General features: G+C 39.2%; 8 protein-coding genes and 7 long non-coding RNA genes across 31 annotated transcripts; 4 read left to right on the top strand and 11 right to left on the bottom strand.

Annotated features, from left to right (window-relative positions):
- The first annotated feature begins 6635 nt into the window (after positions 1 to 6635).
- WWC1 (WW and C2 domain containing 1) lies at positions 6636 to 77204 on the top strand. Of its 4 annotated transcripts, none has more exons than XM_040573398.1 (23): positions 6636 to 6888; positions 37211 to 37320; positions 42607 to 42810; positions 44079 to 44155; positions 45077 to 45156; positions 46090 to 46219; positions 46801 to 46947; positions 48002 to 48075; positions 53202 to 53444; positions 54870 to 54959; positions 57209 to 57747; positions 62868 to 62976; positions 64741 to 64821; positions 66316 to 66402; positions 67190 to 67382; positions 68748 to 68900; positions 69494 to 69594; positions 70390 to 70537; positions 72047 to 72211; positions 72528 to 72620; positions 73465 to 73695; positions 75925 to 76046; positions 76565 to 77204. In XM_040573398.1, exons 1-23 carry the CDS (start codon positions 6770 to 6772, stop codon positions 76629 to 76631), a joined length of 3363 nt encoding a protein of 1120 aa, XP_040429332.1. In that variant the 5' UTR covers positions 6636 to 6769; the 3' UTR covers positions 76632 to 77204. The 4 variants fall into 4 exon arrangements, with proteins under 4 accessions (XP_040429332.1, XP_040429335.1, XP_040429333.1 ...); XM_040573401.1 differs by lacking the exon at positions 6636 to 6888 and adding an exon at positions 14882 to 14913; XM_040573399.1 differs by lacking the exon at positions 6636 to 6888 and adding an exon at positions 18244 to 18341.
- On the bottom strand, positions 16115 to 20617 carry LOC121077832. The gene is made up of 3 exons (XR_005824331.1): positions 19895 to 20617; positions 18479 to 18616; positions 16115 to 18331 (listed from the first exon to the last, which is right to left on the bottom strand). It is a non-coding gene; the product is annotated as an uncharacterized LOC121077832 (long non-coding RNA).
- Positions 77205 to 77583: 379 nt separating the features above from the next.
- On the top strand, positions 77584 to 92656 carry RARS1 (arginyl-tRNA synthetase 1). The gene is given in 18 exon segments (XM_040573381.1): positions 77584 to 77721; positions 81245 to 81379; positions 81720 to 81765; positions 81768 to 81848; positions 81851 to 81906; positions 84485 to 84542; positions 84545 to 84592; positions 85541 to 85641; positions 85956 to 86077; positions 86405 to 86525; positions 86811 to 86940; positions 87279 to 87383; positions 88330 to 88508; positions 89035 to 89144; positions 89982 to 90087; positions 91197 to 91369; positions 91886 to 92133; positions 92509 to 92656. Coding segments are annotated over 18 exon segments (1974 nt in total). The 5' UTR covers positions 77584 to 77676; the 3' UTR covers positions 92619 to 92656.
- LOC121077826 lies at positions 92511 to 94937 on the bottom strand. The gene is made up of 3 exons (XR_005824329.1): positions 94484 to 94937; positions 93019 to 93202; positions 92511 to 92625 (listed from the first exon to the last, which is right to left on the bottom strand). It is a non-coding gene; the product is annotated as an uncharacterized LOC121077826 (long non-coding RNA).
- Positions 94938 to 95017: 80 nt separating this feature from the next.
- Positions 95018 to 142216, bottom strand: LOC121077824 (rho GTPase-activating protein 7-like). The gene is given in 15 exon segments (XM_040573380.1): positions 95018 to 95596; positions 95894 to 96008; positions 97697 to 97916; positions 98945 to 99143; positions 99721 to 99877; positions 100592 to 100762; positions 101223 to 101504; positions 101506 to 101611; positions 101614 to 101985; positions 101988 to 102564; positions 103182 to 103245; positions 103748 to 103829; positions 104807 to 104854; positions 104857 to 104877; positions 141916 to 142216. Coding segments are annotated over 15 exon segments (2547 nt in total). The 5' UTR covers positions 142031 to 142216; the 3' UTR covers positions 95018 to 95578.
- A 3394-nt stretch (positions 142217 to 145610) lies between these two features.
- LOC121077753 lies at positions 145611 to 152154 on the bottom strand. 2 transcript variants are annotated; one of them, XR_005824285.1, is made up of 3 exons: positions 151593 to 152154; positions 146919 to 147030; positions 145611 to 146782 (listed from the first exon to the last, which is right to left on the bottom strand). It is a non-coding gene; the product is annotated as an uncharacterized LOC121077753 (long non-coding RNA). The 2 variants fall into 2 exon arrangements; XR_005824284.1 differs by lacking the exon at positions 151593 to 152154 and adding an exon at positions 147161 to 148102.
- Positions 152155 to 159133: 6979 nt separating this feature from the next.
- Positions 159134 to 178536, bottom strand: PANK3 (pantothenate kinase 3). 2 transcript variants are annotated; one of them, XM_040573222.1, is made up of 7 exons: positions 178398 to 178536; positions 175260 to 175612; positions 173190 to 173443; positions 172368 to 172544; positions 170597 to 170720; positions 166882 to 167007; positions 159134 to 165499 (listed from the first exon to the last, which is right to left on the bottom strand). In XM_040573222.1, exons 1-7 carry the CDS (start codon positions 178423 to 178425, stop codon positions 165449 to 165451), a joined length of 1113 nt encoding a protein of 370 aa, XP_040429156.1. In that variant the 5' UTR covers positions 178426 to 178536; the 3' UTR covers positions 159134 to 165448. The 2 variants fall into 2 exon arrangements, with proteins under 2 accessions (XP_040429156.1, XP_040429157.1); XM_040573223.1 differs by lacking the exon at positions 166882 to 167007.
- A 13962-nt stretch (positions 178537 to 192498) lies between these two features.
- SLIT3 (slit guidance ligand 3) lies at positions 192499 to 705996 on the bottom strand. 6 transcript variants are annotated; one of them, XM_040573726.1, is made up of 38 exons: positions 705520 to 705996; positions 705179 to 705433; positions 703071 to 703138; positions 678767 to 678838; positions 675677 to 675748; positions 650173 to 650244; positions 442638 to 442709; positions 416911 to 416982; positions 396946 to 397017; positions 391613 to 391776; positions 377008 to 377149; positions 360854 to 360925; positions 355086 to 355157; positions 344684 to 344755; positions 332914 to 333057; positions 329618 to 329781; positions 315818 to 315968; positions 314559 to 314633; positions 306088 to 306231; positions 302858 to 303001; positions 297461 to 297624; positions 295128 to 295260; positions 286082 to 286150; positions 284771 to 284842; positions 284520 to 284591; positions 278671 to 278742; positions 274438 to 274601; positions 269845 to 269969; positions 253510 to 253607; positions 246669 to 246808; positions 233365 to 233458; positions 227884 to 228021; positions 220796 to 221036; positions 219622 to 219752; positions 201460 to 201614; positions 199091 to 199376; positions 196674 to 196882; positions 192499 to 195906 (listed from the first exon to the last, which is right to left on the bottom strand). In XM_040573726.1, exons 2-38 carry the CDS (start codon positions 705263 to 705265, stop codon positions 195668 to 195670), a joined length of 4533 nt encoding a protein of 1510 aa, XP_040429660.1. In that variant the 5' UTR covers positions 705266 to 705433; positions 705520 to 705996; the 3' UTR covers positions 192499 to 195667. The 6 variants fall into 6 exon arrangements, with proteins under 6 accessions (XP_040429660.1, XP_040429659.1, XP_040429661.1 ...); XM_040573730.1 differs by having other exon boundaries at positions 195536 to 195906; positions 196648 to 196882; XM_040573725.1 differs by lacking the exon at positions 703071 to 703138 and having other exon boundaries at positions 705520 to 705995.
- Positions 519180 to 522889, bottom strand: LOC121078034. Its single transcript, XR_005824422.1, has 2 exons — positions 521114 to 522889; positions 519180 to 519991 (listed from the first exon to the last, which is right to left on the bottom strand). It is a non-coding gene; the product is annotated as an uncharacterized LOC121078034 (long non-coding RNA).
- On the bottom strand, positions 528567 to 532593 carry LOC121078035. The gene is made up of 3 exons (XR_005824423.1): positions 531925 to 532593; positions 530344 to 531075; positions 528567 to 529516 (listed from the first exon to the last, which is right to left on the bottom strand). It is a non-coding gene; the product is annotated as an uncharacterized LOC121078035 (long non-coding RNA).
- LOC121078036 lies at positions 576247 to 579608 on the bottom strand. Its single transcript, XR_005824424.1, has 2 exons — positions 579265 to 579608; positions 576247 to 578036 (listed from the first exon to the last, which is right to left on the bottom strand). It is a non-coding gene; the product is annotated as an uncharacterized LOC121078036 (long non-coding RNA).
- Positions 705997 to 757369: 51373 nt separating the features above from the next.
- Positions 757370 to 764215, bottom strand: LOC121077882. Its single transcript, XR_005824348.1, has 3 exons — positions 763947 to 764215; positions 763332 to 763475; positions 757370 to 757558 (listed from the first exon to the last, which is right to left on the bottom strand). It is a non-coding gene; the product is annotated as an uncharacterized LOC121077882 (long non-coding RNA).
- A 751-nt stretch (positions 764216 to 764966) lies between these two features.
- Positions 764967 to 796490, top strand: SPDL1 (spindle apparatus coiled-coil protein 1). Of its 7 annotated transcripts, none has more exons than XM_040573499.1 (13): positions 768888 to 769068; positions 770079 to 770126; positions 771353 to 771535; positions 777173 to 777349; positions 777916 to 778110; positions 778377 to 778526; positions 779178 to 779276; positions 780115 to 780225; positions 782955 to 783095; positions 784459 to 784565; positions 785920 to 786107; positions 787085 to 787430; positions 787536 to 795692. In XM_040573499.1, exons 3-13 carry the CDS (start codon positions 771377 to 771379, stop codon positions 787633 to 787635), a joined length of 1773 nt encoding a protein of 590 aa, XP_040429433.1. In that variant the 5' UTR covers positions 768888 to 769068; positions 770079 to 770126; positions 771353 to 771376; the 3' UTR covers positions 787636 to 795692. The 7 variants fall into 7 exon arrangements, with proteins under 7 accessions (XP_040429429.1, XP_040429427.1, XP_040429433.1 ...); XM_040573498.1 differs by having other exon boundaries at positions 768890 to 769068; positions 795609 to 796490; XM_040573495.1 differs by lacking the exon at positions 768888 to 769068 and adding an exon at positions 764967 to 765052 and having other exon boundaries at positions 787085 to 795692.
- A 2484-nt stretch (positions 796491 to 798974) lies between these two features.
- DOCK2 (dedicator of cytokinesis 2) lies at positions 798975 to 986085 on the top strand. The gene is made up of 52 exons (XM_040573039.1): positions 798975 to 799543; positions 807966 to 808049; positions 811131 to 811171; positions 812525 to 812580; positions 812735 to 812831; positions 813895 to 814043; positions 816063 to 816198; positions 818438 to 818592; positions 820046 to 820127; positions 820572 to 820707; positions 821304 to 821379; positions 822404 to 822480; positions 822870 to 822995; positions 823862 to 823986; positions 827063 to 827161; positions 828254 to 828326; positions 828402 to 828505; positions 830497 to 830680; positions 830787 to 830884; positions 832478 to 832567; positions 832822 to 832922; positions 836326 to 836460; positions 838583 to 838691; positions 846440 to 846510; positions 847113 to 847219; positions 863875 to 864017; positions 871954 to 872049; positions 915105 to 915203; positions 916945 to 917039; positions 931740 to 931818; positions 939586 to 939686; positions 939784 to 939842; positions 942408 to 942556; positions 950824 to 950909; positions 955241 to 955397; positions 956519 to 956559; positions 958562 to 958652; positions 959768 to 959887; positions 961670 to 961759; positions 963060 to 963164; positions 963858 to 963999; positions 965464 to 965545; positions 968267 to 968351; positions 969890 to 969976; positions 971521 to 971697; positions 973017 to 973100; positions 976657 to 976794; positions 978268 to 978395; positions 980224 to 980404; positions 982630 to 982750; positions 983794 to 983936; positions 985265 to 986085. Exons 1-52 carry the CDS (start codon positions 799501 to 799503, stop codon positions 985337 to 985339), a joined length of 5508 nt encoding a protein of 1835 aa, XP_040428973.1. The 5' UTR covers positions 798975 to 799500; the 3' UTR covers positions 985340 to 986085.
- Positions 878581 to 914104, bottom strand: INSYN2B (inhibitory synaptic factor family member 2B). Its single transcript, XM_040573041.1, has 4 exons — positions 913785 to 914104; positions 885133 to 887319; positions 882486 to 882560; positions 878581 to 879005 (listed from the first exon to the last, which is right to left on the bottom strand). Exons 2-4 carry the CDS (start codon positions 886518 to 886520, stop codon positions 878825 to 878827), a joined length of 1644 nt encoding a protein of 547 aa, XP_040428975.1. The 5' UTR covers positions 886521 to 887319; positions 913785 to 914104; the 3' UTR covers positions 878581 to 878824.
- Positions 986086 to 986448: the final 363 nt, after the last annotated feature.

Here is a 986448-nt window from a genome sequence, read left to right as displayed (position 1 = left end):
CTGTGCTGTTAACACCTGTAGTACTCCAAGAGTGCATCTGATTTTTGCTGAGCAAACAAACCCCATCCTATTCTGTGCTTGCCCTATGCAGTGCATGCACTAGAACCCCAAGCACTGTTCCCTCGGAAGGACAAGTCAGGGTATATTTTCAGGTAAGTCCTGTATGTCCATCACTGCAGAGGTTTTTCTGTGCTGATGGGCTTGAAGTGCTGTTACGTTATCAGACTTATAAACAAGTGAAACTTCTTCAAGAAGGGAAGTATTAGGCAGGTAGTCATAAAAATTACTTTTGTCATCAGTTGCTTTTGGTGTAAAAAATAAAACATGAAATCACAAAGTCGAAACACTTTCACTGTCACTGTTTTCTGGAATACCTTCGTCTGTGCTGGTAAGCTTCTTAGGAATTTTCTTGTAGTTGAGAGACTGCAAATGATAACCCACTGCACAGTCCTGTATGTCCTTTGTTCTGTTACCAACCTCCTAAAGCTGAAACTGGTCAGAATTAGAGATTCTGCTACTTCACTTTATCCTTCTGCAAAAGGAAACTTAAACTAAAAACGGTGTACCATTTTCAATATTAATTATTTTGGGACAGATTTGCAGGGGATGAACTCAGAAAGAAAAGGCTCCCTACCCAGCTCTTTTGCAAATAATACATGCATCATCAGGGTATTCTTAAACAACTTTTGAAAGTGGACCAGTCATGTAGCTAAATACTCAACAGGGACAATTTATCCAGGTCTGTTGATGGTTTCCAAAGCATATGTGTGACAGCACAGGTCCCGTGGAAAGCCCCTGCAATATACTTAATTCCTAGATCCAACTGCCCTGTGCTGGACTCCACTGAGGTTATTCCCTGCCTTACTTCTGCATGCAGCCTGCAGCTCAGCGCCCGGGGCCAGTTCCAGCACTCAGGGACAGTGGTGCCACCAGCCCTGCCCAGCCTCCCTGCGCTGCTGGCAGAAGAGGTGGGTGAGCAGGGAACTGCAGGGGGGTCACCTGCTGGGGACAGTCCAGTTTCCATCGGTCCTTTTCTAGAAGTTCTGCAGCAGCTCTTCAAAACACATACTGAATATAAGAGATCAGGCTTTTCCTTATTTTCTCCTTGGTTAAAATATGGGCGGTGTCTTAGCCTGTGCTGAGGATTTAATTGTTCTGGGGTTAAAGTCAGGCTTCTGCTGCAGAGCTTCTGAGCTGAGAACTCAAAAAGCAGTATTGAAGTGGTAAAAACACCATAGGAGAGAGGCGTGTGCCAGCTTTCGGAGTGAGACAAGTAAATGCAGCCAATTTATAAATCCTTGACAAATAGGATTTACAATGGAAGTGGCAGTTAAGCCATCATGAATACGGAAGGTAGCAGATAGTATGCCGTAATGCTGTCTGTGCTGTGTTACAGCAGCTCAACAGCGTTGCTACTGGAGAAACTATATTTACAGAAGTTTTACATCTTTAGATGACAGCTTCTGGCAGGTTTTAGTCTAATTTTGTAATTGCATATAAAAAGAAAATCTGCTAGGAGAATTGTGCTGGCTGTACTATTGCATATTCTGCTACAGCCCAGGTCTCATAATTGTTGCAAATAGCTTCCCCCCTGCCAACTTCATTAAGTGAAGAAATCATGTAAATGGAAGTAAAATATTAACAAGCGTTACTTAATGCTATAAATCAGTACTATCAGATAAATCAGGTTTTTTCACCTGTCAAAAATTGGTAATAGGGGAAGAAAGCAGATACCTGTTTGCCTCTGTGGGCCATTCCCATCTTAACTCTTGGTCTCTGCCCAGGCAGGCCATTAAAAAGCTGGTGACACGGCTCCTGGGAGGAGGCCAGAGATATCGCTGTGAGACCCGCAGGGATCTGGTGCCCCGTTGTCTCAACAGGTTGAGCCTCCCCAGCAGTCCAGTCCGTGGGGGCACCCTTGTAGATCTGGTCTGCAGTAACTAGAGGCTGAATTACCTTCACTGACCCACACCACCACAAAGGCACCTGTGTTTCTGGGGACATCCTGCAGCGACTGTTCTGTCCCCAGAGCACCTGCTGCCTCCCAGGGCACTTAGCAGCGCCGGGGTGTGGCTGGGTGCAGGCAGTTTGTGTCTTTCAGTCTGTGAAAGCGGTCTGTGGGCAGTGCAGGTCCGAGAGGGAGGGACAAGGTATGGCCACGCACTCCCCTCTGCAGTGGGTGTCACAGCTGCCCTGGCCTACAACCTGGCTCCAGCAGCAGAGGATTGCAGTGCCACATATCCAAAAATTCCTTTCCATGCAAGAAGGTGCGTTAGCAGGGTGGCACAGGGCCCAGGCAGGGATCTCTGTCCTGGGGAGCTTGCAGCAGCTTGCTTGTCTCCAGCCCCCATAGTGGCACCACACGCCCCTGCCCACGCCAGCTGGTGCCCCGCATTTGAGCACAGCATCGCCCCTTTGGGGGTGGCCAGCCCCTGCTGTGCCCCAGCTGTGGCAGCCGCCTGCTCCATGCACCCGCAGGGCACAACAGGCAGCGGGGCTCCCTCCTGGTGCCTCGAGGAGCTAAGTAGGGCTGCTCCTGCGGCCACAGATCTCACCCCACTGGAGAGCAAAGTGCTGGGGGCCCTCGAGACGTGGGTGGGTGGCCACGCCACTGGCAAAGCTGGGGACTGCACGGCCACTTGGGTGGGGGCGAGCAGCAGCCATACAGTGGCTATTGGATTACTAAAGCATGAAGTGATCCCTAGCGTCCCAGCCAATTGTTATTTTCCCAGTGAAACTAAGCCACTTCAAATGGACACTTGTTTCTCAATTGTCTCTGATTTGTGCTGTAAAGTAACTAGGTGGGGTTTGTTGGATTTTTTTATTATTATTATTTTTTTCTGCTGCAGCAGTGAGGCTGCCCCGGGTGCTGCCTGACCCCAGAGGGCTGTGCCCCCATGCCCATCCAGCACCACCACTGCTGCTGCACAGTGGTCAGCCTCTTGCTCCCACCACTGTAGGGGGGTTCAGATCCTCCCTAAGTGCAGGAAATGGCACCATTGCACCAGCCAAGGTCAAGCCTGTGTCTGGATGAAGCTGAGTGCTTCTGCAAGCCATCTGTAGATGTGTGGTGATGGGGAACCCTGGAGAACTTTGTCCATCGCTGGTACAAGTGGCTTCTCCCCTTGGGGAACCTGTGGTGGGCACGTCCCTGCTCTGCTCCTGCAGAACTGCTGCTGGACAGACAGACGGGCCCTGCCCTGCTGCTGCTTGCACAGACACGCACAATGGCTCAGGGCCCTTGCCCATGTTGTGCCCTGTGCCAGCACTGAGAAGGGTTTGGATCCATCATCTGGAGACCTGTAGAATCATAGAGAATGGGTTGGGTTGGAAGGGACCTTAAAGGCTATCCAGTTCCAACCCCCTGCCATAGGCAGGGACAACTCCCACCACACCAGGTTGCTCAAAGCCCCATCCAGCCTGGCTTTCATAGACTCATTAAGGTTGGGAAAGCCCTTCGTGATATCTGGTCCAACCATCCCCCTACCACCAATGTCACCCACTAAACCATGTCCCTCAGCACCAGATCCAATCTTTCCTTAAACATCCCCAGGGACGGTGATGCCACCACCTCCCTGGGCAACCCGTTCCAGTGCCTGACTAGTCTTTCTGAGAAGAAATGTCTCCTCATTTCCAACCTAAACCTCCCCTGGCACAATTTGAGGCCATTCCCTCTAGTCCTGCCACTAGTTACCTGTGAGAAGAGGCCGATCCCCAGCTCCCCACAATTTCCTTTCAGGTAGTTGTAGAGAGCAATAAGGTCTCCCCTGAGCCTCCTCTTCTCCAGACTAAACAAACCCTGCTCCCTCAGCTGCTCCCCATAGATAGGACTTGTGTTCCAGGCCCTTCACCAGCTTTGTAGCCCTGCTCTGGACGTGCTCCAGGGCCTCAATGTCCTTCTCACAGTGAAGGACCCAAAACTGAACACAGTACTCAAGGTATGGCCTCAACAAAGCCAAGTACAGAGTACAAATCATCAATAAAGATATTAAAGAGGATGGGCCCTGACACCAAGCCCTGGGGAACACCACTCATGACCAGTTGCCAGCTGGATCTCATTCCATTCACCACTGCTCTCTGGACCTGGCCATCCAGCCAGTTTTTACTTTAAACACCTCCAGGGATAGGGCATCCACAGCTTCTCTGGGCAGCCTGTGACAGGGCCTCTTCACCAGTGAAGAGTTTCTTCCTAATATCTAATCTAAATCTACCCTCTTTCAGTTTAAAGCCATTACCCCTTTTCCTATCTCTGTACCCCCCTGACAAAGAGTCCCTCCTCAGCTTTCCTGTAGGCCCCCTTTAGGCACTGGCAGGCCACTGTAAGGTCTCTATGGGGCCTCCTCTTCTTCAGGTTGAACAACCCAAACTCCCTCAGCCTCTCTTCACAGGAGAGGTGCTCCAGCCCCTTGATCATCTGTGTGGCCCCCTCTGGACCTGCTCTAATAGGTCTATGTCTTAGGCTGAGGGCCCCAGAGCTGAAAGCAGAGCTCCAGGTGGGGTGTCACGTGAGCAGAGTAGAATAGTCCTAGTAGGTAGGACAGACTTACAGCTACTGCAGTGCCTCAAGCCCTGCTATGAGCACACAGTACACCAGAGCCAACTCAGTGTCCCTCACCCGGCCACTTCCCAAGACACCGGCACCTGTCCCTTCACAGTTCTTCTCCACCAGCTGATGTTCCCAGCCCCGCTGCTGGAGCTGGTGGCTGCCACCAGTGGGGCCGTGTTTTACTCCCCTGGCCCTGGGTTGGGTGCACACTGCCACTATGGGAGTGTCTGTGTAGTGTCTGCAGCAGGGTTTGGCAAGCCTGTTGTGGTCTGAGTGTCACACAGGTGTTTTACAGCCCCGGAACTGACACCTGGGCAGGTTTCGCTTTCCAAGGCCATGCACAGTGGCTGTTCCCTGCCTGCACATACCACAGGGTGCTTGCCAGGCGGAATAAGGCCCAGCCGCCCCAGCAATCCCAACAGAAGGTTGCAGTGCCATGGGGGGCACGTGGCTCTCCTGCACAGACGGGGGGGCATGTGTTTTGGGAAAAAAAAATAAAAACAAACAAATAAATAAATAAATAAGATTCTGATTTGGTTTAGTTGAAAAAAGTGTTGCAGGACATGGAGGTCACTGATAGGGATTTATTCTCTCGCTGGAAGCTTGTTTGCTGAAAGACAGAGATCTTGGTACGGGCACACAAATTGCTGGTGATGGTGCATGCGGTGGGGAGCAGCCAGGCAGCCAGTGGTCCCCCCCCCCAAGGCCTTGCCCCAACGCATCCAACCCGCACTGGTCCCACGGCCCCGAGGCAAGGTGCAGGCCAGCCAGGCAGCACTGGCTGCTTGGGGGGCAGCCTCCCCGTTGGGAGTCACACATGGGTTTCCTGCCTTTTTCAACCTTGTCTTACTATGCTTTCTTGATTTTTTCCCTTACATGCACAATTTTATTCCATGAGCTCATTAAAAACTAGTAATATTGCTTAATAAGCTAATGGGGAGATGCGACTCTTTTTTTTTTCAGTGCTTAGGATAGCATGAAGAACGTGTTATGTTTACTAATGCTGTTGATGATGAATAGCATGGCAAAGGTAGCTTGAAATTTAACATCTGACTCAAATTCAGAATCACCTGCACAAGGTTTTGACAGAAGGTGGCTGAATTTAACTTTCTTCTATGTCAGAAACCTTTTTTCAGTTTGACTACTGAAGTTCCCTGACATTTGATCAGCACCACAGCTCCCAGCCCTGTTCCTCAGGAATGTAGGTTGGGAAACAGGAGAAAAATAAAAACTCTGTGGTACTGCAAGAGTGAAACAGTCCATTCTTCCAAGCTCAATTTCAACATATTTTTTTTTAAACTGTCCTTTGGAAACCAATAAAAACTGATGTACAGTATTGGGTGTGGGCAAGGGGCAAGAGCTTTTTTTCCTGGAAGGATACGGTAACCCCTCACAGAAATATGGTTCCTTCAGGTTGAACAATGCCCGAGTTTTTAACCAAAATGAGGTATTTCAGAAAAAAATGCTTTTATTTTCTGTCAATTAAATTTAAATGCATTTTTCCTCCTGTTTCAGTTCAGACACCTGAAAAAACCTGTTGGGGGCCGACAGACTGGTACTACATTATCGCAGCTTTTGACATTGACGTTTCGGTGTTTGGTAGCCCACCAAGACTGGCGTGTTGAGCGTTCGGTACCAAAACGCAGACTTTGGATGATATTCCTCAGCAAGAGCCAAGCCGTGTCCAGCCCTCAGAAAACGGCCGCCCTTGGTTCGAGTGGCTCCGCGTGGCCACCGCGAGGTTGTGGCCTGGGGAAAGGAAGGGTCGGGATCCCTCCGGCCACCCAGAGCCACCCGCACGCGTTCATTTCACACCGACACAACCCTGCCTCGCACCGGCCGCTGTGACCGAGGCCGCCCCGCGGTCCCCGAGGCGCCGCCGGGGCCTCCCCCGCGTCCTCCCCCGGTGCCTTCGCCGCCATGCGGCCGCCCCCGGCGCTGCCCCGCCGGCAGGGGGCGCTGCGGCCGCCCTCCGCCCGCCTCCGGGGCGGTGCAGGAAGCGGCGGGGCGAGGGGCCGGGCGCCCCCCGGCTCAGCGTTCGCCCGCCCGGGTCCGCCTCCGCCTCGCCCCGGCCCGCCCCCGCCGCGGGGCCGGCGTGCGAGCGCCCGCGGCGCCTCCCTGCGCGGCTGGGCCGGCCGCGGCCCCGCTCCGCACCGCCGCCGGTAGCAGCAGCAGCCCCCGGAGTGCTGCGTGCATGGGGCGGCGCGGCCCGCGCTGGGGACGATGCCGCGGAAGGAGCTGCCGCTGCCCGCGGGCTGGGAGGAGGCGCGGGACTACGACGGGAAGGTGTACTACATCGACCACGGCAGCCGCACCACCAGCTGGGTCGACCCCCGCGACAGGTGGGCTGCGGGGAAGGGGCGGGGGGCCGGGGCGCGTCCCCTCCGGGCTGGGGCAGGGCGCGGAGCTGGGCACCTGCGGGGCCGGGTGGCCGGAGCTGCCCCCGGGCCGCGGCTCCAGCCCCGGGGTCCGAAGGGTCCGGGGGGGCCGCGCTCCGCGGCCTCGGAGCGCGGGGGTCGGCGAGGTCCCCGCGGAGCGCGCTGCGTGCCGCCCCCCGGGGGATCCCCCGGGTCCCGCTGGGTGCAGGTGGGCGCTTTCCCTCGGTGTCTGGCTTTAAAAAGTGGGTGAAGGCACCGAGCGAGGCGTGCTGCCCCGAGCCGGGCTGGTTTCCCAGCAGCACTTTGTCTCGGCGCGTCCCGGTTGCGTGCTGGAGGCAGCCGCAGTGAGGAGGCGCGCAGGTAACTCGGCCCGGTGCTAGCTCCCTGCCCAAATCAGAGGCTTCCGAACCTGACATGCAGCGCGCTGCCGGCTGAAGGTCCCGGTGACGTTCCCGGACACACCACTCAGAAGTCCACCGCGGTGAGCTGGAAGTTCCAAGCGCTGAACACCCAGTTCCGTGTGGGTAAATATTAGAGAGTTCCCCCACCTGACAGCGAGCGTTTTCCTTGTTACAGGGTATTTAGCCTGGTTTTTGGATTGTTTATGCTTTCTTCCCTCTGCCTCGACACTTGGCTCTTTACGGGCTTCCATTGTTTGGGGGTGTCCAACTCTTTGGGATGCCAGTCCTTTGCCCTCTCTCCAGACCTACGGGGGAAGGCTCTTTGTTGAGCAAGGAAGTGAATGATTGTCCGATTTTACAGGATTTTAAGGAGTGTTCTGCATTCCAGGAATAATCCTTGTGTATCTTGTACACAAATGTAACCTGTTGGACTGCTGGAGGTTTGGAACGCATTTTAAACTGGTGTTTCAGTACTGTGGTTGAAAGCTGAGAACATGTTTCAAGGTGTGTTTTTTAACCTTGATAAAAGTCAATACAAGCTTAAATTAGGAATGCTTTCTTCACATCTCTCTTTTGTTAAAGAGCATGAAGACGAGAGAAATTTATTAGGGCTAATAGTGGCTTATAAAAATTGTGCTGTGTCCTTGGTTAGTGAGTCAAAGATGACAGAATCAGCTGAATGGATGCCTTCTGCATGTGTGTGTGCTGAGCTATCGCAGAAATGTTGACTGCTCACCACCGTTAAAGGAGAATATTCAAGCATACTTTGATAAGTCCTATCACATGACATATTTGTTGTGCACATAGTAATACACCTGAATACACATGGCCCTGACGAGCTTTGCATCTGAGTCATCTTCCAGGAGTGCTACCGAGAACACAGGCTGAATTACATTCCCCAGCCTCTCTGAAAATCCTCAAGGTTTGAAGAGTTCATTGGTCCAGCACTGGAAGAACTGTGTCAGAGTTTTCCCCCATCACCTGTGGGACCGTGTCCTTGTATCAGTTACAGAGATGCTCTGCTCTACTTGCAGGAAAAAAAAGTTTCTCTTTCAACTAATTAGTACTGTCTGTGAAAATCAGGTGATAAGAATTTCTGAGCAGCTCGAGTCATAGTTGCAGTAGTGAGCTTGGGTTTATGTACTGATCATCCAAGAGTGTATTGTGAGTTTCAGTATTCTGAAGCCTGGAAGAATCTGTAAAGTTGCTGCAGCGGAGAGGTTGTTTTGTGCGTTTCCTGCTATGCTATATACGGTGTCTTTGTCCCAGCACAAAGCAATAGATACCAGGAAACGCAGTTGTAAATCTGCAGACTTCGGGGATGTGGAGGAAGATATATGGTTTTGGACTTGCTCTGCACCCCATTGCTTCTCAGTGGCAAGGTTTCAGTGTGAGTGTACCTTTACAACACCTGATGGGTTTAGCGAGCAACAACTGGTAGCTAAAGACAGGGCATGCAGGTTTTCAACCTTCTCTAAATCTTTCATTCTAGCTTAATTTAGTGGAAAAAAACACGAGCAGGGATAACACCTAGCTTGAGGGCATAGGCTTGCCCATTGTTTTTGCGACAACAGCTGGTGTTGGGTTTGCAGGTGGAGTGGCACCGCTCGCTGAGGGCTGCGTGGCAGGGTACTGCAGCAGCGGCCTGGACGCGGTCGTGCTCACGGGTGTCAAAGTGGGGCTGTGGGCTGTGTGAAGTGAGTGGTGAAATCGATGGGTTGGGTGGTTTTCCAGCTCTCCTGTAGCTCATTTCACCACCTTGGTGGATAGGCTGTTGTTAAAAGGGGCTGTTAGACTTAGCCAGGTACAAAGTGGCCGCCACCCAGGAGCACCTTGCTCTCTCACAGCACTGAGATGAGTGATGCTTGTGCTCCTGAAAGCCTGGCTGAAGCCACTGCGTGCGGGAGCACTTGTTCCTTCTGCCACCTAAGGGTTTGCCAGACTTGCAGGCAGACCTGGGAAGCATGTGGATTTTACAGCATTTTTGGAAACCATCTAAAGATAAAGCATAAGAAGAATTTTGTAACTTAAGCAGTACTGTACCTGTGTTATGGTGTAACACAAGAATCAAGAAGGTGTCCTGTAAGGAAGGATTTGGGTTTATAAGGTGTAAGGTAGTTCTAGTGACCAGGTGGGAAAAAACACTGTTTTTTCTTCATGTCAAAGGAAGCTGGAGTAGATTACTTTTTTTTTTTTTCTGAGTTTGTTTTAAATTAGATAATTCAGGACTTGGATACAGTGTACTAGGGGGCCAAGCCTTACCGAGCTAGGGGAAGAAATTCATCATTCCTAGTTTTAAAGGCAAGCCTGATCTTTCAGGCATTCACCAGCACATGTCATTTGGTAAAATGCAGCAGAGCGCTGTCCCAGCTGCTTCCTTGTCACTGAGGATGTGCTGGGGTTGTAGGGTGCTGTACTGGTTACCAAATAGGAAGTAAGAATGGTGTCTCAGAAACATGAGCAGCAGCTGCTGGCTGTGCTTAAACATTGCAGTGAATCAGGAATTGCACCAACAGAGCGCCCCAAATGAGGTTTCTGCTTTCATCAGATGTCGGGGTTAGAGATGGGTATCTGGATGCCTGTGGGTGCTCTGTCCTTGGGTTCTTTACACTGTTTAAGGGAATCCGATCTGCCCCAAGCTGTCTTGGAAGAGGATTGCTTTTTCTGTCTTCTCCTTGCCTTTCCACCCTGAGGCTTCCTGAAGATGCCTGATAACCCACCCCATTCTCCAGTTCTTATGTTCTCAAGCTCTTCCTCCTGGCATGGTGGTATAAGCAAGTTTTCCTAGGTTGTTTTAGATGGAGCTGACTGAACTCATTTTACCCCAATCACCGGACTCCTGTTGAGGGTGAGAGATAGCAAAAAAGGAGCACTGTCAGTTAAGCCTGATGAAGCTACTAAGCAGCAGCAGGTGTTTTCAGTTCTGGGAAGTAGTAGTGCCTCAGTTGGTGTCCCTTCATTTTTCAAAGGCTCTTGTTGATAAAGGGTTGGAGCTATTTATTAAATGAAAGCCCAGATTCTGCAGTTGCTCCCTGAGACATCTTCCTACTCCATATGGAGTTTTTTTTCCCACTCCGAACCCACAAAGCAGAACTTTGGTAAAGAGGAGAAGGGGGGAGAGGTTTGCCAGGGTTTGGGGCCAATATGTGTCAATGTATGTGTTGTCACATATAGAATACTTTGTGCTCCTAAAAAAGTTAGGGCCACCTGTTTACTCATGAATATGCAAGCTTGTTGAGCCTGGGGATCTGACTGAAGAAAAGCTGGGCCTGTTATATATAGAGAGAACAAAATCATCTAGTTGTGCCCTGCTAAGTCTGCCTTCCAGGCTTGATGTGAAACACTGCAGAATGGTTTGTCTCTTCTGCATTATTCTGGTGTTGAAGCTTTCCATGCCCAGTCTGCTCTGTGCGCTTGGTCTCTGAACTTCCTGTATTAAGGAATTAAAAATGTGAGCATCATGCTAACATTTCCTATGTAGATGTCTACTATTTGGATTATGTCCCTATAGCATAACTACAGTCATTAGAATAAAGCTAAATTTAGCCAAGTGTGGGAGTTCTCGAGAATAAAAGGACTTGAAGGGAGAGCGCTGAAAAGCATCAAGAATAAAAGGAGCCGTACTTTTCTGCAGGTGGAAATCAGTAAGTGTAAGGAGAAGAAGAAAAAAATCTCGAAGCATTCTGTGGGTTTGTCTTTCATCATGGGCAGCAGCATGGGTCACACAGCTGAAGGTTGCTGCCTTGCCTGCTGTTACCTTTCTTTACTGATAGCTAGCCCAACACCCTGTCAGATGTATGTGATCCTGCATCTTTCTCATGTTTACCTTCCCCAAAATAGAAGATCCTTTATTATAAGGAACAGGCAGTTCAATGTATATCCAAAAGCCAGCGATAACCGTTTTCCCTGAGCACAGGACCGAGTGACAGAAATGCAGCCTTTGTAGTCATTCTGAGTGCCATCTCTGGGAGCGGATGTCTTGATGTGTGGGACTGGTGCTGTTCTTAGGACGTTTTTCCACAATAAGTGGAAATTAATGGGTTTATATAAGTGCTAGTATGTAGGGAGATGAAGGAAGGAAGGAGGATTATTGTGACCATTTGGTTTAACTCACTAGTTCCAAAAGTCTTCCAAGGTGAATCAATTCTGGCTGCACCTGTAACTGGTAAAAGCGGTTTGCAGACAAAATCATTGAGACCTCTTCAGTTATGAGAAATACTTTGGATTTTCTTGTAAGATTTACAAGAGAAAGCTTGTGGTAGAATTCAGCTTAGCATGGGGCGTTAGCAGCTCCTCGTGCTGGTGCCTGGAGAGGCTGCAGCAGCCAGAGGCGCTGTGCTTCCTCTCCTCGTGGCGTGAACTCGCGTCAGGCTCCGCAGGGTGGCTGGGGGCAGCAGGAATGATGCTTCTCAATAAGATCATTACCGCTGAAGGCGTGGTATGCACTGCTACAGGTGTGGTACATACACAGGTATGTTGTGTGAGAGGATGTCGGCAGTGACTTCAGAACTACCGAAAGACCCATTTGATCTTACTTCCCTATGGAATGTGAAAAAAATGAAAAATGGATAGCTTTGTTCAGCTCAGCAGCTTTTTAATGTATCTTGGGGAATTCTGAGTTTTAAAGGACTAGATTTGTTTTTGAAGAAATCTCTGTAAATCACACTGTTTAGAAATTTGTAGGTTGAGCTTCATCTTCTACTCTGGCACAGTCATTTTGCTCACGAGAGGAGTCCTCAACAAGCTGTCAGTCTTTCTGATGCAAAATTAAAGTTAGTGATGCTGCCTCAGACTGGAAACTTCCTTGACAAGGGGATCAACAATTTCATCTCCATGTAGGTCATCTATTTTCATGCCAAAGTAGTCATCTGTACAGACATGGCAGAGAATCGGTTGTTGCTGTGTTGTCCACCTGGGGCTGGGGCTCAGCAGCAGTGCTGATGGGGACTGCTTGAGCTGCTGCTGTTGGAGTAAAATTCTGTGTCTGCAAGGGGTGAAACTTCTCTGGCTGGAAAATGTTGTGTTATTGTCTGGATTTGTTTTATAGAAACAGCTGATCCCGACTCTGGTGGTGCAGAAGGCTTGCTGGCATGGCTGGGGCCGAGTGGCAGGGCAGGAGGTAATGGTGGTACGGTGGCTGTGGCCGTCACCTGGGGGTGCTGCCAAGGATGTGCGTGTGCAGTGGCCCCACGTTTGTCACCTGGCCAGGCTGTCCCTCAGCTGAGGTAAACACCTGGGGAGGTGTTGCCAGCGCTGGAGGTGCTTGGCTTTGCTGTGATTTCTGACCAGGTTCTACAGGCAGGGGGCCTTTTCACCTGCCGCAGCCCCGCACGGTGTCCTCAAGTTGTCATTTGCAGTGGTTTCTTCATAGTTAGTGCAGCTGTGGAAAGATGAGTTTGCTACAAACTTTGTGGTACCCAAATCTGGTTTTAATTCTTCTAGCTTGTGCCAGAAATTGTACTGGAAGACATGGAGAGACTTGTCAGAAAAAAAACAACCCACAACCTGTTTAATGAAGTAACTTGTACGTGAGGAAGTGACCTGTGCTAGGTAGCTGGGGGCAGTCCTGTCACTGACCTGCCGCAGGGGTTCTTATCTCGGTGCCCGAGGAGCCCATTAGTAAATGATTGATTTGCAGTCTGCACTCCCGAGGGTGCCTACTTCACGGTGTGGTTTCTGCGTGCGTGGCGAGACGCAGCCGATGTCCCTGCCAGGGTCGACACCTCCTGGGCTTGATGTGGCACGTGGCTGTGTCGAGCATGGGAGAGCATCACACGTTCTAAAAAGAGGGTGAGAGATCCTAAAGATGGTTTGCAAGTATTGCTGGTGCTCTCCTGTGCAGTGGCTGGTGGCCTCAGCCTGGTGGCATGGACCATGCCACCAGCAGGCCGAGTTGGCTGAACAATAAATGAGCAGAGGCTCATTTGGTGGGTGACAGCAGCCAGGCAGAGTCAGGTGAAGGTGTGTAAGTGCTGCCACATACACAGATCTGAAAGCTACGTAGATCAGCCACTTCCTTAGAGAGGAATACCTTTTCTGCTGGCTGGCTGCCATTCAGGAGACCTGCTCAGTAAGGTTACGTGCTTTGCTTGTGGTAATGAAGGCTTAGCTTTAACTGCTCAAATAAAACCCAGAGTTCTTGTTCACAGAGCCTAAGGTTACTGCTCCCCCCACTTTTAAGCTGCATGCATAGATAATTGGCTGAACAAACAACAGACAAAACTGCTCCCAATAGAATAATAACTGCTTTTCACTGCCACTCATCCAGTCAAGTGACATCTGGAAGACTCTTTGGGTATTCACAGGAGGTTTGGTGTGTAACAGGAAGATGTAAAGAAGCCAAATCCTGCAGCTGTCAGTGTTCTCTGGCTTTTTCATGCTTTTGGATGTGTTCTGCTGGCTTGGGTTGTTCTGTTTGTTCTAGTACTTATGGCTTCCACCCCAGCCACTACGTTCTGTAACGTAAATACCCAACACATTTAAAAACAAAACAAAAAAAAAAAAAGATGAATTGCGCTCTCAGTCTTACAGAGATGCTGTGGGGATTAATTAGTTCTGGTAAAGTGCTTTCTGGCTGAGATGCTAAACTGATGTTTTGGGACTAATGGTATTGTTTGGTGAAACTACTTAGTTCTCCTCCAATGTCTAATCACTGCTGTAGAAGAATTTACTCTGTGGAGGAAAGCTATTGATTTAAAGCATGCAATAAACAGTATTGATTTGCACGAAGCAGTCATTCATACCAGTTCTATGCAGAGTTGAGGCGGACAGTGGTCACAACAATTTTGAACTCAAGTCAAAGTGAAACTATTGCTTAAACGGCCCCCTGGCTGCTGGCAGATCTCTCCTATGTGACTGCTAACTGGCTTAATGCTTTTGTGCTCGGCCCGGAGCCATCCCCGCTGGGGAAGGGGCTGTCAGCTGCCTCCCCCTCATGCAGCCCGTGGGGCCAGCAGTAGCGGCCGTGGTGATCTGGTCCATGCGAGCAGCATGGGACAGCTTTGGTAGCCCCCAAGCTGCCCTACAAAGCTGTGCTTATGGGCAGATAACCACGGTTAGCTTTGCTCCTGTCAGGTGCAACTTCTGATTCCATGAGGCGACGGGGCCGCTGCCAGCGGGCATGCTGCTGGCCTGGTGCGGGGCCTGTCCTGCACCCCTGGGTGCTCGAAGCCCTGGTGGTGGGACTGTTCGGAGGATTGGTGAAATTCCCTCCCGTGGGAGGCAGAGCACGTGGCACTTGGCCAGCTGCAGTTGGCACCGTGCAAGGGAGGAGACGCGCAGGTGAGGGCAGGGCTGGGGACCGGCACCCAGGAGCGAGATGGCCGCTGCCCTGTGTGGCAGGTGTGCCAGGTGGCAGCGGGCTCCTTGCTGCCCATGTCACAGCAGTGCACATGAGTGAAGCTGAAACCGCTGCTTACCTTGCTGCCGCTTTTACGCAGGGGGAAACCTTCAGCCAATTTCGCCTGTATAGCTCCGAGGGTTCACTTCAAGTCAATAAGGATTTCTAAGGCCACGTGCGTGTTGTGCTTCTGCAGTTTGTCGTCGATCTAGAAGAGGATTTGAGTGCTACTTTAACTGTGCGCACAGGGTAAGGTCCACACTTAGTGATGCTGCTCTAGTTTTTAACAGCTACAGGATGGTTGCAGTGCTCTTTAGACGGGCTTTGGCTGTTCCGGTCCAACCTTTGTGCACGGTGGTGCTGTTGCGGTTCTTCAACATCTGATATCTCCATCTTTAGGTTACTATGTAGGACATCTGTTTTGGTGGGAATGCAGTGCCTCAGCTTGCCATGGTGCTCCCACAGCAATGGCATCAGTGTTCTTTAGGATTTCTCCCAATGCTCTCTAGGTCTGGTGGACAGTACTAGAGGTAGCGATGCAGCTCCATGGGATGCTGTTGCTCTGACCAAATTCCTGCATAGCAAAGAGGGAAACTTTTCCCAAGGGAGAACTTGGCATGAAAAATAAGCCTTTTAAAGGCAAAATTGTAAGACGTACCTAATTTAGGATCACCTGTACTGTATATAGCATTCCAGATGAGGCTGTCATAACGAAGTGTGTTTTTTAAATTAAAAAAAAAATAAAAAAAACTTAACGTGAATAACACTTTTGTATTGCAGAGTTTGGCAAGGTTAAACTTAAAATCAAATGAGTACTTTGAACAAAGGTTTTTTTGTGGGAGCATTCTATGTGGTGATGCTCAGGTGTATTTGATTAGCAGCATGTGTTAACCCTGCAGAGGATAAGAAGGCTCAACTCTTCTGTTCAGTATGATGGTCATCATTTTTCAAGATCTGATCTCTCCAGTCCAGCTGTCATTTCAGCCACTTGTTTAGATTTTTCTGAAATTCTGTGAAGTTCTCTCTACATCCAGCTACCCTAAATATCTTCTCAGTCAGCAAGGCAGTAAGCCAGGCTTGCAATTTGTCCTTTCTTATGTCATTGGTATTTCACGCTATGCAAGATCTAAGCATCAAAGGTAGATGTTCTGTTGCTTTGACAGGGCATTGACTATTTAGTTCTCATATGGAAGCTTAAGTAGCAGGCTTTAGGCTGCTTAATAGGCAGTTCTCCAGAAGGAATTTTTCCAGTTTTATAGAAGAGTGCAAATTGATATGCTAAAGAGATCACCTTGCTATCCTAAATCTTCTCCATGAGTGTTATTCTGTCTTTATTTTAACCTACATATGCAGGAAGAAGAAACATTGTGGCTGTTACTATATCCTTGCTTCTTGTGGCACTGAGGTTCTGCAAGATACCTTAAACTTCCTAACTTTATCTTTTTTTTTCGCTTTTAAACGATGAATATAAGAGATTCTGGATTTATCTTGAACCTACTGTGTAAGATACTGGTGTGATATCTTTTCGTCTGTTACGGTTGTCATTCCCCTGTTTTAGTTCACGCTTGAGCTCAAGCTGCTGCTGTGGCACTGTGTGATTTCTGTGATCTATGTCTCCTCAACGCTTGTTAGTTTTCCTCTAATGTGCTACACTGAGTGTTGGAACATCCTTCCTTTCATGCTGTTTTGAAGTGGTGCCTATCCCCCTTGTTCCTGCCGTCTTTCTCCAAAGTCTCCCTTGAAGTCTAATAAACTGCAATTCCTTGTGGAAGTTCAACCTATGAAGCTGGGCCAGAATATAATGCTGGAAAGACTTGAGTGATAACAAAGCTGGCATTAGAGCTGTAAACCTCCCTGACCTTCTCAGAAGAAAATGTCAGACTCGGTGCTCACCTGCATCTTTGTCACTGCTGCTCTGCCATACTGAGCAGTCTTCGTCTGCTCCTCCCCTCCTCTGTCCCCCCTGTCTTTGATAGCAAAGGGGGACAGGACCCAGCTGAGACTGCCGGTGACACCTCTTGCAAGCTGTTTGTTGCATGAAGAAGCTCCTTCTTTACTGTCTTGGTGAGAGGCAGCATTGGATCCAAGGAGCTGTCCAAGCGGGTGTTTCGTGGTGAAACACTAAAGGGTGGGAAGTCAGTTCTGGTGGCAAGTCAGCTCGTCAACGCCCTGCTCAGCGTGCTCCATCTTTTGAAGAAACGTCTGTCCTCTTCCACCTTAATGTTTTGCTACTGGATTTGGGCAGCTACTTTTACTGAAGAGCAGCTGCACCTGGTGTGCTCTGCAATAAACTGCAGCTCTCAGCTTGGTTAGAGTGGTGAGGGCTTGCTCTGCAGGCAGTTGGGATGGTCTGTAATTCTGCATAAAGGCAGGTGTCCTGTCATATGCCATCTGGTAATTCTTCAGAGAAGATCTGATAGCATTGCTAGTTCCTCATGCAACTGGCTCACTAATAATTAAATTTAGAAGGTTTCTGCCGTCGTGGTCTCTCATTGCTTGATGCTAAGAAAAGCATAAGCTGAATCTAAATACTTTCTTAAGGCACAGAAACTATCTTGCTTGCTGGTTTGATCTTTTATAGTCCTTGGGCATAACTTCCCACTTCTTAAGCTTTCCTTCTCTCTTAGGAGAAGAATCTGTGGGAGGACAGGGAAGAGTGTGTGGCCTAGGAACCTGGCTCGACTGTTTGCAGGAGGGTTGTATATATAACAATCTCAGTTTGCCAAGACAGATTTTCAGCAGAACAGATCGCGCACAGTTACGTCCTCCACTCAAACTTGCTTTCACACATCTTTGTAAATGCCACTCTTATCCGTAGAGCAAACGTTCTGTGTTGTATTTTCTCATCTTGATTTCTCTGTTTGCCCAGTAGTCTGTAGCTAATACCCCAACTGCACCATCTTTTATTTTCTAGTTGCCTCCCAGATGCAGGCTCCTGCTTTGGGTGGTAGTTCTGATGAACTTGGTGGCATCTTCAGCAACTTAGATGGGATGATGATCCTTGCTAGGTACAGTCGCTATGGTTTTTCATTCAGGGACTAGTCATGATTCTTCCTTTCCAAGGATCTTCTCCCTGAGCTTATTACCAGAGGAAGACGTGACAGCAGCCGAGCATGCTGCAGCTTACAGTCTGGTTTAGGCGTGCGAACAGGCAGTGATTATTTGGGGGTAGGAGGAATTTCTCGTATCAGATCATGTTCTGTCGTGTTCCTGCAGGAGCCCTTGTGCTCTCTGCTGCGACTCAGCGGCTGCTCCCGTTTTCCAAGCAGAGCCAAGTGACACCAAATCCTTGTAAGAGGAAGGCAGCTGGTGCTCTTAACTCAGTGCAAAGAGGTTTGCTGTGTAGTAACAGGAATGAAAAGAGTGCAAGTGGTTGTAATGCACACCTGTAATCATTCTGCATGAAAGTCTGCTTGTGACGCTTGCTTCTGATTGAGTGCTGTATGTTGGTAAGTGCTTCTTTGCCATCAGGTTTATTGCAGAATAGATTTGCAATGAAATAGCCTAAATTAAACCATTTTAACAAAGATCTTTAAAGGCGTTGTTTTAATTATTTCCCTGAAGTAGTTAGGTAGATGTGTGGCAACACCCTCCTGAATGACAGTCGTGCACCTTATCAGGCTGAAGTGCTGTTCCGATCCTGCTGCTTCATGGCCAGTCCAGACACCTGATGACAGGTATAGAAATAATGGAGTTACATCAGAACTAAGGGTTTTGCAATAGCAGGTTTAGTATTTGTGTTGCTTCCTAGATGCTTATGGAGGGTTTACGTTCCCTTAGCTAGTATTTTTGCATTCAGAGGCAGGATAGTAACCTGTCACATCATGCCTCTGCTCACCACTCCGATGCATGTTGCTTACTGCACCCGTCCCTGGTGTTCCTGATGGCTCGTTTTGGAATTGCTCCTCCTCGTAGGTGTTTGAGCTCTTTCTCTTTCACCCTTCAGTTTTTCCTTGGGAAGAACATATAAATAAAGTACGTCCATGGTGGCTGCAAAAAGCCTGCAGAGAGCTGCAGAGTTCCTTTCTCCCCACTTAATACTTTTTTTCTCCACAGTGGTTGCCATTCCTGTTTTCTCTCTCACAAGTTGTGTAACACTGTTGATTTGTTCTCTTATGGCCGTGCTTAAAGGCTGCTTAAAGCCTTTCATAAAGCATGCATTCTGCCTTATGGAAGAAGGAGATTTACAGAGGTTTAAAAAAAGCAAGAAATACGTTGTAGATAATAGATTCCGAAAATGCAAATTTGTTCAAGCACCTCCTTAAAAAGAAGGGAGGGAGGAAGGGAAGATTAAAACCTGTGTTTATATACATATAGAAGCTAGAGGCAAAGCAATCCATTCATAAATATACAATGGGATTTATGTCATGGTGAGAAGTGCTGCATGCATATTCATGTGTAATTTGCAAATCCTTTAGCGATTAAATACTTTACTGCAAACTCTCTAGAACTAAACCTTCTTGTTGAAATGATGTCCAAAGGCTCTAATGCTTCTCCAGTGGAGGGGAAAGGCCGGGTGGTGTAATAGATCTGATGCTCTAATTTTCACTCTATTAATAGGGTTTTTTTTAGTGTGCTTTTGGGTGTTATTTTATTAGAATAATCAGTAAGCCATGAACAAAATGTGAAGCAGAGACCTGCAAGAAGCATTGTGAACCTTAACATGGTAAGAAAACCATGGAAACTTGGTAAGATGCTTTTCTCAACTGATTTTCATGTCAAATATTATTGTCTAAACTTTCATGTCCTGTATATAAGGTCAGAGGCAGATGAGTAATATAGCTTGGGGAGTGCTGTTGTTGGAAAGAAGTAGCCTTTGTCTAAGTGAAGTGAATCACCTTTAAAGGATGGAGCCTTGGATCTTCACATAACACACAAAAAAAGCTTACTGTTGCTGATGCTTTTGGTTTTTCAAAGCCTTGAAGTGTTACAGACTGTGCTCAACTTCTGACATGAGGGGAAGAACAACACTGCTGTAGGAAAGCTGTTTCCTGTGACTTGGGCTCTTAGGGCCAATGAGCCATGCTGGGTTAGGGGTGCTATGGCTGGCTCACCTTGCCCTTCAGCCCCACCGAATGACACCATCGAGGGGAACAGCAGCAGGCACCAACCAGCAGGCTTGGTGCAAGAAAAACAGAGACCAGCACAGGCCTCTAATACCGGTGTGGTAGGTGAGAGGGGTTGGGGACCTGTCATGTGGTTTTGATGCATGCTGCACGCCTGCCCTCACCTTCCTCAGGGTCCTGCACCGCTGGAAGTACCAGGGCTGTGTCCTGGGTAGGGTCCTCAGCTGCTTTGGCTGCACAGCCAGAGAGCACTGGATTGCCATGATGACACGTGTTCATATTGCTACAGCCAGTTCCCAGAGCACCATGACTTTTATCTGGAACAGCAGTGTGTGTTGCTTACTGCACCCGTCCCTGGTGGTCTTCATGGCTCATCCTGGAAATGCTCCTCCCTGTAGGTGTTTGAGCTCTTTCTCTTTCACTCTTCAGTTTTTAATTGGGAGGCACATATAAATAAAACACGTCCATGGTGGCTGGAAGAAGCCAGCAAAGTTCCAGTGCTCTTTCCAACCCACTGAGGTTAGTCCCTTGAAAGTCAGGTCTGATTTAGCTTTCCTGCTTCTGTTTTGTTACAGCCTGCTTCTGGGATGCCTTGATTCAAAGGAATGAGAAAGCAGGGCAGTGCACTCAATTCACTAAGGACTATATATGCATTTTTTCTGGCTTGCACAGGTGTAACCAGGTGCCCTTTCAGTCTATTTGCTTGTTTTCTCAGTCGGTCCTAGGCAGATTCTGCTCCTTGGTGAGGAGAGCCAAGACCCGGGTTCGCCTTGCTGTCTCACATAGTGAGCAGGGAGGCCGCCAGCAGAGGTGATGTCCTGTTGGTGCCTGGGGGCTCTGCTCTACAAAGCTGTACTGGAGTTGATTTGCAGGAGCGTTTCTAGGTAACTGGAAAGTTGTTGCTTTTACAATGAGCACTGAGAATTCCTTGCCGTCTGCTGTGTCAGAGCATCGTAACGTCTGAGCTGGTGACTAGTCATGTAAGGAGGCCAAAATGCAGCACTCGGTACTTGAAGGATGTAAATTACTACTTTAGCTTCATAGAAAGGACAAAATTGGGGTAAATGAACCTAGTCCTTCTTTAACAGGACCTTGAGCGGGTGAGTCTTTGACTTCCCAAGGTGGATGCAGACAGGGAAGTGGCTGATGTGTGAAACATGCTGCTGCTCGTTACGGTGAGGCTGCAGAGTTGTTGTTGTGACTATTTCTATTGTATGTAAGTGAGGAAGAATAAAGGGATTAATTTATCAATAAATCTCACTAGTTTTGTAGTGAGCACTGCTGCTTGTTTTACTCCTGACATTGCTTGCTAGACTCGCTGTCTGCATAATTCTGTTGAGTAAGGCTGGGTGGGATGTGTTTTTTATTATTTTAATAACCATAAGTGGCTGCCTCTGGATCTATCTCCAGAGCACAGCAGACCAGCAGACACTGCATACGATTTCGTAGCCACTTGTCCATGTGCTGGCAGAAGAGCTTGCTCCTGGCTGCGGGGCACTGCTTGCCCTGGCAGGTGAGTTCCTCGCAGCAAGCAGGGTTTGTCGGGGCAGCGGTGCCGCTTCTGGTTTGTCTTTCAGAGCAGACAGCCTAAATATCAGACTGATGTGTTCTTGGTGCTGTGGGTTGTAATTCCATCTGCTCCCACACTGTGAAGGTGACACCTGACGGGGTGTTTGCTGCTTGCTGGATGTCCTTCCCGGATCTGCAGTGTGCAGGTCTGGAGGGCGCCGTTTTGCCGACGTGTTGGCCTTGCTCAGCATGTGGCTGCCCAGGAACCCAGCAAAGCACTTAGTGCGTCAGGAAAAAAAAGTTGTTGGGATTTCAGTGCGATTTCATTCATCCCAGGCACTGCAGTCTCTGCAATATCACTGCCCTTTGTCTTCTCTGGTCTGGAACAGTGGAAGCTTGTGTTTCTGCCATTGATTTGGCAATTACTAGAAGGACGTGGAATAAAAGGGCACGATTAATGGAAGAAGGGAGGAGTGTTCAAAGACCTCTGCTGGTAAGGTCTGTGTTTTTTATAGTTCTGCAGATCCATCACTGACTTGGGAACTTGATAGCGAGCTGGTTCTCTGGGTCGTCAGGCTGTAGGTTCGCTTAGACTAGACAAGGTCAACAGGAATATTTGGTTTGCCAGAGGATTTCAACTTGGGCTTTGCAGACTAACTGAACTATGAATGATGATTTATTTAGGTAATTGATCAGTAAATGTAGGTAATTGATCAGTAAATTAATAGACGTATTGAGAATTATGTTTATGTAGATCAATGTTTGGTGATGGTTACAACTATTTGCTGAAATAATTTCTGGCACAGGAGGTGCATGTCAGTCTGGTGCTTGTGGTGAGGTACTGGGCTGAGCAGCAAATCCCGAGCTGTGAGCTCGCAGGGTGGCTTTGCAAGCCCAGATCTGGGTGTTGTAAGTGCCATGTAGGATTGGTTAAACACAGCTTGGATTTAAAAAGCAAGGTGGAGACTAATAGCTGGGATGCGTTAGGTCATGGGCCTTGAGGAGGGCGAGGGCTGTGTTCTGACAGCCCTGGTTATGAAGAGGCTGCGGCTGGGTCAGGCAGGACACGGCTGTGTGGTGCCGGGGGTTGAGAAGAGCGAGCGCTGGGAGCCCTGTCTGTGGCTCGGGGCTGCGTCCATCCCTTTCCTCTTGGGACTGTGCATGCTGCTTGGGGAGGCGCTGGTGGTGGCCTGGGACATTGCACCCCGAGGGAGGGAAGGGAGACGTCTGGTGCCTCAGACCACCACCGGGCTCTGTGGCTTCTGTGCCAGCAGGGCTCATGCTGTGGGAGAGCATGGGGTTATCAGCACCGGTGTCTCCTGGATACATCCCCTGGATTAACTGAGGAAGCTGACAGGAAGGAAGTACATCTGTTGTAGACAAGCAGGTGCTGCGGCTTGATGTGGCTTAAAGGAAGATCCTACTATAGCCCACTAGGTTTGTGGGGTCTCGGCTTCATTCTAGGAGCTTGTCTTGACCAGCTCGTATCTTCCATAAGAAACTTGAAATTCTTTAAGATTTGGTGCCTTCTGCTGCTTCCCCTGACTTGTGGGGAAGGGAAGCTTGTGGAAATGGATGTGGTTTAGCTTGGCTATTTCTAAGCCCCTGGACAGTGTTTTATGCCTTGTGCACCAAAAGCTTCAAGTCCTGATTTGGAGTTCACTTTAAATGATAATTAGGCTAAATTGCAAAGCATAGGAGGTAAAAACAGAGAAGTCCAGTGCTCAGCACATCCCTTTGGAAGTGTGATGTCAAGGTATAGGTGTATGATCCCTTAAGAAAGGGGTTGCCATAGGATGGAGCGATGCTATGGGGATGAAGCCAGTCGGATTAGGGGGACAGAACTCGCTGCAGGTAGTATCAGATACTTGGAGATCTGAGAGGCTCAAGTGAAATCCTCAGCAGAAGAAATTCTTAAAAAAAAAAAAAAAAAAAAAGAGAGAAATGTCAGAAACGTCATAGAATCCACAGAAAACATAGCTATTGCTGTCAATTTTCATATAAAAACCACCCAGGTGCTTGAGCCCAGTAAAACGACACCCAAGCGGAGTGCTGAGCACAGGTGGGTTCCTGCCTGTGCCTGGGGGCTTTGTGCCTTTCTCATTGACCTCGGCCATTGGTGTGGGATCGGGCACCTGCACGGCGCTGCTGGAGACAGCTTTGGCCCTACAGGAACCTGTGGGAGCAGGGTTGAGTGCTGGCAAGCGAAGACGAAATGACCCAAGGGGAGACACGGCCCCTCGGGAGGCTGCCGTGCCGCGCGTTGTCCATCTGGCAAGCGCTGGACGAGGACCAGCCCGAGCGGCGAGGAGCGGCTGCTGCCATAGGAACGGGGACCCCACGGGGGGGCCTCGGGTGGGATTAAACCCTTGGGAAGCCGCGCTGAGGCGGGCAGAGCTGCTGGCTCGGGTGTCGAGCTCTTTGTCTTCAGGATCACCTGCACCGCCTGTTTTTCCCCCTCACTAAAGTCGTTTTTATAACGTACGGCTGAAACACTGCGCTGTACCCTATTCTCAGATGCTGGGAGTGGGGGGAGGAAGGGGAGAAGGGGTTTTGAGCACGGTTGGGAAAGCTCGATGTGCAACCGGGGTCACACGCAGCCAGTCAGGCTCTCGAACGGCCCAGCTTTGTATTCAGATAGGCTGGCCAGCGAGCTGCAGACATTCCAGATACTTGTGTTCGTTTCGGCTGTATCTAGGCACACGGTCACAAAGAGCAAGATGCGTGCAGTGAAGTATAAATCCCGTGCTCTAATGACTCAGAGCGCCGTGGTGCGTGCATGCACGCCGAACAGATGGTGTAATTAGCTCGCCTTGTGCGCGGGCACCGCGTGCGGTTCTCCAGGAGGTGCCCAGAAATGCGGGGTGAGGAGGAGCACCTGCAGGTCCTGGCCTTGCTGGGCGAGGGGCAGTGCCCTGTCCAGGGCAGCCTGCAGGCGGCAGCGCCGAAAATGGGCCCACTGTCAGTGCACGACTAAAGCCCTTGTCTTGGTCCCTCGAGCTTGGCTGGGTTTTGGCCCAGCTGCGGCCTTGCTCCCAGGAGTAAGGTGTTTCTGCACCCGGGGAGCCGGGGCTTGGCTGCTGTGGAGGAAGGTGACAGGTTGTGCTGGTATCCAGCAGGCGTGCGGGGTGGGAACACGTGCCAGAGCCTCAGGCTGCGTGCTTGGGATTTCACCGGGGCCGGGGAGGAGCCGGGAGGGAAGGGAACGTGACCTTGAAAATCCATATTGAGATGACCAAGTGCAGCCAGTGAGCATGTTCTTGTGCGCAGTGGGCTGCATGGCCGCCACAAGCGGCTCCTGGTCATCCTGCAGGAGGTGGCTGCAGGGTGCCCGGCTCTCCTCGCAGCACAGCGAGGTGCTGCTGTTGCGTGGAAGTCTGGGGGACCTGCTTCTAAAGCTGGCCACTGTTGTGCTCCTCGTTTATAAGTCATAATGAGCCTAGAGGTGTTAGCAAGGCCGAGCCTGGCAGCTGGAGGAGCTGGGCCACTTGAGAAGACCAGCTTTAATCAGATGCTGTGCAGATGAAGCACACCCAGGAGCTGGGTGCCCAGAAACCTGGGGAGCAGCCAGACAGCTCAGCATGACCAGCAAGGGGGCTGTGCTTTCCTCCCCGGTGCTTTTGCTGTTCCTGACCCTCTCCTTGTTGCTGGTGGCTATTGAGTGCTGACAGTCCTGGTAACACGGCTGTGAATTAGCTCCCATTAAAGTCTGGGTACTCCTCTGTGTTACTGAGTGGGAGAGATTTGGCGGGTATGATAGGAGAGAGGAGCTGCAGAGAGAGGACCAAGGGCAGGCTGTGTAGGGTGGAAGGTGGGAGAGCTGCTTTTTATGGGAGCAAGAAGCTATTCCCCTGGCTCAGCTGCCAATGTGTTGATGCTGTAGGGCTGACACAATTCTCCCTCCCTCCCCTGTACCAGCACGTGTTCTGATACAGTCACATGGGGGCTCAGGTTAAGGCATTGCACTCCCTGCAAACAGATTCCTTTTACTAAAACCTTTTTTTTTTTTTTTCATTTAATCCTGAAGCACGTCCCAGAAAAGCATATAGCTTCAGAGTACAGATAAAACAAGCCTTGTAGTATGGAAAAGAAATCAGCACTTACTACTACTATGAATATGTGCTGTGAAGTGATAAATGCTGCGTTCTTGAGGCAACGAGCATCGTGACAGCCTGACTGTGACCGTGGCACTTTCAGAGCTAAGACTGCCCTACATTTTTGGGAACAGATACTTAAAATTCAGTTTGTTTCCTCTACAGGGATAGAATAGCAATCTCTCTCTGTGGCTGTGCGAGCTTCTGTGGTATATTCTGTTAAAGGAATTCAGATGTTTGCTAGTGTTTTTGCTAGATGGCTTCGTTGTAAATGCTTCCCTTACAGCACTCAGGTGGAAATGTCTTCTCACTTATCAGACTTACCAGTTTTTTTACTTGAGATGTGTGCTAGGAATTTGGACACGTGCTAATGATCTTTGGAAGTTTGTTTTCAGCTGGTACTGAATAGTGTGGCCTCTGCTCAGGGAGATGGAAATGGGCTTGCTCCTGCTGGTTAGCCACCAGTTACCAAGCAGGAACTTGGTAATTATGATAGGAAGCCAGCCAACACTAGGCCGAAATATTACCCTTTAGTGTGAAATAAGGTGTCAGCCCTGTTCAGTGTTTGCGGTACTGCCTTCCTTTTAGGAGGTCAGCTGAAACAGATAGAAAGAAATGGAAATAGCACCAAGTTGTGTGTGATCCCACAAATATCTTCAATACAGCAAGGCAGCTGGGTGGCAGGGAAAAATACTGCTGGATGCCACCTGCATTTTGGGTGCAGCTGCACTGTATCTGAACTCCAGTGTGTCTCAGTTTCTGGTAATGTCCTTTACCAGCCTCATAGCTTGCAGTCACACACTGGGTCACCAGCACTGCTGTTTGCTGTGGTGTGTAGTAAGCGAGGTGCTCGTGTGGAGACGTGGATGTGCTCTCAGCGCAGAGCTAGAACTGAAACGTGAGCAGCGGTAATGAAGCTTTTATGCTGAGTCCACACTTACTGGTAAGAAATGCTGTGCACTTCTGAGGAATAGCTAAAAAGCCTTTGATACTTGGTAGCTTTGTAGGGTCCTACAGGAGACCAGGCACTTCAAAAAATAAAAATTTATATGCTTCATTAGGTAGCAACTTGGTTAACTGCCTTGGGCCAAAGCATGCAGCAGTCTCTTCTGCACAACGCCTCTACAAGAAAATGTGTCGGTTCCTCCATTTGGAACAGATGACAATTTAACACCCACATGCACACACACTTAAAGATGCACCTTGCTTTTTTGGCAGCCGGTTACAATTTGTGATCAGGGTATGGTTCGTTTTTCATACTTAACTACTGGACCTTTCTATTCCCATCTTCTTGGAACAATTGATACTGATTGAATCCATAAGCTTGTGCTCATAAGGAGCCTTGGATAATGCTCCTCACAACAATATTTGGATTGTGAATGGTTTGGGGAAATTAATTTTCTTAAGGAGTCTTCCCTCAAATTCTGAAAAATGGCAAATGTTGCTTCTGTGATTTGTCTTAAAATGCTTTAAATACTGAGTGTGACTGCTCATCCTGGTCAGGAGACAAGGTAAAACTCAAAATGTGGTGTGACTTGTAGTAAATTCATGAATACTGTCCCCTTTCTCAGTCTTCTAGAAAGCTGTGGCAGTGTTGCAGAGTCTTGAATGTATGCTGACCCAACCCCATATCCCTGCTCCTTCTCGGTCTGAGCTGTGGTCCCTGGATGTCTGTCCCATGCTTCTGTGCACCAGGACTGTGGTCTTTCTCCCTGTGCCGGGTACTCGGGCCTCCAGCAGGCTGCCTGTGCCTCTTCGGACCCGGCAGAAGGACAGCAAGTGGATTTTAAGCTGGATGAGATGGGCAGGCAAGGGCAGTGCAAAGGGTTCTACAGCTTCCACCTGAACACAGATTTACTCTGTTGGCAAAATATATTGATTGTGGATCATTCAAAATAAATTAAATTATGTTTATAAGAGCAAATCAATTAAACTCATCTGGTAATGTGAATCTCACTCTTGCTGCCCTCAAACGAGCAAGCAAACTTCAACAGCTGTTGGTTTGTATTGACTCCATGCCGCGGGTGGAACAGGGCTGTTCTGGGCTTTGTGCGGTTCTGTCTGCACGCGCAGCCTGGAGCTGCTGCTTTCCATAGCCTTACTGCTGGGTAAATCGAGGCTTTGTTCCTCAGGATGATAGAGGTGATAAACCTCTTCTTAGCCTCGTGCTTTTATCTTATGCTTTTTATTTATCCCCTAAAGCTTTACTCTCCCGTGGTAGTGTTAGATAGCTGCTCTTGCTCTGACATTTCTGTTTATTATTTAAATCCAGTATGGCTTTTCAGGAATCAAGGAGGAATTGCATCAACACTAATAACGACGGTAGTAGGTAGGAAAGCTGATACTGCGAATTCCAGCCGCTTTATGTGCTCCAGCAGTCATTGCATGTGTCGGCCAGGTGCTATGTAACTGCTTCTCTGCTCCTTGGTGCAAAAGCCAGCTGCATGCATTTGCTTCAGGAGGGTGGGTGTGCTGGGTGAGAGATTATGGAAGCTGAGACGGAGTGCTTCATCTGTGGTATGGCAGGCAATGCTGAAAGGGTTGTTTTCCCTGGAAGTTTCTTCCAGTCCTGATCTAGCCATATCAGTGCATTTCCTTTATGCTGACACAATTAATTGTGTTAATGGTAACTTCCTTAATTTAAAAACTAACTTCTTGGAAAACATACACCACAAAACTCTGTGGTGATGCTCTTAGGAGTTGTTTATATGGGTTTGAAATAATTTTGATTTGCCCCTCTTGAAAGGTGTAGTTTGCAGGGCAATGCTTAGCTGTTGTGTTCTTTATCTTCTGATTGGAAAGCCATCATGAATTATTTTTGTTCTTCTGTATTCTCTGCTGCTCCAAGATCATCCTCACTGGTGTCTCTGATTCCTAGATGCAGATGGAAATATTCCTGCTCATACCTGGTAGTGCTGAGTTCATGTAAGCATTAAGGGAGCCCCTGTCCGCCTCCAAATGTGCCCAGCCTCTTTGGGGTTCCCTTGATTGTCAGTATCCTCTGTGTAGCTGGACTCGGTCCTGGACAAGGTTTCAGAGCTAACAAGCTGCTGTTGAGTGAGGGAGCAGAGAAGTAATGTTTCCAGAACTGCTTTCACACAATGCCTTGAACAAAGTGGCTGCAGCAGATCCGCCTGTGGGCGAAGAACAGACGAGGCTGTGGTGATGCCCTGCTGCTTGCCTAGGCTGCATTTTGTGGGTGATACAGAACAAAGAGCCTGCTAGCATTGCCGTTGGGATGGGGAATGTGAAGGAGCTACATAAGTCAATAAGGAAGTTTATACTGCTAAAAAAAAAAAAAAAGGCAGACATTCCTACGAAAGCTGCTGTACTGAGGCAGCAATTAGCCTGGTGCTGGTAGGAGGAAAACTAGGGAGCAGTGTACAACCTATGTGCATGTAAAAACAGCTTCCTGTGCTTCCTTGCCCCTCTCCAAACATGCTTCCATCCTAGTAGTGCTTGGTTTGTGCATTGGGTGCACTGGGTAGTCTAGATGCGTCCTGTGATGCCATCCTGAAGTTACCTTTTGTTTTTTCCCCCTGCAAACAGCATGTGAGTAAAGGGAGCAGGAGCTGGCAATGCTGCTCAGGCTATTTTTGTCATTGTGTTTTCTTTTCCACAGTAGGGATAGAATGTGCTGGTAGAAATATGTCAATGTGCACTGCTTCTTGAAGACTTAAGGCTTTTAATCACCATCTAGACCCTGTATGAAGTGAAAATTCACAATGCCTGCTGAGTTCAGATTGCGGGTTGAACCACAAACCGCTTCCAGATGGGCAGCCCTGTGCCTGCTCTGCTGCTGAGCTCTGAGTGCTTGCTGCCATCCGTGGGTAATGTGTTCCTGAATGTTGAGGTAGAGCAATTGTTCAATACTTCCATGTTGTCAAAATCTCAAATATTTATCTTTTTCTGTCAGTAGCTATTGGTTCCCTAGTATAGGAGCTGTCTGTACTGGGGGGAAAAGGCTGTCCTATACACCTCTTTATCTTGAGGCATCTTGCCAATGTAAACTGTTGCCACCCACACTGTATAGGCAGCCTTTCAGAGAAGTAGGAGTGCAGGCTGTGAGAACAGAGACAAACCTTCCAGTTCCTAATCTCCAAAATATGTCAAGAAACTAGTCTAACTACTTGGTCTGGATGTTTGGTAGCCAATTTACCCCTTGCTGTGAAGTGAAGGGTCCCCTTCTTCCAGAGTAGTCAAACTTTGGAGTGAAAGAGAAACCTGACTTGATTTTAATTAATCTATTCAGGCTGTGCAGGTGGCAAGACTGCTTCTGATCCTGGAAGAACTGAAGGCAGACTTCAATAAAGAAAAAAAAGGCCTCAGCTGTTTAAAGCCAGAGGCATTTGAATGACTTGCATGGTTAAATTCCAACTCTTGCATGCTTTTAGTTCAGTAGTACTGCACTGTTCTCAAGTTGTACCTTACTCTTTTATATCTTTTTCTGCTTAATCAGTTCTGGAAAGCATGCAGGATACACAGGCTGGCAGGCAAATTAATGTTGTGAGAAGCCTTAACTCCCATTTCCTGACTTTTAACCTTGAACTATCTCAGGAATTTTGCATTTGAGTGATTAAGAGGGTATGACTGACCTCCTGCCTCTCTCCTGCTAGCAGAGCCAGTTTGCTAATCTCTAGGAATGATCTAAAATCTGTAAGTGGTTTTTGATAGTCTTCTCTGCGCAAATAACTTAGTAGTTCTTTGCTTCCAAAGGTAAATGATCTCTACGGAAAAGAAATGCATGGGTAAATAGACTGTCATTGTGTGCACAGCAGAGCTTGTAAACATGCAAGCCTTTTCAAAAGTGGGTAGAACAAGAAAGCAGATGCTCAACAGTAGGCTGATACATACTAGATAGCTTGTTGTGGCTGGTGGGGTGTTAAATTGTGTACTGTACAGCTCAATGCTTCCATGAATCTGTTTGAGTAATGTAAATCTATTATTGCTATTAAATGCATAAGTGTATTTGTGTTTCAAGTGCTTGAAACACAGGCTATTGCCTGATTTTTTGAGCCCTTGCTAAGTCCTAAATTTTTTGTTAGCATCTATCTTGGCAGCAAATGCCTAAGTTCTGTAGAGAAAGAAGAATTTGGAAGTTAGCTGCTTGTGCAAAAGAGAAGTAGAGGGTCAAAACTGACACACAACATACAGTTCAAGATAAACCTTAATGAGCTGCTTGGGTTATTCTCATGTCTTGGTCAAGAGTGGAAGAGACCATCAGTGAGTTCCTGGGTGTCAATAAAACCACTTAAAGAGATGACAGTTTAGAAAAGAAGATTTGAAAGATGGCTTTGGGGCTTGCTTCTCCATGAGGTGGCCCCATATGTGGAGCCTCTGGGGCCAGAGGAGGAAAGAAATCTTTGGGAGGTTGAGAAGATGCTCGATAACCATGGCAACAAAGGAAACCACTTCTGAGAAGATCAGAGCTCGGCAGTCTGAGTTGCATGAGGTGTTGTGTTGTCTGGTTTACGACTTTTTGTGTGTGTTGTGTTATTGGTGGTATTTAGGTTGTGGCTTGAGCAAATTTGTTTGGTTTAGAGCAACAACTTTATAATAGGATGCTTTTCTCAGGTGACTCTGGTTTTACTGCAAGCACACTTCCACTTGTAATTCCTGTGAGCTCGTGGTGGCTCTGAGTTGCTCCTTTCCACTCCCCTGGACAGGGAGGACTCCCCTTCTCCAAGCATTGCAGCTGCTGAGGTCTTGGTGCTGTTGCGGGTACCGGTGGGCCAGCCCTGCCTGCTGTGCTGCTCCTCTGCCTGTTCTCATCACCTATTCTCATCCACCTCATCAGCTGGAGGGGGAATCCAAGGGGACGTTTCACGGGGCTCAGGTGCAGGGTGCCGGCTGGGGAGAGCTTTGACAGCGAGATGACTGTGCCGCACCCCGGGCCTCCACAGGTAATTGTCTGCGGTGAGAGAAGATGCTCCGAGGGAAAACAGAGTTACTATAGGGACGGATTGCCTGGTGTGCTTGGGGGCTGGATCGCAGAGTTGAGTAATAAATGTGTGGGAGTCTATTTTTGAAAGCTCTTGAGTAGTAGACTGCTCTAGTCCTAGAAAACTTGTCTGAAATGTGACAGTTTTTTTTTTTGCTGGAGTTTAAAAATAATCATCGTCTGTCTTGAGAATGGAATGACCTCATTAAAAACAAAGGCGCCTGTATGTCACTGTGGCGAGGCTCCTGGCAGCAGTTCTTGTGGCAGCCTCCTGGGTTACAGCAGCGTTTCCCCCTCGGCAGGTTCCTCACAGCCCAGGCCTGTCAGGCCTGTAAAGGTCTCCCTCAGCTGCCCCAGCCTCCATGCTGGAGCCTTCAGGTGCTTTCAGCCCCTTCTGCTCCCACGTGCAGGCATGCTGCGAGCCCCCTGATGAGACACACAGAAATGCTGTGTGAAGAGCTTGTCGGTGCAGTGCAAAGCACTGACAGCCCGACTGCAAGCTGCTCCCACAAAACACTGGGTTCAAAAACTCTTTGATTCCCTGAGAGAAACGCTATGAGCGGAGATACCTGCCAGAACCTGCAGTTTTCTTCTCTTGCTTGACTTGTTGCCCATGCAACCCATGTGCCTTGCAGTCGCTGTGTGAGTGTAGGAGGAAAGGAGAAACACCACGGAGGTGGTGGAGCCCCTGGTGCGGTGGCTGTGGCGCAGGACCCACAGCACCTGCACGATCCAGGTGTTGCCCCTGCCCGTTCTGCAGTGAGCTGCCGCTATCGGTGCGGTGAGCTGTGGAAATCCCCTCGTTTGTGGTTCCACCCGTACAGAGTGATGAAGGGTTTTTCTATAAGGCCATGTGATCTGCACTGACCTGATGAAAATAAGGCTCCACTGTTTGCATGGCTTTACTTTGTCTTGGTGGTGTGAGGAGCCCTGCAAATACGGGGATTAAGTGGGTTTAAGTAATGCACAGAAACTTGTCAGTCCATTGGTGTTTGGTGAATGCTCAACGTCTTTGTGACCTAAGCATGTATATGTGTGTATATAGGAGGTATATATATATATATATATATATATATATATATACACACACACACAGCCATGAGCCTAACTGAAAAGCTGTGTGCTTCTGTTAAATTGCTTTAGGTCACCAGTTGGCAGTGAAATCCACTAATTAAAGCTAACGTAACATTATTTTTCTAAGAAATTCAGAATTGATTTGTTACCTTAGTAGTATTAACTTCAAATTTGTAAGCGGCACAGTTCACCCATTTACAGCTTCAGTCAGAAGCCTTTGTGATGTTATGGCCGTGTTTAACAAATCTGCCAATCAAAAACTTGTTATACAAGAATTATTTGCCTTCAGTTTGCTGCGTAATGGGTTTTTTTGATTGACAACAGTAGAGTTAAAGACTATAGAAAGGCTTTCTGAATATGAGATGAGCAAGTTTTGATTTAACAATGTTTGTGCATGATAACATTGGCTTCCAGCTTGATCCGTGCAAGAAGCTGAAGGTGGTAGATCAAAAATCGTAAGAAATATAGAAACCTCTCATTAAAAATGGCATGGCTTATTAAATTAGAGCTAGGAAACTGTCTGTTTGCTGCTGTGGAAGAAGGATTTGAAAAACATTTGATGTAAAAATACTTGAGCTATTTGGGCCAGATGTTTCACAGAGCTGGAAGCTTCTCAGTGCTTTTATGGGGTGCTGGGTGCGGGCATGGACTATGGCTTCCCCTCTCCTGCCTCTGCCTCAAGGCCTAAAGATACTCCTCGGGTTAGCATGCCACGTGAGGCTGTTATCTCCTAGCTCTGTTATCAAGATTCATTCTGAAGCTGTGCCCTTGGCTCACTGGGTGATGGTTGCTAAGGGTACCTGGTTTCCAGGGATCTTAAGGATTGATTACACTTGCCTCAAGTAAGTCTGAATTTCTTGAACAAAATTGCATGAAAAAATAACGTATTGAAAACCAAGAGAAGTTAACGTGAGGTGTGGTAAAGCCAAGTTGATGTGCTGTGTTTCAGGACACTACGTTTTCCTAAAACATGAGATACAGAGGAGTTGGTGTGCGAGAGGAATGGCTGGGTTACGTTTTCGTGAGCTAGAAGGCCAGAGTTAGGCTAGGATTTGTAAATCTCCTCTAGCTCAAGCTGGTTTCTCCTTAAGGAATTTCACACACTGTTTACTTTTCCAGCTTTAAAGCTCCTGAATCGTTTCAGTGGTAGTTCTGGTCAAACTTCTGCTCTAAAGGTTGTTAGGGCATGCCTAGTATGGCTGGAAGATGCAGACAGTTTCATGTGCCTGCAAGTGTCATCTCTTAACTACGCTAGCTGGGCTTTCATAAATACTGATATACCTACCAACTTGTTCCCCGAACCCACACACACTTGGTCCACTCTTTGGAGGCAGAATTCATACCCAGTCAGGATTTTCTGGACATCCAGGTGTGCTGATTTCTCTTGAAAGCTCAGACGAATGCATCTGGAGGTTTCCTTACCCAAGGAGGGTAAGTATGCGTAAATAGTTTAGTAGACTCCTTTCCTTAGAGTGCACGCACAGTGGGCGAAAGGAGCCCATTCTTCCAGGCAGTTGCAGCTTTGAGTCTTGGTACAGTGAGGGCCATTTAAATGATAACATGATCGGGCTGCGTTGATGAGACTTTTCCAAGGCTGCAAGGAAGCTTTGTGAATTGTAAATGAGATGTTTCAAAAGAAATAGTTCTGCAGATGTGTCCTGGCTTTAACTTCCTAAATGCAGAAACTCCGCTGTGTTATGCAGAAGTGATACACTAACTGAATGTGACTTGCTGTGAGAAAAACCTTTACCTCTTACTCGTTTAATCTATTGTGCTACATCGTGAATGTGCTCAGGGAGATGCTTGATTTTTGGACCCCTTTTAGAAAATTGGTTTATTTCCGTCTTCATAACAAAAGCAAAAGTCACTCTATCTTGAAAAAAGGAGGATAATGTCTCCTTTTTCTTGTTATGGTTTATTCATTAATCTGGCTACACAACATATTGCATGTCTTTAATCTGTCATTGTAGCACTGCCTCTTTGATTTGTGCCAGTTTTCTGCAGCAGCAAGGGAAAGGAGTTGAGAAGAGTGCTTTGGTTATGAAGCTGCAGTTATTTGGGGAAACAGCTATATGACATATGTTGTCTGTAATAAATGGAATTACTTTGTTAATTCTGAAAACTAATTACTTTTCTGTTTGCTGGTTGAATGACAGGTTTCTCCTTTAATGAGTACTTCATCTGTACAAATGGGATAGCTGCAGGCTTGCATTCAGCCAGGGAGGACAGCACAAATCAGGGGTGACTGGTGGTGGGTGCTCCTTAAAGATGTTCTGAATGCCTGAACCTTAAAGGTGATGCTCTGTTTCTGAGCCCTAGGAACTGCTGGCAAGCCTCCCAGCAGAAATGAGTTGCCTTCTGTCACACTGCTCCTACCTTTCTGCCCTTCTCCAAAATACCAGCTGACAGAAGTGAGTGGCTGGAGTTCACGCACTGCATTTGGTAGGAAAACATCCCGAAGCTGCTTGGGCCTGGCTCCCTGCTGAGCCTGGCAGCTCCTGGGCATGCCTAGAAGCAATTCAGCTGCCTCTAGCAAAAGAGGTCTGGGCAAAAGCCAGGCCGAAACTTTGTGGGCTCGGTATTGAACTTGGGAGCTCTTAAGTTGGCATTATGGTGCTGCTCCCTGATTAAAGCAGTCCTGGATTCTGGCTCTGGTGCAGAAGCTCAGCACAGGGCAGGGGGCTGGGAGTTTGATTGTAATCCTAGGCCTGATTCTTGAGCAGAATTCTGCTCGGTGTGTGGTACAAATTGAGCTACCAAGGTACGTTTTATACCTGCAGCATGCCTTCACCAGTGAGCTTGGTGCAGTTGTGTTGATTTGATTACTGCCCTGTGCTGAGAGCTGCTTGGATCACTCGCTGCGGGCACTCCCCGTCTCCAGCCTCGGTGTCCCTGTGTGCCCGTACCCCGCCTGGGTGCAGGGCTCAGAGCTGCTGCTTCCCGTGCCGGCACCTGTGGTGCTTCTGCTTGAACTGCTGAGATTAAATAAAAGCGATGCGTTTTCAGAGAGGTGAAAGCGATAACCTTAATGTTCAAACGGAAATTGCCAACATGTTTTGCCACAGCACTTTCTTCTGTGTTATCTCCTGGGATCCTTGCTCACATCTGACCTTGCTTTGCATTTTTATCCCTGTGCATCTTTGACTTGGTCAGCTCAGAGCAGCACATAGCTTGATCTTCAGGCAGAGACTGGGGATAGCAAACCCCGCAAAGATAAGGGATAACAATCAGTAATACTGAGATTCTGCTTTATTTCTTGAGTAATCTGTTTTCTGTACAAACATCTTATTGGTACAGTCTAGATTACAAAGGGTAAAAATAATAAACCTTTCAGTGAAAATTCATTGATAAAGGAACTTTTTTTTTAGCAGTTCTGTGCTGGGAAGGTCCGAATCTGTTGTGTGTGCTGCAGAGCTTTAAATTTACAGTTCGAGAGAGCAGTGATTCAGGTAGTGCTTTAGATGGCAAAGGGTTTAAAGAGGAGTGCAACAGCAGGTAGATTTAGAGATTACTGGCTTGCTCCTACCTCCCTCTTTCTGTGTAGCAGATTTCTGGGTTACAGTTGGGGGAAGTCCCTTCGTCTTCCTAAACGTTGACTTCATATTGAGCCTCTTGCGAGTATCTTGTAAGATACTCGTGTGGGTCTCCCAGCTCAGTGCCTCTAGGTAAGGTATGCTCAAGTGTGCTCAAAACTTCATAAGACATTTTATCGAGCTCTCAGCCCTGCTGAATTATCTTTGGATCCATAGGATTTCTGCAGACCTGTTTGGTGTCTTACTGTGGGTTGGAAACTTGCTCTTTCAGCCCTCTTACATTCCTGAGCAGCACTGCTTGCAGGCAGCCCAGTACAGCTCCATGGCTGCTTTCTGGCTGCATGGCTTGTAGTACGTGCAGCGTAACAGGTAGAGGTGCTGGGGGGCGCCGTGTCCGCCACTTGCTGCTCAAAGGGCCCTTCTGGCCAGCCTGGCTCACTGGCCCCAGCACCAAGTCGTGGCCCTAATGCCAGGAGCACCCCGTGTCATGCACTGAGCTTGTGCGTGGCTGCCTGGGCCTGTGGCATCTTTTGGCAGCTGGGTGCTCTGAGGTGTCTGCAAGCTTCATTCTTCCTGGCTTGTGCCTCCCAGCAGTAACACAGTCGGTTGGTGCAGGCTGAACCTAGTGAGCTGCTGAGTCCCAGGGAGGAGAGGAGCACAGCCTCAGTAACTGGCAGCTGCAGGATGCGCTCAAGGAGCTGGCTTTGTAGCTACACAAGCCTTCAGAGTGTTGCTGGATGTGGTATCTAGTAGAAAAACTCATCAGAGCAATTCCACGAAAATACTTCCTCGTTTGCACTGAGTGGATTGCGTGTTTTTATGGCACTGAGAAACCAGTCTAGTTTGCCATTAATGAAACGGAACGTATTGCCATGCAGATGACTGGAGTTGCATGACAAGTGGTCCTGCAGTCCTCATCACTTGCTATTGATTGTGTCGCCTTAATTATTCATGCTATGCAAATTGCATTTCTCATGTTGTCTACATATTTTTGATACAGGATCTGCCTGCAAACAATCTCTCTCTTTCAGCGGAGAGACTAGGGTTGTTCCTGGCAAAGTTCTTAAAGTTCCTTTGTTGAACAAGTACTGGCTGAGTTACACCAGGCTTGGGAGCTCTGTCACAATGAATTCATCCTGCTGCAACTGTAGCTGAAGAAGGGGAAGAGTTTGCAGGGTATCATTCAATAAGAGCAAAAGCTTTAAAATAGTTTCCAAGTTTCTCAGTGTTTTATAGGAAGTCTCTTGTGCTACTTGTTTTCTGCTCTGTTACTTGGAATGGACATGTGGGAGTGTTCTTTTATTAATCCTGTATTATTTTGCATTTCAGGTATACTAAACCACTCACCTTTGCAGACTGCATTAGCGATGAATTGCCATTAGGATGGGAAGAAGCTTATGATCCTCAGGTTGGAGTTTATTACATAGACCACAACACCAGTAAGTAACACGTTAGTGTGTTTTGCAGAGTGATTGTTTTGTACCAGTGTTAAAATGTACTGAACACAAAATTGCTGAACAGCATGTCTTGGAGCAGGTGCAGTTCAAATCCTGTCCTGCATCACAGGAGTTCATTCCCCCTCTCTAGCAGGGATATGAGACCTTTTTGTTTGTAGTCTTCAGATCAGTAGTCATGTTCAAGCTTATACTGTGAGCACACCTCTCTAAGATTTGGCTCTGCTGAAGAGTCCGACTAGGCAGCAATGATTTGGAGTTTGTTCTTAGCCTGGAATTTGTCCTTGTGGCAAGACCATCAGAAACAGTACAAAGGTCTTGTGTTGATTTCCCTGGCAGGGATAAGCTGAATGACTGCTTGCATGGTTAATGGAGCTCCTGGAGCTGCAAGAGTTCACATTCTCTTTACTAGAGAGGAAACTCTCAATTAAGCTTGGGGTATCCTGAAAAAAGTAGGAAAAGTGTTAAATTTGTGACATTTTTATGCTGTATGCTCAAACTAAGCCACTGCTTACTGCCTTTGCTTGATAGAACAGAAGTGTTGTGCTTTATAAGCTCATTTGAATTATATGCAAGAAAATTTGTAACTGGATATGTCGTTGCAGTTGTCGTTAGAAAATAAGTTGTGCTAGAGCAAATTCCCTGAAAAACAAGGCATAAACAAAATAAATCAGTGACTTTTGTTCTCTTTAGAGAACCACTGTGATTGCATTCCAGAAGTTCACAGCAGAGGCATGTCCAGGTCCTTTCAGAGCTAGCTTTTGTAGCTAATGCAAAGAGCAAAAAATTCTGAAGGACAAAAGTACCTTGACAAATTTTTAAAAAATGAAAAACAAAACTGCTTTTGTGACTTCAACTGAGAACTTCAGCAATTTTTTTCAGCAAGTTACAAGATTTTTAAACTGTAACTATGGAAGTCAACTTTATATGTCTTAGCTATCTTCATATTGCTTCCCTTCCTTTCAGAGAGGCCACATTTTCAACTGGCCTGAGATTGCATGTTCCTGGTTTTACCAACTTCTGAGTATTAAAATGGGAGAACAAAAAAAGACTATTCTCAAAAAGCACTAACTGCCCTCTGCAATACAAAGATTGTGTCTGCAGATCTGCAGATGACAACAGTATTTGTATTTAGATATTGTCTTCCCAATATCACAGTATTTACATACTTTTAAATACTTGTTGGACCTCTTGAGTGTCGCAGCTAGCAGAAGTTCCAGCACGTAGTTGGGACAAGCAAAATAAGACCTTAGCTGTGCATTTGAGTTGACCCCTCTGTGAATGCACAAAGATCTGGTTTTAGGCCTGAGATGTGTGTGGTGCAGGGCAGTTTTCCCTAGTCCATGCCACTCGAAAGCACCACAGGCTTCAAGGGAGTGCAGTTACAGCTTTGAACCGTGCTGACACCTCCTTAACAGCAGTTGCTTTTCAAGCTTACCTTCTGTAAGATGGCAGAGGCTACAATACTTGAGCTAGAATTTCAATTAAGAGGTTAAAAAGAAGAGAAACTAAATCATGACCGTATTTCTTAAGCCAGCTCTAACGCAAATCATGATAAAGCAAACCATATCCACTTACCATCAGCTAATCAAGAGGCTCATCTTTGTGGTTCGTGTGAAGTGTTCTCTGGAGTGTGTCCAAACCCACCTCCTCTCCAAGGTCTCCTGCAGATCCCTGTGCAGGAAGGAACCATCAGCAGAAGGGATGGAGGCACGTTGGTTCTTGTTGCAGACTTGAAGAATTTGAGCCTAGTTATCAGAAACGACAGACCTAAATTTCAGTCTAAGGCCAGGAGCCATTTAAAAACAAGTGAGATGGAGAATACTTCTAACCTTCTCTCTGAGGCAAAATAAATAAAATTAAATTGAATTAGGTACTGAGAATATTTCTAATACAGTATTCATGCATAGCCCTGAGTGCCTCAGACTCTGGTGGAACTTCTTTGGAATGTGATTTGCCCCAAGAAACCATGATTTTCTTTCTAGGTGCTGATGCAAGCGTGGTAAGGCTACATTCTTCAGATATGAAGATTTATTTATGACAAGCACAGCATTTAAAAAAAAAAAAAATACAGAACGACAAATGATGTAATAACCCGTAGGCCTTGGATCTGACTTAAGAATGTATTTTGCATTTTTTAGTAGCTGTGGGCAAATTGAGAGCCCTTTGGCCAACATTTTCCTAGATTATGATTGCATGTTTGAAAAGCAAAGCCTGATGCTGCAATCAAGGGGATACAGTTAGTGATTACTAAGAAGGAAGAGGTGAATGCTTTGTTCCCCTTTTTTAAGTAGTTTCAGGATGTAACAGTGCTTCCATCCTGTCTGTGAGCTGGCTGCTGCCAAGCATTTGCTTTGCAAGGTGGTGTGTGCATATGGGGCAGTGTTCTCCCTTGGACTAGAGGTTTTTGAGGTGCCTCCTCTCACTGCACACATGAGCGTGGTGGTGGGAAGGGTGGGCTGCCAGTGCCCTCCTCTAAGAGATGCACAGGATCTGCAGGTAGAACAGAACAGGAGATTAGGGAAACGCCGTTCCATCTCTCATTATTCTACCTATTGCCAAGAGTCAAGGGGGACCCGGAAGAATGAATTCCCAAATTCCTAGCAAGGGCGAAAAACGTCTAACAGTCTGTGGAAGTACGTCAGATCTCTTAGTGTTGACTTCCCTTACCAGAGAAGTTGATGACTTATTCCCCCCGCCATATCCTCAGACGGACACTCAGCTTGTGTTTTGTGGGTCAGGTGTGCGTGTGGGCTGTGAATGGTGCATTTGCTCAGGGGTGAAGAACTTCACCTGTCCCTGGTTTTGTAGCGTTGATGTAAAGAGCTGTTGTGGATGAACAGTACAGCATTTATTGCTCTGTGCTGTGCATGCTGTTTATCAGATAAGCTGCATCATAGCCTGAATTAAATGCCAGGTAAGCTGCTGGATCTCTGAGAGATGAAGGGGTAAGAGAGATACTCTGGGGGTACGGAGGTAAGACGGTTTTAATTGGGGCGGGTCTTTGAGAGCAAACATCTCCTTGGATTTGTTGTCGACATACACAATACTGAATTATTAGAATTATATTACAATGCTGAATTATTAAAACTTCTCATTTTTCTGCACAAGTTTTTGGTTGTATGTTTAAAAACGTAGCAGCTGCTGGCTTAAAAAACTTCACTCAGTTGTTCTGAGTGTGTTTGTGTTACTGATTTTTCAAAAAGCTGGTTAAGGTTTTCTCTTGCATGGGTTTAATGTTACCTGGACTGTGTCTCAGCTCCTGTAACAGAGGTGTTCAGGATGATGAAGCAGACTTTATAGTCTTTCTCCTGGTGGTTTATAACAGAGATGTCCCTGTAGCAGCCTCCACTGCCTTTCTTGCAGTTACAGTAAGAATGGGCTGCTAGTTGAAGGAAAAAAATGGAAGCTTGAAGAAGCCACAGGTATCAGGAGCATCTCTCTGGGGAATTTGTGGCAGACTTCCCTCTCTGGCTCAACTATGGAGTAAAGAGAGTTACATGCTTTGGATGTAGATAGTGGGTATCTGGAAAATGGGATTTAGGGGACAAGAATAGAGACGGGAGCCTGGGATTTTCAGACTTGGAGTTGATATGCTGCTCTGTCTTGCTGAGTTTTCCTTTGCTCCCCGTAAGCAAGACCACGGTGTTTGTCTTGGGAGTGCATCAACACCTACAACTGACACAAGTGGCTGTTTTTGCCCTTCCAGTTATTTTGGGACAATTTTTCAGGGTTAATTTCAGTATTCACAACAGCTGAAATCCTGTTTCTGCTAGCAGGATCTATAAAAACTTGCTGCTGAAACAGTTCTGCGAACTATACTGTTAGTCTCTTAAAGTTTTTTCTCTAATCATCTTACTTCTGCAGCTTTGTTCAGGTTGTGCTATGTAAGTTGAAGTGCCTGGTGTTCTTTTGGGTCTTGAGATACTGTTGAAACAAGTTATTATTGGAGTCTCCTGTTAATTTTCTCCTCAGCATGATCACGGGCAGCTTGTGAAAACGTGGCTGAGTGTCCATCCCGTGGGTAAAATTATTTATTTCGATTTCTGCTTCTAGGATTGTTGCTAGTGCTCCTTCCCAGATGCTGCATGTTGCTATGTTCGTCTTATTCCTGACTCACCGAGAGCTGCTCTTACCTTCCTCCATGGCAGCTCTTCCTAAATATTTAAAGAGGCTCATAAGATATGCAGATTAGATTCCTACTGATAGTTTCAAGCAGCTCCTTTTTATTAATTATTCATTATGTGGTGACTAGGCATGCTTATTCAGGCATGGTAGTTTGGACAGTTCAGAGCACTTAGTCAACTGAATGTTGGAACCTGTTCCAAGCAAGAACATGAAATAACCTTGAAAGAGAAAAGTATTTTGGACACTTCATCACAAAAAAGACAAATACAAATCTGCCTAATTAGCATTAGGACCATCTGCATGTTTGTACCCCTATGGCTTTTCCTTGATTAGAAACCCCAAAAGCCACGTATCAGTTGTGTTGGGGTAACGGAGCTGAAGGTGATGTAGCCGCTCACAACTGTGTTGCCTACGTTACCACAAAAATATTTTCCTTTAACTCCACCTCCTGTATTCTGCAGTGATTTACTGCTGAGTTTTCTTTCAGTGAGGGAAATGTTTACTCCCCTCCGGAGATGCTGTTTATATAATGCAATTGAAGGCACTTTACAGATGCACTCTGTGATTTAGCAATTCTTTGTATTTACGTATGGACTCTGAATGAGTTAATTTTCTTCCCCTTGCTAATAACAGATGCTTTGCAGCCAAAGAGGACAGGCAGAGTTGTAATTGCTTTCACATTTTTGAATGCAGTCATGTGGCAATGAAGTTTTCTGAAAGTTGTTTTATCAGTGAAATAGCAGAGCTATTTTATTAGAAATGTTATAAACCAGGTACAATAAAGATAAGCCTGACACTCGGTGTCACTTCTCCAGTGCTTGTGTGTGCATACGCTTGTGTGAATGTTTTAAGAGGCAGAACCACATTGGCTTCAGCATCAGAGGAATTGGAGAGTTGTACATTGATTTGGGCATGTATTCTATAGAATGAGTCAGAATATAAGAGCTTGATGGAGTTTGTTGCAGATCAATGATCACTTCGTAAGGAGGCAGAAAAAAAATGGGACATGTCCTTATTCCACTTGTTAATGGGAGAAGGGGCACAGGGCAAATTCAAAATATTGTCATAAATGGTGGAGCTTCTCCAGGCAGTGATACAAGCCTGCATTTTATTGATCTTCCCTCCTTTTGTTTTCTCTTTAAGAAACTACACAGATAGAAGATCCTCGTGTGCAATGGCGACGGGAGCAGGAACATATGCTGAAAGACTATCTTGTCCTAGCCCAAGAGGCAATTGCTGCACAGAAGGAGATCTATCAAGTGAAACAGCAGAGGCTTGAATTGGCCCAGCAAGAATATCGGCAGCTTCATGATGTGTGGGAGCACAAACTGGGCTCTCAGACCAGCTGTGAGTATTATGAAGTGACTTTCTCAGTCGTGATCCCTCTAGGACAGTAATATGCTTGAAGCTGGTCATCTGATAGAGCACCGGGGTATGTTATGCCACATCAAATACTCTGCACATTTCATTTGCTATTGAGACAAAATGAGCAATCGTTGTTTAATGCCTATTTTATAAAGGATAGCTATTATGAACATTATTACTATTTTCCTCAGTCGCTGGAGTCGGTGTGCAGATTTTCAACATGGGCTTCAAGAAATGTTGGGGGGGGTGAGGGGGGGAGGAGATTCTGTGTTGTGTTCCTTGGTTCACCTGTCCAAAGTACAGAAACAAGGCAAGAAGGTTAATCCTGAGCGGCATTCCCAGACCTCTTGCCAGTGGAAGATGTCCAGAGGAAAATGTATTTCCTGCAAGTCTTCCAGAAGGTTTTTTTTATATAATCCTTACAACTGTAAACTTTGTTCTTGATAGCAACATCAAAGGACTGACACACCCGCACAGCCATCTTTTTACTCTTTCTGGGTTATATCTAGTGGTAGTGAACTCAAGTGGCTCATTCTGTGCCCGATATCGAAGGGTTCTTAAAAATTTGAATAGGGTCCCATCCGTTATCTCTGAAGTAAGCAAGCAGTGCTCTACTTAAGTACTGGTATAATAAAACAATATGTTATGAATGTGAATTGCGTTGGTGTGATGCTGTCTATCCGTTAAAAAAGAAAAAGGAAAAAAAAGCAACCAAACAGAAAGAGAAATGTTTTCCCGTGTTTTATAGGGCATAAACTGATGGCTGCAAGGATCAAAATAACTCCCTTGCCTACAGCTACCTCTAACAATATTGCACGTTGGGGAGCTTCTGTACCTTCTGAAGCATAAGAGTTTTAACTGCTGCTGAGAAGAGTTCTGCTGTTAATGGGACATTGATTTAATACGATGTGACACACTGGATGATCGGTCATGTTCTCAAGGCTGTGAGAAGGCTTGAATCACGTTTTTCAGTTTCTTATTCTTTGCTTTGTTTCTAAACATTCAGTGGATTGTTTACACAATAACCAAGTCTAAAAAATAAAGTAAACCTTTATGCAGTGTTTTTTCCTTCAGTTGTGCTGAATGCTTTTGGAGATGCAGGAGGTGAGAAGAGATTCTGGCAAATGGATAAAAAGCCCATGGCAGCCATGTGTGGAGGGAGTGATGGGAGGCCTTAATTCCTGGTGGGGCTGGTAGAGGAGATGGGGATGGTGGTAAAGCCGCTAAATGCAGTGTTTGTTTTGCTCTAGTGCTGTCTGGCTCATCGTCAAGTTCCAAGTATGACCCGGAGATTCTCAAAGCAGAGATTGCTACTACAAAATCAAGGGTAAGAAGTATGACTGGACTTCTGCTTGCCACAAGTAATCCTCAGATATTTTCCAAGCTTCATGATAAATATTAAGAGATGTCAAAGCAGTCGAAAGAGTTAATGTTGCCATTCTTTATTTAAGAGAGAAAGTAGCAGAATTCTCAAATGCTATGGTCTTAGTTTGAAACTATTGTTTTCCTAATAGGCCTTAGACTCTTGAATGCTGATAGTATGTTTCGCTCCACAGTGGGATATTTAACTGTGTGCTGGCTCCCTGGTGCACTGCAGCACCAGGGAGCTGCGAGCTCTCTCCAGAGACTGGCAGCTGTTTTGTCGTGAGCTCAGCACATGCTGCTAGGAGCGGCAGTGTGCTCTCTCATGCAGAGCTCACTTTGGGAAGAAGAAAGGACTGAAGTAAAGTAGGTCAGTCTGGCCTCTGCAGAGGAATATAAAACAGCGAGCTGTAGGGTCAGTGGATTTACAATATGTATTATCATCCTGCTGTGTTACTCGTGCAGTGGGGCCTTTTAATTTGGTATGTTGGAGGATGGCTTGTATCACTGCGGTCTAACTCCAGTCCTCATACCTAACATTTTTTAATGACTGGAAGGATTTTAAACATCAGTGGGTAAAATCAGCATGTGCTTTCATAGCTGTCCTTTGAATTTTTCTCATCTTTCCTGCTTATGAGGTTGGAACTTCCCTTGAGCCCCCGATTAAATGATGTGACATCCAAGTACTAGATAAATCTCTAGCCATTGATAATGTGCTGATGAAGATGCAGTCAGGGCTGGTAGCTGCTGTTGAGATGGAGTGAATATTTGGAAACTTTGTCTAGAGAGTACTGTCTACACTGAGTAAGTTCTGAATTGAGTGGGTAGTTCTGTACCTAAATACTCATGTAAAGTATTGCTCCAAAAATGTAACACCTTCCTACAGGTCAATAAACTCAAGAGAGAGGTAGCTCACATGAAGCAAGAACTCCAGTACAAAGAGCATGGATTTCAGACACTGAAGAAGTAAGTCTGTTCTGAAGATCTTATTTTCAGTGCAGAACATCTCTGGCTTGTAATGCATCCCCCTCTACGCTTATCAATAGCTGCCTAAAGAACATTAAGCTGAAATACATTGCTGCTGAGATCTTTGGGCACGTGCAAGTCAAAGCCATGGGGGTTAGTTTGCTCGAATGTTTACCTGTATGCAACTGGCTACATCAGAACTGACTTCATGGTGAAAAGATTTTGAACCAAGTTCTATCATTTAAATGGTATTCCGTTTTGCTCAGTATTGCCCAATACTGATGACACAATATGCCTATTGCCTTAATTATAAGAGTCCTTGTTTTAGGTCACTGAGGAAAAAATCAGGGTGGAAGGGAAGGGGAGAAAAAATGTTGGGTACTTACCTTTGTATGGATATGCAACTGGCATGTTTTCAGTAATGTCACTGATAAGTATCCTACCAATTTTTTCTAAGTGATAACTTCAGTAAGTAGTCATTTGAGAAGAGAGGAGGATGAGGTGGTTTGTAATTTAGGTTGTGCATGCAGATACATTCGTGTGAGAGAGATCTGCCAGGTTTTCAAAATCTTTACTTAAACTAACAATACGTAGTGGCTAACAATACTAACAATAAACTAACAATACGTGGCTAACTTGATGATCTCTGGGGTAGAAATGAGGTAATGAGCATCAGTCTGTCTAAACACTTTCTCCACCTTTCATCTTCTCCCTTCCTAAGGAGTCAAAGCAATTGTACGGCTAAAATCAGAGTTTCTAAGTTTAATATTCTTCTAACAGAGAGAACGAAGAATCCGTCATCACTGCTTTTCTTTATTATACTTAGTGTGATTTCTTATCAGTGAATGTCAAGATGGTGCATCTAGGATGATATGATTAATTGCATTACATAAAGAGTTTGCTTACTGTATGTTTTTTTTAATTTCCATGCAGAATTGACATGAAAATGTCTGATACTCAAGGTGGCTACAAACTTGATGAGGCACAAGCCATTTTAAGTGAAATGAAAGCTCTCAAGAAGGCCATCACATCAGGGGAGAAAGAAAAGCAAGACCTCATTCAGGTATTGAAACAACGTGACTTTATAGTACTTTTTCTCCATTCATATAAAGTTGAACTTAAGAAGTAATTTAAGTATTTCGTTTTTCAGATCTGTGATTTATTTTTTACTAAAGTAGCTCCATATCGTGGTTGAACTGTAGCCTGTTTGTTCGTCAGTTTTGGAAATAATTATAAAATATAACTAACAGCAGTAAGCACTTGGTTAGAGATGGACATTTGTCTCTTGGTTTAATGGTCAAGTATGAACCAGTGTGACTGTCTGTCTGTTCTGCTGTCAAAGAGCAAATCTGCAGAAGTTGTGAAAAAATTGGCCCATTTGGTGTGCCTCCTCCTTCAGGCTCCCAGCAGAGAGCCTGTCTACGTGTGGGCATGAGTGTGTGCTCATACCTTGTGTGCTCAGACAGGCGGGCTGCTTCGTGCTGTGGGAGGCACAGACCAGCCATGCCTGCCCTCACATTGGCAGGCTCTGAGGGCACACATGGAACAGCTAGACATTAATCATGTCCTTTTGGCTACAGCTGTGTAGCTGCTAAGGTATTTTGTGTGAAAGTGAGCTCATATGATGAATTTCTGTGGTTTCAGAGTTTAGCCAGGCTAAAAGACAGCTTCGTGAATGACAGAGGATCACAGTCAGACCTGTGGGCCAGCAACATGTCCTTGGAAAGCTCCAGCCCTTCGTTACCAAGGCAGTACCTGGATGTCAGCTCCCAGACAGATGTTTCAGGAAACGTAAGTAAAGTGTGGGAAACCTATTGCATCTGGAAACATTCCTCTGAAACTAGAACAGCACTGCCTTATTACAAGGTTTCAGGTGTGGGCAAGTATCTATGAAATGATACCATCTCCTGTTTTAAACTTGGGTGACCTTCATTTTTGTTTAATGCAAAAGTTAATGCATCTCTGAAATCAGCCTGCTGTTACCCCATGCTCTGTGTCTGTCAGAGCAACCCAGGTGGGAATAAAAAGAAAGGAAGTTTTACTTTGTATGTAGGTGTAGCTTCTTGAGACGTGAATATTCCCATAGCTCTTTATAAAACTGATATGCTACTAGACCAGAAACATTCAGCAGCTACATATGGGCTGAGCTCTCATGAGGCCTCTTCCCTTAAGAGTGCATTTTGCTTTCAGCTTGTGAATGTTAAGGAGTGAGAATGATAGCATATGTGCGGATATTTTGATGCCATTAAACATGTGTAGTGCTCCGTAAGTCTTCAGTCCCACTTGTGCAGCAAGATCATAATTGGCAGGCTTGTGCCAGCCTCAGCAAGGAATCAAGCGATGCTGTGGGTACCTTGTGTGCCTCTCAGGACATCGCAGAAGCCTCTCCTTTGAACCTTTACTTAAGTGTTCGTGGCCATTTGCAGTCAGGGCCATACATGTGATTAAAGATCTGCAGATTAGGCCTTGATAGAATGTCCCTTGTCCTTAAGACTTGACAGCCAAAGCAAGATGTAACACAAACCAAAACGTGATTGCAATCAGCAGTTAAGAAGAAATATTGCAAAACTACTTGTGTGTGCGTGAAAATGAAAGCCTGACTACATGTGGTAGGTTCTCCTGTATGGTGAGCAAGGCCAAAGAGCTTCTGAATCCTCTGAATTTTTTAAGCATTTGAAACAATCATGAAAAATTTAATCAAGGGAAATATTTCTCATTATGCGACTGGTTTAACTAGGTAAAGTAGTTTGTCAAGAGCAAATGTAACTTGTAACACCATCAGTTTCAAGAAGGAATGTCAAAATAGGAGCAGTTACTAAGTTGCTGACTTCATATTTTGTCTCAGTTTATTACCAGCAGCAATAACCAGTTGGCTGAGAAAGTGAGATTACGCCTTCGATATGAAGAAGCAAAAAGAAGGTAATTCTCTGGTCTGTTTTACCTTTTGGCTGTCATACAGTTTATTCTGAAGATGCAACTCAGATTGAAATCCAGAGCTACTGCTACATAAACATGCTAATTTCTGAGCTAGTGAGGCAACAAGCTTTCTGGGCCAACGTTATCATCTAAGAAATAAATAACCATCCTAGAAACTGCTAAGGAGTGACTAACACATCAAGAACTCAATCTAGCCACACCTGCAGGAACATAAGTGGTTTTCCTGCGTGTTGCCAATGCTTCCCCATTCCAAATAAGAAGACTGTACCGAAAGGCATGTCCTTACCTTACTCTAAATGCAGTGAATGTTTGCATGGCTTCAAGTCAGATAAGGAGAAATGTATATTGCGTTAACACCTAGCATACTGAGACATGGTCAAAAGGCTGCAGTTTTAGTGCCTGTCTGCTTACCTGTAAGAATGTAAGCTTTTACATTTGCCCTCTGATATGAGATGAATGAAGAATAAATTCTTTAAAAATCACATCTATTTAGAAAACTTTTGCTTAAATTAGGTTGGGAGATGTATTTTTAATTGATAATAGCTAACTCACTTGTTGAGGAGGTCCCTATATTTATATGGATTGATACTACAGTTAGATGAAAAACCATGAAGCAATGTTCTTTCCATGTACTTTGGTGGCCCTAGTCCTTGTTCAGAGGTGTGGCCGTCAGTGGTGGTGATTTTGTTTTTAACTATTCTAAAGGGACTTGCCTATTCCAGAAAAGCAAACTTCAGATGTATGGTACAGTCTGTACCTGGAATACATACAAGGAAGAAAGGATTGTCTCTGGTTGGAAATAAGGCTTAAGGCTGTGGTTACTCAGTGTTCTCATTTGAGTATACTGGTATGGTCAGCAGGCCATGTTTTTCTGTGGCATAAATTTTTATCAGCATCTGTGGCAATTGTCACAGAAGAATGTCACACAAAGAATGTGTGTGCCCAGCTACTTTGGACAGGAGCTTGCACATTTCTGAGTAGAGAAGGTTTATCAGAACTGTTTTGGCAATCTAAGATTAACAGCTACAGTAATATTCAGATCATCCTTTTTTTTTTTAAAAAAAAAAGTATATATATTCTTAATCCCTTAGATGCAGTAGTTAATGTTTCAGTGTTAAAATTGTTCTTTACTTTTAAGTTTTGCTCGGGGCTGCAATTTAATTTACCCTGACTTTACATTTTCGGTTTGAGATGAAGCACTCTTACTTTAGCCTGTATCTTTTCCAAGGGGCAAGTGAATAAAGATAAACCTGAAGAGAAAATATATACTCTTTAAAAAAAAAAAGAGACAAAACTTTATAAAGGCAAGCTAATACTTCATTTGAAGTGATGAAGAAGTGCATACAACACAGTCTTGCAGTTAAGATTTGATACCTCGTGTCAGTCTTAAATAATTTATGGATTTTCTCATAGTTTAAAAAACATTGAGAGAAGGTGGATCTGAATGGGCATGAATAATTGATAGTGAAATGAAAAGATCTCCAGCTATCAGAGCGCTGTGGTTTTGGCATAGCCTTCAGTAGGAGCTGCAGAAACAAATACATTAACTGGTTTTAAGCTGGAACAATACTGTGGATTTGGTGACTCACAAGGAACCTTATGTTGCTGTGAAAATTCCTCCTGGTGTTGTGTGTTAGAAGCGCTTTCTGTCCCCACAGTGGAATATTAAAATGCTCCAAGAACAATAGGTAAGTGAGTACTTTGCTCATGCATGTATTATGGAGTCAAACAGTAGGGATGCATCTGTCCTATTAGCTCAGCGTTGTCAGGAAAGGTAAAACTTGAGACTTTGAAATCAAGGTGATTTCCTATTAGGTAGGGTAGAGCTACTAGTTTTACAAAGAATGATGATTTTGAAAGTGGACAGTAGCAGACACAGTTACATCACTGTTGTGGACCAGACTAAAGCCACCGATGTAGGTGAATATTTTGCGGAACTTTTTCAGGTCAGAACTGCTAGAGGGCAGTTTTGTGTGTTCCCTCATCTAACAGTAAGTCCTTTTGTTTTACGTCTCAGTGAAACAATGGGAGCCCTGGAGCAGAGTCCTTTCAAATCTATACAAAAAGAGCAGAGGATGACTGCAGTGACAAATTTTAGGTTAATTGGTTTGGAAACTGATGATAGGTATCTTGTCAAAAGAGATGGCACTGCTACATCTCTACAAGGAGAGCACTACTGCAGCAGAGCCTGAAGCATGGGTGTTGTCTGATGCAACTAACTATGCTGTACAACTTCAGACAAAGTAGTAACGCAGTTATGTAGCAGTTGTGCTCCATGCTCTGCTTTACTTCCTTCAGCAGCTGATCTTTCAGCTTGGGTTTTGTATGACTGGATAACTCTGGGCTTTTAAAGGTAGGCTTTAGAATCTTCTGAGCTGGAATATTTTAGTGTCACTTAGCAGCTGTGGAACAATGGTGGGTATTTGGTGAGTTTTTAGAGAACACCTTCCTTTTTGAATTTTCTGACAAACAGGCTGATCTCTTAGTATCACCCACTGATGACTGGTTGTGGAGGCAGATATTTGAAGTACACTTCTCTGGAGATGCATGTACTCTGCATTAGGTCCAAAAAGACTAAAAATTTTTACAAGTTATGCCTATATCACAAAAAATAACAGCTTTTCCAAGTGGTGAAAAAAAACAGTAAGTCATATAATTACCTTTTCTAGTTAAGAATACAGTTAAATAAAACTTAAGCTTCCCGTTCCCTATTTTGTTTGGTCTTGCAAGCTAGTAGCCATTCAGAAAGGGTCTGTGTGATTTGAGCCCAGTATTGCTGATGGTTTTTGCAATGCAAACCTAGCATGGCACTTCAGTGATGTAGCTTAAACTCAGTTGGTGAATGCTGAAGGGTGGATTTTTCAGCCACGTGTCAGTCGGCAAACCATTTCTGTTGTAGTGATACCGTTTCATTGGACTAGGAGAAACAGAATATGTAAACCTACTTTTAACTGAAAAGGGGAAAAATAATGATCATTTAGAGAGCAAGGCAAAAGCTGGAGTTGCTTTAAAAAAGCTATTAGACTTGGAAATGCATAGAGAAAATTCCATTGGAAAAGCCATATCCATGCAAATGTATGCCAGAAGTGATCAGATTAATGCCAACCAATCCTCTTAAACTCATATCCCTTCAAAATACACAGAGGAATTCTTGGATTTTGAATTAATGCCATTGTTAATTCTTTGTTGGAGCACAGTGTTGCACTTGATCAGGCACTCAACAACAAAATAGCTCAGAAGAAAACCTAAAAATAGCTGAGTTGAATCTCTAACAATTATGGAACTTGAATTAGAGTAAGCAACCTGCTGTGAGGAATTGGTTACAGAAAAAATGAGGCTCGACTTCAAACAGGTGATCTAGTCTGTGTCCTGTGATGGAGGAGGCAGGTCGGTGTGTGTAAGCCTGATTTTGTACCTCTGTTTCGCAGGCTGTCTTGGGGCTTGAGTTACTCTTGGCATGTGGGGATTGGAAGACAAAGATTTATTCTTTGAGGCCATTCAGCAGTTGTATAGCTGCTGCTACCCAGATCTGCGTTTTATTTCTGTAATCACTTCACGATGGGTTAGTTGGGTAGTATAGCATAAACCAGGCTCTGGAAGAATCCAGAGTAGTAGCCACGACTGTTCATTGTGCACAACTGAAGTCTGGTAACTCCGTCAGATCCCCAAAACCCTTTTCAAAGGGGGGTGAGCACTGGGCTTTGATTTCACATACAGCAAATCACTTTTTCTCATGTGTTTACTAAAACCTCAATGAGATGAGTAGTTAATCACATGAAGGGGCGTGCATGCCTCAGCTGTCTGGCGTTCAGTCAGGTGAATTATTTCCTACAAGATACCTTGCCTTTCTCATTGTTTGAATTCTAAGCTTTCATAATTTCTCCTCCCCAGCCCACTCAGCCTTCCCCATTCCATGTTCCCCACTCTGTCACTTCTAAATGTGCAAGTTCCAGAAATGCAAGTCAATTGTAACTCTTACTCAGCTTTATTTTTACTGTTTCTCACTGAACTCCAGTAATTATCCTTGCAGGTCATGAAGAGTTGTAGGTCAACAATTATTACTAAGGAGACTGCTTCCCCTGGGTTGACTGACATTTCTGCCCTCACTTCTGTACTGTGACCCACCACAGGTTTTTTTGGCTCGCCTCTCTATATTGTAGTGTGAAGCAGATCATTTTTGGAGCTGACACAGCAGTTCAGACACTTGGGAAATAGGAAATGGGCGGATAGGTGGTGTGAGCAGCCTCCTTAACAGCCACAAGCTGTGTTACCCTCTTCTGTCTGTCAAAGCTCTTGTGAAGTGCTGGATCTGTATTGCTGTTGACTTCTTTGTAATCTTCCTGCTTGAGATAGTGTGGTGTGACGCTGACTTTAAACTGCACTCTGGGATGATACCTCAAATCAACATAGACTTTACGTTCATGCAAACAAGTGACGCTGGATTTAGGTAGGATTGTAATCCCTCTAACTTCTCACGTCCTTAGGTCCCTGCTGTGCCAGAAGTAGCCTAACTCTTTAATATGTCCAGGAAGCTCAGCCTATGGTTGGATTCTTCTAGTAGTAGCATGCATGTGGTGAACTTCCTCATTGTAAAGACAGAATTTGTTTCTAATTTTTTGAGTGACCAGTGGTCTTTCTCAGCTTATCTGAATTCTGTGCAGGGAGTGTAGAATTCTCTTCCATAAACCTGATTAAAGATCAGATACATACTGTGTGATACTCTCCACAATAGGTAGTATGAGGTCATTAAGGCATATGAAACATCACTTTAGTGTGTCTGACAGATTTTTTTTTTAGATCCAGAATTTCTATTTTGCTATTCCTTGACTGGTAGAAACTGCAGGTTAACTAGGGACTTGGCTTTCCATTGGCAGCAAACCTGAGTTAAAATCCCATTTTTGCATGTCAGCCTCCTGGCAGTGCCATACTTGACTGCGCCCTCATAAAGATGACATAGAGGGTGAGATTAGTTGTCCTTGAGCTGAAGATTCTTCTTCAGGGCTGTGGAAGGTGTGGTTGGTCATGGTACATCTTCATGTGTATGTTGAGCAGTAGCTAGGACACTCCTCGTGAAATAACTGCTTGCCTTTTTTTCCTTCTTGCTGCAGAATAGCAAACCTGAAAATACAACTGGCTAAGCTTGACAGTGAGGCCTGGCCTGGAGTGCTGGATTCTGAGCGGGATCGTCTAATATTAATTAATGAGAAGGAGGAGCTCTTGAAAGAAATGCGATTTATTAGCCCCAGAAAATGGACTCGAGGAGAGGTGGAGAGATTGGAGACAGAGAGAAGACGCTTAGAGGAAGACCTTCAAGCTGCTAGAGACACTCAAAGCAAAGCACTAACTGAGAGGTAGGTTACTGGGTATAGGACTGAGTTTGCATCATTGGGCAAGAGATGATGAGGAGCAAGCAGCATCGTCTCCTGCCTGAATGCTAATAGCAGTGCACTCTGACTTCTGTGAGGCTGGTTCTGTAACCATCTCCCAAAAGAAACTGACTGCAGTCGGTAATCCCCAAGAGGGGAAGGGTTGTTGGGGCACCTTTCCTACAAATGGATCCTGTATGAAAATAAGAAATGTTCAAAATAGCTCAGGTTACTATGCTATTCCTCTATTCATCCAGCTCCTCACAGCAGCTTCTATGGTTGCTTTGCAGTCTGGAGCTTGGTAAATGTTAACAGATGGAATTTTAAATTTAGAAAAAACTTTGTTTGTTCTAAGCATCCTTGTACGTGACTCCTGTAGGAACTGATATTTGACAGGCCTGTGGGTGTTGCGTGGACTATCCTGTAAATCTGAACTAGCTGAAAGAAACACAACTATTCTCCCTAATTTTGCTTGTTGCAGTAGGAGGTCTCCTGGGAACATACACTGAGGTTGAATACTGTATTGGGCATTGTCTGCTGCTGCTTTACAATCTGTGTATGTTAATGTCGGTGGCTATGGCAATGCTACTTTTAGCTGGAGGCTCTTCAATTTATATGGGATAAATGTGTTGCATTCGCTTTCTGCGTCTCTGTATTCATTTATTCTACATGCTCAGTATCCAAACTACACATTTCCTATGTGGATTTTTCATGGTTTTATCATACTGGAAAAATTCTAGGTGTCTCAGAAGTCTCAACTACAAGATTTTTATCAGCCTGAAAAATCTATGCTTCAAAAAATGTGTTCTATATTGCTGTAAGATGAACACTGTCATTTGATTTTTAGGAATATGGTCTTGTACAAGTGTACCCAAGAAACAGGTTGCTTCTGTGGAAGGATTTCTTTCCTGAAGGCCTGGTTAGAGAGCCAGCACCTAACTGCACATGTTTTGTCTTAAACCAGTCCAGGTGTAAAATAAAACTGAGATGTTGTTGAAGTCCTTTAAATCACATAAAGCCATAATGAGATGGTTATAAACTAAATCATACAAACCTTAGTCATTTATGGACCTTACTGAAAGCAAATGAAAGCACTTACGCCTTTATTAGCAGAGTAAATATAAGAACACAATAGTGCACATCAAGCAGCATCCCTCAGACCTCAGTGAAGCCTGATCCTAGAAACATCAACCTCCACAGTAGTACCTGTAATTCTCTTCACTGTTGTGAATGTTTTCAGGATTGAGTTACATGATAAACAAATGTGCATCTTGTCTGAATTCTGTTCCGCTTTGTACTGTGTGTTCTCGTTGACTTTAGTAGCATTTCATGGAAGGAATAGTACTTGCCTTTGCTCTTCATTTTAAATTGTAAATGGTACTTTAGATCTCTTCTTTTCTTTCCTCTTAGATTGAAGTTGAATAGCAAAAGAAATCAGCTAGTCCGAGAACTGGAAGAAACAACGCGGTTAGTTGCAATGTTACACACCCAGCTGAAAAGGTACATAACCTCCTACAGAAGTTACGGGTTCTTTAACTGCACATAACGTAACTGCCATTTCTCTAACAGCTTCATCTCCCAGATGACTGATGTAAAAGGCCCTTTGTTTATAGTAGTCACACAAGATCCCCAGGTAGTTAGTAGAAAGAGAAACCTTGAGGGTAATATGTCCCACCCCATTTAGATAGGTTGTTTAGAATGGGATAAGGAACATTGTGCCTCTGACAACAGAATGAGTTTCAGCAATCCCTTTTGTTTTGGATGTGTAACAGTTCAGTGGCTAAGGTGTGATATTTTTTTTTCTGAATGTTTGAAGTACTGTAGTACTTTATTAATAAAGTATGATAAAGACAGCTTAGTACTCGTACAGCAAATGAAATGACTCTTAGTAATACGTGTTAATATGTCACAATATTTCTCTGAATTAATTCCGAGTATACTGATGCTTGCCATGTAGACAATGTATTGTGATATCTATGAATCTTTTGTGATTCACGTGGTATATGGAAATGTTTTTGCAGTCATAATGTGGTCTGATTATTCAGGCTGTAGTTTTTGGAAGAGCATAGAGTTGCTGTTTTTAAAGATAAATACATGACTGTAAACAGTAAGGCCAAACCTTTTTCAGCTGCAGCCATATCTTCAGCCTTTAGATTAGGAAGTGTTTGGTGTGGTTTTGGTTTGGTTGAGGTCTTTCCTATCTGTACTGAACTTATTCTGTTTATAGCTTCTGTTCCACTTGGACTGTTTCATTTTATGAAGATGATACCGAAAAGATTGGAAAAAAAAATCAGTGCAAGACTGATATGTAAATAAGCCACCATGGAGAACAGCTATCTGTGATGTTCTTGTGCAGTAGAACTGCATCATATTTTGGTGTCTTCTAGCTGATCAGGGATCTTTTGAGGTGACCGAGAAGCATGTGAAACTAATTTTCTTCCTAACTATGTGCCCAGCATTCTTGGCATGCACCTTCATAAAATAAGCCTTTGCTATTAACCCCATAATGCCAAATGTCTGCCATTCAAAGGTATGCACAAAATGAAGTTGAGACCAGTGGGCTGGGGAAAAGGTTATGTTAAAAACAAATCAACAACAACAACGAAACACTCCCTTTCAGTAGTGAAGCATTTAAGAGTTTTAAGTTTGTTGGTTCTGGACAGATTTATGTATACTGCCAAGATGCAAAAACCTTTATCGTGTTTCAACTGTCATGTTTCACCCAAAGTTTTTTTTAACAAACATGATGCGCTACACATCTGTCATACAAATGAAGGCCTTTTGTGCCCAAATTGTACTGAATTCTTGTAAGGCCGTAGGCATAATTTTTTGATAAAGCTTCTAGCTTTTTCCCATAAATAATGTATTATTAGGCTTATTAACGTCCTCACTATTTTTCAGTGAGGCAACTTAAACCACTTGTACATATGCAGAATTGTTTTAATAGCTAATCTATATGTGAAGTGAGCATTAAGGATCTTTAACCAGTCAATGAGCAAAATATTTAATATCTGGAACAATAGAATTGGTTTAAATGGAATTTCTAAGGATGATATATGTAGTCAGTGCTAGGGCACTAAGCACTTGCTTAAAACTAATTTCACTGTCAGATCTCTAAACTAGATCTCTAGGGATAAATAATTTGTGAGAACTGATTTCACAGTCTAGCCCAAACTTGTTCCCTTGTTCTTGTGGCCGTAAATGCCAAGAAGCAGCTTCTCACATGGGTAAATCCTTTGAATTTTCTTGTAACTGCTGTCTGTTGTGAAGGCTAGTTCCAAGCAGTTGTGATATTACCCTTTTGAGTTGGGGTCTGAGATTGAGATAAATACAAGCTTTCTTCTGTAGAGTTGCAATAACTCGATCTGCTCGCATGAACCTTCCTGTTTTTTGTGGTCTGCTTTGGAGATTAATGGCAACCACTGATTTTTCCAGACAGAAGTGGGAGGAGAATGTTACCACTAATTTTTGATTGCTTTAAAACTGTTTTAATGTTGCTTTCGCTAAACAAAGGTTCTTGGGAGATTGATAATGGTGAGCTGAAAAATGTGGATAAAGTCTATTTTTATTAAAAAGTGGTCTAACTTTTCCACTGGATAGAATTTGAGTCTGGACTGTTATGGGGACTAATACACACAGCCTGAGCTGACAAAGCACAATGTACTGTGTGGGCTTGGAGACTTGGTGATACTGCAGTGTCTTAAATATCAAGAGAGAGGTGTAACTGTTTTTTGACTTGTCTCCTTCAGTCTCTCCACCAGCATGCTTTCCCTCTCCTCGAGTAGCAGCCCTGGTTCCCTTGCATCTAGCAGAGGATCTCTTGCGACTTCCAGCCAGGATTCATCCACTTCTGCCAGTTTCACTGACCTCTACTACGAGCACCTGGAGCAGTTGGAGCAACTGGACTCAGACTATCAAAACAAGATTGACTTGTTCTTGGAAGGAGCCACTGGATTTAGGCCATCGGGCTGTATCACCACTATTCATGAAAATGAAGTAGCAAAAACTCACAAAGCAGATGCCACCAGCCGCATACAGGCTCTGAGGTCGTTGTCTGGTACTCCAAAATCCATGACATCACTATCTCCAAGGTCATCCCTCTCTTCTCCATCTCCACCTTGTTCTCCGCTGGTGATAGACCCACTCCTTACGGGTGATGCCTTTTCAAGCCATATGGATTTTGATGATACAGAGATAAGTACAAACCTTTCAGAACTCACCCTACACAGTGGGAGTGGCAACTGTAGACTGGAAGAGCCTAGAGCAGGAGATAAACATCTAGGTCAAGGTATGATAACAAAATATTTGCATGCACGATTTATTTTTAATATAGTTTATAAAGCATTAAGAAGCAAGTATTGCTAAAGCTGACTCATTTTGATATGTGTTATAAAGTGTATTCAATTGCACATCCTACCCTACCTGGGAGGAAGGGTTGGTATTTTAACTTGCACACAAAGTACTGCTGATCCGATGAGTTATTCAGAAGACCATGTTGTTTTTAGCGTACTTGTGTACGCAAATTACAGGGGTTTTGTGTGAAAATATAAATGGTTGTAGTGGGAAGTGTGTATTAAGTAGGCACTTAACTATTCAGAATGTCGTGTGGTGTCTTGGGTCTGCAATTGAGATGCGCATAATGCCATATTGACAAAAACTTTTGGGCCAAGGCTCTGAGCAAGACCGTGAAAACCATTCAGCTTAACAGTTAACAAAAGCAAATAAAAATCCTTCCTTGCCACCTCAGCATACGTGACATCTCGCTCTGGTTCCCAGTAAATCAGTGGCAATGAATTCATTAACTTCAGATGAGCAGACATGTCAAGGCTGTGTTGAATTTCTGCTGGTTTGAGGGGGATGGTCTCTTAGCAACAAAAGCGTGTTTAGATTGTAAGCATGATAAAATAAGACATTTAGAGAGAGTGGATGTTCTGATGCATGCATATGGCTTATTGGTGGGTGGGAAATGTTTATCCAGTTTTAGTGTGATGGCCCTGCTGAAGTGGATGGAAAGCAGGAGAAGGCAGTTGATGCCATCGTGCCAGGGCCCGTCAGAAGCCTGTGTGACTGCAGTTAGGTTAAACCCAACGGAGGCGATTGAAATGGCTCGAGTTGTAACTAGTGAGGAAGTGTGGAATGTGAACTTGCATGCTACAGAAGTATGAAATGGCAGTTCAGCTTTTTCGTTTTTTCACGGGATTATAAAATAGCCCATGTGAATAAATGGAACTAGCACCATGTTATCACTTCTTTCTGTAAGGGTTGTTAGAAAAGCTGATGCTATTCAAACTACGATAAAAGACATGACTGCAGAGCTTCCCCCTTAAGTTACCATTTTCCTATAAGCAAGAGATATTACAGATATGAGCAGGAAACAGTAATCATTCCTATTAGAATTGGATGCTGATTAGTTTTAACCTTTTTAGCTCTTCAAGATTTGTCAAGGCTGTTAAAGTGAAAGCTAAGGTGTTAAGCAGATTAAGTGATTATTACTGTTACCCAGTCAGCAGACAAAATAATCACCATAAGTGGTTTATTTCAGGGCAATAATGAGATGAGATTTTATTTCTCAGTCATTTTGTACGCAGTTCAGCAGTGTAACACCCGAAATGAGGTGGCTGGATCTGGTGTGGTTAGTCATTGGCCTCATGGCAAAAGCATGCTCACGTGTTCTTGTAAGTAGAGCTGAACAGTATAGATCTGAAGGATTTGCTTTTTGTTTAAAAAAAAAAAAACAATCCTGCTACTTCTGAGGCTAAAGTAAGGTTTACTCTCTTACTTGAGTGATATAGGTGAAGCTACTAGCAAAATTTGGAGTCTGATGATATCTGATATTCTTGAGGAAATGGCACAGATATTAGGACAGTCCACAGCGTGTATTTTCAAGTCCACGTCATGGTGTATCAGTGAGAGTCCATGGAAGGGAAGTGGCAGGAAATGAAATCTTGAAATTCTTCATATGAATGAAAAAAAAGTGGTGGAACAATGTAGCAAGAATTACCACCCCGCTTGGGAATATAGAATAGAGTTGAATCAGTTCGGAACTCTTCCATAAACTTGCTTTTTAGTATAACAGTCTTTAGAGACATAAGGCTTAAAGCAGGAAACCCACATTTTTGCATTTATTAGCCACACAAAATAGTTCCAGGTTTAGTGTGTATGTTTAAGCCTTCCAGTGCTGAGCTTCAAGTCCCATGCAAAAATGTAAGGAGGAAAACAGATGGATGTGTGTTGAGTCATTTTCAGGGAACCCATTAATCTTTTTTCAGGTTACACTTTGACAGTGTAATGTGTATATCCCCATGGTATTTCTGCTGTTTTGTGCATCCATGGTATTTCCAGTTTTTGACTGGGGTAAGGATGTGTCAAAATACTGCCAGCAGCTTTCTCAGCGTGACTGGCCAAACCAGAAGCAGCAGGTTCCAGTTGTCTTCTGGAGCCTTTTCTTGCAGGATTTCCCATATCTCAGAGCTGAGGGCTGGAGCTGAACCTCCACATAACGAAGCTCTCTGCTTCTGTGATGCCCCAGCAGACATCTCCGTACCCATCAGCTTCTTCCTGCAGTTTGTTACCATTTTAGCGCCTGCATAAAACAGCAGGCCCTTTCGCTGTGACGCTTCCTGCTCTGCTTCTGGTGCCACCCAGGATGTCACCAGTACGGCCTGAGCAGAACGGGTTTGGCTCGGTGCCTGCAGGTGGTGCTTTCCCCTCCCCAGCAGCTCTCCCCCTTCTCCCCTGAAGACTTGTCCTGCCCGTGACCACCCCTGAGCTTCCAGCCCTTGGAAGCTGACATGGCCGGGCTGGGTTCGCTGGGCAGCGAGCAGGCCTGCGCTGGGGGCTCCCGCCACCCGGGCCAAGTTGTCACGGAAAAGGTAACAGAAAACAGCCAAAAACGAAAAGGGAGCCCTCTGGTAGCGTTATGCTTAAGCTTCTTTAATTGCAAAGCTATTAAGTAAGAAAGAGGCTGGAAAAGGAGCGATGGCAACTCCATTACAGATGTGAAACTGGTCCAAGGAGCAGCAGCCTGTACCGGGGAGCTGAGAGGATTCATTTGCTCTCCTTGGCCGCAAGGTACTTGAAGTGACCAAAAACGAAGACTTTCTGGGTTGAAGTGATTAAACAGCATTGGTAATCGAAGGAGAAAAAGAGCTTAAGTGTATGGAGACTGATTTGCAGCGTTCTCCTTAATAAAGGAGCTTAATATGAAAAGTTTCCTGGATTGGCATTTCTGGGAGCAGTACATAAACCTCAAACAACCAGACAGCCAGCCAGCAGGGAAGAAATGCTTTTCATGTTGGAACCAGGGAATAAGGGGTACAAAGCAGTGCTGATGAAAGAAGAAACGTTCAGAGCCTGCTCATGTGTCTCCAGCATGGTCCAGGGTGTGGGTAGTGTGGGCTCGGCCCTTGCACACAAGCACAGGAAGAACAGATTAAATGGAGTGCCAGTATGAAATGTATCCATTACTTTCAATTAACAACTGATCTATTGTGTTACGAATGGTAAGTTTTGTTCATTGTGGTTTGACCTATGGGGAGAAGGTCTGGGTATTTGTTTCTGTCCAGCAGCTCCACGGGCATTCGGAGGGAGAAACATCCTTCAATACGGCTGTCCACAGAAAAGGGTAAACTGGCCCAAACTGCTTGCACATGTGAGCAGCGTGTATTGGTGTTACATGCAGCACCCCCTACTGTTAACTGGAGAACAAGTCCTTGTGTCATTCTCCAATCCTGTATGGAGCTTGCACACTTCCTGCATCAGTGCTTTTCAAATCTGTTTTTTGCGGAATGTAACTGTGTGCAAAAAGAAAATCTGCTTTGTAATAAAGAAAACGTAGGATGGAAACCATATATCAATTCAGGGGCACGTGGTTCCCTAAGGCTACAGAAAAGAGGGACCTCTTTTAAAAGGTGAAAAACCCTTGGAGAGGAGTGCATTGCTACATTTCTGCTGTGGGGCTAGGGTCACTCCCAGTGTGACAGCACGACAGGTCCTCTCCTGCAGAGCAGGCATCCCAAAGCCCTGCTGGTGAGGGCAAGGGAAGAGCTGGGTATGCCCCAGTGCTTGCTTGGCACTCGAGTCCTCCAGGCTCATGGCTGAAGCATCTATCCGCAGAAATATGATGGTTCAAGTGATAAGATGCAAAATTTGCAAAAGTTCCTAGTGCACATCTTTCCCTATTTTGTATCACAAGACATAAAATAGAATAGTTCAGTTGGAAGAGACCTTCCAAGATCATCTAGTCCAATTGCCTGACCTCGCCAGGGCTAACCAAAAGGTAAATCATATTAATGAGGGCATTGTCCAAATGTCTCTTGAACACTGATGGACATGGGGCATCAACCACCACTCTAGGAAGCCTGTTCCAGTGTTTGACCACCCTCACAGTAAAGAAGTTTTTCCTAATGTCCAGTCTGAACCTCCCCTGGTGCAGCTTTATGCCATTCCTGTATGCCCTGTCCTCAGCTACCAGGGAGAAGAGACAGGTCCCTCCTCCTTAATGTCCCTGTGCAAAACTCTTCTTCAGCTTCCTCCATTCCTCTTCCCTATCTTCTTCCCCATACATTTCTGTGTGTGGCTGCTACTTGGAATCCTGTGATCTTTCTCTCCATGTTTATGTAGTTAACCCGGTCTTTCCAGACCTATGTTGTGGCCTTTGTATGCTAACCTTTTTGGTTCATGGGTAGAGGGGCGTATTTCTTCCTTGTTCCCCCTCCTTGAAGCTGACCTTGGTGTACGCTCTCCAGGTGGGTTATACCCCTCACATAATTCCTTTCTGGCCAGGGCTCAGTCGCTACTATTTGCCTTCCTTGCTTTTGTCTGTGGTAGTAGGACCAGAAGAACTAGTACCTGCTTAAGGCTGGCTAGCAATAGAAACTGTTTTATTGGTTAATAATTTATAACTTTATTGGAGTTCAGAAGCTCTGTTTCTTCTACACCTTGCCCTTTTTGTCCTGGGTACCTCCCTGCCCTTTGAATGCTTTGCAGCCTCTCCTGCAAGGACCTGGAGAGGTGCCTGGGGCACCAGGGGTAACGCAGCCAGCGCAGCGTAGCTTCCATCGTGGGCACTCTGCTGCACGACCCAGGTACTAAATGGGCATTGGCTGTGCGGTGAAACCCTGCTCCCCCCACTGCCACGTGCACTGCTCCTCTCGTTGTCTCAGAGCCGTGTGTTCTCCAGGGCAGCCTGGCGTTCTCCTTCAGCACTAACTCAGCGCTGGCTGATGAGCACAGTTCACCCTGCCTTTGTCTGCTCTGCGTTCAGAAATGTGCTGTTGCTTAACAATACTGGGGCGGGGAAAGAAATGCAATTGAAGGGGAGGATGAGAAGAAAGCTGCTTCTGATCCATGCTGTTCATTTTCATTAACACCTGTTTTTTTTGGTTTTCCTCTGTGCTTTTCTGATAGGTGTAAATACAGCTGGAGGGACGGCACTGAAGGTGGCGTGTGTGTCAGCTGCAGTGTCTGATGAATCTGTCGCTGGAGATAGCGGGGTGTATGAGGCATCTGTGCAAAGGTAGACATCAGATCTTTCTCTAGAAAGAAGCTAATTCAGCTTTGCATGCAGGAGTCAGCTGGAATAATGCTGGATTTGTTGTTTGTTTTTTTTTTCGGGAGGAGGGATTGGTGGCTAAGGTTCTCAATCTCAGACTTTGTAATATTAAAAAAAAAAAACTATAAGCAGGTTGAATTTGATGATGAAAATGACCCATTCGTACCATTGTACAAGTAGCTGAGAACAAGGTTGTCACTTCTCTCTTCATGGGGAACTGTTTGAACAGTCAATCTGTTTCTGAAGGTGCTGGTAAGCTGCGACTGTATTAGCAGAGAGCCATCTGGCAGGTGTAACGTTCCCCTCCTGCCAGCCAGCCATGCTGGTGTCAGTGACAGCCTTCAGTCAGTATAACAGGGCTTTGGGATGTTTGTTAAGGAAGAAAGCAGAAGCACCTTGAACCACCTCACGGCTGCACCTGCACCGCAATGCTTGGATCCAATACATGATTTCTGTAGGGTTTTCTCTCTCGGTGCCTAGATTAAGAATGATCCGTGCATTATTGCTCCTCCTGGGGCTCTGGATCCCCTTACTACTTGCTGAAGCTTTCCAGAGTGGTTTGACAAAAAGTTAACTGGAAGGTACTGTTCTTATTGGTACCTGTTTTGACTGCATCTGCAGTTTGTTTTCCTACCGTTTTTATTGGCATTGAGGTAAATTATGGGTCCTTTTATTGCACGACGTGACTGTAGAGGTGAAAAACAGGTCATCTTGTCCCCCCTGCCCATTAGCTTTGTGAATTCTCCAGAGAGAGAGATAACATTTTATATTTACAGGACCGTTCCCTTATACAAGAATGCGCAGCTCTTTGTAAATCAGACCTCATGGCCTCGAGTCAGACAATCGCACAATGAGGTGTCTTAGGGCCCTTGTGTCCCCTCGATGGGATGGGGAGCTCTGCAGCAGGGGGAGGGAGGGATAATGTGTGACACAAGGGGAGAATGCATCCCATGCACCCTCACGTCTTACGTTGCTTAATGTTTGGGTTGTTGACTTGGCAACCTTTGTAAAGGGCTGTAGTATCATTTTGATGCCTATGATAAATAGCGAGGGTAGGATGAGCAACACGTTTGTCCTCTGTAGATGTAACGTAATGAAATGCAGAAGAGTGCCAAGTAATATGGGAAATACTTAGAAAGAAATGCTAATCCCATTTTAACATGCTACAGCATAGTCTGAGTCAATTAGATGATGAATGTAGTTGTTGGGACTTTCAGTGTGTAAAACTTCGGAGGAGGAATTGGGAGGAAAAATTAGGGCTGTTTTAAAGACGAGCGATCAGTGTATTCTGTTGCTTTTCATGTGCTTAGGGAAGTTTGATTTGTTAAAGAAACAAAGGAATGACTTAAATCTAATAAAGCTGAGAATTTTGCTGTCACAGTGCAAGACAGGATTGTAGCTGTTAAGTCTTATTTTTGTTTCTGGGCAGTCAGCTGTCTTAACTAAAATCCAGTCAAGGGAACCCTTTAAAAGTCCTCCCTACCTTATTCTGCACAACCTGTCATGTGGCTTTTTTTTGGCAGTGAAAGGGGAAGGCATATGACTTTCTGCTGATAAGGACTGCAATACATACCTCTAAGGATGATTGAACTTATTAAATGGGCTTTCTTTTAGCTGCTAATTTTACAAAATCTGTATGCCTGAATCCTGAATGGAAGGGAAAAGATCTTGTATTGCCTAAATGCTAGCGCTTCAATCAAGTCCTTAATTGTCTTTCTTTTCTTTCAGACCATGTGTGTCAGAAGTGGTGGTGTTTGACAGTGATGATACAGAAGGAGTTGGGACAGCTAAAGTGCAAATTGCAATGAGGTAAACACTACACATTTTTTATTGTATTTTCCTTCCAATGGAAAGAATGATTTAAGACTGCTTTATTCTGTTTTCTTATCCTATTTAGCATATCCCATTGGTATTTGCTAACTGATGCCCCCTTTACACTGCAATTGGGAATTGCACTCATCTCTGGGAGGTCTTTGGCCCCGTTATCCTCTTACATGTCAGTGGAAGTCAATTGGTGATAGTGTGTTATGACACTGCAAACCAGCAAGTGCAGCACTGGCACTGCTGGGCTGGAGAAAGCATTTTTCTGGCTTTGACTCCTTGAGCGTGCAGCTTGTGGGGGAAAAGCTGGTGGTGATAACTGGTACTCCTTGACACACCTGAATCCCACAAGTAGCCTATAAGGCATAGGAAGGTAGGTACGGAGACATTGTTCTTAAATGACTCAATAGGAGATGTATGAATTGAGAAAAACTGTAGAGTCATAGAAAGAATGGGGTTGGAAGGGACCCTTAAGGATCACCTAGTTCCAGCCCCCTGCTATGGGCAGGGACACCTCCCACCAGCCCAGGCTGCCCAAGGCCCTGTCCAGTCTGGCCTCGAACACCTCCAGGGACGGGGCATCCACAGCTTCTCTGGGCAACCTCTTTCAGTGCCTCACCACCCTCTGAGTGAAGAATTTCTTCCCTATACCTAATCTAAATTTACCCTCTTACAGTTTAAAACCATTACTCTGTACTATCGCTCTACTCCCTGATCAAGTCCCTCCCTGGCTTTCCTGTAGCCCCCTTCAGGCACTGGCAGGCTGCTGTAAGGTCTTCCTGGAGCCTTCTCTTCTTTGGGCACAACAACCCCAAATGCCTTTGCATGACTTCACGGGAAAGGTGCTCCAGCCCTCTGATCATCTTGATGGCCTCCTCTGGACTCGCTGTACTATGCCCACGTCCTTGTGCTGGGCCCCAGAGCTGAGCGCAGGCTGCAGGTGGGGTCCCACAAGAGCAGAGTAGAGGGGCACAGTCCCCTTCCTCGCCTGCTGCCCACGCTGCTGTTGGTGCAGCCCAGGGTATGGGTGGCTTTCAGAGATGCTCTCAAAAAATTAGTGCAAAAGTGTTTTGTCATGGCCGTCAATTCAATGGTAAAACAGTGCTTACCCATAACATCTTTGCTGTACTTCAAGTATTTGTACATGCAACTTTTTTATATTACAGTTATTATATAAGGCCTTTGAAAAGGTTTTAGTTAACAATTTAACTAGATTCCAGAAAAAGCCATCTGTATTAGGTCAAATCTGTAGTCCATTGTTTATGTAAATTCCTAAGTTCTGTATACTCTGGTAGCAAAATGTCGTCATGTAATATGAAACTGCTTTTGTTTTAAGCTATAGGTGAGCTATATTTCCATTATAGCTTTGTTTGTATATACTTAATGCTATTTGCCTGGACTAATGAAATAAGTGGAATACTCATTCATGGAGTCTGTGACAGATCTCTCTAATACTAATGTTTTTTTGTCTTTTCAATTCAGATATGATGACAAAAATAAACAATTTGCAATACTGGTCATCCAGCTGAGTAATGTTCAAGCACTGCTGTCACAACAGGATCAAAAAGTGTAAGTGGGTGAAATAAACATGCTTGAAACATTTATTAGATTCTTGTGGGAGCTAAACAGATGTTGATTTTTTTCACACACTAAATAAAAAAAAATACCTCTTCTGAAATGCTTCTAAATTTTATTGTGTCACTTCATTTATGAGCTCATACATTCAAACTGAAATAAGATGCATGTTTTTCCTCCAAGGCATGTATTTTCGAATTGGAAATTAGGCTTGTTGGAATTAGCACCAACAAAGTTACTTAGCTCCAGCAGTGTCCAAAACAACTGTGTCAAGTGGAGAGAGGGCACTCGTTCTGCTGCAGAACTCATCCTTGGACATGGGCACAAACGCATGCACGTGTAGGGAAATGCGTAGTACAATTTCTACTAGACTCATTCCAGGCAGTTTTTAAATTCAGCTGTGTGCTGAGTAAACTGATATAAGCTTGATGGATTTTTGCATTGTTGTTTTTACCTGCGAAAAGGTATTGTTAGCACATAAGTTGCTTGTTAGTGACAAGTTATGCAGACGTAAGCAACTACGCAAAACAATCCCATGATGTTCCATTACAAGATTCAGAGGGATGAAGCCTACAGCAACTGATACCTCCATACGTCTCTGATTTTTGTGAGTAGATACACCTTTTTCCTCAGTTGACTGCTATTCCAAAGAGTAGGATAGGACAGTCATGTTCAGAGTGCTTAGGATGAATTTCCCTTTCAGATGTATGGAGCTCTTGCAGTGGAAGTAACAGTGGACTTGTACAGTAGTACTGACTGCAGTATATTGGTTTTTCCATAGGAACATTCGTGTGGCTGTCCTGCCCTGTTCAGAAAGCACAAGCTGCTTGTTTCGCACAAGACCAGTGGAAGCTTCAGACAATCTTACGTACAATGAAGCTTTTTGGGTTTCTATCTCTTACCCGGCTTTACGCCAGAAGACTTTAAGAGTCGACGTTTGCACTGTAGATAAGTCTCACCTTGAAGAATGTTTGGTTAGTATTAATCTCTATTTTAGTATCTTTGGTCCATTTGTTTTCTCTTTTGAATTGGACAACATTTTAAACTACGAGGTGTGCCAATTTCTCTGAATTTTTTCTTGATAATCCTTAGCTATACGATCTTTCCTCAGACAGGTTTTTTCTACTAAAATCATTATTGCAAAGAATAGTCATTAGATACATGTTTTGTTACAGAACTTTGTAACTTTGTCACCGGCTACTAGATTTCCCTTCTCTCATGATATAATGTGAAACCCTTGCCTATTTTTCCTCCTTTTGAAAACATTTTTTGTACTGTAATTGAGAATGGACTTCTTATAGGATTTTTGAAGCTACTGTAGAATATAAATTAATATATATATATTTAAAGCTTTTATTAAACTGCGCTATTAAAATCCACAGAAGTACAGTTTTATGAGTGCTAGTATTTCCATAGACACCTGAACCCCTATTGTTAGAACAGCTTTTTTGTTCAGTGCTGACTGGAAACTTGATATAAATGAATTTGTTTCTGGAATAATGTACTCCAGAACATGAGTAGGGTGTGTTGAACTGGGGTATAAGTAAACCTTAAACTTTTCTGTAAAAGTTCATATTTTCTCCTGCATGTGTTCTATAGCATCTCCCTTGGCTGGAGGAGGTACATGCTTCATGATGCTTCTGCATTTCTTCCTTCACCTACCTTGCAAAGCACATCTGGGTTCAAGGAAGCACCTGTTTTCCAAATGGGGCTTCCCTGTCTGGCAGCCTGTACTGTCCCACAGTACCTGAGCTCCTGAAAGGAGTGCTCAGCATGCTGTCCACCAGGTTGATGCTGGTGAGATGAAGTCCGCTCAAGACATTAAGCAAATTGCAAAACGGCTTTATTTATGTTGTTGATCTGTCAGGATGTGTATAGTAAACGTAAGGCAGTAAAAGCTGAGAAGGCAGATGAAGAGGAATCAATATAAAAAGCTAAAGCATCTCAGTCTGAAACAGTCATTTTTTTTTGTCAGCATTGCAGGTTTCTTGAAAGGGAGTCTTTCTGTTCTTTTCTCTTTTTTCTTTTAAGCTGTGGCTGTAAGTTGTCCCAGCTGCAGCAGGACTTTTCATACTTCTTCATACTTGAACACAGGACCTGTAATGAATCACTTGATACTTGGATTGGAAGCCCTAGACAATGTTAAAAATAATTAATCATAAAGCTTTACTAGCATAACTTCTCACATGCTGTTGAAATGGGGATAAACAGGACAACTTTTCTTTTGATGAACTTGCCAAACTCAGGTAGTCCTCGCTTTTTGCTCTCATCTCTTATTACTGTTGTGGTACTGGTTCATTTTAATATTGTACTAAAATTGTTTTTTCCCCTCTCAATAGGGTGGAGCACAAATTAGCCTTGCTGAAATATGTAGATCCGGAGAGAAATCAACCCGTTGGTATAACCTCCTTAGTTATAAGTATCTGCAAAAGCAAAATAGGAAAAGTAAACAAGGAAACATTCATTCTGAAATACTCTGCACTGACAAAACAGTAAGAACAACTGGTTAAACCTGAGAAATCTCTTACAAACCTTCTCATTAGTACTGTTTAAGTGGGTGAAGGACTGATGCAGTAGACAAGAAGTGAAGTCTGTTTAGTTTATATTTATAACTGGGAGGATGTTGAGTGCAGCAAAATAATATATTGATTACAGATATGCCCTTGTCCTGGGCTAAATACATATTGAAATCTGCTCCTCACTGAAGCTGAGGGATATGGTATGTGGTCTGCTCTAAGTGATGTGGGAGCTCTTGCCTTCCTTCCCACTAGATAGTTCACCTTGCTGCAGTAAACTTGCTGAACAAGTCAAAATACAGACTTAACCTGTATATGTGCATGGCATGCAGTATTCTCAGGCTAGTATGTCCACGCATGCTGTACTGCTAGCATAACTGGGGGGAGTTGGACTCACACAGGCTTGACTATGCACTGTACATGTAACAAGCTGCTTGAGCAATGTGGGTGTAGAGATTTCAGCTCTGACACCAGAATAAGGCTGGCAGGGGCTGTTGTGACCAGGAAGGCTGGGTATTTTGCAGTTTGAGTGAGTAGTATCTTTAAAAGAAGCCTCTTGTTCTCCTCAGGACTCCGTATCAGCGCTCTTAGAGCAGACAGCTGTCGAACTGGAAGCTGTGGAGAAGAAACTGGAGGAAAGCAGAAGCACTTTAACTAGTGGAGAGAGCTGGTAGGTAGTATTCCACTGCCTTAGTGTCATGGGATCATCCGAGCATTTGGGGATTCAAGACTTGACAGTTGATGTGTGGAGAAAGAAGTAGGTAATAGAGCTATGGGAATCTGCTTCTTTCTACTTCAATTAAATTTGTGTCTTCTTTTCTAAAGGTTGTACTTCGGAAATGGGACCAAAGCTGATAAATTCTAAAAGTAGAGACAATAGCACTATGCTCATTCTGTTATTTTTACAATGTTCTATGGACCTTGTGAAAGTTCCACTGTACGGTGCAAGGCTTTGCTTCACTGTTAGTTTTGGTTCTTGTTTATGTGGGTCAGATTCAGATTTTAGTAATGGAGCTTAACATTTGAAATGAAAAGCAGTCCTGACTGATAGATTTGACAGAGAAGCAAGCAGTGAAATCAAAGGAGGTGGAAAGGATTTTAAAACAATGTGTCAGTTTTGTCCAGTATCACTTTTTAAACTAAGATTAATTGTATCCTGAGAGGTGTACCCATCTTATGCTCAGACCGCATGGCTGAACTCTGAACTTCCTTCATTTAAAGCAAGATTCTCTATGAAGGTTTTGGCTGCGATGGTTGTCTTCCGGTGCAGCTCCCCTCCAGTTTTCTTTATTTCCGTCTAAAACTGTGTGTGTGCAATCTCAGTGGCTACAGGACATGTTGGGTACAACTGGCTGCCTTGGGGATGAGTTTCTGTTCAGCAGCTTACAGGAAGTAACTCCCTGCCGGAACACCTGAGTTTTTGTACAAAACAGGCCAGTTCAGTAACAGAAGCTGTTCTTAACAGGCAAGATGAAGAGGTTCCTGAGCAGGAAGAGCAGGATGAGATCAGTGATAATGAAGCAGAAGAGGAAGAAGAATTCTCTGCTGGAAAATTGCAGTGGGAAACAGAAGAAAGTCTGAATTCCCAGCTGCATATGGAAATAGCAGTAAAGGTAAAATCAAGGGCCTTTTGAACAGAAAGCTGAGTTAAACTTCCTATTGCTTGCTGCAGTATTCCAGGCAGCCTCTGTTTAATTGCACCATCCAAAGATTCCAGGATGAAATCTTCCTTTTGCCTTTCTCATAAGCAGTTTTATGTGCAGTGTTCACTCTTCACTCTAGTATTAAAGTTTCAAAAGGAATACACCCTTAGGAAAAAAGAAAAAAACAAGCCTTGGTGAGGCAGTAATTGAGAACTGACTGTGAAAACTGAAGAGACAGACCACTGCAGTAAGGAAGTATTTGCACCTACTTGATTTTTATTCTGTTCATGGTCAAATCTCAGAGCATAGTGGAAAACTGACTCTGTCTTCGCAGGTATCAGTTCATGGGACTACAGCTTGACGGTGCAGACTTTCTCTTGCCAAAAGCTCTCACGGATTGGTATAAGAAAATAATTGCTCTCATATTTCTCTGGGCACTGACCTGATTTGCTTATGCAACCACAAGGCATTGCTAGCATAACTGGTTCATGCCTTTGCACCAGACACTTCTTTGAAGGGGAAAGCGCAATACCACCCCCAAGTCTTTTGTCGTGCTGAACCAATATTGTCTAGTCCTGTGATGCTGTACATCAGGCTTTGTGTATTTTGTTGGCTGTGCTTTTTTCCTCCTCCTAAAAAGATTTTCTGATTTTTCAGGAAGTCAGAAAAACTCATTTTTGTTTTCATTAAAATATTTCCTGTTGTCTGATGTCAACACTTTTCTCCTTTTATTTTCTCCTTTTAGTTCATCTCCTGCTAAGGGAGCTCCTGTTTTAAGGTTTTAGTTTAAAGGGAGAAGTTGTTGTTGCTTAGACTGGGTTGCTGGGTTGCTGTTGAGCTAAGCAGGGCTACAGCCATGCTTTTTCATTTGAAAGCTCGTAATTGATTTTTAAATGTTTGCCTACCTGAAATCTTTTTAAGTAACTCTACATGACCATTTTTTTTCCCCATGGCTAATATAGCATCGTTTCATGCCTCCTTTTGTTACTCATGGAAATTGTGACTGTGGCTTTTACCTTGCATAATTCTGAATGTAGTTGTATTCTGACAAACATAATTAATGTGCTCTAGATGTGCTCTCTGTGCATGTGCATATGGTGATTTGCATCTCTGTTTGCTGTAGATGCACAACAAGTAAGGGAAGGGTCTTTAAAATCCTACTTCTGTCTCTGCGTGTGAGATTGCAGGTCACACTGATGTACTGGATCAACAGGCAGCGCTCATTGGATTCAGTCGTTGCACAGCAATCAATGGACATGGAGCCTTTAGGGAGCAGTACAGTTAATGTAGCAGCTCCTGAGTTGAGAGTCAACTGTCAGGACACCCTGAATAAAAAGGGCTAAAGAGTATCTCGTTTTGAATGCAAAGCCTCTGGAACTGGAAGTGGAGATGGGTCACGGGTGGCTGCCAGGCAGCCCTGGATGTGTGTCATTGGTGCGACGGCAAGCTGGCGTTTACACTGCAGTATCTGTCTTTCAGGTGGATAAAGAGACAAACACAGACAGCCTTGCACAGTCTTCTACTGTGGTTCGTCCAAAAGACAAAAGAGCAGCAAATCCACCCCAAGCTCAGTTTGTCAGAGGCAGCACTATCATCCGCTCCAAAACGTTTTCACCAGGACCACAAAGTCAGTACGTGTGTCGGGTAAGGAAAAATGTAATCTTGGATTTATAAGTACTGTTCTTCATTAATGAAAGCGTGGTATCCGTGTTCACTCAGTGTTAGGTCACACTGAAAAATTCAGACTGCTTTCTTCCCATTTGACTTCAGAAGTTTTTCCCTTGTCTGGCAGTGCGACTGGCTTCTCGCGAAGTGTCCGCTGCAGTCTTTCACAAAGCTTAATAGTTCTGCTTACATCACTGTTCATACTTACGTACACAACCCTGTGATCTTGCTACTAATGTAAGTACGTACTTTTTGTATGTTTCACGAAGTATTTGGTGTTTGCTTCCATTTTCAGCTGAATCGCAGTGATAGCGACAGTTCGACGCTATCCAAAAAGCCCCCCTTCGTTCGAAATGCAATGGAGCGGCGCAGTGTCAGAGTGAAACGGGTAAAAAACATCACTGCTTGTTTTTGTCTAGCACAGACATTCATAAAAAAATGAAAACTGTTTTAAAGGAAGAATTTGCAAATGTAAATCAGTTGCCAAGTGCTTCCGTTCACAATCTTTTCTGTTTGGGCTGTTAAGGCTACTTTTCCTTGATACATCAGAATATGACAAGAATATTTAACTTAGAGCTCACTCAGAAAAATCACTTCAGGAAGATGGTTCCTGGTATCTTCCAGCATATCAGAGTAGGAGTAGCATAAATGTTTCCATATTTATTGTTGTAAGAGTCTTTAGTGCTTACACTGATGAATTGGGGAAGAGGGTGAGGAGAATGCTTCTTTAGATGCTCAGGTGACCTTGTGCTAATCAGTCAGTGGCACAGTCAACCCCTGTGCCTGTTGTGATGGTAATCAGTGAAATTCCCCTGGGATACTTGAGATATGTCTGTCTTCCTCAGGAGATGGTTTTCTTCAGAATGCTTGTGTTTGAAACTGACAGAAGACAACAGGATGTATGTTGGCAAAAAAAATAAAGTTTGTGTTGCATTGTTGATTATTCTGAAGATGAAACACTAGGAAACTTATAAGCATAGTGTGTAAGCAAGACCTCTTTTATTTGGAGAAGATGTCAAGGAAGAAATCTAGTGGAAACACAAGAATCAAAAGGCCCATTTGTAAGACTTGCTTGAGTTTGTGCTTTCTGTCTTGAGATAGAAAAACAGGATAGAGATGCTTTGCACTCAGAAGTGTTGGAAGAATGGGTCACATGAAGTACTAGGCCTTTGATGAGGGGAGTGCTCTGGGCAGTTCTCACCGTTGTCTCCGTAAACCCTTTTCTTTTTCAGCCTTCAGTTAAGTCCTTTGGTACAGAGCGTCTAATCCGCACTTCACTAGACCTGGAGCTGGACCTGCAAGCTTCAAAAACCTGGCACGATCGCTTAGTTCAGGAGATCTCTGTGCTGAGAGAACTCAAGGAACAGTTAGAACAAGCTCAAAGTCAGGGTGAAAAAGAGTTACCGCAGTGGGTGAAGGATGATGAGAGATTTCGACTACTGCTGAGGCTGGTGGAAAAACGAGTAAGTAATACCAATAATACCAGCCTTTGGATTTTATTTAACATTTGAGCAATGTGATTTGAGAAACAAGACTTAAGATGGTCTGGAAATGAAACCTTAGCACTATAGTCACTTGTCTTCCACTTATGGCTACATCAAGCTAGCTACTGATGATGAAAGTTGAGTCCTTGAGTCTCTTGCTGTTCTCAGATAGGCACAGACTCTGCAGTCCGCAAATAGCACACCTTCCCACAGATACAAAGGTTAGGAAGGTAGCATTTAAGTCCTTCTCTTAAGAGAAATAATGGCTCAATAAAACTTGTGCATGGATGATCCTGTTTTGTTTTTTTTTTAGAATAGGAAACCTTTCTAGTTAGTGTACATGGTGTAGTTGCAGATGTCTGATCTTCCCTGAACTTGCTGGAGTTTGTTGCCTCTTCTTGTAGTCCTGATCCCATGCACAGTTGTTTTCTGCCTTAGCACAAGTATGGGAAGTCACAAACGGCATCTGTTTTGTGAAGTTCAGCCTCCCAGTCCATAGCAGGTGTGGTGTGGAAAGCCTCAGGGGCACCTCTGCTGTCATCAGACAGAAACTTTTAAATTCTGTTGCCACAAAGGTGTACGAGTGAGTTGGTATAAGATGCCTGTTGGGGTGGAGCTTGAAAATGGATCGCAATGTCTAGCCACATAGCCCAAGCCCCAGAGGGCCAAAGCAGGGACTGGGAGAATGATCAACCGCCCACTGTAGGAGAGGACCGGCTAAGGAACCTAAAGGTGCGCGAGTCCATGGACCTGATGAGATGCATCCATGGGTCCTGAGGGGACTGGTGGATGAACTGGCCACAATCCATCATATTTGAGAGCTCATGGCAGTCCAGTGAGGTTCCCACTGACTGGAAGAGGGGAAACGTAACCCCTGTATTTAAAGAGGGAAAAAAGGAAGACCTGGGGAACTGCAGGACAATCAGTCTCACCTCTGTGCCTGGCAAGATCATGGAGCAGATCCTCCTGGAAACTGTGCTAAGGCACATGGAAAATTAGGAGGTGATTGGTGACAGGCGATATGGCCTCATTAGGGGCGGATCATGCCTGACAAATCTCTAAGCCTTCTATGATGAGGTTCTGGCATTGGTGGATAGAGCAACTGACGTCATCAGACTTGTGCAAAGCATTTGACACTGTCCCCTATGATAACCTTCTCTCTAAACTGGTGAGACATGGATTTGATGGATGGACTGTCAACCAAAATGTGTTGAATGCTTACATTCAAGGAGTTGCAGTCAACAGCTCAATGTCCAGGTGGAGATCAGTGACAAGTGGTGGTCCTCGGGGGTCAGAATTGGGACTCGCACTGTTTAACATCTCTGTTGGTGACACAGACAGTGGGATCGAGCACACCCTCAGCAAGTTTGCCGTTGGCACTGAGCTGTGTGGTGTGGTTGGCACACTGGAGGGAAGGGATGGCATCCATAGGGACCTGGGCAGGCCTGAGAGGTGGGGCTGTGCGAACCTCATGGGGTTCAGTAGGGCCAAGTGCCAGGTCCTGCAGCTGGCCGGGGCAGTCCCAAGCACAGACACAGGCTGGGCCGAGGCTGGATCGAGAGCAGCCCTGAGGAGACGGACCTGGGGTGTTGGTTGATGAGAAACTTGACACTAGCCAGCAGTGCGCACTTGCAGCCAAGAAAGCCATACAAGTGTGATAGGAGAAGGAGTAACAGCTTTAAACTTTTCTTTTTTTAAAAAAAAAAAGTAGATCTAAGGAAGAAATTGTTCACTCATATGGTGGTGAGGCCCTGGCCCAAAGAAGCTGTGAGAGCTCCATCCTTGCAGTGCTCAAAGCCAGGCTGGACGTGGCTTTGGGCAACCTGGTGTGATGGGAGGTGTCCCTGCCCACGACAGGGGGTTGGAACTGGATCATCTTTAATGTCCCTTCCAACTCAAACCCCTCTATGATTCTGTGTTCTTCAATGAGCTGATCAACTGGCTTAAAAATAAAGATGATACAAAGAAGACAGATACCAGCCATGATTCATACCAAAGGGCTGGAAGAAGACCTTACAAAAAGCTCTCTTCATTACAGTGGTTAGCTGACAAACCTTCAGTTTTTAGCTTCTGTGGTTTCTGATTCCAGAGTTAGCAGTTTCCAAACGCTGCAGGTCTGCAGCTAAAATGCTGCTGTATTTAGATATTTGTTTGGATAAAGTGATTCCTCCTGGAAGCAAAAACAGATTTTTTTCCATTATTTTTGAGGTGGAAAAAACAGAACACAAGTGTGAGCTCAAAGCCGATAAAATGATGAGAGCTGCTGCCAAGGATGTTCACAGGCTACGAGGGCAGAGTCGGAAGGAGCCTTTGGAAGTACAGTCATTCAGGTATTAACATATCAATAATAAAGGGGAGGAAAATTTGACTACCTTGACTTTTTTTGTGGAGTCCTAAGGTACTGATAAAGTTCATCTTTGTAGTAGTTAACTGTTCTGCTTCAACAAATTTCTGTATTTTCATATCAGAGTCTAAGATCTGAGAGTCAGAAATTAGCTGCAGCACTGCAAGTGATCACAAGGCATCCAGAACTACTCCAAATCATTCCTCACCTGGTACCAAATTTGCAAATCCTCTGCTTAATGCAGAAGCAGCCCTTTGCTTCTGTAAGTAACATGCTCATAATGCTAAAAAATGAGCCTTTCTGAAATGGCTCTTTTGATAAGGTCAGTGTCGTGAGCTTAACTGTAACAGTACCTCATGTATGCTATGTAAATAAAAGGTGTAGCTTGTGCGAGCCTGTGCTGCTGTTCTTCGTGCTGACAGCTGGTGGGATAAATTCTCATGTAGATGATAGACATTGCTGGCAGGACTTCTGTTGCACTAACACCTGATCATCTCTTTCTAGAGAGAAAATGGCATTTTTCACACGGCCGAGGATCAACATTCCAACGCTCTCTGCGGATGACGTGTGATCACCATAAAGTATTTGCTTTCTGGACAGTTCTACAATGCAGTTTGGTTTTTGAAGGTTATTTATGTGGTATATGAAGGCACCAAGGCATTTGTACATTTGAGCTTTCGTCAGTATGTGGATATTTTAAAGACTTCTAGGTTGAGTTGCATCATCACAAAAACCAGCATTAAAGTGACAAGATTGTATAGTTTGTATATTTAGGAATGTATTTTTGGGAAATAGAATTTTAAATAAGAACAAATCCAGCATCAGGTGCTGTTATTCTTCAATAACTCTCTTTAGAATTTTTGTACAGCTCATCCTGTTTGAGGCTTGACTGCAATAAACTGACTTTGGAGCATCCTCACTCCTGCCTTCTGCCGCCTGGCAGGGCCTCCCTACGGTGCTGTGACCGAGGCCCCGTGTGCAGTGTGACGGAGGCCCTGTGAGCTGTGTTGTGTGGGGGGGGGTCCCTGGGGATCCTGGCTTGCCCTTGGGATGCAGGGGGCGCCTGTTGATCCCCTGCTGTGGGTGGAGGGCCGCAGCCTTGCTGCCTGCCTGCCTTTCCCAATAAAGCAGCCTTCCTGCACCACCAGCCTCCTGGCCTCCTCGTGCTTTGCTACGCCGTGCGTCACCCACAGAGCCGAGCCTCTGTCACCTCACCCCCCTCCCTGTGACATCCTGGGGGAATGGCCTCAAGTTGTGCCGGGGCGGTTCAGGTTGGAAATGAGGAGACATTTCTTCTCAGAAAGAGCAGTCAGGCACTGGGAGGGGTTGCCCAGGGAGGTGGTGGCATCTGTCCTGGGGGTGTTCAAGGAGAGGTTGGGCCTGGTGCTTAGGGACATGGCTCAGTGGTGGCTCAGTGCTGGTGGGGGGGTGGTTGGACCAGGTGATCCTGGAGAGCTTTTCGATCCCGGAGGGCTTTCCCAACGCTAAGGGCTCTAGGATCCTGTGATCACCCCCAGCGGGGCCTCCGGCGCACCAGGGGGCGCTGCGGCCGGGCCCGGCCTCCCCTTTCCGTCCCGTCCCGTCCCGTCCCCTCCCTTCCCTTTCCGCAGCCCGGGATGGAGCCGCGCATGGCGCAGGCAGCGGCACGGCTGGCGCGGCAGGTGCGGGCAGGGGGAGGCGGGCAGAGCCCGGGGGTCCGGGGGCGGCCGAGGGAGAAGCCCCGGGGAGGAGCAGGGGGAGGGAGGGAGGCGCCCCGACGCCATCTGCCTTCCCCGGCCGCTTTGTGGTGTGATGGAGCGGGGCTCCCTGCCAGGCGGCTTTGTGCGAGAGCCCTGCGAATTCGGCGGGGCCTGGCTCACATCCTGACGGGCCTTAGGGTCTTACCGGGAGAGCCGTCGCTGTCTTGTACTCGCAGACAAGGGCAGCTTCCTGGCGCTGGGCTGACCAAAGAGCACTCGAGGTGCCCCCGTAATCCCAGCGGCCTCCCGTGAGGTGCTCCCCGGGTCTTGCCCTTTGCTGAGGAGCTGTGGTGCACGCAGGGGCTGGGCGGGAGGATTAATGTGAAGTTTTATTTCCCAGGCAGCAGCTCTTTCCTGTTCTCAGTTACAGCTTTTGCAGGGTGAGGGTGTAGTGGCCACTGTCACAGAGGCACTGTCTGCCCCCTCACTTGGACGGTACTGGGAGGAATACGAGGGGTGCCTGTAGTTTAACGCAGTAACTTCTTTTTCAGAAAGATTACAGAATTGGTATCTCTTTAACAATACCCAGCATTCACAGGTGATTTGCTAGAGAAGCAGGTTTATTGCAGGTTCCTGTGACAAGGGGCATTTACAACGTGTGAGTGCCTGAAGGCCTTTCTCCTGGAGAGCCCAGATGTGGTTATGGGCGTGGGACAGGGGAGCGCTGCTCCCTCCCGCCGGGCCCTGCACGAGGGCTCCCTGCCTGCCAGGGCCGAGCAGGCCACGGTACCACCCCAGCCCTCCTAGCCTTTACCCATCACTGTTGGAACTCGGTGTAATCCCTGCTGGAAGTAAAGAGTGATGCTGAAACTTTCAGGAAGAAAACACGATGGGGAAATGCAGCAGTGTGGGCTGACACCCTGGGCTTGGTCAAGCCTGAAATGGTGGTGTCCTGAACACCTCGTGTCTGCAGGTGTCTGGGCTGTGGATTTGCTGTTTTTGTGCAGTCATGGTAAAGAAGTAGATGAGAGCCTGGTTTTTGGCACTGTTTTAAGGTATTTTTTCCCTCTTGGCCAATTCCAGCCATTTGGGATACTTGTCAGCTTTTAGTGGTGTGAGAGAAGCTGTTCAGGCCAGATGTCAGCCCCGGGGCTGGCGATTCCTGAGAACCGTCGAGTTTGGGGTTCAGGCCATGCACATGGATAAACCTTTTCTCATCCTCTCTTGTAGCGTGACCATGTGGAAGAAAGCTTGGTAAGATACTGCTCGTTTCATCTCCTGCAAGCCTTAACTTGGGTGACTGGGAGCAATTTTGGTTGTGGAGGACAATCAGAAATGAATTTCGTTCTGAAAGGCTTGCCGGGGTGCTGAAAGATCTCCAGTGGCTGTAGCTGGGGGGTATTTTTTTAATGCAGGACGAGTACATGAGAGCTGCTCATGGGCTGGGATGTGTAGGGATGTCATTTATTTCAAAAGGAGAAAACAAAAAAACTTTCTGGATCTGTGCAATATTTGTCATCACGTGCAAAACTCTCCCAAGGGTCTGACTCGCTAACCTGTCCTGCAGCTGGGGGCTTTGCTAGCAGCAGGTAATCCTGCGTGGAACAGAGCTTACAGGTAGTGTGATATTAAGAGTAGGACAGAATGTTTGTGCTTTTTTAAAGCACATCAGTTGTTTGGGTTTTTTTTCAGACGGAGGGGGAATTAGGTGGTTTAAACTTCAGTTATTTGTGTTGCTGCTCCGATATTGCCTTAAGTCAGTTTGTTGCAATAGTGCTTACTTAAATTTACAGTGAAACAACTGTTCATTAATGCAATGAAATCCCTCTTCCACTATTTTAAATCTGAAGTTGTCTGAAAATTTTTTAAACAGATCTGTGAGTTCTACCAAATGCTACCAGGTCAGGCCAATAAGAAAGTATAAAATAAGAAAACATTTTCTGTCAAGGGGAAGGTAGGCGTATGTATGTGAGAGCAAAGCAGCTGATTGAGGGATGCGGGGGGATGTCTGCCTTTGTTTAAAAAAAAAAGTAATAAGCTGCAAAGGAACAGCTCAAATGGGGATTTGAAGTGAGTTATTTTTAAGATTATAGCATTGCTTTTAGATGATTTGGGTTTGATAAGTGCCAAAACAGAGGTTTTGATCAAGTTTTTTAATTCCAAAGTCCTGTTTCTTCATGCTTGAACCTGCAGGAAGCATCCTGTTCTCCTGTAGCGGAGGCCTTGAGGTTATAAAAGAAGTGCACTGGAAATGTTGAAGCCCAAGCGCAAATGAAGAATGACCTCAAAGTACTGATTTTCAGCTTGCTCCGTAAATAGGGCAGTCTTAAGATGTTTTGGCCCAGCTCAGGAATTTTGAGCATCTGCAGTCGGTTCTGCTTGGCACCTGTGGGAGCTGCTGTGGTCGGTGGTAACACTGGGCCAGGGGATTTGATGACCCCAGTTTTTCCTTAATTAAATATTCCAGGTATTTCAAGTAAGCAAGCCCTTTTGATAAGGTTCTTGGTGGCCTATTTGCCTCTGATGCTAGCCAGCACCTGCTTCCTGCTGTGAGAACCCCTGACGAGCGCAGCAGGGACATGAGCGCCGTTGGGACGGTTTCTACAGCCTCCAGGCGTGTTTGTGGACCAGGTTAAGTGGCTGATGGGCTGGGGGAGGAAAAGAGGCGGACTTCAGAGACGAAGTTTCAGATTCCTCGTTTCACTGGGGGGCTGCGTGAGGAGAGTTCCTGCTACTCGCAGCAGCTTCTCCCTGGTTATAAAAGTGCCCGTGGGCGAGGGGAGGCTCTGGGTCAGCACCCACAGCTCTGCTGTGCTGCCGCTCCCGGCTTCACTAGAGAGGGCAGAGGGGCACACACCTGCAAGACAGCTGAAAGCTGAAGTTCATTTATTTGGAGAATAAAATGAAATTCCCGTTTCTCCTAAACACCTTAACCCCAAGGTAAGGAAGGACTGAGTGGTGAGGTGGGAGCACGTGCTGCCGACACGGCCTCACGCTCTCCTGTGAGGCAGCACGCCGACTTCTGGGCACCTCTGTCACGCGGCGTTGGAGCTTGCTGGGGTTGTGTGAGCGGTTGTGGTTTCACCCTTTGAAGGAGGAAAACGTGGCCTAGCTAGAGAGAGTGGAACTGGCCAAAGCTTGAAGGAGGCTGCAGGGAGTTTGAAATCAAAACTTTGGCATCTTTATTAGATAAAAAAGCTGGAGGAAAATGCCCCTTTTTTTGAGCCTAAATTTCATTAGCCTGACCTGTTGTCTTTCTTGTGCATTCTGTCTTGAGATCAGTAAGATTATTTACTGCACTGACCGCTTTTAAGAATGTGTCAGAATCCATGTTTTTGACACAAATAGAACCATCTTAAACAAAGATTGTTTGGAATTATCTACTTACACGTCGTTGTTGTTACCTTTAGAGACACAACTAGAAGTGTATCAAGATCCTTCCGCTCCTCACCTTCTGTTCCCCTTCTCCAGGAATCACAGTGTGTCCATTTAATTTGCTTTTCAGGAAAACGAGATTAAGTTGCTAACAGCTGAAATCGAAGCGCTGAAGAATTTTGGATGCTTGGGAATCTCCCCGAGTTTTGAAGGGTTGCGAGACGAAAACGCAAAACTTAAATATCGGTTAAATTTCCTTCGAAAGGTAAGGGAATGAGGAATTAATGCTGTGTACGTGCTTTTGTTCTCATTAAGACAAGGTAAATAATTATGTCCGTTTGTTACAGCTAGTAAGGTGTGACAGCATGCTCTCTCTGCATTCTCATGTCTTAAGTGTCGGTGGCACTTCAGAGGTTTCTTGGTTCTTTAAACAAAACGCTGCTTTATGAAAAATGTCAGTGGGTTAATAAGCCCACGCTGCTCTGTGTTGAGGTGGTCATGTGACAGGCAGCCAGCTGAGATCTGCCAGGATTACTGACAGAAGAGTGAGAAGCAAAGCAGGATGTAACTGCTCCTCACACGCCTTTTGTGTTTTGCTTTTTCAGAGCCTTCAAGAGGAAAGAAGTAAAACAGTGAAAAGCATGATTAATATCAAAGCTGTCTTCAGGAGATCTTTGGAGCTGCTATCCAGGCTGCGTACCCAGATTTAGAAAACCCTCCACTAGTGGTGACCCCAAGCAGCAGCCCAAATTTGGGGATTATCAGTGCAACAGCGCCATGGGCATAAACAGGTAAATCTGAAAGACCTTCCAAAGGGAAGCAAAGTGGGATGTTGCCTGCTGGAAGCGAAGTGGTTAGAGAGCCCCGTGAGAGTTGCAATATTTGGACCTGTTTTAGGCTCATTGCAGGCCTCTGGGCTGAGAATTCACTGAATATTTAGTGGTACTTTAGGAGGCGTTGGCCTTCGCGGGCAGGTCCTTTCAATCTCAGTTTAGATTGCTGTTATGAGGCAGGAGAGTGGTCTGAGTTACACGTGTGTGCCACAGAAAAAATGGCCCAGTCTGGGGGATTTTAAGTCATTGTATTCATTTACTTAGGACATACTTAATTACCAAGTAGTGAGCTATATGTTTTGGAGTAATAGCAGGAGGAAACAACTAAAGGCCAGTAACAGAATGCTGATAAAGACCTACAGGTCTCTGAAGAAGGAAGCGCTGGGAAGTCAGAGTGCCCCCCGTGCGCACAGCCTACCTGCACACATGCGCTCGCTCGAGGCCGGCAGGTTCCAGGCACGGGGCGCAGTGCTGCAGATTCCTGCCACCCCCTGGCACGGGTGCTGCTGAGAAGGGCCCTGGGCAGTCCCCCCATGGCCCCAGGGGGACAGGGCGGCTGCACGCAGCGCCCGATGGCGGACCCGGGTGAGGGGTCCGACCCGCGCATTGAGGCCGCTGGTGTGTGCCAGGCACCTTCCTGCAGGCCTCAGCCAGGCGTTGGCTACTGCTCAGGTACCCTCCTTTGTACTGCTTTTCTAGCAGCGCTCCTTTGGTTCAAAAGTGTTGCTAATTGCCTTGTTAGAGCTAAATTTGATGGGTTGTCTTCCTTAGGTATTTTCAATTTTGTGACTCTCTCAGGCAGTTTGCATGCACAGTTTTTCCTGCTGTGCCCACTTGATGCTCGTGTTCCTCTCTGGCTGCCGTTACCCAGCCGTTACCAAGGGGCTGCTGTGTGGGCATCTGTGGTTAGTGGGCATCGGTATTTTCTGTTAACCGATCAAAATTCAGGAAGTGTGTTTGTTTTGTTATGATGTTCTGGTCTTGGAGGTTTTCAGGTCAGCTGTAACACAGCTCTGCTTTGCAGAACACTTCTGATGTATGTGCAAAGGAAGGAGTGTTTTTTTTTTTAATCCTGGCAAGTATCAAACCTCAGAAATTATGGCATTGCTGCTTTGTAGGAGATACTTGGCCAAAGAAAGCCCGGACAGAATAGGAGACATTTCAGGCGTTGCTCAGTGGGATGGGACTGTGATGGAGTACAAGCAGGAGGTGAGGGAGAAAGGTGCTGCGTTCTGTCTGAGGTGTTAGGTGTCCCTGCTTCCAACGCATTGATGCCTTTGAGTGAAGACAGACTCTTTGTAATTACAGATCTTTTATTTTACAGTGTATGTTCACAACAGAAGCAACTTTTATTTTTAAGTGTTCTGTTATTAATTCACCTTTTTATTGTTAGACTACTCTTGACCTTGAACTTGCCCTGACACGGGCGCAGTTCCTGGCCCAGGTTGTCACCTGCGGTCGCCATGTCTGTTGTCCTGTCCCAGTGAGTTTAGCTCGCGGGCAGCACCGATACGTGCCAGCCAGCAGGCTCTTGGCCTGAAGTGCCAAGGCGGAAACAGCCCGCACAGCTACGAGTCGTCTTCCTCAGTCTTGTTAGCACTGTTCGCATGCTGTGGCTGGGCTCTGGCCAGAGGAGCACGCTGGGTGACTGCCCTGCCACACGCTTTCAGGGCTTTGCCATTTTTCTGACCGCTGCTTTACCCCAATTAAGTCTCTGTTAGGATTCTTGAGCAGTCCTGGCTTCTCAGTGTCAGCGTTGTTCGCATAACTCTGTGTCCGAACAGTCCTCGTCAAGCCACGGCTTCAAGTTCCCAGTTGTCAGCAGTGCCGAGGGGTAGAGGCTCCTCGTGCTGGGCTTGGCTGGGGAGTTTGTTCCTTGGAGAGGCACACAGGCTATGCAGGGCCTCAGCTTGGGGACACTGACACGTCACAGCATAATCAGCACAGCAGAGGCAGGGGATGCAGCAGTCCTTTCTCTGAGAGCAGCAGGTTACGTCCTTCCCATCAGCCGAAGTTTCGGGGACGTGGTGCATGTCTCCCCGAGGAGCCCTGCTCCCGCAGGGTGTCCCCTGAGAGGAGCAGTACGCCTCCTGACTGGGCAGCACCGCTACGTGCCAGGCAGCCACGTCTCCCTTCAGTGCGCTGGTGTGGAAACAGCCCTCACAAATGTGTATTGTGTTCTGGGAGCTTGTTAGCATATTAATGCCTGGGGCTTGAGCCAGGAGCTCTGCTTGCTCCTTAGAGTAAGAGGAGTGCAGGGACTGTTCCTGGAATGATTCAGAGGACATGCCAATAAGCTGGTACAACATGCTTATTATCTGGTTTTGCATGTTTTTTTCCTGTAGTCTGGGTAGCATTGAAGTTGATCCCTACAGAAGGTTTCTTTTCTTGCCCTTTCCAAGCCTTTACCGTTTTGCAAGGCTGCTGTAGCGATCAGCAGTATGACAGGTATGCACAGTAGTGTCTGTGCTTTCTGTTTTTTGTGGAATGCTTTGGAGGATTGAATTTTACTGGATTTTCTTGTTGCATTTCAGATCCTGCTCAAAACCAAGGAACAGAAGGTTAGTCCGAGAGAAATTGCTGAGAAAATAACAAAAATATTCCTGCGAATGAGTGCATTGAGAAGGTTGAAATTGCTGGGCCTGGTACGGTACTTTCATGTTCTACCCCTTGTATGTTTTAAAACTGTTAGGGCAATTTTATACTGGATGGGGATCAGAGAAGCTGAGCTGAGTTCAACTGTTCTGTTATTTAAAACCGGTGTTACGGGATGAATGAGCTGCTTCTATCGTGGTGAGCTCTGTAGCCCCCAGACGTGTGCAGCAGCAGCAATCTGCCTCTGTTTTAAATTGGCTGGTGCAGTCCTCAGCCCTTTATTTACAAATGTTTCCACTGATCCTTAAGGGATCAGCCTTGCACTTTGAACATTAGTGATGGGTGTGGGGTCACAGTCATACAAAATCACTGGAGAAATAGGTATGCCCTTCTCAGCTGAGACCGGGAGTGCTTGCTGTTGGTTGGGTGGCGAGGAGGCCTTGCCCTCTCAGCACTGAGAGGCTGGAGTAGCACGGAGGTTGTTAACTGCTGCGTCTGCCTTGTCCCTGTGACCCAGGCAGAAATAGGAGGGCTCCTATTCCTTAGGGCTGCAGTGTAAAGGCAAGGATCACAGGGCCCAGGCCTTCGGGGTGCTTGGGCAGTTCATTCATTAGCTCTTAGAAGGAGAAGTAAAAGAAGGCTAGAAAGCAGGATTTGGTTTTGTATTCTGCAAACCCTGGCAAGATTATTTACTTTCTCATAAAGAATGGTTTTGTAGATTCAGCTTTGAGTGACAGTGTGCAAAAAGGGAGTTGTCAGTGGTCTTGCTTGCAGAATCTGACTCCTGCGGTTGTGTGAAACACAAATAGAAGGCTCTTTTAATGTGGGAGCAGAAATTGTCTTCTAGTGACAGCTTTGTTGTCCTGTTGCTGAAAAAATTTTGTTTAGTCAAGCTAACTTCATATGCTCTTGTCCTTGATGCGAGGAAACAGAAATCAAAAAAGCCCTTAAAGCACTTCTGCAGCCCCAACACTCATTGCTGGTTTTCTCCTCCACAGGTTTTATCAATGTCCACTTGAGAAAGGATTTTGTGTCGAAGCAGCTGAGCAGTTTATTGATGAACGGAGTTCAACCACCGGCTGTTGGCAAAAGGAAAAAGGTATGGCAGTAAGGAGATGGGCATCTTGCACCCATGCAGCTGAAGTGTGTGCTCGACTGCAGGTAGCTTCGAAATCCCCCTCCAGAGAGATTTGTTGAGTAGATGGCCATGTCAGCTGGTTGTCAGGGTGGCATTTTTGTGACTTGAGGCCTGGGCGCCATCAGTTGGCCCATGTGTACCAGCTGTAGTTGCTGGGGTGCTGGGGGATGAGGGACAGGGGTATCCAAGGGCTCCCAGCAACCCCCCGTGAAACACATGGGATATGGCGATGGCTGTTGCCTTTATTCATTTCTTTCTTTTGTACTGTGTCTAAGGTGGTGGTGGATTTCTCTTCCCCCAATATTGCCAAGGAGATGCACGTTGGTCACCTGCGGTCCACCATCATTGGAGAAAGCATGTGCCGCCTGTTCGAGTTCGCAGGTTATGATGTTCTGAGGTGAGAGCTGATTTTGGGATGACATGGGCTGCTTTGGCTAAATGTCTGCAGTACCTCTGTACGCTTTGGTCGGTATTGGTCTTTTTTATAAGCACTTCATAAATAATCCTCTCTGCAGTAAGCTACTAAACTGAGCAAGTGTAGCAGGGTTAGGAATCCAGATGGGCAACAGCTTCGTTGCGTTGAAATTGGGGAGGGGGCAGCTTCTCTATTTTTGGTTTCTTGTATTATGTATGTTTGGTTTTTAGAATATACATATTTAAAATGTGCAATTTTAAAAGATATGTTTGAGAAATCATTTTTATTGTGCTCTTTAATTGCTTCAAGGTTAAACCATTTAGGAGATTGGGGCACCCAGTTCGGAATGCTCATTGCTCACCTCCAAGACAAATTTCCAGATTACTTAACTGTTTCTCCTCCCATTGGGGATCTCCAAGCTTTTTACAAGGTATTTGTAGCAAATAAACGTGATATTTATGTCAACACCTAAAAAGCAGGTTTAGGAGGTTTACAAACTTGCAGCGCAGTTTTAGAGAAACAAAGGGAATCATGTTAATAGATTATTGCAATTATCTGCCAATAGATAATGAATCTGGTCTCGAGTTGCCATGTGGGGCGTGATTAAAGGACTTGTCTTTTGAGACGAGTGTGCTTTGAGAACCTGTTATGAAAGTCCCCCCCGTTGTTTCGGGGGAAAACAGGTGCTTCGTTCATGTAGTGTGTTTTACCATAGGAATCCAAGAGGAGATTTGACACAGAGGAGGAGTTTAAGAAACGAGCCTACCAATGTGTGGTGCTGCTGCAGAGCAAAAACCCAGACTTCATTAAAGCGTGGGAACTGATCTGTGACGTGTCGCGGAAAGGTGACTTTGCCAGGTTCAGAAACATGTCTCAGCAGTTGAACAGTGTGGTTTTCCTCACCTTTATGTCCGAGTCCATCCTCTAGTTTTCTTAAAGAAATCGCTGCCGCCCTGCTATAAGAAGCTTAAAGTAAAAGGATGATAGAGCCAAAGTACTGGGCTGTCTGTGGAGGGTTTCAGCTAAAACTTTTGTCTCCTCAGTCTAGTCTGAGTCCTAGTCTGATAGCTTGACCCAGAGACAGAAAACATTTAGGGATTTGCTGTACCCATTGGTAAACATATGCCAGTGAATTCCCACTGTGTACGTTTAATGGAAATTTTGATCTGTTTCCCTCCTCAAGAGTTCCAGAAAATCTACAACTGCCTGGACATCACACTCATCGAGAGAGGGGAGTCATTCTACCATGAGATGATGAAAGATATTGTCAAAGAATTTGAAGATAAAGGTAAGGCTTTTGGTCTTGGAATCAGAAATTCTGCAGATGTCAGCATGAGCGAGGTAACCTCACTCCTATCTGATGAGGTGTAGGACTGATTTTTGCAAAGTTGCATTTTTCACACCCTTGCTCTTTTTCTCAGCAACATTTCCTGAGTGGATCTTTGGTGGAATTTCCTCCCAAAGAAGCATTAGCAGAACTGATTCTTATGTGTATCGTTCCAGAAAGTGTGAATCTTCCCTGCTGACACCAAGAGCAGTTTGTGTGTGATGTTTGTAGGAAATAGTGTGAGGTACCACTGGAATCACTGCATCTTCAGTAGATAGTCAAGGAGCAGTGTATGAGAGACTTCTCAGTCTTGGTGTTGGGAGTAGAGGACAACTTGAATCTGAGAAGTCTCTCTGAAGACAGTGGCACATTTGGATTATGTTGACTTTGAGACTCACAAGAAGCCAAATGGACCATAACGAGTCTCTGGTTTTATGTGGTCCTGTTTAGATTTAGAAATTCTTGAGACTCACCATCTGTAGTGGTGACTAGTGGTGACTGGTCAGACTAGTCTTACCTCCTAGATATATTGTGCTAGTCCTCACTGCATCTCCATAGAGTTTCCATTGTCTTTAATGCCCTCCATTGTGATGTTCTTGTGGCTCTAAAGGTGGATCTGAATGCCAGCAACATGAGTTTTTAAATCCAACTAGGTCCCTTTTGGAAAGGCCAGATCTGAACAGATCTGCTTTCTTGTGCGTGGTGCTTTGTTCTAGAAGTGCAGTACAAAATATGACACAGCTGGTGAGGGAATTCTCTTTTTATTTTTATTTTAGACATTAGTTTTTAATGTGAGTGCATGGTGTTTTCTTTCTGGTAGCATCTGGAATGGGAAGTGTTTGTCTCTGTCCTGCCCCCAAACCTCCCCATGTGATATGACACATGATGTGTTCCGTTGCTTTCCTAGGATTTGTCCAGGTGGATGATGGGCGGAAGATTGTCTTTGTCCCAGGTTTCCCTGTCCCGCTGACAATCATGAAATCAGATGGAGGTTACACATATGACACATCTGACTTAGCTGCTCTTAGACACAGGCTGTGTGAAGAGAAGGCTGATATCCTTATCTATGTTGTTGACAGTGGCCAGGTGAGTACGTCAGCCTCTTCTGTCATTCCTGGTACAGATCAGAAAGTATTTAAATGACAGATACAACAATATTGTAGGTAGAATGCTGCAGGTGTGGTGTATTGCCTTTTGTCCTCATTAGTGTGATGGTGGATCTAATTTGGTGACTGGTGATCTCCATGGACAGCCCTGGAGATCCCAAATGATTATGGATACCCAGTCACCACTGGAGGTCGGTTAAACCTAACTCTCAGTAGAACAGTCTGAAATGAGATTTGTACTGCTTATACATTGGCCTCTTCTTACCCGAGGAAATGCAAGGTTGTCAGCAGCGTCTGAGCAGTGATGTGAATTTGCTGGTTGCTGCTTCTGTAAGCCAGGCAAACTCTCTGAAAGGTTAAGCTTTCTGAGGTGGAACTCTTCTGTGGAGCTAGAAACATTTACAGTCTCATTGTGAAAGCAGCATTGTGAAGGAGATGAAGCTGGCAAGAAAACTCTACCTGGAAGTGTGGGTTGAGACCTGGTTGTTGGTGTTTGTTCCTTGCAGTCGGTGCATTTGCAGACAGTGTTTGCAGCTGGACAGATGATCGGCTGGTATGATCCCAAAGTAACCAGAGTGACCCACGCTGCATTCGGAGTGGTGCTGGGAGAAGACAAGTAAGTCTTTGGAGGTAGTTTTTCCTCTGTGTGTGCTCTGGAGGGGATGTTTGAGTGACTTGTCCATTCCTTGACAAGTACGCATGCGGCATGCCAAGCAAAACACATCACGTGCTGCGCAGTTATTTGTAACTGCGTCACTGCGCTGGGTGTCAGGGCCCTCTGATGCACATAGTTTTGGTGCTGAACTCTGGTTCCCTCTGGGGCCTGGCCTCTGCTGCCTGCCGTTTGGGGAGAGGACCGGGAGTCGGCACGGGGCGGTGCCGAGGTGATGTGAATACTGGAGTGGCAATGGTAAAGGCCATGCTTTCCTTATTCCCTGCCTGCCCTGTGGTAGATGGAATGAAAGTTGGGAAAAGAACCTCTGGGGTCTGGTCTGCAGGCCAGGCCCTTGTGCTCCAGAGTTGTTCGTGCGTCTCTGTGAAGTGACGCAACCAGTGCACTCCTACAGCCACGTAACGCTGCAGAGCGAGTGCTTTTGCTGGAGGTTTGTTACAAAAGTAAAGGTGCCTTGCTGGACTGGAGCCTTGTGCTGGTGTTGTGTCCTTCCTAATGCCTGGGACAGCTCTGAGTGTTGGAGCCTTCCTACCCCCCAGGTCCCCACCTGTGTTCTGGCAGGTTCCTGCACTTCCTGCTAGGTGTAGCTGCCTGGTGTCAATTTCTTCAATACAGAGCAATTTGTGGGCATGTGGTTTTTTATCAGCCAAAGGTTTGAGCAGTGGAAATTCCTGCAAGAAGCTCAGGGGCATGTCCTGGATCTGCCTGGGCACACACTAGGCAGAGGGTGGGAGTGTTTTGCCTCTTACACAGGTGGTCATTTTGGCTGTGTGTTTTCAGGAAGAAGTTCAAAACTCGTTCAGGGGACACCGTGCGTCTCATAGATCTGCTGGAAGAAGGGCTGAAACGAGCCATGGACAAGCTGAAAGACAAGGAACGGGACAAGGTAGCTCATCTTTCCTGAGAACTTCCCAAATTTGTTCACAAACTTACAATTTCCACATTCTGAGTGTGAGCTGAGAATATGGATGCAGCCAAACTGCCCGGGAGGTGCTGTGGGATGTGTACAGAATCAGTGGTGTTATCTGGGAGCAGCTGGGGCAAGGGTGTTGTCGTGGGGAAAGGAGAATCCCTGGGTACGTAGCCGTGTGGAGATGGAAGCTGCAGGCAGCGAGCTGGCCTCCGGCTGGTGCTGCAGAGCTTTTTGGGGAGCTGGGAGGGGAGCTGGGCCTGGCGGGATGTGAAGTTGCAGCCTCGGCCTGCTGGGCTGGTGGTGACTTCTGGTGATGGGCTGCTGGGGATGTGCAGGGCACTTTGGTGTCAGGCTTCACCCTTTCCCTCAGACACTGCGGCTGAGCTGGCTGGAAGCCCTTTGCTTAAAGAGGTTCTGCCGTGGGTGCTGATCGCCTGGAGAGAGCTGCACGGCGTGGGCCACAGCATGGAGCAGAAGGACCAAGCTGCCCGAGCACTGTGCGAGGCAGTGGAATTAGGAAGTGGAGCTCCTGGGTGCTGTGCAGTACAGGCTGAAAGCTCCTCTTTTAAATGGAAATAGCAGGAAGCACGGGAAAAAAATAACACCATAAAGATCTCCCAAGGACACATATGATTCAGACACACAGTGCTTTGCCCTGCCGACAGGGTGTTGCTGTACCACAGAGGTGTTTTATGGGCATTTGGACTGTCCAAAATGCTCTGTAGGGGTTGCAGGGGCAAGTGTTTGTTTGTGAGAAGCAAGAGCACAGGGTGAATGTCAAACTTGCATGGTAGAGAGAACGTGATGGGTCCTTGGGCCTTCAGGAGCAGGGAGAGTGGAGTCAGCCTTAGCCTGGGCAGGTTGGCCGCGCCACCTGAACACGAGAGAAGTGAGGGGCAGAGATGGGGTCTGGTCCCTGGGGTGGGTGTGAGCCTGTGCCACGTACCGTGTGGGTGAACTCCTCTCAGCTGCCTGCACTCTCCTCCTGAGCCGCGCTGAGTGCCCAAGGCTGCGTGGTGTGGCTCCTGATGCCAGCAGGGTGTTCCTCCTCCTGACTGTTACCTGTTCTGAAATCGTAACAGGTCCTCACAGCAGAAGAGCTGAGAGCTGCCCAGACGTCAGTCGCGTTTGGATGTATTAAATACGCAGACCTCTCCCACAACAGACTAAATGACTACGTGTTCTCCTTCGACAAGATGCTGGATGACCGAGGAAATACAGCTGCTTATTTGCTGTATGCCTTCACGCGGATCAGGTGGGTTGAGTGTGTTGGGAGTCACTTGGAGCTAGCCTCTGATGCTCTCTGAATCTTTATGCAAAGGAGATGTGGGGGAAGGAGTGAGGTAGCTGCATCAGTGCTGGTGGGGTTAGTTGGTATGAGAAGCGAGCTCTGTAGGCAAGTTTTTATTTGTCTTTAGAGACTGTGTCCTGTGTTACCTGACACAGGGCCCTGCTGTGTGCCATGCATCCCGGGCCTTTTAGCTACCAGGGAGGGAGCTGTGAGGTTCTAGGTAATTCCTTTTGAGGATTTGGGTGGCCAGAGAGGGGTGAGTCTGTGTTCCAGCAGCTGCTCACTGTTGCCATACCCCACAGAGCTTTTCTGGCACCCTGAGCGCTGCTTGGCTTGGCAGCACGGGCAGTTGTGCCGACACCTACACGGAGCACGGCCCTGCCTTCTCCCCTGCAGTGCCCCGTGGGCTCGCTGCGAGAGCGGCGCAGGCTGGGCCTTGTTGGGACCCTTACAAGCAGACAAAGTTTTGGAACATTGCAGGGCTATTGCTCGCCTGGCCAATATTGATGAGGAGATGCTGCGGAAGGCAGCCAGGGAGGAGGTGCTCGTCCTGGACCACGAGAAGGAGTGGAAGCTGGGCAAGTGCATCCTGAGGTTCCCCGAGATCCTGCAGAAAATCCTGGAGGATCTGTTGCTGCACACGCTCTGTGACTACCTTTATGAGCTGGCCACCACCTTCACTGAGTTCTACGACAACTGCTACTGCGTTGAGAAGGACAGGCAGAGTGGTGAGTTTTGGCCTATGGGGCTGCACGTGCCTTGGCACGCACCAGAACAGAGGTGACGCACGGGGTTTTCCTGGTCCCGGGAGGGCTGGTGTTGCATTACTAGCTGCTGCAGAGCAAGTGCTGCCAGGTGGGAGGATGGAAGGCGGCTGGCACAACTGTGCCATCTTCTGTCCGTGAGCAGGAAGGTTCTGCAGGAGCTGTGAGCAGCCAGGCGGCTGGAAACTCGGTGGCTGGTCAGTCTGCCTGGCTCGGGGAGTAGGGGAGGGAGCTCGCCGTGCCCAGCCCCAGGGCAGGTTGTGGGTGGATGGGTCCCCCGAGGGAGGGCGGTGTTGGTTCTGAGCAGCTGCTCCATCTCCTGCGTTGATGTTTTTGCAGGCCAGATCGTGAAGGTGAACATGTGGAGGCTGCTGCTGTGCGAGGCCACTGCCGTGATCATGGCCAAGGGCTTTGACATCCTGGGGATTAAGCCGGTGCAGAGGATGTAGCTGTTCCCTGTGGGGTGACAATAAAAGGATTGAACATCTGGAGGTGTCTGTGTCTGTCGGGGTGGGGTTCTGGTATGGGAAGGTGCTCTAGGGGAGCAGCACCCTGAGGGAGGAAGGAAAGTAAGAAAGGGAGGGCACAGGAGCATGACTTCAGAAGCTGCAGGTACAGAGGCAGACAAGAGAGGCTGTGGACACAGCTCAGAGCATTTCTGTGCGCAGGAACTGAACCCTACAGGCCCATGCCCACCCCCAGGGCTGCTCTGCTGTAGCCCACAGATTGTTGGAGGGCTGAGGCCTATCGGAACACCCAAGTGTCCTTCTGGGAAACCGCCCAACCACGTACAGTCACTCACAATCCCAGAGCTGACCTTGCTCTGATGATATCCAGCATCATCTTTACCTTATTTGCCAAGTCCAGTGCGAGCAGGTCACCCAGCTTGTGATGTTATCTCTGGCATCCCTCAGTTAAGCATGGAGCTCTCACGAGAGCCGAGCAGTTTCATCCCAGCCCAGCAGTGCAAGGCCCTGGTGATGCTCATTTCATGGACGTTGTCAGTGAGCTGATCGAGGCAGCAAGCAGGTACCTGCAGAAGAGAGCAAACACTGCACTCAAGAACCGAACTTAATGTAAAACACCGGGGGGCTGTGAAACAACACAGTCTGAACTCTGTTGTCCTGTTGGGGTGTGCCACCTACAAGAACCCACATTCCCATCACTGCATGTGCAGGTGGGGCACCAGCACCCCAAAAGGGGTGGCTTCCTGTGTGCCTCTCAGAGGCCAGCAGTTAGGCTGCAAGCATGCAGCTGCACAGCACTGCAGAACACCTGCACAGCAGCACCACACCCAGTCCTCACTGCTGGCAGCTTGTCCGCCATCAGGTTTCGAAGGAGGGAAGAGTGAATGACTTTCTCCTTCCACTCTCAGTCACCAGTCTCTTGTACCTGCCCCTTTCCCCTGCTTGGCCAGCCTCTCCCTGAGCAGCCCGCTGCTCGCCCGGTGAGTCGATATCCGTCTCGATGTCCGTCTGTGGCTCGCCCCAGCGAGGAGGCAGCCGAAGGACAGCAAGCCCTGCCCCGCACAGCTGGCCTCCCTCAGCACGGTGTGGCTGGGCCTGCCCTGATGCGCTGCCAGGGCCAGTCTGCTCCCAGGTGCCACCCCTGGCACCGCTGCCAGGAGCTGGGACAGCCGGTGCTCCCGCAGCCCCAGCAGCTGCCAGCACTGCTGCCGGATGGCAGGCAGGCGGCAGCTCTCCCTGGAGGAGCAGGAAACCCAGGGGAAGAGCAGACCGATGACTACGCTCCCTCAAGAGGATGGCACAGGGGAAAAGCCTTTCCCTGCAGCAGCATGCTCTAAATCCCTACAGAGCCACCGAGCCTCTCTGCTCATCTATCCCAACCTGCGCACCAGGCTGCCTAACAGTTGGCCGTGGCTCCTGAAAGCTGCCTTTGCTTTGGGATTTGTTGGAGCTCTGCTGTGCAAGGGAAAGCAGCGCAGAGCTGAGGCTGTGTGACTATCAGAGGAGGTGTTGGGCTTGATGTAGCTGCTTGCTGCATGTGTGCACGTGTATCTTTGTGTATGGACATACACAGCAATATAGGTATACAGAGAGATGTAAACAAGCTACACATGTATGTATGTGACACACGGCCCCAGCCTCGCCATACGTCAGCTGGGGGGGGAGCTCACCTATGACAGCCAGACAGCACTGATCCGGCAGTTACATGCGCGCACACACACACGCCTGGTGACTCTGACCCCACCAGCAAGCCAAACATGACCTAGCTCTGGTGCTAGCTGCCCAGCTCCTGCAGATGCCCCGTACCCCTGCCGTGCCCTCCCAAGGCTGTACCTGCCCCACGGTACCTGAGCAGCGCTGGGCACGCAGTGGCAGCCAGGCACCGGTTCCAGCCATCGGGGGAATCCGCTGGTGACGAGGCCAAGCCAGGCAGGGTCAGGTTTGGTGCCAGCAGCTGGGTCAGCCACGATCCAGCGATGGCCAGGAACAGCTGCAGTGACGGGTCTGGGGCTGGGTGTGTGGGGCTGGGGCCGGGCATGGCCACGGCTGAGGCCTCTCCCCACAGTCACCAGCAGGAAGGGGACAGCCTGGCTGGGCTGTCCCTGAGTCCCGGCACCAGACCCCTCCCCCGGTGGAGTTGGGGGGCACAGTTGTGGCCCCCCTCGCAGTGCCCTGGTTATAGCAGGAGGGTGCAGGATGTCCGCTGGCCAAGGCCAGCCCAGGTGGCGCACAAGTGACTGCGGGGACAGGCAGCAGGTGTCAGGGCACCCCGGGGGGGGGGGGGGGGGGGGGGGGGGGGGGGGGGGGGGGGGGGGGTGGGGGGGGGGGGGGGGGGGGGGGGGGGGGGGGGGGGGGGTGGGGGGGGGGGGGGGGGGGGGTGGGTGGGCAAGGGGCTGGGGCTGGGCATTCAGGCCACCACTGACGAAATCGGGACCTGCAGTGGGGCTGGGATGGACAGCAGGTCACTGGCCAGTTTGGGACCTGGGGGCAGGGGTGCAGTGTCACTCATGGGGCATGGGGCTTGGCTGGGGGTCAGTACTGGCGGGAGCCATGGGGCAGGGATGTTCTCAGCCCGGGGGAGCCAAGGGGAGGCAGCTCCCTGCTGCTCGGGGCAGTGTGAGACCTGAGCTGAGAGCTGGGGGGCACCAAGGGCTGTGGCTCCCCAAGGGAAGGGACCGGGGGCTGGGTGTGACAGCAAGGACACAGGACAGCCACCCAGTCCCATGCCACCTGAGCCAGGCCAGCAGGGCTACTGGGGGTGGCAGCCAGGGCCAGCTGAGTCCAATCATCAGACACATATCTGGGGTGAGGAGGGCCGAGGTCGAGCCAGGAGGGTGGGTCAGCAGCAAGCCAGGTCAGGATGGGGTCCGGTGACAGCAACCAGGGTGAGCCACAGTCCAGTGATGGCCAGGAATGTCCATAGCGACGAGGAAGGGCCGAGGTCAAGCCGGGAAGTCAGTCTGTGGGTCAAGGGCCAGGTGCAGATTAATGGGGTCCATGGCCAGGCACAGGCATGGCTGGCGGCAGTCCAGCCAGGCCCCAGCAGCCAACCCTCACCTTCTGCCAGCGCCCCCAGGACAGGAGGGTCAGCCCTGGCTGGGGCTCCCCACAGAGCATAATACAGCAGCCTCTGCCCCACGGCACCACCATGGAAGGGGGCAGCCTTCGGCAGCATTAGTGCTGAGCTGGCCCCAAGCCCAGGGTGGCAACGCCCCTGCCGTGCCCCACGCTTTGCTCTGTGACAGCAGGCAGCATACCTGGAAGAGCCTGTTGCACTCCATTATCATGTGGGCCAAGCCCTGCGTCGCTGCCAGGTTCTCGCTCAGCTCCCTCTGGTCCGGCTTCCCCAGGCTGTACTTCCTCTGGCTCAATCTGTGGGGGGGAAGGCGAAAGGCAGGCTGTGAACAAGAGGCTGGGCCGTACAGGCACAATGTGGGGGCTGGAAACCAGCAGCTTCAGCAGGAGGCGCTGCATGAGGCTCACGTCGCCTCACATAGTAAGATACATCACGGCCATCGTTCTTGCCCAGCATACCCTGAATGTGCCCAAGGCAGAACTGACCAGGAGCAAGGTCTACCCTTGCAAGGCAAGGTATTTTATTCCCGAAAACATCATCACATCTGGCCAAAGACAGCAATCACCCCAAATTGCTTTGTGTGGAGCCTTCAATATCAGGCTCCACGCAAAGTCCACGCAGAACCTTTTGGCTCAAACCACACTGAACAGATTTCAAAAACAGTCCCCTCTTTTAATTCATAATCATTATATGACATCATTAATCCTGGCTTCTGATGTGTCTAGCTATGTGCATTCCTGCCAAACAGCTTGAAAATGCGTCAGGAGATAAGAGGCGTCCTCAGCTGTGCGCCTCCGAGCCAGACCTGTCAGCCTCCCCTTTGAAGTCTGAAACCTGCACTGCGGCTTAATGCCCGGTTACAAAAAAAAAAGCAAATGGTTCAAAGCAACCTGCCTCCTGCACAGTGACAGCAAAGAGAAACCTCAGCTTCCCTTTGTGATCCCAACAGTTCTACTCTGAAGTAAACGCAGGCGGTACGGATCTCAAAGCCCGCTCCCCAGGTGCTCAGAGGGGGCTGCAGGCGGGGACAGAGCAGCTGCCCCGACCTCGCGGCTCCTCTGCCCTGCGCTGCCTCAGCCCAGGGGCACCTGGGCAGCCCCAGGCTCCAGCTGCACTCAGGCTGAGGTCCTGCGTGCTTTCTCTGCCCTCTCTGTGCTCTCCAGAGCCTGCGTTATCACGCTGATGGGTGCCAACAGCACATCTGACAGCTTCTGCAGCTCTCTGGAAGCAGTCCTCAGCTTCAGAGCGCCATGTGGGGTGATTAATTGGCTACGCTGATGGGTGCACAGCGCTGCCATCAAAGCCAGCTGTCCTTTTCTGCTCTGATACGTGTCTGCCCATACACAGGAGCACGGCATAAAGCAAACAAACAGCACTGCCTCAGGAGACCAGATAAGGCACGAATGCTCTCTGAGATACTACTTGTCTGCTTTGGCCCAAGGGCACCTTCCTCCCTGCACGTACAAGCGGGCAATGTTATGCAACCCAGATACTTCTAGTTATTGAGATAAATGTACAGCATCCCCGTGGCTCGGTTTGGCAGGCACAAGCCCCTTATCACCCAGCAGCACGCGTGCCAGCAGCTGCTACAATCTGCCAGGTATCTGCAGGGCCTTCGGGCTGCACCAGGCTCAGGTCCCCAGTGCAGGAGCTGCACGTCCCGTGGCAGCACCACCTTCATGCAGGCAGTGGGCACAGGCGGGGCGCTGGACCTGTGGGCAGCCATAAAGAGACCAAGAGGCAGGCTGGCTCGCGTGGAAGCTCGTCAGGAGCAGGACACGAGGGCCTTCCCATAGCTGCCAGAGCTCTGCGTGTGCTGTGGTCAGCTCCTGCTGGACCTCAACAACTGTACTTGAGACAAACCCTGTGACACACACTTTGTCCCCATTAAAAGCAAACACTTGTCCTAGGCCAGCTACAGAAAGCATTGATCTAGCAGAGAACACTACTGACAGCAGCAATGCCAGCACTAGGATGACAATACCGAGTGGAGGAGGAGGAGCTATCCCGTCTCAGGGTGTTGAGGTGAAACAACGACGGTGCGAGACAGACAGCGATGTTGGTTGGGGTCATCTGGTTTTCTTCAACAAAAGCAACCACATCTCGTAGAAAGAACAGGAGGATTTTCAGAGCTTCTTGGTTTTCCTTTGGGAGAAGGAGAATGGCAGCCTGGACAGCCTGAAGCTGCTGGTCCTTTGGCACGTCTGAAAACAGAAAAACTATGGAAATCACACGTGATTTGCAAAGGAAGTATCTGTCAAAGGAGTGCCAGGCAAGGCTTTGAAACGACAAGAACTGAAGCTCTAGCTCACAACAAGAAGGCCATTGTCACCTTCACACCACACAAGTACAGTTTTCACCAACTGCCTGTCAATATGCACACATATCCAGTGATGCTGGTGCTTGAGTGCTTGTATTTATTTTTTCTTGAATGCCTTACTAATGAGCTCATGTTGAACTGGCTCTGATTACAATCTAAAGAGGGGCTTTTCTCCACACAAAATGTTACTCTGCAATGATAGTTTGGAGTAGATACCTATGGTACCTTTTCCTTTCAGCCTCAGGCATGCAGAGAATAGATGCTCTCACTGAAGCCCGGTGAGACCCTGTGCCTGACAGCTCCTGCAGGAGGGTGGGTGAGGCTCACCCTGCCAGGAATCCCCATCATGAGAATGGTTTCTCCAGTTTTGACCACGGCAAAGGGTAGACCATTGCCGCTCTTTCCCTTCAGCAGATGCACACACGCAGGAAACACAAAACGTGCTTCTTGGTGAAAGCACCACCTTCCCTATCTACCTCCAAAATCTAGTATAGTAATCTGGGCACCTGCGCAAGTCACACATGGCACAGGAATGGGGAGCAGAGTTCAGCCATTTGCTGTTTCTATCCCAGTACAAAAGACAGGAGGTGGACAGTGGCCAGGTGTAAAATAAATGGAAGGAAATGGTTCCACATCCTTTGGACAAAGGAACTGTAGCGCTCCTCACAAATGTTTGTAGATGCAAAAAGAAAAACTAGCGTCAAACAAACCTCATGCAAGATGCAGATCTCAAGTGTTTAAATCCAGATCCACACTGAGGTCATCTTTTCAGACAGGTCCTGCCTGATTTGTGTCCTCAGATTATTAAGGGACACAGCACCAGTCCCAGTCTGGACACTGCCTTGTACAGCCGAATAGTGAGGTATCATAAGATATTCAAGGAACTGGAAAACTATAGCTTTTGTTACCTACATTGGTAGATGTGGAGGAAGGATTCACAAAGCCTGCTAGTAAATATAGGCTCGGGAAGGTCTCGGAAATACTGCTTCACCATATCTGCCACGTCAAATGCTGACTGCCCTTCGTAACATACGTTGTTTGGGCTGGCTTCATTCATTTCTCTTAAAGACAAGATCCTGGATTTAACACCAGATTTTCGGAACAGGCCAACCTACAAGGAAAAACGAAAATATTAAAGACACAGAGGAGTTACCAGGATGCAAGTATCTGACAAATAATAATTGATCCTTCACTTCCCTTTTGACAGTTAAGACCCTATGCTAGCAGGACGCAATACTGATGTATTTTTGTATCAATAGCAGCAGCAAGGATATTCCTCCCCAGCAGACCATGAGTGAGTATGTTTTATCTCTGCGTAGTGGCACATTCCAGCTGAAGCAAGACTCCTCATCACATCGGCTCTGGCACTACTGGCAACCACAGAACAAAGGGAACCACAACACTGTGTGACCTCCTGAGGGAGCAGAGACGTGCCACCATACCAGGAAAAGGCACCAAGAGAACTGACTGCAGATGAGTTCAGCAAGGCAAGGCAAAGAACACGGTACAGGACTAAAGGTATTCCCAGAAGGCAGCAGCATGTATTCCCTGCAGGCCACCTGCTCAGACCTATCACACCTTTCTGCCCGTGGTGGCAAGGAAGTCCCCCCAAAAGCTGAAAGCAGAGACTGGTTCTGGAGCAGATCCCTTTTGGGAACAGAGCTGCTCTGGCTGCTTTGAGCTCATACCTGGTCAAGGAAGTGGCTTCTTAAATAGTCCAGTGCTTGCAGGATGCCGTTGGGCAGTGGGTGGCTTGTTCGCTGAACATTCAGAATCAAGGGGACCCCAAACACATTTTTGCCCTTGTAGTCGGAGGCTTTTATTTTTTTAAACTTTGGTATAGTCCTGAAAACAAAAAGCAGTACATCCACCTTATTAGCCCTCCAGCACAGTTCTGCTTGCTACTTTAGTTACATGTGTGGAAAAGGACTTAGCTTGTACGTGCCACATCCCCAAATTCTGCCTCACACCTGTACACATGGCATCATAAGAGAGAGAGAAAATCATAAAGACCCATGACAGGAGTGACCTCCTCATGTCAAAACTGAAATTAGCTTGAAAAAAAACTCTCACGAGAAATCTGTTCCCTCCCTTTGGGGCAATGCAGTTTTTTTTCACTTCTTTCTAGACTTTCTTCACTTCCTTCAAGCACCAACCCCTATCCCAAGATGCTAACTGGCATTGCCAAGTCTCACAAGTGACTGACTGTGTCATTGCTTTAGTTGAAACTGGGTCTTGATGCTTTGATGGATTCTCCACCTGGTCAGCTCCCACCTCAGGTCCTGTGAAGCACCTCTGCCAAAGTCCTGCAGATTCAGAGAGAACTACAAAGTGCTTTGAAACCAGTAACAGTAACGATCTGTGACCACCAGTGAGGAGCAGAAGTGCCCTCCGTAACAGGAAATCCTGGAGCCACTGAAATAACCACGGAACTGCCAAAGATTTAATGGGATGGAATTCCTCACCATGGACACGTAAGCTAGACAGACAGGGGAATTCACCTGCTTACATCAAATTCTCTCTTTCCAACCCGGTTTGCTTTAATGTTAGACAACTTACCAGTTCCAGCCCTGCTTACTGGATGGGGAGTATCTGTCCATTAGAGTAGTGAGTTTCAACAAAGCCAGCTTTTGTGTCCGGGCTAGCTGCGCAGCTGCCTGACTGTCACCCTGGATGGAAAGGCTGTCCAGGTTCTCGCTCTCTTCCACAGACCAGTGTTGCTTCCTGTGCCTAGGGGATAAATGTTGTTCAAACTGAAGGACTATTCCCATTGTCCCTGTTAATTTTCTGCCTACATTTGCAAAACCCCTAAGACTCTACACAACCCACAGTTCCCTGAAGAGCCCATTAGCTGCATTTAAACAAGCTGCTCTCTTCCAGGAGGTGCTATGGCCGTACCAAAAGTTTCAATAAGAAACACAGTAAGCGAGCTAGCTGATTCCAAATGCCTAACAGTGCTGATACGGATCATGAGAGCCCTACTTTCAACAGAGATCAGAGCAGATGTAGATATCGCGCTGCCTACGGAACAGAAGTGCCTGGCACTACCAGTGCAGACTCTGCTACCCAGAACAGACTCAGTCAGGGATTTTTGATGGAATAGCTATTACAGGTTTTTTTTCAGTGGAGAGAATCAATGGGGAATGCTACCAGAGGGGCAGTCTCCTAGGGAAACCCAAGGATGGCTGACCTGTTGGTCTTTTTAGGGTCTGTTATGTACATCAGCTCTGTAGAACTGAGCTCCTTGTCCAGTTCACAGCTGCTCTCTCCCTCAGTGGCTGGGACATCTGATGTCTTATCTTCCAAGTGCTCTGTGTCAAGACGGATTTCTTTAGGGGAGGATGGACACAGAGAGGTCAAGTCACTGGCAAAGTCCAAATCCCCATCATCTGAGAACTTCTGTGTCCACTGATCGACCAACTTTTTGAGACCATTGACATCTTCTATAACATTGTTCAGTTCTGAAAAACACATCATCACCAACATCCGTTGCCTCCAACTTATCAAACTGAAAATCGGGCAGGTTGTCGTATACACTCAGCCTGTTATCTGTGCATGAAAGGGGGCTGCTGGGGCTTGGGAGTCCTTGGAACTGCTTCTGCTCCGGCTCCTTCTGCACCCATGAAAACTCCCAGTTCTCCAGTTGACAGAAGAGTTGTCCATTGAAGACAGGGAACTGTTTGTAAGTGCTGTAGGGAAAGTGCCAGGCTTATGGCCTTGTGGTACTTGAAACATCTGGTTCATCTGTAACTTGACTTCGTTTTTGAGGTTTTGCTGAGATACATTGTTCCATAGGAAGAGCTTGCCAGACTCCAAGTCTTCTGCATACATTCCCTTTCTTTCACAGTGTCTTTGTGGTTTTATAAGAGGACCTGGAGTGCTCACTGTGCTGCTGATTTCAGAATGATTGCTGCTACTGCAGCTCTCGGGAGAACAGGAGGAATTGTTCTTTTTTGGGTGCCAGAGAGGTCAGCAATATTTACACAGTTAAGCAGCTTCATTTTTTCTTCATTAAATCCTTCCAGAAGAACAGGCTCGCTTATTATGGGTTTGGCCTTTGACTGACCACTCCTTAAGTTGCAGCTCCTTAAGTGCAACTTCTCCATTTTCTTTAGAAGGCTCGTCCTCTTTTTGAATGGTGACCTATCCAAAAGCTTCTCTTCACTGGTGATATTTAAAAATTCACTAGGGGGAGGTGAACAACTAAAAGCAGAGTCCAGTGAAGCAACTTTACTCATGAAACTCGTGCTGGTTTCCACATCTTCAAAAGCTTTGGGGAAGCTAACAACATCACTGTCACCACTGCTAGTACTGTGGATTGAGGACACATCATGTTTCTCACTATGAACCAAAAGGACTGTGTCTTCATTGCTGATGCTCTTCAGTATTGGACTGCCTGGGACCGATGCACCAGCACCTTCTTGTCCTGCGAAACTTTCCAGGCTGTCAAGACGAGACCACTTCTGACTGCACCGCTCATAAGCCCATTTGTTGCTTATTGCACAAGGTTCATCATCATCAGAGTCATCGCTCTTAGAAAGAGAAAAAAAGGTATAGTTCAAGGGCAAAGTTTTGAAACTTTAAATTATCAAAAATGTAACAAAAATGAGACCAACTGCCTTCAAAGCCCCCAGGACCCACATACGGAAATGTAAACATTCAGTTACTGAAGGTCTGCCCTGGGGTCTGTTCTGTTAGCTGAAAATTTGTCACCTAATTTGTTAGGTGACACATTACATCTCAGCATGCTGACAAACCTGGTGAGTTTACCATGGGAAAGATGACAGATTTGATCTGAGGATGAAAACTTCAGTTTTGTTGCAAATCCAGAGATTTGAAAAATATTTTTTTTCCTAAAGACAAAGAAATCAAACACTTTATGCTTCTACAACTAAAACTCATCCATTTTCAGGTAGAGAAGCACTTGGCTGTGGGACTATGGCAGCATCAGCATCTGGCACACCCTCTTGGAGACCTCAGCCTCACCTACTGTTTGTACCAGGTGCTCCATTTGCTGTACTGTTCCCACAACAAGTGAGCACCAGGCAACAAGCAATCTATACACCTTTTAAATCAGTTTTTTTTTCTTTCTTTCTTTGATATAGCAAGTAATCACATTTTTACTGAGAAAATTAACTATATTTCATACCTGTTTCCTCTGATGGCTTATTTCCACTTTCATTGATGCACACTTGTTCAGTGTGTTCAGTCGTCTAGGGAGTAAGAACAAAGATGAAAGTTTTAAATTTAAACTATTTTTTTCTCTTGAAAACATACTTGTTACAAAGTAGTAGCAAAGTTCTAAACTGTGCCTGCATTATTGGTGTCAAAGACTGCATACTGATGTTCTCCATGCATATTACCATAACCAGTGCCCACTATGATGTCCAGTTTTCTGCCATCTTAAAGCTAAGGAAGACTGCACCTAATCAGTTACAGTCACATTAAAATCATATAATGAGCTTTAATGATTGATTCTGAAAAATTGGGTGGAGAGGAATCTCATGAAGTTCAACAAAGGCAAGTGCAGGGTCCTGCACCTAGGAACCCATGCACCATCACAGGCTGGGGGCTGACCTGCTGGGCTGCAGCTCTGTGGAGAAGGTCAGTCTCTGATGAAAGCTAAGTTATGAAAAGATGAAACACCTTCTGGAGCCTATTAAAGGTGAAACACCTTCTGGAAACTATTAAAGGTGATTCATAATTAACATTTACCTGAATAGTGATTCAATTGCATCTGCATCTAAAAAGTCGTGATCTTTCCTCACAGTTTTTACGTCAATAGGAAACTGCATATCTGTGAACAAAAGAGTTGAATCTGAAGTCTGAGTCATGATGGCAAAGACTCTGAATTTTCCACATGTTTAGCAAAGTTTAAACAAATCAAAAACCTACTTCTATAGCTATATATTCACACAAATGTCCTTTACGCAAGCGAGACATCAAGGTTCATGGTATACTGCTTTCAAATTTAGCTCTATCATTCAACTTCCAATTTTTAATTTTGCACTGAACAGGGAAGGTGGATATAAAGCAGGCAGAAGTTTCTGTCAATTCTTTGAACTGTAGACCTTTGATAAAATCTCTCTTAAAAATACATTAGTTTTGTTAACATTCAGTGACGTTTATAACAACAAACATATTTCAAAGAACATTTTTAAGTTATAAGCACAAAAGTTGTAGAAAATTATACAAGTTCACAACAAATCCATATTTCCCCCACAAATAATAAGCACTCTTTGCAGCTTCAGCAACATGAAAACATGCAGAAATCTTGTTGTTTGACTGTGTTTGGCTGCTTCTGAGTGGCTGTTTGAAAAACTTATGATTGCAAGACAATTTTTCCAACATCCTTTTTCAAAAATGCCATTGAGACTGTATCTTGCTCAAGACCACAGTTCACACAGCTTTGGATGAGTTTTGGCTGCAGTCAGTGCATCATAATACTCTAATAGATATACTCTAAGGAAAAGAGATCAAGTAAAGTATAAGCAACTAAAAATCACAAAAGCAGTAATTTGACTGAGTCGCAGTCTAACAATAACCAGGAAAGATCTAGTCCTTTGTGGCATTCTCTGGTGTCCATGCCAGCTTCATTAAGGTGTCACTTCTGCAACAACACACACCATGTTGCATACTATCTATAGGTCCGCATGAAGATACTGCAGAATTTGGAAGTGCTCCTGTAAAACTGCCAGGTTCTGAAAGATTATTTATGTAAGCAGTTCTACTTAAATTCAGTGTCAGCTGCTGGACAACGCTTTGGGATCCTACCTTCAAATAACTGAGCATACTGGGGAAAGCCGGCAGCCCTCAGCCATCGCAGGCTTCTCTGGCTTCAATTTCTGCAATGAGAACATAAATTGCTCACTTACAGGCTCACAAGAGTAGTGCCTTTGGAATATGTGCACGCTAGTTTTATCTGGTGGATTCTCAAAGGATCTTGAGTGTTTTGTCAGTGTGTTACTGAAAGGAAAGAACTTCTTGTATCCAACATCCTTAACCGGCACACACCTCTGGAGCAGTTGTTCTGACATAGGATAGACGTGAAACACGTGAGAGCCTAGGTATGAAGGTGTACTTGAGGTGCCATACATCAGTGTATATCAGCTGCCCCGAAGTCTGGACAGAGAAGCATCTGTTACATGTTGAAAGGAGTCGTCAGGGCCGGGTGTGTGATACGTGTGCCCATACCCATTCATGCACTCCAGTTCTGAGACGCTGATAAGACGCAAACAATCCTATAAATAGTCTTTAAATGCTATCACATTAATTACACGGACACTGCCTAAGCATTCCCAGAACAAGGGTTCTCAGGAGTACCTGTTGCTAGGGTCTGTCAATATTTATTTCCTTGCCAACTACCAGCTCAACTTGGCAGCCACTTCAGCATAGCAGATGTCAAGAACTCACTGCTCACTTTGTGACAATTCATAAAGCCCTGTGGCCAACGCTGCAACATTCCCACAGGAGCAGAAGCCGAATACAAGTTCACAGAATCACACAACACTCACCAGATGCCTAAAAAACATAAACATGTTTAGCATGAGAACATGCCAGCAGGCTCTAAGGTCTGGGTCTGTTGAAGAGGAGAGGATCCCACATGGCATGCTTTCCACATCTGAGTGTAATCCAGCACACATCACAAGAGACACTGACCAAAAGGCAACGACTCCTTTGAAAGAAATGCTGTAAATGCACCTTCATCCAGCATGCTCATTGGAGAGCAATGTTTCTAAGCACCTTAACATTTAGCACGCTAGACTGGAGGAACACGCCTGTTTCTTGAGTCTATTTTCTTTGCCCATTCACTCAAAGATCAGGACTCTGAGACATTTCCTCCACGTGCTGAAATTCCCACATTCCCTGCCTGCGTTGTTGAGACCTCTTAGTTGTAAGTCACCAGTGTGTCAACCTAAAGAGACTTACCAGGTACTGCCAGACCTTCCCTGTGGTTATTACTCTACTGCTAAACTCAGCATTACTTCCAGTAGCCCTTGATTTTTTCGGACAATGGTACCCATAACAAAGGCTTCCCTGCACAGAGCTGCGGCTTCTCCCTCCGAGCACACAGCGATAACCCAGCACAATAAGGATGCACGCCTCCTTTTTTCAAACTGCAGAACAGAAATTAATTATTTCTTCCACAACGCCGATATCCACCGTGCTTACATTTTACTACACTCAGCACCACAATTTATCACAATCCTTATCATAACACAGCATTTACTGAGCACTGAGGCAGGGGACTGATAAAACATGAGCATTGTACTCACAGAGCAGAACAGAGAAAGATCTGCAGGGCAGAGCCACGAGGAGGACCAGTCTGACACTATGAGTCTTCACAACAGCAAAGCACGCTGAGGTTTGCACTTGGGTCAGCCCATGAAGGAAAAACCCAGCGCTCTTCTGCCGGGGGGAACCCTGGGGGTGCTCATCTGGGCGTTCACCTCCCTCAGCCCGAGCCTGGGCACGGCGCTCCCAAGCTCCCGCAGGAGCGTGGCTGGCTCAGTGTCGACACTTCCCCAGCTCCCAACACGCTGAAAATACAACTCTATTTTTAGAGCAAACCACACCGTGGACAGTGATGCAAATAAGAAGAGGCCGGACAGTGTTTCACAGCTAGCAATGACCTTAGCCATGAAGATGACAGAAAATACAATGACATTCTCACACTTACAGGTGGCCCCTTCCATAGGAGAAAGTTTCTCTGCTAATGTAGATCCTTAAATCCCCAGGCCCTTTAAGGTGCCTTTGCACAGTCCCATGTTGCAATGCCACAGCTGTGTTAGCAGCCTTACAAACAAGGCACACTAATAGCCTGTATCCCTACAGCTATTTAGATTTACTACAATTCCTTCACTGCTGAAATAACTACCAAAAGGGACCTGCTGATACCGCTGCACTCTGGGGATGTCTCTGCTGCCTCCTCCCAGTCCCGCTGGAAATTGAAATCATAAACAGAAAGGATGCCGAGGAATTTTACTCCGACCAAAGGAAATTCCCAGACCAGCCTTGAAGACTCTTGAGGCTATTAAAGGGCTCTCACACTGTGGGTTTTTTTGAAAAACAAATAGAGAGATGAGCCATTTGTGCAGAAGACCCTTTCCCACCTTCTGACCGTAGCTTGGCTCCACAGCCTGCCTGCTCCGCCTCGCCACGAGCTGCCGACATGCACCTTCCCAGGCAGCCTCGTTGGCTGAGCGGTGTTTCCCTTCCACTTCTGTATCTGCACGCTCACTACAAAAGAATATTTCAGGTTCATTGACCTGCTTTTAAAACAGATGTAACAATAAACACAGGCTGACAGCAATTGCTTAGTTCTTCTCAATGCTAGAGGGGCTCAGGTGCTTGTTAGAGAGATGTGAGTTCTTCCTAAACAGAAACTGGAAACGGGGCAGCCTTCAGAAAGCTGGCAAGGACAGAACCCCAAATACTATCGCAGCATCTCTGCCTGCAAGCTAGATGTCGTACAAGAGGATGACAATTTTCTTTTACAGATTTTTCTGGTGCTACCTGCACACATGCAATAGCATGAATAGCACAACGACTCCAGCATGGCACCTCTTTCTCATGCAACTGATTTCATAATTAGGCGGATGGAAAAAAACGTTTCCTCTGCAACCCCCAATATCCCTATGGTAGATCAGGGGCCGCCAGCAACATTCCCAAGCCAAGTCAGCTGTTTCCCCACGGGTAAAGGTTACTACCATGTGTTGATGAGAACCAGTACCAAAAACACGTGACCTGTGTGATCCTTTGGCTGTGCTATTTCAGGCAGGTCGGCTTTGAGCTGGAGCTGGTTCCCTCCAGTCCCGCTGGCACCAGCAAGCAAGCGACGGCTGTACCGGATCGCCTGCCCCAACAGCCCCAAGCTAACCCTGCTCACCACGGCTGCTGCCTGTGCTCCTCTGCCCTCCTCTCTGCAGACCCCAGCATCTACCTCAGCCTGGCTGGTGCCCCCTCTCCTTCACCCACTTGGGCTCCAGGCCTAACACACAGCATTCCCCCGGCTGAGCGCCATCCTGTTGGCAAACTGGAGAGCAAACCCGGACTCATCACGCACTTAGAAACCAGATGCTACGCCACCTATTGAATCCCTCGCTGAATGACCACGGGTAACACGGTGTGCTGCTTGCACACTTAGCTCAGGCAGCAGTGAAGACACATCTGTGCTGAGGTTCGGATGCTCTCTCACAAGAAGCCCTCTCCTAACAGCAAGGGAGAGGCAGCACCTGAAGCCAGCCAGAAGCAGGTGATGAAAGAGGCCAGCCGTCTGCTACAAGATGCTCATGAGCTTCAACTAACAAAGAAAGTGGCAAATTGTACTTCAGTTTTTAAAAAAGATGTCCTTTAAACAAAAGGGGAGGGTGCAGATTTCTGCTTGGAAGCATATGTGCAGTGACTCACTCTCAAGATGCAGCATGACATTTTACTTGCACAGATCTGCTGCCAGAAGAGGAATGGTCTTTCCTTCCTTTTTCTCAGCTTCATGTTCCTCTCCTCTGCTTGCCCTGACACCTCCAAGCCTGTGAGAGCAAGCCCAGCCAGCCAAACTTGCAGAAAACTCTTCACTTTTCTTGGCAAGATCAGTTTGGTGGCAATTCAGCTTTCTGGCATCGCCAACCACGTGTCCAGTGCCCAGCCGCGGCACAGGCAGGGCGAGGTGTCGGGACGGCAGCTGGTGGCCAGCAGCCCCCAGCCCAGTCGGAAACCTGGCCAACACGTCCTGCTTTCCACACTGAGTCTCATTGCTGCTCTCCTACCTTCGGAGCAGTTTTTCAGGAGATTTTAAAAGTCATGGCAGATGCACTACTTCTGCTTCCACCTTCGGACAATGCGGTGTGCCAGTGCTGACAGGTAGGAACCACTTGGTGGCCAGGTCTTAATCTGTTAGAGGGGTTTGTGTGTAACTCTTGATCTCTTCCAAAACATGTCAGCGAGTAAACAGTTGGAGAGGCTTTAGGACACTACTTTCCAACTTTTCTGTAAGGTCCAAGGGTAGTGCTTATGAAAAGGAACAGATTTTTTCAACAAAGCCAGCTCACGAGGCACTCCTGTAGCCTCTCCTCCCCGTGCCATGCAAGTGCAGACAGGCGAACAGAAAAGAGGCTACGACTGATTCTGGCTTTATTTGGTTACATATTACACCAACCTGGAAGGCAACTGGAAAAAAATCCAGAGAATTTTGCTCTTTCCCAGTCTTGGTGATTGCATAGGAAGATTTTTTCCACCTGGTGCTAATCCTGCTACAGCAACAGACAATGGATGCCCACAGCCTGTGCTCTGAAACCTGTTTTATTTGGCATGGCAGAACTCACTGCTCCAGCCCAGGCAGGTGCTGCTGCCCTCCTCTCATCGCTGGCAGTCCTAAACTATCGTCCCCCTCAGCCTCCTCCAGAAAATGAGCCAACAAGACCTGGGCACACTTGGCAGCCACATGCCAAATTCCACAATCCGTTTTTTCCCATAGCTCATGAGTCGCCGGTTCTTTCTGCAGTGATTTAGGTGCTGCTGTTACTGGTTGAGCTGGCAGTGGTGGAGATGAAGAGGCTTTTTCAGGGTCCATTTGAAGATAAAATGATGAGTTTCCAGTTGCATCTTTTTATAGCCTGGGGTTACAAAAAATTGTAGGCTCCTCTCTGACTTATAGCTGCTAATGAGGTATTGCACTTTACAGGCACTCTATGAAAAATGCATTTGCTGCACTAGCACTATGATTTCCTGAGGATGTCCAGAACCTAATAGTAACCTATGACGGGATCTTCAAAAATTGTCTTTTCTTGAGGTATCGCCTCTTGAAGAGTCTGAAAGTGTTGTCTGCTCAGTAATGTTGACAGCTTAAGTGTTATGCTTTCAGAGCAGGGTGTTTGCACTGACCAGGGTAAGCAGTCGGGGCTTGTAAAACCACCAAACTCTCCAAAAGTGGAGACAGATCACAAATAAGAGGAAATGTTTATTCTTTTGTCCTGTGTGCAATGCAAAATAGCAAAGCTAATTCTATTTTATCAACCTAATGGAGGGGAAAAAAAAAAAAGGATTCTTGCTTGGAATTTTGCCAGGATAAATTAGGCTCCATACAGATAATTGAATATGAATGTCTAGAAAAAGAAAATGCCAAGATATTTGGCCTTTCTTTCCTTCTTTACTATCATGCTGGTATTTTGGAATCGCAGCCAACTCTTCAGTTATCACAGCTGGGAACTGCAATATATCCCTGTACTTTGTGGCAAGCTTAATTGCATCTTTATCCGCTCTTTGGCATTAGCTTCCCAGGATGATTACTGGGACTCCCAAGCTGCCATTAAGATCTTTACTCAGGTCCTTGTCCTTGTCCTTAGCCTCCCTTGTCAGTTACTGGGACCTGGACAAGTTTAAAGGTATTTTCTTTGCAGATCACATTAACTAGCTCGTCAGTGTTTGATGATCTTTTAATTGTTTCTGTGTAAGTTAGAAGAGGTAGTGTTTGCTCTACAGAAATTTCAAAGGGCTCAGGGGAATTAGGTGTCTTACTCCCATTGACCTTAGAAGTGAGAGTGTAACTCTCTAATTTCTAGACCCGCACTTGAGAAGCCTTCTCCAAGGTGACAGCAGATGCAGCTCCCTGCAGTCTAATCTCAGGCCCGTTGCTTCTCTGTGCTTTGGTTCTCCTGCTGTTCAACAGCAGCAGATACAACATTCCTCTGCCGTAGCAGCTCCTTATCACTGATCTTTTACAGCACCCTTGTACATGACTGAGACACACTTGCAAAATTCCTAGGAGGAACTGTAGGTAACAGGACGGGTAACTGCTTGCTTCCAGTGGAGCCAACATCAATAAACCCATGGCACAGAATTAACTAGTGCCAAACAAGGATACTGTCCATGCTCTTTCAGGGTGTAGCACTAGGTTTTCCGTAAATCTGCAAAATGCCAAAGATAGCACTTCATGTGCGACAAGTTCAACCTACGTGTTATGAACTATTTAGCCCAACAGAGGCAGGTCAGTAAGTGATATTTCAGAGAAAGGTATTTTATCAGCCCCTCTGAGGTGCACTGAGCCAGCCTGCAGCTGCAGAGCTCAGGTCAATGCAGTCTTTACCTGGTCAATACACTTGAAAGACATTTGCTGGTATTCAAAGATATGCAGCAGAGTCAGAAAAACCACTGAGAATTTCCTAAAAGCATCAAACTGTGAAACAAAAGCACGAGTGATTAGAAGAACATGATCTGAAGCATAGAAAGCCCAGGAGTTATTTAACACTAATACTCTTGAAGAGGAACAGAAAGCTGCTGTAGTGTCCCCCCAGATTGTTACCAGAGGCTGTACGGTGCCCCAGCACAGGACTGAGCTCGCTGCCTGGGGCTGTGACACTCGGGGCACCACCTCTGCCCTGGCCCGGCCCGCGGGGCACTGCGGTGGGGACACGCATGGGAGCAGGGCTGTGCGGTGCCGAAACCAGGACAGCTGTCCGTACCACAGGGCAGACGTCCACACAGGCCACGTGTAGACAGATCCATCCCATCAGACAGCGTAGCTACCCGTACAGAATAGATGTCTCATTCCTATTACCTGCATTCATTTAGAGGGAAGGAATAACTGCAGGCAAATCCACACTTCACGGCTATTGAAGTTGCTGGTTTACCTCCATATTTTACCATTGTGCCAGTGTCATTTTGATGGATTACTGATTTTTTTACTAAATTAGCTACTGTTTCATTTTTTCCTTCCCAACAAATGCCTGGAATGATGTTGCCTCTACCCTGCACACAACAAATTAAGGCTCTGATGTTGCATCATGCAATGGAGATACTATGTCTCATAGACAGATTTTTTTTTTCCTATTTGACTTAGATGGAACACAATTTGGGATCCATGATTAAAATCAATGTCAGATGCCAGCTACAGAATGTGAGCCAGCCATAGGACATGGTTACTGTGTTGTAATTAGGCCCCTTGCCACAGTGGTTTTCGTGGAACTGTGAGAACTTTTACTTTTATTTTGTTTATAGAGACTTAGTTGAGACAAAAATAGTTCGTGATCTGAAAAAATCATATGCAGTTAAGCAATGAATCTGTGTACTAAAAACATTAGCACAATTTCTGACCTTTCTGACTATTCAGATTTGTCTGTATTTGATGCAGTTCATTGCTATTCTGATTTTATTTTTTCCTTCTAATAACAGTTTTACTAACCTAACCTAACATAGGAGGAAAAAAAGCTCTAAATGTAGACGGTCTGTTTTATCACCTCAAATTAAACAAAAAGAAAGAAAGGAAAACTTTTGAGATGTTTTTTAAGCCATGAGCAATACAAAATTATAAATTTCTAATAAAAATACATGGTCAGCCTTTCTAACCTGAACAAGCCTTCTGCAGAAATAATTCAACAATGCACAGAGCATCACATCAAGTAGGCAGGTCTCAGAAGAACATATCAAACATACTAATATATCTAACATTATTTCCCTGGAAGTTAACTTTAAATCACTAATGATTTTATAGCTCCTGGACTGTTAGTTATATAGGGCAGACATGAGGATAGGATGCTGCATTAATGTAAAGAGGTCAAAAGATAACTCAAGCTCTATGAACCACTCCAGTGTCTCTAAATCTTTGTAGCACAACTTGAAATGTTCTGGCTTTTGCTGTGTGGAACTCAAAGACACAGCAGAAAAGAAATGGAGATTGAGCACAATGGATAAGCAAGAATTTTCTATTTAAAACAAGAATTCTTCTGGTTGTGGATGGATTTTTCTAAACGAGGATTCAAGAAGTGAAGTCAAGCATTTTGCTGTTCATTTCTTTTAACCCAAGCTCATTTAACCCAAGGATCATTATGATGAAATTGGAATTTATGGGTGTGTTTCATTAGAATTAATTCAATTTTCCATATAGTAATCAAATGCAAAATTTGCACAGACCTACTATTTATTTTTAGTTCAATTGGTTCCTAAGCTGGCAAATTTTATGGCACAATAAAAAAGACATTTGATATTAGTACTGGGCTGCACAATACAAAAGAAATTATGGAGTTGTGATATATGGTTTTTAGCTGTGATTAGCTAAGAAAATGCTTTTTGCCAGGCCCACCCAAAGCAATATAAAAAGTACACACCCTGTACTGATCAAATCCTCAGCTGTGTGCTTGGGTTAGGAAGATGGAATGTATCATTTAAATCTGGGAATAACATTGGTAGACGGCTTGCATATGATATTAGTGCTCCAATTAAACCATGCAGTTGTTTTCCCACTCATTTTCCTTTGGGCATTTGCCATGAAATGATGATACACAACCCTAAAACGCTATTTTCTCTGTCTTTTAGGTAGTTAAATTAGTTTAACAAGTCAACTTAACGGCAAAATTCCTGGTGTTGATTGGCACCTAATCACGTAAAGGCTTACATTCACGTAAAGGCTTACATTGGGGGAGCTAATTCAGGATGATATAGCATGATAGCAATAGCTAGTGAAGAAATGATGAAGGCTTTTCAGGAAGGAATGACAATCCTGGCTCATTTTATCCATACCTCAGTACAATGAACCTGGGGGATCCTTGCATCAGCCTCTGCCTCAATGGAGCTCAGACTACACACAGTAAGCTCACACCCTACAGAAGCCGGTCCTTGGCACCTATACCTGAAGCAGGAATCAGAGTTTTCACACAGTCTGGAATAACCAGGACTCGGTTTCAGAAAAGGTGTTAAGGTATTGTCACAGGATGTCAAAAGACTCCACACCCACTGCTTGAGAAGGGGTTTGAGGGGCTGCTGATGGAGATTTCCATACCACAGGGAAAGGTGGCAAGAAAATCAGCATCCTGCTCACCTGGGCTTTTCATTTCCCAGCTCTGCAGCTTGCCAAGGACCACAGAATAACTTTACCAACACCCCAAAGCTTAGACCATTGTTAGGGACCAAATCCTGGAAAACATGATATTTTCGCAAAGCTGTCATTAAGGGTTTGATCACCTTGTTTCTCAAGCAACTTACCCATGCTGAGGACTCTCCAGAGCTTTTCTGATGTGTGGTGTTATGGGCTGACCTAACTTCACCAAAAAACGTCTGTCAGACTGTTGTAGGTCAGCACATGGAAGGATCCTGCACACAGCATCTCCAAACCAGCTGCATTCTCCCTGGCTTCGCACCGAGGTCACAGCTCCAGTGAAAGCCAGTCCCAGAGTGGGTCGCTTTAAACAAATTTGCAAACCACTGCATGAGCAAGACAAATCATTTCATAAATGAGCCTGCCACTTCTAGAACTCTCACTCATACTTAAGCAAAAAAAAAATAAAAAAAGCCTACATTACTAAAGCTATTTCAGAAAGGCATTTTGCCAGGGAATGGAGGCACCTCTCACTAAAGGCAAGTTTATTGCATATTTTAATTCTGACATCACTGGAATACTTCCCGTGCAAACACATCTACCAGAGGTCACCTCACTCTCTTCTTCCCGTCGCCCCTTTTGCTGCCTCCCACAACAGGCACCTTTCAGGAACCAAAGCTGAATGGTATTTCACTTGTGACTTCTCCTACCAGAGACATTTTGTGCAGAGGGCTTGCTTCACAGGAATGCCCCACTCCAGTTTATCTCTTGTTTAGAAATACACAGTTCTGTGGCTGCAGTGCCCAGAGGCTGCCATCCTTTTTTTCCGGGAGGCTGGGCTCCCGCTGGAGCCTCCCCTGAAGCAGCGTGGCACTGTGCCATGCCGTGCCTCGTCCTCTCCAACCAGCCTTGGCTGGAAACCACAGAGCACTGTGCTGCCTACTGGCCACATCCATACGCTGACATTTTTTGAGAGAGGGGTTCCTCAGCTCTCAGCAGCAGGTATCTTCAAGGTACGCATGCGCAGTGCAGGTGTGGTGTTGGCGCTTAGAGACTCTCCACGGAGGGCTGAGAGCGCTGAAAGCTGCCTCGTCCTTGCCCTGCTGCCCGGGCTGTCCACCACGAGGCCTGAGGCCAGACGTCCATCATGGAGTGGACAAAGCCACTGCTATGGGTGCAGCCATGGCCCCTGTTTGCCATTGCCAGTCCTTGCCAGCTCTGACCAGCTGATTGCTGCCATGAGGCAGGCCCTGGTCTCCCATTTCTAGGCTTTGTTCAGATCAGTCTGGTCCCAGACATGGGAAGGGATATATCCTGGGCTTGGGGCCGGACACAAAGAATGCATATCCCCTCCAGTAACGGGGAATAAACCCCACTGTTGAGCAGTAATAGAGTTCACATGAAGACCTGCTGACAAAGGTAAGCACGATCCTCCCCACTTCAGGGACTGCAACGCAGGCCTTGCACCTCCCCTCACACAGCGGCCCTGTGTGCCCGCCTCAGCCTGCCAGCATAAACCTGCTCCTGGCCCAGCATGGCAGAGGGGCTCCAAACCTTGTACAGGGTTAGATATCTAGAACTGGTGCTGTGAAAACCTTCTGCATGGACAACCACAAGATATGCAAATATTAAAAATACTATTTATATGCATTCCCTTAATTTATGGTTGCCTAGAACATTCACTTCCAGTTTTTCCACCATAAATAAGGGAATTGAAGCCTCCAAGGTTCCCTCTACTATTTCACTGGCAAGGAAATATTCTTGTGAGGGAAGAAGATCAAAGCCATTTTGTCAAGTAAGCATCTTCCACTGCCAAGGAGATGGGAATATAAAAGCCAGTGGCAGCCCCAATATATGTTCAAAATCACAGTAATACATGACAACAAATGCAAAAGGAGCTAGAGCTTGGTGCCACAGTCACCACCTCTACAGGACAGCAACACCAGGAGACAGAAGATTATGTTTGCCTGTGTAGATACATATGTGTATAAGCATACATTTAGAGGAATGACCTCATTACAACAAAAACAAACCTTGGGAAATTAAACCTTGTATTTTGAAGATTCCTTTAACGGAGGGAATGTTGAGAGACCAGGGTCTCGTTTTTGCAGCTCAAAGATCCCATATGCTTTCTCTTCCTTCTCAGAAGGAAGGATGATGTTCACATGAGATACTCCTGCTATGGATTTTAGTCCATGACAAGGGCAGGTAGTCATTAATTCCTACTTTTGATTCTTCCTGTCCAAAGTCAGCCTTCAACAATTAGGTCACTACAACCCCTTTGCCTCTTTTAGAAACATCTGCAAGATACAAAACAAGGGAGAATTCTCTTTTGAACACAACATACAAGAACTAATACAGAATAAAACACAACCCACTTTTTTAAAGGGAATAGTAAAGTATCCTTTTTGTTCCTGCATCCTTTAGAAGAAGCTGGTCCTTTTATATGGCTGTTTACCTGGTGCTACAATAGCCACAACTGCTATAAATTGTTGTGAAAGGAGCTATCATAGAATTGCAGATCCTGGGAAACAGCATGGGGTATTGGGGTATTGCCTTGTCCAGCAGGTGACTTAATGATTTGGTTTGATCTCCATTCCTTCGCAAAATCTCTGTGCCCTATTTCAGTGGAAACTCTGCAATCTGCTTGTAATTAGAGCAGTCAAATCTCAAGCTGGAAGCTTTTGCCTTCTATTCTAAGTTTAGCTTTTTTTTTTTTTTTAAGAGGAAAGCACTGCGCTATCACAATGAATTTCAGGAATTTTCTCAAGGAACTTTTATTGTTAGACTAAACAAGTTGAAGAAATGTTCCAGAGCTAGTGGAGTTCCTAAAATGTGGATGAGATAATGTAGGAACAGAGAACATGACACCTTGTTTCATAGCTTCACAGAGAATATTTGACCTGAAAAAGCTCCGGAGAAGTGTGCTTGTAGTGGGTGCATGGAGTTCCCTGAGCAGTCTCCCCTTCAGGGATGTATTTCCATGCCACACATCCCTGCCTGTGATCACTGCCTGGAAGAACTGGTACAGAGAAAAGATTACACAGAGTGAAATCACAGCTTTGCTCCTCACTGCCAACTGAGAAAAAAGAGTAAAAGCCTTGATTTTCACAATTATTTGTCTATCTCAAGAGCCAATTACAAACTCACCAACACATCTGCAGCTATTTAAACAAATAAAACCAGATTGTTCACTCTATACTTGTTACCAACGTGCCTCCAAAATGGCTGTGACTTGAGTGAAACTGGCTGTGACTTGAGTGGGAATGGATGATCCATTCTAGAACAAACACTGACACTTGGGAAATACAACTTCTTTCACTAAGTAACTAATAAAAATCACAGTTATGCCAGTGCTTTCTCACATAGTCCAAGACTGAAAGTGTAAAGTCATTCAACAATCCATTTCATACTGTTACTTCCTTGTGATATTGCTGTGAACCAAGCTCAAGTTAAATAGGATCTGTATCCAATCTCCAGATCCTCTTTCAGTCACAGTCTTGAAAAACAGCTGTTTCTTGCCTGACGGAAAAGCAGAAAAGTACCTTTTGCTTATTTTGCTTCCTATCTTTATCACATCTAAGCTGTTGAACAGAATATGCCTCAAAGATCCGACAGATGCTCTTTCCAGCAACAAATCAAAGCAGCTGGACAGGTCTTTTTTTTCAGTTTTTTTTTTATTTTTTCCCAGTCATACAAAAACAGTAGCTTCTAATTTTACCAGGTTGACATTATACATGAAACACCCAATTCTTCTAAAAACTCAGCTTACGAAAAGACAGTTGCTATTTCTAAAAATGTGTCTTAGCAGCTCAGGAAGCAGCAATAGGCAACTGTCACACTGGATCAAAGACTATTCCAAACTTATCTATCTGTACATGGAGCCAGATCTGTTTGGTCAGAAATCTCCTGAGAACTGGTTTTCTTGTGAGGTGTCCCAGAACTTCTCCATTTTGATCTAAATAAATGTCACAGAATTGACAAGACACCTAAATATCAGTGTTTTGGAACTGGTAGTCCATTGTTAATACCATGGTATGGCACTGCTGTCAATGGAAGCAATGTGGTGCAACGGGATGTGTAATTGTTCATTACAGGAGAGCTAGGTACAATGGCTCGCATGAATAAGAAGCACTAGAATAGAGAAACTTCGGGAATAAGCAATTGGTAAAATTGCTTATTAAAATAGTAAAACCTGAATGAGGTTCTGATAGGATGCTAATTGAACAGATTTAACAAATATTTGCTTGAATTCTCCACGGTAGTTCACTTGGCCATATTCACATCCTTAGTTTATTATTTGCAAGCATTTGTGAAACCGTAATTTTGCTCAGAGAAATAACTGGGAACCAGTAGCTCTTACAGCTAGCAAGTCTGCTGGTCTGTATGAACACCTAATGTCACAGTGGCTTTGATCACTTTGCATTCTTCCCATGAAACCATTTTCAATGATATTTGATGCTTGTTTGTAGATCTACTTCCAGGAATGTGTCAACAAGAAAAAAAGAAAGAAAAAAAGTGTGGTGGTTAACTTAAGCCAAAACTATGATTATAGATCAGGAACTGATTTTATGATATAATTCATGTCATTTGCTATTTTCCTGGCTCAAGCTTATCATCAACAGATAAATCTTTGAATCCTTTGAGACTTTTCCAGAAAACAGCAATTTTTCTCCGTGCGCTTTTTTCTGTGACATATACTTAAACTTTTCTTTTGGATCACTTATGTTAGAACTAGAGTAAACTGCTGAAAATATAAGTGCTGTTTGGGTGAAATAATAGCCAGAACACTCAAAAATAGCCTCTAATTCCTTTAGTAGATGCAGCATTTTTATCTGAAAGGCAAAGCAGCTTATAAGGGTAAATAATTATTTTCTGGGCATTAGAGAAGCTAAGATTCATTTTGGCTTTCCAGTTTGGCACTTTAAATGAGAAACAGGTGTCAAAGAGAGCAAAAATAAGGCAACCAATGTGCACAATAACAACAAAAAATAAAGAGAAAGAGAGAAAGAAAGAAAGAGAGAAAGAGAGAAAGAAAGAGAGAAAGAGAGAAAGAGAGAAAGAAAAGAAAATGAACAAATCAGAATCTGAAAAGCAAACTGCAAAATAGCACTAATAACTTGTAAATCCATTTTCCAAATGTACATTTTCCTGGTACAAAAAAGACAGGGATCTCCTGGAAAGAGTCCAGCGGAGGGCCACAATGTTGATACGGGGCCTGGAGCATCTCCCCTATGAGGAAAGGCTGAGAGACCTGGGTCTGTTCAGCCTTGAGAAAAGAAGACTGAGAGGGGATCTCATCAATGTTTATAAATACCTGAAGTGTGGGAGATAGAGGAATATGGCCAACTTCTTTTCAGTGGTCTGTGGGGACAGGACAAGGGGCAATGGCCACAGAATGGAGCACAGGAAGTTCCGCACCAACATGCGAAAGAACTTCTTCACAGTGAGGGTGACGGAGCACTGGAACAGGCTGCCCAGGGAGGTTGTGGAGTCTCCTCTGGAGATATTCAAGACCTGTCTGGATGCCTACCTGGGCAACCTGCTCTAGGGAACCTGCTTTGGCAGGGGCGTTGGACCCAATGATCTCTTGATGTCCATTCCAACCCCTATAATTCTGTGATTCTGTGAAAATGTGCTGTCTAGAAAGAGGTTCTCCAGCTGCAGCCATTATATGGATCATGACAAGAGCAACCCTAAAAAGTGATAAGCCTTGGCAAAATGACGCTGGTGCCCTAATCATGTAACTCATTTTTACAGTAGGTCTGGAATTGGCTTCAAATTAATTTAAAGGCAACATAAAGCTAGATTCAGATGCGGTGGTAGGCCCAGTCTCTTTTACAGACTATAAACCTCATGCTATAATCCCTCTAGCGAGGTGGGGATTGGGCTCTTCTCCCAAGCACCAAGTGATAAGACGAGGGGAAATGGCCTCAAGTTGCACTAGGGGAGGTTTAGGTTGGATATTAGGAGAAATTTCTTTACTGAAAGAGTTGTGCGGCATTGGAATAGGATGCCCAGGGAAGTGGTTGAGTCACCGTCCCTGCACGTCTTCAAGAAACAAGTAGATGTAGAACTTAGTAGCATGGTTTAGAGGTGGACTTTAGTATTAGGTTGAAGGTTAGACCAGATGATCTTAGAGGTCTTTTCCAACCTGAATGATTTTATGATTCTATGATTCTATGATAATGTATCTCAGCAATGCCTGGTGGCCGATTTTAATCTGTACACAATAGGCATTTACTCAAAGAAGATAATACAGTTCACATATGAAAGCAACTTTTAAAACAATTTATGAACGTTTTAAAACTCAGAAAATAAGTATTTAATATGATTAATGAATAATGTCTATTTCTCACATTTATCACAGGGATTCCATTTTCCCCCTCTGTCCAGCACCCACAAATCCTGACTTAAAATACTTCTAATACTACTGAGAAGAAACAGCTGAAAAGCCTTAATCATTGTTGGATTGTAAACTCATTCCCTTGAGCTTCCTAAAATTTAGCTTCCTAAAAATGCAGATGGGTGCCAAGTCGGGGAAAACATTAAGAGTGCCTAAATAGCTCAAAACTGGGACAGGGACAATTGGCAGCCGCAGCATAACGTGCCTGTCCAGTGCCTCTCCAGCCAGCGCTTCTGCCTGCACAGCCATGCGGTGCGGAGCACCGGGGCACACTGCTTCCAGCATGGGACTCGTTTTGCTCTGTGTTTCATGGATCCAACATGTCTCTTGTCAGACGTTAAGTTGTATACATAACCCATGGTGACCTCTTCCTTCTTCTCCAAAGCACTCGTCTTATCCAGATATCTGTCGGGCGTCACAAGGCTGCTTATTTGACGCAGTGTTTTTAAATAACCCACAAATATTTAAACAACATTTCTATAAGCATTACATGTTTAGAAGACATCCAGAAATGTCAAGAGTGCCCAAGCCGGTTGGCCCAAAGTGAGCTCAGCACTGAAGCAGCTCACAGAGTGGCTGCAGCACACAACAGCTTATGCAAAGCTCTTGGCAAGCATCTTAGAGGTTCTTAGCACCACAGGCAAAACCCTGTGAGATGAGCTAAATACTTACAGAGCAAGTGTCTGAGACACCAAACCTTTAGTTGTGATTTGTATTTTAGGAGATAGCAAAGAACCTGAAGTCAGTACTGAAGCCACCAACATTCTCTTCTATCTTCTGGCTCTATCTTCTATAACACCTCCGATCATGAGGTGCCCACTACCAGGTGACAGGTGTAAAAGGCGTCCACTACCCAGGTGCTATTGCACATCAACTTGGGCCTGTAAGGCCTGGTTTGAAGACCTTGTAGCCTTTGGTTTTGGTTATCGAACTCCTTTGTCATTACAGACTTCCAAAACTCAAAAGAACAGTATTTCACACATTTTGGATTTGAAGAAGATGTTCAGAGAAAAAATACTGACACTAAAACACCCAGACCACTAACAACCATTAATAAAAGCATTTCAGATCAAAAGGTCGACGTTTGCCTCAGCTCACTTCAGATTTAAGTACTATCCAGTCCTTGCTTAAGACTGAAGTAAAGGTTGGTGCCAACCTACTTATGATGGGAGGTTTATGTTCTTATTTGTATCCAGGCATAACACAATTCCTTGTTTCTTGAGCCAAATAATTTTCCCTTGGATGGGTTGGCTGTGTAGGCTAGTATGAGACATGGTATTGGCAGGTTACAATAGTATGTGTTTTCCTGGGAGAAGGCTGGCAAGAAATAAGAAGTGGACTTCAGTTCTTCAGTTTCTTTTTTAAGCAATGGGGCAGATAAAGCTGGTTAAGTCAGAATATTAGAAAATAAACATGCCATTCCCTCTGCCAAATATATACAAGATTACTTGAGTCAAATGTCATAGGCAGGTACAGAGTAAAATTTAGAAGCTATATGGTACACCTTAGATACCTAGTCAATGTACCAAGTATACATTCTGTACATAAAAGGCTTTAGAAGGATCAAGAAAAACATCACCCTGCCAATACTAGTATGTCAGCACATGCCCTGTAAGGTGTGCCCTGCCAAAGAGCTAAGTTTCTCACTTTGTACAAAACCTATTCATAGAATCATAGAATATCCTGGGTTGGAAGGGACCCCCAGGGATCATTGAGTCCAACTCCTGAGTCCACACAGGACCACCCAAAAATCAGGCTGTGTGTCTGAGAGCATTGTCCAAACACTCCTTGAACTCCGGCAGCCTCGGGGCCATGACCACTGCCCTGGGGAGCCTGTCCCAGGGCCCAACACCTCTGGGTGCAGAACCTTTCCCTAACCCCCAGCCTGACCCTCCCCTGTCCCAGCTCCACGCCGTTCCCTCGAGTCCTGTCACTGTCCCCAGAGAGCAGAGCTCAGCGCCTGCCCCTCCGCTCCCCTCGTGAGGGAGCTGCAGGCCGCCATGAGGCCTCCCCTCAGCCTGCTCTGCTCTGGGCTGAACAAACCAAGGGACCTCAGCTGCTCCTCATGTCTTGCCCTCCAGACCCTTCACCACCTTCAAAGCCCTCCTTTGGATGCTCTCTAATAATTTTATGGCCTCCTTGTGCTGGGGCACCCAAAACTGCCCACAGTACGGGACTGGAGGTGAGGCCGCGCCAGCGCAGTGCAGAGCAGAGCGGGACAATCCCTTCCCTCAACTGTCCGGCAGCGCCGTGCCTGATGCACCCCAGGACAAGGTTGGCCCTCGTGGCTGCTGGGGCCTGCTGCTGGCTCATGTTCAACTTGCCATCGACTAGAACCCCCAGTTCCTGCCCTGTGGGGCTGCTCTCCCACCTCTCATCCTCCCAGTCTGTACATACAGCCAGGGTTGCCCCATCCCCAGGTGCAGAATTCAGCACTTGCTTTTGTAAAACTTCATATTGTTGTGAAACTAAAAATATTGATCTAATATTTTGGATAATACAAACCCTTAATATATTTCTCAGTAAATCTGTTTTGCGAAGAAGATTCCATCTCTATGTCTACCACTAGTGGTGAAGTAAAAGGATTCAGACCTTCTGATTCCAGTCAAATGCCCTTTCCAACACACACAACGTATACATGCGAAGTAGGAACACAGATTTCAGCCAAGGTCACTTGTTAGATGTGTCATTTTCTGTTGGAGTAAACCTCACAAGCATGAATTGGTAGACAAGTGCTGCAGTTCATGTGTTGCCAAAAGTTTAGTACCATTTACCTTTGCCGAAAAAGCGCTGCCACATATTTCAATGACAAAAGGATTCATCTTGTCTTCCCACTTTTAGGAATGGCTACTGCTTCCAGCTGGACCCAGGAAATGCTGTGCAACTTCTAGCTGTGGCATTCAGATAGTCCTTACCTCTGGTAACAGTGAGGGAGTGTCCAGGCTGGTAGGAGCTGATGGGTTGGTTTACATCAGTATCACTTTCTCAACTTTACTATAACTTTTTGCTGTTCTTATGAAGGGAAGTACAGAAAGGAAATACAAAGTATTCATACACTCCTTCTTTTCTCCTCCCCAGAAATGCCCCACTTCATATTTGGGTAGTATAAACAGCAAAGGAAAAAAAAAAAAAAAAAAGGGCACTGCTTCCTTGCAATATCAAGCCAGCAAAAGCAGGGACAGCATGCACATGAAATATTTTACCATTAATGGCTCCAACAGAAAGCTTTCTGGATGATCTATGAAAACCCTGCAATCAGAAATATTACAAGCTTTGCCCAGCCCCCTTTCCAATTGCAGGTTTTCTGATGAGAGGGGAGCTGCCCTCACTTGTAACATCACATTTAGAAATCCATTTAAGTCCCTTTGATATTATTTGAATGATCACTTCTGAAAGGTTTAAAAAATGCAGCTAAGCCGTATTTGTTATTGCTGCAATGCTTAGAAAGTGTAAACACTTAAATCATCAACCAAGTGCATAGCACTCATATTCACCATACCTTTTAAAAGCATGCTTAGCATACCACTGAGAAAGATTACTCTGCTGACGGAAGTCAAGCGTCTGGATTAATTTAAAGGAGTGCATTTCACAATCCATCATTCCAGAATAGGAGAAGAAGGAATCGCTCGGTTAAATTAAATGGTGAGTTACTCGGGAACAAATCAAAGGAAATTTGTCTCTGCACTGTGTCTAGTTCAGATGTGAAATTTGGGGCAGAGGCTATTAGAAGCCAAGCAGTCTGGTTGGATTTAACAAAGACCAAATGATTTTACAACCAGTATTTATTTACTTGCACTCTTGCACAACATGCAAAGTAACAGGATATGTTGCATGTGACACAAGGGGGCAGTTTCAGGCCAGCACCCTTCAAGGACTTTTTGAAGAAAGGTATGGAAAAAACAGCCTGGGAATGGTGGGCCAGAAGCAAATCCTTCCCAAGGCAAGTGGAGAGCAAATGCAAGGGATGCTTGCTGCTCCTGCCACGCTGTGTCTGAAACGGCAGCGGGACCTTCTTACAACGGGTTCCTTTTCTGGGGCACTTTGGTGGCCATCACAGGCTGTATTTGGTCCATGTCTGTCTGCTAAAGGACTCCTGATTAGACCCTGCCCAGGCCATGTCCAGCTGGTTAGGTGGGGGTGTTCTGGACTGAAGGGTTGTATCTTTTGAAAAAAGGATTTACCTGAAAATCCACCTGGAGAGACAGGCTTGCAGAACCTATCTTCTACTGAGAACATTTTACAGACAGTAGAAGGGCTGAAGGAACTTAATAGAAGAGTATAATAAGGGATGTGCACCTGTTTAAAATGTCTTATCACACCAATTGGCTGCAGCTTTGCAGGTATTACCCAAAGCCTAAAGTTCTCAAAGAGTACTTTTAACTTTTTTTTTTTATTGTATCTTTAAATAACCTCTGCCTGTTCCATTTTCCATCAGCTCTTCTCCTTAATTTTCACTTTAAATTTTGAACTTTTTCTCCCTAGACCTATACAGCTATATTTAACCTTCTCATAGCAGAAGAAATGATAGTTTGGAAAAGAACTGCAGTGAAATGCAGGCTTCTTTATAACCGTTCACTCTTTAAATCACAATATTATCCTCATAATGCAATACCTGACAACATTCCAGGCAAAAAATTAGCACATTTCATTTACATTCATTTCCCTAACTAGGTCTCATTTATGCAGTGAACAGCAGGGGCCACTCCACCAGCAGTGGCTCTGTCCCCGCTCCCCCAGGGACGAGTCCTCCTGTTTTCCCAGCTGCTTTGCTCTCTTGCTTCCTCTTTCTCACTGCGCCAGCCCAAGAAGCCATAGCGAGAGCAAGCAAGAAAACAAACCATTCCCTCACACACCCTGGTGTGGAGGAAATGTCCTTCACCCCTAACACTTTCCACGTCATCCTGCAGGCAAAGAGTGGTTGTGGCCAAAGGAGAGTGCTGAGGAGCATGGACACACATTTCTACCCATTTGTGACCTTTAGGGCATAATGAGGGCGAGCAAGAGCTCAGCCAGATTGAAGTGTTAGCAAAACTGTCACAACATAAAGCTCCCTTTTTCCAGGTGGCACGTACGCAGAGAGGACAGTGAAGCTCTCCTTTGCCAGTAGACCAGCGAAGGTACAAGTGTGAGGGAATGGCCACAGATGAAGTGACTTGCTCAAAAGGAACCTGCAGGAAAGTCATGAGCACCACTCTGATGTCTCTCCCTGTAGACCGAGGTTGTGTAACTATTCGCCACGGAAAAGTGTCCCTCCAGGCCAGTGAGCTTTTGAGAGGCTGTACCTCCAAGCTGGGAAGTGAGGCTGTGAGTCAGTCCTTCTGCAACCTTGCAAACACGATCAAACAGCCTCCAGCTACAACCTGAAGCTTGCCGAGGCACTGCAGTTAGCAAACACGCCAAGCTGATTTCATATTTGGGAGCAATACTATTCCTTCTTATCCGCTTCCAACCGGATGCATGTAGGCATATCCCGTAAATCTCGTGCACTAACTAGCATGCTGTAAAAAGACCCAAAATACTGGAGGAAGGTGTTGCTCTGGAGAGCTGTGCTGAATCAAAGAGGACAAAGTGAGAGCAGATACGCTGCTGTTGGCCAAGGTCACAAAGCTGAAGCAAAAGCTGGGCAAAGCTGAACGCAAAACCTCCTTCCAAAACTCGCCCTTCAGGGCCATCCTGCTGCGGCGCAATCTTCTCTGAAACCAGTGTGGAATATCATTTCCATCATTAGTATGATTAATCCTTCTCTACTGCAAATGGCAGCTTCGGCTGAAATACCAGCCATTTGTTTTTATATGTTTGGCCAAACATCTTTTCCTTTTATAGGCTTGGCCAAAACCAGCCCAATTTTTCAGGGTGATTGGGCATTTGGCAGTAATGCACCGAAATGGCTTTCTATAGCCGTATGATAGCTGAGCGTTGCCACAGGAAGATTTATGGCAGTGAGCCCCAGGTAAGGATGCTCCATTTTCCTGCAGACCGATTAGCACTGTCTATTTCAGTGATTTAAGTGTTTTTTCAAAGAATGCATTTGAAGAGCTGAAATGGATACATATTGTCAGCTTCTGGCAGTTTAAGTGCAAACAGCTGCCTTGAAAGCTCTGTGCGGTATCACAAAGAGATGAGCCTCTGTGAAAGCGAGTCAATCAAAGGAGATAAATCTTTGTGTCAGTTCCAATTATTGAGATACTCCAGTTAACTCAGGGAATCACAGACATTAGCCTGGCTTTAAATGCCCACATGGCTGGGACTATACCATTGCTCTTGGGAGGCAATTTCACTGTCTGACAGATCAAGAGGCTTTTCTCAGCTAGTTAATTCCAATTAAGTTTTTCCTCTCAATTTCATCCTACTATCCATTATCCTCAGTCAGCTACCCTTAGTAATTCCTCTCCTGCCATGCTGCCCGTGTTAAGAGTCCTGGAACTAGTGACATAATTACACGTACCTGGTGATGGCACCCTTGAGACCTCCTAGCACTACAGCCTCAGAGCAAAGATGGTCTCTATCTTAAAGAGCTTCTTCCAACCACTAACGCCTTTTAATCAAGCTATACACCTTAATTTAGCTGTACAAGTAACCTCCCCTCCTTGTGTTTTGCCTCTTTTTTCTCCTCTGATAAGTTTTGTTCCTTCTGACTAGCCTGATTTCAGATGGTACCGAAGAGCAGATATCTATCTGGAAGGCTGCAAGCACCAGTGTCCTGGAAGTCTTTGCAAGTACAGATAACATAATATAAAAGATGATTTTTTTTTTTCCCGCCATGAACTTCATATAAAGGGTATTCCATTAAAAAATTCCTTGCCCTTCCAAAAATTACTGGGATAGATGGACTTTGTGGCCCATCCTAAGGCTGGTACTAGATTGTCTTCAGAAAAAAAAAAAAAAACAGTTTTGAAGGCCAGGAGTAGAACCATTCACCATAAGTGAAATTAATTTAAACCAAAACATTTTCAGCCAACTTTCTGTTTTTCCTTTGGATTTGTTTTCTAATAATAGAATTACACACACCAGAGCCGAAATGGGCTCCTGAGTCCATTTACAACCTGGCTGCACAGAGCAAAGTGGATGGGACTCATCAGGGTCTTATCTATGTCCTTGGGATGCGCTGGTCACGCAGCTCCCCTCCCCTTACCCACGCTGCCAGCTCTCTCACAGCCTCAGGAAGACAAATGGAATGAAAAAATGTGTAAACATATTCCTCCAGCACAGGAAGTTCAAGGGGTTTGCAAGTTTATTTCGAGAAACGAGAGGAATTTGGCCCTTTTTTCAACCCAGCAGTGAGCATCAAAGGGTGGCATACCCCTCTGAGGAAACCAACCCCCTTACAGGAGGGTGGGAGGAGGAAGCACAGGAACACGGGGCTCAGGGCGCGTTTGAAGGTACGAATGCTCCTTCGGTTGGGGCGACGAACAAGGTTGTGTTCTTTGCCTACCTGGGAGAACACCGGATTGTGTCAACCGATTTGAACACGCACACATCAACCGTCTCTCTTAATTTGTTTTGATTTGCATCCAAAAAAAAAATTAAGAGAGAACTTTTCAAAATCAGAGTCAGCCTTTTAGCATTTCACATAAGGCGTCCAAACCTTAGAAAAAAGTCTCAGGAAAATCTCTGAAAACTGGTTTCCTCTGACTGCACAAAGGGGAAAGCCTGGTGGGCTGCCCAACATTGAGCATCTAAGACAATGGTCCGTGTCCACAGCCCTGACGGGATGAACCCACGAGTGCGGAGGGAGCTGGCCGATGTCATTGCGTGGCCACTCTCAGTAACCTTTGACTGATCACAATCGAAGCCCCTTCAAGCCTCAACCATTCTGTGATTCTCTAAAGAAAAGTTAACTTGGATCAGACACGCAGGAAGTGAGTGCAGACCTTAAACCAGTGTCTGTCCTGCTGCCAGCCTTCTGAACCAGCCAGTCCTCTTTCAATTGCATTTTAGCACCTTCACGTAGCCATGGGTAGAATTTTAAACTGGCCACTGTATGATGATATTTCATATCCAGCAAGCTCCCGCCACATCTTAATTATTCACTGGTCTTGCTTTGAATCATGGGGGCATGGCCTTGGAGAAAGGAGTTACCAGAAGGTGGAGATATCTGCACAAAGAACATCTACTTTAGCCCTTCTAACCGCATTACCAGTTCAGCAGCAGAATAAACTGATTATAAAACCTGTAGGTATTTTCTCTGGCAGGACAGAGAAACGTATCGCTAAAAAAAAAAGAGAAAAATGGAAGAATTTCCAAACGATCAGTTTGTAACCAAACAGCTGCTCTTGGCCAGTATCGTGGGTACAGCAGAAAGTACTCAGCCAAATTCTGCCTGGGTTGCACAAGCTAAGATCCAGAGGAACTGCTCTGAGGTCGCCTGAAGTCAAATTCGCAGAACTGGGCAGAAGTCCTGCATAGATTTACACCCATGATTAATTTTATACCGCATGCTGTCTTGCTGAGATCCCAGGGATAAAATGTGTGCATGTTCAAGTCAAGGTTTAAGCGCTAACCTAGATTTACACCAGTGTAAAGGAAAGCACTACACAGCCCAGTATTTACATTATTCAGGCCAAGGAAAAAATGCAGTGGCAGCTGTGAACAGTCTAAAACTCAAAACCCTGATGGGAAGACCTTCATCCAGAGGTTTGGGTTGTTGTTGCAGCTGACTCTCTGCATATCCTTTAACTTTTTTTTCTGCTTTCAGAGATGGTTGACCTTAAATGCAAAAGGATAACATGGGTCAGGAGAAGCATTTATTATGGATGAGCTATTTTTCTTTCATGTTAGCAAAATCCTTTTGTAAAAATTGGCAGAAGTCCTTGTTACAGCTAAATTTCAGACCCAGGGGTGATCTGGAATTTAACATTATTTATGTCTCTGTATTAAACAAAAAAAGCAATGAGAAGGAAGCAAATTAAAAGAAAATAATCAGAACACAGCTGAGGTCTGATGGCTTTTCTTTTTGGAACCACTTGATTCTATTTCCACCCTTGTCTCCACTGAAGTCAGATCACTATGTCAGTGGTTTAAGGGCTTGCTATGTAGAAGTTAGAGTATCTGTGGAAATTGCACGGCGGCGCCTAACTCTATGTTTTTTCACTGGCAAGGAGCACGGAAGACTTCACCAATTCAGAGAACTAACTGGCATGGCAGAGCTCCTGATTGCAGGTGTGCAGACTCCGTCTGCTCACAGCGCTGATGTGTTAACAGCAGCGCACAGATTTTGCAGTTTAAATCCTTTGCAACACGGGTACAGAGAGGGGGCCTCTGTATCCTGCACATGTACAGAGAGGAGCTCTGGGTGGGGATAAAACCCTGCAGTCACGGAGGCCACACGCCAGCCTCTTGTCCCCCAGCCCCCAGCTTTTAATTGGGTCGCAGGGACAAGCAGCCAGATGCTGCAATCCTCGTCCACTCTGGGCAGTACGTGGCCTCTTGGCAATTCACCCCCTGACTCCAGGGAGCTCTTGGTACCATAAAAGTAACTGCTGTGCATGGACGAGAGCTAAAGTTCAGCCCTCGACTGCCAATGCTGGCCAGACTTCCATCGTTCCAGAGAAGATCGTTTCTCAAGGGCGGGGTTGCAAAGAACATTTTTAGGAAAGGGTTATTTGTGTTTGCTTGTTCCCGGAATGGTCTGAGGGTCAAAGCCGGACTGACTGCTTTTCCAAGCTGTGCTCACTACCAAATAACACACACAGAAACCTAAGCAGCAAGTTTGTAAAATATTCAGAAAACAGGTTTGCTTCTTGCCCGTGTTATTTCACAGTAATCTTCTAATAAAGCTGAACACGATTGTTCATTACACAGACATGCCCAAGAGAAAACTCTCTCAAAAATCTTGTCACAACCAGGGGCCAACCCTAGTGATGTAACAAGCTCTGCCCACACTTCTCCCTTGGCCACTCATTCTTCAGGAGATCTCTCTTCAAAAGGATACAGCTCCCTGATGAAGTGTCTCGTCTCTGCCCTGCACAGAACATGGAGGGGACTACGGGAAAGCAAGCAGCACCACACAGCCCCTCCAAAACCGCTCCCTGGGAGCTCAGGAAAAGCTGCCATTGTGAAGCTTAGGGTAGAGATGAACTATCTAAGTTTTGAAGAACACATTTAAATGCACGATGGTTTTCACTTTGAGGCATTCTCCCTCTCCAGCATTAGCATACATTCCGTATGTGCATACTTAATGCTCTGCAAGCTTCACAGCAAGCAGGTTGGCTCGGTGGCACAGGGAACTTGCCTTAGCAATTCAGGTGGCTGGGTAATGTCAGACCCTGCAGGTACGGCTAGGGTGACATTTTCAGAAGTATCTACATTTCTTAGACTCTCTAAGCTCCATTGAAACTTGCTTGAGGTGAATTTGAATGGAATTTAGGCTCCCAAATCTCTTTTGTGTTTTAGAAAAAAGTAGCTTCTGTCTTCAAATTTAGCAATAAATAATCGCAAGCAGACCATGCTTGGAAAGTTTGTGAAGTTGGGGATAGAGGAGTCGTTTGGATGGCATGAACATGAGCATAAATTTGCTGAAAGGGAGAAAGACCCAAGAGCAGGGCTGACGTTAGGTATGAACAGCTAATTTCATCACATAACTAATCTGGCGCTGGAAAGTCTGCTACTAACTTACACTCCATAAAACTTGTCATAGTTTTCACTGTCCACCAGTGGAAATACTAAAAGTTCAAGGCTTGAAGGACACATCTGAACATTGGTGCCGTGTTTGTAGGACCTGAGATGAAGGAAGCCCAGCACCTTGGCTCAGATGTCCAGGCTGGCACAAGGCTGCTGATCCCTGCTGGTCAGCACGTCCTTGTGTGCAGCACCGACAACAAGCCCCGGGAGCTGCTGGCCCAGCAGCGTGCTTACCAGCCCTACCTGACATCTTGCCTCTCCTTTCAGCTGTCACAACTGTAGCGATGGCATTGCAATATTTCCAGTTTCCTAATCTGAATGGTTCCCTCAGTCATTTTTCCACTAAAATGCTGAAGCATTTTTGCAAAACATCTAAACAGGAAGAGAGCTGACCTCTCCTCCCTGAACATCGCGAACTCGCTTCTCCTGGCACCGGGACATCACTCGTGTGCCAGCTCCTGCAGTGACTTCAGGACAACCCGAGGGGTGGATCCCATACCTTGCGATTGCCTTGTGTGCTCTGAAGATTATGCCTAAGTTGTGTTGAACTGTTCAGCAGCCCTTTAAGGATGTTTTAGGATTTCAAAGTCCTTCCAGTTCCTTGCCAGCACGCCCCCATTATTCCCGCTTACAGCTGTGCCTGCACAGGGATCCCTGGTCCGGCCACCGGGTGGTGGAGGAACCACCCCACAGCCAGGGAGCCGAACGGAAGAATTCCTCATCGAGGAACCACTCCTCCACTGAGACCATAGACTCCCAGATACTTATTTCTAGTAGATGTCAGGCGGCTCCTCTCCCGGGCACTTTCACAAGGCACAATGCTGGTTTTTAGGGGTTTGTTTCCTCTTGGAGACCTTCTGGCTCTGGGGCATCATCACAGCCTCCTCATCCGGCAAGGAACGGCCCCTAGAACAGAGCCATCACGTTCCCCACCATCCAACTGCTTACCGTAAAGGCCCCAGAGAGGAATTTCTCTTCCCTCAGGTGGGTGAGCTCTGCCCACCAGGAGCCTGACCCGTGCTAGAAGTCCCTTGCCATTGGAAAGGACGGACACAGCAGGCGCAGAAGCCCTGTGAGCTTTGCATGCACCAAACCCAGCCCAGCCAGGCCAGAGGGCGCTGCGAGAGCATGCGAGGTGCCAGGAGGGATTTGCTTGGTGAGTTTTCCTTGCCAAGCTCAGGATTCAGCACTTCCGCTGGTGTAAATCAAATGCTGACACGTCTCTGGTTGCCAGAACAGCGCAAGAATGAAAAAATACACGTACAAAAGGAAAGGCAGGGATCTGCATGTTTCTGCACTCACATATTCCCCCTGCAGAGCACCCAGAGTTGTTATCTGCACTTTCCTTAAGAAGCCCTAATGTGCCTGGAAATTATGTTTAATATATATGCCAGTATATACGCTAGTATATATTAAACATGCCAGTGTGAGGTCCTTGCAGCAGTTTTGTCATGCTGCAGAATTAATCTGAGATAGGTAATAACTGCAGAAAATTAGATTTATGTTAATTGCAAGTTGGTGGTTCTTTTTTTTTTTTTTTTTTCCCCCCAAAGACTTCTAAGTCCCAGCACCATCCCAAAGAATCAAACCCGTTAGGAAATACCACCCTCCCACGCCACCACTTTCACCTCCACGCAGGAGAAGACCTCATTCCTCTCCTCCTGGCCGCGACGCGAGGCTGGGGCAGAAAGTCCCACCTGCATTCACTGGTGAGCCTTCATGCGGACACCCCAGCCACCAGCTCCAGCCTCTGCTCTGTCCCAGTGCAGGGGAGCTGTGCTCTTGATTACCTCGAATTATTTGGGGTATTTATTCCAGGGAAGGGCAACATGGGCAGGGCCCAGGGCAGCCCCTGAGAGCCACCAACAAACTGGACGTGAAGACACACCGCTGTCTCCTCCACGAGGACCTTGTTAAGGCTTAGCAAACTCAGGGGACAGCCCAGAAAGCTGTGTCTCCTGGTGTTTACATGCTGTTCACCTTGCCTCCTCTCTCTGCATGCTTCCTGAGCACCCACCTTCCCAGCCCCTCCGAACAGAGAAGCTATGCCTCTCTGAAACCCAGAGAGGGCACGCCGTTTCCCCAGAGCTGAAACCAGGCAATCTGAGACACAGCAAAATGCTAACGTGTTACTGCTCAGAAAGACTCATGGTGAAAATTAATAGAAGGGCATGGTTTGCAGCTGTCCCCCATCCATCGTGTCTGTTGCAGAGGGGTGAGGCCCTCAGTACGCTTGCAGCACGGTGTCTGACATGCCCGTCACAAGCTGTCATTTAAATTTCTCCGAGTTCTTTGTTTAATGTCCGACCAGGTTGGAAACAGTTCAAGGCAAATCCCTGCAATTTCTCCTTCCAGCTGCGTCAAACAACTCTCTTAGCCTCAGTAATTAGTAGCTTAATCAGCTAAAGCACCGAACATATAGAGCCCTCAACTACGTTGCTCTGATGAGGGACACTGGGTCCACAGCATCATCAGGGCTGCAAGTGCAAGAACAAATCTGCTGTGGATTGAAGGACATTTGAAATTCAAAATGAGTTTTCTTTCTGGGTAGCTTCAGAAATGTACAGGCTTGTTAGGAATCTTTCTTTGTATTAAATTATGGATCCTTTTGAAAAAAAACCTTACACCCTATCACAGCATCTTTGTCATGAAGCAATGCACATGCTTACAGAGCAGGCAGAAACAGCACGGGAGGAGCCTTGTTGGCTGGACATGGGGAGAAAGAAGCAGCACTGGGGTGGGGCGGGTGGCAGCTCCCATCCTCTCACATGCAGTGCATGGTCCTGCCTCCTGCACAACGCGCCCACCTCTGCCAGATGTCCCCACATGCAAGGAAGGAGTTGGGTCCTGTCCCAGAGCTGCCTTCTGGGCTGAACACCAGTGTTCAGAGGGGACGTCCCTGCTCAGGCTGGGCTGGTCCTGGAATCAAGATGAGCAATGCTACGTAGTACGAGACAGGAGAAATGAATACCAGCCCAGGTAACACCAGAATGTACTGTTTGTTCAGTTTGAGATTGTCAAAAACATTTCATTTCTGATGGAGAACGACTCCTGTATTTACTTCCACAGGTGTACTTCACTGAAAAACTGCATGATTATTGGTGGTGGGGTGGCCTTGGGTCTGCATGTAAATCGCTTCCACCAGGGAGTTTTAAGCACTGTAATTCACTTATTTATTCAGCAAACACATCTCACTGCACTTTGCTTCTACTCTTTTAACAATATACCCACTTTTAATAAAACTTTAAGAGGTTTTCCATACAACTTGCATACTCCAGCACCAGCCAGCCCGGCCCTGACCACTTGTATATTCTACCGTTGTTCAGTACAATGTTCAACCAAGACGCATGCAGAATTAACATTCCCTGTGCTGTCAAACTGATTAGAGATTCAGCTCAGACGAGAGAGGAAGTGCACAGTCAGGGTAGGTTCCTGTGCACCTATAAATAGCTGTTTGACATGGCTAACACAGAGTCCAGCACCAGACATCTGCCCGGGCTCTGCCCCCCTTTTGCCTCTTGCCTATACAAGTGGGACTGACAATGAAACGCGTCCCTTTCGACAAGGAGCTTTTGAAAAACACATAGGGTGCTCTGCTAAGTTACCTGAAGCTGATGGAGGTTGCCATTTGCTGCAGCAGAAGGAGGGCAGCTGGAAGCCTGCCAGTAGCTGGGTCCCATGGGGCTGGCAGCAAGGGGACTTCTGTTCACCTGGTGGCATCACTGACTTTGCCAAATGACACGTGTAATCTGAGAACGTTTCCAAAATGCTCCAAAAAAAAAACTAGGAGCCATAAAGCTCCTCTTTGTTCACTTCACTTCAACAGAACAACTTTAGGAACAGCTTTGCTGCCTGCTCTGGGTGAGGGTCCCCAGCGCTGGTGACACTTCTGGTCCCCTGCTGCAAACCCAAGCAGGCTGTGACACCTAGTGGCAAGGACCCTGACAACCCAGAGGAGGCTGTACGTGACAGGTGCTTGGCACCATCCCTGGACAATCAGCCACAGCTCACGTTACAGACTCTTCAGACTCCTCTTTACGCATAATTTCGTATTTATGTGTAAAGTTGAACACGATGTCTATTTCTATTCAGGCTGAGAGGAGCTGGTGATGGGATGGTATATCCACCACAACAGACAGCTCTCATGTGCTTCGCAGTAGGTGGGGAATGTCCTGTCCCAGGTAACCATCGAGGGAACCACACTGCCGGTGTCGCCTCCAGAGCCACATCTGTGCAGTGGCACGAGAGTGAGGTGGGCTTGAGACAAGCTTGGCCATTCGCTGTCTGACGTGGCTTCCAGCCTGTGTCCCCCTACCAGCCATCGCTGCTGGTGTGTGACCAGCTCAGGTGTCCCTGTCAGTGCTGCCCGAAACCCCGCCTGCAGCCAGTGAGGTGGAGCAGTGACTGTGGCACCACAGGGCATTTCACGTTCACCTCCACCCCCTGCCCATCCTTTACAAGGGTTTACTTCATGTGTCAGCTTTTTTTTTTTCCACACTATTCAATTTCATGCACCACCTTCAGTGGCCTATTCAATATTAGCCTGAATAATGATACAGAAATTAAACCAATAGGCTTTGCCTAACAAATGGAAAGGCCCCATCATACAAGGCTAGGCTGCATAAGTCAAGGATATCATCTGGTAACCGTGCTGCTCACTGACAGAGGAGAGGAGCAATTACTAAATACAATGTGTAAAACTGAGAAAAGAAGGTCAGGTTTCAGAGGGTCCTGGCTCTTGTTGGAGAGGATCCATGAAGGAAAGCTGGCAGCTGTCATGCAGCACATGAGCAGCAGCCCCTTTGTGGAGCTCCCTGCCACCCGACCGCAGCCCCTGTACCCAGTGGGGCCTGTCCCTGCCGACAGGCAAGGCCAGCAGCCGTGAGCAGCATGGTGCTGAGGCTTCCCTGGCACCCAGGCAGCTGAAATCAGGCCTGCTTAGGGTGCTTCGGGTCGCTGGACTGCACCAAGGTGCTCAGGTCATCCCAACTCCAGCAGCCATGAGACATCAGGCACCACAGGAAGAACCTTACTGAGGTGTCAGTAGGACCTGTCTTTCGTCTTCCACCTGTCAGAAAACTTTGTTTTAATGCCTGAAACGGCTGCTTATTCAACACAATTTACCCGTGGGGGAGCCACAATCCCCTGCCCACACAAACCAGGCCCTCCTGCCCCATGCTGCTCTGCCCTGCGTTCATTGTGTCAGCGCTCAAGTGCAAAGCGTTCTTGTAGTGAATTCCTCTCAGTGCAGTCTAGGAACACTGCCCATTCTTGTCATGATTTATAGCTTTTGCCATCAGTTGACTCCTTTCTGAAAGATAAGTGGTTTTCCCCCTAACAACATGCACGTTTTCCACTGCCTGGAGGACCCGTGTGGAGCGAGATGCTCCGTCCTGGAGCCGATCGGGTTCCTCTCATGCTCGGCACGCTGCCAGGGTGACGCCAGACAACGAGAAATAAATCGACTCGAAACTTGGCCGGAGAGTGCCTTCAAACAGAGGGCTGAAAACCCATCTTGATTTATTTTACAGAGGGGCGAAGGGCGAGAAACGCGATTCCACTCCCCGCGGTGGCCCAGCCGAAAGGGCCCCCTCGAGGCGGCGGGCAGGGGCGGCGGGGAGCAGCCTCGGCTGCCGGGGCACCCAGCTCCTGCCGGGGGCACCCACCGTCGGCCTCCCCGGGCCTGGGCCGCTTGCCGAGATCGCCCCGAGCCGCCCCAGCCCCGGGCCCGGCCGTGTGGGCGCCGCGCAGGCGGCTGCTGCCCCCCAGAGGCGAAGCCGGCCCGGCTCGGGCAGGTCGGGCTGAGGAGCGGCGTGAGGGGCCCTGGCCCTGACTTGGGAACGCTCAGGGTTTCAGTTTCCGATAACTGCATTTTATTTTCGAAATTCCGAATAAAATCTGTCAGTGGAAAAATTTCCCACTTTTTGTCTAACCCTGCAGGAGCACAAGAGCTGCAACCAAGAGGGAGCAGCTGGACCCACACCTTTGTCACGCCAGCCCCCAAGCAGCTCTCACCCTATTTTCTGGTTAATAAAACTGGAGGTGCAGAATAAGCAAGAGAAGAAAAGAAACCTTTTCCTACCTTCCATGGGTAGAGTGAACCGAGCCGTGTCACTGCCCTGCACAGAAGTTATTCCCGTGTCCCTGCAAGCCAGCAAACCCTGCCTGGGGCGACCGGGCTCCAAGCCCGCCTGCTTGGCTTTAAGCAGGATCATGGAGATCCCACCCAGGACGGGGTGGAGAAACCTCGCTGGGAAGAGGGCGAGCGCAGTGCAGTCACAGCCTCTTCCAGTCCCTCTTCACATCTCAGCAACCTTCACTGTGCCATTTCCTTTCCTTTTTCCTCAGCATTCACCCGCGGTTCCTTTGACTGCCATCCCGCAGCAGGCTCAGCAAACACGCTTGCAATGGGGATTGAAAGTGACAGTGCCAAACGTGTGGGTGGTGCGGGCCCTGGCAAGAAATACTGTCAGGAAATAAGTACAGGAAACGTATAGTTTAAATCAGATGCAGGATGGAGAGTCATGAAACGCAAAGAGGTACTTGAAGCACTAGAGTTATGACAGTGAGAAATCCTCAATTAACTGGAGAACTGCCCAACTGAATGAGCTCAGTGCAAAGCGCATTGCTGAGTGCTATTAATGTAGGCATGACCCCGGATACTCAGCTGTATTTTTACCATAGGCAATGGGAAAAATATGCTAAATGTAGTGCTCTTATGCTGAAACTGTTTCAAGCAGCAAAAATATATTTTCTTATAGACAACCTCCACACCAAATTTATTCTGGATAGAGAGCAGGCAGCTGATCATGGTTTGAATTTATTTTGCAATAAAACATCTAGCTGCCTGGTGTATTTGAGCAGGCACTGTTGCACGCCTGCAGAGAGGGCTTGTGGCAAGGCTGGCTGCAGAGACATGGACACAAAGTGGCCAGAATGCAGGGCTGGGTCCCACAGCAGCCCACCTGGAGTGCTGGCTGGTTTGGGCTTCATTGGATTTTTTTTGGGGGGGGAGAGACCAGAGGATGCTAGGAGGACATTTGGGCTTTAATGAGATTATTGCCATCCACGTGCATTTACTCACAATTTTGGACCTATTCCCTCTTCCTTTGAGATTTTCTATGTTAAGCCCTAGACCAGGCATGATTTTCATTAAAAATCAATTTAAAGAAACATAATATCAAAGTATGATAACTCAGCCATTTTTTGAACTATGAGAGAAAGATAAGAGACAAAATGAAGCTGACTCCCTGCCTCGATGTCCTCCCTCAGACTGTTTAAGCCTCCAGCTCTCATGCTCTGTGGTGCTCAGATTTTTGTCTCACCTTCCAGGGCACTTAGCACCCAGAAAAACCCAGCCCAGCTGCCCCGCATCTCCTGCAGCCCTTCAGAGGGTATTGCCTGCAGGACCCCAGTTAACAATGACTTCAGCTTCTAACATTCCTATGCTGGGCAATATCACTCTTCTAAAAGCAGGAAAATGCTGCCAACAGCTGGGGCTGCTGCTAGTTCTGGGTCCTCCCTGGGCTCAACACTCAGCTCCCCTCTCCTCACACTTCTGCTAGCTCAGAAGTACCCAAAGAGTTGTTTTAAAACCCAAATCCTCAGCTTTTTCTCGCAGTGTCAGGGCAGGCTGGGAGGCATGGGCACAGTGCACGCTGCTGGGCCGTGCTCACACTCAACGTCCTGAGCTGTGCCCCCAAATGCTGGTCCAGTTGGCCAGAACACAGCATGAGCTAGCATCTGGCTGGGCCGAAGCCCTGGGACTCTTCCCACCCGTCCCCACAGAGCCCAGGGGGAGACCGTCCCCATGCACCCTGCCTGCATCTCGTCCCCAGAGGCTGCCTGACCCCAGGCTCCTTCCCAGCCTCTCTGAGCTCTGGGCCCTCACAGGAACAGCAGCGGGATATTTTTAGCCTGTTTACAGAGACAGAGCAGTAAATTTTGGTGCAGCTCGCAGCCAGCAGTGCTAGCACGAGTGGCCACAGGCAGGGGAGAAGCCACCAGTGCCTGGGCAGCAATGTCACAACAGTGTGCCTGGGGAGGTGCTGGCGCTGGGGGAGGAAAGGGAATCAAGATGGCACCAGAGCTGGGAGAGGACATCAGGTAGGTGCCTCCTTGCCTGCGTTGGTACCAACATACCAAAGCTCACATAGGAACACTAGTCAATGCTATCTGCTTTTCTCACTACACTTAGGGTTTGGTGACTAAAAAGTTCCAGACAGCAGGTTCTGGTGTGGACAACGTTATAGTTTCTTCCCCAAATGCCACTTCAGCCCCATGACACCTGCTCTGTTGCATGGCAGAGCAGTAGCTGGTGTTCAGCACACTTCCCTGCTGCCTGCAGCCTCCCAGCCTGACCCTGTCTTTCTCCCTAAAGCTAATGAAGGTGTCTTCAGGCTTTCCAGCCATGTACACACCAGACCTGCTCCACTCTGCAGCCAGGCCCCCTCAGGCCATTGCTTGCTCTTCTTCACGGAGCCCAGGGCAAGAGGAGAAGCAGCTGTACTGGAGTCCTTACATGTGGTGCAGAGTAATAAGTACTATCTGTGGATCTGCTCCTTATATTTAGCAAAAATATGTCCATGCTGTCTTCTCACAGCCCAGCACAGCTTGGGTGCAACTCAGTTCTGGAAGGTCACCCAGGTCAGGAGCCAACACAAAATGGATAGTTCATCCCAAAGCAGACCCAGCACAGAGCTGAGCACTCAGATACAAGCCCAGCAGGGGCCGATATGTACAGGCAGGGAAAAGGTGTCTCAGAAGGGGCTTTGAGGCAAGAGAAATCCAGCTCAAACCATGAGCTGTACCCCTCCAGCTCAGAACAAGACTCATGTTAGTTCCACAAGCCATGGTTCAGGCCCAAACCCCCTGGGTGAAACCAAGACCATCTGCTGGTGGCAGATGAGCAGTTCCTGCTGGCCGTCTCGCAGCAGAGGCAACTCGAGGGCAACGTCACAAGTGGGACTTGTGGCAGCAGCCTAGCTCCGAGGGATGGAGGAGCTCAGAGGGGCTGGGGCTCAGAAAGGACAGAGACAGCTTCGGCAGCCAAGAAGCCCTCACTGTTGTGTCACACGAGAAGGGAAACATGAAGCTGGGGATCAGTCATGAGCTGTCACAGACCAAGGAAATGGCTGTGAGTGACCACCAGCTGCCCAGCTGCACTGGCACGTCCCCACAGGCCGGGTCTCACCCTGCCACCCCCCTCTCGCACCATGCTGAGGAGGCCCCAGCAAGCTGCTGCCCCCGGGAACGGCTGGGGATGCCCAGGGCTCTGCTTGCCCCATCACTTGTGCCTGTCAAGGTCAAGTTCTCAGTTCCAGCCAAAGAAAACATGTTTTTTTAGGGTCACCTGTTTCCGTATGATTTTATGAGGCGGTGCATCAGAAGGCTTCCTGCAAAGCAATCCCTGGCACCCATCCCGCCTGCCCATTCCTGCTAGGATGTGCCCTCTTCCCAGCAGCTGATGGAGCATGGCTGCACGTACCGGGGCCGAGCCGCCGCCCACAGCGCTGCTCCTGCTCTGCACGCAGCTAACACCTGCCCTGTGAGGCACACAGTCAGCCCTAGCGGGCATCACAGGGTGCAAAGTCCATGCACGTTGGAATCACAAAGGTTAGGCCTTGATCTAGCTCTTTGTGGTGCGATCAGAGCAGCTGCGGATTTTGTGCAAGCAGACAGAATGGTGGCTAAGTGCAGACCTACAGTTGAAAGATGACCTTTCTCAAAAAGGGGTTGGCTTGCCCCAAGCTTTGGTTTAGCCTCTTGGTTATAATAAATCCACTAATACTCCGTAGGGAACATCAGCAGAACGAGCCTGGTCACAGCTTTGCTCTGCCTTCACACCCATCCTTGGGCCCTCCTGCATCCTGCAGTTGTCCTTTTTTAACCTGGTATTGCTCTTACAACTATGAATTGCCTCTAAAAGCTTCAGAGTTCAACTTAAAGATAACCTAAGCATTGCCTTCCAACGCTGGGCTGCCTGCAGTAACGGCTTGCAGGACACAACAGTACTCCTCACACCCAGAGATGCTCTAGAAAGGTTTTGCTCCATTGTATCTGGGTTTCTCCAGAACTTCTGAACTGACTCCACTCTGAAACTCTGCCACATCTGAAAGCAAAGCTCTGCAAGAAGCTTCATGCATTCACCTACCACATGTTCTTCATTGCTCCCAAGAGCATATGTATTTTTGCCACAATTACTAGGTTTAAAGTCCCCAGAGCAACACGGGCTTCCAGCAACACAGCTGTTCCCTACAGAGGTTTTGTTTAGCATGCACTGACTTCGTCCTGCCGCACAACTCTCACACTTCCCTCCCCAAGCAACAGGCTAGCAGAGTGTTTGTCTGCACGCTGACGACTAATTTCTCAGAATGTGAATTACTGCTCTGTTCTCCTGAGCTTTTTATGTATCATTATCCAAAAGTTGCTACCTCAGAGAATATTCCTTCCTTTACTCAGGCTTCCTTCTAGGCTTCTCTTTGCAACTGCTCGTGGTCATACGGCTTCAATAATTACTCGTGCACCTTGAGAAGAGGCTGCAGGGCACTGCGAAGCTTCTCTTGTTGCACACATGCCCGACATACGGACATGCGAAGTGTCATGTATGGGGCTGGGACTGCTCCAAATGAGGGTCACTGCACAGATCACTGCTAAGCAGTTATACTCGCGATATAACAGTCTGAATTTGCTGTAGGGTACAGACACCTTCATATTTTAAGAGTCTACAAAACTTCAGCCAAAGCACAAACTTAAATACTGAAAGCTAGAAATCAAATTCTAGATAGACGTGAACATTTGCAGCTCTGTGTACAAACCATCAGTCCAAAACTCCTCCTTGTTCCCACGTTAAAAAATGACAGGCAAAGGCAAACGCTCTAATGCAACACACCAGCAGAACACTCAAGGTAGCAGCATTTAAGAGGAGCACCCTTGCCAAAAAAGTAGACCTATTTCCATTCCTACGGAAAAGGAAATTCCTGTGGTTCTATGAAGACCACAGCCCAGATGCTTCGTTCCACCAGCACAGGATTCAAACCCCTTCAGACTGACCTGCGAGGCGTTTTTCTCTGGTGCTCCTCCAGAAGACGTCCCACGCTCTGCTGGTGGAGTCCCTGGCGTGGTCGCTGAGGGCTCGCCGCAGGCGGTGCCTCCCCGGCTCCGCCATGCCTGGGGGGCTCCAACCTGCACAGATCAGCAGACTCGAGAAGAAATTGCAGCGGGTTAGGACCGAAGCCCAGCCGTTCTCCTGGCTTTTGCCTCTTCAGCTGGCCTGGAAACGTTTCCTTGCAGGAGAAGCCTGCAGTTAACGTGATGAACGTCCCTCCTGTGGGGAGGGGGACAAGCACCCCCTGCCACCCTGGGCTGGCTGCACTGGGGGGCTATGGCACCCACCCCGGAGCACTTCATGGCTCCGCAGCTCCACCCCTGTGCCTTATAAACAGCCAGCTCCCTGCCACGCAGGGCAGTAAACACAGAGTGAGGCTACGCAGCATCTCCTGGAGCAGGGACAGGATTTCAGACAAGGCTGTAACTCTGCATTCCCCGCTGAGTGGGTAACAGCTTCCTCACCGCCGTGTCCTCTCGGAGCTCTGCGTGCTCAGGCGCGTGCCTGCCATCTCCTTTACTAGCATGCAGTTGCTTATTTTATTTGGGATGTCTTTTGTTTGTTTGTTTGTTTTTGTAATTATTTTCACGAAGCAGCCTGGTCTAGAAGTGGAGTTGGATGCTTCTCCTGTGGCATGGGATTAACCTGAAGGAAGTTTTTATGTAGAGCCTGTTCAAAGAAAGAGGTCCCCAGGCTGTCCTGCGTTACCCACTCACCGATGCACTTGCTGCCTCTATAAAGGGGGGGATTGGTTAATGCTGGGGCCTTGCAGCTGTATTTTGTTTACACAAGCACAGGCTGGATCAGAAGCAGCAAGACATGGGAAACCCATCTTCCCAGAAACCACAGCTCCCTGCCAGCTCCCCCCGGCAGGGTGCCCTGGTCTCTGCCTTCAGGACAAACTCCAGACCAGGGCTGACACGGCCGGGCACCAACACGGGGCTGGGAAGCTGTGGGGGCGGGGGGGGCGCATGAAAACTTCTGTCACCTGCTCTGTCAGGTATGTGCCTCGCAATGGTGCTCACAGAAATATTTTCATACAAGCAGGGGCCTATTTAGGTTTGCTTCCCATCTGGGCAGGGAGACTGAAGCAGCTTTGTAACAGACGCAAACACCTGGCGCATAGCTCAGTACCAATGGAGCTCCTTGGCAAAATCCAACCTGAACAAGAAAATAAATTAATGGGGAAAGAACACAACTTGCCTACAAGTGATTGCTGGTGTTACACGTGTGCTTTACACCTCCCCACTTCTCTGTCTGACAGCAGGTTTCGGTCTGGTGTCCTAGAGGAATAAGCTGCGATGGTATCTGTTGGTGAGACAACTGATTGAGATAACGTAATTAACGTCCCTCAGCAGATGGGAACCTGAGGACTGGAGACACAGCTGATGACGGGCACAGCCACCACTTGGAAGCTGTGGACCGGGGCTGTTCCTGCTGCCTTGCAGCCCTGCACTTTCCAGCTTCCATCTCCTGCACAAAGCCGGGGCCACGCCGTGACGGCCTCTTCCCCGGAGCACTGCTTCCCTGGATAATGAACCACGTGGAAGCACAGAGCAGCAACACTTCCTGGCTGGGAGGCACAAGCACCTGCCTGGCAAATCATCCCAGGTGTTTTCCTGCCTTGATTCTTACAAACTGAACCCATGGATTAACGCTTCCACCTCGCTCTGGGAGTGACCTCGAGCTCACATCGACCGGTTCCTGCAGCCTGCAAAAGCAGCAGTTTGCACCAGGAATCCTGCAGCAGTTATAACCACACAAACTAAACACTCATTGCCAGCGTGCTCCCAGATACTGCTCAGCAGGAAGAATTGCTAGTTCCTTTGTGTCCTGTCCAGAATTAAATTGGGCCTATCAAGGGTGATGCTGTACTTTTCTTTCCCTAAAGAAATTTGGATAGGGCTCAGAGAATAGGAGACCACAGAGGCTAAGGGAGAGGAAGTTTGGGGTTGGAGCAGAGAGGAAACACAGATGGAAGTCACCTATGAGAAAGTGGCTCCACAAAAACGATTGAGTCTGTTGCAGTCACCTGCAATTTCATGGTGATGTAAAGAAAATGTGTTCAATAAAATGAAAAAATGAAGAATGAACAGTGAGGCTATTCACATAAAGGAACTAAAGTGCTTCCTGTTATCTCAGATGTGACCCTAGGCTAAAACAGGATGCATGCTAAAAATAAAGCTACAGCCAGGAAAAAGCAAAGTTGATCCACTTTCCTAGAAGCTGCTCACATTCACATCTGTCTTGGGACTGCTGCAAGGGCTGAAACATTTCTGGAAGCACCAGACCATCTCGAGATGAAGCAAACATCCTTTGTCAGCAGACACAGTTAGGAAATTTTGGCCCTTTTACATTTTCCAGAACGTTAAAATATCAGATTTGAACAACAACAGAAAGCCAGGAACTAGTCATTACAGCCACTGCAAAAATAATCTGAACGTGGCCGTGGTACTAAAGGCCAACGCACAGCTATTCTCACGTACCATTTAGCATTTCCCTCGTGGAGAGCTTGAGCATTTGTGCACCTGGATTTCATCTGTGTCCAAGCAAGACTGTGGGTGGGTGATTTTTTTAAGCTTGAGCTGGCTGCAGCTGGTAATGATGTATTGTGATACTGCTGGTCTGCATTATCTCTCAAATATTTTCAGGGGTGTGTGAGCATGTGCATACTGTTAAAAAAGATAATTAATGACGTAACAGTGAAGTTTAAACTTGAGTGATTTTTTTTTTTTGCCCAAAGAGACAGCTTTATTAGCCAGCACTGAAGAGTATTTATTCACTGTTGAATAAAAAATACACAGGTTGAAGATAAGCAGCTTATCGTTCAGCCAGCAGCCTCTTGCAGCACTCAAGGCATGCTGTCAGAGCCAGCCAAGAAACGTCCGGTGCCTGCACCGCCAGCACCTGCACCTGCAGCCAGACCAGCCCCCGCTCCCTCCAGACAGCTGATGCCGTTTTGCTGCCTGGAGAAGCCTCAAAGCCAGGTGAGAACATCCCACCTGGCCACCCATCTGCCACAAGGGTCCCAGAGACCCTCCGTGTCCCTCCTGAAGCTGAGCAGGGCCTCAGCCCCTCTGTGCCCTCCCATCAGCAGAGAGCTACCCCCAGGGCAGTGGCTGCCATCCTGGGGATAGTCTCAGGGAGCAGAGAGGCCGTGGTCCACGTGGGATTCATTTCTGCACGTGTGTTTGAACAAGTACTGCAGAATCGCTGACATATCTCTTAGGTTCATGCTTGTTGAGTTTTAAAATTTAGGCTAATATTTCAGACCTCTAAATGAAAATCTCAGAAAGAGCAGCCCAGTTTCTGACAAAAAGTTTCCAACAGAAGAGAGGAGCTGAATATTGCTGAAAGTCCCCTGTACTCCAAGAAAGCAAGTACATCCTCGATCTCAAATCCTGGATCTTAAAAATAACAAATTTCCCAGCTTGTACTAATTTCAATCATTAGTGTATTTTCAGTAAGCCCATTTCAGTGTCTGGTTTAAGCAGTATTTCTTCTTCCCAACTTATTTCCGACTTAGAAGCCCTTAATGCAGTTAAAGTCTTCTGGGTTTTGTTTAGAGATATGCTTGAAATGGGATTTTCTCACCCTTTCCCCTTTCTTCATGCCAGAAGAATCTGTTCCCCATGGAGGTCTTCTAAGCTGAGGTCATCCAAGCAGATTTTCAAGCTTGTCAGATACTGTTCATTACCAACAAACATCTTTATTTTTTCACAATGGACTATAAACTGCTATGGGGTGTCACATAACACTGGCAGAACTCAGCGCTTCGTAGCTGTAGAGAGGTTTTGAACCCGGAGATCTGTGCACACCCTTGTGTTCCCAGAAGTGGCCTGGGGGCACTCGCAGCGGGGCGAGACACGGGCACAACGGGGACCTCGGGTGCCCCCGCCAGCGGGGAGGGGGCTGAGCAGCACCGAGCATCAGGACCTGAGCAGGGTGGCAGTTTCGAGGAATTGGGATGTTTAATTCTTCCTTGCCTGCTAAATTCAGCTCTCTCGAACACTGAATGTCGTGGTAGATTTTCCATCCCTGGCCTGCGTCTAACAGCTAAGGCTGTCGTTTACCACAACAGAGCATGCCAAGGGAGCGGTCTCCCTCCCAGAGGGAGTTTCTAACCCGGTCAGATATCCCTGGTCAATATTCAGGCTCACAGAGCAAACCCCCCATCTGTAGCCCATATCATTAGCAAATAGCGTGGTGGTGGGAGAGCCTGCACCCCTCTTACCACAGTCCTGTTCCTCTGTCCCAGACAGCAACACGGACATCCCTGCTTTCCTCCTCGAGAAGAGAGTTCAACCAAGATTTTAGGATTAATTACATAAGGAACCAGGTGCAAAGCATACCTGGGTTTGGTAAAAAAAAAAAAAAAAAAAAAAAAATCCCTCTTAATGAAACTGGGCTTCCAGGAATACCAGCCTCAGCCTCTCCTTCCTTCCTACAGGACCCGACCCCAGGAAAGAGGCCAGAAGGTCGCAGCATTTCCCTGCCCGAGTTACTCGCTCCGTTTCTGCAGAAGGCTAACGAGCTCTTGGAGGATTTCAGCACTGAGGCTGCCTCTTTTAACCCAGCAGACCTCCCATGCATGCAGCACATCAAAGGAGGAAAACAGACACCGAGAATCCCCGCAGCAGGAGGGGACAGACGAACCGGTTCCATTGTATGCTGCTGCTGCAGAAGCCATCAGTCGAAAGCCCAGGTAAATCATATCTTTGGAGGTGGTGTTTGTTCCCAGCTGCCGACGGGTTGACAGGACCATGCCACGTTAGGCATTAGGCTTTCATCTTGCTGTTTAATCTCCTGCTTCTGGAAAACAAAGACACTTCCTTTGGTTTGCAGTGCTCCAGGTTCAGATCTCAGGATAGGATGACCCCCGGCTCAGCTGGGGCCAGCTGGACTCCCTTGTCCCTTATCATGGGAGCTTTCCCCCCTCAGGTAACACGTTCTGCCAAGCAGGTAACAAGGCACCTTGACCATGAGACATGCTGCTAGCCACTGGCAAGCTGGGGTGATCTGCCTCTGTGCCCCCATCACCACGCACGATTCAAAGGACCCTGAGAAAAAGATGAAAACGAGCATTTAAATAATTTGTGGTGTGTATTACACTGCTGCACATGAAATCCCTGAGTGAGTATATTCAAATCAGCTGGAGTCCCAGCCACAGTTCGGTTTGTGATTCCTCACCCTGTACAGCAATAGTCAGTCTGAGAAAAATGAGAGCAAGGCAGGGACTGCGGGCGTGCTTTGCCATGCACCCCAGGGACAGCCCAGGTAGGACCCGAGCCGTGCTCTGGTCACCCCTCACATTGTCACCATAGCTGCTGTTCCCCCTGCAAAAATCAGGAGAAGCAACAGACAGGGCACCACACCCTCCTTTTCTTCTCAGAGCTTGCTGAAAGGCACAGGGCTATTTATCTTTCTGTTTCACTGCTTCCACCTACAAACAACCAGAGATTAAGCACTTCACCTGGGGGGAAGAGTCGCACTTCTGTACAGCATCTCACCGCTCTCTGAACCTGCTGGAAAAGGGCTGTCAGGTTTGACTGGAGCATGCTATAAGTTATCTCCAGCGAACAGGGCACGGTGGCAAGGTAGCAGTTATCTATTAACGTGCACCAGATGGCACGACAGAAGTGGCCTGTCCCTCCATTGGGACATATGCGTTGAGACTCTTGGGAGTCTTTGCTGCACTTGTAATTACTGATTTAAAAAAATAATCAATTAGCGTTTTCAAATTTACAGCCACTGATTTGTCCCCATATCCACGTTACTTTCAATTTAGCTTTATTTAAGCATCTATTTGCACTCAGAGTACTGGAAGACAAAAAAGCCCAAGTCAGCAGAGGTGCTAGGGGTCCTTCTGGCTCTTGCTGACCAAAGCAGGGCTGTGGACACCTCACAGCATCTACCCCGACACCCCAGAAGCTGCACACAGTATGAATTAGAGAGGGGCTTCAAGTATTAAGCTCAAAGCAAGGCTCATGCATTTGAAGAACACTTTCACAGACTTGTACCTCCTTCAGGAACACCCTCCACATTTTCAGATTGCTCCTTCAGCCATGAAGCTACAAGTATTTCTGTACAGCACCAACCATTAAAACTGCACAAGGATGTGCCCACAAAATGGCACAGCAAGAAATTACAATTCAGGTGAGGCTGCTGACTATGTGGCTTAAAGAGTATCTCAAATTATCATATCTACTAGTCCTGGGGAAAAAATACAGTCCTCTTATGGATGAAAGTCTCCAGGCAGTCAGCTGATAGGATATGGCTACAGGAGGAAACAAAAAATCAAAGTCACAGTAGTTTCTAAAATGCTGAAAGAACTGGAGAGCTGGAGCATTTCTTTGGATCAGACATGGGCCCAGTGAAGTGTCTGCCACGCAGGAGACTTCAGGATGCCCATTGGCAAGGATGAACAGAGAGAAAACATCACTAGAGTACATGAGAGAGGTGACAACGCAGAGGTTACAGCTCTCACTAAGAGCCAAACCAAGACAGGCTCCTGTTAGAAAAGCTAACCCAGATATTAAATATAGGCAAGATGCATTTTTCCCTCTCTGGCAGCTGGAGTAGGAGAGCAAGGCAGCAAGCATCTGGCCCATTTCAAGGGAGTGTTTATTAATTACCAGATTATCCAATTAGTATCAGATAGAAATCTCTTCGCAATGGCTGCATGCCTACGGTAAGGGATTTGTACCTGGCCCCGGTAAATAGCTTTATCCCATTCATTCTTCTCCAGGTGGCCCTGCCTCCAGGCGGTGCCTAGGCACAACTTTAATTGCTGCTCAGAGGCTCCTTACAGGGCCTGGTACGCCCAAGGGAGCTGGGGCACAGCCCCCACGTGCTGGGGGAAGCGGGCACCTCCTGCTGCAGCTCTGTTGCTTCCAGGAGCCAGAAGAGCACACGTTGTCTGTCATCCGTCCTCCAGGCCAGGAGGGGCTGCGGACACCAGCGGAGCTGTGCAGAGCTGTACGCTGTAACGTCGCAGCACAAAAAGGGCAGAAACAGGCAAACTGTTACAACACAGAGGCTAAAATTGTCACTTCTTTCCACAGAAATGCTTCCTTTAGTGTTAGCAAAGTTGAGAGACCTTCAGGGAGCAAGAAGCAGAACCGAGCCCCCGAGCACAGCAGTCAAAACCCTTCCAGCTTTGCTTCTCCACACGAAGACACCGCACGGCAGGCTCGCATCAGCTGAGCTCCAGCGAGTGCACAGCCTGAAGCACGCACATCTGGAAAACCAGGGTCCTGAAAAGGCCCCAGCCAGAGCTGTGAGACGAGGAGCAGCCTCAGCTCGTCCGTGAGAAGGGAGCCGGCAGCACTGGGCCCGCACGGGTCTGTGCCCACATCAGCATGAGCTGCTGCCGGTGCTGGGCTGCGCTCCCAGGCAGCACCCGCTGCTCCCTTCTCCTCACTGCCTTAAAATAACTTTCTCAACTCAGTACGTATTACATTCCAAATGTACAGACCCCTGCAAGAGCTTAACTGTTTGTTGTTTGTATTACAAAGCTCCATTTAACAACCTTTGTGAGAAGTTGTTGAAATCGATGGAATTAGAGTAGCTCATTGAAGCCACGGTCCTCGCTTGATGGACAACTGATTACTCATTTTTTAATCAACTTGTTATTTTGTCACTCAGGCTAGGGGGTTATTTTTAAACAATAACTTGTCGTATAGGTTGTTTAACCTTTTACTTTACCGTACTTGTTCTGTGGAACATATGAAAGCTTTACATCAGGATAAGAGCAGACAGTCTTCCCGTAAGGCTGGGAGCCTGTGCCAGCACAGGGATTTTTCATGCTATTTTAAGCATTTACAAGTTGTCTCAAGCCTTAAATGATAAAAACATCAAGCAGTGAGAGTGCACTGAACTCAACATTTTGCTGTTAAGCCAGTCTAGCGGGAACACAATAGTGCAAATATTTAAATATAACCACCAGCTGGAGGCATTTCCTTCAGCTGCTGCCACGAGGCATTAACTGGGTGTTAACCAGAACCACTGTATTTGTACGAAGGCGAGACCAAAGAGCTGCTGCCCTAGAAGGAAAGGTATTAGCTGCAGACAGGGTGTCTTTATGATGAAGGAATGCAGATCTGCTTCAGTAACAGAACCAAGACCGAAGGTGACAACAGATAACTCTGAGGAACCAATGACAGGTTTTACTGGAACAATTTAGAGGGTTAAGGAAGGTTTTGTTTGGCCTAAATCATTAAAAAACGATTCTTCAAGCAGTTTTACTTCAATAATTCACTTCATCACTCTGCCAAGGACCAAGACCGCAGGGAGGAGAAATACGTGCTGCCCAGGGTTACGGCAGAGCCCTTTGCATCACTGCAACACCTCCCAGCCACAATTTCAGCCTACGCACACGCATCAGAACAGGCTAGCAAGTGCTTTTATGGGCACTGTTAGACAAATAAGTAGTACAGGATGCTCTGAAACGCAGCCACACCAATCACAGAGGGCACTGAAGGGCGTTTAGTCCCTGTGCTGGCCCTGGATGGTACCGCTCGCCCCCTACAAAATACGCTCCCACCTCAGCCCCTCATCCCACCCGTGCCTGGCTGTAGCCCGGGACCACAAGAAGCAGCGAGCTCAGGCTGGGCAAGACCAAACCCAGAGAAATGCTCAGGGGCCTGATGGGTGCCGGCTTGTGCTAACGGCCAGGGCCGAGTGGAAAAAATGCAGTGCTGCAGGCACTAAATCCACCTGACGGCTAGCGCGGCTTTGCAGCAGAGGCACGGGACTCCTGCAACACAGCGTTGCCCCAGCAGCGTCACACAGATGTGGCTTGGAAGGAATTTCTTGGTGCTGCCTGCTAGCAGCAGGGACCAGCAACAAGGCTAGAAAGCCTTCACGTGCTTGTGATGGGTTTCAAGCACGCGCCGCACAAACCACGTCTCAGCAGCCAGCGACTCTTGCACAGCTGTCCACTCCGGTCAGAGGCATAGAAAACCGGTAAGAACTTCAAAAAGGGGGGAGAAAAGCTGAGTAATTTTGTTCTGATAATTCTAGAAAAATGTCTTAAGGGCAGTGTTTCCCTAGAAATTAGCTGGCCTGGAGAAAGCCACCCCCTCCTTCCCCTACCCAAAGTGTTTTGACAGGAAAATAGAAGATAATTTGGCTGTACCAGTTACATACCCCAATACCCATTAACCCTGGGAACATCCCCAGTCACAGCTACAAAACCATCCACACAGGAATGCAGCCTGTTTCCCATCAGGAACCAGGATCCAGGTACTTCTACTCATAACAAATAAAGGGGACAAGATTCAGAATTTTCGGTAAAGTGTAAACTTTGTGGATTTGTGTATTAGTGAACATACAGTGAAGCCAAATATCAGGTTACTGTAATAAATCTCAACTTTAAATCAACAATGACAAGGTCTAAGCATTAAGTGATTCTAGTCTGAAGAATAAAGCTTATAATTTTTCTAAACTCAATTGCCAGCAGAATTTCATTTAATTACAGAAAAATGTCCCATTTAACTCAGAATGCAGAAGGCCATTTATGACTTTGTACAGCAGCAGCTGAGTATGAAGCAGTGCGGCTGCTAAGAGCCTCAGCTCTTTCTGATGTTGTAGCTATTTGGAGAAGTTGTGTTAAACCCACCTGATACATGTCAACACCATTAAAGTCACATCTTCAAAGGCTGCACGTTAAGAGATTGCAGCAAAGGACTGTGGGGTTTTACTCGGGTGGGCGGCCGAGCTCCACCACAACCGCTCTCTCACTCCCCCTCCTGAAAGAGGAACGGGGAGAAGATACGATGAAAAGGGCTCAAGGGTTGAGATAAGAATGATAGTTGAGAGAAGTAACGGGCAAAACATGGACTGGATGATCGTTATGAATGTAATAATTGTAAAGAATTTAAGAAAGCAGTAATTGTGAAGGAATATGTTTCATGTTAGTGTGGTGAAGGAACGAGGGGTGGTGTGTGTATAAATTGTCCACCTCATCAGTGTTGTGATGATGTTATGTTTATTTTGGTGTGGGGAATTCTTTTTCTTTTTTGATGTAAGTGAAGTTTGTGAAGATTATGATAATTGTAAAGTGAGAGTATATTGTGATTATTCTTAAATATGCTTTTCACATGCTTTTTTATGCTTTTTTACAAGCCCAAACTAACTTCCTGTTGAAAAGCTAAACAAACAAGATAAAATAGAGTGGTTTAAAAAGGTGTTAAGTAACCCTGGAGACTACAGAGCTCATGCTATCAGTCTGGGGCTCCCACCTCAGGTCAGACCTTTGCTGTTGCTGGATGAGGGCAGACTGATGTTTTGGATGACAATGGGACAAATTCATTGTAAGATTTCCACAACTATTTCAGAGATAAGCAGCAATCCAAGCTGAGCTGTCTTAGAGCTGGATGATCTTTGCACGTTTGTTGTTTCCCATGGGGTAGAAGGAACCCAGGGCACCGTGATGTACAAGGTTGGGGAAAGTCTTTCTGATCCGCAGAGCTGCTCCACGGGGGTACGAGGGAGGCTGAGCTCTCATGGCGCTGACCTGGGAAAACAGAAGCAGTTACAGCAGAAGCTCATAGCTTGGCTACCCGGGCTGCCCAGCCACCTGTAGCGTGCTGCAGCCTCCTGAGTAACGGGAAAAGCAAAGCTTTGTGAAGCATCTCAGCCCACTTCTGTGTGGAGATCTCTGAATGACATCTCAAAGCTTCAACAAACTGAGCATCATGAGCAGGCCATTGCCTCACGAAAGCTAAAAAAAATAACAAAGCAGAACGCTACCAGGTAGGTCATCCAGAGCAGGCTGCAAGTTACCTGATTAAAATAGACACTTTATTTTCCAATCCCTATTTATTAAAAAAAAAGTTTAAAAACTGAAGGCACGTTTTCCAGCAAGGTATCCAAAGATTCTCCATAGCTAAGTAGCAGGGAAAGCAGAGTCCAGAGCTGAAGTAATGATTTATTTGAATAAGACACTCTCAGTTTCCCAAGAGACTGTAAGACAAGGACAATATTGTACCAAAATACAGCTTTAGTTTTCATAGTCAAATAAGTGATCTGAAATCTTATATCAGGCTAAAAATGACAGCTCAGGAGGACCACCACATCTCTGAAAACAGAATGAAAAGCCAAGAAGAATGTTCTTGGGGCCTGAAAAAAGATACGGACTTTGATCACAGTGCTGTTGTTGTACATGTGGGAGCAGGACAGGGGAAGACATCAAACTCGTATTTCTTCAAACAAGGCAGATATTTGAATGAAATCATGAATGATACTATGTTTATTTGAAATACGATTCTAGTTAAGTGGCAAGTGTTATTTCAACATGCCTGTTTTCAGACCTGTTGAAAGAACTATTAAGAAGTCTATTCAAGAGTGCTGGATTTTTTTTTGCTCCAGTAACTTTTCAGGGCCAGCCACAGTGTCTAAGCAAGAGGCTTTCTGGGTGCAATTCGTTTTTGATATATTGTTACACCTTCTGATTCAGAAAAGTCTGTTCCAAATCCCCAAATCTAGTAACTAAAGGTAGTAGTAGTAGAGTGTTAATCAAATATCACCCCAAGTGACCAAAAGCCTTACTGTGCCATCAGAGGGCTTTCTAACACAACAAGTTTTTTGTTGAGCAGCATGTCCTAAACACAGAGCCCCCGAACTGAAACACAACTTTACCTGCAGCATTGGCTCTGCTAGTTAAGGTAATCTCTGCTTCAGTACTTCACCTTCCAAGAAGCAGAGATGTAACCTTTCCTTCGGAGCGGCCCCACCAGCTTGTGCTCACTTCTTGCAGTACTCGCTGGTAGCAGGAACACGAGGAGCCCTACAAACCGCTCTGACAAGTTCCGCAGCAGCTGTACGAGCCTGCCAGCACTAAAGAGAAATGAAACACATTTAAGTCGCTTCACATTTCAGATCTGATGCTCATGAGTAGGCTCATTAACGAGCACACGCTGCCATCCCCACAAGCGAGGTCACAGCACCCCGTGCACCCACCTGCCCCGAGCCCCAGTGCCTGCAGAAGCACTCCCGGAGGTTGGATGAACTGTGGTTTAACGGAACTTCACCAGCCTGTTTGGAAATGAGCTTAGAACCAAGCTGAGATGGTTTCACTTCGGTGGGGTCAGAACCCTAAGCAAGCCCACCTGGAAGCAGCCGCCTCTGCCGAAGGAGCTGAACTGCATCTAACCGGTGGCAAGGGGAGAGCCCCAGAAGCCAGCACAAAGCAATAGATCCCACCTACGGCGGCTGGAGCAGGTTTGGATTTCCTTGCTCAGGAACAGCTGGATCTACCTCTACCACTAGAGATAAGAGACGAGCAAATTTTCACGGAGAAGCTCTAAAACTAGGGCTGTAGCTGTGACCTCAATTGCAAATGTGTTGCTTGGGAGTAGAAAAAAAATCTGTTCACTGAGTTGTTTGGTAACTTCTGGAGAGAACTATTAGATCTGCCAAGAGGCCTGCAACCAAGCAGCGTGGGCTCCAGGAGACATCTCCATACACAAACAGCACCCAGGGCTGACCCCACCTGGATTTGCCATTCCTGTTCTAGAATCTCACAGCTTCAGTTCCGGACATCAGTATTAGTCGCCACCTGCACAGATGATGAAAATTCAAAGAAAAAACAAAAAAAAAAGCTCTCAAACTCAAACCAACAGGCTTGCACCAAAAGCTCTGCATTTCATGACAGAGGCGGTCGCTGTTTGACCAAGCTTCTCCCTCTGGGATCCAGCTCTAAACAAGTGTCATCACCGGGGCTGTGGTAGCAGCTTCTGCAGATGTTCTGCCAGCAGCTAACGTACACGAGATGGGTGTTGCTATGAACACCGGGGCAGCTGCGCAGGTCTCACAGCGGTCAGCTCATGTCCAACAGCCCCTGAGTTACTGAGGTGGGGCGACATATTCAGAGCACAGCAAGTAGCAACTTCCCTTAAAAACTGGTTGCCAAATACCCCAGATGAAAGATGAATCAATTGCAATTTTAAAATAAATAAATTTAATGGCCAAAAGAAGAGACCAGGTTATTAGATGTTGAACACTTGCAAATCCCCTGGTACCAACAAACACAGCATGGAGCCTTACAGCTCGTGATGGTTTTGTTTGTTTGTTGTTTTTCCTTATCCTTCCCCATAAGAGCAGGCACACTCTACTCTTGGAATATTTTTGCACACAATTAGCTCAATGGCATGCCTTTCATGAAAAGTAAATCCTATACTGGAGCTTCTCTTTAACCTGGGACAAATGGTAACAGCAATGTACTTGGTAGAAATGGGCAGGTTTGTGTAGCCCAGCACTGGCCACGTCAGAAGTCCAAGGGCTCTCTTCAGAACAGCAGTTCAGCATTCCCCACGCCTCGCCTGCAACACTCCAGCAGTGACCTGAGAAGTCTTTGTTCCGGAGTCAGCAAGATCAGAAACACCTTTCCCTCTTAACTGTAAGTTACTGATGTAAACACTTGTATTTACTGGTATAAACACTTCCTACACGTTCCCTGGGAAATCTTATCTAATAAGAAATGACATCAGTAACTCCCCACAGACAGCAAACCAGAAAAAAAGCCTGCTATACAAGCACAGAAATAGATTACAGCAGGGACAACTGGATAGTTGCGTATCTGGGCACGGCTGGGTTCTGAGACGGGCAGCCTTCCCTGCACTGCCTGGGGCCCGTGCAGGAAGGCGAGGAGAGCCTCGTACTACTCACAGACAGCAGGCTGATCTCCAAGCTAATCAGCCATAAAACTGTAGATCTTGGTTAAGATTTTAAATGAGATTGTTCCTTATGTGAAACGTAACTTTGTGAAAATCAAATGCAGAACTGAGCAAAGCCTCTGAATGCTCCCCCCCGAAAATGTTACACTTCTCCGGTGAATCCCTCAGCCTGAGATCCTGAAACAAAATACTCTTTCTAGTAAGCAAAGTTACAGACATGCGATTGTCCCAGAAAAAGATCTATCCCCCCAAAATGAGAAGACGCTAGATGCTATGGTTCCTGCTCTCATGAGCCGGGTGACTGCTAGGGAAGCACGAACCCTGGCAGGACCTTGCTGGGAAATTCATGCAAAATGCCTGCCTATCGTTGATTGTGATATAAAACCGATAAGGGACCATAAACTCAAAACAAAGTCAAATACTACACGTGACATCAGATCTAGTGTTAACAGCCAGCACTGGGTCCAGGTCAGGGAGACAGACCTAAGGTATATTTTCAAAAACAGCAAGCAATTTGCTGCAACCAGTTTCCGTGGTAACGCCTCTCTCCTACATCTTTAACGCCACAGAGTTTGGTACTAGGTTTGCACACTCAGTGCAGAGCTCTTCTCCTTCTGCTTCCATGCCAACAACACCTGCTCCCCTGCTGCTTCCCACCTTGTATTCCTCTACTGCCACCCGTTCCTGAAAGCCAGCCTCTGGCCAAAGCTCAGGGCCATTCGCCCTGACACCGCTCACCCCAGTACACGGGTCTTCAGCAGGACCTCACAGGAGCGAGCCGCTCCCCACAGCCCAGGGAGGCAGCTGAGGGTCACCGAGCTGGCCGGGTATGTGTGAAGCATGGGAGCAGACAGGCTCTGAGGGTAAGGACGGAGCTGACCACGGCTGCTGGCAGGTCACGGCCAAAAAGGAAGGTATCCTGGTGATGGAAGAAAGGCAGATGTCACGGCCAACCTCACGAAGGTGCATGTGGGGCACTACAGGTTGGTCAGCCTCAGCACTGACCCGGGAAGGCTGTGGAATAAATCCTCCTGGAGGCGGCATCCCCGCACACAAAGGACACAGGAGCGATGAGGAACAGCACGCCTTTACCAGGGGCAAACTCTGCCTGACCAACCTCGGAGCCTACACTGGCTCTGTAGGCAAAAAAGAGCAGTGCCTGTTGTTTACCTTGACTTTCAAAAGGCCTTTGACATCATCTCTGGTCTGCTTATAACCAAACTGGTGAAATACAGAGTGAATAGGTGCACAACAGGGAGGAGAACTGGCAGAACCACCACTCAAACAGCTGTGACTTGCAGTACAGAAACAAGTTTGATTTTCAAGTATGAATCTTAAGTGCTTACTCTGCCTCAATACCACACAGGCCACAGGCCATTTACCTTCCAGGTCTTGCAGAGTCTGGAGTATGGCTATCAAGCTTCACTCAGTATTTCTTTCCTGTCAGTAGATGAACTTATTTCATCAGCTGCTTGAAACATGCCCTTTGTCAGCTTGGATCCTCTTTCACTGGGGTCTCATTGTGCAAAGGCAGGCTGGAACACTTCCTCTGGTCATTGCATAAGCTATTTTAGGGCAGAGAAGTGATACGTCTCCTTTATCATTACGCAAAGAGAAAAAAAAAGCAAAGCCACCTAGTGCAGAATCCTGCAATAAGCCATGGCCATAAGTTTTTCTCAGCCAACACTGCTTGCACCAGAATCTAAAGGGTAGAGAGGGTGAGGCGCTCGTATACCAGAGGCATCTGCCCCACACATCAAAACTTGAGGAGCTGGGACCTCTCAGAGCACTGCTTCCTTTCTACATGGCATAACATTCACGTCCTTCACAGGAAAGGCACCTTCAGTGCTGTGTCCTTTAAAAAGGGATTTTTACCTACAGAAAGCTCATAGTGCTGCTTCTGCAACAGCTTACGGCTTGCTGTAACAGAGATTCTCATCAGTCCACTTCCTGTGGCCAGCTTACAGGACCCACGTTAGGAGTGCGGGCCAGCCCCTGCAGCCTCCTGCAAGTAGTCCCTCCTGAGACCCTGTAAGGCCAGAAGGGAGCCACCACTGCCAAACGAACTCTCACAACCACATACTTGGAGGTTGCATACATGCTCTCCCCTGCCATGCCTGCAGACACGGTGCAGCAGTGGCGGTGCTGTAGCCCCGACGATGCTCCTGCCTGGGGCACGAGGAGATGCTCGCCGTGCGGAAGACGCTGCGCTGCTGCCCTGGAGCAGTGCTCTGTCTGCTCCCGACCAGGAACTGGAGATGCCGTCACCGCTCCTGTACTATGCACAAGGTGACTGCTATGATTTCTCATGCTGTAGCCTGAAATACTTATCAAAGACCTGGTGATGGACAGACATGTCTTCAGAGGGGGCTTTCACTCCAAGACAAATGTGAACTTCGTTTTTAATCCATGCTTCTAAAAAGACAGAGAAATTGCAAGGATTCTTAAAAAAAACAAAACACAAGGCTGGGATTTCTGAGTCCAAGAGAAATTAAAGTACAGCTAGCTGAGTTGTCTTACCATAAAAGGAAGTAACTTTTTAAATAGAAACAAAAACCTTTTCTTTAAACTTATCTGCAGATAAGATGGAACTAAATGCAGCTGACACAGTTTACCTGGAAAATTGTGCTGAGTTCTCACACAACTGCACCAGGAAGCAGTTTAGGAGCCCAGCTGAAATGCAAGCTAGCTCCCAGTAAAAGCTAGCATACTACACTCAAAGAAACAAGTCACATTTCTGCATTAAACAATTGCAATCCAAACTAATCGTCACCCCACAAACTTTTAAAAGAACCTGTGTATTTCTTGCATGCTTCTGTGTGCACCACTTTGGTGACGAGTTCTTTGCCAGACTTGATGGAGATATGCCTCAATGGCATTGTCAGGTTTCACTTTTGGTAATTTAAAACTAAAACCCGTAGTTTGGATAGCCAAAATATTTGTAAAGTGAATCCTGAAGCCCAGTCCTTGACACAGCAAGATCATCACAAGATGAGTTACTAATGTGCTACTGTGGCCAGACTTCATTCCTGAAAACTTACCTGTTACACTCACAACAACTACAGGACAATGAAATTTGGCTTTACTAAAACCTATGCAAAGGGCAATTCCAAAAGAGGATAAATTGCAATTCATAAATACACAGTGTAATTTATTCAATAGGAAAATATAGGTGAGTCATCTGAGTGCATGAATCAGTACACATTCCCAAGTTAGCCTGGAAGACAGAGCTAAAATTTAGGACAAAGTGTTTTTAAAAACAAGCTGAATCTAAGAAATATGAAGTGAATTCTTCTTCTTCTGTATTAAAAGAGAAGAGCATGAAAACTATACCAGTCATGCTTCCTTACTGTAAAATGTTAATTAATACTGTGAGGTTATTATATATCAGCAAAACTATTCTGTATCAACAACTTATGGTGCTAGAGGAAAAAACCACCACCTCCCAGAAACCTGACCCCAAAGCCTACAAAACCAGGCAATGAACAATCTCAAATTATTTATTAGGAAAAGACAAAGTACTGTTTGAACATTCATACAGAACAAATGCTAATAAAACCAGGAAAATAAACTGTAAAAAGTAGGCCCATTACAGAGGAGTTGGCTTATGACAAAGTAAATGAAATGCAAACTTCATTCATGCAAACAAGCAATAAAGTATTATTTACAGTTTTGATGGGACGAGTTACAGCATCGGCCACATTTAGGCCCCAATGAAATGAGTGAGATAATAAAGGGATCTAATCTGTACATTCAATAACGAGGTTATAAAAAGAAAAATAATTTAAACAATTTACAAGAGCTGTATTAGAGATGGCATAAAGGTATCATTTACAAGAGTTGTATTAACAGGTGACACAAAGGTATTAATCAGGAATTTATGAGTAAAAATTTGTAGCACATATTTTTACATCACATCTTCAGTGTCAGAACAGTAAACAAGGAAGTGGAGACGTAACATGAGTGCAATGTAATAGAATAAGGCAACTTAACCAAATGGCTCTTAAGAGAACTTCCATCCTACAAGGGTTTACAATTTATTAATTTGCCTGTTCATTTTACTAAGCATCTAAAACATCTGAAGACAGGAGTTGGTGATTAGCAGGCCTGCACATGACAAGTCAGTAGATGGAAAAATCAAATACTCATTTGTTAAAATTTGCCGAAACTCAGAAACATAGAAAAGTGCAGATGATAAAAAGCCCTCTATAACCTATAACATCAAAACACTGATTTTCATGTTCTAGATGCTGTCATTAAGTACTTCTCAAAATATTTCACTAGTCTTATAATTATCTTCTGTGATGCACAATCTGAAATTAATATACCTCCTCCTAAAGCATGTATTTACAGTGTTCTTAAATTGATGCTAGAATTGTGAAATGCTAGCAGTTTATAGCACAGATTAGCAATTGATACACCTTATTCCAGTTTATTTTGTAGACTAATTAACATATTTCCTTTAAAAAGAATTTTAAATGGTATTTTTCCATATTTTTTTTTCAACAGCTTCCCCACATGCTAAAAGGAATGTCTGATTTCTTGAAGTTTTAGCAAAGAACAAATGCTGATCTTGTTCTAGCTGACGCTAACTGCTTTGAGCAGCTACAATGACAAAACAAGCCTAAGGATAACACTGAAAGCCTGCGATGAGAAGTGATCCGTCTCATAGCGTACAACCGGAATGTCACGGGCCTTACAGAAAGCAGCACAGGAAGCTAAAACCTGTCAATGACTTGCCACGCTAACAAACAGTCCACGTATGTTAAAAAAAGGAAAAGGGAAACTCAAAACATGGCAAGAAGTTATTTGCAAATAATAGATTTTAAATCTGTCAGAAGGACCAGGCTATAAATATTTTATTTACAATTTCTGTTTAGAATGTTTATTCTCGACAAATGATTTAGCACCAGCAGGAATATGCAACGTAGCATTACTGTGTTCCCCAGGCAGAAGGTCTTGAGGTCAAACCTTGCTCCCATTTAAGAGATCTACTCAACTAGCTGAAGTGAGCAGGATTTGGCACTCAGTTATGCAGACCTGGACTGCTCAAACATACTTCTGTTAGCACATTAATAATTACAAACATTACAAACAGCCTCTTTTTAGATGTTTTCACAAAGCGTGAAAAAATGCTTTTAAAAAGTTTAATATTTTGCACGTGTGAATTAAACAAAAGTAACAAAAGCCTCTTTACAGACTTTAACTCAAAGAATTAGTAATATTCTATCTCAGATGACAGAATACTGGCAATGTACTTTGGAATACATCAATAAAACTTCAATAACAGAAGTGGACAATTACCCCTCTGTCTGTATGACAAGGCATTTTTTGTCTCCCATGGTCATGTCAGATGATTTAAAATAATTCATCCATTTTACCCACAATGAGATTAACCATACTCCCTCTCACTGTGCATTAAGGGGAAATAGAAAGATCAGTAAAACCAAAACAGTAACTGCACATGCCAAGTACCTTCCTAGCTCTGCACGGTAATCTACAGGTCCTGGTCAAACACTCCCAGTCTGACCCACAACAGTTTTGTTTGCTTTTTAACCTAAAAGGTCTATTACATACTGCATATATTTTAAGCCCATGTACTCGAAAAAAAAAAAAAAAAGGAAACTACCAACACGGGAAAGAACTAACCTCGTGACACGTGGAAAATGAACTCATGATAAAAGGATGACCACATGTAGCTGATCTGAACTGCACTGATCTTGATCTGTTCTCAACTCAAGCAAACTCTTCCCTTGGGATTATACCTGTCCAGTTTCCAGAATGTGAATAGTGAAAGTGATGTTTAAAACATAGTTTGAATGTGAATTTAGGCATTAATGTTAGTTACAGACTGAATGCATAAGACACCATCTAGTCTTTAGGAAGCACTGACTTACTCCAGAAAAAAAAGACACTAACTAGTTTCAAATGCTAAGATCTGTTATACTGAAACATTTAGGAATGAGAAGTTATTGTGACTTATCTGAAAGTAGGTATTTCCTGAAGACCTATACTGGATAGAGAAAAAGACTTAATATTTCAGTCTTTAAAGGCAGTATCATCAGCTTGCATATACACTACCAACAACTCATATGCAAGCAGGAATCTCACAGTACTACTGAAGGAATATTTAATCTATTACAAGAAGCCAGAACTTAACTTTTGTTCTTAACATGCAGGCTGAGAATAGGGGGGGACAGCAGGATCTCATATTCTTTCTAGGCCAAAACTCCCAGTCTACAAAAGGAAGCATTCTGTGATGTGCTGAGAGAATCACACAGGTGCTTGCTTGCAGAACACTAGAGAAAGAGAGGCAAAGATCTTCAAAAGGTACAGTAGAGATCTGAACACTGTTTTAAAATCTGGACCAAACTAAGACAAAAATAAATTATACCAATGTTGCTTCTCTCTGAACTGTTATCTTTATTCAAGTTTTGTTAAAAAATTCAAGTGTTTAACCTTAACCTCTGCAAGCCTCAGTAAAGAACACTGAAGATGTGTTCACCTCATATTGCTAAATGTTCAAAACATATTATAGAAAAGGTTCTCTTCCTGTTAAAAATGCTGTTACCCTATGTAGAAGTAGAAAGGTGGTAAAGTTTAACAGCTGTAACAACTTGGGAGAGCTTCATATAAAATGAACTTCTTTGGCCAGAAATAATCTGTGCTCACCTGAATAAGAACTAGTAGGATTTTTAGGGAGATAATGTTAGAATAAAACTGTGCATCATGCTTAAGAAGATCGAGCTGGAGAGAGACAAAAGTGCAAAGGCATTACCTCCAAAGGTAAGGGCTATGGGGATGGGCAGCCCAAACCTTGTGCTGTTCTCCTGGCGTCTCTAACTAAACTGGATGGAAAGGATCATCTCCACAGCCAATAAAGTTATCTGATAAGCAACACTGGTCAAGAAGTCTCATGAATCAAGTCCCAGTACCATTAAAACTGGCATTACATGAAAAACTTAAAAGGCACTCGCATGGCTGACTGAGCTGAAAGCAATTACACATTCAAAATGAGCTTTATGTTTTACTTTACAAGTACCAGACAACTTTCCTTTAAAGCGGTCCTACTTGAGAAGACAAGAGTAGCCCTGAGAAAACCCCTAATGCCCTCTACTGTAGTACACTGAATCAGTTCACTATAAAGCAGCTTCAACCAGTTACCTTTGGGGAATAGGAACAGCAAGTGTGAAAATGAAAATAGAGAGCAGGAAAAATGCAAGTTACTTCAGTTATGCGTATAAGAGACGCAAGCCTGTTCAAATTATTTAGAAGAGAATTTAGATTAGAAGACTTCAAGGCTTATCCTGCTACTATTTGTGATGCCTAGTATTTCTAGGGGTGGTAGAGCCAATCTTTGAAGACTCTAGGAACGAGTTCTAATTTGAGAGAAAATGAGACAAAATGAAAGATCTGGCTTTAAAGCCAGGCTTAAAAACTTCTTTTTTCCTGTAATGAAGTTACAATTGTGCTGATAAAACAAGTGAAAGGAAGCCTTTTTTCTGCAAGCTCAAGGAAGGAAAAATAGAGGTAGGGCATACTTTGATTCTCACAGTAGTTTCTATCTATACAGTACAGCTATTCAAGAATTACTGCATTACTTTATTCTGTAACTGTACAATTTACCTTAAAAATGTCTTTTAGGTCATATCAACTTCAAATGGTTTAAATTAACCATGGTCACGGTCATTAGGTAACCATCTCCTATGTGCGCTTCTGTTTAAATACATACGACACCTCCAACTACTGCTTCAAAAGCAGCTCTTTCAGTAACACAATGAGAAATGAAGTAGCAATAAATACGGACTAAAGGAACTGTTTCTAATTAGGCTGTAGTGTCTTAAAATACTTCACTTTGCAAGAAAAACATACAGTTGGTTCACAAAATTTTCAGGAAGCTGTCAAAACATTCAGAAAATGTTTCTTGAAGTTTTATAACCAAATACAGATTACTTCCTATAGTCAATCTTGAAAGGAACAGTGCACAGTACTTGTAAGACACTATAAAAGCCATATTCACCTATTTTCTGAAGTGCTCTGATTAGCATTACATCAGTTGAACTGTGAGTTCATTTTTTAATGTCTAGACTGAAACATCAAAGCAAGCACAGAAAATTCAGTAGGAGTACTAGGAAAAGCACTGGTAGATGAACTGTATTTGAGATTGGCATTGGGCTCAGTGAAGTGGCTACTCTAAGTTACTGCATTCTTAAAGGATCACAAATTTATTTATTTATTTTTTTAAACCGTAAGATGTTAATATGGGGCTTTGAATTTAAATAAAGGAAAAAAATTGCACACAGCTTTCCAACGTACCAGGTAGACGTGTCTGAATACAATGCAGCCATGCTGTGGAATCATCAGTTGTAAAGCACATTAAAACCCAACACTAACATGTTCTAGCTTGGTGGTTCTTCGTGCACTTATAGGAAATAACATTAAAATAAATTATCATAAAAATGGCTGTTTCTTTAGTCTACAAAGATTCATATAGCTAACAACTGTATAATGTCCTTATAAATTTAAGATCTCATGCCCTGCTTCAGGACTAAACTTATTACAATAATCCCAACTGCAAATTTCTAAAGTAGATAGGAAAAAACGATCAGTTCCCGAGTACGGATTTTATCCCAAGGCCACAGTTTGATAAATGGTTCCATATTGCAAGTGCACTGCATATTGGTCCTTTTAGTACTGCAATACAAACTCTGATGCTGTCCTCAACTTCCAGAAATCAAACTTACAAATCCAAAAGCAAGCTAGCCATCTTCCACTTTCAACATTTAATTAGAGTCTGATTACCTCACATAAAATTAGTTCTCTAATTTCTATCAGATTTTCAAAAGAGTAGGATGGAACAAAAATTTTCTAAGCCTCCATATAAGTCAGCCAAAGCATCAGAATTTCAGTGTTCCATTTTTAGTTTGTTAGGAAGAGGATTTCTTCAACTCTCACAGGCTTTGTGGTGTCTTCACAAATAATGATTTATGATGTCAGAATTTGAGGACCCCCCCCCAACCTGAAGGCATTTTTGGAAGTCACATCCTCAAATTAAAAAAGAAAAGTTTTCAATAAATCCTTTTCTAAATCTAACCAAAGAGAGAGGGTCTTCCCAAAATCACAGGTGGATGTTCAAGTAAGCGAAGAGGGCAAGTAGAGTTATTCACAAAACCTTCACGACATCAACTGCTTATTCTTCTGCTTTGGCTGATTTTTTGTGTTTTTATTCTTTCCACTGAAAACTAAAGCATTAGTAGTATTTCCACTACACAGGAAAATAATTACTATTGTTACCATGGAAAACCACTGCCTATGGTTTCCTCATCTTGTTGATAGTACCTTATTGTTTTTACAGTTGCGTGCATGAGGGAAATTGTGCTCGTACTGTAGTATAACCAAATAAAAATAATGTTTAATTCATCAGTTATATACAAACCCAATAGGCCTAAAGCCTCAGGAATTAACTTGCAATATTTTAGTGCTGAGCACTTAAAGGACTGGCATTCCTTCTCCCAGAAGCTCGTTTTCAGAGGATGTATTGCATATTAAAAGTTCAATATTGGCTACATGTATTAAAGAACATAAATGGTATCCCCAAACATTTTGCTTTTGAATGCCCAGAGGAAAAAAAAAAAACACCTTCCTTATAATAGCAATATTCAGTAGCTCATCACTTCTTATATTTAAAAAGTTACAGAAAATCTACCATTTTCTTTTCCCATCCCCAGACTTAGTTCCCATTGCCATAAACGGGTGTCATCCAGGTGGAAAACAGTTCAGTGCAGTGACATCTCGCATCTCAACTGAAGTTTGGCAGCCCAAGAAGAGCACCAACAGCTCCAAAGTATCCCTGTTCAAAAGAAATGAGTATTTCAGGTTCAAGTAGGACATGAATTTCTTTGAATCATATATTTCAATAACAACAAAGCATCTGGCAGACCAATGCTACAGAAAGAACATGCACTTAATACATCATCTTTCATATTAATTTTTTTAAAGCTTTATGAAACAAAAAAAATTATCTTTACTATTGAGCTTAACTCTAGATTCTACCCTAAGCCTCCCCATACACTGCAGGACTTCTAAGACACAGCACTGACTTAAAGCACAGATTTTTTTGATTTTGTTAAATAGAGGAGCTGCATATTTTGGTTGCCAATGATCTTCAATATCCACAGCTACATTATTCCCATGGTACAAGTATGAAATTTATTTAACTAACTGCACCTCACATTTGTAAAACAGTTAAAGCAGCATCTCCAAGCTTCAAAACGCTTTTTTGGACTACATACTTGGCCAGACACAAAAAACAGTGTTCTCCTGTTGGATTACTTTTCCCCCATGGAAATTAAGAGGTTCTCCCTTCCTACCGCTACAAAACATAGAAGCATTTTGAATCTTCACTTGACAAAATGCAAGAATTTTAAACAGATTGAAGAAAAATCTGAAGGGGTAGGACTAACAAGGAACTGTTCTCCTATTATTGCAGACACTTGCACGAAGACAGACTACTGTCAGTCTCCAATAAAACTATAAATGAAAAAAAATGTGAGAATTGACTGAAGGGTAAGAGATCTAATACTGGAATATTTGCAGACCAGCAAACTGAGGACAAAGATTGCCAGCCCCTTCCCAAGAAGCCACGTGTCTCCCAGCTGTGAGACCTGTCACTAACACTGATTACCTGTATTTTAACCAACACAGGTCAACTCTGTCAGGATTACATACTGACCTAGATGACAGAAGCTACCCTAAGGCAGGCTAGTCACAGAGTATAAAAATCACTCCAAAAAAGTGTAACGAGTATCTGTGGTGGCACAAGATCAGACCTGATCAAAAGCAGTATCAACTTTCAGGCTGGTGCTCAAGTTCAGTATTTCAAAGGCCTGTGCTATAGATCCCACTGCAATCTTTGGAAATCTAACACTTAGTATCGTTTCCAACCAAAAACCAAGGAAGGGCTGTTGAACCCTAGCACGAAGCCTAACATTTCCTGTACCTCTCCAACAAAATCCATAGCTTGATCTAAGATACTCCAAACAGGCTGAAGTACTTCATTCCCTCCCTGACAGAACTGTCCCCAGAGAACCAGTGCAGCATGAGAAACACCTCTGACTTCCAACACCTACTGAGTACTCAGTGTCTGAGGATATCACGCTTAGGACAACTACTCAGGACATGCACTTTTATCAGTGGTAAAACAATACATCACATAAAGGCACCACAGCATACCTCATGTTCTAGGAACAATGCCTTCAGCTGGCCTTTGGACCAGTAATCCAGTGCATACGCAAGAAGCTTCATTGACAAAGTATTCACACGCAAAAAATTGCCAACAAACACAACTCTATTTATTTTCTAAAAAAAACAAAACAGAAAAATAGTAAAGAATTAAGTCTTTTCACTGCTTAACACAGCTTTGACAAATTAAGCTATGAAACACCACCATCTCAAGCAAAAAAAATAATTAAAATATAATCCCAATATTTAAAACACCTGTGGGAGAGGAAGAATACTCCAACACTCAAGAATTAAAGCTCTTAAGTTTACAGAGTAGCATTTGCATTTCAAATTAAGTGAGTGTTTTCTATAACTACGCCAAAGAACCAGCCATGCTAAAAGCAAAATTAAATGGAAAACAAAAACTTGTGTTTGGTAGAGAAGACTCAGTGCCTTCATAGCCCTGTACAATGCTGCTTGATCCATATGCAACAAGGCAGCACTGTAAAGAAGCCGAAGACAGTAAGAGAGATGTTCGTTTCATCTTCAGACCTCAATATACATCAGTGTAAGGTCAGACTAAGACTTAAGTACAGACTGAAACTGAGCTGTGAATTTTAATCAAGTTAAATGCAAGGAATTAAAAACCATCACATTTTCCCAATTCACTGAAATAAATCCGACATTAAATGGAAGCAACATTGAACACCGATTTAATGATACGAGAGCAAGAACCAAAGGAGATTTAATTGCGTTAAGGGTGTTAAATGAATGCTTGTATAGATGTTGTTACAAAAACTAGTATGACAATTCAACCTGTAGTTAAAGGACTAACATGCAACCATTTTTTGCTATCCTTATTCATAAGGAAGACAAAACAAACCTCCTGTGAGGGCACCCGAACACAATTCTGCTTATTGCTGGAATTGAAGTAATTAAATCCATCTTAATCTTTATAGATCTATTCAAGATATCAGTTTGTGGATTTGCATTAATCAGTTCTTATGACTTGCAGTTTGGTGATATAGTTGGAATGAAGCCAAAGAAACCTTGGACTAAAGCTTTGTGCAGTTTATGATTTCTGATTTGTACTCATTTACCCCCATCCTTGAATATAAGTTGCATACATTTGGCTCACATTCAGACCATGTGTTTTCAACTTCACTCTTATTTTAGCTCTTTTGTTACCAGATTTCACCATAAAAGGACAAAAAAAACTTCCAAACCATAATTAACTCAATACCTACAAGATTAACTTTCTTCTTCAAGATGGACATGAAAGAACAGAAAAGGAAATTGAGGGAGAAGTTACAACATTAAAACCAGAAATATGTATTATTAGTCCAGCTCCTATGTAAAATGGTTACAGCAGCTAACAAGGCCGTTGAGATACAAGACTATCACTTCCACAGATTTAACTAGAGCTTTAAATGCAGTTGCCCTTGGACTTCTCAAAGAAAGCTGTTACTAAACCTCATTTCATACAAAATTTGTTGATACTTAGTGAGGAAATCCCTGGTGCTTAGCCATCCTACGTACGTTGTATGCTTAAATTCAGTATTCCACAGGACCTTGACCGTCCACGCCAGTTACGCTGAAACTGAATGCATACTGATTTTGTTCAGCGGAGCTGTGAGAAACTGAAGATGGCAGGAAACCATCTCTGTACTAAGATGACAGTAATGACAGATGACAGTCAAAGTAATCCAAAAATCACAAATTAGTAAAAATTAAAAACAACATTTAAGAAGAAGCAACGCTTTCTATCAGAGAATGATTTCAGCTTGAAGCAACCACTGGAGGTCATCAGCTACTATTCACTGCTTAAAGCAGGACTAACTTCAAACTTACTTCAAACTTCCAACCTGCTCAAGGCACATTTTGAAACTCTCCTTGGACTCCAGTCTCTCCAGGTCCGTATTCAACCAATACGTGGTCATCTTTTTTGCCTTACACCAATCAGATTTTCCTTTGCTGCAAACTCCATCCATTTCTTCCCACCCTCCTACTGTGCTTGGCTGTACCTTGCCCTATCCTTCCCATAACCCTCTCTACATGGTGACAACCATCACAGGCTCTTCTTCAGGCTTGCCCCACATTCCTTAGCATCTGATCATCTGTTAGGTGCTCTAGGGCAAAGCTCTGTTTTAGGAGCCCTCTGTCCAACCTGTTCCTGTTTGTCCAGACTTCTCTGTCAGTGATGGAGGCGGTGGCTGGGGCAGGACAGGAGGTCATGCCTGACGCATCACCTCCACAACCTGCTGGCAATGCTCCCGCAAACCCATCTCGGTACAAGGGCAGCCTAGGCAGCTGCAGGGGTACATGGGTGCCTCATGGTCAGGTCAGCTTGTCTGCCAGTACACTTCTCTCTTTGGCTACCTTCTAGCCAGTCTGTACCTCAGCTTTGCTTTTGCTTTGAGGATGTTATCCTGGAAAATTAATGAGCTATTCTGAGCTTTTTTTCCCCATCAGAGCAACCTCCCACATGATCTTGCGTCCTAATTCCTCCCCCAGAAACAGAATCTTGTCCTACTCAAGTCCATCTAGAGTCTGTATTCTGCTCCTTGCCTTCTTCACTTTCACAGTATTTTAAACTCTGCTATTTCTGGGCTGTTACTGACATCCCCAGCTGGTTCTTTTTCACTCACGACTAGCAGGTCCACCACCACACTTGCCTAGTCATCCTGCCAGGCATGTGTGTCAGAAAATCATTCCCAATACACTGATAAGTAAGGCAGTTCCTCCTGAGAACTGGGACCTGCAACCACCACACATATGGCAGCTAGCTAAAGGACAGTCTGCCTTCTCCTGCCACCAGGGCAGTCTGCAGCAGACTCACACCACCTCCGTTGCTAGCCTCCCCCCGATCCTCACTTGTAAGCTTCTGCCCAAATGCTGCTGTCCCCCATCAAGGCTTGGTGCACTGAGCCACTCCCACGCAGTGTGACCTCCCTGCTTCTCCTTCCTGCCCGTTCCTCCTGGAGAGCCCCTACCGCTGCAGCTACCCCATTACAGAAGCTATCCCACCGCGTCTCTGCGATCCCACTGGTATCACTTCAAATCTACACACCTGTTTCCAGATCCTCTCGTATCCCATGCTGCATGTGCTTGTGTACAGAGGGTTGAGGGGCCCGCAATCATCCTCTTTTCACGAGGGCACTGCAAGTCCTTTCAGCACAAGACTCTGTGCTCCCCTGGTCCTTCAGTTATCTGCAGGCTTTGGGCTCCACTCCCTAACAGAGCTAGCTTAAAGCCCTCCTCAGCAGGTTACGTTCCCCACTGGCAAAGATACCCTTACCCCTGTTTATCAGGTGGATCTCAATTCTCCTCTGCGGTCTGTGTTTCCCCAAAACGTCCAGAGTTTTAAGATGCCAAATCCCTGCTGGTGGCACCAGTCGTGCACCCAGGCATTGTCTGTAGCACACATTTACCTGTCCCTCCAGCCTCTTACCTAGCTATCAAGGGGGAGAAAATCATGAGTGCTTTCACAGGCCTGCAGTCACCTTTGCTACTTTAAGGTGTATAAGCTTTTCAACTGCTCCTAAATGTCAGTTTAAGTCATGTAAGCCTCCAGAGGCAGTCAAGACATTATACACCAATTCTTAGTTCTTTATTACTACGTGAGCTTGTTTCATTTGAGAACACACTAAAAGATGCATCATTTTTGCAGTCATGTAATCCAAAACCAAATAATCAAACTATGTAATAAATCTTTAGAAGTTTTTACCTCATTTACTGCACACATCCGGGCAATAGACCCGATGTTATTTGTGATGGTGACCAAGATGGCTCTTGCAAGATCTTCTTTACTAACAGACTCTCTCTTCTCTTTGTAAATCATATTTCCAAAACTAGAACAGGAAAAAAAAAATCCAGTAAGTATCAAGTGGCCCACGTGCATTTGAAATAACTTCAGAATGTAGCTTTTATGCTGTAACAGAACTTGTCACGTACTTGTTCATAAGGCGCTGCCTTTTCAAGTCCATACTAAATACAGTTTAATTTATGACCTCACAACTAATACTACACCATGTGCATTTCTCTATTTACACGAAAGGGTTGATCCTGCTACAATAAAGACTCCCAATAAAATCTTGTTGTTTAGATTGCTGATTTTCATGAAGAAGCACCTATGACAAAAAGTAGTCTTATTCTTAGGCAAGACTACTTACAAACCCAGTCACTGTAAATGAAGTCAGTGCCTAAGTAACTGGTGGATCCTACAACTCCTCATGCTCATTTCCTCACTCACAATATTTATCCTATCCTCTCTTCTAAAAGCAGCAGAAGAAAAACAGATGAAGTTAATTATTTTATGATGGGACACAAAGCTCTGAAACAAAATAAACAGCTGACAGAATGCTATTTAGGTTGTATAAACAGAGTTCTAGATTAGAAGGACATGCTCATTACTATCCACAGTAAATCATTTCTCATGAATCACAAAAAAAAAGAAACAAGACATCCTCCATAGCTACGCGCCATTTTTTACAACTAAGGACTCTGTCAGATCTAAGACACTTCAGAATAATCAGGGTTCTGGCTCTAAGACTCAAGAAGTCACAGAGGCTTCTAAAGGCCTTAAAAACCAAATGAGAACAGAAAGCACCGATATAAAGAGGTAGTTAAGATGAATTGACTAGAAGTGTAAAGTTTGCGTATTTTAAAACCTCTCTGTAGAGGCTTGTACTGAGCTGGCTAGAGAGGGAGAAGAAATGAGCTACTGTGAATTAAGACCTCCTTACTACCAAATAAAAGCAAAGATTGAATGAATTGTTGTGTATACATTAGTTTCATTCCCAAAGTTTTTTATTCTTACATTTAAGGGTAGAGAAGCTGTAACATCATGAGTAATCTTCCCCAGTGGAAATAAAACCAGCAGCTGTGACAAAAACCCTCTGTCAAATACATTAACTCCCATGGTGCAAACTGCTTATGTTCAACAGCCTTCGCAAGTGAGTCGAATAGTTAAAATAATATGCCAGGTGCCTGTACTGACCACTATACATCAAAAAAGTGCACCATATATTGAAAAAAAGACACGAGGAGATACCACTACTGAAAGAGCAACAAAAAAATGCCTTCCTCCTCTTCCACTCACCTTCTCCCTGGACAACAGCTGCACTAAAACATTCTAGGAAGTCAGAAAGTAATTGGCACTAGTTTTTCCTCTGCACTTTGTTCTTGCCACTCCTACGATCAGCTCACGTTCTTCCAACTGATGTAAAGAAAAACGCTCAGCTACATATGACATACCACATCAGATTTCTTCGGTATCTAGCTAGCAAGGCACATGTGGTTGCATGTGGCTTTAGAACTTTAGGATAACCCAGCACATACACTTCTAGAACAAAACTGTAACTTGATTACAGTAACACAAAGAGAATTTCTTTTTGCAAGTTCTAATAGTTTAGGTCTTGTTTTTGAAGCCATACTACCTCAGTCTTACAAAGAGAAAAAAACAGAAGAAAACACAGCAACGAAGAATTCTTGCTTACCTGGATGCTACAGCCCATCCTGGCAAGCCAAATCTTTCATAGTCTCCTCCATAAATATCTCGAACCAGCTTGTCAGCATGTGTGCTGTCTCCTTTAGATGCCATTTCCAAAGCTTCTTCAAAACTTTCACATCCCGTCAACAAACTGCATAAACCAAGAAAGGTTCCTCCACCTAGACTAATAAAGAAAAACAGCTCCTTTTAAACACTGTTTCTTCATCAGAGATTCTTATGTCTGACTTAGGAAAGCCAATAAAGCCATCTGAGTAAGACATCAAGATGTCTGCTTTCTTAGTCAAGGTTCACTACAATAATCATTGATTAACAACTATTACAAGTAATTTCAAAGAAGCTAACTGTACAATCAGAGGTAATAAATAGCTAATAAATTACCAACATGTCAACTGGAAGACTTAATCAGAGACTGAAATACCCTGAAATGACACTGTGCCACTGACTCTGATCCTTGATGATTTTCAGCAAAACACACGTGGACATATTTATGCTGGCAGAGCAACAGAAGCACAGGTTCACTGGACACATTATCAAAACTTAACACAAATCTATAAAACTCACTACGGAGCACTGCTAGCTTCTACCTATTGATAAATAAAATATTTGCTACATCTCAATAACAACAACATGGGGATGGGCTTCAATAAATGCAGCTGTAATTTAAAGGTTAAAAAAAAAAAAAAAAACTTTTCCATACTACAGAGAGGGAGAGAATACGTGGGCTGAGCCAGGGAGAGAAGAAACACTGCAAAAGCTGAAGGTTCCCCATTCCATAGGATAATAACCCCAACGTAGGTTTTCAAGTTACCTTGTTCCAGTTACTCTCTTATAGTTGTCTTTGGAATGGACTGACAAAATACTGACTCCTGAACCAATGTTAACAACCAGCAGTGGGTACGGGTCATCCAGGTTAAAAGGCATCTTTTGGCATCTCTCAGGTTCTGAGGCATTTCCAAAATAGTAGCACTCTGCCTGGCCGTTGAAGCTGACAGAGTCTATATACAATAAGCCTTTGACAAGGCAGTCAAGCTCATCCAGTTTGTGCAGCTGGAGGTTTCCAATCTGTGTTAAAAAATAAAACAAAGACAGTGTCCGTGTGTTCTAACGCTGCTTAAACATGCTTCAAATTCGTGAGTATATCTATCCTGCCTAACTCCCAGAAGCTACCTCAGATTTCCAATTCAGCAGCTTCAATCCCACTACAGTGCGAGTGAAGAGCTCAGAGCTCAGTTCTCAATACCTCCATTAGCAAATCAGACTGTCTATAAACGCAGATATCAGTCATATCACAGACAGGCATTATAAATAGCTGCTTTAGGAAGCGCAGAGATATCTTTTGAGATACTCAGACATTAATCCACTGAAAAATCAGTAGCATTTTCATCAAAGAAAAAAGACAGCAAATACCCTAGAGGCCCCCTCATGTGATGTTGGTCAAACTCACAAATGTGCACAACCTCAAGGTCTGTGGGTTCCCTCCCACCTCAGAAGGGAAAGAGTTACTTCTACAATAGCAGCAGATGAAAACCTAAGATAAACACCTAAATAGCATCCCATCAGTGCTGCAGTTATTAGCACCCCAAGGATTACAAGAAAGCCACAGGTCAGAAATTCTGTAGGACACTAGGCTCCTTACACGCCAGGCTCTTCCTTGGTCTTGCACGTGACACTTAAGCTGTTGTTTCCTCATAAAGCACCAAGACAATTTAACAGGTTCTGTGGATTTCAGGAAGGCTCTAATCTCCTATTTTACTTAATCCAATTTCACTCCGGACTCTCCAAAGAATGATCACACACTCTCCCTTACCTGCAGCAGGGCGTTCCAACAGTTATAATGAGTCCAATTGAGCAGCTAATCCAAGAAAAAAGCCATAAAGCATCTCTCTGAATCACACGAGCTCACTTTTAAAGAGCAGCCGGGGTTTAGATCATGAAGCTGCACAAACCAGACTGGGTCACATGCTACTGACCAACCTCATTACCGGATCACAACACTGCCAGTTCCCTCCCCTTCCCCCAGCTCATTTCAGCATCTCTTGCCCTGTTCACAGCTGTTTGCGAAGCACAGAGTGGCCGAGGTTGGAAGGGACCTCTGAAGATCATCTAGTCCAACCCCCCTGCTGGGCAGGGGAGGTGAAACTTCACTGCTGAGCAGACCAGGGAACCGGTCCAACACAAAACATTTTTGTGGGGTTTTAGATAATGAAGCTGTACAGACTGTTACCCTACCCCATAAACAGTTGTTGTACCAGCTCAACGCAAGACTGGCACACGAATGGAAACAGGAGCAGATTTTTTGTGCTATTGCTAATCTTGTCTCTAGAAGCAGATCTGCAGCCACTTCGAAGCTAGACTGTGCACGCACTGGATACAGTGACGAGATTCTCAGCTATTAACCTTCTGACAGAAACCGCACCTAAACAAATGATCCATTTTGAACACCAAGGGAAGAGTCAAAACACCTCAGGAAAGTCCCAAACCCCTCTGCTGTTGAGAAAGACTGCCTTAGAGATACCCGTTCTGTCACACATCTAGAAACAATGTACTGGACCAAATCCAACAAAAACCACCACAAACACTGAACACCTGTCATCAAGGACTGCAAAAGAAAGAAAATCCAAAGCAAGTCAAGCCCCTCAGCACTTCAAGTACATTCTCCCACTGGGGAAAAGACAGATTAGAAGACAGTTATTCTCCATAACGCCATCCCGCATCTTTACATCAGAAAGCATGTTTCTAGATTATCACGCTTATGACTGCAAAAGAAGTTAATAGCTAAGAACCTTTGAGCATTCTGCAATTTTTCTAAATACTGCTCGTTTCAACCTGTCAACAGCAATGCTTCAAGCATCAGCACGAGGAAAGGTGGGCTACCTACTGTGCGAAAGTCTTCTTCAAACTTATAAGCGCCACCTCCCGTGGCGCAGAGCACCGTGTGTAGTGTTGAAAAGTTTTTATTTCTTCCCATTTGGATAAAAGTAGGCAAATCGTGAGTTGGAAATCTAATAAAGTGCAAGTTTCCTCTGCGACCAAAAATGGTTAAGTCTTTCAGCTCAAGGTGGACATCTCGAATGCCAGTGGATCCATAGGCTACGTTGGATGTCAGATATTTGCGGATGCTCTTCAAGCTTTCAACTTCCTCCTGCTCCTCCTCCGCAGTGATATCGATAGGTTCAAAATATGCGAGTTTCACCAAAGTTCCCCCAATGTCCATGCCAAACCATGGGAAAGCTGTGGAGATAAGAAGCGCTTGATTAGCTTTGTGAAACAGCAAAAGCAATACACCTAAACTTAAGACTAAACCAATGCTATACCTTTCAGAAGGTAGACATTGAATGGAATCCTCCCAAGAACAAAGAATGAGCACTCGTTTCTATTAAATTGTCTGAAATACACCTCTGACCAAAGGTAAAAATGGAACAACAAGCAACTATTTACACCTTGAAACGCTGTCACATGCTCAGAAAACTCAGCTAAACCCCTCCCAAGCCACACTCTATCTTTCTATAAGAAATTCAACTACCTTTTTTTTTTTTTTTTTTTTTTTGAGACCAAAGCATTAAGGTAAGCTTCCTTCCTCAAGTTATAGTTCTGACACAGTTTAGCAAAAGACTGCAGGGCACACTGGTGAAAAAACAAGTTGCACGTCGTAGCTGACGACAGCAGCAGGACAAGTAGTCATCCTCCAACAATTATTTTGTCTTGCTCATGCAACACGTTAATTTGTTTGATAGGAAAGTGTTAACTTATTCACATGTATTTTAAAAATTGACACAGGAAGTCCAATTTAAGAAAATGAAGAGAACTGTTCATATACCCCACTGCAGTTACAAATGGCTTATAATTTAGAAATTACTATTGATTATATAAATAATGCAAAAAGCATTACTAAGAAGTGCAAGCAAGACAGAGTTACTGAATCTAAGTTCCACTCCCCTTTTGTACATCTCAGGTAGGAAGGGGGAATTTCTGTAAGACAAAAATACTAGCATTCTGCCTGCATCACTTTCGTGGATGACTCCCCTCATCTTCTCTCTAGACAGACCTTACGCAACGGCAGCTCCACAAGACACTTTGCTCACATTTGTCAATCTCACCCCAAATAACCCTTGGAAGTTTCTCTTACAGGCCCCGGCCATTCTTCCCCATAAGGATTTTCTTGGAAGAGCTCACGCAACTGTTTGTTGGAAAGGACCTCTAGAGGTCATCTCGTCCAGCCTCTGCTTCGTGCTAGCAGGAATGCTGCCTGTGCTAGACAAAGTGAACTACAGCTCTGGCTAGCCAAGATCTGACAGCCTCCGCAGGTTTTCAAGGATGGAGCTCTCATAACCTCTCCTGCCTCCCCTGTTACACCAACCACTTGGTGTAAGTTCTTCCCAATCTGAATTTGTTACCTCCGTTAAAATGCCTGTCACTTCTCATCACATCCAAGGAAATTTAAACGGCCCTTCCAGGGGAGGATCACACCACTACGCCCAGGCTCCGGACCCGCATCAGAAACCGTAAATTCAGCAGGTGCCTCCAGCCTCACCCTCACCTATCTTATGACAGAGACGGCGCTCAGTCATTGCGGTCGCGCTTGCTTTCTTGATGCTAAACGTCACGGATAAAAGTGGTGGCAGGCTAATCTTCTCAACTCGACTTTGTAGGCTCTTATCAACAGGCTAATGGCCTCTTCTTGTACAATGGTTAACCACTTTCCCCCCCTGAAATTTGGCTCCAACACCGATGATTAAATACTCACTTCCTCTGAGAACTTTGCACTGACTCAACAACAATTCTCCTGAAAAATGTCTGTCTTATACCTAGCTACAAACCATTTGGCTAAAAGTGGTATGAGGAGCCCAGCCCAGTTTTACGGTTCCACTTGGGCATATAAGCCGAATTCACTGCAATATCTGTCATTTGGAGGCACAAAACCCCAATTATCAACGGACCTTTCCGATCTCTTCCAAAGCCTTGTGGACCTCCTCCTTTTCAACCATCCAGCTGTTCTGCCACTTCACTCAGTGTGACTGATCAGAAGCAAAAATCTGCAGAATAAGTCTAACGTCCACTGCCTAATAAATTGCTATTATAAAAAACCACCAGCTTTAAAATATGCAACATTAAGATGACAATGAAATAAACAACCGCTTTGACACTGTATTCTTTCCTGCACTGCTCTTCAGCCCAATTGTTTCCAATTTCCATCACACAAAACCAACGTCGAAGTTCACTTTCAAGAGCCAGAAGCTTGCAACTACAAACCCGCTACTAGTTTTAAGAGATTAAAATTTCTTGTTGACATTTGGCATTGTTGTTTGGACAGGAGGTTTCATCCACTACTAGAGAAAACAACCGAGGCCCAGCAGACATCCCTGAAATTAGCAGTTTTTGCATTAGAAGCAACCTCCGACTGCTTTAAATTACCAAACCACTATAAAATCTTACGGACAGTTCCTGCTTCAAAAGGCACGATACTGTTCATTAATATTCATTAAATATTACACCAGGAGGAAAAAAGAAAATCCATCTGAGCTGTACTTGTTGTAAACACGACTACAGTCAGCTCAGCGATTTCCACACGCTGGCATTAATAAGAGGCGATAGCTAATTACGTGCTACAAGATGGGTAATTACTTTCCTTGACATAACACGAGAAATGAAGTATTTACAAATCAGAGTGAGTGCCCTGTTTCGGGCCGGTATCCGCAGAGCCACACCAACACCCGGTGCGCGGTGCCCAGCCCGCAGAGCCACACGGCCGCTCGCGGTGTCAAACACCCGGCCCGCGGCCCCTGCCTCGGCCGAGGCACCGCACGCAGGCCCCGCGGGCCGCTTTCTCTGCCCCTGCCCCCGGATAACGGCGCTGCACCGCCCCGGGGCCAGGCGTGCAGCCCGAGCCCTCCTCCCCTTCCCGAGGGCAGCCTCCGGCGGCTCGGAGCAGCCCCGGGGCCCCGGCCCGGCACCCGGCGGCCCTACAGACCCCCCCCCACCCCAGCCCCCCGGCCGTGCCGGGCCGGGCAGCCCTTACACGGCTTCTTGGCGTCCTTGATCTTCATGGCGCGGCAACGGCGGCCGGCTGCGCTGCGGGCCGGGGCGGGCGACGCTGGGGGCGGCGGGGCCCGGCCCCTCGGCCGATGGGGCGGGAAGGAAGGCGGCAGGCAGGCAGGAGGGAGGCGGCGGCCGGCCCTCGCTCGCCTGATCCGGGGGCGGCCGCTGGCTCAGGGGCGGCCGGGCCGGGCCCCGCGCAGCCGCTCGCCCGGCGGCGCCATCGGCTGGGGCGCCGCTCACGGCCGGCGGCAGCGCACCAGCGGCGGGAAGCCCGGCCCTGGGCGCGCCGGCGGCCGCTCGGGGCGGAGGCGCTCGGGGGCTGCCCCCTGAGGCGGCCCCGGCGGAGGCGGCGGCGCGGCGCGGGCGCCTCGGGCACAAGATGGCGGCTGGCGCCGGGGAGCCGCGGCCGCGCCACACAATGGGGCCCGGGCAGCGCGCGGCCCCGCCCCGCCCCGCGCTGCGCGCCGGGAGCCGCAGTCCGCGGGGAGCCGCGCTCCGCCTACAGCTCCCGGCAGCCCCCGCGGCAGCCCCGCCCCGCCCCGTCACCCCACGGCCCCGCCGCCAATCGGGAGGCGCCACCGCCGCGCGGGGGGGCGGGGCGCGAGTCGCCTGAGGGAAGGCGCCGGCGACGGGGGCGGGGCCGGCCTGCGGGGGGCGGTGCCTGGAGTGAGCTCGGGGGGCGGGGCCGGGGCGGGGCGGGGCCGGGACCGCTGAGGCGGCTGCGGGGCACCGAGCCGTTAGGGCTGGGAAAGCCCCCCGGGACCACCTGGTCCAGCCGCCCCTCCACCAGTGTCATCCGCTGAGCCACGTCCCTAAGCACGGCGTCCGCTCTCCTTGACCACCCCCAGGGACTGAAAGACGAATCGCTCAGCCGCACTGAGCAAGGCGTTGCTGCGCAGCCCTGCGCGTACCGGCCGAACGCGCAAAAGGGACGCGGCAATACTTGCTTAAGCAAAAAGACTTCCCCGTTGTTACAAACATTATTTGAGCATCTCCCTTGTCTACCTAAGGAACTCATCTGGATAAAGCTGGTTCTGTGGTTACCAGCTCGGCACAACGTGACATTGCGAGCCAAAGGTGTGAGTAGCGAGGAAGACACGCAGCCGTCATCCCCACCGCCCTCAAGAGCCCACCACCACCAAACCCTGCTCATGCGCACAGGCCGGACCGCAGGGCGGTGCAAACCCCGGAACTATTTGTAATATGCCCTCCCTCCCGTTCTTTTATGTCTATATGTTTATCCCTAACGGTGCTGAGCGCGCAAGCTAGGTGGAGCTATCCTCATGGCGCCCGGCGTGTGTGCGCAGCGCTGGATAAACATTCCTGGTTTATAACCGTCCCGAGGCTATAGGGGCTGATTTCCCCAACTCGATTGGCACCCCAGCTGGGACCTTCCTTACAGGTCCATCGGGGTCGGTTAGGGTAGGGACCCTCCTTGGCGAGCCCCGGGGATTTCCCGGCGGAGGCCCCGTCCCTGAGCGACCACTGTGGGCTAAGACAAGGAGAAGGCTGGTAGTGGCCCAGGTACGTATATGGGAAGGGAGACCTGTAAGTCCTAAAGGAGACGTCCTATGCAAGGTAGCAGTGTTTAGTGCTTACTCCTAAGGACTGGGGTTTGACTCCCCAGGAAGTTGTGGTAAAAGGTTTATGTGGCTACTTGGGAGCTCCTGGCCATAGTGACCAGAATGGGTTGTGTGCTAGCCATACTCTTTGCCATCTGTTGTAAGAAGTCGGTGCTGTGTATATTGTGCTAATTCTGAATATTTGTGACTACTTACTATGTTGTGTGACTGAGAGGCAGCACAGCTGCAAAGCCAGTGTGGAGGCCTCAATCTGCAGTCCCACATACTCTGCGAGGAGGCCGGCCGGAGATGGATGAAGAGAAAGTTAATTCTATGTTATTTTTATTACTGTTGTTACTTGGTATATTGTTATAATTTTTGGAAAATTGTATAAGTCCTCACTCGTCAAAACTTATTCCAGACTGACACAGACAGGTGAAGGCCAAGGTCTCCCGCTGAGACTCATGGTGACTGTCACCGTGACATTTGCAGTAAAACTTGTCCACTTCAAGAGGGACCACGTGAAGTAAAGTGGGAGCTAAGTCCAGTAAGGAGATTCCCGCAAGATCTCCCTTGGGGTGCATTTTGTCACATTGGCGGGAAATAGTGGGGGAACCAGGGGGAACAGTAAACAAGAAAAGTCTGGTTAAGTATTGTAATCGGTGGCCCCCGTACAAATTAGAGGACAGGGAAAAGTGGCCACCAACAGGGGGAACAGCTAAGGTAACAACAGCATATTACAGCTAATGTTATTTTTGAGGTGGGAAGTATCGTATGCTGACATGTTTTTCACTCTCCGAAACCATCCTGAATGGCAACAAGAATGTGGGACAGGAGTGCCCCAAGATCCCATGGTCCTAGCCCTAGAGAAGGAAAATAAGGGAGGGCTCAGATGTTGTTGTTCAGGTTGCAGTATAGGACAACGCTGCACTAATCAGAAAAAGATGAGGAGTTGACTTTGAGGAGTTTACTGATTTTTACGCCCCCTCCCTAAGCCAGAGAACCGGGAGATGAGCCTGAAAGGGAGGGATGCTCCCCAACACCTCCTGGCAGTCCCGGCAGTCCCACGGCACCAAGAACCAGAAAACAACAAGGGGTAATTCAAGCTCTGCTAAGGGAAGCGGTAGGACCGGAAGGGGGACCGGTTCTTATCAAAGTACCGTTTTCCTCTTTTGACTTAGAAACTTAGAAAGGGGTGGCGAAAGGGTATCGTAATGACCCTCTGGGAGTGGCCTGCCATGTCCAATTTCTAATCAAACAGCACGAGCCCGACTGGGGTGACATCCAATTACTATTGGACCATATGACCGAAACAGAAAAACAGTTAATTCTTAAAACGTCTCTGGATTTGGCCCAAGATAAGATGGGAGGGGGTGATGTTAAGGAACATTTTCCCTTACAGGACACCCATTGGGATCCAAACAGAATGGCTGAGCGAGGAACGTTAGATGATTATAGGGATTGGGTTGCGAAAGCAATGGAGAAGGCAATTCCGAAAGCTATAAATTGGTCAGCCCTGTATGCTGTACGGCAGGGACATAAGGAATCACCATCAGAATTCCTGGATAAATTGCGGGATACTATGAGGAGACATACTCCTCTAGACCCCAGATCCAAAGTGGGAATACAGCAGTTGGTTTCATTCTTCATAGGTCAGTCAGCAACAGATATCCTTCAGAAATTGTAGAAGATGTGACTGACAGATAGTAGGAACCTAGAGACACTTAGACACTGTTACATCCCTAACCCCCCTTGATGATGATTTTGTTACTGGAAAAGGGGCAGCTAGCCAGAGTGAAAAGGCATATTTCCTTAAACCCCTAAAATATACATCGGGAAAACAAGTGAGAATACACAAATTCTTGTACATGCTGAACTCTCCAAAACCTCTGCTGAGATGGGACTTGCTAGAGCAATTGGGGGCAGAAATAAAATTTGAATCAGGAAAAAATGAGTTTAAGGTAAACGATGACCAATTAATATAGATATTAAGTTTAGCTCTTGTCAGCGTCCCAGCTCAGACAGGGGTACCAAAGGGGATTAAAAACCAGGTTTATCCAAGGGTGTGGGCTACTGAAACGCCCAGACAAGCCAAAACCACCACCCCCTGTAGTAATTAGGTTAAAGTCAGGGGTTCAACCTGTAAGGATAAAGCACTATCCCTTAAGGATTGAAGACAGAAAGGGAATTCAACCGAGAATTGATCGATTTATCAAAACCGGGCTGCTAAAAGAATGTGAATCAGAATATAATACCCCTATCCTGCCTGTAAAGAAACCAGATGGGAACTATCGGATTGTACAAGGTTTGAGGGATGTAAATAAAATAGCTGAAGATTTGCACCCATTGGTGAGAAATCCGTACACTTTGCTCTTAAAATTAATTGATGAATTGGCTTGGTTTACCGTGTTGGATCTAAAGGATGCCTTCTTCTGCCTATCCCTTGCCTCAGACAGTCAGCCTATTTTTGCATTTGAATGGGAAAACTCTGATTCAGGAAGAAAAACACAACTAACATGGACTGTACTCTCCCAGGGGTTTAAAAATAGTCCCACTCTTCTTGGAAATCAGCTTGCAAAAGATCTTGAACAATGGGAGCACCCACCCAGGAAAGGAGTGCTACTACAATATGTAGACGACTTACTGATAGCCACTAGTGAAAAGGAACAATGAGAAAATTGGACAGTTAGTTTGTTGAACTTCCTCAGTCTTAATGGATATCGAGTCTCTCCACAGAAAGCCCAGATTGCCTTGCAACCGGTGACCTATTTGGGATATGAAATCACTGCTGGGCTGTGAACCCTGGGAACGGCAAGGAAAGGAGCCATTTGCCAGACTCCTGAGCCATGAACAGTTAAGGAGCTCCACACGTTCTTGGTGGAAAATTTTGGAGAACCAGTATCATATGGCTGCTTGGAAATGATGGAGGCTGTGTATTTGAGCCATCTAGACCTGAAAGAAGAACTGTTGGAGGATGCTGAGGACACCTGGTACACTGATGGTAGCAGCTTCATGCAACAGGGCACACGTAGAGCAGGATATGCGGTAGCAACTACTGACCAGGTAATCGAGTCAGGAAGCCTTGGCTCCAACACCTCAGCACAAAAGGCAGAAATAATAGCCTTAACCCAAGCTTTGGAACTAGCAAAAGGAAAGAAAATTAACATATGGACAGACTCAAAATATGCTTTTGGAGTAGTGCATGCCCATGGGGCTACATGGAAAGAAAGAGGAAGTTGGCACTGCTCTGGCAGACAAAGAGGCCAAAAGGGTGGCGGAAGGAAGGGGAGGCAGACATAAGTCCTGATCCCAGACGGTAAAATCCAAACAGAATGCGAGCCTAAATATTCTAAGGAGGATCTGAAATTGATAGAGTATTTAGAAGGGAAGGTAGAAAAAGGGAAATGGGCCACCACACAGAATAAAACTGTGGTTCCCTTAGCTCTTCTGTGGTCAGTAGTAATGTCTGAACATAGAAAGACCCATTGGGTTGCAGAAGTCTTGTAAATACCTAAACCAACGGATAGTTGCACGGAATTTGTACACCACTGTTAGACAAGTAATGCAACAGTGCGAGATCTGCTTACAAAATAACCCTAAGACAGGTGTTAGGGCTCCGTTAGGCCAGATAGGGAGAGGAAATTACTCTGGGCAGCAATGGCAGATTGATTTTTCAGAACTGCCAAGAAAAGGAGGGTTTTGGTATCTGTTGGTTTTGACAGACACCTTTTCAGGCTGGCCAGAAGCATTCCCTTGCAGAACAAGTAAAGCCAAGGGAGTAACTAAAATATTACTGCAGGAGATTGTACCACGGTTTGTAGTCCCAGCAGTAATATCATCGGATAGAGGAGCCCACTTTATCGCCAAGATAGTGCAACAGATAACAAGATTGCTGGGGATAGATAGGCAATTACATACACCATATTGACCTCAATCAAGTGGTCAGCTGGAAAAGATGAACCATTTAATCAAGCTCCAAGTTGTTAAGTTAGGACAAGAGGCTGGGATGCCTTGGTCACAGGCCCTGCCATTGGTGCTTTTAAGAATCTGCACAAAACCTAGAGCAAAGGAAGGGGTAAGTCCATTTGAAGTTTTATACGGGAGACCATATCCGGTGCAGAAGGGGTTTCTAGTCAAGTGGGATGTGAAGTATTAACAGGGTACTTGATAAGTTTACAGAAACAACTATGAGAAGCTGAGAAGCTGGTCCTAGGGAGTAGGGCAAGGGGGCTAGATGGTCCTATACATAACATATTGCCTGCAGATTATGTGTATGTTAAATCCCTCTCAGATTCACCATTGGAACCTAAGTGGGAGGGCCTGTTCCAAGTGCTGCTGACTTCTCACACTGCTATCAAGATAAAAGAACAAGCTCCCTGGATTCATCACACCCGGGTTAAGAAGGCACAGAAGCCACCCTGGACAATTAAGCAAACAGGACCGCTCTGACTATCGCTCAAGAAACAGAATGATTAATGTTTTATTTGTAGTATGGGGCTTAGGGGTTGCCAGGGCATGGGAGGGAAATTTACATTTTAATAACACAGAGGGAATGGTGAATGCCTTAAATCTATCCTCTTGCTGGACATGCACAGCCCTTCCCAGAGGGAATATGGAATCTCCCTTTTTCGGAGTTCCAGTGTCCTATGCAAATTGGAGTTGGCCATATGACAATCTAAAAAATTCTACTCTGCCTACCGGGGAAAGCCTGCTCTGGAGGGTGGGGGAATCCTGCCCTCCAGGACAGCAACTAAGCAAACTTCCAAATGGGGAGACCCTTTGTTGGGGCTTCTCATCCCCCTTACCAGCTAGAGGAACCCCGGTGCCATCTTACACTTGCGGAAACAATAGCATTCACTCTCTTAAATTTGAGTTACAGGAACTGGGGAAAACAATATTTATACAAAGGAAGAATGACACTGCCCCAAGAGTGGGACACTTTAAATTAAGTGCTCTTAATGGAGCAACCATATGCAGCAAGGATACCCAGTCAAACTCTTCAGGATGTCCGGCACCAATCATGGCAGGACTACTACTCAATTACTCCTATAGTTGTGTACCGGATGGATTATGGTGGTTATGTGGGGATGGCCATGCCAGAAAATCCTTGCCAGACCACTGGGATGGGACCTGTACCTTGGGGTATGTTATTCCTCAGAGCATAGTGTTTAATCAGACAAGGCCACCAGCAGGATTATTAAGGACATTGTGGAAAAGGACTAAACGACGCCTTCCAACCCACTAGTCGATAGGCCAACGGGTTATCACAGCTTTGTGCGTTGGCTCATTCCGTCTCCGGGAGTGAGTGTATTAGAAAAGGCATTAGTAAATATTTCTGCCACATTGGAGAAAAAAGACAATTTTACCATAGACGCACTGAGAGCATTACAGGTTGAAGTGAGCTCTCTAAGTACTGTAGTACTGCAAAATCAAATGGCATTAGACTTGCTGATGGCCAAAGAAGCCATTAGACTTGCATTAGACTTGCTGATGGCCAAAGAAGGCAGAGTGTGCACTGTAATCAAAGTTGCTGCTCATACATAAAACAAGACAAAAGAATCGAGACAGACCTTGAGAAAGTTTGGGGACAATCAAAACACTTCCATCTAGCATCGATGGATGATACCATGTGGGGTTTTACAGAAATTTGGGATAAGCTTACCAGGTAGTTACCTAATTTTAGGATCAAGCAGCTTTCCCTCGCTTGCATTGCTATGTTATTTCTTGGGATTTTTATATTCTGTATTTTATGCTGTTTCCTTTTCCTATGTCATCAAACCGGGTGTAGCTACAAGGAATGGAAGAAGCACAGGCTGAGGCAAAGGATAGAAGAAGGGAAGTATTTTCTAGATAGAAACGGGATAATCTGTCAAGGAGCTGCTAGATTAAAAAGAAAAGGGGGAATTGAGAGAAAGAAAGACTAATTGATGTCCTTGTAATGAGGGGCCCAGAACTGAACACAGCACTCGAGGTGCAGCCTCACCAGAGCAGAGCACAGGGGAACCATCACCTCCCTGCTCCTGCTGGCCGCACTACTCCTGATGCAAGCCAGGATGCCACTGGCCTAAGAAGCCTCCCACGTGGGGAGGGCACGGGGGTGTGCTTTATTAGTAAATAAAGATGGGAGCTCAAAAATGTTGTGCTGTCTTTTCCTGAGAGGGGCTGGAAGTGCACACACAACTTTAGGATGTTGTTCCACTTGTTTGCTGGGGCCTGGACCCCAAAAGCTCCTGCTCATCATGAGGAAGGTTTTGTGCCAAGGCTGCCACTGCGTGCCCCGCTGCCAGCAGTGGACCTGGCTAGGACTTGCCTGCTGCTCACAACTTAAAAGTTTTACATCAAAAACTCGGAGCATGCATCCATTTCCTCCTTGTGTGATAGAATGCCACACAGTTACATCAGTTACTCAGATCTAAGATGGCTCTAAGAGCTGTGGTCCAGAAGGAGGATTTGGCTATCGGCTCCTTCTTGAAAGCTGAAGTTTCCCCATCAATGTGCCTGGAGCTGCACCAGCAGAACCGTTCGCTGAAGCAACCCTTGGCAAAACGATCTGAGACTAGATCAGCTTCCTGGACAAGAGCTGTGCTCGCTGTTACTGTGTGGCAACAGGAACTACCACCTCCTCATCCTCTGCTCTCCACACATACCAAAAAACCCTTTTACCACCTTAGCTCAGTCCTGGTCACAAGAAACTTCTGCAGGGGAGGATTTTTTTTTTTTTTTTTTTTTTTACAGCCCTACTAAAGGAAGATTGCAGATATAGACCTGCCCTCAGTTCCTGCGCTAGGGCCAGGCAGAGCTTCGTTCCACATGCTGACCACCTCTTTGTGCACTATAAGGAAGCCCAGTTGCCTTGCTAAGGGTTCTGCGATCTGCTTTGAGCACCTGGTATTTTGTTAGGTCTCATCTAAAACATGTCATAGAAGGATATGTATCTCTCTATATGTATTTACACACACACACATATATACACACATATATATATGTGAAATGAAGCTAAAGTTCTCCTGTGGATACAATTGCCCATTTATCACGTTTCATTTCTCAAATGTCTGCATCTGAAAAAATTACTCAAGCCTTTTTAATGCTTACTTCTTGCTCTTTAGAGGAAGTTACAAATGTATAAACAAAGCTGCATACTTCGTGTCTTCCTGTAAATTGTATGTAATTGTGGAAAGTCCACTGGGGTGTTCTGGGGAAATTTTGATGTGGCTTCGTAGCTTTCCGTTGCGCTATAACTTGCAACTGAAACGTTAAACACAGACATTTACATATGTTAGGGAATACAAAAATTTAGCTGCTACCTGGAAGCAAATTGTGCCCTTTCAGAAATACACACTCTGATTGTAAGATACAGGCTTTAATTTCCTGCCTGTACCAGACCATGCAGTGTGGAATGTTTTGTGTAAAGTGATCTATGCAGTGTCTCACTGGCATCTCTGGAAGGGTTGGGAAAAACAGATCTGCAATGAGATTTTTCAGTACCTTAGTCCTGAGATATTTTTTTTTTCCAGGGCTTGCACTCTTGACTATGTTTCCTACATACCTTTTAACTTTAACAGAAATGATCTACTGTCTCTGGGATGTGTCAGTAATAAACATACACATACCACCTCGAACATCAAAAAAAGGAAAGTCTACAGACTGACAGATGCCCAATTCCTGCTGTCTTGTAACAGGCAGAAAACACCCAGAACCAGCCTTGTGCTGAGGAAATGAACATTTATAATTCTCTATTTCCAGCACTGCAGACTCAGTGATTGATTTCCTAGTTTTTGTCTCTGACTTCAAAGAAAAAAAAAAATTCTGCATAGGTTTCTGAGGAGCAAGTTCTGAATATATATGCATAGGAATATCATGGGTGACCACTTTAAGCTATTTTATGTAGCAAACCCTCTTAATTTGTTTTCCCGTGTAAAAAATAGGAATAAGTAAAGGGCTCTGTGATAATTAATAAACTGAGAGCTGTTCAATTAAAAACAAGATCAACAAATCTGAAAGTTTGGTTTAAGAATTGCTTCACAAGAACACAAAATACTTTGTCTAAACATCATCAACTGTGACAGGATATATGAAAAAACAAGCCAAGCTCCACTCGCAGCTATCTTTGTCTGTCTCAGAGTAGAGGTTTAGCTCAAACTGGAAGTTTAACACAGCCTGTGACAGGCTCCAAACATTTATTAATTTGCAAGTCAAATCGATCTGTAGGTTATGAGCACTTTTAGACTGGAGTTACCTGTACATTAGTCACTACATTGCCTTGACTAGCTCATAAGTAATAATAAATACATCTGAAAGTGAATTGATGGTCATCCGGAAATACAAGAAATATAGTTCTTGCATGTGTATATATAATATATGTGCATTTGTATAGCCAATTCCAAGTGTTTGTTGTTTACAACTATGCTAAAACATTATACAGTGCCCAGGTGGGATGAAACCACTTGAGAGGATTTTATATGAAAGACACCCGAAGTCAAGGACTTTTTTTTTTAAACAAGCATTACTTACATAGATGTTTCAGGGCTAGACAAAAATTGTTTCATCACTGTATTATATTAGAATCTCATTTTATCTTGCTATGACCAACTTGATACATCTGGATCTTTGTGACTTAAACCATATTTTGGCTTTTATCTCAGCACAGTAAAATATAAATTTAAATAAACAAAAACACCATCCCAGTAATTCAATGAGTGCTTTACCCAGAATAAACTATGACAGTTTAAGAGATCGGTGTGATTAAGGAAGCTTAAGCTCCTCATAGGTACCGCCTGTTGTGCATGCTCTTATCTCACGGTAAGCGAAAGCACGATAGCATCTCGCATGCTTCAAAGTCCCAATGCAAATTACTTTGTGGTATGTGGTTCCTGTAACCTGGCTCTGCATGCAAAGTATCTGAGGCAGGGCTAAGTAATTTGCCTGCCATTAATGGCACTTCCCAGTGGAGGACCATGGTTTCGGTTGCTTGTCACCTAACAAAATTTCAGGTTTCTTAAGTTTCATGTCTATTATCTGCTTTGTGATATTTCTTCCAAGTTTTTAAGTTCAGATCAGTTTCCAAGGATGAATCTAGGGAAGAACAGACCTGCTCTGGACTAGCACCTCCTGGCATTTTGCCAGGGTGATTGAATATGTACCTAAATTCTGCCTTTGCCTGTCTTTGGAGAAATTCCTCTGTCTAGCTAGGCCAGGATCAGCAGGCTCTGGGTCTCTACACTGGAGACAAGGCGGTGGCAAAGGCTGAGGGTGCCAAGTGCAGGAGCAGGGTGGGGATGGCAGCACACGGCCTTGGGTGGCATGCTGGTGCAGGCTCCCCTGTCCTACACAGTGGCGTAGGTGAGGGGAGCTGCCTGGGTCAATGCTGCTGAAAAACTGTGAGGACCACTGAAAATGTAATGGCCTGATTCTCCCTGAGTTTTGAGCTTTCCCCTGAACACAAAAGCCATTGATCTTGTGGGACTCATATAACCCTCTTTCCTCCCTTCCACGTGTCTCAGCCATAGGATTTGTACTCTTCCTCCCCACATAAATGTGCATTTGTAAAGGATTATTCTTAGGGAAAAGGAGTGGTCCTTGTGCCATGGGGACAAGTCAGAAACAGTAGGATAAGGCGGTGTCATCCACAGACCTACCCTGAGGATCACTTTACTTTGAAAGCAGAAAAGCCCTGAGAAAGGAAAAGGTCAAGAGATCATGTAGGAACAAGATGCGAAGCTATGCAAATCTTGCAGCAACGTCTGTTCCCCCTGCCCGTGAGATTATGGGATGTCCCTATCTGCAATGGTGTACGTTAAACTTCCCCATACTACTAAATACTGCTTGTACAGCGTGTGTGCTCAGCTCCTAGCCTGAGGAGTTACTCACCGCCTGCAGGGCCCTCTGAGGGCTGGAGGTGCTCAGAGGAACAGCTGGGCTTTCTTGCACAGAAAACAGGTAGCACTTGTGCTGCTGCTGGCTCAGAGTACAACACTGCTGGGTAAGAAACTCTACAGACACACAGCAGTTATGTCTAAACATGTGTGAGTAAACTACATAAGAATTAGGGTAGAAATAGCAGAATTAGTTGGTATTCCATAAGGTGCTAGCACATAAATAAGCGTGGTACCTTCAACAGCAGCAGCCTTGGTGACACTGCCGTCATGACATGGTCCAGAGGCCCCTGCGGTGCGCAGGCAGCAGCCAGCACAGGAAGCCATCCATCCATCCTGCTGTAGGAGCGATGGTGCCAGGCGAGCACTGTGGGAAGCCACTGGACATCCCGGGTCCCACACATGCCCTTCCAGGGCTGGCAGGTCATGCTGCACTGCTGGTTCCTTCCAGTTCCCGGGATGAAACTGCAATCTCCTGGTCACAGTGACCGCAAGGCCTGTCGTAGTCAGTGGGAACTGTGGGTGCTTCTTCTTCATGGGACCAATATGAACAACACTAGCCAGCTCATGGCACAGGATCAATGCCTATTTTATTATTTAAACAATTTACATTACATTAAAACAATAATCGTTGTTAAAACGATTTAACAAAACCAGATCAGGTGCTGAGCCCCACTTCTTGCCTGTTGTCCCAGCCCGGACAGAACGGGCCGTGCTGGGCACCGCTGCCATGGCCTTGGCCTCCCAGCAGTCGGCTCTGCTCCCTGCAGCTGGGCTGGGCCAGGCTGGGCACAGTGGCCCTGCAGCGCCCATGTTTGAAGTAGGCACACAGACCTACAAATGAGGAAATGAACAGCCACAAGCCCCTCAGCAGGGTGCAGGGAAACACACAGAGCCACCTAAGTGGGGTGCTCCTGGGCTACTACTTGCCTGCAGGCCCGCGGCCTACCCAGGGACCCCAGCAGGGCCCCATGCTCCAGTGGTCCCAGGGCATTAGAGCCAGGCCCCAGCACGGGGCAGAGATGTGTGGAGGTGGTGTGAGGTGAATCAGGGCTAGGGCTTGGCTCACAAAGCTGAAGCGTGCACCGTAAGGCCTGAAGGCCTCTACCAATGGCTGGCAGTACAGTCTCTTGGCACCCCTCCAGTTTCAAGGGTGGGGCCCAAGTGCTGTTTTGGAACATCTTGTTTTCAGGTTCTCTTCAGTTGCACTCAAAAGCTATATGGCGTGTTCTGGAAAAGCACTCTGGCTTGGCTAACACACGCAATGATACTGGACTTGCAAGTCACTTCATCCAGTTTAACATCTTAGTTGGCCTTAAGCCAACGGGATTTCTCAAGACCACCCTAAGCTTAGCAAAACCTAGCCAATTCCTGCTGCCTAGCCCACAAAGTAAGAGGCTGTCTTGCAGAAGCCTCATAGCCTTATGCAGATAATTGGGAGCTAACTTGAAAAATTACAGACCAGAAGCCATAGGACCCACAGAGACTAATGCAAAAGCCGCAGCAAAACACCCTACAAGCAGGAACACAATCTGACTAGTCCCTGCCAAGTAAACAAACAAGCAACAACAAAAAACAAGGATAAAGGAAGATAAGATAAACTTTCTCTCTGCATTATTTGCCACAGACCAATAGATAAAAAGTGATACCTAGAGGCACTGCAAGCAGGAGCATTCTGTCCTTAGGCCACAGTTGCCTGCATGCTGTATGAGGAACCTGCACACCACAAAGCCATGAGCAACCCCAAATAATTATGGCGTAAACCAGTTACTTCAGCCAGTACCTGGACGTTTTTGAATAGTCCCAGCTAGCTTTTTTAGTAGGCTCAGCTAGGTTTGCTTTAGGTGAAAATGCTACCATCTGCTACAATTACATAATAACCTTCACAGTTCAGGCTTAATGATACTCATTAAGCTGGAGTGTTTTTACTGGCTGAATGCTGTCACCAGTTTTTCATGGAGTGGCAAAGACAACCATAAATGCTGTAGTTTGAAGCATAATTGGCAATATGCAAGTGTTAAGTAGGGATACAGGCCAGGGAAGGCTGAGTGCTGGGTGGGAGATTCATTTTATTCTATCCTGAGGTTGGAATGTAATGAACAGAAGTGGTCTGTTACATCTGGGGCACTAATAATAGTCAGCTACAGAAAATGTAGCAGCAAATTGGAATTTAAGTATGTCAGGACATCACAAGATCCTGTCATCCTCTGTGGCTGAGTGACTTCCTTTTCCTCAGTCAGACCTCCCGTGACCCTGAATTCCCAATATTTCTCCATTTATTCTATCATTAGTTAATGAGTGCACTTTTGCTGCAGGCCTTTTTTTAAAAGAGTTTTTAAAAAGCAGCAAAGAAAAGCATTTCATTGAAGAAAATGCCTAGGGTCAAAAACTATGTGGCTTTATTCATCTGTGCATGTAAGACTACTAAAGAATTAAGTTTGGATGCCATCAAAGTACATTACCCCTGTTAAGAGTGTGTTTGAGTTAACTGCAGCCATTCTCAGACAGGAGCTGCCCCAGATGAACTTGTGTTGTCCCCCAGCACTTTCTCTGAGCTACTGCACTGGTGCTAAACTCAGATACTGTAAATGATTACTCAACACCTTAAATACACGTAGAGAGAAATAATCTGCATCACAACGTAAGGTATGTTACAATCTTCCATAACCCAACAATTTATTTAAACTTATATCACAACGAGAATCTATTAATAAAATACATCAGTTCACACCAGTCTGCATTGCCATTTTTTAAGGGTTAGCATCTTTCTTCACTTTATATTAAAACTTTATAGAGGTAAAAACTACTGCATTGTACCCACAGTAGTTGAAATCTATTGTAACATTAGGCAGGTTACAGAGAAGCTTTCAGAGCTAATTACACTTTAGTTAACCTCACATTTTTTTGGCACATCTGAATGCTTTTTATTTTCTTCTTAACGTAAAATAATTCTATAGCAAGTCATAGAATCGTTGACATAAAGCATCCACTATCCAATGGCAAGTGCTGCCTAAAGCATACAAAAATTGCATCATTTGGTTACAAAATAGATATTATTTCTTTGTCCCAGCACTTAGCATTGAAATACCAGGACAGAAAGGGTCCAGGAACAAGGCCAGCCTTGCCGAGTTGTTGCTGGTCACTTTGCTGCAAGGCCTTGGTTAAATAAATCCCAGAGTGATCTGTTAACGAGATGTTGATGGCTTTGCCTTGCCAGTCAAGGTTATTCCTTTTAAAGCACCTCAAGCAGGTGTGAGGCCACAAGTAAACGTTACTTCCTTCTCGTGCATGTTGCTGCTCAAGGGACAAAGGGAATGCGATTTGGTTAGTGTTCAAGAGGGGCAGCATTTCTGCAGGCCTTGGCAGTTCAGTGGCCATGAGTTGGGCAGTAGAGCACCGGGCTTGTAAGTTGGTGCTTACTCTGGATTTCTTCTGCCTGGCGTAACAGCAGCTGCTTCTTTAGGAATTAAAATGCATTAAGCAGGAATGAAACGTTAATTGTAGTGGTGTGCAGGCACATCTTTGTGCAGGTGCCTACAGTTACTTGCATGAATTTTTAATCTGTGGGTTTGGGTGATTTTTGTTGTACACACAAACTCCAGCTGCTCTGAGATTCTGATGCTATATTCAAAATAAAAAGAAGTCCATAGCATTTGCAACCAGGGTTAGTTTTCCCCTGGCTCTTGAACTCTCCTGTTTCAATCAGATTTCAGCACTAACTAGAGATTGGTTTTTCTTTCACCGATTGCGGGCTCCACGTACTGATACTTATTTTGAGAGAAGGCTGTGCTATTGATTATGTCCCTTCTACTCAAGTTGCTCTGGTAGTAGCAAAGAATATGAATGAACTGCTGCAGTTAAGGAGAGATTTAAGTAATAGAAGAACAACAAGCATGTTGGAGCTTTTTTTGGTTGTGCAATGGCTACATGACCACTTTTCTTTAGCGGGAAAAAAGTACAAATGAGGATCATTTGTACTTTTTATGGCAGGATTCCAGTCTGTGGATCTTTCTGAAGCCTCATTCAAACAAAATGTATGCATTTACTTGATTCAGCTTTCCTACTTGTCCTGTGCTGGAGCCCGTGATCTCTTTGGTGAGACCAGTGAGCATTCCCGAAGGGGGCTTTTGGCTGCTAGAAATAATATCTGATTTCATTAATCTCTCTTGGAGAAATTGAAGAAAGGACTGTAGTACTTATTATACGTGGAAATGAAGGAAATTACACTGATAATGGAACAGTATTGATAGGGATGTTTAAAATTTATAGTAAGAGAACTTCAAGGTATTTGTGTTACTCTTTGCACATATTACTGACCCTGAAACACAGCCCTGCCAAAAACCTTCAAAAAATCAAACTCACTCCCAAAGAGTCAATTTTTGTCTCACGTTCACAGTGAGAATTTATCCCTGCAATGACTTCTGCTTCCTATTCAGCATTTGTTCTGAACACACCTAAAGGTAATGGGAGCCCTTTGGGAGAAACAAGTGCAGGATATAAAATAGTGCAGATGGAAAAGCTTTGGCTGAATTGGTCAGTCTGCACCAAATGTGAGAACGGAAAGGGATGTAGCTGTAAATGTCTCTCCCTGTGCAGAGAAGAGAGTGCTGCTAAGATCAGCAAATATTGGCTGAATACCTTCTCATGGCTATAGTGCAACTTCTGCTCGTTAAAAAAGCTGTGGAAAGGCAGCCAACTGCTTGGCACCTGTGTTGATGAACAGGCAGCAACAGCCCAGCTTACATCCATGGCTGAAGTGACAGCGAGGGCAAAAGCCATTACGTTGCAGGGGCATTCTGGCACCTGCAATATTTTCATGCTCTTTATGACCTTTGCAAGTTAAAGTGTCAAGGCGTGACAAATTATGTAGCAGTGCATTCCTTATATTTCATATACAAAAAAAAGGGCTCAAGGCCAGGAGCAAGAAGGCACAAACCTGGGAAATAACATAGCTTAGGAGTTAACACAAAACTACTATGTCATTTATTAGGCATTACTTAGCACTTATTTCACATTTTGCCCCCAAATTCCCAAAGCAACATATATTTCCCCACTTTCTTTCTCTTTGTCCCCATCTTTTGGATAAAGCTGCCTGTGCTCTATAGATACAATTGTTGAAGAATATATTGTGAACACAGATAAATACAACATACACAGCAAAATGTATTACAGTATTACAATAGTCAAATAATGTAGTTAGCCTTAAGCTACGGCAGTGCCTATGTGCTATAGGGAACCAGTTCAAGAATATCGAGCGGAGCCACTGTACAGGAACAAAACAGCATCGGCAGTGTTAGGCAGAGCAAGGGACCAAGGGGGAGGCTTTTTCAGGGTGCCTGGGTAGGCGAAATGGCTGTCACTTAAGGGGATCCACTTTCTTACAAGACCCAACCCAGAACCTTAGAGATTTCTTCAGCCCATATCAATGCCGTGGCAGGTCCTTGGAACACCTTTACATTTGTCCATTGTGCATACATATAAAGTCCCCCCCCCACATTTCTCCTGTTAGGCTATGTTTTCTTTATATATAGTTTTTTAAAATTTTAACTTTTTATTTTTTTTTCTTACAACCATTAAAAAAGTTTCATGGTAAAAATAACTCACTATATGATACATATACCCAAAGTGGTGTGATACTTTATATAATAAAAGATGAAAATAGTCACTTTCCATAATAAAAATAAGTTCTATTTTTTGTTTATTTTACAATATACTTAATAATTCTTTTTCTTCTTCTTCTTCACTCTGAAAGTAAATAGGTCCCATTTTGATAGCGCTTCTGAGCTGATTAAAGTGGCAAGAGACTGAAGAAGGGCTTATGAGCATTTTGAGCAGCCGCATTCCACATGTCTCTCCAGTTCTTCTGTGAAGGTGGAGCCATCCACGCACTGGAAGAAGTATTTCCGCCGTTTGCTTCGGAGGGGAACGCAGCACTGCCCATTGCTGCAGCTGCCACGGCATTCCATGCGGGGTACTTTGGAGGCAGTGACGCACGACGTGTAGCCCTGCTGCTTACGGACTACTTCTCGAATTATCTCTCCTTGGCAGAGATTCTCTGATAAGACAACAGAGATGTCAAGGAAAAATGTGTAACTATTTTGCCAGATATTCCCCGCACATCAGCAAGCAGCCCTGCGCACGTAATGATACTCAAGGCAAACAGATGCTAGGAGCAGGACTAATCTTTTACTGCTTTGTACCTGCTATCAAACAGAGCTTGCGTTACACAAATGTGCAATATCCGGCACAAGGCAGAGGCCACGCGGGCCTGCTGGCTTTGATCAGCAGTTCTGGAAATGCCTTAATGAATGCTGAGTGTTGAATCCTGCAACATTCCTGCAAAATATGAATTAGTTTTACATCTGCTTCTCAGGATCAAAGGTCAGCCTGCTCTGCATGACATCAGCAATCTGGGATACCTGAAAACGTGTGTGCTGTTGTGCAGGTACTTAGTCACAGCCAGATACATTCGGGTGAGACTGTACATTATAATTTGGAAAGTCTGATTTGTTCACAGAAAAGGCACAGCCTAAATAGCAATAATACAAACCAGCTCCTTCCTTCTGTACAGGAAGATACGAGGGCAGAAGGGATGAAGTTAGAACTCACTGAGTTCCACTGAACCTTTGCAGGTCAGGGCAGAAGGGGTGAGCCCCAGCCCTAGAAGGAAAGTGCAGCGTGATCTGTGGGATGCCCCATGAAACCTGCCCAGCTGCATCAGAGGGAGGAAGCTGGGAATCTTTACAGGGGAGAGAGGTGAAAACAAAGATGTAAACCAGAAATACAGCAGACCAACCTCCTGGTCCCTGTGGCCAAGCATACCTCTGTCACAATGTTCTCCACTATAGTTAGGGTCGCATTCGCAGTAGGGTTCCCCGTGCTCAGAAATTTTACATTGCCCATGGTTGCATTTCAAAATCCTGCAGGGGTTTGAGGAATTGTTCTTCTTGTCACAGTACATGCCTGTGTAGCCCTCCATGCACTTACAGGTGTAAGCAACATTGGCCACCATGCACTTACCATGCAGACACCTGGAGAAAGAGAAGTATTTAGAGCTGGCCTGTGCTAGATGTGGAAGTTCCTTCTCCCAGGGATATTTAATTTTGGATTTTGGCATTTCTGCCCATTTAATACCAGGACAGGGATCCAAGAAACAGCAGTTGTGTCAAACACAGTGAAGGAATTGTGAGTTTTCAGTGAATACTGGATAATATTCAGAGAATGGAATTTGTGATCCTAAGTGATCTCTTGGAAAACATCAGGCTCCTCTGTGAGCATGGGCCAATACTTGGCATCCACACAAGACAGCTCAGGTTTACAGGATCACCACGTGGAACAACGTGCCAACAATCAAGCTGCATGCCCAGGCTTCCTTAGCAGGATTACTCTACAAATATTATCAGGTGATGAAAAACAGTGCGATAAATAAAGGCCCTCATGGAAAAGCTAAGCACAGACTTAATCAGGCAGTTCTAGCTGAAGGGCTCCCTGGCTCATGGGATTTGCAATGAGCTGTGGTATATCTGAGCAGTACCACAGGGAGGGGTGCTGATTCTCAGCAGGCTCTTTGACACCATCCCCACTTCTGGGAGAAGGACAGACTTGGAACAGGCTGAGGACAGGAAGAAGGAAACACCATCCATTTAAGGGAAAACTGCTCAGGGCTTATAAGCCATCAGGTCCTACTGGACATTAACCAACGCTTGTCTTTTATTTATTTTGTTCTTGGTCCTTTAAAATTCTCTCCTGTTTATGTTGAACCCTTGTACCTTTCATTTTTAATCTTTGCAGCTAGAAAGCACAAATAGTAAAAGCTACATCAGGTCGACAGTAAAAGCAAAAGCAGGTCAAGACATGCAAAATACTGGAATAAAGGGGGTCACGGTCTGTGAAGCAGTGTTTTCTGCCCCACTAACTAAAGATGTGCTTGGAAACTAACTCGTGTTACCATCAGCTACCTGTTCCTTACGGCTGCATTACCTCACTGAGATGAATCTGTGAATGTTGGAGCAGACATCTGTCAGTGGGGTAACGTACTGCCCTGGACACAAAGGGCTTGTCTCTAAGGAGACAACTCCAAAGGTGACTTAATGAAAGGTAGGACAGTAAGACTGTATTACAAATATGCACAGCTACTTTCTTTAGCAAGGGGGCTACATTCATTATTGCATAACCCTCCTTGGATCACAGGAGAAGCGATTTCTTATCGTGTAAACATCTGGAACTCCCTCATTTTTCTCTGTCCAACCAGAACTGCTTCACGTTGAGGTTGGCAGTTCAAGGAATTATTTGGGTCTCTGAGTGTTTCTTTATTTGGGTGTTCATACCTTTGGTCTGTAATCTGTCAGGTGCTTCTCAACACCTTCCAGGGTTCAGTGCTTTGCAGAATTAGACCCAGAAGCAAGTTTAAAATGGTACTTCTGAAAGTTAAATTTGTTCCCTCACTGACCAGAGAGATTATTTATTACGTCAATTTACCTGTCGAAAGTATGTGCTTGTGAAAAGCCCCTTCCAAAGATAGTGCAACCAAAGTAGCATCTAAAACCAAAGTACTTCCATCTGCTTATGAAACAGCACTGAACTATGCAGACTGCTGGTCTGGGACTGTTTCCTTGCGTACTTGCCATAAGCAAGCTATTCATCCAGCGTTTCTGATGGAGATGTGGTTATTGAGCCTTTGAACTATGAATGCTTTATATTCCCTTTGCATGTGACTCCATGCTATCCTTTAAACTTGCGCTTTAGAGGGAGTTTCAGAGTGCAATATTAAAGTCAGCTATTTGAGAAATTTAAAACTGTTCACACTGGACTGCATAGTGGTCTTCAGGGAGTTAATCTGAATACTGTGTCCAGTGTTGTTACAAGCGTTTCACTAAAATGTGTACCTCCATCTCATAGCTAGCTCTCCTCTGGATAAATGCGCACACCCCCTACCTCAGAGGTAATACACAGCTATTAACAGAAGCTTTCCTATTTTAATGTGTAAAGTATACACCCTCTGAAAGTATAACCAGCAGTATTAACTCCTCCAGGAGCAAGAGGCCATTCAGAGAGTGAACAGCATCAAAACAAGAAATGTAAATTGAAAGTTGCCATGGATGCTGATTCACAACTATCAATAATATATGTAGGAACCCAGCACCTCCAAAAATAGTCACGCGTGTTTTTACAAGATGAGATGTGAAATATGCATTAGGTGTAAAGCTTCTGCCTTTCCATCAGCATTCATTCAAGCTTACTTGTGGTTAAGACACGGATCTCCAATTTCCTGGTCGCACAGGGGGCCTGTCCAGCCTGGGTGACATTCACAAATCACACTTGTTTTCTCTAGGGACCGGCAAATGCCATGCTTGCAGATGTTACAGGATTTGCAGCCAGGAAGGACTCCTAGTGACTGCTGCGGTAAATCCTTGAAATCCTGCAGCTCATTATTGATGCGGACATCATGAATACATCCATGGAAACCATTTGGTGTCTTATCTGCACCCTGGCGCAGTGAAGATAATCCAGTAGAGGTCGGGATCCCTTGAGATAAAAAAGAAAAAAAATGGACAACTTGCTCACAGTTACAATGATAAGTTATAATAGCTAACATTTCTTTTGCCACAGCCCCTTGTAATCTTTAAAGAATTGATTTGCATGGGACCTTTGGAGGTAGCACAGCTGTACTGTCATCATTCTGGAAATGCAGAGGAAGAAAAATAAAATCACTTGCCCACCTTATGTAAGAAGTATATTACAAAAAGAGGGAAAAAAAAAAGCCTAGATTTTTGGGTAACAGACACGTGTTCATGTCCTTAGATAATGCTCATTCTGCCTATAGTTCAATAGAAATTATCCTTCAGAAAGATTTAAGAGTGTTTTTACTTGCCAGGAAGTAGCTACTGCCTTTGTGGTACAGCAAGACGGTTACCCTTACTCAATCATCAAGTTAAGGCAAGGAGTGAAAACCATCAAAACTAGCATAGGAGAAATCTAGAGACAGAGAACAGCACCTCAGGAGGCCAGGCCACATCTTTGGGGTGAGTACTTCTGTCTTGCTCAAGCTCTTGGAAATGTTCACAAGCTCAGATGGCCAGCAGATTCTTTTGCATGTCATGTCTGCTTGAGCTGCTTTCACAGGCAAGTGTGCAACTGTATACTGCCTCCATATGTTATCCATAAGTAACTCCACTGTTGAAGTCTTAAAACCAAAACAGCATTTTTGGTTTAAGTGTGCTTTAGGAGGAAGGTTGCTAGACCAGGTGGAGAGGTGGGCCAGATTCTGGGCACATGAAGCCTCAGATCTGTTTTAAAGGTTAGTGTAAGTGTAGTTTAGCAACAATTGCTCTGGGGGCAATTTAATGACTTAAATTAAATGGTCTGAAGTGGAAGGGCAGCTGGCATTCGTAGCAATGCAGGATGCAGAGAGGTGGCACATGCAGAAGAGTGGGGGTTTAAAAAGACTCGAGAAGAATTGTAACGGGCAATAAAAATGTCTCATCTGAGCCCCACGACTTCTGGTATCAAATAAAGTCCTTCATTTCAAGTCTTAGATTTGTCCTTAGTAGGTAGTTTGTCCTTTTGATTAATAATAACCAATTAATATTGATCCACAATGCTCATCCATTAACAAAACTTTTTCCACAAGATTAATTCCTATGTTCCCTGTGTATAATTTGCCACAGGGTTGGTATCTTTTTTTTTGCTGAGTTAGAAGGACAAATTGTCATGGCCTCACCAGCAGATTATCATCGATGCACAGTGCTCTTTAATAGCCTGTGACATTCTTAACAGAAGCCAGTTATAAAAATTCCACTCTGTACAAAGCAAGATTAGCCACTTTTCTCATTTACGAGGGCAATATTCAGGGTTCTTTTAGAAAAGGGTTATTAAAAGGACTTGTTTATGAAAGACTTGACCAGCTCCAAATGGTCAAGTGGTTTCTACTATTGGCTTTGTTGATCTGGTTAGAAAAAAGCTTACAGAATAGACTTTCTGAGTCTATTTTTGCGCTGCTGAGTTTTGTGTTTAGAATAGGCTGTCTAGAGAAAAAACAAAACAACACAACACAAGAACTCCATATCACATAAATGGAGAGATTTCAACATTCAGTCCAGAATGGAATTGGCGGGGGTCTGGCAAAAACAAAATCAATCAGGCAGAGCACAGACTTCATCCTGTCTTTCATTTCCAGACACCTAATCAGTGGGATACTCATTATTCTGGGCATCTGCTCCCTGCCCCACTTGGCTCCTTCCTCCCCAGAAATTCCCCTGAATGTAAAAAAAATTATTAAAAGAAGTTTAGTCAATTCCAAAATCTTTCAAGCATTGTTCTGGCTTCAGTTTCCAATGAGAAAACTATTAGCCAACAAGTGTTTAGTCAGCTGGTGTGCTACTACTGTTTGGAGGATTTAATCTTTTTTTTTCCCCCCAACTTTTAAACCTCTATAAAATTTCCAGAAGAAATATACCTCATTTATAGTATATTTAAACCTACTGACAATTGATTTGCTTTTCTGCAGTGACTGTTTGAAATACTTCCATTTTTTAAAAAAAGAATCTCCATGGTTTTTGTTTTTAAAGATTATAAACAACATCTCAAAGTCCAGAGCAACTCACTGTACCTCCAATGTAGAGGGGTGTATTGAGGCTGACAGAAGACTGTTTCTGGAGTTTTCCTAGACTCTTGGGAGTCCCCTTGTCCACCACCAAGTTCAGAGTTTGATTCAGCATCACGAGTTCCACACTATGAAATTGCCCATCATTTACTGTTTCCACACTAAAAATAAAAGAAAGAGAGAAATGGATGATGTTAACAATGAACTGCCTGTGCTTCTGTGACATCCTATCTCCTTATGTTACGGCTTGCAAAGTATAACTCCTATTCCATGCTCCTTTATGGCCACTGTGTTCCCAACATTTCTTCCAGCATGAGCTTCCAAGGTACAAATTTAAACATCACTGGTGCCTGACTTGAGGAGACAGTACCTATAGATATGTAACACTGGAAAGAATAGCTCCTCACTGCAATTGAGGGTTGTATCTGTCCATGAAACTGATTAAAAGCTTGTGCTTACGCACATGTTCAACTTGCTTTGCAGTCTGCCAGTTAATCCTCACAACTGTTCCACAAAGTCAGAATAGTAACTATTGTAGTTGTGTTTCCAAAGGCATAAGAACAGAGATTTAGCCACATGATCTACTGGCTTTGGTGACAAAGCTAATGAAAACATCCCGTTTTCTGCTCTTAGATTGCTACTCCTGTGTCACTCTGCTTGGTGCCCATGTTGCAAGCCCAATCACTTAAAAGATTTAGTTTTGTATGGTTAGTTTAAACTCAATTTTTTTTTTCACAGAGCCTGTGAGAGATGGCAGTGTAGGGCAAGAGACAGCAGGGGCTTCTGAAACCAGTGTTTCCTTATGAAGCCAAAGTGTCTTGTAACTAAAATCTCAGGCAGAAGGACAGGATCAGTTACTTAAAGCCAGAGAAGGAATTCAGGACTTTTGGGCTTGTAAAGGACTGGGATGCTTTGTTCAATACAATACAGTCCTACCTGAATGCAAGGAAAACTGACAAATTGCTCCTGCTCTTTGAGAAACATTTAGGTGTAGACTGAGGCTTGAGAATAAGCAGGAAATCTGGGGCAGGGGGGAGGCAGGGACCAGGCAGTCATCTGAGCAGGCAAGATATTAAAGGTACTGCGTGTTTATTGCTCAGGTATTTTGAACACTGATTTTTAAATGCATTAGGTTTGCAATGAGTCAGGTAACTCAACAGCTGTTTGCTAGTCTGTGCCACAAACAATCCTCATCTTCCGTTCAGTCTCACAGAAGTTAACAGGTGCAGTGGTACAATTCAGTTTGTATTGCTCTATCTTTTTTTATTTTCTGGGCAGCTTCAGCTCTAAAGCATGCTAAAATTCTCTGAAACAACTTGATAGCTTCATTGTACTCCTAAAAACAGGGTGAGAGGTTGTGATTACCTGCTCGAGTAAAAGAGGGTTTCAAATTAAGCTGGTAGTTACAGAAGCAATGCGACTTTTCCACTGCTCTACATGTGATTAAATGGTTCAGCCTCTGTTTCACACACACACAAACACTAGTGCATAAAGAGACTATAACAGCAGTAGTGGTTACAGCAGAAATTAAATTATGAGCTATGTAAACTGCCCACATGCACAGTGTTGCCAACCGGCCTTATGCTTGGCCTGTGAGCCTCTTGCCCAGACTCCCCCTGGCAGCTCACTTGCTGGTTCTGTCGCCTAAGGATGGAGACACAACACACCAGCTGTAGGATTTAGACATCCTGAGACACTGCTGAGCTGACAGCCAGGGTTTGGGATTGCGACATAAGTGGTAAATACCATTTCAAAATGTAAAAGGTAGGTTTAAAGGATGGGTTTTGCTCATTCAAATGGCCCATATGCTCTGCATCCTCCCTCAGTAAGTTACAAGTTCAAAGGTCAGATTCCTTTCAGGTATTTTGTAAACCTGCAATGCAGATGTCGAGGTCTGAGAGCTATTTAGCCAGATTTTCTTTACTATCACTGGAAAATAACAGGCACACTTAGGAGTAACTCATCTCTAAAGAGGAATCACCTTTTAGATGGACCCACCTCTCAAACTACGTGACATGCTGCCCATGTGTAGTACCCGGTCCTGCCTAACCGATACATTAAGGAGCTGTGGCATGGAAATATGCTCTCAACTTCAGAAACAAATTAAATGGCTTGGAAATTACCAGAATTATTTTTTTTTCCCCTGGAATAAATTTAATTTTGCAGTGTTTCTTACAGGGGACCTAACATAACCAATTATACGTAAGTAACATCAGGCAGAAGGTCAGCAGTGCGGCATTTCTGAGGACCTGCTTGTTTGAGAAGAGAGCACTGCTGTTTCAGAACTGGAGTAACATCCCATGACAGTGCTGGGGTCTTCACAGGTTTTGGGGATGAATCACAAACATATGCCATTAAAAGTTTACATATTATTACACAGATTACAAAATGACAGCAGTATATATGAGCATCTTTACTGACTGGGTTTACATAAACTTAAGGTAAGTTAGTTCTGCCACAAAATGGCTAGCGGGGAGCTCTGCTGACTGAGCTGCCTGTCTGTGACCCACACGAAATCGCCTGGGCCACAGCTGCTGTCCATCCTCAGACTTGTGAGAGCATCCTGGAGAGGCAGGGCTCAAGAACCTGGAGCTCATAATACTGATCTAAGTACTTTTTAGGGGTGAAAAAAAAAAAGGCTAGACATTGTACAAAAATCCAGCTGCGGTTGATCCAGTAGACAGTCTGGCTCACAATACAGTTATATCAGGACTAATGCAAGGGCAGTGAATTGCATGGGCAGAGATAAGAAACAAGGACTTACACAAGATTTATTGCCCAAGGTTGCATACACTTCAGAAAAACAAGCCTGAGTTTGCCTGTACTGGGGCCCACACCTCTAGCAGACTACTTTATGGATTGACAACTCTAATAAGTTCGAAAACAGCTGGTCCAAGCTTGCTGTTTAGATATTCTTGAATTCTGCTAAGTATCTGCCACATTACGAGAAACAGCTGTGTAAAAGCAATGTACCAACTGGATGATCCCGATGTACTCCCCACATATCTAACTGCTGTGTTGCAATGCTTAATTCATATGTAGAAAGTACTTAGACTTTCAGCTGAAAGGTGCTAGACAAACGGAAATGCACATTTGTAATGGTTAGTCTATGCAGAAGTGCCAATGAAAGGAAAAAGAATAGCCAAAACCCATTGGCTCTGACAGCTGAGCACTGAGGAGGTGGGATGGATGGCTGCACAACAGAGAACCCTTCCCTGGTGGGATTAATATCCAAAGCTAGCACACAAAACTACACTGTTATCTGAGGAAGGCCAAGCTATGGCTATTTGTCAGAGAACAACATTATCACATCTGGCAGCGCTGGCTCTTCCCTGGGCCAGGATTTCACAGGCATTAATCACCTACTCCTCCACAGCGTGTGCTTTTTCTAGATTATGCAGGAGAGCCTTGACTAAGAGGCAAACAAAAGTCTGTGTGTCCTGGCAATGGAAGCAGCCACCCCATGCGGTGCTCGTGCCTGTCAGCATACCCAGGCCTGGTATTTTCACTGGAAAGGGAGTGAGGTGTCCCCATCTGTGCGTATATGTGGATGAAAATTACTCAGTTCCGACTTTTTCACTTTTTAACTCTAAATAAAAATAGTCTGTGCCTGGACCGTGAGAAACTGTGCAACTTACCGCCATCATTCAACACTGCAATTTTGTAAAGCTGATGAAGTCAAAACAGGCAAAGCACTGGTTTGCTTTTTGCAAAGATGCTAACACATGATAGAAAAGCTGGATGTGGACAGCCAGGATGGTAGAAAATCCCACCAGGGGATATTTGTGTTAAAACACATCTCTGTTGCTGACAGAAAGATGTTATGAAGTCTTTGGATTTTGAGAGAGACAGAGACAACACTGGGGGAGAAACCAGTGGTGAGGAAAATGCTATGAGAACTCTCCTCAGAGCCTCTTATATAGCTGGGCCTTTAGGAGACTGAGCAATCGTCTGAGACAGTTGGAGACAGTGGCTTGGCTGGAGATGAAGGGAAGAAAGCCACAGACGCTGAACAGTGCATCACGACGCAACTCCCAGCACAGACTTGCTGTGCTCGGCCTTTTTTTTTTTTTCAAGGGGCCTCTTCCTGACCCAGCTCTCTGCAAGGGTTTTATTAAAATCTTAATTGAATTCTTACTGGGGATCAGGTGGGCTCGGGGCACGCACCCTGTGGTACGTAAATCCCCGCCCCGGAGCCCGCCATTTGCTGAGCTTCCTCAGCCCTCGCGGTGCCGGGGGCTGCGCGCTCCCGGGCCCGCCGGCTCGGGGCCGGCAGCGGGTGGCGAGCACGGGGCTGCGGAGGGGACACGGGGGGGAGAAACAGGCCGGGGCTTTGCCGAGCCCCGCGGCGAGGACTAAACCGGCGGCCAGGGCGGCCCGCGACCGCCAGAGGGAGCCGCGGTACCGCGCAACGGGCCCAGGGCCCGGGCTGGGGCGGCCGCGCTGAGGGGCTCGCGCTGAGGCGGCCGGGGCTGAGGGGGCCGTCGCTGCTTCCCCTCTCCCCCGAAGTCGTCCCTCACAGCTTCAGTCACAGCTCAGCACCGCACTCACACCGGGTACCGAGTCGGAGGAACTTTCACAGGCTGATACATACTGCAGCTTAACCTTGGCTCCCTGCTCAGAGTGTATTTACTGAGATCTCGCAACATCACATACCTGGCAGCTGACTTGATGTTACCCAACTCCTTCCCTTTTGCAAGGGTTTTTGTGCTTTATGATTAAATTAAAATGTCTGAGCAAAGCAAGGGAGAGGGGAAAGGGCCCACAGGAAGAACGCCAAACAACTGCTAGACTTGAGCCAGCTGCTTTTTTTGGGGGCACTAACAAACCAAGTCCTAGCTTTTGAGATTTTCCAAGCTATTAAAGACGACAGTCATGAATTTCTAGCCGACTTCCAACTGCAGCATTCTGGGCCACCACTACTGGATATTAGTTTATAATACATTATAATACATTACTGTTGAAAAAAGGAAGGGATTACATTTTAAGTGTAAGCATTTGAAGGGTCAGCAAGGATTTCCAGTAATTTAACAATGAAACTTGCTAAAAAATAATAAAATAAAATAAATAAATAAATAATATTAAAAAAGGAACCAAATGACTAGTTCTATGTACAATGAAAAGATTTTTCAGGACCCAGGAATTGCTTCTCTTACCGCAGTAAAGTCTGGTGAGGGGCCCATCTTGTCACATTTTCTAGACCATACTCCCAGTTTTTACAGGACTTCACTCAAGTCTTGTTACAAAACTGACAGTGAGAAACCATTTCAGTTCCCTTCCAAACGTGACCGCTTCCAGTGCCTTAAAATACCTACCTTGAGGATAAACAATTAACATGCAGCCAAATGCTGAGGGCTGGCGGGCAGACTTCCCTGATCAGTGGTGCATAGAGCAGATGCTGGTCGAAGCTGGCTGCCCCCGGAGCTGACATGCGGCAGCCATGTCCCGCCATGTCCCACCGCCCAGGCTGACCCCCAGCACCCCAAACCTCTCTCTTCTTTGGCATTCTCCTCTCATAACCCTGGTCATGTCTTGTACAATCCCTTGTGCTGCTTTTGTTAAGGTTATCCTAACCTTTTGTTACCCTCACTAACTGACACTGGCCATGACATCTGATTGGATTTGGCCAAAAGAAGAGGAAAATACTGACAGGATCAGCTTGTTACTCCTTGACAAAAGCACCACAGAAGCAGCAACAGTATACTCAGGAATGGGTTTCAGTGTTACTACAATCTTTGAGCAACAAATAGCATTTCTTCACATTGCAGTGAAGTCCGCATATTGAATTAATATGAAAATCGTGCCTTTTATTACCCATCATTGCTGAACCTCATATGAGAAAGTCCTGGAAACTATCACTTTCAACTGCTTATTGATCCTGATGGCTTAACTCATAAGGCTATAGAAATAACAGCTTTTCCTGTTACAGGCTCAGGCTGTATGCTGTGATGTCCTGTTCAGATCTGTGTAGCCTGTTACTTTCTCTGAGGACCCCTGATTTCTTCTTTTCCTCATGGGCACCGAATCACCTGGTTCAGCTGCTGTCCCACAGCATTTCAGATATGTGGTCAGGTATAGATAAGCACTATGCAGGTGCCTGTGCCTAGTCACTGGAGGGAAGCAAACACTTCCAAAAACCTCTGAAAATGGATTCAGATGGTCTAAATCCTGTACTGAGAAAAGAATCAGTGAGAAAGAGCACACGAGAAAGCTAGACACATGGACCTCTGTGAAATTTCAACCACCTGGATATTGCTTTTAGTTTTTGTTATCTGGGTAAGATTCCTGCAAATGGTCGACAACTAAAGCAATCCAAATGAGCAATGCAGCTAAACTGAGCATGCAGGGAGAGCACGGCTTCCAAAACTCACGAGAACACCTCTGGGTCCAGCACCTCCTGCTCCCTCTGTGCCCAGGCACGAAGCTTGGAGCTGCCCTTGTGGGGAGGGGGGGCACTAGAGAGGGGTATATAAAAGAGCCGTTAACATTTTATATTGCTGGGAGCTGGCCTCATTTGTCAGAGCAATTCCAGCAAGATGAGCAAAAGGACCCATCATAAGGGCACTGCAAACACAGGCCATGGACATGGCCTCCACCAGGGCTTAGACTCTGGAATATGAAGAAATGAAGGGAAAAGGATGTGTATTAAACAAAAATCCCCAAGGAATGTATGAAAGACCTGACTTCCACTCTCATTTTTGATCTCTTACTCTTCTTCCTCTTGTATTTTCTTTCCCCTCTACTCCAGCCTCAAGCACACACAGATGTTATAAACACTGACTCCCCTTGCTCTAACACACGTGGGAGATTTAGAGCTGAGCCACTGTAAATAAGCTAGTGAACAGAAATGCATTGAAGGATTAAAGCATTCAATTTTAACTTGTAAAATTTGGGCTTTGGGGTTAGGTTTTTTCACTGACATGTAATATGCCTTTAGTGTAGGCAGCAGGAAGCAGCAGGGCAGAGAAGTCAAAAACAAAAATAGCTTTAACTATCACAGCAAACCATGTCACTGCGGAAATGCATAACCATCAATTATGCAAATGAGGACATCAATTCATTAGCTACAGTCCCAGATTTTCCTGACCTCAGTCTTAATGGGGACATGCCTCATTTGAAGCACATAACAAAGCAAACACAAAGAAGGTATGTGACTGGGGACACTGAACTTACAGAGTCTTTGAAAGCATTCAGAGTAGAAGGGAATAACCAGAAATACCCGTCCAAAAGAGCTTAATGAGCATACAACACATAGGAAGAGCAGGCACTAGAGAAGAGGTACTAAAATCAAGAAACACAAGGTAGAGCTGCAGGGAAATGCAGTGAGATGTTAGCGATTTGGGAGTTGCAAAACTTCTTCATGTATCAGTGGCGATGATTTTTTACCTTTTCAAGCTATGGTTACCTCCTGCCCTTAGTTCCAGTTGTAATCAGTCCTCGGCCTAAAACAGATTTAAACTCCATGGCAACAAAGGCAAAATCATAACTGGAGTAGTGTTTGTGCTACTTTTACAATAACACATCACTTCAAGCACTATCATCTTCAGAAGCCAAATAAAAACCACATGTTGAGGAAAAAAAGCATGAAAAATGCTAATGAAACACAAGACTAGGGAAATAAGAGGTGAAAAAGATGTATTAAAGTACTCAAGTTCACTTTCAGCTTAAAATACACTCTCTTGTTATGTTCAGTCCTGTTTTACATGACTTGCGTGGTAGGTCTCCTAGGCTGAGCGCACTCAATGTTAAGATTTTTCTTCCTTGCTACCTGCATTTTCATTTGCTTGGTTTTTATACCTTTTCTCTTACTACTCTGTAGACCACCCAAATAAGCCATCTTTCTCTTCTTGGTGTTTACAGCCCTTAAACACTGGCAGCTGATTACCGTATCTCCCTTAATGATCGTTTGGCAGGGCTATGCATATCTAATTCCCAGTCATAATTCAATTCCTGCAGCACCCCTGCCAACTGTGAAAGTTATTGTATTACAGACCTTCTAACGGAAAAGCAAGGACCTTTTTTATACCCCTGCAACATGCAATTAACACAATCCTGACCCCTTTCTGTAGATTATTCATAAAAGGGGCAGATTCATGGCCAGTGTAAACACTCACTGTTTGCAGTAAATTCTCACAGTGCCCCTGATATGGACAAAAGGGCTGACACATCCCTCCAGTCCTTCTGCTGGGGAGCTGAAGCCTGTGCCAGTCCCCTGCAGTATCACTATGTCCCTGCAGAGCTGAATACTTCATTCTGCTAACCAAGAATTTGTTAAACGCAAGCGTAATAGCAATAAAAATAGCCTGAGCTCTTCAAGTCTGAGGCCCTCCTGAATGAGGGGTCACAGTACTGATGCTTTCTCATCTGACTTCACCAGAAGTTTGCACATCATGGCACACAGTGTACTGCAGTGCAATGAGCTATTGTTTCATGATATATTCACTGTAACATGCAATATATAAAATAACAAATCCAGTAAATACAGAGTGTAAAAATGATCACATACAGATTCTGCAATGCTAGTGGGACTCATTAAACCATATACCCTTCCAATAAATAAATAAATAAATAAAAAGACTGCAGACAGCACAGAGGAGGGCAGGTGCTAGCACAGCAGCAGGGCCAGTCACAGCACCGAGTGCTACATCCTCTGCAGCGAGAGCCATCACTGCACATTTATGGTTGTGGCACACGCCAGGATGTGCTGCAGCACAGCTCCAGCTGCTCTGCCAGGACTCGGAACAAAACAGGGTGCTTGGGGTTGCTCCTTAGAGCCAGGAGCACACACTAGTGAAAACAGCTCTTATGTTCGGCTGGGTATCAAGTGTCAGTTTCTGATGAGGAAAGCCATCAAGTGTCTTCACAAAGTCAGTTTGTCAGAAAGGACACTTTACACCATCTATCCTCTTTTTAGCTCTGGAAAATATCTAAGTACCTGTCATTTAACATCAGGGAACAGGGCTGATACAGAATACAGGTAAAAATGTGCTTCAAATTTGAATTATAATCTTTTTTTTTTCTTTAAAAAACAAAACAAAACCTGCAATTGGAGGCTAAGCCCCAAGTAAAAAAAATCTGTGTCTATTCAGAAACTTGACATGTGCTCAGGAAATGAAATTGTTACCACCTTATCTGTGGCAGTGTACCTACAGTTGTATGCCTCTCCTTCCACAAAACCAAAATGTATTGCTATCCGACAACCAAAATAGCAGTTGCCTTACCTACCTTTTCTAGCAGCATTGGAGCATGCTGGCAAATGCAGAGCTGTGGGCCACATTTCTACATTGGGAAGAAGCACAGAAATCATTGTGCACAGAACTCTGCTGCACCTCCATGATCAACCTCAGTGCCAGTTCTGCATGCACGTCCTCCAGCAGAGAGTGTGTCTATTGAATCCAGAGCCTGGCACTTGGTGTAAACAGGCTATATACATCTATCACACATGGTACACATCTATACTTTGTGTTAGTCATCATGCTTTCAAGAAATTTATAGGCAGAAAAAGCCAAACTTCTTGTACTGGTTTGCTACATTTTTGTTGTAAGGCAAAAACCTCACAATTCAAGACACAAGCCAGCTATTAGCAGATAGGAAATTTCTAAAGTTACTATGTCTAGGCTTATTCCAGCATTGTCTATTATGGGTATTCTTCAGCCTTCCTCTGAAGTAATAAATATTAACCAATTTTGGCAATATACTACTGGACTAACAGCTCGTGGTACAGTAAGAAAACACCTTCCTGCTCTACTCTGCACTGCTGCGGCCTCAGCTCCAGTACTATGGGCAGCTTTGGGCACCACAATATAAGAATTTAAAACTATCAGAGAGTGTCCAAAGGAGGGCTAAGAAGGTAGTGAAGGGTCTGGAGGGCAAGACGTATGAGGAGCGGCTGAGGTCTCTTGGTTTGTTTGGCCCAGAGCAGAGCAGGCCGAGGGGAGGCCTCATGGCAGCCTGCAGCTCCCTCACGAGGGGAGCGGAGGGGCAGGCGCTGAGCTCTGCTCTCTGGGGACAGTGACAGGACTCGAGGGAACGGCGTGGAGCTGGGACAGGGGAGGGTCAGGCTTGGGGTTAGGGAAAGGTTCTGCACCCAGAGGTGGTCGGGCACTGGGACAGGCTCCCCAGGGCAGTCGTCACGGCCCGGGCCTGTTGGAGCTCAAGAAGCGTTTGGACAACGCTCTCAGACCTACGGTCTGATTTTTGGGTGGTCCTGTGTGGACTCAGGAGTTGGACTCGATGATCCTTGTGGGTCCCTTCCAACTCGGGATATTCTCTGATTCTATGACTCTTTTAAAATACCTTTGCATGCCTTTCTCCTACTGGCTACTTACTACTGCAAACAGTTCAGCACAAGAGCAGGTTTCCAACATGCGGAAAACAAAGTGGCTGCTCAGAAGGTGGACTGATATCAGCATTGGTTTGTAAGGGCTTAGGAGTTGCCAAGACCACTGTCATGGTTTCTCTGATGCTCTTACTAGAAGATATATGTTACAGACAGACCACTGGCTAAATGAAGTTATCTACTGAGGTGGAAGAACTAGTTCACAATTACCTTTAATTTGGCTGGACAGTTTTAATGCTTGAATAGAACTGACTAAACTCAACCCAGCTACTCACTTTAACAGGGAAAATCTACATTTGTAATGTGGATTTCCACATTTTCAGCAGCAGTTTTCTTTTGGTTATAAGCTATGCTGTTATTTTTAGACACATTCAAATCACTGTAGAGAACAACTTTTAGCATCACTGTTCATTTTTAAATAAACCAGAACTCTTCCAGTATGAAAACCAAGTACCTCCAAGGCACTGAGCTCCTCATAGAGCTCAGCATGATTCCAAGAGCAAACGCCTTCCTTCTTGATGCTCTTGAAAGTACTTTGGAATGACCAACTCTCTACTGCTGAGTAAAATGTCATAACCGGGAAGAATTTACTTTCCATCTTCAGGCCCAATCCTCTGAAGTGTCCATTACAGTGAGGTGAGAGAGGCTGTATGAGGCCAGTCTGCTGTAGAGTTACACTCTAACTAGAGGGTATTTTAACACTTTGATTCCTTTTGGATCTTTCCCCCTACTTTTTGCTTAGTTCTGAACTATCTTTATCCTGTCACTCTCATTTCTTCCTGGGATTAATACTGGTATCCTCCTGACTTCATTACATTATTATTATTATTATTATTATTATTATTATTATTATTTGCTGAAAGAAATCAGCATTATAATGGCAAACTTTTATGTACACGTGTGTGCTGCAGTCCTGTTTTGCACAGACCTTCCTAAAAGGCTGCTGATCAGTGAAGCAGCCAGTGGGGATGAACATGGCTCGCCAGCTCCTGCTTCCCTCCTGTCCCCTTCAGCTGAGTGAGAGCTCCTGGGAGATACAGGTGGAGCGGTGCAGAGGACAGGTAAATGGTGACTAAAGCAGCTGGACACAGAGCAGCTTATGAACGCCTCTTTTAGAAAAAAAAATCAAATTGCTTAATGAAATACACAGACTACTGACAATTTGCTTATATGTAATCTATGCATTACAGCCAGCCAGTTAGTAGAGCTGCTGAAAAAGTACATGACTGGGGAGGAGGAGGAGGACTGCTTCCTGACAGCTGTTTTAAGTAGATTTGGGCCTGCAGCAGAATTTTTAAAAAACTTTGATAAAGTAGACAGCACTGGTGTAGATGAGCATATTCCTAATCACAAGGATACAACTAACATCTCTGCTTTGACTTCAATTAGTTGTAATATGAGTGAACTAAAATTATTAGATATAATGGCATGAAGGCCTGTGTGTTCATTGCCTTCAGAAACTGTGGCTTAAGTTCTCCAGAGTTCAACAGTGAGTGCTGAGGGGAAGACAAAAACACCCGTGGCTCTGCCTCAGGCACGGCTCTGGCAGATCAGCAGCCCCGGTGCGGCCCGGCCTATGGGTGTGACTCAGACCAACAGGCCCAAGCTCGGGGCCCTGCCGAAGGCGGCCTGGGTTTTGGTGCAGCTTCCATTTGTCGCCAGCACAGGGCAAGTGGTTTTAGGCAACCTATTCCTAATTTCCCATATCTGGTACGTGGACATGCTAACACTGACTTGCTTTGTGAAAGGTTTTGCCACCTTCTCATAAAGCATCCCCCTGCCCATATGTATACAGTTAGAAATGAAGCTGTGGGTCCACAGCACACTGTTTCTGGGTAATCAGGTACTACACTGAAGAGAATGATCTCGAGGGAGACAGGAGGAGAGAGAGAAGAGAAATGCTATCATTCTTGCAAGAGATACTAAAGAGACTTACAAGGAAAAAAAATAATTCAGCTTAAAGAGATTTTGTCTGCTAAGTCATCAGGCAGCCTGAAGGACAAAACTTTACTCTTTCTGAGCTTCATGTCTGCAGAAGAAAGTTTCTGAATTTCATGAAAGCAAATATTTGATTCTGAACCAAATGACAAAAGTTGGATGATATTTAAAGGTCATGGCCTTACATTTTCATTGTCCTACTACAAAAAAAAAATCTGTGGAAAACTACAGAAATCCACTAGGAAAAACACTTGTCTTTTTTTGTCCTCTTCAAATACACCAGAGCCCTTTATAAAGGCAAAAAATAATTCATCTGTCCTTTGCCTTGTCTCATACAAGATGTATATGTACATTCAAATTTTACAACATTTGCTGTGCAGGTCAGAAATTAATGCTGGTTTTGCTCATTATATTTGATGAAAAATCCCTAAGGATTACCTGAGTAAAATAAGGCGTGGGATAGAAAGAATAAAATGAATTGCAAATACCTAGAATTATTAAGAGCTCAGTGATGTCTCACAGAAATCTGTGAAAAACAGTCTATTTAGAGACCATCCAGAAGTATCAAAAAGGAATCCCGTGAGGGAAAGGCACAGCACAAGCTGCAGAAGGTATAATCTGAAGGTTTTAGAAAGAAAAGGATCAGCATGCAGTGAGATCTGCAAAGAAACTTTTGGTAAAAACTGGATTTGACAAGCTCTAATAATGATCCTAAGAATTAATGCTTTCACTCCTCCAGCACATTCCTCCCTAGAAGGCACTGTATTAATGAGGAAACCTCCCAGGCTTCTTTACAGATAAGTGACTGCAGCTAGGGAGAGGTGATTACAGAAGAATCCCATCTCCACTCTTTGGCAGATGTAGAAGTTCTTCGATCACCGAAGTAACTGGTCAACCTCAGCACCAAAAGAGTGGAGAAGTCTATGAAAACTGAATAGAGAGTCAAAATCCTTGAGTTAAAACCTAAATTCAGCTCTTCAGAGTGGCATGCTGTGGGCAGAGGCCAAGCAACAGAGAACAATGCAGGCAGCTGTCGAATGCCACTGGGGTAGGAGCCTTGTCCTGCTCCACAGCCTGGTGGAAGAAGGAACCTCATCTCCTGGAGACATGGATTTGTGCATTTCTGTACTTTTTGTGCATAAAGAGACAGATTTAATTTGTCATGCCACAGTTATCACAAATGAGGCAGATACAGGAAGGCCTTAAGCTCTTCTGACTTAAGGCTTTGTGCTTTAACCACAAGAACATCCATCTATGCTATGTAAGAATTAGGCAGACTGCAAGAACTGCATGATACAATCTGTAAGAAGTATTTTTAATGACGTAGCATTTTTGAAAATGGATTACACAAGGATACTTTTATAGAGAACTATAACGTAATTTGGGCGTAGGCTCTGCAGAAGGACAAACACAATTAATTCTGGTATTTTCCTGACTGCCTCCTTTTCACTGCTGTCAGGAAGCCTGCATGAAAACATATGATTTTACACCAATGACGTCTGCATATCACCCTTTACCATTTATGACAGTCTGTACGCAACAGAACAATCCAGGAACTCTGGAGGAAATTACACCAGTAGTTTGTGTCAGATTTCTATTTTCTATTTCTACTGCAAAGGATTAATTTAGCATTCAAATCAATATGGCTGTGTAGTAGCATAAAATCTATCAGGAAAAAAAAAAAGAACAGATGTAGGAAAAGAGACTGAAAGTAGGAATCTCTCCTGATAGAAAACAGTTAAAAAGATACTAATTCCAATGACTGAGACCTAAATTATTATTATTATTATTTTTCTTTTTTTTTGTGTTAATTCAAGCTTTTAACAATTGGAGCATGGTCGTAAATAAAAGCAGTGAACTCCTCATCAGTTGGTATCTCTAAGTTAAGGTAGGGTATCTGTGTAAAAGATTTACTTTATTTCAGCAACTAACTGTTGGCTGAATGCTAGGCACTGTCACAGTATGGAAGAGTAACTTTCACCAGTGTAGAAGCCAGGAGGTTGATAAAGCGCTCAGAACAGGTTCCTGTTCTCATTTGTACATATATAGCATAATTAAATTGAATAAAAGAACCAAGTGGGAATCTTACTTTAAAAATATATCTTCTATAGCATAGTTGTTATGAGCTTCAGGAAGCCTTTATCATGCAGCTTACAAGTGAAGATTTCCTGTAACAAACCAGTCAGGTCTTCTTTCAAAAGGACAATTTTAATCACTTCATAGTTGTGAATTAACTTGTATTCCTTTCTAATTTGATGATAAATGAAAACGTACTTCATGTAATCCTTTCCATTGGACTTTTGCTGACCCTTCTTTTGACTAGAATGAAAGAATGACTGCTGATGACAGGATGCCCAGGAATGGCACAAAGCTGTGCCAGGGCAGGTTCAGACTAGATTATTAGGAAAAATATCCTTACCATGAAGGTGGTCAAACACTGGGACAGGCTTCCTAGAGAGGTGGTTGATGCCCCGTGCCTGTCAGTGTTCAGGAGGCATTTGGACAAGGCTCTCGTGAATATGTTTAACTTCTGGTTGGCCCTGAAGAGGTCAGACAGCTGCACTAGATGACCTTTGAAGGTCTCTTCCAAATGAAGTACTCTGTTCTTTATACTTCTACACTAAAAGTCCAACATCAACTTGAACCTTTCCATGCAAACATAGCATGGGAATGAATATATGAAGTAAAGCTGAATGAACAAATTGATCTTGGGCTTTTCCAGACTAACTTTGTCCTTAGATCTACTTAGATCTGTTCAAAATTGCTACTGAGATACAGGAACAGGTCTGCTTCAAAAGCCAGAGACAACTTGCCCTCGCAGAGCAGATAAAATGATCTGCTGTATCCCGGCATGCCTGCAATCCAATATTATGTCACATCCCTGTCCTCAAACAATTTGTGACAGTAAGTTTGCAAGGCAAGGCCATCCGCAGAATATGCTACAACTGGTAACTCCAGAGTGCACACGCAATTTGTCTGGTACAAACCTTCACCCTGGCTAAATCCTAAGGGCCCGGGGGAAGAGTTTTACAACATAACATGTTGCATACCTCGTTCTTCCAGCACTCTTTGCCTAATACTACTGAAAACTACCACCACGTATGCCATACTTTCTGCTAGCTTCAAAACTTGTCTGGTAACAGGCTTTTATCTTATCCCTACAGGACATTACATATATTAGCCAAGTACTTTGCTAATTTTACTGTTCTTAAACACTATTAATAAAACCCGTTGTGGAGACCCTGATGAAGAATTACAGATAATGTGGCTTGCCAGGGACTTTCCACATCCCATCAGGGGAGTACCTGAAATAGTCAGTAAAACATCTCAGTTACAGCACAGGACACGGTCAGTTATAGATTTCCTGCAGCTGTAACTGGTGCAGTACCCACCAGGCAGTATTTTAGGGCCTCCTCCTCTTTTGGCACACGCTTCTGAGCCAAAGCAAGAGCCAAAGCATTGCTCATCTATTCTGAGAAGTGGAACGCTTTGGAGGACAGCAGCTCCTGATACTGCCTGTGAAAATGAATCTGTCTTATAGCAGAGCCCCTCCAAGTCAATCAGTCCACTTTTGCTAAGGATGACATTTAAATAAGGCATCCAAACAAGAGAGCAAGGAGGAAGTAATTGAGATGGTGAACAGTTTTTCCAATGGTGGCACTATCATTTGAATGTTTCGGGTTCTCCTAGTAACCTTATTTTTAATGAAAAATGAAAAATAGTATAAGTTGCACAGAAGTCACCCAATTCTAAAGGTTTAGATAAATTACACCACACTGAATCAACTACTCTTTTCAATACAATGCAACGTCGGGTACAATGCAATTGAAAGTACAGATAAACTCATGGGAGCCAGTACCAGATGTTTTAGTCTCTAAAACATCCAGAAGGTACTAGCAAAACTCAACTTAGGAATGATGGCCAATGCCTGAATAATGGAAATGATTGACCATTGTCCAAGCTACTAAAGGAAATAGGGGATTTTCCGTTATTTGGTGTTTTCCTGTGAAAACTTGGGGCCTAGCTGGAAGTCATATGTTAGCCAATCACAGCCTTAGCTGAAAGTCAAACAGGATATACAGGGAGGTCAGACCAGACCCACTCATGCCTCCTACCCTTAAATCCTATGGTTGTAAGGGGAGAAGCAGGTTTCCTCCCCCTTACTCAGCCCTTAAGGAAAACAAGTCTCTTAATCTATTTAGAGGCCCTTTTTGACATTCTTTAGCTGTAGTTTTTCTCAATCAACCTAATCTTTTCCCATCAAGCTCCACGCTAATCCCATTTTGCTCCGCTCCTTAAACTAATAAAAGATTAGAGTGACATTTCAGAAAGGGCATCGTATTAAGCAGCTACTTTCCCATCTCAACAGGTCACACAGTACAAAATATAGTGAACAGACCATTAATCTTATGTTAATGAGGTGTCAGTCTGAATGGAGACCTCCTCCTTGATCAATATGAAGGGCGCAGGAATAATGAGGACACTGCTGCTTGCCATCTCTGGCAGCTTCACCAGAAGGCAGCAGATCTATAAAGTGTTGTTGATCATGGCAACAGCTCATCACCACACCACTCTGCCCTCGACAACAGAAAGCAAGCATCCACGCCGATCTGTCACCTCGTGTGCTGCCTACACATAATAAGCTTCCCAATGTTATAATTAGCGGTGTAAAAATGTTTAACAACTTCAGCTTTGCTCTAACATGAAATCAATTAGGATTAGCAGCCACACACAGGGGAATTTTTCACACCTACCCAGCTGGTCAAAGTCACTAACAAACCACTTTCTTCACTCCTACAGTGGACAAGCTATTTTTCTTTCTGGGGACATCTCTGCATTGATATTATCCAATTTGCCTTTATACAGAAATAATTTTCTCATTTTCTTAAATATATCATTGTTCCCCTTAAAGAAAACTCTGCAGAACTACCACACTTTTGGAAGACTGTGGTTTTACCAAGTGCTGAGAGAACTCTCCAGCACAAGTACAGGGCACATCATGGTTAGTGATAGTTAGTGGCATCCTTGTACTTAAAGGGAAGGCTCTTCCTAAAAGAGTGAGGTGGACTGGAAATCCACCTCTTCTGCATATACAACGCAATGAAACTGCACTGAACCCAGAAGGGCTCCATGTGGACACAACTGCATGCTTACAAAGAACAAACTGGAGCATCACAGCTTAAAAATAATCAGAGAATTCCTCTCCCAGGGGAGAGGGTGGCTGAAAGGCAGTGGAAGACATGAGCAGCATGCCTCTCTTTCCCAAGTAAATTCCCTTATGCATGGACTTCACTTCTACATTTTCCATTGCTTTTCTTTCTTGTGACTAATAAAAAAAAATGGGTTTGGTATCCCCAAAAGTCAGGTGTCTGAAGGTCAAATTGCCCTACAATCTATCTATGTAATTTGTGTTTTCTCATGGTTTGTGTAGTTACTACTGATATATGTACAAGATGTTCGAAAAACATTCACCCTATAGAGGAATTCAACCCTTCTCCTCCTATTTTGGAAACGGTCTAATCCTGCACTTGTACAGTCACTGTTCTGTCCCAGTACCGTAAGTTAATGCTCAATATCAACATCAAAGAAACTGATTGCTTGGAACTATTTCAAGGACAACATTCACTTAAATCTCTACAGTAAATGAGAAAGCACAACATTTTTTCTGCAACCACCATAGGACAAAGTATCATTGGCATTACCTGTAAATGACAACTTTTAATCATGCAGCCTCCAACTAAGACTTTATTCTGATTTTCTTACCTAATTGCATACATAAAAGATGCAGTGATGTGAAATAAAAGTTTCTTCTTCCATGCTAATTTCTTAGGAAAATCCTACCTCTCCATCTTTTTTTGAAATAAACTGTCTTGTAAAGCTTAGATATTTACCTATATACTGTGGTAGGTGGAGAATTCAGTGTGTCATAGATGAGCCTCACGTGTCCTTGGTATAACTCCAGAGCCAAAGGATCATTGTCTCCTTTGTACAACAAGATGCCATTGTCCTTGTCTGTTGCTACCTGTGAAACATTAATAACCAAGTAAGGTTGCTTGAGAACGATTAAAATGGAAGCAATACATTTATATTAAAAATCATGCAAAAATCATATATGAAATTGAAATATGAATTAATAAATCATATATATGAGCAACAATGAGAGCAAGAGCCATGAGACACAAAAAGGTCTCGGTGACATTGAGTAGGTTCATACAGAAACACGTTAGCTTTGTGCTAACATGGCTCTCTTGTTTCAAGTGAGAACTAGTCTTCAGGAGGAGAAAGCTGCAATATATTTGGTTCCTGTAAATATACTGTGAATATATTTTTGGCGACTCATGAATATATTTCTCAATAAACTGGAGTTTTTGAAAATCAACTCTGGCAGTGGAAGAAGCATGCCACAATTACAAGCAAATGAATTTCAGCAAGCGCTGATCTGTTCACATACTTTCTGTGAACATGAAGATGGAAAGAAGGACCCACATCTGGTTTAACCATGAGTTATCCACTCAAGTCAAGTTAATTAGCAAGTTATGCTGACATTTAGAGAGTCAGGAGAAAATAGAGTTGCCCTCCTCCCTCTGGCTTTCATATACATCAAGAAAAAAAATATCTTGAAGACAATCAAAAAACAAGGACTCCACTTTCAGTATCCAGCTCTCAAATACTGCTATAATACAAAAGAAAAAAATAAAAGTGACTTTTTTTTTTTTAGATGCAACTTGCTTACTTTCCACAGGATGAAAAACAGTGCTGTAAATCAGTAAGAAGACAGGGAAGTTTGCTGAATCATCTCTAGTTATACTGCCAGTCCTGGGAAAAAAAGAGTGGTGAGATGCTGGAGGCAGGATGTATGTCCACAAAGGCACAGCGGTACCTTAGCTGCTCCTAAATGTTTCAATACTTTTAGAGGAGCCAACTGGCTCTAAAGTTGACTCTCTGTCAGCATCTTGGCTGACAGGCCCTGTTCCTTCAGGATGAAAATACATATGTATGTGTAGATGTAGAGGTAGTATTGTTTAGAAAAGTACAGGTTGGCAATGGATGTTCTGCATGACATACCTGGAGGGAAATGTTTGCCTGAGGGCGAATTTTGGCTGACGGCAGCTCCACGTAGGAATCCTTCCCTACGAAGTTGACTGTGATGAGCTTCTCGCACTTCTGTCCAGCAAAGCCGGCGAGGCAGCGGCAGACGGGCTCCTGGTGTGCCACGATGCACTGGGCGCCGTTCTGGCACTCGTAGTTATCGCAGGGGCTCGTCTGGAGCAGAACCATCGGTGGAGGAGTTTCACAGAAAAGTCCACTGTAGAAAGTAAAGAAAAAAGCAGCCTCATTTATCACAGTTTTTGTAAGGAAGGAAGCATTTTTAGATGCTGATGTTGTACTACTACTGCGGTACAGTCACTCTGAGATTCATCTACCATGTGCCAGCTTTGCTGCGTGAAAGCTATACAGCATAATGCTGTACAGAAATCCTCACGCTGTGTTTGAATGAGCCAATTAAAATACTGAAAACAATTTGTTCTGCACTTTGCAGTGGTTATTTAGCTCTGCAAGGTACGGCAGTCTGTCTAAAACAGCTTCCATCCCACACCCTGCCGTGCAGACGTTCCCAGCAAAAACTGGGAGCCATTTAAGCCCAAACAGTTTCGGCCACCTGCTCTCCCTGCCATCCAGAAATGTGCAGCACCCCACAGCCAAAAATCTCCATCCTAGGCTTTGTGACCTGAGTCTACCTCTGGTACCGCACATGGGGGAAAAAACCTCAATTTTTAGTGTCTCTTACAGTCTCCTCACTTGCTGTACTGCAGATCAGAGAGCACATAATCAATAGATGGGCAACTGCTAAAAATTCTCAGAAGCAATGCACTAACACCATGCAGCTTCCCTGCCTTGGTTGTTTCTGATGGTAATGGGACCATCAACTTTATTTTAGCTGAGTTTGTGGTTGGCTATGTCACAGAGCAGAAGCATGCAAAGGAGAGGAAGACCTCCCAGAGTCTGAGGTAGCTGCAAAGCAAATTCTTGATCTGAGTACTTGTGAACCCAAGTTATATTTGGATCTGGAGGAAAGTGCTATGGTTTGGTCTCAATGATATAAGAGGCTGAGAAAAACCAACATTGTAGGAGCTTCTGAGCTCTGAGGCTTGGGCCACGGCTCCCGGGAGCAGCAACGGCTCAGTCCCCAGGCTGCCATCCCGGGTGCAGCAGGGCTGCACACCTCCCAGGCTTTTTGCTTTGTACAACAGACCAGAATGACTCAGCGACACTGAAATATCGACACCGGCATTGAAGGAGCTGAGGAAAGGGAGAAAGTGCAAAAAGCTGCAGTCATCTTTCACAGTGATACCATGTGTCAGACTAAACTGCAAGAAGTAAATGGAAAAATCTCTGCCCTGTGCACCCCCTGAGCTGCTGCAGTCTGTGGGTGCTGCAAAGGGCCGGGCCAGGCTCTGGGTCCTGCTGGCTGCATACAGCAAGCCCTGCACCATACCTCAAATTTCTCAGTGCAAGGCACTGTCCAAACCCAACAAACGCATGCTGGGACTGCTTGAAAATGTGTAGACAGCAAAATGGTGAAAAATGGGTGGCTGGGGAGTAGGGAGTGTGTGTCAGGTGGGGTGGCTGCGGGTTCAGGCTCTCCTGCACTGCCCCTTGGCGTCGGCACGGGGGCAGAGGGCTTTACGGAAGAGGATTGCAGCAGAGCCAATCATGCAGTGAATAACCCCTCAGCACAGCCTTGCAGCAGTGAAATCCCACTTGTCCCACTAGGAATTTTCTGCCATTTGGGGAGTGCTTTGTGGAATAACAGTGCTAATATAAAAACAAAGCAAAAAATGCCCCAAACCTCACTCCTCTCCGGTAACACAGGTGAGACTTGGAAGCTCAATGAATTTCTAGGCAATCTTCCTAGATACAATTAGAACTGGAAACGAAGCCATTACCCTGCAGCAAATAGTACCAATAGTAGACGTGCAGGAATAGCAAATAAAAGAGTCACAGCATAGTCAGGAACAATCTTGTTCAACCATAGGGACCTGCTGCTTCTGAAAGAGAAGGAACTGGGGATGACTGCTTTCCTTTTCACGTTTTCTGATATGCAGTTTTGCACAGATTCCCATGGCCCTGCCCTAAGAGCTGTGTGGCACAGCGTGAGAGCCCAAACCTCTCCCTGCCCCTGTTCTCACAACGCATGCTGCTCCCTGGTCTGCCTCTGGGAAACTCTTTATATCAGACAAAAGACAGACAAATTCACAATGAAATATGGGTGGGATGAATCCTGGACTGCATCAACACCAGCGGAGCTGCTCTGCATTTATATCATGTCTGACAGAAAAGACCCAGGGCATTACATTACTGTTTTTTTACAAACAGAGGAAACACCAGGAGGGCAGAGTAAAGCATGAATTGCTTTTGGTTTCTTCATCTCAACTTGTTTCACAATGCTCTGTAGTTGTCATGGTATCCCTGCTTTGGGACAGCCACATGTTACAGAGGAACAAGGGATTTCCTTTCTGTTTTGTAGAGGAAGTTTTCATCCTTTTCCTCAGGCAAACAAACCTGAAGAAAGCCTTGAAAGATGAAAACAGTTGGTCTTGGCACCTGGGAGAAGAAGAGAAAAGCTCTCCTTTCCCCACAGCCTCTGTAAAGCAAGGAACATTCTAACCAGCTCCCTATCATCACCCAAATCTCTTGGCCTCGCCTGTAGTGACATGTGTAGGGCAAATAAAAACCTGTTACAGAGGAACAGCATGAGGAGGGCAAAAACCCCTGCAGGAGGATTTCCTGAGGCACAGCACCGTGCTGGCAGGTTGCTCAGTGCTGTGACACTTGGTGCTGTGAGTGCGCACAGTTTTAAGTTGCTAATGCTCTCGGGAAGGGAGTGGGGAAAAAAAACAAAAAACACCACAAAACCATACCCCTCCTCATCAGCCAGCGGTAAATATCCTCTACCAGAAAAACATAATCTTGCACAGGAACAAGCCAATCTATTAATTTAGACAAACATATCTCCAAAGGGTAATTTGGCAGGCAATACTGTTGGCAATCAATAAACACCCCACTCGCTTTGCTCCAAGGAGTATTCGGAGAGGTTCACGGGGTCGGTGCAGAGCTCAGCCTGCTGGGGGCAGTGGTGGAAACGAGCATGGAAGGCAGTGCGGATTGGGGGAATGACTGCACGCGGGACTGACTCTTTGCTTAGTCTTAGGAACACTTCTTTGTGAACACACCTAAACTATGAATTATTTATAGACTGGGAGCCTTTCCCTTCCTGATTGGACCCCTTGGCCACAGCAGCTTGGCAGAGCCCCATGGCCACCCTGCTCCTGGAGGGCACTGCAACACCTCAGGGGCACAGCACCACTCACCAAGGTGTGGTTCACATTCTACTTCCTGAGAAAACAAGGGAACGTGAAAAAAATAGCAACAGCCTCATGGGAAGATAGATGCACAGAAAGCAGTTCCTGCCAATTTAAGCTGGTTCCTGTAGTAGCTGCCTATCAGCACGGCAGCCAGAGTGGATGAGCTTGGGACACGTCAGTGCTGCGTCCCCAGTGCTAGCCAGGCACTGAAGTTCACAGGTTGGAGCACTTTCCTCTCCAAAGCCTGGTTTCGTTAAGCGTGTGATGTCTCTCTCCAGTGCAGGACTTTGCAGCTAGTCGGCAAGCAGGTCAGGAGAGCCAGCAACAGGAACAAGCTTGGGCTGATCCCACAAATGGGCCACCACCGACCTGATGTCAGGCGTGATTTGTTTTACCGAGATGCCCAGTGGAAGGGAGCACTGCTACACCAGCCCATTAGCTTTGCTCTACCTAACGCCAACCATTTTGTTTTGTCTGTGAGAAACAACCAGAAAGCAGAAGGGAAGACAGTATATATAACTCTTGTTTCATGGAAGTTAAAAATAATAATAAAAAAATACATGCAGCCCACAACAGCCTTCACTAACAGAAAGCAAATGTTTCGAGAAGCCACTGTGTCTCTGCGTGGTGTTACTCGGAAAGATTTCCCAAGCCCTCCATCTAGCTTCTCTGCAACATTTCCTTGCCATGAAACCCTTCCAGTGGGCGGCCCCACAAATGGGGCTGTTGTGTTGTCGGCATCTAGACATTACATTTGCAACAAGCATCCGTCAAGGCGTTTACTTTTTTATTTTAACTTTAAAAAATATAGTTTTAGAAATCATTAATACAACTTATTTCCTTAGCAGAGGAATCTGGAGCACAGCCTGAGAGGCATAGCTTGGCCAACTCCTTCCTGCCTGGTACAATTTCATTTATTTAAATAATCATTGTTGAGTTTCTTGCAGCAAACTATCCTAGTGGGGAACTCATTCTACACAATGAAGGAATAGTGCTATGTACCAAGCTCCGCAGCCCTAATATGTGATTCCCTACTAGAGCAACATTTGTCAGGACAACACTACTGTGAGGCTGATTGCTGGAGGGAAGGTTTGATAAGTTAGCTTTCATCCAGCAGGGCGGTCACAAATTCTTGAAAATGTTTTCATCTCCAGGAGGTTAAAAAAAAAATAATACTTTGGATAGAAAACAGAAAACTTTACAGAAAGAAAATGTATTACGTAATTGCAAAAGGCTGCTGAATGATAAGCTAAGGTATGGAGCACAGCTACAAATGAACAGTGAACAGCAAATGCCAAAATGGAAAACCAGGTGTGTGCATGTTGGTACTACTGCTTTTCTGGGGCTGTAATCAGAGGTGTGTAATTGTGCATGCGAAGCTCACCACTGTTAAGAATTACCAGAGACTGCCATTTGTTCAACTGTATGAGGATGTTAAGTTTTAACAACCTTATTACTTGGTGAGTGCAAGTGGCTTTGATGTACAGCACAGCGACAGCCATAAAATTGTTAGAGGTCTATGCATTTATTACAACAGCATAAGCTCCAGATGACTGGGAGGTCACTGTAAACTCACTGCTGGGAAATGATTCCTGAAATTTAGCCAAAAAAACTTTATTAATCATAATAATAGGTCTCCTAGTTACCTTTTTCAGACCACCCACTTGTGTTCTCTCCTCCTCATCAACACTTGCAGCCTTCAAATACTTACAAAGTTATCTCCTCGCTGTACAGTCAGCAGCTGAAGCACACTTCGTGAACTGAATCTATAACCCTGCACATCAGAAGCCTGAATTCTGTCAATCACTACCTTGGCAATTGCAATCTTAAAAAAAAATAAATAAAAAAATCAGAAACCCCTTCAGAGCAGCAGGCCTTTAAACTATAAAAGGCTAGAGTCATGGAAAGAATAATGAACAAATGAGCAGACCATATTCTATTAGCAGAATTTTAAACCTGAAATCAAGAAAGACCAGGAACTGCTTTTTGTGGAGAACTCTAGGGACTTCAGCTTGCTGTCTGCTTTGGCAGATCCTGTTACTGCCCACTGTGATGTTTTTCTCCTAAAACACCTGCACTCTCTTGTGCCTTGCACAGGAAATTTAGAGCGATGGCATGGAGCAGTGCAAAAAAATGAAAACAAGCACGATACCTCATGTTATTCCTGGCTCTGCAGTTATCAGGCAGTGGGATTACTTTGCTCGTGTAAGTCTACCTCAGGCTGTGAAGTGCTGTCTGAGCTAGTAGGAGAGTTTTGGAGCTGCTTGAAGTACTTGTATTTTAATGAAAACCCCTCATTTAAGAGAATTAACAGATGGTTGCTCCAGATCCTCCTCCTGAACTCCCTGTTGTGAGAACAGCCAACCAGGGACACTGCCCAAACTGCCCGAAGGGCTGCATGGGCACAGGCAGGGACCCAGACCAGTCCCCCACCTACCCCTGCTGTTCAGCTTGGCTGTGTCACAACTCAAAATATCCCTATCAAACACTGTGATCCTGTCTTAACGGAGAGAAAAAAACAAAACCCAACCTAACCCAACCAACCAACAACAAAAACAACCACAAAACCAAACACTACAAAAAAAACCCTTGTGTTCATCACTGCCTAGTCCTGACATGCCTCAAAAATCAAGGCACCTGCAGCAGAGATCTCCCGGTCACTACTGTCTGATGACAGGCTTGAGTTAGCCTTGCCTCGTGGTATGACTTTGCAATCCCATTTCTCAGCACTCTAACAATTAGATAACACTGAGCATTTACAATTCCTCTGTGGGGCAGCCACTTGTTACGTAGCCAGTCAGCAACTTGGAAGATCCCGTAAGCCATCAAAAGGATTGAAGCAGAGAATGAAATGTACTGAAAATTGTATGAATTTGAAATTGAAAGGATATCTGATATCCTGTAAATAACAAGTCTGATTCCGTGAAACCATGGGTTGACATCACGTTATATATCAATGCCTATTCAGGGAAGTCTGTCTTCTTTGCAATAAAAACATGTGTTGATAAGGGGAAAAAAACACCCAGCAAGGATGAAAGCAAGAAGAATGAAAACAACTGCAGATACAAGGCAGGGAAAAGGATCTGTAAGTGTTCATGCAATTTCTGCTTTGTCAAGACTGATCTTTTCAGGTATTCCTCTTTGTCTCATGTGTGTATTTCAAACAGAGAAAAGATTTAGCTGGAAGGAAGCCAGTATCCAGCCTCAGGCAACGATTAGTGAATCCATTTGGAGTAGCATACTTATCTTTGACAGACAGCGAGATTTCCAGGAGTCAGATTTATTGGCATATGTCAGAATCGGAGACTGAAAATTTACAGCCCAAACTGTACTGAGCCTGTCCACCAGCAGGTACAGAGACATGGGCACAAAATCTTCGGAATCTTATTTTCTTACAGCCAGGTCTGAGGGTTCATATATATAATTTTATTACCCTTTGCTCTCTCTCACATATGTAGAGCTTATCTCCATATAATTAATGTGAGTGTATTACCACCTAGTGTTTCACCAGGAAAGGCTGGGGCAGGCGGGCAGGCAAATTGTCGCAGCACTGCACAAAGGCCAAACCATTTTCAAAGCAAGAATCCTCAACCCTCTGTATTCAGTTCAGCCTTTAAGACCTACGTCAGCTACAAGATAGGAAGCACTGAGCCATCCACCCACATAGGAATGACAGATCAATACCATATCCAGAGGGTGATCAGCTCTGAGGGTGAAGGTAAGTAAAGAAAGTGCCCCAACAACATGTATGGAAGAGTTTGTAGGTGGGAGCTGACTGTCACATACCTGAAACCCTGAGGACAGACGCAGGTGTAGCCATTGACTGCATCTACGCAGACGGCTCCATGGCGACACTTATGGCCCGCACAGTCATCGTCATCTATTTCACAGTGTTTGCCGCTGTAACCAGGCAAGCACTCACATCTGAAATACAAGAAGACTGCTGTTAATAGCTTGTTTCAACGATGACAGAACACACGGGCAACGTAGCACCAATCTGATCTGAGATGGAAAGGTGTTAACTGTTGTTCCTGGAAGCATCAAACACAGTTCCTGCGCTCAGAAACACTCAGGGGCTTCCTGTCTGTCTCCTTCTGAACTTCTGCAAGCTGCTTAAATTCAAGCCAAGCAAAGTAATTGCACACTACTGTTTTTTTTTTTTTTAATTTTATTTCACATCCAGGTGGAGAAGGGTGATCAGATAGTGGTCTTCCTATGATATTAAAGATGACATCTTCCCTAACCTTACAGACTCAAGGGCAGTTGCTCTGATGCCTCCGACTATGCAAGAGCACAGAAAGCTTTTGCCTGTGTCTCCGCGCTGCTGAATGTGTGAGGTTGGCTCTGTGCAGCCACACGGAGCACAGTAAACTTCCACCTCCCAAATGGAAGCAATCTGCAAGCAAACCATAAAACTCAGCAAATGTAAAGAAAAACACCATTAGTTTGGAGCCCACCACCTGTTTGTCATTCACTTTCAAGGCATGGTAAATGTTGCTTCAGCTAGGGAAAGTTATCTCTGAAGCCTGTCCCTTCCCATGGGGACGCTCAGGTAAGGCACGTACCTGCTCCTATGGGGTAATGCCACTCTCAGGAGCAACACAATGGGATGCACCCAAACCTGAAAACATTGCCTTTTTTTAAAATCCGGTTTGTTGTATGAAGGTAGCATCAATATTTCTGTTATAAGCCCTGCAGATATTTATAACCTAACAATAAAAAATGTGTCCCAAAGTCTCTGACTTGGAACAGACTTTGGGGATTGCTGAACAGCCTCTTTTTGAGCCTACAGCGTAGACAATATTTAGTCATGATTTAGTCCATAAAGCACATTTCACTCCTCCCAGCTGGATTTTACTGCACATCTGGAAAACAAACGGCATATCGCTTAAACCAAAACAAGGGAAGAGCTACTCTTCGCCAATAAAAGAGAGGTCTGTGCTCTTGCCAGAGCCCCTTGTTTGGATCTGTGTGCTTGCCACTGAGAGCTGGAAGAGGACAGACCTCATAAAGTCAAGGGAGGTGGCATCAGGAGAGAAACTGCCCCACTGCCCTCTTCTGCTGCCCTTCTCCACCTTGCCAGCAGCCTGGCAGGGTAGGGACAGCAGACAGCTCCTCGTGGAAAACCTCTTCAAAGGACTTGAACGCATGGGAGCTGACAAAGAAAAGGATACTTCCACTTTCCAGGCAACCATCTCGGTGTTGAGGCTGGTTCTGAGTGCTGGTGTGTTTTGGCTCCCAGCCTTCCCCAGCCCCCAGGACACGCAGTCAGTGAGCTCCACGTGGCTAATGACGGACGAACGGCTGCCGCAGCATCGGGCTTCAGCAGCCATCTACCTCCAGCACTGAGAGCAATGTGCCCCCCAGGCTCCATTCTGAACCACGGCTCATAATGACTGGTTAAAACAGGGGGAAATAAGGTGAAGCCTATTAACTCGCGGGCTGTAGGAGGGATAAAGCTATGTAGATGCATAGACTTTCTTTCTCCATCCTTCCTCTGGGAGGTGCCCCCATCATGACCCTCCACAGACACAAGGTGGTTGATGTTCCAGCTCCGCATGTCTGAATTGCTTTCTTTACACTGTGGTGGCTCAGGGAATACTGTGATTAACTTAACGGAGATGACAAAACAAAGAAAGAAGTAAAAAGTGTTCCTTCCCCAAACCATAAGAGGTGTGCAGTACTTTTCGGCACCACTTCGGTCACACCTGCAAGCAAATAATGTCAATCAAAAGACTTTTGGGGTGGGAGTGGGGGGGAACTGGCAGCATTTAATCCTGTTGCTTTTTATTGATCCCTGCAGTCCTAATATAAAGTGATGTAATAATGAACGATGTGCAGTGCCTTATTCAGAGCTGCCATGCATCAATTTTATGATGTGTATTGGCTATCTCAGTAATGACAGAACCACCACTTTTCTCTGCAGGGCTGCATTAAATCAGCATTTTAAGCTGTCAGGTAATAATTCCAAGCTTTAGAAAAATAAAGTATATTTATACCGTGCTCCAACATCACTACAGTGAATGGAAAAACATGCTCCTTCGCTGAAGTTATTTTTTTAGAAGTCATTTCATTGTGTTAAATGTTTTGCCTTTTTTTTTTTTTTAAAAACTTTTCTGGCACAGAGGAAGCTCCTCTTCTTCTCTAGTAACAGCACAGTGAATATGTGGAGGCTGGAAGTGAGGAAAGCCACCTGCAATTTTAGCTTAAAAAGCAAAGAGCTCTGTGCAGCTAAACACGCACTGAAATAGCCCAGTTTGCTTCCAGCCTTGGCTTTCCCTTTAGAAACATAAAATTCATTTTGGGTCTGTCATCGTTGAGCTCTCATGGTGTCAAATCTAGACTGAAGCTACCAAAAAATGCATGCCTGGCACAGAGCAGGTGAGACACTCAGCCACATGAATGCCTCACCCCGCATCACTGTGGAAACTCAAGGCCCTGCCCTCAGGGAATGGTGGCACTTGGGCTCCTTCCCTCTCCCACACAGCACTAGCAAGTGACTCAGTATCAGTAAAAGTCAGATGCAGTAAAGATGGAGGCAAAGAAATTTTGTATTGAAGCCCTGGTAAGAGAGTAATCTACACGAGTAGACCAGTTATCTGATTTCCCAATGACCGTATGACACCAGTACAGTTGAAATCCTGTTTTCTGCTACAGCCCTGTAGTGATGGCAACATTCCCAGTACTGGATAGCCTAAAAACATGTCTTGTGGTATTCAAAACGTTGGCCTATCCAAGGGGATTTGCATCTGCATGCACTCAATGTCTATTGTATTAAAGCCGTGATTCATGGCTACTATTGCAGGGCCAGAACAGAATTTCCTTCTCCATATGAATATGTAACTTGGCTTTCTATTTTTTCCTCTCTTTATCATCTTTTCCTCCCTCTGCAGACTTGCAGGCTGACTAAAGCTGAAGGCAGGACAGACAGAGAGACTGGAGTCCGTGCTGCTACGATTCTCTTCAGTGGTGCATCCCACTTGCGTGCCTGTGGCCCGAGGCTGCCAAGTGGACAGTCTGCTCAGGAACAAGCCGGAATCCTGCCTTTAACATCCCCTGCCTCTGAAAACTGAGCAGGGGAATGATGCCTGAGCCTGACTCATTGTGCACGCGGCTTTACACTGCCCCATTACATGCTAAGGACATGGTGCATCACAGGTCAGGGCACCAAACTGCTCAAGGGATCCGTGACGGCACAGGACTGGCCCTTGTTTTGCATGAGACCCAACAGCAACCACACATCACTGCAAGACCTGTTGAAGGCTCTTAGCCTATTTCTGAATGGTTTGGTACAATTCAGGTATGCAAGAGAAAGCAATAGTGGGACAAGTCTACTTTCAGGACTGGAAAGGCTCCTTCACGTTTCAAGTCTGGTCTGCGAGAAAGCAAAATGGGATGGAACCAGTAAAGAAATTTGGTTTATCATTCTCTGAATAGTAGGAAGATTAACTCAACAATAGTGGGAAGAATAACTCAACAAACAGTAGTAGAAAATACTTATGAGTATTTATTTAGGCTCCTCCCGAGGGTTAATGGCCTCACTGCGAAGAACACTTTTCTGGAAAGCAAGCGTCAGATTTACTCAAAGTGTTTGGGTGGCAGGTATGAAAATGCTTCCAGAAAGAGTAAAACCATTCCGGACCACTGTTGTCTGCATCCTGTCATATATCTAATGACATAAGGCAATCCGAGTTACAAACCTTTGCCTTGTAACATGCTGTAGCTACTGGATTAGCTGAATGATGGATTAACTGAGAATGATAGCTAGAAAGAGCATCAGGACTATCTATGTATCAAGCACACGCCACCTTTTCCAGCCCCTATGCATCATTTCAAGAACCATCCTAATCATTTGACAGTTTCATCTTCCTTGATAGTTGGAAATGTGTCTGTCTGGAGGTTTTTCACCCAAAAGCAAGGTTTGAGTGGTACAGACTGTCTAGCACAGATTCAGCTGCCCTCTAGATAGTCAGCATCACTAAAACTTTATTTTGCTTCCTTCAACTACACTGCAGTGTTCCGTGTATTAGTTTACATTATTCTGGTGTGCTAGTTGCTTCACAGAACATAGTCTGTCTGACCCAAACTGCAGGTTACCAAGAGGACCAAAGAGTGCTCCTGTCTCTCCCCAAACAAATTGGGTGTGCTGGGTGAGGGCATCCCTCACCAAAACCCGTGCCTCCTCCCCAGGAGGGAATGGGTAAGCCACCAGGAGAGCATCGCGGCTGTGAAAACAGCCTTAGTAGAAAGCACACAACACAGCTCACAGCTGCACTGAGCCCTCCTGAATTTGTTCTCTTTTCTTACTGCTTTGATTCAAAGATCTTTCCTCAGAAAGCTCTCCACAGAGAGAAAGTCAATCGAAAAGTTGAGCTATTTGCTAAATTACTCTGAAATTCCCTCTTCAGAGAAGTGATGAGTGCCACTAACTATGCACCTCTTAAAACATCCAAACACCCAAATCTACAGATGTTTTGTTGCTGTGAAGCAGTCAGTGTCATTCCTGCTGTGCAAATACAAACACAGGAGATGTTAAAAAATCTAACGAGCCAAGCAAAGCTCACTTCCCTACAGCCAGTAGAAGAAGGTGGCTCCCACGTGTGAGCCATCCCATTCAGCTGTTTTCTGCTGTCGCCCAGGTGAGGGAGTGCATGGAGCTGAGCCCCACTGCAGTCCAGGCCAGCTTTTGCTAGTGCACCCCAAGACCACCGGCCGTACCAGAAGTCAATAGCTGAAATGGGAATACAACAGAAAACTTCTGCCTCCCACAACATTATGCTCTACCCATCCATTTCTCTCTCCCTTCTCAGTACCATTGGAACTGGATTTTAAGCACTGAGCCAGTACGGCCTGAGGAGAGCTGAGTTACCTCTGTTAAAGCTCCTCAAACTTACGCTGCTTGAACTGATGGATAGCCTAAGGAACACATAAGGAAACTGTCCTCCGTTTCTGATGCAGTGTAAGATACTTTGCAGTAACTATTCCAGAAGTGCATCTTTTGTCATGCTCCATTCCAGAATAATTTCTTTGCTTTGGGGTTACATCCGTTATTTGCAAGCAAACCACAGAAAGATAAAACAAAACAAAACAAAAAAACCCAAGTATGTAAGGTTGCACTAAAAGGTGATATGATCTGAAGTATATATAGTATTGCATTATTTATTTCAATATTTTTTACCCATTAACCCAAGCTCACAGACAGTTCAACCCTAGTCAAGCCAATGGATGTCAACCCAGTGTTTGGAGACCAATAGGACACATGCTCACCTGGATCCTTTGTCAAGTGGAAGACATTTGGACTCATGTTGGCATGGATTTAGCTCAGGAACGCAGTGGTTAATCACCTCATCACACAGCTCACCTAAGGCAAAAGAAAAGCAATACAACTGTAACACAACTTGGATGATCCTGAAGAGCTCCAACCACGATGTTCAGGAATGGTGGATCTCCCTAAACAGAGACAGCTCAGTAGTTCAGCAGTGACAATATTACTTGTGAGGGCCTGTGGGACTTCGTTAAATTGGGTTCCTTTGACCTATTATGACTGTACTGTTTGTATCACACAAATTTGAGAGACTGGTATGAAAAGTACTGACATCAGAACTCTGCTTGGAGACCGAGTAAGGACAGAATGGTCAGATCCTGACACAGGACCTCCTACATTAAAGCAGGAAAGTGAGACAAAAGTGAAGTTACTCTTTGGACTGTAACATTTTTCACACCAAAGCATACTTTAGCCATAGTCAATACTCTGCCAAAGAGGCTGATTGGACATCTTTCTGGAAAAGAACAACAACCCACAAACCCTTCCCCCCAAACTCTGTGACTCTCAATAATAGGAACCAGCTTTAGGACTGCATATAATTATAAAACATTCACTATTTATAAGAAAAGTACTAGCTCTATTGTGCTCAGAGGAGATGATGTCTTTTTAGAAAAAAACATCACGTGTAAGCTCAGCTCAGCTGTTTCTAGGTATTGTGTGTTACATGCCACACCCTGGATTTGTTTAAATTTTAATAATTAATAGCTCTAGAATGTTCAAAGCCAGATAGTTTATTTAAACACCACCCTTCTCTGAGTCCTAAATTATTAGGTCACACTTCAGTACCTCAGGATTTGAGATCCAGCCAAAGACTACAGAAATCTTTGGCTTCCCATGAAACCAACAGAAACCTACCCCGCATCTCCCAAAGCCTTGCAGGAAAAGCAAAGGTCAGGTACTCTCAACATAGAAACCCTCAAAACCATAGTTCCAAAGTCCCCTGTGCAGCTATATCAAAGACCACATCTGCAGGGTTTCAAGGTTACGCATATTTTGTGTGCCTATACACAATACGTATCATTATGTGAGCAACAAGTCATGTGGATAGTGTGGGAAAAAAGATAGCATGGGAGGCACGGGTGGGCTGGCAACGTTTTAGCAGAACTGTCATGAAGCAGCAGCTCCACCTGTCTTAGGAGAATCTCTGTTTTCAAAAATAATTACATTTCTAACTGTAGTGGCTACAGAGAAATACGTGAAAATACAACCCAAGAGAAGCACAAAAATCAAAATTCAGATGGCAAACACAAATCAAAAACATCTTTTATCAGTCCTGTGATCTGGCAGGGATGACTGAGAATACAATTTTGAGGCGGGCTCCGGTGGTGACAGGAATGGTTTGAGCTGTTAACACCCCCAGCTCCCTCCTTCAGGTTATTTCTCCCACATATCCAGCCTCCCTACAGTACAACCTACACAGCTCTTCATTTGATTCTTCCTATTAGGATGGAGGAATAATGCATATTTGCAAAAATTACTTTATAAAAATTTGTTTCAAACATAGAACATCCAAGATATCTGCTTTTGAGAGTGGTCAAGCATAAATGAGAAAGAGAAGTGGTAATAAAAGCCCTGGAGGCATGAGAAGGGGTACCAGCAGTGTAAGCCCTGTATTCATGTCCCATAAATACCCTCATGACTTTTAGTGGGTTGGCTTTGGTAGCGCTGGAGAGGTCTAGCATGGCAATTCACAGTGGACACTTTGTTGTTTGTAATAACAGTTGCAAGACAAACAATTCCTTCTGGAGCCAGGGAATCCCAGGAAGCCACCATTATTAAACACTACCAAGTCTTTTAGCAGTTCTGGACAAATCTTGGGCAAATGTAATGAATGTATGCAGCTCAGGAAGGGGGACATGCCAATAAACTGAACACCGCAAATCCATGGGAACCAGGGAAACAGATCATTCCCTGGACTCGAGGTTTGCCATTGTACTTTGTTACTCCTTAACGGCAACTAGGGATGTACAATTCTTATCAATCTGAACATTATTGCCATTTGGGGACACCCATTAACACATTTTTGAGGTCCCAAGACTGGAGATAGGTCTGTTTACTTAGCAATCCCAAAGCTCACAGCCCACAGACCCTCCCAAATACTAACACCAAAGTGATGGCCTCAGCCTTCCAGCAGACATGAACATGAGCTGGGCAGAACCTACTGTGATGTCTGGACAATTGCCAGTTTGCCTTCTTGGTGTATCTCCTGTCCCTTACCAGCGTACTACAAATCTTATGTGAAAATAAACATGAATAAAATGTAACTGGCTGGTGACATTAAAAGAATGCGATGATCTAAAGCTGGAAATATTTTCTGAAGACCATTTAATAACTGAATACAGTGTGTACAGATGCCTTCAACTATCCTTTCACTAAAAATGTTCAGTACAGACTTTTCAAGTTTCTATTTCTCTTTTTGCTTTGAAGAAGAGGAAACAGGCTTTAACAAATAAGAACAGTTTCATAAACTCTCAAAGGAAAACATAATTCTTCTTAAAATATTCTTCTCAATAGTTTTGACAAGTACTTAGAGATTCAGTAAAAATCTCCCCAAATGTCAAATATTATGACTCACCGTGTCATTCTGAAGGCTCCACTATCAAAATTTAGGAGAATTCCAGGCTTAGTACCAAACACCGCATCCAAAAAAATTATCATTTTTCATGCAAAACTTGGAATGTTTAAGGATCCTTCCTGTTATTTTTCCCATTTATCAGTCATTAGAGAGCTCACTTGGGAATGCCTTGCAACTAGAGCAGCCTCATTTCAGGAAGAAAATTCTTGATACTTTATTTCAGGCTCCACCAATGTTCATTAGATGTTGCAGAAAACATGCCAGGGAAATAAAACATTCTCTGAAAAGCAAAACCCAAGGCACCAGCTATGCAAGGACTTTCTCGTATTTCATTCACTCATAAAATATTTGAGTCAAAAATCTGCCATCAGACCTGAGAGTGCAATATTCACTGACCACATGACTGTCAGTATCAGAGGAAAATTCTTATCATCTCCCTTCTTTGGAGTAACACAGGACTGCTTCTCTGTGCAGCAACTGAAGGTCTAGTCCAAGTTTCTCACTAGATAGCTATGTGAACTGAAAATGAACAATCTTAGGAAAACAATCTTAGGCAAACTTCTAGCATCATTAACTCTACTTGTGGAAGGTAGTTGATCATGCTTAAACAACAGAAAACTTCAGTGTAACACTTTCCCAAATGTAGCAAACCCACCCACCTATCTCTATTCAATGTCTTCTCAAATCAGAACTCTGATCTGGATACACAAGTGTTTCTAAAGTGCTCATATAAAAGATAAGAAAACAAAACAACATATTTCTTTTCTAATCAGCTAAGCAATTTTTTTTTTTTATCCCCAAACATGTTTTTTTGTTTCATCAAGGCATACTCACATTCTTCCATCACAGCCTAAGAATATAGGTCAACATGCAGTACACTACAATGAAGAGCAGGTTAAGACTACATCAAACGTACAAGAAAACCACTTTGATGTTGCTTATCATGGTAGCTAAAGGTATGAATTCAATGATCTGTGGTCAGCAGAACTGAGGCATGATAATGAAGAGAGTATCTTTATAAAGATAGGCCCATCAGCTCTGTGGGCACTGCATTTCGAACTTCTGAAGGCCAGTGGTAACGTGCTGGTAATTAGTGCTTGTTTAGGAGAAGCAAGCATTAGACAGATGAAGCAAGCAATGTGATCTGCCACAAAACTGCAACTTTCAGATTCAAACCAAGTAGTACTGACAAGTGGAATACTAGCAGGTGCATATCCCACTGCTGCTGTTCCAGGCATTAAAAAAAATAAAAAGGAAGGAAAAAAAAATCCCCACACAATAGAAAAGGTATTTTGCCCCTTTGAAACTATTTCCCTTGTCTTCTTCACTGGCATTGCTCATTGCTTTTTAAAAAGCCACATCAAAACATTTATTATCTCATACAACATTTCTCTGTTTTTCAGCAAAATCCTGTTTTTCATGGGGCTTTCTACATTCACTTTTCACAGGGCTCACTGCTTATGAAGAACTGCCAAGAAACATGCTTATGCTTTTCTGTAGCCTTTCACATGTCTCAGAACGAAGCCAAGGCAACAATAGAGCAATAAAGAAGACTTCTACACGCAGTTTAATAATCTTTTTTTTTCCTTCTTCTTCTTCTCCCTCCATTCTGAGCTGTCAAGACAGCTATTTATTTCATGCCACACTGGACTTTTAAAACTAGAATCCAAGTTACACTCTTCTCCTTAACCAGTAAGAGAGATTTGGATGGCAATAGTATTTTGTTTGTTTATCTATAAGTAAAACAGCAGTTCTGAAGAGACCATTGAAACCTCCAATTTGCAACTGATGAGTTCTATGATTTTCTTTTGCCTTCTGTGTCATTTGGATGATCCTCTGTTCCCTCATTCCTGATATTCAAGAAATAATTAACAAAGCAACCCAGAACATATTCTCACCATCACACGAGAGGAGCTTTTGTAGGGCCCGGAGGACTGAGAGCAAAAAAGCTGTTGAGAATTTCACAATAGTATTTGAGAAAAGGAAAGAACTTGCAGTGAAGAAACAATGGAGAAAACCTGGCCTTTATCCACACAGACCAAACTTTTACAGCCTGCACAGGGAGACAATATATATTTGAATCATTAAATAATATGTTGCAATTTTCTGAACATTGCCAGGTAAGTTGGGATGGAACTCTTCCCTTTATTGGTAATAAAACACACTGCACTGTTATTCTCATAAGAGACTACTCATTTGGTATCTAATAACTTGTATCGCTAGAAATGTTTTTTGCATTTTGTTTTTTCCCTTCTCTCTTTTTAGTTATTAAAAAGAGGTCAGTGCCAACTGGAAATTTCGGAACACAGAACCTAAAAATGGTTGGGTGGACCAGCTGTCGGATGTCCACACAATATGCTAGTAGAGGTATTGCCACCAAAATAATTTGGCTAGGAATGTTAATATTTGATGCAAAAAATTTGAAGCTTATCTTAGATTCTTTTTTCCTTCCAAACTGTTTAAACATGCAATGAAGAAAATAGAAACACTGTCAAAATTCTTCAGTTGTAAATACACTTGTCTGCTATGTTAGAGACCAACAATCTGCTAAACACAAAAGAAATTACCTGTAAAGCACTGTAACCGAGTTCTCTGGATTATTAACGAAGAAGTTTGCTCTGGCTTGAGGTACACTGCCCACAATACTTAGCAGACAAAGAATTAAAAGCTTATTTATGCTTCTTATTCTATGCCAATGCTGTAAAAACATTAAAGCATTAGCTTTAATCTGAATGTTCACATATCAGGTTTTGGCCTATTAAATAGTAGCTTGAAATTGGACTCCACATTGAGATTTCAAGAAAATGGCTTGTTCTGAATTAAAGAGCAATTACCTCTAACCTTAAGGTTAAACAAAGGGGTAACTGATTAAGTAGCAAGATCTGGATAGGGAACTAATGATCTTTTCACCAGTTCTGAATCTTGAACAAAGAACGTGCTCCAGTTCTATGCACAGCCAAAGAAAGAAAAAACACATTCAACATCACAAAGGCCACAGCAATGCAGCAAGCAAAACATTAACTAAAACAGAAAAATTTCCAGTGCTCTCATAAGGTGGTAACCTGCATATAGTGTTACCCCTCAGAACCACTACGTCTGGAATATATCCTAATTTTGCTAGACCCCCTATATTTTGGAGCTGGACTACCTTATAGGAATGCTTTCCAATGACATGATTAGTCTGGAATCTGTTAAGGATCAATGCAGTTGTTTACACAATCTAGTTCACCTAGTGGCATCCTTTCTATCGTGATTTTTATCAAAAAACAAACAAACCCAAAACCAACCAACCAACCAAAAAAAAAACCAAAACAACAGCAACCACCACCACCATCACCAAACAAAAACAAACCAACCAACCAAAAAAACCCCAAAACAAAGCAAAAACCAAACCCCAAACAGTTAACCGAGCCCTGCTCTAACTAATAAGCATAAGTCATAGAGACATTGAAGTCACACATTTTTGTTTCTAATCTGAACTCCAACAGGCCTAACAAAAAGATAACGAACTGCAGATGGTCTTTCAGAATGCAACTTTAAATACAGAGGTCTTTGAAGAATACTTTACATGCAGAAACATCTACTTACTTCCTACTGGCAAATCTAACATGGCCGTCTTTTCAGTGTCAGAGTGCTGAATTCACTGACTATCCATAGGTGGACTCTGCTCCTCCCAGCTTTTTTAACTACACAGTACGCACCACCTGCAGGTAAGCAGGTAAGCAACGGACGGGTGGTTAACTTCTAGTCCTCTGCTGTTTCCTCACAGATTGGATTTAATGAATCATGAATCCCATTTGTGGATGGTATTCACTTCATCCTTCCTTTAAGAAAGCAGTAGCTAAATGTAAGGGTAGTTGAATATATGGAAGCTGAGAATACATTTTCTTAGAGACATACTGAGGTCCTGATTAACAAGGAAATTCTCCAGCATACCTGGCTCCCAAAACATTACACATTACATTTTACAGCAAGGAATCTCACCAGTAGAAATCCTGGAGCTGAGAGCTCCAACATGGCAGGACACCCATACTGAGACCAACAACTAAGGCTGCAGCACTGCTTCTTACTCTTTGGTCACAGTACAGTGAAGTAAGGGGGGTTCAAACTCATAGCAGAGACATAGCTCTCCTCTAATAAAACAAGGCTGGAAGTGCACATAGGCTTTTGTACAATGCAAAGAATCACAGAATAACTGAGGTTGGAAGGGACCTCTGCAGGTCATCTGGTCCAACCCCCCTCCTCAAGCAGGGCCACCTACAGCAGGTTACCCAGGACTACATCCAGATGGCTTCTGAGTATCTCCAAGGAGGGAGAACTTCCAGCTTTCCAACTCTTCTCATTTATTATACACATAGTAAGTGTAGGTGCCTTTTTATTTTCTGCACTGTAAGCAACACACCACGTTTGCCAAGCAACTAATGTTGAGAAACTTCCACGTAAGACAGAACTCCTTCAGGAACAAGGAAAATACACCAAACTTTGACCATAATTTTCTGTTTGTCTCAAGGAAATTTTAAAAGAGGCTGATCATTAGATACTTGTTTAAGGCCTTCAGTGTTCATTAGGCAGTCTGTATCCTTGCAGAACCACATCAGGCTATCTAAAAACCTTCTGCTGTTTATGTCCAACACATAGTTAAAGACATAAAAGAGGGCAAAACCAACCTACAGTGCAATGCTTCACTTCAGCTGCCTCTGATGCCCACCTCAGGGAGTCTTTCAAATCAGGCTAAGCTATGGGAAACAAGCTGGAGAGCTCCAGCAGTGAGTGTCAGCCACAAGTCACCCACAAAACTTCTTTCTTCCAGAGTCGTTTGGCTTGACTAAGTGCTTGGCTTTGGCCGCGTAACATTACCACAATAAGATATGCCAGAAAAAGGGACCATAATCACTAACAGTGAATAGCGTTCTGTCTAAAAGTAGCATAACTGCAAAAATCTCAGATACCATCTACCGCAGGACACCGCAAGGTCCCCTAAGGTAAAATACATCTTGGTCTTGTCTTCCAAACACATAAAACCAAAAATAGTTTCTAGCTTCATTTTTGAGACTTTTTTTTTTTTCCTGTGATACAAACTGCTTGCAGTTGATTTGATTTTATTTTTTTTTCCCAGGGAAACAAACTATTTTAAAACATTTGCTTTTTTTTTTTTTTTTTTTTTTTTTTTTATCATCTCCAGGGGATGCCATGTATTTTAGGAAAAAACCTACATTCTGTATTAGAAGCTACTGTTAGGTTTCAGAACAAAGAGGTGTGTCCGTTTGCTGAGGCTTTTTAGGATTCTTAGCAAAAAATTGAAATATTTCCTGATTTTTATTCTTGTATGAGAACTACATATTTCTGCTTCTGACAGATAGGAGAAAGGAAAAGCCATGGCAATCACAAACAAAACTAAGTAAAGTAGCAAGTTAAGCATAAAACAACTTGAAGTACATAGTACCTGTTTGGTACAGATCCATCAGTCCTTTATGCAGGTGTGAATACCTCTTCAAGTGAGAGTGCAGAGGACAGTGGGACTGAGGAAAGGAGCTATTTTTGGAGGTATAAAATGCTATATTTGGATCGAAAGCTATGAGGAAATCAGTGATGTCTCTCAAGAAGGTCTACGACAGCAATGAACAGAAAAATGGAATGGAAGGGACAAAGATGTATGAATTTTGTCCTACATTTCTAAAACACAAAGCTAGGGAGATAGTGTTAATATTAGTCAGAGATGAGGCATGTTACAGCAACAGATTCAGAAATAGATAAGGAAGCTAAGAGATCAGGAGAATGATGAAGATTTAAGAGATCAGGATGATGATGAAAAAGGACAAACATTAGGGGAAGGGAAGGGAAGGGAAGGGAAGGGAAGGGAAGGGAAGGGAAGGGAAGGGAAGGGAAGGGAAGGGAAGGGAAGGGAAGGGAAGGGAAGGGAAGGGAAGGGAAGGGAAGGGAAGGGAAGGGAAGGGAAGGGAAGGGAAGGGAAGGGAAGGGAAGGGAAGGGAAGGGAAGGGAAGGGAAGGGAAGGGAAGGGAAGGGAAGGGAAGGGAAGGGAAGGGAAGGGAAGGGAAGGGAAGGGACGGGACGGGACGGGACGGGACAAATCCATAGCTGCTTCTTTTGATGTTCTTATATATATTTTTTGAAGAGGAGGAAACACTACAAAAAAGTAAGACGGAGCTGTAATCCATCAAGTGGTCAGATCAGGTTATAAAACATCCCATGAACTGCTCAAGCATTAGAGCTGGCAGGACATCGGCTACATGATTATCCTGGAGCAAGTACATGTTTTTAATTTAGCTTCAGGAATAAAATAACAAGCTGGGGAGAGGAAAAACAAGATATCAGCTGACAAGCAAAGGCCATCAGGACTCAGCTACACAGCACAAATATTGGTTCAGTTACATAAATACAAACAAACGTCGGAAATGTTGACTTGGAAGAACGGTGAGGGAACAGGGTGGTTCAGGTAAGGGCTTGACTAAGGAGAATTGAGTCTACTGTTTCTGCCACTGATTTTTTTTTTTTATTATTATTATTTTTTTATGGCAATCAGCTATCTGCCTACCTTCCCTCTCAGTCTTGCTGTCTTTAACTTATGTTTTCCTCTTTCATACAACCCATTTGTATTTGCACATTTTTAAAGTGATTTGATGGAAAGGAAATAGGAAGGTTATTGCATGAGTTTTTTTTTTTTTTTTTTTTTTTTGATGAAAGTGAAATGGGCCTGGAGTGCGGGAAATTCCTTCCCTCAGCTGTCACTTAACAAATTGGTCATTTTTTTGTCTACAACCTACTTTGAGTGGGGGGGGGGAAAAAAGTCACAGAATTTTAAAGGAAAACACTGTAAAAAGCTATTAATTGAAGAAAGATTTCTGGCCTTCATTATTTCAACCAATGAAATCAAAATTTATGCATCATCATTTGGGATATTTTTTCCTAAAAAGGCTATAACAAGTAAAACTAGATAGACAGAAGATAAAGCAGGAAAATATTAAGGTATGGAAAAAAATAAACCCTGGATACTGTGAATCTGTCATTAGTCAACATTTCCAAAACATGCATTTTTAATTTGTGTTTCACTTCAGAACATAAGATTTACTATTGTTATTTAACCATTAGTCTGCCAAACCAGGGGGAGATCCCAAATATTTCTTCCAAAACAACACACATGTTCTTGGATCTTCTTTCTCTCGCTATTGACACTATTCTTTATAATACAACATGCATTTATTTCATACTTGCAGTGTTTACTGTAGTATGGTTAGTCTTAGCAGTATTATGGTGTCCAAGACCACAGGAGCGATGAAGGATTCAGACTACCTGCTATGCAGTGCAACCAGAGCTTGCCTCCCTCTACAGCCAAGAAAAGAAGACATCTGCAATAGCTGAGCTGGGCATCTGTAACAAACAGCCTGAATGCTACTGAAAACATCACAGATTATCAAAACAGAAACATCTAGTCTGAACTTCAGTGTAATTTAGACTGTTCTTAATTTGACTCATGTTTTTATTACAGTGTGTGCTGAGAAATCCATTTTCTATCTAGAATCAACAACTCTTGGATAAAATTGTATGGTCTGGATTTGTTCAGCCACAAAGACCAGCCACTCAATCTCTTAAAAAAAATTATGTTCTCCATAGAAGCATTTGTAAAGTATGAAAATCTTTCTTTGCCTACTTTGTTAAGCTAATTAAGATTTTTCTTGAGATCTTCAAGACATGATCTCAATCCCCCAATGATTTTCATGCTTCGTCTCTAATCTTTCTCATCTCTCAATTTGCTCCTTGAATTCTGAACAACAAGATTAAGTATAATATTTGGTCACAACAAAAAGAGATATCAGAATATCCTGAGTTGGAAGGGACCTATAAGGATCATCGAGTCCAACTCCTGATATAACCTACGTTTTCCTGTCCTACTAGATACACCCTACCTATGGGTATTGCTGTTCCTTTTGGCAAAGCATCACATTGAGAGTTCATTATAACCCAAACTACTTCACAGAAAAACTACTTTTGTCATGGAAAGTATCCTCCACCATTCAATCTTTGTTCATATAAATATAGACAAATTCCACACACTTAGCTCTGAAGCACATACAGTTTTCTATCTCAATGGTTAACAAAGTCAGCACCTGAGAGAGAGGCAGGAAGCTCAAAGCACAATTCTGAGCACAGGAATAAGTATTCCTGACTCCTTCAGTCACCTGCTTTCTATCTGAAATATTAACATTCTCTATTCTTAGCATATTCAACCACAATATTAAAGTTGTCTGCATCTATACATACATATTCAAAGATACTGCCATAGTAGCTTCAGATATTGCTTCACTACACAATGGTTTATTTAAAGAGAATATACACAGAGATGTCCTGGCTGTCACAGGATACTTCAGCAGTCAAACTCTGTGGTTATAGATCCTTCTCCCTTCAGGTCACACACTCAAGTCATTTTAAAGTGTTTCTCCATGACTTGCCTGGGTGCTTCCATGGCATTTCCCCAGCTGCTGTTCATTTGATCAAGCAACTTTAGATGATGCCCAGTTTCTTGTGTTTGAATTCAGCTCTCAGAGAACCCTTAAAACCATGGCTCAGATTCACTTGGCTCATCTGTAACTTTGTTTGGCTGATGGTTTCAGTTCTTGCAGCCACTTTATGCTGTTCTTTGCCTTTCTGCTCGGAGAGGGCCAGGTGTATCTCCGAGGGATATTTCAGCCCAGCCAGCTGCACTGCAGTGAGTCCTTCCAGGTGACTGATCACGTTTGATGAAATACCCACCTCCAAAATGGAGGTGAAGCCGGTTAAGGCAATTCTTTTACTGTGCTTCACTAAATTCTTCCTATTTTTAACTAGCGTGAACTATTGTAAACTCTTCAGATTTCTAATTTAAGCTAACCCCCATTTTTGCAGCCCTCTTCACTTACTATCTATACTATATTTTTCCAGAGGTATTTCCTGCTATTCTTTAAATCTCAGTCTGTTTCCATTGCAGTCGAAGTTACTGCCTGTACTCCAACAACAAACGCTTACTGTGTCGTATATGCAATTGTGTGTGTATTACATCCAAGACTGGGATCTAGCGCATGGTGTTAAAACGCTCAAGTATTTGACAAACTCCTGTGAAGAACCATAGGCACAGCACAGACAATATGCAGGTAAAAAAACACTAAGCTGGAAGTTGACTAGAAATGTTTCAAAACTGGTTCTGAAGTATCTGTGAGCTCTCTGACCCCTAGCCAGACTGCCATTTGAGAAGAAATCCCAATCTAGTTCTTTCTTGCCTTTCTTTGAAAACTAAAAAAAACCTAATCTGCAATAAGCCTGTGAAAAGGAAACAGCATTTACATATATACTGGATTCAGTTGTTACTTGATAGATCTTTCCTTGGCTAGGCAAATATATTTCCTCTTGTAAATGTACAGGCTCTGCCGCCTTGTATAGAGTTTTGTTTGAAACCACCCAAGAATAGCTCACATAAATAGTGCACAAGTAAGCACAATGGGCTCAACATGCTATAAGCAAAACTCTTTACTCTGCTAAGCTGAAGTTTTTCAGTTTTTGGCAGAAAGATCATTTTAGAACTCCAATAAACGTACATTCAAGTCATAAGGCTTTTCTCAGCTAAAGATTTACATGGGCCTCCTTTGTATCAGCCACAAAAGTATTTTAAGAGTTTGGAAATTCTAGAAGCTTTCCCCCTGCCTTACTCAGCCACTCAAGCTTGATCCTCATTAAATCCCTTGACATGTAATATATTCCAGTGTACAAGAAGCCCTTCATTACTTCTCCATGCTTAGAAGGTAATAAACCCATTTCAAAGGATGGAACTAGGAACTGTTGCAGGTGTTTCCTTACCACTCCATGCTGAGCCAGGAAGGTCATGCTAACACAGTTTGAATGAGTCAACAGTATACTCCAGTAATGACTTGAGAAAAAGCGTTTTTAGATTGCAGTTAGGAAGGTTTCTGCCCTTGCAGAAGTTTTAGGAAGGAATTTATCTGAAATGCAACATGGGTGCTAGAGGCAGTCATTCTGCTGCAAACTCAGTTACCAACTCCTGTCACCGTGGGCTTCGCAAATGGCTGCGCATCTGCTAACTGGGCTAGCTTTCATGGGTGCTTTCTTAAAACTATGAGTCTACAGTTTCTCAGTCTTTGCTTTGCCACCTGTGAAATCGTGATAACGAATTTAAACAGCAAATTGTCAGGCTCAGCTTATTTAATATATGCAGACCTTTAAGATCCCAGGTGAAAGCCATGCCCCAAAAGCTACCATAATTTAAACCGGAACTATTTTAATTTTCCAAGATTCATATCAGATGTGTATCAGACTCATCTCAGTACTGAGAATATTTCTGAAGTAAATGTAGAGAATGCGTGTGAAGAAGTACAAATTTTCTGACACCTTAAACTTTAGTATTTTTTAAGTGTATTTTATAATGAAGTATCAAAATTTTGACTCAGAATAGTGGTCGTGTTTGTGACTACAAGTGTATTGCAATATTAGCAGAACTGACATCTCTCCAGTAACTCACCAGTTGGACATCCAGGTTGCTTGAAAATGGAACTATTTTTTTGGTTAATTATGCACTTATGGACAAAATAAATGTGTATTTAGACACTTCCCTCAGGCGCTACAGAGACTCTTCACGGATTCCTGTTCTTCTTTAATTGCACACCTCACCTGTGTAATTAGGAGGGCACAGACAGACATAGTTGTTGATCCCATCCACACATGTAGAGTTATTCTCGCAGTCATTATCTTCGCAGTCGTCCGGGTTTATTTCACACCTCTCTCCCTCATACCCAAGGAGACAAGAACAGCTTTGGAGAAAGACAAAACATAATACAAGTTAGCATGGATCTGAAGAGGCAGGAGGTTTTGGGTATAAAACTGAAATTAAAATATATACAAGAGAGTTGCTGGAGCCAAAATCATGTCTACTGTGAAGCACTTTAACCCTACGTGTTTGGTGAAGGATGCAATCTGATGGATCATGAGGTCATGTAATTATTTACATGAGACATAAAAGCATCAGCTGTAGACACCCTTTGTTGTGTTGCCCTTTGCTTTCTTTGTTGATAAACCTAGAACTGAAGGAAATGGCCTCAGGGCAGGAGAGTGAACACCCATCAGAATATTCAAATCCTTGGCTCCTCTGCTAATGATTTTGTGAATACTTGCATACTTGCTTATTGAGGACTGCATAATTGTAGGGCAACTTGGCAGCTTTCAGATGGCTCGCTCTCTTGAAAGAACAACAGCTTGAACTGAATTTACAGACATGAACATTTTCTTCTCATTACCACTTTGTCACTTGTCCAAACAAGAAATGTTTGGGAATGGTTGCTTTTATGAGTACAATGAGGTTTCAGTACTTCCACAGCTCCTCCAACGTCTATTTGTAGAAGAGCCGATGATGTCTAGATGATTTAACTAAAGCTAAACACAAACAAACAATAGCAGAGCTAGTAATGGTTCTGTGAGGATGTGGACATTATTGAAGAATAATTGCAGTAAATATTTTATCTCACAAAACTGTGATGTATGGTCCCTGGAGGGAGTGTAAGAAGCTAAGTGGCTGACGAATGACTTTAATTTTTTTTCACTCTCAGTTTCTTCTCTAGATCTAAAAGTTGGGGTTGCTAAGAGAACCTTTATATTTTAAACTAACTGTAAGTGGTGGCCACAGTTTCCTAAGAGAGAGTCTAAAAACATGTGTTAAGTGCTTCAGTCATTTCAGTGGCTTCTAAGAAGCCAGCAATGATATTTAAGTGTCAGTATTGCTGTTTGCGAATCACAGAAAGCATGTATGCAGAAGGGAAGGGTTGTTTCAAGTCCCAGTCCAAACTACACATTTACTGAGCTGTTCATTTCCGTTCCCATGTGAGTTCTGGTGGCAGAAAAGGAACTGAATAAATGTAAAACACTGCTGATTGATGAGGATGAAAAACAGAAAGCACCAGAGCAGTCACACTAATTGCCAGCCACTGCTTCCTGAAAGCAGGAGAGTTTCCAATGCAGAGATGACTGCAATGTACTTTTTCAATTCAGATGGCCAGAGTGCTCATGGGGTGGTTATTCTGTCGCATGTGAGCGCCAGGGAGCTGAGTTGGGGAATGCCCTGGAGCAATAGGAAGCTTCAGAGTCTGTGAAGAAAACCTGCAGCACTGTTGTGCTGGTTGCTCTCAGCACAGCATTTGTTTCTCTTCCTGCTGAGTGCCACAGACTGAATGGAGTGCAGGGGCTCCAAGGGTAGGGATGGTACAGAGCTCATTGCCCTTCGGAAAGATGGTAGGCTGGGCTTTGAGGATGAGCCTGGATCCTGGGCAACCTCAGAAAATAAGGGAATAACAAAGAGGAAGAAAAAAAGAGTAGGGAATGTGTCCTGAGTAACCACAACAGTAGGACCTCCTAGAGGGGTAGAGGACAGGCCAACCTTCCTTCAGTTCTGCCGTGATCATTCACAGGTCATGAGACTTAGAAACTCCTCACCATGAATACCCAAAACCAAACGGCTCAAATTGGTCCAACTTAGGACCCAACAAATCAAGAAATATTTTCTTTTCCCGTTTCTATCACATTGTTGCCAATAAAATATCTCCTCTTGCTGACCCTGCAATGACGCTGAGGATCATAAGAAGCAGATAAGAAAGAAGAGCTGGCACAGCATCTTTTGTGGGAACAGGACTGTAGGGGAAGGGGTAAAGACATCTAATTAAATACAGTGGCACATTCATCATGTCACCCTTTTCGATTACAAAACCCCATTTTCAGGGTCTTATAACTCAGCCATAAAAATATGCTCCAGGCTGCATCTTGGCATCCAAGGTCTCAGTTTGGGAGCACAATTTTTTTCTCTCCATTTAAAGAAAAGCAACAAGAGTGGCTTTGTGCTGGTTATTTTTATGTGACTATAACACCATTTTCCTTCCACAAAAGGACTGGGATAGCTTGCATGTATGCAATTAAAAATGACATTATTAAATACTATCACAGTAATGACTCAACTCAGTAGAGTTACCATTAGTAATAATACATATGGGATTGTTAGCATACAATTGCTCAGTATTAGGACACATTCCATACTGAAGGAAATGTCAGCATAATTAATGACATTTGGCTACTGGTCCCTATGTATTATAGAGAGTCTTTACATTATTGCTTATGTATAATTCTTTATTTTGATTTGCATTCAAATGTGCCAAATATGAGGACTGAAATTAAATGATAAAACATACAATGTGGGACCTGGATTGAACCATATGTTGAAAGAGTTGCAGTTTGGGACTGTTTGTATGTATTTTTCCAGAAAGAGCTTAGAAGAAAAATGAAGTTTGCAGAGTGACTGGAAGGTCATCAAACTTTTGGGTTCCAGCTGACCGAGAGGGAAAATTAATTCCAGAGACAATGATGAAAACTGTGTACTGACTAAATAGTGAGGCAGCGAGAGACAGCTTTTCATTTGGACCTTGGAAACAATGGAGCCATGCAGGAAAGAACCATTTCCTAAGACACTGTGATCTAAGCTAATACAGGTCCAATTCCTTATTCTCGTTTAGGGATTTTGCATTAGTGTTGGACTTTCCTATAAATAAATAAATAAATGATGCTCAAAATCATCATTATTCTCATGAAGGTAGGATGGAACACAGAATTTAATTACAACATTTTGGGGGAAAACTTTTGGAGCTGCAGTGTACTAACAATTTTGTAAGTTCACTATATTCACTTTTTTTTTTCCAAAGTGCAATGAAACAGTTAAAAATCTGTTTATTAAAATAGGCATACATACAGTGCATTATGTTTCAAAAAAACAACTTTTAAATACTGATGATAAATTCTTTCAAGAATATTACTTTTTCTTGGTAGAGGAGCTTTTTACATCTGTATTCCAACAGAGTAGCCTGTAAGCCTGGAAGTGCAACACTTCTCCTTAAACTAGGCTGAATTAACACTAGGGAGTCCAGAGTTTTTCATTTATGAAGGAACTTAAAGTTTGTGGAAAATGCTAAAGAAAATGCTCTGGACAATGGAGTTCTTTGTATATGGGGAAAAGTTAAAGTAATGTGCAAACTTCGTTTCCCGACACCATAGGCTATCAAAGATAAGCTGGTTGCCTGTGGCTAACTCTGAAGCAGAGCTGACAGCTCTGCCTCTTTCATCAAAGTCTCACTTACAGGCATGCTAAATGAGCAAGACATGTCTGATTGACCATCTCGTTTTATCAGTTTCAATAAGCACCTTTTTTTGGCAACCTTTTGTCACAGCAGACACAGATTAGATTAGAACGAGCAATGTAACAGGAGGAAGAACTTCACGTTTCTAATCCTCTGAGTCACACAGTGACACTTAACTATTCTGTAATTCAGAAAAAGTCCCTCCCTAGAAAAAAAGAAAAAAAAAGAAAAAAGAGAGAATGTGAAAATAATTCAGATTTAAAAAAAAAACTGCAAGAATAAAGAAAGACTGAAGAACTCCAGCTGAACCTGTGCCCTTCGGATGCCCCTCCAGGACTTACTGCTATAACAAATCTGAGCGATTCAGTCCCCTGCTGCTGCGAACCCTTGCAGGTACCAGACACAGCAGGCAAGTCAGGCTGGAATCTCAGTCATAACTCTGAATTTCCTGTCTTTGCCTGGTGAACATCACCACCTTAGCATTATTTAAAAGGTAATTTTCTTGTCTAAGGCTACAGAAACTTGAGAGTTAAACTGCTTGGCATTTCATACGCAGAGAGCTTTGGCTTAAGTTTCTTTTTTTAAAAGAGTAAAGATTTGACAAGTTTGGCAGCAGAGTTTGTATATGAATATATTTCCCTTGGGAAGAGAATATACAGAAGATATAATTTCTTTTACAGGCCACACAACAGAAAAATCTAAGGAGGCCTCTCATGAAAATGTTTTTGACATCTACTTCCTTGCAGCCTATAATCTAATGCAACGTTTTCCCATCTTGAGGAGCACAACTTACATGCATGCAAGAGATTTCCCACCGTAAAAAAAAAATCTCAAAATCCTTTTTTTTATTTTCCCCTTCATGGACTGTTCCATCCCCACTCCACACTTCTCTAAAACATGCTAAAGCCCCACACTCCTGTTCTGCAGAGCAGGAAGGGACAAGGATGCCTTAGTGGACTGGCTGTATTGAAACATGGTGAGGAACTAGAGCAGTGCATAAGCTGAACATTCAATTTTATGAATAAAGATTTTGACGAGATATGGTTTTAAGGGTCTTTTATTAGACCAACCCAAGCTATATAAATAACTATAAAAGCAGAAATCTTCCCTAAAAAGCCCCAAACGTTGTTAAGCAACATAACCACTCCTGCTGTTTTGTAAAGGATCTCAAAAACTGCGTCCATTTGGAACCAAAATAAAGCCCCTGAAAATGTGAGCTTCATGAGAAAAATTCAACAGTAGCTTTTATTTCAGCTCATTCAAAGCATTTTTTTTTTTTTTTTACTTTCTACCATGGAAGAAAACACAAATGCTGAATAAAAACCTGAACCAAAATAAAAACTGAAGCCTTTTATTCCAGTATTACAGATATTATGAAATGTTTTACTAGCACATTTTTAGTGTCAGCCGGGTTTTGCAAAATGAATACTGAGTGACAGATAACACAATACAGTTTTGCTTTGGTACAAGCTGGCCAAAGCCATTTAACCAGTATTACATGAGGGTGACCTGAAGGGAAACTGAACTATAGAGCAACAGTCCATTATTTCTCTTGAACAAAACCTGAACTTTTACTCCAAAAATTGCTGGGCTTGTTAAGACCTGAATCAAGAAGAGGACTATCAGATCACCAGTGCTGAGTAGTGGTCTCACAAAAATCTAGAGTGCCGTTCTGTCAAGCACCGTGACCATTTGCACATGCTACGGTCTGCAGAACCTCTGCATCCCACCCTCATGCACTAACGTGACCCATGCACATGTCTGTACCCGGAGGACATCCTCTGCTGCTCTGCTCTGGGTCTCATTGCAGCTGCTCAAACAGAGCTCCAGATGGCCTCATGGAAACATGCGGCCACGTCTTGTGTTCCAGTGGTATGGTGGAAAGCCTTGGGCTGTTATTTGTAACAGAGCCCAACAGTGTCCCTTTCACCACTATCAATGCACACTTTTCCATTGTAATATCATCAGTTTGCTTCTGCTTCCAGTGTGTGCTGGAGCTGTTTCTGGAGTGGGGCAGAGGAGGAATTTTCTTGAGGGTTGGCAAGCCCAGAGACAGAGAAGCTTTGGGGTACTTCTCCCTTTTTCTTCTTCACCATTCATCCCACCCCCACCCACAGGGCAAGAGGGAAGCTATTCTGTGCCTCATTCCCAGATGAGGGGTTTGGGGAATCAAGAAGCCACAGTGCTCTGCTGGAAATATGAAGGTGTTGTGCCTTTGGCTGGGGAGGAGGATGGGGTTAGTAGTATCTGACTGCACTGAAGTCCTGTCAGTCACCCAAACTTTCACCTGGCCCTTTCTATTTTGAAGAAATTGTATTTTCTGACATAAGATGATATGGGTTTGCTGACCTGGTTAACAAACAGTCAACCTCAGCTGGAATAGTCCTAATCACAGCTGAAACCAAACTGGAACTGAACTACAAAAATGTACTGGTTTGACTCCCTGCTTACCCCATTTATAAACCATGCACTTGTGTGTCTCCCTCCAGCTGTCCCTCCCTCCGTCCTTCACTGAGAGAAGCTATATATAGGAGAATACACAGCAGCAGCCTGAGTAATGCACACATGCTCTTAGAAGTGAGGCTTTCATATGTGCAACTGAAACAACATCATGGTGTGCTCTTGCACATATTTTGTGCAAGAAATAGCATGAATTCTGAGGACCTAATCAGTGAAAATTTGAGGAACGATTTTCTAAAAAAATTTCTAGCAACTTTAATGATAACTAGTAGCCAAAGCCTCAAACTCATACTTAGTTGTAAAAAAAAATAGGACTTGTAGGAGCACTTATCTCCCAACAGCTGCATGAAAAAAAATCTAAATTCCTCTTGGAGTCTCCCCATCTATGTTACATCTTTCTTATGTGGGAAAACTGAAACCCATAATATCCAGCTGTAAAGGTTATTCTCTTTGCAAGCATTATGCCTAAAAAGATGTGGCAATCTCTCCACATTTTTTAATTGTTTCTTTAAAGCCTGTTTGTCTACAAGATTCAGTATGAAAACATTTTGCATCTGGTTGTCAAGCAACAGATGCTTATTTTACAAATACAAAAAAGGGTATGCGTGCGTTTGAAATGCCCCAAGGAAAATTAGCATACAGATAACACAATGCAGATCAGGGAGACCGCTCAAAATAACTCAGAGTATGTCCCATTATGAGAAAATAAGGAGGCCTGTTTCAAAGAAAACAATATGTCACCAATGAAACCAGATTAAATTTTTTGTCTGGCAGATAGAACTGTCATGTGCAGCAGCTTTTACAAAGTAGTCATTACAGTTCGTTAATGTAAAGTAGAAACATTTATTTTATCATCTCATTTTAAATGAACTTTGTGTTATTACCTGAATCCATCCTTATTTGCCTCGGTGAGGTGGCAGGTCCCTCCATTCTGACATGGATTTTGAATGCAAGAATTAATGGGCACACTGCAGTCCCGACCCTATTTGGGAAAATTCAAAAGAAAGAAAGGTTAGTAAGATTCATGCCATCTGAATCAATACCTATAGCTCCCTCACCCTATTTGTGAGGCTACTTACAGTACGGCTATGGTCTTCAGAAGCATCACATCACCTAATGTTTTTTATTGATGGCAGATACCTTCATCACTTAAATGAGAATTTGGACAGGGCGATTATTCTAATCAATGGGACGGGTGGGTATCTTGGTGTCATTTGAGTTTCAAGATATTGGTTAACTCTCTCATTTTATTGTTTTAAGGAAACAGCTGGTTTTATCGATACTCTAGCACACTTTAATCCCCACTGATAGTTACACTGGAAAGAATGAATCATGACCAAAGGTAGGCAGAAGGCCATGCACAGTCAGCTAAGACCACAGAGTCAGCACTCATTCAACTGCATTTACCAGGTACTCAGTTAAAAAAAACGTAACAGTGCACCATACTCATTACTGGACATTGTCAAAACTTAAAGGAGAAAATCCATTTTATCCTGGGAGCTGAGTTTGAGTTTCTCTATGGAACACACCGAATCCTGTTTGATATCATTTTTCAATCAGTTCCTTCTTAAAGATTGCCCTAAAATATACATCAGTTCCAACTGAACTTCACTAGCTTGGACAACCTTCACTGTTACCAACTGAATTTTTATTGACTCTTCAAGGCATAGACATCTTTCTCTGATCATTATATTCTACTGATTAGAAAAAGCTATTTGTAAAATTGGCAAAAACACCAAAGAGGGTGTTCTCTCCCTTCAGTTACTGTCTCAGTAAGGTGGAATAAAGACAACTGAAAGTCTGACAGTAGTCAAGGGATCTGTGCAATCAAAACAAGTTCAAGAGATTTCTCTATTCTTCTTATCGAAGATCCTATTAGCAGTGGCCTTCTGCCAGCTCATCTACTGGAAAGCTGATACATGACTGCAATCAAGATGAGAAAAATATCTCAGGAGAAACATTAATTCAGTCAAAGTTGCTGGGATTTTTGGCTTTGGTTTAAAAAACATTATTATTGTACTTGAGAAGAATAACAACAGTGCATCTATTTGGAAATCTCTAAACAAAGAGGGCAGATTCCAGCCCATGACACCAATTCATAACAGCTGTAACCTTTGTGTATTAGTTTTAAACATCGTCCTACCTCTGCCAACTCTCCTTGCTGACAACACTCATCAGAAGTCATTCCTTTCTCCACTGGCTTTGCAACACTTTAGATAGCTGGTGTGATGTACCAGGGTGGGGAACACTCAACAGACATTTATGTAGCCTCATTTTTTTAAGATTGCTGTGTTGTGGAAATGGAGCATCTTGATGCTTCAGCTATATACTGCACCTGAGAGCATCACCTGTTACTTGTTTTTCCATCTAGCTTTGAGGCTTTGCTGCTCTCACTTAAGATATGTTACATTAGAATTAAGAATGGGCTTTGAGAAGCCTAACACTGTACTTGGCAGATACCTGACAGTGATTAGCTTGTCTCAGGATGGCTACAGTGGGGTCTCAGGACGGTTATACAGTGGGGTATAGAAAAGGACTACTAAAATGTCCAAGGAGATGGAGCAACTACTTTAGAAGAATAGACTAAGACTTCGTAGTCTGGAGAAAAGAGAGCTAATGGGGGTGATATAATTGGTGTTTACAAAATCATGGAGGTGGTAAATGCAGAATTTGTTACTCATCATTTCCCTCAGCAGAAGAGGAACAGTTACTGATACTAGAAGATGAGCTTAATACAGATAAAAGAAAATACTTTTGCCAAAGTATAAGCTTCTGGGACTTTTTTCTTCCCAGAGGAGGTTGTGAAGTCATATAGTTTAGGAGCCATTAGGCAAATTCATGGACAACAGAGTCAAGACAGATATGAAAGGCAATAGGCAGACATCAGCATTCCTAGTTGGATGATGGTGGGTGCTGGGAGAACCAGAGAGGAGTGCTGACCAGGCTTGTGTCCTTTCCTTTAAAAGTAAACGCTGCTGCCTGCAGTACAGACAGAGTGCTGTGGTAGATGCACTACAGACCTCGCATGGCTTTTCTCATGCTTTTATGTCAAAGTTACTTGAAAGGCTTACTTGGCTCTCAACAAGGAAAATGTTCCTTAGCTTCTTTCAGAAGTCCCTGAACCAAAAGTACTTGATTTTGTGCATTATCAGGGAATAGATCTCTCATGAAAACCACACTAGGATAAATTTGATCAATTTGTCAATGGCTGCATATCTGTTTGGGAAATCTTGCCTACTTCTTTGTAGAAGTTTTGCCTACTTCTTTGTAGAACAAATAGGCTGGTCACATCGTTCAAATGGTTCATCACTGACCACTTCTCGCTTACATCCTACATTGACCAGAAGAAATTCTTGCGCAGCTCTTCACAGGTGTCCCCATTTCCGATGACGTGCCCAGCCCAGAGGTGGCAAGCCAGTAGGAAAGGGACTGTGCTGGTTCTGCGACTGCTCAAGCTCCGCACATGCTTTTAGTACTGTATAAATAATTGTAGCAATCTTAATTTGTCTCTGGAGTGTTCATCTTGAAATTGGTGCAGTCTCAATAAGCCTTATTAAATGCAACAACAACAACAAAAACCCCACCACCCCTCAGCAGCCTATAAGTGGGATCTTCCTACAGAGTTCATTTGACCAGGTCTGCCCACTCATGGTGCTAGGCTCTCACCTTCACATCATACATTTCAGTCCGCCAAATACTACCAAAGTCTTCAGTATTTTGTTGGACAGGATATACTGCCATCGTACTGTGAGAAATACTGAGACACACAGTAATTATACGTTCATCCAATATCGCAGAGGAGCTTTATTACAGGAATAGGAGATGAAATGCTATTTCCTGAGGCTGTGGCAGTCACCACTGCCTCCCAGCACTCCCCAGAGAGAGGCAGATGCTTTGTATTTTTAGATTTGTGCAAATACAAGGCAACACGGACATCCTTCTTCCCTGGTCCAATAAGAAGGGAAACATTTCCAAACAACAACAGAAATACCTGGCTCACTGTGAGTTCATTCCCCCAGCACAGCAGTGCAGGCAGCATGCAAGGTCCTCACCCAAGACCTGGCGGAGAGAGTTTGTGCTTCATCCATACTGCGTTTGCCAAACAGCCCGTGCTTCTCCACTTGAAATCCTGAGCCCCCTAATGTCTCTGGGAAGAGCTGGGAAACTGCCGAGGGAAGCTCATGCAGGTTTTATTTTGGCACCATGCGGTCTGCAGCACTTTGCAGACGCAAGTTACACAGCATTAACTCTAATCTGCCTACCCTTCTGCAACGCTGCCTGGGCTCTGTCCATCTGTGTTGTGAATCCTGTGTGCCTACCATGTTATCCTAGCGGAGCTGGAAGATGCCACCTCTTATACTTCTCAGATCACAAGTGCTTTTCCCGTGTCCCTGAAGAACAACCATTTTATAGATACTTCACTAACATCAGTTACTTCTGTTTCATACGAACTCCTCATCCCTGTATCATTACCATATAAAATTCTTTGAAGCCAAGCAGAGCAAGATACAAAGCAGAAACCACAGCATTTTTTTTCCCCGAAGGTTTTTATCACAGTTGAACACTATAAACAGTCCCATCACTTCTATGCTAATTATTCAGATTATCTTGAATGTTCTTGTAAAAATTTAATAAAGATAAATGTTCAAATGAGAGCAAGGCATTTTCAGTCTCTCATTGGCACATGCAATTGCTCATGACTTAGACTTTGCTTTCATTTCTTTGCTGAACGTGGCTGAATTATTGGCTTCTTGGGCCTCAGGCACCATGGAAACCAAAGAGTACGTGCTGCTGAATCAGACAATTACAACACTAAGTTGCTATGTGGCTTTAGGAAAACCAGAGTCTCTCTGACTCAGTTTACTCATTTTAATAAATGGGCAACCACCACCTATTCCCTCTCTAAGGATTATCTTCTCTTAGTTGACGTTATTGGTAGCACATGGAGAGTCCACACAACACGTACAATTTCTCTAGCACAGAAGACTGAAAACCAAAGAATTCTGAGAGCAGAGAAGCTGCAGAAAATATTGCTACTAATAAATCTATAGCAAAGCAAGGCCATTTTATTCCCGTATAAGAATGCCACTACCCAGAAAAGCCTAAAGACATTCTAGAAACATCTTTCAAATGAATAATGCAATTCTCTAGTCTCAATTTACAGAAAGACTATTCTTACTGGAAAAATGGAATTGCTGTCAACATCAGTAAAATTAATTTATCTGTGCATTGGGAAAAAAAATCTTTGAATTGCATTCCCCAGAAAGAACTATTCTTACAAAGGAGAATATTGTATATTTGCTTCAAGACTAAAGAGCCTTTTAATGAAGTCTGAATCAGGAGAAGAGGTGCAGACTTTGTTTCAAGGACAGGCAAGAAAACACGACTGTCTCAGCAATTCACAGAAAGAGGATGAAGGTCCCTCTGTGTACGATATTTTATTTCTATTAAGCTGTAATAAATTTTTCTTTAGTCTGATAGGAAAGCATCAGATCCAAAATATGTTTATATAATTTCTCTCATTTTCTGGAGAAGAGGAAAGGATTAGGTGTTGAAACACAGAATTTCTGCAACTAATCAGGAGACATATAAGTTCAGATTCCAGCTGACTCTTTAAATCTGAAGTACCTCAACTGGTCCAGATTTTAGCTGAGCTAATCCAACTCCAGATTTTCAGTCAATGAGAACAGAGACTGTCCGCCATGCTTGGAAAGTGTCAGTTCTTCCTTTATACTCAACAGCAATTAACCACACTGGGCACTAGTGCATATACAAGCTGTTGCTCACTACTGCTGTGCCAAATGCTGGCCTTTACAAGTATCCAGCACTGGAAAACATGACATCATGATTAGCAAAACACACAAGAACAAGCAACAAAAACTAATATTGACCTCAGCAGAAAGAACAAAGGATAATGTGATTAAAAAGCATCCATTTGCTTTGATACTATTTCAGCCACCACAATGTTTTTTTTTTTTTTTTAATTAATTTTCACAAATAACAACATTGTCTGTGGAGACTGAAATCTTCATTCAGGATCACATGGCAGAGAGCTGACCTGCGTTCACTTTATTGTGATCCTTCCCTGGTTTCTAGCGGCTGCAGGCACAGCTAAGAGATGGCAGCATGGAGCATACCACAGCCACAGGGCAGCAACCTGGAACAGAAAGCTCTCACCTCTGGCTGCAGCGCAAACACGATGCAGCCACTGATGGAGACACCTGCAAACAGCAGAAATCTCTCTGACTTCAGTGGTCTGCAAACAGGGAGACCTTCCAGCTGATTACAGCCTTGTTCAATGACTTCAGTGTTTTAAATCATGCTGGAAAATGAACTATAGAAGAAAAAAACACTAATGTTTATTTAAGTTGTTAACGATATGTAATGTGTTCACAATAAATTTTATTTAGATGATATATGCAGAGAACAGATGGTAGTGTTCGTGTGTTTAGTAAAAATACTAGACCAAGACAAATAAAGCTGATAGAGATTTTAAATTAAGAAGTAGGAAATTTTCATAAACAACTTAATTACCATGCTCTAAATACAGCTAAATATTTTAGGAAAATCAGAAAAAAGTTACCGGCTACAAAGATACCGTATTGCAAACCTAGTCCTTTACATTCCTAATAGTGGAAGTAATGCATCCACACCCAACATGAATATACTAGTCTTATTAGTGTCCTGGACAGGAGATAATAAACAATCATTAATTGAAGGGAAAAGACAGAGTAAATGTACTTCATGAGATGCATGAAAGAAAATTCACAGAAAGATAAACAGATGTACACTGTTTTCTATGACTGCACTCAGGAATGCTATTCAAGCTTAACGTATCTGCCAGCTTTACATTTTTAAACTCCTAATATTGTGAAATTAAGAAACACTTACAAACACAGACGTAGCTTCATTCTGCTTCCACAGAGCTTTAGAAGTGTTTTATTAAACAATTTATTGACTTAGATTGATTGCTTGAGTGTTAAAACTACATCTGCATGTGCCAGTGGGATTTGTTCATACATTCAGACCTACAAAGGTTTAATAAGTAGAGTAAGGAACTAAATGTGGTGTGTAAACAAGTCATGATTCCTGGTGCTTCATATAAAAGAATGAGAAAAGATGGGATGAGAGGAGAGGGGAAAAAACAACCAGAAACAACAGAATACACAGAAACAACAGAATTCAGTTTAAAATCTTGAATGGCTTTTTGACGTGAGTTTTGCTTCTTTCGTGCTTAGGAAAGTGAGAACTATGATCCAAGGTTTTCCTCAAGTTACGGCATTCAGCTGTATAATAAGGTATAAACTGATGCTACAGTCTTTTACCTAGTGGTATTTTTAACAGCACCTTCTTTCTCCATTTGAGACCTTTATCCCCCTGTCATAAATGGTCAGAATTGGACAGTAAACTGAAATATTCCCAGGGCAGGAAGGGAAAGAGATGTTTTACACAAAGTTCGATCTTGTAAATCTCAATTCCACTAGAAAATTAAGCTAGGAAATAAGACTAAGTACTCAGCAGTTTCCCTGTAATAAATATATTGACAAACTATAAATGCAAAGGAGAAACAGAATGAATTGTGTAATTAACCAAGGAAACATGATGCCATGAATTCAGCTACACAGCAAATACGCCCTGCTACGAGCTTCATAAGAAAAATTCTCTCATTAAGTTCTGTTCATGATTGTGTAGTTCAGAGCCTTTCATTGTAAAGAAACTCAGTATTTGGTACGTCAAGATTTTTAAAAGGAAAAGTTTTAAGTGTACTGCAAATCGTAAAGCAAGTCATGAATGCTAACGTGCCATCTTACACTAATTGCAGCACGAAGGACTTGGACACCTTAGCGATCGTTGTAAACAAAGCTACTCAGCTCTGTGAAGGGAATACTTAGATATCAAATAATTAGAGATGCTGCAAACTGAGTGAAGGATTAAGCTAACTTTAAAAAATAAAAATTAATCTAAAATCTCTTACAGGAAGGACTAAGAAATATATTACTGGGAATCAGCCTACCGTCATTTTACCAATGAAACCATTTACAACTGATTTCCTAATTGATTGCACTGGTACAAAGATATAAGTAGACAACTTACAACTGGTATCTATACAGTGGTCTAAAGCTCTTCAGTAGATACAGGTGGTACTGTTTCCTTATTTATGCTCTTTCTAGCCATGGATGCAATGGCTAAGCCTCAGTCTGGAAAAGATGCAGATGACGCTCGTTGACAAGGTCAAACAAATACAAGAACTGGCAGGGTGTATGTTAGATCCATCTGCTTAGGCATATATACAAATTATTTGGCAAGGCAAGGATAATATCACAGTAATTTTGGATCAGACCACTTTTAGATTGCCAGGTGGAAGCAGAAAGATTTTGATCATCTGTTGTTTGCAAAGCGGTCGTGACTCCCTCTTCTAACACACACCTTGCTACAGACATCCATGCCTTGGATGCCTCTAGGTGAGGATACTCACAGTGGTTAGGTTATGAATTAACTACTTCTCTTTAGTCATCTGTCCCAACAGAGTAATAAAAGTGCACCTTCTGATGACTGCTGCTTACAAGCCAGTTAATTTAACTTGAAAAAATAATTCATTTAATGCATTTCTGGTTTTGAAAAAAAGATTTAAAATAAATATGAATTTACTTAGACAATTTTTTGTTGTTGTTGTTGTTGTTGTTCAGTATTGCTTTTATACAGCTGTACTTACACTTTGACACCGAAGCAGAACAAGAAAATCCACCCACTGCTCACAAACATCATGAGAAATACTATTTGCTAAATGGCATTGATGTTGGATTATGAAAAGAAGATAAACTGTTATTGATTTTGTTGCTGCACCTCTCCCCCCTACCATTTGGCTGATTTAACTGTCTCTGAAAACTTTCACAGCATTAGTGTCTGAAGTAAAAACACAGATAACAGTTATTTATATCCCATCATCTTCGGCACTGTATAGCTAGTTGTCTTCTGTGTCAGTCTAGCTACATCTGGCACCTGATTAAACAATAATTGGGCATGGCAGGAGCACTTCTTAGTGACTTCCTTGTCCTTGTTAATAAATCACAATTGTCAATTTACAGCAAATTAGGAGAACTCTGCTCTCTTAAGCCTCATTTTATTTAAATCACAAAGATTTATGATCCTCCAGAGTATAATATACCTTCCATTACCTCCGTAGCTAGTAATCAAGAATATGCCTGTCAAAGTCAAAATGCAAGGATTCATCATATTATTTTTTAAAAACCCTGGTTCTTCTCTGATGACTACAAATTTTAATTCTCTATGGATATCAGAGGTTTATTTTGCAATTATATTCATTATGTTGTAAATTCTGATTGTCCTTCTAAACCTCTCCTTACATGAGCACTTTGGGTTTCAATGGTCTTTTGGGCTTTTAATCGATGACAAAAGATATGTCAGTAATCTATCACAGAGTTGATTCGCATTGTACATAAGTGAACCTAGTCCAGAGGTGTAAAACTGGATGAGGCACATGCTCTAAAGTTTCCAAGGACACTAGATCAACTGGCTGATGCAGATCACTGTGTGAATGCGTTGGAGATGGAGAAGAAAATGAGTGACATTGAAAATAGTTGATTTTGCCCAGGGTTGTGCCCCGTACATAAAATCCAATCAAAAATATTTGATATAAAAAAAGACATTGAATGTTTTATATTTAGTCTCTAATTCAGCCAATGCTCATGAACAAGAACAATGTTTTGAGTACCCTCCAAACACTAAGGGGCCTATGTCTTTTAAAATACATGCTGCAATGACAACAAAATCTTCCCCCTCAGGCTATCAAAAGCTAGTGACTCTTTTATTAACATGAACATTGCAGAGAGAGTTATAAAGACTGGATGTTGGTACAGAAAACACAATTCCTAATAATAAGAAATAGGAAATAAAAGCAAATATAGTAATTGTATTTTAAACTTATTACTTCAAGCTATGGATCTATTCTTAACACTTAAGTAATTGAACAGAGTCCGCATGAGAGAGGAGGGACACATCACATGCAAGACCTAATAAAAGCTGCAATGAAGCAGGGCTTACATGATAAGAAAACCTCTCCAAAGCACACATTACATTTCTGAAATAAATAGAGTTAAAGATGCTGGAAGAATCTCTCAGAATAAGCCTTTGCTGGCACATGCCTGTCTGTTAAAGATGCAGGGTTTTGGTGTGGGACAGTTCTGTACTGTTAAGAGGTCTCTTACTGAAATTTATGCTATATCAACAAAAATGCCTTTGTAATCTGTTTTGCTCGGGGAAGCTGTGTGAAGCTTCCCGTACAGGGCTTGCCCATTCAGAGATACCAGCAATTCTTTCTGGCATAAGCCAAGCCTAATTTGATAGTGGATTGAACTGTGACAGGTAACACAGGGAAGGCAGTTTTGTTTTCTGATGCAAACAAACAAGCACATTAATTTTTCAGACTACTACAGAAATCAAACATGCCCATCATGATAATGAGCAAGAGCACTACATTTATTTCAGAGGCTCTCAGAAGTACAAGGAAGGGATTCCCAGGGGGCTGTGGAGGACGGCATCTGCCCTGCACCAGCTGTGTTGGAGCCTGACACCGGCAGAAGCCGAGAGCAGACAGCTTTGGTACAACTTTACCAGCAGTGTACGTGCACTTACACAGTGATCTACTCATTCTGTAGCTCATCTATTGTTTCTATTAATAGGAGAGAGTTTACTCTTACGCTATAAAGCGACTTTTCAGCTTAGCCTGCTTACAGCAACTTCTATTCCATCATCCCCAAAGAAGGGGGGAAAATAAGGCAACCAACCTCCCAGGACAACCTCTATTCATGTTCTTGGACAACCAAAGAAACCCAAAGGCCATATCCTTAGTACAGTCAGTGCCAAGAAAGCCTCAAGGATAACAGATGACAGACAATCACTAGAAAATCTTAACAATAAGGATTTTCAGCTGTGACCAACAACTTCAACTGATTCAATTATGTGGAAATTGTGGGATGCTGAAAATTAAAAGCTGGTTAAAGAGAACTTGATTAAGCAGAGTTATAGCAACCAGTAATCACCTGAAAGACAGATAAACCACAGAGGAAGAGGAATTATTATTTAGTGTAATAGGACTAGGCAAACATACGAACAAGAGCCTGAAATTCAGACTAAAAGCCAATAAAAACTTCTCCCGTACCCTGGGAAAAGAATGATTGGAAGCCTTGTCTCTTATGGCATTTTGCATTAGACCAGAAAAACAGAAGTAAAAAAATAAAAATAAAAATGGGAGGAATGATCCACCCTAACAAGAGAGTGAAGATGGTGGCGCCCACCAGTGGGTATGGCTCACTATTCACCTTAACCTTGCTGCTTAGCTCCTCCTGATGCAGCTCTGAACAAACATAGCAAATGCCTGAAGCTGCTCAACATCTGCTTTCTTGCTGCCCTAGCACAAATGGAAATACTTCTTCAGAGCTGGCTTTATTGTTAAGAGCCCTCATTAGGGCATGCCACAATACATTACTATGTTTTTTACAGGGCTTGTGGTGGGTGCATGCATGCCTCACCACCTTCAGCCAGCAACTGTGGCAGTAATCCCTCCTTAAGCCTTTCATTTTTATGCTCTTCTGGATGTAAATCTCCATTTTCTTTAAACCCACCATAATAGAAAGGGCAAAAAGAACGAAACACAAGTCTGACTGATGCACGGTAAGTTTTAAGGAATAAGCACACAGGAAAATACTGTGCTTTCTGCTGTTTTCTTTTGCCCTAGGAACATTATATGAAATTATAACCACCCACTGCTGACACTGGTCTTTGCCCTAAAAATCCATATATAAATACAGGTCTACTCATTTTACATGGCCACCCATTGCCTTGCATCCCTAAGGGCTTTCTGCATTATTTTACTAAGAGTGAAAAATGCTTCTTCAACACTCATTAATAAGTATTTTAAGTACAGTTAGAACAAACAAACACAAAGTAAAACACCCCAGATCACATAAACACACACTCCAAGAGAAATTATCACAGTGAGAGTTCAAGGCAAAATCACCTCACACAAGCAGCATTTTGCTGTACTGATTTCTTCATGTGAAAACTTGGCATTGCGCTCACATTCCACTGTCTTCCCAACCCTGACACTGGGAAAGGAGAGAGGCCAGGACTGTGTAACATGTGAAGACAGAGATGTTTGCTCTCCCGTCCCACGTGGATGAAGGCAGGCTGGCTTATGAGTGCCTTCCAATTTTTCCTCCTCCTGCAATTGCAACTCATGGTTTTATTGGTGCAGTGAGTGATGTATTTGGGGACTTAAATGCGTATGTTAACAGATCCAAAGAAACAAAAGCAAGGAGTTGCATTTCCAAACAGGATTAGCCTAATAAACTAGAGCCAACATGGACTCTCCTACAGCTGGCATGCATCAGTAGCCAAACCCTACACTTGGTTAGACTCATAACCCCTCCCAAATCAGCATAACAGAAACTGCCCCGCTGGAAAACACTTGCATGGCCTCAGTCTCAGAGCTGTCCAGAATAGCTGTACATGAGCAAACACTACGATATCTACATTTAAACTTGTTCTATGTTAATATTCCTAAAACAACCATTATTCTAGGGCTCCAACAGATTATTCATGTAACACTACAGAATTACATCAACAGGGTAAAATGCAAGTGCAACAAACTTTGTTTGCCCATGCTCCAAGCAAATGCAGGACCTGGTGCACCCTCATGAGTGAATGATATAGTCAGTGCAGCACCGAGTACATCTAATGGTGTTGGGTCTGTACCGATGTATCCTGCCTGTCAAGCCTGTGCTGAGCAGTCCCAGCTTCTGCTCCGCTACATCCGTGGGCACATTAGTCGTACCCATGTACAACACGTGATAGACACGAATCTCCTATATCCCACAGACACTCCTCTGCTCTGAGATTCTCCGTTTCTAACCCTGCTTCCAGGGACAAAAACCTGGCACAGGAGGTAGGGGTGAAGAAGAGCCAAATTCCTAGCAGAAGTTTGGAGCCAGCTTCCTCACTGAGTATCCTTCTGGCTTCACTATAGTGCCTCCCACCACAAGAGCCTGGCTGCAAAGCATACCGTCTCTCCAAAGCCCAAGAGCTTTACTCAGGATTTTTCCAATTGTATTTGTTCTTCTGGATGACTGGTGAAATTGCTTGAACCCTCAGGATACTGTAGCGCTCCTAGAAAAGTCAGGACACTGGCTGAACTCAATAGGGAAATGAGGAGAACTGGATAAAATTTACAGAGCAACTCCACCACAGACACATCAGCATGTATTGCCTAAAGTGTGGACCACGTGCAATACTGATTCTACCCATCTTCACTTTCCATTTCAGACAGCCGTTGGTAATACCCAAACCCAGAGATGACAAACTTACCTGCACCCCAACAGCTCAGGCTCCCATTTATCTGAGCAGCCGAAGAGGCTGTGGCAATGCCTGGGCAGGTAATGTATTTCCTATTCCAGGCTGGCAATGCTCTTTCATTTCAGACAGAACACAGAAGTATTTTTAACCCTCCTTCCCCAGTTCTCCAAACAACTGTATTTTGGAGAATGAAAATAATTCTCCTTCGTTTGTTGTTACCTCAGTTTTAAGGAAAGAGTATGAAACACACAAAAATCAGCAAAACAGAAGTATTTCCCAAAGGACATTTTCTGAATAGAGCAGTGGCAAAATACAGCATTTGTTTCACTCACTTTAGTTTTTCCTGTAGCTATTCAAGTAAATCCTTTCTCAATGGCTTATCGATTGCAAGTTTGATTGCTCTGTTGAATTCTGACACCCACAGACTTGATTTTACAGTATCAATGGGACTACACACACTGTAGGATAAATGAATTAGCACGGTACCGTTCCGTTATCTATTCAGCAGCCACCAGCTGCACACATACACACTCAGAGTGCAGGTGGCCAGCAGCATTCAAACCAGAAGAAAGCTTCATTTCTCTACTTGTAATCATACGACACTATCTAAACCACACATGTTATTCAAATAATCTTTCAAAGAATGCTATGGAGAAGAAAAAAAATTGCAGGATAATTACACCTATGTCTGTGTTTTATATGAAAACACAAGTTTCATAACATTACCAGACATTTCTTGCCAGCATTGGCGGCACCCTGGAGCTCTTGGTGTCACTGCTTTCCAGCTGCCTTAGGTGGCACTCTCACACCATCTCCCACTGTCTTTGGGGCTTTGTCCCCAAAGAAGAAGCCCAAAAGAACTGCTTCCACCATGACTTACCTATAGCAAACACATTCAACACTCATCTTAAGGAAACAGCTACAGCAAGGATAAGCTATCAGCACCTAGCCATCCCCACTCCTAAGTGAGCAAACTATTATTTCTGTCCTCATCAAACACAACCACCTGGCCCACTGGCCTTTCAGCTCAGGTGGCCCATCAGTTTACTCAAATCCATGATAAGCAGCATTACACAGTGCTAAAAGCCCATTAAGTATGGATTCAATAGGAAAAATATTTTTGTGATCACAAAAAAATAAGAGATTGGACCATCTTCAATGCAGTAATAAAAAATAAGACTATACACTTTTGCTGTCACAGTTATTGGTAGAAGTTCCTGATTCCATCAAGCACCAATCTGGCAACTGGTCACTTAAGCAGCTTTCTGCTAGCTGGCCTACTGTTTTTTTTCTGAAGGCTGAGCAATAGCAACCCCAGAGAATGGCCAGTAACTGTCTATCCCTTTTCAGGGAACATTATAAAGACTTTATCTCATTTGAATGAGCTTACATTTGGGAAAAAAAAAAGGCGGGTTTTTCACATTATTGATACACTCCTCTACACAGGATTTAAAAAAATCTACATCAAACAAGGAAAAACAAATGCTGAGAGGGCAGATTTAGGGCAATTTATCAAGGTCTGGGAAATGGCTTCCAGATGGATAGAGTTGTTTGCTGCTGGCTGGTGAGAAGGAAGCAAGGTATTGTTATTGAATTAGCATGAATCTCTGGTGGAGAACTGCGTGGTAGATAGAGTGCTCCTTTCATATGGTTTGCATTTGGACCTGTCAAATTTCATTTTTACTCAAAAACCTGTGGTAAAGATGCAGAGTTCTTTTTTTCTTATTAAATTTCCCCCAATTCTCCCCATACTGTTATCCAGTCAGTATTTTTAAACTCTGCTTTAAGTGCTATGCCTGGGTCTGTTTGCTCTTTGCCATGCTTGGATGACATCTTGGTGCTTAGAAGCATACAAGTGGTTTTGGGTTTTGCATTCACTGAATGTTACCTAAAAAAGTTTGTGAGAGAGCAGAAAGTCTGGATGCCCTATGAGATATTTAAACTGAGTCAGTTCAAGCGTTTATCAAAACCTTTCTAAGTAAAAAGATGCACACTGAGGTCTAACATATATTCGAAAGTGAGTACTAATCTAACTAGAGGATTATTGTTGATTATTCTTGATTATTCTCCCTTTGTAAACATGTCTTCTAGTAGTATAAATGCATCTGATATATGAATATTGTAGAAAAAGAAAATAAAAGGCAAAAGAAAGATATGCTCAATAACTACCATATTTCTACTCTGAATATAACCTGGATATCTCTTCCAGCAAGCATGCCTTATAGACAAAGACATACAAAGACTTATGTATTTTCCTGCTAGTTCAGAAAGCTTTTACTTTTGAGGTTATCCTAACAGTCACCCAAACCCATATGAAAAATTCAATCTAGGTTATGTTAAATATCAAATTAAAATGACCATTAGTCTATTAACCTGAGGAAATAAATAGACACAGCTTCCCTTGTCATAAAGACAAATCAGTAGTTACCAAGAAGTTAGTTTCAGTAGAATGCATTTTTGACAATGTGGTCTTTTAACATCCTGGAAGTTTCAGGTTGATATATCAATAGGTAGAAGGATTTTTAATGAGAGGAAATTACCAATGATTTTTTTCAATGATTTTCAATGATTTAAGAGAATTGCTACTATTCCTGTATTATTCCCGAGTAAGGGGGCACAAGGGTGAAACAGCAATGAGCTTTACATCTTCCCTCTTCCAGTCTTTCAGGGATCCACCACAATTACTCTCTTACCATCTGGGATGTACCCCAGGTAAATACAGAAGCGAAATCGTGATACCATCTTCTCCAACTAATTCCTAAATCCTACTTGGAATGTAAGACATGGATATTTGTGCTTACGTTCCACATGTATGTCTGGCTATGACTTTTTTTTCTGTCTATAGCTCTCATTACTCTGTTTTATGAGCATCTGCTTTAACTGACCAAGACTCTGTAAGAAATATCCAATGAGGCAAATAAAACCACAGTTTACAAGATGCAACCTACTTCTTCTTTGGTCCTAACATCTCTCCACCAGCCTGTGAACAGATCATATGCCTCATTTATTACTTATATTTGATCCCTCAGCTACTGACTACTGAGCTAGGTTTCCAGTTATATCAACTCTGAAAAAAAGTCTTGGTAGCCTTAAGCTCTAATGATGCAATATTTACCAAGGTATTTATACATCACTAATGAAGAAATTGCATTACTCAATGACACAATTTTCCAGTTTTCCAATCTGTTATCTAGAAACTGCCATTGCATGCTCACAACACTTAGCATCTACAGAATTTCATTTTCAGATCACTCTACAGACAGTACTCAGAAGTCAGAGACAGCTGAGCTAGTGGTTATCAATTATCACCTTTTTGCTAATCAGTCTATGTGAGATGGATGAAAGCTAGCAGGTAGCACATTCTGTGACAGTAGAAGAGACAGGTACTTAATTCTCATCTGAACTGCCTTTCCTTTGGCATGGCAGCCTATGAAATGGTTATCTTGATGTTGGCAGAAGAAAAGAAATGAAAACGAAGATAAAATCAACTCGCCATTTCATATAGATGTCTATGTCTATATCACAGAATCAGAGAATGCGCAAGGTTGGAGGCAACCTCTGGAAATCGCCTAGTCCAGCCCCCCTCCTCAAAGCAGGGTCAATGAGAGCAGATTGCTCAGGACGCATCTGTATAGTCATGGCACAGAGGGAAAGAAATACCTTTCCTGTTACACAGGATAAAATTTTGCAGTAGAGCACAGTTGAAAGGTCACATACAATCTGCTTGAGGAAGTGATCTGTTGAGCTCAGTTGCCTGTAAAATTGACTTCTCATGGTACAACAATTAAGAAAACAGAAGGGATGGAGAATACTTTATTGTTTTTCATGTAGTTCATTTGTAGGCATACCTTGAAGCCAAAAGGGCAAGTGCATTGATAAAACTCCACTGGATCATTGTTGCATGTCCCATTGTTCTTACACGGATTGGAGAGGCAGGGGTAACACTTGGACACAACACTGATATCTACTGGCTCTGGAAAGGCAAAACACAGTGTATTAATAGAGAACTGCATTATGAAATTAATACTTCCTGTACTCTCATATACATTTTTTTTCTTAATGCAGTATTTACCCTGTGTTGGCAAAAATGCACATGCTGTGGGTGCAACTTTACACAACACTGAGGGATTCCCAGGGATTATGGAGATTTTAAGTACTTAAATCAAGTGCTGGGCAAGTCTCAGTGATGCTTATATTCTCCTGCACATGCGAACATCAGCTCTGAAAAAAATATGTTGGGATCTCCAGAGAATGGGCTTATATATAGATATACTTATATATGGCTTATAGCAATTTGTCCTCTCAGTGCTGGAAATTCTGCAACAGCAACCCCGTGGGAACTATAACATGACATTTCTATGGCTGGTAACAAGAATGAAAGTGCAGATGCAACACCAGAAATGAAAAACATGCGTAAGAAAGATTTAGTTAGAGGCTTATGGGAATGTTTAGGTGCAAAGTGTTCTACCATCCTTAGTTTTACCAGAGTTTAAAACTTATTTTCCTCCTGTTCTGCCCAGACAAAAGACCATCAACATTCAGCTATCTTGGCAAAACGTAACAAAGATAAACATGCAAATATGTAAATATATGCAGGTAAATATGCACATCTGTATTTAAATAACATTTAATAAATGACATTTTTGAACATGACCCATCCAGAAAAGCAGTGAAATTTGTGGGTAAGTAAGAAACAGAACAAAACCAAAATCAATACCAAGTATATTTCATGTATTGAATCAATCAGTATTTAATTATTGAGACGTTATAGAAAGCTAATTAAGACAACTCTATCGACAGTTAAGAAAATGGTGATTGTGAAGTGGCCAAATTTCAAATATTAATGCATTGACAGCTTTTACATGTAAAAATTAAAGCATAACACTTCAAAAAGTCTTAAATTATATCAAGCAGTAATGAATCTAAAATATTTTTATCTCATTTTTAAGGTAATGCATTTTAAAATATCTTAAAGTTGATACTGTGATGATCAGAAGTGGGAACTGACCTTTTGTTACTGAATGATAAATGATAAGCAAGAATAAATTGTGATACATCCTGAAAGCGAAGAATAGCTCATACTAGAGAGCAGGTGGAGCTGTAGAGTGTTACAAAAACTAGAGATGAAAGATCCCTTGTAGTCAAGAATTTGCTTTGAAGCGTCCTCTATGAGATATAAACCCTCATTATTAACTTTGAATACTTGCACAGCACTAGCGGGGGGTAAAGAACATCACGGAAACAGGTACCAAGGAATCTGAGCTGAAAAGTGCTTACAATATAAAGGCTTTATCCTGATCCTGTACTGATGCTAGTGTTAACATGGCTGATAAGTGCAGCACAGTTGATTGCAGAATGAGACAAACAATAATGATGAAAAATACACAAGAAGTAACAAATCCAAAAAATTAAATAAAAGACTGTTGTTTCCTCTTCTACCTTTGGGTTTTATGTCTGTCTAAATACCAGACATGTTTTTAACTTAGAGTTAGGATGGCAAGAGGAAATAACATTTGAATTTCTGGCACTGGCAGGGGTGGAGTGCAACACATCTGAGCTGCTTTTCGCTTGCTCCTCTCAGAACAGGCAAAGGTGGCTGCTTGGCGAGCTCACAAGACATACAGCAGTGCTGCTCTTCTATTTGATTTTGAGGTCACTAAACCAAAATTAATTATTTATTTTATAATATACAAACATACATTTTCCATTTATTCCTATGGCACAAATCAAAGCTAATCAATGTAGGAGCTAATAAGAACAGTGTTAGTTCCTAGCACTTAAGTAGTTCATTAGTTGGCCCATGGGGATTTGATTTATAAATCCATACAGCAAAATGCCCTCAGTCCAGCACATTCCTTTCCTCTACTGCATAACTAGGAGGGCAATTTAATAAAAAGCAGATCTGAGTTTGCATGACTTGCACATTACATACTTTTATTTTCTTGGCTCTGCTGAGACATAACCTTCTGCTCAGACACACACTAAAAACATAATTTTAACAAGAGTAAGTTAAAATACTATTTTTTTTTTTAATTGTAAAAGTTACGGGAGGCCACAGAGGATATCTGCACAACCTTTATACAAGCATCTCGAGGTCCTGAGCTCAGCGTGGGCTGACATCTGTCCAGGCTTTTTTGGGGCAGGGGGCACTTCAGCACACCCTGAGCTCTATGTGAGCAATACTGGAGAAAGGGTTGAACCTACACAAGCAGAAGTTGTGACATATCCCTGGTCACTGTGTCATCCCACAGACAATGTCGTTCTGCTGCCACAGGCTCATGGCACAGCCACAACGCTCCCCTGACACAGGCCACGCAGGTGGCTCCATCCCAAAGGTAAACCTGCGCTTGGCACGGTAAAAAATTCTGTCACTCTGCCATTAAAGAGTATCACTGATGTCCTGGTGAAACAGCACAATGCACTGGATTTTAAATGTGCACATGGGAATTGGGTTCAGTTACTATTAGATTACCAGATCATGCACTGTTTTTCAATATATATACGTTGTGATGAGAAAGGGTGAATTTCACTAGGGTCTGGAGCTTCTTGGAGTGTACTGATGCTTGTTCAGACCATCAACAACTTCTGCTTGTCCAAAGACTTTGAATCAATGCTTTTCTCCTTTTCCATTCAGATAAAGACAGCCACAGGGACAGCTAGGACAACAGAAAGCCCACCAGCTTCCTAGTGGACCTAACTGATACCTACATAAAAACATACACTTTTTTTCAATAGTCAGAATCACAGGCTTACTTAACTCTTGACTGAGAGATGCTTGTTTAGTTTTGAAAGTGAGCTTAGTCATTGATACAAAACAGCTTCAAAACAAAAAGTCATCTGGCTTCTCCTCTTGGATTAATTTTCAGACCCTGTTTAATACATAAGAATGATCACTTTCCTTATTTCACTTACTGTGAACAAATGAATTCTTCAGTATTTTTAGTATTTAGGGAATATTTGCACTTCACATTTGAGACTATTATAACATCTGTAGTTCTGATAACTATAGTCGAAGTTCCGACAGTTTTGAGACTGACATTTCAAAGCCATTAAATTATAAGGTTACAGTTATTAAAAATATATTTGAAAGGCCATAAAATTCACCTCAGGCTTGGAAACTTGTGCTCTAAACCTACCTCAACACCATCATTTGTTTGTTCAGCAGTTTAATCTCGGCCTCTATAAAATCATGCTGCCAAGCAGTATTGTAAGTGTTCATGGCACTGAGAGAGACATAAAAACAGACTTTCTGCCCTCATTTTCAAAACAGACTACTGATCCATCTTTTCTACTATAAATATAGCTCTATCTCCAGCTGAGGGAAGGCCTCATGGCAGCCTGCAGCTCCCTCACGAGGGGGGCGGAGGGGCAGGCGCTGAGCTCTGCTCTCTGGGGACAGCGACAGGACTCGAGGGAACGGCATGGAGCTGGGACAGAGGAGGGTCAGGCTTGGGGTTAGGGAAAGGTTCTGCACCCAGAGGTGGTCGGGCACTGGGACAGGCTCCCCAGGGCGGTTGTCATGGCCTGGGCCTGTTGGAGCTCATGAAGCATTGGGACAATGCTCTCACACAGTCTGGTTTTTGGGTGGTCCTTTGTGAAGCCAGGAATTGGACTTGATGATCCTTGATGATCCTTGTGGGTCCCTTCCAACTTGGGATATTCTCTGATTCTATGATCTGCATATACTTACTGGCAATCTGAGCAAACCTCCAAAACTCCTTTTCCAATAAGAATATATGGGTATAACCTAAGCTACATTCAACAACATACTACTTACTTTATCCACAAGAAGATGTGCTCCGTATCTTTTGTCTGATTGCTCTCTAGCGTAGCATATTCCTGTCCATGACTGTACCTAACTGTTAACAGCTGCACCTCAACCCTCGCCTGAATGCAGACTATATTCAGACATGAAAGATGTTCCTTAACACATAGTTTCTGATACAGAGCTGATGAGGGCATGAAGTTGTTTGTGGATCTCCAAATAAAAATGTAATGTTGGTAAGTATCTGTTTTCCACAAGAATTCTCAGTTTATTGGTTTTCAAGAATACATAAAAAATAGCTAGATAACTATATTTTAAAATAACTCTTATTTTACCAAAGTTATCTGGGGTGGGTAGAAGGCCAAAAACAATTTATTTGCTCAACTAAATTATAACAACATCCTATATGCTAACTTGCTATTACATAATCTGGCGCAAACTTCATGAATTCTAATTCTTCTGAGGTCTGCTGTTTCTCATTCCAGTGGTAGAGGTAACTGCACTTTGTGGTAGAACAGTTGAAAACGCAACTTGAATGCAATCTGATGTTCAGAAAATGAAAGCCAAATCCAACTCCTCCTATTCTCACTTTAAACCAGCTTGCAAGAGTATAGAAAGAAAATGGTGCAGATGAAGAAAAGCAATAGGAAAGAACAGTCTCCCAGCTTGCTCCTACCTTTGCACTGGAAGTGGTGAGTCGGTGTTGTAAGCAGCAGCCTGTCCACCATGGTGTCGGGCCCGCTGCAGCGCGCTATTCCTGGCTCTTTGTACCCTGCTTTCACCCACTCAGAAAGCCAGCGGAGGTTGCAATCACAGTGCAAAGGGTTGGTACCTAGAGCCCTAGTAATATATAAAAAAATTAACAGCAGTTATTTTGGCTTGCAAGCAAAGATAACATCCCTGAATCTCATTAAGGCACATTTTACTCCCATATAGTAAAGCTTTATTTCAAAATGTGGGAAAAAAAATCTTCTGAATATTCAGAAAGTCTTCTAGAATTATCTCCTCCAGTATTCCTGCTCCTTTTTGTCCTATCATTAGTTACAGAGGTTGCATAAATACCTAACAACCAAACATTTGTGCTTCAGGAATGTCAACAGACATACATACATTGCTCACATTAAATAAAAGAAACCAACTTGGAAAATTCAAGTCTTGAATGCTATCATGGTGAGCATATTCTAACAGTGAATTGTGTTATTTAGTTTGGATCTTATGACTCACATTAATGTTGCCTCACTGGATGAATCATGCACTAAAAGGATACTCCTATTTTCAAAACTGCAACCTGGTATAAAGTTTGTTTACGGCTTTGAAAACACATTTGAAGGTTAACCCATCCCTTGAATGAGGTCACATGGTTGAAGTAGATGCGTTCAAATAGTGTAATTATAATTCACCTAATAGTGTAATTCACCAAATAGTGTAATTATAATTCACCTAACTTTTTCATTATTAATGCAGATCTATCTGTGGAAAAAAAAAAAAACCAACACAAAAACCAAAAAACTTTTTACCCTAAATTCAGGTGCTGTCTTGACTCTTTCTTTTTCCTCATTAAAAAGTGTGTTTTTAGGCAATGATTCAAATATAGACAAAGCTCAGACTTCAGAAAAGTAAGTCTATAAACAATTAACTTTTGGAAGTGTAAAGAAATGCATGCTGGATGTCTGTATTTATTTTGCTGAAAGTAAATGTAAGGCTTTAGCTGTGCAACACCTCAACTGCAATGGGAAGAAAATTAACCAAATAGTTACAGATAGGGAAGAGATCACTACCTATGTTGAAAACTATTTTTAAGATGGTATTTTAAACTCAATCTTCTTTCAAATAAAAATATCAGACAGGATATTACAACAGAAATCTCAGTAAATTTGTTGATACATTTCTATTGGAGTGACTAATGAACCCACTGTGCCCTAGACAGATTCATAATGAGGGTTCATAGGTTCAAATCCCGTCTAGAGCTCATTCATCAAAATTATATGTGTACTGCAGCACAGCATTAAAAAATATCCATCCATTCCTTCTGTAAATCCATTGCTTACAATAGAAAAAAACCTATTCAGTTGACTTTTTAACCCTGTAACTGTGATCAACTGGCTCACTTGTCCAAGGTCAAACAAAATGCAGCAGTGAAATTTGGACCCAGAAATTAACTTTAGCATTGAGGAACTGCAATATATAAAATGGGAGTGGGAGGACAACAGAAGGCCAGTTACCCATGTTAATTAATCTTCGTAAAGTACATTGGAAATGAAGTTGCCCCATAGTCACTAGAAATGATTACCGATTACCGATGACAGTGTTGTATAACTACAGAAATTATAACACATATTTCTGTATCTTTCCGTGTTTTTTTTTTTCCCTTCCCCCCTCCCCCCCCCCATTTCCCCATTTCTAGGAACTACTGTGAATTCTTGTGTTTTCATTCACGTGCTCTAACATATTCTATTTCTTTGTCCATTATAGCAAACTATTTCAAGAAGGTACAAATATCTTCTGCTATAATGAAATACCACCAGCAGCATTTCCAAAACATGTTGCAGATATTTCTGTTAAGCCTTTCTTTTTTTTTTTTTTAATTAATATATTTTTTAGGTAACTCTTAGAATAAGGACAATTAAACTGACCAGCTACAGTCAGACAATATATTTACAACGTAAAGGAAATTCAGTATCTTCTCCTAAGCTTTAAACAATGCTGGAAAAAGTGATTAAAGTATATAGATGTCAGTTTTGTTCCTCCAAATGCAAGCCATTTTAAATCTGTTATAAAAGACTTGACTAAAAACAGTAGTTTTGTCTATACTAGAAACATATTTCTTTGCAATTCTGGTAGTTCATTTGACCCCTGCAAATTGTACTGAAGCAGAAGGCTGATCATACTCCTCAGCACCTTGGTAGTCAGCTTCCTCCAGCCCTAATATCTATCCTACCCAAAGCCACGCAGAGCTTGTAAATTCAACACAAAGTTTTGTTCCCCTTGAGTTATGAGTTTGATGAGTAGCAACCTCTTGTACCATTTTCAAATTTACTTAAAGCACATGCTTTCTTATCAAAGATCTATGTATTAGGGCAACACAAAATGAATTTATTTTCAATTATGTATGACTGTGTTTGAATCAGCCCAGCTTTTTCTGGCTTGTGAAGAGCTTAAAAACTAGCAAAATCATTGTGTTTGCTAAAAGTTTCAGATGATCACGCTGCATCCTCTTTAAGAAACTGGAGACCACAACTGTACTGTAAAATTCAATTGTTCAGCATTGCAAATTATACCCCAGACAGGTCTTATTTATTTTATGGATCCTATTTATTACTGTTCATTTGAGCTTTGTATATTTTACATTTCTGGCAGCACATACATCTAAACAGATAGACTGCAGTGACTGTATTGGGCCAAAGGGGTTTTTATCACTCCCTAAGGCGAACAGTTTACCCAGGAAAATTGTGTCTGCACTTCATTTAAAGTGAACCCTGAGGAAAATCCAAACAAATGGGGCATGATATGTTTATCTCTTGTGTTCTAAAAATACCCTCAGAAGCCAGATTCCCAGTATGGAAGGTGCACTTCCAAAAGGAGATACAGGACTTCAGCTCTGTCAGTTTCACTCCAAAACAAAACAGTAAATGAGTTTTCTATGTTGGGAACATGATGATGAAATATATTCTGTGCAAGACAAATATTTTCTTTGACTTAGATATGAAAGTGTAAGCTTAAAACTGAGAGAAGGTTATTTCTCAGTTGAAGTTAAAATTGCCTATGTTGTTCATATATGATTTGTGTGTACCGATCTATCTGTATTCTTCACGGTCTACAAAAAAATGAGGCAGAAAGGTGTTGCACAGAAATCATAGTCCAAAGACATATTTGCTATCCAGAAAACATTTACATTTTGCATATTTTCCAGATAACAGTGCGTTTGTGTTCAGATACGTGTTCCAGAGAGCATGTTTAAGGTTGTAAAGACAGAAACAGAGATATAAAAGCTATGTTAAATGTGCATATGCACACACATCCATTTTTATGTCTTGATGTGTGTATACACCATCGTCAACTCATATGCATGAGGGCAGCATTACAGCAGAAAATCTCCATATAAACTTGTGAAACTAATCATATCACAAAACAACCAAGACACACACAACCTTTTGATTACTTAAGGACAGTAACCAAGAAACACGGCATGCAAAATTACTTTTCCTTTACATCTATTGTCTTATAATGTGCAATATCACACATTATTTCAGTGAACAAGGATTTTCTGTTTGCTGTTTTGGCACTAACAGACTTTGTTTTGTAAGAATTTCAGCTATTTGTCTTTACAGTTCTTTCACTAACTGCATTGCATTTTAAAAATATCCTGGATCCCCACCAATACGACAGTCATTTCTTGAAATACCTGAAACTTTTAGGAACTTTTTAAAAATTATGAAGAATTAATACTGCAGTATAACCGATTTTGCTATGATTAAAAATACATAGTCTGAAGCAGCAATTCATCAAGTTCATATACTGACAACATTTCTGTATGAAAAACATATGACATTTATTAAGCACAGAATTCACATTTGCTTAATATTTATTCTTTGTGGGAGGTTTCCTGTCTCCCTCTCACACCATAACACACTCTGCATTTCACATAGAAAATGCTGAAAGAAAGCATTAAACACAAAGTGCTCAGAAGAGGAAACCATCACATTTGCTCATTTGGTTTTCCTTAAGAAAATATTTTGGTAACTAATAACAACAGGTTCTAGTATTTATTTTATTTCCTTTGAACTGTGAATATCCACAGCAGAATACGGAAAGTAAGCAGGAAAAACAGAAGAGATATACAATCTTAAATTTGCAATAATCTGTACTGTTTTATAAATCTGAAACTGATGAACCAGACAGAAGTACTTACAGATGGGACAGGGATACCAGGTCGTTGAATGAACCTTCGGGAACACTGGAAATATCATTTCCATGGAGCGTCCTAGAAGAGCGGGGAAGTAGGAAGGTATCAAACCATGGTATTGCCAGCTGCTCAAAAGTGAGGGAATTAGTGCTGAAGAATGATATTTAATTTTCCTTCTTTGTGAGTTTCTACAAGCTTCACAACTCACAAGCTTCCATGCTACTTCTAGATGTTGACATTTAAAATAATGATACAATCAGAATTGTTGGTGACTAATGTTTTAAATTAAAAAGGTGACATACTATTTATGCTATTAAAAGTGTATTGATGACAAGCAGACCCTCACATACAGACCTGTAATTCTTTTACAGAATCCCATTAGCTGAAAACACAAAGAAAACAGAAGAGGGAAAATAAGAAATGTGAGAGTTAAATTAAATATTGACTTCAGAGAGACCCTAGGAGAGAGCAAGGGTCCATGAAGGCAAATATATCTGCACTTTCACATTCTAGTTTTCCATTCTTACAGTATGAAATAACTCTTTGTGTGGTATTTTAAAAATCTGTTTGACGAATAAATTTCTGTTACCAGTGAAAATACTTGTTTTAGGGTATTGTTAATCCTGAACAACATACAGCAGCAAATGAGTGTGATGGCCTGCAGGAGGGGACATGATGTTGGAGGTGTCAACTACATAAAAACTATCTAGAAAGTGCACCAGAGAAGATATACAATCACGTAAAATTTTATTTTTCATATAAATAAAATAAACTATCCATCTGCTGCATCCTCTGCCTCATTGGATAACTATCTAGCAAAATATGGCATAGAGAAAAATATTTATGTAACTTTTCTAGCTTCCGTGTCACTGCCTGCCAGCTTAATACTTCACACAGTAACAGATAGAAAGAACTCTTAAGAGTCAATTCCATTGGACCCCACTAACCCTTTCTCAAACACAAGTTTATAGAGAAGTTGTAAAGGAAAAGGATATAATTTAATGTTATTTTGTTTTGCACTTCTCCCCTGAGCTGCTTCAGTTATAGCAAAATCCTGTAGTGTTTATGTCCACTTTCCCAGGTCCATCAAGTACTGTAAGGGCTCTAGATGGGGCAGAGGAGGGTGCAAAACAGAAGCCCACTGTGTATCAGGTTTGTAGCAGCAATTTCCCTCGAGTCATTTATTTTCTAATTCACCTGGTGATTTATGGAACAAAGCAATCACATTTTTTTGAGCTTTGTGACCGTAAAGGTGCTTGAAATGGTGAAAAAGTCAAATATCTGGGCGGATGGAAATATAAAACAGCCCCAAATGAAAATAAAAGCATCTCTTTTTCCATCCTTTCTCCACCCTAACACCACTCTCAGCCTCACCAGGATCTCTGTGATGCCTTATACCTCTTACGAATTTAACCTTTACACAGCACCTTACACCAACAAACACACAACGAGGAAAGCCAAGGTCCCCAAGGGAAGATGCCCCTTATCCTGTATCCTGGAAGCCTGGGATCTGCTGTGGGGCTGTGAGATATGTGAGCGTAAGCAACATTACCATGATCACGTTTCCCAGTGTCTCATGGCAAGTACAGTTTCTATCTTACTATAAAGCAAAATTCTTCTACAGAGTATGAAACACCAAAAACTACAGCAGAACTGTCCTGATGGGATTGTTCTTAGAGTTCTTCTCACTGTGAACCAAAAACTTCCCTTTGTATCATCCAGACTCTGATATTTTCTTTTAAGCATACCTAAGTTTGGGCTATTAACATTTGTCATGTATAAGTAAGGATGGGATCTCCAAGTGATTAATCCGAACAGGAACAGGAAGGATGTGAAGTCCAACATGGTAACTCCAGATAAAGCACACTGATTCTATACGGAATGACCAACTGAAAGGGCCATACCAAAACAGCTCTAAGATAAGGAATCCTTATATTGGTGACAGGATGCAAGATCATGCCTGATCAAGAAATTTATCAGCAAAATATTCCCTCCTTTAATTAAGTGAACATACTTAAATGAACAGAAACTCAGAATGAGCCTATGAGCTGATATTTTAAACTACTTAAAGATGTATGAGATGATCTCTCTTTCAACAGGCAGCAGAACTTGTATTTATCATCATATCAGTTCTCTATTTTGTGAAGGTGTGCAATTGCTTTCCTAAAGAAAATGTCTTGGAAACTTTTTCCAAGAGAAACTGAGAATAACAAAGCCATTCACCTCTAAGAAGGTAAGAAACACCAAAAAAATAAACACATATTTAATTAATGGCTTCACTACATATCTCAAGCACTGAGATATATTTCATGGATGCAAGCGACTGCATTTTAATGAAAAGATTATGTTAGCAATATCTCCACCCATGCAACTAAAATTAAATGATAAATGCTAAAACAGAAGAATTACAGTATAAAACAGCGATAGAAGAATTCAGCAGTGCAATGAAATCTTTTTCCTCTTGGAACAACAATAAGAACACATTTTTATAACAAAAAACTTTGAGAGCAAGTGCTCGGTTTAAATCTTGAGCATTCAGACAGATAATGCCTATGCATGCTCTTTTTTTCTCCCTCAAAAGCACAACTTCCGGGTATCTCCTTGTCCAAATATTAGTAAACAGCAAGAGGCTGAATTTAAGGTGATGGGGATCTCTGCTTTGAGCCCATAATAGAACATTCGAATTCCTCAATCAAAAACTTTCTTCCTCATGTAATCTTACTTTTACTTTGTCTTCACATAAAGACACGAACTAAACCTAAATGTTCCCAAATCCTGCCTCCTAACCTGTTGTCTCCTAACAGTAGGTAACTATGAACACAAAGTGGGGGCTTTTCCAGTAAAGAGCAATCTTCTCTGTAAAGACAGAAACGTGGCTAAAAGCTTGGCTGAGCTTGCAGGATAACTACATGGAGTCATTCTGTGATGCAAACAAAAAGAAAAGAAACTAAGGCAACTAATATTTCTCTTAGGTCAATTCAGTGCACATATAACAATGAAAATATATTGCAAAAAGTGGTTCCAAGGTGGTGTCTGTAGAGTATATGCAGCAGTTTTATTATCACACATATTACTCTGTTTGTGTGAGCTCTAAATCACCACTGCACTTCTCTACATAAATGTGAGCTCCTGAACTGCAGTTAAACATCCACTGGTTTTTAGTATAACTAGAATATCCCATGGCAGTAGAATATTCTGTAGCTCATTTAGCAGTTTTTCCATGAATATAACATGGAAAATTGTTTAGTGATCTGAGAAAATATTTTTATTTCTGGACTTTCCCTCCTAATTAAATCAGGATGAAATGTCATAAGTTATAACACTGTCACACAATAAAAATAATATTTAAAATAATCAGTTCAGGTCAACCGGAGAGTTCTAACATTTTTAATTACTTTGTCTCAATCTCTGAGCTTTTTAAAACTATATTTAGCTTCTAAAAACACTAGCTTTGAATAAGAAAATCATAATATTTCATTGCAATATTTTTGGTGGAAAAAACTACTGATATAGACTTTTGCTTGTTGAAAAAAAATCTTATGTTTTTATGTTGAAATTGTTCCAAAGCACACTTTGGTTACCATTATGGATAAGCCATGCAAAGATTAAAGGGCTGATTATGTAAACATTGATATATATTCAGACTTAAACATTTTGACTCAGCCTTTCCTCAGTTGGGCTTGTGCTGAAGTACAAAAAAAGCGTAAGAGACAGAGGACAGAACCAGATATCTGTCAGAGATCAATTTCATCATACATCTATGATTATTCTGATTTTAAAATGCATATTTATTTTATTTACTGCACAGAGACAAAAAGAAAAGAAAACAGAATTTGGAAGACACGGAAGTCTGTATGAGAAGAGTCTGTTACTTTCAAAGGCAAGCACTGCCAAAGGTAATGAGATAGCTATATTCTTTTACTAAAAAAAAAAATAAAGTGGAAATTGTTTTGCTGACGCTTTCCCTTTTAAATTCTCCTGAGAATACGGAAAATACATAACTGACAATAACAGATTGCATGCTGTCACTCGGAAGCCCATTTTCCCCCTGGAGAATTGATTTTTAATAACAACGTAGATGACATGTGGCAAAAGTTGTAGCTGATACCAGAGTTTTGTGGGCCATAATAAATCAAATCAATCTGGAGGTTTCCAAATGCACAGAGCAGAGAAAGAGATTCCCATTCAGGCTTCATTTCACTCATGCTGCTCTGCACAAGACAGGGAAGGCTTCTCCCTTGAAGAAGGAAGATATTTTCCAATTTGATTAACAGATCATTTAATAAAGCCAAAAGATTACAACTGATACTCAAAATACTGCCCTTTCTTTCTGTACATGTGGTTCCGCAAGAATAGGAGTGAGAAGAAAAATTGTAGCTATTGGAAAGAGTGAGACAGGGTGCATCTACCCTATAATTCAGGGTAGAGAGTCCCAAACTAGCTTTAATCAAGCTATCTTGCATATTAGAAGCAGGCCAGAAGACAGCTCCACATGGAATAATTTATTTGGCTATGAAACCGAATATATTCATCTGTGGCTGAATTTCAGGACTCATGTAACAGCTCAAATGTGACCATCCTAGTGCACTACAAATCAGAATCCCAAGCCAAACTTCAAAAAACAAATCCAAATCACGTATCTTCCTTGTTTTTAATAATGAAAACTGGGGATCTAAATCTGCCTTGTAAGTTAGAAGGTTGAAATGTAGATTATCTATTTTACCACCCATACTGCAGTGTAACAGCTCGGCCGAATAGCATTGCCCTATAGCTTCCACTGTTGCCCATGTTGACAACTGGATTCCACACTTTGGTAGTCAGTACACAGTAACCACTGCTCTTTATATTCACAGAAACTTTTGAATGAAAATGACACCTAACTTCTTAAAAAATAGCAAAAATGAATTTGAAGTTTCAAAGCACTCAAGGCATATTACTCAACTCCTCTGTTCTGGCCATGTGCACCAAACTAAATAATCTCATCACAGATGAGCTATTTAATTTGTTTGCTTTCAGGTTACCGTACAAGTAATGATTGTCCAAACAACTGCTCATGGGGTCACACATCCACACAAAGAACCAAGCAAAGTGAACTCAGGGTCAGCTTCTGATGGTCAGATGGAGAATGCAGTAAAAATGAGACTGAAGCAGGAGTCATTCTAGCAGATGTGTAAGAAAAGCATGTGGAGAGGGGAGGCTGCTTGCTTCTGAGTGTGCCCACACTCCTGTCACTGCGAGGAGAAATTTCCTTCACAGCATAAGGAAATTTAAGATGGGCACTTCAGCATCACTGCTGCCCAGCCAGCCGCTGGCTTGACTTAATCATTGGTTTAGTGGGGGGACTTCTAACTTACCCTGTTTAGACTGCAGTCTCTTACATAAAAACTTGCCTATAGAAATCTAAGCAAACTGAAAATATCCTAAAGTTCAAGTTTTCAGTAAAGACACACTCTTGCTGAAGCATCCAATGGAAACTTACACTCTAAAACATGAACAGTTTTCACAGGCAAAAAGTCCTTTCCTGTGGGATACCCAAACATTTTTCAAGGAGGAGAGACAGGCCCTATGCAGACTCTTGGAGGCCTGTTTTCATGGTAGTTCTTGTCCCTGAACTATCAAAGAAAAAGTCATTCATCCTGCAAATATATAATTGCTTCTTTTCAAAGTTTAGTGTTCACCTGCTCTAGTCATTACTGGACATATTGCACCTAAGTACAAGTACATTGAAGCTAATTGTGTGAAAATATTTATGACTACTGAATCAAGCGAAAGCCATCTGCTCATTAAAAACCTCCCTGCCATCAACAGCATTCTAATAAGCTGCAACTCAGCTGCACTGAAAAAGCGGTACTTACAGCACTCGAAGAGACCTGAGCCCATTGAACGCGTGGACTGGAATGCACCGAAGTCTATTGTAACTCAAGATGCTGGGAGAATATGAGAACACAGTTACAACACTATTTTCTTTGATCATTTCACTACTAATTCAACCATGAAGAAGCACTGAAAGCCATACGCTTAAGTAACAAGATATATACTAACTGTTTAACACCTAAGATAGTGTCTGAAAAGCAATTAAAACTCACCAAAACTTTGGACTACTTACAGTGTTGATAATTGAGTCATGTTGCTGAAGGTATAATTGGCCAATACACTTATGCTGTTGTTGCTCAAATCACTGAAGAAATACACAAATAAAATATCATTTATATGTATGACTTCAGAAAAAAGTCTTTTTTAAAGGTTTCATAATGTCTGCACAGTAAAATGATTGAGGCTATTCAAAAGTCAAACATTATCAATTGATATAATGTTTTCTAACCAACTCTAAAAAAGCTCTAACAGCAAACCACATGAGGTTATTTTCTCAAAAATAAGCCTTGGACTTTTCAGCAAGGCAAATTTCCAGCACATAGCATTTCAAAAAATGAGTGAATACAAGCAAAAATTTCAGAGGAGAAAGGTAAATAAATAGATGGGTGTAAGTATGGGTGAATATTTGCTGTACCAGCTTGCTTTCCGATTTATTACAGGTATGCCATTTCTGTATGTTCTTCACATTGACTGGAACTATAAAAAGAATGGTCACTGGCATAAATTGAATAAATAAAAGACAGGAAAGGCATTTATTTGCTTTGGTTCATCTAGAAATAAAAGATATTTCTTTTTTTTTTTTTATTTCAAAAGAGTCTTTTAGGCTCAAACAGAACTTTTTACTTTGTTGTTGCTCTCCCTTGAAAAATAAAATTAGAGATTTTTCCAAAAAAACATTGCTTTAAAATAGAGGATTCCAGTTTTCCCCCCATATATATATATATATATACATACTTTTTTTTTTTTTTTACCTGTTGTTGTTCTGCCCATTTAACTTGAGCATCTACAGCTGATTCAAAGAGCATTTGAAAATTTCTGCTAAACATTTCAGCCAAGAAATTTCACTCTGGTGTATTTCAGGGACCAATTTACTGAACAAAGTCTAGCTGTGTCTCTGTATGTATGACTGCTCATAGCAGAAACAGCTATGCAAATTTTCATTACCTTAGCATTATAAATGCTGCTTCAACAAGAACAAATTAATGCTGTCTCCTCTGTTAATGACCTTTACAGTGTTGTACAGATAAATCTGCCAAGTGAAACAGTAGCAACCTGCATGAGAGGTTAGTCCTCTCACAGATGCTGGAAGCTCCTGCAGAGGAAGTGTTTTTGGTGCTCTTAGTCACCTCGCTCTTTCTCCACTGTTTAGGAACACTACTGGCAGCAGTGGCTACTATGAAATTCTTTCCAAATTCAAATTACAGAAGGTTTTTGTTTTGTGTGCTGAGTTTTTCCCCAAATACTAATTATTTATGTTCCACCTACAACACAGTGCAGAAAGAGTCATCTAATTTTCTTGGCATTGAAACCATGTGTTTCTTACATCAGAGTCAGGTGCTTGAAGGTGGAGAGCCCCTTTGGCACAGCAGTCAGATGGTTTCCTTCCAGGTATCTGAAAAAAGGCACATTTGACAATTACATAAACATGTTAACAGGAACTCCTGTCACTCAATCTGCATCATGAAGAAAATACAAATTAAATTCAGTCACTAAGGAAATTGTCTTTGATTCATTGCTTTGAAACTGCAAGAGTTTCTCCTTTGTAAATGAATTATCCCACATGCAAAGCATGACAGTAGCTTACTGATGGTTTTGTTCAAGACTTGGAAGTGAATAAAGAATCTCTGGCCTACAGCGAAGGGAGACCACCACCATTTGGTTCTTCTAAGACTGCAGCTGAAGAAGTAAGGGGAGAAGCACTTGTAGGAGTTGTTTCCCTTACTTGAAGTTACCTTTAACAAGTTTCTCAAGAACACGGACTGCTGACCAAAACTATTGGAAAAGGTTTTGTCTTGTGCCTGTAAATCCCTTGTACAGCCAGAAGGAGCTGTACTGCAGGTCTCTGTGCTCTAAGAAGTTTCACTTATTCCAGTGTCAACACAAACATTGTGGCTTTGAAGCCACATTTATTACGGCAGTTCCTACCCTGGCATATACATCCTCCTCACCTTGCCTTTTCAAAGTACACTAGTACAGGAGGAAAACTTGGGACAAATTGAAGATGAAAGACCAAGTTTTTTTTTGAATAAAGGCTTCTCCCAGAAGAACTAAGTGTATTTAATAAAAACTTGTGTTTCCAGGATGGCAGTAGTTTGAGGCACCATTATACGTGTCTCTGTCCAGACACATGTACAGTAGGGCTGAAGCTTTTTAGGATAATCCTATGTCCTCAAGTTCCTGGAATACAGTGCCTGGATTTGGCAGGTTTGCTCCACTGAAGACATGTAAACATTGAGTAAGGAAGGTAAAAACCCTGACCAAATACAATACTTTCCAAAAGTTTGCCCTGAAGAGAGCGTGGATACTGAAGACTTCACATTGCTACCTGTGGTAGCAATGGGGCATGGGCCTTTTCCTGTTTATTACCAAATGATAGAGACAGAGCTGGAGTTTTATCCTTAACCTTGTTTTTTGGGGGGCTGAACCTGCACCCTTGGAAGATATCAAAGTAATGAGGCTCCAACAGAAACATGCCACTGCAGTGCCATGGCACTGGCTGGGTGGTCCATCAGATGTCAGCCAGAGGGCACATCGACCTGGGAAACAAATCCAAGGCGTTTCTCCCCCCACAAGTGAGGATAAAAGATGAAAAAACATTTGCCATTTTTGGCCACTTTGGCCATTTCTCTCCTCACAGGCCTCCTTGTGAGGGATTTTTCCTAAGGTAGATAGGCCACTGCAATTGATGTGGTATGTTCGGAAAGGTTATCAAGTGTCAGGAAATGCAGCCCATAGACACCGGAACACGTGGTGTGCTGCCTCTGATGCTGAGGATATAATCCAATAATCATGGTAAGAATTTGTATCCCACACATACAATTTCCTTTTCTTTGGCAACAGATCTCCTTATTCTGCATTTACTATAGTAAACAACAATAATAATAGATTATTGCTGTGCTATATGTTCCCCCTCTACACCAACTGTAACAACACTGAGATACTTGGGTAAACAAAATCCAAGAATTTTTTCCCACAAGTTTTATTTTTATTTTTACTTCATTTAAAAATAAAAACTGTAAACACTAACAAAATTTCTTACATAATACGTAACTGTCACATTTTATTCTTTTTTTTTTCCTTCCTCTTCTATTTCTATATAATGGCCTCTCATCATTTTCTGCTGCTTGAGCACTCTTCAACTGAACTACTTCAAGAAGAATTTCTTGTAACTTGTTAGATACTGGAGCCTAGTAGTGATAAAAGGGAAAATCCTCACTAAGGGATGAGTAAAGAGAAATACTTACTTTCCTCCTCCCCAGCCTCATGGTTATCTGTTCTGCCTGTGTACATGATCCTGTGAAGTAAGAGCTGTCTGGGAGCATGTGGTGGAGCTGACCTCGCTCCTGCTAGGATTAGGCTAGACAAGCAGAACTACGGGCTTTTGAATTTTTAACCAAAAGCACAATCCTTCCTTCATGAAAACCTGTTGAACAGATTAATCTCTCCATTCACAAGGATCACAAGCATCAGCTGATGGTATTATACAGTAAACAGTTAACCCTTGAAAGGAGTGAGGGCTGCTCTGCTGATAGAGGTTATAGACGAACCAGGATATGGATTAGTTATGCCACATTCACAGTCACTTGCTTCATTTTGTCTAAATTTGGTGAAAATTATTTTGAAAATTGAGTGCCTTGGTATACTGCAAATTCACAGCATAAATTGTAGAAGATCCTCAGAATTCAACTGCATATGTTACTATTTAAATAGGGCAAATCATGTCTCATTTCCCCAGTTGTGGTCTGATATGGATGCAGCAAGCTGCTGAGAGTCTGTGCCTTCTCTTTCATCCCACAAAGTCTGCAAATCCTAAAGTCGTGCACGAGGGTAGGTTAAGGCTCCAGTGTTTATTCCACATGTAAAATCCAAAGGATTTCCAAAGGAAATCAAAAGCAGGTCATGTATTATATATTTGCAGGCAATATGTGATTTTCATTTAGGAAGAGACTCAGCTCTTGCAATGTGTTGAAATCCTCAGAAACAGGTTTTCAGGATATTCTCTTGTTGATCCCAGTATGAAATGGCCTGCAATTTGAACAAACTGATGATAGCTAGCAAAGTTTTTTTTTTTCCCCTGTTTTACTTTTTGGTGCAATCAAAAGTCGAGGGAGTACATTTCCATCCAGTGCTTCACTACTCAGGCTAATATAGACACGCAGGCTCCTAGAGTTAAACTCCTACAGAAGATCTGCTTTGAATAGCATTGGATTTGTACTGCAAACGATTTACTGGTTATATAAATGGGCATGCAAAAAGCTGCAGCATTTATTCTAGTGGTATAACTTCTGAACAAACACAATTTTACACTGAAAAATTACTGATCATATACTTTTCATGCACGCAGGAACAATTCACCACTGTTAAACCATTCACCACATTATACAAAGAACAGCAATATTTTCTAAGCAATAGGCATTAATTTTGAACGTTTAATGAATTTGAAATAACCAGAGCCTTTAGGACATAAGAACATGCCAAGAATGAGGAGGATCTGAGTTGAATTTGAAGTACACAACTGCAGCAGGTGAGCTGTTGCCCACCATGGGCCAGGCCTCCGTCCAAACAGAGGGGACACAGGAGCAGCAGTTCTGCACCTTGCTGGGCTGGAGATGATGTACAGGGGCTGCAAGAGGGCTGTAAACTGGACCCAGTGCATAACAGAATTAGTCCTGAGGTTGTAGGGGCAGAACCCAGTTACAACTGTGTATACACATCTAACCATGGAGGAAGTTACCCCACAAAAAAACCAAACCCACAACAAAACCCTACAGAAGAATGTGGAGGGAAGACTGTATTTTTAATTCTTTACAATGCTTAGCCAAAGTGAGATGATGTATATGGCATCTGGTACGCAAAGAAATTCTGGCATGAATGAAAAAATACATATCTAATTTTAATGTTCAGAGTCAAGTTATTAATACACAGACAGTCAGAGTCAAGAGTGGGTGTCAGCTGCCTTAATATAGACATGCTGAGTAGTATTCAAAACAAACTCCTTTGCTTCCTAAAGTCTCATGACTCTGTAGTTTAATATATCAGACTGGAAATTGTTTTCTACCCCATGAATGCTGCTGGGAATCCTGAAGTCTGAATAATGACTTGTAGGCAAAAAGTAATTACCAGAGTCAAAATAGGGGGAAAAAAAAAGTGCTCATGTTCTCACAAAATGCCACCAATCCTGTGCCAGAAAAGACTCTGTCTGAAAACCTGAAGGAGCTTTGGAGATGGATGTCTGCTTGGCCAGGATGGCTGGTGCTGTAGGGCATGGCCAAACCTCGCTCTGCACCTGCACCAACCACGCCAGCCCTTGGAGCCCAGTGCCTGCAGCACCCCAGGGGCTCACCAAGCACCTTCCACATGCACTGACATCACACACACAAAATTTAAAACTATGCATAAAAGATGACAGCTGTTCTTTATCCAACTTGTCTATTTTTATACTGAAACTACTTGGATTTGAGGTGATACAACCAGCACAAGATGCCAAAGCATTATATAACCACGTGAATTACTTGGAGCCTTCTTTGTACTGAAATGTCTATTCAGCCATAAAGTCAAGCTCATAGCTACAATCTGTGCTAAGAGAAGAAACTGGAGAGAAACATCAGTTCTCATGCAGAAAATGGAAAAGCACAAAGCCTTTTCTTTAATTTCTTTGAATATTTCATATAGAACGTTACATTAAAAAAAAAGATGATACTTGCCAATTTTATGCAGCTTTAAAATTAAGTTATAATCAAAACTTTTTAATGCGGATATTCGATATCCTAACATTCTGATGCAAGTTTTGGTTCCTGAAAAAGGTGGTCTAGAAGAACATTGATGTGAAAGATGAACCATATCCACAAAACATGAATTTTTGAGCTTCAATTACTGTTTCTTGAGAAGACACAAAATTCAAGCATAGATCCATGTACAAATCTGGAACTTGAACTTAAGAAAGCTCTGGCAGATGTGGAGCCTGGATTTTGTGCACTCGTATGTCAGACCACAACCTACTGGCTTGACACACTGAAACGTGACTGGGAGATTAGTGAACACCCTGAAGTTTAACTCACCCTTATTCTCAATTAGTGTTAAAATCACTTTCTGATACGTACTCAAACCTCCTCAGTCATCACACATCCGATCTATTTAACTTTTCTTATCTATCATATTTGAAATGCAGATTTAAGTCCTCTATTTCAGCTGTAACTAGAATATCCTGTAGAACTATCCTTTCTCTCAAAGGGGAGAGCTCTCCTTCGCTGCAACAGGCAGCACCCCAGGGGCAGGGAATTAACAGCTGGAAGGCAGCTGGACAGGATTCCTCTGCTGGTAAGCAGGTCAGCCACTTGTGAAAACTGCTGTACAGAAAAGGACTGAACAAGCTTGGAGGCTAAAAGAACAAAACACGCAGAGCAAAAAACACAACAAGGAGAAAGGAGGCTTGTGAGGAGAGGAATGGCCAAAGCAAATTCAAATATTAATATGCATTAATAAAAATGGAAAGAAAACCCATCACTAACAATGATGTACAGTTGGTGTCTAACAACCCCATCACTGCTATCATATAGGTCAGTGTCATGACAACATTTGAGTCTAGAGATTACATGGCTAGTACATATTAGTACCTGGACAAGCTAGAAAAGGGGACCCATGAGAACCTAATGAGGTTCAGTGAGTCTAAGTGCAAGGCTCTGCATTTCGGTTGTGGCAACCCCAGACACGAGCACAGGCTGGGAGAAGGACTCATTGAGAGCAGCCCTGCAGAGAGGGACTTGGGGGTTCTGGTGGACAAAAAGCTTGACGTGAGCCAGCAGTGCTGGTGTGGTGGGAGGTGTCCCTGCCCATGGCAGGGGGGTTGGAATGAGATGATCTGTAAGGACCCTTCCAACCCAAGCTGTTCTGTGATTCCACGGTTCTACGATTTATTCTGAAACACACCATGCTCATTATGTTGCAGCTTATGCATGCAGTGCCCACATAATTGCCTTCAGCTTTTTCCCTCAGTGCAAATTATTATTTGCTGTAGGTCCATAACAGCAGCTGGATTTTGTCAGATAAGACTTTTAGAAATAGACTATATTTTTGTGGAAAAAAAAAAAACCCACTAGCACTCATACACTGAGGTAATATATAAAAGGAAAAAGAGCATGGGAAGCTTGGTTCAGATGTACATTAAGAAAAGAAGAAAGGGAGGAAGAAGAAGAAGAAAAGGAAACCTAAAACACAAAGCGGGAGTCAGGTGAAGTTCCAAACTAGCTCATTGCATGAACATTTTACTTCTGAATTTCTGGACTAGATAAATGACTGTGTTCAAAGAACCAAGGCTTCTCTTCAGAGCAAGTAAACAGTGGGGAAAAATGTGGGCAGTATATTAATATACAGCAAAGGAATTTGCAAGAAACAACATAGTATTTCCCTGTTCACAGGAAGCTGAAAGAAGGCTTGCCCATGATGATAGGGTTCTGTGAAAGAACTGCTGGGAAACAGAAATTGCTTGTGTTATCATCCCTCTGAAAAGCAGCAGACTTAGTGATCTTTTCAACTCTATTCTATGTGGAAGCATTCCCTGCCAAGGTAATTCCTCCTTCCAGGGGTGGTGCAAACCAAACATGGGTATGTCTCCTGTCTTTCCCAGCTTTAAATGTGAAGGATGTCACGGATTTCCCACTTGTTGTTCAGAACAGAAACTCAGGAAGAAAGTTGGAAGGAGTGAGCCTAAGTGTCTGGTACACCATATAATAAAATATAGCCGGTGATCTTTTGGCTGAGCTTAGGCACAGTGAAATTTGACCCAACAAAGGTTAACCTTATCCCTACATGCCTGTGTAAGATGGTCAATTTTTCACATTGATATTTAATACCTGCTACAATGAAAGAATTCCCATTTCAAGGCTATTTTAATACCTCTAAAAGAATTTAAAAGAATTTCTGAGAAAACTATATGCAGCCCTAACAGACTGGTTTACCCAGATACATGGCAGTGCTTTTTCTTAAACCATATTATATAAAAACACACTGCAATTTAATAAAAAGCTTTGTAGCTAATGTGCCTTGTAAATAAATGCATCAATAATGGAAGTTTATGAACGCAGACTGGCACATTAATAAAAATCCCACTAAAACGCCCCCCTGCATCACAGCACCTTTCGGGCCTCCCCGGGAGGGGGTTGCAGGCTGTTTATGCCCTTGGTCCCTCCCGTGGCACAACCTCTGCCCTCAGTGACTGTGGCTTTCTGCAAGTGCCTGGTGTGGGGGTGGCAAGGAGACCCCTGTGCACCACCTGGGGGTTACTGACGTGGAGGTGAGGGTGGGGAAAGGGAGAAGAGCTGCATGGGTTGCAGGAACACAGACTAAAGATTTTCCCTGAGCACCTTTGGCTGCTGTACTGGTGATAAAGGTGAAGGATCCCTGCCCTGCAGACTGCTGGGGCTCTGTCTAGCCATATAAAAGCTGTGATGTCTTCTGCAGCAGGTAATTTACATGCTTTCCAGTTCCAAGAGCTAAAAGACATCCGCTGCTACAACAGAGACTAAGCAGCTTTGACAAGATACTCCATCCAGGAGATGCTGTTTGCCACAACAGTGGTAAGAATTATCAAATACAGCACAGTAAAAATACATTTCACAATAGATGTAGATGGTATAGGGTCTTCTAAATCATGGGCAATGTTTGTCTCAGTTTGGAAGCAGAAGAAAAGGCAAGTAAGACTGATTTTTTTTTTTTCTTTTTAATTTCCTTCTTTTCACTGTTTTCAGAAACACTTTTTATGTTTTTTTTTCCTTCAGTACCTGCAGCTCATCTTTTGGTATAGATACATATAAGGAGCTAGTTTATATTGGTTGAGAGGAAAGTGAGATCAGAACTGAGTTTTGAGACAGTTGGGACAGACTCAAGGTTATATTTGCAGAACATGAAAAATTCAGAGCCAGCCAGTCCATGGCTGACAGTATTCTCCTGACACATTTCTGGATTGAAAGCAGAAAACTGAACTAGAAGCTTGCACAGCCAAGAGGCTCCTACTGGAGAAGACAGTCACGTAAACTCCTATGAACTCAAACTGCTCAGTTCCAGGCTACCGCCTCATTTGCCAAGAAATAGCTTAAGAAATGTAGCAGTTTTCAAAAATGTGAGATTAATTTCACTCTCTTTGTGAAAGCTATGTCGTCAGTGTATCGGATAGTATCAGTAAAACTCGATATGCAAAATCTAAAGATAAAAATTCCTCAGTGTGGCAGTGGAAATAGGAGTAACATCTGTGATATCTTGCTGTTGGCAAGTCATATTTGAATTCAATGGGACTTGAACAAGAACAGAGCAGAAACCACCTTACAGACTCTTTATCACTGATGGCAATATATAAGGTAATACACAGGCTTGGACTTGACTTTTGCTTCAAACCACTATTAAATATGCCCAGCGTCCATACGGATGTATTAATTAATGCAAAATATCCATGTTAATTTGTGTTCTCACATACACTCTCAGTCCATTCCTCATTTAAGCAATGAGGCCTTGTATAAAACAACACAAACTCCCTTCCACTGCAAAGGGAGTAAAAGGATGTGCATCTCATTCATCAGTTGCCTCGTTACTAAATAGGGTAAAGCAGAAGCAGATTTTCATTCATTAGAAAATTCAATGAACACACCAACTAGCTCAACCAACTACTTTCATACAGAAATTGTAATAAGTTTCAGGAAAAATTCACCTGGGATAGATTTGAATAAGGATCTAAAGAGGAAAAGCTCTGTATTTCTATTGCCAATTGTTTAAGCCAAGCAGTTCCACCAAGCAGTGTATTTTCTTTCCAAGCAAAGAACCAAAATCCAGTATAAATTCATAAAAAGGGGTAGATGAAAAGAAGACTAGGAAGGCAGTTATCAACTAGGATGAATTTACTTTACCATTTAATCTAATTATCTGTTATTTTAGACATTTCATGAAGCCTGGAGAAAATTCATTGTTTGTTTCCACCACTGGCATTTTTTTTTTCCTCTTCTCAATCTCCTTAGAGGATAATTAGCTCACAGCTGCCTAAGTCAGGAACGTATTTTCATCGTCCTTACAAACTGGCTATTATGAGCTCAGGCTGTTCAGAAGCTCTACAGGATCATTTGATACCAATACATGCATTTGTTCCCCACAAAGAACTAATGGGTGCAAGGACAGATAAACTCTGTTCCCACTGCAGAGCAACACGTTCAGTCAAGGGACAAATAAGTTTAAAAATAACAACAGTCAAAACATACAGAAAGCACCAAAGCACAGAATACCAGTCAGTCACTGAAGTCAAAGGTAAAACCCCAAAGGACTCACAAAGCCTCCCCACAATGTAATGTCATGAACTTCTCATGAAAGGAGCTATGTAAAATGTAACTTACAGCTCAGTCACATCTTTCGGAATTCCTTTGGGCATTATCCGCAGACCTTTGTTGCTGCAACGTACCACCGAGTCCACACAGGTACACTGGGAAGGACAAGGAGGAGAAAGCAAGCAGCTGCTTTCATCGTTACCTGCAGAGGAGGAGAAATGGAGTATTCAGAAGGGAAATCAGCTTTCAGCCCAGACTGATGCACTTTGAAGGCAACTTCTTACAAGGACCAAGGAGGGACATCACTGAATCCTGGGTAACCGTCACAGAATTTTAAAATAGCTCTCCAAGCTTTTGGAGCAACTGTTAGGAGGAAATTCTTTACTACGAGGGTGGTGGAACACTGGAATGGGTTGCCCAGAGAAGCTGTCCATGCCTGGCAGTGCTCATGGCCAGGCTGGATGGGGCTTTGGGCAACCTGGTGTGGTGGGAGGTATCCATGCCCACAGCAGAGGGATGGAATTAGATGAGCTTTAAGGACCTTTCCAATCCAAACCATTCTAAGATTCACTATGTACAATCTGCTTTAGGAGTTTTTTTTTTTTAATTCAACTTTTAGATGTTAATTTTGTATTTTTTAATGTCAGCCTGGCATTTCATTAATCATTTGAATTAAAAAAGCTCATTGTTTTTGACAAGGATAACAAGGCAAACAACAAACTGAGCAGCATACTTCCAACTGCTGGCAATCCATCTGTGCGCACATAAAAATATCTACTTTTTCCAAAAATGAATTCAAAGTTCCATAAACAGCAGATTAAATCTCATAATTGAAGAACAATAGAGTTTGCAGAACAAACTAACTCTTTGAAGTTAAGAACATTAAGGCATGGATTTTCCCCAAAACCAACAGGCTTTGCAAAACATAAGGCAAAAGCACACTAAGGTATCACAATGTATATGAAAAGAAACAATTAGTGGCACATTCTCTGGATGACAGCTAGAGGAACCATGCAACTGTTTGTGAGTACAAGCAGCCTGAGTGGACCAGCACTGACACACAGGGCTGCAATCCAAGAGAACGCAGCCAGCCATCATTATTTGCCTTCCTTTTTTTTTTTTTTTAAAAAAAAAAAAAAAGAGATGCAAGGACTAATTGAGACTGATCTGTTTCTTCCTTCTCTCTGTTGGATGTACCCATGAGCATTGAGATTAAAGAATAAAACTGAAATACCTGCTACAAGATAACAAAATTACTCATAAATGCATGGGTAGGGAATTATTCGTATTCAAAGGGATGGAGAAACCTGACTGGCCTACAAAAAACAGGAAATATTTTTCCCTTTTTCTTTCCAACTGAGTTTTACAGTTGGAAGCAAAATTCAAAGCCTTTCACAAACCAGCAGAAAAGGTATGTTTCTGCAGCATATTCAGTTTTTCCCAATGTTCTTTTTTTTTTTTTTTTTGCATCCTGCCACCACATACTTGTCATTCACCATGGCTGTCTGACTGACTCTATGATAGAGAAAGCTCTGAAGTATGCAATGTCATTTTCTTGACCAAGATTTTTTCTTTCCAAACTAAAAGCCAGTTATTCTTTAAAGACTAAACTCATTTCCCTTGACTTCAGAGCCCAAAACACGTTGCCTTGCTGCCACATAGCTTGACTAGGACAGAGTTCATTTCTTCTCCAAACAGGCAACTCCTGTGACTCTTACAGCTTCTTTAGAGGTATGACTACCTGCAGCTCCAGCATATCTGGGCTTGACAGACAACCACAGCCTCCAAGTCAAGTTAGCAGTGCATTCATCAATCAGTTTTTCTCCTCGTTATTTTCTCTAAAATCTGCTTGATCAGAAGACAGAGAAAAAGAACTATCTGAAAAATTAATTAAATTTAAGGATTTTTATTTATTTAATTATTTATAACCTATATTGACCCCGCAAAGCATTAAGCATCACTGAGTCATTTCAAGTAGCATCTAAGTTTTTTTTTTCTTTTTCCCTATATTCATCTCTTCTATTGGTAAAACTGAACAGTTCCCAAATATAAAAGACCTTCCAAGCAAAGCCCATTCCCACAAGCTTCAATGAGTTTTAACTAGCTGTATGAATAAGGAATTGGGTGGAAGAGCCAGGATTATACCAGTATTATACAAAGCAGAGCATCTGTCTATCATAAATTTATTCTTATATTTAGGTGCAGATGGTAGAATTGCAGAAAGTGGAAAATGAGAACAACAATAAATTCCTGATAGGGAACAATAATCTTCATCTCTAAATGGCTGTCTTCCTTATCTCTAAACTGAAATGTTCACCATGAATCATTGCTCGATAGGCAGGGTGGCTCTCACACAGATGTCAACATTACCATAAATGACAAATTGAACTGGATTTTCTTACCATCACAGGTGAAATCCTGGGCATCCACATCTTGAATTGGAATATCCTTTAAAAAAAAGGGCTTCAAGCATCGGGGATTTCCACTGACGATTCTCTTCTTTCTCAACCATTTTCCCAGCCAGGCCAAATGGCAGTTACAATTAAAGGAGTTAGCCAGCAAATTACTGAAATGGAACAAGACATAATTGCATCAAATAAGAACATACAGAAATACTTAAATAACTGCAGAAAGAAGACAGGTTCCAAGTTGAAGCTCTTTCCTGCCATCTGTGTCTTTGAGATCCTGTTCTGTTCTACACATCGGGCATGTTCTACGCAGGTTTTATAGTAGGTCTAGGGTTGTAATTGTAAAATGCATTTATGTACACATATGTATGTATATAAACCAAAGTACTTACTGCTATAGCTATTATTTAGACATACTTGCATCGCTAACAGGGCTTTATTTACAGTGTATTTCAACCCAAGCGACAGCTGACATCCAGGTCTAAACTCATGTCACACACTGACACACGTATGGGTGATCTTCAGTCTGATTACTTCAGGCAATAACATGGAAAAGCTTAGCACGGCTAGCCATTAACAAAGACCTACGTGTACTACTTCGTATGTGTACAGCCACGCTAGCTTAGCACATTGTTCCTGGCCACAGCGCACCCGTCTTTCCACCTGCCTGTGTTACAGATCTGTGCCAGGTGGGAGCTTCTGGCAACCTGGATTTGGGTTGCCTACAGAAATACAGGAATAACAAGGACAGTATTCTGCACATACATACATATATACACACATACATAAACTATGCAGCACTGTCAGCTGGAGCCACTCCTTATCAAGCTTTCTTTCTAAGGTCAGTATTATCTGTAGTGAAAAGCATGTGCTTTTCTGCCTTGTAAAGTTTGTGAGGTCTGCATCAAATCTTGCTACAGCTCCCAGAATACATTTAAAATACTGCTGCAGCCTAGCTGCAGCACTGTGGTGCATGGTACCCAAAGCAACCACTTGACAGCCTTCTAAGAGGAAAGGATTCTTAGTGTAGCTTGTGTTAGCAACATTTAAAAAAAGAAAGCCTTATCCATTCTCTTGTCAAGCCATGAAAACATAAACACTACGGCAATTTCTCAGTTGAACACTTCTAACACAGACATCTATATAAAATAAAGGTATTACCCATCTGTATTTTTAATAGCTTGTGATTCTTTAAATGAAAGGAGTATAAGGTGATGTTTGTTTTAAGCAACAATCTTTCTAACTTAGCTCGAATTAGAGCTGAGAATCTTCGAAAAATCTTTTTTACTGGAGTCCTGTACTGAAACTCCTATACATTATTTGTATGTAAGAGTTTTATGAATAAATTTCAAATGAAAGCAAGAGGCTGATATTCCTGGTAAAAAAAAAGTTGACTATCTTTTGTACAAATACAGAAAGAATAATAGCCTCTAGTGTTGCTCCATTGAAGAAAATGAACTGTCAGAGCCCCACACATGGAAAACGAAGTATCCAAATTAACACTGATGGAATTCCCACATCATATGTAAATATGTCCAAGGATTATTAATATGGTAGTACAGAAAAAAAAAAAGATGATAACGAAATTCCTCTAAAGCACAGTGTATCTTAAAAATGAAAAAGTTTCCTAAAGAAACACATGCTTCAAATACAGGTGTAGTAGCTGAAGACCTTGGAAATCTTCACTTGCAACATACTTTTACAAACCTAACCACGTAGTCAATATCACAAAGTTTTCAGCCAAGCAATTCCTTCAGAACACAACAGTGCTGGAGATGAAAACATCTGGCACAGTTAAGGTGTGGCAGCAAGAAAACAAACCCAAAAGAATTTCTAAATTATATAGGTTCTAGGTCAACACTACATAACCACAATATGATTTACAGCTGCTCTCCATGTAGTAAAAAGGCTTACTTCAGTCACTGCACCCTTTAATCACTGCACTAGCCAGGAGCTCTGGGTGTGTAATTACACGTAGATCTTGTAGAGACTATTGTATTGGTGTAGAGGGAGAAATGGGGAGGAGTAGAAAACTCAGCGTAATGCTCCATAATAAAAAATACTCTACCTACTTTATGCTGACTAGGTTTCAGTGGCAAGACTAATTTTGCTGTATAAAGGTGAATAAGTGAACAGGTTACATAGGAGCTTTCAGTCAGAAGAAGCAGAAAAGTACTGAAAGTATTACTCTGCTTTTGGGGACTTCATTTCTGAATTGTTTTCCATTTTCTTTAATCCATAATGGGAGCACATGCAGAATGCCTTGTATATTTTCCATACTGACATACTTTGGCATGAATGTTTAAACCAAGCATTTAAATCTCCAAAGCTTAGTGAACCAATGCTCCAAAGGTCATTTGTTCCACTGATGGAAGGGAGTGAGATCATATTTGCAAAACAACTTCCATGAAACAAATCCTTACAAGGAAGTAATCCACTATTAGAAACAAACAGCAGGTGTATATAATCAGGTTTCTGGAGAACCAGCAGCTCTGAACATAAGGAAAAACTTTCAGAAACATTCATATGGTCAATCTGCAGAATGCTCCCATCAAAATTAATAAGTATGCCCATTCTACAGAGGTTGCTTTAACTTAATGTGCTACTCCTCATTAGCTGACAAAGGGTAAAATATCAATAAAAAATATTTAACCCTTGGATTACATTTGGTTTATACTTTTCCTAAGAACTAAGTGAGAAGTTGTTACATATAAATGCAATAGAGAAATAAATCTGTTGTTATGAAACTTAAATAACTCTGGGAAAAAAAAAAAAGAAAAAAAAAGAAAAATTCATCTTGTCACAATTTACACGTCCTCCTACCACTTCAGTGGCACCTAAATTTAATTCTTGGTCCAGCTGAAGAGAATCCACTTTCTATTTTAATTTCATATGAAGGTGACATGCCCACATACATACTCTTTCCATGGCAATGCTGTGATGCAGCTTTTGGAAAAATTTTAAGATAGAGGGTCTCTAGAGTGCCATGTGGGACAAGAGATCCCCTACAAAAACCAGTTGAAAATCTAGAACAGCCAATAATTTTCAGAAGCTTTATCTTGGAAACCGGCTGTTCAAGTGGAGCTCTCAAACCACAAACAGAAATATTGGACAGGCAGATTGTTTTAAAAATTCATAATTAGTAATCAGAGTTCCTACATGTAAGATAGTGATTTAACCACTCAAACAGAAACAAAGCAATCAAGCTTTTAGCAAAGATGTCTTACTAACATTAAATTCATAAGTGCTTCCTCAAGGACATAGACATATTTTTAAAATCAAGGGTGAATAGAAGTCTTGAGGGATGAAATATTCATATCCTGTTAGAAACATCTCTGTTAAAAATTGCAAAGTAGCTATGGAATATTAACTATTTAAATGAATTCTAGTGACCTGTTAGAAAAACATGCTGAAACGCATCTGGATATTGTTGAAATTAGGCTGAAAATACATCCTGGAATTCAGGGTAAGTTTATATGAGAATAGCTGCATGTTTAATTCATGGAAAACCAGTTCTGCTTACAAATCTGCCCAGTTGACTGTGTGAGGACTGAAAGACATCATTGAATACCATGTATGCAGAAGTACAAGTACATTTCAAATTAGCATGCTAAATACTTATTTTGACTAGTAACACATAATAAAAACTGATATTTTTTCACCAATAACTTATAAAATAAATGTTCTTCGTCTATTGAAAACCATTAGTGCACTATTTTCAGAGCTGTCCATGTTTTGATAATATCAGTGAGGCTGACTCAATGAGCAATAACAAAAGGAGCAATATTTTTTTTAAAGTGCTGTAAATATGCCAAGATAAAAAAGGAAAGAAATGTTAAATTTTGTATTAATTTCTGGCTCACAGTAATAGATGCAAAAGTGAGTCATTGCAAACCCTGATTAACTCGCAAAGTGTGGGTTGAAAAGGAAAAGCAGGCATAGTATGTATCTTCAGCTGTGTTGTCATTTCATATAACAACCTACAGTGGAGTGCTGCTAGGAAATTAACACATTTGCATTTTGCATTTATATGTGAAATATCACTATGGCTTGTCTAGACCACAATGTCTGAAGAAGTCAAAAGCAAACCTCCTCCTGCCTTAACTGTCCATGGATCAAACACGAAGTGAAAATGTGTCAAAGAACATAATTTTTCTTCAAAAAACAGGTAGAAACCTGCCATGAGATGTGGTTTTAAGTCCATGCCAAAGCAGTGCAGTCTTACTAGCAGCAGCTTTAACTGCTGATCCTCTAAATTGTAATATTCTATATCTGCAGCTGAAACAAGGAAGAAAATTGGGCATCTTCTAATAAAATATGACAAAAATGCTTCCATTCAAACAAGACAGGGACTTTATAGACTGATTCAGAGAGTCACAGCTATTAAGGGATGCACAAAAGGAAGTACAGAAGTACTGTGCAAGAAGCAGGTAGGCACTGCTTGCAGCACAGTGAGAACAAGATTTCAGCAAGTACCACTTGATTTGTCCCGTGACTTGAAAATGGTCAATAGAAATAATCTGGTTGTTTTTGTTTCTTGTCCATCAGTTTCATGGGGCTTTGGGGGTTACAGAAAGTAATGGAAGAAAAGTCCAGGTTCAAAACCTGAAATGCAATATCTACAATAGTTTGTTTTGGTTGGACAATTAAAGTGTATTTTCAGGGCAGCGTGAAGGGAATTAATCAGACAACTTACACTAACAGCAACATCAGGGTCCATATTCACAGCTGGAAACAAAGAGCAGACTTTCTCTCCATATTTATCAGTCTGTATTTTATTAAAATGGACACCTCACAAAAGGTATGTACAAATACTTGAAAAGCAAAGGAACTACTTCAAAGAAGTACACAGAAATATAAGAGAATTACCAGAAAAGCTTAGATTGGAATTTTTAAATTCATGTTCAGTAGGACTGGAGTGTTTTGTCCTCTTAAGTTCGTCTGAAAATCTAAGCATTAGCTACTAGATTTCTTCTGATATTTAACTAATTTAAATGAAATCCAAGAATGAATGCTATCCTTACAAAACTAGACTCTAGTGAAATTAATGCAATTCTGAATCTGAAGAGGTTGTTTTCCTTGAACTCCTCCTGCGTACTGCACTAGGTTATAACATAGCAAAACACGCAGTCATCCTGCCTGAGGCTGGCAACATCTGAGCTTTTTCAGCCACTCTAGCTGAAGCAGTTCAAATGTTTTTCTGAATCATACCCTGAATCTTTCAAAGACAACCTGTGATTTCAGTAGGATAGGGTTTTCTTTCTCTAAATGAGGTTTTCCAAATATGAATAAGTAAGCATTTTGATTTTGAAACTCAAACGCTGTCTCCTCAGAAAGAAAGCATGGAATAAAGGCATCACGATGTGTTCGTATTGTAAGAAGATAACTTACATTGTAGACAAAGAGACTAATGTGCTGAAGGCTCCAGGGGTGATGGTGCTGATATGATTGTCATACAGAGAAAGAAGTCTCACTGAGCTCAGTCCAGCAAAGGTGTCATTGTTTATACAGCTGATAGAGTTGCTCCTCAGCATCCTGTGAAGATTAAAACAAGGAATTAGGAAATATTGGGAGGGGATATAATTTCAGGTGAGGAGGCCCCATTTCTAGGGCATCAACAGATGGTTTGGCAAGTACTGTGCTCTATTTTTATTGATTGCTGAAGTACAACACAGCTAAAAGAGGGCTAAACTCAAACAAACATTGTCTTGTGAATTTAAAATGCGTTTCTTCCACACAGCATTAGAGGCTGATGGGAACTCCACATCTGAAAATAGTATGCAATCAAAATTACAACTAGTGGCAAACTTGAAAAAAACACTCAAGTCTGTCCATTTAGTAAGTATCTGAGAGCAAGTCTATATGTATTTCAGAGACCAACTGAGAAAGACTGTCAGAGGTTATGTGACAATAATACTAACTGCATTATTTCTGCTTCTATCATGGATGTTTTTTGTAATCCACATTGCAGAAGTACGGAAGGAAACAGCGCCCTTAGCAGAAATCAAGGAGTAGCTTAGGAAAGATTTCCAGACCTAAAGCAAGCTCTGAAATCTCATTATAATAATTAATTGACAAGACAGAAAGCAGTAACCATTCTATAAATTGTTCTTTGCTCAGTGTTTGTACTAGATGAATCAATGCTGTGTTTTGGAAGATACATCTCTCTGAGTTGTTATGGTAACAATGAACTCGATGATACAGCCTAATTAATTTGAAAGACTGCAGTATTTTGTATCTCTGCACAGCAAAAAGAGTATGTTACAATTCATGCCAATCAACATCTGGATCTGTAAACATAACCACACAGTTGTAATATTTCTACTTAGGTGAAAAATTGTTCCATGATTAAAGCATACTACCAGAAATCCAGACAATATATGCAGCTGATGCTGCCGTTCCAGTGAATTGATCCTCTCAATTAAGGAGCGTTCATTCTTTGGTATCAAATTCATGCAGTGAACAAGGACAATTCAGACTCCCTTAGAAGTCTGGATTTATATCTATTTGAATCCACCAGTCGGGCATTTACATACTTAAAAAACACCAAAGAGAGATTAACTGTGCAATCAAACACTCAGCGTTTAAGACCTGGACATTATGCTGCTTTAGCGTTACTGGTCTCTACACAGAGTTATCACCACAGCCACTACAGGTGCAATGGTTTTGGTGTTGCAACTAGAGTGAAACTATGTCAGAAAAGAGTCAGGAGGCAGAGAGGCGCATGCCTTACATGTGGAGTACAAAGCTGCTTGAAAGCCAGGTCATGACCACGAACTCTAAAAGGTAAGAGTAAATAAAAGAAATAATGCCTTTAGTGGCTCAGGTCACTCTTGGAAATTCATATATAGAAGCATTTTCTCTATTCTGTACGTATCAGGCAGTCGTTCTGCAAGGTGGGATGACTGAACTGGTATGTCAATACATCAATTCCATGGTGATCTACTGCCTTTTAGAAAACAAAGTCTTTTAAGAATGACTGTCCAGCGTGACTTCTTCATAAAAGGCCACAATTTTGGTGCTCAAAGTCAGTTAATGGAGATATATATGTCCTTCAAGCCAAAACCTTTGGTTTTATACCACAGCATACTATGCACTGTGTGCCCTTCCTGAAGGAAAACTTATACTTACAGAACATCATTTCATGCTGTGTATATTTAGACTGCTTTATCAGCTAGGGAGAAATTTAGGTCAGGTCAGTAGGATAGCTTGAATGTTAAGTATCTTTTTATTAAAAAAATGCTGAATACTGCTTAGGAGCACTGCCACAGGCTGCTTTACATTATGAAAATTAATTTAGTATCTATGGATGGTATTTTAAATTCCCTTAGTAAAATGCATACATTAAAGAACAGATGGCTGTAACCACAGAAAAATAATGCTAAGGAATAGCAAGGGAAAAGTTCCCCATTTGTCATTACAGGGCAAAGGCCTCCAAGTGAAGCCTGGATTTTATTTTATTTTTTTGTACTTGAGTAAGGGCTGAAAGGATTATGTGATGATTTTGTGCAACATAAGAAGCATTTGCTGCTAATGAATCAATTGCGGATTTTAAATTTCATTTTGATTCCTATAGTCTATTTACTGACAGCAGCCGCCTAGTCAAGTGCTTTCTTTCTACAGCAGGGAGACTGTGCAAAAGTGGAAATTCTTCACATACAGATCATACACATCATCTGGCATGAGTCTTTGCTGTCATCAGAAACCTGACCGTTTTTCAGGATGGGGAAAAGGAATAGATTAGATGCCATCTTGAAATCCTCTCTGTGATCCTTCTTTCAATACATTTTTTAACTTGAAAATAAATTAGTGCTACTTGCTGTGAGTTTATGTACAAGTGTTAGTTCTAAGAAGTAAATTACAAAGTTGTTCTAAGAGCTCAAGTAATGCCAAACCAATTTCTTATGCGTTTATGTTCTATGTCTCATACATGCTCTCCCCAACCACAACCACATTAATACTATATCCACAGGTAATTTCTATGGCAATCAAGGCTGCAGCTAGCCCAAAGTCATGCATGTGCTCATGGGCTGATACACCTGGTACAGAGTGAATGGTCAGCTACCTTCTGCCAGCAGGACTACAACATTACGGTTGTGCCTGCCTTAAAGTTGCTTAGCTACATCTGTATTTGGTGGTAGTGATAACTTGAGCCTTCTTTTGCTAGCGGGTGATTTCATATGGTTTGTAGGACATTAAAATCTTTTATGTTCCTATCCTCCTCTGAGGTTTGGTTTGAGCAGACCAACAATTCCAACTTAGGTAGAGGACAGGGGTGTGAGGATGGACTAATAGGTAGCAAATATGTTCCTAAACACCTTGTTTCCATAGGAAATAATAGAAGTATGCCAAAAAATGCCCAAATTTGACCGATGACATGTTCACCATCAAGTTGCTCCTGAAACTTTTGAAAATCGGTTTTCTGGTTTTCTTCCACAGAGGTAGAAGATAAATCTCACATCCTACCCAAGACTAGAAATTTACTGAAGGTTTCATAACACTGAAACAAGGCACTGCTTTAGAGTTTGCTGTCTAGTAACAGATTTTAACAAGTGCTGCTGAACTTGAGCACTACCACTCCAGTTACAGAGGAACAGAGAAAGACAGATCTTTGCACTTACAATGTCTTCAGCCCTGTGAGGCCTCTAAACATTCGTCCGTGTACTGATTCCAGTTGATTCTCTGTCAGAATCAGTTCCTGCACTCCTGAAGCTCCATCAAATGTGCCTTCTCGAATCTCCTTGATCTTATTATTGCTCAGATTTCTGGAAGGAGACAACCAGAAACAGTAAGAAAAGCATTAGTGTTTTATTCAAAACACACATCATCACACTGGAAGGACGATGGAAGGACGGACAGAAGGGAGGTAGGTTACATGCATCTTAGTGGTTATCTAGGAAAACATTCAGTCAGTAAGGAGAGAATACAGAAGTTCAGAAGTACAACTAATCTTCTTACAAACAGCTCTCCTTCACTCTGCTCACAAAAAACACAGAACACATAATCAAGAGTATTTAAATCCACAGATTTACCAGCTCTCATACCTCATCTCATTGTTGCTTATAAGGGTCTCAGACCTACAATAAATGGTTTTCTAACATCAGATTTATGTTCTTGAACTTATGGAGACTGCTGAGACTAGGTGCTCTGCAATTAAATCAGCTACCATTAAAACAGCTACCACCACACATTGAAATATGGAGCCCATTCATTTAGTGTACCAGGACCTTTACTCTTTTTAAACCCAGTGCTTCTGTAAGATAAATAACTGCGTGACTGCATGTATCTGATAAAAAAATTTTATATGTACAATCATGAACTCCCAGGCATTTAAATTTAACACCATCATTCAAAATGAAATGCCTATCACTTAATTCTCAGTTCACATCTACCGCAATATACAACATTATTTTCTAAATATTTACTCTGCCTATACAGTCTCAAGATGTTTGCTTATAGATCAACATTGGAGAACTTCAATCTAGAAAGTTAAATGAAGTTCTGATGAAATGCAAAGTGAATCTTCTGAATATTTCATATTTGTGAAAAACCCAGTGAACAGAAAACTTCTGAATGATAAAATGACCTTAGAGATGCATAAAAATAAATGGTTTTTAATTATTTAAAACACTTATATAAAAGGCCTTAAGCACTGTAAGACCTTGGGCCTCAGTCCTTCAAGCATGTCCTTATGAAGCCCTGTAGAGATTACAGTATGTAATCCTATTTGTGTAGGCCTTTGACAGGAAAAACTATTTATTGTTTTACTGTCTACAATAAAAAAGAGAAAGTAAAAGATACTCTCTTGTTCCCAAGAAGATGCCAAATTCCAACACTATTACTCATACTGAATAGCATCTCATTCCAGGAATGATCCCACTACACAGGCAGAATGAGTAATAGTTTCAAAACCCAATGCCAGGTGATATAAAACAAATGACAAAGTATCAGATTAGCACCTGGGCTACAGTGCTCATAAGAACAGGCAATCTTGTTGGGATAAAAGCTGACAGAAGACATGGCAACAGGACAGCCTGGCCTCAGACACAAATAATGTGGGTCTTGCTCTTTGCAGCAGTCATCACTTAATAAAAAAAATGTTGAGTCTTGGAGATATGCTTCATGTGGGATATGAGTATGCTGGTTTATGTCTGCTGAACAACTGTCAGACTTTGGGTCCTACAGCATGTGGTCCATCACCTCTTGTGCTTTCTGTGATCAGAAAGAGTAGCAGTATGCCAGCAATCAGCCAAAAATGATATAAAAGTATACAGAAATACTCACAGGTTTTGCTTTCCAGGGGTTTTGTACTTTGTCTAACGCTCGCATGAAGAGCTTATGTGAGTTAAAGCAAGTCAAAGACGGATATGCTGACATATGCATTTAATTTGGGTGCTCAGCTATTTCTCTAATGGAAATGTTTATACCTCAGCATCTCTTTTGAATGCTGGCATAAGTAATTGCTCCCAATAATCCCTTTCCTGGTAAAGATCACCCCATGATGCTTATTTGCACAAAAATAAATGAATAAATAAGTAAATGTTTGTGGTAGGAAGGGAGGGTGAGTTACTATAATACAAAGACTTTAACTTTCAATTCACAGATTGCAAACTGACCTATACTTGTTGTTAAAAAGTTTTATTAGTTTTTACCATCTAAAAGATATTTAGTCACATTTACTAAAAACGGGTGCAATTTTAATGGATGATTGGATACTCCAGGCAAAAAAGCAAATATTGGAGAGGAAGGCTGGCCATAATTTGCCAAGGAACTGGCACCTTTAAACAATCCAAATCATCTGACTTTTCTTTGCTGCCAAAGAACTTCTGTAGATAGGCAACTTCACTCATTTGAGTTAAGAATGCCCAATCGTTTCAACAACATAAAATTATCCAAAAATATGCTAGCAGTTGCAGAAAAAGCCAATTATATGTACCTTTCCCATGCACGAGTCTTGAAAATCCAAGATTAAATGCTATGACAAAATCAAAGTTGCAAGGCAGCGAAAAGACAAGCTTAACAATAACAAAAAGGTAAGGAAAATACTGTCCTGCAATCCCACTTGGAGTACTGTCAAAGCAGATGTTGTGACAATCCAGATTTCTTAATTTGTCTTCCTAAATTAAGGTTTCCCTTATCAGAATGCAACAAAAAAAAATGGTAGATGACAGCAATTATTCACTCAGAAGATGTATCATCCTGAATGTCTGACCCTCTAGAATAACAGACATGAGAAATTACATACTTTTCAGTCTAGAATTACCAGAAAAATAGTCAACTGTTGATACAAACCTTAAAAAATAAAACCAGTAAAACTTTGCCTGCTTTCCAACTCAGAGAGCTTTAGTCTGTCCTTCCCAGCATGAAAATAATCTTTCATATATAATGACCACAGCACTTGACAAGAAACATTTTTTTCTATCAGAAAACTTCTGACAGAGTTTATAGCAAACTCCCATTACAGAAATGCCTCATCCTCTCACAGTGTTAAGTTTCTATCAGGAAGTGTTCTTGAAATACTGGAAGACAGTGGAAAAGAAAATGAACCTTGAGTATTTACCAAGAGACCTATGGCCTCTGGCACGACCCAGATGGGAACCTATAGTCAACCTGGTCACTCAAGAGGGCTATTGTTTCCAGAAGGACCCTGATCTACCACGGTGATAAATTTTAATCCTATTTCCAGACTTGTATTTTGGGTAAGAGGTCAAAAGAAATTTTCAGAAAGCCTGGGTTTACTTTATGTGTGGCTGTGAATAGGAAATGAACAGATTTAGGAAGCTCTCAAGGTGAGATTGTTCACACAGCTCACTTTTCAGTCAGATTTTATTTACCTTATGGCTAAAGTTTATGATAATATTATTTCTGTTGATCTTCTAACTTCAACACAGAACAAGCTGGATTCTATTCAGTCTTAACAGAACCATTCATCCTGCTGTACCTGCTGGGTCAGTTTCAACATTTCATCGTGGTATTCACCACTGAATTACCAGCACACGCTGCTGAACTACGACGAGCACAACCACCAGAGTGCAGTCCAACTGCAAAGACTCTGCTTGGTCTCAACTTGCATTTTATTGTTTTAACATACAAACAGCCTGTTCTGAATGGGGTTTTCCCGAGAATATTTCAGGCTGTTGGTGGTGTGTGTGGAGTCTTTAAGTATATTTTGGGAGGAAAACCCCAGAGCAATTGCATTCTTGTGGAGGAAGGATGTTTGCTGAGAATATTTTACAGCTCTTACCAACAGTCTGGCTGTCTTTTACAGAGTGAGTTGTTCTCAGGAGCAGGATGGCACTGAAAGTCTTAAATACTACAGACAGACACAGAAATATACTCAGTGACATTCATACATTTCATGCAACAGAGCAGATTGATGGTATCACTGAAAAAAAAGGAGGCATGTGATAAGCCCAAATGCCACATATCACAACACTCTCCACAATTTCATTTCCACAAAATAAAATCTGTTTCTGTATAAAAAGTGACAGATGACTGTGACCTCAATTGCCATGGTAAAATTTATGCTTAGGGGAAAGAACAGCAGGTAACAGCTGTTTCTAAAGCCAGAAACTACTTTTACCTCTCCAAGAAACTTAAGTTTATGTTTATTAAACTGACTTCTCGTCTGCAAACTTTATCATGATTCAGTTTTATTTTGCACGTAAAGTGTATTAAATCCTGGGCTGACATGTCATACAGTAAGATTTAATGTAAGAGAAATACCTACAGACAAATTAAGCCTCCAAAGTTAATTATATACTAAAGGTGGGGTTGGCAGTACTAGCTATGGCCAAGACAGTCTGACATTTCCTGTTATAAGACTGTATTTTATATTCACTTTGTAACTTTGGCAAGAAATACCAGAGTGAACTGTCAGATGTTCCTTCCAGGTTTTGAGGTAAGTATTTTTTTATTGTTCTTGTTCTTCAACAGAATAAAAGAGGTCAGCGCCCTTTCTCCGCAGCAGTGCATGAAATATGGCAGTTAACCTTTTTGTTTTGAATGTGAGCTTGGTGCCAATTCTTCCTCTGCAGAAACAGCTTCTGGGCCCCCATTTGGGACAGCTGGTCCCACTGATTTCCAGAGAGAGGGCTGGGGCTGATACCAAGGAGCTGCAGCCTCTCCCTGCAGGTCAGTATCCCATATCTACAACTGAGTGCATCTCCTTGCTCCCACTGAGTTGGGTACTGAGAGGGGATTTGATGCTTGAACCTGTCTCCCATGGCCAGAAGACAACTCCACACTCCTGCTGTCATGGGAGTCCTCAAGCTCTGGAGTTTTTCTTTCACTGATTAACACCTTGAGGTGACCCCAGTGCAAAACACTAGCAATGCAGTTCTTGGAGCTGGAAGCCAATGCAATGTGACTTTTGCTTTGAAGTCATGCCTTTAAACTTGCAAAAGCAAGTGAGGTGCTATGGTAAGAAGTCACTGACAGCAAAAGAGAGTTCAGGGCATTCAGCAAAAGCCACTGAAGAACCCAGTAAATTACATCTGGGTGGGGTTGGATCTACTTACAGTAATCTACATCAACCTTTTTATTGCACTGTAAAAAGCATTAAACATAAAGATAGATTCAAATTTTGGCTATGAAAATAGTACTATGTATACAGGATTTTGCAGCTAATTATTAAAGTTGATTTTTTTTAAAAGACATATGCAGACATGTTAACCTTTTAAAGAACAACACAGTAATCTTAGCAATTTAAATCCTAGAAAAATGGGGCATAACTTAGCATTATGGTTCTCCGACCTTTAAATTTCTATATCAAGAATTCAATTCTGTTTTGCATTAACATGTATTAAATCCTGGGCTGATACAACATACAATAAGATTCAGCTTAGGAGGAATATTTACTGACAAATTAAATCCTAAAAAAAAACAGAATGAACTGTCAAATATCCTTTTCAGGATTAGAGATAGATGATTTCAGTTTCCTTTTTCAAAAAAAAAAAAAAAAAAAAAAAAAAAAAGGAACTTCACCTATGCCAGGAAATAAAGCTAGCCAAAATACTGAAATACTGTCATTTCATGGAAAGACCCTCATACTCCAATAAAATCTGATTTCAAATTTGCGAATTTGTGAATTCAACGTAGTTGTCTTATTCAAATGATACATCTTCCCTGTGGAAATCTTTTAAGAATTAGCTGAACTCTAAGTCTTGAACAAAGAGATTTAAGATTCCTGCTACAATCCAAGGAGAGTATAAGACACAGTTTAAAGAAAATTAAAGACCATTGCCACACATAATCACTGGAGAAACCCTAATATGCCAACACCAGATCTGTGTGTACACCCCTTCGGAATCTTATTAAAAAAGACCAAGAGATTGTGATAAGCAACTGGACACATATAGACATGCACAACTGACAGAGCTTAAGTGACAAAAGAACAATCATGAACATATACCTAGAATATATAATATATATAATATATAATAATAAAATATAATTTGAATCCTCCTTAAGGTCCAATTTGCAGTCAACCTCAAAGTGTGCATGTTATAAACCAAAGTTACACATCAGTATAATATAAATTGAGGAGGCACCAAGAAGGAACACTAGTCAAGAGGAAGCAAGGGCTAATTCCTCTGTCTCTGGAATCACACTGGAGCTCTCCTAGCCAGAGCAGAACTGTTAGAGTAGCTTCTCTGCAAATTTCCTTGACACACCTCTGTCACTGAGTCATAAACTGAGGTGAAGAAAAAACAGAGGGCAATCATTCAAATGTCCCTTTAAAAATCTATCCTCTCAACTTAGGCTAACCATGAAAAGGCAATTAAATTGGCTATCTCAGCACTTTTCATTTCAGAAAAAAAAAGAATTGCAGAGATGAATTAAAAAAAAAAAAAAGTAAAATAAAGGGTGGCATATTGATACCTGCTGACCAAAGGTGATTTTGGCCAATGGCTTGCCAGGTGCAAAGCTTTGAACTCTTTCCTTAAGCCTAGGAAGCAATACAATTTCTAGGCACATTCCTCTACCTGCTGTTCTTTAACACTTGAACGGACAAGGAATATGATGAGACCAAGTCAATATTGCCAAATTAAATAACTGTAAAAATTCTTGTTCCTTATACACAATGAAAAACGAATATTTGATCAATACTCTTCTTCCTTAAATTAATAGCAGCAATAAGCAGTAAGGCTTAATGAAGAGTTTTTCCAACCTGCCACACACACAGAGCTGGTGCATTAGTACCATTAACAGCTGCAATCCTATCCACCAATATTTCCCTATACGGTCACTAAATCCTTCTTACCTGATGGAAAGAGGACTACGAATTAGCTGAAGGATACTTAGTAAAGGCCAAACAATAACACAGAAGTAAAGGGATGTATGTTTTTCCTGGTTACCCAGTCCCTTCACAAAATATAATTAGGAGAATTAGAAAAAAGATGACTAATCTGGTTTATTAAGAATCAAGCTACTAAGTAAGGCCATGGTTGACATGTTGCTTCTTTGATGGAGCAATATCCTTTTCAGAAAATCTGTGTATTCAAATCGAGATGTTTCTTCACAACATCCAGTAGAAGAAATCAGCTCAACTATAAAGAGTATCTTAAACAGGCTGTGCTTATGGGCTGCCACTAAAAAATGCATGAGACAGACCTTTTATAAAGTATGGGGCACAACTACTGCTCTTTGCCATCCATGTGAACTGCACCTGTACCCCTTTGTTTGCATTGTCTGTCAAGAACAGACTAGAAGGATGTTTTGTTTCACAGGAAACACTCTTAAAAAACCCTCTCAAAGCCAATTCATGCTGCTGTTATGCATAACGACACAGCCCTGTTGAGGCATCCCTCCACCTGAGTGATTAATGGGAACATGAAGGACAGCACTGTAACTGACCTACAGTAAGTTTTAAATAAAAGCAAAGAAATTACTCCAGCTATGCCATCTTACCAACTTTCAAAACAAATCCTGAAGGTCTGATGGGGACAGATTCTGTCCTATTGATGTGTACTTTTATATACTGTGCATTTTTTTTCCCTATTTCCTATCTGCTTATATAGAAAACAGAACAGTTCAACAATATCAACAAGTTAGTTTCTAAGTACACTTTAGCTACAACTTAGAGATCATTCATAAAATACTAGGCTAATGCTTATGATTGATTCCCCAAGTCTGGTGGCCTGTACTTGCACAAGCATACCCCACACTCTCAAATCTGCACTGCTGCATCTGACATTCTTCAAGAAATAATACTGATGTAAGAATCACACTACAGTTGTCTCCAAAGCCCCTACGACCTCACACATCTTCAAATGGCTAGGAATCTCCAGGTGACTGAAACCACATGAAAGAAACACCAAACAGAAAGTCAATTGCTTGGTTTTCCACAATTACCTTGAATCTAACAACAAAATCTTACTAAAAGTAAACAAAGAAGATATTAGCAATGTCATCATAGAGTTAAAACTTTGAAAAACATCAGGAAGATCCATTTAGAAGATCAGAAGTTATCTAATATATTTTTCTCTTTACAAAACACACACTATTCTTATTAAATATATATCCTGAATAGTGATGATACTCTGATTGCTACCAGAATTATACAGATCTCTTTGAATCACTGATCTCTAAATAGCTACTTGATTCTCTTCTCTAAAACCATAGTGATCAAAAGAAACTGTCACCACCTATTTCTTGTAATACTACTTCCCTTTGACTGTTTGACAAAATCACACTATTTGGAGTTATACTTGAAACGTAATGGTTGCCTCAGTTGTCGTGAAAGATAACACATTCAAAAGAAAAAAAGAAAAGCTAAAATGGGTGGCCATCTCTAACAATAGGCATATATCTAAATAAATTCTGGAATGGAATTACCTTCAGTCTCTAAGAGTCGAAGACTTTAAGAAATATAGCGTAAAGAATACTGAGAGGTCAGCATAGGGGTCTTCACCTGTCACTGTGCTTTAACTGGGCCTGTCCATCCAACACGTAAGTCATTCAGTTTCCTTAAATTAACATTACAAATAATGAATCCTGCTACTGCAGTACTGAACTATAAAAACTTTATCCCCTCCTCCTTCCTTATAATCCAAGCATGTATTCTAACAAGCAAATAACTTGAACTTACATTTTTCTGAGGTTGGGTAATTTCTTGAAGAGTCCAATAGCTTCCAAAACAGAAATATCATTGTCATTCAAACGCCTGAGAGGAACAAACAAAAAGACATTTAATGCTTCAAAGATCTCTGTAGATATATCTCTGTGACATACAGGACTGCCACACAGAGAATTATGACCTTTGTTAAACAAGATACTATCTGCCACGTGTCTCAGACTCCTAGAGTGAAAAGTTAAAAAGCTTAGGATGCCTTAAGAGCGTAATGCCAAAAGGCAATGTCAGAATGCCTTCTTTCAATGCGAAGGATAAGAGATTATTAACTATAACCATCACAAAGCCCTGTTTTTGCTTGACTAAACGTCCCTCTTGCATACAGGAGTCATGCAGCTGGAGATCTGATCCACATAAATTGAAGGGATTTGATTTCAAGTTCTTCCTCATCAAAATCTATTGGTCTTTGCAAATAATGCAAAAGCTACCATCTTGGCATGCTTTGGATGCAAATTCTCTCTCTGATTACATGTAGCTCAAATTTTCTACATAGATAACTTGCTGTGTTTCTCTCTCCTGTATTCTTCTATCTTAACTTCAGAACAACAATTACTGCGGTTCGCATAGAGTGTCTTAAGTACAATGAAGAACATACTACCAAAAAAACCAGAATTGTGTTTGAAGGGACTGCTAACAAAACAAGAGAAACAGATTCTTAAGTTACTAAGTCATAAATATTTTTATATACTCCTTAGCTGTATATTACATTTATAGTTCCTAAGAATCTCTAAAAGCAGATATATTTCATAAAATTGCATACAGCTTAACAATATATTGGTTTTAGACAGAGCCATTTCACCCAGGTAACAAGCACCGCTGAGATGGAATGAATTCCTGATCAGAGATTTAACTCAAAAGAGTTAATTCACTTTTTAAATAAAAATATCCAGGTGCAAAGGCAAAGGCCTCAAAGGTCAAAGGAAGAGGAACCATACAAATAATTCCTGCTTAAGCCACGTGACAGGACAGCATTGCAAGACACACGCAGGCAGTTGATGTACAGGGCCATGTCTCCTTTCTCATACCCGCACTTGGCACAAGAGCTGAGAAAGTAAGAGAGCTGTGGTGCTCCTTTGAAATAAAATCAACTCACCCTGTGTTTCCCATGGGGATCAAAAATTCAAGGTGCCTTGAATTGCTGAGTATCTTATACAACCTTTAAAAACTAGGAAAACCAACATGCTCTTCTGAGCACATCTTGGAGAGGCAGCACTTACAGATCAGTAGTATATTCAGGAAGGTGGCTGGGTAAGCGGGTGAGTTTTTGGTTTGAGCAGTCTACAACTGTTCCCTCGCAGCGACACTTCTCAGGACAGACAAGATCCATGAAACACTTCCCGGTGAATTTACTTCTGTAATCCTCGGACCCTGCAATAAAGAGAAAATATATTCCAGCAAACAGCTCCTGATAACTGCAGCAATCAGAGATTTTATGGAATCAGTTTTCAACACTGCCTCCTATCAGCTACCAGCTCCTGCACACAATTTCAATACTTGCTGAAGCTTTTTTTTTTTTTTCTTTCCCCCCAGCAGTTTTTTTAATTATTCCCAAGACTAGCCTCTGTTTTGTCAGTTTTCCCTTGCTAGGTTAATTCCTTATCTTATTCCTGTTAAGGCATCTTTTTTTTAAGCCGGGGTCTGCTTCAAAGAAGCTCCAGCAAAGTCACTTTTTCATGCTTTGCACTTATACCAACAAGTAGGAATAAGAATCTCATGAAAGCAGGCATTATCTTGATGCATTCAAATGATATATTAAAAAAAAAATCATTAAAAAGCAAAATTTTCAGACCTCAGCTATTAGAGCTATTTTTGAGAGTAACCGTGTATAAGAGAACCTTGCCAATTTTCCAACAATTAGATACCTTTATTAACTATGTTAAACAAACAGCGGAGGAAAGTAATAGTACTTTAAATCATTTTCATTTTAATTAAGGAACAGGTAGACCGTACTTAGTGAGAAGCACTCCCTCATGTACCATTATACCATGAATGCCAGACCTCTTTGACTAGGTTTTTGACCCATTCTAATGAAATGCTTTTCCAATTAGGCTCAGTGAACTAATCTGTCCTTTTCTGGTTTGGTTTTTCTCTTTTAATAACAGCAGGTTTGAAACTTGATCTCTGTGTTTCAAGGAACCAGGAGCATTAATAAATGTGTATGTAATCAAAGTGTTGCCAAGACAGGCCCTGCCATGCGTTACCTGTCCGCTCACTTCATATTTCACAATGGAAACACCAGAATTGTCTCAGGAACTTTGTGCTATGTCCAGTGATCATAACTACCAAAAAGTATTTTTAATTTTTCCAGAGTCTTAAAAGTCAATTTCAGGGCTTTCTCAGGAATGATCTGAGCAAGTTCAGATTTTAAATAGAACCTGAAAACATCAAAAAAAACTTAAACTTGAGCTGAAATTTGGTTTTAGAGACTTGACGACATTCTTCACCTGCTTCCCTCTTCTAGACTGATAAATACACCACTGCTCGTTTTATGGCCGCATACTATTTTTTTTTTAGATCACTATTATTTTAATTTATGTTGCACATCACCTCCACAGGGTGATGCAGTGAAAGCAAGCAATTCTGCAGGCAATCTAATGTTTTGATTCCACAGACACACTTGGGTTTAGTTTTGTAATTCCAAACTAGATTATGAGAAACTTTACACACAGCTTTGTACACAGAAACTCTGTACACAGCAGCACTGCTTCTGTGCTGCTAAATAATTGCAATTTATCATGGTTCTCGTAAATTACATATCTAAAGTGAAACTTGACTACTGTTTTTTTAGCTTGATGGCACAGCACTTAAATATTAGGACCACTGGGCATTTTAAAGTATTTCAAAACTACTAAGCCTTCTTCATACCACCATCATTCAAACTCTATCTTTTTTGGGGAAAAACAAAAACAAAAACCAAGCATCTGATTTCTGGTCCTAAAAATTCCTGGCTTGGCAGCCAGGATAAAATGTCAAGTGATGAACATATCATGCTTTGATTACAAGAACATACTGCTATTTTTCCTTAGGTCCATGGAACAGTTGTTTTGGTTGTTTATCATTCCCAGAAATAACGCCAAAGTGAACAGCTATCAGGATGAGAATTTATTAAAACTGCTACAATTACGGTACAACTTGAAAAATAAAAGCAAAATTTTTCAGTGAAAAGTGTCTTGGAAATCCTCAAATTAACCCCTGAACAAGTAATCTAATTTTCATTGTAAAAACATTATTTGAAAGAATAATCACAAACATCATGAAGTTTCACAGGGTAAGATTTTATTAAGTATAATTTTTTGTCAACTTATGGATACAGGATTCATTTTCCTACGGAAAAAAGAAGGATGGGAAAGTAAGTGGAAAGTTTTCTGAAGGATAAAATGGAGTATCATCATCAGAGAGTGAAAATTGGCTTTTTTTTTTTTTCCCTGAAGCTTTCTGGCAGAGTAAATAAAGAATATTTACCACATTTTGACTTAGCAGATTCAGTCTCCTGATGGTGTACAACTTCCCACACAGCATCAGCCATGAGAAGCTGTTCTGATGTGGGCGCCTGTCCACGACCTCCACGCTTGTGGTAGGGTAAAGCCCTCCCAGCTCAGCAGGAGAGGAAGCCACCAAACAACACCTTCCTACATATTATTTTTTAGTTTATTAAAATAAAATGAATTTTTACTTTTTAATAAAACAAAATAAGGGTTCAAATAAGAATTACCTGGATAAGCACAGTCAAAAGCAATCAAAAGCATGCATATGCTCAGCCAGCGCTCAGTCATCCATTAGAAAAAGATAAATAGATAAAATTTACTGTTTGACCTAAGCCTTGAGATCACTTGGACTGGTGGCTGCTCTATGAAGATATTCCCATCTGTGATACTAATGTGAAATTGAGCCATCTACTTGCAGAACTAGTTACGTACATATCCCCATTTCTACACACAGGGCTTTATCACTGCACTACTACATGGCTCTGAGTGGATATAACATGATTCAGGAAGCGCAATTAGACATCACAAGCATGCAGTACTTCTTGTACTTCCAAAATCACCTGTAGAAAGAGACGTCAAACACGCACAGAACACACACCTGACTTCATTTTACTATTTCAGACCAGCCATTTGGTCATTTTAGTATACCTGAAGGCACGTGTGCATTGTAGATGAGAACTCCGTGAAGCTTGGCTGAATGCAAAACACAACCTGGGAGTTTCCAGAAATTTCCAAAACTAAAGAGTTCTTTAACATGAGTAACATGATTAGCCAAGGCAACAGCAAGGCTTGTTTAACTGAATGTGTTTATCTGAATTGCTAGTTACACTGACAACATTTTCATTTCACAATCTATGTGACACCACTACGAGGTACCAGTGCATTGTAATTCCTAAGTATCATAAAGCAAGACCACATGCCTTTTTATAGAACAGCAGTATTGTGATAAAGAAATACCACATTTCCAAGTGCTTGCAAATTTTAGGTGCTTTTCTAGTACTCACACGAAGAAATAAAGCAGCAAAGACGAATAGCTTTTTGTCCTATTTTAATACTTAGTAAACCTGATTTCAGTTTTTAAAACGAACAATTCCCAAAGAACTCAAAAGGAGTGCTGGATGATCTCTTCTGGAAAAAAATAAGCTATTTTTTTGGGTCTTGAAGATTGACCTGATATTTTCCTTCTAGAAAAAATGGATCCAACTGTCTGAAATTTGGCAAAAATAGTATCATGGACGTCACTGGGTTTAACACTTGGCCAAAACCCCAGGAATCCTGACACTCACTTCATCACTTAACCACTAGATCACAATTCTCATAGGTTTTTAGGAAAAAAAAAACAAAAAACAAACACAAAACAACAACAACACAAGACATACATTATTTTACATAATTTCCCATCAGTAGTATTAATTCTTATCAGTAGTTACAGAGAAAATCTAACAAATCACAGATATCCTCCATTTGATGGCTCCACAACAGATATGTAGCAGCTCCACAAGATGAGACAATATTTCCATATACGAAAATTTCTGCGTGAGGCCCTCAAAGTACTTTAAGAAATAGCCGTAATTATCTCTACTTTACATGGTGGAAAAGTTATGCAGACGTACATTAAAGATCTTACCTATGCTGTCTGATCCAAAAAGGCTTATTTGAGAATGTTGACTCAGCTTTGTGCTATGTAACTATTGGATAACACTGCTTTCACACAGGCCACATTACTGGTGTCATTTCACGGGACAGAAGATAATGCTTTGCAGACTCTTCTGAAGTTCTTTTGCAGTATACTTCTTCATAATGAAATGCCAGCACATTAAGATTACTCAAATCAGATCCAAAGTTACGTTAAGCATCAGGCATCTCATTACACAAAATGGCATCCAAACGTACCTCAAGCTGTAGGACTCAAAGGGCAGCTCAAACAGAGAGATGTATTTACATTATTTATAAGGTAAGTAGACAAAAATATTTTTCATCTCTGTAGGTATGGCTGGAATCACCTTTGAATCAAATCCATTAACAGGATGCCTAACTTTTTCTTTCTAAGAGCAATTAAACAGATGAATTACTTGGAAATGGTTATTCTGCATGCAAGCCCTTTGGAAAGTCTGACCCAATTGTCACTAGGGTTCCCCCTCGCAGTCCAACAGGTGCCTGGGAGTTTGGTTAAGCAACACACATCACCTTTTTGACTTTTCCTGTGAGAAAAGGGGAGTCTCTCACCTTTTGATGCTTCTGAAAACAGCAGAAGTATCCCAGCATGCCATGCGGCAGGGAGTATGCAGCCTTCCATGGTGCTTGACAGAACCATGTTCAATTTGTATTGTTCTACCACATGGTTAGATCAAGCACAAAGGAAAACCGCATGAACAGCCAGAGTCAGAGTTAGGCAGCGCCAAAGAGAGAAGAGCGTTGAGAGGAAGCAGCATGGAGAAGCACAAGCTGAAGGTTCACTGAGAGCTGCTCTCCACTCCACCCATGCAAAAAGGTGCTGGATACAAGAGGTCATCCTTTACGCTACCACTGCAGGAACACCCTGGAGCACAATTGGGGTTAGTGTACAAGAACAGAGCCCGGGCAAATTCAGAGACAGAACTAGTATGATAGAAAACACTGCCAAAGGACTGCAAATAGCTCCCTCCAGGAAGGATGTGCAACTTCCACCACATACTGAATGCCTGATGTATGCTGCTATTTATTAGCTACTTACACTCTCATGGTGTCTCCTTTCAGAATAAATTCCATTTTGGTTTGTCCCATTTATTTAAATCCAATCTTAGAAATACCACAGCTCATATTAGTAACAGTGGATTCTGAGCTGATGGCCAACCTCTGGCACTAAACGCTCCCCAAGCTCCCCGTGAGCTCCCCAGCTTTCAGTTCCCAGCAGCCTTTCGTGCCAGTGGCGCTTACACTGACAATCTGTAATGCCACCGCTTTGCTCTGTTGTTGTTTTTTCAACTGTACTTTCTAACATTGTGGCACACACATGCGACTCAAGACATGTTCTGTGATATGAAGGCAAACAGGAGTATTTTGTTGTTTTGTTTCTTGGCATAAAATTCGTTCTTTCTTTCCTGATTATTTCACACAGCTTTGCTTACTATAACTCATTCCTGAAGCTCTGACATATAAAGTAGGGCGTTCTGTTTTGGCTTGACTGCTCCCACTGAAATAACACTCCCAGTGACTTTAATGTCTGCAGAGCTATGCTGGTGGAGAGTGCTTTTGAAAGTCACATCTCAAATGTTCTTGCATGCTTCACGAACGAGAGGAAAAGACTGTCCTCTGCAACTGCTCAGAACATTTTGCTGGACTTCAGTGAAGGTCAATGCTTGTGCCTTAAAAAAAATAATAAAACACTGCTATCCTTAGTAAGGGGTTTGCGTTGCACAAAGAACAAAGTCAGCATCAAGTAGATTATTCATTGCCTACATAGAGAACAATGTGAGTACTCGGGCAGAGATGACAGATAATAGAGCAAAGGGCTCTGCTTCATTTTGTACATTTTGCTATGAACCAGCATTACTGTGCAGAAAGCCAACACACGATTACTTGCAAACTCCAAAAACTATGCACAGCGTTATCTTAGTCAGCTTCTGCTGGGTTTGTTTCCTTAACTGTACTCAAGGTAAGACAAGCAGCTTTTGGGGGAACACAACACAATAAACCTTCATTCCCCACAAGCTGCTAAACTAGCCACAGTCCTAAATGATACAAAAATTAGATTACTAATTTTCTTTTGTTACTCATGCAAAATGGCACAATAGGCATTATTAATTTTTTCCCATGATTCATTCTAAGTATCCATAACCCTGGAAAATCCATACCTCATTTATTCACAAATTACACATAACTAGCATTTCTGCCAGTAATTTTGTGGGGCTTTAGCAAAGGAGGGTTCAGAGTTTCATATCCTTATTCCTACACCTGTTTAATAATGCAGCAATTCTGGCATTCTTCAAGTAAATTTATCCATGGAATTCTGTTAAGCGACGGTTCACATCTTCCAAAGACTTGTGTATCATATGCAGATTTTCAGTATTAAGAGGAATATTTGTAATAAACTCAGTAATTTCAGTGTCCATGAACTCTTTCAGTCCTACCGGAAAAAAATGTGGTCAGAGCCCTGCAAACATCTTCCTGAGAACCCCCTAGAGGATATTTTGAACAAGTCTCTGTTCCTCTGCTGCACTAATTAAACACTGCTCTCAATAACTGCCTAAGCTAATCATCAAGTGCAATGAACAAGAGGTACCAGCACATAAAGAAACCTGACAAAACCCTAATTTATGTCCCAAAATACATCAGAGGCAAAATAATCCACAAGCATATTTTGGCTTTTCTGCTCTTTGCAGGCTATTGCAAAAAATGCATAGGAATTAATAATCTAATGCTTTTCACCTCTTTCTTTCTTTGGCAAATAGAGTAGAAAGCAGGAAGGCACACTATTTTGTGTTAGGCACAGTAAATTGTGTTTAAAAAAAAATAAATCCATAAGCCCTTGGAAGTGCATAAGGTCATTCTGCATACAGGTTTGCAACAAAAATGTTGAAAAAGGAATGACTGTATCCCCAGATATTTGCCATTTCTCATTAAAACAAATAAACAAACCAAACACAAACAACAACAACAACAAACAAAGACAGACCCACAAAGATCCAAGTAGAAGTGCTCTACATCCAAGCAAGATCGTATGGTTTGTTCTTAATGTTAATTGAGCTCTAGTAGTCTGAGATGTGCTTATCAGTCATTGAATCCTCAGTTTGCAAAGAAATTGCGTCTAGGACCCTATTTTACAGTCCCATCAAGCTGTAATACTTCAGGAGCCTGCTGTAGTCTCCAAACAGTCAGAGAAAATTGTATTGTCCAATTGCAGGCTTGAATATTACACCAGTTTTAGCTGACTGGCTACCTTCATGCCAAAGACACCACCATAATTTTCTTTATGCAATTCAAGTCACCACAATGCGTACAAAAAGGTGCTAAACTTGCATCTTTGGTGAGTGTTGTGCAGCTTAATCTCAAAACACGCGATGGCGATATGATTTCAGCCCCACCCCTGGCTACCCAAAGCCACTAGAAGGGATCACCTCTATGAGGAAGAAGAGAACAAGCTGTGCACCACCTTAGCTCGTGAGGTGCCTGAGTTACAGAAGCAACCATCCATCTCTCTGCTAATAATGACACCTCCAGAGGACAACTCAAATCTCAAATGAAGAACCTATATCGCTCTGCATGCCACATGCACAGGGAACCTAGGACGATTGTATTATCTGCATGCCTCAGCGATATGGATGCATCTGTGACTTTACATTAATTCTCCCTCCCTTTATCGCCTCTTTACTATAATTGCAAATAAGGATGTTGGTTGGTAACAAAGTAGTTCAGATTTTTTTTTTTTGAAGACTACTCCAACTTAAAAATAAAATGAGGAAGATCCTTAAAATACACTTTTTATCTAAGACCTTTCATTTTACCCACTAGGAATCACGCTCTCTGCCAAACAGACCCATCTACTGTGTACTAAACTTACACTTCCCCAAGTAAAACACCTTCCACTCTGCCTGCTTCCCCCTTTACTGCAGTCAGGAAGCCTTCACCATATTGTTCATCAGAAGCTAGTGAAGGGTTAGGATGACTGGCACAAATAATATTATAAAGATCTGAATTGCTATCAAAGGTTTACAGAAAATGGAGGGCTATAATCAGCATACAGTACAGACATTACTTTTTCAACAAGAACATTTCTACAGTACAAGGGAATTCAGCTCCATTACCATTAGTCATAGCAGTTGTGTTGTACTCCCTAATGACTTTAACTTCAGAAAAATGTCATGCAAAGCAAAGCTCAGATATACTCACAGCGTACAGTGAAGACTTCATGTTCATAATTATGAAATCAATCTAGGATTCAATCTGCAGGTAATTTGTTGCTGCTAAACAACCTTTCATTCAGATAGAATTATTAGGCACAACAAAGACATCCTCAGTTTTGCTATAGTCAGTTTCTGAAGATAGTTCTGTTGAGTCTTTGTGGCTTTCCAGAAAAAAAAAGACAAAAAAAAAAGACAAAAAAAAAAACCACAACCACACAGCATTTAACTGAATTAAAACAAATATTAAAAAAGTAAAATCTGAATGCTGTTAATTTTCCAGTTGTCCAGATCAGAGGCAAGTGCTTCATATTCCTTTCACTCATGCTCAAGCAAAAGCCCAGGAGAGGAAGAGTGCTGGAGCCTGGCCTCAGACAAGATTTCCTGCGAACATGCCCAGGCCTAGAGCATCCTGTGTAGGACTGCCAGTGCCCACCACAGTCACCTCCAGCATGGACACACCAGAGAGCTGTCACGTTTGGTGCGTGCTCAGGCAGGAGCTGCTGGAGACCAGTATGCTAGGGGCAGGCCAAATTGTGAATCCCTGAGCATGTGTCACTGCAGCACTGCAGCAAAGCAGACAAGCAAGTGGATATCAGTGCTTTTCATCAGACAGAAAATACTAAGGACAGCAATATGACTACAGAGTCTGTAAATGACTATTTGCTTACTAAAAATGGAAGGAATTTGCAAATCTGTCATTGGAGTGATTGGCAAATTATGGGAACAACTGAGAGTGTTTAAATCAGACACATTATTTTTGTAAGAACTCACTTGCCTTTCATGACTCTTAAACACTGGTTGAGGACTGATGATATATTACACCTTTCATTTTGAAAGTCCAAAGAGCTTAAATGTTTACATATTGCTAACCATAGGGAACGGGATAACCTAGGGAGAACAAGGGACAGAAAACATGTGAACTGCTGTAGGGACTGGACAAAACACCCTGACGTGCAGCCTGTTTTCTTCTGACTGGGAAATCTCTGTCCACTGTAGTTCTATACTTCTAAGGCTGAAACAATGCAGAAAAAAGAGAATGAAATTCCAGGTGATTGCAAGGAATAAGAACTTTGTTCCAATGTTGACAGGTAACTCAAGAAATATGAATATGTATGAACACAGAGACTGAAAAAGACACATAAGGAACTAGCAGGAAAACTACAATTTCTAAGAGAGTTTATCAAACACCTTTGAAAATTATGAGTGAACAAATAGCAACTACATACTGCTTTCTAGTAACAGAGGATAACACAGGATGACACTAGCCCTAAACATGCAAGCTGTAGATCCATATGTATGGCAGAGGCTGACTTTGATTTAACAAGAGGCAGCACCAAAAGAAAAGAGAATTGTGCTAGCAGATGGTTCATTGTCCTCTTCCTATTATTCCCTGTGCTTTTGACTTGTACAGCACTATCTGGAACTGAAGTAATTAATTAAAGTCAGTTAGATACAATGTATGTCCCAATGCAAGAGGAAGCAGCAAGACAGGTTTACTTCTTAGTATTTCTGAAAGGAACCTTATTTCTAATATTTCTAATAATTAGAAGATGAAAGCTTTGGTGATGTTATGCTTGTAGATATGCATGTTCTTTGATCATTATCAGAAATGGTCTGTGTAGGTACAGCAGGTGGAACTTTAATCACTTTTTAAATACACAATACACCGATAAACACAAACATTATCGCAGGGCAAAAAAGACATACAGCTGAATACAAGAGCTGCCCTCTGCGAAATCTATTTCGTACAGTGTCACACAGCAATCGAGAATCCTGCCAACTCTTGAAGTGACAAGAAGCTACCACAGAGACAACACAATCTGCTCATAGATTAATCTCCCTTCCTCCTAAAGCCCAGTGCTGCTTTAGGAAACAAAACTGCTGTGTAGTGAACTCAATCAAATCCTACTGGGCAGAAGATTTTTGTTGTTCTTTCCCCCCTATTCTGACTAAAAATGGGAGCCTCCAGTGACCTAAGGCTGGCAAGTCCCGTTGGATTTTTAAGTCATAGGGGGCAGATGCAGCCAAAAAGAAAACGATCAGAATTTTATTGCTGCCACTGAAAAATGACAGCATTTCCTTTTTCCAAATAGAAGACAGAATTTGTTTCAGACCATTTCTCTGATATCTCTTTCATAAAAACTCCTTTCTTTTAGTCTCAGATTCTATAACTGTGGGGAAAGAGCTGAGCGAGGGGGAGGTTTATTATATTTTGGTGCATTACATTAAATGGAAGGCAGAAAAACACAAGACATAGTATCAATTGCCATTTGAGGCTTAAACTTATTAGATAGTGTATCCAACAGCTTTGCCTGTCTCACAGCCCTCGGCAAAAACATGTCCCTTTCCCTGCTGTTCCTCCATTTCATGCTATAATGCTTCCAATTCTCATTTTAAAAGGAATTATGTACATTATCTACCTGTTGCACAGAATCTACTTCCTATGGCTACCCATAACCTTTGCAGATGTTGCTCCATCATTATCAGTAAAAGCTTGAGACATTTTGTTCAGGAAGGAAATAGCATCTGGGAAAAGTGCCTTGATGATGAATTAAAAAAGAAGGCATGTTCTTCTTGCTGAAGACTATCTAAAAGGATAATGGGGAGATGGAATAAATCCTAGAGGAACCAATATGCAGAACAAAGTTCTCTTGATTTTTTTTTTTCTGTGCTGCATAGTTTTGTCCTCACAGTTACATTTAATTAATGGAATACAGTTCTGTTTAGCCTGTCTGCACTGCTGAATGTGTTCTCCTGACACTACCTTCTTAATGTCTCTACCATTTCAAACTGATGAAACTTCAAACATCTCAGCTTTTCTTCCCCATTCCTCTAACCACTCCTCTCTCCTATTCGTGTACAAAAAGGACTTCCTGTCTTCTCTTAATTTACTCAACAAACACATTTTTTTCGCATTCCAGGTTCTTCCTGACAGTGTCCTTCAAGATATCTTGCAGAATCCAAACAGACATGGAAAACACAGAGTGCTTCAGGAAAACCTCAGACAGAATGTGATGACTTCAGAGCTGGTCCTTGCCCTAATGTCGAAGTATTAAGCATGGGTATGATCCTGACTCTGGCTGAGTACCTCTACAAAGCTCATACTTTCTGTGCATCATCACCACCTCTCAAAGGTCAAAGACCAGTTTGGGATAACACCCTTCACATTGCTTCCTACGCCAACCCCCGTATTCACTGTTTTTTTCCCCACAAGACTAACTTCTAACTATTGGTGTTTATTAAATGTATTAAACTACATGAAAATATCAGAACCCTGAAGCGTGAGCCCTCTGAGCAAAGAGATGAACATTGACAAAAGGATTTAAAATAAAAATTCTTTTCCTATACACTAAGCTAAAGACGTAAAAATGACATGGAGAATCCCACACTCAGCAAGGTCACTGACAAGTTACTAAGCGTTGCCATCCCAGTAGGATCATGGAGACTCATTCCTGGGTAACACAAAGCACTGCTCAAGAGCCTGTCTTTGAATACCAAGATTCATACATCATGGACTTTTCTGCACAAAGACATGCTGTGTTAAATCCTGGGATCAAACATATTCCTCAAAAAGAATACATGGAAAATTCCTGCTAAACGCCAAGTCTGAAACAGCCATGATTCAAAGGGACAACTTGAGCAGAACAGGTGCCAAGGATGTCTGTTCTCTGGATTGATTTACAAACTAAGATTCTTCTAAACCATAAGATGTTGCCCCTGCTCAATGTGAGTAGAGAGTGAGTCGAGTTCAGTGAATCTCAACACCATCTGGAAAGTCTACAGGCAAGGATAGCTCCTCTGTTGAGCTTTTCAATAGAATTAGTTTTCATCCAGCTGAAATCTTTGTTCTGAAGCTGTACATTCCCTGCCCTCCTCCTTCATAAGTCAGGTTTATGCCTTTTCCATGTGGTTTTGATGTTCTCATAGAACTGGAGAGCAAGGAAAAAAACAGCCTAATGCCTTAAGGAAAAGACCCCCAAGATAAGAACTCATACAAAATATTATTCTCAACATCACCAGCCACAGCGTTCTGCATTGTTGCTCTTCTTAGCTATGACCTTTCATAAATGATATCAGACGGTGTTTGCCTTATCCAATAGCCTGTACCATTGTTCAAGGCATGCATGCACATACATAACGTTAATTTCTCTAGCCTATTAATAAAAGCAGAAGAAAGTAACCATGGCAAATAGGGTACAGATTTATTCATATCTGTTTCTGCAGTCTACTTCCTTTTCTGAATCATATTTATGCATTTTAATTTCAAGTTTCTTTAAAGATGAATATTACTGGCTAATTAACTTGTTACTATGATGGACACAACCCAAAAACCTAGAGGAAACTATGTCATAATTTCAATTCTAGTTATAAATTTTGTGGCTTGAGTCACAAATGATGGAAGACTTTAACATGCATACCCAAGACAACCTGACTGCAAATGAAGTTATCTTTATTTTATTTTCCCCATAAAGAGACAGTTTAGCTCAGCATATTGCTTGCAGAGATGCACAAAACACCATGGCTTGTTTTGGGCTGCTGCCATTCAGTTTCGTGCTGCATCCCCATCTACAGTCATTAATGTTTTACCACCAGGAGCACAATTAATCATGGCCTTTTTTTTTTTTTTTCATAGGGAAAAGACAAAAATCATAGTAATTTTTAATAGAAAACACTGCAAGGTACTTCATCAAATAACAGTCATTTTCCTTCTCAGTACACACTAATATATTATCTCACTGAAACCTGCTTGCCTTTACTGTATACATAAAAAAAAAAAGAAGAAAAAGCAGTGATCTAAAATACATATATATCAAAACATAAAAAGGCAGTCTGCTCAGTTGTGCTGCATTAGGCAATACTTTTACTGACAGCTGTACCATAAATAAAGGATAGCTAGGGTTGAGTAGAAGGTGTTTATGTTACTTTGGACTTTATTTTCAGGTGGAAAAAATTCTCCATCTAGCTCACAATACAAAATCTTTGTCCAAACTATGATACAAACTGATTCAAAGCTTACTGAACACAAAAATCTTACCAACTTTGATGAGTTTTACTCAAATTAATGCATGTTACTTGTGGATATAAAATATCTATAGAGGTATATGAATTGACGCCACCCCCTCACCTCCAGCTTCACTCACATCCTAGGTCAGCAGAGCCCACTGCCAGTTATATAAAAATTTCACCCATAATGTTCTCAGCCTTTCAGGTCTGAGAACTCACTTGAGCTCAGTTATAATTAAGGTCATTGAGAGTTCTGCCTGAATAGAAATGAAAATCTACACAGCTTCCACCCCTCCAAAATATGTAGTTTGCCACAAATTCATATACATCTTCATTGTTTTCCTTAGAAATTTTATAACTTAGCAATTTTTTTTAAATTAAATGCCACAAGCTTTTCTTTTGTTTTTTCTTTTCTTTGTTTTTTTTAGGCAGCTATAGACTACCTTTTTTTTTTTTTTTTTCTTTTTTTAAATCCATAAGGTAATTGGCTTTTTGAAGAACTAACTGAATTTTCCAAATTTAATTTTAAAAGATGCTCCATAATATCCATTATAGCAAACACTGTCCTGCAGATTCGATTAGTAGGCTCTCTGGACCTGCTTATTTCTGAATTGAAAGTGCAGTACAGCCTGGATAAATGAATTACCTGAGCAGCGGAACTTCTTGCTCTTGATCTGGCTGATTCGTTTGTTGGCAAGGCGACGCGGATTGCTGCATCGAGCGCCACTGGTTTCTATCGGATTATCCTGCAGGTAATCAGCCAGCCACTTCAAATGGCAGTCGCACACAAATGGATTCTGAGCTAAATGTCTGAGAGAAGGATGGGATGTTTAATCAGAAGTGACCTGTGACACTGTACTCCATCACTGTTTTTCACAAATGCAAACCTGAAAAGTAGAGTAATTGAATAAGCTTCCAAAAACCCAGGCCTGGCGGAAACCACAGAGCTTCACATGAATGGAAGAATTCTGCGAGCTATCACATTTTGTAGCTCATTAAGGCTGTTGCAAGTTCTTTCATGGAGGAAACAAAAATTAATACAGCAAAGCCTGCTTTAAAGGACACAGACCTACTGTCTACAGTGGCCAGCGTTTTTTCCTGAAAGCTTGAAATGATGCATTATGAGAGAAATGCTGCCTTCTCGATGCACCTGACCCAAGATCATTTTTACCCTGGTTTAAAAGAAATTTTATTGGCAGCTCAGTTTCCTGGGATCAAAATATGAGTAAGTGAAGTGCCTGAGATCAGTGGGCAAAGCCAGAAGCGATCCAGGGGCCTTTTCTCAAGAGTGAAATTGACACTTGCACATAATCAACATGCCTAATAGTATTCCCCTTACATCTATTTCTTCCTGAAACAAAAAAAATTTAGTTTTGAGACTGAACTGTTTATGCAAAGTAAAACTTGACTCTATCCTTCACCAAAATTTGCACAACACATTTCCCACGCAGCTGGAGATAGGCACTATAGCATACTTTTTAACTGGAGAGTTAGACTTTGTTAATAGAAATCCCCTTGTCCTGGTTTCAGTTAGGACAGAGTTAATTTTCCTCCTAGTAGCTGGCAGGGTGCTATGTTTTGGATTAGGATGAGAAAAGCGCTGATAACATGCTGATGTTTTAATTGTTGTAGAGCAGTGCTTACACCAAGCCAAGGACTTTTCAGCCTCTCTCTGTCCTGCTAGCGAGCAGGCTAGGGATGCAGCAGAAGCTGGGAGGGGACAGACCCAGGACAGCTGACCCAAACTGGCCAAAGGGGTATTCCATACCATCTGATGTCATGCTGAACAATATATAGGGGTGGCTAGCCGGGGTGGAGGTGTGGCCGGCTGCTCGGGGATAGGCTGGGCATCGGTCAACGGGTGGTGAGCAATTGCATTGTGCATCACTTATTTCGTACACATTATTACTATTAATACTATTATTATTATTATTATTGTTGTTATTCTTTTCCCTGTCTTAATAAACTGTCTTTATCTCAACTCACAGGCTTCACTTTCCCGTTTCTCTCCCCCATCCCGGAGAGGGAGGGGGGAGGGTGAGCGAACGGCTGTGTGGTGTTTGACTGCCAGCCGGGCTAAACCACAACACCCCTGAAGTTCCTTGTAGAGAAAGAGCTTTTCTCTGCTTTTGTTATGATCCTTTTCACTTATCGAAGTTGAGCAGTATCTCAGGAGTTTGTCAGGTCTTAGAGCTTGATTGTGATGTCCGTTAAATTAACTCACACCCACCCCTCTAATTTCCAAGGGAGCAGAACAGGACACTCCAATAACAGGGAAAACAGTAAAAGACATGCTTAAATTTGGATTTGGACAGAGGTGTCAAGTTATATCCTCACAAGAACGCTGCTCTGTTATTGCTAGTGTATTTTTCCCACCTGCAGAAACTACTTTTCTTTTCTGTCTGGATTTATATTTATGAACTGACACTTAACAGAATAAGTGCAAAATACAACAGGGCAATGGCTGTCAAGAAGTGGGAAATGAAAGCAAGCATAGCAGAAAGTGCCTAAAGAAACTAAAGATTGCTGTTGTAGTAAAACCATGCCATTCCTGGTGTGAAAGGTCCAGAGAGCAAACAAGTAAGCATATGACACAGGACATGGCCTAATTTTGTTGTTCTACAAAAAAGGCAGAAAATGGCAATCACTGGGAGTAACAAAAATGGGGGAATGAATCAAAAGATTTCTTGAAAAAGCATCCTTATGGGATGCAGCAAGGCCATTCTAAGTAGTGGCCAACAGCAGTGCTAATAAAAACTCATGGAAACCAAAGAGATTTTTTTTTTTACATCTTAGAGGGTGTTGCCTGTTTAAATTGACAAATCACATGTACCCTTGTAATTGAATCTTCTCTGCCACACTTGTTTACATATGTATCTACGCTCACACATACATAGTCTGAAAACTACTGTTGTAGCAGATGGTGTGTGCGGATGAGGTGGGCTGGGGTTTCTACCTGATTATTCTAATGTCTTAATGGATCACAACGATACGTACTGGCCAGATATCTGTTGGAAATTAAGGTTGTGCTTCTGGCTGACTGAGGAGGTAGCAGATACCCTGCAGCTAGGAATCAACCATATTAATTCATTTATATGGGAATTAAAACAATTATAAAATTAATTTGTGTAATGCATTTCCAGTATTAAAAATATACGTGTATATATTTATATACACAAATATACAGAGGCTTATACCTATAATGCACATACAAATGTATATATATAAACACACAATATTGTGTATGAGGGGGTTGTTTCTTATTTTTCATTTATATCAGGCTGCCAACTCCAGTTCTGAAGAAGTCCTATTACCTTATTATCTTCCTACTCACAGCTTTAGGATGAAACCTTCTTCTGTAAAGTATCAAGTCATTTCCATACTTTCACTCCCAATTTTGCTTCTGAAGGTAATGCTTCTCCTAATGCCTCCAATTCAAAGACATTCAAAAAATGTTTAGTGGATTTTCTTAATGGATTAAATAATACAATGCATCATTTCACTCAAAGTGGAATGTTAGCTGAAATATGATTTCAGAAGCAATGACTGGTACAGCATATCTCAGCCCCAGTGAGGAGCTACACCATCTCACTAGCTCGTTAAAAACTGTTAGGCAATTTTTTAAACAGAATCCCCTCTTCATATATTCTGCAGAGTCAAATTTGTGTGTATTATCTTCCAACTAACAGTATAAATTAATTAATTGGGTAGCTTAATTCACTTACGATGTTTACATAACTACATTACTATAGGTAGCTGTGCTGAATTTATGCAACAGTTCTCTTTATCTTGCTCCTTTTGTTTCTTTCAGAAAAGGAGGGGCTGCTACCTTGGTGTCTCTTTCAAATTTTCTTAATGTCAGATGCACAGCCTTTGCAAAGACAGGCGACATCTTTTGGGAAAAAAGGAGAGCTGTCATTTCTGATATGCCTGCATACTCACAGAGTCTGGATCGATCGAAGTGGTGCAAAGAGCCCCTTGCTGATGGTCTGCAGTTTGTTGTCATAAAGAGATAGCAGTTTGAGATTATGCAGACCTTGGAACGTGTTTACCCTCAGGCAGTTGATCTTATTGGCATTGAGAAGCCTGAAAATAGAGGAAAGGTTTATAACTCATTAATCTTATAATAATCAAATAAAGATAGACTGAACTTTGGGGTTAAATCTAAAACATATTAACCCAGTCACCAAAGCCACTCCATATTTACATGTCTCCATTTGCTTGTTACATTAAAAAGGTGAAAAAAACACAGACAATATTAGTACTCTCATAGCTAGAGAAACATACAGACATATAACAGTGCTAGCTAGCTTCAAATACTTAGATTTTTTTTTTAATGCCTCACCTTCCCCATTTGTTCAAAATTCCAAACAAATATTTAAAGACTTCAGCTTAATATACATGGAAATGGCAAACACTTCCCACCCTGCTATTCCATACACACACTCACACGCAAAGTCCACAATGACAAAACCTTTTTTTTTTTTTTTTTTCAGTTTTGTATAGTTGGCAGCTGTCTTAAGTCTAACTGAAATTTCTGAAGGTTGACATCTTGTGATAAGCAATGCAGGGTAAATTTGATCATGGAAGAACAGAAAATGTGGTTCGCCTCAGAGACAAGAAGAGAGAAATGTAGGGTCTGGACTAAAACTTACTGAAACCCAACTCACTCCATGCATAAGGATAGCCAAGAAGTGGGACAGGTTACTCAAAGAAGTTGCACCGTCTCCATCATTGGAGATTTCAAGACGAGACCAGATAACATCATTAGCAACCTTCTCCAACCTAGTAAGCTGACTGCTTTGAGTAAAGGTTCTTAAGTCTTGTTGGCTAGTAACCACCTGATGTTCCCTCCAACTTCAATTGTCCTACAATTCTATGAAGATATTTCATTCCATTTATGTCAGATTCCTGTGCAGCTTTGGAAAAGCAGCACAAAGACATTTTGTCATGCTTTTATTTATTTGTTTATACTTTAGTTTGCACATCTACACAGCAACCAGTTGGTAAAAACTAATCAGTTCAGCCAGAAAATCTATGACAGGGCTTGTGCAAGTTCTCTTATGTTATCTAGCCAGAGTCCTGGCAACTATATAGTATATACCATCTCAACAACAAGCTGGATTGCCTTATGAGACAAACAAACAGGAGATCACTTAAATCACCGTTGTCATCTACATATGGGATATTTCACACATAGAAGGAAAATAGACAAGAAATGACCTACCCTTACACGAGCTAAAATCCACATCTTTCAATTACCGTTAAGTATTAGAAAAATGGTACATTGCAAACGGTATGGTATTAATCCATCTCTCTTCATCACAAAGTTCTCGCTACTTTGCCGTTGAGTTTGAAAGGTTTAATATTACGTTAACGTGACTCTCCATGAGATTTCACACTAATATCAAATCAGAAGGCAAATGCATTTATAGGTAGAAAGGAAAAGTCATTTTCCATTAAACACACTTAAAAACGCACAGGGAACTTCAATTTTTGATAAACTGCACATAGAGCACTCTAGACAACAGGCCAACCTAACAGGCAACAAATGCATGCTTGTTAGCTGCACATAATGCTTTTCTTTTGCTCCAAAATATAAGTTCAGAAAGCGCTTCTTCTGCACAGCACCATGCCTTTCCATTGCTGAAACCTTTGGAACATTGTGCACTCTACAGCTCTGTGCTCCCACCATCAATTTGGCAGAGCCTCATTACTGTACTAACAGGATACAGTAACTGTGCTATGCAGAAGATGGATATATACTTGGGCAGAGTCCTTTTCTCAAGGAGAACAGGAATGTAGTGAGAGGGTGTTAGAGCAGAACTCACCACTCTAGCCAACAGAAAAATCAATACCAATTCACCTGAATTTTCTTCTCCATGAGTCTTGGAAAAAGAACTTTGATGTAAGGTAAGAGAAAGTCCCACTGAAGGCAACAACAGACAAATGAGGTCATATTTTTGCATGAACTAATAACTAAAATCATTTTATGAAATCATGAGCAGCATTACTATGACCCCTCTGTTACCAGTATTTATGTCTGATAATTACGTGACACCTAATCCATATTTCAGTTGACTCCATTAGAAATAACAGTGTTTTCACAAGAGTTCCAGAATAGTTCCTCCTGTGTATTAGACTTCTGAGATTTTGCTTCGACAGCAAACGTCAATGTCATCTCTTACTACTTGCTTCTAATAGCCATTCATATGTCCAAGCCAAAGCAGTCTTCTACAGCTCAGTTCTCATGCATTACACATTTCTCTTTTATGCTTGTACATTATCTTTTATATAAAGAACAGGTTAACAAGTCATTAGAAGGCAGAACCATCTACTGAGTTTTGAACAATAGCCCCAGACATACACTAAATGTTGCAAACCCTCCCTTATCTACTCCCCATCCTTGGGTATTGGTCTCACATTGTTTTTAGGTAATGCACATAAACTTAGATTAGTTGCTCCATGGCTTGGTACCTTGTTATAACTTGGCTTGGTACCTAGTTATACAGGAAGGAAACAGAAAGGAAGAAAAAAGAATGTACTTTGATATATTTTACTAGATGTTATTTTCTTCTATTATTATACTTCTAGTTTATATTGCAAGTAGTGCTTTTAATAAAGCATTAAGCAAATTGAAGATAATCTCAGGAATAAGAGAATTTACAACTGAACTACTCTTGGATTCTTATATGCGGACAACCATTGTGTCTGTTTTAAGAAGTGCACACATAGCAGTGCAAAGCACTACATATGCTGCTTACCCCCTGTGAAGAACGAGCTGGAAGTTTAACAGTCATTGATCCCACTTAATAAGCCCTCAGAGCACAGCTGACCTGGAACTGCAGTCGAACACAGGATTCAAATTCATTCTGTCTTTCAACAAAACATGAATAAACCCAATGCTGGCAATTAGAATTTACAATGTGACAAGGTTTCCTAGCATAAATGTTTGGTGACTAGATTCATGGTGATATAATCAGTGACATTTCTGTATGAGCCAAACACCAAAAATGAGCAAAACTTATCCTATACATAGTCACAAATACAGAGTACAGAGGCACACCCTCTGCTTTAAGCATCAGAGAAAGCAATTTGTAAAAGGAAAGTGCTTCTGCAGACTGTTTAGAAGTGGGAATTCAGGTACTACAAAGCTCTTCCAAGGTGACAACACCTATTCCTTATATCATCTACACAATATATGTGCAGTACCTAAATCTAAAGAGGACAGATGGTGTGCTTAATAGTAATCCAGATGTAGCCATACCGGGTAAATCATAACATAGATTAATGTCCTATTTCTGACCAAAATCAGTGAGAAAGGGAAACAAAAGTGGAAAACTATGAGAAAACAAAATAAATCACACACCCCCCCCCATTTTTTTTTTTTTTACCTCCTACTTGCTGTGAGTTAGAGGATGACTTTTGGCTGTAAGCATTAAGGTTTATATATCTTCTTTCAAAACACTCAACCATTTTAAAATATCCATTATGGGTATTATTCCAATTCTTTGTTGATTCCTTCTTAAACGTCACAGCCCCCCAGGCTTTTAATTATTAATTAGGTAAATGTGACTGGCCTCACATACAGTTAAATATCAGATTTTTTTTTTTTAAACACAAAGGCAAACTACAAAAATGGATATATTGTAGCAAGCAGAAATGCTGATCTTGCCTAAACACTGAACTATGATGTAAAACAGACTATGGGTTTATTTTCATTGGACTTGAACCAAAAGAAGGGACAATATTAAAAGCTGAGTCACCTTTTATCAAGAATTGCATGCTATTTGTTTTGCACCTATTTATTGTGAAAGTAAACTTCACTAATTTTCCCGTTTTGTTATCAGCTTGATTGGGTTGAGATTTACACATGGCTTCCAGATGTGGTGCACCACTCAAAAGTAGGTTAAAAATTAAAGTAGAAATAAAAGTGCATGCTACCCAGAGGAATGAAAGATTATTAACTCAAGTCTCCATTTGCATCCCACTGGATACGTTAAAAACATGAACAAATCCTCTTGCAAGTCTAAGACCACCCCAGAATACGGGACGATGGTTAAGGACATTGTGCTCTGCACACCACTGAAACAGTGAGCAGTATCACAATTCCATGATCCCCTTTCCTGAAAGAGGGATGTGTGTCCACACTCATTGAAATAATAACGTGTTTCAGCTAAGCCCTTTGAACAAATGTGTACTGAATTGGCACTGTAATTGTATCAGATGCTCATAAGAACCATCTGCATAATTAAGATGGTCTCATAATTGAATTATATGCCCAAGCACAGTTTCAAGTGATTAACATTTAAATAACATTTTGAACTCCAAAACCAAAATGATTGAAGAAATTGCTTTTTAAGAGCAAATGGGGATGTTGATATGGCTTTTACCCTTAGCAGTGTTTGCATTCTCAGCTCAGTGAAGTCAAGTAATCAAACTATCAACAAATAACTACATAACTCAGAGACCGTAATAGCATCCTAGCAACCTTAACACACGCTGGAGACTGCAAGTTGATTTCTGTTGCTATAGGATGGACCAGAAATCATCCTAGGTAGAGTAATGAGCCAAAGGAAAGTAGTACGGGAAAAAAAGCTGTGCAGAACGACTACAAAAATTCTTATCTTTCCTTTTACTATCGTTTTGTTTTAACAATGATGACAACACAATGAAAAAGAATCCCATGAAGTGTATGGCACATCCCACATGCCAGACTCTGCTGGGGAAATGAGAACTCACCAGAAAAAGGCAGATGCAAAATGCATAGGAGAGGAGAAATGAAGTTATTTGCACAAGTAAAAGCAGCATACAAACTGAATACACGTGCCTTTTATAGAATATCAATAGTCAAAGGCTTCACCTACTTTCAAAGGCACTACGTGGCAGCAAGGAAAGGACTCCTGGCAGAAAGCACTCCTTAGTATATAAAATACCTGTTGCCAAAAGTCAAAATATTTTTTTCAGCAAGGTTTTTCCAGCATTTTGTTTTGAAATCTGTAGGGTATCAAGCATCATCTTTACATTTAAGACAGTTTATTATGGGAGAACAGCTGAAGTGCCAATATGCAAGTATCTAGTCAAGGGCTGTGTCGTACGATGAGCTACAGAGCCACCTGAGCAGTCACTGACGAGCTGCGCCTAATGATGTAGTTGTGTGTCCCTGCTTACTTATTGGCAAAATAATCTCATTAGGTTCCAGAAATGTTTCAGAATGGCCTGGAGCATAGAGGAGTAATCCGACTGCCTCCCTTTGTAAAGATATGTTTACATCTACTAAAATTTACATTTTCTAATGTGATGACTGACCACCAGAGTCTGTCAGTGCCTCAATTGATAATACTTAGTGTCAACTCATCATCACGCTTGCTTGAACCAGCTTGAAGTGTTTCTCCATATTCAGGAAGCTGGATGATGGTGATGACAAATTTATTCAAAGTAAATGAAAATGGAAAATGAGCTTATAATGAGTCAAAAAGGAAGTGCAGAGCATAGTCTGATAGTCCTATTTTGGAGAGATTTTAAAGGCCTCATTTCATTCCTCATCCAACAGACAGCAACTCTATTTGAAGTTGCAAACAACTTCTTGTTTTGAAGAACAAAATCCATAAAACAATTGTGTCATATTCATGTTACTACCTGGAGTATTATAAGCGCGTGTCATCATAGCATCTACACATCTGCTATTCAAAATTTGATATTGTCCAGTTTACACCTACAGATAACCACATGACAATTCAGATGCACAGGGGAATAAACACATTTTCTCAACTTCCTGAACTATCAGGGAGTTAGTTTCTTGTATAATAATCGCTAGGAGAGTTTCTGTCAGGTGAGTCCAGCTTGGAGCACTGGCGTCAGAAGAGCTAATAAATTACAAGCTGACGTATGAACTAGCGGTTGTTTTGGGAAGCTGCATGCAGACAGATTACAGAAGTGACACAGAAAAAGCAGATGCTGTTGCAGTCTTTCATTAGTGCTTGACTGTAATTGTATTTCTGTGTCTGGCAGATGCTGCTCCCTCACTTTAACAGCAGTTATTGAGTTTAGTAATATTATCACAACAGCAGCCTAAATGCAGAAATCTAAAGAAAAAAAGCTTGAGGCAAAAGGCTTGAAAACAATTCTAAAGCTATTAAACAGGTCTGTGCAGAGAGCATTTTGTCCTGGACTAGAAGGATGACGGCTGCACAGTAGCTCTGCTGTAGCTAGTGATATTCTGAGTAATCAAGGAAAAAGTCCCCATGCCATTTTGCTAAGAACTTAGAATCACAAAATCCAGAAATGACATAGGTTGCAAAGGACCTTGGGAGGTCATCTGGTCTGAACCCCACTGAAAGCAGGACCAATTTAGAGGTATTTAATTCAACTAGCTTTATCTGAGAAATAATTATTTTGTTGGCCCACAAGGTAATTCGTGATGGCAGTAAGCTCAAGAGGTTTCTTGTCCTGGTAGACTGCCCAAAACAGGGTGAGCTGTGAGGTCAGACCAGTTTGCTCAGAGTTTTTTTCAGTCTGGTCTTTAAAATCTTCAGGAACAGAGATGCACAACTTCTGCTCCACTGCTTGACTCATCATTGTGAAAATGTTTTCCCTTATATCCAGTCAGAAGCTCTCATTTTATGCCTGTTCTCTCTTTGCCATGAGAAAAATGAAGAAATCTTATTTACTCACATTACTTATAGCTCAGAATATTGTTATGAGAAGGAGAGACTACTGTGTTACAAAGGACTTGGAAATGGAAAACTGTCATTCCTTTATTCTGGCATTTATATGCTGTTTGCATCACCATTTAATGATACAACAGTTTAATGTATACAATACAAAGTATTAGAACTGATAAGCATTCTTTAGTTTTTTTTTTTATTTATTTTTTTTTTAATACTTCATATGGGTTTGTGCTTCACTGGATTTTCTTTGAGCGTCTAACAAGCTCTAAAAGTGCACAATAGATATTTGGTAGATCATAGATCCTATTTTAAGCTCTTAAGTACTGGGATTCTCTTTACAATTACAAACAAGGCAAGTACTTTAGACTTGGCAAATTTACTATGGAGCTATTTTCCAAGCAACCTCACCGGAAAAGCTACGACAGTACCAAATATCATACTATGCATCTGAGGAGAAACAGCATAAAAAGCACAGTAAGAGGTACAATAACTCAAAGAAAGTATGACTTGTTGAGTTTGGGGAAGGTTGATAGTAGCAGTTTCTAAAAGCACATAAACAACTTGCCACCTCGAACAAACTTGTTCTAAATAAAGGTCAATCTGAGTTGTACCAACCAGATCTAGTTCCAAATTTAACCCAGGTTAGATGATTGGATCTGGAAGATTAATTTTTCACCACTTTTGAATTTATTTTATCTGTCAATATGTCAAAATCTAGGTATCATCAACAAACCTCTGCTTTCAATGTATATGTACGTCAGGAGTGTATCTGCTTGAACCGACATCAATACAGAGTTGACTACGGGATTTCTTCTTGCCCATAAAGCTTGTCCAGCAAACCATGGGGATTTCAGCCATGAGATTTAGGAACAACACACCTGAGCACTTGTATGATTAGTAACTATGCGAAGTAAGCTTCCTGAAGAAGGAGGATTTATTGAAAACTGATACTTGCCAGACATGTGAAAAATGAGATTTCATCCCCTCATATTATTTTGCTATATAATCTCTTTAAACAGTAGAGATTTTATATCTTTTGGTTCCAGGAAACAGAGCACTCTGAAGCATAAAATGTAAAACTAATAAAAAGGCTCCCAGAATGTTTGTTTTAATATGGCTGGAGAAAAAAAGCGTATTACTTAGGTATGAAAAATACTGGTTAACAAACTTGGTGCCCATTATCCACAGGTCACTGCCTTGAGCCACTTGACTCTGTTTCACTGCAGGCTGGCTCTGCACGTTTGCTCGTTTGAGAGCAAGCAGAGCAACCGTCAGGTTTATCTGTCACAGCGCTGCTGAAAAAGAAAGAGCTGCACAGTATTATGTTGTGCCCCCTGTGCAGTGACTGGCAGACAGCTTGGCAAATTCAAGGGCTCATGAAAGAGCTTGTCCACATTCCAGGAAAGCTGGAAGACAGGTGAGAAGGACATTCAAATGTATTCCACTTTCTAGACAGACTCAGTTCAGCTTAAGGCCTCCTGGACAGGCATTCAAATTGCCCATACCTATCACTTACTTGAAAACTTAAGCTGAAACCACCTTAAGCTGAAACCCTTTCCACCTTTCTGATATTCAACAAGTTACACAAGCATTGATAATTAAGCAAATGCTATTCCACACTTTGGGCTGATTAATGGCCCAGTGAAATGAAAGTTAAAGTTTACTATAAAAAAATTAAAAAATCAGATTCCAGTTGCCCCCCTTTCCCAAATCCAGATTGAGCTAAAACTCTCAGAAGACATTTGATCCAGCCTACTGAAAAGAAGCATGTATGAAGGACAGGCTACAGTAGCTTTCTAGCATCCTCTCTCCTGGAAACTTCAAACAGGCTAAGGAAAACGGCGTGGTCCAAGAAAAGCTTCTGTTCCACAGAACAGATGTATAGTTGGACTTGTACAGTAACCTTTGCTCTTGAGTTGGTTAAAATTGCATATTTAGGAAAACATTAAGATTTGTGAAATCAGCAATTTAACAGAAATCCAATCATGTGATTATTTACATGGGGACTGTTAACTATCTAAGATAGCTAACAATGAAGATTTCAGAAACAATATTTAAATTAACCCAATAGGGTTCAAACTAAAAAATACTACTAAAAACAAAAAATAATATCTAGCTGTGCCTGGTTTCTTTTCTGCTAAATTGACTTACCTCTGTCTTGTGTGACAGAAATATGGAATTCTAATGCTAGCCAGGTCATCTAAAACTTGTTCTGAATTCTACTTTTTCCACACACCAAAGACAGATGGGACAGTTTAAGATGCTGACATGCCTGAGTTGAGTATTACTTTACCCAGCTACAGCATTTCTGACATTAGTGGTAGTGCCTGTATGTGTACAGCACTTACACAAAACAATTCTGCCTGAATAAAGGTGGAGTAATCTGGGCCTGTAGTGTCATAGTATATTTAAACAGAAGGATAAGGACATTTCTGAGAAGTCATGATGAGTCTTATCCAAAACAGTAAACAACAATACTATCTGCTCTGCAATTTCACAGTATTTTTTCCTTCTAAATAAAATCTCAACACTTTTACACAGGACCCACCACCACTCCCCTTTTTCTGAGGGTATGCTGCCTTACCATAAGACCAATATATTTTCAAAAATGTTCCAGCTCAAGCTTAGGAAATTATACTGGCTACCAGGATACTTTAATCATAGCCTTCTTATCAGTATGTCTCCAGACTAATAGGAAGAAATCCAATCTAGTGCCCACTGAACACTAAATTAGATATAATCATAGGGCACTTTTCCAACTGTTCAACAGCAGGTCTAAAAACAGCAAATGCTGTTTATTTTTTAGGTATCCATTAAAATACTACAAGCAATCCCACAATACTTGCTTCAAAGTCACGATCAGAATAGTGTGCATAATCACCCAATGCTCGCCTTGCCAACAGCTACTTTACATTTAAATTCTTTCGAAAGTCCCTAAAAACCTCCGGAGTCACAGCACCCTGGGAATCCCATAAACAGGGCAACCTCTCAAGACTTACCTACTTACATCTTCTCAGCTTGAGAATATTTAAATGGTTAAACCTTTTAACTGTTCTCTGGCATATAGATTTTGCCCCCATAACAGAAAGCTGTCAGCTAATTCACACTGGAAAATTACTGCATCTGGGCTCCAGTAAGTAACTCACTGAAAGCCTGCACTACACGCACAAAAGGACTATAGGAAAAAGGCGCTGAAACATGTTTAATGCTTTATTCAAGAGCTCTAGACCCCCATTTTTATAGGGCAACGTGTGAGCCATGTGTTGAGTGATATTTTTTTTTTTTCTGCTGGGAGAAATGGCATCTGTAAAGAGCCCTGGGTTAGAAAGAGCAACCATGTATTTCTTCAAACTAGTAACCGTAATATACTTTCCAGGTAGAAAAAAAAAAAACAAAAACACAAACAACCAAACAACAACAACAACAACAAAAACCACAAGAGTTTGATAAAGCTTGGATTTTAATAGTTTCTTTTGCAGTGATCAAAATAACGGGTAAAGTTTTACCTTTCCTTTTGCCCACAGCATCTTTGTTGTACCAAACACAACATGAGTTTAACAGTGACAAACACGCCAGCTCTATCAACATGCACCAGGTCCCAGCTTCTAAGCACTTTCATGCTTATTATTCTCACTGATGTTAAACTACCTCCCTCTTAAATATGCAGTCTTCTCCTAGTGCACAGACTGATCGCGAAGGCACTGAAGTACTAACAAACTTGGGAGGTATGGGAGAGGAAAGGAGCTGCCAGAAAAAATATGTGCAAAAGGCCAAGACAAAATAATTGGCTGTCTGCAGTAGGAGATAAACAGCTTGCTATCATCGCAGCTCAAGGTTTGTCATAGCCAAACCATATGTGCTCTTGCTTGTCCTTCTCTAGAATAAGATGGCCTATGTTTGCAATTAAGATCTTATGGCTAAATTACACACCTGAATAGTCCTCTGCTTAACATATAGAGCAATTTTGAACTATTTTACGAATTAGCTCTTTCTCTTTGCTCATGGATTTATAATCAAAATCTACACCTATTTTTGTATAGCATATAGCTACTTCAAAGACAATGGCACACATTAAAGATTAATCATGAAATTTTGGACTTTCATTTCTAGTTGTGTCAAGAGCAAAAGGCTTACAATAACATGTTAAAAAGCTACATTTTTTATTTTACATTTTATTTCATTTATTATTTGGGAGTTTTGTGGAGTGGAGTGGGGGGACATGGGATATGAGCCAGAATCACTTAGTTTTATATATCACATTCTCTGAGTACATAACCCAAGATGATATTCAGAATGCTAGGAATAGAAGTTCTTCACATCTGCTCCCTCTGCTGACTGGCTGAAATAGTAACTGATTTCCTTCTCTGAAGGAGTTAAGGGTTCCCAATGTCATTACAGAGATGAGTGAGTGGAATTTGGAATTTCACATTTGGCTTAGGAAATATTTTTATGGTACATTAATAAATACTGAAGAGTATATCTTATCCCTGATCATGACAGTGTATTAAATCACACATGGCATAAAATACTTGAATACACAATAGATTCTGAAATGGCTTCTCCCTCCAACTAAACCACACTTGGCATGAAAAGAATACAATACTGAGCATGGCTGGTAACAATAAGATAGATCTTTCATATTGCCATTTTGCTTGCATGTGCAGATACTTGCAACACAGTAGCCCTGAAGGATCTAGATATTCAACCACAAATGCTAAATGTGTAAAAACAATCATATGGCAACTCCACCCTCACATCAGTCACTGACCAAATTTCCTTTCTTGGACTTTGCTGAGTCTCTCATTTCCTCCGCACACTTAAATCCTCTGTGTCTATTATCTGTTACATGCACTGCGCTATAAAACTGTTGGCATCTTACCTTTTTTCAGCCCTTGCCTCCCTCTTGCCTGACACAGAAACAACAGACAAGCACATCTCAGTGAGTTTTCAGTGGAAAAGATGATTATATTAATGTCAGAAGCTGAAAAATCAGTAAATCTAGTTAGTATGTAAAATAAAGAGGAGGAAAGGATCATACTTACAGCAGCTGCAGAGACACAAGATCATCAAAAAGTCCCTGGGGAATCTCTGTGATCTTGTTTCCATAGAGCACTCTGAAAGATATGGGAACACAAAATAAATCTTAAATAACAGACCAGTTTAGTGTCCTCCCCTGTCTCTGCATTATCACCTTTATTGATCTTGTGCACCATGCCCAGGATCTGTGGGCATTTCATTTAACTACTGATCTCATTTTCTTTTCAGAGAGCACATGGTATTAAATGAGTCGTTATGATTCAGGCTTCGTCTGGTGTTGGAAAGCATTTCTAATGTAGAAACTGGACATCATCCAAAAATTGTATCTAAAATATTTTTCATTCTGTCAAGGTTTTTTTTTTTCACCCTTTTTAGAAGTATTTTAACCATTGAAAGGCACATTGCCTGATGCAAAAACAGCTCAGTGATAGTGAATTTAAAAGCCAAGAAGCACAAGCTAGTTGTAGATAAAATTTCATATAACTGTCCCTCTTAAGATACAACAATTGGCATGAAATGTGACAGAGGCATCACTGGATAAAATATTATGGCTTCACCAGCTGCTACTACAACTTCAGCTAGCTAATATACATAAAAAATAAAAATAGCCTGAACTGGGAATAATGATAGATTTTGGAAACTCAAAAATAATTTAGGTATAGCTTACTTATAAAAAAATTAATAAAGAACTAATAACACAAGAAGGAGTCACTGTATAAGCTTCCATTTATTCAACCATAAATATATACTGATACCTACAATTCAGTTTTAAAATTCAAAATATTTCCTTTTTTTAAATGGAAAATAGCAGATATACTATCATCAGAAACTGAACTCAAAGTAAAACAGACAAAACTGGCAGTACAATAAAATGTGCTACCTAGGGATCAAAAAAAATAATGTATGACCGGAACACTTGAATTTCAATCATGGCTAAAGCATTTACTCGTGTGATTTCTGTAAGCTGTTAAAATTTGTCAAAACCGGAATTTGAGTTAGGAGCCGGTAAGAGAGAAGATGACTAGGCTCCCTCTGAAAATTTTACCCCTTACCTAAACATTTTAATAGACTTCAAACTGGGGAAAACAATATTTATGTAATTTCTGAACTCTGCATTGGACATGGTAAATGGTTATAAACCAGCCTAGTTATAAACCAAAGCTGTGCTGCTCGTGTGCTAAAGTGGTTCATTCCCTGACTTTTTAATGTGGAATAACATGCAATGAATCAAACAGCCATGTGTCTTGGATGCTGGCTGAAATCCTGTTTCATCCTGTCTTTCAACATTTAAATTATTATGGTGAGTTGAACACACTGAAAAACAAACACTTAGCATGACGGGCCATTTACAATACTCTCTGGCCTTCCCAGAATACGGCCACTTCAGTTTGCTCTTCATCAGTCATCGGAAGTATATCACCTCTGTGGGAGAGTTCCCAGATCAGCTCATTTCTGAGCCTAAATACAATGAATCTAAATAAAACAACACAACTTAGATATGAAATTCTAAACTTGAAACTTCATTTTTCATGGCTTTTGTAGTTTAGAAGGATCTGAACTTCTACCCAAGAAACTAACGATCATAGCATTGTATTTTCTCTAAACAAACATAATTTCTGTCTGTTGCAGAATCAGGAAGCTGCTTTTAATGTACTGTTACAGTTAGTGGGTTTTGTGAGTAATGAATGCCAGTACCATTAAATTATTTTTTCCTAATTTCATTTGCAAATAAAGTATGTTTAGAAAGTTAAAACATGAAGTTAGTGCCTACAGAATCTAGCATACTTCTATTTCAGTTTCCATTTTTTACAAACAGTATTTGTTTAGCAAGTGCATCACCTATACAAAAAGTTTAGATGATAAGCTTCCTGAGGATAGGTGAACATTTTAGTTCTGTGAAGTAGCAGGATAATCACAGCTGATCAGTAATGCATAATACTACAGAATATAAGGAAGATTTCCGAACCTAACCTTTACAAATGCCTGTGGAAAGAAGGAAAAAATCCCCATTCCACACTAAGAGTTATTATGGCTGTAGAGGTAGTAAACACTGATGTAAAATAAAACCTTAGAGAAATCTCAATATTTGCACCTAGTTGTTAGTTACGGTACTACTAAATGGAAATACCAAACTCTGACTCTGGTTGGTGCAATTTTTCATTTACTTATTTAAAAGTAGGGAGGTCACATAGTGCTGAGTTCCACTGAATTTGAAACCTTGGATGTGTTTATACAACCTGTTTATTATTTTGAACTAAATAAAACTCATTAAAATATCTTCTAAAATGAAACAAAGCTTCAAATTTTAGAAGCTATGAAAAGAAAATAAGCAGTTTCAAACCTAATTGGGCTTCTGTGCTTGTGGCACATTAGCATTCAAACAAATTAACAGCTAAACAAAAGTCAGTATGAGAGCTCAGGCACTTGTCTCTAATTCAAATTCATGTTCAGCACTACACAAAGCCAAATTAGCTAGTGCCACTGTCTGCCTGCCATGCCAGAGCTGAAGTCAAACGGTCCTACAGAAAGAAGCAAAGAGGAGGGGAGGGGAGATGCATAATAGCTTGCATCTCAGTTCTTGAGTTACTTATTTCCATTTACTCTAATAGAAAGCATAGAAACTTTTACTCTACTCGGAGCTCTCGTTATTTCTATTTAAGACAGGAAAACATACTCATACCCACAGATGTGAACAACCAGCAGGTCCTTGATTCAAGATGCTTTTGTTCTGAATGTACCAACTGCAGCACTCCAAAATTGTACTATGCAGTGAGTCAGCCTACCAAAAAGATCGGCCAGGTTAGGTACACCCCATTAGTGCAGCCACTGTCCTCCGTGTGTTGTCCTTCTGCCTATCTCAGAGGGAAACACTGCAATGTTTCTGGAACAGCGGCTTTGGGAGGGGACACGAGAGGGAAAGGAGGGGGACTGCAAAAAAAAAAAAAAAAAACACAAACCAAACCAAACAAACCAAACCAAACCAGACAAAATACTAACTTGATAAGGGCATATAGCAGGAAACTAATCCAGTCAGTTAAGAACTTCTATTTAAATCTCCAGTGCTCTTACCAACAGAGATAAATTTTAGAAGATTTGTTTAGGTTATTATGGGTTCTGAAAATGCATGTACACTTGCATTCTTCGTGTATTTTGGTTATATTTAGCAGGATATGCAGGTTTATCTGCTATTGTGCAAGCTTGGCATAGAAACATAACTCTCCTATCCTCGAGCATCTGAAATTTAGACCCCAAATATTTTTATTAAAGTTGCATGAATAAAGTTAATATGTAACAGAAATCAGTTTAGTAACTGCTGTCAACAGACAATCAGTGAATCAGAATGACATTTATCAGAATGTTAAAAAACGACTAAAATGTTCATTCTGTGCTCCTGATTTTTCATTGCCTTCTCAACTTTGGTGGGAGACCAAATTAGCCACAGCTCTGACAAATGTCATTTACTATCAGGTGGAGAAGACAAAGCTCTAAACATGATGTGCTCTTTGGGGGAAAAAGTCAGCTATTCCTTAATTCTATATTCACAATGCTAAACTTGAAAGTAGTAAATAAAGGCTAAGCCAAAATTAATTGAGAGACCATTAGATCTCCTTTTTCTTATCATTCCTTTCTATCTTTTCGCACTCCACATGGAAGCCTCCTTTACAATGGTGGAAACCAGTCTGAAGGGGGAAAACAGTCACAAAAATGTGTAAACACATCAGACTTGCCAGTGCATAAATGTTATCGTTGTCTTTTCCACAAGGCAGGTACATCTAATACTTAATGACCAGCGTGAGGGATCCCTCACTGCACATTTAACTCAAGCAAACTTCGCTCAGGTTTTTTGCAGGTGGCTTTTCTAACATCAGCAGGTTGCCGTTACGGCATAGGTGTAGCTGAGCCACGAGGGGGTCGTATTCTCAGTAGCATGCAGAGCCATCAGCTTGTCACTTCACAGCTAAATGCTTTCAGCATGGCCCCAAACCACAAACTGCTGTTCTTCAAAAGCACCTGGTAGATTGGCTCACAATTTACAGCAGTTTTCAGGCTGCCATCAACCTTCCAAACCCTGGGAAGGCCAAAGCACATGGAGCACAGCCCCCTGGCTGGACTGCAAGCATCAGAGTGGGTGCCTGGAAGAAGCACCCTAGTTAGCTGAAGAGGCAGTGTTTGCTGAAAATCCAGTTATATTCAGCTTTTTACAAAAAGTGCTCTAAAAATGGGACATTTTTTTTCCGGTTCAACTAGTTGCTTTCAATTAAGAGAACTGGGACAGGGAATGACTTGTAAACCTTTCTTTTACCCCTCATTAAATTAAAATGTGCAGTCCTGTGTGTAAGATAAGTTATGATGCTTGAGCTCCTATCTGGAATCTGTAGTGCCCAAACACGCACAGCTTCCCCACGGATTACATTAAGACTTTTCCTCCCCCAGCTGCCTACTTGGACGGAGCCTGTGGGAGTTTATCATCACTGAGAGCTCCTCTGCAACAATTTCAGCTGCAATTGGCCAAAAGGCTCAAATTTTATGCCAGGAAAGAGGAGGGGAGATTAGGATTTGGTAGGAAATTGTGCTGGCAGATACATGTTTACTCAGAAAGCTGAAGTACAACACCTACCGCATTTTCAAAAAACTCACCCATCCCCTCTATAGAGTTACTATGGATTTGCAGTAAGAAAGGATATAAACATATTAAAACCATAACAAGCCGTTATGATTATTCACCCCAATTCTGGCATTGTACTTTTATATCCCAATATAAAATGTATCTATTCCAAGACACCATTAACTATGAAATTTCCAATTAAAAATTAATTGTTACAATTAAATTTCAAGTTTTGCAGATTAATCCAACTGATGTTCTAAGTAGTTAAATATGAAGATTAAACAGTAGAAACTGTCACTGCATTGCTTCATCTAAAAGCTTGGACAACATCAGACAAAGGAGGCATTGCTTCATACCTAGCAACAAGTACGTTATCTCCTGTGAGAAAGTATCTGAGAGCCCTTCAGCCTCAGGGTCTTGAAACGTAAAAGTCTCAGTGATTCTTCACAGTCTCTAGACATTCTGACCTCTTGGACAATTTAGAACTTAAGGAATTTGCAGGCTTTACAAACACACAGCCTTTCATATGCACTGAAGCTTAGCATACCTTCTTCTAAGTCTGAAACAGTTATTGCTGTGCTGCCCTTATTTTACAGTTCCTTGGCATATCATACTTGCAAGGGTAGTTGTGACTTAGCTGCTTGGTTAAGTCCGACTCCAGAATACAGAGCTCTTTCCCTGGAAGTTAACTCAGAGCTGTTTTGGGGTATGAAAGCCCAAGATAGAATCCCTTACTCTAAACCATATGGTTTCCAGCTAACTGTTCCTTTATTTTGGCTTGGCTCAAACATTCTTACTGAAGTGTCAAATTTTGACTTTATGCAATGTCTTTTTCAGTCCTCAAAATGCTTTTAACTTTCCTTCAGACTGTGAAAACAATCCTTGCTAGGAAGAATTATATTTCCCAAGCTGCATCCAATGGCACAGGCTCAATAAGAATTCAAGTTTTCAAAAGAGGAGGAATTGATAGGGGTAAAAAACAGCAATAAATTTCTAATATCTGAAAGAAACTTAGACGTGATTTTTTTCCTGCACTATTTCATATTTCTTCATAACAAGTTAGGCTAAATAAATCACAGTAAAACTATCCAAAGCAATTTGTTACCTTAAACTAAGTTTGGCAGTTATCGCAATAGACAGTATTTTATTGCAGATTTCAAATCACCATGAATGACACCACATACATCACCCAGGAGATGATGGTCTAAACGGGGCTGCTGTGTCAAAATCTAAGCGGTCTCTTGTCTTTGTGCCCAGGCTGATCTCAGCTTTTAAATCGTTCACAAGCTTAATTCAGTACATGAACTAAAGCAAAGGAATTCTCCCTCTGCGGTGATCTGAAATTTATTCATTCACAGTTTAACACACCGAAGGCTTAGACTATTTTGCCATATCACATAAAATGTCCCCAGATAGTCTGGATATGGCCTTCCAAATGTATACTTGTGGGAAGTTTACTGACCCCGAGAATAACGTTTATCTTTGATACCATTAACAATAACCAAATGCAGATACTGTCCTCTTGCTGATATTGCAGGCTGATTTGGAGTTGATTAAATGAAAAATTAGTTTACTTCATGCAGCAGTCTTGAAACATGAAACTATCTATAACTCAGCTCCACGTCCTGCACTGAGTTATTAACCACCTCCACTCCAGCAAAGTGGAATTCTTACCATGTAACCTGCAAATCAAATGCAATACAAATAGAACATTTCTCAAACTTTTCCTTAAAATTAAGATAATGCAGTCTTTTGCAATTGATCGATTCTGCCATGCTCCTCAATGCAAGGATACTATTTGCTCTCATGTTTGTATGGAAAGGAGTATTAGACAGCAACACACAAGTCTTACAACACAAAAGCTGTGGCTATATTAGCATGGCTCACTTGCAGCTGTGCTGCTTACGGTTTTTAAGATTTGAATTTTTCCAATTATTTGTTTCTCATCTTGGATATTTGATATGGTTCAAAATACTGCAGTATCACTACAGCTTACAACCTTCAATGTATACCTCCTTGTATCTTCTCTTTGAGATGGAGAAATATTTTCACTTTTTCAAGAGGGGAGACTTTGGTATAGAAAAAACAAAGGATATTTTTATAACAGCTGCCATAGGAGCCACGCAACAGACATTTTTTCTCCTGAATCACACAGTAGCATCTTTAAGATGGAAGACACTCTTTTCTATGTCTGGATCTCAATAGCCTTACAGCAAGCACCACAGCTCTGTTCTCTCAAACCTAGACCCCATCAGAGTCTGGATCTTCCTGTGCCTTTGGTTTTGTCCAGAAACAGGTTTGAAGTTTAGTTCATACCAAAAATATGCTAAGGATCCAAGCCCTAGTGCCTAAATATTGAAAGAGAACTTCAGACATGGTAACAGAATTAAATCTGCAGAAGAGATGCATGGCTGACCAGTGACTCACAGAGCACAGCCAGCATGGGACACAACGGCGGGGGGGAGAAGGAAAAGCCAGAAAACTCTAGGAAGAATTAAAACATTGTTAAAGAAGAAGAAGAAAAAAAAATACATCCCCAAATGTTTCTAAGAAGAAAAATGGAGTAGAAATTTATAATTCCAGAGAACTGTTGTACATATAAGGGAACAAAACCTCACTGAAAAGCAGACACAGAGAGGTCCTGGTTCCTTACAAGAACAAGCTTGACTTTCTTATGTTAAGTGCAGAGAAAACCCAAGGTAGAAATGTTTTTTTAAAAATGTTAACATTCTGTGACCTGTTTGACTCCCATAGGTGGACTTCCTGATGGAGAAAATACATGGATTTAAAATAAGAACTTATGACCTTCTAGGACTTACTAGAATATGGATCATTTAGCATTTTTAAAAGATTTAAGTTATATATATATATTTTAGAGGAAACCACTTCTGTAATAATATATTACAATTATTGAAACTATAATATGCCATTTTTTTTCTTTCATCTCTACCTAAGTACAATAGGCAGAGTGCCCTGAGAAACAATTCTGCTTGGAAACACTAACCTAAGTTAACTTCAGAAGAAAGTAGAATAAAAACTCACTATATACAAGCCTCCACTAGCCAGCTAGACTAAAAATTTTGGCTGTCTTCCAGACAAGCACTTTCACTCTCCTGGACCCATAGGGACCATTGCAATTGCACGCAAGCAGGGACTAAAGGGAGGAGCTGGTAATGGGAATAATGCAGGGAAAAAAAGCAAGGATTATAGGCAGTACAGCATTACTTTATTTTTAATGTAACAAAGCTTGTTACTTTCATTTGTCAATTAATATTTTCCCCTCCTTTACTTTTGCTTTAACTCAGCAAGCTGAAAAATCCAGCTGCTCTGAGCATGAATAAAACCTCAATGGTGTCTCATCAAAATGTATGCCACCAATCACATTTGATTTACATACACAAAAAAAGCAAAAAAGTTACTCTCAGCTGAGCTGAAGCACTGTATGGAGAGCATCGTTCCTTCAGGGCATGCAGCTGTCTAAAGTTATTGGGGCCTCAGGCTCAAAAACACCACTTAAAAGAGAAAACTCTAGTAAGCAAACTGTCTTTCTTCACTTCTACCTCCTTGTTCTTTCCCCTTTGGCAGTTTCACTTGGAGGGCTGGCACTTCAAAGGAGTCATCTACTCTTGCACTTGTCTTCCTGTAGCTGACAGAACTGGACTGGTGGCTATAGCAGTGATCAGATGAAAATGCAACTAGATCCTTTAGTTCTGTGAAGGGCTAAGACAGACTTAGGGGAACTTTCTCCAGAGAAGCCCAGATCCTGCAGAACAGCAGATTACCTTCCTCCAAGAACATATCTACAGCTCAGAAACTGAAACAACTAGAAAAGTGACTGTCGGGGAAGAACCTGCTGGAAGCCTGCGTGAAAGAGCAGGGAACTAAACTACCTCTTGCCTATCAGCCACAAGGAAAACATTTGTAAGACCTACCTGCAATGAACAGCAAGAGTAAAGCCTTTAAAAAGAAAGTAAAAGCCAATGGCAAGCACAATGTCAGCATGCCTACAGCATCCCTACAGAAAGAGGCTGACAAATTCAAGGCTGGAGTTAATACTGTCCTAGAAACCAGCCTGCCAAAGAGAATAGAAATGGACTGCTTGTTACAACAGCTCTGTTTTGCTGTGGTAGAAGGAAACTGAAGCAGAGACGAACACTGAACAAAGGCAAGACTATTCAGATGCAGCTTCCTTACTTTAGTCCTTACTCTGCTGCATCTCATCTCTCTGCCCTCCTTCTTCCTCCTTGTAACCTCCTTGTAATTGACTTCAGCACTCCTCTACCCACTAGGGTATAAACACTTAAACCAGTTTGGCCTCATTTACTGAAAACACAGTTTTGGATGACCTAAAAGAGAATATAGTCATTTCACTTGCTTCTGTGTGCAAGTTTATAACTTCCTGCCCAGTTTATACTCTCATTTCCTCTCTCTCCAATCTAATGTGTTCTGTCCCACTCCTAGGGCCACCTGGGGGTATCTGAATTACTTGTAGCTAAACCTGAAGAACTTCTGATTTGGGAAGTCAACCCCAGTGGAAACGTCTTGCCTGTCCAGCTTGCTCCTACCCGGCTTTGCCAATATGAGAAAGCTGTAGCATTGCAGCACCAGCAGTAGTTTCATCTGATGCCAAAACTGTAGTGTTCAGTAAATGTCATTCTCTTACTGAATCATTTCCAGACAGCATTGAGGGATTTGATCATTTCCACAGTAGGTTGAATAAAAGTGCTCTAACTCTTTGACAAAGTATAGCAACACTTAATATATATTTCTGGCATTCTCCCAGCTGGATTCCGGGCACAAAGAAACGCCCATCCTTCTGCATCCTGCCTCAAAGTTTCCTGCAATACAAGTTTAATACCGAGCAGCCTTCTAATATTAGATCTAGACAACAAGTTATATAGGTTGTCAGAACTACCCAGCATTCAGAGAATAATACTATGGTAGCTTTTAGAAACAAACTACAGCCTTAAAAATGATGGTCTGTTATATGAATATCAATGAGCTAAACATCTTAAAACTGTCTTTAAAATTAATGGAGTTAAATATCAGCACAATTGAGTTTACCCTCTTGTCTCCACCTAGGCCTCTTTTCCAACACCCTGTTCTTGTTCATTCTCCACATGCAGCTTCTGACCTTGTATTGCTCTCTTTCACCAACTAAAAGCTTCACTGTTTTAATAGTGCTGTGAATAGCTAGGCTGAAATATCACTGCATTTGAATTCAGCTTGGTATTACAAGCAGTTTCTGTGCTCTATAAAGAGAAACGAGTGGTTGTCAAGAGATCCTACCTTCATCCTAGCTTCTGTATGAAGTAATATTTTAGTCCCTTTCCAGCTTTGTAAAGTAGTAATTACAGCTAAGAAATATAACCTTTTTCTTAAGAGCTCAGGTTTTTCCCTAGCTAGTTTGAAAAAAACAATAACAACAGAAAAAACACAAAAGTGCAATCTCAGTTCTGTACCCTGATTAATATCATCAAACACATTTGAGCTGTGATGTGTTTTTTTCTGTGCCATGATGAGTTGGAGGGCATGGATTAGCCTGCAGGTGCACAAGTACAGTAGATGAACTAATGCACCTTGGAGGTGTTCAACTATTAAAAAAAAATCTTAGAGATGTGCAAACAGTTCCTTCTCTTAGCCTTCACAACCAATTTTTCATTTACAAAAGATTAGATTCTTCATGCAAGTTGGCATTTGCTCACAGAAACATAAGTTCTCCCAGACAGCACATTATCATTTTTATTTCTCTTACATGCAAGCTCTCCCCAAATACTCATTCAGCTCTATTTTCTACTTACAATGAAATGAGAGATTTCAAGCCTTTGAATGCATCAGGTGCAATGTCAGATATTTGATTCTTGCTGATGTCTCTGTAAAGAGAAGAGGGGATTAAAAGAATATTTGTAAATTCAAATGTGATGGAAACAGTTTAGCTTGAATACTTTTATAACTGTGGTGTTTTGAAAGAATATACTTGGTACAAAAATGGAACTAAAAGATTATACTACCTCAGAGAAATTACAAACCACGTAAGAACACAGATATGCAAGTTCCAGGAACAATCAGAAAACATCAGTCAGTATGACAGGCTGAAGCCTCAACATGTTGCAGCTCTCCTGTTGATAATGTTATGGACATTCAAACAAATAAAAGTTTTATGAAAAGCTTTGAACAACAACAGTGAGGTAGCCCGTTGAATAAAAACTGTTGGTAAAACCATCTTAAGAACTATTAATAATGGAGGTGGCATTGCGACTCTTTGCAAGCTCTCCCTCAGGCATGAGGGGCAGCCTGTACCAAAGTTCAAAGAACGTTTGAACGTTTAAATGTGGGGATGAAAGGCTAACTTAAGAACATAGATGACTGTATTTTGATTTTAAATGAAATCATAGATAAGATGAGGAGAGGCACAGACACCCAAAGCAGGTGCCCGTGTCACAGAGCTCAGCCCTGTACCAGTGATGTTTGGGTTGTAATGGCCTGGAGAAAACAAGCAGTGCAAAAATCTGCCATGACCATGATCTGGTGCAGTAGGCGATAAGAGGACTGACGCAGCAATGGCAGTGCTGCCCAGATTTTCAGATGCAAAGGAAAACATTAGAGCATTTGAATGGACCCATGAACCTCTGAAGCCAGTGGCATTGTGGGGGGTACTTGACATGTTACAGCCTGCCGCTGGGAGCCCCAGCGAGACTCCACCAATATTCTTGCTATGATGCAAGTGGAATTCAGTTATACAATGCTGTCATTTGCTAGGGAAAGTGAGTTCCTGGTTTGAAAAAACAAAACAAATCAAAACAACTTTCAATTTTAATCACAACCAATCATGTATATAGAGATCAAATATGGACTGCACATTTTTTTTTTATATGGAGCCAAATTTACTATGGTTGGGACACTGCTCAGAATTGGGTGCCTTATCACGACTGTCACTGCAAACCAATCGCTCTGTCAATAGTACAGCTAGGTGCTTAGCTAGCATAACTTTCAGCCACCTGGCTGCATTCACTGACAGTTGGTATCAGTAGTATCAAATCTTTTCACTGATGGCTGAGGCTGTAGTAATGCAGTATTTCATACTATACATCTTTTTTTTTTTTTTTTTCCGTCTGCTGGGTCAAATGCTGACAATCCCAGATTGACACTAAATAAACATTACTCAAAGAACTTAGGAATCAGAAAGTCAGTAGACTTTACACATGTTTTGAGGCATAAATTCTGCTGGATAAAATTTTAATTAATTCCTCTAGCTGTTTTCAAATCTAGCTGCATAAAGGGGGATTTTCTTTGGTTCTTTAAAAAGGCTCATGAAACAACTGTTCTGCAACTTACTGGTGTTTTCTGTCTGAGCATCCTGCCTACAAGGAGAACATTCGGTGAAGGTTGCTTGTTCTTCAGCTCAACTCACAGCAGACAAGTTTGTGACAGTGAAAATAGGTATGTGTATTTTTATACCTTTTGTTAAATCTGTTTAGACTGTCTGCTAGCATTTGATGGTTTTGGTCTAGTAATTCATACGTAAGCAGAAGTCTGGTGGGAATTTGTGCTATTTGTGTATTAGGGAATAGTAAAACCTATCACAAAGAAATGAAATCATGAGCTTGCTGAACAATGACGATCTGAAAGGGGTCGTCTAGTTTTTGGAAACAAATATTTCAGCACTATTTTATTGATTTGCTACATTTCAACATTTCCATCTTTTCTCTCTCCTGTGTCTGGATGCTAATGAGCGTATAACTAATGGTGTCTGAACATGCATAAATGCCATGCTGGGTGATGACTCTTACCTACTTCATGCAGATGCACTACAATCAGCATTAGAAGATAATTAGACACATTATTTCCTTTCCATTAGAGCCCAAGCTCCACTGCTGTTGGAAAAGGAGGCTCCATCTCCTTCTGACTTGACCGAGGCAAAGGGATTCAATTATGTCATTGTACTTTTGTTCCCTTCCTTTGGTCTGCTGCTGGCCGGTAAGATCATCCTAGTCTCTGCTTGATTTACATCAAGACAAAGAGATACGGGTTTTTCTAACCTGCACAACTAAGTCAATTTAAGCCTTACAAGGCTCATTTCCATAGTTTACGGTATTACTGAATCACTCAGAGGAATTGTGGCTCTTTAGCTGGAAATGTAATGAACTTATCAGGATTCCACCCAGGCAGGGAATACATTAGTCACATCACACTTGTCTCCCTGCAGCTCTGACAGCGCAGTGGAGATGATCTTCTTTCAAAAGGTTGTTTAACACACCTTGGAGCATGGCTGTGCTCAGTTACCAGTTAGGGATATAAACTGCTTTTTAACTTTGCAGCAAGGAAGAAGGGATACCCTATGAGTCACTGTATAACATATGACTGTATGGCAAAAGACATTGGTTTAAATGTCTGTACTTTAAAAGGTTTTGAAACAAAACATTTATTTTTAGATGCAGCCAAATGCAAAACTATTAATAACACTGGATGAACAACCTCTTTGTTGACTAGCATTATTAGAAACACATTAGTTGATAATCTTTAATATTTTAAAGTGGACTATTCTCATTTGACAAGAGTACTCAGTAAAAATCCATGTCGTGTAATGTTTTAGTTTTTAAAAGCTGTTTAACAGAAGTATCAACATCACAGAGCTACTGAGAAGACTGAAATCTCAGTGTGTTTTCGGCTAAGATACAGTAAAATGAATGTGACAACATGAAATGTCATTACAAGCACTAGAGTTAGAGAGGTACAAACACATCTTTCAAAGTGTCCTAGTCTTGTGCTACAAACTTGTTTGTTTAAAGCCTCAGAAAAGCAAAGACAAAATGTGAGGGAATGACATAAACTTTGGTACTGTTAGGTTAGAAGTTACAGAACTACAGTACAAGCACAACAGGTGATATGCAAATATATTTTAAAAGGAATGTCTGGGCTAGGGTGAGATGTACCTCATTCAAGCCCACAAAACCTCCACTAGAGGCCCTGGGTTATTGATCAGAGAGCAGGAGCTGTAACATTCCCTTCAAATCAGGGGAGCCATCATTCTGGATTATGCAATTCAACTGTGTGTTTGAATCCTACAGGTGCCACATCTGCATTCTGAGACTGATACATTTAGCTTCATTAAATTTATTGTGTGAGAAGATATGAGAAATTATGAGAAGTCCAGGACACACAAAAGATTTCAACTCTTCACCCTGGAAGTTCCTGAAGAGACGTTCTAAATATATATAATCTATCTAATCTATCTAATCTATAGCTAGATGCAAATATAAAGTTAAATTACTATACACACATCTACAACCATCTCGATTTATTAAGTCATGTGAAGATTATCCTGGACAAGCAGCTCTTACCTATAAACCAGTGCCAGTTATCTAATTATTTAAGAAAAAGAAATGGCATTATCTTGCAGGAAATACTCAGTGAATAATAAAATACTGAGAGTGCTGCAAGTGAACAGTCTGTATCCCTACCATTCTACCATATGTACTCACAAGAAGGAGTAGAACACAATAATATGATTCACAATGTTGTGCTAATATTACCCTCTGAGTTCTATCAAATTATTATCTATAATAAGAAGAATAATAAAGTTCTTCATTTGCACCCTGGGTACAAATGAAATCAGTAATGTTCTTGCTATTACACCACTCATTGAAATTACTGTGAAAGAAAGAAAGTATAAAGACTTCAGTGATATCAGTATAAAGACTTCAGTGATATCGAGCATGTCTTGCTATTACCTAAATGGGAAAAAATGAATAATTCTTTTCTTTTAAGGGGTAATTTCTTGACCAAAGAGTATTTTTGTGTTAATAATGCTGGGATTCTTGCACATAGAAAAGGTAATGTCTGTTATCTCTTCAAATCATTGAACAACTGTATTTAACTAAACTTCATGTACAATGTAATGCCTGGTTTAGAGCCTGTGTCCAGCAGCAATAAAACTTCAACAAGGAGACAGGTCAATAACCAAGTGGCAAAACACCATGTCTGTTATGGGACATTCTGTAGCCTAACTATCTATCCCAAGTTCTTCCAGAAAACACTGTTATGTTAATCAAGCTTTGACAGAGATCATCTGGAATGATCTATGAGTTTGGATCTCATTGATTATGCCAATAATAATCCAGAAAGCTGTTAACACAACTTGCTAACAGAATCCTACTCTTCTATTGCAATATTAATCATTTCACGTAATAACTGGCACACCGGTTTGGAGCAGCGAGTAAAGTTAAAAAACTTTTTTTTTTTTTCTGTCAAGTCCCATAAAGCTAGAGTCCACAAATCATGAAAAATGAAAGGACAGTAAAACATTGCTGAAATCTAAAATTAGTTATACCTCTGAAAGAACTCAAATAGTGACTTTAATTATGGAAAAATTACAAGTTAGGTCACTGAAAAGGGATCCATCATTTTTCAATGAAATTACTATCTTGCTATCTAATACAGTACTTCTTTAAAAATACATACAGCTATATTGAAAGTGAGACAGAAGAATGGAGACTCTAAGATTGATGATTTGACCAGTTAAATATTAAGATCCATTTTTACAGCTCTTCAGCTTTAGGAATTTGATAACTCTGGACTGGCAAACACAGTAATTTCACTCTCAAATCCAATGAGCGCAGGCTCATTTCAGTTTCCAAAAGCATTACCTATCTGATAATTCAGTAGCCTTTTGTCAAATGAGCTGACAGTTTCTTAATTCCAGTAAATACTGTTCACATTGGAAAACAACAACTGTAAAAGGCACCATTTTTTTTACAGCCTTAGCACTGAGTACACAGTCTGAATGACTTCTGGAAGTTAATGGTCCAGTGGTGCCCATCAAAATCTTGATAGGATGGTGAAGCAGGAGTAACTTGTTTTACCATTGTCTCTATTATAGTTCTGCTGTCACAATATCTCTCATGTTATAGTTCTACTGTCACAATGTTTCTTATATATCACTTAAAAACAAAAAGCAAGAAAGACCAGAGAGAATACCCAGGTCATCTGCATGAGAGTGCTGCTACAAATCAAGATTATCTTTTTTTTTTTTTTTTTTTTTAAATCCAAGCAGACAACACAAGAACTAATAAGGGAAGAATTGTCTGTGTATCTACTGGTAATTAAGAAATGAAAAAAACGAGCTCCAGAAGGCTTCTTTGTTTTCTTGTAAACAATCAAGCAATTGAATGCACTACAAATGTCCTAACCACTCTGCAAGAACACGTACTCCTGCTAAAACCTGGGTCAGCTAAATGGAGTGTTCTGAACAGAAACCAGAATGAATGAGAGAAAAATAAGGAACTTAAAATCTTTTCTGAGGAAACAGATTTGTTTGAACAGACTAACAGCTAATCAGCTCACATCATTTATAATAGAAAGTGAATTTAACCATTATAAAGGATTTCATGCACTGGTAGGCATCCTGAACCAAATCCCATTGTTGCTTACACTTTGAAGAGATTATTTGTGCAATCCCCAGTGATTTCAACATAGCAATTGCCAATATGTTTCTAAAATAAAGATGCTGAAATTGAAGCTAGAAGATTCAAGATTGCTCTTGCACGTTGGTCTTATCAGTAAGACTTACATTCTTTTAAGTTTCTTGTACTGGGTAAAAGCTCCAGGGGGGATGATTTTGATGAGGTTTTGTTCCAAACGTCTGAAAACAAAAAAAGTAACGTACATGTTAAATACACAATTGTAGGACAGGAATTACATTAAACATTACAACTTTTTTTTTTTTTTTTTATACAAGTATAAAGTTATTTTACAGAGGTTTATATGTGAAAGAGATTTTTCTTTTGAAAGGCACTAAATGGAAAAAATACCGAGGAAATAACTTTCCTTAGAAAAGAAATTCACCTCATTGATTACATTAAACCTGTATATAAAAAAAAAAGCCACAAGCTATAGAAATTACATCTTTAAAGTTCATGGAATTAAAAAAAAAATAAACAAACTTAGGTGTATTGTATTACTACTTAGTCAAAATTAAGGTAGAAAATACAGAAGCTTCCCCTGACCAGCTACTGCAAATAGTAGGCAGCTATCCAAACTGCAAGCTATGCTATTTGTGACAGCTTAATGAGATTAATAATACTACCAGAGTGACTCAGGAGCAACAATCTGTGGGAACATGCTGAAATTCCCTCCCTGTATCCACCACTTGCATTAATAATACTTCTTCAAAACAACGTGGAATGCACAGCAGTATAAATGCAGATTTTTAATTTTGGGAGGGACAGGGGGAGAGAGATTTAAAACAGATGAAAAAGGACTGTGTCTTCTGATTTTAACTAACAAATACTGAAAGTGTTCTAAAATATGGCCCAGACTAAATGAAAATGCTACTGTTCTCATTTCTGAGATCTGGTTTGAAAGAAACATTCTTTACAGAGTAGCATACATGCTGGTATCAGTAACATAACGTAAGCAGCTTTAAGATACCACATCCAGTAACCACTGAGATTCATTTCTATGCCTTCACAAAAACATTTTCAAGCCTTTGACAGCAAGATCCCCAAATACCTGCTCAAAAGACTGTCTTCTCCTCAAATGAACCCTAAATATTCATCTCAATTAGAAATGTAAAACTGGACCCGCATACAACAAATTCTAATGTCCATGGCAGCTAAAATTCTACAATCACACTTGGAATTGAAAGCAAAATTTGACCTTACCTAGCTCTTACTAAAAGTTGTGTATTTTTCTTTTCCAAAAATGTGATACAAACAAACGATTACAATAACAAAAATCTGTCGTTAGAAATGGTTTAGAATTGAAATGCAAAAACAGACTGGAATGAAGGAATGAATCACTCTAGCCATTTAGAGCTGCTGCAGCAGTGCAGAGGAGAGAAAAATGTTAAAAACCAGGAATGGAGATAAAATCAGATGCAGAGAGCAGTAAATCATGGTTTTTAAAGGACTTTGGAAGAATGCAGGGGAAATGTGTACAGCCCATCAGCCCTCTACTGCATAGCGTATCCTTCAGTTGATCTGTGCTTTCAATAGGCAAAAGAAAAGTCCCGTTGAAAATAAGATACTTCACCAGCTCAGTTATACTCCAAGAAGCTACTTAAATCATAAATATAGTGATACTCATACAGTCAATTTGCACAGCCTTTTTTTTTTTTTTTTTTTCTGTAGTACTCTATTGCAAAGGTTGTGAGCAGGGTTAATTCTCTTCCTTGTTTTGTGATTCGAATAAGTTTCTGAGATTTCCCTACCAGTTGGTCTAAATATAACATGCATCATTCCTGGCAAGTCCACAGTGAAATGCAAATTGCTGAAAGCTTCAGCACACTACTATTGTTGGGTGTTTGTCACCAGAATTAGCAGTACACATACTCTTCCCATAAAGGTTTTTTGTCAGCCTGCCAGTTTGGTGTTTAACTCCTCCCAAGCGTTTCTCCGTAGACACTTCTAGGAACAAAAGAGGGCCCTGCTCATCAGATTCCTTGCCTCATGGATGGAAACTGGGGGTTCACACACTGCACACAGATGCAGAGCAGTCCTTGCAGTGACAAAGTACAGTGGCAGAGGGAAACGCGGCTCCATTTTATCACTGCTCAAAATTCCAAGGAAATTTCAGTCACTCAGAAGCGGAAATACACACAGAAATAACCCCACAATGGGCAAAAAAGTCAAAATTGGAATAGTCACAGCCCAAGTAATAAAGGAGATTTCTAGAAAAAGTGGAGAGGAATACTGAAGAAGTGCTGTTTCACAGAGCTCCCTGGATGACTTCTTCATCCTTTCCTACACAATTTGCAGCAGATGGCCTGTACACAAATAGATGGACAAGGCTCTTGTCTTCTGCTGCTAGATTTTCACCTTATCACCTTATTTTTTTTTTATTGTATGAAGTTCTTCATAAAAGAAGGACTAAAGACTCCACATAATACAGGATTTTAGCACACTACATTTTGCAGCTGCTACCACAGGGGCAACAAGAAGTATCATGGACAGAGCTTCTGTCATCAGGGCATGTTCTCAGGTGGATTCCCACTGGGAACAAAATGCAGCTGACCCTGAAGCATTAAATAAAGTGCAGCATTACAGAAACAGGTGTTTAAAAAGTATGAATTACTAGTCTGACTTCAGTTTATTTTTTCATAAATGTATGTATAGACTGAAATGCATAAGCTGAAAAACATGATGGAGTTACACAAATAATACAGTAGAAAACACATTTTTTGTATTAATACTTGGAGCTGTCTGTGCTCATAAATGACATGTGAAGGCCAGTACAGGATTAACAACCTCTAGGAAACACTAGGTTTTGCCTGAAGGGGTGTTGGCAATTTCAAGTTGATGAAGACTTAATTATAAACCAACGTTATTCATGCTGTAATGGGTAACATTGCTGCTAGAGGTGCCATCTTTCAAATAAAGTAAAAACAGACTTCTTACCAAGTCTTGTCTTGTGTTTTTTTTTTTGTTTTTTTTTTTTTTTTAAGTGAAAGGCTAGGCCAAATTTCACAGCCACATTTTATTTCAGAGAGAACTATCTAGTTTACCTAGAACAAGAGCTGTGTAAAACTTCATTTTTCATTGTCTATGCCTAGATGTTATGAAGTACTGACATACAAAAACAACCTGTGCTAGTGCATAGCAGCAAGCTGATTTTTCGTGTGTATCACTGGAATATACTATAAATTAGGTTTACAACACATTTGAAAGCTTCGTACAAGAGATAAAGCCTTAAAAGTGTAAACTTTGATCATTTGAACTACTGTCTGCTACATTAAAGATTTCTTACAACTCAATAAAATTTTTCCTTGATTTTCCTCTGGTATTTCATAATAAGATCCATTTAAAAGACTCCACAAGTAGAATTCACAAAACTGATAAAATAAATTGGCCATGTTCAAACCTCTTGGGCTTTTGTTTCTCCTTCCAGTTACCCATTCCACTGTGCCATGTTGCCTGCTGGCAGCTGTATCGTTTCAGTGAATTGAAGCATATCTCCCCCCTTCTGACATGCAGCAATGATCTGTCTGCCTCTCGATGCTTTATTTTATTGGCTTCGACAACAACGTCAAAGGACAAGAACAATTTCCTTTCTCCTCTCTAATATATTATCAGAGATTGGAAAGTATGCGGACCCAGTGGATTCAGATACATTTTTCTTGTAATAACATGATGCTAGACAGGATAAAGTATTCCTTCTTCCCACTCTTTTTAAATAACTTTGCAGCAATGAGAGCAAAAAGTAAACACATCGGAGAAAAAAGGGGGGGAGAGGGGGAACTATGCAGTTAAATATGACAAATGATCCCAGAGCAAAGAATAAGCACTCAAATTCCCATGCTAATCCATCTCAGAGTTCACTAAGGTGCAAATCTTTTCATCACCTCCTCATCTGGCGCCTGTACTGCTCACACCCAGGATGGCAAAACACAAAGGTTAAAAAATTCTCCCTAGGCAGCCTTTGCAGAGCTGGCTCATGCTCTGGGGAGTGACGGAGCCATTTGTCTTGAAGAGTGATTCCCCCTGCAGAGTGGGGGAGACAGCCGTATTAATTTGGGCCTTAACTATCTCTCTTTCAATGAGGGAAAGAAAGAATTTGTTACTTGGGTCTCTAATGGAGCAGTTTGCTAGCAATTTTCCCATTTCAAACACCGTCTCAGCTGCTAATGTGTAATGTTTTGTCAAGCTTGCCTACCCATAACATAGACAAATCACTAGCTTGGAGAAAAAGAGAGAGGGAGTGAAGCATCAGTACTGATAATTCTTAGCTGTCACATGAATAGAGCCTACAAATGAGACATCCATGCTCTATTAACAGTGCCACCGAGCTCTTGCCTGAGATGTGTCAGAAACGTCCCTCTGCACTGGGCAGTCATGAGCTTCCCTGCTGGGAGACAGAGCATGAGTGAATGAGCCAGACTGCTCCCTGGATCACGTCGCTCTGCTCCCCGTGCTGGGGCTCTTCGGGCTGGCATCACTCAGGCAGCCAATAACCAAAAGCAGTCGCCAGGAGAGAGAAAGCCTAAGGTCAGGTTAGTGCAGCAGTAACCTGTAGCACACACGTCTGGCAGCATGCACGCAACCTCTGGGAAGGATGGGACACTTGCTTTGCTCCTGCCCTATAAGCAGGGATTTTCAGGGAGCCAGTAAAGGACCACTGGGGGGAAGTAAGCCGCATGTACGTCACAGCCCAAGGATGGGCTTTCTTTAGGAAGGATGAAACTTCTCGAGCATGCAACGACCAGGAGAGAGCCTGTTTGTCCTTGCCAGGGAGGGAGAACAACTGGATTATAAAAGCTGCTTGGACCATTACTTTACATTTATCTCATATTTTTGACTTACATATCTTATCATATATTTTGCACTCCAACGAGGAAAAATTCACAGCTATATTTTCAGTATTTAAGAGGAAAAGATCACTCTTAAATCCGGTTGTCTTGGGGCTAGAGCCAAATTGTGCCCTGAATCTTTTCTTGCCTCTCCATCCACAGCAGGTTCAGGTAGCTGCACTGTGGTATTTACCCAGAGGCAGCACTGCACAGGAGAGATCCTCGCTGGGTAGGGAGGAATCCTGTACTGCAGTGGCACTGTCAGCACCTGTGGCTTATCCTGCAATGAAGAATGCAGAAGTCACACAGTCACTGCCCTTTACACTGCAGCACTGTGCAGGGCACTTCCCTGCAAAGCAGGAGGCAAAAGGCCTGTAGACCCATTGCTTTACAAAGTGTTTATGGACCTACACTACCAAGAAACAGCTTTTTTTTGTGACTCTGTCTCACCCCTCAGCTCTCTGACAGGTAGAAGACATAGTGCTTTGGGATGGAAGGACATTCAGCATTTTAAATATCTCAACACTTACTGCTTGTTTTAACTAACAGACAGTTAAAGCCTTTAGTCTGTACCCTAGCCAAAGACTCTACCACCACTATAAAAACCCTAAACACATGTGGTTCTCCAAGACTTTTACACTGCTACCTTTCATCACAGTGCCTGAATGACTTCCAAGTAAAATTAATAATATGTATTATAACTCCCTCTCTCATTGAGCCTGCCTCTCTGCCTTAGGAACTGGAGAACTGAGAGCAAGTAAACTGTTTGCCTATATTAACACAAGGTGACAACTAGAGTTTCCCTTCACTTTCTGATATTTGGTGTTGATTTTCAGGGCCTAGCTGTCAAGCTCATCCTGTAGTTTTAAAAGGACTGCTTCTTAACTATTCACCTAACTCAGGGCAGATCTGCAAAGGACAAAATCCTATTAAGAATGAAGTGACTTCTCAAAATAAATCTATCTAGAAAGTTATATTGATAACGCTCACCAAAAGACGTCTTTCAGAGTGAAACCGGATGTTTTGATGTGTTCCCTGATACCATTTAAAAGTGGTGCTGGTCATATTGGATTTTCTCTCATACTACAGCTAATTTAGTATATGCTGACACCAGTCACTAGTTGAGCAGTTGGTCACACTAACAAATGCTGGATTTATAAGTGGCAGTCACACTACAAATCCACCAACTTTGTTGTATTTTATTTTTTTGCCAAGCACTGTACAGACAAACAGGACGACATCAGATAAATCTGTGGTCTGGTATTCTGCAAAACAGTTTTTGACATAACACCAACATCCATATCTATGTAGCCACAGAATGCAGTAATATATTATCAAATCTCAGGGCCCCTCCACCTACCACTGCAATACTCCACGTTCCCAGGTGGAATTTTTGTCCCTTCTCATCACATTTCATTCTTACTTTCTCCCGCCAGTCTCACTGACTTCTTTTCCCTGCTTCATCCTTGGAGTTAGTGCGCAGGCATCCACTGAGCATGCTACCAGTACCTGAGCTCCCTCTCACTGCAACACCACATCTGCGTGACCTCTTTGCAGAGCCTTCAAGTGAGCGTTCCTCCCCTGAGAGCCACCATGTACCACTGTGGGTACAATCAGTGAGGATGTTAAAGGTACAACAGAAGCTCTTTTGGGGCAGAACACAGAATAACGCCTTCTCACTCTTCTTTTGCTGCTTCTCTCATCTGATGTTTAGGATCACCCCTGTACACCAGGAGGATCTGAACTGGGATTAGGAGGAAAGAATTTCCCTTCTCAGCAGACTTCACTGGCTCCCATGGATTTGGGATTAGAGTTTGCAGGAAGGTGTCTGCCTCTGTGGGATCTGTCCATGGGCACGTGGCTGTGAGTAGAAATCTGGGAAAGAAAGAGTCCCTAGCCTGGAGAGATTCGGCAATTTCCAACTGCCTACTACTGAAACACAGCCTAGTCACATACTTCATTCAACCACCATGCAAGTGTTCATTCAGGTTTGTGTTTCCAAGATGTTTTGGCATAGCAAACACAGCAGAAACATGGGTCCCACTTCTCGACTTTTGTGACACCCAGTGACTGCAGCTCAGACCCACTGACTGTTCAGAGAGCTCCAGGGAGACTGGCCCATGGGGTATTACACAGAGGATGAGGTTCTTGCAGTCACTTCTTTTCAACAATGCAGCATCTGCTCTGAGGCTCAGATCTCTGCTGAACATGTTTGCTGTGTTTGTTGTTGTTGTTGCTTGTTTTGATTTTAAATCTGAAGCTTCAAGCTCATACTTGGGAGACACCTGGTTTCTACAGTGCCTCCTAGCAATCAATCCCTGGCCTACAGATACATGTCATAAATGTAAACAAGTTGTAATGTTTTTTAACGAACCAGACTCATAATGCTTGCTTTACTGAAAGTGCTTTTGTTCCATTAGGTCCCAGAAAGACTAAATTCTTAAACAAGTCACGTTGCTGTATCATCATTAATTCTGTAGGTTGATCCAGCCTATCCTCTATCAACTTCCAATTACCTAAAGATATTTCCAGCACAGATCACTTTCTAAATTTTCTAACAATGGTATAACTAGTTCAGGATTCTGAGGATTCCTTCAAGTTGGCTTCTATTACATTTGTTAAGTTGTAACTTAAAATTATATTTTCACACTTAAGGTGTAAATGGAAACAATAAACTGATGGAAAAAAAAAGCCATAATTTAATCCATAATCTAATGTTTTGTGAAACCTCCATACGCTCAGTAACATCTAATTTTACTACACATTTGTAAATCATGGTAGTTGAAAGGCTGTCACCTGCAATATTTTGTCAACAAACCAGATTCTAACATTTGCAAATAAACATTCCTCATACCCTTTGTTCTTTACCCAATGTTTTTTAACAAAATAAACAGGAGACCACATGTAAACCAAAGAATCATTAGCACTTTTTACAGTAAAAATTGGATTAGTACGTTATATTTCAGTGTGATTTTATGCTCCCTATTTTGTTTTCTGTGATTTCTTCCACACTTTCATAATCAGATGTCAGGACGTATGTGCTCATTATGCAGTTCAATTTCCCCACTTTGCTTGGCAAAACAGAAGGTTTTGAGTGACATTTGTATTAGATAAAAAAGACCTAGGGCTTTTTGTTGATGTAAATCTCCTACTCTTTGTTGGGTGATACTCAATTAACAAATTTGATTACTTGGTGTAACTATTTATGACCCTTGCTAGGGCCCCATACATATTTGTTAACAAGGCTAACCATGTCTTCCTGCTGAAGTGAAGTCTCTGGAGGAAAAAAAAAATCAACAAAAATACCAACAAACCCAAACCTACAAGCCTTGTAAGAATACTAACTCCTACAGGGCATGCCTGCATAAATTTCACCTGCACATAACTTTTTTGTTTTATTTTTTCTTTCAGAAATCTATCTCACAATAGTAAGAAGAGAGAACAAGGTAAAAAATGATTCAGCCAAAAGAATGAATATTATTATCAGTGTAAAAAACTGTATTTATCAAACCAAAACCACCTTATTATGCCTAGAGATGACATTAGTTACACTTACTTTTACAAATAAAAGCAAACATAAGAAGTAAATCCTGTCTTGGTCTTACAGCAGAAACTCCCTGCAGTTACTGCTTGTTTCTAAAACTCAGAGCTTCCTCAATCTGTCTCAGCAAACAATACACCTTTGTTCTTGACATTTCACATATGTATTTTCTCTACTGACTCTCAATCTCAAATATTTTCTTTATTATTCCATCATTATTTTTTTTTGTCTTGCTCTCATTGAATAGAAGATCTTCAACATATTCTTGTCCTGTCAGTAGAAACCTCATTTTGATGTTGAAAATAAGGAGCCACTGACACAGTTTGCCTAGTGAGATCCAGAAAACAGTAGTCAAATTTGACATGTGAAGCTGTCCAGAGCCAATTTACAGCAGTGAATGAAAATCATATTATATGATTCAACTACAGGAGCCAACCTGATTCCCTAGCCAGAGAACTTGCCACCAGAGGCAATTATGGAACATTTATTACAGTGTTCAAAAATACTGTGCTGGCTTCAGCTGCAGTATTTACTGGAAGCCTGGGAAAATTATTGTAATTTTCATTTAGGAGGAAGAATAATTTTAAATGCAGAACTGTCTTTCCTCTACCCCCAAATTTATAGTCTCCATACACCTATATTCTTGAGAAAAGAAAAAAATCTCATCTTTCTGAAGCTGAGAACTTGAAAAGGAACCGTTAATTCACATGACATTGTTATGGTGCAGTTAATTTATAATTTATACAACAACAACATTAATTTTATTAGAATAAATAAATAGAAGATCTTCAATCAATCTTTTTATAGCTTTTCCAACTTTAATTGGTGGAAAATTGATTTTGAATATACCAGTAATTTACTCTTAAAAGACCATCCAAAGAGTATTTTGTACACCACCTTCCTCACAATCACAAACATTTCATCAAGATTCATGACTAAGTCCCAGCTCTGCTGTAATACATAACCATATGGGTACTGAAGAACAGAGAGGGTAATTTCTTCCCAACACAATCACTGAAGTAACAAAACCATCCGACTCGTTTATATACAGGTCTGTCTGCCCATCCACCAGCACTGCCCAACACTGTGGTACTATCATTGCAGAAATTCTCTAAATATTAAATTTGTTGGAAAAGTGTTAATTAAAGGTGGAACAAGTACCGCATCACATTTCAAAGTGATTCTCTCACAGAAAAGTAGGTTCGTTTTCATTTTTACAGAACCATGCAAATAACAGCTAAATGCATTAGATTTTTCCTTAGAGCTCAAATTCTATCATTCTTCCTAAGAGTAGAAATCAGGCAGCAAAATCAAACACTACCCATACCTACAAAAATCTTACTCATCAATTCAGCTATCAATAGTGAGAATGATAAACGAAACCAACACAGAGAAGTGACTCAAAACTGACCTTAAGCCAAAGCTAGATGCTGGTACAAGGGCTACCATCCTATTTTACTCTCTGCTCGGAAGCTGGACTGGAAGCTGTGGTTATAACCTCACCAGATACGGGGGCCTAAGCAGGCCCTCTCCTTGAGGGACTGTCAGTCTCTTTACTCTGTCTGGAGCAATTACACCAACATTTAAACAAAATGTCCTCATTTTTAATTTAGATACATCTCATCCAGCATTACTTTTGGTTTACGCAATTATATTTTTCTTAATTGCACCAGACAAGAGAGCATTGTAAAGGTTAAGCAAGAGTGATACAGCAAGCTCAATATGGAAAAGAACAGGTTTAAAATCTAAGAAGAGTTTGAATATCTAAAGATATATATTTTAGATTCAGGATTTTGCAGACTCAAGTCTGCAGGTGATTGGGACTTGGCTTTTCAAAGTACTCAGCATTGCACAGCACTGTATGTTCAAAGCACGGGTCCTATTGACTTTTACTGTACCTGTGAGTCCTCAAAACTGCTTCTGAATATCTCAGCTGAGTCAGCCAGAAAAGGAGAATCACATCATTAGTGACCACCCATGACAAGTTTGTGCAAGTCACTTGCTCAGAATCATTTAATAAAACCAGTGATAAAAAGAGATACAAGCCAGTTTTCTGAAGATCATTCATGAGTTCATCTCCCTCAATGTCCCTATTTTCAAATTTTCCTGTTTCTGCAACAAACGCAGATCCTATATATGCAGGCTCCCTGACTGTACAGCACACTGATCCATTCCTAGACAGTAAGAAATGAGTCCAAACTTGCAACAGAAACATGAGACTATACTGCAATTAAGGTGCATACCACAACAAACAGATATGAAAGCACTGCAGGAAGACGGCAACAACATTAACTTGGCATTTTTTATTTTCTTTACTGATTCAATTTGAATTCTTTAATATTTTAATATCTTTATCTATTTAGCGGATTCAAAACCGGAAGCTGACATAACCAGTTCCATCTCAAGGAAACTCAGGCACAACAGAAGTACGGCACCCAGACCTCGGAATTAATGTCTGACTGGAAGAAATAACAGCGGGTAAAATGGTCAGTGCCTGTGTACTCTAATAGTTAAGCTCTGTGTGGATGGTTACCAGTGCACAGGGACAACGATAGGTAAATTGGCGTTGGGTCTCAGAAGTGCATGCTGACATGTCAGGAGGGCTCTGAAGTTGCGTGGTTTCTGGTGAGAGTGCTTGGCTCCATCCTCACTGTGCTGCCCTGCCCTGGCCCTGTCTGTGCCGCCCAGCATCCCAGCCCTCCTGCCACATCCCCACAGCCAGTCCCGCAGTGTTTGTGTCCCAGGCTCACTGCCAGCAACCCCACACATTCCTCACTTTTTCAGTCTCAACACTTTTATCAAACTATTTCAATTTCCTTTGTTCCTGGCCTTTCTCATCATATGCTTTGCTGTTTCTTCGCTTGAGTTCAGTCTCCTCTATCCAACAATTTCCATATCGGGCCCAGCTAGTCTTTGTTCTCTCAAGTGTCTGTCCCAACCCACAAGGCAGTCCTTGGCTCTATCAATAAATCAATTCCTTCTTTGGAGAGCCAACACTTGGAGGGTCATGTAATTGGCTTTCACTCAGGAAGGTGTTGCACAACAAGCTTTTGAGAAACAAAAAGGTAGCAGTAGTAGTCCCTGCACAACTGCTTTAAGGTGTATGAAATTCCCAGACAGAACCTGTCTGGAACTAATATCCTAAAATGTAGCCTGGGTCACAGCAAATGTTGACCCTAAAATACAAATTGAAGGAGACTGGTCTGAGACAGACAATCAGCAGGAAAACTTCAGACTAAAGAAGGGACAGTGAAAAGTGTAGTGAGGTGGGGAGTTACTGATCACTCTCCAGTACTGGCGGACATGAAACAAACCTGGCAGGCAACTTGTTGAAGCAAGCTTACTGTTTGAAATGCTACAGACAGGGCTGACAATGCCCTTGCTCCCAGTGCTTCATATTTGAATGTGCAGGACAGCTGCCCTTTCCCATGCATAAAACAAGCCAAACACTATCAGGTGAGAGCAGGCAGACAGGGCCAGAGCTCAGGTCCCTCCAGCCCCACGTCCTGGGCCAACAAGAGCCTAAACTGCCCTGACCCAAATCTGCTGCTGTGACAAGTGTTTTTCTGACGATGTGCTTCCAAGATCCCACAAGCCGCAGGGCAGTGACTCTCGGAGGTGTGGCTGGTAGCTTTGGATTTAAACTCCTCCCCGGTTTCTAGGTCATCCCTTGCCTCCAGGGTCAAGTCCATTCTGCACGTTCCCTGTCCATTACGCTCTGTTCTCTGCTTTATCTTGCAAGCATTTGCTTTTACCCTTTCTAGATACATGCAAACTTCTTTCATTGCATATGCTGTGCTAATGCAGTGAAATGATTATATCATTCACTTACCAGCAAACCATGAAGTCATATGTTTTGGTATTTCTTTTTAGTAAATGCCTCCTGGTACTTAATGACTTGTTTTCACGAAGGTATATGTGCAAAACTTGTCTGTGCTTATTCTCCCCTGCTTCTCTATAACATACACTGCTCTTTTTTTCTTTTTTCTTTTTTTTTTTTTTTTTCCTCAGAAAAACACAAGAGAATCACTTTGTAAGCGGGGAATCTTTTGTATCATACGACACACAGTCTCTGATCCTTATCTTTTGTTTCTTGTAACTCATTTTTCCTCAGTCAATTTGGCTGCTGCCGTCAGCTCCCGAATGAACACGAAGCTTTACAAAAAAGGAATTGCATTTTGTACATTCTGACTACCTATTTTATGAAATTATGAAAAATCATGCATGGTATACAGCTTTCTAGCTTTCCTACTTTCCTTTATTTAATAATAAACATGCTTGTAATGAGGGCCTTGAGGATAATGCACCTCAGGGGAAAGCTGGAATAGTGTAATGCAACAAGCTTCAGAGTCACGTGTGGCAGAGGTCAGCAGCAAGGGAAGATTAGTGTTATATGATGCTTGCTTTATGTCCCATGACAAGTGGGCTGCCTGTTTTGTGATTGCTTTTTGAAAACAAAAACAAATTTAGGACTTGGCAGCTTTGCTGGAGAAGGCTCTGCCTACCCATATTAATGAAAAAAGAAAGGAAGAAGGCAGAGTAAAAGATCTTTAATTAATATTGAAACAGAGTAAAACGTATGTCATTGTTAATAACCATGTTAGAGTAACAGCTGTGTGTTTCAATTTTGTGGGGCAGTTTGTCAGTCAAGGGTGCTTATCTGAAACAGTTTGGCTTGCAAAGAAATACTGAGTTATGTGGAAATACAAGTAGAAAGCTGTAACTGAATGTAACTAACAAGCAAGGGAACTTGGAAAGGCCCCATGGGGAGCAGAGTAGGCACAGCACTTTAATACTAACATAAATATTCTGGATGGACTATGGTCTATAGGGGAAATGTTTCTTATGTGGAATGACTATTTGCAATGCTAGAAAGAAACAGATAAATGAAAAATATACCATCTCAAATAATATCCCATAGGACTTCTGAGGTGTGATCTATGCAATAGCAACCCAGCAACAGTTTGTCAGTACCACACATACACCAAAAGAGGAATCTCGTCTCTAGTAAGAGTCAGATCTCTAAAAGATGATTGGGATCGGATCATGGGATTACAGGGTCCAGAAAGAACTGTTCAGGCAGCACCACTACACAGCCACCTTTTACACAGAGGGTCTGACTGAAAATCAATCATAGGGGATAAATCCCAAGGGAAAAACACACAAGCCACAACCCCTCAACTCCCTGTCTGAGAGTAAGAGATATGAGTTGCAGCATATAGGGAAAATTTACTTGGCCTCACAGCTATAACATTACAGTGAGAGAGTATTATCCTGCCTATCACATCAAACCAAAAGACAGTCATTTTTCCATGTGTAGCTGGAACCTGACCTCTGAATGCATTATGTGTTGAATAAGCACAGGGAAGACTCAGACAAACTGAATTTCTAAGTGGTATGACAGATGTCTGCATAAAACAGAACAGCTTTCTTGGTCAAAGGAATTTATGCCAGGATTCTTCTGAGAAAACACTGTGGCAGCATCTTCCATCTTTCCAGAAACTTTTTTCTCTGTGAGAATATCCTTTACTCAAACTAGATGCAAGGATGAGTAATACCCTGCCCTTGGATTTAAGGTTAATTGATTGCCTTTTTTTTTTTTTTTTTTTACCAATACTTTTACAAAATGAATTAACTGTTTTACCGGTAGAAAAAAACTGGTATGTGATCAATGTCACTGATGTCACTCATTCTGATAGAACTACTTGAATTTCTTAACATATATTTCATAAAAATGAAATCTTCTCATGATTGACTCCATCAGAAAGTAAGCAATAGAAGTTTACATGAGGGTTAGCTCTCATTACACTCTGAACATAGCAGTCACCAATATTCCTTCTGCAGGACTACTCCCACCTGAAATGCTATGTATTTGTAAAGGATATGTGCAGGATTAGAGTGATATAAGAGGTTTACATATTGGCAGAGACTCAAATAAGTACTACCTAAAATGCAAGAAATCTGCCAGATCTAAATCTTTAAAGAACTTCATGCGATGTTCTTATGGAACTAGAAGATTCGTAACCTCCAGGTTATGAAAGTTTCTCAGAATGTTATATGCATCTTGACTAGCTGTCTCACCATCTACCTTAAAGGCTCTCTGAGCCTTCCTTCACTTTCTGTTCTCCTAAGGAGCTCTCCTAAGTTGTTTTCACAAGTTACAGGGTTTAGAGGAAACTAGAGAAACTAGAAAGGAGACAGGATGGGGATACTCGTTGCTATTGTAACCACAATACAGACTGCCATTTTCACCTGCTTTCTCACACAGAGGAGTGTTGCTGACAGCAGACTGCTGGAGCACACCAATTTCACTCCTCCTGCAGATACTTCTCTTCATGTGATTCTGGCACGGAGCCACAAAGATTATCTGATTTCTGCTATCATTTTTAATACTACCAAATAAAATCTTACAGTTCTTCTAAATCAGCACTAATTTGGGAGCAAGTCTAAAACCAATCTCTTCTCTGCCTCTTATTATGAACCAATGCAGCCACTCCTGCAAACTTGTACCTTGTCTGACTTGAACTGAAAACAGGACTGCACACTGAATGTTCTTAGCATGTCAAATACAGTTTATATTTATATTTTTAGGATAATTTTAATCTAACTTTCATGGACAGAAAATCAAGTATTACATGCACATGAACATTTTATTCACAACCATATACTGGACACCAACACAACCAATACGTTCTGAACTTCGTCAGAAGGCAAGTAAATGGGCATTCGGAACAGCTTGTGTATGAGTTTATACTTCCTATAAATGTTTTACATGCTCTAGATACATCCTCAACAATATGAATTTTAAGATGCTATTTGTTCCCTGCATTACTGTGCTAATATTTAATCTGTATTTTCTATTGAAGTACACGGTCAAGCATAATAAGTTACCTCTGTTACACTGAGATAAAAATCCAAACAATTTTGAGGAGAATCTTAAATGATAAAAGCAATTGATGAAGTCACTTAGAGGAGTGGTGGTGCAGAGCAGATCACCAGCAGCGAACATAGCATATTGCCTTCATTGTCCACAACCCTTACATTCCTGTCGTAACATAGTGGGCCAGGCAGCACATAAGCAATTCAACTTGTGCTTTATCTCACTGAATTTTGCAATATAGCAGTATTTCTACCACAACTAAAAGCTGAATGAGTGCAGTGACTATAAACATATTTGAATCCATACTATATAGCCTGTAAAAGCATGCTGGATGTTGGTAACCTCTGCACTACAAGCACCTAAACAGAAAAAGAATTGATCTACATTCCTTATGGACTAACCAAAAGCAATTTGGTTACAGGTAACAGTACTTCAGAACCACCATAGTATGATGCTATGGACACAAAAATAGATTATTGCAATTCCTAAAGGCACTAAAAAGAAACAAGTCTGTAAAACAAGCTTCACATCTTTCGACACATAAAAAAGTCAGAAAAACGTTAAAGAATTGGAAATAAAATATGGCATACAAGAAATCAAAGATAAAATCAGCAGGGACAATCTGCTCCAATGTCATACTTCATTACAAATGAGAACTGCCAATTCACCAACAAAAGATAAAACAATCCCACTTCACAAAAACAAAAAGGGGACTGTCTATTTCTCTTTCCTGAGTATAGAACTGTAATCCCAGACTTGTGAGATATAAACACTATCTGTACATAATATGCCAAAAGCTTCATCTTGTTTTGAGGTAGGACAACTTTCAACAGTATCTTAATATACATTAAATACTGATTTGAGCCCTTTAATCAAAAAAGTGAAGGCAAAGAGGACAACTACAATATATCTGATAACTGGTTAGAACACAGTTCTCAAAACATATGCGTTTCTTTCACATCATGGACTAAAAATGGAAAGACATGACAAAGAATGGTGCATTACACTGGCACTTACATTTCCCAAATGTCCTCTGGTAGGTTAGCTGGAATTTCTGTTAAGCCCCTTCCTCGACAATCCACTACATTGTTGCTGCAGGTGCAGGCAGATGGGCAAGTGATGGAACTGGCACTGCATGATGGAGGTTCAGCCTGGGAACCTGAGACATAATGAAAACATTAAATGTTAGTTTTGAAAAATGATCGCCTGAAATTTTAACAATAAAATACATCAGGCTCCTAGTTTTCCAGATCTTTCCACTATAGTGAGTAATAATTTATTTGGATTCAGTGAATATAATGTGCTATAAATCAACTGCAGAGAAAATGTATAAAAGATTACTGTGTTCTTATTCTTCCTCAGTCTCCACTCTATCAGTATTTCTCCATCATGGACACTTCCTTGGTCCCCTCCATGATCAACCATATCAATTTATTCAAAGATTTACAAAATAAGCCTAATGATCAAGGGGTGTTTCCAAAAGTTGTTTTTGCCTTGAAGTTGCCATTACACTAATACTCCTTGAGTACTTTTACATACTGAGAGAAGACTGTCATCTTGACAGTCTTGACTAATGACTTCTGTTTTTGAAATGATGCAACCTGTTATGGTAATAAGAGCTGGAAATAGAAAGCTACTTCTTTCAAGATTAGACAATGCAGTTAATGGAAACAAAACAAAATATTATACAAAATTAAGTTCAACCCTTCATATCCTTGTTTAACCTAGTAACTCTACTGAAAGACAAGAAACTAGAGAAAAAGCAAAGGCTTAGCATGAGAATGTTGCTCTATATACCTTCTAATCCATCCATTAGATCAAAGTTTAATTGTCAATAAGTTTTTCAAAACTGTAGCACTTTTATCAATTTTACTTATGGTTTACTTAAATGGTTATGACTCTTACGTTTAAAATTTTGATATACATACCCACTTACACGCAAAGAGAAGGGTTTTGTCACACTGGTTAATGCTATTGAGATGTGGAAGTTATTGACCTATTTATGGTGAATCACACTTCCAAATTATGTAAGACAAGAAACCTTAAGCATGTTTTTGAGCTATGACCAGACACAGAGGACTGAGTATGAATGCTTGTGTTGGAAAGAAGTAGCCTAAAAACCTAACAGAAACAGGAAAAAAAAATGGTTCTTTTCTGGATCACATAGATTATAATCACAAAACATACTTGGTCTTTTGGCTAGAAGAACAAAATTATTTCAGTTGTCAAATAACAAATACATGTGAAAACATGGGAAGCTAAGCATAAAGCCTGGGCTTTGTCTTGGAAAAGACCCACAATTGATACTTTCATAAATTATAACTGCAGGTGGCAAAGTCAAAAAATATCTGTTTACATTGATTAACAATCCAATATCATTATGACAATTAAAATATTATATATATACACACTGTTTTAGCCCTTAACTGTGCACATCAAAGTCAACTCATTATACAGCAAACCCACATATGCATATATTCATAAAAAATCTGAATATAATGCAAACAACTGATAGGTAGCAAAGATATTTGGGAAATATTTTGGGCAGAATAAGATCTTAACATAGCTGGTTCAAATGTTGCTGGCAGACTGTCCAGCATTTTATGGAACACCAGAAGTCCAGCAAAGTTAGTTCCAATGTGTGTTGCTGGAAGAAGCTTAAACTAGTACCTGGAAGACTGTGCTACTTAAATGTTCCTATTTGTCAACATCAGAAGTCAACATCAGAATGTCATTTAGTCGCACTTATAGCTATCATGACTTTGAAATGTAGACACAGTTTGAAAAGATGTCAGCTGAAAACTTCTAAAGGCTGACATTATACTTGCAGAGGGAGCCCTCCTGGAAAGCAAAAGACTATTACTGCAAAATCATGCCTTCTGCTTGAAACAGAACAAATTCTTTTGTGAATTTATTTCCATTTGTCTGTCTGCATTTCCCTTAGTTCAAGCAAGTGATTACCCCTTTAAATATTATTTTGCAGCCAGGGATGACAGGGTTGTTTTATATTAAAATATGCTACTGAGTTTCAGTATAAGATAACCATTTTTAACTGTGAGGGTGGTCAGGCCCTGGCACAGGCTGCCCAGAGAAGCTGTGGATGCCCCATCCCTGGAAGAGCTCAAGGCCAGGCTGGATGGGGCTTCGGGCAACCTGGTGTGGTAGGAAGTGTCCCCTGGCAGGGGGTTGGGACTGGGTGGGCTTTAGGGTCCCTCCCAACCCCAACCATTGTGTGATTTCAACTATGTATGAAATGTTGACAACTTATAGTACTGGGTTTGATTTTTTTTTATTTGGTCATCATCAGACTTGCTGTCAGGACAGCAAAAGAAAAATGTGGGTTTCAAAGCACTGTATGTTTTAAATATAGCTTTTATTATTGCTAATCAGAGCCATGAGTGACTCTGTATTTTGGCAGACCAGACCTCAGAACTCCGATTCAGGTTCTAGAAATTCTATTTCCAAAGGTAGCAACCATCTTCAAAAAAAAAAAAAAAAAAAAGAAAAAAAAATGGATCTCAGAGGACATTTGTGGCATGGGTACGAGTCCAATTCATCTGTCATGAAAGACTGCAGCTGCTTTCATCATGAGTCTTCAGTCTGTCTTCTGGCCATAAAATGCAGGGCAGACATACCATCATCATGAATTAACAGAATTCCTTTAAAATTAGCAGAGCTCTACTGCATATCACCAAAAGCACTGCCAGCTCTGCCTTTCACTCAGACCAAGGTTTCTACAAGATTTTAAATGTGAATGCTTCCAGAAATAGTTTATATTGCCTCCAAATGAGCACAGGCCTCTGTTATCTTCGCGTAAGAACAAAAGATTTGTTTTTACAACATGATTACACATGTTTTACTTATCCTCTCTGTCTGCACTGCAGTGTGCAGTATGCAGAAATAATGAGGGAAGTGCAAACTAGCTCTTGCAAGCTTTCATGGACTGGGCCAAACGCTCCAAGTGGGAAGGAACTCTTCAGAGCAATCCTTGAGCCCTGGCAGGCAAAAAGAAAGTTGGCACCCAACCTTTAACATACATGATAGATACGCTTTCTGAGGAGGCTTTGTAACGAGGGTAAAATGCATTTTGCAGTTAGACCACTACAACATATCACTGTGGGTTAACGTAGTAATATACTACCTTTTCATTAGGGCACAACATCAAAAACAAACAAAATCTCCTGAAATACTGCCAGCTGGAGTTTTAAGAGTCTGTTCCTGACTCTACTGTATCTAAATCAACATCTAATAGGAAATCCAGTGGAGCTCAGCTCATCACCTCCACAGTTCATGTGACACAGTGTTGCAGAGTGCTCTATATTAATGGAACACTTTGAAAGGAGATCATATTAGGCATTCTAAAAAGCACGACAGAAGACAGAAGCACCAGTCTTCCTTTCACAGAAAACACATACTAACAATGACAAGGTGCTAATTAATGTCCTTCTACCGTTAAGTATCATGGAACTTTCCTGCAATTTTTTGAATAGAAAGGTCAGAAGTTAGGTCAGAACATTATTTGTGCTGGCCACTAAACTTTTCACATCCTCTCCAAACACACATCTGATATATAATTGAATAAAGCCAATAGGTGTCCTTCTATTTACCCTGAATTTGGAGCCAAGACCATTTACCTCTGCTTTTCCACTATGAAAGAGGAACTTTCTTGTGAACAGAATTCTGATTTATGGCTACTGAGTAAAAATAAAACAAAACAAATCAAATCAAACCAAAAAAAGAAAATCACCGATTAGTTAACCATGGAGGTACATAGAGTCAAAACAGAGACAAAAAGCTGTGTATGTATATATATATATATATATATTTAGTGCAGGTGGAACTAAAATGGGATGAAAAAATAGCATTGAAGATGTGTAATGTTATAGGATCTAACCTTCTGCTGAAGGAAAAACTAAGGCAAAAAGTAAAGAAAGAGGCTGTCCTTATGTGGACCCTCTACTTCCACACATAATGAGTGATTTATTTTTTTTTCATTTCACTTAAATTAGCATGGAAAAAGGAATATTTTTATAAAATTAATCTGCCATTATAAGCTTGAATTCTCGGAGTGCTCCAAAATATCCAGTACTCCTGTCACTGTTGACTGACATTTTATGTTTAGTGTAAAAATACTTCTGATTCCATACTGAATGCAGCCCTATATATTTGGTGAAACTCTTTCTTCTTCATGAACAAAAGACGATGTAGACCGTAAATTTCCAAAAACTTTAGTGGAATAAAAAGACTTTGTAAATAAATTGCCAATCATTACCATCAAATGGTATTGTTAATGTTTTTCTTTTGCAAACGACAAAACACGTATTACAGATGAACACTTCAGCAGGCATCTAGCCCCTATTCCATCAGATCTTACAAAAACAGTAAATGGTTAAGGTAAAGATTTCTTGAATAATGCTGTAAACAGTATTCAAATTTTGATTTGGGTTTAACTGCTTCCATTAAATTAGGATCTAGGCTTAGTTCCATAGCAGATCTACAGAATTAAAGCACCAAAAACTCCAAGAGAGTGTTATCAGTTTTATGTTTGTATAGATGTGGAGAGATGGTCAAAAAACAAGTCTATGTAGGCTATGGAATTTGAAGTAGAGAAAATTAAACTTTGGATATGGTTTCCATAATTATACAGAGGATAAGAATAATGACAGACCAAGGGCCCCAGTAAGAATATCTGAAATCTAAAAATGCACTTTACTTTTGCTGCCAATACTTCCTTAAAAGAAAAGGCCTGGGAAAAGAATATTTTAGGATTCCTGTTGGTGTCCCTCACAATTGTAGTAAACTCCCTACTGTGTGGATGCAATGAAAAGAAACAGTGATGGACAAGCCAGCTGCATTTATACACTTTCCTTTCTGAAGTTCTTACTATCTGTCATCTTACAATTTCAGATTTTTTCTCAGTTACACAGTTCACCATGCTAATTATATTTTTCTCTAATACTTAACAATCACCAACTCAATTACACCTTTTGTTAAAAGAAAAAAAACACTAACAGAATGTGGAAGCTAGGATAAGATCCCCATTAAAAAAAATTACTATGTTCTTTGAGCCTGATGTAATGGAATGACAGCTTCAATGATTATGGTAGTTAATATCTGGCATGCCATTAGCCTGCACCATTTTACATTACAGTTTCAGACTGTGGGTTAGGGGGAGAGAGGGATGGGGGAGACACTTAGAACCCAGCAGTTTACAGAGGAATTAAGTGCTCTTTTCAAGTAAGCATCTCATTGGCCTCTAGCCTTTTAAGAGCAGAAAATAGATTGATATTACAATTAGAATAGAATGGTTATGGAGCATAAATAAAGCAACTTTAAATGTCACAACCATTTAAAATAAATTTTGTGATGACTAAATAAACTAGATAATCTCATTTGCACTGACACCCAATTATGGCACACTAAGTAGTGTGCTTCATTACCTCCACACCTATCCAATTGCCTTTGCAGCACTTCCCTTCTATTTGAAAAATGCTAGTTATTTGTAAAAAAGTATTGATGGATTTCAAGAAAAATAGGCTGATAGGTCTGATAGGATTTACTGGTTAGAAGTCTGTGGTGACTTTAAATCCTTTTAAGTATGGCAGACATGAAATTATTGATCAATAAACAAAACAGTACAAGTACTGCAGCTCCATGGATATATTATGACCTTTTGTGGTTTAATTAAATAACCCACTGAAACTTCTTACAATGCTGGGACATTTGAAATCAATTACTACTACATGAGCTTTTACTAGACTCTAGTAATACAACCTTAAAAAGATACCTAAAACAGATATATTGCTCCTGAATAGTACTTGCATCCCAGCATTAAAATACAATTTAATGTCCTGCAGAGAGATATTGTGAAGTCAATCACAACTAACTATCTGTAAATTTAACATTCATAGTATTGCTTCATCGCAAATACTCCAATAACAGAGAAAAAAATAAATGTACAAATGTGTTTATTCTACAGGAATGTGCAGCAAATGGTTTATGCAGCTATTTCCATCCGTGGTTGTTCAACAGCTTTTCACTGAGCATAGCGTTAAGTATTTATGATTAGTGACTTAGGCCCCTGATTGACGATGTTAATACTGTCAAGTTCATGGTATGCAAAAATGCACTTGTCATGAATATTCATCATCTGATTCAAGTTCACTGTTTTGCTGAACATTCCCAAAGAGTAAATTTATCTGTTAAAAATTCATAGCACATAAACAGCAACTGTTCTGTAGGCGCAGTTAACGCCAATTGGTTTACAAATACTGAAGAATACAAAAGAAAATATCCAACTGTTGCAAAAGGAAGGCCTAGTGTAATGAATGAAGTCTATTTTATTCTACCAAAAAAACTCACAACCAAACCTATTTTGCATGTTTCAAGATGCATTGGTAAATTAACACCACTGAAAATCAGACCTTACATCATATTATCTTACCCCACACCACTAATATTTGCAATTATTTCATTAACATTGATGGCCCCAGGATTGCATCAATTATTTCTAAATGAAATGGAAAAATGTAGGACAAAGAAGTAGCCTGACCTGTAACAACTGAGGTCTAAAATGGGATTTGTTCTTCTGAAGAATTAATAAAACTGCAACAGAATCTGTGAGACAACTTAAGTAATTTCCTAACTACGACAAAAGTTATTTTTTTCCCAGGAAAGTTTATTCTGTTTAAGTTTTCTACAGGGGAGACTCAAAAGTTGAAGTCCTAAATGTCTCCTATGCACTGAGCCCCTCTGAGCCTTTCTTTGAATATCCTTCTCCAGTCAGGTAACGCAGGTATTTTTTCCTAAAAGCAGCCATTACTCAACTTTCTGACTCTTGCACCCTGAAGAAAGCTGCTAGCATGTATTTGGCTCTCTGGGTTTATATACATACTATTTGGTCTTCCAAAGTAAACTAAAGGCAAAAGAAATACTGGTACTACAAAGTCTTAAAAGATGTAGTGCTTCTGCAGTCCAAAAGGCATACATGCACAGTAATCTCATTTAAACGAATTCCACAACTTGTGTCAGCAGTCTGGAAGGTGCATACAAAGTGACTTTTAAAAATAGGTCCGGAAATGATACAGTGACCTTATAAATATATTCAGGCATAAAAAGGAAGAGGACGAGAAATTATTTAAGCAAAAGGATAATAGCAAGGTCAAATGATAAATAATGGTCATGATCAAATGTAAGTCTATAAAGGGAATACTGTTCTTGAATAGCCTTCAAATGCTGATAGGTTATCAGCATTAGAGAACCTGAACTACTTCGTGATGAAGTTTGACAAAGTTATTGAGGGGATAGGAAGAGTTTAAGACTGCATTTTGAGGCCCTGTGGCTTGATTTGCTGGTATTTGAAAAGGAGTTTAAAACAAGACTTGATTTTGTTTGATCATGTATTTGTCTTTGCTTCCTGGGCCCCAGTGTCCTGCCACAGGTAATACTGCACTTTCCCTGCCTCCACACTAAAACTGTTCTCTTCAGGAACAGGAGAAAGATGGGATTCACTTTCATCACGAGCATGACAGACTGACACAGCTACACTGGGGACATCAGGCTGAATGTGACACTGCTCCTAAAAATGACATCTGAGCAGTCCAGCGGTACCCATCCGTGGGTACATCGCTCAGCACATGATGCATTTCCACTGTATAGCAAAATACTATTATCACACTGGTAATAAATCAAGCCACTGGTTTTGGACATTAACATTCACGTTTTTATTTTTAGAGCAACAGTGCAAAAGCCAAATGAATGAGTAACTATACCCAAATCTGCTATCTTTAAACAAGTATCTAAGAACTACACGTACTGCTCTGGGGAAAGAGAATTCCAGATCAAAGGTCATCATACTTACAAGATGGACACACAATTGTGTGGCAGTAAAACTAAATTTAATGTAAACATAAAGCCAATTTTCAGCTTGGCTCTTCAAAGCAATTTTAAGTGCGTGAATAAATGTTTTTTTAACCCTTAGATTTGCAGGATGGTCCCCCAAGTAAATAATACCATATGTAGCATCTTGCATATGAAACAATCCAAGTAGATTTCTAAAGTACAAGACCATTTAACTGCTAATGCTACAGTAAATTTAAATCGGTAATAAGAAACTTAATAGAAACAAGACATCAAATTCAGGTAAATAGCAATGAGTATATCAGCAAAACCCCTAGAATACTTCATTTCAGGAGCAAGTAACAAATGCACAGTATTGAAATGTTTCCTTAGATTAGGTCTCAATGTTAGTTTGTGGTACAAAATTATAAGAGCAGATAAAAATTCTGTCAGAGTTCCACAAAAAGGTTCTATGAACAGATTCAAAGCACTTCCCCCCCCCCCCCCCCCCCCCCCCCGAAGTCTTTAAAAGTCAAACAATACTGAAAGTCCTGCATAGACTGCACTATAAAAGCCCTTATTGGATCTTCTGATGGCCACAAAAAGCATGAAAAAGAGCGAGAAAAAAGATGTCAGTTGCCTATTATGACTCATGGGTCACTCTTTGGGAATGAGGTCAAAGCTAGACAAAATGCTTAAGCTCGTTTCTAAAAGCAATAAAATAAACTGTACAATGAGGATGTCCCACACGGCAAAGGTGACCGTTCGCGCACACAGAGAGAAAAGGCCTCCTCTTCCCACTTTGCTTATCCAGCCTCCTGTGACCACCACGACTAAGGGCCATTAGCAGCCCGTCTCTGCATGAGCTGAGGCAGGCTGCACGGAGAGAAACCACCCGGTTCCCTCCGGGGCAATCACCTCTGGCCAGCACTTGCAAAATCTGCATCATTAGGAAGTATTCCTCCCCCCTTTTTAGTTTCCAGAGAGCACCAGTCTTCCAGAGGCACACCAGCCAGCAGTGCCTCTGTGTCCCATGTTGAAAGGAGCAGACCCGCTGCCAATTATGCAGATACACCAATGCACAGTCTTTTAAATAGGAACAGATGGAGGGGAGTTCCCCTCTCCACACACTTTTCCTTTGGCATTTTCTGAATGTTCTCATTAAGATACTAAGCTTGAGGAGTGCTACTTTATTAGTTGCTCATTGTTGGTTTTCTCCTCAACAATCTGCTATGAAGTTATTAAGAGAAAACCGGAGCAAGACAAGCTACTGGGTTCTGTTGTTCGGGCCAGAGAGTAACAGCTATATTTTAAGACTTTTTGACCTCACCTAAACAAATAAATCTGCTTCCTCATTACAGCTTCCAGTCTGCATTAAGCAGCAGGAAGCTAACATATTTTCCTCTTTTTTATACCTCAGCTGCAGTTCCACTGTACGAATCAGAAACACCAGATCTTCAACTGAGATTTCAATCAATCCAGGATTTTCTTAAATTCAGTATCAGAAATCACCATACACTTGGCTCTGGTAATTATTTCTCTCTTGCACCAGCTTCAGACTGTAATTCTTAATGAACTTGAACTGATTTAATTCAGAATTAAGAATCTTGATTTTCGTCAGGTTATTTTAGATTCTCTGAATGGGAACTAAGGTTCAAGAACCACATAAAATGATTTACAATGAAAAAGAGAATGGTGTACGGATTCAATTTCCTTCTCTGCAATGTTTGCTTCATTAATAAAGAAAACTATATTAGAAAAATACTTGAAATTATATATTTTAAACATAATTTTTTGCTAAATTCCATACTGCAAGATATATAGGACAAATCACTTCCCCATTAATTTCAAAATTTTAGAACCTGATGATAACCTGGTGATTTCTATACCAGAAAAGCATGAATTCATTAATTGTTGGAAATAAACATTTCTGGTCTGTTCTAAGAAATCTTATCCAGTCTTCATTGTAAATGCTGCCCACTGTAAAATACCTCAAGGTACTGGCAGAAGTAAAACAAATCTGTACCAACATGCTCTTTCAGGGCCGACACCAACACCAACACCAACACACTGCCTCAGAACTGGCAGTAACAGTATGGTGGGAAAATCAGCTTCCCAACAGCCACCGAATCAACCCACAATCTTCCTGCTTATCTACCAGATAATCCCTCCTGCAAGCAACCAGTTGAGTACTGACTCCATTCAAATGAGCTACTCTGGACGCATCTAGCCGAGGAGAGCAGTGGTTGAAACATGCTACCCATCTACAGGGTGAGTTATAATGCTTTTTGAACACATCTGCTTTATTCTTGGATATGCAGTTCGGGTGCATATTTATTTTCTCATGCATATACTCAAGAAAACCAAAGTGATTGAACACTGTAAGAAAATACAGATGGGTCAATCAGTTGGTCCTGCACAGAGCACTGAAAAGATCAAGGTGCTGCTGATGTTGTAACTTCATGAACCCACCACTTCAGTTTGCAAAGCTTTACAGATGCACAAATGCAAGTGAGAAAACACTTCATCACTTGACATAACTGATCAATATGTAGATTAATTTCAACATCAATAAGTAAAGAGCAGGTGAAAGAAAAATCAGGGAGCCATAATTTGCTTGGCTCCTTGATTGTGCCAAACTCATGAGAGAGGAAAGTGAAATAAAATGACTATCCTAAGGGGGCTGGGAGAGAGGAAGCAGAATAGAACAAATAGACAGAGAGGCCAGTTCAGCAGTGAAACATCTGAACATGGTAAGGAACCATGGTTTTCATCTGAGCAAAAAACTGGAAGGCTCTAAGAGGTACTAAGAATAAGCCAGCATGCTCAGATGCTTCTCTGCTAATTAAGGGAATATAAAAGCAAACAGTTCTCAGGCATCACAATGCAGTAAGTATTCTGACTGGCATCAATCTTTGCCTAGCATACCCTTTTTGTTGCAACAGCAATGATGCAATTGCAATGTTAGGGCAGCGAAAGAGAACAGAAATATACCATGCTATCTGCAGCTCATCAGCTGGGGCATTCATCATATGGTGCCACATGCATCACAAATTGCCACTTGTAGGAGACTGGCTCACCAACACTTCCCAGAGTTCAATAACCACCTGCACGGGGGGAAGCATATGTGTGGAGATTTCTTTGGGAGCAGATGGCTTTAAGGCAAAGGCCCAGGAAGGCTGCTCAGTCTGGGGTGGCTCTGGAGGACAGAGACTCCTATGAGGAGGGGCAGCTTGCTGAAAAAGCCAGCCAGCGGCTTTGGCACTGCCAGAAGCACCCAGTGCTCTCTCCAGTGGTGAGGGGCCACCCAGTCCCAACCCTACTCAGTTCTGTTAATGACCTTTTCCCTGCCTCCTATGCAACACAAATCCAATTAGCCATATTTGCAAACCTTTCTCCAGGCAACTGCACACTATTTAATCCTACGCATTTACCTACAGTTCTGAGCCAAATGCTCACGGGCATGACCAAAGGAATAGCTTTTCCACTGCTCACAATTTGCCTACAAGTGCCATTTGAATTAACATTTCTATAATTTATGTGCAGAAGCTGAAGAATATTATTTGAAAAAAAAATAAAAGAAAAGATAAGACTTTGAATTCACACAGTGTATTGGCACATAACCCTGATTTCAGCAATGTTCTCTCTCACCTAGTGCTTATAAATATCTCCATACAGGACCAGTAGCATTGTGTCCAGAAGGAATCAAAAAACTTGGTTTCTAGTTGTAGCACAACTCTATCAGTGTTTCACATTTTCTTTTCCAACTTAAATTATTCTTTGGTATGTAGCATTCAAACTTTTTTTTTTTGAAGCAACATTTGTTGTAAAGGTATATAAAAAAAGTATTTTTACATAGTGTTCAAAGAACAATCACAAATCAGCTTTTAAAGGATATATATATATCCTTTATATATATATATGTGTGTGTGTGTGTATATATATATATATATATATATATATATATATATATAATTTCCTTCCCTACATTATTTCATTCTCCTCTTTCTTCTTTGAAGTTTGCAACAGTACAAGCTTTGAACTGGAATACTCTGATGAACCCCATTTTACAATGGAGGAAAAATTGAGATTTTTCTTTTGCTGTGATGATATTTCCACTGCCATAAAAAATACAGGCACTTGAAATGCAGAGCCTGTACTAAAACAGAGTAGTTCACTACACTGTATTTCAGCACTTCATAAGTATGATGCAAAGAAGCTTTCACTGCCAGCTTGAGGCTAGTTATGGTGATTCATATAATCTTAAATTGTATAAAAATCCTTTGCAAAGGACAAGTTCAGTTCACCATTCACCTCCTGTCCTAGTCTGACTTCATAATCAAACACGAACAAATTAAGCTGTAAAATCAGGAATAAGACCCATAATAAGGAGCAGGAAAGATTTATATCCTCTTTAAACTGGTTATCCATGTAGGATTTTGTGCAAGTAGCAGTTACTAAGCTGAGTTCCCTCCTAAATCCTACACTGAAATGAGCTCTTCAAATGCATTGCTTTTTCAGTATATGTAATTTCCCAGATGAAGGCTAAGGGATACAGCTGATGAACTGTCTCACTGGAAGCTTCTTTCTTTTAATTTTTATTAATTTATGTTTTAATAAAAAAGCAGGGCAATTTTGAGAGTTCTTTTTTACATTCCTGGTTGAACAGGCAACTGTTAAACAACCTCTTCTCTTTTGGAAGTCATAGTCTGCATAGAAAAGTCCATTTAGATCAGTTCTGTCCATGTTAAATTTCTCATTCAGCAGTTATTATCTCCTCCTGATTTAAACCACTTTTTTTCTTTCAGATCACTATATCATAAATCCAAATAACTGAACGCATGCCCCATCTGAAACTTCATTTCGTAAGACAGACATGCTGTGGTTACCTCTTTGGTAAAATGAGATTCTACTAATAGCTCAATTCATTTATCCATTTATTTTTATCCTTCCTCTCCCCAGATTGCTAACTTTCTAAACTTTTCTTTTAGTTCAGCTCTCAATGTGTTTTTTTTTTTGTTTGGTTGGTTGGTTTTGGTTTTTAATATATTTTTCAGATATTCTGGGCATCTTCAAATGTCCACAAATACACAGAAGTTGCTCAGCACTCTTGAAAATCATGCCACAAAAATCACTGGTGCACAACTTGATTTTCCACATGCCCATAACACTTCCTGCAAATGTCCAGGGCTGGACATTAATTTAGCATCTATGATATAATTAAGCTTGAGATCAAACACTTCTCAAAGTGCCACCAATTCTCTCTTTCTTTGTCACACATAAGTGAAACTATTCACAAAAGACAGCCAACCTATGCATCAAGAGGATACTGCTTCAGGGAGCAGACACTTAGATGGCGACAGACAAGTAAACAAAAACAAGCATACAAGAGCAAAACAAATTAAGAAACCTGTCACATAGTTCTTATATTTATTAACTTTTGAAAGAGTTACATGTTTACAGATATACCTAAAAAATTGGTAAGTCAAGTCAGTCAGTATATATTTTTGTAGGTTCTTTAATGTCAGGTATAGTACATTTAAGTACAAAAAAACTTCCCTACAAACTAAATTTTTTTGTCTTTAACTCAAGTATCTAAGATGAGCCGAGGGGTTTTCAGGCTTATTATGCCAAGGCTTACAACTTGCTAAGTTGCTTTTATTTATTTTGATTGACTAATCTATAGGGAATTATTTTAAAATATACCTTAGGAGGTACCTATCCTCTACAGACGCTTACACAGGCTTGGCACCAATACAGCTGCTGAGTGTTCATGTGGTAAACCTCCATGCTCATCTTCTGTTTGATCCAGGTCAGTGTTTGCAGTTGTAATTTTTAGTGACAGAAGTGACCATAACTGTATCTCTTTCTTCCCTATTTCATACTGCTTTTGTGCATTAGGCTTATCTCTTAAGCCCACAAAGTGCTTGGCTAGCCTGACTGCTGTCACCACCAGTAGCTCTGGATAGCATACAAATGGTGTATGCTTCTGTGCATCTTGTAATGTCTCTATCTCACTCACAGGCTGTAGGCCTGCAAATTTTACCCTTTTGCCTGCAAAACTGTCTCTAAGCTTGTGTCCAATATCTTCCCTTCTTTGTCGCAGCATATATACTGCCATGCCTTTCCTCTGCCAGATCTCTTCCTTTCAGCCAAATTTCAGTATTTCTTTTTCCAGTTTTATATTTTCTTGTCCTTATTTAAGAAAATGCATTTCTATCACAAAAGCCAAGTGCAGATCCGGAGACTTGATGAATATGCCCAATATATAGACACATGGTTTGTGAGTTGGCCATGTATCCTCAAGCCTCGTTTATCTACAAGGAAACTTGTAGGACAGTGAAATGCTTTGGTTGCTGAAGAACCCTCCTTCAGCCCCTGGTATAAAATCTGCCCCTGCTACTCCACAATGCAATCATACATCAACAGACTCAGATTAGAATTTTCTATTTCCTTTCCTTTTTGATTCAGCCGTAGAGCTCTTCCCTTGAGAAATACCAAATTATCTCCACTTAACTGATTTCTTATGTTGATATTATTGCCAATACAGAAGTAAAAAATAATTTGAGAAATGAATTATTAACTGGATACCAATAATTCACATAAAGCTGAAAAAAATAACAACTTGATCTATTATCATACAGTTTAGCTATGATAAAAACAAAACAGCATTACTACAGAATGGCATTCAAATGCAACATAATAATTTTCCATTCACTGTTTTTATGTGAATATGAATATAAAAGCATCAGCTGATAGATAAATGAATAATTGGTATCATTACCAGAGCAGACAAATTCCTTTTTCTGAACCTCCGCCACAAGAAAACCCCGCAGGTTGACAGGTGCCAAGCAGAATGTGAACTGCCCGATGGTGCGCCGCTGCCGCAGCCAGTCGGACAGCCAAGCCAGGTGGCAATCGCAGTGCAGGAAGTTGGAATGGAGCCGCCTGCAACAGAGGGAAGCACCCCAAAGTTACCAGCAGTGCTTTAACAGAAGGCACAAAACACAAGAAACAAGTAGAAATCTGTCTGCTCTTCTCTACAGTGTAAGAAAGATCATTGCAGGTTACTGGTTCCAGCTCAGTCAGGTGTCCAATGTCGACTTTGCCATGTAATATAAAAGAAAATGCCCACATAAAAATTGGAACTATTTTTTATAATCATATAATCATGACCATTCTGGAGAAAAGAACAAACTGAGTTTAGTAAGCTTAGAAGTAATCACTTTGCCTGTGATTTCGTATCTGAAATAACTGCATGAATGAGATAGATCTGGGTGAATTAAAAGGATGACTTGAATAAACAAGAAGGCCAGGCTGAAAAACAGGATGATAGGTAATTCTTCTGTCTTCTCCCTCCTTTTAAAATAAATAAGAAATAATAATTAATCAAAAACAAACCAAAAAGTCCCCAGAGGCTATTGTGACATTGCATGATCTTGTGTTGCCTGTAGAAATTCACCGATGCCCCTTCTAGTGTGGCAATTTAAGTCAGGTATTCAGGTTCCAGACAGGAACTTTCAACTCCTGATGAAGAAGGGGCCCATGACAGGGTCACGGCACACGGATGTGCATGGCCCTGCGGTTCCCTTCCCAGCCTCACACCTGGCACTGGAGACTTCCAGAAGCCTTGTCACATTTGAAAAAAAAAAATAAAAAAAATCTGCAAAATCATGAGTGAATCTGGTATTTTTAATAGCTACCAAACTTTAGGTCAAAACAAAAGCCCAGGACATTAATTATTTCATTGCTTGTAATGAGTCATGCATTTGTACTGTTATAGCAAAGCTGAAATGATAAAACAGATTGAAAATCCTGTCAGAAATGGTTAGACAAAGCACTATTCACTCGTATTACAGGCATTACATTAAAAACAGTACACAATTGGTGTGCACAGGATTGAGCCTTGTCCATCCACCAAAGAAATTTGCTGTCTATCTGTGATATCTTCATATGGCAAGGCCTCAGCACAGGTTGCCATGGCGTCCAGGCTGACAGGCCCCAGATTTGTGTGGCTGGGGTGGCAGCTGCCGCAGAAGGCTGCAAATCTAGAACTGAGCTTATTCTGTGGAGATGGAAAGCTCTAGACTCCTGGGAGCACTGTGAAATGTAATTGTTTTAGAAGGATGGCTAATTTTTTTTTTTTTCTTTTTAGAGATTCTAAAGCTATTTAATTGACACTGCAGTAAGTTAGATTTCTAGCGAAATGCTTTGTTATTATGACTCATTAAGCTGCCTGGAACACTTTGTGTCAAATGAAAGCAAATAAATACATTTACAAAGAAAGGACAAGTATCATCTAGCCAGAGATCATCTAGGCAGTGATGTTGTTCTAACTTGCTCGTAAGCAATTCATTTAAATCCTCAAATTATTATCCCATCCCATCCCAGCAGTCAACAATGACATTCAGAGTCATCTTCCTTCCGGAACTGAAACCGTGCTCATCCCATGCCGCTCCCTGCATCCCAGGCATGGATATAGGCAGGCAGCAGTAATAAAATTGCAATTTTGCAAAAGGGGAATTTTTCCAGTTCTGTGAGGCTTCCCCCCTTCATTAAATTCATATAACTAGATTCTGTTTTTTTCCCATTTTAGTAGTGTGAACTGTTATCTCTTCGCCAGCTCATCTGCCTCAGCAGACCCCTACTTTTTCATTCGTTCAATTTTTTTTGTGCTGGTATTCTAGTCTGCTTTAGAGAGGAGACCATTTAGCCTGTCCAGCTTAACAAGGCAGCTTACTAGAATTTGTTTCTGATAATTATATTAATGAATACTGCCACAAAAACACTTTTCACAGTACTTTGAAAGCATGATACGCCAACTCTCTATGAGCATGAAAAGCACTGAAGTGATTCACTATATTTTCAGTTTACCCTTAAATAAAAATAATAATAATAAAAAAATAAATTATGCAATTACTTATCTCAGCAGTCACTCACAAGTGCAGAGACAACAGGACACTTACCATTAAGCAAATAAGTATGAGGGACATGTTTTAACATAAATAAAGCTGTTTCAAGAAAGGAAAGCAGATCAATGAAAACTAATTCCTGTCACTTCCAATCAAGGTTAAAAGATCAATGAAACTCAGCACCAGAAAAGACAGTTAAATAAAGAAGGTTACCACAGAAGGGCTGATTCTTTTAAAGAATTCTTAAAGTGCTTCAAATCTTACTAGCACTTCCACCCGCAAGAGGTCATGTTCAAGTTGAATGTGCTTTTTATTTTTGCTTTTCTGTTCTTCTTAAACAAGCAGATTGTTTTGAGAGCCATGACGAAAAAGCTATTTATCCACAGAGCCAACACAGCAGAGGCAGCTGCAGCACAGGCAGCCCCAAATGTCCCGCTAATGGATCTTGATAGTGTGTAAAGAGGGAAAACACTGTCCACACAGTGCTGAGCCTCAGCTAGATGCGAAAACTCAACCCTGCTTGAGTAACATTCAGACTAGGGATTCCCTACAAGACCTTCTAAAAGCACGTCTAAACGTGAAGCTTTCTGAGAAGGTAGACAAACTGATGATCATTTTTAACGAAAATTGTGGAGTCACCAAACTGTAATGAACGTTACTGATTATCAGTTTGACCTGAATTTGCATCAACAACCAATAAATTAAATAGTAGATGTTATTCAGCCACTGTGCCTCAGAGAGCTTTCTCCTTTCATGAAAACTTTTCACTGAGGTTGGGTATTAATGCAAGTGTAACAGGTTAACATGTGAAATAAAGCCCAGAGAGGAAACAGAATTCTCTAGAATACTAGAGAAAGTATTACAGTATCACCCCAAAAATATCTTCATATAAGTACTTTACATGGGTAAACAAAAGCTCATCAGTTTTACGTCTGCTCAGATCTATGCTAGCTGTTCTGGTGTTACTATCCATTTCAACAAAACATGGTTAAATCTAAACATTATTAGCATAACTCTGAACAGAAGATATTCAGGAAGTACTAATATGTAGCTATCCAAACTTGCTTTATTAATAATTATAATTAATAAATTATTATTTGTGAGAAATGATAAGATGATTCAGGGAGAAAGAATTTTAAATATGAAGAAGCTGAAGAAATTAGGAAATACTATTTGACTCCATTGTTTATCTTATATTAATTGCTATTTTGATGACTTTTCTGCCTCTATTGAAGCAGATGGAAGAAAATACAGAAAGGAGGGAAATAATAAAACATTTTACTGCATTTCCACCTGCCTATGTAGGTTTTTTAATCCTTATATTGCACTGCTAAAGAGGGTACTGCATGTTATTTGGGAATCTTTGGAGACGAAAACATGCCACTTAATATTGATGAAACTACCTTTACAGAACATAAGGTGAATGAATACAGATGCAGGTTTGTAAAGGTGCCCTTTTAGCCACAGACCCTAAATTAAATTTTCAGCAAATCCTTTTAGAGTCAGTCAGCATTCATGTCCTATAAAATGTGGCTCTCAGAATTCGATATAAAAGCTTCCCTTTATAAATCCTATTTATGACTTCCTTCCTTTTTATTTTTTATTTTTATTTTTTATTATTATTTTTTAAATTTTCTTCCCTTAATTACAGCAGAGGGGGATTAGTCAGTGTAAGCCTCTAGGGAGCTATATACAAAGCCATCTCCGAAATTAAACTAAAAGGAAAATGGCAGAACGCATTGAGCTCTGGTAACAGACATGACTGATTGATCTGAAGAGGCCAAGCAAATTTTCTGGACTACTGTGGCTGAATGAGAAAAAGCAAAACTCCAGGAACCGTAACCCTACCTTTAGCTCCATTATCCATTCTCTTTTAAAAGAAAAACATCTAGTTTTCATTTAATTTGTTACATCGAGATTTATGAATGTCACCATTTAATCAAGAAAGTAAATATAAATCAGTGGTATCTTACATAGACTGACATGAGTAAGAGGCATTTTCTTCAGTTCAGCTAATTTACCTAATATGATTTTACATGTACATATGCAGTATCCCTGCCTCATTTTATATTTTGGCATGAAAAAAAAAAATAAAGCAGGCTGGTTACTATTTCCCTTTCTTTGCTTGTAAGAGTAAATATATCTTGGTTGGTTTCAGATTTTGGAAGACAAAACAGAGACTTTCTTTACACATGACTTGTTCTGAAGCTGTATATATCCTAAAAGAAATGATGGGAATATTTTATGTAAAGAAAATCCTTTTGGTAGGCTATGGCTAAACTCCACAGATGCACAGTCTAATTTCATGGTCTTTGTATTTTGTTCTATTAAAGCCAATCAGAGCTTTTCCAATGGAATGATGTCCAGCTGTAGAAAAATTGATTTGATATAAGAGAAGTTTTTATTAAAAACAAAAAAAAAGTATCAGAAACAGTGACATTTTGTTTCAGAATGCATCTGAAAAGAAACTTTTTTCAAGTTCTTTCAAAAATTTTCTTGTTTCAGAAATTACTATTTAAATTTGAAAAGAAGAAATAGGATTTAAACACAGGATATTAACACAATTAAGCAATTTGATCCCTCTGATCAGTTTTCACAGTTTTGATGGTGTTCCAGCTTGGAACACATTTTTACACTACAGATTTTCCCTTGGGAAAAGAAAAAAAAATCCAGTTTAATTTCCCGGTGAATTCAAAATATCGATAAAAAACAAATCTTACTTAACCCTGAGTAGATTGGCGAACTTGCCATCAGGGTCCTGAGGGCATTAAGAGGCCCACAAAGCCCTGCCTGGCCACACTGGGGATCCTCTCATGCCCTCCCCAGCCATGCCACGGCCTAGGGCCCCATTTTGGCCAGCCTGGAGCTGCACCAGGGCCCTTGCCTCAGCCCACCCTGCCCAGCCATGGGCCTGGTTTGAGCTTGTCCCCAGCCACAGGGTGATGGCCTGGCCTGGCCTAGCCTCAGCCCGGCCCTGTCCCTGAGGTGGTTGAGGCTGCCCCACTGAGGCGTCCCCTTGGGATGGCCCAGCCTGCCCGGCCTACCCCAGCTCTCACAGGGTCAGGTTTGTTCAGCGAACTTGCTCCTCAAAAGTACACTGAATTGCTCAAATCTAGAAGGGACTGAAATAAGATTATCACAAGATGACAAAAATTCAAAGAGTTGGCATACCCCCATTATTACTATATTCAAAGATAATACTCACAGAGTCCTGATCTTTGGCATATGATTGAAACTGGTAACAGGAATGCGGGTGATGTTGTTATTGTTGAGAGTACTGTTAGGAAAAAAAAAAAGAGAGAAAAGAATAACAGCAATCAATTATTTACATTTCTTCACCAACACAACATTTACAGAAACAAGCTGCTTCAACTCTTATAATAAATCTGCCAGGCTGCCAGCAGTAACACATGCTGACCAGTATCTAAGACAATTTGTGACATGTCAGGAAAGATATTTTCAGGGCAAATAACAAATAGCTGCATAAAAACAGAGGAGAGTTACTGTTTACCATGTCCAACTACCAAGGAGCGCGAGAAATGAATTTTTACCCACTATGAAAAAAGATCCAGACTTATTGGTTAAGCTGCCACTTTGCTTGAAAACGTGGTGCAACTTGAGTGCAGAAACATTAGACTTGTATGCTACAAAATGAAAGCTTTGGACTCAAAGTACTCTCTGACTCCACATGAGAGCTGTTGACTCCCACAGGCTTGTTAACACAGCCAGCTCAAACAGACTTTTTGAAAACACACAGACGGATGTATTCTATTTCTTTGGTTTCCTTATGAAAAAAAATATCTGGGTAGTGTGATGGACCATAATAAAGTATGTCATGACCCAGGCATGTAAGGATTTCTGCTACTCTATCAAAGCAGAGCTTAAGGAGAAAGAGCTTAAAAAAAAGTGATCTCAGCTGCTGGTAGGGGTAGCCCCCCTCCTCTTAATGCTTCTTATGAAAAATGAACTGACTAGATTATCATCAGCTGTGTGTGCTGCTCCCATTTATGTAGCTCCTAATTATATCAATGACTCTCTAGCAAATTAGGAGCTATAAAGTTGATCAAGATGGCACAGGAAATGGAAAGCACTCCAACAGGGCGTAATTGCCATGCTCAGAGTGCTCCAAATCTGTAAATACAGTAGCCCAATTTGTCATGAGAACTGATCGGGCTGATGGTGGACTCCCTCCCTGTCCTGGCATGGCAGCTCCTGCTGCTGACTGCAGCTGCCTATTTAAAATGTGTGGTGCCCATAGCACCGCTGCACTGAGCAAACCCTGCTTTACAGAAGGGGCACAGCACTCTACAGGACCACTTTGGTAGAAGACAGTCCTTCCGTGTCTGTGTATGAGGTGAAGAAAGTATCTGCTGAAGGCACATTACCCTTCCCTGAACTATTTAGTTGTTTTGATGTTACACATTTTCAAAGGACATTTAGTCGAAAACACTTGAAATGTTTTACAGAAGGTAACTAGCCTTTCTGGTCATCTACGAATCTAAAAACATTTTACAGTTCTGCCTAAAAATCACTTGGCAAAACCATCATCTACAACAGTAGCGGATTAAAGTTAAATTAGATTATATCATACTACCTTTGCTACTACCTGATTACCTTAATGATGCAAGACCAAAGTCTTCTGTCAACAGTCAGCCAAAACAACCATGTACAACGGAATTTTAAAAAGTGAACAAAACCTCTTATAAGGGCACGTTTCTGTACACATCAACACACCCACAGCTCAGTAGGTATATTTATTTGCTATTTGTATCACATGCATGAATGTTTGGAAGTTCAAATGGGACTCAGAAATTGATTTTCTAATTGCACCAGTATTTTTTCGGCAAACATACCAATGTAATTCACCCCCTGCCTCAGTTACCTGCTACATAAATAGGAGCTATGCACCTGGTCAGAAGATTTTAGGTACACTGATAAACAGCAGCTGCGTGTAAAGTCAGCTCACAAAAATTAAATCACATACACATAGCTGATGTCTGAATAGGTCACACAGGGCACTACAGGATTCAATGGAAGCCAAAGAAATTCAAAGGAGACTTTCTATTAATTTCAGAAGGGTGCGGGTTGGATTCAGGCAGAACAGGATATGGCAGCAAGCTTCCCTCTGCGCTGAGGGTAGAGAACATATCCCTGTCCTCCAGTGCACTTCTTCATCTGTATGTGGAAAGGTCAGCCTTTACTGTGTTTTGATGAATTAAAAATATTTTTACATTTCTTAAAATATTTCTGTTTAATAGACAAAATGTTATTCTAATCACACACAGTATTTCTACTTGCAAAATATGAGATGATGGCAGCTTAGCTTTTGCTCCCAGCAAACAAAAGCTTCCTGTAATTCATTAACAAATAAATAACCCTCCTTCTAAGAATCCTATTTCCAAGCTGAATTAATATATTACTTAAACAAAAATTTCAGGGATAACTCTAACAGGTAACTATGACACAGGTGGCTTAGTAATATATTATTTCATCGATATTTAAATGTTAACCATAATGAAGGCAATAAAACATCTATGATAACAGCAATTATTGCAGGACAAAGAAGGCCAAATGCTGCAAAGGGCACTAATTGGCAGTGAGCTGCCTGCATACAGCCTGATAGTAGCTGAAGCAATTTAACCCGGATGCTCTGTGTGCAGCACGCACAGCTCCAGTGCAGGGAGAAATCTTTAGTTTTTGAATAGTGACATTTCAGGTAGGGGACCGCCCTAGAAGCACTTTGCAAAGCTTTCTGTTACGCACATGAAGCGATCCCAGCAATGATTTTTAAGGGTGTGAGTCCTGACGGGGGAAGGCACACAACACAATAGCATTTTTAACATGTGAAAGTAAGAATAAATTGTGCTCCAGTCACTCCCTGGCAGCTGCAGTGCCATTCTCATTTCTATCCCTCTACGACTCAAATCCATTGAAAAAGATGTACAAACATCAGGAAGCTGTGAGAAACAGAAAACTTGCAGAATCTCCGGACTCCTTCAATGTCGTATGGGGGAAACTTGTCTGCTGCTGCTTTCTCCCCAGCCTTACGCCTTCCAACTCTTCCAGAGCCCTGTCCCTTGAAAAAGCACTACATTTAGAAGTCCTCTCCCTGTAAACTATTCACATCCAAAATGTTGAATCAGGAAATTGAGGTTATAGACAATATTATTTATGCCAGCAAACTTCCCACCTTGGGCCATGATCCTTGTAAGATCTTGCAAGCTAAGCAGAAGCAGACTGCAGGAGTCCTAAGGATCCTCAAAGGACTACTTGGAAGAAGCATAACGTGGGATCAGCAACCTTCAAGGTGGTATATCCTCCACCAGTATGAACTGTCACGGTCCTACTGACTTCAATTTACAACCCCTACAACCCCAGAGGAACTGCTCTACTTCTCTGCCAGTAGCCCAAACTGGCTAGAAGCACGCATGGTGCCTCATTCTTCCATTTGAAGAAAAATGCTGATTTATAGCCCCGACTTATCAGATTTTTGTAAAGGAAAAAATGTTCACTCTGCAATCCTGCCACAACTTGGAAACAATTATTTGCCTCCTTCCTCAAAGTTGTTGTGCAAATTTAACTGCATACAGTTGCATTTGTTCTCTTCTGCCTTGCTCCAAATTCACCACTGCAGTTCACTGAGAGAGTTGTTAATTCTACACTAAATGTAATTAAATTAAAATCATTAACCTGCAGAAATCACTCTTGTGTATGGTTTATTTTATTTTTTATTTTTTTTTTGCTTTTAAATAATATTTATGCATTAGTTTTTACTCCTTCACACTCTTGAACAGAAATACAGGTGTTCAGGTCTACATTAGAGAAAAAAATGTAATCCTAATACTAGAAGAAATCACACAGTTTTTATGGAAGATACTTTGGGGAAAAAAAAAAAAAGGAATGGATTTAAATTTTGAATCCCACTAATTATACGAGTACTATATTTAAAAAGTTCAGGAAGTGTAAGCATCCCTTCATGTTCCTTGGAGTAATTCGAAGAAGCTGTCAGATCAATAGTTAAACACTCTCAATTCTTTAAATTACAGAGTACACGGAGATTTTGTTTCTCTTACTTGGAATTAAATTAGTGATATAATTAAGAGCATATAATGAATATCAGAATGACTTCTGACTTATTCATCTGGAATAATAATACTTTCATTACAATACATCTACCCGCTCTGTTCCAGTTAAATACTAGAAAAGGATCTTCTGGCAATGATGTCAGAAAAAAGTTAAACAACATAACAGAATTATCTAAAATATTAACTATTTGATTTCTTCAATTAGTACTTCGGTAAGTACAATGTAAGTTAGCAACCGTCTTAACGTTTTCCAGTCACATTTCATGTGGGAAAACACGTAGGAGGGTTGTTTGTTTTTGTTAAGTATATAACACTGATGACAGTAAAAATACCTACTACATCCCAAACTAAATAAATAAATAAATAAATTTTATCACTGGCAAAAGGTGAAACCACTATATGAATATCCATTTTCCTAAGTAGAAGACATATTTGTAATGGACATACATCATGAGCTGTACATCAGTACAATACCTACAGTGATGATTCTTGTTTACAGTCTGAATGGATTCAGGTTAAAAGAGATGGGGAAAACCTGTCGTTTTAGGGCACAGCTAAAGACATCCTATATTTTTTGACTGTAACAGGGACTGAATTTCTTTCACATTCCATTTCTGCAGCTGATTAGCACAAACAGCTAATTAAATTGAGAAATTATATGGTAGATTAAATTTCTGATTAACACTTTCGTCCAAGCCTTAATAGGCATCTTCCACCATTACCAGAGGTCTGCTGTGCTGGCCATGCAGGTTTTTGATATGCACCAGGCTTCTTTTGCGTCACATTTTGCAGCATTTGCAAAATTTTCAGCCACAAATATTGAGACCCACACACATTCATACCCATCAGAGAAAGAAAATCTGAATGTACACAAAAAAATAAGCATACAAACAAGTTTAACATTGTGCTATATACTGTCAACTACTGATAAGTAAAAGGAAAGAGATCTGAAAAAGAGCCAGATATATTTTTGGTTTTGAGTGTCTTCTACCCTTAGAAACTGGAGATTCTTTAGCGGCATCTAAAATACATCATTTAATATCGGGAATCCTGCAAACATTTCATTTGGCAGCACATACTTCAGTGTGTCTTTGGACTTCACTCTAAGTTAACAACGTTTATGTTTTTGTTTGTTTGTTTGTTTGTTTGTTTCCTGCTCAAAACTCTCTCAACGCGCTGCAGAAAGAACAAGGTGCTGAGTTCCCTCATGGTGTGATAAACCCGTATTTTGAAAGTGAGACTTTGAAATGCACGGCCTTAGCGTGCAGCAGAGAAGCAAAGCAGCGCGGCTGCTTGGGAACAGCCATCTCAGGCCCTGCAGCGCCGGTAGCGCTAACAAGTCTAACATTTCCTTCTGTCTCCTTCAATTACACCGCTGCTTTATCACAGTATGCTCATTGGCTGTATATGTAATCCATGTGTTGTGTGTCCATAACACCATGTAATTGGGCGTAATGCAAGATTATTATCTATGTGCATGCAATGGATAGCTACAAATGGTGTATCTGCAGGCTGGTAACATTCCCAAGAGTGAATTGCTGTTATAATCTCCGATTACTGCTTCTCCCCTAACTGCCATGGTTTCCCTGCTTCCTATCCCCAGTGCAACTATACATTCAGTAAATGAGACTGGAAAATTTATTAGGACTTAACCAAGGCATCTCCAAGCATAATTAAACCTCTCATGTAAATAGTTTTCTTGAGAATGTTATTTCTGTTTGAAAGTGGGTGAATTGATGCAAAAATCCCCTCTGAGCAGCTCACCCCAGATGGCCAGTGGAGCTAGAAGGGAGCCCAGCAGCCTGGCTGTGACAAAAGGACAACTTCTCAGAGCCCAGAGCCTTGGGGGGGGGGGGGTGGAGCTGGACCGGCATGGAGATAGATGCTCCTGCCAGGGGTGGGACAGGAGATGACAACTGTAGACCCCTTCCAGCCCTGAAGCACCACCTAATATAACTAACATCATGGGCAGTGTACCAGTTCCAAAGACTGATTCTAAAGCTATTTTTAGTAATAAAACCAAGACTTGATTAATGTTTGTACTTAACTTAGAGATTGTAGAGAGAAAGGAGCTGTATTTTCAACAGCTGTAAAGTGCTATTTTTCACACAGGTCAGAGAGAATTTGCATTAAATTAAATATTTACTACTTCACATGGCCTCTGATGAAAAAGCAAAATGGCTTTGGCACTCACTCGATCCCTCAGCACCGAGCAGTTGTCCTCACCCTTGACTTTCAAGGCATCCAAGATTTGCTCTTTTTAGGCAAGGTGCAAAACCTGACCAGATCTCTGAATTCTGGTGAGTCCTGAGTCCCTCTTTTACTCAATCCTCTGATCTCCCCACGGCCTGTTTAAATTAAAGCCCACAACTACTGTGCGGGCATGTAATGAAAGCAACTGATGCTGCACTGATGAATCCATTACTCTCAACTGTTAGAAAACATAATGATCTCACAAGGGGCCTTATTCACTGACATACAGCAGTAGAGCTCTGATCTGACACCTCAAATTAGCAGCAAAAGCAATAACAGCTGGGATTTTGTCTCAATATTTGTACCCAGCTCTAAAATGAGTTGGTGCTATGCAAGTGTTATTTTTAAACACAATGTTATCCCAGGCAAATAATCTTCTAAATAGTCTCCAGGTGACATGTAAGATCCACAGAAATAAATAAAAATAACTAGTTGCCAATTTGTGGTTTCTGTTCTAGTATTAGTCTTTGCTGATATGCTCACAAATGTTTTCATCACCGCAACATGAGAAGCTCTAGCATCATTAGCTTGGGAAGCTGTCAGACATCTGACGAGTCTTGAGGATACAGAGAAAATAAAATGTTCTCTTTAGAAATGTATGAAAAAATAAAATAAATAAGCTTAGTACGGAATTACAGACAAAACAGCCAGAAACATTTACTGCTACAACTCCCTGATTCTTCCCATTCTATGACTGATTTTAATTTGCATTTAACTTTCAGATTTTAGCTATTTGAGCTTATTATAAAGGCCAGATGTTTGAGGCATATCGATTTTTTTTTTTTCCCTTGAAGGAATGATATTACTTCTAAACACATCAGGCTTTGGGGCAATTGGGTTGTTGTAATAGGAAGTTCTTTTTCTTTCCTTTTTTTTTTTTTAAAAAAAAATCCTGTTGCACCCCAAGCAATGAACGTCCCTCTGTCGTCCCCAGAGACTTGGCTGTGCCTTGGCTGGAGTCTCTGCGACTGGCAATGTCAGGAACCACGGTTACGAGCAGTGGAGAAGGAGAGGAGAAGCAGAGGAGAAGCTGCAGCTGAACAACCGGTGGGCAAACTGTCTGGGTAAGGAGCCTGGGACCAGGAATCAGTGTGAACGGATAAAAGAAGCGAGAAACAAATCGTCTGGGTCTGTACAATTAAAGATCCTATTGCTGTACAAACACAACTGGGAGCAAAATTGAGGATTCTCGTAACTGATGTCTGGTCACTAATGCTGAAACCTTTCTCATATTACTTTAAGTTCTGCATTTGTGTTGCATGTGCACACATCATTATGCTGGAATTTACTCGCTTACACCAACAAGGAAATTAATAAAATGTGCTAAAACAAGATAAAGTAGAAAATACAATAATAGAATAGAATACGGTAAAATAAGCTGAGCTAAACCACAATAAGTTAAAGTGAAATATAACAAAGGTTATATAGAGGATAACTGTACACTGTTCATTTGATTGTGGACTTTGCTAGATGTCAAGTCAAGAACTGTCACTCACATGGTCTTACATGAGACATCTTCCCACTTCCCCTTAATGAGGTCTCTCTTTCTATACATAGGACAAATCCATTTTCCCAAATAATCAAATCACCTCTATTAGCTGTACAAAATGCAGATACCAGTTGAATCTTCTGTTTCCATCTAATTTCCATGCCTGGTGAGGGTTAAAAAAGCTTTTCAAAGAAATTTCAATCAGCTTTTCAATCTTTTACAAGATCTTATAATTCTAGGCAGAAAATACATATTCAATAGGGTCTGAATGGAAATTTAGTTATAAAAACATCAAGACAAAATCAAAAGAACATGGGTCAAAATTCCTCTGCCACTGTTTTATTTTAAAATTAAGGATACTCAAATGGGCTGTTTTTCTAAAGTCAAAAATGGCATAAGAAGTACTGCCTTTACTTATTTTCAAACCAAAAACATTTTCTCAAGTGTTTGCCCAAAGCCTACACATTTTTTGCTACACCATATTGGGAATGACTGCTGTGGCTCTACGCCCCAATCACATCTACAATTTTTTTTATAAGTATTTGGACTCAGAGAATAAAAAAATACTTATGCAAACACTGAGTAAATGTTCTACAGCATCAGGGTGGTTTTGATTTCCACAACTGATGTTACAGCCTAGAACCATGGGAAACAAGTACAACTATCATAATACCGAGATCAGTGACCACTGAAGTCAGTGCAAATACTGCTGCTGATTTTAACAGGCAGTGAATATAGTTCCTGCAGTCTGCTTGTTTAGGCGCAGATTTTCAGTGGAGGCAGAGGGATCAAAAATATAATTGTGTTCAATTTTAACTCAATTTTACAACTGAGAATTTTCAGATTCATTTGAAAGTCCCTTCTGTGATGAATTAGTATACTTAAAATAATATTAGAAATATATGTCTTTAATATAATTCATTTGTTAAATAGATACACTTTTTTGGGTTATATAGAGATCTCTTTTAGTAAATATGGATCTCGCTGCTACACAACTGGCTGCTTCTCAGATACTATAGTTCGTAGATTCTGTGTCAAAATCGATGGAAACTGGATTGGGTTTTCTATGCATACAGAGGTTTGAAAGCCCACTGGAGTGTATTTATGGAAAGGATGAAAAAGAATCAACAAGGCAGAATTTGATGCATCAGCACTTTAGCAAAATAAAATGGATTTTGTAGCTTCCTGCCTGAACAGTTGCTTCTGTTTAGTCCTTTCTGATGCTAGAGCAGCCTTGTAGACATAGTCTAATTCAAACTAACACTGTTCAACCCTTAATTTGAAAGGAGCAAGCAACTTCTGCCATTTGCTCAAGATGAAGTGCCTTTCATGATGCAGATTTCCAAGACCAAAGTAAAAGGTTTCAGCATTGAGTCAGCTGAGTGCTGTGGTTTCCTTTCAGGACCTCCACCAAAATAAATTCTAAATAAACTTATTAAATTTGAATTGGAAGGGAACAGTATCATTCTTCAAAACTGTGTTTTAACTGAAATTAAATAAAGACCTTATGAACTACTATAATTAACATATCATTTTCATGCTTTATGGCATACCCAGACCCGAAAACACATTCCAAGTGATGCACCTAAGTTGGCTGTCTTTTCAGATGTAGAGAAAATGACAAAAAATAAGAATAACAAAATAAAAAGGGACTTCTATATTCATTGAAAGGGGCTATGTTACAACATTGAATGAAGTGGCACTCACCCTGTGCCAGCCCGGTGTCACTTCATCGACTACCGCAATGCGACACTGCCTGCAGGACTGCGGATTCCTGCAAGTCCCGTGGTGACCGCTAGGACCAAAGGAGGGACGAGCTGGCAAACTCAGGTGTGCAGCATGGCAGCTGCTCGGGAGGCAGACACATAACAATAATCAGAAACGGCAGCAGTTTAGCCAGTGTCTGGGTGTCAGTGCAAAAGGCTTTACAGAAGCCTTTTAGAAAGCAGGTGACTGGAATACGTGGAGTGTGGGCTGCCAGAACCCCTTGTTTCTGTTTCCCTCCAATGGCAAACCTAACAGATCCTGCAGGCAAAATTACACCCATCATTCCCCTTGCCAGAGCAGCCCCCTTAATTTCAGGAGCCCAGCACCTTGGCTGCCCCTCAGTTCCCAATACCACTGGGATTCCCACTGGGAGTGCAGCAGGAGGAGATTTTTAATAGCACTGGTAACGTGGCAAAGGGCATGGCACAGCAAGGATCTGCAAAGGCAATCTCCACTTTGGACAGCAGACAGAGGAAGAAAAGAAGCAAACCTTGTAAAGAGGGAAGTTGCACTTCTGTTACCAAAAACCCCTCCCCAAAACACAAGAGATGCGGACAAATAGTTGCAAAATAATTTCAGATCCTAACAGTACGTGATGCCCCTACTTGCAATTCATACATGTTCTAAGTTAAGGTTAATGCACAGTCTAATATAAATCTGCATGAATGATAGGGAACGTGTGATATACACATTCTGTGAACTTAGACCGGCATGTATGAACATTTTTCAGGAAAAATTACCTTTTATAGAAAAAAGAAATATTTTGAAAAAAATAAAAGCCAACACATAGTTCCTAGACAAGGACAATTACATGTTTCTTGCTGAAGCTGGAAAGGGATCTGCTTTCCATCAGGAATTAAACATCAAGTTTTCTTTTAGTAATACATTAGACAGCGCTTGCGTGGATCGCACAAGAAAATAGTCAATATTTTTAAAAACACCTGCCTTTCCCATTTTTAATTTTCTCCCAAACACCACCTGCCCATGAGAAGCAGCGATACCTACTTATATTCATGCATGCATATGCAATAAAGCTAAAAAATCATAACCATTTGAATATCAAATACTCACAGTGTTTCATTTGTGTTCAGTCCAGAGTGAAAACGTGCCAGATAAAATATACACGAAGGAAAATTTGAAGTGCTCACGATTTGTTCAGGAATATTCTACAAGCGCAAGAAGCAGCTACATAAAAGGAGTCAATTGTTCTCCATATTTGACTGTTCACCTGTAATATCTGTACCCCTAGCAAATAAAATATAACTGCCATTGCGGATGGTCTGTCCTAACTGCTTCAGCCTAAGTATTAGCTGAAGCACCTCACCTGCTTTCTAACGCCCTAGCCGTGGACGGGAAGACAGGGTGTCTTGCAGATGAAATGGACCCAACCCTTTTAAGACATCGCTGAAATTGCCCAAGGAGCCAGTCAGAAGCTCGGGTGTGCGGAGCGGACTACCCCCTCCCAGAGCCCGCCCAGCCTACAGCCTCCTCTTGCACCAACGGGGGCTTCTCAACGGCCTTCAGGCGTCGTCGCAGAGATGCTGCAATGCGGCAATTTATCGATCGCAGTAGCCAAGTCCAAAGCTGAAAGCCACAAACAAGATCAGCCTTCCCACCCTCCTTTTTCCCTAGACCACCACCAAAAAAGTACTCTTGGTGACACACACAATCTAAGATTCTAATGGCAAAAGAGGCGAAAACAAATCTAAATTACCAATCTGGTGAACAAAGACCTGGTTCAGTGCGTGCTCTTATATCCCGTCATCGCAGCCATCAACCTGTCTTCCACAACGTTCTCTTTTGTTTTACCCTCAAGCAAATCCCCATCTCAGCCTGTCTGGCATTTGCAAACCACAGATATCTCCCACCCGCTACCACCATGAAGATGAGGTATATGTGCAATTTTTTAAAAATTACTGGCAGTAGTGTTCTTTATTTCCTTCAGTGGCTTTATTTGCCCACTTCATTTGATGCTCTTTCAAGCTATTTTCTGTGATATCTCTAACATACTCAAGAGCAACATGTTATATTACAACAAAGGTTTCTGGATAACCAAACATAGAACGTTTTAAAATATCTTGCTACTAAGGATCTGCAGATGACCACAGCATGGCCAGCCATCATCCGTGCATACTGAAACAAAGCCTTCAGCCTATTCACCCCAAAACAGAAACTCAAGAAATACAATTCAGCTTTAAAAGCATCAGACCAGTTAACATGAAATTGCTTCACTTATGATAACAAAATTAACATAGAAATTGTGATTATTTGACTTCAAATTACTTTGAAATCATTTCACATTTCTATCCTTAATGCAGCTCTTAAATTTTCTTGTTTGTTAAACAGAACTGGATATGCTATGTAAAGAAAGTGTAATTTACATTAATCATATACCTTTCTTTTTAAACTCTTTATAATTATTTTTCATGTATTTCATCATAACATAAAGGTCTAATTAAAACATATGTTCTTTTAACATGTCTATGTTAGGCACCCAAAATATATTCTTGTATTTTATGCATAACCTTGTGAATAGCAGAAAAAATACACTATTGGATTTTAGATAAGAAGCTTCTACGTATGCATTTGCTTAGGTGTAAATGTAATTATCTACTTCATTTTCAAGCCAAATATCTACATCATACTGTTTTGATTTCAAATTTATCACAGATACAATATTATTGTCCAAGCTAAAAATGTTGGAAAATACTAATAATAGTACCCTGATCCCAGCAACTACAGATCAAGGTTAAATATCTGACACAATGCTTGATGTGGCACACCAACAATTCTCGTACACAGAGCTCTCATGGCAATTGTAACCTCTATTTCCAAAGAAACCAGGCGTTTGAGCTCTCTCTTCTGTAAGGATTGACTACAGCTCCGAGCCTCTCTGTTGTTCTACCAGCACAACGGAGAAGCGAATGCAGCCTCTGAAAAAGGCAGACTATTGATACACCTATAGACCACAAACAATACCTTTAACTGCATGCAGAGAAAAAGCGACAACCTTTATATGCTTTGAATTTTTGTTTTAAATTGGCATTGTGGTGATTGACCCCAGAGTCAGCAGCAGTTGCTGCATTCACCGCCAGCTTTGGACTTGGTGTCACAGAAGGGCTGAGGACATCCTGGTGTACTGGGTGTTGATAACACCAAAGCCTCGGCCACACGGGCATGCAGCCTCCTCTCCCAACCAAAAAAGACCTTATTAATGCCAGTGGGATTACATCCAGCTTGTTTGGGGAGTCACACAAACAGTGAATTGTGAATCATGGCATAAAGTGACTACTCATCTACTTTGAACGTATTACTTCCCCTCATAACTCCATCATCAGCTCAACTTCATCTGCAAGGAGCTTTATTCCCATCTCAGCCTTCAGCTTAGCTTTTGGATAAGGTGTTCAGCTGTATGTCTGCATTAAATATACAGTTGAGTGTCCCCAGGATCAAGTCATTCACATTCATCTGACTTTCAACAGGCAAAATACTTGTTCTACACCTTCTATATTACTGACGAAGAAACTATATTAGTCAAAGGGGAGGTAGGGCAGGTCACAAGATGAGCAGAGCATACAAATGAAACAATTAATACCATGGAAAAAAGGTTTGCCAGAAATCCCTGTGTCTCAGGGATTTTTGACTTCAGAGTCTCTCAGCGCAGTGATTGCAGCACCAGTAAAGGATTTACACTATGCGAGCTGTAAACCTGGGCTTTCTCAAAAAGCACATTGGTCAGTGATTCATGAAACTAATAATTCTAACCTGGCGCTGCTCTTATCTTGATAAGTTCTGCAGCCTGCAGGGCTCCAGGCTATTCTTAAAGGAAAAAAAAAAAAAACCTCCAACCTAATGGGAGCAGGAAAGGAAAATGAGCACAGCATTCAAATACTGCATATGTTCCAGGAGAGAAAAACATATTTTCTCAATATATAATATAATATGGCACCCACACTGAGGACTGATAAAAATGTTCATCAATTTGCTGAGACATGTCTGGAACACTACAGGATTAGAAAAATCACTGATCAATGAATTTATGCAAATATATTCCCCCCCTAAAGAGAGAGTTACATTACATCTGTAACAGGCATCACTGATTTTCAGAGGGCCTCAATTGCCTGCTCTTATTTTATCTCAGCTGGTCTTTGATATAAAGCCTGTCACCATGGTGCCATCTGGATAGTGTTCCTTTCACCATGCTGTACTTCCAACCTCACATTTTGTAATAAGTTGTAGAACAGAGGTTATCTCGGATTTCATTTCCATATCTTGAGCAGTGATGCCAGATCTCCCACAGAAATATATCAGCAAATAAAAACATTCCTTATCAAGCAACTGTGTGAGTACCCCATCTTTCCTCTGTCTATTCATGCTAACTATTTATCTCATTTCACCAGGGTCCATTGGGGTTCAGTAGCTCTCTAAAAAGTTCTCCAGAAAAAAGCCTTTCTGTAGTTAATCTCATTGCCAACTGATTTATATAACAGAAAACTTAAAAGAGTAACAGCAGTATTCGGGAGCATTTCTCATTCCCTTAAAGATTATTAATGATACAGGAGCCAGGAAAAATGGGAAGGATGTAAACTACTGGACAGTTGAATGAGGAATGGAGTAAAGAAAAAAAGAAAATTATCATTTGTCCACTGATACCTCTATGCTCGGGGTGCACCCTTTCTCAATTGTCAAACTGACTTATTCTTCCTCTGACATAACCTGACATTCTGCAATACAACCTGTGCACAGAAAATGGGGATAATCTTAGAAAATCCAAGCTCTGTTCCGTGTTTTGGGGATTTCAACTAATGGGTAGACAATTCAATTACTCATACGCTGCCAATAACTACTCCAGTTTTGTTTTTATCACACACACACTATGCACATGCTGACTGATGAAATAACTAAAGATTTTTAATTAATTTTTATTAATTTACATGCATTTAAAATAACATATATCCTCAAGTTTAAAAAAAAAGGCTAATCATGCCAATTTTAATGTACTCAAGTATTAATATGTAAAGCAGCTATGCACAATTTTTTTAGTAGAAATATCATTTTCGTTATTGTATTTAGGTATTTTGGTATCAGTTATAGGAATTTACGGAGTTCAGATTTGATCCTGATTGCCTCAACCTATCATAATTTCCAGCAAAATAGAGGAGGAAATCACATTTGTGTGGCATTTTCAGGCTTTCATTAAGCAATGGCATCTCATATATTTAGAATTATGTCATGACTTTAGCTCCCTGACTCTCCAGGTTGGGAAGGCAAATAAAAATCTTCTATCTAGTGAAGACATGCCCAGAATAACATTTTGCAAATAAGCAAAACTGATCATATAACTGGATGTTCAGTGTACAGATGACAGCCATAGGAAACAATTAAATCCTGGCTGTAACAGAAAATAACAATTAATTTTCATAAAAGTTCTTAAAAGTTTGTTAGGACAAAAAAGCGGTGTTTTATAAGCTCATGCATCCATAGCAACTCTATGTGAAATTTCAAATATTACTAAATTTTTTATGAAACTCAATCCTTTATAACAGGAATGCATGGGATTGAAAAATGAAAGCATGAGTAACCATAGTGCATTTGTAAAATACTTGCTAGGAATGGATGCTTTACCCAACATACAGAAGAACTGGGGGATGCAGACCGCCAGTCTGGATGGCAGAACGGATGTGTCCCGCGCAACACAACTCGGTGCTGAATTAGAGTTTGAAAGAAAACAGCACGTAGCACTGCGTGCTCCTGGGCATTTATCACGGAGGCATTCAACAAGCAAGACAGAAGCACTTTGTGGAAAAAAGGATATACTCAAATGCTGATATAGCAATTGCAGTTTCTAGGTTCAACTATTATTAGTTTTATGTTAAGATTTCAGAGATGGAAGGGTGGGTGGAGTGTTTTCATTTATTCTTACCTTTTTTTTTTAAGATAAAATATTTAGGGCTCATTTGGAATTAAAGTTATGGTTTCAAACTGTCGTGGATATTTGGGTGACTGTGCTTGTACTTCTTCAGTATTACTTGTGCATGAATTATCACGATTTTTCGCACTAGACTGCTCAGAGTTGAATGGTGGATTCCTGCATGCATATTTTGTTGCTAGACTCTTAATGGCAGTCAGTGCTCATTCATATCAAAAAGCAGGTGAAGCTCAGGAAAGAGGATTTTTTAAGGCTGTGAGATGTGTAAGACCTACAACTAACACAACTAACAACAAGCAAAACCCTAAGTTATTCAATACTAGATCTGTAAAGTCAGAACACATTTACCTTCTTTAATAAAATTATATCAACAATCCTCTTCATATTAGCTCTTGATTCGATAATATCTTTTGGTTTAGGATTATTTATTTATTTTTTTCCCCAGAAAAAAATGCAATGAATAAAACATGTTCAAGCTTCCGTCTCTATTAGCTATCATCTTAAAGTAGGAGGAAAAGCAGCTTTTACAATGTAAAACAAGGAAAATGCTCCAGGTAAGTTGCCAACAATGACTCATAATTCTTTCTATCCTGTCCACATGGCACTACTACCATGTCACCACACAGTTTCCAACCTATTCCATTAGAAATAAATAAATAAATAAAAAGTTTTTTTTTGGCTACATTGAGTTCTGTATCTTGCTGAGAAATGGATCCTAAGAATGAAGTATTGTTCAGCACTTACAGACTAACGACAGCAGCATGATCATTTGCTCCATCATAATGGTTTATCCCGTTTGACTGGGCTTTTCAAATCATCTTGAAATTAATTCCTTTTATTTATATATCCAATGAGACTGAAGGTGAAATTCTGAACTCTGAAATAGTTTTATCTCCTATGCATTGTATGGTTGAACATTTGGATATGAAGCTATGGTGTAACACATTTGTAATCTATAAAGGGTATGTCTTATTGCCACACCCCATAGGGAATAGTGGACAATTATTTTGAAGGTTTTTTCTTTTTTTTTTTTGGTAAATAATCGTAACTCGCTTACAGCTACAGTAATAAATATTTCTCAATAACACTGTTATTGCCAGGTATTGCCAGAGGACACAACTAAAAATTAAACAGAGCAGAAAACCTTCTACTAAAAACAACGGTTAGTGAAAGTTTCTCACCAATTTTCTTCAACTTTTGTGCACATTGCTATTCCAACAGGTCATAAGTTAATCAATAACTTGCATCACTCCTTTAAAAATACATGACACTGCCATATGTTATTGCTATATTAGCGGTTGCACACACCTTCCTATCTCTTGGAATGCAAGAACAAACCCAAGGAAGTATGTTTTACTATCTTACAAAAAGGGAGAAAGGAGGGATGTCAACAAGAAAAACCCTACCTTGTCAACAGAAACAAAATCTTTAGGGGAAGCAGTAGAGAAAGTCTGATGCAAAAATGAACAAAAGCAGCCTCAATCCAAAGCTACAAAGAAACAATGCTTAAGTAAGCTGTCAGTTGTGTGTCATTTCTCAGACATTATCTTCACCTTGCTGCAGGGGCAAAGACAATCAACAGAAGGCACCAAAGCACTGAGTTCGCAACATTTTCACAGCTTTTTAATCCAAACTCGCAGTCACCAGCAGCACTGTGCATCTGTATTATGGTCTAAAGATGTCAGATCACAGGATCAGGGGCACTTTTTGGGGCCCCTGAAACACTGAAGCTCATACACAGAGACGTGATCAAAAGACTGCTGGTACTGGGAGCCACAGTCAGTGCCGGGGTCTGATCCAAGCTCCATATGAAGTTAGCAGCACAGTGCGCTGTTTAAAGGACTGGCATTAGTAATGAATTTCAGTAATGTTTTCATCTCTGCCTCAGTGCTGTTTGTTGGGATAGAAACTTATCACTTTTAAAAAGAAAATAAAAGCAGTACATGAAGACAGCTTGCTTGACAAGCAGAAATAAATAACACGGACCATGGAGTGCTCTGTGATTTGGAGGATAATTGCACAATTTCTTTCCATTCCTACATCTACCAAATCACCAAACTCCTTACAGTCATATTTTTTGATGAATTCAAGTTGAATGAAGAATGCAATCCAGAAACCAAAATGTTTTTAAGGTTAAGTGTTAATTTAATTTCTGGGTACCACTAAGCATTTTGTCTCTGCCCCAAGTAATCTACAGAAATTTAGAATTCTGTAGACAGACGGGTAGGTAGAGAAAAGATGCAGAAATGTAAATGTTTGATATCAAAAAGGTCACAAGATTTCAGTAAGTTAAAGAAGTAAATAATTTGGTACCTTTGCAAGCTGTTCAAACAGATAATTACTTTTTTTTTTTCAGAATAATTAAATATTTTCTACATATTGCATTATGAGTTAAAATATATAAATATATTTGCATAAAATATACAGTGGCAAACTCTGCTCTGAAATGTTATCTTGAAGTCCTTTGGTTTCACTTGATAATATTCTTTGATGGTTAAAATTGATTTAACTTTTTTCTTTTCCCCCCCCTTTTTTTTTTTTTTTTTACATTTATGACTGTTTTATAACTAAAGATATGATATCCCAGGAGGCATTAAGCAAATGTATTTTGTTAGATATTTAAATGCTAAAACTTTATTTGAAGAAAAAAAAAATCAAATGAAGTTTGAAGTATACAACTCAAATTACGTGACTGAGAGAAAACTAACTTTAGAAATAGATATTATCAATCCTATTTTCTAATTTTTTAGAATTAGGATTGATCTGTCTTGTAGCAGTATGCCTGTGATGAAAATTAAAAATGCATTAAAGAATTGAATATGATGTACTTTATATAGTGGAAAGAAATCTTCCTTTTCTCCCACCCACAAATACCTGGTGTAGAATTAACCACTAAACTAATTCAACATCCTGGGGAAAAGCAATGCATTTTCAGCAGCTTTTTCAGAACCTGCAGAACTTGGTATACTACAAAAAAAAAAAAAAGATTCCATTTATGTCCAGTCTACTGTAGCAGAAGTTATAGCACAGTCTAGTGTCAGTGGAGGACTGATTCTCCCACTGCAGAGAACATATAGTTTTTTTTTTTTCTCCTTTCTTCCTTTTTTTCCACCACACAGTGGACTCTTTTACCACACAGACAAGTAAAACTTTATAATGGCAACTCACTGCTTTTCCTTGAAAGGGCTATTAATATAGAATTCAAACAATACTCGATAATGTAAGCTCCCATGTAAGAAACTCTTCAGATACCTCTGTTAGCTCAATGTGAGCAACACACAGTATATGATCAATAACAACGTCCCAGCTTGGGAGGGAGAGGGACCACGGCTGTCTCGGATGATTACGACAGACAGACAGGCACAGACACCACTCCTACGTCTCTCAGCAAACTGAACTTGCTTCTGCTGCTGCCGATGGCAAAAATCCTTTGAGCATCAGTCCAAGGTGGCTACAGCCCTTGGGGAAGACTTCACAGTATTATCACATGCATGTTAAAAAAAACACAACTTTGGTTTATGGCACATTGCCATTCCTAAAGCCTGTTGTATCGCCTGTTCTCAGACGCCAAAGGTGATGCATTGAGTCTGATGAATCTGCAGCTGCCAGGGCTGCACGAAGCAGGTGCAGCCTTTAACCACCTACCATTTGCTGTTTCATACCACTGAACTTGAGGGCAACCTTGTCAGCAGTCTGAGCGGGCCTTGCCTACTGTATTTAAGTGTAGGCCATTTCAGTGCTGCACCAGCATTAACTTCACTCCAGATGTGAAGAGCCTGAATTCAGGAGTGTTCCTGTCCCCTAGACCCACTGCCACCATTCCTTTCTGGCATAGGACTCAGTGCTTTCAGATGTATTAATGCTTGCAGCTCTGCAGTGTTAACTTTCAGGTAACAGGAAAAGCTTTATATCAGTTCATATGGTCCAACTATGTCCCAGAAGTGGTCTCTTTATGTGAACAAGTACCTGTTAGTAATAAGGAAATTATCTGCTCTGATACTGAGTTCTGGGTAATATTGGATTTTACATTACAACAGCAGTGCTCTATATCTAAAGCAGTTTTTCTCGGTTACAGTCAGATTCCACTGTCTTTTTTTTTTTTTTTTTAATCAACTGTGCTGCAGCTTTAACAGCCAATGTGTAAAGTTTGTGGCACTGGAAGAGTACAACGTGGTGTTATTTCAGCCCTCGGAGCAGGATCCTCCCCAAAAGCCAATGACTGCACTGAACAATCCTGCCAAGCCCCAGTCTCTCCTCCCTCTTAAATACCAAACACCTTTTAAACAGCTTTTTGTCTAGGTCAGTTGTCAGATACCTCATAACATTGCTCCCTCCAAACCTGCTACCCGTCTGCTACCCAACATTATGCAGACCTGGGCTGGTGTTGGCTGCAGAGTGCACATCGCACGCACTTTGCATACTGCTGAACCCCATCTGCTCCATGCAGCAACGAGAGCAGCGATTTCCCCGCTCCTCGGGAGCGGTAACAGACAAGTCATCTACTGTGGTTTAATTAGCGTGACATTTCACTCCGCTACCTATCCCACCAGTGGGAGGGCAGTGGATTAAGCCCCTGGATTCCCCCTGGCACCGCAGCCCAGGGAGAGGCACCCCCCGCCGCCCCAGCAAAGCGCCAAGTCAACTCACAGGATCTCCAGGTCGCGCAGGGCTCGGAAGGCTCCATCTTCGATGCAGCTGATCTGGTTGTTGTCCAGTTGCCTGCAGAAAGGAAGGGAGAGGATGAAGGCTGGCCGGTGCGGGCAGAGCTGCCTTGGAGAGCCGGGTGGGGGGCTTCCCCGGCCCCGAGGGGTCCCTCCACCTCCTCACAGCGCCTGCTCGCCGCCCCGGCGCAGGGCTGCTCAGCCTGCCACGCTGCTCCGGCTCTGGCACTGCTGGCTGACAGCGCTGCACGCTACCGCACACTGAAGCCTGTCAGGTCTCAGTAAATATTAATTGCGCCTTTTTTTTTTTTTTTTTAAAGGCAGAAGGGAGTAATTTCATTACATTAGGGCATCCAATCCATTATGAGCTTTTACCGTCATGTCACTGAAACAATTTCATTAAGCTAAAGGCCTGTAAATCATTGGAGGTCACTGTGTTGCCCTCCGTGACCTCCCAGAATGCCTTTTCTTCTTTTACTGGAAGTTGGAGTCCTCTGTCCTGACAGTACTAAATCTCCAGGCTTTATCTGCCTGAGAGCTGTGAGAGTGCATAGGGAATATACCAATTCCAAATTAGACTCAACTAATCTAATTTTATAGTCTTTTTATTATTCTAAGCACCAAATGTCTGTGGTGGTTCGATGCCTCTCTGCATTGTTACTGGTCCCATCTGGTAGCCCATTCTATTGAAAGATTTCTGACTAAATGCAGGGTCTGTCTAACTCCATCAGGGAGAGCAGCCCAGCAACAGGAAGCATTATACGCACATACACTTAAAACACTATTCTGCTTCAAAATGTGTAATTTAATATTTGGAATGTGAAGTTCTCTCATTTGTTTCCCTACATACGCACAATTTAAATATATTTTACAATATACGTGGATACAGCAGTACAGCTACATCTGCCTTTCTTGCTTAGAAAATTAAAATTGTAAGTTGTAATTTAAAATTCAGTGATTACATTTTTTAACATCTGATCCCTTAAATTTTACACTTAAAGAAATACAATTATGTACCTACTCATGTGTAAGTACAATGTCTGCACTTCATAAAATAAATTAAAAATAAATAAATAAATAAATATATATATATAATGCAAGCTCCTGATTCTGTAGCTGTGATTTGCTTAGTATAAACTTCAGATTGGTGAGGCTGGGATCATTTGTCCTGTTTGTGTAAAGTATCATGAACAAAGTTACAGAGATTGCACTGCAGTTTCTAGTTGCTGTTACAAAATAATAACTATACATACGCAGGTAGCAAATATATTACACGTATACATAATATATTTCCATAGTTTTGCCAACTTCTTCCAATTTGCTGTACCTTAACTTTGGACTAAATAAACATTCGTCACAACAACTTTCTTGCTACACAACAGCAAAGCACAGGCAGAGCACTACAGTATAATTACAAAACAATGAAAACAAACAGAAATCTCTTTTGGGGTAAAAAGCACAAGGCAATCCAAAGGTTTAAAAATAGCCACGTTGGATATAATCTTTACATATCCCTATACAGACTGAATTTAATCCACTAACACTGAGTATATAGGATATGGTTGTGTCTGAAGACTATAGGAAAGTTATCCTTGGTCTGCTGTCAATGAACATCATTTTCTTTATCATTTTAAGTACATGAAATACCATACAGACTACAAGGTCTACTAAAAAGCTTAGCAAGCATAAAGGCAGCTAAGGTTTCTCATAGCTCTCATAACTTCAGAGAACATGCTGAATTTAGAAAAACTTTCAGCAATGTCGCCTACACTGACCAATACCAGAATTTAAAATCCCCCAAAGGGATATTTTTCAGCGTGACAGCTCATGTGTATTGTATATATGTATCTATACAACTATATAAACACTTATTTCTTTATGTCCTCTCTGCCTCTCCCACCACCCTGCAAAGATGCTACTATCTATATAATTTTGACTGCTGGCAAAACAAAGTGGCTGTAGAGTGACTTTTTATGCGATCAATGTTTAATTGTGTGGGTTGTTAAAAATTTGTTGCTCAAATGGAAAAGATGGTGGATTCAGGAATAAGCTTCAAATGAGTTAAATATAATGCTGGTTGCATGACTAAGTACTGTACACTTCAGTTGGCTTTATTAAGCATACTTTATTAAGCATAAAGTTGGCACATACTAGCAAGATGAAGAGAAAGCAGGAGCAACTTGAGAACCACCTCTCTCTTTTCTTCTATGGGAAGTACTATATATTGCCTATTTTTATCTGAGTTACACTGTAATATTGATTTTTCTGCCAGATACACTAAAGCAAGCAAATAAACCCAGCATGCTAGTCACAAAGCCTTCTATTAAAAAGCTTCATATGTGGTGTGTTGCTTTCTTTAAAAAAATGCTACTCTTATAGATTGATTTTTGTTGAAAATGCATAATGACAATCTTAATCATATTTCTATAGGTCCCTTCATGCTAACACTAACAACGAAGTTTAGCCCATGTGATTAATGCACAGGACCACTGTAAGGGAAACCTCCAGACACGACAGAAGACATGCACTTAGGATGTTCAGTAAATTTGGAAAATATTCATTAGAGACGTCACTTTACATTCAACGCAGTCTAATTCTGTGTGCCCCATAAACTAAATCTGCGCAGTCTCTGGGAGGCCTCCACATGCTTAGCACTTCTTGATAGCAGACAGCTTCTGTCTCCTGATATCTATCATGCCCTGACATTCACATCTGTGTTTAACTCTAAGCATGAGAATTTCTTCCCAAAAGGAACGCAACTATTAGCTGTCTTAAAATTAAGCATGACAGTGTTTAAGACCCTTCACCTCCCCATTATTTCTCTATGTGCAAAAATGGAAATTCTATTTCTTTGCATTCACATAGCAGCCCAGTGAGTGGTTAAGCAGAGACTGGGGATTTGAGAATTCAAAGTCTAAACAATGTCTTCCTTGCAAGACAATGTATTAGTTTAAAGTTGGGAAACTTCAGGTACAGCCTTACAGAAAGCCATAGATAGGTGTTGAACAGATCCTTTTGTATCTCTGAAGACAAAATAAAAAGCCCATGACGTGGGCTAGCAGACAGACCATATACTCAAAGCAGACATGCTCTGCGTGCAGCTCTTCAATACAGAACAGACATGCCCACCACCCCTCGGAGAACATCTTATCTGAGTAACACTAATCATATACAGAGAGTGTAAAAATTCAACTTTAGAAAAATTAAAAAATCGGTATTCAAGAACAGCTAGCACGTACATTTCCTTGAAGAACATGTTACACTCCTCTGGTTTCTTTTCCTTGCTGCCTTCTGCACGGGGCATCCACACCCCGTGAGCACCATTACCTGAGATCAGGTCAGCTACGCCGGTCTCAGGTTGATTTCAAAACTGGCCTCAGCCAACAGAAGCATTTATTCAGATTTAAACATCACCTCTATTTCTCAGTGTTCATCCTTTTTCTAAAAGATCTTTTTCTCCTCAACACTACAATCTGTTATGCATTTAATGGTGTAATGCAATTGTTAAAAAGAAAAAAAAAAGTTAAGATGACACTCGCTCAGATTTTAGACACAATTTTGCAATGGACAAAGTCACCTTTTATTCCTCTGCTTGCTCCTGCCTTTTGCAAGAATAAAGCACTGATCTCAGGCTTTATCTATAACTATCAAATGATTCAATTGCCTCTGAAGAAAATACATGTTCTCATGCTGAAAAAGTTTGAAGAGGCTTCTACAATGAATGAAACTGCAAAGATGGAGCTGTGTGATAGCCACAGAGTAGGAATGACATATTATAAGAGCTATAAGAAAGGTGTGAACAAGAAAATGCCACCAAACTTTGAATTTCAAAGTTTTTGCCAGGTTAGATGGACACTGGCTTTTATTTGGGTGACAGCACGTGTTTGGATTTCAATGCTGAATCCCTCATGTGTTAGACACAAAGCACCAGACTTGGGCTCAGTGACGTTGTCAAAAGGGCTCTTGCTCCAACATCAGTGAGCTGAGATCCCCGCTTGGGAAAGCCAGCAGCACACGCGTGATTGAATTACCTCCTCTGACCTCACCCAGGAGGCTCCAAGGATCCGAGATCTCCGTGACAGGCAATTAGCAACTAGACAATGCTAACAGCTACAAAGAGCAACACCAGAAAACCTCGGAGAGCAGAGCAAAACACATGAGCAAGGAAAATATTTAGTGGGTATATGGGATTTAGGTGAAGTGTGACAAATGCTTGCAAATAATGTTAGAATGTACCAAACTGTTTGGAGAAAAAGGCATCTTTTATATGATAGAGTTATAATACATAATGCCATATGTATGGCCCCGTGACTCCATTGCCAGTCTCAGTTTTTATTAAAAACATGAAGATTATGTGATTAAATTGCATGCAACAGATCATCATCTGTCTTTAAAATTTATGTTATAAAGAAAAAAAAAATAAAGCTAAAAATGGAGACATCACCTTTCTATGAAATGAAAACTAATGCTGCATCGTAACCGATTTACATCACAAGAAATTCTATGGCTTAGTCAAGACACTACATTAACTGTTTAAAAGACAGTTCCCTCTGACAGACTATAACTCTGGCTTATCCTTTTAGATTTCTATGTTATCTATCATACTGGAGAGTTAAATTTCAAAGAACATTTGGAAGGAATAAGATTTTAAAATGTTGATATGGGTTTGCCATTTCAAATAAGCCTTTAAATGAAATGATTTGGATTTTTTTTTTTCACAACGATACTTCTGTTTTCAATTACATTTGAGAGAGAAAAATCAATAATAAAACTAATGTAACTTTTATCATGATACTGGACTTAAGATTAAAACCAAAACTGTTATAAAATATTATAATGAACAAATTGAATTCATTCAGAATGAGAATTTCCAAACCTGAAATTATCTGTTACTAACATTAAAAGTTAGCAACTGTTTAGAAACCTATATTTATGTATTACTGGCAATCGTTATTCATATAACACTAAGTAACCTGATGCCATATGTAAGAGCTTACACTGCCTTTTCTGCAATTTGCCACACACAGATACATGAAGACATCCTCCAAGTATCGAACACTGAGCACTTCACAACACCGAGCTTTATGAACAGTGGTTTGTACTTTGCTTCAGAGAGCGTTGTATTCTTGTTTTTCTTGCTTTCAGTTACAAACAATACTGAGGCCACTGCAGAGATCAAATGTTAAGCTAGTTTTTAATTACACAGTGATATTAGTTTAATTAGTATAACTTCTTTATATATTTTGTTCAAAATCTAGTTAAATATTTAAATAAAAGCCTGCCTTAACAGGTAGTATGATAAATATTTGTCAGATTTCTCATATTTTAGACGTTTAACATAAGTGCTCATCAATTACTTGTGTATTTAAGAAAGTTCCACTGTTACAGATCAGAGATTACTACCGTTATAGATCTGAGACTGAGCGTTTCCTGGTTAATAAAATCTTCTACCGCATATTTAAGTGTCCGTGTTAAATGCATTGCCTTACAAAAATATTTAAAACAGATGATTTTTCAATAGCCAATACAAAGGAAGGTAAATACTTATTGAACTGTAGTTAGAAGAAAATGGATTTTTTTAATTACGTATCCAAAGGAACCTCAATTTCCTTTGGAAATAACATTTTCCTTAAACCTTCTCCATTTTTTTTCCCAATAAAAACTGCTGGGTCTGTGCAATCACTGTCCCATAATATTTGTACCCTAGTATTAAAGAGGCTGTTCAATAAATTGTAAGAATTAGATGGGCACTCTACAACATTTATTATCCAGTCTCCAAGCCATTCCTTACATACCCTTGAAAATGTTAAAAATAAAAATAATAATAAAAAAGCCACTTGATACATCTCTGTAGAATTTCTCACAAACCAAGCTAAAGAACTTATCCTTAAGTCGATAATGAATGCACTGTAAGTGGTAATAGATGGTACTCTGTACTAATACTAAATTCAATTAAACTGAAATAATATAAAGTTATTTCAAAGTAGCTTTTAATGCGTTTTCCATTTACAATTTGTACTCTTTACTGAAGCATTACTAAAAACATTTTATAAAAGCTTTCTTGTATTATAAAATTTGAGGAATTGATACATTAAATTCAATGTTAAAATAATTCCCAAGTGGAGTAAATTGGTGGTGTGAAACACAGATAACAGAGCTGCAGTGATCCAGCTGAAATCTCCCTCTGGGATTTTAATAAGTGTTCCAAAATTCCATTAAAAAAAAAAAAAAAAAGAAAAGAAAAAAAGAAAGAAAAAAAAGAAAAAAAAGAGATGTGGTTTTACCAAAAGCTGTGGTGGAAGCATTGGGCAAAAACAACTTGTCTGCATGAAATAATCGGGCACAGTCATGTTCCCAGTCTTCGGTCATACCCAGAGCCATGCTGCCAGGCTGTTAAATAAGGAGGGAGGAATATCGGGGAGGGGAATTCCTTATAAACATTTACTCTGCAGACTGTTTGAAAGTATGAAGCACTTGGTCTAAGTTTAATTATTTAACTCAATTCAAAATGTTGCTGTCAAAAAAACAGAGATGATATTAATGTAAAATTGAGGTAACAAATGAACAGGTTGAGTCCTGCCTCTTGCCACAAGTATAAATACACACAGAACCAAGATTTCCTTTCAATATCAGGGGCTTTAGAACAATTAAAACAAAAAACCCTATTTCTGGTTGCTGATGTAACAAATAGTGCATACCAAGCACATAAATGGCTGTCTCCATAGCAATTGGGGCAGGTTTTGTGGTTTCCCTAGTTACTCTTGACTGATAACCATCTGTTGTTCTCCTCTGCCATCGCCCCAAAGGGGAAAAGGGGAAGAAATGAGGAAGATAAAATGGGTGTTAGAGAATATGAAAGTTATTTACTGTAGTAACTGTAGTAGTTTTTACATTATTGAAAGGTTTCCACTTACTTACATCTTTGTTTTATTCATTGTTATTTTCAGGTTCACGAGGATCAAATACCACACATAAAGAAAAGCTCTAATCCCAAGGTGTTACTAATCATTCACCCTATTGATAACAAACCAAACTAGGGAATTGTATTAGGAATATTAATAGGGAATCACACCATTAAAATTTTAATATGAAACTGTGGAAAATCTGAAACCAAGGCATTTATAGAGAAAAAAATACGGGGAAATTTTATTTAAATAATCAGAACTTTGAAACGTAAGAGCACGGCGTAGAGGGGATGCAGAAGGTGAGCATCCACCTAAATGCTGCAGGTGAAACAGGATCAATAAGTAGCTGCTGCCTTCTGTCCCTGGCCTGCAATAAGGGCCGGAAGTTACCTCTGATGGTGGCCATCACTCATGACCAGACCTCAAACCTCTTCCCTTCTGTGAGCCGGCAGTGCTGGGGGGACACAGAGGCTGCTGTGCCTCCTTCCCGGAGGACAGGGACACCACCACGGTGCCACCATGGGCAGCCCCGATGGCCCTGCTGCCTGGGGCACCTGCCACGATGGGCATTATACGCAGGACCGAGCTTTACATAGGCTCACATACGTCGTGGTTTTACTTCTATGGAGCTAATACTGCGTGAGTCATGCTCATTTCGAAGGAAAAACAAATAAGCCTCCACAGGCTAGTTGTTAGAGCAGATCAATATAGCAGCATGCAGCTGGGGTTTGGGGTTTATTTCCTTGAAAAAGACTCTGTGCGTGTGTTCCATATAGCAACAAATCCATTACAGAACCAAAACTTTTAAAAATGAGAGACACAGGGTGCTTCATCCCTTAATGCGATATCAGCTGTCATTTGTCAGAGACACAAAACTTGTTTGGGGCTATCAATATTTCTAAAAACTCAGCTTCAGCAGGACTCAGCTTCAGAGGACTGCAGGAAATTCTAGAAAGTGAAGCACCAAGGGAGGGTCACTGCCCTGCTGGTTCTCCACGGTGCAGGAGAGGGGATGTCCTGGATGCAAGGGACAAGGCTGCTGCTCACCGTGCTCCAGACACCACTGAGGGCTTCCCAGCCTCCTGCCCGGCTGCCTTCTGCGAGAGCTACAGCAGCACCGGGAGGGGGGCTAAAAATGCCCACATATGTCATACATTGCTAGAATAACGGGTGGGTGTAACAGCAAGGTGCTATTTGACAGGAGTGCTTAGCAAAAATCTTGTTAAATCTGATGTTTGAGTGTTTACACATCCTCATCGTTAATAATTTACTAAATGCAGCTTTGAGAGGAAAACTAGGGCTCTCGTGTCTTTAAGAGGCTCGGACTTTTTTTTTTAGCAAACATGAAAATTACATGATGAGACAGAAGCTATGGCAGAGAGCAAATGCGATAGACCTTAGCAATTAAGAGAAGGTAAACTCACTCAAGGGCCAGACACCAGAAGCACCTCTTGTACACAGTTAGGGAGATGTAAGAGCAAAAAGGAATCTTGACATTTGATCTCCAGACAACCGGCCCCTTTAATATCACATATTACGTTAGATTAATTCTATCACCTGCGGTCATAGAATAACTTGAAAAATGTTTTCCAGATCTTCAGACAAAAATTAGGAGTAAATAATAGTAAGAGATGTGAATGAAGTCACAGCAATGTGTTGACCTTGTCACATGGCTGCTAAATTTGGGCAAAACGGTAGAGATTCTTGTGTTTTAATTTAAATTTGGAAATGAATATTAACAGCTCGATGAATACCCAAACAATGAACATCTTGCGTTTATGAACTGTAGTACCTTAGAATAATACACCAACAAAGCTTTAAATCAGATCTTTTGTAATAAAACCTCTAGACTGTTATTACAAAATATTTTGGTAAGAGATGTTGGTTCATCACAATGCTTTAAAACAAAAATGGCCATTTAATCCTGGAGGGGGATGAACAGCTTTGAGTGTCTCAGTGCCTTATTTCGAGTTTTAGGTGTCTTTTTATCTATTTATTAATTTAGTCATGGTTGCGCTCAGTTCTTCAGCATTTAAGAAGTGCCGGAATAAGAACTAACCTCATACTCACTGGAGCATGGTCAATGAACACTACATATTTCAAGATGCTGCATTAGTTTTAAAACACTCTGGTAGAGGCTTCCAGTACTGATCCTGCTTAGCATAGGCTCAGAACCTTTCCTACAGAGCTACAAAGGGCAGGCCATTTCACCTTTAATACAGTTGTAGGCTTTGATTTTAGGATAAGTAAGTGGTACTTCAGACGATGAAGAGCATGTGGGGTGGTCTGCTTCCAGGTTGTTTTTTACCCCTTTTTTATGCCTCCACCAGTCTTCCCTTTTATATTGACCAGACAGCAGCATGTCTGCTTTTGAGACATGAACTTTATTCTAATAAATATAGGCCACTAAAAATAACCAATGTTGTAGGCCACTAAAAGTAACCAATGAAAAATAAGTTTTCAATTACATTAAGACAAGCAGCCACCTGGCTTAGCTACAGCTTTCTCTTGTTCACTGCCTACCTGTCTGGGCATTAGCAAAGTCAGAGATTTGGGTTGCTACTTGCAAATGCTCCTAAATGGCTGAGGTCCACATGGAGCTCCAAATTCTGACTCCTTACTCTGATTACAGCTTACTCTGGGACATCTCATGCCTGCTGAAAAAGAGGAAGAAGATCCAAGTACATCATATAACTGTACTCTTAAATCTTAAGGTATAAAGCACTGCCGGCAATGGATACTACAAAAATATTTGAGATTTTTTCTCTGGCATTTGCTTTGCTGCACATGCAACTTCCTTATCCTTGGTTTTTAAGTGCCTTCCTCACTGTCATTTCTTCTTATCCTTGGTTTTTAAGTGCCTTCCTCACTGTCATTTCTTAGCAAAGTACCTCATTTCGCAAGTCAGACCTGCAGCTGACTTGTAATCAATACTGGATAAACATATGGGCAAGTTTAGGTGAGAAATTCTAATTCACTCAGCTCTAACTGCTGAACTTTCTTCTCCAAATGCAGAACTTTTTGATTCAGATGTGAGCAATGTGTTGTCTTGCCCTGTCTGTTACATGGTGAAGTCTGTGGGGGAGGAAACCTCATTTCTATCTGCATGAGTCCTGACCAGGCTAGCCTAAAGGTGACTCCTCCTTAACAGCACTGACCAAGCTCACCCACAGAAATGAAATGTTCATTGGGCAGTTACATGTGCATTTGAAGATCCATCCACCTTCCTCTGGTAGTTTATCCAGGCTCAAGTTAATCATCCCATGACACTTTTTAAGAAGGTGTCACACAACCTATTCCTCTGTGGCTTGTGTCCTCTTCTGCCACCCACCCCTCTGCCTAAATCTACACCAAATTTGGAGCACTTGTGAAACTCACCTACACAGTCACCACAATGCCTTTGCCTGCACATTACAATAGCCTCAAAGAGTTAACAGGGCATATACAGAACAAGAAGAGTTCGGAAAAAATAACTAATTTCTAGAAAGAAAAAAAAAGAATTTTAAAGAAAAGTCAATCAAAAGGAAACCCAGAGAAGATGTTAGGAAAGGAAAACAAATAAAGGACCTGATATATTAAATGGAAACCAAAAATATTGTTGCTCTTGCTCATCTCGGGACCTAGCAATCACATCAAGTTTGAAATACTTTGAAAAGTGCTACGGAAATACACAGCAAACTGTATCACAGTTGCCAAAAATAAAGCCATTTTGTTTTATTGTTTTCAAGCCAGCCAAATTTATGTCATCTTTGAAATGTGTATCACCCAGGGTAAGGACAGCAATCCATCCTGCAGATTTATGTTTACAAGCATTTTGGAACAAATGTTCCTATTTGAATATCCATACAAACCATAAGCATCCAATATGTTTGGATCACTACGTGCAGTTTTGCAGTTTTTGTAAGCAGATCTTTAACTTTCTGAACAATGTTTTACCAAATTAGTGTGGAACTACCATATATCCTGCAGGAACAGGGCACAGAGCATATGTGACAAGTCTTCCACATATTCACCACGGAGCATTTCTTTCCTCCTATGTGAAACTGTAGGACTATTTTATTTAATTCACAAAAGCAAATGGTATTCATCTATTTTTGGCATTTATATGATCGCTGTAGTACTGGAGTGCCTCACTCTTTAATACATTTATTCATCCGCCCTGCAGATGCACAGCTGTCAGCAGCACAATGAGGTTTTATAAAATTTCAGGAACTGAATGTGCTGCTTCCAGTTCCACTTACCTACATAATTTCTAAATTAAAATATGCCTCTCTGGCCTCAGGACATGTAAAGTACTAACACAAAGGATAGAATAGAGTGAGTTTATACCAGACATGCTGAATGTCACTTACTGCAATGGATAATTATTGATAACGTGCCTACTGTCACACAGTAAATTTATAAACATATAGGTAAAATGTATAACAGCAGTAATGCTTTACTGAATTGCACTACTTGGAAGTAAAAATATCATCAAAAACCCTACTGGTACCCAATATCAACATGTAAGCTTGGTTCTTGGATAGAACTTAAAAATAGCTGGGTAACGAAGTCTTTCTTTTATCTTTCCTTCTGGATCATTATTAGCTAGGTGAGATTAACTGTTGGAATAGCTTGACCCTGGATCTGAAACTTTGTGGTTTTGAAATCCCAGTACCAAGGGATAACCACAATCTCCAAGACAGCATGCACTGCCAAAACAGGACGATAGGTTGCCTCCAAAGGGCTTTATTCTGACTTGCCAGAGGCTCTAGTAAGTTAACTTAAAAGTTATCATTTAAATATAAAAGCAGGATTTTTAATGAGCACAAAGAATTATTCCATTCGATTCAAAACAGGTAAAAACAGCATCATGAAATAACTAACTATATTCCTAATTTAAGAGGGAAAAAAAGAGAGAAAGAGAGAGATGGTTTATTATTAGAAATATGGTCAGCTAATTTTTATAGCTTACTTATACCTTACTTCAACAGGAAATATTGCAGATGCAGGCTTTTATATAGAATCCCTAGAAGATATAGACTTCAATATTTTTGTCTGCAGATATCTTAGTTTTTATTTTCTGAAGAAAAATATGTCTATTCAAAAATAATAACAACAACCTCCAGGTCATTTCAGACATTGTGATTTCTTAAAAATAAATGGCTACATGTCTAAACTGTTCATTCACATTTACTTATTAGCCTCTGAATAATGATTCTACAATCCTAACAAAACTGAAGCCATTAACAGAGACTCTTAAAACTCAACTTAATCCATATGGCTTTGAAACTTTCTTGCTAAGTGGTGGTTTTCTATTATTATTTTTTTCCTGACATTAATCCATAAATCTATTCATAGCATAGACAGCTGCTTCCTCTGCCAGGATTGCCATAACAAAAAGGAAGTCTTGTGCAAGAAAACTTTTACTCCCAAGTAAGATTAGGCAGCAATTTTGGATGAAAAGAGCATACCAGTTACCTTAGCTGACCCTTTAAACAAAATCTCAAATGTCTAACTCATATTGAAATGTGAAAGCACTTAAATAAAATGGGCAGAGAAAAGCCCAAGTTTTCTCCCTTGCAATCAAAGCAACAAGTCTTTTGTAAGTAGGCAAAGAGGATACCTGTGCAACCTTGGCTTCACAGCACATTTCTCCCATCCTTCTCAGTCATTCTGCTGAGAGTGCAGCTTGCCTAACTCATTGACAAGAGCTCGCTGCTTACCCCCCCACCTCCCCGTGCCTGAGCATTAACCCTTAATTATGCTTTCCAGCTGCTCCACGAGAAGCATGAGAGCCACATCTTTGAAAAGCCAAGAGTTCAGAGCAAAGAGCTAAAAAGCAAACAGAAAACAAACAAACAACCCAACCCAACACCCCACCACCAGCAAACCCCCAGCAAAACAGTTCGGACAACTGCTAGCCCTATTCTTCAGGCAACCAACTCAACCTCCTTGCTGCAGTCATCTTCCTTGCAAGTCCAGTTTTAAAAGCAGGACGTAACCCATAGGTGCTGCTGCATAAGAGCTGAGCTTAACCATATCAATTAAATACAAAGTAAAGCAGGTTTGACGGTAAAACTTGCGTATGGGGCTACTAAGAGGCCACAAAAGAAAGCAGAAAGAAGAATTCAACTTTGTTCAAATACAAATGTTCAAAAGCAGAAGGGTCCCTTTCCCATGTCAGGGCAAGCAGTTTTTAACGTTACCAAAAAGCAATGTTTTGCTGTGCTGAGCAGTAGATTGGATGTATCATACACCTGGAAATGCAGCAAGAACTGCTTACAGGAATCTCTGCAAACCATTTGCTTTAGCAAGTCTTGGGCACCACGTCACAGCTCTATCCAGGCACGTCAGGTTAGCTGTTTAAACGAGAATTAATTTATGGCTTCTTTTTTAGGGGAAAGTAATAATTTCATATTCTAGTATCATCATATCACAAATGTCTTATAAGCAACTTCTGACTCACAGGATATTGAGCCAAAATTATACAGTGAAATAATCTTGACCACTAGTGAAAGTCATGTTCCTTCAAAAGAAGGATTAAGAAATCCTCGCCTTTTCTGGTAAAACAAGAGAAAGGAAGAAAAATTCTAAGTGTGAAAATAGCACCTGGGACAAGTTGTGCACGAATATTATCACAGCGTTACTGTACCTTTGTTCAATGACTTGGAAAAAATACCTCAAAAAAGAGCTTTAAAAAAATACAAAGGACTGGAGCAGAGTTTACTTCCACACGAAGATAGAATTCTCTCATTTGTTTCTGTGACATTTATGGGACTACCAAAGGGTAAACAAAAGCAAAATTAGATCCCACAGGCTTTTGGTAGGAAAAAAAGTGGAGGAAAATGATATTCTGTAGCAGAAATCAGCTGTACAAATGAGACCGTCATCTAACAGCCCTTTCCAATGCCACTATCTTGCTTTCACCTTATGTTATCTGGTCTTAAACAAAAGGATTTTTATCATTGCCAACCTCAGATGTATTTTGTTAATGCTACTATCAGATTTACACCTAGATCATCACCATTACATTATTTTTATTAATCTCATAACAAATATTTGAGTGTCTGAGGATTTCCTCTGTGCTTCACTTAGAATTAGATCCTCCTTTTACATTGGAAGTAAACATTGCAGATCCCAAACACAAACATTACTTTTTTAAATAAAAGAAAAGAAGAATCCTTCACTGGATCTTCTTAATATTCTTGTGTGATTTACATGTTCTCGGCTTCTTTAGAGGAAATTTTTGAGTGATGCAGCAAGTTAGTTGCATAAAAGAACTGTATAATACCACTTGCTGTATAAACATGGTGAACATATGTTCATATAAAACCCATTTATGATTAAAAGACTGTAAAATACAATTATGCCGTTACATTTTTTTTCTCCTCCAAAATGTTTTCAGGACATAACAATTTCAGATTGAACTGAATAGCAAGTAGTTTGTTTTCCTGTGGTCACTTTATCTCATGGAGCCATCCAACTGCACTACAGTGAAGCCATACAACAGACGGAATCACTGAATGAGAAACATAATCTTTCCCTCCTGGGCTTTGAACGTGGCAAGAAACTAGACATGCTTTGCTGTTGTTTTGAATGTCCAGTTCTGCTCTCACACAGAAAGCTGCGGCTGAACTGAGTGCTGACAACAGGCAAGGAGCAGCCTTTCTAAGGTGGGGTCAGGAAGGGGGGAACATCCATCTTATTCTGTGGTCAAGGAAGAACAAGGCAAGAAATCTAGTTCCCCAATCAATTACTGAAATTAACTTTTGCACCTAAGTCATCGCCTCATGGAAAAAAACTCCTACTAATTCATCCTACCTGTTTTGGACTGTTTTATTCATCACTTTTTTTTTTTTTTAAAGAAATAAATTTAAAAAATAACAATTGTGCTATCCAGAAAAGTGATGCAGCATTAACAATTAAAGGAGTTTTATTCACCCTAAAAGGTGAATAAAATCCAACAACAAATCCAAAAACACTGCTGCCTATTTACAAGATGAAAAAATCAAAACTTAATCCCAATGAAATGGTAAAACAGCTTGAGATGGCAGAAACCTGTGGTATCTCAGCCTTGAAACCCAAAAAGCACACTGGCTCTTCAAAACTTCTTGGAGGCAGCAGGTCAGCACTCCCTGTAGGCCCCTTTGCTGGAGGCAAATTCCCCATTTTGCACAGGGCTGCTCATGCCAGACAAGTCCCAGCAGACGGCGGCACTGTAGGGGCTGCGTGGTGCCCGCACCCTGCCACAAGCCCCCCTGCGGACCCTCAGCACTGGGGACATGCCCTGCGCTGCTGCAGAGTCCTGCTGAAACCCAGCGGGGTGTGTGGAGGGGAAAGATGCCTCATGTTCTGGTTTAACTTTGTCCAACTGGAAAGGTCGAGGGGAGAAGGCAAACTTTATTCTGCTGGTATTTACAACCTGTATTTATTCGTGGAGTCTGCCCTGAAATGATATTGCTATGCTGTTTTGGCTAGAGACTACACACGCTGACCCCTCCGTGCACAGCTCAGCACCAGAATAATTCCATACAAAAGGTTTGCATTAAATGTAATGAAGCAAATGACAAAATCAATAAACCTGGAATGGTGTGGCTATCATAAAAATGATGTAAATTCAGAGTTCACAGTGGTTATGAAGCTATTTAGAATTATAATTAAAACCAGTACTATTTTTTTTTTTCAGAATAAAAGCTCCTTTGACAATCCTAGATGAATGCAACAGGAAATTTTCAACAAATGTATTCAAAATTAAGGTATGGCACAAAGACAGCATAAATTATCCAAAGATAAACTGTAGGCGTAGGTTTGCCTAAAAAAGTACAAAATAAAGAAAATTTGATTTTCATACTTTTTTCAGCTGATGTCACATCCCATTTTAATCAGGTTTTTTATCAAAAGGACAGTAAGAATACCACATAGCCCGTTTTTAAATCATGGTATTTTCTGGAACACGTTTCTGTCAAAGAGACTTTTGTTAAGACTATTAAATCAGAAAAGGGCCAAATATGCTATTCATTATTCTCCATACAAAAGCATTGCTGCAGCATGGGTGCTGTATCAAAATTTATCTGTGCTTCATTAGGATAACAAATAATGAGCCCAGAAAGCACTGAGCAGAGCTCAGCAAAATATGTAAGCAGGTAAGTAATCCCTGGAAATATCAGCGGTCACAGTAACTTTTCATAGTTGATCTCAAACACCAGATAAGGGACCTCACTCAAACCCAGTGGTGAGGTCTTCCCTCGCCAAGCTGGGGACATGGAGCTTGTGGCCTCATTTAAAAATTCACGCAGATGTGACATTTAAGCAAAATAATTGCATACAATTTCAATCTCTAGATTCCTGAAATATTTTTTTTAAACTGTTCTCCCCTTAATCAAAAAGAAAACTCACTACAAATTTTAAAAGTCACTGTCAAGCCTGGGCTTCTCAGACACAAGTGCTAAACCTTTCCAGCCTCCTTTGCGATCTGCTCCCATCACTGGGCAGAGGCGCTGGTTTCCTGGCGGGTCTCTGAATCCCTCTGAAGCCCCCACCAATGGCCACCTGAGCTGCATTACTAATCTGCAGAAGAAGCCCTCTTAGGCAGGAGAAGGAAATAAATTATGCGAAATAAAAAGCATAGGAAAGATCAGAACAGAATACGAAGGAGATGGAAGGGGCAGCTTAGGTTTTTATCATATGAACAAGGAAAGTGCAGCCTTCAAATGACATTTAAAATGCATTTCCTGAAAATAAGAATATAAAATAAAATTGGTATTTATGCTTGTCTCAAGTCTGCAATAAATATTTTTAAATCTATGGTTTCTCTGAAAATTGATACTGAAAATTACAGTGGACATACTGAATGCAAAAGTTGAGTGAATCAAAATTATGTATAGCCTTATCGTGGATGTATTCAGCTCTGATTCTCATCAAAATATTAAAGATTTGAAAAATATTAAATGTCACCATACTAAATGCTACCAACACACATATCCTAGACTACTACATACTGTTGGATTATGTACTTCTATTTTATTGGTAGAGCATACTTAAGAGCTATTTCAGCTTTTATTTATCTGACATTTTACTCAGGGGAAAGCAACCTTTACAGTGAGGAAATGTGTTTCTCAGGAGTGATGGTTTGGCTTTTAATGAGTTGTTGGTGACAGGTCCCTCGTGGCTGGCCGAGCCCACAACCACGGGCATCCACAAAACAAATACGCCCTGAAATGCAATGGGACAGGAGAATAGAGCAGACAGCCACTCTACTTAATGCAGGTGTTTTAATTTAAAACACATCAGTGGTGTGTTTTCAAATCTGTGAAATCAATCTCAAGTGAGGTACAAATGGTAGTTTAGCACATTCAACAGATTTAAGATCATTCTGTGCTGGCTAGTCCATCTGGTGTTTTATTTATTAGCTAGGGACATGGGAAAGGGGATTACATAAACTAAGATGTGTTTTAAAGAATGTGAGTATGGTCTAATCGTACTAGCAAATACAGCAAACATTTAAATACTTCATGAAATAGTTCTGGAGTTTTCCAGTATTTATCACGTGTTGCAGAATTTGCAGCTTATTAGTCCGTGTACAGTTTAGCTATTTTGCCCTTATGCACTTGGGACCATCCCAGGTTGTTTGGGAACACAGAAAGCCAGCAGTGTTCTCTTTGGCAACCCCTCTCATAAAACACAGGACGATCCTGCAGGTTGGGACCAATCCCTGCAGCTCGCCAGGTGAAGAGCTGACACAACAGTGCTGCAGAGCATTCATAAAAATGTTCTATCAAGTTTGAAAGTAGCTCACCAGCTAGCAAGATTACTGCTGAACTGGCACCTTTTAGCACCAGCAGACAGTGCAAAAATCCCACAAAACTGTATTCCCAAGAGGAAATTTGAATAACGATGGCTCCTTACAATGCAAAAAGAGATGCATGCAGAAGTGTCAGGATTGTAATGACACTTGGAAAACGTAACATTGCTTGACCATCATGATAATCTGGTAGAGAGCATGGCTGTTCAGGAGGCACTATTCCGAGGCAGCTATGATGCTCAGGCTGTAAAACGGACAGGGCAAGCAGTAATACACCTTCAGCTGGGGACCAATGCAAAAAATGCAATTCCTCCCTACATCTCCCTGCCTGCCAGAAGTCGGGCTGCACAGCCTTCAGATTTTCTTGCATTTTGCCTCCAACTTTTACCAAAAGATAGGAGAAGAGAGGTTATTTAGAAAGGTAGATTTTAAAGGTTAATGATTCAGAACTGAATAAACTAGAAAAGAGGAAAGAAAGCATCATCTGTGCCAAACTGTCCTCAGGCTGTATAGCTAGCAGCAGTTCCCCAAGCAAAATTATGATATGCAGCCATAGTCAGTCTCTGCAACAGCGGGGCATGACTCTTCAGAGGCCAATAAGGCAACGAACTTCTGTGTGCTTGGCGTGCTGGCACTCTGCATGAAACCAAGTGAACATATAAGGAAATAAACACCGCTATTGCAAATTGTCCACTTATAACTCAGACTTTGTGCTTGGTTTTGTGTATCTCACCTTAGATGCATTCTGCATTGTGTCGGGAACATGCATGTGCATTTCAATCAATCATATCTTTTTAATGAGGTAATTGTGGAATACACGCAGTTTGCGTTTATATGAGGTAGAACAGATGGCAAAAGCTCAAACTAATAAATTTATAAAATTAACTTACACCACAGGTGATGTTTCTCCATAGAAAGCGGAAAGTTGGTAACACGTTAAAGTTATAATAATACTGCATTACAATAGAATTTCCAGGAAAGCAAACGTGAAGGCCACAGAGATATCTCTTGAATTCTTTACAGTTACTATCACAGTGAATACTAATTACAGGAGATAGAAAGGAGTACACCGTGAAGGAGCACAGTGTGAATTTACAAACAGGGAGGGGGAAAATTATTAACAAACTTTTAATTATTAACATATTTTTTCTTCATCTTTTCACCTGCTAAAGACTGCAAGATGTTTGTCTCTAGCAAGTATTTCCAAATATCTGACTTGGCTTCATTACCTCTGAACTCTTTTGCCAGCTCTGAAAACACTTTAAAACACCAGCTGAGATCAAAGCAATGTGAAATCTGTTCCATAATACAAATTTATGCTTTTAAAATTTGAATTTATTGATATTAAAAATATACTGTGCCTTTTATGCACATCATCATGTACTGACACCTATTGTTCAGGCTACTGAAAGACACATAAGCAAATGCACAAGCCACCATGCAGTAACTGATTTTCCTCCAGCCATTCATTGCTTTTATTTAAGGTCAAGCATGGACTTCAGTAGATTTATTCCAGATTTTACACCAAACGAGTGGAAAATCTCACCAACTTTTTGTCTTCCTACTTTTTTTTTTTTTTTTTTTTTTTTGTTATTGCAAAAGCAACAGTAAAACTGAAGACTGTACGCAAATGTCAAGAAATCTAAGCCAGGAATTTCAAAGGGCTCAGGATAATAGTTTCCTTTGAGAACCCAGCCTAAGTAGTTTCTATTACAAGTTTCTAGTACAACCTTTCACTGAGATATACTAAATATTTGCATACAGTAAATAATTCACAGCCATTTTGTTTCTGCTAGTGAAATGGCTGCACACATATCAATCATCATTTCCTTGGGCTTATTCATCATTTTAATTAATTTGACAGGTGTATTTTATTATTCCTATTCTATAGCTGAATGTTGAATATTAAATATATGCTCTCCAGTGATGAGTTGCAATGGATAAAAAAATGACATAGGAACATTTTTGTTTTGTGTAGGTGAATGCAAAATACCTTTCAATATAAAGGGCAAAATCAGCTTTTTCCAAAACCTGAATGTGCAATCTAGATGTTTAATTTCTGTAAAACTCATGTGGATCAATGCTAATAGTAGGTGCATGCAGAAAAAGTGAGGGTATCTTACAAGAAAAGCCATTTAGCAAATAAGAAACTGAAACCAATAGTCACAAATATACTTTGTACTACTTATATAACTCTAATTTTTTTATGTTGGACAGACAATGTAACTACTCAGAAGATAAACATGTACCGACTTACAGAAGCGGTAAATGTTACATATATACTGACATATACCTGCATATTTTAAACACACTAAATGTTGAATTTCTTCCTCCAAGGGAACCTTTAGGGCTATAGAGCAGAACATTACCCACAATTTCCCAAGTGGCCCCAGGATATGTGGAAAGTGGCATATGGGTGCAGTAATATGAGCTATTATCCTATGTATGGCTGCAAAATATTTGGACACATGCAATGGGCCCGTATTATCAGGGCAGATAAACCTGTCAGCTTGTGTTTTTCTGCATCCTAATGCTACAGAATTCTATCTTTCAGTAAAAGCCTATAATAGGAAAAAGACAGAAGACATATATACGCAGCACTGAGTTCTAGAGTCTCAAGAACAAGAAATGACACAAACAAACCCCAACCCATATGTATCAGTAACTGTGTAACTGAAGGTGGCTCTAGTTCTGTGTGGCATTTACCAGCAGCCTGACTCCCCCTTCACCCAGCTGCACCGTTGCTCTCCAAGCAACCACACCGCACACCTATGTGTGTTTTCCTTTCACTCAATCACTCCGTTTCCGTGGCAGGGAGACACTGATGTGAAGGAGAGGACCTTGCGCAACACAGGGTGAGCCCTGTACCCGTACAGATACGGGCCAGCTCTTACCACCCGGCCCCGCCATCAGCATTTGCTCCTTGGTGTGGTTCTTGGAGGCTGCACAGACAGAGGTGCTGACAGCATGTCAGGGCACTCTGCCTGTCCAAGATGTTTGCCTGCACTCGCACTGTTTATGGAAGTAGCTTTTCCTCCAGTCTGAAAGGTGCAAGATCAGAATGAGGGGCAAAGGAGCAAAGGCTTAGGGAAACACAGCCAGAGTGTTGCCATTTTAATTCAGACAGTTCTCTGCTTGCTGGTAAACCTTCCTTACTTAAATACGTAAATTTTCCTTACTGCAATGCTGCAGAAGAAAGGACCAAAATTCTGCCAGGAGACAGCAAAAGGACACAGGGCAGCAAGGTGCCCAGATCTTTTAAATCTGTCATGCGCATTTCTTATGGAGGAGTGATCCCCGACATCATCATGGCTGCAAGAACCATGTTTCTGCAATGCTTTGTGATCCCCATGCAGCTCGACTGCTTACGGTCAGCTTCACAGCGCTGAAGAGAGCACAGTGAGAGGAAAACCTGGGAGCTCACTGCCAGTATGCACAGTAAGCATCTTCACAGAATGGCTTCTGCTAGTACAGGATCTTTGTTTGACTCACCCTCTGCATATCCCTATTCTAGAAATTGGCCTGCCCTCAGCAAAGTGGACTGGGCAGGCCAAATTCAACACAAATTTCAGGAATGCCTCAGCAGAGAAACACTCAGCTGGATGCCAAGACGTGAAACAAGCAGGGGAAATGTGCAGAAATCCAAGCAGCGACTCTATATATTTTTATGATGGAAGACCACTGCTGACAGTGCTGAGTTCGCCCAAAGCTCAACAAGACCCAAATCTATATTCTTTAATTCTTGAAATAAGTGTTTTTACTTGGGGCTAGATTCCTGCAAGAAACATTTCCTGTTCTGTAAGAGAAATTGAGTACAGGTGTGCACTGCAAGCTGGCTCTCTCTTGCCCTTGCTTGTTCAACCCTTTATCCGACCAGTGAGCAGCATTTCGGCATCTATTCTGCAATACTTGCAAAGTGTCAATTCATGCCAGATTCCTATATAAATGCACTATTCATAATGGACATTTCCTGAGACTTTCTAAAAGCCATATAATTGTTTCTACATTTTAATTAGAAATAAACTCACTAGATTTTTCTTTCTCTGAGCAGAAGAGCATTTCTCTGCATTTCACAGTCAAACAGCAGAAAACACTCCATATGAAAATAATTCACACAACTAAACGTCTCCCCCTTGGGAGTTTTAAATCCCCATTTCACCAGCCTCAGCTTTGTCTCTGTCTTGTGCAAAACATTGGCCTCCATGACATTTAAAAGCTCTTCTTTAGCATAGCCCTAATGTGAGACCATTTTCCTGAGCTCCCTGCTCTGCTAAGAGAGTAACAGATAAAAAGCTTTCACCATTCAAAAAGAAAGGCGTGGTGAAAAATACCCCAAAACACTGCTTTCTCTAACTCTTACTTTTTTCCTTTCCTATCATCTTAATGTTTCATTTTTCTAAATGGCCAAAAGTGTATTGGCCAGTTCTGCAGTCCTGGTGCTAGACAGTGATCCCCAACATCTTGCTGTCTTTCCCCAGCAATGCAGCAGCACGTAGCCAGTCAGTTTACACCACTATACTCCTTTTGTGGTGCTTGCTGCTATGGCCATGCCGAGGTAGGGTTGTTCTCACTGAGTTTGCCCACAGCACCTGCTCTAATTCTTACTAAGCCCTTGCACTGCGTATTTCCGAGCCTGTATCCAAAGGGAATTTGTGCCCTGCCTTAGTCTCCTGCATCAACTGTTCTACAGTTTTTCATGAAGGGAACCTTTCCAAGCTGATGTTAAAAACAGTGTTAATTGGGAGTCCTTAATGTGATCTATCAACTGCGTGTTCCTATCATAAAACCTACAGAGGTATTATTTTTTTCCATGAAACTTAGAGTTGGTTTTTTTTTTTAACTGGAAGAATTTGAGGCCATTGTAAATGTTATGCCATGAAAACAGAGATAATTCAATGCCAGCCTTTTCCTACATGAGTTCTAAAGATAAATTAGAAAAGGTTGAGGAGTATGGGGGAATATATAACTGTTTCTTGTGTCTAAGTCTCAAAGATCCCTCAAAAACGTGCTTTATAGGCTGAAAGAACTCTAAACCAGTACAATAAATCTGCAAATTGATAACCACAGAAACAGCCAAGCCTGCTGCTATCACATTAGTGCATGTAAGACAGAGAGCCACCAGGAGATTAGCAGTGCAGGTGTTCGAACAGCTGAATGGCACTGAAAAGCAGAGACTCATTCTCTTCCTCTAGGTGCTCAAACACTCGTGCTCATTGGCATGGTCATTTCTGTGACTCTGAAGGGAGCGTGTTGGCTGCCGAAGCCAGGCTGAGAATGGGAACTGGCATGTTTAAGCTTTCTGCTTAAGGCTTTAAATACTAACTTTGTTCAACTTGCATCACACCCTCAGTTATCGCTGTAGAAATTTTAATGTGTTTCCAACAGCAAGACTTTGTCCCATTTTTTCTCAGCAACTCGTAGGCCACTGGTCTTTGACTGGAAGTAACAGTCATCATAATGAACCACCCTGGACATAAAATTCATGCGTTCATTAGCAAGGAGTGACCACAGATCTTAGTGGAAAGTCTGCTTCTCCTGCTATGTGCCTAAACAATAATCAGGACTCGTGCCTGAAATAAGCAGATCTGTTAATTAGAGCACTGGGCTCTGTGCTCCTACGGAGCTTGAGGTTGAACTAGATGACCTCCAGAGGTGACTTTTAGCCAGAATTATTTTGTCTCTGGGATAACATCGGTATTCCTGAAAGGTGGAAAGAGTGACTGCAAGGAAGCCCTTCTGATACCATGCCTTTTACAGCAAAATAATAGGTACTGCCTAACTTGACAGTCACAATTTTTATTAAAGCTTTAGATCCTGACATTTATAGAGTCTGTGTAAGTACTCCAGCCAGCCATCCCTTGATATCAGCTCACGCAAAGGTGAGACCCCGATTCCTTCTGTGTTGAGGCTGGCTGCATAAATCAAAGAACACCTGTGATTTTTCTGACAGCTCACCAGAGAGGCGTAAATCAACTCTGAATGCAAACTTTGCTATTTTAAATGAAGTTAGAAAACTAACAGTGAATTATGGCTGGGAAAGTTAGATTTTCTGAAACAAAACACCATCTATTGTTCCTCTAGATTACACAGAGTAAGTAAAGTTCACTCTAACATGACAAAAGCATTGTGCTTTTGTCTAAAATCCACAAACTTCTCCCCTCTATAAGCTATATTCTCCAGAGTTTTCACTCTTTTTTCCTGTCTTAAGAACTAGACCTGTTCACACAGGTCCTCTAACAGTCTTCCACTTAAGAGGAACATAAAAGCCCAGGTTTAGATGAATGTAATGTACTTCCTTAAGAGGTGCTTTCTCAGTATGGCATTCAGGAAAAAAAGCCTCCATGCCTGAAAAGCTAAACTCACTGTTGAATAGAAGGAAGTAACAAACCGTTGAAGAATCACAAGCTTAGCGTGCCAAATGCCTGCAGAAACAGCTGTTAATGCTACATGACATGTAGAAGTCTTCACATTCTCCTTATGCCAAAGTGTCCAAGGGAACCTTGCAGAGGGCTCAGAGAATGCAGGGAGCATCTCACAGCATTGCTCCTGTGCCTATTTTTCCCAGCCTGGGGGAGGTATGGTGCATCTTTTGTCTTGTAGCACCGTTTCCCTTGCACTACTCAGTGATGTGACAACTCTTGCAATAAAGCATTGGTGCATTATTACAGAGAAAGTGCAAGAATTGTGCTTGGTGCTGGGATGCAGATGTGGTGATGCTCTGACTCATGCTGACCACCCTTAACAGTTTCCGTCCTGCCTGTAGAAAACGTTTAGTGAAAGGAAAGGAAAGGAAAGGAAAGGAAAGGAAAGGAAAGGAAAGGAAAGGAAAAGGAAAGGAAAGGAAAGGAAAGGAAAGGAAGGAAAGGAATGGAAAGGTACTGAAACAGGATAGGAAAGGAAAGGTAATGATAGGAAAGGAAAGTAAAGGGAAGGAAGGAAAGGAAAGGAAAGGAAAGGAAAGGAAAGGAAGGAAAGGAAAGGAAAGGAAAGGAAAGGAAAGGAAAGGAAAGGAAAGGAAAGGAAGGAAAGGAAAGGAAAGGAAAGGAAAGGAAAGGAAAGGAAAGGAAAGGAAAGGAGCGGAAAGGAAAGGAAAGGAAAGGAAAGGAAGGAAAGGAAGGAAAGGAAAGGAAGGAAAGGAAAGAAGTGGAAAGGAAAGGAAAGGAGAGTATGTTGCAAGGCTGTTCATAGACGTCTTTCTTTTTACATCCCCTTCAGCTGATTTTTATGCTAAGTAAAGTAAAAAAATCCACACTATTTACACTACCCTTACTGTATTTTATGTTTGAGATTCCACCTGAGCTATTGGTGAGGTAACTCTGCTAATACCAATGGCTCTGAGCATGGCTGACAGCTTGCTCAGGAAATTCCGTTTTTTTTCTGCCAGCTTGCTGGCTGTTATCTCCTTTTGCAATCCACATTGTATTCACTGGTGAAATGCAATGGTGTGTTTGTGCATGGATGTGCACAAATGCATTTCTGTTACATAAAATAAACAGCCCTGGAAATACAGAACCAAGTGTCTTTTTATACACATTTTTATAACTAGATTTTATAAAATGGCAAAGGCCAATCTAAGACAGACAAGCCTCATTAACACAAACAGCAAAACCCATTTTTCTTCCTTTAGTTGCTTTTAAAAAACATTAATTTTCAAAAGACTGTCAAATTTTAGCTAAGCGAAATATCTCAATTTCATCCCGCAAAAGGCTATGCTTCAAGGTTTGGATCATGATTTCACTGGATTTTGAAGCAACACTGCAGGGAGAGGTAAAGCCTTTAAGTGTACTTTTTATTTGTTCAAAACTTCTCCAGGTGTGTTGCACAGTGTACATGTGGACCAAAGTAGTGCATGGGGCCCTTGATGACAGCCTGCTGTTCACAGCAGGGTCCACTGCTCCCTTTTGTGTTGCAGAGTTGACCACATTGTACTTGAATAGTAACTGCCAGAGGTAACCTAGGGATGATTTTCTTCACCACAAAGGGATAATTTTCTTTACCACATATATTAATGAAGTGGTTACTTACAAGTTCTTCACATCTATGATTCCTCGAAAGGCCTTTCTAGGAATTCCTTTTATCTGGTTTTCACTGAGGTCTCTGGATAAGGGAAGAGAAAAAAAATGTATTATGTTAACAAAAAGAACACATTTCTCAAATGTACATGATGTAATGGAACAAAACATTCTTAGAAAAGTAGATGTTTCTGAATTTGTTACACCACACATATGTTAAATTTTCGTTGTCTCCTTAGAGGTCTGTGGCATGAGCTGAAATGACTGTCCAAACAAAACTACCAGAGTCTGAGATACAAATGCCAGAGCTTTCAGAAAACATCACTGAAATGTGGGCATGACACAGGCATAATGCCGTGACACACTGTCACAGTACCTGCAGATAAATGTTATGCCTCAAAACTGCAACCCCATAGTGTAAATGTAAATGTTTCTCACCACACTACTGTTTATGAGCTGTAAAAACACTGGGTTACACATTCTCAGATTATATCCTCTTATTTGAAATTAATATTCAAGAAAACCATGACAATTATTACCCAGATTGTTTTGTAAATTTATGGGAAAAAAAAAAGATCTAGGTACAATGCATTAAAAACGAACAAACACTGCATTGTGTGAGTGGGAAGAGCAGAATTTTAAACCTTGTTTAAAAAACAGCAATTCAGAATGTCTTTGTGGTACTTTAAATGCTACAAAACGTTTCAGGTTCAACCATTACATCCACACGGTGAGTGCAGGTGGAGCAAGAAGCCCTGCAGGTTGTGGCGTTCTGTTACTTAAGCTGCATTCAGTTGCTTTTCCCTTTCTTTGATGCACTATAAATATTTCATCCGCAATTTTCCCGTCGTGCAACCCCTACCAGAGACAACAGGGGGAGGGGAGCAGGCACTGGGAGTGGGAAGGAACCAGGCACAAAAACAGAGAGCTGGGATGTCGTCACGCTAAGGAAAAGGAGTGCTCCCAGTGATCTCTCTGCTGGAGCACCATCGGCATGGAAGACAAGGAGAGAGTTCACTTTGGTTCTCGGTACGAAGTGGGGGGAAGCACTAAGGGTAGAAAGATGAAAGGAAGGCAGAAGGTGAGGAGTGAAAAATGGAAGAAATAAGCAAAAGGAGGAAACGGAGGGCACAGGGATGGCTGGAGGAAAGGAGAGAGAAAGGTGATACCCCAGTACAGGGTGTTACAGAGCACATTAATTGGTGTGATTGTGTCACTTTGTCATACAAACCCAAGACTTTGCCCCTGTTTCAGAAAGAAAGCCTGGCTTTCTAATGGTTATTAAGACTGAAAGGCAGTCATCTGTACTGGCCACCAGATACTCTTTGCTGTAAGTACATTTTGTGTTGCAGCAAGCCTCCTTTCTAGCCTCCACCAAATTGGCTTGATCAAATGAAAGGCCAGAAATCAGAGCCTGTCACAAAAGCCCACATTGACACTGCAGGTCAAGACCTGTCACGCAGGGCTTTCTTCTGTTTTCCATCAGGCAGATAGAAAAAAAGGAGACTATGTCCTTGTCATGAGACTAATTCAATTTATACCAGTCATGCAGTCTACACCAAATTCTCAAAGTAGCCACAATTGTTCATTCAGACTATCACAAACAAAAATGTGCTGCTGGATACAAGTCTCTTTTTCAAGCCAGATTAAAATTCTTTGTGACCTTCACAATTTGTTTAACACTGATCCACACCCTGACCCTTCCTTCACCTCCCCTTTCTTTTGCCAGCAACAAAATATTAGTTCTTTAAAGACAGACCTTCAACCCAGACAAATGATCAGGCAACCCAAAGGCAGAGGAGTAGAAAGAAAAGTGCCTTTCAGACCTGTAAGAAGGAAATCTTATGCTGAAGATGGATTTCGGGACAAGGAGTCACTTAGGTGTGACAGTGAGGCACAGCAGAACTTGAGCCAATGGTGAAAGTGTGACAAAATTGCTCAGGGGGGCAAAAAATTAGCAAGAACTGATGGCAAAAAAGCCACGCGACCTCAAGGAGAAAGGGATTGAAAAAGTAGAAGCGCAAGATGAAATAAAATAAATCAAACCCACCAACACCTCAAGTTACATTTGTCCAGTATTTATTGTGCATTATTTCAAATCAGGTTTAAAAATAAATTTAAAAAATAAAAGTAAAGTATTTTTTCTAATATTATTATGGTCTGAAAGGGCCAATTTATATCACTGCTTTCTGCTTTCTCCTTATGCTCTGATCTCCCCTGCAGTAAGGCAAAAACAGGAGATTGTAGGAAATTGATTTATTTTCTCTGACAATCTTCTCATAAATTGCATTAATTTTATTTTCCATTTAGGCACTCTCTATCTAACAATACTGCCTCTCTAAATCTCCAGTATCGTGTACCGATTTCATAAATATCTCTAGCGGTCTGAACAACTGACAACCTGCATGGTATTAGTGCTGCAGCATGGAATAAAATTCACAGCTGCATGCTTCATTTTCCATAACTGCCTTCTCACCATTACGATCACGCCTTTTTGGGATAGTTAAGGAAATTGTTCCTCGCTTCCTAGCCATGTGCCGAACTCTTGTTGAGCATTTTTCATAAGCAAGCAAACTCCACCAGGCTCAGCCCATGCACTTCACAAAATTTGCTGGGAGTAGAGGGCTGTAATGAGCAACTTGTCCACACAGGTTATCAGAGAGCTCCAGGTTTTCATTCCCTGCTTCTCATAACAGACATAATGGGAAGCTGTCCCTGACAGTATGTAAAATAAACATTGGTTATTAATAGTAACTGCAGAAAAACAGATAAACTAACATGAGGCCACAAAACCCAAAGCAAAACAAAACAAAACACTAAACAAACAGACAATAAAGAATTGTGATATTCTAGAAAAAATAAACAATGAATCTGTAAGAAAAATAAATGATAGCTGATGTATTTCGTATTTCTTAGACAAAGGTTTTAAGCCACTTGTATTCATAACAGAAGATGAATTCCATGCCCTGATGCATGAGGATCCTTGAGGAGGAAATGTGTTGAAAAAATCCAGCTTTAGAGAAACATTCAATTCCCCAAATCCTTGTTTTAATAGACAATAATAGAGAGAGCACTGAACAAAAGCAGTCGACCAAAGCACAAGCTGTGTTAGCATGTCTTTGTTCGTAAAGGCCCTGCTTATACAGGAAGCAGCAAGCCCAACACCTTGTGATGCATTTGTAGGTAACCAAGGGGAAAAAAGATAGAGCTATTTAGTGATGTATGGTTACTGTCCTCAGCTAAAGACTTGTCTGAGTGTGCACAGTTCTCCAAAAGTGTCGATGATCAGGTGGTTAGGGAAAGAAAACTTGCCCTTGACTCATAAAAATCTCTCCTTGGGCATTGGTACTTCCCTTCAGCCACAACAGAAACACCTGCATTTGCTTCCTGGTAAGTATAGACAACGTTGAGCCAAACAAATGTGTTCAAATTTAATTATTCTTCTGGGGATTTTAATAACCAGAGGCAAGTTTCATCCAGTTCAACCTGCCACACAACTGTCAAGAGGTGTGGATGGCCGAGAGGTTCTGGAAGCAGCCACTCCTCACTAAGGCCCCGGCTCTTTTGGGAAGCAGCCCCTGCTCCCTCCTACAGCTGTCCTGTCCGATGGAAACTCTGGCCAAGGCCGCGGTAACAGATCACGGAGGAAGCCACTGGGTGAGAACCCAGCAGGGGATAACGCTGGTCTGGTGCAGCCAACAGCTTGCACAGCCAGCAGGGTGCCGGGATGGCTCCCAACGAACAGCGCTCGCAGCACACAGGTGGGCAAATGGGGCCATGGAGACTTTCATGATCTGACTGCAAGAGTCCATAGCCCAGAGGTGGGGAGCTAACAGCTGCAGCAGCTGTTGCTCTCCTGCCCTCGCTGCACGGCACACCACATGTTAGTCTAACCCAGACTCAGGCAGGAGTTGGCGCAAGTCAACGGATTTTTTAGTTTTTATTTTAATTCAACTAAAATGCTTTGGACAGAGATTAACTCCCTCTGCAAGTATAATGTTGTTTTGCTGATCTTCAGATGTGACTTGCAAGAGCCTTATCGATAAAAGGATTGGAAAGGAAAAACACCCAAACTGCTGACGTTTTCTAAGTGCTTCTGTAGTCTTTGCTACAGATGTTTTTTAGCTTCCTGCTTTACTGCTAGCTGTTGCATCCTAAGTGAAACGTCAACTGTTTAACGCAACCATACAATACATTACACCCCCCTCCCCTTTGCTTTTTAATTTGCCAGTGACAGAACTTAAATCAGTTAATTGGAACACGGAGTCTTCACTGGGACTACTGATCTAAAACATTAAAATAGCTACTTCAACACAACTTCCAAAGCTACAATGGTACTGAAAATTAGATGTAGCATATGGAAATCAAAATCGATAGCATTTTGCTTAGGTTGTCTACCTTTTCAAGGACGAAAAATATATATATATCCGTCCGTGTATTTACCAGTTATTTTCCACATCTTTTTTGGTGTACAGATTCTGAAGTTCAAAACACTTTTTTAAATGAAGGACAGCCTGAAAAGCAGCTTGTCTGGGAAATACTTCTTGTGCTTGAACACCACTCTTATTATTTCTCCTGCTCAAACAGGTTGAAGGAGAAATCATTGTTCACCGTTACCCATTCAAGAACGGAACTTCCCTTGAATGTCATAGGAGTTGAATGAGAAGACGTAAAAAAACCTGTGACCAAATGGCTCACAGCCTAGTGTGTATCTTTCCCAGCATATCATTGTATGTTGATTGCAGAATAAAACAGGAAACTCACAGAATTAACCATTACATGTGGAACCAAAGTTCACTAAAAAGAAGGGAAAATCTGGTCTAACTAACACGATTCCTTCAAATACCTTCTAGCTTATCCACAATTCTACTGTGCCTCTGGAATAACCACAGAGAACTCTCACACAACTCTCTTACAGTGGCTGATAGAAAAACATATGACAAGCAGTGATTGATTCAACTGTATACAGCCGGAGACTGCAAATTAACCGGTTGCTTCCCTCAATCACTTCCTGACATGGTACTACTGGGAAGTTTATGTTGTTTAGTTTTATTTTGCTAAGCAAACAATGGAAAGGTCTGGGTGCTGGTTTTAAGAAAGTGCGATGGCTACCACCAGTGCTAAGAAATAAATACTTTGCACACTAGGTTCACTCCAGTTACAGCACACGCGGCTGAGAAGAATGAGAATTAGTTAATTCATACTGGTACCTTGCTCACATCCTGCCACCAAACAGCATTTCTGGGCTAAAAGCATTTCAGTCATATGCATTTACCAAAATAAAATAAAATAGATGCTCTTGAGATTTTTTGCAGTATTAAAGGTTAGGGACTATTCTTCAACCTACCTTCAACCAGGCTAAAGGCAGGCAGAATTACTCTGCAAAAGGACACGTTCTTAATACAAACTGGTGACTGCAATTTGTCTCGTTAGAAATAATTTTAATTCATACAGCATGTTATACGCCAAGTCTATCCTACGTTTTTCTGATTTAAATAACCCAATTACAGAGTTAAAGAGCCACAGACAGGGAAAAATTAGAGATCATAATCTAAAGAGAATAGGTATCTCTTCAATAACACATAATAAGAGATAAGCAAGTCAGCTTTTTCATATAGCAAGAGACAGATGGACAGATGGAAGATAACTTCCAGAGGGTGAAAAGAGAGGGCAAAGGGACCAATGCATACTAAGGCAAGAGTCTGCAAGACAAAACGGGGTAACACATGAAATCAAAGGGGAAATCCATAGGGGAAACAACGTTGCTGTAACAACGCCAGCACAGAACATGAATATGGGCAGAGACTTATTCTTTTGGCTAAAGGTGCACCATTCCCAGGGAAGCTTTGTCTTCTCCCAAAGTTTCTATTACAATCCACAACAACCTGCAATGTCTCAAGCCCTGCTCAGCCTCTAGCTCAGCATGACCAGCACCATAAAACCAGCAGTAGAATGGCTGTAGTACAGATGCCCTTCTAATTGCTAGTTTCTTCTTGCCCATTGATAAAATGTCCCTTCAAAGATGCGAGCAATCTTACAGCTAATCTGGTCACATCCTCCTACCCAGCTCCAGTCACTCATTCTCAGGAAACAGTGGAAAAGGATGCAGATTTGTCTTCTTTGTAATAAGCATGCACTTGCAAGGCTGCTGTGCTTTAAAAGTGTGTGTTAAGAAGACAGAGTCACAAAAGCGATCACCAGGTACACAAGAAATGGGTGCGAACTCCTTGTGTGGCAAATGTGCTTAGAGGTATAAGTACCAGTATGCATGAGCTCAAGGGTGCAGACTTGGAAATCAGATCAGCACAGACTCTGCACATCTGTTCAACCACAACTTTTAATAAGCCTCTGTCTGTATCGTGTTAAATCGGTATTTCACTTACAGTGAAAAAAAGATTTTTTTCTGCTCTGCCAAAGTTGTGTGGCAGCTTTTTAATGGTTAAGATACTATCTAATACTTTCAACAGCTAACTGTTATTCCTGTCTTGGAGCTATTGTCCTAGTATTTGCAAAGCTGTTCAATATTAGGGTTTTTCCTGTTCTATAGCTGGATTAACAAATAACTGACTCCATTGCTAAGGACAATTGAATTACTTTGAGCCTTGTAAATATGCAAGACATATTCAAGATATTTATCATCTTCCAGGTGGGAAAAGCATAGACAAAATGCCTCCCTCCAACAGCAACAGGAACAAGCTGCGGCAAGCCTGACACAACAGCACCTCCATACTCAGGAGGGGCCTCATGCACTCTGTGAAGCCACAACTTCTCTCATTCAGGATGTTCACTGTAAAAGATGGTATTTACCTATCATAAAGTAGCAGTTATAGCTCTCTGTCTAAAAGGAAAAATGGATAAGCTTTGTTGCCGATGGGCTACAAGGCAAGAGCTTAAGAACAGCAGTATCGTACAGCAGTATTGTACAGCATTACTCGCTGGAAACGTGGCATCGCTGCTGATTTTCTAAAGGGAAAAAAATATCTTCCTGCTACTACTGCAGTAAAAGTGTAGATGTTGACAGCATCCGAGTTCTGCAAAACAAGAGCGGGTCCTACAGATGTTTTGCAGCCTGAGCAAGACAAGGTGATTGTGCTTTTGCTACACAATACAGCTAAATATCAATTCATGCTCTGGGAAACTGTTGAGGAACTCTTTCTGGCTTAGTTTTGTTTGTTTTAAGAGAAGGACTTTAGCTCAAAGACTCCAATTAAACCAGTACTCAGCGCTTTCACACAGTCATGCACTATTGCTAAGCTTGCAGAAGACAAACACCAAGATTTCTTTGTTGATCAGGTTTTACTGAGAGGTGATAGATGGTAACTCTACCCTTCGGTAATGCAATGTGCACTCAGAGCTTCACGAAGTCTCATTAACCCAAGTCACATAGACGTGCACAGACATTTAGAGCAGGACACTGAATATGGGCTGAGCCTGAAGACAGGGAAAGGGTGTTAGATAAGCAATCAAGGAAGAAAAAGACCTCAGTGGTAGATAATTATTTTAGCAAAACCTTTCTCCTTCTCCAAGACCAAATTAAAAGCCATCTGTTAATAAAAACTCTCCAACAGATCCAACCTGCATGGACTTGGACAGGTTCATGACTACTGTCCTAATGATATTACAGGAGTCTCTCAGTAAAGTGTGTTTTTTTTTTTCTAAATGCTTATGAGAACAGAGAACACACATTTGTGTACTCTTTGCAAGAGGTTTAAAAAAAGCCCAGTCACTTCAGATGAACAAAAGCCCTCAGTTTCACTAAATTAGACACAGTGCTACATTTGGCAGTCAACGCACCCAAAACAAACCCAGAAAATTAAATCTACCAGATTATTCCTTATAAAGTTAGCAAATACTTTTATAATTTTAAATGAACAATAATCTATGTCTCAGTTATCTCTTAAGGGCAAATATTTTCTCCTTCCTCCTGCCATTTCCAAAATACTGATTAAATACTGATCAGACAGTATTTAGGAGACCTTTATTTTAAAACCACACATCTTGAGACAAATCAAATTTTTGTTTTAGAAAGCAGCATCTATTTTATCCTTTGGAACGTAAGCAGAAAAATCAAACCGTACCTCAGTGTCTTTACATTCAACTTTCAATATGCTCAGGAGCAGGAACTGGCAAATGATAGCCAGCGGACTCAGAGGAAACACTTGAGGAAGAGAAGCACTCCTCTAGAAATACGATAAAGCTTCTGACAAATAAATGACAATAACACTTCTTTTTTAGTGGCATTTAATGTAGGTCTTTAGTGCTTTACCAAGCATTATCAAGAAAATTAATTCTTCGTTTTAATAGATGAGACAGTAAGACCCAGAGACAGTGACTGGAGCAAGGTACTCTAGCAGGGTGTGGGAAGAGACAGGGAAAAAGCTGCAAGTCACTGGGTGATACACTGGGTATTCCATTCTATGCAATTTGTACCCTGAGGCTTATCACAGGTGGCAAGGTTGGCCTGCCAGCAAACCAGAAATGTTGACTGACAATGAATTTAAGAAGGATTCTGTTTGAAAGATAATTTTATTTTTAATGTGGAATTATCCAGTACCACTACACATTTGCAACTGGATCCCAGACACTACAGTGACCCACTGTGATGATGTTCCTACGCAATACCAAATTCTACCGAGGCACTACTATTACACCGCCCTCCACCCCAGTGAGATTACAACACGGAGACACTAAAATGATTTAGCAGGAACATCATGCACCTCAAAGAGTTAGCAGCAAGCACTGACATCAGCAGAAGGCAATGATTCTAAGTGATCCTCCATTTTTGTAAATATTCACTTGCTGTTAAAAGAGTATGAATGCAAACACTTCTTTTGCTGCTTTTTAATGTTATTACTTTTGAAAGTAGAAATCCAGAAATATGGAGGCTTCTCTCTTTCAAGCTAGTTCAAAACATAGCTTTTGCACTGTTGACCTGTTGTGTTTTACACTTTCATTAGTTATGCTGTGCTGGAAAGACATCCTGTATATTTGTAAATAGTAAATAAAAATCAGAGGCAATATGACCTTCTTCTGATCTCCACAGATTAGATCCTTAGCTTTGGTTAAGCACAGTATGATTGCTTAGCAAAAAGGTATCTGCAGTTTATTGGTCATGTCTTCTTAAAAATATGGTGAGTCTTTACTTTTAGGTGATAAGTATATGAAATCATAAATATAAAACATGAGCTAATAAGCTGTGCCATCACTGAATAACTGATCAGCATCTGGAGGGAGACTTGCTCTTCAATGGTCTTTCTTGACCTAGTCCTGTATTTGTTAAATGATGAGCATTTTTATAGCAAATAACTTTTTGCACTTTACTGATACCTTGAGCAAAATACCTCCCTGACCAGTTATAATCTGGTTCACTGAAACAACACACAGAATAAAAATCACAGTCATAATAGTATTTGTTTAATCCAGGCTGTGATCCTGTGTTTCAGCTATAAAAATAGACTATTTTAATAGGAGTAGAGAGCAATTACATATGTAAAAGTCTAGGCTTTATTTTTAATGAACTTCTCCAGAAAGAGGCCAATAATTTGTTTGCACAATCACCATAAGCATTTCTGTGACTACAGAGGTAATAGAAATTATACAGAATCCATGGATAGTAAAACCAACTACAGTGACATTTCATTCACATTGGTGAGGTAGAAATGAATTGCAAACTATCTGAACACACTTCAGTAAGGAAAGCAACATTTTGGTTATAGCTAAGCCCTGGTTATCACGAGGTTATTATTTTGGGGTAGAAAGTATAACAATGTAAAAGGGACACGCTAATGCTTTAGCTGTAAGTGAGCTTTTAAAAATAAATTATAATTTTGTAGCAGGAAAATCTGTGGTGGAAACACTGAGCGGTCTGTACTCCATTAACAACTACAGAAGCTCTAGACAATGGACAAAACAGTTTTATGCATCCTGTCCCTTCTTTCACAATATTTTAGCTTCTATTTTGACTTTATGACTTCACATTTATATATCTTTCCTACCATGAATAGTTTAATCCCTGAAAGCCTCTGTGAAACACTGCAGTTGTAAGAAGATACTCTTCAGACTGGTCTGTATCCTTAATTCATTTTTCTATGTGGGTATGATATTTAGATTTATTAGACCAATATGTAATACCATAAAGTAGTTAACTCTATTGGGGATATTCATGTAAGACGCAACTGTTTAAGTAATACTATCATCCCCTTTTACAGTAAGTTCCACAAACCCACAGGCTATTCAATTATTTCAGAGCAGGTCAGCCCTGACCATTACAGCTGAATGATACCTCCAAACCTCATTCCACTACTTGATCCACACATACAAGAAAAGATTCACTGAAGCATAACCAAATCATTTATTTTCTTAAATGACCATCTAAGAAGCTAAACTCCGTGCACAGAAATTGTATCATTCAATACTGCTAGGTTTAAAAAAAAAAATAATCTAAATAAAAGCTGTTTTAAATACAGAAAATAAAATCAAAGTTTACTAGTAGAATGAACATGCTAATTAACATAACAGAGAAATTAATACAAACTATTTTTCTGCTAACATGTACATGTAAAAGAATAAATTCCTCCAAAAGAAAACTCAACTTCTAATCACGTCACTCATCCTATTGAATGTTTTGTCACTTCAAAGTTTTGGTAGAACACCTACCAAGGAGCTAAAGCTTTTTTAAAGATGAAGTTAAAACCAAGACAATTCACAAGAATTAACAGTCTCCCTAGAACTTCGTTGCCACTTACAAGCAAGTCTGGCCTGAATAAGTTACAAGGTAAGTTCTCCAAGTCTGCTTTCTGAAAACCTCCAGATTCTACTTGGGACACAGATTCACTTCATACCCCCAAAGACACAAAAATACTCATAAGGAGATGTGAGCACACATGAACTCTTTAAAATAAGTCAGAAAGATCCTTGTGGCACATTGTGAGCTTTATTCCTGAAGAAGACAAGAAACAAGGGCACTACTCTGATTGATCAGCAAATGCCTTGCTTCAGTGATCTGCAAAAGGATTTATTTGCATAAAGCCACTTCCAAAAATGAACTTGGCTTTCCTCTGAGTCACTGTCAAGCATGTTACTGAATTTCAGATTGACAATGTCAGCTCAGAAAATTAAATTAAATGGGGAAAAAAAAAGCTGATAGACTGGGGAGAGGGAGGAGGGCCTCCTGCATAACAGACTCCAAAGAGAAGCAACAAGAAGTCTACACATCACTGTTCTACCTTTGAAGTACTCTCAAATCAAAGAACATCAAATTCAAGAGTGATTTGACTTCATCCCTGCTGGGAAGTATGACAACTTTCTCTAAAGTCCACTGCAGCTACGTGAGTCTGCAGAAGAAACTCTACCTGACAATAACACTTGGCTTTTAATTAACCCAAACTAAAGTTTCTTCAATTTGCGACACGGCTGTTGTGTTATAAACTACTTCAAAAAGCTTTTGGAAAAACAGTTAGCTAAAGGGCATCACGTATACGCTAACACTAAGTACAAAGTGATTGCCAGGAATGTTTTTGATGGTAAAGGTGTTTTACTTTACTTTCAAAGCAGAGCTTTGCACTTGGAAAAAATCACACTCAAACACAGACAGAACTCACATCGCCTAGACAGCGGAAGCCCCTTTACTTGCTGCTTTAGATGACGCATTCAGATTGTTGCCAAAAGACAATCAATGCAAGTGATAATGAGAGCTTGGGGCATTTTTACGTTATTTTTACTTTTCTTTTTATTATTTCTTGAAGGGATCCGTCTAAGCTTCTGACCAGGAGGAGGGCATCCTCAATTATTATTGTTCTGAATAACATTAATGCATACTGCCAAAATGAAAACAAAAATAAGAAAATCAATTAACAACTCAGAAATAAACTGATTACCCAAGAAACACTAAAATTAAATACCACAGCTGTAACTAACACTGAACATGGAGGCATGTTGTCTTGCAAAATGTTTGTTCCACATTAAATATACATATTTTAAAGAACTCATATCTCCTTAAGTCTTGTATTTGATACTATAATACTTGAAACGTTTTCACATGACACTAATAGTTCTATCTTATTAAAAAAAACACTACATTATAAAGCTCAGAAAGTTTACATCCTGATATTTTTTTATTTGCATCATTACTTTCAGACACCTAGATAAAATAAATAAATAAATAAATAAAACAAGAGGCAGAATCTAAAAGTCAGACAAAAAATACAATCATTTCTGCATTGCAGTTCCATATGCAAAGGTTTTTGTTTGGTTCATAGTAGAATCTGCTTTTTACCCACGCTCAGATGCAATCGCTCACCCTTTCTTTGAAAAGCTGATTTCTGGAAAGACAACCCTAAATACCAGGGAACTACGTCTAACCCAGAAAGTGGTTTTCTACCTAAACCTATCCCACCCTGTTAAATTTATATGATTATGATATAGATTATATCCAACTATAGTACATATGGTTCCAATATGGCTTCTAGCTTGCACTCTTTGTTCAGTCTTTCTAAATCATATAACATAAGAATGATATGAAAAAAGAAAGGCAAACCAACATTAAATGGTTGGGTTGGGATGTATTACCAACACTTGACCAAAAACGATAATATAGCAAAAGCACAGTCAAATAATTTGAATTTTCACATGTAACATGCATGCTTTGATTAGCAATATTACACAAGAGCCAGAAATTTTCTCCATATATGAAGCACAGTTTGAAGTATTAACCACACGAAATATATATGTTTTCTTCTGAGGGTTCCATATCAATATAAGAATAGAAACAAAGTCAAATATTTTCAGGAAAAGCTGAAATTAGCTACTGGAAGACAATATTCACTGTAAGAGAGAGGAGACTATTCCTTCAGCTTTTCCACTGTGACCAAGTGAGAAATCATACATGACAGGAAATCTTCAGTGCCATTTTCTGCTCTACCAGAACTACTCTTACTGATTATTTCAATAATTTCTGTACGTTAATCCGTGTTACCCCCCTCTGGGTTTACATGATGATTTTGTACAGTTCACACAGCAGACAGCATCTCTCAGAGAAGTCAAGGCAAGGTGTCTCACTGACATCTTCCAGTCAGATGCTGGCCCCACGTTACAGCTGTGCGACATGCAGAAAACGCTGCCTGCTCAGCAGGGACTGCTTGTCAGTTTGGCTCCTCTAGGTTTTTAAAATTGAGAAGGGAGGCCTGAAGGAACTTGTAGGGATATATTCTAACTCCCTCAGTTCAACTCATTACCTTCCAAATGATTCCAAGATGCATGAGGAGAGCGAGAAGGAGCCCAGCACTGGCGAGGATCGTGCACTGCTGGCCAAGTTCATGGAGGGCTGGGGCATGCAGCTGCTCCCCTCTGGACCAGGGGTGACTGCTTGTGGCAATGCCATGGTGCCCCTGACCAAAAAGATGCTAACATTTTTACTCAGAACAAAATCCAAGCTGATTACTAACCTATTAACATGGAATTGAGATTTTTCCCTACCACTCACATATTTCTTTTGGTTGTCAAATTCAGACATTCTTTTAAAGCAGCAGAGTTAGTTACATTTTTCACTTTATTGTACTGAATTGAAACCCTAAAGTATAGATAAAAGGCAGGATGAAGTAGTATCAGCGCATTACAATGGTACCTGAGGAGACCTGCTTCCTTCAAAGGCCACCAGCATGAAATTACATCAATACCACAAGAACAGCAGAGTTTGTCTTTTCAGAACAAAATAATGATGTGAATCTGGGACTGAGGCTTCTGATTACATTTTGAGCAGGGGTACATTTCCATAGTGCTCAGGAGAGACCCACTCATGCAGAAATTTCTCCCCCAGCTGCGTCTGAGAGGGTTTCAGCACAAGCACAAGAGCACAGTCCCCGCTCCACACTTACACTACACGTACTCACGAGTGGCCAGCAAATTTAAAGGCATTTTTTTCAAGTTTCCTTAGGGTATTTCATTCAAAACTGAAACAGATGGCCTGTGACCCTCACTGATAAAACAAACTTGAAGTGGCAGTTTCGCATGCACGCTGCTTCTCCAGCAGGGCTGCAATAGTTCAGGCAACTGGGAAAACACCTACGTGACTGTGTCCAGTCCAACACCCCCCCCCCCCCAAAAGGATGTCCAATGGGTTTGTAGGAATAAAGAGGGCGGTTTAGTAGTTTTGCCATGCAGATAAAAGTTTTTTTTGCTTGTTTGTTTTTCTTTAACTCGATAAGCAAATCCTGCACAGGATGCTTCGGAGCTTTCTGCATTGGGAGTTTCTGTGTATTTGAGACTTCTACACTGCAAGCATCTTTGATAAGATAACATAAAATTTCAGAGCACATAGTTAATGTTCAAATGGCAGAATATATTGATTCTCTGCCCATCCCCTAGTATCTTAAGTTTACCCAGAAGACTATTTTATTTAATTAACTTGGTGCTTTATTAATATAAATATTCCACTATTGATCATAAGAGAAGCTGACGCATGTTTGAGTCAGGCATACATCAGATCCATTTAATGGAGCTCCACTTAGAGGAGTAGTTGGCTCTAAATCAAGGTAAATGGTAGCAAGTGCTCCTTTGGGATGACAGGGCTTAGCTGAATCTATAACATTTTTACGGAGCTAGTTTTTTTAAAAGCAGAAAGCATATGGAAATTAGATATGAAAATGGTCTCTCCCTGCACGTATCAATTAAGCATGTCAATACCTTAATTAAATTGCTCAACTTAATGAGATTTATACCAATGAATATGTTTTATAGTTATAATAGCTTTTCTGGCTACTGTTCAAGATGTCAAATAAATTGTGAAAAGAGGATTAAAAAAGTAGTAATTGACATTCTGAAGTGAAGCCAGTATTTTTTTCTCTCATTTTTTTCCTTCATTCATGTGATTTTGGAGAACATATAAATAAAGTAATGAACCCTGTAATAGCTTTGCTTTTAAAAATGTCTTTCTTTTCCAGTTCTAATCCTTCTTATCAAATTCTCTAAGCAGCACACCATTTGAATTAAGAAGCACTTCAACCTAAACGATCGTAGGCTTTTTTCTCCTTTGAGGCTCACAATTATTCTTTTCCTCCAAGTTAAAAATAAGTAAAACTTTTCTATCCAGACTTGCAGTTACTGTAAAGACTTCTTTATCAGGCTATGGTAGTATAATGCCTGGAGGTGCATGGATCCTACCCCACAAGCAATAGGGACCTCTACTTTACCCTGGGCTTGCTTTAATTTTGTACCCACCTTCTCTGACCAAACATAACTTTCTAAAATCACATCCATACCTGAAGAAGTGGTGCTGAAGTGTCAGAAAATTCATTTTGGAGAAGCTCTTCCAGTCCTTTGACTTTTCACAATGCTCTAATTTATGATTGCAAGTATTAATAAAATACATATTAAAAAAATTATATATATATATACACACATGTGTGTATATATATATATATATATATATATATATATATATACGTATAAACCCTCTGCTGTTAAAACATACCTCCAGAAAGAAAATGTTGCTTAGTTTTCACGCTGCTTCCTCAGGTCTCACTGGTCTCATTGGTTACCCAGTTGAATGGAACCATAAATAACACTGATCAGAAATATTTGTTTTATTGGAAACTCTAAAATAATGAACTCCAGTCTTGCAGGTTACCAGCTCAGAAGTGCAAAAACATACAACATGACCTTAGAAAAAGACATAACCAAAGCAAAGGTCTTCTGCAGTCAGAAAGGTGGACAATTCTCATCTAGGGAACAAACGAAAGTGTAGGATGCTACATTTCCTGGAATAATTCCTGGCTCTGTCCTAAAAGCATTTTTGCAACCTTGACAAAGTCATCGTATGTCTCCATGACACAGATCTTTAATATATAACAAGGGACACAAGCCTTTACCTTTACAGGGAGACATGCTTAACTCGCATGTAAAATTATTTGTGTGCTTTCAAGTGAAGTGCTATAAAAATGCCGTGCTTGGAATTACTAGCAGACTCCTCCAGCAGGACTGCAGGTGACCAGACAACACCAAGCGCCCCTTCCTTTGCTAAGAACAGACTAAGGAAAAAGTCCTGTTTGTGCATGATTCAGTCAATGCCTCATAACTGCAGAAAAACTGCAGAAAAACTGAAGATAACAAAAATCATCTCTGGGGAGCTACATGTACAAAACACCATGTAAAATAGCTGCATTTATCATTCCTTCATCTTTACTTTCAGTTAAATAATAAGCTGAATTTTATAATAATTCCAATTTCAGGTTTTTGTATGTTACACTCCAACTAGCTGATTCTGCCTGTAAATACTTTTTAAAAGTATTTATTTAAAATATTCCATCACCTGTGCTGGGCTTTGCAAACACCTGTACAGAACTACAATCACAAGTCAAGTATGACTTGATAATTTTGATTCAGAACTAAGAAATGTAGCATTTTTTTTAAACGTCAATCAACACTTTGCTTATGGCTGACTTCCCCAGTCTTTCCCCACTCCGCAGTTACCAACAGTATTTTAAATGATACACTTGAACAACAGTAAGAGACATGCATTACAAGTGCTTTGACTTTATTTCTTATCCTTATTAAATGTCTCTCTGTAATGCCAATCTAATTTTTCTCCTTTGTCAAACCATTAAATCAATTTCTTTAGCTGAATTCCATGGTATCATCTTCTGTGACAGTGAAGGATAAACTCCTTGATATAAATCAATTTTTAGGCTAAAAAAAGTCTGAAGAATGATGGCTAAAATGTCAAGAAAGGAGAAGAGGACTAATTTGTACAGGCCTCATCCTACCTCTCTCCAGTATTCTTACAAATATTTACAATGTAAACTGATTTTCTGCTGGTTAACAAAAGCTAATTTTCTGTCTTTACAGTGACAGTTCTGACATTCTGCAGTACCATTATTTAAGTAAAATAGAAAATAATTTCTTATTTAATTAGGGTACCCACTGTTTTCTTTATATAGTTGAACTACAAACAATTGTTTTGTGTTTAAATTGCATTATTCCAGTTAGATTGTTCTGCTACATTCTGAACATAACAGCTAACCATTTTGTTGTAGCTTTTTATCCTCTTATTGCAGTAGTCAACAGTCAAAGCTAAAGAAATACTAAACATCAGTTCAGAATACATTTCCAATTTTATATCAAATACATTTAATTTCAGGAAAAAAATAATACAGTCGGCTAGTGGCCTAAACAAGATGTTAGAACAGAAAAAAAGCCAAAGCTTTTACATTTATCTGCTGGGACTTCTCCATAAGTAGTGTTTCTTCATAACAGAATGTGTGTGTAAATACGTCCATAAGTGTTTTACACCTTACCAGAAATCAGAGCCCACAGTTAGAACTGCTGTCGTACACCTTTGCTTACTTTTAAGGTGACTGTTTTCTCTATAAATGAGGAGCAGCTTCCTGATACTCTATTTAAATGTAAAATTTGACAGATGAATAAAATGCCATAAAATCCGTCAACAGCAGCTAGAATTTGCGTGTTATGCTATTGCTGGAGGTTTGGGGCTAGGAATGAAAAAAAAAAGGGCAAAACTCTCTCCACGCTCTCACATACCATTTGTTGTATGTATTGCAATTCTTGCTTTATAAATTAAAAAAAGAAGTTCATTCTTTTATGTAATGGTTGACTTTAAGCCCTAACGTATCATTCTAAAAACTGACCATGATGAATGTGTTCTTTTCTCAATATTCAGAAGTTTATTTTTTTTTCTTCATCTGCACTGATGACATTGAATTGGTTTGTTATCCCATGGCATATTCTTGAAATCTCTCTCATTTATGCATCAATTTTATTCTCATAGTCATTCTTGAAACTGCAGATACAAGGGTAGAATTTTTAACTTAAATAAAAACTAAATATTTCATGTAAAGATGGCTGATAGGTATGACACCTCGATATATTTCTATTAGGAGACAACAGAATCTATATGATTATCAGAACTTGCTTTAATTTTTAGCTTTACTTGAGAAAGTCTGAACTAAGGAAACAGGAAAACAGAAAATAACAAAGTGACATAGGCTATATATAACTTTTAAACAAGCATTTATTTCCCAGGTTTTCAATCCACTAAAAATGAAAAATAGCACTGTTTTCAGCTTAAACAGTAATATGATGTAAAGCTGAACTCCCCTGTGTTCCACATTTAGAGGATAAGGGGAGGATTTGATATGTTATTAAAGACTAAAATTCCTTTTTTCTTCCTGGTATTTGGTCCAAGCCAACTCTACTACTTTGTTTTAAAATATGCTGTGTTCTTGGAAAAGGATGAACAAACAGGTACATGTTTTCAAACAGAGCAAACCATCTAATCAAAAGACCTTATGCAGAACCAAACCATCAGTTATCCTTAATAAGAAAGTCACATTAGACTATTTTAGTGTTTTACTGATTATACTTACTCACAGAGAAAGATATATTTATTTATTTTACCCTCAATACTAATGAGACCCAAGATCTGGGTAGCTAACTTCAAATCACAGAAACCACACAGTCAAAGCTGGAATGCCCTAACAGGCAGATTTTCCCATTACTAAACAAGTTGCTTTGGATTTTACTTTTTTAAATGAAGGAGGAGTTTATAGCTTTTGAGGGGCAATTCAAGTGGTGGACATGGCTGTGCCATGAAACTCAATTACTTAGATTTCATAATAGTTTATGCCGGTATCTCAAAGACAGTTTTGTCTACAAATGGCAAGTTGCAGGGAAACCAGTTTTGCTGTAACACTAAAATACTCTACTGTCCTTATTGCAAAAATGCCTAAAAATATTGTTTGGAGAAAAGCTCCTCCAGTCTTTCAACACTTCACAGCACTCTAGCTTGCAATTGCAAGCATAAGCAATAGATTAAAAAGTACTAATCCACTGCTGTTAAAACATATCTGGAAAAAGAAGATGATACTCAGTTTGAAAGCTTCCTCGCCAGGTCTCACTGGCTTCCCAGTAAACCAGTGCTTATGTCTCTCAACAACTCTGCTGCAGTAAACTCTAAATTAAGACTTCAGAAAGAAGTATTTTAATTTTATAACCGAAGGCCAATGAAAGTTTACTTCAAAATTAGGCTTACAATGCACTCAAACAGACAAACAAAAAAACCAACCCTGGTTTTCAAATGAAATGGAATCACTGTTTTAGTTATTACTTTCAGTTTAACAAGATGAAGATGTGTATTTTAGTTAAATGCCAAAATATTTTTAAAAACATACTTGGCAAGGGAGAATGATTAGAGAATATGTATCTCGTGAATGTATATCTATTTAAAATAAAGGCGTTTCTTCAAAGCTGTGTTATTATACAGAAGCAAAGCCTCTAATATATGGCATGTTAGCATATAACACTATTATTCTTTCATTTTAACCAAAGATCTTTAGGCTGAAAGAGAAAACATTACAAATATTGTTGAGAACCAAGAAAATATCCTTAATGCGTAAGAGTAATACTAAATATGTTATTTTTAATCAGATTAGATAATGCTAAATGAGTCAAGGATGCATACAGTCAATGTGTATCAGGTAAGGGATTGACTTAATGCTTACTAATGTAAGAAGGAAGACGATGATTATACAATAAGCTTCACCTTTCTGGTGGGTCTGGTCACAGTATTTGTCAAAGATTTTCTCTGTCTACAACACCAGTATAATTCTTGCCCACCTGTGCCAAAATGAATAAAAATGTTTAAAGAGAAGTCTGTCCCGTCTTACTGTCGCACCATTAGCACGGCATACCTAAAACCTGGATAGCAGTTCTTATTTCCCACTTCAAACAGGACCTTTGAGCATTTACACCAGAGTCAGTAGTGTAAGCACACTATCAATCAACTTGTGCACTGAGTATACTTAACTTAGTATATATCAACATGCCTTAAATTTCCACTTGTCAATTTTTCAAAAGAACTTACAAAAGAAGTTGCAAAACAATAGACAGATACATCTAGTGGTTACCAGAGTCATTCTTTCATGAACTCCTACAAATAAGAAGAAAATAACCCCAGCAGGCCTTCTGAAATAGAAAAGGTTCCACTCCTTTCATGAGAGAGGGCATAAAAACATGCACCTCAGTAAGGAGCCGCCTTCATAGCAGCTTGGCCTGCCACCTTCCATTTTGGTGGGAAGATGAGGTCAGCATTTGTACCCCTTTGTCTCCTCACTCTTTCCTTCACAATGCTTATTTATTAACTCTAAAGCAAGCTGAACATTTTCTATACGCAAGGCTGTCTCCTGCACCTTGGCCATAACATTAGAAACCTCCACATGCTAGCTTAAAGATGATATTCTTGAAAGTCTTGAGCTTTACTGTCTTACAGGCAGTTTAGGCTTAGCAGCTTCAGGAGCTGCTGCTGCACATGAGCGGTGTGCTTTAAGCAGAAGCACATCACATCAGGAATGCTACAAAGCATCCCAAATAAAGCAGGAATGATCCCCATGTCTCAGGAGAAGGCCATGAAGGTGGTTGCTGCAGGGAACAGAAAGTAAAGTTTGCTGCTTGGGTGGGGACAGCTTCTCTTTTCTCTCTCCCTTTTGTTTTGAAAGAAAATCACGTGTATGTAGGGGGTTCAAAATTGCTTTTTCAGCTTGATATAATGACAAAAGATATCAAGCCTCATTTCCAAAAGCAAACTTGCTATTCTCACGGAAATGAATGATTTTCAGGTGAATTTATATTTAAAAATAAGATTTATCCAAAATAACCCTTAAAACCTCCATCCTTTTACCAAGACTGCTAGTGCTCAAAGAAATCTAAGTGGTCACTGTTTTTTCTTTTTATTATTATTTATTTGCTACCTATTGAGCAGCAGCTCCACATTTTCTTAAAAATTCTTTTTGCTGCTGCTTCATCTGTAAAATATCTTCTTGTCCTTCCAGGGTGGGCCCTCGCTCTCTTACTCCCATTCCTGCACACTCAGACAGTACCTCTAAATTCCTCACAGGTCACCTTTCCCTGCTTCCAACTCTTATATGCTTTTCTCTCACATTTAAGCTGTGTCACAAGCAACATGTTCCTACTCACTCCTTTTGCTTGCATCCCAGCTCACTGGGAAGGGCCACCTGAGCTTGGAGAAGATGATTCTGGAGTCAACACATTGTGCTCCTGGGTACACTAAATGTCACCCAAGGCCAGTCTGAAATCTTTTGATTAATTTGTGTTGAAAACATTTTCATGTAAGGGCTCTCCGGAAACATTTTATTGTATTTTATTTCTTGGTGATACCTCCTTAGGACAGTAGTCAGCTGAACTCCTTATGCAATTAGGCAAGCAAATTTTGTCCTCTTTTCTATAGAGGATTATAAATTTTGGCTTGCATCGTACCAATAAGAAGAGAGGAAAAAGAGGAAGGAAGAAGGGAAGTGGAGAAAGAAGTGGAACTCCAACACACTGTAAACTAAAAATATTTCCAAAGCAGTCTCACTGCTGTTAGTATCACTCCTTCCTTTCATGCTACGGGAACTACAACTGCAGTGACAGTGCCGTGGCACATCCCAACACAGCATGGAGCAGTGGACCTGTTCTCTTCTGTGTACATGCCTCATTTACTGTACTCTGCAAAAGCGTTACTGCCTGCCCTTCATTACTGCTAATGGAATCTCAAGGTCAACGACCAGTCATAAACGTCCATTCTAAATAAAATGTATTGAAGACACCCTGCCCAATGTCTTTTACGCAGGTTTCTGGTGAGACTATGAGTGTCAAAAACCCAGTTGACCTTTCAAGATTAAAAAAATAAAATAAAATAAAATAAAAAAATCAGCTAATCAGCTGCATAGATTTATATTTTAATCTGTTTCAATTAAGTGTACCCACTGAAATTATGTATTTCCTCTGCACTATTCATAATATGTGACGTGTTTTATCAATATTCATTTTCTCTCTCCCATGTTCATAGTACTTCTCCCATGTACTGGTCTCCTATCATGCATATGTATGAAGACTCTGGCAGGAGTACTGGTATTATAACAGTGCTCTAACACTCTTTAGCATTTTATTATTAATAAAAATGTATTTTGTATGTTTGTATGTTGCATTTCTTGTGCTTCTCACACAGAAGAGTTTTAAGTCATTAAGAATAAACCCCACAGTCCTCCTCAAGCAGAATTAATAATGTTTGAATTCAGATAGAAGGAAAAGGACAGACTGACATAGAAAGTAAAAAGGAAACAAAACAGAACAAAACAAAATCCCTAATATTTCTGCTCAGCTGCTGCACTGGACAGACTAAGGGTAACAGGTCTTCTGCTCTAACATGGGAACTCAACCCAAGGTCCTAGCGAGCGCTGATTTTGATGATATATAAAATGAACCACTGTCTTAGATATTTCATAACTTCTTGTTACCATAGAGAGGAACTGATTTTCTGGAAGATGGAGAAGAGGAAAAACTGAACAAAACTACAGGTTGCAAGAACAGAACACTATATGCTGACTTTCTCCATGGCAAATAAGTAATATGAAAATAAATTTTGGTTCCAAATAAAAAGTGATATTGAGTAGCTATGAGAAGCAATTAACTAGAGTGATATTTTCTTCAAAAGGAAGTGACTTTTAATAACAACTTCACTTTAAATGATTGAAAAGGGAAGCAGAGGAGTAGGAAAGCACTAAGACAATTCTCTATGGAGCACAAGGCCACTACAGCAGACACTGGCGGTTCAAGAACAAATCTTGAAGGGAAATCTTACCAATGGCAGAAAAACAGATCAGGAAAAAGACTGGACTACAAAAGAAAATAAGGCAGGTCCTAAAATTGGGTGGGGAAAAAAATCAATATTATCTGCATTTCTGACTGGTTGGTCAGCCTAGCTGTAGACCATTCACATGCCAATGTGTTATTTAAAATATTCATCAAGCGGGCATCAGATGGCACATGTAGTACTTTCTATGATCTGGCCATAGGATACTTCTGGCATAGTTCTTTTTGCCCATTTGAAGGCCAAATAGCAATCTGCAAGCAGAGATTACAACACAAGGTGTGATAACTCAATGGGCATTGAATTAAATTATAATCTAGAGTTATTCCTGACTGCTCATGTGTTAAAATCCAGCCCTTCTGAAGGAAGCTATAACCAAATAAAATTATCTTTACTATCCATACTTTTTTACCCCAAAGTCTGTTAATTCAGAGAGAATAATGAAGGTTCAGTTCCAGAAGATAGAGCAATTGGGAAATAGAGGGCCTAGCACATTTGTGCTCCTGGCCTTTGATCACAGCAATAAATACTTAATTTCTGCATGAACATATTACTTTCCTCTACATTATATTCAGGAGTTTGACCTGTTTGGGCTATACTTAGAGCGTCAGCAATTGCATAAGGATTTATAACTTCCCCTAGAACATAAGTTATAGCACAGGGATTTACAACTTCCACAACACAGAAGACTGAAACTGCTTTATTTATTTTGCAGATCTGCAAAGTTCTTTATAGTGTTTTGTTTTTTTTTTCCATATAAGAGAGAAACTTCTTTCAACAGCAGCATGTATTGGAGAATGTAAAAATACTGCTATTAAAAATGTTTTGAAAATGGTGTTTAATATTTCATACATTTGATGGGAATAGATTAACAGAAGAACAGGGAAATATGTTTTCAGCTGGCTAAATAATTTTTACAGAGCAAGAACCACAAGCATACTGTATATGTACAAGTCTATTTAGACCATAAGGGTTAATTTTACAGGGGTTTGTTCAAGCATATTGTTTTCTTCAAATGAGCTACATTAGCCAGATGCTAAGCTGATACAATAAGCAGCCATGCCAAATCTAATGAATTAAGGATAAGAGAACCACGTGAAGAAATTTTCACATGAAATCAGGTAATGAGAGGAAAGAAAAATTAAGATACGTTAAAATACATGAAATAGTTCAATACTCAAGTCAGAGAGAGATTCTAAACATGAGAGCTGGTGTACTGCTACCTATGCATTTTAGCCTAGTAAGTCAAAAATTCTTCACTTTCCCATGTAAGCACTGGGTCTTTAATAAATCCATACACCAGTAAATATTACAGACAAGGGATTCTATTTCTGCTGAGGGATCGCAATGAACGACAAGATTAATGAAAATTTTATCATACCATTTCTTAGAACAAAATTTTGCATTTAACGACATTGCTGTGTGGTTAATGCTTGTACCCAACTGGCCTACAGAGGCTTCTTGATTACAGGAAAGAAAAGAGCAGAAAAGGGATGCCTGGGCTCATTATGGATGCAAATGCACTTTAATGACCAATTTATTTATTTTTTATAACAAGACAAGTGATGTAGCAGTCCAACTGTGCTGCTAACAGAAGCTAAATGAACCACAGAATGATAGAAGTGATGTGCATTATTAACCCTATGCAAGATAAGCCTATACCAAGAAAAGTACCAATGGTTCAGGAAAACTTATTATTTATCAGCTTGTGCTATCAGAAATTATTTGTATTTTCAATCCCTTTTCATACAGATTAGTTAGAAATGACTAAGTACCTGAAGGAAAACACTATTGAAACTACATATACTGCATGCACTGCAAGGCGCAACATACATTTTTTCAAACATTGAACGTACAGTTACAGCTGTGCTTCACTTTACATATAGAGAGATGGCTCTCCTGAATGTTACATGGATGCTTCTAGCTTGGGCTGCTCCTGTGTGGGGTCTCTTGAGTCAACAGCCCCACTGACAGGGTTGCAAATCTAAACGGGACAATCATTACCACTGCACAAACCAATGCTTAGAATAAAATGCTCAGCAGCAGCATAGATCATACCATTAACACATTGCTTGCTCCAGCTCTACAAGATAGAAGGAGAATTTAAACTGCCCCAAAATCGCCAAATGCAGCAATATGAGCCCTCTCCTGTATGTTATAAAATTATTGGATGGTGGCTAGATGATTAAAATTCAGGTCAGGACTGGATCAACTCAGTAACACTCGCTCCTACATCTTCCCTCTCTACCTGTAACATATACACATGTGTAAGTATATATAAACATACTATTGACTATGAAATTATATGTATAAATTATATACATTTCAAATGCTATCGCTAAAATACAGACCACATTTGATTAATCAGTTGCAGAAGCTCTAAAATACACATATATCGCACAGAAACAAACCTGGAACAGCTACATTTTGTGAAGGACTACTAATTATTTAGAAAAGAGAACAGGTTGTTACTAGCCATGGGTCCAAACCCAAAGATGCTATGAAAGTTTACATTACTAATATCATCAGGGAATAATTATTTAAATTAAGAACAATCATACCACATGATTATAATATTTCAGAATAGACATGACTAAATGGATTCAGTAAAAATTATACAGGAAGCACTGTGTTATTCAGATTGTTGGTTCCTGATTCATCCTTTTGTAACTGGGCTTCATGCATAAGAATCATGAATCATTCATGCTTTTCTGGATTTCTCTTGGATTGTATAATACTAAGCAACTAAAATAACATGGGTTGTGAAGATATCTGCAGTTGTAGTGGGACAAAATGCATATCAGTTTGGCCTAGGTATTGTACAAGTATATCCAAAACTGCAAAAGCTTTTAAAATGTATATGCATTTTGTAACTTGCAAACTTAGAAAGCTATTAATATATATATATATATATATCAGAAAGAGGCTTCTTTTCCATCAAGGAGCTGATCTCACAGCCTCTGACATGACCATAAAAGCCCTATGAAGTTAAGCTGTGGCACCGCAGTGCTGTCATTTGAAGAAACCATATCTCTAAGTTCACTTAAACACAGGCAAGAGAACTCAGCGACAATGTAAAGCTCACACCTCAGTATTAACCACTTGGAGTCTTTTGCAATAATTGTTTTTAAAAATATGCTTTAAAAGCTAATATGGGGTGTGTAGGAAGTTTCTCTATTAAAGATTACATAATTTAGCAACATAAACAGCTTTGTCCTACATATCAGCACGGTACAGATGGTTTAGAAGATTCATTTGAAAATTCCAGTGGAGTAACTCTTTTCAGCCCTAGTAAATCCATATCACAAATGTCAGCCAACAATCTTACCGTAAAACATTACTTGGTTTTCTCTGATAGAGGCAGCCAAGTTACTAATATAACATTCAGAACCCACTGCACTGAAAATACCTCCTTAATCTGCAGTACCACTATACTGATAATGAGTTATTTCATTTGCGGTTTTGATATTAGATGGAAGATAATAAAAAGTAAATTGCTGCACACAGAAGGAAGAAAGATATCTTCCCCAGGAGTAGATGATATTTAAATTCAATACAGTAATAAAGGATGCTTGTGTAGCAAGCAGACAAATCCCTAGTAAATATAACAAATGAATCCTGACACAAGTCCATTTAATATATTCTCTCACATATCTCCTTATGTATGCTTCTTCCACTAAAAACCCATTACGCCAATCTACTTTAATATTACCTTGTATTGAAACTACTGCCCCCAGCTCTGCCTTCAAGACAACTTAGCAACTGGACTCTTCACTCACCTGCCTCTTTTCTACCAAAGAAAAAAACATATAAAACATTTTTGAAAGGTGAAATACTAAGGCTTAAGCATAATCAGAACTGTACCCTTTGGTGTTTGAGAACTCCACCTAAGATAGCCATGAGGGGAAAGATGGTCACATCTTGTAGACCAAAGATGTGCGGGAGATGAACGTTTTAGAAAAAGAAGGAGCAAAGTTCCTAAAAGAAATGCCCACTCTTCCTCTATAAAAGAATACACAAGTATTATATAGAAGCAACATTACAAAGAAATCTACTGAAATAGAAACCGCTACCTTGCAAAACCCATGATCTTTACCCACACCGACATGCTTGCCCTAGTACCTTTTGCTCAGAGGGATCGTGAAGAAGCTACTGAGTGCGGATGAGATGGATAGAACAAAGTGACCCCAAGTTCAAACCCTATAAAATACCTCTAGCTACATTTTTACAATCTCTTCTTAGAGATGTTTTAATTAAGCAAAAGGGTGACATATGCCACTGTACAAAACTATTCTGATAACCAGAGTAGCTAAGATATAAGGACATAAAAGTTCCCTTAAGAGAGTTATTGTAGAAAGGCACACAGATTACTGCATCTGCAGCTTGTGGCCAATTTATCATGTGCCTACCAATTTTTCCAGTGCTTCAAGCATGTTTCAGGAAGAGTTTATGGAAAAAGAAAGATAGGACTTTTTTCTAATCTCTGCTTCACTGAGAGAGAGAAAAGAAGTATTACTGATATGTTTTTGTTCTAATGAAAATTTTAAAAGGAGAATCAGTAGTTGAGCCTACTGGACTTTAGCTGATGTTCAATATGATAGAAAATGCACATTTCTTATTTTCTTGTTGAAAGTCTGCCTGGACAGGCTTGAAATGAAAAACAACTTCTTTGATAAAAATACCGTTTGCAGAGGGCTATTATATGCCACACCAGATGTAGCAGTACCTGCTCCTAAATCAAACGCTGTGACAGATACAAAGCCCCCAGGAGAAAGGGAGGATCCTCGGCCTCCTTGTGGTGATTGCGATGTATTTCACTGCCTGGATCCTGAAAACTGCAAGCAATACCAACCTTTAATTAATTTTATTGGGAGGGCAATGGAAGAAGATACATTATATTGTCTGAGTCCTTACATAAGTGCTATTTTTGTAGACAGAAAATATGTTGAAAACCAAATCACTGAAACACTTGGACTTGGTAACACATTACTTCAGGACGGTAAGCTATTCGGTAAGTTTACGTAAGCTAACAGTAAGTTTATTCTTTGCTGCTCCGTATGCCATCTGATTATTCAAGCCTCCTTATCTTCAGCATGCCTTCAAGAAATCAGACTGTAAATAACAACCCCTTCACAAACACCGCAAGAAGAATTGCTTTACGAGACAATTATGGATTGCCAACTATTAGACATAGCTTTCCAAACACGGGTGGCCCCTGACCCTGACGGCTCTGGCCGCACAACAACCTTGCAGGGCTGTCACCACCTCCCGCCTGTAAGTAATGTGCTGAAGTCACAGCTGGAGTTCACAGGTTTAGCAGCCTCCTTTGCACAGCATAATGATGTCCCAGAGAAACCGTAGTGATGCATTTTTTAGAGCAATGTCTTTTAATCATATGAAAGATCACTGCAAAGGCATGGGTCTGAATAACTCCCACTGAAACAACAAATACAGACGTATCAATTAATAGCATGCACAATGCAGCCCTACTGCCATCCTCAGCATTACAATCTTTTCTTTGCTGTTGCCAACATTTTCAACTTGATTTACCACAATTCGGACCTTCATAAATTTACCATCACCAGCATGGCTTGTTCTGAGACAGGCAAGCATATGTTGTGCTGCAGTGACTTACAGGTGTGCTAAAGATGGACCCAGAGCAAGGTTTGTTTTTGACAGCAGCTGTGCTGCTCGCCATTGCCCTCCCATCAGAGATTACTGCTCCCGGCATTAACCGAATGGCACCTGGCCGCTTCAGGTAAGCTCTCCCAGACCTGCATCCATTGAAAAGAGCCAAGTAAGCACTGCTGTTATTTATCCAGGTTATGCTAATGCTGCTGCAACAGACAAGCCCCATGGGCAACTTAACCAGTGGACCGAGTGCACCCTAATGGGCATCTGGTAAAAGACATTAAAGTGAAGACTAAGCAAGGGGCATAAAATTGCTACAGAATTAAGATTTATATTTTGCAGAAATCTTAGCAGTCAGCTGTAGTTACACAGCTGGTGGCTGTCTGAGTACAGAAGGACTGTTCCTGAACTGTCAGGCCAAGCTTTCCCACTCTCGATCAAGGCCAGAACGCAATGCAAACACTTAGAGAAGGACTCCTTTGAAAAACAAACCTCCAAGGCAGAAGATGTGAATGAACTCTGACTAGCACCATGTTACTATAGCCTTAGGCCAGAACATGACTTCAACACATTTTTCTGCCTAAAAATAGGACTGTAAAATGAAGCTTTCCAAACAGTTGAGTTTGGAAGAGACTTCTGAAGATTATCTAGTACTACCTCCCTCCTCAAAGTAGGGTCAGCAAGAATAGCTTGTTGAGTTTCAAGATAGCTATATATTCTTTATTTCCATTTGTGCCCATTGCCTCTTGTCCTTTCACTGGGCACCACTACAAAGAACCTTGCTTTACTCTCCTGCATTGGTTATTCATACACACTGATAAAATCCACTCCTGCCCCCATGCTCCCCAGGTTTCTGTTTACCAAGCTGAGCAGTCCCAGCTCCCTCAGCCTTTCCTCCAATGCCAGACGCTCCAAATCCCTTCATCATCTTGGTGGCCCCTTTGCTGAACTCTCTCCAGAGTAGCCCAGAATCAGACCCAGCACTCCTGATGCGTTACACCAGTGTTTGCAACACCTGCAGATGTGCTGAGGGTACACCCTGTCCTAACTTCTAGGTCATTAACAGGGATGCGTAACAGCACTAGATCCAGTACCAACCACAGGCTGACTGACTGGCCACTGCTGGTCACAACCCTCTGAGAGCTTGGCAGTTTTGTGAGTTTTCAAACCACCTCAGTGTCCACCTCTCTAGCCCATACTTTATTAGATGAAGTATGGCATGGGAGAAAGTTTTCTCCTGCTACTGGTAGGAGTGTCACTTAATTTTCCTGTGCTAGGACCTTGGGGAAAAGGACAAGGGAACTACTAGGAACTTGGGGCACAGTTTCACAAGCCCTGAGAAAGGAAAGGGCCAGCTCTCTGAACCAATCCTGTACGTGGATGCGCATTCCTAAATGGAGCTGGAGGTTCCAGTTTCCAAGCAACTATGGGCCAAGATAACTTTACTGTCCTCTAATCACATTTCCTACATGGATGGACATAGAAATCCAACCCTATAGAAAGCAACAGAGTACTGACACTCAGAAACGTTCCGTCAGAGACTCTGGCTCTTCTTAGAATCACAGAATATCCTGAGTTGGAATGGACCCACAATGATCATTGAGTCCAACTCCTGGCTCCACACAGGACTACCCAAAAATCAGACCCTGTGTGTGAGGGCATTGTCCAAATGCTTCTTGAACTCTGACAGGCTTGGGGCCATGACCACTACTGTGTGGAGCCTGTTCTTTGGGAATCCTATTCTCAAAAAGCCAGATACATTTCAGACCCAAATTTCTACTTTGCATGGCCTAAGGAAACATACTCTCTTCAAACCACGTCATGCACAACACACCACATTACACAAGCACAGTCTGTGTATGGTATTGCGTGCTATTAAACTTGCTCAAGGCTGTACTTAAATAAACATCTGCAGTAATTCAGAGATGCTGAATCTGAGGCAAGATGTCAGATTTTTCATTTTAGCCTGATTTTGTCTTAGTAAGATTTTTGTCTCAGTAATTTGAAATCCCCAAATCTGCCAATGCTTCTACAAAAGGGACTTTGGAAAGTCACCCACATTGCTAAATTATCAATAACAATTATGTAATATCAATATATATTTGTACTTCAATAAAATGATATAATGGCTTGATTACATCAATTAATGTAAAACAGAAATGTCTTCAAAAGCACCAACTATTCTTACGGAAACAGAACCTTTTAATACCGGTTATCTAATACTGTTAATTTCAAAGCCTGACAGATTATTGATATAAACTGCATGTAATTAGCCTTACTAAAACCTACAGTACAATAAAGCTGTTATATGGGGGAACTTACTATATTGTCTTTAGCACTTAAGTCATAACCCATGTTTTGCAGATAACTTCCAGGTCTAATACAACAATTTGACCATGTACAGTGCTCGTTTTGCAAGAAAAGACAAGATTCTGTCCACAGAGACAGTCTGTCATCAGTTGTATACCAGCTCCTTCCTGATGTAAGGCAAAACACATGTACTGGACAGGATGCAAAGACTACTGCTGCAAAATAAAGTTAGGCTTTAAGCATCATCTTCCATGCTTTAAGGTATCTCAGAGCAGCCAGAAGCATAAAGAATTAAAATGAGTTAATATGCACTGGATAATTTGTGTATACATTATCAGAAATTAAGATAAAAAAGACATTTAGTGAATAAAGGAATGCTGTTTGTCCCTCCCACATTTTGACAAATAGGGATCATTAACCAGGAAACAAATAAGAGAAATCTCTGTTGCTACAACTATTTTCTTTCCTCCCATGGGTATGTTAGTGTCATGCTATATTAAATGTAGGAGTCACTTTTCCATTCCTTGATATCTAAATGTAACACCATTTCAAAAATCACTCCAGAACTTATCTATAACCAACCCAAGGCATTTTATAGTTTCTTGCTAACGTTTGAATAAAGAGATGTGAATAATGAAGCCTGGTTAAAAATTGCAGTTGGTCACCACCTTTCCTGTCTTTTCCTTCTACATTTACCCTACATGTCTTCCCCTTCAAATAGGAGCAAGCATGTTTTCAGCCAAAGGAAAATGAAGAAGTTTTGTACTCTCCTATAAAACAGCTTGGAAGGCAGACTGCTAACATCAGACACTATCTTCTGTTTAAGTGGGTTCAAAACCCTTCCTCCTGCACTAGGAGAGGGCCAGTGGCATCAATCTAGGGGCTCTGCTGGTGCAGTTTGTCCCTTTTAGCCTCCATCTTGAAGCCATGCTATTGACAGAAAGAAAAATAAACTTTCCATAAAGATAGAATCAGAAAGAAGCAGGGCTAGAGTGCAGCATGAAAACAAACAAACAAACAAACAAAAAACAGGAGAAGCTGGGTTGTCAATCCCGGCTGTAAAGCTATTATATACTTTATCCAATTACATACACACAAAAGTGGGCTCTAGGAGCAGAGCAGCAGCCGGTGGTCTCACGGGCACTGCGTTTAGCCTTCATCTCCCACTACCAGTATAATGATTTCATACAACTGACTTTCAAGATGAATTACTCTGATGCATGCCTGCGTGAAGTCAGAGTAAACCACTTAATTAGATTAACTGATCTAATAAGCTGGGAGCTACACAAAGATCTTAAAGCTCCAGTTTTCTTCCCCCAGGGAAATCTTTCAAATGTTTTCCCAAAGGGACTTGTTACTAATCATGACAAACAACAACTCTGCAAGATGCACCCAAATCACCTCAGCAATAACTTCTCTAGAAGTCTTAAAATCCTTTAGCATCAATTTTCAGGGGGAAAGAATAAAAAACCCAGCCAGTTACATGCATTAAAACATCAGATGTGTTTCATTGTAGGTGAAGTACATAGTCCATTCCTTTAAATTAAAGCAAAAGACATTTCCTTCCCCTCCTTTGTCAGTTCCCTCTCCCTTTAAAGAGTGGCATAGGGCATGCTGCTTTTTCCTTAAGAAGCACACCAGATTTCCTGTCTTAAACACACTCTATAATTAACAACCAGCAAATAATGAGTACCCAGGATATATAAGTCTATTAGAGTGCTGGCAGTGCTAAAGACTCATGCTGTTTCACTGTGGGCTCCACTTGAAGAGGTGATTTATGGAGGACATTTTTTCATTAAGTAATAGCAAATGGTTTCCACCCTCACAGTACCCAGCAATCTTCTGGGAACAGAACAGCAATATTGAGTCCTCTTCTGGAGAGGAACGTTTCAAGGACTTTGGCTAGAACATAAAATGACAATCATTTACTCAAGGTCATTAAAAAATAAGGGCAAATACAGCCAGAGGTTAAGCTTAAGGTACTTGACTGCATAAAATGCGTCTCTTAGAGAAATAATACAGTTGCTTTCAAAACTAGCAAGGGCTGTAACTATAACATTGTAGAAATAAAGAAAGGGCCAGATTGTCACCAGTTGTCTCAAATTATCATTGCTGTTGCTACTTATTCTACATTTAATATTAGTCCTAAACAGCTAAGCTCTTATTTCCCTAAATTACTCCAGATACTTCTACCTTGAGTGAATCACATAGAAAGCTCCACTATAAAGTGACAAAGCTTTGAGTTCTGCCCATGTGCCAGCTAACACCACAATAATATTGGTAGCTAATCATTTCAATTACCGACTTCCTTCTCCCCTAGGAGTAACCGTACAGAAGAACAAAATATAATTACACTGGCACTCCTGCTATTGCATCTGCTTTTTCTGCAGTTCTCCGGTGCTATTTACTACAAGGCTGTGCCTGCTAATAGGGATTTTTCCAGTGTATGGACATGCAGGAATCAAAATATCATAATTATAATGCCTTGCCTTCCTAGGCAACTCATTTAAGGAGTTCAAATACTGTAATAATATGAAAATAAACTTTATGAAATTCATGGGAATTCTTTCTCATATTATCAGTGACAGCACATCAATATGCTGGCATATAAAAGTACATGTAAAATAAATGGCAGTCTTGGCTCCCCAAAATCCAACACCGATTTTCTCAGCTGCTTTTCCCCTTCACATGAATAAAAAGAAAATGCCTACATTGAAAGATCTCACTTCAGCAGTCCATATACGTACATACAGCTACTAGAACAGCTTCGTTTTCTGGGATGCCAAGAACAGATTTTGCAGTGACCTGTTCCCACAAGGCAGGAATACCAGGCAAAAAATCTCCTCTGTATGTTAAAATCATTTAATATCCCTTTGCAATGCAATGCAGGTTTTTTTCCTGTGATTCACTACAGTCTTACTATAAAGTATGACAACAGGATAGAAAAGCTTAAGTCTATACAGTACTGATGTAATCCAAAGAGTGAGCTGAAATGAACACTGGAAAAATAATTAATTTCACATACACCCCACTACCTTGAACGAGCCTCCATCCCTGCAATACCACTGTGCCATGGCAAAAGGGGGAAGGAAAATGGCGTGCAAGCAGCACCAGCACACAGAAGTATAGTTATTTTCTCTCAACAAAATATTAGTTGGATATGTGCTTACTTTTCCATTTAAACTGAGTTTGCAATAGTCTGAGCATGTGAGAAAAATATGTACAGGGCCCAACAATTAGTTCAGTCATCATCACTTTACTACTTCTCTTAATTTCTTTTCTGCAGTGCCTCGTATAGTGGAGATGTTGCACAAACTACAGCTCCCCTTGGAGGAAATGCTCCACTCTGGAACAAAAACTGTTTTCCCGGAGCTTTAAAACGCACGAACGCTTGGTTATAATAAAGAGGGGCTCTGCTTTCTGAGCTTGGTGAAGAGAGTGAGCCTGGAGGTGTCTCACCACCACGCTGCGTTTGGGGCCTGACAAGCAGTTTCTCGGGGGCTCTCTGAAACATGTGGCAGACAGGGCTCCTCACCAGGGGGTGCCTGGGAGATGTGATGAGTACAACAAACACATGTTTTATGAGTGTACTGGTCCCAACAGCTCTCTGACCAGTTCTGCACACTCCAAGTATCACCTGCCACCTTCTGGATACCAGAACATAACCCTTGGAGCAGACAAGCTGTCTGCCTGCCACTACAGTTGGGATTTGCTGTTAAAACCCAGCTGGGCAAATCATATGCAACACTTAGATGGTTATTTTAAATCTTATGTGGCAAAACATCCTTCATATAACACTGTGAAAACATTCCCAAACTCTTCTGTGAGAATAATCATTATTTTATGCTCACCTCTCTTAAAAACACAGAGACACCTCTCTTAAAAACACATGTTTATAGTTGTCTTCTGCTCTTTTTTTCACTTCCACTAACTTGAAAGGAGCCCTATTTTCAAAAATCCAGGAGCCCGAATGTTCACTAGCTGCCGTTGCTACTTGGGCCCTCTTACACCATGTGCTACCTGCTGGGCTCTGCCAAGCACAGCACAACTTCCCTCCCAGGAGGACCAGCACCAGGAACCAGATGTAACCACACCAGAGCAACTTGAACACTAGCATTAACATGCACATACAGTATACACAGAAGTGTTTCAAAAATAACATTGCTTTCATAAATAACTTAGCATTTATTAACTAAAAATTCCATTTAATACCACCATGCTTTTCTGTCATCTTCTTTTCACTCTACTTGTGACATTTCCTAGAAATTTAACGTCACAACCTGCGAAGTTTTCAGATCATGGTAAGGGATATATTTTAGTTAAAAAGTGAAGAATAAACCTTGGACCTGCCCAAATTTCTGCTCTCCCTAACACTACAAAGGACTCTTTATTAAGAGACATTTGATAGCTTGCTAAAGAGAAGAGGACGTGTTTTTAAAGATAGAAAAACTGCCCTTTAAAAGAATCAAGTTTGCATAAGCAGTTCCTTTGCTTTTAATACCCTGGTTAATAGCCTGCCCTTCACAGTCATTTCTGTTATCTAAAGGGGTCAGTGCTGCTCAGGAAACCAAAGACACGCAGAATTGTCCTTACTACAACTACACACATTTATTGCAGTGGAATCCCTGCAGTACACTTAACGTTCCTTAACCTGGACAACTGGGGATACAAGTAAGAGTTCAGATTCTGCATTCTTTGTCTTACTCAGAACTGAAATCTATTAGTCTTCATTAATTTAATTGATGATGTTGAATGTTAACGTGTGCACTGGAAGGAAAGCTCAGATGTTTCAGGAATGCTATATTGTAGTGCTCTCCTTGGGCTATTAAGCAGAAGAAATGATTTGGAGAATTGACTTTCAGCCTAAGTTTTCGTTTGCACAAGAAACCTACGTATCATTCTACCAGAAGAGTCCCCAAATATATACATAAAAATATATTTTTTTTCACTTAAATAAACAGGGAAACCTCTGCTTGCAAAACATGTCACCTTTCAACATGAACATTTTCATTTATACTTTTACCATAATATAAATACAATTATTTTGTACTACTTAGTATAAATACTGTAACTATTGGCCAGAGTTGATAAGTGTTATTTTCTGTTTTAATTGTTCAAAAAATGCAGTTTAACAAAAGTCTGGTGAAGACTATTTCTACTATATTGATATTCAACATTCCATATTGAAAGGAAGCTGTTGATATAAAAAATAAAAATGAAAAAGAAGTAAGCCTTGGTCTTGACCAAATACATCAACTTTTCTTTGTTATATTAAGCAAAATAAAGATGTATCTCCTAAAGTAACTAGAAGCTTCCGGGATACTTGTAAATTTGTGATTTTGAAGGTGAATCTCTACAATCAAGGTAAATAGATTGCCAATCCCACTGACATCTCACAATCAATAGTTTTCTTCTTCCAAAAATATACCAGAAATCCCTCATATAGAAAAATCATGGAATGCCTTAATCCAGTGTTCAACAATAAAGGAAAAGCTTTATGAAAATGAAACACTGCTGAGACACCAAAAGGATTAAGTAAAATTCTTGCTAAGAAGAGATTACTTGATCCATTTCTCTGCTTTCAGCATTTCAAGTTAAAAGCCTTTGCTCTTCCAAAAAGTTTTGTTTTCCTATAAAGAGTACGTTGTTAAATTACCCTTTCCCTTCATTTATTTATATCATCTGCTAATTTCCAATGAAACTCTATTAGAGATGGATTTTCCAGCAGTACAATTCAGTTCAAACATTCAGCCATGAATTGTATTTAATACAAGAGCCACCCTATTAAAATAGATTATTAAAACATGTACCTACCCACCAGATTTTATGGCTAGTCTGCTTTAAGACCTGCAGCAAAATCAGCAATGGAGTGAACCTTAGAACAAGTTAGGATATTTTTCCTTTGTAATGCCACCTTTAGTGACTGCTAGGACAGTAACCTTCTCCATACCACCGGCTGAGGCTGGGCAGCACGAGAGGATACCTGCTGGCAGGGCTCTGACACCAATGTCAGTGAAACAGAAGACAGTGATACCTGTTCTGGGAACAGGCATCTTCTTACCTGTTACTTGGAAATTTGGGTAAATTAGGGGTTAAATACAAAATGACTGCATTGTCAGAATGCAATGAAAGAATAAAAATAAAAAAAAAAATCAAGTGCACACAATTATACTCCTGTGTCAGACACACAGAAGTTGAAAGAAAAGTTAACAGAAAGAGCATATACAATAGCAGTGGAAAATACTGCAGTAACATTATGTTAGGAACTGGCAAGGTCAAGCGTCACGTTAGACAAAGGGGCCTGTTCACTGGAGCCTTCCTGGTGGAACAAGTGTTTTCTGTACATTAACGGAACACACAGCAAACTGATAGCAGCAAAATGCTGCCATCCAGCTTGTCCATCTAACAACTTTAAAAAAGACCAGTTTCCTCAAAGAAATGAAAATTCCTTGTGGAAATGGAAGATTTTCCCCAAAGTAGAAAGGAAACAGACCAATACATAGCAGTGGAAATTCTGCACCCGTATTTACCAAAGATGACCCTGTCCCTCACCAAGTCCTGTTGGCCTGGGGAAAGCCACGTGAGCAGGTTTCCCACCAGCCTGAAATCTTTACCCACCACCTCCTCAGCCCAGCTGCAAGGCTGCCACATTCCCCTCGGCTGTCCTGTAACACTGGTGCGAGATGATAGCAGCAAGATGACACTGCACAAAACAGCCAGAAAATTAGGCGACTGGGGCAGGGATGGAGGAGGCCTTTATCAAACACCTGGCCCTGGAGCCAGAACAACAGCCATCCTGCAGCTGCCTCATCACAACAGCCCATTTCTTAAACAAGCACAATACCATGTGCTACTATTAAGGTGAAAAGATCCTGCTCTAATTGGTTTGTAATCCACAGCCTTGAAGCATCCAAATACTGTTATCCAAGACAGCATTTTATAATTTATTTTAGGAACAATAAAAACTATTATCTACTTTTCAGAAGAGAGGATTATCAAAAAAATCACATTTTACATTCAGGACATAACAAATAGAATTCAGACTTTCAGCTGCCTGGGTAAGTAGCAAGATGTAGTGACTATTAAATAAAATCCATTAAGTATATCCTCAAACAAAAACATCCCTGGAAACACTGCTCTCAAATAAGCAAAGGGCAATAATTTCTGTTCATATGCAGAAAAGAGGTATTTTTCTATTGCTACCTAAGTTACTGTAAAGTTTTTAAATGATTTTTTAATGGACTATCAGTGTTTTTTTTTTTTTAATTATTTTCTAAAAGCCAAAGGTGGTGTTTGTTTCTATTTAAAAGAAAATTAAGTCAAAATAAATGAGACAAAATATGAAGACTAAAGGATGGAATTAATTCATTCTACTTCCGATTACTTTTTGTGATACAGCTAACATTTAATTTGGCAGGCAATATGATTTGCACTTCAGAATCAAGAAGCTCCTTTTAACATGATAAGCTACATTCATCAGAAGTTTAAAACAAAATTCATTCTCTGTATCAACTATAATGATTGACAACATAAATATGTGCATCAATGAACCGAGACAGTTCTCACAATAACAAAAATTCCCTGAAAAAGGCATATGCATCCAGACTGTATTTTTGATTTTGCAGCTATCCGTAGATTTGATTATTAAGCAACAATAACACTATCCAACATCTCGTATATTCTGTGATCAAGTATCTTTGAACATAATGCAAATTAAGGGATGCCAGTGGAAGACTCTTACTTTTTCCCACTCTAGTGGATCATTCCAAAAAGTTCTTGTATATTTTAAAAACAAACAAAAAAAACCCCACACTATTATTCATGATATTGTATCTATTGAAACAATATTATATATACTGAAAACTGCAGTCACATACAAATAGAAGAAAATATATTTTTATACCACTACAGTAAGTTTAATACAGCTAATTTTGAATCTTGCTTTCCAATGCTATTGTAAACTTAAAAAGCATTATGGCTTTTAAGAAATAACCGTACTGCACATGGAAGATAAGAAACGTCCACATGGGCTTGGACTCTGCAGTGTAGCTCTTCAGGACTGAAAGTACGAAGAAGGAAATCAACCACTTTCCAGCAAGTTGTTCTCAACTTGAAAGCAAACATAACATTGAATAAAAACAGAAAAGGACAAATAAGAGAGAATGGCCGTTAAAACAGGTTACAAAGGCAGACATCCTACTTGTACAATTTCAACATCTTCATACATTTCAGAAAAATATATACAAGGAATCCTAAAATATGTCCATAATGACAGGTTTTTCCCATTATGTACAAAAATAGGAAACTTAATGCGTAAACTGCATCTATATACGTCTTAATAATAAGGTTTTCATGTAGTGTCTTTGGGGAAACTGCAAATCAATCATGCTGCAAGACTACACTGCCTGAGTCTTAATAATCCAACAGCCTGGGAATGCTATAAGCACCCTGCCTGATGCAGTTTGTTGTTGCTCTGTACTGAAAATTATATATGAAGGGAAAAAGGTCACATCCATTAATTTGCTAGCATTAGTCACACTGCAGATGAAATCACCAACACCCAGTTGGGCTCACTAGCCTACAGAGCTCTCATGTCATTTTTTAATTCTTAATATAATTTCTAGGAAGTGAATACTGTCTTCTAATGTTTTTGTTTTGTGAATATTCAGTATTAGTTCATTTGAGAAAGACTAGAGCTTAATGGTGTGAAATCAGAAGATATGGTACTCATACCACAAATTAAATCAGCCCTGGAATGCTGCTTCTGAGTTTTACTAGAAATTAACTTTTAGAGCAAAGACAGCGAGTAAATCCAATTAATTTCAAAATATTAACATAAAAAAAAAATGGTTCAGAATAAGCATCCAACACAGGAGCAACTAAAAATACTACACAAGGTAATTGCAGCATCTTCCCATCCTCAAAAATATTGTATCATCAAATCAATACAGCTGGAAAGTTGAAGCTAAGAAGACTGAACACAAGAATGAGATCTGGCCTTACTCTTAAATCCTTTTTTTTTTTTTTTTTTAAATATTGTCTTGGAGAAACAATGATCCACCTATGCCTTTTTAATTATTTTATAATAATAATAATGTATGTTGATCAAGAATACTGTATGTTATATATATAAATACTATAAACACAGAATAACAACTGTCATACTTCAAGAAAAAAGTTATCAGTAGCTTATGTAAAAAATTAATGCTATAGCAGTATGGTAGTAAAATACACTATTTTTTAATAAAACTAGAAAATAGTTTGGAGATGAAAAATGTTCATTGTAAACATACAAAAATTGAGGATAGGTGCAAAAGTACCTGGAATTCTGAGACCTCACAAATACTGTTTTACTTTGATTCACTCACATTTGCATATACCTATGCTAACCCTTCTCAGCTTCAGTTAATAATTGTGCTTCAAGTTTTCCTTCATTGCAAAAAGACTTGCAGAACTGAATTACAACCCCCTGAAAACAGAGATTTAATAGAACCACAAAAGGACCACAGCTGCACTATTGGATACTACCCTAATTAATATTACATAATCCATACAACACATGTGATCAATTTAGAGGTCCCAGGCGGTTCTTAAGTGAATGAATGCAATTTGTAAGCTCTGATCTGTCACTTCCACTTAGAGTAGAAGTGTCTACATTTCATATTACATTGTAATGCATGCTGTAAGCCTCTATCAGAACTCCAATTGCTCATATAATGATCAAGTTCCAGAGACATAATTAGGAAATAGGGAAGACAAGACCCGTAAAATCATGAGATGATGGCAGAGAAAAGGTAGAAAGAAAGGGAGGAATGCAGTTACAAAAGGGTCAAGTGTAACCTGCTCAAGAAGGCTACAGTTGTTGGCCATTGGTTGGCAGTGTGGGGAGGAATTCAGGAAAACCTGATTTACTTCAGGGTTATTTTGCATGAAGTGGAAAAAATGTAGCAGATTATGCTGTGTACTTTAAAATTGTGTTCCATATCTAGGAGAACATCAGCTGAAAGCTTTCTGCATGTCTTATTTCCTATACCTAATCTATTAGTGTGGTAAAAAGGAAATAAACTTCTAGTCCTTCAGCAGTTCACCTGGTATAAAAAGGTGACGACTGGTTTTGGTCAGGAAATGAACTCACTTAACTAAGTTGTAAGCAAGAGCTGCAGTTTTCACAGTAAATTTTATAAATTCTCAAATTTGAACTAAGCTCCATTTCGAAAGACAAAAGGGTTATGTACACAGTTAAGTTTGAAACCTGTTTCCATTGAAGAAATGGGAAAACCGAAATGTAGATCTGAGATCTTCCTTATAGTATAAGCTTCCTAATTAAAATACAAAAAGAATGGCTTCATTTTGGCTTTAAATATATATATAAAAGAATAAAATAAGTGTTGAGACACTGTTAAAACCCATTTAGGATTTTTCCCAGAAGATTATATGCAATGAAGAAAGATTTCGATATATCTAGATTCCATACAAAGCAAAGCTTACAAGCCATTTTTGCTAGTGAGTCAAAGCCAAATAACACCATCAGGGAAACCCGTGCAACAATTACATTTCGTCCCCACCCAGACTTCACATTTAAGTAACAGTGTTTTGAAATAATGCCAGTTAGAGCACAGGTCTGGGAAGGAGGGTTGCGGGCTGGCAAGCCAGGCTCTGATATAGATAATGCATATATAATATATATAAATATATATATTTATATATATTATATATAAATATATAATGCATATATAATATATATAATAATAATATAATAATATAATAACATAATAATATAATAATATATATAATAATATATATATAATATATAATATATAATATATAATATATAATAATAATATAATAATATAGATATGCATATAGATATGCATAAGACTCTTATGCAGCTATAAACTTTTCTTTTACAAAGTACAATACTTTATAAGATGCTGAAACAACTAATGTAATTAAAATCATCCAGTATTTCCTACACAATGGTAAATCTTGACCAGAACTAAAATAAATCAAATTTAACGGTTTAGAATAAATAACCCGAAACATGAAAAAAGATACTATAATTGCAGTCGCTAAATATGGCTCCAGATAATTATTATGCTGGCTTTCATTGGGAAAAAGTTGTGTTTAAATGAGAAAAAAAAAAAAAAAAAGAAAACAAAAGAAAACCTAACCCACCCAACAAAAACAGAAGAAAAAAAAAGGCGGGGAAGGGGAGGGGGGCAAGGGAAGAAAAGCATTTTAGGAAGGGGAGGGGAAAAGCCAGGAGAGTGGTGTTTGCAATGCTCCATTATGCCCTTATTTAATTCTGTAGTGAAGATCCCATTGACTTCAATGAGAATACAGGTTGGCAGGAAAGAAACAAGCAGAATTAAATATTTTCCAGACAATATTAATACACTGCTTTCATTTCTCAACTCTGACAACCTATTTCCCCCTTTTGTTGTTGTTGTTGTTGTTGCTATTGCAGTTCCTTTACTTCAGCAGAGACAAGGTTTCTTCAGCAGCTCCTGAATCACTGGATTCTGTGCAGAGCGCGTGCATCAAGACCCATCACATGTGGAAGACCACAGAAATCCAAGTAAAAAGGTGTTCAGTAACAGGGTGGTTACTGTGAGAGAAGTGCAAAACAGGGAATGGAAATCTGCACTGCCTGACTGGCTCATCACAGCCATTACGTGTAACATTTATGCCCATCCAAATCGGAAAGAAAGAACAGAGACAGGAAAAATCCAGTAGAAGAAGTGCATTACAGAAGTTTCAAACCTGCTCTGAGGTAAAACTAAAACAATTCCTAACCAGCCTAATATTTTTTGAACCACAGATCTTTCAGAACGACATAGCATTGCAGCAACTATTAGAGGTAAAAAGAACTTGAACACTGCAAATACTGGAAGATTCAGGGTATCTTGTTGCTCTAAAAATGGACATTAACTATGGTGACAACATAGACTGCAACACGCAGTACTTATGAAGAGAAAATGATCAAACACTTCTCTTTTCCACTACCATGAATTACTTACTAGAAAAACCTACCCTGAGAATGTGCAAGAGCTCCATAGCACTGACACATGTTTTAAATACTTTGTGTTATTCTGTGCAATGCATTACTTCACCAGCCAGTCACAGGGGGCCACACACCGCTGTCCCCACCAGCCCTCACGGCACAGACGCCTTGCTCTGTTACGCTCAGCCCTATTCCACGACTAATCTTTTGACAATGAACTTAATCCAGTTAACGACAAAGAATGGTAAAACATCAGAGTAATTGGATAACGGCCTCCAATTCTGTAATTATTTCATTAGGGCAGCAGGCAAGGTTTAAGCAGGGGACGCCCACAAGCACTGAGGGGATTCACCAGCCCTCAGCCACTCCTGAGGGGGTGGGGCTTAATGGCACTGGCAACCTGACAGAAATTAGAACGGGATTTAGGACAAACTTAACTCATGTTATGTTTTTTGTCAACTACAAACCAAGTGGCTGCCTTACCAGCACTGAGATTCCAGAAAATATCCCAATAGGGCTATCTTTCCCTCATGTTTTCTGCAGTCTCCTCCAGCTCCTGCTCCTTGACTGACAGCTGTGGGACGCACAGGGATCCTTCCCTCCTTTTTGACCCCAGTTCCTCAGCGGGGAGGCTGGCTGATGCCTGGAGGTGAGGAGCAGCCCTGTCACCTATGGGGATGCTGCCACAACAGCAGGGACACCCTTGGGGGCTCCACTTTACCTCACCCGGCCACTTACAGAGGGCAGCACGCTGTTAGCGTGGTACTGCTACCAGGCCTCTGACGAGCTCAGAGAACAAACATAATGGCAGCCTCAGCAGAGCCATGTAACGAGGGTCCCACCTCAGGCTTGTACGCTTTCCTATGGTTCCTTGATCTTCCTACCAGTATTGTCAACAAGATCAGCTCTAGCGTAGACAGATAGTAGGAGTAATTCAGAACAGAAAACATTTTATTGAGAAGGAGGATGTTGTTTCAAATGTAGAACAAAATAGACCACAGTATTTCCACAGAAATCACTTAATATTGACCAAAATATTTAAACACAAAGTGTCCTAAAATCTCTATAAACACCTGTATCCATGCCACATGCACAGGTACACCAGAGAAGATAAAGCCAGATGAGTAGTCGCTGATCCTCAGTCGTGTGGACCAACAGTGACATCTGGGGGAGAGGCAGGATGAGCAGAGGTTGTTGTATTCCTCAAGCAATCAGAAACAGCAGAGAGATCAGCTGTAACCAGCTCCCCACCCTACGCACCTGGCCTTTTACCCTTGGATGAATTCTAATTCACTCTTCAAAAATAACTCACTTCTTAAAATTGAAGTTCTGGCTATCCATTTATTGCCAGTGGACCTGAGCATCTTGTGCTCAACTGAGGAGTGGTGCTGTCTTGCCTTAAGGAGCCACTGAGGTCACCCAGCACTGTTTTACACCCAGAAGAAGAAAAGCATGTGGATATTTATATTCTTATGATTGGTACATGAAAAATTGGTATATGAAAATTTCAAACATTGCTTCTTGCAGGTGCAATTATTTTCACAAAAACACTTATATTTGCTTAAAAAGAAATACAGTGCCACAAGAAGAAATTAAAGTATCATTTTGACTAAAATAATAAGATGTTATGAAAAAAAGTCTTTCAAAAAGTTTTTTCTATTTGATTAAAAACTCTCCTTACAGATCTCTCTATTTTGTGTTAACTACAGAGTGAAAAAGCAAACTTAGTTTTGCACTCAGCAAAGGAAGAAATGACCTCCCACACATTCTCCTTGCCTCCTCCCCATCTGCACGGGCTTCTCAACTCCCACATTCGACTTCTCGCTCCCTTCTGAACAACCTGCCTCCCAGACCACAGTGTCACTATTTATTTATTCATTCTTATCTTCAGGGCAAAGTGCTTGAGGGTGTTCCTGCCAGCCCTGAATTATCCTTCCTTTCCTCTGCTGTGATGGAGGAAGCGAAGCTGCTTCACCAGACATGGAGATGGGCATCTCTGCAGCCTCCTCTCCCTGTGGGGTTTTGTAATTGGGACAGGCCCAGCTGGGTGGCAGCAGCTTCCACAGCCTTCCACACATTAGAAATAAGAGTGGATGAGCAGTTAGTCACAGGAGGTGCTTTGCTCAGTGGGTGACCCTAATGATAATGTCTAATTTTCTGAAAATAAACTGTAGATATTGAACAAGTATTTTGGCATTTCAATGAGCTGCTGAAATACCTGCAATAACACATTGTCATCTCAAATGTTTATCCTGAGTTACTGTTAATCTGATTAACAAATAAACAGACTTGCTCAGTACTAAGCTAACTTGACAACAGCAGTTTCCTTCTCTCTGACTTCATTTGCAGTCAATAGCTCAAAGCCATGTTGTTTCTGGTACTCTGCATAAAGAATTTATTTTTTTTCTTCTATTTTCAACTGAGTACAAAATGGATCTCAGGAGCCATTACTTCTTTCAACTCATAAACTGTTCTGGAAATTTATTTATTTATTTATTGTAAAAGCACTTGAGAGTGCTGTATCTGATAATCCTGTATCTTTTTTTTTTTTTCTCCAACCCTTACTTCCTCTCCCGTATATAATTATTCTACTATTCTGTCTCTATAGAAATACACTATTCTACAACTTCAGACTACTGGCTTTTTCTAGAAGAACCCATGTAATCAACATTTTAGGCCACTTCTGTGTTGCTGCTTTACATGACTGTAGATGGGATTTGAGCAGAGCACCCCACCCAAGAGCACCAAAAAGCAACTACTGGACAGTGCTGCAGCTCTCACCCTTCACAAAGTAAGTGTGCTGTGGATGATACTGAAAGATTGATGCTTACAAACAGCAGGAACTACATGACAGATTGTACTTATTGCTGTAGCAGCAATGTGCAAAAGCCTTGGTTTCTCCGGAAGATCATCATCTTGCTTGTTTTAAGGCTGCCTCTCCTATATACTTTGGGAACCAGAAACCAATACAGGTGGTTGGAAAGTTTCCCAGGCAGAATTGGTGTTTTTATTATGCGTGAAGGAGTAATAGTAAGGAATCTCAAATCACTTGTAAGAAAAGCAACTGTTTCTGAAGCGTGATTCAAAAATGTGAATAATTGAATGTGTTTCATGTAATCAATGTAGAGAAGTTAGAAAGAAACCTACTTGAACTAACATACCTGTGAAAGTCACACATTTCAGATCTTATTTCATCTTCAGGGAAGAGCACACCTTAGAAATGGTGACCGCATGGTGACTTGTAACAGCAAATCAAATTGTCACTGGCAAAAGACCTAACAGATGCACACACCCCTATGTAAGCAGACAACTTTGCTGCTATGTGTATCTCTTCTTGATGACAACAATTCTCTTGTACAGCAAGGATGCAATCCACAGTCATGCTAACAGTATACTGCCATCTCAGCTAATTTAGCGAGAAGTAAATCTCAATTCTTTCTGATGGAAATAATTATAATATTTTGCCTGTACATTAAGATATTTCCCACTTGAATGCAAATAAAGAATACAGTCAATAAATCAGACCAAGAGAAGATAGGAAGTATTTATGGCATGATAAGGACTGGAAGAATACGTATGAATGAAACATTGAAGCTGACTGGAATAAGGTTGTTATCTGACAGAAGTTATGAGCTTCCTTACTAAAAAAGGGAAGGACTGAACAACACAATATAATAATTGGGACTGGAAATTCCATGCACTATTGCAATGTACCCACTCTCTGTATGTTCATAGTATAGTTTTACAAAACATCTGATTACAAGATATTTCCCTTTAATCATATATAAAAGAGCCCATAAAGTAGGAGACACATGATGTAAACTTACTGAATCAAGCCCCCAAAACAGAAAAGAGAGTACTTTTTTTCCCCCCACAGTTGCATACACAATTTACAGATTTTACAACAGCCAAATAAATGACTTTTCAGTCATTCACATTCCAGATGTATTAGATTGCACTAACTCACTAGGCTTGATACGTTGAAATTATCACAGAGTCCTGAAAAGCTGTTGGTCAGGGAACAACTGCTCCTGAAAATTTTCATCGCTAATAATAAACAGTCTAGGTGTTTTTGTATAAATAAAGCGAGGAAGAGCCATGGGATCATTAAAAACCAAATATGAACAACCAATTACAGAATAACTAAATTTACAACCAGTATAACCACCACAGCTTTCTGCATGCATGGACCACTCCATTAACTGTAGGAATACACTATTCCAATGACCTTTTGAAAAATTGCAATTGTAAGGTAGAACCGCATATAAAAAAAGAAAAACATAGATGTATAAGGGGGCTCCTCATTCCTACAGCTGATCAGAGAATAAAGTTTGCCCTTCATTTTATACCACTGTCAGGGCAGAGTACTGCATATCTTGAATAGAAGACAAGAGGTTTAAAGTCTTGGCCAGGTAGACCACGGGAGCCACAAATCCACTAGATTCATCGGCAGACACGAGGCCTCCTGGGTGGCCTGCATATACTTCACCAGCATCAGTGGACACTGCAGAAGAAATTGTTATACGGTGGAGGAGAGACAGCACTTGCATGCACATGTGTTTGCAGTGGTGCATGAGACGACAGGTTTAGTCTTAAGCCTTACATTTTCTTTAATTAAATGGGATGAATTACTTCCATGCGCTTAGAAATTTAATTGGTTGTGAAATATGTTGAAGAGTTCAAAAGTGCTTTTTGTTATAAATAAAATCATTTATTGTGAAAGATGTTGGCAGAATTATATTTTATTTTTATACAAAATGTTGGAAATGGTCTCCAGCAAATTTTATGGAAGATGGATCACTATTCTAAAAGGATGAAATGGACAAGGAGAAAAATAAATATAAGCAGAGGCCAGAGCCTGATATAGCTTAAGTTAAAAAGAGAGACCTCATTTTTCTTTCCATCCTGAACATTACAGCTGTAACAGCTTTATTACTACAGCTTTATATATGTTTACATTTTTTGCTGATTGTTGGCATTACAGCCACATCTGGTATCATTTTTCTTAACTTGCCTTATTACCATTTGTAAAGTGTTTCCCCCCACTCCCTGAGCCTCTCAAGGATCAATCTTCCCTTGCCATTTCGCCCTGTCTTGCCCTCCTACTTTCTCCTCTAAGTGTCATACTTTCTAAGACCTTTTTTCAAGAGGTAATGACAACATGAACAGATCCTTTTCATTCTTTTCAAATAAGGAAGAATGCAAATAGAAGGGCTGATTTGACAGCCTGACTGTTTGGCTGTGCTAGCTCCACTCTCATAAACCTAATTCCAACTCCCACTCTGATATGCTAGCAAACAATATATTTAATTATATCATGCTGGTAGTACCAGGCCCAGATAACTGTTTTCCTGGCAACGTTTTCCTAAACTGACCTTATGGTCAATATCTCAGCTTCCACAGCTTAAAATAAATTTCAGGCTGCAGAATACAAATTTATCACCTGGGAGACACCCCCACCTCCATTCAGCACTGAGTTATGGGAAGCTGCCTTGCTCTGAAGCACAGTTGACATCAAAGAAAAGTAACATGGGCTCCTTTCTTTCTTCCATGTTTCTAGCTTTGAGTAATTAACTACCTGTGACACTTGCACATTTTCACACTAATTGAGAACATACAAAATATTTTATCTTAAATGCAGTTTTAAAACCTGTGGGAATCTTCCACTCCTGTTATTAATGAAAACCAAAGTTCAAGATATTTTTAGGGTTGGAAGAGTCAAATTTGTCATTAAATAGAATACAGCTCACTTACTGACTAAAAATAAATAAAATGCTTTAAACTGTCTCAGTGAATTAGAAAATAATTGTATCACTCTAGCGTTTAAACAGCAAAATGAAATGAAATATTAGAGAGCAAAAGGAAAAGTACATAACTGGAATAAATCAATAGGATGTTCTTAAGAGGCCAAAAAAGAAAGTCAGGGACAGAGCATGGGGAATGCTACCCTATCAAGAAGGCAACAAATCTAAATTTGGAAATTTTTATTCTTCTACATTGGACGTATCTAATATATATTTATTCTTTTAAGAAAAAATACATCTATTTAAATGTACTACATAGGAGAAAACTGTTCTCTAGCAAAACTACAGCAAGCAGGACGCTTTATTCTGGACTGGCTGTGTTAGCGTCTAAAGAGAACTATCACTTTGGGGTGGACTTGTGACTGCTGAAGAAGGCTGGGTTTGGTGGCAATAACAGATGAAATCATAGCATCAGCACACGAAATCAGCAATCCCATCACCAAACTACATATTTATATCATGGTGGCATTTTTGAGCCTCGGTAAAGGGGAAAGACTCTGCTGTGCTATAAATACCAAGTAAAAGGGCCCTGATCCAAAACCATCCTCACATAAAGATATACCCTGGTAAGGTAACAATTATTTAGCCCACGAATATTTTTGAGGACTTGAGTTCACTGGCAACCTCCCACATGAACCACCCATTACAGAAAATATGTTGAACGGAGAGTAAGACCATAAATTAAGAAACATTTTAACACCTGAAAGGTTAATAGTTTTTCTAATAGATTTTGCTTCAATCTATCAGAGAGTTTAAAGGTCGAATTATCTGAATATTTATACAGATATGATTCCTTACACAGACTTGCTAAAAAACGGCAAAGTTTGAGGGAGTCTTGAAATACAGAGGGTCAACAAGACTCCACCTGCAGAAGCTGCAGCATCTCCTTGTGTTCATGTCACTGCCAATGTTCACATTTATTTACTTTTTAATCCAAAACGTGGTAACTCCAATGCAGTAAATTACAAATGGAGAGATCTTTTCAGCGCAGACTTTTAAAGTTTAGTCCCATTTGGAGTGCACTAGATGAAGTTTTAGCTCTGACACTTTGTTTACTCCTGCCACTTAGAGGCACTCATGGTCTTTGAAAAGAGATGTCAAGACATGCAGGTGTTTTCTATTTCACTTTGACATGCAGATTTAACGAAGAAGAAATGACAAGAATGTCATGGTCTCTGGTGGAAGGTATGGCTTCAAAAGCTGTATTTGTGCTGCCAAAACAGCAGATTTTGGAGAATGTCGATTCTTCTTTATATACAATATAATTATGCTTATTTGCTGAGAACTCAGCTCCAACCATTTTTTTTTTCTCTCTGCAAAATTATTATGTCTCTTTTTGTTATCTATGAAGAAACAGCATTTTTGATGCAATATATTGAAAAAGAAGCTATAAAAAGCATAGTGGCCACTTCACTTTCTATCATCAATGTTAAATATATATATATATATACACATTTGAAGAAAATGGCAACAGTGCAACCATTAAAAAATTACAATGGAACAGGATGCTCAGCTTTTTGCTTTCTGGATCAACAATGTTTGCAAGCTCCTGTAACATCTTCAGCTCCCCATTTTCCTCCTTGCACCCACATACCTTCCAGTTTGACAGCAGCATAATGGGTGCATGCTCAGGCGGCGTGGAACTCACCTCATGTATAGCTGTACTCCTTTTTAAGGAGTTTTTACTCCTTTTAACTCCTTTAACTCCTTTTTACTTGACCAGAAAATTGGACATCCAAAGGTCTGTTCAATAGATTTTTTTAAAAATAATATATACTTGTAGATAGATATAACATACACACTATATACACAATATAATGTATGTAAAGGTAAGACAAGGTTTCTAGACAAAGTATTATTATTTAAAACAAGCAGTATAGTCAGGAATGGATGATAATTTGTCCAACATGAAGGAGGTTCTAGGTTCTCAAAAGCCTGTCTACTTCTTCCACCTCTACCACTTACTCTAAAAGTAACAAACTTAGGCATGCCCCCCAAAAAATCATTTAAGAGATTTACTGCCAAGATCACACGTAAGGAAGCACAGCTGTACCTGGCTGTTGAGCTCCATACAGTCAGTGCAATCTCAACACACCAAAGACCAGATGCCTCAAAATACTGGGGAAGGAGCCACTGGCTCATTACTGTGAGGCACTCCAGGCTCTCCTGAGCTGCCTTCATGCAAACACTGAGCACACAGCTCCGCTTGGTTTGGAATGTCAAAAAATCTCAGCTTAAATTGATAATATATGGCTTCACAAGGCAGAAATTAAGAAATCAGCTGAAACTGTTCAAATAGCTGAGGAAATAGGAAGACAGGCATTTTTATTTACATATATGAACACTACATGTAGAAAAATAAGAAAGAAAATCCAGGTGTATTTAAAGAGAATTGCAGTGAGCACACAGATCAGTGAGAGAGAAGAATAAAGAGAAGGAGGACAGCTAGGACAGTTCTATGAGGTGTTTAATGTCCCCTACCTTGGCACAGGCATCAGCAGAGTTGAGGAAACTTGAGCATTGCATTTGAATGCAATCATTCAACTTGCAACATCAAAATGTTCACAGTTCTGACCTCGTCAAACCCACCTCCCCACTCTCTGCTTTGTAGTTGATAAACGGTGATGTTTTTTTGGTTTACTTTTAGCCTTTTAATGAAAGTAAGAAGAATTACCCCCAAAAAATGCAAAGACACTTTCTGAAAAGTGTCCAGTTATCAAGAAATCGAGAAAACCATTGTGGCTTGGACTAACCGAGCCAAACCTATAAAAGGCAACAGGTGTTGAGAATAAAAAAAAAAGCTTGGCCTCAGTTCCACATGCCTTGATTATTTATTCTTATTTTCTGAATTAGTGTCTGGAGTTGGACAGATAAAGAACCGGGACAGCAGAAAATATAACTGGTTAGTGGTAATGACAGCTGTTATCCATATGCTGACAAAAGGAGGACTTAGTTTCTAGCAACTGGGACCAAAAATGTTTTTTTTTTTTTTTTTTTTCTTTTCTGTGAGTACCTAAGGATAGACAGGCAATAATTAGTGGCCCACTGAATAAAAAGTTTCTTACAGACCCCATAGCAAAAGGAAGTTAAACTTAAATTATATGCTATATATATTTATTCAGGGATATAAAGGCTGTTTTTGTTGTTGTTGTTGTTTTTAATAAGAAAAAAAACTTTCATATTATGGATTAGATGTTTTAAATATCTTAATATTTTTGCACCCAGGGGAACATGAATATTGTACTGCCACAGTCACAACCAATCATGCAATCTAAAGAGCATGCCAAGTCTGGAAGGCATATTGAGCATGTTCTCCGGCAATGATATCATAAAGGTTCCCACAATGGAAAACACATGGCCCCAATTCCTTACATTCCCTAACCGGTACACATGAAGCTTCATTCAACTCTGATCACTTCAGTGACAAAATCAGAAAGAGTCAGAATCTAAAATTAAGAAAACAAGAACTCCAGGTGCCTGAATTTTACACACTAATCCTGCACTTTGATAGATGTATTTAAAAAAAAAAAACACAGGTGTATTCTCAACCTCTAAATAGTGCTAGTCTGAAACTCAGCATAGGATTTGGAGTTCACTGCTGACACAAAAATATAATACATGATATAGAGTTGTTTATTACCAAGCATGCCTCGGAAGGGATGACATTAAAACAAACTCCTTTCTCCAATATAAATATACGTGTTCACTGAAACAAAGAAAAATCTGGCAAATCATTCTCTAAAAGTGAAGTTACCAGATGTAAGTGCTATTGTAGCTGCTACAGATCCATGGAAGCACTTAATCATGCTGAGAAATGATGCCTCTTCCCAGTGAGCTGAAGTGCTATCTCCTTTGTCTTCCTGTGTGTTGTACACCCTCAGGAGCTATTCATCGTGTCTTCTGCTACTCGTATTTGTTGCAGTTCATATGGTTTCACATTCATCTTTGACAGAGTTTACTGGAATTGTGCTGTCAGTAGGGAGCCATATGAGATGGAAATGGAGACGTACTTGAAATTCCAGAGAATGAATTCATAACGCCAAACTTTCTGTACCAAGAGTTTGCTTCATCATGTTTTGGAAAAGCTTATTCTAAGAAAACCAACCATGTTTATGAGATATAGGGTTAGGGGACATGGGAAAAAACAAGTTCTTGCTGGCAAAATCTTTATTATGTATAGCAAAAAACTTCAGCAAATGTGGTCAAGCAATATAATTCTTTCTTCCCCTCCTACTGAGAGAAATCACAAGCCTCTCAGAAAGCTTGTAAAGACAATTTTTGTCTATGAAATTTACAAAATCCTTTCAGTTCAGACAGCATTGTTTACTATCTTGACAACAAGAGATCTGATACTTCCACAGGCATTTTATCCAAGTTAAGAAGAAACTTCTCAAGACAACTTATTTAGAGAAAGAAATCAGGGAACACACATAGTTCACTAACATATAGATTTTATGTATTGATTTTCATGAAGAAATTTTTACTTTCTTTAAATGGAAGTCACAGAATCTTTATTCCCACTTTACACGAGACAAACAGAAATGTGGACAGATGAAATGACTTATTTAGGATAAACACAGAAAAAGATGGACTAAGAATTAAAACCAAGCTGTCAGAGTATTGGTTCAGTGTGCTGCCCCCAGATCCAACACCTTATTGATTACAAGGAAGAAAGAAAGAAACATGATTGAAAAAAGAAGCAAGGCTAAACTCTCCACACTATTTCAGCTTTTCTTTAACAAACAAGGAAAAACTATAAGTTTTACTTGTAGCTTATCTGCAAGTTGTTAGACTTGTATTAAGTACTTGCATATGAAGTGTCATACTACATCATATTAAATGAAAGCTCTCTTTATTAAAAACTTGCAAACAAAATGAAAGTCAAAACCCTAAAAGTCACACGGCCAGTGTATCTCAGAATAGTCACTCTAATTTAAAAAATGTGTTATGAAATTTTGGCTGCCCATATGTCACCTTCTATAGAAGGTCCAGACATGCTGAGAACACAGCCACTATTTCCCAATTGCTAAACATGCTTTGCAGATACACATATTTTCATGTCATGAAATAAAGGCCTCTTCTTCAGTGACTACAGTGATCCCGAATACCAAATTTATTTTCAGTGCCAGAAATGTACAGCACAAGAGAGGACTAAACCAGAACTAACTGGCATGGTGAGCTAATCTGCAGTATAAGCAGCCTGCAATGAAAAACCTGGTATCTGCAACAAATTAAAATCAAATAGGTGATCTCATGAAAACCTTTAAAACATTCTCAGATCACTCAGAAACCTTTTAGATATGTATCAAAGCTGTACCTTTTACATATTGAGATGTGTATATATGGAGTCACTTTGGTCCATCTGGCAGCCTCTGCTCAAAGGATGTGGAGGACCGGGCAAGAATGTGCGTGTGTCTAGACAGAGGTACAGTGTAAAAGCTCGCATTGTGTCTGCCTCCAATTGTGTGGCTCCTGCCAGTTCCATAAGACACTTAGATGGAAATATGTATACATATATACACAAACCAAAAAGTACGTATACATGTCTTGAAGAGATTTATGGAAAAAGATGGCTTTAAAAGTGAAATTTTATTAAAAAAAACCAACTTTGTTCTTCCTTGTTATTAAGGAATACACAAGAAAAAAGTTTTCCTTGAACTCCAACAGCTCCCCTCTTTTTTTTTTTTTCCTCTTTTCTGTTTCTTTCAATGGTTTATAATATATAGTTATCCATAAGAAAGAAATTGGTATGAAACAGATGCTCACCTTGATATATGGAAACACATTAACAGGACACTTCTCATAGCTGTGCCCCATTGGTGGATGCTGCAGCTTCAAGTATGTTATCACATGTATCACAGTATTAATCCCTACAAGGAGCTTTCTTACTGGTGAATCAAAATGGTGTGTAAATAATAAATGGCAGAGATTTCATCTTCTAGAGACAGAGATTTGTGACCTGTTTTCTCACTTAGCTTTCACTTCTGAAAAAATGGGCACGTGGTTTTATATAACCTGACATTTTTCAAGGAATGTTTGACCCTTGCTTTGGTTGGTCATATCTGACAACAAACACAAGAAAAAACATACTTCAGGGCTTTCTACTCTTAGCAGTCATAGAAAATCAAGTAAAATATATACTTCAGTCATCACAAATCTCTAACAGCAAGATAAAAATACCGACTCAGAGCAAATCCCTATTCTTCAGCTGAGTTTGATAAGACGAGGTGGCTTTGAGAAAACATTTTTTTTTTTTGAATGAGAAAGACTAAGATCATTCTTAGTTCCTAAATATCTGGGAAAGATAATTAGACCACATGAATTTCTTATTTTATCAGACAGTTTCACAGAAGAAAAGAGGAATCCAACTTTTGAAGATACTGCGGATGCAAACACAGAAATGCATCATTAACTCTGATGCATGAGGCAAACATTAGTGCATCAGCCATATCAGAAGCCAATGACTGTGGATACTCTTCCTGAACCGATTGACATTGGTTCCTAATGGACAGAAAGAGGTGTAAGATCTGCTCAATTTCTCTTAAAAATTTCTTTATGACAGATGGTATAGCCCTGGTTAACCATTAGTCAATAAAGCATTGAGGAGCCTCTTTTTTATACAGTAACTATTTATCAAAATTGCCAGGTCATTTTAACTTATTAATAACACCCTAGACATATTCTAGCAAGCTCATTTATACAAAGCATGAGAGTTTCCTTTCTGTTGTTCAGACACAAAATTACATGCATCTCAAGGCAAGGGAGTTTTCTGATTTAAATTAAGGATTCTAACTTTTTCGGTCAATCACCAAGGAAATTCCACCTGAAAAAAAAAATTCAAACAAAAGTAACTTATTAGGACTGAAAGGGTTTTTCCTTTTCCTGCATGTGATTCGTAAGTCAGAGACACACAGGCTAGGACTGGAATGTCCAAATATGAGCTTCTTCAAAAGAGGACTGCAGCTTGCTATTGTTGCTGAACAAGCTCAGATGACAAAGCTATGTTGTGAAATAAAAATAGGACTTCTACTGCTTCACAGACTCTTCTCGCACCCAGTAGTAATAAATTGCAAAGTTTAAGGAAGCTAGTTGATGCACTAGACAACACAGTATTTAGGAGACAAATGACATCTCGAAGTCAAATATTTTTTAATGTGAGTCTATGGAATAATCTCAATGTAAAGTTTTAAAAATAATCATGTTTGTTTGTTTGATCCAGCACAATTAAGAGTTAGCTAAAGAAATCACGTAACATATGAAGTAGGAGAATAGAATCGAAACAACAAAAAATATTGGTATTAGACACCTTTTCTGTTGAATGAAACATTATGCAAGTTCTGAATCTACGTTCACCAAATCAATGTACAAGAATACGATGGCTGACACGAGACCTTGTAAAGCGTGACCTCATTAAGCAAGTACTTTAGGCACTAGTAGAGCTCTATATCAACACAAACAGGACCAAATGTATTTCTCCAGTGGTCTTAAGGTGACCACATCAGGGCAACATACGTTGCCCTGATTCAAAGCTATTCAGACATGGACAAGACATTATAATCATGAGCTTCGGATACATAATACAACAGAAATATTCACGATCAGGATCTAGAAAGGCTGGTCAATATGCAAACATCTCTCACAGGGTCTTGCTAGCAGCTTGGTGAAAGTTCCTACATCTAAGCATCCGCAGGAAAAAAAAAAATTGTATTTGGCTGTCAACATGTTACGTCTAAAATGTTTCAATCTATTCCAGTTCCAAGATAAAATGGAATTAAACCAGTGGCTAATTTTCATAGTGACCTGTCTAGATTTAACTTTATAAATTATGTGACTTGTTCATGCTAAATAGATCTAGTCAACCCAACAGCTTTCCTTGGCAAATTAAAGCTTGTTTCAAGATCCATATTCACACCTTGACATTCACGCTATCTCTTCAGAGCATGTTTGATGAAAATGTCTGTATCGTAAGATTTAGTATGAAAGTTTTTCTTTAAGGATTCAATTTATGTGTTTCTATGAAAGACTGCATTTTATATTAAATTCAGTCCTTGAAATACTGTAAGTACTGTACAGCCGATAGTTTCCACTCTGCAACTTCTAATGTTAAATTAATATTTGTTTAACAAAATGTCTTAAAGGTGTAAGAATTCTCAACTCTACAGTTTAAGTCAGTGATGTAAAGAAAGAGTAGATTTGCAGTATAGTAGTAGGTAAATTACTTTACTAACACAATTTTAATCCCCTGTCTAGCCTATTGCTCTCATGACAGTCATCAGTGGATGTAATATAAAGAAAGTAAGTTTGTTTCAACTGTACACTTTACAGCATTAACTTTTAAATTAAACCAAGAGTAAGAATATTTTTGTTTTCCCCTTAAATTTGCTGATGTCTTGAACTGAGACTTGTACTTTTCAAAGTGACACTAATGATTTATAAAAGATACTGATGCAGTAAAACATCTGTATGCATTAGTTATAGTTACCTGATTTATCAAGATTGTCTCTGTACTACAGAGCAGTCTATAAACGTGAACTGGATTTAGCATCAAACAATTAACTGAATTTAGCATTTCAATAGTTTAAAAACATAATTTGAAGGGAACCATTTACATGGACTTACAAGACTAAGAGACAACTAATTATAACTAATACTAACAGAGGACAAACAGGACTTACACCCTCTTAAAATGGTTCATTATATTAGTAAGCAAACGAGCATTTACTGATGTCAAAAATAAACTGCTTGCTAATCAGAATTCTGTTCGAAAAAGCAGAATATTCATAGCATGTTTTGCAGATAATATATCTATGAGAATGAAAAAAGCTTAGTAACATGGACAAGTTTACAATTCAGTAATAAAAATCAAAGAGCATGTAACTGTTTTAGGAGGTTAGACCAAAACATCTAAGAATACATCAAACTGATGGGAGTTGCAAGTCTGCAGGAAACAAATCACATAAATCACTAACATTATCCACATACTGAATAGGCTTAAAAAGATGCAGTACACAGGGGATGCAATGTCCACATAATCACTGTCCAATTTATTACTTCAGTAAAGAAGGAGATCAGAAAATGTAAATGTGACCAATACCGCTATTCAAACATGGCTTTCCTCCTACTGAAAACACCATCTAGAATTTATGGGAAACTGTTCTAACAGCTTCAGAAGAACTTTTTCCTTAGATATGGCTAAATTGAGCCACACCATACTAATGGTATTACAGAATATCTGTAGGAAAGACTAACCTCAGCCATCTTAACGTTTGTGGAGAAAAAACAAGATCCTAAAATCACAAACTGGAAGCATTCTGACTGGTATTTTGCAGAGACACAAGGATATTTAGTCCTTCAGATTCCTGTGGGAACAACTGTTTTGGAAATTTATGAAGGAACTCGAACGGATGAAAAAAATCTAGAGCCAGAGAAGGAGTACAAAAAACAGCGAGGGAAGTACTTAATTGGAAAAAGCTTTAGGTAGTTGAAACACCTGTCCCACAGGTGTGATAGTGGCCCACAGTAGATGTCTAGAGAAGACTGTGAACAGGGCATGTATGCAGTGATACATACCCAGCTAATACACAGTTGCCGGTAAGAAACAAGCACAATGTTACTGCCCATGAATGTCAACATGATGTAATTAGACTGAAGAATAAAATGGAATTGGGGGAAACAAAGTGGATTTATTTGGAAAGGATTCTGAAGAGGAAGCTCTTGTGAATACATCTGAACACTCTTATTCACATCTTTCCCATGTTCTTAGCACAGTCCCTACAATCCTAAAAACAAGCAGTAAAAATCAGTATGTGTGAAGCACAGCAAAAATTCTTTAAAAGGCACTGAAAAGCTTTAAGAGTTGGAGGTACAGCTCATTTTAAGGTGGATTTTGGATTTATTCTCTGTATCATCTTCAGTTTATTCAGAACTAACTTAGGTCAGTGAAATAACACCACTGCTAATAGAAAATGGCTAGAACCTCAGCTTTGAAACATTTATGGCAATATGCAGTAACTAAAGCCATGCCAAAAGGTGTATCTTTTGCTTAGATAGTTCTGTTTACCACCCAGTCATAATAAATTACCATATATTCGTCCAGTGTAGAATACGTTGTTCTCCCTTCTTTGCACTGGTACAAATCATAAATTTATTTTGAAAGGGATCCAGATGTAAACCTTCAACATTTCTGTAGGCAAAATAAACTACGACGTATGTTCTTCTTGGCAAATATAACATACAAAAGGTGCCTGGAGATATGCTATACTGATTATGAGATATTATTGTGAGGTTTTATTATCCTTCTAAACAATAAAACAAGAAAAGAAACCAACATAAAAGCAAGCAGTTCTGCACCAGATGTAAGAGTTTAATGCTATCCATCCCTGACTAGCATTTGGAACATGTGCTTCAAATATGAAACTTTTCTAAGTCTCCCCAGGTGAGCAGTTGATCTTATCTTGCATTTTCTGCTTATTTTCAAACAGTGCACAGCACAATCTAGCAGCTGAATGATCTTAAGAACATTAAAATAAATAGCATGGGGGGAGGAGGAGGGAGGCTTTTTCTTCAACACCACCTTCCTCAAGTAAACATTATATTCAGAAGAGGAATTTCATTGCAGTATCAATCAATCAAACTCAATCTTGACATGGGACAAAAGCATGTGGAAGCGTTTGGAGTTTGTCTTCCCCACTCCCTCTTTCATTTTTAAGAGATCTTTCCATGACCGTTCTTGCAGGTAGAAGAAAATCTTCACTCAGTCTTAAAATAGCAGAATTTAAAACTACTTTTTGGTCACACGTGATGGAAAAGGCCTTCAATGATGCAGTAAAACAGTTGATCTAAAAGATTGGTGCCAAACTCCACCTCTTCAATAGGTCTGAATAAATTTCTTGCACACATCTAGTTCTAAAATAGAGGTTCTGGAATCTCTGAAGAAGTTTACAACCATAACTTCCTACTGTATTTTTTGTAACTAACAAAATGATGTGCCAGTTAATGAAAAAGTGAGTATTTCCAGGAAAACCTGGTAAGATGGACACTGTCTTTACTTTCTTCCACAAAGTCTACCTTCAAGGAGGAAAAGCATCTGTGAAAAAATGTTATTTCAGAGTCTTGAATTATTGTTTTCTTTGAAGTGGACATAATGGAGAGTTAAATAAAAATAATGCACATGTGAACAAGTAGTGAATCAACTTTCACTTTTGATAAATTACAAAGATGTTTGTTCTCCTCAGCTGACATCTGTAAAAGCTTGACTGTTAAAAGGAGCATTTAGCTAACTTCAGAAAAATGTGAAGTAAATGTGAAGTATACTGCTACTAAATTCTGCTTTCCAAATGTTTCTTATTTACATTCAAGCTATTAAATATTTATTATAGCAGAAAGCAAGTATTTTAAGTTGTCCTAATTCGGTGTCTTTCAGACTAATGAAAAAATGAAATAATAGGTTGCTTAGATTTTTTTTTTTTTATAGGAACCTACAGCGTCATTGACAAGAAACAAATGGGCCTCCACCACTTGACAAGGCCTATATACAAAAATATATTTGCCTGATCTTCTGACAACTTGTTGTTTGACAGCTTGCTAAATAAGGAAGAGCAACACTACAATAATAGTTGACAGATGCTGTTTCCACTAACTCTCAAATTCCTTAAACCTTTCCAAAAACACATGCAGAAACTGATCTGCTTGTCTGTCGATTTCGGATTCCAAGCAGTGATGTTCTAATAATGGCCCATCAATTTACACAGGATATTTTTACGTTATTCAAATGCTCAAGAATCACAAATGAGGAAAAAAAAACATTTAGCAGAACTACTTGTAGTTTTACTTACAAAACACACTACTTACAAGCAACACCTGTGTGAAGTTTCTAGCATGTAAATTTAAAATTTGAACACAGTGTTAAGTTACACTTGCCAAATAATCAAGTCTCTTCCATTTTCTGGCACCTGGTTATGAGGAAAACCACACCATCCTGTTTATCATTCTGTGCTCACCAGCATCTAATTCACATGTTTTTTTCATTTTATGTGGGCTAGCCATAACAGAGTGAAGGGTAGAAATGCTATTGCTGAAGAACACCTAAACTAGCCAACACATCTGAAACACTGGCGTTGATTTCTTATAAAACTAAGTTCTGCGTCTATTAGTTTTCAAGTTCATAAATTCCATAAAACATATCAAAGTCATGCTCTTCTTAATAATTAATGCAATTTGTTCAAGCTTGCTGACAAAATCTAAAATGTTTGCCTTTAGCAAAGAGTTTTCACCACTCCTATGTAATCTGCCCTTTGAACTGGAGTGCTAGTAGATTTTTTGCTATTTATTGGGAAGCAAAAGCAAGAACAGATCCTAAACTGTATGTTCATGCTTGTAAGCTGTCAATGAGATTTCTTTCTAAGTGAGTCATTGGACTTCAGTAGAGAGAGATATGACTAATCTCATCTCAGCTACCTACATTATGGGCATTTAGTAAATAATACCAGTTTGGGGGATCCCAAGAAAAAAAAAAACAAAAACCAAAAAAACCCTCCTTTTTGTACCACTTTTTTTTTTACCACAACACTGAAGTACCTGCTATTTTTGAGCGTCTAAATCTGTAAAGATCTGAATACCCTAATACAAAGATAGAAAGAAAAGACTGAAAGAAAGACAGTGAAGTTGTAATGTCATGGTGAGGTTTGTGCCACTCAATGCAGCCCATTATTGAAAGAGAGCACAAGCAGCAGCTGAAGACATGGAGTGGATGATCTTCGTGAAAACCTCTCCACTCAAGCAACAGTGGTGTGAATTAGTATTACACGAAATAGAGGAGGTTTGAAGTATAATTGCCTTCTCCTCAAGTCTAGGACATACACACCTACACTACATGAATGTCTCCGAACAAATGATTTTCTCCACCTCACTCACTGATTTGAGTTTTCTTTCTGTATTACCACCATACAGAAAAGCTCAGCAGTACCATACATAAAATTCAGTCCCACTTCCTGCCAGGACAGACAACTGTATTCTATGAGAATAAAATAATAACAACAACAACAACTTATAGGAAAAAATATATTATGAGTGCTCTGACATTCAAAGAAAGCCTGAATTCTACATAGATTTTCCCTGCTGGCACATGAACCAGGACATGGGTTAACTAAAGTAAAGATATGCTATGTATTTCCTTTCCAGGCTATCAGAAATACTTTCTTCTGGGGGAAATGTTAATCGTAGCCCAAAGGTAAACAAGGTTTATAGGTAACACGGGGCCTTTGGGAAGGCAGGAAGTCATTCTTAATTTGATCTCTGGCATTCAGAGGTGGTGTGCAGACTACAGCAGAAAATATCTCAGTGCTTACTTAAACCACTAGTTCATAAAATAACGTCTGCAAGACTTAATGCTCTATAGCTGCTCCACAGAACGCTTTTGAAGAGTAACATTTACCACCTCATCTGCTCATCTGCTCCACGTGGCTCTACTGATATTTCATGAGAAAGCCTGAAGGATATTGTGGTCCACCAGTTACTTGAATCATTAATTTCATTGGGCAAGACTTCAATAGCCTGGCTGTCATAGGTAGGCAAATACTATTTTTAAAAGTTATTTATATAAATCTGTGTATCCGGGGGTGGGGGTGTTATGTACCTGTACCTTAAACAGTTTTCTTATTTCAGCCACTGACTTATTTCTGCTCCCATCAGCCAGGGAAGAATGAATAAAATTGTTTCTGGATAAATCTAGAAACTCTACTGACACAAAGTTCTTGGTGGCTTCCTGACCAGCATTATACAATATAAGATTCTGCAGTCTACAGCTTGCCATAAAATTCCCACTCCAATGTCAGAAGCACAAGCTTTTCATCTTAAGAATGCCCTGCAAAGCCGCGAGTCAGCTGGCTCTTCAGTTTTCTCCAGCAGCATTACGAAACATGATGCTCAACAAAGCAGGTATCAGCCCATGCCTCTCTGCTGAAAAATATTTCCTGAAGTGGCAGTAGTGAAGGAAGGGAAGCTGACAATGTGTACTTCCCACAACTGAACACAAAAGTTATTTAAAAACTCATAGTTAACACAGGGATTTTTAAATTCCTGAAGCTTTAACCTTCTCAAAATCTTTTGTGAGGAATAAAAGGCAGACCAGATAATGAAGACAACCTATAACCAAAAGAGGACAGAAAACAGATTTTCATATTCACTGCAAGTGACAGCTGGATAAATTACACAAATCATCTGTCTCTCTCCATTTCCTTTTACCCATAATACTGTATTTATCCATCTCTTCTACCTATCTTCAGCTTTACAAAAGGCTAACAGTGCAGCTTAAATTATTAATTTTCTGTTCTAACACCAGTTTCAGTTCACTGATCTGTGTAACTCTATGATTTACCTACTGTATTATCTACAACGTTATGTATTATTAATTAAGTTTGGTCTCTCATAACATTTCCATGACAACATATCAAAATAAAACACATTTGTCTGGCATATAAAATAATTTCTTCCTTCCTTCCTTTTTTTCCCCTCATCCTCAGAAAAAGTGAATTAAATACAGATTGCTCTGTTCCTGTAGCAGTAGCCAGATTACCAACCGATACCCTAATCTTGCTCTCCCAGAATGAGCTGCAAATCTCCCAGAGCCACTATTCCCTCCATCACAGGTATTATTAATCAAAGTTTTCTGCCATGTTGACATATACTAGCTAAAAATATAAAGTCTCCAAAGATATAAAGTGCTCTCAAATTTCACCTATTACAAAAAGAAAAAGAAAAGGTGTTTCATGCAAAGACCAAATAAAAAGGCTTTTTTTTTTCTTCTTCTTCTTTTTCCTCCTTTTTTTTTTTTTTTTTTCTTTTCTTCAGAGTCACAACAAATGTAAAAACGCACTGAACTGCTGCCAGGAAAAACTGCAAACTGCTTGCCCTCTCTCACCTAACTCAAATGTCTTGTACCTCCAGGGAAGGGAATCCCAGCCAACATTATATTTTATGTTTTCTGCAATGTCATCATTGAATGTAATGTGTAGGACTGCAACAGATTATAAAAGAAAGGAGAGCATCATTAGTAAAGCTATAAAAAGCTTGAGAAATTATGCGGGGTGATACACTCTGGTATTAACGTTAATGCCAACTTTTATAGCTTAAAAAATAGTATATCCATAGCTTCACTGCCTACTTATCCTTTCCTTCTTTCGCATTAAAAAAATCAGCATTTTGTTCCACCAAAACAATCATTTATTTCAATTAAGCACCTGTATGGACAACAGGGGTAAGAAGCTGAGGATGTTTTGCTACAAGGTGGGAGGAAATGAAGAGCCATGCCACTGCAGGGCTGACACAGCCCAGTAAAACCTGTTGGCATTTCTCCATTTAAAAACTTTCTTCTGTATCAAACCACTCGCTTTCATTCGTATTTTCTTCTGGCCTTTTCAGAGATAATGTCAATAAATACATTCCTTTTCACTTAATATAGAAAAGCAAGCCAGATGTTGGTGTTTTAGAAAAGTTGCTCATTAATTTTCTGATATCTTTCTCCATGCAACAACTCTGGCAATATGAAATGAATACCACTTGCACCATTGAAACAATCATCTCCTGTTGATCTATTTTGGCCTTTCTCTGTGAGAGCAGGAGCGACGGAAAAGAGGAGTGGTTTTTTTCCTTGGAGTTAGGATTTTAAGTCATAATGGAATAATCTCATTCCCTCTGAAAGCACAGAGCAGGCCACCTGAGCTTTCAAGTGCTATAAATACAGAGCTAGGAATCCCACAGAAATTGAAAAGGAAACATTTCACCTGATATATTCATTTTAACAATATAGTGAAAGATCAAAATTATTTCCCTTTACTGTCCCAAAGCCTTAAAGGAAAGCATGCAGAAAACATTAACATTACTGAACTTCAATCTCTGCTGAAGACGAAAGGGGTAAAGCAATTCTTAAAATGTGGCAAGGCAAACATTAATTCCTCCTCGCTTTCACACAGGTAGCTGTGCTGGTGGGTTTTGGTGCCCTCTGCTGCTCACAGAGTATCTCAGCCTGGTAGTATCGCAACGGTGCCCACTCCAGGAATTGTCATTCTGCTTGCTCCAAGCACGAAGGCCATGAGCTGGTGCTCTTCATAAGCCAATCTGGGATGCTCCAGAGCCATGCCACTGCATCAGCTGGCAGCTATGGAGCCTTCTGCATGCTGCTGCTTTCGTAGCAAGAAAACAAGAACGCCAGTCACCCTGCCCTCACTTTTGCATGCTGCTGAGCAAGAGCAGATTAAAGCAGCCTACGTCCAACCACTGGGTCAGCGCAGCCTAGTCCTGGAGCAGCACCAGCCTCCTGCAGCTACTGACAGACAGACAAACAGCCCCCTCACTTGCTGTTGCACTGTCACTTCCCTTCTGCCAACAAAATGGTGGGACTCCTACCCTGCTAATGACATAGAGTAAAGTCTCGTTAAAGTAGAGCCCTGCAGGCTACTGAGGAAAGCTCAAGTGCAGGTCTCACAGTTCTCATTCACTGCCGAAATCTGGCCAGACTCATGACTCACAGCCACTACCGGCAACCACAGTGTGAATTAAAGCTAACACAATCTGAAAGCCATGAAACAACTTATTTTAAGCTCTTATTCTACTCCACAGATAATTCTGCTTCCTGAGGTTGAACAACCCAAAGCCACTGTACTCACGCTAGTTCTTCAGACCTCCCGATCTACAACGACTGGACTCCTCCAACCTCACAAATAAGAGGTTCCATTGCAGTTCATTATAAAGGTTCCCATCAGCACTGACGACATAAATTTTCTGCTATATTTCAATTTATATGCCCAGACTATTGAACAGAAAAAAACACAACACTGTTTATGTTCCATAAATAATGAATTTGACCCTGACAGTATTAAATGTTGGAAGTATTTCATCAAGAGATTCAAATATTAAAAAACTGATCCATATATAGTTCTGGCTGGAGCCTAAGGACAGATAATTGCTCCATGGCATTAAAAAAAAAAAAGTGAACACCTCCTTTAGACTTAGGTTCTGAGTATGAATAACCACTTTTATAAATTCTGTAGTATTTGTCTGGGAGCTTTTTCTAATTTGGATTAACAGCTGCTCTTCACACAAATATTCACAGTAAAAATTTTAGTCTAAGAATATTTGCATAAATAGGCAAATTCTTTTTCTAACTGCTAAATAGAGGCTTCTACACCATCTTGGTTATGGTTAAGAGAGGTATTCACAGAATCACAGAATGGCTTGGGTTGAAAGGGTCCCTTAAGTCCACCCAGTCGCAACCCCCTGCCACAGACACAACACGTCCCCCAGCCCAGGCTGCCCAAAGCCCCATCCAGCCTGCCCTTGAGCCCTTCCAGGGATGTGGCATCCACAGCTTCTCTGGGCAGCCTGGGCCAGGGCCTCACCACCCTCAGAGTGAAGAATTTCCTTCTAACACCTCTAAATCGCCCCTCTTTTAGTTTAAAACCATTCCCCTTTGCCCTATCACCATCTGCCAAAGCAAAAGATTGCTATCCATCTTTTTTATAAGTCACCTTGCAGTATTAAAAAGCTGCAATAAGGTCACCGCAGAGCTTTCTCTTCTGACTGAACAACCCTAACTCCCTCATTCCATCTTTATAGGAGAGCTGCTCCAGCCCCTTGATCATCCTCATGGCCTCCTCTGGACCCGCCCTAACCGCCCCACATCCTTCTTGTGCTGGGGGCTCTAGTCCTGGATGCAGCACTGCAGGTGGAGCCTTACGAGGACAGATCAAAGGGGAACAATCCCTTTCCCTCCCCTGCTGGCCACAGTATATCCTTTGTCATGTCAACTATTAAAAAAAAAAAAAAAAAAAAAGTCCAACACTGACAGAGACTAAGCCTCTACGTACCTGTTCGGACATCAACACTGAGAAGACACTACACAGCTCATGCCAAACAACATCTCTACTTACTTTATGAGTCAGTGCACACAAACTTCCATTTTTTATGTCCCGCATTTCGGAGAAAGCTGGGTCCAATGTACCTTCATTCGAAGGTAACATGATACTTTCACCACCCGGTTTCTGCAAGAAAGGCTCTGGGATAAATGAAAGCTAAAATCCCTGGAAAAATAAACTCAAGCCTGTAAAATATTACCCAATGTTTTCATAACTTTTTCAGCATCCATAGTTTTTAATAGATCATCTGTGACTGTATAAAGCTACATAGAGAAGTCTGAGTTAAAAGGATAGACATATTGCAACTTTCCCTATGACACACAGATATGACATCCTCCAAACTTGCTGAAAAGTACCACTTTGGTCATAATTTGTATTTCATATAATTGAAGGTGAACTACAACATGAAACTTTATATCAGGTTTTTCAGCTGTGTTATTTCAGGGCAGTTTATCAACTTCAGTAGCTGTTAAGATATGAAACAAATGCATATTTTCCCCTTGTTAAAACAACTTAGAACATCTTTTTCATGCTAGTAACTAAAATGCACATTAAAATTGAAATATTTTTCAGATAATTCTTACAGAAAACATAGATTCACTGTTCAATACATGATCACTGTTGAATAATGTAAGATCTACAGCAACTAATTTAAGTTACATGCTACTTGTGTTTATGTCTCTGTTTCTCTAATTCTATTTTTTTTTTTTAACCAAGATGATGATTATTCTCTGCCTGCCAGGCACTCTTGGCCATAACTTTTTCACGCATTTTCATTCCCTTACCTAGGTTGTTACTTACAGCCTGCAGTATTTTTCCCACTATTAGTATAAACTTGGAATAGTGTCTTAATAACAGTAACTTAAATCAATTCCACACAGAAGTCCCATGTAGGATTTGAAAGATAAATTCAATGAAGAAAGCTAAGACTGATTAGATAAATAAATAAATAAAAGCTGAGGTTGATTAGCCAGCTAAGAGTACTAGCAAAAAGTAAGGTTGGTCTCCCTGTACATTAAAAACTTGCAGTTACCTTCTTCCCTCCCAGCTCTCAAGAAGGCTTTTCAGCTTGGGATGAGAAACACAAGAAAGATGGGGAAGAGCATGAGGATTAGAAAGCCTGTTGCAGGTAACACTTATTTGCTCACAAAACTGATGGTCCCTATTCATCTGTTGAACAAAGCCACAACACATTTATTCTACAATTTAAAAAAATAAGTTACACACTAAATATTGTGCTTTGAATTTAATCATGTTTACAGCACTCAAGATGTGACAGGCACTATAAATACTCCATTTTAATAATCTGAATTTTAACTACGTCTGTCACAAACACATGTGAACTGACACAAAGCAAATTAACCAAGCATTTAATGTATTTTCAGATCATGCACTACACATTGCCCTGATGAAGATGAAAGACCCTCAAAAGGTGACCAGCTTTTCTCTAAAATGTTATGAACAAGTACTTTGACACTTAGAGACTTGTTGAAAAAAGGCATTTCTGTAGAAGAGATTATCACCTTCTCTTTTTTTCTTTGATTTCTAGAAAGTGAATAATCAGCAGCTGTCTGTTCAAATTTGGCAATTTCATACGGTGTAAAAAAAAAAAAAAAAAAAAAAAAAAACACACACCCTAATTTGGACAACTAATTTAATATTAGTCCACATTGCCAGAGAATAAGAAAAGGGGCTTGGTGGGAAAACTCTTCCTTCTCAGTAACTGTCAGGTACAAGACACAAAGGTCATTAGGAGCTTTTGTTCTGCAGATACTATTTTGCATCATGTGGATCTCAAATACTGCAAGAAAAATCCTTTCCAAATGGCACTAGTGAAATGAGTAACAATATTTTCCAGGGTTTTAGATTTATTTAAAACTCTGGATTTAGAGATCAAAATGTTAAAACCTCTTCAGCTGTAACACACCGAAAATGCAACAAATATAAACTTTGGAAGGAAAATATTTGTAAATATATTCAAAATAGTTTACCATTCCAGTACTTGCAGTTTAGCCTCTTTTAATTCTGGCCAGGCTTAGAAATGATTTATTTCTATTTAAACAGTTTTGCTAACTTGAAAATTTAGAAAAAAATAGCCTAAAAATGTCTCTTGCAGAGGAAACGTTTACAGCAAACTGATTTCTAGCATCAGGAAGACATCAGAATACCCCAGTTCTACTTCCTAGCAAAGGGAAAACCATAAATCATAAGCCACTTTGGTTGGCTCCATAAGCCACTCCTGCTTTAAAATCAGTCAAATAAACCCTCTTAATGCTAAAATTACATCCTCACTTCTGAAAATACACTACAAACTTCAGCCCTTCATAGTATTTGTAGGATACATCAGGAATGCTGAGTCACTTGCATTTGTTTCTTAAAACAAAATGTGTGCTTCAGTGTGGTACCCAAATTATTTACAGAAGACCAAACAGGAGAGTGGAATAAAAACTGCTTGAAACTTTTAAGGTTTTAGGCAATCTAGCTAGACTTTAGACTTTTTTTTTTTCATTTTAAAGAAGAAAGAAAAAAAAAAAGGAAACAACCAAACAACCCCCCTGCTCTTTTATCAGAAATAGATTTTGATTGTGTCTGGGTAATAAGCACTTATGGTGGTGGTGAAAGGCACTGCAGACAGTCCTGGTGACTGAAGTCATATTTACTCATACAACAAGTGTAAGACACCCTGGTCCTGACCAGTAGAGACAAGTCACAGAGGGTGCTTCATTTTCCATCCCCATTCCACCTATGAATTTTAATATAAAATAAGAGAGAGAGAGCACACATGGGAATAAAGTAAGTTTACCATATAGCATCAGTTAGCAGTTCAAAGAACTCTTCAGAAATGGAATTTGAAAGTCTGTCCATTTTCAATGGACTATCAGATGTCCATGAGGTTGCTGATGAGGCTTTAGGTCTTTATTACTAAGCAAACAGATAACAGCTTAGTAACCTTTAAAAAAATTAAAAAATAAAACATAAATTCACACACAGAGACAGCAATCCCAGAAATAATAGCTACATTCATGAGAACAGTAGTTAATATTTAGATTTATGGAGTGTGATGTATTAATGCATATAATGAAGCAGACAATTTAATGACTCGGAGTGCTAAAATGGGGGAAAAATAAATCCACAGAAGTCACAAGATTGACTTTCAAGATTAATGTGGATAAGCCAAACATTCCAGATGTTCTAAGCCAGTGTTCCTGTCTCCACGCTACAGAAAATCACCTCTCCCAATGAAAACAACTCCATCTTCCTTTCAATCTGCACTTTTGTTCCCATTACCACTCATGAATAGCCCATTTTCATCTATCCTTTTTTCTTCCACTTAAACAACCAAAATGAAGGACCAAACATATTCAGTATATAAAATATTTAATAGAAGTCTCTCTGAAGCCAAAAACTATAAAGTAGAGTAACGTAATGCAATTTATCAAGATGAAGCAAAGCAATATTTGTTTCATAATTGCTGTTTACTTTTTAAGAAGATATTCTATCAGACTCAGTTCTAAAACTGCCATTGTCACCATTTTTCTTCTGCTGTAAAAACAGCTAAGTACATGCTCTGTTTACCAGAAAAAAATTTACTGTTCTAATTACTGGACCTGTTACAGCTAATGGAAAATAAGAGTTACTGGGTTTTGTTCTGAAGAGAAAAGCTGTTCAACAAGGTAACAGTAGGGTGTACAAGAGACTGGGGAATCTGATGAGGCTGACTGGCTGTTACTATGGAAATGAATGATCCTAACAAAATATTCATGTTTTAACCGTGTTTTCTTGAGGACTGACATCCCTAAATTAGTTCTATTTTTAAATTCAAGATTTTATTACCCTACTAATCCAACATTCACCACAAAGTCACCAAGTCACTGAGAGGCACACTTGCTCGTGCATGTCCAATGTACAAAACTCTGACTGAGTGGCCAGTGGCAAGCAGCACAATTCTGCTTCAGCTGCTTGCACAACACCTCCACTGGCTTTGCTGAGTGTGTGAACTCTAGCGTACAAGTAGGTCACACTTTCACTTCCATCTTCTCAAAGAGAAAGGACTGCCCTCTATGTTAATACTAGTAATTGTCCCTCACGTTACTTACGTACTCTATCAGCTACACGCGAGTTTTCTAAAGAACCTCTTTCAAATCGACTAAATAACATACTGCATAAACTGTGACAGAAGAGTCTTGTGCAATCACACCACAGGCTACTCCAATTCCCGTACCTCAGTATTATCCGCAAAACGAGCATAAGTGACCAGAACAGGAATTGAACATTAGATACAGCAACCTAGACGACTGAATGGAAAGTAACCACAGATGTCTGCTTAGAGTTGAGTTTCAGGGAGGTGTGAAAATTCCTTAATCACTGTCAAGATTACAGTTTTTTTTCACAGGTATCTAAGAATATGATTGCATGGTTATTTACAACCCTGTATTACTGCTTGTAATTGCGTCTGTAAAATTCATTTCTGCAGTTCTGAAGTTCACCCCTGGTCATATTTGGTCCTTTTGTGATGAAAAAGTAAAAAACTCTGAAGCTAAAATAAATTATATTAAAAGGCTATTTAAAGAAAGTGCATGGTAAACAGGCTTATGTGCATAGCAGGATCTCAAAGATGCTTTGAATATTACAGATAACACATCTGAGATGCTCAGAGACTGGTCAGTTTGCACTGAAGGAGCTGGACTACCACTGCAGATGTCAGTCCCTAAAACTGCTTTATCACGGACCTAAATTTCAGACCGAGTTTAAGGAAAGAAGGGCTTTGTTGTTGTTGTTTTGTTGTTGTTTTTCTGGATGCATGTTTTTGGTTCTTAATTTTGCAGTCAGAAGCCCAGCCTTGTATTTTGCTCTACCTCACTGACTCTTCCTTAATTGGGTACAGCAAGAAGAGAGATCTCAGCATGACCTGCCATGATTTTCCTTGGGAGTAAGCACTTTTCACACTGATGTTCAGGCCCACAGTCAAAGCATGTTTAGGACTCCCGAGAGCTGAGGAAGGCTTTTTCCAATGAATTGCAAAGAACTGTGTGGTTTGGCAAAGTCAGCGTGTCAAGCCAGTGGTACTGCTCTTCCATGGCTGCCGTAATCACTGCCACATGAGAAGCAGTAAGTTGGAGGGAGGAGGACAACTTTTGTGATTTTAGACCTAATTATGCATGTGGTTACCACATTTCAAACCCCACTCAGCTTCCCACATAACAATCATTCCCTGCTACAGAAAGTCACACACCAGCTTTAGGTCTCCCGCCTCTGTCTACCCCAGTCAGATGGAATCTGGTGATGATGCACAGCCAAGAATGTGCAAACAGCGTGCCTGACTCTGCTTCTCATCTCTGTTTCAACAGAGATGCTGAGATAAACAACTGTGCTCTGAAAATGAGGAATACAACAAATAGTCTGCAAGTACATTGTCAGCCCTAATTAAATAAAAATCCAATTCCATTTTTAAAAACTTAACAATGCAAAATCCTGAATTGTGCTTTAAGAATAGAAATAAGAGACAGTTCAATACCAGTTACTTTCCAAATATGATAAAGAAGCCAGCCTTTATTAAATTATATGGAAGGGGGTCAGAGATTAAAAATCCTCTGCCTCTCATTATTAGACTTGAGATGACAGATTCATTCCAGAGCACAGAAGGAAATATATGACCCCAAAACAGGATATGAAGTTCAGTCCCAGTAGATTAGTCTCTGTTAAGTAAATTTATTGTCTAATCTTTTAACTCTCCCCCAAACCGCTGCCCAAGATCCTCTTCCCTATCAATATAAAGCCCCCTTCCCTTCCCTCCACTACCCTACTCCCAGAGCCCCCGACAACATTGAGCTCTGGTCTCATTCCCACTAGGACTTTGATGGTGCATGAACCTCATAGAAAAACAAGAAGTGATGGGAGTAGAAGGGAAAGGACTTACAACTGCAGTCAACCAACTAATAAAACCATGATGTGCTCTGAACTGTTAGGCAGAAGAGAAAAAAAAAAGTATAAACGTTTTGCTTACTTTAAACAACAGCAGAAAGTCTGGTGTTGAGCTCCTTTTGTGCGTTTGTGTGCCTAGTAACCACTTTGTAATTTGGATACAGACATTGAAGGAAACCTTCAAATGAGCTGTATTAGTAAGAGTAATTTCTAGGAAGAATTAAATGTACTATGTGAAGCTAGAAGGCACATCAAACAAAGAGCAACTTCATGCCCTTTTTGTTTACCAAGGCAGAAGCAATCTTCCATATGACACATTTCTAATACACTGTTTAGTCTAACTTTAGACTCCATGAAATTATTTGCAAAGACAGGGATTCCTGAAAAACGTCATTAGAAAATGGCAGTCCTGGCCTCACCTTCCCTTTACCATTCCTTTAATTGTAGGAAATTTACTTGTATGATATAAAGAGAGCTGATGTCAAAACCAAAATACTAACGAGAGTGGTGCAGCTATCAATATTTCTTTCTGTATGAGCTCTAAGATGGTTCTATAGCCAACGAGGACAAATATTTCACAAAGATCACAAATTCAATATGCAATAACCCTAAAATCACTGACCAATTCACAAGATTGCTTGTGCTTTCTTAATCTAATATAAAAGTTATAAAATATCCCCACCTGGTAGTGCATCCCAGCCCTTTGCGTGTTTTCATGTAGCAGAGCTGTGATGTACCGTCTTTATGTACAGATAAATTGCAAAGAGCTTGGTTTCACCAACAGAGTGTGCTGTCCATTCGTTATTAAATTGAGGGCAACATCATTAAGAGATTTTTGCATTGTTTTATCTGGAGATCTTCTGATACAAATACTCGATTCTAAACTAAGATGTTTAAACAGCTATCTACACTGAAAGCAGTTATTTCCAACACATCTGCTACAGAATGCCATTCTTGGCTACAGCATGCATTGCTGATGTCCTGAGCTGCATTTTTTTTTCTTCCCAAACCCTCTACTAATTTACGTTGGGGTTTTTATGTTTCTTTTTAGACTCTGGGTGGAGAAGGCATGGGAATAGCAAACAACGCATTTGGCAAGACTTCACTCCAGCAATGGTTAAGATTACCATTCCTATCAATAACATGATGCTTTGCCTAGACTTTTTTACTCTATTTGATTAATTCTAGGATTTTTACTCCCTCAACTTGCCCCTCTCTCATTTAAATTCACTGTATTTTCACAATGTATAATATCCTAATTTTTATTACTGGAATTTATTTTTGAAAAATCACTGTGGAATAAGTTCAGTTAAAAATATTTTTTCATTCAAGGAAGGAAACCCTCTGATTTTTCTTTATAGCTTTATTTTTGTTTTGATCCATAACTTTTTAATGTTTGCACTGATCTATGATAGATTTCATATCATCTCAGTGGCAGACATAGAAAGTGTTACTCAGATTCATTTCCAATTAACTCCTTACAGCACTCTCCAGAAAAAGAAATGCATAAAATAAAGCTCTGCATTCGTCTCATTGCACCTGAATGAAAAGAAGAATACATACAGATAGCAACGCCTAAAGGTCTCCAGCCAGAAGCCTGCATAACCCATTACACCCATACACAACTTGCCTTTCCTTGTAAATTCTCTCTTCAAATAGTTATGCATTTGTAAGTAACCAAAAAGACATTTGTTTCTTTCTATTGATACAAGCCACGCAGCAAGCAGTTTCCCTGTTTTGTGTACTCAAGCATCACTTTGAAAACAGGCTTTAAGTCATGTGGTGAAAGAGTATATGGGGCTACGAAGTAAATGGATCTACCAGACATCTGTAAATTACTCCCAATGAAATATACGTGAGACGCTTACATCTGCATAGAAATATTTACGGGGACATACAAATACACATGCACACACACAGCAAGACTGCCAAGGTGACTAGCCAAGCAACTTCATCAAGATCCTCTTAGCACATTTCTAATTTCCTCCGATAAGCCTCATGCTCAGTGGAACAAACCAGAGGTCCTCCATCCAAAGAAATTCAGGGGTAATCAGAGCACAGGAAGAACTCGACACTTTTAATGTAAATAAGATGACATTAATACAAATCTAAATCAAGCTACCCAACTGAGACTTCTGGTGGAAGCATGCTAAGGACTTGGTCTATCCCTATCCAGATGTATCCCTCAGCCCCACATAGTTCTGACTGAATAGAAAAAGGCCAAATTATTGACTTTTAACTTTTTTTTAAAATGAATATTTTAAGAAGCATCTACAAAATAATATCAGTTTGTAGTCAAAGCACAACATAAAACACTACATAATTCAGGAGTTTGTGTTGGAAAAAAAATCAAATTCTAATTGAAAAGTTTTAAATGTGCAGCTTTGAAAAGCAACTCCGAAACTGATAAACTTCATCCACCACGTCCCTGTAGCACGGTAGCAGCCACTGCACAGCCTCTGGCCCAGGGATGCAAAACTGTCCAATTTCACAGAATCATCTAGGTTGGAAGAGACCTCCAAGATTATCCAGTCCAACCTCTGACCTAACACTAACAAGCCCTCCGCTAAACCACATCACTAAGCTCTACATCTAAACGTCTTTTAAAGACCTCCAGGGATGGTGACTCAACCACTTCCCTGGGCAGCCCATTCCAATGCCTAGCAACCCTTTCGGTAAAGAAGTTTTTCCTAATATCCAACCTAAACCTCCCCTGGCGCAACTTTAGCCCATTCCCCCTCGTCCTGTCAAGTCAATGTAGACAACAGGTTTTTTCAGGTCAGGATAGAAGAGACTTTAAAGTTGTAGCAAGAAGACAGAAAAGAAAGGGAAGAGAAGAAATCTTGAGTACTGAACAGACTACTAATCAGTCCATTTGCAATATGACATGCCTTTCCAGCCTCAGTTGAAAATGCTCCTTCAAGCCAAAGGACAAATGAAAGGACACATCAGGACAGCTGTCCTCCTGCCCGCCTGACTCCCTCTGCAGCTCTCAAACTCAAGTCCCCCTGTCCTTCATGGCAGGATCTGCGAAATGAATGATTGTTTCCATTAGACATGAGGAAATGAAACTAATTTTTCCCTATATTATAAATAGTTGGCTAAGCTGAATACTAAATGCAAGAATTCTCCGGTCACAAGGGGCAGGAGAAAGGAGAACAAATGCTAATGCTACTTAAGTCAAAATTCAGATGCCTGACACAAAACAAAAAAATGACAGAAACCAAATGACAGTCTCTCCGTAGATTTTCAGATCAGAATGGACTACCATGGTCATGAAGTCTGATCCCTTGTTGAACAGACTAGATTTATCTACTGTTAATTTATACTACTATGATGTATCTATTCCGAGCCCTTTAAATCGGTATACATTCTATATTAAATGGTCATTCACACATGCAGCATACACAGTACCTGATCGCTGATATTTTTAATGCCATATTAAATTCCACCTTCAAATGAGCATTCCACCATGGTTCAGAGGGGGACAGAAATCTAACTACATCTGCACTATGGAAAGCTTGAGTCTACACAGCTTGAAAGGACTTGCTCATGGTGACTGCTTGCTTTCACAGTTGATATTTATAGCAGTAGTATAACACTATCATTCAACCTTGCAGCTTGAAAGAAAGCCAAAACCTTGATGGCTTGTGAACATTAATAAAACTCAAAGAAGAGTTTCTGCAGATCTACCTGCATCATTCTGAGAAGAAAAAAGAAAAAAAACCCTCCACCAGCCAAACCTCTTTTCATTTTTAAATCTTTCCTTTCCGTTACAAAAAAAAAATTGTACTGTTTCATCTTGATCTTCACCTAATGTAACAGATTGCAGCATATTGAATAACAAAAATACTTTAAAAGTGAGTGCAATTACAGAAGAAATTTTTAAGCTGACTCATTAACATGCAAGAATTTGACCTGAATATGACAAATTCACACATCTCTCTTCCATTAAATCCCACTGGAAAATATGAGTGTATGAACAAGAAATTCGTCAACATTGTAATTCCTGCAGTTGTTTCCCTATACTTAAACACAATCTATCACTAAATTAGATACTTGTTTGAATTCCAAATGACTGATATGTTTTATATGATACATACTGTACCGCTGTGGATAATGATCATAGTATTAAGAACAAAGTTTGCATGCTATATGTGAGCATTCAAACATGCCATTCAGTTGTTGTAATCTCAAGCTTCTAACTGTGTGCCTGTGCTTTTGATATACTGACTCAATCAGTCATAATAGATAATCATCATGTACTTGAGTAATTTCTTTAAACTACGTTTCACAAAACAGATGTAGACAACTCATGGAAGCAATGAAATTTATTTTGGAAAGTATATGTCAAAAAAATGAAGTTATCATCCTACTAGGTTTAGATTAAAAAATTAGAGCTCTAGTTTCATAATGAAAGCCAAACGTACTGGGAAAGCAAGACAGAAATCCTTACTATTGAGATGGATTTCTTTAAAAATTAGTATCTGAGTTCAGAAACTACTTTGAAAAACGTTGCATTATAAAAACAAATTCACTGGCCATTTCCATGTTTCTCTCACAATGAATCTGTGTCATTTCTGGAGAGTCACAACAAAATAAGCCACGGAAAATGTACGGAAGTCTTTTCATAGAATAAAAACAGAGTGACTAACGCGGATGACTCAGTTAATTGCATGACTTTCTACTAAGAGTATTCACTGAGAGAGAAATAACACTAAATGACAAGGAGAATAAGGGAAATTATTTTGAACCAGTAAAAACATTATACCAGAACAAATGCCTCGGTCTGAAGAGTATTATCTTCTTGTGCATACTGGAGCCAACAAAAATAGAAATAAGATATCTATCTCCTCCTGATCTTCACCCAAGACCTTACAGTCACAGAATAATTCAGCTTGGAAAGGAAGCATGGATGTCCATAGTCCAACACTGGGTCAGCTCTGAGGTCAGACTTGTTTTTTCATGGCTTTATCCAGTCCAGTCTTCAAAACCTCCACGGATGAAGACTGCACAACCTCTGTGGGCACACTGGAGCCCACTGCTCAGCTGTCCACATGGAGAAGAAGCTTTTTCTTAATTCAGATATCCAGATACACACAGAGCAACAGAAATATCCTGAAGATGAGCCTATTTTTGTAGCAAAATTCAGAATTAGATTTTAAATTCAAGACCTCTTCTTAACATCTGACTGTACCTATGCTATGTTGCTTACAGAAAGTTATTATCTGTCACTTGAAGACAACTAAGAAAAGCTTCAGGTGCCATATCTGAGTACAAGCAATTTGGGTCTGTTTAACCTCTTCACATGACTTTATGAAGACAAAAAGACCAGAACTGTTACCTCTGTCCCTAATCAAGTGAACAAGAAATATCCACCAAGTACTCAAGAGATTTTAATGACATTAGGAACAGCAGTTCCCTTATGAGTGTCATATCCTTATCAGTGGTTCTGCCAAAGAATACACTCTGTACTAGCACTGAGGGGAAGGAAGGGAAAGGAAATTCGTAAGTATACAGTTACTGCCATCCTATTATAAATATATTTTACACATTTATTTACAGACCCATATACAATATATTCATAGATATTATCAGTATGATTAAACAGCATTCCAGCTTCCTTTCAAGCTTTTTAGAGATACCCAAAGAACTATAAAGCAGATTCTTTTTTTCCCATATATAGCTAACAAAAGTCTGAAAACATTCACCATTTTAGAATGAATAAATAAAATAATTAAAATACAGCAAGACTTTATGAAGCCATGACCATAAATTCACAGTTCTCATAGCTGTATCATTTGGCTGCATGCACTGCAATGTAAAGTAACGAAACAATGTTATCATGAATTTGGTACCAAATATAATTACTATTCCAGTAGGAAGCTATTAGAATGATAACTTGATTTTCTTGTCATCCCAGTTCTGCATTAAGCAAAAGCAAAAAAAAAAAAAAAAAAAAAAAAGCAATTGATATAATCATTTTTGTAACAAGCATCTAATTGATTTTTCTGCCACTACTATAATTTACAAATAGTCGTACAGTAATTGTTTGGTTTAACTTCAAATATCACATAAATGTTCCAGTAATGATATTTACTGTGTACGTTTGAAACAAAGAGAAATTATTTAAAGTTAGACAATGTATGCTACAGATCAAAAAGCATACAACAGAAAAACTAAAATGCACTAATAATACATGTAGCAAAATGGTGCTAAATCATCTTTCTAAATTTTAGATGTCACTCCTACCTCACCAAAATTTCTACAAGCAGTAGAAATCAAATAGTGGATAGGTTCAAAACACTTTCTGGATATGCACTTTCATTTTGGTTTCAAGAGATATTTTTTCTTGATGATGCAGGCATGTTTAGTATGACCCTCCATCCATTTTCTTTCTCTTCCAAGAAAAGCCAACTGGTGGTACAATCATTCATTCCTAACTGAGATTTCTGCACTGAAAGCCTCATCTTTACCCAACTCTACAGGAGCCTAAGTGTTCGTGACAAGTTAATAAAACACTGAAGCCGCCAGCTCCTGCGTTCAGCCCTTTCAAGCCAGCAGCACCCACCCAGCTGCCAGCTGCACTGCCCTGCTCCGCGGCCATGCCAAGGGGAGCGCCCTGCTGCTCCAGAGCCCTGGTGTCCTGAGGAGAATGCTTCAGTCCTTCCCCCCCCACACCATCTGTCATATTCTGAAGGAGATACTTGTCTTGAGCCTGGAAATGAGTAACTTCCACAAACAATGGAAATTTCTGGTCAGTGACTGTGATATAGATCTATGGAGAAACTTCCATCACAAACACGTGAAATAATTACTTTTCAAAGCTGATCAAGAATTATTTATTAGCTGAACTGAACCAACAGAACATTAGTTTTTGGTCTCTATGCAGAGAAGTATTGGTGTCTAGTTTCTTTCAATATTTATTTAGTGAGTCTATTACCATCACTGGAAAAAAAATAAATATATGTATCTGTTGGTTTTACCTCCTTGTTCTAGCACACAGTGGTCCATGACACAACGTGGGCAATATACCATCTGATCAGCAAGGACTACAAATGTTGGAGGCCACCTGTTAATTAGTAACATTTATTATTTGACAGCTCTGGATCTCTCTCTACTGGAGCCCCTCTGCAAAGAGCAAGCTTGCTCCAGATACATGCAATGTTTTGCAGGGCAAACACAGATGGTGTCTTTTCTATCAGAATCAGAAACTGATGAATCTTTAGTTCTGCTTATTCTGTATTTCAAACACTGTGTTACTAACTTACCACTAGGACCTGATGACACCTAATTCCAAGGCTTACACCGTGTGTGTAGCGAGAGTATACACATTTGAAAGAATAATTTCTACAGAGAATTCTTCTCCAAAAATTCTGGAAACAGCAGTAGTGAGGCATTGAAACTCAGACACAAACAGCTGTAAAACTGAACACAGCACTGGACACTGGCTTGTGAAAGTACCAAGTAACTACTTGCTGATCCGGCAGAGAGCTATTAGTAATTACATGTGCAGACTTGCCACCTACGCTTGGCTTGGACTTAGAGATGTAGCATTTACTATGTCAAGAACATCAACATCGTACTAGTTTCACATTTCTCATTGTTTCAATTGAGCCAATAACATGAAAGAACATTAAATTTACCAAACCACTGAGGCAATCCTGCGGAAAAGCGATGACTCCAAGCCACAAGCTAACCTCAGAGATTCGTTTTTGTTTGTTTACCTTAAAGGCATCTAAGATCCTTCTCGTGATACTGCCATAAACAAATTCTTTTTCCAATTGCAGTGTTTACAACAGAATCTTGACCCCTTATAGCCTATAATAATTACTGTACTCAATAATAATTTCAAAACTATAATAATTACAGTTCTCCATCTTAACTTATCAAAGGGATAAGAAAAGAGCATCCAAGTGTGGACCATATTTATAGAAAATACCTGATATAAACCTCGCTCAGCTCTTGGTTCCACGAGTGTTGTATGAGAACAAAACCTCTGGTTTTATTTTGCATGCCAGATGCATCCCTTGATACACACCAGTATGTTGTTACACAAACAGCGCCACACCGAGCAAAACGAGTCACAAGCACCAATGCCACTGAATGTGAAATCACAGGGTCAGAATAACTTTTGTGGTTTATGAGAACCACTTCATATACTCAGACCCACAATTTGTTTTTCCTTTAGGAAAAAATAAATAAATAAGTAAATATATATAAAAACGTATTCTTCAGACAAACCATTATGGCAAAACAGCTTTTTTGATCCTTTTTTTTTTTTTTTTTAAAGCCAAAGCACTGATCTTAAATCTTTTTAACGTAGTAATTTTTGTTTTACAAAATACTGCCTTTAATCAAAAGTCTTTTTCTTTTGTATAGGTGCAACTTTACTTAATTAGCTCACTAGAAAGCAAGCACTACTGACACCTTGCAGTGTTTGACAACTGAAATAGAGCAAATAGGCACATCAGTAGAGGACAATCAATGTAAATTAGGTTTTCCCAACATGGTTTCTTGAGAGTATAACCCAGGGTGTAAAGAGACTTTGTTATTACAGAGAAGAAGGATTAGTTAGTTATTGGACAAACAACTGTTCTAGTTTACTAAGCTAAATAACTACTTCACATATGTTAGCAGCATCTAGTTGCATGCTAATTATACCCATCTGTTTTGCATTACCCATTTAACATTTTCATCATTCACATCAGCTTAGCAGGCCATAGATTTGTAATACTTCATCCAAGACCAAGATGACATTCAAAAAGCTTTACTGAAATTATCTGACAGTTATCATTTCACTCTTCACTGAATCTCTAGGTTACTGCCCTCATCTCTCTACTGGATTAACTGCTGAACCAGCCATGTCTAGACACACACTCAGTAGTTCTAGTGGTAGTGCTGAGAAGCTGCCCTACAGCTATGCTCTGGTGGCTTGCTACTTCTGATAGTAGCATGGCACCACAAGCCATCCCAACACAGATCAACTTATTGTATTTTTATAGTCTTCCCCTTTCCAAGCCAAAGTTAAATGAAGTTGAAGGCAGCATCTACAGGACAAACCATAGTCACACAGCCTTAAAGGATTAGAAGAAGCCATTGTTTTCATGTCAGACATGTTTTTATAATATAGACCATGTCAATTCTTGTTATTTCATTTTGATCATCACACCAGCTTTTCAGCAGTCAGCCGACCCTTTCCCACACCACAGTTTTAAAGAATCATAAACTTTATCTTTATTATATTAAGAGAGATTCAAAAATTTTAAAACAGATGTGAAGTTGCTCCTGCCAAGAGCCTACACACAGTGTGATTCAATAGGATGTGGGTGCTGTAATGTACTCAAGACAAGTTATTCTAAAGCTCTGAGCTCAACTCACTGAACACTTATTTTAAGCTTTTGTTTTCCTAAACAAAAATAATTTAAGAGCTCCGATCTGCCTGGGACTATGAGTGACCGGGCATGAGTGATCTGATGACACTTCCCATAAAGACATGCTGATTTTTGTATTTGCTTCTTAAAGCCCCAGAAGACAAACAGCTTCCACCACAGATCTCCTGGTGGAAAGAGACAGCAGAAACCTGTGCGTAGCTACAGGTTGGCCAAGTTTTTCCTTCGCACCACTAGCAGGCTCCTGGAGGCTTGAATTACTGTCCCATACCTAAAAGCCATGAGCCCAGCTACAGCAGATGAGCTGCTCCTGTGCCGTGCGCTGCTCAGATTTCCCTGGCCCCTCTCCCTGGGGTTGTTGTAAGCTCCTTCCTTTGGCACCACAGCTCCTGCAGTGCTCACAACTTTTTCTCCTCACAATTTGGGGCTAAAACAACATTTTTCCCACATAGTAGAGATGATCCATGTGGCATCTGTATTTCTTTTTCCATTTCCTCTCAGCAGCCAGTAGCATTAGTTTTCTAACATATTGGGTAAAATCTCTGTGTGGTGGTATCTGCAAGAGCTCTTTGGGGTCTCCTGCAATTTACCACTTTCATCTGGAGGCAGTCAGCTGATTTTCTGAAACAGCTGAAAACTTTATATAAAACAAATAGAGGGTAGTCTCAAGAAAACAGCCTTTCCTCACAGAAGGACAAAGCTGGTCTTGGTTGTTATGTTTGTTTGTCTGAGCTTTACTCCAATACAGTTCTGTGCCTCATGAATAGAGGGAAAAAGAACGTCTTTTGGTGGGTGTCCAGGAAATGGGACCTCCTGCTGCTGATACATCAGGAGGGCCCTGGAGATAGAAGTGCCACAGCTCTGCGTCACCTCACTTGCAAATGCAGTGGCACAAAGGCAAAGCTAAGAACAAGAAGTTAATGAATGTCTTAGGATATATAGTGTCCCGCATCAGGCACCATGATTCACGTGGACTGTCTTCAATAGGCTCCCCAGGAGCTGTGCCAAGACCCCACACCAGACCAGGACAAGCTGAGAACTAAAAGGGTGAGTATAGCCCTGGATTTTGTTCGTTACTTCAAGGTATTAAGCTCACAGTTCATCTTTTTAATCACTTATCTCTACTCTTTGTCACTTTCCCCAGCTGTCCTCTTACCACTGCAGTCTGCAGCTGCATTTAGGCAGTTATGACCACAACTAAAGGAAACAAAAAAAGGAATGATTTTGTAATTTCCACTATTTGTTTGATAGATAACACAGACAGAATAATTAATGATGTATTAAGATGTGAAATTGTATAAAGTATTCCAGATATTCAGCTCTTAAATACTTTGAATGTCACTGAGCACAAGCAATCAAGTACTATGTGGCAGGAAAACAAGCTACAGCTCAGCAACATTTACCATACACACAGATAAAGTGAGGTAGTTAAGAGTCTGCAGGATGTTTAGGTTGGCAGTGACATGCCAACACGAACCTTCCTGTTTGCTGGGAGGAGGCAGACATTTCCACAACCTTTTCTTTTGGAAGATAGTTCTGGAGGAAATAACATGATTTGCACAACTGCATGGACAGCTGAACATACTATGCCAGAAGTGACCAGAAATTCAATTACAAAACAAGATTTGCATTTGTAAATACAAGATAGTAAATTAGAAAGAAAATCCTGTCTAAAAATGCACTGTAAACAACGCATTCCACACAGCAGTATACGTGCAGTAAATGCAAGGAAAGAGAGAGCAGGAATTATTCTGGGCTGTGAATGGCTGTGTCCCCAGGCCAAGCACTCCCAGCTGTGGGTAGCCCCAGATCCCAGCTAACACCAAGTACAATGCTCGGTCAGCGAGGGCTTTTACACAAGTTACAATAAAAAGGAACATGCAACATCAGTCCAGCATACTAACCAGGATTCAAGTTATTTACTTGAATCAGACAAAACATCCACTCATTTCCGTAAAATTACCAAGTCCTCAGGTAGATCTTGCCCTTGAAAGGGTTTTATTTGTGCTAAAAGAAAGAACTGCTAGGCTTCTGTTTCCACTTGCATGTCATGGACACAACCCTACAAAGACCTCTCCTGTAGGCGGAGGGCAGCACAGGCTCTGGGACTCAGACGCCACGCCACGTGGGTAGCGCTGGAAGGTGCCCAGAGATGCTGTACACGACACGACTGCCCTCTCCTGCAAGCACCTCAACTGCACATCCTTGTATTCCCACCATCGGCCTTCAGTAATTTTTCTCCTTGATGTAGCTAATCATTTCAATTTTCCAAGCAAATTTACACAAACATGATAGCAGAAAATCAAATGTCTAACATTAACCAATGTTATTTTGTATTTCAGAAACAGCCAAAGAAATGACAATACGAGGAAGCTGATACAAACTTAGGCCAAAACCAGCCAAAGTACCTCCTGGTCCTTAGACCATGCAACCTAACTTGAAACACTTATCTGCAAAACTTAAATACATACGAAACAATAAAGCAGATGGTTTAGTCTATGGAGCACCCTCCAGATATCAAGCAGCATTAGAAAGCAGTGTTTGTTTTGCATTTAAAACTAAAGTAAACAGTAATATAAAATCCCAATATAACAAACTCACTGTTCAAGTTGGGACGTGCCTGGAGCAAAATTTCCTAATTTTCCTGAAAACACACATTTTGCTCTTTGGACCATTGCCATCTCTTTTTCTTTTGGCTCTGCCCCCTCAGGGCCACGCACTATTCAGCTGAATAACTGTGAGGCTCTCGCTTGCAGGCAAATAGGAAGGAGCTTAATGAATCACAACATTTTGTTCATATTTTGCTTGGAGGAAGCATTTTCCACATTTTCTCCCTCGTAGTGAAGTTCACAGAAATTCCACCCAAACCCTGTATAACTGCTTTATTGAGACCAAAAGTTCACTGTCAGATCTTAGGGGTTTCCCTACCAACCAGAGGGAGAGAAGGGGGCAGGGAAAATAAATGGTAGTATGGAGAGAATTAACTAATGAGGTTGCTGAGGTTTACTTATATTCCTTCAGGGACCTATGAAGACCAAGGCTGCAAACAGTGCTTACGCATACATACAATCATAGTTCACATGCTGAGGAATGCTCTTTCAACTATTAAAAAAAATATTCTTTTGAAATTCCTTCTCAGTGATACAGGATTCACTGGAACTCAAATTCCCACTGCTGTTCAATGTCAAATAAAGAGAAAGACAGGTGGGAGACAACAGAAAAGATGTGTGATTGAAAATCTGACTTGAGCTGGCCCAGTAGAGTAAATGAGACAGATATTGCCAATTGCTTTTATCATTTCAAGTAAAGGCTGGCAAAAGGGAAATCAATGCAGGGTTACTAAGTGTTGTTGATTGGATTCATACGTTGCTCTGTCTTGGGTCCAAAGAAGTGTAAGAGTTTGAGGGAACAGCTAGCATTTTTGGTTCTCTCAAATGGCCCTCTGAGATAAGCATGGAGGTCAATGAGGACAACGTGAAGCAAAACTACGGCGTAAAACTTTTAAACTGGGAACTGTACTTACAGAAAGATATCCACAAAACAAGACAAACATTTCAACACTAAGATAAAAGGTCCCTTCTTTTGACTCCAGGGAGTTAAAAGAAAAGCCAGATGCAGCATAAATTCACTAAAGAACAAGCAGATTAACTCTGCTAAAATGGGATGGTCAAGGTACAGAGTCTACAGTTTCATATTTAGATATTTTGTCATGAAGACATTCATTTGCTTATTTTACTTATTTCAAACTTTTAATTAGAAGTTCAGCATTGTGGGACTTAAAGCAGAGGAAATTAGCTTGAAGGCACATTAATTTGTAATATAAAAGGGCCTTTCATTAATCCCTAATTAAATACTTCTCACTCTAAAATCAGACATTCAAATAAGATTGAAAACACGAATTATTTCCAAGGAATAGCTACATGCACCTCAAGAAAAAGTCATGTTTAATTCTACCTCTCCTTTTTTCTCCTCTGATACCTTTCCCTCCAGCCAACTGCTCCTCTATGCCCTCATGAACAATTTGCTCCCATTTCCAAAACCCATTAAAAATAAAATAAGAGAATACTGCTCTTTTAGAAATCGCACTTCTCTTCAAATTTACCAATATCTTTTCAGAAAAAGGTCTCAGATGGGGAGGGAAGAAAGAGCTGTTATACATGTAAGTGGGGAGAAAAAAAAAAGTAATACAAAGCTCCAGATGGGTGGGACAAAAGTGCTGAAGTTTACACATAATTCATGAATTAACTGTTAAAAAATAAAAAGTAATTAGAATAAAGAAGCTTAAAGAACTAGAAGAGCTTCCAGGAACTGTGTGTTACTAGGATTTTTATTTATTTAGTTTTTCCAAGCATAGCATTTCTGGAGGTGTTCTTAATAAAAACACAGGGCAAATTGCATTTAGCAGCAAAGAAGATTAAAATACCAACTCTTCTTTCACATTTTTCATCTTGCTTTTACCCTCAGCAGATCAAATAAATTATATTACCAGCATTATGAAGTTACCCAACAAAAAAAGCCCAAAAAAACACATCACAAAGAAAAATATTTTACATTTAGAGAACAGCTTAGCAGTTCCCCATACTATTGGGGTTAAGAAAAATAATTTCTGCAACAAATTTGATGCAAAGAAATCACGAATATAAAACAAACGATTGCATCTTATAAAAACTAATGAGATGTACAGACATCTTCAGCATGAGTTTCATTTCTTACGCTTCTTTCTTGTTTATCTTTTATTTTATTTTTCCCCTTACACAACTTTGATCTTGTACTTGAGATTCATGATATGGATTTTATTAATCAGCAAAGCAATCTAAGAGTTCTGCTCCCTCCCATTCATATTGTTACTGAAGACAGGCAAGTGCAATGGTAGTAACCAGTCAGGTTGTCCAGGCTACACCACAGGACTGAAGTGTCTGCCTCTAAAATCAGTTAAAATAAATTAATTCTATAAGAAAATATAATTGTAGATTTTCTTCTTCTTTTTCAGGAAACATTTCAAAACAAAATACAAACTGAGCTCATAACGAACATCAAGTACAAATTTGTTTTGGTTTTAATTGCAAATTACATTCCTCAGTTCCTTGATCTGTCCATGGAAGAAAACGTGTTCAGATTCTGTGTTGCCTAGTTTGTCCCTCTTGAAGTTTCTCCAACTTTAGGAAGAGTTGGAGACAGCAGAGAAAAATAAAACAAGTAAATTACCATTCCTCTCTTCTTAATGGGAAAGAAAAGGAAAAGTGGAATCAAAGGCAGCACATTTCTGTAACAGAAGCAAACACACCTCTTTGCCATCAACGTTTCTCTCCTGACTGTTTTCGTCATGTTAGAAATAATGTCTTCAAATAACCTTTTTTTTCAGCAAGGTATAACATTTATAAAGTTGATCCTCTTAAGATCATGGTTTTCTTTGCTTAAGAAAACCATGCTCTTTATATAGATAGACTTATTCTTATCTGACTAGTCCTGAAGCCTGTTTTCCAGCTATTGATGTATTCTCAGGACTTTTTTTTTTCCTATTTTTATTTACTTATTTTTTAAATACTGGAGGTATCGGTTCCTCTGGGAGCTGATCTGAGTGAAGCACTGCTCTCCCACATGAGTGAGAATATGGCACCACAAAAACTGGGCTTTCATTAAAAATATATATGTTACCAAAGCAAAAGCAAAATCCATACACAGCATTACACATATGTAATATTTTCATTAATTACCAGGGGAAATATCAACTTTATTAAATAATGTGCCAATTAAACAATATTGTGTGGTGGACTATCATCTCTGCCTCCCCAGCGCTGGGGATGAGCTCCACTGTGCGCAATGCACACATGGGACACTGCAGACCACAGACAGCCCTACACTGGGAAAATTATCCCCCCCTCCATTCATCTCCCTCCCCATCCTCATTTTTTCCACATTACTCTTCTATTGCTTTATCTGTAGTGTTCTTACACATCCTAATGGCTCACACCCAGCCTGCCGCCACATGACCCGCAGCCCACAAGACCTAAAAGGAAGGAGACACGATGCCCCCAAACCCTCCTGTGCTCTGGGACACCGCTGAGGAGTACTGTTACAGGAAACACTTACAGGCAGTTGCAGTGTTGGATAATGCTGATTGACGAGCAATGACAGCACTTTTCAAAGTTTGGCATACATGGACATGTAACAAAAGTAGAATTAGATTGGAGAAGCACAGCAGCAATCACTATTCAGAAACGAATTATATATATCTGCTATTTCCTGTGTTAGGGAGAGGAGAAAATAGATACTGTTGAATAAATACTGTACAGATTACAAAGTAGCCATCTATGAACATGTCCTATAATTTAACTTCAATTAATATGCAGAATATCTTAATCTTTCAAAAGCTCCTCAATATGCAACCAGAGGTTGCAGCTGAGGTTCATCTTATATGGCTTTCTCTGGATACTTAAAAAACACACACACACAAAAAAAAAAGTAAATAAATTTGACAGTGCTGAACCAGTGGCAGCAACAGCAGGCACATAAATAGAAGCATGTAAGTAGGTACAGGAAGAAATCAGAAATGTTTCAAAGGATAAAAACACAACAGTAATGGGAGCCTTCCATTACCTCCATGGAAACTAGATAACGTCATGTCAGGAGGCGTTGCAAAGCCTACATCTAAGGGTAGGATTAGCAACAGCTTCACAGAGCAGACAGTCAAACAGAAAAACGGCACTTCACTTAATGCTGAGCAGCATGTGGTACCTGCTGAAGGGCTAGCATCAAACAACTGCTCTGAAATACTGACCGCAGCATACTCAAATCCCTTCTTCATGTAGGAACAGCGAGAACCTAGAACAGTGGATTTTTGGTTTAACTTCAAAACCAAACTGAAAGGAAGTAAGAAAACTTGTTAAAAACATTTCAAAGAGGCAGTCAAAAGACTAAGGGGCAGCATGGAAACTATTTAAAGACACCACACTGAGGATTCAGAGAAAATGTCACTTAAGTTAGAAGGACCAAAGCAAAGCCTTCACAGCTGAAAAATATGGTGAAGGACACCACAAATAATAATAATAAAAAAGCAAGCATCTTACAAAAACATCAAAAAGTTCAAATGACATCAGAAGGATCATGAACTCCAACAGGTTAAGTGTGAAAACATGATTAGGTGAGTTAAAAAAGAAGTAACAAGAACTCAAAAAAATACTTAAAGCTAGTAATGCACTCATGTATCAGAAGTAAGTACACTGCCAGAAAGCCTAAAGGACCACAGGAAGATCAAAGCATACAAGGAACATTTAGAGATAAAGCCAAAACTACTACAGGGAAAAAAGAACTTTCTGTGCATCCGTGCTCCCCCTGCAGGGAAGGTATCAGGCCAGCACCCCTCTGCTGGGTGAATGTTCAAGACCTTTCTAAAATCGAAGCAGTATTAGACTATGGAAAACATCAAGTGAAGTGAACAGCAAGATACTGACAAGATGGGCGGTTATCTACCCAAAATTCTAGAGGGTTTCTAGGATTAAACAGTCAAAGCCATGGAAACATCAGCTCAATAGCACTTCAAAAAAAGGGTAAAAAAATCGTTGGATTTTATTAGGAGTAAAACAGAACACAAGCAACAAGTCATTATATTAATCTTGAGATCCAAAACATGCTCTCCATTTTCAATGCAGCCTTCAGTATTGGTATACTCACCTAGAAAGAGCTGAAGAACAAGCAGAAAAGAACCTACTGGTAGAACTGGGAAAGGTTCAGAGAAGGGCAACGGGGAAGAAAGAGCTTCTGCAATGAATGATGAAGACAGCCAGGACTATTCTAGATGAAAAAGAAGATGGAGATAAGACAGAGGTCTATAAACTCATGTGTGACACAGAGACTTAGGGGGTGTGAACATCTATTGTTTCCTATTCATAAAGTAGCTGCCATGGGATGAGCTAAATGCAGCCAGAGCAAAAATGAACACTGCAGAAAGTTCCTCAAACACGGTGAAGCTGTGAGAACTTCTTGCTGAAAGGTATAGATGCCACAAGTTCACATGAATTCAAACAAACACCAGTCAAACTAATGGAACAAAATTCTCTTGGAACTACTCACAGCTATAAAAACACTTGCTGTCTCTGGGAGCCTGGCATGCAAGGGGCTGGAGACAGGCAGGGTATGGCCACGACTGTAGGCTCTACATTCTTGCTCTCCCCTTATGTTTATCTCCAGGCATCTGCCACGACCACAACCAGAATCACGGTATTGGGCTTGACAAACCACTGCTCTGATCTGATCTATTCTTGCATAACAGTCATTAAAATTTGAGTGGAGTGGTTGCTGCTGCTTTACATATTTCACCGGGCGCACTCTGAAAGGGATAAACAAAAAATCTTAAAGCATCTGACAGCTTACCTTTCCACTCTGAAACATGTTTCACGCTGGAGACCTAGTTAGAGAAGCAGTATTAGCAACAACTGCCCTACATTAACTACTCCATCAGAACTGGACAGAAACCCATCAGAGCTGGACAGACCCATCAGTTCAATGCTCCTGTGGTCTGGTAGCATTACACAGGAAGTAAATGGGAAAAAAAAGGCTAGAGAAAGTTAATTTTTATTTACAGAGACACGTGATCTTATTCTCTAGCTCTTAAAAACAAACAAAAAAAAAAAATGCTAACCAAATACTGAAAGGAGATTCAGATTAAAGAGGACCCAAAAATCAAGTTTCACTCAGAATTCCAGGCATTGTCACATAATATCCTCACCGTCACTACAGTTTTAGACACGGTGGTACAGGTCAGAGTTCACACATATTACATTAATGATAAGAAACCTCAGCATAGCTAAGATAGTACAAAACGGACTTGCATTTGCAGTCCCTCCAATACTCTCAGCAGTCTGTTCACACCACTTTTAAAGGGAGGGAACAGGGAGGTCCATACAAAGTGACAGTAGATGAAGAACGATTCACTAAGTTGCAGAGAAGTGCAGTATAGAGGAGAATACATCCAAATGCAGTGAACACATGATGGCAGGACTGGCGAAGACCCTTGTATGATTTGATAGCCAAGTCCCATTATTTTTTAATGTCATCTGTGTTCCTATGTTACTTCTGAAACTCCCATCCAGGAAGAATATGCAAGACAGGAACATAGATGAAGCTGGGAGATTCTGGGGGAAGAAGAAACCAAAAGTCATGGTGGCAGCAACTTGAGCCAAGTAAAACAGATTTGAAGCTCAAGTGAAAGAAATTCAGCTTGGCTGCACTTAATTAAAACAACTGGCACTTTACACAAGAATTAACTGAAAAGTGTCGGTTTTTGGCTTGAGAAAATAGTTGCCCCCCCCCAAAATTCTAAGAATGAGGTAAAAACTGAATTAAAAGCTTAATGAACACATTTTACCTTACTGAAGAAAAGAAGAAAAAGAGAATTTTGTTCTTACATAGAGAAATTGACCTCAGTCAACTCATCTGGCTGGATTTTGACTGATAATACTCTTTGAAGGACACAGATTTTATAACCCAGGTTTGCAAAATTACTTTACTTCCCAACCTAAACTAGTAATAGCTGAGTTTCACTGCCCAAAAATCAATGGAAAAATGAAGTGACACCACAGGAATATTTTCCCATCATGAGTGAGTTTTGGATCATTTCTTCCCCTACATTAACCAGCCCTGTGTTCCTACTCACTTCCCTGCAACCAGTCTCTTCTCAAGCCATAACATACAGTAGAGATGACACCAGTTCTTTGCAAACATTCTTGCAGCCAGTGATTCTGGTGCAAATCAATCAGCAATGCTTTAAAAATCAATATGCACAAAAAGTGACTCCTGGGTGACAGCATTAGCTTAGTACTGTGAAGTAGACACGAAAATACAGAGCTGCCAACTGAACTGGGCCATAAGTTTTCAATCCTCTCTTCTTCTGCAATTTAATTTCCTAAATTGTATGAAATGCTTGAAAAGAAATGCTGGAAACCTTACCCACCTTCTAGGCAAGGGAGATGGAAAAATAATGATAACATATATTTTTCTACAGAAATTATTAAATGTCCAAACCATAATCCAATATTTTCTACAGATCATCTTGAAACCATTTCATTCCATAGCAAAGGTGTAATTTTTGTTCCACTTTACAATGATTTAGGAAATTTTGAAAAAGATCACTTCTTGAATTTACATTCAGTGGGGACTTACAACATCATTGTGTGTATAGTGCGTGCTAATTTACACACGAACATACAGTGACTAGAAAAAAAAGCAAGCAACTGAAAGGCTGACTGTACCCTTTTTTTTTTTTTTTTTCCCTAGTCTTGTGTTTTGCTGCTGGCTTTAGGCCTGTGGCTTATGAACTCTCTGTCAAATCAATCAAAAGATCCATAAAGATACTGGAATCGAGCAGCATCAACAGGGGACTTCTTAAGGCTTCTAGCCAGATATAACAAGGGTAAATACAAAAATCTTACTTTTCCAGGAACAAACTAGTGTCAGATTTGCAACCTGCAAACGCCCAGTACCTCAGCCTTTCTGCAGGGCCCCCAGAGCCTTCCCTGTCCTTGCTTCTCTTGGAGTTACCACATCTTGCTCTTGGGGAAAGGTTTCTCAATCAAAAAGTCATTGCAGCCCATAACTACTCCGTGCTTTAACTAGGTTTGTAACCTAGTATTGTTAAGGACGGACTTGCTTTTGTACTGTGGAATTCCATTTCTTTATATGTTTTTCTTTTTCTCACTGCGGCTATTGTTCTACTTCAGGCCTAATCTTGGTATTGAGACTGTCACCGATACAAGAAAGAACAGGGAAACCGGGCTGGTCCCAATGACCTCCCCACAGTTGTCTCCAATGTGAATGACTGTGATCTCTTTGTTTTTGGCAATGACATCTATATTTTGTTACCTCATTCCAGTTAACAAATGATTTATTTTTCAGCTGCCCTTCAGAGTCCCTTGAACACCTATGTTTACTTGCTTTCACACCAATCCAGTCATCTCACTGTTACTTCTGTAAATTATAGACAGGGAACATTACCAGGTTAAACCTATATGTAACAAAGAGTTTAGTGGATATCACATGATAATTTCTTCGTTTTTAAGCTTTTGCCTGTAATAATGCTCCAAGTATGAGCTTTGACAACTGGAAATATATATATATATATACACATACATATTATGAGAAAGAAACAGAATAAAGCTTTAGGAAAACACAGTTTGGAAAAATATAACTCTGATGTAGTTCTACAAAAAAAAGCAAAAGGACTCAAGCCAGGTAGAGGGTAAGGTAAAAGCAGAATGATAGCGGTATAGGGACAGAAGTACTATGTATCTGGGCAGTTGTAAGACAGTCTTCCCTCCTTGTTCATAGCCTATTCTTACAATCTAAAATCTGAACTTCTCTTTCATTTGAATTGAGTTACAGTCTCTTTCAAATACTCAAGTCCCAAATAAAGACCTTAGAGTAAGTAGTTGTTTAATGATTTTAATCACTCAACATCAAAGACCTAGGAAGATTTTCTTAACAGTGAAGCCATTTACCATTCAACCACAAATGACACACTGTATCAGTCCACAACCTATTCCCAGCACCTCTGCTACAGTTTTCAATGAAAGAACAGATAATATTGTAGGGATAATAGTCGCTAGACGAGGGCGAAGGATATGTCATAACTTAATTCATACAAAAGAGCAGAATGAGCTGGCAGAAGTGACAGCAGTTTATCACCAAAGTATAAGAAAATTGCAATTTTATCTATTTAGAAAAATAAACTGTTTCATAGTTATTTCTTCATAATATACATTCTAGTTCAGCCGCTTATATAAGCGCTGCATCTCCTAAAAAAACAAGGTTTTATATATTTTACATATATTTTATTTATTTTACATATATCTTATTTTTAAACATATTTTACTTTTTTTTTTTTTTTTTTTTTTTTTTTTTTTTTTTTTTGATTGCTCTGCCCTACCTTTAATTCAGAAAATGCACATTTCTTTCCCTTCCTCCAAACAGACCTTCCCTGGCTGGGAACGAGCTACCCAAACCCCCGCCTGCTGTCTCTCACAAGGCTTCCTACATATCACATGTTGCGCTGTGCAGTGACTACCCTGCAAGCTCCTGCTCGTTACATTTTAGGTTTAATTATAGTCTATAACAACATTTCATTGAGTTCACGTCTGCAGGAAAATACAATATTTCACTTAGTAACTGACACAAATGGAGGAAAAAAAAAAAAAAAACACTTTTATCCTTCGAAATATCTGAAGCCTGAAACTGCTATTCCCAGCTGTACTAGCTTCCCTGCCTGCATTTTTAGACTATGACAGTTATAACAATTCTTAACTAGGAAAACATATATATTTTTTAATACATGAGAAAAATTATTAATTTTTTCATTACTTTTCTGGTAGGAATACAAAACATTGTATATAACTCTGGAAGAAAATTCTTAATACGTTATACAGTCAGTGGTGCAGAAACCCAAATAATAATACAAGAACAGCAGGGATCGGTCTCTTTCCATGCAGACTTTAAGCATTCCAGCTTCAGGAAGTGCCCTAATCATAACCCATATAATATTGTATGAGTACAAAAGTGAGATTAGAAAGGATGTATACAGACTAGCATTAAATTTTGGTTTAAAATATGTTGAGATATCTACCATAAAAATGGTAACAATCAATTGGATTTACCACAAATGTCAAACATATGCTTTAGCCAAACCAAATCCTATCATAACTGTATAAAACATGGGAGCCAACCAGTCCAATTTTATATAAAACTGTTAATTCACAAGACTTGTGATGCTGTCTAAAGGAGCTCTCTAAAGCAACATCTATATTTTGCAGAAAATTAAATGAAAATATAGCACATTCCCCCCAATGCAGCTTTAAAGTAGCTGATCCTTACAGGATAGGATCTTGCCAAAAACTATGCTGAAGCCTAGAAGAGTTGTCTGGTGCTCTCGTTACAAAAAGCTGAGCCTTCCACGGAGCCTCCTCTGCTTGAATTTAGGGACTTCAGTTTTCTCAGATAGATCCCTAAGGTCTGGGGGTGCTGCTGCATTGCTCTGGGCAGGTTTTTGCACTGAGACCTGTATGCACGTTACGGCGATGCTCAGCCATAGGGGAAGAGCAGCAGCTGTGAATTCAGAGCATAACGCGGCATCATAGGTTTACACAGACACGCTGCTGTCGTTATACCCACTCATGATCGTGAGGCAACATATTGCCCAATTTTGTCTGTGCTTTAATTGCCTGACAAACTCTGTTTTCTCTGCAATCACTAATCTGGTGATGTGCTATAGCAGTAATAGCCCAAATTATGGCAAAATGGCTGACAAGAATACATAAGCACTTTTATTAAGTTATTTATGATAAAAATTTGAAAGTTAAGTTGCAAGTCATCAGCATCAGCTGCTCATTTTTCTTCTCTTAGGAAGCATTAGAAGTATTTGGTTTCCATACCATTCCCACTGCAAACCAACTATTTTTCTTTCTCGGTGCCAGATCCAACATTCCTTGAAGCCTTTGAGGATTAAGTCACTTTCAGACTTGATCCCACACAGGAAAAATAAAACCAAAATTAGCACAGAAAGCCAAGCAATCAATATTTTAGAGAAAGCTTTATGAATGAAATAGAGAAGAAAAAGCGCAAAAGAAATTTCAATAATGCATTAAAAACACATTTGAATGTTCTGATAACTGTGTGTTCATGGCTAGCAAACATTTCTCCTAGATGCTCTTCCAATTCCATCTTGCCAATGGTATGACATCGTGGTCTAGGAATCTCCAAATTCCCACAAAGGGGGACTTGCTTTGTGCATTGTTTATCAGAAATAATAATAATCACCTCATAGTTGTACAGTATCACACCCAGGACCGAGAAGTTATTAGCTAGACCTCTCAGAAAAAGCCTTAGTATTGATTTTCAATGCGTATCTTATTCACCAAATTATTTTTCAATCTTGGCACATGTAAGCCTCTAGGTTTTTGAAGTTCTCACATCCATTAGAGCTTTAAAGCGAAAACTTTATTCATAAGTAATGATTTGATTCCAGCAACAATAATTTTATGAAAACCACTTCTGTGAGATTAGAAGATCACCAAATGGCTTTCAGCATTAACTTTTCTTCTCCACTTTATCTAAAGCAGACATCAGAGTTCTGTGAGAATCTCCTTGAGCTGAAACATGTCTCATGGCCATGGCCAGCGGCAGGATGGGCTTGGGACGCTAAGAGACAGTGACCCCCTTGGCAACACAATCAAGCACCTGGCTGGCTTTTGCTCTTTCTTCCTTCTTTGGCCTGGAGTGGAAACTGACCTGTTTTATAGCTGCATTCCTGGCAAAATAGCGGGGATTGTTTCTGAAATCAGGGATATGGGACCGAGATAACCCTGTCACGTCTGCCTTAACTGTGGGAGTCTTCACTTTAGGAGCTTTCTGCTGACTCTGGCTTTGTTACCCAGTATCACAGATAGTCTTCTTTATTTTTACTTGGAAATAATTACAACTTTACAACTCTAAGTAAAAGACTGTTTCAACTGCACACAAACACATGATGTTAACTTTGGATGCTGCAATTCTAAAGGCTCAGTAATGGGATTATCAGAGCACAAACCATGTCTTGCAGCTTAGCACTTATGGCTTACCATTAAAAGCTGCGATAAGTGTTTATAAAAACAATAACAAAAAAAAAAAAGGAGTACTTCAGTTCAGAGGGACTACATATTGCTAGTGATACTTAAATTATTTAATAAAAAGCTTTTCTGCTATTACTCCAAAATCCATATTCTAGAAACAAAATTAAACTGCTGTTTTACATAAATAGCATTTGCCAGCTGACGACCTAAAGAGCAGGCTGCACAGGAGATGATGAGGCTGATGCACTGTTGCAAAAACAAACCAAATGAACTATAAATGTGGCAGCTTGGAGGCTGAAAGACATCTCTGCTTCAGCTATGATAGTGTAACACAGTTACTGAGCAATGCATATTCACTGCTGCGATAACAATATCAGGAGGTACCTGCATCACAGGCACTGCTCACCCCTGTTCATCGGACTGAGTTAACAAACAATTTGGGCGGGCTGACTTCAAAAGAAAATTATAAACAGATTGTTGCTTGTCTTGAATTTGAAGGAGCAAGGCTGCCTGTCTTTCCCACCACCCAAGGGAGCGACCTGCTCAGGAAATAGGAAGGAAAAAAGCCTCGGACCGAGGAGGAGCAGGTACACAAGCAGCTCAACACCATTCCTGACCTTTGGCTACTGTGGGTGATAACAGGTTTCCACTGGAACAAATGTCCAAAATGGGAACTTATCACCCATCTACAAGCAAAGCACACGTTCCCAGAGTTGATTTCTGTTAAATATATTGCCCTAGCACTGCACAGAGACAGACTCAGAACGTTGCAGACGAGGTGAAGCATTCTTGTACAGATACAGTTTGATATCTGGAGAAAGGGAAAAGCTTTTCTCCTAAATCACCACCTAACTTTTGGAAATTGACACTGCTTTAACACAGATTACCAATTCAACAGATTTGTTGCCATATGCTGAGTGAATCACTGATCTCTTTGATAAGGCAAAAGACCTACTGGAAGCAGGAAAGGAAGGAAAGAGGAAATGTACTTGTAAACGGTTTCTCTCTAAATTCATATTCCAAGCACTTATTTTGTGTGTGTGTGCATAAACCTGTGGTTTCAGATTGAAAAATGAGTGTCTTCTGCTAGAACTAAACAGAAGTATAACTTCCTCATAATAATTCTATTTTTCTTTGAATTTGATAACTGAAAAGACTAATGCTGTACAAACTCACAAAGGCCCTTACATAACAAGTAGCATATGGTCCAAATCTAACCTACCATCAGCTATAAGCTTTCAGCCTTCAAGCCTCATAAAAAATAAATAAAAAACGGTCTGTAAAGCTGCCCTCTCCAGAAGTGTGTAACAAAGCTACCAGAAGTTTGCAAGTCCCACATTATTCTATAGGCAGACATTCAACTATGGGCTACTGCACTGCATAGTATCGAAATCTTTACAGATACTGCTGGGAGCACGGCCTTCACACTCGAGCTGGGTAAGGTGCTCTGCAGGCCAAATTAGGTAGAAAAAAATATATTTTAAAAATACAATGGCACAACACGTAGAATGAGATGCTGAAAAATTAGATCTTCACAAAGCTGTGACAGCTGGCAAAATAGGAGGAACAGGGTCAGTCCCAACCCACCCAGGACTAGGTGCTACCCCTCACAGGCAGATCCCGAGGCTGCAACACGAAACCACATTGCTGGGCCCAAGTGTGCTCTGCCTCTTGGAAGCCACAGAGCACAAAAGCAGGCCCATAAATCACAACCTGCCCATTAACTCAGAGGGAATATTCTGGCACTGAACTGTTTTAATGGCATAAGAGCTAAGGCGTTACTCGCCATTACAGCAATTTCAGGCATTCCTTCCTGAATTCATTTAAGGCAGAATACAAATTTGTTTCTAACCACTTTACGGTGCATATCCTCATTTAAGCTCTGAAAGCTTCACTTATTTCCCAGAACTTCTGCGTAACAATTCTGAAAACGATTGTCTTTTTTGCCTCAGCAGATTATTTTTTTTTGAGGTGACTTAAAAATCTTGTAAGTTAAAAAAAATGCTTTGCCCACTAACTGCCATTCCCCTTGTTTGTTCTATATGTACATCCACTGAACCATCTGAATTGCCTGGCTGTGGCAACCAACTCTAAGGAAATATTTAGAAAAATATTTCCCTGCAGGCACAGGTGCAAATGGCCAAAACAAAGGTCTCTAGTCTAAATATTTAATAAATACAAAACCATAATAAACATGACTTCATTCACCATAATTTTTTTTCCTGTTGCTTTGACAAGGGAGAAAAATAAGTCTTCAGATTTCAGTGTCAAACTGAATTATCCAGAAAATGAACTACAGTTTACAGGATACATTCGTAAATGAAATCACAGATATCAACGATTTTCCATCAAATAAAACAATGACTGCTTTAGGTAACAATGTACATGGATTTCTACCATGATTTCCCTTTCCACTTAGCATTCCCTTTTCCTAATCACCTCCAATGCATTTATACATACAGAAAATTACTAAATTGATTTTCAATCCAAAATAATATTTACCTTTAAAGCTGGAGAGAGATCAATATAGCTCACCTATTCCCATAAGTGGAAGGATGTAAAAAAATGAACATTCACCACTTAGAGAAATAACACTCCTTTATTATTAAATATTTATCATTGGTCTTCTAAGAGACTTGAAAGCTGAATCACAGTGAAAGGCATTTTTATTAGTGACTAGATAAGAAACGTTTTCATTGACAGATCCAATACTTGCCATTAGATATTTACGTCACAATAAAAAATGAGTTTCACTGTTTTCTACAGGTGTATTATTGCTGGGGCTTTTGTCCTTTGTTTAGTTATGTTTCCCTTAGTTCTGTTCATTTGTTGGTTTTGGGGGTATTGTTTTTAGTTTTGTTTTACTGTGCAGTAGGTCCCTTGTCTCCTCCCATATATAAACTGTGAAACCTTCAATTTGTGACCATTGCATCTCATTCCCCTCACATGCCCCTCCACAAAGCCCCTGGCTCTGGCCCACAGAGAGCCAGCAGGCTGCTGTTTGGCCCTAAAGTTGTCTCTTCTCCAGGGTGGACAAACTCAGCTCCCTCAGCATCTCCTTCCTGGGCGAGTGCTCCAGCCCCAGCCATCCTGGGGGCCTCCACTGGCCTCGCTCCGCTTTAGTAATGCCTTCCTTGGAGTGGGAGGGCAAAACGAGGCCCACTTTCACACGTGGTCTAACAAGTGCAAAATACAGGTGAAGAACCACCTCAGTTTAGTGATTATGTTCCTGTTAATGCTGTTCGGCACAGTGTTAACCTCTGTCATTGGCAGCGCACACAAGTGACCCATATCCAGCCTTGTGACCACTGGGATTCCCAGGTACTCTGCATCAGAACTCCCCTGAGCAGTCAGCCCAAGCCCGTGCAGGCTGTTATGCTATCCGGGGGCAGGGGTGGGGGAACTTGCTAAAAATCCAGGTGGACAGTGTCTACTGCCCTCTTCTCAGCCACAGATCCAGTAACTTCACCACAGTAGGCGGTCAGGTTGGTCAAGAGTGATTTACCCTTGGAGAACACATTCTAGCTGCTGCCGATCACCCTTTCCTCATTCACACACCCAGAAATGGCTTTCAAGAGAAGTGACCTCTCCCATGACCCAGACCAGCACACTCTCAGTGAGTCTCTCACCCAGTCCGTGGAGGTGCTCCAGACACCTGAGCTGTCCCTTCACACAAAAAGCAGCCTCTCCACCTCCTCTTCCTCCCCTATCTTTACAGAGAACCCTCTTTCCATCCCTCTGGACACAGGTATGACCACATGAGCTATCCCACATCTTAGTTACTCCAGTGGTGTTAGAGTTCTGCCTCCACTGACAGACTTCATTCTGAAGCAGAAAGCAATACTAATCTTACATCCCACACAGGCTGAGAATAATTGAGTTCCTGTATCCATTTAAAATCTTCTTGGTAAGTCATGTTGCACATGTAAACTTGAAACCAGTACATTTATAAATTACTTACCAAACCTGAACTATCGAGGGATGCTACACAAGGCTTAACATTCTACCAGTGTTCTACTGTGCAAGTTTGGTGAATCAACCAGAAACATAAATAAACCTCAAAGTCCTAAAATCCCTAGAAAATCTTAATCGCTTGTGGTTTCTGGAAAAAGCATAACTTGTTGGACTACTACTTTTTTTTGGTTCATCAACTTTTCTGTACCTTGGACACCCGCGAAGAGACAATGAGCTCACTTGGTTGCTGAGCCCGAGTTAAAATTCTGACTGTGATTTATGAAGCAGCAAGCTGTGCAAAGAGGCTGTCCCCTTGTGAATTTTCTCTTAAGCCATGGAAAAATATAATTATAAGGAATAGATGTTAGTAGGAAACTGTGGTCTGATGGTTCAATTATTGCTTTTACTATGGCATGCTACCTTAGCACATCATCATATGTTAGAATTTCAGCAAGAGAATCAAAGTTAAATGGCAAGTTTTATTTATACATTCTAATTATGCAATTAATAATCTCAGTGCAACTGTTATAGTAATCATGGCAGACATTTGCTGTACGCACACAAGGGGATCACACAGAAAAATCTGTAATCCTATGAGAAGCAGAAAACACCTTTCCTCTCCATAACGAAAACAGAAATCTGTGTTAAGGCCATTTCAGGTGCTCTGTGCAGGAGATAACCACTGTAAAAACAATACAACAGTTTCACGTCCCATTACAGCCAGGCGCCCACCTGAGACTGGAGGGAAAAGACTATTGTTCTTAGACATCTCCAGCTTTTGATACTTGAGTTACCAGTCAACAGAAACATGAAAGTACAGGAGGACATGGGCTTCTGTTTTCAAATGTTGCCTGCAGATAGTTAGAGCATCAGATGGAAGAACACACCAAGCTCAGTTAGTAAAAAAGAAAACAGTAAGTATGTTATTTGCGAAACTCAGCTGTTGACCTTATTTATCTGATAGGTAAACTACTTTTTTCTTAGTTGAAAATAAGTGTTGACACAGCAATGAAATCTTACCTGAGCTAGAATGTATTACACAAGCATAACCCTCCAGCCTAGGGGTTATAAAGATCAAACTAATCTGACCTTAGCAAAGGTCAACAGGTAATAACATAGCATTCAAATGAGAGAAGCTGTAGCTAGAAGATGAGGGAACAACAACTAACTTTTAAATGAAGAGCCATTACTAAACGAATACTTGGGTTTCATGAAGAGTTTAATTAAAATTTACATCAGCTACTTAAAGAGGAAGTTAAAAACAGCTGAAAATGTTTTTCTCCAGTTTATTCTGCAATATCTACAGAACGTACTAAACCAAGCAGTGGCACTTGCTTCAAATTTACTGTAGAACAGTTTAACTTGGTCAGCAGCAATATAGCCCAAAGCCCAAATGTCCTTACAGACATTTTCCGGAAGCTTTGAACATTACACATAGCATGGTCTACTCACGTGCACACGAGCCTCAAATCTGCATGTACTATACTGATAGAGCCCATATAGGTATTTATTTATGCACACCATTAGAATGCATGATGATATTTTAAAGATAATTCTGTTTAGGGAAATAACGATAACAAAATGATCTAAACAAGTAACTATACACTCTTCAATTGACACTAAATATCTAGTATTGCTACAGCAGTAATGCTGCACCATCCTAATTTAATGTATAGCCAAAATGAAGAAGCAACAGAGGAGACCGGAGGCAAGCACTGGTTAATCATTCATTTAAAAGCAAGTTTACCACACGCAACCAGACCCAAATCAAAAGCACGTTCATATTTCTATTTATTGTAGAAACCACCCTAATATAGAACAGTCACATTTTGTGATGCTAAATTTTTTTAGATATCAAATTAACAAAAATGATTTTTCAAATAATAAAAGGATTAAGATAAAAATCTCAAAGAAAATAAATAATATCTTTTCAATAATACCTAAAAAATGAGAAAGGCCAATACAGACTGAGGAGCAACTTGTGAAAGATATACAAAGCAGTATTATATCTATTTTCATAGCCTTTGAAAGCAGGAATTACCAATGACAACTAAGCTCAGAAAGATAATAAAGATGCCATAGATGCAGTGCTGCTAAGACTTAAGGCCACAGCAGAAAAGTTAAGTTAAATGATTACACTGGAGCTGAGGAAGTTCCCACTCCAGACCCTTTGCTTAAAGTAGGTGAGAACCAGAGGAACTGCCAGGAATGACAGGCAGAGGAAGAGGCCTCAAAACAATTCATAAAATTCACAGAGAAAACACCTGGAACAGCTGTCATCCAAAGAACTGCTCTGACACAAGGTGACAAATATCATCCCTTTTTCTTAAGCTGCCTTAGGATAAGATTCACACATGAATCTTCCCAGCTGTGTTCATTTCTTTATAACTGGCATAACATTTCTCCATTAACACCTGCAGAGCAAAACTGACTACAATAGGAACCAAACAGAAGACAACAAATGTGGATGCAATACTCAAAAGCACCTTAGAGAACAAAAGATGGACTCCTAAAATCTTTGTGTTTATTTGAGACTGGTATTATCAATTGGGATGAACAGACTCATATACATCCAATACACTGCAGACCTTCTACTGTGGTTTCTATCAAGTTCAGTGTTATCTCAAACTATAAGAATTATTTGAAGGAGCCAACAAGCATATTATTCAGGGTGACCTTGCTGTCATGACACATTTTAATTTCTGAAAAGCTTTTTGCAAGGTCCTTCACCAAAGGCACTTACAAGGACTAAGTTGCCATGGGATAAAAGGAAAGGTTCTCTGTATGGATGAGGAATATTAAAAAGGCAGGACACAGAAGATGGGAACAAATGGGCAATTTTCATAACAGGGAGTTCACAATGTGGTTCCAAATGGAGGGTGCTTGGACCTGTGCAAGCTAAACTACTCATAAAATGATTTGAAATAAAAAAAAGGTATATTAAGCAACAATGTTTGTAGAGTCAGGTTTTTTGATGTTGTAAAAGCAAAAGTTCCTATATCATACAGTAACATGCAACTTCTTGCCAGAGAACCTTGTGAAAATTGCAATATATAATACTTCTCAAAAACAGGAAGGCAAACATTTCTGGGAAAAATCCTAATAATAATTAAAACAAAACAACCTGCAGGTACTACCTGCATGGAATCTCTTCAGTATGGGGATGCCAGAAAAGCTACCGGCCACGTAAACACATTGCTCACTTGCCCCATTTGACACACAGCTCGCTGGATCAGAACGATCTCTGGTCTGACTGCTTGGACAATTCTTACAGTTTTGTTTGCTCAATACTTAGCCACACAAATCATCCCTGATAGCAATATACTAATGGGCCAATTAAGCAAAACAAAATAATGTTTGAATCACTTGCTGATTGTGGCATACTTTGAAGTATTAACCACAATTATCTTTCAAAGTCAGCACTTGTAAAAGATGTTGTAAGTTTAAGAAAATATGTTTGAATCCTTTATTCATTGAAACAGGCATTCTTGATATGCCCTAATATTTTTATTAAGAACCCAAAAGATGGAGAGATTTCACCAACCAAACTTATTTGCAAATCACCTACACACTGGGCGTGGGAAGAAACACATAGCAAACGGAACGTTGCTTTAAAAATTAGTGGTTTTTTTGTTTGTTTGTTTTGTTTTTCTTAAGTACTCTAGAATAGAATTAAAATTCTGGTTCGAGGTTGAACTGTGAACCAAAAGAGACTCACTTTCCACTTGAAGGTCATAGGGGACAGATGCTGTAAACCTTAGCAATGCCCATAAATCTCATGATGTGAGGGAAAATGGGAATAAATGATTTTCCTATCAGTCTTTATTACGGCACCATTCTGATCTCTTGGATCTGCAAAGCTATCCATCATCACCATAACTTAAGAATTGTAAATTACACACCAAGCAGCTAAAGATAAAAAGAGAGATGGAGGCACTATCCAAACCGCAAAAGGCTTGCCATGCAAGTGAACAAGAAGACAGATCAAATGCGTACATGAAGTTAATGGACTTAAGGAAGCAACAAATACAGGTCAGTGTGACAGGAAGTGTTTTTAGCATATTAACTGATAGCCGCAGAGATACTGTTGTCAGGAAACACTGCAAGAAAGAATTTAAAGGACGGATACGGAGGAACAAAATGAAGGGGCTCTGCTGGTATTTTTGGGGATTCCTTCCCCAATACAAGATTCCTTCCAATTCCTTCCCAATACAAGAGCAGTGTGTTAAAAAACAGGGGTGTTAAAACTTCTCAGAAATGCAGGAGATGAAATCTTGTATCACCACAAGCTAAGCGGATGGGGGGGGGGGATTGTTCCCTCAGGTCTGAGGATGGGATCTGAAGCTGAAAACAAACAGCTTTGGCATCGCACGCTTCCAGGGACTCCATCTCCCTGTCTCAGCAAATAAATTGTCACATGTGAAGCAAAAGATCTTGAAAATGACCTTTGCAGTGGCGTTCTGAATCACCACCAGAAAGCAAGACTGCATCCTTCAACCCCAGAAAAATGAATGCCGCAATAATAAAGACAGGAAATGATCAGTCCTAACCAGTATTTATCAATGTGAACCTAAATAAAAGGTTGAATTTACAAATAGCATACAGAAATAAGCAGACAAAGATAAGCCATGCATGGTGCAAGTCTTGTTTGCTCGTTTCTTTTGGCTTGGTAATGAACAGAGTCTACAAATCCTGAACGTGCACTACTTACACTGCATGCTTTTTACAGAAGTAGGTCAGTGGCCTCCAAAACAGCATGTTTCATATATATATATATATATATATATATATATAGATACTTGTCTTTTTAATCTGTACCTGAAGGATATTCTCACGTACAGAATCAAAGCTGAACACAGCTCATTATACCTTCCTACAGTGTGCAAAACTCTAGGATAGAGGTCTCTTTGGTTTCGTAATTAAAACTGAAAGACGAAACCTTCTTTGTGGAGTCTCGACTCCCAGCTCCAATTTCAAACCATTTACCTTGATGTTTATTAAAATCTCAACATGTCCGAAGTATTGAATTACTCAACACTCAGCAGCTGCTTGACCTCTCTCATTTAATCTCCTCCCTAGGTGAATACCCAAATTGAATTAAATGTTTACTAAATATGTGACTCAGGGCAAAAATCTACGCCAGTTCTGAGTCTCATGTTATGAAGGCAGTTGTTGGTGACTGGCAAATAAGGAATTCAGTTTTCTTTATACAGCAGGTAGTTTGGCTGTAAGAAATATAAACCGATATGCCAAATTCATGGCAGAATAAACTGAAGTGAAACTACTTCTGAGAAGATTAACAGCTTCTCTTAGACCTCAGTTAAGTGGCTTGCTAAGCATTGTTATTTTCAAGTTATATTAGCAGTTTTCAATACAGAAGTTTCTACAACTTCAATAGCAAACCTCCCTGAATGTATCAGCATCTTTACTTAGCCTGTTCCTATTAAAATGGCTTTGACCACGTACTAGCATTTTATATGGTTAAGACTTAAGTCTCGAGTCCACTGCTACAGGCATTCTGCTCTCCTTTCAAGCTTTCAAATGACGAAATACCAGCTCTGAGAAATCTCAATTCTTAAGTTCACCAGCTAATTTGCCTCATTCCATCTATATCTACACCTTTAAATAATAATAAATAAATAAATCAGAGAGAATATCAGCTACACTTCCTTCCCACAGGCTGAATTAACTCACAGTAGTATGAGTAAGGTGAAGAGATGCTTTCTGTGACAGTGTTCGCTGCTCAGCAAAACTGAAGTCCAGAGAGCTTCCTTTTGCTTGGATTCATTTTGCTGTTTGTAAGATCCGCACTAGTTGCTGTATTCAGGAATGATTGAGCCATACCTTTAGTTACCCTTTGCTGTTCTCCGTTATACATAACAGGGAACACGAGTTCTCCTACAAATCTATGTGCTTCTGGCAAAGCTTACCAAACAATGTGGGACACTGCTCTATATCCAGGCCCACCTGTAGCAGACCTCTAAAGCTGTACCAGGAGTACATTTTGGGAGCATTCTTCCTTTATTGTTTTATGCACATTGTCATTTCTTCTTTATTCTGTACATCATCAAATGAAATGTGTTACTTCAGTCACTCCTTTTTACTCCCAGACTGGCACTTGTCTCAAGTGCAAATGCTCACAGTCAGCCTACCATACCCATATCCATTCCCGAATTGTCACTGAAATGCACCAGCAGCTACATCAAAGATGGTGTTTCAGAAGCGGACCAAAATCCCAGACCACAGCATCTATTCGGGCAGCTGACAATGAGCTATGTGCTGACATAAGTTAGGTCCTCTATTCTCCGTGCAGGCCAAGAGCCTACTGATAGTCATGGTACTACATAATTGTATACCCTCAGATCAAAGTAAACAACTATTCTGTCTTTTGGTTTGTAAGCATTTCAACCTCATGAGTAGGAAAGCTTTACTTGAAGTTGTTTGCCAAGTTAACATGCCTAGTTCCTTTCTCCAAATCAAATTTCAAGCTAGCTTGCACTCATCAGAGGCTTTACTTATAACGTAGACACATATATCATGGCAAAAACAAGGTATAGAACACACTAAAAGATAATAAAAAAAAGTGCATGCATGCTAACCAAATGAACTGAAAATGGATCACCAGCATCAGGTAACTCATGTGACAGCACCTCCCAGAAAACCATTAAGAATCTACTTGGTACAGTGTCCCATATCTCTTTAAGAAATTTCCCAGCTCCAGTCAGAGACCTGCTGAGTTCTGTGCTCCTGATGCATCACATTTTATATTGACTAAATTTAATTAACCAAGCAATGCCCTTTACCCAACATTTGACTTTCCAAGGAAGTCACATGCCATGTGAATTCTGAAACAAGATTAGGAATATAACAAACCATACTAACAAGAAATCCAGTAAACATGGACAAGGGGAAAAAACTTGAAACTATCAAAGACTCAATGGTTTGGGTTGGAAAACCCAAAAGAATACCTCAAAAGAATACATATATATATATATAGAACATTTATCTACCCATTTGCTAGCTTTACTATTTATTGAACTTTTATTCCTTTCACTAGTCAGGTGCCTGCAGCCGCCGGATGGATGAGCAAGCATAGGCACCAAGGAAAGCCCAGCTGCCTCCCTGAGCAACCCCAGCTGGGGTACTCTGGCGTGGGCACCGCTCTGCGAGTCTCCGTGGGGTGTCTGCTCCTGCAGGCCCCATCTGTCCTATGACCTCTTTAAGTGCAGAAACCCTTATCCTTTCTCTCACTCTCCCTGTGTCTGGAAAACAAAATATTTAAATCCGAGGCAAAGCTGGTCACGAACTTGAAGGAAACCAGGACTATTAAATGTAAAGTTGAACAAACACATCTGTATTATTTAAATGAAAACTTCGTTCTTTGAACTACATTGACAAGTCTGTCAAAATGGTGTGAGAAATAATAAAACACACTGAATTTCAGACGCTTCTATTCGGAGAAAGCAGTAATTTAACGTGCAGGGAATAAGCAGATTCATAAACTGGGAAACTAAATCCCCATGTATCACACTAGCAATTTATCTTAACATAAATCACCACAACAGCAACTCTATGTTTAATATATTACAACGCTATTAATAGGACAGCAATAACCCATGGAATGAGATTTCAATATTGTAAACTGGGCTAATGTAGAGGTCAACAGCTCTCGGCAGCAGCGATCACTAAGGAGATGCAAACACATTTGATTTTCCTCTCCGACTGTAAGAAAGGAACAACTGGGGCAAAGCCCCTCCGGTTCCCCGCCAGCAGTCAGCAGCCACATGAGGCTGACCCTGCGCATCACTGCAAGGATGCCAAGTGTACAGATCGCAGTGAGACGGGGCAAGGACACAGAGCAGGCCTGAAGACAGGCAAGAAACACAAGGACACTCAGAGGAGGAGACAGAGCTGCTGTCTCCTGCAGTGGTGCTGGTCTCTGACCCGTAGCTGGGGGCTCCTCTGGCTGCAGGGCCAGAGGCAGCCGCACAGCAAAAAGCCGGGCACCCAGCATATGCAGGCGGGACCCAGGCCAAGCATTGAACCACCCCAGCCTTGGTTTTGCTGGAGCAGAAAGGAGTGGGGCCCAGGACACTGTAGTGCATGAGCCCTACCATGCCCAGCCTGCTCCATCGGCCCACAGCAACCAAAACGCCATGCAGGGGACAGGACCAAATGCCACCCCTGCACGTATTTCCAAGAAAACCAACCAACCTACGTTTGACAGCAAAAAATTACCAGCCATGGCAAATGTAAGCACACACCACACCTCTCACATGGCCACATTATCTAATCGGCCTGCAAAAGACATTAGGTATCAAAGTTAACATACTTGTATGTTTTGAAGCAGTTACTAACTACACATATGCTAGATTATCCCACAATGCTTAAAACAGAGCAACAGACAGGGAGGCTTTAGACTTGCTAAATCCTCTGCTTTCTTCATCATAAATTATGCTCCAGGACACAGGCTGTTACTAATTGCCATTACCAGCGGTCGTTTTTCAGGCTTAAACTTTTACATCTAGGGGAGAATGGGCAGGAAGAAATCTCACATACTTAACTAAAGTATACATCCCAGATAATCCCACAAAACATTTCAGAATTGTAGAAGGCTTCCTTCTAGCAGTTTTCTGAAGTACATTTAAAAATAACAAGGCTAAGAAGGAAGTGAGAGCCAAAGGAAAACCAAACAGCAGCACTTCAAGTATTCTTTCAAAGACAAGCAGCAGGCACAGTAGTTAAAAGCACCCTGCGATCTAACAGATAAACATAACCCAGCCCAGGTTCGGAGCACACATGCTATCTGAGGTAAGAGGCACTGAAAAGTCCCAGGGTTGCCCAAATGACAGTCTTCATTTGTCTAAGATGGGAAAACACTTCTTCATCAAAAGCGCGTACAAACATTTCACTGCAGAGGAGCAGAGCACAACCCCGCATGCCACACCAGGGTCTCACTGCAAACACATCATTTGTTACTGTGACTGCACTAAATAACACGGTGGGATACATTCCCCAATCTGAATGAATAGCCGGAAAGCTTTACAAAGAAAACAGCTTTTAAGACTTGGGCTACTAGCGATATTTAACAGCACTTCCATCTGGCCTTACTTCAGTTTTCGTCGAGGCTTCATTTCACTGTAAGAGTACATGTGTAATCCTTTCCAACACTTCTCTCCCTTGATGCACAAAAAATGACTAATCCAGTATCTGCCACAACTGTGGTTTAAGTCAGAGGAAGCTGCTGTGCAAAGAGATTCAGAATTAAGCAGAAAACCCACATGGAACTAAGAGGAGGAGAGTAACCATTAGGGGCTGAAGAACAGGGTTTGTCACAGGGAAAAGGTGATACAACACAGATGTAACATGTGCCTTGATTCACTCAGGTGCCTTGCTGCGGTGGACATCCTTGCTACTTCTGTTAATCTTATAGACTAGGAACACTGGGGACCAGAGCTTTCTCTGTATATATGGCTGGAAAGTGACTACTGCACAGTAAAGACAGTTTCTATATAGAAAGGTACATAGGGTCAGCTGCACTGGCAGACCAAAAGGGCATCTTACGAAACGTTTACACTGGCCACACACACTCATCAGGAAAAGACAAAAGTGGAGCAAAGTAAGTTAGAACAAAGTCAAAGACTAGAGAACTGGTATGAAAAAAACTAACATACACAAAGTGGTACAAAGACTGCAGAGATCAGAGAGTCACAAAGCCAACAACAGTATTTTAACTTAACAGAAAGTGGCATGGCACCAAAGCATTAGTAATCATGAAATAATTACAGAATAAATTACTTTAACAAATTGCCAAGTAAATATGCAAGGCTATCAATGCCTGAAATCTGTACACAATATAAATAAAATGTTAGAAATTACAGGCCTTTAATTACATTTATTCTGTAAATTTAATAAAGTACTACTCAAAAAAAAAAAAAAAAAACAACAAAAAAAACACCTCTGCAAACACAGCAGTTGGCTGGAATTCTTTAACACTGTTGAGCAGTATAACCATACCAAATTCAACACCTTAGTCAAAGCTAAGCAACATTTCTTGAAAGCAAAAAGCACCACCTTCAACTTCAATAGACCCAGGAAAAGTTAAAACCCATATACCTCGGTGTCAGACCACCCACATTATACAACGCCCTATTTTGAGGAAGTGCTTTCATAAAATCCCATGAATACTAATATGAAGAATAAAGCAAACAGGTCTTTATGAATTAATTCTGATGGCAACAGATCAGGAATGATTTTCCCAGGTATGTGCTAAGAAGAGGACACAAGCAGCCCATGGCTGTTATGGCCATGAGGGAATCCATGCAGGTTAACATTCCCCCCCATCATGATTTGGTCACCTCCAACAGCCACAGAATAACCTGGCTCCTTCCTAACAAGTGTAAAGCCACCCCAAAACAGGACCTACCAACACTCCCTATAATGGGGTCTATTTACCAAGGATTTTTCCACACAGGCATGCTCCAAAGCTGCCCAGAGGGTTTTGTTTGCTTGGAGGAGGGGGTCAGGAATCAAGCACAACCCAAGACATGAGTTCAGGTGCACAGGTGATGTAATCTGCCATCTCTGCCACACAGCAGTACAGCCTCCAGCACACCATATCTCCAGCTGTGAGTGCGCTGTTGAGCATCCTGGGGACCTTCTCGCGGCTGCAGCAGCCTCTGCGCATTGCCATGACAGCTCAGCAGCACATGAGGATGTTGAGGATGCAATGCATGCACCCACCATACGGCCCTGGGCTGGCAAAGAGGGAGGGATAACTTGTTCGCAAACATGATGCTTCTCATTTCCATTATGGCACTTGAGCTTTGAGCTTGCACAATGCAGCCCAAGTTCAACAGTATTTGATATCCACATCTGGACACATCATTATTTCTATGCCAGATTATAAATTCATTTGGCAATCGACATGGCAAAAATATGAATGCTCTTTATAGTCAAACACTTTATAGGAAAATGTATATTCCAAAATCCAGCGAAAACAAGACCCAAATATTTAAGCTGTTCCATAAGTTCAAATACCTAGAGTAGATGAAACAGAATTCAGAGGCAGTTGTAAATTCCTAGAGGCATATCTAGGTACATCAAAGCTGAATTGCTTGCTATTTACTCAATTCAATTCCTGTGCTATGTAGTGTTGGCTTCATAACGTATCTTGAAGCTGTTTGCTTTTTAACAGTTCAAATGAATTAGGATTGATTCATCTGGAGTAGGAACAGCACTCAGCTAGACTGCATGCACTGAGACCTCCTGGTTACATACCGCAATTCTACTGCAATCTCACAGTGTTTGATGGCTTAAAATTTCAGTTTCGGGAGTTGTGCATTGACACAAAATTGTTGGCTTTTATTTTCAGAGAAATTCTTGGTCGTGTGTGTGTTTGGTTTTTTTTTTTTTTAACATAGTAAAGCTGAAAATTGAACTAAATCATAAAAAATGAATAAGAAAGAAAAGAAAAACACATTTTATTTTCAGTACTTAATGAGCCAATTTTATGTCACTTCAATGAAATGGTAATTTTTCATTTTAAAAAGAGTGCACATACACAACTTGCTAGGAAATTCTGCAGCTGTTTTTCCTATCATTCTCCTTGGGATTCAGAATTTAGTTCCTTGCTTAGTTTGCCTCTGAAGAGCTTTGAAATCCACCAGCACTTTGGTCATGAGTGCTCTCCCTCTTCTTAAACCTTCCGTGTCATGTAACCATACCTGCTACAAAGGCAGCTGCTATGCGGATCAGCAGTGCAGCTGCAAACACCAAGCCCCAGAAGCAAGTTTCGAGAGAGCTTTTTCTGTGGCAGTTATTCATCTGAGAGGGAAAAGCATTGCAACACAGAGCTGGCAAGAAGAGAAATTTCTAAACAAATGCATTAACAAAAAAAATAGTAAAAATAAAAAACAACTAATCAGGGCATGCAGCAATTATTTCATTTCAACAGAAACCCAGTAGCAGCCTAGTTCCTGAGAAACCTTACTGATACCCCGTAATTCAAAGGGGTTTTGTTTATTTGTTTTGCAGATGCACCGAATAGCAATTTTGTTCTAAACATTTACAGATAGAGATTAGGACTTCTTTCCAGGCACACAGGGAAAGGTAACACAGAAGACAGCTGCTGAATAACAAGCTACTAATGCAACACTATCAAGAATGTGAAGGAATTGCTCCTGTAATTATTTGGTGTTTAACTTCGTAGTTGTGAACTTCTTGGATGTTGCCGGGGTATTTAAACCAGAAGACCCCTGTGACACCTCCCTGGGACCTTCCTTTGCTTTCATGTTTTTTTACGCCCATGTGAAGTGAATTTATCTCCCCCCCCCATCCATCACACAAACATACCATCACAGTCGTGTCTAATTGGCACCTCCTGGCGATGTGCAGGCGTGTACACAGGTGCAAACCCCAATTTCTTTCTTATCAGTTTGCAGCACAGTGATGGGGCAGAAATGGGAAAGTAAACAGTCATTGCTTCCTCACAAGTACCCAAAGCACAATGGTATAATTCAACTTGCTGCTGAAAACCTGCTCAGCTGAACACTGTTTCTGTATACTTAAGAAAAAGCAAAAAGACAGAAAAAAGTAATTATTCAGCATTTAATTTTGACATAAATTGCTATACATGCTATCCAGGAAAGAATGAAGTTTTCCTGCTATGGACATTTTGTCAGTAGCAAACTTGATTAAAGACTGCATTCTAAAGGGAATGAAATCATTAAGAGACAGTGTCTAATGATTTCCAATAATTAAAAATTTGTTTTAAAGTTCAAAAGTTTTGTTTTTCATAGGAAAAAGGCTTTAAAGCCCTAACTTATGACCTTAAATAGAGGTTACAAAATGAAAAAATAGCCCTCTCATAATGTCAAATTCTACTAGTTATGCTGAAAAAATCCATATTTCTAAATTCAGGAATGTTTTAAAAATTGTGTGGCACAAGCAATGCCCAAGAGCCATCAGCAAAAATAGAGAATAGACTGCAGAAATTCCCAGCTCCAAATTGCTGGGTTTCTGGTTTTCTTTTCTTTTCACTACCAGTCATTTCAATCCCCATTTATAAATTCAACAGGCAATCAAGAAATAAAAATCCTTCTACAAATGCCAGCAGCTGTTCCTGACACAGGTTGGTATACTCAAACAAGAGGACAAACTGCAGAGCACGGCAAGAACTTTCTTCACCATCATCAAGACTTTCCAATACAGAGACCAAGGGGAAGAAATGAAACACAGACATTTTTTACTATGCGTTTAAGTCCTCCTGATCTTTCCAAGTTAAGTGGAGTTTAATATTTTCTCTGGACTGCCAAGTAACTCCTGTCAGAAAACCACATGCACTTCGACATAATAAGCAGTCTCTGCTCAGGATCTTTGCTCTGAGAAAGAATTACACACCTCACCCACGGGCAGGGTGGTCTGTCACATGAACGCTGAAGCCTTTTTGGCAGGGCAGAGAGCATGGACGAGTGCCTGGCACTCAGATAAAAATAAAAATTAAAACAAAAAATTCTGCAGCACTTCCAGCACTTGATAGCCTGAAGCTAAAAACATTTTAAAACCCCTCCCTAAAAAACCTCTCTCATCTTTTGTGTCTGAAAACCCCACTCACACTGGTGACCATCTCAGAAACGAAACGTGCCATTAACTGAGCTACATAAACCTGTGAGAACACCAAACTCCTGATATTATTACTAATAGCCACTGCTGCCTTCAGCCTTCACTGCCAGCCCAGCTAGCACCACAATAGTCATACACATTCAAAATGGCCCTTCCTGGATGTGTGCTACTGTACCACACTACTGTTTCCCTTGCAAACGGGCTCCAAGTGAATAATTTATCTTCATTTCATTACGAGTGCTCTGACTGAGGGCCAGTAAGAAATACTGCTGGATATCCTGTGCTTTCTGAACAGAAGGCGTTCAAGTAAGGTTCAATTTCAGAAGCTTACTTTTTCTTCTGAAACAAATGGAATCTAGATAATACTACTTTGTTACTTTTCTTTAAAAAAAAAATCTTGCTTGCTTAAAGATAAAATCAGCATAACATCTAGTAATCAAGAGCAATAATATGGTTAAGGGTACTGAAACAACTCAGACCTACAATATTAGACTGCTTCAGAAGAGAATTGCTGTTTACAGACTCTCGCTAATAAGCAGTGTAATTTGGATTTCAGATTGCTTCAACACTTCAGCAGAAGTTTCAACCAAAGTGTGGTTGTTGATATTCCTGTATCCCACCACAGAAACTGTGTGAACCCATCCAGTTCTCTGTAGCTGGTGACTCCAGCGTCAGCATTGATCCTCCCAAGCGGGGGCAAGAGCTTGAGTGCTGTTGTACAGACGCTGATGAGACCTCCTACGAAACACCGCTTACAATCCTTGTCACCACTGCTCACTAAAGGGTGGACATGGTCTGTTAGAGAATGCAGAGTGTGTTAAAGAATGGAAAACAAAAACAGATTGCCTTGACTGAATGACTGGGGTTACGTGAATTAAACAGCCATTTAATGCAACGCAAAAACAGCAAAGGGTTTCTGTCTTGAGATCAGAATATGGATCCCAAATTCCAGGGAATGATCAAAGGAAAAAAGCAAGGAAAGAAAAGGCAGAACTCATTTCAAAGCCCACTGAAATAGTGAGCATGCCCTAATACTACTGCCTTGCAAACTGCAGCTACACCAGCTCTGCCAAATCGTCCTCCTCTGTCATCTTCTGGTGACCGACTGCCCGCAGCTTTACTTTGCTCTGAATGCCCATGCTTCCAGTCTCCTGCCTTGGATTTAGAGAGATACAATAATTCACAGCATTATCTGAATGATCAGAAAATTTCTCTTAAAAACAAACAAACAAAAAATAAATAAATAAAGATCTTATAATCCTCTGTTACACTTCTCCAGGTAACGACATTAGGAGCCTTGAGCATCTTACACTTACGTCTCTTAACTCAGACTCAGCAATTACTTCCTTCATTTCTATCAAAAACATAAAATTACATATTCCATTACATCATTCAAAAGTAATATTTGGAGGAAGGAGAAGCATGCAATTACGTTGTGGAGCGAGGAGCTAACATCAGACCATGCTACTCCATTTGACTACAAGGGCAAAGCTCTCCAGAGGACGTCTGCAGGACGACCACAGAGAATGAGCCAGGGAAGCAGGGCTTCTTGTTTTGAAAAAAACATCTCACAGAAAGACTTCCTACTTAAACACAGTACCTCATATGTATATCCCCTACTCATTCCATTCAAACCATGATACCAGGAAGAGGTCAGAAAAATAATTTAAAAAAAGCACTGTGATAATTTCAATCAGTATTTGTCACAAGAGTACTTCTGCACTGCACAGATATTTTCATCTGTGCTAAGACACCACTGCTATTCAGTTAGAGTCCTGGATATTATACACATAAGATTTTTAAAAATAATATTTAAATGTGAATATTTATATATATCGGACAAGAAGACATTGATCTGGCCAAACACAACTGAAATAAGCCAAAGAAGTCCACATCCACCAAACAGGTGCTTTTTCAGCTGCTCTTTGACTGCTCTAAGTATAAGCAGTTTACAGCTGTTTTGATGTTAAGTGTATTTGGGCATCTCCTCCCAGTCCTTCCAGATTTTCCAATAAGCTCTGAAAAACAGAACAGTTCAGCTGCTTGGCCTTAAGCTTGTTATATTACACTTTTGTTTCTCTGTTGCACTGAGGACTCTGTCCAAAGACTAGCACTAACATTTCATTTTCTGTTCTTGTATTTCTGCATGTGAGGTCTATAAAAATGCATGACTGCATGAACTTTCACCATGAAAACAGGACCCACATCATATAATCCCTCCTACTGCGTAAAAATACTGATTCATTGAAGGAAATCAATTTATTGTACTTGACAATGGTATCAGCATATTTTAGTTTACGCAAATTAATACAAAGGGATGGATTGTTATAGTCTAACTAAAACAAATGAACACAAAGGAAGACATTTTGTACTCAATTCTCAATACAGTTTACAGCATCTAACTTCACGAAACGTAAAAAGTACCACCGCTCTTCTAGAGTGTGAATACTGGTTTTCAGATCTATTCCTTCCTTTTTATGCTTCTATTAAAATCTCCTCAAATTTAGCCTCTTCATGTAATTTCTAAGAATAGGACAAATGTAATTTTCTGTCAGAGGAAAAGAAAAAACACTATTAAATGATTCTGCAATGATGAATTATTTACTCTACGTGAAGTTTCTCCAGAGAGGCTAAGAACATTGTGGCCCTGGTTCACCAGGGGAAACAACAATAAAATGTTCTGAAATCACCCAAGCTCAGTTATGGGAACAGCTTGCTGAAGCCCCTGCGATGATGGTAGGCATGAAGATTAAATCAGTCAGAAGCAAGGAAGCCTCCTCCTTAAATAGGTTTTATGAAATAACAACAACAAGCTTCTATCCAAATTCCAGGATTGGTACGTCAGTAGGGATAGAATAAAGTTGCTTAAAGTTGGCCTCTCTGGCTACGGTGTTGTTCTGCTTCGTGCTGCTGAGAACCCTCCATGCTCATTTATGTCAACAGGCATTAACAGTTCTTAGAGTAGGATTAAGGGCTTTCACTTCTGGCATCTTTACCATTCAAATATCAAATTAAGGATCTTGCAGATGGTATATTTGGTACACCCTAAGAACTAACACGCTCATCTGATGTTCAGCAGTATACTATTTCACACACACAAAAAAAAAGAAAAACCCTCCGATGAAGACAATTTTGGCAGTGTACTGTCGTGCCTGCCCCAGTTCTGACAATTGCGAGCTGCAACAGTAGGTGAAAGATCCCCACAACGTAAGAACTTACTGAAAACACTTCCTTGGAGCGGAAGAAAAAAAGCTAAAAAGAATTGGGTGGGGTTTCCCATCCCAAAATGCAGTTGCCTCCCAGATTCTGATGCTGTAAACGCTGAACTGGACTCCAAACTATTTCAAAACTGCATTGCAGACCTCTCAGAAACCTTGCCTGGATCACCACTAACAAACCTCTTGGCATGATAGAGACCGAAGTGCTTTAGAACATCTGCTTATGATCGCTTTGTGCTCTGATAATTTTAAAATGGCAGTTTTAATCTCTCAACTCCATTCAATGTGCAGTTTTGACACAAGATTCTATGAAAGTACCACCTCACAAAAAAAATAAAAAAGCTTGTCTGAAGAATCTGTAAAGCAAAAAAATCCACCACCAACAACAAACAAAAAACAGATATTAAAAAGTAAATAAAAAAACACCACCACTACCACCCCCCTTGGCTGAAGATCCAAGGGAAGCAACAGGTTTCAAACATGCAAGGGAAAACAAATCTCTTTTTATTATGGAAAATACAACTCCAGAGTTGATTAAAGAGTGTGAAATCAAATGTCAGTCAAGCAAAAGAGAATGCAGTGGAATGACTTCATTCATTCTCATTTGCTAAAGAAAATGTAAATATAGAGCATTTAATTTCTCAATAGGGCAATGTTCTTTTTATTGAAATGTTAAGCAGGGATTAAAGGCACAATAGGTTATAACTCAATTCTTAGTTACGTTTCATTTTCTTGAAGAATCATGGGATATTTTGGCATCAGCTTCCCCCCCCCCCCTCCCCCCCCCTTGGTTACCTCCTTCAAATAAGATTCCTTTACTTATTCAGAGTTTTTATCATTCAAAATAAATTCATTTTATTACTATCTTTTTAATGTTACTTCAAGTACAGTTGAACAAGGCTCAGGAACAGCAAAAAGTCTGAGCAGTGAATTGCTAACTGGCACGTTCTCACAAAAGATCCGAGGGTGCCAGAGGCCACGCTTTCAAAGTCCTAATATTAAAGATAGGTATCCTAGACCTGTGAGTGTTTGCATGGTTTCCTTTCGAGAGTAATTTCTTAGAGAAAGGAGAGTTATACACAACATCAAATATAAAATGAGCCTTTTCCATAAAAAAACACTGTGCATCTGAGTAGGAATTAATGACTGCATTGAGCATGCATTGGTCTTCTGGCTGATCCCAACAAGTGGTACTGCAAACCATCTGTATGCCTCCAACCCAAGCAACCACATTAACACCCTGAGCAGAAAATGGTTGCAGCGAGTGTGCTGGTACCACAGAACATCAAACAAAATACTGCTAACTGCAAGCGGCAAGCTGCCGGAGCAACCTTTTTCCCCCCATTAAAGTGGTCATGTAAAACAGACTGTGCAACATTTCATGAGCATATTCAGGCCAGGCAAAAGACTGGAGCAGGAATTTGAGTAGGACACTTCAATTAACTTGCTACACTAAGAATAAAAGCGCTGTTCTGAGACATGGCAGTGTACTGCGTCCCAGGCTCAGGCTCCCATCCTCAATCCTTGTGCTATCAGCTCTGCACACAGCCCGCAGAGAGACACTCCGCAGGCAGCTTTATCTGGGCTCCACACAAGTGGATGAAGGCATTTCCATGCCTCCATGCATCCCACTCGGAGGTGGGCTGGCAATTTACTGAGCTTCCCCGTTGCAGTGCCCAGGGCAAAACATGATTTGGAAGGCCAAACTGCTCTTGACCCCAATCAGGATTGGACACTGGCTCCCCCAAGTCTCTGCCACAGTTGGATCCTTGTGGTGAGTGTGTATGCATCTGCATGTAGGTGTGTTTTTATTTCACCACCTCGTCAACAACCCTTTAAATTGGCACCTGGAAAACCTCTACCCATAAGGGAATTTTCCACCTCTCTGAAACTGGAACTCACACTACTGCATCATGGTTCAATGAGAAACGTAGACTAGAGAAAGGCTCTAGATTAGTGATGGCAACCCAGAGTCAATGAAGGCAAAGCTATTCTTTTTTCCCCTCAAACCAAGCACCCTCTGTTCAGTGGCAGGACATGGCAAACACCATTTCTGTTAAGAATGGCAGCTTCACAAAAGCTCCATCAGTCCAGCGAACAAGACAAGTTCAGGATCTTCAACATCGTCCACCAACAACCTGCCACCATCTCTTCCTGTAAGAAGAGGCTCTTTGGAGCACTGAGATATGTTTCCCTGGAGGAGAGGAACTATCAGGCAGGTGAAGGGGCCCCCAGCATCCCTCACACAGACCTCTGCAGATCTCCTCTGCCTCCTGTATCACACGCCAGCCTTAAGGAGATACAGAAAAACCATGGTAAGACATTGCTGACCTGAAAGCGGCTGCACCAGGGCACTGAGAGCGCTTCTCTGGGCAAGCTTACACCTTCTTTTGCTGAGCCCAATGCCACAAAGTAGACTTGCTGTATGCAAAAGAAGGACAGTCCTAACCTAGGAGTCAGCACGGTGGCCCACCTTGCCCTGCCTGCCCCTGCACACAGCAGCTTTCTAATAGCTTCCACAGTTAATCTTAAAGACTTCTGCTTACCATTGGCTTCCTTAAGCAGCCGTCTTCAACTCAGATTAAAAAAAACAAACAAACAAAAAAAAACCTGAATTGTCCCAACCTCAGCATCATCTGCTCCCAAATGCGACACATTTGTGAACAAGTTGTGAATTAAATGGTTTCCTAAAGCCAAGGCTCGCAGTTACTGCTGCTTGGCTTAAAAGCCCTGTCAGCAAATCAAAAGCATTCTCTGTCAAAAATACCTTGTACCATTCCTGTTTTCTGATGCTTCAGTTATTGTGGTGGCTAAAATTGAGCAAGTCTCCTGTAAAATCCTACAAAAGGATTGGAGCTGTTTGGCAGCATATGCTTCTACATGGTGGCTTCATAATTACATTCCATTATTTGCAGATACTTTTCACTGGAAATGCATCTTAAACCATCAACCTAGACAGAGATCCAGCCCAAAAGTTTTTCCAGTGTCAGCTCTGGCATTTGGTGTGATAATCAGTGCTGGTCTTATGCAACAAAAAATTAAATACAGAGAAAAACTCTTTTTAGATGCAAAGTACTCAAAGCCAAGCCAGTCACAATTTTGAAGATCTGTTTTGCATAATGAAGTGTCTGTTCTCTCCTTTCAAACACTTCTTTTCACTATCAAGTCTTTCTTTCCTCCGAGGATGTGGAAACAAAAATTAAGAATACTCTGAAACTGATCTAACACCACAAATAAAGGGCTTACCCAAGTAAAAGACAAATCATAACAGCAGGAGTGGTGGTAATTAGGTTGTTTTGTATTAGCAAAACTTAGTTTACTTTCAGCTAAAAGCCAAGTTTTTTTTTTTTTTTTTGTTTTTGTTTTTGTTTTTGTTTTGTTTTTTCCCCACAAAAGTCTGGGTGTAGCTTCAGCTTGGTTCCCTTTTTTCTCAGAACTGTTGTATCTGGAAGACTTGTCTTGTTTCCTTACCTTGCAATGCCCATGGCTCACTGCTTTGTGCAGTTGTAAGACATCGACTGTGGAAACGCTTAAGAGCAAATTACAGCCACAGTGACATCACCACGAACACACTATTTTGTAACCAAAAGTCAGGCAGTTCTTCAAGCGTTAACCGACCGATTTCACTCTACAGAGTGAAAGACGGGATATGTCAGAAGGACACAGAAGCAGTTAATCTGAGCAAAGGCTAAGTAACGAACCAGAAAACCTAGACATCCCAAAATTGTAAATGGATATACAAAAGGGAAAGTCAACGCAAACAAGAAATGGGTCACAACAGTTCTCTGAATGCATTTCTATCAGACATATATACCTAGAAGAAACTAAACAAAACAGAACAAAGCTCTGTTTCCTCCAGTAATGTCTTCTCTAATGGCCAGGAGCTCTTGCCTCTGTTCCTCTGCAAGTAAGGAAAATATGGAACAATTGTGTCTCTGTGATAAAGTTTAAACTGCTATGATTAATTGCCCCTCATAAAGAGAACAAAAGAACCAAACTAGCATTTAAAAGGTAATAAATAGAGGCCTACAAATAGTTGAGTAGCATATGACCAACTATAACACATATTAAAGACACACAACTAAATATCCCAAGAGAAAAGGAAGGTCAACTAAGTAGGCACATTTCAGGTGCTGAAAATCCCAAGTAATCCTTTGGGCTGTAAGCACAGTACTCCTGATATGCTGTTCTAAGGACAATATTAAAAATACCCTTCTGATTTACTAGTCATGGCTTTTGAAATACTGGAAATCATAGATGATGTTGACAATGCAGATAAGGGACAACGTCCAATATTTTGAATAAGATAATCCTACTTTCAGTTGCTTATCTTTTTGCAACATAAGCTAAAAGCTTCAGCAGAAGTGATTGTACAGTTTCACAGAAGGCTGTTACAGAGAAATATTTTGTCTGTATGACGCATTCCCCTGCAAGTTTTTTGCCATGAACCAGTTGGACCCGTGCAGGCAGAAGACCTGTGCATCTCCAGCAGTAACAGAACCACATGAAGAAAGAACACATACTCCATCAGTTGTATGAATAGGGCACATTTGCATCCCATCCCACATCCATCTTATGCCTTGTGTTGGAATCCAGAGCACAAAGTCTAAGAGAATCCCTGCCTCAGCGCTGTCTTCTCTCAGCAAACACAAGAAATAGCTGAGCTCAAAAAGATGCCAGCATACACATGTTTACACATCTCTTTGGAGTTTGCCAGAGGAATCCTCTGAAGGCTCTGTTTGCACTGGACAGCCTTTAACCAAAGGCTGCTAAAATGAATAAAATGTCTCGTGTGACTGATATTTAGTGACTGGGCCCCTGGTCCTTCTGCTGCAGCAGCACTGGCTGGACAGGTGATGTCTGCAAACAGGGAACAATCTTCAGCTGCTCTTGCTCCACTGATGGCCATGCCACTACAGCGGATTACCTCTTAAAGCAGTTTGCAACCACATTGAATTCAAAAGAAATTTAAAGAAAAAAATGCCGTGCATCAAGAAAGTTTATGCATCTGTGGCAGAAATATTCAAACCTGCCTTTTTGCATATGTGACAAAGTAGAGTTTCCTAATTAGGCCACTCATTTTAATATGTTTTCACATACCTAACACTAACCAGAAATTATGTAAAGCTCAGCTCTTCTGAATGCACGTAACATCAAAAAATGTGTCAGGTATCTCAACAACAATCTGTTAGGAATAGCAAAATCTATATATAGTTTAATATCTCCTGAGCTCAGATGCATATTAGCAGCCTGTTTTAGCTGTAACTACTAGAGAACGCATCATGCTGTTGTCAAAGAGTTTGCCCACTCTTTACATATTTGGAAGGAATTTTATCTGTTATCTGATATGATGTTCAGGGAACACTTTTATACGCAGTGTAGAGTGTATCACATTCGCAATTAACACAAGCTTCTGTAGTATTCTCTTTCATATGAAAGCATAGAGAAGACCAAAATGTAACACTTTCAGAAGCGAATACTGACTTGACTTGGACCATTTTCACAGGACATCACTGAATAAATCTTGAATCAGATTTACAGAGATTCCCCTTCACAAAGCTATCAAAAACAAGCAAAACATAAGCCTGGTTTGGTCCACACTGTTTATATTAATTTCCAGTTTGCATCACAAAAATAGATGATCTGTAATCATGGCCTGTCAGCTTGGTTTAACAAAATAGACATTTCTTTTAGTTTGTGTATACCACCACCATCTCTGTATATTGGTTTAATAAAACGGTAGTTAATCTAAATCAGAAAGTTAGCCTTCCATCCCAAAGTAACACACCCAAATTTCAGGAACACTTAATTTTGGAACCTATACACATGATGAATGGCACAAATATTTACAAGTTTAAAAATAAATTAAACTGGAAAAAATACTTTGCAGCTGAGCTACTTGATCATTCTCATGTAGCTACAGTCTGTTTTGGTAGGCATACGCAGTCTCTCCACGCCAAGCCTCCCTTCCCTTAACGCTGTCATTCCTGCACACTTAGAGACAGAAGATGAATATTTAGGGTAGAACATGACTGCGATTAAGTTCCCAGCACATTCTTCATCTGTACTGCAGCTGGTAGAGCATCTCCACCACTCCTCTCTCCCTTATGGGAGAAGTCTCTAATTGATGTATAGAGCTTTACACAAAGGTGTTGGATTTAAAAAGAAAATCTCCAAAGACTCTTCAAAACCTCCGTAAGTTCTCTTTGAAGTGAAAAAGGTTACGGTTCTGCCCAACCTCGAGTGTTATATATTACAGAAAAATACATTAAAAGTGAATTGAGTTTTAACTTCTTAAGTTTTGATATTGAATTCATAAAAGAGAACTGTTTCCTCTGAACTTTACGAAACAGTAGAATATGTGGGTTTTGTTGTTACTATTGTGGTTTTTTTTGTTGTTGTTTTTAATGAAGATAATAATGCCCATGTTTTCACTGCTTCTTACTAAAATCCTCTAAGCCTGGCACCACAGGCACACCTGCTCACCCCCCAAGTACTCAGCAGTAACACAGCAAAGCACAAGGAAGCTCTGCTGTGTTTCATGGCGGTATTTGTACTACCACACCACAAATGGGAGAATGACTTTCATGAACTAGCAGCACTTGCTGCCCCCATCTACCCATCACAGGGTGGCAGTAAGGAGTACTGAAGATGGTGAACCTATTTCAATTATCTCAAGAAGCACAGTCTCATTTAAAGCTCTCAACCAGAAATTAGCTCATCCTAACTCCCAGAACTACAAGCCTTTTACGCTCATATGTAATTAGGAATTACATTAAAGCAAAAGCTTTAATTTTCAAAAGCTGTACGTTTTTTAACTTGGCCTGCCCAAATTGCATGTTCCACAGACAAGTTACCAAGCATCTACACAGCTGTCCACGCTGATGGCAAAGGGTACCCAAATGCAAAGCAGCTCTTCTGTCTCTGCATGCCAAGGCAAAATTGAAGTCCTTTCTCAAAAACATCCCCCAAATATCTGCAGATTGCCAACTTTTAACCAATGGTTTCCTTCTGGCAGCTGTGCTTGTCACATGCTCCTCCTTCTCTTGTCAGTGCAGTATCCTTGCAAATTTCCAGACTCACAGGGTGGGTGACACTGGAAGGTACCCGTCCCTTCCCCCTGCCTCAAGCAAGGGAAGCAGCAGCACGTGGCTCAGGACCATTTCCAGTCAGGTTTTTAACATCGCCATCACCTCTCTGGGCAGTCTGCTCCAGTGGTCCACCACTCTTGTAGGTAGGAATGGCTTGTACATTTAAATGGATTTCCCTGTGATTCAATTTGTGCCCATCACCTCTTGCTCTGTCACTGGGCACCACTGAGAGGAGCCTGGCGCTATCTTCTTTACTCCATTTCATCACATAGAAGATCACACACTGATAAAATACCACAAGCTTTCTCTGGATGGTGTGAGGTCTCTTAACCTCCCCATATGTACTCCAAGCCTTCTGTCATCTTCACGGCTCTTTGCTGGACTTGATCCAGTAAGTTCATGTCTCTCTTGTATTGGGATGCTCGGCACTGGACACAGCACTCCAGCTGTGTCTCACCACAGCTTGAGAGAGAGGGAGGCCACCTGCCTCAAACTGCTGGCCGTGCTCTGCCTGCTGCAGCCTAAGAGGCCGGTGGCTGCAAGGGCACACTGTCTTAAGGGTATCTTTCCCCCCAAGGGCCCCCAGGTTCTTCTCTGCAAAGCTGCCTTCCAGCTGCTCAGCCCCCAGTGTGCACTGGTGCAGGGGTTATTCCTCCCCAGGTGCAAGACGTTGCTGAGCTTCATGAGTATGAACACATTTGCTGCTATCGAGGTCCCTCTGAACAGCATCAAAACCATCTGGTGTATCAACCACTCCTCTCAGTTCTGTAGCTCAAAATTTTCACCTTCTGAATTTGGAGACTAGAGCAAAATTAGATGCACAAAGTAGGGGGAAATTCTGTTAAAGAAAAGCAAATCTGTAGTCTACAGCTCAACATATTTCCCTTCCACACCACCAGAGAGTCTTTCACAGAAATGAAAGATTTCCTTAATCATATATTCACTCATATCCACTCAACTTCAGTGTAATCACTTGAATAAGATTATGCCGAGATGCCTCACTTTGGGTCCAGCTTCTATCTGGGATTTTTGTTTTACATTTTCCAGTTGTCTGCAGAGGGAATATCTGTTACAGACACAGAAGAACTACATCTAGAAACACACAGTTATTCAACTAACAGACTTCTGCTTTGCAGGGAAAAAAGGTTAGTGGTAATCTAGATAACATTTATTGCATCACTGACCACAGTTTATTCTTTGCAGAACACAAAGACTGTCAGACACACATTTCTATTCACCAGTTAAGCTCTACAAACCACCCATTCCCTTAAAAAAAAGCAACCTACAACTGCACCCATCCTGTCTTATTTTTCCCTCCCCCTTGCTTTTTCTCAATCTATTGCATTTATTAAAGCTGACAAATATTCCCTTTTCCTGATGCGTCCTAACTTCATAAACTCCTACTGTGTAATCTCCAGCCATTTCCCTAGCGTTCATAGCTCTGCATTGCTATACATATACAGAACTTTATACATTTTTTTTTTCCCCACTTGCTCCTGTCTGCTAAAGGGTCTACAATTCACAAGCTGGAAGTTTTCTTCCTTTAATAAGCATGTGTCCAAAACTGCAGTACAGCAATATTGCAGCCCCACCTAAGTTCAGTAATGGAGATTAGCACAGCCTAAATTCCACTATGTAGCAGAGAATGGCCTTAGTTAATAAGGCACAGAAAAATTTTCCTTTTTTTTTTTTTTAATTTTTATTTTAGGCAATCCTTAACAGAGACAGCAGGATCACTGAATCACAAGTGCCTCGAGCAATACTCTGTAACTTGCAGCAGTACACTACTGTGCTAGAATGCAGTCAACTTTTCAAAATATTATTGCCTACGAAGTTTGTTCTTTTTTTTTTTTTCTTCACACTGTCTTGTGTGGTTGCACAAAATCCTTCTGTGAAACTGAATCTAACACCCCTTCCATCCACCCGTTAATTAAGGAAAATGTGGAAAGATTGCATTATGTTAAAGCAGAATGTATGAGTTGTATAAGGGTCTTTGGACATTTTCCAATCCTATTGAAACTTCCCTCTTCAGAGAAAGGGGGAAAAAAAGGGTCAGAAAAGGCCCGAATTACCTTTCTGATTATGGAAAGACTTTACACAATTCAGTCCCCCCACACACATACAAAAACCCTCAGAAGCCAAGGGAGGTTTCACAGGAGCCGTAGGCACTGTGAATTCATGAAAAATGAATTTAATCGTCAAAGTTAAGACCAGGAAGAACTGTTCTACATAACAAAAAAAGTTTTCAGTTGCATTATTAAAATCATTGCTTGAAAGATCAATTTATTTCACAAGGTTGACTCCCTACATTAGAAATTATCAAAGGCACATGAGCTAAAAGATTTCCTATCATGCACAGTGCCCATCTGCTATAAGTGCAACTGTTATAATCGTAAGGCTTATGATCATTTTAGGTATTTTCCATTTTATTTTTATCCAAATGTAGACATAAGATGGCTGCAAAAAGCTTGTTGAAGATAGAAAATGGCACCACACATAATACCAACTAATGATTTGCCTAACTGTAACTATGTTCCCATTACTTTAAATTTTAGATACAAACCATTACATCCTATTCAGTTCCCATTCCAAGCCAATAGCCTGAACACACCATATAAACTTTACATTCCCAACAGAATTAATCAATACACTCTTCAATGGTTTTGGATCAATTCCAGAAGACGAATACTGAACACAAAGGTAACTCTGAAAAAGCAAATACACCTCCCCCACTGCCAGCACTGATTTCTCCCCTCACTATGCTACGTATGCTATGCACCCTGCATGATGCTCATGTAAGAATGAGAATAATTAAGGAATACAGCTGATCCCGAAGCCCCTACTCAGAAAGCACAGAGAGAATCAAAGAAGATGCAAGAGCCTTGTGTCTCCAAACCACATTTCTTTCCACACCTGCTTCTCATGTTCAGCTGATAAGAGGTCAAATTTTTAAAAAATAAACCAAATTTAAACAAATATACCCACGTGTAGGAAGAAATACAGGAATCACAAAAGGAAATAGTCTTCAATTTTTTTTTTTTTTTCCTGGCTGGACCATAAGTTTAACTAAGACATCTGGCCTATGGATTCTCCTTAAATGTAATTGATATGACCAAATAATGCAGCCTTGCTTTAAAAGCCCATACAGACTCACGCTATCAACTACACTGACTCCCCTCAAAAAGTTCATTGCTCACATTGATTTATGACTCTCCTCAGTTTTCTCTCTTCTTTTAAAATCACATCTAACTATTAAGGCATGGGACAACAGATAGCCCAGCTCCTTCAATGTCCCACCTTGTTTATTTGCCTCTTTTTAAAGGCTGTAATTCTCAAAGTCTACTCATTGTAAAATTCTCTGATATAAAGCTTTAATATGAGGCTTTGGACCTATAAATAACACAAGACCCAACCTCGCTGTTTCACTTCCTGCACTACTGCTTCCCAGTAACTATGGGAAACCAGATGAAACCTGAACCCATTCATCAAAAAACAGAAAATATCTTTTAAATTAGAGAGATTATCCTTGTGGTATCTAAGTCAGTATCCAACATCCTTACCCAGTGCCACAATGTTATATCATTTATTATACCTGCTGACAATGTATCAAAAAGTAGTAGAAAAAAAAGCTGGCCAAACAATGACAATAATAATACAGGTATTTTTACCTGTCCATTTAGGAAACACTGAGATCTCTGAAACAGAACAATTGTTCACCATGACAATTCCTGCTATATATATGTTGTTTAATGGCAAGCAACTATTAAGCTGAAGTTTCCAATACGATACAATGAGTTAGTACCAAGCAATAATCTGACTTTAAAAAAGAACAGGCATATACTCAGATTGACAACTCATTTGACAAATTATTATTAGACTTACTAATTTGAAGATGTGTGCACAAATCTGTTTACTTAGGTGATTCCATTTCCTAATAATTAACCACAAAAGTAATGCTAGGAATGCAACATAATGACGGAAGACTGAAGAGTTCTTACGGAATATGGTTTTAATTTAAATACAGGCCTTCTATAAGTACACAGAGACAAAGGTGTAAGTGACAAGTGTACAAATATTCACTATCTACTCATTTAGAGATAATTTTTTAATGTTTGTACTAAACAAGAGCACAAAATCCCAGTTTTCCCAGACTATTTCTCTGGGAGCTACTGTCTGAACTGGAAATCTCCAATAAAGGCTGACTTCATTTTAACATCTGTTATCAAAGTCTGCTAACCATCATACCTGCAGGCATGTTCCAAAAATAACAAGGATAAGAGAAATTAAAGGCTAACTCTCCACCCTCATTTTGCTACTACAACGAAATACATTGCTTGGATAAGCTACTACAGACAGTGCAGTCCCTTATGTTATATTGTGAAATACCAGGACACAAGCTAAAAACCAAAATAAGCAGCTGGACTATAAGGATTTTGAGTTAAGCATACAGAGTGCTTGCATCCTTCATGATTCACGCCTTCACCTCTCAGTCGCTAAGAGCAACAATTGCAACCACAGTGCCAGTAATATTTTCAGCAGGATTGTATGTGAATAGTCAGGTATCGAGTTCAACATTCAGGAAGAGCAAAGCCTTTTATCTCCGAACACAGCATTTAATTCATAAATGTTGATGCAACAACTATTAAAGGTTAGACATAAATTTGATTTCAAGGTAAATGAGGTCTTTGTTCAATTTAACTTCAGTTCTAAACTGGGACTAACAAAATCTAAAATTTACGCGAGACTGCACTTAGTTCAAGTAAACAATTCACCTTTAATTTTAGCAGGTCTTGAAACACAAGTGACCATTCCATAGCCCTTCTATTTTGCAGCCAGAAGTTTTCACATGGAAGTCAGAAACAAATGGCCTTGTAGGTAATAAATCTTTTGTAATTTATAGCAAATTTGTAAGCAGCTGTGAGACAGAACAGAGGAACTGGTTAGCAAGACTCGGTTGGAGTTTGGAGACAGATTGTGTAAAGTGGTTCAGATATTACTTGAACAATACCTCATTGTATACCTGTTATGCTCAGTGTGGTCAAGAAAGTAAAACAAGAACAAGCACAATTACTACTCCCATTGATGCTGTGGATATCATGATGCAGTAGAAACACAAAAAAGTAGCAGACGTGGCAAACTAAAAAGCGTAAAGTCACAGCAATGGTAAGAAGGCTGTGAGTACATTCTGGGTTTGTTTTCCACACAACGCCTCTCAACTCAAGATTTATGGAAGTAGTCAAGTAAGGTAAAGGAAAATCACTTGAAAACAGCATTTCTGTTGACAGAGCAGGTCCTACACTAGTGACCATCTTTCCTACATGAGTACACTGGAGCTATGCAGTTAGAAAAGCAGTGCAGATGCACCGTTTATACAAGGAGCTTAGCTTCATAAGCTACCTAGGAAACTATTAAAACGCGATGATTTTAACCTCCAGAGGGGAGTAACAGCCTTATCTGGGGGCTCAGTAGTGTCTTCTCTTTATTTGCTGCTTGTCACAATTACAAACTTTCAGTAAAGAACTGTACAGGTCACAGTAATTTAGTATGAGATAAAGATCTATGAAGCCAGATGGTAGCTCACATTCTAACAGCTACAAATTGCTGAATTGGCATGGGAAATCAAGATAGTTATCAATTCGGTATTATTATTCCAGCTCTCCTATTCCTTCTCTATTTTTATCTTAACTATTTAAGCCAACCTAGCCAGACATTTTAGCCCATGGTTGCTAATTTTTATAGCTAAAGCTAGGGTCAAATGTTGTAACCTAAGGGATAGCTGAGGTTTCAGATAATCTGATCAGGCGCTCAATGTGCAACTGCTGCCAGAAGTAACTATTTTGTACTCAATAGGATATTCATTTCAATTACAATCACCAACTACAGATGATAAACACAAACATTTTGTCTATTATACTTACTAATTACTTAGGAAATTCTCCATTCAGGTAATCTTTACATTTCTACTACTCTAAAAATATTTTTCTAAGAAATCCATGCTTCACATCCAAACCACAAAAACAAAAAGGGATGCCACCATCGCTAACAAAACACCCCATTGTTTCATATGAGTTATTTCTTAGCTGAAAAATATCTTTGCTGAAATTTGAAGTTTGATGACCTCTTCCAGCAGTCAGTAATCAAGGTAGAAGGAAAAGGTAGTTTGCTTGACCTTTGAAAAGTGTATCAACATAGCTTGGCCAGGACTGCTTGTAAAAAGCTACTTGTGTTTCCAAGGCATTGGGCTTAGACTTGCTGTACAGATTGGACATGCCTGTGCAGTGTCTGTGTTAGTCTCTTTAAATGCTCAACTGAGCAGGACAAGCTCAGAGGAGGAAATGAATTCACAACAGGGGATCCTCAAGTTGATTAACTTCACCCTCAGCAGTGGATGTCAGTCATGTTAATTGGAATCAATACACAGCAGTTAAGAGGGCACAGGGATAATCAGGCAGGGCAGGGTGACAGGTCCATCAGTTCTTAAAATAAGCTATCTGTTAACAACTTACAGTGGCATGTCACAAACCTTCCCTGCAAAGGAATGCAAAGCATCTCTAAAATTCCAATTTAACACACAAATGAAGATAATTGGTCAACACTTAGCCTACAATCCAGCAATAAAGAAAACAGCCATTACAAATTAAATCAACGTTAAACTGATCAAAGTAGTAAAATGAGAAAATAGGCTTCCACCATAGCTTATACGAAATCCTTGATCCGACTATTACACAGAATAAAAAGAAAAAGTAAGTCCTAAAATCCTGCCAGAGATAACTTTAATTATGCCCAGCTGCAATTTTATTGTACACCTAAGGCTGAAATCCAACGCACAGTTTCGAAAGTAGTAATACACTATAAGATGAAAAAAGAATAATGCCACAAAGATTTCCTACTCTTTAAATGAGAAATCACTTGGGGCACCAATTAGAATCCCTTAAGCACCCCTTTCTCTTAGATCTACAGTCTAGCACCATGGCCTCTTCCTCCCACTTCACAACCCAGCAGGCTATCTTGATCTGTGAGGCCAAGATTTGCAGTCTCGTGGAATAATGTATTGGAACAAGAGACATCTAGGCATTACGCTGTACACAGAAATGTCTCTTGGATAGATCCCACCAAAAAAATCCTGAAGAAAAAGTCAGCCCTGTCCTTAGCACTGTTATCCTTTCTGGTAACATTGCCCGTATTGGCACATAGATATGATATACCAGATACCAATCCCTTCTGCATAACCTTATATATGAAGTTGAGAAATCTGTTCCAATACAATAGGAAGAGAATAATGCACCTATAAGAGCAGGTACCTTAGCTTCTTTAAGAATACAAAATACCGATGAATTTGAGCCTCACAAAACATTTTTTTCCTTAGCCTTTTAAACCCAATACAATACAAAAGGGATTAAATTAACCTTTGGCCAAAGGCTTTTGGATCTTTCCTACAGTCTTTTAGGGAGTGAAATGAACGCCAGATGTTTTATTGCAATGTCTTCATATTCTGAACTACAGCAAATATCTTTAAGACAGCACCACTGTTTTTCTTTCTTTTTACAAAGGGGTCAAAACAGATTTAACGGATTGTGGTGCAATTGCCTAAAGTAACTAGGAAAATAAAACTAACATTCACATTTTAAAGAAAATGTACAGCATTGAAGAGACTTTCAGGGTAGGGCATAGCTGCATTACCTGAGCGTTCCCTAGGCTTCCAACCTTAGATGCTATCGCGCTGGGGGAACCTGGTGTGCTAGCTCTAAGGAACAGTATGGAGCGTAGAGCGGAGTGGAGACACCACGGCTAGGCTCTGTGACCAGGTGGGGACTTGATTGTTCTTGTGCACACCGAGACTGATAAGCCGCACTTTTTGCTACCCTGAGCCAACGACCTGTCATGTTTTGACAAATGCTGTACTCTAGTGTACTTTTGCTCATTATAGTATCATTATAATACCAAAATACACCTCCATCCCAAAAGCTACCCACCTCCAAGGTGCGACCACCCCTCACTGAGCATGCGCTCTGAATTTCTCGGAGCCTATTACTTTAAACGGAGACGGGCAAACTTTTCACCAATTATAACTAAGATATGCTTGACTAGAGTCACTCATGCTCCACCTAAAAGATAGAAAATAATATCAATTGGCCTAAGAGAGAGGGGATGTTGGGGAAGATACCTTCCTGAGGATCTCCTGACTCCTGGGATCAGTCGATGGGCTGAGCCTCTATTCCCCCCCCATTGGGACGCCTTTGGGTGAGATTTGAACATTTGGTTATACTGTGTGTCTCCATGGAAACTTAGAAATCTCTGTAGAGTCTTTGTGCCTTTTAACGCATTAATTTCCAGGCTGTGCACCTGCGTATTTCATGCATGCTAGCTTGCTTTTGCAGACAGTAACTATCGCCAGCAATCCAAAGAACCTGTGTACCTGTTGCTGTAATAAATTGCACTTAACTGCATTGTTCCTAGCCATGATAGTTCTCTTTGAACGCAACTAGAGTAAGGGCGGTTATACGTTACTGGTGAATCTGTGACTGTGGTAGTTCAGTGCTCTGAATCCGACCAGACCCATATCGCTTAATGCGTTATTGGTGAATCTGTGATTGTGATAGTTCAGTACCCTGAATCCGACCGGACCCACAATGGTTAATCGGCTACACCCCTTAACGCGACACAGATTTATATAAAATCTGTAGTCATCTACAAACTATCATTCTTCCCTTTAAACTTAACCTAAGCAATTAAATGGACAGACGAAAATCATTGTTTTTTTCCATCTCAGATCAACACAGAAACTTTGTGAAATCTGGTTAAGCCCTTTAAGGTGGGAAGCTTTCTGTTAACCTCTTTAGTCACAGAAATAAAAGTCACAGGGTAACAAAAGGAAAGGAAATAAAGGCATCCTATTCATGATTGTCAATATCAACTGGTCACCCCTTCTACGAACAAACATATCTTACAGAGCCCGCAGTTGCTAAAAGAACTTTTAAATGAAGAGAAAGCAACAATTTCCTCTTCAAAACCACAGCTCTGCTTTCTGACATTTGTCCACCTGCCAGTGCTAAAACACCAACCCCGTCATCGAGCAGGTCAGCTCGATGGACACATGATAGCATCATTCCATCCACCAAAAGCTTGCCTGGATATCAAGGTTAAGGAGCAGCATTCGGTTAGCCAAGGCAGAGGAAGTGGCTTTTTCCAGCTAACAGGATCAGAGCCACATGCCCACTGCAATGAAACCTTAAAATTAATTTAAAGAAAGATTACTGGTGTTACTCTGCACTTTGAGAATTCTCTTTAAAAGTATAATTTCCCAGTTTGCAGGGGTTATGTATCAACAGACATATCTTCTGTTTCTCTACATCTATGTATTAGAATAGTTGCCTTAGGAGGTAAGTCCAGTGCAAATATTGGGCTGGTTAGGGTTCTTGAAGCTTTTCTTAGGAATCCATCTTTCCTTACCACTTCATTCAACAGATCTGTTATTAAGCTTTTTTTTTTTTTAAACTATTTTCTTAATTTAATGTGATAGTGAACCATTTTGCAAATGGTTCTATTTTCAATAACATCATGAACATGAAGGGTGGCAGAGCTTACACAGTCCCAGAACACGAGGAGTTACAGTACATCTTTCTTAGAAAGGGGGTTCCACTCCTGTATTACATGGTGTCTGGCCTGATGTCAAACTTCTGAGTGCTCCGGCCAGAATAACCCATTAGATGGTCTAGTAAAAGTCCATACCCTCTCTTGACTTTCAGTTTCTTTGTATATAAAATACTAAAATTACCACACCCATCTGAATGCTTTTTTAAAGACTATGATCTTCAAAAGAGGTGCTGTACTTAACGCATATCTTTAAAAAAAAAAGTCAGTCTACATAACAGTAATATCTGAATGCGAACCAGACATTACAGCATTGTTTTTCTTTGGGCATCTAGTTTAATTTTGTTCACGTTCCCACATCAACTACTTCAACAACACACAGAATTATCACTTGCCAAGAGAAGACTCAGATGTCAAACCAAGAGACTTGCCTATACAGGATATATAATAGCACTGAATGTGCAAGGTATGTAATAACACTGAATGGATTTCATCACCTCACTAGGCTTAAACTTCCAGCCAACGAAGCAGATAGTTGGACACTTCTCAAGATTATTGTTAAGCACTGGCGTAGCTTCTATGATTTCTTGGTTGTTATTCATACACACTGGTCACGCTGATTGATGCTCACTCACTTCCAAAGAGCAACCACTGCAAGCATAAGTCACACCAACTTAACATAAACTGAGAAAGTTGAGACTATCTATGATAGTGGATTAAACCAGCAGTTCAAGCTCTAGGTTAACAAAAAAATATATAAGAAAATAGTTTGTTTGTTTTTTCAATGATTTTACGTTAACAGTTTCAAACCATATAAGCTTAACTAGTAATAGGAGAGAGATGAAGGTCGTCTTGAGGTAGCAGATTAGTATAAATATATTGAATGTGATACACTGTCAATTTAATAGCTTCCAAAAAAAATATTGCTTCTAAATAAGGAATAAACTACTCTCTTACACCAAATCAAGACTAAGGGAGTGTTCTGTCATTTTAGTCCTCAACTTGGAATCATTTATTAAAAGTACAGGTGCATTAAAATAAAAACACAAACATAACATTTCTATGTTATGAGTATAGGACACTTCTTTTTTTATACTCTAATAATCCAAAAAGCTTTCTAGAAGAGATATTTCTAAAAGAGATATTTGAACTTAATGGATACAAGTCAACTTATAAAAACAGTAAGGCCATTTTACTATTACAAATGGTTTCAATCAAAACTAGCATCTTAACAGCATAGACATTTTTGAATTAGCTGTATCATACCTACTGTTTTGGATAGAAAACTTAGAACTATTTCTATAGTTGGTTTCCATTAACTGCAAAGGATTAATATGAAGTGTTTTATTATTACAGCAAGTGGAAGCATGAACGTTTTACGCACAATGAAGACAAGCTAGTTCCAACAAAGTATAGTTTAACTATAACAGAATACATCTTGGCATAGAACTGCAACTGCCTAGGTCAGCATTATGGGTCTTGACCACCTGGAGAGATGTGAAGAGACTTACAGGGTAAGCAGTACCATAGCTCCTTCAGACTGAAAGAGTGAGAATTAGCTGTCATTACTGGCTGCAAACATTTAAATTACCTTGGGAACCGTTAAATGCCTCTAATTGATGGACGAAGCCTGTTTCTCCCAAGGCAAGGGGCATTTGCACCTCTGGCCTATAATTGCATTGGTGTTTCATTCTGGAGGAACTGAGCTGTTACTGACATAAGGAATCACACAAAAGCAGTTAACTGAGAAATTCCTGTTTTCAAGAAAAACCTCGAAAAACACCCAATTAGATGAGCCATGTTTCTTATTAAAAGAATCCACAGTATGAGCAATCACTAATGTAAAGTATGTTAAACACTTCAAAATTGGAACAAGTGCTTAAGTCACTTCATATAATCAAAAACTTTGTAAACATGAATATGTGCAGAATCTCCTAGAAGGATATACCTGAATGTGGTATTTCCTGCAAGGGCATTAAGAAGGCTGGTACTAGCACCATGCGAGCAAAACACCAAACACAATTTAGTCAAAGCGCTGCAGCTAACACTATTACCAGGTAGAGTTTCTTCAGGGTTTCCACCTAAAAGACGATTACTTTGAATTGAAGCTCTACAGATTGAAAAATCATTATGTTACCATTTTAATCAACAGGATAAATGCAGGAGTCACGTCTAAATATGAAGATCTTTCTCATTGAAGCAGCTGGCAGGAGAGCTTATGTGAGAACTTTGGGCTTTTTTCCTAAGTTATTTACTTGAGACACAACCCTTATTTTTATTGAATACATACGGTATGCCATACTTCATTGCAGTCTCTAAATATTATGTTTTGGTTTAGTTGTATTATTTGTATTAAGATTATTTTTGCAGTTCTTCTGAAATATATGAGAAATCATCTCAAGAACGAAGAGTTGCACACTACATGATTACATGGGATTCAAGCATATACAATTTACATTCTTACAGATTAGAGTGTATCAACTTTACAAAGATCACATGCCCTAAATTGCTCCTCTTAAACATTCTTTTTATCTCATTGTTAATATGTCAGCTATGTGTTTTTGAAACATACAAAGTAAATCAATCAACATTTAAGTACTGTCAGGATTTCAGGGCTTGTCTGTTGTCTTCTCATTAAACCCCATCCTTATTTCTTCTTTTGGGATAAAGTTTCTCTCAAGTATATTTGCCTTCTCCCATATTAACTGAAGCTAAACAGAAACAACAGTAACTGACAGTCCAGGATATACCAGACTCAGCAACACCACACCAGTATCAGTCTCCCTATATCCTCATGTCTTCTGTCAAGATTAAAAACAAAGCTTCGCAGAAAGATAACTGCAAGGGACGGTGGCCTAGATAGAGTATATAGCAATTTCCTCAGTCAGGTAGGTAAATACAAGCATGAGACAATACAGTCTTCAGGGAAGGGTAACATACCTCTGAAATTAAAGTTAGACACATTCCTCACACAGGGAGTCCAGCAGGAAGACGTGATGAGCAACAGCAGTACCACATGTAAAAAGCTAGCTGGGGTTGCATTAAGAACTGGCAGGCGGGAGACGAACTGCAAAGAAAAGCACTGAAGAAGCAGTTCACTCTGATCTTACTAAAAGAATCCACAAATTCAAGGCATAAACATTTAGTATGCCAATCCTAAACTCATAGAACAATTCTTACTGAGGACAGAAAAACTAAGAAAATCTGCTTGCATGATAACACGAGTCAATCACCTTCCTGCACCCTCTACATGTTGCAGGCTGGCTTCTTCATGCCTGCAGTACAGCATGGCTTCACCACACATCATGTGGTTTCAGCATCCACAACGATACTGGGCCAACATGAAGAGTGTGGAGCTGCAGTCTCTACCAAACCTGAGGTTTTCCTACTGACACTGGGAGGGTTTGTGCAGAGAATGCCTGGTATGAAAGAAAGAAGCCAACTTCTGGAAACAGACTGAAGAACCATCAGGAAAAGAAGAATCCCATTCATTTGGCAAATCTAATTTCTACATGCTTTTGGTCTGACAAATCCTGGCCTAGATGTTGTTTTTTCTCCTCTGGATTAGCAAATCAGACACGTTTACCCTACGCACAATGAGATCTGGTTTTGTTATCTCTAAATATTCCCCAAGTCCAGTCAGCCTGAAATTAAATACATAAGGGCTGCATTCCCTTTAACATGAACATTTTCTCCGTGAAAGAGATTGATGGCAAAACCTGGGACCTAGACTAGCATCCTGGGACTACTGCTAAACAGTGTTTAACTCTGATATTGGATTAAGATCCCTTACAGCCAAGATATGAATGTCATGTAGAAAGAAGCTGCTTGGCCAAAGCCACAATAATTGCACTTTGTGCTTAAACAGGGAACTAAAAGAGAAAAGTGATGCTATTGGGTTACTGACACACTCATCAGCCAGATGCCTTCTCCTTACCTATACGAAAAGGCTTGAAAGAAGGTTAAAAAAAAAGTTTTCACAGTGCGGCTTAAGTAATCACAGAATTCTTGTGTGCACACCGTGTTATTTTATTAGCTACAGCTCAACCACAGTGTTAACTATTCATGTCTCTACCCGATTATTCATGGCAACACACAACTAATTATTTACTCATAGCCAACTTTCATTTTTGTAGTCAGCTCCTGCCAATTTAACAAGGACAAGTTAAAAAACAAGATGCAGCAGGCTGAGCTGGACACAGAACAGCAATTTACACCACTTGGAAATCGTAACGTGGGAATATTTCTTAACTAACAGAAGATAACGGTCAGATTACAGCTCAAAGTAGAGAAATTTGTCTGAAAAATATGTAATATAAATCCTCGCTCTTAAAACTAGCAAATTCGGCTCTATTAAATAGAGACAATGCTCAACAGCTAAATTCATAAAAGTCTCCAGTAGCTAGACTCTTGAAAAAGTGTCACTCACTGCACAAGTAAGTATGCATCACAAATGACATTAAACCACAGTTGTATCCAAGAGACTACTGACAAAGATTGTTGTTAACCCCTGTACTTTGAAGCTTTATATAACCTTAACATCAAGCAAATATTTTGAATCAGTTGAATTTTTTATTTTTTGCTTCAGTCTGCATTGAATTTTTATTCCAGTACCTCACGTATTTGATGGTTTTGTAAGTTAAAACTAATAACATTCAGAATATATCTGCTTAAGAGTAACAAGCACTTCATTGTGGAAAAAAAAAAAACACAACAACACAGTATTAGCTGACAAGTTCAGGAGACAATTCAAGTTGGAAAAACTAAGTCTCAGCACCACTTGACGTTCTTGGGATAGCTTTCTTGCTCCTACAAACACTTTCCTAGGCAGCGGGGTAAGGGGTGGATTTCCTCCTGCTTTGTAAGTATTGATGACTTCAGAAGGATCGTTACTGTCTGCTCCATTTGATGTCCAATCCTGTTACACACTGTCTTGGACATTCCATTTTACACTAAAGTCCACTGAAAGCCAAACCGGACACATAGAGCATGCAAGAACTAGTAAGAGCATGGCACTGAAAGTTTTGCATGTGATGTCCTGCATTGTAAATCTGAATCCCTGACAGAGTTTAAACCTGTGAAAAGCAAAGGGAATTTAAATAACGATTCAGTTATGGGAGCAGGTGGTTGTTCAACTTGAATGTTCATCCTGCTGTTAACAGCTTACACATTTATACTACAGTACACCAAACAGTAAAGCGCCAGAAAGAATATAAGGTGTTAACAACCACTACAAAATATTTCTGTAAGGGTACATTTCCTCCATTTCCCATCAACATAAATTCTGACAACAAAAAAACAATATTAATCCATGCATTCATTCATCTATAGCATCTGCTTTTAATCTACACATTAAAAGACGACAATTTCATTTTTAATTTTTTCTTATTAGTGATTGAATCAATATTTCTACCCCATTTTATACAGTCAACTCATTAGTTTCCTGAAGCTGATTAAGTTTATTCAGATATGTCAAAAGGAGACTAATTTCTATTTAAACAAACATACAACGTCGAGTGTTCTGCTTCACAGAGACTTCACTGCACATCTGCATCTCTTTAAGTGGAATCACTTTGTTAGCAGGAAAGCCTTCAGTTCCCATCTACCAGGCTGAACCAAATTTGTTCCACAGCAATTCACCATACTGTTGGGTAAAGTACACCCATGTAACTGAAGGCCATTTATTAGCAAAAAAACACACAGTGCCAATGGCAATGCAATGAAAAAATTTTTTTCTGATTTTTTTTTTTTTTCTGAAAAACTCTACACTTACTAGAGATGCAAATTTTCCATGGTTGTGAGGTCTTTGGTAACATTAAGTAGCAGATGAATTTGCAAGCCTCTCAGATAACACATCAAAACATACAACTTCACACTTCATGACAGCGTAACTGCAGGGCTGTTGTTAAAACATTTTTCATCCAAATCCAAAATTATCAAAATTACCATGACTGGGAGGGCAAGGGACAAGGGACTGGCAGCAGCGTTCCTTACCAGCATTCAATTGTTATCATTCAAAAATAACAGGGACATTTTGCAGACAGAAAGCCTCTGAGTAGCAGCTTTACTGTCATGGGCATGCAGAACTGGGCTTACAGATATGTTTCATTGACAAAGGAGACTTCCAGGCTACCCCAAAATTCCTCTGCAGTTCTATAAGTTAAGAAAGGAACTGCAATGCAAATTCACAATGACAGGAGGGATTGAGCACCCGATCTCTTTGGTGAGTTAGATAGACTGCCCTTTTTCCCCTGCCAGAGATTACAGCCCTGACAGCAAACACAATCACATGAGCTCTCCATAATCCCTGCTGCTACAAAGACAACTGGGTTTGTTCAAGCCTGACCTATTGGCTGACTTTCCACTGAAGCATGGTAGGGATCACACAAAGTCCTGCTTCTGCTAAGCCTGGCATGGAAAGCAAATGACAATGTCTTAATCATGGTGGCTACATTTTTTTTTTTTTTTTTTGGGGGGGGGGGTATGGGGACAACAATACCACAACTCTCTCACTATGCTGTATCTGAAGAACAGGAACTAGTGTTGGCAAGCAGTCGTCTTTTCCCTTTACTCACAAGATTTACTACCAGCAACCTCCCAGCAAAAGCAATAGGACACATACTGCATTGCTTTGGGGAACGTGTAGATAGTATGGAGTATTATATCGTGCTTATTCATTCATTCCCTTGCAGATTTGATTTGTAAAAATTTCAAAGGCAATTTTTCACCTAGAATTTTGTGCTTGGTATTTCTGAGGTTTGTGGGTTTTTGTTTGCTTGTTTTTTAAGTATTTTCATACATATTTAAATGAAAGAAACTAACTGAATTATTTTCAATAATTATTTTCAATATCTCAGTTGTCAGGCAAAAAACGAGTGCAAACCACAAACAATATTCTTTAGTAACTCTGAAACCCTGGAAATGCGTGAAAAGCGGTTTATACAAACAACAGCTTCTGTAGCTGCATAAAGGGAGTGAAATAGCTGACGAAAACATATCATTTTTGTACCTTCAAATAATCTGTTTTGACAGTGTCAGAGTAGAACACATACATTAGTGATTCCTCATTTGTATCAGCTCCACTGATGGAGAATCAGAGTTAATTTCCTAACTAAAGAAAACCACATGCATGTTTTACCACTTCCTGCCTTTTGGAAAAGCCTAAATCTACCTATGATTCCAAGTTTATGAACCAACTTCACTATTTCCTTTGGAAGATGACAGGAATCCACTAATGATGTTAATGACTACAAAGTTTTAAAAATTGAGACAATTACCTCTTTCAGTCTCTAAACAGGTAATCAGTTGTGACCAACTTTTCTCAATTTGCTAACAATCAGTAAGTCTTAACTAAACATTTAAAAGCATAAGGACTTCATTTAGAAGTTTAAGTAGAATCAGTATAAAACTTAAATGACACCATCTGTTCCTAGCAGACCACATTCTTCAAGTGCTGTAAGTGGAACAGGGATATATAGCTCAACCAAAAATAGAAAATTGCATGCTAAAATTAAGGAAATCTCTTGAAATTCAGCTCCAGAAACACTCTGAGACACCTTCTTAATTGTTATCTACCACCAAAAGGTAACACATTTATTCTTTTAGTGCCTGATGTATATGCCGCTGAAGGGCATAGAAAAAATCCCACTGTGACTGTACAGTGTGAAAAAGAACTATAAATAATGATGTATAGTAATAAAAGATCAAGGTTTAATTTCAACTTGTTCTGTTAAATCAGAAAAGGTGTACAAGGATTTAAATATTTGAAGACTTAGACAATGTTTTAATAAGCTAGCAAGGTTTTTAGTTTTTTGAAAAGCTACAAGGAAAAGTGTTAAAACAGAGTATTACCCTAAAAGAAAACACTATGAATTCAGTAAGTTAGGCATAACTTATCCAAGTCTCACGAACAATTGCCTTCATTCTTAAAAAAAATACTGAACGAGTTTCAAGATGACATTCTCAAGATGACCCCTGCTGACGTCACAAGGAGTAAAGGAGTTACGTTTTGCACACAATGAAAACAAACTACAACCGCAGCCATGTTAGAAAAGCATACACTACAGATCAAAGATGTGCACATTTGTACTACGATTGCAACCCACAATGGCATATTCTATAGCATTACAATTTGGCGTTTTGAAAAACAGTCCTCTATCAACCACAGTGAAAATACACTGCAGCATATGTCCCACCTGAAGAAGTCAGGAACTCACATGCCTCCTATTACAGTGAAAACTCATGTGCAAACACTGTAAAACATTCTACTGCTACTCACTGAGATTTTACTGAAATGAATATAAAAGTTCAAGTTATAATACTTGCTATACGCTTGTTTTTTACCACTCTAATCAGGCTAAGTCCTCCACTATCCTGAGCACTTGCAGTGGAATACTTCAATTCCTTTTCCCTCCAGTATCTCTTACTCACCAGCTCTGTTAGAGCATGCTTTTGAGGGGGAAAAACAACAGCCAATCTTTGCTGGAAGCTTATTAGGAGGATTGACGACCAGGGAACCCAAACCACTCATCCCTTACCTGAAATCATCACACTACATGCTTGAACTGAAGGGAGAATTTGCAGCTGATGATAGCAAGCAATGTTTTTCTCGAAAACAAAAACCTGTCCTGTTCCTTCTGTGTTTTACTTAGAGTTTCTAAACATGGAGTAAACCATGTAAATCACGACTTAGAAGGCTGGGGTGAGAGGGGTGAGGATCACACCACTCCCACTGGAGCACCGACACATTCCTGGGCAGCGTGGGGGGACAGCAGGGGCAACAGGCTGCAGGTGCGGACTAATTCTAGCAACCCAGGGGACAAGGCACTTTATAAACCTGTGCTATCACTCTGTCATCCATAAAATTTGTACAAAAACCTAAGTGATTTTCAGTACAGTGTTAGGATACACACCATATCCCAGTTACAACAACTGTTATTTCTTCAGAAATTGAAAATGATCTGAAGACACATTTGCAACCTACAAGTGGTTTAAGATTTACGAACCTACTTTACACCACTAAGGCAATACTGCAGTCAGTATGGCTTCTCAGGAGCATAGCCTTAAACTAATGGAACAAAAAGTTGTACTGTAAATGAGTATTTAATGTTACAGTTCTGATATTAACTGACCCAAATCACAGTTTGCAATAGTTTCGGTTTTTCCAAGTTAGGCCTTCTGAGTTTTCCCCTTACATGTGTGCTGGAGAAGTTCCCATACCAAAATTACAGCAAATACAAAATAGACTTGAGACAGTCTATTTTAATTCACTATATCTCCTATTATAAAGACTTATGCGCTTAAAAAAATATGTCAACACCAGCATTCAATATCCACCAGATAATGCTATCTCTAGGCACATCGAGGAAGCTGGAACAGGGAGGGGTTTATTAACCTCAATTAACCAGCATTGTATTTCCATCCAACTAGATCTTGAAACTACACAAACTCACAAGGCAATTATTCTCAGAAAATCTGCAGACTACACAAATTCAGCAGCTACGTGTATACGAGCCTCAGCCTCCAGGTAGCAAGTCTGCACACGGGCACGCACACACAGCCCCAGAGGAACAACGCTTATAGGAGGGTGGGGAAACTGCAGGAGCAACGCTTCCACAACTGAGATCACAGCCTTTTTCCTTCTATGCAATTTACCTGTGAAAGATTGGTTTCCTCCCCATACCAAGAAAACTTCCCTGCAACTTCACACTTCTCTTTTCCTCCGGCCAACAAATGATTCCTTGCTCAGTTACCACGTTTCTTTTACAGCCATGCCAACCTATTACTTAACTTGGTGTGAGTAACAACCACAGCAAGAAAAAACACTGTCAGCTCCACTTTTGAAATAACGCTGATTAATTTATGGCATGTTATATGAAAATGCAGCCATTTAATCTCTGCCTTGATTGGCCATTCTGTAACAGATAGACTTCGGGAGATGAGAAACTAACATTCTACCAAATAATTTTGTTTCTTGGTTTTCATTTCAGTAAATCCAGAGATTTAAATTGCCATGGAAAACTGTTACATTGTCATTCAGAAACAGACAAGAACAAATTTCATATTCATTACATCATTCTCGGCGCCGGTACACTTATATTCTTTATCAATGACATTATTGATTTTTCACTTCTGTTTTATAGAGAAGATGACATTTCAGTTACTATCACCTCATATGTAAAAAGGCTATGAAGGAGAAACAAGTGAGAGGTCTTGTCGGGAAACTGCTCGTATGAGAAGCAAAACGTGCTGAAATAGCTGAAGGTGATTTTCTAACTATGATCATGATTAGCTGCTTTTAAATCATGGTAATGAGCTAATGGAGTAGTACTCATGCAGAGGAAGTCAATGGGAATCCATTTTAAAGCTAATCAAAAGACAGTCCTCAAGAAGAGTCATGGTTTATTTCTCTGTTAGGTCAGACCAACCAGTGAACTGTGCACTTGAAAAATTTCTGCCAGCAAAGCTGGGAAGCCCTGTTCCCCTTGTGCCTGTAAAACCACAATAAATTTTGCTTTAAGGGAACCTTCTACTACAACAAGGGACAGAAAAATGTTTTGTGTGTGAAGAGAATAAAAATAGGAGAGGTGTAATTAAGAGCAAGTAAAAACACACACTGCACTCATGCTTACTTGCTGAGCATCTAATCCTGTCCTAGCAATGAAGAAAAAAAAGGCTGAACAAGTGGCTAAGTTAGAAGCTTGCCAACACTTTCACCATTTCAGTGCAGCTCTTCTTCTAGCCCCAGTGGCCCATTCATGCTGCTTTAGCATCAAAAAGGAAAATTTCAAGACAAACAATGTACAGTTCACAATTTAACAATATTAAACTTACTGAAGCATATAATGAATTACTTCAGTAATGACTTGTAATTGACCTGGCAGATAAAGATTTATGAAAGATTCAACAAGAAAAGTAGAAGCAAATACCTGAGCAAAGCTGCATTTCTATTTTTGGTTAGAGGAAGAAGAAGAAAAAAAAAAAAAAAAAGATGCCTTGAAGGAAAACACAGCTCCTAACACATTGGCTACAGCAATGAGCAGAGTGATGAATGACTATGCTGTGCTGAAAGGGCACATGACAAGAGGATATTGTTCTCACCTGTGGACCTCTACTTCACTCAGATTTTAATGAATCATAGTCCTTTCAGTTCACTTACAACTCTCAGCTTCTTTACTCTCTGTACAAGACTTTAACATTTCTGTTCCCAGCATTCGTAGAATTACTGTTGACTGAAGAATTTATTACTCAATCCAGTCGACAGCATGCTGGAAACAGAAAAGATTTAGGCTGTCTTTTCTATACATTCCCAACATCTCATTTTTACTCAGGAAATATTCATCATATTCTAAAACATTCCCCCCTGCTCCTTTAGCTACAACATGGCCAAGGAGCTGAAGAATACAACTGTGCTACTCAAAAACACACACTTACTGAAAGGATTTATTTAAAGATTTTATTACAACTGTAGTCACAGAGTGAAAAGTAAGTTCAGTATAGCATCACTAACACAAAAAATCAGTTTTGGGATGCAATAAACACTTTACGCGCCCCTTCTTTAAAGTGAATTAAATAGACATCTTTCTGCACTTATCAAAGTTATAATATCCAGCTGGAATGTTCAACGTTTTGCCATTCTATTGCACTTGACAAATAAGTAACTGTCAGATATGCTCAAAAAAACTACGTGTTTAATCACCTCAAATGTTAATTACACTACATTATAAACTGTAATGCAGAAGTTAATTTAGCTTTTCCTTAACTCCTAATAAAAAAGAATTGAGTAAGCACTGCATCTTTGCAACAAAGACATCAACATTTTATTTTAAATTCTAGGCAGCATTGTACAGCCAATTCTGTGCTATTCACACAAGCAAATATTTGCTTCCAGTTATGCCCCCATATTCCAACAAAAAAGCTGCACCTTTCAGCAACTTGCAGTATTTCATACTCAGAATTTGCTGCCAGTGGTCACAATTGTTATACCAACAGTAGACGTTGCAACAGAAATTTGTGTTAACCAAAGAGATGCTCTATGTTGAAGTATTCAACAGAAGAAAAGAAAATAATGAGGCAACAATGATTTAGTAATAAATGTTTGCCTGTCAACATACAACTAAACACCAGAAAATCCTTAAGCAAAGCAAGTTTTCTGAATACCAGTACTGTGCCTTGTACTGATTCAAGTTGTTTCCTACTTTGTATTTTAAGATCCATGACTAAACACTTCTGACATTGTTACTGGAAGTTGTAGTACTGATGGTACCAGGCATTCCCCATGATAATACCCTGCTTTTAGAAGGCTAGAACTTCATTAAAACTAAAAGGTTACATTCAGAATACAGAAGTTAAGCTTTACCAGCTTTACTCAAAAAAAAAAAAGAGCGAAACATTTTAGATGTTCCTGAGTACTGATACAGCATGCGCAATTATGGTGTAGGCACTATTGTGCAACTTCAAGTGATTAGTTGAATATTATGGATTTTACTTTTTGAATACAAATACAGATCATCAAGTCACGAGATGAGTCATCTTTCCTCTTATTTGGAAACAACAGAGTGACATTTGAAAAGATCAGTTTTTTGGACACACACGGGTTCTTAGGAGTCCAAATCCTTGAAACAAAATCTGATAATAACAACTAATTTCCATTATTTTTAACTGGTATTCACAAACACTCCTAGTTACAAACTGATGGACTTTTAAATTCTGTGATAGTTTGCCCGTCACAAAAATAATGCAACTCAAAGACTATAGATGTCAGTTCACACATTAAACAAGCAATGTACTCTTATACTGCTACTGACCCCTTAAATCAATAACCTGAATTTAAGTCAATTTGAATCACTGCTTTATCTGTTTGACAAAGCATCTGGAATAGCTTTAGTGTTTTAAAATAAACCACAAGACAAAAAACATCAGAAGCAAGATCATGCTTAAGACGAATACATCACTTAAGCACATTTAATGGCAGGATCAGATATAATTTTTCTTAACTGAGATTCATCTCCCTTTTTCTTCAGAGCACACTTTATCTGCATGTAAGTCTACTTTGATCCAAATCAGACAGACTGATAATGCCAAGGCAGTGTTTGTAATTCCTTTTATGTAATTAAATGCCAAAAGCTGAAATGCAATTATATACACAATTTTTACATGTCCTAGAACTTCTACACACTTGTATGCACCAAAGGAAATGTGACAGGACATTACCCATTTTTAGCTTCTAGCTCCACTGAAAAATTCATTAGAGCATGGGAAAACTCAAGATTGTGTTCTTAATCTTACTACACGAGAAGTCATATATCCGAAGTCAAATTCCTGTGGATCTATTGAAAACTACTGGAAAATATTAATATTTGCAAGAAGTATTTCTGCAATTAGAACCCCAGCCCCCTTCCTCCCCCCACCCAAGACCAAGAATCAAAACCTACATTTTGAAATTATCATCATCGTCTCTGAATTAAAATTCACATGATTAGATATTCACCTACAACAGCCATCATACTGGTGTCTTCCCAATTCATCACGTGCTCTTAAGCATAGCAAAGATTTTCACGTTCTGAACAACCAACAACTCAATCCTGTAAACTGACTCAATGCTTTCAGTAGTTTATATACTCCACAGGATTGAGTTTCAACATCATTCAAATTGGCATTTGCCGTAGTCAAGTTACTACCAACAGTAAAGCTAATGAAGCTATCAATATGAGCAATCCAAAACAAGCTTTGTGAACAGGCAGGAACTTACCCATGCATGACTGTTATTTTTCCTAACAGAAAATCATTTCAGAGCCCTTGAGCAGTTTCAGAGATTTAATCACTGAAACAACTGACTGCACTTTTATTTCAGAAGGTTGCTGTTTAGAAAAAAATGTTGTATCTGTCTATCAATCTGGTATTCCAAATGAATTTTTTGAGAACACTCTCAAAAGTAATTATATATGCCTTCCTAGCATAATTTGGAAATACTTCCTCATACTCAACCTCATAAAACTCTTTTCATGTTACTAAACCTGAATAACTGCTCTGTTCTGAAACCGCAGAGTTATAGTTCACTACAAAGCACTTAAGTAGCTGAACAGCTCAAAAATATTCTGACCTTTATATTCAACTCAATGAAATAATCAGCACATTTCTTTTGGATCTCTCCATATTATGTAGTGTATCTAAAAGGATAATGCTTTGGTCTACTTAATCAAAAGGTGAGCAATGAACACTTATCTGCAAGGGTCATATTTCCTCTTTTGGCCAAAAGAAAAACATGGAAGGACAATTCCGCAGTACACTTGCATCTCCAACATATAGTTAGTTATTAAAAGTAAAATTCCTTTTGCCATCCTCAAATAGTTAGTGCGTGACAAAAGGCTATGTCCTTTTATTTATTTACTTGTGTAATAATAAGTAGGGAGGGGAAAACTGGGCCTGGCCAGCAGAAAACACAAGCTCTTGTCTACCTCGTCTTGGCTGCCATATTGTGGTTCAGCTGGACCCCTCCAGGATGGGCAGGGAAATAGCCGAGCCTTCTGCAGGCAAAGAATAGCACAGCAAGGAGGCAAGCTGGAGCACAAGTACAGAGCCAAACAATCCTGAAAGGGCTTTCTAAATCCTTTCTAACAGACTGCAAAGAGTAAGCTGAATATCAACTACTAAAGCAGATAAAGAGGAGGAAACTTTTTTAAATAAGAGCAAGTTTCTTGACATTTGGTAGAAACCAGGAGCTGTCTAAGAGTACATCTGAGAAGGAGCACTCAGCTAGTCCCAAGCAGAGAGCACAGGTCTGAGTTCAGTTTTCCTGTGCATGCTTTACACTCCAGAACCACCTTCTGATTTACAGAGACGCCTCGCCTAGCACTGCCATTCTCTTCTCAACACCCAGCTCATGGTCATGGACAGAAGACCTCCCACAGCTTGGGGGCACGCTCACACTGAGGCAAGTTCCAACCAACCTGAGCTTCTGACAAAGATATTAAGGTACACTTTAAATATGTACCAGTATTACTCTGACCTGTGCAGCAGATATTCTGAAGTGCTTTCAGAGGTTCTCTGTGCTGCTGAGACCCCAGTTGGCTCTTTCCATCTCTAGCCAACCTGAAACATCTGAAGACATAGGACTAACCCTTGGTCATACACAGAAGAGTAACAAGAGTGACAGTTGGAAAATGCCTTAGCTTCCAAGTTAAATAAAGCTCTGGAAATAAGATTCCAGGATATATAACTGGTTATGTCAGTGAATCTTGGTGTGACCTTTACAACATTTCAGACCAAACATGCAGATCTCCTGAGCAGCTGACACTACCATTATCATCAAGTGCAGAGGGGCAAAGAGTAGATCTGAAATCAGATTTCAATTTCTATTAACTCAAGGGCTTAAATTTACCTTAAGTATTTTCTACCTGTAACTCAGTGTTGGAAATAGCACTACAAAAAAAAGGATAATTTATTATCCTTTTGTCTACTACAGTTTTTGGATGTCTCAATATTGGCTTGTTTGTTGTTGTTTTTTTTTTTTAATTTTTTTTCTATTGAACACATTCCTCAGTTCTCAAAATGCACCCATGTGTTAAAACAAAAGAATAAAATTTCTGCATTTAACAGTAAGCATGGTCAACATTACTATGCTTGGGTTCAAAAGGAGGCCTATGTTATAGTGAAGCATGGTAACATACGCGCACATCCAAAGAACTTGGTCGGAATTTCATACCATCCTTTCTCATCTGTTACAGCTCACAAAATAAATCCTTCAAATTTGTGCACCAACACAGTGGCTCCTGCCAGGGTACAGCACTCCAGGGTCTTACAGTCCTGGCACTGCAATCACCAGGCTTACAGCAGTGCAACATCCCAGCCGCTCACAAAGGCGAGCAGGGATACCTGCGGGAGGAGTGGGTGCCCGCCCTGCTACTGGAAAAACACACAGAGTTTTACAAGCTACAAGAGCTAGTTATGCACAGACTGCACATTGTAAATTCTTTTACTGTTATGGAAATACCTAATTCTGTGTGGCCTTGAGAACTAACCAGATCCACTTTCAAAGGCCTTTCTTCAGAGTTTCCAGCTCTGGCTTTTTCCTACCATCTTTCCCAGCTTTGCTCAGTTCACCTCTGAAGAGCTGCAGCTTAGCCAGGACTGGAGAACGAGGTGGGGGCAAGAAGGAAGGAGTCTCCCCAAGTAATGCATTTCATACGTTTTACTTCTGTAATGGCACTATAGTTTGGATTTCATGCCCCTTTGCCTCATTTAAAGTATCAATTCTTAGCTATATCCCTGCAGAAAACTCGCAATGTCTCATTGTCAACTCCCTCAAATCCCGTTTCTCCTGAGTACCAAAGGGAAAAACCCTGACTGGTTCCAGTCAAATCTTTAATGTTTTGTGAATTCCTTCAGCTGTGCAATACAAACCTAATATTTTATAAATAGCTTGGGAGAGGAAGGTTTTCAAGTAGTAAAAACCACTGAGTGAAATTTAAATTTCTTTCTTCTCTCCCATCACCATGCTATTCTTGCTCTGTTTTTAAAATGTGATTAGTCATTAAAAAGACCTGTTATTTCATTAATATCTTCATACACCCTTCTTGTGCACCAAAGATGATTTCAAATTACTTTGAAGAACAAAAGCCAAGAATAGAATAGATAGATGAGGTAAGGCCCTAGGAAGAGGGGCAAATTCTGTGTCTTACAAATTTTGTCCCTGATTTTAAGCTATTAAACAGATGATGTTAAAAAGATAAGAGGATGCCTCTCTAAATCCCTATGTTCTGACTCACAAAATGGTTTTCCTTCTAGGACAATCTTCTTATACCCAGAGCAAGCTGGAGAGTAATATGTTAGTGCTTCTGAGGACTCAGTACCAGCCTCTTAAAATCTTACATTTTAGATGTTTAGTGATTCACTTTTTTGCATTTCTGATCCTTGGCAACTACCAGTATTTTTGTCTTCCATTCATATTATGAAAGAAACTGACTTTACAGTAACAAGCCGTCTCTGGAAAATTACAGAGGAATTGTAACTGAAGCCACATACTGACCATGTAAACAAAAATCTAAAGAACTCCAAACCTTCATCTGAGTGCCCACTGCATCTCAACAGAACAACATTGTATTAACAAAAACTCCAAAACGTCTAAGCATCCAAGATCCTGTTGCTGTATTAAGTGAGCTTTCTCAAATAGATCCTTGAAAATATTGTTTTAAAGTAAGCCTGCTGATTTTTTCCTACTGGTATTTTCAAATACTGTTGATGACACCTCTGCAGTATTCATAATTTGGCCAATATATTGAGATACAGTGAAACTTAAGGATGCTGTTTCTCTTCAGGTTAATTACTGTTTGCAAATAAATTGCCTTTTATTCTGAAAAAATGCTCCGTGAGATTGAAAACCTGTTCAGACATTAAGAGGTCATATTGTGCTTTTAAGTTAAAAAGAGAAAAGAAATAAGTCACTCAGTTGGCCCATTAAATTCTCCCACTCAGGTTTCAGACAATTATCTCCACCCCGCAGTAAGCAAACGGTATTTGCAGCTGAAGCAATCATTTCAGTGAACCATTCAGGAGGTGCAGTATGCCACGGGGTCACCACTGCAGTTACTGGGAGCACAACACTTTCCGCACTGCTATCTTCAGCCTGCTAGTCCTGTCACTCTGATCTGCTTGACATTGCCAGTCTGCTCCTTCCCAGACGGATACTACTACGGACATGTGCAGTCAGCACCACCCTCTTGCTCATTTTCTGAAATAAAAAATCTCAAGCTCCGTGCTGACTTGCTAATTGCCCAAGGACATAGGTTTTACACTCAAACCGCAAAGAATTTCAGGCCACATTCAAACAACAAAGGGTCAGCCAGGTGTTGTCCCATACAAGAAAACAATTTTTTGGTTCTGAACTCTACCTTCTACTCTGGAGTCCTCTCCAGGGATACAGTTTCTTTTTGATTCAATGAAAAAAAAATCACTGGAAGGTAGGAGAGAAAAGAATACAAGCCAATAGAACTTTGTTAAAAGAAAGAAATTCTTGGTGATACACAGTAAACGTGAGCCAGGAAACTATTAATTCTTAATAAAAGTTTACTATGTACCTTCATATTGCTTTACAAAGTCAGCAGGAAGCATGTGTTAATCTATAAAAAGGCATTTCTTTCTATAATATATTTCTAAGGGAGATGAAAAAATTCTGACAGGTCTATTTATTATTTGGAGAACTACTTTCCCAATATTGAATAATATAAAACCTTAGAATTACCTCAAACTTCACCATAGTAAACAAAAAAAAAAACTCCATTTGGATCCAAAAATAATTTTGACTGAACACAGACTAACTTTCAATATTGGTATTTTCAGTTCAGAGTTATCACAAAGTGCGTACATATATTTGTGCATGTATATATGTATAGATATACATATGCATACAGAATATGTATGCGTTTGTTTACAAATGTACTTTACTGCCTATACAGAGAATTACTTGGGAATAATTACTCTGCTAACATTACAATATTGGAGAAATATACTGAAAGTAATGAGCTTTGGATGGTAGACCATCTACTTTGACATAGGTCATGATGTTACCTGCTAAGTGACTGTCAGGCAACATTTTCATACATAAAACTTCATTTGTATGATTTAAATTAGTGATACAGGTATCAAAAAGACTCATTGCAATGTTTTATTCCAATTTGCTCCCAATTTTATCCAAAGATAAGACAGTGAAAGGACATGCATTCCACTAAGTGAACTTCGAGGCATTAATCATGATGACATAACAGACCGAATTCTTTCCTGAATCTTTACTAAAACACAAAAAATCTCAAGATCTCATTACTGGGATTGAAAAGAAAGTACACTATTGTAGTGGAAATCACCCCATTCTTTAATAAATTATACCCTAGTTAAAAATAGGGATAAATCTATATTTTTACGTTATATTTGCCCATCACACATTAACCAAGGTTCTGAGGTGCTGCTGCTGGATAAAAGGAGGGGGGTTAGTCTTACTTAACACAGAGATCTGTTGCACCTTCACATTAAGTTGTATCTGAGCAAAGCAACTAACAGGAAATTGTTCTTGTGATCTCCTGTTCTTCAAAGCAGCAGACTCTCAAATCTGTTTACTGGTTCAAAGTTTAATTACCCAGCTATACGCACTCAACCTGGGCACAGCAGAGAAGACAAAACACTGTCAAGACTGCATTGAAATATCACAGGCGATCAGAGAGCACAAAGCCCGTCTGGGGGATCTGCTCCTCAGCTGGGCAGGCTCACACCACTCCGTGGACACATACATACTCCTCCAATCCATATACCATGCTCCTTGTCATAATGCTGTAAGATGTCCATTAGAATTCCATCAGAATTCTTACTGATGGTGTAACAAACGTACACCAAAGGAAAACAACACGAGGCATCTCTACCTGGAAGATTTTGTAAAGCTGTGAATCAGATTTCTTTTCTCAGCAGTGGAATGAGACCTTCAGTTCAAAACTAGTTGATAAAGTAACAGCATAATTTCATGTCACTAAGAGAAATTATGAGCTTAAAATAATTGTGCTGGTCTAGCAAAAAAAAATGGTTACATATTAATTTAGTAGTATGACAACATCACTCCAATACCACAAATGTGTTTTAGGGGATAAAAATATACAAAAGCCTGGGGGAATGGGAATAGAGTACAGTCCTGAAAGTTTTTCCCAAGCTTTTGGGAAGTCAAAAACCAAACATGTTACAAATGAGAAATAAATGTTTTCAAATCCATAGAGGAATTAATCTGAAATGTAGCAGCAAAAATAAACAAACATACTAATAATACTTCAGAATGTATTTACTGCATACAAATGGCTGAGGGTGAAAGATGACAAAAAAATGTCCAGACTCAGGTTCCATAGAATTAGCCGAGAGAAAAGCAATTACTATTTTGATGGCGTCACTTCAGATGAATAAAAAAATCAAGACATGCATGTCCTGTATCTTATCAGCTGCCATTTTTATGATTTGGATGGATATGTAGACAACTACCCAGAGCAAAGATGATGACTCCAAACCAAGCCCATATTATGTGGTGATATATATATATATAATTTTTTTTTTTTTTTTCAGATCACGATTTGTGAGTTAATTCATTCTAAAACTGCAGAAGGACATCAAGACTACCAGCAGTTTCTTCATAGTGATACTTCCCTCTCTTACACTCATTACCTGCCTTCTGTAAAAATCAGTAGAGGACTGCAGAAATCATTTGCTGGTTCAGACATATAATTGGCGAAAGCTTCATTTGGTACTGAGTCTCACTACTGACAGCAAAGTGATTGCTATCTAGTTGCCTTAGTCAACCAAGAAGTAAAACAACTGAACTACAGAGTTCTGAAGGCACTTAGCACACTCCTAGCATAGCCAAAGACCATTCATAAAGCACTTATGCACATCATTGTGCACAACAAAGCAAGGATTTTTTCAATGGCTACTAGGACTTTAACACCCAAGTCATCGATTCTGGAGTTGGGTAACAGCTCCTTGGACAAACAGGAAAAAACAAAACTTGCGAGTAGGGCAGGAAGCTTTCTTACCAGAGAGTGTCTGCACACTTGGCTATGCATCAAGGACCAGATGTAGCATGTCCTCTCACCCTACCCACAAGGTGGTGTCAGGCTTTGGGATGCCCTACCTGAGGAGCTGCTTAAATCCTGAGTCAGCATGGTGCCCGTTAGCTACCCAGTGGAAAGAAAAGCCAGTTTCTGCAGTCATGTGCAAACCCCAAGATGTGACGACACACACTGGGCATTGATATACATCATATAAAAGGGAATGGATCAGTTTCAAAGGAAGAAAAGGGAAGCGTTAGGTCTGATGCAGCAGGAGAGATGACTTCTCATCTAATTTCTCCTTCCAGTGAACTCCAATTTTAAGATTAAAGACCATGGAAATATTTTATTTCCTGTTTTACTTATATTTAATCAATTATGAAACAGTCCACTGATACATCCAATTTGCATAACCCACAGATGAATACCACCTCACAGGTCTGATAACCACTGATGATCACAAGGTAAATTAACTATTATTATTCAACTGCCATTGAACTGCCCTTAGGATATAAGTTTGGGAGGTCTAGAGAGCAATGCATAGCAAATATGCACCAGACTCATAATTTATACCCTGCTTTACTACCCTGTTGAACTGCACTGATTATGCACAAGTTGAAACAAATCTAGTATACTTTCAGTCATGTTTAAACAAATGTTATTGCCTATTAACAAACAGTATTTACATTAAAAAGAATATACACAAAAAATCACAACCATACCAATATTCTTTTTTTTTTTTTCAGTCTGCAGATGGTATTTTAAGGTTTATCAAGTGCATAAGCTCTCAGGTCTAAAAGAATCTTTGTGAATAAGAATAAAATATCAGTAATTCATACTTCTGAATGCAAAGGGATGAAAAGCAGGAGAATTGCAAAAAATCATATCCTTGACAGCCTGCATTCCTGCCTGAATGTGCACACCTGTGCCACTGCTCTGCAGCTCCAGAGAAACTCAGTGCAGAAAAGGTCAAGAGGTGAGCTTGACATGCATACAAACACTGGAGGTAAACCAGAAAGCAATTTGCCACTTTCACAGGGTTGTAGATTTTCTAAATTCATAGCATACTTTGTCATCAATAAGGCCTGGAATAAAGACCAGACACCAGAGTGAGTCAGTGCAGATAGCATTCTTTCTTCGCAGATCTCCAATTTATAAACTAAACTTAGCACCTTTGGAAAAAATAAAAACCCTGCTACTACCCAGGCAAAGCAGAAAAAGAGATGGAAGATTATAAAGTATAACTTACGATTTCACTTTATCACCACTACATTTATACCTGGCAATTTCTAAGCACATTTACATATCTTTCATAATATATTGTAACTATTAACTGATTTGCTAAAGAATTGTCACTCAATGTATGGCTAACTTTTCATTGTTGTTTCTGAAGGAGAAAAGCATTTTACAGCATCACCTTATTTACTTAATCCAGGTATAAAAAACTCCTGTGGCAATATGGCAACTTAAATTTTGCCAAGCTGAAACAATTCTGTTATACACACAAGCAACTTAAGAAATGGTGAAATTGCAGGAGGAATATTGGCATTACAGAGTAATTTTTAGAAAAAAAAAAAAGGCAAAATTCTCTAGGGTGATCCATCATCTAGATTAGTAACTGAATTGACACAACAGCAAAGCATCAGGGTTATAAAGGGAGCACTTGGAATAAAGCTCCTCCGTGGAAACAGCTACCTACACAGTGCAAGCAGACCAAATAGCAGCATGGAGAGATCCTAGACTCCATTACTCCATTTCCCATCAAGACCTTGTAATTTTGTTCAAAAGAAAAAATGTAGGGTGGTGTTTTGTTTTGTTTTGTGTTTTTTTTTTTTTTTTTTTTTTTTAACTGGGGGTGGGGGTAGGGTGGTTGGCTTGGTTTTGATCCATTATAAAACTACAGGCTTCTGACAGCAGGAAGTTCAAAATCCTTCCTTGTGAATCCAACAGAAACCAAAGACCCTCACAATTCATCAGCACGTTCCCCAGACCAGTCTCTTGGGTTTCTGGTTCACTACTAAAGAGTACATTGCCAATGAACTGCTAATTTTTAGAGATAACTATTCCTTGATTTTGTAGTAAATAAACCTTTCTAGGGTCCACAGCTGTGAAAATAAAAATATATAAATACATCTGAAATACAGATGAAATCTGTTCTTCTCTCCCTATTACACCTAACAAAAAATGGAGAGGAAGATTGCAATGTACTTAGCGGCACGGTACCCTTCTTTATCCCGTTTTTCGAGGAAAAATAAACACACGCATGCCATCTCACTTGCGTCTTTTTCTTTCTAAACCTCTGAAGCTATTTGCACGATGTAGAGTGGCTGTTGTATTTTGCTTTCCTCTTCAGATGGAAGACTTGAAAGCAAATCATGCAATTCAAGCACAACCCAGGTGCACACATACTTCCTCCTTTTCTGTAGGAGACAAACTCTGTTCAGATTTATTTTAGAAGAGTGCTCAGTTACACCAATGAAAGACATTCCATGTATTTTTGCTGAACCAGTTTAGTTCTGACAGATGTAAACAGAAAAAGAAAGTTGAGGGAAAAGGCAGTGTTCTTCTACAAACCCATGTACACAGCCTTCAAAACAGGACACAACCAAAAGTTGAGTATTTTTATGATATTCCAGAGTTTAGTCTGAATTTTGAAATGACAGACTTTGATATCTTGTCACGTATCCCGTTTCTCCCGGATCCTTTTCCAAAAATACTATCAGTCTTACTATATAACACTGTATTGTGCTTAATTCAGATATGTGTTGCTTTTCACTCAAATCATTGATTTTGCAGCCTTTAACATCCAATCTGTTGATTTACTGTTTTATACATAAGAGTTTGTCTTTAGCACTGAACACAATATGAGGGAAACAATATATAATGAACAAGAGTTTTTGCAATTATTTTATTCATTTTCATTTTTTTTCATCCTTAACGTGAAATCAGGTATTTTTAATAGCAGTAGGTATTTTACAAATTCAGAGAAGTTACCCATCAAAACATTTTTTTTTTGGGGGGGGGGGGTAACTTGCCATCTGTGGTTCTAGAGGAAGACTTGCTTCATCAAATGCATATAAACAGCTGTCCGAAAGTCCATAAATTATTTTGCTCAACTGAATTTGGGGGATTAGATCTAAATCCATATGATTAGATATACTACCAAAGTCAGCCACTTGCTGCTGGTACTTCTGTCTTTGAAGCATATTTCATTCTAGCTTAGAGCAACCAACTTGAAGCAACAGAACTCATTTGGCCTCTTCCTGTTCAGTCTGCTTTATAGCTATTTCTCTGTAATCGTTTTATTTTTTAATGTTTTAACCTGTGGGCTAAATTTATCGTTCGTTTCCACAGGTGGTCCATAAAACTGGAATACTCATTCCCAACAGAATTTTTACACACAGGTATTTTACCTGGTTTTACATTCAATTGAATATAATAGTTTTCAAAACTAAATTTTAACTTTCACTCCACTTGCAGTCTACAAAAGGGAAATGAAGAAAAATAAGAAAAAGCTGAACAGAGATGGAAAGGTAAGAGAGATTGAGAAAAAAAAACTTCAGCTGCTATGAAATATATCTCAGAAATTTGTGCTAGCACATCTATAAAATCTCCCTCCTTCTTCTTCTGTTCCATCAGAAAAAGTTCTCTGGAGTACCATGAGCAATCTGTCCCTCATAATGATACATTTTCTTCTTAGCAAAGTAGAACCACACTACTGAATACCCATATAGTGCCGTGCCTCATTTGACCTACACAAAATGACAATTTCTTCTTTTGCTTTGCATCTTTTGCTGAGTTGCTACTGCACAGAATATAGTAATTTACAACAGTGAAACAACCACAAGGAAAACAAAATGTAGAGAAAATAAATCGCTTAAATTTAATACTATAAAACTAGAAATAACTACCATTATGAAACAGTCTGTCTGTTCTGCAGCATATTTTCAATATACTCACTATATTCTGGGCAATTACAGAAGCTACAAATAAGGAGATTGATAAACTGTGAAACCATCTGTATTCTCACTTCACTTTTAAGTATTTATTTCATTTATTTTTCTATTTTAAATGTATATTCATAGTCACAAATACATCTCTGGCCTCATCTTGCAATGCTATCTTCTTAGGCCTTTTTTTTCACGGCAACGTATAAAAGTTTTTTTTTTTCCTTTTGGTTTTTTAAATGTATATACCTGTAAGTTTAAGCATCACTGACTTAAAGGTTGGCTACAGTATGAGCAAAAAATGCACCAAATGAAGATCATTCCTTTTTTTTTTTTGCAGTAGTAGCAAAAAAGATATCAGGAATCTTTCACTGGAAGATATTTTCACTTCCTACTCTGTACACTGGCTTGCTAAGAAGAAATTTTTGGGAGGAAATCTGAGTCTTACCACATCCGGGGATGCATATGTATCTGCAGTTGTTTAGAAGAGTACAGTATTCATCTTCTGCCAGAGCTTAAGATCTCATGTCGTATTTAAGGGAACTGTCAAATTGCATTTTAAAAAATGGCTAGAACACACAGTGAAAGTTTATTCCTCCAAATTATACCCTTGATATGCCAGAAATAGACTTTGCTTCTAACTACACTTGCTTGGTGACTGAACAATAAAGGGAACAAACTATCAATGTTTGCAGCCATTTTTGTATGTGCGGTTTCTGATCACAGGCAGCTTGGTTCATTGCCTAACCACCTGGAAAGAAGACTAAAAACAAATGAACGTCTCCCAGATGTACAGAGATGCAAAGCCCTGATTAAGCCACCAACATGACAACTGGCAACCATGGCTCCTGGCACTCTTTTAAAGAGCGATATGGCAATTTTCCAGTCCAATTCTCCCAATTAAGCAGTCAGGCGAATTTCATCCACCCTAAAACACCAGTGCTAAAATAAGTACAGAGGTTATTAGCTTAGGAGTGTCTTAGGCCTGTCCAAAGCAGCTTCAAGTAGACATTTAGCTACTTATCTACTCCCTATCTGTGCAACAGGCTGGACAGCAGAACAGGCTCATTGGAAGGGGATATGAAGCCTGTAACAGCACTTGAGGGTTGTATTGCAAATACCCTCATCATTCTCTCGGAGATAATGGTGTCAAGTATAAGAGCTATTTTGTTTTGTTTTCTTCTTCCTAAAATCAGATGCAGAATTTGTTCATTTTTGATTTGCAACTCATGATTCACTATTCCCACATTTTCCAGGACAATATAATTACATGCAGGGGGCACACGGGGAATAATTAATATTACTTTGCTACACAATAGCGTAGCCAAGGTGGCATTTCAAAATCCTTTGGCATGTTCTTCAGGACACACTGTAGGTGTTCCTAACAGCACTGTGCTAACTTCTGAGCAACACTCACAGTGACAAGATGATCTATTTCTTGATTTTCTCAATGAAGAGTCCAAGCAACTGATAAAGTAACCAGAGCACATAAAGTTATACCGAGAATGACTGGTCATGGATTACAGTACTAAGTAACATAGTGTTTTTACTTTACATAGCACTGAGAAAAGTTCTTACAAGAAACATCTGTCTCCTTCCTCTTAATAAACAAAATCCATTTACAAAAGCCTGGGTCGCATAATGGTTACACAAACTGAAGAATCATTTTATCAAAAGCAGAAGGAGGAAACACTCAAAGAATCCTTACATTAAGGGAAAAAAGCACAAAGACTCCAGGTTTTGACATAGCCTGCACAAGCTTTTTACTTAACAAGCTGGCACAGAACTGAAGCGTGCTCAGTACAAGTAAGTCAGGCTGCATGCTGGGGGCTCCGTCATCTTGTAATATCCCACCACGGCATTTTAGATGGCATGCTTGACGTCATGCACCATCCTACTAGGATACTTTGACCAACACATACTGACTCAGGCAACATATTATGTTAATGCATAATACATGGTATTTTACATCTTTTAAATAAAACTTCTAAAAATAATACAAGTAATCCACAACATTGGATACAATGAGCTAGTTAACATCATGTGGCTAACTCATGAAGAGAAAGTACCTCTGACTTCTAATGTCAGGGAACACAGCACGAGTGGAATAAAAAGGAACAAGTAAAAAGCCTAGAAGAGGCTTATGTTAAGCCAGTTTCTTCTCCTCCTAGAGTTGAAGGACCATAGAATTATCCATTTTCAAAAATAAGTCATGTTTTTATATGTCACATTTTAGATTGCTACACTTGTGTCCACCAGCAGAATCTGTCTAATTCAAGGAACAATGATTCTGTTCAAGTAAAATGTTTAATAACCTTATCAATGCAATAGACAATGGGATCAAATGCACCCTCAGCAAGTTTGCAGATGACACCACACTGAGTGGTGTGGTTGACAGAATAGAAGGAAAGGAAGCCATCTATATGCACCTGGACAAGTTTGAAGTGGGCCCACATGAACTTAATGAAATTCAACAAGTGCAAGTGCAAGGTGCTGCATCTGGGTCAGGGCAATCCCAGACAGGAACATAGATGGGGAGAAGAACTCATTGAGAGCAGCCCTGCAGAGAATGACTTCGGGGGTTCTTGGTAGACGAAAAGGTGCGAGCCTGCAGCCCAGAAGCGCAACTGCATCCTGGGCTGCATCAACAGAGGAGTGGGCAGCAGGTTGAAGGAGGGGATTGTGCCCCTCTGCTCTGCCCTCATGAGGCCCCACCTGCAGTACTGCATCTGGGGCTGGGGCCACCAGCAAAAGAAGGAGATAGGTCTGTTAGAGTGGGTCCAGAGGTGACCATGAGGAAGACCAAGGGGCTGGAGCAGCTCTCCTATGAAGATGGGCTGAGAGGGTTGGGGGTTTTTCAGCCTGGAGAAGAGAAGGCTTCAAGGAGAACTCCTTGTGGCCTTTCAATACTTAAAGAGGGGGGTTATAAAAAAGATGGAGAGTGACTTTTTTTACACAGACAGTGATAGGGCAGGGGTGAATGTTTTTTAAATCAAGTGTGGAGATTTAAATTAGATATAAGGAAAAACTTCCTCACTCAGAGGGTGGGGAGGCACTCAAACAGTTTGCCCAGAGAAGCTGTGAATGCCCCATCCCTAGAGGTGTTCAAGGCCAGGCTGGACAGGGCTTTGGGCAACCTGATCTAGTGGGTGGCATCCCTGCCCAAAGCAGGGGGTTGGAATGAGATGATCTCTAAGGTTCCTTCCAACCTAAGCCATTCTATGATTCCATGAAAATACAATACTTACTGAATCACACCTTTGTCCCTGAATAAGCCCCCTGATCCAAGAGGCAGGTAACATTTTCTGTGTCAGTAAATTGACCAAACTGCCCATGGCAGTCAGTACTGCATTCACTATTTGCTGAAGCGCACAGGCCAGAAAAAACTTCTGGAAGTAACAGCATACTTAGACATGGGACAGAGATTCTGGCAAGTGAAGTGCTTTCACTAATCACATGCAGACACAGTATTGAAGAAATTGCTCTCTCACTAAAGGATCTCTGAAAAATTATAAGCTCCCTGGAGATGGGAACTCTGTGACTACAACAGACCAATACTCATCTACAGCTTTTCACCAACCACTCACAAAAGAGCTCAGGCTCATCACCCTTTGATGAGAGAGGCAGAAAGAAGAGAAATGGCATAATCACAGATTTTTAGATGAAACTTCTGCTCAGTTAGTTGAAAAGGCAGAGTTAAAATTCTGTATTTTATTAGAACATTATTGTGCTCAAGGCTTTCTACACTGCAGCCTGAACTTGACATTTCTCAGGTCAGAAACTCTTCAGACTGCTTTTAACATCTGTGTAATTATGAATGCACCAATTCAGCTAAATCCTCGGAGGACTTAAGTGCCCTATGCATCTTCCACTGGGATACAGCACATATTCAGCATCAGTAAGGAAAAAACTCAGCTTCAGACATGTCCACTGTATCACATGGTGTTGCCATCTTACCAAAACAAGTACGGATGCAATGTCCCCTTTCTTCCAAACACAAAAATCCACCAGTACAGTGTAAAAGAAGAATATATGAGATGTTCATACTTGAACTTAAAAGTAAATTAGAGAAGTACACTCCAAAAATTAAGTCACAACAGCTCACTGAACTTTGTACTTCTACTCATAGGGCTTGCTCTTTTTACAGAGAAATCATTCATTTAGCGGATTCTTTTCACTTCCCTTATTTAGATTACATGTATTAGTTCTTGTGGAACAACCTCAAAGACTTATGAAGCAACTCAGCAAGAATGTAGATCAGAATAGCAGTTTATATGCAAATATCTAAACTGGGAAGACATAAATTGTGTTTAGAAAGTGAAAAGACTTGAAAATATTTTCTTCAAGGGATCATCCCTGCAGCAGTGCACGTCAAAAGTCCTAATTAACAGCTGGATGTAGATACTAAAACACCACAAAAAAACAGACTTAAATTACATACTAGTTAGGAAATAAAATGCAGGTTTACTTTGTAGCTTCTTCAATATTAGATTTATATTTGGCAATTAATAAGCCCATTAATGCTTTCAGGCATAAAACTAAAGCAGGTACTTGGGACTCCATCCTACATACTACATAGCTGAACTCTAGGTGGCATTTCAATTCTCATAGAACTTGGTAATCATGAATTAAAATATGGTTACTTCATAAAAGGTAATATGCATTAAAGAATTCACACATATGCATGAAATATGGACTGGAGTTGGTTTAAGCCATGACATGCATAATTGAACCTTCTGCCAAATATCATTTACCAAGAACACTGCTTGTTTGATTGCCTTGGCTACAACATGAGCTAAGTATGATTTTGGCAATGGGAACTGATTTGACAGCCATTAAATTGCAAAACAAATCAATTAATAGAAATCAGACTGGATTAGATTTATCCCAGAGACACTTTTACAAACATTTGATTTCAGTTAGTGATACGTCAGTTTACTCAAGTTAGAAACAAATTTCATACATTTACATAAATTTTCTTCTTAAAAACAGATCTGTCTTTTAAACATTGAAGTTGAAAAGATGCCTTCAACAAGTTTGGGATTTTCTGTCATAGGTCTGTGCTGATTGGTAGAATTTTTGACTAACTAATTAGTGGCGTATCCTATTTTCCTGTTGATTTATAGTTCCTGATTAGGCTGGTTGTGGAATTCACTGTAAACAACACTACATCTGATGTTTGTTTTTTGGGGGGCTAGACTGTTACTCATTTTCAGATACAGAGATTCTCTTAAATAGAATGTAAAATGAAGGCTGTCATAAATATAAATTTGTGTACACTTGAGTTCTATTACATGCTTTGATTACAGAAGTGAATGTCTAACCCCACAATCGCCCCTGTTCAAGTCAGACTGCCTGTTTTATGCTCTTTACTTGGTTATTATTCCAACCACTGAAATTAAAACAAGACTGCTTTGGAATTTGGTGTAGTATTTTTGGAAACTTTTTTTTCAGACTCAAATCTTAAGCGCACAAAACCCGCCTTCTTCTGTTTGATAAGTAATCTTTGCAAAATACAATAGCACTGAGTAATGGTTCATTGTCCATTGTTGCAAATATACTAGAATTTCTAGAGATTCCTCTAGATTTTGGATATTCCGATGAAATTTTGTTAATTATTGTACCTTAAGAGGAACAAGACAAAACGAGAAAGTTAAGGCTAAATTCTAATTAAGTTAAGGTAAATTCTAATGAATTTACATGGGCATGCAATTAACACAGCAAGCCACATACATCAGGCATCAAGTAACACAGCCATTGTGCCAAAAAAAAAGAACAAATAAGTGCAAGTAAATAACTTTTCTGGGTATTAATCATAAAGCCAAATGAGAAGAGCACAAAAGAAAGGGAGCAAGGGAAAAAAAAAAAAGGAAAGGGAACAAGGGGGAAAGACAGGAAAAGGAACAAGGGGGAAAAAAGGGGGGAGGGGGGGAGGGAGAGAAAATTAAAAAAAAAAAAAAACAAAAAAAAACAAAAAAGAAAGCATCCTCTAACTGTATAATCCTCATGAGTCTTCCAGGCCACAGAATGTAGGATAACTGCATTCCTTCCATACCAATCCCTTGCTTGAAGAAATCAGGCCTGGAATCAGTTTCTGCAACTCATTTAATAGACCTGCTTTCCCCTTAGTTGAGAGAATAGACTAAAATTGAAAGAAACTTGCACGTGACAAACAGTGGATGCTTCTAATTAATCAATCACTCCCTCAAAAAGTTTTAATCTCTTCCTATTTGTAAAAAAGTTCCTAAGCCTTTGTAGATGTTAAACCATGATAATTTCACATGGAGAATACTAAAAGAACTTATTTTTAGAAGTCATTAACTATAAAAGGGTTCATAGTGATTTAGATTGAAAAGCATAAATGTGCACAAATAAAATGCATCTCAAAGACAGGAATTACAATTCTAGGACACATTTTACCCATAACCACATGCAGTATGCTGTTATCAGTTACAGAGGAAAAGCATAGTGGCTAACCATATTATATGGGGAAAAAACGTATTGTAACATTTTGTGGCAAAAGGAAATTCAATGATAGCAAATGATTTCAATATTTTGAAATGAACCTCTGTTTAAACGTAAGTGAAACCTGTACTTTGAGATCTTCCAAATTCCCTACAAACCAAAATTTTAAAACACTAGTACATTTAAATGAAACAACCCTTCAAGAGCAGCACCACTTAAAAACAACCAACCATCCAAACAGCATTTAGCTGATAAGAATGTCAAAACATGGGCATGTGGTGATACTGAAGTGTCCATCAACATTCTTTTCTGAAGGAGAAAAATGTTGGTGAGATAAATCCCATTTCATCAAATATTTCATTTTGTCATATCTGACAAATGTTTTTTTATTACCCATCCATTCATAGCAGTCATTTTCAAATCTAGTTGAGGCCCAAGCTTAAAAGTGTCCTGCATTTTGCCACATGCTCTCTTCTCAAAAATCAAAAGCAGCTCATCATATCTGGGAGCGATTTAGATGCGTGTGTGCGTGGCCTGATGTCTTGACTCCCGTTTTTCAAGTGTCTGCATTCACTTAAGGAAGACAACATATCATACTTTGTAATATACATACAAAAATGCATGGTGGTGTTGCAGATGCACAAGACTTGTTTAGTCATTTGAGGTTAAAGGCTGTAGATGAGCAAAGCATTGGCCATCTTGGGCCTGTCCTGATGCCTATATTAAATAGCAGCTGCTATTTAGATATTACAATTTCGTCTCAAGAGAATATAGAATTTAGTTTGCCCAATTAAGCACAGTTAATAGACCTATCCCTCTTGCATCTGTTTCTTAAAGTTGCCATAGATCATGTTTGTTTCTTCATATGCATCCACATATTACTCCTCAGCGTCAGAGTTCACTGATGAAGCACTTACTTCACATCGAATCACGACTGATCCTTCAGTTAATACTACCCAACACTGCTTTTGCCTTCATACATCTGAAAGTCTGCATTTCCAACTTCTTTCAATTTAAAGTATGCCGTTTAAAGTTTCAGGAAAAAAAAACAACACACACATTTCTTGAAATATTAGTTAATATAGACAGCATGTCAAGTTTTTCATAAATGTATTTTAGAAGTTCCCTACAACTTCGTTTCTTCAATATATTTTATTCAATTGGCCAAAACTACAGAAGCTGTTGCTCCTATGTTCTTACTTCTCTTTCTTGTTCTGTTGCTTGTTTTAGACCTTGTAGCATGGCATAGAGCTCTGCACTTGTACCAGCATGGCCATTTGTGGAACTGCTCTGCAAACTACATCATGTGTATAGTAGATTATTTATTATTTTTAAGAAACATATGAAGTCAGTTTCCTACTACAATGCATCATGTACTCCTGCAGATATTGCACTGGCACAGTAGAGGTAGGGTAGTGGCCCTATTGTCAAAAAGTTATATAGCCAAACCATGGCGTAAGCACACAATTCAGGAAACCCTGATGACTTCCTTGCCTTCTTCCTGCCAGTGTGTCACAACTCAGCACTGCCTTCACTGCACCAGTATGACTGGGGGAGGAAGGCAGGATTCAGCTTGAATTCAGATAAACAGTGATAAGAAAATCCACTTTCCAGAACCAAAAAAACTCTCAATAATGCAGATCACTTTGGTGAGGCACACAAACAAGTGTATCTATAAAAATTGACAAAGCACCAACGTACCAGAAATGAGAAATCTAAAGGAAGGGTGACGATGCGTGAAAGCATGTTTTTAACTTTTCAGCCAGTATCTCAAGAAATCATAGCATCCTTGGACACAAGTCAGTCACCAAGTAAACCTGAAGGAAATCACTACTCTTGCTCCTGCTGCTCACTGAATGACTTAAAATCTCAAGAATCTAATCTCTGACCTTCTCCTGTACAGCTTGCGTGCTTCCCATCTGCGCTATGCACGGACCCATTCCACAAGGATTTCCCACACAAGTACGCCAAAGATTTGTTTTGAAGGTAGTTTTATATTACAGGATGTAAAACTCCCTGGAAGAAAACATTTTCTTATGTAACGATGTGAATCACATGTCCACGTACAGAAAACTCAGTCTGAATGTATACTCCTTGAAATGTAAAAACACTTGACAGTAGACACCAGCTAGCTGCAGAGATTGAGGCAACTGAAAAGAAACGAGGTGATAGTCAGCAGAACTTCCTTGTCAAGTCACACACAAGGGGCACAGCTGTGCACACAGATCCACAATTTGAAGGCACCACACTCAAGCCCTACAGGAAGAAACCTAAACACCCAAAATCAGACTTAAAAATTTTCACCTCAGAGCCCAAATAAAGAATTGATCCATCTGATACTGTCTTCCTGGTTTTTATCATAAAACATTATTCCTATATATTTGTTGGTAAACACTGCTTGTTTTCTGTAAAACAGCATCAGTTTACCTTATGTGACAAAAATACTTATATTCTTCAAAAAGACAAACAAACAAAAACACATTTAGGTGTTTGTAGTAATACCACTTTTTACCCTAAACAGGAACTAAGCCATCTTTTTCTTTAGGCTTTGGCTTCATGAAAAATGTCAGCCACACCTCACCTAACCAGAGGCAACTTGACTGAAGTCAACTTTCCCACCGCCTCATCACTGATGACATCCAAAACTGTGCCTATCACCACAGTGTCTGTGAATACCTTAAATATATCACTAACAGATTCAAAGAAAGGTGTAATATCTGCAAAAGCAGATGGTGTAATAGGTCTGGCCAGTTGGATAAAAGCCCAGGTTTTCATACCTTAAAATCAATTGAAAGTTTCAGCAAAATGAATCCAGCAGCTTTCTGAATATGTCCAGATTTGCACTTCAACATACTTTTTGCATGAGCAACCTTTCCTCACAGTCTGGAACAGTCCTTAGCAAGATAAATGGAGAAAGCATGTTGCCATGTAATGAAAGTAAAACCAGAATCTAGAATATGACCTGATGACTGGTATATAAAATGCCAAAAAAAAAAAAAAAAAGACATACAGCTACAAAGGATGAAATATTCCCTAAGATTGTCACAGTTAAATCCATGGCAGAGGAAGAATATTTATCAATGTCTGCCCAATATCTGTCCTCCTACAAACTGAATTTGGATATGTACGTTTTCCTCCACCCCTTCACACTCTGAAGCCTCAAATGAGCATCCAGAGAAAACATTTAAAAAGCCTCTCAACCTTAAATATTACGAAGAACGTTAATGTTCATCATTTTAGATGCAATCATACAGCAAGTTTCCTTAATGTACATCAGCGCACCAATACATCTTAGTAGGAAAAGACTCTGAATAGCATGAAAGAACTTAACGTAGAAATTGAATTTATTCTTATGTTTTTCCTTAACAATTGCACAGGAAGTGCTATCTAAAGTTACTTATTTCAATAAAAACACTCGTGTTTTCAAGGAATAATAAAAAATAAAAAAGGAGCTTTGAGATGGATTCATACAAGCAAATTGCATCCAAGGTGACTTGTAGCATTGATTTCTCCCACCGCAAAAATCAGCCAAAGATTTGATGTTAATTCTTCCATTTGGCCAAAAAGAGAAACAGGTATATGATCTTGTCATACAAACAATAAAAGATTGCTAAAGAACTTTTTATGAATATAAGTTTGTTTGAAGCACCCAGAGACAACTACTTAACATAAAACAGCCCTGTGGGGATGCATGATATAATTAAGCGCTCAACGTTATTGTTAATTGTCAACATTTGCTCACAAGCATTCACATAATGGCTATAAACAAATTGCATGGTCTAAGGCTTTGGTGGGTCATCTGGAAGAGAAGCGATATCTTTTTCCTCCTCTTGAAGCCCGATTAGATGCAAATTCTTTTTTCTTAACAATTATATATTAACCGCCACTGTTGACAGGATACCAGATGATATAGATCATTACTTTGAGATAATGTGAGCAATACTGGTTTTTCATCAGGTGATCAGAGTAAACTTCCTCCCATAAAGAGAGCGGACATGGTTTTGGGGAAAGAAAAACAAACAAACAAACAAACTCCACAACTGTCTGTAAAATAAGGATTGGACTATTCTTCATTCTAGCTTTCTGTAACTAAAGACGTAACTGATTCAAGGACCATGTAGCACTTTTCATGGAAGTCTCCACAAACATACAAACTGGTAGTGCGCTCATCTCTGCCAGTGTCATAAAGCTACTTTCCCTGGTTGCTAAAACATTTAGCTAAACCTGAGAAAGATGAAGGTTTGGTTAAGTAGGATCTAAGAGAACTGTAATGGTATGTATGGCATGCACATAAATTGAAATAAATATAGTTAAATAGTACCTGAGGGTCTATTTAACCATAAAACTACAAAGCATTCAGACACAGAAGGATATCTCTTAAGAGATGATCATTGTCATGGAAGGTTAGATTTGTACCATTACATTTAATATCTCCTACTTAGTATCATCTGAGCTCTTAAAAGTCAGCCTGAAACTTGTTCTCTCTTCTTTACAAGTTACTGCCTATGGACAAAGGTGTCCTCTAAATTCTGTACCTATGTTTTGATGATGTTACCTTCAGTTGTCAAATACATTTGTCAGACACTCTGGCACGTTTTAATAACAATCTTAACCACCTAAAGTAAGATCTACTTCAGCACAAAGTATCACTGTTTGTTTTCATAATTAAAATTTCTTTCCAACATCATTTGAAACCACATTTTCTCATTCAGTGCAGTATTCTTAAGTTTCTGAAACTCAAGAAATGATAAAAATGCACATAAAGGACATATCTTGCATTTAATCAAAATACTTTAGAAATTGGATATTTTAAAGATACCAAATTGAATGAGTTGACAGTTTCAGTTGACTAAAGATAGAGTTGTAGACTTTTTGAAGTGGAAGCTAGAAAAGCACTAGAGTGCCTTGCAGTTTATGTATTCTCCAAATCAACCTGAGCTGTATGCATGTCATTTACAATTCCAACTAACTAACAGAAAAATAAACACCATTTGGTTCACAAAAATGATTTTGTAGCCAGGAAAAAAGATGGATGACATTACATTGCAAATCTCCAAACTAAACAACAACAAAAAAAAAGAGAGATCTTCAGCTTCTTTATTCCTGCATGCTTTCTATTTTGTCTCACCACTTAACTTTAAATCCAGCCACTGGACAAGGTGTGTTCTAACAAATGGCTAAGGAAAACAAGGTGTGCCATTCTGCCTTGGATTACAGCAAATCTCTAGACATTGAACATAACATTTGAAAAAGTTGTAAGCAAGTGAAGCACAAAAATAGCTTAAATAGAGAATTTTTTTTCCTTTTAGTTTTTAAATTGAGTTACTTGGTTCTAAACAGACTTAGCTGACACACTATCTCTGCCTCCCCAGCTTATGCATTTTTTTTCCTAACCATCAGTTGCTACCAACAGCCTTAATTATTTACACCTAGGCATCCATCACCTTTTCTGACCTTCCAACTAACTTCTCTCTAGACTACAGTATCAAGAACTTGGTTCCTTTAACTTCTGCCTCTCTCTCACCTGCCATTCAAATTGAGCACAGGATTTGTTATTCATGCCTAGTACTACATCACATCACGCACTTTTAAATTTAAGCAACAGGTTCTTCTACTAAAATATTTAGCCTACATGTTCTTGATGTTATAGTCATGTGTATAGATACTTGCTTGAAATCCTTCTGCTGAAAGAAGTTTTTTTTCTTCTAGCCAAACTATACTTGGGATTTCTCACTATGGTTGGAAATATGCAAAGATTCCTATTAACTTGAACATATACGAAGAACCTGATTTCATTTTTGAATTAAGGAACAGTCATTGCCAAAGCATATCTATAGTATCTTTGTAAATTCTACCAAATTGCTTGAAAAACCTGTCACAGGAAAAAAAAAAAAACAAAAACAAACAACTATATATTTCAAAAACTTCCTTTCCTTTGAAATTGCTGGAAATATTTAAAATAAGGCCTTCTGGCAGAACCTTCCAAAAATATTAACTTCAGAACTGAGATATGCTGTGCATAAAAGGAACATTCTACATTATATTAAACAGAAACCCTTTTCCTCTACTTCAACAACCTCAGTGCTCTGCCATAACTTCAATCTCTCTTTTCAGTACCATAGCATCTTTGTGAGCAGTTTCTAGCATCTTTCATTGATTTTGTAATATTAATTGAAGTCTCTGACATAAGAAGGTTATGATACTCGCAGGTCAAGATTCAGAGCTGAGAACTGTGTAGGTACTTTTTTCTTATAAACAAATACTGTGTAACTATCTTATCTCTACAGTAAACTTAATTCTCTGCTAGCCCCCACGAGGCACAGAATTGCTATGTTTTAAGGATATTGGTTTTCAAGAGTACTTCTCATTCTACACCAACCTCTTTGTTGACTGAAGACTGCAGCTCCAGGAAATGTAATTATCGAACAGACTTGTATGTTTTGTAACTTGAACTGAAGAGCTCTAGTCTTCTATATTTCGCCTAACCAATCTTCAGAACAAGAAAACCCTCTAATTGGAGCCACTAAAAAAAGGAAGAGTCTCTTATTAAAAGGTAGACCACACAACAGAAACAGGACAGCATAGATGCTGAATTTGATTATAGTTACAGCGCATTGTTTTCAAATTTTGTGGGTTTTGGTTTTGTTGTTGTTCATTTTTAATAGGCCTCAGAAATTTATAATCCTTCAAAGGAGAACCATACTAGCTCATTGAACTTCTACTATTTCCCTGCTGGTTAATATTTCTCTCATTATTTACCATTCTCTCTGATGTAAGAAGATGGTCCATACTTGGATCGCCAAAAAACAGGCATACTGAGAATCAGGCACAGGAAGAAAATAAACTGGAGACAACATCAGCAAGGTTTTCCTAGCAATATGATAAGAAAGGACACTAAGCTTCAACTAAACGTTAACTAGTTACCGTAAAGGGGATTAATCAGCAAGCACATAATACTTAGTAGAGAGCATTATAAAGGCACATGCTGTTTGAAACCAGACGCAATTACACCTCAGTAAAGAATGGTCATCACTTATACAAGAGGTCCATTACAAATTGTGCAGCCAGTGTGATGCTCAGGACAATCAAAATGCCACACTTAGAACATGGGCAACTCAAATGCATACTTGCCTGTGAAATATCACCTAAATAGATAGTCAGCTTTGACTTGGTCTTAGCAGGTATGACCTCCGGCCTTTCAGCAGCCACAGGAAACAGGCCTTTGTAACATCTAAAAGAAATAGGGCTATGAAGTCAAGTTTCATGCCAGCAAGTACCTTGCTGACTGTACAAATTCCTTAATAGCCAAATGGGTACTTTCAAAGAAGGTATATTTCAGTTTAAAGTCCAGCTCCTCAGGAAAACACATCACCATTTTTTTCATTTTTTTCCTACAGTTCAACAAGATACACCTGCAATAGACTATGTTAGTCTACTACTCTCCAAGCACTCTACAACTGGCCTTCTGTAACCATCAAGTTATTCTGCTGGGTGGCTAACTATATTCAAGTTTCCCCTTAGCAAACTTCCCCTTGCTTTAGCTGCCTTTCTCAACACATTCAATACATAATGCAAACACATCTATTCAAACATTATCACCTTTTGACATTCCACTTTCACAAACACATCCCAGTACCTCAAGGACCTCTTGTTGTTTTCTGTTGCAAATTTTGTGTTGCACAACAAATTACTGTCAAAAGAACTTCAATCCAGTCAAAGTACAAAAAGGTTTCATGGTCATTTACACCTATGTCAAGCCAATGGAAAATATAGAAGAGAGCAACTCAGCTGAAAGATCACAGTGCATCACATTCAGATGTTGCAGTCAATGTATGTTACAAATTAAACTCATCACACCCATAATTACTTGACTCTGCTTTTGCTGTCACTCTACATTTCAGGTTATTCTCTAACTTGCTAAAGCCTAATGACAACAGACTTTTGGCATTAGTCCTTTCCAGGCTTCTTGCTTTTGAGAGCAAAATCTTCCTTCCAAAAAGTAAAAGATCTTGAGTCTACAAAAAGATAAGGCTTAACAAACACTAAACTACTTTATACACACAGGGTTTTGACACAATATGGTACAGTCTTTTAAAACTATGATTGTCTTAAGTACTCAGTAACATGATAGAGATTTTTTTTTTCTAATTGGCAATAGAATATGTGAAGTCATGGAATACTTCATTTTCTTCTTGTCTAACTGTGGACTTTGAAGAAAAAATTGTTATCCTACAGAACCATTTAAAAAATCTTGTTCCCCTCTACCCTCTAAGCCAGCAACCTTAATTAGAATGATTTTGAATAGAAGAGTTTGTGTGTCAAAAGCTTCTCTCCAAAATAAAAGAACACTTAAAGAGACTAAAATGCTTCAGCCTTTATCCCAATGGCAGGTACTGTTTTCATTTCTTTGCAACCAATAGCTAATGCCCTATAGCAGCAGCTATAATGTGAGCACCTCTGCTTTGGGGCATCATTTTGTAACTAATGATGTGCTGATATGTTGACTGACAAACAAAAAGCTCACGATGCTGTGACAATTTTACTACCTCTTTATGCACAAACGAACAGGCTGGTCAATCAGACCACGTCTTGGTCCTTGTTCTACATGTTTTTCACTCTGCAATGACTACCACTTAGAAAAAAAATCTCTTCATCTCCCTCTAAGCTCAAACAGCAGAAACCTAGAGCAGGGCTAGCTTCTTGTGAACACCTGTTTTAGGATTCCTTAGACATTGATCCAAAATAATCACTACAAAGAAGAAAACATATACTCTTTAAATGGCAGAGTAACAGACCAAAGGAAAATCAGACATTTGAGTTACCTAATTTGCATGGCACTTCAACAGTTAGCTCATCTGTAGCCATTAAGGGAGAGTTACATTGGAAAAATATATATACCCTCTCATCAATCGCCATTCATAACTTCAGCACAAAGCTAGAGAACATCAGTAGGTTTTTAAGCATCAGTACCTAGTAGAAATCATATTTATAATCTAGCTAGCTTTACAATCATGCAACAACAAATAATCTTTTTCACATAATTATACATGGAAGCAGTTGAATGAATGCAAGAGAGTCTGCGACAGCTCCAAAAAGTACACACCAACCAGAAAAACGAAGTGAGGTCAGGTAAGACCTCCCTGACAAGGGTAAGATCATACTGTAAAATGTTTCCAGGCAGAAACAGAGGACATGGTCACATGCTGCACAGATCTCCAGATAAACTTTGCAGTTTCATTCTAGCTAAAATATTTAATCTAGAATTTAATAGCACAAAGGAAAATGAAGCATAAAAGCAAAGATTAAGAGCTTTAATCTTCTGAGAGATTTTAGAGTAGATAGATTACCACAGTTGAAATTATATGTAACTAGTAATATTATAAATGCCTAAACTTGTCTTCTGCTGATCTGGTTATATTTCATCACTCTTAAGAGTGTTATGTATTTCATTTTGTAAATTTTCTACGCTGTGCCAATCTGAAGCTTTAAAAATATTGTATTTAACTCTTAAGGAAAAAGACTAAGAAATAAAACCTGTCTCGTGTTAGAATCGCATAAAGGTGCCTTTCAGCAGAGCCTCTGCCCTGCCTCCCCTTGCAGACCCAGGTAAGCTGTGCTCTCAGCAGGGGTAGTAAACCCTACAAGCGTGTCACGAACCAGACCCAGAGATATTTTGAACACACCAGCTACCTGGACAAATGATAAATTTCTCAGCAATACCTTCTATTTTAACCTTAAGAAAAAAACATAATCAAAACAATGTATACACAGTTGTGGCTTAAGTCTGACTGCAGGGATGTCCAGCAGAATTCACCCCTTGACTGCCTCCCCCAGGTGCCAGTCAGGCCGAGAGCCACTATTTGCACATGAACCTGTGCCAGGGCAAGATCCAACAAACACCACCAGAGCTACCAGTGTCAAGTTGTAAGAAACCATGCCTTGCAACATTTAGTTCAAGCAGTTGGTGCTCAAACTACTTTATTCAATATAGCACATTGCATCTCACAGCTTTAGATGCCAAAGCCCTGGCAAGTTTTACAGGTGCAGCAATCCTTTGCTAGCTGACTGCTCCAGTCTATCATAGCCTGTTCATGCTTTAGACAAGGGCTTCAGCTCACATATTGACCATTTAATCAAATGATTCATTCAGATATTTCAAACTTGAAAACACAATTTAGAACAGAAGATATAAATGATACTCTTTTGAGGGGAAGGGAGTGTTTCGTGGTTTTAATCTGATATCTCCTCATAGATTCAGAAACATTGCTAATAGCTGCTGGAAAACAGTAGTGTTAGTAAAATGATGGTTTCCATGGAGAACAAAAAAGGTCAAATCGAAATTTATTGAAAAGAATTAAACTCTGCATCAGTCAAGACTGACATACACACTTTTAAAAATAATAAAAACCTGGCATCCATGTTAATTGTTTACATTGCTTATCAGCTGCAACTTGAAGGCAACATCTCAGGTAAAAGCTGTCATGGAAATACATTTTCACTGCAAATGAGAAGTTGGCAAGAAGATAAAGCAGGTGAAAAATAGCTAAAGGAAACAGAGCTACATGTCATGTAATCACAGGGCGAGGTGTGCACGCAGAATTTAATTTCTGTAATTAAATGTCAGATTACAAAAAGCAAGAATATAATTAGTTCAGCATAATTTAATGCCATTCAGATGGAACTGGAGCCTTGTGTACTCACCAAACAATTTGTACTGAAACAACACAAGCTGTTCAAACAAATTGACATTTTATTTCCTACTTATAACAGACCTTTATCATCAGATTCCGAGATACAATGTTTATTACGAATACAAAAATCATTGAAAATACTTTGTGAAGGAAGAATATAGAAAATGTCTGAGTGGTTTACCAAAAAAATAATCATGTCAAGATAACACTACAATGTATATCCACTTATTAGGAATTAACAGACCACTTAAAGAGAGCCAACATTGTATGAAAAAAAATAAAAAATAAAAAATAATTCTGAAATTAGTCATTTAATTAGATTACATCACAATGCTCTGCACCGAAATGAGATTTGCGTATCACTGTATATGGGAGTGGAAAATATAAGGTATATCTGCTGGTCTTGATACTGTTCCAGATAAACCCCTTCTGCATTATTAAACTATCCTATCCTTCAAGCCACTCAAGGACTGAACATATTTAAAATATCTAAGTCTAAAGTATTTCACACCAATACCTGCAATCAATGGGAAGTAAATCTATAAACATCTTTATGTTCACATAATAGTAATTATGATCTTCAAATTTGTTGATACCTTACTCAAGAACAAAAAAGGCTTCAGGGGCAAGGATTCAGAGAAGTAAACCCCCACACTGAAAACTGAAGATCCATCCCTTTCCAAACAGAAATGAAAACGTAGCTAATTATTGCAAAAGGTGATCAAGTTAGCACTCACTTGGTCCTAACTATACTCAGAACATTTCTGCATCAGAATACATTCCAAAATTTGCATTGATTTTAGTTTAAAAAATAAAATCTTACTCTTCTCACTCAAAGCAAGTATTCCTGCATTTTGTGCATTTACCGCTAATTATGTTCAGAAACTGAATCACATTACTGCCTAGTCTTAATCTCATTTAAGGAAAGATTAACCTTTCTTGACTTTTCACCACAGAATCAACTCTTGAGAATTACATTGTGAAGATGGACATGTGATGTTCATGCATCCTGTGTCGCTAAAGCACAATTCCAATTATTCTCATATCATCTGTATTAGACTATATAAACTATTTACAAGAAAAATTTCCCATATCTCATGATTTTCTAATTAGAAAATATCAAAGGATCTGTCAGAACAGTGTCTAACACATAAAATGTTTTTGATGGCAAATCACAAAGGAATTTTTTAAACTTTCCAGTGATGGAAGATGCATAAGCACTGTTGTAGCTAACTAAGAAAGTAAAACCTGGTTAAAATATTGGAACAACAAAAACCACATCTATAAAAAATGAGCAATGCTGACAGTGGACATGGCTTAGCTGAATCAAGAAGAATCCTGTTCCCCTCCAGAATGATATTCCCAAAGGTAACATTTGAAATTAGGCTTTCTATCTAACAAATACTTCGGTCCCACATATATACATATATATATATATTATTTGAATAACCCTCAAAGTTTCTTAAGCTTTCTACTTCAAGATTGAGGGTGTTGATGCTGTTGTTTTGTTTTATTGATATCCACATGGTGGGGAGGGGAGATGAGCATTGGTAGTTTGAAACTGGTTACACCACCATCTTAACAAAAGTGAAGGAATTCTTCCAGAAATGAAACAAGGGTTCACACACAGAAGTCATAGCCTTGAATTTACAAGAAACCTGCAATCACTGAAGAGGAGCATTACAAAGAGACACCAATGGTCAGGATCTGAAACTGTATACCACCAGCAATATTGCTTGCTCAGATGACTTCATATTACAGGAAGGAACTGGTAAACCACGTACTGTTAATGCACGGGAGTCAGCTTCCTCCTTGTGCACCGAGCTTCTCCTGTAAACCAATCGCTGCAGCAGCACAAAACTATTCATTCTAGCTCTGTAAAATCTGGATTGTGAACAGCAGAGCTATGCAAAAATAATGGTCAAGAGACCTCTTCTTCAGAGCTGCACATAATACTTGCAGGCTGAAGAGGTTAAAATAGATATCCATATGTTTAAAAGTGACTTTGTGATGACCAGTGAAAAATGCCTGAACACACACACGCAAAGTAAAGTAACCATTTGTGTTTTGGATCCTCTCTCTGCCAAATGCTTTCTTAAGCTAATATTGATATTCTAACCACAGCTCAAATTCTCTGAATGAAGTAAATATGCCTTTATAGTGGATTGCTTTTTCTGGACATTTGCCACTCTAGATATTATCCTTTGTTAATGACAGAAATGGGACTAGCCCTTGTCAAGACACTGCTTAAGAACACACATTATGTTTTCTTTGCCTTTTTTTTTTTTTTTTTTAACACAGGACATGGAAAACATTAACTTATTGAACTATACACAGAAAATACTCATCTACAAATTAAACATTTGAATTTACTTTACGAAAATTACTTCTCATCTCCAGGGATTTTTAAAATTTAATTTTTATTTTAAGTATTTTTCTTACATATCCTTGAGTTTAGACTTCATTTCATCTCTACAGAATTACTAAGAAGCTGATCATGTCAGGTAATTATTTGATGTCATACTTCAGTGAGTGAAATGCATCATGCCACTGATTTTTACAACACTGAATGAAGTGACTTGTTTCTTGTATATTATGAAGCTTTATATCAAGATTATGTTACCATTTATAAATAATTTCATTATTTCCTTACCCTAATTTCAAGAATAAAGATATGCCCTTCTGCCAACGTCATCCAATTGCTGGGGGCTGGACCAGACCATCTGGGGGTTGAACCTGGATGATCTTTAAAGGTCCCTTCCAACCCAAACCATTCCAGGATTCTATGTTTAGCCTGTATGGTACCCTCCTACACAGGCAGCCTCTGGGATTCTTTCTAGTATCTTACTTCCCAACTCAAATGTTTCCTTTAAAAGCTGACAAATTAAATCTGATTAGCCTATACTATGAATACAGCTGGATTAGAAATAAAAGATGCATTGTCCATTTTTGAAAACACAGCTTGCATTCCATTTTCTGTGAACAAGAGTATGCCAGTTTTACTCGCTGTACGCAAACTGTGATGCCAACGTAATCATTTCATCTCCAATGATTCGGATTTTAAGAAAACTTTCAAATACAATCAGAACTCCTCTGAAGTGACATCTTAGCATTGCATCAGCAAAGATATCAAGGAGGTCAGGGCTAGAAGCAAGTCGTGGTGATGCCAAGACAATCACAACAGCTGTTAGTAAAACCTTGAAGGGCCATTTTTCTTCTGTAGCTGTTATTACACATTAACATTAGAATGCCTGAAAGTGAGTATCATTTTTTCCTTTGGATAACCTAATACAGTACCTCATATTTAAATTTTATAAGTACTTGAAAGTTAAGGAGTTTGATATTATTACTTTAAAGACGATTTGTAACATGTTTCAGATGTTCTTTTACTCTGTTTATTAGTGTTAGAATTGGCTGACAAAGATATGTCTGAAGTAATTCCTATGGCAAACATTACAAATAACCAGCATCCTGAAGAGCAGACTGAACTCTGGATAGGAGAGTAATTATTCTTGCAGTTCGGCTATGTCTCTGATACAGATGCAAGACTTGCATTCACTCACTTGCATCCATTCTAATTACTCAGTATTCATCTTTTTCTATTTATCTTTTTATTTTTATTTTATTTATCTATTTATTTCATCTTTTTCCATAGGACGGTACCTTTTGAGGAGCACATGTAATACCTGGCAAGAAAGCTGTACCATCATGTACTGTACAATACAGCTTAAGAGAGACCAAGGGAGATCTCAGAACTGTCAACATGTTAATAGAACACCTTGTTTTAGGGACAACTTATTCTAGAACAACTGGTATATTGAGGGCCCGGTGTGTAGGTATTCTTAGGTTTCCCAATTCCAATGCATGTATAAGCAATGCAAAAGGGACATCATATTCCTGCATTCTGTTCACTTACTGTTACCATCTCCTCTTCCCTTTTCTCTCTATCCTCTACTGAGGAAGAAATCACAGAAGTTTCAGTCAGCCATAGAAAAGATAAGAAAAACACATCCTTTTGAAGAATTCCATGACTGCTACAAAGTCTTTTTTTGTGTGTGTGTGGTTTTTTTTAAAGGTTTATATTAGAATAAGTTTATAACGTTCTAAGTAGTTGAGTTCAAGTAAATTGCTAATGGGAATTTGCAGTTGGCAAAATCCACATGCAGAAATTTCACGTCTGTGAGATTCGTTTACAAGAAGTCATAAACACTGAATTTCCAGTCAGTTTAAAACCTCATCAAGAATCAGAATCTTTGTTGTTAATTGTGTGACTCTTTGAAAAGGGAGGAGAATAAAGAAAGATAAAACTTGGCAATGCATACATCCTCTCTTGTAGCTCAGAGTTCACTTTGAAAATCTTGGGTTTTTTGGATATTTAAAAACAAACTAGTGCACAGATTCTTAAAAGTGTTCATAAATTGCAGTATCCATAACTATAATAGATGAGAAAAAATATTAGGAACATGTATGCAGCATGGGGCTTAAATGAGAGAGTCATGCAGACTTTATTTTCCATTGTGGGTCTTTTTTGTTGTTTTTAATTTGATTGTTGTAAACAGAACTGGATAAGAGTAGTCACTTTGTAAGTCACTTCTGTTCCTGTTCCATTACTTCCAATGATTATTTAAGAACAGCCTTTTGCAAATTACTAAGTCTCATTTCAGAAGGATGGAAATAACCTAAGTCATCTATGTATCATTTTCTCCTACTCTTTTTGCTCCCCTGTACTCTCACCCATAACCTATAGAGAAACGACAAAGTTCCTGCTACTTCTGTATTTTCATTCATTCCATTAGAATTTAAATTTCAAAGATATCAATTGACAGTATTATATTCACAGTACTCTGAGCAAAGAAAAGGATGTTATTGAAATTAGTCATGCACAAGTGCAGAATATCACTTAAATCAGCAAGAAGCTGAGCAATAGTTCGAAACACAGAAATGACTTAAATTCAAGTCCTATTCTGAACATCATTACGTTATCTGCCGTCATAGCAAAGCACCACTTCTGCATATCCAAACTTCCTAAATTTTATGCTGTATTTCTATACTTCATTACCTGAAAAGGCGAGTCTGTATCTTAGAGATCTAAAATATTCAGTCATGACTGATATTAAAAAAAAAAAGAGATTTGGTTTATCTACAGAGTTAAAACCAACCTTCTGATTTACATGGTAGTTTCAATAAGGATTCTATAAGGCAACGTAACAACAAAAAAAAAAAGGTAGGATTAACAAATGATTCTATTTCCAAAATGTGAAAAAAAAAATTAATTACAAACAATAACAACAGCCTAATGGCCACTCCCACCTACATCCTTACATTCAAGAATTAGTATCACTGACAGCCAAATTCTCACTGCAAGAAGACTTTCAACTCTTACCTGTATATGGATTCCTCTTGGAATTATTGTCAATTCTTGAATTTCACTAATAACTTGTATGAAAAGACGATGTTTCACTATGGCTGAACTAACTCTGCAAAATCTTTTGGAATATCTGAAAATAAATTTTCTGATTGCATTTATGAAACTGTACCTACAGAAACAAAGACAGTTGGCTTCATATAAATATTAAAAACATTTTCAAATGGAAAAATTAGTTATGTTCTATTTAAAATGTATATCTGACTTTACAATTCAGATCTGTCAATACAGAAACAGTTTTTGAAATATTTGCAATACCCTGGCCAAGAAAAGAATAATAATAATAATAATAATAAAATGGTAACAAACAGTAAATTGAGAAGATATACCCATTACCTGATAATAGTAAATAATGTTTGCTGACGCAGTTATACACTGCAGATTGTTCTTCCCGCACCAGTGATTTATCCAAGGGCAAGGAGGTTTACACATCAATGCTTCAGGTGTTATTTATCCCAAGAACTAATGTACATTGAACACAATCAACTGAAGTGGCTGGTTTTCATTTCATCTTCTCTGAGGTCATACAGAAAGGTCCCCATCTTCTTAATGGGACTTGGATGCATAGCTAAGTGCATCAGCAACTAAAATGCTGGCTAGAATCTGTTAGACAGCAAATAATAAAGTGAATTCCTCTAAGCAAAAAAAAATAAACACAGACATGGGGAGAGGGAAAGGAGGCAGAGGAACTAGCTGTTTATTATAGCAAATTATATAATGAATTATGATGTCCCAAAATTCACCATTAAAACTATGCTTGCCTCCATTTGTGCAGGTAATGCAAGTTTTGAAGATTCAGAGGAAGCCCCAGAATTAGAGCAGTTAAACATACCACAAGTTTGTAACTCTGCTATTAGAAAACAAACAAGCAGACCACTTTTTCCATGCAACCCACTCCATCCTCTCCATGTATTCATTTCATTTGTTAGGAGATTTACAATCTTCTCAAGTCTTGAATGTCAAAAGTCACATGCAGCTTCTCTCCTGCTTGCTATAGAGGAGAGCTGACACTACTAAGCTGGTGCTGTTTCTGCTAATTGATTAAGGAACTTTGCAATTTTCTCACAACTGTGATATACCCATAAAAGTCCAAACAAGCAGCAGGAGAAATCCTCCATAGCAAAAGAGATTTAACTATTTAAATAATAGCACCTCCTGCTGACAACCAAAACTGCTCTTTATTTGGAGAAATTGACTATATCTACGCCAAGAATATTTAGCTTAACAGGTATTAATTTACAAACTCTTTTCAACTACTTTCCTGTTCACCTAATGCATCTTTGAGAATTAAGATCTATTGCATTTGTTGTTTACCTATTCTATATTCTGTTATTTCTCCTATTCAAAACAATGTTTCTGACGTTTCTGTAATTTGCAGTTTATAAAAGGCAGAGCATTCTTGACTACATGGTTACAGGTAAGTACCCTGTGGAACAGAAATTAAGCAGGCAGCAGTAGTTACTGCCTGCTATTTGGCAGCCGAAAGTACAACTTCACTGCATCTGATCAGTTACCCTTGTTCTAGCAAATGTGTTAAGATGGAAACATCAGGACAGCTTGTCAAATGCCAAGTCAAGCTTCAAGACTTCCCCCCCACATCCCCTCCAAAATGTAAAGGACAGGAACAAAACAGATCCTGTCCTTAAGCAGACTCCGCAGCACACAGAAATAACCAATGTGAGCACCACATGACCACCCAAACAAATAACTCTGTGTTTGTATTTGGGAAAGATTTGTATGAAGTCAAAAGGTGGCAGAAGTGGGAGCTTTTGTACAAGAGAGGAAGATGCATGGAACTAACAGCTTCTAAGAAATACTCTAGGCCCTACTATTTTTTTCTATTATCAGCAAGAGTTTATGCATCTTCACACACAAAATAATTACATTTCATCAGACAATTCTGTCCTAAGGTTACCATTATCACTGATTTGCTCTAAGCTGCTAAATTAATGTCCTGTGATGAGGCAGTTTTTCAATTAGAAATTGTCAATCTGTAGACAAAAGTAAGGCCAATTTAGCAGTTACAGAGAATTAGTTTTTAACATAATTTGTACTTCAAAAGGAAAGTATGTAGAATATTTATTCTTCTAAATTCTCAGATAGTTAATACAGACAGATGTAACAGATGGCTTCCTGCCTAAATAAGTACAGAAAGCTGGTTGGGTTATTTGGCTAACAGGATTTTTAAAAACCCTGAAGAAAAACATACGTAGGTTTCCAACTGCAAGTATTCAGAATATTTACAATACATGGCTCCATGTCTCTAGTCACCTTTCAGAAATGGTCATTAACTTACCGTGCTCCACTTTACCCCTGGATGCCACTATTTAACACTCATCTCTGCACTTTGCTGGCTTTGAACACTAGTCATTTTTCTGCACAACTGTAAGCACTTGTTCTACACTTAATAGGACAAGCTAATTTATCCTCATTGTTCAGCTTACACAGGTTTCATTGCCTATAGGCACTTGCAGAAATATTTTTTATTTTATACAGCTTGTATACTTTTACTGGAATAATTACAATTTTAATTTTAGTTCAAGTACAATTGATTAGCTATTTAAAAAGGGCATAAAACAGAAGTGAGAGTCACTGATAGCTTGCATAGACAACACCAGTTCTTATCTGTCCCTCTCATACTTCTGCAAACAAGAAAGATGAAGAACCAGGCTTTAAAGTCTGTCTGCTTTTGAGGATAAGTAAAAAGAGACAGCTGTATGCTCTTTTCTATTTCAAGACCAGATGAAGCTTTCTGCATCACAAGTTCACTTATAGTACAAATCCATTCTGAGGTATGAGGTAAACCTGATGAGCAGTCTTCCATCTAAAATGACTAAGCATAAGACAGTTGTAACCCCATCTCCTTCTTATGCTTGTTTTACTTGTCTCTCCGTTATGTCTTTTTGCAGCAAGCTAACAGTTAATTTTGTCACTGCAGTCTGCATCTAAAACTGCAGTTATTTCCAACATATTCTTCTGTTGGATGCAGTTACAGTAAAAACACATTTGAAAAAAGAAAAATCAGACAAAGCAAGTAACATTCTATATAGAATCTTCAGTATAGATCTATATATATTCTGTAGAATTAATGTAGCATATACATGTTATACACATATGAAGGAAAAGGGTAATTTTATGTGGCTACAGATTACCTCAAAATTGAGCAGTTAAAATAAAAGTTGCAAACCCCCCAAGCAAGAAGCGAGATACTACAGTAACAAATGTCAGCAGTAGACCACCGTACAGCCACCTGGAGGAGTTCACAGTACTATGGTCTGTATGGTGTGGATGCAAGTATAGCATGTTTGGCTCAAAAAGTGAGTCTAACTTGCAATAATATATGTTTATAAAAACATGGAAAGCACGACTGTAAAATGAACTTGTTTTTAAACCAAGCATGCTTTTTGTTTTGTTGTTTAACTTACGCTCTATTGTACTTGAATTGTATGCATCCTACTGCAAGAAATGTACCCCATAAAGACCAAGATGACTTTGAACTCCTGCCTGAAGACAAATGTGATTTTCAAAGAATAAAACATTTAAAACAAATCAACATAAGAGTTAGCAGGCTACATCAATAAAATCAAACCTAGAATTAATAGAGAGGCTACTCTATTTCCCAATACCAGCTGAACAACCTTATTAAAAATGTATTTCAAACCTTTCCTACAGAAACCAGATCACTTGATGCAATTTAATATTATTCTATTCAGTTCTCTGCAAGTGCTTATTATTGTTACTAAATTCCCTGCTTCTCTGAAAACAAGACTAAAACCTTAAGTACTTTTCACCACAAGGCCTAAGTAATGCTTTACATCAAAGGAAGATTCAAATGTAGTCCGCTGAAAATTCCTGCCTGGATCAGTATAGTCTGATTCGCTCTCTAGCCCAGGTGCCACTCAATATTTAATTCACACGTATATTTTCTATGTTCAGTTTATGTCTTGTTATAAAAGCATGCAGACTTCTCTCTGAATTCAACGCTCACAGTCCTCATTCTTGGGAGAGGTTTTAATCACCAGAGAGAAAGCTCTGCTTAGAACATCTTGGAAAAGCTTAAAGCCATCTGAGTGCTAAATTCTCCTGATTTTGTCTGTCAAAGTCTTCCCTGAACTTTTATGAGCACCTTGGAGTAAAGCTCCATCTGTTTCATGGTGGATCAAAAGCTCGAGTGAGTCAGCAGAGCATGCTTAAATACCATAAGGGCAACTGCATCCTGAGCTGCATCACCAGAGGTGAGGCCAGCAGGGGAAGGAGGGTATTGTGCCCCTCTGCTCTGCTCTCGTGAGCCCCCACCTGCAGTGCTGCATCCAGGGCTGGGGCCCACAGCATAAGGACGTGGGGCTGTTAGAGCAGGTCCAGAGGTGGCCACAAAGACGATCAGAGGGCTGGAGCAGCTCTCCTGTGGAGATGGGCTGAGAGAGCTGGGATTGTTCAAGCCTGGAGAACAGAAGGCTCTGGGAAGACCTTATTTCAGCTTTTCAGTACGTAAAGGGGACTTATAAAAGAGATGGAGAAAAACTTTTTACGTGAGCAGGTAATGATAGAACAAGGGGGAACAGTTTAAAATTAAAAGAGGAGAGATTTAGATGAGAAGTGAGGAGGAAATTCTTCACTCAGAGGCACTGGCACAGGCTATCCAGAGAAGCTGTGGATGCCCCATCCCTGGAGGTATTCAAGGTCAGGCTGGACGGGGCCCAGGGCAACCATGGAAGTGTCCCTGCCCATGGCAGGGAGTTGGTATGAATTAATCTTTAAGGTTCTTTCCAACCTAAGCCATTCTAGGAGTACGAACTCTACCAGAAGCACTTGAACTAACTACCATTCTGGCTGTAACCTGCATGACCAACACCTGACGTTCTTGTTGAATACAACCACTGAAAACCAGTACGACTACCTTGTAGTTCGTGATATACAGGTGTGGGCAAATGCACTTAGATATGAAAGCCACATAGTTTACTGCTTACCATTGGCTCACCCTGTGTGTGGGCTGCCTTCACTTGGCTGGCAGCTCAGATTTGTCAACCTTAGCTGCCCTGCTCTAGTAACAGTGCAGAAACCATACACAGCAATCAAAACAATTGTGCCCTAAAGAATAAGGTGAAAAACACAAACAGCAACAAACCAGTCCCAGAAAAAAAAATCAAAAGAAGGTTAGAAAATAATTAAAGGTATGAAAAATATATCTATTTTGTTTAAAGAAGCACACTCAATTCCTTGTCTAACAATTTAATTTGTCCAGAACTTTAGAAAAACAGCCCAGTGCATACCACAGTCATCCTTACTTGGGTCTCCATGCTCGTTCAACAGTCGTGTTCCACTAATATCAAAATGGAAGCTGACTCTAGCTACTCTCTTTTTAAGACCCTTCTATAATGTTGTTGGTTTGTGGTGTTTTTTTTTTTGGTTTTGTTTGGTTTGGAGGTGGGGGTTGTGGAATCATCTTCTTTTCATCTAACAGTGCTTATGTACTTCCTTGAAGCTCTACATGCAAAGAAGTTCCCATGGTTTGCAGCAGCAGCAGCTGCTATTGAAAATTATTTATCTTTATCACATCTGATGTGGAAGTAGATCATGAACTGCAAGAAGATGCTGCATATATTTCCAGAACTGCAGATTAGAAATTCTGTGTATTTGGAATGAATATACCATAGAACTGCAGGGTTTCCATGAAGAGTCTCCAACATGCACACACAACAAGCCTCCTGAGAAGACAGCCTGGACAGTACTGCATGGCATAGCTGCAATTACCTCAAGGTAGCTACGCTGAAGATTTAAGTGGAACACTCTCTGTTTCCTGTAGGTCTAGCTCTGAGCCCAGCATGCAGTTTCATTAAAGGTGCAATTTATAGCCTATCTCCCTCTGTGAACAACAGTCTCTCCTTCCGATTCTTCCTTTTTAAATTTTCCATTGGTTTCGAGCCATTTTCACATCAAATAGTTCCTAAAGCACACCTCTCCCTCTAGCAACTGAATTTCAGTAATCTCATTACTTTGAAGACATTAATCTGAAAGTTCGGTCTCACTTAAAAAAGGCAGCCAATAGTAAAAACATGCATGCTTTGCTGTTGGTAAAACATGATCCAATTGCAGACAACACGAGCCTTACACATCAGGATTCAAGAGAGTTCTTTACGGGTACGTTGCTGGAACATTAGCTTCTGCACTTCCAGTATGTTAGTTGCCAGAAAACAGACCACACAGATCACAAAATGCAATTGGACAGAGTTTAATAACTGCACTACATTTTGACAGAGACAATAAGTTACCATATTTATGCATTTGCTTTGTGAATTGTTTTGTGCTGTTAAGCTGGTGCCAAATACGTGTCTGCTGCATACATCTTCTCATTCCTCCTAAATACCTTCAGGGATTCTGAGAACTAAGTCATCTCCAAAACATGCACATGAGTATTTTACATATGGAGGTCTTCAAAGACAGAAGATTTCCTATCATATTCTTCGCACAACTTTCAGGAGTTGTATGTTTCCTTTTCTCATCTGAGTTGATGACAGGGTACATGCCAGTTTCTCCAGGCACAGAAATAAAAAAATAAAGCGCTCCCACACTATTAACTCAGCTATTATAGACCTAACTCTTCTTCCTATGTGAGATCAAAATATTCCAAACACTGTAAAAACAGTGTAATTAAAAACATACTTCAAAGTCATTATGTGCCAATCATGGTATTCATACATTTAAACTATAAATCTCTTCCATACATCTGGGTATTTTTAGGCTTTCATCTTGTTTTAAGAACGCAGAAAACTTGGAGCTATTACTATATATTTCCAGGTGGCTCTGTTACCTCCCTACCCTTTGAAGGTTGGCTTGCAGTTCCTACCTGTTCTTCCCTTCACCTCCCAAACATTTGCCAGAAGCACCAGTATGTTCTGTCATTGGTATAAAACGCAGACTCCAGTATCATGTGGCTAGGTCTTGTGGTGACCTCTTAGTCCCTCCACAAAGATACTAAGATACCTCCTGAACATCTCAGATCCTGCTACACACCACTCTATGCAAGCACAGTCTGCAGTGGAGAATGCTGCTGAGAGCACAGAACAGATCTGTCTTTTATGCTTACCAATTTAACTCATCCTTTAGGAAAGAGACATGCCCGAATCCAAGCAAGGGAAAGTCACCTTCAAAGCAGAGAGACATGTCACTACAGCTGAACAGCTTTATTTCTCTGCAGCTGCAGACCACCCGAAAATATTTCTTAGTTTAAAAATTCTCCTTTTTGAAATAGATTTTACAAGAGAATTTCAACCTTTAACAAAGCTGCCTTGGCCAAACTACTACTACACTGCTGCCATTACTTCATCCCAACCCTGCAAAAAACATAGAATAAAGATCAACATGGATTTAGTCAGAATACTTTTTATATGTTACTTACATTATGTTTTTGCTTTTTTTTTTTTTTCCAAGCAACGCAAGTATAAAAGTATTATTACTGTGTAGACTTTTCAAGGATATCCTCCAGCAAAGTGCTTCCTGTTTCATGAAAGCAGGTGTTCAGCATTCTCTTGTTTAAAAGTGGGGCTGTGGCAAACAAATTGTGAGCTTCCACAGCAGGTATCAAACTCAGTGTAGCAAGTCAGGTACGGTACTGCAGCTTCCCATCGCTCCATACAGAGAAGCAGGGAGGGACTGCTCCATGCAGGGAAGAACTCCAAGATCTAAACACTTTGCACAGAAGCCTACAAACCCCTGCTAATTTAAAGTATTATTCCTGAAACAGTAAGAGCTCTGCAATTACTAAATGAATAGGCTGGATAGATTAATTCATACAAACAGATTAATACAACAAAACAACTACCAATTGGTAAAATGGCAAGGGCTTGCTTTCAGGTTAGGTTTTCTATAACTTTCACATGAGTAAAGAATGTGGAATTACATGTACTGAAATATACAAGTTGAAATGTGGAAGGAAATGAAAAATCAGGAAGATCAACTGGAAATATCATTAGTATTGTGAGGGGAGGAAGCAAGAAATAAATAAAAGCAGTCCTGCCAAAAGAAAATAAATCCCAGTGCTATGTAAGGCCCAGTGCACAGGCTCTCTGTGCAGTTAGATAGCTATGTCTTTCAGTTGCAGTTCTGGCTTAACCAGCCCTCACCATTTCAACTGCCCCTGCCTTGGCTGTGATGGTAGAAGTGCACATGTACTTGAACAGGAACAATACTGGATGACTTAAGAGCTCACCCAGGTAAAAGGGCATTTTTTATTTCTTGAATTTATTTTTTACCCCAGTCAATTCCCTCCAGTTGTCATGCTGAGGAGCAAGTTCCATCACCAGATACTGGCATCACAGCACCCAGTACACAGCCACTGAGATACCGCATAACACAGCAGGCTCACTGAGAATAAGGGCAGCATGAACCTTGGCATTTACACTACAATTTCAGATAGCAAAGAACACCAGCCAGTCCAGAGCTCTGCATCACTTTAGGATTGCTCAACAGAAAGGACCCACATGTCATCATTTTTCAGGAAAGTGATCCAGAAAGGGCCTAACTCAGACTGGGGGCTCTTATGGTGAAACAGGCTGGTACAATTAATCTAACCTACAGCCTGCTACCAGAGTAATTCAGAAGCATCAGAGAAGCGGCGTGTTTTGATTGTAGCAAGGACCTGGCTGCAGGATCTCCTCTTAGAGACCAGTAACACAACCCCACTCTACTTGTGATTTGCAAAAGAGCTGTGCCAAGGCACTGGGCCCTGTGAGCTGAGAAGCAACCACACACGTGCAAAACAAAATGCCTCTTTACTTAACTGATGTGAATGAATAAAGAGGTTGGACTTGGAAAACTTCAAGTTGAGTACACTCACAAATCACATCCACAAGCAGGTCTGACTAATACAGCCAGTAGATTGCACAAAAGATTGCTTCACAGGAGGGGAAAAAAAAAAGGTTAAAAAAACATTAAAAAAGGTATTTTAGTGTATTGACATATTCACTTTTCTATTTTGTTTTTACCTAGTTATAGCCTGTGCCCATGCAATATACTGTTTTGATATGTCAAAATATATTTTTTCCTTCTGCCCTCAACATGCCACATTTCTTTTACTTTATGATTCAGAAAAAAAAAATTTAAACCGTATCAGAATCACTTGCACATGAAAGCTCCCCTTGCTGTAGGTAAATTCTATAAAGCAGCAATCAAGACAGATCCATGGGAGAATTCTTTTAATCTGAAGAAAATGAAGCTGAGTAGTAACTAACTTTTCAGATTTCCTCTATGTCTTGAGTATTTAAATACACTTATTCAAGTCCCTATTTGTCCCTGCACATTGTTTGGGATGCGTACATTCACAGCATTAAACTGGTAGTATGCTTGATACCAAAAAAGAAAAGCACACCGAAGTATGGCAACAATTGGATAGCCCGGCAGCGCTTTGCCCTCCTGAACCCTGGCAATGACCCAGAGGATTTGCACTCTACTGCTAATCTCAAGTCTGGCTGTGGCCATTTCCCATGACATTGCTGAAATTCTCCAAAACTCGCCGAGCCATGCTGAAACTATTTGCTGTATCCTCGGGCTGTCAGTCACAGCATCCACAGGCCAGACCCTCTGCTGCAGCTCAGCCTCCTACAGCCCGCAGCAGCCCGGCTGTGAACCCTCACACTTCTTGTTGACCCCAATGAGAAGTCAAAACTCCCTCGGGGAAGCAGCTCCTTCTGCAGAGCTGCTTCTCAAACAGCAACATCACAGCAGAAGCAGCAGGTGCTCCTATCCGATGCACATTCTAAAAGGAAATCACTGATTTAATACTGAAGATTAAATATGAAAAATATACTATTGGTTCACACACTTCGATTATATTTTTATATCTCTATCTCAAGTCAATAAACTAAAGGCCTGTTTCTGTTCTGCATGCTGGCTGCTGCTCCAGGCTCACCTAACACACATTCTCTTCAGCAGTGTATAATAATAGCTCTGATTTATTTTATTCTTCCCTATTAGCATCAGGAAGCACGGGAAAGACAATCCAATTTCCAATCTGTCCATGTCTTTCTATTACACTGCAAAAAGTCAGCAGAACTAGTAGCTTTGAAGAAAATGTCAACAAAAATGAATGTCAGTTAGAGCACTCATTCATGTTGGACCATTTTAAGTTCACAAAGTTCAGCCAAGAAATTCTGTGACTTTCAAGGCAAGGCACAGCTAAACCGTGTTTCCTGTCTATATACCAAGAGAGTATTTAAGCACTGTATAAAATTAAGATTTACAACTAATGAAAAAACATCTGTACTTCAGGAACAGGAATGGTAAGAAATGAATCTTTTAAAAAATTTACTTATTTTTCAAAAATTTAAGACAAATCAAAGTGTCTGATTTTCTACATGTTCTCATTAAAAAACAGAAAAAGCAAGTCTGAAGCTTGTGAAAGTTTTCATTAAAAACTCCAAGCATCTCAGCAGTTAGCTATTTATGTAACATCCCCAAAATACAATCATTCCAAAATGAATGGTGACATTATTGTAATATTTTTAAAAAATCCACAGTAGTGTGCATATTTATAATGTGCTTTGGCTGTTGCACTACACACTGTTTTCATTAGGAACTACATTTTCTTGAGCAAGTCAGAAAGTCCATACTAAGAAATCCTTCTTAAGAGCGACTCAATCAGTGCAATATCAGTGATGAAAACAAGTAACTACTAAGTCACTATTTTACTGGCATACGTGAAACCATCAAAGATGTTTGGCCATCTTTAAAACAAACAAACTCTTAGCACCAGTACACACACAGTCGCTCAATTAAAAATATCCTCCAGTTCTTCAGCAGCTAAAAGTTCCTATCACAACACTGAGTCTTGCTCACCACATTCATAACTTCTTTGTCCCTCTCCATGCCTGATAATTAGTATTTGCCTACATGACTTCAAAAATCTGTCTGAGCCACTCAGCTGTCACTGGTAGTTTATGAAAAAAGATTTTCCACGTAAGACTTCTGTTTTTCACAAGCTCTGACATAGGGTAGTGAGAAATGCTGAGCAGAACAATGTGCAGATTTACAGTAGATGAACTGTGCAGACACCTAAATCAAATTCAGTGCAATGACATGTAACCTAATAAACACGTATAAATGCACCTCTGCACAATGGCAGCCTTCAGGTCCCAGTTAGTCTTCGTAACTACGGATATTTAGAACGTGGACTGCAGGCTGTGAGAAACAACAACATATATGACAATTTTTTTTTTAATGGTCTCTTAGTAAAAGTTTCAAAAGTTTTACAGTGTCACCACTTACTGCTATTTCTGATTTCAGGTATTTAAGTAATGCATGCTTACATGTTAGCTTACAGCATGACCCACATATGTGGAACTGCAGTAAATCAGCAGGTACTACCCCAGAGCAGTAATCACGCAAATTTGCACTACAGGGAGCCTCCTATGCAGAAACCCAGTGGGCCTGGCTCCTGCTAGCTATTATTTAGTTTGAAGACACCAGAACAGCAAAACTGGAATAAAACCTCTGCTGTAAGAGCTTCCTACGACTGTCTCTTCCACGCTGCCAGAAAGCGCAGAGATCCCTCAGCCTCCCTCTTCTTCCCTCCTCTCAGAGTTTTATGTCCAGGCACAAGTGAACTAAAAGCAACCAATTACTTGATACCAGCATAAAATCATGAGGAGGGGCGTTAAAAAATAATTTTAAAAAACTTCAATTCCCAAAAGTAGTTTCTAGCTGTATTTTTATTAAGTGATGATAGTTGACAATAAGCCAGAATAAATTTCCTGTTTTTTTATTCACATACTGAAGAGCACTGAGAATAACTCAAAGGAAAGAAAAGCATTGCACCTCAAAAGTGGTTTCTACATTTTCCCTTAAGAATTATAAAAGTATAACCCTATGAGCTGCGTTGACTGCAATGCAAGTAAACAAGTTCCTTCGTTAGCATGTTAAGTGATGCTTAAATATAATATTTCCATTAAGCATCATAGCTACATGCTTAAAACTGGAATGCACAGAATCATGAAAAAGAGTTGCTTGATAAAATAAAGACTCCAGGAATTATTTGGAACACCTTCAAAGTAACCAAATAAGGAGCAATTTAAGAATTAAAGGTAATTATTATCTGGAATTATTTAATATAAAATTAGCATTGTCTCAAGGTTCTAAAATAAGCAACATTTATTTTCTATAGTTAGCACCTCACGTACTGACTAAAAACACTGCCCTAAGTTCCAATCCATGCCTTTAACAGAAACATAAAGTTCTGTTACAGGTTGATACAAGGAGAAGGCAAAAATTTTGTCAATGCAGTAGACCAGTTCAAATGTCTTTTTTTTTTTTTTTTTAATTAAACAAAACAAATCACACACATGCCCTGAAGAAAAGCCAAGTAACACAGTGCTCAACCATCTCAACCATTAACCATTATTCTTTGTTGGGAGGAAACTCAAACTGACTTCGTCTTCTAATACTTCTTTTATATATATATATATATATATACACACACACACACACACGCGTGCACACGCATAAAGAACATCATTTCAGATGTTCTTTTCTTCAAAGATAAGTCTTCCTAAAATTCAAGTGCTTCTAGCATTTACATAATTAACAGTTACTTCACGCATTACCTATTATTGACATACCAGTCTAAGCAATATACCCCATTTCTGTGCTGGCTATGTGAAAACTCTGAACTCATTAGTTAATCTGCATGTCAGAACAAAATGTTAGGATTTTGGAATATGTTAGATGATTTTATACACACACAGCTCCAATATATACTCCCAGAACTTGAGGGGGAGAAAAGACAATACTTCCTGAAAAAAAAAAAAAGTTTTGATGTACACATCTAAGTCAAAGTAATTCAGTGATTGTGGTGAAAAATATGTATCACAGGAAACACACACAGGAAAATTAAACTGGGCAAATGTAGTTCCAACATATTCAAGTATTCAGAAATGATGCATATCAAATAACAATGTCATGCATCATCTTTAAATATCTTCTCTTTGGCAAGACAAATCTTTCTATCACTTGCTCAGTTACTTATTTTTTTCCCTTGGTCTCTATTTAAAGTTGCTTGATGTGTAAAAGAATCTACCTTAATTGCAGAACCTAAACCCAACAAAATGAAAATAACAGAATATTCTCTCATATACATGATCATGAAATTCATACTTTCTATCACAGAAGAGAAATCTACAGTGATTGAAAATATTACAGTTAAAGATAGGTATACCCCTCCCCAAAATCCACCATCCAAAAAACAAATGCAACAATAAAGAAATCTGAAAGAAGGTTAGAAAAAGAAAATGAAATCCACAATTCTCAAAACACATAGACACACTGGAAATAACGTGCATATCTCCAAAACACCAAAGAATACATGCTTATATTTTTAAATAAACCCATACAGTAAAAAAGAATAAAGATTCAGCAGTTGCCTCCACAGGGTCACACCAGCTCTGCCACTTCACCATCCCATTTTATATATTGCTTGGGCCCATCTTTCACTTCACTTAGCAATTCCACTTCTGACATGAGCTCAACTTTGGAGAAGCTTAAACCATGCCTGACTTTCAGCATACATTCCAGTCAACTTTATCTTAAAGACTTTTTTAATCATTCTTTTAAAATAGCTGGGAATTTTATGGAATTGAAACAGATTGCTGACACGATAATACAATTACATTAGAGGCGATTTGGAAATAAGTTTAAAAATTAAATCAAATTCAACAGATGGATAATCAGAATTAGAACAAGTGCATTTCTATAGTTGCAACCTGCAGCAAAGGTAGAATCATTTAAATTCAAAAGCTACGTTCTTTGATACTGCAAGATTCAGACCAATTTGCCCTTCTTCCAAATTTTAACCATTCAACACTTGCACAAAAACACCACAGAGCAGAGATGAAAATCTTGGCAGATTCAGAAATGTGTGTGTGTAGAAATATTGAAACTATTCTACTTTCAATAATGAAAATCTTATGTTATTAGAAAAACTCTATACTCGCATTATTGATATAGCCATGATTGCCATGTGGCCAAAAAATTAAAGTGGGCTGGTAGCTAACTCGCAGCTGTCATCATTGCTGCAGCACCCACAAGAGGCTACAAATTGTATGAACAGTACTTGACCATAGCACATGTCCCAAATAGCATCTTTGTGGGGATCTCATGACTCATCCTCCTGTACAATGTAGGAAAACATGGGTCCTCCAGGGAAAAAAAAAAAAGATGGAAGCCCTCTCTGGAAAGGCTTATGGGAAGGAAACCTCCAAGGCCAAGAGGACGTTTGTTATTTTATTTTCTAGAATAGACAAGGAAGCAACTGTAAGTACATAATAATCTTATCAAGACCTACTATGCAAGTCATTCTGCTTTCACAAGGCGGTTTTAAGTAAAGAAGAATTGGGTCACATTCAGGAAAGGGATGGAACAAGTAACTTTCTTCCACAATGAGTTGTAACAACATGGAAAGTAAAAACGCTCGACACCAAGGCACATCTACTTCTGAATAGGATACTAAAATCAACATTACAAGCAGATCTGAACAGCACGATCTAGGGCAGCAAACAGATAAAAATGATTTGCTTTAGCAGCAGCTCCTCAAACTTTGCTAACTTTCAAATTTTGTGGGAGTTGAGAACCTTCATCTCACACTCAAGTAAGATACTGGTGATAAGCACAATCTTGCACCTCTTAGGCACAGCATCTTCCAGCACCCACAAAAATCCTGTCTACTACATCTAATCTTTTATATGGAATCATAAAAATATAGAAAAAGAAAAAGGAAAAAATGCATAATCTAGTATCCGATCCACAAGAAGTGCCAAACCTTAAACCAGCTAAAAGCTTCCAAACTGTTGCATTAACTACTGCAAGTAATATATTTAACCACATAACAGCTCAGGTTGTAGAGGTCCTGTGGAGGCCATCTGGTTCAAATTCCCACTCAAAGCACGGCCAGCCTCAGTCAGATGAGGTTACGATGCTCCATTCTTCCCTAAGTGACAAGAAGAAAACCAGAAGAGTCTCTTTCTTCTGTAGAAAAGGACAAATGACTTTGACAACATAATACTAAATATGATACCCCAAAAGTGAGACACATTAGTTGGGGAAAAAAATGAAAAAAATCCCCACATAACCTGTACAGAGGAAACCAGTTGAAACAGGTGAAATGGTGGAAAGTTACTCTAACTTTAGTTTCTAAGTTATTTACTCAACTTTAGTTTCTCAAGTATCTAACTGTTGCATAATTCAAAAAGTGCAGTTTAAAGTTACACAGAAAAAGTGTCACTGGGTATCCAACTCCGCGGAAATTCAGTGTAGACATCAATACCTCCAGCATCTGTAGCATATATCTAGCATTTAATATCCACTGATAGCTGAAGGAGCTTGTTTCAGTATGAATATCTGAAACTTCAACTCTGAAGTTGAAAAGAAAATCTAGCTCATGATTTTTTTTCAATTTCCTTTTTAAAATAATATTATTATTTTGCAAAGTTTGACATCAGATCCAATGTCTTTTGTAAGCCACTACTATCCACAGACCAATCTGATGATGGGTTCTCTGTACACATACACAATGAAATTGGATCATCTAATTAAATAGGAGCCACAATAAATTGCAGCTGCAAGAGAGTGAGGTAGTCCTCATTTCTAAAAAGTAGTAATGCCATTTGGGAAAAAAACTAATAAGCAGTGAAGGAAAATAATTCCTTTCAAGCAACTGAAATACCAGTTTTGAAGATAAAACAGTGAAAACCCCAAGGCCAATAAAAAAGCAACATAAATTGTTTTCTTTTGAAGTTCACCACCAACTGGCTCAAGTGGCATGCTGCATTCCCCAGGCTTATGGGAAATTTGCTTGCTCTCACGTCAGGAACAATGCCACTATTGCTGTGGTCCCTCTGGAGCATGTGGTCCCTATTGATGCCTATGAAGTACACTTTATCAAAATACTTGACAAATGTTGCCTTAAAAGTCAAAACTAAGCAGACTAACTGAGCAATGGTAGTCTAATTCTGTCCTCATTACATGAAGGACTGATAGAAATAGCAACACTGTACCAAGCACTTCCCACTACTATAGCTAATAGAAGAAAACACAACAAAATGCGTGGAGCTTCAGTAGATAACTCCGTTAGGTGAGTCACTGCCTTCTGGAGCAATACCCTTGCTCAGGTGAGGATGTGCCACCACATCTTCTGTGTATCAAATTGACAGACAGACATGTTTTATGGCAGCTAATCTTATCACATTGCAAAATCCTGGGACTGGTCTTTCAAGTGTAGTCTTTTGCAGCAATAGAAATACTTCATATAGCAGAAGAAATATCAGGCCTCTAGAGTAAAGGAAGGCAAGTTAAGTGAAGTACCTCCTACTGACCAACAAGTACCCAAATAGACTAAGCCCAAAATACACTAAGATCAGACATCAGAACAGCTGCCAGTTCTGCAGAAAAAGCTCGGGTGCTAACAGAAACTAAGCACAAGGTTAAGTCAACTCTGCTCCCAGGAAAGGAATGTCAAGTATGGGATTAATCAAGCAATTTTTGGGAAAGAGCGGAACAGAAAAGCGTGAATACAAGTGAATCAAGGAAAAAAGCAAATATTCTATTCATAGTACTTTCAAAGATATGGTTACTGTGTGCATGCACATCAGTCATAGAAAAATCAGCCTAGCTCTTGGAGACTGATAATGTTCTAGTCCACTCAGCAACCTTCTGCACTTGCAGTGGTACAGGAACCGTGCAGCAAGCAGGACTGGCACAGTGATATTATCAGAACTGACAAAATAATGAGTTCTCTTCACATGACTGTATGATAGGGCACAAGATTATACACTCCACACAAGACACTAAGTATGGAAACATAAAATTTGGATGCTGTGATATTGGCTACCTTATTTTTCAACATTTTCTCCATACACAGTTCAGTAAGAACTGTCATCGCATTTTTCATGTAAGCCACTCCAAAATATAACTTAACATCCCTCCATATAACAATAGCAATTAAGTAAATCCTTATCAGCTGTTTCCTGAAAAAAACCCACAACTTCTCATGGATGTGTCTGTCCCTATTAGCAGCCCATCAGCAAGTTTTAAAAAAGCAAATCAAAAGATGTGTATTTAATTCCAAAAATGCTTAATGACATTTCTGAATAGTATTTGCATTTTTATTGTAAAAATCTCAAACTTCAACAGTGGAATTACTGTATCTTTGAATTATCTACTTTCCAAAGCATTATATAAGAAGAAACATGCTAAAAAAACAGCTCTTAGAATCTTTTTACACAAGGTGTCATAAGCCTTGGCTTTCAGTATGTTACAGGGAGCTAAGAAATAAGAGCAGCTCTAAGGCACACCTTGTATCACATCCTCCTCTTAGTCATAAGACTGAAAAGTTAATAAACCTCCCTTGCTGATCTATTTCTGTAGTAATATAACATTGCATGACTTGCACAGGTTATTTAAATTTTGTTTCATAAATAGTTGCTACTCTTACAAATTTTACAACGCAGACTACACTTGGGACATAAAACCACCCCAGTCCTGATCCCATCCCTCCCAGCACAGCTCCACACTGACCCTTGTGAAGGGCAGCATCACGCAGACACATGCCTCAGGCTCCAATCCCATCGTTTCTCTCAGCTGACAGAGATTTGAATTACAATGATATCCTGGAACATTTATGATTTTATTTCAAATGCAACCATGGTGCATTTACAAGGTATAGCAGTATTCATTTTGATGACCTCTAAGTGTCTGAAATACTTTAAATAGGCATGGCCTATTGCTCCCACATTGAAACATATTGAAAAGTTCCAGAAAGCCTGACTTAAGCTTCCTATTGTACACATTACAGCTTTCTAGAATGAAATCAAATGAGAATTAAAACAAGGAAGCGTTTTCGTCTTGCATCATTTTACCCACAATAACCTTTACACTCAGGGCACTCTGAATACACAATGAATCTCTGCAGACAAAGCTGCGTTCTGCTGCTGCAAAACAGCAAACAGTAGAGGTGGGTGCCAGAAAGCCAGTGATGGAAAATGGCCTTTCATTTTTGAAGTCACTGATTAAAATCCAGACTTGCTGTGCAAGAAGAATAGAACCCTCTCTTTGCCACCTCAACAATGACTGCATCACCTGCTTCTACTATCCCTATGCACACTAAAACTAACTCTCATTATTTGCAAAGTATGTCCAGAGCATTTCAAAGGACTTTACAAGACACTGGATATAAATTCATCTTGAACCTCAGGATGACAACCTATTATGGCAAGCAATGCAAATATTTACATTATCACTATTATATCTTTCCCTGTTAAGCAGATGAGATGTCTGTGCTTCAAGTCACCCATTCAATCTGTTCCTACATTCACCTCACTTACGGAAATAGCCTCAAATACAAAAATAATGTTAAGCACTCCTATTCTAATCTCCTGTTAACCAACAAAGCTGTAACTATTCTGCACTTTCTCCTAGTTGCAATCATGAAAATTTAAAAGTAAATTTGCAACTGCTCATTTAAACTATGGGCAGGAACCACTAGCAGAGCATTCAGGAAAATGCTTTTCAGCTGCTCTCAATGTAAAATCAATAGGGAAAGCACTAAAGATATTCATACATGAATTAACTAAAAGGAAATTTTTAAACAAGAGAATCAATGTCCCTATAGCAGTTAATTATGTGCAAGGACACCACAATGTGCTGACATTTGCAGACTAACTCTAGTAAAGGGACCAAAACAACAAGTTAACAAAGCAAATGCAATAAGTCTGACTGCAACAAACTTCCTCCAGCATGCAGTCAGGCCAACATGGTTAGTCAACTTCTGGAAAAGAAGTGGCCTACAAACCATCAGGTCAGAATACCTGCAGAAATAATATACTTGCAGATAGGACCTAACTGTTCTCTGACCACCCAGCAACCTCCACAGCTATTCAATCCCCTTGAATTGAGCAAAGCCACCTATGACTTCAACAGAGGCACCCACTCTGACAACTGCCTCCCCAAGCTTACCCCTACTTCAAAGCAAGCTACACTTGAACTGGTGTTAACAAGAGCAAAAGACTGAAGTTCCAAACGTTAATGTAAGAAAATGGTAAGCCAATATGCCCACACACAACTACTGTATGTCAAGAACTCTGCAATAGCTGTTAGTCATGTGAAACCATCATAACAAGAAGCTGAGTCACTGTGTTTTCCCCCCAGTTCTAACTTGTCACTCCAAAACCAGAAGCTGAAGCCTGTTAAAAAGAATGCATTTCAAAATTGGCAGAGCATACATGACCACCTTCACAAACCATGTCTCCATCTACCCAGGTGATGAGTAACCAAGGAGTTCTGATCGAGCTGTCTTTGTAGCAACTCACATAAAAGCAGCAAAACAGTCTGTTTCACCAACAGCTCTTAAGAAGAGTTTATCAATATGAATTCCCATCTATCATTTTCGCGTGAAATTACTGCAAGACAACACCTTTGACACCGCTTATAAAAGGGCCTTGTAATACTGGTTAGCTGAGCAGGATACAGAAATCGTAAATTTCCCCATTTTACAAATCATGCAGGATATTCACCCAGATCAACTCAATGCAGTCGGTGCATCTACAAAGCTTTAGAAGTGATGGAACTTGCTTTCTGCACTGATCACATTTTGGTCTCTACCACTTGACAAAGAAGCCATACTCCGAGAGATGCACTGAGTAAGAAAGTGGAATAATACACTGGATGAAAAGCAGGGGAAAAAAAAAAAAAAGAAGAAGAAATAGCTGAATTAACAGACTGATTTTGCAATTTTTCTCAGAAACTCCTCTAACAAGCCTATTTCCATGGTTGCAGGATTCATTTCACTCATGACACAGAAATTGAAACTTAGGGATCTCTCTTTAAAAACAAAATCTAGTTATCCACAAAGTTTGATCATTTCACATTAAAATGTGAACACAAGCACCCTCTTCATCTGCTTAAAAAAAACATATATCCAATATACATATTTTGGCACTAATCACTTCTATGATATTCCATGCAACTGCGTATCTATAAAGCCAGTGGATATTTTCACATGAGATTTCATAAAGACTTAAAGCTTGCTCCTCTCCGCCCTGTCAGGAAGAGGCTCTTCCTTACACCCTGTGCTACAATCTGCCTTCTTGAGACATTCAATCCCACCTTCACACACAGTTCCACAACTGAATCAGCAGTTACTCAGTGCCAGAAGTTGTTGACATCACGATTTCCACGCTAACACAAAAGTCCCATTCTCTCTAGAAGCAAAAGTCATCTATCAGATTCCTGAACTTAGAAAGACAATGGGTTTGCAATTGTTAAAAAAAAAGACCTCCAAAGCGAGGAAAACAAATATCGATAGCCTGCAGAAGTTCAGAAAAGATATGTTTGGCTGAGCAACATAGGATATTAAATATTCTGGAGATAAGAAATAATTCTGATGGGAATTAATGTCTAATTGGATAAAGTGACTAAATACTATATTTTATTAATATTTCTTCTTCTTGATATTAAGAATAAGAAGGAATTTTAGAATGCATCAGAAACTACTTACAATAGCCCTGTTAGCATAAAGTTTCTGGGCTGGACTTAGGAAGTTTACAAGGCTACTCTGGGTGTTAGTAAAATAACACAATCCTAAACTGTAAAATGCTTAAGTGGGCAATAACTGTATAATTCTATTGAATGTTATTTCTCTTACTTAATGTTATCATATGTCTACATAATACGCAACTAGAACACACTGGTAAGACTGCTTTTAAAAAAATATACATTTAGGAAAACAGACACCCAGCAACATGTTTAAAGCTACCAAATAAGTTAGTGTCAAATTTATCTTACAAATTGTAAGCCTCCTGAATTCTTTGACTGAACACCAACCAAAATAGTATGTCTCATTTTTAAAAGCATAGAAAAATATATTATTTCTAGTAAATACTGAAAATGAAAGGTAATATTTCAGTTACTCAGCTAACAGAGTACTACAGCTTATTTCCAATGCAGACTTGCACTTAATCGGCATATGTGATATTTATTCTGGAAATGTATAAACCTTTGCCACAAACTACCTTAAATAGCTATGTAATAGAATAACCAATCACAGAAGTTGGCAATAGATGTCTTCTTAGCAAAAAGATGCCACTAAAACCCATAAGTAAATTCCACCAAGAGCACCCTTTCTACTCCAGTCATGTCTATTTGCCCTAGGAAGGAAAACAAGACTTTTGCTCAGTATCATTTTGAATAACCAGTTTCACAGAAGGGAAAAAGCAACACTGAAGCCAAAGTCTTTTGAAATGTCCTCACTTATTTTATACTTTTAATTTTCTTTTTAAAAAACAAATCCTATTCTTGAAAATTCAAGTTATCTTCTGCATTAATTTAAACAGGAAAAAGAATCCTTAGACTTCCCATATAAAACTGGTGTATTTATATAAAAATTGCTAAATATATTATTTGCAACCAGAGCCAAAAAGAAGATATAAAATGACTTCAGCTTGATAAATGGTGTAAATGTCATCCAGCTATCTGCAGCACAAACCTCTGACCTAATGCACATCTTTCTCAAGCAGAAGTGCACCCTGGAGACCAGCAAACACTTACTATAATTATTTACTGTCTTCTAAAAAGACCTGCTGCGATCTATGCACAGTAAAACTACAGTTATTGGATGTGGAAAAACCACAAAACCATGCTGTTACAGCCCTTGCTATTTTGTCATGGCAACACCGTAACTCAAACTCGTGTAATATCTAAATTGTCAGGATCCTGCTTTAATATGAAATGATAATGGAGCTGTAAGCCAGATCTGCAAGATCTCTCTTTCTAGGAAGAGAACAAAAAGAAAAATAAAGGGGACACTAATAAAAATTATGAACTGTCCCTTTTCCAAACAGGCCTTCTGATGACATTTGTTAGATAAAAGCTTCAGAATTTGATCAGAAGGCATGATTTCATGCTTACAGCTTGCTAAAGATCAGGCTGGAAAGGAGGGTTTACAAATGACAGCTCTAGAAAATCACGAACAAATTTTTGGTGAAGCAAACATATGCATTTCCAAGCTACATTAAAGATCTTAGCCATAAAAGCCCTCAAAAGAAAGCGGGAATTGGTAAAATCTAATTCACACTAGACTTGTCAAAATCATGATTGTAAGTAACACATCAGGTTCATATTGTTGTTTTAAAATAATTGTAAAGAGAACAATCATTACACATTTATCTTATTTCAGGAAGAAAACATTTTGAAAGTAAATGGCACACAGAAGCAATCAGATAAAATACCTTAAGTTTCATTACAAATGACGGGATGACTGCAGGTTAATGAAGTTCCACATATCCTCTTTCATTCTTCTAAGAGCAGCTGATCCACAGCAAGACTCAGAGCACTTAGGAGTTATTTTCATCTGAACTAAGGAATGTTGCTTTCCTTTGACAATTCAGGAGCTGGCTTGAGTTTTTTTGTTTGTTTTTAAATATTTAAATATCTCATCATGGACCATTAGCACACCTGGCCTTCAGTGAAAAAACAGATACAGTATGATCATTTTATAAACCAGCTGTGCATAGGAAAGAAACTCATTATTTCAGTACACACAAAGCTTTGTTTATAAACTTCATAAGTAAATTTCACAATTTATTTTAAATATTAAAAAATACTAACCCCGGAATCAAAGCCTGTTTTTATAACTTCTATATTGCATGTTTTCATTGACTATAATTCTTTTGCACTTTTACCATGTGTATTATGTTAATTATTTTTTTCCTCAATGGCTAATTATTAATAAGTATCTGTAACTATACAACATTTTTTTCTTGTTTCCATTTCTGGAAATATTAAAAATGTCTTTTTCACGATTCAGTTTTCTCATTAAAAGTGCCTGCAGTTTGAATTATTAGATACTCAATTATTTATCCTAGATAAAACATTCAAGAAGCTGAAAGCCTAGGAAGTCAAGGCATCAGAGCAATGGCAAACATTTCCACCAGAGAATCCAATCTGAAGGGCTCATTCACCAGCTAACTAACTTAAAAGTCTCATTTAAACTAAAGCAAACAAAATCCACGAGTCTCAAAACTGTTCTTTCTAGAAGAAAAGGCTTAAAACCTTATGAGAAACTGATTTGGTTGGATGTTTCACATTCCACCTAAGGTTTATTCCCCCTATAGATATTTTTTTCCTGCTTCTAATATTCACCAGATGTGACAACGAAGCCTAAGCAACGCTGTAAAAGATGCAAGATATCCTGTAGCTCAGCACTCTGGGAGAAAGTTGGAGAAAAAAAAAAGGTACCTGGAGTTAAGTGGTTCATTTAGAAGGCTTCTCAGATAGTATCTATTTCCTCACTCAAATTCGTTAATTTCCTTAAAGATGAAATTTTAGTGAAAGCACACAATGCCCTGACACAAGTACGCTACGGAGACAAACAAGGAAAGCACCTGGGACAACTGGACAGCTGTCCCAAACTACACAGACTGTGCGTATGCAGAACAAGAGAAGAACACATCACCAAACAAGTTTCTCCTCTAGATTTTCAAGCACATCACTGACAGAGAAACATAGTGATCTGTACCTCCATTTCCAGCAGCGAGACATAAGATACACTGCTGATACGGAACTACATCAAGGCTACTCCTTCACTAAACTCACAGGCACATTTCAGTCTAGCTGACAAAAGAGTGAGAGAAATCTTGGTATTTGTTTTAAAACTTTTAACTATTCCTGAAGCATTAACAGGTCTTCCTGAAACCCTCCGGCAGGCAGAATTTCTGCATATTAAAGCAGGTCTCTCACCCCATCTACACAAAAATCTACTAATGCTAATAAATATGCTTAACTTTCATGCTACTATCAAGTTATCAAACTTAAAATGTTATCTTGGTTTTTATTTTTTTAAAAATCAAGTCTGGACTTTTATTAACACAGTTGTAGTCTGTTATGGTTCCCTGTATGCCTGCTAAAGAGAACAGCTGTAAGAATCACTGCTGATTTCATGTGCATTTGCTATGTGGCCATCACTACAAGCTCCTCATTTCCACCCAATATGATCAATTTTTTCCATGCTGGGCATAATGCATGGCAATAATTACTTCTTCACACTTGGCACCATTTGAGCTGTATTGAGCTCAACTATTAAAAACTCCATTTTGCACTTACAAGCTTATCAGAAGCATAACCATTTAAAAAGAATAAACTAACTGGTACATAACTTACTAGTCCAGAGTTAACGTAGTTTGAAAGTATGTCTGTAAAAGCAATATACCACTATTATGGAAAAAAAAATATTAGCTACACCTTTTTATCTCCATTTTAATTCTCTTATCATAAATTCCACAGGATCTGCATCACCCATGTATCATTCACTCACACATTTTTGCTTCGCTTTTTACTCCCTTTCATCACGTTCTCAGCTATGCTTTCTTCTTGAAAGGCTAGGTCAGAGCAGCTGCAGGAGAGGAACGCACGCATCATGCTTCTTCATTGATGTGATTTACCCAGAAAGCCAGTTGTGAACTAAGTAGACTGGCACTGTTATATTTAAGAGTAGTTTTAAGAGAAGTGAGAAAGAACAACTCTGAAATCTACCAGCAGTAGGAACAAAAGAGTAATACAAACCACAAAGTAATTATCTTTGATGTATACTTCTACTTTTCTTCAAAATTTAACTATATACAGATATGTACGTATATCCCAATAGGTAACAAAGTTCTTATTCTTACCCCATCATTGAAAAACATAAAAGCCAACTGCATTTGGAACCATAACTGCTCACTTCGCTAAGATTTATTTTACTTAAAATATACAGTATGTATAATACTTGTATCCTCAAAAGAAAAAGCACATTTTTACTGATAAACAGTGCTACAGTGATCCATCTAAATCACTATTAAACAGTAATGAGACTTTGAATGAATGTCAGTGAATAAAGACAAATATTTCGACGGCATCCATTGGGAGGCATTAGAGAATACAGCACTCATATTAATCAGTGTATTTAATGTAATTTTGTTACAATCTTTATATTCTAAAAGCAAAATTATTACCCTTGCTATTAAGGACTATAATGCATCGTGATTATATGATCTACTAAAAGAAAAAAAAAAAAAAAACCACCACTCTGGTATTGAAAAATCTCAATTACTTTCATAAAGCTTCTTTGTGCAAGGTTCCTTAAGATAAACACACACAAGTGATCAACAACCAACCTTCCTTTGAAATCACAAATGACCAGAAAGCTTATTTCAAACCTATAACAGTACATGTACAGTGCTACCACACACAGAGGAAGCTACAGCATGCTCTATAGGAATTGATGTAAACTCTATAATTCTTCTTTATTTATTTTTAATCTTAAAGGCATCACCATCACTTTAGGAAATCTCCATGAAGCAAGTCTTCTATGAAATAAATACAACTAGCATCTTCTGGAGAGCAGATAATGGTATCCACAAGTACCTGCTCAAGCTTTATACTCAAGAGAAGTTTCAAGATACAGAATTTCAGAAATAAGCAAACAACATTAGGAAACACAAACAAATCACTAAGCCCTAACAAACCCATTAAGCAAATATTTTCCAGTGCACTTAAAAGCTATGAAAAAGCTGAATTAGCCAAAAACAAGTCCTAAGATGTTTCAAGTGCATTTTGAGACCGAAGAACAGCTATGGTTCATCATTTTTTGTTTATTTATTATCTCCAGAACAATGTGGTTCCTTTACTTGCACACTAAGTTTTTCATGGGCAAGTTCTGACACCAACTTCAAAGAGACTATTTTTTTTTTAAATATTCAACCGATTCCAAAATTAATCTTCATCATCACCATGTGTTTTGCATTTCCACAGGAAGTAAAATTTACTGTACTGCCTCACTGCTTTGTTTGGTTACATACAGAGGTATTAAAACAATTACAAAACTTCCACATGGATTGAAGCAACTTCTCAGCCATCCTACAGTAACTTTTCAATATCTCTAACCAAATCATAAATCCTATAAAAAATCTTCTACAAATGAAGTCAAGCTTAAAAAAAAAAAAAAAAGTTCAACCGTACGGTATATCCTTCAAAAATACAGACTGGATCATGAGCTAAACTTTGGCAGGACTTGTTTTTGATGAGTTCAGCTTTCTCATAGCTTCCCTCCCCCCCAAGAAAAACATGATTTGAAGCTCATGTTAGCTGGATGTTAATGCTGGTTGGGATGCCTTCTAAACATCTAACTTTTTTGTTTGTTTGTTTGTTTTTGTTTTCTATTTCAATACAATGAGGAAATAAGGGAAGAAATAGAATTTTTCATCTTCCTGACTGAAGAGGCAACAGCCATAACCACACTGGTCTGCCTGGCAATGATTTGGCTTAGTTTAAAATAAATAAATAAAAAATAAATTAAAAATCTGTGTTATGTCAATATGGTAATTTTTCAATACTGAGAGTACGCAATCTCTTTAAGGACATCTAGACTATAAGGGATGAGATGTTGCCATTTTTAGTGATTTCTATATCTGTACTTAGAGAGTTGAGAATAATTCACCTTGAAGTCATCATGGCGAAGATAAGAACAACAGGAGCATTTCGCAGTTTATCTTCTCTTTCCTATTTATGCTCTATGTCATTACCAGTACACAAAAAGACAACACATCACCTTAAAAACCCTTATTATCTAGCAGTTCTAATATCATGAAAATTAAAGCTCTCACCTCAGTCAAAACCCACACATGCAAATCCATATAACAATAAGGAACTTACAATAGAAACATAAATCACATTGTACTTACAATCTGGTTAACTTCTGGGTGTTCTGAAAAAGCAGCTCTGGAAGAACTTGCAATTTATTCTTGTTCAGACGCCTAAACAGTTAAATGAAAAACAAAAATTAGATTGTCTTGCAATGTAAAAAGCTTATTATATTATGCATCAACACATGAAACTCCTCTTCCTATGAACTCAGCATAGACTGCATTGTGTACGTTACTCACAGACAAGCCAAACAGACCATGCCATCTGTAGACCACCTGCCCACATTCTTGAGGTAGGGGAGTCAAGTGACAGTCACCAGAAATTTTGAATGTTTTAATATGGATGAGTACACATTTATTTATCTTGAATTTTGCTCTAGATGCCTACTAACAGTGAATCATATGGCACCCATATTCAGCTTTCACTGCTCTGAGAAACAGTTACCAGGATGTATCTGGATTTTCTCTTTCACTTTCTAAACATCTAGGCACAGAAAATTAAATAACCTGACCAACTGAGATTATTTCCAGATTAGCTATTATTTCTACAGTACACACACTATATATATATATTTATATATATCAAGAATTTTCTTAAATTTCTGCTTTGAAAATATGCGCAGTGTTGTAGAACATATGAAAATACAGATAACCAAATATATGGTGCTTTGAAATACTATCTTTAAAATGTTCTATAAACTATCTGCAAGAATCTTTATGTTTGTATGTTAGTCCATTTTACCTACCTTAAAAAAAATTATACTGATGACCACAAGTTATCAATTAAAAAAAAATCTATTGTGCTACAAGTTACTCCAGCCTAGTGGCTAAAAAAAAAAAAAAACCAACAAAAAAAACCACTACAACCCCTCTCTCCTTGGTAAAATGCATAAAACAGCCCTGCAATACTGAAAAACAGATCTATTGATAAGAAACTTCTTTTCCCTCTAAGTCTTTTTCACTGACAATAAAAAGTCACCAGCTTTCAGAGTCCTAATTAATGTAACTTACGTATTGAAGTTGACCTAAACTAATTCTATACAGCTACACTGCTCTAAATAGGAAGATACTTCTTATGTATGCTTATATATGACTGTATTTTTGCCTCCCTTCTTCTAGTCTACCTTAAATTTCACTTCGATAATGGATGCATATTTCCTAGAGTCTGGATCAAAGACACTAGGAGTTTGTAGAAACCTACTGATGTTTAGCACTCAATATCTGTTTTCCAGTTTCCTTACACACTGAGTTATTTCACTACCAGAATTCAAAATTATTTTTGAATTGAAAAGCCTTTTCAAAGATCACACTTAGACTGTGGAGTGAGAAATGCAGAGTTTTCACATGGCTACCATATGAACATGTTTTGTGGGAAAAAAAAAGGGGCGGGGGGGAAGAAGGAAATATTTGCTTCTCTTTCCGACACCTATAATAGGTCAAAGGCTGGATTTCCAACCTTGCTTACAGAGCCTAAATATTACACATTAGGCATGCTACTTGCTAGCTGAAGCAGATATTAAAATTAGTTATTTCACAGTACTTTTACCAACTACTCTATTCCATTTCTGAAATTAATGAATAAACCAGAAAATGAAACACTCAGTAAGAACATGGGAAATACTAAGCACTAGTTTGCATTTAGGAAAGTATATAGGAGCTTTTAAACTGGATTCTTTTTCCCCATGTGAAATCTCACACTTTTATATTGAATTAAGCTAGCCTTACTATTGTTTTTTTTAAGATTGGTAGTGTGCAACTGAATTAATCCTCATTAATTTCATATTTTCAGTTAAGCATGAATACATTTTAGAAAAATATCTTAACAGGATGAAATACAATGAAAAAAGTGTGATGAGTCTAGAATGTAAGCTTCCCAAAATTACTGACAATTTTCATTACATTTCTCGGTTTAACTCCCGCTCAACACTATTGCTAGCTCTTGACTAATATTAATTGTGTTGAAATTATTTAATCTATCACAATGAAAAAGACTGCCAGAGAAGTGCACAGATGCATTTCTAATGGTTATTACTCTAATTGTAATTTCAGCTCTCATCATGTATACAATTATCCTCTGTCAATCCCAAGTCATCTGACTTCTCAAAGCCACGTCCAAGAAATATGTTTTCTGAATATTCTTAACTCTACTTGCAAGGATTTCAACTTGTGCTTGCAGTTTTCAGCAACAGAAACTAAGCAAAATGAGATTAAATTTCTAGAATAGGATGTGCTACACCAGCAAACACAAGAATATATATATAGTAACAAAAATCATATTTTCAAAAGTTTGCAACCTGTGAAGTCAAATGTGATTTTTTTTTTCCCCTTATCAATAAAATCTGGACAATCAAGTAAATCAAGTATGTTAAACGATAGCTCTGTATAAGCCAACACTGCCCTACCTGCAATGGCTGAAGGATCAAAAACAGACAATGAAGGGGAATTGAAAGAGGATACAGAGCAGATAGGGCATGCATTGGTAAATTGTCACGTTCACTTGGGAAATGATTGCAGCACTAAACAGTTTTTAAAGATGCTCATTTGTATACTTGCTCTTCTCACACATGCCTAAGTCATCTTCTGTCACACCTATGCAAAGTTAAGGTTACCGTATGTTCTGATTTTCTCCCAGAATGCTCTTCTGGTATTCTCCCAGAACTGCAGGATTTCATGAAATCCGTGGAAATTTATTAATTCAAAAGCAAAATTGATGGTATTGAAGGTTAAAAGAAGAACAGATGATGGTTTTTTGAACAAAGAAAAAAATATCTAAATGAAAAATTACTTAGAAAATTTAACAATATTTTTCTCCACTTGTTTTTCCAAAACCACTAAGTTCTAAGCTGCTTTTGCATGTTGTCCTCTTCCTAAGCATTTTAAGATTCCAGCCTGATAGTCTTAGTATTGATTTTACTTAAAAAGAAAAATCATATTAAGTGAGGTCCACAAAATAATTAATTAATTAAAAGTCTAAAAGCTCACATTATGATCCACAGCTCACCGGCAGTAAACATAGCATATTGGTCTAAATTTATCATAAAATTTTACCATGGTATTGTTATAAATTAAGTGTTGGTCTTTTTCTACAGCAGCAGTAAGCTAGCTGAATCCTCCTGTCAAGACCAATACTACAATGCCATTGTCCTTTTGCCTCAGCTCATGCATAAGCTTAATTTTTAAAATAACCCATCAGTACGTGTTAGTGCTTCTGCACTGTATGGCATGTGATACTGTCCTCAACACACTGCAAGAGTACAGCACTTCTGTCAAACAGGGCTTGCAGTTAGTAAGACAACGCGACACAAGTAATTGATTATGAAGAGAACCTGAGGTAACAACAAACATTTTCAAAGTCCATGGCTACAGATGACTTGGTTCAAGCTATGGGACTCTCCAAACATTTCCATCACTTCAAGTTGCAATTTCCACCCGAAGTCATTTTATTCATGGTTTGATTCTCAGGGGATCTCAGGGAATTACCAGGGTATTGTTTGTCTTGAACACCACCTACTGTATGTAAATAGCTCCTAGTGCAATAGTCATCTCAGTATAAGACTGAGAGAGAGCTTGAGAGATCATTCTTAATAGAGAAGTATCAAACTGCAAAACAGGATGTTTCTAAATCCTGTAAAAGAAAAACAGAAGTGCTTGAAAACTTTTTGATGAAAATAGCAAATGCTTTGCATGGTCATTAATAAGAGTTGTTTCCTCCGGTTTGAAAGAGAAGTGCCAAACATGAATGAAATGTAATGGAATAGTTCCTAACACACCATTGTGTGCGAGCTTGACTTTATCCTCATCTATCAGCAAGCCGTATGACAATGAAAGCAACTTCAAGCACAGGGTGAACCAAACATTAGGAATGCCAGCACAGGGCAGGGCAAGCTCTAACGTAGCTGTTCCTAAGCGGACCTTCAAAGCACGGCTGAGCACGCTTTAAGGAACCAGTTGGGCAGCAGCACCTTCACAAAAAAAGAAAACAAAAGAGCAGTACAGAAATTCCCGATGTTCACCTGGGCCTTTTACCTAGGACAGTCTGTCATCACCATGTCGCTGTAAATCTCAGTCCTGTCAGATGGTTAATTCTAATTATAACAGCATTTCTAATTTTGTAACAAATACGCTGGAAAACATGAAGCCATTTATTATTATGGCAAAATAAAAATGGATAGCAAAAAAAAGATTATAAAGAAAATGTGCTAAATTCTTTTTAAAAGATTTCGTGGGCACTGTTCTTGGGACTGCACTATTAAAAAACAGAATTACCTACATTTGTTAATCTGCTGTTCATTTAAAATAGAAATAATGTGAAGATATGATATCTGGAATTTGGATTTTAAAGCCAAGCCATTTTTGCAGCTGCGCTTAACTATCTACATCATGAGGTAATGACATGTCAGCTTTGTCAGTCTGAACAGTAGACCTGAATTAACAAAAAAATTAACATTTTCTGAGCAAAATTAGTCAAATTCTGACTGTCACACCAACACCTTTGCATCGTTCCAAGTAAGAGCAACACATAGCACACTACAAATAAAATCTTGGATCTGTCCTCTTGTCTCATGTTAGAAACACAGCCGCCACACAACCAGCACATGGGCACATACGTGCCACCAACTGTCACCACATCCAGAGGGAGGAAGTAATCAGGGGTGCCAAGCCTGACAAGATCTGGTCCGGTTTATTTCACCTAATACTGCTGTATGAGAATGCAACTGCTCAGTCTCTGAAGTATTTTGAACTGGATGTCTTAGAGCTAATAAGACCTGAAAAGTATTCCGGGAATCCTGAGCACTGGGGAGAATGGTGTATAATCATCTAATGCCACAGAATAGATTAGCTCCAGTGCTGGACCAGAAACAACTTTGTGGATGTGCACAGCATGGAGCCCAGACTAATAAAATCTCCTGGAAGCTGAAGAACTGTGCAGAGAGGCTCTCCAGGAGTCTTACCAGCTCTGGCAATACCTGCACTGAGTCAAACCATAAATCTGATTAAACACATGCTGACTGTATAGTCAGCAACCTCTGTACACTGCAACTCCCTCCACCATCCAAGTTACCTTAACCACTGCTGCACATGGGAAATTGAACTTTGCACATATTGTTCTGTTATTCTGCTCCTCAAGTCCCCATAAAAGCCAACCAATCACCAACTTCACACAACAGTTCTCAACATGTAATCACTGGGCCTCCAGGAGTCCATACATCACCTCCAATGCATTCATCTAAGACCACCACATTAGCACAACATCCTCTCACTAGGCTCAAATGTACGTTCACCTATGTTTCTGCTGGAATATGTTTGGGGAGTTGTAAATAGTAAAGGTTAAACCTATATTTCTTTATGCAGCTGCTTGCTACAGAAGTGATCTATTGTTTCTTATGAAATGATTCTAAGGCATCAGCACTTTTATTTTTTTAATTAGAAAAAAAAATAGAATTTTAATTAGAGAAAAAATAATTAAAAAAAAGGATTAGTTACTAAACTGGAAAACTCGGTCCAAGGAACAAAGTTACCTGAAGTTCAACTATGTTTGGATGTGGTTTTTTTCTCTTAAAATCCCTCACATACTGCCAGGCACATAAGCCATCAACTCTTCTAATCACCTTACATAGGAATACAGACTTAAGCTTTCAGTGTATGCAGTACTGGGATATTTCAGGAGCACCTATTTATATAAAATGCATAACACCTGACATATGATAATGTTCACAGCACATGATATATGCATATCTCAGTCCACCACAATAGTTTTGAATGATAGCTTTATGTAATAAAACTTCAGCCTCTTATTAGATGTGCCCATGCATTTTTAATACAAGAAGAAAAACTCCTTCTTTCAGCCAGCAAGACATGTTGCTGTTACTTCCTAACATATATACCTCAGGTTACTTGTTGACTTTTTCTGGATATTGCAAGAAATTATTTTCAAGGCAGATATAAAATAACACAGGCAAGAAGCAAACCAATTACAATGATAGTGTGCCTCCAATGACATAACTAAATAAACCTTTAGAAGAAGAAACTGGTGAACTAATGCTCTGAGAAAGACTCACTCTTAGCAGTCTAGAAAATAAATCTACTTTTCTTACACAGAGTACTAAGTTACTTAATAATAGGCGAACAACACAATATGCTTAGAGAGAAAAGCTGCACAACCTACAAATCCGGAAACATAATGAAATAATAAAGAAATTTCAGAAAGACTTGTCTATTCTTCCCCACAGCCAGCCAGTCATCCACTGCATTGTCAGGGACCGTTTGCTGCAGCTGAAGTCATTCAAGCTTTTCACAGGTGCTGGGCTCCAAGTTGCACTCAGGCATATAACTACCAATCATTTTTAACCCTTCCTCAGCTTTTTAACTTCTTAACTGTACTTGATAGAAGCTATCTGAGCTTGTTACGCAGTCAATAATGACATATGTCAAAGACTACGTTACAGAGATCAGCTACAAATAGAGCTACAGTGATACACTGAGTTGTGTAGGTATATGAAAATTGAAAATGTTAGGCTTTCCTCAGAAGCAGTCACAGACCTTGTCAACACAGTCAGGCAAATAGGTATCAAAATAGGCTTATCCTCCATAAACTCTGTCTGACAGTGGCAGCAGTTTGGTGATCCTGATTCAACCATAGCTACCAAGAAGGTATCCATCTCAGAAAACAAACAAACAAAAAAGGATAATTGGGAAGAACTCAGGTCCAACTGCTTGAGCCATCACTTGTTACACTGTTAATTGAAAACAGGTGTGATGCTTAAGGGGAAACAATACCAACAAACACAAAGAAAAAAACAGTACCATGGTGTTTTTTCCACAGCTTTCCTCCCAGAATATCATACTTAATTTTAGATAGCTTTTCAAGTTCTTAAAATAAAACTTTTCATGCTTTAAAGTCAGGTATCACAAGGCTGAAGTTTATTCCTGACGGAAAACCTGTCTTATCTTTAAAGTTAAAAGAAAATTATATCATGCTTGTAAGCACGACATAAAAATAAATTTACAAACAAATATTGTGTCTTTAGTGCATTGCAACCCACTTCCATTGAGATGTAAAATGTTTGTCTCATCAGGATATGGTGCCAAGACTGAACATAAAGATACCAGAAATGACTGCTTTGCAGAGCCATAATAAAGGAATCCACAAAAAATAACTATCAAAAAGTGCAAAGGATCTGATTCTCAAATTATACATTTTAACCAAGACTATGAGAACAGAAACGCAACTGTATTGGATTTCTTGTTTTAACTTTGATAAACAGACCTCAACGTATAACAGAAAGAAAAAAATAAAGTATTTAAAAGATTAAAATATTTGGAGGCACCATAGAATGAATATATTTCAATACACCACTGTGAAATAATCCTTGTTTTATCCAAATATTTATCTGTGCAAAAGTAAGGGTAATAAGGTCACCACTGGAGCAGAAGAAGAACCTCCGTGAGGACTGAAACAGTTCAGCATACTCATATGTGACCCAAAAATGTGAGAATGGCAGGCTGTGTGTGTGTGACAATGTATTAATGACACACAGTGAAAGCTGATTACCAACTCCAGAAAGAACTAACACTTTTTAATGCCTGAATGGCAAAATAACATGTAATTCATTGCAGGTGAAATTTAATAAACATGTAAGGAAGCAGAATTTTAAGTTGACACACACAAAAACAGTCTCCAACCCAAAAAACACTTCTTGGGAAGTAGACCCATGAAAACACCAACTTATTGCTGTGTCACAATTCCTAAGACAAGCATTACAAATTTTCAGAAGACTACTAGATAACATATTCATTCTTTGCATAAATTCATGGTGTATCCAGATATTGAAGAGCAAAAACTTTTGGAATTTCCACTTCAAAAAGGATCCCATAAGGTTTGGAGAAAGATAACAAAGATGATCAGTGACAGAGCAGATTCATATTGAAATGACTCATAAGCCAGAGACTTCCCACAAGGAAAACAGCTGAGTAAGGTATGGTAAGGATCTGTACAATTATGAATCAAGGGAAGGTGATAAACAGTTGTCCTCATATTTTTTAATTAAAAAAAAATGCTTGGAAGTATCCAATACTGTTTATAGTAGCTTCAAAAAACAAATGGAATTAATTTTTCCATTCAACAAGCAGTTAAATTGCCTAACAATTGATTGTATATCATTAGTTGTAAGTTTACGTGAGTATAAAGTGACTATACAAACAACTAAGAGAAAAATAAATAATAATAACAAAGCCCAACTGATGATTCACAGGCCACTTGAGGCTTAGAGTGTTTTCTATAGAAATATCATTTATGTATTTGCTTTTCCTTCCATTTGTTCTTCCTTAAAGTTTCAACTGGAGACAGGATACTGCCCTACTGGCACATTGGGTCTGAGCTGGTATAGCCATTATCTTCTGGCTTTTGGTACATTTTCTGTTTTCTGTTCAGTTTATCGGGAAAGAATTAAAACTCAACACAAAAAATTGTGAATGTATACTAAGCATTACAAATGTAGGTTTTAAATCTCTACGTTCAAAGCACTTCTGCAAGGCAAAGTTTGCCTCCTTAGACAAACTTTGTCTGCTACACAAATTGAACCATGTTTCCAACATGAGACCTAAAAACTTTTTGAACAGCAAGAAGCCAAGTAAAGGATTCATAGTTCGAATTGCAATTGAGAGAGAGGTATGACTGTACATGCATACCTAGGCATATGTACGTACACCCATTTATCTATGCATGTATTTCTGTGAACAGTATTTTCTTTTCATTTTGATTTACTTCAGCCAAATTTCTTCTGTCCAAACAATGGACATCCTCACATGCCTCCAAGTAAGCACTTTTGCTCCTCCTAGACATATTGGATACAGACTTCCGTTCTCAAATAATGCAAATGCATAAATGTCTATACTTCACAGCTTGCTTATGTTACAAGCTGCATGTTCCTGTTTTATGATTCAGATATACTAAAGCAAACATTTACAGAATTTGTGACTTTTAAAAGTGACCCATATACATCTGTTATCCTTCAGCGTGTTTGTTTATTTGTTTTGTTTTTGGAGGGGCCACATCCAGCAACACAGTGTTTCAACAACAGGCAAACATTCTCTCCCCGCTCAAGAATGTTTTGGTTATATACTTAACGAGTGCCAGTTACTCCCCTTCCTCCCTCAGCCTACTGCCCATTTGGGGGTTCCCATGTCCTGAAGGCAAGGGAAAGGAGGGAAACAATGGTAGTGTCAACGTCAATCACAGAGTATCAAGGGCCCTCAAAAAAAACCAAAGGAGAAGTTATTAACTGAGAAATTTCTACCTTCCTGGCTCCAACCAGGCTAATAATATTTCTTCCTCTGTCTGAAGCTGGGATAGGAGAGAAACTTAACTATTAAGATTCCCCTGACTATTAAAAAAGAAACAGCCAGTGGAGCTTGGAAACAGAGAACGCTACCAGCCCTGAGGTAAGATAGAAAATGTTTATCAGGACCATTCCATGAAATAAACGTAGAAGAAAAGACCTACACTTTACATGGGTTGTTTTTAACCTATATTATCTTTTTTTTCTTTTATTCCTTTTATTAGCTTCTAGATAAATTCTGAATGAATACAGAACCTCAATCTTGATAAGACAATTTTCCAATTGTTTTCAAGCTAGAGGTCATGTTTTCTTGGAGGAGAAGGCTTCTTTGGGCTACTGACTTAGCTGGGTCTCTCATGCTTACAAAATTGGAAGGGTCACTTCCAGATCAGGCACTGCTGTCTCATGGAGATCCTTTCACAACTAAAGCAAACAGCAGCTACATCCAATGTAAATGAAAGGCATGATAGCGGCAACGGAAGAAAAGAAGTTGAATATGGAAACACACCTATAGAGATCAAGAAGACAGCTAACAAATTCCTAGGTCTGCAACCTTTCCATCACGGGAAACAGTTTTCAATATGGTAAAATGACTATTTTAATCTGCCACTTCCACCACGCATTACAACTTTTAACTTGCTCAGTTTGCTACCATTCCAGTCTTTTTTTCCAAGAAGAATCTAAACCACATCCTTCCCTATTAAAAATTCTGAAGAAGATTCCAATTTCAACATTCTTTTTATTGCCATTTGCTTGTTGAATATTCTTTCCTTCTCAAAACCTGTACAACCAAAGATGTCAGAAAGTTCAGAAAGAATTTCAAGGTTCAGAAGTCAAAGAAAAGGGTAAAAGAACATTTTAAATCTCAGAGGGCTGTGCGTTCCTTATACAAAATACAATTAATTTGCAAAGTTCAAAATTAAAAGGGTCTTTGCCAGTCAGCAAAAGTTTCTTGATAAACAGTGAACAAATCACTAGAAAGTTAGTGTACTGTCAATAACATACTGCCAAGATGGAGTGGAAACTCCATCCTTGAAATGGACAGAGGCCTGAGCTGCTTGCTCTAGTTGATCCTTCTTTGAGGAGGAGAGTTGGACTCTTATTAATGAGTGTATTCTGCAGCTATCAAGTTTAATGTAATGACAATCCTTTTTATTATTTTATGTATTTAACATTCATGCACCATTATTTCTCTGTAGGTGATAAAACTTTATGTAAATCTGCAGCATCACAAAGCTGGGTTTTTATATTTACTTTCACTATCTTTATAGTGACCTCTCATTTATTTACTCACGAGGTGTACAAACATACACTTCATGTAGGTCTGAGCAGTGTCAGTCAGATCATACTGCAAACAACTGTATTCAGTAGTTTGAGAAGGAGCACTTTCAGCTTCATGCTCAGAGTAAAATTGTTCTGCTGTGAACTGAGTAAAAAGCAAAGCCTTTTCTGCAAACATACAGTGAGAGGACACCCACTATCTACGTGAGAAATTTCCTCCATGCTCTCTCCATAGCACCCAACAGACACTCACATCCTTCCCATGGAGAATACTGTTTGCATAAAAGCCTGATGTTAAAGAGGCAAGTGTTACTCAAATTTAGGAGATTGTGCATTTTTCCATGGCAATTTTATTTCTCATTAAGCTACTGAAATTCTGTGAAGACTGAGAATATTATCAGTAAAACATGCTTTACACGAACTGCAAATACTCGAAGTATGAGCAGAAATCACCAAGCTTACATGGCTATGGTTTCCCTCTCCTAGAAGATCTAATAGTATAAAGCTCTTATACACACCTTTGTTTGCCATTCAAAATGTCTTGCAGAATTATTTTTACTAATACCATTTTTTTGGATATTACTGAATACATTCTACTTAGAAACTGAAGCTGACACAGAAACTATGAAATAAACTGTCAGCTTTATTATTGTCTCATTGAACACAATAATTGCCTAGGTATTTTGAGTATAATCGCATTTTTTTTTTTTAATATAACAATTACCTATTTTTAACCCATGGAAGAGTATGATACCTACTGGCCTCTGAATTACACGTCTGCTTTTCTACTGAGCATTGATGGCTTTACTGCCAAATCAAACAACTGCACATTTGTCATGAAATTAGTGGTACTGCATTCTTTTCCTCACAAGTTCAACATCTTTCAAACTTGATTCAACATCTACACACACAATGCTATCTATTCTACAATTCGTTCTCCAAAAGAAAGTCAAAATTACAGTGCTTTTGAATTTTTAAAATGGGTATTTTTTCAAGGGAGCAGTCTTGGTAGTCCAGCCTTTAACACCCATTAATTATTCAAGTAACTTTGGGTTCACTCCCCAGCTTGATCATTTATTCTATTTCACACTCAAAACATCTGGATCTCATTTTGGTAATAAACAAGCTAACTTTTTCTCCTTTGTTATTAAGAGCTCTATGGCATTGTCCTTGGAGAACAGCCTCAGGGAACATGATGCAGTTGAAGTAGTTTCTGAGAGTTACTTTAAGAGAGAATCGGTTACATCACAAGCTTGGGTGTAACCAAGAAGCAATAAAAATGAAATAATGCATAACAGCAGACTCAGACAGAAAGACAGGAGTTATTGAACTCTAAGGAGTTACTAAGTTTTCTCTTTCAAGCAGTACTGACTCAGGAAACAGTAAAGTCAGAGCATAGTCAATTTCATTCAATGGTTTCATCAGAAAAACCTATCATCATCAAGAAATATGCTGTGGTCATTAATGTAACTTCTTCCCTTGCTTTGTTATCAGTTCTTCTCATATGGGAAAACAGTAAAGATGCAGCTTCCACAGGAAAAAAAAAAAAAAAGTCAACTTCACTTTCTGTCAGCATCTTGTTATATTACTAAACTAGGAAATAAAGCAAGATGATATATAACGCAATTTCAATAAGGTTGCTATGAGGAAGTCCAGTGCAACCATTTTACAAGGTTATGGTGTGAAATAAATGAATGTTATTTACATGACATGTTAGTACAGAAGCTTTTCCAAAAACTGTGAAAGATAGCACTGTATGTCACTAAGGAATGGTTTTTTGAAAGAAAACTGTTTACAACAGTTACAAGTCTGAGATCCCTTATTACAAACATAGCAGACTGGGTGGTCCTGGTTCACATTTTCAAAGCTGTCAGAAGTAATAACCTCTACTAGTAACTTTTCATTAGACTGGAAAAGATTATCTACCCTCTATCAGAAGCAGACTACATTTCTCTTTGCATGAAGAAGCAGCATACAAACTGGTAGCAACACAACAGTTTTCAGATCTCAGTATAAGAATCACTCTTTTTCTTCAGGATCTTTTTATACGGAAAAATCTGTTATCAAGATGGAGGATAGAGCTATTGTGTAAACATTATACACAGACTTCCCCTAACTGGGAACAAACTAGTAACACAGGCAAAAATAAGTAGGAACAGGTTTAAATTTCAACATTTCACAAAGCCAACATGAATAAACAAAAAAGGTCTAACACCTTTCACATATGCATTAAGGACTTCAGTCAACAATTTACATCATACAGAAAGGGACAGAAGTGTTAGTACCAACTGAACTGAAGTAAGGAATAGAGAATCTTAAGTAATAAAGAACACTTACTAATGACAATGTCAACAGCAAGAAAATCCCCTAAACCCAGAAAAAGGGCAACAGTTTATGCACAACCTCTTAACTCACTACCATGTATTTATAAAAGCAACCAACTACATGCATTCAGGCTGGTAGTTTATATCTGCCTGTCCCAGCCCTTAATATATAACAATTCACATTTTAATTATCATTCAAATAAATCAAAAAAAACTTGATCAATACACTCTGAAGCAAGATGTTTCTCAGTTTCTGCTATGCTTTAAGTTTAATAGCAATGCTCTCTTATTTCAAATTTAAAAAAAAGAGAATTCACACAGAACGTTTGAATTTTTGTCTTCCAAACTCTAACACTGAATGAAAAAAAAAAAAAGTAGTTACTTCCTAATTATTCTTCCATAGCCTACGTGAAGATAATTGGACTTCATCCAAAGAACCTAAAGAATCTATTGAAATATCCCTAAACATCCACCACTGTAGACAGTCCACCAATTTCTGTGAAGCCAGTAAGATAAACACGGTGAAGCTATTTCTTACATCAGAGTGTAATCTCTCCAGGTCAGGGCTGAAACTCTATGAAGAAAGCAAAAAGTAAATTTTAACATGAACATCTCCAAGCTGTGTTGCCCCTGCTGACAGGTCCTAAAAGTTTATATTAATCAAACTAATCATTTCCAGAAGTCAGAAATAGCTGTGAATAATTAGCAAAACTTGCAAGTAGAACTACTGTTGCAATTTTTACCAGAAGAAATAGAACAGTGTTCCTAATTGATCTGTTTTAATAACTCGATACCAGCCCAGCTCACCACGCCTCTCCATATATAGTAAAGAATGCTTCTGCGGCAATGTGTTGCTCCTTCCTCCCTGGGGCTATATGCCAAGCAGTACTATTAAAATAGGAAGACAAACAGAATCATCTTTTGCCTGAAATCAAACTGGATGCTTAACAAAGGATACTTCTTCCAAAGCTAACAGAATGAAGACAAGGAAATAATTAAGTGGAACAAAGAACACACTGTACACTGGACATAAATTTGAGAACCAAAAACCAGCTTTTGACTGCTTTATCACAAGCCTATGGGAATCACTTATCACAATTCATTCAAAGGACATTTTCAGCACTACCAAGCCGTAAGGGGTAACCAGCCACAAAAATCTGCTATAGTTACCGAAGCTCTTATCTAAAAACTGAGAACACCCCCTTTCTCTGATAATTACCTCTGATCCACTTTCATTTTCCCAGCAAGTTATCAAATGTAAGGGGTCAGTTTTTCCTGACATGCCTCATTACCTAGAGAAGTTTGCATTTATCTCTTGTATTCCTAATGTATTGCATCACATCTATCCCACTCAATGATCAAAGACAAAAATTAAATGTATACGTAATATCCAGAACATCTGCATGAACCCTAGAACTTTCTCTTCTCCATGTGATCCTCATACTCTAACTATAGATAAAGAGGAAAATCTGGACAAGAGATTGCCTCTAAACAACTGAACACATAACATGAACATAAAAGATAACAATAGTTAACTATAACCAATACTAATTTGTTCTGTTCTATACGGAATGCTGCAGCTTCAGGTGAGCTCCAGCTTAGTGAATATGGATAACTTGGAGTTGTGCCAGAGGAAAAGCAAGACTGATGACAGAATGGCTGCAAGACCTACATATTCATATATTTTTCAATGGTGAGTGGGGGGAAGGGGGAAAGTTAAGTACTTTGAATTCATCAGCAGCATTTCACCCACAAACAGGATTATTTAAGGGCTACTGTGCTTGACAGCAGGAAGTTCAGCCTGTAGCATTGAGGGAGTTTCTAAGATTGCAAGCGGTATAATCATTCAAATATGAGGAAGCTCACAGAAGTAAAACCTTTCTGATAAAATTATTAAAGCTAAACAAAGTTCATCCAAATTATTACAGACCACTGATGCAGCAGTTCTTACCCTACAGTAACACAAACCCTGAAGTATTTCCTACAGTCCCTGGAGAAATGACTTCTAAATCCCTAAGTGTTTTCCTTAAGCAAATACTTCCATAAATCTTCATCAAGAATTTTAAAAAAGTGCTAAAATCAAACAAACAAGCCACAGAAAACAATAATGTTTAAAACCTCTGATGTAATGTTAAACACTAATCATCTATTCCAACCAAATGTTGGTTACACTGTAGTGGAAACGTCATGATTCCATTTGATTTTTAACCATTGCTTTCAGAAGCTTAAGAATTCTGTGGTTACAGAACCTCCTGTATACATAAATGAGACCCAAATTTGTTTTTCCATGAGTTCTTATGGGTCAGTGACCTACTATGAAAATGTTTTTAATGAAACCAGGCTCATTTATTATCATATTATTAAAATAAACCTCTTTGTTTTGCAACCCTGGTCAGATGTACTAATTCAAACCAAGCCCAATTCACTGAAGCATGCATCCTGCTTTCTTGGTAGCTGCCCTTTGCCTCTCTTGCACTTTTCCTATGTTTGGATTCCTCCTGTGCAGATCTGTTGACAGAGCTGCTAATAGCTTCCTTCAGAGAAGAGGCATCTTTCTTTTTTTTTTTTTCTTAAATAGATATATATTTTTTAATGTTTACAAAAGAAAAAAAAAAAGGTCAGTCTCACATCCGCAATAACAACAAAAAGTTTGCCTGCCCAGTAATGACTGAGTAGCATGTAATTATGCAATTATGTGCTACAGACAGACATACAACACTGAAATTTGAGGATATTAGTGCCCTCTAAGACCCTACAGTAGATAGTTATTGGGCACAATCATTTTCCCAAATGCATATACCCAATTAAAAGATAAAACTGCTAAGGAGGCAAATCTACATTTCTTCAAAGAATAAGTGGTTTCTCATAAGATTTATCGGTTCAAAGAAATGTATTTTATTCAGTGAATAGTCCCCACCAATAGCCCAGGGTAGGAAAGTGAAACCTACCATATTATTTAAAAGATACCAACAGCAAAAAAGATGTTTTTCTGATGTTCAAGGAAGCACACATTACTAAACCTACCATTGATTGATAGATAGGAGCAAGTTCTGCCAAGATTTTTGCTTCTTTCCTCAATTAATCTGCAACTACTTTTTCAGTCCCAGAACTTTAAGCACAGCAATCACAGGATCTTGTGGCAAAGTGACATCTTGTCATCTTTTTGATAGGGTAGTAGGAAAGGGCAGGGCAATTTTTACTTCTCTCAAATGACCATGAGAAATCTAAATTACTTCCAAACATATAACCTGTATGCATGTCAAACACTGTTCGTGTACAGACAACTACAAATACCATTGGTTGAAATTACGCTTGACTAATTTCAAGAAAAGCTAATATAAATTATATGCTTTAAAATTAGAAAAATATTACAAGCATCAAGATCCAAATCACAGAAGCCTCTTATCCCTGAGGTAACATCAGGGTCAGAGTACTTTACGTGGCTAAGAAATACTGTGGTTTTTCAAGCGTGCCTCCAAAAAAGCCCCAGACAAAGTTTTTTTCACGCTAAAACCTTTCTTACATTTTTTTATACTTTCCCAGTGACATTTCTAAAATTACCTGACCTTTTCAGAATGTGGTTTAAACTACTTAAATACTTTGAAATACAAATGCTGCCAGCTGTACTAAGACACTGAGCAGGATGCTGACCTTCTGTATAAGCAAGATGTAGACTGGGTACATCTCAGAATTACCAGGTTTGTCTTCTACAGGTTACTTCATACTTAGTGGTTTGTTTGTTGGTTTGTTTTTTTCCCCAGCACAGTCTTCCTATACTAGAGATCTGTGCTTACATTGTGTCACTGAAAAAAAAGACATGACAAAAGTGCATGTATAGTGTGCTCACTATGTTGTAAAATTATGTAATATCAAGTTCTATCCTTGAACCTTATGTATATCTAGGATTTTACTAGCTTACCCCAAAAACGTCTTCTGTTTTGCCTTTTGGAAATTTACTTTGATTCCTTCAGTTTCTAAGTTTTAGCAATACTTCATCTCTATGGTACATCTTCTGAAGAAAATCAAGGAGTTTTTATGAAACTTTAGCTACTGGCCAAATTTATGTCTCCATTGCTGCTACACAAATGAATTTTTTTGAACATGCATTGTCCTGTCTTGCATTTAGGATCAGATACCTTTTCAGAGTTGCAAGGAATGGCACTGGCATTTAGAGGGGCTAACTACTGGTTATCAGAAAGCTTTAATGGAATAGGACCATAATAACCAACACCATGCACAGCTGGACTTAAAACATGATTAACAGCTGAAGATTCTCAAGGAAAGGCTAAAATTAGAAGTTGTGCTAAATATCAAGTCATCAAAATTCAAAAGGAAATCATGAGAAGTCATCATAAAATAAAAGGAAATTGTGTTTTGGACTTCCAAATTTTTAAGATGTTTCAAAAAGCTCTACATACTCTTAATTTTGGGATGTGCATTTACTATTCAGGTTACAAATCAAAAGTTATTTATCATTTCTGGAGAGTATCATTCTACTCTAGTCAAAATAAGGTGCTTGTAAACTTAATATAAATAATAGTTTGTTACGTTATTACTATATGAACCGAGTATCTGCATTAAATAGGCTATACTTAAGTATTTCCTGCAGCATTTAACTGTTGTGAGAAACTTGACTGTATATGGAAATGTATGTACTGAAGATCTTATAACATTCCTTTCCTACAAGAACAACTTTTGGACTAACAGTTGCAAATTCCCCTGCCCCCACCATAATTTTAATATTGACTGTATATTTGAATTGTGGGAACAGCAAAGAGAAAGTTCTTTTAAAAAACAACAATAATGTAAATAAATAAATTAATAACTTTCCTGACCATATCTGGTATTTCATTTACACAAATGACTAGCATTTCTCTAAATTATCACTTGAGTACTGTAAAAAAAATACATTGCAGTGAAATCTTCCAGAGTACCCAGCATACAGTATTGACAGATAAATGAAGTATGTGAGCTATATCTTGGGAACATTTATTTTGCCTGTTGAGCCAAGACTAGCACATAAAGCTGAATCAAAAGCAATACAAAAGTAATCAATTTCCTTCTTTCATCCCAAGAGTTAATAAAGGTATGTTATCAACATGAGCCAAGATGTCATCTGATTAAAAAAAAAAAAACAGTACTTATATTTCCCCCTGCAAATATTTACTGAAGTGTACGAATCACACTTCAGCTGCCAATATCTACCTATTTTGTTTTTTTATTTATTCACACACTCCATAGATATACCAATAACTACCAAGTTTTTGTCTTGTGTGATGCTATGTGTCAAGTGAAGAATGAACTACACAGGTATTTCACCACTTGCATCGTGTAAGTCAGTTCCTGTCACTTTATGAACAAAATTTATACCTATTATTTTTATCTTCTACTAACACATTTCTCAGGGAAACTACCAATTCTGCCCATGTTTTTGTTAAGCAAGTCTTATAGGAAACAGGATTTCCTTACCGGTGACTTTACGGCATTCCTTTAAAGTCAGATATCCAATATGAACTTATTGGTGGGGATGAGGGGCAGCTGTTAAATATCCCTGCGCTAGACATGAAAAAACAGTGGAACTTTCTGGACTATCTCAAATCTCACCACTGAAAGAACTGAACATCCCTAATATCTCAGTTGTAGGCAGCTAGTTCAGTAGAAGCAAAATAAAATTTTGGAAAAGATGACGACCGGTTCAGTTTGTTGCAATAGATGAAAATCAGAAAACACACAGTAATGGAACAGCTTGGCTGAGTCTGACATAGTCCATCCAGATCCGTATCCTGTTTCCAACAGTGGTAATATGTAGAAGCATGCAGAGGTATAAACAGAGGTTGTCTATTATACTAATCCCCCAACAGCTTTGCAAGCTTTCAATCTTTTTTCATCTACAGTTAGCTGATAAAGGTTTTGCATATTTAGGACACCTCAATGGATCGCTGTTGCACAAACCTAGCCAGCCTTCTGATGACCATCTGTGAACTTCTATTTTATTCTTTCACAAGCTTCAACATTTTGGGATGTTTTTTTCCCTCCAGTTCCCTGTTCTTCAACCCTGAATTACATCTACTATATCATTGCACAGTCAGTCAACCTCATAAGGTCCTTCTACAATTTCTCAGTGTGGGCACTTTGATTAAAACTGCCCATGAAGCAGTTTTCAGGAAGACTATATAAATGTGATGGAGATACATGTCTGGGTCTCAGCAACTCTGCTAACCAAGTTCCTCTTGAAAGTATTGGTAAAAACAACCTGCACTGTAAACAGTATGAGTGGCAAACTGATAAAAGTTTAAGAGGGACAGGACAAGTCTTGAGGACTTGGCTCCTAGTTCAGCCAGTCAAATTAGTCAAGCCAGTTCCAGAAAGTTTTGTCTGGCTGGAAATAATACCTGTGGTTTAGGGAACTGATGAAATCTACCAGTAGATATAGAAAGATTCCATGGAGGCTCCAATATTACATTTAGAGAAGTGACCATTAGCTCCAAGAATGAGTCATAATCATCCCTAGTTTAAACTGAGGGTGTTACTCACCCCACAAGCACACAGAAACAACTCTTTCCCCTTAGAAGAAAGGAAAAGTATTGCTGAAGATCGAATATGATTTAGCTACACACAAAAGATGCAGAACAGCTGTGAGGAACTGTAATTCACACTCAGTGAGGAAAAGCAAATCACTCTTTTTACACTACAAGAAAAGATGGCACAAGGTAGGAGATTGTAGCATACAGACCAGCACCACGTGGTGCAATAAGCATGGTGGAATTATGAGAGAGAGATAATGACAAAGACAAGTAAAACCTGTAGTAATCCAAGCCCAGAAAAGAAAACCAAGGCACCTCACCTGCAGTTGCTCAAAGAACTTCATGGTGCCATGCGAGGAGATAGCATGTCACTGATGAACTTGCATGCAGCCTCCATGGCTGTGCCAAGGGAATCCAAGAATATGACCAACAACGTCCTCTCAGATACTGGCACCCGAAGCATTCTATCTAATCACTTTGGACTACTCGCAGTGTCAACTGTCACAATGATACTCCTTTAAAAGACAGTAACAGACTTCTCTTGAAAACATGAGGTAAAAGTGACTGCCTTTTCAGATGTCAGTTACAAGATTATTTTTTTTTTCCCAAACCAGAATAATTTTTTTCAAAACTCATGGACCAAATCATGATCAAACATCAAAAACTGTTTCTTGAACTTGCAGTCAGGAGCCAATGCAGCCAAGGAGATACACGTTACTAACTCACAAATGCAGGCAACACAAAACTTAAGTACTAGATATTCTTCAAATCAGGAGAACAGGAACATGTTTGAATATACCAGAAACTGAATTTCATTTTTTGTATTCTTTGCTGGCTCCATCAAGCAGTGGTTAAGCTTGCAACTGGTCTCAGAAATTGATTTCTGCCATTTACTAAAGATTACTTCACTGACACACAGCCTGTGACCTGGGATTAGACAATATAGTTTCATTTCACCCAACTGATGATGCATTGTTGCAGCAGTAGTTCTGCCCAGTGTGACAGATTAGCTCAGGTTTTGACATTTGCTGCACATACTCCCTCACAAAACAGGAGGAAACTACCATCTTGGGCATTACACATACATGACAAGAACAAAATCCATCCCTCCCAAATACAAAGACCGTAAGTTCCAGATGGCTCTACTCTACAATTTACCATTCACATCCTCCTCTGAGGGGAAAGGCCCAGAGTAAAGGGCTGTCCTGGGAGCAGGATACAGACAGAAGGGCTCGCTCCTGAAGTGCCACAAGCTCCTGAGGAGTTTGCTAGCGAGCCAGGTACTACCCTAACTGAGGCATGGCAGTTTGAGAAGGAAGAGGGAAGTATGCAAGCAATAAAATGGTTGAAATACCAGACTGCAGAGCTAAGTTTATTTGAGTGTCTTTATTCTCCTGCATTTCCAAATGAGCATTTTATGATCACTGATCTCAAACTAGATATTATCCATAATGTCATATGGAAATGGAGACATTAAACAACAAAGCTTCATTCTGAAAGGTTACATTCAAACTGTCTTCCATATTTGCAAATCCATATTGCTTCATAAACGAAATAAGTGTAACGCATGCAGTTCCAGAAATACCTCTAAACTGCACACACTGCAAACCCTGTATAAACACTATGGATTTGTCCATGCTGCCAAAGATTCGCAATAAGCTTTTGTTTACAATAGCAGAGAACTGCTTTTATTGTTTTGCCCACTACTCTGAAGCACTTAGCAATCCTTCCACTTAGCCTGTTAATTATTGAAGATGCTTTTTGTATTACATGATTTATTTAAAGCCTGTTCAATCTCAATTTATGAAATCCGGATTGTGAAGCATCTCATAATTTCTTCTCCTTAGCATCTTTGGTCACTAATACAGATTTTACAGTACACTATGCCAAATAAATATACTTTAATACCTTAATCAAGCATTTAGGAAGCAGCTTACAAAGATCCATGCACAGTAGCATCTCTACAGTTAAAGGTCTGCCAATTTCCATTTGGACCTCTGTCTTAACACATAGAAAACCAAAACCATACATGTATATGCTAGGGTTAAACTTTTGGATTTAAGAAAAAAAAAAAAAAAAGCTAATTATTTTTCCCAACTTTGAAAAGATATTTGATTTGGCCATGCTCATACATTCTCTCCCCCCCACACCCCCCGCCCTTCTTTAAACAACAAAAACACATTTTGAGTGTTTTCAGATGTTGAAAGCCTTTATGCTAGCTAAAGACGCTAATTTGAGTAGAAAGAACCAGCCACCAGCCAAAGTCCGGCCTTTTGAAGATAATACAGCTACATGACAATTTCTGGCAGTAGGCCGTGGAAAAGTCAGAATCAGCTGGTGTCTTATATCCTGCCTCATTTTTCACATAAATGTGTGACATCTGGCTCTGGAAGAAATTTCAGTTCATCTTTTTGGTCCACTAGTATGCATCTTTACTCTTGATCCTCTTTCTATACGAAATTTTGTAATAATTTTATCTTGAAATCCTACATCATGTTAACAGCAAAGCATATAGCTGAAATGTCAAAATTCAGTATAAATTTGTGTAAATGCACTCTCCGTGTGTGTATAGACACAGCTCACAACTTCAAACCACAGAACACAAAAACAGAAAGAAAAATCCAAGTCGGAACTTTAACAGTTAACTTTTAGGACAAAAATGCAGAATGGAACTAGAAAAAAGGATTAATTTCTGAAACCTTCCCTACAACAACAGACACAGGTGTTGCTCTAAAACTGTCTACTGGCAAGGAGGGCACACTCAAGATTTACAGATGGCACTTCCAATTTTGAACAACTTATCTCCATCATTTAAATGCTTATTGAACATATGCAAAGTATATCAGTCAACATTAGTTAGTAATATTTCTCGTAAAGTAGCACTTTGGAGCCAAAGAAAAGCTGATAGCTAGAAAAGCAACTAACAAGCCTGGGAGGAGGCGTCCTGAAATCATTCTAGCACCTCATACATACAAGCTTACATTGGCACATAGGCTCTACAAGCTTTAGAGTTTCTCTGCATCGGCATTACATTGCACAAGAACGGCTTGACATTTGACAACAGCACAACAAGTAGAAAGTAGTAAGCTGTATGGACCAATTAAACATTAATATTGCATCTCGACTGATCAACTTTTTATGGTCAGCTACTTCACTGCTCATCTGTGGATTTTCGAGTAAAATCATAGAAACTTCTTTGAATAAAGCATTCCTGGTTTCCCACTGAATTGAGTACCATTGGATATTCTCAAGAACTCTGAATTTTAGGACTCAACAGAACAACTTACACACACACACAAAAAGAAAAAAAAAAAAACAACAATTTTTATAAGAGAGGCAATGGTTAAAATCCCATGTATTACTCAGCTTTATCTAGTAAAGCTAAGAAAAAATATGTCAAAGAATGAAGTGGCACACCTTCCACCCATCACTTCATTTCTCAACTTCATATTTTCTGGCCTTTTGTCATACCCTGCATTATGTGCTTCCTTCAACTGATATTGACAGACTTTATTAAGCTTTTGACAATACCTTGACCTCTATTTAAATAATGTCTTTAAGATGCTCCATTGGTATTGTAAGCATTAATGTCCCGTAAAGAAACAAAAATAAAAAATAATTTAAAAAACAGTTGTAAACAGTAAAATCCCAGTAACTGGAGAGCCATCATTATGGTGTTTTTGGGAGCAATAGCAAACAGCTGTAGAGACATTTTATACAAAATTTACTTACTGTTATGCAGGACAGTACGAAAAAAAACATTTCACAATGAAAATTCTGCTAATTCACTTAGATAATACGATGAGTTTGTTTTGATGTCCACACAAGTGAGACTATAGTAAGCTAAAATAGTATTTACCTAAGGTTATGGTCCATGCCCTTTGAAGGATTACTGTGTGGGAGTGGAAGAACAATATACTTCCACTGTTTTTTAAAGTCTGGCCCAATACAGCTGCTTTGTTTTTTTTTAAAAAAAGTTAGTGATTACTTTTGCATCCACTTCAACAGATCAAAAACGAATGTTATTCCAAAATCGAAGCAATATATGCAATTTTTATTTGTTATTTGAAAGAAATTAAATGGAAAAAAGCCAGTTTTTTTATTCAACCATCATACTTTCTTCATTAATGTTTTGCAATGTTTGACAATACTTAATAAAATAGCTTTAATGTTACCTAAAATGTTGCAATTTAGCTGTTATAAGTTATGCCAAACTTTCCACAGTTCATTCTCCAAAGCCTACTGACTCATAGCAAAAAAATAAACAACAAAAAAAACCACACAGATTTATAGTTATGTCCTAAAAATGATTTAAGCTAAAATACCAAAAAGTTGTATGTTTCCAGCCCTCCCTTTCATACTACATTCATTTAGGAAATATTTTAATGACAGGCAATCCAAAAAGAGAAGCAGAGATGCAGTATGTTTAACTGGCCAAGTTAAGAGTTTGCACAGGAAAAAAAGAAAAAAAAAGAGAGAGACTTTCAAACATCACATACTTGAGCAGATGCTGTTAAAGGTATCATATTTCCTAACTTCTGGTTTCACAAGATACATTATGCTCATTTGCTAACAGAGAAGGCTCAACAGAAAAGCAACACATTAAAAGAAGTCTTGAGTATTCATCATTTCTGGTTACAGATAGCTAGTCAGTCTCCCAGATTTTTTTCAAAACACATTTTTTAGTTTAACTAAATCTATCTTTATCTAAGATGAGCTATAATCTGAAAAAAAATGTTTTCTACAGCATCAGGAAATGCTTAATTTGGGAAAACTATGACGTGGGTTTTGTTTTATTGTTCCCAAGAATTGTGAAATAAATCACCCATGGCATAACTCTTGACTTGAAAGTGCTTTCTAAATGGAATGTAGGTATCAGAAACTGGATGAGTAGCTTATAATCAGAATTTAAAACTCAGCCCCCTTATTTGTATAAAGTGGGCTTTTTAATTCAAGAAAAAAAATCCTGAATAAATCCATTTTAAAAGATCAGAACACTAGTTGATCAACAACTTAAATGCAAGTCTAATCTTGAGATCATCTGAAACAGTTTTAGTACAACATATGCACCATACTCCAAAGTTGTCTTGCACAATTGTTAATGGGAACTTCACTCTTAAAAGCTACTTCAGAAAAAAAAAGAAAAGTTAAAAAATGCCAAGTTCTACAATAAATGCTTTGCAGATAATCAAGCATAAAACCAAATCTGCTTCTCTGTTTTAACAAAAAAGCATTCCAAACCAGCATGTGATTTCTTTCTAGTCACCTACATCTAACAAAGAATAATTCCCCAAAGTATTTCAGCATTACGAAAACATTGTTCAGCTCTCACCATAAGCTGACAAAATTAACCTAGCTTCATGACAATGCTGAACAGTACACTCCAACAAAGAGTAGCAATTTGATATAGCATTACTTTTGCACTTACTGATATTAGTGATTGCACTCTTACAAGGCTAGTAGTTTTCTATGAGTTGGATTTTGCATTAAGAGAGCTTTTATATTCACTAGTGTTTACTTTTGATTGCTATCAAAAGTAGAAGAAATCAACAGTCTAATTTTCTCAGTCTAGCGTGATACCCTGGAACCTACTGGTATCAGTGGCATTGTGCAACTTGAAATGAAATCAAGATAATAAAAAAATTAAGTTCAAAGGCAATTCTAGAAATACTCTGGTTCTTAAACCTTGAGGACAATTGTAACTTTCATTAGTGATGATTTTTATATTTTAATTAACTGTACAAATAATAATTATTATAAACAAACTTTTCTTCTTCATCTATATATCAGTTATAAAAGTTGCCCAAATAATGTTCTTTTAATAGTGTTGTTAAGATTCTAGTATCAATGATGGTTCTATTTTCTTGGTGAGCAGTTGCACATTTTATTTCAAGCATGAGCTATGATTCAGTATAAAGCCAACTGTGTTTAAGAGCATATTCAAATTCAGGTAAGTACCCCCCCCTTTTTTTCTTTTGCCTTTTTTTTTAAGCAAGTTCAGTTTTTAATCATGAAATATAATAATCATTTAAAGCAAAGTAGAAAAACATGGCATTTTTGTTTAAGTATTACTTACAGTCGCTCAAGTTGTTTTAAATCTTGAAATGCTCCACGTTCTATCACACTGATCTGATTTTCTTCCAAGTGTCTGCAATTCCAGAAACACAAGTAAATTTTAAGACAAGAGAGTAAAAGTTTCCCCACTTCACACATGTTATAAAAGTGGTTTTCACAGATGCAATAGTAAAACTTTTAATTAGAGATTATGAAAATTCTAGACCAAAAAGCACTCTCTCTTGATCACTAACAGCAAGCTGATTAAAAATTGCCTCCTGACTCCCAGATTTGATAACCATTTTGTTCAAAAACTTTTGTAACCATAATGCTCAGAAAGATGTTGGTTTAGGGACTGATTGTTACATCCTCAGTCCCTTACTCTTGGCTTTTGTAATTGAGGAGAAATGGCTGACTCCCTACAGTCAATAGCAGAAAAATCAACGTAAACATTTTTTGTCCAGTCTTTATGTTCTGCCAAGACTTCAGGCCTGCTTTAGAGTAAACCACTTGTAAACATACCAAAGCAGTTCAGCCTCACCAGCTATGTGTGACAGCTGTATACAGTCCCACTGTACAACAGGTGTAATAATGTAAGGGAAAGCTCCCAGGCTTCCACTGTGTGGGACTCTGCTTTTCTTCACCATCTAAGGCTGAGGCAAGGATAAGTAATAAACAATGGCGACTGACTTCTCTTTGATTTACACTGTGGAGGAAATGACTACTCATTCACACAGCAGAAGCGCTCTTTATAGGTAAAAGGGAGCAGATACACCAATATTTCCATTTAAGCCATCTTTTTTCTCTCTCAGTGCTGCCTTCCAGCACACACCCATTCTCTGCTTCTGTGAGAGCACTCAGATAACAGAATAGACTAAATCTCTTAGCCTTCTGAATATTTTAGGTAGTTTTAGCTAAAAACACATGAATAACTTAATATACAATAAGTCTGGTTTAAGCGATGACTAGTGAAAAAGCACTCCTCTCCAGCAGCCACTCCTCTGCATCCAATCCTATGAGGATTCTCAGAGTCATTCAACTGGGTTGCAGTTGTGAGGACAGACAGCAAGAATCTACAACTACGAAAACCCAAAAATAAAAGTAAAAAAACATGCAAACAAACTGTGTTCCTCAAAGTAAGAGGGGGAAAAATATGCAGTTATAAGGTATGAAAGAATAAGGTATGCAATGGAGTACTTTGCATTTATGTTCTCAGTTTGAGATGGGAAGCTTTGTTCTGTTGGACCACTCTGCCAGCTTCTAGTTCATTCATCATACAAATAGTTCTCCTCACTGTGATGTCTGAAGACAAGACCAGATCACCTGTTTTGGAGCTCTGGTACAGGTTACACATTTCTGCTCCTTCCACTACACCCCCATCACACATGGGGGGAAAATATGGAGGGGAAAAAGGAGAGGGTGAGTAACGTAGAATAGCCAGAGTTACTAGGGGACCATACAGAAAGTTCAGAAAAATGATTAAAAATCTGAAGGACTTATGGAGACCAGATGTTAAGCTGCACAAACTGCAAGAAAAACAAACAAACAAACAAACAAAAAACCTTTCCAGATACAACAGGAACATGGAAAAGGAAAATACATTGACAATGATCAAAAATATTTATGTAAGCAAATGCTGAAATGGCATATCTTAGGTTTCAGGTAGTCTTAATATATCACAAGACAAAAACAATATAAATTACAGATTTTCTAATAGATACGTTCTGCTTTTATTCCTAATGACTTGTGTGGCAAACACCAGACACCATTCATAATGGTTGAACATGCTACATAAATCTGAAATGAGCACAGAGCAAAAAAAAATCAAATAACTGCAGTTGCATAGTTCGCTTATTGTTAAGGACATCTAGGGTAAGTGACTGCAGTGACATTAGGTAATGTCTGACACTATAGACAGTAGAAAAAACACTACCAAACCAACTACTGTACTGACATTAATGATAGTATAGTACTTGTAAACAGAATTATAATACAGACTTCTAAAATGGTATTGGCAGCTGGGATTGGAGCCAAAGAAATCTAAATGACTCCACTGATAGAGGTGAGGGAAATGCTATAGGAAAGAAGAATCTTCCAATAGAAGATTAGAAAAGATGCAAGACCAGAAGATTAGAATAGAAGGTTAGAAATGTTTTCTTGGTTCAAAAGTGCTTAGGTAGCAGCAGAAAAGACTTGTCTTCTCCTTGGCAGGATTCAGTTAATTTATTAATTGAATTTTCACTAAATTAATGTAACAGTTCATCATTACAGTTTTAAGGACTTATTTTACAAGAAGATACTTAAAGGAAAATACTAGCTGCAGAAGGCAAATCTCAAGAAACAAAGAGAAATTTTCAGGGAGTGCAGGCAGATTTGTGTCTTGATCTTCTGATAGCTGTTTCAGTAAAGGGGTCAATAGAACAATAAAACCAACCTGTCTCTAACAGTGCTGGGACCAACTCAAGATTAGGTTTTTGCCTTGATTACTACAATTTGGAATTTGCAACAGTTTAGTAAAATACTTCCAGTGAACTAGATAACAAGTGCACAGAATGCAGTCACTACTAGGTAAGGGGCAATATGTAGATTGATGTTTTCCCCTTTTGATTTTCAAGGCCTATTTAGAAGCACAGTTGAGCTCTTGACTGATAATTCTAGAACAACAGACAGGACTACCTAAATTTTTTGCATTTGTTACTTCATACTGGACTAAAAGAATTCATAAGTTTCCTCGTGTACAACTTTTACAGCTATCAAATATTTTATACTTGATCTTCTGCAAAAGCACCATTAAAGTCGACAAAATCTGCAAGTCCTACTTGCTAGTGTTCCAATATAATTTATTCATACATAAGTGGACTGTGGTAAGAATTTTAGTCCACCTCACAGTGCTTATTAAAAGCTAGTAAGAAACACAATTAAACAGCTCTGAAATGGCATTTGGACTTCAACATGGAACTAAAATTTTTTTCACATCACAAACTGTTCCAGTTGCCTGGTTTAAAATACCACTAACTGAATAATGTACAGAAATTACTAACATATGATCATCCTTAGTACTAACAACCCAAAATAGTCTTTTCAAGAAAGATAAGTTTTCTCTTATACTCACAAGACACGGAGATTCTTCAGCCCTGCGAAGTCCATCTTTGTGATTCTTGTGATATTATTTTTTTCTAGATCACTGGAGGGGGAAAAAAACAAACACAGCATTCAGGCACTATAACCAACATCCAAAATTCTGTTAGGAGAAATTATCTCCATCAGTGCACCATCTATCAGCTGTTCAAATTGTACAAACTCATGTTTCCATTATAAGTATATGATCTGCTCATCATCTACTTATTCCTCAAGACTACAATCTTTTAAGAGGCTAAAGTACATTCAAGACCCAATCTGTACAACACAGCTGAAATGCAGTACTCTGCCCCAAAAATTAAAATTGGGCTCTGGAGTTGTACTAAGCCCGCTTGAGTCTAGCCTGCTTCAGAAGCTGCTGTAGAGCCTGAGCACAGAACTACCAGCTTTGGTTAGTGGAGGCATGGTGTCACCCAAATGACTGGAAGATTTGTCAAGTTTTAGAACAGCTCCCTGCCAAATGCAGCATCCTATTTATGCAGCTCTTCACCCCATTTTTTTGGGGAATGCTGGTTATCAGAAGATAACCAGTGAAGTGTTATCACTGTTTGAAAAAGTGTTAATCACACTGACCTGTTTCCTATGTTAATCAGAACTTGCCAATTTGTGTCTTCTGTCTTTACTTGAACTTTCAATTTTATAGCACACATGCTATGCGACAACACATTTTCCTCATGTAGTCACATACCCAAGTATTACCTCCTGTACTGTTTCAATTTGTGCTAATTTATGCTCTAGATTCCAAATTAATAAGTAACCGGTATTTTTTCCACAACAGGAAAAACCATTGTAAGCAGATCTTGAGCTGTCCACTTTTCTTTGGAGTGAGCGCACCAAAAATACAAAAGAATTTCACATTTAAACTTGTATCTTGATAGACTAGACATCCAAATAAAATAGCGTTTGCTTATGAGACAAATTCTATTTAAGTCAAAATTGAATCAAAGTGAAGATAAAGGAATTCATAAATCAATCCTTCTTGCAAGATTAGTTCTGTGCTTAAGGCTAAGTCTCACTACACTAGCAGCCATTTTTTTTGACAGTCATAAGAACTGAGTCTAACTCCTCATTTCCCAATATAAAGTCTTCCTGTCATTTCAGAGGTCTGGTTAGGTGTCTTCTTTTTCTTCAAAATAGCACCTGCCCATATTGGTGCACTATAGAGGTCCTGCGTTGTCTTGACTCTTGGATTTGCCTTGACCAGGAACCTACTCCATCCCCCCCCCCCCCCAAAAAACAAACAAACAAAAAAACCGTTCAGTTGTTTTGCCTTTTTTTTTTCCCTGTACAGATTGATTTACTCAACCTAGTGATAACCACCAGACAAACAGCTAGCCTTTTTTCCTCACATTCAACCACACTTATTTTAAAATAAGCGATATTCAGCAAACTTACAACTAAAACAGGTATACTTCTCCAGCATAACACCACAAATATATTGTCAGATTTTCCTAGATAAAAGAATCGTTCTTAAAAAGTATTTTTTTTTTAATACTGGAGTATTTTTTTTCTTCTTCTGAGTCACATTTTACGCCTAGTAAAAAACTGCTAGATATATTTAAAAAAGCAAGCCTTTGGGTTAACACTTCTCAGGCCAATAAAGCACTGAGTAGCTTTCTAAAGACCATGAGATGGTAAACAATAACATTCCAACAAATTTTCTTGTCTAGTGCCACTGGATGAAAATAGTCTAAGATGAAAAACTAGTCATGAGACTAGATGTTGATTTGCTAAAAGAGAATGACATCACAAATTCACAACAGGAAGTAGAGACTTGTCTTAAGAAATTCAATTTTACCATAGTTCCTGCATTAATGTGCATTATTTCTTCTCGAATTTTTAAATTTCTTACATATAACTTCTTTTCAATTTCTAATAAGATTCAACAAGACAAGGGAAGGTAACAGTACTATTTTTAAGTACATTTCGCAATCATCTCAAACCTTGACCATGAAATAATTTCTGAAAGATAGGTAGATGTTCCTAAGTACTGTTTCAAGTTAATAGTTCCGTAGGTACAAAAAAGAGTCCAAGGAAGGGGCAGAACTCAGAACTCCCAGGAATGCCTCAACTGTCACCTTTGTATTCTGAAAGATGCTGCCTAGATGGCTGTCCTTGGATGGCTTTTAAGTGCCTGACAAGAAATACTACAAACAGAATATTAAAGCTCTCAAAGTGTTGAGGAGAGCTAAATGATTTGCAATCTTTCATATACCCTCCTACAGGGAGAAAAAAAAAAAAAAAGTTTTCCTGCCTCCTGCCTGGCACAACGTCCAGTAATTTTCCAGCACACATACAATTCCATACAAGCCCTCCAACATGGCTGCTACCTAAGCCAGTCCTCTTTCACCTCACATCAGACCCTATTAGCAGGATAGATGCAATACTAATAAGAAATATGTGAGTGCTCAAGATAAAAAATTAAAATTATATACCTTGAATCAATTTTTTTTTTTTCTGCTGACATTAAGCATATTCCTCTAAGGCATTAAATGAAAGGTAATTGTCATGGTAACTAATGCCATTTTTTTCTACTGTGAATCTCAAAGAAAAGGCAGTTACAAATTTGGAAGTTTAAGCTCATTGAAAGGTACATTTTCAACATTCAGAGAAGAAACGGAACTGATTTCTTAGCATACCTACCACGTTTCCCAACTCCTTCTAACCATGAAAATAAAGTTTCTTCTAATATGAACACTATCCTTCATTTATCAAAAACTTAAATATTTAGATGAGCAGAAGTAATTGTATTCACTTGTCAGAGAAAATAACGCCTCATATTTGTAAACATACATAATTGTTTTCCTCATGTGTTCCCTAAATCTCAGATGCAAACCAATGTGGGTGTGGGGAGAATCCCTGTATTTTAACTACAAGAAAAAAATAAAAGAAACACTATCTTTGACAGACCTAGGTCAATCATATTTAAGAAAATATCTGTTATGGGGAAAAAAAAAAAAAAAAAAACACAAAACAACTACAGGACACTTTCACTGTATGTAAGAACCACTGAATCACTCTTTTCACAGGTAATACCTTTCAGTCACTGCCTACATTTTTCAGATTTTCCAGCTTGATTTCCTCTGGACTCTCAGTTCAATTCCTCTACCCTGGTGCATCATTAACTACTCACCGGTGCACCAGGGTGACCTGACAGCAAAAATTACTGGGAGGAATTAATTCTGGAGTAAGCAACACATAAATAGCTTCGTGGTTTATTTGCGTGTTGTTTCCCCTCTGCTTTTTATGCCATTCCCTCAGAAGTTTTCCCTTGCCTGTGTCTCAGAAACATTCTACCAAAACACAGCATGCAGCTGCTCAGAATTCTCCAATTGGCAGCTCAGAGGTACACACATCAACAGGGTCAGAGACCCATCTTTTTGCCTATTTTGGTAAGCCTTAAATCTCAGCACAGCACATTTACTCAGCCTGAACACCTGTACGCAGAGCGTCATTCCTGTCACACATACAAAGCAGTTTTTTCCCCTTCAAGTCTGAGCCCGATACCCCACAAGAGCTCCATCCCTCTCTTTTTTCAGCCCCGAGAGCACTCCTGCTACTCAGCACGCTCCTCCCGGTGAGTTCTGCACCCCTCTATGCTGAGAAAGACTTTTTTAAACATTCTTTGATCAATATACATATTGAGATTGCTGTTTACTCCACTCCTGCAGACTGACACAGCCATACACATAAAATCAAGCATTCTATTAAAGCCTTCTGAACATCAGCACCTAAGATAAAGTATCCATTTCTGTAAGTAAAGTTACTTGGACAATTTTCTAATTTTAACAGAATGCTTCTTCATGAAGTTCACTTTCCTAAAGCCAATTTGGATTTTATTGATACCTGCCTCCTCTGCTTTAAAAAGCAGTATTTGCCATCTGAGCATTTACCTGTTCCAGCAAGCTCTCCCTCGAGGCTTGTCTGCCATTTGAGGGAAAAAAGACTAAAACCCTGATGTACTACTATGTAACACTTCCTCCTCCTGTTCAGAGTAGGTCTAGCACTGCTGCTGCTGCTGCAGCAAAAAAAAGCCCATTGCCACAAGTTACCCTATTAGCCAATTAAACTTTGTTACTGTGAAGTTATTGAACTATTGCAGACTTCAGTGGTTTACAGCTGGTATTTGTGGGCAACTTAATATTTTATATTTCCTTTAATAAAAGTTTGCCAGCTGATTATGAGACCACTAGTGGGTTTCAACTACAAAAAGCTAAACCTTAACATCTAATCTTGGTTGACTTTCAAATACATCATGGTTCATAGGAATTATTGGAAGCAAACACACAACCAGCTTTGAAAAGAAATTGTTTGGATCAAAGACATGGAAAAAATTATAATGCAGAGGCAAATTTGATTTATATTTAGCTTAAACAAGTACCTATCTGCAAATACATTCATTCTAAATTAAATGCTTATTGTGCAAAATTCCTGAATTTTGCATATTCTGTGGGGCCAAGTGGATCTTAGATCTTACTCAAAATCTCGATCTTGCCCCATGCATATACCAGCCCAGCTGCAACTCTTTGTCATTTCACATTCATATAATATTGTTCCAAACAAATCTAAGAAAACACCATTATGGAAGATAGATCTCTTCTGGTCTGGCATCAGATCAGTTGACGGCACCCATTAAAATGAAAAGAGCCTGGAGCTTCTGATATTAAGTCTCTGATGTCAAACTATTTTTCTTTTTAGCATAAAGTATGCTAAAGACAATGCAGGTGTAGTGGCAGCTTTAAGAAAACAGATATGGAAGCAATTACTTCAGTGGGAGTAGAAATATGAATTGGACTAGAATTGTACAAGACTTCACTTACTGAAAGTGAGTTCAGACTGAACTATTAAAGGGAGCCTTACTCATAAACATGTCCTGCTATGTTCTAATAACAATTTAATTCAATACATATTTTGTAGATGATGAAGAATAAGTTACACAATGTACACACTTATTACAAACAGGGACATTTGGAGCAACTGGAGCAAATCCCTCTTCATAGCAGGAATTCCTCTGAATTGCTTCATCTTTCATTCTTCTCTCAAGACAATCTGATGAACTTAACCAGATATTTAAATGTTTTCAAGTCTCCAAAACTCTCTGGAGCGTGCCATTATGTGGCTTCCAACAGCACCAGAAGTGCTAGATAGACTTCCTCTTGTTACATCACTTCAATTTCAGTTGACAACTATTCTTCCGAGCCACCCAACACTTCCAAAATGCCTGGACATTTGTCTTCCCAATGCCTACCCTTGTCCTTGGACTTCATGAAGTTATGACTTTGGGACTAACTCCGGTTGCTATACATACATTGTCCTAAGTACTGTGCACTTCTGTCTTCTGGACTCACATACCTTAGCAAATATACACACTCATCTTAGACACATCTGAGCTTATAATTCTTTAATATGCAAGGTCAGAATCGAGTTTGACATCAGCAACATAAACATCGGAATTCTTATAAAAAAGCCAATAACCAAAGGCAATCAGATGCTGAAGTCTTGCAACAATTTTAAATTCAAATCACTTACTTAATATTTACATATAAATACAAAATCCTTATATACACAAGGATGCAAAACTTCAATAAACACTTCCATATTTTAGCAAGTTTCTATTACTCAACTGTCAATTTGCTTCTTGATTTTAGTCTCTGAAGTAATCCAAAATTTCATCTCTCATCATAGTTGTATATCTTGAATGTAGCCAGGTGAATCCCCAACTTAATTCCTTCTCAACTCTTCTGAGACTATGTTTATGTAGTATATATATAATATTATTTTTTTTTAATTAAGTTGCTGATTTTGAAGCTAGTTCTGGTTGCTGACCTATGCCTTCTAGGTACACAGAATAAAAAAAAAGAGATCCCAGTGCCAAAATCAAGTCTTATTAAATGGTAAGAAATGGTTTGTTCTCAGTGCAACTCCTAACCATTTTTTATTATTGTTGTTGTTGTTTTTCTCTTGTTTTTATTAAGCCTGTGAGCTACAGCTATGGGCACCGTACAAGTTCACAGGTGTGGCAAGCTTCTGGTAGAGGTGGGGCCACAGGGGTGGCTTCCACAAGAAGAATCCAGAAGCTGCTCCATGTTAAATAAGGGCCCCGCTCCTGACCAGAGCTGGGCCAATAAGTGATATTGTTTGCATATTTAAGATATTGTTATTGTTAAGCATATTTAAGACAGGGGAAAAAAAAAACTTTGCTACACAGCAGCTGGGAGAGAGAGAGGGGTAAGAAACAGCCTTGCAGGTGCCAAGATCAGTGAAAAAGGAGGGGGAGAGGTGCTCCAGGCACCGGAGCAGAAGTCCCCTGCTGCCTGTGGTGAGGACCATGGTGAAGCAGGCTATTCCCCTGCAGCCCATGGAGTACCACGGTGGAGCAGGTGGACCTGCACTGACAGACGCTGCAGCCTGTGGAGGACCCCCGCCGGAGCAGATTCCAGGCCGGACCTGCAGCCCGTGGAGAGGAGACCACGCAGGAGCAGGTGACCTGGCAGGAGCCGCTGTCCGTGGAGGACACAGGTTGAAGCAGTTTGCTCCTGAGGGATGGACCCTGAGGTACAGACCCATATCTGGAGCAGCTCTTGAAGAGCTTCTGCCTGTGGGAAGCCCATGCAGGATCAGTTCAGGAAGAATGGCATCCTGTGGGAGGGACCCCACAGCACAGGGAAAGAGAGTGACCGAGAAGAAGCAGCAGAGATGAAGTATTATAGACTGACCACAGTCCCCATTCCCCCGTTTTCCCTTTGAGAAGGGGGAGTTAGAGAGCTGCCATGGTGGAACTCGGCTGCCCAACTAAGTAAAACTACCACAACAGGTACATGAAAGCCTCCTGGCCTGATGGTCTTGCTGCAAGTGGAGCATTTGCTTTAAGACTAGCTTCTACTTAAAGAATTTTTCTAAGGTACTGTTTCTTCTGATCTGGAAAACAACCAATTGCCAGGCCTAATCCTGTTCACTCTTGGTCAGAAAAGAAGTTGCTTAAATTTAATTCTCGTTCCAGAAGAAACCCAATTATTTCATTTAATGAAAGCTATTCATTGTCCATAAAGTTACCAGCAAAACAGAGTTATCCCCTCTTTCAGAAAACTCTGAGGTACCAGACTGGCAAACACAGTGACGTTCTTAATAACAAAACTGAAGATCATCTCTGATATCAGATAACTTCATGTCAATACCTGATTTTGCATCTTAGTGTTAAATACTACAAGTCCTAGATGGACATTTTTTTTTTTAAATATTTATTAATCCATTTGCCTTTAACCTCAGAAGACTTGGCATAAAATAAAAATATATAACAAAGTGAAAATAACTTGCTATCCAAAGAGAAGGGAAGCTAGAGCAAGAGCTGCAACTTCATTCAAGCTCTCAGATGTTTTCCTGTTTATATTAATAAAGAATTCAATAAAAGCAGTAGAGATACTGCATACTGTATTTAAGAAAAATTGCCACACACTTCAAAAGACCGTTCTTAACCAAGTTACACAGCGCTAGGATTCATTGCTATCCAGCTTCTTCAAATATAGGTAAGTAATTTCTAGTCATAGAACCTCTAATCCAAAATCTAGTTCTGTTCCTGAAAAGTATTCAATGTGGCTTCCACATATCAGCTCAAATATATAGATACTTGTGTCACATTTGTGATAAACAAATCACCAGGAAACCCAATACTCTCAAAAGAAATTTCATTAAACCAATGCCCCATGTGATCCAAAAAGCAAAAAATGAATTTTCCTAAGAACCAGAAAGGAAAGGAGTTAACACGCCATCTAGAACTCACATCAAAACAAATTTCAACTAGAACATAATTCACAGAAGTTCCAAAAGTTCATGAACAGAAGAAAAATAATTTATCTTTGAATTTAAGAATGACACTATTAAGGGTATAGCCCATATTCCTTCTTCTTCTTTTTTTTTTTTTCCCATTTGTAATGTAGTCCAAGGGATACACTTCAAATGATAAGTCAACTTGGCAGTAACATATTCAAAATGTGGAAGGTAAAATTCTAGTGATAACAATTCAATCCAGATTCCTGAATCTCAAGAGTTACTGATATCTTACATTAGCCCAATACTTCCAAATAACTCAAGCATCACACAATCTAGGGAAACAAGGCCTTGATTGTTTTGCCATTACATTGCCGAAGGACTTGGTCAATCCAAAACACCTGCTAGAATGACAGCTGAGTCATCCCTTGAAAATTTTCCTGTTTGATTTGTTTTCCCAACCCCCATTCACTTTGCAAGGTAACTGTGAACGCAAACACACACCACCTGAACTAGAGGAAACTTGCATTTTCACAGGTAAGTTAACCATTCACTTGGATGCCTGCTGCACTCTAGAAGCTTAAAACCAGGAGGAGTTCATGATTTTTTTTTTTTTAATCAAGGCTACCTGTGGGGTTGGAGGCAAAAGGCTCTTCAGTAAAGCCCTTCTCTCTCTGTGAATACTTTTGTTCTTAATTTGGGAACACACTAACACCGTACTCAATAACAAGAGAAAAATCCTTTCCCGTGTACGGATGTATCCATTTCTGCTATGTGTGTTTCCGGCTATCCTTTGCAGTCTTTACACACCCGATATCTGTTTTGTTATTTTTAACTGTTTTCCAGAATTCCTGCTATGGAGTTAATTTGTCTTTAATGGATATGGACTGCCACTAGCCTCTTAACCTTAAATGACTACAATTCCCTATGGAAAGCACTTGGCAATTTTCTTGTGCCTTCAGTCCAAGAACTTCAAAGTTACTATGATAAACTACTCAATTATAACATTACCCTGAAGCCCTCTGGCAGCAAAATCTGCATATCTTCAGATTTAACATATTTCCATCTCAACTTATGCAATGCAGGAAATAAAGACCTAGGACCAGATTTTATGAAATCTACAAAATCCATTAGTTCCCAAAACACTTGGGCAAGTATGAACTTCGCTTGTGAAGAGAAAGACAAAAAATTTCAAAATCCTATTCAGCTGCTATCTTTTCTTGTTGTTACTAAAGAGAAGATAATATGCTCCACCTCTACATAAATAGACTTAAGCTATTTTTTCTTCCTAAAACAAAAACAGTTGACTTCTTAAATGTGCATGAGAAAAATATTTCTTGACTGACTTCTGGGAAGATTGATATATTCTCTAAATATTTCCCTTTACAATTAAGTTTAAAGGCATTCTACACTTCTAAACTAATTGTAGACTAAGCATGATACACATACTTATTTTCATTTTACTTAAGAAATATCCTGCAAAGCTGAAACAGCTAGAGATAGCTAGCTCTCTTGCTAACTGTTTCCACTGTACAAATTCAAGAAGCATAAGAGCTCCATTTTATGTCACCAACTGTTCCCTTCATATTTTTCATACTCAAAGACATGAAGAACAAGGTCATGGGCAAGATCCAGCACAGATTCTCAGAGCCATCTAAAACATGCCCAATTGCCTTATGTGATGAGATGACTAGCTCCACAGACTAGGATTGAACAGAGGATGTTTTTACCTTGATTTCAGTGACACCGTCTCCCATACTCTCTTTAGATCCAAACTGATCAGATAAATGAATAATAAACTGCATGTAAATTGGCTAGACCATTGGGTGTAAAAGACTTTTAACAGCTGGTTCCTAGTAGTGTCCCTTTGAAATCAATAGTAGGGCCAATGTTGTTTAGTAATCTTTATTAAAGACATTATGTGGAACAGAGTACAGACAAGTTCACAGACAGCATCAAATAAAGGGGAGCAGTCAGGGCACTGAAAGACAGGCCTTCAATTCAGGTGTACCATAAAAAGGTCAGAAAGTTAGGCTGACAGAAACCTCATGAAGTTCATAAGGGGGAAAAAAAGTCATGTACATAGGAGGAAACAAGTCCCTGCAACACTTAGAGGCTAGTCACTGACTGACCAGGGAGCTGCTTTGCAAAAAAAAAGCATCTCAAAGTCTCAGTGGGCCACACAAGTGTATGCAGTGTGCCATTGCAGTAATGAAGGCCACCCTACACCAGACTGTCATAGTACGATCATAGCCAGCAGGGTGAAATAGTTGACTAACCTCTTGTATTCAGGATTTATGGAAGTTAATCTGCCATACTGTGTGCAGTTGCAGGCTCTCCAGCACAAGAAAGGCATTAACACATTGGAGAGAGTAAAGCAAAGGGCCATTGCGATGATCATGAGGCAGTAGTATAATGGCATATGAACACATGCTGAGGGAGCTGCACTTGTTAAACTTCAATAAAGGGTTATGGGGAGATCTTACAGCAGTCTGAAACCACAAAGAAAGTAATAGGATAGGAGAATAGAGACCCTCTTCTCTGCTCCACAGTAAGAGCAGGTAATACGTGGATGAACATTAGCAGAGAAAAAACAAGTCCTGCCAGAACCACCAGTTCCTGAAAGGATTCAGAAACATTCCACATAGCTTCAGTAACAGGAGTATCATGCAGAGTGCGTTAACACAGCAGTAGTGAGGTCCAGTCACTTTGATAGTCTTGTAAAGTCAGAGTAACAGTAATTTTACAATCCAACATTTAATAATTTTATTGCTCTTGTTGGGTAGTACCACAGGTATGATATTGAATAGTTTCAGTCTCCACAAAGTTTTAAATGTTAATTGAGTAGCCACACAACAGCTGGGAAGTACAAATTCTGCTGCAGCTCACCCTACTTTAACACACCTACACAATACAGCTTTTAATTCAGAAAAAAATAGATGATTCCTTCAGATTAGAGAAAGCTCTCAGGTATGACTCAAACAGTGTTTTCTTTCTGTCTGAAGGAATGAGAAAACTGATCTTAGAGGTTAAGTGCTCTGATCTTGGGCATAAACTATCCATTATCAAACTCTTTACAGTAGTGCTTGGTTAAAAGCCCACATTAAGAGTCCAAATGATCTGGAACTGCTTGCAGGCAACACACTTCTGTCCTCATCTTTATAAAAATAAACAAATGGACTTGGCAAACTATAGGTGCTAAAAAACACTCAGGAGTAATTCCTTTTTGAAACTCCTGCAGTGGCTAAATTCCCCATTGAGTAGATTACTATTTAAAGTCATAACTGAGACCTGCATAAAGCACCACAATGGACTAAGTTCAGTAGTTTCTTCAAGAAAATACATGTTTGTTCCACACTGCAGGAACTCCTGACTGATTATAATAGCTTGCAGATTTTATTATATAAAAAGGAAATATTATGCTGGCAGAATCACGTTCTAAGTTTTATACTCCCATGCCCTTCGCCTTTGCCCCCGAAGTTCTGTAGTTACTCTTTCCAGTCCAGACCTCACATGGTCACATCATCTGCACAAGACAGTCTGCAGGAAGGATGAAACAGGTTGAAAGTGGCCCAACCTCAAGCAGCAGTACACAAGTACAAACCTTGTGAAACAAGCAGGAAGAGCTAAAGTTTTTGTCACAGATGCAGATATACATCATCAGAATAACCAGCATGTGGTGGGATAGCTAATGCCATCACGCCTGTGTTTGATCATAAAGGGTTCTCAAAGAGAAGCAAGAAAGAGCAGAAGGAGAGGTTTCTCTTTGTGAGAAGGATCAGCTCAAATGTCTGGAGGTGCTCTATAGACTTGTTGAGAAGCTCACTGAGATGTGCCAGCCTGGATCAGGGGAGAGGTCAGTGAGAGAGATATCATGGTGGAACTTCATTACCAACCACCCACACAGGGTGAATAAGAGAACGCTCTTCTTTAAGCAATGACAGGGAGCCTCCAGGTCGCACACCTTGGTTCTTATAAGGGACTTGAATCTCTGTGACATGTGCTGGAAAGGCAGCACAGGGTAGGCGAACAAGTCAGGATGTTTTCTTGATAGTGTCAGACAATTTCTCAACATGGATGCTAGATGGGCCAACCAGGGGTGAAGCTTTCCTGATCTACCACTCACAAATGATGAGGTGTTTGGGGGTGTGATAAATCTGTAGCATCTCTGGCTTGAGTGACCACAGAAAATGATGTTCAAAACACCAAGGTGTGTGAAGAAGATAAGTAGAAGTGCATAGGCACTGGCACTCAGAAGAGCAGAAATCAGTTTTTCAGAGTTCAAGGGACTTGCAGGGGACATGCCGTGCAAACCAGCCTGAAATAGCACAACACTCCATCCAGCTACTGGGGAAAAATGAGCAGGTGTATCAGAAGCCAACCTTGGCTTAACACATTTCACAACCGAGCTCCAGTGTAAATGAGATGGTATAGGACAGTCTTCATGGACACAGACTCTCAAGTCTTAGTGACGAAACACAAGTTTCAAGAAGGAGTGGAATAACCAGTCGTGGCAGAGGATTGAGTTCAGCCTCTCCTCAGAAATCCTGACCAGTGGGAACAGATAGAAACAGATAGAATCTATCTGGGTGTGCAGAGAGATTTGTCTCAAAGTGCCACCTTGCAGTGGCATCTTTAATACAGGCAAACACTCAATTTGTCTTCAAAAAGGGCAAAAAAGAACAATATGGTGAAGTACAGGATGGTCAGCATCAGCCTCTCTTTGGTCCCTGAAAAAATAATAGAGCAAATACTATTGAAAGCAACTTCTGGGTACAGGGAAGGTGACTGAAAATAGCCAACAGATTTACCAAGGTTAAATCAGATTTGAACAACCTGACTGCCTTCTATGCTGAAGCATTGAGGGAAAACAGTGGATATTGTCTGTCTTAAGTGCATCTGGAATACTGTGTCCATTTTGGAGCCCCTCAGTCCAAGAAAGATGCTAATAAACTTCACCCAGCCCAACAGAAGACCACTGAAATGATCAAGACTTGACTACACACGATGAGTCTAAGGAAGCTTAACTTGTTTATCTTGAAGAAGGGCAGGCTTTGGGGTGACTGAATACCAGTCTTCCAATAACTAAGGAGAGGTTTCTCAGAAGATGGAGCAAGGGTCTTTATGAAGGTACAGGATGAGGAAGACACAATGATCATAGATTGAAACAAGGGAAATTCCACCTGTTTATATAAAAAATAAATAAAAATCTGTTACTATAAGGACAGTTAAGCTGGGGAATGAGTTGCACTAAGGCCCTGTGGTTTTTAAGACTCAGCTGGGCAAAGCCCTGAGAAGCCTAGCTGAATTTCATGGAGACCTTGCTTTGAGTGGAGGCTGGACTAGGAGATCTCCTAAAGTGCCTTCAAACCCTTATGATTTTATGAGTCTATCTTTTCCACACAGAAGGGAGTAAAACACTGGTTTGTTGATTTACCATTGGGGTGAGAAGGGGTTTGGCAGAAAGCTTTAAACGTAAAGCACAAAATAAAATATGGAAAATACTTCAAAACAGTTGGTACAGAAACATGATTTAATAAGCAGAAAACAGGATGTGCACACATTATAAAAAGCAAAAGTACTGTGTCATTTTAGCTCAAGTATTATTTTCATTTACCTAAAGAAAAAAACACCACACAATTAAGGTTAACAGTCACAGACACAAAAACATTTTTTCATGTTATTTCTTTTCAGTTCTTGAATTCATTTAACTAACCATTCCTATTTAACTCCTGTAACTGTCTCATCTTTCATAACCAACACATACCAGCTGGTTGGATATCAAAGGTTGTTACATCAGTCCTTTGCTATTGCAAAGACTAAACAGTTACACAGCTAGAAGCCAGAGAATGTCAAACTTTGCCCATTTGATAGTTAAATAAAAGCATGGCCCAAATGGTCTTATCAGAACATAAATAGATAAGTGCTTGCACTTCAATCTTCATCCCATTTGGGCTTCAGAGGTATCTCTCTCTCTGAGACACAAATTAATTCACATTATCATCTCAAAACAGGGATATTTTATTAGACAATGTAAAATACAACCTGTGATAAGTGAACTTCAGAAAAATATTGCAAGAATAATCATGCTTTAGCATCAAAATCTTCACTACAACTTATGGCAAACTTGAATACTTTTCCAAATTTTTAAGAATTTCTCCAGTGCGTTTAATGCTACTTTAATGTTAATTAAGGGGCTTCAAGAATGGAAAGCTAAGCGAGAAACCAGGATTGACAAAGGTGATTATTCTTCACAAGATTGTTCTTCTCCGTGACTCTTTTATGCTCTTGGCCTTTTCATTCATTTTATTTTCTAAAATCTATATACTGTCAAGCATTGCATGCTCATTTGGGAAGAAAAAAAAACACACTGCATGTAAATTTCAGGAAAGCTCACATTAATTTATTTCAGAGGCAATACCTCATGTTTGTATACAAGTACGTATTTCATTTAACTACATTGTATATTACTGAATATAACTCAGTAAAGAAACTGATCATCTGTTTAGTTGCTCTTCACCGATACAGTTAGACATTTAGGACTTCAGGTATTTCACACCTGTATCTATTATGATGGCTACTGTAACATTTGATGGCCTGAGAAAAAAGTTCAACCAACAAACATCAGTGATTTTAGTGAAGTCTGAAAATAAAACAGAACTGACTTCAACTCCTTGTTCACTTTCAGATATGCACAGATCAGAAACTCTTCTTAGGAGATCTTTTCATGGAAATGTAAAAGAGGTTGGATTTTTTTTCCTTTCTTTTTAAATTAAGAAATAACCTGTTTCACTAACTCTACCCCTTCTAAGAAGTACCATGCCGAATATACACATCTCCTGTAGCCATTAAGGAGAAGATTAAGCCAAGGAGTAGCAGTAGAAGATGTAGAACAGTTTTAGTAAATAAAATGCAATTTTGAAGGACGTTATGCATGCACTTCACAGAGTTAGCATTCAGATGTTACAACCACAAACAATTTTCTTCATTTTCAAGTATATTCCCCCTTTCCCTATCCCCCATCCTCATCCAACTATATTTTCTGGAGTGAAGTGAAATAGATTTTACCGTGTTTGCTAAATGGACACAAAATTCATTTGTTTCTGAAAAAGACCAAGCACATGTATTTGACATTTTGACTTGCTGAAACTACTCATGATTATGAAAACCATTTTGCACTAAGCCTCTTACATACTTAAGAACAATGAAAGAACAACCTTGGAAAACAATTATCTTATAAAATGAAGTTAACATCAACTGGGAATAATTCATTTCCAACTTCTAACAATCTTCATGAGCAATTAAACTAGAGAACTTCCCAGGAAAAATACACACGACTACTCCTCATCTTTTGCTGCCTTTTCATACATTAGCTATTACGAATCACTACTCCAAAGGATTGCAGGCCTGTTTCTTATACTTTCACATTCTTATCTGAGAAACTTATATCCAGATGTGTTTCTCAGCCTCAAGAACCAGCCCCTGCCCTATGGCTTTACTTCACAATATCCACTGCCATTTCTGGAAAACAAACTTCCTTTGCTCAAGAGCTTGACTTCTGGGACTTGTGTCACCACTGTATTCTTGTCTCCAGCTTACCACCCTACTGCAGTTAGGCATTTCAGAAATGCACAATTACTTCCCTGTACTATTTCCTTCTATTGAGTTCTTTTCCTCCCCAGCTATATTATTAAAAGACCATCTCTAACCAGCTCTACCACTTCAAGAGGAGGAGACTGCTAGCCTCTTCTCATCACTCTACAGCTATTTCAGAGAAGCCTGTAACCCAGTTCTCACTTCAATAAGTGATGTTGTAACCACTACCACACCATCACCAAGCCAACACGTTTCATCCAGCATTTTCTGAAATCAGCATTTCAAAACACTTTTAATATAATGCCTGTTCCAATCAAAACAATACCACTATACAGACAAAATAAATTTGAGGGGAAAAATCCCTAAATGAAAACTCTATTAAGGTCCACACAAAGCATGTCTCATGACTAACAGAAAAATACAATACATTTGAACTGCTTTCAGGATGCACCTTTTCCTTGCTAAAAAGTGATTTAAGTGATCCTTGAACAACACAACTGTATTAAACTTTAGTGTCTTCATATCTGTGGATGACCAACACATAAGCAGCGATAATTTTAATGGGCTTGATGTCATGTGACTACATCTGCTATGTGAGATTTCTGTTGCAGATTATACTCTAAAACAAACAGATTGGGCAATGAAATCTTTGGCAGAAAAGTATCCTGTGCTCTCTACTATTCCCTTACTGTAAGAGAAAAAATACTAATATAAAGTGAAATTATGTTCTTACAGACACCTCTGTGTAACAGTTGGAAGTTTCTGGTCATTCATCCTCAAAAGAACTGCATGTTCCAAGGAACTCAACTACTAAATTTCAGGGTAATTTCTTCCACTTTCAAATAACCTTTTTCGAATCTCTGAAGAAAAACTGAAAGTAGGAATTAGAATCTATTCTACTTTGGGGAAAGTTGTTTGTGGAAAAGACCTTTCCAAGTTTTTGCATTAGGCTGATATTACATACTATGCAAAACTAGCTACTCTATCTGCTGCTAATAGCCATTTTGCCAAACAAAACTTTTTACTTCTCCAAGTTTAAAAGCTGTTAAAATACCGAAAGTGCTCATCATTCACCAGTGCATACCCAAAGAAAAATTTCAATGAAAACATTAATAGAGTAGGATACTTTGGTTCAACTGCCTTAAAGCATTTATTTTTACTATGACCTGCAACAGTCAGTAAGGCTCACAAGATCACCCTTTGTATCTTTTGTAACTGTTAAGGTTATTTATTAGTGTCCCTATAGAAACATATGGCAGTAATGCCTTGCAATCTAGTAATCCGTTTATTTTATACAGGTTAACAAACACATTCCTTACCAGACACAGGAACAAAGGAAAAGACCAACTGAAAGAACAGAGATTGAGAAATACTTCCCTAACTATTAACATGCACAAGAATGCACCTATGCCTCTGCTTTCGGCATACTATTTCCATAGTAGTTAAGTGCCTATCTTTTGAAACATTTCATTAGAATGTTCATTCACAGGACAGCATACTTTCCCCTTTCCTCCCTGCAAATCAAGCAGCCACCAGCCTTGACAGAATGCAGCTCTTGGTAAAGCAGTTTGGAGCCAGCTATTAAACCCTGCATTTTACAGTGCTGTGATTTTGGATATGGGAACCTTAAATTCAGTAATATGAAATTTATTACAGTTGCCATTTTTATCATGCCTAGAAGGACCCTTATGACCATTCAAGATTTCTTCACATTAAGCATTGTACAAACAAAGGTGGACCCAAAAGGCTTTCCGCAAAGACAAAAAAAAAAAAAAGGTAAAGAGATGGAGACAAAGAAATTAAACAGTATTGATCAGGACAGTAGGTATTGACCTCAACTCTACAGTAGCCCAACTTGCATTAAAATTTTTCATTTGCCATCACAAAAATTAGAGAAAAAAATTGCAAAACTACCTTTTATTTATTGATTTATTTTTTAAAGGGGGCAGTTCCTCTAATGGGAGAGCATGAAAATGGAAAACCAAAAAAAGAAACATCTAGAAAGAGTTCATCAACAGCCAACAACACCCACCACCTTCTACAACCGCATTCACAGACTATTAAAATAAGTTACTGATTTTCAATGAGTTAACTTCCAGAGCAGTTTCTCCCTCCCTCTCACATGGAGCCCTGATTAAGACAGAAGAGATGATCTGTCTGCACAGACAGGTATGACTGTGACAGTACAGAGAAAACATTCTGAAAAAATTACAGGCAGCTGATTTGTCTTGTTCTTTTGGGTGATTGCCTACAGGTACAGTCATACCGTAAGGTGACTAGAGTACCCCCACACAGCAGAAGAGGTTTGAAGCGTCTCCATTGAACTCCTAAAGATAGCATCACTGCTAACAGCCTTGTACCTCAAACGCAAGTGAGCAGAGGTACATGTAGCAGCCAGTAAGGTACTGGCCTAATGAGAATGCTATCTGCCGAAATTGTCTGAATTACTCAGGCTTTAAATACATTAATTAGGTGTTTGAGGAACTTCATTAGTAACCTGATACTACTTCCACAAGGCTGATCATTCACCATACAGTTCAATAGGAAGGTAATCTTACTGACCTCTCTCTGTAGGAGGCACTGACGATTCTTCAAAAAAGTACCACTTACATAAGTTAAGAATTGCTTCTGCAGTATCACAAATTTTCAGGAAAACATAGGAAAATGTGTGTTTGCAAGCAAGGCCAATTCTGAAATCAATTTAGAAGTTTCAGATAGTTTTTGCAGATTTATCTTAAAAATGCGATGGAAATGTGATGGAAAAATCAAGTCAAAACCAGCTTTAAAACAGCAAGGTATTTTCTTCATTTTAGCATAACTGTTTTTTATTGAAAATGCTTCCTTCATCAGCGACAGGGAAGGAAAGAATATAAACATCAGTTCAAATGATTTCCCCCTGTGAGGGACAAAATTAGATTAAGGTCTCAGAAAAAGAAGCAATCCCAGATAGAAAGGTAAAAATCTAATTAAAAGCTCCAGAAATCTATCAATCACAGGATTAAAAACACATATTGCAGCCACCAAACAGATGGTATAAAACTGAAATACAAGACAAATTTATTCTGACAGAGACAACTGACAGACCAGATTCAGTTGGGGTAAAAAAAAAAAAAAAAGCTGAAATAACTGGCAGAGAGGTAACAATCAGCCTCTTAAACCCTATTTATTTTCAGTCTTAGTTAGATATGGCTCTCAGAACTCACCCAAAACTTACTCTGCTAGTACAAGACAACAGACCTCTCCCCCTTATATAAATAGGCAGAGAGTAGATCTGTTATGTATTTAGTGCCATTACAAAAAATGCCAGTTGCTTACAAGGCCATTTCCCAGTGGAAAAGGACAAGTTCTTTCCATTTCTGAGAGCCATTCAACATATTAAATGATACATCTGACTGGACAACACTGAAAGAAGATCTGGAAATAAAACATTATGGGTCTCTTGAGTAAAGACTTGAAAGATATTGAAAACAAAACTTCTTGGTCCATGTCACAAACAGAATATTACTAGAGCCCAGCCCTTCCTTATCCTGAGAATTACTTAAAAAAAATAAACAAAAAAGTCAAATTGATACAGCCATACACTGTCAAAAAAAATCTGTTACTGAACCTAAAAGGGATAGGAATGATAACAGCAGACCCTAAGCCTAAATCCATAGTAAACTATAATAACATAGCTGAATCGACAAGAATGACGAGGAACTTCCCGTTATCCAAGGAGCAGAAAGGAGACAAGGCATGTTCTACAGACTTATCAAAGACTTCACAAGACCATGGGGCACAAAATTTACCTTTACCACAACTTTTTCTGAACAAGACTGCTTGCTCATCTACACGTCCTTGGAACATGAACAGATAGACAACCACCTAAATGAATGTCACATATTTATACTAGTGCCATTGCCAATAATTTTTCTTCAAGTAGCTTTGTCATTTGATGTTCACATGAGTTTTTCCCCACAGTTATCTTGACAGCTTCCTTCCACACTTGAAGCTAGAAGCTTGCTTTGTCTCTACTCGATGAGGATAAAACATTGTTTTGTCTTTGCGGGGGTGGAAAAAAAACCTAAAGAGGAAAAGAGAGCTCCCCTTCAGGGAGCTGTGGAACAGCAAGACAAAGGATGCACGTTTGTTCCTACAGCTGTCATCTTCAAGACAAAAGTTGCCTCTACTTAAATTTAATACAAGCTCTGCTAGCATTGGAGAAGCATACTGGCACGTGGGCTCACTTTCTCCCCAGCTGCTGAAAGGTGTTTCAACTTTGTGCCACAGAAATTCTTGACCTGATCCAGTATCTGTACTTGCAGAGAGCAAACAGGTAAAAGAACTAAGAGGCATTAGGTTACTTATGAAGAACATTCCACAACCTCTTCCAAAGGTTAACACAACATCTGAGATAATTCAGTAGTTGCAGTATTACAAGACACAGTGAAGTTTATGTCAGAATTGAAGTCCAATATCAGATGTGTTCTTCCTAACTCCTTTGAGTGTTTCAGGGTTACTCAGAAAAGAGGAATTATCTCTTTAATCACAGAATTTCTTAAAACTTACTATCTCATGAGGCTGCAGGCACTTTTGAAGATAAGTGGCTGCACAACTTGCAGTTCACATTCATTCTGAATTACATTTAGTTACGCTACTTCAATAGAAAGATTTAGTTAGATTTTGTAGGTTCAAATTTAGAGAAAGAGGTAAATAAGAAAACAATTTAAAAAAAAGATTCAGAATTTACTGAGGGGGAAGAGTGATTTACTTTTTAATTACATTAAACACAAATGAAATTACTTTCTTTGCTTGAAACATTACTTGAATGGTCACTGCAACCCTCAGCCATGGTGAAAGAAAGCTCACTTCAAGCTCAGTCTTCAGAAAATTTATTAGAAATTTACACTGACTTTAGCAGACGATACATGAGAAAAACAAACAGATGCACAGCTGTGAGTAAGAAAGAATCCTGACAGCCTTTAACTTTGAACCCAGAGCAAAACCGTTTTCTATTCATTCCTAGTGGATCAAGTGTAAGCCAACATAACTGCAATATTTAAGGAATGGCTTCCATTCTCCATAGTTCTTCAGGGATGATTCAATCTTCTAATCAAGGACAAATGGATCCCACTAGACCACCACCAGGCTAAAAGCTATTCATTTTTAAAGATTAGCTGCAGCAACAGGCAGCCAAAGGAAAAAAGAAAAAAGAAAAAAAAAAAAAAAAAACAAGCACTGTGGGCACCGCAGGAACAATATCAAAAAGTTCTATAACAATGAAGTTTTGAGTCATTTGAGTTATTAGCTCATGGTTTAGAACGTATCCTGATTTAAGTCTCCTGAACTGTCTTCCCAGTAAACAAGCTCAATTCTTAATGTAGAATTGCTTCAACTTGTTCACTGCATATCCTTATTAAAATTGAGATCTGTTGTGCTACATCCACATGGCTACCCCAAGCATCTTGTGAGATTCTGTGGGGAAATCTTCTTTCTGATCTATGGAAGCTAAAGAGTAGCTTAAATATTACTAAGACAGACAGCAAGTCATATCACATGTTAATGTCCACGAAGAAAAGGTTATCTTTGTTTTAAACATAACTGGAAATGCTTGAGCTATAAAGAAACATACATAAAACAGGCATGGCAGTTATGTTCCAAAAGACTATTGACAGTACTCCCTATGAAGGTCAAATGACTTCAAAACAATCAACTAAAATCAAGGGATTTTTTATACAGATACCTGTAAGAATACAAGAGTATTAGGATTTATTTATTTTTTGCATCATTATCCATCTATCCAGGTGAGTTACGCTGACTTTGGTACACACTCCCCTGCCAAAAACACACACAAATTCCAGAAAGAAAAAAAAATACATCTTGTCTGTACTTTAGGATTACATAAAACAATATAGCTATTCTTTAGAGGGGTTATTTGCCATTCCTCTAATTCTTTTGCATGAATTAATAACTCAGCCACAAAGGTAAGATCATAAAAAAGTGAGTAGCCTCATTCATTAAGAAATGTGCAGTAAACAATCTGAGTCCTTGGATTTCAGAATCCTAGCCAAATCTCTGCGAACTACAGACAGCATGACAATGGCCATTATTTCCTTATGTAGCTACCAGAATTATAATAGCTAATTTCATCCTCCTTCCTGTTTCGATCACTTCAAAACAAGGTAACAAATTTAATAGCGCAAGACTCTGATCCCCTGTAAATTCATTTCCACATTCAGCGAAGCACAAGCAGTCAGCATTAAGTTAGTAAAGGGAAATTAGCCAAATTAAATTAAGCAACTCAGTCAAGTTTTCCCAAGATCATTACCTTTGACAGCAAGCTCTTCGAAGCCAAAGCCATGCATGTCTACTCATTGACACATTCCCTAGAGGAAGGAAAAAAAGGCCCCATGCAGGGTTTTGGAGATGGTTACTACACAAACAAGTGCTACTCCCTAGTGGGAAGAATCCTAGAAAAACAAAGTCAATGTACGAGTCAATATAATATTTGCATGTGTTTAACACTGTATTCCACAATAATATGGAAGCATCCAAGACAGTTTAGATTTAATTCAAAGAAAAAAATGAGGAAGTTGAAGACATTATAAGACAGTGCAATTTCAGCAGCTACATGCAAGGCCAAAACCACCATAATAATATATTTGTATAACAAACCCCAGACCACATGAAAACTCCAGAGTAAGCAGATGACTAAGCTTCTAAATTGCACCTAAATGTGGACATACTCAATTTAGCTACTCAGGCAAAGCGTAGAACAGATTAGTCCTGCAAGCTCTATCAATTTAGAAAGGTAAAGAATCCTCCAAAGTAAAAGACAAAACAAACAAAACCAAAATTAATACAAGAGCTATCAATTAAACCAGATTCCAAGCCAGAAGTATAAATTGATGAAGAACTCAACGTGGCTAAATTCTTCAAAGACACATATGTATATACGTATACTCTTACATACACACACACAATGTGCTTATAATAGACAAAGAACTAGACATGAGTGGGAGGAAAAATGCAGAGACTCGTCCTTCATACTCAACCAGAAAACACACACTGACCCAACACCCCTGAGCAGTTTGTCCATTTCACTTGTTCCTTTCAGGGCTGTTGAACACAGCAATCATCAGTCAAGTGGCTTTGATCTGCTCATTACATTTACACCATTTCAAACTAAACTTGACTATCAGCACTAAGTGTTATAAAAAGCCACATGTATAATACTTTACATATATAGAAAACATCTACAGAAGAAAATTATACAAATACAGAGCACATATAAGAACTGAAGCACTGCGAAACAAACTCTGATGACAGAAGTCTGAGGAAGCAGTCCTAAGGAACGTTTCAGAAAGGTAAAACATTCAAGATGTTTATGGATCCATTTACATAATCTTAATTTCAAAACTGTCATTTCTGCCTCCATTATTTGTGCAGAACACTTTCTCCGTTGCAGAACTTGGATGTAACAATCATTGCATGCACCCCTGAAAGTTAACTCTAACCCTACTGGTAGGATTTTAAGTTACTCAGCAAATGTGGAATGGATCAGTAACTACTAACAAACTGGAAGGTCAGCTGTATTACTCTTGCACTTACACATATGCATCTTGGACCTACTTTCATGCCTATCTCTTTCTGTGTGAGACATGAGTTATTCCAGGGATTCCTTCTCTAGCATAAAGGTAAATGGAATTTGCTCACATTTGTTCCCCCACTCATTTGTTTTCTCCAGACTGAATCATCTCTGAACAAGTAGCATGCAACATTCATAGCTCTTTTTAGGTCTTCATGAGACCTAACTTCTTAAAAACTACAGTCTACACCAGACAAATAGAATACTGCCATAGAATGTAATAACAAGGTAAACTGCAGCACAAACCTAATACTACTTGCTATATTTGTAAAGCTACTATTAAAGATGAAACCGTATAAAGAAAATTTTAGGCTAGTTGTATGATCTGTGATCATTGGTTAATCTGTGAATTCCCCTCAAGATATAAATCATAGGTGCAACTATTTATAAAAACTACATCTTCAAAGCACTGGAAAAAAAAAAAGAAAAAAGAAAAACATGCATCTCATTTATTATGAAGAACAAGTAATCAAAGCTCTGGTGATGTTCATTTCTTGCAATATCAGATGTTCACTAATTTATTTAATAGAACTTCTCAAAAAGACATGTTTCCCCCCTTAAGACTTTTATCGTTTTTTCATGTTACACTTTCAGCTTTCCTTGGGTTTCATATTAATGCAAATTTAAATAATATTTAACTTGGCTCCTGTAGCCAAAACATTCTGTAACATTTGTACAAACATAACTCTAAAAGTTTGGTGGCAAAATATTTTAAGTGGTGCTGTTAGATCTCTTATTAATTAAAGCCAAGTTTCCAACATGAACTGGTAGGTGTATTTTTTTAGCTCAAAAGAGTGCAGACAGAAGACAACATGAGTCTAAGAAGTCACTTGCTGTGTGGCCCTCAAGAAACTTGTCTGAATTATTTTCCCAGCATTCAAACATTTTTCTGAGATCAAAAGTATCTTTGCCATTTCAGATGCAATCAATTTGTTTTCATTTAAGTTAAACTAGCTAAGACTGCATACCAACCCACTGTCATGTCACAGGTAGAGGAGTCCATGGACCACAGAGAAAATGAGATACTTGGATATATCCAGTGGCTGACTGATGTTTTACCTAAGAGCAGAACTTAGACTCAAGGGAATATAAGGTCTTTCCCTCTAACGATCACAGCAGAAAATTCAAGTTAGTGCAATTAGTAGCAATCTAGATTTAAAAGAATTTATACAAGCTTTAAACCAGTGCTGTATTGAAGACGACAGTGAACTTTACAAAAACAATGAAACGCTCATGGCAGACTAAGAGAATAAAAAGTAAAGATAGTAACACATTCTATATTTTTAAATACTGTATGATCCTCTGTATGCTATTTCCACAAGGCTTCAGCCCCTGAATGCTCCAATAATACACTATTTCCTAAAAAAGAAAAAAAAACAAAAACAAAAAAAAAAACAACAGCACAGATATATATATCACTCATCAATAGATTATCTCTGAGGTTAAAGATTTAAACTGAATATTGTGAAATAGCGTTGTTCATCATGCAGACATTAATCTAAAACTTAAATCTGTAAACTATACCAAAAATTATCAGGACCAAGAGCACAGTGATTACACGCTCTTCCATTCTTTTTAACACTTAACATGCCAAGGCCAAGAAACTTCCTCTCTCAGCTTGGCTTCTCACAAAAGGCAAGGAAAGTTAACATCTCTATTAAGTACATTCTCACAAAGAAAACCTAGTAACACAGTGAATTCAGCCTTGCTAAAACATAGGCAACTACAAATTACTGTATTGCTCTTTAAACTCTTCTCAGGTGGCCAGCTAACCTTGTATTGTGGATTATTCTAACCTGAAATCTAAATGTTTTATCCCAGCCCTTGACTCTTAAGCAAAACAAACACACCCCGCCAATGAAGCATACAAAATGTTTGTGTTATCACACAGCTACACTTACTCTCACTGGCTTGGTATACGACCAGCTTGGGAGGGGTGGTGTTTGTTTGTCTTTGGGGTTTTGTTTGTTGGTCTCCGAACCACCAAGTTGCTACCCATCAGTTTTAGAAAGTACAGAGTTTTGTGCACAGAAGTTAAGCTTTCTGTAACAGTTATCTGAAAGCTATTGTTCACACAGCTGGGGTGGAAAAGAAGGCTGATATGGCCACAAAACATTAAATACGGTGGAATAGCCTAGTAAGAAATCTGCATATTGCTATCATTTAAGATCTCTCAGCACTATAAAAGTAATTTAGAAACCTTCAAGGATGCTATAAAATTTCCCTCTGGAACAGAACTTAGCCTTTAAAAGGCATCTACATATGAAAGCTTTGTTTCCTTTGTAACCTAGTTTAGCTTTCTTACTTCAGGAAAATACACTTGAAGTTCCCCCATATCTATGGCTCAGAAGGAAATAAAACAGGAAATCAGGCCATAGAATAAGCAGTTGTTGCCAGCAAGTTTTAAAACATTTTAAGTTATCCATTAATCTACATAAGGCACAACTAACTGCACTTCTCTTAGGCCATCAGTGGAGCCCAGCGCAGAGCCACGCTGAAGCTCTGTTTAACATTCCACTTTAGACATCTTCATATCTAGCACTGGGCATTCTCTGAAATATGCCATATGCTGTGCATTAAGCAAAGCCAGAGATGCTGTCCTCTGCGCCAAGTGAGTGCCAGAACTGTATCAGGGATCTCAAAAGTTTGCTTTCAGTTTTTCTCTTAAAACCTTTTTAAGTAAAGAGAGTCCACTAAAAAAAAAAAATTATAATACAAATTTAGTCTGCACACACTGATTACATTCTCCTGTGCTGAGGTCTGAAGCACCCCACAATATTACACTGCTAGCATAAACTCCGAAGTAGATTAAAAATTAAATTACCAGCTTCCTCGTAACAGTGACTCTGGCAGTTTAAGACAGAAACTAGAGACTGCTTTAATGTGACCTCTTATCCATCTGAATTAGTTTATAGCAGTAGTCGATTTTTCCATGGTGATGAAGTCACCATGCTGCAAAAGTATGCAAGGAGAAACTGCTACCAGCCACCAGGTGAAAACATCCAGGTTTCTAATTGCATATGAAATTGCTGTTTGCATTGACAATGATTATTGCTGGGAGCATTCCAGGTAGAGGTCTAAGCTCTATTACAAGCAAGTCACTGCAAAACCCAATCAACAAGATCCCAATCAGCGGTTATTAAACACAGGAGAAAAAAAAAATACTAAGAAGCTCCAAAAATGCTGGGTTTAGCGTTTAGTTTTGTTTTAAAGCAAGAGCAGCAGCAGGATACCTGTAACTTCTGAAAAGCTCCTCCCCTTCCCTCCTGAAAACATTAATCCGTGTTTCATTAGTTAAACTGCTGTAACTATGTACTCCGCGCTGATAGGCAGGTGTTGAGAAATTCATCCCAGGTGTTTGAACAAGTACTCAAGGAGCCCCTAACGTTTATTACTTACAGTCTCTCTGCATTCCTGGGAATATCCCTCGGTACAGTTTTGAGTCCTAGTCCGTGGCAATCCACGTTGGAAGCAATGCACGTACATTTATGTGGGCATCCTCCAACAGGCATCCAACTCGCGGAGCTCCAAAAGCTCAAGATCGTTCCAAGGCACAAAAACGCGCTTCTTCCACCAGCCAACATGGTTTCTTGAGCACTTCAGCGGGTACAAAAGTGTGCGCGAGCAGCCGGCCCCTAAAGATGAAATGCCTCTCTGAAGGAAGGGAAAAGAAAACAAGAGGCTCTTAGTACAGCCCAAGGGAACCCACCACTGCCATCATCGCCGGAGCACCAGCAGACCTTCAAAGGCGGCTGCGAGGGTTACGTTAGGTGGAAGAAGGTGGGGAACCGCCTGCCGGGCTCAGGTTTCCTCCTGTTATTTACGAGCGGTACAAGAAGGCAGCGACTTGAACCCAGCTGGAGCCAGACGCGTCCTCGGATGAAGGGGAACCGGCGGTGCCCACCCGCCGACCATCCCTCAGCAGCGGCGGCGGCGTGCCGGGCAGCCTCCCCCGCTCCGCATCGCCGGGGGCAGCAGGTACGAGCCGGGCAGCAGGCAGGTGAGAGCCGGGCACAGCAGGTAAAAGCCCCCGGGGCGCTGCCTGCCGCGCTCGCTGCTGCCGCCGCCGCTCCCCCGCAGCCCCGCGCTGGCGGAGCCGGGACCGGGAGGCGGCGAGGGGCGGCCGGGGGGCGGAGGGGGCGGCGCTCGCTGCCTGCCTCCCGCCCGCCCGCTCCCCTGCACCGGGCACGGACGGCAGCCGGGCGAGCGCCCGCGGCGAGGGGGGGCCCCCCTTGCACACACGCACCCCCCCTCCCAAAATCGCACCCGCGGCGCCCATTGGCTGCGGGACCTTGACGTCAGGCGGCGGGTGAAGTTTCGGAGGGGAAGGAGGGGGGAGTGCGGGGCTGCGCTGGAGGCGGGGGGTCCAACCACTGGGTGGGTGACCCCCCTCGCCCCTTATTCCCCCCAAGAAGCTCCGTGTTTGGGGCCGGAGCCCGAGGCCCCGAGCCGGCCCCCACGCCGCGGCCCCGAGTTGGGCTGCGGGGGGCTCGGGGCTTCCTCCGCCTTTTGTTCGCCCCGTCCGCACTCCCCGAGTTCCCTCTGGCGGCCGCGGACGAACGCTCACCGCCAGGCCACGCGCTGCCCCCGCGCAGGTGGCCCCCTTCACCCCTCCACACCTTCATCCCTTCATCAGAGGCTGAACGCAAGCGAGGTTTTGGGAAAGAAGGGCAGGCGGAACGCAGTCACCCCATAGGTCCCGCTGGGGTTTTACCGACGGCACTGCTCATCACCTTGTAGCCAAAGTGTGTTAAAAACCACACAAACACAGGGTGCCCTGAAAGTCTGTAGATATTTTGAGATTGCTTGGAAGAGCAGGAGTCCTGGGAGACACGCAAATCAGCATTTTCCCAAGCCAAGTCGTAAGACCATTAACAGGATGAAAAAAGTAAAGCTGCTGTATACAAGTCACAAAATCCCTCTCAAAATACTCAGTTCCTTACTTTGCACACCTAAAGACAGTTCCAAAGGCAAACTTACGCATAACACATTGCTAATAAAGATACTGCACGGAGAACAGTTGTTCTGCCTCTACATCACCAAAGAGTGGCCCATGACAGTGGAGGCGAGGCTTTGCTCCTGTGGATAGGGACAGCTCGCCTTTCCCCAGTCCCACGAGGAGCCAGACCAGCAGTCCCTTGAAGCTCCCACAACCACCTCCAACAAAGATGTTACAGGGTTCAGTTACGTTTGGATTCAAGTTCTCAGGCTCTGCTAAAAATGTGTTTTTCTATGAACACAGAAGTTTAGTATTCTAAGTGAGGACTTCTAGGAAAAAAACACAAAGATGTTCACCAAAAGATATGGATGTGGCATTCCAATGTGCAGTAGCACACTTTAAATACCTGTTCATTTCTGGCTCCATTTGCCTCACTTTGATGACTGACATTTGTAATCATCTAAGGCATTCCTGCCTACCTTGAGAGTTGGCTTTGCCCCAAACAATGCTATGTCCACCAGTACAGCCAGCTGGGCAGCCACTTGCTACTGCCCTCTCCAGCGAGGAAAGATCTGACGCTACGGAGCATTTCCCAGTGAAAAGGAGTTGGCCAAACAGCACATGTAAGACCACTGATTAACCTTCACCTCTCCTGTTCTGTCTTTGAAAAAGCAGTTCAAAAAAGTCATTAAGTGATTTTCTCATTTTATAGGGAATTATTTCCATGACAATTTTTATTTTTTATATAGAAGCCATTTGGATCAAGGCTTAAGATTGAACTGCTTACATGCCTAGACTCAAAGCTCATTTAAGTGGCCCTTAGACTGCATCCAATGCAAAAAGGCTTGGTGACAAGTCCCACAAGGTCTGAAAGTGTACGGAGAGACTCAACTGTCACCCCTTTAAGCAGTCGCTTTACGCTGCTTCAGAAAAGATTAAAACGTACTCTTATCCCACCTCTCCCCAATCTCCAGGAGGCTGAGGTTGGAGAAGGTGGGCGTAATTCTGTCTGGATCCCCAGATAAACCTCTCCTTTTCTGGAGCAAAGGGCCAAGGAAGATCACTTCAAGCTCCTGCATTAACAAACTGAGGGGCAGAGCCATAACAAACCGCACTCTGCTCTTACAGTACCCAAGGCAGCGCTGCTAACTGCAGCAGCCTGATCCATATCCCGCCCCTTTACCCTCTTGAGAGGACAAAAGCACAGCTAGCCCCAAGCATGTCACTGACACTCATCGCTATCTATTCTGAGGCAAGCGCCCTCAGTCAAGTGTTAGTCTACAAGAGATTGGCTCTTGAACAAGGAACAGCTGGTTCAGCCAGACGACAGAAATTACACTGCTTAGCGAGACAAAGTACTCTGAAAGCTCTGAAGTCACCTCCACACAGACCAAAGGTAGACATCCTTAGTCCATTCAAGCAGTGAAAATACTTTTGTTGGAACTTAACTTGCCTTGGCAGCCAGGTGACGACAGTCCAAAGAAAGATCTCTTCTGGTTCTGGTCTACTAGCAAGCCTCCTCCTGCTATAAAGATGGCCCTACGGAGAGACACGCATCCCCCACTTCAGGACAGAGATACAGAAATTGTTGGATACTAAGCAAATTAGACTATAGGTAATGCATATGTGACCACCCTATGCTATAATTATTTTTGAAGTTACTAATATTCAGCTCTGCAGAACTTCCAATTCTAAGAAAAGCTGAAAAGATTCCCTCAACCTCTTGACATGATCATCCACAGCAGCCCCCACGTGCCATGTTTCCGTTTCTCTCCCAGAAAAAATTGCCCCAAAGAGGACAGGTGAATCAGACAAAATGGCAGAAAGAAAGCTGAGCCAAAAGTCAAGCCTACCCTTTGAACACTCTTCAACATTATAAAAACTGAGGCATGTTGTCCTATATTCCAGTTAAAACAGCGCTTAACGGAGCTGGTCATGTTTTATCAAGGCACGCCACAGAGAAGCAGCATTGGCTCTGCTGTTTTCCTTTCAGATACCCACTATGGCTTCCTGCTCCTGGCAATTGCTAGAAGCTGGCAAACCAGTCCCTGTTCGTCTCATAGTATATGGTTGGCACAGGGTACAGTATGTGTCACACAAAACCACAAAATGACACAGATCATGCAATATCTATGGAATACGAATCTATAAAAGGCTTCTTATTTGACAGTGTTTTGTATTTATACTCAGTTAAACACATTTAAGTTATTTTACGAAGCTATTTCAAGATGAACAGCTTTTATCCACACTGTCTCCTCAAGTATTAGAAGTGACCAACATTTCTATATATGTTACACTCCTTACAGACAAGATTATCAACGGTGTACTGTCTACCTAGCAGGAATTTAAATCTTGCCTGCCGCTTCTGCGATAAGAAACACGGTCCTTTCTCATAGAAAATGACTGGTTCCGTGCATTTAGAACATCTTTGCATCAATTTGGAAATTGTCTATTTAACACATGAAAACAAACAGATTCAATAAAAATATTTACTAAATACTGGAAGAACACCGAGTCCAGGGATCAGTGGAAAGATGGGGTGAACAAAAACAGAAGATCATGACAATGACTTGGGGAGAAGGAAATAAAATCACTTTTCTAAACAATTTTTACCTTCCAACAGCTTCTTCACAAAACATGCCAGCACTAAAAGTGTTTTAGAGTTAATTTCAAGACACATTACGTGGTGTATTATGCATAACGTCACCGTATTTCTTGTCAGGTGCTTTCTGGGTGGATATGCAAGTGCACATGCTATGTAGCAAGTGTGAAATTTCTGAGAAACATGGCACTCACTACACTTACGTTGTACATGTGGCTTGCACGTGTGCAGTAAATCCAATGGCTCCCAAATGCTCCCATTTTTTTGTATGGACAATAGTGAGTTGTCTAGAGGTCTGATGGGAACTGTAGCAGGGTCTGATCAGCTGGATGAAGTCCTGAAATCTGAGAATTTATGGGCAAAAAAAATAAGACTGGTTTAAGAAATCCAAATATACAGTGCCCTGGTCCAGGCAACAAGAGACCATCACAGAGCCTCATCCTGCAGGACTGTTTGCATGACAGAGAAGAGTCTCTACCATCACCAGCAGTAAACTAGGAGGGTGGGGAGGAAATGACTCATTTTGATCACTTCAAAAGAATCAAGGCCTGAACCTTATCACTTAACTGACAAGGCTCCCTGAACAGCTCTAAGAGGAGCTCTTAAGCACATCCACCACAGAGGTTAATGCTTTGCCACATGACTGAGTTGATGTGTGCATTTTAAAGCTAAGTTCAAATTCCACTTAATTTTCAAGTCACTGATGCAATCATTTGGGAAGCAGTGACATATACGAAGTTATATAAAGTATCTCAGTACATTACCTAAAAAGGACATAAAGCTAACACTTGACAACCCTGTCAATGCTGAGGAATTTGAACTTGATTTTTACTAGAAGCTAGAAATAGAGCATAGGTTTAACATGACAGATGTCAATACTGCCACATTATTTCAGAGCACATAACATCTAAGCACTCGGTTATGCTTTCCATAACCACCGCACGAACAAGATGCCTATTTTAAAGGCAAGAGCAGGATTTGAGCGCTGCTATCCCAAAGTCGGAGCCTAAATTGTGCCACGACGCCCTCTTGTGGCTGCTGAGCTCCCCCAGGGTCCCGAACAGGTACTCTGCCGCCTTGTAAAGGTGTGCTGCACAAATCTTAACCTGAAGGCTTCCTCGCCTACTGCATGCCGCCCATTTCACGAGGTTAAATCCTTTTCGAACCTGCGATGTTTTAAAATGCATATGCAAAAGATGTCAAACTACAGTCAACAACGATAGCAAGATCTCACCACAGAGAAGATAGATTCAGTTGATGCCAAATCATACTGGTTTTCACTATAAGTTATCTGAGCCCTGAGGGGTTTCATGCCTGAAGTTCCGTAAATATAGTAGGATTTTCAATGCCCATTTCAGGGGGAAAGTTCATCACCAATTAAATACTAAACATTGGCTTTGAGATAGATAGATATAGATATATGTAAGTTCACTTTTTTTTTTTTTTTTTTTTTTTTTTTAATAACTACAAAAACAAAGTTTCACTTACCTTGTTAAAAACATGTCGGGCTGAGCAAAACATGTTTTTACCTGTGCTTTTATTTTTAAATATCATGCTTGTTGAATAAATATTAGCTGCTTTTAAAATGGTCGAACTACAAAATAAAAGCAACCACTGGGTTTATAGAAACCAACTACTACTAGGTATGAAACAAAAGATGGATTAGGAAGTCCTGCAACTGAAGCCAGCCTTGCGTTCCCCTCAGACAGAATAAAAACCTCAAGATTATCAATCTGCATGACTTTCCTCACAAACCTATTCCCATTTTGAGATGTGGGAATAAGGAAGATCACTCCATGCAAGAAAGCTTATGTCACTATTTCACCTGTCATAGCGTAATTCACTGCAAATATGCAAAAAGAGCAGCAACTCTGAACAGCAAAGAACTTAAACAGGATTTCTACCACCTACGTTGGGGCTCCCATTCATAGTAATTATGCAGAAGATTGTGAATGAAACTTAATAAGCCATATATTTGCTCTCCTGCTAAGATTCAGAGATGGCATTGCAATTGTCCCTGAAATTTAGAATTAGTTTATTCTGTTAATTTAATCCTAATAATGGACGGTATAGAATTTCCCTGATCCTTAGTCTGGTTCCTAATACCCCATTGCTCTGCTAGATGAAGTCCAACTGGGAAGTAGCAGAAAGCTAAATGACTAACATTGAGAATGGATCATGCCCTTCACCATTCTAAATGTGTTAAAGCATTTTAAATTATAGCTTATGAAGAAACCAAAAAATAGTTTCACTAAAAGCTCTGAAAATTAAATTAAATTTTGCTGTATTAGATTTTTTCATACAACAGAAATAATCTAGAAATCATCCACATTATATTCACTCTGCTATTGTGCCATATATTCCACCAACTATCAAGTATTAATTAAGTTACTTTTGTGTTACATAGTTCACATCCACATACAGCTTTCTACAGGTTTTTCTGCTTCACACTATTTAAGTAAATACTAGAGAAAAGGAGGGAAAAATGCAAAGCAATGCCTATTATTATATACTTTTAGTGCATAAAAGCTACCTAAAAGAGCACTTCGTTCTTAAATTGAGATCTATAATCAATACAAACACAGCTTGCACATAGCAGCAATCTTTAATACATTTCATTCTGTTTCCAATGTATATATGCTTATGTGAGAATCCTGAACTAGTTAGAAAATCTGAATAATTTAAATAAATTGTAGAATATGTGAAAACCTAAGGAAGCAACAGCTGAGCATCCTTTCAGAGTGTTACTTTTGATGCAAGGCACAGCAGATATCAGTGTGGGTTACCAGGACAGATTAGAGCGTCAAAACATATAATCCATGGCTTTCACTGGTTTATAAAACAATTAAACGATATTTCTTTAGCTTGCATTTGGTTTGCTTCAGCCAGAATCTGCCACTAAGCAATTTTAAGAGATTGTGCATTAGAGGAAATTTGGCCTTCTTTTATTCAAAGCATAATCATTCATAATTCATGTCTGTCTACACCAGCAGTGCAGACAGTGCTGCAAAGAATAAATAAATATTTTAAAAACATCAGTTAGTAGGTACATGGCTACACCTTACCTTCAAGAGTTAAGACAGTCTAGACAAACTGGTTTCGTACACTAGGCATTGCGAGTTTCTGGCATAAGCATACTTTCTTTATACTTAAGCATACAGGAAAACTAAGAGTCTCTACACACATGAAATGACACACAGTGTCAGTGGTGGAACAGAATAAAAAAACAGTACAACTTACAGGAGAGGTTATTGGATGAATAAGCTGAGAGTGCACTGTTCATAACAGTAAAAACTCACCACATTAAAAACAAACAATCAAACAAAAACAAAAAAACACAATCATTTCTTATATTTAGAAGCTACTTGCACATAGAACCAAAATAACAACAACAATAAAAACCCTCCTGTTGAAAAATTTTCATTTGGAAATAAGTCATGTCCATTTTCTCACCCCAGAAAGTATTTCAGAAGTAAAGAAAAGGTGCCTGGAAAAAAAAAAAAAAAAAAAAGAAAAGAAAAAAGAAATCCAAACACAGGCTTCTTAGCTCAGCCTTTGGAGAGTATGAAATGCAAAGGTTTTCAGAGCAATAGGCTCACAGTTGAATACTTCTCTTGCACAAGAGGTAACAACTCCATACTTTGAGACAAAGCTATCCTTTGGAGAGACCATCAACTTCATAACCTAAAAGAGATATTTCAAGTCTCCTTATTTTGACTAGTTCCGCACTGTGGAACCCAAATCCGAAAGATGATGCAATATATACCTATTAACTAAAATAAGGCATTTTCACATGGAAAAAAACACAAATTAGCTTACATTGTCTTGGGAGAAGAAGCTAATCTCAAAGTCTTTGCAGCAGAGAGAAAATAAAGCATTCAAAGCTGCTATTAATAATCTTTAGATTTTGAGATTTTGTTTAAGCTCTGTTGACATTGCCATGTCGAATGAGCCACAATGCAAAACATTTCATTATCTCAGTTCTGGATGGTTAACATAGCTCAACACACCAAAACAGAACTCTCTTGTTTTGAAGCCTACATAGCTTCCTAGACCTTTTCCTTCAAAGATGCAGCCATAGAAGTGAAGTATCATTTAGCACATGCTGACATCATGGGTCATATCTCCATCTATAGATTGCATAGTAGTTCCCCACCTTTGACGATGAAAAGCTTTCAACAACATTTCCAAAGCTTAAAAATGTTCAATGCATAGCTTAGGCAGCTAAATCCCCATTATGGCAACATACTAACATGACAAAATTCTTTTGACTACAGAAAGGAAATATCTAGTGCTTAAAGCAGGAATCAGAAAACCTGAGTTTTGTTTCTGTGTTACTTATGGGCTCTGACCTTGGCAAGTCAGCCTTCTGGCCTCCACTTACTCGTTCATAAAGATTTATAACACACACAAGGTTATACCACAATCTGAGCTTTACAAAGCATGTTTCAAGCATTATTTTTAGTCTAAGTCTACATTAAATATGAGGTACGAGAAGTATTTTGTAAATAGGAAGTATTTTTCCTAATGTGAACCTTCTGACATCTTGGACATTCTATTTTTATTTTTTTTTCCGCCTTTTGGATGTTTTTAGTGGGTGTGGTATTTGAAAGGAAAGAACTAGAGAAAATAATTTTGAATTTTCCATAGTGGATGTACACTATTCTACAGTCATCTAGGTCAGTATTTGTAACAGTACTCCTCAATATCTACTCTGCATAGTGAGTAGAAAAGGGACAGCAAGTCAAAGAATGAGGGATTTGAACATCTTCCATACAAAGTGTTTGAAGTGGAAGATTAAATATCTATTTAATCCAAGTAAATTCCCAGTCATTTTCTGGGTTCATTATAAGGTTGTTTAGCACACTGCAGACAATGCTTCCACTGAGGGCAACCTTGATACTATGGAATCATTTAAGCATTAACTGCATTGTATCCTACATATATGTATCTATATATGTTCTTCTTGTGCTGGTCAGTGAAGTATTGAATTTATAGTTTCTTTTGATTGTAATTGCTGAATGTCTGGCAACAGCCTTACTCCTCTATAATCACTGTCAAATGTAAGCCAATATTCACAACTTTATCAGCCATTATTTTCTTTTGCATTATTAGTCTGATTTTTAATTATTCTTCTTTCTCATTTTCTCTCAGCAAATAGGAATTTTGATTACACATTGCAGGAATCATTGCACATGCCTCCCATACTGTTATCCACAACTGTTCCATGTTCTAAAAGCCATAGCTCAATGCTGATGAACAGCCATGAAATAAAAGTTCTCTTAAAAAATTAGGATATTAAGCATCTCCAGGTTTAGGGTTGTTTGTGCCATAATAGCTTTGCCTGTATTCTGTACCAGGTGGTGAGTACAAAATACCAGCTGGTCCACTTTTTCTTGATATTTAACTATCTGAAGTAGGTTGAGCAGGGAAGAGTGATCAAGACAAGAAGTGGCTAAACCATCATTAACCAGTTTAATATTTGAAGAAAAAATAATAAGCTAGTGTCTCATCTGCGTAGAAACATCAAAAGATGGTGTAAGACCACAAAAAGAAAGCAATAAATTATTCTGCTACTAGACTATAGGGTCAACTGAGGAAAAAGAAAATGCAGTAAGAAGCCTGGATTCCTACTCATCCTCATCAGATTGAGTTTATGATTAAGATTTATCCACCATTTAGTTGAAACAACTGTTTTCTTGTGCCACAAAAAAGTGGTATCAGAAATTAGTACAGAATTCGTTTTCTGCAAATATGCACCTTTGACTGCCAAGGCCATCAAATGCAATTTTAGCTGACTTCTGTGAAATTTTCTGACAAGCTAATTAAAGTAGCATTTTATAAATCAAAACAGTGAAGTGACAGATTTAGCCAATTGCCAGATAAAAGCTTTAAAGCATCGGTTGGAATCAAAATTTTCACTTCTCATTTTCACATGAACATAATAGCTTGTTGTTGTGGTTTTTGACATAGCATTTTGAATTTGAATTTTATTTTTTACCATACTTAATCTGAATAAACATGCAGGAGAAAAGGCTAAGTCACAGAACAGAAGTGTTTTTTTTGTTTGTTTTCCCAAAGTAACTTAGCCTGCTAGAATATTTATCTTTACTGTAGTTATGATTGACATTACTGGCTATATACACCTTACTCTGTTCTTTAAAACTTAAGTCATTAGTGCCCAACTATAAAAGGCCAAGAACTGTGGCTATTATTTTTCAATGTCATGTATCAACTTCTATTATTAAATCTTAACATCATCTTCACTTACCTATCCCATGTTACTTTTCAAGTTATCAGCTAACAAACTCTCACTTGAAATATGTGCAAAATACATGGCAATTTCAGAATTACACGCTTTAGGCTAGACATGTTCAAATCACATCACAATCTGGTCTTCAGTATTATGGCAACAGCTTTCTCTTAAGCATGCTGTTAGTCACAAGCAAACCTGTGATCCATTAAGGTAACAAACCTTACTGTAGGACTTAACATCCACTACTATATTTTAATACTATCACATTTTTACTGTGTCAAATTTGCCACATTCATATAGAGACAACAGGAAACGTGCCCTTTGTAGGCACGTATCCTTGCAGGCAGTGCTCGGCCAAGTCTCACAGCAAGGTTTCCCTCCTGGTTTCCCATAGTGTCACTGCTGCTGGAAGGTGCTTGCTGTGGTGCTGTTTCAGAAGGGCACTCCCAGCAATGCTCATTTACCAGTTACCTGGTCAACTGTCATGTAGCTGGGTCAACCAGCATTATCACTGCTAGTATCTGCTTTTCAAGCCGTATATTTAAAGCCAATATCAAGTAAAAGATTCAGCCTAGATAGTCAGGGGCTTATCTGCAGTTTCCCTTAACAGATATTTATGAGTGTCTGACGAAAACAGCTGGTCTTTAATTCTGTGTTTCCACCAATGCATTGTTTCATTCCATAATTTGCAGTTGGATTGATTATACAATAAAAATTAAAAAAAAAAAAAAAAAGGCTGGACTAAGTGGAGAAAAAAAGACTTCTGAAAACTCAAATGAGAGGAACACTGTGAGAAGTATTCTGAAGAGATGTATTATGAACATAATGCCCTGCTCCACTTTCCACTTCATGCTTTTCCTTTCAAGACATCAAATCTCTCAAAATAGAGAGCAAAATATTGGTGTACTTAAGGTACACATGCAGGTAGAAATAAAGGAAAGCTCACAGCAGTAATTCTCGTGCCTGTTTAAACATCTACGTTAACTAGAACTATTGTCTTCCTTAAGAATTTTCAAAAATGTTTCCATGCTGACAAGAATCAAGAAGCATTGCTACCCCAAAGCCATTTTTACATATTTGAAAATCAGTTTTCCCTAAACTATTCAGCATAGTACAGTTGGTAATCTTTTCATCTGACCTCCAGAACAGGCTGTAAATGTCTTAACATCTGAGTCATTTTCACACTTTGCCAACTGCAACCTAGATAGAGAAGTTATTGAAAATAATGACTCACAATAGATCAAAGAACCACTAGGAATTTTTAACATCAATAAGGGTTGCTGCTCTGAACGCATCTTTGCAGCTTTTTCAACATCTTCCTGATAGCCATCTTGAGATGCCAACTTCCAAGACATAAGCAAGATAGAATTCAATGTTAAAGAAAAACTACAACTTCGACCTCTAAAGGTAACTTCTGTGTCTTACTCTATGTTGTTGAAAAAAAATAAACACTAAGTGATCCATGATCTCTAATTAACTTGTTTTCTGTAATAACTGTATGAACCATTTCTCATCAGGAACAAAAATATGAAATAAACTACAGGTTTCTCAGTAATCTTAAGGTCAAACAACAGTTTCAGGAACAAATCTATGCCCTGGCAATGGATATCTTACTAATTTAGGTCAGGGCAAAAGAAAATACAATTTTTTATTTTTTTTTCTGTTATTTATAGTGTACAGACACAGAGGTTTTAGAAGGCTTATGACACAAGGTAACCGCCAAAACATTCCCATAAGGAAAAATCAAATTAGTGTTCATTGCATGAATTGCTAAGTTTTACAAGGAAGAGCATGGCCACATGGAAAGAATGATCTTTTCTGCTGATTCTGAGAAGATACCTCATTCCCCATCAGACGACAAGAGCAAAAAAGCTGAGCACACAAGCACACAAGTAACATGATAGAACCAAGTTCAATAGAAACTTAGAAAAAAAATATTATGACAAGTGTCAGATACAAGATGATATCAACAAATCCAGTAAGGCCACATTCCCAGAGTAGGAAAGGCAAAACAGTGGTAGTGAGCTATGACAATGCAAGTCCCTTCCACCAACAAAGAGTCCAAATATTTGTTTGCACTGCAAAATCACAGAATCACAGAATTGAAGGGGTTGGAAGGGACCTTGAAAGATCATCGGGTCCAACCCCCCTTCCAAAGCAGGTTCCTTAGAGCAGGAATGTTTTATATTAGGACCTATAGTGCTTATATGTTTGTTTCCAGCTGATACCAGAAAACCCCTATGGTGGCATACTGAATTCACTTCAGTGGGTGAAATTAATATAGTTTCGACTTTTTCTCCCACTGTAATAAATGAGCACAAGGGCCTGGCAAATTCATTCATGTAGCAAGAACTTGCTAACATCTTTTTTACAAGTTGTGCACAATACAACGAGGAAACAAACTAAAAATATTGACTGGTTTCTGAATTTAGGTAGCATATATGCACTCACTGCAATGATAATTTTCATCTATTTTGTTATGTTCAGTACTGACTATGGGTAGTGTTTATCAACAATAATACAATATAAAAAGATCAGGATTATTTTTCTTCAAACTAGAAGACCCAAAACATTCAGTAAATTGGATGGACTAAAAGCAGATTGTAGTTGGCTTCTCAGGGCTTATGGAAAGCAGTGACAAGACACTAACATCACCATACTTCTCCACAGATATCAGCAATCACAGGTTATTAATGTATACTGAACTTAAGAAAAAATAATTCCTCAAAGCCTCTATCAAATCCCGAGTTGATCAGCTCTTCTCACCATCACAGAGGTCCCCTCCCCCCAGCTCAATCTCATTCCCTTTTTAGCATTTTATTAGCACAAACCCCAGGAATAAGTGTATCATTTGCTATGCTACTAAAAGTGTTATTTCTCTTCTCTGCCTAACTTTGTTAACGCTTTAGATTTACTATCACAAGCCTTTTTGAGACTCAGTTCACTATACGTGACTCTCCATTCAGAATTCAGAAATTACAAAGTTAGTCATCATCCACTAAAGCACTGTCACTAACAGTTCATGGTACACTATGCACCTATTGCTGCTCATGGAGTGTGAGGATGTGCACACATGCCCATCTGTGTCTCAAAGCTCTTTAATCACTAAACATTTGCAGCTTATCCACATCTGCACAAGCACTAATGCAGTTTGGACCCAAAGTGCTTAGGCAATGTCATGAATTCAGATTTTAAAAATCTGCTTTTGGAAAAGAAAATTTATGTAAGTTAGCTATCACAGCTCAATATGCTGAAATGTACAGGCAAAGTACCTTCCAGATGTAACCAACTCAACATCCTACTATCACCAAGCAAAGACAAATTGTTTGTGCCACTGTGAGCATCCATAAAGCTTTGACCCATTGTCAGAAGAATGTTACAACTCCACAAGCGCAAGCTGTTTGACTGGTGTCGACTGGTGTCTTGTTATATCACTGCAGCGTCTCCTTGAAGAGCAACACATGCTTCAATAACAAAGCTCTTTTAAATAGCCTTGCATGCTTTCATGCTCAGGATACAACTGGAACAGGTAAAAAAAAAAAAGGCTAAACTACTTTACTGTGTAAATGGCATGTAAACCAAAACGAAATCTCTCCTGATAAAAATTGTACAACAAATACTCATTCAAGTCTTACCTGGGTAGTACACCAAAAACATTAGAAGACTCCTAGAATGGACAGAGATGCCTTCAGATAAAGAAGTGGAGTTATAGCATGTGGAATGATACAATCAAGAGAAACACACAACAGGAATTTTGTACATTGGTTCTACCATTGAATGACTATGACTAACATTGAAAGAAAAAACATTATACACAGAAAGATCTTCTGAATGGCATGATTCTTTCAGTAAATAACTAAAAACAGTTACAGAAGGGCTCAGCTTTAAATCTAAAACTCGACTCTGAATGAAATTAACTACATATACTAATAAAGACTGTGTCTTCTCTAATAACTCTACCAAAATCTAATCATGGTAAAATCATTCTGAAAGAGAACATCTGTACTGGCTGACTGTTGCTGATAGGTAACCCATCTTAGGGAAAATAAACATGTACAGTAAGGTGTGGGTTGGTGGTTTATGTTTTGTTTCTTTTCTCTCCTCCAAAATGCTTAATTCAAAATAGATTAGATACATGCTACACATTCATTATTCAAGCATATCTTTCAGCCTAGGCTCTGATGACTACAGATGTATTTACTTATCCCTACAAGACAAAGTGTACCAGAAGTAGCTAGATATTCACAGACCTTCATTTAATGACATTAAACTTGGCAGATTAGGTGTTAGAAATTTCAAGGTAACAAAAGCTCTTTATCTTGTGATTATTAGTAGTCCATTTACACTCCTGCCAAACTAAGACATGATTGTTTGAATATTTGCTTGAATGCATTATGATGACTTTAAGAATATATATAATAAAGTCTCCAGAGACATGCAGATAGAGCTTTGCTTTCTTCATTTAGAACTGGCCTTGTCACCCTGAATTTAACTGCAAGTAAAGATAATAAGGTTACTCACATTGAACTCCAAAGACATAGGACAGCTTAAGCTAGCTAGCATGAAAGGATACCAAGCATAGAATTTATCCACTTGTACTTACTTATTTGTCAGTGGTTATCACACCTGAAAAAACTATCCCAACAGCTCACTGTCTGCCATTGTTTTCAGTGGCTGCCAAGCGATACATATAGGAAGTGGGTATATTGAAGATCCTTACAAGTCAGATGCCAAAGTTGAATGCTAATAGAAATATACCAAAAGTTGCTTATCCACTTACCTTTCAAGAACTAGAGAGAAAAGGAGAAAAACACATCCTACTTACACAGCACGGAAGCCATTTTCCAGGCACATGTAATGCTTTACTTCAACTTCAAAAATATTGGGTTTACATTTAACATTTTGTGTAAGAACAACAAAGCTAAGACAAGACTACATTTCTCAGTGAAACAGCTATATGCCATAACTGTTCCTGAGCTCCTCCCTTAAAATGTTCAACACTGCTTGTTAAAAACACTTCTCAAGTGTTCCTCTAGAAATTATTGTGAAAGCAGAGCTACCAGTGAAGTGACAAGTTCTTCCAGAGCTGTATGTCTACCAAGTTGTATTCCTTTCCATCTTACAGCCAGAATTTGGTAAGCCCAGTATAATCAAAATATAGGTCATTTCAGAATAAATATTTAATAATAAAAAAAACAACTATGTATTTCTCTCTACTATGAAAGTTTCAACTGCATGCTGTTCATGGTTTGGCATCAGCAACTAAAGCACACAGATTTGCATTCAAAGGAGAGCGTTTGATTGCCCTGGAAAAATTTCACCTTTGTTTTGGATCAAAGGCATTAGCAGATCTCCTGCACAGTCACTGGAACATCAACATCAACTTAAAAGCTGGACTCTGCCCTCCTCCCCCATCTTTGTTCACTTATTAGGAATTTGATCAAATTGTTGGATTTGAGGAATCCTTCAGAGCAGATGTAATAGCTCACTCAAGTACAGTCCATGAGGTACAAGTGGTAGCACAAAGCTAAAGTTTTAGTTACAGCACAGCTAAATATTCCACCAGAAGTTACGTGCTAGACCATCGAGAACCTTTCTGCACAGAGCCATGAGTAATGTGCAAATGTGGAAAATATCCTGAATATTCACTGACACTTGAATTAAAAACTGATTTTTATACAGGAAGAAAAATTAATACCAAAGGGGGGGGAGGGGGGGGAGGATCTCATCTTTTTTTTTTTTTTTTTAACCCCTCTGTCTATCTGACGTCAAGTTCATTTAACCAAAGAGAGCACTGAAAGCTCCTGTGATTCTTTGTGTTGCTCTGGATACTGTATTAACAAATCTCTACAAAACTCTAATTTGTATTCTGCAAGCAGAAAAAAGACTTCCAGGTGTGATAAGCCCACAAGAGGCTTTTTTGGTTCAACAATGCGTAAGCTTGTGCACTTTTACAGGAAAGAACTTTGTATTTTCAAAACACTTTATAGCAACCTGTCACCTTTTTATGAGACAGTGTTATTGCCATTAAAGCAGCCAGTATTAGGAGGAATACCAGTTCTGGTTTTGACTTAGATCAAAGCTGCTAGCTGGAGCTGCAAGAGTCCTGCTTCTCTTAGCTCTGCTGGTACACAGGACCCTTTCACACTGATTTTGGCAACCAGAAATTGGACCTGCTAAATCACTGTTATATTGGCCAGCAGCTGGCCACCAAGTATCAGTTCTGTCATTACTGTACTTCATGAGCTTCCTGACTTACCATTTTTTCCATTCCTCTTTTCTCTAGTTTCAGATGTGATTTTTTTTCTTTGTAGTCATAAATGAACGTTTGACATAATCAAAACAAGACTTGCAATTCTGATGAGACTTAACTACATACATGAAATCTAAAACAATTGTTACTGACAACCCACAGACATATCAGAAAGACAAGACTGGGAAGCATTCCAGGAACATCCCCATGAAGTAGACAGAAAATATACGTTGACAGGAAGAACAGGGTACACACATTTGCTACAGAGAGGACAAACTTGTCAGAATATTTTGACTTTCCTTTTGAAGCCAGTTCTTAAGCCACTAAGGTATCAGACTTCATCACTTAAAACAGCTCATTCAAAACCAGTCATCATTAAGTATGTTTAAATAGGAAGTGTGCTTGCATTGTCTTTGGTTTTGTTATTAAAGAGCTAAGGAATGGGAAACATTTCTTATCTTGCATGTCCTGGCTTAAACTACTTACACAATCACACCAAGTCAAAATAATTATCTGAAACTCTTTGCAACATACACTTAAGTGGTAATTGATCATTCTCATTTTGAAGAAAAACACAATGCTGCTCTCATGCTTTCTTGTTAACACAACACTTCTTGTGTTACTGAAAAAATACCAGAATGTTTGCTAACAACACCACTGGGAACATGCTTAATGTAAGATTGTGCTAGGTGCTCACTAGAAATTTGTCCCTTCCTGCACCAAAAAAGAGACTCGGTATGCTTAACAAATAGTAGTATCTCTGATATCATATTCATGGAGACATATATATTGCTTATGGAAATACACCTACACGAATTGTGAAGTACCTCTTTATGAGGCCTTCATTATATTTTCGAGGGTTAATATATTGAAATTTCAGCTTCAAATTAAAAGCAACTGGATTATTCTAGACTGGAAAATGCTTGCAGTGTTAGTAATAGCCACACTGCAGGACATGCATCAATCTTAATAAACCTCCAGTGTTTTAAGATTTAAATAGATTCTAATTAATTAGTAGCGAAAACAGCTACTTTTTTTTTTTCTCTAAATGTCTAGTAATACCTAAATAAGTGATCAGTTATGGGTATTTTCATCAAGAACGTTTATACAATAATCTGACTAAGAGAAATTATCCCAAAAGATTGTAGAGGAAATTGACAGCAAGAACTATTACTCCAAGACCATGAACAGTCATTCAGCTCTTACTAGTAACATAACTAATTACTAGCTATTCCATCTGTAAGCAATGCCTGCAAATATGTACCTGTAATGAAAGTACAGTGTGAAAGAAGCCCCAGAAATTGTGGGCCTGAACTTCCTTTGGTTTCACACCAGAGATGCTGGAACTAAGAGTCAGGGATTACAGCAGCTGGCGACAGTGGTACAAACATGAAACCTAGGTGCTGATATGTTTTGCATGTAATAAAGATATAAAGTATCATATATATGTATTTTATATCTTTATTATGTCTGTACCTAATTCAGACACTTGACAACCTGCTTCATAAATAAGTCCCACTTCTGTGCATTTGTATGCCTGGAAGTCTTTAATTTGTAATTAAAAAAAAAAAAAAAAAATGAGTTTTACTCAGCAGAATCCAAACTTGGTGTTAACAAAATACATCCAAACAACGTCCTGCCTGTGAAGTTGATTGCTGACTGGCACAGTCACTCCAGAGGTATGTCTCCACTTGTCACTTGACTCAGACTTTATTCTGTTTCCAGACTAAGCCTGTATAGCTTAGCAGCTGCCAGAGGGACAAATTCCTGCTTCACATCATGTCCAACAGGTCTGCAAATAGCTTCATGGACTGGCTAACTTCCCAGAACCATGACTCTTGTAAAACGGCTCCTGAATTAGAAGCAATGGCCATATAGGTGTTGCACTTACATCTTAGGCTAGTATTTCACACCTGTTAATACCGACATGAAGAAGCAGCCACTGCCTGCTTCTCCCCTTTTTCTACAGTTGAAACAGAACTACATTTGAATTTCCTAAAAGGAATTCCAAGAAAAAATAAGTTAAATTCCCTGTACCCCTATCCTTACTGTCATGGAATGATCATTCCTCTTTAACGCTACTATAAGAGAGACTAAGATGTACTTGCCAGATTACTGTTTAGGTTTGCCCCTACATTGCCCCCAACAATCACAGTTTGATGTTGGGACTGTACGTCAGTCTCACATCATGCAGTCTGTTAGAGAAAATCGGAGCACCTTCTTTAACAACGCATGCCCTAAGCAAGTTTTTGCAAGGCAGGGCAAAGCATGGTTTTAGCTCATCATTCATGACATAGGTTTTAAGTGCACTCATGCTCTTATTTGCTTTTTGTGGCCTATCAGCTTCATGGTGTTTACAGTAGAGTGTAAGTTCCCTCATTTTTAGTATGAAATAACAATCTGCACAAAGGAAAAGAGGAGGAAAAAAAAAAAGATGAACTGATTTTACTTTATTACCAGAAATAAACACAGAAGGTAGTAAAAATTCAGAACCTATAGGTGGCATTAGGTATTGATAGCCCCTCCAAACCCCTCTTCTACCCCACTTAGCACTAATTCCTGAGTGTGTTCATTTGGTAACAGCTTGGTCAATAATCCCAAACAGTTAACTCTGGAGTTTTCATTAGACTGAGCACTTCTTGGACCCCCTACTTTCACAATGTGTTGTTAGTATTCCATTCGTTGTTTTTCTTGTTTCTCAAGTACATTTAAATATAACTGGTCAATACACTAGCTCTTTCATAAACAGGAAATAACTTCAACATACCTAGCATTCTCAGCACCTTCAGTGATAATGGGATGTAGTGAAGTTTGCAGATCATTACATCCCTCTTATTACTGGTACTTCTTGGATTAAAAATAATAATAATAATAAAATCGTCTTGTTTCTTTTAAGTTTCCTTTCCTTTTTGAGGAACTCCCAGAAGAGCCAGATGGCATTCACAAACTCTCGCTAGTTGTTTCAAGACAAATGTTTACTTCCTTTATGGAGTGCTAAAGTAGCACATCAATGACAGCTTAATATAAGGACCAAAAGCAATTTCCTATGGAAATCACAAAAGTAACCTTGATTAAAACAGTCAGTACCCAATTTTGAAACACAAAGTTATCAGACAAGTTAAGAAAGTCTACAATGGAGCTGTTATTTATTTTTTCTTTGTTAGCATCTTAGATTTCACTGAGCAAAAAAAATGAAATTTCCATGTTAATTGCTTAAGAAATCAATGGCTATATCACAGCTAGATAACACCCAGTACTGATTCTGAGGTCAGTGTGGGATCTAGCATTGTGAACAATCAGCTTCTCATTCTAACGGATGTAGGCTTTTGGTTTTTCGTAATAAGCACAAAGTAACCATCACCTAAGGTTGTAAAGATTTGTACTACCCTATCTTTTACTATAACTGGGAGTTTAATTTTGAGACTCATCTCTCATTCAGCTCTAAACTGAGAAGCTGATAAACTCGCAAGCCACCTGCAGGAAGCCTATGTTCCATAGGGATGAAAAAACAATCACTTTTTTAAACATAAGATGTTAACAAAATATATTTTTCTACTAAGGTATACCCAGCTCAAATACAGCATATTTTAACTGATATACACCCATACTCCAGGACATTTTCACAACTCTGGGAGACTTCTTCCAGTAACAAAAATAGAGCAAGTCCAAAAATAGCTGCCAAACAGAATACACATATTCCAGGATAATAATTTCACACGGTTGAGAAAAACAAAATATTAAATCCTGACACTATTCACACGCATTATTTCTTCTGTGGCTCTGTGAGTTTAAGGCTAACAGTTTCTCAGAAACTTTGATCCCTTGGCAATTGTTCCCTTTGCCCTTGACAGCTTTCTGCAGCAGTTTTCTTGGTCTCCCAATGCTTCCTCTTAACTTCCTCCCCTTTTTAGTTTAATACTTGCTTTGAGACGAACATATGCATGCACACACACACATATCTTTGCTTATATTCTCGCTCTATGACAAAACTATCTAGCCACATTTTATTTAGTTAGTCTATTCTTTCATTCATTTTGGACTTATAACTTTGCCATTTCTTCTTCTTTTCATCCTGAAAATTACTTGCTTTTGATATACAGAGCATAACCAGGTGTCTTTTTACTGCATTGAGCAACACCATCCTATGGAGTCACAGGTTGACTTGGAAATAATTAAGAGATCTGAAAATATTAAATTATACCAGAAAATATTAAATTAACATACTGTCACTAACTAAAAAAAATAAGATTAGGGCAGTCATGAGTTACCTTTCCCTGTATTGGCTCTCTTAGGATATAGGATTTCTATCAATTGGTATAATTAAATATGAAAGATTAAGAGAATTTATTTTTTTCAATAAACAATTGAAGGTTTGCCTAGATAGCGCTCTCTTATGGTCTCTGCTCCAGGCAGTGAGAACTACATAAAAATTTTTTGCTCAGCTGATCTAAACTCACCAGTTACTAATTGCCTCAGTAGCCAATTCCATTCCACTCCAGACAGGCTGGAACTCCCAGGAACTCCAAACTGACAGGATGTTTATTCTTACACTCATAGACTGTTTCAGATACTTAGAATTTTGGAGTAAAAATCCATCAGGGAGAGTTTAAGGTTTCAAAACACAGCTGAATTAAAAATTTATTTATTTTATGTCTGTCTTGCCAAGTCATCTTGTCAGTGTATCACTTCCTATCATGATGTTTAATTACTGGAAAACTTTAAAAGCTATTTTGTCTATATAGAACACACTGCCGATACGTCACTATCCACAGAAATTTGGACTAGGTTACTAGTTGTGTCAGTAACTATCAAAACAAGACAGCAGGACATGGTTGGTGGCAAACATTTTAAGAGCCAGCCACTGATTTTCAGTGAACATTGTAAACCTTAATAAGGGAACTAATAAGAAAAAATAAACAAGGTAACAACAACAACAAAACGAGTAATTCTAAAGTGCAAATCTTGACCAAAGTTGAGGAGGAAGTGTCCATTCTTTCAAAAGGCATCTGAATAGGATTGCAAACAAATACAGGATTCTGTTCTGAGAACTTAACTATCAGGAAGATAACACAAGTGAACTCATCTAAATCCTCAAGTAGCAACAGAAACAGTGACAGGAATAATAAGTTATCCCCCAAACAGTCATTACCAAGCTGACAGATAAATAAATAGGTAAACTTCCTTGTACTTGGGGGTGTAGGCTAACCAGCAACCAATAAATTCATTTGCAAGCACTTCTGCCTGTGTCTGAATTAGCTCAATGAACTCATTAGCTTGAAGTTAAAATTGGTAAATCTTCCCTCATCACAAACAGCTCACAACAAAACAAGCATACATATTTCACTAGAACTCTACAAATTCAGCCAGTGGGCAGAGATTTCTGATAACCAAGCCTGTTAACTCAAACCCATACTTCTGCCCTCCAACTATCACACTTTATGGTGACAATTCACCTTTCACAGATTGCAGATAACTTAGAAAAAGACTGAGATCACTGCTTAATACTGGGGAATGTCTATTACCCATCCTTTAGCAAGACTACGTGGACTAGACCTTCAGAAACAAAACTCTAAGCCGAAGAATTTAGCTTTCTTACAATTCTATTTCATCCCTAGAGAGAATATTTTAGAGATAAAGGAATTAAATGAAAGTAGGAGAGGATCTACTTCATTGCAGCACAGACCTCAGACTGCAGACCACAAAGGCACAAAATATCCCTCCATTAAAATTTTCTGGGACATTGATTCCTATGGATTCTTTTTCCAGTTTCAGGATTTGATCTTCTGTGATTAAATCTGTAGTCCGTAAAACTCACTTAGCTACCTATTGCTTGACTAACATTGTTAATTATTTCATTTTTTAAAGCTCCATATAATTCCAATATTATTCAATGTATTAATTATTTTCTTTCAACCAATTATGTAACCAAACATACATCACAAGAATGCAGCTGGCAGATGCAGATGTTTCTGGGATGAAGTGAAAGAATGCTGGAGAATAGAACTCAAAATTAATCATACAACCTAGAAAAATATAATAGCTGTTCAGAAATTAGTCCAGATTCCTGCCAACCATTAATCAGGAACTATTTAGGCAAAGTAGAGGCACAATAGTTAGAGGTAACAGGGAATATTATAGCCCTGAGGGAGAACCACAGCCCTAGAGAAAACAGCAAAGAAACTAGGCTGTTGCCAGCATTGACAGTTGGCTCCACAGAAAGTGACTTCATGTCAGACCATGAAAATGCCCACATGAAAACAAGCTTGATATCTCATAAGGAAGATGCAGAAAAGTGATCATGAAGCACAGACCTTTTCTGAACTGCAGCCGTCCAAAATCACTTGGAGACATTTTCTTTAGGGAGCCCCTATCAGATTTGCACTGTCAGATTGATACATCAGACAGCACTTCTTTAGTCACAGTAGGCAGCTTAATAAAGCTAACACCACAGCACTGTCCTTTCAACCAAAAAACTCATTAGCTTATACCTGGCTGATCTAGATAGCAAAAATAACACTACAGCATCCTAGATAGACAACTCTTTGCACTGGTTGCAAAGAGCAGCCAAAAGATGCAGTAGGAAAACAGATCATTTCTGAACAGGCTTGCAGAAAAGCATCAGTTACTTGAGATGGACTATATTTGCTATTCTGAAGACCCAGTATCTGTTTTTTTCCCTGTCTTGAAGAACACATAGCTGAACAGGTCATGCTAATGAAAAACAGAAGAGCACTAAGACTGCAGTGTCATGGGAAACAGATACAGCAAGGGGGAAAAATTGTAAGCAAGCTAGTACTCTAAGCATGATAAAAGGATTAACAATTATTTGTCATCCTTGTCACCAGGAAGATCTAAAAATGTGTTAGGCCATCCATTTGATGTTTACTGCGAGAGGTTGCTGGCTTTTTTTTTTTTTTTTAACATGAAATTAATGATTAAATGTTAGATAGTACCAATAATGAATCTAATTTACTTATGATTAATTTTCACAAAATGGCAATGACAACATCCTAGCTTGTGGTTATTATTTCTGTATTACTACAACCTTTAAATACTTTTTTTAAATGTACCTTATTTCTTCCTAGACATTATGATGTCACTAAAAGCTATTTGGAAATTAAAGATCACAGGTTTAAAGGTTTAATTCTTACAAGTATGAATTTACTAAAGAATTTTCTAAACATACCCATTTCAGCTTACTTAAACTATCTACTACTTGAAATACTGATTTGCCTAGCTTGACAACACATTTTTATTTACTATTAATGTGGTAATTAATGTTCAGTTCATTCTTTATCCTCCTCTAGCATCCGGAATATAACATCAAAGAGAGAAAATGAGAAAGGTTGGCTGGCATTTGAAGTAGCCAAGTATTTTTTTAACGATTTTTTTTTTGTGTTTGCATTTTAAGTTCAAAAAAACCTACCAATTCTTTGAGATAAAAGGTGAAACCAGACCTCCCAGGTGGTATCATGTGCATTTATGCACAGCTGAATAATTAGAATCAAAGCTGAATAAAGCAAAATCCAAAACCACAGCTGCCCCATGTAGTTTTTACCTATAGAATCCATGTGTTATACAAACTAGTTTTGAATTTTCTTGGCATGGTTTCAAAGTAATTTTTCATCTGTGGCAGATAGCAACAACTTAGACATGTAGTTTGTTCCTCCTGGAGTCATATTTTACATTGAAATTATGGTAGATGAAAAAAACATCTGCTGTCTCTTAAGTGGGGCCTGGTTTTGCCATCAGAAATAGTTGGGTTTGCTTATTCTTTAGAGATGCTTTAATTTTTTTATTGCAACATTCATTCCAAAGTCTTAGTGTACCATTAATATCAATGTTAATTACACTAAAATCTTTTTGATATGGAAGGCATAGAGGAAAAAAATAAATAAACTTTAAAAATCCCCCACAGAAAGTGAAAAATGGAAGCTTGGCTCAGCATTTGTTCAAAGTTTCAAGGCTCAGAATTTCAGGGAGTATTGCCATAATGCTCTGTCAATACCCAGGGGCAAGATTTCCTTTTTTTTTGCATGAGCAAAATAAGTAAATAAGTAATTGAATAATTTGGATAAAGAATACAGACTTATTTTAATGCATTTTTAGAAATGAACTTTTTTTTTTTTTTTTTTTAGTACTTCATTGCACTCAGTGAAATTGCTAGCTGCTTACTCACTTTGCCTACCAAATCCCAATATAAGAATTTTGGTAATATTTTGAAATTTTCATGTATACTACACTTTGTAATTTATTTTACTACCCTAATAACTAACTTGAGGTCATTTTGTGCTGCCAAAAGGAATTGAACTGACAGATTTCAAGTATCATATTTACATCTTTGCTGGAATGACACAACACCTCAAACAAGTACAGAAATCTTTATTGATAGCTACCACTGTGTTGAACAGGAGACCTTGAAGAGACAGCCTTTCACAGGGGTATTATCAACAGGATAATTGTTCAGAATATTGGACCCATGAAGAAAAGGTTCAGTATCTTTTATCAAGTGTTATTTATAAAAGGGCCAGAAGAAAATGCAGTTATATTACGAGGGCCAAATGAGAATGCAGTCAAAGGAAGAGACTATCATAACTCAATTCTTCGTGATTTCTGCACAATTTCTATAGGCAAGTGTACAGAAAATCTCATAATGCAGATGAGCAAAGCTCTTTTCCTGTATATACTGCAGCAATTCTGACATAGCAGAATGAAATAGTGAATGTAAGTTAGGGAACTGATTTTTTTTTTTCCGTAAAAATGAGAAAATAAAAGCTAGAACATTATACACATCAGAAAAAATAAACATAAAAACTGTCAGTCTACAAAAATCATGTTGGCTTCTTAGCAGTTTATAAGGCTTAGATATTTAATAAGAAGAAATGAAAAACCCATTAGAATAGTACAGCACTGCCAATTAAACTCTGTTTCTGTTAGTCTCTGTTTTTTACTCTAACTTCATGACATTTACAAAGGCATCATATTCCTCTCAGGTATTTCCGCTCGTCTTTAGCGTGGCACTCATACTTTTACAATTCTGTTGCACAATGATCTGAGAGCTCGAACAAATAATATTTAAGTTGAAATAAGCTACTCATGAACCAAACAAATTACTCCAAATTACTTAGGTATATAAAAGTTTAAAAGAAAAAAAGGCAGATAAATTTTTGTGACAAAAGCAAAAGCAACAACAAAATGAAGAATGCAGGGAAAAGCAGTTTTTTCCCTTCAGTTCCTGCATGAAGATATCCAGGTACTTCTAAGGAAATTCAGTTCATGTTAGTTTAAAAAAGTGTCACCATACCAAACATCTCTTAGTAATGTGGGCTTCATTTAGTTTATTCACCAAGGGTACTTTTCAATTCTCAACTTCGGAGTGACCTGAGTGCTGGGAAGCTTTTTAGCACTACATACTGTGCCTACTAAAAGCCTCTTCCAGCAGTACTGCCCCAGATGGTTTAGTACTAGATGGTCACCCAGAACACAGCACTGGCATTTCCTCCATGTGCTCCCTGGAAACTGTTGGAAGGAATGGGGTGGAGTAAAATCCCGAATCCACACCAACTGCAGCTCCCCCTCTCCCCAGTTCAATTCTCCTTTCTTAGATATGATGAAATTTTCTTTTGAGTTGGAAAAAACACATCATTCTTCCTTGCTCCAGGAAATTCCTTTGGTTCAATCACCCCATTGCATAGTTACTCTGCTTGACATGATTTATGGCACAGTTTTTGCCTTCTGTATGTGGACTTTTCAAGGTGATCTCTATTGAAAGCTGTAGTGACCTGCAACACTCATTTTTCCCTCAGCCTGAACACTTAAGGCCATTTACATACAGAAAATTTTCAAGAACCAAATCACTTAAACCTGCTCATTTAGAAATCCAAGAACCACCAGTGTAAAACTCACATTTCTTCTTGTGACTTGAATGAAGTATATCCACACGGGGCTAGTCACTGTAGGAGAGGTACTGCTCGGATTTCCCCACTAGATGGCCTTATTTAAGTAATAACCAGGCACCAGCAGTTCCAGAGGTACATGCAGCAGCAGCAGACAGCACTTACGTGCTACCTGAAATTCCTTTTTCTCAGCCCACAGGATGATTTGACGTTGATTTAAGGAGAGTTGCAACAGTACCACTGCTCAAAGGCATCAAAAACAGACATCCTTTTTAACCAACTCAACTAGCAGGAAATCCAAGGAATTAATAGCTTAATCTGAGGTCTTAAACAGATGCTAATCACAGCCATGATAAGAAATCTCAACTGTGATGATGTCTGAACAGCAGCCTTCCTCTTTCAGACTTTGGCTGTGCGTTCAGACACACAGTTAACATGTTACTATCATGTTATTACAACTATTGTCAGTTATAATACAGCAAGACCTCAACAAACCTGAGGTAGATCTGTTTATATGCTGATATAAATAATCCTGATCAGGATTTCTGATCCTACAAACATTTCAGACTGTTCTTGACATCTAGGTTATCTTGCAGTAATTTCTTAACCTATCTATGTTTCTCTGTTTCACTTAAGTCACTGTTTCCATGCTTTTCTATTTATTGGCAATATTATTTCTCAAAGGATAAAATAAAGATGAACTTCAACCTTACCATGTAGAACCACAGAGCCTTTACCTTTATAATAGTACCATTGCTCAGATGAATGTAAGCAAGTATGCTTAAGAGCTCTGATACAGATTAAAGCCTGATAATGCTGGATTCACTCAACAACATGAAGATTTCTACTCAAGTATTTATAAGGGTGGGAGAGAAATCTAAGAATGCACCTCACTAAAAGAAATACCCATGACAGAAGTGTTGCTTAGAAACTCAGCTACCAAAAAAGATTAGGCATTGTGATAGCTGGTATCTTAACTCACATTTAAAAAACACAGCTACACTTGTTTGCTTCAACCTGTCCTCAGCAGTGATCCTCTATCACTAAGTCCCAAGTCTTTTTATTGATGTTTATTATTGAAAGTTATTTTCCCCATTTACTATAAAATCATAATACACTTAATTGCTAACATACTTCCTAAACCCTTTAACCCAATTATTTGGTTACTCTTGCAGAACCCTGTGTAACAGCGTGAATACTGAAGAGACAAGAGAATTGTTCCCTCAGAAGCTACACAGGCTACTTGGAGAGCTAGTGAGAGCTAGTACCTAATACCTCCAAAAAAAAAAAAAAAAAAAAAAAAAGATGGAGTTAATGTAAAAAAAAAAGATGATCCCCAACAGAAGCAAATTATCTTTGTTTGCACAAAAATAACATAAACACTATAATGACTTGCACCTCCTAGTGAGTTTGCAAATTCATTTGTAATTATAATGATACAAATTAGCACAAATTGCACCAGTGAAGTATAACCCCTGTAGGAAATCTAACAAATTAACCTACCAGGAAAAAAACATGGATCTGTAGAAAACACTAGCTTACCCTGAAAGTTGTTGATCTTTAATTAGTATGGTAGAATTCATTCTGGTTTGTATTAAATTTGAAACAGTCTTGAGTTTTTCTTAAAATTTCAAGTGATTTCATTTGGAGCAAATACTTCAAAAATTATTACAATCAGAAAAAAAAAAAAGTGATTTTCATTAATTTTGTCATTTGATAAGCACAAAAATTAAGAACTGTGCTGTAAATCAGAGGCAATCCATTCATTATCTGGTAGAAATTTCAAGATGTCAAAAAAACAAACTAATCTTCTGAAAACCCGAAGTCATAAACAGCTTAAATAAAAACTGTGATACTACAATTGTGATGTTATTAAGACCTCTGTGTATGGCAATATGGCATAACCAAAACCAGCTTTTTCATTGCCTAGCTAACAGTGATATCTTGCAGATAGTATTAACCACAAACAAGCAAGCAAGCAAGCAAACAAACAAACAAAAATTGTTCTGCTGTAGTCTTAATGTTATACAGAAAGCTTTAACTCCACCCCATTCTTATTTAAAATAAGAAAACACGATCTCTCAAGGTATGAATAAGGAGCATATGGTTGTTTTACTGTTTTGATGTTCTTGCAAAGTGAAGTACGATAAGGATTATCTATGAAAAACTCAAATAAGCAATATTATAATTTCCATTATCTTACAACTCTGTTTCAAGAGCTACAAAATCTGTGAAGTTTAACAGATAGAAGATGCCTATAATTTTTACATCAAACTAGAGCAAAGTTGCTTAAAGCATTTCTTTGTTTTGTTCATATGCTTTAATATGCGGCAAATGTGATTTAAACTTGCTAAAAATGGTGTATTAAATGAAAATCTCCCTGCTAAGTACTCAAATCTGCAAAGATTCATCTCTTCCTTCATCTGTAAGGAACCATAGCATATACAGAGTTCATTAAAAATTAAGATCTTCACAGCTTTCTTGATTGCCTTGATGTTGCAGCAACACCCACATGTGGGCTGGAGAAAGAGAATGCCTCTGTTTGCATCTCATGTGACCATGCTTCAAAAACACTTTCTAAATATTGTCCAAAGAGAAAGTTCAGCTAGCAATAATAGCCAGATTCCCTCATATTTGTTCAATTCACTGCTGGCCATTATATATGTTTGTTTTAGAATCTGCCCAAGTTAGTTTTTCAATTTTTGCTAAGTCTACCTACCCCTCATACAGTATTTTTCTTCCTGACAATTTCATTAATTTATTAAGTGCTATGCATTTAAGTAGCACATTGCAATAATAATAATAATAATAATAAAAACAAACAAACAAATAGACACAACCATGAAGTGCAGCCAGAATTCTGGAACACTGACAAGTTTGTCGAAGGTGATGAAGGAGGACAGGACTGAAAACAACCCTTCTTCCACAGAGCAGCATAGTTGGAGCTCAGTGCTGGAATTCATGGATGCTGCCAGGAGCCAGCAGCAGCAGACTCCTTGGAGGATCACTTTATCAGAAACTTCTATTAAATAGGAGTTGCCAACACTGTAATCCTCATTACAAAACATTTGGTAGACAGTTCATAAATACTTTGAAAACTGACTGAACTGTTTGGGTTCTGGTCAGTGAGAGAAAAATCGATTTCAGGAAAATGTATTTGAGGGATATATGGTGATAATTTGCCCACAGAGTGTGCATTAAAAATAATCTTTTACATTTCACATGACTGTTTAAATGCAGCTGCTGTTGAGATTTCAAGTTTCTCATTCCTTTCAATATGAAAAGCTAGGCTTAGTAGTTCATAAATTATACTGCTAGTTACACACAAGAACTTCCTGTGATAACATTTTTTAAAGCTCCAGTTCACATCAACTAAACCTAAAATGCTCCTAGGTCTGCATCTTTTTCACAGATTTATTTTATTATTATTTTTTAATTATGGGACACATAGGTAAACAAAGTTCCAGTGTTAAATAGCTTGTGAATGTCTAAAAGTATAACAAAGGCATATGCAGATAGTGTTTAGGTTGAAAGGAAGAAAGGGAAAGGAACATCTGCCAGCACACATGACAAGAAGGTAGGTTATGAGAGATTGACATCTCTCCCTGTGCCTCCCATAAAGAAGCTTCAATGATGTGAACACAATGGAAGTAGTCAATAAAGCTCCATTTTTATTGCAGTTAACATCAGAAATTAACTGCACTATAATTCTATAGATTAATTTTTTTAACAGTGCAAAAAGATGCACTGTTTAAAGCAAAGATATCCTCTCTCATCAGTGACAAATTCTTTCCGCCATGGCTGAAAGCTAACTTTGCAAGTATAGAATAGGGAAGCATCAGGAACTTTTAATATAGTGGCTTTCAAAATAAAACCAAAAATAAGCAAAATCTCCACCTGACTTTTCTGCAAGTTGATGACTGGGGTAATTCAAGCCTGTTCTCCCTATCCAAAATCTCATACGTCCCTCTACTACAACAGGTTTCATCAGAAACCAAAAACTCCAGGAACTGAGTAAATCAACATTTAATAATAAGCCAACGTGTGTTGGAGATGCCAGCTGTTACAGGAAAATCCATTCAGCTATAAATCTGTCCAACCAGTTGTTGATAGTTTTTAGATCAATATTGATTTTAAATGCAATAAAAGCCCCAGAATAGCCATCGGATTTACTCTAGATTATAAAAAGAAGAAAAAAAAAAAAGAAAAAAAAGAAAAAAGAAAAAAAAAGAAAGAAAGAAAAAGAAAAAGCAGATGCTTTAACAGGTGTACTATTTCTTTTGCTCACTGGATAAATCTTTCGGACAGTTAGCCTGCTAAAAGATCCTCATTAATCTAAAACCATGACGACCTTTCTACAAGCCCAAGCCAACTTGTTTCATCTTGCAATGGAACATGCAATATGCTCCTATTCAATTAGAGTCAGTTACAGGAGTGGTAAATCAAATAAATCTCTTTGTTTTTCATCAGTTTTCAGAGATTTGAGTTAATTAAATAACTGATTATCAGAATGAACAAGCCTCCTAAGGCTAAGATTTCATATGAGTCATCCCACTTTCAATCCACTAAGCCAAAAAACTGTGGGGCCTATACATCGTTCCAACTCTGAAAATAATGGAGTCTGGCATCTTTGATGCCACCCTCTTTCTTTATAATTATAGTGTACTATTGTATTTCCCTCAACAGAGCAGAAATCAAAAGGGCAATCTTTGTTTATAATTCCAAACCAATTCTAATAAGGCCAGAAAACTCTTACTTTTATTTTTGGCAGCAAAGATTGGTGAGAGGGTGGGGATGGAAGGTCACATTGAAAAGCTTTGCTTGAGGTGTGATTTTGGGTTGCTTGATCCATCCTTGGGGCCCTTTTCTGCAGCAGTTCTTCCTGTTTATCTCATATCTCTTTTGTTGACATAGTACCTCCCAGAAGGAAGTTCCTTGAGGGCTCCACTGTTGCAGTTACATTCTCCTAATTGAAGCATATTAATTCTGTTTTCTTCAGGGAGAGAAGGACACTAACTGCTTTTTGATTTGTTATGTATTAATTTGTACAAAAACCTAAAGTATCAGTTTCCCCATTACTCAGGATAAAAACAGTTCAAGTTTTGTTGTTGTGGTGTTTTGTTGTTTTTTTTTTTTGGGGGGGGAGGGGGAAGGGTGGATACATGCACACATTTATACACTGATGAAGCTCCTGTTGCTGTACTTTCTGGCATGTTGTACAGACCCTATGGAAAGGGAGACAAAAAATGCACTTGTGTTGCTCCCGTAAAACAGCACCTAAGCCAGCAGTCACTTTCAAAGGGAAGTAACCCGAGGAGCCACGCATCTAAATTAGCTAAACAACCTGATTCATTTCCTAGAAATGTAATTACCCTAGAAGCAATACAGGTGAGAACATCTTAGACATTCCTTACAAGCGTGAATGAGTGGTGGCTTAAATAGGATCTTAACAATAGATATGTAGGACAAAAGGCAAAGCCCTTCCACCCCACCCCTTACCCACTCTTCCCCCAAAAAAACAAACATCAACACCACAGGTGGTCCAAGGGAAGAAACAGTGTCAATTCTGTCAATTTCCAAAACTACAAAGGTGAAGAAATCCCTACAAGACATCTGCAATTAGTTACTAAAAAAATTATCTGCAAAGGAAGAGACCTAAGCTCTCATGGATGATGGCCATGAAGCAGTCACATACTATTTTCCATGACTACCCATCTGACCAAATAGGATAGTATGCTGCAACTACACATGGAGTACAGGTTAAAGAGAACTTTAATACATCATTGGTTTGCTAAATGTTTTCTGTCTAGTTCATGAAAGAGAGATATCCAATAAACAAGGAAACAAAACATGTTGATCCAACAGACCTACTTTCTAGTTATTGATATAATCCATATATCTATAGCGCTTAAGTTACAGGTCATTTCTGTATTTTTCGCAGTTTGTGTTACTGAACAGCAAATTAGTAAGCACCTAAAGAACTAGAATAGTTACTCAGATTTTTTCATGGCACAATTCTTATAGATCAAAAGAGTTCTATATACAAGGGATCAACACCTAGCAAGGTTAACGAACAAACATCAGTTTTTCAACATTGCTGGAAGGCAAGGCACAAAATTTCACTTACATTTGCTTTTGCCCTAAATAGTGCAGACTTTTTATTAGCATTTCACCTGCTCAACTGTCCTGATAGCTAGTATATGGCACTTTATAACCCAAGATGGGTGATGGTCTGACACATTGTTTTCTGCAATAGCTTGTGCTTGTAGAATGCTTCATAGCTCTGAAGAGAAATCTCCATATAGATGAAAACTGTGAAGCATAAAGCAGACAAGCCCATTCAGAGCATGGTCTAATCTGGCTCACTGCAGAGTAATTCAGTCAGCGATCAGCTTTCTGCCAACCTCCTGCTCTAAGATTGCTACAGGCAAATAAATTGTTCCGGTGGCCGGGAGCCTGATGTGATCTGAGACATTCTCTTTCCTGGAAACTATTTCTCTTTATATGACCAGCCACTCCCGCTAAGTAAGTAAAACTAAGTATTAGGAAGCAACGTACATATCAGGTCAAAGCTTGATTTGCAAGCACATTCATGTGATATGAAGTAGCCAAAACATGTCCCCCAAGTACTCCACAAAACAGAAGGCTTCTTCATAGCAGGTCAAGACAGAAAGATTACAATCACTGGCAGTGATTCCAATTACTACTGGGGCTGAAAACTAAATGGGATTCCTGAAGCTGTCACTGCAGTGTGAAGAATGCTCATGTGCATTAGAGCCTTTCAAGAAAGTAGATTGGGAAGAGAAGCAATCACCTCATCCCTTTAGTTCCCTCTCTCCTGTTTTATTAGAGAAGGCTTTCAAGTATTTGGGGAACTTCATGTTTGTTTAAGCTTAGTTTCTATCAAGCAAATGTTAAGAATCTATTCGTAAACTCAGTGTTACTATGTCCAACCTCTATTTGTATTTGTTTTTTCAGTGTTTTCCCTACCCCTGTGTTTATTTCTGCACTGACACATCAAGCAAGGAGGGCCTACTTCTGGCACACACACTTGCCAAAACAAATTGTTACGTGCACAAGTTCCTTTCATCAGAACTTCAACATATTAACAGTTTACTGTATTACATGTAAGAGTATATCAGGGTTACAAAAACTGATGGCAGGAATGGGGGCGAAGAGAATGAGGCACATGTTGAGGCAAGAAAGATTAAAGAAAAACATTCCTCTGAATCGCAAAGTCCCCTTAGCAATGCAGTTGAAACACTATGCCCTAAGTTTTGTTTTGACCTTAAGCAAGCTCAACCTTTGATTAAGTCATGTTTACAAATAATTTGGGATCAATCCTCCTCTTCTGGAAATAATCAACAAGCAGCTTAAAGTGCTATACATTTTTTGGCAGGAGAGACACATGTAGTGGGAGGGGTGACAGGTGGTTAAAAATTAAAGTTAAAAGAGCAGAACCAAAGCAATTAGCTGTTGACTATGCCAGGTTTGCCTATGAAGTGGGGAGTAAAATATATGACAGTTTCAGCTAAGGTACTTTGTATATTAGATAACATTGATCCATATCAAAACTCTTCACAGAGTCTAGTTAAATGTGTACATGAACTTTTATGATTATTTTCCAGATATAGATTTGGAGATGTTAACTACAACAAACAACAACAATAAAAGAGAGTTCAGCACTTCATATTTGAAATTCATATCTAGTATTTTGTATTAAATAGTCTGGATTGTCCAATTTAGTTGGTATTTGGCAAAAACTTCTTTCATAAAGGATAACTCAAAAACAGTTCCTTGCAGATCCCAATCTGAGGTAGCCCATGCTTTAAAATCTCATTCATTGTCAACATGTTCTGCACAGTAAAGATGACAGGCTTTATGCCAGCTTCATTATTTTGAAAAACATGTTTCTTCAGTAGTAATGTGATGTCATTATGACCCTGACTCTCATTATGAAACCAATGCTGTCATAAAAGGTTCGAGTAGGTGGGAACTGCCTTCACTAAACATGTTTAAACATGTTTTATTGTTTTATTATTCCAAAGGCATTCACTTCGAAATATCAGCCAGTGCACACCAAATTGCCATGGAGAAGTAGGAACGTCATATGTGACAAGCTCACCTTGCACATTATTGACACTTCTTACAATATTGATACTTACTAACTTGCACCATCAGGATTATCCTTTCAGGACAAGATATCTTGGAGAGAAATTGCAGCACATCATTCAGATTATAGCACTAGCATTTCCCAGCTGTATGTCAAATACATGTAGTATGCCTTTCATTGTGACACTGGTAAGTTTTCCAAATGTATTTAAGTTGCACAGAGAAAAAGGATCATGGAAGCAAGGGGATAATATGTTGACTGCAAAGATGAGATGTAGGAGACTCAAGATCAGCTCAAACGCTATTCTTTTGGTAAGTGGTAAATTGGTGGATTATCATCTGCAGATGAGTTTGTAGAAATGTTTGTAGGTGGATATGGGCTCTGCTTTTCCCCTCACATTTTGTTTTGAAATTATTAGGCAAAACTTCAGTGGGAAGTTGCTTTCAGAGTCTCATCACTGCTGACTTTCAATGAGAAAAAAATAACAATAAAAACAGCAATAAAGAAACAAGTCCCATGTCAATGAGATCTTGAAAGCAAAAACATATTCAAATTCAAATGAGAGGAGTTAGTGATATAAGAACCTAATCTGTAAATGACTTAGGCTGTGATGGGATTAGCCTCCTCTATAAAAAAGCCAACAACACACCAAGAAGTTATTCTCTGTCTCTTCATATGAATGTTTGAAGCCTGATCATTTTTAAGCGATCATGATCAGACTTGAAAATATCATTAAGTGGTGGCATTTGTTATGAACAGGTTCATTAAACTGATTTGCCTGGATATCTCTGGAGGGAATTTTGGTTTTGTGTATGCGTCCCCTTCTTTAAACCTAAGCTATTAGCTGACTATTAAGTTCAGTTGAACATTCTTATGTATTGATTACACTTCAGTCAAACCACTGCATGGTTATTCATAAAGCAGTTCTAATTTTTCCAGACTTCTGTGTGACCTCCCAGTTTTATTCTTAAATGACTTTTGAATGATGTTCACACCAGTGTGCCAGGATAAGAGGAAAGCACAAGTTATTGAGATCAGCAACATGTATGGCAAAAGGCTATAAGCACTGCTCCCCATCACCCATGACTGAACTTTCTCTTTTAAATGAGAAATCTACCTCTTTATAAAAAAAAAAAAGCAATAAAGACGATACATCACCCTGTGTTTAACAAAGCGTCTTCATAAAGCCATTTCATTTAGAAATATGACCATTTAGAAATATGGCTTATCTTTAGATCAAAGTAACACTACAAATTTTAACAAAGCAACTTAATCATTTGGCTGATACGACTCACTGCCAGTGACTCACCCATCCCCTCCTCAGCGCCAAGAGCACAGTGTAGACATGCTGCAAGAAGAGTCCAATCCATCCAATATAAACTGAGCTTTTGTCATGATTCAGTCATAGGTATTTAAGCCACAACACTCAGTTTATATCTATACCCAATGCAGGAAAAGTTGGCAGAACTAGAAAAAAACCTTTGAAATATAAAAGCAAACTCATAAACAGCTGATCATTACAGCTGAAAGAAGGTTTTGTGAAACAACCATAGTAAAGAAACTAGCCACAAAGCTGAGTTTAAATGAAATTCCATCATTTTTCTTTAGATACAGTAATTTATTCTAAGATTGAAGATAACCAACAAAGCATAGAGATATTTCAATTTCATTCATCCCTTGTCTGGCCTCCAACAGTCTTACTGAAGGATGTTCAAAGAATTGCCTAGTCCAAATCTTCTTTTAATGTTATGTCCAGGTTTATCTATGGATAGTTTATATTCATGTGATGTAAAATTAATACACCTCTTCCTTCGTTCCCCTCAAGTACTTGTAGACAGCAGCATTTGGCTCTTACTGATCAGGCTTCAGTTTATTCTGCTTATAAAAACAGTAACAAGCTTTTGTGGCAATGGGTTACCTCACCTGCAAAACACACCTAGAAAGTACAAGGGGAAAGAACACGTGAAGCTAAAGAGGAGGTTTTGAATGGAAGCAAGATGTTAATGAAAGCAACCAGTTTTAGCACTTCCATCCTTCAAAAAAGGTTAATTTCTCCAGTCCCTCACCACCAGTTTTCTCACTACAAATAAACATGAATAACTAGTGGGTCACAGACAGGTCATGAAACATGTCAATTTGAAAGAAAGAGAGGACTTACGTAGTGCCTTCACATCTGTAACAGAGAAGAATTGTTAAGTACTTGGCTTGAACTCTGCATACATTGGCAGTTCTCATTAGTCCTAACACGAGGACAAATTTTTGCAAGGAAATGTAAGAACAATGCAATCAGCTTTAATCATAATGGTACCATACATATCAATAATTCATCTTTGATAATATCCAGTGGAAAACAAAATGTCTTTGTTTTCTTTCCCTCATTTCTGAATCATCTGCTGTTTCTTATAATATATTCCTACACTATGTTCAAATTACTGACTCTTAACAACATGACAAGATTCTAACTGATTATCTTAACAGTAAGCCTTTACAAATTCAACCTATGTATGTTAACCTCATCCATCATGCTAATGATCTACACCTGTTAAAAGAGCTATACATAGTAGCTGAGAGCCTGAACATCTTCAAAACTGGCAGATTAAATACTAGCAAGATTTCAAACTTATGATACAGGTAAAGAGTGGTTATTGTTCCCTCATGAGGTTCAATATTTGCAAAAGAACTACAGATAGCCAGTTCATTGCCTGAAACAAGAGAACTGGGGAAAAAGAAAATTTGACAGATTACGTTGCTTTTTATATTTTCCTGAAGAAGCTATCCTTAAAGGTCTTGTCACACTAGCAAAACTTTCCATTCTTATGAGGACAGCTACAATGCACTGAATTATTCCCTCATCCAATTGCCTATTTGTAGCTACTTTCGCTGTACACAGATCTACTCCTGATAAACACAGAACACAAAACAAAAAGCTTGCCATTAATAAACATGATCAGAAGATAAGGGGGTTTTGTTTGTTTGTTTGTTTGTTTTTTAAGTAATTGCTTTGAGGTACACAGTGTTTTTGACACAGAGTTGCATGTGCCCAGTTTGGAACAGCAGAAATTGAAGTATTGAAGATAAATTCCTAGTACAGCTCTGAAACAAAGGACTTGTTATCATGTTAACACAGGTGATCTTGTTATTTTTAATCCTCATAGTCAGGAGAGGCTACCTCTCCATATTCTATCTGTTATCTCTTGCTATCTCTGCTTCATGTCACTGTCCTGCCCATAAGTATGGCACTAATTTTGCACATGGTCGAGGCTTCAGTCTCGCACAACATAACTGGGAGCTACCAACCTAGATGGGAGCATCATTCCACAGACATAAAACAACAACTGGATTTGGACCCCCCACTAACAGTAAAGGGAAAAGTGGATGATTGAAAATTCAGGAGATGACAGACCTAACTGCGTTTTCATAACACGGATAAAGATCTTAAAAACTTCATAAGCACTGGAACATATCTACATTGTGTTCAAGACCCCAGTCTCATTTGCTATGATTAAAGAGTCTGAAAGAAAACAAAACAAAGTATAAAAAAACAAACTCTTAAGCCCCTGGAGGATGAAGAGGCATCTGCCAGTCACTGCATCTCTGGCATTAAAAAAAAAAAAAAAAAAAAAAGATTTTATCTTGCCTAATCAAAATTAGTCAAGATAAACCTTCAAAAGCATAAGTATCACCATCTATCAGGCCTTGCTTTAAAACAACAGTTCAGATGCACCCTGTGTCTCTATCTTGCCTTAACCTACTACACAAGAATTGTTTCAATCACATTGGAGTTGATTGCCTTACAAAGGGATCAGCAAGCAAGGATACTATGTGAAAAGAAAAGAAGCAGAACTTGCCAGAATTGCTAAAGATCTCCTTTCAACAGTTGCAGGTGGTCTAACATTTTGACTTTGCCAACTGAAAAATAATACTTGAGTATAACAGCAGCATAAACTCTGACTTGTTAACTAGTATACTACTTTCCCTGAATTTCACTTGAATGAAAAAAGACCCATTTGTAAAAATTAAAATAGAAGCAGGACAAATGTAGGGATATTTGCTGATGAAACACCACAAATTCTTAATTTGACCTTAGCTTTTCTTTAAAAATACAGATACTTATTTGGTATCCCATACAAATACATCAGATGAACAGTTATAAGGAATTTTGCTGATAGCAAAGTTGCCTTCATGTTTTTCTACCCTAACCTCTTCTCTGTTATTGTACATGCTTGCAAACAGGACAACTGAAACAGCTGACATGAAGATTTTTATTCCATTCAGGATGTGGTAAACTGCTTGATCAGTTATTCCACCTTAATTTTGCAGTGACAGCTTTCCAGTAACTCAGCAGCATGCTATTGAGTACTGCTTTCAGAACCTGGAAGAGGTAAGTTTTGCCAGAGGATAATACTATGACTTCATTGTTGGAAGATAAGCTATCATTGTTTAAAAGTCACTGGCAGAATTTCATAGTATAGAAGGAAAAAGATAAGCTTTCAGTAAAGTTTTCCATTCAGGCACATATCCATATCTTTATCTGTCTTTTTCTTAGAAATTGCAGCTTGTCTGTGATTCACCTATCAGATTTTCTAGTATGGATCGCTTGAAAAAAATCCAGCCCATTAAGCACTCAAATAATTGAAAAACCCCTAGGTGAAAAGACTTCAACCCCCTTAAGATCTACACAAGATCTGTATCAGAGTCAGAAAAGGATACCAAAAATAACAAAGTGAACTGTCAGGAACAGACAGCAAGTCTATTGGGTCATATCAGGACTGTTGTATCCTTAGAAGATGTGTAATGATTCTAGAAAGAAGATTCACAGGAACTGGTACATATACCTGGCCCACGAACAGCTATGCAAACATAATAACTTCAGTCTTCATTGTGTGCTAGCTAATTACCCTTCACAGGAGTACTAGGGCTAGCCTGGGTAATTGAGGCCCAGAAATGTGTCCAGAGCAGGGCTAAGAAGCTAGTGAAGGGCCTGGAACACAAGTCCTACAAGGAGCAGCTAAAGGAACTGGGGTTGTTTAGTCTGGAGAAGAGAAGGCTCAGGGGAGACCTTATTGCTCTCTACAGCTACCTTAAAAGAAGGTGTGGGGAGCTGGGTGTTGGCCTCTTCTCACAGGTAACTAGCAATAGGACTAGAGGGAATGACCTCATGTTGTGCCGGGGAGGTTTAGGTGGGAAATTAGCAGAAATTTCTTCACTGAAAGGGTGGTCAGGCATTGGAACGGGTTGCCCAGGGAAGTCACCGTTCCTGGGGATGTTCAAGGAAAAGTTGAAAACTTCCTAGACAGTCTGTTCATGATAAAACTTTAGAAACTACCACGTTTGATAATCTCAAACCACTGCCTTTACTCCTCCGATTGTTTTAATGACTCAGTCTGTTTGTTGTTGTTGTTTTTGTTTTTTTTTTGTTTGTTTGTTTTTGGCAAAAGGTCTTATACGTTTTTAAGTGCCAACACAAATAAACATTCTATCTGTACACAGAGGAAAAATTGTGCAGATGGCCCTCAAACAAGTAGTTATTCAGAAAAAAAAAATTAAAAAAATGTACTTGAGAAGGGCACAGATTTTTTTTTTTTGCCTTTGTGTTTGCGCTTCTTCATTGCCAAAATAAAGTTAATGGGCTTCACAAAGATACAACTATTTCTTTAAATGGTATTTGTTACAAGATTCAGCTCTACTAGCAGGAACTGAGATGAGAAACCCTCAACTTACAGCACATATATATTGATGCTTCATAATGACTACTAGTCATAACACATTGATTTCTAGACAGCTCATTAAAGAGTGCAATATTTTAATATAACATACCCACTTATATAGAAGTTAAACAGTCTGTTGAGGAGCATTAGCTGTAACACGCTCAAATACATTTGACTAAAACTCAGTTTTGAAAAAAATAAAATTCTCAGGTGCAGCAAGTCTCAAGAAAAACTCACCTAAACAGGACAAGCTATGGGTGAGTTAACTTTGATCACTACTTTGCAAAGGGGAGGTAATACACTACGTAGAGTGAAGCAATTTTTTTTTTCACAGATTAACAGAAAACTCCTAATTGTTGTTTTGCTGGGTAACTTGAAAAACCTGAGATTGAATGGTGTTTTTTTTTCTTTCTTTCTCAAGAAATGCATTAAGCAGCCCCTGTATATAAAAACTCAACAGAGGTTGAAGATTTCCTTATACTTGACTTACTTATCCCATTACACCAGGAAACATTCCAAACCATCAGCATCTACAACATGGATTCAATACCAAGACACAGCCAGTTTTCTAGCTTCAAGCAGCATCACCCTTAGAGAAAGCCCACCACATACCTTGAAATCTAAAACCATAGTTAACCGAGGCATAAAAACCTTATAAAAGGTTTCAGGCCTGACAATTTCTATAAACACATGGTGTAGCAATGATGTCACTACTACAGCTGTCCAAAGCAAATATAAATGCATCCCTCAGAAGTGACCAGATGATACCATAAAACTAACATAACTCTATAATAATAAGTCCAAACAGTAAAAGCCTCACAAATGTACAACCACCAATAAATTTTATCTAAGTCTTTGGTCTCAAAGTCCAGCTGCCTTCTTTAAGCAAAATTGTGTCATTTCATCACTCAGCCTTGATGATTCAGAGCACTACTTTGTCTCACTTTCAGTATTGTTGCTAACTGACTCGCAACCAAGAGCATTCAGAATAGTGCATATGTTGCACAGATCAGGCCCACCATGCAGCTAGTTCTGAAGAAAGGATATAAGAAAGTTTATGAGAAACTTTCTCTTAGAACTCACTGTAGAAGACAAATCAGAAAAGTTACATGGCAGCACTATCTTTCTACAATGAAAACCAAACAGAATATAGACAGTGATCACCATTTAATCACTGACATTGGAACTACAGAGTTCATGGTCTACAGGAGAGAAATTAAATTAAAGGTAAAGGAATAATCATATTTCCTTTTAAGAGTATTCCCAGACAGTAATGTTGGGAAGTTATAACTAAGACTAAAAAAAATAATAATAAAATTAATTACTTATTGGTCAATACCACAAATGGCAAACTGCTTATGTTCCTATTATTAGGGTTAATTTTACCACAACTCTTCCTCTTCCTACAACTCTTCCATTTATCACAGATATTCTTATTACTTCAGTAAACAACTGCAGCTTGAAGTGTTGCCTTTTTCATTGCAAAATACATCTACTCAAGTGATATCAAAAATAAATACTTGATTTAGAGATGCCTTTCTTATTACAGAAAGTTCAAACCGTGCACAAGCTTGTACATGCATCTGTTTTAGTGCAAAATACTTAACCCACTGTATAGTGTAACCATCCAAGAGTAGCTACAAGTGGCTAGATTTCATAAATACAGCTAGGTGCAAGTATTTGCATTTATTGACAACAGTTTTTTTGGGTGGCTGATTTGGTGAGCAAATATAATCAAAAGTGGTCAATGCCTTAACAAGAAAAACTTAAAAACAATTCCCTTCAGTAAACAGCTGTGTCAAATCTCCCCAAATTAGTAAGCAACAACTACAGATGTACTGTCTAAAAATCTGTATTCATTTTCCAAGACACTTCTCGATTAGCAAGAGGAGCAATCACAACCTTTGGATACAGTAAGGTCATACTGCATGCATATAGTCAATGCTGGCAAAGGTACACAAAATTTATAAATTCCACTGTGGCTTAGACAATACAGATCATAAATTGCTAACTGCTATCAAGACTCCAAAGGCCCCATCCATGTATGCTACTAGACAGACACTCACTCCACTAGCAATTTTTACTGTTAGAGACCTTAACATTTAGAAAACTTAGGTAATTTAAGAGCTTTATATTTGGGGAAACCCGAAGTCTGTACTTTATGTCCTTAGGTGGCAACTATGAGCTCTCTTTACTCTTGTTACAGTAGTCTCCTGCTACAATGAGGAAGTTTTAGGGAAATTTTTTTCACAAATGTGATGTTCTCCTAGACTCTACAACAGGTTTATCCAAGGAGAGGAGAATTTTCTTCTCAGAATTAGCATGTAAGATGATCTCTCTCTAACAGGAGTCTTGGAGTCTAAATATTTATAGTAAACATGGATTTAAAATACCCATTTAATAATCAAGCTTTACAGGGCAAAGTAACTCAGTGTTGATCAGTTAATAGTATTTCAACACACTTGTTGAAATTAACTCAACTGCTTTAGGACTAAATTTTCACTTGTTTGCTCCCATCATACCAAAACTATGTTCTTTTACACCTCAGGATATAACCAAGTCCTGTTGCTAAGTTATGCTCCACTTGCTAGAACTATTATTTATAGCAAAACAACTAAGTAGTTATAAAGTATTCAGGAAGATTCGCAAACTAGACAAGGTAAATAGTTTAACAGTAATAAGCAGAGTTTTTGCCTGCACAGAAAATAGAGTAGAAATTGTTTAAGCTATTTACTGACTGGATTTGGCACACAGCTTATGTCCCAGCCAAAAAGAGTAATTACTTCACCTGTTAATGAAGTAAATAAAAAGAAAAAATAAGATATAGAAACCACATCATGACAATACATTTCCACTAAAATTAAAGAAAATGAATACTACATTTCAACTTCCAAAGGAAGAAGTCAAAGGGTTTTCAACACAAATACAAGTTCAATAGACATAATTTCATAATGGTGCTTCTTATCAGAGGGAAAAATACAACAAGGTATCAGTTCTACTTTTCACTGGAACCAAGTTACAATCCATGCTCTCTAGGAAAGATCTATGAATCAGTGGAATTAACTCATCTACAACTATTTGACAACAGCTATGAAGCATATTACAAAAGGCAAGGTTTTCCAAATGAAACAGTCCTCTAATTAGACATAGAGTGTTTTTTTGTTTCTTTTTCAGAAGAGACTGCTGTGAGGCAAGACAATAGAAATGGCACCATCTGCTAATAATCCAATTAGAGAATTTCAAAGTGACAGCTAAAAACACTAGCTGCTAGTGATTTATTCTCCTTCTACTCCCAACTTCCCTCTCATTATGTAATAGTTAAACATATTTCAGAAATCACTTTAACCAGAATGTTGTCAGGAATGATCTAGGATACTCTCTTCCTTCTTGGTTTATGATCAATATTTTATCAGATGCACAAAGATGATGTCAACCTGCCTATTGTGACAACTGTATCCCATATATTTGATCGTATGTCTTATCCACTAGGAATTTCAATAAATAGAGCATATAAATGCCTAATATGAATGTCCTAGATTAAATTTTATTCTAAAAAGAAAAGAAATAAGCTTTACATTTAACTTTTCGGAGAAAAAAAAAGCTTAGATTGCAAATTGGTTGATGAGCAAAGTCACTTCATATAGAAAATTATCACAGTCAAATGAAAATGATTATTTTGTTTTAAGTGAGCACTAGAATTGATGGCCTGTTGAGAACTGTCCAAGCGAAAACAAGCTAAACTGAACAGAGTTTCTGAAAACATAGTTTTCACTTAGAATTTATTTGAATGAATACATAATTCAAAGTTATCTGCTAACTGTAAGTAAAAAGATCTATCACAGGGAATTAAGACCAGCAATCATAATAATAACCTACAACACTCGAGTAAGAACACTAAGCCTCACTGTTGCCCCATCCCTTGTTCAAGTCAGCTTGCAGATGCTGGTAACCAGGATTCTCATCCAAAGAATTTTTGTCAGAATGTCAATATAATACTACAAAAAGTGTGAAATAATTAAGATCTGGCTTTCGGTTACACTGGCTCCAAAATAACAACTCATCCAAGAACGTGAAGCAGCATCTTGTTTAAATCAAGGAGGTGGTCTTCTAAACTGTAGAGTTTTTGATCCAAAGATGATTTTATGAAGAAAAAAAAAAAATCTGTTAAAGGAATTATGTCTGGAAAAAGTTTGATAGCTACATATTTTCCTGTGGCCAACAGCTGCCAAGCCATAAACCATGTCCACCATTAATGGGGTAGGCCCAATTCTTTATTTGTTCCTCTCACTTTCCTTCCCCCAGATTAACCTCCAGACAAAAGCATAAAACATTAACAAGTCTCAGCTAATGACATTAACATTGCTTTATCAGGCATTTGGAAGATATAACCTACTAGTGGATCGATGTGTTGGATACCTCAATTGTGATATTATATAACCATTTGGGGAAAAAAAAAAAGTAGCACCGGTACATTTGTAAAATAATGTATCACATATGCACACAACAGGTCTGAATATTTTTATTTTTCCTCAGAAATGTAATAAGTGAAAACAGCTCAGTTCTCCATAATCAGCAGCACATTTTTCCAGGCACCAAGTTACCCATTCACGAACATTATTGATGTGTATTCTCATGTCTAAATAGACTGCAATAGGTCAGCTGCACCCAGCAATGTCAGAAATTCAGATAAGTCACTTTACTGATACTGAACTTAAGATTGTGCTGTAAAAGAAGCCACTGACAGACAAAAGTAACCATTCTCTAAATGCCTCATTTGACTTGCAAAGCCATTTAAGTGTGATGAGTTCAGAAGAAATCTAATTACCCTGAATTTTATAAATATAAGACCAATACTTCATTGTACAGTAGCAGACCTGTGGAAATACAGGCCAGTCAGTCTTACTTCGTGCCGATCAAGATCACGGTGCAGATCCCCCTGGAAGCTGTGCAAAGGCATATGGAAAACACTGGTAATTGGTGACAGCCAAGATGGCTTCTTCACTCATTGCAAGTCATGCCTGGCAAATCTGGTGGCCTTCTATGAGGGGGTTATAGCACTGGTGAGGGAAGAACAACTGACATCATCTACATGGAGTTATGCAAAGCATTTGACACTGTCCCCCATGATAACCTTGTCACTAAATTGGAGAGACATGGATTTCATGGATGGACCGCTCAGTGGGTAAGGAATGGGCTGGATAGTTGTGCTCAAAGAGTTACAGTCAATGGCTTGATGTCCAAGTGGAGACCAGTGACAAGTAGCATTCCTCAGTGATTGGTACTGGGACTGGCGCTGTTTAACGTCTTTGTTCATGACATGGACAGTAAAATTAAGCACACGCTCAGCACGTTTGCCAATGACACAGAGCTGTGCAGTCGGCACACTGGAAGAAAGGGATGGCATCCAGAAAGGCCCGGGCAGGCCTGAGAGGTGGGCCTGTGCGAACCTCACGGGGTTCAGCAAGGCCAAGTAGAAGGTCCTGCAGCTGGGCCGGGGCAATCCCAAGCACAGACACAGGCTGGGCCGAGAACGGATCGAGAGCAGCCCTGAGGAGAAGAATCTGAGTGTGTTAGTTGACGAGAAGTTCGACACAAGCCAGCAATGTGTACTCGCAGCCCACAAAGCCAACCGTACCCTGGGCTGCCCTAAAAGCAGTGTGGGCAGCAGGCAAGGGAGGCGATTCTGCCCCTCTGCTCTTCTCTTGTAGGACCCCACCTGCAGCCTGCACTCAGCTCTAGGGCCCCCAGCACAAGAAGGATGTGAGAATATTAGAGTGAGTCCACAAGAGGGCCACAAAAATGATTAAGGTGCTGGAGCACCTCTCCTGTGAAAAGAGGCTGAGGGAGCTGGGGCTGTTCAGCCTGGAGAAGAGAAGGCTCCAATGAGACCTTACAGTGGCCTGCCAGTACCTAAATGGGGCCCACAGGAAAGCTGGGGAGGGACTCTTTGTCAGGGAATGGACTGATAGGACACAAGGTAATTTAACTAAAAAAGGGTAGATTTAGATTAGGTACAAGGAAGAAATTCTTTACTATGAGGGGGGTGAGGCCCTGGCCCAGGCTCTGCAGCAAAGCTGTGGACGCACCACCCCTGGAAGTGCTCAAGGCCTGCCTGGGTGGGGCCTTGGGCAGCCTGGACAAGGTGTTGTGCCCATGGCAAGGGGGGGTTGGAAGTTTGTGGTCTTTAAGCTAGCATCTAACTTAAACCATTCTAGGATTCTTGAAATGTCAAAGGCTAGATGTTGGTCAGTGTTGCACAAATCCCCAAATCCATCAGGACAACAGAAAAACAGCATTTGCTGCTCTCACTGCAAGGACAAACACAATGTTTTTCTCTGAAGTTTTTAGACTTCAAGACTTAAAAAACTGAAAGTCTTTTAGGGTTGATTAGAACTCCAGCATGGCCCACTTTACAGAAAGTATGACAAACACTGCTTGCTTTTTCTGTCAACTCTAGTAATCCCACATTATGGTGGAGTGCAAGCTTTGCTGCTAAAGAAACATCAGCATGGAACCATGGGGGGTAGGAGGGTGTTGTTTTTTTTATTTTTTTAAAAAGAAAAAAGAAAAGTGCCTCATTCAGGCCTAGCAACAGCTTACAGCTGTGCCATATCAAACCAAAATATATCAAACCCTGTATCTTCTAACCATAGACAACAGCAGAAAACTAGAATACATCAAATGAGACTATTCATGTATTTAAGCAAGTGCAGATATTTCCAAGACAGCTTTAAATTGGTTCATTTAAAGTAGCAGCAGCATAAAGCTCAGTGTATGCTAGTCAACTGTGCAACGATAGGCAATAAAAGATGTCAACATACCCTGAGTTTCATCACCTCCTTTCCTGACAGTATTCCTTCGTTGGATATAATTGTTGCTTCTTATTCAAGAATATTTTTGTTCCTTCTTATTCAAGTATTTCTGAGTTGATAAGTATGTTTATTAGGTCAAAATTACAATCAACATATTTACTTAATGAGCCATCTGACCCTAAGGTATTTCCTGTTTCTTTCTTACTCAGATGCTTTGGGCCAGAGACTAATATACAGCTTCTTGCTTCTACTACTTGCTGAACAATCAAGGCTTGTCTAGATAGCATCAAGGCTACTAAGATATTATCAAGACTTGAGGTGAAATGACTTGGGCTGCTTTCTCATGTACTTCTGAACTCCTGTCAACTTGTTCTGAGTAGGAACTAACACTGCAATTATAAGTCTTAGATTCTATGTCCCTTCACTTTTTAAAAAGGAGATTTCTTTTAAAACATGATTGCCATTATGAATATACATAAACCAAGTATTCAACTGTGACGTGTGAAGGGTTAATAAATTAGGAGTAAATTTCAAAGTAGTAAAAACAAAACTTGGGCTCAGTACTTTCGCATGTATGCATCATTGTATTAAGCTTGTCATCCCAGCATCTCTAAGATGGATTGTTGTGATTCTTTCCCAGGATCAAAGTACAGGAAGCATTTCCAATTCATCCTAAAGATGAATTATATGACACACATTCATTCAGAACATGAATTGTTAACCTTCATTACCTGCCACAGCAAATTTAACAGTATCCACTTCTAATATGTTCCAGTGCATCAAATAAGCAATGAGGAAAAACCACAAGCTGAGGATGGCAGAGAAGTCTATGAAATTAACTGTACAAATAAGTGGCTTACAGAGTGGGCAGCTACACACAGTCAAGCTTGCGTTACTTATAACCTTATAAGTAAGATTCAACTAGGATGCACCTAGTTTGCACCTGGTATTAATAATAATAAATCATTGAGAAACAGCAGTACTCTAACAAGCATCAGTGAACTGCCTTTTTTGGTTTTGTTTTCCTTAACTTGATCACAAAGGTTAAAGCAGAACATGAGCCTGGGGTAAACAGACTTGATTACCACATTTGGAGATATTTAGGACTGAGCAGATATTCAAGGAAGGCTGTCCAAACATAATGAACTGCAGATGAAACCTGTATGGATGAGAAAGTTTAATACCCAAGCCAAGTCCAACTCCTCACAAAATGCTAAATTAATGTTAGATATACATGAGAGATACTGAATGTTAAAAATATTTTCATTTCAAGCCAGCTAAATGGATTGAGCTTATTTTTGCATTAGAGTGCTACTGTCAGTCTTAGGCCATATGCATTCAGTTCCTCATTGTTCCTGTTCTGAGTTAAAGCTTAAGCCAAAAATAGCTTCATAGACTGGAGTTTAAGAAACCCTGCTCCAATGTGATCCATCGCCAGTTGTCTGTTTACTTGGCCTTCTATTAAAATAAAGGGGAAAAAAAGAGTCCTTTTCAAGCAGTTTATCTGTAATAACATCACACCTACCCACACTATAGTAAATAAAACACCTCAGTAGTTTTCTTCATTGCCAGATTCTTTTTTTTTTTTTTTTTGTATGAACAGCCTTAGCTTTAACATTTAAGTGGCATGGTTCCAATATATAACCACTGAGAGGAATATTTGACCTTATTTATTAGCAATTAGTGGAAGAATAACAGAGGATTAACTGACAGTAAGCTGCTCCATATAGAAGTGGAAGTACATTGCTGAAGGATTAAGAATTACACTGTAAATCATACCAGTTACATTCAATGCAGCCCTTTTCTCCTAACAGCAGTCAGCTAACTCCATACTATTACACTGTCCAAGATGAAAGACAGCTTTAACTCCTTCCAAGTTATATTAAAAGATCAACTGAAACAATCTGTAAAAAAGTTATCTTTCCATAACCAGTGGACAGAAAGACACCTCCAGAGACTTATTTGGAGAACAAGTGTTACTTATAAACTGAAACCATCACATAAATTTAGGATATTTCTCTAGATCAGTCTCTGGAGGAGCTCTTTTACACATTATTCTTAGGTGGAACCTAGAGAGACTAACATCCCTAATGAACACTCCATCCTAGGAGCTTCCTTTGACAAAGCTAGCTACCTTCTGTGCACATCCCAAAAGGATGAGAGGATCAAGCCATAGAAATATTTAGAACATTTACTAGTGAAACATTTTATTCCTGTTTATCTCAGAAAAAAATATTGAATTAAAAATATCAAACAGCACCTTTATGGGATGGTTCCCTAAATCCCTAATGATCATCCATTCTTCATAACACGTTCTAAATCTCTGTGGGTTTACACTTGTGGGACAGGACATGATCTGCAAATTAGTTGAATGCATTGTGAAAGAATGGCTGAAAAACAGCAAGTCAAGAATGATTTTATATATTTAACAAAAACATCTCAATAGCAAAAAACTTTGGTGGAATAGTGAAAATCTGCAGCCACTGTGCTGCATATGAGAGCACGGGGTGTGTAAGGATACTGTGGGTTCACAGCACAGAAGTGAGCTGGTTCATGGCACAGCATGAACCAATGCCACAGACTGAGCACTGCTCTTGTGCACCCCGAAAGCTAACAAAGTTAGATGGCAGTGTATTTATAATACAAAGTTCAGCTTACATTATGCTCATGGTTTAAAAGGCACAGGCCAAGAAGTCAAGTCATATGTCAAGTCAAAACATTTGTGAATCCACCTTTGACAGTACTGGAGAAGACATACCTCAGTGCAGCGCACTGGAGTAACACCACAACACACTGCTACAAACTTAATTTCTGTATGCCCCCCAAAATGTTTTACCTAGAATCATCCTTCTGAAATCTGCTGCATTCAGAAGTGCTCGGCAAAACATAAACTTGCAAGAAAACAAGGCAAGCCTAATTTGAGTTAACGCATTTTTGCACAGCAACTCTACCCCCATGACTCACTTGAGCACACGCTATCCTGATGTGAGGTCATAGCAGAGTTTTGAGATCAAGAAGTACCTTGATGACATGACACTAAGATCACAGTTGGCACGCAGCCACCATTTCATAACATGCAGTTCAAATCTTTCTGAACAGTTGAATTGCATTTTTATTCAGCTCATTTACCAAGAAAAATTAATTCGTACACTAAAAATACTTTAGTACAATCTGTATATTCAGTATGTGATGAGCAAATGAGATCACATATCACAGAAGATCTGATATTCACTTCAAGATTTAGTTTTCTACTTTCCTTAGCTATATATTGTATATATTGATATAACTGTATATCTACTTTCCTTAACTATATATACTATATATTTCCTTAACTTTCTGGACAGATTGGAGAGTGAGGCGATCACCAACCACATGAAGTTTAACAAAAGCAAGTGCCGGGTCCTGCACCTGGGACGGGGCAACCCTGGCCATACGTACAGACTGGGCGACGAGACGCTGGAGAGCAGCCCTACAGAGAGGGATCTGGGGGTTGTGGTTGACAGCAAGTTGAATATGAGCCAGCAGTGTGCCCTGGCAGCCAGGAAGGCCAACCGTATCCTGGGGTGCATCAAGCACGGCATTGCTAGTCGGTCGAGGGAAGGGATTGTCCTGCTCTACTCTGCGCTGGTGCGGCCTCACCTCAGGTACTGTGTGCAGTTCTGGGCACCACAGTGCAGAAAGGACATTAAACTGTTGGAGAGTGTCTAGAGGAGGGCGACGAAGATGGTGAAGGGCCTAGAGGGGAAGATATATGAGGAACGGCTGAGGTCACTTGGCCTGTTCAGCCTGGAGAAGAGGAGGCTGAGGGGGGACCTCATCGCAGCCTACAACTTCCTCGCAAGGGGGAGCAGAGAGGCAGGTCACCTATTCTCCGTTATCACCAGTGATAGGACCCGCGGGAACGGTGTTAAGCTGAGGCAGGGGAAGTTTAGGCTAGACATCAGGAAGAGGTTCTTCACCGAGAGGGTGGTCGCACACTGGAACAGGCTCCCCAGTGAAGTAGTTACTGCACCAAGCCTGTCTGAATTTAAGAAGCGATTGGACTGTGCACTTAGTCACATGGTCTAAACTTTGGGCAGACCTGTGCGGTGCCAGGAGCTGGACTTGATGATCCTTATGGGACCCTTCCAACTCGGGATATTCTATGATTCTATGATATAATAAAAGCAAGGAGAGAACACAAACGACAGACATATGTCAACCAGAGGTAAAGAATTCAACAATAAACAAAGGCAAAAAACAGTAGCACAGTGCTACCAGCTACAAAGTTGTTTCTTCTGTCTACTTAGAAAAATTGCCTTGCTTGCACATTTGGTGTTGATAAATGTTTTAAAATGAAATATTTGTGAACATCTGATCAAAATATCAAGTTCCATAGGAATTTCAATTTAATATTAGTAGTTAGAACAACAGCACTTTCTGCAGAATAGACAGTCAATTACAGACTGACTGAAGGTAGTTGGGGTGCTGATTCAGGTGTTAACTATTTCCTTGTTCACTGGGAAACATATGTATTTCACTTTCCATTGTGGAAACCATTGTCTGAACCCTCATCAGAGCAGAGTAAACCCTTCAACTAGATTGTATACAAATCCTGGCTTTTGTTGGTAATCCTTCAATAACACTACTTGAATATTACAAGCTTCATTTCCCACTATTAGTGCTTACATTCAATCAATTATTGTCCTGAAATCTGGACTGGACACAGACTGCCACTACAAACTGATACCTAATATTTGGGTAGTTGTATAAATAGCTTGTTAAAAATTAACATAATGGAGGACTCCAGCAAACTTTAAGAAATTCATGCTAAAGCCAAACACTTCAGACCCCAGTTTGAAAAGCAGATAGCACCACCATAGGTAAATAATGCTGTGCATATATCTACACTTTCCTTTTTAACTACAGCTATCCATTATGTTTTGGTAACATAACATGCTAGAGAAAAGACACAGAAATACCAAACAAAAATATCACTATTAAAAATATCATTAAGATCTAGATTTGCCAATGCAGGCTTTATACACAGTTTCAACACATTGTTTCCCAGCTTGCTATTCTATTAAAGTTACACCACATCTATATATGCATTCTGATCATTCTGAGTAATATCCCAAATGCCTACAAAATAAAGCAGATCTGGGTTATTTCATACAACTTTCTCTTGAAATTCATATTAATGCAACCAAAATTTCTGTACCTGAAAAAACAATATAGCAAATTATGAATGGTAATTTAAAAACAAATTATCTTCTCCTTCATTCTCAACTATAAATTATGTTAATAATCAAAATGCCTTTTACAAGACTACTATATTAAAGATAATCAAAATAACTCTCTTCAACAGTTCTATTCCAAAGAAAGAATATATCTGTTTCTAATAAAGCTAGACTACTACAAATGACTGCTTTCCACATTGTATTTTTTAAATTTTCTTCACTCACCTGTAATTCCAGAAACAAGATGCCTAAATAAAAAGAAGTTAAAAAAGGAGGAAGCAGCTCTGAGAGCTAATGAGCTCTAGGGTCTGGATTATTTGCACGTAACAGGCTAAAGATCAGAAAAAAAAAATATCTAGAAACCAAAATATGTGAGGACCTGTAAAGTCTACACTGAAGGCCAGGATCTTCAGAACTCTTGAGGAGAGGCATGTGCTCAACATTTAAGTATCTCAAACACTACTTGTTTGAAGATGCCAGCCAAAAATATTAAACGGAATGTGCTCCAATTCTTTTAACTCATATTCTATTGGAAGGAGTATTAATTACACAACCTTTTGCCAGTTTTGTGCCTAAAAATTAAACACGTTTGATTCTATTCCCCCTGAAGGAAAAGTAGGAGTAAAGAAGCTATTACAAAGGTGCATAAGAAGTCAGCATAAGCTCTCTCAAAATAAAACCTGTGGTAAACAACTGAGTCAGTGGATGATTCTTCCTACTCCTCCCATCACATTTAAAGTTTGCCTAAGGAAAAGCCTTAATTGGGACTTGCATTCTCTAACTGGGAAGTGACTGCCAAAACAGTTCGTGCTAGATTTTATTTTATTTTTTAAATAAATTCAAAAGTACTTTCTGGAAGCAACCTGAGATAATGCAATCTGTTAAATTTAAGGTAGGGCTTAAGTGATACTTAAAAGTTATGTAATTAATGTTTTTCTTCTATTTGGTAGTGTATTGCACTTGTGTGACACAACAGGACAGAAGAAGGAATAACACATCCAATATCAACTTGGTTCAAGTTTTACACCAGGCTGTCTGGCTTCAGAGAAAACTGTTTTGTGTTGAGCAAACCTCTAAAAATGTTAGAAAACAAATTCACAGAAGATGCATACTAAAGACCCATCCTGAGGTCTGTCAGGATCATCTTGGAGGAAGCTGCACTCAATGAGGTGAAGCCAGCCCAATTGTATGGTGCAAGTATGAGTTATTTAGTGAAGGTACTGCATGTACATAAAAGTAGAAATACCTTCCTTGTTGTAGTCACTCTAAAACTAATCATACTTGCAGACAAAGTTTAAAGCAAAAATCTATTAGCTTTTATGAGACAAGATAAAGGCCCCAAGGCAACTTAACATTATGCTTTAAAAGAGAAGACTGTAGAACTTGTTATCCTATATATGGAAGAAAACTTATGTAGTGTTCATTTCCTTTTTTGACAAAGTTTATAGTAGTTATTTCCATCTCTACTATAACACATTGCTGGATGGAACCAAGCAATATTCAATGGTTTGACTTAGGCAAGCACCTTATACTAGATGTCTAATACTCTTCCCCTGGAAGATATGGAGAAATCTCACTGAATAATGTGTTATACTCATCAGCTAAACCAAACTTTTAAGATAGACCAGTGGTATCAGTCTACTTGATTGGTTGGACACATCAAATTTGACATGGAACTTAGTTATAATATAGGTGGCTTGCTTATAAAAGTGCCTCCTAATGAGTAAAGGATATTTGAAAAGTGCTTAAGAGCATGACTACACTTCCTGTTGTATTTTTTTTCTCCACTCTGCGGATGCCTGCCTTTATAGGGAAAGTGAAGTTATCTTCCCAAAACTGTGAACAACGTGGAGCTCCATACAGCTCAACGAATTAATCTCACCCAAATTTAAAGGGTCTGGTCTATAGAGAAATTTACTCATGCAAAAACCAGTTCAACTTTGGTTGAGTTAAACCCTCTTCCACATCTGTTTGCTCTTTGAATGAGTGAGCAAGTATATTGGAATGGCAAAAACTTAAACGTGAACGAATCTCCTCAACTGATAAGATGTAGTTTGATTTCATAACAACTTCAAGGTCATAGCACGGCGTAGCTTTCTACTATGCCACACTAAATATAACGTTACTCAGCTCACACAAAATACTTGCAAGTCAATTCACAAAACACAGCATAACGGCTCAGAGAAGTTATTCCACACATCATGGATTAACAGAGAATACAAACCCTATATGAAAGCCCTTTAAGCTTCCATTGCTGAAGCCTGAATTCACTCAAAACATGATTAGAATATAAAAAAATCAAAGTAAAATTGTCCAATAAATTAATAAGGAAATATTTCATGTGAAGTACCACCATCTGCACTATGCTGTCCTAAATTCCTATGAGTCAATTAATTAAGTCTAAATGATAGAGCAGTGAAGGTAGAGTTTAAAAAGGCCTTAACAAGGCCTGTTACCTTTGCAATGAGTCATTTAACCAGAAAGCAGGAGTCATTAGAGTTGCACAGAACATGACACTTAAGATTATCACTTCACGCAGGATTAGTTTTAAAATCATTGTAAATCATTTCACTGAAAAGTTACAGAAATGCTTTTATTAGTATTGTCAAAGAATCAAGCAGTCAGGGACAGGAAAAAAAGTGACCAAGTACTTCAACTGCAGCACTGATTTATGCCCAATTACATAGTTCACAGAACCACAGCACTAGCATCTGTACTTCCCTCACCAAACCTATTGACTATAACTATGGACTATAACCACAGCTGGCAGAGCAGCGAGAAAAAGTCTGCACGTACCATGATAACAAGCCAAGCATTGGAAGAGAAAGTACCTGGCATTCCTGGAGAAAACCAGCAGTTAGCTCAAGAGCTGAACAAGAGCATAGCCCAAGAGAGAAAACTTATAAGACACCGTAAAATAAAGATAGAGGAAATGCAGGTTGATGAATTTTGTTGCACATGTAAATCACATGACTTTGTATCTGTGGCTGTCAGCATTTAAAAGCATCCAAAAGAAAAATCAAAAACCAACCCTGTGGACAGATGGAACATCTTGGCTGTAGACCAGAGAATATGAACATAATCTGAAGTGCCTTTATCAAACATTTTTTCTTAAATATATGCATTCAAAATGCAGGTTAAAAGCTGGTTAGGTGCTAAGGGGGGTTTCAAGAAAGCTTACAAGATTAAAGAGCTACAAAGAAGGGAAACTACAACTAAAACAATTGTGAAATCTATTAGAGAGTCAAATGGAATTAAGTGGGTTCAAGAAATGGTACCAGTTCTACTAATTCACGTTGTTGTATTTTCATAGCTGAGGAGCATGGGAGGACAAACTATCTTCTGCTTGAAGTCCCAAGTCCCAGCTTCACTGTAAGTTGAGGAAAGCACATCTGTTTCGGCATCTATCACAGATAATACACTGTGCAGCAAAATAACAGCACTTTCGATGCTTCCTTCATGATTACTTCTGTTTCTATAACATTTAAACTGGACTTCAGGTGGCAATTCTTTCTTATGACCCAGTAAGCTACGTATTTGAATTAACAGAACAACAAACAAGATTTAACTTCAATTCTATTCATAAGCTGTCTATGCAGGATTTTACTAAGATAAACTTTCCTCTGAAGTTACAGAAAACTGAGCAGCACAACAGCACATGGGCAGAAAACAGTCTTTCCACCATTCAACCTTGAATAACAGAATAAAATTAATTGTAGAGGCAGACCTGCCATAAAAACAGCTTATTTAAATAGTCTGAAACAGGTGATGAATAAGAAGATACTAAGAGATACTAAAATTTTAGGTAAACAGGATGAATGCAAACCTCACTGTAAACTCAACATATGCAAAAATATATTCATGATAAAACACAAATAATTTTTCAGCAGACATTGAAACCAAGTGGTACTCACATTCTAGCTAAATTACCCATATAAGAAATGGAGACAGGTAAGCTCCAGTTCAGGAGCCTGGCTTATCCAAAGAGTCAAAACCAGTAACTGCCTACCTTAGTACTTTATCATAGTATTAACAAAAAAAAAAAAGGCAAAAAAAAAAAAAAGAAAAAAAAAGCTTTGCACTTGGAGAAAGACAGTGACATCCAGTGGTACATTCGTTAATCAGGACCACCTTCTTAAACAGCTATTTTCGGAGATATTGTTAAAGTCCTATTAGATAGTATCATTTAAAACAAAGCCGGATCCCAGCTGCTAAGGTCAGCACACAACTTAAAAGGTCCCAACACATTACATAGACATATAACACATATAACCACAGGTTAAAAAAAAAAAAAAAAAAAAAACATTGTTTACTGCACAGTTTACTATTCTTTGATATGATCAGTGTGAAAAAAAAAAATCTGTTAACACTTAAAAACAGATCACTTTACCTCAAATTCTTAACAGAGGTTAGCTGTTTCCACTGCTACAATCATGAAGAAATGGCTATTTAATGAACACATACATAACAATATCTACTAATTCATACTTTATGTTAAATATATGTATATATTATATGAATAACATATGAATATAGTTTAGCTACACAAAGTACAATATCCTGATAAAGATTACAGGAGAACCCAGGTGAATGACTAAGTTAAATGATGCAATAGGGGAAAAAAAAGCTGATCTAAGTTATGTTTTAGCTTCCCTGCCACCTTAATCTTCATTACGGAGAGTCTTTCAAGTAGAACTCCTTTCCATCATACTGAACTGACAGCGAATAGCACCCTCACAGTTTGTATTATGTAGTTATATCTTACGACATTCTACAATGGGGCAGACTCATTGGTACTGATTGAGGGCTGAATAATGTGACCATTTTCCTCCTTTCCTAATACTGAGGTAATCCCCAAAAGGAAGGCTACATAGTTGGAGTAAAAAGTGTCTCAGTGCTGAGAAATGCGTGCATTTCTACTTTTAGCTGAAGGAAGCATTTGTGTCATTACTGCTGAGATATTCTATCTTCTTCCGCCCAATTTTAAGCTAGTACTTTTAGGAAACAGAGCCTGAGTTGTGACTTGTGCCAAAAACATGTATATATATATACAAAATTGGTATTTTAGCACGTCATTGTAATTGCTACATAAAGTGATATTAGTTTTCTGAAGAGCTATGTTTGGCCCTAAAAAACAACATGAATTTACCTGAGTTTGAATAGCACATCTAGACTAATTTTGGCTGAAGTAAAACTTCATGAAACCAGATGCACTGCTTCACACTACATGACACAGGAAGTTTTTCCATTTGTGCTAACCTTTCAAGCTATTCATCAATGGAATTTGGGTAAGAAGATTTATTATATTGTTCAAGACACTATAATCATAAACACAAAGCAGAAAATATTATTGCAGTCCATCTTCACTGAAACATTTTGTGAAATTTTGCACTCTAAACTTGTAAGATTAAGCAGTTCTGTATATTAAGGTAGAGCACAAATATTATTTAGGATTTTGGAATTAAAACTAGGGTTATGCTATTGATTTTCCATTAAAGCTATCAATTACTGTAACTACATAGTAAAGAAATTAGGACTAAAAGTCCCAGAATTTTACTGGGCTACGCAAGTATACAAAGGACACATTCAAGTGATTAGAATCTTCCGTTTCATCTTTCTAAATTATCACATTTTGTTCAATACTACTCATTCCTCTACTTCTACTTCTCCTCTGTTTTCAAAAGCAAATAAACTGGGAAAACAATTCTGGGGGTGGGGATGGGTGGGGTGTTGGATCACAAAAAATTTACAAACCTTCAGAAGTCTTAAAAGCATCTTTTAGCTGTTTGCTGTCAAGACTTTTACAGGTCAAGTCATTTTCAGCCTGCCAGTCACAGAATGAAGCTATTGAGTTGCTGTGGTTGATGACATGCTTGTAAACTGGTACAGAGCAGGCAGCTGAAAAGAAATTTAGATACTGTATGGCATGCCTTAAAGCCCCTTAAAACTAGTAACTTTTCAGTCTGATAATTCTCAATGTGAGCTGTCAGGTATCAGATGCTATTAGAGTGGTTAACTTTAAGAACATCAGGTTTTGTCCAGTTCATGCGGTCTCACATAACATTATACACTTCCGCACTGAGAACAAGACCACTTGATCCTAAACAGTATACAAACACATCCGTTAGTTTCACCTTAAAGTGTTTAACTGCTTTTACTTTTTAAGAGGGGCAGACACAGGAATAAGCACTGAAAGTAAAATCACAAGAAATTACTCTAAATCAAAAGTTGGTTAAAAGCAATCTTAAAAATGGGAAAAATAAAAGTGAAATAAAGTACAGCTCAATTCATTTGTCTTCCCTGTTACAGCCTAGGATAAACACACTTAAGCTTACTGAAATAGGAATGTTTAACAGTGCTGATACTAACTTAGTATTCTGGAATTTCAAGTTTTAGTTGGTTATAGAGCAATGAAACTCAATCACCGACAACATTACTGATTGTGGTTTGTGCATTCCTATGTAAAATGACCACAAACTGTTCCTATATCATGTTGTGTATAACACCACTTTTATGCATAATATGTGGTTGTGTTTTTAACTTTAATGAATTCCTTCAAGAAACAACTCAGTTTGAGTTTTTCATGATAATACCTTTAAGCATTGAATTATAGCTCTTAAAGCTTACCATTACCATTATTTTTACCATGTTTGTCAGTCATATATCTCTTAATTAGCACTTTCAGAAAGCACACACTAAACGATAAATGGATGTATAGTATACCTTAACAAGAAACTCAATATAATCTTCTAAAATTTTCAAATATTACCTAACAATGAAAAATTTTATCAAAAAAGAAAATTAAAACAATGAATTATAGTTAAAGATTAACCTAAATTAACATTATCCATAATTAACAAGAATAGTTAAATAAATATGAAAAAACAAACAAACAAACAAAACACCAACAACAATTTCATTAGTGTATGCTTGTTTTCCCCATTCACTTATACAAAACTCCTAGTCTGACATGCATTTGGGGAAAAATGAAGGTGTTTTATAGTAAGCCTGAAAAGGGGTTCAGGTGAAAGCTAAATTGGTTTTGACAGCAAAAAAGCTAATGATTTTCAGCTTAGAAAGCTGATTAAATGTTATATTCCATTTCATTCGAAATGCACAGTAACAGTGCTATAAATCCTGTCCAAAATGTATTGAAAACATTTAATCATGTAATTTAATTTGAATTAAATTCATTTTAATTAAATTGAAGTTTCATTACATAAAATTTTCTTAACATTTAATAGTTATTACCTGTTTCTCATTATACTTGGTCTTTGATTATCACAAAGAAGACTTCTAAGTAGCAACAACTGAGTGCTGTCCCACCTGCGCGGGGACTGCAAGCTGTACAAGCAAACAGTAATTAAGTGAGATACCCACAAGGTGGTGCTGGTGATACGCAACAGCTGGGTAACAACCCAAGGGGATATGCATCTTCTGTTTCTTGTGAATTCTGAAAGACATTGCAAAGATATGTAAACTATAATTTTGGCTAGATTAGAAATACATGATTAATAATGCTAATGATGATACATGTGTATTCTTATATGTGAAATGTGAATTTTGATGCTTACGATGCTGTTATCAAACTGCATTTCTCGTGATGAGCAGAATAATACCTAAATACTGAGTTAGCTAAATATCAGTGTAATGATTTAAACACGAAATTATATCAACTAATGTTAATAACATGGAAAAAATAATGAAGATTTTGGATCAGTGTTAAATTACGTATTGATCATAATGGGTATCTAAACTGATACTGGATGTGAAGTTTAAGAGACCTCTTTAGATACCACTTCAAAAAGAAAGTTTAAAATTCATTTGAGTTGCAATGCACCCCATTTTCTGTTAAATATGGTTTTGGAAAACAATTTCAGGTTAGAAATTAGGAGAAATTTTTTCTTGGGTAGAGTAGTTAGATATTAGAAGGGGTTGCCCAGGGAGGTGGTGGAGTCACCAGTAGTGGGGGTGTTCAAGGAAAGGTTGGACCTAGTGCTTAAGGAAACGGTTTCGTGGGTGATATTGACGATAGGGGGACAGTTGGACGAGATGATCGTAGAGGGCTTTTCCAACCTTAATGATTCTATGAATTTAATATATTTGTTATGAGACTCATTTCTAGAGCTCCTAGGTTTAAACAAACACTCACGTTGCAAAACTTATTTTATCTTTTACAAATTTTAACAGTTTTGTGATTCAATATTTTACAACTGTTATTTTAACCATAAATGTTTAGAAAGCTTTGAATAAACATCTAATTTGGCCTTGTATTTTACAAAAGGATGAAAAGCATAAAACAGTTAAGTAGAGTATAAGGTGCTAGTCTAGTTATAATGTAAATTTCCACCACAGCTTGGCTCTGAATTTGTCCACTGAAGTATATATCGGTTGAAGTGCACACACTTCCATAATTGGACCCCTGTCTACTACATACATCTAAGAAGTTTATTAGTAAGGCCCCTAGCCCATTCAAGCAATGGCAGAAAACATGACAAATTTATAATGGAAAAAAAAAAAAAGGCAAACTTTTTTTATAGCAGAGTAGCTGAAAGTCTGTATTTAAAAGAGACTCTTACCCCAGATAGATTTTTTTTTTCCCCTAAGCAATCATGTGAAGTTTCAGAAGGCTAGTTAATATGAAATTAGCAAGAAAAATGCAAAAGACCTTTTTGTTTAGCTAACATGCTTAAAACAGTGAGATGAAGTGATTTGGATGAGGTCAACCACTAATAGGTTAGAGAGGATTAGAAACAGTATGTTACTGGCCCTCAATCTGTTGCTGTAATTACTGAACTGAGTGAGTTCTTTGCAAGAGAACTTAAGTATTAGCGTACTTGGAATTCACAGTAATAATCTACAGATCATGAATTCTGTTTAGTTGAAGGTGAAAGTGCCTCCTGTCAAAGAAAGCAGAACAGTTTTGTGATATACCAACTTAAAAATGTGGAAGGGATTAAAATTTGGCTTTTAAAGGTTGCACTAGCAAGTATATTAACATGGCTTTAGTACAAATTTGAGTTCTGAAACAATGAAGAATAGGAAAATGTCAACAAATAAACAAAAATCAACTGTAGTGTTCCAACAAGTTACTTAACCCTTGATCTGTTTAGCCAAAATGACTTAAGCAGCAAGTAATCAGCTTGTCAGTAGGCTGCTGTAACTCGCTTGCTTCCTGTAGCATTTGGACGGTAAGTACAGTAGCAAAACAATCGTCAGCTCCCATGTTACACTGTTGAGATTCACTGAGCAATTAGCAGGTAAAGATTAAGAGTTGTTTTGAATGTGATTTGTTTTAATGTAGATAAAAGCAACAAGCCTCCTCTACAGAATAAAGCCATGTAATTGTTGTAAATACTCCATTGCTTAACACAGAATGCTTGCCTGCTAACAGAGATAAGACTTAGAAGGCATGCATTTACATTTCATACAGTCACCAGTGTACAGATTTAATTAAATTCATCTATCCAATTGTCAATGAACAAAACCATATAAGCTCCTTGCTCACAAAACATTAATGCATTAGTAACCCCTGGATTTGTAGAATCTCTATGGGAAAACAGCTGCAATTGCAGTCATAAGCAGGAGAAAAGTTTCTACAAGCAAATATGTAGTTCCACTGGCAAGCTGGGGACTAAAAACAACCTAAGCTGATGTGAAACATGGAAACTGTCTTTTCAGAGCTAAGTGGGGGAAAAGCATTTTTCTCTATAAAGCCAAATTTACTACAGAAGATTAACTCAATGACCTTGCCTTTCTACGCTCGTCTGCAACCACTTGAATTGAAATATACTTTCCTACAAGCTAAGTACATTTCAATGAATCCTGGTATATAGCTGAGCTGCAAATACTAGTATTATGTAGCTATTAAATATTTTATCACACTGGTGAATAATCTCGTAGCATTCTGACAAAACAGTCATGCTACTTGACAAATGTGCGTAGCAAGTAACTTATGAGCAACTAAAAGATGCATGTATTTTATATTCAAAAGTAATATATGTGATCTGTAAAACAGTGTCCTAGTTGGGGCCAATTCAGGAAGGAAAAGAGAACAATATCTGAAAATAATTGAATGGTTTAAATAATGATTTTGTTATTTTGTACCTAGGCTCCTAAGTCTGAAAAGCATAAATGAAAAATCATGGAGCTTGTTAATGCATTTCATGTATTAAATATCAGCTACGATACACAATGGTGGAACTGAAGTGGTGGAGAAGCAAGCAGCTATTTTACCTGGTCTGTGGGTTAGCATGAAGTGACGGATAACCGATTTGGTGGAGTCATCATGTTAATATAAAGTATTCACAATGCATTTTACTTTTTTTGAAGCTGTACTCAGTAACTGTCAGGAGAACTACATGGATGTGTTAATTAAGTCACTGTTATCTGTGTTTTTAAACCAGGGGGTTGAGCTGTGGGTATTTGGCGTGGCTAATCACCCAGGGAATGCAGCAGAATCAGGATTAGAACAGAGGATTCTCTTGTTTCCTGCCCGTGTTTTAATCAACTTGGCTTTCTTGCCTGTCTAGACCACTCTGTATAATTATTAATCCCATTTCTATTGACAAAAGCTAGACCCACACATCTCGATTAAATAGTATTGTATATAATAACCTATGGTTTGGGCTATTTTGTTTTTGTTGGCTTCCTCTATATTATTTCATGCCATGTGCTCATTTTCCAAGCCCCGGTTATCTTAAGACATCTATTTCTGTCCTAGTTGCTGCAAATAGGATTGTTACCCATGCATCCACTTAAAGCCCATTGCTTGAATATAACTTTGCATTAAAAGGGTTATACTTCTGTCATGGCAGAATTTGTATTAGTATGTTTCTATGCAGTGACTTTTGGCATGGATGTTATGTCAGATGCGAGAATAAGCCTACCATAGTCACTGATCTGATTGAAGGTGCAAACATAGGTGAATAAATTAACCTTTGAAGCAGTGGTTAAATTTAAGAATACTCAAGCTTCCTTTTAGGGTGGGGAAGTACAGCAGAGAGAAGCTTGCTTCCCTGTCAGTGTGCGGGTCCCAAGAAACCCTCAGGACTGCACATCAACAAGTGGTTACTTGTTGTTGAAGTTTGCTCAGGGTGGGTATTATTCACATCTATGCATTTTGGAGTACCTAACACTAGGAGATACCTCCCTGGTGGAGAAAACCAAACTGAGCAGGTACTGAACAACATCGGGAGGCAGCCAGCCGGTGGAAGAAGTTCAGGAATCAGCTGTGCTACCAGCACTGCATTACCCTTGGAGAGGTTTTAGGGAAGCTCCCCAGAGCTGAAGGGAACGCTGCGCAAAACGGGAAGGCTGGCATGCGCCCCCTCAGCGCGTTTTCTCAGAGGTTCCGCCCCGCCCGCCTCACGTAATGGTCGTGGCGGGCGCGCGCACCGCCCTCCTCAGCGGGCAGGCGGCAGCGGCTCTCGCGAGAGTTGGGGCGGCGGCGCGGAGGCGAGTTTGAACCCGGGAGCGGCGCGGGGCGGAGGTAATGGGGGGGCGGCGGCCGCTGGCGGCCTCCTTCTGTTGCTGCTGCTGCTGCTGCCGCTGCCGCTGCCCGTCAGGGCACGGCGTCTGGGCGGGGGGCGGCTCCTCTGTCCTCGGGGGGCTCCTTCCTGCACGGGGGGCGCAGCAGCCTGGGCGCGGCTTTAGTTTTTTGTGTGAAGCGGCGGTTAGGCGGTGGGGTAGGCGAGGTCTGGAGCCTTCCGTGCGCAGTCTGACAGCAGGTGTGGGAGGGTGCCTAGCCCCAAGTAAGTAACTCGTGAAACTCGCTGTAGGATGAAAGGAGACAGGTTATTTTATTGTTATTCCCTCTTATCTGCCCACCTTGTTAGCTATTAATTCCCCTTAAAGCCCTGTTTTCAGAGGATTTGACTTAACCTCGGTAGGATTGGAAGTGGGAGGCTGTGCCCTGTGTAGCTGCGTAGCCCTAAGACCAAAGCTGCCTGGTCTCAGTGAGCTGATCCCAAATGGACAATGGAGAGCAGAGGTTCTTCGTGATCCTAAAAGCACGTTTCAGCTTCTCCCTAACAAGCAGTGTGTCAATAAGGAAATTATTTCTTTTTTTTTTCCTCTATGCTTCTATCATAAAATTGAAAGCCTAAAATTCTCTTGGTTTTATCCAGTGAATGATTTATTAAGAGATAAATGATCTTGTCTGTGGAACTGGAGCAGAGCGTGCAGAAGAGCCTGGAGAAGCAGGATGAGACCCCAGACAACTCTCAGCACCCCTGCAGTGCTGGTGCAGCACCCTCCCTGCTCCCTAGGCCCCCCGCACTGCAGCCCTCCTTGGCAGCGCTGCTTGGTCTGGCTGTTCCTCAACTATCTGACAGCTGCCTCCAGAGATTTGAATAAGATTTGCATTTCTGTGGGGTTTTAGCTGGTGATCTGCATTTTCATGAGACAGCCTCAGGCATGGAGGCTGTACAGAAAAGGATTGCCATGAAGGACAGCAGCTTGTACTCATCTGGACTAGACAACTGTTGCTTTCTTTTATAGGTGGGGTGAGAGAATAAGATCAAGCGAGATTTAAATGGACTTCTGAAGGTGAGTTAAAAATATTACTCAAATTTAATTTAGTAAGCTAGGAGCAATCAAATTACTGTATCTTAAATATTAGCATGTTACTGGTTTGATCAAAAAATAAGTTTTATTTCTGTTTATGAACTGAGGATGAAGTAATCCCCTTTGATGCAAAGTCATACCAGAAGTTGTAGCTTAGTTTTGTTTATATTACTGTCTTGCTATTAAATGTTTCAATATTAAATTCTTATAGTGTAGGTGTACTTGTAGTACTAGTAATGTTACTGATTATTCTTAGAGATTATAGGCATACCGACTTTGTGTCTTTCACTGGTTTCTTTTAGTTTAAAGTTGCAAAACTAGTGTTTCAAGCACTTCGCTAGGTAGATGTGGAAAAAAAGTTTCAGAGCATGTCAAGGTAAAGTACTTGTATGTGTTAAACTTTAACAACAAGAACAAATGATAAATGATGTGGAAAATCACATTTTCTAATTTCCATCTCCTTTATGGGAAAGGAATTAGCATAGTTATGATATGATGTCATTTTGTATGTTAAAATAACTTTATATACATGAAGCTGGTAAACTCTAAGTGGGGTTACCTTTGTTACATAAAACTTAACAAAAAAAAAAGAAATGAAGGCATTGCGCTTAGAATCATGACTCTTAGCAATACTCTTTTCTGAATCCAAGAGTCAGATTTACTTATGATTAAGACAAGCATCTTGGTAATGTTCAGAAGGATATGTTCAGATGTGCTAGTAAGAAGTGGCAACAACTAATTTATATGTATAAAAACAGGATATTGAATGAAAAATGACTTGGATATTTAAGTAATAGGAATGTTGGCTTTGGATGAATTTGCATGAATTAAGTGTAATTTGTGTGCACAAGTAATGTTATATATAGTTCGTGTGGTTTTGATTTAATAACACAGAAAACATCGGTCACATGCATAATAGTGTTTTTAGAAGGTTGTTTCCTGGCCTTCACTTCAGTTACGCATGTCAAGATAGCTCTATGTAGGAGTTGTCCACTGCATGCTATTCATACTGTATAGTCAGGAATCAGCTGACCAAACTTACAGAGAAGCAACTATTCACAGGGTGGCATCTTAGAGAGCTCTCTTTTCTGTCTTGTATTGATGAAAAATAAACTCCTCTATTCTGTTTAAGCAAGGAAATTCAGTAACTTCTTTGAGATTAATTACTGTAACTTACTGCAATACCTTCTTTAATAATTTGTTTTCCATCTTGAAGTAAAAAGGGAGGAAGAATGGAGACAGAGACTGTGTTAAGTCTTAGACAACAACTCAAGGAAGCAGAGAACGAGCGAAGGAAGGCAGCACAATATGGCTTACATTTATTGGAGTCTCAAAGTGAAGTTCAAAATCAGTTGGATCAAACACGTCGTGAATTGACGGAGAAAACCGAGGTGATGTTTTAAACTTGAAAAAAATCAAGAAATTTCTTCTGTTTTCTGAAAGTCACAAAAGGTTTAAATGCCTTTTAGAGTCCAGATTAATTTTAATGAACCTTTTTACTTTAAGTATTTGTTGAGAGGGCTTTTTGTCAGTTCTGTAAGATGTTGAGTACACTCTTTTTCTAGTTGGTCAGGGTTTCATATTTTATTCTGCATCAAATGCTCAGCGCCACATAGGATTAATTGTCTCTATTGTGGAATTAATAATAGTTGCTAAAGTCAATTTGCTTTAGAATATGTGTATTGAATATGTTTAACAATTTGTTATGCTCTGCCTGTAAACTTGGTGTCACTTAAAGCTGTAAAAAAGCATGTTACCAGCAAGACTACAAAATGGGTTTCATGGGCTGTATACTCTTTAAATTTTTAAATACCAAGGGACTCTGAAATCATTAGTACATTTCTTTACAGTTTAGAAAAGAAGGTAGTGTAGTGTTACAGTATAGAGATATTACTTAGTCTTCCAGTCGTCTTCTTGATAGTTGCACAAGAAAATTCCAGCCTAGGACATCTCTTCCACTTTTCCTAAACAATTTAATTTTGACTTGTTTGTTCTCAGTCAGCCCATCTTTCAGATTTTCTGTTTCTCTTAATCTGGTCTTTTCCTGGCAGTGCATTGCTATCCATTCCTTTGTGATAAAGCTAAAATGTGTTTTCTTGTGGCCAGCTGGAGTGTTGTAGCACCCTGCTGTTTTGAATGAACACTAATAACTTATTTGATTGGTGTGCCATTACTAGGCTTAGTGCAAGAGGGGGGCAGTTGGAAAGCACAAGTAGTGAAGAATGCAGAGCAGGATCATCCTTCTCTGCAGGCAGCCTGACATGTTAGTTACTGTGGTGCGAACCTGCACGCACAAGTTATGTTCCACCACTGTAGACTGGAGCAAAGTTATGAGTTAAACTTGTGTGAACCAGTCCAATTAGTAACTTAGATTTCAAGAGCTGGGGGAAGAAATTGTGTGCTTTCATCTAGTAGAATAACAGCCTTTGTGAGAACTGCAGTTATCCAACAGCTTCTTTAGAACTTGATTTCCGTACTTCTCGTTGGAATCTGAGTTCCAGAGCAGTTATTGTGGACACATTAATTCCAACAGTAGTTGTCAGAACCCTTCAAAACACAGAAGTCTCCGTGCGCTTCTGTAAAAGTCCGCGTAGGTATTTGATGGTAGACTTTCTTTACGTAGGTATGGCCAACAGTGCATTGCCAAGTCTTTATCATTGTTAAAGCTCATTCTGTATATTTGAGTTAAGCCTGTCCCTAATAAGCTAGTGTCTAGGCAGCAGAGGTGGATTTCCTACTCGACAGATCTTACTTTTGTTGTTTCTCCTGTTGTCTTCTGGTTTGTCTTCTAAGATTGATTTTAAAGAAAAATACTCCTACAACTTTAGAGTAACTACGTTTTGGCATTTTTTTGCATTAGCTTCCTTTTTGTTTTCTTGCTTTTCCTTAATTGCTGGCTGAATGGAAAAGTAAAATGATGCTCCCCTCTATTGGTAGCGTATGTGTATGATCTGGCATACAGGGAAACAGATTAAAGAGCCTTTCTTAAGTCTGGAAAGGCTGACAGGTTTTATAACAGAACACTAGGCAAGTTTGTCTTTACCAGGCTGTTGTGGTTTAGCCCGGCTGGCAGCCAAACACCACACAGCCGTTCACTCATCCTCCCCCCTCCCTCTCCGGGATGGGGGAGAGAAACGGGAAAGTGAAGTCTGTGAGTTGAGATAAAGACAGTTTATTAAGACAGGGAAAAGAATAACAACAACAATAATAATAATAATAGTATTAATAGTAATAATGTGTACGAAATAAGTGATGCACAATGCAATTGCTCACCACCCGTTGACTGATGCCCAGCCTATCCCCGAGCAGCCGGCCCCCCACCCCGGCTAGCCACCCCTATATATTGTTCAGCATGACGTCAGATGGTATGGAATACCCCTTTGGCCAGTTTGGGTCAGCTGTCCTGGGTCTGTCCCCTCCCAGCTCCTGCTGCATCCCTAGCCTGCTCGCTAGCAGGACAGAGAGAGGCTGAAAAGTCCTTGGTTTGGTGTAAGCACTGCTCTACAACAATTAAAACATCAGCATGTTATCAGCGCTCTTCTCATTCTAATCCAAAACATAGCACCCTGCCAGCTACTAGGAGGAAAATTAACTCTGTCCTAACTGAAACCAGGACAGATATCCACCCCTTATTCCATACCATTTATGTCATGCTCAGGTTACACTCTTTCCAATACCTTCTAATTAATCACCATTTTCATCTATGATATATAGCAACCATGGTAGCGATGACATACAGTGTTATATGATAATTAACATACTATAATTCAACTCATGGGCTGTTCTCACCCAGTATTAGGTCCCCTTGAGGTACACACCGGACCTCCCCATTCTCTTGCGTTACCCACCAAGCGCATCCAGGTCCCTGAGCAAAAGCAATCCCACGAATGGGCTCGCCTTTTCCTGAGGCGGGAGTAGCCCAGACTGTCTTACCCAGCATGTTTCTTACGTGCACTACAGGAACTTTATCCCCTTCTACAGTGCGTAACAGGTTTGATTGGGCAGGTCCAGCTCGGTTGGCAGATCCTCTAGTATTGACTAACCAGGTGGCCTTTGCCAAATGTGTTTCCCAATTTTTGAATGTCCCAGCACCCATTGCTTTCAGTGTAGTCTTTAACAGTCCATTGTATCGTTCAACTTTCCTGGAGGCTGGTGCATGATAAGAGATGTGATACACCCACTCAATACCATGTTCTTTGGCCCAAGTGTCTATAAGGTTGTTTCGGAAATGAGTCCCATTGTCTGACTCAATTCTTTCTGGGGTGCCATGTCGCCATAGGACTTGCTTTTCAAGGCCCAGGATAGTGTTCCGGGCAGTGGCATGGGGCACAGGATATGTTTCCAGCCATCCGGTGGTTGCTTCCACCATTGTAAGTACGTGGCGCTTGCCGTTGCGGGTTTGGGGGAGTGTGATGTAATCAATCTGCCAGGCCTCTCCATATTTGTATTTCAGCCATCGTCCTCCATACCAGAGAGGCTTTGACCGTTTGGCTTGTTTAATTGCAGCACATGTTTCACAATCATGAATAACCTGTGCTATAGTGTCCATGGTCAGGTCCACCCCTCGGTCACGAGCCCATCTGTATGTTGCATCTCTACCTTGATGGCCTGAGGTGTCATGGGCCCATCGGGCTATAAATAATTCACCTTTATGTTGCCAGTCCAGGTCCACCTGAGCCACTTCAATCTTAGCAGCCTGATCCACCTGCTGGTTGTTTTGATGTTCTTCAGTAGCCCGATTCTTGGGCACATGAGCATCTACACGGCGTACCTTTACAACCAGGTTCTCTACCCGGGCAGCAATATCTTGCCACAATGCAGCAGCCCAGATGGGTTTGCCCCGGCGTTCCCAGTTGTTCTGCTTCCATTGTTGTAGCCACCCCCACAGGGCATTTGCTACCATCCATGAATCAGTATAGAGATAGAGAACTGGCCACTTTTCTCGTTCAGCAATATCTAAGGCCAGCTGAACGGCTTTCACTTCGGCAAACTGACTCGATTCACCTTCTCCCTCAGCAGCTTCTGCAACTCGTCGTGTAGGACTCCATACAGCAGCTTTCCATCTCCGATGCTTTCCCACAATACGACAGGACCCATCAGTGAACAGGGCATATTTCTTCTCATTTTCTGGTAGCTTGTTGTACAGTGGGGCTTCTTCAGCACGGACCACCTCCTCCTCTGACGATATCCCAAAGTACTTGCCTTCTGGCCAGTCCATAATCACTTCCAGGATTCCTGGGCGACTGGGGTTTCCTATTCGAGCCCGCTGAGTAATCAGTGCAACCCACTTGCTCCATGTAGCATCAGTTGCATGATGTGTAGAGGGGACCCTTCCTTTGAACATCCAACCCAGTACCGGCAGTCGGGGTGCCAGGAGGAGCTGCGCTTCAGTACCGACCACTTCCGAAGCAGATCGAACTCCCTCATATGCTGCCAATATCTCCTTTTCGGTTGGAGTATAGCGGGCCTCAGATCCTCTGTATCCCCGACTCCAAAACCCCACGGGTCGACCTCGAGTTTCCCCAGGTTCTTTCTGCCAGAGGCTCCAGGTGGGACCATTCTCCCTGGCTGCGGTGTAGAGCACATTCTTTACATCTGGTCCTGTTCGGACTGGCCCAAGGGCTACTGCATGAACTATTTCCTGTTTAATTTGTTCAAAGGCTTGTCGTTGCTCAGGGCCCCATTCAAAAGCATTCTTCTTATGAGTTACTTGGTAGAGCGGGTTTACAATCAGACTGTAATTTGGAATATGCATTCTCCAAAACCCCACGACACCTAGGAAAGTTTGTGTTTCCTTTTTGCTAGTTGGTGGAGACATAGCTGTTATTTTGTTGATCACATCCATTGGGATTTGATGACGTCCATCTTGCCATTTTATTCCTAAAAACTGGATCTCTCGTGCAGGTCCTTTAACTTTATTTTGTTTTATGGCAAAACCGGCCTTCAGAAGGATTTGGACTATTTTCTTCCCTTTCTCGAAAACTTCCTCTGCAGTGTCACCCCACATAATGATGTCATCGATGTACTGCAGGTGTTCAGGAGCCTCCCCCTGCTCCAGCGCAGACTGGATCAGTCCATGGCAAATGGTAGGGCTATGTTTCCACCCCTGGGGCAGCCGATTCCAAGTATATTGGACTCCCCTCCAAGTGAAAGCAAACTGTGGCCTGCCCTCTGCTGCTAGAGGGATGGAGAAAAATGCATTAGCAATATCAATTGTGGCATACCACTTGGCTGCCTTTGATTCCAGTTCGTACTGGAGTTCTAGCATGTCCGGCACTGCAGCACTCAGTGGTGGCGTGACTTCGTTCAGGCCACGATAGTCCACTGTTAGTCTCCACTCACCATTAAACTTTCGCACTGGCCATATGGGACTATTAAAAGGTGAATGGGTCTTGCTGATCACTCCTTGGCTCTCCAGTTGACGAATTAGCTCGTGGATGGGAATCAGGGAGTCTCGGTTGGTGCGATATTGCCGCCGGTGCACAGTTGTGGTAGCGATTGGCACTTGCTGTTCTTCAACCCTCAGCAACCCCACAACAGAAGGGTCCTCTGAGAGACCGGGCAAGGTAGACAACTGTTTAATGTCCTCTGTCTCTAAGGCAGCTATGCCAAAAGCCCATAGAACCCAGCTGTTCTGTGGTAGAGGAACACTCAATACGCTGTTACGAACTCTTAATACGATTGAGTTCCATCTGTGGTAGAAATGACACAAAAGCTCTCACCGAAGTTTTCTGTTAAACTTACAAAAAAAAAAAAAAATTGGTGCCAACACTTTATTTTGAATGGGAAGATGCCATTTCGATGGAGGACAGAATACTACACAACCCGCAATCAACTCATTCATAAAAAATTGAGAGCAATGGTATAGGTTTTTTTGTTCTTTGCTTGGGTATGACAATTCCCTAATTGGAACATCAACAAAAGGTTGAGTGAGCTACAGGCTTTAAGCAGTTGGTGCCTTGGTGCAGAGCCTTTATTCAGTGCAATGACCATTATGTCTAGACTTATCACTATGTTATTTCTTGCAGAAATTTGAACAAGAGAAATACTCTCTTCAGAGAGAAATTGAACTTAAAAATAGAATGTTGGAAAGCTTGAGCTTTGAATGTGATGCCCTTAAGCAACAGCAGAACATGCAACTGGAAAAACAGAAAGAACAACTTGCCAGAGTTCATGGACAAGAAATCAGTGACCTTAAAAACAAGGTTTGCACCTAATATACAGCTAGAACGTTACTAATAGCATTTGAAAATGTTTTGAACTTATAACTGCATAGTTGTAACCAAAACAAATCTAATGAATAGCTGTAGTATGTAGTCTTATCTTTCTTTGCCATATTCAGCAGTTTGATTTGGAACTGGGCTCACTTTTTTTCCAACTACTGTTACGAAAGTATTAAAACTATCATGGTGGTTTTTATTAAAACAAGAACTAGAGTAAAAAGGTCAAGACAATAAGGCCAGATTTGGTGATTAAAAAAAGCCAAGTAAATATTCTACAAGTTGCCAACAAGAAATGAATTACTGAGATCATAAAAGATGTCACAGGCCTAAATTATTGTTGTTAGAAAGGGAGCTTGTTTGGTTGATGTTTAACAAAAATCTGCATAGCTACACTGTAAATTGCATCCAATTCCAAAGCTTATTTTTAAAAGGTTACTATTATTTAATATTTCTGAGACACTTCCTTGATTTGAACATGAGTCTGAAATATTGTGCTTTTAATAATTTATTTTAAAGTGGTACTACTTAATTGTCAAATGTCTTTTAAGTTGGAGAACCTGAAAGCAGAACTAGATGAAACCCGACTCTCAGAAAAACAATTGAGACACAAAGTGGATCATCAGAAAGAAATAATTGCTGCTAAATCAGAAGAGCTACACATGATGTCTGAACGTGTACATGAAACCATGTCTTCAGAAATGCTCAATCTTCAGATGGAGCTCACTGAACTAGAAAGTGTGAAGGTGTGTGGTTAGCACTTGAGTATTGTGCTTTTTTTGCTCGCTGCAGTTTTAGGTGCTTTGGGTGTTTTGCTAGTTTGGCTTAGTAGAAAAAATAATCACAGGAAAAAATACAGCAATAGCCTTAACAACTAGATTTTAATTCAACCCCTTCAAGATGATATTTTGTCTTAAAAAGTCATTGTTAGTAACAAGCGTGTTTGTCTCATTTGGGCCTGCTTTTCTTGAATTTGCTTCATAAGCTTTTTATTTCATGCTTCTGTATTTAGGCCAATGTTGAAGAAAAGCTGAATGAACTGCAGTACAGTAAAGAACAATTAGAACTCATAAACAGCAACTTACGTAATCAGCTGGAGCGTCTACAGGGAGAGAAAGAAGAGAGGGAAAAAGAAGTTGTTTCTTACTGTAACGCATTAGAGGTATTCTCTTAATTTTATGCAACAGTGCTAGCTAATCCCTGAATTTCACAAGTGGTTGGTGCTAGATTTTCACTGAAATAAGGAGAAGAGCTTTGAGAGGAGTTTGTTTTGAGGAGAGAGGGAGGAAGAGAATGCAAAGGAAATAAAGGCTAAATCGTATTTAGTAGATCTGCGTTAGCTGTTGACAGTTTGTATTGGCATTCTCTTGTGGAAGGCTGCACGTGGATATCCTTTGCATTGCAATATCCTGCTTCATAGCAGGAACTTGTAACAGGTCACTTACCCAATTCCCATTTTTATTTCAAGTTCCTTTTGAATGCCTTGCAAAACACTGTTGGGGAGTAGAGTGCCTGTGACTACCACCACAGCAAGGATGATAGCATCAGTGTCATCAATCCAACTGATAAATGTCAATATTTTTCTTTAAAGGGTTTAGTTATGGTATTATCTATAAGAGCAAGTGGGATACTGGGCCTCCTAGCAAAATGATTTTCATTGTCTTTCTGGCTAGTACTGAATGTACGGTTAAATACTGCTGTACAAGGTAATTTGTGCTAAATGTATGAGGAATGAAATTGATAAAACTGTTTGATTAAATGAATATGCAATACATCACATTTTTAAACTATCTTTCTCTTCGCTTAAATCTAGAAAGCTCGTGAAGCTAATCAAGAGCTTCAGGTTCAGCTGGATCATGCAGTGCAGCAATCTTTGGACCCTACAAGTAAAGGCAATTCTCTCTTCGCTGAGGTACAACTACACAACAGATGTCTGAGAATATGCAGAGAAGAGATGTTTTATCATAAGAAATCAGACTTACATTGTATTGAAAACGTAGAAGTACCTGATCTACCTGGCACTAACCTCTATTCCTCAAATTCCTCTGTTCCTTCGGTGTTGAACTGTCAAGGGTCACCTCAGGAAAACAGTTTGCATGCACAGTCTAAAGCTGGGGAGATAATGACCTTGATGAAATGACTTAAAGTCGCCTGGTTATCCAGATGAAAGATGAGACTGAGGGTTCATAATAACAGTTCTGTCTGAAACTTTGCTCTAAGGAGTCTTGTTCAGCTGGTGACCTTTCTTTAATGCAGAAGATAATAAATGAAATATTGAAAGATAATGCTAAATGCTACTTTTAAAGAGCATGTTGAAAAATGGTTGGATGTTTGAACATTCAGGAGGGTTTTTGAATAAGAGTTTAGGTGGTATTAAATGCCAGCCTATATGCTGGCATTTTGTTTTCTGACCACCCTCAGTGAATGGCTTCATTTGATATGCAGTTCATATTTATTTTAAACTATTTGTTCTGATACAGATAGACAAAACTATTCTGGACCAATACTGATTCTTACTGTTAATTATTTCGATATCAAAAGAAATCTCTTGTACTTTATTGACTAGGGTTCAGCTGCTTACAGGACTGCCTACTCAGTATTTATCTCGGAAGTTTTGACAGTAGCGCACTGTTGTTGGAAAAGCAGTGTTTTCAGAAGCAACATCAATTGCCAGTTAACTTCTTTTAACACTCAGAATCCAAGCGACAAGTGTTATTTTCATAGTAATAATTGTTAAAAATGTTCTATAGGTGGAGGACCGTAGGGCAGAAATGGAACGACAGCTGATCAGTGTGAAAATAAAATATCAGTCACTACAAAAACAGCACGCATTCACTAGAGAACAGTTGCAAAGAATGAAGGTATGACTGTTATTGTAATACTCCAGGGTTTCCTTGGGGTCTGATAAAGCAGTGCTGTAAAACACAGGGTAGGGGATCTGATTCGCTTTGAACTGTGGTACAGTAATGTCATTGGGTGGGTGGGGAGGAATGGGAGAGAAGACAAGTGACATGTCATTGTGCTACTTAGCTTCAGTAGTATATCAACACTTTTTCTAGCGCTACTATTTAATTCTAGAATGCTAAGTTAAGCTGAAGGCACTGTCTGCTTACATTGATAGTAGTTCTTAAATGGGTAAAACAGCTTCTGCCAGTCAAACTAGATTTTTTTTGACAGTTGCTTTTTCTTTTTCTAATTCTCATACGTAAATAATTTGTTTTTTAACAGAGGTTCTCAGGAGTTAATGCCTTTGTAAGCAACAGAGAAAGCTTTCACTCTGTCATTTGATCACACTGTTTTTCCTCCTCTGAGTTGCTTTCTTTTTTTTTTTGTTGTTGTTCATATTTTTCTTCCTTCTCCCTATATTTAATGCAAGAATACAAGTTATAAATGAACTGTAGTTAATACCTCTACTGGAGGGTGTCCCTGCCCCTGGCAGGGGGTTTGGAATTAGATGGTTGTTAAGGTCCCTTCCAACCGAAAGCATTCTATGATCATAAATATTTCATCTAGACTATGCTTCCTTAGGTTGGCAGCTTGTAGGTTAGTGAATACTGTTGAGAAACCTAGTTGGCCGAAGCTGTTCTGGAAGACAATGTCAAGGGCTTGCTGCAAAATTGTCAACTGTTCTCATGTTGGCCTTGTGATTGCTGTATATGAGAAGGGATCGTTCCAGTTGGATCATGTAGCTTGTCTGAGACCAGTACTGAAACATAAGTGGTGACAAAGAGTAGCACTGAATATATAGAGCTGTGACTTAGCTTTTGTGGAGAAGCAAGTTGAAAAATAACTAAAACACCACAAAGGACAATGGAAGAAGTACTATATAGCCAAGGAATGTTCATTGGAATTTCTCATTGAGAGCTAAAGATGAGTAAGTAAAATGGTTGAATAGGATCAGTTTCTTAGATTCTTTCTATCTCCTTGTAATACCAGTGCAAGTCAGTGATTATATTGGCCGAATGGTTACATTTAAAGTTTTCATCCAGGACTAAGGCAAGTTGGTATCCCTTTTTTTAAAGTTGGTATTTGGAATTCCAATTTGTGCTACTTTATCCTAATAAAATATCTGCTAGTACCAATGTTAGAGAGAAGTCATTTGTTATGACAGCTGTTTTGTTCAAGTCGGTATCTTAAATCTCTGGTAGGATCTCTTCTGTTTTGCCTTGTATTGTGTTGCTGTGTTAAAACTCTGTGTGTAGTGAACTGATGGCTACTCGGTCAGTACCTGACTCCAATAGTGTAGTTCACCACATTGTTACAACATCAGTTGTCAGGATACTTGAATGGGGTATTGACTGAGGACTTCTGAGGATCTGACTTCTGGACACAGTGTAAACAGTACTGCTGTAAAGGCTTTGCCATGGCTGGAGTATTTACCACAGCTTGTAGTAGCCCTTCCTGTTTCTTCTTTTTTATTGCTGTTGTTTTTATGTACTTGCACTGCGCTTTGCAATTTTGACAGTTAGCAAGTAGGCTCTTAAGTGAGGGGGAAAGGCTACATGTCTACACCACTGGGGAATGCAAGTATAGTTCTAGTCGGCCATTGGCAGATAAGTTTTATTTCCCCCTACATCCATTGGAAGTTAGGAGGAGGAGATGACTGAATCTGTTTTAGATCTGGTTTGGGTACAAAATCATCAATCTCTTCTATTTGACATACAGGATGAGATAGGGCAAATGCTCTTCTCTAGCTTGCTCTGTTAATATGTAGTCTTAGTTTGTTTTAGTTGATCGTTTCTCTGGGACTTCTCCAAGTGTCTTACGGTGTTACTTCATCCATGCTGTCTTAACTGTGAAACTTTCACCAGACATTGTTAACACTCCATTACGTGTTTACATAACTGCATTTTATATTCTTTCTTTAGTTGTTTGAATATCTGTTGTGTCCCTTGTAAATGGATGGGTTAAAAACCTTGTGGCATGATGTTATGTTAAGTGTGAGAAAAATATGCTATAAATGCTAGATTTGGATTTATTTCTACTTTTGTAATGAAAAAGGATTTTCCTGTGCTTGGAAGGGTGCCTTCCATGGAAAATGTAAAAGAAGCTGAAATTCGTGGATAAATATTACTGAGCATAAACTAAAGTGCTATATATACCTCTGAATCAGAACTGCAAAAGAAAGTCTTTTTGTTTGTTTGTTTTTTAAATTTGTTGGGGAACTAGGTTTGTTTGTTTTTTTTTTGAACTGGGAAGTTCTTCATAGATGCATTTTAGTTCTGAATGAGCCTGCAGTGTAGCTGAGTTCTAGTTAACTTGGTGTTTAAGCTTCAAATGTGAAATATTTTGTGCACCTCCTTGACAGCATGTTTATAGGCTCTTTAGTCAATGAGGAGAGAAATATGACACCTTAGGACCACATTGTGTTCTGGACGGTTTTGGCCATCCTGGAGAGTTTTAGTATTAACAATTATAAGTTGTCACTATGTTTAATTGTCAGTATTGAGTTTAAGCACCCAGTGGTTTTCTATTTTTACAAATAGAAGCAAGAGGTTGGGGTATCCTGAGCTTTCTAAGTAAGAGGAAGACATGTTCTGTTGGTTAACCCAGTGCTTGTTATAAAAACTTTTTCCTTTTTTTTTTCTAGCTGCAAATGGCTACACTGTTACAGATGAAAGGCTCTCAGGCAGAATTTGAGCAGCTCGAGCGCTTACAGTCAATGTTGGAGCAAAAGAATGGTGAAATAGAAGATCTTCTTATGAAAGTGAGACAATTAGAAAAATTTAAGGTATGTCATCTCTAAGTGGAAAACTCAGATGAGATGTTAACGCATGAGGAGAAGGAACGATTAAAACTAAAGACTGTGCTTAGGTTTGAAAGGGATCCAAAGGCTTCTCATTCCTTTATATGACTGAAGTTCTGTTTTAGAGCTGAAGAGCACACAGTTCTGAAGTTCATGCGAGCAAGAAACCCATTTTCTGTTCCCTTCCTTCCCCATTCCTGTTTAACATCTTCATATTTTAGATAGTTACCTGTAGTGTTTAATTACTTGGTCAAAGTTCACTGAGCAATAAGTTTTTTGGTGTTTTTTTTTTTTTGGAAGATGTATGCATCAGTTTTTAGTCTCTCCAAGAGTTCTGGTATATATGATATTTGCTGATATTATGATGTCTCGACTCAGTAGCTGAAGTGCTCTCTTTTTTTAGATCTGAATTGCTAAATGGTTCTAGTAAAGCAATTTTTTCAGTATTTTTATGCAACTTGACAGCATCTTCTCTATTTTGGAAAGGGAGAAATACAGGACAACACATGTATGCACTATTCCAATGTTATGTTTGTGTTTACTCAAAGTCAAAAACTGTAGCCTTGCTTACTGTCTTAGATACTAATGTACTTAATTAGCACTTTCTTATCACAGCTTTGGAATGCGAACTGAGGTTTATTAGCTTATGCTTTGGGATTAAGTTTTCCAGGATAGCGTCCTCTATTCTGTATTTAACCAAAGCGGCATAAAGCTAGGCTTAACCCATTTTAATAAGCAGTCAAGACAGCTTGGTTACTTCACCGGTTTTGTCACATGTAAGCTTGAGAGATACTTTTTTTTCCTTGTCTCTATGCACCAAATCTGTAGTGTCAGCAAATGAAACGATGGATTCAAATACCCATCAAAAGTACCTGTATTCAGTGACTGACAGGAGGTTCTGAGATCTGTCTGACAGTTTTTTAAATCTGAGTAATCTTTTTTTTTTTTTCAAACCAAAAATTGTGACCAGAATGTCACATGAGATTCAAGTATTTTATGAAACACTTAGTACATCTGTGGCATGTTCAATGTGAACCAAATTTCTTATCTTAAAAATGTAATTGATTTTCAGATTTTTGGCAATGAAATTTGGGCTATTGACCAACGTGGCTTCTATTCTCTACCTTTGCGGGTCCGTCTGTTGAGTAACAGAGGACTGGCCATTTGCATGCTATATGACGCTTGTAGCAGGTCAGGAAGTGCTCAGAGCAGCTCAGTTCTTTAGTGTGTTTAAACATCTACTGTGAAGCTTCTGTATAGAAGTGCAGTGAAAGCTTCATCTAGGGACTGAGCTTACGTGCTTGTGAAAGTTCACTAGTTAACAGCTTGACACTTTTTCTTCTGACAGACTTTATATGAGAATGTGGAAGAATGCAGAGCTAGTACTAGCTCAAAAGGAGAGTCTGAAGATGGTTACTATGCAGATTTGCTGCAAATGAAACTCGACAACTCAAAGTAAGTACCTAATGGTCTTAGGCCTAGAAGTTGGTCACAGTGTGAATATCTTCTGGCTACCTATTTCCCTTCTCCATGTTTTTTTGTTCTCTACGATGTTCAGACTGCATGTGGAAATATGCTCATTGCTTAATGCTGTGGAACCATCCTGTGTTCATTACAGGAGCTCGAAGATACTCTCTTTTCCATTATACTTATTGTTGTAACAGATGGCGGCAGAACCAGTTTGTTATTACTGCTGCTTCTTTTTAGAAACGTTGTTAATACTCAGTTAGGTGATAACTCAAATATATATATTCACATTTTTTTAAAAGTCCAAGTCTTTTAACCTGTGCGGCAACTGTATGAAGCTTCTTCAAGTCTATAGGCTGTATTTCTCTCTAAAAAGAGCCAGATCATACATAAAATGCTTTATGGCTCTACGTAGTTGAGCTGTGTTCTTTAGGTAGTGAATTCCATATCTATTCATTAGAAATTCCATCATGTCTGGCTTCAGGACTGTTGTGAAGACCTCAAATGGAAGTCTTGTGCTTCCCGGAGAAGAATGTCTGCTGTGGAAATTTTAGAGAATCACAGAATATTAGGGACTGGAAGGGACCTTGAAATATCATCTAGTCCAATCCCCCTGCCGGCGCAGGAACACGTCCAGGCGGGTTTTGAAAGTCTCCAGAGGAGGAGACTCCACGAGCCCCCTGGGCAGCCTGTTACAGTGTTCTGTCACCCTCACTGTAAAAAAGTTTTGTTTCATATTTAAGCGGAACCTCCTATGTTCCAACTTACACCCATTGGTCCTTGTCCTATCACCTGGACATAGAGAAGTCTATTACCTGATTGTTGCTGTTGTTATGAGAAACTGGCATGATCTAAGTGCTATAGGACAACTGAGGAAAGAATTTGCACTTGTGATGTGGAAATTAATGACGTTTGAAACAGAGGCAAGGACATGCACTATCTTAACATAATTTTTTTGCGTTGGTTACTTAGAGTAATACCTTTTGTTTATGTAAAGGTTGTATTATCAATTACAGAAGTAGTTATGTAAACATACACGGACTTACAAACAAAAAAAAGAAACAAACCCTAGTGTAAGTTAGGGAGAGCTTCTCGAACCAGTTACATAAGCATGTCTGTGTTTTTGTAATACAGCTTTTTAATACAGTTTTTAACACACATTATGTCTCTGGTAACTCACTGTTCTTTGTCAATTTCAAGTGGAAACTCTCCTTCTGCTGGAAGATGGCTTTCTCTTCCTACTAGTGTATAAACGTGAATTTAATGTGGAGTAGTTGAATGTTTAGTTAATTTTCACATACTGCCTTAAAAAGAAACTGACTATTATTTTCTTCCCAACCAGCAAGGAAACTGAAACCTTGAAAAATGAACTATCCTTGCAGAGGATGAAAGCTTTGTATGAGAGCCAAAGGGTTCTGGAAGTTGAAAGGAAGCTCTTCACAAATGAGAGGCATTTGCAAGCTTGTCAGAGTGAGAATATGAATTTGCGAGTTATGCTGGATGAGTTAAAAATGAAATATGAACCTGAAGGTAAAAATACTGCTTTTCCATATGGAAAAAGAAAATACATGGATTTTTCAACCAACCTGTTCAGTGTTGTTCAACTTAAGCTACTGCCTTCGTTCAAGATACAAATTAATGTTTAAATGGTGGCCTTTTGATAATAACCTGGTCCAAAACCTGTTGAACTGAAACAGTAAAAACCTACCTTGCTGAAGGATCTTACTTCAGTATGTATAGTAATGTTAATTTTAGGAGACTGAAGAGTACAAATATAGTGCTCAGAGGCTTTAGAGCATAGCTACATCAGCATAGTGAAGTAGGTGCAATCAAGTTTTTGTAAGGTACATTTCATAAAGTAGTGTTTCTACTGTCAATCTGTTCATTAGAGGTATCAGCTTTCTGAGTGCAGGCAGATGGTGTGAGCTTTGTAATAAATGTGAAGCACTTGGAGGAAAAGCTGTTAAAGGAGCTCGTTACTGCAGTTGAAGTTTTGACAGAGGCCCAGCAAACAAACAACTGATACCTGTGTTTCTGCAGAAACAAAAAAGCTATAGCCTCTGGAGGAAGACAAATGAGGAATCGGATGGACAAATTTGTTTTGGTACTTGTCCAGACCCAAATGATTTATTTGGAACTTTTTTTGGTGGAAGCTTACATCAGCAACATTCAAAATGGGAATAAAATAGTTGAGAGCATATTAATTCAGTTCAGAGCATCTAAGGCTTGTTTATTTTTATAAAAAAAAAAAAAAAGGTAGAATGTATAGAGGGAAGTACATTTGGTCTTTTTTAAGCTAACTTTTGTTGGGATGCATAGTTACCAATAATTAGTTATGTGAATGGGTACTCTTTAAGCAATCTAAGTAACCTATTAAGAATTATTTTGAGGTCTTTAGTCATGTGAAATGCTCTTTACTAGTTTTGATGGCTATTAAGAATGTGTTGGTGGACAAGTTAATCCCAGCTTTACTTGTGTACAAAAAGTATATTGCTTTCTTTCCTTAGAGTTACTTAAAGTCACTAAAATTAAAAAGAAGAGGGAGAAGATTCCAGTGGACACTACCTGTGAATATCTGGACAGCAAAAATACTTCAGTAAAAGAAGCTGCTCTCACTCATTTGCCAAGTAAGGAAGAAACTAAGGTCACTTGCAAGAACTTGGAGCAAAGTGACTCTTCTCCCAAAAAACAAGTTCTTGAAACACCACCAATAAATGTAGCTCTTCAAATGATGCACAAAGTAGTTGAACCTGACAGAGAAAGAAAGAGAGTTAAAACTAAAGATGAGAGTCATGACAACTATACTTCACACAACAGAAGTGGAAATATTTCTTTGACTTCGACTGCCCCCAGGTCAGTGTCAACTTCTGTGTGTGGTCAAGGTAATCAGCACAGACCTGCATCTCTTTTCTTTCGCTGCATGAACTATGCTATCCACTTCTTTATCTGTTTCCTCAGTGTTGCATGCAGAGTAATTCCTCAGCTCCGGCTGCCTGCGTTCAACCTCTTAAAGCCTTTTAGAAAGACTAAAATGATGGCTCATGGAAAAGACTCTTGAAACTCTAACTACCTTTGAAATAACTTTCCCATTACTTGAAAAAGTTTAAGGTGTGCAGATACTGTGACAGCTCACTCAGTTTGCTCTTCATTCAGAAACAGGACTGTTTCTTGGTCCTTCAAAGCTGCTGTATAGTTGGATTACATCTTAAGGTAACAGTCAGTAGGTATCATGCTTCAGTCTCTGAGGACAGCTGGAATGAGGAATGATGTGGCTAAAAGCCTAAGAATTACTGAATATTTTAGTAATTATTAATCCCATTTGGGTTAACATAACTTGCAGTATACAAAATCGTTTAATCATGTTACGAATTCATATTGGCAGGCCACTGACTTTACTAACCTGGATGCATGATAACTTGAAATATAGCTGTTAAAATTAAGATCAATCTTTTCCTGAGGAAAAAAACTGAGAATTTCAGTTACTTTTTGTTAGATAGTAAAGTAACTTGGCACAGTAATTATAACTTTTTTTCACCTTGGTAAAAGGAATGTTGTTTCCCACCCACCAACCCCAAGGTGGTGCTTTTGTCTGCTGTTCATATTCATAATTACAATAAACATAGTATTTTGGGGATAGCTTAAATGATATGAGCTTATATATTGATGATATTTGCTAGTAAAAATAACACTTCTTCCTAGCTTCCCATCACCCGCCCCCTTTCCTCTGAGCTTTCTTCAATATTTAAGGTGTGATTCTGTGCGTATCTCTGATAGTTTGAATTAATTACGTGATCAAATTACTTTCAAAGAGAAAACAATTGAACGTTTGACAGAAATACAATGAAGTTGAGGGGATTTTTTTTCCATTTTGTGAAGCCTCCCACATCTGTATCATCCCACATAGAAGCCATTTTCTTTGGCTTTTCATGTAGTGATATAAGGCTGGAGAGAAAAGAATGGCTTGGGAATCTGAAGCGACTTAAAGCCTAAACCCTTCCTGTCCAGAAAGTTGTATTTCGTCTGTCCCCCCACAATCAAGCTTCCACGTTTTCCCCCACCCCCAGTACACACACTACTTTAATTTGTTGTTGCCTATAGGGGTACTTGCTATGTTCGCCATAGCAGTAGCTTTATATTCAACAGATTTTATGAACCATCCAATGAGGAAAGGGTGTGCTAAAATAATGCAAACTTGAATTTAGTTAATTGAGTATACACAACTTTTTATGTGTGACTTGTTACGGGATGAACTGTAGATTCTTGATGGTATCAACAAGGAACTGTTCACTGACGTTGTTAAAATTAGCAGTGTAACCTGAGTTGGGATTTAAATGCTTTGATTGAGGGGAAATGCTGTCTTGATATCCAGCATCCCAGAGGGCATATGTGTTTCAAACGAAGTCTCAGCCTGTTCTGGAATAAAAGTGAAGAAAGCTTAAAGATACTTTAAGGTACTATGGAAATACTATATGTAATGCATAGGAAAGAATATGATGATTAGAACAGTATTTCAGGTCCTGTCAATAACAAATACTTTTCAGACCATTTTAATGAATCTAGAATGGCAGCAGCTTCAAGGCTGGAGGAGGCCCTGCTATGTGGAAGTCTGTACAGTAGATCCAAAACTGCATTCAGATGTAGTTGGATTGATATTTTGACTCTCAGATCAATTGTTCATGGTTGCATTAGATACAATTAACAGTTTTGAAGTAAGCAAACAGTACAATCTTCTGAAATGGTCTGGAAAAAATATGGTAGAAAGAGCAGTTTAAATAGCTATGTCAGTGTATGCAGGGACTGTTCCTGAGGAGGAAGGAGCAGGGAAGTTAAGCTTGGGTTGTGAAAGTTGAGAGGAGTGATGATATTAATTAATGATGGTGTTCTGTGCACATAAAGGTATAGTTATCATGTAACGTGGGTGTGAATATCTATCTTCATTTTCTCTTATTTATATGGAAAAGAAGGTAAAATGTCTGCAAACAGAAAGCTATTAGAAATAGTTTGTGAACTGAAGAGGTAATCCTCTTGCGAGCTGAAGGGGTTGAGGAGGGAAAAATGTTTTATGGGATTGATGTGTTGGAAGTAGAGGGAAAAGAAGTGGAAGAAGACAGTCGTAGTTCAGGTGGGTGTACTAACTTTGTACCCATTGCCCTTGGTCCACAAGAAGAATAAAATAAAAGTCATTAGCAGGGGAAGGAGGGACACCCCCACAAAACCACACACATATACACACAAATAACACCTCCATATCCACCTTTAAGGTGTTCAAAATGGTGTGAAGAACCAATAAAGGCTAAATCCAGACAGGTTCTGTTTGTATTTGAAGTTACGTTAATGATCTATTAAACCCCCAATGAATGATCTTGTTAAGATAACACTGAGGATTCCCTTAACCGTAACCTGTTATGACTTATTATGAAGTAGGAAGTTTTGGTAAAATCTGAGCTTTTGAGAAGCTGACTTTTTTAAACAAAGCATCTCTGGACTGTTCTGTGACGGACATGGGTAAAAACCCTGCACAGTAATATTGCTAAATGCAGAGGCACAAAAAGTATGGGCAAGTTGAGCACAAATGTGGACCTGAAAATGGAGAGTTTGGGGGAAGAAGAAAATATTTGGCATTGGTGTGGTAGGTAATTGTCAGTGTTGCATCTTGTGTGGAGGAAAATAGGATGCTCGAGCCAAGAAGGCTAATGTGGTCATTGGAGGGTGTTTTTTGTCACTGGAGTGGTATTTGTGCAATAATCTGTCTAGTTAAGTTGTTAGAGTTGCATGAAATGTGGCACTAGAAAGAGCCATAGCAAGTGTGAGTGGGTTGCAAACCTCATTTCTAGCACGTGGTGTTAATAAGTGTTGTCATCCTAGCTTTGGAGTGATTGAGAAGTAGTCAGAGATGATCTGTATGTACTTAATGGTGGCAGGTCTCCTTGCTTGTGGAAGTCTTGCTTGCTAATGTGATACTTAGCAAGATAAAGATAGATAACTTTGAACTATTAGTATACGTACACATTGCAGATGTGTTGACTTAGAAAAGTTTTAAGGTAGCAAATGAAACATAGGAAATGTGATTGTTGAAAACATGGTAGTTGAGACTAAAGGCTTAAATATTTTTGTGATTATTTTTAATTGTTACTGCTATTGTAATTGAGAGGTTATAGGTAGTGATATTTTCTTGGGCAAACTGGTCTATAAAAAGATAGAATTCTGTACAAAAATGCTTTTTTTTTTTACTTCTGAAACTCAAATAGCAAGTTTCAGCCCTTGCTACCCAATTTAGTTTGCCTTTATTTTTGAGGTTGTTTGCTTCAGTTTGAACTAAGGAAGGACTTGTGTGCCTAAAAGCTTACTTGCTCTTAAATTATTTAGATTGGTAGTGTATGGCAAACTTAACCTCATCTGGACTTGGGTTAAACAAGAATCTTTTAACAGAATGCCTGTGGCCATTTGGCTGAGCAAGAGATTCAGATAACTAATATTCCCTTCAGGGTTTTAAGTGTGACACCCATCCTCAGAAGGTAAAGTGGCATCTGATGAGACCAGTCAAGCTTTCTTAAGTGTGTAGAAGAACTACGTCATGCTTATGGAGTGTACAGAGATAAAACGTGGTGGAATCATGTCATAGTTGAACAAGCATTTATTTCAGAGCAAGTGTTTAATGGTCTTCTCTTTCTGCTCTATTCCCCTGTGCTGACAGTGGATGGGATTCCCTGATGGTGTGGGGGATGTTCTAGGAGCTGGCTTGGTATGAGGGTTGCTGGGGTAGCCTGGGCTGGCTGCGAGATGACCACCAAGCCATTCCCTCACTCCCCCTTCCCAACAGGATGGGGAGAGAATAAGATGAAAAAGGTCATGGTGGAGATACGCAGAGGTTGCTTACTAATTACTGGGCAAAAATAAACTCAACTTGAAGATTAATGCAATTAAAAATAGAGCAATAGTGAAAAACAAAGACAAAACGAAGATGCAAAAAATCACAATCACAAAAATAAAATAATATCACAATGAACAACTCCCGCCACTTCTTCCCAGGCTCAACTTTGCTCCTTAGTTCCCAGTTTTTACCTTGTCCCTTCTGAGTGACACCAGGTGGATGAGGAGTGGCAGCTTGTAGTCAGTTCATGACACGCTCTGCTGTTCCTTCCTCACGCTTTTGCCCTGCTCCAGCTTCGTTCCCTTCCATGGGGTATGGCCTGGAGATCTGCTCCGATTTGGTTCTCCGTGGGCTGCAGGAGAACAACCTGCTTCACTGGGGTCATCTTGCTGGACTGCAGGGCAGTCTCTGCTCAGGTGCCAGGAAAATCTGCCCATCCTTCTTTACTGACCTGGGTGTCTACAGGGTTGTTGCTCACGTGTTTTTTCTCACTGTTGCTGTGCAGTTTTTTTCTTTAATCCTTTCTTAAATACGTTATCACAGGGGTGTCCCCAGTGTTGCCATTAGCTCAGCCTTGGCCAGCAGCAGGTTTGTGTTGGAGATGGCTCTGGCTGGCATGAGGGCAGACCCTGGTTGCTTCTTACAGAGGCCACTACTGCACTCACTTCCCTCACTTCCCCCACCAGCACCTTTCTGCATAAACCTAATGCATGGCTTATCTGTCGTTATGAAACTTGCTTTTTTTTTTTTTAAACCTGGATTAGTTAGTTTTGCTTCGTGGCTGCGCAGCATTGTACTGGCAACAACAGCAACGTACAGTTAAGAGTCAAGGAACAGTAAGTTAGTAGCTTCTTAGGAAAACTGTACAGTCAAGAGAGGAGTCCGTAAAATTACTGTTACCTCTTCCTGGTCAACTATAGATTCATTTTGAAATTAACAATACTACTTCAGAGAGAACTATCTGTCACATAGTGGTTCTCAAACTTTTACACTATAATACTTTAAGCAAACCTTGACTTTAAACTTAGAACAGTCAATAGATATACTTTGCCTTTGACTTTTATGAATTCAGAGTTGCTAAACTCACAGCTAGGTTTCTGTGGTGCAAAATGGGTTGTCTTAGAATATTGTTCAAGCTTTCTTATAGGGGGAGGTGAGTGTTACTGAATTCTGAACTCAAGCACATGAATTGGACTGTATGATTAAACAGAAAAATAAGTTTAAAGTGTGACACTTCTGCGGAATTGCCAGGCTAAATCTCAAAATGAAACATGCACATAAGCAGTCATCAAGGCAGTGCGGGTAAGAAGTGCAGGTGAGCATAAACTGAATAATGTCACTTTTTAATAACACTGCTCATCAAAGTGCAATGGACTGTACTAAAATGTACATCCTTTTTAGAGTTAAATTGATGTGCACATTTGAAATTTCAATTGTATTTATAGGGTGGCTACAGAGGTAGTAAATACGGATTTGAAACATGTTTGAGGTTCCCACTAACAGCAGTGGAATTATTTCTGTAATTGTTGTGGCTGAGTATATTAAAAAGGTAGGAGAGCTTTTCCAGGATGCTTGAGATACGTAGTGGTATTGTCTCCAACTTTGAATTGTGATTGAAAAACTACACTTTCCAACTTCGTCAGTCTAGGTAGTCATTGCTTGAGACACTTGAATGGCTGTGTGTTGTATTGGCATCGTGGTGAACCCTGGAGTGGAACTCGTCAAGCCGCTTTGTTTAGGTCTTCCAAAACTTAAGGCATTGGTCTCTGGGTTAGAACTCCAGTTCTTCAACAGATAGCAAGATGGTTCAGCTGGTACGTGGAGGCTGTAGTTATTCTTTGCTGTAGACAGCAAAGAGCAGGTGAGCATTTTGTTATGAAATAATTTTGGAATTAACTGAAAATGGATTTTGTCCCTTCTCTTGTTGCATGTAGTATCCTGAAGTATTTCCAGGCCAACTATAATACACTGAAGTGAAAGATGTCTGGTGGAGCCCTGACATGGGTTGCTGGTATTTATTTGTTTGGATTGTTAGCGGGAGCCTTACCTGTTCATTATCACCTTTAAAGCTTTTTTGTCACTTCTCAGTGCGTATTTACTGTAAGCTAAAATTTTTGGAAGCGGAAGCAAATTACGGTTATCTGTTGCTGACCCAGATAAAAAATGTAACCAACTTAAGGAGTTTACCAGTCTGAAATATCTCATTTTATTCTCATAAGTCAGTATCAGTCCTCTGATATTATTAACATAGTCTCAGAAACTTGGGTTACTTTATGTTGACTTGTATACCCATTTTGCTGTACTTCAGAAGCATAAAATTAAGTTACTTTAATAGCTCTTAACTTTGAGACAGTGTGATGTTTCTCATAAGAATTTGATTTCCAGGGTTACTTTGCTACATCTACAGTATTAGGTGATTCCGTTCAAGGAAAGTATTCTGTATAAATCAAATTGTGTTGCTTTGGAACATATTTCAAGTTAATTCTGTTTTTGTTTGGCCTTTTTGGTTTGTTTGAAACTTTCCTTTGTTCTGTTCCCCCCCCCCCCCCCCCCCAACTTTTTATAGGGACTTCTTGCTGGAAATTTTGGCTGCTAGACTCTTTGGAGGGGCAGGGGGGTTGGACAGGTGTTGTTTAAGGTGGAAGAGAGGGAGGGACAAATGAGTCTAGCGTAGAAACAGATGCTTAGGCACGAGCAGTCCCTTCTTACAGATGCTAGGGAAACAAGGGTGAACTGCAGATTAAAAACTAACCAGAAGATGATTACTAAGAATTCTCTCCTTCTTCCCTGAATTATAGGGGTTCTTGTTGTAATTGTGTAGTTACTTGCAAGTTGCAAGTCTAAAATGGAGTGCAGCTGGTGGCAAGCAGATTATGGACAAAAGATGGTTACCCATTGGAATGACAGGTGTGGACTTGTTACAAAATCAATGCTGGAATGCAAACGGTCCTACAAAGGGGAGATGCACAGCAAACCGTACTTGTTATTTAGTGTTTTGAGACAGTGCTTAGAGAAAACAATGTGCAGAAAACTTAAAATGGTTAAGTGCTTTATTTGATATGTGTGTATGTAAAGATCAAGTTAGGAGGAAGGGGGGAAAATCTAAGTTGAGGTTCCCAAAATACTCCTATTCCAGTTGCTTTCATGTTGTTTGTCTTTAGGCATATCTCTATTACAAATAAATCTCTAATGACTTTAGCAGTCCTTTTTGTTTGGAAAATCATTACTGAAAGCAGCTGTAGATTGTTGTGGACTGCTCACTAGTGGCTCTTCAGACCGCTAGAAATTAATCAAGTTATTAGAGAACTGCTTTAGTGGAGATGTGGTGATGAGTCAGCGTAAAACTTGTGTTAGTATGTCAAGCAACGTGTAATTTGCAACTTCACTTTCCATAACTTGTTTTGCTGTTGAAACAATCATGTATAATAGTCAATTATCTGTAGGAGGTCCGGAGATGCTACTATCGATTAGTTTTAATGACATTTGTATGCTTATTAAGTGATTCTTAATTAAAGCATCCAATTGTGCTGAGTGGTCTAATTGTTTTTTAACTTAACAGCTTTGCGGTAGCTAACACTGTATTCCTGTTTACATTCATATCAGAATTAAAACTTGTCACTGGACAAATGATGTAATTTCAAGCCTGAAGATCAAGTTCTTCCCATTTCTTGTTTTCAGATCTTCAGGAACTAAGATAAAGCAGTAGTAATGCAAAAATGTGGTTGGAAACTAGTATCTTGCTTTTTCGAGTCATCTTTTGTATTGTTAATGCAAAAGCTCAACTTGATCACGCCTGTATGATGTTGCTGGGACTTCACTTGGAGCTTTATACTCCTGTGATGTGATCTTCTTTGCATACATGGCACAATCAATGTGTTTTTTTTTTTTAAAGGCTGATCACAACCAGTTACCAATTTCAGTAAGCTTTTTTGCTAGACTGCAGCAGATAAGAGGCAAAAAAAGACAATACGTGAAGTGATGAAATGTGAGGAGGAATGATACAAAGACACTTTTAACCTTAATTTATTCTTAATACTCCTTGCTCTCTTTGCGCATGAATGCTCTTAAGCCAGTTGGCTTGCTCAGTTTTGCTTAACTTTTATGTTAGCTCTGTTTTGTAATAACTAAATATGTATTTAGAACGGTTGCTTTGCCTGTAGGTTAACACCTGAATCCAGATTTGAAACCACGGAAAATGAAGATAAGAAGGAAAATATAATCACGACTGAGAAGAAAACACAAAAGAAAAAATATACTACATTGTATGTGTCTTCTAAACCAACTCCTGAAACACAATGTGCTCAGCAGTAAAACTAGTTTTCTGGAAGGAAGCTGGATAGTTTGGAGTCCTGCTTCAGCAGGAGATGCTGAGTAAACTTAAGTTGCACGTAAATACACAGGTTCCTAATATAAATATTGATCTGCCTTGTTTTCTGAACAGTGTGACTACATTAATGAAAGCTGCACTTTTGATGTCTTAACTTCCCAGAGAGCACCTGTTAAGTACCCTGGCAATGGGACCTGAAGTGTTGCCTTGTCTTGAATCTTAGCTAAGGCTCTACATGCTTGTTAGTCATCACTTGTTGGAAGTATAGTGCTATTCTGAATGATAAGTACTTGGTATGGAAACTTTATTATGCAATAATAAAACGGGTTAATCCTGAGCAAGACTGGCTAGACAATGTTGACGCAGAAGGAAACTAAGTCATGAGCAATTGCTCCTGAAGTTCTTTCAATTCCTGGATTCAGAATTCATAATGATTTTTCCCCTAATATGTAATTGTTCAGCTTTCAGGCTGACCTGATTGTCAAGATGTATGTTCAATTTATTGTGCATTTTGTGGGTTGGTATACGTTTGAAACTTTTAAATCTTGTATTTGTATGAATAAATAAAATAAACTTTGCTTTTTATTCCTTCTTAAAATTAGTCTGTTGCATTTGAGACACAACATTTTTCTAAAACTGCTGGTTTTTGATTGACAGATATTTTGTTGGAAGTATTTTGTTTAAAAAGTACAACTCAATAAAAGCTAAGACATTGTAATGCATGTGCTGTGTCTTATTCTTAGATTAATCATACCTTTCTGATATTTCATGCAGAACAATTTTGAGGGGAGCACATCTAAGCTAGTGCCCCTAAAGTTCCGGTGTTTACATTGGCAATACAAGATTGAGCCTTCATGCTGTAGTTTAAGCTCCCTCTAGTGAATGGTTTAGCCACTTTCCAAGTAAAAGATTAAGATGAATAAACTTATTTTTTTTCTTTTTAAATCAATTATGAGGAAGATCTCTTGGAAGAATCTTACAGGCCAGAGCTTTTAGTTTTTTAAGGTCGATCCACAATACTTCTGTCGGTATGTGTGACTCTAAGACCCCTAGCATGCCTTCTTTATTAACTCCAGAGATGTAATTTCAAGCCCATGCCAGATGCTCATGGTCAGCATCACGAGATAATGGGGAATAATAAAAGTAAACTTGCTGTATAATGAAATGTTTGTTATATTCTAGTTTTGGCCAAATGCCTGTTTGATTTGGTAGCTGGCACTATAACAGTGATGCTGACTGCCATTTCCTCACCACTCCCTAAAGAACCTCTAAATACTGTTTGTAAAGGAAAAATATTTTTGCTGCAAGTTGGAGGATGTCAATCTCTTGCATAATCATAAGTTAATGTATAATAGAATTCAATTGTATCACTTCCTCAAAAGGAGAAACTTAATATCTCTCCTTATCCTTCAGTCTTATTTATGAATTTGATAAACTGAGAATCTCTCACTTCTTGTTTATAATATTCCATGATATTAGAGTAAGCTAGCAACTATCCATGGCCTAGTTCTTTTTCTTCTTGCCACTGAGCCACTGATTTTGCATGTATGTACTAAATGGAAGAAATGCTTTCCATGGTGCAAAACATTAGAAGAAACCCTTTTTTTCTTTTCCATCAATAGTGAAATAGTTCATTTTGTTTACTGCACATGGTGATGCAACTAACACTACTAAAGTACATAATAGTTCTAATTAGAGGAAAACAACATCACTTCAACAAATGAATGAAAATGCTTAGAGTTACCTATTTATCCCCCCCCAAAAAACACTATTGCTTTGCCTGCATTACTGTAGTTTCTTGAGCCTGTGGGTCTCACATAATAAATGCATGTTTACAAATCTCTTAAAGAATTTGATCTACCAGCTGGCAGAACAAGGCCGGAATTGAGGCTTTTGTTGCCACAGCATACTTACAGTATTGCCTATTAAGTCCTTGGAGGTGAAATTTCTGTATGTTCTTTTCAAAATATAGTAGTCCTGTGTTGTGCCTGGTCTGTAAATGATGGGTACTTTCTAGTAAATAAACAAGGAAGTCTTATGCGACTTAAATGACGAAGCACGTTTTTAAGTGACTACTATATTGGAACAATTTTCTTCAGGACTTTTGTATCAGAGGGAAACATAACGAGGAAGACAAATGTAGAAAAAGACATTAAATGCGAGGCATGACCGTTAGGCCAAGTCGTGTATGGGAAAGGGTGATTTGCTGCAGTAGGGATTCAGAGGAGTAAGGAAAACAGTCATTGCAGGTTAGAAAGTTACAACTCAAAATCCATAGTAAAAAGAAAGATGAAATGGTTCAGTCTCAAAATCTACTTTTGAGAAAAGAGTATGAAATGGGTGTTCAATGGAAAAGAATAGTTAGGACTCCATAGCTGAAATTGGTTGTCCTTAGATGGAGACGTTCTGAGTTGCTCAGAATCTAGCTCATGTTAATAAACATAATATGGAGCTTTGGTGTTACTTTTAAGCAAGTTAATTTCTCCCTATGAAATAATTAACAAAATCCTTCCACTAAGGTTAGCTAAAGTTTTGTTTTTTTGTTTGTTTGGCCTCGAGAATAGGTTTTGGAAATCCTTGTGCAACAAGAGAAAGACTGGCAGTCTGGACTTCTCTTAACTGCTAGTTAAAATCAAGAACTGACATGTCACGTGTCATGAAAGACTATCCTCACGGATGTAGCACAGCACTGTTAAACTGTTTTCAGAAGCCATGATTGCTAAGATAGAAAGTAATATCCTGAGGACAGGACTATTATATGGATTTGTTGTACCGAGCTGGAGATAAGAATAAATCTCAAAATATTTTCTATTTTTTAATGTTTTAAACTCACAAGTAAAGAATGTGAACGCAGGTGACATACTTGTTTTCGATCCCATGTATTGTCCTTCATCCAAACGGTGAACAACTTTGCTTGATCTTTGCTTACCCAAAACATCACTATTTAAGTTCTCACACACCTACCTGTGTAAAATTAAGGGCTGTAAATATTCAGTAAACCAGTTCTTGAAGTTTTGTCTAGATAATGAGCTTTTAAGTGCTGCTTTGTTTAGAAAATGAAGAGAAACTCCTTTTCTCTCCAAATGTAGCATGAGAGAAATAGAGAGGAATGGGTGGAGTTTGAAATGTTGTGGCTTTTTCTTCACCTCATTTCTCTGAGAGAATTTCTATTATGAAAAACAAATCCCTTTTCCAGGGCAGGTTAAAAGCAAGTTCATGGCTTGAAAAAGCCAAATCATTTAAAGTCTGCTTCTGTTGTAAGTTTAAGAAATGAGGGGCATTTCGAAACTGAACTGTTCAGCGTGTAGAGATTGTCATAGCGGCTGGGCTTTGCACATGGTAGCCTTCCACGTAGATGCAAGTTGAAGAGTGGTGCAGGAGAGCAGTGTAGTGGTTTTGCTTCTTTTCGCCTGCTGTTGTGTTACAGCCAGTATCATGCAACAGAAACACCCAGTTTGGGTTTCCCCTCCCCCATGACACTTGGGTACAATATCTCGAATTGAGAAAAGAGGAAGGAAGCGCACAGCTCAGAAGAGCAGCAAATCTCACAGAACCCTCACAGCTGCCTCAGCCAGCTTCAGGCTTCTCCTAGGCATCAGTAACAACAGCTGGGAAACGGATTTTGCTTCCATCTCCTTTTGCTGGTTGCCCATCTTGAACTTTGCATCCTTTAAATCTTGTTTGCCTCAGTGGTGGGCATCCTTTGGAGCCTCACAGACTCATGTATGATGGCGACATGGCGCAAGACAGACAAGAAGAGTGGCGTGGGTATGTAACTCAGTAAACTGCTGTTTGAATTTTGTCCTCATAACTTCTGAACAGGATGTGGGCAGGTGTTTTCTCTCGTATGATAACATCCTCCACTTTATCACAGTAGTTTAACTGAAATGATCAATTTCATATGAAGTTTTAATTTTTCAAAGAAAATGGCAAGTAGTATGTGAATGCCAGCTTGGGAGATGTAACCTTTCCACCCCTCCGTGCTCCCACCCATCTCAGATCTTGAACTCTAATAGTAACACAGCTTTTCCCACCTCTGTATTTTGGAAACACATTGAATAAGTAGCATATTGTTTAGTAAGCAGTAGCTAGAAGTTACAGTGAAACAAATGCTGGAGAAGGGGAATCCTACAGTTGCTTCTGAGAAATCATGAAGATGTTTACTTGAAGTTAGTGTTACTGAAAAAGTTGTATATGAGTAGTAGTAGTAAATTCCTTTTTTGAAAAGAATGTCACCTTCCAACACCAATTTTCCTTAAAATTAATAATGTTAATTTCCATAAAGGTCTGAATTGCAGTTAAAATAAATAAACAGCACCTTAAAATTAGGAAGCAGCACTGAAGCACTTGAAAGAAATACTCTGCTGAAGATAACTGTGGGCTCCCAGTACAGAACATAGTTAATGTTATATTTCTTATAGTTTATTTTACATACTAGTGCCTAGTTACTAATCTGGAATCCCAAAATTATTTTAAATGACTGTTAAGGAGGGTGTAATGTTTTCATTAAACACACTAAAAACAACATTAAAAAAACATTAAAAAAAACAACAAACCGCCAAACCGGCTTCATGAAATGAATCAGGGAATTAATAAGAGGAAAAGAATGTCTTCCTGTTCAACTTCCACGTGCAGCAGGGAGGGAATTGTGAAATGGAAGTGCCTTGTTCTGGTGGCAGTTTATATTACAAAATGAAAGGTGTAAAGATTTTCTCTTTCATTTTTACAAATAGTAGAAAGTACTTCACTTAATTTTAACTTTTTTTTTTTTTTTTCCTGAAAGCTACTGACCTGGGGGACTATGACTGGATTTATTGGATGTGGTGTCTGTATTGGTATACTAGTGATGGATCATACTCACAAGAATAACATAAAACAATTTTCACTTCTAGGGGCTTCTTACAGGGAACGTTTTGGGTTGGAGCGTGTTGGACGTAATAACAAAGAAAGTCTTATTCCTCCTGCACTAGTTTTTAGCATGGGAGACCATTATGTAATCTGACTTGATATTCCGTGTGATGCATGCTAGTGAATTTTTGTTCATACTCCTCCAGTGGAGCAGCCTTGGGGGTATGACCAATGCATTTCCCCTGAGAAGGCCTGCTGTGCTTTGTTGACAGTGGAATTTGACAATGTGTAACTTCATAGCCAGTATTTAAAAGGCTGTTATGATCTTGTAGTCCTTATGGTATCTGAAAGCTGCAGCAAACCACATATACTAAAAACAATCTTGTGAAATCCCCCTGCTCCGGCAGGGGGATTGGACTAGATGATCTTTCAAGGTCCCTTCCAATCCCTAACATTCTGTGATTCTGTGAAATAGATTACTTCAAAAATAAGGGTAATTCAGTCCAGTGATGTTTGTTTCATGAAGGCTAACAATGCATCTTGATTGAACAGTTCACTTCACTGTTCTACTTAAAATACCCTACTCAGAACATACAATTTTGCATAGCAGTACTTTTGTCTACCTCTGATCTAAGAATATTTAATTCAAAAAACCAAGAGTTTAACTGGAATCACTTATCATGAACACTTTAATTTTAGCACATAAGAAGCAATCAAATACTGGCAAACATCTAATGGGTGTGTTTTAACATTGTTTAAACTGCAATACAGATAACACAATGGGGAATTTTCAAAAACTCAAAAGGAGTAGGATTTACTTCTGGCAGTGAAATAGCGCTCGTGCCGCTTTCCCAAACGCTGTCAGCTCTGACCATGGCATTCATTTCACAGTAGCTCATAAGACCTTACAATTGCAATTGTGATTATGTGCAGATACCATTTCCTGAAACATGGCCTGCTAGAAATACTGCTGCTCCTCCTCCCACCCGTCTCCCCGATAAGACTGTTGTCTCCTCAAATCTGGTTATTTATGACAACCTGGAAGTCTTGAAAATGGTCTGTTAGTATAAGAAGTCTATTTCAACTGCTCATGTGATAAAGACACATTTGTGTTACTCAAGTCAGTCACTTCACTGAATATTGCAATTTTTGTATCATGGGGGGTGGGGGGATTCGGCACTTGGGAAATTTTCAGGTGCCAACACAGAGAACTGTACCTTGTGGACTGGGGGTCAGAACTAAGGACACACTAACTGCTCTCATACAAGCGTTTAGGACATCAGTGGTAGTTTAGTGTCAAAAAGACTGAAGATGACAGCAAACTAAAATTTTATCTTTTTTTATTTGCAAGTTATTTCGAAATCATTTCCTGCTGCGAATTAAGACGTGACTTAGCACTTGAACTACTGTTTAGTTCAAAGAAGCCAACAAGCACCACTTGACAAAGAGATATCAGCAAATTGCATGAATAATGAAATGGGATTCAGTGCATAAAATGGGAAATGGTGCAATGGATTATCTGTGTTCTTAAGGAAATTCACTTGTGTTCAAACCCAGATGAGATTTATAGCTTTGATAAGTTTCCTTTATGTATGTAAAGGAAATGATGTATCCACTTTGTGAGGGAGCAGATGGAATTATCGTTTACACTATGATAATTCTCAAAGGTGGTACCTTTTCCTCTGCATATATTAAAAACAACAAGAAAAAAGTAAACCCAGTTAGCCACAGACTAACTTGCTCTAGAGCAAAGACTATGACTTTGGCTGAGCCGGACTAGTAATGAACCAGATGAGAACTGAACCAACTGTTTAAAAAAAAAAAAAAAAAAAAGTCATCAAGTTTTATGTCTGTGGGGGGCTTAGCATTAGTCTGTAACGTTTGCAGCCGGCAGATATCAGATCTTAAAGAATCCATGACATGACCCATTTCAAAGCTGGAAATTAATAGCTGCTGTTTAATATTGAGGTCAAGTGCACTTTGAATATAGATTTCCTCTAATGTAGTTACCACAGCTATAACTGATTATTGCAATGCTCTACTAAGTGTCCTAGATGTCTCCTCCATGCATTACAACTGTTTCTTGAAGAATGGCAGGTATGATTGTGCTTTCCAATAGGAAGTCCAAACCAGAATCTTAAAATTAAAGCTCTAGAGTAAGTTGCTTATGAGAACTGACACTGTAGACTTGGTGGTATTTCCTTCACCCCGTGCTTGTTCCCCTGCTGTTCTAGGGTACAAGCACAAGTGATTTTGATGTAAAAGAGAATCTGTGCAAGTTGTGTCATCATGTGGGGTAATAATACTATGACTTTACTCACAGTTTCTATACCCACCCCAAGTCTGTTTCCTGGGTTATATAAAGGTTTTGTATTAAACTCTATTAAAAGTCACTTCATACCTGTATGTCAGAAAAAATGCTATCAATGTCTGAAGCTTATTCTTTACAAAGGGGAATAGGGAAAATAACAATAGTCAAATGGACTTTCCAGCAATAATAAAATACCATTTAAATGAGTACTCATGCATGTTATCTTTCCTTGTAGGCCTTTTTCACTAGGGAGCATTCAATTTCTGCTATTGCACAATTACTTGAAGTTAATAGATAACTACAAATTTAAGGAAGGTCAGCAAGGCTGAAAGAAAAGCTGCAGCTTATATACAGGAGTTCCTTTTCTTAGCCATGCCAGCTGTTGGCTCACACCCTGTTTTGTTTTCCTTAATTTACATTGGAAACTAAATGTATTTGTTCTTTCATTACATAACTAGGTGAGAATAGCAGGAGAATCTTTGACCCGGAATAGACTTAAAAACCAATCAAATAACAAACCAAAAAATAATCAGGGATATAGTCACACTGAGGATTTAGTTACGGGCTTTTTGGAAGGGTGTTCAAAGAGGTTTTTGGAAATTCAGTATTTTTATGCTCTTATTAATACGAGGGAAAATAGTGTAACTACTTAATTTTACCTATAGGAAACTCAAGGAATGATGAAGCCTGTAAAATAGAACAGCTATGCTGAAAGCACGCTTTTGTCTCAGTAAAATCAAGCAATATGGGCAAACTGAGTCTACCGAGATAAAGTGCATTCAAATTGATAATCTTCTCAAGACTGGAAGCTCTTTGACCTCTTTGGACTATTTTGTTTTCTATGTTTTTGTGTTCAAGTTTCTGATGAATGATTCTCACATTGAATTTGTGAGCCTTCAGTTAACAGCATGCCTAACACCTTCCAGTTTGGTGTTCACTGAGATCCACAAATTTTATAGTTTTGTTTGTTTGTTTTTTTGTTTGTTTTTGAGAAATCAAGGAATACTGTTAGGACTGCATAGTATTTTCAGACGAGATTTGTCAGTGTCCTTGCTGAGTAATTTCACACTATTTTTTATGATAAGAAAATACTAGCTGAACACAAGGAATTGATATGTCAGGAGAGAAGGTGAAATTTTTATATTACTACTCATAAAAGTAGAGTTGTAATGTTTCAAAATAAAATGGAACAGGATTAACAGGATTCTTGCTGAAGCTCTTCATTAGGACTCTTGGAATATTTGATATTGCTCCAGGAGTTATCACATGGATATCATGCCAGATAATTATCCTACCATTGTCAAGTGAAATTAAGAGTTTACAGAATCACAGAATGTTAGGGATTGGAAGGGACCTTGAAAGATCATCTAGTCCAATCCCCCTGCCGGAGCAGGAACACCTAGATCAGCTGACACAGCAACACGTCACACAGGAAGAGCTGATTGAGCAAACCTGTACCTCAGAAGTCATTTTCAAATTCTTTTTAAGTGGAAGGGTGGAAAGTAGGCAAGGAAACCAACTGGTAAGAAAGCTGTGAGTAAAAAGTGGGTCTCAAAGTGAAAAAGGTAATGGTCACACTTCCCTTAATAAGCAGGGCAAGGACTTCACAGGAAGTAAAATATGCAGGAAAGACAGGTAGGAAGATTAGGTTAATAAATGGCTTCAGTGTTGCAGGTTTGTGAGATTTTCCTTGCTCACCATTCCTGTCTTGCATTAGGTTACAGTCTGGTATTTTTGATGAATACTGAGAATCTGGGCTTTTTAAGTACTCGAACCCCGAGGGAATTTAGCTGGTTTTCATGACAGAATACTTTTGGCTGGATTAGTGAAGGGATCCTGGAGTGCTTTGTCTTTTGAATGTTCCCAAACAAGCTACAAAGTATGATTTATTTATTTATTTATTTATTTTATGGCTTGTCGTCTTCTAAATTGAGGATGTGATCTAATTCAAATAATAAGTTAATTGCGTCTTTGTCCCTATCAGCAGTTCTTGAAATCTATATTTTAACAGGAATCCTACTCTGAACAAAAAGCAATTGGTTTCTTGGGAAGTCTATAAACATCTTGTACATGTTTTCATTAATATTTTACTTTGGCAAACATATGCATACCTATGACATTTAATGAAAGAGGCTTCACAGTCATATATATATCCAGTAGCATATATTTTATGCTTTAGTTTTACATATATCTAGTTGCCTTCATACTCATTGTTTTTTTGCTGCTGGAGTGGATACTGTTAGATGTCTTATGCTACGGGTGCCTGAATATGGGAGAGTGATGGCAGAGTTAGATACTGAAGCTTCTTAGACTGTCTTTACAGCATGTGTCGCTTTCAGATGAACAAGAACTGATATCCTGGGCACGCTCCATGGGACTGATGGGAATCCCTTCCATCTTCCATACAATTCAACACCTTTTTGTGCTTTAGCGGAGTTCTGCTTGGAAAATCTTTCATGTCAACAGTTTGACCTGTTGTTTTCTAGACTTGCTATTGGGTTTTAGAATGGACGTTGGCATCTTCAGACAGATCTCATTGAGGCTAATCAGTGAATGCCCTGAGAGAGTGTTCTTCAAAGTAAATTGACAACTTTCTTCACAGTAATTTGAAGGGGCCTTTATTTCAGCTGTCTGGAGAGTTTATTTTTATAAATCCTGTTGTGATTATCCTATCAGATAACATATGAATCCATATATTTGTGAAGTTGCAGTTAACAGAAGATACATTTGGATTTAATAGTCAACCTTTCATTGACAGCTAATTCAAAAATCAGCAGACATGGTAGTAAAGCTGTCCAGTGCTGTAAAAAATACATCTGGATGTAGTTGATGGTATTAGGTTGGTTGGTTGTAGTGTTTTTTGCAACTGTATAAGGGAAATGATTTCTTGTCATAAAATGTCTGGATATGTCTATAGTTAAAATGTTTTAAAGGAATTAGTTAAACTCTTCCTACTGAAAAATCCCAATACTACAGTAATATCTCTCTCATTAAGTTTCCACTTACTCATTTAGAAAAGTCTTAGTTGGTAAAACCACTTCCGTAGTCAGTTAGTTACCACGCTTTTCAATATATCAATTGCTATTAAGTGAAGTTATTAACAGAGGGCTAAAACAATATGCAATGTAAATATGACTCAGTAATTTGCATCCATATTTTGAGACAAATGCATCTGGAAGTTGCATATTTTGAAATTGAAAGAGTATGTTAGTGAACAGTAGTCTTAATCTACATGGACCTTTCAGGAAAACAGTAACAGCCTCAGCTCCACAATCTACACATACACTCTGGAAACAAGTGGCAAATATCTGTAAATGTAATAATACTTATAAGGGTCATTAGCCATCTTCACTTACTGAGATCTATTTTAAGACTAACAAAAGTAAGCCAGTCTGAACGTAATTACATATCTACTACCTAAATTTAATTTTGTGTTGAGCTAAGTCAGTTCTGTGAGAATAGCTTAGAAATCATCATAAAATTATCTTGAATAAATGGCTTAATCTGTAAAGCAGGGCCTCTCCAAGTGTTTTTTTCTTTTTTCTTTCTTTTTATTTTTTTTTTATGAGTAATGATTCAATCCCTGTTCTACCCATCTACCCAACCAGGAGAAGTGTCAACAAAAATAAGAATTTATTTTTGTTCAAATAAGGCTCTTAATTAAATATGAAATTCCTTCTAACTTGTTCCAGAAATATAATGAAATCATGACGAAAAGAAAGAAAGAAAGAAAGAATCATAGAATATCCAAAGTTGGAAAGGACCCATAAGGATCATCAAGTCCAACTCCTGGCGCCACACAGGTCTACTCAAAAATTCAGACCATAGCATCGTTAATGGAACATTTAAAAAGTGAAAGGGATGAACCGATTTAGCTCTATGTTTCTACTTTGGGCGTTTACTTGAAAGGCAATTTCATTTGAGATTTTAAACATAGTCTTAAGTAAAATGTTTAAGTAAAATGTGTCACTAACATACATTTTGGCCTAGCAGAAATCAGCATGCTTCTTTCAGATGCCTCAGAGAGAGAGAGGGAAGCAAAAAATATGTTGGAATAGGCTGAATGGAGGCAGATCTTTCTAGATGAGGTTTCCACTAGTTCAAAATATTGCATGTTTGGATTCTCTGTATGGATGGATGGACTGGGAGACTGTCATGAGAAAAGGAAGAAAAGCCCTGCACCCTAGTATCTTTATGGCACAATGGACGTCATGGTTAGTAGTTAGTGTGCTGTTACTACTTGCACAGTTTAATTGTGGTTGTAGACTCACGTACTTTAAATAGTTTCTCTGGTTGATACTAGATTCAATAACCACTTCTAATCTGTAATGCTATTGTCTATAAACAAGACCCTGAAGAAAAAATGTACAGAAAAGAAGGCTTACCATAGCAGCCCACATCCTGCAGTCTTAGAATGTAATAACTAGCAACGAAACTCATTTTTCTTGAATTCTGTCTGAAACTTAGCTGTTTTTTAAACCCATGCAGATAAGGTTCTAATTGGAAGACTTTTAAAATCTGCCTCTCCTTTGTTCCTTTTGGAGTGATTAAGTACAGAAAATTAAGAAACTTTCTACTGCTTCCAAATGAAATAGTTTCATGTTAAGATGAAGACAGTTTACATGTGTTTCTCTGTCCCCATTATCCCCCCCAGCATCACTGTAAATTTCTAAAACTGTGTTTTAAATTCTTAGTTAAAGCAGTAGACTAACAAATTTGCATCACAATGAACATGTATATATTGAAGATGTGCATCTAAATATGTGCTCTAAAGCATATACAGAGTAGTTGCTATAAATGGCTTCGTTTTCTTGCAACAGTGACCTTTTTCATAACATTTACATTTTCAGAAGAAAAGAGAGAAAAGTAGTGATAGCAGATGAAGCTTGGTGATAGAATTATAGTTCCGTTTATTTATTTATCCTAGTCTATTTATGCTAGTATCAGAATCTTAATAAACATGTGCTTGTCAGTTTAATTGTAGTGTATGGCTATATTGAAAACCAGTATTTTTGCCCTCTAATTTTTCAGCTATATACAATTTCAAAGGCACGGGAGCACAACAGCTGGCTCTACAAATTGGTGATGTGGTCCATATCTTAGAGTCCTGTGAAGGTAAGCCAGTGGACTTAAGGCTGTAGTTTTCTTTATTTATATAATTTAGTCTTTTTACTTCACACCAATTGTCTGTGTTACATAAGTAGTTGTCTAAATGGTGTTGGTATATGTTTGTATTATTGCTGGCAGTGTTCTATTTTGAGGAACAACTTATTCATTTTTGGAGAGCCAAAATCAGAAATGTTATAGTACATGTGGTTTTCTTGGGATGCCATTACCAAATGAGGAAGTCATCAAGGTAGTTTGTGACATTCATGCCAGATTGTACTATACCTGACGGAAGATGCATTAGATTTGATGCAAGCATTAATGGAGCACATTTTTGCCTCTAAACTAAATATTTGTTGCTAGATATTTCTTATTGTTGCTAAATATTTGTTGCTATTCAGCACCATAGTATTCCCATATTATAAGAAGGAAATCAAGTATATTTAAAGTATTCTGTAGTTCAGCATGATAAAAACACTTCTGAAAACCATTTGACATATTGAATGTACTAAACAACACAAGTCCACATCAAGTAATGCATAACAAATACTCAATATGCTGACCCGAGCTTGGGTATGTGGAGTTGGTATGTGGAGATAGCTGACCAACTGGCCTAAATGTAAAATAAGGACAAGCAGCAGAATAATGAGAGAGCATAAAACCTTGTAGATTTGTGAAGCTGAACTCATTGTTGATACCAGAGTGATAGTGTATTCCTTCTTATTGATGTATACCTTCATATATTTACTGAATTACCTTCCAAGTCCACCAAAGCTCTTAAGTTTTTATTGGTATAAAGCAAAGACATCAGAATTATATCAACTCAACATTTGGGTGTCTTTGCAAAAGTCACTGTAACAGATTTTTTTTGTTGTTGTTCACAATCTGCAGTGATATAACTGACCAGGTTAAAACTTAAAAATTAGATTTTAAAATTATGAAGTTCTTCAAACTTTGCAAAACAACTATAAAATTATCTTCATCCTACTTCCAGTGTCTGTCACCTGTATCTTATTAAATGCAGTGCATGTTAGAGAGCAATTGCTGCATTGTGCATTCTGAGAGACAGTTCAGAGCTGTAAGCCACTTTGGTCTTAAGACTGCTAAGAATTTGAGGCTAGCTGTGCCCAGTCTATTCCACTGCACAGATCTCTAAGCTGTTTGGAAATGGCAAGGTCTTTAAAAAAGGAGCATCTGAGAAACCACATCTCCAATGTTTAGCAGCACAAAAGCTTTTTTTTTTTTTTTTTTGTATTTGTAAGAGAAATTCGCTATATTCACTATAAACATAACTGAAAAAATGGATGTAAGTCATTAGACTACTAGATAACAGATGCATCTTTCAAAGCCATGAGTAACAATTCATGTCCTCTCCTAAAAGAAGAAGAAGAAGAAAAGTCTGCATAATTCTTTAGTTTTTTGCTAAGGGGAGAAAATATACTTGCAAACCAGAACCTCCTTATCCTTGCATTGCCTCTGTTAATGGCAGAAACAACCAGCATTTCAGGTTTCTGACCTGAAACGTGCTAAATTCGTAGTCAAGTTTGTGAGGACGGCGTGGCAACTGAAGTGGTGATCTTATGGGGTTATTTTTTATCTAAAAATCTGTTCTGAATCCACTGCCCTTACGCCATGTCATAACTTGTTTTTAAGAAATATGTTTGTCAATGAAGAAGTGCCATCTTTCATGTTGTGCACATGAGGAAGTAGATCTTCTATCAGATACCTTAAAAAGATGATGCCAGCTGCAGCTGAAGAGTAACCAAGAGTAACAGTTTCTTCTCTGTGCACATTTTGTGCTATTTTTGTTTGTTTTACATGTGCAAAATATGCATGCAGAACTTGTGTGTGTAGTCACAGCACATAGGATGAAATAGGTTTTAAGCATTTTTTTTTTTGTAAATTGGAGACTGTGAAAATCATTCAGCTTTAAAAGATTTGGAACTTTTCTTGTTGAGAAGATACTGAAAAAAAAATCCTTGTGTTAAGAAAACACAAGGATCCTTGTGTTAAGAAAATACAAGAAAAATATTCTTTCTTTCTTCTAGGTCAATAATTTCCCTGACTCTTTTAATTTTGCCTTTCTCACAATTCTGCTTGTTGACATTTGAGTTTTTTAATGCTTTAGTTGTATGGCTGACATACTTGTGCTGTGTTAGAAATTTTGAGGAGAAAAGGTGGTAAGGAAGAAGTATGTCTCTTCATGAAATTACAGTCAGAGAAAGTAAGCTTCAAGTCATAAAATGCTTCCTTGGGAATGAACTAGAAGCCAATGCAAAGCCCAGTAATGCTGCTGTGCAGGTAATGTTTCATGATGATGGACCGTGTGTACAGTGGGCATGGCTTCTGTTTTAATTTAGTGAGGTTGAACTTGATTTTATGTTCTTTGTAGAATTTTATTGCAATTTAACTGGGGCACAAATAGAACAGTCTGAATTAGTGTCCTAATTAGCACTGCTGCAATATTGAACATCTGTTTCTTTCAGAAGGGGTTTCTAGTTGATGAATGGGCTCACAATAGCCCTTCATTTATTTTTTGACTTTCTGCCTTGAACTTTACAGTTAAAGCTGCTTACTTGAGTAGGGTCTAAAAGCTATAGTTTCTCATGGCAGAGCAACAGGTCTCCCTTCTAACATTGGGAAACTGGATATCTAAGAGCCATATACTGTATCATTTTAATACTACCCTTAGAACGCAATCAGAAATGCTTCACAGGCTTTGCAGTATCGTGAGTGATTTTTGTTGATACATATATATAAGGTAACGAAACAGCTTATCCTATCTTTTATGTGCAAGTGTGGGAGTGTTACATTCTGCATAAGATCTGTTCTTACTGTGCAAGACTTGAAAACAGATCACAGAATCATACTTGCCAATGTATAAGTAGTGCCATTTCCTGCTACTCATTTGGCTTTAATCTATGTATTTTTTGAAATAACTATTTTTTTAGACATCCTGTGCCAGGTGGTTCTTATATGGAGAGGAGGAAAAACAAAATGAAAACAAACAAACAACAATGAAAACCTTGTATGTTTCTTGAAGTACATGTTCTATTCTAAGCTTATGAGTGCACTCTTTTTTCCTTTTAGATTGGTACAAGGGTTATCTAGTAAGACATAAAGGATCAGAGGTAAGATCACACTGTTCACTCCTATATGACTCTATTTTTAAAGAATCAGTTGATGAAGTGAGACTTCTTTTTAGAACATCTTATTCTATTCTGATCACTGAAGCCAGTGATTTCCATCTTCATTCTTTTAAAGATGTATAGAGCAGTGTTTGTTCTGGATAATGTTGGTAAATATTAAAAGTAAGCACTGGGAGAAGGAAAGTGATGAAGAAATTACTGCGCTTTCAGGTTAACAAGCTTATCAAGGTATCAGTTGAAATAACTCTCTGGAGTTAATTTACTGTAAAATATTTCTGCATATTTTTTCCCCCCTTAAAGGTCTTTAAGGCTACATGCAATCTCGGGCCTTGTCAAGTACCATGTGTGTATGTCAGTTATTGCATAGAGAAAAATCTTACAAATCCCTAGCTCAATTACCAAGACTAGATTTGCTAGTTAACATGAAGGTTGTCATGTGTGCATTGATGATCAAACATTCCTTTAGGCTGTATTAAAATGTTTTTGCTGTCATAGAGCCAGGAATCATCAGATCATTTTGTCTGGTCACCTTTTTTCTACACAGGTCAATTACATATCAATTTTGAGAATACTTTTCTGCTACATATTGCTGATCATCTTACTTCATGGCCTAGGTATTACGAAATGAGCCCATGACCTCATTTGAGCTGGTGCCATTCATGCCTAGGAGGGCTTGAGAGTTTATGGCTTCATTAAATATCTCTATTTGTGCATTGCGAATGAAGACTGTTATGTTTTCTTAATAAGTAATAAAGTATTTTTTCTTTAAGTAATATTAGTGTTGTGCAGAATGATCTTGACTCTTACGCTTGGAAGTAAGTCTTTTGAGTCTGAGTTAACTAACCTTCCTGTCAGTGGGCATTTGGCTATTTGCCCTGAGCAATTTCTGCAATCTACCAATATTTCTTTTACTAGATGTGCTGATCCTGTATCAGCATATCTCCTTTGATAATCAAGCTGATCATAGACAAAGATGTTTTTTAACTGTATTTACAGTGTATGTGCTGTTTTCTAAGAGAGTAGAAGATTATGTCGGGAGATGGGGAAGCAAGGTAATGGCAGATGATGTCCTTAATGAGAAAATGTAGTCCTATGCATCCTATTTTTGCAGAAAAGGATATGACAATACTGCTAGTATTTGTCTGTCAAACAGACATGCATCTACGTGTGCAGAAAACCAAAGAGACAACAGTTAATTTGAAGACTACATGTTATGCTAATGATCATGGTTTTATGAAGAACAGCTGGTAGAAGTGGGTTTTGGAAAGCTCTCATTTGTTAAATGTTGGAGAATGATAACAAAGTGGATTGTAATTTTTTCGCCTCTCTCAACAGGGAATATTTCCTAAATCTTTCATCCACATCAAGGAAGTTAATGTTGAAAAGAAAAGGTACTGGATTTAACTATTGTTTTACATTAAATATTTTGTCTGCTAAATAATGACTCTTGACATATTTGATATGCCTTAAACACAATAACTTTAATAAACTCATGAAACTAAGTTTTTTTTTTTTCCTTGTGCTAAATTTTCTTCCCTTTCCTAGACACACAGAAAATGTAGTACCTGCTGAAATTCCTTTAGTTCAAGAAGTTACTACTACACTCTGGGAATGGGGAAGCATCTGGAAACAGCTCTACGTGGTATGACTTTGGTGTAACTTCCTGCTTTTAATTTTAACCTTTAGTATCATGTACCTGATGAATTTTTCATAGTTGTTCTCTGGGGAGGTGACAAGTTTCAGGGTAAGAGTATTAAACATAACTAAGTTGCGTTTGAAAAATCTTCAACATGTTGGGGTGCTAGAACTCAAGTGGTAGTGTGTAGCTATTAACAATTACCAATTTCCAGAATTCATTCTCTTTTTTTCACTTTCAATATCTTAGTTTTACATTTCTTAAAGAAATAAAGACTTATTTTTTTCCAGCTTGGAGAAAACCAATTTTTTCCTGTGAACACTTTGGTTAATACATAAAATAAAAAGTAAAATGATTTTTGCATCTCTCTTTTGCATGTGATTGTAATTCCCACATTGTAGTGTTCTTACAAAAAAAAAAAATTGTATATATATATATATATATAGGTAGATCACTTTGTAGTTTTCCCTCATTGATATATTCATTTTCTGAAGCCAGTCACTTCTCAGTCTTCCTCTAGTTAAACTCAGTAAATAAAACACTTCTTGTTTCAGTGGATGACATTGGAACTTCTTTAGCGACTTCTGTGTGTTTTCTCACTTCTGTCTTAAATGTATTAATATCACAGTTACATGTTTCCAGCATGCACTTATCAGTGTCTTATACAGAAATGAATTGCTTGTCTACTGGTTTCCCTGGATGAGACCTAGTTAATGACTTTCAGTCCACAAAACAGTGTAGTTAAGTAAAAACAAAATAATGTGTCTATCCTCATACAACGTACTTGAATTTCTAGTCATTTTTTTATGATCACATGGGATGTTCTGTCCTTAAAAAACTGTGGAGGAAGGAAGTCAGGCTTCAGACAATTTCAGATTGTCTAGTAGGATTTGTGGAGTAATCAAGAGATGTAAAGATGCAAAACTGGACTTGGATTAATTGGGTATTTTAATTCTTGATCCTGCAATCTTTTAGTATTAAATATGATGCATCCTTGAATTATCAAGGTTAATGTGTCACTTCAGCTTTCTACAAAGCTTGAAAATTATTGTTTTCTTGTATGCCCTAGACAAATAAGAAAGAGCGGTTCCAGCAGGTACAGTCTATGATGTATGACTTAATGGAGTGGAGGTCACAGCTTCTGTCCGGGACTCTGCCAAAAGATGAGCTTAAAGAACTCAAACAGAAGGTCACTTCCAAAATTGACTATGGTAACAAGTAAGTGGCCTACATTGCTTCTGAAAACCATGTCTTATTTTAAAGTACCCATCTAGAACAGAGGTGATGATGATAAATTTTTCCTGGTTGCAGTTTTGTAGGTCATTAATGTGAGATGTGGACATAGTAAATCATCCTTTTCAAACTTCTGTTACTCTTGAGGTAATAATAAATATCATGTTGAGGCTTCTCATCCCACATGCATTATTTTTTTTACTATTAATTTATTTGTTAATTACAGAAACATGAACTTGTCAGTTGTAAGCATTTGAGGTCAGATGACTGGCCTTTATATCAATATAACATCAGTGTACTCTAAGCCCCAAAACTCATCTATCCCTTCACAAACACAACCTACCTCTGCTAGTGTTATGTAATGCCTTGAGCAGTGGTGTCGAGAGACCTTAGTGGTGCATAAATAGCAGAAGTCTGAAGTGTACAGAGCCTTTGTTAAAGGCAATTGTCCCCAGATTTGCTAGGGAATTTCCAGGCAGAAATCTGGTTCTGGTAATAGAAGTGAAACTACTGTAGATTGGATAGTGCTTGACAAAATGCCTTGTCTGTTACTTGCTGAGGAAAGTCATTGTAGCACAACATATTTTTTGGCAAAAATTTTGTTATATGAGGTTGAGCATCCACCATCTGATAAAAGGTGAAGAAAGTAAACCATTTCATAATAGGCATTTCATAGGCAGTGGAATCTGTTCATAAACTGTTCATAAGCTACTGCAAATGACTGTGGTTATTGTGGCCTGACAGCCCATATGCAGTCGAATGTATTTATCTACTTGTGGCTTAGACACAAGCAATGACCTGATGTTATGAAATTCTTATCTTGTTCACTGTGGTTTAGATCCACAGATTTATGATAAATTGTATTTTTACAGAACATCCTATGGGAATATACATATCCTGTTATGCTATGTGGAGCTGAATGGTCAGTCCAGGACAGATTTTTGCTTTGAAATGTTCCAGTCAAAGAATCTTATTTCTGTCCAAGAGAACATCAACATTATTATTATTATTATTTTCCATCAGACTAGGAGGCAGTAAGCTGCTTTCTTGAAAGGAGCAGGAGTAAATGTGATGTTTAAAATGGCTTGGGACTGGATAGAAGAAGAGTGCAAGGTGGATAGCGCTTGTAAGTGGCTGAAAGTGTGGGGTTAAGAGTTGTGATATGTGAAGGAAACTTGCTGAACTGTGGAGAAGGAATAAAGGGAATGAAAGTGGAAACTGAGTGGTCATTGTGGGAGAGGAGGTTGAACACCAAGTCAGGAGAGGTGGCAGAAAGAAAATGATGCAAGATGAAGAGGGTCATAACGTGATACAGACTGCTTCAAACAATACTAGCGGTGCCATAATGGTAGACAGTACATTTTAGAAACTGATAAGTACAGTCTGGCATGAAGTAGACCAGTTTTAGAGGGGGATGGAAGAGTAAGATCCTGGATAGACAAGAAAGAATATCTGATGGCTGAGGTGACACCATAGCACCATGGGTAAGAATACATAGGACATAGGGAGGTTGGACTCGAAAGTTATGAATGCTGAAAAAAAACAGTGAAGGAAAAGAAAAAGGCACGACTTGTATAAGAGCAGAGGAGAAGAGAGTGTAGTTGTTAGTCAAGCAACAGGACAATGTGAGTAAAAGAGCAACAAAAAAGCAGAAGGTAACAGGAAAAACCTATGCATATTGATTACAAAATTATGCATTAAAAACAAAAAAAGTTTAAGACTGCTTGAACTCATTGAACATAGTGAATCTATTTTAAGTGGTAAGTATTTAAATGCTTTGACATTACCATCAGTTCCCAGAAAGGATAAATATTGGACAACAGCTTGAAAAGGAAATGGTAGTTTTTGATTATTTTTTTTCAGTAAAATATTGTTATATTTATTTAAACTTATTTTACTGCTTTAAAATTTGTCACAAATCCTTGTGCATTGCATTTCCATGCTTTATTTTTATAGAAGGAAATGATTGATGAAACTGCCATATTGATCTGTCTGTTTTCACAGGATACTTGAGCTAGATTTAATAGTTAGAGATGAAGATGGAAATATCTTGGATCCAGATAAAACCAGTGTCATCAGCCTATTTCATGCACATGAAGAAGCAACGAATAAAATCACTGAGCGAATTAAAGAGGAAATGGTAGGAATAATGGGCGAAACTTAATGCTTCCTTTGCTAAAAATCAAAATGAAAATTCAGTGCAAGGCTTGAAGGGCGTAACCTTCTACCATTAAATTGCTAGAAATGCTTGCCTCTAAGTTACCTCGGAGTTGATTCGCATTCATGTTATAAATATGGAGAAACCTCAAATTGAATTGTATTTGTGCACTGGATTCAGTCTGTGGACTGGGCTGAAAGCCTGTCCATAAAGCTGGCTCTAAATCCATTCTTTGCTTTCTAAATGCAAAAAGGTCTCCTAAATCCATTTGTGGGCTTACTCAATAGGCTGGTTTGTGTAGTGAGTAGTTACATACTTGGAGTTTAGGTTGTACCCTCTGACTAATCTAAGTTCTTTTTTAAAGAATCTTGTGAAAATGCTGGTTGTTTGCTGTAAGTTGCTACTTGTTAGTTGGTCTGAAGGAGTTGAAGAATTTAAGCTTGCTTAAGGAGTTTGGTGAACTCAGAATAATCTTGTGGACCAGTACCAGTAGTGAGCATATCTAAGCAAAGCTAATGAGGGCATATACATTTCATCTTCTAAATTATTAAACAAGCGACTGTACTTCATACTTCCTTGATCTCTTCATATTAAGTCTGCTCAGAGACTTAGACGATACTTTAGTTCTTTTCTTCATTCATGAGAAAGTAAATAGTGATAAAGCAAGTTAAATATCTGGCAAAACAAACAAAAAAAAAGTGCCATCATGACACATCAATAATGCCCATGTCAAACTGCTGGAAAACACCTTTTGAGTTGTTCTCATCAGTGTCACTAAATAAATCTTGCTTTCCAGACATCAGCATGTAATTAACTGACAATACAAGGAAACTAAAAATTGTTTGTCTGCAACAGACTACATTAGCTTGTTTTAAAAATACGGCAAAACAGTGGATAAGAAGAACTTTAGGACATCATCTGTTAAGTGGCTGTTTCTAGGTGTTTAAAATGAGATGTGGGTCGAATTTAGGTGCCTATTTTTGAGATGGTGATCCTGCTCAGCTGTGTCCTTACCCCAGTGTATACCATTTTTTTGTTATTTGTCTTCAGAAGGTTGTATTTTTCTTGTTTATGTTCCTGGCATGGTGAAATCTCATTACAATGCAGATAGTAGGCTTCCCCCTATATGTTACTGTGTTCAAAAAAATTATCTGGTGCAGATTTGTAGGTTTGGCTCTATAGTGGCAGCTTGATATTTTTTCTTCTGCTCTTTAAAAGTGACAGTTATGTCTCACCTTTCACTATAATTGTCCTGTGGCTAAAGAACTGGCCTAGGGTATGGAAGTCAAGTTAATCTCTTTTCCTAAAGGGTTTTAAGTTCTTACACCACTGGAAAAATATTCTGAAATCTTCTAGGCATGGTTCTTTATCAAAATTTTAGTAAAGGATGTCAGAATGGTTCCACTGAAAGCAGTCCAATTTTCTTGGTAGTTAAGGTTTTGAATACATTGATACACAGGAGGTGATCTTAACCTGGCTTTTATCTCCTCAGTGAAATTAAATATAAGATATTAAATACGGGAAGATTTCTGGAGGTGAAGGGAAGAGAAACAGCATAACTATTGTGTTCCTTGGAAATATTTGTTAAATAAAGTAAGCCCTGTTCCATTTCTGAAAGAAGACACCAACCGGGAAAGGATAATATGTTTAGAATCCCATGCAAAGGAAATTCTTACTGATAATACCGAGTAAGTCCCCTAAGTCCTGCAAAAGCTGGATTTAAGGCACCTCTGTCATCGGCTTTTTCATTATTTGCACACTGAGGTAGCTCCCGAGGCCAGGTACAGTGTTTGGAAGAATCCAGTCTGAGTTTTTCATCTTCTTACATACACTGAAGGGTCACTGCAAGGGATCTTCCATACCTATGTCGCTTCTGCATCTTCTAACTAACCTGCGAGCTTTCTTCCTTCATCATAGAAAAGGATGTTGATACACTGGAGAAATATTGGGAAGCATCAGAAACTTATTTTCTGGTCATTTTCGTGTTGCTAGACAATCTCTGAGTAATGTACAGGGTAAAGGCTTTTGGTAGAAAGGAAGCCTTTTTTTTTAAAAAAAAAAAACAACAACACAAATCTTACTGTTTGATGGTTCTTTAAGTGAGCAGAATGTACTGATTTTTCAAGATCAACTACGATATGTAATAACAACTGAAATTGCTTGTGGTGTCCTACCACTTTAATTCCTGGATGTAGCTTATGATTTTCCTCCTTCTGAATAGTCAAAGGATCAACCAGATTATGCATCATACTCCCGAATGTCTTCATCCCCCACGCATAGCCTATATGTCTTTGTGCGGAATTTTGTTTGCCGAATTGGAGAGGATGCAGAACTCTTTATGTCACTATATGATCCACAGAAATTAACAATTATAAGGTAAGCTTATTTATTTACTTAAGGGGAAAAAAATCTAATGAGAGGAGCTGGCCATAATGAAGTACAATAGTTGCCAACATGCTAGTAATGCAGAGAATATATAAATAAATGGAAGACAACCAGAATAAAGGAAAGTGTGGATAGATTTAATTGCTGGATATTAAAGCATTCTTGGATAATGGATCCTGAATACTTTGACAGCTAACTTCTGGAGTGAGCATTTGAGAGTTTTGGAGAATTTCGAGACCACTTCAAAGTTAGATATGACAGTACTATTGGAGGGATTTGTGTTTTAAATAAAGACAATATAGTTGTCTTTAACTTTAGAGCTTTTACAGACTTCAGGAGAAAGAAACTTCATGTGGTAGTAACTGAGACATCATGTATTGAAGTTTATAAGACTGTCAATCCAGCCAAGAGCACTCAGTCATATTACGTAGAGTCTGAGGCAGTTGTTAAAATGGGTTTTAAAAGGGCGAAAAGGAAGAGAGAAAAATGCAAATTCTAGAGGTAACTGTTCTTGCTGCTTATCCAAAGGTAACCTTGAGATTGTCTTCAGAAATTGATGGAGATCCTTCTTTTGTGGAAACATACCTCTCATACAATTTGACTGCTGATTTACTACTTTATTTTTGATGAAGAGTATACTGGAGTGCCAGAGTACAAAACTGGAAATTAAGCGTTGTCTTTCCTATTATACAGCTTTATGAAGTAGAATGAATTAGACTGATGTAACCTCTGGAGTTACCTAGTCGAACCTGCCTATCAAAGCAGAGCTGGCTTAGTTAAATCAGATAGTTCAAAGCCTTGTCCAGTCACGGTCTGATTATCAAGGATAGATATTCAAGATCTTCTCTGTACTTTGCAAGTGCTCCAATTTCTCCATGTATGACCATTCTTAGCTGTATAAGGAGAAAGTAGTATTAGATTGCATCTATCTTCTGTCAGCTCCAGGCCTGAATCTGAAGTCTTGATTTGTTTTACCAGGCAGTGCGTACAGATGTAAGGAACATTATTTTTATTCTTGCCATCTGGTAAAATTGGGTGCCTCGAAGAATGACTTGCGATGTCAGTGGATTGACTATATGACTTTCTTGATGGGGAGTGTTGTGGTATCTGGAATGAAGTGCTGCAAAGTGGGGGGAAGGGAGAGAGAAAATGTGAGGAACTTCTAAATTCACAGGTAGAATAAGGTTCTGCTGACGATTCCTACGAGATTATGATAACAATGTTTTCTCCAAAAAAGGTGCCATTATGTCTAATGTGTGAGTTACTTTTCAGCGTTTACTGATGGTGTTTTGTATAGCGCTTGTCTTTTAGTCTGGTATTAGCTTCAAACAGTCACAGACTGTCTGCTGTATTGCAACCTGTTACATACTGTGTTTTCTTAATATACTGTGAAACAGAAGAATTATTAAATCACATGGTAATAAGAAATTTATCTTCAAAACAGTGAGAACTACTTGGTGAGATGGGGGAGTAAAGGCTTTCCAAAGGAAATTGATATGCTCAATAATCTGAAAGTAGTGTTTACAGTAAGTGTTTTCCGGTTTTCCTTATATCTTTCAAATCAGATTCTGTCTTTTCTGTTGCCACTATCAGAATTTCTGAGGATGAGGAAGGAAGAAGTAGTCATCTTAGAGCAAGATCATCAGTCATTGGGTGCTTTAGGGCAGTGCCTTTGATGTCCTTTCTTCAAATCAATTTGCACTTTTTCTCTAATGTCTGCCTCATCAGTTTAATGATGACTTTGATATTTTATCTGCTGTAACTATTGATTGCTACTTTCTTCTTTTTATCTTAGCTTATGTTTTCCTCAAATCTGAAAGTCTTACAGTGTTTCTTACTTTCTGTTGACTCTTTTTTTTTTTTTTTTTTTTCATTGATTGTTGAGGCTTATTTTCTTACTGGAGAGCCTCCTTAAATTTCATGACCAAGTTCTTCCCCAAATAATACTTTAACTATCCTTTTTCATTTAGGATCTTGGAAATAAAGACCTTAGCAGAGACAAAATTTATTTAGTTTGTCAAATAGTCCGAGTTGGAAGGATGGATCTCAAAGACAGTAACTCAAAGAAATACACACAAGGACTAAGGCGGCCTTTTGGAGTGGCAGGTAACTGATGTCTCCTGTACTCTATCTGAAGCAGGAGTTAAGTGATAATTGCCAACCCTGGACAATAAAATCTCTACGAAGACATGTCAGAATCTAAAATAGACATATCAACTATCTTGATAGTTGATAATACTTCTGTACTTAACATTTGAAGTCCATAAAGACTGTACCTACATTAGCATTTTAGTTATATCAGAAATGTGCTTTTGAATTAAATTTCCTAATTATTCACACTTACTGCAACAAAGTGCAAACCAAAATGGTACCACAGTATTAATAACAAAATTCACTGTGGATGAAATAAAAATACTGATTATGTGCCAGGAGCACCACCAATGCACGCACACGTTATTTGCAAGATCAGACCAAAACTAGTCTGAAGTCATTCCCTCCTCACATAGTCTCATGTCTGTAGTGCACTCATTGCACTGAAAGTTCTCATCCACAGATTTACTCCTACTGGGCTACACTGCCTGCTAATGAGAATCTATATTTACCTCGAGGAACAAGAATATATAATATACAGTATTAATGGATAGGAGGAGATATTTAGCAATGCCATTTTATGTTTTGATAATCTTCTTTTACTTTTGTAGTTATGGATATTACTGACATCATAAAAGGAAAAGCTGAAAGTGATGAAGAAAAGCAGCATTTCATACCCTTCCATCCGTAAGACAGTCATAAATATCCTATTTTTGTACACAGGTTTCTACATCTGTTTGGTGGCAAATTGACCCGTGAAATGCTTAAAGAAAAAATACTTTTTCCTTTTAATACTTTTACGTTGTGGTAGTGTTAATTATTTAAGTATCACTTTAAAAGGCATTTAAGACTTGACAGAGGTTACAGAGCATGATACATAAATGTATATGGCTACAAATGTTCTCTTTCTGTCAGCTGGTCCCATGTCCTATTTAAGAAAAAACTAGTTAAATCATTATACCATTAATGCAACAAGTCTTACAACTATGAATGACTAGTAATTGATGTGCTTGATTTTGCTTTGAACTTGAGAAAAATCTGAGTAAGAACTGGGTTTCAGTTTGAAAGTAGTTGAATTGTCACACGTTAACTATCTTGAAAGTAATTTTTAGAGGTTTTGGGCAACCAGACCAGCTGCCTAAAAATGCAACACTCAAAAATCAAATGGATAGATGTCAGTGTTCAGTGGAAATGTATTTGTGCATTCTACATAGCACTACCGTTATGTAGTATGGAGTATTAATATAATTCTGGAAATAAACCAGTGTGTCAGACTTTGGCCTATTTTACTTGTTTACAATTTGATCCAAATTGTCTGTTATTTGAGAATTTGGTCATAATTTCAAGAGGTGCTGAAATTCAAGTTCATTAGTCAGGCTGTTCATCAGGAAAACCTGGACTGCACAGGCATGTTGGTGAATGCTTTCAGGATGTGCTTTCCTACAAAATGACAGGCTTATGTACTGTGGTCAGTCTGTCACAGGGCACAGTTCTTTCAGTTGTTGATTTCATCTTTTTTTCACTTCAGTCTACACATGGGCTTAGCACAAAAGGTCCGCAACTCAGAGCAAGAGATGATGAAATTACACAATTTATTATAATAAGGCCAAGTATGGCAAAGAGAACTGAGGCTGTTTGTCATCTATATTCTGAATGGTATTTAATATATTTAGTGCTTAATTCCTAGTAGTCATTGTTTTTTCTCCTGCAGGGTAGTGGCAGAGAATGACTTTTTACACAGTCTCCTAAGCAAAATCACAGCATCAAAAGGAGACAGCGGTGGACAAGGTGAAGTACATTATTTTTAAAAATCAGATAACAAGGAATTTCAGTGGAATTTCATTTCATATTGTTTACATTTTAGAGAAAGGTTTTTATGTTATGCCAGTAACACCACCATGGACACGTGGACAACTTTGAAGCTGGAAGCGAAGGATCATGACTTAGTTGCAGAATGTAGGAGGCTATTTAAATTAGTATTTAAAAGTATTGGATGTTAGGCATTTATTTCCAACTAAAACAAGTGGAAGAAATGAACTCTTGTAATTATTTTGGTCAGGAAATGAGAACACCATCTGAGGAGAGAGGTGTGTTTTTGCTGTGTGTTTTTTCTTTCCTCTCTTTAGAAAAAGTGTGATTTTCTTCTTTTCTTTTTTCTTTCCTCCTCCTTTTAATAGGTCTCTGGGTAACTGTCAAAATGCTTGTTGGAGATGTGATTCAAACTAGGAAGGACTATCCACACCTTGTAGACAGAACAACAGTTGTTGCTAGAAAACTAGGATTTCCTGAAATAATCATGCCAGGTAAGAGGTGCTTTGTTCTCTATCAGCAGCTGATTTTTGTGGTCATTTCCTGGGTTAATGAGCATCAGCTATGACCTTAATTACTGATTTCAGTAAGGAGTAACTCAGAGAATCTAGAATTTACCCTTCATGTTAAACTCTGTTCCAAAATTACAGGTTTATATAAAATAGTGAAGTCCTTGGAAAGTATTACACAGTACTAAAATAGAAAAAATAAAATCAAGACAGTGAGGGATAATCTGAGCTCCTGGTACATAGCTTTTTTCCTTGCTAAGGAAATGCATACTAAAAATGAAGTTGCGTACTAAAATTTTAACTTAACCTTATTTTTATTGTAACTTATCATTGTCCTTTAATTATAATAATAAAATAAATAAATGCATAAATGTTCTTACCCTCTCTTGATTTTGGATTTATGATTACGTATTTGCCAACTAAATTCACTCACTGTCTACAGTTCTTCGTTTTAAATCAAAAATCAATTCAAACCTCACTACTTTTAAACTTCATTCACGGAGAACTTTAATTTTGTTCACAGAAGACAATTAAAATAGTTCCTTCTAGAAAGGCAGCTCTTAATGTGGACAAAAGTCAGTAATGGCATCCTGCTGTCACCTCACCAGCAGGTGTCAGTGCAGGACGAGAATCGGTTGAAGGCACTTTCAGGAACCTTGTTTGGTTCGTTTCAAGGCTCAGTGTACGATCTTAGCTGAGAACAAAAGAGCTGAAAATTTTAAGTTCAGATGGAAAATGAGACGTTTTCTATGTTAACGTATTTCACTGTTGAAAAACTCTTGTGAAGTTAATCCGACCCTTTGTTCTCACAGCATTTTCATTCATTTTGAACCTTTTCATTTCTTTTTTAGGAGATATAAGAAATGACATTTATATTACACTACTGTATGGAGACTTTGACAAATACAATAAAACAACTCAGAGAAATGTGGAAGTAATAATGTGTGTTTGTGATGAAGAAGGAAAAACTCTGCCAGTAAGTTTTTTTTTTTTTTTTTTTTTTTTTTCCTGTATGACAGACAGAAATACAAAAATGAAGTACATTACGGAAGTAACCCTTAAACTTCTTTAAAATTCTTATAAAACTCATAATAGAAAACATTAGTTCTCTCACTTGTATCATCTTTTGACAGATGAATTTTATGTTTACTGTGACAAATCTATTCAAGTCCTGTACAGGTCTTGCACAGAACTGTAAAACTCATGGAAAAGAGAAATGACACTGACCCATTTTAGCTGTGACTAGGGAACAAAGATTAAATGCTGTTCCTGACAATTATTACATTGTTTATCATTCCTCCCCCCCCCCCCCTTTTTTTTGGGGGGGGGGGGGGGGGGGGGGGGGGGAAGGTGGGGAATTCTTGGAGGAACACATTTGTGCATTTAAATGTGCATTTAAATTCTATTTCTTTCACATAACAAACCTCTGATTTGTGCCAGGAGGACTGTCTGTTCCGTGAATGAAGTACATGGCAAATAACTACATTAGTGAAAACAGTGGCGTGTGGACACTGCACTTATACAACAAATATTTACAGTGTCTTTTGTCTTGTCTATTTCTGTTTTTATGAATACTTGTCTTTTCCTTAGGATTTCTTAACATCAGTTCAATATTCAGTGGGATTTTTGGCCTTCCCATTTTTGAGCTTTATACTGTTCTCTGAAACTCTACTGTGATCATGAGGGTGAAATCATTAAGATAATTCTTGAGATAAAATAAAACTGGAGAAATTCAGTGTGGTTCATGAGTTGCTGAAATGTCAGTGTGTTGATGGATTACAACTAAATATTCGACCTACAATATAGATTTAAAGCTTGAATGAAGAAAACCCTAAACTCACATAATGCCTAGGGTCCACAAAACAAATTGTAACCCTGATCAGAAAACACCTGACCGTATGACTGGTATGTATACGAAATAACTGTTGTGATATAGACTTCACTGGCTTCTACTCTGTTGGTTGCAGTTACAGATAATATGCTTAAAATATTTGCCAAAATATTCATTAAAGAAATGAACCCAGTGTAATGCATTAAATCTTGCATTCATTCCAATGAAATATATGTCCAGTGCCATGGATGCACCTTTTCTCCAAATACTAGCAGAAAATTGGGTTGTCCCTTTGTCTATGATCTGACATAGATGTTCAAATAATGCCTGCTTTCTGGGGGCAATATGCCTTACACATGCTTAAACAACAATTTTTCAGGAGTTGATTAAAATACTGTTGAAGACAAGTAATAACAAAAGCAAATGTTTTTCAATTTTAGATTTCATAAATAATCAAATATCAGTAAACTTCTAAACCTATGATTTTTTTTTTTAAACTTCAATGTTTCTAGTTATTGTACCCTATAATTCAGATTAAACCCATGTTTATTAACATGGAACTTGCTGTTCCTGTTCAGGTATCAAACTAGTTTCAGGTGTAAGGGCTGGCACTACATTTTGTTGCAAATTAAAGGCCTTTTCTTTTCTACCTGAATGCCACGGAATGCATTCAAACACATTGGTGTACAAACCTTGAAATAATTCCCTTTGTGCAAATCGGGTGTACCTTTCTGTAGTTAAGTCACAGAGACCAGGCCTTAGTAATCTTCAGGTATCAGCATCACACCTTACTTGTCACCAGATGTCTTTCCTGGTGTTTGAAAAAGACTTCTGTCACTGGATTTTTAACAGGAAAGTTGCACCTTTGCAGTAGTTAGTGCAGTTTCTATGAGGCTAGCTTCATCTGTGCCTTCAGTAGAGAATTTAGTATATTTGCTTCTTTCATGCATTGCAGTTTCACATCTGATGCCTTGTGAGGTGTCAGTGATTTTGCTTCATCCGTTATCATCGTTAGCAGTTATCCTGCATGTACAAACCTCAACAGCAGTCAGACAGGAATGAGGGAAGTAGGTTGAGACTCCTTCCAGATTCACTAAGACTGAATTTCTGTTACAACAATTTTTAACTTGACCAGAAGTCAAGGTAGAGCCATACTAGTTCTGACAATCAGTATACTGTAGTAACTTAGGCTGTCGAATGTGACCAGGTGAGAAGTAAACAGCTAAAATTCATGGAGAAACAGGTGAGTTGCAAGTTAAAACACAGAGGGAAAAAGTCCTTAAAGGGATTAGTAAGTAGATCTAGACCAGGTTATTGAAAAAAGAAATGTAGAAATTAAATTTAGCACAAGGGGCAGAACATGTAAAAACAAGAAAAAATCAGAAATTCTAAACATTGGGAAAAAACCCGGGAGAGTGTTGTATTGGTGCATCTGTATCATTTAGTTCAGAAGTAACTTTTGGTATATAAACAATACTTATGAGACTATGCTAAAATAAGAGTATTTTAAAGTCAGGGGAGAAGTCAAAGAAATAATAAAGCGAAATAATTGTTTCATTGTGTTTCTTTCCCACTAATTGAGGTGATCTATGCCTTTGTTACTTCAGTTCCTCATTTGGAAGAGAAAGGGAGCCTCTCTGTTGGTTACCTGGCTTTCCTCACAGCCCACTGTGAGCCTGTAAAAGGCCATCTACTTCTAGGTCCAGTATAATTCTGGAAAACGTTCATTTTCCTTGTGTTCAGAGGGTTGGAAACAGCATCTCCTGTCAAAGCTTTGTTTCTGTTTGTTCTTCTGTTATCAGACAGGTCTTCCTGCTCCATGGCATGTGCCAGTCCCACACTTGTATCATTTCAGGATTACATCTCCAGGCTCCCAGGCCTGAGGGAGGCCTGAGGGCCGTGGCAGTGGCTTTGCCTTTCTGTTGCCCTGGTTGCTGGGCCCTCAGGGGATGGTACCTGAGGTGTGAAAGGTTCATTCCCTTAGTCCAGGGCTGCCGTGGGCTCCAGGGGCTTCGGCCCTCAGTGAGCATGGCCTCAGCATGGCAGAGTGAGGGCAGGTGGTCCTGCACCCGTCCCGTCAGGCGCTGAGGTAAAGTGGGGGGTGGGATGGCAGAGGCTCTTGATCATCAGGTCAGCTGGTTTGGTTGGTTTTGCACAAGTGACAAAAACTCACAGAAATGAGTGAGCCACTATGAACTGTTTCTTTCTTCCTTCCTGTAAGAATGCTGTTTGCCTGGGAGCAGGGGACAAACCCGTGAGTGAATACAGATCAGTTCTCTACTACCAGGTCAAACAGCCACGCTGGATGGAAACATTAAAGGTATGGTGCAGAAACTTTTCACTTGCATTATTTCCTCATCACTTGTTGGCACCTCAGGTAGTGTTGCATAGCATCAGCTTTTTATAAAATAGGTTTAAAATACCTTCACCCTGAATAAAACAAGAAGGGTAGTGTCTTAGTCAGATATCAGTTATTAGGGCTACGTGTTTACTGAGGCTTGAAATTTGGCTTAGAAAAATGATGTTAAGATCTTATCTAGCAAAACAAATGAGATCGTCTTAGATAACCTCACGTCCTAATATGCTTCATGAAAAATTATATACTGCATTTGTTTTATTGCTGTGAAATATTAGGGGTGAGGAACTTCAACTACCTGAAAAAAATCAGAAAGAGGCATAAAATAATATTCTTTTGGACAGAAGAAAGCTGTTCTAAATTACTTCAGATATACGCTACTAATTATCAAATCCAGCTTTAATGTCTTTGAATGGAAAATACCTAGAAGCTTCTAGAAGTAGTTCTTATAAAGCATGTCTCTGGCTTGATAGTGTGATATATATATTTTTTTAATTTATTTTTTATGAAGACATCTACTGAAGATTATATTGTCATGTATGGCAAGCCTGCAGTTACAGTAAGGGGTGGTGTGTGTCCCCGAGATAGCTCAGGGCAGGGAGGGAATGTCATTTGTGTCATTTGAAACATTAATGTGTTTTTAAATATATTTGTTGTTTTGAAAACATTGACCAGTCCTGTGTTTTGGTTTGTGTACTATTTTGTTTTTTAAAAGTTGTGTGTATTTCAGACTTCTGTATGGAAACATTTTAATAGAATTATTAACAGTAGATCCATTTGTTAATAAAAGTGTAGTTAATATAAAGTGTGTTATGCAGTAAAAAATTTAAAGGGAAGTTGAGTTGTGAGTCTACTTGACGGAATGCAGATCTAAAGTTTTAGAATTATAAACATGTTGCTATTAATATTTTTTGTTAACAATTGGTCTTTTGTTGCATGCATGTCATAATCACATATGCTGCTTTAAAAATAAAGCAGTCATTCTCAGATTCTACTCAAGGATTTGAAGAGGAATTTAATTATTAAAATATACGTTTTTTTCTGATTTTACTAAAGGTAGCAGTTCCTATTGAAGACATGCAAAGGATACATCTGCGCTTTATGTTCAGACACAGGTCATCTCAAGAGTGTGAGTAGAGAATTTTTACTTCGGTGAATTTTAATTCCTTGATCAGTAGCCAACTGCAAATGTTCTGTTTTGCAGCTAAAGATAAAGGAGAGAAGAATTTTGCAATGGCCTACATAAGGCTTATGAAGGAGGATGGAACAACTCTTCAAGATGGCATCCATGATTTGTTAGTCCTAAAGGTATTGGATTTTTTTTCCTTTTTTCCTCCTTAAGAGATCTTTGTTTCACACTATTGTCTTTGACTGCATTGTTTATCTTCCCTGTGCTAAATGAATTTTATTAATCTATTGAAGACAAAAATTATATTTTCATCTGAGGAAAAAAAAAAAAGGTGCAACTTCTTCCTTGGCTGGTAAACATTATCTTACATTTTAATTACAGTTAGATGATTTAAGAACAATGAGAGACACTTACTCTTCGTCATATTTTTATTGGGTATTATGATTTTGGCTTTCCCTATTACAAAGGAAGTCATGTGAGAGCTAAGTACTTGGATATGTACCATTATTCTGGCTGAAGAGAGGTGTTTTTTCGTTCACTTACAGTCTTTATTAGATGAACGATCACAGAATGTAATCTTAGGGAGTTGTTGCTTCAATTTTGTAGTTTCTCAGATACCAAACTGAAAGTTCCAGGAATTTGATTTTGGACACAAAGAGCATTGTTTTTACTCACCCTGATTGAACATAGATAGGATTATGACTTTGTGATTTGAAGCAGGGAACATATGTCTTGAGATTGTTTTGTGTTTTGTTTGTATTATTTCTTATGTTGGAGAACAAGCAGGAACTATGAACCAGGATCCATCGCCAATTCACTAGAATATTTACTTGTTTCTTCTATTTGTTAGTGTTCTTTTCAGTAAACTAGTTTGCCATAACAAATGGCAAGCGATACACATACAACTAAATCAAGTTGTACTTGATTTTCACTGCCTTCAGACATGGAATCTTTCTGACTTTTGGATCACATTTTCAAGTCTTTTCAAAATGTCTGTATAACTTGTCTCAAAAAAAAGAAGTCAGAATTCCCTTCTTGTTCCAGAAATTCTGAGAAGTAATTACTTGACAAGATTGATACAACCATGAAAGTCAGTAATACTGTCTTTTTTTGCAGCTTAAGGATTACGCGTTTTGTCATTTTACATATATTTATAGTCAGTGTTTTGAAACTTTCTTGTTTAATAGGACAAAGACTATAGACATTGAAGCAGATACGAACTAAAACATTAGAAAATCATTCTAGATTGTTTTTTGCAACTCTTTGTATACATGTAATTGTAGTCTAAGAATATGAGACGATTGAATCAAATCTGTTGAGGTGTTACAGCTTGAAGTGACAGAGTTCATAAATGCATGGGGGGAACTTTCTTTACCAATTGTGTTAAAGAAAAATGATGTTTTCTAAACAGTTAGGAATGCAATTTTCATTGCCTTCCAGTCCTGAGTAGGAATCAAAAGTTGAGATGTAACAAATCTCAGTGAGGGCTATGGCATGCAGCTTGATGAAATGGTATAGTAGGGAGAGAGGGGGCATAGATCAGGAAATACATCTTGCGTCTTTGTCTGTGGTGTTCCTGCTACTGAAAACCATGAATTCCGACATCTCTGTTGCTTATTCACTACAGCATATTGGCAAACCTAAAATATAATCTCACCATGTCCTGGTCTGTCCTGAAATTTTATGTTGAAGGTCCAGGTATGAAGCTGTAATAGACATACCAAAATAGAGCTGCTATTCTTACCCTATCAATCCAATTTTCTGTTCTTAAATTGTGTGCAGACATCATAACTATATGACCTGTATCCTGTGTACAGTCTTCAAGGTGATGCTCAGTGGTCTCATCTTCTATCTCTAGTCACATCTTAATGAGAAGTCTGATCTTGCTTTTATTCTGCTAGTGATATCATAATTCCTCCCTGAGCCCTTAAAACACATATCTTTTCAATTTTTGAATTTTCACAGTATGCTCATTGTAGTCTTGTGAAGCCCTTTTGCTGCTGGGACTTTTGTTTTCTTTATTATTTTTATTGCATTAATTTATTGTATTCATTTAAGTCCGTAAAAACATATCTTTTTATTTACTTTTGTACAAAATACAAAATAACTCTACTTTAAAATCCAGTGTTATGAAGTATGTGATAAATGATAAATACGTTATTTTTTTCAGGGTGACAGTAAAAAAATGGAGGATTCTAGTGCATATTTGACATTACCTTCTACACGGCAACACATAGAAAATAAAGGAGCGACCATAGGCAGGAACTCAAGTATTGTAGGCGGGCTTTCAGTAAGCTCACGAGATGCATTTTATATTTCAACTCTGGTTTGTTCTACAAAGTTAACTCAGAATGGTATGTATTTTCTAAACAGGTAGACATTTTAGAAAGAAGACTTCTGCACAAATGAGAAATCACATATTAAATTTTCATGTTTGTCTGTCCATTTATTTTCTATTAGTGGGCTTACTAGGTCTCTTGAAGTGGCGTATGAAGCCAGAGCTGCTACAGGAAAACCTGGAAAAACTGAAGATTGTGGATGGAGAGGAAGTTGTGAAAGTATATCTTTTGTTGTTGGTGTTTTGTAAATAGTGCATAAGAATGCAATACTGGATTCCTTTCTGGATGCTTTTATCAGATTTCTACTTTGTCTTATACTAACATTTTATGCAATATATGTGGATGTGTATGTAGAAACACACATGATCACAAGTTTAAATAATGCTGATAAGGACAGATGCGCACAGAACTGATCTTGAAATTAACAAAGCAAGAACATCTCTTTCTCTCTAGAACTATACTTTTTACTTCTTAGGGATAAGTGCCTGATTCTACCCAGGGAACAGGCTTTCCATTTTGTCTTGTGTTTCAAGATTCAGTCGATTCATTTGTTGTCAACTAGACTAAACTTTGTGTGGGAGTTCTTTAGTTGTATTGTGCTGTGACACATGCTAAATATGTTTGGAAAATCTTTCTGAAGTAAGAGTTTGTAATCTTATTTAAGATAGATTCTCTATTTTGATGCACAAAGAAAAAGAACTAATAGTCTCCAAAATGACCAAAATTAATTGTAAGTTTGAAAGGAGTATTTTGCTGTCAAGTCTGAAATGATGAAAGAACAAATAATTGGTTCTTGCTGTTAGATTTAATCAAATTAAGTGTGACTCCAGTATTCAGATTAGGAGTCTCTTACATTTTTGTTTTTTTAAACAAAAGCGGTAGACACCTCTCCTGTTTCTTTTGTAGGAGGGCAAACTTATTTAAAAAACAAACAAACAAACAAACAAAAAAAAACAGAAAAAAACAAGCAAAAACACCAGAGACTTATGAGTGGCTCAGGCCTTATGAGGAGTGGCTGATTGAGCTGGGGTTTTTTAGCATGGAGAAAAGGAGGCTTGGGGAGACCTTACCACACTCTACAATTACCTTAAAGGAGTCTATAGCAGAGTGGGGATCAGTCTCTTCTCCTACGCACCAAGTGATAAGACAAGAGGAAATAGCCCTAAGTTGTGGCGGGGGGGAGGAGGTAGGTTGGATATTAGGGAAAAATTCTTCAATGAAAGAACAGGCTGCCCAGTGAAGTAGTTGCGTTACCATCCCTTGAGGTCTTCAAAGTTCATATAGATGTGTAGCTTTGTGACATGTTTTAATAGTGGACTTGGCAGTGCTAGATTAAATGTTGGGCTGGATGATGTTAGAGGTTTTTTCCAAACTAAATGATTCTATGACTTGGTTTCCAAGTCACTGAGGAGCTATCCTTTGATTTAAAGAGACTTGAATAAGACCACAGAAGTTGAAAGCATGTTTTTAATCACCATATGTAGGTAACAATAGCAACTACAATAAGTACCACTAAGGAACTAGGAATGCAGTTTTAGATAACTATCATTAGTTTATGTAACATTTTTAGCTTAATTCCATAAGCTTTGAGCTATGTATATGTTATTGATTGCTTATGTCTGAGGATTTAAGTTCATAAATTAAAGAAACTAGAGCCTAAATCCTCAGAAGTGTGTTCTAAATTTGGCTGATACTTCAGTAAAGGCCTCTAAAAATCCTCTCTTGAGAAAAACAGCCTCCTATCTGAAAACTGAATTGTGTGGTTTTCAAGCTGAATTGGCTGTCAGTTTGTCTTTTCATGTTTTTGTATAGTTTCTCCAAGATACGCTGGATGCCTTGTTTAACATCATGATGGAACATTCCCACAGTAACGAATATGATATCCTTGTCTTTGATGCACTGGTAAGAATGGGCAATGGGTGATTTAATCTGTCAAGAATCCTATGAATGTGAACGAACTATCACATTGTTTATCTCAAGAAAGTAGACTCAAAATCTCTGCAGAAAAGATAGGATATTACTATTTCCAAAACTATAAAAAAAAAAAAAAAAGACACTTTCAAAATAGCGGTTTATCACAAATGTTTCAGGAGACTAATGTTTTCATTTGAAGTGTGACTTTACGGAAAAGGCTAATTATGTCCATTTCTGTTCAGATATATATCATAGGACTCATTGCAGACCGTAAATTTCAGCATTTTAACACTGTTTTGGAAGCATATATCCAACAGCATTTTAGTGCAACCTTGGCATACAAGTAAGTTTTTTTCTTTTTTCTCCCTTTTTCTTTATTCTAAAACCTCTGCAATCAAATTAAATAAAGGAAATACTGTTATTTTCTGATGTAATTATTAAAGTTGTTCAGATGCTGCTTTTTGCTTATCTGGAAACAGACCTGCCTGTGAGAAACAGATATGACCATAGGTAGAGTTAATTGACAAAAAGTAATTGATTTGGGGTTAAACAATTCTTTGACATTCATTTTTCTCATCTGAATTATGTTGCTGTGTCTACACATCATCTGTATCCCATCAAATTTGTCAAAAAATTGCTATAAATCCTCTTCCTTTACATTCCTGATCTTAATCTGAAATGCTTTAAGTGGGGACATGAGGATGTCATTAACCCATTTATGTAGGTTTCCACATATTCTTTTAGAGCAAACAAACTCATGGGGGAAAAAAAAGTGGAATCTTTGTATGCAGTTCACTATCTGATACTGTACCTGAAAGGTTTAGGTGCATTTAAATCAAATTTCCAAATTTGTTACACGGTCTGTTGTGAACTGGAGTCTTACTATTTACTACATGGTCATTCCAGTGGGAAGGTAGAGGGTTGGATCTTCCATATAATGCCCAAATGGGAAGGTATGCTTTAATAGAAAAGAACAAAAACTGTGGAGACACATAGACACATTATGCAATAAATTTAATACTGGATTTGTTCTTTGTTCCAAACATACTTTTGGAGGGGGCAGTAGGATAAAATTGCTTTGGCTTATGAAGAACTATGATGTTAATCAGTTTCTGTGCATCTCTGGGAAGTGCCAATAGGATATATATATTTCATTTACCTTAAGTCTTGTTCTGGCAGTTCAATGGGGGTGACTGATTGAAACAAAACTTTAATTGGAGATTTGAATAATGGATAAAAGACCTTAGCTGAAGGTTTGGAATAGGTGAGAATATATTGTACTGTTCTGTGATGAATATGCACCAGTTCCAGTTCAACAGGAAAAGTCCCCCAGATGTTGCATTAGAAGATAAGTTTGCTTGCAGTGCACAGTCAATCCTTTTTCATGTTCTAGGGAAGCTGAAGTCAGCTTTATTGGGCCCAGAAAGCTCAAGCAACTAACTATGTGGTCTTTAATTCTCCTTCATTCCATATGTAATTAGCACATGCAATTTAATGCATTAGTATTGTGAAAGTAGAGAAGATCGGGTACAGAACCTCTTAGGACAGCCTAATTTGTTTGAAGTCTTTCGAAGACTTACCTGACTGGCATTTTCTAATGATTTAATCAAAGCTGCAGAGGCAAAATCATGGTTAAGGTTGTTCTCAAAATCTTGCACTTTCTTGGAGCCATTCCTTCCTAGTACACCATGGATGATACAGTCTGTTTCAAGAATAATTTATGAAATACAGATAACTGTATATGGCCTAATTCATAGTCAGGAAGGAGATGCTGTGTCTCAGACATACTATGACCACTTTTTCTTTCACATGAAGCTGCCCCTAAATTTGTGGAAAAGGAGAATTGACTGTAGGACACAGCTTTCATTTCTGACATTTTATCATACTTGATGGCTGCAGTTCCTTGGAGGTGGACAGGAGGGTGATCTTGGAGTTCCGTGCATCACTTATGCTGATTCGCATTTAAAACAATATCCATGATATGTGAGAGGTTTAAAGAAAAAAAAAAAAAAACAAGAAAAAAAACTTTTTTGTTTCCTTCACTTGATATAAAGTAGTAAGACACATTAGACTAGTTATTTTGTGATCAAACATGAGTCTGATGTTTTTCATAGGAGCATATTTTTAATGCTGGGTATTATCAGCAAAAGATTACCTTTCTTTGCCTCAAATTTTCTTCACTGCTCCTTTATACCCAGTGTCCAAGTTAAACATGAGTTCTTATAGAGACTTACGCCTCTGGAGATTTGAGCAGATACTCAAAAGCTTTGGATGTGAGGCATGACAATTTATAGTACATGGAAATAAGTTGCCAGGTCAGCAGCAGATTAACTTCGGTCAGTACCTTTCCTGCAGTTAGTTGTCATTGTGTTATTAGAGGCATTTCCTGATGCTAGCAATGATGCATTGCTAATTATCCTTGCTCCAGTGTAATGTGAAGAGTTTTTGTAATAGCCTGTACTTAGACCCCAATGCCTAGATTCCCATTGTCAGGTGCCACTGATTAGGCCAATTGAAGTTGTAGGTCAGTCAAGCAAGGAAGATTTGTTGAAAGTCATTCCTAAATAGATGTTTTGACCCCATTAGATGATACGGTCTTTTGGTCAAACTGTGAGGTCTTCGCTCAGTTTCTGTTTAGTCATCCATTTGTACCTAGTTCTTATGTAGAGTTACGAGAGGACTTAACATTGAGAGTTGAGGGACCTTGAGTGGACTGACACTGCATATAAGTTAGATAAATTTTATTCTAACTCAGTATAGAGCTGTGAATTCAGAGAAGTGATATGAAGCAGTAAATAAAAAAAAAAACAAAATGGATGTAGTGCCCCAGAAGGCTGAGAGGCTGAGAGTATGATATTTTGGTTCTGAAATCTGAGGTAGGCTGGTGCTGTGGGGCTGACAATGTCTGTATTTTGTGCAGTAGCTAGAGGTTCTTGAACTATTATTTCCATGTGAGTATGTCCCAGATATAATAGTCACTTCATAATGTTTGATCATTCCAGCTGGTGAACTGTTAAATTTCATCAACAACCAAGTACTAGTTTGAGGTTGGTTGGTTGGTTGGTTGGGGTAGGGGATAGTAGGTTCCCACTGTTGTATTGATCTGCAGGGAAAAAATAAAACACACTGATTTCAATTTCTTTTATGGCCATGTTATGATTAAGATTACATCCTTAATATTACTTTAAACATTTAGGATAAAACTAAAACTATAAATATAGGGACTTTTATTTATAGATGATCTTTTGCACTTTTATAACAGGCTGTGTGTTAGTTTAGCAAAAACTGCCTTTGGATACAAACCCAGGAGGTATTTAAATAAAATACATACCTTAAGCAGATATTGCAGTGTACAGGGAGGTTGAAACATTTACAGTCAGTTAATTTAAAGCATGTAGTGCTGTTGAACCACTGGATTGCTACTTAATGCAGGTAGGTAGGCAGAAATAACATTTGTGCTACCTTGTACATATATATTATAAACTTTTTTTTAAAACGCTTCCAGGATTGTGTGAAATTATGCTGCTGGTGTGAGAATTCAGATTGGTTTCTTGTTTGTGCAGTTAAGAATTTGCTCATTTCTTTTATTCTGATAGAATTTGTGTGACATTAACACAAAAATAAATGCTGTATGTTCTGTTGTGTGAATGCTTGATTAAGAATAAATATTCTCTTAGAGTTGGCAAATGAGTTAGAGAAATTAATTTTAGAGAAGGTTATTTTAAAAATGTCTTTTTTAACTACAGGAAACTAATGAGTGTTCTGAAGACATACTTGGATACCTCCAGCCGAGGAGAGCAATGTGAACCTATCCTAAGAACTCTGAAAGCACTGGAATATGTTTTCAAGTTCATTGTTAGATCAAGGACATTATTTTCACAGTAAGTGCCCATGCTATAGCCACTTATCTATCAGCGCAATACCACAAAGAGTAGTAGACCTGTGAAACAGAAGAATTTGATTCCAGAACTGTTTTTTTAAATTATTTTTTGTAAATAAAACCCAAACATTTTCTTATACTGCAACTGGCCTAAAATACAGACTTGCTAAAATAACATTTTTTGAGAGGGAATCCTCAAATAATTGCCATGTGATTTACAGTGTAGGCTCCAGAGATGTATTTAGTAATAGCAGCCAATTTCAAAGGATGATTATTTCTTGTATCAGATGGCTTGGCCTAAGACCAATGTATGCCCAAACTTTGTGACAGATGGCGTGAAGCTGTATGCTTGTCCTTGAGATAGTTGTGTTCAGAAGTTCAGACTGCAAGGAACAAGGTAATTTTCAGTAATCATTGTCCAACTGAATGTAGAGTTACAGACAAGCAGGAGCTTATAAGAAATTCTAAAAGGACTAGATATGTATAGCTTAGCCAAACAGATGGGGCATATTGTTTATGAGTGGTATTCAGGTATAGGGAAAAGGGAGAGAAGGAGAAAGAAGGAGTTGGAAGGAAGAAAACTATACTGTAGTGACTGTGGCCCCCACTTCCTCCACTGGCCCTTAAGTATTCTCCCTGCATCGCACCGATCCCATCCACATCCTCTTTTCTTTCTTCATTCCTGCTCTCTCTCTGCATTTATCCTCAGCTGTTTCCCCCGTAGTACTTCTTCTGTTGTTCCCCTGATACTTGCCTGAAGAGATGCAGTGCCGGAAGATAGATAGTGACAAATTCAGGACTGTGGGTACACCCAGTTGTTGGCTGTAAAACTTGAGGGTTGGCAGCCAACAGAACAGGGAAGTGTTCTGGTTTTATCTGCTTTTGTTAAGTAAGAGCTGTAATACAACTTTTCTCTGTTACTCTGCCCAGTTCTTCAAAAAATCCACCTAGGTGTATAGTTTTGTAAAATTAAGTATATTATTTGTTGAATTATGAAATTCTGACTGAAATAGGAGTAGATTCAGAAGTGGCTGGCTACTGGTAAATAGTCCCTTAGACATCGTTTTGTCTCTAAGAACTTGCTATTTATAGATAGATACAGACAAACAAGATGAGAAGCTGTAAAAACAAAGGGGATGGCGCTCATGGGGATAGAATATAGCTAGCAGTGCAAAAGCTTTGTTTTAATTTTTTTAATAGGTGTCATGGCAAAAGGGGATATTGTGAGCCTTGTTGGAGGAAGCATTGCGTAGAGCATTATGGAAAACTTGTTGCAAGGCTGATGGTCAGAGAAGCCAGGGATTTTTCGTTGCTTGTTTGTGTTCGTTTTGTTTTGCTTGAAGAACTTCAGTCTCCATCTTAATCTTCAGTATTAGTGGGCAGCAGAAAGTGTGTACATCTGACAGTCTATGATAAATGGAGTTGTTGCAATATGGTGCATATTCAAGCGAGTACCTGTACATATCTATTTGTTTTAGTTTTCCTTACAACAACCTTAACCAAAGTTAACCAAAGGTCTGAAACTCTATATTCAGTTGGACAATCATTATTACAGACTGTAATTGTTCTTGTAAGAACATAGCTGCTGAAAAAAATAAGGAATCTGTTAACAGTATCTTCTGGTACTGAGTATCTGTCTCAAGTTTTTGTGATTTAACTTTTCACAGTCAAGACTGTCAGACTGGACTATGAAAAAGGAGGAAATGTGGAAAAAATGGATTTGTATATTTTATTCCCTTGAGAAAAGTTGGGATTTAGGATTAATTTTTGAAAGTTTAGAATAGCCTTCTCTGAGATGAATCTTTTGAATTAATAGAGCTGAGACAGATCCTCACTTGGAAAGTGAACTTTTTTTTTTAAAAATAACTTCAGACATATGAGATTTCATTATTTAGAGGCTTTTTTCAAAAAAAAAAAGTAATCTGAAAACTTTGTTACATTGTGCTCAAGCTACAGAATACTTACTACAGTGAATAACAGATATTTTCCCCAATTGTTCTATCTATGTACATAATATTGGATCAACTTTTAAAATCTATTTTTGTTATTTTTGAAACTTGGTACACTTAGAATGATGAAAATTTCCTGATTCTGAAATGATAACACAGTGCATGTCTCAATAGATTATATGAAGGCAAAGAGCAAACAGAATTTGAAGAATCTATGAGGAGACTCTTTGAATCCATCAACAACCTGATGAAAAGCCAACATAAAACTACCATTTTGTTGCAGGTTGGTGTGTTCTTGGAAATTTTATTTTTATTTTTTTTTTATTTTTTAATTTGTTCTTGTATGGGGTTTTGTTCCTTGGTGTTTTATTGTTTTGTTTCATTTTGGTTTTGAAATTGAGGGTAAGATAGTCTTAGGTAATTTATCTTTTGTTTCTCTTTTGTAGCTGTCCTTTATTCAAGATCACGTTGCTTAGTAAATTTGAAGTAGAAAAGGTCAGGAGAAGATAAATTTATATAATTTCAAACATGCAATGAGTGACTGAAAGAACTAAAATATGGATGCTAGAATTTCTCAAGGAATATAGGGAAGTGAAGCCTCCAGTGAGAGCTGAGCATTTCTTGAGTTTCTTCAGGTTGTGCTAAACAGGTATTCTACCATCTGAGTTTGAAAAGTAAACTTGATAGTATCAGCGTTTTGGAGGTGAGTTACTTAACTGAAAGTAGTGTCAGTGTTTCCCATACATGTCAGTGTTAATTATTCTTACGTTTTAGAACCCTGTGCTTTAAGAAAACTAGAAAAGCAGGAACTATTAGGGCTATTAATATCAAACAATTGGTATGTAGTTCTATATTGAAATAGAATGTTACCAGGGCTGTGTGCTTAAAGCAGGAAACAGAAGATTTTACTGGATTACTGCAGTATTAATGCTTCATACATTCTTTCCCTGAACTCATTGTTTTAGTAGGCTTGAGTTTTCCTTTGGTTCTATGTTTTGATTCCTTTTGCTTTGAGGTTTAGTAGAAGACTGGAAAAATTTTCTACCTTGAATAAATGTTCCCAGGTGAATGATGGTCTTGAGATTTGTGTTCTCTGACACTTTGCCTGGAATGATGCATGCCTGAGAAAGAGCTAAACATCAGTATTACTTCAATTTTATAATACTATGATTATAGTAATGCTTTAAAAGCATTTGAAAACAATTCAGATACTATCTGTGGTTATTTGACACTTCTGCACAGATGTTCGGGGGAATAGTTTATACATTTGAAAGACATAGCATCAGAATTAGAAAACTTCAGAAGAAAAAAGTTTCTAACCAAAAGTAATACTAGAAGAGATTGTTTTTATAACAGTGTCTGTTCTTGTGGTAGTTATACTGTATTAGTATGTTAATTATCTACCAAATAGATCTTGGTGGCTTTTATGTTACTCAGGAGAGGCATGTCATGTCAGTGCATGAATGGAATGAGAAGTATCCCATTGTAGTTAAGGTCCTGCTGCTGGAAATAAGTTTCTTGGAAAAACAAAATGAAAAAAAAAACCTGTCGTAAACTCAATAGGCATGTCGGTCACAGTAGCTTTCACAATGGACGATATATATCTCAGTGACTATTTGGAGGAGACTTCAGTTATGGTACTTGAGCCTCCTCCTTTGGCAGGTAGATGAGAATTGTCTGTAACTGGCCAGAAAACTGGAGATCATTTCTGCATTGGGTGAAATAGACTGGAAAGGGGTGGAAATAGATTTATAAATCTGCCTCTGCCTAAAACCAATACTGATTTTTCCCATTTAATTTTGGGATGTTAAACATTGTACTAGTGCTTATTTAAATTTGCAGGGTAAGGGACAGGTTATTTCTCAGAGATACTACAAAAGCACATGATTTCATAGGTGTTACACCTTATAAACTCCCCAAATACCTGTGAAGTTTAGTTTGGAAAATGTAAAGAATTATTTTGAAATCTAAAGTGTCTTTTGGTGTCTGCTGATTATTTTATTTTATTTTTTTTTAGACTCAGAAACTTGGAACTCAGTATTTTAGTAGGTAGTAATTTCTGAGTCACTTTTATTGATACCAGTCATACTCAGACTTGTGTTGAATATTAATTCAGTCAGGGGAAGATTGTTCCTAAAACATGTCATATGGAACAGCCTAGTCAGTGCCGAAAGCGCTTTATTGTTTCAATTTAACTAATTTTATCTTCAGAGTGATATCTTACTTTCTAATCTGTTACATGCTGTATAAATTTATGAAAAGCTTAAAAATAAAAATCTAGCTTTTCAATCTCCTGTTCTAAAATTAGCTGAAGTGAATAGATACTTTGACTTATCTTTCTCAAAGCTCAAGAAGTAAAATATGTTTCTCTTTTCCAGTGTTATTTATATAAGCTTTGAACAACCAAAAGATTAAATTGTTAGTTTATTGTAGGTAAACTAAAAATTCATATTTAAATCCAAATTAGCCTTTTTTGATACTAATGGAATTGATGAAGTTACTTCTTTGGCTTAAAGATGCAGACAGAATGCGTTTCTCAACTTCTGCATCACATGATGGTGTCATTTTACTACAATTAGGATCATCGTTTCAATATCCTAACTTTGCCGATGCAGAGCATTTTCTGATGTTTGAAAGCACTCGTATGAAGTGTGAAGTGACCTGTTTTCAAGTTTTGGAATGTTGCTTTGTAAAGAGAGAGCCACCGGTAGGCAGGATTGGGAATGTTATTAATTCACAAGTGTGAGATTCTATGTGGATGTGCAGAATTAAGGACTTGTCCTTTTAGGAGACTTATTACATATTTACTTGTAATTCTTTAAAATGATAATTTCAGAACTTAACTAGTTCACTGCTGATGATACTGAAGTAGTCCAGGTCTTCTTCAATAGTAGACGTAACCTGTTTTTTGTTTTTGTTTTTAAATTTGTCTCAACAGCATGATATTACAATTCTGTTGCATTTATCAGTTGCCTCTCTGTAGCCGTTGCTGATGAATTCTTGTAGTCTTTAGACAGGGTTTTTCAGAAAATTTATACCTCTGAGGATAGACCTTGTGAACTCTGGAAATAGATTTCCAGAACCTGCAAATGGTTCAAAGGAGAATCCCGGGGCAGGGTGTGTGTTTGGGGGGGGGGAGGGGCAGTGAGAAGTTTTCAGTAACTTTCCCTTCTGCAGATATGATTTGTATAAAGTATCTCTGTGTATATCATCTCTTTTTTATTTTGAATAAAATCTGATCAATTATTTTTGAATTTCAGGTGATGTGTTTTATAAGGTCAAACTCTTGATATCTGATTTGTGCTCTGTGCCTGTGCCTTCTCACTGACAAGCCTATGCTCTCAACCTGAAATTACAAGTGAAAGCCCTGCTTCTTTCCAAAAGTTTCCAAAAGTTGTGCTGTCTCTCTGGTGGATGCATCAGATTTGACCTACAGATAGTTTTGTCTGTTGCTAATGTTGGCCATGCCCAGCTTGCTGTTAGGCCCTGATTTTAGTAAGTAGTACTCTCAATTCCACGCATGCTTTCAGAAACCTCATATGACACATTCTCAAGGTCATAGAATCAAAAGAGGAAGAAATTGTTTATGGCACTGAACAGCATGAAGACAGTGTAGTATGAAGATGCTATCTTATTCCTCTCAATCTTTACCATACATTTTTGACTCATCCACACTGCTGCTGAATGATGCTGCAGTAGATTCTATGAGTTTAAAATGGTACAGAGATAAATAGGTAATTTTTGAGAGAATAAGGCTGGAAAGGTGCTGACAGTGATGCTTAGGCTGGGGTGTACAATAGGTGATAGCATAGTGAGTTGCAAAGTTGCCTTGATAGCAAATAAAATTAGACTTAGAAGCTACTGGTGCCTTGCTTCCTGAGAATGTTCTTTTCATCTCATGGATACTTGAATATGTATAATGTAATGTTGCAAAAGAGGGCAACTAAAAAACTAAGCTTAGTCAGGAGTAAAGGTTAAAATAAATTTAACATTATATTGTATATGTATGAAATAATTCTCTACAATGCTGTGGAGTTTCTGTATCCTGCTTAAAAATTAATCTCTAAGGTCTGAACAATGCAGAACATTTTGTACTGCTTACTAGGAGATTTTTATGACTTCATTAAGGGCAGTGCTCAGTTGTGTCCATAGTGCATCATTTAAAGCAATTACTGCAAATGAAACTTAGCAGTTTGAAAGAATGAATATACTTGCTATTGTACTTCAGATGGTACTACAGATCTGAGTATAATGGTAGCTACATCCTTCCCTTTTCCCTCCTTGTACAGATACAAAATAGGTACTATATGGGAAGGCAAACAGCTCAAAAATTCCTCGTGTCTCTCCAGTATTGCTTGAATTATTTCATGGTCACTGGTGGCACTATCCTTTGTCAAACATCTTTCAGAGCAACTGTGAATTAGTATAAAACAAAATTCAGAAGATCCTATTGTAGAATATTTTCACCAACATATTACTGAAGTAAAACTGGACCTAGGACTAGTTTCTAGTCTACCGATTTACAGGTATCTGTACAGGTGTTTTAAATAGCCCCATTATTTCACAGTCCTGTAAAGAATACATTTTGTTCACCTGTTTCAAGGAGGTACTAGTGGATAGGAGCAGAAGAAGATTTAATCTTGTTCAGGTGGCAGCAGCATTTAAATACTCCTTTGACCTTCCTGGAGTTGTGTATGAGTGTGGTGGTGATGTATGCAGATGAAGAGTTTTATCTGAAGGTATTTTAAGCCAGCTTGATGTACTGTATGTACATCTTTGCCCCAGCTCAAATTCTTTCTTGTTGAATCAAGACCTGAAATATTTCTATGTAAAACAACAAACAAACAAACAAGTAAAAGCTGGCTAAGATACTGCAGTAGACTCTCATAGAAATAAATTAAGACAATAGCTTTATCCCTTTTAAAATATCTAAAAAGGAGCCAAAGAAAGAAACGCCCTGATTGTATTTATTTTAATCTACCTATCCCCAATAAAGAAGAGACAGTTTTTAACAAGGAATTTGCAGTGTAGAGACTTACGGAGTCTACATAGGTTTGATTCTAAGACTCTTTTTGAGCAGCTCTTTCATCTTTGCAAGGTTTAGTACAGAAGCACTGCGATGTTGATAGCTAATCAGGAAACAGTAGACAGGTTCTCATTTAGTGACAAAACCAAAAGCTTGTCTAGCCATTGGCATATTAAAATTTCAATTTGATAATTGAAAAGAAAAACACTTTTTCCTTGGTCTTTTTCAGTAAAATGGGATATTCCTGCTAACGTTCTCCTACTGCTGATTGTGTTTTCATGTGCTTTTCAATTTATTGTTGGCCTTGCCTTGTTACTTACACTCCTGCCGCTCACTAGGAATGTTTCAGTAAGCTCTACTTTTACTTTGCACATCTTAGTCCACCTATCATAGCTGTTGTCTTATTCATGTACATGAATTTCTTGTGAACAAACTGAAATATTGATGCAGTGGTGGGATTGCTGTGTATTTCAAATGCTAAGTTTATGCATGTGAAAGGTCCATTCATAAATACTTGTTTGGACTAATCTTTGTCTGATATTTTAAATATTTTTCTGGTTATATGAACCGAGATCTAGAAACTCAGGAAAAGTAAATGTTTTGTGGCTGAGATTCTGTGACCTGTTGACTGTATGCAATATGATTCTGATACTTTTTTATACAATGAGTTAGAATTCTCTCTATAGTAGCCAAAAATCAGGTATTACTTCTGCTCTGATATCATTTGAGTGCAGCCTACCCTTTTCTCTTCAGCCAGGAAAGTGATATAAGTAGTACAATAAATGGTAATTGTTCTTTTTTAAAAGGATGGCAGGCATACAGTAGTATGTTTTTTTTTTCCCCCATTTATTCCATTTTATAGGAATGCACATCAGTGTGGCTTTGCATCAGATAGACACCAAGTTATGTAGTAATAAATTCTTTTCCAGTTCCTGTTTTATGATTCAGTTACACCTCTTGATAGGGCTTCTGCTGTTGGGAGAATTCCCTTCATGAGTTTTTGTGGGCTTGAGTCTATTTTCTAGATTTTTCTTTGTTGTGTAAGTTTGTGTAGGACAAAGACTTGGGTCTCATGGTTCAAGTATGTTTTGGGGATTTTACTTAAAAATTTCATTTTCAGTTTCTTCTGGAGAAGAGAAGAATTTTAGCTGATTGGGTTAACATACAGGTTATATTGAGTTTTATTCAAATGACGGGAGAATCTCTTGTGGCACATAGCTGTAAGTATTTATTAGCAAGACAGGGCTTTTTGCCCCATCATACTAAAATCATTGACTTTTGCTGTTTCTTCCTAGAAGTTATCAAATCACTTAACAGCGATTTGATATCAGCAGTGATTTCTGAAACACACTATGAGAGATGGAACATGCTTTTATAGTGTTGTTTTGGAAGCATATAACTGTCAAAACTCAGTGTTACCACTTGAAAATGCTAGGCCTGTGTATAGGCAAGCATAAGGATTAAATAACTTATGTAGATGAGAGCACTGTGGAGCCCTTTGTAACATTTTTTTTGAATTAATGACTTACTCTACACTGAAATCATTTGTTTTACCTTGTTTACAGGAAATATAAAGTGTTCTGAGACTTCCCCTGATGTGTAGCAGTAGCTCATAATTAAAAAGCACATGTGCTTATAGTTAGTTTGGTTTGTCACTTATTGTAATTTAAGTATGTATGGACTTCAGGGGCTAATGGCAAAACTCCTTTTTGGGCTTTTTAAAGTTAATTTGGGTTTCATGTTTTGCCATTGTAAAGCTGAAAGTGCGTTCTTTACTTATTACAGTTATATAAACAAATGACATAAAGCAAGAACTACGCTCATTTGCAAGGTGAGCAGTAAACTCCACTCTTCTGAGTGAAAACAGTGTCTAATTTCAGCATGCATTTATTGGATAAAGGGTTTAATCAGTCCTGTAGTGTACATTGTATCACCTAGAAGAAAAGACAGTAAGTCTTTGTGTAACCTGTAGTTTGGGGATTTGTTCTTATTTCTTTTAGTAGGTCAGGAAGTATCATAGGTGAAACATGCCTATTATGGAAAATCAGAGCTATATCAGAAATAGAAGACTTTGCAGTAACTTAGTTCCCAGCAAAATGTTAGTAGCAAGTTAAACCCAAAAGTTGCATAATAAAGTAAAGCTGCTATTAATTTTGTAATTCGCATTATCTGGACCACGAAGAGGTTAGTCAAATTAAAACTTTATATAGTTTATTCTCTTTAGTATAGTTGGATTTATAGCAGCATGCTAATGTAATTCATGATTTCCAAGTGTTTTCTTCAATAGTAAATTCAGTGAAGGCTAAAATCTTTCAACTCAAAAAGAGTTTTATGACAGTGAGTAGTGCAAGCTAGTCTTTGAGAATGTTTGTGTTTAAATGTTAGTGATGATTTTGAGTTTGAGGATTACCTGCTTGAGTATTCTTGTCCGTGATCCTTGTCTTCTTTTAAGGTTTGCTGATTCCACAACGTTATCAAAATACATCTCAGAAATGACTATGAAAAAATATAACCTCAGATAGTTTAGCTGCAGATGATTGGTTAGGGACATGATGCTCCATTTCATATTCCACAGAAAGCGTAGCCTTTGGGGTGGTTAGGTGACTGTTATCCTTTCTGCCCTCTGCTTGGCATGTGTCTGGGACAGACTGATGTAGGTTATGATCAAATTGCTCCTGTATTGATCAGGGCTCAGTTTACATATTTGCATAATAAAGATGGTCTTAGTACCAGTGGTTTGCAAGCGGAATGTGATTCAATTCATGCTATTGTATTGAAGTTCTTCTGCATATCTTCAGCATAAGAGCCCTTGTGTAAGTACTGCTTTGTGTTGAAATTGTATTAAAATGCCATGTAAAATTTTAGTCTGAGGGAAGAAGCCCAAATTTATCACTTTGTTTTGTGTGTTTCTGTTTCAGTGTTTGTATTCAGTGCTCTGTGTTGTGTTTGTATGATGTATGCACAGATAAATGTACAAAAGGAACACAATTTGTATTTCAATTCAGGTTGCTGCTTTGAAGTACATACCATCAGTTCTTCATGATGTTGAAATGGTCTTTGATGCCAAGCTACTGAGGTGAGCTGATTTTGAACATTTAATAGATGTATCTATCACATGATGTGTACAATGTAAAACTAATTTGTACCTGGAATTAATTATTAATTGGTTTAAGTCAAGAAAGCTATGGTAGTTTCTGCTGATCGAGACAGTGATAGAACTCTGGACATGTGTTGTTCTCATTTGATTTGTATAATGACAGAATTGAATATTGAGGCCCAATTCTTAAGCAGTAACTCCATGAATGAAATGAGCAAGTGAACACTATCATTTTTTCCCCCTTGAATAAGTGCTATTCAAGAAAACCAAATCTGATTTTCGCAGTTAGAAATAAGTATCTTTATTTGTCAAAGAAGAATTGCCTCCATTGTACAAGAATATTTTTACTGCATTGAAAGAAAAAGGAAATAAACATTTGTAAAAATGGCCAACATTTAGATCATCCTTATCTTGTTTCTCTTGAAAATTATCTTTGTAACCTGTGATATGGGAAATAAATCTAAATCTTAAAAAGAAATACATATTTAGAACTATCTAGTATTTTGCTTTTGCTGTCTTTCTTATTAACACATGATAAATTCATCTGTACTGTATTTATGACACTTTCCCTTTACATGCAGCCAACTGTTATATGAATTTTACACTTGCATTCCACCAGTGAAACTACAGAAGCAGAAAGTGCAGTCCATGAAGGAAATAGTGCGCAGCAACCTTTTTAAAAAACAAGGTAAATATAAAATGCCTTTAAGGCTTTAAATAAATAGGTGTGGAAATGTTGACTGACTTCTGTTTTGTGCAATTCATGTTTGAAATTGAGTAGAACTGATACTGAGAAAGTGTGAATTCTAGAAGGCTGGCCTCTGGAGAGGATTAAGCTTTCTCTGATTGCTGTTGTGCAAAGCATAGTTGCTAGCAGAAAACACGGAACAGGTAGGTCTCAGAGGAAGAATTTTGTATTTTTCCTCTGATATAATGGTTAGATGGATGGAGCTCGATATCTATCTTTTGAACCCATTTGTAAACTCTATAGTGAAATAGGAACATGAAATGAAACCTTGTGAAGACAGCTTACGGTATGTTATATAAGGCTTCTGCCTCAGTCGAGGAAAAATCCTGATTGTGCTGTAATATAGCTCAGCTGCAATGCAGTTCCTCTGTTTATAGGAATCAGTATTTTTCTTGACTTTTATCAGATCTTAGTGTCTTTTTTCATTCTCAGAACAGGAGTAAAAAAATGATACCAATGTGTTTATGGGCCTTGTTTGTGCTTAGTTTTCCTTTGTTCTGCCACAGATGGGGAATTTTTTCTCGAGGAGTCCTAGCAGAGAAGCCTGGTTGACTTCATCTTGAGATTTAAGGGTTCTGCCTCCACTCTTGTGGACTGGATGGCTTACTTCTATCTTAGCATTGTACTGGTGTGTAAAAAGACCACAAGAGCTTTGAAAGGCAAAAGTTCTACTCAAATGGATGGCCATTCTCTCGTAATTTGTTTCTGACAATTTATAGATAATGATTCTGGGAACTTTGCAGTTACAGCAGTTAGCAGCAAGTAGTACTGAGCGTGGGTAGAGAGAGGGCGGGCTGCTCTGCTCATCTCATTGCTCTGTGTTGCCAGAAGAGTGATGCAGTTTGTACTAGCAAGGACAGATGGAAATTCAACTTTATTTTACAACTATTAAGAGCAAATCAAACTAGTTAACTTTCAAACAGATCTAGACTTGTATTCACTTTTTTTTTTTTTTTTCAGACAGTTTACTGTATTTCTATTTTCCAAGTACTTACTGATATATCATTGCACTACTGGTTACATTTACATCTGCTAAGATCAGAAGTATAAGTCTTAGCTTTTGTCTCTGCTTCTTGTAGCAAGTAGCATTTAAGACCAGAAAGAAAGACAACCTCTCCCAAAACTGAAAGACATTTGGGTTAAAATAAGGCACTCTCTTGAACTCTTTATTTTATTAGAATTCAGTTAGATACCTTGACTATGTTTAACATGGAGAAATTAACTGTAAGCAGTAATGTCCTTTTTGTGTGCGTGTGTGCAATACTAATGATGTTTGCAACATGTATGTATGTAAGATACCAGCCCCAGCTCCTCAGGTAATGACAGTTTTATTCAATTTCCAGTCAACCAACTCTCTGCCTCAATAGTTATAGATTTAAAGGAGCAGAGTAATTCTAGTTCTAATAGTACTGAGGATACTACTTGTTTTTGTCTGTATTTTGCTAAATTTTATGCTTTTAGTGTTGATACATTAACTTCCAGCCAAATAATTGTTTTGCTGGAAGAAAAATTCAGATTTTTATCATTCTGCCTGTGAATCTTACAAGCCAGAGAATAAGAGCAGGTACTGCTGTGGAATAACAATAGCTGGATATTTTTCTTTAAAGAAGCTTGTCATTGAAATGCATTTTTATTGGTTCATATATCAAGAGTCCTGGTCAGAAAAACAGCACCCTTTATAATAAGAAATAAATCCGTAAGAAAGATCCAGAAACAAGTAGCTGAACATAAAATAAGCTGTGTGCTTCACAGTTCCGTTGACTTGCACCTTGCTCCTCCTGGTGTACACTACACAGTTAGTTCCTTTCTTCCATATCTATGTATGCTCCAGAAGAAAACAAGTGTTTTTTTGACCACATTGTTTATCACTGTTCAGGAGTAGGACTTTGTGCTGAGTGCTGTACAAAATCAGAAGAAAAAGCGGCTTGATAGGAGGAGCTTGCAGGCTCAGTAAAAGGAACTAAACAGTGTAACACAGCATGTCAGCGCACCAGCAGCATAGTAGTTGTCTTCAATTGCTGCATTTGTGCTGGCGGGCATAGAGCTGTCCAAGTGTAGTTAGTTCTTTACACCTTTTCCTAAACTGTCTAAATTCTGCAATATATATAGTTATATTGAAGGATACCATAAAATTATTGTGACCTGTACACTGTTAATTGTCTGCACACTCTGCTGGAAAATCTGGGAGCTGATGATTCTTAATTTGGTTATTTAGGTCAGTCAGTTTCCTTACTGATATATGGGAACACCTATGATCTTGCATTTGGTAGAGATATGTGTCAACTGTACATATGTGTCAATACAAGTCAACTACTGAAAATCAAATTTGCTAGCAAGAGTTATGTTCATGTCAAGTAATATTAACCCTTGAAGATGGATGTCTGGATTTGAATTAGAGAGTTTAGGATTCCCTTTATAGTACTTGAAGACAGATGTGTCTGTTTGCCTTATTCTTACACAGTCTCTTTAAGTGTGTGTGCTTCCACAGATTGCTGCAGGGTGAAAAGTTATCTGTCTCTCTATTTTTCATGTTATACGGTAATGTGAGATATTTAATTTACCCCAGAAGAATATGTTGTCTTGACTTCATTTACAACATGTTAAGATCATATTTACAAGCATTTATTATGGAGATCCTGCAGCATCATAATTTTTTCTCATAATAGCTTTTTTTTTTTTTTTTTTTTTTTTACACAGTTGTTAAAGCTCTAGAGCTTAGAGTCCAATCCAGTATTTAGAACATGATTTTCGGCGTTCTTCTCTGAATGCTCCACAAATGCATAAGTTACAGATTTGAAGATGGTGTCTCACTCTCAAAAATACACACTTGTTTTCAGTAAATTAATGTTTTTATGGTGGGACATTTGAGTCAGGTAACAAGCAGGTGTATAATAATGATCAAATGCATCAAAAATGCATGGTAAGGTGGTAATCTCAACATATATATGTAGTATTTGAGAAACAGTTTTATTGACAAATATAGAAATAAAACAATATCTGAAGTATTACGTGAAATTTGAAGTATTCTGTAAGGTGATGCAAACTGTCAGAGGGCAAGTTCTCGGGGCATTAGCCTGTTGAGACAGACTACTTCCACTGGGCAGTAGCGTGACGTAGGCATCTTCAGTATTGCCTCGGTTTGAGGCTGCCATCTAAATATTATTTCTGTTTTCCTAATAACAGCTCTATACTTAATGCTTTCCAAGCATTTTGCTGCTTGTTGTCAACCAGAGTTTTACCTTAGATGTAGCTGAAAAAAGCTGAAAAAATGAAAAACAAAAACAAAACAAAACAAACAAACAACAACAACAACAAAAAACTTTTTTAAAGTAATAAAGAACTTCCATGTTTTCAGGTACAGTTTAGTGCCAACAAGCCTTGAATCCAGGATCCACTGAGTATATGGCACTTTCTGACTGTATTGGTTTCATAAAATGAGATTTAAACAAGAAATAAACTGTAGAACCAGTGCACAAGTACATCTCGAATCCTGTGTTCAGACAGTGGTCATCTGCTGGAGGGGGGGAAGGCAAATAAAAGGTAAGGGAGATAGGGAGAGAATTATAGAGGAAAATACAATTTTGGCTAAATAAAACCAAACAATTGGCTTTATTTGTTGCAGTACATAGTGGCTAAAGTATCCCTTAATCAGTGCTTAGGGCAATTTACAATTCCTTCTCTAGGTAGGAGACTTTGTTGTTTCAGCCATCCTTGGCAATTCTTGCTGTTGCTTGCATTGTTTATATCACGCTTTTCTCATCACTCTGTGTGCTTGTTGTGTGTCCACCCTTCAAATCTGCAGTTTGTCCTAAGATGCATTTGCCCTTCTTTCTTAGATGTATTACTTAGTTGTGAAATGGTATCCCACTGTAAAGAGCCTGTAACTTTTACTCGATTGCATTGAAGGATATTTTCTTTCAGCTCTTTACTGAAGAATATGTTCGTATGTGGCAAATGTGTTTCTCTGGGGAATCTAGCCATTCTACAAACTTTCAATTTTTTTATTTTTCACGCTATGGGAGTCATTCACTCTAGTTGATATTCTAATAGTAAATGAAAGGTCATTTCTATATTTATGCTGTCTTGTGCAACCACTGTAGAATTATTTGTGACTTAAATATTGAACTAATTGCTGGTAGGTGAAGGGAATAGAGATGTGCAGGTTTTCTTTCCTTTTTGTTTTATCTAAAATACATTAACATTTTCCCATATTTACTATGCTTATTTGGGATATATCTATTTGACAGCTACATGAAAATCATCTCATTGTAAGTATTGCTTTAGAATTTAGTTTAAATTCTGTATAAAATGTTGTTTGGCAACTGTCCACAGTATGAAGTCATCACATTAGCTGAAAATCAGGTCACTTTAAAGAGGCTTCTGCAGATGATAATGAAGCGGTGGTAATGTCTTGTTGCTAATGAATATGTGTCTGTATATTTGTAAGATATATTAAGATCTCTGCAATGGCAGTATTTAACACTCGTAACTTAGGTTGGCTTTAAACTTAAAAGCATAAATCTCCTGGTCTGATGTTTAACAACATGCTTTGGGCAAATGATTGGGTTTTGCATGTAGTTAACCATTACTGTCATATATTTAAACAATCTATAATGGTCCATAAAGGAGCTGTGTGTAATATAACAAGGTTGATTTTGCAAAGATAACAGAGGGTTATAGTTCTGAAGAGCAGTTAAAAAATGGTCGTCAGAGCTTAAGTGTGTTGCTTTGCTCTTGATCTCTGCAACTCCCGCCCCAAACCTGTGGTCTTAGTCCCTTCCCAAGCCATATTTGTGGTTTCTCCCTGCCAGCTCCAGATCTGGAACATACTCTTGTATAACATGGTTTTGTTTCTAGTCAACTTCCATTCTATTTTCTATAAGGTCCTCAAAGGAGGAGTCAGGGGTTTGCTTTCCCATGACATGGCAAGTACCTTAATTTGATGCTTTGTTTTTGGTGCTTTTTGCTGGTGATCTGCTGCAAATTCCAGAAGCAAAAGCAGTCTTTTCCCAGTTCTAAAGGTTGTCTTTCTTCGGTGACTATTAATCAAAAGTTAGTGAGATTCAAATCCAGTTACCATTATAGTCTGCTTAGCATGGTTTTTCTTTTATTACACTAACAGGCCTTTGCTTTAGCTGCAGTCTGTTAATGCATAATGCTCTGTAAAGCTTTTACTGCTTGCAGATAAATAATAGTAATAGATTGCTGCTTGCTTGTAAATGCAGCTTGTCTGAAGTCAAGAAATACATAGCTGGTATATCATAGAAAATGTCTACCTCAGATTATGGTGCAAGTTATATAAAGGGTATATATTTTCCATTTTGAAGTTTTTAGGGTAATAACGTGTAAAAAGTTTTGCTAAAAATATTTTTAGTTCTGAGGAGCTTCTGTAAAAGAACTAGGTGGAGCTTTTGTGTACTGCTTACCAGATAATCGGAACATTTTAATTTTTCCCAGATGAGTAGTTAATCTTAGTTATAAATTTTAGAAGTGTACAGAACCTCCTTGTGCAATTTTGGCTAATATCAAACACTTGACAGCAAAACCAGGCAGTGAGGACTGTAAATGCAGAATATAATACTTATTTAAAACGTTTACCAGCCTAGCTGTCTCATACTGGGTATTAAAATCCTGCCTATCTGAACAGGTCATTGTGATCCAAACTTGCTCTAGTAACTGAGAGTGAAAATCTATGCATTTTTTTTAAATATATACAAATCATAATGTGTTTATATGTATATAGTGATTATATGTGCAAGATCTACTTTAAGATGCTTTTATTAATATGAAATATATAATTATATAACAATGCTGAGATGATAGTGTTTTTAGAGGAGCCTGGGGAAATACCAGCTGATGTTTTTAATTATTAGTTTAAAATTAAAGATGATCCTCTGAAGAAGCAGTTTCCCAAAATAGAGAAATCAGGTGGATATCTTTTTAAAATAAAGCTAAAATGTATGCTGTGTAAGTCATTTTCTTGCTCATCAGAGAATATTTGTGCTAACTAGAGAATATTCATTGAAAGATTTTGTATTTCAATGTTTTGATGAAATGAGGGAATGATGTCTTTTTTTTTTCTTTCTTATTTTTTTTTTTTAAGAGTTTTAAGTTTACACATATCTGGATTTGACAATTTCCATTCACTGGGATGCATTTTTTTTGGTGGGGTGCAGGGAACTTAGCTTTTCCTATCATCAGTGCAACCCAGTGAGGGTCAAATAGACTCCTCCAAGTATGTTTTCCTTTTCTTGAGACCATTCCATGAAGAAGTTGTCATCCCTCTGACACTTACTGTGGCTACCTAACAAAGTTACTATTGCTTCAGTAGTATTACCTTAATATCTGTTATGCCATTTAATCATAGAGCTTGTCTTTTGGGTGATAATCTTAGAATTTTCCTTTTACCTAAACTGTCTCTACATTACTAATGGCAGAAAATCAGTCTTGGGATAACTACAGGGTGTTTTTACTTGTAACTGATATTTTAAGATTATTTGTATTTATGTTGTATTTTCATATTGTTTAGATTTAACCTGCAAGTTGTAAGTATTGCAGGGGAAAGTCCACAACATGTTTAATTTCTGGCACTGTGTAATGTGAAAAAAACAATATACAGTTATTTATCTGACTGATACTATAGAGGTACGAAAAAAAATCTGTGCTGTGCTATTTTAATATTGAGCACAGTAAAGAGCAAACAAGTCCTTCTTGTACATGACCGTAGTTTAAAATAGAAATAAAACTCCAAAAGCCAGCTTTTCATATTCTACATCAAATACAATTGATTGTAAAATACATCATATTTAGCACTGTGTTTGTAGGGTGTGGACAATGCCTGATTCATTACTTGAAGCAATGACGTGGAAAGTAATTAACAAGAATGGAAGCATATGTAGTGTATTACAAAATACTATGCAGCATGATAATTTACAGTATCATTAACTAAAGTTCACGTTTATCTAGAAGAGGTAGTGTTTTTTTTTTTTTCTGCTGAGAATATGGAATATACTTAGCTAAAGTGCCAATTACGATGAAGTCTATTCATTTGCATTTTTCAGATTATCCATTTTTCCTCCAGGCTTTAACACTTAGTCTCTTTCTAAGTAGGTCATTAGAGTACCAGTTAAGTTCATTCACCAACAGCAAGGTCAATACCCAGTGGTATTATCTATAGCTCCTACAATATAATTAGATTTCATATACTGGTAGTTCTCTTCCTTTACCCATTGATGTTCACAGCTTTTTCTAAGGAAGTAGAATTGGGATAACAGGAAGATGTGTTTTTTTTTGTTTGTTTTCAAAAAAATGATAAATAAAAAGCCTGTGAAACTTGGTTTTATTAAATTACACATGAACCTAAAGTTGGAAGCCTTGAAGTGAATCTGAATTTACTGGTATGTAGTTCCAGGTTTTCAGAAGTTTTCACTGTAGTTGGTCATAGAATGGAGATTTTTGTCAGATTAGTTGCACGGTCCTGATGAGTGCTACCATAATTGGTCTTCATAAGCCCTACAGTGAAACCACCCTCCTACAAGCTTTTAGATTACATTGACACATTTTTTGTTGAGGTATCAATTTCTAGTTCCTGCTCTGTATTACTGCTTACAGATGGGTACAGTGGTTAATATGTTTCAGGGGCTGAATGTACAAAGACTTGGAACTGCTTGTGCACTTTAACCATGAAGTTTTTGAATATTCTTATGTGATGTTTAAGCACATGCACAGACACTTTATCCAGTTTTTGCCTTCAGATAGTGTAGTGTCCCTCATTAAAAGACAAGAAATCTTAAACTTAATTTTGACATTTTCCTTCTAGATCTGTTGACGATTCATTTTTTAAATATATCTCAGGGAAAGAAATGGTTGTCTTGTCCTTCATAAACACCCTTACTGGGATTTCAAAGTCTCATTTGATGTAAGGAATGGTCTCCTGGAAGATCTTTTTCCCTTTGCATAACTGTATTTAATGGATTTGTCTCTGTCTCTCTGGAAATTCTCTTTTGGACCTGCTGAAAAAGTTTTGTTAGAATTTCTTAATTTCTGTATAAAGCTAGCATTGATGCATACTTAGTTTTTAGGAAACCTATTGCCAAAATTCCACGACTACCTCTCTGTTTTTGACAGATCACCATTTTTAGACATAAGTGTTTACCAATTGCATGCAATTTTTGCTGCTGTTATTGTTTCCAAGCTTGCAGTGTTTGGAACTAGATTTTTATGTAAGATGAACATGGAATGTTCACTGACATTATATTGAAATTTGTAAATCAGTTTGCCTTTGGAAAATTGTTTTTTATTGGTGTGAAATGAATATCAAATGCTTAATTGTACGCGTGTGTGTATGTGTATATAAATAAAGTGTGTATGTTCACATTTCTGCTTTTGACTTGGTGTTCTCTAGAGGTCCACTCCCGACTAGGAGTTTGTGCAGTAGCAAAACAATGAGATCTGCTTCAACGAATATAAAGTACAAGTAGGTCACACAGATGGTCATTGGCAGGGTTGGGAACAGAGCTTCAGTCTCTTGGCTCAAAATCCAGAGCCTCTGATCACTAGCTGCAGACATAGCTCCTGCATGTTCAGCATATGCAAAGCACTTGCTGATTTCTGGAGGCAGCAGCATCAAGAGACATATGTTAGCAGTAGGGGTTAATTTGCCAAATGCTAGAAGAAATGCTGAAACTATAGTAGTTGTTTTTCTAAAGGAAGAACTCCTTCTATTTTAAATTTTATTTAAACAAAATTTGTATTTGTCTGCAATTTGACTAGTTTCGTAATATTCACGTATATGTTACCAACTTCAGGTATCTGTGGAATGGTCTGATTCTTTAGTTTTACTGCTTGAAAGGTATCAGTAGTCCATGTGTTGGTCATCTAGAAGAACAAGCATTTAGGTCAGATCTGAGATTTATCCCTTAGTAAGCAATGTACATATTTATATGTGTCCTATATTGTTAAGATGTAGTTGAGTGAAACTGTCTGTTTGCAGTTGGTTGGTCCTATGCTATGAATGTTGTGTGTTATTACAGGTTAAAATGACAACATTTTAATTGCAGTATGATTTTCAATTCTATAATATTCAATTTAGTCAGTCCCACATAAAATAGGTAAACTGAAATTTGTAATAGCACATTTCTGTGCCTCTAATTTTAATTGGCAGACAGAACCATAAATTAAGCATATATCTAATACACGGTATATATTGATTTATGTTTTTGTTTAATTTCAAGTTATGCTTCAGTAGCTGTTGGTCAGCTCTTTATGAAGAAGCTGGGGACTGGATTTAATATAGCTCAGTAGATATGAGATATAAGAAGTTACGTTACCACTAATAAAAAGTAATTGTAACTTAGTAATGGGGATTAACACAATAAATGATGCAACAGCTGATTCACATATAATACTGTTGGCAGAAGCATTAATTCCTGCATCATTTTATAGGTTATACACACTTCATTCTGTGTAATGAATATCCACTGTCACATTTGTTAGAATCACATATGTTTGTTAGAACCGCACCTAGTCAGCTTGTTTCATTGTATAGTATGATTCTTGAAACTGCTAACAGCAAAACGTAATGTATTATAAATAACAAATCTGAGTAATAAAAAACTTTGTCCAGTATGCACGTATTCCTGTAGTAAATGAAAGCGAGTTGTGAAATTCAAGCCACAAAGTGTAAGCTCTGTAAAGCTTGTCCTGAAATCAAAATATTTTCGTGACTTTTAATAATAAACTAGTGACAACTTGTAGGAGGAGAAGACATTGCTTTGTGTAATAAAGTACAAAGTGAATACCAGTGGGTTTGGTAATGTTGGTTTTGTACAGTGGGTTTGGTAATAATGTTTTTGTACAGTAGAGCCTCAGGAATATAAGATTTTCCTGCTAGATACCGAAATACACTTCTGTGTTAGAGCAAAAAGGAAAATGACTCTTACTTTCATGTTCTTTAGAATCCTTCTTTCTCATGATTTGAATTTTCTACATGGACTATGACCTATTAGAAAACATAGGTTTGCATAGCTGTATAATGCCTAACTTGCGCAAGGAAGATATCTTCTGATCTTTTCTTCTTGTACACATCTACCTGGAAAGTCAATGCTCTAAGTTCAGATAAGTGCAAGTAAGGATCTACTAAGGGAAATATTAGAGTTAAAATGATGACACCTAATTAGAATTATCTGATTTTTCTCTGCAGTGTCATCCAATTAAAGATGTAGAAATCGGTGTTTTGTTTTTGTCTTCAGGACTGTTAAGAACTAAGTTGAAAAAAAAGTTGAATGAATGCTAGTAATTGGATGAAGCATCTTTCGATTTTATTATTGCCAGAAATGAGTTACAGATAAAATAATAATAATAAGAAGAAGCAGCTAGTTTCATAATAAGTTGTGATATGAGTACTTAAGCTGAACTTCTGTTTTTCATTTTCTGTGATGGTTTTCCTGCACTGTGTTCAACACAACTTTTCAGCATTTCAATATGTTTAAAAGTAGGAAATTGTTAATGAATTTTACTCTCCCTTTTTTAGCTACTGAGAAAACCCCAAAACACTGTTCATGAAGTCCCTTAAAAATGTCTCTACACTGAAAAATAATCTCTCCTGTGGATCTGCTCTTGAATTTTGTATGTAGCTTTAAAAATATGCTTCTAAGAAACACTTCTGTGAGAACTTTTTTCTTTTTTTTTTCTTTTTGTCTTTCTGCCTTTTGTAATATATAGTGGTCTTTTTAGGGGTGTATTATCCTTAAAGCATCACATCTCAAATCCAGTTTTATTCATGCAGTAGTTTGACATGGATATGGAGGGCATATGCATATCTACAAGTATTCGTTTTCATGAATTTGTAGTGACGCATTGGGGGTTAAAGCCATTATCTTCTTGTGTTTATGGAGAAGTAAGTAACATGCTAGACATTTTGATAATTATCTGCTACTTGTAACATTTTCTTGGTCTTCACCCATTATGGTAAGTTTTTTAAATAAATATATCAAGATCTTTGCTTTTTGGAGGGAACTATAAATCTAGCTATGTGAACTAACTTTAACAGTGAACTTCTAAATGTAAAACAGTCTGCTTATAACTCTGTCAAGTGGAAAAGAGAACAGCTGTATTACAAGAGTTGATACAAATCTCTTGCTTATTTTAGTTTAGTGTATCAATTAAACGAAATGTGGAAACATGAAAGTTAGAATTCATCGATATTCCATTGTCCAAACACAAGGCAAACTTTTAAATCTGTTGGAGAGGATATGCTGACAAGCATTTGCGGCAGGCTGGCAGACCGCAATTATTGCGGGCAAGCTGGAAAATGCACTGAAAGCTCAGTGTTGTTTTGGCTATAGCAAAGGTGGTGTTAGATGTTGTTTTGGCTGCCTTCCAATAAATGACACAACTGAGCTCCCATCCAGAGTTAGAGAAACTTGAATTGGATGCATTCTGCAGTACTTGATGCTCGGTAGTGGTGGTGTGCGGTGACCATTAAGCCAGTACCTATTCTGTTGTCTAACCTTACTGATGCTTGCCCAGAATGGTCGGCTCCAGTGCTGTGTGCTGACTTTCTGCCTCAGTACTGGATTGCAGGACACACAGAACTCACTGCTTACAGTGCTGCCAGTCTGTAGGTAATTTACAGTCTCTCTCCGTTCTTTGGCTTTTATTTCACCTGGGAAATTTAGATTTATCGATTGAAAAAAAATGCATCAAATTTTAACTTCATGACTTTTGTGCTCCCAACAAAGAGTTACATGGTAAATAACAGAGGGAAGACTTTCAGGAGAAAGATGCCTGCTGTTGTGAACAGATGTCCTTTGTGAAGAAGCATGGCATTGTAATTGTGCACTGAGTGCCATCAGAAGTCTCTCCTTGTTGAAGGGATGTTGTTCGCTGGTTTTATTTTTAAGGCTTTGCTCGAAATCTGTTTTCAAATGACACCTATGTCCTTATTAATTTGGCATGCTAGTTCAAGTGGGCATGAAACCATCCTAACAGATGGCTATGACTGCAGTCTTGCCAGGTAATCAAGAGTAGTGTTTCCTAAGGGAGATAAAAGTGGTGTTAAATCTTTATTACTGTTTTGGCTGCACATATGAGGCAGTCAGGAATGAAGCACACCTGTGATTTTTGCCGAAGGAGACCCAAATGTCTTTTCTAATGACATTATTGCATTAATGACATTAAGTTTGAATTTCACTTGCCTGAGACAGAAGAAATCATTAGCTATTTTCTAAAGAGTTCTTAAATAGGGGAATTAAATTACACACAGCTATGCTTAATCCTTTACCAGAATGAATCTACCTGAACCCTAATGAAGCTATTACCAGGGAACTTTGCTCTGAGAAGTGTTGGAATTTGGGGCTGATTAATACATATTCTAAAGAACAGTATTTCTTTTGAGGGACATTGATGGAACAAATGTTTTCTGTGTTTAAATACAGTTTGAGGCAATATGTTTTATTCTAGTTTCCAGGAAATGCCAGTAAAACATTGATCAGTTGTTTTTTATCATGGATTTTAAAGTTAAAAAAGAGTGTATGTCTTTGCTGGCAATCTTTCTTCTTACATCGTTTATCAAGCAGAAAAAAAGCAGCTAGCACTTAAATTTATCAAGCAAAAAAAGCAGCTAGTACCTTCCCCCTTTCCATGTTCCTCCCATCTGTGTTGAGCTTTCTTGAAAGGGTGTGTGGGTGTAGTGGGGGAGGATTGTTTGATGAACACAAGTTATCAAATACTGTAACAGAAAATTTTAATTTGGCTATTTCTATCTTTGATAGCTGTAAACTTTCCTTCCATGGTTTTCTTAATTCCTACTCAACTTTTTTCTAGCCAATGATTTGTTGATGTTCAAATGAGCACTTTGCTTGTTTTGCTACTTAACTTGTGCATTCGTATCTTAATATTATAAGCTGGAATTTATATAGCCATTTAATAGAAATTTTTGTCCCATGGTAATAGGATTACTACATGTTTTATATAAAAGGTCTGGTGAAATAGTGGTATAATTTTAATGTAAATATCCTGTTGTTGGAGGGAGGGGAAAAAAAAGAAGTCATGACTGTAGTTTTCTGTTAACATCAATCCATTTGCAAGCTCTGATTGAGATCAGGGGTCATTTGCTACAAATACCAGACCTTTTCAGTTATTTAGATTATATGAGTATCTTGGAATTGCATCGTCATATAGGATGACTTCAACTTGTAAGGCTCTTACAACACTCATTTTTTTTCCTTTTCTAAGAATAATGTCTTTTGTTTCTAATTACTACCTTAAAAGTATGTTGTCTTAGTTGTTCCCTACACAGAAAATGATGTAATTTTCCTGTATTGTGTTAAATGACAAACTGAGTTTATGTAGGGGCCAGTCACAAAATAGAAGTATATAGCCTTAATCTAAGCAAAGATAATTACCACAATCCATTCAATTTGCTTTTCAAAATGTATTGAACAGTTTTTGCATGAATTAGATTTTTTTTTAATGAAATAATATAGATAAGGCTAGTTCAACAACTTTTGAATTTCCTTGTAGGTCAACCCTTTAACTTTGTTCACATCAGAAACATCACAGTAAATAATTGATCAGCTGCGTATGTTAAGTCCTTTTAAGAGATTCCATATGTATCACCTATGGACTTCTTTCATTTATAATGAAAATGCAACTGGGAGTCACGAAGCCTGCAGATAAATTAGCTTTTGAGACTGGAGGAAATCAATTATACTTTCTGCCTCAGCTGTCCTCTAAGTAAAGTAAGATTTTTGTTTTTCCTTGGCAAGAAGCTCTGCTTTCTTGATATTTAAGAAGTCTGGATGGCTTCATACATAAGAGGAATTATGCTCAAGACTTATTTCTTTTACTAAAAGGTGTGTGTATGTTTGGTTTAGATGAGTTGGACAGCGATGGGCATTTTACCCTCTGGTTGGAAAAGTTTTAAATGGCCTCTGAAAACACTGGTATGAAGGAGTTTTAAATTCCTTCCAACAAAGAACTTTACCTCCACACTTCCTTGAGGTGTCCTTAAGGTGACCACTTCCTTTCCAGTTATTGGTCAAATGGGTATCACTGGTATGTGGAGTGAGGTGTAGTTCAGTGATTAGTATACCCATAATATCTACCTTGCAGTCCTGAAAAATTCTATATAATTACGGATTTAAAATGCACATTAACTAAGATACAGGACTTGATAGACTCTTACTTTACTTTTGATATAAAGTTCATTAAGTACAGATTTTGATTATGATTTATAATGAAATTGCTTCCTGTAACTTTAAAAACTATCCAAAGACAATTTTTATATTTGCTACTGTCAGTCATTTCAAGGGTGATTTCAGTGGTTTAAAAGTTGAGCTGGATATTATTTATTCAGAAAAACATAGAATGAGATTTTACGAAGTTTTAAAGGTATTGCATGTAACTTTCAACCTTGCTAATGATGTGTCTTTGTATTAGTTTTTGGTCCAGAAGCTAAAGGTGCTACATTTGTTACATTTATAACTGGTTATTAGAGGTGCTTCAAGTGAGGAGATCAAGAAAGGAATGAATTTGCTAATTTTCATAGTAAATCTGTTTGAGATAGCTGTATAATGTTTGACGTCTGGAGCTGCCGATTACGTTACTAGTGTTGGTAACTTTTGGAGAGGAGTTCTCTGTCTCCATGGATGCAAATCCACACTGAAGTGCTTGAGGAGTGTTAGTGTGCTCTGCAGTATGATCCACTAAGTGCTTTACAAATACAGCTATTTTCTTTTTGAATTGGAGATGGCTAGTCTGTGCCCTGCATTCAGTGTAGGAAAGTTGTGGGTTTGCACGTACACAAGCCGCAAAGTGTGTGAAATTCCTTTCTGTGTTGTTCCTTGAACAGGAAATGCGGTGTTGGTATGTATTCTATAATCATGGTTTTATTACTGGGTTTGTAATTTAGTTGCTGAATAAGATTTCTCTTGTAGCTTGGAAGAAGGGCTACAAAAAAAAAAATATATAAAAGGCATTTTATTCATGTTGTGGCATTACCAAGTGTAGAGGTACTTTCTGAGGAAAAAAAAATGATTCTGCCCTTAAGACATGATTAAAAGCTGCTGGCTTATATGACTAGGAGCTGTTACTTGAAATAAAAATAATCTGCACTGGTGGTCTCTCTTGCTTCATCTGCAAAATTCAGGAATTTATTATCTTCACATTCTTCTCATCCTTTACTTTCTTCCCCTCCTGCCATCCAGTATTAGTACCCTCCATCCAGTATTAGTACCCTTACTAGGGGGATTCCTAGTCCCTGGCTTGGTTTTAAATCACATAAATCTGCTGTGGTTCACAGTGGGTTCATCAGTGAGTTAGAATAGTTTATATCCAGGTACAGGTTTTCTAAATAAGTCTTTAAAAGAAAAAAAAAAGTCACACTTTAATTTTGCTTTTAAAAACTGCATTTTCTAGTTATGTTCCATCATTTTTTTTCAGATACTGTGAGGTCTCTTATTGACACAAAATAGTATCCAATTGATGATATAAATATTTTTTTGAAAGAGTTGATGTTTAAAACAGACAGATAATTACAAGCAATAAGAATTCACTCGAGTGAAACAAGTAAGAACTTCATCTCTCTGCCAGTTACTAGAATGTTTCTTTAGTGTCTTATATGCTGCTGCAAATTTCTTTTATTCTGAGGTAGAACCTTTGAATCTATATTTACTCCTGTTTTCTTCCCAGGTTATTTTAATATATAAAGTCTTTGAAGCATGTGCTTAGCATTATTCACAATGTGGCACTGTACTCTGTTTATGTAGCATTGTACAAATAAGTTGCTACTTAAATCACTCTGTGGTGTGTCAATAAATTAGGAAAACAAACAAACAAACAAACAAACTAAACCCCCGCAACTTTTGTACCTTTTATCCCTATTTAGTCAGTACTTTCACTGAAGTTATTTCAATTTTGTGCATCTTGTCCCTACAACATTTCAGAAACATGTTGCCATTTTGGGACAGAGGTGCTATGTGAGACTTTAATGTAATTTATTATAGTTTCTGCCACCTTCCTTAGATTTAATCAAGAATGGATATATGCATAGCTCTCACTCCTCTGAGGCTTGAAAGGTTTTCATTAGTGTCCTTTTCCTATCTGCATTTTTGTATGTGTTCTTAGAAAGTATGTCAAAACAGTGTACATAGAAAAAATCTGTTGTTTCCATCTTATTTTCAGAAATATTACTTTTAAGAGTGTTTTTTCTTACATTAAAATCCTTTCATTATTTAAACATAGAGTATTTCTAGATGCTTTGTGTGTAAATTGAATATTTTTTCCCTGGGTGTTTGGGACAAATTAAACAGCATTCAGTATTTAGCAGAAACAATTTATTTTTTTTCAGGGAGTTGATTTTTTTTTTATATAGTTATTATATATATATCTATGAGAAATACTGTAGACTTACAAAAAATACCACACAGTAGTAATTTACGAGTATCCCTGAGGCATGATTGCAAAATCAACAATTCCACATTGGAAGAGACTGTAGCTGTTTTAAAGGGTGTTGTGTTTCACTGTTTGAAGTAGGATTTATTTGCAAATAGTGTTTCATGTATATTTGCTCTTAAGACTTTTTTTTCTTTCAGAATGTAGGGACATTCTGCTCCCTGTGATTACCAAAGAGCTGAAGGAATTACTGGAACAGAAAGATGATCAGCAGGTCCAAGAGAAGAAGTACTGTGTTGAATTACTCAATAGTATCCTGGAGGTTCTGAGCTGTCAAGACCCTGTAAGTATTGGTTATGATGTAGATGGCCCAAATCTGTAGTAAACCTGAGCTGATTAAGTGGTAAATTATTGATGCAGATGAATCTCATTTAAATTTTTAATACAACTTGGTGTCAAATTGAACTTTTTTCTTATTTTTCGTAAACCTAAGTTAGAGCAGTTAACATTTTAAAGGTGAAATGCTGAAATCTGTGCTGTGTCTTTCTTTTATTTCACAGTTTTATGTTCCTTAGAAAGTCAGCTGCTGCAAATCACCATAGTATTATTAAAAGTGGTGAGGTGGCATTGATTTTATCCTAGCAGAATTTCTGGCTAGTTTTGACCACTGAAGTTCTATGTTGTAACTACTGAAATTAATTAGAATGTGATTCTAAGTATTTGGAATAATTTTCAAATTTAATGCCATTTTGTTTTATGAAAATCTTCAGTTTCTGAAAGGTATCATTTTTAACGCACAAATACTGTAGCTTATGCTTTCTGCTTTCAGCAATGCCCATATAGAACATTACTATACTTCATTTTGAGACTGTCATTTATCACTTGGGCTCTTGTAATTTGGAGCAATTTAGAAATTGTGGTCTGGGTGGTTACTTTCCTCATTTGAGTGAATATCTAATTGACTTTTTAGTCCCCTGCCTTTTAATGAGTAGTAGGTTATTCAATCAAGTTTCACCATCATTTGAGGAATGTCTTCTAGGAAGAGCTCATAACTGCATTAGGAAAGCTGTAATTCTTCTCTTGAACAGGTGCTTGTTTTATCCCAAGCTATACCTTTCTGATACATCTCCAAATTTTTCAGGCCTTGGATAAAGGCAAGTTGTCATTTTAGGCTGGTGTTCACTGTGGATCCTTGGGTCATTTTCTAGTAATGAAATCATTACAGCATGCTTCATGATTTCATAATTTTTGGGATATTCATAACAAGAGGCTTGTCTGTTTGTGCAGGAAAATCTGGACAGAGTGATCTTATAGTGTATATTATGAATGTTTTTTTCCTTAAAGCACCATAGGAGGGATTGATATGAGGTGATTTTTGAGAAGTATTGGAAAGCTTGGATTTCAAATGGAATTCATATGAGAAATGATGAAAGCATGATAGGGCAGAGTGTGAAGTTTTAGGTTCATTGGGCTATAATGTAAAGTAAACCAGTTATTTACCTTATGCTTGAAAAGGTGAAACACAGCCACGAAGTGAGATAGATTTTTGCTCACTGCATGCGTACCACATATATTAAGTTTATTTTCATATGTCCGTAGTAAAAGTGGCTGACAAAGATCTGTTACCTCCTATTGAAAGTCTGGTTTGTAGCTCCTGTTTGCTTGAGTGAACAATTGCTGGATACAGAACAGTACAAAGAAGCCTAACTCTTGTTGCTCGGTATTTGAGCAACCTGACCTAGGTGTCCCTGCCCATGGCAGGGGGTCAGAATTAGATGATCTTTAAGGTCCCTTTCAACCTAAACCATTCCACAAGTATGCACATATGCAGTCTGGTGCATTTTGAAGAGTAATTTCCAAGAGTATGAATTGAGATATCCCGAATGATGTAGAAATGCGATCAGCTGTTTTCCACAGAGCAGGTATTTGAAAATGCAGATGTTTTTATAAAGCATCTCATTTTAATAGTTCATGAAATTTCTGTTTCTAGCAAAAAACACCTCTATCAACCTCTGTCTTGTTCTTTTTTATTATTGAGTTTGTTGCTGTTGGCACAAAGCCAGTTAGTAGTACTCTTGCTAACAGTAATTCTTGGAAAAAAATATCACTTAAATGTAGATATACACTTTAAAAATCTTTATTATTTTTTAGGATAATATATCACTTAATGTCACAAAGTTTAAGGCATGGAAGATGATCTACTTCTGAATTGGTATATTTCCTGTGTCCATTCATATAGAAATAAGTTGTAAATGAAGTGTAAAGATGATTGAATGGAATAAAGTGTTTTAGTAAATTCTGTGTTTTAGAGGTTTGTTACTGCTGGTTTATGACAATTGTGTGAATGAGTTAAGCAGCGTATACCTCAAGGATTTAAAAAAAATAATTAGAAAAATATTAAGTTTTTATTTAGGATTGTTTTATTTAAAAACTGCTTGGTTAGTGTGATGCTGCTAAGAACTTCTCAAAGCTCTTACTTTTTTTTTCTTGCTGATATTCCCCCTTGATATTAGGCAGATGCTTAGCTGCATTTAAAATCAAATGCACTTTTGTTTTTGGGGAGAATATTGTGTTTACTAATAGTTTCTTTGTTGATTTTGTTTTTTAACCCATCAATATGAAACATGCTTAAACACAGCTGGAGGCCAGAGGTGTTTCAGCACCTGTAAAATACAGTTATGGCTCAGAGCTGCAAGACATTAACCATTGATAAAGATCATGGTGAAATCCATGACTTTGTGGTTCTATTTTAATTAAAATAATGTATTTTCCCCCTTTCCAGGAACTTCAATGTGTGCAGTCTGACAGTCTTTTAAAAGGTGACTTTGTCTCTAATCTGACATGTATCCTATAGTTTAATATTTACTGCATCAGAACATTTTTTTTTCTTTTTAGTGATTACATGATTAAATGTAAACTTCTCTTGGAATTCGAAGTAAAATCTTGGTTGAGGCTATAGGTCAAAATGAGATGTATAATCGTTTCCTATTTTTTGTACAAAGTCAGTAATTGGCAGGAGCTGCATTTTAAGCTGTTGATTTTGTTACCAAACAAGTCTGGAAACACTTCGGAATTGTACAGAAATCACAGAACTGGATGCTTAAGACAGTGCATAGGGTCTGGTTGGGATAGAGTTCATTTTCTTTATGACAGCTCATATGGTGCGCTGTGTTTTAGATTTGATACCAAAACAGTGCTGATAACTAAAATTTTCATTGGTGTTTTTCCTGAATAGCGATTGCACAGTGTCAAGGCCTTCTCTGTTTGTCATTACTGTAAAGGAGGGTAGGTTAGGGTTGGGCAAGAGTTTGGGAGGGGACACAGCTGGTACAGCTGAAACAAATTGACCAAAGAGAGATCTCAGGTGGGTGTCTCAAGTAGAGGTTGTTTAGTTTTATAATTCTGAAGGAGTTGCTCAGTTTGTCCAAATTTGTCACTGTCCAAATAACTGATATCTCTATTACACTCTAAGGTGCACAGTTGACTCTGAGACAACAGAATTGTTCTAATTTTTGTCCCGCCCTGTGCAAGTTTAAATAGAACATGAAAGCTAAATCCAACAAAAACTGTTATTACCCTGCAGAGATGTTTTTAGAGAGAGATTTTGTTTGGTTTGGATTTTCTATTAACCAACTTGAGTGTACCGTCACCCATCCCATCAATGCATCAGAAGGTAGTTGTTGAGTTCTGTAAGAGAACTTCCTGCTGCTGGCTGGAATAACCTGAATGAGCTCTGATTGTTTCTTCCTTGGACACTCAGCAAATCTTTTTCAACACGTAAGCCAAGCATGTTTTTTATGACCATTAAATGGAATAATTACAATTCTTGTTTTCTAAGGCAGCATTTATGTATGGTACAAGTATGTTAATTTGGCTTCTGAAAAATCTTGGGTTTAACCAAATAGACTGCAGTCAAATGGTGAACTTTCCAGGTTTCCCTGAAAGTATGTCATCCATGTGAAGTGAAATCTGATCTGTGGAAACACGTTATCTATAGTGGGTTGCTAGACTGTCTTCTCAAACTAGAAAATCTTAGTTAAAATAAAAGCTGAAATCTTGCGCTTAGGCAATATATGAAATGTCCGTATTGAATCCTTAATTATAGCTTAGATGATTAAGAGAAAAGACATACTCTGTTTCAAAAAGAAAACTGTTTTAATTTATGTCCTAACATTTCTCTGAAAATTCCAAGACTTTTGCATGCTTGAGCATATGTTGTATTTTCTTTCCTGGAAAGGTATGTGATGCACTACTTCTGAATTCAGAATAGAACTTACCTTTAACAATGGAGTCATGGCTAAATGTTAAAACCATTATGTAACGTTCTGAATTATTAATAATAATAATGGTACAGCATGTACTGAGATGTGGAAGAAAGCGAAGCTAGATTATAAAATCTTTGCATTGAAGCTATTATTATTATTTTTTTACATGAAAAGGTGCTGTGATTCAAGTTAGGATTTTTGCAAGGCTGCATTTTTATTTTATTTATATTTTTTATGTACTGATAATATTTAGCCAACCACTTGGCTGTGTAGGGTATTAGGGTGATGTCTGCATTAGCAAAGAATGCTTCACAAGAGGAGTGAGCCTCTAGATTGATGTGGTTCCTCCTGTGGCTCCTGACGACTGTTGTACAGGACTTACGTTGAGTTAGATATGATCTTAACTTAATGTCTTCATTTGTAGCAGGGTCAAGGAGCTTCTAGTTTGCCCCTATCTGGAAGTAATGTAGTTTGTGTGCAATAAAACCACTCAGAACAGAAGCAGAAAATGGTAAATGGAAGCAGTCAAGGGATTTGCCTCAAAATTGAACCAAATTGCTGGTAAAAGACAGCTGTGTAACTTTTATGGGACTTTGTTTTTGCTTATGGTGAAGGTATATGTAATTGCAGTATTTCTTTTTTGTCGTTATGGGAAACGAGTTAGACAAATAATACAGGTTCTCAGTTTGATACTTGTATTTTCCAACTGATTTAGGAAACAAATAAAACATGCAGGGGCAGGGTGTATAATTGTATAAACCTGTGTTGTACTCCAGGTTGCTTCGCCTTTACTGCTGTGTTAACTGGTAGCCTGATACAATCATATATTTTATGACAGGTGATGAGCCATAGACCCTCTTGCTGTACTTGGATGCCTTCTTTCAACCATTGAGAACATTTGTTTGAAACAATATGCTAACTTTTAACTGGTACCCCCACGCACAAGGGTGACAAACGTTCTAAACTTCAAAGCAAACTTTGAAATTATTTAATAAATACAATACTGAAATAAGAGGTGGCAAACTGCGTTTGGAGTGAAGTACACAGAAAATCTATCATTATTGTTAGAGTTCAAGAAAAATATACAACAAAAAGGTTTGAAAAAAAAAAACAGAAAAGCTGTTTAGACCTCTGTAAAAAAAACAGCATTCATCAAGAGTAGGCTTTGATGATGCATCAGAAACTTACCCAGAGTGTAGTTAAACAAAACCTAATTATTTTCTGGAAGTTATGTTTTATATCACAACAATGCTAGTGAGTATGGGAAGCGTTCAAGTTCAAAGAACAAACAGGATGCTGTTCACAGAAACATTAAATATCGCTGAAAACACCAAGTACCTGTAGCAAGAAAATGGTTTTCACTGCACAGCTTTCAAACATCTCCATGTCTGTGTACTGAAGTTGACTGTTTCCTCCATTTGTTGCTAATTTCCTCCATTTTTTCACTAAGTGTAATTTGTTTTTGTTAAGTAGACAATGTATAAATTCTGATAATGACCATACTTGAATGGAATAGAGTATTTTTTTCAGTAGTTTTCATTAGTGTTTCCAGTGGAAGAGCAGGATTTGAAGAGGTGGTGGTGTTTAGGCTCTAAAGGCAGGAGTAAGGTCAAATCTTATCTACATGTTTCCCAGTCCGAGAAATTACACTATTTCATGTTTCCCAGTCCAAGAAATTACACTATTTCATGCACCTTGGTGGCATTTTTCTTTTCTGTGGTCTCTTTTCTTCCTCACTCTTGCTATGGTCTGTCTGCTTGTTTTCCTTTTCCCAGCTTCTCGTGAGTTGACATCCTTCTCTATATTTCTTGCCCTTTACGCTCTGTCCCTTATTCTCAGTTGCATGGTCATAATGTGAAACAGTAGCGAACAATCTGTGATCCAGCTAAATGCATTTGTAATGCATTAATACAGTCTTCAAAAAGAGAAATACTTGAGATAGTAAAAGTAGCTTGTGTGGCATGTTAGTCCAATATAACTTATACTGTTATACAGAAAATGTTTCAAACTGATTTTTAACTGTATAAAAAAAGTAAATCCAAAAAGTGAAACACTTTTGAAGATCCGCTGATGCCAAGGATTGAACAGTTGGCAACAACCCAGCCTCAAGGCTGGATTTTCCTTTTGCTATTTAGAGATCAACTGTGCCAATACATTTCATCAGGAGGACTAAGCTATGTTGCTTCAGTGAATTTTAAGTTAGAGCTCACTGCATGTTGTAGATGCTTGTCTTGAAACAATATTTTGGCTCCTAGCACCCTCCTACTTGGTCTTCAAAACCTGGTGACATATGCTAGTTCCTGTTTTAGTGTATGTAATACGTAACTATACGAGATCAGCATGGCACAGCTCAGTGTGAGATCTTACAGAAAGAGAAGGTAGTTTCACATTGCAAACTCTGTAAATAATTTGGTTTTATACCTGCTAGTGTCTGATTACTCGTGAGCCCAAGACGTTGACTCTGAGATGGTCTGACCAAGACTATTTTTGTGCAACACAAAGGATAAAAGATTTTGGTTGATTTTTTTTTATTCTTTTTTAACAGAGAGCTATGTTTTACAGGGCAAAAGTGCAATTTTATGTCAGATTTTTTTCAGGTAAATAATAATAATATTAAAGCCAACAGAGACAAGAAGAATGTTTGATTAATTTTTAGAGTTGATTTGGGGAGAAATGCACTGTAGGTTTTAACTTCACTCTGATATTTCCAATGCTTTTAAAATACATAGCCCCAACATACTGTATGACTTTAATATTTATTGTTTGATTGGCATAAACCTTAAACCTCACAGTATGGGATGTTGGGAAGGAGAGCAGGTGGAAAAGAAAGCGTCTTTGTGAATGCACTGCAACAAATGTACCTTCTGTGCAGCAGTTGTCAGGTGTAGTCTTTTTCATAAATCTAGGACTGTACCGGGAATGTTTAAATGGAGAAAAAAAATATTTTTTCTGTGAATACATTGTTTATACTATCTAGAAACTTTTTAAATGCTGTGACAGGCTTGAAAGCGTCACAGTGAAAGGACACAATATGTTTACTGTCCCCATTTAGTCCTATTTCTAGGTATGAGGAAAGTTGTATTGCATGGATTCAGAAGCAGCTTCTCCTGGGGTGGTATTGGAGCTCAGCCACTTTACATATTGCTTAGGTGGCCTCTGTGGCTGTCCATCTGGGCTACACATGATGTTAAAAGAGGTGCCTTGTTTGGTGTATACTAACTTTTTATTTGTCTGAATAGAAATTTCTTTAGAGCTTTTCTTTCCTCAGTTATATAACATGCTAATTTCTAAAGTTGTCTAGTGAGCAGAGTAAGCACAGTGAAGTTGGTAGGTATAAGGCTGTACTCCCCTACTCAATGTTTTAAAATAAACCACCTAATATCCTTTTCCAGGCAACATGCCGGTAGTACTGATCATTTGAATGAAGTCGGTGATTATTTGCCATTGGGCTGCAAAGTTCACTCAAAACATGGTGCTGACACCTGATGGGTCTCTAATGTACTCTCAGTTGACTCAACTGACCAGTAATTTGGCAGTAGGGACAAAGAGTAGACCACTTTCTGTCCTCACAGAGCTGCAAAGTGAAGTGAATATAACATTTTCCACTAATAATTACATACTTTCTGACCTCAAGCTAAGAATATTATTTAGGTCCAAACAATGCTGAGGGCCACTGACAGATGTGGAGAGCTGTGATTCAATTCACCTCAATCATCCGCTGCCCGGGTGTTGCTATTAAGTTATAGACTACTTCTTGGGAAAGACACAAGTTCCTTGACTAAGAGACGAGCGGTGTTGATCTGAAACAAAAAACAGGTATGGGACACATAGAACTAACACCAGTTTGTGCCCAGTGGAAATTACTGGAATAAATGAGCAGTGCAAGCAAGAAGAATTAGTATTGTTCTTTCACTACGGTGGTTAAATTAAACAGTTTTCAACATGGAAATCATTCTTTTTGTCTTTTACAAGAGAGATAGATTTAATACAAAATACACGTTTTTTCATTTACAGGCATCAACTTATCACCATATTCAAGAAATAATGGTACAGTTGTTACGCACGGTGAACAGAACTGTTATTACAATGAGACGAGATGATCCCTTAATTGTGAGTAATATTTTAAAGTATTTTTAGTGCTTTGAAACTCATTTCATAGTTATCCTGTAAAAATGCAAATACAATATTTTCAGAGACCTTGCTTGTGCACATTTATAGATTTAAAATTAAGAGCTTTACTCTTTTTTTCATTCAACTGTGCTGGCATAGTGTTTTTCAATGTTTAGTTGAACACAGCAAGTGAGATTTGTGCTTTATAAAACAAAAACAACTAATAAAAACAAAATGCAAGCAAACAAAACCCCATACATCTAAAGTTAATTGCTGTCTTATATAAATAATTTAATTGGTTGCTCTGTTTCTTCTAGTTTTTCCACATCATTTACTTCTTCGGTGAGCTTGAGTTGCTTGTGGAACAATTGCCATTCTTGGCTGTTTCTGTAGGAGGAAGTTGATGCCTTTTGCACATAGGGGAAATGTCTGGGCATATGCTTGAAGCGAGCATGTGCCCAAGATTTTTGTGGTTATGCTGTGGCTTTAAAGTTAGATTCAAGGACAGATTCTGCAATTTATTCAGATTTAAGTATGTTATCTCACAAACAATTCTCTTGACTTGGACTCTTTCTGAGAATGCAAGCCATTTGTGTTCAGCATGAACTATGGAACATGTCCCTCAGACTGTGCACTTAAGAAAAAATGTGTATTATTTTTTAGTCTTAGAACTGCATTATTCTGTAAAATCATGAACAGCATTTATTTGATTGTTTCAGCCACAAGAAGTAAATTGCATGTCTTTGGAAGGGTACTGTATTGCCTTGTTCTGGAAAATTAAAGTAAATTTTTGATCCAGTCAGAGGGTGATTGTCTCCAAATAATCAGCCTCCTAATAACTGCGTTCTTCAGAGGAGATACTTGCAAATGGTTGCTTGAAATATGCTAGTAGTAGATCTGCAAATTTCAGAAATACTATTACCTGTGCATCAGACTTCTGGTCTGGTGTGTGTGCAATTCTCGTGTGTATGTGTGGTCATAACTGGAAGAGGTTTTGAATGAAGACGCAGTGAGCTTGTCAGTTATCTACAGTGTTTGAAAATGCTTTCTGTAGTTACAAAGAAAGTGTCCTAAGAGTTATATGGATGATGTAAACAATCTACTAAGGAGTATTTCTGGATACTGTCAATAGTAAATGAGGAAGCAAAATGAAACTTTTCGTAATCCCATTATAAGTATCTTAATTGTTATGAAACAGTAGGAAACAAGCTGCTTACAGTCAGATTAAATGTGTTTTTGTTGTTGTTTTTTCTCCTGTGATTTGTTCAGATGTTTTATTTAAAAAGATCAAATCCATCGTGACTTTTGAAATTTGGATGTCTGAATGTTAATAATGCTCTTCATCTGTGCGTATGTGTGTATTGGGCATTTTTTTGATTTTTTTGAAGCAAAATTTACAAGTAGTTTTCTGGAGCTGAGGCAAGACCTCTCAACGGGACAATATTTTACATATGAAGAAATTGTAATGAACAAATTATTCTTCTACATTCATAAACAAAAATGAGCAAAACAAGCTCATGTCATGTTCTGTGTAGTACTTCTAGTGCAGTCTCTTAATTTTGCACATTAGCTTTAAAAGCTCTTGAAATGGCAAAACTTAAATGAAACAGTCAGGAAGTGTGGCTTTCTGCAGAATACTTAGGTGAGCTCAAGTTGCTAGAAGTATGTTGAGCTCTGCAAATAAAGGTGGGATGTGGAATAGCTGCAGTCAGTCTCTTGGTTTTAGTATTAACTTGCACCTGATGTTGTATGGATCAGAGTGATGTTTCAAATTGGACTACAAATGTTAGGGAACAGAAGGCTGCTACAGATTCTTTGATCTGTTGCTATGTTTCTGAATATTGCAAGTGTTTTAATTTTCTGCTGTGTAATTTTCCACAATTTGAAAATAGTGCTTATTGTGTGAAAAACAGTGCTAATACCATCCTGCTAATATTGAGAACAATGGTTGCAGTTTACAAGACCTCAAATTCTTTGGGAGTTTAAATGTTCTGCAGCTGATTAGAGTACTGGATTCAATTTGCCTGAGTGTTCTGCCTTCTGGCAGGGATGAGGTATTCATAATCTTCTAGGCTGTTAGCAGACAGGGAGTTAAGGGTGTTTGTCTTACAGTTGCCTTGATCTTTGCTTGCTACAATGCCATTTGAACCTAGGGGACGAATCTGCCTTGTGCTCAGCTGGTAACAACATGCTGCAAGCTTTGTCGGTGTAATAACTGGAAAGGGTCAGGCTAAGAAGGACAAGATCTCTTCAGGAGAAGTTGGTGGGAATGGCAAAATAATTTGGCTATCTGTAGCTATTGCAGAGAAGACTTAAATGCCACGGAAGGTTTCATTGTGATGCTTTGGCAACTAAAGTCTTTAACAGTGTCTTGGTTATTTCCACTAGTAAAACAAACAAATAAACAAAATCCTTGAGTGTTTGTTCTTGAAGTGCTTCTAAACTTGTAATAAGGAAGGACAAGATTATTTTTGTGAGATTAGCTCTTCATGATCTGAGTTTCTACAAGAATTTAGAGTTTTGGTTAAAAGACATAGTGTTTCAGTCAAGTTCTACTTCAGTAATTATAGAAGTAAAGGAATATATAAAAGGAATATATATAAAAGGAATTAGTTGTTTTCTGTACCATCTTGTTTATGTAACCAAAAATACTGTAAATGCATGATATACTTTTTAAAGGTCTCCTTTGGTACTCCCAAACTGGATTTTGTTCACGTTGTCAGTTTAACATGGTCAAGAGGATGTAGTTACGCTACACAGAAAAGTTGTTTGACAGTATCAGTATAAAATATTCTACAAATCATGACTTTGCTGTAAAGACACCAGGTGGAGATTCTTATTTATTATTTTTCAGCGATAGGCAAGAATAAAAGTTATCCTTCTGGACATAAAGGACAACTAGTATTTTGAGGGAAAATTAGTATCTCTTCAAAAAAAAAAAAGGAAAAGTGAAAAGCTTGTGCTCTGTTACTCAGAGCTACTCTAGATAGAATACTCTTGCAAAAACTATACTATTTGGGGAAATAATGACTAGAGGAACCATTTTGAGGAGTTGACACGGTTGGAAAATTCAACATGTTCAGATAGACTAGCTATAAACTTTTTTTATTCAGTTTTCAGAATGAGACAGTTTCTCTACCATAAAAACTGCAGAACGATCTCATGAAAGAACCATTCACTCATTTCACAGTTATTTTTCCTTTCTAAAGAAGAATTAATTATTCGCTTCCATTGTAATCTAAATACTGTTTGTTGTTAATCAACTTCTAAAACTTAAGAAAAATCTAATTATATTACAAAATAAAATCTAAATAACTTAAAAATGTATACAATTTATATTTTATAATGCATTTCTTTATGAAGATAATCTGTATCTAAGATAGCATAATTGCTAAGTATTGCGACTTTTTCAGAAGAGCTACAGTGAACCTTGTATGACCTGCTGATACATGACAGCAATCGTTACTCTTTTCATACATTCTGTACTTTTAAAGAAAGTTAGCATATTCTAAAATTACTTCATTTGAAATTCCTTTTTTATGGAGTCAGCCTATGTGCTGTACAATATTTTATAAATAGCACACTGTAGTTGTCAAATATATGTTTTTCAGAGAAGCCTACAGCAGTTCATGTGTAAGAGCTATCAAGGAGCTGTGGTGATTTTTTTGTTCTGTTTTTAAGAGCATTCATATGCATTTTTTAACATTTAATTCTTTCTTAGGGAGCTAGTTTCAGGCATTGCAATATAATTTTCTAATTCAGAAAAATTATTTTAGCCGGTACCATTATTTGCTAATTATATGTCCATTTAAATTGGTTTTCTAATCCTGACATCATACAGTTGTGTAGTGTGTATCTAACTTGTACTAAGTATATCAATTAATAATTCATTATTGAAATATTTTAAATAAAAATCAACATTTGCACATTACATTTTCACATAGTTTAGGTGCTCCAGTTATGTATTATGAATATATAATTTTTTACGTATTTTATGGTGCTAGGACAAACATATATCTATGTTAAATTTAAACAAAACATAAACCACCTAAGCAATCTTGCCTTCTTACAATGGCTGATACATACTGTGGCTGATGTCTTATACTATTACTTTTTAATGTAACAAATAGCCTTTTGCTCCAATGTCTTCAAAATTTTACGTAGAAAGCCTGTTTTTTGTGACATACTGTGGAGAAGACTGGCTATAAAAATTTCTTGCATTTGGTATGTTTGGTTTTGTTGTGAAAATTTGGTACTTATTCTTTTGTATGAGTAACTTCTGGCATACTTCTACTTCATTTTTGGTTAAGTTGTATTTTTTTTGTTCCTGGTAGTCAGAGCCTCTGCAAGCCAGATGATGGAGGAGTTCTGTTCATGTTCTTTTCATTAAGGATTAACAATTGTGTACAATTCGGAATTCCAAGATCAGACACTAAAATACAAAAAAATAATAACCATTTAAATAAGTATATTTCAGTTTTTCAGAACTATTGATGTTTGTTCAGATCATAAGAAAGACTTAGAGCCTTACTTAGAACTTTTTTCGGATGGACTTTCTTAAAGTAAATAGGATATTTTCATACTTCTATAGTTTTACTGACTGCAGGAATTGATTTTTTGTTATGTAGCAAACCAAAATACTATGATTTGTTTAAATTCACTAATTTGGATTTCTTGATGCCTTTATTAAAGGCCTCATATTTATGTAAGCCAAAACAAAATCAGGCAGCTTAAAATGAGCTTTTTTGGTGCTTATTATTTGACGAGGAGAAAGACAAAAATATGTTTCATACAATAACATATTATTGAAAATTAGCTCACTACAGAAAAAAAAAACAACAACTGATTTTGTTAGTATTACTCCTGCTGGTATTACTTATTATTATGCCTTTGCCCCAGGAGGATATTCATCTTAAAATTATATTTTAATACACAAGAAATCTCTGCACACTAATAGATCCTTCAGTATATCAATTACACTAATGCAAAATAGGAATGCTGTTGGAATGCCAGCACAAGCAGTATGTGTATTTGAGTGTGATGTAAGGACATGCTCTTATGTAATTTAATTCTAATCTCTATTGTATTCACAAATTGTTATTGAAGAGCTTTTCTGACTCACTAAAGGCATACTTGTTGCTAGTAAAATTTCATGTACAGCTTTCCTTCTTAAAAGCCTTTGAAGTAATGATAATTTTCTGCCTGTCATTTCCATACTGACTGTATGTATCATGTTTTTTAAAACTGTCACCCTTTATAACCTTGGGAAATTAAGACCAGCAACATAGCCTACTGACTAGTAAATGATGACCAGTTTTTGTCATTTCTGGTCTTTTCTGACATCAGTGCAAAATTGTTTTTAAGGTGTCTTCAAAAGTCTAGCTAACCCTAAGAACTGGTGGAACACTGAAGTATGCAAAAAGTGTAGATATGTTAAACTAATATTGCACAAATAATACAATTTGTTTTAAAAAATGAGGATCTAGGGGTTAATCTATTGAATACCATGGCACCATTTGAACTAATCAACTGGAGTCACTTTTAAGAAAATTTATGCAGTACAGATTATTCTGTTAAATATTAATTTTTATAACTGATTTTGTATTTTGTAGGCCAGTGTGAACTCATTTACTCTTCTTAATGAGGAAAAAAAAAGAAGAAGAAAGATATTTTGATATAGTGGTACAGGTCTTAAATGTGTAGTGGCACAGGGTAGATGTACAGCATCAACATACTGGAGCATGGTCCAGAGGGAGAACACCAGGGTGCCCAGACTGTGGGCTGCAGTGTATGGCACATGGAGACAGGCTGTAAATATTGGGTTTGTTCAGTCTTCAGGATGTGAAAGCTTAGGAGAAAGGTCTTATAGTCTGTCTAATTCTTGCCGAGGGTAAGGTGTGTTGGGATAGGGCAAGATGTAACAATTACAAGTCATTTCAAATTCTGATCAGATGTTAGGGAAAACTTTTTCATTGTGGAGGTGGTCAAATTTTGGAAAAGGTTGCCCTTGGATGTTTTGAATTCTCTGTCTTTGACGATACCTGAAATTCAAATGCATCTAATTGGACCTCCTTTGAGAAGGGAATTAAGACTAGAATTAGTGAGGTATTCTCGTTTTTTATATTTTTAAGATTCTTTCCAGAGAAGTCTATTAAATGACAAACTTCTAAATGATTGCTCTTTAAAATGAACCAATAAAAGGACAGAATAACATTTCAACCTGAAATTCTTCGTTGTGGTTGAATCTTAGATGACAACAATAAATACATTTCAGTGGGGATGTGAAATAACTATAACTATCTCCTTTGGGGAGAAGATTTTTTTTTTTTGAACAATGTAAATTCCCCTGGACTTGTTCTTGATTATGCAGTTTGTTTAAAGATCCGTAAAGTTCTTTTCCTTTAGTTCGTGTTGCTTATTAATAGGAAATGAAGACTGTAGGTTTGACTAATGTTGTCTTTTTAAAGTTGAGATTTAAACCTCCTTTGTTGTTTTTTTTGAAAAAAAAAAGTCTTTATTAGAGCATATGAAAGTGTCATTGAAAAAAAAAAAGAAAATCTTACAATTCCTTTTCAAAGAATAGTCTCTTCATGTGTCTTTATTCAGTGAGATGATTTAAGTAAATTCAGTTCTAATTTATCAAACAAACATTCTTTAGTGTTGTGAATTCATAAAGCCATATTTTCAGGTGTGTGCTCTCAAACTTCTTTCTGTTCTAGTGCTTTTCGAAATGTAAAAAAAGAAATAGTTTTTGCATATAAGATCTGTAAGGAAGTCAAATCCACCAGAAACATTTTTTTTTCACCTTTTTTGTTTTTCTTCTTAACTCTGTTTTCTCGGGAACTGGATGATCAGACGATAGTTTTTGAGGTGAAGCTGGATTTTGCTCTTCATGTTCCAGTCTTTTTAAAATCTCACGAAATCTTCCTTCTTGTTGTCTGAAGTCATATTCTACGCTATAGGAAAATGAAGAGATTTAAACTAGTGAGTGAGAAATTCCCTCTTTAAAAAACACGTGGAAAAGATGCTTACCTTGTTAGAATAACTTGGCATTATTCAATATCAGAGCCTGGTTAAAAGGCAGTAGAGGTTGCTGCCTTGAAAGTAAGTTGATTTGTTTACCTTTTCTGAGGGAATTCCCTTTCTTTATGTGATATAAGAACTCCAGCATTGTGCAAAAAAATGGGCCAAAAATCAAGGGAGAAAAAGTGAAATGTACTTGGATGACCTTTCAATGCATTTTATTCAATGGTTAGATTTTGATTCTGTGATCTAATTCACTCATGTATTTGGCATGAATTCAAAACTCTTATATAATTAACTTGCTGAACGTGAGAAGTTTTTCTCCACTTGGGACCAAAATATATATGAAATTAAGAAAAGGCATGTCTTTGAGATAAGTGGTATGAGTTAACAGGGAAGTAGATAGTAGAAGGCAACTTTCATTTTCTGTATGGAATGTCATAATTTATTGATGTCAAATGAGAGCTAAGATGATAAGAGCAACTATGTGCACAGAAATAAAGGTAAGATTCAAAAGAATCAGTGTGGAAAATTATGGGTCTCATGCAACCAGTACAGTTAAGCGAAAACAAACAAACAAAAAGAAGCGATGCTGCATGTCTATCCCTTATTTCAACCACCTTTTCTTGTCAGGTAAATGGGATTTGTATTGGCACTATCTGAAGTGGAGGTTTTTGCAGGAGGAGTGGAGAGCAGGAACAAACTGTTTGCTTTTTTCCATAATACAAGCATTTTTTGAGAAAAAAATCACTATCTGAAGAATGCTGGGATGTCACATGTAGGCTCTGATCCTGCTTTGGGTACTGAGTAGGAGAAATCTCTAAAATTTGTTAACATGCATATTTTTAAAACACTATTAATTGTAAGTGTGTGTATGCGTATCTAAATGTATAAACAGTGCTGAATCATACATTAAATTTAACTAGAAGCTTGTTCCTCTTACAATTAATGTATTTTTTTTAATGAAATAAAGTAACAGTTGTCAAACAAAGCAATATCATTATTCTAATTTAGCAGAATTGGCTAAGGATCTCTGGACAGGGAGTAATACATAATAAATATAAGGAGTAGAAGAAAGTGATGTAAACAACAAATTTAGCATGTCTTCAATTTTATTCTCTTAGGGCTAAAACTGCAAGTTAGTACTCCTCAGTAGTCATAAATCAGGAACACTGGAGAAGAAATACTCCTTTTATACTTAAGGAGTGCCTCTGTTCATGTTCCTTTTCTCTTCCCTTCTTCAAAGTTTCAAATTTAATGTTGGAGGGGTAAGTCTCTAGAGGCAAGAGTTCAATTCAGTCTCCATTTAATACTTGTTCCTTGTATTCTGATATAACTTCTTGTTTTAATTTGCTATATTTATTTGTTTATTATAATACAAATATGTGTCATAGGACCTAGATTGCAATTCCGAAGTCACTTCACATAACCCTCCTGATTAGGTGATAAAGGATAAATGATAAAGATGATTCAGTGACACTAACACATCACTCTGCTGTGTTTGAGTCACTGCTGACTTAGGTTCTTGAAAAGCAGGAAAAGGGAGCAAGGTGAAACAGTTCCATATTTAATGACAATAGTGATGGTACATGGGTAGAAAAAATACATGCACAGATCTTTTAGACTACATGAAACAGGAATTACATGGGTCTGTCTAGAACAAAAACTGATGAGCACAGTTGCTTCCTTCAGAATGTTTTCCAATGAATCTGTAATGAATTTCAAATACTAGTTACTCAGAAGTCTTTTTATAACTGCCTTTTGTGGGATATCTCTGTAAGAGTGGAAACGATTAAGTTTCCTTGCTGTCTTCTGTTTTGTCTCTTAACACTAGTAATTGTTCAGAGCAGGAACTGTGTTCTTGTATGTATTCTGCTAACTACTGCAGTGTAAACCTCTAGGCAACCTTAACATCAAGAACTACCTAGTAAACCAAAAGGCACATCAATGTTTATGTTTCCTCTGTTCTTTATTTCAAATACTTGTGCTTTTACTCACAATCTCTCCTGTATTAGAACTAGGTAAACTGAAAGGGAGGGTAAGCAGCTTAGTTTTTTCTTCTGAAGAGAGAAGATATCCCGTGGTAAAGGGTCAGAGATTGTTCAGTGGTTGTTCAAAGGCAGTGACTAAGTAAAGGAAATCTTTATTGTTCCAGGTTTTCCTTTTTGTAGAGACTGAGTCCATGGTTTTGCATAATTCATGTAACTTCCTGCAGTAACCAATGTACTGTGGAGAAGACTAGCAATTTTTATCTCAGAGGAGATGTGCGATTTAATTTGTTATAAGTCAAGTGCTTTGAGAAGAATAAATATTCAATTCATTACCAGAGGTTTAGAACATCAGTTCTCAATTGAGTTATATGTTGGGCAATAATTTCCAATGCTTTGTCCAACCCTGACTTTACAGAACAAGTACATAAATCTTTAATATATTTGGCTTAAGTAGAAAATGTGTTGTGAAAACCATATTCGTATGGATATAGTCTATGTCTTATTTCCATTTTTGAAAGGATAAAATTAAAGGCATAGTACTTACAAGCTGGCAAAGCTAAAGGTCTGCCATACTCTTTGAAATGAAGAGAAACTTTTCACTGTAAAAGAGAGTCTCCTACCCTTTTTTTATTATTATTTTTGTAAATGTAAAGATGTATATATGTAAAATCTCAGGAACATATTAATATCTTTGAAGGGATCAAAATTTTCTAGGAGATCTTTCAAATCAAGTTCATTCATTAATTATGCTGGGTCATGTCTAACTCCAACACTTGTTTCTGGCAAGTTCGTTTTCCACTAAGGTTTTTCTTTTTTTCTTTTTTTTTTGTTCCTTTTAATAAATGTTAAAACAATACAGCATATAAAAAAGTGATATGTATAGCAAAGATTTTTGTTTTTGTTTTGTTTTTATTGTGAGGGAGGAAGAAAGAAACAAGCATCTGCTGAAGTGAGAAGTGTGGGGGTGGTTATTGGGTGGTTATTATTGTATTTTGCACATAAACATGAACTGTAGCTGTAGCTTACTGGCATTTGTAGAATTGAGTGTTCATCTTTTCCAAAATCCAAATTTATTACAGAAATCTCAGCTTGAAAAATGTAACAAACACAGGGCACTTCATCATCAGGAGCTGCTTCAAAGGTTTTGAAAGCATGGTGGTAATAGTAACACTGTGAAACATTGGTGGAAATTCCTATCAGAGGCCTCAGATGTATAGTACTTCAGATAACACCAATCCTAATTATTCTGCATTTGAGGGGGAAAAAATGGTTAAAACAGCAACCCTTCACATATTCCCCTTGGTCTTTTGTTAAAAACTCTATTAATAATAACAGACCTTTTATACCTGTGAACAGAACACAGTATTGTAAATTTGTGAGAGATAATCAGACAATAGGAAATTGTGCAAAGAAGTGCGGTACCTGTAAATGATACATGCGGTGTTCTGACAGGTGCTGCAGTTGTTGAGGTCTTGACCAGTGTGAAAAAAGTTGCGCCTGTAATAGACAGTAGTTTCATGTAATGTGTACTTGTAAATATATTAACATAGTTCTATTATTCTCTCATGAGGAAAGAAAGTTCTGTTAATCATTTCTATTATTCTTATTAAAAATTTCAGTGCCAAATTCTGTAATTCAAGGTTGCTTTATAAAACCCAACCCCCACACTTAATCATACTGCTGCTGCTTATAAACTCACTTTAAAGTATTTGAATATCTATGCTTTTAGTGAATTAATTTGATTTCTACCCATATGCTTTCCATTCTTTCCCCTTTTCATGTTTTCTCACTTTAGTATAAACAGTTCAGATTTTTAACATTAACAGTTAACAAATGAAGAGTGTTAAGAAAACAAGTGACTTAACAGTGACTAGAGGTGAATAAGTTCTAAGATGGGGAGATTTGTATTAGAAACAATCTGAAGTCCCCTTACATCTGAAGAATGCAATAACGTTTATATTAAATAAATTTTATTTGAATTAAAGTAAATGAGGTGGTACCAAGATAATTTTCTGGTTCCTCCTGGAATTAAAGGGGAGACTTTTCACATAGGTTGTTGCGCTACCTCCAGAAACACTTGCGATGTTGAGTTTTGCTGCTGTATTTGTTAGGTGATTCTAGCAAAATGGATGGATCTTGGTCATGGAATCTCTGAGAAACTTCAGGACACTTGGCAGAAATTTTGTTTTCAGCCATGTGGTAACTACCAAAACAGAATGCTGAATGTGTGCTTTACTGCAGGCTGTTCTTTTTAATGGTTAGACACACAAACTTAATTGAAGCTTGTCCGCTCTGTCATACATGATATGTCATGTATACATAGGAGAAGGAATAGTAGGACTTGGTAGTGTTAGGGCAGAGGCTGGACTAGGTGATCTTGGAGGTCTCTTCCAACCTAGGTGATTCTGTGATCCCTGAAGATCTCTATTTGGGTGGCGGTAGTATAAAAAGTAGTTTAGACTGCTTAAACTAGACTGCCTGCACTTGAACCTACTTGAATATTTTTCCCCCTTTATGGTTCTTCTAAAGTAAACTTTTTTTTCCTGTTATCGGTTTGTTTGTGGATTCTGTCAGTTGTGTCTAGGCTATTACAAACTTGGTGCAAGAAAATGGAGTGAAGATTACCACGTGTATTCCTTAACTGTAGTCAGTAAATAGTATTGATACACATGATTTGATGCTAAAATGAAGGTTTTAGTTTTATGCATAGATGATTAAGTCTGGGTGTCTGAGTGTTGTGGTTTGTGCAGTATAGGGGTTGCTGCGGGGAAAGTAAACACTATCCCAGCCAGACCCAGTACACTCAGCCAGTTGTGCTATGTATGAAAGTAAATGTGTGATAACCTAGACCTCAAAGTGTTTTGTCTTGTTTTGTTTTTAAAGGAAAAAAAAAAAAAGAACTCTCAGATTTTCTTGATTCTTTGAAAGATTTATTTGCTGTTTTTCCCAAAGATTAAAATTACTTGATGAAAGTACTACATTATCATAAGAGATAGCTTTAAAATGTATCCTAGATATATTTATTGCAAGTTGGAACTGCTGGTAATGTTTTGGAAAGCAGTATTAGGACATTTTAAAATCTTTTTTGAGCATAAAAGTATCTAAAATTCTACTTTGTCATATGAAGGTTCAGTTCTTCAGTCTTCTGACGTGAATTACATGGGTAGTATGATTATTATTTATAATGCATAAGTAAGTTACATATGTAATCATTGCAGCTTTGGCTAATAGACATGACACTATTTACTAAAAATAAATACAGATTGTGCGTTCTTAATGACAGTACAGAAAGTGGTCATTCTAAAATCTAAGATTCCTAAAAGATTTCTTGCTCAGAATCTTCATGTTGTATGTTCATAGTTTTAACCCCTTTTAAGCACTAATCTCCACCTCCTGAAAAACTTTCCTTACACATTGAAGATCTTGAAATTAATCTGGCATTGTGCCTTTTCTTCTTCTAAAGGCATTCCTTTTTAAGCAGCTACTTTGTGTGTGCTATCATGAAATGTAACCAACAATGAAGTCCCCAACAAAAACAGCCTGCAGATGTTGTGCTTTGGCCACTAATATGTTTGCTTGCTCATGAAGATAGGACTAATTTATTGAACAGAACATGTTTTTGCTGATATAAACTATTTCAGCAATAAGACTCTTGGCACTAAATGCGTATCTGACCTTGATAGAGAAAGCTGGCTTGCTGTAGTTTTGTTATATTGCATTAGTATGTTAGACTGTTGGGTTTTGTTCCACTACATAGAGATTTTAGCTAGATGGAAGCTGCCAGCTTTCATATATAGGTAGCATTGTATCTGACACCATAAATCTAAATAACAAAGAGTTAATAAACTGTCTCTCACACTGAGTTTACTAAAGCAGTGTTAATTAAAGCCAAGCTGTAAAGAGACTTGCTTTTCTGTAGAGGCCCAAATATCTGCAAAACTGAATGAGATCATCTGTGTAAATTCATCTTTGAATATTTCAGGGAAGATGTTTCAGTAAAAAAGGTTAAAAGAATGATAATGTCTACTTCAGATTTTTGATATATTACAGATATTAAAATGCACCGTACCCTTCACTGAGTGCTCTGGATTTTTCAAGGTCTTGAATTACTTTCAAAAGGACTTTAATCTTCTCCTGGTTCGACAGCAAGGATTCCTCTACAGACTGTAGCCTGCCTTGTAGGGCACATAGTTCACCATGTGCCAGATGAATTTGATTTATTTCAGTAATCTCTTTGTTGGTTTGTGGGTTTGTTTCATTCCTTGGCAGATGAGACTTTATGTGAAATCCTTCTAAACAGCTGTTACGCTGAGAAACATCAGATGGGGTAGAATTTTTCTCAATTTCAGTATTGCACGAAGAAATAGATTTTGATGCATTACTGCTGGTCAATGACATTACTGTGTGATCATCATTTGTTAGTGTCACACAGCTGGAACCTGTTTTGTGCTCTCCTGCCTGTTGATGGTCTCTGAGGGAACAAGGAGATATGCTGTGATTTGATGGAAGTGATAATGGAGTAGTTTCCTGACTGCTTGCATCTGTGCTGACTACAAGCAGCTCAGAGTCACTTTTATCTCCTTCACAAGAGTCAGAATGAGGATTACATTCACTGTAATTAGCGGAATGGCTTAGGCAAGGGTTTATTTTTTCACAATCAGATGACAGCATGCTATTTTCATTGTTATTGCTATTTATGATAGCAGAAGAATGCAGTGAATTACTTAAATTCACGGTTGTGTCTGGTGCATCCATGGAAGTATTGCTGTTTTGTGGAAAATTCACATGAATGTATTCAGGCACCTGTGTAGAAACAGTTGTCTTTTCTGTTACTGAGAAATCATCTGTATGGATAGGTCCGTTTCTTTGTGCTTCTGATGGTCTTTGACTTAACTGACCGTTTACCTTACTATTCCTAAATCCATCTTCCAAATGATTAGTTATTCTTAAATAACAGAAGTCTGAAGACATAATATCTTGCTCAGAAAGATTGCCATTTGCTTGGATGCAATTTTCAGCCTCGGTTGGCATTTCTGTTAATGATTTGCTTACTGCCAGTTTTCTTCTTCTAAAAACAGGGAAGTGTTTCCTGAGGCTAGGAGATGTTTGTATGGCAATATTCTGAAGCCCCTTCTGAGCCTTGGGAAAAGATGGGGATTGTAGCAAGAAATTGTGGTGCCTAGCTACTTCTTTATTTCTGGTCATTAATGCAATATCTTGGGCTGGATTAGTACCCAGTTCAGTGACACCTGCCGCCTTCGTGTTCATACCATCATCTTTGAAACGAACTTGCTGAGATTTGCTTCTGCGGTGGTGTGGCTGTCTCATAAAATCAACTGAATCCAGACTGTTCCTCTTCAGCAGCACTGGACGCATTTTCATGTTTTGCTGGGCCACTGAATCACAGTTTAAAGTCTGCAAATAATGTGTTTCTTTGCGACCCATTTCATTTGTCATTTGAGCTCTATTTTATGATTGTGTTCCTTAGATGGAAATGAATACCTTACTAATGAAAAAGCTAAGCCTTTCGTTCTTCTTGTTGTTGTTATATATCCATTTAGCTGACATGTTCTCTTTAGGGATACTCTTTCAAGTTTAAATGCTGATCAATCCAAACACTAGAAAAAGATATTAAATATCAAATTTAAGGAAAGATTTTTTTGTAGCTGGAGAATCCAGAAATCCTTGTGTTGTGAAGCAAACATAATTCTTCTTGTATTACAAAATTGCAGCAGACAGTTATGCTTATAGGTAGCTAATTTAAAGGTCAGTTTGAGTCTATGGCTTTCCTGATGGCTCTTAATTGACAGTCAGCTCTCCATCAGTGATGCAGCTTTTTTATGTCAGTCACATATATCTTACATGCATGTTGTCTAAACAACATTCTTTATAACTTTTTGGGGCACTTTCATTTCTGATGCATAGTTTTACTGATGGAATTATATCCATTAATACCAAACTGAATTGCTTTCTTTAGAAAGAATTTTTCTTCAGAAATTTTTTTAATGTTGCAGATTCAACTCATCTTTCCAAATAGTTAAGCAAAATGCAACCACTTCTGACCAGGCAAAACCAATATCCAGCAGGGTTCACTGAGAGACATTATTTTGTGTGGTTGATGCTTCCATTCATGCAAGTATGAGGCCAACTGTATCCAAGGGACTGTGTCATTTGGGAAAGTTCTGGAAGTACTTTGACATCTGAAGAGTGGTCCAGTGTGAATAACCAGCAAATGCACATTAACATGAAATGTTGCCTGAAAGTAAGAAGACAACAGTTGTAGATGAACAAACTACCAATTTCCAGTGGTTTTGTAACTTTGGCAGTGAGATACTGGTATAAAAACTGATTTTTTTTTCCTATAATTTTTGGATCACCTAAAGTTTTCCTCACATGAAATGTCATAAAACAACCAAAAATGGAAAGAAAACATTCAGAGTAATAATTTTTTTCTTTGTTGTGTACTCATATGCAGGTTTGAATCTGGGGCCAAATCTAGATTTTAAGATTTAAGTCTTGTTTCCGATTTGACAAATGGCTAGTAAGTCTTGTTATGTATGAAATACACAAGAAGTGCAAAATAAAAATGTGAGTACTTAATTTGGTGACAGGATTTAAACTTAGCATTTAAATTTATTTTTTTTTAGTTGCTCATTTCTTGCGTTCATATTTGAGCACGATTCTTGCTTAAGGGAAAATAAGTTACTCTGATGTTTTAAAATGAGATTAATGCAAATGGGACTTTCTGTTGGGACATGAAATCTTTTCCACACAGTATCCAATTTGTGGTGATCAGGACTGAAATCGGCTGCACAGGCATGTAAAGCATTTTACTCAATTTGCATGCAAGAAACAGGACTCTAAAACTGTGCTTTGTCACTTCTGGTCCAGAGCTCATAAAAAAGCAAATGTTAAACATTTTGAGTGACCATTTAGCCTTATGGCTCTGAGAAAAAATAAGATCAATTATACATTCATAATGACGATGTATTGCATACAAAATAGAATTAGGAAGCACAGAAGTCAAGTTGAACATTTTATTATGAGCCGACTGTTATCAAAATTTTACTTGCAAATATTTTAGTATTTCTCAATTGTAATACAACCACTAATCTTTTCTGTGTCCCAAAAATAAAGCTTTGACCCAGTTGTCACAGCTGCCATTTCAATTATGAAGCTTAGTTTGCCACAAAGACACAGTATTCATAGGTTAAGGTGTAATGAGCACTGACTACTTTCAAGTTCTTTGTATTTGTTATGTAAAAATAGTATTATTAGTGGAACTTGAAGTGGTAGTGAATTGTCACTCCAAATGCAGATTATGACCACATCTCTTGCGTTGATGATGGGTTTTTCATAAGTTTGTGCTCAAGTGTAACATAGATGATTCCTTTAAACTAGGCAGTCACCCTGTAGCAGGCTGAGCAGTGGCACGTTTCACTGACTCAAGGGTTGCGCAGTATTGTTTACTTCTCGAAATATGAACCCTTGAGCAGTTGACTGATATATGGCACAACATGGAATGGAAAAGGCATGTAACAATGCATCACTAATTCACTTACAATGTATTAGGGGTGAAGTAAGAAAATATAAAGGCAAGAGAGTAGGAAAAAAAGAAGGCTGCTTCACATATAACTAGGAATCACATAGGCCAAAAGTAATCTTGTTACTTCAAGATTTTCATCTTAAAATTTGTTACTTTGATAGAATTTTGTTGGCAATCCTTGTTACACATTTAGACTCATTATGACTTTCTGAGTTAGAGGTGAGTATATACCATATGTAGTTTTGTTCAAATTATGTATATTTAAATTGCATGTGTTTTAGTCAAGACTTTTTCACTCCAGATGTAGTTGCTGTTCCTCACCCAAATAATGTGTTATAGACTTAGCTTCAGATATGATTTCTCCTACCTACATTACTCTATAATAGTTTGGGCCCACATTCAGAATATGCAACATATAGTGCTAGACTGCTAAATCTAAAACTGTCTGATGGAATAGAATGGAATAGGGTTAAGAGGAGAAATTTGTGCGAAATATGAGAAATATACTTAGGATTTTTAATTATCCTATAGGATTTGCTTTTATTATTACAGAATTACAAAGATTCTTAAGATTGGGGCTAATTTCCCAGCATGTTCTTAATTTAAGGCACTGTTCAACTGGTGATTTAATTACCATGACTGCTTGTATTACCTTAGTGTTTTGGTCTTTTTAAGCATTGCACCAACTTTACTTTATTTAACTTAGAGGAATTGATGTGATGAGTGTAGTGGGAAAGATACTTTATTACAGGGCATAGCAAGCTTATATAGTCTTATGTAACTTTCTGGCAAAGTAATTTTAGTAAAGTAATAATACGCTACTCTATTATTAAGCTTTAGAAGAAAATGAGAATATCAGGTGATTTCAATGCAGAGAAAAATGTTCCATAAGGTAACAGGAAACAAATATGTACATTAATTATCAAGTAGCTTAAATCACTGTAATCCTTGTTCACTGTAAACAAGTACACGCAATAAACAAGTCAAGTAGTTTTTGCAAATAAAATTCCAGTGCTAAGTTATGAATTCTCATATTGTCCAGTAATTACTGGAGGTTTTTACAGCTTTATTTGAGAATTTATCCAAATAATGCAGTAGCATTCCCCACTTCCCATCACAGCTGCTATGCTCCAGGCAGATGGGCTACTTTAAAGTTATAGTTACCCAATTAAATTCAGATAGGGGCTAATCCTGCTTTAAATACAAGTAGAAAGCCTGTAAGGTTTTTATAAGAGCTCTCTACTTTGGCTATAGAAGGCACATGAGCTAGCTTATTGCCTTCTTAATCTGCAAATTGCACATTTAATTCTGTACAATTTCTGTTACCTCTATATCCACTGATCTGGGGTTAATATGGATTGTTATAATGAGAGTTTCAATGCTGTTGTTCGTATTAAAAAGTTGAAATATATATAGATAGCAATGCTAAAATGTTTGTGTTTAAAACCCGAACTTGTGAAGTTCAATAAATTACAGGTGTCTTTGTCTTCTAAGTCAATGTAACATTTCCAGTTAAAATGTTTAAATAACATTGTCCCAAACCCAGCATATAATCTCTTGTACTTTTCTGGTACGAATATTTATGGGTTTTGTTTTGCTCGTTATTTTGCATTGACTGAAGTATGAAGAATTCTAATGATCTATTTTATAGAAATTCCTTTAATGTATTAATTATGTCACTCATAAAAATGAAAATTAAAAAAAAAATGCCAGTCTTAAATTTATCTGTTGTAATACTAGTAACAGTTTCGGTAGGAGAAATTTACTGGAGTTCAATTTCTGTCAAGGTTCTGTGACCTTGCATCCAGCCTCTTCCTTCCCTTTCCTTCTGTGGGCAGCTGCTCATCAATCTTCAGGAAAAGCCTTGTGCCATGGTTATTTTGCTTAATTAGCACAGTGGATTTGTTCCAGTCTCTTCATTCAGTGGTTGCTGAAGCAAGTGACCTACTAAGTGTTTGATGGTTAATGCTTATGATTAAACACTGCTACTAATATGGTGCATATTTCATGCTCTTCATGACTCGAGTATGTGAATCTGACTATAGATATAAGTAATTCCATTAATTATTTTTTTATGGTTATTTTATACCGTTAAAGCAAATTTTGATTTTTAAAGTCTATTTTGTGCAGGTACTTCTGAACAGTGATTGTTAAACTACTTTTCTAACCTCAGAATTGTTTCTGAGTATTTAGAAGTGCACAGACAGCTTAGTTAGTCAGCCAGGCAGAGAATGACCACAAGAAATAGTTATATTTTTCTTATAATTTTTCTTCAATCTTTCCTTTCCTCTCTCCCTTTGAAAGAGTCAAACATATGTTTTGGTTTGTATTTTAGGTTAATAACTGAAGCTATGTGTAGAGGGATGCAGTTTTTAAGGATGAGTGGAGGTTGTAGGAAACTGCATAAATTGAAAAAGCATGTAGTGAAGGGCAGTAGTGATTTTGCAGGAGTACAGGTGTATTTGTGGTGGTTCTGCCCTTCTTCTGACTGAAGTGCAGCTGCAGTTTGATGAAGAAGTTAAATATTTGATCTGGTTTTCAGATTCATTTAGTTGTAGTTTGACATCTTGATTTTCCATTTTACTAGTCTGCTTTATAAAAAATGTTTTTTCTTTGTATTAAGTGTGTTGTATTTGTAGTATTCTGCTTTTCTTGTGTGCACGTGCTAAAACTAGTGTTTCTTGGAAAATAAATCTGGCCAAGCACTTAAGAAATAAGCAAAACACTAGGCTAATAGCATTTTGTGAGGGCTTTCAGCAAGAACATGGTCAGCGTAGTTTACCTTGTACTTTTGAGCATCAGCACTTTAAACTTCCTTATTCACTCAAGATTTATTTTTTTTTTCCGCTCTGAAATAATCTATCTACCAAATTATAAACAACATGACTTCAAGCATTATAGATAAAAATATATTTGGTAGAGCTGTAATGGCTGTAAGATAATATATTCAGATGAGGTAGCTTTGTTATGTCTGATTTGTTTCATTTTATCTTGCATAATGACTGCTTTCTATAAATACCACTAGATAGATATGTTTGTTTTAAAGATTCATCTTGATTTATTTACTTTGTTTGTGTTGTGTAATAATCATGTTCCAAGTGTTGAAAATCTTCCCTGCACTCTCAAACTATTTGCTGAACAAAACACTGCTTGTGTTTTGGCCAGATCCGAACTTGCTTGTTAATACCTGGATTCAAGACTCAACAGGATGGAGGATTTTTTTCAAATGCAACTTTCTTACATCTTTGAGATTTCTGAAAATAGTGAAGAGCTCAGAGATTAGAGAGAATTCCGATGACTAATTTTACTAGTCATAACAAAACTTGGCCCTAACTCTAAATATGCTAATGCTGTATTCCATCACAAGAAATTTCGAAAAAATTATCTAGTGCTGACTTTATCACAGTTCTATATCTTGAAAGAAAGATACTCTGTTGTTTTGTGGTCTTTTTTTTTTTTTCTTCCTTTCAAAAAGAAAAATCAGTGTCTGAAGTGGAATTTTTTTCAGTGACATATATGAATTCACAATTTTTGTACATTGGTTTGGATGTCAGTTGGTGTCATGCTCACTTTCCATTTTGTTGTGTTGTGAACTTCAACAATAGGTATTGGCCAAGCGGTTTAATTTAGTCTTTTTTTTTTTTTTTTAATAAAACTGGTGTTTGCCTTTTTCTCCAAAATCATGAGAGATGTTGAGGATGAGCCAGATAGTACTTCTGAAATCTCTGCAGATTAAGTTGAAACACATAGCAGCAGATAGTATGAGGAGCTAGAGATGGATTTAAAATTACTGGGGTTGGATGATGCTAAAATCTCTCCCCTTTTATTGCCCTTTTGTCATAATATATCTTAAGCTGAACTGCATCGGTTTCCCCTTATCCCCAAGCATAATCGTAAACAGCGGCGTGAAGTTGACTTTGTTCTCCACTCCTTCCTCAGAGCTGAGTCATGTTTAGATGCTCTTTCTCTCTTCTTTTCAGTGCAGAGTAGGTTTTAAAAGATATATGTTGGGGAAAAATACAAGACAGCTTGCAACATGTTTCTCTTTTTGAAATGTAAAACTTAAGGCTGGATGAAAAATACTCTATCCAAAAGGAAGTAATTTTTAAAATCTAAAAGTGTAATGTAATGTATTGGTTATTTACCTTTCAAAATTCTTACTGTTGTTCAATTTTTTCTTTGTTCAGTGTTCTCTCAAAGGTAACATCTAAAGCAACCATTGTTGTAAGTCATTCTAGGATGATTTTTAATGAACAACTTAATTTTTTATAACATAAGAAACCCCAATGGAGTTTTTAGTCCTGTTTATTTTTAATAGCATTTTTATATTCAGTAAAGCCAGAAACAAATTCATCACAGTCCAGCAGGCTGCAGAATTATTTTTGATAGCCTCAGCTTTAATTTAAGGTAGCCTTCATGTTTATAGCAGCCTCTTTTATAGTAGCATCAGGTTACTAGGGGATTTTGAGAGTCTGGAATAGAATAATAGAAAGACATTATGTAGGCCTCTTATATCATTCTCTGGAAATCATACTGGGGAAAAAAAAAGCTAATTAATTTGAAAATAGACACCATCATCAGATATTTAATTGTAATTTTTCCCAATTATGAATGATACAAGATTTTGTAGCCACAAAGAAGTGTGATTTCATTTATCTCAGTCCCTGGGACAAGCACTCAGAAATACTAATGCTTTTGATATTTTTTCCGTGTTCGGAGTACCCCTTCTTGCACCACATGCATTCTGGAAATATGGGAAATGTGGTTCGGCTTAGGCTTGATGTGTTAATTTTCATCCTCTCTGCCTGTCTGAATCGCATCATCTGTTAGAAGAGGCATTGTGTAGGTTTTGAGGAGATAGTGTTTTTACAGAGCACTTAGATATTTGTTTATTTGCTAAATGTCAGAAAGTTCTTGTGTATATACAGCTGGAGCTGTGACTTGCACATGGTGTGGTGAAGGGACCTGTTGGCTCAGCTAAGCGCCTCATTGTCATGTTTCCGCTTAGACCCGTTTAAGGTTTAAAAAGGAGACATTTCCATCCAATTGTTTCATGTAGAACTCAGACCAGAACAGACTTAGCACATCAACAGTCTATAGTACTGCATTTTGTGCAAAATGTACCCACGTGAATACTAAAACTTTTTGAAAGTGTATGAAGTCACAGAGACAATCTTTTCTATATAACGCTTCGTTTAAGGGGCTTGTTAATATTTCATTGACCCTGTCATATTAGGATACTGACGTAAAGCTGCAGCTGCAACTATGTGACAGTACTGATTCTCATTAAAAATGCAGTGCTTTTACTTGGGGAAAAGTAAGCAGGGAAAAAATAGTTTTAAGTTTCCTACACAACCAATTGCATCATACAGCTTACATGATGATTATAGTTAAATAATGGCTTTTGATCTTTTTAAGCAAAGAGCAGTACCCTAATTTGCACACAGTATAGTAAAAGGGGATGCAAACTGATTGGGATTTCTTGCTACTAATGAATTAAACATATCTTAGTAATTTAAACTAGTGTGTTTTTTTTCGTTTTTTTTTTTTTTTTTTTTTTTTTTCCCCTAAATGACTTTTCATGGACCTTGGTCCAGTAATCAAGCTGAAATATATCTCTTCAGAAATATATCTCTTCAGACATAAGCTCTTAGCCACTGAGCTGCACAGGGTGCTGTTCAGGTCTGGTATAACAACTCTGTTGGAAAGCTTTACTCTAGAATTTGCTGGAAATTTACTATTAGACAGTTTCTGTCATATCTGAGATTTTTTACTGGTTTTAAAAAAAAAAAATTGTCAAAATAGAGAAGAAAACATATCACACTTTGCAGTTACATGTTACATCAATTATATTCCTTAGGACAGAGATATAATTAGCAGTCAAACTATATTTAATGGTTATTAAATTTAATGGCCATAGTTAAGTCTAATACTATCGTAAATTTCAGCTGCTTTAATTTGTTTGCATTCTTCAGTGAAATTCTTAGCAATACTACATTGCTGAGCAATACTTTCCAGACAGAGGCATCTTTGGTTCCTTCTTTTCATTATTTTGTCTGATCTTTTGATAGACTTCAGTGGTGCTTTCAGGTGCTTCAAGGATCTTCTAGCTTTATGTTATTTAAACAAACTGCCTGATTTCATTCTGTAAGAGGACAATTTGTTTGCACAATCACAAGGCTACCTACAGACACTGTTAGGTTATCTAAGGTATTTTACTCCATGATATAACACATTTTAATCTTAGAAGTTAGGCAGATCCAGAGCAACTTAATTATTGTTGCATATTGACAGAAGGGAATTGCATAGAATAAAGAGGGTCTTAATATGATTTTTTTCATGAAAGCATAAATCTCCCTATGGAATTTATGAATAAATTTCCTAGAATACTTGACTGTCAGATAGGTCTATCGTGTCATTCTTTAATGTTTTTCTGTTTTGCATAATACTAACTTTTTGGGTTTCTCTCTTTGAAGTAGTCGTAGCTTTCAAGCGTTTCCCATCTGTTGTCCTTTAGCTGAAGTATGTTTGATTTAACAATATTTTGCTTTTATAATTTATACTTTCAGTGGTTTGGGTTGCTCCTCTTTTTCACAGCTCCTTTTGTATTAAAATCCAGAAAAGATTATTTTATGACAAGTCTCTGTCATCAAAAAAATATAAAAAGTATCATCTGTATCTTCTGATCAGCAAACTGAACTTTGGCTCCCAAATTTTTATTAGGGTCTGCAAAGGACTATCTTGAAAAAGCCATAGATGTCTCATTTCTTTTCCCTTTCAGGATTTCTTTTATTTTATTCATAATGACGTTGCTTAAGTACAACCGTTTTTATGATGTGCTTTGTTTTGCTTCTCAGAATTAACTGTTAAAAATGAGTTGTGTAGGTTGCCCTGTTAATAATGTCGCTCTAAGAACAGATTATTTTGAGAGCCCTTTAGCTAATTCTCTTTTAGTCTATCTTTTATTTCACTATTTATATATATGCTGCCAAATATCCTCTACGTTACTGGCCAATGTTTTGACACAATCTCAGTCTTCCCTTTTCATCTGTGTACCCTGGTTTTATGCCTGGCACCCAGTCACAGAGGAAGCAATGGTGAGCTGCCACTGGGTGATTGAGGGTCCTGTCTGCAGATGCAGCCACAGACTACTCCTGATTTGAATGTATTCCTCTCCAGTCTGAAAGACAGAGGGAATGGTTGGGAAAGCTCTGTTTTCAGGAGGTGTCTCTAACAAACTGGGTGAGTTTTTTGGAGCTTGTAAAATACATTAAGGGAGTATGAAAAGGAATATCAGGCAAAGTTGGAGAGAACACTTTTGGCCTCCTTTTGTGTTGCTCTGCATGAAAGCTTCATCTTTGGAAATAATGCATGAAAAACTAGTACATCATCTTTTCAGAAATGGAAAAATTATCCTCCCCCCCCCCCACACACACCATGCAAAATCCAGCGAAAAGCAGCTTTGTTTTTCTTATTGTAGCCTCTCTAAATATAACACTCAAGTTTTATGTTTCTGCACTGATTTTAAGCACAATATCTTGATTAATTTAATATTTAAATAGGTAGGCATATTTATTCAGTTTGAGCTTTAGATTTAATTCCAAAATAGCAAAATTCTGAAATGATAAGTTTTTAATGTTCAGGAGACTTGTATCATTTTTATAGCTTAGCTAGACACTCTAATAATCTGCATTTCTTTTTCCCTACCTTTTGAACATACAAAATAAGTACTACCTATTTAAAAAGTTCATTCAGCATATACTGAAAAGAGGCAATCATCACCTTTATGCTCTGATGTTAACATGAAATATTCTCACCTCATTATTTTCCAATCACATTCTTTTTTTTCAACATGCAAATGTCCAAAACTTGCTGAGGATGTCAGACTCAAGTGAGACTCAAGTTCCTCCTTCATGACATTTGTATTCAAAGACGACATATGACAAACAAGTATTTGTTGCTGGCAAAAAAAGAGATATGGCAAGGGCAGTCTGTCATACAGTGAGTGACTTGGTACGCAAATCTTGATGTTTTCACAAAATTTGCTTCCAGTGTCTCATTGATACAAAAATGTAAGTATTCTCTTGAAGAAATAAAAGTTTTCTCTTGAAAAAGAAATCTTGAAGATGAGAAGGAAGAAGTTTTAGGAAGTATTTTACATAGTTTCTTGTGTAAGGGCATGGATGAAGATGTACTGGAAGTATAGATAAGCTGCAAGCAAGTTTATGAAGGAAATATTTTCAGCTGAAAATGCATGTAAGGTGCAGAGCCTACATATTTAAAACAATTCCCCAAAAGTGCAAATTTGTAGACTGCAATGATACACTGGAAAAAGCTGACAGAAAGAAGGAAACATGAAACAGCAGAGAGAAATCTTTTAAATGACCTCTACGTGTACAGGGCTGATCATCAGTCAGCAAGGAGTCTTATTGCTTTGACTCTCACAGAGTAAAGCAAAATGCTGTTTATGAAAGTGAGTGCATTTATTTTTGTGAGAGATAGAATAATTTGTGTACCATAGTCTGGTATATGGAGATTTCTTCAGTGAACAGGTTGTCTTGGATAGTATTTTTTGATTATTTATTCTCATTGGCCAGTACATAGAATATTCTGTTCTGATTGTGAGCATTGCCACAGAAGATTTCTGTCTATGTTTGTGTTCCTGTATCTGCTCAAATGTTCCCTTGTTCCCTGCTGCAGTGGTTTTTGGTAATGTTGAATGAACCTTGCTTGAGCACCTAAGAAAGAAGAATCTAAGAAGAGGGCATAAGCTCTCTTTTTTTTTTTTTTTTTTTTTTTTTTTTTTATTCTGTATATATATATATTAAAGTACTTCTAGCAGGTTTTGTGACCCACCTGAAGGTGGGATGAAGGTGAACAGAGAGAAGGATCTAACATAGGTCAGTAATACAGGGTAGTAAGTTATCTTTTAACTTGAAAAAGAAAAGGATTTCATCAGAGGAAGAGATTATAGGATTTTGTTTTAGTGTTACAGCAAGATTTGAAAATTACTTCAGGTTGGTGAGACTGAGTAGAGGAGATACTGTGGTATTTACTGTAGCAAAAAATGATCAAAGCTGGGCAACTGTGAGGAACAAAAATTGAGTGTGATATGGCTATGCTTTGCTTGAGATGATGCAGTGCCATTCTGCACAAAGTGTAGAAGAAGCACTGAAAAATAAAATCATGAGATTTTATTTTGGAGACTGTATTAGGGGTTGTTAATTCAAGGTTTATTCTGAGGAGATAAGAAACAACACATTTTTCTGATAGTAAGTGAATAAATTCCTTCCTAAGTATATCGCATAGAAGGCTTTTCCCTCCCCTTTTTTGGCAGTGTTAGTTTGCAAAGATAAGTGTACTTAAAACTGAGAAATTTCTCTTGAAGAAATGCTTGAGTGCTTAGAGAGAGATGGAAGTTATCCAATGTGACAGGTTGGTGAGTCGGAAAGTGCCCAAATAGCTCGCCCATAGCATAAAATTTCACTGCTCTTTCTCATATAAATCTGGTATTCTATTATTTTTTTTTGTTCATTGAAAAAATATTTGGAAGTACTTGATTCAGTGTAAAAGTGTGTGCATACATACTACACCTTAAATTACTGTAAATTTGCATACAGTCTTTATAAAATGTTAATATATCTCTATCTGTAGGTAGATGTAGATATATAGATAGCCTGTGCATAGGCAGACATGCAGCTCTGAGTGTATGCTGCTTTGCAGGCCTCCACTGTTTGATTCTAGCCATACTTGTTAATGAAATTTATCTTTTGAATTTTTGCTTTAGTTGTGTAGTTATAACAAGTAGGCCAACAACCAAAAAAAATATTTGTGGAGTAGCAAACTAAAATCTAGATTTACATGGTTTCTGGGGTGACAGTTTCTCTTTTCCCTACCTTTTCTCTGTGTGTCTTTAAGACTGCTGTGGAAAGTTTATATCATATATTGAATATATGGTTTTGGCACCTTTCTCCTGGTATGTTAACTGAAACTTTTGAGTTCTGTCTATATTCCTTCAGCTGTCAGCTGTTCGTATATTACCAAAAGATTCTTTTCCATATCTCTTGATTACATGACTATTATCTATTTCCATATCTCTTGATTATTATTCTTTGGGGGGGGGGGGGGGTGACATACTTCAGTCCTATTTCATGTCCTGTGTTGGTTCAACTAGCAGAGCATCAAACTAAAGATAGCAACATCATAAAATGCCATATGTTCATTGTCTGAATTTTTGGGCTTGTTTATTCAAAATCTTAGTGCTGGTGAGGAAAAAGAGACCAAGAGTATGTATTTACTCCTTCCAGTTTCTGGAAGGTTACACTTCCTTCGTGTCTGTGCTGAACTTCTTCCTTCACAGTGTTTAACACCTGTTTATTTCTGAATGTAGATAATCTACATCTTTTCTAGACAGAAGGAGAAGAAGCCTAACCTATCTCAAGTGTCTTATGATGATTTTGTAATGTAATCTCTTCCTATCATCACACTGGATCTTGTTTAGTACCAGAGCAACAAAAAGTGATGGAGTTTGTTCTTATGCTATACAAATATTTTCATTAAAGAACTCATTTTTTCTTTTGAGTGCTTGGCTCACATGGATGCTTTCAGGGATTGCTTTGAGATGAGAATCTTGTGTTATGCAGAGGTCTGTATTCTTTATATGTTGGCTGCAGCATGCAGCATTAGGTTTCAGCTTTTAAAATGGATCAACATGTAATTGATAAGGTAACCATTCAACTGAAGCCCCATCTGCATAGAGGGAGATTAACAATAAGGACTAAGTTTGTGATTGTAAAGTATATCCATTCAGTTTAACTTGGACAAAGTTTTATTCAAATTTCAATTCTATTTCATTGCATACTGAAAATAGATATCTTTGGTTTTGATCATACTGATTTGGGCAAACAAAAAAACATTATTCCCCTGTTGGAATTATTTTATCCTCCTGTACATAAAGCTTCTTTTATGAAAAAGAAACATGATCTTTGCCTAGACTTGCATACATCGAGTACGATTTTTGTCTTTGTGACCTGTAGAACCCTAAAATATCAATGTATATGCTCTTATAACACTGGCATTGAAACACTAGCAAAACAGTATTGCATGCTTTGTTAAATTTCAATTAATAAAAGGTTATGAGGATGTTTGTGTGACCTTGAGAAAATTAACATATGCAGTATGCAAGAAGTATGTAACAAAAAGAATATGCCATTTTCTGTAAAAAAAAAAAAAATATATATATATATATATATATATAAAAATCTGTGGAGTTTTACAAAACACTGCTGTTTTCATTGCTGTACTTCTGGGTTTTGAAAACATCATAATGTTATCTTATGTCTGTAGTACCTATATATATATTGGGATCATGTAGTAACATGACACTCTCTGCCCCAAGTTGTGTAATTTTTCATTGTGTGTATTTATGAATAATGTTGGTCAATATAACGTATCTTTTGATAATTGAAGACAGTTCTGCTTTTTCTCTTAAATTGGTTGTTTGGTATAGCACAGGGCTCTACATGGGAATACAGGAATATTGGATTAAGTCCTAATACTTAATACTATGATTCCATTTAAAAAATGGGGGCCACTACTTGAACAAGTGAAATTAAGCAAGTTAAGCCTGGCTGAGAGGTTGAGCCTTACTTCTTCCTGCAGAGTTCCCGGTGGATCTGATAATATGATTTTAGGTCAGAATTGGCTCTTAACAGACCTGTTGAGAGTATAGCTAGAAGAACTGTGACTTGTCTTCTTTTCTTCAGTGAAGACTGGAAGATCCTAGGAACAGAGAGAAGTCTAGTGTTAGGGCTATATGTGCAACGAGGGGAAAATCATGGATGTGTTATCTTTATTCCGTGTCTCTGTTGTTAGTTTTCCTTGTTAAACTGGATGTGCAAACTTATAAGAGGGGATGCTGTTATCCAGAAAAGGGTATTTTAGGTGTACATACTCTCATTTTCCAGGCAGATTGTTCTGAATTCCTCAAGTAAGAAGTTACCGTATTAGGTGCTTTTTAAAAGCTTAGCTATAATTGTCTTATATCCATGCATGTCTTAGTACTGGAAAGAACGTTTCTTCAGTTCCTTTCCATTTGGAGGGTGTATGATACGTTCTTCCTACTAGAGTTGTTGGGCGATTATGAAGAGTACAGAGGTAACACTATATTTGTACATTAAGCATTGTTTCCCTTTTCAACTATGCATATGTGGGATGTATGAAAGAGACTTAAATTCCAGGAAAAAAGACTATTTCTAACCTAAGCCATTTAAAAAGAGGAGTTGCTGAAGACTGACTTCTGCACTTGAGTTGTTTCCATCATTGCAGTATTTGCTTATTTTCAGAAAACCAACTCTGGGCAGTCAACTTGGTGCAGTTCCTTAGCTTTCAGATGGTTTCTATATTACTGTGGGGTTTGCTGTCGTTGTTGTTTTTCCAGATAATTTGTCACTTGCAAAGAGTGACGTGGCAAAGCTGAGTCAAGAAAAATATTTAGCAATCTCCTGTTCTGCATCTCAGATGAGTTAATGTCTTGCAAGTGTTGTATTTTCAGTTGTGATTCTCCAGAATGTCCATAACTTTAAAATAAACAAATAAATAAGTTCTGGCCACTTCAGGATGTTGAGTATTCAGTGAATGTAAGGAGGAGTCAACAGTTACTTTCACTTATATCACAAACCTTCTAGCGTGTATTGGGAGACAGTAAGAGAAGAAACCGTGCTGAAATGCATTCTCCCATGGCTTCTGGGTTTTCTATGGAAATAGAGAAACTGGTGTGGAAAGCTTGTGCCAAATCTCATCATGGTAACAGGGCTGGAATTTAAAATTTGCATTTTACAGCTTTTTCACCTGTACTCCTTCCAGCCAGTGGATGACATCAGAAATGCAAGTGGCAGCACATTTTGCTCTCAAGATATGCATTTTTTTGTGTACTAGGCTGAATATACTTTGCTCTATCTCTTTCTAACTTCTGGTTCTGAAAAAAAAAAAAATTTCCATGTGAGGGAATTGAATTATGGCAGTTAAGGGACTGGATTACCAGAAAATGGCTGGCAGTAACTGCTGGAGAGATTGAAATTATGCTTATTGGCTTTGGCAGGATATATGCCGAGAAAGAGACGTTTCCTGTAAGCTCCCTATTTTTGTTGCAAAAAGCTGCAGGTGGAGAAAGAGTCTAGGTTGAGATATAATGAGCTGGGGACTCCTGAGAAAATCTGTTATCTATAATCATGGCTGCTTTTTGATACCAGAGCAACCTTTTTTCAAGTTTTATCTTGCTGTAGTGTAGTCTGCTAAGACAACCTAAAGAACTGGCATGCCTTTTCTTTCAATTTTTGCAAAATGAAGCAGTGATATAATTGTCAATTGGACTGGTAGTTGAGATTCTTGTATAAATTCTGTTTCATTTCATCCCCAAGCTATCATAAACCAGAATTATCCATTCGTGAGAGGGACTGTTGAGAAGAGTAGAGAGAGAGCGAAACCTTTGATTATTTCTATCTGCTATGAGTCATTTTACGTCAAGATACACCAATCTGCTGATGTTGGCAAGTTCAGTGACATATATGTTGACGGATTCCAGTTGAATACATGAGAAGTATGTGATGAAGCAAAGTCTTTGGGCTTGCTTGTTCATTTGCTTTACAGTCATGTTTTCAGTTTTTTACAGCTGGCACCCTCAGTTTTCTGTGACTTTATTCTGTCATTTTATCATTGACTTTTGTCCTGTGTATTTTAATGTCCTGTGTATGGTTCAATGTTGCTTGTGAGGTGCACAGTTTATGCAGGGCACGTGCCTTTAAAAATAAATTGTAGCATTTAAAAATAAATTGCAGTTATTGCCTGGCTACCTTTTCTAAAAGTAGAGATAAGTTGTTTTCCAGATGTTTCACTATGTGTGAGGAGATGATTAGAAGATAAAATACTTGAGTTAATTATTTACAGCCTTGAAAGTATTGTAGCCTTACAATTGCTCTTTGTGCTTTCCAGCACTCCCAGTGTTAGGAGCCCCAGGCACTGAATGTAAGATTCTCTGCAACTCAGTTTGCTAGAGGTAGCAATTCTAAATTATAGCATTATTGCCATGTGTAGCATTATTTCAATATATTTATAGCTTAAAATTGTTCTTTCTTCAAAGCTGTAGGATGGCAAATCACTCAAGTTTGGTCCCACTGGGGTAAGACAAACCAGTGGATAATTTGTTTTTCATACTTGATTCAAATACTATTCTTTTATCTTTTTTTGATTATTGCTGACTCAGGTCTCAGTAGTAACATGTTGTGAATGTTCAAAATAACTACTTTTCCTCTTGATATTTAGAAGGAATATATGCTTATCTTTATCCAAATCTTGTTTATTTGTGAATATAGTAAGTTGGAAAAGTCCAAGTTACATACGGACCGGACATTTAGCTGGTACCCAAATGCCCATAAGGACTGAAGTACTGAGGGTAACAAGTTAAAATATATTAAAATACATACTAGGAGGATGAATTTATAGATTTTCTATCTGCTTTGCACTTCTGTTTGTGAACTAATTCATTTGGTGCATTCAGTTCCGAATCTCGATAGTTTTTGTTAAATTTCTCAATATTAGTTTTCAAATGTCAATGTAAAGAAAATGGGACTCTGAGGTTAGAGGATTTTATTGAGATGTCTGAGTGTTGTAAAGTTGAAGGGTGAGGTTTAGTAACTATGTTTTTTTCAGCCTGCCACATACTATGTATATAGGAACAGGAGGAAGAAAAAGTTACGCAGTTGCATAATCTTAGGAGGATAAAGGGCAGCAAAATCATGAGGTGTTTCTGGTGCATATAATGAGAGAATAAATTCCATATCATATTTAAGAGGAAGACAGTACAATGACAGGGAAAAAAGTGAGATGATATTTTAGCATGTATTTTGTGAAGGCATTTGGAATCAACCCGACCTTATGCCTAGTCTGTTTTGAATGGCTTTCAGAAGGGAGAGCTGCAATAATGTGGTTAAAAATCATGGAAGTGTAGATGAGCATTTCATTGTCCTCTTGCTTATGGTTAACCTTGATGCATTTAGAGGTGACAGAACAGAAAGGATGATAGGTCATCCTTTCATAATCTACTGATGTGGTCGCTAAAGGAAAAAATTAAAACCTATGAACACAGCAAGGGTTCTGAACCTTGTTGAAGAAATAAGCATACCGTTTCTCTGGGCAACATAAGCAAATGTCCCAGTGGTGTTGAAGGAAAAAAAAAAAAAAAAAAGCTATTTCTTTGCCTTTTATCAAATAGCTTGTAACTGCCTTTCTAACTTGTATGGATTCAAATTTTGGTTTTAGCTAACAAAGTTATTATTGGGGTAGTTAATTATTGATAATCATCTCTGTAATACATCTGTGCTGTCCCGAATTGTGTGGCACTTGCTTGCCTTTCAGTGTTGTTTGTTTTGTAATTCAGTCTTTACTCAGGCTGGCATTTTAAAGGTGTCCAGGAGTTGTGGAAATTGAAATAAACATACTCAAAAACCACACAGAAGTAAGCATCCTCAAAAATATCTTGTAGCCTGAAGATTGTTTTCCACATGGGAAAGCTGTAAACTTCAAAGGATACTGAAAGATAGTATAGATCTAGTAGACTTAACAAATAGAGAATGCATTCCTTGTATGTTGTGAAGTGTGTGAAATCCTTAAAAAAGTATTCTGTAAGTTAATCACTGTAAGTAATTGCCTTAAAACCAATTTCCCTGTGCTTTCCAATACTCCTCTAAGCACAAGAATACAGAATGGCCCATGCAATGTGTGTTTTACATGATTGTAGCATCTGTAGTGATTTTGAAAATAAAACAGCAGGCTGTGCACATAAGTGCCTGCATCACATGTAATATGGCCTGCCCTACTTTGGTGACTCTGGAACAAAGAACCCTTTCTTCTGTTTTGTGTCCTAGGATGTCTTCCTGGGGCCTGTTATTGTGACATCTGTAATTTCATAGAAGTTACTTCCTTTCTTCCTTAAGCCTTACAAGCAGTACATTGCCTTAGTGACTCCGTGGTGAGGTTATTTTCACAAAATTGTACCGTTTTTTATTTTAAACTATAATTTTATTTTAAGAGGGCTCTGTGGGTCTATCTTCAGGTGTTACTTGAGTAAGTAGAAGTCTGATTAAGTGATTTATTTTTTTTAAATGTATTCCTGCAGTATTAACAAGAAAATAAAACAGAGTGCGTAGTGTGTGTTTTATCTTAGTTCAGGCATGAGTGGGCATGCAGTTTTTCCAATGTTTTGTGGGTCAAGTTGAACAAGAAACCAAGTTAATATCTTGCCACAAAGCTTGGCAAGGCAGGCAACCTAAAATCTGTTAGAGAAGGTTCGGTTATCTTATACTGTAAGTAAAAATAGTTAGGTACATGTTTCAGTTTTCTTTTGTTTGTTCTTTATGTATCATAAAATTAAAAATAAAAACTTACTTGAAAAATAATTTTTGATAGAACCCACAAAAATGTTGCTGTGTGTAATCTGTCAATATTGCTACATTATTCTCCTAACTACAAGTCCAGAAAAAATATAAAAGGTAGGAATGTCTAACTGGCAGTCTAGAGGCATGTATATCCTTATAAAATGGTAACGACGTAGTTCAGTGGGAATTGTGTGTTCACACATCCTCTCATTTTTATTTTTTTCTGATTTCATATCCTGATAGAGATGTCTGTGTTCCTAGGTACTATTTGTTTCATGGGTAGCTCTCAGAAGACTGTAGGATTCCCATATTTGTGCCTGGTGCAATACTTAACATTTATCTGTCATCAGAGCATGCAGACTTCTCATACATTTTGCATGTCCCCATTTTACTAAATATGCTTGTACATTTAGGTTGTTTCCTCACTTAGTTTGTCTTGAATTGCTGATGTGCCCCAAACCAGTCAGGGAGCACCAGTAGCAAGGAGTGAGAGCTCGCAACAGAAAAACACTTGTAAACAAGTTGGGGGTTTTGGCAGTTGCTGATAATAGCCAGTCTAAACTACTCTGCTAGCCCACTGACTGTGTGCTACATGTTTCTTTTCTTCAGTTTTCTAGAACATAGTCATCTTTCCACTACAGAATCTCTTCCCTATCCAGTTCTTTAAAATCCTGAATAATGTGGTCTTGAGTTCAATAGAATGCAAGTTCTTTTTCTTTCTCCTCCAAAATCTTGATGACTATTACATTGATTTCCTGTTTTCATGCTTGATTACTCTGTTCTTCCAGAGCATCTGTGACTTTAGATGAACAAACTACTAAGTCCAACCTAATGTCCTGGAACTGTCTAATTGCAGCACTTTCATTTGGAATTTTATGATTTTTTTTTTGGTCTCTTCTCCCAAGCACTAAATGATAAGATAAGAGGAAATGGCATTAAGTTGTGCCAGGAGAGGTTTAGGTTGGCTGTTAGGAAAAATTTATTCACTGAAAAGGTTGTGAAGTATTGGGACAGGCTGCCCAGGGAAGCAGTTGAGTCAACATCCCTAAAGGTCTTCAAAAATTGTGTAGATGTAGAGCTTAGTGACATGGTTTAATGGTGGACTTGGCAGTGCTATGTTAAAGGATGGACCAGATGATCTGAGAGGACTTTTCCAACCTGAATGATTCCATTATTCTATGATAATCTGGAAGGAGTAAGGGAGCTCCAATGCTGTTCCTGTGTTTCAAATTCGCTCTGTCCCTACTGAGGACATCCATTGGACATCCATTAGGTGTCCAAAATATATATGATATTCTTTCTCCTGTTTGGTTCTAAATTGCTTTTTGTCATAATATTTTGTATAAAGTATTTGTAATTAGTTTCCCAAAATTTAGTTAATTGTTTAAATGTTTGCAGTATATAGCACTCTCATATGTCAGGGCATTGTACCAAAGAGAAATCAAATAAAAGTTGCGTTATCTCACATGACTACAGTACAATTTGAAAAAAGAAAATGGCTTTGGTGTAGTAGTTAAGGGAAGGAAGTTGCAAGAAATTCTATTGAAAATGCCCCTTAGCATATTGTTTTGTTGTTTTTTCCCACCCCCTTTTTAATCCTCTACAATGTTGAATTCCTGATGCTAATCTTTGCAGTCTAGCAAGCTCTGTTTTAAGCTATAGAATATTAGCAGTATCCTTTAAAATAAAATCAGAAGAAGAAACTTTTTTCTTCATAATAAAACATACCTTGAAAATTGATAATCCGTGGTAAATTTGATCCTAGTCCCTTTTGTAGTAAGACCATAAGATTCACCACTAGCTTTCAAAACTCAGTTCTTCCTACTGTAAAGTTGCAACTGTAATTGAAAGGGCTTTGTGTGACTTGGAGCCATGCAGTAGATCACAAGATACAGGCTTAGGAAGATATAATGTAGCATTCAGCACAGTGAGTTTATGCTAACTTAAAAGAGAAAAGAATCTGGATTAGTTCATAAAGCATACCATAATTATGTCCTCAGGAGATAAGTTCTCTTAAAGTATCTCACAAATTCTTTTGAATATGTGATGGTATAGCACCTGTCAAGTACATGTTCTGTCATTCATAATTCTAAGAGTTTTTTGTATTCTATATTCATTACTGAATTAAAATGACACAATTACTCACTCCATAAACAGGTCCCTTTGTATCATCTCAAAGTACTGGTATACTGACTGATTGTATATACCGTGACCTAGTAAGTTTTTATGAACAGTCTCAGCAGTGTAGTTCTGAAACTGCTGTTAAAACTAATAGTATTAATAATTAATAAGTAATTAATATGGAAATGTCATTAGTGGAGGTGTCGATCGCATTAGTTCAAATCATAATGCTTTTTTTTTTGTATGTTTTGTTAGATATACACTGTTTCCAGACCTTCTCTATTACAGCAACTAATCATAAAAATAAGAACCTTGTAAAACTGCTTAGGAGATACATACAGAAAATATCAGAGGCATAACAAATTATATTTTTCTTATATCCCATTTCTTTGGCATTCTGACTCATTGATAAGACTGCTTATATATGGGTGTGATTTTAACTGTGCTTTCTGCTGGGAATGCAATTCCATCAGCTCTGCCAGCTGCTATTACCCAGTATACATCTACACTCCTAGCTTTTCTGTTTGATTGGCTCGAGAGTGTTAATGCCCTGGTTTGTCAGCAAGAGAGTCTATTTAGGTGAAATCCTAGTTTAATGATTAGGAAAAATCAAAAAGTCACCACAAATAGCCTTGAATATTTTGCCAGTAAAGTAACCCACAGAAAGTGTCGCTGGTGTATAGTTGTCATTCCGTGAAGATGTTCATATGGTCAGGTATCAAGGCACCACAAGTAATTTTGATATGCATGTCTGCTAAAATGCTGTAAAGTTTGAAAATTAGTTCCTGTTTGAAAGACCTGCTGTAACATAGTGCTGCTCTATCTATACTCACCATTTATTCTGATTAGGATTTGTATTTAAATATTTTTTTTTCTGAGAGATTAATTTCAGAGTGCGGATATCATTTATTGTCAGAAGGATTTCCTTCCAAGGTAGTAGAGGTGTTGCCTCTGAGTATAGTAATGTGTTGCAAAAAACTAAGCACCAATGTAAGTATAAGCTGCAGCTTCTTGGAATTCTGTCTGCTTTTCTGTGAAAATTCACTGGTGAAATTTCTGTTCCAGCTTCAGAGAGCTGATTTTGAAGCAAATTTAGAAGTTTACTGCCCAGATACAGTTTTAGAAGCGTGAACTAAGCTTTGGTCCCTCAACACCAAAGATGAAAAAAGTGATTTATTAAAAATAAATTCCAACCATTTGTTAAATGTAACATTTGTCTTAAGAAAAATGGTGTTCGTGTTCTTGGTAGAATCTACATTGTTGACTTGGTGCGTACCACAGTGAATATGTTACATGTTTCCTCTCCCGTGTTTCTGCAAGAGAGCACTTTATATATGTGTTTATATACATATGACATATGTATTTATATACATATGACCCATTTATATATTCACTGTGTAGGTTAAAACAAACATTTTTTTCTATTGCGTATGTATTTTTTTTGTTTCTTTTGGTTGTATGATTTTTTTTTTAAGGCAGGCTCTTTGTGAAAGATAGCTTTAATGGAAGGCATTAAAAGTTCTGTCTTTAGTCCATGTGTATTTGCAGGGCATACTGGGTATGCCTTTTGTTCACCTTTTGCTTACTACAAAGTAGAATAGGACACAGTTAGACAGCTTTCAACCTACAAGAACAGCAGTCAAAATGAGTTTAAATATGGAGATAAAGAAAAAATGTTTCTTATTTAAATTAAACTATAAATAGTATTATAACTTTCAATTTCTAATCTAGGTTTATTATTCGTTTAACAAAATTAAACCAGTTACCAGAGTACCAATGCAATGTTCTTAATTTGGAAAGAGACAAATGACAATTGGCGCTGCCAAATTAAAATCACTTTGGCATTAGTGTGCATTTAAAATATCAGAAACAAGTACCAGGATTCTCACAAAAAAACAGTCTGAGTTTATCTGAGTGTTTCAGCTGCTAAAAAAAAAAAAAGAGAGAGAAAAAGATTTTTTAAAATTAATTTAAATTTCTCAACGACTCGGATCTTATTGGCTGGCTTAGCGCTGTGTAAATAAATAATAGTACTAGACATTACAAAGGCAGACTCTGACCTAGCAAAAGGGTTATCCAACCAGGCAAGGTATTGCTGGTTTTAATCTCAGCCTAAGAGATGGCTGAATATTGGTGTCTGCAAATGTTTAATTACTGGTTTGCATGTACCTTGATAAAATAAAAAAATATTCTTCAAAGGGAATGTATGGTGCTAAACAGACTTAAGGATTTTTCCATGAATGTCTTCAGGATTTGGTGAGATTTTCATGGCCTGTTGACAAAACCCATTGTGTTTTGGAAGCTCAATTGCAGCTGTGTTGTTGCTTAAATAGAGGTTGTTAAAAAATCTTATATAAATGACACAAATATGGATTGGTGGATTTCTTAGATATTTGCTATTTATTAATTGTAAACATATGCACCTGATAGATTTGTTAGTTTAATGGATGAGGGTTGTTGCAGAATTTTTTTATTGAGCTTGATTTTCTCTGTAAAACAAATTTTAAACAAGAGGAAAGTTTCTGAAGCTCTGTGTGTAACTTTTATGATAAAGCTTTGTTTTGACAATCCAGAAATGTATTATATTAGTCTCATCTGTGATTGTTCATTTGAGGTTTTTTAATTTAATTTTTCTGTTCTTGTCTTCAGTAAGTGCAGCTGAAAAGGAAAAAAATCAATTAAAGGGTGACTGAGTTCTGGGAATAGAGGAGGTGGCTCTATTTTGTTTTAAAGATGTGAATCAGCAGTTAAGATATTTGTCTTCCCAACATGCGTAGATTTAAAATATACAGCTTAGAAATAAAAGAAGCTACCACACTTTAACTTTTTATATATGTACGGGAATAGATCGCTGAATTCAAGCCATTTCTTTTAGACCCAGTTGTCAATCTCCATTGTAGTCAGTATGTTTTGTTTTGTAGTCCTATATACCTGGCAATTCCCCCCCTTTTTTCTTCCTGCTGTTAAGTATTATATCAGGGGACTAACTCCTGTTCATCCCAGCTATTGGTTTACTTCCTTAAAGTTCCCATATCAGTTTACAGAGCTTTTACCTGCAAGAGAGTGGCCAAACTTTAATACAATAAAGAAATAAGTTATGACTGGAGGGTAGGGTGGAAATAATAAAAAAAAAAAAAAAAAAAAATCATATTTTTAATCTTACTCTCTATGCTTTAGATATTTCTGTGGAATGCTGACTGCATCCTCTTTACCATGGGGATGAGTGCACTGGGACAGTTGGCAGGACAAGCCATGTTTTGCCAACTTGACTGACCATCTGGAGTAATGGAATCAAGGAAATAGAACAGCACTTAGAATAAGAAATTAGTGAAATAAGCAGTGTTGACAGCACAGGAAAATTCAGGATTGTCAGTGGATATCTTACATACCAGAGTGGGAAGGTTTTTCTGGCCTGCAAGAACAACCTGAAAACTAGCTAGAAGTAATTGCGATAGAGCAATTAGCAGGTAGCAGAAGGGGAGGGAAAACATGCAGCATAAAGCTGCATAGATCCCTGAAGCTAAGGTTGAAAGATTTTACCTGATGCAACGGAGCTGAGATTGGGAGTGCAGACAGCAGTGCTTAAGCGAGAAGGTGAAACAGCTGATTTTATGAGTACTTTGTGTTCTGCGAAAGCTAGTACAGTTTTCATGGAATGATTGTTCATTAGAAATAATTGACTTCTTACTCTGTACCAAATAATATTATCCATTATTTATTTGCATGTACACCTCAAAGGTGAACACAATGTTTATGTTCTGGGAAAAGTAGGAAATTGCACAACCGTGTTCAAGCACAGATGTATGAAAAGGTTCAGTCATTTACAGTCTTCATCCTAGCCATGGACTGTAGAAATTCTGGGATGGATTTATGGCAACAAAATGCAGCAGCAGTAAAAGCACTGTAGAGAATTTTATTTTTAATATTGTTGGGAAATGAACACAAAGGTTTGTTTTATTTTATTTAAAAAAAAAAAAAGGCACCAAAGGATACATTCTAAAAACAACATGCTGCTTGTATGTCATACCATAAAACTTTGTCTTGCTGCTTTTATCTACGTTTAAGAAAGTCTTAAATGAAATAATTTTGAAATTGCCTCAATTCTCTGGCTGGTAGATTATCTTTAAATCTTATACAGCAGCTGCTATTATGATTTCATTGAGTTACAAAATTGGCCTGTGTTTTTCAGTCTGGTAACCTACTAACTTAAACAGTTACATATGCCTCTAGCTAAAGCATATGAATGTAAAGAAAACAGTAGAACAAGCTAAATGAGCATTTAGAACATCCGTCTTTGTGTTAAAAAGGGGGATTTAAATATAATTACAATGTGTTTGGGCATCAGAAGTGCTTGAATTATTAGAAATTATCGACATTTGCATTTTGTTTACTTTGTAATGATGTACATAGTGTTACGTATTTACACTAGTGCTCTGTGTTGGTAAAGCTCTCTGTTAATGAGGATAAATGTTAATTTAAGTAACTATATGAAATAAATATCCTTCTTAGTCATTCCAGAAGTACTGCTGCATGAAAATTACTCAAAGAACAGCCACTGAAATGTTTCTACCATATGAGTACCGAAGTGTAACTTCATTCTACATTATTTCTGTTGCTGTTTGGTTTTCCAGTGCATTTGCTTTATTTATTCTTGTGGTGCTGGTATTATTTGAAGTTACTACAGCAACCTGTCACCATTTGCTATTATAAAGTATGCTGGGATTTAGTTGCTAGGTGTTGAAGTTGGTTGTCTTACCCATATGACCCTAATATTTTTCAGTTGCTTATTTTCCTGTATATGTTGCATCCACAGCTAATGTGCACTTGAATAACAGATGTATTTTTCTTTTTGCTTTAGCCAATATTTTGCAATGCTTATACTAAAGGAAGCCTTCATTATAGTTCATTAAAATTTTATATGAATTATGTGGTTGGCTTTTTTTTTTTAATGGACGGGGAGTTCGAATAGTTCCTGAGACATTTCTTTCCGTTTCATTTTCATCTGACTTTCCATTTACTCTGTGCTCCTGCTCCTGATAGAATTGTAATGCTCGTACCATCTATTTTGTTTGTTCTTTACCCATGTTTTGAAAGGATATCAGCAAATCGGTTAATTCAAGAAGTAGAATTCAGTGCTGCTTCTGTTCCTGGATTCTTTTGTATTTAAATGTGTGTGAAGGTTTTAAAATTGGAAAACATACATTTTGTTGCATCTCTTTGAATTGATCCAATGTATTCCAAAGTTATATCTGATAATTTTTCTTTGAGTATTCTCTCATCAGTTGAATGTTTACTTAGATACTTTTTTTTATATATGTTTGACCTAGTTTTAATCAGCCTCTCTGCTCTAATTCATGAGATAAATCCTCAATACAGCTGAAATGACTTGTTGGGATTCTACTTGAAGTTCATCTTGTTTGCCGCAGCCTTTTTCATACTATTCAATCACTATACGCAATGCTTGATTAAATGAAATACTTTTTTGAATCCTAAGCATTAGACTATTGTATTTCTAGGTAGTGCTTGGTTCTGAATTTCCTCTGTCTGTCTAGTGAGCATGCAGCCTGCATTCAAAGTGTAATAAGTAGTTCTTGTGCAGAACTTACTGTATTTTCAAGCAGTTCATGTTCTTTGCATATTCTGCTAGGAGAATTAAACAGCATGGGAGAATTTAAATGAATACACAGAGATTTGCAGATTTGATCACAGCTCTCCACAGTCCTAAATGACACTGAAGTTCTAGCAGTGATAATGGTGATGCTGAGACAGCATGGATACTTGAATGATCTGAGGCTGCATCTGAGGAGTGAATTGCTGGTGTTTGGGGATTAGGAGGGGAGGGGCAAGCTTTTAACCTATGAAGGAGCTAGCAGTTAATTTCTAATAGTTGAGATTGCAGACAAGAAAATTATTAGAGATCAAATGGTATTGGTGTATTTCCCTGCTTGACAGCTGCATGGAAATGATGAAGTTTTTGTAGCAAACCAGCTTTACTGACACCTTTATTTATTTATTTATCATTCAGTCACACTAATATGAATTTGATAGTTTTGTTGCAAGGTGGCATATGTGGTCTTTGTTTATGGCTCTTTTCAGTAATCAATCAATCATCTGGTAATTTTAAAATGACAATACATGGTTCCTAAGAATAGGCATTCCTGCTGTACCATAAGAACAGATATAGCTAGACACAGTTTAGAAGTTGGTTTCAACAACAACAAAAAAATAACCTTCTTAAAGTCTTTATGCCTTTAAGCAACATAAAAGGTCTATTTAAGGCTTGCAAAGAAATGCTACTTATTTCAAGAGGTGATTATTTTATATTAGTGCAGAAAGGCATTTTCTGGCATATGTTTAACTACTAAAAATACAAGCTGTTTTTCATGTATAATATTCTCTAACTTCTGTCAGTAATTTTTTTTCAAAATCAAGACATCAGAAAGAAAAACACACAGTTTCAATATTGAATCCTTTGAAATTCATTCATTATTACTTTCAGCTTCACATTCAACATCACAGAAAACACTTTTCTAGCCCATAACTGTAAAAGTGAACTACTACAGCAGGAAAATCAGCATTTCTTTTTAAAAAAGCATCATTACCCGAGAACACATGATACCTTACCTGAAATCTTTGGCTTTACCTGCAGAAAATGTGTCTTCCTAGTCTTACAAAGTAGGCAAGCCTCTTAGTAGCACTAATGTTACTCCAAAAGAAAGTATAATAGGTCCTTTATATTGTAATTTTCACTGTTTGTATGCCAGAAGTGTACTGGGTCTGCTCACGTAGGAATAAATAAAAAAAAAAAAAAAAAAAAAAAAAAGCAGTACGAACTGAACAGCAGCTAACATACGAAACTAAAAGACCTCTAGTGGCCACAAACTGAAGTTAAAGAAGGCTTCCCTTCAAGTGGTAGACAAAATGGTCGGGGCTGGCAAACTGCAGCTGATACTTTGGTAATGTGTGCCTGTGTTGCCTTTCTGGCGTAACAGAAGTGTAAAGTGAATCAGAGTTAAACAGAGAATCTGATAAGCTTCTGGTCAGAGGGACTGGGGAGTCACCTCTAGCAATCCTAAACAAGCATGATGAGAAGTTTCAAATCAAGCTAGAAGATTATTTTGTATGATCATCTCCTTCATATTCTCTTCTTTTAATATAATAAATGCAGCTTCAATTTAAAACAAGAATTCAGGCAATTAAAAGGCATCAATAAGGAGGATTCTCTTTTGTCTTACAGGTATACTAACAATAGTTAAGCCTGCTACTGCTGAGAGATGAGAAATATCTTTCTGAGTCTCGGTCAAAGGCAGTGAAAACCTAGGCTTATAGATAATTTTATATCTTGCAGCACTTTATCTTTAGGAATTGAGAAAAAAAAGTATTTCCTTTTGAGGAAGTTTGGAGTTTTGAGACATGAAAGTAATAGTATTTTATAGAAGTTTTAGAGTTCTGTAGTAGTTACTTAAACATCTGTAAAATATATCCTTTCATGCACTATTTCTTCCTGTAAAATACCATAGCCTCTGTTTCTAGGATGATTAGAAAGTTTTGATAAAATATATTTTTTCTTCCTATGAATTCCTAATGGAAGAATCCTAGGAAATATCAATTGCCTTTTAAGAGTCTTAGAGTAATACTGAGTTGTATTTTATATAAAAAGTTTTCTGGTTGCAGATTGTGTGCTTCCAAGTGCTTTTCATAAATGGTGCAGATTTTTTCTCCAGAGCCTATTGCCAGGGTAGCGTTTGAATTACCCTCTCTGAGTTCTTACTATGTTTCACATCTGGGCTTGTGAAAGTTTTCATTTGATATTATTTTAATATCCTTAAAAAATAATTAATAGGCATTTGGAATAGGTCTGATTTAGAAAGAATGCAATGCAATATCTAAATTAATCTAGATGTGTGTTATCTTTCTATCGATTTTTTTCTGGTTTTCTTTCAGAGTCATTTTGTTGCATGCATGACAGCAATCTTAAACCAGATGAACAACCAGCATTACTCAGTTTACATTGAAACTTTCCAGACAAGTTCAGAACTAGTGGTGAGTACGAAACAAAAATGGAAATGATAAATAATTAGAAGTATTTTATTAGCTATGAAAAATAAAGTGTTGTTTTGAACTATCTTGCCTGATTCTTCTTAGCATGAAGTCCGTTTCTGTACATTTTCTGCCTCTCCATCATTTTATTGCCTCCCTGTTCTAATGGTGTCTTTGGACAATACTAAGATCAGAAATTTGGAAAGATATGTCACTATCGTTGTCCATAGCGCTTAGGAGGTAATTTAATAATAAAGCATTAAGTAATGGGATCTTTGTTTCACTCTGTTTTGAGGAGAAACAGCAACAACAAATACACCACCACCAGCAACAAAAAACAGCAGTAAAGCAATCCCCAACTACTCAAACCCTCCATCCACATTTTGCACATCGTGATTTAGTTCCACTTTCCACTGTTGGTCAAGATAATGTTGTGTGCTAAATGCAATTAAATGCAACTTATTATATCAGTTGTTCCTGGCATAAATTAATGATATTTGGTGTGCATTTCTGTTTTGTACCGTTGGTCACTGGTTTCAGGAGACCTTTTTCCCTTTATTTATACTCCCGACATAAGTCCAAAATAAGTCTAGGTATTGGCTAAGATTTTGTTTACATGATCTATTGGTTCTCCATGGAAGTAATACTTTCAGTTGGCAAGATTTGTCCACTTTCCTTTCTTTGTTATAGTCAGTGTTGTGCCATAACTGAAATTCTAGCAGATCAAATTGTGGCTAGATTTTGCAATTCTTCATGTGCCTGAGTTTACTTGAAAACATAAGAGTATTTTAAAATAACTTCAGCTTCCAAGCAGTTTAGGTACTTGAGGTACTTGGTCCTAGATAATATCTAGAAATTCTAATGAAGACTGTCAAGTGTAGTAATACTTCATCAGCTTGAACAGTTCTGCAGAGCACATTTTAAAAAAAAAAAAAAAAAAAAAGCCTCTCTTTTTTCTCTGTTTATAAAGGCATCAATTTGTTGTCTTCTCATTTTTTCTCAGGAGCATAAGTATATGTCAGTGAAGATAAAGACTGGTTTTCAAATCATGGTGTTGAAAGCTATTGTTCACTTGTTTCTCTAAGTAATTTGACAAAGCACAAACGTTGCAGAGAACTGCTTGTGAGGTTTTGGTAATAGATGATGACATTTCATCTGGCTAGCCTCAGATTTTTAGCTGACTTGCTCAGAAATTCAGGGGTAAAACTGCATATATGCACTATACATGAAATAGAGCTTGAATGATGATGTTCATTTTATTTTTGTTCTGTATACCGGAATCTCTAAATACTTGTTGGAAAAATATTTTTTGGGGGATTTTCTGTATGTGCCTTCAATTTTTTATTTAGAATACTAAAATTAGACTAAATGGACTAAATAAAAAACTGTGGTGTTTTTCAGATCTGTTAATTCATTATGCATTATGAGACTGGCTAAATAATAAACAATGCAGCAGCTTTACTATATAGTATATATAGTACTGTAACTTTTTATTTCCATTCATTTATGGCATATCTTTTCTTAAGAGCCCAATGTAACAACTTTTAGCTTTCATTTTGATTCCAGGGCTGCTCTTTTGCAGGACTTCAGTTCCAACCGTGGGTTTACTGGTATCAGTGGGATTTTTTTCCAATAACTTCACTGGGAACAGAGTGAAGCCCTCCCTCTTAATTCTTTAATTGCGGCAGGAACACTTACGTGACTGTGTAACACAAAGTTTATTTACTGTATTTTGTTGTTCTAGGACTTCTTGATGGAAACATTCATAATGTTCAAAGATCTCATTGGAAAGAATGTTTACCCTTCAGACTGGATAGCAATGAGCATGGTGCAGAACAGGTAAAGTGGGGCTGGAAGATCAGTGCTTGTGTTCTGTGTGCTTCTGAAAAGTGAACTTCTTTCATACATAGTTGGTCTGTACAGTTGGTGACAGTCAACAGAAGCCAAACTGTAAAAGGCCAGTTAAATCTTAATTGTACCATTTCAGCATAGTGTAGCATGTCCTCAGTGAGTTCATCGTGATGCAAGAGCTAGCAAGCAACTTTTTTTTCTTTTTTTTTCCTGAGCTGATATGGTCTGTTGGATTGCTAAAAAGATTATAAAGACCAGGTCTTTGAGGGCACCTCTATATTTGTAGGGGAAGTTTGGGTCCAAGATGCTTTTTGAGGAAGTGTATTGCTATCCTATATATCATCTGGGGCTTCATTTTGATTGACTACTTCAAACAGATACAATACCCACGTAGATCAAGTTGTCATCTAAGCAGAAGCTTGTGTAATCAAATCTATCATACTTCCTACTATTTACTCTATGAGAAATTGCTATTAATAAGGTATCTTTGAGAACTCCAATATAATAAAATTAACTAAAGGAAAAATATCTTAAACCATGTAGATTGTACACCTTAACCTGTGGCTATAATCTGTCTGATTTGGTGTTGTCATAAATGATAGTGGGATAAACCAAGCATTGGTTGATCATCAGAATGTTGGTCGATCCTGTGTATCGAACATTGGAATGGTTTATTGCATATTCCTTTAAATTATTATTATTTTAAATGATGTGCTGTTTGCTCTCAAGGCACATTGTTATTCCCAAAGCCTCTTAATTGGCCAAAGCCAATTCCCAAAGTGAGGCAGAGGCTCACTGATGTGGGAGTGTTCTATTAGCAACTGAGAATCAACAGAGTACTTTAACAGAAAGGAAACAGAGTTTGTTTGTTTGTTTTGTTTTGTTTTTTAATTTACTTTTCCTCTTTCCTTCCATTAACAGTAAGTTGGGAAGAACGCTCTTTTTCATGTCATGCTAGATGGGGCAGAACACTGGGAAATAGTAAAATCCTCACTGAGGTCATAATACCTGATATAATAGCTGAGTTATTTTTGTGATCCTCCACGGTCAATTTAATTAACTTTTGTTCTAATGAGGGTTGCTTACTGCACACTTCTTCCTAGTTGCTGCTGCTTGTATGTGCACTTTATTCCACTTGTGGTACATAGATGATTGGCTATCAGCTTATTAAAAGCAGTAATTCCTAGGTACATGGCTTTGTGGGGAAATGCTTTTTCTGGTTTAGGTAAAACTGTATAGTCCGCTTCGTCTCTTAGGTATTCATAATTTTAATTTAGGGGCACATCATTCCTCCCAGGAAATACTCATACCTCATTGTCTTCCTGAACTGCATAGGATCTGAGATTCACTGAGTAAAAGAAATGGTTAGGGCAGTTAGCAATGGAAACATTCACATCCCTTCCGTTCCTCTGGGCTTTGAAATGGTAATTGCTCAGATTGAGTTTGAAAACACTTGATTATATCATAATTAGTGCATTGAATCAGTTTTGGTTAGAGTCCAGTCTGAAGTGGTTTTGTAAGCATATCCATTGTTTCTGTGTCCATTTGATTTTTTTGAATCTTGTCAACATTATACTTAGGTATTTTAGTCTACTTTAGGTAGACTGAAAATAAAATTCTACAGGATTTTTTCACCAGTGCATCTTAAGGTTGGACCCTATTTGCTGAAAAACTCAATGTGAGACAAGCATAGGATATTTTCTAACACCAGTAGTTAAGCTTTTTTATAAAATATGTTTTCATTACCTGTGTGTATGATTGTTTTCAGACCTAAGTCAGAGTCAAGTGATCCCTAGACCATTTTAAGTCTAACTTGAAAAGTTTTTAGCACTGACGGTATATGGCAAAACAGCTGGAAATATTGCTGATTTTCTTTCATTATACATACTAAAAATAGCTGCTTCTTTGCAGATGAACTGCTTGGTAACACCCTCAAGACCTGGATCTCATGTAGCTCGTATGTTGTAGTGGCACTATTAGTTCAGGAAAACCTCATTATGGCTTCAAATCAGTGCCACCTGCAACCCCAGGTATCTCACCATTCGTCAGACTGACAGCAACTATATGTTATATCATTAGGTGGTCCTGGCCAACCTGCAGAATGAGGCAGAAAAAGTTCCAATTCTTCACCTAGCACACGGTAACATTTTAAGAAATAGAAAGTAGGGATTTCAGACCTTTTTTTTTTTTTTTGTAACATTGGTGAATGGCTTAGTTAAACATCACTTCTGAAAAAGTAAAATAAAATAAAATTCCACACTATACATATACATATTTCTCAACAACAGTATCTTTGAATAGAAAAAGTCTTCTCAGAGTAACTAGCTGGTTATAGTATTGACCTGTGAATCACCAAAAAAAAAAAAAGTTGCTTTGTGCTTTATGAGGAGATGGTATTTGTAAAGTTGCAAGCACAACCTTTAAGTAACAACTGCATGCAACAAGTTTAGTAGCTGTTGGACTGCATTTTCTTTTAGACATTATGAAGAAAAAAACTTGAGCTGGTATTCACAATTTAAGAACGTTTTTCAAGAATGACAGAACGGTTTGGGAAAGAAGGGATACTGAATGCAGTTGCAGGAAGTATGGGAACATGCCTTTTTCAACCAAGTTTAGTTTAAATACTCATGGGAGGGATGCTACAAACTGTATATTGCTGCTGCAAACACAGTCTTCCATCTATCTGTCGGTGGAAATGGAAGCTTTTCTTATTTTCCCATTTTAGAAATATTTGCTACTGTTACTGGTATTGATGTCAGTGGATACTGTGACTTCACAGGCACTAGTGGAACTGACTCTACACCAGGGAAACAAATCCAGTTGATAAGACTGTGCTTTATTCTTTACTCCAGCTGGTGTTTTACTTTATTGATTATTAATAGGAAGTGATTCTATTCTCAGAGGAAAACTCTGATTTATTCTATACAGATATGTTTCAACAGTTGGCATAAAACATTGCCTGGCTCATTGTTTGTCTTGCAGAGAATAAAAAGGGGCGTTTATTTATTTATTCCTAAGAGAGAAAAAAATGCAAGCACTTCAGGTTAGTTTTTGCCCTTGTTTTCAGACATGCATTAGGAGTTAAGACTGATTTATGTAACTAAAGATGGATGACAGCATTGCAGTTTATCCTGAGCAAATAAGACAGAATTTGAAAGGCTGATCTATTGTGTACAAGTAATTTTTTTTTTTCTTTTGGTCTCATTTTCCTTGGGAAACATTTGGCTGGCCTAAGCAGGCTTGACAGAAATGCATTTGTTTTTATCAGGTGCTTGAATTTTCAGGGGGTCAGTCAGAAGGCATTTTCACACATGCTTATGGCATATTGCATAACTTAGTAAATTAAGTACATGAAAAAGTATTCTAAGCAACAAGTATAAACATCTAATGAAAATATCTCTCAGTGCATGCACAGGAAGGTATATGAAACATAATAGGTTCAGATGGCTTTTACTGTTCAGTCATCATTTTAATCATGATTAGTGATAAGATGTGCACTTAGAGGGTTTGTTTCTGCTATGAGACTAAAAATGTCTGTGCTGAAATAAAATTTCCTCTCTGTGTGTGCGTATATATAATGTGTATGTAATGGTCTTTTCAGAGGTAGAACATTTTATTTATTAATCGATTGTTCTTCTACATTGGATATTTGGTGCACAGCGTCTCCAGATTCATGGATTTGTATTTCCTTTCCATTAAATCTAGGCAACTATGTTGCCTACTTTTCTTTCCAAGTTCTCACAAAAGTCAGTACTTTAATAGAGCAAATGGAATAAGATTTGCCTAGGAAAATGGAATAAGGCAGATAAAGAGAAAAGGCAGTTGTTTCACTGTGGATTGTAAGCTTACTTCCATGGAGAGTTACAGTTCCAGCTGATGTGTCTGACTGAGTCATTTAGTGCTTTGCTGTCTTATAAACAGAACATCTCTTACAACCATGTGTGATTAAGTCTGGTTCTGCCTGATGTAACCCTACATTTCAATCACTTGCATCTTCCTAATACCTAATAATACAGTATGTTTACTCACACTAACTGTATGTTGCCCGTTGTTAACCATGTTATGGAATTGTCTGCTTACTGAGCATCTAAACAATTATGTGGTGACTGCAGCAGATCATCCAAGGCCATCTTGACTGCAGCAAGACAGGCTATTGCATATCCTGGTCACAGTACACATTAGGTGTCTATTACGTTTGATGGTAGTCATTTAGTCTTTCATCTAAAACATAGAGAGAAAATATGCTGTGAGTCATCCTTTTCCCCCTCCCACTGCAAAGTGGCCCATCTTTCTTGGGGCTGATTCCTAGGATGCTCATGCTTGTAGAGTATAAGTTCTTCAGAATTACAAGTGAAAATCTCAGTGAGGACAACCACCCAACTCAGAAGAACTTGTTAATGCGGTGTTTTCAGAAATTCAGCAAGATAAACTGTTATTATTCCAGAGACACCTTTGACTTGCATGTCTCTAAGGATGTTTGTAATGTAGCCTGTTATCATAAATAAATAAGGTACCAAGAAAAATTCAGTACCCATAATTTTCATCAGGTGTAGAAGCTATAGAGCAATCTTTCCATGCTCTCTTTTCTGACAAAGAACTTCAGTCAATGCTTCATAGCTGAAGATATTTCTAGGAAATTAAATATGAGACAACTGCATATATGGTAACATTATTTTGAACAGCTATCCTGTATTTTTGAAAGCTACATCACAAAATAACCCTGTTGGTGTATTATGAATTTAATGCATAATGATCTTTTTAAGACATAATCTGTTAGTTCTACCAACTACTACCTCTGTATTGATACAGTTTCAGTAGTGAAGTAGTAAACTCAAGTAAGTAACACTTAAAAAAAAAAAGGGAGATGCATATTTGTCTGTAATACAGTTTGTATTCTTAAATACAAAGCTTCCCTGGAAGTTAAAAAAAACACCATTCTATATTGAATGTGTTTACTTGCTAAGTATTTTCAGTAAGAATGTCTGAAAAAAAGTACATATACCGTTATAAAATAATACAAGTAGAGAGAATTTATTTCAAATACAGAAAATTTATTAAATGGGGAAAAGAAAAAGCAAAGCCCAAATACTTTTTTTTAACCTTTAAAATGTTTTGTTGAGATCATAAATAAAATACAGAGCCTGAATGATACTGCTTTAAAAAGCAACAAAATAACAACAATAAGAAAAAAAAAAGCCCAGTTAGTATTATGCACTGGCTATCCACAGCATTATCCATTACTTTAATGTAATAGTGCAATTTTAATCCTTTGACATTTAAATAATAGAAGTATTTCTTCCTGTAAATTTGTTTATCAAACTATCACCTCTGCACAAGTCTCAGATACATAAAAATGAGGACTAAATGATATGTAGAAATATTGCAGTAAGGGTAAATTAGTGTTAGCAGAGGGAAAATAAATATGACAGTATTTATTAGTGTATGGCATTCTGAAGCAACCATGTTAAGTCAGGTATGGTTCTGACTTTGTATCTTATTCCCAGACTTGATCTAGCACCAAAGACTTGTGATTTTTATTTTATTTTTAATCAAGATATTTCCACTGTGAAAACAATTAGCTGTAGTGCATGAAAAAGGAGAGCAGACTCAAGTGAAAAGATACTCATAGGATAAGGAAAATTACTGAGAATGCTTTTCCAAATACGTTACTTATACCAAGGAGCATTATGCCAGCTTTTTATTCAATTGGTTCTCCAGCTTTGACGTTTCTTGAAAGCATGCTTAAGATCACATTTTCAAAAGAGTTTTGCATGGGTGTGTACCTAATATACAGTTTCAAAAAATTATTTTGTATCCTAAATGGGAGATAAGCAGTTTTTAAAACGTGCTGTTAGTAGATGCTGAATTAAGAGCTGCATATAAACAGATTGCTAGCAAAATAAAGAGATCTCAAATGGAAACTGTCATGTTTTGCATTTGGTTGTATAGCAGCAAAGCAATTGCTCACTCTTGTCTTTGTCTAGGTGTTGCTTTTGTATTACTGTCAAAATACCTGTGATATTTTGTAGCATGTAGTGGTTTTGTATGCTTGGCTTAGCTATTCAAGGTAAGTTTTCAAATAATAAGCACTCTACTGATAAAGAAATTGAATTGTACAAAACAAGTTTTAACTGAGACAGGAGAAGCTGGATAATAGTTACTTCTAAGCAGTTGTTTTCTGACCATGCTGTTTGCACAGAGTCTTGTCATACATTGAAATAAGCATTTAGGAAAATTCTAATAAAAAAGCAATTTTCATTCAATCTGAGTGGTACAAAAATTCTGCTTCAGTCTGTAGTAATACTGAATTGAAACAAAGGGAGAAATATGATTAAATTATGCTACTTTCTTTGCACCAGTGGTCATATTTTTCCAGTTACCATGGAAGTGAATTGCTTCTTAAGTGTTGACATTATGATGCTCTTAATAACAAGATTTCACATGGCTACAAGGTTTTTAAGTAGTGCTTCTGTTTTGCATTGCCCTTCACTTCTAAATTAATGATAGTTTGCCAGTTTATTAGGAAATTATTTCTGTGGTTAATTTGTAAAGATTTTTTGTTATTTAGCCATTATATTTTCACCTGTTTTCTCGGTCTTTCCCCTGCTGTTTTGGTCACTGAAATAGTAAATGTGTGTTTTTAATCTTGCCTGTCACATTGATTGATTGCCTGGTCTCTCTGTGTACTTAATATCTTCAGGTGTAGTTTATAATTGCTGGTCATTGTTTCAGCCATTGATAATGATCAGCATTTGAGATTGGGTCTGACCTGCTTTGCAAGTCTCCGTAATTTCACATGCCATCTTGTAGCTCTACATGCAAGAAGGAAGAGGAAAGATGACAGAGGCCCACAAGAGAATCAGTTGACTTTAGTAGCTGCTTCTCCTTTGTGCCTGCTTCATGTTAAAAAAAAAATATATCTACCAGGTGTCCTCTGCAAAGCATGAGGATGCTCCTATCAAGTCAACATAAACGATATGGAAGCATTATTTTGGCTCTATTTCTGCTCTAGTCTTCATTTAATTGGCATACTAGCAAGACCATGCCTGTCACAGCTCAGAATAGACCTTCAAAATAATAGTTGATGCATCTCCTAGGCTTTGAAAGAACTCTCATATTCTTTCATGCTCAAGTAGAGGGTTCACTAATGAAAGTGCTGATTGATCAGCCTTTGGGGATTACAAAAACAAACTTGCCAAACTAAAGTTAATGCAGCTCCTCCTGTCTTTAATTGTGGGCCACGTTCTCTGAAGGAAAAGCACATAGGGAAGAAGAATTGAATTTTAAAGCCTTTTTGTGTCTTCATTGTTTTTCAGATATGGTATTAAAAATCCAAATTTTTAAAGGTTTCTTGGAGTAAGAGCTTTCACAACACAGGAAATAATGTTCTCTTCAAGCTTGTTTCTTTTTTTCTTATTATCCAGTAAAAGTCCATATTCGATTAATTCTTTGCAGATGTCATTGCAGTGTAATCATACCTTTAGAAGACATAGTGAACATGAGTTTGAGTTCATGTTCATAGATAACTAGATGACTGAATTCAGTCTTCACCTCAGCATCTGGATTACTTTTCTCAAAGTTGAAACGATGAGCTTCCAAATTTTATGCTCTATTGTCTGAACTTGAGAAAGCCTCTCCCTGCTCTTGGACTATTGCTTTAGTAAGGATTCATGTGTGAGAGTCAGAGGAAAGGTGCACTCATGGTTTTGGTCTTTCACAAAATTTTGTGGGCCCAGAATTTTATTTCTTTTATTTAGTTTGGCTACTCAGAAAATTGTATGTGCAGGGCTATGTGAAGAGAGCATTGTTTAAACTGTGAGCAGTAGAGGAGAGCTACTGAGTGCTCAGCCTTTTTGCAACACCAAGCTCTTTTATTTACATGGCTATTCACGGTTTTAAATAGGAAGGGATATTATACTGCTGTTTGTAATTATCTTGGCCACAGTGTTCTGAAACTAGATGCAGAGAAAGGCGTCTTTGGCAAAGCCACTGAAGAACAGCAATGCCAATTTAAGTTGATAGATTGCAGTGGAGAGCCATTACTTAAAAATAATTTCTTAATGCAGTTTCCTGTGGCTTTACCTTCATGCATAAAGTCTGCTAAAGTTCACTTTTTTTTTTAAACTGTAATCATTTCTTTGTTTTATGCTATAAGGAGCTGGTGCACTAGTTCTAACTTGTTTGCTAAAAATAACTTGGAGTTTCAGATCTATTTTTTAGGTTTAACCCCTATTTGCACTTCAAAAGCAAAGACAACATGCAGACCTATATTACTATTAAATAGTCACTTCTAAGGAATAACCTTGGAATCCTACTTTGATTAGCATCATAATGCTTATGACTACATCTTTTCTCCATTTCAGTCCCTATGTTTAAATTTATCTGGAAAACAATTGGAAATAAAATCTTTGTCTTAGCATGACTTATATATTTTCAGCTTTTTTGGTCTTAGATTGTTAGTATATTTTACAGTGCTGTTTGAGCCTTATTTAGAATATACATCCAGTAGTGTAGGATTCTGTTCTTTGGGCTTTAATATGAAGACTTCTTATAGTGCTTGTCAGAATTTGAAATCAAATTCTCTGCCAGTAAAATAAAGGAAAGAAGAAGCAGTAAGACATTGAGAAGGGTACAGGACATAGCAGCAGCTGAACCACGATGATCCTTTTGCTGTTCTAAGCCAAAGCCTTGCCTTTGTATATTTAAATTAAGCCCAGAGACTTTGGCCTTGAAGATCATCCATAAATCTCCAGGCCTAAGAGGCTGGTAAATTAGAATAACAAATGCTTATAAACGCAGAAATTATAATGGAAGTGACTGTGGGTAAAGGAATTTAAATAATTTTAGATCAAAATTGTTTCAATCAATGAGAAAATAAATTCCATATTACTCAGGTAACCGCAGAGAAGCTCTCTCATAATTGAGCACCTGAAATAACATATTTATAGCTCCTTGTAGTGATTAAAGTTAGTGGCAAATGTGAACAAGAGAAGTTTAATAAGAAAAAACATCCAATTGCATTACCTGTATGAGAAACCAAAATCCTGTCCTTTGATCAGTCTGAAGTTGGAAGGCAGAAGTGAGCAGATCTCTCCACATTCCAAGGAATGGTAAGCTCCAATGATCTGCTACGGAAGGAAGGGGATGGGGAGCAGATTGTGGCCCTCACAATCCACAAGGAAATGGCTGGCGACTTGCTACAGCACTTAGATGTACACAAATCGATGGGGCCAGATGGGATCCACCTGAGGGTGTTGAGAGAACTGGCAAAGAACTGGCCCAGCTGCTTTCCATCATTTATCAGCAGTCCTGGCTATCAGGGGAGGTCCCAGTCAACTGGCAGCTATCAAACGTGATGCCCATCTACAAGAAGGGCCGGAAGGTAGACCCGGGAAACTATAGGCCTGTTAGTTTGACCTCAGTGCCAGGGAAGCTCATGGAGCAGATTATCTTGAGTGTCATCATGGGGCACTTGCAGGGCAACCAGGCGATCAGGCCCAGTCAGCATGGGTTTATGAAAGGCAGGTCCTGCTTGACGAACCTGATCTCCTTCTATGACCAAGTGACGCGCTTGGTGGATGAGGGAAAGGCTGTGTATGTGGTCTACCTTGACTTCAGTAAGGCTTTTGACACCGCTTCCCACAGCATTCTCCTCGAGAAACTGGCTGCTCTTAGCTTGGACTGGCATATGCTTTGTTGGGTTAGAAACTGGCTGGGTAGCTGGGCCCAAAGAGTCATGGTGAATGGAGTTAAATCCAGTTGGAGGCCGGTCACTAGTGGAATCCCCCAGGGCTCAGTACTGGGGCCGGTCCTCTTTAATATCTTTATTGATGATCTGGATGAGGGGATCGAGTGCACCCTCAGTAAGTTTGCAGACGACACCAAGTTAGGTGCGTGTGTCAATCTGCTCGAGGGTAGGAAGGCTCTGCAGGAGGATCTGGATAGGCTGGACCGATGGGCTGAGGCCAACTGTATGAAGTTCAACAAGGCCAAGTGCCGGGTCCTGCACCTGGGGCGCAACAACCCCAAGCAGCGCTACAGGCTGGGAGATGAGTGGTTAGAAAGCTGCCTGGCAGAGAAGGACCTGGGAGTATTGGTTGATAGTCGGCTGAATATGAGCCAGCAGTGTGCTCAGGTGGCCAAGAAGGCCAACAGCATCCTGGCTTGCATAAGAAACCGTGTGGCCAGCAGGGCTAGGGAAGTGATTGTCCCCCTGTACTCGGCTCTGGTGAGGCCGCACCTCGAGTACTGTGTTCAGTTTTGGGCCCCTCACTATAAGAAGGGCATTGAGGTGCTCGAGTGAGTCCATAGAAGGGCAATGAAGCTGGTGAGGGGTCTGGAGAACAAGTCTTATGAGGAGCGGCTGAGGGAGCTGGGATTGTTCAGCCTGGAGAAGAGGAGGCTCAGGGGCGACCTTATCGCTCTCTACAGGTACCTTAAAGGAGGCTGTAGCGAGGTGGGGGTTGGTCTATTCTCCCATATGCCTGGTGACAGGACGAGGGGGAATGGGCTAAAGCTGCATCAGGGGAGGTTTAGGTTGGATATTAGGAAGAACTTCTTTACCGAAAGGGTTGCTAGGCATTGGAATAAGCTGCCCAGGGAAGGGGTTGAGACACCATCCCTGGAGGTCTTCAAAAGACGTTTAGATGTAGAGCTTAGTGATATGGTTTAGTGGAGGACTTGTTAGTGTTAGGGCAGAGGTTGGACTAGATGATCTTGGAGGCCTCTTCCAACCTAGATGATTCTGTGATTCTGTAAGTTATGCTGCACTGTGACAAGATAATTCCTTTCAGTGATTTTTCAAGATAATTTCTTCTGAAGTTGGGTAGTACGTGCTACATTTTCCTGAGCTGTTCTGGGGTCCAGTCTTTTTACGATCTATTTTCTATCTGTATCTTCTCTGTTATGTCAGTTATAATACGTAAATGACATTATGAATAATCAAGTAATGAGAATGATTTCTCCAATCAAATGAGTTATCTTTCTCCTCTTGGAGCGATGTTTAGTTCTTTGAAGAGGAATATTTTTTTCAATATTCATTAAAATTATACTTTCCATTTTCATCAAAATCTCAGTGTTTATGTGAAGTGAGCCTGTTTCACTTCACACTTGTGGCTAGTTAACTAATATGCCCTTCTTCTGAAGGGGGAAATTGAAGCATATAAATACCAAGTCACTGAGGTAGGTACAGCATGGCATTGGCAGGAGCCAGGAACAGAATTCAAACCTACTGCCTTACAATGACAGAAATAGACTCATCCTCTAGGCAAAATACAAAAGCACAAAAATATTTGGAACTTGACAGCATGGAAGTATTGCATGCTTTTTGAAAATGTGTAATTCCAGTATGTCAGATAAAAGATATCTGTGAGAAAGAAAGAGGTATTCACACAAAATAGCATACATAGGATTATATTGTATAGAACTCTATCAATATTTTTAATATGATTATTAATTTTTACTGGACATTAAGTACATTCTTATACTTTTTGTAAAGTGTCCTTGGGGCTTTTTATGTATGGCAAACATTAAACCACAAGCTCTTCACAAAAATTTTAAAATATGGTACACACAAAATACATCCGTATTATGAAGCAGACTCGCAGTAGTATAGTTCATGCACATTTAGGTCATTATGATTATTTCTACTCTATTTTGCACTATATTTCTGTGCTAAAAGGCAAAGTACCTCGAAGTCTTGGTTTTTTAATTGTAAGACAAATTATCAGCACCATACTAGGTTCTGCCCAAACAGGATATTTAGGTGGTGGATTAAGATGTGAAAACACAGAAGATGGGAAAGGGAAAAATAAGCTCAAAGACTGAGGACACCCCCTTCTACCCCAACAGAAAACTTTGAGTGAAGGGAAAACTGTGAGCAGTTGCAGCTTAAGAACTTGATTATGTGAGTTGGCAAGAATTTACTTTGTAAATCAAAGGAGAAGCTAGAACAATATAGTTCTAGAGAAAACATGTGACACTAAAAGGGCCTTGACCCAAATTTTCTACTTGGAATAATACCCCTACTGTTCTGTTTATGCTGGCAGACCAGAATACAATGTAGGTGTCTGCGTTCTGCCTAGCTATGTATTTTTTGTGTGTGTGTGTGGACCATTCTTTTTAGAATTCCTTTTTAAGCAAAATCTTAAACTGTTTTTATCAAGTATCAGGCAGTTCTGTAGAGATAAATGTACCCATGAGAGTAAAGCATTAGCGAAGAATGTTTAGTTTGTTGTGGGTAGTGGGGGGCAGTGCGCTGAGGAAATCTCGTTTCCCAGAATAAGACTAAGCCACAGAAGAGGCCAAAAGCAAAGTACGATAGCCTATTCAGACCAACATAAGCTGAAATTGTGGTGGATAGGCAGGGCAGTTCCATGAGCATGTAGAGGTTGTTTATAGAGAGTGGTGGTAGCCTGGAAGAACAGTGTTGAGCAAAATGAGGTCTCTTGAACTTGAAGTGATTTGACGACACTCAGCATTTCACAGATCAGACCCTTAATTCAACTGGCAAAATTAGCTGAACTAGTGCTAGTGAAGATTAGATCAAACTGTTTCCAAGTCCACTGGACAAAAGTTCATCCAAAAGTGTGCGATGATGAGGGAGAGAAACACAGCACCCTTAGAAATGTAGTACCTTCCAGTGGCAGTTACTGTAGTAGTTCGAACTGTACTGTCTGTCTGATCACATGAAATAAGAAAGAAATCAGGGGAAATAGCAAGACACAGCACTGTGTACAAACTATTTTATTTCCTTGATCACATCAGTGTTAAGGAGTAATTTGGATGGATGGAGAGAAGGGTTTAGGTTTTCACAAAGATGTTTTTTAATCATTGAAAACCATAATTATAACAAAGGATTTCAATCTAGCCAGTCAAGTTGTTGTTTTAATGAAGCAGTGTACTACCCTTCGTAGCAGGTAAGTAATACTCCCTTTCAGAAGTCTGTTGAAAGCTCATCTTTTGCTTTGCCTACCTCATTAAGAATCTAAGAATCTGAATTTAGCCCTTCCAACATTTTTATTTTTTTTTTAGTGATGAGACCTACATCCATTTCACCTGGTATTTTGTTTCTGACAGTGGCTTGTAAAAGATTCCTAGAAACAGTATAACAACAGAGCTGGGAGTTAAGTAACACTGATTGCTATGTTCTCCCAGCCTCCAGTGACTGATGACATTTAGTAGTCCTCCTCTGATTTTTGTCTTTGATGCATCTAATCGCTGATATAAAATTCAGGCATTCACAGCATATTGTAGAAATGATTTACACAGCTTATTTCTTATTTTGAATATACACCATGATTTTGTTCAGTGTTGTGCGCTTCTTGCATGAAAAATAGCAAACAATAGGTCTCTGTTTCTGTGGTACTTGAAATTTTATAGGTTCTACCATAACCCTCCATAGTCATATTATGTCCCCTGACTGAAGAAACCAAATATTAGCCACAGTCCATTAAACGTAATCATGTAATCATTTTTGTCACATTTGTTTGCTTTTCTTCTCTCTCTGTCTCTCTGGTATTTCTTTATCCTTTTGATGAGAGGCTAGAACAGCAGACAGTATCCAACACAAGGATGCAACTTTCCTTTGACAGTAAAGTACAGATACCCTGTGTTCTTTTAAACATTTGCTAACAATTCAAATTAATTAATTGTTTTTTGCTTTTTTTCTTCTATTTTTTTTCCTGATGCCACTAAACAGTTATTTGGTGTTTTTTGTGGACCTGCTTTTTACAACTATTAAATCTTTTTCCTGATTGGTAGTAGCTAGTTGATAGTCAGTGACTGTGCTTGAGTAGGATTGTTTTTCCCTTGTGTTCAGGACTTTCAGGCGGCAGTATATTTGTCCCCACAGTGTTTGCAACAAAAATATTTCAACTTAAAACTAATGATTTTAGCCTTGAAGTAGAGGGAATTGGATGATTTGCTTTTCAATTTGTAAATTGAATGAAACTGTTTATTAAACTTTATAAATTTAGAGCAATACAGTTGATCTTTGTTTTACAAATATATTGTGCTGGAAAGTTAGACAAAGAAATCTGCTGTACAAATGTCATTTAATCTTGCTGCTTTAATAATAAGTACAAATAGATGCTGCTTTTCAAGCTAGAGGCATCACGTTTACAGTCTTCCACTTGGAGAATATACTGTGTATTAACTCAGTTTTGAATGTGGTTTTATAAGCCACCTGAGGAGGAAGATGGACAGAGGTGTCATCTTCATCTCCAGCCACCTATGAGAAAACTAAAAAGTTTTATTTTAATTGGTGAAATGCAGTGGCAGCTCCTAACTGATGAGTGCAGGAACTCTTTCAGCTGTCAAACCTATGAGGAGGATGCAATAACATCTTGTAAATGAGCTGCTCTGTCACACAGAAGGTAAAATTGTGTCTGAAAACACAATATGTTTTTTCAAGAATATAATGTTTTATGTAGCAGAGGAAAGAAAAGATGTCTGAATTTTTCAGGGAAGATCAATAAAATTTTTGATAGCTATGCTTAAAATGGCTGATGCATAAGTAACATGTCACATACATGAACACAACAGGTTCGTTCTGTATGTGTGAACCTGGATTCTTTTAGTGTCTTCAGTGTTTAAAAGTGTTTTCATCAATTAAATTCCACACAAGATTAGAGTAGAATTCCAAAGAATATATTTATTGATCTATGTCTTTTTTTTTCTTTTCTTCAGGGTGTTCTTGAGAGCCATCAACAAATTTGCAGAGACAATGAACCAAAAATTTCTGGAGAATATGAATTTTGAAGTCCAAGTAAGTATTAAGGTTTTTAGCTGAGCAGAAGTAGCACATATATTCTAGTCTGTCATTCTGGTCTGTCAGAGCCCTTCTGATATTTTGTTGATAGTAAAAATACTATTGATTTGAGTTCTGTGGGATCAGACTATGATATGATGTGAAAATCTGACTTCTGTTGTTCATGATAAGGGACAAGTGAGGATTTTTGCACTGTGATTCACTTAAAATAGGCAAGCAGACAACCCCTTTTCTTTTCCTTTTCTTTTTTTTTGTAATGCATATAACCTTTACAGTATCACATATATGTACATAGGGTAGAATGAGTTTAAATTTGTTTGATGCCTAGATTATTTACCATTTATAATTTATTTCTAATTTTTATCTTGCCTGATATTTCTTTCTTTATTTTTCTTCTTCATTTTTTACTTGCTTGTTTTTTGAGCGTTTTTCTTTCAAAAATAATTTAAATATGGGCTTTTGTTAGTGTGCTTACTGTCATTCTTTTTAACTTTGCCATGCATTTTATCATGACAAAAACAAATAAAATGTATTTGGTGGACATAAGTATAGCTACCAGAACCATGCTAGCTACTGTAAAGATTGCGTATCTGTAAAAATTTTACCAAGGAACTCAATACCTGTTTAAAATTTTAAAGCAACAGTCTAAACTTGGAACTTTTATTTAAGATAAGCTTCCCGTGGTGTTTCTGCACATTCCAGAATGTTATCAAACATAACCAAGGACATAGGAGTTAAACACTGAACCTTGTAGCTCAAGGGCATGTATTAATGCTTGTGCTTTTACTCATGACTTGTCAAATATCTGAAGGCTTTGAGTAACCTAAACAACATTATAGTAAATGAATAATGCCATTAAAGAATTGCAGTTTTCACAAAAGACTTAAAAGTGAAAATCAGGCAGATATTTATATTTTCTTCATGAATAAAAGTTCTGAAGACCTTTTATAACAGTACCCTAAATGCACTTTTAAAAAAGCTGCTTTGGACTAAAAATGCCAGAACAATGCAAAATATATTGTCTAATCTTTTCTTAATTAAAAATCTAAATTTGGACACCCACTGTTATCTGTACTTATTCAGATCGTAGCTCAAAAATTTAATGTCCTGAATATTTTTGTTGTTTTTCATGTTTACATGATTTGAAAAAAAATCTATACATGGATAAAATAAGAGTTTTGCAACTACTCAGACTGTGTAGACTTGAGTACAGAAAAGCACTTAAAACAAAATATATATATATTTGAATTGAGAAACTTGAGAGATCCTTTAGTGGATCTTCTTCATTTTCTGAGGATCAATTTTATCTTGAGCTATAGTTCAAGAAAAATTTTAATCATTACTAGGAAATGAGCAAATGACAACAAAAAAAGATATCATTTGTTTAATGACTTGTCCATAAGCAAGCATGAGCAGTGATTAACTCCAGGTAAATGGGTTCCTTCCATTGTTTATTAAATAGTTTCCTTTACAATTTCCCTCTAAGGCTGTTACTATTTTTAGATTTAATATTTGGCTTTCCACTGTTGTTTTTAAGTATTTTTAGTTAAAAACAAACAAGCAATCCTTCTTTGTGTAGCTGTTGTGGTACTTGTATATTTTTATTTTACCTGTTAAGGTACCAAGAGTCTAGTATAAAGTAGCTTTTGTTTTAGCTGCTGTTTTGCAAAAGAAAATTCTAAATCAAGCTTAATTTCATTTTTATTTAACCATTACCTCATTGATGGGCTTTCTGGATACAGAATAGTGATGAGAAAATCAAGTTAAACTTTGAGATGCCTTTCCTGCATAGGAAAGCAAGTCTTTGGGATGTCTTTAAGGTGTCTGTATTCAAAAGAAATTTAGGGTTTTTAAAGAAATATTTACTTTAATGAAAATAAAAAATACATTTACATTTCATAGGGAATGTATTTATTGCCAAAAATTGTACAAGTCTGCAGATAGAAACAAATGCCAGCATATTGCTTTTTAGTATTCAGTTCAAACTCTTGCATTATAAATATTACAATGCAACGAAAGTATCAGTAGGCAAAAATTGGCAGTTGATGGAAGCTTGGTATCAGAAAGATAAGTTCAAAACTTCTAACCAGTTTGGAATTTCTCTCTATAGAATAATATATATTATATACTATAATATATATTGAGCAATATATAATATATACAATAGGAATAGCGTATGTCAGTGTGGTGAAAATGCTGGAGTTGCCTACTGGCAAAGTTGAAAAATTATGTTAAATTATGTTACAAAGAATAAATTCTTTGTAAATGAGCAAATGGTTTATACTGTTTGTAGGGTCATGTTTTCTTATGCACAGAATCTAGTTATTAACAATTATAGAAAAATCTTAATTAAAAATAATTAAAAGAAAGCCATTTAAAGCACAGTGAAGTAGGTCTGAGTATTTTTCGCTTGGCAGAGTGGTTACGTGACTGCGTAGCAGACAACCCAGCCAAACAAAACAAGTAGACTGTGAAGTAATTGAGCAAATAAAAAATAATACATCTAGATCAAAAGTAATGCAGAATTTTTTGCTAGTCTGTTGAAGGTTGTTAAATGGAGGATAAAAGGTTCCTGGCCTTTTTCCTGCTTCCAAAGCAGAATTGCTTTTTTACTCACAATGTGATTCAGGCAGAAAGTGAAGAAGAGGTGTCATTTAGGACCTGTAAAGGATGTGGCTGCAATCTTTAAAACTGTTCACAAACTTAAAGCCCTAGGGCTTTAATAACAGAGCTGCACAGCACAGCAGTGATGTGCCATTCTACATAAATGTTCTGCCTTAGCCTGTAATAAGCTGGGTACATGGAGCCCATTTATGCGAAAAGCCCTTTTTAAAATTCCAGTGCTTGGTTACCTACAATAGGTCTGAATATTGTGACTGTCACTGGCAGCGGTCAGCCAGGAAGTGCCAGAGCTGTTGTTTGGTTTGAGAATCATTATAAAAGATTCTTACAAGTAACTTAAAAGAGGTTGTATGATGTCTGAATTTATATGCCTGCAGGGCAAGTAAGTTTTTTTGTTTTTTGTTTTTTGTTTTTTGGGGGGGGTTGTTGTTTTTTGAGTGTTGCATGCAGGCTTTATATTCTGGATGTATTCAGATCTGCTTCAGGCAGTCCTGGAAAACAAATCAGATTTAGAAATTGCACGCAACAGGTGTTGTTCAATGTAATACCGACGTAACCTAGAATAATAAAGACAGGAATAACTAAGAGGCATTTGGTACAGAATATTTACAGTTGTGTTGAAATAGAAAATTGAGAGTTGCAGAGCAAACAATTTTATAGGGGAGAAGAGAGTGTATTGCTATTGTGTTTGACGAAAAATAGACCATGAAGCAAAGATGGAAGAAGGCTTGCAATTGTCATGGTACTCTAAGTTCATAAATGCATACAGTATAAACAGGTTAGGAATCATGCATCATACATTAATGTGCATTATTCAGTACTGAAATTAAACTGGAAAATATAGACTTAATGCATGCAAATCTGAAGTTTAATAGGAGTTGCTGGAATAGGTAAAAACCTTCCATATTTAGCAGTTTATATCCTCTTCATGTCTCTGTATTTGAAATACATTGTTGGATTTAAGTTAGACACAAAGAATCATAGAATATTCTGAGTTGGAAGGGCCTAACAATTGTCATCAAGTCCAACACTTGGCTTGATACAGGACTACCTAAAAATGAAGCCATATGTCTGAGAGCATTGTCCAAATCCTTCTTGAAATCTGGCAGGCTTGGTGCCATGACTGTGAGTATTGAATCAGACTATCCTGCAAGTCTGTGAAATGTTTCTCACTTAAAGATTTTAAAAAAATTGACTCATCAGACATCTGCCTGAAGGGATTTAGCTGATTTTACTTTGGAAATAATCTGTATTAAGTGACCTGTCAGGTTTCCTTCCAAATGTGTTCTGTGTTTACAATGAGAATAAATTCACTGAAGGGTAAACCATGTCATCGAAGGTTTGCAAGTACAGAAAGTGTAATAGTTTAAGCTATTTTATTCAGGATGAATATAGTAAGGAGATGTATTGATGGCACACAAGGAAAGTTAAAAAAAAAAAAAAAAAGAAAGGTAAATTAAGAAAGCAAGTCTAAGTTTAGACTTTCTTCCTAAGACCGTGATGGTATATCTTAATGGTGTTCAGTGTCTTTGATTTCTTTGTTGCATTTTGTGTTGATAAGAAGTCTTATCTGTGAGTTTATAAATTGCTTATATTTTCTCTTTTCCCTCTTCACTTTCTGCATGTGCTCTCAGTATTGCAGTTTTGATTTTTATTACACAGTCATTGAAGCACTGTTTTAAAAGTGTGGATAAGCATTTAGAATCTTTAAAATTTAGTCAGATTTTGTAAATGTCTGGCCAGCTTGGTGAAAAGAAATTATGGTACTGAAGAAGTAAAATGCTTAACAATTTTTGAGAGGCAGAGAGAACTGCAAATCACCTAAGAAATCACATATGAAAAACAGCTGGTAGCTTTATTAACAAGTGTCTATTTTCTTTGGAAATAATAGATACAATACGGAAAGCAGACCAATTCTTGAAAGACCTTTCAAAATTCTTTTATGTGACTCCAGGCAAGTTGGTTGTGCAGACCTGCCTTTTCTTCTATGTATTTGCTAAACATGCTGCCACAAAGAGGAGTGCCATGAAGATTGGGCATGAATTCTTTAGGAGTTACTTGTAAATTAGGCTGAATCATAAATAAAATTAGTATTAGTATCTATTCTTTCTGTGCTTTATTATTTTAGAATGCATATTTTAGTGACTTAAAGGATTGTATGATTTATGTAAATATTCATTTTAACCTGTGTAATCACTCTTGGGTAATGTACTGCATGCTAATGTTCTTCAATGCAAAGCCATTGGCTGCATGCTTATGGGGAATTAGCCTACAAAGGAAATTGATTTGTTATGTAAAGCTAATAAAGTCATTGTCAGAGTCCAATACTCCATAACCAGGTTCCTTTAGATGCTCCACACATGGGGGCTGTAATGTTGAATATCAAATTTACTTAGATGAAGATAGCTGATATTACATGAGGTTTCTGACTTAGCAGAGTCTTACTGAAAAAACAATAAAAGTGTAAATTAGACTTTGTAAAATTTAACAATTGCAATAGACCGTTCAATTACAATACCGATGTGATTCCTGTTACCAATCCCTGTAATATGCTTACAGTCATGAAGCTGGTTGTCCCCTGTCTCTGGGAAGGAATAAGTGGGTTGAAGAAAGCTCAAAACTGCTGCTATTTTCAAAATTATTTTGTTAATTGCTTAGTTTTTATATTCTATGTTGAGCTGAGCCACATAAGCATTCCCTCCATGCTGGTCTGGCTATCTCAGAGACATTCACTCTCTTGTCAGAGACATTCACCCTCTTGTAATTAACTTGGGGTGAAACATTTATACCACCAGTTCATCCAGTCAACTGGGATACAGTCAGTTGACCCACTCATCTGGCAGAGTTTTTTATCGTAAACAAAGGCCATGCTCTGGTCCCCTTTGTGGTGAGATAGCCACATTGTTCTATACTGTCCCAGTCAGACGCTGCATCTCAGTATGAATTGTAGTGAGTAACTGCTGACTAATTATAGGAAAGGGTCACTTCTTAGCTCTTGCTTGGTCTCTGAGGGCTCTGTCCCTAAGCCAACAGCTCATCACTGGAGCTCATGTTGACAAGCAGCGAAGTGTGAGCATTCATACTCAGCAAGAGAGCTCTGATCCTTGTTTTGTGACACTGTCCTATTTTACTTCAGCCCTACCACATGCTAGATAACTTGATATTCAAATGCAAAACATCTTGGGATGTTATTGTGGGCTTAAGAGAAATCAAAACTTGTATCATAGATAAACATTTTGCATTTTTCATCTGTCCATATGTGCCACTTTTTATTATTCAGAGATTACTTTGCCCCTCTGGGTTTTCGTGTTAGTTTTGGTTTTCAAAAGTTTGCAAGTTATAGTGTTGTAATTCAGAACACTGCATTTTTTTCGGTCATCAGAGTATTCTGTGGAAGAAATTAAATGTATTTTATAAATAAGGATATTGTGTCTTTAGGGTGTGTTTCTAACAAAGGTAGCATTGAACTTGGAATTATTATGTGAATAAATGCAGTGATAAGGCATCATTTTTCTCCCCATAAACAGGAGTGATTGGAGAAATGTTCATTTTACAGGTGTAATTAACAAATGCAAACTGTATTCCCTATATATTGATAAATACAGCTGACAGACTCTAAATTGATCAAATTAGTTTTTAATAACCTTTGATAAGGGGATATAGAGGCTTTTGAGAGCACAAATAATATTTTTCCTGGGGAAAATGCTCTGAATTAGCATATACTATTAGTGTACTGTCAAACATTAGATATGAACATAATGTAAATGTTTTTATTAACGGGGAAGAATCTACAGCTTTACCTAGTGCTAATATTCAAATGTAATTTTTGATAAGGCTTTGATTGGTTTGGATGAATTCAGACCATCTTTGAATTGTATAAATGTCTCCAATCAAATGCCATTTAAATCTGCTCATCTATACCTACTCTCCTGAACTGCAAATACGTACAGACAGAAACAGCTTCCCTAAAGACTTTTGGATAAACAAGTCTGTTAAGTAGAGCTTTAGGTGGGCTTCCAAGGAATAAATGTAACACATGATCTTTTTGATGTTACAGAGAGGATATTTTCAAGTTTTATTTATTTTAGGAAAGATCTGTGGTTTTGTGTGTTGGTATCTATTCTATATGGTTACTTGTGCACAGGGGGGTTTTCCAGGCAATAAAGGACAAAGGTCACATAAGTTTTTGATGAAACATTAGATTCCTAGAGTATTTAATGTGGATTCCCAACATAGGATTGTATCTCACCATGTAAAATCAGTTAAAAGCTCTGTAGTTATGTTTTGTTTTCCTTCCATCCTTCAAATTGCTTGATTGCATTCACTGTTTTCTTTCTGCTTTCTCACTAATACCTATTACACATATTTTTAGATGTAAATATCTTTTTACCTCTATGTAAATGAAGTATTTACATGAAGTGTCTAAAACTATTGTTGACTATTTAGAAGCTTCTTAAGGTATTATTTACTTCCTTGAATTTGTGTTTCCTACTGCAGTTTCTTTTTTCCCTCCCATCTTTAGCATATGAGAGAAGTATTTCATTTTGATTGCCTGGAGAACAAATAATCTGCCTTCAGAAATGAAAGGCTCCGCAATGGAAATATAAGGCTTACTTTGTACATGACTCAGTACTAACAGTAGTTTTTCAGGGCAGTATTTTGTCCTTGTTTCATGTAGACAGCTCTTAACAAAATATACTGGAATTTCACACACATTATTGTTGAATTAGAACTCACAGAGAAGAGAGTAGATACTTTCTGAAGTAGGTGTCAAACAAAGTGTAATTACATTGGGTGCCTTTAGGTCCGAGTTGTTAAGATTCACTTGCTTGTAATGTATTCCACTTCTGCTGTGGTTCATGGTTTAATGTTGTTAGCTAATGAATCTCATATAAATGTATTTTAGCAATATTTATTCAGCTGCTGTACTATCAAGAGCAAATGTGTAGTAGTGGTTATTAAAATTCAACTTTCTTGCATTTCTGCTAATTGCATAATACTAATGATGTACAACTTCGCATAATATAAAAATCTCAAATTGTTTGCATCATTTAGTTTCATAAATTATTCAGTATTATGCATAGTTTAGTATTGCTTGGCTTTGCTCAAAACCATTATAATTTCCTTATATTTAATTTACAGCTGTGGAACAACTATTTTCATTTGGCTGTGGCTTTTATTACCCAAGATTCACTACAACTAGAAAACTTTTCTCATGCAAAATACAACAAAATCCAGAACAAGTAAGCAAAAATATATACTTCATCATATGTCTTTAATTTTTTAATAAAATGATGATAAAGTTTAGGGTAAAGATATTTTACTTTTTTTTTTTTCTAGATACGGAGATATGAGACGTTTAATTGGCTTTGCTATCCGTGATATGTGGTACAAACTTGGTGAGTAGGCAAATGAACTTAATTACACCCGAATGCATAGCATATTGCATGTTTTGCTGAAAAATATCTGATGTGAAATGCTTTTGTAAATGTTTGTGGAATTTGACACTGTAAGATGTTTTCACTCTCGTGACTAAGCTTGGTACTGACACAAAATACTGTCTGAGTATCGTCTATTATTTATTACCACAAGAACTCCCAAACTTCTCTCAAATTTCAAAGATGGCTGAACTTTATTTTGCTGAAATTGAGAACCAGATAAATTTTCCCAGAGTAGGTTGCTCCTGATTCATGTTAAGTGTGTTTATCTTAAAGGTAGTCATGACAGAAGTCTTTTTTGGTTGCTGAATATACAGTAAGTTCTTTGAAATTAAAATGTCAAACAATTAGAGCTCTTGTTACATCTTGTCAAAGGGTCACCTTCATGAATACAAGGCAAGATTTAAAGTGCTTGGCTGGATGCAAAGGGGGAAGAAATAGGCAAGATTTGAAGTGGTTGGCTGGAGGTGAAAGGGAAGGCATGATTTATCCTGAACGAAGTACCATAAGCACAATATGAAGGATGTTAAGAACTACGTTACTTAATTTATAGATCTTAAGGACCCACTAAGCAGATAACTGTGTAGAGGTGAACCAGGTTTTTACCTGGTAATCTTTTTGTATGCACATTGATTGAGGGCTCATCCATTTCAGTTTTTAGGCAAATAGTAATAATTCTGATTTCCATTAAACAGGAAATCCTCTTTTGACAAGAGGATAGACTGATGAAGTATCCAGTTTATGATTTCCACCAAGTGGGCAATAACACAACAGTTGAAGATATTATGTAGGAAGTTGAAGACGCTGTTTCTGACTGATTTTTAGGATGAACTTGAACCTTATCTTTTCTCAGGCAGGCAGGGGAGATTTAACTTCCTGTTTTCTTGCAATAAATTTTTTATTGATTGAACAAGAACAGCAGTGCTAACAAGAAATATTCAAGATGCATTGAGGAAAAAATCTTTTGAAGACACTATTTTAGAGAGTAAAAAATTGTTCTGAAATTTATACCAGAATGGAATGTCCAGTCTAACAGTGTCAGTGCTACCACGGATAGACAGCTCTTCAGGTTGGAGCATGTATACAGCTAATTTCCTAAAGAAATCAGCATACGGAATTCATGTGGGCAGTGCATTGTATGTTTTCCTTTTCCGTTTTCCTTTTCCATATAATTTATTATTTTATTCATAAATACAGTATTGGGCAGTACACATACCTGTCTGCCTGATATACCATATTTGTTGCAAAGAAATGTTACTTCAAAACAAGGGGATATTTAAAAAAAAAAAAAAAAATCAGGCTTTTTCTATAGCTTTAATAAAAAGGAGTCCGCATTCTGAAAAGCAGTACAATGTCTTGAGTATAAACCATGCTGGAGATTTACAGCAAGATTGATACAGACAAATGCATGAAAAATCTCATACTGTAACCTCTATTATAGTTTCCTTTCAAATTATAAATTGCCTTGTTCTTTGAGGCAGATGATCTTCCTTTGTCCATTTAAGTCATTGTGATGTTTGAGATGTTACTCTTGATCTCTGAAAAGGAAATAACAGTTGCTGATGGCAGCATAGTCTTTCAAAAGATTTTTTTTTTTCCCCCTGTCCAGACAGTCATGTGCTAAGGTCTTTTTTTGTTTTTAAGATGAGTCTTGGTCAGGCAATGGATATTGCTATCATTTAGCTTAAGATTTCTGCTTTTTTTTTTTTTTTTTTTACTCATATAAGAGGATTTTATTGGAGATTATTTTTACAGGTGAAGGAATAACTACATAATACATGTATATGTAATTTTTGAAAACCACAGAAATTCATGTAAAGTATTAGAAATGAATCAGTTGTCATAAGATTATTTTCCATTTTATTGACATTACTGATTGTACTAGGATTAGTAATAATTTTTATCAACGTGACTGGAAGAAAAAATAATGTTGCATAAAACAATTGACATCATTGTTCAGTTATGCTTAAAGTTACAACATTATGGCATCCACGTGAGGGAAGAATTAGATTACTTTTATTTATGGAATAAGTCCAGTCATATCTGTTTGTGAGAATATTTTAATTTCCTTATAAGCTTCAGGCACACATTCTGAGACAGGTCATTGGATTTTGATGGTGGTCTAATCCACATCTCTCTTTTTTTTTTTTTTTTTTTAACACTATGTGGCATCCCATTTGAAGCTCTCTAGCTGAGAGAATTTGAAGGATTCCAAGATTTTTTTTTCTTGCCACTCAAAGAATTTAAAAGAGGATGTTTCCCGGTGAAAAACCAAAATGTTCATACAAAATCTCAACTCGGCTGGTATACGTTTATATTTCTGGCATTGAATTCTGGCATCTTGGAATGAGAGTATATTTATTAACTTTTTTTAGCTTTTGAAAAGGGGTAGAGATGAAGCTCTAAGGCTGTTATTACCATAGGCAGTTAAAAAAACTGCTTTAAATGATTGCATGCCCTTAAATGTTTTTTTCGTAAACATTTTTTCCTCTCCTCTCAAATATCTAATGTGTCATTCTATTTTAGGCCAGAATAAAATCTGCTTTATTCCGGGGATGGTTGGACCCATCCTGGAAATGACACTTATTCCAGAGGTTGAACTACGAAAAGCCACGATCCCAATTTTCTTTGACATGATGCTGTGTGAATATCAAAGGACAGGAGAATTCAAAAAGGTAATTACAAATATAATATGATTTTTTTTAAATGTCATGTAGCCAGTTTATATCTGGCAAATATTTATTGTGTGGGTTTCTCTGTTTAGAGAAAGTAAAATTCAAAATATTGAGAACAAAAGGCAGAGCTCTTGCACAAGCCAGTTTAGGCTTTCCAAAGTGGATTAGTTGGAATTGAGAAAAATGTCTTTCAAAATGACAGCAATAATGCACTGGACAAGAGCCCAGAGAGTTTAGAGAATCTTCATCAGAAATTTCAAAATTTTACTGAACAATGTCCTGAGTGGCAAGACATTACACTGAAGTCAGTCCTCAGTTAAATAATAGGTAGAATTAAATGATTTCCAGGGGTCCCTTCTCGTTTAAATTTTTCATGATTCCTGTTCGTAACATAGATCTTTACACAACAAAATTTTAAATTTTTAATAAGGAGCGTCTGACAGAAGTTGCAGTGAGTAGTTTTAAATGAATTGCATATTATTAGATTTTCAAATAAACTTTTAAAAATATGTACTTTGTGAAAAATAACCCCTTTGAAGAACTGACATTCCAAAAATGTTTTCTACAGGAATTTTAGAAAAAAAAAAAAAAGTATTTTAAAATCACAAATATTGCATATTTTTGACATAAAAGAAATAGGATGGTGGAATAGGGCACTTGGGGAGTGTGGTCTAGATCTCTTTCCACTGCTTAATATGTGAATTTGGACAGTTAGCATCTGTCAGTTTCTCTCCTAGCTGACTTTTCCATTCTTTGCAGACTCTTTGGGCATGGATTTCTTTTTTTTCTGAGTTTGCACACTGCCTTTCACAGTAAATTTTAACTTGGAGCTTCAGGCTCTGTAGTTGCACAAATAATGAATTCAGAACAATCCGTGTAACAGTAAGTGACAAACAAAGTCATAATTTTGGACATTTGTAGGAAAGTAGATATAAATATGTCACTTATACCCAGCTAATGTTTAATACTCTAAATCATGTGGGGCATTTCTGTGTCAGTTACGTGTGGAACAAACCAGCAGATGGAATTGCATTTTGGTGTGTATTCCAGAGTGCAAAGCTTTTGATTCAGGGCCAAGATTAAAAACCAGTTTGCATTTCTGCATCTGTTCTATACATGTCCTAATAGTTCTGTATTTGACTTCTCAAAAATATTTTCCTGCTTCTTGCCTTATACTTCATCTCTTGGGAGGGATGTACAGAAAATTACAGTCTGTACAGACCAAAAATCGTGGAAACTTATCAGTCAAACTGACTGATTAGCAAGAACAATAGCTTAAAAGCCTGGCAGATGCTAGATACTTAAATCACTCCTAATGCTAATATAAATAAGTTTCAAGTGATAGTTCTTCAGTGCTGAGGAACAGGAACATTCATTTTATTAGTGTAAGAATAGTTTTATCAGATGACACTAAAATGATTTCATAATTTAACTGTGGAGTGTCATTGGATTATAATCTGTTTCAGATTTAGTTGGTCAAAATTGTGGTATTTATTCTCTCCACTATATGGATGAGGTAATTAAGATCAATTTCTCTAAAATTTCTTCTATATGATGAAGTTTCAGTTCAACATTGCCTTCAGTTAAAACATAATTGTGTTGAACTTTTTTTTCTGGTGAGAGAGAGGAGAAAAAAACGCAGAGACACCTTTACTTGTAGTCTCTACTGGCAGTGGAACTAGAGCTTGTCTGCTGTCTGCCACATCATTTAATAAATTTTCCCCAAAAGATTGATTTAATTAGTTGTGGTACTGTGCTGAGATGTGTGCGGCAGCACTCCTTTTTGTGTGTATGTGTTAGGTTGGTACTAGCTCAAGAGACTGTGTCCTGCTTTATGTATACAGTATATATGTGTTTATTAATAAGACTCTTTTCAAAAGATTCACAACAAATGAGGTAAAGATATAGTTATTTAAACTCATCAGTAGTTTCATTTATTTTCACTATTGCCAGAAAATAACTAATCCCAGAGAAAGCAAAATTCCACATCTGGTTATCTCAAGAACGGCATACTACTCTCTCTCTCTCCCTCCTCCATCTCTCCCTCCTCCTGTCTCTCTCTTCCTCTCTCTCTGTTTCTCTCTCTCTCTCTTTCATTAAATTAAGCATATATGTAGACGTATGGCATGCCAAGGCATTTTCTTCTCAATCCTTCTTTGTTTCGTAACAAATTTATTTAATATATAATTTAAGTTTGTAATTTTACTTTTAAAGATGTAGGGAGGGAGAAATTAATATCTAATTGTAGGCATCCAGGCTCTGCCTGTCATTAGATCAGAGAGCTAGGAGTCTTAAAATGGTGATTTATTCAACTTGCATTAGGTGTCAGTGGATAGAATTAGTCCTTCAGATATATCATGTCCTTTGTGTACAAAGGGAAGCTAGTTGCTTATTGTTTGGGCACATGATGTTAGAAGAATTCCATCCTCCAAATTATTTTTACCCATCTTTCCTTGATAGATCAGGTTGTACATCTCGTCAAGATGTCCCAAAGCAAGGCACATCATCAAGCAAACTACTTCTGTTCTCTCTAACTGATAATTTGAGGCTAGAAGCTAAAAAAAGCTGACTTAAGAAAAAAAAAAAAAGGGGGGGGGGAGACTAGCTCTTTTCAGAGTAAATGAAATTATCATTGAAATAAATGTGGATTCAAGTTATGTTAAGGATTTTAACTTGGCTTAGGAAAGATTAATTCATCTGTGTTTATATTTCTGTTCAAATAAATCATTCTGTTTGTGTTTGGTATTTTCACTTTAATATCTTCCTTGGTTTCTACCAGTTGCTGAAGCCATCTGGGGAAGTATTCTGTAATTACTTTCCTTCCTGACCTTGGTTGAAAAGAGCAAATAATGCTGACCAATGATGTGTACTTGGGCTTACGTATTTTTTGATAGGTTTAGTGGATAAGTGTTTATTCTTAGTGACATGCCATGTTGAAATCGTGTAATTTTCTGAGATAACATCTGTGAAATGTTAGTAAATTAGTGAATGTGTTTTCAACAAGCTCCTCTGACGTGTGCTTTATAATTGCTTTAAATACCCATATTTCTTATTCTCATTTCTTGATATTTTATTACATCCAAGGATTTCAGAAGGATGTGAGATCATTCCACTATCAGAAACCAAGTTTAGATGGCTTGGTGCTTCAGACATCCATGTAGAAAAAGTGGAGATGTTGTGTAGTTGTCTTTGAAGTGTGTTCAAAGCTGCAGGAATTTCTTTGGTCTACTAGGTAGATAAGCAGGTGGTTTTAAAGCATAGTTAATGTAGTTAATGCCAATTACAATTAGGCACACTACTTAAGTTAAAAGAGAAATATCCCTACCAGGGCTGAATTATGGCACAGGTTCATTAAAATTTTCTTCTATATTTCTACCAGCTTTTTTATTTATTTTGGTTCAAGAAACAAGCTTGCTTTGCTTTTTTTTTTTTTTTTTTTTTTTTTTTTCCTCCTTTACCCCAGCTTGTTGAGAAACTGCAGGAAAGATGCTTAGAAAGAGGTTTTTGTTCAGGTCCCAGATCTGTGAAATTATTGCCTCTTAGAGTAGTCATCAATACCCTGCCTGCTGAATAAGTACTAGGAAAGATTTAAAGGTGGATAATTTTTAACCAGTGCTTGACTTGCACTGTATTCACAGGTTTCTGTATTACTGCAGTAGGTCCACAGACTTGAGCTCTACAAAATGACGGGATTGGATGTTTTCTGTTAATACTGCCTTGTCCTCAAACTGCTGTGTATCTACGTTACACATACTAATAGACAAATAGGCACTAATACATACAAATGAATTCTGAGCCCTTTAAACTACTTTTTCAGCCTGGACCAGCCGAAGTAATTTTCTTTCTGTGCTGTTTCTCTATATCTCTGTATCTCTATATCTCTATATCATTTCAATGATAGCTCTTTATTCTCTGGTATTGGTATGGTATGTACTGTTCCTCTGGCAATCTTTAATTTGGATTCTAATTACAGAAAAGAGCTACTATTAGAGTAGCAAAACCTCCAAATAACAGAGAGAACAAAGAATTGTTCTGGATCATAGCATACTAGTTCTCCTAGCAAACCAGAATTCTTTGTGGCCTCTCAAGAATAAATAAGATTCCCTCTTATTTGATACACCTATTTAAAAAAAAATGCAGAAAGAGTACTAATGTAGTAATCCTTTTCTACTTAAATCAGATTAAATCAGAAAATCAGAATATGATACTGCTGTTTCCAGTAAACAATTTTCAATTTTCTCTGAAAAACTTATGATAAGTAATTCTTAAGTCTCTGAGATCTGAAGTCATTAACTATTTTGGGAAACATTGTCTCCTTTTCAGTATGCCACAGAGATTAAATATTTGCTGCCAACTTTTGTTGAAATATTGGATGGTGAAATTGCAGTGCTCAGTTCTACTGGAGTTAGTCCTATACTGCTATTAACATTTCTCATATGCGTAGTATGCATGTTTGCATACATTCACGTTCAGCGATGACCTTTTTTATATGTAAGCATCTCACTGATAAAAAATAGAAACATATATTCTCAGTTCTCCCCTTCCTCTACTTCCTTCATTCAGACTTCCACGCTATTTTAACTATTTCATAAAACAGTGCATTTTAAATGATGATATTCATATTTTCATGAACATTACTTTTGTACTCAGTCATCTCAAAATACGCTACATGTGGTGCTGAGTTGGCAAAGTTGTCTGTCAGTGGCATTGTATAGCATGTACTACACAGCATGTATCCAAGTTCTTGTGTATCACATCAACTCCTTGTGAAGTGTTCAAATATTTCTATTTAAAGCACGACTATCAGGTGCTGCATTAGGTACTGTATGCACAATTTTGGATTCACATGTTTACAGCTGTGACTTTGTTCGTTTTCTTTGGTCTGATAAATATGTAGTGGTTGAAATTGCTCCTTCCCCCACACTCCCCTTAGCGAAAAAGGAGTGTAGCCTAATTTTCTGCTCTTCATTTTTTGCTTTTTGTGTGATGAATGTAGAAGTCAGGCCACTCAAGACATTCTTTCAAAGCTCCTTGAGAGAAGCAACAACCAGTCTTCTGTCCCCACAGCAGTTTACAGAATCAGGATGACCCAGCAGATTTCAAGCTGGATGCATGGCTTCTTGCTGTCATTTTGGTGAATACAGGTTGAGTAATCCTGCTAGTTCTACTGTCTCAGTATGGGATTATATTCATTGCTGTGAGGAAGGGAAACCTGAGAAATTTTTACAGTAAATAGGTAGTGAGCATGTAATATTTTTTCATTAGCTTAAAAATAAATGTGAATAGAGTGCATTTTCTTATGTTGCCCTCAGAGGCAATTCTAAGGATGTTCCAGTAGAGATTTTTACATATTATGTAGCTTATAAGTCTTTCTTTTTTTAAGGTGTTATTTTAACATTTTCTTACACCTGGATTTTAAGGGCAAAATCACTTGATTGGATTATTTTCTGGAATAAATGATCTTTGCTATTAGCTGGTCCCATTCAACCGAATCTCAGGACAAAAATGAAGGATACATAATATCATGGAGAAAAAAAAATGGGAATACTTGGCCGTCATGATTGCTAAGCCTTGGGCTTAGCTACTTTGGCAAGAATTGAATGTTTTGATAATGATATATTTAAGTGAGGGAAAATATCTAGCATTGTTGTCATCTTATAGCATCACATGTAAAACTCTATAGGATTTCTCTCTACCATGAAAGGTCTCAGTTCTCTTAATGGATGATCTGGATCCTCATCTGTCAAAGCTCTCAATTACACTGAAATACTGGGACAAAACAGAATTATTTATATGCCAAAAATCTTGTTCTTGAATAATTTTCTGTGTCAGCACAGTAGTGAATTCTCTGACACAATGCTTTTTTATCACTTTATCTACATAGAGCAACAGAGATTGATTTCAATATAGCTCTAATTTTGTAATTTTTTGTTTGTCTGTTAGTTTTTCTGTGCTTCTTGATGGGTTAATGTCTTGTCTAGAACTTTGTGGTAGATCTTTCCCATTTTTCTTGAAAATGCTATGTGAAAGGACACCAAAGTCTTCTTATATCTGAGGCTAAATTTTACTAGAACGCAAAAATTTCATTAGTACCAGAGATGTCTTTTTTAGATGTGCTTTCTGCTTCAAATGAGCTCATGGCTTCTCTCAAATGTCTTCTAATCTGTGCTCTTCTGCATCCTTCCCTCACTCTTGTCTTTCCTGTGCTACATCTTTAGAAGAAATTTCACATCTGAGCTTGCTTGCTTACTCTCAGAGCACTTGCTATCTTTGTTTTTTTTATCTCTAGTTGACTCATAGGGCAATAGAACAGACAACATAAATGAGCAGTCTTCCTTTCTGTTGCCTTAACACATTTTGCATTTAACAATGCAAAATGTATAATACCTACAAAAAATATTAGAAACAAAAAAGGAATAGAATATTTGCCAGATCTAAGTAATCTATTCATATGATATTCAAAAATTTTAGTTAAAATATGGGGACATGGAATGAGATGTGGTGACTGTGTCAAGAGGACAATCAAAGCCACATCAGAAAAGTTTTTAGGAGTGTTTCAAAGACATTATAAATTTGTAATTCTCTAATTGTGCAATTTCTTTACAAATCTTTATCAAGTTGATTTCTCATATACCTGAACATACAATTAGTTGGCTAAGAACAAGGAATGACTTAGCTGCAGTAAGACTTTGAGATTCATCTATTGCACTTCCTTTCAGAGGGCATACCCAAATGAAATGGCAGTGTAGTGATTTGGTATACGCAGACTTTCAGCAGTGCTGAAAGTACAGCCTATGAATCAAGGTGATGAATCTTGGAATGCTTTTATAAATTCTCAGGCTTTAATATAACAAGCCAAAAAGATGTCAAAGAATGAAGAGTCAAAGAAAAGTCAGAAAAGTGGCTTAGAAACAATGAAGGTATTCAGTGAAGGCTAAGCACAGAATAAGGTCAAACCGACTTAGGTAACCAGAGAGTTTAAAAAGTATTCCCTTTTGTAGTTAGAGCCAGTTGGAGTTTGGTTAATAGAATTGATTCTGCCTTGAAGGGGATTTCCTTTGGTGATGTACTTAGTATTTGTGCTGGGTTTCCAGCCTGCAGGTGCAAAAATATATCAGTTTCTTTACAGGACAATATTTGAAGCTTGGGAGAAATTATGCAAATGGACTGACTGCCTTTTAGTGTTTTTTATTATCATTATTTTAAATGACTTAAAGCCTGCAACACTTTCATGTTAGTATTTTTTTCTGCTAAGCTTATTGAACTAAATTATCTTCTGCCACGTAGTATTTCTATATTACATCACTTTTAATTAGTCTTCTGTTTTCCACAGTTAACATGTTATTTTAAAATCAGTTCTTTGGAGCACTTCATGTTTTTCTGAATTGTTTTAGATCATGTCTGAAGGATACCAGTAGGCCAGTACACCCAGTAATTTGGTCCAAAATTCACGGGTCTACACCAGAGTGTATTAATGGGGGTATATTTTTCTTGAAACCATCTCCCAGTACATTGACAATTGACATCAATTACTTTAAATAAATAAATAAATAATACCGTAGTATTTTTCATTTTATATGTAATAAATAAATAAATAAATCATTTTTTGTATCTCTGTTGCAAGTATGATACATAAATAACTTTTTAATAACATTTTTGAGCATGTACATCCTAGTGTTTTAGTAACGTACTTGGAGAGGGAAAAAAACAAACACACAGACTATATGAATTTATTGTAGTTTCCATGGTTTTCATTACCTGGACTTGAATGCAGTCTGCATAAAATATGGTAAAGGCCTGAAAAACTAATTACAAATATCTTCCGAACATGTTCGATTGTATTAACCCTTTCAAAATGATAAGGCAATTTCCTGTGTGTAACATATTGCAAGTGCTTTGAAGTAACAAATCATAATTTTATATTCATATTGCAATGACACAATGACATTTTTAAGTCTAGGTAATTCAAGTGTGATCCTGCAAAGTGCTGGGTTGAAATATAATCTGACATGTACTTCTGTTTGTTTAAGAGGTAATGGATTATTGCTGACCTAGAAATTCTCCAGAGATTTTGTTGGAGTTAATGGCACTGAAGAGGTGCCAAGCCATCAGCACTGACAATTTGAATACAGACTTGTAACAACAGTTTTGCAAGTTAGCATTAGTTTCCAGATATCTGATATAGCTACACAAATATATTCTTCTGATACCATTTTGCAATGTTTCATCTCCAGATACTTGCTCAGTTTTGATTTTTTTTTTCTTAGTTTGAAAATGAAATCATTTTGAAGTTGGACCATGAGGTGGAAGGAGGACGTGGAGATGAACACTACATGCAGTTGTTTGAGTCAATGTAAGTAGTGGATGACAGCGAATGTCTTCAGGATGTGTTATCTTATTGTTCCTTTTTCTCAAATTGGCGAATTTCTTTATAATAAAGTCAAATATAAGAAGTTTTTTTCATCAATGGACTGGAAACAGCATACTGTTTCAGTAAACCTGGTTTGAATTGTAGTTTTACCCATTGAAACTGTTTGCATAATTGTTTTTCAGTATTTTGTGTTCCACCTACGTTATGAAGAAATTATACTTAACTTTATTTTCTCTACCCAACTTCAAAGCAAAGATAATACAAACTTTTTACTTTCCCCATTTTTGATTGTAGCCTTCCTTGTTTTTATGTCATACTAATAAGAAAAGAGCATTTTGAACAGCCTGTCTTGCTTTCTCAATGTCTAGATATTGTGAAGGGATATGATTTAATAAAAATGTTTTGAAGTTCTAAAAGCTGATACAGCACCTCCTCATCGTCTTGGCCGTCTACGTTTTTATTCTCACACATTGTAGCTGTGTCTTCATTAGAGGCAGAGGCATGTGCAATTTGCTGGACAGTGGTGGTACCTTTGTGCCTACCTCTGAGACTTTGTTCCTGGCTTTGTGACTCACAGACTGTAGCAGTGAGAAAAATATAACTCCTCACACTCTTTTTCAAGCACCAATGACCTAACTAGTTATTAAGTTTAAAAAAGCTATAGCACTTTTGCTATATCAGAAACTAGACATAGGCTTTGTAGCATTGACTGTGTGGTTTTGATGCTCTCTCACAGCCTGCTACTTTGTATGTATTGTATTTTTGTGTGGGGGTGTAGCAGTCTTTGCAAATTGTATTCCAGTTCATGTGAAGCATGAAATTCCTGTGTATGCCACAACAGAAAAAATGTTTTTAAGGAAAACATAATCATGTAAAGAATACTCTTATTATATGAGCAATTAATGTGTAAATGCTATGTAAATCATATTTAATTATATTCTAATTAGAATCCCCATTTAAATCAAACATCATTTGAGTCAAACACCATTTAAATACTCGTTAGTTTAGCTTCCCTCCTATGATGAGACAGGTAAAGTATAGAGAGGCAGGCTTGAAAACAGTACTAACACTTTTTAAGCTACAGAAAACTTCATTGAAACTTATATGTTAGCAGGGAAAGATGAAGTTTTAAAAATGTCGTTTGCACTTCCTATTATGCAATGACTATGTAAACTGAGAGCAATAAACAGTTGTTTCATTTTTTGAACGTTTAATGTTTGGCTGCCAGTCTTAGGAGATGTTCAGACTAGCTCTTGGTATGACCTAGAAGAGGCCTGAAAGTAGATAGTTTTCTCAGTTGCACTGCTGCAAAGGCTTAACTATGCTGCCTGCCTAAAATGTCAGTACAATTCATCATCTCTAATACTGGGGATTCAGTAGACACAGTGGGCATTTATTGCAGTGCTTACGTTTCCTTGCTGCTAGTAAGCTTTCTTCCGAACATCTATACTAAATCTTCCTTGCCTCAGTTTAAGCCAGTTATTTCTTGTTTTACCCACATAACGAATCATTTATTCTGTTTTTCTTCATAGAAGACTTTAAAAGAATGGAAGGTTGCTGTTGAGTTTCCTTTACTCTTCTCTTTAGGGTTAACAGCCCCAATATTTCAATTTATCGTATGCCATGTTTTCTGCATATTCCTACAATCTTTACAGCTGTTTTGAAATACTACACTACCTTAAAGCTGGAGAAGGTATTCAAACTGAGATGTTAGAAATGCTAAGAGAAAAATATTCCTTCATGTCTCATGTATAAGACACATTTGACAATTAGATCCTTTTTCTGAGCTGTGTAACATTGTTTGCAATCTTTTCAGCTTACTCTTGCTTTCAATTATTTTTCTAGAGAACTGGTACCTATCTAGATAAACCTCATCTTGCAGCAATGCAGTTGATTAGTCTCATCAGATATACTACATAACATTTGATCTTCCTGGTTTTCCAGCGTACCTTTCTTTCCCTTTGACTTAACTTTTAACAATTTTTCTGGCATTTTTTTTCACTGTACTCTTTTACACTCTACAATACATCAAGACACTTAAAGATTTCCAACTCTAAAGATGCCACTTCATATTATCTTCAGATTTTTTGTTTCATCCTTGAAGTTCTCTAATGATGTATGTAGAGGGATAGTTGAAACAGAGGCTGGTGACCTGTCTGCTGTAGGACCCTGTTATCTCCAGTCATTTTAATTTTCCTTCCTTCACACTTTCTTCAGCCCTCTGTCCCCATCTGCCTATCCCGACTGAATAGAGACCCAGTTAAATTGTGCTCCAGATTTTTTCCTTTGGTCTTATTTTCATCAGCTAATTTCCTGTAACTGTGCACAATTCCGGTTGTCACCTAAATGCAGATATTTAGGTGAGCCAATAGCTGTATTCTGGTGCTTACCTGTGCAACCAGCACTTACCCACACTAGTTGGTTGCTGCGAACTTGCCAATGCCTATTAAATTAAACAGGGTCAGCAGAAATCTAAACAGCAATCCTTGCTGTTGTACATAGTTCTAAATTCTAGCATGCATAATGACAGAATTATGTCCTCTGCTAATGAATGCTGTCTCAGACAACAGCATGGAAGAGCTGGCATAATATGGAACAGATGAGAAGGCGTTGTTAATTAGCAGAGTAGACCAGGCTAACCCATTGCAGGAAATGGAGGAGAATCAAGCTATATGAATGCAAGTTGTGCTGAACCTCTTCTCCTCGGGCTCAGATAATGAATCCTGACTTGTTTTAGTTACTAATGTAGGTGACTGTACTTGCCCTTGTTAGCATTTTATCCCGTTTCTGATATGTACATATATAAAATAATTCATTCTGTGTAGTATTCCAGTCTTCTCTATAAATCTGAGGCCTTCTTACTTTCTTTTCCACAAATATAATTTAACATGCTCCAGCCTATTTTATTGGTTGTCAAGTCTTCAGATCCTTTAATATTTAACATCCAGTTAAACACAGTTAAGTTTGCTGTATGTTTAATATCAAAAGCCACGTTTCAGTAATTTAATTATTTCAGTTATTGCTTCAGGCTGTTAGCCTTTGTCTTTCACATCTTGTACAATATAAATGTTCTTTCAGGCACAGGTACACACACTCTGTTTTGGGAAAATAACTCTGTTTTCAACCTTTGGACCTTTCCTTTGGAAAGGAATAAACATTAGTTGTGTTTTTATTCTGAGTGAGAACTTTGAGACCGGGTACTTTGCTGAGACCCCAGTCTAGGCCCAAGCTTGGAGGGTTTCTTTGCAGTCAAAGGTATTATGAATATGTAGTTTCTGAAGAAAGTTAATGTGATTCTGAGGAGTAGAAACTTATTTTTGTGATTAATTAAAACTAAAAACTTTATAATGAAAGTTAAAAACTAACAGAGTATTTCTTTAAAAATTAATCATAAATTATTAAGTGAATTTGCATACAAATTGAGAAAAAACTAAGAGGCCAGGAATTATGGATAGTATACCCTTGAAACAGCACACAGAATAGTTTCAGGGTGGGTTTTGCAATTGCTGTCTTGTTCGTACCATTTTTCTACAAGCTGCATGGTGATTTTGATGTTATTAATTGTATTTGCCTGATATACAAGTAATTACTTTTGCGCATATATAAATACATATACACATACATAAAACATATACACACACACATATAGGTCAATAGCTACACTTTTAATTATATATACTCTTAAATCAGTCCAGTACTTTATAGGAACAGCATATGCTAATATTTTGTTAATGTAAGTAGGAATCTGCTGATAATGTATAAAACTGACTTTTCCGTATTTTTTATCGAAAGGTGACTAACTGCATTTCTGAACCCACAGAAAGATTGTTTGCTTTTGCTTATTTCTAAAAGGCAATTTGCTTTGATGAAGTCTTGTTAGTGAATGTCTTTTTAGACTTAAAATTTGTTGATTCGAACTTTCTACTGACACATAACCATACCAAGAGAAGGAAAAAATGATTGTATTTTATTGTGCATGGTAACCAAGGAAAGTGAAGTCTAATGTTTATTTCCATAGCATGGCACTGGAGAGAACTGAATTCAAGTTATACCACAGGTGCAATGTTACTTGATTCTGGAATTGTGGGTATTGCCTTGAATTTGCAGTGATTGTTGGACAGGAAAAATGAATACATATATATCATCTTGTATGTCTCTGGATGCCTAAATTATCAGCCCACAAAGGGAATTTACAATGCAGTCTGTAGTTGCTGTAGCTCTAATACTATGTTTGCCTTCAGGTCCAAACATAGTTTCAGCTGATGGATTGCTGATTTGACAGTACTCTAAAATCATTTTGTTTGTGTTTGCAGTCTTACAGAGTGTGCAAGTCAGTATCCTGGCATTTTTAACTTGGTTGAAAGCTTTGTCAACCTAGTTAAAGGTCTCCTGGAGAAGCTGCTGGATTACCGAACTGTGATGAATGATGAAAGCAAGGATAATCGCATGAGCTGCACTGTAAACTTGCTGGTATGTTCTCTCTTATAATTCTTGTATGAGAATTTCATAATCCAGTCACCAAAGATGAAAGCAAATCTTCCTGGAGAAGGGACTGGTCTACAGTGCTCAAACAATGATTCAAACTTTTTTTATCCATTTGCATGGATATATGCATAAACATGCAACATCCATTCAGTTCTTCAATTTTGCATGTTTTATCCACTTCTATTCTGTGAATAAATAATGAAGTTCACTACTTACACACCTTTACCTGTTGATAGGCTTAGTGTAACAGTGGGTATTTGCAAAGTAGAGTTTTGCACAAGGAACTAACCTGCTTACTGCTTTAGCAGCTCAGCAGTTCTGTTTTTTAAATCTGAGGAAGAAGCATGCAAGATACACCTGCAGTAAGGTGCTGAAGATATTTATGTCTCTTATCTAGTTGTAGGCCACCCCATCTTTTGTTCTGTTACTATTTCATAGTGAGAACGTCACATACAGATATTCCTCCACCAGGAAGTTTACTCTAAGCAGAAAATGAACATTTATCAGCTTTAAAGGTGGAAAAGAGAACATGATGCATATTTACATGCACATACTCACAGTTCCTTAGTAATCACTGTGCAAGGTGGTATAAATTTCTGCAATTATTAAGGAGGCGATCCTTGTGATACATTTTGCACAGCCAAGCACCTCAAATACATGTTAAAGTGTTATGCTGATAAAAACGGACTTACACCTGTAATGAGCCCCTTTAGAGACATTGCACAATAATGTTGCTTGCATAAACATCAATAAATACCAGCTTCTATCATGGCCACCAAGTGTAGCCAGAGCATGTAGTTTGTTACGTTAATGCTTTTGGATAACGATATTATCTTCTTCTCCAACAGAAAAACATTCACTGATGATTAATGAACTGGAAGAAGTATACATATATTATTAATTTGTAATAAAAACAAGTACTAATAACTAATTAAAGTATTAATTGAAGCAGCAGTAGTGCCAGGTTTAAGCTTAAGATACTTTGTATGTAATGTGTGTCTTGCACTCTACTATTAGCAAGAAAAGCAAAACCTCAGCAAAATATTTGTATCTTGTGTTTTAATAAAAGAGATTAGGAAATAACTTTTAAATGTTTGTGTCTCTAGAACTTCTACAAGGACATTAACCGTGAAGGGATGTATATCAGGTATGGTGGCTGCTCTGTTTGGTCTGCTTTGAAGATGGCAATAATGTTCTCTTATATATTATCTTATTATTATATATTATTATTATTCTTTTATCACTGTACTTGAACTTCTGTTACTTAATGGTAGTTTACTATCCACAATGACTCTGTTGTAGCCCTGGTCTCATTTATATTTTTAATCTATTTTTTGTCTAGCACTCAGCAATTTGGTGTTCATTAAATGTATTCATTGGCAGCATTTTTTCCCCAAGCATGAACTTCTAGCTGATCCAAATCACTCAACATTCATTGTCTATTGCTTTAAATAAAGAAAATGTAGTTAGACCTGAGGTTTGATGGAGGGTGTATCATACATTTAGAATGGCATGAAAAAACAAGTTCTCTAGAATTCTGCAGTCTGCCAAGTCTCTTTAAATATGCAACACCACATGTAATGCAGAATTACTGGTAAAACATTTTTTTCTAAGAGCTATAGCTATACTGGCAAATTATTTTTTGCATGACATAGCCTCTTACTGTCCCCAAGGGCTTTGCGCATGAGGTACAGCAAATCTTGCTGTTGAAGTGCTCAGTTTCCTGCCTCTCTGTTCATTATACAAAATCTGCAGAATCTCCTCCACCTTAGCTACTGTAGTGCAAAGACCAGAATCCTAGCTGAGATGAGCACTAAAGGTGCTCCACAGCTAAGTGTGGAGCTATGAATTGGAGTGGATGGGAACAAAACAATGCTGCCTATGGGACATTGCTGAGGGGGGCACATTTTAAGTAGCATCGACAACTGGGAATAGTAACACCTTGTATTGCTTCAACAAGGTATGACAGTTTCTGTGTCAAAACCTCTGTTGTGTGAAAGAGTATGGAAGGTGTTTTTTTTTTTTTTCTCTCTCTCCGGCTGGTGGAAGAGGTGTGACTTAAGTCCTATGGTAGGCATTGGTTGGGATGATAGCAGCAATGCTGCTGTAGAGATCAAGAAGAACACTGGCAAGATAAAACGGATATTCTGCCCCTAACACCTTGCCAAGTTGTACAGGGACCTGCTTTATCTTTCTCGACCTGTATTTTCCTTTTTTCTCCTTTATCATTTTTTAACTTTTACTCTTGCATCTATTTACATGCAATGTATTTATATGCAATCAAAAACTCCTACAGTGAAAGGCAGCTCTTTTTATTATTGAATCATAGAATCATCTAGGTTGGAAAAGACCTTGAAGATCATCAAACCCAACCATGAACCTGACATACCAATTCCCATCACTAAACTATGTCCCTTAGTGCCACATCCAGGCATCACTTAAATACCCCCAGGGATGGGGTCTCCACCACTCCCCTGGGTGGCCTTTCCCAATGACTGATCACCGTTTCTGTGAAGAAATTCTTCCTGATACCCAGTCTAAACCTTCCCTGTCACAGCTTGAGGCAACATTGCCTCATGTTCTATCACTTGTCATCTCAGAAAAGAGACCAACACCTTCCTTTCAGGTGGTTGTAGAGAGCAATGAGGTGTTCCCTCAGCCTCCTTTTGTCCAGACTAAACAACCCCAGTTCCCTCAAGCTGCTCCTCTTAAGTCTTGTTTTCTAGTCCCTTCACCAGTCTCTTGCACTTTTATACACACACTTGAGCAATTCAGCAGCCCTTTTGTAGAGAGGAGTCCAAAACTAACAATAACAGTCCAGAAATAATGGGCACAGAGGTCTGACTTAGACCTCAAGTTGAAGCACTTCTTCCTCCTAGAAGTGGAGTTAGCAACAGTTCACACAGGGAGGTTAGCTCTTTCCCCCTCCTTTTTTTGCACAACGTTTCAGTATACAAGGAGGACAAATAAAAGTCTGAAAAAACGTGCAGACATTAGCCTCTCTCAGAGCGCTCCTGAGGACCCTTTGGGTAGTGACTGCATGACATCTTTCAGGTTTACATTATCTAGAGTTTATCTAGAATATTTTCGATACTTAGAATTCAAGTCAGGTTAGGATCTAGACTAACTCTTTTTCTCTCCTCTAACAGATATTTGTATAAATTACGAGATCTTCATTTAGACTGTGAGAATTACACAGAAGCTGCCTATACCCTTCTACTCCATACATGGCTCTTGAAGGTTAGATTTTCCTCAACTCAATATATAACTAAGCTTTTGCATTTTTCAAATTCACAAATAAAAAAGTGTCTTAATTTCTAATACACTGCATATTAGTTACTTTCCTCAGGAGTGTTCAAGTTTCTACTTGCAAATACTGTCATAGGTTAAAAAAAAATAATAATGTTAATTGTTGAAATTTTACTTTCAATAACTGATTTGATGTCATATGTTGGTAAAACTAAATATGGCAAAAATATTTTTTCAAAGTGAAAAGAGTGCGTGCAAGTTCTGAAGCTATTTAGCTTCCTTGTGTCTTTCATTTTACTACTTTCTTGCTGTCCCAAATATAGCAATTATAAAAATTAAACACTTTTTCAAGTTATCACAGGGGGACACCTGACTTTCAATTTTAAATAGTATGTACCACAGTGACAAATTATGCCTCCTTTCTTTCATAGCTGCTAATTATTTTCTCTACAGCTAATATTTATTCTCATTGTAACTGATGTTTTCAGTAGAGATGATCAGTAAGAAGCATTTCCATTTCAAGGGAAAATTCAAAATTTAAAGTTTTTTGAACAAAAATTTAAGATTTCTTGTGGAATTTCTTTTTGTGCAGAACTATCTAAATTTTGCATTCCACAGTACTGTTTTGATTAAACTTCTTTTTGACTTTTCTGATCATGCAAAAATATAAGGTGTATATATAATGTATTGGTGTAGAGAAAGATGATGTGTATATATTTTATACAAAACTCAAAAAAAAAAAATTCAGTCAAGATGACATTACTTAAATAAAATGAACCAACTTGCTCCCTTAGTTTTTTATTCAGCTCATTGGGATGGGGAGTGGAGAGGAACATGGTTTAAAAAATGTTATGTATAGTCTTGTTTATTAGCATTTTTGAAGAGGTGCTGAAAATGTTCCCAGTGCCTTTCCCAGTATCTTTGTGGAAGGGTTAAAAAAAAATAAAATAAAAAATAAAAGACTGGGGAAAAAAAAACACTTGTAGTATCCCAGATTTGGTGAAGGTTTGAGGGGAAAGATGTTGAATTCCAAAATCTGTGTGGTTTTTGTTTGTTTTCATTTGTTTTTGTTTGTTTGTTTGTTTTTAATGTGTTCTTATCTTCAGTGGTCAGATGAACAGTGTGCACCCCAAGTCATGTCAACAGAGTTCCAGTGTTCACAGACCTATCGACACTTGAAGGAGAATTTGTATGAGAAGATCATAGAATACTTTGACAAAGGAAAGGTAGAGCTGTAGAGTTCTTTCACACCACAAATTTCTTCTTGATGTATTATTTTGTGTTGTAACATTTAATGAATATTCTCTGAAGAAAATGTTTGTTTCATTATTGCATATGAAATCCTTTTTGAAATGTGGGTCAAGTAAAAATCGTGTCCTGAAGGCTTATTCACATGGTACATCTGTTCAATATGAACATGTTCTTTCAATAACCATGTTTACAAAGACAGAGGTCAGTGTTCCTGACAGTGCCGCTGTCAGGCAGTAATAATAAATGTTGAATGTACTTTCCATTAATAGGGAAAGAATATGGACTACACGGGTTGCATTTCTAAACTATTCAGTCATTATCTCCCCCTCAAAAAAAGACAGTTTTTTTTTTTTTTTTTTTTTCCAGAGAAGTCTGTCTATTGCATCCCAAACTTAAAATGTAGCTGTTTGATGTTCAACACCTGAGTTTAGTTCAGTTTCTCTGAAATCTGTTAATAAAATCACTGGTAGAACAGGGACCTGTCCCCCACCCCCACCACGTAAAGCAAAGGATTAGAAAGCATGGAAAAATTCTGCAGCACTGCACAGTCCAATCTTATGAACCTGTAAGGACTTTCAGCCAGTATGTCTTGTTCAGCTGTAATCAAGGGTATGAATTGGGTAGGCAATTCATTACTGCTTCTTGCAAAATAGAACTGTAACACCCCCACAAAAGTCCCTCCTTTAACTCAGCAGGTAGAGGTTTTTCAGTGCTTCAGCAACGTGCAGAAAATTTAGTACCATTTAACACAATTTCTTTTTTTTTTTTTTTTTTTTTCCCTGGCATCTGAAATAGCTGTGTTGTAGTGGTCCCCATCCACAGTGTCAGAATAACCAATTCCTTGTGATTTGTATTCTACCTAGCATTCCTGTTCTCCTCAGATACAGCGGAGTAGGTTTGCAAGCACCTGAATGCACCTCTCAGGCTCAGAACTATCTCGCCTAGGGGTACATAGCCCTACGTAAAAATGGTCATAGTGCATATGACCACCAGCAACCTTACATCAGTAGAGAATTAGGCTCAGAAAAACTGTTTTGTCTCCTTTATTCCAAATAGAAGATTTGCAGAATTTGAGAAACATCCTCAAGAAGAGGGAGTTTCTGTTTGCTTTGGGACCATTTTTGTGCTGCATTCCAGAAGTACCTTTAACAGATGAGAGCAACTGTCCTGGTCTTCCCATGTAGTTCTGTAATTCCTTACAGTAATTTTCAGAGGTAGCTATTAAGTAGTGTGGAAAGAAACAAGCTGTTGCTCCAAGCAAGTGGTAATTTAAGTGTAAGCCTTGTAATTTTTTAGCTGCCTAGGGGAGCTGTCATATGCCAGGCTACCTATGAGTATGCATGTTTCAGAATTTCTTGTAAAATGAAATCTTTGTTTTAAAGAGAGGTGTGTATCGGTCCCCTCATAAACTGCTCCTGTGCTTGGAGTATATTCTATGTATTATGTACCATAGTGATTTATGATTGTTGTTTGTTGTATCTGAAAGTTTAGGTGACTTTTGGTAACCTCACTGTAAGATAAAAAAGTAGGCTTACTTATTCTTTCCTGTAATGAACCATAAAATACTTTCATTCTCTACATTAATCTGCTTTCCTAAAGTTTATGATTGCCTTGGGTGTTCCATTCTAAATATGCAGTTAACAAAATGACTTGCAATATAAAGACAATAATCAATAGAACTGTAGCTAAACAGTGATGTGTTAAAGACTTGTTTGTTATTACTGGATTTACTTTTTGAATATGTGGTTACGTTGCAGATGTGGGAAGAAGCCATATCTTTATGCAAAGAACTTGCAGAGCAGTATGAAAAGGAAGTTTTTGACTATGAGCTTCTAAGCCAAAACCTGGTAAGATTATATACAGATCTTCAAATTATTTTAGTCACAAAAATTAGTAGTTTAGAGCTATCAGAAAGATAGAGCTGCTTATGAGCTTGTAGTCTACCACTGATTTTTAATTGATTTTTCAAGGTATTACATTGCTGTATTGTGAAATTCCAGTGGTAGAGATTCATAAAGGGCTATTTACTGAAGTTGCATGGACATTTTTGTACTTATTGTAGTATTTTGAAACTCCTATAAAGGAGAAGAGCATGTTCTCTTTTTGTGCAACAAAAAGATGATACATAAAAGTGATGGGACAGGCTTTTGAGGCCTTTGTGCTACTTTATGTTAGAAAAAGCACCTGGCTGTATTTTTCCCTGGATTTTTTGTTTAAATTTTAGGAAAGAAATCTGTCCAAGTCAGGTACAAGAGAAGTAATACATCACAAGGAATTACAACTAGGTCCAAAGGCTAAAAGGAAGAAAGGTTTTGGTATTTATTTTTTTAAGCAGATTTAATGGAAGAAGTAGTTGAACATTTAAGTGAAATAATCCAAAAAGACAACCCAAGCCCACATACCTTCTTTTTTTTTCACCCTCAAGATTCCACGCTTCCACCATCTTTACCATATGCTTAGGATTCATTCAGTAGACGTCCCTGAATCTTTCTGCAAGAAAACCATGGGAATCAAAACATGATGTTCTTGAACAGTGTCGTGTGTAATGAAAGCTTTTTTTTCTTCCACTAAATATTGTTTATGTCTTTACCTTTTCATTTGTGATAATATTTTTGCCACTTCCATTTAAGTTGCAGTGTTGCGCATCTCATCAGTATAGCACTGGAAATAAAACCAGTAAAATGAAATGACGTTTCATTTTTTATGAAAGACATTGTTCATATTTACATCATTAATACCATAGCACAATGATGGAGCAAAAGCTTATGTTGATGCTTACCTCAGAAAACATTTGAGACATGGAGTTTTTCCAAATGCATTATTTCACTGATGTTATCTGTTACACTTACAAAATATGCAAAGTGTGGCTTCAGTAACTGTGTTTTTTCTTTCCACACCAGTAAATTAAGGGTACACTTGTTTCAGAAGTTAAATAATTGAAATTGAAGCCATATTCATTTAGCTAGGTATTATATTTAATGTAGCACAGCAGTGTCCTATGCACATTAACTGTTTATTGCTGTAGCTTAACAACTGATAATTGATTGCTCTTGCATATCAGCTGATAGCTATAATACTATTGTAGAGGGTAAAAAATAAAAAGAAAAAACCATCAGATGTAACTGTTGTGGTTGGTTTTGCCTTTAGATTCAACAAGCGAAGTTCTATGAAAACATCATGAAAATTCTGAGGCCTAAACCAGACTATTTTGCTGTTGGATATTATGGCCAAGGATTCCCTACGTTTCTAAGGGTAAACCTGAATACATTTTTTATTTTTAACCTATTTTCATTTACTTCTAAAATTATAGGTATACTATACTATTGCAAATGAGTCGCTGGGGATATTTGACCTGGATTTATTTTTGCTTGAATGCAAGTAAAAGTAACCTGAATATTCGATGTTTTCTTCTAGAAAAAAAAAAAAATCTTTCTTACATACTAATGAATGAATACAATGAATATGGTAGCTTTTCTCATACCTGAAAAGCAATGAAAGACCCCTTTTTCCCAGTCTTAAAGGCCAAAGATGCCTTGAAAGCATTTGAAAAAAAATAGTGAAAATGTGCTAACGTTACACCAAAGGAAGCCTGCACCTTTTGCTCTGGTTTTATATAAGTATTTTGTTAAATGAAGCAAACTGAACCACAAATGAGCACATTTGAGGATAGACTTTACTGTAAGTGAGGGCATTCCATAACACCAAGCAGAAGGAGCAAGCAGAGCAAACTTAAATATTACTATTCAAAAATTGTGAAACTTGAAACCTAGAATGTACTTGAATGTATTTGAAAGCAAGAGACTCCTTTACTTGAGAGACAAGAAGAAAAGGAATTTCATTACTTTACTTACCTCTATGGTATCTTTGTATTGATGCACCTGCAACTTCTGCTTCAGCATCATACAGCCCAAGGAATCTGGTATTTATTCCTTTTATTCCTTGCAGAACAAAGTATTCATCTATCGTGGGAAAGAATATGAGAGGAGAGAGGACTTCCAGGCACAGCTGATGAGTCAGTTTCCCAATGCAGAGAAGATGAACACCACCTCAGCACCTGGAGAGGATGTGAAAAACTCTCCTGGCCAATGTATCCTTAAACCCATGGGAGATTAGAGAATGAAAGTGGGTTGGGGAAACCTGTTTCTAGCAGGAGTTGAGCTGTGTGCAGCAATAATTTCCTGGTAGGGACGAAAGGTTCTTATAGTGGCAGCACAGTTTGCAATTGTACTTATGTCTTGCATGTCTCTTATGGATTGTTTCTAAGGTGTTAGCTCCTGTTTCTTACACAATTCTAAGGTGTTTTGTCTCTTTCACTCTTTGTTCAGTTCATGTCTGGTTTACCTTTACTGTCTCTGAGTGGCAAAAACAGAGATGAACATTCAAATTGGCTAAGGTTAATGCAGCAACTTGTCTTATTATCTCACATTCCTAGCTTTTGTGACTTGATATTAAATTCATTTTATCCTAGAATATTGTTCTGACAGGCACCATACTTGGATATCACATGTATATCTTGGCAACATAAAATACGTCTTTTGCCGCTCTCAGAAATTTCCTAGGAATATTGATGCATACTAATCATTAACCACCTTCCAGAATGCCCGAAATTATTATTGTTGTTAATAAGTACTGTAACAGCTGCTTGCACACATTTTTTACTTCATGTTCTGGTTTAAAGCATTACTGCTTGAACAGATATGAGATCACCTCATTATATCAGAAACTTTTTTTCACTTGTTGATTTTCCTTTATAGATTTTCAAGGTGATATTATAACGTTTCATATGTTCTTTTAAGTTTGTTCTCATGCAGCCTGCTGGAGAAGTAATGCTACTTTATTTTTACACTCAGACTGAACTAAGAGAGTATTACAGGCTCATCCAAAATGGTACATTAAGTTTGAGAGCCACATTTCCATAAATTTCTTTTGTCTCTTAAATATTTTTTTATCTTGAGGATATTATTCTATCCTTTGTTAAAGTATAAATTTTTCAGTTATATTTGCAAGTATCAAGAGATATATTAAATGAGAAAAAGTTACAGAATCTAACTGGAAAGCATGAAATTTAAATATACTGAAACACGTAAGATATACGATATATTTATTTACAAATGCATTAGTCAGATTAAATCATAACACTTCCATAGAAAAAGCAACTCCCAGGTAGATGGGCTACTCACGTACAGATTTCAAAAACAAAATGCTAAACATCATGACATTATTCATGCTTAAGGATAAGTAGTGAAATTGTTAACAGATGATGTTGATGTTATAAGTTGGCTTTGCTTTAAAATTTAATTAATGAGTCAGTGTGATAAATTAAGCTATAGGTGTTTGAGCTCAGTGAAAAATAAAAATACCCAGTTCAAAATTTATGTCAGTAAATTTTTGCTAGTTACTATTAGCATTTTTTCCCTTTTTGGCCAAGAAAGCTCCACAAATGAAACTCCAAAGCCGCAGGTTTTTTATCAAGAAATGTATTTTTCCTTTCACAGCAACTAGTATTTCATACTGATAGTTAATAATATGACCTTAACATCTATGATTTAAGACATACAGTGTTTTACAGTGCAACCAGTCCTAGAGGAGCAACCTAGGTTCAAAAATAAGGCAGTACCTGACCAAATTATAAAGTAAGTGAATTTCTATAATAGATAAGCTAATAGAAGTCAGTCCATGCTCCTAATTTGACAACTGTTATTTTGTGAACTCAGACATTTGCCAAGGAGTCTTAGAACTTCTTTTGTCTTAGTTTATTGACTAGGCATTTAGAGGCATTTCATGAAAGAACAACTACCACTTAAGGAATAACACATGGTTACAAGGTATGGTGGTATCCATGCTTTGGGTCCAAGGTCTCCAGTTTTCAACAGAGCTTCTGATAAAAGTGGTGAAGAGGTGGTCTTTAGGAGGGGTTACTGGGCAGTTACGCGTATGTTTGAGTTGAAGGCTCTTGTACAATGTAATCTTGTTATGATTTATCTTGTCAAGTGCAAAGCACTTGGTGGTGAAATGGTTTCCACTGTTACCACAATCAAGATTGTGTTGAGAAATAAGGGAAGTGAATTGTCCAAAGTATTCCTGAGAACTGACTGCCTAACTCTTTCTAACTCCTAACCCAATGCAGAATAGGTTCAACATGTTTCATGCTCCTAATTAAGCATTTTGATTACATGTGAAAAATGATGGTTCCTTCTAATAGATAATGCTAAAACACAGCACATACTGGAATATTGGCTGACCTGATGCACACGAGATTTTTGGCTCCCGGTCCATTCTGCCTGGTGATTTTTTGCAGTTTCATAGTAAAGCTGTTAGAATAGAGGACAAATCCTAGTAGGGTAATTGAAGAAACCTATGGATTTTTATGTTTGCAAACATGGTTAATAAAAGCTTTTGCTGATCACTAGCATGTTAATGAAAAATTCAAGAGAATATTTGTAAGCTTATAAATTAAGGATAACAAAAAGTACAAGCACTATCATTTAAGGTAGCTCATATTTTCTTTCTATTCTTTTCATTGCTTCATGAAAATGCAAGCTATGATTATATCTTCTGAACTGAAACCGGCATCTTGAGTTTAGTGTTCTCCAAATAATCTGATACACCTGCATTTTTTCATAAAAGGGAAGCTTTGCAATGCCTACACTCTTAGACCAAAACAAAACAAAACAAAAACAAACAAACAAAAAAAACAAGAACCAAAAACTAAAATCTTTAATAACATTTGTATTATGGCTTCCCAAAAAGAGTCTGAAGATAGAAGGTTTTTATCAGCTAAGATTAATTAATTCATAACTGTTCCACACTTGGATTCAAACCAACTTTCACCTTTGTGTGCAGCCTTCTTTTTAGAACCTTTCCTGAAATTGCACTAAGTTTAGAGTAGAAAAATATGAATTGCCTCCCCCCACACACACCAAAATAAAAACAGCAGATGCAAACACAGGTCAGATAAATAAATGAACTGTGGTCCCAATTTCAACATTAATTCATTTTAAAATCAGAAGACACCTTGTAAAAATATCCTGTTTGACTAGATTTCAGTGTAGTGTCAGCCACATTTTGAACTCATTATGGATTTATTTAGGGAAGTGCTCCACATAGAGTACAGTCTTTTGTTACATAGGAGATTTAGTAATTGCTCATCTCAGCTGCAGTATTCTGCCAAATTGTGAATTTAATCTGATGTTGGAGGAAAGATTTATTCTTATGAGTGTACTTTATTGGGCACTTAATTGTTAGTTACGTTAGTTGCTGGCAATACATTTGTTCTATCAAAAAGCTTTAAAATATCTGCCCTTTCAGATGGAACTGTATAAAATGATCTAGCTAGGTATGGCACTATTTTGCCACTATTACTTTTTTTTTTTTTTTTTCCCTCGTTTCTTCACTGATGAAGACAGTCTTAGTAGGTGGGTTAACTCAACTCTTTGGGGTCCCTTCATTTATTTGTTTCTTTAGACTTCCAAAACATGTCTTGGCTTTACTGTAAGACGTTTCTGAGATTTTTTTGCTCTGCAAAATTAACTTTTATTAGACATTGCTTTAAACAGAATGTAAAAACTAGAAACCAGAGAGAGATTACTTTATGTGGGCAACAGAATACTTAGCCAAAACTGTAGCCAGTGCTGAAGAGTGAGTGGTTATGAGTCCAGTGGATGCTCACAGTGATTGAGATGATTCATTAACTAAATAGGAAAAAACATAACATGAATTTGCAATAGATTTCTTTATATTGATGTCTCTCCCTCTACAAGTGTTTATATACATTTTCTTATCTGTCACAAGAAATTATTTATTATGGCTTTAGATATTTAGTTTATTGAATAGCTATTGTTCTGCATTATTAGAAGAAATGTTAGAAGTGATTAAACTGATTTGAAATGGGACATGGCTGAAAAAGCATGTGTTTCAGTCCAAGTGAGTATATCTTCTCTGTTCACCCAATTATTTTTTAAAAATACACTCCTTCCAAGTGCTACTGTAAAGCAAAAAAGCAGTGAGTGTGCCACAGTAATAGTACAAGAAAGTAAAAATCTTTTATAGACCTTCTTCTACAGTGTCTAACACTGATCTGGAAGTTTTAACATTTTTTGTTCCTGGAAATTGCACCCAGTCACAAGTTGAAACAGTTAAAAAGTAGTGTGTTGACCCTGGTTTATAGATAAAGACAAAGTGGTTGTCTCCTGAATTTTCAGTAAAGTGTTTTTTTGTTCATTCGTTTTTATGAGCATTAAATTTCCTTTAAATTAAAAACTCAACTGACTCGAGATGAAATGTTTCACTGTGATAACAGGAGCCATAAGTTTATGAATTCTGTATTTTACAATAGTCTTTTTAAAATCTTTCAGTTTTTATAAGTCCAACAATGTCCATCGGTTCCACTATTCAAGACCTGTCAGAAAAGGATCTGTTGACCCCGAAAATGAATTTGCTGTAAGTAAACAAATGACACGTTTCTGGTAGATATGACTGACTGAATTCTGATCTAGATCTTCTCTTAGTCTGAGATTACTCATTACAGAAGCCCTAACTTTAAGATCTGGTTCAAAAATGATTAAATACCAGATTCCTTTGTTTCAACGCTATTCCTATGTACTTGGTGGTATATCACTGTTTCACTTGCAAGTAAGCATCGTGTAAGTATGTTCAATACATTTGCATTAAGCAGTAACATTTTCAGGTACTGATTTTCATTATGAAGTAAGATAACATGTAAGTAAATATCAAATGGTTTGCCTCTTGTAGTTTACAACGCTTGTCAGCTCCCAGCTTGGCAGGAAGTGGTGTATGTTGTCTGCTTTCATTAGTCCTGTGAAATCTTTACAAACTAGAATGCTGCCTATATCATTTTTATTCCCATACATAATGTTGTAATGTTGAGAAATAGTCTTCATTGTTCAAATATTCTAGGAGGTCTGCAATACCATAAATTACTTTTCAGTGTCATGCGTAAAAGAATGTGGTATGTTTCTCTATTATAGTTTTACAAGTATATAAAAAAAATTCATATGTTTTTTAGTCTGTGTCATGAAAACCATACCACCTGATCTTTATGGCTAAGGCTGTCCTCAATGGGAACAGCCATTATTTCAAAAATATAAAAAAAAAAAAATCAGTTGTATGCATGCTGATCATAATGCCAATGATTTCACATAAGGAGCTTCTTATCTACTATTATGTGTTTCAGATGCCAGATCTACACTGACATCCCACCTTTGCACTTTATTATCAAGATTCATAATGCACATTGGCTTTGTTTCCAGACTGGAGAGTTTGAAACCATTTATATGTAGGCCTTGAAATTGTTTTACAAATAATTAAATAGTGAATGTCTCCATTGTTAATGACAGTAAATAGTATTCAGACTTCCTTCAGATATGTGGAAGTTGGGATGGTTGGAATACGTTTTCATTGCATTCACTATTACACTTCTCACTACTGGCAGCTGAAGTATAAGATATCAGATCAGCTGATACCGCTACAATAAGGAGCAGTATGGCAAATGAAATAGTGGCATTTTAAAATACCAACATCCAGTCTTGTTCAGAGGGAGTGGTGGGGAGTAAGAATGCTGGCAAGTTGTTATAGGGCAATTTCTGCTTTTAATTGCAGAAATACTTTTTGAAAGTAGAGGGAGACAATATCTGGGTAGAGAATGTAAGAGTAGGTCGTTTGGTCATTTAGCCACAGACATTCAATCTATAATGGCAAAAGAATAGATACTAAATTCAAGGTTCAAGGGTAATTTTCTATTTTCTCTGCTTTGTGCAGGCTTAGTGCCTGAAGATGACCTTACCTGAAATCAGAAAATGATTTGTTCAAATACCTGTGCTGGATTCATTTTTGCAGTCTTTTTATGCAAAAATAAATATGCATACATTTTCCATCTTCACTCTGACATTTCAGAAGACAGAAAAGATTAAAGTTTAAATCCTGAAGTATCATTTTCTCCTTTATATCTTTTTTAATAGTCTATGTGGATTGAGAGAACATCATTTGTTACAGCATACAAACTTCCTGGAATTTTACGATGGTTTGAGGTCGTCTCCATGTCACAGGTATGTATTAGCATGCTAAGAACCTGTAAAATGTGTATATATGTGAATCCTCATTTACGGAATAGTTATCAAGTTTATCACACAAAGTAAACATTACTTATTTTTAAACATAAGCTGATAGCATTTGTTTTATTTTTCTACTAGTGGGATGGTTAAATATTGATCAATATATGTTCCATCTGATTTATAGTTTTAAAACCAAATTCTAAGAGAATTTATTCAATTTGGTTTGCTGTAGTTTTGATGAATTGTAAGAAAGTTGTTCGTATATATAAACTCTTAAACAAAAAAAAAAGAAAAGAAAGAAAAAGAGAGAGAGAGAATCCTGCTTCTCTCACTTAACCTAACCAGCTAACTTCTTCTCCTTCTAATTTCCTTATTTTCTCTCTACTCTTTTACCTGCACTTTTCAATGCAGTTTCTGTCTATTTCCATGCAGAATGATCTGCTGCGTGGCACAATCTCCCTTTTCTCCTCAGAACTTCTCTTTGAAACACTCTGTTAGCTTTCTATCTTTATTTCATGCTCTTGCATTATCTGGTCTTGAACCCCCATCATGTTTAGCATCAGAGGTTCATGCCCCCATTCTAGTTTGAGGGGTATGAGTGTTAGGGTTTCTTTGTTTTGTTTTTAAGAAAAGTTTAATTTTCCTATTATACTCTTTTATTCTTTTCCTCTTGTTATTACACGTCATGGCATGTTACAAAGAAGCTGCTTGGATCAAAAGACTTTATCATTTGCTTGGGTTGTGTCTTGTAGCATTATAGATGCAACATCATTCTCTGAGTTTAAATCAGCCACTGAATGAACTCAGGCATTTCATTTGCATGTTCTATAATGTGCCTAACTCATCAGAACAGGGAATGGCATACAGATACACCCAAGGACGGATTGCTACTCCTTGCCCTGGTTTCAGCTGGTGCATTCTGTGGGTTTGCCTCTTCACAACACCTCTCCTGCATGTAAAGCAGCATTTCACAAGCTACAGACACTACAGAGGGGGTGTGCTTCCATGTGCACAAAGACCGTTAACATCTCATTATGGAATATGATAATGGTGGTATCAAACCAAGCACTATTGTTGGATTTCTGATGCATTTAAGTACCTAGGAATCATTATTACATAAATATAGCTAAGATATCTTTAATGCAAATTCTACCATAGGACATTGAGATAAAGAGAATTAGGCCTTTGTTCTCTTTCTATGCATTGAAGTGTACAAAATTTTTACAACGTAAATGGCATAAACAATAGGAGATGATTTGAATCATCTGTCAGAATGACATAGTAGCAAATAGTAATATCTGAATTGAAGCTTCTTTGTATAATAGATTCATGGAATACAGCTAAAATCCAAGTTACAGAAACTACAGAAAAAATGAATTCTTAAAAATGAAAGATTTTCAGCTTCAAGTATACAAATATATTTTTTTTCTCAAAAATGATTTAACAAGTCTAAATGTGTATTTGAATTTATCTGGATCAAGTTATTATTTTAAATAAAGATTTACTAAATATTTTTTTCATCTTTTATTTCTTTATAGACTACAATTAGTCCTTTGGAGAATGCTATTGAGACCATGTCCATGACAAATGAAAAGATTTTGATGATGATTAACCAATACCAGAGTGATGAGAACCTTCCTATTAATCCACTTTCTATGCTTCTGAATGGAATTGTTGATCCAGCTGTTATGGGTGGTTTTGCTAAGTATGAGAAGGTAGGAGTTTTCAAGTCAATGTAAAGGTTATATTCAGATGTATTATTTCCTAATCCTACTCGATCATGATACACTTTCATCCAAAGTAGCAGTGGAAGCTAGGCTGGGAATACAAAGGTCACAAGTCCACAAAGACACTTATATCCTGATCACACCTGATCAGTAGTCTTTCAAATCAGGAAGTAGCATAGATGCAATAAAGGTATTGGGAGAGTAACTGAAGCTCAATATTAATAGAAGTCATGAGGGATTTCATATATATTTAATTTATAAATATACATATATATGGGGTTTTTATTACATTTTGTAATGAAAAACACTGTCAGACATCAAAAGGTTTGCTCTGGAGTAAATAAATCAAGTTCATCCTATAGTAGGTCTGTAGGATTTAGATGTAGGTTATCTATTATGTTGTTATCAGTGTTTCTCAGCAATTGCAGCCTTTCTGCAGAGCAATTTTTGTTAAAAATGGGAACACAAATAAAAACTGCTCTGCCAATGTCTTGAGACACTGAACTGTAGCAAGTTTGTCCCTAAGGCCACCTTGGTTTAAAAAAAAATAATAATAATATAAAAACAAGAAAGAAAAAGTCAGAAATGTTTAAAAACTCATATTCATTTTGTTTGCATTCTAAATTACTAAGGTCTAGGATGAAATTGAATGTAAGGCTACTCCAAAGCTGTAGAGTTTTATTATTTCTGTCTATAATTTCCGGTTGTAAGTATGCACTGTGCTCAGCAGGCTTGGCATGTCAAACAGACTTCAGGTTTGCTGAGTGGATGGCATATATGTATGTATGTATACACACACCAAATATATATATGCAATAAAAATGATGTGCTCTGGAGGAGTATGACATGCTGAGTTAGTCCTAAAGTACCACTTCTGTAAACACACGGACAAATGACTACATGTATGCAATATCTCGCTCTGCTTATGTATGACAGTTCATACTTGATTGTATTAACACTGGCTAATGTTAGTGTAGGGCACTTGAATAAAATGATAATGTATTCATGTAAAATGTGGCACTCCAAATTTATGCTTTTTAGTCTCAGTGCAAGCTTACAAAACAAACAAAAATTTGGTTTCTCGTATTAAGTGTCTCAGGCTGAGAAATGTTGGATAAAGACTGAAAATCTTAACAAAAAAGAACATTCCAGTTCTCAATATAAGAAATTATCACTGTCATTACCTGGCTAAGTAGCATGGATATGTTTCTTTATCTAATAACCAATATTATGGTCACCCACTGTAGTCATTGGAGCAATCACTGATCTTTTTATCTGATGGAATGAATTATTTTTTTCTGTCTAAGGCTTTCTTTACAGAAGAATATATCAGAGACCATCCAGAGGATCAAGAAAAGCTGAATAGACTTAAAGATCTAATTGCTTGGCAGGTAACATTTTACTGGCAGCCATTATCTGAGGCTTCCTCAGCTTTTATGTTTTTTTTCTGTTTTTCTGTTCCCTTGTTGCATCATTTAGATGATTGTGTTGTTTTTACTGTTTCTATACTCAGGGGAAACTTTCTATTGCTTGCTTGTTTGTTTGTTTTCAGTTTCCCCAAAGTGGGGAGGAACAGAAAAATAATATTCTGGCTAGAAATTTCCTGTGCCATTCCTTTTCTTTCAGAATATATATAGTTGAAAAAGGACTTCCTATTTATTATCTTATTTAGTTATGAATAACTTCCCTTAAGAAGGACAAAGGATTTAAACTCATTCAGTTTTGATGTGCCTAACAGGAAGCATGTATTCCATTACAAACCTGCTAAGATCACTGACAAAACAGCGTTAACCACAATTCCTTACTGTCTGCTGTAGCATGTGATTGCTGAAGTGTTCTTGGGGATCTAAGCAATCCTGTCCTTTATTTTTATTTTTTAAAAAATATGTGCCTAAACTGGAGAAATGGCTTAATTTCAAAATTACATCTTATTTCCTGAGGATTATTATCATTATACTGTCCTTTAGGAGCTGTCTGAAATGTCATCTGAACCAGAGAAATTACCCATATGTCTACATGTGGCCTGGGGAAAGCAGTAGGCCAGAAAAGTACTTGGTAGAACTTACTATTTAGAATGGTTTATCAAAAGCCATGTGTAGCGGGCTACATTCATGGTTAAAATGGTCAGCATGTCAAAGTCAGGTGTGTATTTGACTAAAGTCATGAGGACTTTGTGAACTGCTGGGGAAACAAGCATTTGCAAACGTCATAAATTGTCTTTGTAAATAACTCTTTCCTAGAGATGGCTGTGTCTTTTGTGTTGTTTGTTGTTGTTGTTTGTTTGTGGATTAGTTTGTTTGTTTGTTTTGCATTAGGAATCTTAAGGAATGCTAGTTGCTTACAGGACTTATTTTTACTCAGTGACCGTTCATGACTCATGCTACACATCTTTTATGTGACACACAGCATGGAAGACCGTTAGTAAATATTTGTTAAGCTATATCTCCAGAGGAAAGTGGAATATTCTGCCTATACTAGCAGCACCAAGGTTGTTTCTTGTATTATTTTTAGTGTACATGTGATAAGCCAACCAACCTGCAGAGCCCTTTTGTCCTTGAAGAGAAAAATGCACCTACAGGAGGTAGTAGTAGGAAAAAACTATTCTTTTTTTTCTGAGATTCAAGGGAAAAAAGGCTCTTCTCATTGTCCTAAACATTTGTTATGATAACAGGGTAGAAAAACCTGCTCTCAGAAAACATCAGTTCTATTTGCATTATCTAGTCCAAACAGAAATTAGTGGCAACAGTATATGGCAAAATAAATCACTGTGAGAGACTTGAATTTTCGCACATTTGTACTTTGTGAAGAAATCTGTAACTATGAGGTCTTCTGAAATGTAGATGATTTAAAAGAGAAAGAAGAATCGTTTACTGTTTAAATTAATGTGTACAGCAACTGCTCTATCAAGGTATAATATAGTGATCTCTCTTCCATGAGGCACGTAACAAAATAATGTGAGTTGATCTGGTATTTTGCTATCAGAAGTGTATGGCACAACAGATTAATAAATCTGGAATTACCTATGTTCCATACCTCTTTCTTTGTATTATCTAAAATCATTAAAAAAATCCTTCTTGTTGGTTTAATCTGATGCCATCTTAATAAAAAGGTACATTACCTCATTTTTCAGGAACCAAAATGAGCAAGAATTAACCATTTATTCTTCTTTCAGAAATGAATCTTTCAAATAGTTTTAATGGAAAGGGTTTTTCTGTTTTGTGGTGTTTCTTCCTGTCTCATTTTAATTCATCTCAGCTTGGAAATTTCTTTGAGTCACCAACCTTAACAGCTTTCTCCTGTATTGTTGCCCAACACTGACTCTGTATATTGTCACTTTCTGACCATCAGAAGTACTCAGTGGATGCAGTACTATGAAATGACCAGTGTGGCATTAGAACTAATATAGTTATTTGGTTCTGTCCCCATAAATCCCTTTAAAGGGGACAAACAGATCTGTCTGTAATAGATCTGCTTTAACACCATGTTTTTAAAATGTGTATTGAATTGAACTACCAAAAAATATGATAAGGTCAATGGGGAGTGATGCATACAATATTAATTGTATTTATATGATCAGAACACAAAAAGTAAGTATAGAATCCCAGTGGATTTTTTTTTTTTTAAAGGCATTACTGGGAAATAGCTAAAAGTCTGTAGTAAAGCAGTTAGAAAAGGGTAGCCACGTCTGTTGCACAAATCTCATAAATCATTATCTTCAAAGACTGAAGAATAATGAAACATCTTTATATTTTAAAGAGAAACACCACAACGTTTCTCTTTGTGACTACACTTACTATTATTTAAACAGCCTGTAGAAGTGTGTTATCCATCGTCTTTGAAGATAACTTTTGTTTTGTTTGTTTTTAACTGATATTATTACATTAATACAATAGCAAATATGAGAGAAGCAATATAAAAGCAAAGAAAGGAATTGTAGGAAAGAGGTGCTAGAAAAGTAGTATTGGTATCATATTTGCTTCATTGTAAATTTATTTTATTTTTATTTTGTGTTTGGTAAGAAAGCTATTCCTTCTGGCAAAGGTGAAGGATTTTTAAGAAATTCAAGTGCTAGGAGTTATTTGATGAACTGATACAGAGATACCTTTTTCTAAATGTCTTTAGTCATGTATTTTCCTCCAAGGCAGTTGGTAAGTTGTTCTTTTAAATCTCGTAGGAAGAGCCAGAGATCTTAACCCCTTTGGTGACCTCTCACTGACCCCATCCTGGAAAAAAAGGAAAGCTCAGGGATAAAATGGAGCTAAGCCAGCTTGATTAGTGATGACTGCCCCTATTCATGGCTTGAGTTGTTCATTTTTTGTACTGAAGCATTATCTTAATGATTTTTTTTTGATGTGTGGGGAATGGAAAAGAAGTCTGTAGAGTAAATTCAAAGAGAAAGGAAGAGGTCATCTCTCAGTAACCACGCATTAACATGCTAAATTGCTGTAGCAATTGTAGAAGTGATCATATGCTTAAGCCCCAAGTAAATTGATTTAAATTTTACCCAGTCACTTACTCCTTCATTCAAAAGAGAAGAATTTGAAATGACTTGCCTGGAGTCCAGTTGGATATTTTGCATCCTTACCATATTTCTAGCAAACTGTGGCATGCATCTTCATAAGCAGGTAGTCTATGGGGTTTTGCTTTTTTAAAATTCACGTGGTGTGTTTGTCTCTTAAGCAATTAACAAAAAATGCATAGGAGAGAAAAAACAATCACTATAACTGAGCAAGCCCACTTTTCAGCTAGTACTGGTTTGCCTCTTTGCTGGTAAAAACTTCTGTGGAATGTCATTGCTCCTGATCATCTCATTATCAGCTGACAAATCTATCCATCAATAACAGTAACAGTTTGGTAGTTGATTTAGCAGATATTTTAAATGCAGTTACAGGGGTTGTCAGAGCCAGTTTAATATTCTCTCTTGTTTTCTATTTTCATCTCTTCAAGATACCTTTCCTTGGAGCTGGAATTAAAATTCACGAAAGAAGAGTTTCCGATAATCTTCGTCCTTTCCATGACCGAATGGAGGAATGTTTCAAGCATTTAAAAGTTAAAGTGGAAAAACAATATGGAGCAAGAGAATTGGTATTGCTGTCATTTTAACTTTTTTTTTTTCCTACTCCTGTGCTTTCTCTACTTAATACATACCTTGATCTTTTCTAAATAAAAGTGCATACAAATTTTTTGTTGCTTGGGGGTTTTCTTGTAATCTGGAGGTAATAGGACCTGAGTTTCATAGTCAGAGAGTTGATAAATTCTCTAACTTATCAAGAATTCCTCCTTTGGAAGATTTGGCGTATTTTATTATTTCTATTAAAAATGCAATACTTTTCTGTCTTATAAGGAAGTAAATTCTTATATAAATTCTTATAAAAGCAAATTCTCATGTTTCTCTACTTTTTCATTTTTGTTAGAAGCTTAGAGCATTGATGTGCAATTGGTCTCCCTGTGTTTAGCCACTTCGAGCTGTGTTGCGAAGTAAAATCTATGATGTATATAAAACTAAAAATATTAGCTGAGACCAAACTGAAATATATGAGAATTGAAGGATAGCTTCACAGAGTCTTTAGACAATTCTTGAATAAAAGTCTCTCTGAGCTTGTGCAGGCTTGCAAAAAGGATATTGTTGGCTGTTTTTTGTGACACCATTTGCATTGGAAATTATTTTAGTGTTGTCTTTTAACATTGATGATTTCATAAGGGAATTTATGTATTCTTTTAAAGGGGAGAATAATAACAAGTTTCTAATCTAAATTATGGGTACTGTGCTGTGACACTCGCCTATATGATGTGAATTGCAGATATTTTTTCTGTATGTTCTTGTTATTTTCAGTCTCATGTCACCAAGAACACAGGCTGTAATCCACGTTTAGTGATCTTGCTTAATGCGTGAACCCTTCATCACTCTTTTTGGGATCAGCAATTAGGAAAGAGCAACCTATTTAAAAATTTGCAGGAGTAGAGAATGCACTTTCTTTGTGAATCTTTCTTTTATTAAAATCTCTACTTCCATTCCCCACCATTTTCAACATTCTAGCAAATCTTTTTCTTTTTTTAATTTAATCTGTGAGATTTTTTCTGAAGTGTTCTGGATGGCCTATGGGCAACACTAGAGGTGCAGTATCTGTTGCACTCCTTTTGAATGTTCTTTAATTCATGGTACATAGCAGTGGAGTATGCTCTGGCATGATTAGTGTTCTTCAAGCAAGAACTAACTAAAGCTGTTTGCCCAAGCAAGTGCTCTAAAGACGTGCTGTAGGTCTGTTCAGAATTAGATCAGCAGACACTTTAATTTTTTTTTCAGACGCAAAGTTAATTACGTCAATTGTAGTTTATTTAGCTACTCACTTATCATAGCATTTGAGAGGTCTTTAGGCTAAGAGTAAGGGTTTGTCCAGAGAGAGGAAATAATCACAGTAATTAATGGTAGCAAGTAACTTCAATCATGCCAAATGTTTGCAACCCATCTGCGCTATCTTTAAAACCTAGAGAAAAGGGATGGAACAAAGTTCACACAAACCTGTTTGATAAAATGTGTTTATCCTTTCTATTTTACAGCCAGATTTTGATGACAAGAGAGTAGGACGTCCAAGATCAATGCTGAGATCCTATCGTCAGTTGTCAGTTATTTCACTGACTTCTATGAATTCAGACTGCAGTACTCCAAATAAAATTGCTTCAGAAAGGTTGGTTACAAACATAATACTATTTTTCTTTCAGTCCTGTTTTTAAACCGATTTTATGGGATGAAACTTGAAAGATTTACAAGAAACATAAAATTAAAAAAGCATTCAAGGATAAATCCCACTAGCAGTCTTTTCTGACTATGCCAAAATGATATTTAACTGTGGCTAATATTTCCTCTGGTTTTAAAGATATATTATTTCATCCTTAATAGACAAAATACACTTGATTCTCACTCAGAAAAGACATTTCTTTTTCAGGAAACAAATATTTTATAACTTAAATGGGGGTTGGAACTAGATGATCTTTAAGGTCCCTTCCAACCCAAGCCCTTCTATGATTCTATAAATGACAATTTGAAAAACACAAATATTTTTTTTTGCCTCTTTGAGTCAATACAGCTTTTAACTTGCTATCTTCTTTTTGTGAAAACTGGAGAAGAAGAGGAAAGCCTTTGCAAGCTTACAAGTGGAGAGGTAGAACTTTTTAGTAAAGCCTGTCATTGTCAAAATGCTTTGCCTAATATGCTTTCTTAACTGCAGCTCTAGGAGAAAGGCTTTATAGTTTGAGAGAACAGTTGTAGGTGTGTTCATTTAGGTTTTTCATCTACAAGTTGTTTTGACTGCTTAATAAATTATCCTTTGGGCACATAGAGCCTTTTTCACAAAGCAGATATAAAATTAATCCTGCTGAGCAGTGCTTGATTCAGATTTTTGAAAAATCTGTTCTATCTTTTTGAGTAGTAGTTTTTTTAAAAAGTAAAAAGTCCAAAGGTGTATGATGTTAACTTGGAAGTGTATCTGCTTAAGGTACCACCATCTTCTTGCATATTTGACTGCCAGTTCAGTGTTTAACACTACTTAATTAAATTTTAAATGCTCATAGGGTGTGAGGTTTCTAATAAAGATGTGTAGTATCACAAGTTATGAGATTCCCCAGGTGTTCTTCCTACCCTTCAACTTCCACTCAGCAAGGCTGTTGCACACAAACGTGATTTGTCATGTCTGCCACCTCGTGTCCCTAACAAAGCAGGGCACCTCCTGTGAAACCAGACAACTACATTTAAGTAGCTAAATCATGCACGTATTGTTAATTCTCATTATATTAATTAGTTTCCAGGACGGGTCAGCAAATTTACCATACTACCTTTTTTTATCAATTTGTAAGTTGTAAAATAACTCGAGCCCTATGTGCAATAGGATAGTTTCATTAGCAGAGAAGGAGTAAAGCTATCACCCATTTCCCACTTGTTTTTTCTTAAATAACGAGTAGCCCAATATTTAAACCCTAAATATTAGAGGAATGGAGGAGGGAGATTTTTTTTTATCAGCAGGTATGTGCATTGCTGTCCCATATGGTGAAATAAATAGGAGGATGCATTTAAAATGTGGGTATAAATAGTATTATTCCTGTTCAACATCCAAAATAGCATGTCTCACTTTCAGCACCATCATCACCCCACATAAAGCTGCCATATGAGCTCTGACCCTGTTTAGTTTAGGAGTCCTTGAGTTAACGCACACATCTTCAAAGAGAAATTTGCACTTAATATTTTACAATCTTTGCAATATTTTAAGACATTGCAATACCTCCTGAAGGCATCTTATTAGCAACTACAGTTGCCAGCTGAAACATATCATATACTTTCTGCCAGTGTGTGCAAGGTTGCATTGAAAGTCAAAAGGGATGACCTGCATTAATTGAGGGTGAATCAGAAGTTCAAAAGACTGTAGAAAAAAGAGGATGGAAAATGGGGAAATGATGTCAGAATACCAGTGGCTTTTAAAATATTATTCAGCAACTTTTTTTTCTTTTCTTTTGCTCCTGCAGCTTTGATCTGGAAGTAGTGCTACCAAAGCCAGTAAAAGCAGAATCAGAGGAGAATGGTCTACAAATTAATCCTCACCCTGAAGTTAAGATGAGGAGGTCCAAAAAAAGAACAAAAAGAAGCAGTGTGGTGTTTGCTGATGAGAAGACGGCACCTGATATTTCTATCTCTGATATGAAATGTGTATGTTTCTGATTTAGACTTGTATTTTATAATCCATAAAAAGAGGACATTAATCCCTCACTTAGCAAAAGATATATATTTCACATAGAACTCTAGCTATCAAAAAAATGAAATATCCAGCACAGAAGTGATCTGACCTGCCACGAATGAAATTTGCAGGATATTAAGAAGGGAACAAATCAATGGAAAAATCAGAACATTTCCATGTGCTAAGGGTGACAGATAACACAGCACTGAAGCTGCACAATTCTGAAGATTGCTTAACTTAAAATGGAGTACTACACTGGGAGGGTTAAGGTAGCTTTCCTGTGGAGAGGCAATTCACTGTGCTGACATTTAATGGCAGCTCCTTGTAGTCAGGGCTGTTTCAAAAGCGATGAGCCCTGTACTTTTTGTACCTTGTTACGGAACACGCAGCTGTTAGAAAATTGCAAGATTGCAAACAGCGTTCCTTAAATGGTGCTAGAATGAAGTTTGGAAGCATGGGCATCTCTTGCTTTGTAGATCATCTTGAGTGCCTTATATAACTTACACAGTGCATTTTTATTTTTTTTAATGCTTTAGTCCTCAGGAGACTTTTCTTCTTTAAGTGTAAAAAGAAATAATAAAATCTGAAAGATGTACTTTTGATAGGCAAGCCCTGCATAAATTAAAATGTCAGGCACTACCAGACTGCTGAATTACATGGAAAAAGAGTGCAAGTCATTTGATCAAAAATTTTTGGCAGAATCATCAAAGGCAAAGTGAATTGAATAAAAAGCTAAGATTATTTCAAAGGATGAGGATCTTAAGTCATAGCTCTTCTAACTGTTCTAGTAAAATCTTACCAGAGATGTTGCATTATCTTTGCATATGAACTTGAAACTGGCAAGCACTTAAATTCATGCCTGATAAAGTATTTTCTCTTTTTCTTGGTCCAAGATTTCAAAGATCCCTAAAAGAATAAAGGGAAGGTGTATTCAAGAAAGAAACTATCAAATGGGTGTGTTCGCCTGCCATTTCTTAAGTTCAGAAAAACATTTGATTCATTGCAGAATTGTGTGATTTCACAGTTCAGAAAATTTTGAATGGAGCAGGAAAAGCCTCTGAACTAGTTTATTGGTCTGTCTGGACATTTTCTGGGAAGCACACTACAGCAGGAAAAATGCCCTGCATTAAATATGCCCACAACTTCCCTATTCAGCAAGCATATTTTGTTCAGACTGTAGTCACTAGTTTCAAAAGACAAACCATATGTTCACAAATCATAGTAAATAAATATAATGTAACAGGTTTAGGTTCTTAATTGTTTGTTTATGCAATATAAACACATGCATAATTTCTTCATCCTATAGTGAGGGGGCAAGGAAGGTTGGAGATTTTCATATTTTTTGCTGCTACAAAGCAGAGTGACATACTCTACTGAAAACAGGCAGTACTAGAAATGTAAAGCTATGTCAGAAGAAAATACTGATCTTTGAACACTGTGCACAGACCTTAGTTACTTGTGGAAGAGCAGTGCTCCAAGTAGTATTTGAGTTGAAATTTTTCATGCGTGTTACACTGAGAGAAGCTACAATAAAGCAAACACACTTTCAGAAATGAAGGAAGAATTACTTCGAGCTAGATCTGGCAACCTGCCATGTGTCCCTAGTCTTTGCGCCTTGAATTGTGGTGAAAGTTGTAGAGGATTGTGGTTGTCTCATGCTCTCATATGAGAGAGACAGAAAGTGCGCAGGCATGTTTTGAGAAGCAGTAGTATACAAAACCAAGTAGCATCTTTGCCCTTTGATTAAATTAAGTACAGAGGCACCTAACTGTGTATAGCGTTGCAGGATTTTTTATTTTTTTTTGCTTCAGAATAGTGACAAGCCTTGTAACAGCCAAGCTTGCTACTACATTAATTTGATAATGAAAAATGTTTTCAAAACTTAATTTTACTTTGCAAAACACAGTCAGAGCTGGCTGATGGCATACCAAAGATGGTAGGAACACCATTCTACAGTTCCAGATTACATAATCTCTTCTAGCTACCTTTTTTAAAGTAATGTTTTTTCTATGTCAAATGAGAAGTATTAATCTAACTAGAAATTCCACAAAGAACTAGGGTTGGGCACGTTCATTTATTTATTTATTTATTTTATATGCTTTTCAGAAAACATTATTTTGCCTAGATATTTGTTTTGCATATCTCAGTTCATCATTAAGGGCTTTTATTTTTATTTATTTATTTTTATATTAAACAGCTGTCAAGGAAATATGAGTTCATGAGTGACACCAACCTCTCAGAGCATGTAGTGGCACCTCAAAAGACATCTGTCCTCAAGCAGATGAGCTCTGTCAGTCGTTCTATGCCAACTATTCCAGGTAAGCTTCTTATAGTAAGATGATGAGCATTCTGCATTTCTTGGCTACTTAAGAAAACATAGCACTGAAGTGTTTGCTCCAAGCAGAAGCAGGTAGCTGTCTCTGTGTGGTTCTGTGGCTCTAAGACAAACACTACAATTTAAGTGTGTATTGTACACATGAGGCTGGACTACTACTATTGCTTGATAACTCTGTGCTGCCTAGTAGGAACATACTGAAAGTCTTATTTCTGGAGCTCTTGATTTTGCTTCCTTTTATATTGTGGGCATTCAATATGCCTCGAAAGAGGCAAGGATTATTTATCTTCCCTCATCTGAAGGGCCTCGCTTGCAGAAGGAAGGGCTTCTGTAGACTTCAGTCACAGCTCAGTGTCAGATTCAGAGCATTTCTTTGTTTCAAATCCTCTTGCTTTCGCAGATGAATTTCCCCAAAGGTTGCCCAGTATTAGGAGTTTCAACTGATGCTATTAATATTAGAGAGGAATCTTGTGAGCCTTGCTCACAGCAAGAGGAAGGGGAAATGAAGTAACGCAACTGCCCCCTAGAAAAGCGTGATAACTGTGATAAAGAAGGGAAAACTGTAAGTGAAGGTGGAACTCATTTCTAGGTCAAAGTATACAGAGAAAACGTTGCACGATTTCAATATCCTTTCCCCCCAACTTCTTCCATAGCACATCCAGTTCTCAGCCTGCCCTTCATCTAGCCCTGTTATTGTTTCTATCTTTCCAGATGCCCGTAACAGACCCTTAGTACAATGCAACAGTAATTTCCTGCCCAGATTGTCATAGCCTGCTGCTGCTTCTTTTTATCTATTTTTCTTCTTTGAACAAATGTATTGATTTTTTTTTTCACTGTTCACTTTCAATGTAATGAAGTTTAGTGTTAAAATGGGGAAATTTTTACTTATTTTTGGATTCTGAGAATAAGGTTAGATTGTAAAAGTCTCATTTCTCTCTAGTAATTGCAGTAGTTTATTTCAAATTCTGCTTTGTCTTGCACTCCTTTTTTTTTTTTCCTTTTCAACCAATCTGTTTCTGTTCTAAGGATTAACTCTGTCCGTCAGCCCTGTGTCACCTGATGAAACAATTGCATCACATAGGCTGAGTCAGCCAGTGTTTCCTTCCACCTCAGATGGTGACAAGAAAACCATCAAAAAAAAGAAAGTGAACCAGTTATTTAAAACAATGGTAAGTTCTGTGTGTCTATGGAGGGGGAAAAAAAAAGTTACCTCTTCAAATATTTTAAGCTATGAAAATCAAGTCGATTTAAAATTCCATAAGACTGTAAGTGAAACTTTTATCTTTTTTTTTTTCCTTACTTCTCTTACCAGAGAGAGGAGTGGAAACTGTGCGTAAGAAACATTTGCCCCTGGCTGTGCTTTCTGGAATAAGGATGTACTTCATACGTTTAACATAGGAAGGCACAGATGTGCAGTTCTGCATCTGTTCCACAAGAGGTCTCATTTGACCTACCGATTTTCTCTGAATTGTGTAACACTTATTAGCAAAAGAGGAAAGCAATTATTTCTTGTTCAATATAATTACATTGGGCAGTTTACACTAGTATCAGAGTAAGGTAAGCATAGCATATACAGTAAAACGTGCAGAGTGAGAGTTAGTTTCTGGTGTTAGGGATGATCATTAGAAAGTAGAAATTGGCTTACTCTGGAGTAAATCGTGTTGCTTTAAACGATTTACCTTCTTTCCGTGTAGTAAACTTTTCTTTGGCTTGTGTGGAAATTTCAAAAAATTAAACACCATTGAATTTAAATAACAACAACAAAAATACAGCTATATATCTATTGCTATCTATATATTCAGTGCAGTTATCAAGATTCAAAAGTTTTACTATTTTTTCAGGTAGTGGAAGGATAAAACTCAGTGCAGATGCTGCTATCTACTTATGTGTAGGATCTAAGCATTCTGTGACACGTAATATTTTACTATCACCTCTGTGCTGATATTTCATATTTCAAAGTTTTCATATTCATCAATTAGTTAGTGGAGTCTTTAAAGAAAAAAAAAGGTACCTTTAGGAAGGTTAATCAGCATTTGGCTATTTTCATACTCATGTTTTCCTTGTAAGAACAAGAATACTCTTAATTTGAAGCCTGTAGGGTTTCAGTTATGTTCGATTTATCAGGTAATGCTCTTTTAAGACCGAGGAGTAACAGCTTTTCAGCATGATCTCATCCACACACGTTCAAACCTAAACAGAATATAAAATGGGAAAAAATGTCCCATTTTTGAAGTATAAAAAATCATTGAATAAATCCACTTAATATTCCCTTCTATAGTGCTGCCACTGTATCACTGAAATCACATGGACAGGTTTAAATACAGGTTTATGGTTTTGCAGGGTAGGGAAACGAGTTTAAAATATCCAGGGTTTGGTCAATGTCTTTTTCTTTAGCCAGAAGTTAAGGACAAAATCTAGTAATTAATATACATATTACTGAAAGCAAAAACTTTAATCATATTAACATATGGCACTCTGTTCCTCTCTTTTTTTGCAGCGTATTTCCAAAGTTCTAGAAGATGGAAAGCACTCTGTGGAGCACCATTTCAAATCTCCATCTACAGACCTGTAATTAATTCCTGTAATTAAATGACCACTTTTCAACCAAAAATAATTATATATACATGTATGTACATATCCTACTTTAGACCACTGTCTACTGTAAAGAAAGGCACCGATAACATAGGTGACTGAGAGAGAATACAAACAACGGTATTCAGGGTTCCGATCAGTTATGTGATATAAATACAGGAATAATATTTCAAGCAAATACTCCAGGATGGGTTCACTAGGATATAAAATGAAAGTTTATTGAGCCTGTGGTTATACAAATCATTGCGTGTTCCCTGGTGATAAAACTCATTCCTGGGAAGAAAGATGTTAAAAGGCCATCTGCAGTGCTTACCATATAATGTAAGTCCTATCCTGTTCTTTTCAAAGGGCACAGAAGTTACCCTTTTGTGCAGCTTGTATAGGCACACTCCACTTATCTTTAAACTACTGCTGGCAAGGTTGTCAAGGCAACTGATGGCTCAGCACAAAATAGTCACTGTGAGTATGCTCTGTGGCTGTAGCTGGATTTAGAGTCCTCAGGTCCCTCTGCTGTTCCCACCGCACTGCCCTATGTCCTGAAATCTTTCCCAGGGTGATGTCCATGATTCTGACACCATATGCCCAAGTTATTTTCAGAGCAGTGGGTACTGTGTTGAACACGTGCAGAAGTTTATTTACACATGTACAAGTTGATTTTATATCCATCAGTATGATAGATACAAGCTGCATTTTTCTACTGTTCATCAATAAAATATTAAAACTTTATTTGCCTTGAACCTTTCTCATTGGAATCTCTAGATGTCATCACATATGTGTTAATAGCATCTTACTGACAGCAAATGAACTCTACAAGCCCAAGGTTTCTGCTTTCCAAATAAGTTTTCTGTGTCCCCACAACTCAAGAGGTAGAGTTGGAAGATAATGCCTTATCAGCATGAAGATAGACAGCACAGGTCAGCATCTCATTTTTCTTTAAACCTGCCAGTTATTTCTAAAGGCAAGTATATTGTCCAAAATTAAAAGTTGCCATTTAAATGGGTTTGGGGAAGAGAAAGGAATTAACGTTATTCTTGCTGAGTGGTAGAATCAACGGAAAGGCAACTTCGGTTTGTTCTAAGCCTAACTATT

The sequence above is a fragment of the Cygnus olor genome, chromosome 14 (assembly GCF_009769625.2).
Source record: "Cygnus olor isolate bCygOlo1 chromosome 14, bCygOlo1.pri.v2, whole genome shotgun sequence".
Lineage (NCBI taxonomy): Eukaryota > Metazoa > Chordata > Aves > Anseriformes > Anatidae > Cygnus > Cygnus olor.
This window is presented reverse-complemented; position numbering and strand designations above follow the sequence as displayed.

Excerpts from the sequence above, each read along its gene's own strand:
- SLIT3 (XM_040573725.1), bottom strand. The coding sequence starts at position 705,363 with ATGTTGGCTGGTGGAAGAAGCGCGTTTTTGTGCCTTGGAACGATCTTG. Across the intron at positions 442,710-650,172 it reads ACCCAGAAGTTAACCAGATT|AGACCTCAGTGAAAACCAGA; the intron begins GTAAGTACAATG and ends TCCCTTATCCAG. Across the intron at positions 196,883-199,090 it reads GATCCGTGTCTTAACCACAA|GTGTCTGCATGGTAAGTGCA; the intron begins GTAAGCTTGAAT and ends CTCTTTCTCCAG.
- DOCK2 (XM_040573039.1), top strand. The coding sequence starts at position 799,501 with ATGATGGCGACATGGCGCAAGACAGACAAGAAGAGTGGCGTGG. Across the intron at positions 969,977-971,520 it reads AGGTCGTCTCCATGTCACAG|ACTACAATTAGTCCTTTGGA; the intron begins GTATGTATTAGC and ends ATTTCTTTATAG. Across the intron at positions 980,405-982,629 it reads CTATCTCTGATATGAAATGT|CTGTCAAGGAAATATGAGTT; the intron begins GTATGTTTCTGA and ends TATATTAAACAG.
- WWC1 (XM_040573398.1), top strand. The coding sequence starts at position 6,770 with ATGCCGCGGAAGGAGCTGCCGCTGCCCGCGGGCTGGGAGGAGGCGCGG. Across the intron at positions 44,156-45,076 it reads TTGCTACTACAAAATCAAGG|GTCAATAAACTCAAGAGAGA; the intron begins GTAAGAAGTATG and ends ACCTTCCTACAG. Across the intron at positions 70,538-72,046 it reads ATATGGAAATAGCAGTAAAG|GTGGATAAAGAGACAAACAC; the intron begins GTAAAATCAAGG and ends TCTGTCTTTCAG.
- INSYN2B (XM_040573041.1), bottom strand. The coding sequence starts at position 886,520 with ATGACAAATGAAATGGGTCGCAAAGAAACACATTATTTGCAGACTTTA. Across the intron at positions 882,561-885,132 it reads TCCAGAGCACTCAGTGAAGG|GCGCAACTTTTTTCACACTG; the intron begins GTACGGTGCATT and ends TGTCTATTACAG. Across the intron at positions 879,006-882,485 it reads ACCGCATGTATCATTTACAG|CGTAGAATATGACTTCAGAC; the intron begins GTACCGCACTTC and ends ATTTTCCTATAG.
- SPDL1 (XM_040573495.1), top strand. The coding sequence starts at position 771,377 with ATGGAGACAGAGACTGTGTTAAGTCTTAGACAACAACTCAAGGAAGCA. Across the intron at positions 779,277-780,114 it reads GCAATTCTCTCTTCGCTGAG|GTGGAGGACCGTAGGGCAGA; the intron begins GTACAACTACAC and ends AATGTTCTATAG. Across the intron at positions 786,108-787,084 it reads AATGAAATATGAACCTGAAG|AGTTACTTAAAGTCACTAAA; the intron begins GTAAAAATACTG and ends TTCTTTCCTTAG.
- PANK3 (XM_040573222.1), bottom strand. The coding sequence starts at position 178,425 with ATGAAGATCAAGGACGCCAAGAAGCCGT. Across the intron at positions 170,721-172,367 it reads GGATGGGCTGTAGCATCCAG|TTTTGGAAATATGATTTACA; the intron begins GTAAGCAAGAAT and ends TTCCTGTTCTAG. Across the intron at positions 167,008-170,596 it reads GGATGTGTGCAGTAAATGAG|AAAATAAATAGAGTTGTGTT; the intron begins GTAAAAACTTCT and ends TGTTTTTTTTAG.